We start from the raw sequence: 1,153,433 nt of genomic DNA, 5'->3' as shown, positions 1-1,153,433 counted from the left end.
AGAAAAATATACTAGGAAAAAAGTAAGAGTCAGATGTGAAAACAAGCCAAATGGTACTTTTGGAAATAAATATTATAATTTTTAAATGCAATAGATAGATTAAATAGTAGATTAGACAGAAATGAAGAGAGAATTCAGTAAAATGGAAGACAGATCTGAGGAAATTACCCAAAGAGCATTAGAGAGGTCAATGAGGCATAAAAGAATAACTAAGGGCATAGAGTACAATGAGAAGGTCCATATGCATGTAATACAAGATCCAGATGATGAAAACAGAGATACAGTGTTAGTTTGGGTCCTCCAAGAAGCAGATGCTAAGAGGACATGTTGGGAAAAAACACCTGTGAAGGAAAAAGAGGAGGAAGCAGGAAGAGACAGGGAGAGCCTTCAGACGGTGGTGTAGGTATGGAGAGAGATGAAAGGAGTACTGGATAGGAAGAGACTCAGAGTGAGACGCAGTTGTAACAAAGTTTTGGTCACACTGATGGGGAGTCCGGGAACCAATGTCATCCATGAAAGGATCCTGCCTCCTGCAGCAATGGGCCAGCACTGGTACCCCTGTCATATTCTGCCATCAGCTGGGAGCAGCCCAGTAGAAGCATGAGTGAATCTGAGATGTGGCCTCTGGGGCTCAGTCAACTATGCTTCCCCCAGCAAGACAACTGAGCAGCATGATTTTATGGCTGCCACAATGAAGGAGAAGCAATATTTTAAAAGATAATAGTTAAGGACTTACCAAAATTTTAAAAGTTATGAATCCTCCATGTAAAGAATACCAAGTTCTAAGCAGAATAAATAAAAATAAATCAATACACACAGGACTGAGCCTCCAGAATATCAAAGACAAAGAGGAAGCCTTAAAGAACAGCCAGATAGCCGGGCGCGGTGGCTCACGCCTGTAATCCCAGCACTTTGGGAGGCTGAGGTGGGCGGATTATGAGGTCAGGAGATCAAGACCATCCTGGCTAACATGGTGAAACCCCGTCTCTACTAAAAATACAAAAAAAATTAGCTGGGTATGGTGGTGGGCACCTGTAGTCCCAGCTACTCGGGAGGCTGAGGCAGGAGAATGGTGTGAACCCGGGAGGCGGAGCTTGCAGTGAGCCGAGATTGCACCACTGCACTCCAGCCTGGGCGACGAGCAAGACTCCGTCTCAAAAAAAAAAAAAAAAAATTGGCAGAGTACCTACAAAGAAAGAGCAATCAGACAGAAGACTTCTCAGTAACAAATGAGAGGTGAGCAGGGTTTGGCGGCACAAGACTATAGTCCCAGATACTTCAGAGGCTGAGGAGGGAGGATCGTTTCAGCTTAGGAGGTCTGGGCTGTAGTGCACTATGCCAAACAGGTATCCACACTAAGTTTGGCATCAATATGGTGACCTCCCAGGGTCAAGGGACCACCAGGCTGCCTAAGGAGGGGTGAAATGATGGCCCAAGTCAAAAAACTCCTGTGCTGATCAGTAGTGGCCACTGCACTCCAGCCTGGCCAACATAGTGAGACCCCATTTCCAAATAAATAAGAAAAAAGAGAGTTGAGAAGCTGAGAAAACAGATGAGGGAAAAAAAAAAGTTGAGAAGACAAATGAAACAGTATCATCGGTTGAGGCGAGATTCTATACAAAGGTTAAAGAGAGTCATTGAAAGATGAGGACAAAGAAAGACGTTTTCAAACAAGAACTAAGTACATTCACAGGCTCTTACTAAAATGCACTAAAGTATATGTTTTCAGAAAATAAAATGTGTGCATAGAAGAGTACTTAGAAACAATGGCAAATAAAGACACTAGTAAATAAAAATATATACAGTTTGGACTGCACAAAACAAAAATAACAGTGAATAAAACACAAAATACAATAAAATACCAAAAAAGAGAGCAATTAAAACACTAAGTTTAAAAAAACTGGGTGGGGGAGGTGATAGGGTAATTTCTGACTGCTATTTAAGTATACACATTGAATATTTTTAGGATAACAAAGCTAGTAGAGAGAAAAAAAGGAGTTGGTAAAACTCAATTCAGTAGGCGACAGGAAAGGAGAAAAAGAAAGCAGAGAAAAAGTATGGGAAATAGAGAACATGAAATAAGACAATTCAAAAAACATCAACAATTGCTATAAATGCAAACAGACTGAAATAGCTGGTTAAAAAACAGGTTATTGATAGCTGGTTAAAAAACCCAGACTCGAGATTTTTTTCTTAATTTAGCTATAAGCTATTTACAAGAGGCACATCTAAAATACAACAACATAGAAAAGTTAAAAGTAAAGGCATTAGAAAACATGTGCCAGACAGAAACTGACCAAAAAGGGGAAGAAGACTGGAAGGACTATATTAATATCAGTAAAAGCCTAAGGCAAAAGCATCATTAGGATCGACTGGTTCTTTACAGCCCACTTACTAGTTCTTAAGAGTGAGACAAGTTACTTAAAGTTTTGGAGCCAGTTTCCTCACCTGTAAAATGGGATGATAATAATAGACTTGTTTTTGAATCTGGAATGTGTTTTTCAAAAGTAACAAATGCAAATATAGCAAAATGTTAATACCGATTTAATCTTTCTGGTGGGTACATAAGTGTGAATTTCATTATTATCTGTACATGTTTTATATATTTGAATTGTTTTTAAAACAAAAATGTTTTAATTTTTTACGTTCACAAACCCAGTAACCAAGTAAAAATATAAGAAAAGCATTGTAAACAACAATGCTCCATACATCATCTGGGAGTGGCTAGCAATAGAACTTTCCTAGGAGACAACTTTGCAGGATACGCCAAAGTTTTAAAAATGTAGACACCCAGCTGGGAGCGGTGGCTCACATCTGTAATCCCAGCACTTTGGAAGGCTGAGGCGGGTGGATCACTTAAGGTCAGCAGTTCGACACCAGTCTGGCCAGCATGGCAAAAACCCATCTCTACTAAAAATACAAAAAAAAAAAAAACTAGCTGGGCATGGTGGTGGGCACCTGTAACCTCAGCTACTCTGGCGCTGAAGCAGGAGAATCGTTTGAACCCAGGAGTCGGAGGTTGAAGTGAGCCGAGATCGCACCACTGCACTCCAGAGTGAGACTCTGTCTCAAAAAATAAATAAATAAATAAAATGTAGATACCCTGTAACCCAGTGATTAAATTTTGTAATTTATCCCGAGGAATGAATCAAGAGATGTGTATAAGCATGTACGTACCAGTTGCTGAGTTCAGTCTAATGGTGAAAAATTCAAAACAACGTTAATGTTGTTGGAAATTGCTTTAGTAAATTTTAACACATTCGTATAACAAAATAGTATGCAGTCATTAAAATTCAGGTTATAGAAGAATATTAATGACAAGCATTGTATATTGACAGGTGAAAAAGATACAAAGCAGTATGCCTTGTATGGGCTTGGGTTTTACTTTAAAATATGTGTAGGCTGGGTACAGAAGCTTTTCCACCTGTTATCCCAGCACTTGGGAAAGTCAAAGCAGGAGGATCACTTGAGTTCAGGAGTTCAAGATCAGCCTGGGCAACATAGCAAGACCCCATCTCTACAAAAAATAATAAAAATTAGCCAGGTGTGGTGGCATGCACCTGTAATCCCAGCTACTCAGGGGACTGAAGTGGGAGGATTGCTTGAGCCCTGGAGGTGGAGGCTGCAGTGAGCTGTGATCGCCCCAGTGCACTCCAGCCTGGGTGACACAGTGAGACCCTGACTCAAAAAAAAAAAAAGGAAAATAAAAAATAATAAAATATGTGTATTATGTTCACAATTGTCTGGAAGGCTATGGAGCAACATACTACTCATGAAACATCTCTGGATGGTGGAGATTCTGAATGACTTTTGTTTTATTGTGCTTTTTTGTGTTTTCCAAGTTTTCTGCAGTGAACATATGGTGCTTTGTAATTAGGAAAAAAGCAATCATCGTTTCTAAAGTAAACGGCAATAATTCAAGTTCCTACTCTAATGCAGAGTCCGCAAACTATATCCTGCAGGCTAAATGCTGCCTGCCACCCATTTTCATACTGCCCATGACTTAAGAATGGTTTTACATTTTTAAATGGTTGAAAAAAACATCAAAAGAAGAATAAAATGTACAATATGTCATTCTAAATCTTTGTGTTTAATCTTTACAGCAACTCTGTGAAATAGGTACTATTACTCATTTTATAGATGAGGAAACCAAAGTTTTTAGATGAGTTATGTAAGTAGTGAAAGATCTCATAGTTAATTAGTTTTTGAGCTGGAATTCAGACCCCAGAGTCTTACCCTAGAGCCGGTACTCTTTTTTGGGTTTTTGGGTTTTTTTTGAGACAGAGTCTTGCTCTGTGTCCTAGACTGGAGTGCAGTGGCACTATCTTGGCTCACTGCAACCTCTGCCTCCCGCGTTCAAGCAATTCTCCTGCCTCAGCCTCCCAAGTAGCTGGGATTACAGGCGCCCGCCACCAGTTCGCCATGTTGGCTAGGCTGGTCTCAAACTCCTGACCTCAGGCAATCCGCCCACCTTGGCCTCCCAAAGTGCTGGGATGACAGGCATGAGCCACCGCGCCCAGCCTGAGCCTGTACTCTTAATGTGCTTCCCCCATGTGAAAAGTTCCCGGCCGGGCGCGGTGGCTCAAGCCTGTCATCCCAGCACTTTGGGAGGCCGAGACGGGCGGATCACGAGGTCAGGAAATCGAGACCATCCTGGCAACACGGTGAAACCCTGTCTCTACTTAAAAAAATACAAAAAAATACCCGGGCGAGGTGGCGGGCGCCTGTAGTCCCAGCTACTCGGGAGGCTGAGGCAGGAGAATGGCGTAAACCCGGGAGGCGCAGCTTGCAGTGAGCTGAGATCCGGCCACTGCACTCAAACCTGGGTGACAGAGCGAGACTCCACCTCAAAAAAAAAAAAAAAGAAAGAAAAGTTCCCCAACATTATGAGGGCAAATCAAGCCAGTACATTCTGGTGAATTCTCAGGAGGGAAGACCACTGCATATCAAAGAAGCTTTGTAGAAGAATGAGGCCACATTTCTACCACGATGATAGGAAACATTAACTCTGAACTTCCAAATAAGCAAAATGTTTTCCTCCCTCAAATAATTCAATTCTTCTCATTAGTAGACTTGTGTTACAGAAAATCGTACCCCATTATTATGTTTGGAGTTTTATCGATAAAAATTCTTGGAAATTTGTTTTGTCTCTCGTTATGTCAGCACCTCCACAATATCACTGATGTTTTCTCTTGGCCCACAAAGTCTGACATATTTGTTTACTCTCTTTACAGAAAATGTTTGCAGACCCCTGCTCTAATTAACACAGAGAAAGAGGGCAGAGGGGAGTGGCAGGCGGTCACAGTGTTGATGAGAATAATTCCCCACACCTGGAACTACAGAGTAGCCAATAACCCAACTGGTTCTCTCCCAAGCTGCTCCACAAGCTCTTAGTCATTTCGAGATTGAGTTTCTTTCCTCCTCCTGCTCTGTCTATATTTTCTCCATTACCTCTCACCAAGGGGTAAGCAAAGCAAAGGAAAAAAAGGTAAAACTTAATTCAGTCAGTTTAATGCTACTTAAAAACTGACAAAAAAATGTGTTCAGGGGAAGAGATTTGACTTGTACATCATCTCTAGAGTTGATTCGCCATGTTTTCTGTTATCTAAAATATTTGAGATTTGGCCACTCCTACTAAGTATCAGTTCGCTCATTCACTCAACAAACCCTAAGCATTTCCCATGTACCCTGCCCCTGGACACAATACTGGATCAATCAGCTAGATAGAGCAGCTCACAGGTGAGCAGAAATTTTATATATATAACAGCACAATACAACATGTTCTATGACGGAAAGCAGTTTTAAAAGAGTACAGGAAATGCGAAGTAAAACCACAGTGAGATACCACCACACACTCCTTAGAATAGCTACAAACAAAAGACGGATAATACCAAGTACTGGCAAGGATGTGGCAAACGCAAAACCCTCATATGTTGCTAGTGAGAGTAAAAAAAAAAAAAAAAAATGCAAGAACTACTTTGGAAAACAGCCTGGCAATTTCTTTGTAAGTTAAACATACGTTTAATATAAGACCCAGCGGCTGGGCACAGTGGCTCACGCCTGTAATCCCAACACTTTGGGAGGCCAAGGTGAGCGGACAATGAGGAGATCATGACCATCCTGACCAACATGGTAAAACCCTGTCTCTACTAAAAATACAAAAATTAGCTGGGCATGGTGGTGCACACCTGTAGTCCCAGCTACTCTAGGGAGGCTGAAGCAGGTGAATCACTTGAACCCAGGAGGCGGAGGTTGCAGTGGGCTGAGATGGCACCACTGCACTCCAGCATGGTGACAGAGTGAGACTCCATCTCAAAAAAAAAAAGCCCAGCAATTCCACTCCTTAAAGTATCTCCCCAAGAGGAACGAAAGCACACGTCCATCCAAGACCTGTATACAAATGATCACAGCAGCAATATTCACAGTAGCCTCAAATTAGAAACAAATCTCTATCAATTGGTGATGGATAAACAAAATGTGGTATGTCCATACAACAGAATGCTATTAGCAGTAAAACAAGAACCAACTACTGGCCAGGCACGGTGGCTCACGCCTATAATCCCAGCACTTTGGGAGGCTGAGGCGGGCAGACTGCTTGAGCGCAGGAGTTCGACACTAGCCTGGGAAACACGGTGAGACGCCCGTCTCTACCAAAAAAAAAAATAAATAAATAAATACAAAAATTAGCCAGGTGTGGTGGCATGTGCCTGTAGTCCCAGCTACTCAGGACACTGACGTGGGAGGATCACTTGAGCCCAGGAGGTGGAGGCTGCAGTGAACTGTGATTGCACGACTGCACTCTAGCCTGGGTGACAAGAGTGAGACCCTATCTCAAAAAACAAAAACAAAAAACCCCAACCACTGATGCATTCAACAACATTAATGAACTCAAAAACATTACGTTCAGTAAAAGAAGCCAGTCTCAGCCGGGCATGGTGGCTCACACCTGTAATCCCAGCACTTTGGGAGGCCGAGGGGGGCGGATCACGAGATCAGGAGATCAAGACCATCCTGGCTAACATGGTGAAACCCTGTCTCTACTAAAAATACAAAAATTAGCCGGGCATGGTGGTGGGTGTCTGTAGTCCCAGCTACTGGGGAGGCTGAGGCAGGAGAATGGCGTGAACCTGGGAGGCGGAGCTTGCAGTGAGCCGAGATCATGCCACTGCACTCCAGCCTGGGCCACAGGGTAACTCTGTCTCAAAACAAAACAACAACAACAACAACAAAAATAGGCCAGTCTCAAAGGACTACATGTTGTATAATTTTTATATGAAATTACCAGAAAAGACAAAACTATAGAGACATAAATCAGATCACTACTTGCCAGGGATCGGGGTAAGAGCAAGAACTGACCACAAATAGGCAAGGGGGGGAATGGAAAGTTCTAAAATCGGACTGTGGTGATGACTGCACAGATGTATGGATTTACTAAAACTTATGAGCTTTTCTTTTTTTACTAAAACTTATCCATTTTACACTTAAGATAGGTGAGTTTATCGTGTGCATAAAAGAATTTTTGGCCGGGCACAGTAGCTCACACCTATAATCCTAGCACTCTGGGAGGCCAAGGTGGGTGGATCACCTAAGGTCAGGGGTTCGAGATCAGCCTGACCAATATGGCAAAACCTCGTCTCTACTAAAAATACAAAAATTGTCTGGGTGTGATGGTGCGCACCTGTAGTCCCAGCTACTCAGGAGGCTGAGGCAGGAGAATCGCTTGAACCCAGGAGGCGGAGGTTGCAGTGCTCCAAGATCGCGCCACTGCACTCCAGCCTGGGTGACAAGAGTGAAACTCTGTCTCAAAAAAAGGAAAAGAACTTAGATTTTGATATGGGCTACAGCTGAACCTTGAAAACATGCTGAGAAAAAGATGCCAGATACAGAAGAACACATAATGTTGATTCTACTTTTATGAGGTACCTAGAATAGGCCAATTCACAGAGGCAGAACGTAGGATAGAGGTTACCAGAGGGTGGGGGAAGGGGACATTGAGGAGTTAGTGTTTAATGGGTAGAATTTCTATTTGGGATGATGAAAAAGTTCTGGAAGCAGACAGTGATGTTGGTTGCTCAGCATTGTGAATATACTTGATGCCACTCACTAAATTGTACACTTTACAATGCTTAAAATGGGCCAAGCATGGTGGCTCACGCCCTTCCCAGCACTCTGAGTCTGATGTGGGCAGATCACTTGAGCCCAGGAGTTTGAAACCAGCCTGGGCAACGTAGCAAAAATCTCGTCTCTACTAAAATTACAACAAATTAGTGGGCACGGTGGTGTGCGCCTGTAGTCCCAGATAATCGAGAGTCTGAGGTGGGAGGATCGCTTGAGCCGGAGACAGTGAGGCTGCAGCGAGCTGTGATCACACCACTGCACTCCAGCCTGGGTGACAGAGCAAGACTTTGTCTTCCAAAAAAAAAAAAAAAACTTAAAATGGTAAATTTTTATCTTATGTGTATTTTGCCGCAGCTTTTTTTTTTTTTTTTTTTTTACAAAGTCTTCTGTGCACCTTCGGGAGGAAGAGGGGCCTGGGACTTGCCCGTGGGCTCACTTTCAGGTGGCTATTTCTTCATCAGTTGAGTTCTTAACTGTCTCTAATTGATAGCAAAGGGATGAAAACGCAGTTTGCATTCACACAGCCCATTGTCCAAATGCCTAAAGACGTTAATTTGAAAAATACAGCAAGAATCACGAAACTGATTCTAAATTTACTTCTAAACCATGAGAGCAAACCTGAAGTGTGGTTTTAATTGGGTTCACAGGAAATATAAGTGTTGTTTATGTGACTTGTTCTTTTGTTTAACTGTTGGTAATCACTGGCTACTGCACTAATCACATTGCCAGAGAGACAAGCAGTTGAGTAATTAAAATATTCAAAATCTGGCTCAGTGGCTCACCCCTGTAATCCCAACATTTTGGGAGGCCAAGGCGGAAGGATCACTTGAGACCAAGAGTTCAAGACCAGCCTGAGCAATGTAGTGAGACCCCCATCTCTGCAAAAAAAAAAAAATTTTTTTAAATCTGAGCTAACAGAAAAACAGTTTGTTTCCAATGCTTTCATTTTAACCCTCACTGTGATACAGGCATCAAAGAACCTTTTAAAAGAAGATAAATTAGCTTTCATATTTGACTGTTTGGACAGCTAGCTGTATATGACAACTTTTTGTCCCCTTTCTCCACCCCCAAACAGAGAAAGTTGTTGAGTCTCAATTCTCCGAGATGTCTAGATTATAATGTTGAAGTTCTCATACAAGCAAAACCTCCCAGTAATGGGACATGTCTTGTTAAAGTAAAGACAAGAAGATTTTTTTCTTTGCTATCTATCAAGAAAATAAAAGGGTGTGCCTATTACTTTAAAAAACGTTTTCTTTTTCCTTTAATGAAAAGTGTTATGCTTATTCCACTGGCAGTTTAACAAGGAATCTTGGGTCGTCAGCAAGGCTTCAAAATGGGTGATTAGAACACTACAGGCTGATAGACTCCAAATTAAATTGACAATACCCAATCTAAGCTTCAAAAGATGTGTGTATCGGCAGCACCATCAAAAGCAATTCTCTGAGTCACTTTTAACTTCTCCCAGACTCTGAGCCTTTCCAAATTAGAACATGGAAAAGGAAAAAAATGCAAGATAAAGCACTTTGCTGTGTCATCCCTTAGAAAGTCAGCGAAAATTAAGTAAGTACAATCAAATGGATTTATTGCCTGGGTGACAACGCTCAAGTGACAGGGAGGAAGAATAAGAAAATAAAAATGTTAGCACTGAATAAGGAGCAGAACAATACTTAGAAGATCAGTGTACCTGGCTGAGCGTGCTGGCTCATGCCTATAATCCCAGAATTTCCGGAGGCCAAGGCGGGAGGATCGCCTGACGTCAGGAGTTCGAGGGCAGTTTGGCCAACATGGCAAAACCCCGTCTCTATTAAAAATACAAAAATTAGCCAGGCATGGTGGCATGCAACTGTTATCCCAGGTACTGGGGAGGCTGAGGCAGGAGACTCGCTTGAACCCAGGAGGCAGAGGAGATCGTGCCACTGCACTCCAGCCTGGGTGACAGAACAAGACCCTATCTCAAACACACAAACAAATAAACAAGAAAGATTGATGTACCTGCCTCTCCAGCCTAGTAAATACGGCCCAATGGTGATTTTGACTGTGGAAGGTGAGAAAGAACTTTGCACCAGAAGATAAAAGCCCACAGGAAAGACTAGAAGCACAGGACCCTGACAGAGAAGAGAACGGTCCAGTGGTTCTAGAGAGGTTCTAGAGAATGGTCCAGTGGTTCTAGAGAGGTTCTAGAGAATAGTCCAGTGGTTCTAGAGAGGTTCTAGAGAATGGTCCAGTGGAGGGGAGAAACGGAGGTGAGATTAATCAAGATAGAGACCGAGATAAAGCATGAAGCATCCCCAAGGGCAGGTTCATGAATGAGGACCACCAAGCGGTTTTCCAGGCTGTAGCTGAATGCCAGCAGAGAAATCTCTGCACCCTCTCCTGCAAGTCACGGAAGCTGCCCCAGTTCTCAGAGCACCTGGTTCCGGGTGATCAAATCACTTTCCTCTGGGTAGAAGAACCCCCACATCCACACACTCGGTGACACATAAAGACTGTGACCAAAAGCAAATGAGAACACCTAAAGTAAGCCCCCAAAATCATTTAAAATAAGGCTTTATAGAAAAGCAATGCAGCCGGGTGCAGTGGCTCATGCCTATAATCCCAGCACTTTGAGAGGCCAAGGCGGGTGGATCACCTGAGGTCAGAAGTTCGACACCAGCCTGACCAACATGGAGAAACCCCGTCTCTACTAAAAATACCAACATTAGCTGGGTGTGGTGGTACACGCCTTTAATCCCAGCTACTTCGGAGGCTGAAGCAGGAGAATCGCTTGAACCTGGGAGGTGGAGGTTGCAGTGAGCTGAGATCGCACCACTGCGAGCAAGACTCCATCTGAAAGAAAGAAAAACAACGTGATAGCTGGGATCCCAGGTAAAATTTTCAGGAAATAAACACATTCAAAGCAGGGGTTTGTCCCTCCATAGTATCAAAGACAACAAAACAGGCTTCCACCATTCCAAGGACTATCGCCTAAGACCCCTGCTGACTCCAAGAAGGGATAGCACCATGTCCGAGGCACCAAAGAAGAGACCCAGGATGGGCATGGTGGCTCAGGCCTGAAATCCCAGCACCTTGGGAGTCTGAGGTGGGAGGATCACTCGGGCCCAGGAGTTCAAGAACAGCCTGGGCAAGATGGTGAGACCCCTACCTCTACAAAAAAATGTAAAAATTATCCGGGCGTGGTGGTACATGCCTGTAGTCAGCTGTGAGTATACCACTGCACTCCAGCCTGGGAGACTGCATTAAAAAAAGAGAGAGACCCGGAGCCAGTGAGGGAGACACAGGGTTTATTGAGGACTTACATAAGGGTCATGCCAGGGGCAGCAGGCTGGACAGGAGAACCACTGCTGTTTGTATTCAGCACCCAGTTTATATTGCATTTTTCACTTAGCACCCTCCACCTAGCAACCTCCATTTAACCCAAAGCAAAGGGCCTCCATCCCCCAGATGGCCTGCATTCCAAGGAACAAACCAGGGATTCGGATGGCCATCATAGATAAGGAGTGAATCTCCAGGTTGGCCACTCTCAGATTCCTTAGCCTGGAAGTCCAAATACACATTCTTCTTAGATCCTAGGGTCATTCTTTTTTTTTTTTTTTTTTTTTTTTTTGAGACAGAGTCTCACTCTATGGCCCAGGCTGGAGTGCAGTGGCACCATCTTGGCTTACTGCAACCTCTGCCTCCTAGGTTCAAGTGATTCTCCTGCCTCAGCCTCCCGAGTAGCTGGGATTACAGGTGCCCGCCACCATGCCTGGCTAATTTTTATATTTTTAGTAGAGACAGGGTTTCACCATGTTGCCCAAGCTGGTCTCAAACTCCTGACCTCAAGTGATCCGCCCACCTCAGCCTCCCAAAGTGCTGGGATTACAGGCATGAGCCACCGTGCCCGGCCAACCCTAGGGTCATTCTTAGGGTGTGCTTCAGTTATGGCTGTCAGGTGCATCTGCCATACAAGGACCCAGATCCACCATTCAAAAACCCACCGTTCAAAAACCCACCGTTCAATGGACCCAGAGAGGCTTATTCTGCTGAGGACTTGGGATGCACGAGTTTTGAAACCTGTACAAATAGTCAACCCTCCCTTTACAGACACGAAAGTATCTCTTTGTCCTCCTAAGAGATTCTGGGATGGCAAGACATCAATAGGCTCACTCTGTTCTATTTCTCTTAGCATAAATCCAAAAAAAAAAATCTTAGGAAGGAAATTAGTTTTGTACCATACGCCTAATGCTCGATGTCTGTGGGCTATCCTGGTGAAGCTGGCATATTCTTTTATTTTCCATTCTTTTTTATCTTTCTTTTTTTTTTGAAAACAAAAGAATTTCTTCCTTCTTTAGGCAGAAAGGACTGCAGCAAAAGAATCGGTTGTGCCTTAATTTTAGGAAGTGCTGAAGAGGCAGGTCAAAAAAGCAATATGGAACACACTACCACTTGTGGCCTCAGGACACGCACACACACAAAAGAATCAGTCAAAGAAGGCTGGAGCGCGGTGGCTCATGCCTGTAATCCCAGCACTTTGGGAGGCCAACGCAGATGGATCACAAAGTCAGGAGATCGAGACCATCCTGGCCAACATGGTGAAACCCCGTCTCTACTAAAAATACAAAAATTAGCTGGGCATGGTGGCACACGCCTGTAATCCCAGCTACTTGAGAGGCTGAGGAAAGAGAATCGCTTGAACCCGGGAGAGGTTGCAGTGAGCTGAGATTGCACCACTGCACTCCAGCCTGGGCAACAGAGTGAGACTGTCTGGGGGTGCGGCGGGGGGGGGGGCGAGAATCAGACAAAGATACCTAGAGTCTGGTTGGAACTTCTGGAGCAATTTAAGCCCTATGCTCCAAATGCCTAAACAATGGCCTCTATTTATCCACAGTTCAAAAGACCTCATTGCATCAGAAGGCAGCTTCCTGAATAAGATTGCCGCTTATTCTCCCAGCAGCAGAAATCCGCTCCCATGAATAACAAAGTTTCGCTCTGTTATTCATAATAAGGATTAAACCCAGTGGGATAAAATGTACGGTTGCCAGGTCATCTCGGGGTAGGGCTGAGTATGGAAAACATGAGTTCTCATTTCTCCCCAACTAACTAACGCCTGGTAGTTGGTGCAGGTAACAGTTTCTTTAAATGCACCTGTCACAATTCCTTTTGCTACTAAAGGAGAAATTAGTTAACACAGAAAGTACATTGAGAGACAGAGCTAAAGGGCACTACAGAAATATTACCGCTGGCCTTTGCTCCATGTCACAAGTGTGAATGCAACCCTTCAAAGGAATACCTAGTTACTGTTGGTGCTCAGAAAGCGATATCCCAAAATACGGCACTTTGACATGCTGGATTGAGAAAGAAGTCTCAAGGTGTCTCTGATCTTCCTCCCTTCCCCCTCATTTCTTGTCTCATGCGTCCGTATGAAGAGACCACCAAACAGGCTTTGTGTGAGCAACATGGCTGTTTATTTCACCTGGATGCAGGCGGGCTGAGTCCAAAAAAGGAGTCAGCAAAGGGTGGTGGATTATCATTAGTTCTTATAGGTTTGGGGATAGGTGGTGGAGTTAAGAGCAATGTTTTGGGGGCAGGGGGTGGATCTCACAAAGTACATTCTCAAGGGTGGGGAGAATGATAAAGAACCTTCTTAAAAGTGGGTGAGATTACAAAGTACATTGATCAGTTAGGGTGGGGCAGAAACAAATCACAGTGGTGGAATGTCATCAGTTAAGGCTATTTTCACTTCTGTGGATCTTCTGTTGCTTCAGGCCATCTGGATGTATACGTGCAGGTCACTGGGGATATGATGGCTCAGCTTGGGCTCAGAGGCCTGACATTTCTGTCCTCCCAAAACACAGGATAGAAGTTATTTTCCGGAGTTCCCTTATCTCCCTAACGTCTAGACCTGGCAAAGAAGAAAACAATCACCTCTGATCCATTCCCTCCCTGAGTTTTCATTAACTGAACTCATATCACAGGACAAAAGACTGAAGTCGGTCAACACACCTGGTAAGACTTTTGTCACAAACCATTGTCTGCCCAACAGACTTTGTCCCAAGCCTTTGTATGTTCTTCAAGCCCATGAATTCCCCTAAAAATCATCTGCTACTTCCCTAAAACCATCCACACTTCCCATCTCCTTTTCCCCTAAAAAACACAAGACATATAAATATCTGTACCCCACTGAGATATGGGTAATCACTCTGTGTTCCTCCCTCCTCCCACCGTGCACACTAATACACTTATATACCGTTTCTTCTTTTTTTTTGAGACTGAATCTCGCTCTGTCGCCCAGGCTGGAGTGCAATGGCGCCATCTCGGCTCACTGCAACCTCCGCCTCATGGGTTCAAGCAATTCTCCTGCCTCAGCCTCCCGAGGAGCTGGGATTACAGGCACACGCCATCACGCTCGGCTAATTTTTGTATTTTTAGTAGAAACGGAGTTTCACCATGTTGGCCAGGCTGATCTCAAACTCCTGACCTCGGGCGATCCTCCCACTTCAACTTCCCAAAGTGCTGGGATTACAGGTGTGAGCCACCACGCCTGGCCAGCCTTCTCTTCTATTAATTTGCTTTTTGTCAGTTGATTTTTCAGCAAACCTTTAGGGGACAAAGGCGGATTTTTTCCTTAGCCCTTGCATTACATAAAACTAAAAGACTCTGCAGTCTGTCCCCTCACCCAAAGGCTGCCTCTCTGTTCCAGGCCTAGGTTTTCCTCTGCTCCACCCCCCGCCACCCAGTCCCCACTGCAGATAAAACAATCTGCTCGCCACATGTTGCACACATGATTTACAGCTTCCTACTTACAGACCTTCTCTGCCAAAATCCGTATTCCTCCTTCATAACTTGCTTCCGAGAGCTTCCCCGTGATCTTGGCCTATTGCGATCTCTTCTTTACACCAGGTTCATAGTGAGTTTGAAATCAATTACAATGTTCATGTTCTTCCTTTAATAATTGTATGTGAAGGGATAGTAAGGTCCAGGATTTGCTTCCAAACAATCCTGGGATGGGGGCAGCAGAGCGGGGCAGTATGATAAGAAACCACCAGTTAATTGTTCTATTTGGGTGATGGGTACATGTGGGTTCATCCGGCTGTTCTATTTTTGCTACAGTTTTAAAGTTTCCATAGTAAAAATCTGAAAATAATGACGGAGTCACAAAGCTGGCTAATGACAGGACCAAGAGCCAAACCCAGGATCTCCTGATTTTAAGACCAGTGTCGGCCGGGTGCAGTGGCTCACGCCTGTAATCCCAGCACTTTGGGAGGCCGAGGCAGGCAGATCACCTGAGGTCACGAGTTCAAGAGCAGCCTGGCCAACACGGCAAAACCCCGTCTCTACTAAAAATACAAAAGTTAGCCGGGCATGGTGGCAGACACCTGTAATTCCAGCTACTGGGGAGGCTGAGGCAGGAGAATCGCTTAAACCTTGGGGGCAGAGGTTGCGGTGAGCCGAGATCATGCCACTTCACTTCAGCCTGGGCGAAAGAGTGAGATTTCCCTCTCCAAAAAAAAAAAAGACCAGTGTCCCCTCTGCCTATTGTCCTCTGTGCTTTTGTTTTTCATGGATTTTTTATCATTGCTGTTTCTGCCTTTTTCACTGTGTCAAATTGTATTCATTTATTCATTTGACATGAAAAGCCCTGGTTGCTCGCCTCAAGGAGCTGGCAGTGGAACTAGGGACACCGGTAAACAGATAAATCACAGTCGAATCATGAATGCAACCACCAAGATATGAATTGAGTGGAAACGAACAGTTTCCTATGGGAAAACAGAACAAGGAAGCCTGCTTGAGAGGGTCTAAGACGGCTGCCCAGTCAGTCGGGGATATCTGAGGTGAAACTTGAGAGCTAACAGGAATATTTTCGGTGAAGGGGCTTGGAGACACAATTCAGGAGACAGCAGAGCATTCAGAGACAATTCAGGCAGATAGCAGAGCATGGACAAAGGTGCAGTCTTGGAGAAGTTTGATGAGGCAAGAGAGGTGGGAACAGGGCCAGATGGGGCAGGTGTCCTGGTGGGTTAAGTGGGGGCCAGATTTTGAAGGGGCTTCAACGCCAAGCCGAGGGGGCTGAATTTTCGCTCCCAGCAATCTGGAGTAACAAGAAAAGTGACATGATCACTGGTGGTCTGTTAGGGAGGTAACTGGCAGCTGTGTACGTCAGAGCCCGCGTGGACTTTTGTAATAGCCCAGAGCCTGCATTAGTGTGAGAGTTGCAGGTATTGCCTAGGTGCAAAATTTAAGGGAGTGCCTCAAACCTCAGCAATACAGATAAATATTATTTTAATGCATTGTTTTTATTTTTTAGTTTTTTTTGAGACAGGGTCTTGCTCTGTTGCCCAGGCTGGAGTGCAGTGGCTCAATCCTGGCTCACTGCAACTCTTCACCTCCTGCCTCAGCCTCCGAAGTAGCTGGGACTACAGGTGCGCGCCACCATGCCTGGCTAATTTTTTTTTTTTTTTTTTTTTTTGTATTTTTGGTAGAAACGAGGTTTTGCCATGTTGGCCAGGCTGGTCTCGAACTCCTAGGCTCAAGTGATCCACTCGCCTCAGCCTCCCAATGTGCTGTGATTACAGGCGTGAGCCACCACACCCAGCCATAATGCATTTTTTTTAATCAAAATGAATGCAAAGGAAATGCACAAGGAAAATACATCCAATTGTAAATAAAGATGTGCTTGTTCTTATTTGTTTTAGGGCCCTGCCTTCCTTCCCACTGGCTGCAGAATGCCCACCCCACCCTCCTCATCTCCCACCGCCTCATCCACTGGGTGGGCTTACGAGAGTTGACAATAATAGGATTACGGATTGGACAACATGAGACTTTACTCATAGTCAACTTTTTTTTTTCATCGTAGACCTTTATTAACTTTTCCACTAGGTCCACGACATGGGAGGATATTTTGATGCATACGAACATATATATGCATATATATGTTCACACAATATGAACATACATATGCATCAAAATATATATATATGTGTGTGTGTATATATATATGTATATATATATTTTTTTTTCCCCCGATCTAGCTCCAATATGGTTTGGCAGGGCAGTGCAATCAACATAGCAAGGAATGAGGAGAGCCAGTCCTAAAGCAACAGTAAAAGTTTAGATGGTTAAAGAGGAGAAACCAGATTCAAGCAACATTTCTAGGGCAGAAATGAAAGAATATGGAAATACAGCAGGTGCATGAGGCTGAGGCTCAGCTTGGGCTCAGCAGAATTTATTCTACTCAACTAAATCACAAATGCTTCAGGGGTTACAATCCCATTCTCCTATTCTTCTGTATCATTTTGCGCCCAGCTCAATAAGTTCCTGTTAACTAATTAAGTGGAAAAGAAGAGCTTAAATCCAAGGCATACATGATGGAAGCCAGGCGTGTGCAGTTTCTACTTCATACAGCCTCTCGTGCCGAACAGCATGGTGCACTGATGAATATTCAAAAAGGAACAACCGTTAATGATGACTAAGACCCCCAAAATGTAATAAGTTATTTTAGTGACACTCTTCTGTCATTTTTCCCCATCTAATTTTGCATTCTTAGGACTAGGGAGAAGAATAATTGAAGTCAAGGCTTGGTTTTATGGTCTTTACAGCTTGTGATCGGATTAGAAGGCTGATAAAATTGTTGCTTCTATCCGCCTTGTACAATCGAAGAGAATGAATGAGCTGCTTTCCAGTTTTCTGTTCCAAGTATTAACTGGATTCCCACTTCACTCTGCTTCTGAGATTTCTACTCTGCTTATGTTAGCTTCCGTCTCACACAATATGAACATAGCCCCATCTCTGCCAAGCAAATGAGAGGCCGAGCTCTGGGCTGTGGACAGTGTCAGTGACAACAAGGGTGAGGCGTCATCAGATGAATCATCAGGTGTGGGAAATGCATTTGAGACACTCAAAATAACTGGGGAGTGATGGGGTGGCTTAATAAATAAAAGCCTATAAGACCTAACTTCTAGATGTCTTCAGAAGGCTGAGTTGCTTTGAGAGGCAGACACACAAGATGACAACTTGCTACCAGTGGCTGGGCCCAGGCAAGGAGCTATGGCTAAACAGGAAATCAGTTACTTAGCAGTTGAGCGGATGTTTGAGTGTTCAAAGCACAGGCACAACAGCTATACTCTGATATGTCCTGTAAAGTTAAAAACAAAGCCAGGTTAACTCTGACATATGCATCTGAGACTGATACGTTTAGGAGCTACCTGGTTGCATTGCCTGGGGATCTTAACACTCTGTGAATCATTATGAATTATAATATTTAAAGCTGTTGTTTATTTGGTATTTATTGGGTGTCATGATGTGCCCAGTGCTATACAGGCATAATTTTTAAACCACCCAAAAGTCCTGCAAGAGGTTAGGCGTGATGGCTCATGTCTGTAATCCTAGCACTTTGGGGGGCTGAGCTGGGCAGATTTCTTGAGCCCAGGAGTTAGAGACCAGCCTGGGTAACATGACAAGACCCCTATCCCTATTAAAAAAATTTTTTTCAAAATAAAGTTAGCCAGGCATGTTGGTGCATGCCTGTAGTCCCAGCTACTGGGGAGGCTAAGGTAGGAGGATTAACCAAGCTTGGGGAGGTAGAGGCTGCAGTGAGCCATGACGGCACCACTGCACTCCAGCCTGGGCAATAGAGTGAGACCCTGTCTCAAATAAATAAATAAATACATACATACATACATACATACATACATATATACATAAAAGTCTTGCAAGGGAAAAAAATCTCCATTTTTCAAAAGGAAGTTAGAGAGGTTGAGTAATTTGCCTGATTTCACTAAGTTGGTCATAACAGAGTTTGAATTCAAGCCCAGAGCAAACCCAGGCTTAGCGGAACTAGCAACTTTTCCTTTTGAGGTATAGATGATCCTACTTTTTGTTATTCAAGGTCAAGGCCAGGATTAGGAGACAAGTGAGGGTGAGTTTGCCAGTGGAGGGTTAGATTCTGTCTTTAACATTTTGATATTTTGTTCATTGTAGAGTATTATGCATTAATTTTGATTTTTAAAAAATATTGTACCAAAATACAATTTATCCTGATTTTTAGTTTTTTGGTGCCATGTTAAATATTGAGCCCAAGGGCTAGTGTTTTACTAGCCTCACTATTCTCTAGGCTCTGCTCAAGGCTACAGACAATCTGTAATCGCCTGAATTAAGGCAACGGACAGTTCTCATTTCAGACAGACTTTTCCTCTTCCTCTTGCCTACCTCATATATTTTACATCCCAAATTACTGCCTACTGGGAAAGAAGGTTTTGGGTTTTTTTTAACTTGTTGCTTTGCTTTTTTGTTTGTTTTGTTTTTGTTTTTTCTTTATCCTTTTCCTTTATTCATCACTGGCTAGGATACATACTACATACACAAGAAATGTGGCAAAAGGTGGTATATGAAGAAACGGGATGCCAAAAATTTCACATGATCCATGAACACATTCAAGCATACTTAAAAAAGAAATGTCCATCTCATCAACAAAAAATAAGTAGGTAAGGTGATAGATATGTTAATTAACTTAACATAATAATTCCACAATGTATTCACATATCAAAATATCACCTGGTATATTATAAATATATATATAAATTTTCATTTGTCAATAAATGAATGAGTGAAATGTGCAAGAGTAATGTCAGGCCCCTGCCCAAGGCTGGAGAACATATTTTTTTCTATGAGAAATGTTCTTCCATAATTGTCAGATCTTCAAACATCTGCTTCACGGAAGTGTCTCAGAGCTCTATCACAGATACAAGATTAAATAAATACTATAAGCTGAAGCTGTGGGTTGTCACTGGTAGCTGGAGGGACAAAAGTCATCCTTTTATTTCTAACCTTTTGTTTCTGCAAATGTAGTCTATTATGACATGCACAGGTATTAGGAGGGTAACGGCCATGCCAATAGCAAACACAGCTGTTTTGAATCCTATTCTGTATTTTTTATTAACTAAATACAGTGCTTGGTAAAACAAAATAAAATCAACATTAGGAGGCTCATCAATTACACAGGAGGGAAATGGTTACATAGAAATTGACATCATCCGGGTAATATATGCCTAATCAATTTCCTAAGCAAATCAGATGCTTCTGGGCTGAATTAAAGAAACACCTTTAATTAATTCAGCACCTACTGTGTGTCTGAAACCCAACCAGAAACTTGTGGCCCAGGTTTCCTAGGAGAAACTGATGACCCATAAGCTATTGCCATTTGGACCTGTATTTTGTGGAGAGTGCAGGTTATTTGTTTAATGTAAAAAAGTGCTCAATTGCAGTCCCTTTCTACAGGACAGGCCCAGGGAAACTGATGGGAGCAAAGCAGGTGGATCTCTGGCAAGATTACAATCAAATTAAATGCGCATGGCCTGGAGTTTTCTTTTCAGCACTTTCAACTCAGAATAGTAGCCATAAGTCAGCAGCAGGGCTGCTTTTGGTCGCTGGGGCAGAGTATTATACCTCTGAGTTGCTTCTTCAGTTCTAATTTGACCTAATGAACATTTAAAAGAGAGGAAGGAACAATTACTTCTGAGTCCAGAAAACTGGATGGTAAAAGATCATATTCTAAGATTCACATATTCTGTGCATTAGAAAATCACTGAGGCCCCAGCCGGGCAAGGTGGCTCATGCCTATAATCCCAACACTTTGGGAGGCTAAGGCAGGCAGATCACTTGAGGTCAGGAGTTCGAGACCAGCCTGGCCAACATGGTGAAACCCTGTCTCTACTAAAAATACAAAAATTAGCCAGGCATGGTGGCAGGCGCCTGTAATCCCAGCTACTGGGGAGGCTGAGGCAGGAGAATCGCTTGAACCCAGGAGGCAGAGGTTGCAGTGAGTGGAGATCACACCACTGCACTCCAGCCTGGGCGACAGAGTGAGACTGTCTCAAAAAAAAGTCACTTAGTACTCTGTCCTCTTTATCCAAATTCTAACAAAGATCTTACAACCCAGCAGCTTAGAAGGCACACAGTGGAATGATGCTTGCTGCACCGACTAGAGGTCTATGTGCTGCAGAGGGTCAATTACAATGTTCATGGCTAGGGCTATTGAGTGACCTGAAGGTCAGACACAGCCCTGTCTTAGGCCCTTTCTTTTTCTTTTTTCTTTTCTTTTCTTTTGAGACAGAGTCTCACTCTGCCGCCCAGGCTGGAGTGCAGTGTCAAGATCTCGGCTTACTGCAACCTCCATCTCCCAGGTTCAGGCAATTCTCTGCCTCAGCCTCCCCAGTAGCTGGGATTACAGATGTGCACCACCATACCCAGCTAAATTTTGCAATTTTTAGTAGAGACAGGGTTTTGCCATGCTGGCTAGGCTGGTCTCCAACTCCTGACCTCAAGTGATCCGCCTGCCTCAGCCTCCCAAAGTGCTGGGATTACAGGCCTGAGACTTCGCACCCGGCCTTGGGCCCTTTCATTCATTCATTTATTCATTCATTTGTTCATTTGTTCTCAGGGACCTCCTCTGGGATCTTAGAGCTCCTTTGAGTTCCTGGTAAGACCACCCACCTCTCCAGGGCTTAAGGAAGGTCTATAGAATGGCCAGTCTTCCTTATGAGGCCTCTCTCATGCCTGTGCCCCAGTGCAAATCTTCCTAAGAAACCAGTGATGCTTAGGAGGTGCATCAGTTTCCCAGGGCTGCAGAAACAAAGTACCACCAAGTGCCTAAAGCAACAGAAACGTGTTCTCCCACAGTTCTGTAGGGTAGAAGCCCAAAATCAAGGTATCAGCAGGGCCATGCTCTGGAGGAAATCTTTCCTTGCCTCTTCTAGCTTCTGGTGATCCCAGGCATTCCCTGGCTCGTGGCTGCAACACCCCAGCTTCTGCCTCCATGTTCAAGGGGCTGTCTTCTCTCTGTGTCTCTCTACGTCCACCCCTCTTCCTATAAGGACATCAGTCATCGGAAAGTATCACACTAATTTCGGGATTATTTCATCTTGAGGCCCTTCACTAATTACATCTGCAAAAACCCTATTGCTGGCTGGGCGCAGTGGCTCACACCTGTAATCCCAGCACTCTGGGAGGCCGAGGTAGGTGGATTACTTGAGTCTAGGAGTTTGAGACCAGTCTGGGCAACATGGCGAAACCCTGTCTCCACTAAAAATGCAAAAATTAGCCGGGCATGGTGGTGCAAGCCTGTAGTCTTAGTTACTGGGGAGGCTGAGGTGGGGGGATCACCTGAGCCTGGTAAGTCAAGGCTGCAGTGAACTGTGATCGCACCACTGTACCCCAGCCTGTACAACCAGAGTGAGACCCTGTCTCACAAAAAGAAAAAGAAAAGAAAAGAAAAGAAATCCCTACTTTAAATACGATCAGATTCTAAGGTTCCAGACAGACACAGATTTTGAGGGAACACTATTCAACCTGCTACAGAAAGCAATCATTAAAACTGGTAACAGATGACCCAGCTTTCCAGAAAAGGCCATGGAATGAGTCCCCTTTACCTCAGGCATCCGCACAAATCCAAGACTCTTGGGTTTTCCCTAGTCTCAGGACTTTTATCCCTGTTGCCACTCTTACAAAGCTCTGCACACAGCTAAGAAATATGAATCAGATTATGTCACTCCTGGTTTTAGAACTCTCAGTGGCTCCCGTTGCAAAAAGGACATATCCCAAACTCCCAGCCAGGCCCCGAACGCTTTGCACGCCCTGTCCTATACGTTCACCCTCCTTCCCCTCCCTGACCTCCCTACCTTCTGCTTACCTCCTGCCTCCCTCACCCTTACCTTTATTCCTCTCCTGGCTCAAACACAAAGAGGCCATGCTAGCACTTGCTGCTCCCTGTGTCTGGACAGCTCTCTCAGATTGTCACTTAGATCAGACCATTGTTCAAATGTCAAATCCTCACAGAAACTTTCTCTGTCCATTCTTTTTAAAATAGCACTCCCAGCCAGGCACAGTGGCTCATGCCTGTAATCCCAACACTCTGTGGGAGGCGGCTGAGGCAGGAGGATCATTGGAGGCCAGGAATTTAAGACCAGCCTGGGCAAGATTGTGAGACCCTATCTCTACAAAAAATTTAAAAATTAGGTGGGTGGCTGGGTGTGGTGGCACACATCTATAGTCCCAGCTACTTGGGAGGCTGAAGCAGGAGGATCCCTTGAGCCCAGGAACTGGAGGCTGCAGTGAGCTATGATCACACTGCAACACTCCAGACTGGGCAACAGAGCAGCAAGATTGTATCTCAAAAAAATAAAAAGTAAAACAAAGAAACAACAAAACAAAAACACACCAACCATGCATCTCACACATCTTAGGTCACTTGATTACATGACCCCAACTTAATTTTTTATACCACTTATCACTAACTGAAAAATTTTTTTTTTTTCTTTTTTGGCAGGGGGCGTGTAGATAGAGGCTCGCTCTGTCACCCAGCCTGGAGTGTTGGCATAATCTCGGCTCACTGCAACCTCCGCCTCCCAGGTTCAAGTGATTCTCCTGCCTCAGCCTCCTGAGTAGCTGGGATTACAGGCGTGCACTACCATGCCAGGATAATTTTTGTATTTTTAGGGCAGGAGTTTGTCTCATTGGTGGCTATGTCCCTGCATCCCAGGGCCTGGAAGAAGGCATTCAATAAATACTTGTTAGGCACTGAGGGTACAAAAATCTGTTAGGCACTGAGGGTACAAAAAATGCCTACAACGGCCCTGGAGGGTGCCACAGTTTAGTGAGGGTTACAGAAATGTCAAAAGCACTAACAATTCTGGGGCCAGTCACTGTTCTGTGGCTTTTATCTTCACAAGAATCCTGCAGAGGTAGGTACTATTATAATTTCTGTTTTACAGATGAAGTAACTGAGGTTGAGTAATTTGCCCAAGAGGAGCCAAGGTTCAACCCAGGGAGTCTGATCAGATCTTGAGCTCTGGGCTTCTTTTTTTTTTTTTTGAGACGGAGTCTTGCTCTGTCGCCCAGGCTGGAGTGTAGTGGTGCGATCTCGGCTCACTGCAAGCTCCACCTCCTGGGTTTGTGCCATTCTCCTGCCTCAGCCTCCTGAGTAGATGGGACTACAGGCGCCTGCCACTACGCCCGGCTAATTTTTGTATTTTTAGTATAGGCAGGGTTTCTCCATGTTGGCCAGGCTGGTCTCAAACTCGTGACTTCAGGTGATCCACCTGCCTCAGCCTCCCAAAGTGCTGGGGGCCACCACGCCTGGCCTTTTTTTTTTTTTTTTTTTTTTGAGACAGAGTCTCACTCTGTTGCTCACTGTTGCAACAGCTCACTGCAACCTCCACCTCCCAGGCTCAAGCGATCCTCCCACCTCAGCCTCCTGAGTAGCTGGGATCACAGGCATACGCCACCACGCCTGGCACATTTTTTTGTATTTTTGGTAGAGACGGGGTTTTGCCACACTGGTCAGGCTGGTCTCAAACTACTGGCCTCTAGGGATCCGCCTGCCTCGGGCTCCCAAAGTGCTGGGATTACAGGTTTGAGACACCACGCCCGGCCTGAGCTCCGGGCTTCTAAAGCACAGCCCCTCTACCAAAGATTACAGCTCTGTGCAGAGGGTGCTAAGAAAGGTTATGTAATGGGCCTGTGGGAGCCGGAAGAGGAAACGTTACTTGGGGGTGGGGCGGGTGGGAGGCTTCCTCTTGCTGCTCAGTTCCCAGGCTGGGGTGTCAACACCATGTGCAAATGGGCAGATTTTACAAAAGAGGCACAGAGCAGATTGCATTCAATGGGATGCAAAGTAGTTTCTGGTAATCTTGTGTGGGCACAGGGAGGGGTAACACAGGACTCTGTGGTGCCACAGCTGAGGTGTCAGCATTACGTCACCATCACGGAGCCATAAGCCTCATTCCCCATCTGCAGCCCGGGTTCTAGGCACTGGGCTCCTGACTTACGAACATCTGTAATCAAGGCTCTCTCTTAAACCACAGCTTCTGCGGCTGAGCTCTGGCCTTGCTCCTCTTCTTCTCCCTGGAGAACCAGGTCCTGTTCTAAGCCCTAGGAGCAGGACCATTTGTGGTCTCGGCCCCCTGCCCCATCCTGACCACCCTCCCATCCAGCCTGTACCTCTATGCCAGCACCAGACTCCTCTTTATTATTATATTATTATTATGGGGGGAGGGGACAGAGTCTCACTGTGTCACCCAGGCTGGAGTGCAGTGGCTATTCACAGGCGTGATCCTGGTACGCTAGTCTCAGACTCCAGGGTTCAAGTGATCCTCCTGCGTCAGCCTCCTGAGGCTGCGCCTGGCTTCCTCTCTTTTTTTTATTTTTAGAGATGGAGTCTCACTCTACTGTCCAGGCTGTAGCACAGTGGCACAATAATAGCTCACTGCAGCCTCAAACTCCTATGCTCAAGCGATCCTCCTGCCTCAGCCTCCCGAGTAGCTGGGTCTACAGGCGCAAGCCACCACACCCAGAATCTCCCTGTGTTGCCCAGGCTGCTCTGGAACTCCTAGCCTCAAGCGATCCGCCCGCCTCGCCTCCTGAAGTACTGGGATTTCGAGTTACTGCACCCGGCTTCCCAGCTTCCTCTCTGCTGTATCTTCTGCCCGGGGTTGGAAGCTTCCTATTGCTCAGCGCTGGCCTGCCCTCGATGCAAATGCCCAGAAGCATGGCCGTGTGTGTGCGCAGCCAGCGGACTCTCCATCGGCCCCCCTGTCCCGCAGCCTTATCCGCCCGCCCAGGCTCACTCCTGCACCCCGCGGCAAAGACCTTAGCAGTCTGCTCCGCACCTGTAGCTTTGCCTCCTTTCTAGGTCTGGCTTCCCTTGTTCTGGCCCAACTAAATCCTTTCCTGACACTGACTGCAAGGAGACAGGAAAACTACAGAAAGCATAAGAGGGAGAACCATGTAAGTCACAAACAAATGGCTCTTTTGCCAGATACCTACAGACTTTGCTCCCACGATTCATCCAGGTCTCTGCTCAACTGTCGCTTCAAGGGTCTTCTGCCATCACCCTCCCCACCCCCACTCCCTGTCCCTATATGTTGCTATATTTGTGGCTACCTGACATTATGTTGTATTTGTGTATTTCCATGCTATTATCAGGGTCCTCCTCCCACCTCCAGAATATAAGCAGCTTGAGGACAGGGAGTTTGTTTTATTCACACCAAAGCTGTATCTGGCACATAATACTCACTCAATAAACAGTGGTAAGCTGAGTGCTTACAACAGTCACACACACCTGAAATCTACACAACAGAACGCACTGTGATAGCTGATGTTTACAAAGATCACTCAGGAAATCGAGACAGGGAAAGTCATTTTGTTCTGTTCTGTTTTGTTTTAGGATTAAATGAGATAATGTTCACAAAGCCTGTAATGAAGTTACTGAAATGGTCATGTCCAGCCCTTTGAATAAGAGGACTTTTTGGCTTATCTGTGGTGGCAGATATCACAAAAATAATATACGGACCTTTATTTATTTATTTGTTTGTTTGTTCATTTATTCTTGCTCATCAGTATCATTAGTGTTAGTGCATTTCACATGTGGTCCAAGACAATTCTTCCAATGTGGCCCAAGGAAGCCAAAAGTTTGGACACCCATGTTCTAAAACATAGCAAGCTTATAAATATGTTAGCTATTATTAGAGAAACCATCTTTACAAGATTCTGGTAAACCTTTCTTATCAGGAACACCCAGCTCGTTTCCCAAGAGTGTCAAGTAGCTGAAGTTTTCCTGCAGAAGTTATCCACTGGGATATAGGAGGTAGTGTGGCTGTGGTCCGTGCTGGGTGAAACTGAAAATATCCGACTGAGCCAAACGGAAGAGACTCTAAATATAAACATTGCTGAAATAAACACAGTCAACTGTCAAGACAGTCATGACATTAAGACAAAGGAATAAAACTTTTTCAGAGTGACTCATCTTTTGGTTCTTCAGAGTGATCATATCTTCCTTGGAAACAGAAAATACATGGAGATGTGTGAACTATGCATGCCTCTGTGTTTATGACTTGAAGATAAGCTGTGGTGAGGAAGAGTCTATATTAGTATTCAAGGCCACAGAAACCAGTCTGTTTTACAAATTACCATGTAATTAAACAGAAGGCGCATGAGATGTATTTTAAGCACATCCCCTTTCTTATTCTTAGTATTCCACTCAACGTCCAAACCCTTATTAATATCTCTGGCCAAAACCACAACTTAAAAACTGCAAACTCATTGTACTATCAAGGAATATTTTCTAATTGTGCCTTGAAACCAACTGTCAGACAAGCTGAGTTCCCATCATGAATAATGGTATACAGAGGCTGACTCGGGGGGTAAAGGATGGAGAAAATGCAGAAAGAGGGGGAAAGCTGTAGGTAAGACAAGACATGAGGCCAGGTGTGGTGGCTTACTCTGTAGACCCAGCACTTTGGGAGGGTGAGGCGGGTGAATCACTTAAGGTCTAGGTGGATCACTTAAGTTCAGGAGTTTGAGACCAGCCTGTTCAACATGGTGAAACCCCGTCTCCACTGAAAATACAAAAATTAGCTGGGTGTGGTGGTGCCGCCTATAGTCCCAGCTACTCAGGAGGCTGAAGCATGAGACTCGCTTGAACCCGGGAGATAGAAGTTGCAGTGAGCCAAGATCATGCCACTGCACTCCAGCCTGGGCGACAGAGCAAGACTCTATTGCAAAAAAAAAAGAGAGACAAGAAACTAAAAACAGTAAAAATTAAAGAAACAGTTCATCATAAAATGGAAACATAATCAACTTCTTTCAACATTCCAAGTTGTTGTGTGGTTTTGTTTTGTTTTTAAGAGATGGGGTCTTGCTTTGTCACCCAGGCTGGAGTGCAGTGGTGTGATCATTTCTCACCGCAGCCTTCCGGGGCCCAAGGGATCCTCCCACCTCAGTCTCCTGAGCAGCTGGGACTACAGACACATGCAACTGCATGTGTCTAATTTTTTTTTTTTTTTTTTTGTAGAGACAAGGTCTCACTATGCTGCCCAGGCTGATTTCGAACTCCCAGCCTCATTTGATCCTCCCACCTCAGCCTCCCAAGTAGCTGGGATGACAGTGCACCACCATGCCCAGCTGTTTTGTTGTTGTTGTTTAGAGACAGAGGTCTCACTACTTTGCTTAGGCTGGTTTCGAACTCCTGGCCTCAAGCGATCCTCCCGCTTCTACCCTCTAGAGCATTCTGCCTCCTAGAGCACTGGGATTATAGGCATGAGCCACCACACAGGCCAACATTCCAAGTTTGTTTTTGTTTTTGTTTTTGAGACAGAGTCTTGTTCTGTCGCCCAGGCTGGAGTGCGGTGGCACGATCTCAGCTCACTGCAACCTCTACCTCCCGAGTTCAAGCGATTCTCCTGCCTCAGCCTCCCGAGTAGCTGGGATTATAGACTAATTTTTTGTGTGTTTTAGTAGAGACGGGGATTCACCATGTTGGCCAGGCTGGTCTCAAACTCCTGACCTCAAGTGATCCTCCCGCCTCGGCCTCCCAAAGTGCTGGTATTACTGGCATGACCCAGCACACTGGCCAACATTCTAAGTTTTTAAAATCACAAAGTAGTAAGGAGAATTAATGATCCAGAGAAAAGAGGTTACCATTTATAAACTCCTAGGCATTCAGAACTGTCTTAAACCCTTTATAAACCTTATCGCTACACCTCTGAGATTCCTCTTTTGCAGATGGGTAAAAAGAAATTCAGAAAAATTAAATGATTCAGAACTGGAAGTAAAATTGTGTTGTTTCAAAGCAAGGCTCTTTCCACTACACTGATAATTCCTAAATGATTCTTAAATGCTAGTGCACAAGTTCATTGCCAAGTGGAAAAAACAAAGCAAGTGCGTTCTGTTTTCAAAAACCCAAATGTATTCATCACGTAACTACTGAAATTGTATTCCTTCTAATATTTAATGCTAAAATATTCTTTCAGAAAAGAAAGGATATTTTGACATGAAAATTCCCCCAAATCATAAAATTCATTAAAAAATTTTAATATGACAAATGAATAAAGGAATAATGGTGGTAGAAATAATTACTTTGTAAGTTTTTTTTTTTTTTTTTTTTGAGATGGAGTTTTGCTCTTTCATCCAGGTTGGAGTGCAATGGCATGATCTCAGTTTACTGCAACCTCCACCTCCCAGGTTCAAGCGATTCTCCTACCTCAGCCTCCCGAGTAGCTACGATTATAGGCAATCACCACCACACCCGGCCAATTTTATATTTTTAGTAGAGATGGGGTTTCACCATGTTGGCCAAGTTGGTCTCAATTCCTGACCTCAGATGATCCACCTGCCTTGACCTCCCAAAGTGCTGGGGTTACAGGTGTGAGCCACTTCGCCCAGCTACTTTGTAAGTTTTAAAATATCCTTACTTTGCAACATAAAAAGTAAATTATCTTACATCCATCCCCAAAATTTCTTTTAAATTTTACTGACCCATGAAATACAAGACTGGCAACCACTGTCCTATAACCACTAGTTTTCAATTTACCTATCAGTGGTTCATGAAATCATTTTACCTGGTCAATACATGAATATTCTTCTTTCTTTTTTTCTTTCTTCCTTCTTCGATAAAATAGAAAAATAGAAAACATCAGGACAAGTAGGTAAAAAAGCCAGGCGCAGTAGCTCACGCCTATAATCCCAGCACTTTGGAAGACTGAGGCAGGTGGATCACCTGAGGTCGGGAGTTCAAGACCAGCCTGACCAACATGGAGAAACCCCATCTCTACTAAAAATACAAAATTAGCTGGGCATGGTGGCACCTGCCTGTAATCCCAGCTAGTCGGGAGGCTGAGGCAGGAGAATTGCTTGAACCCAGGAGGCGGAGGTTGCAGTGAGCCGAGACCACACCACTGTACTTCAGCCTGGGTGACAGAGTGAGACTCCATCTCAAAAAAAAAGAAAAACGAAACAAGACAAGTAGGGAAAAAAGGTTAAGTAATGTTTGTTTTAAGTTTATAAATACATAAATGCTAGTTTATACTGGGTTGGGATGTATAACGTACTTACTGCAGGTAAATGACTGTCAAAACACTTTGAAAACCTTTGTACTGTTTTTCTTAGAGTAATACATATTCATTATTAAATATGTGTAAAACAGAAAATCATCAAGAAGAATGTTTGAAAGCATCTATAATCTCATTACTCGCAGGTCACTATTATTCATATTTGTATTGCTAGGCACAGTATGTTTTCTTTCTTTCTTTTTTTTTTTTTTTTGAGATAGGGTCTCACTCTATTGCCCAGGCTGAAGTGCAGTAGCACGATTTCTGCAGCCTTATCCTCCTGGGCTCAAGGAATCCTCCCACCTTAGCCTCTCGAGTAGCTAGGACTACAGGTGTGCGCCATGATGCTCTGCTAATTTTTGTTTTTTATTTTTTGTAGAGACGGGCAGTATATTGCCCAGGTTGGTCTCGAACTCCTGGGCTCAAGTGATCCTCTCACCTCGGCCTCCCGAAGTCCTGGGATTACAGGCATGAGCCACCATGTCCGGCCAAGGCATGGTATGTTTTCATATTACACAGACACTAGCTGTAAACACTAAATATTCCTAAACCCTCTAAAGTAGCAGCATTATTGAAATAGAAGACTGAACCTGGCACAGTGGCAGATGCCTGCAGTGCCAGCCACTCAGGAAGATGAGGCAGGAGGATTGCTTGAGCCCAGGAGTTCGAGCCTGCAGTGTGCAATGATGGTGCCTGTGAACAGTCACTGCACTCTAGCCTGGGCAACACATCAAGACCCCCATCTGTAAAAAATAAAATAAAATAAAATAAGCCTGATCCTCAAGGACAGTGTGCCACAAATGGTGGAATGCCCTTAGACAAGATGAACTAGTATCATTTCAGACACTTAGGTATCCATCAATCTCTCTGATTACATCAAGAGTTGGAATTCATTTCTAGGCACCTTGCTCACGAAGGAATGCAATCTTCCATCTTAAAGGTAAGCATCTGATTCCACCATTAACATTTTCAACAAAGATTTAATCAAATCAGATTATATATTTGTCTGGAATTTTGTTTCTACGTGTTAAATATGGTTTATTTTTAGCTGTAGGAGTGATGGAATTTGTGTTAACAGGCCCTGGTGAGAATAATCAGTTCACAGCCAAGCTTGGGTGCAGCCAATGTTCATGTGTAATGAAGGATGACTTTGAAAATACAGCAAATCCAGCTCACTCACTCTTGTGAAGAGTCCGAGGAGGTTTACATAGTAAGAAAGTATGGCTGGGCGTGGTGGCTTACACCTGTAATCCCAGCACTTTGGGAAGCCAAGGCGGGTGGATCACAAGGTAAGGAGATCGAGACCATCCTAGCTAACACAGTGAAACTCCATCTCTACTAAAAATACAAAAAAAATTTAGCCGGGCGGGGTGGCATGCATCTGTAGTCCCAGCTACTCAGGAGGCTGAGGCAGGAGAATTGCTTGAACCTGGGAGGTGGAGGTTGCAGTGAGCCAAGATCACACCACTGCACTCCAGCCTGGGCGACAGAGCGCGACTCTGTCTCAAAAAAAAAAAAAAAAAAAAAAAATAGTGCGAAAGTATACATTGTGGGAAAGAAAGAAAGTAGCCAGAGTCTCACAATGCCCAGAGCCCTGACTATTAGTATGAACTCATTCCAGACAACCAGAAGAACTCCTCCAGGACCAATCATGGAGACTTTTTCAGGATTAAGAGAAGGTCACCTGAGGCAGCACCTCGGTGCCATTAGGACTCACAGGGACTTCATAACTTATGTTTGCTGCAAAGGAGAGGTGCACATAAGTATGGTGCTTGGAACTCACCGGCACATGAAAAGAACTTCAGAGTAAAAAGGAATTCGATCATCATCAATCAGTGTGCCTCCTATCAAACATGGATACCCTTACCAAGCATTTATGAGGAATCCATTTTACAGGAAACTGATGTGGAACAAATTGTATGCAAATTAAATATGTTTTTAAAAAATCATGATGATACATAAATATGGAAGCTTCCTTTCTCTAAACATATGTATTTTTTAGTTTTCATTTTTATTTTAAGTTCCGGGATACATGTGAAGAATGTGCAGGTTCGTTACCTAGGTATATGTGTGCCATGGTGGTTTGCTGCACCTATTGATCCATCCTCTAAGTTCCCTTCCTGCGCCCCCCACCCTCCAACAGGCCCGGGTGTGTGTTGTTCCCCTCCCTGTGTCCATGTGTTCTCATTGTTCAACTCCTACTTATGAGTGAGAACATGCAGTGTTTGGTTTTCCGTTCCTCTGTTAGTTTGCTGAGGATGATGGCTTCCAGCTTCATCCATGTCCCTGCAAAGGACGTGATCTCATTCCTTTTTATGGCTGCATAGTATTCCATGGTATATATGTACCACATTTTCTTTATCCAGTCTATCATTGATGGGCATTTGGGTTGATTCCATGTGTTTGCTATTGTAAACAGTGCTGCAATAAACATACATGTGCATGTGTCTTTATAGTAGAATGATTTATATTTCTTAGGGTATATACCCAGTAATGGGATTGCTGGGTCAAATGGTATTTCTGATTCTAGATCCTTGAGGAATCCCCATACTGTCTTCCACAATGGTGGAACTAGATTTATACACCCACCAACAGTGTAAAAGCATTCCTATTTCTCCACAGCCAAACATATAATTCATATTCAAAAGAATTCCTTACTCCAAAGAGCGTAGGAAGTGTATGATGGTCTATGAAGCAATCAGCAAAAAGGATTGCAAGAGGGAGGCCTATGTGTTAAATAAAGTTTTATTGAAACACAGTCACACCCACTCCTTTACCCTATTGTCTATGGTTGCTTTTGAGCTACAATGGCAGAGTCGAGTGGTTGTGGCATAGACCTTATGACGGGCAATAGCAAAAATACTTACTTTCTGGCCTTTCGAGAAAAAAATTTGCTGCCTGGCATGGTGGCTCGCACCTGTAATCCCAGCACTCTCAGAGGCCAAGGTGAGAGGATCACTTAAGGCTAGGAGTTTGGGACCAGCCTGGGCAACACAGTGAGACTCCCATCTCTTTAAAAAAAAAATTTATTTTTAAAATTAGCCAAGTGTGGTGGTGCATGCCTGTTGTCCCAGCTACTTGGGAGGTGGCGACAGGAAGGTTGCTTGAGCCCAGGAGTACAAAGTTGCAATGAGGCATGATTGTGCCACTGCACTCCAGCCTGGGTGACAGAGCAAGACCCTGTCTCTTTAAAAAAAAAAAAAAAAAAAAGAAAAGAAATAGAGAGCGAATGAGAAAGAAGGAAGGAGGCCGGGCGCGGTGGCTCAAGCCTGTAATCCCAGCACTTTGGGAGGCCGAGGCGGGCGGATCACAAGGTCAGGAGATCGAGACCACAGTGAAACCCCGTCTCTACTAAAAATACAAAAAATTAGCCGGGCGCGGTGGCGGGCGCCTGTAGTCCCAGCTACTCAGGAGGCTGAGGCAGGAGAATGGCGGGAACCCGGGAGGCGGAGCTTGCAGTGAGCCGAGATCGCGCCACTGCACTCCAGCCTGGGCAACAGCGTGAGACTCCGTCTCAAAAAAAAAAAAAAGAGAAAGGAAGGAAGGAAGGAAGGGAGGAAGGGAGGAAGGGAGGAAGGGAGGAAGGGAGGAAGGGAGGGAGGGAGGGAGGGAGGGAAGAGGGAAAGAAAGAAAGAAAGAAAGAAAGGGAGAAAGAAAGGGAGAAAGAGAAAGAAAGAAAAGGAAAGAGAGAGAGAAAGAAAAGAGAAGAGAAGAGAAAAAAGAAAAGAAAAGAAAAAAAAGTTTGTCAACCCTCGCCCATAGCAAGGGTTTAGGACTTGAAAAAGCTGTGACCATTTCTGTGGGGTTCATCCTCCCATACCATGAATTGGTGATTCTTCTCTAGAGAGGTCATTTCTTAAGGGGCATATGAAGAGTTGTAAAATGTAACAGGAACACCAATAGGTTTTGGATTGGTGTTAAACCAATTTCAGAGAAGTGTGACTTTCAGGACTGCAAGAAATCTACTTGAAACCTCTTCTGTGAAACTGATCCAGATGTTTCAGCCCTGAATCCAAATGAGGACAGAGATGCCCAAGAAGGAGCATCGCAACTTTCCACTGTGGGACCTGGACCGTGTATTCCCTCCTGGCTTCAGGACAGAAATCTGTAACTGCTCTTGAAGGAGCCACAGAAACACTCTTCTTTGCTTTAACAACTTTCTTCCATTTGTCCTTTGCTCCAGAACTATAGGCTGGAAACCCACAAAGACATACCTGGGCGCACATCCATCCTTATTCAAATGCAGGTAGACCTTCAGGGAGGCTGAAGCAGGAGGATCGCTTAAGCCCAGGAGTGCATGGTTGCAGTGAAGCATGATTTCAGGTAGACCTGCATTTAAATGAGGATGGATTTGCGCCCAGTCATGTCGGTTGAAAATACTAGTAATCAGATTTGAAAATACTAATATTCAGGTTTCACCACCTCTCTATACCAAGCCCACATCCTTGCCTTTAGAAAGTCAGGCCAGCTAGGTTGGGTCACCAGGGTGCGCCAGGCAAATATCATCCCCCTCTCCTAAGGTAAGGCCCCTGCCGGGCAATGGAGAGTATTTCTCCAACACACCATGTTTCTAATATCTGTCAGAGAAAAGACCTGATTCAACTTGTATCCAGTGATTTGAAAGCCAAACCCAAATCTCAATGTCATTCTGACAATATTTCTATTAAATAAAATCCTCTGTTTCCTTGGGGGCTTTTAAAATCAATCTGCCACAAAAAGCTTCCGAACAAGTTAATAACGCAGATGTGCTGACTCATACTCCCGGCAAGCGCTCCTCCATGAAGAATCAATGGACTTTGTTCAACATATCAAAACAGTTAGCAGTTGAGCCGTAATGCAATTAAAACACAGCTCTTCCTTACCCAATTCTTCCTCATGTTTAAAATAAAAAAAAAATTCTAGCATACTGAACTCTTGGGAATTACAGAATCAAAATCTCAGATCAGTCCGTCAGAGCCGAACTAACATTTACTAAGTGCATATCACACAGAAGGTACTGAGGAACGTACATACGCCACTCTGCAAAGCAGACATTGTTTGAGTAAGCTAGACTGGTGTGGTAGCTCACGCCTTTAATCCCAGCAGTTTGGGAGGCTGAGGTGGGCAGATCACCTGAGGTCAGGAGTTCAAGACCAGCCTGGCCAACACAGTGAAACCCGTCTCTACTAAAAATACAAAAATTAGCCGGGTGTAGTAGTCTAGTCCCAGCTACTCGGGAGGCTGAGGCAGGAGAATCGCTTGAACCTGGGAGGTGGAGGTTGCAGTGAGCCGAGATCACACCACTGTGCTCCAGCCTGGGTGACAGAGCAAGGCTCTGTCTCAAAATAAAAACAGAAAAAAAGAAAGAAAGACAGTGAGCAAGCTAGGGGTGTGGTGGGTCACACCTGTGTGTACTTAGGAGGCCAAGGCAAGAGGATGGCTTGAGTCCAGGAGCTCAAGACCAGCCTAGGCAACATAGCAAGACCTCCTCTCTATTTTAAAAGATAAATAATGAGGAAATTGAAGCTTATAGAGTTGAAATGACTTGTCCACGCCTAATAAGACAAAATTGGGATTCCAACTCTGTCTCCAAATCCCTGTCTCTCCATATGCCGCTCACCTCCAACTCTATGCAATGGTAACTAGACAATGTCAAAGGAATGTATTAATAGCCTCCCTTCCTCCTGGGATGGGCCTGGGAACATGCTGTTTTGTTTTCCCTCTGCCCCTCCTTTTAGTCGTTGGAAGCATATGTTGGCACATCCTTCCTTCAGATGATGTGGTTTAAGCCTTCTTGGGTACAGTCACAATTGAGTCATACTTCCTGCAAGTCACACCAGCTCACCTTGCCTGAGTTCTAAGGGTTCACAGATTCTTGGCTCATCTCACACTGTAAATTTCAACTTCAATTCGAGGTCATTTCCTGTTGGCCTCATGTGTCACCTACATGCATAATTTGTTAATTCCTGGAAGGTCCCTCATTGCCTTGACTACGTTAGAGGGTGAGTCCCATCAAGGAAGGATTTGGTGGCTTACTCGCCGCTGTATTCCCAGAACTTGATAAATATTTACTAAATAAACAGATGCTGCATCTTTGCCACATTTCTGGGCGGTAAGGAAACTAAGACACAGGAAAATTAAGGTTGCTTTTCTATGACCATGCAAGAATGAGGCTTCCTAGAATTGGATGTAAGAACAGCCATAACTGGGGTGAGGGTACCCATCTGAAACAGGAACCAAGCTTTCCCAACACCACACTGTGAAGACTTTGGAATGACAAAAATGGGTTTCAAAAGTTACTATTCTAGCCTGGTGCAGTGGCTCACACCTGCAATCCCAGCACTTTGGGAGGCTGAGGCGGGTGGATCACCTGACGTCAGGAGTTCAAGACCAGCCTGGCCAACATGGAGAAACCCCATCTCTAGTAAAAATACACAAATTAGCCAGGCGTGGTGATGAGTGCCTGTAATCCCAGCTACTCGGGAGGCTGAGGCAGGAGAACCACTTGAACCCAGGAGGCAGAGGTTGCAGTGAGCTGATATCATGACATTGCACTCCAGCCTGGGTGACAAGAGCAAAACTCCATCTCAAAAACAAATACATAAATAAAAGCTACTGTTCTCTGTTTTCAAGTCTCTGGCACCAAGAGAAAAGACATCCATCTTCTGTATGAGCTGTATGTGTGAATGACTCCAACAGGGAGTGAAAAACTAACAGTTCCTGCTCCACCTGCCAAGTTCTCACTAGCACCATCAAGAAGAAAGCTTTCTCTCAGCCTACCTGGAAGGAAGGAAGCCAGGGCAGAATGTGCAGAGATCTCCTGAAATGTCATCTTCTTTTCCTGCACCCAGAAGGACCCTAAAGATCCCCCAAAAGAGACTGGAGCCCAGTATATTCTAGCTAACATGATGGATAATGCATCATTCATGGCTAGTGAAATTCTAAGTAGCTTCATAATGAATTATGCCCCCACATTAGACATTCCTGACTTTCCTTCCACCACATTCAGTTGGTATAAGTAAAGGGCTATTGATTGATCAGAAGAAACACTGGAAAGTAAGTCTCAGTGCCAAAACACTAAGTGCTTCTACAACGAGAAAATACACACAAGTCAGGAAAAGGAATGGAAATAAAAACCCAAGTAGAAAATAGAAGTGAGGCCGGGCATGGTGGCTCACGCCTGTAATCCCAGCACTTTGGGAGGCCGAGGCGGGCAGTTTACTTGATGCCAGGAGTTCAAGACCAGCCTGGCCAACATAGCAAAACCCCATCTCTACTAAAAATATAAAAATCAGCCAGGCGTGGTGGTGGATGACTGTAATCCCAGCTGCTTAGGAGACTGAGTAAGAGGATCACTTGACCCAAGACGTAGAGGTTGCAGTGAGCTGAGATAGTGCCACTGTGCTCCAGCCTGGCAACAGACCAAGACTGTCAAAAAGACAGAAAGAAGGAAGGAAGGAAGGAAGGAAGGAAGGAAGGAAGGAAGGAAGGAAGGAAGGAAGGAAGGAAGGGAGGGAGGGAGGGAGGGAGGGAGGGAGGGAGGGAGGGAGGGAAGGAAGGAAGGAAGGAAGGAAGGAGAAAGGAAAGGAAAGAAGGAAGGAAGGAAGGAAAGAGAGGGAGAGGGAGGGAGAGAGGGAGGGAGGAAGGGAGCAAGGAAGGAAGGAAGGAAGGCAGGCAGGCAGGCAGGAAGGAAGGATGGAAGGAAGGAAGGAAAAATAGAACTGGCTAATTTCTGTACATCCTCAAGAATTTAGAAATTTGGTCACACATTGAGATTCTTTATTCCAATGCTTCCTGCTGCACCCAGGGGCACGCTAACAGGCTGACTTAGTAATTCCTGAGGACCCTCCACTGGAGGTTTTCAAATCATAATTAATACAAAACATGTCATAAAAAGACTCACTAATCACTGATCACTAAAATATATTCTCTTCCACAGCGTGCCTTTTTTAGTTTCACTCTGAAAAGCACTACTTGTTTCTACCACTCTTCAGGGATCAAAGACGGACTGATGTCAGGCCCAAAATGCATGAAGCAAAATGAGACTATGATTTGTCTCTGATAAGTTTGTGCTTTATGGATGGATAGACACATGTGGATGGTTCTGAAACAAAAGGGTTGTGGTTTTTTTTTCTCTCTCTCTCTCTCTCTTTTTTTTTTTTTTTTTTTTTTTTTTTTTTTTTTTTTGAGACGGGGTATTGCTCTGGGTCTCCAGCCTCACTCAGGCTGGAGTGCAGTGGCACAACCTCAGCTCACTGCAATTTCTGCCTCCCGGGTTTAAGCAATTCTTCTGCCTCAGCCTCCCTAGTAGCTGGGATTACAGGTGAGTGCCACTATGTCTGGCTAATGTTTGTATTTTTAGTAGAGATGGGGTTTCGCCATGTTGGCCAAGCTGGTCTCAAACTCCTGACCTCAAGTGATCCGCCCGCATCAGCCTCCCAAAGTGCTCGGATTATAGGCTTGAGCCACTGCACCTGGCCTGTTTAATTTATTTTTTCTAATGAGTCGGTTTATTCTGTAATTCAGGGAAAACAGTGTCTCCCCTTTCTTGGAATTTTCCTGATACCCTACTTAAGGTCAAAACTAGAAAGCGTCCCAAGTAGGTAGGGAATATGGACCAGCTCTTACATTAAAGAAGCTACTGAACCCACCATACTTGAAGCAATGATAGAGAAGGATCTTCGAGCCTGGCACTGCAACTTGAAATGATGTTTCCTGGATAAATCTTAGTAGGAAACGCATCATGTCTGTGTCCTACTCCAGAAATAGGAAACTTCTAGAATCCGTGCCAGTGTGGTGGAACTGATGGAACCATTGGAAGAGCTTCCATTTCTCCACCACATGTACCTACTTTCCCCCTCACTCCCTGCTCTTGCGTCTTTGCCAACCCCTGTTGCCATCTTTCTGCTTTCTCATTTTTTCTCTCCCTTCCTCCTTCTCCCCCAAGCATGCTTTTACTTATAGTCGAAAGCCACAGTCTCTGCTTAATATCACTGAATGTTAATCTAGACCAAGAGGTTGCTGTCCTCTGCCCCTTACCTGGGGAGCTTTCATAAAAGTAACCAGTGGTAGCTTTGTAATATCAAGCCAAACCTAAGAAGCACAAAGTTCTCACAGGCTGAGTGATTTCTGAACATTACCCAAGTCATCACCAGTGTCCATTTTCTCTGGTCAAGCGCATTCATTTTCATCATGATTTTATTAAGCAAAATTCAGGCCCGGTGGGGTGGCTCATGGCCAGGCAGAGTGGCTCACGCCTGTAATCCCGGCATTTTGGGAGGCCGAGGCAGGCGAACCACCTGAGGTCAGGAGTTTGAGACCAGCCTGGCCAACATGGTGAAATCCCATCCCTACTAAATATATGAAAATTAGCCAGGCGTGATGGTGGGTGTCTATAATCCCAGCTACTTGGGAGGCTGAGGCAGAAGAATTGCTTGAACCCAGGAGGCGGAGGTGGCAGTGAGCCGAGACGTACCACTGCACTCCAGCCTGGGTGACAGAGCGAAACTCCATCTCAAAAAAAAAAAAAAAAAAAAAAAAATCCTAATATGCCCCTATCCTTAGCTGTTGATTTGTTTTTTTGCTTCCCTCCCCGCAGCAACACAGTTTCACAGAACATGGAGAAATCTACCTACCTACCCAAAGAATGAAAACTGCAATTCTCTTGTGATAGGAACTTTTTGCATGAAACACTGAAATTCCATTTTCTCCCATCGTTTATTTTTGGGTCAGTTTTTACTTACTAAGCAAAGTTAGAATATTCCATTTAAATGTAAAACTGTCTTCTCCCATGACTGGCAGAACAGCACTGCCATAAGCAGACCAATTGAACAAGTTAGAAATTTGGTCTCCAATAAAAATAGGTATTGGGAGTTTTATATAGTCACAAGGCAATAAGCAGATCTTAATCTACTGCCTAACCATCTCCTGAGAATACAGTCATGTGCCTGGGAGCCTTAAAGATCCAAATCATCTGTCGGTAAAAGGATTTATGACATACACTTCCAAGGAAAGAATATCCCAATATGCTGCCTTGTTCCACTGACTTTTTTCCTTCCAGACAGGGCCTTGCTCTGTTACCCAGGCTGGAGTACAGTGGCACGAACACAGCCCACTGCAGCCTGGACCTGCTGGGCTCAAGTGATCCTCCCATCTCAGCCTCCCAAGTAGCTGGGACTACAGATGCGCGCCACCACGCCCAGCTAATTTTTTTTTCAAATTTTTTGTAGAGACGGGGTGTCACCATGTTGTCCATGCTGGTCTCAAACTCCTGGGCTCAAGCGATCCTCCTGCCTCAGCCTCCCAAAGTGCTGGGATTACAGACATGAGCCACTGCACCCAGCCTCCATTGACTTCAAGCAGTCAGAGCTCCCATGTCTGAGGGAAACCTCTTCAATTGTACCAGCTGCAAAGGTGTGCTACTGGGAGACAGCTGATTGAGAAATAACTTAAGAGCTGTGCAAATATAAATATGACCCACAGCAAAGAATATCAGAATTTTACAGAAAATACAAGAGATTCAATTCAGGCCTTTAAACACTACAGATCTGCAGGACAATGGAAAAGACTCAGGGAGGCTGGCAACCAAGAAATTATATGTAGGTTAAATTACCTCTGCCTCTCTTTCCTTGCTGACACCATCGTGGGCTCAAGAATCAAGAGGGTGCTGAATGTGGACCTGGTGCAGCTGCTCACACCTGTAATCTCAGCACTTTGGGAGGCCGAGGCAGGAGGATCGCTTGAGGCCAGGAGTTTGAGACCAGCCTGGACAAACATAGCAAGACCTGTCTCTACAAAACAATGTAAAAATTTAGCCAAGCATGGTGGCATGTGCCTGCAGTCCTAGCTACTAGGCTGAGGCAGGAGGATCACTCAAGCCCAGGAGTTCAAGGCTTCAGTGAGCTATGATCATGCCACTGTACTCCAGCCTGGGTGACAGAGCAAAACCATGTCTCAAAAAAAATTTTTTTAAAGAGAATGCTGAATGTTGGCCGGGCGCAGTGGCTCATACCTGTAATCCCAGCACTTTGAGAGGCCGAGGCGGGCTGATCACCTGAGGTCGGGAGTTTGAGACCAGCCTGACCAACATGGAGAAACCCCACCTCTACTAAAACTACAAAATTAGCCGGGCGTGGTGGCGAACGCCTGTAATCCCAGCTATTCGGGAGGCTGAGGCAGGAGAATCGCTTGAACCTGGGAGGCGGAGGTTGCGGTGAGCCGAGATTGCACCACTGCACTCCAGTCTGGGCAACAAGAGCGAAACTCCATCTCAAAAAAAAAAAAAAAAGAGAGAGAGATAATGCTGAATGTTGTGACCATTTCCTTTTAAGGGCACTGAGCGCTGATATAAGTTGTTCTTGAATGGTGACATAGGTGCCAAATTGCATAAAAGAGGAATGTGGTTCAGCAAAAATTGCACTTCTCAAATATGCCAGGACCCTACCCCAGTGCAACAGCATCCCTGCACCTGGGAACCAGGATAAGAGGTGGGGGCCAAGGGATGCAGGCAGAAATACGCTGCGTCTGCCATCTGACAGTGGGTGAAATATACAATGCTCCATTGTAAATAAAATAGCAATACATGGGCTGGGCGCGGTAGCTCACGCCTATAATCCCAGCACTTTGGGAGGCCGAGGCACGAGGATCACTTGAGGTCAGGAGTTGGAGACCAGCCTGGACAAAATGGTGAAATCCCGTCTCTACTAACAACACAAAAATTAGCCAGGTGTGGTGGCTGGCACCTATAATCCCAGCTACTTAGGAGGCTGAAGCAGGAGAACGGCTTGAACCCGGGAGGCAGAGGTTGCAGTTGCAGTGAGCTGAGATTGCACGACTGCACGCCAGCATGGGCAACAGAGCAAGACTCTGTCTAAATAAATAAATAAATAAATAAATAAATAAATAAATAAAAAAGCAATACATGTAAACAAGGAAAGGGAGATTTAAATTTACGTACAAAAAAAGGACCAAGTCTTATGTCTAAAATTAAGTGAATTTTTCAGTAAGTACCTGGGTCCGTAAGACTCCAGTCATTAGCCACCCCCCACGTGCTATTTTCCATATGAATCTATACATAACAGCGGTAATGCCGTGCCTTCAATTTTTACAATTGTTCTTCAACCTAATGAGCAAAGAAGAATGAAGAATGGCAGTACATTTTTACACATGTAGTAAATATAAACCATACTCAGGTTTTTTTTTTTTTAAGGCAAGCGTGATTTTCAAAAGTCACTGTTTTCATTCTGAAAGACATGACTCTTGCATATTTCTCAAGTCTAAGTTGGAATTTTATCACTGTTGACCAAATCATCTAGATGAAAGAAGAAAGAAGAGTACAACATGATCTTCAGAAAATGTTATAAAGCTTCAGGTAGAATAAAGTTAGAATGAGTTTCTGGGTTCCAAAAGATGTAACGTTTTAGATTTCATTTATTAAGGGCATCGCCAAGGCCATTATATAACCATGTCCACGTAATTGTAATAGCCAACATTCCATTAACTCTGATTTTTGAGAGAACCAAGGCAATAAAAAGAAGCAATATTAAAAGTTAACTACATAGTACATTTGGGGAACGGTGGTTTGATTTGGCCAGAGCCCAGGACACAAGGGAAGGGCAGAGGATGAGGCTGAACAGAGTCAGTCTAGGTGGACTTTAAATGTCAGACAAAGGGGCTTAGACTCGTAATATAAAAGAGGCTATGCTGACCCAAAGGACTTGGAGACGATGACGTGGGTCTTGTTAGGAAACTTACAATCTAATGGGAGTGACACCTAGAGAGGGTCCTGAGCTACAGAAGGGCAGGAGAGAAATGAAGTATGACGGGGAAGATGAGAAAAACCTTTCCTGGGAATGTGGCATTTCAGTTGGACCCTGAAGGGTAGGTAGAATTTTGACAACAGTAGATGGCAACAAACAGCATAACAGATCAAGAGAATGTGCAAAGAGGTCAGGCATGAGAGCTCATGCCTGTAATCCCAGCACTTTGAGAAGCAGAGGAAGATGGATGGCTTGAGTTCAGGAGTTCGACACCAGCCTGGTGAACATGATGAAACCCTGTCTCTACAAAAAGTACAAAAATTAGCCGGGCCTAGTGGCACACACCTGTAGTTTCAGCTACTCAGGAGGCTGAAATGGGAGAATCGCTTGAACCCAGGAGGCAGAGGTGGCAGTGAGCCAAGATCACACCACTGCACTATAGCCTGGGTGACAGAGCAAGACCTTGTCTCAAAAAATAGAAATAAAGAATGTGCAAAGACACAGAAACAGAAAAACTCTATAAAACACACTCAGAAACTGATGAGTATTTCAATTCCACTGGACCTTCCCCTTTGTCCCAGATATTCTCTATTGACATAGCATTGATTGTGATTTGTCATTATTCCTATCTGTGTTTATTTTGTGTTGTTTACTGTCTGTTTCAACCCCTGGGGGTTGACAAACTTTAAACAAAAAAGTCAGATTGTAAATATTTTTGGCTTTGCACACTATATGGCTTCTCTGACCGCTACTCAACTCTGCCATTGTAACACAAAAGCAGCCATAGGCAATACCTTGAGTGTGCCCGTGTTCCAATAAAACCTTATTTACAAGAGGTGATGGGCTGGAATTGGCCCTTGGAATGCAGTTTGCAGACCTTTAGAATTTTACATATGTATAATTTTCCAGAATTTTATATACATAGATGCACACAGTATATATGGGGGAGGGGCTCTTTTCATTCGGCATAATTATTTTTAAATTTTTGCATGTTGTATGTATAAATAGTTCATTCCTTTTCACTGCTGAATAGTATTCCATTGAAAGGATATACCACAATTGTTTGATGCATTCACCTATTGGTGGGCATCTGGATTGTTTCCAGGTTTTGGGTATTCTAAACAAAGCAGGCACAGTTGCTTTTAATTTCTGCCTTTACTCTTTGGTAACTCCTCCTATGTTCTCTTTCAAAAGTGCCTCTTACTTGGCCATGGTTTGAAAACTGATAAGGCTAGGTTGAGGGTATACAGGAGTCTATCACACCATTCTGCCTATTTTTTTTTTTTCAGTTCAAACTCATTTCCCTTTTATTAAAGTCCAAGTTACCATAGCATGGTTTGGTATTTAATAAAAGAAAAAGGTGTTCAAATAAGGTAACATGTTATCATCAGCATTTCCAGGGGACTGTTTACAATCAAGTAGCAATACCAATAAATCCTTGGAACGCTTGTCCATGGGGTTTACACTTTGTCCAAGCCCAGGTCCTCTGAAGTGGAGATTCCCAATTCATTTAAAGTTGGTCTGAGTTCCTGGATGACATCGAGGTAGATTTTTCTTATGAGGTCCTGCATTGTCCTTAACAACCTCTAGGATGCAAACTGCCCTAGCAAAAGCATTGAACTGTCTGTATGCCTACAAAGCAACATCAATGATTTGGGGTTCTGGAACCAGATCATAGCCAGCAAGTGTGTTCAATTATTTATGTAGTTCCCAGGTGTCTGTCTCTGGCTTGTTGAAGCATGTCATCCAGCATGCATCAAACTCCTCATGTGCCCCATATGAACCACGGAAGCAGCAGCAAACTGACTGGATAGTGGTGGTGGGGATAGAAGTGCAGGAGGCCTCAGGGCACAGTGGCAGAGAACAATGGCCAGCATGACAGCAATGAGGACACACAGGCTGAGCCTAGAGAGATGACCCATTCTCTCTATTTTTCATATAGCCTTAAACTTTTCCATACTAAAGAAGGAAGGAAGGAAGGAAGGAAGGAAGGAAGGAAGGAAGGAAGGAAGGAAGGAAGGAAGGAAGGAAGGAAGGAAGGAAGGGGAAATAAAGCACATTATAAAGTGCTTTTTCTTGACAGTATTGCCAGACTAAAAATATTCAGTAATTCTGTAGCTAAGCTAATGGGTCAAACTTGGGGGCTTTATTTAAAGAAGGTTTAAGTGTAATTCCCATATAATACTATAATCATGGAGAGTGTTTGCTAAAAATATAAATTCTTTGTGCTATCCTCAGAACTACTGAATCAAGATCTACCACTCAAGTCATTCTTATGAGCAAGCAGGTTGGAAAACTGGAAAACACTGAATTCTCTTTCTGGATGATCTAACCTCCAATTTGGTTTCATATCAGAAAAAGAGGAACAAGAAATTTAATTCCTAATGTAATCTCTTTCTCTTCCTATCTTTCCATTTCTCCTCCATCATTCTCAGATTCTCAAAAACACCGAAGGTATTATCTAGCAGCCAACTCATTACAGGGGAAAAAACAGTAATAAGGAGACGATCAATAAGAACTAGAAAGTAACTTGCAAATGGGAAACATAAGGAAAAAGGAAGTTAAGTATAAAGAGAAATATGAAGGCCAGGGCACGGTGGTTCACGCCTGTAATCCCACCACTTTGGGAGGCTGAGCGGGCGGATCACCTGAGCTCAGAAGTTCAAGACCAGCCTGAACAACATGGAGAAATCCTGCCTCTACTAAAAATACAAAATTGCTGGGCGTGGTGGCAGGCGCCTGTAATCCCAGCTTCTCGGGAGGCTGAGGCAGGATAATCACTTGAACCCGGGAGGCGGAGGTTGCGGTGAGCCGAGGTCGCACCACTGCACTCCAGCCTGGACAACAAGAGTGAAATTCCGTCTCAAAAAAAAAAAAAAGATAAATATGTAAGAAGGTGAAACAGCAGACCTTGTCATGTTCTGATTTCTTCTCTTTCAGGTTAAATCAGGGCTTATTTAAGGTAAGGTCACAGCAATCAAGAGCCTAATCACAGAGATGAGGGATGAGGTCTTTGAGATTTTAACCTAGTCTCTAGTCAAGTTGGAGAACTTGGCTAATTCCAAGGCTCCTGGAGCTTGTGCCATCAGCACCTAGTTTTGTCAGTACAGTATCTACTTGGAATTTTGACCCCCATGTTTCTCATCCCCCCTAGAAAAATTACCCAATCCTCAGCACACATTAAACCCTGCCCCAGGCTCCAGGCCAAGTCCTGTGCTCAGTTTGGAAAGGTTTATTTGTAGGAGTAGTATTAATGGCTATTTACTAAGTCCCTACTGAGGGCCAGGCAAGGGTGAGGCACTTCCATATGTGATCTGAATCTCAGGCTTCTTATTTTATAAATAAGGAAACTGTGGTCACAGACAATTCCATTGACTTGCCTGAGGTCATAAAAGAAAGATAGTATGAGCTTGAAATGAAGATTAGAAACCAAGCCTGTTTGACTCCCCAAACCATGGTTTTTCTAGAAGAAGTACAGTACCATGGGAAGGGAGCTTGAGTATCTGGGTTCAAACCCTGGCTCTGCCACTTCCCTCTCTGTGCCTCACTTCCCCATTTGTAACACAGGAACAGTAACCAAATCTACTTCACAGGATTGTTGTGTAGATTAAACAAATTAATACACATAAGTGCTTAGCCCTTATTAAGTACCCCCAGGATGATAGTCATTATTACTCTCTGTACGAGGAATAAGGAGCAAGTCCATCTAGCTCTGATCTCATACCCCAGTTATGATAACCAATCATAACATTACCTTGTTCCTGATGCCAAGTTGCCTACTGGTCTTCAGGTTCCCGTTTCTTTAACACAGGGCCTGGTGACCTACTAGGACACAGGTTCTCCTGGGCCTGGGGCATCTTGTCAGTTTCTCCTTTCTCCTCCCCTTACTCCTGCCTCATAAGTGGCATTCTGTCCCTGGGCCCAAGCTCCCAATTGAAGCACTTTCCAACATGCTTCTCTGCCAGGCAGGCTGCCCACCTCCCCAGCCCACCCACCTTCCAGGAGCATTTCTTTACCTCCTGTTGGCCATCCGTGGTGACCTGTGTGCTGTGCTTTCCAGGACGACTCGCTTTCTTTATAAGCTGTAGATTTGCCCCACTCCAGAGAGAATTTCCAACTCTTTCAAGGTTCTGAGCACTACTGGCCCAATTCTGCATCCTTCAACCTTTTCATATGATACTATTGAATAAGATCATGAAATAGGGTAGGTGTCTCATCATTATGGGCAGGATTCTGTCTTAGCATAACCACTGTATGCTAATAGGTGAGTACCAAGAAAAGGAAGCACTCCCACCTCCCTTTCATACTCTGTCAACTGCTCTTTTTTTTTTTTTTTTTTTTTTTTTGAGATGGAGTCTCACTCTGTCGCCCACACTGGAGTGCAGTGGTGCAATCTCGGCTCACTGCAACCTCCACCTCCCGAGTTCAAGCAGTTCTCTGCCTCAGCCTCCCAAGTAGCTGGGATTACAGGTGCCCACCACCACGCCCAGCTAATTTTTGTATTTTTAGTAGAGACAGGGTTTCACCAACTTGGCCAGGCTGGTCTTGAACTCCTGACCTCGTGATCCACCCGCCTCGGCCTCCCAAAGTGCTGGGATTACAGGTGTGAGCCACCCAGCCCAGTCCAACTGCTCTATTATACTTGCTCCAGACCCTAGGTAAGAAAGCAATAGTAGACTGGTGTGATGTTGCTTTAATTAACACACAGACTCACCTACTAATAGCAAAAACCTTCACCAGGCCGGTGCGGTCAGTGGCTCACCCCTGTAATCCCAGTGCTTTGTGAGGCCACAGTGGGAGGATCGCTTGAGCCCAGGAGTTCAAGACCAGCCTGGGCAACATAGCAAGACATCATCTCTACAAAAAAAAAAAAATCAAAAAAATTAGCTGGGTGTGGCAGTGCACACCTGTGGTCCCGGCTACTCAGGAGGCTGAGGTGGGAGGATCACTTGGGATTGGGAGGTCGCGGCTGCAGTGAGCTGTGATTGCGCCACTGCACTGCACTCCAGCCTGGGTGACAGAGTGAGACCCTGTCTGAAAAACAAACAAACCAGCCAAAGACCTGTTTAAGCTCCACATTAATATTTTAAAATGTAAAGAGATAGTTAAGTCTTCGCTGTGAAAAAATAAAATAAATTAAACAAAACAAAGAGATACTAATTGCATACTACGTTCTCAAGCTATTGGCCTTTTGCTTGTTTAATTCTTGCTAATAAAATATCAGAGGCCTAAAAGGCAAATTTCACTTGCAAATACCACTTGTTTCTTTTTAGTAATGACTTATTTCAATGAGAGACAGAACAAACACAATGCTTAAAACTGTTTTCCAAAATGTAATTCTGACACATCGCTGATAGGAGCGTAAGTATACCAATCGCTTTGGAAAACACGTGCACGCACTACACTTCTAGGCGCATACCCTGGAGAGAAACTCACGCATACACATTCAAGTGAGTTCAGAGCAACAGTGTTCATAATAGCAACCTCTGGAAACAACCCAATCTGTATGGAGCGAAGAATAAATAAATACATCATGGCAGATTTATACAAAGGATACTATTTTTTAGCCATAAAGAAATGAATGATTTGGGCCGGGCACAGTGGCTCATGCCTGTAATCCCAGCACTTTGGGAGGCCAAGGTGAGTGGATCATTTGAGGTCAGGAGTTTGAGACCAGCCTGGACGACATGGTGAAACCCCACCTCTACTAAAAGTACAAAATTAGCCGGGTGTGGTGGCGCGCGCCTGTAATCCCAGCTACTTGGGGGGCTAACACAGGAGAATCACTTGAACCTGGGAGGTGGAGGTTGCAGTGAGCCAAGATTGCGCCACTGCACTCCAGCCTAGGCGACAGAGTGAGACTCCATCTCAAAAAAAAAAAACTTGGCCAGGTGCGGTGGCTCACGCCTGCAATCCCAGCACTTTGGGAGGCCAAGGCGGGTGGATCACCTGAGGTCGGGAGTTCAAGACCAGCCTGACCAACATGGAGAAACCCCGTCTCTACTAAAAATACAAAAATTAGCCAGGCATGGTGACGCATGCCTGTAATCCCAGCTACTCGAGAGGCTGAGGCAGGAGAATCGCTTGAATCCAGGGGGCAGAGGTTGCGGTGAGCTGAGATCGTGCCATTGCACTCCAGCCTGGGCAAAAAGAGTGAAACTGTCTCAAAAAAAAAAAAAAAAGAAAGTTTGATCCTAGGCCAGGCAAGGTGACTCACACGTGTAATCCTAGCACTTTGGGAGGCCGAGTTGGGCGGATTGCCTGAGCTCAGGAGTTCAAGGCCAGCCTGGGCAACATGGTAAAACTCTGTCTCTACTAAAACTACAAAAAAATTAGTTGGGCGTGGTGGTGAATGTCTATAATCCCAGCTACTGGGAGGCTGAGGCAGAAGAATACCTTGAACTGGGGAGGCAGAGGCTGCATTGAATCATGACTGCCCCACTGCACTCCAGCCTGGGCAACAGAGCGAGACTCTGTCTCAAAAAATAAAATAAAACTTTTGAACCTTTTGTGGTTCACAAGCATAGAGGTTGGGTTTTCACACTCATGTGTGAGATGTGCCTCTCTCAAACCTTATTATGACATCAGCACATTGCCTATCTGATGTAAAAAATAATTTATTTTAAATTTTTTTTTTTTTTTTTTGAGATGGAGTTTCATTCTTGTTGCCCAGGCTGGACGTGATCTCGATTCACACAACTTCCACCTCCTGGGTTCAAGCAATTCAGGCTTATGCCTCAGCCTCCCGAGTAGTTGGGATTACACGCACCTGGCTAATTTTATATTTTTAGTAGAGACAGGGTTTCTCCATGTTGGTCAGGCTGGTCTCAAACTCCTGACCTCAGGTGATCTGCCCAGCTCAGGCTCCCGAAGTGCTGGGATTACAGGTGTGAGCCACTACGCCAGCCTTATTTTAGTTTTTTTAAATTTAAAACTTTTGTGTTTTAAAGGTCACTATGAAAAAGTGAAAAGACAACCCACAGAATGGAAGAAAATGTTTGTAAATCAAATATTTGATGGGGGTCTAACATCAAGAACATATGAGGAAGTTTTACAACTCAACAATAGAAGACATGTAACCCAACTGAGAACTAGACAAAGGATTTGAACAGAAATTTATTCAAAGAAGATATACAAATTGCTGGTAGATTAAAAGATTTCCAACATGATTCGTCATTAGGGAAATGCAAATCAAAACCACAATGAGATATCACTTCACACCTACTAGAATGGCTAGGACCAAAAAGACAGAAAGTACAGTGCTGGCCAGGATGCAGAGAAACTGGAACCGTCGTACACTGTAGGTGGGAATGTAAAACGGTGCAGGCACTGTGAAAAACAGTTTGGCAGTTCCTCAAAAACCTAAACATAGAATTACATATGACCCAGCAATTCCACCCCTAGGTATATGTCCCGAAGAATTGAAAACAAGTGATTAAATAAAAGCTTGTACGTGAATGTTCATAGCAGCATTGTTCATAATAGCCAAAAACTGGAAACAACCCAAATGTCCAATAATATAAATATTGTATATCCATGCAATCAAACATTATTAAGCCATGAGGCCAGGCATGGTGGCTCACACCTGTAATCCCAGCAATTTAGGAGGAAGAGGTGGAGGGATCAATTGAGGCCAGGAGTTCGAGACCAACCTGGCCAACATGGTGAAACCCTGCCTCTACTAAAAATACAAAAATTAGCCGGGCGTGGTGGCACACATCTGTAATCCCAGTTACTCGGGAGGCTGAGGCTGGAGGATCTCTTGAACCTGGGAGGCGGATGTTGCAGGGGGCTGAGATCGCACCAAAGCACTCCAGCCTGCTAGATAGAGCGAGACTTTATCTCAAAAAACAAACAAACAAACAAACAAAAATCTTATATATATAAATAAGCCATGAAAAGGAATGAAGTACTTACTGCTTCATGCTCCAACACACACTTTTATTAAACATTATGCTAAGCAAAAGAAGCCAAACATGAAGGTCACACATTGTATGATTCCATTTACATGAAATGTCTAGAACAGGCAAATCCGTAATGATAGAAAGTATAGATTAGGGCCGGGCGCGGTGGCTCAAGCCTGTAATCCCAGCACTTTGGGAGGCCGAGACGGGCGGATCACGAGGTCAGGAGATCGAGACCATCCTGGCTAACACAGTGAAACCCCGTCTCTACTAAAAATACAAAAAACTAGCCGGGCGAGGTGGCGGGCGCCTGTAGTCCCAGCTACTCGGGAGGCTGAGGCAGGAGAATGGCGTAAACCCGGGAGGCGGAGCTTGCAGTGAGCTGAGATTCGGCCACTGCACTCCAGCCCGGGCTACAGAGCAAGACTCCGTCTCAAAAAAAAAAAAAAAAAAAAAAAAAAAAAGAAAGTATAGATTAGTAGCTATCAGTGGTTGGGGAAACCGGGAAATGGGGAGTGTCTGCCAATGGATATAAGGTTTCTTTTGGCAGTAGTGAAAATATTCTAGAATTAGCCAAGCAAGGTGACACACACCTGAAATCCAGCTACTCAGGAGGCTGAGGCAGGAGAATTGCTCGAGCCCAGGAGTTCAAAGCTGAAGTGCGTGATGATCGCACCTGTGAAAAGCCACTGTACTCCAGCCCAGGCAACACAGCAAGACCCAATCTCCAAAAAAGGAAAAGAAAACATTCTAGAATTGAATAGTGGTGATGGGTGCACAACCTTAAGAATACTAAAATCCAGGGATCTGTACATTTGTTTAAAAGAATTAATTTTGTGGCATGTGAATGATATCTCTTTGAAAATTTACTAGGAAAAAATAGCAAGTTATTGAAAACTAAATCCTCTATAATGCTATATGTATAGAAGGTCTGGGATCAAGAAGAGGCGTATACAAAATGTTGAATAGGGGCCAGGCATGGTGGCTCACGCTTGTAATCCCAGCACTTTCAGAGGCCAAGGAGGGAGGATCACCTGAGCTCAGGAGTTCAAGACTAGCCTAGGCAACATGATGAAACCCCATCTCTACTAAAAATACAAAAAATTGCCAAGATAAGCCTAAGCCAAAAGAACAAAGCTGGAGGCATCACGCTACCTGATGCCTATACTATACTACAAACTATACTACAAGGCTACAGTAACCAAAACAGCATGGTACTGGTACCAAAACAGAGATATAGACCAATAGAACAGAACAGAGCCTTCAGAAATAATACCACACATCTACAGCCATCTGATCTTTGACAAACCTGACAAAAACAAGAAATGGGGAAAGGATTCCCTACTTAATAAATGGTGCTGGGAAAATTGGCTAGCCATAAGTAGAAAGCTGAAACTGGATCCTTTCCTTACTCCTTATACGAAAATTAATTCAAGATGGATTAGAGACTTAAATGTTAGACCTAAAACCATAAAAACCCTAGAAGAAAACCTAGGTAATACCCTTCAGGACATAGGCATGGGCAAGGACTTCATGTCTAAAGCATCAAAAGCAATGGCAACAAAAGTCAAAATTGACAAATGGGATCTAATTAAACTAAAGTGCTTCTGCACAGCAAAAGAAACTACCGTCAGAGTGAACAGGCAACCTACAGAACGGGAGAAAATTTTTGCAATTTACTCATCTGACAAAGGGTTAATATCCAGAACCTACAAAGAACTCAAACAAATTTACAAGAAAAAAACAACCCCATCAAAAAGTAGGCAAAGGATATGAACAGACACTTCTCAAAAGAAGACATTTATACAGCCAACAGACACATGAAAAAATGCTCATCATCACTGGCCATCAGAGAAATGCAAATCAAAACCACAATGAGATACCATCTCACATCAGTTAGAATGGCAATCATTAAAAAGTCAGGAAACAACAGGTGCTGGAGAGGATGTGGAGAAATAGGAACACTTTTACACTGTTGGTGGGACTATAAACTAGTTCAACCATTGTGGAAAACAGTGTGGCGATTCCTCAAGGATCTAGAACTAGAAATACCATTTGACCCAGCCATCCCATTACTGGGTATATACCCAAAGGATTGTAAATCATGCTGCTATAAAGACATATGCACACATATGTTTATTGTGGCAATATTCACAATAGCAAAGACTTGGAATCAACCCAAATGTCCATCAGTGACAGATTGGATTAAGAAAATGTGGAACATATACACCATGAAATACTATGCAGCCATAAAAAAAGGATGAGTTTGCGTCCTTTGTAGGGACATGGATGCAGCTGGAAACCATCATTCTCGGCAAACTATCGCAAGAACAGAAAACCAAACACCGCATGTTTTCACTCATAGGTGGGAATTGAACAACGAGATCACTAGGACACAGGAAGGGGAACATCACACATCGGGGCACATTGTGGGGAGAGGGGAGCGGGGAGGGATAGCATTAGGAGATACACCTAATGTAAATGATGAGTTAATGGGTGCAGCACACCAACATGGCACACACATACATATGTAACAAACCTGCACGTTGTGCACATGTACCCTAGAACTTAAAAGTATAAAAAAAAAACAAAATACAAAAAATTAGCTGAGCATGGTAGAGCATGCCTGTAATCCCAGCTACTCAGGAGGCTGAGGCAGGAGAATCGCTTGAACCCAGAAGGCAGAGGTTGCAGTAAGCTGAGATCATGACACTGCACTCCTGCCTGGGCAACAGAGCGAACACCCTGTCTCAAAAAAAACAGAAAGAAAGAAAATGTTGAATACACTCATAACATTCTACTTATTAAACTGGACAATAGATTTATGGGTAAATTGATTCATACCTGTGCAACATCCAATAAAAAATAAAAATTTTAAAACAGCAATATGTTTTTCTTGTTTTTTAAGCCACGATCAACACAAAATTAAATCTGAATTTTTTTTTTTTTTTTTTTTTTTTGAGACAGGGTCTTGCTCTGTCACTCAGGCTGGAGTACAGTGGCGCAATCATAGCTCACTGCAGCCCTGAACTCCCAGACTCAAGTGATCCTCACACCTCAGCCTCCCCAGTAGCTGGGATTACAGTCATGAGCCACTGCACCCGTCCCTAAATCCGAATTTTTTGTTTTGAAACAGAGTCTCACTCTGTTGCCCAGGCTGGAGTGCTGTGGCATGATCTTGGCTCACTGCAACCTCCACCTCTTGGGTTCAAGTGATTCTCATGCCTCAGCCTCCCAAGTAGCTGGGATTATAGGTGTGTGCCATCATGCTTGGCTAATTTTTGCATTTTTAGTAGAGACAGGGTTTCACCATGTTGGCCAGGCTAGTCTCAAACTCCTGACCTCAGGTGATCTGCCCGCCTCAGCCTCCCAAAGTGCTGGGATTATAGGCGTGAGTCACGGTGCCTGGCCCTAAATCTGAATTTAAATGACCATAAACTGGTAGTCAACCTCAACTAAGCAAACACCATGTGCAAAGCACTATCAAAGCTCCTACAGGGAGTTAAAAAAGAGGCAATAACAATCATAATCCTACAAGGAACCTATAATCTAAACCATGCCCGGCCACCGGCCCCAGAAAGCCATAAACCAGCTTCCCCGTAGAATAATCTTAGCCAAGCTTTTGTCATTCCCAGCAGCGGCTATTAGTTTAAGCAACTCATTTCATACAATTAAAATACTAAATATGTTTTACTTTGTGCTTCAAAAATATATTTTGACAATCTCTTTCATCTCCCTTTTATAAGTCTCCTTTAAAAGGACTCAGGATGGACGCAGGTTTAGAGCATGCTTGGTGAATTGTAAAGAACTTGTTTACAAGGCTTAGTTTCTCACTCGAAGTCATGTATTTTTAAAGCCCTGACTTAAATGATATCTTTAGATTATCACACATTCTCATCTAGGCTCTATTACATCTTAGTTTCTAAATATTCATATAATGACATCTTAAAGTGCCTGTTTGCAAGATACAGTCTAGATAGACATAGTTTTCTAAAAATCAATCAAGGTTTCCCTCAAGATTTATAATAGCTTGAAGGTAATCTAAAATTGTATCTATGTTTCTGGTTTCACCAAAGAATGGCAAATGCAAATAATGTTAACTTGAACGGTCTCTTTCCACTAAGAATGTTCATATTCTTAATTTACATTACAGTTTTGAAGATGTATGCTCCAGAAATGTTATCATTCCAGTAAATAACTGAGGAACATATTCCCATTTTAGGATATTTAGGATATTGGTACAAATAACTTGACAATGAATTAACATCAACTTGTCTTTGGTTATGCAAAACAATGGTGTTGCTGGAATGGAATTTGTAGCCAAAAAGCCCAGGAATTTTGTTCGTTTGTTTTGAGACGGAGCCTGGCTCTGTCGCCCAGGCTGGAGTGCAGTGGCGCAATCTCGGCTCACTGCAACCTCCGCCTCCCAGGTTCAAGGGATCCTCCTGTCTCAGCCTCCCAAGTAGCTGGGATTACAGGCACCTGCCCACCACACGTGGATAATTTTCCCATTTTTAGTGGAGACAGGGTTTCAGGATGTTGGCCAGGCTGGTCTCAAACTCCTGACCTCAGGTGATCTGCCCGCCTCAGCCTCCCAGAAAGGTGGGACTACAGCCATGAGCCACCGCGCCTGACCAAGCCCAGGGTTTACATCCAGCTCTGCCATTAATGATCGGGGTAATTTTGTCAAATCCTCTAAGCCTCAATTTCCACGTCTGTTAAATGAAGATAATAGGATCCACCTTGGAGGATAACTGCAAAATTGAAATGAGATGATTAACACATTGGGCCTGGCCCACTAGAATGTTCCATAAATGTTGGCCCTCTGTGTTTTCCCTTCCCCTTAAAGCAAAGCCTTGCTAAATAAATGTCCACACAGACACACATATAATTATAATTAAATGTTTATACACTAAAAAAGTTGGCTTCACCATTTTCTAAATTTTCTCCTCTGCATACGAAATTATAATCTTAAACTGTTTCTCAAAATATCTAATGAGAACCTTATTTTTAAAATTAAAACAAATGAGCAAGTAGGGAATAGTTCATTTTTAGCCTTTATGAATATAATTGAGGGTTTCATTTCTACACCCAAATACCTACTGGTTTCTGCAACAAAGGAAAGCAGTCACGACTTTTTTTTTTTTAGAGATGGGGTCCCACTATGTTGCCCAGGCTAGTCTCAAACTCCTGGACTCAAGCAATCCTCCTGCCTCGGCCTCTTGGGATTACAGGCACAAGCACTGCACCCGGCCAGACTTATGTTTTATGATTTAGATGTTACTGAAAAGTCAGTGACTTAGAGAAAGACATAAAGGCATGCTTATCACATCTGCCACGCAGCTAAGAGGAATGGTTAATATAGATATAACAGAAGCAAGAATCAAAAATGTGGTCAGTTCAGGCGCCGTGGCTCACGCCTGTAATCCCAGCACTCTGGGAGGCCAAGGCGGGCAGATCACTTGAGGTCAGGCGTTCCGGACTAGTCTGGCCAACATGGTGAAACTCCATCTCCACTAAAAATACAAAAATTAGCCGGTCATGGTGGTGGGCACCTGTAATCCCAGCTACTTGGGAGGCTGAGGCAAGAGAATCACTTGAGCCTGGGAGGGGGAGGTTGCAGCCAACAGCGATTGCGCCACTGCACTCCAGCCTGGGCAACAGAGCGAGACTCCACCTCAAAAAACAAATAAAAACATGTGGTCAAACTTGAAACTAGTGGATGCCATTCACTGCATTTGTTTCAAAGTCCTATGGTTATGGTTGCTGTGGTATGGCTTCTTGTTTCTGGCAGAACACATACCCACAGGTTAGAGAGACAGCTCTGTCAGGAAATGGGGGAGGAGTGCGGGGGTGGAGAAGACCAAGTGTAACTGACCACCTTGTCAGAAGCAGCCGGCAGTTTGATGCAGCTTCTGAAAATGACAGTGCTAGTGTTAAAGCTGAAGTTCCAGTGATTCCAGTCTTCCAATATTTAAGATCAGTAAATAACCGCCCATGGGCCAAATGCAGCCCACAGCCTGTTTTCGTACGCCTCTCCAACTACAAATGGGTTTTGCATTTTTAAATGGTTGGGGGAAAAAAAAGCAAAAGGCACGTAATATTTTGTGGCATGTGAAAATTTTATGAAATTCAAATTTCAGTGTCCATAAATAAAATGTTACGGGAACACAGCCACACCTATTCATTTACATGTTGCCCTATGCCTGCTTTCATGTTACAAGGTCAGAGTTGAGTAGCTGCAACAGAGACTTTACGGCTTGCAAGTCTAATATATTGCTATCTGGCGGTTTGCAGAAAAAGTTGGTTGACCTCTGCTCTAAAGCATTGCGTTCAATGTTTATTGTCCTTTTCTAAAGGACAATAAGAAAGAGGAACCACAGGAATGGTGAGGGAGACAAAAGCATTTCATAAATTCAATCTGAAGGAATTGAGAGTAGTAAGCCAGTGGAAGAGAAGGCCAGAGGACAACATTCTAGATTTTTTTTTTTTTTTTTTTTAGATGGAGTCTCACTGTGTCCTCTAGGCTTGAGTGCAGTGGCACGATCTCAGCTAACTGCAACCTCCGCCTCCTGGGTTCAAGCAATTCTCTGCCTCAGCCTCCTGAGTATCTGGGATTACAGGCGCCCACTACCACGCCCAGATAATTTTTTGTATTTTTAGTAGAGACAGGGTTTCACCATCTTGGCCAGGCTGGTCTTGAACTCCTGACCTCGTGATCTACCTGCCTCAGCCTCCCAAAGTGCTGGGATTACAGGCAAGAGCAACCGCACCCAGCCAACATTATAGATTTCTTTAAATGTTTAAAGAGTCAGCATGCGGAAGGGGCTTGTGTTTGTGTCACTATAGCGGTAGAAACGATCCTGAAAGCTCTAAGGAATCACATACCAATTAAACATGAGAAAGCATCTTCCAACAAATCAAAGTGGAAAACTGCAGAGGTTATATTACCAAAAAGAGCCCACACCCAAGTGATAGCTGGTAGTAAGCCCAAAGGCAAGATGATTGCCACCCAAGATTATCATAGAAAGGACTCTCAAGTGGGTAGGAAGTTGAACTGGTTTAATACTCAGGTTCTTTCTATGATTTTATCTCAAAATAAAGAAAACTGGCCAGACATGGTGGCTCACGCCTGTAATCCCAACACTTTGGGAGACCAAGGCAGGTGGATCACTTGAGGTTAGGAGTTTGAGACCAGCCTGGTCAACATGGTGAAACCCCGTCTCTACTAAAAATACAAAAATTAGCTGGGTGTGGTGGCGCATGCTTGTAATCCCAGCTACTCGGGAGGCTGAGGCAGGAGAATTGCTTGAACCCAGGAGGCGGAGGTTGCAGTGATGCGGCGAGCTAAGATGGCGCCATTGCACTCCAGCCTGGGTGACATGACAGAGTGAGACTCCATCTCAAAAAAAAAAAAAAAAAAAAAACAGAAAGAGAGAAAGAAAACAGTCATAATTGGCAGGTGAAAGTGTAAAGAACAATTTCTGCTACCACATTCACTGAGGATTAGACCCTACAGGGAAATCTTTTATTATATATTTATATATGTATTTTATTATATATAGTTATATGTAATAAATATATATCAATTAAAATGGGCATGTTAAAAAGGCCTTTCATTTAAATAGAGTACATCAGCTATAAGAAGAATCACATTAGGAAAAGAAGGGTTATTTTTAGAAAGAGGGCTCCGGTTACACAAAATAAGGAAAGGACATCCACTGCTAAATAAAATGAACTGAAATCTTTCCTTGTGTTACTACAGGAAATCAGCATGGCACTACTTGAAAGAGGAAAAATGTCTATATATAAAACGGAAAGGGGGAGGAATGCGTTTTAAAAAAAAAATGCTAAACTATAAACTACAGTTAAGGGCACAGTCGTGTGACTTATTTGCACCAGACTTCTTCGCAAAATAGTTTTGCAAATGACTTCCCAAAGCACAGCCACCTGTTAGGCTGTTACTTTGGCCTATTTCCAATGGCAATCTTGTCACCCGAGCAAGAGACACACCACCATAGCAACATAAACATCAGGGTGCTGGAGAATGAAATTTAAAGTAGCAATTTATAGCCCCTGCAGGGCTGGAAATAAAGTAATCCTTAAGCCTTTATGACTATGACACAACATTCCCACTGGGCAAACTTAGATCCCATGGACATCTCAGGATTTCCCATTGGCCATGTGGAAAGCAGAGAGTCCAAAATACCTATTGCACTAGAGGGTACCCCTAAAATAAAGGCATTTTAAAGTGTGAGACAGTATCTAGCCCACCATGATCCCCAGGTGTTTTCACACTTCCCACAAATGGACAATGATCACGACCCCTTGTATTTGCAGAGTAGGCTCCATATTGTATGAGATCAGCCCCTAATACAGGCCAAAAGAGGGCATTTGACAGTTGAGAACATTGACAGGTGAGGCCCAGGAAAATGAGTCTTTCTCAATCAAATCACTGATATCACACAGCAAGGACAGACTAGATCTTCTGTGTCCACACTCTTCCACAGTACTACACCAACCCCAACTCTGAGCAACTTACAGGTACTTTAGCTCAGGGAGATAAAATGCAAAGGTGTTTCATCAATAAGAGGGTAAAGTAAAATGAAAGAAAAACCAAGTTTAAAGTGACTATGCCTCTTTTCAGGGGTAAATTTTTGCATTGTTGGAATTTGCCGTTTGATATTGGAATACATTCTTAAATAAATATGGTTATGTTATACATCATTTTAATGCACATGTTTTCACTTTTTTTGCTAATGACTTATTACTTGCTGTTTATTTTATATTTATTTTAGACTATGGAAATGATGTTAGACAAAAAGCAAATTCGAGCAATTTTCTTATTCGAGCTCAAAATGTGTGGTAAAGCAGTGGAGACAACTCTCAACATCAACAACGCATTTGCCCCCAGGAATGCCTACAGAATGTACAGTGCAGTGGTGGTCCAAGAAGTTGTTCAAAGGAGACAAGAGCCTTGAAGATGAGGATCATAGTGGCCGGCCATTGAAAGCTGACAACGACCAATTGAGAACAACCATCAAAGCTTACCCTCTGCTGGGCGCAGTGGCTCATGCCTATAATCCCAGCACTTTGGGAGGCCGAGGTGAGCAGATCTCACAAGGTCAGGAGTTCCAGACCAGCCTGGCTAACACGGTGAAACCCCGTCTCTACTAAAAACACAAAAGTTAGCCCGGCATGGTGGCATGTGCCTGTATGGCATGTATGGCATGTGCTGGGACAACAGGCGCCTGCCACTACACCCGGCTAATTTTTTGTATTTTTAGTAGAGACGGGTTTCACCGTGTTAGCCAGGATGGTCTCGATCTCCTGACCTCGTGATCCGCTCGCCTCGGCCTCGCAAAGTGCTGGGATTACAGGTGTGAGCCACCATGCCCGGCCTTGAATACTTTTAAGTATTGATGTAAAAGCAAGTGGTCAGCTGTGACCAAATTCGCAATTCAAAAAGATCTAAGAAAAGCAGAAAGCAAGCTGAACATCCTGATTGGAGATGAGACACACCCAAACATATGTCTCGAGGTGGCTGCAAAGTCCTCTGGTCTGAGCCAGGGTGAGCAGGTTTTACCCCAGCCCATGATTTTGAGAGATGTTCAGGGCAGATCCTGCACTCAGCAGAGAGCTACAAAAGCCTGGACTCCAGCCCTAAAATCCCAATCCATTAACCCCGACGTCATTTCGCCACTGCATCTTTTTACTTTGTTCTTAACTTTTCTCAAAAAGAGAGGCCTGGAAGAGCCTTGCGGCAGTTCCTTCTCCAGGTCTAGAGAACAGATTGTTGGCCAGGACAGCACTGAGGTGGCATTCTGGAGATGAAAAATAGATAAATCCATGATGAAGCTTTTGTGATACCAGGGATCTGGCTGCTTTTGATCTAAGAACCAGTACTAAACTCCCTCTTTAAAAAATAAGTTGGTCGCGGCCAGGCACAGTGGCTCACGCCTGTGGTCCCAGCTACTCAGGAGGCTAAGGCTTCAGCTCAGGGAGGTGAAGGCTGCAGTGAGCAGTGATTGCACCACTGCACTCCGGTTTGGGCATCAGAGAGAGACCCCATCTCAAAAAATAAAACTAAGGCCAGGTGTGGTGGCTCATGCCTGTAATCCCAGCACTTTGGGAGGCCGAGGCTGGTGGATCACCTGAGGTCAGGAGTTTGAGATAAACCTGGTCAACATGATGAAACCCCATCTCTACTAAAATACAAAAATCAGCCAGGTGTGGTGGCAGGTGCCTGTAATCCCAGCTACTTGGGAGGCTGAGGCAGAAGAATTGCTTGAACCTGAGGGCAGAGGTTGCAGTGAGCTGAGATCACACCACTGCACTCCAGCCTGGGCAACATAGTGAGACTCTGTCTCAAAAATAAAGAAAGAAAGAAAAATAAAAAATAAAACATAAGATGGTTTCTGACAAACATAACCAAAATGTAAAAGAAACAACTCCTAGAGAACATGGTCAAAAAGCTGAGCACCTACGTAAATAATGGCTAATTTTAAGTATACTTACCCCTTCAAAAGTGTTTTTCTTGAAAAGGCTTAAGGGGATTATTCCATTTGGACCCCTGATAGCCTAATTACCTTAAAAACACACATGCACACACAACCACCACCAACCTCCTTTTCAGACAAATTTTGGCAAAAAGAAAAATCTCAAAGTGTGCCCATATCTGCAGTACTATAAGTCATACTGCTGAAAAGCATAATTACACTCAGCTGTGTCCAAGTTTCCGTCAAACACAATCCAAAAGAGGTGAACTATCAAGTCCTGAATCTAAAGATTTTCCATTTTGAACATGATGCCTCTTTATGAGCAGCAAAAACAGAGTATCAGAAAATGAGCATTTGTCATGGCCTTCAATAGCCAAAGGTTTCAGTCTCCGGCCTGCAAGCTACAATCTGTACCCCGATCCTAAATGCAATTCTAGTCACCAAACTCTTGGCACTTGGGTGTGGGGCAGGATTAAAAAATCACATTTATATCTTTAAACCTATCTCATTTTCACAGCATTTTTAAGTATTGAGAAAAACCACTTTCATCCACTGTATCACTTTTATGGAGGCTACAATAATCCAGAATGATGATTCATGCGGGATGTAAGGGTCACATCAGTCTTTTCATCAGCACCAGCATCACTGTTATTATTTCAAGTTAGGGAAAACTCAGCAAAATGTTCTTGATGGAGGACCATGCCACCAGGGCACTAACTATAGGAAATTTACACATTTCAGACAACATGCTCCTCAGCTCAAGCACACACTTCTCTAGTGATAACCCCTGTTTTCAAAACTACCTGTCCAGGCCAGGTGTGGTGGTTCTCACCTATAATCCCAGCACTTTGGGAGGCTGAGGAAGGAGGATTGCTTGAGGCTAGGAATTCGAGACCAGCCTGGGCAATGTAACAAGACACTTCCCCACCCATGTCTACAAAAAGAAAAAAATTAGCCAGACATGGTGGTGCAGGCCTGTTGGTCCTAGCTACTCAGGAGGATAGCATGAGCCCAGGAGTGTGAGGCTACAGTGAGTCATGATGGTGCCTGGGCAACAGAGTGGGATCGTATCTCTAAAAAAAAAAGAAAGAAAGAAAAAACCTGTCCAGATAAACAGGTGATTACAGATCCCTTTTCTCAGCCATCTATCCAATGATGTTTTTCTACTTTAATTGCTAATTACCAGTTTAATAAGAGCGTTGTTTTCTATAACTTTTAAAATATATACATAAATAGATATGGGGTCTCACTGTGTTGGCCAGGCTGTTCTTGAACTCCCAGGCTCAAGCGATCCTCCTACCTCATCCTCCCAAAGTGTTGATTATAGGTGTGAACCACTGCTCCTGGCAACCATTTTTTTTTTTCTTGCTGTCGCCCAGGTTAGATTGCAGTGGCACGATCTCGGCTCACTGCAATCTCTGCCTCCTGGGTTCAAGTGATTCTTCTGCCTCACCCTCCCGAGTAGCTGAGGCTACAGGCACCCGACACCACACCCAGCTACTTTTTGCATTTTTCGTACAGACAGGGTTTCACCATATTGACCAGGCTGGTCTCGAACTCCTGACCTCGTGTTCCACCCATCTTAGCTTTGCAAAGTGCTGGGATTACAGGCGTGAGCCACTGCGCCCGGCCCATCTTATTTTTTAAAGAGGGAGTTTAGTACTGACTCTTATATCAAAAGTAGCCAAATCCCTGGTATCACAGAAGAGATGGGGTTCTCACTATGTGGCCCAGGGTGGTCTCAAACTCCTAGGCTCAAGTGATCCTCCCGCCTTGACCTCCTAAAGTGCTGGGATTACAGGCATGAGCCACCAAGCCTGGCCTTCTTTAACCTCTGTGTTGTAGATGTGTAATGTTTTGGTAACAGTAAGGGTTAAATAAACACCTTTTGTCCCTAGTAGGAAAACGCTTCTCAGACTGGATTGAAACTCTTAAGACTAACATTTTTCTAGATACTTTTTTGGATAGTGTTCATGACAAACTGCTCCTTGAAAGTGACAGGACCATTGTACTATAAAATCTAATAAAGCCCAGGTCATTGGCTATAGGGAGTTGAAAGCTCTATTTGTAGATATCACTAACAGAATTGACAAGAATGAAAATGTTACACGGTTAAGGCCAGGCGCAGTGGCTCACGCCTGAAATCCCAGCACTCTGGGAGGCCAAGGCTGGCAGATCACGAGGTCAGGAGATTGAGATCATCCTGGCTAACACAGTGAAACCCCGTCTCTACTAAAAATACAAAAAATTAGCGGGGCGAGGTGGCGGGCGCCTGTAGTCCCAGCTACTCGGGAGGCTGAGGCAGGAGAATGGCGTGAACCCGGGAGGCAGGGGTTGCAGTGAGCCAAGATCACACCACTGCACTCCAGCCTGGGCGACAGAGCAAGACTCCGTCTCAAAAAACAAACAAACAAAACAAAAAACTGTATACTAAAAATGGTTTAAGATGGCAAATGTCATGTGTATTTTAACACATTTTTCTTCTTCTTCTTCTTTTTTTTTTGAGGTGGAGTCTTGCTCTGTAGCCCAGGCCGGCGTGCAGTGGCACGATCTTGGCTCACCGCAACCTCCGCCTCCTGGGTTCAAGCAATTCTCCTGCCTCAGCCTCCCGGCTAGCTGGGGTCACAGACATGCACCACCACGCCCAGCTAATTTTTTTGTAATTTTAGTAGAGACGGGGTTTCACCATGTTGGCCAACTCCTGACCATGGTTTCCAACTCCTGACCTCAAGTAATCCGCCTGCCTTGGGCTCCCGAAGTGCTAGGATTATAGGCGTAAGCCACCGCGCCCAGCCATTTTAACACATTTTTTAAAAAACAATAAACATTAATAAAAAACTCACCAGGATATACACATCCAATGAAGTGCAGTCCCCTTCAAATAGCTCCTTTTAGGTGATAACATGTTTATTTCAATAGTGCTGATACAAAGCAAAACATCTTTGAATCTCCCCTGGGGAATCTAGGGCAGGTTTAGGGGTGCTTTTTTCATTATTTTTAACATTCTTGATCATTTTGAATTTTGAAAAGTCTTTTAGAGTTCCAATTGCAAAATAATAACCGTGTTAAACTTAAAAATATTTATTTTAGCCAGGCGCAGTGGCTCACACCTATAATCCCAGCACTTTGGGAGGCCAAGGCTGGTAGATCACTTGCGCTTGGGAGTTTGAGACCAGCCTGGACAACATGGTGAGACCCTGGTCTCTGAAAAAAAAATTATTTTAGTCCACATGCAGTGTGACTATAAAACAATAATGTTAATCTGGCTGTGTGGTTTAGAAACTGGATCTGGAGGCACCGCTAGCAAAAGTGAGCTGGGGTTTTCCAAGGCGCAGGCATCTCAGATGGAAGGGTAAATATAAAACTCTGAATAGTACATTCTGATCATTTTTAATACCTTCCAATTTGCTTTACCTCCACCTGAAGAATTTTAAGTTTTCAACTAAATGTGCCAAAGACATGGTGCTGCTTGTGCGTTCCCATCATTTTCAGATACTAATTTTGAGAAACTCACAGGTGCTCATGAACTAACATCTCTGCTGATGACGCCTCTGAAAGCCAAAGGTTTTTACTGCCATTAAAAGGAATAATTTCCAAGAGTGTAGGGGTGGTTCTCTTTTTAGAGCACGAGCTACAAAACTTATTTGCAAAGAGGAATATGATTCATTTATCAGAGTTAAACTGAAGAATGTCACTTGGTTTAATACTTAGGTAAAATCGATCATTTGATGGGACATAAAATTTCTGGACCACTTTCTTCTGTTACTGGGACAGAACATCTACCTTTCCCTAATTATTTCCTTTGATAATCCTGAAGGGTTATTTAATCTCTAAGAAACTGAACTTTTTGGCCAGGCATGGTGGCTCACTCCTGTAATCCCAACACTTTGAGAGGCCGAGGTGAGCAGATTACCTGAGGTCAGGAGTTCGAGACCAGCCTGGCCAACATGGTGAAACCCCATCTCTACTAAAAATATAAAAATTAGCTGGGCGTGGCGGTGGGTACCTGTAATCCCAGCTACTCAGGAGGCTGAGGCAGGAGAATCGCTTGAACCCAGGAGGCAGAGGTTGCAGTGAGCGAAGATCATGCCACTGCACTCCAGCCTGGATGACAAAGTGAGACTCCATCTCAAAAATAAATAAATAAATACATAAACTAGTTATGTTCACATAAAAACACACAAACTAGTGCTCAGAAATACCTGGATCTGGCCTTAATGCAGCAAATATAATCAGAAACTGAATGTGTATGTATGTGTGTGTGTGTGTGTGTGTGTGTGTGTGTGTGTGTAAGATGACATGGGGCAGGGGAACAGTCTTTGGAGATAAGCAGCTTAGATTAACTACTTAAACAACATTATTATAGGGTATCATCAAATTACATTTGTTTGGCCAATCTTATTTATCTGGGTGATTCAGTCTGGGAAAGAAACAACACCCTAAAGATGGTCAGATATGATGCTAAAGGAATTAAAGAATGATGATTTTGGCCAGGAGTGGTGGCTCATGCCTGTAATCCCAGCACTTTGGAATGCCGAAGCAGGCGGATCACCCGAGGTCAGGAGCTCGAGACCAGCCTGGGTAACATGGTGAAACCCTGTCTTTATCAAAAATACAAAAATTAACTGGGCATGGTGGCATGTGCCTGTAATCCCAGCTACTCAGGAGACTGAGGTAGGAGAATCGCTTGAACCCAGGAAGCGGAGGTTGCAGTGAGCCAAGATCATGCATGCCACTGCACTCCAGCCTGGGTGACAAAGCGAGACTCTGCCTCAAAAAAAAAAAAAAAAAAAGAATGATGATTTTTTTTTTCCTTTGCTCAGGAATAAACAGGAATTCCAGAAGGTCAAACTTCACCCAAACTTAAAAAGATTAAAACACACACACACACACGCTAAAAAAAGTCATTGGATCAATCTGACCAAGAACTTACGCTGGCTACATGTTTAGATACATGAGTCGACTTCCACTAACGTCCGATGAGGAGTTAGTTTTAAGAGAGGCCCCTTTGTCAAAGTGCTGGGAAACAGAAGAATTAGTCACTTTAATGCTTGATGTCAAAGTCTTGGTGAGCTCTGGCTTCAGTATTACTAAGTCAACAAACAGTCTTGTATAATGTGGCTCAGGCAATCAGCCAGGAAGTGGTTGGTGACCCCAAACTCCTTCCTCCACTATGGTTTGCAAAACCGGTGGCCAAGACAGTGTGTCCTCTGCAGTGCAGCTCTCCTCTAACAATATGCCACCTGGGAGATTTGCCTAGCAGAACCTGGTGTGATTTTGCCATCCTAGACAGACACTATTGAGATGAGGCTTAAATAGCCAGTTAGCCACCCTCAGAATAAAGCACCTGATGGGAAGGCTTAAGGACATCTGCCAGACAAACATCAATAAGGCAAAGGACTTATGTGCCATGTGGAACCGTCTTCTCCTGAATGTGTATTCTGGGATTTATTCTGCTAACACGTGATTTCCCATTCAATGATCACAGAAAGCAGAGATATGCACCTGGAGCCAGAGCCAGCACAATCCTGGGTTCCTTCGGAAGCTGGTTCTTCTACTCATGATGGCCACAGCCTCCATGCCCTTGCGGGGACCCCTAAGCATCCTGAGCTCTGACAAGGAAGGTTCCTCAGACCCCTGCAACCCTGTAGCTGGCCTTAGGGCAGCTATTCAAGCCATGATTACTTTTTTCCCTCTAAGTATCATGTTCTGACCTAAATTGCAGTCATTCTGGTCCAAATCTGGTAGATTTTTTTCCCACACTGCTGCGGAAGAGAACCTCCTCCTCTGGAAAGCTAAATTCAAGACAACCAGAGCCATCTCAAGGACGGGGACTGTAAATTTTCAATTGACACAAATTCACATTCGGCACTCTCTGCCTCTCAATGGCTCTCTCTCTCCCTCTCTCTCTGAACATGGGTATCTATTCTGCTCAAACAAATCTGTAAGCACTTCTATTTCTAAAAAACAACAGCTTTGGCCGTGCATGGTGGCTCACGCCTGTAATCCCAGCATTTTGGGCAGCTGAGACGGGCAGATCACAAGGTCAGGAGTTTGAGACCATCCTGGCTAACAAGGTGACACCCCGTCTCTACTAAAAATACAAACAATTAGCCGGGCGTGATGGCACGCACCTGCAGTCCCAGCTACTCAGGAGGCTGAGGCAGGAGAATCGCTTGAACCCAGGAAGCGGAGGTTGCAGTGAGCCAAGATTGCGCCACTGCATTCCAGCCTGGGCAACAGAGTGAGACCCCATCTCAAAAAACAAAGCAAAACAAAACAACAACAACAAGCTTTATTGAGATGTACTTTACATACCAATTCAATGGTTCTTAATACACTTAACAGACCTGTGCAACCACGTCCATCATCTATTTTTATATGACAATAAAACCTCTCCAGTATCCTCTGGCCTAGATGCTCCAGGAGGGCAGGGATCTACCTGCCTTGTTAGCCACTCCAGGCCTAGCACCTGGCACAGAGCAGGAGTTCAATAAAGTATCTGTGAATGGATGTTTTCATGATGTCAACCTGGAACTTCCATAGCCCTCTTTTCCAGATTCAAGAAATAACTACTTCTCTAATTTAGCGAATCTTCCTAGGAGAGGCGGAATGGCCCTCAAGATACCCACTGACTGGTAAGCCCTTTTGGAAAAGCATCGAGAAGTCAGAGACAGCAAGTCAGAGATCTGAAGTTGCAGTAGAAGCTCCTGCTGGCCTTGCAAGAGCAAACTGCCATGTTGTGGAGAGGGCCACATGGCAGGACACGGCAGGTGGCCTCTAGGAGCGAGCCTCTAACTGATGGACTGTAAGGAATTGCATTCTGCCAACAACCACGTGAGCCCTGAAGACAACTCCAAGATCCAGAAAGAAAGGCAGCCTGGCTGACACCTTGATGTCTGCCTTATGAGACCCTGAGCAGAGAATCCAGCCATGCCACACCCAGACTTCTGACCCACAGAATTTGTGCACTCATAAATGGGTGTTGTTGTAAGCCACTGAGTTTGTGACCATTTGTAACATAGCAATAGAAAACTAATACATGGCCAGGCACGGTGGCTCACTTTGGGAGGCTAAGGCGGTTGGATCACCGGAGGTTAGGAGTTCAAGACCAGCCTGGCCTACATGGTGAAACCCTGTCTCTACCAAAAATACAAAATCAGCCAGGTGTGGTGGTGCTGGTCTGTAGTCCCAGCTACTAAGAAACCTGAGGCGGGAGGATTGCTTGAACCCGTGAGGCGGATGTTGCAGTGAGCTGAGATCATGCCACTGCACTCCAGCCTGGGTGACAGAGCAAGACTATGTCTCAAAGTAAAACAGAAAAGAGGCTGGGTGCAGTAGCTTATGCCTGTAATCCCAACACTTTGGGAGGCCAAGACAGGTGGATCACGAGGTCAGAAGTTCGCAGCCAGCCGGGCAAACATGGCGAAACCCCATCTCTACTAAAAATACAAAAATTAGCCAGGTGTGGTGGTGGGCACTTGTAATCCGGGAGGCTGAGGCAGAAGAATCGCTTGAAACCAGGAGGTAGAGGTTGCAGTGAGCTGAGATCAGGCCACTGCACTCCAGCCTGGGCAACAAGAGCAAGACTCCAAGGAAAAAAAAAACAGAAAAAGAAAAGAAAACTAATATACAAACTCCTCTGGGAGTTGGGAGGAAAGCAGTCTAATTACAATAACTCCTAAATATATATGACTGATTTCAAACTTCTCAGGGGTATCACTAAGAAATTTTAAAATAAGGATGTTTTAAATGCAAAAGATATCTCTAACTGGTAAAATTTCAGGCAGTATAGAAGTGAAAAAATATTAAACCTTTTACAGGAGACCATAGAGGATCAGGCTTCCTTAAATGGTTTCTGTTTTTCTCAGCTTCTTCCTATCCATTCATTCAGCAAATATTTACTATGTGTGGACCCTAAGTTTAAGCACCAGAGTTGCACTGTCCAGTATGGCAGCCACAAGCCACACGTGGTCCTTGAGCACTGCAGAGTGGCCAGTGCAAACTGGGATGCGTGTCCACGGAAAATACACACATGATTTCAAAGACTTAGTATGAAAAAAAATAAGTGAAAAAATTTTATCAGTATCTTCTCACGTGGATTACGTGTTGAAAAGATAACGATGGCAACAGATAACACAAGTAAACAAAATAAGTACAAATTGAGATAAATGCTCTGAAGGAATAAACAGGTGTGGAGAGGCAGATAATAGAGGATATAATTAGGGAGAGTATTAAGGAAAAGATGATTTTATTTTATATTTTATTTTGAGACAGAGTCTCGCTCTGTCAGCCAGGCTGGAGTGCAGCCTCGATCTCAGCTCACTGCAACTTCCACCTCCCGGGTTCAAGCAATTCTCCTGCCTCGGCCTCCCGAGTAGCTGGAATTACAGGCATGCACCATCACGCCCAGCTAATTTTTGTATTTTTAGTAGAGATGGGGTTTCACCATGTTGGCCAGGCTGGTCTTGAACTCCCGACCTCAAGTAACCTGTCGCCTTGGCACCCCAAAGTGCTGGGATTACAGGCGTGAGTCACTGTGCCTGGCCAGAGATTTAGATGGGGAAAAAGCTATTGTAGATGGAGTGTTCAGGAAACACGATGCTAAGGGTGTGATGTTTCCACTTGTAAACCCCATGAGTTTGGTATAAACTTTCAAGTTCTAACCCAGGACAGCAGCAGGGGCTGGGAGCATGAAAGGGCGATAAAAGGCAGGTTGGTCAGTTGCAGGCGACCACACTGCTCTACTCCCACTGGGGCCCATGTAAATGGCGCCCCCTGGCGGTGTGCAGCCCTGTGACACTGTTCGTTTGAATGATTTGGATGTTATTTGTAAATGAGAGGTTGCATAGTACAAAAAGTAAAGCTTCCAAGATGATTTTTCCAGACAACTCTACATTTTCCAGATACGATTGGTTCGCCCATTTTAATATTTATAATATATTTGTGCCTTATCCTCCTTGTAACCTATAAGAAAAATCTTCACTTGGGAATATACAAAATTCCTGATTTCTAGTCTGAAATTCTCCTTTTCCTCTCCCGGTGGGCTGAATTTGTTAAAGATACATAAAACCTTCTCAGTACAAGTTAGCTGATTTCTAGAACTCAGTCTGTTTCTCTGAACCGGGGCAAAAGTGTTACCTAGTTTTCAAAAAAAGTTTTCAGACTTGCCTAACACTACAGACCTCCAGGCAACAGAAAACAGGCCAAAGCCCACACAAGCCAGCCAGGGTGCTGCAATCTCACTCAGGCCGCTAAAGCAATCAATCTAGATGTACTTTTCCAGTAATTACTGCTCCTGAAAAACACATTTACTGCCTGTCATTGTGCATACACTTTCACATTTTTAAAAATCCAAAACGTTGTGATTTCCCACTCCCTATCCCATACCTACACATCCCTGGCAGAGGGGAAGCTCTTAAAGAGGTTGAATGTTTAAACTATATTAATTTATTTTAGGTTGGGCGCAGTGGTTCACACCTGTAATCCCAGCACTCTGGGAGGGCGAGGCGGTTGGATCACCTGAGGTTAGGAGTTTGAGACCAGCCTAGACAACATGGTGAAACCCCATCTCTACTAAAAATACAAAAATTAGCTGGGCGTACTGGCAGGCGCCTGTAATCCCAGCTACTCGGGAGGCTGAAGTAGGCAGGAGAATCGCTTGAAACCTGGGAGGCGGAGGTTGCAGTGAGCCGAGATAGTGCCACTGCACTCCAGCCTGGGCGACAAGAGCAAAACTCCGTCTCAAAATAAATAAATAAAGTATATTAATTTATTTTAATGCCTACAATAAATAATATTCTCCAGTGACCTGAAACAACAGCCTTACTGAAATGAATATTATTCGCTTTGCTTTGGAATATCAGTCACACTCATGCAATCAGACACAAGGTTTCTAAATTGACTTAAGAGCCTTAGGAACTTCCTCCATATCACAATAAGAAAAAGCAAAAGTTAATTACTACCTACTTTTAACCAGGGTTTTGTTAACAATAGTTTGCTTCCCTGATCCCTGTATCCGTTTCCTGTGCCAGGTACTTCCACCCAAGTCACTGGGAAAATGTAGCTTCTTTCATGGACAGAGTCAATTTCACTGACCAGCCAGGAGGACAGCATCTGCTCCTTGTCTGTTCCATTAGTGTTGAAAGGTTTGCACAAATCTATTTACCCGCCCTCCTTTCCCTGTGCCCTTTATGACAAAAAAAAAAAAAAAAAAAAAATGGAGCTTTGCCAGACAGCTAGGCAAACCTCCACTGTCCCCTGGCTGTGGAACTGTGTCTGGAGTTGGTTCCTTCTGGTGGGTTTTTGGTCTGGCTGACTTCAAGAATGAAGCTGCGGACCTTTGCCCTGCGTGTTACAGCTCTTAAAGGTGGTGCGGACCCAAAGAGTGGACAGCAGCAAGATTTATTGTGAACCATGAAAGAACAAAGGTTCCACAGCCTGGAAGGTTCCACAGCCTGGAAGGAGGGGGGGCGCTGCTTTTATTCCCTTATTTGTCCCAGCCCATGTCCTGCTGATCGGTACATTTTACAGAGTGCTGATTGGTCCATTTTAGAGAGCACTGATTGGTCCATTTTACAAACCTCTAGCTAGCCAAAGAGAGCTGATTGGTACGTTTTTGCAGGGTGCTGATTAGCGCATTTTACAAACCTCTAGCTAGCTACAGAATGCTGATTAGTGCACTTTACAATCCTAGCTACAGAGTGCCGATTGGTGCGTTTTACAATCCTCTTGTAAGACAGAAAAGTTCTCCAAGTCTGCACCCCACCCAGAAGTCCAGCTGGCTTCACCTCTCAGAACAAGCCAATGAAACTACCTGGATCAGAAATCACACACATGATGCTGACCTTGGTCCCTTCTCAACAGAAAATTTAAAATAAAATAAAACAACTTCTCAATATCGTGCTCATTCTTGAGAAAACTTTTTATAGAATTATCTTATTCAGAATAAAATTTTTACACCAGACAAGGAAAACATTTTCCAAATTAGGTTTATGAGAAACCTTGGGGAAAGTCTGTGAGATTAATCCAAGGAGTCTTTATCCTTTATATTCAGAGGTATTGACGCCAGCAGCAAACTTAAAATCTCTTCCTTTCAATAATTTCTGCCTGGATATGTTTGCAGATGCATTTCAGGAAAATGGTTTAAAGCAGAGAACAAGGAGCACTGTTCGGCATTTTGGCATTTCCATTCATGTCATTCCAGAGGCGGCACCACCCTGATCCCAAATCTGTTCTCAGAAATGTGCGCAAGAAAACTCTCCAGGGACCCTGGGGGAGCCTGGATGAAGTGCACTGGCTCCCTGCCAGGGCAAAGAACAAAATAATATTCTGTAAGAAAAAGTTGTTTTTCTTTTCTTTCCTTTCTTTCTCTTTTCTTGGAGCAGAGGCAAGTGTTTCTATTTTTCTGCATTGTGCACCAAATCCCTCAAGACCACAAATCAATCCCTAAAAGTATACATATTAATGTTAATGCAGTCAGAACAGGAACTGTTGAACAAGAACTGATTTGTTTGTTTGTTTGTTTGTTTTTGTTTTTTTGAGACAGACTTTCGCTCTTGTTACCCAGGCTGGAGTGCAATGGTACAATCTCGGCTCACTGCAATCTCCACCTCCCAGGTTCAAGCAATTCTCCTACCTCAGCCTCCCAAGTAGCTGGGATTACAGGCATGCACCACCATGCCTGACTAATTTTGTATTTTCAGTAGGCACGGGGTTTCTCCATGTTGGTCAGGCCGGTCTCGAACTCCCGACCTCAGGTGATCCACCCGCCTCGGCCTCCCAAAGTGCTGGGATTACAGGCATGAGCCACTGCACCCAGCCAAAACGGTTAAACAGTACAGAAAGCAATGAAAATGAAAGGATTCCTGCCTTAGATAATATTAGGATGTGCTTAGCGTCTCTTGAGAGATGCTCATTTTACTAACAAGTACCTCTGGGGTGAGGGTGGTAGGTGCAGGGTGATCTTCAGATTGTGCTCCAAGGAGCCTCCTTGGTGAGCAGGTCGTTCACTGAGACCAAGGAGTGGCTGGCAGAGGAGGCGAGCCACCCTTCCAATAGGCTCCAATGGAACCTCCGCTAAGCACATAGGGTCGGAGTCCCCAGCCACCTTCTACTAGAGACTAGAGCCAGTGTACCTGCTTTACACGTGGGTCCTCAGGAGAATATTTTCTTCCAGCAAGGTATCTCAGAGGAGGGAGAATTCCATACAGTAGAACAGCCTTGAGCCTTAAATCAGACCTGGTTCTAGCCTAAAGTTTGTCAATGAGGTAGACAGCTTAATTGCACCTTCTACAGGTCTAGACTTCATCATAAAATGAAATGGCTCACTAGGCGTGAACTCTCAGGAGTTCGAGACCAGCCTGACCAACATGGTGAAACCCTGTCTCTACTAAAAACACAAAAATTAGCCGGCTGGGGTGGTGCACGCCAGTAATCCCTGCTATTCTGGAGGCTGAGGTAGGAGAATCTCTGGAACTCAGGAGGCAGAGGTTTCAGTGAGCCAAGATTGCACCACTGCACTGCAGTCTGGGTAATAGAGCGAGACTCCATCTCAAAAGTAAATAAATAAATAAATGGCTCAATTATAAATCATCTGCAATATTCCTTCTAGGTCTAAAACTCTAGAATCAGCCAGGGGCAGTGGCTCGTGCCTGTAATCCCAGCACTTTGGGAGCCCAACGTGGGCGGATCGCCTGGGGTCAGGAGTTCGAGACAAGTCTGACCAACATGGTGAAACCCCTTCTCTACTAAAAATACAAAAAATTAGTCAGGAGTGATGGTGGGCACCTGCAATCCCAGCTACTTGGGAGGCTGAGGCAGGAGAATTGCTTGAAACCAGGAGGTGGAGGTTGCAGTGAGCCGAAATTATCCCACTGCACTCCAGCCTGGGCCACAGAGCGAGATTACGGCTCAAAAAAAGAAACAAACAAAAACTCTAGAATCTATGTCTACCGCTACCAAATGTTTCAAATGAAGATAATGACAACTTTCTCTCTATAGCAACTCTCAGTTCTCAGGAACTTTTCCTGTTCATACCTTTCCAACAGGCTTATATTGAGTTCAGAGACCCCTACATTTAACACAAACGAGGAACTATTCCAATGAAATGTTTTAATTAAAATTAATCTGTGGAATGTTACTTTTACTAATTGTTTACTCTGAAATTAATGTCTAAAACACACACACACACACACACCCGAAAAACCCCACCAACACTCTATTCTAGACAGTAGCTCAGCTTTATTTTCTTGATCTCCCAGAGATGTTCTTTTTTCCTGGAACTAGGGAACATTTTATGTGTTAAAATAAAGTAGTAGAGAAATAGTAGACGCCAGTACCATCTATAGCAAGTCAAAAGTCCTCTGATTTTTCATTTATTTGATAGTGCTGACTTTATCTGTTTTCAAGAAATGTTTTTCCTTTTGCTGGATTAAATACTAGTGACAGGTAAAAAGCAGAGTAAGCAACAACAAATAATGGGTTTCACCATGCTCTCCTCCTGGCTTGCCTATTAACTAGCTGTGTGGCCTGGAGCACATTACCTAACCTTTCTGAATCTCAATGTATTCATCTGCAAAATATGGATAATAACACACCAGTGCCACTAATGCTCCACCGCCCACCACCACCAGAGGGTTAAATGAGGGAGAAGGGATAAGGCCAGGCACAAGAAGCAGGCAAAGTATGGGTTCTCTCACTGACTCTTCGAAGCATAAGCATTTGCTTCATTTTCAAAAGTATGGACACTGCTACCAATGAACTCTGGTGATTAAACAGAAACAAGTTCTAGAAGATCCATGTAGGTTGAATCAGTCCAGAGCCAACCAAGAGTGGAAGCAAAAGTTAGGCTCCCAGGCCGGGCACAGTGGCTTATGCCTGTAATCCCAGCACTTTTTTTTTTTTTTTTTTTGAGACGGAGTCTTGCTCTGTCTCCCAGGCTAGAGTGCAGTGGCGTGATCTTGGCTCATTGCAAGCTCCGACTCCCGGGTTCGTGCCATTCTCCCACCTCAGCCTCCCAAGTAGCTGGGACTACAGGAACCTGCCACCATGCCTGCTTAATTTTTTTGTATTTTTAGTATTTTTTTGTATTTTTAGTTTCACCATGTTAGCCAGGATGGTCTCGATCTCCTGACCTCGTGATCTGCCCACCTCGGCCTCCCAAAATGCTGGGATTATAGGCGTGAGTCACTGTGCCCGGCAATCCCAGCACTTTAAGAGGCCGAGGCAGGAGGATCACTGAAGCCCAGGAGTTCAAGACCAGCCTGGGCAACATAGCAAGTCCCTGTCTCTACAAAAGTAAAAAAATTGGCAGCACACACCTGTTGTCCCAGCTACTCAGGAGGCTGAGGTGGGAGGATCACTTGAGCCCAGGAGATGGAGGCAGAAGTGAACCAGGATCACACCACTGCACTCCAGCCTGGGTGACAGAGCAAGACCCTGTCTCGAAAGGAAAAAAAAAGTTAGGCTTCCAAAGTTTACCTAAACATCTTCTTTGAAGAAACTCAAGTTGCTTCCTCATTTTCAATGTTAAGGTCAGTGTAAAAGGGGATGGTGGAGACTGTGGAATTTACTATCAGTTCTGACTTTAGGGGTTTAACATCTGGCAAACTAGGCCTCATGTCTTCATTCATCATCAGATTTAGCTAATCTGAATCCTTTTAATTGGAAACATCTATTAATCTAAATTGCCCTCCTGCTTCTCTGACAAAGCAGAAAATGACTTCAGAATATGAACCTTACAGAAACTGAATCATACTTTAGCCAAAATGAATTATACATTAAAGAATTTATAATTATATTACAGGTGGAGTCTGATGAGTCTGATTTTGTTGGCCAATTAAGAAAGGAAGGGCTGGCCGGGTGCAGTGGCTCATGCCTGTAATCCCAGCACCTTGGGAGGCTGAGGCAGGCGGATCACCTGAGGTCAGGCATTCAAGACCAGCCTGGCAAACATGGCGAAACCTCATCTCTACTAAAACTACAAAAATTAGCCAGGCGTGGTGGCAGGCACCTATAATCCCAGCTACTCAGGAGGCTGAGGCAGAAGAATTGCTTGCATCTGGGTGGTGGAGGTTGCAGTGAGCTGAGATCTCGACATTGCACCCCACCCTGGGCAACATAGCAAGGTTCCATCTCAAAAAAACAAAAAAGAAAAGAAAAAAGGAAGGAAGGAAGGACGGACGGACGGACGGAAGGAAGGGCCTCCACCTATATCATTCAAATGTAATTACCCCATGTTATACCTGTGGATATTTCGGTACAAAAACAAAAGTGGGAAAAGCATCTGCCTGAGTGTTTCAGAAAGCCTGAAAAGGGAACTAACTAGGATAAAGAGATTTTGTAGGTAGTAGAGAAGCTTCTAGAACTGGTTCTTTTCTTGATTATCACCTGCAATTTTCTGTGTATTCCATGCAGTCCCAACATTGCTCCTAGAATCCAAACTCATATCAAAAAACAAGGTCATTAGGAGATAGAGTAGAGGGATCCACGCCTCCCAGGTGAATTACTCTAGCTCAACTGCCCAGAAGGTGGGACGATATCCACCTTTTCTGGAAAGACCTATTAACCAGTCCCATTCATTTGCCTTTCGCTTTCTCCACAAAGCTATGTCCTGCTTCTCCACTTACAAGGTCATATGCAACTTGAATCTCTGTCTACCCATCTGGCATCCACCCTTCCAGACCCTACTTAAATGCTACCTCCTCAAATGCCAAAGAACTCCAAAACTCGGTTGATCATTCTGGTGGAAGCTGATCTCTCCCTCCTTGGCAGCCTGTGTACCCCTGATGCGTTTTGTAAACTTGCAGCTACTTTGATTTTGTCTTGGATTGTACTTGGGTCTTGCCTTAACCCTTGGTCCAGATGGCAAATACGGACAGCCCCTGTGAGCACAGCCACGTTCTCAGTTAAGGATCTTTTTCTCTCCCAAAGCGCATCGCCCCTCTCACCAAGTGGTGGCTCAATAACATATCTGATAGTTTCAAGGCACCAGATTTAAATATAAAGACGGTGTGGGTGGCTGATTTCATGTGTGTTGCCACACCAAACCATACTAGTGAGTTTCACGTTGCCGTGCTTGGCTTTGGGCTCCCTCGCTGTCCCTGGACAGAGGCGCTCAGCAGTCGTGAAATCACCACAAAGGTGGGCAGGAAGAAGGGGAAGAAAGGGAAGCCAGGGCTGGAATAATCCAGTCTGAGTCACCACTTCCTGAATGCTGGGGCTCGTGGCTTCGCAGGTTCGGGAAAAGGGCAGCAAAGCCGCGCTTGGAGGACGAGCCCCCGCCCCGCGCCCGGCGCCCCCAGCCGGCAGCCGCTGCCCCGGCACCACGTGCTGGAGCGCCCTCCTGTGGCCGCGTCGCAGCCTCAGCCGCTCCCGGCTCGCGGGCCGACCACGCTCCCCGCGGCGGAAGAAATAAGAGACGCAGAAAGTTTCCGAGCCAGGCGGTTTGCGAAAGGACAGAGCCGGGTCCCGAGCCTCGAAGGGCGGACGTGCCGGGAGCGGCGCCCAAGACCGCGGCGACGGCGACAAGTCGGGCCCCGCAGGGACCTCCCCCAAGGGCTCCGAGGTGCCCCCCGCGGGGCTCTGGGCGTGCAGATCCCGAGGGCGCAAGGCTCCTCCTTGCACCCCGACCTGACCGCAGAGGGCGGGGAGGGGAAGATGGGCCCACGGCCAGGACGGGGTGCCCCCCAAACCCTAGCTACAGCGCGCGCCGGGGGCTCTTGGGTTTGCTTTATTCGTTTTCTTATTTGGAAGGAGGGGGCGCACCCACTCCCTTTGGCTCATTGTGATCCCCAACAGTCTGGATTCTGGGCGCCCCCAAAGAGCCCACCCGGAGTCCGCCGCCCCACCCAACGCCGCCCTCCCCCGCTGGGGTGACAAGTGGAAGCCGCAAATCCCCTTCCTCCTCTCCTCCAGCCTTCGGGCTTGCGGGGTAACGTCCACCTGGGTTTCCTGCCGCTAGCCCGGGGCTCGCCGGCCAGGAGGCGGCGGCGGCGGCGGCGGTCCCGGAGCGGGCGAGGCCGGGCCGGGCGCGGCGCTTACCTCGTCTACGGTGAGCGGCATGCAGATCCGGTACTCTTTCAGCAGCATGGTCCTGCCGGCCGCGGATCCCCGGGGCGGGAAGCTGGGGGCGCCCTCCAGACCAGCAAGGCTGCCGCCCAGGCGCAGGGCAGGGCGCCCGGAGCCCAGCGCTCGTAGCCGGCGGGCGAAGCAGCCCCCGCGGCAAGCTCAGCTCCTGGCTTCCTCCTCTCCGCCCCAGAGCATGTCAGGGTTTGGGTCCGGGTGTTCGCAGCTCCTCCGCCTCCTCCCTCGCCGAGGCCGGTCCTCCCAGAACGCGGTGTTGCAAAGTCAGAGAGGTAGGGAGGGAGACCCGCTGGTGACGGCTCTGCTCGGCAGCCCAGGGTGGTAGGAGCGGCCGCCAGATCAGGACATGCCCGGCAGCGAGCGAGGGAGGAAAAAAGAGAGATTTCCAAAAATTAAAACGAATGCACAAAAGTCACCCGCTCGATCCGCCTCCGAAAGCAGAAGGGAACCTGGCGAACCCCCTCCTCCGGCGGGTCTGCCCGATGCTAATGTCACCAGGAACACATTGCAGCCGGAGCCGGAGATGCTGACTTTCCAGACAAAGGCTCGATCGGCTCCTCTCCGCGGGCGGTAAACAAGATTTCCTGCTCTTTTTAGGGCCGGTCCCCGCGCCGCTCCGGGGCTCGGCTCGGGGAGAAAAGGGAAGCCGCCGCTCGGCTCTGCCCGGCTGGGGCCCCGGGCGCCTCCAACCTCAGCTCGCGGCTGCTAGGGGCGGGCGGGAGGAAGCTGGCGCCTTCCGCGCGCGTCCCCTCCCCCGAGTCCCTTGGCTCCCCGGGCGCCGTGCGTGCCCGCGAGTTTGCAGCCACCTCGCCGGGGCCGGAGCGTCCGCGCCGATGCAGTGTGCCTGGGCCCGGGAGGTGGGTGCGGGAAGAGCGAGCGCGAGCAAGGCTGACATCAGCAGCGGCCGCGGCGGGGAGGGTAGCCCCATCCGGCCAATGGGGAAATGGCAAAGAATGTGGAGGATTTAAACAAAACAGCATGTCTCTGCCAGACGGCGGGGCTGCTCCGGAGCGGAGCCCGGCCGGCGCTGGGGAGGCTCGGGCAGAGGGGCTTCCCTCGGCTCCTTTGCCCTTTGAATCCGCTCTCCATTGTGCCCTGAGTGCCGCCGAGCTCCATCCAGCCCCTCTGGGCAGTTTCTGATCCCCTGACCCTAGGGACAAGTCACCAATGCCCACCACCTATGTGTGGTCCAGTAAGCAAGTCCAGGGCTGGAGAGGCAATGGGTGGGATTTGGGAACAAACCCTTGCCTGGTTTCAGAGGAGAGATCCTGGAAAACTGGGAAGTGCAGCCGTGTGAATGGAAATGAAGTACAAACAGGGGGAGGGAACAACCAGAGAGCACATGAACCCCACGTAGCCTGTTACCTCGCCTGGCCCGGCTCTGCAATCTTTCTGCAGATTGTGCAGGCTCCGCACAGCAGAAAGAAAGAGTAGGTTTTCGTATTCGCACTCCTAAGTTCAAAAAGTCACAGTGAAATGTCAATGAAAATGCCTGGAGTGTTGCTATTTCATCCATATTAAACAGATCCCTCATTTTAACCACAAGAAGCACATTCTTCAGTTACTCAGGAAGCAGCATGGAACTGCTGAAGTCTGTTTTTCATTTGTCTGGTATTTTTCAGCTTGTTTTTATGAAAACTTGCCGGATGAAAAATGCATCAGTTGCCTGTATGAGAATAACCTGTAAGCGTTATCTTTTCTCCGGAAAATCTTCATGCTCTGAGGTCCTGAGGCTAGAACTTGGATCGGGATGCAGATGCCTCAATATAGAATTTTGAATTGTGATTAATAAGTAATTAACCAATATGACGATGATGGGCTTGTGGCAAAAGTCATCCAGAGGGCTGGAGAGAATGTATAACTGTGTTAACTGATACAAACCCTCCTAGGAAAATGATACCCTGTATCCAGCTTATATTTTAGTGGAAACTATTTTCCAGATAAATGCTTTCCAGAGTTGGCTCAGAAATATTCACAGCAACTAATTAAAGCTAAACCAAATTCCTCGAGGTGGAAAATCTAAATCTGACACTGCAGTGTTGAATAATAACACATTGGAAGGCTGTGATATGGAAAGAAACTCAAGCTGTTTTTCCTTTTTTTTTTTTTTTTTTTTTTTTTGCTTCTTACTTGAAAACAAATGGAAGACCTAATAATCTTCCCAGAGGCAGGAAGGCAAGGGATTGGCTAGCCCCACATACGCATTCACATAGGACATCGGGATGTGTAGGCTCGGTTCCTGGTTTCCTGGACATTTCCTGACACTGATTCTGGAAGGAAGTATTCTACTGACAGGTGACACGGTCGAGAAGCTACTTCTCTGAATTTTCCGAACTGTAAATTGTCACGTACATGCTTCCTCCATCACCCCTCTTGTTGTTGTTGTTGTTGGTTTGTGACAGAGTTTCGCTCTTGTTGCCCAGGCTGGAGTGCAATGGCATGATCTCGGCTTACCGCAACCTCCACCTCCCCGGTTCAAGTCTCCTGCCTCAGTCTCTGGAGCAGCTGGGATTACAGGCGCCCACCACCACCCCTGGCTAATTTTGTATTTTCGGTAGAGATGGGGTTTCACCATGTTGGTCAGGCTGGTCTCAAACTCCTGAGCTCAGGTGACAGCCCCGGCCTCCCAAAGTGCTGGGATTACAGGTGTGAGCCACCACGCCCAGCCCACCCCTCCTGTTGTAAGGTGACTTCTCCATTGGATTCTTGTTTTCATTCAGTGCATCCGCAGACCTGGTCATACTAATCTTGTGCAAGTACAGCCACCTTCAAAACCTTATAGCGATTCCCGGCTGGGCTCGGTGGCTCACTCCTGTAACCCCAGCACTTTGAGAGGCCGAGGCGGGCCGATCGCATGAGCCCAGGAGTTCAAGAACAGCCTGGGAAACATGCTGAAACCCTGTCTCTAAAATTAAAAAACATATAAAAACCTTTTGGGGCTTCTCTATGGCCTACTGAGCAAGTCAAAATGCCTTGGTAGGAGTTTCGAGGCTCTGGATCTACCTTTCCCACATTAGTCCATTACCCTTCCCAGCCCAACTCCAGCCAAACGAGAGGAGTTCGTTGGCTGCAAAAGCCCCTCCTCCCCAGCCACCTTTCTATCTCAACCCTTCTGCTGTTCAACCCATTGCCTTCACAGATAATCCCTCTCCCCAGCTCAATTCCCATGACACCATTTTAAACACAGGCCTTGGCAATCTGTGCTTCAGACAGAGGTTCTGATAGCAGTGAGCTGGAGAGGCTAGCAGAGGTGGGAGGGGCAGGGTGCAGAGCATAGGGAGGGCATATTCATTCATAAGTCATGCACACTGAGGGCGGGGCGCGCCATCTGCTGGCCAAGCGCGGTGGTTTCAAGTCCTGTCCTCAGCAAGTGTCTGGCAAGAATTGTATCTTTGTTTCTTCTCAAACAATGAGGTGCAATATCTACTTACAAAAACCTTGAAGCTGTTGCTATCATCATCATGGACAGTCATGATGTTCCGTTAACAATGTACAATCTGCTGTGGCTGATCATCACATTTTTTAATGGGGGTGGGGCACAAAAGGCAAAAAGGAACAAAACAGTAAAGTTACCAGAGAGGAATGATAAGACAAAGAGGAAACGAATATGAGTCTGTGCATGTGTGTGACAGGCACACCAAGATCATTTAAGAAGATCATTTCAACCTATTCTCTTCGAGGCATTCTGATGATCTCTTTAATCCTCCCTGTTTGTGTGAAAAAACTAATACGGTCTTGACCCACCTCTGTAAACAGCCTCTGAAAGAAAAGTGTACTAACAGTTTTTTCTGACGATTGAAAAATGAAAGCCGGGCATGGTGGCTCACGCCTGTAATCCCAACACTTTGGGAGGCCGAGGTGGGCGAATCACTTGAGATCAGAAGTTCGAGACCACCCTCGCCAATACGGTGAAACCCCGTCTCTACTAAAAATACAAAAAGTAGCTGGGCGTGGTGGCTTGCACCTGCAGTCCCAGCTACTTGGGAGGCTGAGGCAGAATTGCTTGAATATGGGAGGCAGAAGTTGCAGTAAGCCAAGATCATGCCACTGCACTCCAGCCTGGGTGACAGAACAAGACTGTCTCAAAAAAAAAAAAAAAAGATTTGTCCCTTCTCTCTATATATTTATTCAAATATAAATATATATATATATATCTGCGTGGATTCATGCTTATTTATTTTATACTTCAAGTTATAATCAATAATATAATCAATATTATGTTATTTATTTTGCTCAGACAATTCCAGCATTGGCCGTTGGGAGCTCTTTCTGGTTGACTCCTATGTGCTTTTGACATGCCTCTTTTTGGTTTTTGTTTTTTTTTTTTGAGCCGGAGTCTTGCTCTGTCACCCAGGCTGGAGTGCAATGGTTCAATCTCAGCTCACTGAAACCTACACTTCCCAGGTTCATGCAATTCTACTGCCTCAGCCTCCTGAGTAGCTGGGATTACAAGCACCTGCCACCAAGCCTGGCTTTTTGTATTTTTAGTAGAGATGGGGTTTCACCATGTTGGCCAGGCTGGTGGGGAACTCCTGACCTCAGGTGATCCACCCGCCTTGGCCTCCCAAAGTGCTGGGATTACAGGCGTGAGCCACCATGCCTGGCCAACATGGTCTCTTTTTTATAACATTTTAAAAATCAAATGTTATTCCTGCTTTTTTTTTTTTTTTGAGACAGGGTCTCGCTCTGTCACCCAGCAGCACGATATCAACTCACTGCAACCTCCATCTCCCAGGTTCAACTGATCTTCCGGCCTCAGCCTCCCAAGTAGCCGGGACTATAGGCACATGCCACCATAATTTTTGTATTTCTTTTGTAGAGATGGCGTTCTGCCATGTTATCCAGGCTGGTCTGAAACTTTTGAGCTCAAGCGATCCACCCACCTCGGCCTCCCAAAGTGCTGGGTTTATAGGTGTGAACCACTGCGCCCAGCCTACAATTAATTTTTGTTTTATTAAATATTACTTGCATAATTCCAAGAAAGTCTAAGTGTTTGTGCGTGTGTTTTTGTTTAAATACCTGTATATTTGATCTTGTTTGGTTACTAAGCTAATGTTAAATTCTTTCTTAATGACACATAGGAAGTCCCAAGGCAATTCTTATGTGTAGACCCACCCATCTATCAGGCCTCTGTTAAATACAGAGAGAATGTCTTTGATGTGGAATTGCTTATAGCTGTGCAGTAAATGCCCATAAAATAAAAGTGAATTGACAATGATGTATTACAAATTGCTTCACACAGAAAAAAACAAAACAAAACTGGAGGTTCTGTGGCCAAAGGTATAGCTTCTTTTTTAAACAAGTAAGATAGCAATAAATTGGCCTGTGCTGAGGCTCACGCCTGCAATCCCAGCACTTTGGGAGGCCAAGGCAGGCAGATCACTTGAGTTCAGGAGTTCGAGACCAGCCTGGTCAACATGGTGAAACACCCATCTCTACTAATAAAAATACAAAAATTAGTCACACTGGACAGTGGCGTGATCATAGCTCACTGCAGCCTTAAACTCCTGGGCTCAAAGGATCCTCCCACCTCAGCCTCCTGAATAGCTGGGATAACAGACATACCACACCCAGCTAATTTTTAACATATTTTTAGAAACAGGGTCTTGACATGTTGACCAGGCTGGTCTTGAACTCCTGGCCTCAAGAGATCCTCCTGCCTTAGCTGGGATTACAGGCATGAGCCACTGCATCTGGCCCAAATTCAAATCTTGGGCCCAAATGACACCCCTTAACTTGAAACTTGAACACTAACTTGCCTTCTTGTCACTTGGATATCCGACAGTCACCTCAAATTTATCCAAAACAGGTCCTTCTCTCTCTCTCTCTCTTTTGTTTTTAATTAATATATTTATTTATTTATTTATTTTTGAGACAGAGTCTCGCTCTGTTGCCCAGGATGGGGTGCAGTGGTGCAATCTCGGCTCACTGCAACCTCCACCTCCCAGGTTCAAGCGATTCTCCTGCCTTAGCCTCCCGAGTAGCTGGGACAACAGGCGGGTGCCACCGCCCCCAGCTAATTTTTGTATTTTTAATAGAGACGGGGTTTCGCCATGGTTGCCAGGCTGATCTCGAACTCCTGACCTCAAGTGATCCACCCATCTCAGTCTCCCACAGTGCTGGGATTACAGATGTGAGCCACCATGCCTGGCTGAGCTCCTCCTCTTTTCCTCTTGACTTGCTTCTCCCTAATCTGTTCCATTTTGGTAAATGGCAACTCCATCCTTCCAGATGCTCAGGCCACAAAACTTGCAGACATGTCTGACCCCTCTTCTCTCACATGTATCAGCAAATCCTATCTTGGCTCTATCTTTGGTAGATATCCAGAATTCACCACCTCCACCTCCGCCTCCCAGGTTCAAGCTATTCTCCTGCCTCAGCCTCCTGAGTAGCTGGGATTACAGGCATGTGCCAACACGCCTGGCTAATTTTGTATTTTTAGTAGAGACGAGGTTTCACCATGTTGGTCAGGCTGGTCTCGAACTCCTGGCCTCAGGTGATCCACCCGCCTTAGCCTCCCAAAGTGCTGGGATTACAGGTGTGAGTCACCACGCCCAGCCTACCACCTTAACCTTAGTTCAAATCACCATCATTTTCCTTCTGGATTATTGCAATCACCTCTCAACTAGTCTCCTAACTTCTCCCCAATCTAGTCACCACACAGCAGCAAGAATGATTGTTTTAATATGTAAGTCAGCTCATGCCACTCCCTTCCCCAAAACCCCCATTAGCTTCTCATCTCACTAGGATTAAAAACCAAGTCCTGGCCAGGTGATGTGGCTCATGCTTGTAATCCCAACACTTTGGGAGGCTTAGGTGGGAGGATTACTTGAGTCCAGAAGTTCAAGACCAGCCTGGGCAACACAGCGAAACCCTGTCCCTACAAAAAACAAAAAAAATTAGCCGGGTGTCGTGGATGCGCCTATAGTCCCAGCTACTCTGGAGGCTGAGGTGGGAGGATCGCTTGAGCCTGGGAGGTCGAGGCTGCAATGAGCTGTGATTATGCCACTGCACTCCAGCCTGGGCGACAGAGCGAGACCCCATCTCAAAACAAAAACAAAAAAATGAAAACCCAAGTCCTATAGCTCGTGCCTGTAATCTCAGCTACTTAAGAGGCCAGCTACTTAGGAGATGAAGACAGAAGGATCGCTTGAGCCCAGGAGTTCAACACCAGCCTGGGCAACATAGCAAGACCTCCTTCTCTAAAAGAGTAGAAACCAAAAACAACCAACCCCTATAATGGCCAAGTTGCCCTAAGCCTCATCTCCTACGACGTTCGCCCTCACTCATTCTGCTCTTGTCACTCTGACCTCCTTGTTCTTCAAACAGGCCAGATGTGATCTGATTGCTGTCATCTCAGAGTTCTCTCACCTGCAGCACCCTCTGCCTGAATCTTCAAACCCCAGATACCTGCAAGCCTGGCTCCCTTACTTCTGTTCTTGGCTCACTAGTGATGCCTTCCCTGACTACTTCCCAAATGCTTATCACACCCCCTGCCCCACCCACACACATATTTACATATTTATTTTCTGTCTTCTCTCCATTATATAATGTTCACTTTCCATGGCTGGGCGTGGTGGCTCAGGCCTGTAATCCCAGCACTTTGGGAGGCCGAGGTGGGCAGATCACCTAAGGTCAGGAGTTTGAGACTAGCCTGGCCAACATGGCAAAACCCATCTCTACTGAAAAAATACAAAAATTAGCTGGCATGGTGGTGCACACCTATAGTCCCAGCTACTTGGGAGGCTGAGGCTGGAAAATCACTTGAACCCGGGAGGCGGTGGCTGCAGTGAGCTAAGGTCATGCCACTGTACTCCAGTCTGGGCGACAGAGCAAGACTCTGTTTCAAAAAAGAAAAAGAATGTTCACTTCCCAAAGGCAGGATCTTTGGGACAGTTATGTGCACAGCCAATAAGATGGATGTGCCAGGAATGCCAACTATACAAAAAATACCAGGCTGGGCTCGGTGGCTCACACCTGTAATCCCAGCACTTTGGGAGGCTGAGGCGGGTGGATCACGAGGTCAGGAGATCGAGACCATCCTGGTTAACACGGTGAAACCCCGTCTCTACTAAAAATACAAAAACAAAAATTAGCCGGGCATGGTGGTGGGCGTCTGTAGTCTGAGCTACTGGGGAGGCTGAGGCAGGAGAATGGCGTGAACCCAGGAGGCGGAGCTTGAAGTGAGTTGAGATCGCGTGCGCCACTGCACTCCAGCCTGGGCGACAGAGTGAGACTCCATCTCAAAAAAAAAAAAAAATAGTACAAGACATAGTAATTAACATAGCATAGGGGCACATTATTTCTAATAATGAGTATCATAATATTCCTGTTCATTCTGAATCAACTCCTCTTCCCAATCAGCATTTCTCCCTTGCCTTTTAGATTTTCCTACACTGCCAATTTTTCTCTTCTGAAACAAACTTCCTTCTTGCAAAGCCACAGATTTAATCTCAGACTCACCCAAATAAAGAATTCATATAAGGTATCTGTCTGTAATACAGTACTCTCACCTATTTTTTTCTGACTATTGCTCAGACTTCCGAGTTCCTTCTTTATTTAACTTTAATCTCTTGTTTTCTTAGGATCTCAGCTTGCTTTCATTTTCTTTTGCCTCTAAGCTCAGCAAGGAAGGGCTTCATTTCGGTTTGGGAGCCAACTACTTTTCTCCCCCTCTTATTTGCCCCTTCTTAGACCCTTTCCTTAATTTTTGAGTTCAGGAAATCATAAATCTGTCTACTCCATCACACCTTTGTTACTTTTTGTCTTCTCAAACTCTTCACTCTAAATTTAGACCTCCAGCTGGGTGCTGTGGTTCATGTCTGTAATCCCAGCACTTTGGAAGAGGCAGGAGGCTCGCCTGAGGCCAAGAGTTCAAGACTGGCCTGGGCAACACAGTGAGACCTCCCCCATCTCTGCCAAAAATAAATAACTAACTAAATAAAAAATAAAACAATAGCTGAGGGCCGGGCCCAGTGGCTCAAGCCTGTAATTCCAGCACTTTGGAAGACCAAGGCAGGCGGATCACTTGAGGTCAGGAGTTTGAGACCAGCCTGGCCAACATGGTGAAACCCCGTCTCTACTAAAAATACAAAAATCAGGTGTGGTGGTGCACGCCTGTAATCCCAGCTACTTAGGAGGTTGAGGCAGGGGAATCACTTGAACCCAGGAGGCAGAAGTTGCAGTGAGCCGAGATCGCACCACTGTACTCCAGCCTGGGTGACAGAGCGTGACTCCGTTTCAAAAAACAAACAAACAAACAAAAACCGATAGCTGAGTAGTCTCAGCTACTTGGGAGGCTGAGGCAGAAGAATCACTTGAGCTTAGGCGGTCAGGGCTGCAGTGAGCCCTGGTCTCGTCACTGCACTCCAGCTTGGGCAACAGAACAAGACTATGTCTCAAAAAAGATTTTTTTTTAAATAAAAAATAAATTTACGCTTCCAGATTCTATTGTCTACTCTCATCAAACCAATGTCACAAGGAATATATAGTGAAAAGCCATCTTAGCCTAGTGTGTCTCAACAATACCAGCCTCTAGAGTGTGTTTTAGAAGCCTGTAGGGGAATTTGAGTTGTCACAATCACGGAGGGAAGAGGGAGACACCAGCATGTGATTGCAATGCTACACAGCCTACCATGCAACAAGCCCACACAATACAATATTGTCTCACATTCCATCAGACTTTTGAATGACCTACCAGACACTTTCTTCTGTGTCTGAGGCCTAGACTCTAAGTCAGTTTTACATATGACAAGCTACTTTCCTTTCACTTTTAATATCAACTAAAATTTCTAAGAATTCTTCTATGAGGAAAACAATGGAAGATTATATGTTGATATAGTCAGAACTTTATTTCAGCGGGTCATGGATTACAAAGTTTGTTTGTTTGGTTGGTTGGTTGCTTGTTTGTTTGTTTATTTTGAGACAGGGTCTCGTCTGTCGCCCAGGCTGAAGCGCAATCTTGGCTCACTGCAACCTCCACCTCCCGGGTTCAAGCAATTCTCCTGCCTCAGCCTCCTGAGTAGCTGGGATTACAGGCGCATGCCATGACGACTGCCTAATTTTTGCATTTTTAGCGGAGACAGGGTTTCGCCATGTTGGTCAGGCTGGTCTTGAACTACTGGCCTCAAGTGATCCACCCACCTCAGCATCCCGAAATGCTGGGATTATAGGCATGAGCTGTAAGACCCAGCTGATGGACTATAAAATTAAAATTAAAAAAAAAAAGTTTTACCAAGTGGCTTGTTGCTCACCATTTTGGAAAATGTCATCAACAATAAGCCCTTACCATGCTTCAGGAACCAAGAGAACACACCTGTTGCAGTTGCAGCTTTTACATTTATAGTTATGGTTTATGGGTGCAAGCAAATAACTACTTCCTTGTGTTTTCCACTGTAGACATGTTTTAGCCGTTATCTTTTGAAATATATATTATTTTGCTATTATAAAATTTGTTTCTTGGTTGCGCACAGTGGCTCACACCTGTAATCTCAGCACTTTAGGAGGCCAAGGTGAGAGGACTGCTTGAGGCCAGGTGTTTGAGACCAGCCTGGGCTACGTAGTATAGTTGCTGTCTCTACAAAAATAGAAAAAGGTAAAATTTGTTTCTCCTCTACATTACAGATTATAGCTGAGCTAGTGTCTTATTTTTCTTGTAAATGGTTTATATTTTCCCTGATTTTCATTGCAGTTAAAACAAAGAGATCTATTCAGCATCCATAAAGTGATGTCGGCACTAATGAAATTGAGAACCACTAACATAATAGATAAACCACTCCAAGATTTCCCGTTTTCCTGTTTGCTTTCCAGGCTGCTGTTGACCATATGCCCACACCAAACACAACCTCATTCCCATTTTCAAGGATCCTAAGCTTTTTTAAGATCTTAAGCTGTTTTATAGGGACCAGCATGGTATGAATGATAACACATAAAACGTGTAAGGCCCTTAAGAATTGAAATTGTCTCACATGTCATCTCGTTTGATGCTCACGAAAGTCCTATAGTCGATTTCTGGTCGGGCGCGGTGGCTCACGCCTGTAATCCCAGCACTTTGGGAGGCCGAGGCAGGCGGAGCACGAGGTCAGGAGATCGAGACCATCCTGGCGTGGTGGCGGGCGCCTGTAGTCCCAGCTACTCAGGAGGCTGAGGCAGGAGAATGGCGGGAACCTGGGAGGCGGAGCTTGCAGTGAGCCGAGATCAAGCCACTGCACTCTAGCCTGGGCCACAGAGCGAGGCTCTGTCTCAAGAAACAAACAAACAAACAAAAAAAACCCACAATTAAATCTTTCTAACTTTTCTTTTTACCAACTTAGTGGATTATAGTAAAAACGAAAACAAACAAACAAAGAAACCACTTTGCTTATTAAATGACTGAGCTGCTTCCATATCTTCTCTTAGGAGCTTTCAGAGATCCCACAGATTAAGCCACCAAGATTCTCAACTAGATAAAACCTTAGAACTTTCTACTTTAAGGTTTACTTTAGCCTCCTAACGTAGAGATGAGAAAACCGAGATCCAAGAAAAGTTAAGCGACTGGCCATGGTCCTGAGAAATTATATTTCGAAGCAGGGGTGTAGGGATATATGAGATGGTCTGTTCTACTACACTCGGTTTTCTCATTGCAAATTTTAGATAAAAAGTCTGATGTCCCCAGAGACAAAACCTGACGCTGCGGGATGGAGCGGCGAGTACCGCCCCGCGTGCCTCAAGCCCCACCCCCAGGGCTGTCCGCGGCAATGCCTGAGTGGCGACCAGCGCCGGGGACCTCGAGGGGTCCTTCGCGTGGGCTCCCGACGCACTGCCTGAGCGGGTGCGCGGGCGGCTTCCGGTGTGGGTGACGAGTGGTGGCCGAAGCGGGGGTACAGCAAGGGACGCTCAGGCGGGGACCATGGCGGACGGCGGCTCGGAGCGGGCTGACGGGCGCATCGTCAAGATGGAGGTGGACTACAGCGCCACGGTGGATCAGCGCCTACCCGAGTGTGCGAAGCTAGCCAAGGTGAGGAGAGGCCGGCTGGCTGTTGGCGGGCGCCAAGGGCTGAGTCACGGCGCGGAGCCTGCTTAGGCCTCAGGGGGCCTACGGGCTGAAGCGTGCATCCCCCCATTGCCTGCCCAGCCCTGGTTGGGCCTGCACGAGTGGGAGACCCCAGGTCGGCCCGGCCAGGGCTGCGGAGTACGCCAGTGCCTATAGCTTCCCAGACCCTCCCCAAAACAGATGATCACTTCCTTCCGTGGGACTTAGGGCTCCGTTTTACTTTTTGCCCTTTCTTGGATGCTGCTTAAGTAACGTTTATCTTAGTGGTTTCCCAGGGGGTGAGGCTGCTTCAGTATTCAGGCTGGATCAGAGAGTTTCGTTCTGTTGCTGTTGCCCAATCCATTTATGTCGTTAAATCGTTTATGGATCATGGCTTATGTGCCTGGTCTTTGGCCAGGAGAAGGGGTAGGAAAGTGATAGTACACAGATGACTAACAGTACCCTGTTCTTTAGGAGTTGATGTACGTAATGAATTAGTCAAGTCATGCATGGTGGTGAGGGCCATACAAGGGGAGAGTGTTAACTGGAACACCGAGAAGGAAGCTATGCATTCTTAATGGTGCCATAAGGGAAGGTTTTACAGGAAGGCTGACGTTTGTATTGGGTCTTGAAGAATTAGTAAGATTGGGTGAAGTGGAGTCATTACTGGAGACGGAACTACAAAAGTAAAGACGAGTAGGTACTATAGGAGTTCAACGGGCTTTCCAAAAAACAAGGATGGAGAAAGGTGATAAAGTTGGTACGTATGTATATCTTAGGTTCAGTATGCTTGCTGAGGGGGAGCCATAAATTCATTAAGAGCTTTCTAGCAGCTAGCATCAACAAACATCAGTTACATAAGGGTGGGAAACTCAGCCGCCTCCAATGTCACACAGATAACAATAGCTGATATTTGTTGTGTAGTTTCTGCAGTGTCAGGCTCCGTGCTTACATACACTAAGCCATTTGATCCTCACCTCAGCCCTATGCAATGGCTATTGCTATAATCCTTATTTTACAGGTAAGAAAACTTGGGTTAGAAAAAGTTGAATCACAGGCGCCAAGATCATACGGCTAGTAAAGTGGTGAAGCCAAGAAGCAAACCCAGGCAGACCAATTCTAGGTTCGGAGCTGGTGCCGTCACACACCATGCTGCCCTGCCTAGAAGCCTATTGTAATGAAAACCTGAACTTTTTTTCTTTTTTTTTTTTTTTTTTTTTGAGACGGAGTTTCACTCTTGTCACCCAGGCTGGAGTGCAGCGGCGCGATCTCGGCTGACTGCAACCCCCGCCTCCCGGGTTCAAGCGATTCTCCTGCCTCAGCCTCCCGAGTAGCTGGGACTACAAGTGCCACCACGCCCGGCTAATTTTTGTATTTTTAGTAGACACGGGGTTTCACTATGTTGACCAGGCTGGTCGTGAACTCCTGACCTAAAGTGATCCACCCACCTCGGCCTCCCAAAGTGCTGGGATTACACGTGTGAGCTACTGCGGCTGGCCAAAAACCTGAACTTCCGAGCACCTGCCCAGGAAAAGGAGGCAGCAGATCTTCACCTTCAGATAATATTTGCCAACTGGGGATGAAGGCCGAGCCTTGTCGATGCTGCTAATTTGAGGGAGAAACCAGGAAGATGGATTTCTCTGTGAAATACCTTAATATTTAGAAATTGGATAATAATCTGTCATCTTAAAATACTGTTTGAGCCAATACAATGTAACTAGAACAAAATATGCAGGCCAAAGTCAGCCCCTGAACCTCCACTTTGGAATTAATAGAATGATAGTGTCCATAAGGAAGAAACAAGTCATTTGCTTTAGAAAAGCACAACCAGATCTTTTATGAATTTCTGTTAATACCAGTCTACTGTGTGCAAGACCTAGTCAATGTTAGATACTATGAGAAGTACAGAGATTATCAGACAAGGCTCTTGCCCTCAAATAGCTTAGAGATCAGTAAGAAAAAAGGCTTCACTGCTACAATTGTTCTGGTGATCTTATGTAGCATTTATTCCTAAATAATTGTTGTCATGTTCCAGACTGTTGAAAAACTTGCAAACTCCAATACCAGATGCTTTTTTAGGTGTCCAGTGGGTAACAGAAGTGTTTTTAAAAAAGAATGTTGGGACCTGTTAAGATAGGTACATTTGAATTTTGATTTTTTTTTTTTTAAGCCAATGTGCCAGCTGAATAAAACAAGGTATATGTTATGGGAGGGTATACTTTTTTTGTTTTGTTTTTTGATACCGAGCCAGTTTCAACTTTAAATTAGATGGTTATCCTACACTCCTGGTTAATTTTTTTAAACGTATTTTTCCGTTTCGCTTTTTTTTTTAATTTTTTTTTTTTTTGGTTTTGAGACAGAGTTTCACTCTTGTTGCCCAGGCTGGAGTGCAGTGGCACGATCTTGGCTCACTGCAACCTCCACCTCCCGGTTTCAATTGATTCTTGTGCTTCAGCTTCCCGAGTATCTGGGATTACCGGCATGTGCCACCACATCCAGCTTATTTTGTGTTTTTAGTAGAGGCGGGGTTTCACCATGTTGGTCAGGATGGTCTCAAACTCCTGGCCTCAAGTAATCCACCCGCCTCTGCCTCCCAAAGTGCTGGGATTACAGGCGTGAGCCACCGTGCCCAGTTGCTTTTTATTTTCCATTTCATATTATTTTCTGACCATTCTGCCAAACATTAAAAAAATAATAACAACATTGTATTTCTACATTGGAATGTATGGAACAGTTAGTATACATTCTTTTGATTTTATTTTGAGTCCATCAATAAAACTATGAAGAACTTCTTGTTATTTTCACTTGTGAGAAAATTTAAGCTTCAGGCAGCTTAAGTGGTTTATTCGAGGCAGATCAAACTCACATCTCCTGGTTAAAAAAAATGGTGTTCTTTTTGCTATTGCCTCTTTAAGAGATTATCAATTCTGTCCTTAATTTCCTTAAGACATTTTTTATTTTAAATGTGAAAAACATTTGGAGATAAAAACTGTGTATATAGCACTTTGAGAGGCCAAGGTGGAAAGATCACTTGAGGCCAGCAGTTTGAGGCCAGCCTAACAAGACGCTGTCTCCACAAAAATTGAAAAATTAGCCAGATGTGGTGGTACGCACCTGTTGTCCCAGCTACTCTGGAGGCTGAAGCAGGAGGATCGCTTGAGCCCAGTAGTTCAAGGTTGCTGTGAGCTGTGATCACATCACTGCACGGAACCCTGGGCAACAGAGTGAGACCTTATCTCTTAAAAAAAAAAAAAAAAGTTGTGTATACAGACTTAATAATGTATTAGTTGGGAAACCATATATAGCAGAAGCCTTAGAAAGGCAGACAAATTCTAGAGTTGGGTTGTAAAATTGCCAAACGTAGATCATTTAAATCTCTTGTAGTTGTAACCTAGTTCTATGTCTATCCTAACACCCATGTTGCAAATGATAACTAATAACTAATATTTATTGCTGTATACATTTTATTAAGATGTCAGCTGCTATGATTATGGTGTGTACATACTATGTTCCAGGCGTACCTTCATAGGTATTGACTTAATTCTTACACCAACCCTGTGGATTGCTACAAGTATTGTGTCCACTTCACTGAAGAGAAAATTGAGAGTCAGAGAGCTTGTGTTTTACCCAAGGCAATATGGCAGTACAGCTGGGAATTTAGACCCAAGCAGTCTGGCTGCAGAGCCCGTTTTTTTGTTTGTTTGTTTGTTTGTTTGTTTGTTTGTTTTTGAGACAGAGTCTCACTCTGTTGCCCAGGCTGGAGTACAGTGGCGCAATCTTGGCTCACTGCAGCCTTCGTCTTCTGAGTTCAAGGAATTCTCCTGCCTCAGCCTCCTGAGTAGCTGGGACTATAGGCGCGCGCCACCATGCCTGGCTAATTTTTTGTATTTTTAGCACAGACAAGGTTTCACCATACTAGCTAGGCTGGTCTCGAACTCCTGACGTTGTGATCCACCCACCTCAGCCTCCCAAAGTGCTGGGATTACAGGTGTGAGCCACCGCACCCAACCAGAGCCTGTATTTTTAACCATTCTACCGTCTCTGTGATTTGTGTGTAAGCACCCTGTGTCAGGTTGATGGGGTGTTAGTAAAAGTGATACTAGTTCTTGATGATGGTTATCTCTTCGCCTTGTATTCAGGAGTTAAAAATTAATCTAAAGAGGGCCTTTTCTGAGCTGTAAAGATACGGTATTTAGCAGTTCGTAATATACTGAGGGTTTCTCGTCCTCTCTTTTTGATTATGTTGTATTTGGCACATGGTTATTTGGGGACTACTTACATTCTTAAATTGAATGTATCCTTTGATTCTCCTTCCTCTTAACCCATTTATGCTGGAGGTTGCAAAATCTTTTTTGTGAAAAATCAGATCTTGGCAATGACCTTGAGCAGTAGGCTATAAATAACTCCCACAAACTTAGCGTTCCAATAATGGAACATTAGAGATAATGTTAATGTCTTTTCCTTCCTTGCCTTTTTTTTTTTTTTTTTTTTTTTTTTTTTTTTTTTTTTAAGATATGGGGATCTCAAACTCTTGGGCTTAAGAGATCCTCCTGCTTCAGCTTCCTGAGTAGCTAGTATTACAGGCACACACCACTGTACCTGGCTTAATGTCTTTTCATTTCTTTTGGTCACCTGCAGTCTCTTATGTGCAACGTCAAAAATAAAGAGCAAGTGAAATGTAAAACAGTTTACATTGTTAGCAGCTTAAACAAAAGAGACGCCTTTAAGGAATGGGTCACTTTAAAAGTTAGTCTATGTAGGGGGAGTATTGGACTGGCTTTAAATTTCAACTATTTGTGGTGACTTTTTTGAGACCGAATTTCACTCTGTCACGCAGACTGGAGTGCAGTGGCATGATTTCAGCTCACTGCAACCTCCCGCTCCCGGATTCAGGCGATTCTCATGCCTCAGCCACCCAAGTAGCTGGGATTACAGGCGCCCACCACCACGCCCGGCTAAATTTTGTATTTTTAGTAGAGATGGGGTTTCACCATGTTGACCAAGCTGGTCTCGAACTCCTGACCTCAAGTGATCCGCCCATCTCAGCATCCCAAAGTGTTGGGATTACAGGCGTGAGCCACCGCGCCTGGCTGTGGTGACTTTTTATCAGCCTTTTTCTTTCTTGTTTAGGTTGTGTAACAAATCATTAAAAGATTGGATTCATTCAGGAATTAAAGGAGGCGCAAACAGAACTTACAGATACTCAACATGTATTGATGTTGAACAAACTCATTAGTCGCTTACATCATTTACAAGGATTATTTTCATGAGAAAAATGAGTCACGGAAGTCACATGTTCTAACAGGTTGGTTTTGGATAGCTCTCTAACCATTTGTTCCTCTGAGTTGAAAGGCAGCATCAAGGAGTTGGAATTTCAGGACTTGAGTGAATAGACAGGAAAAGGAGGAGGATGTTTAGCAATAGGGTAGAACGTGGAAGATTGGGAGAAAAAACGGGGATGATTTGAAAATTGGAAATTGTATTAAATGAAATGATGGTAGTGTCCTTCAAATAGCACTAAATTGTCAACCATATAGTTTGTCACATCCTGCTTATTGTGACAGTAAGAATCAGGAACTGTAAGCCATTAGGATCAACTGAATACAGGTCAGGTGAGTGCCAGTCCATTCAACACATATTATGTGGAGGTTGGTGCAAAGAGAAGTGACAAGTAAACAAGCATCCATCCCTAAAGGAACTTGTAGACCACTTAGGAGGTAAGTTACGTGCATCAGTAACTGATACAAGGATGGAAGGATGGACCATAGTATCTGCAGAAGCACTGGCATGTGCTTGGTGTGATGCAGCTCACCGAACTGCAGTGATGAACAGTGTAGACATGGCCCCTGCTCTTACAGAGGTCGCATTCTACTGAGATTGGAAAGACAGTAAACACCAAAATAGAATATAGTTTGGGGTAATTGCAGAGTGGAGACAGTATGGTTGAGTATGAAAGGAAAAGGTGCTGAGTGACTACTGATTTTTAGAGAGTGTTATCCAAAAATGCCTTTGTGAGAAAATGATGTTTAATGTTTTGTTGATACTCCAGACTATGGCTTTAGGCCAGTGTGTAATTCTCTCACATGTATCATGCAATTCTTTAATACCCATGCTTCTGAATTAGAATACCATATATTAAACCACACTCCATTGATCACAGTCACGTGACTAATAGTAATTGCAAATGTGATGGGTGACTGTCATTAAACGGTATTTTGCGTTTTAACTATTTTTGCGCTTCTTTTTGTTGCCCGATAGTAACCATAGGGATGACTTTGATCAAAGCAAAAAGTGAGATTTAAACTAATATGGTAGGGGAAGTGCGGCACTGCCGTGGAGAGAGCTTTGGAGCTTGAGGCAGGAGCCCCGGATCTAGTTCTGCTGATACCTTTTGTGGCTAAGCAAGTCATTTTAAGCTGTTTAGTCCTCAGTCTTTTTCATCTCTAAAATGAAGCGATTGAATTAAATAATCCTTAGCAGTCTTTCTAGTTCTAAGATTCTTTCATCTTTTAGGATTTATTAGCCTTCAACTTTGGAGAATTTATAGATTTGTTCGTTTTTTTCCTCTGATGAACATTTAGCCAGTATTTATTATATACATAAATCTATAGAGCTTTCAGAGAAAGGAGAACTAGGGCTGTCCAAATGGGAAGTGTTGTTAAAATGTGTTAGTAATCACATATTTCAGATTTAATTAAAATAAGTTCAGACAGGGACTATACAGTATATATGCAGTGCTGCATGGAAAATTCATGCATGTTTAAAAGTTATCTTGGAAAAATATGGCAGCAATATTTTAAAAAGTCAAAAAATTATTTATGCCCATAATTCAGAAGCTATGTAATAAGTTTCTTTCATTAGTAGAAAAGGATAGTACTCATGTACCATCCATGAATGTCATTAAGATAAAAAGAGTTTTCATTTTTGGTTAGCAAAACAATTTTTAAATAATACTCTTCTCATTTCAATTTATTGTCAGAGGTGTTTACATGATAGTTATTAATATTAGTGTGTTAAATAAATGCGTTTTAAAAATTTTTTATTTAAAGACCAGGTCTCACTCTGTCACCCAGGCTGGAGTGCAGTGGCGCATTCCTAGCTCACTACAGCCTCAAACTCTTGTGCTCAAGTGATTCTCCTGCCTCAGCCTCCTGAGTAGCTGAGACCACAGGCACAGGCTACCGTGCCCAGCTAATTTTTAAATTTTTTGTAGAGACAGAATCTCCCCCTATTTTCCTGGCTGGTCTCGAATTCCTGGGCTCAAGTGTCCTCCCACCTCAGCCTCCCAAAGTGCTGAGGTTACAGGGCGTGAGGCACCATGCCTGGCCAATGGGTGCAGTTTTTGTGCTGTATGTTGGTTTTGGTTTTATCAAAATGTGTGGTTCCTAATAGGATAACTTGCTTTAGTCCTGGTGTATTGTCATTTATGTTTTTATTTTTTGAGTTTTATTGTTCCAATCTCTAAATATGTATGCTAGGGAGAACGTTTTATTTTTACATCTGAGATAGAGGTGTGGAGAGGTTAGTTAGTGTAAGTTGTCAGAAACTGTATTTCAGTTGGACCAGTATCTGCTCAAGAGCATGACTTTAAGGATAGCATGTGTGGGTGTTCTCAGATGCTTTCATTTCCTTTAAGCATGATTACTAATTTATTTTTAAAGTCACTGAAAAATTAAACCAGAGTTTCCTGTCTTTTAGCACCAAGCACTCTCTTTATTTCTTCTTGGAATTCCATATTTTAAAATATCTGTTAGGGTGACAGTGACTTCATAAAGGAATCCTTTTTTCCTACTTTTTCGACAGGTTCTCACTCTGTCGCCCATGCTAGAGTGCAGTGGTGCGATCTTGGCTTACTGCAACCTTTGCCTCCCCAGCTCAAGCCAGCCTCCCACTCCAGCCTCCAGAGTAGCTGGGACTACAGGTGTGCACCACAATGCCCAGCTAATTTTTGTATTTTTTTGTAGAGACAGGTTTTGCCATGTTGCCCAACCTGGTCTCAAACTCCTGAGTTCAAGATATCTGCCCCCTTCAGCCTCCTAAAATGCTGGCATTACAGGCATGAGCCACTGCATCTGGCCTCTGTTTTTATTCTTTAAAGACACGTGACTACCACTTAGAGTCTCTGATCAGAACAGGATCCACCAGATGCAGTGGCTCAGGCCTGTAATCCCAGAACTTTGGGAGGCCGAGGTGGGATGATCACTTGAAGTTAGGAGTTCAAGACCAGCCTGGCCAACATGGTGAAACCCCGTCTCTACAGAAAATACAAAAATTATCCAGGTGTGGTGGCGCACTCCTGTAGTCCCACCTGCTGTGGAGGCTGAGGCATGAGAATCGCTGGAACCCGGGAGGTGGAGGTTGTAGTGAGCCGAGATGGTGCCACTGCATTCCAGCCTGGGTGAAAGAGTGAGACTCTGTCTTAAAAAAAGAACAAGATAAACAGGTGTTACCACACTGAGTTGATAAATTAGAATCCAGAACAAAGACTTGGTGTTCTCTCAGATGTTACATGATTGTTATATGTTCACTTTCTCTTAGGCATTTAAAAATATTAAAAATAGCTTGTGGGCTTCAAGTAGGGGACCACTGCCTGCCATCACCCACTAGAGAAGAAAGCACTATCATGAAAAGGAGAGAAGCAAAAGTAGTTATGGGGTGATCATTTTCCTCTAGAAGAGGCCGTTGATTTTTCGTTTTCTGTGTCAAAACCATTTCATTTTAGACTAGTTATTTGGATTTTTTGTGTTTTTTTATTGTTCATTTTCATCTTTTGTTTTAGGAAGGAAGACTTCAAGAAGTCATTGAAACCCTTCTCTCTCTGGAAAAGCAGACTCGTACTGTGAGTAGTTTACAGGGAAAAGCTCAGTTACCATTAATTTCATTGAACATTGTTCCATTAACTTTCAATGTATTTTTACCCTTACAGGCTTCCGATATGGTATCTACATCCCGTATCTTAGTTGCAGTAGTGAAGATGTGCTATGAGGCTAAAGAATGGGATTTACTTAATGAAAATATTATGCTTTTGTCCAAAAGGCGGAGTCAGTTAAAACAGGTGAGTTCATGATCACGTCTGCCCGAAACACAAAAGCATTTGTATTTCAGACCTTTTCACAAACTCTTCTATAAGTCTGTTTAAAATGTGTTAAGTCAACATTGTAACATCCTAGAGGGTGTTTTAAAATTCGGTCCACATTCTCATAATGATATAACTGTTTTCTGTTTGTTCTTCTAGTCTTTATATGTTTGCATATTTTTTAAAAATTGTGTTAGAGTGTTCATACACCTTTGTTCTATTTTGGTGTTGCTACTTTTATTTTTTTTTTTTTTCCTTATGTATTTACTTATTTTGAGACAGGGTCTCACTCTGTCATCCAGGCTGGAGTGCAGTGGTGTGATTACAGCTGACTGCAGCCTCAACCTCCTGGACTCAAGCAGTCTTCCCACCTCAACCCCCAAGCGGATGGGACTATAAGTGCATGCCACCACACCTGGCCAATTTTTTTATTTTTTGTAGACCTTGCTATATTACCCCGGCTGGTCTCAAACTCCTGGGCTCAAGTGATCCCTCTGTCTTCGCCTCTCAAAGTGCTGGAATTACAGACATGAGCCACTGTGCCTGGCCCCACTTTTATTATTCTTTTTTTTTTTTTTTTTTTTTTTTTTGAGACGGAGTCTTGCTCTGTAGCCCGGGCTGGAGTGCAGTGGCCGGATCTCAGCTCACTGCAAGCTCCGCCTCCCGGGTTTGCGCCATTCTCCTGCCTCAGCCTCCGGAGTAGCTGGGACTACAGGCGCCCGCCACCTCGCCCGGCTAGTTTTTTTGTATTTTTAGTAGAAACGGGGTTTCACCGTGTTAGCCAGGATGGTCTCGATCTCCTGACCTTGTGATCCGCCCGTCTCGGCCTCCCAAAGTGCTGGGATTACAGGCTTGAGCCACCGCGCCCGGCCCTCACTTTTATTATTCTAAATGGTTGTATTATAATTTATTAAGTTGATATTCTGATTTATTTAGTCATATCTCTTTTATTAAACACATCTTTTTATGCTGTTTTAAAATGTTTAGTAGTAACTAAATATTTCATTTTCTTATATTATCCCAATATATGATTTTTTGCAAAACAGCTTTTTGAGGTATTACTGACATTCAAAAACTATGCATACTGACAAATAGTTCTCTCCTTGACTAAACTCTCTGAGCCCTCTTCTTGACAAGGCCTTAACCTTGTCCTGTGTAGACTTAAACAAATACTAAGATTGTTTCTAATAATTCAAGGCTGCATTTCCAGGATGACCCAACCCCAGCTTAGAGTGCTTGCCTGAGAAAACTGAAGTCTGCCAAAAGAATGTACTGTTAAATATTTAATCGTGTGTGTGTGTGTGTGTGTGTGTGTGTGTGTGTAGAAATGGGGACTTGGATCTCGCCACGTTGCCCAGGCTAGTCTTGAACTCTTGGGCCTAAGTGATCCTCCCACATCGGCCTCCCAAAGTGCTGGGATTACAGGCAGGAGCCACTGCACCCAGCCCTCCAACTTATTTTTGAGGCCAATTTTAGAGAGACTGTTTTGCTCATTTTGTTTAGAGATTATGTAAGTTCTCTTTTAGTGTTTTGGTGAAGTTGGATTTTCTTTACTGTTTCCTTATTCTTCTTGAGATATATTTAAATGTTCCCCTGTACAAGTAGATCTCATTTTTTACATTTTTATCTCAACTTTTAAATACTGTTTCCTTAGTAGTTTCTGGGTTTTAATTTCTTGCTTTAAATAATAAAGACAATGACATTATAAAAGAGGATGTAATGGAACCAAAAATAAATATGTAGTGTTATTGTCCAAATTCCTTATTTTGTTAATTAGACTGCTTCTAGGGTAAGGATAGTGTTAAAGCGGGTTAAATTTTTTTTTGCAAAAGTCAGAATTACTATAATTGGTTTTGGTTTATTTTTCTTTAGGTAAGTTTACATGCATATAAAAGAGAGTGTTGGCTCAGTGCGGTGGATCACACCTGTAATACCAGCACTTTGGGAGGCCAAGGTGGGCAGATTGCTCGAGCCCAGGAGTTCAAGACCAGTCTGGGCAATACTGTGAAATCCTGTCTTTACAAAAATTAGCTGGATGTGGTGGCAGGCGCCTGCAATCCCAGCTACTTGGGAGGCTGTGGCAGGAGACTTGCTTGACCCGGGAGGCAGAGGTTGCAGTGAGCCGAGATTACACCATTGCATTGCAGCCTGGGCAAAAGAACAAGACTCTTGTCTCAAAAAAAAAAAACACACCGAAAATATATAAGCCGGTGTTAAGAATTGGCATAGACTTAATTGAGGCAACCTAAAATATGTGAATGTGACATTTATTTATGTATTTATTTATTTATTTGAGACAGAGTCTTGCTCTGTCGCCCAGGCTGGAGTGCAATGGCACGATCTTGGCCTGCTGCAACCTCTGTCCCCTGAGTTTCTGCACTTCTTCTGCCTGGCCAAAAAAAATGTTTTAATAAAAAAAAAAGGCCGGGCGCGGTGGCTCAAGCCTGTAATCCCAGCACTTTGGGAGGCCGAGACGGGTGGATCACGAGGTCAGGAGATCGAGACCATCCTGGCTAACATGGTGAAACCCCGTCTCTACTAAAAAAAAAAAATGCAAAAAAACTAGCCCGGCGATGTGGCGGACGCCTGTAGTCCCAGCTACTCGGGAGGCTGAGGCAGGAGAATGGCGTGAACCCGGGAGGCGAAGCTTGCAGTGAGCTGAGATCCGGCCACTGCACTCCAGCCTGGGCGACAGAGTGAGACTCCGTCTCAAAAAAAAAAAAAAAAGATGGAGCCGGGCGTGGTGGGCTCATGCCTGTAATCCCAGCACTTTGGGAGGCCGAGGTGGGCGGATCACCTGAGGTCAGGAGTTTGAGACCAACCTGACCCACATGGAGAAACCCCATCTCTACTAAAAACACAAAATTAGCCGGGTGTGGTGGCGCATACCTGTGATCCCAGCTACTTGGGAAGACTGAGGCAGGAGAATCTCTTGAACCTGGGAGGTGGAGGTTGCGGTGAGCTGAGATCACGCCATTGCACTCCAGCCTGAGCAACAAGAGCAAAACTCTGTCTCAAAGAAAAAAAAAAAAGGCGGAAATAACAGACGCTGAGGACTCCAAAAGCATGGAGGATGAAAGGAGTTGAGGGTTACCTGTTGTATCCAAAATTACCTATTGGGTGCAGTGTTCACTGTTGGGGTGATAGGTTCACTAGAGGCCCATACCTCACCACTGTACAATATATTCATGAAACAAACCTCCACATGTACCCCCGAACCTAAAAGAAAATAAAATCACCTCCACAACGAAAATATTTAGCCTGAACTGCTTAAACATTAAATGTTTTTCGTGGAAATCTTTCTAAGATATTCTATTCACTTTGCTGCTGCCTTAACCAAAATATACTTAATGTAATTTAACATTCTCTTGATGACTCATGCTCATTATTATTATTATTACTGTTTTTTGTTTTTTTGTTGTTGTTTGTTTGTTTGTTTGAGATGGAGCCTTGCTTTGTTGCCCAGGCTGTAGTGCAGTGGCGCGATCTGGGCTCCACTGCAAGCTCTGCCTTCCGGGTTCATGCCATTCTCCTGCCTCAGCCTCCCGAATAGCTGGGACTACAGGTGCCCACCACCATGCCCAGCTAGTTTTTGTGTGTGTGTGTGTTTTAGTAGAGATGGGGTTTCACCGTGTTAGCCAGGGTGGTCTTGATCTCTTGATCTCGTGATCCGCCTGCCTCGGCCTCCCTGAGTGCTGGGATTACAGGCGTGAGCCACCACGCCCGGCCCAGGGTCTTAATTATTAATGATTATGATATATTGCTTAAAATCTAGAGATCAGGCATTGGCAAATGATGGGACAGAAACCAAATCCCACCCACCTCCTATTTTTATAAATAAAGTCATTGGAACACAGCCATACCCATTTGTTTTTAAGGAGGCAGAGTTGAATAGTTGCCACAGAGACTGTGTGGCCTGCAAAGTCCACAATAATTACTTTATGAACATTTGCAAAAATTTACAGAAAATGTTTGCTGATTTGTGACCTAGATCATAGAATTGTTAGTGTTGAAAGGAATGTATTCCAGCCCCTTGATAATAACCTATGAGGAAACTGAAGGCGAGAGGGTCTCTGGCTCACAGTGTCATAATGAGGTAAATTTGGGTGACTGTGGCTCTTCCTCCCACCCAGGTGGTAGAACTGTTTCACCTTTTGCCTCTGCCACTGCCTTTTTCCTCCTCAGTCACAGTATCTGCAGGTCATGGCTTCAAGCTGCCATGGACCTCTGCTTTCTCTTCCCTTCGTGAGATGCCATTTCTTCCATGCTTTCCTTCTTGCCTGCATCTCTGCATCTGAGGTTTTCCTGACCTTTACTGACTTGTTACGGAGTAGTTGGTACTTTTTAGGTATCAGTGAGTTTTGATGTGATGTTCTGTATGACGTTTCCTTGTCTAGAGTTGCTTGGGAAGACCAAGTTCGATCGTTGCTCTTCTGTCAATAAAATACATTTTTTTTCCTCTGTGAGGAATGTATTTTACTTATGAATGGTTTTTAATATTTTAGGCTGTTGCCAAAATGGTTCAACAGTGCTGTACGTATGTTGAGGAAATCACAGACCTTCCTATCAAACTTCGATTAATTGATACTCTACGAATGGTTACTGAAGGCAAGGTAAATTTTCTGTTGACATAACTCACAATGATATGTACTGTTTTTTCTGTATTCAGAGATACTTAATGTATGTAGATATTTTGTATAAGTATTTATTTGTGTTTATTTTTTAAAGAAATACACAAAATGTCATCACTGTAATTCAACCAGTAATGTCTTTGTACATCCCTTTCTGCAAATGAATCTATTTAAATAGTGACAGCCATGGTATATCTAGATTTTTCTGGGAATTGGGTATCTTATCATAGATACATATGTAACTTTAAAAAAAAAAAGAATAAAAATTCTACAGGGTCAGGGTGTGGGAGAAGAGCATTTTAGACATAGAGGAAATAATATTCAGAGATACCAAAGTAAGAAATGTATGATAGATGTAGGAAGCTGTAATTAGTTTGCTATTATTGGAAATACGGTAAGCAAGCCTAAGCATGAAAATTCATTCCCTAGGTGCTTTAGTTTATACTGTAGTCATATTTTTAGTGTTTAATTTGTTGGAAATTATAAATCTACTAACATTACTTATAGCTACAAAAATGTTAACAACTTTAATACTTAGCAAAATTAGGTATTTTTAAATAAGATAGTCTTGTATTTAAACATAAATCAGAATTAGGGTATTAATTGTAGATATTGGACTACATATAACACACTTTTCAAATAATCACAAGGCTTTTGCATCTTCTGTGCTATTTATGTAGCTTGTGGTCCTATTATTTGTTAAACATAGTAATTTCATATTTAGGTTCTGAAAGCAGAGTTGCAAAATATGGATAAAGTTTTATTTTCTTAAGAATTACAGATATATTTGTGAAATATAAAATGTTCCACAACTGTGTTTGTACATGGTAGATAAAGTGCACAATAGCTGTAAAATAAATATAGTTGGGTTAAAGAATAATTCAGTTCTGGCCAGGCACGGTGGCTCATGCCTGTAATCCCAGCACTTTGGGAGGCCTAGGTGGGTGGATCACCTGAGGTCGGGAGTTCGAGACCAGCCTTACCAACATGGAGAAACCCCGTCTCTACTAAAAATACAAAATTAGCTGAGCGTGGTGGCGCATGCCTGTAATCCCAGCTACTGGGGAGGCTGAGGCAGGAGAATTGCTTGAACCCAGGAGGTAGAGGTTGTGGTGAGCCGAGATCATGCCACTGCACTGTGGCCTGGGCAACAAGAGTGAAACTCCATCTCAAAAAAAAAAAAAAAAGTTCAGTTCTACCTTTTATTTTATTTTTTTGAGACAGTGTCTCACTCTGTTGCTGAGGCTAGAGTGCAGTGGCCTGATCATGGCCCACTGCAGCCTTGAGCTCCAGGGCTCAAGTAATCCTCCTGTGTCACCCTCCCAAGTAGCTGGGACTAAAGGTGCATGCCACCACACTCAGCTAATGTTTTGATTTTTTGTAGAGACAGGCTCAACATGTTTCCCAGGCTGGTCTCAGACTCCTGGCCTCAAGTGATCCTCTTGCTTCAGCCTTCCAAAATGTTGGGATTGCAGGTGTGAACCACCGTACCCAGCCTACTTTTTCAATTTTAACACGTTTCCACGGAATTTTGATTGTGTAAATTTCTCATTTGTAGATTTATGTTGAAATTGAGCGTGCTCGACTGACTAAAACATTAGCAACTATAAAAGAACAAAATGGTGATGTGAAAGAGGCAGCCTCCATTCTACAGGAGTTACAGGTAAGGTACTGCATTTTAGAGTTGGTAAAACTTTGTTTAGTCAGCAGTATTTTCTAATGGAAATATAGGTTGAATATCCCTTATCCAAAATGTTTGGGACCAATAATTGTTTTGAATTTTGATGGAAAGCCTGTGAATGGCATCTTTTTTCATGTTTAAAATTGTCGTTTCCTCATTAGCCATTAAGAAAACCACAATGAGGTACCACTACATACCTATTAAAATGCCTACAATTTAAACAATAAAATCCTCAGTGCTAGTGGGGGTGCAAAGCAGCTGGAGCTCCTTACCTTACTGGTGAGAATGCAAGGTGGTGCAGCCACTCTGGAAAACAGGTTGGCAGTTTCTTATAAAGTTACACATATGCTTACCATATGACCCAGCAATCCCACTCTTGAGTATTTACCCATGGGATATGAAAACTTATGTTTACATAAAACCAGTCCACACAACCTGTTCAGAATAGCTTTATTTGTGATAATAAAAAGATAAAATCAGCCCAGATATACTTCAACAGGTGAATAAATAAACTGTGGTATGTCCATACAATAATAAAAAGAAATGAACTATTGATGTATAACTTGAATGAATCTTACAATTTAGGCCATTATACAGAGTGAATAAAGACAGCCTCAAAGCATTACATACTATATTTGACATTCTTGAAAAGACAGATTTGTAGTGATGAAGTACAGATCATTGGATGTCTTGGGAGGGCTTATGAGTGGGGGAAGTGTGTGATTATAAAGGGGCAATATGAGGAAGATTTTTTGAGTTCTGTATCTTCATTGTGATGGTGGTTGCACAAATCACTACATGTGTTAAAATTCATAGAATTTTATACCAGAAGGGGGAAAGTCCATTATAAATTATAATTTTCTAGAGTTAAATAGCTTTTAATATAATTGTCAACACTCTGCCTATATACATGAAGGTTCTTATTATTTAACAAGGATGAATATTTTAGTATCTTTAATTTTGTTGCAGTTCACAAAATTGCAAAGTGTTATAAACTTATTTCGGGAATTACTGTGCTAGGTGGAAACCTACGGGTCAATGGAAAAGAAAGAGAGAGTGGAATTTATTTTGGAGCAAATGAGGCTCTGCCTAGCTGTGAAGGATTACATTCGAACACAAATCATCAGCAAGAAAATTAACACCAAATTTTTCCAGGAAGAAAATACCGAGGTGAGCATATCTCTGACCACATGTTTAAAGGTATGAATAAAACCCATAAATCCCAATTTGTTTTGCCAACTTTTTTGCAGAAATTAAAGTTGAAGTACTATAATTTAATGATTCAGCTGGATCAACATGAGGGATCCTATTTGTCTATTTGTAAGCACTACAGAGCAATATATGATACTCCCTGTATACAGGCAGAAAGTGAAAAATGGCAGCAGGTAAGAGTTTATTTGTGTAATTGACATGGCTTATTCAGAAGAGTAATTTGCATTTTTTTATTTTCAAATCTTTTTAACTGCAATCATTACATGCAGTTGTATGGTGTTGCTTTCTATTCAGTGTTGTTCAGTATATTACTGATTCAGTCTAATTGCGGCCATAGTTTATGTCTCACTTTTGGAGAAATATGGGCTTCCTGTTTAAAATATGTACAGTGGGTCATATCCTAATAAAGGTTGCAGATAAAGACCCGACATTACTTTGGAAAATTATTTTACAAAACTATTTTAAAGGGATTATATATATATTCCACATTTATACTGCTAACTTGTTATAAGAACTTTTTCTTTATACATTTGTCAAAAATGAATGTCAAGAAAAATGTCAGAGGCCGGGCGCGGTGGCTCAAGCCTGTAATCCCAGCACTTTGGGAGGCCAAGGCGGGCGGATCACAAGGTCAGGAGATCGAGACCACAGTGAAACCCCGTCTCTACTAAAAATACAAAAAATTAGCCGGGCGTGGTGGCGGGCGCCTGTAGTCCTAGCTACTCAGGAGGCTGAGGCAGGAGAATGGCGTGAACCCAGGAGGCGGAGCTTGCAGTGAGCCAAGATCGCACCACTGCACTCCAGCCTGGGCAACAGTGTGAGACTCCGTCTCAAAAAAAAAAAAAAAGAAAAAGAAAAATGTCAGCTGAGGTAGTAAGTCAGATTAGCAATAATTTATTATATTAGTTTGTGAAAACTAAATGCTATAGAAAGACACTATGAAAAGGCAGCCTGGAAATATTTTTCCCCTTAAGACTTTTTTTTGTTCGTTTGTCTTTTGTTTGTTTTTGAGACAGAGTCTCGCTGTTTCCCAGGCTGGAGTGCAGTGGCGCAGTCTCGGCTCACTGCAACCTCCGCCTCATGGATTCAAGTGACTCTCCTGCCTCAGTCTCCTGAGTGGCTGGGACTACAGGCGCGTGCCACCACGCCCAGCTAATTTTTTTTATTTTTGTATTTTTAGTAGAGATGGGGTTTCACCGTGTTAGCCAGGATCGTCTCGATCTCCTGACCTCAGGTGATCCGCCCACCTTGGCCTCCCAAAGTGCTAGGATTACAGACGTGAGCCACTGCACCCAGCTATGACTTTAAAATTTAAAATGGATATGATTGTTCAGTTTTCGTCAAAATTTCCGTTATGTCTAGTCTTGCGTATAACTTTTGTTGTACAACTCTTTTAGGCTCTGAAGAGCGTTGTACTCTATGTTATCCTGGCTCCTTTTGACAACGAACAGTCAGATTTGGTTCACCGAATAAGTGGTGACAAGAAGTTAGAAGAAATTCCCAAATACAAGTAAGTACTTTTGAAATTATCATGATATATCTCAGTAGAAACACTATTTTGAAAAAAAAATTGCTAACCTAAGTGTATACTTCTGTGTATACTTCTTTTTCTGAGATGGAGTTTTACTCTTGTTGCCCACGCTGGAGTGTAATGGCGCAATCTCAGCTCATTGCAACTTCTGCCTCCTGGGTTCAAGCGACTCTCCTGCCTCAACCTCCCGAGTAGCTGGGATTACAGGCACCCGCTACCATGCCTAGCTAATTTTTGTATTTTTAGTAGAGACGGGATTTCACCATGTTGGCCAAGCTAGTCTCGAATTCCTGACCTCAGGTGATCCGCCCACCTCGGCCACCCAAAGTGCTGCTGGGATTACAGGCTTGAGCCACCGCGACTGGCCTAAGTGTGTACTTCTTAATTGGTTACTGATAGATTATACTAGAGAATAAAACTAGAGATGATAAAGTGGTGGAATTTTTTTTTAGCATTGCATTAACAATAAATGAGATTATAATATACTTTATTCTAAATTGCTTATCAAGTGGAAGTTTCATATCAGGTCTATACTGGCAGCTTTTGATTAATTATTTGACAGAGTTTCATCATTAGTAGTTTAGAGCTTTGTGATTTTCAGAAATGCATACTTCTGAAAATTGTTATATAAAATAGACTTGCTTCATCATAAGCACAACAGATTCTTATTTCTGTTTGTTTCATGAGTACATTTACAGTTATTTCAGAAATTGACAGTGCAGAAAAGAGCAGAGTGTTAAGTGGGAGAATGCTGTATTCTGAGCTACTGTGGGAAAAATGGTAGTAAAGTTGGTAAAATACACAATAACCAAACAGTACTCATTCTACTAAATAAAATTTAACGAAAACAGTTTTTGTTGATTTTTTTGAACTTTGCTATTATATTAGTTAATACTTAATTTTTACAGATTTGGAATATTAAGATGTATACAATTTACAGGGATCTTTTAAAGCTTTTTACCACAATGGAGTTGATGCGTTGGTCCACACTTGTTGAGGACTATGGAATGGAATTAAGAAAAGGTTCCCTTGAGAGTCCTGCAACTGATGTTTTTGGTTCCACGGAGGAAGGCGAAAAAAGGTGGAAAGACTTGAAGAACAGAGTTGTTGAACATGTAAGAATCTGTCATAGAAATGACAATTTTTATTTTAACCTTTAGTGAATTTATTTTTTAGAATTAAATTTTGGCAGATTTGAGCATAAACTATTTTATTTTTCACATTTGATAATCAAATGTTCATTTAGGATGTTATGTCTTTAATTCTTCACTTAGGATTTTTTTTGTATGCCCACTGTAGTAGTGATAAAAATTTGGTGTTCAGATGTTTACTCTGCATTTCCCAAAGCATATTGGAATGTATCTCACGCATCTTGGGTTTTTTCCCTGTTTTTGGCCTTTCAGAAAAGATAGCTGTATTTTAGCTTGCTTCATTTTGAGAGAACCTCTCAGGAATCCAAAATTTATAGCATATAAACCAGACAGAATTTCCTAAGAATTGGGGCAGGAGGGTGTTTCTCTCTAATGTTCACTTACTAGTCTTGGAAGCAGGTAACATGTCTTAAACCTGAACTTTGATCTTCTTAATATCACTGTTGTCATGTTGTATTATGTTACCATTCACTCCTTCACATAACAAACATTTATTGTGAGCCTTCTATGTGCTAGACACTGTACAAAGTACCAGGGCACACAGGAGAATAAGACATTACCCTACCTAGGCCGGGCGTGGTGGCTTATGCCTGTAATCCCAGCACTTTGGGAGGCTGAGGTGGGCGGATCACCTGAGGTCAGGTGTTCAAGACAAGCCTGGCCAACATGGGGAAACCCCATCTCTACTAAAAATACAAAAAATGGCTGGACGTGGTTGCGCACATCTGTAATCCCAGCAACTCAGGAGGCTGAGGCAGGAGAATTGCTTGAACTCAGGAGGCAGAGGTGTCGGTGAGTGGAGATCACACCGGTGCACTCCAGCCTAGGCGACAGAGCAAGACTCCATCTCAAAAAAAAAGACATTACCCTACCTTGAATAAGAGCATTAAAAATTATAGGGAAAGATGTACTTATAAATAAAAAGTATCAGATATTGTAGTACAAGTATCTAGAGAGCAGAGTGAGGCTTATGGGAAACTTTTCTACATGGAGGAATGATCAGGTTGGATGAATTGATGATTGAGGTGAGGTTTGTAAGAGGAGTGTGAGGTATCGGGCAGGCAGGAACAAGGGAGGGCAGCCTGCGCACCAGGTCCCTCTGAGAGTGAGTTTGGAGAATGCATTGGAGAGGGAGGAGACTAGAGAAGACTACTAAGGTGAGAGATATATGGACTTTAAATAAGGCAGTAGCCAAGGGATTAAAGAATGCGTGGAATATGATTGTTTTAAAGAAGGAAATCAATAGAATGCAGCCATTGATTAGATTTAAAGCATGAAGGAAAAGGTTAGATTTGAAGGATAAAAGAAAAGCGAGGAGAAGAATGCTTCTCGTGCTTTCTGATGTGTTCGTGTTGCCATCAGCCCTGGTAGAGATAGGAGACAATGTAGCTTCTTCAAAGATTGAGTTCATTTTTCTCCCCACTGTTCCCCCACATTTTTTTGAGTGCTATTGTTAATAATACTGCCTATAAGAACAGTAAAGGGGAGTCTCTGTGTCTTAACTGCAGCACCATCGCCAGTGAAAATTAGGAAATTTAATTTGAAGCTACTTGTAAGTCATTGGAATAAGGGTAAAGTGATGAGTATTTGAAATGATGTCCAATCTTATTTTTTTGAAAGAGGGAGAGTCAGGCCGGGCGCGGTGGCTCACGCCTGTAATCCCAACACCTTGGGAGGCCGAGGTGGGCAGATCACAAGTTCAGGAGATCAAGACCATCCTGACTAACGTGGTGAAACCCCGTCTCTACTAAAAATACAAAAAATTAGCCAGGGGTTTTGGCGAGCGCCTGTAATCCCAGCTACTCGGGAAGCTGAAGCAGGAGAATGGCATGAACCCAGGAGGTGGAGCTTGCAGTGAGCCGAGATCGCGCCACTGCACTCCAGCCTGGGTGACAGAGTGAGACTCTGTCTCCAAAAAAAAAAAAAAAAAGAGAGTCAGTCTAGCTCTGTCATCCAGACTGGAGTGCAGTGGCACAGTCATAGCTCGCTGTAACCTTGAACTCTTGTGTTCAAAGGATCCTCCCACCTCAGCTTCCTAGATGGCTAGGACTATAGGCAGGCACCACCATATTCAGCTAATTTTTAAATTTTTTGTGGGGATGGGGCCTTGCTATGTTCCCAGGCAGGTGTTGGTCTCCTGGGCTCAAGCAGTCCTCCTGCCTCAGACTCCCAAAGTGCTGGGATTACAGGTGTGAGTCCCTGCACCCGATTGATCTCCAATCATTTTTTAGATTTTAGCCTTTAAAACATTTGTGTTATAATTAGAAAGCTTAACTTTAGATTCTTGCACTCAGCAAAAATATTTCAGTACAATTATAATTTTTAACCACTAGTTAAGACAGGCATATATTTTGACTATATATTTAAAGAGCTGTGTAGAATATTCATAGTAATTCACAAATAACTACAGGAACCAAAATAAGTATTTAGTTTTGTTACTGAAGATTAGAACTAGCTTTGCTCCAGTTATGGACTACAGAAAAATAAAAGCTCCGAGTCTAACATTTTAAGTAAACTTACCTTGGATGTGAAAATAAATGGACTTTGAGACTTGCTGACAAATGTTACGTATGCTCCCTGCTCTCTATCCTCTCCCCAGAATATTAGAATAATGGCCAAGTATTATACTCGGATAACAATGAAAAGGATGGCACAGCTTCTGGATCTGTCTGTTGATGTAAGTAGTAATCAACTTTGAGTTATTTGTAGGCATTCTTTTTGAATATTGACTTGTAAAAATTGAGTAAGAGAATCAAATTTTATGGCCGGGCATGGTGGCTCACGCCTGTAATCCCAGCACTTTGAGAGGCCAAGGCAGGCGGATCACAAGGTCAGGAGATCGAGACCATCATGGCTAACACAGTGAAACCCCGTCTCTACTAAAAATACAAAAAAATTAGCTGGGCGTGGTGGCAGGCACCTGTAGTCCCAGCTACTCAGGAGGCTGAGGCAGGAGAATGGCATGAACCTGGGAGGCAGAGCTTGCAATGAGCCGAGATTGCGCCACTGCACTCCAGCCTGGGCAACAGAGCAAGATTATGTCTCAAAAAAAAAAAAAAACAGAATCAATTTTATGATTTAATTTTATGTTTAGGTAATAGGGTAATAGATAGTTTCCCAAGCGATCTTGAGTACCAAAAACTAACCTAAGTATCAAGTGATCCCAGGTCTTGCTGGAGCAATGTTGTCTTCAGGTCTGTGTTTCATGTTGACAAAATGCATATCACACAAAGAGGAGTTAACCCAAGTGTGTAGTAATGGCCTGAAAAGCCATTTCTGTCACCAGAAGGAGTTGTGACAGTTTAGGTGATAAGACTCATGGAACATTAGAGTTGGAAGGTTTGCTCCTTGATCAGCTTGTCAGGGAGCTCTTGTCACTTACGAATGAGAGTACCAGAGTCCTTAGAAGTCAAGTGTCTTGTCCGTGGTACGTAGTTGCCAAGTAGCAGAGCGCATATTCTAACCCAGCATTTCTGGAAATGTTCACTGTACCATACTGCCTTTGAGGCAAAACTTTGTAGAAAAGGGAGTAGACCAACTTGCTGTTGGCATGGATACCAGCAGCATTGAGCTTGCAAGGAGGCAGATTCAAACTCACCCCTGATTGAGTCTACTCAGATTCTATTCATTCCCTAGACTATCAGTAAAATAAGTACTTATGGCCGGGCGCGGTGGCTCAAGCCTGTAATCCCAGCACTTTGGGAGGCCGAGACGGGCGGATCACGAGGTCGGGAGATCGAGACCATCCTGGCTAACACGGTGAAACCCCGTCTCTACTAAAAAAATACAAAAAACTAGCCGGGCGAGGTGGCGGGCGCCTGTAGTCCCAGCTACTCGGGAGGCTGAGGCAGGAGAATGGCGTGAACCCGGGAGGCAGAGCTTGCAGTGAGCTGAGATCCGGCCACTGCACTCCAGCCTGGGCGACAGAGCGGGACTCCGTCTCAAAAAAAAAAAAAAAAAAAAAAAAAAAAAAAAAAAAAAAAAATAAGTACTTATTACAGGAAGTCAGCAGTTGCTAACTCTTTTTTTTTTTTTTTTTTTTTCTTTTTCTTCTTTTGAGGCAGTCTCGCCTTGTCGCCCAGGCAGGAGTACATTTTTTGTGATCTCAACTCACTGCAACCTCCACCTCCAGGGTTCAGGCGGTTCTTCTGCCTCAGCCTCCGGAGTAGTTGGGACTACAGGCACATGCCACCATACCCGGCTAATTGTGGTAGTTTTAATAGAGATGGGGTTTCACCATGTTGCTCAGGCTGGTCTTGAACTCCTGACCTCAAGTGATTCACCCACCTCGGCCTCCCAAAGTGCTGGGATTACAGGTGTGAGCCACCACACCCAGCTGAACAGTTACTATTAAAAATGAATCCCCCTGCATATTCTTGGATGAAGAGTTTAGAAAATGCTTTTCTGAAGTGTTGTTTATTGTCTGTAATTTATCCTGTCTTAATCCAATTCATCTTTCTCTCTTGCAGGAGTCCGAAGCCTTTCTCTCAAATCTAGTAGTTAACAAGACCATCTTTGCTAAAGTAGACAGATTAGCAGGAATTATCAACTTCCAGAGACCTAAGGATCCAAATAATTTATTAAATGACTGGTCTCAGAAACTGAACTCATTAATGTCTCTGGTTAACAAAACTACACATCTCATAGCCAAAGAGGAGATGATACATAATCTACAATAAGGGTCTTAATGCTTTTAGAAAAAAGTTAAAATTGGAAGTCATTAAAAAAAAGAGACTGTTATAATGGTGTATATGTTGGGGTTTTTTTTCTAAGCTTCTTTGTCTTAAATTTTAAAATAGTGAATATGTTTTGAGACTCCCTTTGACCTTTCATTTCCCCAAGTTCATTGTTAACTTTGCATTTGCAGTTGGTGCAAAAATACACATTTCTGTCGTCTGAATACACAAAAAGTTGTGTCATAACTTACCCAGATATGTTTTTCTATCATTTGAAACCTTTTTAGCTACTGTTTGTTTTCATTCAACTAACAAACATATTACAATAATAAAAGCAGTATATACACATTTCCTTTCTACAGTTACCTCTGATTCTAAACATTTTGTGGGTAGTGATTTGGCAAGTGTTTTTTAAATAAAATAAATTTCATTGGAAAGCTATCAGTCATTTAGTAGAATAGAAAAGCAACAGAGCATACAGGAACATTTGGGATAGAGTTGTGATTTGTGAAGAATTTGTACTTTCATATTGTGGCAGAAAGTCTAAACTGAGTGTGTATGCAACAATCTGGTAAGCTGTAGACTTTTTTTTTGAGTCGGGCTGGTTCTAGTCACAGTAGCTTGATTGCTTTCAGCCCTCATCCTCTGACTTGATCAGTTGTTCAACAGAATCAACTGACATCATTGACACAGGTTATTGGGTGTTAAGTCCTCTCTATAGGGATAGTGACTACTTTTTTTTCTTTTTTGCTCTTCTTCTCCCCTTTCTTTATATGGGTTTAAATTTAACATAAAGTTGTTTTTATAAGGCTTATTTGTAGCTTTATACTTGTAAGTCTAATTACATCATTATTGTTCCAAATTCATTATCTCTGTAGGAACTTTTAGTTCCATTATACGAACACTGGATAACCTAATTTTTTTATGCTTTAAAAAAAATGGCAAAAAGAAAGACTTCAGGCCACCCTCATAGAGTAAGTGGTATAGTACTGAAATATTTTCACAGAATTAAAAGTAGCTTGCTGTCAAAGAAACATCTGAGATGAATTGGTGTGAACGAATTTTGCAAGTTTTAATTTGATTTATTTCAGAGAAAATAGAAAAATAAAACAATGTTAGAAGGTTATTTAAAATGATGTTTAAATGAAGAAAGTGTGAGGTCTACTTTTTAAAAAAATTCAAATGAAGAGAAAAAGAAAAACAGCATTCTAGAAATGGCATTTCTCCTAATTAATTTTCTGCTTAATGGAAAATTATCAATTGTCCTTTTTTATGATCCCAGGACTGAAGACAGTTGTGGGATATCTGTCATATTTATCCTGTGAGTCACTGGGAATAAGGACATATAGTACTAAAGTAATCTAATCTTATTCTTTGGAAATTCAGTGCATTGGTCACATTAATAACATCAACATCTGCTATCACTTGTCTTTTAAAAACTAACCAAAAAAGGTCGGGCGCAGTGGTTGGCGCCTGTAATCCCAGCACTTTGGGAGGCCAAGGCGGGTGGATCACCTGAGGTCAGGATTTCGAGACTACCCTGGCCAACACGGCAAAACCCTGTCTCTACTAAAAAAAAACACAAAAATTAGCCGGGTGTGGTGGTGCACACCTGTAGTCCCAGCTACTTGAGAGGCTGACATGGGAGAATTGCTTGAACCCCGGAGGCAGAGGTTGCAGTGAGCTGAGATCACGCCACTGCACTCCAGCGTAGGTGACAGAGTGAGACTCCATCTCAAAAAAAAAAAAAAAAAATTGGCAAGTTCAGAAACAAAAGTTCACACTAACAGTATGGTTTTAATTTTCCTTTGAATGAAAAGGATAGAAGATAAAATTGTGTATTGTTAACTTGTAAATAAAATTGGAGCTAATTTGAAACTAGCTTTTCATTAACTTCATCCTTCTAGGGACTCATTACCTGTGGGCTTGTCAAACCTGGACTATTTGGCCAAATATGTTGCCATAGAGATTGCAAATGTTCCCCTTTTTTTTTTTTTTTTTTTTTTTTGAGATGGAGTTTCACTCTTGTTGCCCAGGCTGGAGTGCAGTGGCACGATCTTGGCTCACTGCAACCTCTGCCTCCCATATTCAAGCAGTTCGCCTACCTCAACCTCCTGAATAGCTGGGATTACAGGCGCCTGCCACCACACGTAGCTAATTTTTGTGTTTTTAGTAAAGACGGGGTTTCATCATGTTGACCGGGCTGGTCTCAAACTCCTGACCTCAGGTGATCCACCCACTTTGGCCACCCAAAGTGCTGGGATTACAGGCATGAGCCACTGCGCCTAAACCCTCTGGTCTTTCTTTAACACACACTAGGCTCTTTGTGTATTATGATTTAGTGCTATTTGTAACTGTCCCAGTGACCACATTGCACCCAACTTGATCAGCTGTTCATCCATTTCTTGTTTTTTCCTGTCAAACATTAATCCAGCAAATTTATGAGGTATTTACCAATTTATTTTCTTAGTATTACAATATAATTCATTAGCATAAAGTAGAATAGTAAAATATTTGAGTTGTTCGGAACCTCAGTTAATCCTGTTTTACATTTCAGACCTAAAGCTGGCAATCAGGAAAAGAAGCACTTTGTTTTCAATGTGGAGAAGATAATACTTGATTCCATTTCATTGTCATTAGTGTATTAACCAGCAGGAGAGGTGATGAGCCATTTTTCAAATGAAATACCTTTTATTTCCATATGATTTTTTTATTTTAGAGTTCAATAGCTGTTTCTATAATTATCCTCAATTTCCATATGTTACTGAATCTGAAAAACTCATCTTTAAAATTCAAACAGTTCCATTCTATCTTTCGTAAATGTTAAATGTGATAAAAGTACATATTTTAAATTGTTTTCAGCTCTTGGATATAGCAGCAATAAAAACACTAATTTGTGGGTATTTAAGAAAACCTGGAGAATAAACTCATACTTTAAAAGATCACTTCTTTTCAGTTCTCATTGTCTGAAACAAAAGACCATAATTTTCATTTTTACCCCAAATCATCTCTCTCTAAACCTACTTTTTTGTTTTGTCTTTTAAGACTTTATTATATTTTTAGAGCAATTTTAGGTTCACAGCAAAATTAAGTGGAAGGTACAGATATTTCCCATCTTCTCCTTGCTCTCACACCTCCTTCATTATTAACATCCCCCACCAGAGTGGTACATTTTTTACAGTTAATGAACCTGTATTGACATCATTATCACCCAAAGTCCATAGTTTACGGTTCATTCTTGTACATTCTGTGAGTCTGGACAAATGTATAATGGCATGTATCCACCATTATACACCATAACACTTCACCGCCCCACAATTCTCTGCCAGTTCATGTCTTCCTCCCAGCAAAACCCCTGACAATTGTGAGGCTTTTCACAGTCTCCATAGTTTTTCCCTTTTCCAGAATGTCATAGAGTCAGAATCACAATAGGTAGCCTTTTTAGATCGGCTTCTTAGTAAATGTGCATTTCCATTTCCTCCACATCTTTTCATGGCTTGATAGCTTATTTCTTTTTAGTGCCGAGTAATATTCCATTGTCTGGATGTACCACAGTTTATCCATTCAGCTCCTGAGGGACACCTTGCTTTTACATTTTGGCAATTACAGATAAAACTAAACATCTATATGCAGGTTTTTGTGTGGACTAAGTTTTCAAATCCTTTGGATGAATCTGAACCTGTTTTTGAAGCAGTGAGAAAACACCTTGCACATTTGTTTCAAAAGCCAGCTGACGGACTTTGCCCCTCCTAAACTCCTGATTTGGGGTTGGTGGCTTAGGCCATGCTTTTATTGGGCACTTGACAAGTGGTTCTTCATCTCAAGGCCCATCAGAATACGTGTGGGGCTTATTACACACAGATGCTGGGCTCCACCCCCAGATTCACACTCAGTAGGGATGGAGTGGGGCCCAAGAATTTTAATTTCTAACAAGTTCTCAGTACCAGAACTACTGGCCCACAGACCACACTTTGAGAACCATTCTTCTTGACAACATGGGTAGTAAAAACTAGAAAAGAACTGAAATGTGTTGGTGTTTTAGATTTTTAGGGGAAAAAAAAACACGGATATCAGTAAAGGTACATGTGACGGTATAGCTACAGCATGATGCTTGTCGAGAGCCAGTTGTTTTGGAGTTTAGTGATTTGAAAGTCTGCTACCATACGCCTTCTGTGATGCAGAGAAATCATCTTGGCGTTTTTGAGAGGATATTAAACAACTTTCCTAACTTATAGCTTTATTTTTATTTTATTTTATTTATTTATTTTTGAGACGATTCTCGCTCTGTCGCCCAGGCTGGAGCACAGTGGCGCAATCTCGACTCACTGCAAGCTCCGCCTACCGGGTTCTCGCCATTTTCCTGTCTCAGCCTCCCGAGTAGCTGGGACCACAGGCGCCCGACACCACGCCCAGCTAATTTTTTTGTATTTTTAGTAGAGACGGGGTTTCACCGTGTGTTAGCCAGGATGGTCTCGATCTGACTTGATGAGCCACCCGCCTCAGCTTCCCAAAGTGCTGGGATTACAGGCGTGAGCCACCGCACCTGGTCCTTTTTTTTTTTGAGACGGAGTTCCCTTCTTGTCGCCCAGGCTGGAGTGCAACAGCACGATCTCAGCTCACTGCAACTTCCATCTCCCGGGTTCAAATGACTGTCCTGCCTCAGCCTCCCGAGTAGCTGGGATTACAGGAATGAGCCACCATGCTCAGCTAATCTTGTATTTTTAGTAGAGATGGGGTTTCATCAGGTTGGTCAGGCTGGTGTCAAACTCCTGACCTCAAGTGATCTACCCACCTCGACCTCCCAAAATACTGGGATTACAGGTGTGAGCCACCACGCCTGTTTCTTTTTGTTTTTGTTTTTGTTTTTGTTTTTGTTTATTAAGACAGGGTCTCATTCTCACCCAGGCTGGAGTGCTTACTGCAGCCTTGAACTGGGCTCAAGTAATCCTCCCAGCTCAGCCTCCCCAGTAGCTGGGAGTACAGGCGTGTACCACCATGTCTGGCTAATTTTAAAATTTTTTTGTAGAGGTTGAGTGTGGTGGTTCATACCTGTAATCCCAGCTACTTGGGAGGCTGAAGTAGGAGGATTGCTTGAACCTGGGAGGTTGAGGCTGCAGTGAGCCATGATTGTGCTGCTGCACTCCAGCCTGGGAGACAGAGCGAGTGTAGACACGGGGTCTCCCTATATTACCTAGGCTGGTCTCGAACTCCTGGCCTCAAGGGATCCTCCCACCTCAGCCTCCTAAAGTGCTGGGATTACAGGCATGAACCACTGCACACAGCCTGCAGCTTAATATTTAGTATATGGAAAGAACTGAATGACATTTCTTTGAAGATCCCAAGTTTCATTATCTTGCTATTTCTTTTTACTAAGTTAGGGACCATGTTTATCTTTGTAATCCATCATTTGTTACATAGTAGAAACGTAAGTGCTTGTTGAATTGCTTTTTAATCTTTTTTAATCCTTCATTATCACATCCTGCAGGAATTTTGTTTCTATCTTCATGTCCAACCTTAACATTACTCTGAGAAGTTTTTTCCCAAGAGTATATACACGTAAAAAATAGACTGGGCATGGTGGCTCACACCTGTAATTTCAACATTTTGGGAGGTCAAAGCAGGAGGAACCCTTGAGGCCAGGAGTTCAAGACGAGCCTTGCCAAGATAGTGAGATCCCCATCTCAACAAAAATATTTAAAATGGCTGGGAGGGAAAAAACAATTTGCTGTAGCTCAGATGAGCCTAGCATAATGGTATGTACCTGTGCTCCTAGCTCCACAAAAGGCCGAAGTGGCGGAATCACTTGAACCCAGGAGGTGGAGGCTACAGTGAGCTGCGATTGTGTTCCCAGACCAAACCACAGGTGGGGCTGCTTATTCTCACGGCCCAATAATGAGATGTAAATGAATTGGGAAAGAAGGGAGTTTATTTGTGTAACCGGGACAGGGTAAAGGCCTGGAAAATATTGCCAGACCAACTCAAAATTACAGAGTTTTCCAGAGCTTATATGTACCTTCTAAGATATGTCTACGTGTGAGTGTGCATTCATCTAAAGACACAAGTGATTAACTTCTGGGTTTTTTTGTTTGTTTGTTTGAGACGGAGTCTCGCTCTGTCCCCCAGGCAGGAGTGCAGTGGCACAATCTCCGCTCACTGCAAGTTCTGCCTTCTGGGTTCACAGTATTCTCCCTCGGCCTCCTGAGTAGCTGGGACTACAGGCACCTGCCACCACGCCAGGCTAATTTCTTGTATTTTTTTTTTTTAGTAGAGACGGGGTTTCACCGTGTTAGCCAGGATGGTCTCGATTTCCTGACCTCGTGATCCGCCCGCCTTGGCCTCCCAAAGTGCTGGGATTACAGGCGTGAGCCACCGCGCCTGGCCATAAGTGACTAACTTCTAATCGTTAAGATCTGAGTCCTGAAGACCTTCTGGAGCCTCAGTAAATTTACTTAATCTAAATGGGTCCACGTGCTGGGGTGATTACCCTTGTCTCCTGCTAAATCATGGAGGTTTGGGGAATTTCTTCAGATCCCCCAATAAACTTGTTGGTGGAGGTCTGGGGAGCCCCCCCGCCCCTCCCCTCAGTAAAGCTTGTTTAATCCTAAACGGGTACTGTTAAGAATTCCTGTGTTATCTTGTCATGCTTTAAGGCCTAGGAAGGGCCTGGGCAAAATCCTTGATGGGCTTTTGTTACGTTCCAGCCTTTGTAGAAGGGCATTGGCTCTCTCAGCTTTTAATATTTAACTTCAGCACTCAGTGCTGAAACAGTTGTTACAGAGGCCTGCGTTGGTGAGACCTGGCCTGCCACAATTGCACCACTGCACTCCAGCCTTCATGTTCCAACATGAAGAACAGTTTAACAACAGTCTGAAATGCCCTATTTATATTTAAGAAATAGGACTCAGCTTCCCTTTGTAGTTCTTCCACTCTCTGCCCCTCAGATACTTCTAACTTCACTGGAAGGAGATATTCTACCACTTTCCCATATTTCTTTCATTTTATTTAGTGAACACTGTGGTCTACCACCCAGCTAGTCTCCTTCAAGACTGGAAAACTTAGTCCTGAGAGTGTTAATGACCCGTAGCTGAGTGTGTCCTCACCCGCTTCCTCCACTCCCCATGATCACCTTCAGCTGAAGAGAGCTCCCTCCCTTCCAATGACAGACTGACCTAAGAATACGAAGTCCTGGTCCTCTTGCTACAATTTGGGACAACTCTGAAGGGCCATTTCAGCTCTGGAGAATTCCCCCAAGATTGACTGAGGCCTTTCTTACAACTATACTATGGCTCAACTTCTCTCTCTTCCCAATCCTCCTTCCTTCACTTGCTCATGGGAGTTGATCTCCCAAGCAAGCCTCAGTGAGCTCTTTGTGCGAATATCCATTTCAGAGTCAGCTTCCGGGGGAACAGGACCTGGGACAGTTGGTGCTGGAAGTGATCTGAGAAAGCTGACTCAAAAAATCAGATTTTGTAGCCAGCTTACCAGCTGGCCAGCAGCTGGCAGTGAGAACCCCATCACTGGTAATAAGTGGAGCATGTATAGACCCCACATACAGTAGGGGTACAGTTGTTAAAACTGCTGGTGAATTAGGATGACTGATGAAAGGTGTATTCGTCCATTTTCACGCTGCTGATAAAGAGGTTTAAATGGACTCACGGTTGCACGTGGCTAGGAAGGCCTCACAATCATGGTGGAAGGCAAGGAGGAGCAAGTCACATCTTACGTGGATGGTGGCAGGCAAAGAGAGGGCTTGTGCAGAGAGACTCTCTTTTTTTGGGGGGCGGAGGGATGGAGTCTCAAAAAAAACAGAGGCTGGTGCGGTGGCGTGATCTTAGCTCACTGCAACCTCCGCCTCCCAGGTTCAAGTGATTCTCCGACCTTAGCCTCCTGAGTAGCTGGCATTACAGGCGTGCTCTACCACGCCCAGCTAATTTTTGTGTTTTTAGTAGAGACGGGGTTTCAACCTGTTGGTCAGACCGGTCTCAAACTGCTGAACTCATGATCCACCTGCCTTGGCATCCCAAAGTGCTGGGATTACAGGTGTGAGCCACCATGCCCAGCTGAGACTCCCATTTTTAAAACCATCAGATCTCATAAGATCCATTCAGTATCATGAGAATAGCGCCAGAAAGACCCACCCCCATGATTCAGTCATCTCCCACCAGGTTCCTCCCATGACACGTGGGAATCATGGGAACTACAAGATAAGATTTGGGTGGGGACACAGAGCCAAGCCATATCATTCCGTCTCTGACCCCTCCCAAATCTCATATCTTCACATTTCAAAACCAATCATGCCTTCCCAACAGTCCCCCAAAGTCTCAGCTCATTTCAGCCTTAACTCAAAAAGTCTCACCTGAGACAAGGCAATTTATAAAAGGTCCAAAGTCTCACCTGAGACAAGGCAAGCCCCTTCCACCCATGAGCCTGTAAAATCAAAACCAAGTCAGTTACTTCCTAGATACAATGGGGGTACATACAATTGGATAAATACAGCCATTCCAAATGGGAGAAATTGGCCAAAACAAAGGGGCTACAGACCCCACACGCAAGTCCAAAATCCAGCGGAGCAGTCAAATCTTAAAGCTCCAAAATGATCTCCTTTGACTCCATGTCTCACATCCAGGTCACGCTGATGCAAGAGGTGGCCTCCCATGGCCTTGGGAAGCTCTGCCCTTGTGGCTTTGCAGGGTATAGCCCCGCTCCTGGCTGCCTTTATGAGCTGGCATTGTCTGTGGCTTTTCCAGGTGCACGGTGCAAGCTGTTAGTGGATTTACCATTCTAGGGTCTGGAGGACAGTGGCCCTCTTCTCAAAGCCCCACTAGGCAGTGCCCCAGTAGGGACTCAGTGTGGGGGCTCTGACCCCATATTTTCCTTCTGCACTGCCCTAGCAGGGGTTCTCCATGAAGGCCCTGCCTCTGCAGCAAACTTCTGCCTGAACACCCAGGCATTTACATACATCCTCTGAAATCTAGGCAGAGATTCACAAACCTCAATTCTTCCGTGCTCCCCCAGGCTCAACACCACATGGAAGCTACCAAGGCTTGGGGCTTGCAGCCTCTGAGGCAACAGCCCGAGCTGTACCTTGGCCCCTTTTCGCGATGGCTGGAGCAGCTGGGATGCAGGGCACCAAGTTTCTAGACTGCACCCAGTAGAGGGACCCTGGGCCTGGCCCACGAAACCATTTTTCCTCCTAGGCCTTGGGGCCTGTAATGGGAGAGGCTGCTGCAAAAGTCTCTGACATGCTCTGGAAACATGTTCCCCATTGTCTTGGTGATGAACACTCAGTTCCTCGCTACTCATGCAAATTCCTGCAGCTGGCTTGAATTTCTCCTCAGAAAATGGGATTTTCTTTTCTCTTGCATTGTCAGGCTGCAAAGTTTCCAAACTTTTATGCTGTGTTTCCCTTTTAAAACTGAACGCCTTTAACAGCCCCAAGTCACCTCTTGAATGCTTTGCTGCTTAGAAATTTATTCCACCAGATACCCTAAATCATCTCTCTCAAGCTCAAAGTTCCACAGATTTCTAGGGCAAGGGCAAAATGCCACCAGTCTCTTTGTTAAAACGTAACAAGAGTCACCTTTGCTCCAGTTCCCAACCAGTTCCTCATCTCCATCTGAGACCACCTCAGCCTGGACCTTATTGTTCATATCACTACCAGCATTTTGGTCAAAGCCATTCCACAAGTCTCTAGGAAGTTCCAGATTTTCCCACATTTTCCTGTCTCCTTCTGAGCCCTCCAAACTGTGAAACATAAACCACAACAGGGGTAGAAACATATCCTTGCCCTCTGCCTGTTACCCAGTTCCAAAGGTGCTTCCACATTTGTGGGTGTCTTTTCAGCAGCACCTGACTCTACTGGTACCAATTTACCATATTACTCTGTTTTCACGCTGCTGATAAAGACATGCCTGAGACTAGGCAATTTATAAAAGAAAGAGGTTTAGGCTGGGCATGGTGGCTCACGCCTGTAATCCCAGCACTTTGGGAGGCCGAGGCAGGCAAATCACTCGAGGTCAGGAGTTTGAGACAAGCCTGGCCAACATGGGGAAACCCTGTCTCTGCTAAAAATACAAAAATTAGCTGGGTGTGGTGGCATGTGCCTGTAATTCCAGCTACTCAGGAGGCTAAGGCAGGAGAATTGCTTGAACCCAGGAGGTGGAGGTTACAGTGAGCCGAGATTGCCACTGCAATCCAGCCTAGGCGGCAGAGCGAGACCCTGTCTCAAAAAAAAAAAAAAGAAGAAAGTGAGAGGTTTAATTGGACTCACAGTTTCACATGGCTGGGGAGGCCTCACAATTATGGTGGAAGGCAAGAAGGAGCAAGTCACATCTTACATGGATGGTGGCAGGCAAATAGAGGGCTGTTGTTAAAACCATCAGATATCGTGAGAGCAATTCACTATCATGAGAACAGCACGGGAAAGACCTGCCCCCATGATTCAATTACCTCCCACCAGGTTCCTCCCACAGCACGTGGGAATTATGGGAGCTACAAGATGAGATTTGGGAGGGGACACAGAGCCAAACCATATCAGAAAGGAATGAATGACCTTTAAGAAATTTTGTGGAAATTTGGCCGGATGCAGTGGCTCATGCCTGTAATCCCAGCACTTTGGGAGGCCAAGATGGGCAGATCACCAGGTCAGGAGTTCGAGACCAGCCTGACCAACATGGTGAAACCCTGTCTCTACTAAAGATAAAAAAATTAGCTGGGCATGGTGTTGTGCGCCTGTAGTTCCAGCTACTTGGGAGGCTGGGGCAGGAGAATTGCTTGAACTCAGGAGGCAGAGGTTGTAGTGAGCCAAAATTAATGCCATTGCACTCCTGCCTGGGTGAGAGGGCAAGACTCCATCTCAAATAAATGAAAAAAAAAAAAAAAGAAGAAGAAATTTTGTGGAAATAGGCCTGGCGTGGTGGCTCACACCTACAACACTTTGTAATCCCAGCACTTTGGGAGGCCAAGGTGCATGGTTCACCCAAGGTCAGGAGCTCAAGACCAGCCTGGCCAACATGGTGAAACCCCATCTGTACTAAAAAATACAAAAAATTGGTGGTAGGTGCCTGTAATCCCAGCTACTCCAGAGGCTGAGGCAAGAGAATTGCTTGAATCCAGGAGGCGGAGGTTGCAGTGAGCCGAGATTGTGCCACTGCACTCCAACCTGGGGAACTCAGTGAAATTCTGTCTCAGGAAAAAAAAAAAAAAGAAAGAAAGAAAGAAATATTATGGAAATAGTCAAAAGAAAATAAATTTGGATGGTTGTTTCTTGGGGCAATCAATAGTTAGGAGAAGGACAAAGGCTTAGAATGATTAATCACCAACTGGGGGTTAAGTGTGAAAAGCAGAGGGGCCTCCTCGGCACCTTATTAAGAGACTCATCTACAGTGTGTCAGTTGTTTTGAGGATCTGGCCTAGAAATTGCCAGAGTAGTGGAACTCCAGGGGAGGTTGAAGAGTCAACCTCAATAACCTGGTCTGTTATGCTAATGTCAGGTCCCTAATTGGATTGGAAAAGAGGGGGACTTTAAGATAAGGGATGGAGACAACTGGGTCCATGTCCTCAAGAATCTTGAAGTTGGTGGGGCGCAGTGGCTCACGCCTGTAATCCCAGCACTTTGGGAGGCCGAGGTGGGCAGATCATGAGGTCAGGAGATTGAGACTATCCTGGCTAACATGGCTAAATCCTGTCTCTACTAAAAATACAAAAACTTAGCCAGGCGCCTGTAGTCCCAACTACTTGGGAGGCTGAGGCAGGAGAATGGCGTGAACCCGGCAGGCAGAGCTTGCAGTGAGCCGAGATTGAGCCACTGCACTCCAGCCTGGGACTCAGTCTCAAAAAAAAAAAACAAAAAAAACGAATCTTTAAGTCAAGATCCCCCTGAAACCTTAGATTGTATAAAAGTGTTAAAGAATACACTTACCTTGCCTGAAGATGATGCTACAGAGATGTCCGCCTTATAAGGCAACGTGAACAACCTCTTAGGATCTACCTCCACCTCCCCTCCTAATCACCAGACCAGTAACCAGGGTTGAATTACAAAATAACTGGCTAGGGAAATTCACTTGGGAAATAGACCAAACTCTAAAGGAACTACAGGATCTAGTCAGCAAAAGCCAGGGGAGTATATATGGGATTGGATCCTGAGGATGCTGGAACAAAGGTTGTCTTAGCCCATTTTCTGTTGCTATAACAGAATATCACATACTGGGTAATTTGTAAAAAATTTATTTGGCTCAAGACTCTGGAGGCTGGGAAGGCCAAAGGCATGACAGCAGCTTCTGGCATGCAAAGTGTATTGCTTCATAATATGGCAGAAAAGTGGAAGGGCAAGCAGGTGCATGGGAAAGAGAGAAAATCAAGTGAACTTATTCTTTTATTGAGAGTCCATTCCCACAATAACTAATCCCTGCCTACAATAATAGCATTAATCCACTTGTGAGGGCACAGCCCTCATGGCACGATTATCTCTTAAAGGCCCCATCTCTTAATATTGTTATAATGGCAATTAAGTTTCCAATACATGAACTTTGGGGGGACACATTTAAACCACAACAGGGGTGGAAACATACAGTTGGTGAAGAAAGAATTTATCAATATGGAAGCACTCTCTTAAGGTACAGGATTTAATACCCCAACAAGGACCCGGAAAGCTGGTGCTAATATGCTGTTAGTATGACCTTTGGAAGTCTGGAGGAAGCAGCAAGCCACACTAAGTGAAGTGGAAATGCTAAAACTGCCGTGGCAGAGTGTGGAAGAAGGATTAAAAGACTCAGGGAAATGGGCATACACACCAGAGATATTAAGAAGTTGGAATTAAAGAACTTAGGCTGGGCGCAGTGGCCCATGCCTGTAATCCCAGCACTTTGGGAGACTGAGGCAGACAGATCACTTGAGGCCAGGAGTTTGAGACAAGCCTAGGCAGCATGGCGAAACCCCATCTCTACTAAAAATAGAAAAAAATTAGGTATGGTGACGCATGCCTGTAATCCCAGCAACTCTGGAATCTGAGGCATGAGAGTTGCTTGAGCCCAGGAGATGGACGTTGTAGTGAGCTGAGAACGCACCACTGTACTCCAGCCTGGGTGACAGAGCAAGACTCTGTTTCAAATAATAACAATATTAATAATAATAATAAAGAATTTAAAAACGTTGTAATCTGAGCTATAGCAAATTGCTTATTTTCTTTACACCCCCACCCATTAAATTGTAATAGAAGTCATCTTCATTATATGGAAAAATAATTTTGGTCAGTCCAGCATTAATAGAGTAAAAGGAGAGCTAAGATAGCTATGTGGATAATTTTCTGTTTTAATTATGTATGAAGAAACTTCACAATAAAATGTTTTTAAGACACATTATCATTTCTTTGATGATAGCATCATCCTGTGTTAATTAACAACTAAGTTAAGGTTTTAAATTTACCTATAAGCTGCTCACCTTCTGAAAATTAAACACTGGGTGGGTTGCAGTGGCACGTGCCTACAACCTTAGGACCCTGGGAGGCTGAGGCTGGTAAATGGCTTGAGCCCAGGAGTTGTGTTTTTTTTTTTTTTTTTTTGAGACGGAGTCTCGCGCTGTCACCCTGGCTGGAGTGCAGTGGCCGGATCTCAGCTCACTGCAAGCTCCGCCTCCCGGGTTCACGCCATTCTCCTGCCTCAGCCTCCCGAGTAGCTGGGACTACAAGCGTCCGCCACCTCGCCCGGCTAGTTTTTTGTATTTTTTTTTTTAGTAGAGACGGGGTTTCACCATGTTAACCAGGATGGTCTCGATCTCCTGACCTCGTGATCCGCCCGTCTGGGCCTCCCAAAGTGCTGGGATTACAGGCTTGAGCCACCGCGCTCGGCCAAGCCCAGGAGTTTGAGACCAGCCTGGGAAACATGGTGAGACTACATCTCTACAAAAAAATTTAAAATTAGCCAGGCATGGTGGTATGTACCTGTAATCCCAGCTACTAGGGAGGGGAGGATCACCTGAACCCAGTGAAGCAGAGTCATTGTCTGGGGTAAATCCCCGGGGTTTGTTGTCTCACACTAAGAAGATTAAGGACATGGACACACATGAGAAGTGAGTTTAGGAGGAAAGCTTTAATAGAAAAAAAAAGTGAGAGAAAAGAGAACAGCTCTCTCCCTTGCCAGAGAAAGGGGCTTCCAAGAGGAAAACCGTGCCCTCCAGGGCCTGCTCTAGATTTTTATAGGCAGGCTTGAGGAGGTGGTGTCTGATTTACATAGGACCCACAGATTGGTTCCATCAGCTGTAACATTTACATAGTGTGCTGGGAAAGGCTGGTTGCCCCACTCTAATCTTATTATGCAAATAGGGTATTTGTCTGGTCGGAGTCCTTTTGTCCTCTTCTTACTGTACGCAGGGGTTGGCAAAGAGAAGGGAAGATGAAGCCACCATTTTGAAACTGCGTGGTCCCAGGTTGCCTTTTCCCATTGGCACAACTGCCAGCATTAATCCGTGCAAGCTTCCAGCTTGCTTGTCTATGTCTGCAGCTTGATTTTATAGGCTGCTCTTTGTTAGAAAAGAAAATGATTGGGGGGTGCTTTTTATTAAAAGGAAAACCTTCCGAGGACTCCTGTACCCTCACTATCTGCCTAAGTAGTTTCTTTTCTTTTCTTTTTTTTTTTTTTTTTGAGACAGAGTCTTGCTCTGTCTCCCAGGCTGGAGTGCAGTGACACGATCTGGGCTCACTGCAACCTCCATCTCCCGGGTTCAAGCGATTATCCCACCTCAGCCTTCCGAGTAGCTGGAATTATAGATGTGCACCACCATGCCTAGCTAATTTTTGTATTTGTAGTAGGGACAGGGTTTCACCACATTGGCCAGACTGGTCTCAAACTCCCGACCTCAAGTGATCTGCCTGCCTCCCAAAGTGCTGGGATTATAGGCCTGAGTCACCGCACCAGGCCGGTAATTGCTTCTTAACTCCTATATTGCCAGGAAGCGGAGGCTGTGGTGAGCTGTGATCACGCCACTGCACTCCAGCCTGGGGGACAGAGCAGGACCCTGTCTCAAAACAAAAAGTCTCTGTACATTGACTTTTTACAAACTTGTGTTGAAATAAATATAAAATTTGCCACTTTAACCTTTTTTTTTTTTTTGAGATGAGGTTTCACTCTTATTGCCCCGGCTGGAGTGCAATGGCGTGATCTTGGCTCCCTGCAACCTCCGCCTCCCGGGTTCAAATGATTCTCCTGCCTCAGCCTCCTGAGTAGCAGGGGTTACAGGCGCATGCCACCACTAATTTTTGTATTTTTAGTAGAGACGGGGGTTTCTCTATGTTGGTCAGGCTAGTCTTAAACTCCCGACCTCAGGTGATCCACTCACCTTGGCCTTCAAAAATGCTGGGATTGCAGGCGTGAGCCACCACATCTGGACCCTTCTTGAACCCTTTTTAAGTGCACAACTCATTGGCATTAATGGCAGTCACAATGTTGTGCAACTATCACCACTGTCTATTTTCTAAACTTTTTCAACACCCCAAACAGGAACTCTAACCATTAAGCAGTAAGTGCCCGTTTCCTCCTTTCCCCAGCCCCTGGAAGCTTTATTCTACGTTCAGTCTCTATGGATTTGCCTCTTCTAGACATTTCGTGTAAATGGGATCAGACGATAAGTGCCCCTTTGTGTCTGGCTTCTTTCACTTAGCATCATGTTTTCAAGGTTCATCCCTTGGAACCTGCGTCAGACAGCTTTCCTCTTAAAGGCTGAAGAGCATTCTATTATATGTATGTACCGCTTCTGTTCATTCATCTGTTGATGGTCACTTGGGTTGTTTTCTTTTTTGGGTTTTTGTTGTTGTTGTTTGTTTGTTTGTTTTTTGAGAGGGAGTCGTGCTCTGTCGCCCAGACTGGAGTGCAGTGGCACGATCTCAGCTCACTGGAAACTCCGTCTCCTGGATTCAAGCGATTCTTCTGCCTCAGCCTCCCGAGTAGCTGGGATTACAGACGCACACCTGGGTGATTTTTGTATTTTTAGTAGAGACGGGGGGGTGGTGTCTCGTCATGTTGCCCAGGCCGATCTGGAACTCCTGGGTTTAAGCAATCCTCCCATTGTGGCTTCCCAAAGAGCTGGGGTTACAGGCATGAGCCACTGTGCCCAGGCTTACTGTTTTAAATCTTATCCCACTAAACATAAAGACAATTCCTCAAAAACTCCTATCTTTTTGTACCTATTGTCAAAGAGAGCAAGATCCAGCAGAGGAGGCATTACTCGTGACCAACGCTATTGGGTCATTTCAGCCACACTGGGTATGTACCGTGTGCGTGAGTCCCAGTTGAACAATTATGATTAAAGTTGGCCCTCCTATCTTCTCAATAGATGATCTTCGGTCCAAAACCCATTAAGGATGTTTTAGGAATTTTTTTTTTTTTTTTTTTTTTTTTGAGACGGAGTCTCGCTCTGTCACCCAGGCTGGAGTGCAGTGGCCGGACCTCAGCTCACTGCAAGCTCCGCCTCCCGGGTTTACGCCATTCTCCTGCCTCAGCCTCCCGAGTAGCTGGGACTACAAGCGCCCGCCACCTCGCCCGGCTAGTTTTTTGTATTTTTTAGTAGAGACGGGGTTTCACCGTGTTAGCCAGGATGGTCTCGATCTCCTGACCTCGTGATCCGCCCGTCTCGGCCTCCCAAAGTGCTGGGATTACAGGCTTGAGCCACCGCGCCCGGCCGTTTTAGAATTTTAAAACCAAAAAATTGAAAGCGCATTTGGCATCACTGGGTACAAATAAACAGGGATTATTCGGTATGAATAATAAAAATAGCTAAATAAACATACATTATTTATTTACGTATCCACAAAAGCGCATCTGGGCCAAGTTTTCTTCAGAAACTAGGGTGTAGAAATAATGTTCTCGGCCTGGCACGATGGCTCACGCCTGTAATCCCAGCACTTTGGGAGGCCAAGGCAGGTGGATCACCTGAGGTCAGGAGTTTGAGACCAGCCTGACCAACATGGTGAAACCCTGTCTCTACTAAAAAACGCAAATAATTAGCAGGTGTGGTGGCATGCACCTGTAATCCCAGCTACTCAGGAGGCTGAGGCTGGAGAATCACTTGAACCCGGAAGGCAGAGGTTGAGATTGTGCCACTGCACTCCAGCCTGGGCGACAGAGAGAGACCCTATTTCAAAAAGAAACAATGTTCTCAATAAGGACAGCTTTATCTGCTAGGAGGAAGGAAGTTGTTACAGAAGCACCTTTTCATAATTTTTTTGTATTGCCATATATACAGCCTTACTTAATGTGTGACAAGTACCAACTCTGTAGCAAAAATCATCTTTGTCTTTAAGAAATCTAATATCTCGGCCAAGTGCGGTGGCTCACGCCTGTAATCCCAGCGCTTTGAGAGGCCGAGGCGGGTGGGTTACGAGGTCAGGAGATCGAGACCATCCTGGCTAACACGGTGAAACCCCGTCTCTACTAAAAATACAAAAAATTAGCTGGGCGTGGTGGCAGGCGCCTGTAATCCCAGCTACTCGGGAGGCTGAGGCAGGAGAATGGCATGAACCTGGGAGGTGGAGCTTGCAGTGAGCCGAGATTGCACCACTGCACCCCAGCCTGGGTGACACAGCGAGACTCTGTCTCAAAAAAAAAAAAAAAAAAAAAAGAAATTTGATATCTCTAAATTTAGTACCCCATTCAGTTTTATACCTTAACTTGAACTTTGGACATTTTTCTTGAACTGTAAGGGAAAACTTTCTGGTTTCATAATGATTTTCTCTTTTAAATGCTTAAATGTCATTTGCAAGTACAGAAACTAAAAACGATTAAAGAAATATGATGTAGACTAATTTTACTTGATTGAGGTTTTAGCATTAGATTCAATTAGAATTTTTGAGGATTTTAAGAATTAAGTAACTTTAAAAGAGCTAACTCACCTTCAAGAAAGAGCAACAGGCCAGGCATGGTGACTCATGCCTGTAATCCCAGCACTTTGAGAGGCTAAGGTGGGCGAATCACCTGAGGTTAGGAGCTCAAGACCAGCCTGGCCAACATGGTGAAACTCTGTCTCTACTGAAAATACAAAAATTAGCTGGGGCTTGGTGGTGCATGCCTGTAATCCCAGCTACTCAGGAGGCTGAGGCAGGATAATTGCTTAAACTCAGGAGGTGGAGGTTGCAATCAGCCGAGATAGAGCCACTGCATTCCAACCTGGGTGACAGAGCGAGACTCCATCTCAAAAATAAACAAATAAAGGAATAAAATTCTTCTTAAAATGCACATCATGTCGGCTACTACTGAATGCACAATACAGCACCTCACTACAGAATACTAAACAGCTGGTTTCCCGGTGCTGCCCCATTGCTTTCCATTGTACATACAGTGCAGCGCAGATGTTTCATTCAGTATTCCCACTTAATGGACCTGCTACAGAAGACCACATCTCCTTCACCTTTTGGAATGCAAATTTTGAAAGAGAAGAATAATGTGATTTTCTTCTGCTGTCAGTACTTAGGGATTACAGTAAGAATGTGGAAATAAACTCTTCCTCTACAATTTAGATTATGGGGCCAGGTGCGGTGACTCAAGCCTGTAATCCCAGCACTTTGGGGGATGGAGGTGGGTGGATCACTTGAGGTCAGGAGTTTGAGACCAGCCTGGCCAACATGGTGAAACCCCATCTCTACTAAAAGTACAAAAATCAGCTGAACATGGTGGCTCGTGGCTGTAGTCCCAGCTACTCGGGAGGCTGAGGCAGGAGAGTTGCTTGAACCCAAGAGGTGGAGGTTGCAGCGAGCCAAGATTGCACCACTGCACTCCAACCTCAGTGACAGAGGAGACTCTGTTTAAAAAAAAAAAAAAAAAAAAAAATTTGGTGTATCCATGTCATAGAATATTACTCAATAATATTGATATATGTTATAAGGAGAATGAAACTTGAAACATTACGCCAGCCGGGCGCGGCAGCTCATGCTTGTAATCCCAACACTTTGGGAGGCTGAGGTGGGTGGATCACTTGAGCCCAGGAGCTCGAAACCAGCCCAGGCAACATAATGAAACCTCATCTCTACAAAAAATATGAAATAATTAGCTGAGCATGGTGGTATGCATCTGTAATCCCAGTTACTCAGGAGGCTGAGGCCAGAGGATCACTGAAGCCTGGGAGATGGAGGCTGTAGTGAGCCAAGATAATGCCACTGCACTCCAGCCTGGACGACAGAGCAAGACCCTGTAAGAAAAAGGAAAAGGAAAAGGAAAAGGAAAAGGAAAGGAAAGGAAAGGAAAGGAAAGGAAAGGAAAGGAAAGGAAAGGAAGGGAAAGGGGAAGAGGAAAGGGAAGGAAGGGGAAGGGGAAAGTAAGTTTCTACATTATGCCAAGTGAAAGAAGTTAGACACAAGAGATCTCATATGGTATGATTCCATTTGTATAAAATATCCAGAATAGATAAATTCACCGAGTTAAAAAGCAGATTGGGAGTTGCCAGGGACTACGGGGAGGAGGGAATGAAATTCCTTCTGCTTAATGGATAAAGGATTTTATTTTGAGGTAATGAAAATGTTTTGGAACTAGATAGAAATGGTGGTTGCACAACACTGTAGATGTGCTAAATTCCGTTGAGTTGTTCACTTGAAAATGGTTAATTTTCTGTAACATGAATTTCACCTTAATTTTTTTTTTTTTTTTTTTTGAGATGGAGTCTCGCTATGTCGCCCAGGGTGGAGTGCAGTGGCCGGATCTCAGCTCACTGCAAGCTCCGCCTCCCGGGTTTTTTACGCCATTCTCCTGCCTCAGCCTCCCGAGTAGCTGGGACTACAGGCGCCCACCACCTCGCCAGGCTAGTTTTTTGTATTTTTTAGTAGAGACGGGGTTTCACCGTGTTAGCCAGGATGGTCTCGAACTCCTGACCTCGTGATCCGCCCGTCTCGGCCTCCCAAAGTGCTGGGATTACAGGCTTGAGCCACCGCGCCCGGCCCCACCTTAATTTTTTTAAAAGCTAATGTCATGACTGTTGCAAATATAAAATACATACATATGAACATTTTATTCAACTTATGAATTAAAGAATTAACCAGTAAAATGTTAAAATTACTTCAAAGAGTATTTGAGAAGCTAAGATATTTCTTTTTTTTTTTTTTTTTTTTGAGACGAAGTCTCGCTCTGTCGCCCAGGCTGGAGTGCAGTGGCCGGATCTCAGCTCACTGCAAGCTCCACCTCCCGGGTTCACGCCATTCTCCTGCCTCAGCCTCCCGAGTAGCTGGGACTACAGGCACCCGCCACCTCGCCCGGCTAGTTTGTTTTTGTATTTTTTTAGTAGAGACGGGGTTTCACCGTGTTAGCCAGGATGGTCTCCATCTCCTGACCTCGTGATCCACCCGTCTCGGCCTCCCAAAGTGCTGGGATTACAGGCTTGAGCCACCGCGCCCGGCCGAAGCTAAGATATTTCTATGAGGACAGATTGCTAGTTAGATAAAAATATCAAAGTCCAATGGGGCCATACGCTGTTACGTCTTAAGGTTATCTGTTTTGCCACATAAGAATTATTTGCATCTCTTAGGGGCCGGGCGCGGTGGCTCACGCCTGTAATCCCAGCACTTTGGGGGGCCGAGGTGGGCAGATCACGAGGTCAGGAGATCGCGACCATCCTGGCTAACATGGTGAAACACCATCTCTACTAAAAATACAAAAAATTAGCCAGGCGTGGTGGTGGGCGCCTGTAGTCCCAACTACTTGGGAGGTTGAGGCAGGACAATGGCGTGAACCTGGGAGGCGGAGCTTGCAGTGAGCCGAGATCCCGCCACTGCACTCCAGCCTGGGCGACAGAGTGAGATTCCATCTCAAAAAAAAAAAAAAAAGGATTATTTGCATCTCTAGACGACAAAAATCTATAAATGAATCTCGGGTCCTACAGAATTTTGAAATAGCCCAGAGGGTAGAAAGTCAAGCCCAGTACTACACTGAAAGTAACTCAGTAACTTTTTTTTTTTTTTTTGAGACTGAGTTTCACTTTTGTTGCCCAGGCTGGAGTGTAATGGTGCCATCTCGGCTCACCGCAACCTCCGCCTCCTGGGTTCAAGCGATTCTCCTGCCTCAACCTCCCATGTAGCTGAGAGTACAGGTGCCTGCCACCACGCCTGGATTATTTTGTATTTTTAGTAGAGATGGGGCTTCTCCATGTTGGTCAGGCTGGTCTTGAACTCCTGACCTCAGGTGATCCACCCACCTTGGCCTCCCAAAGTGCTGGGATTACAGGTGTGACCCACTGCGCCCGGTGTAGTAATCTCTTTTACCTATTTTCAAGTTTTGGATACTTTTTTGCCATCTTATATGTCTGTCAGGAGAGGATGGGTTGGTCATATGTTTTCTGGGATGACCGTTAAATTTCTCATTAGTGATTAGTAAATGGTCATTCTGGTTTTATTATTTATTTATTTACTTATTTATTGAGATGGAGTCTTGCTCTGTCACCAAGGCTGGACTGCAGTGGCATGATCTTGGCTCACCGCAACCTGTGTCTCCTGGGTTCAAGCAATTCTCGAGCCTCAGCCTCCAGAGTAACTGGGATTACAGGCGCACGCCAGCACGCCTGGCTAATTTTTGTATTTTTAGTAGAGACAGGGTTTCTCCATATTGGCTAGGCTGGTCTTGAACTCCTGACCTCAGGTGATCTGTCTGCCTCAGCCTCACAAAATGTTGGGATTACAGGTGTAAGGTCATTCCATTTGTTTGTTTGTTTGTTTGTTTGTTTTTGGAGATGGGGTCTAGCTCTGTTGCCCAGGCTGGAGTGCAGTGGCACGATCTTGGCTCACTGCAACCTCTGCCTCCTGGGTTCAAGCAATTCACCCACCTCAGCCTCCCGAGTAGCTGGATTACATGGGCGTGCCACCATGCCCAGCTAATTTTTTTGCATTTTTAGTAGAGACGGGGTTGCAACATATTGTCCAGGCTGGCCTAGAACTCCTGATCTCAGGTGATTCACCTGCCTTGGCCTCCCAAAGTGCTGGGATTACTGGGGTGAACCACCGTGCCCAGCCATCATTCACGTTTTATACATCAGTTTTGCAACGGATGGATAACGTACATCCATTTGTGAAAGATGGATCTACTCTTTTTTTTTTTTTTTTTTTTTTTTGAGACGGGGTCTCGCTCTGTCACCCAGGCTGGAGTGCAGTGGCCGGATCTCAGCTCACTGCAAGCTCCGCCTCCCGGGTTCACGCCATTCTCCTGCCTCAGCCTCCCGAGTAGCTGGGACTACAGGCGCCCGCCACCTCGCCCGGCTAGTTTTTTGTATTTTTTAGTAGATACGGGGTTTCACCGGGTTAGCCAGGATGGTCTCGATCTCCTGACCTTGTGATCCACCCGTCTTGGCCTCCCAAAGTGCTGGGATTACAGGCTTGAGCCACCGCGCCCGGCCGGATCTACTCTTAATGAGTTGGAAACACTGGATTTCTGTGCCTATAAGGCCAGAGGTCAGACTTTTTCTCTAGAAAATTCAGCAAGGTAACAAGTGTGACTGGTAAAATCTTTCCTGATGGACAACTTTTTGGCCTCCCCTGAATCAAAGACTTTCCCTCTGCATTATAACCTCTGCATTATAAATATTTTCTTTTTTTTTTTTTTTTTTTTTTTTTGAGACAGAAGCTTGCTCAGTCACCCAGGCTGGAGTGTGCGGCGCCATCTGGGCTCACTGCAAGCTCCGCCTCCCGGGTTCACGCCATTCTACTGCCTCAGCCTCCCGAGTAGCTGGGACTACAGGCGCCCGCCACCGTGCCCGGCTAATTTTTTTGTATTTTTTAGTAGAGACGGGGTTTCACCGTGTTAGCCAGGATGGTCTCGATCTCCTGACCTCGTGATCCGCCCGTCTCGGCCTCCCAAAGTGCTGGGATTACAGGCTTGAGCCACCACGCCCGGCATAAATATTTTCAAGAGAGAACAGAGCCCTTTAGTCCTTTTCTTTTTTATTTCTTTCTTTTCTTTTTTTTTTTTGAGACAGAGTCTTGCTTTGTCACCCAGGCTGGAGTGCAGTGGTGCGACCTTGGCTCACTGCAACCTCTGCCTCCCGGGTTCAAGTAATTCTCCTGCCTCAGCCTTCCAAGTAGCTGGGACTACAGGCACATGCCACTGCGCCTGGCTGGCTAATTTTTGTATTTTTAGTAGAGACAGGGTTTCAACCATGTTGGCCAGGCTGGTCTTGAATTCCTGACTTTAAGTGATCTGTCTGCCTCTGGGCTGTTTTTAAATTCTGTAGAATCAGAGATTCATTTGCAGATATTTGTCCACTGGAGATGCAAATAATTCCTGTGTGGCAAAACAGATAACTTAAGATGTAACAGGGATTTCCCCAAGTTCTGGGATTGCAGGCGTGCGCAGCCATACCCAGCCATTTTTTGAGACAGGGTCTCTCTCTGTTACCCAGGATGGATTGCAGTGGCACGATCATGGCTCACTGCACCCTTGACCTTCTGGGCTCAGGTGATCCACCCACCTCAACCTCTCAAGTAGCTGAGACCACAGGTGCACGCCACCACACTCGGGTAATTTTGTACTTTTTGTAGAGACAGAGTTTCACCATGTTACCTAGGCTGGTTTTTGAACTCCTGGTCTCAAGTAATCTGCCCGCCTTGGCCTCCCAAAGCTTGGAATTACAGGCGTGAGCCACCATACCCAGCCCCTTTTCTTATTTTGAATTTAACTTCAGTTTTGGCCTGGACTATTTTTTTTTTTTTCAGAATTTGAACCTAAAATGTTTAATTATGTATGTACTCCTCTGGTTTTTGAGATACACTGTATTGTTGAAAGAAGTTTGCTAAACTCCAACTACTATTGAACCTTTGATGATATATTCAGGCAAATTGTTCACTACTTGACACCATTCTAAGCAAACTCAGTTGCCAGGCAGAGGGAGGATGGGATACAAGTGAATATTGAACATTTATGTCTTTGTAAGGAAGTTCTGTTCCTTCTCATGAGATAATTATCACTCATTTCCTTCCTGGTTTTTAAATTCCCTTGCTATTTGTGAATGTTTATGGCAAGCATTTCGTGTGGAGGAAAAAGCATTGACTGGTGTTACGGTCAAATGCTCCTTTTGTGAAAGCGTTTCCAATCTGGATTAAAACACTGTATCGGGGCTGGGTGTGGTGACTCACTCCTGTAATCTCAGCACCTTGGGAGACCAAGGTGGACAAATCAACTGAGGTCAGGAGTTTGAGACCAGCCTGGCCAACATGGCAAAACCCCGTCTCTACTAAAAATACAAACATTAGCTGGGTGTTGTGGTGGGCGCCCGTAATCCCAGTTACTCGGGAGGCTGAGGCACAAGAATTGCTTGAACTCGGGAAGCAGAGAGGTTTCAGTGAGGCGAGATTGCGCCACTGCACTCCAACCTGGGCGACAGAGTGAGACCCTGTCTCAAAATAAAAACACAAAAACCTCTATCGGTTATAGTAGTTACACCAGCACTTGGTGGAGGTGCATTAGATGCTGCATATTCTGAGATGGTATCATGCTGAAATGTGTATGTTTATGAACTACCTGTTTTGCCTGTAAAGGGATGAACTGACTGTCAAAGCTGTTTCCTTGGAATCCTGGGGTTTGTAACAGAATCATTCAGCTCTGCTACTCAAAGTGAATTTAAATGAAGACAACTGCTGGCAGCCGTCTTCACTTCCTTTTTCCAGATGCACCTGAAAACACCAAGACATTCTGTCGTTTTCAAAAGTTAAGTCCTAGAGTATTTCCAGTTACTTTGAGGAAGAAAACATCTAAAGCCCTTGCAGGCAAACAGAACCGAGATGAGGCCATTGTGTGTCAGTGCATCCAAGAAAGAACCTCTACAGAGAACTAGGACCTCAGGGCTCTTCCACTGGATACTGTGGAACATGATTTATTGAGCTGTTTGTTTTGTGTTCCTACTATTATGGATGGCTCAAAAACAAATGAACAAAACAGGTATGTGTTTAGGCTGGGCGCGGTGGCTCATGCCTGTAATCCCAGCACTTTGGGAGGCCGAGGCAGGTGGATCACCCGAGATCAGGAGTTTGAGACCAGCCTGGCCCACATAGTGAAACGCTGTCTCTACTAAACATACAAAAATTAGCCAGGTGTGCGCGCCTGTAATCCCAGCTACTCAAAAAGCTGAGGCAGGATAATCGCTTGAACGCGGAAGGCAGAGGTTGCAGCGAGCCAAGATCGCACCACTGCACTCTAGCCCGGGCGACAGAATGAGACTCTGTCTCAAAAAAATAAATAAATACAATAAAACAAACAGATATTTTTCCCTCTTTCATTCCAAGGAGTCATTATGTTTCTGTGCTCCATTGCCCTTTCTGAAAGAGCTACATGATAAGGGCGGGGAGGTGAAGTTATGGGGAGGCTCTGTCTTCTACCCCTGGATTTGTGTGAAATGAGCAGTTTATTAAGGGAGGCAGATGTTGTGGGAGGCTGGAAAGAGAAGAGGCCGAGCTCCACTGGAAAGGAGGGAATTGCTTACTCCCAAGCCTGGAGAAGGAGTTAGTCCTGCACACTCTGTGTCATCAGGGATGTGTGCCACCCTCCCGCACAGTCCCTAGGTTCAGAGAGTGGGTGAGAGAGCTTCAGGTACGGTGGGATGAACGTGTGCCCCTCTGAGGCAGCAGACCAGGTTTGGCATAGAGGGGCTGGGGCCACCCACTTCTAGCAGACCCCCAAGGGCCTGCCTGTGCCCATGCAGCCTCAAGGCCAGGCCCCTTCCTGGTTTTTGCTTTTGTTTTTTTGAGTCTTGCTTTGTCGCCCAGGCTGGAGTGCAGTGGGGCAATCTCGGCTCACTGTAGCCTCTGTTTCCTGGAGTTCAAGCGATTCTCCTGCCTCAGCCTCACGAGTAACTGGGATTACAGGCACGTGCCACCACGCCAGGCTAATTTTCGTATTTTTAGTAGCAACGGGGTTTTGCTACGTGGGTCAGGCTGGTCTCGAGCTCCAGACCTCAAGTGATCCACCCACCTCAGCCTCCCAAAGTGCTGGGATTACAGGCATGACCCTTCCTGGTTTTTTAATTGAACAAGTTTAAATTCTTACAGTAACCAGACAAGAGGGAAAGCATCCCCAGGAGTAATCAATTTTGGAATTTCTCATTTACTTTGTAAAGCAGTGGAGGCCTAATGGGATGTCATTTGATTTAGAATAAAAATCAAATTGTAGGATGATTTCTGACCTAAGCATGGGAGAATGAATTTATATCTACTGTATTACGAAAGGGCTGTGCTAAGTCATCTCTGCTTTCCTAGCTCTAAGACTCAGAATTGGCTGAGCGCGGTGGCTCAAGCCTGTAATCCCAGCACTTTGGGAGGCCGAGACGGGCGGATCACAAGGTCGGGAGATCGAGACCATCCTGGCTAACACGGTGAAACCCCGTCTCTACTAAAAAAATACAAAAAACTAGCTGGGCACGGTGGCGGGCGCCTGTAGTCCCAGCTACTCGGGAGGCTGAGGCAGGAGAATGGCGTGAACCCGGGAGGCGGAGCTTGCAGTGAGCTGAGATCCAGCCACTGCACTCCAGCCTGGGCGGCAGAGCAAGACTCCATCTCAAAAAAAAAAAAAAAAAAAAAAAAAAAAAAGACTCAGAATTCTCTGAACAACTTACCAAATTATTGGGGACCCATGATTTTTTGTTTGTTTGTTTGTTTGAGATGGAGTTTCACTCTTGTTCCCTGGGCTGGAGTGCAACGGCGCTGTATTGGCTCAACACAACCTCCGCCTCCCGGGTTCAAGTGATTCTCCTGCTTCAGCCTCCCAAGTAGCTGGGATTACAGGCATGCGCCACCACGCCTGGCTAATTTTGTATTTTTAGTAGAGACGGGGTTTCTGCATGTTAGTTAGGTGGTCTCGAACTCCCGACCTCAAGTGATCTGTTAGCCTCAGCCTCCCAAAGTGCTGGGATTACAGGAGTGAGCCACCCCGCCTGGCCTTGATTTTTTTTTTTTTTAAACCAGAGTTTCTGGGTCATCAGGGCAGTGCTTTTTTCAAACTTAAAAACCTGCTATGTGACCCCTTAATTCACATTTAGACTCTTTTGAGCAGGCCTTCAAACCCCAATAAAGTGTGTTCTTGTGGTCAGAGAGCTCGACTGAAAAGAGGGCTGCATTCTGGTTTCAGCACAAGCAAACTGAATTCATTTCCCAGGGCTGCCGTAACAAATTACCACAAACTTACTGACTTAAAATAACAACAGAAATTAGGTTGGGTGTGGTGGCTCACACCTGTAATCCCAGCACTTTGGGAGGCTGAGGCAGGTGGATCATTTGAGGTCAGGAGTTCGAGACCAGCCTGGCCAACATGGTGAAACCCCATCTCTACTAAAAATACAAAAAAAATAGCTGGGTGCGGCGGCTGGTGCCTGTAATCCCAGCTACTCAGGAGGGCGAGGCGGGAGAATAGCTTGAATCCGGGAGGCAGGAGTTGCAGCGAGCTGAGATCGTCCCATTGCACTCAACCTGGGTGGCAGAGCTACCGTCCTTCTCAAAAAAATTAAAAAATAAATAAAAATAAAAACAACAGAAATTTATCCTCTTAGAGCTCTGGAGGTCAAATTCCCAAATCAAGGTATCGGCAGGGCCATGCTCCCTCCGAAGTCTCCCGGGGAGGATCCTTCCTTGTCTCTTCCAGCTTCTGGTGGCACCAACACTCCTTGGCTTGTGGCTGCATCAATCCAGTCTCTGCCTGTGTCTTCTCATGGCCGTCCTACCTGTGCCTCTTCGGAGTCTCTGTGTGTCCTCGCCTCTTCTTTTTTAGAGATAGGGTCTCACTCTGTTGCCCAGGCTGGAGTGCAGTGGTGCCATCGGGGCTCACTGCACCCTCAAATTCCTTGGCTCAAGCAACCCTTCTGCCTCAGCTTCCTAAGTAGCTGGGACTACAGGTGCATGCCATCACACCTGGCTAATTTTTTTATCTTTGATTTTTTGTAGAGATGAAGTCTAGCTGTGGTGTCCAGTCTGGTCTTGAATTCCTGGCCTCAAGCAATCTTCCCACTTTGGTCTCCCAAAGTGCTAAGATTATAGGTGTGAACCATAGCATCTCCTTGCTCCCCTCCCTTTTCTCCCATGTCAGCATCTACCAGTGCCTGGCCTGCTGGCATTAAGTCTAGTTCTGTTGCCCAGGCTGGAAGGCAGGAGTACAGTGGTGTGATCTCAGCTCACTGCAACCTCTGCCTCCCAGGCTCAAGGAAGTCTCTTGCCTCAGCCTCCTGAGTAGCAGAGATTACAGGCATGTGCCACCATGCCTGGCTAATTTTTGTATTTTAGTAAAGACAGAATTTCACCCTGTTGGCCAAGCTGGTCTTGAACTCCTGACCTCAGGTGATCCGCCTCCCTCAGCCTCCCAAAGTGTTGGGATTACAGGCATGAGCCACTGCACCTGGCCAGCATTAAGTCTAGTTCTTTTCATTGGACTGTTCACTTGTTGAGGGAAAGGACTGTCATATGCCACGTTTGTTTCCTGACAACATATATCATGTATATGTTTGCCCACACTTCTTCAAATGAATTAGCTGAATAACTTAGTTCTCACTTTTTCTCCTTCACTGTGCTCTTGGAGGAGAATCAAACAGAGGGAGTGATGAGTTTAGATCTGATTAATTCAGATTGGCTGTTCACATCGAGTGCATTCGGATGAGCTGTTCAGCCCAACTCCCCACACTCTTCATCTAGGAAACTATCAACTTGGCAGCAACAAAGAAGATAAAGTAGGACTGTGGGCTAGAGTATCATGAAGTCATAGTTGTTCATCTGTGAGACACTGGATTTGGTGTTGTTTTAATATTTATTTATTTATTTGAGACACTCTCGTCATCCAGGCTGGAGTGTAGTGGTGCGATCCTGTCTCATTGCAACCTCCGCCTCTCAGGTTCAAGCAATTCTCCCACCTCAGCCTCTCGCATAACTGGGATTACAGGCACATGTCAGCACGCCCGGCTAATTTGTGTATGTTTAGTAGAAACGAGGTTTCATCATGTTGGCCAGACTGGTCTTGAACTCCTGAACTCAAATGATCCTCCCACCACAGCCACGCAAAGTGCTGGGATTACAGGCGTGAGCCACCACACCTAGCCTGTTTTGTTTTGTTTTGTTTTGTTTTGTTTTCAGATGGAGTCTTGCTCTGTCGCCTAGGCCCAGCCTGTTTTAATATTTACATTAATTTTTTTCTTTTGATGTTTATTGTGCAAATTTGCTTTCAGTTCCTCATTATGACACATATTTGGTGATCACACAGGGTAAATTGTCTGAACAGAGCATTTGTCTATATCCGTAACACAGAGTGCATAATTTGGGGTTTTGAAAATGTCTCTCAAAACTGAGCTTCTCCCTTATTTAAAGACATTGTTCTTTAAGTAGAGTGCAGTTGTAGAAATTGTAATAATAGTAATAGTGATAATAATAATAACATCCCCCAGAGCATCATGCCTTTTAATACCTATGCCCTGCTATAATCCCCTCTCATGGTGACTCTGGGCTTGGCCATGTGACTTGCTTGGCCCATGGGACAACAGCAAGTGGAACACCAGCAGAGGCTTGACAAGTGCCCCTGTATGGGGTGGTCCTTCTGGAATGCTGTCCAGGCCATCCTGCTGGAAAGGCCACCCAGAGAGAGAGGCCCATTGTCTGGCCATCCCACCTGACCTGGGTCGCAAACTGACCTGCAACTGAATGTAGCCATGAGTGAGCCCGGGCCAGACCAGCAAAAGAACTTCTCAGTCAACACGTCAAATGGGAAATCAGAAATTGTCGTTGAAATAATAAGTTGTTGGGATAGTTTGTTAAACAGCAGAGACTAAGATATTAAACTTATTGAATAAACTCATTTATTACATAGCTCTAATTCTAATCTTCATAAAACTGCACACCAGTTCTTACCTGCAAACATTTTTTTAAATCCCATTCACAATTTGTCTTTTTGTAGGAATTTTTTCTCTCTCTTTTTCCAATGCAGATGGTATAAAAGAATGAAAACTTAAAGGGCGTAGAATTCTACCACACAGTTAAGTCTGAATTAAAAAACAAAAACAAAAACTGTAAAACAAATCAAATTATACAGGAGTGTATAAAATGAAGTCTCCATCCATTATCCTCAACCTGAAACCCTCTCCCCAAAGGAAAACACCTTTAACACCTTTAACAAGTTCTTTTTTTTTTTTTTTTGAGACGGAGTCTCGCTCTGTCGCCCAGGCTGGAGTGCAGTGATGCGATCTCAGCTCACTGCAAGCTCCGCCTCCTGGGTTCACGCCATTCTCCTGCCTCAGCCTCCTGAGTAGCTGGGACTACAGGCGCCCGCCACCTCGCCTGGCTAATTTTTTGTATTTTTTGTAGTTTTAGTAGAGACGGAGTTTCACCATATTGGCCAGGCTGGTCTTGAACTCCTGGACCTCAAGTGATCCGCCCACCTCAGCCTCCCGAAGTGCTAGGATTACAGTAGTAATTACACTGCACACAGCACCAAATTCTTAAATATCTTTTTTTTTTTTTTTTTTTTGAGACAAGGTCTGACGCTGTCACCCAGGTTGGAGTGCAGTGGCATCATCTGCACTCACTGCAACCTCTGCCTCCCAGGCTCAAGTGATCCTCCCACCTCAGCCTCCCAAGTAGCTGGGACCACAGACGTGCAGACATGCACCACTGTGCCTGACTAATTTTTGTATATTTTGTAGAGATGAGGTTTCGCCATGTTGCCCAGGCTGATCTTGAACTCCTGAGCTCAAGTGATCCACCCAGCTCAGTCTCCCAGTGTTGGGATTATAGACAGGAGCCGCTGCACCTGGCCAAGTTCTTAAATATCTTTTACAAAAAAATTTTAGGAACATACCAGTAGTAGACTCTGCTTATTGCCTACCCGCTATTCTTTTTCCTGTCACAAGTAGTGGGATCCTACTAAGGAAGGAGACCACTAATACTCCTGCTGCCCTCCTCCCCCTACCTTGCCTAGTTCACAAGACAGGAGGAAAGAGAGAAAGCAAAAAGTTGGAAGGAAACAGAAGATAAATAGCCAGACAAACTTGGCACCGCCACCTGGCCCTAGGAGTTAAAAAAAGTAATAATAATAATATCAACCCTGACCTAAACTACTTGTGTTATCTGTAAATTCCAGACATTGTATGAAAAAGCATTGCAAAACTTTTTTTTTTTTTTTTTTTTTGAGACGGAGTCTCGCTTTGTCACACAGGCTGGAGCGCAGTGGCCGGATCTCAGCTCACTGCAAGCTCCGGCTCCCGGGTTTACGCCATTCTCCTATCTCAGCCTCCCGAGTAGCTGGGACTACAGGCGCCCACCACCTCACCCGGCTAGTTTTGTTTTTTTGGTTTTTTTTTTGTATTTTTTAGTAGAGACGGGGTTTCACCGGGTTAGCCAGGATGGTCTCAATCTCCTGACCTCGTGATCCACCCGTCTCGGCCTCCCAAAGTGCTGGGATTACAGGCTTGAGCCACCGCGCCTGGCCTGCAAAACTTTCTGTTCTGTTAGCTGATGCATGTAGCCCCCGTCACACTTGCTTAATTTATCACGACCCTTTCATGTGGACTTGTTAGAATTGTAAGCCTTTAAAAAGGCCAAGAATTTCTTTTTCAGGGAGCTCGGCTCTTAAGATGCAAGTCAGCCGACGCTACCATTGAATAAACCTCTTCCTTCTTTAATCTGGTGTCTGAGGAGTTTTTGTCTGCGGCTGGTCCAGCTACACTACCTTCAATCACAGGGTTGACTTCAGTTAGATTCAACTCTATGTTGCTCCAATCAAACCCAGAGGAAGGGTTTCTGTTCTATGATTGGGGAGCTAGCTTTTCTCTCCTTCCTGCTGCATAAAAATATGGAAGCATGTAGCTCCAGACACTGCTGGCAGCCATCCCATGACCAGGAGAGCTCTGTCTTCAGAGCAGTCAGCCGAGAACAGTGGAGCAAAGAAAGCCAACACCTTGGCTCTTGATGGCTTCCTGGAGCCGCTGATAACCCCTTGCCTGGAACCCACCTTACTTTTGATCCTATAAGTTCTAAGAGATCAGAAAATTTTATTGTTTAAACCATTTACATTCTTAGTTTTCTGGTTGGTTTTCTTTTTTTTTTTTTTTTTTGAGATGGAATCTCTGTTGCCCAGGCTGGGGTGCAGTGGAGCCATCTCAGCTCACTGCAACCTCCGCCTCCCGGGTTCAAGGGATTCTCCTGCCTCAGCCTCCCAAGTAGCTGGGATTACAGGTATGTGCTACCACGCCCGGCTAATTTTCGTATTTTCAGTAGGAGCGGGGGTTTCGCCGTGTTGTCTAGGCTGGTCTCGAACTCCTGACTTCTGGTGATCCACCTACCTTGGCCTCCCAAAGTGCTGGGAGTACAGGCGTGAGCCACCGCGCCCCGCCTGAAACACTTTCCTCTCTAGGCTTCTGCGCCACAGTTGCCACCACACCCTATGCAATGGCTGTTCCACCACCAACACTGCCAGACCTGTAGCTGTTGCAGGTGCCAGGGTCTCTCCTTGGCGTCTTCTGTCTCCTGTCCACAGCCTCTCCCCAGAGCTTCTCATTCAGGGCCCTGGCTTTATTTAATTAATTCATTTATTTTGAGACAGCATCTTGCTCTGTTGCTCAGGCTGGAGTGCAGCGGGGCAATCATGGCTCACTGTGGCCTCAACCTCCCCAGCTCAAGCAATCCTCTCACCTTAGCCTCCTGAGTAGCTGCGACTACGGGCACATGCCACCATGCTTGGCTAATTTATTTTTATTTTTGTGAAGATCGAGTCTCACTGTGTTGCCGTCTTTTTTTTTCCCGTAGGTTATTGGGGTACAGGTGGTATTTGGTTACATGAGTAAGTTCTTTAGTGGTTAATTGTGAAATTTTGGTGCACCCATCACCCAAGCAGTATACACTGCACCCTATTTGTAGTCTTTTATCCTTTGCCCCCTTTCCAGCCTGGGCAACATGGAGAAATCCCATCTCTATCAAAAAAATATAAAAATTAGCCAGGCATGGTGGCACACGCCTGTAGTACCAGCTACTCTGGAGGCTGAGGTGAGGGGATCACTTGAGCCTGGGAAGCAGAGGTTGCAGTGAGCCAGGATCGCACCACTGTACTCCAACCTGGGTGACAGGGTGAGACCCTGTCTCAAAAAAGAAAAGAAAAGACGAGAAGGGAGGGGAAGGGAGGGGAGAAGAACGGGGAGGGAGGGGAGGAGAGGGGAGGGGAGGGGGAAGAAGAGGGGAGAGGAGAGGAGGGGAGAGGGGAGGTAAGTAAAAATAAAAGATTAAAAATGGTATAGGTATATAGGGCATTTACCAATAAAAACGCTTGCAGGACTGGAAGTTGCTCTGGGTGAACCAGTGAGTGAGTGGTGAGTAAATGCGAAGGCCTAGGGCATCACTGTACAGTACTGTAGACTTTATCAACACTGGACACTTAGGCTGTGCTACATTTATTTACTTAGTTAGTTATTTATTTAAGACGGAGTCTCGCCCGGCGCGGTGGCTCACACCTGTAATCCCAGCACTTTGGGAGGCCGAGGCGGGCAGATCATGAGGTCAGGAGATCGAGACCATCCTGGCTAACACGGTGAAAACCCATCCCTACTAAAAATACAAAAAATTAGCTGGGTGTGGTGGCACATGCCTGTAGTCCCAGCTACTCGGGAGTCTGAGGCAGGAGAATGGTGTGAACCCGGAAGGCGGAGCTTGCAGTTAGTCGAGATCGTGCCAGTCCTGGGATACAGGACTAAGTGTAACGGCGTGATCTCTGCTCACTGCAACCTCCACCTGTCTCAAAACAAACAGACAGACAAACAAAAAACCCATACATAAATAGCCTCAGCTTATGTAGGGTCAGGATCATCAGTATCACTCTCTTCCACCTTCATATCTTGTCCCACTGGAAGGTCTTCATTGGCAATAACATGCATGGAGCTGTCATCTCCTATGAGAACCACTGCTGCTTCTGTAACTGTCATCTCCTATGATAACCATTGCTGCTTCTGTAATTGTCATCTCCTATGATAACCATTGCTGCTTCTGTAATACCTCCTGAGCACCTGCCTGAGGCTGTTTCACAGTTAACTTTTTTTTTTTTTTTTTTTTTTGAGACAGAGTCTTACTCTGTCACCTAGGCTGGAGTGCAGTGGTAATCATAGCTCGCTGCAGCCTCGAACTCCTGGACTCAAGTCATCCTCTGGCTTTAGCCTCCCAAGTAGCTGAGATTACAGATGCATGCCACCACGCCCGGCTGATTTTTGTATTTTTAGTAGAGATTGGGTTTCACCATGTTGGCCAGGCTCGTGTCGAACTCCTAGCCTCAAAGTGATCCACCCACCTTGGCCTCCCAAAGTGCTGGGATTATGGGTGTAAGCCACTATGCCCGGCCAACTTTTTTCTTAATAAGTAGAAAGAATACACTCTAAAATAACAATACAAAATATACTATAGTCATAAATCAGTAACATAGTCATTTATTATCAAGTGTTATATATTGTACATAATTGTAGGTGCTAGATTTTTTTTTTTTGAGATAGAGTCTTGCTCTGTCACCCAAGCTGGAGTGTAGAGGCTCAATCTCAGCTCACTGCAACCTCCACCTCCTGAGTTCAGGTGATCCCCCACCTCAGCCTCCCAAGTAGCTGGGATTACATGCACCTGCCAGCATCCCAGGCTAATTTTTGTATTTTAAGTATAGACGGGGTTTCACCATGTTGGCCGGGCTGGTCTTGAACTCCTGACCTCAGGTGATCCGCCCGCCTCGGCCTCTCAAAGTGCTGGGATTACAGGCATGAGCCACTGCACCCGGCCTATGTGCTGGATTTTTACATGACTGGCAGCACAGTGGGTCTGTTTACACCAGCATCACCACAAACATGTGAATAATGTCTGCACTATGACATGTCTACGCTGTCACTAGGCGATAGGAATTTTTCAGCCCCGTTATAATCTTAGAGGACCGCTATATATGTGGTCTGTCATCAACAGCAGCGTTAGTATTGGCTGTGTGACTGCACATATCTGTTGAGTTGATGAATGGTGTGTGGTAGAATTTATTCTACCAAGTTATTTCCCTTGGATGGGCTGTGTTAAATGACTTGGGGCAGAGGATGGTTTTCAATCTTTGGAGATAACCAGCTTTTCTGCTCATTAAGCAACACATTTCTCTGGCCTTTTTTTCTTTTTTCATTACATGTACAATTTGTATTCTTTTTCCCAGAGAGTCAGAGTCACTAAAGAGCTTATTGGCCGGGCGTGGTGACTCACGCCTGTAATCCCAGCACTTTGGGAGGCCAAGATGGGCAGATCACAAGGTTAGGAGATCGAGACCATCCTGGCTAACACGGTGAAACCCCATCTCTACTAAAAATATAAAAACTGGCCGGGCGCGGTGGCTCAAGCCTGTAATCCCAGCACTTTGGGAGGCCGAGACGGGTGGATCACAAGGTCAGGAGATCGAGACCATCCTGGTTAACACGGTGAAACCCCATCTCTACTAAAAAATACAAAAAACTAGCCGGGCGAGGTGGCGGGCGCCTGTAGTCCCAGCTACTCAGGAGGCTGAGCCAGGAGAATGGCGTAAACCCGGGAGGTGGAGCTTGCAGTGAGCTGAGATCCGGCCACTGCACTCCAGCCTGGGCGACAGAGCAAGACTCCGTCTCAAAAAAAAAAAAAAAAAAAAAAAAAAAAATATATATATATATATATATACACACAAATTAGCCAGGTGTAGTGGCGGGCGCCTGTAGTCCCAGCTACTCGGGAGGCTGAGGCAGGAGAATGGCGTGAACCCAGGAGGCGGAGCTTACAGTGAGCCGAGATTGCGCCACTGCACTCCAGCCTGGGCAACAGAGTGAGACTCTGTCTCCAAAAAAAAAAAAAAAAAAAAGTCAAACAACAACAACAACAAAAACCCGGCTTATTGATAGTGAGAAACAAAAATCATCCGTGTCTCCCCTCTGCCTCTCATGGGCTTGGAGGCTGTCAGAGCCCTCAGGAGCGACTCACCTTGTCCCATCTCCTCCTTTTACAAATGAGATAGACGTGGGGTTCAGGAGGTATAGGGACTTGTCCAAGGCCCACGGATAAACCAGTACAAAGCCACTGGAGGCGGTCATGGCGATGTCTCGGGAGGGATCTGAGACATGAAGGACTGAATGTGTGGTGAGTTCATTGGAATGGGCGGCCCGGTGTGGTGGCTCACGCCTGTAATCCCAGCACTTTGGAAGGCCAAGGCAGGTGGATCATGAGGTCAGGAATTTGAGACCGGCCTGGCCAATATGGTGAAACCCCGTCTCTACTAAAAATACAAAAATATTAGACAGACGTGATGGCAGGTGCATGTAATTCCAGCTACTTTGGAGGCTGAGGCAGAAGAATTGCTTGAACCTGGGAGACGGAGGCTGCAGTGAGCTGAGATTGCACCACCTCACTCCAGCCTGGGTGACAGGGTGAGACTCCCTCTCAAAAAAAAATATATAAAATATATAAAAACATGTAATTATATATTATATATATATATGTATATAAACGTATATTTGGTTTGGAGACAGGGTCTCACTCGGTCACCCAGGCTGCAGCAGCATTGAACACTTAGGCTCAAGTGATTCTGGAGCCCCTTTAGTAGCTGTGATTACAGGCATGTCCCACCATGGTGGCTAGTTTTAAAATGTTTATTTTATAGAGATGAGGTCTTGCTATGTTGCCCAGGCTACAAAAAACTTTTTTCGGGCCAGGTACTGGATTACAACTGTAATCTCAGCACTTTGGGAGGCTGAGATGGGTGGATTCATTGAGCACAGGAGTTTGAGGCCAGCCTGAGCAATGTGGTGAAACCTTGTCTCTACAAAACAAAGATGACAATTACCCAGACGTGGTAGTGCACACCTGTGGTCCCAGCTACTCAGGAGACTGAGGTGGGAGGATCACTTGAGCCCAGGGGGTCGAGGATACAGTGAGTCAAGGATGGCGCCACTGCACCCCAGTCTGGGGAACAGAGCAAGACTCTGTCTCAAAAAAAAAAAGTTTTAAAAAACTTAAAAAAAAGGCCAGGCGCTGTGGCTCATGCCTGTAATCCTAGCACTTTGGGAGGCCAAGCTGAGTGGAGCATTTGAGGTCAGGAGTTCAAATAAAATATATTTATATGTATTTTAAAATATATATTATATTTATATATATTTTTAAAATTTTGCTTTATATATTTACTTTATTGTTTGGTTCTTTGTTACTGTTGAGACAGAGTTTCACTCTTATTACTCAGGCTGGAGCGCAACGGCGCGATTTTGGCCCACTGCAACCTCCCCCTCCTGGGTTCAAGCGATTACTCCTGCCTCAGCCTCCGGCGTAGCTGGGATTACAGGCGCGTGCCACCACGCCCGACTAATTTTTGTACTTTTAGTAGAGACAGGGTTTCCCCGTGTTGGCCAGGCTGGTCTTGAACTCCTGACCCCAGGTGAGCTGCCCACCTCGGCCTCCCAAGGTGCTGGGATTACAGGCGTCAGCCACCGGGCCCGGCCTGTTTGGTTTTATGTTTAAAGAAACGAATGATACCTGGCTTCCTGGAGAGACCAGCATGGCCCTTCTAAGCCACTAGGGGGCGGCGCTGTTCACGGCCTCAGGCTGTGCTCTCAGGAGCCTAAATGTGCCCTAAGGCAGGAGGGTGCCCTGAATCAGGTGGAGGTCGCCCTGAGTCAGGAGGTCTGCGAGGCCCTTCCTCCCCTGGGTCTTGTCTCCGAAGCGGGCCCGTGCTGGGCACGCTCTTTGATCTCTCAAAGGGTAGCAGGAAACAGCTACAGCCTCCTTTCTGTGGTCACCAGTGGTCCAGTTGACCCGTGTGTTGTCAGCCGTTCAGGACCCTGGGACAGGCCCAGGAGCTTCAGCCCCGGGAAGGGACGCAGGCCTGCAGGAGAGGGAGGGGGCGGGCCCTAGGGGAAGTTTCGCTTGTGACCCGGGAGGACAGGGCAATGGAAGGAGCCCCGCTGGAGAAGGGAAAGAAGAATAGAAGGATAGCCGGGCGCAGTGGCTCACGCCTGTAATCCCAGCACTTTGGGAGGCCGAGGCGGGCGGATCACGAGGTCAGGAGATCGAGACTATCCTGGCTAACACAGTGAAACCCCATCTCTACTAAAAATACAAAAAATCAGCCGGGCGTGGTGGCGGGCGCCTGTAGTCCCAGCTACTCAGGAGGCTGAGGCAGGAGAATGGCGTGAACCTGGGCGGCAGAGCTTGCAGTGAGCCGAGATCGCGCCACTGCACTCCAGCCTGGGTGACAGAGAGAGACTCCGTCCCAAAAAAAAAAAAAAAAAAAAAAAAAAAAAAAGAATAAAAGGATAGACGTTCCTCCCACAAGGTTGGCGTCATCTCCAAGACAAGAACAGCAGAGGCTGGGCATGGGCACATGGCTCATGCCTGCAGTCCCAGCACTGTGGGAGGCCCAGGCGGGCGCATCGCTGGAGCCCAGGAGTTCGAGACCAGCCTGGTCAACATGGCAATACCCCGACTCTACAATAAATATAAAAATTATCCTGGTGTGGTGGTGTGCACCTGTGGTACCAGCTACTCGGGAGGCTGAGGTGGGAAGATTGCTTAAGCCCAGGAGGTTGAGGCTGCAGTGATCTGTGATGTTGCCACTGCACTCCAACCTGGGTGACAAAAAAAAAAAAAAAGGAGAGAAATAAGGAACAGGGCTCCTGACCCTCCTCCCAGCCAGGGACTCAGAGTGGGCGTGCCTCATTGCCTTGAACTTCTCATGGACAGCAGGGAGATCTGCCTCCACCTCCAGAGACAGCCCCCAGCCCACCCAGCTGAGAGGCAGGCAGACATTGACGCAGGCTGTTCTGTGTGAGCGGGAGAGGTGCCTGGGGGTGGCCACAGCTGTGGCAGCAGCGAACTTTCTAGCTCTCATCACCTCATCCTTCTCTCAAGCCAGGTTTCCAGCCCCTCAGCCTCAGCCTTCCCAGATGTCCTCACTCTATTCTAGTTTTTTTTTTGGTTTTGGTTTTGGGTTTTGTTTTTTTGTTTTTTTGAGACAGAGTCTTGCTCTGTCGCCCAGGCTGGAGTGCAGTGGTGCAATCTCCACTCACTGCAAGCTCCGCCTCCTGGGTTCATGCCATTCTCCTGCCTCAGCCTCCGGAGTAGCTGGGACTACAGGCACCCACCACCATGCCCGGCTAATTTTTTTGTATTTTTAGTAGAGACAGGGTTTCACCGTGTTAGCCAGGATGGTCTCGATCTCCTGACCTTGTGATCCACCCTCCTTGGCCTCCCAAAGTGCTGTGATTACAGGCATGAGCCACCACGCCTGGCCCCTCTATTCTTTTGTTTTGTTTATTTTAACTTTTTTTTTTTTTTTAAGACAGAGTCTTGCTGTTGTCACCCAGGCTGGAGTACAATGGCACAATCTTGGCTCACTGCAACCTCCGCCTCCCAGGTTCAAGCGATTCTCCTGCCTCAGCCTCCTGAGTAGCTGAAATTACAGGTGCCTGCCACCACACCCAGCTAATTTTTGTATTTTTAGTAGAGACAGGGTCCACCATGTTTGCCAGGCTGGTCTGGAACTCCTGACCTCAGGTAATCCACCTGCCTCAGCCTCCCAAAGTGCTGGGATTACAGGTGTGATCCAGCGAGCCTAGCCTCATTTTTGTTTTTTGAGAGAGAGTCTCTCTCTGTCACCCAGGCTGGAGTACAGTGGCAGGATCTCTGCCCACTGCAACCTACGCCTCCCAGATTCAAGTGATCCTCCTACCTCAGCCTCCCAAGTACTTGGGATTACAGGTGCATGCCACCATGCCTAGCTAATTTTTGTAATTTTAGTAAAGTTGGGGTTTCACTACGTTGGTCAGGCTGGTCTCTCGAACTCTTGACCTCAGGTGATCTGCCTGCCTTGGCCTCCCTAAGTGCTGGGATTACAGGCGTGAGTGGCTGCACCGGGCCCTCACTCTATTCTTAAATATGAGTCTCTCTCCCAAAGCTCCGGGGGCACCCTCTTAGGCACATTCTAAGGGTCCATCCAGCCCACCCCAACCACAAAGTAAGAATTCAGAGAAAGTGACTAATGCCAAGCTATCAAGAGGCATGATTCTGCTTCTGTGAGGTGCCTGTGAGACAGCCTTACCATACCATTCGCATGAAGAAAATTCATTCTTTGGGAAATTAAGGGCTGCAAAAATCTAATGATATTTAAAATAACAAAAAAAAAGAAAAAAAAAAGGACTGGGCACAGTGGCTCACATCTGTAATCCCAGCACTTTGGAAGGCCGAGGTGGGGAGATCACCTGAGGTCAGAAGCTTGAGACCAGCCTGGCCAACGTATGGGAACCCTATCTCTACTAAAATATACAAAAATTAGCTGGGTGTGGTGGTAGGCACCTGCAACCCCAGCTACTTGGGAGGCTGAGGCAGGAGAATCGCTTGAACCCAGGAGGCAGAGGTTGCGGTGAGCCGAGATCGCGCCATTGCACTCCTGCCTGGGCAACAAGAGTGAAACTCCATCTCAAAAAAAAAAAAAAATTTAAAAAGCTAAGAAATAGAGTCCTGTGGAATCCAGAGATGACTGCACTGTCCCTAACTCTCTTCTCTTTCTTGAGATGAGCTAAGGTTTTCCTCCACGGAACACGCTAAATGTTTCCAAGGGACAGACTCTGGCTATGTCATTATCCACAGTGCAGCTGGTGTTAGCCACGTGGTGGGGACCCTCCCAGCATGGCAGGGGAGGTAGAAGGGAGGGCTTATGGGTGTCAGGAGCCGTGAGCCAGAAAGCAGCCGGGACCCCAGGAGTGTGGGCCACACTCTCAGAGGCGCCAGACAGGTAGAGGCAGCTGAGAAAGTCGTGGAAAGTAAACAGAAAACTCTTTCTGAAGATCAGGTGAGGAATACGGGGCAGGGAGCAGGGACAAGAAGCTGGTTTTGCTCTAGAAGTTTGGACTGCATTTGCCTGGGAAAAATATCTGCTGCTGTGTTCCTTGCTAAATAAGCCAATAATCTGGGACATTGGAGTAACACGGAGGGAAACTCAAAGGCAAAGAGGCAGGGGATGTACGCTAGTTCTGGCCTTCCAGGCGTTTTCCCTCAGCAGCAAGCATACTGCAACTGCCAAATATTTCTGAAGAGCATTCCCCACCCATTTTTCCACAGCCCACACCTTCCGCCAGGCTGAGGGGCCACTGGGTTGGTGGAGCTTGGGGTGTTGTCCATTATTATAAGGTCTATTTATGATGATCAAAGAACACATCTAGTTGGAGGAAAATTTAAAAGCGGTAGAAAAATGTCAAGAAGAAATACAAAATGGGCCGGGCGCGGTGGCTCAAGCCTGTAATCCCAGCACTTTGGGAGGCCGAGACGGGTGGATCACGAGGTCAGGAGATCGAGACCATCCTGGCTAACACGGTGAAACCCCGTCTCTACTAAAAAATACAAAAAACTAGCCGGGCGAGGTGGCGGGCGCCTGTAGTCCCAGCTACTCGGGAGGCTGAGGCAGGAGAATGGCGTAAACCTGGGAGGCGGAGCTTGCAGTGAGCTGAGATCCGGCCACAGCACTCCAGCCTGGGCGACAGAGCGAGACTCCGTCTCAAAAAAAAAAAAAAAAAAAAAACAAGAAATACAAAATGACCTGTTATCCAACCACCCAGAGAACATCACTGATAATATTGTATTGTATTTCCTTCTGACCTTGTTTTTCAATGCATGCTTTAAAAAAATTTTTTTTAATGAAACGGGGTCTTGCTATGTTGCCCAGGCTGGCCTCAAACTCCTGGGCTCAAGGGATCCTCCCTCCTTAACCTCCAGAGTAGCTGGGACTACAGGTACATACCACCATACCTGGTAAAATTAATTTTTTTAAACATAGGTGACATTAGGTAGAGCCAGGCACGATGGCTCATGCCTGCAATCCTACCACTTTAGGAGGCCAAGGCGGGCAGATCACCTGAGCTCAGGAGTTCGAGACCAGCCTGGGCAACATGGTGAAACCCCATCTCTACAAAAAATACAAAAATTAGCTGGGCGTGGTGCTGTGCACCTGTAGTCCCAGCTACTCGGGAGGCTGAGGCAGGAGAATCGCTTGAACCCAGAGAAGCAGAGGTTGCAGTGAGCTGAGATTATGTCACTGCACTCCCAGCCTGGGCGACAGAGTAAGACTGTCTCCAAAAAGAAAGATAGATACATAGATGTGTATATATAGTCTTGACTTTTTCATTCAACACTGTAGCATGAGCATTTTTTCCATGGGTGGTGGGAGGTGTCTTTTTGAGAAAATTTCTCAGACACCAGGAGAAACCTTCCAGGCAGGCCGTTTCTCTCCTTCACAGTGAGAAAGCGAAGGGTGCGGGCACTCCCATCTGAGCGGAGCCTGGATCTCACCCCAGCCTGCTGCTCCCTTCCAGGGTCAGCTGGAGCTGCTCGCCTCTCATGCCAAGCTTCCTCCCACGGGGCCTTCTGAAGCTTTCTGCAGCTTCAGCATCAACAGCACTTTTGTCTGCTCCACTTCGGGGAGAGAGCTGGAGAGTCTGTTTTTTGTGTCCCTGGTGGATCCAGCCCAAGTTTGATGGCCCCGTGTACTTGCTCAGTTTCCCTAGATGGCCCCGCTCCAAGAACAGCTCAGAAGCCAAGGAAACCAAAATCCCTGCGTCTGCAGCCAAAACGGACAGGCTGTTTCCTGATACTCTGTGTGTGTGTGTGCGCGCGCACGTGTGTGTGTGTGTGTGTGTGTGTGTGAGGCTCAACCTGCAATTTTATTTGTGATAGTGTGAAACGGTTCAATACATAGCACTGCCCTGGTTTCCCCCTTGCTTTCCTGCAAATGCATCATCTGTCCCTCCCTAGCTGACTTAGTTGTAAAGAATAAGTGACTGTGAATGAGAATTTTTGCAAATGAATTTGGCTATTAGCTGGGCCAGAGTTTTGTTGATGATGAAAACGATAGTGTCTTTTTTGTTGTTTGTTTGAGACAAAGTCTCCTTCTGTCACTCAGGCTGGAGTGCAATTGTGCAGTCTTGGCTCACTGCAACCTCCACCTCCCAGGTTCGAGCGATTCCCCTGTCTCAGTCTCCTGAGTAACTGTGATTATAGGCGCCCGCTACCATGCCCAGCTAATTTTTGTATTTTTAATAGAGACGGGATTTTGTCATGTTGGCCAGGCTGGTCTGGAACTCCTAACCTCAAGTGATCCACCTGCCTCGGCCTCCCAAAGTGCTGGGATTACAGGCCTGAGCCACTGCGCCCCCTCCCACCCTTTTTGTTTGTTTGTTTTTTGTTTTTGCTTGTTTTTTTTTTTTTTTTTTTTTTTGAGACGGAGTCTCGCTCTGTCGCCCAGGCTGGGGTGCAGTGGCCGGATCTCAGCTCACTGCAAGCTCCACCTCCCGGGTTTACGCCATTCTCCTGCCTCAGCCTCCTGAGTAGCTGGGACTACAGGCGCCCGCCACCTCGCCCGGCTAGTTTTTTGTATTTTTTAGTAGAGATGGGGTTTCACCGTGTTAGCCAGGATGGTCTCGATCTCCTGACCTCGTGATCCGCCCGTCTCGGCCTCCCAAAGTGCTGGGATTACAGGCTTGAGCCACCGCGCCCGGCTGCTTGTTTGTTTTTAGATAAGGTCTCGCCTTGGAGTGCAGTGGCATGATCTTAGCTTACTGCAGCCTCTACCCCCCAGGCTCTACCCAGGATCCTCCCACCTCTGTGCACACACCACCACCCCCAGCTAATTCTTTTGTACATTTTTTTTTTTTTTTTTGTAGAGATAAGGCCTCACTATGTTGCCCATCTGGTTTTGAACTCCTGGGCTCAAGCGACCTTCCCACTGCAGCCTCCCAAAGTGCTGGGATTACAGCTGTGAGCCACTGTGCCCCGCCTGAAAATACTTAGTGTGTTAGTAGATGTCAAGACTCTCTCGTTTTGAGCTGTATCAGAGGTAATCTGTTACTTGTAACTATTCAAGTACCCACATTTGCAAATGATTTATTTTTTTATTGTGATAAAACATACATGACAGAAAATGTACTATTTCAACCACTTTTAGGTGTACAGTTTGTAGCATAAAATACATTCACATTGCCGTGCAACCATCATCTCCATCCATCCCCAGAACATTTTTTATCTTCCCCAACAGAAACTCTGTGCCCATTAGGCAATTCCCTTTTCCTCCTACCTTTCAGCTCCTGTCAACCGCCATTCTACTTTCTGGCAAATCATTTTTTTTTTTTTTTTGAGACATTGTCTTACTCTGTCACCCAGGCTGGAGTGCAGTGGCACGGTCTCGGCTCACTGCAACTTCCGCCTGCCAGGTTCAAGCGATTCTCCTGCCTCAGCCTCCCAAGTAGCTGGGATTGCAGGTGCACGCCACCACGCCCGACAAATTGTGTGTGTGTGTGTGTGCGTATTTTCGGTAGAGATGGGGTTTTGCCATGTTGGCCAGGCCAGTCTCAAACTCCTGACCTCAGGTGATCCGCCCACCTCGGCCTCCCAAAGTGCTGGGATTACAGGCGTGAGCCACCGCACCCGGCCTGTAATTTTGTATTTTTAGTTCCCCTAGTGCAAGGACACTCATGGAAGGAAATGCCTTTCTTGGCTAGCTGTGTGCTTATCTGCGATGCCTGGAACTGCTCAACCATCTTTTGACCGCGAGGAGGGATGCTGCTGACATGCTGAGTGTGGCCAAATGGACAGTTGGAAAGCTGGAAAGCACCTCGGTCTTCAATGTCATGGTTGAGCCCCTGCATTTAACCCGGAACCCACGCCTCTGCCTTTGAACCTCTGATTATGTGAAGTCATACATATCCTTACTGGTTAAGCCAGTGGCTCTCAAACTTCCAGTCTCAGGACCTCTTTAAGCACTTAAAAATTACTGAAGACCCCCAAGAAGCTTTTGTTTATGAGTGCTATCTTTTTGTTAATATAAATAATATGTTTATATTAAAAATTATTGTATTTTCCAAAAGAAATAAAGATTAGTAAGAAGAGCAGTCATTTTACCTTTTTGCAAATCTCTTTTTTTTTTTGAGATGGAATTTCGCTTTGTCGCCCAGGCTGGAGTGCAATGGCGCAATCTTAGCTCACTGCAACCTCCGCCTCCTGGGTTCAAGTGATTCTCATGCCTCAGCCTCCCAAGTAGTTCAGATTAGAGGTGCCCACCACCATGCCCAGCTAATTTTTGTATTTTTAGTAGAGACGGAGTTTCACCATGTTGGCCAGGCTGGCCTCGAACTCCTGGCCTCAAGTAGTTCACTTGCCTTGGCCTCCCAAAGTTCTGGGATTACAGGCTTGAGCCACAACACCTGACCTTCCTTCTGATTTTTGCATGACTCCCTCTTACTCCATAAAGTCTCCACCCAAAATGTACTAATTACATTCCTTAGTAAAGTTATCTTGGGTCACCTGGGTAACTGTCTCCTTATCTTGCACTTACTGCTACCCTGCACTAGGTTTATATTTGTTTACCAGTCTGTTGTTTAAGAGCATAAGCTTTCCAAGGGCAGGTGCTTTGCTTTGTTCATGGGTGTGGGCACTCCATAAATGTCTGTTGAATGAGTCAATGAATGTGAGTGATGACATAAAGATAATCTAAAATACACTCTAGTTTATACGAAAAATAAGTGATTTGGGCCAGACACGGTAGCTCATGCCTGTCTTCCTAGCACTTTGGGAGGCGGAGGTTGGGGGAATCACTTGAGACCAGGAGTTCAAGACCAGCCTGGCCCCAGGCCAACATGGAGAAACCCTGTCTCTACTAAAAATACAAAAATTAGCAGGGCAGGCCGGGTGCAGTGGCTCACGCCTATAATCCCAGCATTTTGGAAGGCTGAGGCAGGTGGATCACCTGAGGTCAGGAGTTCAGGACCAGCCTGGCCAACAAGGTGAAACCCTGTCTCTACTAAAAATACAAAAAATAGCTGGGCATGGTGGCAGATGCCTGTAATCCCAGCTACTTGGGAGGCTGAGGCAGGAGAATTGTTTGAACCGGGGAGGTGGAGGCTACCGTGAGCCTAGGTCATGCCACTGCACTCCAGCCTGGGTGACAGAGCAAGGCCTCATCTAAAAAAAAAGAGGGGGCTTTTTGTGATGTATTTTAATTTCTTCAGCAACGCTTTTTTATTTTTATTTATTTGTTTTTTTGAAAAGAGTCCTGCTCTATCGTCCAGGCTGGAGTGCAGTGGCACGATCTTGGCTCACTGCAATCTCTACCTCCTGGGTTCAGGTGATTCTTCAGCTTCAACCTCCTGAGTAGCTGGGATTACAGGCACCCACCACCACGCCTGGCTAATTTTTGTATTTTAGTAGAGACGGAGTTTCGCCATGTTGGCCAGGCTGATCTTGAACCCCTGACTTAAGGTGATCCTCCCGCCTCAACCTCCTAAAGTGCTGGGATTACAGGCGTGAACCACTGTGCCTTGCCCAACCTTTTAATTAGAAGGTTATCTGATCATCCTCAATGGAGAGATAGTACTATGGGGCTATGGGAAGTGTGGGCATTTTATAATTAAGGCACTAGTACCAGCACTTTGCATTTTTCTTTATTCCAATAGACTTTAATAATTTAGAACAGTTTTAAGTTTGCACCAAAATTGAGAGGAAGATACAGAGACTTCTCATATACCTATTGCCCCCATATAGGACAGGCTCCCCCATTATCAATATCCCCCACCAGAGCGGTACATTTGTTACTGTCAGAGGCATTTGAACCAGAGCTACTCCATCTTGAAGAAGAGCTGGGCAAAATAAGGCTGAGACCTGCTGGCTGAGACCTACTGGCTGCATTCCCAGGAGGTTAAGGCATTCTTAATCACAGGATGAGACAGGAGGTCCGCACGAGACACAGGTCACAAAGACCTTGCTGACAAAAGGATGTGGTAAAGAAGATGGCCAAATCCCACCAAAACCAAGATGGGGATGAAAGTGACCTGTGGTCATCCTCACTGTTCATTACATGCTCATTATAATGTATTAGCATGCTAAAAGACACTCCCACTAGCGCCATGACAGTTTACAAATGCCATGGCAATGTCCAGAAGTTACCCTATATGGTTTAAAAAGGGAAAGAACCCTCAGTTCCAGGAATTGCCCACCCCTTTCTGGGAAAACTCATGAATAATCCATCCCTGGTTTAGCATATAATCAGGAAATGACCATAAAAGTTGCCAGCCAGCAGCCCTCGGGGCTGTTCTGCCTATGGAATAGCCATGCTTTATTCCTTTACTTTCCTAATAAACTTGCTTTCACTTTATGGATTGGTTTTGAATTCTTTTTTGCACAAGATCCAAGAACCCTCTGTTGGGGTATGAATTGAGATCCCTTTCCAGTAACATTACCATCAATGGACCTGTGCAACATCATCACCCAAAGCCCATAGTTTACATTAAGGTTCACTCTTAGTGTTGTACGTTATGGGCTTGGACAAACGTAACATGACGTGCATGTATCTGCATTAAAATATCATGCAGAGTAGTTCCACCCTCCCAAAAATCCTGAGCTTCGCCTATTCATCTGCACTTCACTTTTTTTTTCTGGAAATGCCTGGGCCTAACAGGCAGTTCCCTGGAATGGTGAATGGTAGAAGTGCAGGTAACACAGTCTTTTTTTTTTTTTTTTTTAGATGAAGTCTTGCTGTGTCGCCCAGGCTGGAGTGCAGTGGTGTGATCTTGGCTCACTGCAACCTCTGCCTCCTGGGTTCAAGTGATTCTCCTGCCCCAGCCTCCCAAGTAGTTGGGATTACAGACGCCCACCACCACGCCCAGCTAATTGTTGTATTTTTAGTAGAGACAGGGTTTCACCATATTAGCCAGGCTGGTCTCGAACTCCTGACCTCAGAGGATCCACCCACCTTGGCCTCCCAAAGTTCTAGGATTACAGGTGTGAGCCACCGCGCCCGACCCAAGTAACACAGTCTTATGTGCTGTTTACACACTTTGATTGGGACTGGATTCTGGGGGAAAAAACATAACAAACCAAGCCAGATGGATCACAGTTTTGCCCTTCGTATTGTCATGTTATCATTTTCCCTTCAGAGGTCTTTTGGTTTGTTTGTTTGTTTGGGTTTGAGACGGAGTCTTGCTCTGTCACCCAGGCTGGAGTGCAGTGGCATGATCTCAGCTCACTGCAACCTCTGCCTCCCGGATTCAGGCGATTCTTCTGCCTCAGCCTCCCAAGTAACTGGGACTACAGGTGCAGGCCACCACTCCTGGCTAATTTTTTGTATTTTTAGTAGAGACAGGGTTTCATCATGTTGGCCAGGCTGGTCTTGAACTCCTGACTTCGACGCAAGCAGATCACTTGAGGTCAGGAGTTCCAGACCAGCTTGGCCAACATGGTGAAACTCCCATCTCTACTAAAAATACAAAATTAGCCAGGCATGGTGGTGGAGGCCTGTAGTCCCAGCTACTTGGGAGGCTGAGGCAGGAGAATCACTGGAACCTGGGAGGCAGAGGTTGCAGTTAGCTGAGATCGTGCCACTGCACTCCAGCCTGAGTGACAGAATGAGACTCCGTCTCAAAAAAAAATTGATTTTTAAAATACAGTTTCATGATTTCCTTTTGTCAAAATGGCCTACAGCGTTGTATCTAAATATCTGTCAGGATGTGCTTTGCTCAATTGTACAAAAATCTCTCAAAAGGCGGTCATGAGCTCTCCTGACAGGAATTCTCAGATTTTGATTTGAACTTGATGGCCTGGAAACAGGAACATCAGGATGGTTATGGTGCTGTACATGTTCCAAAGCAGCCCCATGAAGTCTGTACGGTAAATTTGATTATCTGGCCTAACCTAGATAATAATATCTAGACTGGAAAAACGGATTTGCTCTTATTGTTATTGCTGTTGTTTTGTAATTAAAGTTCTATTTAATAGAGAGTTACTATTTAGGTCATACCTTGCTGACTTAATATTTGAAGAATTAACAAATCTCACTTCCTCGGGCTCTCCCAGCCTGACAGGCTGGGCATGGAGACACGAGTAATAATCCTAATTGTAATGAGGCTGGGTGAGCTGAATTTTCATCCTGCTCCCACCCCCCGAGGCGCCAAGAAACCTTCTGGCAGTTTAGGCCTGCCAGCAATGGTTGCCAGTGGAGGTAGGATGCTTTGTCATGCAACCGTGGGCAAGGAACACGGGCATACTCATGTGCTAAGCACGGGGCAAAACAGATTCGTTTACAAGGAACAGGGTCAAAGCTGTGTTAACAGAAGGAATATGAATCTCCTATGTAGTCCAGAGAGGAGAGGGTTTTGGAAGAAAATTAATCAAGGCAACGTATGTTTGATTTTTTTTTTTTTTTGGAGATGGAGTTTCTCACTTGTTGCCCAGGCTGGAGTGCCATGGTGCATCTCGGCTCACTGCAACCTGTGCCTCCCGGGTTCAAGCGATTCTCTTGCCTCAGTCTCCCGAGTAGCTGGGATTACAGGCATGTGCCACCACGCCCAGCTAATTTTGTATTTTTAGTAGAGATGGGGTTTCTCCATGTTGGTCAGGCTGGTCTCGAGCTCCCAACCTTAAGTAATCTGCCTGCTTCGGCCTCTTAAAGTGCTGGGATTACAGGCGTGAGCCACCTTGCCCGGTCACATATGTTTGATTTTTAAATACACTAGGACGAACCAGCTGCAGCTCCAAGTTGAGCCTCTCCCTACCCTAAGACATCCTCCACATTGTTGAAACCAGAGCTTACTCTCATCTCCCTGGGGAAACCAGGAAGGATGGAGCTCCAGGAGCCTAGTTGGCCCCTTTGCAGGAGCAGCAGTGACTGGGCCATCAACATGCTTTTGACACCAGAGGCTTGTGAAATTTGCAAGACACAGAGAGGGAGAAGGATGGGAATTGGAGCTTGATCATTTTTGTAGGGAAAGGTGATCAACGAGGAAGAAAGGGGAGGAAGGGAATCCAAAGTAGGAGGCGGCTTACAGGCAAGTCAGAATGGACCTATTATTTGCCAGAAAATCTACTGCATGACGCAATATTCCAGATACTTTCTAAATTACCAAAAGAAAAAACATGGAATTGTATTCAGAATTCGAATGGATTTAGTAGATTTTACACCCAGCAAATGTCTGGGTTTTTGTTGGTTTGTGTTTGAGGTGTAAGGAAGAAGTCATACCTTGAATATAATCTTGGATCCTATCGCAAGCATTTAAATTCAATGGCTCAGCACAAACCCAAGAAGTGCCCTAAAGAACAGGACTTTGCAGAATAAATAGGCGAACTGCCCAAATGGCTAATTTACGTTTTCCGACAGGGCTATTTATTCCTCTTGGAGGTAGACACTGGACACTGGATGCTCTTAATTTCTTTTCAAATGTGAAAAAAAAAAACGTTATATTGGTGGTGAAGGCCCTTCCTCACCTCTGAGAGACGAGTAATGCAAACTATGGGACGGATGAGGTCAGGGTACTGGGAATGAGGCTCTGGTTTCAGCAAGGCAGCAGCTGGAAAAACTGTCCAACTTCTTCTTCTTGGCAAATAGGACCTTGGATTCTAGCCCAGGCCAGGAGCTTGGGAGTCAGGTCTGGGCTTGAAAGAGGGCATGATTGGTCAGCAGTTATGAGGCAATGGAAAAGAGTGAAATTGATTCTCCAGTGAGGGTGGGTTAGGCCTGTGCTCTGGGTCATGGTGCAAAGGTGAACTGGTGTTGAGTCTCGGGAAAGGGCAAACAAGGAAGCAAGGAAAGCTTTGAAACACCAAGTCCAAAGCCGGGATTTGAAAGGGTGGGTTGGCAGTCCTGAATTGGCAAGAAGAGGGAGGCCTGAAGATCCCCAGAGGAAAATTTACGAAGACAAGAACTTTTGTGGAGTGGAATGGAGAGGACTGTTGAGAAGTGCTCATCATCATCGGACTGTGGAAGGGAGGACCTGCTGTGGGCCTTGGAAAACCGTGATCAATGCCATACAGAATGGGTGAATCTTCTTTTTTTTTTTTTTTTTTTGAGACAGAGTCTCGCTCTGTCGCCCAGGCTGGAGTGCAGTGGCCGGATCTCAGCTCACTGCAAGCTCCGCCTCCCGGGTTTACGCCATTCTCCTGCCTCAGCCTCCCAAGTAGCTGGGACTACAGGCGCCCGCCACCTCGCCCGGCTAGTTTTTTGTATTTTTAGTAGAGACGGGGTTTCACCATGTTAGCCAGGATGGTCTCGATCTCCTGACCTTGTGATCCACCCGTCTCGGCCTCCCAAAGTGCTGGGATTACAGGCTTGAGCCACCGCGCCCGGCCAGAATGGGTGAATCTTCTAAGATACTTTCCAGGAAAAAGGGGGAGGGCAATGTCGTTTGTCTGTTTGTTTGTTTGTTTGTTTGTTTGAGATGGAGTCTCACTCTGTTGCTGAGGCTGGAGTGCAATGGCACGATCTCGGCTCACTGCAACCTCCGCCTCCCGGGTTCAAGCGATTCTCCTGCCTCAGCCTCCTGAGTAGCTGGGATTACAGGCATGCACCACCATGCCTGGCTAATTTTTGCATTTTTTAGTAGAGATGGGGTTTCACCATATTGGCCAGGCTGGTCTCGAACTCCTGACCTCAAGGGAACCGCCCGCCTCGGCCTCCCAAAGTGTTGGGATTACAGGCGTGAGCCACTGCGCCTAGCCTGGCAATGTTTATTTGCATTCAGAGACACCCCCTACTCCCGCACCCCCTCCTTGCCACTCAGCATCCTCCCACCCTCCACCTTCCCAGGCAGGGCTTGTCCTCTTCAGTTCCATTTAGTGTCTGCAGCTGTTCTCTGCGCAGTTGTTACCGGTGATAAAAGAAAAACTTCAGCCAAATTAAATTTAATTGAGTGTAATTGAGCAATGACAATTTGCAAATTGGGTAGCCCCCAGAATCACAGCAGATTCAGAGACTCCAGCGCAGCCACGTGGTGGAAGAAGGTTTATAGACAAAAAATGGGAAATGACATACAGAAGTTGGAAGTAAGGTACAGAACAGCTGGACTGGTTACACCTCGTCCAGGTGTAATCTTTGAATAGATTAATCTTTGAATAGGTGTAATCTTTGAATAGATTCTAATCTTTGAATAGATTTTGAACACTCAGCAGTGTATAAATCGCTGAAGTATGGCCACAGGGATTGGCCAAGACCTAGCTATTGTTATAGGCGCATACTCCTAGGTTAGGTTTTCCATCTTGTCTACTTACTAAGCTAGGTTTTGGTTCATCCACAAGGACTCAAATATAGAAGTACAGAGTCCTTCTCAGGCCATATTTAGTTTGCTTTAACACCGGAAAGGGGTCCCAATCGAGACCTCAAGAGAGGGTCCTTGGATCTTGCACAAGAAAAAAATCGAGGTGAATCCACAAAGTGAAAGCAAGTTTATTAAGAAAGTAAAGGAATAAAGAACGGCTACTCCATAGGCAGAGGAGCAGCTTGGGCTGCTGGACTAAGGATACTTATAGTTATTGCTTGATTATATGCTAAACGACAGGTGGATTTTTTATGAGTTTTCTGGGAAAGGGGTGGGCAAGTCTCGGAATTAAGGATTCCTCCCTCTTTTAGACCATGTAGGGTAAGCTCCTGACATTGCCATGGCATTTGTAAACTGTCATGCTGCCGCTGGGAGTGTCTTTTAGCATGCCAGTGAATTATAATTAGCGTATAATGAGCAGCGAGGATGACCAGAGGTCACTCTCGTTGCCATCTTGGTTTTGGTGGGATTTGGCCAGCTTCTTTACCACAACCCGTTCTATCAGCAAGGTCTTTGTGATCTGTATCTTGTGCAGGCCTCCTGTCTCATCCTGTGACTTAGAGTGCCTAACCTCCTGGGAATGCAGCCCAGTAGGTCTCAGCCTCTTTTTACTCAGCCCCTATTCAAGATGGAGTCGCTCTGGTTTAAACACCTCTGACACACTGAGTAATTGGGCAGGTTTCTGTGGCTGGGTGCTCCTTGCTACTTATGATCCAGGAAGTGGAGGTTGCTTATACCTGCAAGGGATCTGGGACAAAGGGAGCTACCCTCTGCCTGCTCTGCTCTGGGTAATCACTTTGCTGTTTTTGCTTTTTTGTTGTTGTTGTTGAGACAAGGTCTCCCTCTGTCACCCAGGCTGGAGTACAATGGCACAATCTCAGGCTCAATCCTCCCACCTCAGCCTCCTAAGTAGCTGGGACTACAGAAGTGCACCACCGTGCCTGGCTAGTTTTTGTATTTATTTTTTAGAGAAGGGGTTTCACCATGTTGCCCAGGCTGGTCTTGAATTCCTGGGCTCAAGTGATCCACCCACCTCAGCCTCCCAAAGTGCTAGGATTACATGCACGAGTCACTGCGCCTGGCCTGAAGTTGGAATTTTTTTTTTTTTTTTTGGCCAGCAAAAAAATCATCCAGGAACCAGGGACGGTGGCTCACACCTATAATCCCAGCACTTTGGAAGGTCGAGGCCAGGAGTTCAAAACCAGCCTGGCCAACGTGGTAAAATCCCGTGTCTACTAAAAGTACAACATTAGCCGGGCATGGTGGCACATGCCTGTAATCACAGTTACTCGGGAGGCTGAGGCAGGAGAATCGTCTGAGCCCAGGAGGTGGAGGTTGCAGTGAGTTGATCTTGCCACTGCACTCAAGCCTGGGTAACAGACTGAGACTCTGTCTCAAAAAACAAAACAAAACAAAACAAAAAACAAACAAAATAAAGAATGGAGTACTGATACATGCTACAACATGGATGAACCTCAAAACATTAGGCTAAGTTGAAAGAAATCTCAAAAGACCACATACTGTATGATTCCATTTAGATAAAAGGTCGATAAAAGGCTAATCCATAGAGACAAAAGTAGACTAGTAGTGGGTGCCATGGGCTGGAGGAAGGATGGGAAGTGACTTTAAATGGGCATAAAGTTTCTTCCTAAAGTGATGAAATGTTCTAAAATTGGATAGTGGTGATAGTTGCACAACTCTTTGTACTGAAGACCAATGAGTTGTGCACTTTATTTATTTATTTATTTTTAAGATGGAGACTCGCTCTGTCGCCCAGGCTGGAGTGCAGTGGCGCGATCTCAGCTCACTGCAAGCTCCACCTCCCGGGTTCATGCCATTCTCCTGCCTCAGCCTCCGGAGTAGCTGGGACCACAGGCGCCCGCCACCACGCCCAGCTAATTTTTTGTATTTTTAGTAGAGACAGGGTTTCACTATGTTAGCCAGGATGGTCTTGATCTCCTGACCTCCTGATCTGCCCGCCTCGGCCTCCCAAAGTGCTGGGATTACAGGTGTGAGCCACTGCACATGGCCAAAAAAGATTTCTTAATTGGTAAATTATTTTTATTTATGTACTGTTCATGGAGATAAGCACCGGCCGAGTTGTGCACTTTAAATGGGCGAATCTTATGTTATATAAATTATATCTCAATAAAAAGGTGGGTTCTGGTTGGGTGCGGTGCCTCACGCCTGTAATTCTATCACTTTGGCAGGCCAAGATGGGCGGATCATGAGGTCAGGAGTTTGAGACCAGCCTGGCCAAAATGATGAAACCCCGTCTCTATTAAAAGTACATAAATTAGCTGGGTGTGGTGGCGTGAGCCTGTAGTCTTTTTTTTTTTTTTTTTTTTTTGAGACAGAGTCTCGCTCTGTCGCCCAGGCTGGAGTGCAGTGGCCGCATCTCAGCTCACTGCAAGCTCCGCCTCCCGGGTCTACGCCATTCTCCTACCTCAGCCTCCCGAGTAGCTGGGACTACAGGCGCCCGCCACCTCACCCGGCTAGTTTTTTGTATTTTTTTAGTAGAGACGGGGTTTCACCGTATTAGCCAGGCTGGTCTCGATCTCCTGACCTTGTGATCCGCCCGTCTCGGCCTCCCAAAGTGCTGGGATTACAGGCTTGAGCCACCGCGCCCGGCCAGGAGCCTGTAGTCTTGAAGCTACCTGGGAGGCGGAGGTAGAAGAATTGCTTGAACCTGGAAGGCGGAGGTTGCACAGAGCCGGGATCATGCTACTGCACTCCAGCCTGGGTGACAGAGCACGAGTCTGTCTCAAAAAAAAAAAGGTGGGTTCCAGCCTAGGTAACATGGTGAAACACCATCTCTACAAAAATACAAAAATTTAGCTGGGCATGGTGGCACACACCTGTAGACCTAGCTACTAGGGAGGCTGAGGTAGGAAGATCATCTGAACCCAGGAGCTTCAGGCTGCAGTGAGATGTGATTATGCCACTTTACTCCAGCCTAGGTAACAGAGACTCTATCTCAGAAACAAAAACAAACACAAGATGGAATTTTTTTTTTTTTTTTTGAGACGGAGTCTCACTCAGTCGCCCAGGCTGGAGTGCAGTGGCCGGATCTCAGCTCATTGCAAGCTCCGCCTCCCGGGTTTACACCATTCTCCTGCCTCAGCCTCCCGAGTAGCTGGGACCACAGGTGCCCGCCACATCGCCTGGCTCGTTTTTTGTATTTTTTAGTAGAGACGGGGTTTCACTGTGTTAGCCAGGATGGTCTCGATCTCCTGACCTCGTGATCCGCCCGTCTCGGCCTCCCAAAGTGCTGAGCTTACAGGCTTGAGCCACCGCGCCCGGCCTTTTTTTTTTTTTTTTTAAAGAACTGAATCTGTCCGGGCGGGCTGGCTCACACCTGTAATCCCAGCACTTTGGGAGGCCAAGGCGGGTGGATTATGAGGTCAGGAGTTTGAGACCATCCTGGCCAACATGGTGAAACCCCGTCTCTGCTAAAAATACAAAAAAAAAAAAAAAAAATTAGCCGAGTGTGGTGGCGGGCGCCTGTAATCCCAGCTACTCAGGAGACTGAGGCAGGAGAATCACTGGAACCCGGGAGGAGAAAGTTGAGGTGAGCTGAGACCGTGCCACTGCACTCCAGCCTGGGCAACAGAGTGAGACTCCGTCTCAAAAAACAAACAAACAAAAAGAATAAAATGTTACTAGCTCAGGGACATTTGATAAAGTAAATGAAACTTCTTTCAACTTAACAAAACTTATTAGGCATGTCAGGCATACTTGCTAATGCCTACAAGCTATGTAAAAGAATACAAAAATGTTTCTGGTTTGAGACCTAAGAAAATGTATTTTTGTTTGTTTGTTTGTTTGTTTGAGACAAAGTCTCATTCTTGTCGCCCAGGCTGGAGTGCAATGGGGTGATCTCAGCGGACTGCAACCTCTGCCTCCCAGGTTCAAGTGATTCTCCTGCCTCAGTCTCCCGAGTAGCTGGGATTACAGAAACCTGTTACCATGCCTGGCTAACTTTTCACCATGTTGGCTGGGCTGGTCTTGAACTGCTGACCTCAGGTGATCATCCGCCTTGGCCTTCCAAAGGGCTGGTTTTATAGGCGTGAGCCGCCGCACCCGGCCAATATGTATTTGTTTTAAACTATAAAAACTTAACAATTAAAATTAATAAAATGCTAACAAATTATAACGTTATGTCAACTAACTAATAAACTCATCTCATATAAAATTTGGCTGGGTGTGGTGGCTCATGCTTGTAATCCCAGTACCTTGGGAGGCCAAGGCGAGTGGATTACCTGAGATCAGGAGTTGGAGACCAGCCTGGCCAACATGGCGAAACCCTGTCTCTAATAAAAATACAAAAATTAGCTGGGCGTGGTGGCAGGCACCTGTAATCCCAGCTACTCAGGAGGCTGAGGCAGGAGAATCACTTGAACCCAGGAGGTGGAGGTTGCAGTGAGCCGAGATCGAGCCACTGCTCCTGGCCTGGGCAACAGAGTGAGACTCCATCTCAAAAAAAAAAAACAAACAAGCAAAGTCATCTCATATAAAACTAATATATATATACATAGATTAATATAATATGAGATGTGGGCATATTTCATGTTTGACATGATATCAGGTAAGACTTCCACAAGCCAGGACTGTGAAGGTCTTAGGCCAGGATGGCTGCCTCCCTCAGCCAATTCTTGCTTTCTTTAAAGTGAGATCTTTCTTAAGGCTTCTTCTTTTTTTTTTTTTTTTTTTTTTTGAGACGGAGTCTCGCTCTGTCACCCAGGCTGGAGCGCAGTAGCGCATATCCGCTCACTGCAAGCTCTGCCTCCCTGGTTCATGCCATTCTCCTGCCTCAGCCTCCCGAGTAGCTGGGACCACAGGTGCCAGGGACCACGCCTGGCTAATTTTTTTTTGTATTTTTAGTAGAGACGGGGTTTCACCGTGTTAGCCAGGATGATCTCAATCTCCTCACCTCGTAATCCGCCCACCTCGGCCTCTCAAAGTGCTGGGATTACAGGTATGAGCCACCGCGCCCGGCCTCTTAAGGCTCCTATAAGTCCTTTCTGGCAATCTTGCTCTTGCCTGGGCACCCTATTTCCTCAGATACATCAATAATAGATAGGGTTGAAGTTTCTGCCTCCCAGAAAGCAACATCTTTCTCAGTGTATGCAAATAGCTGTATGACAAAGAAAGTGTGTCATCTTACAGTGGAGCACTAGACTCTACCATACAAGGAGCCTGGTTCCAGAAATAGCCCTTACTGTGTTGTGTTTATTCACGTGTTCCCTGCTAAACAAGGGTGTTCCCTAAGAACTGGGATATCTCATTTACTCTTTGTTTTGGTTTTCTTTTTTTTTTTTTTTTTTTTTTTAAGCTTACAGCACGTGGTATTCCCTGTTGGCTTCTCATCCGAGTACTAGCCAGGCCTGACCCTGGTTAACTTCTGAGATCAGATGAGATCAGACGTGTTCACAGTGGTAGGCCCATGGACTCATTTACTTTTGAATCCTAAGGTCTGGCACAACTCCAGACACATGCTCTGCGTTCAAAAAGAGATTTCTTTTTTCTTTTTTTTTTTTTTTTGAAACAGAGTCTCGCTGTGTTGCCCAGGCTGGAGTGCAGTGGCACAATCTTGGCTCACTGCAAGCTCTGCCTCCTGGGTTCAAGCGATTCTCCTGCCTCAGCCTTCCGAGTAACTGGGAATACAGGAGCCCGCCACCACGCCCAGCTAATTTGTTTTTTTTTTTTTTTTGAGACGGAATCTCCTCTGCTGCCCAAGTTGGAGTGCAGTGGCACGATCTCAGCTCACTGCAAGCTCCGCCTCCCAGGTTCACGCCATTTTCCTGCCTCAGCCTCCCGAGTAGCTGGGTCTACAGGCGCCTGCCACCACACCCGACTAATTTTCTGTATTTTCAGTAGAGATGGGGTTTCACCATATTAGCCAGGATGGTCTTGATCTCCTGACCTTGTGATCCACCCGCCTCAGCCTCCCAAAGTGCTGGGATTACAGGCATGAGCCACTGTGTCCGGCCTCATGCCCAGCTAATTTTTTGTATTTTTAGTAGAGACGAGGTTTCACCATATTGGCCGGGCTGGTCTCGAACTCCTGACCTTGTGATCCGTCTGCCTTGGCCTCCCAAAGTGCTGGGATTACAGGCGTGAGCCACCGCACATGGCCAAAAAAGATTTCTTAATTGGTAAATTATTTTTATTTATATACTCTTCATGGAGATAAGCACCATGTCCTCGGGTTTTTGCTTTCATGTCATTCTAATTTCAATCCTCCTTGCAAAAGAAAATAAAAGTGTTACAATATCACTATTGGCCAATCATCGTAGTAATAATTGATTTATGCAAGAATCATTAGGCAAGGTGCGGTGGTTCATACGTGTAATCCCAGCACTTTGGGAGGCTGAGGCAGGTGGATCATGAGGTCAGGAGATCGAGACCATCCTGGCTAACACGGTGAAACCTGTCTCTACCAAAAATACAAAAAAATTAGCTGAGTGTGGTGGCGGGCGCCTGTCGTCCCAGTTACTCAGGAGGCTGAGGCAGGAGAATGGAGTGAACCCGGGAGGTGGAGCTTGCAGTGAGCTGAGATCGCGCCATTGTACTCCAGCCTGGGCGACAGAGCATGACTCGGTCTCAAAAAAAAAAAAAAAGAAAAACATAAAAAAAGAATCGTCAATAAAGCTAAAAGGTTTGAGTGAAAGTTGGAGGATTACACAGTTATTTACACAGTCTCAAAGTGCTTCACACATAATAGTTATTATATTTTATTTTTTGAGGAGTTTTGCTCTTGTTGCCCAGGCTAGAGTGCAATGGCACGATCTCTGCTCACTGCAACCTCTGCCTCCTGGGTTCAAGCAATTTTCCCACCTCGGCCTCCTAAGTCACTGGGATTACAGGCAGCAGCCACCACGCCGGGCTAATTTTTGTATTTTTTTTAGTACAGATGGGGTTTCACCATGTTGGCCAAGCTGGTCTCGAACTCCTGACCTCAGGTGATCTGCCCGCCTTGGCCTCCCAAAGTGCTGGGATTACAGGCATGAGCCACTGTGCCTGGCTACATAATACTTATTTTACAAAGAGAAAATATTAACTTTGCTGTGAAGACAGCTGGTGGACACCATCTCAACCAATGATCAAAATTAACATCCCCAGTAACAGGACAGACTGACATCATAGGTCTCCTGCTATGATGCACTAAGAATAGCACAGCATTACTTCCAGGATATTCCTGCCGCAAATGCACAAACTGAATCTAGTCCTGAGAAAAGCAACAGATGTTTCCAAACTGAGGGACATTCTGCAGAACAACCGACTCCTCAAAAATGTCAAGGCTAGGCCGGGCTAGGTTAGCTAATAGTATTGTATGAAGGTGAATTTTCTGATTTTAATTGTCTTACTGTGGTTATGTTCCCACATAATTCCTTGTTTTTAGGAAATACACACAAAGTGTTTAGAGGCTGGGTGTGGTGGCTCATGCCTATAATCCCAGTGCTTTGGGAGGTCAAGGCAGGAGTTTAAGAGCTCAGGAGCTCGAGACCAGCCAGGGCAATATAGTGAGACTTCTTCTATGCAAAAAAACCACACAAAAAGCAAAACTTATCTGGGCGTGGTTGCACACACCTGTACTCCCAGCTTCCTGGAAGGCTGAGGTGGGAAAATTGTTGGAGCCCAGGAGGTTGAGGCTGTAGTGAGCCATGATCATACCATTGCACTCAAGCCTAGGCAACAGAGCAAGACCCTATCTCAAGGAAAAAAAAAAGTGGAGGTAAAAGGGCAGTGTTTCTGCAACTTATTCTCAAATGTTTCAGAAAAAAATATAGATATAGTGAGAATGATAAAGCAAATGTGATAAAATGTTAACATTTGGGGAATGTGGGTGAAAGTTGTATGGGAACTCCCTCCACTATTCTTGCAAGAACTTGCAATTATGCAAAATGTTACAAAATATTATAGTATCTTCTGCCTCTGGACACTAAAGCTATTATAAGATGTTTTCTGTGGCCCTAAGGGAATCTGCTAAGCCCGGGAAAGCTGGTCAGAAGGGTTTTGAGTCAGTAGAATTCCCTACCCTTTATCTGTTCTCTCTGCAAGGCCCACCCTAGGCCTAATGACTTTTGCATAGGTCTAGGTAAATTAGATTTATATGCAGTATGACTTTATAAATTCCATATGTTAGAATGTACATCTGGCTACATATATTTAAAAAAAATAATAGTGGGGAGCCCAGGTGTAGCAGCTCATGCCTTTAATCCTAGTGCTTTGGGAGGCCAAGGTGGGTGGATCATGAGGTCAGGAGTTTGAGACCAGCCTGGGCAACATGGTGAAACCCCATCTCTACTAAAATTACAAAAAAATTAGCCAGGCGTGGTGGCAGGTGCCTGTAATCCCAGCTACCCGGGAGGCTGAGGCAGGAGAATTGCTTGAACCTGGGAGGCAGAGATTGCAGTGAGCTGAGACCGTGCCACTGTACTCCGGCCTGGGCAACAGAGTGAGACTCTGTCTTAAAAAAATAAACAACAAGAAACAAAACAAAACAAACAAAAAGGCTTAAATGCAATAGAAGTTTAGTTTCTCACTCAACAGAATTCAGATGGTCATTCCAGGGCTGGTATGGGGTCCCCTAATCATCAGAGACTCAAGACGCCTGTAATTTTCTTCTTGTTTTTAGAGACAGAGTCTTGCTGTGTAGAGTCTTGCTCTGTTGCTAAGGCTGGAGTGCAGTGGCGTGATCTTGGCTCACTGCAACCTCCACCTCCCAGGCTCAAGTGATCCTCCCACCTTTGCCTCCCCACTAGCTGGGATTACAGGTGTGTGCCAACCCACCTGGCTAATTTTTGTTATTTTGTATTATTATTATTTTTTTTTAGTAGAGATGGAGTTTCACCATGTTGGCCAGGCTGGTATTGAACTCCTGGCCTCAAGTGACCTGCTTGCCTCAGCCTCCCAAAGTGCTGGGATTATAGGCGTGAGCCACCATCCCCGACACCTCTAATTTTTTTTTTTTTTTTTGAGAAGGAGTCTTGCTTTTGTTGCCCAGGCTAGAGTGCAATCGTGCGATCTCAGCTCACTGCAACCTCCGTCTCCCGGGTTTAAGCGATTCTCCTGCCTCAGCCTCCCAAGTAGCTGGGACTACAGGCGCATGCCACCATGCTCATCTAAGTTTTTGTATTTTTAGTAGAGGCAGGGTTTCACCATGTTGGTCAGGCTGGTCTCAATCTCCTGACCTCAGGTGATCCACCCACCTTGGTCTCCCAAAGTGCTGGGATTACAGGTGTGAGCCACCGCACCCAGCCAGCACCTCTAGTTTTCACGCTCTAATATGATTAGCACACGGCCTCATGATCCAAGCTGGTTGCTTGAGCTCCAGACTGCACATCCATATTCTACCCAACAGGAAATAGAAAGGAGCAAAAAAGAGTTCCCATAATCCTTTTTAGAGGACATTTTCTGGACAATGCACACAATAGTTTTGATTGCAACTCCTTGTTCCAGGACAATTTCTTTTTTTTTGTTTTTTTTGTGTTTTGTTTTTTGTTTTTGAGACAGAGTTTTACTTCTTGTTGCCCAGGCTGGAGTGCAATGGTGCGATCTTGGCTCACTGCAACCTCTGCCTCCCAGGTTCAACCGATTATCCTGCCTCAGCCTCCGGAGTAGCTGGGATTACAGGCATGCACCACCACGCTCGGCTAATTTTGTATTTTTAGTAGAGACGGGGTTTCTCCATGTTGGTCAGGCTGGTCTTGAACTCCTGACCTCATGTGATCTGCCTGCCTCGGCTTCCCAAAGTGCTGGTATTACCAGCGTGAGCCACCGTGCCCAGCCTGTTCCAGGACAATTTCTAACTGCAAGAGAGGCTGTGAATTGCAGTCTGGGCAGTCATGTTCCATCTGAAAATCAAGGAGAGAGAGAATGGATATTGGGGTATGTAACAAATCTGTGTCCCAATGCAAGATAAAAAGAATCAGTAAGAAAAATCTTGCAATTATGACTGAAGTGACAGTACTGAGATTACCTAGTAGCATAAAGGATACTAGATTTGGAGGTGGGTGGTCTAGGACACGTGAGCAGAGACAGGAGATGTTTTCAAAGAGCAGAAGAAAATGGGAACAACCCTAAGGATGCCCTGGAAGGTAGGAACGAAAGACAGGTGAGAGTTCTGGGTCAGAGCTGTAATTCAGTGATTAAGACTTTAGAAAAGCTGGGTGAGGTGATTCACGCCTGTAATCCAGGTACTTTGGGAGGCTGAGGCAGGAGGATTGCTTGAGCCCAGGAGTTCAAGAACAGCCTGGGCAACATGGCAACCCTGTCTCTACAAAAAATACAAAAATCAACCGGGCATGGTGGCATGTGCCTAGTCCCAGTTATTTGGGAGGCTGAGGCAGGAGGATTGCTTGAGACTGGGAGGTGAAAGGTGCAGTGAGCTGAGATCACACCAATGCACTCCAGCCTGGACAACAGAGTTAGACCCTGTCTCATTAAAAAACAAACAAACGGGCCGGGCGCGGTGGCTCAAGCCTGTAATCCCAGCACTTTGGGAGGCCGAGACGGGCGGATCACGAGGTCAGGAGATCGAGACCATCCTGGCTAACACAATGAAACCCCGTCTCTACTAAAAATACAAAAAAATTAGCCGGGCGAGGTGGCGGGCGCCTGTAGTCCCAGCTACTCGGGAGGCTGAGGCAGGAGAATGGCGTAAACCCGGGAGGCGGAGCTTGCAGTGAGCCGAGATAGCACCACTGCACTCCAGCCTGGGCGACAGAGCGAGACTCTGTCTCAAAAACAAACAAACAAACAAATGAAAAACTGTAGCTGAATAAAGAGAAAGGGAAGAGAAGGAAAACAAGGATACATAAGAGACAAGGAAGAAAGTGGCCAGGTGCGGTGGCTTATGCCTGTAGTCCCAGTACTTTGGGAGGCCAAGGTGGGCGGATCAACTGAGGTCAGGAGTTTGAGACTAGCCTGGACAACATGGTGAAACCCCATCTATACTAAAATTACAAAAATTAGCTGGGCATGGTGGTGCACGCCTTTAGTCCCAGCTACTTGGGAGGCTGAGGTGGGAGAATTGCTGGAACCCAGGAGGCGGAGGTTGCAGTGAGCCAAGATCACGTTACTGCACTGCAGCCTGGCGACAGAGGGACACTCTGTCTCAAAAACACAAAAAGATTAGGAAACAAAAAGAAGTTAGAAGGAGCCAAAAAAAAAAAAAAAAAAAAAAAAAAAAGAAGCCAGAAAGAAAGAGAGGATCCAGTGAGGGACAGACTGGGAATAACAGGAGGCTCAGTTGCAGCCCTGCTCTGCTCTGCTTGATGCTGGCTCTTTGGTCCCTGGAACTGTGGCCTCTCACTTTGTAAGAATTCCGGTGAGGATAGTTTTATTTGGTGTAAAGAACCATCATCCACTTCCAATCATCATTTGTAGTGTTGGAAACTCTCCCGACTTCACATAAAGCCTTTAGATAACTAAATGAGGTGAGCAAACATGGTACAACGGCCAGAAAAAAAAAATTAGGCTGCATTTAAAAGAAATCCAACTGTGTGCAGATACGAATGTTAATAACGACTGATAAATCAACCCACAGCTTTGCTGCTGTCTTCTGAGACACCGAAGCTATTATGGTAAGGTTTACTGTGGCTCTGATGAGGTCTGGCGAATACTGTGAAAACTGGTCACGAGGCTTTTGAGTCAACAGATTTTTTTTTTTAAGGGAGTTCTTTAAAAAACTGCCTTACATGCCATAAACAGTTGGCTCCCTTCTTGTGAGGCTAATCTTTACCTTTGGTCAAGACTATGGAAGGTCTATTGTTGTGGCTCTGATGAGGTTTGGTGAAAACAGTGACAGGTGCTTACCAGGCTTTTGAGTCAATAGATTTTTCTTTTTTTTTCTAACTTTTAAGTTCTGGGGTACAAGTGCAGGTTTGTTACTAGGTAAACTTGTGTCATGGGGTTTTGTTGTACATATTATTTTGTTACCCAAGTATTAAGCCTACTACTCATTAGTTATTTTTCCTGATCCTCTCCTTCCTCCCACCCTCCACCCCTCAAAAGTCCCCAGTGTGTGCTGTTCCCCTCTATGTGTCTGTGTGTTCTCATCATGTAGCTCCCACTTATAAGTGAGAACATGCGGTACTTGGTTTTCTGTTCCTATGTAAGTTTGCTAAGGATAATGGCCTCCAGTTCCATCCATGTCCCTGCAAAGGTCATGATCTTGTTCTTTTTCACGGCTATAATATCTTTGCTTTTTTAGGCTCCTTAAACAAACTGTCTTGCATCCAATAAATACTTGGCTCCCTTCTTGTGCAGAGAATCATAAAGGATATTTTTACCTTTTGGTCAAGCCTATGGGGCAAAGAGATGAGTTAGGGTAAAACATGCACCTGAAGGTTCTGAGGTTTGCTCAAAGCACTTCATTTATAGTTAAAAAAAAAAGTTTACACTAAAGCATCCTTGAGTTGGAAGGGACCCTTTTCTTTGGGTATAAATATTTCTTTTACTTTACATTTTTTTTTTTTGAGACAGAGCCTTGCTTTGTCGCCCAGGCTGGAGTGCAGTGGTGCAATCTTGGCTCACTGCAACCTCTGCTTCCTGGGTTCAAGCTACTCTCATGCCTCAGTCTCCCAAGTAGCTGGGATTACATACAGGTGCATACTACCACATCCAAATAATTTTGGTACTTTTATTTGAGACAGAGTTTCACTCTTGTTGCCCAGGCAGGAGTGCAATGGTGCGACCTCGGCTCACTGCAACCTCCGCCTCCCCGGTTCAACCGATTTTCTTGCCTCAGCCTCCTGAGTAGCTGGGATTACAGACATATGCCACCACGTCTGCCTAATTTTGTAGTTTTAGTAGAGATGGGGTTTCTCCATGTTGGTCAGGCTGGAGTTTCAGTGGCTCACTGCAACCTCTGTCTATTGGGTTCAAGCAATTCTCCTGCCTCAGCCTCCCGAGTAGCTGGAATTACAAGCATCTGTCACCACGCTCAGCTAATTTTGTATTTTCAGTAGAGGTTTAGTAGGTTTTTGCCATGTTGGCCAGGCTGGTCTCAAACTCCTGACCTCAGGTGATCCACCTACCTTGGCCTCCCAAAGTGCTGGGATTACAGGTGTGAGCCACCGCGCCTGGCCGATTTTTGTATTTTTGGTAGAGATGGGGTTTCACCATGTTGGCCAGACTGGTCTCGAACGCCTAACCTCAGGTGATCCACCCGCCTCGGTCTCCCAAAGTGCTGAGATCACAGGCGTGAGCCACTGCACCCGGCCGGGTATAAATATTTCTACAGCAGGCTGGAGAGACTGGAGTTTGCTTTGTTTACAGAAATCTGTTCCACCCTACTCATGAGAATTTCACGATTGTAGACACTTGCCTGTGCCAATAATTTCAAAATCTAAAACTGGTGGGGTTTTTGCAAGTTTTGCAAAATATTTTGCAAATCTGGATCTGAGTGCCTTTGAGTGGTTTAGGCTGAGACAGTAGGGGCTGCGGCCTAGGACCTGTAGTCACTCCCAGGACATGACTCCCCTGAGTCCTCAAATGGTTCTTTAGAGCACAGACAGGAGACCAAGATGTTAAGCAAAGCAGTGAAAACGCAGTAAGAATGTTCTGGTGTCTCTGAGTGTAGACCCGAGCATTGTGATCAAACAAACTGCTTGGCCTATTAAAAACACACTGAAAGCAACATTTTTGTTTCACAACGTATGAGAGGGCAGGTTGCCAAGTACTTGGTTATAATGTGAAATCCGTAAAAATAAATCCTGCCCTTTGTCACTTTCTTCATACTGGATTAACCCTATAGCATCAGAAATGGCACAAGAGAATTATGTACTTAAGTCATTAGTACTTGGAATTCGCCTTCTTTGCAGTGACTTTTTGTAAAAATGACAAATCAGTTTTCAGTTCCAGTTTTCTCTTCTGTGTGTAACTGGCCCATAGGTAGAAAGTGTCAGAAACCTTAGTGAATTTTTCTACTGAAGAGGTACCTGCTGGAGACAAAAATTAAAGTTAAATTAACTAGAACAGAAAATGCCTAAGGGTTATTTTCTTCCTTTAAAGTGAAATTTGACTTACAATTAAAACACACTTTGTTTTGTAAGAAGAAAGATGTTAGGGGATACTTTTTTTTTTTTTTTCCTAGCTGGTTCTCAGCCAAAATCTTCATCACTTGCTCTCCTTCCTTCCTTCCCTCCTTCTTTTTTCTTTTTCTTTTTCTTTTTTTTTTTGAGACAGAGTCTCGCTCTGTCCCCCACGCTGGAGTGCAGTGGCGTGATCTCGGCTCACTGCAACCTCCGCCTCCCGGGTTCAAGCAATTCTCCCGTCTCAGCCTCCCAAATAGCTGGGATTACAGACATGTGCCATCATGCCCGGCTATTTTTTTTTTTTTTTTGTATTTTTAGTAGAGACAGGGTTTCACCATAGTGGCCAGGCTGGTCCCAAACTCCTGACCTTGTGATCCATCCGCCTCGGCCTCCCAAAGTGCTGGGATTATAGGCGTAAGCCACCACGCCTGGCCTTTCTTTCCTTCTTTTTATCTGTCTTTCCCTCCCTTCTTCCCTCTATCCCTCCTTCCCTCTACACCTCCTTCCCTCTCTCTCTTATTTTTTTGAGAGTCTTGCTCTGTCACCCAGGCTGGAGGAGTGCAGTGGCGAGATCTTGGCTCACTGCAACCTTTGCCTCCTGGGTTCAAGCCATTCTCCTGCTTCAGCCTCCCGAGTAGATGTGACTGTAGGCACCTGCCACCACGCCCAGCTAATTTGTGTATTTTTAATAGAGACGGGGTTTCACCTTGTTGGCCAGGCTGGTCTTGAACTCCGGACCTCAGGTGATCCACCTGCCTCTGCCTCCCAAAGTGCTGGGATTACAGGCGTGAGTCACTACACCCGACCCTCTTTCTTTCTTTCGTTAGAAGAGTGAAATCCTTACTTATTGAGGTGAAGGAAATTTAGACCATGTAGTCCAGTGTTTCCCTCTGATGGATAAGAAGCGCCAGATTCAGTAATTAGCCAAAGGTCTTGTGGTGGAACAACGTCTAAGTCACCTCTAAACATGGTGCTTTCTGCTTTCCCACGACATCTTAACACCTCTGAAGACCAGGCTCACCATGTGAGAATTCGTCACCGAACTCTGTGCTTCCCGAGGTCTTTGTTGAATGAAAAGCTCCACTCCAAACCTTCGCTGATGTAGAAATAGGAAGTTGGTCTTGTGGAGTCTAAGTATCATTCGAGTTGCAGTAGGACCTAGCATGAAAATGTCCTCAGACATAATATCCTATTTTAGTACTGATATCCTGTAGATTAATCACAAATGCCAAACACTGGCTACCAGGGGGTTTCTGATTTGTTTTGTTTGCTTGTTTGATATTAGTTATCAATTGGAACATGGGAGATAAAAGGTAGGAAGAAAATAAGTGGGTATCTAACATTCTCTGTTTTAAAACCGTTGAAGTAGTAAGAGCTAATTTTCTGTAGACTTACTCTATCCAAGCAGAGGTTTGAGAAGCCTGTAATCCCACAGTCCCTGGGAAGGCGATTGTTTTTATTTTTTGAGATGAAGCCTCACTCTGTTGCCCAGGCTGGAGTGCAGTGGTGCCATCTCGGCTCACTGCAACCTCCACCTCTTGGGTTCAAGTAATTCTCCTGCCTCAGCCTCCTGAGGAGCTGGCACTATAGGCACGCGCCACCACGCCCAGCTAATTTTTGTATTTTTAGTAGAGACGGGGTTTCACTATGTTAGCCAGGATGGTCTTGAACTCCTGACCTCGTGATTCACCCGCCTCGGCCTCCCAAAGTGCTGGGATTACAGGCGTGAGCCACTGCGCTCGGCCCATGGGAAGGCTATTTTATTATCCCTGGTTCACAGCCAAAGAAACTGTAGGGGAGGCCGGGCGCGGTGGCTCAAGCCTGTAATCCCAGCACTTTGGGAGGCCGAGACGGGCGGATCACAAGGTCAGGAAATCGAGATCATCCTGGCTAACACGGTGAAACCCCGTCTCTACTAAAAAACATACAAAAAACTAGCCGGGTGAGGTGGCGGGCGCCTGTAGTCCCAGCTACTCGGGAGGCTAAGGCATGAGAATGGCGTAAACCCGGGAGGCGGAGCTTGCAGTGAGCTGGGATCCGGCCACTGCACTCCAGCCTGGGCGACACAGCAAGACTCCGTCTCAAAAAAAAAAAAAAAAAAAAAAAAAAAAAAAAAGAAACTGTAGGGGAGAAAGGTCGAGGAGCTTGCCTGGGATCAGACAGGTCAGAGGACAGTGCGACCCAGGGTTTGTGCTTCCCTTACAGGCAATGGGACTCCAGGAACAATATATGTTAAGTCTCTAGACCTGTCTTCAGAGGGCCGCCTTCTGTCTTCAGGCTGCCTTCTTTCTCTTCTGCGGTTCTGAGGCCTTTGTTTCCTTCCTGCTCTGCTGACTCAGGACCCCAGGAAGCCTGGCTTCCTGTCATGGACTGTTCGAGGAAGGCCTGCGGGGCTGCAGAGTCAGCAGAGGGTGCTCCGTGGGAGAGCCTGCAGAGGCCAGAGAGCCAGGGGCCAAGGCTGAGCCATGCAGGCGCCTGTGCACACACACACACACTCACATACTTTCATGTTCACACACAAACACAAGCATGTTTGCACACACACACGTTGACACAGACGTAAACATTCACACACACTCATCTACACACAAATACACATTCACACATACATGCATTCACACTCATGCATTCACACACTCATACTCTCACACTCACACGTACACACACACACAGAGAACACATTGTGACTAGGAGAGAGAAGGAAAAGTAGGAGATTCAAAAGTGAACTGAGAAGCCAAAAATAGCCACTGGATATGTTTGGGAGGCCAGAAATGCTGCAAACTTCTACTACTCTACTTCCTTTTAGAAAGGTTCCTGCTTTCATTAGGAAGGAGAAAATACACAGTTGCTTCTTTGTTAAACATACCCACTGAGCTTAAATTTTTATTTTTATTTATTTTTTTGAGACAGAGTCTTGCTGTGTCGCCCAGGCTGAAGTGCAGTTGCTCCATCTTGGCTCACTGAAGCGATTCTCCTGCCTCAGCCTCCCTAGTAGCTGAGACTACAGGTGCGCACCACCACACCTGGCTAGTTTTTTGTATTTCTAGTAGAGACGGGGTTTCACTATGTTAATCAGGATGGTTTCGATCTCCTGACCTTGTGATCCTCCTGCGTTGGCCTCCCAAAGTGTTGGGGTTACATGCGTGAGCCACTGTGCCCAGCTAAATTTTTATTTATTTATTGAGACAGAGTGTCACTGTCACCCAGGCTGGAGTGCAGTGGTGCAATCTTGGCTCACTGCAACCTCTGCCTCTGGGGTTCAAGTAATTCTTTGCCTCAGCTTCTTGTGTAGCTGGGATTACAGGCGCCTGTGATCACGCCCGGCTAATTTTTGTATTTTTAGTAGAGACAGGGTTTCATCATATTGGCCAGCTCTTGAACTCCTGACCTCATAATCCACCTGCCTCGGCCTCCCAAAGTCTGGGATTACAGGTGTGAGCCACTGTGCCAGTCTGTTTCCTTTTAGCCTTTTCTTATTGTGAAATATAACACTCTACAGAAAAGTTTATGAAACAGAGATAGCTCACTGTTTTATCACACAGCAAAGAGCCATGTCACAAATCATCAGGTCAAGAAATGTACCATCATGAGCAACTCGAACCCTCACTCATGCTTCCCACCTCGTTTTGGACGCAACCACGGTCCTAAATTTTATGGCAGTTGTCTCCTTGCTAAGCTTGCGTCTGTCAATGCTGTAATTTTGTTTGCCTTTTGCTTTTTGAGACGGGGTCTTGCTCTGCTGTCCAGGCTGGAGTGCAGTGGCATGATCTCAGATCTCTGCAGCCTCCACCTCCTGGGTTCAAGCAATTCTCCTGCGTCAGCCTCCTGAGTAGCTGGATTACAGGTGTGTGCCACCGTGCCTGGCTAATTTTTGTATTTTTAGTAGAGATGGGGTTTTGCCATGTTGACCATGCTGGGCTTGAACCCCTGGCCTCAAGTGATCCACCCGTCTAGGACTCCCAAAGTGCTGGGATTACAGGCATGAGCCACCATTCCTTGCCTGCTGTGGGGGTAATTCATGGTATGAATGTTGAAGTTTGCTCATTTCACTGCTGAAGTACATCTGCCCCAGCTTTTGGCTATTATGATTCATATTGCTACAAATGCTTATAGAATATTCTAATACACATACGTCTTTTGAGGCACAAGTTCATATACTTCCTGGAGTGAAACTGCTGGGTTATAGAGGATGTTCAACGTCAGTAGATACTGCCAAACAGTTTTCCAAAGTGGTTTTATCAATCCAAACTTGACCCAGCTGTATCTGAGATTCCATTGCTCTATATCCTAACCACCTCTCTGTATTGTCAGCCTTTTTAATTTTAGCCCTTCTGCTGGGTGTGTGCTGCTATCTCATCACGATTTTAATTTGTATTTATTTGCTTATGAGTGAGGTTAAGCAGTTTCAAACACCTTTATCAGTCATTTGGGTATCTCTTCTGATGCATTGCCTTTTAATGGCTTTTATCTGGTTTTCTTTTGGGTTCTTTTTTTTCCTTATTGATATGTAAGAATCCTTTACATGCTCTAAGTCCTTTGTTATTCGTGCTGTAAATATCCTTTTCCACTTGTGACATGACATTGCACTCTTTTAATAATCTTTTGTAGTGTACACAATTTCTTAATTTTAATGTAGTCAAATTTATTAATTTGTTTCTTCTTTTTGGTTATTGATTTTTGTGTCCTATTTAATAATTCTTTCCTACCTTCAGGTCACAAAGATATTTTAATATTATCTCCTAGTTCTGTGGTACCCAATATGGCAGCCATCTGTGACTACTTAAACAGAAATGAATTAAAATGAAACAAAAGCCAGGAGCGGTGGTGCAGACCTGTAATCCCAGCACTTTGGGAGGCCATGGCAGGGCGGTGGAGGGCGAATCACAAGGTTAAGAGATCGAAACCATCCTGGCCAACATGGTGAAACTCCGTCTCTACCAAAAACCCAAAAATTAGCTGGGTGTGGTGGTGCGTGCCTGTGGTCCCAGCTACTCAGGAGGCTGAGATAGGAGAATCGCTTGAACCCGGGTCGTGGAGGTTGCAGAGAGCCGAGATTGCACCACTGCACTCCAGCCTAGCGACAGAGCAAGACTGTCTCTAAATAAATAAATAAATACTTCCTCAGTTGCCTTATTAAAGCACAGATCATAGAATACTTTCATTTTATCTTGGTTTGTACTGTTTGAGGAGATTTATTGTTTTTTCTTACACATTTAAATCTACAACCCACCTGGAATTAATTTTTCTTTGTGGAGGTTAGATTTCTTTCTCTTTTTTTTTGGAGACAAGGTCTCACTCTTTTGCTCTGGCTGGAGTGCAGAGCAGTGATCTCTGCTTACTGCAACCTCCGCCTCCCGGGTTCAAGCAATTCTCCTGCCTCAGCCTCCATTGTAGCTGGGACCACGGGCACACACCACCACGCCCAGCTAATTTTTTGTATGTTTAGTAGAGACGAGGTTTCACCAAAAGTTAGCTGGGCATAGTGGCACACGACTGTAAGCCCAGCTACTTGGGAAGCTAAGGCATGAGAATCACTTGAACCTGGGAGGCGGAGGCTGCAGTGAGCCAAGATCGCACCACTGCATTCCAGCCTGGGCAACACAGGGAAACTGTGTTTCAAAAAAAAAAAAAAAAAAAAAAAAAGCTGGGCATGGTGGCTCATGCTAGTAATATCAGCACTTTGGGAGGCCGAAGCAGGCGGTGGAACACGAGGTCAGGAGATCAAGACCATCCTGGCTAAATGGTGAAACCCCGTCTCTACTAAAAATACAAAAAATTAGCCAGGGATAGTGGCACGCGCCTGTAGTCTCAGCTACTCGGGAGGCTGAGTCAGGAGAATCCCCTGAACCCGGGAGGCAGAGGTTACAGTGAGCCGAGATCACACCACTGCACTCCAGCCTGGGTGACAGAGTGAGATTCCATCTCCATAAAGAAAAAAAAAAAAAGACTTACCAGGGGCTTAATTTTATTAGGCTTCTCAAATAATTAACTTTAGCCTATGTTTTCATTTCTCTGTGCTTAATTAGCTGTTCTTTTTCTAATTTCTCAACAAGAGTACTTTGTTTATTCTTCTTTCAGTCTCTCTTATTTTCTAATACAGGCATTAAAAATACTTAATTTAAAACTTTCCATTGAAGATGTAATATTTTTATGAACTATAAGTTTAAAATATTTTCTAATTTCCATTGTGATTTTTAAAAAAATCTGTGAGTTATTTACAAGTATATATATAGTTTCTGAACATGTAGATATTTCCTACTTAATTTTAAAAATTCTTATTTTCGGCCGGGCGCGGTGGCTTAAGCCTGTAATCCCAGCACTTTGGGAGGCCGAGGCGGGTGGATCACGAGGTCAGGAGATCGAGACTATCCTGGCTAACATGGTGAAACCCCGTCTCTACTAAAAATACAAAAAACTAGCCGGGCGTGGTGGTGGGCGCCTGTAGTCTCAGCTACTTGGGAGGCTGAGGCGGGAGAATGGCGTGAACCCGGGAGGCGGAGCTTGCAGTGAGCCGAGATCACGCCACTGCACTCCAGCCTGGGAGACACAGCGAGACTCCGTCTCAAAAAAAAAAAAAAAAAATTCTTATTTTCTAGCTTAATTGCGTCATTGTCTGAGAATGTACTCTGTATGATTTACATCATTTGAAATTTGTTGGCACTTGCTATATTGCCTAGCATTTCGTAAACATTCCATGTATACTTGAAAAGAATCTGGGATCTGCAGTTGTGGGTGCACTATTCTATATATGTCCATTTGGTTAACGTTTGCTTATCCAGTTGTTCAGATCTATAGCTTACTAATTTTGCATATGCTTCTTTGAACAGTTACTGACAGACATAACTTCCGCTATTATTGTAGATTTGTCTCCTTGGAATTCAGACCATTTTTTGCTTTATATATTTTGAGCCTATGTTTATCAGCAACGCACAAACTTAGAATTGTTTCTTAGAATATCTTCTTGGTGAACTGAGAATATTAATGTTATCCAGTGTCTTTCTTTATTTCTAGTAATGCTGTTTGCCCTAAAGTCTACTTTATTTTGGTCAGTCTTTGCATGGTTGGTGTTTAAATTTTTTTTTTTTCTTTTGAGACTGAGTCTTGCTCTGTCTCCTGGGCTGGAGTGCAGTGGCATGATCTCAGCTCACTGTAACCTCTGCCTCCTAGGTTCAAGTGATTCTCCCGCCTCAGCCTCCCAAGTAGCTGGGATTACAGGCACGCACCACCATGCCGGCTAAGTTTTTTTTTGTATTTTTAGTAGAGACGGCGTTTCACCATGTTGGCCAGGCTCGTCTTTGACTCCTGATGTCAGCTGATACGCCCACCTTGGCCTCCCAAAGTTCTAGGATTACAGGAGTGAGCCACCGCACCCACTCTCAAATGTTTTAATTTTGTAAATTGTGGTAAAATATGTGTAACAGAAAATTTCCCATCTAAAAGTTTTTAAGCATACAGGTCAGTAAAGTACATTTGACTTGTTTTGCTGACTGATCTCTAAAACTCTTTTCATCTTGCAAAATTAAAACTATGCCCATTAAATAACAACTCTCCATTCTCTTCTACCCCAGCCCCTGGCAACCATCCTTCTACTCTATGAATTTGACTACTGTAGGAAGCTCACATAAGCGGAGTCATACAGTATGTGTACTTTTCTATCTGTTTTATTTTACTAACCTAATGTCCTCATAGTTCATCCATGTGGTAGCATGTGTCAGAATTTTCTTCCTTTTTAAGACATAAGGCCAGACATTGTGGCTCACATCTGTAATCACAGCACTTTGGGAGGCAGAGGTGGAAGGAGACCAACCTATGTAACACAGGGAGACCCCAATTCTATTAAAAAATTAAAAAATTAGCTGGGCCATGGTGGCACGTGCCTATAGGTGTGCCACCTACTCAGGACGCTGAGGTGGTAGGATTGCTGGAGCACAGGAGGTTGAGGCTGCAGTGAGCCTTTTTTGGGCCACTGTACTCCAGCCTGGGTGACAGAGCAAGACCCCGTCTCAAAACAAAAATTAATATTTCATTGTGTGTATGTACCACATTGTATTTATCCATTCGTCCATCAGCGGGCACCTGTGTTGCTTTCATCTTTTGGCAATTATGGATAATATTATGAATGAGGCTGTACAAATATTTGTTTGAGATTCTTTCGTTTGGGCATATACCCAGATTTAGAACTGCTGGATTACGTGGAGATTCTACGTTTAATTATTATTATTTTTTTTGAGACAGAGTCTTGCTTTGTTGCTCAGGCTAGAGTGCAATGCGTGGTCTTGGCTCACTGCAACCTCCACCTCCCAGGTTCAAGTGATTCTTGTGCCTCAGCTTCCTGAATAGCTGGGATTGCAGGCATGTGCCACCACACCAGGGTAATTTTTGTATTTTTAGTAGAAATGGGGTTTTGCCATGTTGGCCAGGCTGGCCTTGAACTCCTGACCTCAAGTGATCCGCCCACCTCAACCTGGGTGCGGTGGCTCACACCTGTAATCCCAGAACTTTGGGAGGCCAAGGTGGGCGGATCAGCTGACGTCAGGAGTTGAAGACCAGCCTGGCCAACAGAAACCCCGTGAAACCCTGTCTCTACTAAAAATACAAAAAAAAAAAAAAAAAATAGCCGGTGTGGTGTTGCATGCCTATAACCTGGGAGGCAGAGGTTGCAGTGAGCTGAGATCGTGCCACTGCAATCCAGCCCGGGAGACAGAGCAAGACTCAGTCCTGACCTCAAGTGATCCGCCCACCTCAGCCTCCCAAAGCATTGGGATTATAGGCATGACCCACTGCACCTGGCCTCTATGTTTAATTTTTGAGGACCTGCTATATTGTTTTCTTAAGCAGCTGTACCATTTTACATTCCCATTAGCAACGCGCAAGGGTGCATCCTTGACAACACTTGTTATTTATTTATTTTCTAATAGTGGCCATCTTAATGGGTGTGAAGTGGTATCCTTTGCCCACTTTCAAATCAGATTGGTTTGTTTTTTTGGTCATTGTTGTTGAATTGTAGGCATTCTTTGTCCATTCTGGATGTTAACCCCTCACCAGATACACGATTTGTAAATATTTTCTCCCATTTCTCTCATTCTGTAGGTTGCCTTTCATTTTGTGTGTGTGTGTGTTTTTTTTGGGGGGGACGGTAACACTCACTTTGTTGCCCAGGCTGGAGTGCAGTGGTGTGATCCTGGCTCACTGTAAACTCCGCCTCCTGGGTTCAAGGAATTCTCAGTCTGCTGAGTAGCTGGGATTATAGGTGTGCACCACCACAGCCAGCTAATTTTTGTATTTTTAATAGAGACAGGGTTTCACTATGTTGGCCAGGCTGGTCTTGAACTCCTGGCCTCAAGTAATCCGCCCTCCTCAGCCTCCCAAAGTGCTGGGATTACAGGCATGTGTCACCACACCCGGTCATGTAGGTTGCTTTTCACTCTGCATGGCTTGTCTTTGTCTATACTGTCACTACTTTTTTTTTTTTTTGAGATGGAGTCTCACTGTTACCCAGGCTGCAGTGCAATGGCATGGCCTATACTATTTTACATTTTTAAAATCCTTATCTTTTAGGTTTATTTCTTGATAACAGCATATAACTTGTTTTATCTTATAACCAGAGCAATTAATTTATGAATACATTTAAAGTAATTACTGATATAATTTGTTTAAATCCCACCTTTTTTTTTTTTTTTTTTTGAGCTGGAGTCTTGCTCTGTCACCAGGCTGGAGTGCAGTGGTGTGATCGTGGCTCACTGCAACCTCTGTCTCCTGGGTTCAAGCGATTCTCCTGCCTCAGTCTCCCGAGTAGCTGGTATTACAAGCGCCCACCACCATGCCCGGCTAATTTTTGTATTTTTAGTAGAGACGGGGTTTCACAATATGGCCAGGATGGTCTCGATCTCTTGACCTCGTGATCCACCCGCCTCAACCTCCCAAAGTGCTGGGATTACAGGTGTGAGCCACCCCGCCTGGCCTTTTGTGGTCTTTTAAATGAGTATTTGCCTTCTTTTGAATTTATTATTGTCTTCCCTCTATGTTAGCTTGGAAATTATTCATTCTTTTACAGGTCTAGTCATTATCTTAGATATTACAACATGCATCTTTACCTTTGTCAATGTCTAGTCTTAACTGGTACTCTAGTCTTATTGTTGGATAATGTAAATACTTTCGACTTTTTTTTTTGAGATGTTGTCTTGCTCTGTCACCCAGGCTGTAGTACAGTGACATGATCTTGGCTCACTGCAAGCTCCACCTGCCAGGTTCACACCATTCTCCTGCCTCAGCCTCCTGAGTAGCTGGGACTACAGGCGTCCGCCACCATGCCCAGCTAATTTTTTGTATTTTTAGTAGAGACGGGGTTTCACCTTGTTAGCCAGGATGATCTCGATCTCCTGACCTCGTGATCTGCTCTCCTCGGCCTCCCAAAGGGCTGGGATTACAGGCGTGAACCACCGCGTATGGCCTACTTTGGACCATTTTAACTCCACTAACTGCAACTACCACCCTTCTCAGATTTATATTCACTGTTATCAAATAGTTCAATTCTAGATGTACTTTATATTCAAGTCATTATGACTCTTTTTTTTTTTTTTTTGAGACGGAGTCATGCTCTGTCGCCCAGGCTGGAGTGCAGTGGCCGGATCTCAGCTCACTGCAAGCTCCGCCTCCAGGGTTCACGCCATTCTCCTGCCTCAGCCTCCCGAGTAGCTGGGACTACAGGCGCCCGCCACCTTGCCTGGCTAGTTTTTTGTATTTTTCAGTAGAGATGGGGTTTCACTGGGTTAGCCAGGATGGTCTTGATCTCCTGACCTCGGGATCTGCCCGTCTCGGCCTACCAAAGTGCTGGGATTACAGGCTTTGCCTTTTGTTTTTAATAATTTCCCTGTATCAGCCTAAATTGAGTAATTTTTTTTTTTTTTGGGATGCAGTCTCTGTTACCCAGACTGGAGTGGAGTGGTGCAATCTTGGCTCACTGCAACCTCTGCCTCCCAGGCTCAAGCCATCTTCCTATCTCAGCCTCCCGGGTAGCTGGACTACAGGCGTGCATCGCCACACCTGGGTAATTTTTTTTTTTTTTTTTTCCCCAAGACGGAGTGTCGCTCTTTCACCCAGGTTGGAGTGCAGTGGTGCGATCTCGGCTCACTGAAACCTTTGCCTCCCGGGTACAAGCAATTCTTCTGCCTCAGCCTCCTGAGTAGCTGGGATTACAGGCACCTGCCACCACGCCCTGCTAATTTTTGTATTTTTAGTAGAGATGGGGTTACACCATGTTGGTTAGGCTAGTCTTGAAATGCCAGGCTAATTAAAAAAAATTTTTTTTGTAGGCTGGGCACAGTGGCTCATGCCTGTAATCCTAGCACTTTAGGCGGCTGAGGCAGGTAGATCACAAGGTCAAGATACTGAGACCATCCTGGCCAACATGGTGAAACCCCATCTCCACTAAAAATACAAAAAAAATTAGCTGTGAGTAGTGGTGCATGCCTGTAGTCCCAGCTACTCAGGAGGCTGAGGCAGGAGAATCGCTTGAACCCAGGAGGCGGAGGTTGCAGCGAGCCAAGATCACACCACTGCACTCCAGTCTGGCGACATGGTAAGACTCTGTCTCAAAAAAAAAAAAAAAAAAAAAAAAGAAGGAGATAGGAGCTGAGGACTGGAAGGAACCCAGGATGGTGGATGTCTTCCTTTCTCTCTTTAAAACACTTTTTTGTAGAGATGATGATTTCACCATATTATGCAGGTTGGTCTCAAACTCCTCAGCTCAAGCAATCCACCCAACTCAGCCTCCCAAAATTTTGGGATTACAGGTGTGAGCCATAAATTGAACTTTGAAACTGACCTTCATAGGGTTGTGGTTGGTATCTTTCATTAGTTTTTTAAAGTTCTCAATTATTATTTCCTTGAATTTAGCTTTTGCCCTACTCTCTATCCTCTCCTTCTGTGACTCCAATTGTATGTATACATGTTAAGATCTTTTCATGTATCCTTTATGCCATTTACCTTCGCTTTTGTATTCTCCGTCGTTTTATCTCTTTATACCTTATTCTGGATGTTTTCTTTTGATATAACTTCCTATTCACTAATTTTCTCTTCAGCTTGGTCTAAACTACTGCTAATACTATCGTGTAATTTCATTTTTTATTTTGTTTATATTATTTTTTAGTTTTAGAATTTCCATTTTGTTCTTTTTTTTTTAAATGATATTTTTGCTCAAATTTCCAAACTTGTATCTTACCTCCTTTGGCATTGTAGCTTCCTGAGTAGCTGGAACTATAGGCATATGCCACCATACCTGGCTCATTTTTTTTTGTTTTTTTGTATTTTTTTGTAGAGATGGGGTCCCACTATGTTACCCAGGCTGGTCTTAAGCGAACCTCCTGCCTTGGTGTCTGAAAGTGCTGGGATTATAGGCGTGAGCCACTGTGCCTGGCCATGTTTTTACATTTTTAAAGAATTGGGGGCCAGCTGTGGTGGCTGATGCCTGTAATCCCAGCACTTTGGGAGGCCTAGGCAGATGAATCACTTAGGTCAGGAGTTCAAGACCAGCCTGGCTAACATGGTGAAACCTACTGTTTCTATTAAAAAATCCAAAAAATTAGCTGGGCGTGGTGGTGCATGCTTGTAATCCATTATTTGGAAGGCTGAGGCCGGAGAATAGCTTGAATCCAGAAGGCAGAAGTTTCAGTGAGCCAAGATCATGTCACTGCACTCCAGCCTGAGGAACAGATCTAGACCCTGTCTGAAAAAAAAAAAAAAAGTTGGGGAAAAAAACTCCTAAAAGACAACAAAAAAGAGAGAGACAAAGAGAAACAGAACAATACTCAACAGAGACTACATATAGTTCTCAAGGCTTAAAATATTTACTATATGGCCCTTTATGTAAAACGTCTGCTGATACTTGTTCAGTTGAGCTGTTAAAAGCAAATGTTCCTAGGGCAAAAGGACCCCAAATGTTAGAATCACCTTCCTTTTCTGTCTACTATTGGTAGCTTTTCACTCTTTTTACCTAGCTGTGTTCAAGCAAATGCCTTAAAAAATATGATCTACTTTGTTTTCGCTGTCCTCAATGGCAGGGTTAGCCTGCATTATCCAGTCCACCATCACTTCTTCTCTGTATCTCAAATAGAAATGAAGTGGGCCTAAAAGTAGAAGAGGAATGTTAGAGTTCAAGGATTTAAAATTCTGTTATATTTTCAAACCCATGTTATCCCCCCATAGTATATTTTAAATGACTTGGAGCCGATATCTTGGCTAAGCATTCAGAGTGTCTGAAATTAATAAGCAGTGAATTCTTGTTAGATTAAGTGGGAGGAAAAAACACAAGATAGCCCATCAGAGAAAGGAAAGAGTTCGAGAAGGGAGGAGTGAAGGAGAACTTCTGTGGAATAGAGATGGAGGTGGTAGAAAAGTGGAAGAGAAGAAAAGGTGAATACAGGGCAGAACAAAACTAAAAGAATGGGATTCTATTTACTTTTTTTTTTTTTTTTTTCAGCTGGAGTCTCGTTCTATGGTCCAGGCTGGAGTGCAGTGGTGTGATCTTGGCTCACTGAAATCTCCACTTCCCATGTTCAAGCGATTCTCCTGCCTCAGCCTCCCGAGTAGCTGGGGTTACAGGTGCCTGCCACCACATCTGATTAATATTTGTATTTTTGGGAGAGACAGGGTTTAGCCATGATGGCCAGGCTGGTCTTGAACTCCTGACCTCAAGTGATCTGCCAGCCTCAGCCTCCCAAAGTGAAGGGAGGGATTCTATCTACTTTTACCAAGGCCTTACAGCCAATGGTTCTTAGAAACCCAGTTTCTACTTTTCACCAAAAACAAAACTATTTAATCCTTTTCCTTTTTGTTCTTCTTTCCTTTGTGTTCTCCACTTATTTTTGCAATTCATGGTAGAAAAGGGTATGCATTCATTCATTTATTTACTCATTCATTCACTCAACAAATATTAAGTACCTACTAAATGCCAAGCTTTGTTCTAGGCACTGAGGACAGAGACATTAATAAACAAAACATCTATCCATTCTTGCCCTCATTGAGCTTCCATTCTAGCAGGCCACAGTAACCAAGGTACAGTAATTGAGGTGCTAGATGCTATGTGGATTAACATCATAAAGATCTATTGGCCAGGCATGGTGGCTCAGGCCTGTAATCCCAGCACTCTGGGAGGCCAAGGCGGGCATATCACCTGAGGTCAGGAGTTTCAGACCAGCCTGGCCAATGTGGTGAAATCCTGTCTCTATTAATAATACAAAAATTAGCTGGGCGTGATGGCGGGTACCTGTAGTCCCAGCTCCTTGGGAGGCTGAGGCAGGAGAATCACTTCAACTTGGGAGGCGGAGGTTGCAGTGAGTTGAGATCACGCCATTGCACTCTAGCCTGGGTGACAAGAGAAAGACTCCGTCTAAAAAAAAGATCTATTGTCTACTCAACTTAGAGTCCAGAGCAGGTGTTTTTGGCCAGGGCAGTTTCTGAGTGTTCATTCAGAGTCCCACTTCTGCTCTATGTCCATTGGCAAGAATTAATCACATGGACCCAGCCAAATGCAAGGGCACATCTGGGAAATGCAGTTACCAGCAGCAAACAGGAGTATTTGGTGATTAGCAAGCTGACTCTGTCACATGAGGAGAGACAAACAAGAAACTGATTAAATTACTTACGTTTAAAGGCAATACATGCTTTGGAGAAAAAAAATAAAGCATGAAAAGAAATACGGAATTTGTGTGTGTATGTGTGTGTTGAATAATATTGTAATTTTTTTTTTTCTTTGAGTAGCTGAGATTACAGGTGCACGCCACCATGCCCGGCTAATTTTTTGGGATCTTTAGTAGAGACGGGGTTTCACCAGGTTGGCCAGGCTGGTCTCAAACCCCTGACCTTGTGATCCGCCCGCCTCAGCCTCCCAAAGTGCTGGGATTACATGTGTGAGCCACCCCGCCCAGCCAGAATATTGTTATTTTAATTAATTAATTAATTAGAGATTGAGTCTCACTCTGTCGCCCAGGCTAGAGTACAGTGGCACGATCTCGGCTCACTGCAAGCTCCGCCTCCCGGGTTCACGCCATTCTCCTGCCTCAGCCTCCTGAGTAGCTGGGACTACATGCGCCCGCCACCACGCCGGCTAATTTTTTGTATTTTTAGTAGAGATGGGGGTTTCACCGTGTTAGCCAGGATGGTCTCGATCTCCTGACCTTGTGATCCACCCACCTTGGCCTCCCAAAGTGCTGGGATTACAGGTGTGAGCCACTGCGCCAGGCAGAATATTGTAATTTTAAACAGAATGGTGAGAGGGACTTACTGGAGTGAGCAAAGGGGAGTGAACCATGAGAATCCTCAAAAAGGAATGCATTACAGCTGAAGCAGGGCAAAGAAGGGAGAGAGGTAGGAGATGAGGCCAGAGAGACGAGAGGAGGCCGACTATGTAGGACTCATTTCTCCTCTGAATGAGATGAATAGAAACCAAAAGGTTGTGCTTAGAGGTGTGATGGGATTTGCTTTGCATTTTATCAGGCCCAGTTACCTTGAGATGAAACTGGATGTGGGCAAAGGGGAGGAGATCACAGTGGACTGGACCAGAGTGGAAATGATGGAGGTGGTGAGAAGCGATCAGGTCTGGATATATGTCAGCAGGATTTGCAGATGGATTGAAGGTGGAATTTGAGAGAAAGGAGGGACTGTAACCTGGCCAGTTTTAAGGATGCAGTTGCCAGTGATGGAGCTGGGGAAGACCACGATGGAGCATATTTGTGTGGGGAGCTCAAGAATTCAGTTCTTGGGCCTGGCGCGGTGGCTCATGCCGGTAATCCCAGCACTTTGGGAGGCCGAGACGGGTGAACTGCAAGGTCAGGAGTTCAAGACCAGCCTGGCCAACATGGGGAAACCCCGTCTCTACTAAAAATACAAAAATTAGCTGGGTATGGTGACGGGCGTCTGTAGTCCCAACAACTCTGGAGGCTGAGGCAGGAGAATCGCTTGAACCTGGGAGGCAGAGGTTGCAGTGAGCTGAGATTTCGCCACTGCACTCCAGTCTGGGTGACAGAGCAAGAGTTCGTCTCAAAAACAAAAAAACAAAAACAAAATACGAATTCAGTTCTTGACATGCTGACTTTGAGATGCCTAAAAGATGTCCAAGTAGAGATGCCAAGAAGATGTTGATAAGAGTCTGAAGCTCAGGGCAAGGCTCTGGATTTGAGCTCTAGGTCGGGGAGTCCTTCCTCAGGGTAAACATGGTATTCAAAAGCTTGAGACTGAAACAAATGACCAGGGACTGTAGCTGCAGAAGAGAAACCCAAGGACTGAGACTTGGGACTTTCCAAGCAGCAGAAAATGAAGGCCTTGTGGCCAGGCACAGTGGCTCACGCCTGTAATCCTACCACTTTGAGAGGCTGAGGCACGTGGGTCACTTGAGGCCAGGAGTTCAAGACCAGCCTGGTCAACATGGTGAAACGCCATCTCTACTAAAAAATACAAAAATTACCTGGGCATGGTGGTGTGCGCCTGTGGTGCCAGTATTTGGGAGGCTAAGGCGGGAGAATTGCTTGAACCCAGGAGGCGGAGGTTGCAGTGAGCCAAGATTGCGCCACTGCACTCCAGCCTGGGCGACAGAGAAAGACACTGTCTCAAAAAAAAAAAAAAAAAAAAAAAAAAAAAAAAAAAAAAAAAGGTGAAAAGAAGCCACGGCCAGTGCGGAACAGAGAAAGAAAAAATGAGGGAAGGAAGGGGGATGCGATGCAGGGGGGATTACTTAGGGCTGTGTGTGTTCATCAGATCAGAATCAGAATTGAGCCAAATCAACGGTGGCCAAGGGACCTGTTCTCCCTCAACACTGTTTCTTTCTGCCTGCCTCTAGCTGTGTGTGGTCAGAGGGGTCTGAAGAGATGCAAGGCAGGGCCCTCAGCATCTCACTCCACACTTTAGCACTCCCGTTCATCAGCACGCCCGTCCCTGAGAGAAGTTTGGTTATATACTCGACTAATACTTGCTGAGCGTCTATGTATGTGCCAGGCCCTGGTCTAGTCATTGAGGCAAACAAGCCAGACAGAGCCTGTGCCCTGATGGAACATATGCTCAAATGGGCGTGGGGCAGATAAGAAACAACAAACAACAGATAAACAAGAGAACTTCTAACACAGGTCAAGTGTTCAGTGAGACTTGGTCTGGCTAAGGGGATCACAAAAGTCCTCTTTGAGGAGACCTAAATATGATGAAAAGATGATGATGGGCCAGGCGTGGTGGCTCACGCCTGTAATCCCAGCACTTTGGGAGGCCGAGGCGGGTGGCTCACGAGGTCAGGAGTTCGGAACCAGCCTAGCCAAAATGGTGAAACCCTGTCTCTACTAAAAATACAAAAATGAGCTAGGCGCGGTGGTGGGTGCCTGTAATCCTAGCTACTCAGGAGGCTGAAGCAGAGAATAGCTTGAACCTGGAAGGCGGAGGTTGCAGTGAGCTGAGATTGCGCTACTGCACTCTAGTCTGGGCAACAGAGCAAGACTCCGTCAAAAAACAAAACAAAACAAAACAAAAAAACAGAAAAAAGAAAAGATGATCAGAATATCTGGGGCAATAGGGTTCTCACTGGAAGGAAGCTTGGGGCGCTGCAGGGAAAGAGAGAAGGCCAGCCTGGACCCCTGCTGGTGAGGGAAGGCGGGACCACCTCACAAAGGAGCTTGTAGGCCATGGTTGGGAATTTGGGTTTTACTCCAGGGTTTCAGCAGAGGAGTCTAGGTTTGATTTACATTCATCAAATGTCACAGTGTTGGTCAGGTGGAGGACGAATTGTAGGTATCCAGGAGGGGCAGGGAGAAGAGTCAGCAGGCCATCCCACCTCAGGCACACAAACTGTGTATTTGACAAGGTTGGGCTTGGATACACACACCGCAGGCAGTGAATGGGTTAGACAGTCACACAAACTGAACACTTATTTGGGTCAATGCCTATACAAGGCAAAGAAAGGCTGCCTATCAAAGAAACGTGTTTGGGAGACACAGTCCTTGCCCTCAGCTTATTTCCTGTTTACTTAAATTAAATTGGTGCAAAAGTCATTGCGACTTTTGTCATTACTTTTGCATTAACCTAATAGTCAACTCAGAGCACACACAGAAAGGTGCCATGCAAACAAAACCACCATTAAGTCAGTGCATACCAGTGGCTAAATAAGTGCAAAAGAGGAATTGGAAAATAAGCAACTGGGGTACCCTGGAAAGAGACGTTGGAGCCTTCTTTAGACGGGACAAGCATTCCCTTTTCCAGCAGGTGGGGTGTTGCCAATCCCCCAGCCTAGCCCATGCCCTTGGTGGCTACCTGGCTGGGCCATCTAAGAACCTGGCTCCAGGCTCCAGTTTCTCCACTTATTCCGAGGTGAGAAGCGGGTGACTCAGGGGAGGTTGCTCCCCAGCACGCTGCGTTCTTGGCTGGGAATGACTCACTACCTCGTTCCCTCCTTCACGAGTGACCCGGGGCCAATCCCTTAATGTGTCTACACCTCACTCTTCTCATCAGACCGGGACAATTGCCTGGTGGAGTTTTTGACTCCCCAGGGGCAGGGCTCCTGTCTGCCACCGTCCACGTTTCTAGTGAGGCCGCTGATAGGGTCCGGAGGAGCGTAAAACCCTCGGGTAGACAGACCCAAGGCCCCAGGCCCTCCCCGTGCACCGAAAGGGGGTTTTAATGCCAGTGCCTCTGCGTTCTTTTAAAGGGAGAGCCGTTCAACAGCATTTTGTACCGAATACAATTCGCAAACATTCCTGTCTTGGAGAATTTTCTTTTGGGTATCTCCTTGTAAAAACTCGCTTGGAAAAAAAAAAAAAAGCAACTGGAGCAGGCCTTCAAAGACAGCAAAGCAGGGACCACAGGCTCTGGGGAGAGCGCGGGCGGAGCCAGACCAAGGGGCCTCCGTTGCTGGGGGGACCTGGGCGGCTGGACGCCGGGGCCAGTACTCTGCTCCCCCCGCGCAGCCGAAAGCGGGCGCGGTGTCGCGGGGAGAGGATGCCCGGCAGCAGCGTGGGCGGCGGGCTGGGGGTGCTCGCCCGGGTCCCAGACCTCGGCCCGCGCCGAGACGCCCCGCACTTTCCAGCGCAGCGGGTCTTAGCCCGGAGACGCCGGGCGTCCTCACTTCCAGCCTCCCGAGCTGCAGCGGCGCCCGCGGTTCTCCCCCGGCCCGCCAGGTGGACCCGGACCAGCGCACCCTGCTCTCCGCCCGAGACCCTCCCCCGTGCCCTGGCTGCCTCCGCGCCGCGCCCCGCCCCGCCTGCAGCCCGCAGCCCGCGCCCCGGATTACCTGCCCCGGAGTCACAGTCCGCAGCCCGGACGCTCCCAGGCTGGATCCGCGGGGCCCGGAGCCACATTCCTAGGGGAGGGGTCCCCACCTAGAGGGTCGCGGATCACGTTACCCGCCGGGAGGAGGAGACCGCGGGAGGCAGAGTAAACAAGGGGTAAAAAGTTGCATTTGGCTCATTTTTTTCTTTTTTTTAAAATCGTGCTTCGACGCTGGTGGACTCGGGGACACGGCGTCCTCCCAGTTCCCGGAGCCCGGCGGTCCCGGGGCGGTTTCCCAGGGCAGAGGCACCTCTCCGGGTGGCGGGTGCGGAGCTGGTCTGCCCGGCCCTGAAGGCGACCCCGGCCGCTCGCTGGCTTCCTGGAAGCGCGGCCGCAGGAGCAGAAAGGCTCACATCCACGCGCACAAATAAATCCGCGAGCAGCTCCGCGTCGCCGGCGGCAAGGAAACCTCGGGCTGATTCAATGCAGACGCGGGGCGTCTGCCCGGGCAGGAGCGCGGCGGGGCAAGAGGACCGGGCGTGGGGGCAGGGAGGCCAGGGCAGGAGAAAAAGAGAAAACCCCAAAGCCACGTTTTAAAAATGCGGGTGAATTTTCAATGCCGTCAGCCCGGGGGAGGGGAGGGGGCCCGCTGCGGGCGCCGGGGTCGGCGGTCCACCCGGGGCAACTTTCCGGGCGGGAGGCGCGGCCGGAGGGGGCGGCGCCGGCGGCGGGAGGCGGGAGTCGGGGGCCGGGGGGAGTCACTTTAAAGGCTCTTTCTTACCCATAATGCTTTGTGGGGACGTTGACAAGTGGATCCAAGATGGCGTAGAAAGTAATGACAGGTAAGTCCTGACTTCCCCCTTCTCTGCTCCTGGGGCCGCTCCGCGAGCTCCCGGAGCTCTCCGGGGAGGGGACCTGACTCCCCTCCGGTGTCCCGGACCCCGGGCGCGGCGGCCCCGGGGCGGGCTGGGGGCCGGGGCGGCCCGCGGCGGGGCCTGGGAAGCGGGGCTCTTCGAGGCGAGGCCCGGACGCTGGGGCTGTTTACAGCTTCTTCCCCACTTAGTCCCCTTCCCCTCCGTTGGGGCCCGCGGCGCCCTGGGCCCTGGCCGGAGAGGGGGCCTTGCACGCCCGGCCCGGGAGCCAGCGGGAGGTTTCTCTGGCCCGGGGCACTCTGGGAGGGGGACTCGAGCCTCCCGGCACGTTCCCCTCCTCCGGGTCGCGGCTGGGGGTGGGGAGCGTGCGGGCCTCCCACGCCCCGCTCAATGCCCCCCCTCAGGGCTCGGACTTACACCGGGTGGGGCGGGGGCTGGAGCGGGGGCGTCGGGAAAAGTGGGTCAGGGGTGCGCCCCCTCCCTCCCCCGCGGAGGGCTCTCGGCCCGAGATTCACTTTCTTCCCCCCCTTTCCCCGCCCCCTCCTCGGAAATGCTCTTTGGCCCACAGGCACATCAACAAAAATAAAGATAGGCTCTCTTTTCCTGGAGATTCCTTGAGAGTACTCCAGTACCCTTTTCAAGGGCTCACAGACTGCAGTCTTACCTAGGGAACTTTGATTCCTCTCCCCCAAATTATTGGAGCCTTCTGCACCCTCGCCTTTGCTGAGAATTCTTCAGACAGGGCTGGAAGCCAGGATCCTCTGATTGTTCTTGGATCGGGATTCTCAGGTTTTGTTTGCAATTCAAAAATTGTCATTCCTTCTCCCTCACAACTTAACACTTTTCAGGCAAATCATTAATATAATAAAAAGTGTAACTTCACAGAGACAGTGGATTCCTGGAGCGGAGGAAGGAGGGAGGAGTTGTCTGTCTTGCCTAGTTTGTTCTTAATTTTGCTCTCAAACTCATATTAACTAAATTTCCTCTCCTTCATTTCTTTCTGCTTTTGAAAGGTCAGTCCGTGTTGAAAAAGATGACTTTGTTATGTTTTTGAGTTTTAAGAGCATTGTATAATCTATTCTTTTATGTTACTGAAAGGAAATGTTTTAAGGTCAAAAAAAAAGACTCATTGCAAAGCTGCACACTGTACCATTTTTTGTAACTTTTTCCATTTTAAATGTGGATGCCCTTTCACTTCAGGCTGATAAAATGTTTGCTGCTGATAATGTCTGTTACTGGTGTTGTATAGACACATCTTTTCTATTTGCCTCAGGAATTGGATGAAGTAATTGATCACTAATGAACTACAGTGCTGGTGAGATGTGTAAGGTGAGACTGCAGTTGAAAATAATTTCCTTTTTTTCTTTCTTTATTTTAATCAACGTCTGAGAGTAGGGCTGAAACTGAGTAATTTGATGGGGCCATCTTTGTTTTCCAAATATATCACTCAGTCAAATGGGTCTATGGGCAGGGCTAGATTTAGAAAGGAAAAATATGTTGAATGTACCAATCTTTTCAGTTGCTCCAACATACTCAAACATAGTGGTACTTAACTAAGAGCCAAATGTTACTTGCAGCTATTCTTGATCAGTATCTTCACCAGGGATAATTATAGTTTGCCTATTCAAATTTTCTTGCGTAACTTTACTTGGATGTCTTAATTTTATTTGTGTTTTGGTGTCTATCACCTACTGTACGTTTAGTCCCGGTGATTATGTATATGGATTTTGTGTGTACCTGGTTTGTGGGACTCTTGTAAAGTATACCCTTTCCGTTGGAAAGAATTAGGCAGGTCAGTCACTCCTGCTTTTATTTTCTGAAACATGGAGTAGTACTTTTCTCTTTAATGATTATTTTGAAATAAAGATGATAGTGTTGAGATCTGTTTAGCTTATTAGGGATAAGACTAGTTTGTCATTATGTCCTGATCACACATGGTGTGTGAATTCAGACTGCTTTATTTAATCTAATTTGTAATGCTTTGGATTTAAAGGATATTATTGATACAGTGTTAGTGAATAGTTTTCTGTGCTACAGAGAGGAAGAGAAGTTTGCTACTTTAACATTTTTCACAAGCAGTTTTCTCAACTTAAAATATTTTACTAATTTTTTTTTTAGAAAAACATAAGTAATTGTGATCTATTGGTTACTGCAGTTTTGTTTTTTTTTTTTCTTTCTCTCTCTCCACACATCTGGGCCTCTGGATTGTGAAATCCTCTCACAAATTTTTCATGTCTATCACAACATCTGTTTAAGAAGAATAAGCTGTCTTTTTTTTTGTCTAGATTGAGGCATGTAGTTGACATTTTGCCTTAAAAAAATAAAAACTTAGGAGAGGAAGGTAGACATAAACCAAGATTCTTTTGTAAATGCACATATTACATTTTCTTGTATTTGAAACTCAGCAGTGCTTATGTTTATTTCATATAATTTTTATTTTTGACAGAGCAAATATGGATTTTAAAATTTATTTTTATTTTGCAGATGGAGGCATATTCCTGCCTTAGACCTCCCAATTTGAACTTTATATATTTATATATATATAGATTTTATATACATCTATAATTTTATATATAGATAGATTTTTTTCTTTTTTTTTTTTTTTTGACACAGAGTTTCACTCTTGTTGTCCAGGCTGGAGTGCAATGGTGCAATCTCAGCTCACTGCAACCTCTACCTCCCAGGTTCAAGCGATTCTCCTGCCTCAGCTTCCCAAGTAGGGGTTATAGGCATGTGCCACCACACCTGGCTAATGTTGTATTTTTAGTAGAGAGAGGGTTTCACCATGTTGGTCAGGCTGGTTTCGAACTCCTGACCTCAGGTGATCCACCTGCCTTGGCTTCCCAAAGTGCTGGGATTACAGGCATGAGCCACCATGCCTGGCCTTATCTTATTTTTTGAAACCTACAGATAACTTTGTGGAAAGGAGCCAGTGGTCTGCTTTTTGCCTATGGAGATGTTTGTTTGTAGTCTAAAATGGAATATTTAGAATTAGGTAATCTTGTGTGGCTAGTGTTGTTTGACCTGAATTGTGTCAAGACATTTTCCACAGTTCTCACACATGTAGACTATGTGAAGTGTTAGTATTCATTTCAAAGTGAAGTTAGTGGTTGGCCACTGAACAACTTGTTACACAGAGTATTCTAAAATGGGAAATGCCATAGTATTGAAGGTTGTGGTGAGGTAGAAGTCTGTGTCTCTGAGCTGAATAAAGACATAGCTTTTTTAGTCTGTCCTTTTGGCTGGGAAGCTAGGACACTATTTTTAGGTAAGGCTGTAGTTTTTGGGAGTAAGTACCTTTCTATTAGCTGGTAAGCTTGATTATTGCGTTTGTTAACAAGAAGTTTTATTTTCTAATGCCATAGATATTAAAATGCATTGTTTTAAAGTTGGTATATATTTATAGACTGTCCAGTTTTCACTGGAAGAGGAGTGATGCCAAAACAACAGGAAAAGTAATTTTTGCTTGCAAAGGGCCTCGTGTAATTAAAAAATCTACAGCATATTCATGAAAGGCTAAGAATAGTGTGCAGAGGGACCTACAAGTAAGCAGGGCAGATCTGATAGATGCATGTGTTTTCTGTTTAAGCAGTAGGCTTGGCATTAATATTGAATGTAGATTAGTCTTTAATTGTCTGTCAGAGACCCTAAGATCCAAATACAGGCCCCATACAAGAAATAAGGACCTTTGCCTTTTGTTTCAAATGTATAGAAGATTTCAGGCCAAGTTTACCAACAATAGTTATCCAAGAGATGGGGAGGAACTACTTAAAAAAATTATAAGCAAATTTTTAGGTTTAATTTTCATAAACTTAGGTGAATGTACATGCAGATGTAAGCAGATGTAATTGAATTTCTGGCCGGGCGCGGTGGCTCAAGCCTGTAATCCCAGCACTTTGGGAGGCCGAGGCGGGCGGATCACGAGGTCAGGAGATCAAGACCATCCTGGCTAACACGGTGAAATCCCGTCTCTACTAAAAATACAAAAAGAAATTAGCCGGGCGTGGTGGCGGGCGCCTGTAGTCCCAGCTACTCCGGAGGCTGAGGCAGGAGAATGGCGTGAACCCGGGAGGCGGAGCTTGCAGTGAGCCGAGATCGCGCCACTGCACTCCAGTCTGGGCGACAGAGCGAGACTCCGTCTCAAAAAAAAAAAAAAAAAAGAATTTCTAAGTAAAGTTTTGAAATGTTTTCCAGAAGAAAAGTGATACTAGTGGAGAGTATGCCATACAAACTGTCTTGCCATTCATTTCAGTTGATGAGTACAGTCAGGGTTACTTCTGTAGCATTGGCTAGAAGCAGCATATAACATGATAGTTTATTGCTTTGAAGGTGGCTGGGATAATAATTTTGGGTAATCTTGAATCTATTAGCAGTTAATATTCCTCTTTCTAAAAGACCACTGTAGATGTAACAGGAAGAATTTTATTTATATATACATATAATAACTATTATGGTCAACTTTTAATTATTTAAAAGAAATGGAAAGTTTTTCATCTAATACCAACAGTCACACCGACTTGTTTACTCTTGCGAATCGTGCTGGGTCAGTTTCTCCAAGTAAGAGCAGGAAGTTGTTTGGTAAAGCAGTGTATACATACCTCTTGCCTTTGAACAAAAAAGAACTTGATTCATTGTCAGGTTCTTCAAAGAATGCGTGGCATCTTTGTTGACTGAACTGTTCTGAAGTGTGAATGTTTGTGATTTTTGTCATTTCTGTGCCATATTTTAGGTGTTCTTGGCACATCTGAATTTGCCTTTTTGCTTCCTTCTGCAGAAATTATCTTTGTTGTGATGAAAATATCCTGTAATGCGAGCTTCCTGTCAGTAGGCAACGTGTTTAACTAATATAATTTTAAAAACTTACTTACTTTTATGCAAAACTCCTGTATGCTTATGGTAAACAAATTTGAGCAGTACGTAAGTACGTGAAGTAAAAAAGGTTAAAAAAAAGAAAAGCCTCTATTCTTCCTCTGTCTCTAGTCCTGCTCCCCTGAGCTGAATCTGGTAAACAGCTGGGTGTCATTTAGCTTTTGGAAGACCTCTCTATTCCTGAGATATTCTGGCAGTGTGGAAGTAGAGTGAGAAGTCAGAAAAGGCATGGTCATTGAACCAGAGTTTGAATGTTGTGCAAGGACTGTGCTGTTCTTATTTTCTGTGATAAGTAATAATGATAAACTACCATCAGCTTAAGATAACTGTACTTTGAATTGTGAAACACGAAAACAGTTAATTCTTTAGTCAGGTTGGTAAAGTTTTGATTTGTTGATCTTTTAAAAGAAATATGCGTGAATTGAATTCATGTAATGTTAGGGCTGGTGGGGGTTAATGGTAGTAATGAATTACCGTCTGTTGAATTTTAAGATAAGCTGCACAGATATTTACTATAGGCTTTTTATAACTCATCATCTCCTTTAATTCTTTTTTTTTTTTTTTTTTTTTTTTTGAGACGGAGTCTTGCTCTGCCGCCCAGGCTGGAGTGCAGTGGCCGGATCTCAGCTCACTGCAAGCTCCGCCTCCCGGGTTCACGCCATTCTCCTGCCTCAGCCTCCCGAGTAGCTGGGACTACAGGCGCCCGCCACCTCGCCCGGCTAGTTTTTTGTATATTTTAGTAGAGACGGGGTTTCACCGTGTTAGCCATCTCGATCTCCTGACCTCGTGATCCGCCCGTCTCGGCCTCCCAAAGTGCTGGGATTACAGGCTTGAGCCACCGCGCCCGGCCTCATCTCCTTTAATTCTCATAGCAACTCACGAGATAGGTATTTCCATTTTACAAAGGAAGAAATTTAGGCTTAAGTGTGACTCAACTAACGTAATGTCACGAGACCAGTAAAGTAGTGGAGCTGGTGTTCTTTCTGGAAAGCCTGTGCTCTTCTTTCTTTAGCTAGTCTGAGTGACTTATTTTCCAGATAAGGAAATTTAGGCCTGAAGAAATTAAATGAGTTGCTCAAGGTCACACAGCTCAGTAGTAGCAACATTAAACCAAGCTTGTTTTTAATCTTTGGAGGCTTATCTCAAGACTCTTGGTCCAGTGCTGGTCATGCTACATTTTATTGAACTAGTGTGGACCAAAAGACCACATACTTTGGAATGATACCTTGGTGAATGGTGTTTTCTACTATGTATTAAAAAAACTTTCTTCTTTGTCTTTCAGAAATTATAAAGAGCTCTGATGGGCTATTTGGGTGATACCCAGTGCAGTGAACTGCAGGTGAGTAAGGTTTAGGAGAAGTTTATTTAGAAAACAAGAATTTTATAATGCCTGAAAGAATAAGGTGGGACAAGGGTGAAGTGATATAGGGCTGTAGTGAAATGGTGGTAACCTGAAGGCACAGATCCTAACGGAATCGGTTACTTCTGGAACAGACTGAATGATGAACAAGCTCCCAAGAGACTGCCTGCTGCCTTGTCAGGTTAGTGTGTGTGAAAAGAGTGAGGGTAGGTTAATCTTCCACTTCTGTTCAGATGAGTAACTGCATAGGGGCTCAACCTATCTGTGTGCTATTGGAACTTGAGAGGTCCTTCAGTTTTTGTGTCAACATTCTTGAGTGGCGATTACTTTGTTCTTCAGTGAACTTGGTTAAGTATTGAATTGTTTTTCCTGTTATCTGCTGTTTACATAGTGTCATGAATGATTGTATATATCTGCAGTTTTGAGGATCTAAATACTGAGAACAAACATATCAATAGAAATAAAAGGTTGAACTTTTTTTCCTAGTTGTCTTACTACCTCTATTGGTACTATTAGTCTTTCAGATTATTTACCTTTTACTGCAATGCCTGTTAATTAAAAACAGTTAAATCTTGAGTATTTTTTATTTCATAGTAATTAATCTTCTTGGTCAACTAAGGTATCTTCATCTTTCATTATTATACTTAGGAAATGGTAATACTACAGAAATAAATTAGAAGGATTTTAATACTTGTGAGCATCAGAGTTAAAATTATTATTATTATTATTTTTGAGATAGAGTTTCGCTCTTGTCACCTAGGCTGGAGTGCAATGGCATGATCTCGGTTCACTGCAACCTCCGCCACCTGGGTTCAAGTGATTCTCCTGCCTCAGCCTCCCGAGTAGCTGGGATTACAGGTGCTTACCACCACGCCCAGCTAATTTTTGTATTTTTAGTTGAGACAGGGTTTCACCATTTTGGCCAGACTGGCCTCAAACTTCTGACCTCAGGTGATCTACCCCACTTGGCCTCCCAAAGTGCCAGGATCACAGGCGTGAGCCACCACACCCGGTCTAAAATTATTTTTTAATTAATTTTCTTTTTTTTTTTTTTGAGAGGTGGAGTCTTGGCACTGTCACCCAGGCTGGAGTGCAGTGGCACAATCTCAGCTCACTGCAACCTCTGCCTCCCAGGTTCAAGTGATTCTTCTTACCTTAGCCTCCCAAGTAGCTGGGATTATAGGTGCCCACCTCCACACCCAGCTAATTTTTTTGTATTTTTAGTAAAGATGGGGTTTCACTGTGTTGGCCAGGCTGGTCTCGAACTCCTGACCTCATGATCCACCTGCCTCAGCCTATCAAAGTGCCAGGATTACAGGTGTGAGCCACCATAGCTGGCCATGAATTTTCAATACTTGTCTTTTGTGAGATGTCTTCATCTGCAGAATGCTTCAGCTCTTTTTTTTTTTTTTTTTTTGAGACGGAGTCTCGCTCTCGTTGCCGAGACTGGAGTGCAGTGGGGCAATCTCAGCTCACTGTAACCTCCGCCTCTTGGGTTCAAGCGATTCTCCTGCCTCAGCCTCCTGAGTAGCTGAGACTATAGGTGTGCGCCACCACGCCTGACTAATTTTGTATTTTTACTAGAGATAGGGTTTCACCATGTTGGTCAGGCTGGTCTCGAACTCCTGACCTCAAGTGATCCACCCGCCTTGGCGTCTCAAAAGTGCTGGGATTACATATGTGAGCCACTGTGCCCGGCTAGCTTCAGCTCTTAATAAAATGACTTTCCATCCTCCCTTTTGCACTTTGGCTATGTAAGACTTAAAAGAGTATCTCCAGCAAATTTTTTTACTCATCTGGTTTAAGCTGGACTTTTTAGCTTTGTGTTTTTTGTAGTTAAAAAAAAAAAACTATCTACATTTTGCTTTTAATTGTTCTCAGGTCTCCTGGCCCCTGGTTCTTTGATTTGTCTGAGTCCACACTGCCTTTTAACTGATACAGTTCACTGCTAAGTCAGCAAGTTGGCCTTGAGAATCCCAGAGATTTTAGTGTGCCAATATGGTATATTTTTAGGGTTTACAGTGAAACTTGGGCTGAGTACTTGCTGATTGGCTAAAGTAATAAAGAAGTAAATTGTTAAAGTAGTAAATAAATGTTAAACTAATAAGTAAAAAAAAAAAAATTTTTTTTTCAAGACAGAGTCTCACTCTGTCACCCAGGCTGGAGTGTACTGGTGGGATCTCGGCTCACTGCCACCTCTGCCTCCTGGGTTGGGTTCGAGCGATTCTCTTGCCTCAGCCTCCCTAGTAGCTGGGACTTTGCCATGTTAGTCAGACTGGTCTCGAACTCCTGACCTCAGGTGATCCACCCGCCTTGGCCTCCCAAAGTGCTGGGATTACAGGCGTGAGCCACCGCGCTTGATCAGGTTCTTTGTTTCTGGAGTGGTTGCTCTTTTTGCATGACTTGTCTTCCACTGGTTCATAGGGATGGTCAGAGGACCAATTGAGGCAGTTGGCTGGTCCTTGAAAATTTGGGTTTGGGTTAGTTATAGGTCATCATGACCAAGGAGAGTATGAAAACAGTCAAGGCCAAAGTGAGCAGTAGAAGGGAGGGGTGGTCTTTTTGAGACTTTATCAAGCTTGTTTCCTGGAACCCCTTTGTTTCCTCAGTAGGGTAGAACTTTATTACTTAATGTTGAATAAATTGATATTAAATAAATTGTTAAATGTTGGGTTATTGTCCTAAGACAGTTGATTTTCTTTTTGGCATTTCATTTCAAAATATACATTTTTAAAATTCATTTTAAATTATACATTATAGTTTGATTTTTTTTTTTTTTTTTTTTTTGGAGACAGAGTCTCGCTCTGTCACCCAGGCTGGAGTGCAATGGCCGGATCTCAACTCACTGCAAGCTCTGCCTCCTTGGGTTCATGCCATTCTCCTGCCTCAGCCTCCCGAGTAGCTGGGACTACAGGCGCCCGCCACCTCGCCCGGCTAGTTTTTTGTATTTTTTAGTAGAGGCAGGGTTTCACTGTGTTAGCCAGGATGGTCTCGATCTCCTGACCTCGTGATCCGCCCGTCTCGGCCTCCCAAAGTGCTGGGATTACAGGCTTAAGCCACCGCGCCCGGCCTATAGTTTGATTTTTAAAAACTTACTATATCATGAAACATTTACATCTTACAGATTTTATAATTTAACTTTATATATTGAAAGGCTGCCGGGCGCGGTGGCTCAAGCCTGTAATCCCAGCACTTTGGGAGGCCGAGACGGGCGGATCACGAGGTCAGGAGATCGAGACCATCCTGGCTAACACGGTGAAACCCCGTCTCTACTAAAAATACAAAAAACTAGCCGGGCGAGGTGGCGGGCGCCTGTAGTCCCAGCTACTCCGGAGGCTGAGGCAGGAGAATGGCGTGAACCCGGGAGGCGGAGCTTGCAGTGAGCTGAGATCCGGCCACTGCACTCCAGCCTGGGCGACAGAGCGAGACTTCGTCTCAAAAAAAAAAAAAAAAAAAAAAAAAAAAAAAAGAAAGGCTGCAAAAATAATTTCATCAAGTCATGCTACAATTTACCTAAGTCTTTTTATGTTAAGTATTTATACTGCTGTCTGGCTGGTTTTCAGTTAACACTTTAATCTACATCACTGTAGATATTGTTGCATTTTTCCTAATGATATCTTAAGGATAAATTTTGGAGTCTATTATTATGTTCAAGGGTATCAATGTTTTTATGGCTCTTCACATATATTGTCCTACTGTTTTCAAGGGTGTTATACCACTTTGTGCTCTTAAGAGATATGGATATACCTGTTTTACCATAAGTAGTACAGAAAACCATTTTTTCCTCAGAAGTTTTTGTGAATTTAATAGTGTAAAATGGCACTTTCATTTATTTGTTATATAATGTTGAATTTAACTATTTGAGCCTCTTTATGGTGAATTGTTTGTTGATATCTTTTGCTGTATTATGCAGTTAACTATTTAGGCTTTGAATGGTAAAGCTGGTATAACATGGTCAGTAAAAATTGTTTATAAGAGAGTATGGTCGAAATGATAAATGATCTTGGGAAGAGTGGTTGAAGGGGAACAGATGGATTATTCCAGGATTCAGTTCAGCAAGTATTTATTGGGCATCTGCTGTGAGCCCCTTTGTATCACTGTGACCTCTGAGTGGTTCTCGAGTTCTTGTGATGGCATGTGCTGGGTTGAAGCAGGACACTGCTTGAGGCTTGACCATTTGTGGGTTCTGGCTTCTGTTGTCTCTCTCTCTTTTTTTTTTGAGGTGGAGTCTCGCTCTGTTGCCCAGGCTGGAGTGCAGTGACACAATCTTGACTCACTGCAACCTCTGCCTCGCTGGTTCAGGTTGATTCTGCTGCCTCAGCCTCCTGAGATTCTGGGATTACAGACTAGCACTACCATGCACTGCTATTTTTTGTATTTTTAGTAGAGACGGGGTTTCACCAGTGTTGTTCAGGCTAGTCTTGAACTCCTGATCTCGTGATCCACCCGCCTCGGCCTCCCAAAGTGCTGGGATTACAGGCGTGAGCCACCGTGCTGGCCTTCTATTTGTGGCTGCTTGGATTGCTGAGAAGACCACAACTGTCTAGGCCATCTTTAACTCATTCAGGGCATACCAGTGTGCCATGACATACCCTTTGAGAAGCTCTGTTCTGAGGGATCCAAAGATAAAGGAAATATTGTTCTGTTGACAAGGAACTAATAATTATCTGTAGAGAGAATAGGGGTACCCCCAAATGAAAGGACTAATAGGAGCCATTGAAGGGGGCCATACAAGGTACTTTGGGATTAAGTGGAGGGAGCGATACTACCTCCTTGGGAATATCAGGGAACACTTCAAGTGAAGAGGTGGCATTTAAATCACACCACCAGGAAGCCGAGAAGCAAAGGGAAAAGGGCATTCTGGAGGGAAGTCTGGGGGTTATATCAGAAATGTGGGTGTCAGGAAATTGCATATCCAAGTTTCCTGGGTCCTAGGATACATAAAGGAACATAATGGAAGGTAAGACTGCCAATAGATCAGGACTGGGTTTTGTGGAGGTTTTTTTTTAATATTTAACTTTTTCTTATTTTCATTTTTTATAAAGTTAGGGGATGCTATGTTCCCCAGGCTGTCTTGAACTCCTGGCCTGAAGCACTTGGCCTCCCAAAGTGCTGGGATTACAGACCTGAGCCACCATGCTTGGCCTTGGAGTTTCTTGAATGTTAGAGTAAGGATGAGTATGATGGATTGTAGGGAAGAGAATTGAGAGACAGGGCCTTTAGTTGGGTTCGTAGTAGTCTAAGGTAGGGCGATGAGAGCCTGAATTGAGTTGGTGGCCATGGAAAGGATTCAAGAGTTATTTTGGAGGTTAAATGGAGAGATGTGGTGACTAATTAGATGGGGTAGGGTGGGAACAGTTAATTCTGTATCTCTGTTTTTTTTTTTTTTTTTGAGGCGGAGTCTTGCTGTCTCCCAGGCTGGAGTGCAGTGGTGCGATCTCCGCCCACTGCAAGCTCCGCCTCCCGGGTTCACGCCATTCTCCTGCCTCAGCCTCCCGAGTAGCTGGGACTACAGGCACCCGCCTAGCTAATTTTTTGTATTTTTAGTAGAGACGGGGTTTCACCGTGTTAGCCAGGATGGTCTTGATCTCCTGACCTCGTGATCTGCCCGCCTCGGTCTCCCAAAGTGCTGGGATTACAGGCGTGAGTCACTGCGCCTGGCCCTTTCTTTTTTTTTTGAAGTGCAGTGGCTCGATCTCGGCTCTCTGCTACCTCTGCCTCCTGGGTTCAAGCGATTTTCTCGCCTCAGCCTCCCTAGTAGCTGGGATTACAGGCATGAGCTACTATGCCCACCTAACTTTTTTATTTTTTGTAGAGATGGGGTCTCGCCACATTGCCCAGGCTGGTCTTGAACTCCTGAGCTCAAGCCATCCACCTACGTTGGCCTCCCAGAGTTCTGTCTCTCTCTTTTTTTTTTTTTGAAACGGAGTCTTGCTTCTTCGCCCAGGCTGGAGTGCAATGGCATGTTCTCAGCTCACTGCAACCTCCGCCTCCGGGGTTCAAGCTGTTCTCGTGCCTCAGCCTCCTGAGTAGCTGGAATTACAGGCACCCGCCACCATGCCTGTCTAATTTTTGTATTTTTAGTAGAGACGGGGACAGGGGTTTATATAGAACTTGAGTTCTACATCTCAAGTTAGAGATGAGGTTGTGGTTTTTATGGTTGGGTGGCTGGAAGAATGGGACATTAAGGAAAAAAAAAAGAATAGGGAAGTCAGGAGGGAGAATGGCTCTTAGGAGTTTAGAATGAAGATGAATTTGGTTTTGATTGTGTTGAGTTTAAGGAGCTGGTAGAAAGTTGAAATCAGAGTTTTAATCCTAGAAGGAACTTCAGAGATTTATTGGGGCAACAGCTAAGTAAGTTTAGGGCCCTGAAAAGTTAGAGGAATCAGTGAGGTCTCACAATTAGTTAAAGCAGAACCAAGATGGAAGCTTCAAGATTCCCAGTCCATGACTTCTCTCTGCTTCACACCGAGAAATACTGAAGGTTCTCAGCAGTGGTGTCTCCTCACCCAGGCAACAGTGCTCAATAGAGTAGGAAGTGGCATAGTTATGTTGGGGAGTGAGGACTTTATTTTCCTTTTTTTATTTTTATTTTTAATTTTTTGAGATGGGGGTCTCGCTCTGTTACCCAGGCTGGAGTGCAGTGGTGCAATCTCAGCTCACTGCAGCCTCCGTCTCCCAGATTCAAGTGATTCTCCCACCTCAGCTTCCCAAGTAGCTGGGATCACAGGGGTGTGCCACCACACCTGGCTAATTTTTGCATTTTTAGTGGATATGGAGTTTCACCATGTTGGCAAGGCTGGTTATTTTTTTAAATTTTTTTTGAGACAGAGTCTTGCTTCTTCACCCAGGCTGGAGTACAATGGTGCATTCTCGACTCACTGCAACCTCTGCCTCCCGGGTTCAAGCAATTCTCCTGCCTCAGCTTCCCCAGTAGCTGGGATTACAGCCATGTGCCACCATGCCCAGCTAATTTTTATATTTTTAGTAGAGACAGGGTTTCACTCAGTTGACCAGGCTGGTCTCGAACTCCTGAACTCAAGTGATCCACCCACCTTGGCCTCCCAAAGTGCTGGGATTACAGGCATGAGCCACCTTGCTCAGCCCAGGCTGGTTATTTTTTCATTAAAAGTTTTTTATTCTGGACATTTTCAGACATACAAAAGTAGAAAGAAGAGTGTAATCAATGCCCGTGTACCCCGTCCACCTTCACCCGCTCTCTGTGTTGTTTCATCTGTTTCCTCCCTCTTCATCAATTACAGTGAAGCAAATGGTGAAGCAAAAGTAATTTGGTGACCTTAAATTTTGTGTATTAGCAAATATGGAGAGTCAAAAAGTTTAATAGGATATGTTCTTAGGTTTCTGCATGGGGTCTAGAGTAAAGAGAAAGAGGACTAATTCCAGAATTGCTATGCTGCCTCCATTTTGTGTCTTTGGGCAAATTAACTTAAGTCTTCTGGGACTAAGTCTTTTTGTTTTCCATGACAATGAAAACTTGCTGCTTGTTAAAAATTATAAAATACAATGCCAGGCACAGTGGCTCACGCCTGTAATCCTGACATTTTGGGAGGCCGAGGCGGGCAGAACACGAGGTCAAGAGTTCGAGACCAACCTGGCCAACATGGTGAAACCCTGTCTCTACTAAAAATACAAAAATTAACCGGGCATAGCCTGGCATGGTGGTGCGTGCCTGTAATCCCAGCCACTTGGGAGGCTGAGGCAGGAGAATCGCTTGAATCTGGGAGACGGAGGTTGCAGTGAGCTGAGATTGCACCACTGTACTCTAGCCTGCGTGGCAGAGCGAGACTCCATCTTGAAAAAAAAAATTATAAAATACAGATGAATAAAAAAGCTGTAATGGCATCACCCGGAGATATCCACTTTTGTTTTTGTAGTAAAGTTTTTTTTTTTTTTTGAGATGCAGTCTCGCTCTTTGTCGCAGGCTGGAGTACACTGTGATCTCGGCTCACTGCAACCTCCCCCTCCTGAGTTCCGAGTTCAAGCAATTCTCCTGCCTCAGCCTCCTGAGTAGCTGGGATTACAGGCGCCTGCCACCAGGCCTGGCTAATTTTTGTATTTTTAGTAGATACAGGGTTTCACCATGTCGGCCAGGCTGGTCTTGAACTCCTGATCTCAAGTGATCCACCCATCTCGGCCTCCCAAAGTGCTGGGATCACAGGGGTGAGCCACTGCACCCAGCCTGTAGTAAGCTTTTAATTTTGGAATACTTTTAGATTTACAGAAAAGTTAGACACGCAGGTCAGAGTTCTCATAACCTCTTTACCCAGTTTCCCCCATTGTTAATGTCTTAAGTTTCCATGGCATGTTTGTCAAATGTAAGAAACCATTGTTGGTACATTTCTATTAACTAATTTTTAGATTTTATTTGGATTTCACCAGTTTTCCCACTAGTGTCCTTTTTCTGTTCCAGAATCTATCCAGAATCCTGCAATGAATGTAGTGATTTTGTCTTCTTAGTCTTTTTTGGGCTGTGATAGCTTCTCAGACTTTGTTTTTCATGACAGTTTTCAGGAGTACTATTTAGATATTTAATAGAATGGTCCTCAGTTTGGGATTCTCTGATATTTTCTTCATGATTAGACTGTTTCTCATTCTTCCTGATTTTCTTATGCAAAATATTCAATACTTAACATGTTTTACAAAAATGAGATGACAATTATTTTATAATGTTTGTTTTTACTTACAAAATGGGATTATACCATATATATTATTTTATAACTTGCTTTTGTCACTTCAGATCTTCCCAGTAACCTTATTGTTATTGTTAACATTGTGTAGAAAACTCTGTTCTGAGTTTTAAAGTCTGATTTGAAAATACAGCATTAGAACATAATCTGTTGGTAAATTGAAGATGGCTTTTAAGGGGCTGTGATAGTAGTGGTGGTGGTAGTAATATGATTCTGTGTCTACACAGATAATCTGGAAGGGAAAATCAAGAAATAAAAAGAATAGACAATGTTTTATAGTAATACAATTTTCTTGGCAAGCAGTAACGTTTTCTAGAAGTCAGTCTTTTAGTATAATTTGCTTGCTTGCTTTTTTTTTTTTTTTTTTTGAAATGGAGTCACATTCTGCCGCCAGGCTGAAGTGCAATGCCGCGATCTTAGCTCACTGCAACCTCTGCTTCCCAGGTTCAAGTGATTCTCCTGCCTCAGCCTCCCAAGTAGCTGGGATTACAGGAATGTGCTGCCAACCCCGGCTAATTTTTGTGTTTTTAGTAGAGACAGGGTTTCACCATGTTGGCCAGGATGGTCTCCATCTCTTGACCTCGTGATCTGCCCACCTCGGCCTCCCAAAATGCTGGGATTACTACAGGCATGAGCCACTGTGCCCAGCCTTGCTTGCTTCTTAAGTGTGGCTTTTTTGTTTCTTCATATCTTTTAAATTAATAAGCATGTTAAGTGATTTGGGAAGAGGCTCAAACTCTTCAAGAAATAATTTGGAATTCTTGAAGCTCCGGAACTGCTGGAAATCCTGAAAAATGGATCAGGAAAAATCAAAGTAATAGATGGAAAAAAAAAATCTCAATTTTAGCTGTTGATATAATTTTTAGAAAATTCAGTTTATCTCAGTCACTAAAACAGATGGCAGAAGGCCCATCAGAATATTTATTTTATGTATTTGAAACAGTTTATACTCTACTAAATTCCATTTATTCTGAAATTTAAGAGAATTTACCTCTTTATGAAAGTGATTATTCAAAATAGAGCATGGTTGATGATCTTAGTTTTTAGTTTTCTTCTCTGTAGGCTTAGTCTCTCTTCTAATGCTTCTTGCATACTCAGTGATTTCATGTTTTAGCGAAAAATGCAAGTCTGACTGAATATTAAGTGCAGTACAATGAGTAAAACTACTTTGCAGAATATTTTGCCTGTGTATACTATAGGACCATATAGATTCCAGTTTTGGAAAAATGCAGATGAACTTAAAGGTAATACAACATGCCTCTTTGTGACTTGACATGCTAATGAGAACTGAATTTGGTATAGGACAGTTCTTGGTATGCTTGGCATTTAGGCTATTTTAGGTCATCTTTGGGAAATTTAATTATTTATGGAATGGTTTTAGTGAATTAAATGGTTGTCATGGGGATAAAAATGGTGTAAAATGGACTCTAATTTATAAGATAGTTGTGTTGGGCAGATAAGGCATTTTACATAATACATTTAATTCAAGATAATAGATGATTCAGAGGCCAAGTAATTCTATAGGAAGTAATGCTATTTTAGCTTTGGGAGGAGAGCATCTTAGAGAAGTAGATCTTGAAGCATTTGTTAAAATCTGGGTAGATTTAGGTCCAGAGAGAGGTGAGGAAAGGATGTTCTGGACAGAGGGAACAATGTTATCAGTATCTCAGAGGCCTGACTATGTACTTGGGACCTGTGTTGGGGTAATGGGCAAGTTAGGTTGTAGCCAGATTGGTGGTGGCCCAGATATCTGTTAATGAGCTTTGACATTATTTTATGGGCATTTCAGAGTTACTGTGCCATCTCGAAAGTAATACTTTTTCTCCATGTGGAAGCATGATACACCTTGGCCACACTGGCTCACCAGGGCCTTGCTGCTCAGTGGGGAAAGGGGCACATTCTGATAGGCTTTCTTCCTCTTCACTTGGGTTATTTTAATAATGTATCAGCTGGGTGCAGTGGCTCATGCCTGTAATCCCAGCACTTTGGGAGTCTGAGGCGGGCAGATTACCTGAGGTTGGGAGTTTGAGACCAGCCTGACCAATATGGAGAAACCCCATCTCTACTAAAAATAAAAATTAGCCAGGTGTGGTGGTGCATGCCTGTAATCCCAGCTACCTGGGTGGCTGAGGCAGGAGAAGCTCTTGAACCCGGGAGGTAGAGGTTGCAGTGAGCCAAGATCACGAGATCACGCTATTGCACTCCAGCCTGGACGACAAGAGTGAAACTCTGTCTCTAATAATAATAATAATAATAATGATGATGATGATGTATCAATTTGGCTTTTCTGTCTTTTGTCACAATAAAAAAATTTTTTTTTTGAGACAAAGTCTCGCTCTATCATCCTGGCTGAAGTTCAGTGGCATGATCTCTGCTGACTCTGCTCACTGCAACCTCTGCCTCCAGGGTTCAAGTGATTCTTGTGTCTCAGCTTCCAAATAGCTGGGACTACAGGTGTGTGCCACCACTCCCAGCTAATTTTTTGTATTTTTGGTAGAGGCGGGATTTCGCCATGTTGTCCTGGCTCGTCTCGAACTCCTAAGCTCAGCAATCTGCCTGCCTGGGCCACTCAAAGTGTATTTACTTTCTAGTTTCAGGTTAGTAACCTAATTTCCACAAGGAAAACAATTAGAAGAATTAATGGCAAATAACTAACTTAAGAAATGTGGATATCCAATTTTTTCTAGCAATTCTTCTGATTTAAATTTTTGTTTTGTTATATAATAAAATGTGCATTTTATTATATTTGTCCTTTAAGTTTTATTGTTTATATAGTCTAATAAGTAAAGATATCTTGGGGTCTGATTAAGAACCAATTACGGGTGTTAGTAATTTCTGTCAAAGGAGAGAGTGATGATGTTTAATGTAATTCATCAGTCTTCTAAAACCTTTAGAAATGCAGTCTAATTCATTGCACCTGAGTTAATTTTGTGGTAGATACATATATTTTTTCTAATAGGCAAATGTATAAGACAGAGATGCAGAAATCGTCTTGAATTTAGATAGAAGAAATTTTAGTTACTACTGTGGTCTCTTGCTATTTGGTCAGTTTACTTTTGCTTAAAGGCTCTCTGTTAACAAAGGATTTGGTTTTTTGAGATCAAAGAAGACTATAACTACATTAACAAGAGAAGTTAATTTGAGGAATATAACTGATTTTTAAAATGAAATTATATTTCATGACTTGATTTCAAGGTGGTCTGGTGGTTCTTACTGTCACAGACAGAGGTTTGGAGTGGAAAGATTGATTTTGTTTTTCTTCCAGCATTTACTTTTGGTCCTGGACCAGCCATCTAGCTATGATGGAGTTCTTCAGAAGTATTCTACATTTTTTGCCAAGTGAGCTCAATCATTGTTCCTTTTGGAGAGGTTCTTTCTGAGGCTCCATTCTTGCCTCTAAAACCTACATATGCAGGAAGGGAAGTGCATGGGTTTTCTGTTTATTCGTAGCACGCTTATCCTGCTGTATCTCCTTTTTAGTTTTAAAAAATCATATCGGTCAGGTGCAGTGGCTCACGCCTGTAATCCCAGCACTTTGGGAGGCCGAGGCGGGCGGATCACGAGGTCAAGCGATCGAGACCATCCTGGCCAACATGGTGAAACCCTTCTCTACTAAAAATAAAAAATTAGCTAGGTGTGGTGGTGTGCACCTGTAGTCCCAGTTACTGGGGAGGCTGAGGCAGGAGAATTGCTTGAACCCAGGAGACGGAGGTTGCAGTGAGCTGAGGTCACACCACTGCACTCCAACCTGTGCGACAGAGCGAGACTCCGTCTCAAAAAAAAAAAAAAATCAAATGTGACTTTCAGATTCATATTTTAAAAATAATTTTTACAATATTATCATAAAATTAACATGCAGTAAAATTGATGTTTTTTGCTATACAGTTTTACTAATTTAACACATGTGCACCCAGTCAGGATACAGGGCAGTGTCATCACCCTAAAAACTCCTCATGCTATTCTTTCATAGTTACCCCTACCCAACCTATACCTGCTCGCAACCAGTGATCTGTTCTTCATTTTTGTAGTTTCATCTTTTTGAGGTAAGAAATGGAATCATACAGTATGTCAGCTTTTGAGACTGGGGTCTTTTATGTGGCATAATGTTTTTGAGATTATTTCACGTTATTGCATATATTGAATGCTTGTTCCTTTTTATTGCTGAGTAGTTTTATATCACAAAGAGGTCTGTTTCTTCACTCATTAAAGGACATTTGAGTTGTTTCCACTTTTTAGCAATTATGAATAGAGCTGTTACGAATATTTGTGTTCAGATCTTTGTGTGAACATAGTTTTCATTTCTCTGTGGTATCTGAGGGGCAAAGGGGATTGCTGGGTCATATAGTGTAGTGTGTGTATTTGATTTTATAAGAAGCTGCAAACCCTTTTTCCAGAGTGGCTAAATCATTTTATATTCCTACTAGCAATGTATAAGGGTTCCAATTACTGTACATCACTGGGTGTTATCAATTATTTTTAATTTAGCCATTCTGATAGGTATGTAGTGTATCTAATCATGGCTTTAGTTTGCATTTCCCTAATGGTTAATAACATTGAACATCCTTTTATGTGCTTGTTTGTTATCCTTATATCCTCTTTGCGGAGTATCTGTTGAAATCTTTTGAGATTTTATTTGTTTTTTTGTTGACTGTTGGGAGTTCTTTTTTTTTCTTTTTTTTCTTTTTTTTTTTTTTTTTTTTGAGATGGAGTCTTGCCCTGTCGCCAGGCTGGAGTGCAGTGGTGCGATCTCGGCTCACTGCAACCTCCGCCTCCTGTGTTCAAGCGATTCTTCTGCCTCAGCCTCCCAAGTAACTGGGATTACATGTGCACGCCACCATGCCCAGATAATTTTTGTATTTTTAGGAGAGATGGGATTTCATCATGTTGGCCAGGATGGTCTTGATCTCTTGACCTGGTGATTCACCTGCGAAGTGCTGGGATTACAGGTGTGAGCCACCGCACCCGGCTGGGAGTTCTTTATATGTTCAGACCTGAATCCTTTTTCAGATAAGTGATTTGCACAAAATTTCTCCCAGTCTCTAGCTTGTCTTTCATTCTTTTAACAGTGTCTTTCATAGTACAAAAATGTTTAATTTTGGGAAAATTTATCAATTTTTCTCTTTTGTCAGATTGTGCTAAGATGAATCAATTTTAGAATAAGTTTCTGTTTTATAAAAGTGGTAAAAAGTAACTTATGGATTGGATACTCTCTGAAAGTTGACTTTTGTGGAAGAATGCAAATTCTTACCATTTTATGGAAAGATGGTACTAATTAATACACTCCTTCATCTTGAGACATAGGACTTTTGCTTAACCAAGGAGATAATTGGCTTAGGGGTGTGTGTGTGTGTGTGTGTGTGTGTGTGGTATGTGTGTGTGTGTGTTTACATTTTTTAAAATGGTAATCACTAACGTTGTGGTTATTAACACAGACATACTTTTTATAATGCAGAACTATGTTAACTCTGTTTCAGAATTAAAAGATGATATTTTACTGTCACATTTGGTGCTTTTGGGAGTGCTGGACTTTGAGTTTTTACTCCACTGGAATAGCATTAGAACCTTAGTTGCTTGTGGGCTCAGAATCAGTGTCATGGCTAAAAGTAGGAGTTGTCGGACTGCCTTGACTTGAATCCTGCCTCTGTCGTTTACAGTGTAACTGGGAGAGTTAACTTACCCAGTAAGTTAACTCTGTGCTTCAGTTTCCTCATCTGTGAATGGGAATGATAATAATAACAATTCTAATATCTACTTTATAGGGTCATTGTGAGGATTAAATTAGATTATGTACATGTAATCGACAATGAACATTCAGTAAAAGCTTGTTGTTATTACTGAAGTAACTTTATAAGTTGTTAAAACAAATGCTTTGGGCTTATATATGTATGTATAATATTTTTTGAACATAAACTCAATATTTTGTTGTCTTCATAATAAAAGACACGTAGAACTGGATCACTTGACCCTTTCTCTTCTTATCTCCTTCCAGTTCAAAATGCTTAGATGTTTTTAATAGCCAGCATTCTCTTAGATCTGTTTGGGCTCAACACACTCAAGTCTTAGCACAGTCTTCTTTGTAGTTTTAGCCTTTTTCTGGAAGATCGGCTTAGTTTTTCGACCATAGCTACTCTGTTTCCTGTCATAACGCTGCTTTCCCTGGGCATACAGAGAATACTTGCCCTTCTTGTACTGTGTCACTTTGTGGGGTTGGTGCTTGCCACACTTCTTACAGAAAGTCTGGTGGGTTTTAGCAACGTTTACCGTGTTTGTGTGAGCACTATGGGCACGGAAAGCTAGGCTTATATTTTTAAGACACAGAAGAATCATATATCACACTAAGCCATTTGTCTCCCATACTCACTTATTTTTTCTTTTTACACTTACTGTTATTAGTAATAAATAACATCATTGTTATTAATAATCATGTATACACTGTTTTACAAGACAATTATCAGCTCATTTGGTACTGATCAGATTATCTAAGTTAAGACTGTCTTGGTTCCAACTGCCTGAAATATCAACCTAAACTGACTTCAGCTGGAAAAAAGTTTCTTGGCTTACCTAACTTCGAAGTCCAGGCACAGCTAGCCAGAGCTGGATTCAGGGGTCAGGTGATGTCATCAGGACTCAGTTTCTCCCTGTGAATCAGCTCTGCTTTTTCTCGTATAGACTTCAGTTGCTGACACTGTAAGAAAAATGGCTGCGGTGTATTCAACCACCTGTAGCTTCTCAGAATTTAGATTCAGCTGGAAGGAGTATCAGTTTCCTTCCCAGAAGCCTCAGCAAGTCTCGTGGTATCTCATTGGCTCTTACAGGGTCATATGTCCTACCCTGAGCCAATCCCTGTGTTCAGGACTGTGAGGCTTATATTGGCCAGTTAGTGTCACATGCCACCCCGCACAGGAACCACATGGTCTGAGAGATGGGGGGAGGTGAATTCTCAAAGGGAAATTGTGGGCTTTTATTACCAGGAAAGGGAATGGGTATTTGGTGGCAAAACAACTAATGTTCATTGCATGGTATTAGTCTCTTTTTATAGGTCAGCAGCAGATCAGAGGAGTTAGTGGATTTGGATTAGAGTGCTGGTTTCTGATTTCAGCTTTCTTGCTTGTGAAGTCACATCCTCCAAGTCAGTGTTTCTCATAGGGATAGGAGTTTGCAGGAAATTAGTGTTTTATGTTCTTTTGATAGAAGTTTGGATAATTTTTTTTTTCTTTGAGAAGGAGTCGTGCTCTGTTGCCCAGGCTGGAGTGCAAAGGCATAATCTCAGCTCTCTGCAACCTTCGCCTCCTGTATTCAAGCAGTTCTCCTGCCTCAGCCTCCCGAGTAGCTGGGACTATAGGCACGTGCCACCACACCCAGCTAATTTTTTGTATTTTTAGTACAGACAGGGTTTCACTGTGTTAGCCAGGATGGTCTTGATCTCCTGACCTTGTGATCCACCTGCTTCTGCCTCCCAAAGGGCTGGGATTACAGGCGTCAGCCTCCACGCCCAGCCAAGTTTGGATAATTTTTAACAGGAAGAGAAAGAGTCAAGACAGATGGGGTGGACCTCAGCAATGGGCGAATGTGATGCTTCTTCCTACATTAGTGTGCTTAATGTGACTCAGCTCCAGTGACTTCCGTTCCCTGGGCCACTCTGTCCCCATGGGAAAAATCCTTAGAGACCCAACTTAGTCAGTATCTGCCCTTGAATCTGGCTGTTAGGTTCAGGTAGCAGGATCACGTACAATAGATACAGATGTATCCATGTGTCCTAGACAGGGTGTCAGCTATACTCTTGAAGTATATCTGGGAGCTGGCCTTGTTTAGAAGTACTTCTAGATCTCTCATTGTGTATTATCCATAGTCCATTTTAGCATGGCCTGAGGTGTTTTCTCATTTTGACTTTGACAGACAGTTTTGCTTTTATGCTTGATAAACCACTTTAGCTTCTTCAGAAGGAGTGGGTACAGTAAGGTCATGCTGTTTTCTGAAAAACTCGAAAAAACAGCTGAAGGGAGCATGCGTTGGATTGAGTTCCACACTACAGCTAGGTGACCCTACTGTGATTCAGGTAGACCTTGGAAACTAGGTATCAGGACCTGATTCACAAAGGTAATCGGGATAGATACTCACTTCTGAGGAAGGCACCTGGGTCATAAATTGAGTCATTTCCTCTCAAAGCTCCTGAAATTCATAGTTCTGCCCTTAATCTCTACTTATATATTAATGTTATCAAGATCTCTCCGACTAATATGCTTGGGGATCAATGTTGATAGTAGTCTTTGTGATCATCCCTCATAGCCAGATTTAGGGTTTAGCTAATCCTTATCAGTGACTTGCAGATATACTTATTTCTCCAATGGCTATTCTTTGCGTAATCATTACCGTGTATTGAGATGGAGAAAATAGGTGAAAATAATTCCTCTGTCAAGTAGGTAAAGTAATTACATAGAATAATACTTTATTGTCTGTACTCTCTTGTATGTTGAGATCAGTAAAGTGATTTCAGCTTTATATAGGCTGGGTGTGGTGGCTCACGCCTGTAATCCCAGCACTTGGGAGGCCAAGGCGGGATGATCTGTTGAGGCCAAGAGTTTAAGACTAGCCTAGGCAACACAGTGAGACCCTGTCTCTACATAAAAATAAAAAAAGAAATCAGCCAGTTGGCATGCACCTGTAGTCCCAGCTTCTCGGGAGGCTGAGGCAGGAGGATCATTCCGAAGTGTGAAGCTACAAGAGCTATGATTGCACCACTACACTCCAGCATGGGCTGCAGAGCGAGACTCTGTCCCCCCGCCCCCCCCAAAAAAGCTTTATATAAAGTGAAAATAAGGAATTTTAGGGACATAATAATAGCTAACACTTATTGAGCACTTATGTCCCAGGCATTCTTTTAAGTACTTTATAGGTATTATTTCACTTAATCCTTACAGTAACCCCAGGAGGTAGGTATTAGTTGTGTTCCCAGTTTAGAGGTGAGCAAGTTGAAATAATCCATGTAAACCCCCTTGCCTCAGGCCATGCAGCTGGAGAGTGGTACAGCTGGTGAATTCTGAACACAGGTCCTCTGGCTCCTAGTCTGTGCTCTGGATCACTGTGCTGTACTCATTCCTAAGAAAGATTTTAGCTGGTACATTATTAGCTTTGTTTTCTTACTACTTCTTTTTGTATTATTTGTCTGGATCTGAGCTGGGAGTTCTGTAGGGAAGATATGCTAATTCTAGGGCCTCTGGTATCCATGGACTTATGAATCTTGTGTCGCTGTTATCTGGCAAGCAGTGTGTGCTTGTCTATATTAGTAGTTCTCAACTAGAGCTGATTTTACCCTCTCCAGACGTTTACTGAAGACATATTTGGTTGTCACAGTCAGGGGATGTGCTACTGGCATCAGCTGGTAGGGACTAGGGATAATGATTGCTAAATAACCTACAGGGCACAGAACGGCCCACAACAAAAAATTGTTAAGCCCAAAATGTTAATAGTGTTGATATTTTATATCTGGACTATATCATAAGTTAGTAATTATTTTGTAATGCCACTCTTTGTCTAATGGGCAACATTGCTGTAGTGATACAGAAATTGTTTTTGACTTTTGTTGAATAATTGATTTCACCCACATCAATATATGTTTGTATAAGAAGCATACATACCAACTGTGACTTAAATATTTAAATCCCCTTACCCTTAAACTAAACTGGGAATTACAGCCCCTTCCCCCGCCCCCTGAGGAAGTTTAAACGGAAACTCTGTAGAAGACCAAGGATAAATACTCTTTTTGGAGGGGTGGGGGGGGGAGGTTATCTTAATAACACAATTAGATTTCTCTTTTTATATTAAAGTGTTAATTTAGGCTTGGTGCAGTGGCTCACACCTGTAATCCTAGCACTTTGGTAGGCTGAAGCGGGAAGACAGCTTGAGCCCAGGAGTTTGAGACCAGGCTGGGCAACATAGGGAGACCCCGTCACTACAAAAATAAAATAAAAACAATTTAGCCAGACGTGGTGGTGCATGCCTGTAGTCCCAGCTACTTGTGATACTGAGTTAGGAGGATTGCTTGAGTCTGGCAGGTCAAGGCTGCAGTGAGCAGTGATTGTACCACTCCTCTCGAGCCTAGTAACAGAGTGAGACCCTGTCCCAAAAAAAGTGTTAAAATTAATTAAAAATTCCAAACTGAGAAAAGTAGGGAATATTATATTGTACCACATGTGTAAATCCCCAACATTGAACAAATGCTGACAGATATTGTTGAAGTCCTGTTTGAACTCTTCCTTATCTCATTGCCTAGCTATTTCTACTGTTTTGGTAGACTAAGAATCTCAAAAGCTGAAGGGGCTTAGACCTCTTCAGATGTCTGTCATCTTGCCTCTTGCCACTCTCTATGGGCTGCCCATCAATGACTTTTCTACCCTCATCTTGCACTGCAGTTTATTGGCAGCAGATGGCTATAGCACAGTGAGGAGAGGGCAGGGCCCGTGTGTCATTATCAAAGCTGGGAAGGCTGGCAGAGAATGTATATGTAGGCTGGAGGCAGGCGGAAGGGACAGAGAAGTACCATGAAGCCAGCTGGTTAAGGTGGAAGGTAGGGAAGAGCAGGAGAGAGAGAAGGTGGATGCAGGCATGGAAAGCAATCTGTAAGTCTGAGAGAGATGGTCAGCAAGAGGGACTGTTTGGAACAGTATTGTGAATGTCAGGTCAAAGGATGTCGGTCTTCTGTGTCCAAGTTTACTGCTCCTGCTATGAGTGATATAGGTAGGGAGAAACAATGTGTAAACTCCTGCTATTTCTTACTTGGACTATTTTAGTGATCTCTTACTAATGGCAGTGCTTGCCATTTCTTCCCCTGTGGCAAGCCTGTGGTTTCTTCTACTTCTAACCAGTTCTTTATAGAGCTGGTCGGACTTATATTTGATAGATTCCTTCCTTATTTAAAAAATTTCATTGTGTTCCATTGCCTATGGAATAAAACCCTCGTTTCTTGTTGTGGCATTTGAGGTCATTCATAGTTTCTCTTACTTTTCTGTACCTTGAGTTTAGGCTGTGTACTTTCTCCCCTTGGTGATTCACTTGAACTCTTCTCTCTGAAAAGCTCGCATTTGCTCTCTCTATCATCTGTATGGTGAACTCCTGTTCACCTTTCGCAATCAGCTCATGCCTTTAGGCAGATGGAATAAGTCTTTTTTGTAATTGTTCATTTGTGCTTTGCCTCTCTTGCTAGAATCTGAGTTTCTTGAAAGCAGTGATGACATGCCCTGTTGTATTCATTGCTGCTAGCACAGGGCCTAGCCCTTGAGAAATGTTTGTTGAATTGAATTAATGGACAGTTCAAACAGTTCCAACCAGTTTTTTAATTGGTGGGAAATAATCCTGCATGTTATAGATTTTGGTTTTCTGCAATCATGGTCACAGAACTGTGAGAATGAAATTAGAAAACTGAAATTTGGAGGTTTGGATATGAAATGTTTCTGTCCCTTTGGTTAAGAAAGGGAATCCTTTATGGTTTGTTGAATACTTTGCAATATTCACAGTCATATTTCATTTCTAAATTTGTCTCATTTATAAATTTGTTATATTGTTGGTATGATCTTGGCTTATGATTGACATTTTGCTTGAATCTTAGTAAAGACTTCATAAAATATCAAAGAGAAGTATAGATTTTGTAGCATCAATAGCTGCTGCTTAGCCATGACCTTGATCAAAAGGCTAGCTGAGAGTGTTCAGATAGATAATTAAGCCAGCTGAGATAGGAATGGGGCTAGAATTTATAATTAATAAGTTTTAAAAACCTTCTCTTGTTCTTTCTCCCTGTCTGTAGGATTTTTGTCCCTGAGTCATGGAAGACAGAAGAGCGGAAAAGTCATGTGAACAAGCATGTGAATCACTTAAGAGGCAGGACTATGAAATGGCCCTCAAGCACTGCACAGAGGCCCTTCTTTCTCTAGGCCAGTACTCCATGGCAGACTTCACAGGGCCTTGTCCTTTGGAAATAGAACGCATCAAAATCGAGAGTCTTCTCTACAGAATTGCCTCATTTTTGCAACTGGTGAGTAAACACTGTCAATAAGCCAATGCTGAACTATGTAAAATGGCCTTTTTCATTGAGTGGGGACGATACAAATAGCTAATTCTGGGCCGACGAGATGTGAGTGAAGTGGCTGGTGATTGCTGAGTATCTTTGAGGCAAGGTAACTATGTTTTTGAACCTTGAAAATTATATTACTTTAGGGCATTTTGGACTATGCACTCACTCAACAAGTATTTATTGAGTATGTACTGTGTATTAGACACTGTTCTAGGTTCTTGTTATATATATTGATGAAAGAGAAAGAAAAGTCTCTTCTTTATGATACTTTTTCTAGTAGGAGAACAGAAAATAAACAGTAAACATTATAAAAAATAAACACTGGCCGGGCATGGTGGCTCATACTTGTAATCCCAGCACTTTGGGAGGCCGAGGCAGGTGGATCACGAGGTCAGGAGTTCGAGACCAGCCTAACCAACATGGTGAAACCCTGTCTCTACTAAAAATACAAAAATTAGCCAGGCATGGTAGCGCGTGCCTGTAATCCCAGCTACTCAGGAGGCTGAGCCAGGGGAATCGCTTGAACCCAGGAGGCAGAGGTTGCAGTGAGCCGAGATTACACCACTGCACTCCTCCAACCTGGGAGACAGGGTGAGACTTCGAGACTCCGTCTCAAAAAAAATAAAATAAAACAAACCAAAAAAAACCACCATAAATTGTTAAAAGGTAATAACTGCATGAAAAAAGGAGAACAGGGCAGGGGAGATTGGGAATATTGGGATTATAGATGGGGTTACAATTTTAAATAGAGTGGCCAAGGCAGGCCTCATTGAGAAGGTGATAACCAGAGGAAGGGGTTGAGCCATGTGTAAAGCTGGTGGAAGGGCATTACAGGCAATGGAAACAGACCCAGCAGCAGAAGCATGCCTGCTGTGCTTGAGTAGCAGCTAGGAGTTAGTTTGGCCAGAATAGAGTGCACGTGGTGGAGAGGTGGGAGGACTAAAGCCTGTGGGGCCCGCTGGCTCGTGGTAAAGACTTTGGTTTTTATTCTCTGTGAGTTGGGGAGCTAATTACAGGGCTTTGGGCAGAGGAGTGGCGTGATCTAATTTAACAGGAATTGTTTGACTTTTGTGCTGAGAATAAACTGTAAAGGGATAAGCGTTGATGCAAAGATACTAGGTTGGAGACTATTAGAATAATCCAGGCCAGAGTGGCTCAGATCAGAATGGTAGCAGTGGAGATAGTGAGAAGTAACTAGGTTTTGGTTTATACATTGAAAATAGAAGCAATCAGGTTTCCTGATGTATTGAACACAGGGAATGAGGGGGAGCAGTCGCAGTTACTTACTTCGATTCTTTTTGTCTGAGCAATTGGAAGAATGGTGTTTCCTTCAACTGAGGTTAGAAGGCTACAGCTAGGGAGGAGGTTTTGTTGGGGAAGGTGGGAGTTGAGTTTTGGACATACTGAGTTTGAGATGTCATTCAGATACCCAGCTGAGGATGCTGAGTAAGCAGTCAGATACGCACGTATGGAATTTGGGAGAGAGATTCATTGAAGAGTGTGGGACAGAAGGGCTGTATGACGTCTTGAGCCTGTGTAGAATCACCAAGGGAAAATGAGCATTATAGGGAAGAGGCGAGGACTGACGGCCAAGTCTTGGGCTGCTACAGTGTCAATAGGTTGGGGAGCAGAGCAACAACCTGCAAAGCACCCTAAAGAGCAACCCTGAGGAAGGGGGAAAGTGTGAGAGTAAGGAGTCCTGGTAGCCACGTGAAGGAAGGAAGTGTGTCCAAGTGAGGAAATGTTGAGTGGTGTCAGCAGCTGCCAAGAAAGCCGTGAGAATGAGTCTGAGTGGGCACATGTGAATCGTGTGGGTCCATGTGGATGCAGCAGAGGTCACTGGTGATCTCATGTGAGTGGCTTCCTTGGAGTAGTGGGTGAAAGTCTGCTTAAAAAGAGAGCTTAGGAGAGAATTGGAGGAAGGAATTGAAATACAGCAACATAGACAACTCTTGAAGAGTTTTGCCATGAAGAGACACCAAAGAGAAAAAAAGAAAGAGAAAGGAAAAGGAAAAAGAAAAAGGAATGGTAGCTAGTGGGAGAGATAAAGTCAAGGGCCTTTTTTTTTTTTTTAGATGGGAGAAATAACTGTATTTCTGTATAGAAATGAGCCAATCAAAAGCAAAAAATTAGTGATTTAGGACAAGTCGAGGAGGCTTGCTGGAGTTGCTGTACCTGCGTAGGCAGCTGAGTTGATCTGCACAGGCGTAGGTTGACTTTAGAAAGGAGCACGATAGTATGTCTGTTAACAGGTAGAAGGAAGACAGAGTGTATGCTGGGAAGTGGGGAGACATGGTGACAGTCTATGAAAAATTCTCTTCTTGTGGCTTCAGTTTTCTCAGTAAAGCTGCTGGCGGGGAAGGAGGTGCTGGTGAGTTAGAGAAGGTGAGAAGTAGGAGTAGGGGTCCATGGACTAGGAAGTACACTATGACGTTTATTTGTAGAGTGCGCTATAATCCTCAGAGGGCACATGTGTTAGCTTTGCTCTGTGAATAGTAAGTTTACAACATTAATGATTAAACTTTGAAACAAAGCCAAGTTTCCCTTTGATAACATTTCTGTTAAAAGCAGCTGTTGAAATACTTAATTTTATCTTGTATTTTTGTTTTGCAGAAAAATTATGTGCAAGCTGATGAAGATTGTAGACATGGTATGTTTAAAAGTGAGACTTTTGAATTATTGAACTGAACATGTTTAAGGTTTGATTTTTTTTTTGGGGGGGTGCTAATTTAAAAAGTGATGATAATGTTTAAAAAGCCCACCTTACTGTGGGGGCTAGTGACTGATTTGGATGATGACATTACTAAACTGGGCATACCTGTGAACATTGCTGTTATTCATGAATGTTTACGTTCTTGTCACTCCCCTGGGAACATTGATGATGTGTCCTTTTAAAGTTTGTGTGAGGCCGGGTGTGGTGGCTCATACATGTGATCCCAGCACTTTGGGAGGCCGAGGTGAGCAGATTACAAGGTCTGGAGTTTGAGACCAGCCTGGCCAATATGGTGAAACCCCATTTCTACTAAAACTGCAAAAATTAGCTGGGCGTGGCGGTGCATGCCTGTAGTCCCAGCTACTTGGGAGGCTGAGGCAGGAGAATCGCTTGAACCCAGGAGGCGGAGGTTGCAGTGAGCTGTTATTGCACCGCTGCACTCCAGCCTGGGCGACAGAGTGATACTCCGAGACTCCGTCTCAAAAAAAAAAAAAAAAAAGTTTGAATAGTTCTAGTCATGAGGGCCAAAGTTTGAGAAATGTAACTCACGTTGAATAAAATGTTAAGCTTACCTAGATACATGGAAAGGATGGGCCTGTCCCTCCTAAAATGTCTTTCTTTCTTGATCAGAAGATCTTCCTTAGAGAGGAGACTAGCTAGAATGCTCTTTAGTAATTTTTCCTGTTTTTTTCCCCCCCTCTTTGAGACAGAGTCTTGCTCTGTTTCCCGTGCTGGAGTGGGGTGGGGTGATCACAGCTCACTGCAGCCTCTACCTTCCAGGCTCAAGCAGTCCTCCTGCCTTAGCCTCCCAAGTAGCTGGGACTACAGATGTGTGCCACCACACCCAGCTGATGTTTTTATTTTTTGTAGAGATGGTTTTACCGTGTTGCCCAGGCTGGTCTCTTACTCCTGGGCTCAAGGGATCCGCCCATCTTGTCCTCCCAAAGTGCTGGGATTACAGACATGAGCCACCGAACTTGGTTTCCTGTTTCAGGCAGGAAATTGAGATTAATAAGATTCTTGCTCTTCGAGTACTCATAGGAATCCTTTTCTTTGTAGTGGTTGCTGTTTACTAAAATGAATCTAGGAGTGAGTGGGAGAAGAGTTCACTGTACAGTCTCACACACATTTGGTGGAATTGTTTGCAGAGCTCAGCGATTTGACTAACGCAGTATTTCATTCATCCAGAATTTGGGGGTAACTGTGCTGAGATATTTAACATGAGTTAATTTTTTTTTCCCCCTGCTTACTCCTTTGTGTTAACACTTTAAAAAGTATTAGGCCGGGCACGGTGGCTCATGCCTGTAGTCCCAGCACTTTGGGAGGCTGAGGCAGGTGGATCACTTGAGGTCAGGAGTTCGAAACCAGCCTAACCAACATGGTGAAACCCCGTCTCTACTAAAAATACAAAAATTAACCAAGCATGGTGGCACGTACCTGTAATCCCAGCTACTCAGGAGGCTGAGGCAGGCAAATCATTTGAACCTGAGAGGCAGAGGCTGCAGTGAGCCAAGATTGTGCTATTGCACTCCAGCCTGGGTGACAGAGTGAGACTCTGTCTGGAAAAAAAAAAAAAAAAAAAAAGAAGTATTAACTATGTTTGCTGTAAACCTTACAAAACTATATTACATAATGTTGTGGCCTTTGAACATAATTTAACCGTTCATTAAAGATTCTTTGACCTTTGTTCACCTCATTTTCTAGAAGTATATGCTTTGAAAGTTAACTAGAAATTAAGAGATATCTAGTAGAATTTTCCTTTAAAAAAATCCCTGCTATCTATGGGAATTTTAAAATTACAATGAGCAAACAGTAATAAGTCAAATAATATAGAGGAATAATTTATCCTTCCCCCATCTGAAGAAATTATTGTTAGTAGTTTGCTGTATGAGAAAGGTCTTCTGTGCCTTTATAGTGACAAACATAAGTGCTTATGATACATAGAAAGTTTTTCCTTTAAAAATTAAAAAAGAGTTATATTGTGATCATCACCTAGCAGCTTGCTTTCTTACATATCAGTATACCATGAATATTGTTCTAAATTAATACACTGGCTCCAATTCCTGTTTAATATTCCATGGAGTGGTTGTACTGCTCTTTATTCAACTATTCCCATATTGATGAGCATTTAGGTGGTTCTGCTTTTCTGGTTTGTCATTATAAACCATCCTGTAATAGACAAGTTCTTTCTTTTTGTTGCCCTTTATAGGATAGTCTTAAAAGTTGGATTTCTGGGTTAAGGAGTATGTACACTTTTTGTTTTTATTTTATTTTATTATTATTATTATTATTTTTGAGATGGAGTCTCGCTCCGTTGCCAGGCTGGAGTGCAGTGGTGTGATCTCAGCTCACTGCACCCTATGCCTCCCAGGTTCAAGCGATTCTCTTGCCTCAGCCTTCCGAGTAGCTAGGACTACAGGCATGTGCCACCATGCCCAGCTAATTTTTGTATTTTTAGTAGAGACAGGATTTCACCATGTTGGCCAGAATGGTGTCAATCTCTTGACCTCATCACCTGCCTGCCTCGGCCTCCCAAAGTGCTGCGATTGCCTATAATTTTAATAGACACTGTCAGATTAGTTTCAGATGCACACACCCACAGCAATAGACGAGACTGCCCAGTCTGTAATCTATCACTGAAACCTGTCAGTGTTGAAATTTTGCCAATCTCATGTGTGAGAAATAGTTCCTCTTCAGTTTTCATTGCCCTGAGTACTAGTGAAATTGATAGTCTTGTTATTTTGAAGATGTACAAACCAAAGTCTTAGAAAGTTCAGTGACTTAGGGAAAGTCTTACAAAAGTAAATGCTGAAGGAGCATATGGACATATGTTGCATTATTCTGTTAATTGTTTTACTTAGCATTTTAAAATTAGGTGCTATTTCACAACTTTTGAATCACTAAAATACAAGTTTATCCATTGCCTAAGATAAAGTTGTCATGAAATGATTATGCTTCTGTGGTACTGGTGGAGTATGGAATGGAATGCAACTTGGTAATGTAGTCATACCCTTGGCCCACTAATCTCATTTCTGGAATACTATCCTAAATCAGTAATCCAAAAGAGAAAATACTGTATACAGAGTGGTAGTCATTGCAGTGCTGTGTATAAAAGTGAAAAATAGGTTAGCTTGCAATAAGGAAGGAGTTCATTAATTACATTCTACACATTCCTTGTTCCCCTTTATGTGATAAGTAAGAGCTTGGAAAATGGTCATTTTTTAAATAAATCCAAAAGCAGTATATCCAGAGTTGTTTATTTGAAATAGACATTTGGAAATATTGGCCAAGATTATACATGCATATTAATAGTTGTAGAGTTCTGCTGTTACATGTAATTTTTTCTTTTCAACTTTTAGTAACATTATTTTTGTGTAAGAGGAAATACTATGGTTAGACAGTAATAAAAAGCAACATGTGAACCTCAGTCTCTGTTAATTATAGTTTTGTAATGCTAAGATGCTTCCAGGGATGGTCATGGATAGCTTGTAGTTTAAGCACCCCAGACCGTTGACTTCTTATGTTTGCATTTTATATACAGTGTAGCCTTTTTTTTTTCTTTTGAGAAGGCATCTCTTGCTGTCGCTGTCGCCCAGGTTGGAGTGCAGTGGTGCGATCTCAGCTCACTGCAACCTCTGCCTCCAGGGTTCAAGCGATTCTCCTGCCTCAGCCTCCCCAGTAACTGGAATTACAGCCACCTGCCATCATGCCCAGCTAATTTTTGTATTTTTGTAGAGATGGGGTTTCACCCTATTGGCCAGTCTGGTCTTGAACTCCTGTCCTTAGGTGATCTGCCCGCCTCGGCCTTACAGCATAGTCTTGATGTCTGTTCTCTTACTGTCAGGCTATCGATTTGCATTCTTCCAACTCTCAACATGCCTCATTGCAGCTACTCTCCCTGTCCACTTGCAGCTTCTGACCTACTGTGGGTTAGGAAATCAGACCAGCAGTCTTCATCATGGAATTAAAAAGCAATCTTTTATTTTCCTTCCCTTTCCCCTTCCCTTCCCCCTTTCTTCTTTTTTTGAGACAGAGTTTCGTTCTGTCATTCAGGCTGGAGTGCAGTGGTGTAATCTTGGCTCACTGCAACCTCTGCCTTCCGGGCTCAAGCAGTTCTCCCGCCTCAGCCTCCTGAGTAACTGGGATTACAGGCGTCCGCTACCATGCCTGGCTAATTTTTGTATTTTTAGTAGAGAAGGGGTTTCACCATGTTGGCCAGGGTGGTCTCGAACTCCTGACTTCAAGTGGTCCATCTGCTTTGGCCTCCCAAAGTGCTGGGATTATAGGTGTGAGCCACTGTGCCCGGCCCATTATTTCTTTTTTAATATGAAAAATGTAAGACATACAGGAAAGTAGAGGAAATGATATAATAAACATTCATATTCTCAAAACTATGATTGAACAACTAATGTTTTGCCATATTTACTTCATTTTTCTGAAATATTTGAGAATAAAGACATCATGACATTTACCCCTAAATACTTCAGTATACCTCTCTAAAAAATAAGATCAAGACCGCATAACCACAGTATTATTATTAGCATAATAGAATCGATGTAATTCCCTAATAATTCCCTAACCTATCTAAAGTCCAGTCCTTAATCAAATTTACCTGTTTTTCTGTCCCCAAAGTTTTTTTTTTTTTAATGGCTGATTTGTTTAAACCAGGAACTGATTAAAGGTTATAAAATTTTAAAGCTGGAATTCTGCTTCAATAAGAGTAAACATACTCTGAGTTAGGACCCAAGGGCACCTTTTTAAGTTCTGGGTTTCAGTTCCAAGTTCATTGTTGTATTCTGGATAGTGAAGATTGCCAAGCCAGTGACCACTGGGTAAGTGAGGTAGTTAAGTCACTTTTCGTTGTCTGAACATCAGTCGTATTTGGCATAACACAAAAACTTTGATGAAATAATGATTCTATTTTTGCCTTTGGAATAGTCATTATATAGGAAACTTACTTTTCTTTTTCTTTTTTTTTTTTGAGTCTCGTTCTGTCGCCAGGCTGGAATGCAGTGGCGTGATCACGGCTCACTGCAACCTCTGCCTCCTGAGTTCAAGTGATTCTCCTGCCTCAACCTCCCAAATAGCTGGGACTACAGGCATGTGCCACCACGTCCAGCTAATTTTTGTATTTTTAGTAGAGACAGGGTTTCACCATTTTGGCCAGGATGGTCACCATCTCTTGACCTCGTGATCTGCCCGCCTTGGCCTCCCAAGGTGCTAGGATTACAGGTGTGAGCCACTGTGCCTGGCCATTTTTTTACACTAAAAAAAGAATGAGGTAAATGGAGAAAGTAAAATCAAAAGAAAGTAATCTTATCAACTAAGAGTATTATACCACTTGTAATATGTAGGTTAAACTTAATCATCATAAACATCAATGAAAATTTTTTATGAGGCTGTAAGATTTGTAAACCCTAGCTGAGGGTTTTGTTAATGTAAGAAGTCATCATTGCAAACAAAGGGGCTTGGGTCGTCTATTGACGTTTATTGTTGTGAGACTTGGCCTGTGAAGTAAATGATTCAGTAATCAACAACTGCTGTTAAAGAGGCTGACTGTTAGAAAGGCAAATTGATAGGCGATTGGTTGAAACTTCTGTACTCTCTCTGGGGGAGGAAGTGATATCTGTAACTATCTTTCTTCTCAGAAGAATTTGTTTATTTGGAGATGGCATGTCACGGTGTCACCCAGGCTGGAGTACAGTGGCGCGATTATAGCTCACTGCAGCCTTGAAATCCTGGGCTCAAGTGATCCTCCTGCTTCAGCCTCCCCAGTAGCTGGGACAACAAAGTATGTGCCAGCACACTTGATTAATTTTTGTTTTGTATTTTTTGTAGAGATGGGGTTCTGCTTTGTTGCCCAGGCTGGTCTTGAGTGATCCTGGCTTCAAGCGATCCTCTTGCCTCATCCTCCCAAAGTGTCGGGATTACAGGTGTGAGCTACTGCACCTGGTCCTCAGAAGAGTTTTGATTAGTTTCTATGGCAATTAAAAATCTTATTGCAAAAAATATTTAATGAATGGGGTAACAGTATTTATTTAGAATTATCACAGGGTCGGGCCCTCTGAAATATGTTGTTTAGTCAAATTGTATTACCATTCCAGTTTTACAGATGAGCAGACAGACTTTGTGAGATTAAGTTACTTGCTTAAGACCACAGAGCCAGTCCAGAGTGGAAGTGTGGTTTTGAACTGAAGTCTTTCTAATCTGAAAGGGCGTGCTGCTTTGCTTTATCCTCAGCTAGTACTTGAGTATACTTCAGCTTTGTTTTGTTTTTGAGACAGAGTCTCGCTCTGTTGCCCAGGCTGGAGTGCAGTGGCGCGATCTTGGCTCACTGCAACCTCTGCCTCCTGGGTTCAAGCGATTCTCCTGCCTCAGCTTCCTGAGTAGCTGGGATTACAGATGCCCACCACCATGCCTGGCTAATTTTTGTATTTTTAGTAGTGATGGGGTTTCACCATGCTGGCCAGGCTGGTCTCGAACTCCTGACCTCAGGTGATCCACCCATCTCGGCCTCCCAAAGTGTTGGGATTATAGGCGGGAACCACTGCGCCCGGCCTACTTCAGCATTTTGCAGATGTTTTTATCTCCTTTAGCCTAAAAACTTGGAAAACAGGCACAAAAATAACTGTATTATTCTAAAAATGAAAAAAATTGAGCCTCGGGATCGCTTAAATGATTGTAATATTAGTGTGCTGGAGACAAGAATTTCAGTATTTAAGCTCCTGTGCCATACCATGTTTTTGTTTTTTGTTTTTGTTTTTTAATTCCCCAGGCTTTTAAAATAGAGATGCAGTTCAACAACCAACCTGCCTTCTTTCCTCCCTGCCTTCCCTTCCTTCCTCCCTCCCTCCCTTCCCTTTTCTTCCCTTGCCTTGCCTTTGCCTTTGCCCTTGCCTTTGCGCTTGCCCTTGCCTTTGCCTTGCCTTCCTGCCTCGCGTCGTCTCTCCTCTCCTCTCCTCTCTTCTTTCTTTTCTTTTCTTCTTTTCTTTTTTCTTTTTCCTCTTTTCTCTTTTCTTTTTTTTTGAGACAGAGTTTCAATCTGTCACTCAGGCTGGAGTGCAATGGTGTGATCACAGCTCACCTCAGCTTTGATGACCTTCTGGGGCTCAGGTGATCCTCCCGCCCCAGCCTCCCAAGCAGCTGGGACTATAGGCACATGCCACCACAACCAGCTAATTTTTGTGTGTGTGTGGTGTGTTTTTTTTTTTTTTAAGAAATGATGTCTTGCCATGTTGCCCAGGCGTGTCTCGAACTACTGGGCTCAAACAATCCTCCTACCTCGGCCTCCCAAAGTGTTGGGATTACATATGTGAGCCACTGCACCCAGCCTTAACAACATTTCTTAATTCATTGTTTGTTGGATCCAGTTACAAACTATTTTTTAAAAAAATTTATATATAAGCTTTATTTATTTCAAACTCTTTATTCTGAAATAATTATAGGTTCACAGGAAGTGGCAAAGATAGTGCAGAGGTCCCATGTACCCTTCACCTACTTTCCCACAGTTGTTATGTCTTACGTAACTAGCACCATATCAAAACAAGGAAATTAACATTAGTACAAGGAGTGTGTGTATTCTGTGTCATTTTGATCATGTGTAGACTGATTTAACCGCCAACACAATTAAGATACAGAACTGCTCCATCATCGTGAAGATCTCCCTTGTGCTGCCTCCTACCTTTTACAGTTTTTTTTTTAAAAAACTTGTTTTTTTGTTGTTCTTTCTCAGGAAATGTACTACTCCTTTACAGTCACACTCAACCACCCTTCCTTACTACCTTTTCTAACCCTTGGCAACCACTAATCTGTTCTTCAGTTCTCTAATTTTGCCACTTTGAGAATGTAATAAAGAGTTTTCTCATCATTTGTGGTTCTTTGTTCCAAAATGAGGTTGATAACATGGAAAAGCAATTTGATTATTTTAAATAACACCTTTAGGAAGAAAAATAGCAGTGTTTTGTACTTGCAGTATTTGTACTTCAAATTACCAGCTAATTTGGAATGGAATCATACAGCATATGACCTTTTCAGATGGCTTTTTTCCACTCACCATGGTCCTCTTGAGATCCATCCATGCTGTTTTTGTTTTTGTTTTTGTTTTGAGACAGGGTCTTGCTCCGTCGCCCAGACTGGAGTGCAATGGCTTGATCTCAGCTCACTGTACCTTCAGCCTCCTGGGTACAAGCAGTCAGCCTCCCAAGAAGCTAGGATTATGGGCATGCGCCACCACGCCTGGCTAATTTTTGTGTTTTTAGTAGAGATGGGATTTTGCCATGTTGGCCCGGCTAGTCTCTAACTCCTGGCCTCAGGTGATCCGCCTGCCTCAGCCTCCCAAAGTGCTGGGATTATAGGCTCGGCCTTTATTTTCATTTTAAATTCAGTTTCTGAAGTGTTAGTTCTGAGAGCATGATTATATCTAAGCAATGAGTTATTTTATTTCATTACTGAATAAAGGATTTAGTTTGTATGGTAATGAAAAAAATTTTTAGGAAAGCTTTTGGAAAAAATACCTTCATTAGGCTAAGCTCTTTAATAAAACACTTCAGAAGTAACTAAGGATTTGATAAAATAAATAACCTAGTCCAGGTATAGTGACTCACGCCTGTGGTACCAGTGCTTTGGGAGACTGAGGCGAGTGGATCACCTGAGGTCAGGAGTTCGAGACCAGCCTAGCCAACATGGTGAAAACCTGTCTCTATTAAAAATGCAAAAATCAGCCAGGTGTGGTAGCACGCATCTGTGATCCCAGCTACTGGTGAGGCTGAGGCAGGAGAATTGCTTGAACCCAGGAGGCGGAGGTTGCAGTGAGCCTAATCATGACGCTGCTCTCCAGCCTGGGCGACAAAGTGAGACTTAATCTCAAAAAAAAAAAAGACTGGGCGTGGTGGCTTATGCCTGTAATCCCAGCACTTTGGGAGGCAGAGGCAGGCGGATCACGTGAGGTCAGGAGGTCGAGACCAATCTGACCAACATGGAGAAACACTGCTACTAAAAATACAAAATTAACCGGGCGTGGTGGTGCATGCCTGTAATCCCAGCTACTTGGGAAGCTGAGGTAGGATAGTGGCTTGAACCTGGGAGGTGGAGGTTGCAGCGAACTGAGATCATGCCACTGCACTCCAGCCTGGGCAACAAAGGCGAAACTCCATCTCGAAAAAAAAGAACAGGTGTGGTGATTTACGCCTGTAATCCCAGCACTTTGGGAGGCCAAGGTGGGTGGATCACCTGAGGTTGGGAGTTCAAGACCAGCCTGACCGACTTGGAGAAACCCCATCTCTACTAAAAATACAAAATTAGCCAGGTGTGGTGGCAGGTGCCTGTAAGCCCAGCTACTCAGGAGGCTGAGGCAGGAGAATCACTTGAACCTGGGTGGCGAAGGTTGTGGTGAGCCGAGATTGTGCCATTGCACTCCAGCCTTGGCAACAAGAGTGAAACTGTCTCAAAAACAAAACAAAACAAAACAAAAAAGTCCTAATATGGTCATATTACTGAAAACAGTAGAGAATAATACTCAACATTTACTATAAGCTTGTTTTAAGATTACTTTCCTTATAATAAGTAGGTAATTTTTTACAAGCAAGGGGAATTGCATTTTAATTGTTAATCTTTGCCTTGTGATAGCCAGAGGCTATTGAACCCCAGCAAAGATGTATTTTGCTAAAACAGTTCAATGAATATTACTCCTTTAAGACTACTCAGTATCTAGTCCAAAATATTCTAAGACGTGTTTCACGTGTTAGAAAATACCACAAAAAAGATACACAACGAGCTGACAGAAGTCCTCCTTTGTAACTCCTAGTAAACAGAAAGGAACAATTCAGTTTGAGAACAGTTGTGTGCACACAGTACAATCTCACACATAGTTGATGGGAAGAGAATTTATCTACAAGGAGCTGTGACTTTTTTACAATTGTTCAAGATTATATTATTAATGTCATCTCTTTTGGCAAGTTCAATTTTTATAGCTAAGACAAGTTTAATAATACAGTAGGCCATACTTTTTTTTCCCCAAGCTTTTTCAAGGTAATAAGGAACTAGATTGGCAGCATTGCAATTTAATTTTGTTATACAATACAGTAGCAGGAGAGGTTTTTATTTATAGTTATTGACTATTTCTATGCCATAGTTTTTTTACATGGGATCTTCCCATACATAAATTGAATTGCATTTAAGGGAAACAGGAAGAAAGTATGTCAGTACTACTTCATGTCTGAAAAAGAGATGGAAAAAAGGGAAACATAAATTTGACAAATGTTAAGATATTCATACAGCAATGTAGTGGAAGAAACTTTGCAAAATGAAATTCAGCAAATACCTCATACAAAACCAAATATCTATGAAACATGTTTGTAAAATGTTATGTGATTTAATACTCTTTAAGTGTGACATCATCATATGAGGTTGAAATATTCTTAGACTTTTTCATTCCTGCAAACATTTTTCAGCTCTTGACAACTAGTTTCTTAATATCTGTTACTAAAAATGAACTAAGATATTTCCTCAGCAGTGCTCAGTACTGCTGTAAAATTTTTAGAAGGGGAAGGTAATATGTAGGGAACTCTTATGCAGGAGACTGCTAGATACTTTTCTAATTAGCATAATTAATCTTTATCACAACCTTATGAAGTAGCTACTGTCACCTCCATCTGATAGGGGAGGAAATAGGCTTAGCGATGTAACTAATCCATACCTTAGTAGGAGTGTCATTTTTCTTCAGAGCAATTTTTTTTTTTTTTTTTGAGACGGAGTTTCGCTCTTGTCCCCTAGGCTGGAGTGCAGTGGTGCGATCTCGGCTCACTGCAACCTCTGCCTCCTGGGTTCAAGCAGTTCTCCTGCCTCAGCCTCCCGAGTAGCTGGGATTATAGGTGCCTACCACCATGCCGGCTAATTTTTGTATTTTTAGTAGAAACGGGGTTTCACCATGTTGGCCAGGCTGGTCTTGAACTCCTGACCTCAGGTGATCTGCCCGCCTTGGCCTCCCAAAATGCTGGGATTACAGGCGTGAACCACCATGCCTGGCGAGAGCATTTTAGTTGTATTATTTCATTTAATCTTTAATGGCAAATTTATACATGTTTCTATTTTACAGATGGCCACACTGAGGGTCAGAGAGATAAAGTAACTTGCCCAAGGTCAGATTTGAAGAGTTTTAGGAATAGTAAGATCTGAGGGAAATGAATACTTACCTTGGAACTTTGTAAGACACTCAAGAGATTCTTAATGATACCTTATTGGAGTTTTTCACTTAATTGGAATTATCTAGTGACTGTTGAGTAGATGAGTGATCCGTAATATGGATGGATTGAAACAATTGATTTGTCCAAACTAAAAATAATTTAATAAAACCCTTTCAAATACAGAGAGACTGCAACTTTCAATTTAGTAATCTGATTCAATAAAGGGTATATGTAAAGATTTTTATTATGGTGTTATTTTTAATAGTTAATAATTGGAATTATCTTGCAAGGAAAAGGTTAAATAAGTTGATGTATCTACTTGATAGAACATTATATAGCCAATAATATGATAAGCACTGATCACATGGAAAATACTGAATGTGCTGAGGGCAAAAAAATAGAATACAAGCTGTCATGTTGGCATCCGTTACAATCATTGTAAATATTATGTGAATATTGATCAGAATTGGAGGAGAAAATGAATAAGTGAAAACTGTTGAGTAGTGAGATTATGATGAACTTTTTTGTTTGTGTAATAAAAAATCAAACAATATAAGAAGATATAACAACAAAAATATGAACAGATCCAGTGGACTTTATATGTATGGTATGTTATACTATACTTAAAAGAAACATTTCCTTGGAAATAATTTAAAAAATAATTTCTAAAATATTTTCTTTCAGCAAATTATTTTCTTGCAAAGGAAGCTAAAGTATGTACAAACTAATAATAGAACCTTGGACTTAGCAATGCAGAGAAGGATACAGATTGCTCTGCTAGTTGAACCATTAGCAGTTGCTGTGAGAAATCATCTCAAATGACATGGCATAAAAATGAGTATATTCTGTTTCGTTAGAAACATGATCCTCATGATTGTGTTAGATTAAATCTGCAAACCCTTGCAAACAATTTGGGTAGCATTTTCTATGGCCACTGGGCCATTGGATTCTTAGTAAATCTTGTTGGATTTGATAAAGACTAATTCTTAATTGCTTAGGAATATCTAGTTGAGATTTGCAGTTTCTATTCTTATTCATTTTAATGGTACCCAGTCTTATGTCACTGTAAAAAACATGAGAACTTTATTCAGCTAAGTCTGCAGTTTAAAAACCCTCGTTTACCCGGTTCATAGGTTGAACAGTATTTTTCCCCCGAGAGCTTTAGGATAGATTCTTCCTGTGATTTTGATCTCAACTGGTTGTAAGTTCGGTATGTTTATTGCGGCATGTTTTTTCTTGTTCTTATATGCCTGTTTTGGACGGAATAGAAACACCACTGCTTCCCTCTAGTATTTGAAGTTATTCTTTTAACATATAAAAAACCATGCTTGTGATAGTGTGTTAATACTATAATCAAGAAAATTGTGCATTAAATGTCCATGTGGTTAATGATGGCTGTTCTTTCATGGCAGTGCTGGGAGAAGGACTGGCCAAGGGAGAGGATGCCTTTCGGGCAGTGCTTTGCTGCATGCAGCTGAAAGGGAAGCTCCAACCTATATCCACCATTCTTGCCAAGTCACTGACAGGAGAGTCCCTGGTATGTTGATAAGCTCTAATTTTGTATGCCTGAAAACAATTTTTTGTTTGATTCCTTAGGTATATTGTGGGAAAAAAAGTGTATATTTTTTTCTCTTAGTTCTTATTAGAAAGCAAAATTCATGAGTATCCTGAGATGTAATACTTGTTTTTCTTTTCTTTCTTTCTTTTTTTTTTTTTTTTTGTGACAAGGTCTCAGTCTGTTGTCTAGGCTGAATGAAGTGGTGTGATCACTGCACACTGCAGCTTCAACCTCCTAGGCCTAAGTGATCCTCCTGCCTCAGCCTCCTGAGTAGCTGGGACTACAGATGCACACCACCATCCCTGCTAATTTTTGACTTTTTGTGGAGACGAGGTCTCATTGTGTTGCCCAGGCTGGTCTTGAACTCCTGGGCTCAAGTGATCCTTCCTCCTTGGCCTCCCAAAGTGCTGGGATTACAGGCGTGAGCCCCTGCTCTTTTTTCAAGACCAAACTGATGTTTAATTATTGATTCTTGTAGTTTGTGATTATATGTATAAGAATTATAGATACTTTTAAATAATTTAGGTTAACCAAGTGATTTTCTTTGAAGATAGTATTTAACAGAGCCTGAGTTTTAAAATGCTGATGTGGACATATGATCTGATAGGGTTCTTACATTCAACAATTTATTTCATAAATGTTTAAATCTATCCAGACTAAGTAATAAGGGCTTCTGTTTCTTTTCATATGTGTGTAAGTAATATCCATAACCGCTCTGATGGAACTAACTAACTCTATTCAGACTTTATAATCAGTTTTGTAAATGTAGCATTTGATTTTTTTAGGTGACGGGGTCTTGCTATATTGCTGAGGCTGGAGTGCAGTGGCTATTCACAGGGGGTGATCATAGTGCACTACAGCTTTGAACTCTTGGGCTCAAGTGATGCTGTTTCAACCTCCTCAATAGCTAGGGCAGTAGGCATATGCCACTTGCTCAGCACTGTGTTTAATTTTTTGGCTTTTTTTTTGTTAAGATAGTTGAAAGACTACTTTTTGAAACTTTGGAATTGATAATCTGTAGAAAGTGGAAGAGCTATAACCTTTTTTTTAAAACCAGTTCGTAACTTATGAAATTTGTTGATAATTTTCAAGAATCGTAATGAAAAACAGTGAGAGCAAGAAAGTATATGTATACTTTGCTCTGCTGTGTGAATTCCCTGTATCTTACCTATTCTGAATTGATATAGGTGATAAAATTATGAGGCAGATTTGTGCTTTTACTTCAAATATTAAATAACTATATTTGGTTAAAAAGAAGTTAGGAAAGTACTTGGTATGTTTTTGAGTGTAATGTATTGGCCCATCTCGGGATAGTTATTTTCTAAGGAATTATTGTGCAGTGACTTGTTTAATTATGTTTATCAGTGTCTTTTGATTTCACCAGATTCACAAATGAACTTAAAAGCTAAAATTTATTAGCATAGAAAAATTATATAGCTATTTAGTTCTAAGTAGATGATAAAGGAATATCTCTCTTCTTTGTTATTAAGATTGTCATTAAAGGACTTTTCTGTATACGTTAAGTATATTACAGTTTTACCTGTTGTTTTTAAATTTAAAACTAATAAAGAGTAATTTACTTTTAAATCTCAAATGAAATTTAGATTTCAGAGCAGTATTTTCCTTTTATTAAAGAGTCATTTTTAAAGTGGTGTGATCAGCTTATGAATCTTTCTGAATCATGGCTGAATTCACCATTTTGTACATAAAAGCTTATTAATCTTAAGGAAAAGGTTAAAAACAGCTATAGATTATTTCCCTTTTCATTTATGCTATCTTGCTCTGTGGTGGTACCTGTTGTTAATATTTTCTTGAATTAATTTTAATTAATGTAAGGTGAATACAGTGGTTTTACTTACCAGAAAAGGCACTCTGTATAGTTTTTCCTGTTAACCTTTTAAACTTTCCTTGTAGATGTGTTGCTTTATTATCATTGTTAATAGTAGTAGTGATGAGGGATGAGGATAACATTGTTTTTTACAAATAAACTTCAGAAACAACAGAGGAATTGAGCTAAGTTGCCATAGTAACGAACTAATATACTAATTGGTTTTTCTCTTTTTTATTCACCCTTTCAGAATGGGATGGTAACAAAGGATTTGACAAGACTAAAAACACTTCTTTCAGAAACAGAGGTAAGACCATTTCAGTGGATCTGTTTGGAAGAGTTTGACTCAATCTGTCTAGTAAGCATTATGTATGAAATTTTGGAAAACCTTTGTGACATCAGCCGGAAGGCAAGTCTGTAAAGGTGGGGCAGTAGGACTGCCAGCCTACCCTCGTAACCCCCGTAACCCACAGTCCCATCCTGGGAACGCTGCTTCTCCTGGACAACAAATGGGAAGATGATTGGGAAAGTTTAGTTTTTAACTACTTCTGGCTACTAGAAAATGAAATGCTATCATTAAAAATGAGATACTCCTCAAGCCTTATTTATTTCTTATTTATTTATTTGAGACTGGGTCTCGCTCTGTTACCCAGGTTGGAGTGCAGTGGCGTGATCACTGCTCACTGCAACCTCGACCTCCCTCGGCTCAGGTGATCCTCCCACCTAAGCCTCCTGAGTAGCTGGAACTATGGGCGCACTCCACCGCCTGGCTAATATTTTTACTTTTAATTTTTGCTAGAGATGGAGTTTTGCCATGTTGCCCCGGCTGGTCTCCGGGGCTCAAGTGATCCATCTGCCTCTGCCTCCCAAAGTGCTGGGATTACAGGCATGAGCTATCACACCAGGCCTTCTTTTTGTCTTTTTTAAAGCACCTGATGGAAGTCTGTGACTTAAGGACTGTCTTTAAGGAATGTGTTTAGGAGATGGAAATAATGTGTGTGAGGATAAATAGTGAACAAAAAAGTACTTCAGTGAAGGACTTGGAGGACACATGGAAGGTCGGGGACAACAGTGGCATGTAAAAGGCCCTGAGCTTTGTAAATTTCTCTTCTTCATATAGGCATATGAAAGTATTTTTATGGCCGGGCGCGGTGGCTCAAGCCTGTAATCCCAGCACTTTGGGAGGCCAAGGCGGGCAGATCACAAGGTCAGGAGATCGAGACCATCCTGGCTAACACGGTGAAACCCCGTCTCTACTAAAAAATACAAAAAACTAGCCGGGCGTGGTGGCGGGCGCCTGTAGTCCCAGCTACTCGGGAGGCTGAGGCAAGAGAATGGCGTGAACCCGGGAGGCAGAGCTTGCAGTGAGCCGAGATCGCGCCACTGCACTCTAGCCTGGGGCACAGAGCAAGACTCTGTCTCAAAAAAAACAAAAAACAAAAGTATTTTTATTTTTAGATGTCTTATTTAAAAAGCCATTTTGTCAGCTTTGGTCATAAATAAAAGCCCACGTACAGTGATTAATTGGCTTATTTATTCAAGAATCGAGCACTTCCTGTGTGCTAGGTACTGTGCTTGTTGCTGGGGATACAACACTGAACATGGTTCTTGTCCTCTTGGAGGTTAAAGTTTAGGAAGGAGATAGACAAATAAATGAATTAAACAACCGTAGGTGTAATTCACAGAGAGGTAGGTGGTATGAGGGAAAAGAATGAACTCTTCTGCTGGAAAAATCACTGGATTTGGTGGCCAGGGACTGAGACAGTTAAATCAAGAGCTGAGAGTCCAGAAGGTGCTTATCTCATGGAGAGTGAGATAGAGGGCACTTCAGACAGCCAGAGGGGATGTGCAGAGACCCTGGTGTCAACTTTGACCTCCTGTAGGTTCCTTTCGATTCCAAATGTAGTAATGTATCCCAGTTCATACCAAAAAAACAGCAAAGAAGATGGTTACCGTGGATTATACAAGCTGGAAAAAATAACTGTTTTGCTACTACTAGGCTTTTTCTTCTAAATTCCATTTTCTTTGTCTTATGTTGCCTGATTGTGAATTAACCGAGAATTAGTAAGCTCTCACTAACTTCAAAGCCATATGTATATATAGGTATTAGGTTGGTGCAAAAGTAATTGCAGTTTTTGCCTTTGAAAGGAATGGCAAAACAGGCCCGGTGCGGTGGCTCACGCCTAGAATCCCAGCACTTTGGGAGACCAAGGTGGGCGGATCACCTGAGGTCGGGAGTTTGAGACCAGCCTGACCAACATGTTGAAACCCTGTCTCTACTAAAAATAAAAAAATTAGCCAGGCATGGTGGCAGGTGCCTGTAATCCCATCTACTTGGGAGGCTGAGGCAGGAGAATGGCTTGAACCCAGGAGGCGGAGGTTGCAGTGAACCGAGATTGTACCATTGTACTCCAGCCTGGGCGACAGAGTGAGACTGTGTCTCAAAAAATAAAATAAATAAATAAATAAATAATGGCAAAGCCACAATTACTTTGCACCAACCTAATAGTGTATATGTAGCCATTTTAATTTCTAAGAAGTAACAGAAGGCAGTTGTAAATGTTGTAGACTTTTAAAATGAGAGCATAAAATGACCTTTCATTTCATTAAGATTTTTGGCTTTGTTCTTCTTTTATTGCCTTAATTGAATTACCAGCTTTACATCTGATAAACACATGCAATTTATTTTATTTTTAATGTTTATAATCCTGTTGCATGTAAGGCCACAAATATCACTTGACTCTTATTTTGTGACTATACTTTTGGAAGAAGTGACTTAAGTTTTTGTAATTTTTTTTCTATCTGACTAGAGTAGTAGTCTTTTTGGTTAGTGAATTGATGTTATTAAAAGATAACCGTTTAGGAAAAGCTAACAAACAATGCTACCCTTATTGATTATTGCACATGACACATTTAAAAATAGCAACAATTTGTTATTTAAAGATTGGGCTAAGTTGGCATTTAACTTGGAAATGCTAGTGGATGAGACTAAAGACCTGGAACTCAAGGCTGATTTATAAAAACAAAAACAAGTATTGTTTAGTAAATATTCTTTAGTAACATTTAAAATATCTGATTAATAGATTTAATTCTGAATTTATAGTTCTAGCAGTGTAATCTTTGGCCGTTTTTCCTGAAGGTGTCAGTAAAGACTAATGATGATAAACTGTTGTCTTTTTGTTTTGGAGTATGAGCGCATAAATAGAGTGTTTAAAAAAACAATCACAATGCTTTGGAACCTAAAAGCGAGTACTACTAAATAGTTAGCTGGGCTGAGTGCCTTACTTTGCCAGTTCTCTGCTGAGCATGTGCTGCTCCCCAGATCCCCACGAGACCTAGAGCTCAGTGTCAGCACAGGCCTGCGTGGGTCGCCACTGATCCTTGCAGGCGCTGCCTGCTGAAATGCACCGTGTGGTGTTCTTGCCAACATTTTTAAGTGTTTTAGGCTTTATTTTATGACCAAAACATTTTAATAATGTTTATTAAACATTTTTATTCCTGTTATTTTTCTTGCACATTTGAGAAATTTATTTTGATAGGTTTTAAAAAGGAGATACTTTAAAATTTTCCTACTTGCAGTGAATTTTTAGCTTATCTATTTATATATGTTATGTAAACAGAATCATTTGAAGGGCTAGTTTGTGACAGTGGCACATAGACCTTGCGTGGAGAATTTAAAGAGATCTTTTAATGGCTTTTTTTTTTTTTTTTTTTTTTTTTTGCAGCATAGAATGCTTATAGTATGAGTAGTTACTCCTGATTTGTTAATCTGTGTATTCTTATATTCAGCCCTTCATTTTACAAAAAGAATGGGTTGCCTTTTAAAAACTCCTTAGTAAGTGCTTTACTGATAATCAGAAGGCATTTTCCTGTAGAAACAGTATTACAGAGTTTAGTTCAAGCCCAACCTAAAAAGTACAATTTAATCAACCGCATATAAATTATAGTGATAGTATTGTTTCAGTTATGACCAGTTAGCATTCATGACATTCTTTCTATGGTACAAGATATTCCAGATTTCATCTTGGGATACTGTTTACTCCTTCTGATTCAGTTTAACATTTACTGAGCACCTGTGCTGTTCAAGGTTCTGGAAAGCTGAGATGTCCATGAAAAGCAATCTGTCAGGTCAGAGATGCACATAGCTAATGTGCACACAGGGCAGCCTGTGGTCAGTAAGTGCTATCACAAAATACAGGCAGGGAAAGGGGAAAACTCTGCAGGGAAATCAGGGAGGCAGAAGTGTGAGAACTGAGTTTAAAGGATAGGGATAGCTAAGTATATTAGTCTATATTAGTCTGTTTTCACACTGCTAATAAAGACATACTTGAGACTGGGCAGTTTACAGTAGAAAGGTTTAATGGACTCATGGTTCCATGTGGCTGGGGAGGGCTCACAATCATAGCGGAAGGTGAAAGGCACATCCACATGGCGGCAGACGAGAAGAATGAGAGCCAAGTGAAAGGGGTTTCCCCTTATAAAACCATTAGATGTTATCAGACTTATTCACTACCACAAGAATGATACGGGGGAAACTGCTCCCATGATTCAGTTGTCTCCCACTGGGTCCCTCCCACAACATGAGGGAATTATGGGAGCTACAATTCAAGATGAGATTTGGGTGGGGACACAGCCAAACCATATGACTTAGTAAAGACCCACAGGTGACTTGATACAGGGCAAGATTGGCAAGCTGTCAGTTGGTTCAGGGATAAATGAGACAAGTGGTAATTAGGGCTTTACCTAGGACAGTGGAAGTGGGAGGAGAGAATGTAAGAGAGATGAAAGACATTCTGGACCTATTTGGACAAGATTTGGAGAATATTCAGGGCAGGATAGAAGAGGGAGGAGTTCAAGATGGCTTTAAAAATTTCAGCTTGGCTCTCTTTGGGTATCAATAATCCATTAACTTGTGATAAAGGACACTGAAGAAGGATCAACTTTGGGATAAAGTTGATGAATTTTGCTTTGGACCCATTGCATTTAAAGTGCTTAGGTAAATCATCCATTTATCCATCCACCCATCCACCCACCCACCCATCCACCCACCCACCCACCCATCCACCCATCCATCCATCCATCCATCCATCCATCCATCCATCCATCCATCCATCCATCCATCCAACCCTCCATCCAGCTCATCAACCGTCTTATCTATCCACCCACCCGCTCATCCAACATTTACTGAGCACCCATTATTATGTGCCAGATACTTTGAGAGGTACAAGAATATAGAAAGGCAGTTACAGACTGCTGACAGCAGATCTGTATATAGCTGGTAACGATCCAGCATGTAAAATACTACAGAATAGTTTAGAAAAAGTACTATGGTTGGCACTTTGTTGAAATTGGAGGTGTAGAGCTTAGGGTAAAGTTAGAACCAAATGCGCAGATTGGCGATTTATCTGAGGAAGTTAGAGCGAATGGATCCCTAGCCTTGGACTTCTCTGTGGGAGAAGGGCTCATCTCAGAGTGAGTGGGGGACCTGGCAGGAAGTGCTCCCAGGCTCCAAACTGGTAGCACGCCATTAGCTGCAAGAGAAAGGAACCTCTAGCTGGGCATGGTGGCTCATGCCTGTAATTCTAGCACTTTGGGAGGCCGAGGTGGGTGGATCACCTGAGGTCAGGAGTTGGAGACCAGCCTGGCCAACATGGTGAAACCCCATCTCTATTAAAAATACAAAAATTAGTCAGGCATGGTGATGGGCATCTGTAATCCCACCTACTCAGGAGGTTAAAGCAGGAGAATCACTTGAACCCAGGGGGTGGATGTTGCAGTGAGCTGAGATTGTGCCACTTCACTCCAGCCTGGGTGAAAGAGCAAGACTTGGTCTCAAAAAAAAGAAAAAAAATGGAAAAGGACCTCTGTAATCAGACATTTTCAAGGTGTTATGAAGAGGAGAGTAAAGTGAATAAATGGATGGAAGATGCTACCCCGTGAGGTTCAGGACCGGAGACTTGGACTTCTCTTCTTCTGCCAGTTAATTTCTGTGTAGGAGGTCTCTATCAGTTTCCTTAATGAGAGCCTCACAAATACATGTTTTCCATATTTAATTATAGTTTAACATAGAAAAATACTAAAATCATTGGTAATATATTAATGTTATTAAAAATTTCTGAGTATTCCAACTTCACCTTTGTTTTAATGTTGAAAATGTTCAAATTTAGTTCAGCATCAACTGATTATTTCTTCGTTAAAAAATGTCTTTCATTTGGAAAATTGCAGACAGCAACTAGTAACGCCCTCTCTGGATATCACGTGGAAGACTTAGATGAGGGTAAGTGCCAAACGCTGTGTAACTTCTGGTAGCTGTGAATATGGGCTTTGCTTTTTTATTAATTATTGGGAGAAAATTTACTGAGTTGCGGTACTTATAAATGGTGATGTAGGAGAGAATATAAGATTTTAATTTTAAGAAGTAGGTGTAGATGAAAGCAATTTTCTCCCTGGTACTTTTTCATAGAATAATGGAGTAATGGAGGTAGGAGGTAACTTCAGAGGTCATCTTGTTTATTTCCTTGCCTCCATGTAGGACTAAATTTAAACATCATTCTTAACAATCTGTAGAGGGAAGATTTTTCTTCTTTCTCTGTCCTATGCTAGTACAGTTACCACTTTTTGGAAGTTTTGATCTGTAAGCTGAGTTGTTCCTGCCCTAATGAAACTCTGTGATCTCCTCTCCTCTCACCAGAGGAAAGGGAAAAGATGAACATTCATTGAGTGCCTGCTGAATGCTGTGTACTACGGGCAGTGTCTTTCACAAAACATGTACTGACTTCTTAGAGTCCTTCTTCATCTTTTTGACAGGTGATGAAACTTACATTAAGGTTTATGAGTTCCCCCAAAGTCACACAGCTAGTAAGAGATGAAGCACAGCTTTAAACTCAACCTGGCTGAATATCTTTCTTTTCCTTTTCTGGGGGGCATAATGACTTGTGAGGAAGTAAAAAATGACTGTAAGTTCCTTGAAACTTGTTGCTGCTCAACCTCTATAAAGCTCTAGTCTGTTTTCCCTCATAATCCTTATTTTCCCTGGCTTATTTAGAAACTCTTATCCAAACAACTCAAAGCTCATTGTATTCACAAGTAAATAAATAATTACGTTTCTAGCTCCTGTCTCAGAATTCAACTTTTTGAACTGTATTTCAATTATAAAGAAGGATTACATTCTACAGTGACATGTGACAGACAAATCCTAAGGAACATGGATGATAATGTGATAATGTGGAACAACTTCTCACTATGCAGTAGTGGAATTTGTTATGTAAGCTTTCCTTCCAGGATACAATGATTTTTTTCATTCCTGAAGGAATTCCTGATAGACAAACATCCCATGCCTAGAAATGACCAATATGCCAGCCACCCGCCTTGTGCTGTTAGGGAAGAGATTGCATGGAAACCTGTCCACCAGTTGCTAGGACAGAGTCAGAGTCACCAGCTTGATTTAAGTAACTGCTGGGAAACTGCCTCTTCAGTGATTCCTACGTTTTATGTAGCTGATTGGTAGATTACTTTTTTGGTAGAGGCAAGTATGTCATGTTCTTTTTTATATCATATGGGATGATGTGTGTGGAGGGATTGTAGTGTTTCTTATACATTAAAATATCAGAATTACTGGCTAGCCTCAAATGATAAGACTATATCCTAATTACTCCCTAGGGTCTTGTAATGGTTGGCATTTCCGCCCACCACCTAGGGGAATCACAAGCAGCGAGGAATATACTTTGTGTAAAAGGTAATGTGAATTTTTTTTTTAAACAATGACATGTTTTGTTGAAAGAACAGATAATTTTCCTTATCTAATGGAGTGAAATGGTTTATTTTCAATTTGAAACAGAAGCCATAAAGGTCATTATCATTAAATAATAAAAGTCAAAAGCATGTTGATGAGTCGTCTTCCTTTAATTCTAAAAAACAGTGATCTAAGTGCAGGTTGTTAAGACTGTTCAGTAGTCTTTTATTTTTATCTATTTATTTTTTTTTGAGATGGAGTCTCTCCCTGTCGCCCAGGCTGGAATGCAGTGGCACGATCTCGGCCCACTGCAACCTCCGCCTCCCGGGTTTAAGCGATTCTCCTTCCTCAGCCTCCTGAGTAGCTGGAATTACAGGCACGTGCCACCATACCTGGCTAATTTTTTTGTATGTTTAGTAGAGATGGGGTTTCACTGTGTTGGCTAGGCTGGTCTTAAACTCCTGATCTCGTGATCTGCCCGCTTTGGCCTCCCAAAGTGCTGGGATTACAGGCATGAGCCACTGTGCCCAGCCTCAGTAGTCTTTTATAATACCAGTTGTATTATTATGGCTGAACTTAATTTCTGTCCTTTTGTTTTTCTTTTCTTTCTTTCTTTTCTTTTTTTTTTTTTTTTGAGATAGCGTCTCACTCTGTTGCTCAGATGGGAATGCAGTAGCTCGATCACAGGTCACTGCCATCTCTGCCTCCCAGGCTCAAGTGATCCTTTCACCTCAGCCTCCCAAGTAGCTGGGACTACCCGTGTGTACCACCAAGCCTGACTGATTTTTGTATGTTTTTGTAGAGACGGGGTTTCTCCATGTTGCTCAGGCTGGTTTTGAACTCCTGAGCTCAAGCGATTCTCCTGCCTTGGCCTCCCAAAATGCTGGAATTACAGATGTGAGCCACCACACCTGACCATGGCCATTTGTTAATGTGAAATTTACTTAGGTTGTGGTGATCAAAGTTGACAATACTTTATGTAAAAAGTAAAATAAAGAAATGTTAAATTGTTTTAACCTTTCTGAAAAATATTATCTTCATGTAATTCTTATGTAGAATTTATGAATAATTCATATTGAAGGGCTAACCTTTCAAAATTTAATAATTTACTAATGTGGAATGAATGATTAAAGTTACATTTAAAATGATAAACTCTTTGGTTCTTTTTGTAAGAACTTGTAACTAGTGGGATTTTTAGATATAAATTCTCAGTACCTCTTTAGATCGCTTTTGGTAGTGAAGGAAATTTGCTACATGGTTTTGATTATTGAAAGTCAGGAAACTAATGAGTAAGTATTGAAAATCCTAGTGGTGTTATGTTGTAGAAGAGATAGAACACAGTCCTATGAAAAGGAAATATGAGAAGATTTGAAGTACAGATAAGAATATAACACTTTAACTTTTTAGGGAAATAATTTAAAGCCAAGCAATAGAAAGACAAAGATTTGGTCCATTAAGACATACTGAAAAGAAACATAAAATGATTTGAAGTGTGTCTGCAGAAGTGTAACAGAATTTAATAAATAGTATAATTTTAAGTTCAAGTACTTTGTTGTACCATCAGGAAAAGTGTTAAATATACTCATTTTTTCAAATAACGGTGAACCATTTGAAAATTTATATTGTGCTATGGTTCATTTTTTTATTTCTTACTGTCCATATTTTTTCCAATTGAAAAATGGTCTGTAATATAACATCTATCTTTTGCTATTTATAGTTTTATATTTACATTTAATTACATTTATTTTTATTTATTTATTTTTGAGATGGAGTTTTGCTCTTGTTACCCAGGCTGGAGTGGAATGGCATGATCTCGGCTCACTGCAACCTCCACCTCCTGGGTTCAAGCGATTCTCCTGCCTCAGCCTCCCAAGTAGCTGGGATTACAGGCATGTGCCACCACCCCAGCTAATTTTGTAGTAGAGATGGGGTTTCTCCATGTTGGTCAGGCTGGTCTTGAACTCCCGACCTCAGGTGATCTGCCCGCCTCGGCCTCCCAAAGTGCTGGGATTACAGGCATGAGCCACTGTGCCCAACCATTTAATTATATTACTAGTTTAATTTTCATTTTTTCTCAGATCTTTTATCAGTGTTTTTATTATTTTTATTTAAAAACTGGCTTTGCCTATAATTTTGTAGGGTATTTAAAACTTTTTAAAAAAGTTAGTGATCAGGGCTGGGCATGGTGACTCATGCCTGTAATCCCAGCACTTTGTTTGGGAGGCCAAGGCGGGTGCATCACTTGAGAGGTCAGGAGTTCGAGACCAGCGTGGCCAACATGGTGCAACCCCATCTCTACTAAAAATACAAAAACTAGCCAGGCATTGTGGTGACGGGCACCTGTAATCCCAGCTACTCTGAAGGCTGAGGCGGGAGCATCCCTTGAACCCAGGAGGCAGAGGTTGCAGTGAGCCAAGATTGTGTCACTGCACTCCAGCCTGGGCAACAGAGCAAGGCTCTGTTTCAAAAAAACAAGAAAACTATCAAGGTATTTTATTTTTATCTGTTTTTGATCACTGAATTGTCAGTTGAATTTTCTGAGTTGTAAATGTTGAGAAGTCATTGACTCTGTTTCCTTTAAAATGAACATTTATAATTTATTCTCTTGAATTTAACATGACTGTTGAATAAATTTGTGACTCTGTAATATAAAACTTTTATTCTAAATTTATTTAAAACTTCAAGCAAGTTATATTTTCAGTGAAATATAGGTAATAGTAATGTAGAAAAGAGTAAAATCACTATGTTTAAAGGTGAAAAGTGAAAGCCTTAAAATGGTAATTAATCATATGTTAACTTTTTTCAGAATGCATTTCGCATATGTAGAAAAATTTTGGCCGGGCGCGGTGGCTCACGCCTGTAATCCCAGCACTTTGGGAGGCCGAGGCGGGCGGATCACAAGGTCAGGAGATCGAGACCACGGTGAAACCCCGTCTCTACTAAAAATACAAAAAATTAGCCGGGCGCGGTTGTGGGCGCCTGTAGTCCCAGCTACTCGGGAGGCTGAGGCAGGAGAATGGCGTGAACCCGGGAGGCGGAGCTTGCAGTGAGCCGAGATCGCGCCACTGCACTCCAGCCTGGGCTACAGAGCGAGACTCCGTCTCAAAAAAAAAAAAAAAAAAAAAAAAGAAAAATTTTTTGGCCGGGCGCGGTGGCTCAAGCCTGTAATCCCAGCACTTTGGGAGGCCGAGACGGGCGGATCACAAGGTCAGGAGATCAAGACCATCCTGGCTAACACGGTGAAACCCCGTCTCTACTAAAAAATACAAAAAACTAGCCGGGCGAGGTGGCGGGCGCCTGTAATCCCAGCTACTGGGGAGGCTGAGGCAGGAGAATGGCCTAAACCCGGGAGGCAGAGCTTGCAGTGAGCTGAGATCCGGCCACTGCACCCCAGCCTGGGCGACAGAGCGAGACTCTGTCTCAAAAAAAAAAAAAAAAGAAAAATTTTTTAAGGTCCTTATCATTTTGGGAAGTAGGGCATACCTGTGTGTGAGCAGCAAATCCACTTGATGTCAGTGTTGCTTTAAAAAATCCTACTCTGGCTGGGCATGGTGGCTCACACCTATTATCCCAGTGCTTTGGGAGGCTGAGGTGGGTGGATCAATAAATCAGGAGTTCAAGACCAGCCTGACCAAGATGATGAAACCCCGTCTCTACTAAAAATACAAAAACTAGCCAGGCGTGGTGGCAGGTGCCTGTAATCCCAGCTCCTTGGGAGGCTGAGGCAGAGAATTGCTTGAACCTGAGAGGCAGAGGTTGCAGTGAGTTGAGATTACGCCATTGCACTCTAGCCTGGGTGACAGAGCGAGACTCTGTCTCAAAAAAGCCCTCCAAAAAAACGAAAACAAAAACAAAACCCAGTTATTCTAAGAGGAATTGTCTAATAGAGTCCTTATATGACCAAAGAAGCTATTTTTCAGTGCCTCTTTTGGAGGGCCAACGTGAATACCTATGCCTTAGGATCCCCTAATTCCAGAGAAAGTCAGTGAATAATATGGGGAGTTGATGTTTTGATTAACTGTTGTAAATGTTCTCTAAACCTCTTCTCCCTCCTTTATATAAGACAGTATGATAAATGTGGCCTTTCAGCACATGAAGTTTTGTTTTTCTTATTGAAGAATCAGAGGGCAAATGCTGGGAGTTTATTTTTAAATGGTTCAACAAAGTATATGATAAAACAGTCTTTCCTATTCTACTTAGATTTTTAGAGCAAGGAATATGTAGGTATGGTGCCCAGTGTACTTCAGCACATTCCCAGGAAGAACTAGCAGAATGGCAGAAAAGATATGCTTCACGGCTGATAAAATTGAAACAGCAAAATGAGAATAAACAGCTCTCAGGCAGTTACATGGAAACGTTGATAGAAAAGTGGATGAATTCATTGTCTCCTGAGAAAGTGGTGAGGAAAATAAGCTACATTGTTTTTTGTTTGTCTTAAACAGTGAACTTGAGTCTTGACTTTGTTATGTGCTCTATTTTGGTTTATTTCCTTATCTTCTTTGCAAAGAACTTGATTCTGATAGAATGATGTTTTTAGTAGCTGTAGTAGACCCATTTGTTAAAATGAAGAGCAGAACTAAGCCGTTTGCTTGAAGATTTGCCTGTACCATATTAATTACCTTCATTCAGGCAGTTTTTGAGTGCCATTTTGTGGTGGTGATTAATTTTCTTCCCTCTCATTTTAGCTTTACTATATTTTGTTCTTATCAAAATTACTGAAAATGAAGGTATAAAATACTTTACTCTGTAAACAGTTCCATCATCATCTTAACTGTTAACATTTATTTTCCATGCAAAAGATTTTGTTTGTGCCCTTAGCAGTAAAAACATAACGTAAATTGCTTTCTGTTTTCAGCTTAGTGAATGTATAGAAGGAGTAAAGGTAGAGCACAATCCTGACCTGTCAGTTACTGTCAGCACTAAAAAATCCCACCAGACATGGACCTTTGCTCTCACCTGTAAGGTATGAATTTTGTGCTAGTTAAAGCATGTAAGTTGTGTTTAATTTTGTCAACTCTTGTGACCTTTGAATCTCTGTGTTAAAAGAATATTGAAAATATTTTAATCTAAACATATTATATATAGGTTCTAAAGTGTATTTCTGTATTTTGATTATTAAAAGTACAATTTAAAAAATACTTTTAGATGAAATCTTTGTAGATATTTAGGATGCTATCATATTTATTTATTTGGTAAAGAGATCTTTGACATATTGTCTTCTAAACTTGGGACATAGGGTGGGGTTCATGGCTTATAATTAACTACTTAAAAATTGTTTAATATAGCAGTTCTAAGATTTTTAAACCATAACAACTTGTTTTTATATTTGGTATGATGAAGTCACACATTCTGTGATAATAGGTTTTCAATATGGGGCACTTTCTGCAGTGCTTCCCATCTTAAATTATAGTAGTCAAAGTTTAAGACTGAAGCAAAATAAACAGTTTCTATGAGTATGCTCAGTGGAAAAGTTTTTGTCTTTTTCGTGGCATTTCTTCCGCTGTACTTTCTGTATCTGGGGATGAAAAATCTAAGAACAGTTAGCTTCAGCCTTGAACCCAATCCATTGCTTTCAGAGGTAACTGCCCTCTTATGAAGGCTTCCTACTTGAGGCTACATGAAACTTTTGTAGGCAAAGAGTATGGAAAGTTGAAGGTTGATGGGTATATAGGGTGATAGCTTTTGCCACAATGAAAAATGAACATGTCATAGAAAGAGAAGGGAGGCTAACGATATAGCATAAATATATAATTTTAACAACTGATTTTTCAAAAACCCTTCTGATTTTTATCTTAAATGGCTTATAAGCACAATTTGTGTTTTAACATAGTATCGTAGAAGCTTGGGGAAGTAAAAGTCCCTTATGGAGATATTTTCATTGAAGAGCCCAATTACAATTGGATTTTTCACCCCTTTGTACTCAATGAATTATTTTAACTTCCTTGTAGCCTGCAAGAATGCTGTATCGTGTAGCATTGCTTTATGATGCTCATCGTCCTCATTTTAGTATCATTGCAATATCTGCCGGAGATAGTACTACCCAGGTATCACAAGAAGTCCCAGAAAACTGTCAAGAATGGATAGGAGGAAAGATGGCCCAAAATGGATTAGATCATTATGTGTATAAAGTCGGGATAGCATTTAACACAGAAATATTTGGAACTTTTCGCCAAACCATAGTTTTCGACTTTGGATTGGAACCAGTACTCATGCAAAGAGTAATGATTGATGCAGCTTCTACAGAAGGTAATATTTAGACTTTTTTCCCCTGATACAATGTATTAAAAAGCAACATTTAAAGATATGTATTGGCCCCTGAATATATTCCATGGATAGGAAGAGAATAATAATAATGAAAAAAATCGCAGATTAATTGACTTATTTACTGTGTAATGGGCTTATAATGGTTCACACTGTGCCCTGATTTCTTCATAGAGCCACCAGGCAAAGCTTGAGCTTTGGGGTTCCCCCAACTTGTTTGAGTAGATGATCAGGCCTGTTTTGGTCTACCAATTTCATTTCACAGTAGGATGGTTTTAGCACAGTAATATCTTTCAATATTAGTTTGGGTAGAATATCATTTTAATGGTAATTGTGTATATACCTACAATGTTTATTTTCATGTCCTATTGACTAGTTAACTTTGCTGATGTTAGTACATTATTTCTGAATGAAAAGTCTTGAATATAATAAGCCTTCATAAATCATTTTGTGTATCCACTAGCGTTAAGGAGGCCAAGGTGCCTTTAATCAAATCTGCTCTTTGTTTTTGGAAAGAGGTCCCTGGTTTCAACATGTTAAGTGTGATATAAGAAATTACTTTGTACATTGTCAATTTATTGCTTACACCTAAATTTTATGCCAAGATCCAACAGGACAAAGAAAGGGCATGTTAGCCCACATTTCCTTTGCTCTTAGTTGGATTTATAGGTGTTCTATTCTGTTTAACAAAAACTAAATATTTATTTAACAAACACTTCAAAAAGCAGAACTGTATGAAACTTGTCTTTGTATTGACTAAAACTAACCATATTGTGGAGGACGTTTTTTACTATGTACCATAATGTGCCATTCATGAGAACCTAGAAGAAGTTGTTTTTCTTATGAGCAAATGCTAGACTTTTATTTTTTTGCAAATAGTGAAAAGGTGAAATTGGTCTGTCTTCCTCTTTACTTTAGCTGCTAGTAAGGTTGAAACAATGATGGTGCCCAAATTTAACAATTGTTCGGTGACATCTTCTTCTGTGTGTACTGATACTACCCAAATTTCACTTTACCCTTATTTCCCATTGACTTGGATCCCTTTTACTTGTTTTTATTCTGTAGTGTGTATTTTTGTCATCTTTTCAGTACTCTTTGGAATCAGAATAAATTAATTTCCATAGCTAAATAGATATGGTAGTTGATAAAATAAAAATAAAGTATTTGGCTTATATATATTAGCATAGTATTTGGCAAATTCTTTCTGCAGAGGGCCAGACAGTTAATATTGTAGGTGTTGCAGGGCAGGTGATCTCTGTTGCAACTACTGAGCTCTGCATTGTAATGAGAAAGCAGCCATAGACAATGCAGAAGCAAATGGGTGTGAGTGACTGTGTTCCAATAAAAGTTTATTTTCAAAAACAATGGCTGCATTTGACTTTCGTGTTGTAGTTTGCCTACCCCATACTAGTAAGTTGCTTTTAGAGACCAGACCTTGAGAACCACTAGGCAGCATCCTTTTTAAATCATAAAGAGATTTAAGTCATAAAGAGAGACCAACATACATTTCCTACTCTCAAATATAACTGTAAAGGATGTTCTTGGCTTACATGTGGGTTGTATTTTAGAAGTTTGCTTGTAGATTAGTGGCTTATAGCTCAGACTCCTTTACCCATAGAAATGTTTATAAGTGTTGTCAAGAATTCTTATTAGTTAATAAAATATTTAATTAATAATGTAAAATGTTAAATGTCTGCAGCAAAATGTGAAAGAACGATACTATTAAAACAGATGATAATTAGAGAAGGTGTTGATGAAGAAGAACTCGGGGTACTTTCATAGGCTTGAGAAGAGTAAAAGTACTTTGACTACTTCTGCCTCAGATATGTGTTATTTTTCTAGTTGGAGAAGAAGAGCAGTGGACAAAATTCAGAGTCAAATAGAATAGGATTTGAATCCTGATTTTCAGCTTATTACGTATGTGAGCCTGGGCAGAGTACTCAGCTTCTCTGGGCTTCATGGGGAAACATCTGTAAAATGGGGCTAGTAATATCTGTCACAGGTTATTGTGAGAACCCGAAGCCTCGTACAACATCTGGCTCATAATAGACATTTAGTTAATAGTAGCTATTATGTTTATAATTAGCCTTGATTAGGATAATTTCTGGCTTATACACGAAAGGAAGAAAGGAGGAAAAGAGAAAAGTTGGGTTTTTTTTGTTTCTTTATTTTGTTTTTGTTTTTTAGAATGAGGACTCGGACTAGGGTGCAAGTAGAGGACTTAAAGAGCAGAGATGAAGACCCGAGTCCTTGAGGCCACAGTGCCTGCAGATCTTGGCAACAGAACACAATGTAGGAGTTGAAAGCGTAGTTTTCCAAGATGACTGATGTTTTGAGCCTGGTAGCGGGAAGAAACAGAGAGTCTCCTTTCTGATGTTTCTAATATATCAGTTTGAAAATGTTTTAAGTTTTACATTTCATTCAGAGGTAGAGGGGATTTATACAGACGAGGATATCCTCCTCTTTTTTTTAATAATACCATATCCCTTTTTTAGTGACTTCTTTGTAGTTTGCCTTTTTTCCTTTAAGTAAGATTTTACTTTTAAATCTTGTGATAGAAAATAATTGAAAAAACCTAAGCATTTTCTTGAACTAATTTGGAAACATTAACATGATTTCACATAGTGAAATTTGTTTAAAGACAAAGGAAAAATAACGAACATTATGAAATCTACAAAATGCATTTTCTTATGTAAGATTTTGAAAGTTGGGGAAAGGAAAACTTAGATCTAGGTTTTAGTCAAGCTAGATGACATTGGGCTAACTTTTTTTAGTCATCAGCATAATGACTTATGCTAATTTTTAGCTCTTTGATAACTTCCCTACCCTTAAAATTGATGTCATTGAATATCTTACCATTTTGTTAATTCTTAAAATTTTTATTACGTGACTACATTGGTTTCAGTGTGATTATGTGGAGAGTCCTAACAGAATTGTGAAGAAGTGAAAGCAGAATATAAGTAGTGTAATATTTATTTCTTGCTTTTTTCTTAGTACTATTACAGTTAGTGTTTTGATTAGCACGGGAGAGTCTTTGTCAGCAGAAAATATGTTTACGGGCAAACAATTTGTTTATGTGAAATTTACAATTTTATAAAATGTTCTGAGACAATAAAAATGTAAAATGGCAGTGTCCTATTTTGTATCTTTTCCTGGAATACTTGTGTGGACAACATTCAGAGACATTGAGAGCAAGATAACTACTTTGTTAAATTGGTGACAATCTGACAGCCTGGCTAATTTGATCTTCAGCCTCAGCCAGTTCATCAATGGATCTTCCTTGGCCTGAAATTAGGAGAAAAGTGTCATTCCAGGTATAAGTTGGCCAAATGCAATTGGGAATTGAATTAGGTCTGGGATCTGTCATATTTCCAAACAGTTTTCAAAATATTATAAATTATAATATAATTTGGTTTTTGCATACACAAGAAAACATAGTGATTCCATGAAACTGGAATTGGATTAGGAAATATCTCTATTTATTTATTTATTTATTTATTTATTTATTTATTTACTTATTTAGAGACAGAGTCTTGCTCTGTTGCCCAGGCTGGAGTGCAGTGGTGCGATTATAGCTCACTGCAGCCTTAAACTCCTAGGCTCAAGTGATCTTCCCACCTCAGCCTCCTAAGTAGTTGAGACTATGGGTGCACACCATCATGCCTGGCTAATTAAAAAAATTTTTTTTTTTGTAGAGACAGGTTCTTGCTGTGTTGCTCAGGCTGGTCTTGAAGTCCTGGGCTCAAGTGATCCTTCTACCTCAGCCTCCCAGAGTGCTGAGATGATAGGCATGAGCCACCATGCCCGGCCAGTGTGTTTCTTTTCTTTCTTTTTTTTTTTTTTTTTTTTGAGACAGAGTCTCACTCTGTTGCCCAGGCTGGAGTGTGCAGTGGTGCAATCTTGGCTCACTGCAAGCTCTGCCTCCCGGGTTCACGCCATTCTCCTGCCTCAGCCTCCCAGGTAGCTGGGACTACAGGTGCCTGCCACCACGCCCGGCTAATTTTTTGTATTTTTAGTACAGACGGGGTTTCACGGTGTTAGCCAGGATGGTCTCGATCTCCTGACCTCATGATCCACCCGCCTCGGCCTCCTAAAATGCTGGGATTACAGGCGTGAGCTACCGTGCCTGGCCTATGTTTCTTTTTTTTAGAGATTACTCCTTCTCAGTGGGAAATATTTATTGCCTCCTCCACTTGATTGGCTGTTCATTGTTTTTAAGCAAGTTTTTGTCCTTAAATGAATGCTGGAAACATATTTCTCTTGCATAAAGTTATAAATTTGGACCATGCTAGGCTGTCTGTTAGCTTAGCATTTTCTAAATTGTGTTCCACTAAAATTAATAGTAACACCTAAGGTGTAGAATTCTTTGTACAAGTAAGTTTAGAAATGCAGCATGCATTCTTTCTCTCTTAGAGAATCACAGTATAGCTCAATCCTTGGCTCTCAGTGTCTGTCAAACTGATATATTCGTGTAACAGTTATATTAGTGTTACTCATTGAAACTTAAAATCAAGTTATATAGCAAATATTTATATTTATTTAGTTCATTGTTCAGTATTGAACTAAAAATCCTACTTACTTTAGTTAATTCAAATTTGAATTGGAGGAAGATAAACATAGGTTTTAGGTTTCTTTCTTTCTTTTTTTAATATTACTGTCACTATACCTCAAGCATCCAGACCTTTTCTATTTGTAGGCCATGAACAAACATTTTTTTTTCTCTAGTCATTTTGGCAATCCTGGAAACTCTTTAGGAAAAAACTCTTTGCTTTTTCTAGTTTTTTTTTTTCCCCTTGTTGGGGAGATTCAGGTTCATTAAAAGACACTATATACTAAAAGAGTTTTTGGACGAAGGATATGGCTTTTCAAAAATACATGGCAAAAGGCATCTGCAAAGGAAGGAAGCTAGTGAGTTATCCCCTGTTTAGAAAACAGACTGCATTCTTATGGTTTATACCACAACTTGATTAATGGAAAATTTTTGTTTGGCAAAATTGATTTGGAATTCTGTTTTGAGTATCTGGAAGCAGCATGTTGAAAATGAACTCCTGTGGTTAAATATGGACACTTGGTATCATATATATCTCTAGTTTGAGTCTAGCTGTCTATGTTAACATTAGCATTAAAGTTTAGTCTATCTAAGAAAGTATTCCCAACTACCAAAGTTGTTGGTAAGTGAAGAGCATATTACGTATCTACATAATGTTATGTAATCAGAAAAGTAATAGAAAAATAGACTTAGTTTGTCAATAAAAGAAACAAAACTGAATAGAAGCATGTAAAAAGCATGAGGTATTTCTTTTTTTTTTTTTTTTTTTTTTGAGACGGAGTCTCGCTCTGTTGCCCAGGCTGGAGTGCAATGGCCCGATCTCAGCTCACTGCAAGCTCCACCTCCCGGGTTCACGCCATTCTCCTGCCTCAGCCTCCCGAGTAGCTGAGACTACAGGCGCCCGCCACCTCGCCCGGCTAGTTTTTTGTATTTTTAGTAGAGACGGTGTTTCACCGTTGTTAGCCAGGATGGTCTCGATCTCCTGACCTCGTGATCCACCCATCTTGGCCTCCCAAAGTGCTGGGATTACAGACTTGAGCCACCGCGCCCGGCCAAAAGCATGAGGTATTTCTTAATGCTCTTACTCTGCTGTTTTAACTTTTTGTTAGCCTCTTTCAGAGAGAGAAATAGGGACAGTTAACACGGACAAGCTGAGAGATACTTACCTTGCTTCCATGTGGCAGTTTGGGTGAAAGAAAGGGTATAGAAATGGATCACTGAAGCGGTCGTTTGGGATTACTGTGGGATTTTATTTTATTGTTAATTGGGGCAGTCAAGGTTTGTAAAGCCACATACCAAAATATTTTCTAAGGAAGAGTGTGGTATCTGATTTTGGAATTAGGAGGCATTTCATCTCATTGTCTAACTCCTAGATAAATATAGCAGGTTTTAATAAATTCCATATTTAACACCCATTTATTGCCTGCCTCTTACATGTCAGCCCTTGTGCTGGATACTTAGAACACTCGATTTCCCCACCCCTTATTTTCTTCTTATCTACCCTCCAGGTTCTGTTAAAGGTATTTTTCAAGTCTGCTGTACTGTATACTTCAAGACGAAACAAACCCACCCTTTGGATGCTTTATTAGAATAGTAAAGATATGGTTGAAATGCAGGCACTGCTATTCTCAGGGTCAGAAGGCCAAGGGAAGTTGGGAAATGTATCTTGTGTCCGACTAGTTATTTCAACCTTGAATTCTATTTTTGATAGCGGAACCCCTTCAAAAGACTATTATCTTCAAAAGATTAGGTGTATTCTAATTATCTTTAACTTTTTCTTACAGATTGCTATTAAAATCTGTTTATAGTTTTTGCCTAGCACATCTCAGGGTAACACATTCCATAGGTCTGTAATTTCTTTTTTTTTTTTTTTTTTTTTTTTTGGAGACAGAGTCTCGCTTAGTCGCCCAGGCTGGAGTGCAGTGGCGCGATCTCGGCTCACTGCAAGCTCCGCCTCCTGGGTTCACGCCATTCTCCTGCCTCAGCCTCCCGAGTAGCTGGGACTACAGGCGCCCGCCGCCTCGCCCGGCTAATTTTTTGCATTTTTAGTAGAGACGGGGTTTCACAGTGTTAGCCAGGATGGTCTCGATCTCCTGACCTTGTGATCCGCCCGCCTCGGCCTCCCAAAGTGCTGGGATTACAGGCGTGAGCCACCGCGCCCGGCCAGGTCTGTAATTTCTGTTGAGTTTGCTTTGAGATTTATTATTATAGGAATTGGTTAATAAGTCAGTGTAAAAGTTAAATTCCTAAATGATTTTATGAAATTGATCCTAACCTGCTTACTTCTCATCTTTTTGTTTTTTTTTTTGATACCGAGTCTTGCTCTGTCACTCAGGCTGGAGTGCAGTGGCACAATGTTGGCTCACTGCAACCTCTGCCTCCTGGGTTCAAGTGATTCTCCTGCCTCAGCCTCCCGAGTAGCTGGGACTACAGGCACGAGCCATCACGCCTGGCTAATTTTTTTTTGTATTTTTAATAGAGATGGGGTTTCGTCATGTTGACCAGGCTGGTCTTGAACTCCTGACCTCAGGTGACCTGCCTTCCTCGGCCTCCCAAAGTGCTGGGATTACAGGCATGAGCCACCTCTCAACTTTCCAGTGTTTTTCACTTTAGCCTAATCTAGGCTGAAGAAAATGCATGCCAAGTATGCACTGTCTCAGGCTGCCCTGAGTGCTGAGGTGTTAGCAGGTATGCATGTGCTGTTGGTGGAGATGACAAAGAGCCCCAGTAGGAGTCATGCCCAGTGTCCCCATAAGGGACCCATGTCCTTCCTCTATTTACTAGGTGACCTTTAAGCACTGTAGGTTAGGTGGGTCATTAAATCCATTTAGTAAGTTTCTTTGTACAAGTGAGAGGAATGGAGCTGGAAGTTTGACTCAAATTCAGATGAAGTAGGGAAAGAGAAATGGGTTTTGCATACCGTATCCTTAGTAGTAGTCACTGGCCACAGTTCATTTTTTGACATCCGAGTTGAAGACAGATCAGTAGTTTGTAGGTTTTTTGTTGCTGGCATGTGTGGATTTTTTTTCAAGATTCTTTTTGCTCCTCTACTTTTCCTTTCCCCTGCACTGTGTTTAAAGTCATCAAAAAAAGTAAATGGAATAAAATTTAGCATTGTTTGAGAATTGTTTTGAAATTCCTGTGCTACCTGCTAAAGACACTTAACATTTAATTTTTAATTTTTATGGATACATAATGGTTGTATACATTTATGAAGTATGTGTGATATTTTGATACAAGCATTTAAGAATTTCATAAAATCATGGTGGGAATTGGTACTATATAGATAAAATGAGAAAAACAAACACTACTATTGCTCATGCCACTTTTCCCCAAAAGCCTAAATACTGTTAACCCAGAGTAGAAAAGCTTTCTGCATTTTGTTTGTATATTAGGTAGGTGATTCAAAAAGCATTTTCAAGGGAAAGCTCTGTCATTTTAGGTTTGTTCTTGTCTCAGCTACTTAAGCATCGGTTAGGAGTCACTAGTGAGTTTTTAAAGTATATGAACATAATAGTAATCTAGGCATAGTCTGAATTAATTTTATTAAAGTGAAATGTAAAATAAAATTATGAAATACAGTCTCCCCACCACCAAAGAGTAGTTAGATCTCCTTTAAAAACTACATACTAAATAGATTCCTTACTATTATGTAGGGTTTAGTATTTATTTATTTATTTATTTATTTATTTTTTGAGATGGAGTCTGGCTCTGTCTCCAGGCTGGAGTGCCACAGGGCGATATCTCGGCTCACTGCAACCTCTGCCTCCTGGGTTCAAGTGATTTTCCTGCCTCAGTTGCCTAAGTAGCTGGGATTACACACGCACGCCACCATGCCCGGCTAAGTTTTGTTTTTGTGTTTTTTTTTTTTTTTTTTGAGATGGAGTCTTGCTCTGTAGCCCAGGCTGGAGTGCAGTGGCGCGATCTCGGCTCACTGCAAGCTCCGCCGCCCGGGTTAACGCCATTCTCCTGCCTCAGTCTCCCGAGTAGCTGGGACTACAGATGCCCGCCACCACGCCCAGCTAATTTTTTGTATTTTTTTTTTTTAGTAGAGATGGCGTTTCACCGTGTTAGCCAGGATGATGTCGATCTCCTGACCTCATGATCCACCCACCTTGGCCTCCCAAAGTGCTGGGATTACAGGCATGAGCCACTGCACTCGGCAGTTTTTATTTATTTTTAAAGAGTTGGTTATTTGATATGTCACTGTAATACGCTATTTCTCTTTTTGGCTTTTGAGTGAAGGACAAAAATTATATACCTCCTTGTTATTTTGATAATAATTAGCCCCTGATCTTTAGTGATGGTATAATCTATGTTAGGGGTATTGGCATTTATAAAATTTCAATACTTTTTGTAGCTATGATCTAATGAATGATAATTATGGCAGTTTTCAATTTCAAAGTCTTTTTTTTTTTTTTTCCTTTTCTTTTGAGACAGAGTCTTGCTCTGTCACTCAGGCTGGAGTACAATGGTGCAGTTTCGGCTCACTGCAGCCTTCACATCCTGGGCTCAAGCAATTTTCCTGCCTCAGCCTCCCAAGTAGCTGGGATTACAGGTGCCTGCTACCATGCCTGGCTAATTTTTGTCCCTTCCTTCCTTCCTTCCTTCCTTCCTTCCTTCCTTCCTTCCTTCCTTCCCTCCCTCCCTCCCTCCCTCCCTCCCTCCCTCCCTTCCCTCCCTCCCTCCCTCCCTCCCTCCCTTTCTTTCCTTTTTTTTTTTTTTTTTGAAATGGAGTCTCACTCTATCGCCCAGGCTGGAATGCAGTGGCACGATCTCGACTCACTGCAACCTCTGCCTCCCAGGTTCAACTGATTCTCCTGTCTCAGCCTCCTGAGTAGCTGGGATTACAGGCGCACACCGCCATTCCTGGCTAATTTTTTATATTTTAGTAGAGACTGGGTTTCACTGTGTTGCTCAGGCTGGTCTTGAACTCCTGAGCTCCGACAGTCCACCCACCTCAGCCTCCCAAACTGCTAGGATTACAGGCTTGAGCCACCGTGCCCGGCAGCTTTTGTATTTTCAATAGAGACCAGATTTCTCCATGTTGGCTATGCTGTTCTGGAACTCCTGACCTCATGTGATCCTCCCACCTCAGCTTCCTAAAGTACCAGGATTATAGGTGTGAGCCACTGTACCTGGCTGTCAACGTGATTTAGGAAGAAAATGTGGTTAGTGTACATTAGGAAACTTCTGCTTGTGAGGCTATTGCAAAGACAGACCATCAATCCAGAGTATTTTTTTTAATGATAGCTAATTTTATCATATATTTTATTATTTTATTTTTTTTAAGAGACAGGGTCTTGCTATGTTGTTCAGTCTAGTTGTGAACTCCTGACCTCAAGTGATCCTCCTGCCTCGGCCTCCCAAAGTGCTGGGGTTACAGGCAGGAGCTACTGTGCACAGCCCCAATCCAGAGTATTTTTAAAGTGTAAGTTTTTAATAAGCAGACCATCTTTACATTTGATCGTTATAATGGTATTTGTGTTGCCATTTGAGAAATAAAACTGGCATGTAAAAATGCCTTTTCAAGGAGCAAAGGTTAGAAATTATTAAGATTATTAGCATAAGCTATTTGCCACTATTGAGTCACTAATCTTGGTGCATGACTAGGCTCACATTTATAATATATACGTAACATTTAAATGTTGCCAAATCTCTCACTAAAAAAGACATGACAATTATGCATTATGTTGTCATTTCAAAGAGAGTTTAGGACAATTTGTACTTTGGAGACTGATCTTTGTCTAACTTTTAATTATTTCTTCCTAAAATTTTAATCTGAGTTGTGAAACCGTCTTTCCAATTATGTCAAAATCTTGGTGTAATATGTCAGTAAGGTTACATTTTTTTTTCTTTTGGTTAAGTTTTCTTTTTATGGGTATATGTATGTTTCACTCAATAGAAAAGTAACATGTTCTACATATAGAGTGAGCCAACCCAGTGCTTAGAGTTGATGTTACTATGGGTTTCATCTTGTGCTGGTATTGTGCTACTTTTTTTTCCCCTGATATGTCAGAACTTGAACAGTCATTTGTTTTGACATTATGCCCTACTTACAGTATAATTTAATGGAGGCTAACCTGGATTTTTTGGAAATGACATTTGAATGGCATTGTACTGCATTTTCATAAGGACTTAGCAGTGTTTTACATTAATGTTTTCTAAAAGATTTTTGTTTGTAGTAAGTTGACTTTAAGATACTGTAGTTTCATTGTGCTTTATCACACAAGAGAAGATTTAACTTCTTACAGTTTTTGATCTTCTCTTTCTATAATGGGATGGGTATTGGTAGTAGGAAGAGAAGGTGATTATCATCTGATAAAACCTATGAAGAATTTATCATATCTTTTTCATGCAGATCAGATTTCTCTTGACCGAAGAGTTAAGTTCTAAATGTTAATCTGTATTTTAAAAATGTTAATAATTTCTAGTATTTCTACAAATTATTCTAGAAATTATATAGTCTAATATTTATAATATTAATGTTAATTTCTATAAAAAGTTTTTTTTTGAAACATGGATTTATACTAATGTTACTTTGTTTTGTTTTTTGATATGGGGAAAATACTCAGTCAATGGGTATTTGTGTTGTTAAGTTTTTAAGAATTTCAGCTCTACCATATACAATTCTCATACAAGAATATGTAATGTATTTAAGAATTTTAATGTTATTTAAAAATTTTAATGTTCTGTTTCTTTATAAATGTGTTTTTTGTTTCCATTTAGATCTCGAATACCTGATGCATGCAAAACAGCAGCTAGTAACCACAGCTAAACGTTGGGATTCTTCCTCTAAGACTATTATAGATTTTGAACCTAATGAAACTACTGATTTGGAGAAGAGCCTACTTATCAGATACCAAATTCCCCTCTCTGCTGACCAGCTATTTACCCAGTCCGTTTTAGACAAATCATTGACCAAGAGCAACTATCAGTCACGGTTACATGACCTTCTTTATATTGAGGAGATAGCCCAGTATAAAGAAATCAGCAAGTAAGTTACTTTAGAAACACTTTAAAACAAAAACTCTCCCCTTTGAATGGTATTTTTAATCTTTAAAATGGAAGTGTGCCTAAGTGAAGACAGGTAGTAAATGGTTGTTATTAAATAACTGTATTCTATCTTTAAATGAAATATGAGCTTCTTAAGGCAAGAACTCTATCATGCTCACCATGGTATCCCTTTTTTTTAGCACATAGTTCATTTCTATAAGACCTTACTAAACATCTATTAGGGGACAAGCTCTTTGCCACATGCCGGGAGTATAAATCTGTGGTTCCTGCTCATAAGGAGCTTTCAGTCAATGGTAGTCGTAGCAAGCACTGAATGAATATTTGTTGGACAGATATACAACAACTGAAAGAGACCACATATTTTGAAAAGTTGTTTTAAGAATGAAATTATTTAGATTTTCAGGAAAATGAGTTGATAATAAAATAGCTTTATAACAGCTTATAAATACCTTAATATATTTTACATTTTATCCATATGCCACAGGTTAAGAGCAAGTGCTTAAATCAAAAGCTTATTTGAATTATTTTAGGAAAAAAAATCTCAGAAAAGAAAGTTAGGGTGAGGGAAGATGTTCGTGAAATAGTTTTATTTGGTAGTAGCTGTCTGTTAATATGTTTTGGATAAACTGGAGACAGGCCTTAAAAACTGACCCACAATTATGAGACCTGAATTCATTTTTATAAGTAGTTTTACTTTTAAATACAGCTGAACCAGCATATTTTTCTTCTCCAGGATGCCTTATGGTTCCTTATCATTAGTATTAATAATAAATACTGAACACTCATTAAGAGTATATTCAGAAAAGGAAAAGAAAGTGAAAACTTACAGATACTTTGGTTACCCTATTTATAGATTAGTTATGATTTAACTTTTGAAAATACCTAATTTCAAATTAAATACATGTAAAATTTACAAAGTCAGAGTATAGTTTTCATTACTCTAAGACTAAATCCTGGCCCATTGATGGTCTCTTAAAAGGCTTTTATCACTTGTGTCTGTAGGCTGTTAGTTTATTAAATAAGAAGGACAGTGACTTGTATCATCTGTATTATTTTTATTGTCATGGATTCCTTTTCCTTAGGAAAGAACACCATGATAAATCATAAATATTGGGATTAAATAGAATTTAAAAGCTTACCGGAATCCTGGAGACTATTTTTGAGTATCATAGTAGGAATTCAGAAAAAATTGTATATTAACTTTTATTTGTTTAATATTTTATTAAGGTTTATGAATCATTCCATTACTTTAGAATGTGCATGTAAAGCCCAAAAAGCTTAGCAGTATTATATTCAGAATAATCTTTTAAAAGCGGAAACTAGTCTGAATGGATAAAAGGAGAAACCCTACAAAATTGTAGAGGTTAAATACTGATCGAGTATCTAAGGCTGGGCGTGGTGGCTCACACCTGTAATTGTAGCACTTTGGGAGGCTGAGGTGGGTGGATTGCTTGTGCTCAAGAATTTGAGACCAGCCTGGGCAACATAATGAGACCTCATCTCTACAAAAAGTTAAATAATCAGGCATGACGTGTGTCAGCTTGAGGGCTGAGCCGGGAGAATTGCTTGAGCCCAGGAGGTCTAGGCTTCAGTGAGCTGTGATTACATCACTGCCTGGGTGAGAGAGAGAGACCCTGTTTCAAAAAAAAAAGAAACTGGATAGTTGAAAGTGCACTGTTCGAGTATCTTGAAAGGCTTTCAAAGCCAGTATGAGAGGGCCTTAAAAATATTAGCACTGATGGCAAACTAAGTTGGTGTGATCTTTTAAAAAAATATTGTTACTATTTTGAGACAGGGTCTCACTCTGTCACCGAGGCTGGAATGCAGTGGCATGATTTTAGTTTACTGCAGCCTCAACCTCCTGGGCTGGGGTGATCCTCTGCAGCCTAACTGGAGAGGCTGAGTGACTGAGACTGCAGGTGTGCATCACCACACCGGCTTCATTTTGTATTTTTCGTAGAGATGTGGTTTTGCCATATTGCCCAGGGAAGATCTGGAACTCTTGGGCTCAAGTGATCCACCCGCCCTGGCCTCCCAAGGTGCTGGGATTACAGGCATGAGCCCCTGCCCCAGCCCAGTTTGTGTGATCTATCTGGAGAGCTGTTTGGCGGTTTGTATCAAGGACCTTAAGTTTGAATCTTTTGTTGTGGCAATTCTACTTATGGGGAATCATAATGAAGCAATAATCAGGTCAAAGATCTCTGGACACATGTCTTTCAAAGAGTAGTGAAGAATAAGTTAATTATGATATAGCTATATGATTGAATGTTATATAACTTGAAATTATGTTCTTGAAGAATTTTTAATACAGTAATGATGCTCATGATACAATATTAGGGAAGAAAATATGCTAGTTATAACACCTTATTGCCATTCTAATTTTATATAGATGCCTATACACATACATGTATGTATTTGTGTATAAAAATGTTGGAAAGAATTAAAGCAAAATGTTCTGGTTGATGGACTAACAGGTGATTTTTATGTTGTAATAGTTTTCTCTACTTTTGAAGTGTTCTGTAATGACCATATATTGCTCTTATAATTAAAAAAAAGTGAACAAAGAAATGTAAAGGAAACTGGTACATCATTAGTGGCAACACTTGCTGCTCATGGTGTAAAAAGCCCTTAGGTATGAAAAGAAGAGATTGCAGTAAGGCAGTGGTAAGATAGTGTAGAATGTTTTTATAGGAACTTCTGAGCTTTCTGTTTTTTTAAATCTTTAAAGTTATATCATATTTATTGACTCAAATAGGGATATTTACAAACTGAATGTAAATCAGCCGGATCACTATTGATGTGTTCTGTACACAACTACACAAGAGTTTTGAAGGATCTTCAAGATATAAATGATAATTTATTGCGACCTGCCTAACATGTGACAAGTAGTTACTGTGCTAGAGAATTCTGGAATTTCTGGTGATACTCTCACCTAAAGGTAACCCTGGATATGAAGGCTGGTAAATTAAATTTCTCAATTTGGCAGGCCTGTAAATGTTAGTGAAGTGCAGTGCAGAATTGGTACACATACAAAGAAACAGATCCAGTAGTAATTAGAGTTCTCAGAATGCATCTGTAAGCAAGTAGACATAGATTGTGAAGATTTTCAAAAGTCTGTGACAGACTTTTGTTGCTTAAAAGAGTATTTTACTTACTCTTTAAACTTAATATTTATATGCATTTTAATGTTGCCTTGAATTTAATTTACCTTTGATTGTTAATTCTTTAAGTATAAATAACATAACTAAGATATATTTTAAAAAATTTTGGGGGCGGTCCTTGTGTAGCTGCTAAGCTATGGTGTAGTGCAGGGCTCAGTAACTTTTTCTGTAGAGGGTCAGCTAATAAATATTTTAGGCTTTGAGAATTTCATACAGGCCTGGTTGCATTTCTTCTTCTCTTTTTGTTTTTTGTAAAATCCACTGTCAGTTAAGGGCTATACAGAAACAGTCTGAAGGTTGGCTTTGGCCTTTGGACTGTGCTCTAGTTTGTCTGACGGGGCCATTTTGCTTGTCTGTTCAATCAATACCAGTCATCAGAGCAAACCCAAGTCACCATTAGAATCATGAAGAATGTTTTGTTGTGGTTTGAAACCCAATTTAGAGGTAGGAGACAATGGTATGGCTATATTGACTCATCTCTCTAAATGACTTGGGTATGTATTGACAGTAATAAGTGTGTTCTGAACACACTGAAGTTTGCCTCTTTGTGACATTGTGGTCAGATGTGCCACACAATTAGTAGGATATTTCCCAAGGTTCCGAGAATGTATCAGTCTTCTGTGAACTTTGACAGTTTAAGCAGAATATTTCCTTTTTTCTTTTCTTTCTTTTTCTTTTTGTTTTTTTTTTAAATGGAGTATTGCTGTTGTTGCCCAGGCTGGAGTGCAGTGGTACAGTCTTGCTCACCAGAACCTCCACCTCCCGGTTTCAAGCAATTCTCCTGCCTCAGCCTTCTGAGTAGCTGGGATTACAGGCGAGTGCCACCATGCCCAGCTAATTCTGCATTTTTGGTAGAGATGGGGTTTCACCATGTTGGCCAGGCTGGTCTTGAACTCCTGACCTCAGGTGATCCACCCACCTCAGCCTCCCAAAGTGCTGAGATTACAGGTGCGAGCTACCGCACCAGGCCAAAGCAGAATATTTCTAATCATGAAAGTAGTATCAAGGAGCTTCATACTAGTTTCTTACATTTTGATGATAAGGGTTGCAAGAGACTGAGGCAGGAGGATCACTTGAACCCATGAATTTGAGGTTTCAGTGAGCTGTGATCGTACCACTGCCCTCCAGCCTGGGCGACAGAGCAAGATCCCATCAGACAGTGCCTTTTACATGGTCATTTTAGCATTTCTTTCTAGAAAGTAGATTGAAAAAAGGCTCCCAAGATTAGGTAAAATACGTTTTGGTTTGAGGCTGGATTTAATAATCTAGTTTTTTTTTTTTTTTTAGGGGATGATTTTTTTCAAAGCAGTCCAGAAATTTCTTCTTAGGTTTTTTTAGTGTGAGATGTGTGTAAGTGATAAAGATAATACTACATTTCATTTCATTTAAGTTTTAGAAAATGCTTTTCTTTTGAGATTTGTTTGTTTTACTTCTCATACTCAGTCACATGTTGGTGTGTGTTCAATAATGATTCTACTTTGAAGTGAAATCTGTTTGATTTTTAAGAGATGCATTTTCAAAAGAAATGTACTTTAGCTGAAGCTATTGTGTCCATTAAACTGTGCATGCCTCATCGGGTCATCGTGCTTGGCTTCTCAATGCTAATAGCTGACATGACAGGCCTAGTGTGGGGTGCACATTTCATCGTTTAGATGGGTGCTGCTTCTATTGGTGATACCTCTGTTCTGTTGCTCTGCTTTAGTAAACTCAGGGATTGTTTTATTACTTTGGTTGATTTTTATTGTTCATATAGTCAGAAATCACATGAAATGAAAACACTGTAGGTTTGAAATTTTTGAAAAGTTGCACTCAAGAGATAGAATTGTTGCTAAGGTTGATAGAGCCATATTTCTCATTAGCCTAGAAGTATCTTTTTAAGTCTATTGAGTATTCAATTGACTGTAATTCTGCCATTCCCTAAAAGGTTAGGGATTATGTAAACTTTAAGGTTGATTTTAAAATGTAGCATGCAACAATGAAAAGATCGTTTTTCTTCTTATTAAGAAATATCTTTGTTAATTGTAGGATATATTTTCTAGTTTAGGTATTTTTGAGTTATTAAATTTCAAAAAGTACGTATTTTAATATTTAAGATTACTAACATAATTTTAGTTTTAGCCTGTTAATCTTTTATACAAATTAATTGTTATTAGCTATAACCTCTACTAGAAAGTCTATAATGTCTGCATCTTGAACATGTGATGAATTTTTTGTGGGAAAAGCTGCATTTCTTAAGACTTTTATTTTATTTCTTAGCACTTCTAGTGCCTCTACCTCAAGAATTTTGTTACAAGACACAACCAGTGTCACAAGAGGATTTTCTTGTTGCTCTAAACTGTGAGACTAACTTTTCATGCCTGCTAAATTGTGATCAAGTGTTTTGGGATGGTGATTCTCAAATAGACATGAGTGAAACTTTAATATATGGCTTAAGGCCTGGGTGCGGTGGCTCACATCTGTAATCTTAGCACTTTGGGAGGCCCAGGAGGGCAGGTCTTTTGAGCCGAGAAGTCTGAGACCAGCCTCGGCAACATGGCGAGACCCCATCTCTACAAAAAATACAAAAATTAGCTGGGCGTGATGGTGTGCACCCATGGTCCCTGCTACTCAGGAGGTTGAGGTGGGAGGATTGCGTGAGCTCAGGAGGTCAAGGCTGCAGTGAGTCAAGATTGTGCTACTGCACTCGAGCCTGGGTGACAGTGAGACCTTGTCTCAAAAAACAAAACAAAAAACTATTAAAAAAATATATATGGCTTAAGATAGTTGAGAAATATATGACAGGATTTCAAGAATATGTTAGGAAATAATATAAAGTGGCTGAAGTGGGAATATGGTGCTTGGGAAAAAAATCAGATTATTAGAAAAACATAAAATTAATTCAGTGAACAAAATTTATTGAATATTGAAGGCGTTAGGTTCTCTGCTAGTCACTGCTGATTCTAAGGCAAGCAAAATATGTTTCCTTGTCCCCTAAAAGTTTGTAATCCAGTAGGGGAGAGAGACCTGTAAATATAGGGTTATAATAATATGTGATCAGCACTGTACTGGAGGAATGCACAAGGGCCCCGTGGAAGAGGCACTTTCCCAGCTTAGTGGAGACAAGGAGGGTAGTCAAGTCAAGGAGGGGCTCACATCTGCTTTCTAGAGCAGATGGAATGTAAGTCGAACTTTGAGAAACAGGTAAGGATTCGTCAGGTTTAGAAGTAGGACAAGGCTGGGCGCGGTGGCTCACACCTGTAATCCCAGCACTTTGGAGGCCGAGGCGGGTGGATCACTTGAGTTCAGGAGTTCGAGACCAGCCTGGCCAACGTGGTGAAACCCTGTCTCTACTAAAAATACAAAAAATTAGCCTGGTCTGCGGGTGGGCACCTGTAATCCCAGCTACTCAGGAGGCTGAAGCAGGAGAATCGCTTGAACCCAGGAGGTGGAAATTACAGTGAGCCGAGATGGGGCCATTGAACTCCAGCTAGGGCAACAAGAGTGAAACTCCGTCTCAAAAAAAAAAAAAAAAAAAAAAGTAGGACAAAAATATTTGGTTAAAGGAAACAGGATGAGAATAAGAGCATAGAGTTTTGGGGAGCTGCCAGTTGTTTATTGTAGTTGCAATGGAGGGTGCTTGTGTGGTGGGGACAGGTTAGATGAGAGAGAAGCTCTGTCCTCAGCTATAGAAAGCTACTTATCAGATTTGCATTTTTCAGAGATCCTCTGATGGGGGTGTGGAGAACAGATTTGAGACAGGAAGTCGGGTTAGAAGTCTGTTATAGTAATGCAAGTTAAAAATGTTAGGATGCAGATGAATTAGGAAGGAGGGGAACTAACAGGGCCATGAGGAACTAACAGGGCATAGTGATTCTGTGTTGCGTGAATGAAGGTTGGTGAGAGAGGCAGGGTCAAGGATGACTTGATTTTTGGCTTGGATACCTACATGGATGATAGTGCCATTTTCTAAGTTGTTAATACATGGGAAGATTGGGTTGGGTCACACTGGGGAGGTCAGATAGTTTTGCATATACTGAGTTTAAAGGGCATATAAACAAGAGTGTCCATTTGACAGTTGGATTTACAGCCCTGAGCTGGGAGATCTGGGAGAGGGTGACCTAGCAAGAACTTACAGAGTAGAAGGAAGGCAGGGTGGAGCTTATAGAAAGTAGTTGGTGCTTAGATGGGAGATGGAGAGCAGCTAGGAGAGGTAGGAAGAAAACTAGGAGAGCATTACCATACAGAAGTCCATGGAAGAGGGAGTTCAAAGGAAGAAGACATTGATTGTATAGTGAAAAAAAAAAAAAAAATAAGAAAACTGTACATCATGTACATCATCTTAGCAAAAAGAGGTCCTTTGTGAATCAAGAATTTCTTGCACTCTGAAGTAATCTCCTCCCTCTAAGAAAGTTTTAATGACCCCTAAACTCTGCATATTATATGGGTAGTAAAAGGAAAGTACAATTTTAATTTCATTTAAGAAAGCATGAATAAAGTAAGGGTTCTTTTTTTTTCTTTTTCTTTTTGAGATGGAGTCTCACTCTGTCGCCAAGGCTGGAGTGCAGTGGCGCTATCTCAGGTCACTGCAGCCTCCACCTCCTGGGTTCAAGTGATTCTCCTACCTCAGCCTCCTAAGTAGCTAGGAACTACAGGCTGGGCCACAATGCCCAGCTAATTTTTGTGTTTTTAGTAGAGATGGGTTTTCACCATGTTGGCTAGGCTGGTCTTGAACTCCTGACCTCAAGTGATCCTCCCACCTCGGCTTCCCAAAGTGCTGGGATTACAGGTGTGAGCCCCCACACATGGCCTCCTGTTTTTTGTTTTTTTTTTTTTTTTTGAGACGGAGTCTCGCTCTGTCGCCCAGGCTGGAGTGCAGTGGCCGGATCTCAGCTCACTGCAAGCTCCGCCTCCCGGGTTCACGCCATTCTCCTGCCTCAGCCTCCCGAGTATCCGGGACTACAGGCGCCCGCCACCGCGCCCGGCTAGTTTTTTGTATTTTTTAGTAGAGACGGGGTTTCACCATGTTAGCCAGGATGGTCTCGATCTCCTGACCTCGTGATCCGCCTGTCTCGGCCTCCCAAAGTGCAGGGATTACAGGCTTGAGCCACCGCGCCTGGCCGTGTGTTTTTTTTTTTTTTGGAGACAGAATCTCGCTCCATCACCCAGGCTGTAGTACAGTGGCACAATCTCAGCTCACTGCAACCTCCGCCGCCTGGGTTCAGGCAATTCTTTTGCCTCAGCCTCCCGAGTAGCTGGGACTACAGGCGTGTGCCACCACGCCCAGCTAACTTTTGTATTTTTAGTAGAGATGTGGTTTCATCAGGTTGGCCAGAATGGTCGCTCCACCTAGACTTCAAAGGATGTATTGGACAACCTGAGGGCCCAGGCAGACTTGTTGCAGAGGCGGAGCCACTGTGCAGAGCCCCTACTAGGACAGTGCTTAATGGAGCCCTGGGAGTGGGCTAGATCCTGAGACCCCAGAACTGAAGGGTCAGCATTATGCAGCTCTCACCTGGGAAAGCTACAGATACAAGACTTTCAATCTGTGAGGGCTTCTGGGGGGACTGAGTGCAGCAAAGCCATAGAAGCAGGGCTGCTTGAGGACTTGGGAGCCCAACTACTGTTCCAGTATGCCAGGATGTGGGATGTGGAAGCAAAGATTATTCTTCAGCTTTAAGACTTAATGTAGGCCAGGCACGGTGGCTCACGCCCGTAATCCCAGCATTTTGGGAGGCCGAGGCGAGTGAATCACCTGAGATCAGGAGTTCGAGACCAGCCTCAACATGGAGAAACCCGGTCTCTACTAAAAACACAGAATTAGCTGGGCATGGTGGTGCATGCCTGTAATCCCAGCTACTCAGGAGGCTGAGGCAAGAGAATTGCTTGAACCTGGGAGACGGAGGTTACAGTGAGCCGAGATCACGCCATTGCACTCCAGCCTGTGCAACAAGAGCGAAACTCCGTCTCAAAAAAAAAAAAAAGAAAGAAAAAAGACTTAATGTTGTTTGCACTTTTGGATTTTGGACTTTCTTGGAACCACTTATTCCTTTCTTCTTGCCTAGTTTTCCCTTTGGGAATGGGAATGTTTATCCTGTGCCTGTCCCACCGTTGTATTTTGGAAGCATGTAACTCATTAATTTCACAGACAAATTCCTCCTGAGAGGAATTTGAATCAGGATGAATTGTGCCTTGAGTCTTATCTGTTTCTGATTTAGTTGAGACTCTGGGCTTGGACTTTTGAGTTGATCCTGGAAAGAGTTAAAACTTTTAGGTGCTATTGGGATGAAATTAATGTATTTTGTATGTGAGAAGAACGTGCATTTGGAGGCTATGGGCAGAATGCTGTGGTTTGAATGTCCCCTTCAAAACTAATGTTGAAACGTAATTGCCATGGGGACAGTATTAAGAGGTGGAACTCTTAAGAGGTGATTACGCCATGAGGATTCTACCCTCATGAGTGGATAATGTGATTTTACAGGAGTGGGCTCCTTATCATGAGAGTGGGCTGTTAGAAGAGTGAATTCAGTCCTCTCTTGCCGTGGCTTTTGCTTACACTCTCATGCCCTTCTGCCTTCCACCATGGGATGATGCAGCCTGAAGACCATCACCATATACCAGCCCCTTAATCTTAGACTTTCTAGTCTCCAGAACTGTAAGAAATTAATCTCTGTTCTTTATAAATTACCCAGTCTCAGGTATTCTGTTACAGCAACACAAAACAGACTAAGACAAACCTAAGAGAAAGGAGAAAATATTGCCACCATTTCTTACCATGTTGTCTTACCTCTTACAGCACCATTTCAGAACAGCGAAGGAGAACTGTTAATTAGTTTACATCTTTCTTTCACTTCATATTTCTCTCTTTTTTTTTAAATTTGGGGACAGAATCTGACTTTGTTACCTAGGCTGTAGTGCAATGGCATGATATTGGCTCACTGCCACCTCCGCCTCCTGGGTTCAAGTGTTTTTCCTGCCTCAGCCTCCCAAGTAGCTGGGATTACAGGTGCGTGCCACCACACCTGGCTAATTTTTGTATTTTTAGTAGATGCAGGGTTTCACCATGTTGGCCAGGCTGGTCTTCAACTCCCAACCTCAGGTGATCTGCCTGCCTCAGCCTCCCGTAGTGCTAGGATTACAGGCGTGAGCCACCATGTCCGGCTCCGTATTTCTTGACTGTGTAAATTAATCTTGATTCTCTGTGCTGCCTTCACACACATACTCTCTCACACTCACGTGCACACATGGAAGTGTGAGGGAGTATACCAACCATTGTCTAATAAGATAGGCCTTAACTTCTCTTTCCATAATTCCTGCATGAGACCTGCCTCCATGTAGCCATGAATGAAAATTTATTTTAAATGTTCGTTAACATTATTGAAAGAGATATTTTATGGTTTGAATCTGTTGATAAGCTCTACTTGGAAAGCAATTGGTTTAAAGTCCATTGTAATTTTCAGTGCAATGTGTTTCCTTCTGGTTCCAGGTGATTTTAAAGTCTTTATTGTCCCAATGGTGTGTTCAAACAGACTTTTATATTAATTAGTATATAATATTTCATGTTACTTTCAAAAACGACATTTAGTTTCATTTTAAATACTCTGATGTTTTTTGAATGTGCATATTCTTCAACACAAGTTAGTATGTATCTTTATGTAACTTACATGGGAGTTTATTCACTTAAAAAAAAGTTTTGTTGGCCATTCACAGTGGCTTACCTTTGTAATCTCCCAGCACTTTCGGAGGCTGAGGTGGGTGGATCACCTGAGATCAAGAGCTTAAGACTAGCCTGGCCAACATGTCAAAACCGTGTTTCTACTAAAAATACAAAAATTAGCCGGGCATGGTGGGCACGTGTAATCCCAGCTACTTGGGAGGCTGAGGCAGGAGAATTCTTGAACCCGGGAGGCAAAGGTTGCAGTGAGCCAAGATCATGCCACTGTACTCCAGACTGGGCGATAGAGTGAGACTCCGTCTCAAAAAAAAAAAAGTGTTGTTGTTTCCAGCTTGTATTAAAGGCAGAAAAATACAGTTTTTAGCTCAATGAAGTGGAAGTGATATAATGGTTTGATTTTTGTTGTGTGTATATTTGATTTACTTTCACTATTCTAGTTTTTATATATTTTGTATGTAAAATATTCAAACTAGTTTTCTACTTCTGGTTTAGGTTCAACCTTAAAGTGCAATTGCAGATTCTAGCAAGCTTCATGCTCACTGGCGTTTCTGGAGGTGCAAAGTATGCTCAGAATGGACAACTTTTTGGTCGCTTTAAGCTTACTGAAACACTTTCTGAAGATACTTTGGCTGGACGACTGGTGATGACCAAAGTCAATGCTGTTTATTTATTACCAGTCCCTAAACAGAAGTTAGGACAGACCCAGGGAACCAAAGAGAAGGTTTATGAAGCTACTATTGAAGAAAAAACAAAGGAATATATATTTTTAAGGCTATCTAGGGAATGCTGTGAAGAACTTAATCTTCGGCCTGACTGTGACACACAGGTATGTTTTAAGGTTGCAGTTTAACCAAAGTGGTCTGTAGCCTCATTATCGGCTCATAGTCTTCCTCTGGGTTAGTTTTTCTTTTGCCATAAACGAAAGCAAAGCTGACTTTGAAGTCTACGGTGGTAGGTTGAGAATTGGACGTGTAGCAACTCCCAGAGAAAAGTGATTCTTTTAAATTTAAGTAACATTTAGAATGTTCTAGTGTTATACAAGGTTGAGCTTTCTGATTAGAGTTTTAAATCAGTAATGGAAGAAAAGATGAAAAGAAATTAAGCTACCTCCTGGGACCTCTCTCATCTGCAGTTGTATCTGTTCCTGTTCTCTCTATCTTTATGGGGTTTTAGGTGAATTATGTCTTCAGTCTGCCATATTTAACTGGAAGATTAATCTTTTTTTCTTTGTAAACATAAAACTTGGTGAATATTATTTATTCATTGCAAATTGATAGAGTGTCATAGGGCTAATCATCTCTCACGACTGGATACTTCACATGTTCGGATTTTTTGCTAATGTATTTTCATGCGAATGGTAGAGTCAAGTAGCCTTTATCTAGAGATTAGGTAACTTATAAATATGTCTGTTTCTTAATATGTAAAATGATGTTAATAATAGTATATATTATCATTGGTACTATGAAATGAGATAATCCATAGTAAAGTACTTGTTACAGTGCCTGGTTATAAATGAACAAAGCAAATATTCATCGTAATTATGGTTAGACTATGATTATACTTTGAAAGAATCTCTGCACTTATTGTCCCAAACAGATTCCTCCCAAAGTATTCTAGCGAGCTGCCAGCATTGATGTTTGCTTTCATGCGGTTTTTTAAAAAATTCATTTTGTGTTTCAGGTTGAACTTCAGTTTCAGTTAAATCGATTACCCCTCTGTGAAATGCACTATGCACTAGACAGGATCAAGGACAATGGGGTTTTGTTTCCAGACATCAGTATGACTCCCACCATACCGTGGAGTCCTAACAGGTACACTAAGGCGTTGTCTTATTAAAGGAAGGTTAATATTAAATTGAATATCTGTATAAGATAATTCAAGCATAGTTTTATAAGAAAGTTTGCCTTTGCTTTTCAGGAGACATTAGTTTAGAAAGAGAGTAAAAGAACACTTAAAATGAAACATTGGAGGTTCATCATCTATTTACTTTTTCTTGGAGTCTAAATGAATTCCACTGCTTTTCTCAACAGCCTTAATTTGATAGGATGCCAAGCAATTTAGGAATATTTCCAAGTAGAAGTTGAATGGGGAAATTAGGGCCTTTCTGAAGTGGTTCCAGTAGTTAATTTAAAACAATTTTTATTTATTTAGAGTTAGGGTCTTGCTCTGTCACCCAGGCTGAAGTGTAGTGGCATGATCATTGCTCACTACAGCCTTGCACTCCTGGGCTCAAGCAACTCTCCTGCCTCAGCCTCTGAGTGACTAGGATTTTAGACACGTACCATTGTGTCTGGCTGATTAAAAAAATTTTTTTTGTAGGCAGGGGTCTTGCTATCTTGTCCATGCTGGTCTCGAAATCTGGCCTCAAGTGACCTTCCTGCCTTGGCTTCCCGAAGTTCTGGGATGTGAGCTACTGCACCTGTCCTAATTTAAAATACTTTTTAAAGATAGGTGAGAGTTTTATAAATGAGCAAAATGGACAAATTACAATAGAAGAAGCTGCTTCAGAAACTTCTGTCCAGTTAATGGTCATATAAATATTGTTCTGCCTAAATTTTTTTGGGGGAAGAAGGTACTTCCATTTTGTTATAAGCATGGATGACTGAGAGCTGTATGCCTGTATCTGCCTTTTCATCTCTTCACTGGGTTTTATGCCCTTAGTGCCTGCCCATGCTCAACTCACAACACCTTTTTTTCTTTTTTAATCTCAGTGGCTCTACAAAATAGAAGTTTATTTATCACTTTCAATTTAATCATGGTAGGGTGGCCCTTTCCATGACTGATGGAGCCTCTGGGATCTTCAGTGAGTGGTTTCCAGGGTCACCCTGGGTGTTGACATTCAGCTGACTGACGGGGGAAGAGTGAGCACAAAGGGTCGTGTGGGAAGCTTTTATGGGCCAGGCCTAGAAGTGGCATATATCACTTCCCTCACATTCCATTTCTTATGGTCGTAAAAGCAGAACAACACGAAATACGCCTTACAACACAAGGCCTCAGTCATTTTTCCCTTGTTTTGCTTACTCTTACTGTGCTGTCCCCCTCTGTTTTTTTTACTGCCAAAATTCTTGAGAGGGAATAGTCTGTGTATTTCCAGTATTCTTTCTTACTCACTCTTTAACCTCTGTTTTCCTCTTGTGTGCTATCCTGAAAGTGATTGGTGATCTACTAATTGTAAAAATCCAGTGACATCTCCTCAGTTCTCTTTGGATTCAGCTCCTCTTCATGCTTCCTTTTCTTTTCTTTCTCAGAGCCAGTGCTGCTTTTAGACCTGGAGTATTTCAGTAGCTTTGCCGTCTGTGGCTGTGTTTTCTGGCTCATCTCAAATATTTCTCCTAGAGTTAGTTTTCTGAAATAATCATGTCATTTCACTGCTCACAAATCTCTGATGGCTTCTCCTCGATACGTAGATAAAGGGTGAGCAGTCTAAGCCGAAGCGCCCGTGTATGGCCTCATTGACTGTGCTTTCCTGCGGTATCCTTTCAGATTTCTTTTATTTTTTTCTGCTTGACACTCCTTTTCTCCCTCTAAATCCCCATGTTTTAGTAATATTGAATTACCTTGAAGTTTGTTTAATTTGCCATATACTTATTTGCCTCCTTATCTTTCCGTTATTCTTCTTAAAAAGTTTTTAATTGTGGTAAAATCCACATAACGTAAAATGTACCCTCTTTACCATTTTAAATGTACAATTCCATAGTGTTAAATATATTCACATTGTTGTGCAATCTCCAGAACTTTTTTGTCTTGCAAAACTGATGCTGTACACCCATCAGACAACTCCGCATTTCTCCTTTCCTGCAGCCTTGCCGCCTCTTTAAGTGATTTTTTCTCTCATATAATCTTTGCCCAATGTTAGTTCACTGAAGAGCTCTCTGTCCTTTAATATTTAGTCCAGCTCGTATGCTCTGGATTAAAGGGTCAGCAGATGAACCTGACCCTTTCATGTCAATATTTTAACAACTATTTATTGAGTGCCTGACATGTACTAGGTTCGGTTTTGTGCTTTAAAGTATAATTTCTCTAAATTTGTCAATTCATGTACATTTCTAGACTGTTTTTCTTGGTAAACTCTGAACTTTGTACAGAAAGAGACCATGTCTTATTTTTCTTCGAATACCCATAGAGTTTTACACATTATTCATCTTCAGCACATTTAAGTTAATAAGAATTTCAAGTTTAAAGAAGAAAAGTTTCAATTGTGAGGCCATACCAGTAAGCTTGTAGGCACATTTACTGGATATGCTCACTTCTGAAAATTATATTGTGTATAACATAGTATATTTAAATACTACTGACTGTAAGTTTTAGCTGCAAAAGTAAGCAAACTTTCAAGCAAGAAAATATTTTTATACCACTGTAATTTAAATAGCAATTAAAAGGTATCTGGGTCTAGGAACATACTGAGTTGTGGTCATGGGCTCACACCTGTAATCCTAGCACTTTGGGAGGCCGAGGTGGGAGGATTGCTTAAGCTCAGGAGTTAGAGTCCAGCCTTAGCAATATAGTGAGACCCCCATCTCTATACATAAATAAAGAAATAAGTAAAATTAAAATTACCTGGGTGTGGTGGCACACGCCTGTAGTCTCAGCTAGGTAGGAGGCTGAGGTGGGAATATTGCTTGAGCCTAATAGTTTGAGGTTGCAGTGAGCCACAATTGTGCCAGAATATATTTTCTGGACTAGTGTAGAATATAGATAGATAAATGAAATTGAGAAATTGTTCTTGAGCATATAGTCTGTAAATTAGTTATAACTACATTAGGTCAGGGGAAGAAAGGACTTCGAATTAGTTTAGCTCTGGGAATGAAATAAAGTATTTCATTCAGAATAAACTTGAGATTTTATATTGTTTTAAATTTTGAAAATCAGAAGTTCCTCTTAGCATGTATATTGTAAATCTTCTTTCCCTTATTAAGTGGACAGTTCGATAAATAAATACAATTTGTTCCATTCACTGGCTTTCTATAAATGTTCATCATGATATCTATCTCATTCTTAAGTTCATGAAAGTCCCCAGATTTGAAAGATGAGAGGGTATTTTAAGAACTTTTTGCTTTAAAAGTGTGTACTAGTCAAGTAATATCTCATTTTTCTGTAATCTCTAGAAAATATTGTAGTAACAGAAGCTAACCTTAATTGAACTTTTGTTGCTCAATTATTTTTCTAAACAGCTTTACATGTATTATCCCACTTGATCTTTAAAATAACCATCTGACGCAAATGTCATTATCTTCATGCACAGATAAAGGAACCATTGGGGACAGGTATCATAGAATCATAGTAGTCAGGTATAGATTCAGTTAGCAGTTTACTGAACTGATTGTGACTTTAAAAGGTGGAGTTATCAGCCTAGAGATACATGGTCCAGGACTGTGCAGGAGCTCTGCAGGGCCATCAAGGACAGACACCTCCCCCTCCTTTCTACCATGTAGGGCATGTTTGTTTTCTTCCTGATGTGTTTTGCCTCATGCAAAATAGAAGATGATTGCTGTAGTTTATTTACCATAAGCTTTTTCTGGTCAGCTGAGGAAGGAAGTGATGAGCAAGAAGGGCTCTTTTTAGTTAAAAATACATATATATAAAATAAGTGAGGCTTTGTTTTTATTTTATTGTGTATGGAAGTCCTTCTGAGGACTTCCTCCCCCATCTAATTGACCAGAATTGGGTCTATAGCACAGGAGGCTGGGAGATGGAGCGTTATAGCTGACTAGGCTCAACAGTAAAGGAAGGCAGGGGAGAAGGCTGCTCTGATGGTTTTAGGGTAACCATTCCACCCAGTGCTACATGCAGTAGGTCTGGACTTAGCCATCACCTAAAGCAGTTTTCTCATTTATAGAAGATGGAAAATTGCTGGATACTGGCAGAATTATGAATAAATAAGCCAGTTAATGCTGAGGGACTCTGAAATAAAATGTTTGGGGTTTAGCAAATGGCAAATTTCAGAAAAAGAAATATTGGCATGATTACATGGTCAAAATTTGTTTTCTAAAGTTTTACATTTTTTAAGGAGAATTTTGTTGGTTTGAGATTATATGTCATAATTTAACAGTTATTTTATACATATTTGTAGAGGTGAGGTCTTGCTATGTTGCTCAGGGTAGTCTTGAACTGCTGATCTCAAATGACATTCCTACCTTGGCCTCCCAAAATTCTGGGATTATAGGTATGAGCCACCACGCCTGGCTAGGTTATAATTTCTTGAAAACTGAAAGTGTTAAGATTTTTCAAAAATAACCAGCTTCTGATTTAAGTACGATATAGCCTCACAGAGAGAATTTTCCTGTCTAAACTCTGTCCTCTATTTCAGGGTTATTTTGCAGGCACTTTTATTTTAAATTTTCTAAGAGTTTCTTTACACACCCTTACTATTTTGATTCACATCCCTCTCATTTTTACCATAGTTGTTGCAATGTATAGTATTTTAACTGTAGTTGTGAGAAAAAATGCTGTTGATTCTCCACTCAGTTTGATCTGTTGCAGCATCTGCTGTCCATTTAAATCTTCGAAACTTAGCCAAGTCATAGAAGGGGCACTAGTAAGATAGATCTCATTACAGTAGCCATCTGTGCGACTGTGACAGGTGTTTTCTACGCTGACCAGTATGATATGTATATTATTTGTGTGTGTGTGTGCAAAAATATTAAAAAACATTTCATTTTGTTTGGCTTTTTATGCCTTTTTACAAGACCTAATCTTTTCTACATTAAGATCTTTGTAAAAATTGGTATCTCTTAACCAGGGACATATAGGTTTGTTCTTTTCCTCTTGTTTTAAACCTTGCCAGCAGATCTTTTAAATAATTAGAATTTGAAATTCAGGCCGGGCGCGGTGGCTCAAGCCTGTAATCCCAGCACTTTGGGAGGCCGAGACGGGCGGATCACGAGGTCAGGAGATCGAGAGACGATCCCGGCTAACACGGTGAAACCCCGTCTCTACTAAAAAATACAAAAAAAAATAGCCGGGCAAGGTGGCGGGCGCCTGTAGTCCCAGCTACTCGGGAGGCTGAGGCAGGAGAATGGCGTAAACCCGGGAGGCGGAGCTTGCAGTGAGCTGAGATCCGGCCACTGCACTCCAGCCTGGGTGACAGAGCAAGACTCCGTCTCAAAAAAAAAAAAAAAAAAAAGATTTGAAATTCAGATCGTTTTCCTTTTGCATTTCATTTGTTATGCAAAAAAAAAGTACTACTTCGTTAATATCAGTAAAAAGTTTTATGATGCTTTTTGTAACAGAGGGAAATTACATTTTTGAAACATTGCCATTTCTACTTAAAGACCTGGCAGCAGCTAGATTCGAAGTATGTGATTTCCTTAGATAAGTTACCAAAATCTTTTTGTATGTAGAATAGGACAAGATAAAATTAATTTTGATTTACATGTTAAAACACTCTACACTGACTCTGTTGGGTAACTTTCTAAAAAGTAGCTTTAGAATAAGCATTTGTTTTTATAGATGCTGTGCTATTTCAGTGGTTTTAATGGTTCACTGAAATTCAGGATACTCTTGTGTTGTGTTCTGTTTATTAACAAGATGCATATGTTTAAAATAAATTTTTGTTTTCCATAGACAATGGGATGAACAGTTGGATCCTCGACTAAATGCAAAACAGAAAGAGGCTGTTCTGGCCATTACCACTCCACTTGCAATCCAGCTGCCGCCTGTGCTTATCATCGGACCCTATGGGACAGGCAAAACGTTCACTCTAGCTCAGGCTGTCAAACATATTCTGCAGCAACAGGAGACTAGGTGAGAGGGTGGGAAGCGTGCTCATATTTCCCTGGTAGGGTACTACCTCTGTTCTTGTTTTAAATGCAAAATGAGGGCTAGCAAGACAGTTTTCATGCAGCTCTTAAACATGAAAAAGAAAAGGAAAAGCCGTAAATCCAAACCCCAGAGCACTAAAAATTTGAATTCTCTTAAAACATACTGTTTTTAAAATTGGTAGTATAGATAGTAAGTTTTAAAATAGTTTTTAAATAGCCATCAGAGCAAGTTTGCTATGGAATTGTGATATCTGTTAGAGCCAAAAGACTTGGGTTTAAACATATGTATATATATTTTATATGATAGATTTAAAAATAATTTTGGGGTACTTCCTTTTTAACTTAATTTCCTAAAGGTATCACTGAATAGTGCTAGGGATTACTGAGTAGGATGAGGGAATTGTATAATGTTAGGATGGCCACTGCTTTTTTTTTTCGGTATTATACTGCTTGAATAGTTTTGTGTTTTATCATTCTTTTTATTTGCACCATTTATTTCAGCAGGATTCTCATTTGCACCCATTCTAATAGTGCTGCTGATCTCTACATAAAGGATTATTTACATCCATATGTAGAAGCAGGCAATCCCCAGGCAAGACCTCTCAGGTATTTTTTTTAAGGCTTATTATGTATCTGTATCATACTTTATTATTCTTAAGAAAAGGTGTCTGTAAAGATTTTAGTAACTTTGGAAATACCAAAGTCTTTAACTGTGCATTGACATTTAGAGGTTATGTCTTTTGAAGAAACTGTTTAAATTAAGGAAAAATGTAAAAATCTTTGACTATTCATTTCTTAAACATTAAGTAAGAGAAAGACATCCTTTTTTAAGTTTTGTGTGTAAAGTGTTGTTTCAACCTGAGTAGATTTTGATATGTACCTCTAAAAGCTAGTATGATGAAATAACATAATATGATAATTTAAATTAAATCTAGTTCAGTTAAAATTCTAGTATATTTTGCATGGCAGATTAGTCATGCAGTGGACAGTTCTTTATGAAAATAAAATTTTGGCTGTGATGCAGGTAATTTCATAGAAGCTACACATTAAACATGAAATACTGAAATGATTTCTGCAACAAAATGTACTTGACTGGTATTTAACAACTTTTGCTACCATTTAAGTGTCAAAGAAAATTTAAGGTTGATATAGAAAGGTCCTCTGAGTATATATGAACATGAAATGTACTTAAATATAGGATGTGGGGGAATAGAAATCCTTTTCTTCAGAAAACAATAAAGAATCATCAAATTGTTGTTTATTATACCATTTGCTTTCATTGTTATATGGATTAATGTTCAGTTTTGCCATTTTACAAACTAATATGTCATGCCCTAGGTTGTTTGAATACAGTTGTTTATAAATTAATTTCTAACTGCACTTTTGAATCATTAAGTCACTAACTTTTTATTTCTACTAGAGCTCAAGCATGGGAAATGAAATTATGTTATTTAATTCTTCAGTAATCATAACCAAAGCTGTTTGAATGATCTTAGAATTCCATTAAAAAAAAAAAGAGGAAAAAAGTGGTGTGACCTATTAACACAGGTTTTTTTTGCCATATTTTATTTTCACTCTGGAAGATTAAGAAGCAGTAATTATTTTAAATAGAATCTGGTTGTATTTAATAAGAAAATATTACATATATACAATCATTATCACTATAAATGAAAACATGGTATTTATTGAAGGATACATTCATCAATAAATAGTTTGATTGAGAATCTAATCTCTTCCAGCTCATAAGTGAAAGTTGAGTAGTTACCTTTTTTGCTATAGGTATTTTTACTCTAATGATATAAGTGGTTTGTTTTGTTCACTTATATTGTTGGTAGAGTGCGCATGTGTGTTCCATAGGAAGTGTGACCTCAGTTATCATGGTGTACTTGGTGTGAAAACAGTGGGGTAAAGCCCACTCAAATCTTGGTTGACTTAGCATAGGCTATTTGACATTTGGGGCTGTAGAGCTGTTGCTGATGAACACTAAATGCGTCACTCAACTAGCTTATATTTAGCTTTTTCCATGTAAAATTGTTTTTTGGAGGTTATAATCCAACATGTGGTGCATCTCGATATGCAGAATAAGAAGTTATGTTCAGTAGGGTACATGTATCATTGTGGCCCAAATATTGAAACTTGCCCTCTATCAGAAATTCTCACCTCTCTGTAAGTCTCAAAAGTGGTTCAACCCAAGATGGAAAAACATTTATAAATATATTCAAATGCAAACTTCATGTGGTTTCATTTAGTAAATGGAACAAAGTAAGAAAAAGTCTGACTTCCCAAATATTTGCTTTATGTAGTCCTACATTTTCACCATAGTTTTTCTCTTTGGGAAAGGTGTTAACTTGCAAATGTATTTCCTCAGAGTATTTATGCATTGAATTGTTAAGATTTATTAGCACTATCTAATATTACATTAACTCAGATTAATTGATAATTTTCCTAATAGACAACAAACATAGGAGGCATGTGAAATGGAATAGAGAAGATTAGAATGACTGAGTGCTGTGGGAAGATTAGCTTTATCTGAATTGTCCCAGGATGCAGAGGAAAGAACACAAGAGGGCACTAAGTGTCTGCTCATGACCATGAAGATGGTTGTCTCTAGGGAGAAAGGCTCATGAAGGGTTTGCTGTCTTCATGATATAGTCTGGAACAGGCCCTGGAAAGTGCTATAGTGTGAAAATAGTCAAAACATTACATAGTGAATACAGTAGTAAATGTGTTTAAATATACACATTTAATATATACATAAATATAAATAAATATACATACTTATGATTAAAATTTGTAAAACTCTTTTAGTTGCCAGGAGTTGAGCTGAACTTAAAATATTTGGAGATGGAGATTTTAGAAACCATTTTAGATCCTGCTTAGTTTCAGTTTTTACTTGTTACTTCACTAGAACTAGAAGATTTTAAAATGGAATAGAGGGGAAAACACAGTTTATTTTTGTGTGTGGTTTTCAAGATCAGTATCTGGTTCTGACAGAGTTATGACTTTGCAGATAGGGGTCATCTATGGAGGGGTGCATTTCCTCCTTTCTGGGAAAATGGAAGGTAATTGTTGTTTTATATTGATCTTCAAAGAAGCATATTCTTCTGTGATCAGGTCATTCTTATTAATAGTATTTTAAGTAATGACATTTTGGGGATTATTTGTTGTGTATAAATTTACTACATGAATAAAATTAGTGAATTAAAATTATATATTACCAGACTCTCTCTTATAATTCATGTGGGATATGTGGATTGATTTCTTTCTGGAAAATATGTAAATTTCTTAATTGGTATTATATTTTATACTGTGAATTTGAAATTGTCTTGTTACTGTCAATTCTCCAATTTAAAAAATGTTAGCTGTGTTTTAAATAATCTTTTACACAGTGTCTAACTTAAATGTTGCACAAAATGAAAGTGCAGAGAATATTTTAAAATCTTTTAAAAGTTGGGACTAGAATATTATACTTTCAAGAAAATTGGCTCAGCGGTCAAGCTTTGTATTCTTACTAGCTTCAACTTGAGGTAACTTTCCAAGGTAAATGTGAAAAAGTCAGCAGTGAGACTTAGAACTTTAATTTCTTTCTTTTTTTTTTTTTTCCTTTGAGGAAAAAACAGGTGCTTGGAGTTAGTTGATGATATTAGGCCGTTTTTATATTGCTTTAAAAAAATACCTGAGACTAGGTGACTTATAAAGAAAAGAGGTTTAGTTGGCTCATGGTTCTGCAGGCTTTATAGAAAGCATGGTGCTGGCATCTGCTCAGCTTCTAGGGAGGCCTCAGGAAGCTACAGTCATGGTGGAAGGCAAAGGGGGAGTAGGATGTCACATGGTGAAATCAGGGGCGAGTGAGTGTGCGTGTGGGAGGTGCCATATACTTTTAAGATCAGATTTCAGAGCAAAAGCTCACTTATCACCAAGGGGATGGCCCAAGCCCCTCATGAGGGATCTGCCCCCATGATTCAGACACCTCCCACTGGGCCCTACCTCCAACATTGGGGATTCCATTTCAACTTGAGATTTTGATGGGAACAAATATCCATACTGTATAAATGAATAATTTGAAAAACCACCTTTTTTTTTTTTCCTTCAATTTTACAATGAAATACTCATTGGAGCTCAGAGGTGAGGTCTTGGCTGGAGAGAGAAAATGTGTGAGTCACTAGGGTATTGGTGGTGATTGAAGCGTGGGCATGGATGAGATTGTCAGGGGAGAGGAGGGCTGGAGAGTTAGAAGGGAATCAGAGAAAGCTTGAGTCATGGAAGCTGAGGGGAGAGTTCCTGGGAGGGAGCAGCAGCGGAACTTTGCATGCTGCCAAGTCAGGTAACTCGATGGGCCTGGAAACATCCGTGTGATTTAGTGATGTGGAAGTTGTTTATGTCCCTTGATTAGATGGAAGGTAAGCCATGTTGAATGAGTAGAGGAGTGAGTAGGAGGTTGGTAACTGGAGAGGACAATCTAGATAATACTTCTAAAAAGAAGCCTGGCTGTGAAAGGAGGGGAGAGGTTGGACAGTGACTGGGAGAATATGAGAATTTAAGTAAAGTTTCTTTTTAAACAAGAGAAACTAGAGAATTTTAATTTTAAAAAGCCACCTATAAGTGAGAAGTTAAATTCAAATATTGGTAATTATTTTCCCCATAATGATTCAAATAATTAGCTTTTGTTTTAGATTAGTATTTATGTTTATTAAAGGAAATCACATGTATACACTATTACAAAAGGTCATGTTGTATTTAAAGTTGAGAGCAAAAAAAAATTTTTTTTTTCAATTAACCTAGCCACTGTTCACCAAGTATCATTCCCAAGGGAATTTTTGACTTTTTTAGCAGTTTCTTTTGATACTTCCATTTTTCTAAATTATAAACATAATATATAAAAATTATATATGTGTGTGTATATTATGTATACAAATTATAAATATATAAAATATAAAATACAAATTATATATGTGTATATATATAACAAATATATATAAACACACATATATCAACTGCTGTGTCTTAATTTGATTTTGGATATTTGTTGACTTTCTGTTGTAGCTTTTTTTTTTTTTTTTTTTGTGAGACAGAGTCTTGCTTTGTTGCCCAAAATAGAGTGCAGTGGGGCTCTCTGGGCTCACTGCAACCTCTGCCTCCCGGGTTCAAGTGATTCTCCTGCCTCAGCCTCCTGAGTAGCTGGGATTACAGGCACACGCCACCACGCCCAGTTAACTTTTGTGTTTTTGGTAGAGACAGAGTTGCACCATGTTGACCAGGCTGGCCTCGAACTCCTGGCCTCAGGTGATCCGCCTGTCTTGGCCTCCCAGAGTGTATGGTAGCTTCATTTTTAGTGTTTTTATTATGATGATCCTGTAAATTATTTGCTCCTAACAAATAATATGTATATATGTTTTTGGATTTGTTCTAGCATTAATACTTACTGTTTTTCATTTGCTTTATTTTCTTTGAACGTCTAATCAGGTCTTTATACCCTAAGTGACTCTGTAAATACCTACTGAAACAAGGGTCTTTATTGTCACAGCTCTTAGATAATTTGTCAGTGCTGTTTTTTTCTCCTGGAAGCTCCCCTTCTGGATTTCACTTGCTCCTCCTTTCTGAACTGGTTGTTCTTTGTTATGCTGACACTTCTCTTTGCCATTATTTTGGAATTTCTTTTTCTTCTCTTCTATATTAGATCCCATTTCCTGGATCTTAGGTCTTCCTCTTTCTTGATTTTCTACCTTGTTTTGATGGTGCACATCCTTTTTTACACACCCTTAACTAGTGCTTTCAACCCTTCTGACAAAGTTCATAGGAGGTAATATTTTTTAGCTTTTGCATATCTGAAAATGCCTTTATTCTGCTATCAGATTTAATAGTTCATCTGGGGGATGGGTAGAATTTTAGTTTTAAAATGTGGCTCATAACTGCCTAGTTTTTCCTTAGTATTTGCTTACCAGTAAGTTGATATTTAGACAGGTAGGCCAGGATCAGAAATAATGAGGATTTTTTTCATGATTAACTTTGATGTATCCAGAGATGTTTTTGTGTGAGCCAGTGCTTGCCTTTTGAAGAAAATGATTGTACATAGCTTACGATATAGAGGTTGTAATTCTTCTGCCAAGTCTAGATTATCTCCATTGTGTAAAATTTCCCCCCTCACCAAATTATCACTTTCAAGTGTGGTCTTGAATTGAAGGAAAAATGGAAAAGTGAACTCAATTTTGGTTTGAAGAATTTAAAACATATTTTGATGTGATTTTTAGTAAAAAATGATTATCAACTTAAGACTTTTATTTTTCTTATTTAAGAAATCAGTAAAGTTGACTTTTAATAGCAATTTGCAAGATTTATTACTATAATAGAATTCCAATGTCTAAGAAAAACAAAGAAACAGAAAGTTACTTAGTAATTAATATCAGACAGTAAAAATAACTACTCTTTTATTTTTTATTTATTTATTTTTTTTGAGACGGAGTCTTGCTTTGTCGCCCAGGCTGGAGTGCAGTGGCGCGATCTCCACTCACTGCAAGCTCCGCCTCCCGGGTTCACGCCATTCTCCTGCCTCAGCCTCCCAAGTAGCTGGGACTACAGGCGCCCGCCACCACACCTGGCTGATTTTTTGTATTTTTAGTAGAGACGGGGTTTCACCGTGTTAGCCAGGATGGTCTCGATCTTCTGACCTCGTGATCCGCCCGTCTCCGCCTCCCAAAGTGCTGGGATTACAGGCATGAGCCGTGCCCGGCCTTTTATTTTACATTCTAAATTAAAAAAAAATTTTTTTTTTGAGACACAGTCTCTTTCTGTCACCCAGGATGGAGTGCAGTGGTGTCATCTCAGCTCACTGCAGCCTCCACCTCCTGGGTTCAAGTGATTCTTGTGCCTCAACCTCCCAAGTAGCTGGGACTACAGGTTTATGCCACCACGCCAGGCTAATTTTTGTATTTTTAGTAGAGATGGGGTTTTGCCATGTTGGCCAGGCTGGTCTTGAACTCCTGGCCTCAAGTGATCCACCCACCTCTGCCTTCCAAAGTGCTGGAATTACAGGTGTGAGCCATCGTGCGTGGCCAAAATATTAATAATTCTCTTTTAAAAACCTTTTTGGTTTGCTTCCAAAAATAATTTAAGATTGCTTTCATAAAATGTGCAGAGGCCATAAAATTGAGAAACATTAACACAAAGTAAGAGACAAGAGCCTAGTAACAAATGGTGGCTCTTTGAGAAAAGGAAATTGTTACCAAAATGTTAGACTAACTGAAGGCATGCCAATTAAGCACCAGATTTTGCTCTTACTTTTTTAGAAGCTGCGTATAAATTATTCTTTTGTTCCATATGATGACTTATTAAATAAAATATTTCACACAATATGTGCTTTTAGATGGAATAAACAACAGATCTTTTAAGTAATTGTTTTGATTGCCTATATTCATATCATGATGCTACCTTTTTGCGTTTGCGCAGTGTACATTGAATATTTACTGAGTGTTTAGAAATGCTGGTTTTAGTTTCAGCTTTGCTGTGGGTGAAGGGAAGTGGGGGGCTTCGGTTTGTTGGTGCTGCCAGGCATTATGCTACATATTATACATCTGTTATCTCATTTAATTTCCCCAAATCCTTGAGAAGTTGAATTATTATATTCATTTTGGAAATAAGAAATGAAGCTTAGAGAGGGGAAGAACACAGGTTTAAATCCTGGCTGTAAGCTCTTTGGGCTTCGGTTTTCCTAACTAGGAAAGAGGAATAGTAGCGATGAAAATAACAATCATCTGGTGATCTTTGTAATTTTACCGATGGAGTAGAAGCCATCAGAAGAGAATGCCCACATCTTCTCTTTGATAGATCATCTGACTTGCATCTCCTAAATAACTGCTTTCCCTCCCATTCTAAACTGTTCTTTTCTTTTCTAGGGACCAACCTCTCTACTTGTGAATGAGCTCTCATCCTTTCCTGGATACACAGCTTCTTCTTTCCTCCATAGTTTTTTCTTTATATAGCATGAAAATAAACTATTGTCTTATTAAAAAAAAACAAAAACAAAAACTCACCTTCACCTGACCTGCATGCCTTTAAGCAAAACTTATCTAGACAGTTGTCTATATGTACTCCCTGGCACTATCTCCTCTCTTCTCTTTCTTTCTTAAGCTCAAGCTAATCAGATTTCCATCTGTACTTTTACACTAAAACCATCATATTGAGGTTCATCATATTGGTTTTCTTGCTGTTAAGTCCTGTGGTCAGTCTTCATTTTACTTAAGCCTCTTAGCAGCATTTAACACAGTTATTCCTATCTATTTCTATCTGAAACACTTGCTTCATTTTACTTCCAATACCCCACGCTCTCCAGAGTTCTATATCTTTGTTCCTTCCCAGTCTCCTTTCCCAGCCTCTGAATGTTGGAGTGGTCCATCAGTCATTCTTCCTTCCACTAGGTTTTTTTTTTTTTTTTTTTTTTTTTAAATCTACTTTTATTCTCTAATCTCATCTAGTCTCAAGGTTTAGTATTATCCCAATTGTAGCTATCTTGCCCCAGGCATTCTTCTGAACTCCATACTTATGTATTGCCTTGCTTACTGGATATATCTACTTGGATATCTACTGAATATGCCCAGAACGAAACTCTCAATTCCCACCCCAAATCCATTCCTCTTTTTCACCACCTTTGCAAAAGCCACCACCATTTATCCAGTTTCAGAGGCATGGAATCATTCCTTCTCTTAAATTCCACTTCTAGTTCATCAGTAAATTCTGTTGGCATTACTCTCAAAATGTCTAGGGAATCTGACCATTGTCACATCTCTGCTGTTGGCCTAGTCCAAGCTACGATCTGCTCTTGTCTGCAGTCTTAACAGTAACCTTGTAACTGGTCTCCTTGCTTCCACCCCCTGCTCCTTCCTCCATGCCGCTCAGTGTTGTATTGGAGCCAACTTGTATTGGTTTGTTAGAGCTAATCATGTGTACGACTTCTCAGGTTCACGTTCAGTGACATGCTGGTAGCTTGAAATCGCCATGACAATTTTACACCACAAATCAGCAAACACTACAAACCAAAATCCCCTCCTCTTCCTAGCCCAGGAGCTAGGTGTTAAACATTTACCAGCACACCACTGTCCACCCCCACTGTATATGTTCTGCCCAGAGAAACAGAATAGTCCTTTAACAAAATAAGTCGTATGGTGTCACTGCCCTGTTGGAACTCTCTGATGGCTTTTCATCAAACTCAGAGTAAACCCAAGGATTGCTCACAAGCCCTATGTGATCTGCCTCTGTGCTGGAGCATAGTAGATACCTAAAAAATCTTTGTTACTTGGGTAGGTTAGAGATGGGTGGGTGGATGAGTAGATGGATGGATGAGTAATTTCTGTACCATTTTAATAATCTATTGCATGAGGCCTATTAATATTTTTCTTTTGCAAATAATGGAAGTACTTAGACTTTCCAGTTGTTCAAATTTTAAATTTATTCTTAAATTTCCAGAACCTCAGAGGTCTATTTAAGTATAGGTATAAGAATATAGTCTAATATAAAATGAAAATAACCTTTGAATTCCTGTTATAAGTATGCAATTCACTGTTTTTTGTTAGCATAAATAGTTAAAATAGGAGTCAGTGTATTTTTGTAAGAACAGTCTAGAAAAAGGTAATTCCAGAATGGGAATGTTTTGAACTTAAAAAACTGTAATGCTTATAAATCTTATGTTTATACGATTCTGTTGCAAGATTACTGTGAGCACTTAAAAATAGGCGTTTATTTTGTGGAATTGCATATACTTCTATGTCATTTTTTTGGTAGAGAGTCACAGTGGATATAGTGGCAGTTGTATGTTAAATTCTAATTCAATAGAATGCTAATGGTTATCAGATTCATTTGTTACTTTTCATATGTTGCAGTCTTAAAATAACAATGTCGGTATTTTAATAACTAGATACTGTTAAGAAATTAGTAAATGTAAATCAGAAATATTTTCTTCTTTTCCAGGGTATATTTCAGAAATCGCTGGGTAAAGACTGTCCACCCAGTTGTGCATCAGTACTGTTTGATCTCAAGTGCACATTCCACCTTTCAGATGCCCCAGAAAGAAGATATTCTTAAACATCGAGTGGTGGTTGTTACATTGAATACTTCCCAGTACCTCTGTCAGTTGGACCTTGAACCTGGTATGCTGACTCAAGACACAGTCTCACAATTTTAGGGCTTATGAATTCAGTTTAGACTGGGATTGGCAAGCTACAGTGTGTGGGCCAAATCTGGCTCACTGCCTGTTTTTGTAAATAAAGTTTTATTTACTGGAACACAACCATGCTCATTTATTTACCTATTTATTGTCTGTAGATGCTTTTGTGTTACAGTGGCTGAGTTGAGTTGTTGCAGCAGAGATTGATTATATGGTCCACAAAATCTAAAATATATAGTTTGGCTCTTTACTGAAGAAAAATTTGCCAACCCCTGGTTTAATTTTAGTGACAGCTATTCCATTTGTTCTCTAGTTGGTCAGATGGTATTTATTATTGATCATATGAAGAATTCCAATTTGGAGAGTGTTGGTATTTTTCTTTTTTTTTTTTTTACACTTTTCTCAGATTTTTGTTATAAAATGCTTTTGCATTATATACTGTAGAGATGATAATTATAATAGGTTTTATTATGGCATACTATTAAGATTATTATATTTGAGTACAGGAGCTATGTAAAATCAAACTAGTGTTATGTGAAGTACAGATGTAAGATGTCAGGAAGTTGTTCTGACAAATATGGCAAAACTTAATCATCAAAAAAGCAGTACCAATCTGGGGCCAGGTGTGGTGGCTCATGCTTGTAGTCTCAGCACTTTGGGAGGCTGAGGGGGGGGCTAAGGCACTTGAGGCCAGGAGTTCAGCCAGACTGGGAAATACAGTGAAACCTCATCTCTATAAAAAAGTACAAAAATTAGCTGGGCCTCATGGCATATGCTTATAGTCCCAGCTACTTGGGAGGCTGAGGTGGGAGGATCACTTGAGCCCGAGGAGGTTGAGGCTACAGTGAGCTGTGATCATAGCACTACACTACAGCCTGGGAGACAGAGTGGCACCCTGTCTCAAAAAAAAATAAAAATAAAAATAAATAAATAAATAAAAATACTCACTACTCTTAGAGTATTAGCAAACTGAACTCTTTACTTAGCAGAAAAGAAGATAACTATAGTCCTTCTGCCTTTGTTGCTGCTCTAGCATGCTATCCTGTGTTTATGCTGTACTTTCTAGGGTTTTTTACACACATTCTATTAGATGAAGCTGCCCAGGCCATGGAGTGTGAAACCATTATGCCTCTAGCATTAGCAACTCAAAACACTCGGATTGTTTTGGCTGGTGATCACATGCAGGTAAATGCCCTCTAAGTTGCTGTGTTGAAAGTAACTTTTAATTATATTTTGATGTTTAATCTATTTCTAAAACATCCTATGAAATCATGCCATGCATTATAACTTTAGTACTTCAAATAATTCTGTACTAATAGTGAAAAATATTGTTATTTCTGAAGAAAAATTACTATTCTGCTACTCTTTTTCTTCTTTGGATAGTCTGTCACTGTTATAATTTTCATGTTTATTTAAGTTCTGTTCTTTTATAGTATGAATATCTGATTCTTACTTTTTTTTGTGAAGTAAAATTTAAATGATCATTCCTGTAGGATCCTGGGGAATTGTAATTCCCCAGCTCCTGACTTTACTATTTGTTTACCTGAAGGAGTAATTTTTGTTGGTGTAATAGAAAACTAGGAAATAGAGGGCTTAATTAAAAATTATAGCCAAAATCTGAAAGAGTGTGATTTTATATATTTGAATATCTATATGTAGGAAAGAGAAATACAGTTTTTCTATGAGGATACCTGTTTCACAAGGTCGCAGTTTGGGGCTCTTTCTCTCCTGCTGCAGTTAAGATTGGACCTACATCTTACTATATAGCTGTCAGGACATCAAGGAGAGAGTTAAATGTAGAGGAACAAATTCTGTTTTCATTTCTTTGCCTAAAGTAGTTTAATTTTGCTCTCTAGTGGTAAAAGGCATAACCATGAATGGCTCCTTATACTTCATACAATCAAGAGGATTGTTTTGTTAATTACTAAAAATGATTTTTTAGTGGTAGGCTGTATGTCCTACCAGCTCACCATTTAAAATAATTAATCAATTTTAGTGAAATAACTGTTAGACTCCCTCAGTGATGCAGTGGGTTGCATGCCTAGAATCACTGAAGTAGTAGCTATTCATTATTATGCTGGGGAGCCCTTTGTCAGGTGTAGAAAGAAACTCTAGGTTAGTGTTGGTAAACTGCAATGAGAAGTTAGACATTTTAGCCAAGTTCTTAGTAGAGGTAATGGTTCAGAGAAAATATTACTGATTGTGCTTGTCCCAGCATTTAGCATGTTGAGGTTTGGTATATAAGAAGTTTTAGCTTGGTGGATTTTTTTATAAGTAGGTTAAAAAATACTATTTGTATATTCAGTTAAACTTTCTCTGTATGTTTGTCTGTTACAGCTCAGTCCTTTTGTTTACAGCGAGTTTGCCAGGGAGAGAAACCTTCACGTTTCATTACTTGACCGACTCTATGAGCATTACCCTGCTGAGTTCCCATGTAGGATTCTCCTGTGTGAGAACTACCGCTCCCATGAAGCTATCATCAAGTAGGTGTGAACTGCCCCCTCCGTGTCATACTTTCTGTGGTCTGGTGGTGGGAAGGATCTCAAAACAGAACTGTTACTAGGGACAGATGATTCCCAACAGACTTACATAGTGTCCCTTGTCTTGCAAATTATGTTTAATTTTATATCTTTAAAAGAAAACTTCAAAAGTCATAGTTGTAATTTTTCACAGAGTAGGGCTATTTTGGGAAAAACTCAAATCATGTTCTTCCTCTGCTTTCTCACAACAATTAACACAGAAGACTTGTATGATCGAATGTAGGGAATTCCCTCCCACCAACAAATAAGCAACCAGTTCTGCAGGGGACACCAGCTGGGTGTCCTCCAATTCAATTCTGATACCATCTATCCAGAAATAACGTCCGATCCCACAGGTTGAGGGCTTAGAAGACTGCCCACCTGCCAGCCCTCCAGCAGTCACAAGCCTGGGCCTTGAGAACTTCTAACTGATCGCCTTCAAGTTGAGGGTCCTGCCACCCTCTCTTTGGGTCTTTGGGTTCACTTAATTTGCTGGAGTGGCTCACAGAACGCATGGAAACAGTTATTTACGTTTACTGGTTTCTTATCAAGGATATTACAGAGGATATAAATGAAGAGTGCCTAGGGCATGGTGTGGGAGAAAGTGTGCAGAGCTGGCATGCCCTCCCTGGGCACGCCACCATCCAGAACCTCCACATGTTCAGCTTTCTAGAGGCTTTCGAACCCAGTTCTTTGGGTTTTTATGGAAGGATTTGTGATGTCAGCATTTCTTCCCTCAGAGTATAGGGCGGAACCCTCTCTGTGGAGGGTCTTAAGACCCACACTTTGGAAGGATGAGGTAGGAAGTTTGCTTAAGTTCAGGAGTTCAAGTCCAGTCTGAGCAACACAGGGAGACCCCCTTTCTACCAAAAAAAAAAAAAAAATTAGCTGGGCATGGTGGCACGCAACTGTGGTCCCAGCTACTTGAGAGGCTGAGATGGGAGGGCTTCTTGAACCCGAGAGGTTGAGGCTTCAGTGAGCCATGATTACACTGTTGCACTCCAGCCTGGGTGACAGAGCAAGACCCTGTCTCAGAAACAAAAATAAGAAGAAAAAGACTGGAAGATTAGAGTCCTGCTTTGGGGCCGATGAAAGGAAGGCAGGAGAAGGTCAGAGAGATTCTGGGCCTGACATACCCAAATTATAACAAAAGACTGTAACAAGAGCTATGGTAGTTATGAGCCAGGAACTATGGATGAAAAAAAAAAAATACACACACACACATAAATAAAATAACACCACAAGGGCAATTCTGGAAACCAAAACTTTAGATTATGTTAGCTATACATATGTTTTTCTGTGACCAAATATATAATCTGTATGAAAAGTTACATGCTATAATAAATATATTGACAAATAGCATGATGGTTTGCTTATGTCTTTGGCTATGTTGTACAAGGAATCTGCTTTAAAAGAAAGGAAGAAGGGAAAGAAAGGGAGGGAGAAAAACCATGAAACTTAATAAGTTTTAAAAGATTTCTGTTAGCTATAGTGTGCATAAATATAAAGAGATATAAAGGTATATATCTTAACAACTCAGTGGATTGTCACCACCTGCATGCAGCATGTAACCCTCATCCAGATCAGGAAGCAGAACATGACCAGCGCTCCGAACGCCCCTTTGTGCTCCTTTCCAGTCACTACCCTGACCAGAAACTTAACACTGTAAAAAAATGTAGTATAATTTAATAATATTGATTATGTCAACCATGTGAAAACCGTTTTTAGGTTTCCCTGAATGCAATTGGATAGATAGAATTCTCTCTCTCAAAATGTGATTCTTCTATTGTCTTCAGTCATTTGCTGCAGTCACGGATGAGTCAAGTACTAGATGGTGTCTTCATCAGTAAAGTGGATTCATTTTACAGCTTGATCGTCTTTCAGTTGTGTACATTGTTTCAGCATCTGTATATCTATGTGTTTGCATGTATTAGTACAATCATGGGTCACATTCTGAGAAATGTGTCATTAGGCACTTTTGTTGTTGTGTGAATGTCACAGTGAACTTACACTAACTAGATGGCATAGCCTACTACACATACAGGTTATATGGTGTATATAGCCTGTTGGCTCCTAGGTTACAAACCTGTACAAAGCATGCTGCTGTACTGAATACTGTAGGTAATTATAAAACAATGGTATTTGTATATCTAAACATGGAAAAAGTATGGTAAAAATACAGTATTATGATCTTATGGGACCATCATCATATATACTGTCTGTTGTTGACTAAATCGTCATTATGTGGTACATGATTGTATGTGACTCATTTAAATAAAAATACATAGTAACCAAGGAAATATACTGGCTAGCAAATTTCCTCATAAAGTCTCATCTTGTGTTGAACTGTCATCATTTCTTCCTGTTTTGGCTTTGTAGCTTACCAAAATCATTCCATTTAACAATGTTACGCCAGGACCCTACTGTTGTTATTTTTGGAGAAATTTTTGGCATCATAAGTATTAGATGATTGGAGTAAAATTAATCATGGACATAAGGCAATATTATTAGAATTGACTTTTTTTTTTCTTATAGGTGAAATTAATATTGATGTAGATTTTCCCCCTTTTTTCTTTTTGTCTTTTACTACAGTTACACCTCTGAGCTTTTCTATGAGGGCAAACTGATGGCCAGTGGGAAGCAGCCAGCACACAAAGATTTCTACCCACTAACTTTCTTTACAGCACGAGGAGAAGATGTACAAGAAAAAAATAGCACAGCTTTTTATAATAATGCAGAGGTACCTTAATTCTTTTTTGAAAATTGTTGACATTTTCCTCAGTCACATCGTCTGGTTTTGTTAAGCATTTATTTAAAGTTTTGGGTTGACATTGTATTGCATATTGACTTCATTTACATGTTAATAGTATGTAAAGTTTATTCTTTCTTGTATAACATTGATTTGTTCAGATGGATCTCCTGTGGGAAACAAAAACTTTGATTTACATTTTGTCTTATGGTAAGACACAAAATACATGATTTCATTCAAAAGAAAAACCAACATTGTTCTCAATTAGATCATTATTGTTAGGTATCTAAAATAGACTCTGAGTAAGTTTTATAGTGCATATGCAAATGAGGTATCATTTTAAATGAATAAAACTTGAATTGCAGAATCCTGTGCTCCAGAGAGATCACATGGACCCAGATAGCAATGTTGCAATTCCATGATGTGCTCCAACTTACATAATTCTCTTATAATTTCTGACTTTTTAGGTTTAGAGAGAATGTGAGTATTTGAAGGGTCAGATCAGGCAGCAGACCAAAAAAATGGCAACGTCTTCAGGGGCTAACAAACCAGAAACCCTGGAGTTCAGGTTCTGTCCGTCAGGAGGGAGTGGAATTCTGGACTTGAGGAAACCTGGAGGATGGCAGAGCATTGGGGGCATGGCTCTTGATCTCCAGTCTCCACTGCCCTTGAATTCCATGCTTTACCCATATTATTAACAAAGAAATGGCTTTTATGATGTAGTAGGAATTCATTTTTCCGTTAAGACATTGCTCACGGGCCTGTAGTTAGAAGTCAGTACAAAAAAATCATCAGTACTCACTTGATAAAATCCTAGCCAAAAACAAACTTGACATTTTGGTTAGTCTGTGCCGTTTAATTTTAGGAAAAGGTAAACTTTTCTTTAAATATTTGAAATATTGAAAATAACTTTAGGGGTCTCGTTTGTTGTTTTTGCACTCAAGTTGGAAACCACTGACCTAGGAATTAGCCGTGATTATGGGTGGGAGGGATGACAGGAAGCGGCAAGCAGGGCCTGAAATCCAGAAGCCTTGGTGGCCCTGCGGTGACATCAGGCATCAGAGCTGAGCCTTGATCCTTGATCCTGAGGCAGGATTGATGTTTGCCTACTACAACTGAGAGGCTCAGTTTCTCAGCCTGGGTTACTTGTTCATTCACAGTGACCTGGTGTGTTTCCCAGGAAACCCGTAAGCTATAGGATAAATAAGGTGCTGTTTCATGGACTGTCAGTTTTACTCAAAGGTTTTTTGTTTTTTGGTTTTTTTTGAAAAATATTTGTTCATATTAAAAGGTCACAAAGACAGCTCACTTTAAAGGTCGTGTGACCTTTAAATATTAAGCATGTAACTTTAGAGACATTTCAAATCACCTTGACTTTCACCAAAGCAGGGTTGTTCAGAGAGTGTCTTCAGCCCCATGAGTTACTGTAGTCAAAAATTTTGAGACATATTGCTCCAGGACTCTTTCTGCAAGGGGCAAAAACTGACCCTGTTCACCTCAGCTGAATACCAGTGTAGGTGTTTTGAATTTTTGAATACCAGTGTAGGCATATTTGGATACTAATATAGGTTTATTTGGACAGTAAGATGATTTTAGAAGCTCTGGTCTTTTCTTGATGGTATGTAATTTAAAAGTGAAACTCAAATCTATTTTGTGTTATAGAACAAGCAGAGGAAGTGGCATCAGTTGCATTCGTAGGGGAAAAATGATATCTTTTATAAAGAGTATAATACTTAGGAGAGCATTTGAAAATAGTTTACATTCCACTATTAGGAAAATAAGATAGTCTTACATAGAGTTAAAATAAAAATAAACTTTAAAAAAAAGGTTGGAATTAAAAGTAAAGTTCAAGAACCTCAAGTTGAAGGAATACTCATAGCATTTGTGCTGTGCACAGTTCTCTTTTGTTTAGGCAACATGCTTTTTATTTTACGTATCTCGTGCTTTGTACATCATTTGAAATTGTGTCTTCTTTCACGTGCTTAAAATTGTAGAAGGAGACTGAGAAAGATCATTCTTTTTTTTCTTGATTCTGAACTTATATCCCACAGTAATGAAATGGTTTCAGTTTAATGCCAAGGTGAGAAAAAAGTACAATTTAAATACTAAGCACCACAGATATGTTTTTTCTTTCTTTCTTTTTTTTTTTTTTTTCTTTTTGTTGACTCAGAGTCTCTCTTTGTCACCCAGGCCAGAGTGCAGTAGTGTGATCACTGCAGCCTTGACCTCCTGGGCTCAGGTGATCCTTTGGCTTCATTAGCTTCAGCCTCCCAAATAGCTGGGACTATGGGTACGCACCACCACGCCTAGTTAATTTTTTTTTAAATATATATTTTGTAAAGATGAGGTCTTACTATGTTGCCCAAGCTAGTCTTGAACTCCTGGGCTCAAGCGATCCTCTCACCTCAGCTTCCCAAAATGCTGGGAATAGAGGTGTGAGCAACCATACCGGGCCAAGGTTTAGTTCTTTACCTTGAAAAATTTAGTTGGAAGGGAGGAGCTATGGATAATAACCATAAGATGGTGTGGTCTGAGAGGTAGACAGAGTTGTACAGATATACAAAATGAATCCATTGGGCTTGGTGGCACCTGAGGCATAGAGGAGAACGTGGTTTTTGCCTCATATGTTTTGAGAATCTGCAGTTAATTATCTATATTTATAATTGTTACATCTCCCTAATAGGTTGATCTTTTTATCATTTTTAAATGTCCCTCCTTGGTGTGACTCATGCTTGTAATCCCAGCACATTAGGAGACCGAAGTGGATATATTGCTTGAGCCCAGGAGTTCAAGATCAGGCAACATGGTGAAACCCTGTCTCTAATGAAAAAATTAGGTGGGCGTGGTGGCAGGTGCCTGTAGTACCAGCTACTCAGGAGTCTGACTGAGGTGGGAGGATGGCTTGAGCTTGGGAGGTGGAGGTTGCAGTGAGCTGAGATTGCACCACCGCGTTGCCGCCTGGGTAACAGAGCTAGACCCTGTCTCAAAAAAATAAAATAAAATAAATAAATAATCCCTCTTTATCTTAGTACAGTTTTTTGTTTTAAAGTTGATTTGTCTGACATTAGTATAACAATTTCAGCTTGTTTATAGTTGCTGTTTGCACAGTATATCTTTTTTTATTTTACTTTTATTTACATGTTTGAATCTAAAGTGCATATTCTATAGACAGCATATTGTTAGATCTTGATTTTTTAAAAAAAGTCTGAAAATCTCTGCCTTTTTGTTCGTTTGTTTTGTTTTGTTTTCTTTTGTTTTTGAGACAGGGTCTTGCTCTGTCACCTAGGCTGGAATGCAGTGACACGATTATGGCTCACTGCAGCCTGGACCTCCCTGGGCTCAGGTGATCTTCCCACCTCAGCCTCCTAAGTAGCTGGGACTACAGATGTATGCCACTATGCCCAGCTAATTTTTGTATTTTTTGTAGAGCTGGGATTTGCTGTGTTTCCCTGGCTGGTCTTGAACTCCTGGGCTCAAGCTATCCACCTCCCTCAGCCTCCCGAAGTTCTGGAATTGCAGTCATCTTTGCATTTTGATTGGGATTTTTAATCCATTCACATTTAATGTTATTGATATGGTTGGATTTACCTCAGCCCTTTTTTCCTCTATGTCTCATGTAGTTTTTGATCTCCTGTGTCTCCTTTATTGCCTTTTTTTGTATTAAGTACATATTTTCTAGTGTCACATTTTAATTCCTTTAATTATTATTTTTCTTTTTTTTTTTTTTGTGAGACAAAGTCTTACTCTGTTGCTCAGGCTGGAGTGCAGTGGTATGTTCTTGGCTCACTGCAACCTTCGCCTCCCAGGTTCAAGTGATTATTGTGCCTCAGCCTCCCAAGTGGCTGGAATTGCAAGTGCCTGCCACCATGCCTGGCTACTTTTTGTATTTTTAATAGGGGCAGGGTTTCACCATGTTGGCCAGGCTGGTCTCAAATTCCTACTTCAAGTGATCCACCCACCTCGACCTCCCAAGGTGCTGGGTTATAGGCATGAGCCACCATGCCCGGCCATTTCTTTTAATTATTTTTTAATTATATTTTTTGAGTTATTTTCTTAGTGGTTTCTTTAGGGCTTAAAATATACATCTTACTTTATCAGAATCTACTTCAAATTTTTACTAACTTATTTCCAAAGAGCTGTAGAAATTACTCCTACATAGCTCTATTCCTCCTTCCTTTCTGTGCCATTATAGTATATATAGTATACCTATATATAACAAACTATATTTTTATAATTATTAATTTATATAATTTTATGTTTTTAAAAAATTCTGAGAGAAGGGTGACAAGTACATATTTATGGAGTTTGCTATATTAACCTTCACTTCTCTTTGTGGATTTGAGTTACCATCTGGTGTCATTTTTTACCTACCTCCTTTGTGCTGTTATTGTCAAACATACTACATTATTATATGTTATAGCCTAACAATACAATTATGTACATATGGGCTTATGCAATTGCTTTTTAAATGAGTTAAGAGGAGAAAGGAGAAGAAATATGTTATTATACTGTCTTCTATCATTACCCACATAATCACCTTGACCGAGATCCTTTGTTTGTGTGGATTTGAATTATTGTCTGGTATCACTTGCTTTCAGCCTGAAGAACTTCCTTCAGTGTCTCTTGTAAGGGGAGTCTGCAAGTAAGGAATTCTCTTAGGTTATGTTTCATCTGGGCATGTCTCTATTTGGCCTCATTTTTGAAAAGTAGAATATAAGCTTATTAGTCGAATTGGTTGGATTTTTTCTTTTAGCGCATTGAAATATGTTTTCTCACTGCTTTCTGGCCTCTATTGTTTCTGGTGAGAAATCTGTTAGTCTTACTGGAATTTCTTTGTAAGTGATGAGTTGTTTTTCTCTTGCTGTTTTCAAGGTTTTATTTTTGTAGTTTTTAATATGGTTGTCTGTTGTGTGGGTCTCCTTGCATTTATCTTACTCAAATTTCATTTGAGCTTGGATGTATAGCTCAGTGTTTTCCATCAAATATGGAAAATTTTTAGCCATTATTTCTTTGAACCTTTTTTCTGCTCCTTTCCATCTTTGCTCTCCTTCTGTTCTCCCATCAGATGCATGTTGGTGAGCTTAATTGGTGTTCCACACTTCTTTGAGGCTGTGTTCTTTTTTCTGCATTACTTTTTCTCTCTGTTCTTCAGATTGCGTAACCATTATGTATCTTCATGTTTGCTGATTCATGCTTCTGTTATTTCAAATCTACAGTTGACTCTTGGCAATAAATTTTTCATTTCAATGTTTTTACTTTTCTACTTCCTAGGGCATAAATTGCTCCACGGTGTAATCCAGCTGCCATGGGTCTCTTGGCAGAGGCAGAATGTTACCTGTTTGTAAGCCTTCCTCTCACTGTCTCCTGGGCAGAACTTATGGAGCAGTTGTTGGGGGAATACATGGAACTTCCTCCTCACTGCTTTTCCCAACCTGCATCCATCCTATGGAGCAGGAGCTCTGTGTATGCTGTGTGTTTGTGTGTAATCCATGCTGCCATCCAGGTGCTTCCATCCAGCTGGTGCCACTACCCAATGTGGGTCTTCTGCAGTGCAGACCAGGGGAGGTTGGGATCTGCTGATGTTCAGTGGCTGCTGAGTGTACGAAGCATAGGTCTTCTGTCGTAGGAAGCTAGAGAAAATGGAGATTGTCAGTGGACTGCCAAGGCATTTGGAACAGCTCTCCTGCAATACAGAGCTATGTAGGAAAGAGGGACTGCACTGCTACCCACTGTCCCATTCCCTGTGTAGCAGGAGATGGTGGGTGGTTGGGGAACAGGTACTACCTGACTACTGCCAACTGCTTATCATAGGCCTTCTGCAGCACAAAGCTGTGAAAAATGAAATCTGCCAATGTTTACCAGCTGCCAAAAGCACCTGGAATAGGAGGGACCTAGGGAGATGGAAATTGGCCCTTGGCCGTTGAAACAGTTCTGTAAGACAGAGCTGTGGGGGAATGGAGGCAGCCCGTAGCTTGTAGGCCTCAACCTTCCACTGTTCTCAGTGAGTTTTGTAGGTTTTGTTGAATAGGTAGATGCTTCTCAATTTTCTTGTAACCTCTTTCGTCTGTGTTTAGAGACTTTGATTGTCTTTGCTAATTTTGACCAACTTAAAAGATGTCTGTCTGGGGAAGAGGTTTCCCACAATGACTCATACCATCATTCTAAGTCTGTTTTTTGACTACACGACAGTAGGATAAAGTGCAGAAATGGTTGTGTGTTGCTTAGTGGTGGGAACTCTGTTTATGGGGTGGGAGGGTGCAGCAGAGGTGTTTCCCAACTCATCTATCCCCACATCTAACCACATGGGTAAAGATAATTTTTTCTTATTCCTTATTTCAGTAGACTCAGTATGTCTACTCTGTTTCCTGATAGTGAGAACGCCATGTCTTTAGTTTGCTCTTCACATTCCCTGGGTGGTCTGTGTATGTGATGCACCTGCTGCTGTATCATAATAACAATAGGATAACTGTAGTCCTTACCTCTGTAGTTCATTGAATTTGTATCTGGACATGGGAACTGCTTCACTGTCAATAACCTCAAGTTTTTCAAAAGATGAAAATTGTCAATTTTTATTAAATATATTTAATATTATAAATTCAAATAGATACTGTTAGTAACTAATAAAGAAACGATGTACTTAAAGATATTTAAAAGCGTATCTCCTTCCTCTGTATGCCCCTAGACTCTTGACTGACGCTCTGTTGTGCTTGCCTTATATGTATTTTTTTTATTATAGCTCTCTTTTCTAAATAAACCATAAGCTCTTCTCCGTAAGTAGCAGGCAAGGTACATGTTTTATTAATTTTTGTACCTTCTCCACTGTGCCAGACATTGAAACTGTTTGATCAATTTATTGAATTAAAGTAGAACAAACTATCCTAAAAACCCTATCATAATCCAATAATTAGGGTCTGAAAAATTTATTTGCATAAACTGTGGTGTTGCTTTATTGCAAGGTTAATGAAATGGCTTGGCTGGACTTGTACCACTAGCAGGTAGTGAATTCTGAAAGTCTGTCTCTGTGATCCACATGTGGCCTACTCCCAACTGTGGTTTGTTGTCAATTGGTGGCTGTTGGCTGGTCTGCTTAGTTATATCAGTGAGGAAGGGGACAATGTTAGGCCTTGTACTGCTGGGAATTAGTGACGTCCCTGATGACAGGAAGCTTCTAGTTGGTTAGTTTCTCTGATCTGAAGATAGTGGACTTAGAATTACTGGGGCTGTGAGAACTTACCTCCCCTAGGATCATGGCCTGTCTTTTTCCCCATGCAGGAACTTGATCTTGTTCCTCCCTACACAGGAACTTGGGGGCCAGTAGCATTGCCCCTGATTTTCATGTTTTCACTGGTTGTAGTATTGGAGAATTTTACTCTTTAAAATGTAAATGGAAAAATTATATTCTCATTCTATTCACATCAGCAAAGCATTACTCCCATTTAGAGGTAGTTTTTTTTTTTTTTTTTTTAAATGATGTCTGCTAAAATGGGATCCTTTATAAATGTGTTTCGGTTACGATATTATTTTCTCCAAACATTGATGATGACTTTAATATGTATGTGTATGTTCGTTTAAAGGTGTTTGAAGTGGTGGAACGTGTGGAAGAGTTAAGAAGGAAGTGGCCAGTAGCGTGGGGGAAGTTAGATGATGGCAGTATTGGTGTGGTGACTCCATATGCTGATCAAGTGTTTAGAATACGTGCTGAACTTCGAAAAAAGAGATTATCTGATGTTAATGTAGAAAGGGTGCTAAATGTTCAAGGTAAGTATCAATTGAAATGAATTAAGTCATTCAAATGCTTAAATCTAAAGTGTGTTCACACTGGATTTTTAATGCTTAAGATCTCTTTTCTGAACTTATGTGTTCTTTTCATATCAAGTTCTTTAATGCCAGGTTTGGCAATTAAAGGTTGCACTCATTTACATGTTTATTAAATTTTTATATCCAAACAAAATAAGTATTAACAAATATACCTTTTCTATGACCATAATTGTATCAGTGCCACATAGTATGTGTATGCTGTGAATTACAATCATAATAGTATATCACACATTTTGCGGTTATACTGTATCTGAGGATGAATTTCTTCATAAAGATTTTTATGTATAGGCTTTTCTAAGTTTATAGTTAACAGCAACTCCTTTATAGGCTTTTCTAAGTTTATAGTTAACAGCAACTCCTTTAAATTATCTTCATTTAATTAACTGCTATAAAATTTGTGCTTTTAAATATATGAAGCAACATTACGATGTGAACTCTAAATGAAGCCTAATACAATGTTAGGTTTTATGGTAATATCCAGCAGTAAGAGCATGGGAAAAAAATAGTTCTACTGTACGATGTGTTATCCAGATTATACAGAATTTAGGTGAGCATTTTAGAAAGAACATTAGGAGTAAATTAGAAAGCACCCAGAGAAGACTTAAGGTAGTGAATGGTCAAGAAACTGCCATGAGAAAACTAGGATGTTTGGCCTGGAGAGGAGAAGACTAAGGATTGACATCAACATTGTATTGAGACTCGTCATAGGGTGAGGGAATAGATATGTTACTATATGAAGCACATAAGAAAAAATGATATACACCTAGACTTTCTGTAGACTTCTTTATGAAATCAACTGTGCCTGCCCCCGTTGGCCAGAGACTAGATGACTCTTTCAACAAAGGGTCCTTGTGTTGGGTGGAACGTGGGACTGGATAGTTTTTAAGGTTGGTTCCAACAGTATCCTTAAAAATATTTTTTTTATGGTCATAAAATATGTATGATGTAAAATTGACCATTTTAACCATTTTTATGCACATAAGTTCTGTGGCATTAAGTTCATTTACGTTATTGTGTAACAGTCGTCACCATTCATCTCTAGAACTTTTTTGAGCTTTCCAAACTGAAATTCTATACGCATTAAATGCCCCCATTCCTCCTTACCTCCTGGCAGTCACCCTTCTGCATTCTTTCTCTATGAATTTGACTATTCTAGCTACCTCATATAAATGGAATTATGTAGTATTTGTCCTTTTGTGACTGGTTTATTTCACTTAGCATAATGCCTTCAAGGTTCATCCATGTTGTAAGATGTGTCAGAATTTCATGCCTTTATGAGGCTGAATAATCTATTGTATGTATATGCCACATTCTGTTGATCCATTCCTCTGTCCAGGGATACTTACTTGTGTTGCTTCCACCTTTTGGCTATTGTGAATAATGCTGCTATGAATGTGGATGTACAAATATCTGTTTGAGTTCCTCCTTTCAGTTCTTTTGAGTATGTATGTAAGCATAGAATTGCTGGATCATATGGTAGTTCTCTGCTTAATTTCTTGAAGAACTGCTGCACTGTTTTCCACAGCAGCTGTACCATTGGACATTCTCACCAGCAGTGCATAAGGGTTTCAGTTTCTCCGCATCTTTGCCAATGTTTGTTATTTAGCAATTACATTTTAAAAAATGCAATGCTTTTATTATATCAGTGGTTCAGAATGACAATCTTAAGTCTTTTCTTAAAAATTTTCTTTGTAGGAAAGCAATTCAGAGTTTTGTTTCTTAGCACAGTACGTACAAGACATACTTGTAAACATAAACAGACACCAATTAAAAAGAAAGAGCAACTTCTGGAAGATTCCACAGAGGACTTAGATTATGGTTTTTTATCTAACTACAAGCTTCTCAATACTGCCATCACAAGAGCACAATCCCTGGTTGCTGTGGTGGGTGATCCCATTGCTCTGTGCTCTATTGGAAGATGCAGGTAAATATGTATTAATGTTGAGACATTAAAGGGGAAATGTGACATGATTTGTATCCCTGTGTGTACATTTATTCATATGACCTTCTGGCTAATTAAAATCAGGTTTATTATAGCCTGATATCCAATGGGAACACAAAAGCATATTACTTTGAATCTATTTATTGTATGCATAATTGTGTATTCATTGAGCCATTATTCAAGAGATATTTCCTGAGTGACTTCTAGGTTCTAAGCACTCTTCCAGCTCCTAAAGATACAGCAGTGAACAAAATACACAAAAGATCTCTGCCCTTGTGGGCTTACATGTTATTTGTGGGGCTTACTTTTTACTATTAAGGAGAGGAAGATTACCATACACTAAATAGGAATATTACATAGTATTTTACATGGTAAGTTGAATGGAAAGGAAAATATTAAGAGGAATTAGGAGTGATGGGGACGGGGCAGACTGGCTTGTGATTATAAATAGCATGGTGAGAGCAGACTTCACTGAGAAGCTGACTTTGGAAGTGAGGGAGAAGCTATTTGGGTTAAAAGTGCTCCAGGAAGAAGCAACAACCAGAGCAAGGGTCCTGAGCTGGTTTCATGTATGTGTCTGTAATTGATGGATATTAACTTTTGTATCCCTTGGTGCCTCACTTTTCCCCTTCATTGTTCTAATTTTTGATGAATTTCCTTCTGTAGTCTTGCTCTCTCAAGGCTTCTCAATGTAGATAATTCTTTGTATCTGGTTAATCCAGAAGATCTTAACATTAGGGGGTTAGACGTGGTCATTACTTGTCTTTTGATAGCATTATTAGTATTCATTAGACTTTAGTTTTAAGGAACAATTTCTACTAAATATGGTTAAAATACCAACCTACACACCAAAATCTTTCTTTATACACTTGTGACTTATACCAGTGAATTGGAATTTTAACTGTATGAAGCCAGTAATAGAAAATTTGGCCTTTTGAGTATTGAAGAACTGTGTTAGCATTTAAAAAAAAAAAAAGCAGTTGAACAGATATTTATATATTCTTTTGTGAAAAAGAAAGAAATACATTAGGGATTACTTAAAATTTTATAAGTATGCTAGTTCCTGTCATAGGAAGTTTGGAATAGTAAAAAGAAATGTAGATAGTCCTGAATCTGCCTTGGGGTAATTATTTCTTTTTGATCTGTTAGAATTAAAGTAGACAAAACTATTAGGACATGGCACTCTTTAAATCAGGTTTTTTTTTCTTACAATATAGATGATGACAGCACTTTATTATCTGTTTTTGTATTCTAGCAGGAAGAAAAATCCTATGGGAAGGGAGACTATTTGACACCTTTAAGAATCAGTTTGATGTATCAGAATTTAAGACCCTCAAAAAGTTCATGGCCTTTCTAGGGGAAAGCTGTCATCAGAAGAATCAAGTAGAGTTTTAATTGATGAAAAAAATGTTTCTTCTTTAAAAATCAAAGCTTGGAGGGTCCGTGACTTTGTCTATAAACAATTCTGTTGTAACATCTTTAATTTCATACCTTAAAAACATATTGCCATGCATTTGTAGTCACTAATGACAAAAAATTGGAGGGAGGAGAATTTTTTTTTTTTTTTTTTTTTTGAGACTGAGTTTCACTCTTGTTGCCCAGGCTGGAGTGCACTGGCACAATACCGGCTCACTGCAACCTCCGCCACCTGGGTTCAAGCAGTTCTCCTACCTCAGCCTCCCAAGTAGCTGGGATTACAGGCCACCACACCCAGCTAATTTTTTGTATTTTTGGTAGAGACGGGGTTTCTCCATGTTGGTCAGGCTGGTCTTGAACTCCCGACCCCAGGTAGTCTGCCCACCTTGGCCTCCCAAAGTGCTAGGATGACAGGCGTGAGCCACCACGCCTAGCTGAAAATATCCTAAGTTACAAATGAATAGAAGAAACCAAGTATATCAAGGAGTCTACTATTTTGGCTTTCATCCTAAGAATTTTACTTTATATTACTTTACTAGTCATTGTAAGTATATTTGGTTAGAATGTTGCTTGTGGTATTTTACCATTTTTGCTTATATTTATTATTTGATAAGTGAGACAGCACATACTATTTGATTAGAATGTAATATATTAAAGCACATATGTAGATTGGAATGTGTTGGAAACAACTAGAAACTATGAGGGGAGTAAACGGATATGAGAATAGTGTTACGGTCAGGCACAGTGGCTCACACCTGTAATCCCAGCACTCTGAGAGGCCCTGGTGGGTGGATTGCTTGTGCTCAGGAGTTTGAGACCAGCCTGGGCAACGTGGCAAAACCTTGTCCCTACAAAAAATACAAAGTTCAGCTGGGTGTGGTGGCATGTGCCTGTGGTCCCAGCTACTCAGGAGGCTGAGGTGGGAGGATCGTTCGAGCCCAGGAGGTCAAGGCTCTAGTGATCACGCCACTGCACTCCAGCCTGGGTGACAGAGCAAGACCCTGCCTCAAAGAAAATTAAAAAAAGAATAGTATTAAGCCACATTAGGTTTGGGTTCTCCTTACATATAACTCCAAATATATTTACCAACCTGAATATTTTTAAAGAAACCATTACCCCTTTCTTAATAGAGTCATATTATACTGTGAATTGCATGAGATCAGCATTTTTCATCCATTCTCTGACAGAAGTCATTACTTTCTTAGAGCAAATGGGTGAATAATTCTTCCTGAGGCCATGCTTTCAGAATTATCCAGGGCTAATTTTTAACTTCAAAGCTGAATCTACTGTTGCCTGTTTCTTACTACTCAACTGGGAAGTGTCAAGGTATACACCTTAATTGATAAGCTAAGCAGAATATTTTCAGGGAAGTAAATATACTGTGTTGAGTGGGAAAAAAACCATACATTTCATAGTTACATGGCAATGTTGATTATCTGCTTTATTTGTACAGTTTAATCATGGCTGTAGCCCAAGAATTAATGGTTGGGGCATATGGATATTTAAGCTTTAATCTCACTAATTTAATTAGATATTAATTTACCCTCACAATACAAGTAAACTCAGAGAATGTAATACGATTCTTGGGTCCTGTAAAAATGGAAGAGTGAGTTCTTTGAGTTCATTAGGACTGTTTTCCTGCTTTTTTCATTTAATATTTTCAAAAAAACTAATATATTCCCAAATATCAATCAAGTTTTTGAGGAATACTTACTGTGTATATTATATCAGTTCAGAAGTCAGTCAGTTATATATTCTTTTTTGTTTTATTTTTAAACAGATTTTTTTTCTGTTAATCCAAAATGGATATAGTGAAGATCCTCCCGCTCTCGCGCCAAGCTAACAAGTATTAATAGTGGCTGCTGTTTATTGACAGCTTTCTTTGAGCCAGGTGCTGGTTTATGTACTTTGCACACATTGCCTCATTCGGTCCTCTTAACAACCCTATAATGTGGATATTTTATTTGCATTTTAAATGGGCAGCCTGATTCAGAGAGATTAAATTGCCCAGGGTCACATATCTATTATGTGGTCCACTCAAACAGATGTCAGATTGACTTCAAAACCCACATTCTTCTCTCTGGTTATGCTGCCTTTCCCAGAACTGATGGATATGCTCAGATAAATCTGCACGGAATGGCAGGAGGCTAAGAGGAGAGTGATAACCTTTCTTCAAACCAAGACCTTTGGAGAAGGTCTTCCCTTGAACTGAATTTCTTCATTTAGCACATTTTATTTACTCTGTGAAATATAAACATATCTCATGTATGTGTAGAGATGTATGTATGTGTGTACACACACACACACACACACACACACACACACACACACACACAGTGACCTAAGGACACCAAGTGATGTTTTAGTGTTTTATCAGTCATCTTAGAAGTAAGGTTAACACAGAAAGAAAATCAAACTTTGTGTTCAGGCAGTGATTAAAAATAAGGTTACATCCTTTGAAATGCCTAAAATTATATTACAGTGTAATGCACAGTTGGGTTTTTAAACCAATAGTACTAAAAAATGGTTAACATAATATTATATTAACATTTTAGGGAGGGGGCTAAGAATTGATAAAATCTTTAAATAACCAGAGTGGTGAATTCTTGTCCTCATTCTAATGTGATCTTTCAATTATCTGTATTCAGAAATGCTTCATAATTGTATACACAGTACTTTGGTCAGATATTGGGGAGTTCAAGGGCCAGTGTAAAGAGAAAAAAGGAAAAACTTTAACTTTAAAACTAAGAATTTTTGAAGGAAAGAAGCATTTCCCTGAAAATTTAGAAGACACAAATGTCATTTCAATAGTAAAGAATAATAATAATAGTCGTGCTGGTGCCCCACTTTACACATGAGGAAACTGAAGTATAAAGAGAGGCTAAGTAATCTGCACGAAGTCACACAGCTACTGAATGATAGAGTCAAGATTTTGGGCTAGTTCTAGAATCCATATGCTTTACCATTTTGCTATATCAACGGTGCCCCCTCCCCCCCCCCCAAAAAAATGTCAGATTTAACATGCAAATTTCAGGTCACTTTTAGAGCCAGTTTAACTTGATTAACTTATAGTAATTATTTAATGTTACTTTTAAATTAGTATACTTTAACTCGAAGGCTATTTCTTTGAAATCCCTGGAATCTTGTAGGCAAAGACTGTCACCGAGCTCCAGCTTTTTGTGAAGTACGAGGTTGTTTGACTTAACTCAACGTTACTTCAAATTCTGTTCATTGCAGTCAAGGTCAGTGAGGGTGATATAGGAACAGGGTATGGAGTTTTAAAAGGTAGCTTAAAAATAGATCAGGTTCTAGCATTTTGGCTGTGTAAGCTGGAGATGAAAAACATAATAAGAAATTGATATTAAAAATTGAGCTAGAGGCTGGGTACAGTAACTCATGCCCATAATCCTAGCACTTTGAGAGGTCGAGGTGGGAGGATTACTTGAGGCCAGGAGTTTGAAACCAGCCCTGGCATCATAGCGAGACCCCATCTCTACAAAAAAAAATTTAAAAAATTAGCCAGGTGTAGTGGCACACACCTACAGTCCCAGCTACTATGGAGGCTGAGGCAAGAGGCTTGAGCCCAGGAGTTCAAGGTTACAGTGAGCTGTGATCATGCCACGGCCCTCCTGCCTTCAGTCTGAGTGACAGCACGACCCTGTCTGAACAAACAAAAAACTCAACTAGACAGAGTAAAAGTCAATCCATTCTTTCCTTGATGTTTTGCTTTGTCTTGAAGTCCAACACAAACATGAAATGCCACTTTATGAAACTGATACTTTATCAATTAGACTAAAAAGACCTTTTGAATATAGTATATAGTAGAATTGTATTGATAAAAATATTCATACAGTTGAATATTGTGGCTATTCTTATTAAAAGGGTGGGAAAGTGGATGGATTTTAGATCCTGAGTGCTATATAAGATAGTCCTTCCTTATATTTTCTCATGTTAAGATGAGAAAAAAAGCACAGTTCCTTCATTGGGCTTCTTAAAAATAAAAATAAAGGACAGCTTTTCAGCGTGCGTTTCTTGGCAACACACATTTCCAGCAACTGCATGACTGTTTTATTAGCCTTAGTCTTATGGTCAGAAGTATATATTTAATATTTTGTAGCATTTTTACTTTTTCTGTTGTTTACATATAGGTCTAAAATTTTTTCTGAACCCATTTGTTTATTTTTTTGTTTATTCATTCCATTTAACATTTTTTATTTTTTCTTATTAAACTTATGTTTTTCAACAGCTTTATGGGTACAAGTGGTTTCTGATTACATGGATAAGTTGTATAGTAATCAAGACTGGGCTTTTAGTGTACCCCTCACCTGAATAGTGTACATTGTACCCAACAGATAGTTTTTCATTCCTTACCCCTCTCCCACCCCTCTACCTTCTGAATCTCCAATATCTCAATTCATTTCTTAAACTCATCTTCAAAAAACTAGGAAAGATGGATAGAAGGCATATGTAAGAGAAGCATAGTTTGAAATTAAACTCTGCAAAGTTTGATGAATATATTAATAACTCAATTCCCATTCATATACTAACTTTTATAATATAAACCTTTTCATTTATGCTTCTTGAAGCCATCTTGATTACCTGCTGTCCACCTGGACACAAGGATACCAACTTGGGAAGAAACCATATCACATATCTTTTATAGCATAATAAAACATTATTTGAACCTCTCATATTAAACATAGGTATGCATATTTATAATAGTCATTTAAAATTTAAAAACTATATGTTGTCTTTTGTAATGTGTATTTAATAATTTTAATATTTAGAAATCAATTTTCAAACCTGGGAACAACAGTATACAAATGCAACAAGTTTTGAATGTATTTTTCTCCTTTAGTACTTATTAATTTAATTAAGAAATGAATAATCAACATTAAAATTAGCATTCCAACTTCCTATATTTTTCATAATTCATTTAACACTTATAACTTAGTTAATGGTATAAGTTGTGCTTGTGACTAGCACCTGTTAATTAAGAGAAAAATAAGGAGTAGCTGGTTATTTCTTAAGAATTTTCATGAGGATTATCTACTTTGTGACTCAAATTTATGTCTTGAGTTGGCTTTTCTTAGTCATCTAACACTAGGCTACTTTGGCCTTATAATTCAAATATATACACACACACATAGATACACATGTTTGTGTGTATCTGTGTGTGTGTATATATATGTGTATGTATATATGTGCATATATACACATATACATGCATGTATATGTGTGTATGCATATGTATATAAATTAGAATTATTTATATTCATTATATTGAATTTTATGTATATATAGTATATATATGTATGTAGTAAGTATGCCTAGAAGTACAAATTTTTTATGAAATGAGTTGCCATCAGTTTTGAAAACTTATTATGTGGGTAATAAAAAACATCATTTTGAATTAGTGTGGATAGGTGAGTACTGACCATATTACTTGCATTGATGAGCCAAAATTAATGGAGAGCCTATTTTATATGTACTGTAATACAAGGTATGACTATAGTTTCAAAATCAAACTTCTGTAGTCTTGTGATCTAGTAGAAAGATTTTATCTCAATCATAGTCAGATGACTATTGGGTTTAAGGATTTGAAGTTGGGGTGGAATTTGAAATTATCTTTAGTTACTTATGTTCATTTCTGTGATCTCATCCATTGAATTATAAACTGATCTTGTAAATCTTTTCTGTAGGAAATTTTGGGAACGGTTTATTGCCCTGTGTCATGAAAACAATAGCCTACATGGAATCACTTTCGAACAGATCAAGGCCCAGTTAGAGGCTTTAGAGCTAAAGAAGACATACGTGTTGAATCCGCTGGCACCTGAATTTATCCCCCGGGCTCTAAGACTGCAGCATTCAGGAAGTACCAACAAACAGCAGCAATCACCACCCAAGGTAAAGCCTCTGTTAATGAAATTGAAGAGGTTAAAGGGAGAAAACTGCGCAGAAGTGCCAAAGGTTTATTGGGCTGCAAGTTACTTTAAGTGTTGGAATTGAAGGTTACATTTGGCGGCAAGCGGTTTCTGCAAGGAACTTGTTTAGTGTGGACATGTAAGTGAAAATACAGTGTGGCATTTAGTCATGCTTAATGTTATAATCATTCTCAAAACAATTTTTAATACCTGATAACTTTTGATATCATTTATGTAAAATAACCTCCTAATCCTCTTTACTGATAAGAGTTGTTTTAGTGAGATGTGAATAAAACAAAGAAGTTTAAAAGATTATCACACTTATTAAAACATGTCCTTACATTCTTTATAAGGAATAATGTTATAATAATGATATTTATATAAAGAAAATAATTCTGAACCTTTACTGATGACCGATTCGTTTGAGGTGGTATTTGACAGAGTAAAAAAATTTGGCTGACTTCTTGAAGATGACTGTAATTGATTTTGACCCATATTTCTTGTATAGAAGCATTCTAGTCAGAGGAAGTGGAGCAGGGGAGTCAAGGCCATTTCCACTTTTGAACTGTAGTTACTTTGGACAGAGACACCTGGCTTCTTTGCTAGAGCGCCTGAAAAAAATGCTTGCACTTACCGTCTAGAAAAAAAAGTTCTGAGACTGGCATGTTTAGTATTTGTTCCGTTTTGTTTTGTTTTGTTTTGTTTTAATATTTATAATCATCAGCATATTAAAGTTACCAGTAAGAATTAAAAGAGTATATCAGTTTTGCACTTCTTTTAAAAAATGTAAATCTTTTTTTTTTTTAGACAGGGTCTCTGTCACCCAGGCTGGAGTGCAGTGGCACAATCTGGGCTCACTGCAGCCTCCACCTCCTAGGCTCAAGCAGTCCTCCTGCCTCAGCCTCTGGAGTAGCTGGGACTACAGGCGCATACCACCACGCCTGGCTAACTTTTGTATTTTTTGTAGAGACAGGGTTTAGCATGTTGCCCAGGCTGGTCTCAAACTGCTGGGCTCAGGGGATCTGCATGCCTTGGCCTCCCAAAGTGCTGGGATTAAAGGCATAAGCCACTGCACCAGGGCAAAAAATGTAAATCTTAATGTGTAAGCAGTAATTAATGGTTTGATACTTTGAAAATCTTTTAGCTAAATAGTTACTCCGCTGAGAAGAGAACTATTCTCTGTGTTAATATACTGTTGTACATTCTTAGTTTAATAAAAATGGACCTAATGTGCAATACTACTTGTGATTTGGCATCTTTAGGGTATCACACATTCTACATAAATGAATCTTGTAGATTTCTCAAGCTTATACTATTAATGTATTAGCTGTTTATTTATCAGTTAAGTTACTTCTATGTGCCTGATGTTATTGTAGGTGCTAAAGGAGCACAGATAAGCAAGTTAGCCCCTGAGTTCTCCTGTGGCCATGTTGGAGGAGTGAGAGGAAGTAGATAGATTCAAGCAAATGTCTACCAAGGAGATCTTGTTCAGAAGTTTATTGGATGGGTGGAGGTAGTGGGAGATTGGGGAAACATGTCAAAAACTGGAAGATAAGCTCAGTTAAGGCAGAGATTTTTGCCTGTATTATTTGCTGCTCTCACCTCTGTGCCTAGAGCAAAATCTGACTCATAATAGGTACTTAGAAGTAGTTTTTAAATGAATGAGTAAAGCTTAAGAGAGCTTTTACAAAAGACTCATGGTATGAGAGAACAGGGGACATGACTTTCATACATAGCTAGCTCTAGCTTACTGCTACATCATTATTACTATTATTATTTTTTGAGACAGAGTCTTGCTCTGTCGCCCAGGCTGGAGTGCAATGGGGCGATGCGATCTTGACTTACTGCAGCCTCTGCCTCCCGGGTTCAGGCGATTCTCCTGCCTCAGCCTCCCAACTAGCTGGGACTACAGGCAAGCGCCACCATGCCCGGTAATTTTGTGTGTGTGTGTGTGTGTGTGTGTGTGTGTGTGTTTTAGTAGGACGGGGTTTCGCCACATTGGCCAGGCTGGTCTCAAACTCCTGACCTCAAGGGATCCGCCTGCCTTGGCCTGCCAAAGTGCTGGGATTACAGACTTGAGCACTGTGTCTAGCCTGCTACATTATTATTTTGTTAATAAGCTACCAAACACTGTGTATTTTATGTAAACTAAGTAAATTTACTGTTCTATGGTTTCTTGCTGAGTCAAAATACAAAATACAGTGACTGGAGGATTGTATCCTGTATTGAACCATGTAGAATGCTGAGTTATACTTGTAGACATGCCACTATCTTTTTACTCCATAGGCCCCAATTTGCTTTTTTTATTTAGTATACTACACAGCACCCATCGTGCTGATGTATATTGTCTAGTGTGCTTCCAGCTTTACAATATAGGATTACCCTAGATTATGGTTATTATTTTTTTATTAGTTTCCTATTGCTACTGTAATGAATAAGCACAAACATAGTGACTTAACACAAATAGATTACTTGACAATTTTATGAGTCGGATGTCTGAACTGGCTTGGTTGGTTTATTTGCTCTGGGCTTCTCAGGGCCAGCATCAAGGTATTAGCTTTCTGGGTCCTTATCTGGAAGCTCTGGAAAGAATCTGCTTCCAAGATCATGCAGGTTGTTGGTAGAATCCAATTCCCTGTGGTTATAGGACTGATATTCTTGTTTCCTTGGTGACTGTCAGCTGGGAATCATTCTTAACTTCTAGAGGCTTCTTACCAGTTCTCAACTGTGTCCCCTACATCTCAGAGCCAGCACTGGTACATTGAGTCCTCCTTTCCCTGGGAATCTCTCTTACTTCCTCTTCCACTGCATCTCCCTTATTCCAGCCAGAGAAATTTCTCTGCTTTTAGGACTCATGGGATTAGATTGGGCTCACCCACATAATCCAGGATAATCTCCCTATTTTAAATCTGTAACTTTAATTAATATTCACAAAGTCCCTTTTGCCACATAACATATTCACAGGATCCAGGGATTAGGATGTGGGCCTCTTTACAGGGGCCATTCTGCCTGTCACACTCTGATTAAATTGCTGTGTTTCTTCTACATGCTATGCAGTTGTCCCTGGTTGTTGAGTCATTAGCAAATTAGTGATAGGTCTGGAGGATAAGAAATCTAAATGGTTTGTCAGCCTTTTGGAACTGTCTTATCTGCTGTTTGTGTCACTGGCTCTCCTTTCTTCTGTCAGTGTGTGTGCTACTGGCGCTCTTGTCTCTTCTAATTGCTCCTGCTTCTCATCTTCTACTTCTGCCATCTTGATTTTGCCTTTTTTTCCTTTTTTCTATATGCTTTTCTTATCACTTCTCTATTCCTCAGAAGTATATATATATATATATATATATATATATATATAGTTGGTGCCAGTCACTGTGAACATTCTTTCTCTTGAGGTTAATGGACAAACTGTGATTTTTTTGGGGGTCTTTTTCTGACTTCATGAGGCTTTTTGATGACTTTGTGACTTCAGTTGCCCTTCCTCACTCATAACCAATTGACCTTAAACCTTCTGTGTTTACTGCTGATCTGAGTATTTGCTCTTTCCAACAGTTAGATAGGTAGGTAAATCAAACATCCTTGTGTTTTTGCTTTGGTCAAGAATGAATTTTTCTTCCTGCTGTAGACATAATCCCCTCTTTAGTTTTCAGGTATAATTTACAAATTTACAAATCTGTGTGTGTCTAAAGGTAAGTTGCATAATGTTCTACTTTTCCTCAGTTGGCTTGATATGTATTACTTTTAGCCCATGGGAAGAGAGAATTTTGTTTTTAATCCAGAAATTCAGAACCATTGTCTCTTCAAATATTGTTTCTGCCCATTTGTCATCATTTTTAATGGTAGACTAAATATACCATTATGTGAATTTGCTATTGCTTATTTAGTAAATCCTGCACTGATGGGCATGTAGATTGTTAACATTTATTATGCACATAAACCAAGCTCTCTGTGCCCAAATTTATGATTACTTCATTTGGATAAATTTCTGGAAGTGCGGTTACTGGGTTAACATATGTACATTTTTGATGCTGTTGATACGTATTGCCATATTGCTGTCTAGCAATTAGCTAGATTATCTCACAAGCAAATGATGACAGTTCCCCTTTTCCTGTTTTTGTTTTGTTAAAGTAAATTTTATACTTTAATGTACCATGAATTATACTCAAAATATCATAAATCCTAAGCCATATTTGCATTCTTTTTACTGTTTTAAAGGTTCTCATCCTCAAGAATTGAAGATTCACATTTTTACTTTGAAAAACAACTTCTGCGTTTTGTGATTTGTTAGAAAATGTATAGAGAAACTGCAGTTCTGTTCCTTCAAAGGAATAGAATTTAAGTCATGTTGATTGCATATTTCATTTTAATGAAAAATATTCATAAAGAAGGAATTTTAGATACCTTTAATTTGAAACTGAGAAAACTTGAGGCCCATCCGTGTTATTTGAGATGGCTGTGACCTAATGTTTAAAAAGAAAATTGGCTCAAAGCAGTCTAATGGTTATTAATTATAGACTCACAGTTTTAAAATTTTAATTATTGGTGTATACGTTAATTTACCTATGATTAGGAAAATCGTTATTGTTTTCTAATATTAAATGTGCTTAAATTATTATACGTTTGTGTTTTTCTTTAAAGGGGAAAAGTCTTCATCATACCCAGAATGATCACTTCCAGAATGATGGAATTGGTAAGTGGAAAAATTACCTTACGAAAACTTGCTTTTCTGATGTAAGAGATTTCCCCCAAATTTCACCACAAGAAAGAGGAGAATGGGGAGATGGTTTCTCTGTCTTTCTCTCTCTCTTTTTGGCAGACACACACACACACACACACACACGCAGTCACTTTGGAACCTCTCTTAATTCTTTTATTCAACACTTAGGGTTTTATCAGTGCATTGATCTGTTATTTCTGAAAAGGGGTGATTTTGTAGGTGTTCATGTACATATCCAGAAGTTTTGAGGAAAAACATTTAAGCCTTTTATGCAACATAAGTTTTCAGAAAATAATTATATTCTACACATGTCAGGTCATAAAAGTTTCAAGGTAAAAAATTTACTTAAATGATTTTAAATATTGCATAGTTGTGCTTTTAAAATAACAATTCCTTAACTTCCATATTGTATGTGGTTCTGTTACAATTGCCAGTCAAAACTTTATTCTGAAGAGTTGTATACTTTTTTGGACAGAAGACTGTTTACTAGGAATGTGTGCATAGCTTTCTCTCTTGAAAGACTCATCCTGAGTTCCTCAGAAAATATTTGAAATTATGCTAGTTTATACAAGGAATGCTTTGTATAATTCAAGTTAATTTTAGGAAGCATTATAAAAGTTTCTTTGTTTTTTTTTTGTAATATGCTTTACTTTTCCACACTGATAATTCTTTGATGATAAGATATCTTAGGCAAATCTGGGAAACATATTTCGCTGTTGAATGATTTAAATTATTTTTTCTAGATGACTATGTACAGCTATTGAGTGCATCCTTTGTCTGTTTATTTTTCAGTTCAGCCCAATCCTTCCGTACTCATTGGCAATCCTATTAGAGCATATACTCCTCCACCCCCTCTTGGACCTCACCCAAATTTGGGAAAATCTCCAAGCCCTGTTCAAAGAATAGATCCTCACACTGGGACAAGTATTCTTTATGTACCTGCTGTCTATGGAGGGAATGTAGTTATGTCGGTGCCTTTACCTGTAAGTGGACATTCAAAATACTTTCTATTGAATCAAGTAAAATAGGTTTCACTAAAATGATGCTAATCCCAAATAGTATTCTACCAACTTCTGTTTTAAAAAAAATTTTCAGTGCTCCTAAGCTTCTTTTAAAGCAAATGTTGCCTCTAACCTTCAAATTGTGAATTGTTGCTTACAAATTCATTATTAGGTTACTAGTGACTATGAAGAAATTATATTTCAACTTAGAAACCTTGTAATTTTTTGTTTTGTTTTGTGTTTTTGAGATGGAGTTTTGTTCTTGTTGCCCAGGCTGGAGTGCAATGGTGCAATCTTGACTCACTGCAACCTTCGCCTCCTGGGTTCAAGCGATTCTCCTGCCTCAGCCTCCCAAGTAGCTGGGATTACAGGCATGCACCATCATGCCTGGCTAATTTTTTGTATTGGTACAGACAGGGTTTCACCATGTTGGTCAGGCTGGTCTCAAACTCCTGACCTCAGGTGATCCACCCACCTTGGCCTCCCAAAGTGCTGGGATTACGGGCATGAGCCACTGCGCCCGGCCACCTTTGTAATCTTTTAAAATATTTCATTGAAGAAAATTGAGCTAAAAGTTAACGGAGCTAATGAATTGGTCTCATTTTGTAAAGTGATGTTTTCATTTTATATATAAGTCAAAAACTGTTCCTAAGAAATACAGGACACAGAGAGGCTTGGATTAGTGTAGTTCACTTGGATCTAAATTGATTTGAGAAATTCCACATCTTATGAAATCTTAATTACTACTTAAAAACATTATTCTTTGTAAGACTATAGATTTTTAGAGGCCTCCCGTCTTGTATATAAACCCATTTTCACTTTCTTTAGAATTTTTGAATATTTTGTTAATTTGCTGATGTGAGTATTTTCACTTCAGGAGTTTTAGCCTAGGAAACAATTTCTTTCATTTAAGGCAAGCACTAATTTCGGGCTGAGATGATCATTGCCAAAGGTTTTTGGCAACACTCCAGAATGGGAAAATGCTAAGCTGCAAACATTTCTCAGCCATGTTGGTCAGGATAGTTCACAATCTGACAGCCAAGGAGAATGACTGTAAATGAGAAATATGTAATTCATGCCCACTCCCCATAGACTTCAGACTTTGGATTTTAGCAGAGTTATTTCTCCAGACAGCCTGGCAACATTGTACATGATCTGCTTTAAATAGTAAGTCCCTTAGGATTTATATTTCACTTTATTAGGTTAACGAGGCTTCTATTTTGTAAGATTTCTGAGAGTTTACACTTAACAGTTATAATAAAATAATAGGAGCAGTAGCTAAGATGTCATTGTATTTATTCCTTTTATGTTAATATGCAGAGATTATATATCTAGACACACTTAATCAAGTTTTCTGTTTTTGTATTTTAAGATAGAGTTGAATTAAAGGCACAGATTAAAAAGTAATGACCCATTTGAATTTTACCTATAATAGATGAACATTAAATGATGTGGTTACTCATCTTAAGTTGGAATACCAAATTTTTTGAGTTGAGACTCCTTAGGCTAAGTTCTTCCTTAACTTTTCCCCTGTCTATTAAACTATGTTTCTGTGCAATTATGACTTTATAAGATAATTTTTGTGGTAATCTGACATGTATACATTCCTATGGAGGGGAAATAAGTAAATACTATAAAATGATTTAATGCCTCAAGGAATAATTACCAATTTTAAACCCTCAGTTTCTTCCTAATCTGAAAAATGATCTGTTTTCCATTACATACTAAAGGTTCAGGGAGCTGTTTTTTAGCCAGTTAAGACACAGTTGTTACTATTAGCATCAACTTTGTAGTTATTTATTTTGAAAAAATTAACATCTCTGTGTGTGTGTGCACGTATGTATGTCTTTGTATGTTTGCTTTTTCCTAATTAGTAGCACTCTATTAGTTTGTCTTCCAAAATATACTTAATGCATGTATTTTATTTTTTAATAACCTAGGTACCATGGACAGGATACCAGGGTAGGTTTGCAGTTGATCCTCGAATCATTACACATCAGGCAGCAATGGCCTATAACATGAACCTGTTACAGACACATGGACGAGGATCTCCTATTCCTTATGGCCTTGGACATCACCCACCTGTCAGCATAGGCCAGCCACAAAATCAGCATCAGGAGAAGGATCAACATGAGCAAAATCGAAATGGTAAGTTGTGCTTTGTTGTTCTCCTGTTCCTAAACTGATGACATGTAAAGTTTTAGCCACATAGAAAGTTCCATTAACAGTATGATTGTTAACTTTCTCATGGATTATAGAACTCTTTGAGAGAGAATCTACCAGCACTTTGGGAGGCTGAGGCGGGCAGATCACGAGGTCAGGAGACTAAGACCATCCTGGCTAACACGGTGAAACCCCGTCTCTACTAAAAATACAGAAAACTTAGCTGGGCATGGTGGCGGGCGCCTCTGGTCCCAGCTACTCGGGAGACTGAGGCAGGAGAATGGCGTGAACCCGGGTGGCAGAGCTTGCAGTGAGCCGAGATCGCGCCACTGCCCTCCAGCCTGGGCGACAGAGCAAGACTCCATCTCAAAAAAGGAAAAAAAAAGAAAAGAGAGAGAATCTAATATATAAACTTTGGATCCGCTCTCCAGAAGATACAAATTATGTACACAGATAGAAAATTGAGATGTAACCTCAGAGTGTCCTTTAGGTTAAATCCTACCACTTACGATTGGTGTCACTGAGTTTCTGAAAAAAATATTAAATTTGAATATTTAGAGTACTTTAAAGTGGTAGTCATTTAAAATTGAGATGGAAGGTCCTGTTAAACATTTTTGTTAACTCGAAATATTTTTGTGGTATACTACGCATTAATGTTGTGGGATTGTTGATAAAAGGTTATTTTTACTACAAATCTGCTAGAATTTCAAGGAAAACTTACCATATTTTTTATTCAAGTTTATTGAGGTATGAGTTAAATACAGTAAAATTCATCCTGTTAAAACGTACATTGATGAATTTTAACAAATATCCAGAGTTGTTAACTTCCACCAAAATCAAGATACAGGATATTTACATATTTACAAAAAGTTTCTTCCCACCCTTTGCAGTCCCATCCTCCAACCCCCAACCCTGAGCAACCGCTGATCTGACTTTTGTCCCATACTCTCTAGTATGTCATAAAAATGGAATTCTATAATGTATAATTTTTTTGTGTGCAGCATTGTTCACTTAGCTTAATGCTTTTGCTATTCCCCCAGATTATATGTTTCAGTTGTTCCTTTTTACTGTTAGTATTCAGTTGTATGGATGTACTGCAATATGTTTATTCATCCCTCAGTTGATATACATATTAGTTGCGTCTAATTTTTGGCCCTTATGAATAGAGCTGCAGTGAACATATGTGTGAACATGTGTTTTTATTTCTGTTGGGTAAATACCTAGGAGTGAGATTGCTGGGCATATTATAAATATATATTTAACTTTATAAGAAACTGCCATATTATTTTTCAAAAGTAGCTGAACCATTTTTCATTTTTACTAGTAATGTATGAGATTTCCAGTTGTCCCATGTTCTCATTTGCATGTGCTATGGTCAGTCTTTTTTTTTAAATTGTACTCTTGTTAGTGGATATCTAATCATATCTCATTGTGGTATTAATTTACATGTTTGCATATCCCTAATAATGGGTGATGTTGAGTATCTTTTTATTGTGCTTATTTGCCATGTGTGTATCTTGTTTGATGAAACCTCTATTTATATCTATTGCCCACTTTTTTATTGGGTCGATTGTCTCCAGTTTTAAGAGTTCTTTATACATTCTGTTTACTAATCTTTAATGAGATATATATTTAGAAAATATTTTCTCCCAGGATATGGCTTGCGCTTTTTTTTTTTTTTTTTTTTTTGCCTTTTAAAGACAGAGTCTTGCTATGTTGCCCAGTCAGACCTTGAACTCCCGGGCTCAAGAGATTCTCTCACCTCAGCCTCCTGAGTATCTGGGACTACAGGCACATGCCACTGTGTCTAGCTTTCATTTTCTTAACAGTATCTTTCAAAGAGCAGCAGCTTTTATTTTTGTTGAAGTCCATTGTATCCATTTTTTCTTCTGTGGATCATGTTTTGGGTGTTGTGTCTTAAATATATCTAACCCAAGATCTTCTTTTATGTTTTCTTCTAGAAGTTTTATAGTTTTTAGCTCTTACATTAATTAGGTCCATTTTGAGTTAAATTTTATATATGGTGTAAGGGTAAGGACTGAGATTTTGTTGTTGTTATTTTGTTTTGGTTTTGCATGTGTATGTTCAGTGATTCCAGCACTATTTGTTGAAAACTCTGTCCTTCCTTCATTGAACTGCCTTGGAACCTTTGTTGAAAATCAGTTGATCCTATGTGTGGATCCTTTTTATTAATGCATATGTTTATGTTTACACCAAATATGCTGTCTTGATTATTACAGCTTTGTAAAAGTCTTTAAATCAGGTGTAAGTCCTCCAACATTGTTCTTTTTCAAAATTGTCTATTCCAGGTCTTTTGCATTTCCATATATTTTAGAATCATCTTGTCAATTCCTACTTAGCCTTCTGGGATTTGGATTGGCATTGTGTTTAATCTTTAGGTCATTTTGGGGAGAATTAACATCTTAACATACTGATTCTTCTGATCTTTGAACAGAGTATATGTCTCCATTTTTTTCTGTTAGGTCTTTATTTTTTTTTCAGTATTAAAAAACGTTTTCAGGCTGAGCACAGTGGCTCATGCCTGTAATTCCAGCATTTGGGAGGCAAAGGTGGGCAGATTACCTGAAATCAGGAGTTAGAGACCAGGCGTGGCCAACACGGAGAAACCCTGTCTGTACTAAAAATATAAAAATGATCCGGGCATGGTGGTGCACGCCTGTAATCCCAGGTACTTGAGAGGCTGAGGCAGGAGAATCGCTTGAACCTGGGAGGCAGAGGTTGCAGTGAGCCAAGATCACGCCACTGCACTCCAGCCTGGGTGACAGAGCAAGACTCCGTCTCAAAAAAAAAAAAAAAAAAAAAAAAAGGGTTTCGGTATATACAGTCTTTGCACATATTTTGTTAAAGTGAAAGCTTAAATGAATATTAGTATTTGATTTATAATTTTCTTCTTCAGTAATATGTTCCACAAATACCAGTATGTTGTATTTTTATTTTCATTTAGTTCAGTATATTTCCTAATTTTTCTTGAAATCCTACCCATGGATTATTTAGAAAGGTGTTTTAGTTGCTGATTATTGGTGATTTTCTAGAAATTTTTCTGTTACTGATTTGTACTTTAATTCCATTGTGTTAAGAGAACATATTTTGTATGACTTGAATGCTTTTGAATGAGATTTGTTTCACAGCCCAGAATATGGTTTATTTTGGTAAATGTTCAGTGTGTACTTGAAAAGAATAGATTGCTCTGTAAATGTTAATTGGGGGCTGGGCATGGTGACTCATGCCTGTAATCCCAGCCCTTTGGGAGGCTGAGGTGGGCGGATCACCTGAGGTCAGGAATTTGAGACCAGCCTGGCTAACATGGTGAAACCCATCTCTACTAAAAATACAATATTAGCCGGATGTGGTGCGCACATCTGTAATGCCAGCTACTCGGGAGGCTGAGGCAGAAGAATTGCTTGAACCCAGGAGGTGGAGATTTCAGTGAGCCGAGATTGTGCCATTGCCTCCAGCCTGGGCAACAAGAGCGAAACTCTGTTTGAAAAAAGAAAAAAAAATGTTAATCAGGTCAAGTTGGTTGGTAGAGTTGTTCAGGTCCATTGTATCGTTGCTGATTCTATTCTTTCCATCAATTACTGAGGAGGGATATTGAAATCTCCCAATATAATTGCTATTTGTCTAATTTTCAGTTTTCAGGTTTCTAAGTTCTATCAGTTCTGAATGAATTTTGAAGTTCTATTATTAGAAGATAAATGTTTAGTATTGTGTGCTCTTGATTAATTAACTCATTTATCATTGTGGAATGACCTTCTTTGTCCCTGAAAATATTCTCTGGTTTGAGATCTACTTTGCGTAATATCAGTGTAGCCTCTTCAGCTTTCTCTTATCAAGTGATAGCATGGTGTGCGTGTGTGTATGTGTATGTGTACATGTATGTGTATGTGTATGTATATTTTTACCTTTTAATCTGTTTGTGTCTTTATATTTAACATTTGTTTATTTTAGATAACATATAGGTGGCTCTTGATTTTTTTAAATCTAATGTGACAATCTCTGCCTTTTAATTGGGGTGTTTAGACCATTTACTTTTAGTGTGATTGTTGATATAGTTAAATTTGATTCTATCATCTTGCTATTTGTTTTCAATTTGTCCAATTGATTTTTTCCCCTTCTCCTTTTATTCTGCCCTCTTCTGGATTGGGAGAGTATTTTTTTTTTAATGACTCCTTTTTGTCTCCATTGGCTTAACAGTGACAACTCTTTGTTTTATTATTTTGCTAGTTGCTTTAGGGTTTATAGTATAAATCTTTAATCTTGACAGATTACTTTCCAATTTATATTTTACCACTGCATTTACAGTAAAGGAAGCTTAAAGTATGCTGTTTTTTCTCTCCTGGCCTGTATGCTATTGTTGTCATGTATTTTACTTTTACATATAAGTCCCCAAAACATTATTGTTATCTTTGTTTAAACAGCCAAGTAAAAGAGTTTTAAATCATAAGAAAAATAATCTTAAGTATTTACCCATGTGTTACCATTTCTAGTAATTTTTCTTTCTGTATATTGATGTTTCCAGCTGATACAAGTTTTCTTCTGCCTGAAAGACTTTTAGTGCATTTCTTACAGTGCAGGTCTGCTGATGATGAGTTCTTTCAGCTTTTGTATGCCTGAACGTGTCTTTATTTCGCTTTCATTTTTAAAAGATGTTTTTGTAGGGTGGAGAATTCTTGGTTGGCAGTTTTTATCATTTGGTACTTTAATGGTGGTGTTCTACCATTTTCTCACTTGCTTTTTTTCCAGTGAGAAATCTGATGCCATCGTTATCCTTGTTTTTCTGTATGTAACAAGTCTTTTTCTCCCTAGCTGCTTCATAGATTTTCTTTTTATATTGGTTTTATCAGTTTGATTATGACATGCCTTGATGTAGTTTTCTTCCTGTTTCTTGTGTTCAAGGTTTGTTGAGTTTCTCAGATCTCTGAGTTTATAGTTTTTATCAAGTTTGTAAAATTTTAACCTTTATATCTTTTCGGATATTTTTTTCTGTGTTGCCCCTACCACTGTTCTTCAGAGATTCTAATTACCCATATATTGGGATGCTTAAAGTTTTTGCACAGTTTATGGGTGCTACTTTTTAAAAAATTTTTTTCTCTATGTTTCATTTTGGATAATTTCTATTCCTGTGCCTTCAAATTTGCCAGATTTTTCTTCTGTAGTGTCTATTCTGCTGGTAATTCCATTCAATGTATTCTTCATCTCAGATACTGTAGTTTTCATTTCTTGAAGCTTAATGGTAGGGTAATTCTGGAGCGATAATTCATTTTACAAAGTTCCAGTGGCGTTCCAAAAAGAGTGTTTCTGAACAAGAACCTAAATCCAGGATTCCTTCAAGGAACTTAAACTATCCATTGGTTAATTCTTTTGTAAATTAAAAGCATTTCCCATGTATGAGTTGTCTATTATAACTGTGCTTTTTTAAAACCTTAATTTTGCCTCCTCTACTATTTCTCACCCACTTATACTCAGTTTGATATCTATTAATTTTAAACAGTATAACTACATTCCTTTCTGAATATCTTTATTACATTTAGATTCCTTTACTAAATTGGATTGAGGCGTTATTTAGATTTTCGCTTAATTGCATTTATAAGTGACGAAAGCATTGAACCTTTATAAATAGGCAAGAATGCCAAGGCCTTTAATACACCTAGTTTAAGCAAATGAGGCTGTAATTCCTGGAGACTGGGTAGTTTCCTTTGGGATTATTTGATGCTTTGAGGTTATTCGCTTATTAGGCTTTGTCTTGTCAATGAAGTTTGCTTCATTTATAAGTTTACTTTCTTACAGAGAAACTATGACTGACAATTTAAGAACAAAACCCAAGTAGTCATACACTGATCATAATAGGTGAAAAGTGTTTAAAGTATTCTGCCTCTTTCTCTAATATTGGATAAGCCTTGGAAATGTCATATCCACTGGAGAAAACTTATAAGGATTTTTAAATATTTTCTTAGGTAAAAGTGATACAAATAATTCCGGACCTGAAATTACTAAGATTCGAACACCAGAGAAAAAGCCAACAGAACCAAAACAGGTATGCTGCTTAGTGACTGCATTGTTCTAGTGGATTTAGTCTGATTGGTCATCTTGGAATCTTGATGTTTTAAAGAAAAATACCTCCATTTGTACCCTTATCCTTTATGTTTATTTTTTCACAGGGATATAGTGAGCCATATTGCCCTCTCTTTCTTCATCTCTTCTTTGGCTGTGCTATTTCATGTATCAGTATACTTTTCTCAAATTCTGTTACTCAGTGATAAAGTTGAATTTAGAGATTTTCTATGATAAGGTAGTAAATGAAGACAGAGCTACAGGTGTGTTATTACAAGTGTGTCATTATCGTGAAGAAGGAAAACTTCTTCCTTGGAGACAGGAAGACTTCCTCAGGTCCCTCACCTTATTCTCTCATCATACCCACTAAGCCCTTAATTCTTTATCTGTCCATTCATCTATTTTCTCTGCTTCTGTGCTTATAAACTACTTAGAGAAAATCAAGTCACTGGTTGAATTAGCGCCACTGGAAGTTCTTGTTTTCTAATCTGAATGGACCCCTCAGGGCTCTCCTTCATTTCTTTCACACATATCTCACTTCCTTTGCCCAGTTGTCTCAGTGACTCTTCTCAAGCCTGATTACCTTCCACATTCTGTTACCTTATTGGATGGCTTGTCTTAGACTTACCTCATCAGGATTTTCTCTTGTTAATTTGTAACCTTAAATTTAGCACTTTTACCATAGCCCTGAGCACCCTTACTTCCTGATCACCAGTCTCAGAAGAAGAGTTCCTGTTAAGATTAATCTTTCCTCTGCTGGGCGTGGTGGCTCACGCCTGTAATCCCAACACTTTGGGAGGCCAAGACGGGTGGATCACTAGGTCAGGAGATCAAGACTACCCTGGCTAACAAGGTGAAACCCCGTCTCTACTAAAATACAAAAAAATTAGTTGGGCGTGGTGGCGGGCGCCTGTAGTCCCAGCCACTCAGGAGGCTGAGGCAGGAGAATGGCGTGAACCCGGGAGGCGGAGCTTGCAGTGAGCTGAGATCGTGCCAGCCTGGGCGACAGAGTGAGACTCTTTCTCAAAAAAAAAAAAAAAAAAAAAAAAAAAAAAAGATTAATCTCTCCTCTTCAGGTACCACATAGACCTTGTCCCTTCTCCTCATTTATCTTTCCATTCTTTCTAGTTGTTGGTTCTTCCCTGTTAGCCTATAGCATATTTAGATCTCTTTTAGCCTAAAGTAAGCAAATTACTTGATAGACTTTTTTTAAAAAGATAATTTCTTTAACCTTCATCTCCTTTATAGCTACTACCTCATTTCTCCTTTCTTCCTCACCTGTTATTTGCTCTTTAACCCACAAAGTCTACATTTCACTGAAACTATTGTGCTCTTACGAACATACTTCAAATGTATTCTTACTTGGCTTTTCTTGGTATTAGGCACTATTTTCTACTTCTGTCTTTGACCATCTTGTTTCTTTTGTTTTCTTTGACACATTTTTACTTTTCACTGTCTCTCTAACATGACCTCTTTTTTAAAAAGTTCCTGCTCAGCCTCCCGCAACATCTGTCCCTAGTCCTTAAGTTGGGATTTCCCAGAGTTCTGTCCTTATCCCATCTGTCTTGCATTCTATGGTTTCTAAACCAGTCCGAACCATAATTTTAAGTATCCACTTCATGATACCGACTTCCAAATCTGTATCTCCAACCTCAGCCTAGTTTTATTTAAGCAGCTATTCTCTTTATTCATTTACTTATATCACATAAGCATCTCTTTACTCACAGCTTCTATATCTGGAAGGATTCAGTACCTTCTGGAGGGGCTGCAGTACAAATGAGGCAGCCAAGGGAACCTCCTGATAGATAAGCGGGGGCTGCAGTGAAAGCAGAAGTGGTATGTGTTTGGGAAGTGGTGCAGAGAGAGAATGAGTGGCATGTCAAGCTGGTGCACCTGCACCAGCAGCACATATAGTCAGAGGCAACTTTGGGACGAAACCAATCACACGAGTCTTAGATGCTCTCAGAACAACTGAAGCCAAGATAGCTAAGTGTCTCTCATGTCCTCATTTTAAAATTTCTGTTAGAATTCTCTCTGTTAGAGAACTAGGCAACCTGAAAACATGTTTCATTTTCTCTCCCACCCTGATGCTTTGTCTTGAGGCCCAGGAAAAATAAAAGAACTAGTCCTGGCTCTTTCGACTCAGTGCCTCCTCAGTATTAAGAGGAAAATGATAGAGGAGAATCTGATTCTGATAGTAGCAGATGCAGGCTTATTCAGCCCTTACCGTCCTCTACCTTCCTTAGGGAGCCGATTGTAGTATTATAGAGTAGCACAGTCCTGAGACACAGACCTAGCTTCCTTTCTATGTCAAGGTCAGAAGTGATAGAGACAATTAAGATAGCAGCTTATTCATAAACAACCTTAACATCTGATTATGACCTCCCTCATGTGACCAGAGTATGCATATCAACAATATCTTCTGGAAAAAAAGTATATCCCAGGTGAATATAATTTTAGTCGTTGAAAGGATGGAGATTTATGGAGGAAAATGTTTGTTTATGAAGAACCTTAATGAGGTTCTGAGACATCTGAAGAGCAGGCATTGCATACTTGGGAAGACCGAGATAGAATTGTCATGCTTCTCACTTCTTTTTCTAGATAATTTGTATATACTAAGTAATTTTAAGAGCCTAAAATTGGCCAAATTTAATGGCAATCCATTTGAGCTAGATGATTACAGATGAGGATGCAATTGGCACACAATTTGCATCGCGAGCATTTGTTGCAACAGGTTGGTCACCAAATGTACCCCAACTGCAGTTCAAAAACAAGCTACTTGTTCTGTTTTTTGGTAGTGGTCAGTTCTGTGTCTAATTTAAGAGCCTTGGGTGAGGCAAGCGCTGTGCAATCCTCAGTCACTAGCTCATCAGTGAAACTTATAAGGAGATTGACGTGCCAAATTTATTTACACTCCAAGCAATGCATGGAGTGTTTTGAGAGAGCTGGAAAAAGAAAATCGTCGCTTTCCATCTTATATTTTATTTTTCACATTATCATCACTTATGATCAAACTTACATTTCAGAAGGATGACAACACTCCCCAGCTTAAAAACCTTTTGTAGTTACCACAGTTTATGGCATTAAAAACAGTTACTCAGAATTGAATAATTCAGGGTCTCGTGTGATTGGGCTCTTGTAGTTTCCTCTGATGTTAAAAAGGGAAAACTAATATATAAACAAGTGAAGTTATAGCTCCGCGTACACAAAACTTCCCATGCTCTCCAAATCTGCCAGACTTTTCCTTTCTTCAGCCTTTGCATAAACTGTTACCTTTACCTGGAATGTCCTTCCCTCCTCGGAATATTCCACCTCTTTTTATAAGATTCAACTCAAATGTCTTGACCTCTGTGAAACCTTCCTTAATTTTCTCAGGCACTACAGTTGCATCCTCTTATAGTACCTCTAGTGATATGTTTACATATTGTTATCTTCTACTGGACTGTAGGCCAGGGGTCAGCAACCTTCTTCTGTAAAAAGCCAGACAGTAAATCTTAGCCTTGGGGACCACATGGTCTCTGTTGCAGCTGCTGTGCTCTATCGTTACAGTGCACAAGCAGCTACAGACAATATGTAAATAAATGAATGTAGCTGTGTTCCAAGAAAACCTTATTTACAAAATCTGGTGAGCTGGAAATGGCATTGGAGTGGGGGCATGGTATATAGACCCCTGCACTAGGCTGTTGATGGGTAGGCTGTCTTATTATTGCCTATTTAATTTCCAACACCAGGCACAGTGTATTGGTTGGCCACAATAAATGTTAAAGAAAGAATGTCAATATGTAATGGAAAAATTGACAACCAAACTAGTTATATACAAAAGTGGTATAGTACTTGTTTGTTCATTTCAAAGTTGTTTAAATTGAGATGCACCTTTTTATTAACATAGATATTTTTAAGGAAATAGATGTATAAAAACAATAAAATCAGTCTGGGTGCAGTGGCTCACGCTTGTAATCCTAGCACTTTGGGAGGCCGAGGCAGGCAGATCATCTGAGGTCAGGAGCTTGAGACCAGGTCTGGCCAACGTGGTGAAACTCCATCTCTACTAAAAATACAAAAATTAGTTGGGTGTAGTGGCGCATGCCTGTAATCCCAGCTACTTGGGAGGCTGAGGCAGGAGAATTGCTTGAATCCAGGAGGCAGAGATTGCAGTGAGCCACGATGGTGCCACTGCACTCCAGCCTGGGAGACAGAATGAGACTCTGTCTCCAAGAAAAAAAAAAAAAAAAAAAAAAAAAAAAACCACCATAAAATCAGAAGGAAAACACATTTTAATGATTTATATCAGAATGAAATAAATGACCATCTTTCTAAGGAAGAAAGTGTGAAATTAAAAATAATGCCCTGAAAGGAATTAAAGTAGATATGCTAATAAAATGGCAGTATGTTTTCTTATGACTCACATTTAATATGCTGTTTTTTTCTGTGTCATCTTTTTAAATTTAAAAAAATTTTCCTTTATTTAATTGTGAGAAAGTAAATAATTGAGCACTCAGCTCTCCTGCTGGAAGATATCAATGTATCATATCCTTTAGATGTGTTAGGGTTGGGAAAAGGTGGAGAGCAACTGAATTCGAATCTTCTGCAGTTAAAAAAGGCTTCTTATTTTTTTCTAGGTTGATTTGGAATCAAATCCACAGAACAGAAGTCCTGAATCACGTCCTAGTGTTGTTTATCCCAGTACCAAATTTCCTCGCAAAGATAATCTCAACCCAAGACACATAAATCTTCCCCTTCCTGCTCCCCACGCACAGTATGCAATCCCTAATCGCCATTTTCATCCCCTTCCCCAGCTACCAAGACCACCCTTTCCAGTTCCACAGCAGCACACCTTGTTAAATCAGCAGCAGAATAATTTGCCTGAACAAGCAAATCAGATGCCACCTCAGCCAAATCAGGTAGTCCAGCAGCAAAGTCAGTTGAATCAGCAGCCTCAGCAGCCACCTCCTCAGCTTTCTCCTGCATATCAGGCAGGACCCAACAATGCTTTTTTTAATAATGCAGTTGCTCATCGGCCACAGTCTCCTCCTGCAGAGGCTGTGATTTCGGAGCAGCAGCCCCCTCCCATGCTGCAAGAAGGCCACAGTCCTCTGAGAGCCATTACACAACCCGGCCCCATTCTTCCTTCGCATCTGAATAGCTTCATTGATGAGAACCCCCCAGGATTACCTATAGGGGAGGCTTTAGGTAAGTTCTATTATCGCCAGATGTGAAAATTCAGAGATTAGTTACTTAAAATGACATGGACTGTATGTACAGTATCATTTTGGGTTCAGATTGAATCATTTCTTCAAATAATGCTAGCAAAAACCCCCCGTTTAGTGTGATAATCAGAAATTAGTTCTAAATGCTGTATGATAGTATCCAGTGGATGTCAGGATCATCATTATGTAAGTCGTCATCATCACCATAACTGATTTCTGGCAAATATAGAAAACATTTACTTCTTACTAAAACCAAATTTGTAGCTCTTTCTTTGTCTTTGTGGAGAAAATATGTTAGTAAAAACTTTAAATAATGAACTTGAAACCCCAAATTCATAAAAAAAGTTTTCACAAATATTTTTGCAGATCGTATACATGGGAGCGTCGCTCTGGAAACATTAAGACAGCAGCAGGCACGGTTCCAGCAATGGAGTGAGCATCATGCCTTTCTCAGTCAGGGCAGCGTTCCATACCCACACCATCACCATCCTCACCTCCAGCATCTTCCTCAGCCGCCCCTGGGATTACATCAGCCGCCAGTGCGGGCAGACTGGAAGCTCACCAGCAGTGCCGAAGATGAAGTGGAGACCACATACTCAAGGTATTCCAGCCGACTGAAAATAGCCTCTGGAATGCGACCCCCTCACTGTTCTCTTTTTTGACTGTAGTCCTTTTAGCTTCAAGCTGGAATATTGCCTCAGAGAAATTGGATGCTGGCCTTCTAAGCACATGCTACACAGTCCTCTTGATTGGCTCTAAAATACAGAAAACTCATTTAGAAGTAACTCTTGTACAAATTTAGGCATGGATGATCTACTCTGGGTTGGAAATTAACTTGTTCCCTTGCTTTGTGGTCTTTTCTGCAGGAGAAACACCATCGCTGTGAGCAGGTTTTTTTATTTAGTAGTAATACTTGCAAAGAATGAATAAAGACAGGAGTAAATTCATGGTTAAAAGCTAAAAATTATATCATTAATTATTTTTCTGGTGGCACAGAATTCTACATTCCTATAATTCCAGCTACATGTGAGTGAGTGGTCCTAACTGTAAGGTTGTTTTTATGGCCAGTGTCACATGAATGCTCTGACGTGTTTCCTAATCCCTTCTGAACAAGGTCCACCATCATGGTGACCTTTTATAACTTCCAGTTGTCAAAGACATATAGAGACAAGGATATGTTTTTAATACAGTGGGAACAGAAAGAAATCAGGTAATTGAGCATATTTAATGTCTTCATCTCAGCATCTATTGAGTGCTAATGCTTATATCTGAGATGAATTAATGCCAGTTCTAGTTATTAGTACTATGATTTTGTTCGTTGAAAATACATGTATAGTTGACTAAGCTTTCCTTAATGTGATGGAGCCTTTTGTTTTCTCCTCATATTTTATTGTTTTCTTGTAGGTTTCAAGACTTAATCAGAGAACTGTCTCATCGTGATCAAAGTGAAACACGGGAACTAGCTGAAATGCCACCACCTCAATCAAGACTTTTGCAATATAGACAAGTACAGACTAGAAGCCCACCAGCAGTCCCATCTCCCCCATCCAGTACAGACCACAGTAGCCACTTTTCTAACTTTAATGATAACAGCAGAGACATTGAAGTAGCCAGCAACCCAGCATTTCCGCAGCGCCTCCCACCCCAGATATTCAGCTCACCTTTCTCATTGCCATCTGAACACCTTGCCCCTCCTCCCTTGAAATACCTGGCACCTGATGGAGCATGGACTTTTGCTAACTTGCAACAGAATCACCTAATGGGGCCAGGTTTTCCCTATGGCCTACCTCCATTGCCTCACAGGCCACCGCAGAACCCTTTTGTACAAATACAGAATCATCAACATGCTATTGGTCAAGAGCCATTTCACCCATTGTCATCTCGAACAGTATCTTCTTCTTCGCTCCCTAGCTTAGAAGAGGTAAATGTCTTCTTATTTTCCTTTTGTTATTAGTTGATTGTGTGTGAAAAATATCAGTATTTATTGATTGATGATAGGAAGGCACAGATCTTATTGAATGTAATAGTGTATTAAAGATAATCCTTTCTTGGGAATTATTTTAATCCTATTGTATTTCAGATTTTGTAAAATGGACACTACTGTTGAAACATGAAGCCCCTTAAAAGTCTTTTATTACTGTTTACAGAAAATACTGAATATCTGAGGACTCTATTCAAGGAGCTTTGTCTTTTTTTAATCTGAGGAAATGGCTTTTAGTGATTCATCTTTTTGCTTTAAGTTACATGTGTTAATTATACATTTGTTAACGAGAGCTTTCCAAAGATGCTGGCTTTTCAGCCAGTGCCAGCTCCAAGTTCTGTGCTCCTTCTCCTGCCACTCAGCCTGGTGCTTTGTTAGACTGAGGTACTCTGATTCCCAAATATCAGAATTTGCGGATTTTTAACATAAAATTGACTCTGCTAAACTAAGCATTTTAAGGTAAACTGAATTTTATCTTAAAATACTTAGATATTTCTGCTGGGCACAGTGGCTCAGGCCTGTAATCCCAGCACTTTGGGAGGCCGGGGTGGGTGGATCACGAGGTCAGGAGATCGAGACCATCCTGGCTAACACAGTGAAACCCCGTCTCTACTAAAAATAGGAAAAATTAGCCGGGTGTGGTGGCAGGCGCCTGTAGTCCCAGCTACTCGGGAGGCTGAGGCAGGAGAATGGCGTGAACCTGGGAGGCGGAGCTTGCAGTGAGCCAAGATGTGCCACTGCACGCCAGCCTGGGCGACAGAACGAGACTCTGTCTCAAAATAAAATAAAATAAAATAAAATAGTTAGATATTTCTAAAGAGCATCTTCATGGACTTTTATTGCTATGAAAAACGTAGTAATTCCAGGTTATAAAACTTCCAAAGCAGTACCGTGTGGTGTAGGCTATAAAAATGTCTAGCTGATCCCATTAAATTTGCCGTGATTAAAGATAAGAATGTGTAAAGCTGGTTGTAGTCATATCAGACAGAGACATAAATCGGGATAAACATTTCTAATTTTTATATATGAAAAATACTTTTTTGATATTAGCTTCATTTTGGCAGTTTCAGAATGATATCTAAAGGCCATTAAAAATAATCGATTCACATTTTACAAGTTGTCTGCTATAGATGCTAATTAAAAGTCAAGATTCATAGGGAAAACTGTATGTCTTATTTGTAGGGATTTAGAGGCAGTCTCTTCAAATTGTCCCAGTATTCATTGATTGGTTCATTCTGCATAGCTGTCATTAAAACAACTTACTGCGATTTTAGGCTCTTAAAGTAAATTAGAAGCATAATAAAGATGAATTGGTATCTATCTACATATATGTATTGTCAGGATCTAGAATTTTGGAACCATACTTTACAAAAATTTGGTACACATCTGACAGTCTTTCAGATTATAATGAACAGTAGTTTTACAACTGAGCAGTAATGTAATTTTCAGTTAAGTGGTGTTTTAGCTATTTATAATAAAATTCACATGAAATACACCATTTTAGCCATTTTAGATTGTACAATTGGTGGATTTTAGTATATTCACAATGTTATACAGTCATCACTACTGTCTAATTCTAGGACATTTCATCACCCATAAAAGAAACCCCATAACTGTTAAGCAGTTACACCCCGATTTCCCCACTCTCAGTGTCTAGTAATCCCCAGTCTACTTTCTGTGTCTATGGAGACATTTCATAAAAATTGAATCATACATTATGTGGCCTTTTATATCTGGCTTTTGAAGTGCATCCACACTGTAACCTAGGAGTGGAGTTCTTGGGTGATGTAGTAAGTCTATGTTTAACCTTTTGAGGAACTGCAAACTGTGTTCTCTGTACATTTATATTCCCACAGCTATGTATGAGGATTCCAGTTTATATACTCGCTTTGTAAAAAAATTATAACCATCCTAATGGGTGTGTAGTAGGATCTCATTGTAGTGTTTTTGTTTGTTTGTTTGTTTTTTGACACGGAGTCTTACTCTTTCACCCAGACTGAACGCAGTGGCGCGATCTTGGCTCACTGCAACCTCCGCCTTCTAGGTTCAAGCAATTCTCTTGCTTCAGCCTCCTGAGTAGCTGGGACTACTGGCGCCCACCACCACACCCAGCTAATTTTTTTTTATTTTATTTTTTTTAAATTTTTAGTAGAGACGGAGTTTCACGATATTGGCCAGGCTGGTCTCAAACTCCTGACCTCGGGTGATCCATCCTCAGCCTCCCAAAGTGCTGGGATTGCAGGCATGAGCCACCGCACCCAGCCCTCGTTGTAGTTTTGATTTGCATTTCCGTAATTACTGATGATGTTGATATCTTTGCATGTGCTTCTTGGTCATTTGTATCTTTTTGGGGGAGAAATGTCTATTCATATAAGAGTTTTTAAAATATATATTCTGGTACAGACTCTTAATCTGATATATGATTTGCAATTATTTCTCTCACTCTGTGGGTTGTCTTTTCACTTTCTTGATAGTGTCCTTTGATGCTAAACTACAATTTATCAGTTTTTTCTTTGGCTGCTTATGCTTTTGGTGTCATATCCAAGAAACCCTGGCCTAATCCAAGATCGCAAAGATTAACTTTTACATTTCCTTTTTATAGTTTTATAGTTTTACCTCTTACACTTGGTTCTTAGTTCTTTGGTCCATTTTGAGTTAATTTTTGTATATTGTGTGAGGTGGGTATCAAATTCAGTCTTTTGCATGTGGCCAGTTTTCTCAGCATTGTTTTTGAAAAGACTCTTCTTTCCCGCATTGAATAGTCTTGGCAACATTGTCAAAAATCAGTTGACTGTAGATGCCGGGTTTATTTCTGGATTCTCCATTGTATTCCATTTATCTGTGTGTCTTTCTGCCAGTACCACACTGTATTGTACACTGTAGTATTGTAGTAAGTTTTGGAATTGGAAGTATGAGTCCTTATATTTTGTTCTTTTGGAAGATTGTTTTGTTTATTCTGGGTTCCTTGAATTTTTTCATGGGAAGTTTAGGATCAGCTTGCCAATTTCTGCAGAAAAAAAGCCAGCTGACATTTAAAGAAAGAATTGCTTTAAATCTGTAGATTAATTTGGGGAGTATTGCCACCTTAACAATATTAAGTCTTCGAGTACCTGAACATGGGACATCTTTCTGTTTGTTCAAGTCTCTTAAAATTTCTTTTGACAGTATTTTATAATTTTCCAAGTATAAGTCTTGCACTTCCTTTGTTAAATTTATTCCTAAGCATTTTATTCTTTTTCATGCTATCATAAGTGGAATTGTTTTCTTAATTTCATTTTTGGATTGTTCATTATTAGTGTTTAAAAACACGATGGTATATTGATAGTGTGTCTGCAATCTTGCTGAACTCTATTAAGTAATAGATTTTTTTGTAGATATCTTAGGTTTTTTTAATATGGAAGATAATGTCATCTACAAGTAAAAATAGTTTCATTCTTCCTTTCCAATCTGGATGCCTTTTATTTCTTCTTCTTGCTTAATTCTTGATTGTTTTTCTGGTTGCTGCAAGCTTCTACTTAGGTTTCTAGGTTCCTAAAAAATGGATTATTACAGCTTTTGCCAATTTTTTTCTGTTTTTATGGAGGACTGGACTTTGGAGTTCCTCACTCTGCTGTTCTCGCTGATATCACTTATGATGTTTTTATTTAACCTGCCAAACGAGTTCATAATATGAGGGGGAACTGTGCGCCAAAGTTTTTATAGGTTTTATGAAGTTTTGTACTTTACTAAATAATACTTCATATTGAATAATCTACTTTAGTCATTGATCTTTTTAAATGGGCCTTAATTTTGGAATTTAAGTTTTTTGTACCTTGGTGCGCTTAATGTTTGATATTTCTGTTGTCTCTGTGTATGTGTGTGAATAAGTACCTTTCCTTGTCAGTGGGTTCTTAGAGTGAAATTTACTTTTGCAAAAATATTTGGTTAGTTTTATTTTGATGCATGAGATTCACAAATGAGTGATTCACTTACAACACTGAAAAATTTATTTGACAAAGATAATTGTTTTTAGCACATTGCAGATTTTCACATTTTCGGTGTATTAGGGTAACTTTGGTTTGTTCAAAATGCTTTTGCATGAATCATCTCACAAAGTGAATGATTGATGTGCTTGCTGTTTATTTCCAACCTTTTAAAATAATTTCTTTAACGTTAACAACAGAGAAAAAAGTCTTTTCCCTCCCACTATGGATTCTTTTATTCCCAGAAAACTTAGTAGATTAATCTTGTGGGATGATATCTGGATTAGTTAGTTAACAGTTCACTTAAATGGAGATGGTTGGTTACATTATGTTTCACTTGTTTTTTCTCTTTATAGTAATTTTGATTTTCTTGTGACAAATGAAATACATGGCCAGCACAGAAAATGTAGAAGTTAGAGAAATTATTTATAATTTCACTATACAAAGATACCTACTATAACGTTTAGCCTTTCCTAGCATTTATAGATGTGAATGTATGATCCAGTAATGGAGGGAGATTATTTGTTGGGGAAACTTGAAACAATTTATCTCTGCCGTTCCTGCAATTGCTGTGCCCACCTATATCATCACTGATTGGGATCTTGGTCCCATTCTGTAACATTTTTTGCTACTTTCAATTTTTAGACTATTCTCGTGTAGATAATTAAGGCTTAACTCCATGGGTTTTCTTTCCCCACCTCAAATGCAGCAAAAGCCATAGTCCTTGGCTACTTGGCTAAGGCTGGACACTGTGGTCTGGCAGTACTGCCTGCATCCTTTCCCACTTCCGGTCCTTACAGGTATGATGGGATGAGGAGGACAACAAAGGGCAAAATGCCATCTCCTCCTGAGCCAGGCAGTAGACCATCCCTGATTGCCAGTAGATTAATAAATTGCTCCAATTTGATCTTAAATGCCAGTGTAAGCTTGGGATTAGGGTTTACATTTTCTCCAGACGTTTAGCCAGTTGTCTTCCTGTCTTTTTGAAATTATTACATTCTCACTAAATAGATGTCGCTTTCCAAATTCTTTGCAATAGCACTGTATCATACTTGCTCCAAGGGGTGGGGGTAGTGAAAAATGAAATGCAGAGAGAAACAACAGAAGTTAATTCTTGACCTCTGAGCTTCCAGTAGTTCAGTTTTTAGTAATTTTGGCATGATTAAGGGTTTTTCAAAGGTAATTTTTATCTGTGTGGGATTTTTCACTTTGCATGATAATTTAATAATCTAACCTCTGAGTAAGATGCATTTCTTCATTACATATTGTGATCTATTTCTGGACTTTGTGTATTTCTTCATCTATAAGTTTCTGTACTAGAATTTTACTGTTTTAATTTTTGAGATTTTGTGGTGTTCTAACCCAGTAGTGTAAAGTTTCCCTTATTACTTTTTCTCTTCCAGTTGCTATATGTGGGGCATGGGGTGGATGGGGGAGGAGGGTCATTCTGTGGTTTTTCTACTAAAAAAAATTAAGAATAACTTCATGAACTCTTTCTTCCTCCTCTGTCCCACCTCTACACACCTTTCTTGGCTTTTTATTTGAATGACATTAAACCTGTAGCTTAAATTGAGGGAAATTTTATCTTTACAAATACTTTAAACTTCTCATTTAATTTATTTCCTTCTTTCCTCCCTCCCTTTATCTGTCTTCTTTTTGTTGTTGTTGTTGTTGTTTTTGGAGACAGAGTCTCGCTCTGTCACCCAGACTGCAGTGTAGTGGCACTGCTATCTGGGCTCACTGCAAGCTCCGCCTCCTGGGTTCACACCATTCTCCTGCCTCAGCCTCCCGAGTATCTGGGACTACAGGCGCCCACCACCACGCCTGGCTAATTTTTTTGTATTTTTAGTAGAGACGGGGTTTTGCCATGTTAACCAGGATGGTCTCGATCTCCTGACCTCATGATCTGCCTGCCTCAGCCTCCCAGAGTGTTGGGATTACAGGTGTGAGCCACCGCGCCTGGCCTCTCTCTTCTTTCTCTCTCTTTCTTATTTTTTGAATGTTCCTCTTCAAAATCTGTAGGATCTTCATTTAAATCTTGAGTATTTCCAATAATCTTAGAATGGTTTGTTTTGTTTTGTTTTTGTTATTAATGGGACCTTTTTTTTCCATTATACTTTTCAGTCATTTTATCTTCAGGGACAAATTCTCAAAACGATTATGTAGCTAGCAGTGCTGATACTGGTGCAAAGGAAAGCTTTTGCCATTTAAGATATACTTCACTATGGAGTAGTTTGATTAAAAGTGCTCATAAGGAATAAATAGAAAATCCTTTTTGAAAGTGTCTTTGTAAAAGTCTCAGAGTTGGCTTGTGAAATAGCTCATTTTTGTGTTGTGGTGGTGATATTGTAATGGCTTTCTGATAAAAATGGAATGCTAGTAGGTCACTTATTTTGATCAGCTTTCAGTAAATTGACATTTACTTACATCATCTTAGAGATGACATGTTTCGATGATGTGTCTGCTTTGAACTATTTCTTGTTCTGTGTGTTGGTTTTTCAGCAAAGACGCTTTGAGCCATTTTCATTTTTTCTTTCAAACAACTCTAGATTTGAAGTTAGTTGATAATTTTAGTTTCAATATACTGTTGTCTAATCATCGTGACTCCCCCAAGTTCTCTTTTATAGAGGAAGGTATTGTTCAGATGTATCTTGAAGATTATAATCTTGGTTGATTATTGCGTATTGTCACCTTAGAAATAGATGGTGATAACTTATGACTTGTGTTGTATAACCAGGTAGAAATATTGCTGTCTTCTCTGACCTAGCTTCTCAGAGAGATCATTAATGTATGATATCTAATAAACCATCTAACAGTGATCAGCAAATTAATAAATTAGGCCTCTATTCATGCTTAAATTATCAAAGCTAATCATTTAAATGAGATGTTCTATTTTAATTAAAATTTCTGGCACCGTCGTTAATGAGACTTAGAATTTCCACTAGTGTATTTAGCTCTTACTTGGTGATTAGCTTTGATAGCATAATTATAAATAGAGCCCTTATTAATTAAGTTGCTGACCTTTCCCCAGTTATCTATTTATATACACACAGGTGAAATGGCTTGGTAACGTCATATATTAGAGGTGTGTCTTATAAGACAATGGTAAGCAAATTAGGAGTTTTTACTTAAACTAAAACTATCTTTAACAGTAAAAATTTATACATGAGTTTTGTAGTTTAGTTTTTTCCTTCTTTCTTAGATTTCATGTATTAAATGGCTTTTGAAATGTTAGCATTACATTTTAATATTTGGAAAGAAATATTAGCAGAATTTGAAAATTGTTATTATATGTGTAGTACCATAACGATTTCACAGTAAAACATGAAGCATATTTATAAACACACAATCATATATGGAGTTGATACTGAACCCAGAATCTCTTTAAGAATCTCTCTGGCAGGGTAAATGGGCCTTTAAACAATATTAATGAAATTATTTAAGACCTGAGGACTCTAAAATTAAACCTGAGCATCAGTCATTGGTAGGGTTGCCGTCTGAAAATAAAGGAACAATCTGATTGGCTGGAGATGTACGTAGAAGGAATACTCACCTCCCTCCTGAAACAGAACTGGGTGAAAGCAATAGGAAACAAAGTCAAGAAAAAAGGAAAGAAAATAGGAGATAAGAATAGAAATAAGAATGAATAAGAAATGAGAAAAGAAAGGAAGGAAAGTATGTTTAAACAGCCTAAGGGCCCACAAAACTACAGTGTTGATGGAGATGTAAAGGGATTTCTCTGTCAGAAATATTTTTCTTTTGCAGGCTACAGATGTTTTTCTAAAATTTTGGTGTGGGGGCCTTTGTCTTTCAACTTACTGTATAGGAAGTACCCTCTGGCAGAGGAAAAAAGAGGACATTTTTAACTTGTTGCCCAGAATGCGTTTCATTGCAGTCAGTTAGCATGTCCTGTAGTTTTCTGAATTTAAATCACATAAATAGGCTTGGATTTGTCATCACACTTGGAATATTTTAGTGAGTCTATCAAATTGTTGATGGTTGTTAAAGATGATAGATATTTGTACATTTTTATTTTTATTTTTTGAGATGGAGTCTCACTCTGTCACCCAGGCTAGAGTGCAGTGGTGTAGTCTCAGCTCACTGCAACCTCTGTCTCCCAGGTTCAAGCAATTCTCCTGTGTCAGCCTCCCAAGTAGCTGGGATTACAGGCGCCCACCACCACGCCCAGGTAATTTTTCTATTTTTTTTTAGTAGAGATGGGATTTCACCACGTTGGCCAGGCTGGTCTCGAACTCCTGACCTGAGGTGATCTGCCCACCTTGGCCTCCCAAAGGACTGGGATTACAGGTATGAGCCACCGCGCCTGGCTTTGTTTGGACATTTTAAATTAAAAGTTAAAATATATTCTCATTGAAAAAGACTTTGATTTATCAAAGACTTCAAATCTTGTAACTTTGGAACTAGTCAGGCCTTAAAGATCATTTAACTCCCCCCTTTTAAAAGGAAACTGAGGCACAAAGATATTATAGGACTTGTAACTTAAGCAGTTATTAACCCAAGGGAGTGGAGACTCCTGACAGTCCCATGCAGTTTCTGAAGCATCACACTGCTCTTCAGAGCTCTGTTCCATGAGTAAGGTTTATTCTTAGAAAATGAGAAATGATTGCAATCACACAGAACTAGATGTGGGGAAAAGCAAGATTATGTTCTTGTGAAGAATTCAATCTTCAGTTGTGTAAAATTTGCCTTTTCTTTTTTCTGGGTGGTGGGGAGAAAGGGAGCTAGTTCATTTTAGAATTCTTGATTTCTTGAAATCTATCCAGTTGTAGCTGCTAAATGTTTGACTGCTCAAATGATTAATTTAGAGATTTCAAATATCAGAAATGTACTTAATTTCTCCACATTCTGTAAGAATAAACACACTTTCCAGCATTACATTTTTTCCAAAAGGTGTAAAATTTATTTAGTTGTAGTAATTACGAATCTTCAGAGAAAATGCAAATAGTTATGGGTCAAAGAGTAAACTTTTACTGCAAACTATTTTATTTCCTATCCACCCCGACATTTGCTCATTGTAAGAGCTGTTGTGCTCTCTAATTGTTAACTTCACTCTTTCATATTCAAGAAGAGTAAACAAGAGTCAGATAGATTCAAGGTAGCTCCAAACGTCACAGCAGTGAATCTGACATTTTTCTCTGAGATGTAATATTGTATTCATTCTAGTATCCCTTCTATGACCTTGTGTATGGATGTATAGGAAAATAGTATTGCTTAGTAGGAAAATACTATTTGTAAATTCTAAGTGCCCTTGCCTCTGAGATGCTTCAAATGGCTTTTTTTTTTCTTTTAGACCCAAATTGATTTTGGTGCACTGTGTTGCAAAGTCACATTTATTTCAGTATATGGGCATACCTTGTTTTATTGTACTTTGCTTTATTGCATTTCACAGGTACTATATTTTTTATAAACTGAAGGTTGATGGTAACCCCATGTTGAGCGAGTCTAGAAGCGCCATTTTCCCGACAGCATGTGCTCACTTTGTGCCTCTGTATCACATTTTGACAATTCTCACAGTATTTTAAACTTTTTCATTATTTCTTTTTCTGTTGTGATCAGTGATCTTTGATGTTACTATTGTAATTGTTTTTGGGCAATCAGTGTTATGTGTATTCTGACTGCTCCATCGACTTGCTGTTCCCCATCACTCAGTCTTCTTGGGCCTCCCTATTCCCTGAGACACAACAGTATAGAAATCAGGCCAGTTAACAACCCTACCACGACCTCTATTTAAGTAAAAGGACAAGTTGCGTGTCTCTCACTTGAAATCAAAAACTAGAAATTGTTAAGCTTAGTGAGAATGGCATGTCAAAATCTAAGATTGACCAAAAGCTAGGCCTCTTATCACAGTTAGCCAAGGTGGGAATGCAAAGGAAAAGTTCTTGAAGGAAATTAAAAGTGCTACTTTAGTGAATATATGGATGATAAGAATGTAATGAAATAGCCTTATGGCTGATGTGGAGAAAGTTTGAGTGGTCTGGTTAGAAGATCAAACCAGCCAGAACATTCCCTTAAGCAAAGCCTAATCCAGAGCAAGGCCCTCCTCACTCTTCAATTCTGTGAAGGCCGAGATAAATGAAGAAGCTGGAGAAGACAAGTTGGAAGCTAGCAGAGGTTGGTTCATGAAGTTTAAGGAAAGAAGCCATCCCCATAACATAAAAGTGCAAGATGAAACAGCAAGTGCTAATATAGAAGTTGCAGCAAGTTACCCAGAAGATCTAGCTAAGATCATTGATGAAGATGGCTATACCAAACAACAGATTTTCTGTGTAGACAAAACAGCCTTTTATTGGAAGAAGATGCCATCTAGGACTTTCTTAGGGAGAGAGGAAGAAGTCAATACCTGGCTTCAAAGCTTCAAGGAACAGGCTGACTCTCTTGTTAGGAACTAATGCAGCTGGTGACTTTAAGTTGAAACCAGTACCAGTTTACCATTCCAAAAATCCTAAGGCTTTGAAGAATGATGCTGAATCTACGCTGCCTGTGCTCTATAAATGGAACAATAAAGCCTGGATGACAGCATATCCATTTTACAGCATGGCTTACCAATGTTTTAATCCCACTGTTGAGACCTACTGCTTTGCTCGTGGGAGGGGGGGGATTTTTTTTTTTTTTTTTTAAAGATTCCTTTTAAAATGTTACTGCTCATTGACAATGCATTTGACCACCCAAGAACTCTGATGGAGCTGTACAAGGACATGAATGTTCTTTTCATGCCTGCTAACACATCTATTCTGCAGCCCATGGATCAATTAGTAATTTTGACTTTCATGTCTTATTATTTTAAGAAATACATTTTGTAAGGCTATAGCTGCTACAGATAGTGATTCCTCTGATGGATCTGGGCAAAGTCAATTAAAAACCTTCTGGAAAGGATTCACCATTCTAGATGCCATTAATGATTCTCTGGCTAAAAAATTTAAGAACAAAAAATATATACTGTATTGCTAAAAAATGCTTTCTTGTTGCGATTCTTGGGAAGAGATCAAAATATCAATATGTATGGGAGTTTGGAAGAAGTTGATTCCATCACCATGAATGACTTTGAGGGGTTCAAGACGTCAGTGGAGGAAGTAACTTGTAGATGTGGTGGAAATAGCATGAGAACTAGAATTAGAAGTGGAGCCTGAAGATATGACTAACTTGCTGTAATCTTATGATCGAGCTTGGATAGATGAGGAATTTCTTCCCTTCTTTTTGAAGAGAAGGGTCTTGCTTTATCACCTAGACTGGAGTGCAGTGGTGTAATCATGACTCACTGCAGCCTTGAGCTCCTGGACCCCGGTAGTCCTCCTACCTCAACCTCCTGAGTATCTGGGGCTACAGGCACATACCACCATGCCTGGCTAATTTTTTTGTTTTTCTGTTTTTGTTTTTTTGTTTGTTTGTTTTGTTTTGTTTTTGGTGTGTGTTTGTTTGTGTCTCACTATGTTACCCAGGCTGGACTTGAACTCCTGGCCTCAAGTGATCCTCCCGCCTTGGCCTCCCAAAGTTTTGGGATTACAGGCGTGAACCACTGAGCCCAGTGAGGACTTTCTTGTTATGGATAAGCAAAGAATGGTTTTTTGAGATGGAATCCACTCCTGGGAAGATGCTGTGAACATTGCTGAAATGACAACAAAGGATTTCAAAGGATTTAGAATATTCCATAAGCTTAGTTGATAAAATACTGGCAGGATTTAAGAGGATTGACTCCCATTTTGAAAGAAGTTCTGTGAGTAAAATACCATCAAACAACTTTGTGTGCTATAAGGAAATCTTTTGTGAAAAGAAAAGTCAACTTATGCAGCAAACTTTATTATTGTCTTATTTTAAGAAATTGCCACAGCCACCCCAGCCTTCAGCAACCACCACCCTGGTCAGTCAGCAGCGTCAACATCAAGGCAAGACCTTCTACCAGCAAAAAGATTACAACTTGCTGAAGGTTCATATAAGTGTTAGCATTTTTTAGCAATACAGTATATATTTTTTGTTCTTAAATGTTTTAGCCAGAGAATCACAAGCAATACATTATTTTAAGATTCAGGCATATATATTAAAAAAAAAGTCTAAAGAAACAGTGTCTCACTATGTTGCACAGGCTGGAGTGCAGTGGCTATTCATGGGTGCGATCATAGCTCATTTAAGCCTCAAGTGATCCTCCCTCTTCAGCCTCCCAAGTAACTGGGCCTACAGGCATGTGCCACCATGCCCGCCTTTATATGTTGTGTTTTTTAAAACATACAATGCTATTGCACACTTAATAGATTATAGTATAGTATAAATATAATTTTTACATGCACTGGAAAACCGGAAAATTCACGTGACTCACATTATTGCAGTATTAGCTTTATTGCAGTAGTTTGGAACCAAACCTTCATTATTTCTAAGGTATGCCTGTATCTCTCTCTCTCTCTCTCTCTCTCTCTCTCTCTCTCTCTCTTTTTTTTTTTTTAAAGACAGGGTCTCCCTCTGTCACCCAGGCTGGCATTGCAGTGTATGATCTCAGCTCACTGCAACCTCCGCCTTCCAGGCTCAAGTGATCCTCCCACCTCAGCCTGCCAAGTAGCTGGGACTACAGGTGCATGCCACCACACCTAGCTAATTTTTGTATTTTTTGGTGGAGACAGGGTTTCCCTATGTCACCCAGCTGGTCTCGAGCTCTTGAACTTAAGCAGTCTGCCCACCTTGGCCTCCAAAAGTGCTGGAACTGCAGGCTGTTTCCAGCTTTTATCTTAGGTTCAGTGGAGTACGCACACAGGTTTGTTATATGGATAAATTGCATGTTGCGGGAGTTTGGTCTGTATCTTTCTTTTAAGGAAAACAATAAAACCTAGAAATCTACTAGAGTTTTGGAAACTAAGATACGTTTTTGCTTCTGTCATTATGATTGAATTTTATAAGGCTAAAGTGAGGTTAAAATTACTTTAAAAATTTTATGAAAATAATGCAATTTATTTTTTTAAAGTTTTAAAAATAATATAAAATAAATAGTGAAGGACGTCATAGTTACCTAGGCAAGAGGTGGTTGTGGCTTGTGGTGTCAGTGGAAATGGTAAGAAATAAATTCAGAATCTACTTTGCAGGTAGAACCTAGAGGAATTCTTGATGGAGAGGTTATGATTAGAAATGAAATAAGATTTAAAATTGAATTCTTCAGCCCTGGTAGGCTCATTTTGACTGACCAGGAGCTCCTGTGGCAAGGCGCTGCCTTACTGAACAGTACAGACACAGAACATTCCCATCGCCACAGGAAATTGTTTTTGGACAGCATTGCTTTAGAGAAGGACTCATCCTTCAACTGTGAAATTGTCTATTATTATTCATCTTTTTTGGATAATTTTCTAGCATTATTTTTCTCCATGTCTCACTTTCTGAAACTTCTTTTGATAAGATGTTGGGCCTCCTGGATTCTCCAAATCTTTATTTCCTGTCATACTTTGTTACCTTTGTACTTTTTCTTACTTTCAGGAAGATTTCCTTGATTTTATCTACAAGCACTTCTGTTGCATTTAATATTTGAGCCCTCAGGTTTTAAACTCACAAGAGTTCTTTATTCTGAGCTTTTTCCTTTTTCGTGACATCTTGTTTTCCAAGTGCTGTGCCTTTTCTGAGAACACCAATTAGAGGGTTTGTTGTTTTGTTTTCAATTTTTAATAAGAACTAAAACAATGTTCTAAAATATTTTTAAAATATCACTATTGTTTCTTTCTGGGCCTCCCTTTTTTCAACTTATTTATCTGGGACCATCTTTTATGCTGGAGAGCTTCCCTAAAAGTCTGGTAATCCTTGATTATCTTTTTTTTTATGAGACAGAGTTTTGCTCTGTCGCCCAGGTGAGAGTACAGTGGCACAATCTTGGCTCACTGCAACCTCTGCTCCCTGGGTTCAAGCAATTCTCTTGCCTCAACCTCCCAAGTAGCTGGGATTACAGTCACCTGCCACCACTCCCGGCTAATTCTTGTATTTTTAGTAGAGATCGGGTTTCACCATGTTGACCAGGCTGGTCTCAAACTCCTGACCTCAGTTGATCCGCCCACCTCGGCCTCCTAAAGTGCTGGGATTACAGGCGTGAGCCATCGCGCCGGGCCGCTTGATTATCTTTCACTAAAAAGCAACTTGGGAGTTTTGTGTATATCACAGGATGTATTGCCTGGCAGGCCTTTCGCTGGGGACGTTTTAGTGCTTGAATCCATGTGGAGGACTTCGTTTTTCCTGGATTTTTGCTTGTCTGTCTCCTTATCTTTTTGTCTGTATTGTAGGTACCTGGCTGGCTGTGTCCGACTAGTTGTAGGGAGGAGTATAATATGAGTCCGGCTGTTTCCTGTATAGTCTTTCACTTACCCCCCAATTTTATCCCTTCATCTTCCTTTCATTTTGTATTAGGTGGCATTTCTTAGGCGCAAGCCTCCGTGGAATTCTGCTAGGTGAATTGTTTCCCTTCTTGGGTGGTAGATGTAATTTCATTCTTCTTCCACAGACACCATTCCTCCATCCAGTCTCCATGTATTCTGGAAATGTGTCCTCTATTGATGACCAGTCTCATGGTCTTGATTGTTGTATATCTTTTATATTCATTTATTATTATTTTAGTGGAGTCTTGGGCCAATAGCCACCATTAACTGAGAATCATGCTTTTAAAAAATGATTTTATAGTTTATCAAGTGCTTTTCAATAGATTACATCACATGAACCCATAGATATGAACCCACAGATATTACTGTTGTAAACTACAGTTTATTCATCACACGTTATCTGGCTTGTTAATGAATGGATTATTTTTAATCTTATAGTGATAATCCTCTCCTTGCACCATCCTAGTTTTTTCTCTCTAGGGAACTGTACGTATCTAGCAAACTGTAGCATATTGCTTTAAGCAGAAGATAATTTGAGGGGGAGCTAAATTGAAATAAGTTAGTAGACCCTAAGTGTTCTATAATCAAGGATTTCTTCCTCAAATCTTGGGGAAATTAAATAGATTAGTTTTAAGTAAATGAAGAAAAAAATGCAGCTTATTAAATCTCATAAGAGTGTTAATGACATGGAAAGATATCGATGATATTTCAATGAAAAATTACCAGGCATTATGAATGTCTCATTTTAAATTATATGTTTAAAGATGTAGCTAATATCCAGTTTTCCCACTTTAGCTGTGTTAAGTTGATCACTGTGTTTCAGTGATCAGATGATGTCATTCTGATCTATTGATTTTTAAATTTCCCAGCAACCTTTCAGATTTTAGCAGCTGTTGATGGTAGTTGCTTAGATCTGTTGCTTCATTAGATACGGCAAAATGATTATTTAAAACTTCCTTGAATTTCTTTTTTATTTATTTTTCTTTTATAAAGGAGAACTTTTCCTCATTGAATATTTAATTACTACCTAAAATATAGTCTATATAGAAAGGGCAGGATAAATGTTTAATCCTTGCCCTTTATTAGTCAATTTTCAGAGTAATGAATTGAGGCCTTAGGCCTCAGGATGATCATTGAGGCTTTTTTTTCCCCTTCTTTTTGCACTTTGAATATTATTATTTGATATCATTATGTATTTGAGTTTTTACTTTATTGTAGTCATTATACATTTTGACACCTTGTCCCCTATCTTTGACCAAAGGAAGCTTCTTTATTAGAAATATTAGAAATGTTTTACATTGAGTGAAAATGGAAATACAGCCTGTCCTAATTTGTGTGATGCAGCTCAAGCTGTGTCAGAGGGAAATTTATAGCTTATATTAGAATTTAAATTTGTAGCTTATATTAGAATTTAATAAAAGCTTATATTAGAAAAGAAGTAAGATCTCAGATCAGTAATCAAAACTTTTACCTCAAGAAATTAGAAAAAGAAGAGCAAAATACATTCAAATCAAGAAGAGGGAAAGGAATTTCAAAGATGAGAACAGAATTTAATACAATTCAAAACAGAAAAGCAATAAAGGAAAATCGGTAAAACCTAGTTAGTTTTTCAGAAAGATTAGTAAAATTGATAAACCTTTAGCAAGATTGACGAAGACAAAAAGAGGATGCAAACTACCTATATTAGGAAGGAGACTGGGTCACTACAGACCCAGTAGACATTGAAAGGATGGTAATAAGGGAGCACTACAAACAACTCTGTGCACATACATTCAGCAACGTATATAAAATGAACCACTTGCTTAAAACCTCCCCGAAGATGAAATGGATGGCATATGGATAGTCTTGTAACTGTTAAAGAAATTGAATTTGTAATTAAAACCTTCCAAAAAAGACATCTCTAGGCCCAAATGGTTTTAGCATGGAATTCCTCCAAAAATATGAAGAAGAAAACCACCAACTTACACAATCTTTTCCAGAGAATAGAACACTTCTCGATTTATTGTGTATGGCCAGCATTACTCTGATACCAAAACTAGATAAAGGCAGTACAAAAAGAGAAAACCACAGATCCACTTCCATGAATATCAGTGTAAGCATCCTCAGCAAGACATTAGCCATTTGAATTTAGCAATATATGAAAAGAATAATGTACTATGACCATGGGGGGCTTATCTCTAGAATGCAAGTCTGGCGTGGTATTTGAAAATAAATTAATGTAATACACCATACTAACAATCTAAAGAGAAAAATCACACAATCATATCAGTAGACATAGGAGAGAAACCACATGCATTTGACAGAATGCACTGTCCACTGATGATGAAACTCTTGGTGAACTAGAAATGGAAAGGAACTTCTTCACCCTGTTAAAGGGCATCTGTAACAATCCTGCAGCTACCATCATACTTAATAGTGAGAGATTTAATGCTTCTAAGATTAGGAATAAAGCAAGACATTTGCTCTCAACATTCCTCTTCAACACTGTGCTGAAAGTCTTAGCCCCCGCAATAAGGCAAGAAAATAAATGGCATTAGGGATTGGGAAGGAAGAAATGAAGCTGTCTCCATTCACAGATGACATGGTTGTCAGTATAGAAAAAGCCCGAAGAATCTCCCAATTCCTTGGGAGATTCCTGTAACTAATGTGAATTTAGCAAGGTCACAAGATACAAGGTCAACACACAAAAATCAATCAATCTGTCTCTCTCTCTCATATATATATATATAATCTCCAATATATCTAATTTGAAAAGCATTAAAAAATTTTCCAGTTTCGGCTTTGCTTTTCTGACATTAAAAATTGATCATATTCATAACATAATTTGAAATTGAATTTCATATTTTATCTACACATTTATCTCTGTCAATAGCTATAGATAAGTTATACAATACTTCACTGGAGCCTGCTGTGCATGTCAACTGAGTGATTACTTTGGATTTCAGTTTGGAAGATACAAATGATACACATTTTCTATAAAGTTTAATTGCATATTGTCTCTTATATCAGCCTTCCATTTCTTTCTGAGTTTTAGTTTTCTTCCTTTAAGCTTTCTGGTTCATATGTCTATTCATTGTAAAAAGGTTTTTGTTTATACTACTGGTTTGTGTATGTCCATTATTTAATGAAAAGGGGCTTATAAAGTTAACGCGTGAAATTCACGAGAGTATATTGAGTGTTCTATGTCACCAGGAGACTTGGTTATCATAACCTGCTCTTTCTGAGCCCATACCCAACGTTAGTTTTGTACTTTGGTATTCACATATGAAAACTTTAGAAGGTAATCCCCTGAAGATTGTGACTAAACACTCAGAGGATAGTCATAAAAAGAAATACTACATTTCAACTTTAAGAGCTAATTGTCTTCATTACAAACCTCAATTAAAAAAAAAAAAAAAAGACGCACTGCACAGCCATTGTGATCCAGGGTTGTCAGGCATAGAGCACACCGTGCAGTTTAGAAAGGTTACTTATTCCACTCACTACCGTAATTTAATGCCTTAGACAAAGAAATTTCAAATGTGCTGATTACATTCCTAGTCGACACTAAATTAATTTGGATGGTTAATATTCTAGAAAACAAAATCAAATTCATAATGATTTGACCATTGAAAACAATTGCCTTTAAAGCAGAGTAAAATTAAACATGAATTGAGATACTATGCTTAGAAACAGATCTATAAAATTTCATGAAAAAAGAAATTAATTAGATGGCAGCACTACCTCTTGCCTTCCTCCATTCAATAGCTAAGACTTTGGAAATGGAGGCCCTCAAAACTTAATAGTGAGAGAAGTGTTCTCCTCCCCACTTTCCTGCCTCTCTGCACAAGGGCAGCCAGTCCAGACCCATTTTCTTCCCTAGTTTGTATCCTAGTGGTTCCATCTACTTTGACTTAATACTCTCAGTGCTTACCCCCACAATTTTCACATTTAATTGGCTTGATAGTGTCTGCTTGTGCTATTTTATATTTCCAGAAGCCATCCTGTTATTGCTGTGCCAATTCATCTCTCTGCCTTCTTTTTAATCCAACCTCCAGTTCCTGATTTTCAATTATTGCTAACAACAGTGGTGAAAGTACAGTTTCTGAGAGTCATAATTGACTGCAGACTGAACAGCAAATTTATTATTTGCTATCCAAAAAAGAAAAGAGGAAAAAGAAAGGGGCAATAAAACACCAATCCCATTCTGTCATTTGAGACTGAACATGGAATTTTATCTTTATATATTTAAAATAATTATATAGCAATGAACCCTTCCTGTGTGCCAAGAACTGTTGTAAATGCTATGCATCCTTATTTAATTCTCCCAACAATCCCAAGATGTGGGGACTGTGGGTAATTCATGTTACAAAGAAGTTAAATCAATTGCCCAAGGTGACACTGCCAGTAAAAGTCGGAGTCTGAAGTCTAACACAGACAGTCTGGCTTTAGATGGAGACGGGTACCTAACCACTGCTGTACACTGCCTTGCCGTTAGAATTGACTCTGAATATTGATCACAAGAATCTGGCAAGAACAAATTGAACAGCACTTGGGTAACTATAAAAAAATTTTGACATGGCTGCCACATAGATCTTGTTGGAAGGGTTAAAGGAATTTGGCTTGTGCAAATACAGGGCGTTTAGGGAGGAGAAAATATACTGAGTAAGTTAATTCGGTTTCAAACATATAAAATATTTTTTTGAATAAATGAATGAGTATTCTGTGTCCTTTGAAGTTTGACTAAAAGAAATGCAGTGGAGTCTAGTCAAGAGTACTTATGTTGGACAGGAGGAATCACATCTTGCCCTCAGGTCTAAAGAAAAACAAATTGTGATGTTATAAAGGAAGGACCCAAGAGATAAGTCTAGAATAGATGACTCTGCTCAAGAGGGCCATGACTCAATTGACTATACTTTACCCATTTAATTTTGATCGGATTTGCGCCTTCATGCTTTTTCTTAATCTACTATTTAAAATGTCAATAGAATTTTAGAACTGAAAATAACTACTTCAGTTCCCATATTCTACAGATAAGAAAACAGAATCAGAAATCAGACATGTATTGTCAGGACTATGCAGTGAGGAACAGAACTGAGTTTTGAGCCCAGGTCTTCTGACACCATGTCCAGAGCCTAGCCTGCCCCCTCCCCGACCCTTTTTCTTTTTGGTGGAAGTAGGGTGGAGGGAGGGTTTCACAGTCACAGAGTATTCTTGAGAATTTTTACTTTATATAGTGAGATTGCTATGGAGCGAAGAGAGAGAGGACTATGGCACAAGGTGCACTGATTTATGAAATGTTATTTTTCTTTGTGTAGTATGAGCCCAGAGGACCTGGTCGGCCCTTGTACCAAAGAAGAATCTCATCTAGCTCAGTTCAACCTTGTTCTGAAGAAGTAAGCACTCCTCAAGACAGTCTGGCTCAGTGTAAAGAGCTTCAGGACCACAGTAATCAATCTTCTTTCAACTTTTCATCCCCGGAGTCCTGGGTAAACACCACCTCATCTACTCCTTATCAGAACATTCCGTGCAATGGATCCAGCAGGACAGCTCAGCCCAGAGAGTTGATAGGTAAGACAGAGTTGGTGGCTAAAACTAATCTCTACTTCTCAGCTCTCGGATATCTGTGGAATTTTTGTTTTTTTTTCCTTCAGGGCTGAGGGGGGCAAGTGGGAGTTGGTTAGATTAATATGTTTTCAAGGATTTGTTGTCAGTAAAGTGTTGACAATTTGCTATATAATAGAGTTTGGCCACGAGAGAGACCAGTAAAGTCTAACATTTTGAGATTTAGGAATCCTGTGTTTATTCCTTTATTCTGATAAACTGTAGAACTTCATGGCTAAAGAACAAAAAAGGCATAGAAAGAGATTGGAATGGATAAGACACTCTAAACTTGTACTGTCTGATGGAAAATCTAGAGTCTCCCTCTTTAGCCTTAAAGATGAATGCACTTTGATCTTTCCTCTGTTCTCTTTTTTATATTGAATATAAAGAAACTAATTATATTGCTTGAATTCTCTAATTCCTTCTCTTTGTATGCTGTAGACGTTGATCTTTGTGAACAAGTGTGAGATCTTTGTGTGGTGAATTTTTGCCCAGTAGCATCAATTTTTTATTTGAAACAAATTTTGTTCATCTTTAGAATGTGAATCTATTGTTTCCATAACTGGCCCATTTTTGAGTATGTGCCATGCAAGCATATTTTTAGAACAATAGACGTGGTAGAGAAAAAAAATTTTTTTAAGCTTTTGCTTTTATTTCCTGGCAAAAGACATTGCCATTTTAATCTTTAGACATTTGTTAGTACCTGTTAGGAGTAAACTGCTGTATTTTGACTCGGGTTGCTTTGTCTTTTGTTGTTGTTGTTTTTGAGATAGGGTCTCACTCTGTCGCCCAGGGTGGATTGCAGTAGTGCAATCTCGGCTCACTGCAACCTCCACACCCCAGGCTCAAACGATCCTCCTGCCTCAGCCTCCCAAGTAGCTGAGACTATAGGCATGTGCCACTATGCCTGGCTAATTTTTGTGTTTATTTTTGTAGAAATGGGGTTTCGCTGTGTTTCCCAGGCTGGTCTCAAACTCCTGAACTCAAGCGATCTGCCCACCTCGGCCTCCCAAAGTGCTGGGATTACAGGCATGAGCCACTGTGCCTGGTTGTTTTGTCACTTTTTTGTTTGTTTGTGAGACAGAGTCTCACTCTGTCACCCTGGCTGGAGTGCAGTGGCACATTCTCAGCTCACTGCAACTTCCGCCATCCGGGCTCAAGTGATTCTCCTGGCTCAGCCTCCCAAGTAGCTGAGATTGTAGGCATGCACCGCCATGCCCAGCTAATTTTTGTATTTTTAGTAGAGGCGGGACTTCACCATGTTGGCCAGGCTGACCTCAAGTGATCCACCTGCCTTGGCCTCCCGAAGATCTGGGATTACAGGTGTGAGCCTGCTTTGTCACTTTCAAAGCATAAATAGTATAAATACACTGGTATAAATACACTCATGTTATATTTGAATTTCCTGGCAAACATCTACATTACAAATCAGTGATGATAATTTGTTACTTTTTTGGTTATTATAATTTTTTTAAAGATAACATCATTTCTCTTCTTTTTCTTTCTGTTTTTTTTTTTAACCTAAGTTTTAGGATAGCTTTTGGCCAAAATTAATAAAAAGCTGACCCAAGCTGATAAGGTAGAAAGTTCCTGAGCAAATGCTCATGTCATTTATGGTATCATTTCTGCAAATATGAAGTCATTATTTTCTTCATTGCTTGGAGACGTACTGTGGTATTTTTAAATTGAAAGTATCACTTAGTTAGGCATTAAAAAATTAATTCAAATCATGAGTGTCCTGAAGCCAACTTCTTGTTTATCAATTTTTTATTTTTAGAGAATTGTAGTAGTGGTATCAGACATAAGATAATTACATGAGAGAGACTTCTTACTGAAGTTAGAAAGTTATTTCTTGAGCTTGAAGAAAACCGTTTATATTATATTGGTTTGAAATTTTAAAAAGATCGTTGTGTTTGATATGGATATCAGTTTACAATTAAGCTGTAAGCCTAAAATAGAAACTCCATCTTTGGCCTTTTTAAACTTTGAATTTCCCATTTTAACACTGAATGCACTTTAGGCTCTTAGTAAATGCTTGTGAAGAAAGGAGATAATGAAACTAGATTCTGTGCAATTAAGGGGGTGACCCAGTTGCATTGCAGAGGGTGGGGAGTCGCTCCTCCAACACAGGTACGTTTGGTTTCTGTTCACTTACCTGGTGACAAGACATACTTTAGCAGACATTTTCTTTTAATGCATGGGATGAAAATTTTAGAGTAGAGATGTGTTTTTTGTTTTGTTTTGTTTTGTTTTTGAGATGGAGTCTTGCTCTTGACACCCAGGCTGGAGTGCAATGGCACCATCTCGGCTGACTGCAGCCTCTGCCTCCTGGGTTCAAGCAATTCTCCTGCCTCAGCCTCCTGAGTAGCTGGGATTACAGGCGCCTGCCTAATTTTTATATTTTTAGTAGAGACTGGATTTCGCCATGTTGGCCAGGCTGGTCTAGAACTGCTGACTTCGTGATCTGTCCGCCTCAGCCTCCCAAAGTGCTGGGATTACAGGCGTGAGCCACCGCGCCCAGCTGAGATGTGTATTTTGAAAAATATTCGTTGTAAGACTAGTGAAATTCATAGTCTCAGAGAATGTTTTCTCTTATTGGGAATATATACATGATTAATTAGTAGCGATCTTGTATTCATGGTTAGACAAGGATGTAGGCATTAAGTTAAACTGCTTCTAAAATATTATTTTCTAAGTATTTATTTAATTGAAAAAATTTAAAACTAGGCTGGACATGGTGGCTCACAGTTGTAATCCCAGCACTTTGGGAGGCCAAGGCAAGTAGAACACCTGAGGTCAGGAGTTCAAGACCAGCTTGGCCAACATGGTGAAACTCCATCTGCGCTAAAAATACAAAAATTAGCCAGTTGTGGTGATGCGTGCCTGTAATCCCAGCTACTTGGGGGCTGAGGCAGGAGAATCACTTGAACCCGGGAGGCGGTGGTTGCAGTGAGCCGAGATCACACCACTGCCCTCCAGCCTGGGCAACAGAGCAAGACTCCGTCTCAAAAAAGACAAAACAAACAAACAAAAAAAAACCAGTTAAAACTAATTACATTGCTATGGAACAGAGAACATTGTTAAATAAGTCTTAATAAAGTAAATAAAAATAGTAAGTTCTTGAACAACCAAAGCCATGTTTATTTTATATATTATTTTAGACAGCAAAGAACATTTTTATATTGAAATATTTGTTAAATTGTTCTTGAAAGCAGTTGTTTAATTCACAAAATCAGTGACATTTAGAGGGAAAAGTGATAAATATACTAGAAAGATGTTAAATGCTTTAAAATCATTTTGAACAATATTATGAATTTTTAAAATTTTAAAATAGTACTATAAAATTAACATATTGAATAAAGAAAATACTCAAGCTAAAACGTGAAATATTTTCACCTTAACCTCTGAATTCTCGTTTTATGTTATATTGGACAGCTGTATTGCTGATGTTAACATGCTTTTGAAACTTTGTCATACTGAGTGTAAAGTAGCTTCCATCAGGTGTCACTAGTGTGTTTTAGAGGAAATGAACCATTGTGGTTTGAGTTTTAAAAAGAAATATTAGTGGGATTTCTTGTGGTTTCAGTTTTTTACTTATTTTGAACTCAAGGATAGAGGTACCTCGCTAAATATTTGAAGATCAAATATCTGAGTTCATTCTATTTGATGATTGTCTTAAGCTACATCTGATTGCAAGAAACAGAAACCAACCCAAAGTAGCTCAGGTAAAAATAGTTTTACTGGAAATAAGGTCCAGGGAGGCCAGCTGGGTTGATGAGGGGAGCTGGATAATTTTCTGGCCACTGTGTTTAAACCACGGAAGGTGCATAGCACAAAGTGCCTGGCCCATGGTAAATAGCCACGCCATGTGATGGTCTCAGCATCTCCCTCCAGGCCTATGGCTTTCTCTGTGTACCTGTTCCTTTGTCCTGCTTTTCTGTGAATTGGTCTTCTGATCACTGTACTCTTCTGTGTGTTTTAAGTAATCTAGCTAAAGGTCTCACTTTACCTCTCTGTCTGCACCCACGCCCCCACACCCCCCCCCTGCCCCCACCTCACATACACATACTGAAATTTCTGGGAAAAGAAATCCAGCCCCATATGAATCAAGTATGTTCCAGTGGGACACTTTCTTCCTGACATGAACACAAGGAAGGAAGAGACAGTCTCTGTGGCCCGCTAACCGCAGGGCCATCAAGAAGCAGAGTGCCATACTCACAGAGCTCAGTGAAAAAGATGGCATGGTCCTCTCCCTCAAGGAGCTATCTAGTTTGGGAAATAAGATTAACATACATAAAGCAATAACAATCAATATTAAATGGCATAAAACTAAGTGCTAAATGTGCAGTATAGACACTGTACCCTTAGAGATGGTGGAGTAGTTGGGAGAAAACTTTGTACAAGAGGAACTAACCTCTCTGTTATCGCCCTCTGTTGTCTAATATTAACCTTTTACTACGTTCAGAGGAGACTAATGAGGAAATGCTTCCCATTTTTGTCCTTTCCTACCTGTATCAGTTAGGGTAAAGGCTAAGTCGTTGTCCCAAAGAGACCCCAAAGTACAGTGCCTTAAATAAGATAGAAACTTATTTTTCTTTCACCTAATTGGCTGGTTCACACTATCTGAGTAGCTTTGCTTCACAAAGTCATTGAAGGGCCCAAGGTCCTTCTACTGTGTCCCACTGTCCTCTAAAGGCTTGTCTTTGTTTGCGTAGTCAAAGCTAGGTTTCTGCCATGAAAATGTTTCAAGGCAAGTGGCTTATCTTCAAGCTAGAGATGACACAGAAATTGCATGCACACTTTTGCTCATATCTAATTAAGCCAAATTTAGTTACTTGGCCATACTCAGCTGCAAGGGAAGCTGGGAAATGTAGTCACTAGATGAGCAACCACGTGTCCAATTTAAGCTTAGTGTAGTGGGTGGGGTTTCTGTACCTAAAAGGAAGCAGGGAAAGCACGGAAACCAAGAGATTGTTACTAGTCTCTCCTATGCCCTCCTAGTCTTTCCCCACCTGTTTAAATCCTTCAGGACTCATCCCCGGTTTCATCTTCCCTGTGTAGATTCCCTCCTGGCTCTCCCAGAACTCCCTTAGGACCTATCAGCATTCATTGTTCCACTTCTATTGTTATTTAGCCTTGCCATGGGTTTCTATCTTATTTCCACAATAAAATGATAAGTTTTTGAAGGGCTGCTCTAACCAGCTGTATACTTTCATGGGTATAGCACAGCAGTGAATACATAGTAAGTGCTCAATAAATATTTATTGGATTGAGATGGCAGTTTAAGGTTTTGGATGGGTAAATGGGCAAATTCCAGATATGAGAAGCAACCTGTGAGAAAGCAGGAAAAGCACACTGACCATGGCTCACCTGACTGTTTAATTAAATGGAAGGTCTGTGAGAATATCCAGAATTTATTTGAAAAGACGTAGAGGTGGAAAATAAGGAAGACTTCAAAGAGCAGAGAACGTAATTTATTATAGGGTCACAAAAAACTTAAAAAATACTGACACAGGAATAGAAACACGGTTCAGTGGAACATGAAGACTAGAAAGCCCAGATACAGATTTCAATGCACAAAAGAATTTAGTAATAATAGAAGTATGACCAGCATAGAAGGGATGGATTATTCAATAAATGATTATTTAATTAATTATTCAAGGGAAAAATAAATGAACAGTTATATCTTTACCTAATGCCACATAACAAAATAAATTGCAGATAGATTATAAAATTTTAATTTGAAACAGGAAACCCTTAAAGATTCACAAAAAGATGTAAATATTTACCTGACTTTGCATAGGAACTAGTTCATGGATTTGCTTAGTAAAATCTAAAACATTTTGTTGACAAAGTGGAAGCATTATAAATAACATTAAAAGGGAAATCACGAAACAGGTAAAAATATTTGCAACATGTGACAAAAGAATAGTATTCTTCATATGTAAAAAGTGCCTACAAAATAATAGGAAAAAACAATAGAATAGTATGTCCAATAGAATAATGGACAAAGATAGTCTGCAAATAGGTAATAAACAGGGAAAAACTGTTCCTACACACCAACTATCAAGGAAATGCAAATTGTAACCACAACAAGATAATTATTTGCTTAATAAAATAGGCTAAGGTTTTAAACAGTCATAATGCCAGTGTTGTGATGGGGTATGGCAGTGGACAGACATGACTGGCTGAGTACACATGGGCAGCATCTTCCTGCGGAGCAGTTTGGCCACAGTTGTTAGAAGCTTTGGACACCTAGAGATTTATCCTAGGAAACAGCTGTGAAATACATGAATTCGTATAGCTCGTACATCCCATTGTACACCTAGGCATTTATCCTGAGGAAGTAGCCATGAATATTTAGAAATATTTACCTGGAACATCACAGTCCAGAGAAGGGAAAAATTGGCGATAATGAAAATTTCTAAAAATGAGACATTACCTAAGTAAGTTATGAAATACTGTAAATCCAGTACTTAGGGAAAAATAAAACGACAACTTAAGGCCTATCTCGGTATTCAGAAGTATGAATGACTTACTTTCTTCTTTGAACTTTTCTGAAATTTTCAAATTGTCCTCAGTGAATTTATATTGTTTATAATCCAGTAAAATGTTATATAAAGTTTTAAAAGATTGAAGAGAAAAGCATTTATTTGAAAGCAAGCTATGGGTTTAGTGAGCAATAAAATTGGTTAGGAAGGATGGAGTCAAATTTTAAGGAACCTTGAAAGTCAGGCAGATTATAGGAAATGTGAAGTCATTTACAGTCCCCCCACACACACCTTATTCCATGTTACTCAGTATATAATACAAGGAAGGGTAGCATTGTAAACAAATGGAATCCCATGGCACTGTTACTTAGCTCAGTAATAAAAGCTGTTTTGACCAGGAGTCTGGATATGCAGCTCCTTTTTATTTAAGAGAGAGCATGTGCCTGTTTACAAACTATGAGCAGTTACTAGAATAAATATCAAAGTGTACAGTTACACAAACTACTTTATTTTTCAGCAAGCCTTCAGATTTGAACTTTAGTTTTTATATGTTAGCTATTCCACTTCTCATGGCTGTTTTATGTGTCTATAAGATAGAGACGTTTGGTTGGATGTGTTGTGATTTCAGCATTCTGTGGCAGAAGGTGTCTGTCCTTGTGGCTATACTGTCCCCGTGTTCCTGGAGATGAGAGCCAGTTCTGACACACTGAGTGAATGAGGCACATGAACATTGCTGGGCTCATCCTTAAATCAGTGTCACTGTTCTCTGCTTTTAGCGCCACCCAAGACTGTCAAACCCCCTGAGGATCAACTGAAGTCGGAGAACCTCGAGGTGTCCAGTTCCTTCAACTACAGTGTGCTGCAGCATCTCGGCCAGTTTCCACCCCTTATGCCCAACAAGCAGATCGCGGAGTCAGCCAATAGCAGTAGCCCCCAGAGCTCTGCAGGGGGCAAGCCTGCCATGTCCTATGCCAGCGCTCTGCGGGCCCCTCCAAAGCCCAGGCCCCCTCCTGAGCAGGCCAAGAAGAGTAGCGACCCTCTGTCTCTCTTCCAGGAACTGAGCCTGGGAAGCTCATCTGGCAGCAATGGCTTTTACTCATATTTTAAATAATCACTTTTTTTTCCCCTCAAGGGAGAATGTTTTAATTTCTGTTTGTATCAGTAGAATTAAGGTAGTTGGACTTCATCTATAGATGCACAGTTCCCTTTGTTTTAATATTAAATATGTTCTCACTTAATTGCTTTGCTGCTAGACTTGCAACTAATTTTTTTAAAGTATATTCCATTATTTTGCATTTTTGATGTGTCAAAACTTTGACAGCTTTTATGTAGAATAAAAACAAATTTTTAAATTTGTGTATTGTTACATGTTTGCATCAAGCTAGCAGCCAAGAGGTTAATTGTGCAACTATTAAAAAAAAAAAAAAAAAGAAAAAAAAGTTTGTCTAAAATGTATTTAAAAAGAAAAAAAAATTGTAAGTAGCATTTACATTTATTCAATATATTACCATATGCTGGGTTTCTGTACCAGAAATGGCCAGTTGATGTACAAATGTATGTTATTTTTGCTTAAATTCATTTAAATTTTTTTTAAAATAAAGGGGCAGCATCTTCTAAGTACTTTATCAGCCTTTTTTTTTTTTTTTTTTTTTTTTTTTGTGACACGATGCTGCGTTCTAAAACTTTTATAGTTTTAGACTATGTATGATGTGTTGTTGTAATCTCCATCCACCATAGGATAGAGTTAAAGGCATTCTTTTTGCAGGCATATTTTGTATGCCACTGTTTTTTGAAATGTGAAAAAAACGTTGGCATACTTAGTTATTTTTTGGACAAGCTACACTTCAAGCTTGTTTTTAATGTTAATTTGATAGTGTGTTTTTTTTTTTTTAAACAAATCAAGAAGCTGAAAAATTTTTAGGATTGTTGGTGCTTAGTAGACTTGATAACTATTTTAAAAATGCGTGAATTTAGTACAATTCTTTTTTTCTCACTATGCATGTGTAAATGTTTGTAACCTGGCTTCCCTCTTCTCCAGTGGTATAAAGAATTGTGCCGCTTTAAGGTTTGGGTTTTTTTCCCTCCAGTAAAAATTTTGGTACCTTATTTGATGTTTACATTAAAATGTGACATTATATGTGGCAATTCAAATATTTTGCTAGCTGTCTTGTTTGAGGAAGACCATTAAAGAAGAAATATAATGTTTGTCAAAAATGTATCAAAATTCATCAGAATCTGGGGCAGAAAACTACCCTTGTTTTTCATGTCTTTCAATTCTTCTAAAATTCTCCTATTGAACTTGTACACAATATAAAATTTAATAAGCCATCTTAAATATTCTACCATCTAAAAATTGCTTTGAATGAATTTTGGTAAAATCCAAAGGAAAATGTTTACCCTCTTGAAACTTTTGGTCTTGTCACACATTTAAAGCAATATATGTCCTTATTTTCCTGACCTAGTAATACTACTTTTATATTTCAGAGGTATCTTGAAACTACAGTATAAACTTTTAAAAAATAATAAGACGAGGCTGGGAAACCTTTCAAGTGAACCCAATCTTCCTGATGATCCATTCAAAAACAGGTTTTTGGAAGACCACTTTTGATAGGCCATCCTATAATCAAAGTACATTTCTTTAAAACCAGGTTGAGAGGTGGCAAAGGTAAAGAAAAATTACTGACATTTCTTCTATGATTGGAGTTTAGTTTATGTTGGCCAGCTACAGCCCCTTTTAATCCTCAGACAATTTGGGATAAAAGAGTGCCTTTGGTTAATGGTTAGCAAGCTCCAGGACAAGCGCCGCGTGCCTCTTTTATTCAGCTCTACCTTTCTGCTCAGAGCGCGGTTCATTTGTGTGTGGCTTCGCGTTACAGGCTGTGGGTCTCCGTGTAAGGTGGCAGACATAGACTTGTAAACTGCAGACGTGTTAATGGTTAGTATAAATCACAGTTGGAAAACTGAGCCAGCAAGTTCCAGCACCACACTTTCTCTGTATGATGTCAGATCACCACATTTAGCAATGTCAAATTTTACTCAACATACTTTAGTAGGAAGAAAAGAAGAAAAAGTTTTGCCATGTAGCTATGTACTTTTAAGTCTATGACGAAACTCAAGACATGGTCTGAATGAAAATTAGATCTCCCCGATGTGAGGATGTTATCATTTTCCCATCAGTGATTATCCACCCCCCGGCCCCCACCCCAGTACACAGGACTACAACGCAAGCTAGATAAAGTGTTCAAAAGCAATCTGATAATATGAAGACAGAATTGTCAAGTCAAGGCTTTCAATTGACCCCTTGTCATGAGGTTATTGCCTAATTTTCTGTTTTCTATACTTGAATCTTTAAAAAATATCAGTTTTTAAATTATTTATATTTATATTTAGTTAAGGGTCATGGGGTCATGTATGCACCCCCATTACCTTATATAAATATGTTGATGATGGAAGCTTTGGATAAGGAGTCTATTAAGTTGTCATGACATCCTTGTTCTAAGCAGTTATTTCTAAAAACTAAAAATAATAGCTACTTATTGGCCCACCTCTCTGCTGTGAGTATATGAGTGCTCCTCATTCCTTATCATTTCCATAGCCAGTCAAGGATTCTCATGTTGCTTCCATCTGATACTCTTCTTAGATTCTGCATCAAATGCTTATTTTGACTTATAACAAGCTTACTCTTCCTCAGCATTACATAATGCCATCTTTGTAACCGTGCTTTAAAGAACCTGCTCATTACGCATACATAGTATCTTAGAACATTTTGAACAAGTCTTGTGTAAGAATCATTGCAAGTTTCCATCAAAATGAGGCATGTCCCCTGAGTACAGCTGATGTTCTTTGGGTATTACTTGAGTAGTAGTAGCAAGTACCCATAAATCAGATTTATGAAACATAATTTATATACTAGGTTCAACCCTTATATATGCATATATATGTATAGTATATGTATATATGTATATAAATTTTTTTTTCCAGAAAACTTGATGATAGCGCTCAGATAATACCAAGTATTACCAGCCTCCATTTCTTCAGAACACATTTTTTTCTAAGTGAGGTTAATTATTCACATAATGTCTTTTTACGTCTTTGTCCTTTGTGTCACTCTGAAGTTTTCTTTTTCTTGCCAGGATATTTTGTTTCACTTTTTAATTTCAGTGCTACTTGAGATCTTAAAGACCGTATTTTAGATGATAGAGTTTGTAAAGTAGAGCCTTCATGCTGAAAAATTTCTTTTCATGATCTAAAAATGATATTTTGTTATGATTGGAAGAATCTCATTCCGTGTAACATGGATATTTTCTGGTGTGTTTTTAAAGGGGCTTTTGGTTGTCATTTGGACATATGCTTTGCCAAAATGTTATAGCAGAACTTTGTTTTTGATTAATCAGTAGTTAATTATTGACCATTTAAACTAACATGACCTTAATTTTCCTTTCCTCACACAGATATGCTTTCTATCCAGGTCATTTTTTACACGTGAAATAACAAACTGCTTTGTGTAGGTTTTTTTTTTTTTAATCATCAGATTTTAGAATAAGTTTAGGTTCGATGTAAGCATCAACTGGTCTTTTCAGTTCAGAGAACTGCAGACTACGTACAATAAGCAGAATTCCCACTGAATAAGCATTACCTAATTAAACATAGCAATTTCTAAGACCTATTTATGAAAATACTCTCCTCTTTTATGGAGGCAATGGAGCTGCTGAGAAAGCTAACTGAATTTCCCAACTTTGGGATAATTAATATATAGTATTGTGTTGCTCTAGTGTAGTTGATTTTATGTGTTTAATATTTTTCATGTCAAGAGCAAAGCTGCAGACGTAAAAGGTATTTCTCTAGCCCCCTTAGCTACAGCGAGCCACCTTTGTTAAGAGTTCAGGGTGTGAAGAACAATTTCAAGATAAATTTTAGTATTTCAACTATCGTTATTAAGAAAATTAGACTTGCTGAAATACTCATTTAAAAACAGACACCTTCTATAGCATTGTTTTATAGTGGAGTTGTTGTTAAAAAGGGAATCCCAGAAAGAATCTATAAAAATACAAGGTTAAAACTTTAAATGTATTGAAAGATACAAATTGGTGCTTTCAGATGTTATGTAGGCTAGCCATCGTTTTTTGTTTTTTTCCCTCCAGCTCCTCAATGGTAGTAATTTGTCTTTTATGATTTACCAGACATTATTTCTTGCTTACCATCGAAAAATCCTTAATTTCTACTGTCACGCTATATGTCTTCCTGAATCTCAAGGTATAAATGTCTTAATGGATCTGATTTGTCTCCACTCTTTGCCATCTGATCCACATTCAAACCGTCTAGAAATTAGAAAGAATAGCTAATGTTCTAACTATGATTTCTGATTCAAAATATCCCGTAGTGGTGCCAATCACTTACAAAGACACCATCTCCATCTTGAAAGAGTACCTGGCATGTTAGTCTTGAAAGTGCTCGTTATGATACGCTCCTCAGATTTCCCATCTGCTTGAGGATGGACATTTATTAGCTGAGACTTTAAAACTGCTAAAGTCACACTTTCTACTTTCATACCTGTTTAATTAGTAATGTCAAGACCATTGTTGCAAGGAGTGAATCTTATTAAACACATTGTTACTACTTTAAACTAGAATATGAGGTTCAAGAGATTTTAAAACAATTGTAACATTTAAAATTTTTGAACCAATTGAAAATGTCTACTTTGGAGTGAACTTTAAGTAAACAGTCACCGGAGTTTCTAAAAATTTTGGGGAGGGAGGTACCTAATAGAGGAATCTAGACTTAGAAATGTGAACTGTGTTTAAATTCCAAACCCAGTTCTGCAGTGGTCGTCTAAAGCGTCTAAAACTGGAGTGTTAAGAAAACCCAGAGACATTCATATAGTTTCAGTTATCAGAGTATTAGACCAGATTTTATTTGCAATTTGTTCAACAGAGAGATTTTATTTTGATACAGATATTAAGCATAAAGCATAGTAAGTTTTATATAATTCTATGAGTTCATTAAACAATATTATGAAATTTTCATTATGTTCGTGGGGAGTCTTTTTAACTGTTTCTACCTCATATATGAGGTCTCTTCTGTATTTTGCTTTGCATACTAGCATGTGATTGCCTGCCTTAGAACTCTGTAGAGGAGGGGAAATCAATATTACCTTTTAAGAAATGTTTGATTTTATGACGTGTTTTCATTAATACTTTTTTAATGTTTGAGAAGTAAAGGGGAAAGGGTGGCAAATTACATAGGTTGCAACACAGAGCAGAAGTCATATAGTCCTATTTACAAATCTGTCCTGTTTTAAGATTTTAGAATTGTGAACAGGATGGAGCAATGGTTCTTAAACTTTAGCCAGTATCAGAATTGCCTTGTGGTCTTGTTAAAATTCAGATAGCTGGATCCACCCCCAGCATTTCTGATTTTGGTCTGGAGCCTGTTAATTTGCATTTCCAACAAGTTTCCAGGCGATGCTGATGCTGCCAGTCCAGGAACCACACTTTGAAAATCACTGGTCTGATTCTCACGGCTTGAAAGTCTCAGAGACCTTCAGAGTCTGAATGTCTTTTCAACCATGCATTTATTTACTCAGTGTAAAAAACTGATCTCTGGAGACATTTTTATAAATCTGGTGCCATGAGTGGAACATTTGTGGAGAAAGGTCTCCATGGAGCGACAGGCCCTTGGATTGACCGCCATCCCTCCTCCCTCTCACCCCTGCTGGGGTCTGCACTGCTCTTCCGCAGTAGGGTGAAGGAGCTCTTTGGTTTTAGGGTGAGTTTGCTTTTGTGTACACTGCTGCCTGGGCATTGGTCTAGAAGCTGTGCATTTGTTTGGTGTGCTTAGAGTCAATCTTGATCCACATGCATGGAAGTGAGAATCCTGGAAAGAAGCCATCAGAATGCCATGAGAATGCACCTAGCATGTATCGAGGCACTGAGTGCAGCAGTCCCTGTCCTACGATGGCAGTGGCCTGGAGCATCGAAAACAACAGATAATCCTTAAATAATAGTTTTGTTTTGTTTTGTTTTTTGGGACGGAGTCTTGCTCTGTCACCCAGGCTGGAGTGCAGTGGCGTGATCTAGGCTCATTGCAACTTCTGCCTCCTGAGTTCAAGTGATTCTCCTGCCTCAGCCTCCCGAGTAGTTGGGACTACAGGTGTGCGCCACCACACCCAGCTAATTTTTGTATTTTTTAGTAGAGACGGGGTTTCACCATGTTGGCCAGGATGGTCTCCATCTCTTGACCTCATGATCTTGCCTGCCTTGGCTTCCCAAAGTGCTGGGATTACAGGCATGAGCCACCGCGCCCGGCCAATGTTTAGTTTTTATGGTTATTATTATTTTTTTTGGCGGGGGGAGGGTGGTGAGGGCAAAGGATTTGTTTTTCAAATTATGTGTTTCTCAGGTTAACAAAGTTATTTTAGATTCTCTGGCATGCCAGCAGGTGTTAGAGAGAGCCTGAAGTGTTATATATGGCAGAAAATAAATGTCTCTGATCACTTTGCTACCTTTAAAAAAAATCTATGTGTGTTTGCAAAACAGCCTAGGGGGATCTGCCACCTGCACAGCATGGATTATTCATAAGTCATAGATGCACATGGATGGGCACGTTATTTTTGAGAAAGAAACTGCCTATAATATAATAAACCTGTCAGGTCTTTGGGTAGTTTTTAATTTGTGTGTTGCTGTTTTATCTGGACTGCATCTTGGGGGGTATTGGGCTCCGCTTCTGGTTTTTAGTTTGGCTTTGAATTTACTGAGATACTAGAAAGACAAAAAAAAAATCTATTTTTAAGGTAATAGAATACAGAATGACTTAGGTGTAAAAGTACACGTGAAGACCGTCGTAGAATATATAGCTTGGGAGTTTTCTTAAGACACAGTCCTTCCTGCTGAAAAGGCTCGCTAACCTTCGGAGAGGATTGTTTATATTTTCAGCCTAGGTTCCTTTATGCAGTCCCAACTTAGGGGGAGCTTTGGTTTATTTACACTTCGCTTTGCACGATACCTTGTATGCGAAGACCTCTTTATATCTTTCAGTAGGTCAGAGGGCTCTTTGTCCTGGTTGAAGTCCCAAAGTGTCAGTGCAGCTGAGAATGTCTCTCAGCCTCCCCCTTTACAGAGGAAGGGTCCTGGATTTTCATAAATCCAGACCATGCCTGCTTCCTATAAATCCATGTATATGACATTGTACTGTATCTGATTCCTGTGCCAGTCATCTGACCTGATCCTTTAAACCCCATAAAGGTACTGGCTATATGTAGTAGTTGTATCCTAGGTAAATATGGTGATTAAAATACTTCTCTTCTAAATTATAAAGATAATGAGTTCTGCATTTTATTAAAGGGTCCTGTTATTAGTGACACAGGATTTTTTTTTTAATGCTTCATACATATAGTTCTTATCTAAACTTGTTCAGCTAACTTCATAGATGAGTTACTTAGCAAATTCATACCGGGTCTTATTTTGGGAAGTCTTCCTGGGGGAAGCGGTACAGAATTGAGGTGGTCAGGTGCATCTCCTCAGAGTACCAGTTATACAGCCATCTAAATAAGCATAATTTGTGGCAAAATTAGAACAATGTTTTTTCTTTGCAGTAAATGATACCTCATCTGAGAGGCTCTAATACCTAAAGAGTTGATCCTTAAAAGGAAAAGTGACTTTGTACCATAAAATAACCCCAAAGCCACTCTCTAGGGTTTTTATTTTCTTCTTTCTTTGTCTTTATCTTTTCTAACTTAGTTTTGGAATTACGTTAGCTACTTTGGTTCCATAGAACAAGTTTTCAACTTGGGGTCTACAGTTCCTACAGTGTGCTCATTGTCTCAGTGAAGTTCTTTTGTTTTCAAAGATTCATGGTAACACAAAATGTATTTTACTGCTACAACTAAAATGTATTTATAATAAAATGCCTTTTTAATAATTTGGAGATGTGTTTATTATGTGTGAACTGTAATTCTCTGCTTCCTTCTGCTCTTAAGGTCAAAGGTCTGACTGAAGTTAAGCACAGCCCTTTGATTTTATTCCTGATAGTAAATGGTAAAACGAATGTAACTGAGAACTCAGTGTGAATTTGTAAAGTTGTAATTCTACTTTCCAGAAATTTGTGACTTGGCTTAAATCCCCAAACTTCAGCAGTAATGCTTTTAAGACTTAAAAGTGTTACCTGAAAGTTTAAAGATCTCTAGTGGTCAGTGAGAAAATAAGCCCTTTTCAAAGAGTCATTCAACATACATCTTACGAATTTAAGAAAATTATCCTGAATTACTCTTAACACGTCACTTAGTTGTTAATGCAGCCCGGAATTTATTTGAGAACTCATAAACCTAGTTTGTAGCAATATATTATGTAGGTATAGTCACGTACTTCACAGTGATGTGTGACAAGCATTAATTCAACAATCCAAAACAAACAAAAAAAATTGCTGGTTGTGCAGAAAATTGTCCTAAGTCAACGTCTTGTTTTTCTTGGGGAAATAATTCTTTGCATCTGCCATGATGTGATTTTGAGAAGCATTAGCAGGTCACAGAAGGCTTTGTGTGCCCTGGCTATTTTATTTTTAACATCCTATTAATGTGGCACCATAAATCTAGCTGGAATATACTGTGCTTCAAGTTTGTAAATGTAAGTAGATGGGACGGTCAGCCTTTCCTAAGGACAATGGACCGTTTGTACTCATTGTGGTGAATCCATTTTAAGCTAGGTATCTCGCTTTGAGTTGATTTGATATGACATTAATCTAATCTGGACTTTAGAAATAAAAACTTCTTTCTATATAAATCAAATGGATTTGGGGGGGCTCCTTGAGCTGTTCCCTGCTCTAGATGAAATAACCCCAGGCTCCACTGTGAGTGGGAAAATGCAGATGTGATTGCCTCAGGTGTTAGCCCTATGCCATATTGATGCCCTTTGAAGCATTTTTCTGAGAATGGTATTAGTATGAAAGTTAGTGTGTGTGAAAATTGATAAAACAATCACTTCCTTTCATCAAAACTGCAAGATGTGGAGTGCAGGTCAAGCATGAAGAGTGAAAGCTGATTAGCAGAAGCAGTGCTGGGATGGAGAGCCGTTTTTAAACTGGAACATCCAGATATTCCTGTGGTTAGCTCTGAACAGCCAAAGAGCACTTAGTCTGAAATTGACTCTGCTGCTCAAGTTACATAATATTGTCCTAACAAATCAATTCCCTAATGAGTGGAAATCCTCTTAAGATTTGAAGAGCCCTCAGTTCATGCTACCAACTGCAACCAGTTCCCTTTCTGAAATAGATCAGATTGTACCACTCTTTGGCTGAAAAGCCTTCAGTGGCTCTCCATCACATCCTACGTCCCTTAGCTGGACTTGGAGGCACCCAAGGCATGTTCCTGTGCATTGCACATACCAGGTTATAGCAGATCAGTCACCGTCACTTCCTGAATAAACCCTTGATCTTCCGCCCTCTCGATTTTGTTTGGAACATGCCCATCAGCTCTCAGACTCCCACTCCCCAGAGATACTGATTAATTGAGACTCAATTTCACCTCCCACACTACCCAGTTGGAATTAGCCCCTTTTGTCTCTGTGCTTGCAATTAAGCTTTATACCTCCCTTATCACCATTTTTGTATTATAGTTGGGAGTCTATGAGCTTTTGGGAAGCAGAGATCATGTCCTCAGACCTCTAAACCACCAGCACCAGCTCTGTGCCTGTTATATGGCAGGCTTTTGATGAACGCTTGCTGAACTGGATCTGGGGGTTTGATCGAGAGAAGAGCTTAAAGATGCTCTCCCCTCCCCGTTGACATTCTTTGCCTGACATTGTTTGCCCACACAGTGTGGCCTTATGACAACACTTGGCAGGAGAGTGATGGCTTGGAATGAAGGAGGAGTAAGCTGTCCTGTCCAGTGACGTCTCTGCCCATTCCACATGGTTCTCCGAGCAGTGACAAAGTATTAGCATTCATGAGTATTTTGTGTCTTGCCTGATATCACTGTTAGAACCCTTTTCCTGACAGCTTCACCATGGTTATGTCAGTGTTGATGGATGCTGCCTACTTTAGCACATTCTGGTCTGTAGGCATATACCTGCCATGCAGTGCTCTGGGAATATGATGAAATTCCCCCTTTGAAGCTCTGGTTGATTTGAAATCCACAGAGGAAGGTAATTAAGTTGAATAGAAGCTGCAGCTTGCAAAACCTATGGCATTATCCCACTTTTAGCTCATTAAAACTGCTGCTCTGCAAATTGATTTGAACCTTTGTTTCAGGAAATTGTGCTGCAATTCCCTGAGAACAAAGTGATGCAGGCGAGGTGATCTGGAGGAGCCAGTGAAGGACTCTGAAGGTAGGCATGGCCAGCCGGACACTCAGCTCACATGCTGTGCTCCCCTGCACATGGAGCCGTGGGAGGATGGAGTTTTGATATTGTTCAATCTGGGAAGATTGAACAGAAACACTGATGACAAGCTGTTTTGGATGTAGGAGGGGAGTGCCTGAAAGTTTTGGAGATCTTGCAAAGGAAACTTGGAAATGTTCCAATTAGTCTTCTGAGTTTTGTTTCCTTTATAGGCAAAAGATACACGGGAGCCTAAAGGGAAGGTCCGGAAGTCACAAGAGTAGGTGGCCTTGTCTTGGTGCCTGGTCCCCAAACCCACCCACTGGTTAAGTCTTCCATCTGTTTAGAATTCAGGGATGTTTGTGATTTTCCAAAGCTAAACAGATGTGGGGGCTCTAGGCTCCTTTTCTTAGACAAAGTTTTGCAGATTCAATCCTCTCAGCTTTAGAACCAGGTTTAAAGCAAGTTGTATAACCTGGGGCAAAATTAACAGAAGATGATTGGGAGATGGGTGAGGGAATAGGCTTCATCTTGATAAATCAAATCTCAGGGTGGCTGTCGAGGACCACAGGTAATTCCTGCTGGGCTGGCTCAGTTAACAGAGTGGAAGACCAACATTTTTGGAAAAAAATAAATTGTGATCTACTGTAATTACAGAAATCTTTTTATTTATTTTTTTTTTGGGGAAATGGACTCTCACTCTGTCACCTAGGCTGGAGTGCAATGGCACGATCTTGGCTCACTGCAACCTCTGCCTCCCGGGTTCAAGCAATTCTCCTGCCTCAGCCTCCCGAGTAGGTGGGACTACAGGTGCCTGCCACCACGCCCGGCTAATTTTTTGGATTTTAGTAGAGACGGGGTTTCACCATGTTGTCCAGGCTGGTCTCAAACTCCTGAACTCAGGCAATCCGCCCACCTTGGCCTCCCAAAGTGCAAGAATTATAGACATAAGGCACCGCACCTTACCTGAAATCTGTTTGTTCTTAAAACCTGTCAGCTGATGTGTTCTAGCTCGGAAAATCATCTCATCTCAGAGATGTGCAGCTGTGGGCTCTGCTGTAGCAAATACAGCTGGCTCAGTCACATTTATCTGACTTAAGCAAAGCTCAAGGACAAGCCACTGTGGCTGCCAACACCTGAGGTCAGGGACCTGGATTGTGAATGGGCTCTTTTGTACTCTTTTCTTGCTTCTTGAGGTCTTCTTGTGGTGTGGATTCTCCCACCACCTTTTTTTTTTTTTTTTTTTTTTTTTTTTTTTTTTTTGAGACAGGGTCTCACTCTGTCACCCAGGCTAGAGTTTAGTGGTGCAGTTATAGCTCACTGCAGCCTCCACCTCCCAGGCTCAAGCAATCCTCCCACCTCAGCCTCCTGAGTAGCTGGGACCATAGGTGTGTACCACCATGCCTGGCTAATTTTTTTTTCTTTTTTCTTTTTTTTGGTAGAGACGGAGTCCTGCTATGTTACTCAGGCTAGTCTTGAACTCCTGGGATCAAGTGATCCTCTTGCCTCAGCTTCCCAAAGTGCTGGGATGACAGGCGTGAGCCACTGCGTCCAGCCCCGATTCTTTTTTGTAGCATCATTGCATGCGTCCCTCCTGCCCATTCCCTCTCTGACTGTAGTTCATGAGCTTATTTACTGCACTAGCATGTCCTGGGGTCACTGTGTGCTGCTGTGCAGAGGATTTGGCAAAAGGATTGTGGGGAAGGGGGTGATTCTAGCTGGCAGGATGATTCTGCAGAAAATACAGTCCGTCCTTTCAAAGAATTTATAATCAGCAAAGCATGTGGCCCAATGAGCTGTACTACAACGAGGTAAGTACTAGAAATATGAACAAAGTGTCAAAGAGGAGAGAAGCATGAATTTTGCCTTGAGGAGTTGGAGAATATCTCACCTCATAATGTCTGAGCTGGGCCCTGCAGAACAAGTAGGGTAGAGAGGGCCAGGCCACATGCCCCTTCTATGCTTCCAAGGAACCCTCCCGAGGCCAGGCGCAGTGGCTCACACCTGTAATCTCAGCACTTTGGGAGGCCAAGGCGGGCAGATCACGAGGTCAAGAGATCGAGACCAGCCTGGCCAACATGATGAAACCCTGTCTCCACTAAAAATACAAAAATTAGCTAGGCATGGTGGCACATGCCTGTAATCTCAGGTACTTGGGAGACTGAGGCAGGAGAATCGCTTGAACCCAGGAGGCAGAGGTTGCAGTGAGCCAAGATCACACCACTGCACTCCAGCCTGGCGATACAGTGAGATTCTGTCTCAAAAAAAAAAAAAAGGAACCCTCCCTGTCGACAAAAGGAATCAAACTCTGTAAAATATTTGAAGAGATTTATTCTGAGCCAAATTTGAGTGACCATGGCCCATGACACAGCCCTCGGGAGGTCCTGAGAACATGTACCCAATGTGGTCGGGGCACAGCTTGATTTTATATATTTTATGGAGGCATGAGACATCAATCAAATATGTTTAAGAAATACATTGGTTTGATTCAGAAAGGCAGGGCAGCCTCAAAGCGGGGGCTTCTAGGCTATAGGTAAATTTAAATATTTTCTGGTTGACGATTGGTTGAGTTTATCTGAAGACCTGGGATTAATGGAAAGGAATGTTCAGGTTAAGATAAAGGATTGTGGGGACCAACTTTTATTGTGCAGAGGAATCTCTTAGATAACAGATTTCAGAGAGAGACAGCAGATTGTAAAATGTTTCTTTCTTTCTCTCTCTCTCTTTTTTTTTTTTTTGAGACAGAGTCTTGCTTTGTCACCCAGGCTGCAGTGCAGTGGCATGATCTCGGCTCACTGCAACCTCTGCCTCCCGGGTTCAAGCAATTCTCGTGCCTCAGCCTCCCGAGTAGCTGGGATTCCTGACGTGTGCCACCACACCTGGCTAATTTTTGTATTTTTAGTAGAGACGGGGTGTCACCATGGTGGCCAGGCTGGTCTTGAACTCCTGACCTCAGGTGATCCACCCACCTCAGCCTCCCAAAGTGCTGGGATTACAGGCATGAGCCACCGTGCCCAGCCTAAAATGTTTCTTATCAGACCTAAAAGGGTGACTGGCTCTTAGTTGATTTTCTCCTGGATCTGGAAAGAAAGGCAGGAAAACAAAGGGGGAAAGGGATTCTCCATAGAGTGTGGATTTTTCCCACAAGAGACTTTGCAGGGTAATTTCGAGGTATGGCAAGGAAATATATTTTGGGGTTAAATATTTTTTTCCTTGTCTGATAATGTTATGCCAGTCAGATTGAAAAGTAAGTCACAATATATAGGGTCAAATAAAACCCATCTGATGAGGATTATGATTTGTAGGGTATGACTCCTTAGACCGCTTAGGTAGGAATTTGAGCAAGATTAAAAAAAAATGGAGCTTAGTCCTCATCCCAAATCTCATAGCACTTTACTTTTTATTTTTTATTTTTATTTTTGAGATGAACTTTTGCTCTTGTTGCCCAGGCTGAAGTGCGGTGGCACCATCTCGGCTCACTGCAACCTCTGCCTCCTGGGTTCAAGAGATTCTCCTGCCTCAGCCTCCCGAGTAGCTGTAATGACAGGCACCCACCACCATGCCTGGCTAACTTTTTGTATTTTTAGTAGAGATGGGGTTTCAGCATGTTGGCCAGGCTGATCTCGAACTCCTGACCTCAGATGATCCACCTGCCTTGGCCTTCCAAAGTGCTGGGATTACAGGCATGAGCCACCTTGCCTGGCCAGCACTTTACTTTAAAATCATCTGCCATTGAACTCTGAGTTCCTGAAGGACAGGATCATAATTTATTCCTTGTTTTATTCTAGTTTAGCACAGTGCCTAGCCTGGCATGCAATGTTGATCATCAACGTGGTAGACAGAACAGTGGTCCTCCCAAATATCCCCATCCGAATGCTCAGACCCTGTGTGGATGTCCACTTCCTAACCTGTGGGACCTGCTTCTTTATATGGAAAAAGGGACTTGGCAGGTGTGCTTAAGTGAAGAATTTTTTTTTTTTTTAGACTGAGTCTTGCTCTGTCGCCCAGGCTGGAGTGCAGTGGTGCAATCTCGGCTCACTGCAAGCTCCGCCTCCCGGGTTCACGCCATTCTCCTGCCTCAGCCTCCTGAGTAGCTGGGGCTACAGGCATCCACCACCACGCCTGGCTAATTTTTTGTATTTTTAGTAGAGACGGGGTTTCACTGTGTTAGTCAGGCTGGTCTGGATCTCCTGACCTCGTGATCCACCCGCCTCAGCCTCCCAAAGTGCTGGGATTACAAGGGTGAGCCAACGTGCCTGGCCTAAGTGAAGGATTTGAGGTGAAGAGATTCTCCTGGATCTTCTGAGCAGGCCCAGTGTAATCACAGGGGCCCTTCTAAGAGGTAGGCAGGAGAATCAAAGTAAAGAGGCAGAGAGGCCATGATGGAAGCAGAGACTGGAGTGATGCAGCCACAAACCAAGGAGAGCCTCTGACTCCAGAAACTGGAAAAGCAAGGCGATCAATTCTCACCTGAAGCTTCCAGGAGGAACGATCCCTGCGGACACCTTGATTTTTGCCTCCTGAGACTCATTTCAGACTTCTGATCTCCAGAACTTGCAGAATAAGTTTGTGTTATTTTAAGCCACTAAGTTCCCGTTATTTGCTACAGCATCCATGGAAAGCGAACATACTCAGTAAACGTGTGTGTTTAAGTGAAGGAGGCCCCATGTGGGAGGGATGTCAGCTGGCTTGGTATGTTTGAGAAACAGTGTTCTCCAGAGCAGTCAACGCTTACCAGTGGCAGAGAGAGGGTGAGAGAGCCCTTAGGCAGTGGCAGAAAGAACAAAAATGAGGAGATGGATTTGGGAGTCATTTCAGAAGCAGAATCTGCGAGGCTTGACTCAGTGAGCAAGATAGGAGTCTGAGAAATGACAGCAACTTCTGGCTTGGGGGCATAGGTACATAGGGTGCCCATCGAAGTGAGGGAACAGAAAAGGCAGAGTCGGTTTGGTTAAGAAAAGTCATGGGTTGGGGCCAGGCATGGTGGCACATGTCTATAATCCTAGCACTTTGGGAGGCGGAGGCAGGTGGATCACCTGAGGTCAGAAGTTCAAGACCAGCCTGGCCAACATGCTGAAACCCCATCTCTACTTAAAAAAAAAAAAAAATCAGCCAGGCATGGTGGTGTGCGCCTGTAATCCCAGCTACCTGGGAGGCTGAGGCAGGAGAATCACTTGAACCCAGGAGGCAGAGGTTGCAGTGAGTCGAGATGGAGCCATTGCACTCCAGCCTGGGCAACAAGAGTGAAAAAAAAAAAAAAAAAAAAAGCCATGGGTTGGGTTTGGACTTAAGCACGTGGGGTGGCCTAGAACTTCCAGAGAACAAGGTTTCTGCAGAAAGCAAGGCAACACACCGGATCTGACACCTGCATGAGAGATGGGCAGGAGCTCATGATGATTACGGGAACCGACGTCCTGGAGATGAATGGGATTTCCTTGAAATTGTGATGTGAGATGAGACCTGGCAGAAAACACCAAAGTTTAAAGGGCAGATGGTAGAAGCGCAAACATTGTACAACGGAAATCTTCGGGGGAAATTTTGGAGAATTTTATGAAGGAAGCAGAGGTCAAAAGTACAAGGCCGGGTTCGGTGGCTCACACCTATAATCCCAGCACTTTGGGAGGCCGAGGTGGGTGGATCACTTGAGGTCAGAAGTTCGAGATCAGCCTGGCTAACATAGTGAAACCCCGTCTCTACAAAAAATACAAAAGCTAGCTGGGTGTGGTGGTGCATGCCTGTAGTCACAGCTACTTGGGAGTCTGAGGCAGGAGAATTGCTTGAACCCAGGAGGCAGAGGTTGCAATGAGTCGAGATTGCGCCACTGCACTCCAGCCTTGCAATGAGCCAAGATTGTGCCATTGCACTCCGGCCTGGGCGACAGAACAAGACTCTGTGTCAAATAATAATAATAATAATAATAATGTAGCAGTAAGGTAGAGCTAGCTATGTATGAAAGTCATGTCCCCTAAATGATGAACATTTCCAAAAAGTCCGGGCTTTCACATTTAGGCAAAAATTCTTGTCAGAAGCAAAGTCAAAAGGACAGAAAGTATCACTGCTTGTAATGGCAATGACCTTAAATAACTTTCTCCAGTGTGCAGGATCAATGCCTTGTGTGGGGATTACTTTATGGCTTCAGTGGTTGCAATTGAGTGAGACTGAGAAACGAAGGGTTGGGGAGGCCAGGGGCAGCTGCGTCCCAGCCTGAATACCAATCATTGGTTTAATAGATACTTTCCACATCATAGGTTTATTAATACCTTGTCTCCACTTCTAATCGTTTCTGAAAGCAGGCAGGGTATAAATTAGAAATGGATTTGTAAATAAAATATTTGGTCAAAATGGAACAAGTCTCACTAGGGGAAATATTGAGATAGGATGTGATTAAAATCCATCTTTACCAGCACAGCCAGAAAAAAAATAGAGGTACACAGAGATCCTTGTAATTTTCAGTTTAAGGAGGGACTAAGCACCAAGCCACTGGAGCAGGTCCTACCATGTGCTGGCCAGAGAGAGAGGGAGCCATCTCTTGGTTCTCCCAGGAACCTGGGCAGAGGCCAAGTGAGGATTGGGAAGGGCTCTCATCAGACTGGTGGGAAACCAGCAGCCTTGGTTCTAATTTAGGTTGGTGCAAACATAATTGCAGTTTTTGCCATTACTATTTTTTTTTTTTTTTTTTTTTTGAGACAGAGTCTCGCTCTGTTGCCCAGGCTGGAGTGCAGTGGCAGGATCTCGACTCACTGCAACCTCCACCTCCCGGGATCACGCTATTCTCCTGCCTCAGCCTCCTGAGTAGCTGGGAATACAGGCACCTGCCACCACGCCCGGCTAATTTTTTGTATTTTTAGTAGAGACGGGGTTTCACCGTGTTAGCCAGGATGGTCTCGATCTCCTGACCTCGTGATCCGCCCACCTCGGCCTCCCAAAGTGCTGGGATTACAGGCGTGAGCCACTGCACCCGGCTGCCATTTTTTTTGAGACAGAGTCTTGCTCTGTCACCCAGGCTGGAATGCAGTGGCAGGATCTTGGCTCATTGCAACCTCCACCTCACAGGTTCCAGTGAGTCTCCTGCCTCGGCCTCCCAAGTAGCTGGGATTACAGGTGCCCACCACCTCGCCTGGCTAACTTTTTTGTGTGTGTGTATTTTTAGTAGAGACAGGATTTCACCATGTTGGCCAAGCTCGTCTTAAACTCCGGACCTCAGGTGATCCGTCCGCCTCGGCCTCCCAAAGTGCTGGGATTACAGGCGTGAGCCACCGCTCCTGGCCAGTTTTTGCCATTCCTTTCAATGGCAAAAACTGCAATTGCATTTGCACCGACCTAATAGTTTCGATATTGTGTTGTGGTGATTTTGCATTAATTTTAATTTTAAAAAAAGTCCCAGTCAGTATATCCAAAACAACCGAAAGCAGGGACTGAAGCAGAGTGTGAAGCCATGTTGATAGCAGCAGTAAGTCACAAGAGCCAAGAGTTGGAAACAACCCAGCGTCCATCAATGGACGAGTGGATAAACAAAATATGGGACTACGTAGAGTGGGATATTGCTGAGCCTGAAAAAGGAAGAGAGTTCTGATACCTGGTACCGTGTGAATGAACCTTAAAGGCATCAGCAGCCGAGGGAAATGAACCAGTCACAAAAAGATCAATACTCCGTGATTCCACTGATCTGAGGTACCTAGAGGAGTCAAACTCCCAGAGACAGAAAGTGGAAGGGTGGCTGTGGGAAGGAGAGGACGTGGAGTAAGTGCTTGTGAGTTTCAGCTTGGGATGACGAAGCGTTCTGGAGATGCACGGTGGTCAGAGTTGCACAATGTGAGTGTATTTAATGCTACTGAACTCTACACGTAAACGTGATTAAGATGGTAATTTTACATTATGTATATTTTACCACAGTTCTTAAAAAATCGCACTTAAGTCTGGATCTTGATGAACTAGTTGCTGGTCCTGCCTCTGCTGCCTTCTTTGCCTCAGGGAAGATGATGGATGTAAAAAAGCCGAGAAAGCCTGGGCAACATGGCGAAACCCTGTCTCTAAAAAAAAAAAAAAAAAAAAATACAGAAATTAACCAGGTGTGGTGGCGTGTGCCTGTGGTCCCAGCTACTCGGGAGGCTGAGACGGGAGGATCACTTGAACCCAGGAGGTCAAGGCTGCAGTGAGCTGAGATCCCTCCACTGCATTCCAGCCTGGATGGTGAGTAAGCCTCTGTCTCAAAAATAATAATAATAAAATAAATAGATAAACAAAAAATGCTGAGAAATTGCAAGTGTGACAGGACATCAAGTTGTGCTGGGTGTCAAAGTCACGCAATTCCAGGAGATGAGGTGGGCGGATCACCCGAGGTCCGGAGTTCGAGACCAGCCTGGCCAACATGGCGAAACCCCGTCTCTACTAAAAGTAAAAACATTAGCCTGGCGTGGTGGCAGGTGCCTGTAATCCCAGCTGCTCAGGAGGCTGAGGCAGGAGAATCAATTGAATCGGGGAGGCGGAGTTTGCAGTGAGCTGAGATTGTGCCACTGCACTCCAGCCTGGGCGACAGAGCGAGACTCCATCAAAAAAAAAGAGAAGAAAGAAAGAGAGAGAGAGAGGGAAGGAAGGAAGGAAGGAAGGAAGGAAGGAAGGAAGGAAGGAAGGAAGGAAAGAAGGAAAGAAGGAAGGAAGGAAGGAGGGAGGGTAGGAGGGAGGGAGGGAAGGAAGGAAAGGAAAGGAAAGGAGGAAGGAAGGAAGGAAGGAAGGAAGGAAGGAAAGAAAGAAAGAAAGAAAGGAAGGAAGGAAGGAAGGAAAGAAAGAGAAAGAAAGAAAGACAGAAAGAAAGAAAAGAAAGAAAGACAGACAGACAGACAGACAGACAGACAGACAGACAGAAAGAAAGAAAGAAAGAAAGAAAGAAAGAAAGAAAGAAAGAAAGAAAGAAAGAAAGAAAGAGAGAGTCAGTCACGCAGTTCCAAGCAAGGAGTGAGAAGCCATGGGCTTCTGAGGCCAACCATAGGCTTCAGGGCAGATGGCACTGTTGTTCTGTGGTTGGGCTGTGGGTGGCCTTCAGAGCAGGACCTGCACGGACCCTGAAGTGAGGCCTTCAGTCCCTGCCAAAGCCGACCATTTTCCCCTCTGGACATCCTTCTGGCAAGCAGCATTTGGCAGGTGGGGAGTAAGACGTTTTCCCTCATTGGTTTGGTTGACTCTATTTTGCTTTGCTCCATTGCCTCTTTCTGGGGCAGATGCCAGGATGTGTGGCTCTCTGGCAGACAGCCTCCAACCCTTTGGTTTGCATTGCAGTTCTGGCTGTGCTGAAGTATATCTTAAAAGAGTTAAAAGCCTGGGAAGCCGAATGTATTCTGTTTGGTGGATATTCCATTCAGATGTCTTTTGGGGGCACCAACCCATAGGCACCCATGAGGAAGTAGAAAACGCATGCCAAGGCCCTGGGCACGGTGGCTCACACCTGTAATCCCACCACTCTGGGAGGCCGAGGTGGGTAGATCACCTGAGGTCAGGAGTTTGAGACCATCCTGGCCAACATGGTGAAACCCCGTCTCTACCAAAAATACAAAAATTAGCTGGGTGTGGTGTCAGGCACCTGTAATCCCAGCTACTTGGGAGGCTAAGGCAGGAGCATGGCTTGAACCTGGGAGGTGGAGGTTGCGGTGAGCTGAGATCGCACCACTGCACTCCAGCCTGGGTGACAGAGCAAGACTCCATCGAAAAGAAAAGAGAAGAGAAGAGAAGAGAAGAGAAGGGAGAAGAGAGAGAAAATAGAGAAGAGAAAAGAGAAGAGAAAAAAGAGAACTGAAAAGAAAAGAAAAGAAAAAAGGCACGCCAGTCTGATTCTGCTAAAAGTAAAAAGAGTAATAAAACAATAATATGGGAGCCAGGCATAGTGGCTCACACCTGTAATCCCAGCTACTCCAGAGACTGAAGCAGGAGGACTGCTGGAGCCCAGAAGTTTGAGGCCAGCCTGGGCAGTGTAGCAAGACTCCAATCTGTTAGAAAAAAAAAAAAAAAAAGCAGGCTGGGTGTGGTGGCCTCATGCCTGTAATGTCAGCACTTTGGGAGGCCAAGGCTAGTGGATTGCTTGAGCTGAGGAGTTAGAGACCAGCCTGGGCAACATATTGAAACCCCGTCTCAACAAAAAATGAAAAAAATTAGCTGGGTGTGGTGGCGCACGCCTGCAGTCCCCACTACTTGAGAGGCTGAGGTAGGAGGATCACTTGAGCCTAGGAACTCGAGGCTACAGTGAGCTGTGATTGTGCCACTGTACTCCAGCCTGGGCACTGTACTCCAGAGTGAGACCCTGTCTCAAAAAAGAAAAAACCCGATAATATCAACCTCCAGAATGGTTATCAATGGGAGGAAGTTATCTCTCTTCCTTCTTACTCATAAATTGTGGCCTCAGCTCCCTGGCTGGCCGGGACTGTCATCTTCTGATTCTCCTTTACCTGGAGCAAGTTTATTTCCTGGCTGGATCTTTGCATCTTTGAGTGAGTCTCCTCTGACACCCCTCCTAGCCCAGCCCCCCACCCCCGAGGTACCGCAGGCAAATTGAAAGAATGAACTTCCCCTCAGCTTTCAGATGGGACTAGTAAGGGGTTGATATGTGGGCTGATGTTTGTACAGTTTTTCTCCAGAACAAGGGTAAACACACGTTTTTATACAGGGTCAGATAGTAAATATTTTCAGCATTGCAGGACAGAAGATCTCTGTTGAAACTACTCAATGGTGACGAAAGCAGCCACAGAATGGGTGTGGCTGGGTTCTAATCTAACTTTATTTACAGACATTGAGATGTGAATTTCGTATCATCTTCATATGTCATGAGAGATTCTTCTTCTTTTTATCTTTAAATTATTTTATTTTTATTTTTTGTAGAGATGGAGTCTTGCTATGTTGCCCAGTGTGGTCTCAAACTCCTGGACTCAAACAGTCCTCTTGCCTCAGCCTTCCAAAGTACTGAGATTATAGGTGTGAGCCACGATGCCCAGTTCCTTGATTGTTTTGGGTTTTTTTTTTTTAATGTTTTGAGATGGAGTCTCACTCTGTTGCCCAGGCTGGAGTGCAATGGCGTAATCTTGGCTCACTGCAACCTCCGCCCCCCCGGGTTCAAGCGATTCTCCTGCCTCAGCCTGCTGAGTAGCTGGGATTACAGGTGCACACCACCACGCCTGGCTAATTTTTTGTGTTTTTAATAGAGATGGGGTTTCATCATCTTGGCCAGGCTGGTCTTGAACTCCTGACCTCGTGATCCACCCACCTTGGCCTCCCAAAGTGTTGGGATTTACAGGTGTGAGCCACTGAGCCTGGCTTTTTTTTTTTTTTTAATTTAATGTTTTGAACAATTTAAAACTGTAAAAACTACCTTTTACTTGTGGGCCATACAGCAAGAGGGGGCAGGCCAGGTGTGGCCAACAGGCCACAGTTTGCCAAACCTTGCCCTAGGAGCATGAACTCCAGTGGGTTCTCCAGGGTGCAAGGCAAAGATCCCATCTGCCAATCATGTCTGAACTCCACTTCGGAAGCTTGGGCAAGTACTGTGGGGCTCTGGAAGGCAGAAGTGTGCAAATCATGGCTTTTCATGTGGCCCTAAGCATCTAACTGCTAAGCCCTGCTTCCTGATGTTCTTCACAACAGAAATCCAGCATCAGAAATCAGACACTGGCTGGCTGCTTTAGCGCTGCGTTGGCACCAGGTGCGTTGCATGCCAGGCTCTAGAAATAACCCCTCCTATTTTTAACACCCTTGCTTCATCAGAAGGTTTCTAGTTTCTCCCGAAAACAATCTCAGGGCCTAGAGAAACCCTGTCTGAGTTGGAATTCAGAGCCTCTAAGCCACGTGTGTTGCCCTCTTGTCCCCACAAAAGTCCTCAACGTACCCGGGTGACCTGCCTTCCCTTCTCATTCCGCGTCAGGGGGCCCCTGATGTGACCAGGAATCTGAGCAATTTCTATGCAAGGTGTGAAGAAAACGTGAGTTTTCTGAGAGCTTTTTATTTCAAGCCACAGACAGATTCTACTCAGTTAAAAATGCTTCCCAGGGCTCCTGGAAGCCAAGGAGGGGACGCTGCGCTCACCAGAGAGGGTGTGTTTTATCACTGAGAAAGGGAGGGGCTGGCTATTTACACAGAACACCAAGAACTGGCAAACACAGGTTGTCCCTGCAATGTTCATAAAGGACAACCGGAGGCAGCTTATCAGAGGCTGGTACAGTGGGGACACCTCTGAGCTCCAGGGGAAGTGGGGCCCTTGCAAACACCTGTCCACCTGCTGGCCCTGCCTTTCCCAACTGTGGCCAGATTGAGACTGACATCCTCTTGCTCTATTCCCAGGGGAGCCTGCGGCAGCCCAGAGGAGCTCAGAGAGAGGAAGCAGCCTGCGACTGTGGCAGGGGGCAGATGGGAGCAGGGTGGAGCTAAAATTGCTCCCGCCTCCCCTCTGGAAGGTTCCGGGCTGAGACATGGCTTCCTGGAGAAGAAGCCTGAGGGTCGCTAGGGCCACAGGAGGGCTAGTGCTCAGGCTCAGCATCCATGCAGGACTCCCATGGGTTCCGGGGCATTCGAGGCAGGGAGAACAGCAGGAGGGCGAGACCACTGAGGAAGAGGAGGACGAAGGCAGCACAGGCGCAGGCGAAGGACCAGGAGTAATAGTACTCGATCCAGACGGTGTCCTCACTGTCAATCATGCGCTTCACCGACTGCCGCATGACCTCTACCGAGACCAGGATGCAGAGACCTGGGGGCGGAGCCAGGTACGCTCAGGGACCGACGGGTGCCTGCCGTTACCCCCAGCCCCACCCCAGCCTGTGTGCATGGAGGAGGCAGTGACCTTGCCTTGGGGGAAAAGCTGCCTCAAGGCAGGTTCTAGCTGGGAGCCTGCAGAAGGATCCATTTGTCCACGCACCACCCTATTCCTGCATCCCTTAGAAGGACGACCACATGGCCGGGTACGGTGGCTCATGCCTGTAATCCCAGCACTTTGGGAGGCTGAGGCAGGAGGATCGCTTGAGGCCAGGAGTTTGAGACTAGCCTGGGCAACATAGTGATGAGCCCTCTGTCTCTACAAAAAATTAAAATGTAATAAAAACTTAGCCAGGTGTGGTGGTGCACGTCTGTAGTCCCAGGTACTCAGGAGGCTGAGGCGGGAGGAACCCTTCAACTCAGGAGTTCGAGGCTGCAGTGAGCTGTGATCGTTCCACTGCACTCCAGCCTGGGCGACAGAGCGAGACCCTCTTCCTCATCCCCCAAGAAAAAGAAAGAAAGGCGACCACGTTTCTTTCCTTCTTCTGTTAATCATTCTCTGGGCAGTTTCTTTGGGGCCTTGAGGGTTGAATCATGGGGAGGAATGGACAGACCGCCAAGCTCTGTCTCCCTCCAGCCCACCTGGGGTCGCTGAGGGCTTGGCCAGGTTTGCCCCTGGATGGGGATGGAGCCTGGGAAATGCCCCCCACCCAAATCCCACAGTGGGCATGAGAGTGGAGCGGAGAATCCCCCACGACATGGTCCCCCCAGTCCGGTGCTCGGGCGGAGCCCCCAGTCTACCTGCAAAAGCGTAGAACATGGACGCGGGCCGCAGCAGGTAGTCCCTCTTCTTCCCGAAGGACAGGAGGACACAGAGGCTGCCCAGGATGACGAAGCCAAGGCTGAAGATGGCGATGGCGGCTGCCGAGATGCTGTACTCTGCAAACACAAGGGACACCCGGCATGCGGCCTCAGTCCAGGAGCTCTCATGGTGGCTGGTTAGGGACCACCCCATGCACCACAATTCCCATCTCACACACGAGAAAGCCGACAGCCCCAGGGGCCAAGTCCTTCCCTAAGGCCCACGCAGAGCCAGGCTGCCATGGGGCTTCTTCTACCCATGTCTTCCCAGAGCATCAGGCTGCAAGGTCCCCACCGGGGGCAGAGGCGAGAGGCAAGTGGCTGGAGGCCTTTCCAGAGCAGAAACTTTCCTCGAGTGACAGGGCAGGAGGCACTGGGGTGGCAGGTGGTCTGCCTGGGGTTAAGGAGCAAAGGACCACAGGGTGGCTTGTCACGCAGCCCGGTGCACGTGAGGCTCTGCCAGTGTGTGTAGCAGTGTGCGCGTCTGTGTGTGGTTAGTGTGTGTGTTCATGTATGTGTCACATATGTGAGGATCTGTCAGAATGTGTTAGTGTCTGCGTATGGTAGTGTGTGCATGTGTATCTGGGTCTGTCAGTGTGTTGGTGTGTCACTGTGTGTATGTGTGTCTGCATGTGCTGGTGTGTACATGTATCTGTGCATGTTAGTGTCTGTGTCATTGCCTGTGTGTCACTGTGTCTTGTGTCATTGTGTCTCGTGTGTCATTGTGTGTCACTGCATGTCATGTGCATGTCAATGTACATGTGTGTCAGTGTGTCTCTGTGTCTTGTGTGTGTGTCATTGTGTGTATGTCATGGTACATGTGTCAGTGTGTGTCTCTGTGTGTGTCTTGTGTCATTGTGTTGTGTCATTGTGTCAGTATGTGTTTCTGTGTGTCTTGTGTGGGTGTCATTGTGTGGGTGTCATTGTACGTGTGTGTGTCTCTGTGTGTCTGTCTTGTGTGTCATTGTGTCAGTCTTGTGTGTGTCACTGTGTCTTGTGTGTGTCATTGTGTGTCACTGCATGTCGTGTGCATGTCATTGTACATGTGTGTCAGTGTGTCTCTGTGTGTCTTGTGTGTGTCATTGTGTGTATGTCATGGTACGTATGTCAGTGTGTGTCTCTGTATCTTGTGTCATTGTGTCAGTATGTGTTTCTGTGTGTCTTGTGTGGGTCTCATTGTGTGGGTGTCATTGTACATGTGTGTGTGTCTCTGTGTGTCTATGTGTCTTGTGTGTCATTGTGTGTGTCATTGTCTTGTGTGTGTCACTGTGTCTTGTGTGTGTCATTGTGTGTCATTGTGTGGTGTGTGTGTCATTGTGTGGTGTCATGTGTGTCATTGTGTCATTTTGTGTGTCATTGTGTGTAATTGTGTGTGTCATTGTATATGTGTCTCAATGTGTGTTTCTGTGTGTGCCTGTGTCTTGTGTGTGTAACTGTGTGTGTAATTGTGTCAGTATGTCATGTGTGTCATTTTGTGTGTTATTGTACATGTGTGTCAGTGTGTCTCTGTGTGTGTGCCTTGTGTGTGTCATTGTCTTGTGTATGTATCATCGTGTGTGTCATTGTGTGTGTCATTGCCTGTGTGTCATTGTATGTCTGTGTGTCATTGCCTGTGTGTCACTGTGTGTGTGTCATTGTACATGTGTCAGTGTGTGTGTCTGTGTGTCTGTGTCTTGTGTGTGTCATTGTATGTGTGTATCTGTGTTGTGTGTGTCTGTGTGTGTCACTGTGTGTGTGTCATTGTACATGTGTCAGTGTGTGTGTCTGTGTGTCTGTGTCTTGTGTGTGTCATTGTATGTGTGTATCTGTGTTGTGTGTGTCTGTGTGTGTCACTGTGTGTGTGTCATTGTACGTGTGTCAGTGTATGTGTGTCTGTGTCTTGTGTATGTCATTGTATGTGTGTATCTGTGTTGTGTGTGTGTGTGTCAGTGTCTCTGTGTCTTGTGTGTGTCATTGTATGTGTGTATCTGTGTTGCGTGTGTCTGTGTGTGTCAGTGTGTGTCTGTGTGTCTGTGTCTTGTGTGTGTCATTGTATGTGTGTATCTGTGTTGTGTGTCTGTGTGTGTCAGTGTGTGTCTGTGTGTCTGTGTCGTGTGTGTCATTGTATGTGTGTATCTGTGTTGTGTGTCTGTGTGTGTCAGTGTGTGTCTGTGTGTCTGTGTCTTGTGTGTGTCATTGTATGTGTGTATCTGTGTTGTGTGTCTGTGTGTGTCAGTGTGTGTCTGTGTGTCTGTGTCGTGTGTGTCATTGTATGTGTGTATCTGTGTTGTGTGTCTGTGTGTGTCAGTGTGTGTCTGTGTGTCTGTGTCTTGTGTGTGTCATTGTATGTGTGTATCTGTGTTGTGTGTCTGTGTGTGTCAGTGTGTGTCTGTGTGTCTGTGTCGTGTGTGTCATTGTATGTGTGTATCTGTGTTGTGTGTCTGTGTGTGTCAGTGTGTGTCTGTGTGTCTGTGTCTTGTGTGTGTCATTGTATGTGTGTATCTGTGTTGTGTGTCTGTGTGTGTCAGTGTGTGTCTGTGTGTCTGTGTCGTGTGTGTCATTGTATGTGTGTATCTGTGTTGTGTGTCTGTGTGTGTCAGTGTGTGTCTGTGTGTCTGTGTCGTGTGTGTCATTGTATGTGTGTATCTGTGTTGTGTGTCTGTGTGTGTCAGTGTGTGTCTGTGTGTCTGTGTCGTGTGTGTCATTGTATGTGTGTATCTGTGTTGTGTGTCTGTGTGTGTCAGTGTGTGTCTGTGTGTCTGTGTCTTGTGTGTGTCATTGTATGTGTGTATCTGTGTTGTGTGTCTGTGTGTGTCAGTGTGTGTCTGTGTGTCTGTGTCGTGTGTGTCATTGTATGTGTGTATCTGTGTTGCGTGTGTCTGTGTGTCAGTGTGTGTCTGTGTGTCTGTGTCTTGTGTGTGTCATTGTATGTGTGTATCTGTGTTGTGTGTCTGTGTGTGTCAGTGTGCGTCTGTGTGTGTACCCACTCACCCTGTGTGCAGCTGTCTGGGCGCGGGCAGGCACAGGTGTGTGTCCCGACAGTGGGTGTGCGTCTGAGCTCTGTGGGTCCTGAAAAGCTCCAGAGCCCACTGCGCCCTCTCGGTACTTGGGGAGGGATTTCTAGGCCAGGGAGGGACTCAGACTGTCCCTGAAGACTCTAACCATCACATCCCACCAAGAGCCACCACAGGGCCTCCGAGCACTTGTTCCACATCCACAGCTCCCGTCACAACAGCTGCCCTTGGGTAGGAGCTTGCCAGGAAGTGCTGCTTCTGCAAACGCTCCCTGGCCCCGAGGTGTGGAAGCTCTGGGCCCTGGAGATGGAAGGCGGCTACCTGGGGCCTCCGGAGCAGAGAGGTGACAAGGCTGTTGTTCAAATGCACCATGGGCTGCTTCTCATCAGGCCTGAGGAAGTCAGTGCTTTTGCCCCCAATGGCTTTCTGGCCCAGTGATGCATGACACAGAAGTCCCCTCTTGTCACCCCAGCCCCCTTTCCACCCAGGCTCACCCTTCTGAGTAGTGAATTCGAAGATCTCCGAGCTCTCGCCGGGGTTAAAATGCCTGAAGTAGGAACAGTTCTTCTCTGCAAAGGAGGAGACACACTGTGAGTTGAGGGGAGGGACCTGTAGCAAGGACAGAGGCCTGGCAGAGAGTGCGGTGTCATTCTGCTGGGCACGCAGGGGCTCTGGCAGGCTCTCTTCTCCCCAGATCCTTAATCTGGGCTGAAACGTCTGTCTTTGACCCTTAGAACAACATCTCAGTGGAATAATGAGGTTGCCTGGAAGGCTGAGAGGTCTTCAGGGAGCTGAGGCTGGATGAGTCCACAGGGCAGACGGCCCATGGGTTCTGCACCCCATTAGGCAGACGGGGTAACCGAGGCCCAGGCTTAAGCCATTTTTCAGGGTGTGCAGGGTGCACAATCACTAAAGAACCAAACAGCAGTCTCCGTGAGGACCGATTCTGCCCCCCCAGGGGACACTGGGCAATGCCTGGGGACATGGTGGTGGTGAGAGGGGTACACCTGGCACCTAGCCGGTAGAGGCCACAGACGCTGCTGAGCATCCTGCAACACGCAGGACAGGCCCTCCCAACATGGAATGATCCAGGCCAAAATGTCAAGAGTGCCAATGTTGAGAAACCCTGGACCAACCCCAAATCTGGGACTGTTTCTCATCAGAATCCAGGCCCACCCTGGTTCACTGGTGGGACCTGGGAAGGAGTGTTTTTCCAAAGCTTTCTGGGAGATCCTGATGTGCAGCCGGGATGGGAACCCTGCTCCAGGCTCCTTAAAATGCCCCGCAAAGGGCTTTTTCCGAGTGGCCATTGGGATGGCCTGGACGCAGATGGAACCCCTACGAGGGCTGAATGTGACCATCATGTGGTTTCACTGGGTCGCTGGTCTCTGTGAGACAGCCCAGATGAGACCTGCCCCGCAAAGCCGCTTGGCCCACCTGATAATTGTCATAAAAGCTATGGAAAGTCTGTGGGTAGTAGGAACACGAATCTGAATTTGATGAGGGAGAGGGGAGGGGTTCAGCACAAGGAAATTCATGCTGATTTAAAATATAATTTCACTTCCATTTTTCTCCTTCAGTCTCTCTCTCATAGCTAGGTATACTATAAAATCAAAGGACAGGCTGGGCGCAGTGACTCACGCCTGTAATCTCAGCACTTCAGGAGGCTGAGGCAGGAGAGTTGCTTCAACCTGGGAGGCAGAGGTTGCAGTGAGCTGAGGTCGTGTCACTGCACTCCAGCCTGGGTGATGGAGTGGGACTCCGTTTCAAAAAAAAAAAAAAAAAAAAAAAAAAAAAGCACAGTCTGCACAGTCTTATCTCTTCCTAAATCCAGTTTATCTTCTTTGCTCTTGATTTAGGAAGTGGATGAATGGGTTATTTTATACTATGTTTCCTTCAAAAACTAAATTAGTTTGCTTTTTATTTGTGGAGGCCCTTCATTGATTTCTTTTCCTGTGGGTCAATGACCCTCAAATAGAAAGGCATCTCTTCCTCTAGTTTAGATGGTGTCTAGTTTGTCAATTCATTTGTTCACTTCCAGGCTTCATTTAGATGCTCACAAGGCGGTTGATGGCTAGTTCTTTCTGGAAACGTACCTGCAGTGATACCAAGGCTTTTTTTGGGGGGATGAAGGCCTTCTTTAATCGGACCTAAATCATCTTCTTGCTCCTTAAGCCTGTGGTCTCGTACTATTCCCCTCCTTGCCCCAAAAGTCGGGGCTGCTGCCTCTCCTGAGGCTGAGGAAGGAAATGACCCTGGAGATGGGATGTGGTTTAGCAGCAGTACCCGTTCCTGGCATAAACAGCTTTCTCTGTGCGCTTCTATATTTAAATCACTTTCCTTTTGAACCACATTACCTGGGGTGTCTGACTGCTGGTGGTGATGTCAGAATTGGTGCTCTGCTATTCTCTCTCGGCGTCCGGTGCTATTTTAAAGCATAATGCAGACCTTTTCTATTTGTTAGATTATTAGCTATAGATCTCTTGAATCACTGCTTCGAAATGGCCCATGCTATGTTGTAAGTCTCCATGTGTCCCCCTCTGGACAAAGAAACATTTCTGTTTCCGTTGTATTCTTTAAGAACCAGTTTCAGTTGTCAGAATTGACTGAATTCAAGTGTATTTCACCGTCAGCTGCCTCCCTGACTGCTCGAAAGCTGTCAGTTAAAATCCTTACCAGCGGAGGACCCTGAGATGAGGGCCACGGAGTGCTTTGCTGGAGCACGGCTGTTTGCACCCGGTGGGTTGCTGAGGTGACTCCCGCACAGGTAGCATTTGGCTCGCCAAATCCCCACCAGATAAATGCCAGGCTCTGTGTGGCTGCTGGCTGCTTGGCTAGAAATGATCTTAACTCAGACACAGGGGTAGCCTACACGTCTGCAGGAGCCAGGTTGTGAGCTTTTGGGGGGATTGCTTTTCTTTTGGTGGTCCAGGGACAATGTTCCCCCTCCCTCTTCTCCATTAAGTGTCCTCAAATGGAGGGAGGGGGCCTCCAGTGGCTAGGATTCCTTCTCGGGGCATCAGGAAGCCTCAGCTTCACTCTTACATGGCTGAACTAGGGGCCTGAGGACGGATGGGCCGACCTGTCCCCTCTCTTGGGCTTAGCACATGAAAAAGGCCAGTGTGCCCTGCCCTGAACCTGGGAGAAACATCCACTCCTGGGCTATGTGGCTGCCCACTGGAGACCATAAACCCTTTCATGGTCCCTGATGGCCCCTGTAGGGGTGGGGGCACGTCAGATCCAGGCCCCATTCAGGATAAATCAGGCCAGGCATCTGCCCATGTCACTCAAGAGGGTGAGGGTCCTGTTCAGATGGACAGACCCTACTACGAGCCCCTTCCCTCCCTGCCCTGTCCCTGGGTCCAGGTGGATATTATTTGGGAAACTGAGCATCCAGGGCAACGTAAAGAGGAAGGACATCCGAGGGGAACCCGTCTTAGCCATGGGGCAAGAGGAGAGGGACTGTGACGGTCCTGTGCAGACTCTGAGCCTTCCTGCCTGTGCCTCTGGGATGTCCCTCTCTGTCCCACTGCCCTGGCTTCCATCATACTTACACAAAGCTCAGGGATTGCAGCTTTGCTTCCGACTAAGTCAGCAAAGATTCCAATGCCAGGATGATGATCTGGGGTGTTAGGAACTCTGAGGTTGTGCCATTCTCCTTTGTCTCTGCAAATGGCTTATGCTGAATTTAATCTCCTTATTTCTGTAAGACTCAGTGGTTTAAAAATATTAAATGGGGTATTTATTAAAACTGTGGTGAACTCAGCCCTCAGACTTGACTGGGGGATGGAACAGTCTGGCTAAACAAGTGTTCTGGTTAAGGGCATTAGTCACTGTGCAGAACCATGTCTAGTGTGCCAGTTTCGAAGAATTAGAGCAGAAGCCACATTTAGCTCCAAGCTGAACTAGAGTTAATAGGGATCTTTCTTTGATCATTGGAGCAGCTGGTAGCATTAGGGGATGCCTTGGGTTATCACTGAGAACGTATCAGTGTACCAAGTGACAGTCCATGGAGACTTTCATATACTCAAAGATAATTTGTGGATTTGTCCAAAACCAAAGAAACTGGTACTTTAGGGATGCAAGAAAGCCTCTAAGTTGCATTGATGCCAGTGTTGTGTTTAGCCTTTTGGTAAATGAAGTTCTATCAGCTCCTGACAGTGGTTTTCTGGGCTGTGTCTCCTCCCACACCTCTGATGGAAGAATTTTATAAAATGGGCTGGAGAAATCTCCAAGACCTGACCCTGGAGCTCCAGAGCACTACTCTTCCATGGGAGAAGCCTGGCTTTGGCCTAGGCCTCTGGCATGGACTCCTGAGTGGTGAGGGGAGCCCATGAAATTCCTGGGGTCAGTAGTATCATGCTCTTTCATGCAGTCCCAATTCCTGCACTGAGAGAAGATGGACCAGTAGGGAAAATGGGGCACTAGGCAAAGTGGGCCCTGGGGCAGCCTGCCTCCTTGCCCTAAAGAGGCAGAGCCTGAAAGAAGCAACACTTCACCCAGCCCAAGGGCAGGGGATGGTCTCTCTGTGGGTTCATTTGGACTTTCAGAACACATAGTCTCTCCTATGGGAGAGGCCCCTGCTCTCATTCTGGAGGCATTGGAATTGGTCTTAGATGTTGTACATGGAAGTCCTTCTAAGACTCTTTGGGGGACAGTAGAAAAATTAGACAACTCTTGCCCACTGAGCCTCCAACATTCTAAGACTAAATGGGACCGTGAGAGGTCTCCTCCACTGCACCAGCTTCTGGTCTGGCTACCCTCAAACTATGCCATGTCAAAAGCTGGACTCCTTGTGTTCACTTGGGTCAGAACTTTTAGGAGCTGTGTTTACATGCACAATAGAGGGTGTGGGAAGGAACTGGAGAGAAAGGAGGCTCTGGATTCAAGACTTGGGTGGAGAACCTCTATTTGTTAGCTAGTTAGCCTGGGGAAGGCTATGCTCAGCCTCCATGTTCCTACCTGTAGAATGAGAACCACCTGTAGAATAAGAACCACCTGTAGAATAGGATCCACCTGTAGAATAAGAATCCACTCACTGGGTTGTTGTAAAGTAGTTAATTTATTGACTAAAAAGGTGAATGTTAGGGGTAATCATCTGAGTATGAGTCCTGGCTGCTCTGCTCATCACCTGTGTTACCTTGTCAACTATCTCAACCTCTCAGTGGTTCATTTTCTTTATCCGTAAGATTGGAATGATGATAATAGCATGGCCTTCATGGAGGTTTTTGTGAGGATTAGGTGAGCTAATATATGTACGTCATCCCACCACCTTCTGGACTCCATCGATTTGGGGAAAAATTGGCCGTTCATCTTATTAAGGATTCCTCGTATGTGATGAATTGCTTCTTTCTGTTTTTAAGATCCTCTGTCTTGATTATCGTATGTCTAGGTGTGGATCCCTTCGAGTTTATTCTACCTGGAGTTCATTGAGCTTTACAAATTTGTAGATTTTTAATGTTTTTCATCCAATTTGGGAAGCTTTTGGACATTATTTTTCATATACCTTTTTTGTTCCTGTCTCCCTTTCCCTCTCCTTCTGGGACTTCCTTTACATACACTTGATGGTGTCCCATAAGTCTCTGAGGCTCTTGTCATTTTTCTTTCTTTTTTTTTTCTATCTGTTCCTCAGACTAACTAATTTCAAATGACTTATCTTAAAGGTCACTGATTCTTTTACCTGCTCAGATATGCTATTGAGCCCCTCTAGTGAATTTCTCATTTTAGTTATCGTACTTTTCAACTCTAGAATTTCCATTTTGTCCTTAAAAATAATTTCTGTCTCTTTCTTGATAGTTTCTATTTCATGAGACATCATTTTCATCTTTAATGCTTTTGATTTTTAAAAAAAGTTCTTTGGATATACTTACTATAGCCAATTTAAAGTTTTTGTCTAGTAAGTCCAATATCTGGCTTCCTTAGGGATCTATCGAGCTCTCCCTGCCCCATATATGCCCCATATCATTTTAGTTCTTTGCATGTCTTGTGTTTATGTATGTATTTATTTATTTAGAGACAGTCTCGCTGTCCCAGGCTGGAGTGCAGTGCTGTGATCATAGTTCACTGTAGTCTCTAACTCCTGGGATCAAACAATTCCCTCACCTAAGCCTCAGGAGTAGCTAGAATTATAGGCACATGCCACCACTCTTGGCTATTTTGTGGGGTTGGTTTGTTTGTAGGGACAGGGTCTCGCTATATTGCCCAGTTTGATCTCAAACCTCTGGCCTCAAGCAATCCTCTTACTTGGCCTCCAAAAGTGCTGGGAACACAGGAGTGAGCCACCACACCCAGCCAGTATTTTTTTAAACAATATAATGTGGCAACTCTGGAAATCAGTTGTTCCCCCTTCTTGAGGATTTGTTCCTATTGTTTAGTGACTTTTTGAACTCAGATGGTAAAGTCTGTTTTTTGTCATGTGTGACCACTGAAATCCCTGTTCAATTAGCTTAGTGACCAATTAGAAATTTCCTAAAATGCTTGGCAACAATGACTCCCCCAGTCTTTACTGAGGGGCTCTGTGCATATGACTCACACTCAGGTAAGCCACCCACACCTCTGCCTTAGCTTTCACTTTCTGCTTGAACAGAGCCTTAAGATAAGGCAGAGAGTGCTTAGGGCCTTCTTAGGTCTTTCTTGAGTGTGCACATAGCCTTGTGCATGCGTGTGACCTCCTAGATTCCCAGGAATTTGTTGGAGCTTTTCAAAGCAACCTATGGACATCTCAGTCTCCAGTTTTTTGGTTAGCCTGTTGTTTTCCCAACTGTTATTTACTGCCTCAGACAGCCATGATGTTAAGTAATCATCTCTAATTATTTTCCACAAATGTCCCCAGGGAGAAAGACTCTTTGTACTGGGTGAGCTCAGAGTCAGGTCAAACAGAAACAGCTTCTCAAGTGGGGCTTTTCAGGGAATCACCAGACAGGTCAAATCATGACAATGCTCTGGGAATGGGCCTTTGATCCAACCCCATTCTCTCCCCTCCAGAGGCTACTGGGATGCTGATTTTCGCTGTGGTTATGAATGTTGGTTTGCGAGGTTACCACAGAGCTGGGAAAGGGAATCAGGAATAAGTCAAGTTAAAACACCACAGAACTCACTGGTCCTCCTGAGATTCACCCATTTTTCTTGCTGGACTTTGGTTAATTTCCAGAGTTCTGAAAATGTTGATTCTGACCATTTCCACCAGCCTTCTCATTGCTTTTATGGAGAAGAAGATTTTTGGAAGTTCTTTTTCTCTATCATCTTTTTCGTGATGTCATTCAAAGTTGATACACGTAAAGCATTTACAACAATATTCGGCACATAGGGTTACATGTATGTGCCATTATTATTGTTGTTGTTGTTAATAATAAATGAGAGGCCACATATCAACCCGCTTCCTCCCTCCAGACAAGAATGGTCCCAGGGGGCACAAGAAGGGCATATGGGGAAGGAGAAAGATGTCCATTTGCAGAGAAAAGAGAGGGAAAAAGGTAGGAACATACTTTGGAAGATGACTGGGAGAAAGGTAGTGCTCAGTGTCACAAGTGTGGGAAGTATGGTTCATAGCTGGTTAGGCTAAGAAGGCAAAGAGGTAGATCCTGGTGAGGCTCAAGGCCTGTTGGTCCAACAAGCAATGCCTGTTGGTCCCCTGTAATTGGTCTAGTCACCTCTCACCAGCCTGTCTCTTCCTTGTGTGGACTCTGCTCACTGCCCAGTCCTCTGCTCTGACTTTAAAAGGCAGATGGTTCCAAGGACGGGTGAACAGGACTGTAACAGCACGTCCCTATGCGTGGTCCCTGAAGAAGCTGCCCTGCCCTGCCCTGCCCAGGGGAGTTGGCTGGAGGGATTGCCTGTTTATGGGTGTGCTTGGCAGTCGCCAAGGGGCATGGGCATCCGGGCTATGCGATACCCTGCCAGCACATGGCCACACCTGTCACCCTCAGCCCTGGGACTCGGTGTTTCTATAACAGTTGGGCACTTACGAGTCTTCTGGGCGTCCAGTGGGCGTGAATGAGGGAGGGGATCTCTGGAGCAAGCAGCAGGGAAAGAAGAGGGAGCAGAGATATGGGAGGATGGGGTGTTGGCTCTTTGGTTCACATGCAGACTGCAAGATCTTTGGGGACTCAGCCCTAGTGTCCTTGAAGGACAGGTTTCAAGGAACACCAAAGTCTGGTAAAAGAGGGAATAATCCTGAAAACCAGGTGGGACATCACACTGACATAACCCTGCTCCACTGCCACTGTGGATGGGCGTCTGTAAACCTGGGAAGGGATCTTACATTGCTGAGAGTCAGTCCCATATTTTATAGAGGAAGAAGCAGAGGCTGAGATGATCTTTGTCCTCGCTGGATGGTCATTTGAGGGTAATGGGCAATGGTGACTAGATCCCTGGCCGCCTGGTCTCCACGTAGCACCCTTTCCTCTAAAGTGCTGTATTTGCTAAGAATCCAGAAGCCTCGGCATTTGCAGAATAGAGGCTAGTCATGCAACTACCAGGTACTCCTGAAAAGGAGCTTACCTTCGACATGTGGTTCGGTCACATGGTAGGAAATCGAGGAACACGCTTAAATTACAGGGTGAGGAAATGCTTTGTAACTCTGACAGGGTCTGAGCTAACGGAGGATGCATAATGGACTGACGTCCTGACAAAAGGGCGGGCGGAGGCCAGGCACGGTGGCTCACGCCTGTAATCCCAGCACTTTGGGAGGCCAAGGCAGGTGGATCACCTGAGGTCAGGGGTTCAAGACCAGCCTGGTCAACATGCCAAAACCCCGTCTGTACTGAAAGTACAAAACTTAGATGGGTGTGGCGGCGCATGCCTGTAATCCCAGCTACTGGGGAAGCCAAGGCAGGAGAATCACTTGAGTCCAGGAGGCGGAGGTTGCAGTGAGCCAAGATTGTACCACTGCATTCCAGCCTGGGCGACAGAGCAAAACTCTGTCTCAAAAAAAAAAAAAAAAAAAAAAAAAAGGTAGGGGCAGGTGGCTCACCCACAGCCACGTCCTGCTTCACAGGCATTCAACCTGTGCAGCTTCTCCAGGCCCAGGGCCCACAAGGGTCCATGCTTGGATTCATGTGCTGCTATCGCTGCCTTGAAATCCTTGGTAATTTGGAGCAAGGAACCCTGCATTTTCATTTTGCACAGGACCCTGCATATTCCGTCGCCTGTCCTCTCTCCTCCCCTGCCTTGAGGCCAGGGACAAACCTGCCAGCTCCATGGTTTCCCCCAGCCTGAGGACACAGAGCCACCCAGCATGTCTTTGCAGGGAGAGAGTGACCAGATGGAGCCCAGAAGTCCCTGGGCTGGTAGAGCTGCGGTTCCCGTCTTGAGCCTGCCCAGCTCTCTGTTCTGGGCGAAAAGCCCCAGGGTCCAGCCAGACAGAAATAGCTGGGACAAACGCCCTCGTCTTACAACCCAGCCCCAGCCACCAGCACAGCACATGCAATTCAGATCTTCTTCCCTGGGCAGAAAGGGCTGGGCGGCTGCCCTATCTCTAGCCTGAGAAACCTGCCTTCCTTGGCATGGGCAAATTTGTCCGGGGGACGACGGGGAAGGGCGGGAGGTGGGGATCGGGACGGAGGGTGGGTACGTTACCCCCGGGCAGGGTGATGGGCCCGCAGGTCTTGCTGTCGTCCATGGGGATGCGCTTGGTACAAATCCGCCAGAGGCCGAAGTGGGCCGCCTCGCAGGTGGTGTTGTGGTGCTCCATGTGGGGGCTCAGCACAGCCCAGTGGTCGGTTACCACGGCCGTCATGGCCAGCACGATGCCTGCCAGGATGCAGAAGAGGGTCACGCGGACCTTCAGCGTTTTGGTCTGGGACATGGTGGTCGCCGAGGCGTGGGTGCCCTGGGCAGGGTCTGGCGGCTGCGTCTCCTCCGGCAGGTGACAGCCGAGCTGGGGGGTGGCGGTGGTTGTCGAGTTGGGAGTGGCCACTAAGTTTAGTGTGCCTGGCTGAGCCAGAGTGGGCTGGCCCTGGGGCTGAGGGACGCGGGATGTGCTGAGCAGCTGCCCAGACGCGTCAGGGGCCTGAGGAAGGCTGCTATTAATGCCCCTCTCCAGGCGTGGCACCGGGGACGGCTTCTGCTCGGGTTTCAGCGCTGTCTGCCCCTCTGGGAGCCAGAAATACCCCAGTGGGGGGCGGGGCAAGGAGAGAAGGCTCTGGATGGTGGATTGAGGCCTCTATGGAGTAGCAGCTCAGGGTGCCTGAGTTGGGAGGGGGCGAGGGGTGGGCAGCAGGGCCCCAGGGGTGGAGATCTGTCTGCTCTGGGCTGATGGGAAAGGGCACCCCAGGCCAGGGGAGGAGACCAGGAGCTGCAGGCTGCACGGCCGTCCCGGGCTCCCACATTGTAAGCCTACTACCGGCGGGGCAGTGAGTAGGTTCTCATCCTGGGATCTGGGGGGCCTAGGATTCTGTCTAGGGACATCCCAGGGACCCTGTCCGGGGCCTGTGGAGTCCACCTCTCAGGCAAGCGTTTTAGCCACAAACCCCACAGCATCCCGCAAACCACAGGAAGATTTTAGGTGGTTCCCAGGCCTGGCCTTACCCAACTCTGATCCCTCCACGAGAACATTACTTCCTTTTCAATTCTCTTTCCATCCCCAAAACTGGGTCCAGAGCAGAGCTCCGTTCGAGGTCAGTGTCATTACTGCCCGCAAAGTGTCCTCTGAAACAAAGCGAGAACGGCCTGAAGAGGACGAGGAATCCTGCTGGACTTGGTTGTTCTGTTTTCAGGGCACTGTGTTTGGTTTTGCCTTCTACTAACAGCAGGTGATAACGATTTTCCAGTTACGTTTTAATTTGCAAAATATGTGTGTGAGTGAAAAAGAACGAATAGGTTGATTTATAGGGGATCATCAGGAGCTCATGGGTGTGCGGATATGGCAGAGAACACAGAAAGCCTGGGATCGACCACCCTCCGAGGGTCCTGTGCGCCTGCCTGGCCCCCAGGCCTGTCCCCGAGGCTGCGGCCTCTACGTCTCTCCTGGGTTGTGCCATCTCTCCCTTCTCAGCTCACTGGGTGGCCCTTTTTGGGTGTAGCCGAGAGGCTGATGCATGATCAGGAATAGCCTCCTGAGCTGGATGGGGCCTTGAACTTCAAAATTCTTGCCTCAGATTGACACGATTTACAGAGACTCTGCCCATGTGGACAGAAACATTTCGGCCTCCAGCCTTGGAATCACAGAAAGTTCATGATGATGATAATAGGAGCAGTGGCTCATCTTCAGTGAGTGCTTACTATCTAACAGGCACTCTGCTAAGCCTTCATCCATCATCGCAGTTACTCTTCACACCAAATCCACAAGGGAACTGTGGCTGTTTTTGCCATTTCACAGTAACACAACTGTTACTGCCATTTCACAGACAAGGACATGGACACTCAGAGACGTGAAGTCACTTGTCTAAGGTCACACAGCGGGAAAATGAGGAAGCCAGGTTTCAGGACCCAGAGCCCGAAGTCTTAACCAATGGTTAGAACTGGGAAGAAGCTTGAAGATCTATTGTGACAGATTAGGAATCTGCAGCCCAGAGAGGAGACATGACGAACCAGGACCACCTGGTGAACAGCCCCGAGGCTGAGCTGAACCCTCGTGTCTCCAGCCACAGGCTCGTGCTTATTGCAGTTCCATCCAAACGTTCATATTTTTAAAGTCAGTCTCTCATCCATATTACAATCTCCCGAGAGCTTCTCTCCCCACTGTTCTAATCTCTGCTTCCCTTCCTCCCTGTCCCCCCACCTCTGTGTTCCCAGTGGGTGCTAATCCATCACAACTGACTGATCACTGACTGATTGTTGACATATGCCGCCGCCCCTGCTTCAGCTCGCGGAGAAACTGCCTGTCACCAGGTGGGTGGACCGTCTCCATGGGGAACTCCCGGAACCTGGGACATGGCCGCAGCCTCTGAGCCCTCTCTTGTTGCTTGTGGGGGCCCAGCTTCAGGATCCTGGCACCTGGGGATCTCAGGGGGTGCTGGACAGCTTGAGCAGACCTACTGAGTGCCAGGCACAAAGCAAAGCAGTAGCTGGGGAGCCAGAATAGGGTTCCAGTGTTTTAAGACAGAATATCTAGAAAGAAGCTGTTTAATTTTAGCACTACAAGTAAATACAGTGTCGCTGGAAGAATAAAAGTGTCTTTTGAATTTCCTGGTGTGGTGGGTGTGGGTGCCCTAAGCTCTTTGGTGCCAAGAGCCTCTGACGGCCTTGGAAAGCACCCTGAAAGGGCCCAGTGCACAGGGTGCACCCAGCACCAGCCATGATGATATTGCAGGCCCTTCAAAGATGCCAGGTCTCGGCGGGGACAGCAACCAGGAACTTCTGCTGCTCTTTCCCTCGGTGGGGGGCAGGTTTGTGCCCCATGCAGGGGTCCAGAGTCCTCCGCCCCAGTGCAGTGAAAGCATTAAAGATTGATGGCCTCTGCCTTTTGAAGTCATCTTTGTGTAAGTCGCACCACGAGGCCGACAGATCCACTTTCTCTCCCCTGTTTACTAAAAGCTCCCTCAAATACACCTTTTCTGCTCACAGAGGCACTGCCGCGCTGCCTGCCTGGTTCCCCAAGAGCCTGGCAGGGCCAGGAAAGGACTTCAGTATCCACAGGCATTTGCTGAGAGTTGGGCAGGGCAACATCCATGTCCTCCCCCCAGATCTCACCCTTTCCAGGGCAGCAGGGAGGAGAGCATCTCAGGGAGGCAGCATGCGAGAGGGGGACCAAGCTAGAGGGTGATGGAGCCGGCCAGCCCTGAGCAAATCCCTGCACTGCTTGGCTCCAGCTGTGCAGCTTCCAGCAAGTCATTAGCCTTTCTAAGCTGCCCTTTGTAAAATGAAAGCAATGGGCCTGGCTGTGGAGAGGGTAGAAGGACAGGAGGGAGTGCATTGGATCAGCTTAGCCATGGTAGGCACTATGGGCTGCATCATGTTTTCCCCAAGTTCATAGGTTGAAGCCTAACCCCCAATGTGATGGTGTGTGGAGATGGGGTCTTTGGGAGATAATGAAATGAGCTCATGGAGGTGGGGGCCTTGTGATGGGAGTAGTGTCTGTATTAGTCTGTTCTCACACTGCTGAGACTGGTAATTTACAAAGGAAAGAGGTTGAATGGACTCACAGTTCCACATGGCTGGGGAGGCCTCACAATCATGGTGGAAGATGAAGAAGGAGCAAAGGCACATCTTACATGGCGCCAGGCAAGAGAGCACGTGCAGGAAACTGCCCTTTATAAAACCATCAGATCTTGTGAGATTTATTCACTATCATGAGAACAGCAGAGAAAAAGACACCCTCATGATTCAGTTACCTCCCACTGCGTCCTTCCCGTGACATGGAATTATTACAATTCAAGATGAGATTTGGGTGGGGACACAGAGCCCAACCGTAGCAGTGTTCTCATCAGAGGAGACCGGAGAGAGGCCGTCATGCATTTAATAGAGCATTGAGTACTTGATTCAGCACAGGATGTAATGGTAAGAAATCAATCGCCCTGGATGCCTGGCACTCACAGTGTTGTGGGAAATCTGGGGGGCTCCTTTCCTGTTCTGTTCTCCAGATGTTGATGCTTACTTGCACCCCTGAGATATTTTTATCCTATCCACACCAGCCCAATTCCCTTTGGTTTTACAACCCCACTCTGCCAGCTTCCAATTCTGGCAGCTTTTTCCGACTGCCCTGATCACAGTGGCCTTTTCCCTCCCTGTTGATTCAGGACCCTCCTGAGGCCTCCAGAACATACAGGCCAGCCAGGGCTTGGGCCATAGTTAAGTTGGGGCACAATAAGGCCCACGCTGGGACTTCTGCCCTGCCAAGCAGGAGAAGACCCACTCCCTGCCCTTGAGGAGTCCACAAATTGTTAGGGCAGCTGAGACTGTACTGGGAGGGGCTGTGGGGGTCTCCTGGGACAGAACTCAGCCTGCTTGGAGAGGTGTGGAGAGGAGGAGCTCCAGGCAAGACATGGGCCCCTCAGGAGGCTTGAGCCCGCAGCCAGGGTTCTCAAAGTGCACCCTGTACATACGTGCAAGAGGAGAGAAGGCAGCCTGTGATTTAAATACTTTTTTTTTTTTTTAAGACGGAGTCCTGCTCTGTTGCCCAGGCTGGAGTGCAGTGGCGCAGTCTCAGCTCACTGCAAGCTCCGCCTCCCGGGTTCACACCATTCTCCTGTCTCAGCCTCCTGAGTAGCTGGGACTACAGGCGCCTGCCACCATGCCAGGCTAATTTTTTTTGTATTTTTTAGTAGAGATGGGATTTCACTGTGTTAGTCAGACGGTCTCGATCTCCTGACCTCGTGATCCGCCTGCCTCAGCCTCCCAAAGTGCTGGGATTACAGGCGTGAGCCATCGCGTCTGTAAAAGTCATTTAGACTTTTATGTTTCTTTTTTTGAGATGGAGTCTCCCTCTCTCACCCAGGCTGGAGTGCAGTGGTGTGATCACAGCTCACTGCAATCTCCGCCTCCTGGGTTCAAGCAATTCTCTTGTCTCAGCTTCTCAAGTAGCTGGGATTATAGGCATGTACTACCACGCCCAGCTAATTTTTATATTTTTGGTAGAGACAGGGTTTCACTATATGGGCCAGGCTAGTCTCGAACTCCTGACCTCAAGTGATCTACCCGCCTCGGCCTCCCAAAATGCTGCAATTACAGGTGTGAGCCACCACGCCTGGCCTAACGATTTTCATATTTCTTTTCATGAGGATCTGGATTATATCATTAATATGATTTCTTTAGGTCAAGATCAAATTAAAAGTGGTAATTTAAAGAAAGAGATGAAGCAAGTAATTGTACAGGTGGCACCTAGGATGTGGCAAGCATCATGCCAGTGTCCCGGGGTGGCTGCTGTGTGAAGCACGCAGCTGCCAGGGAAAGCGCATGTCCTTTCTGGGAGTGACAGTCGTAGACTGGAACCCCAGCTTTGCTGTTGACTGTGTGTGTGCCTTGTGAGAGATGGGTCACCTTTCTGAGCCTGTTTCTTGCTCACAAAGAAGGGAGGATCATAACTACCTTGTGGGGTTATAGCGAGAATTAAATGCAGTAATGTATGTGTGCACGTATAGACTGTGATGTACGTTACTTCATAAGAAGCTTTGTGGGACTCTGAGAGGGCTGGACACCTGCAGTGTTGGTGCCCATGGCTTGGGCAGCAGCAGGAAACACCTTGTTGAGCAGGTCAGAGTCAAAAGATAATGATGATGATTTTCTAGCCAAGCAAAGAGAAGTTTGATGAGAACATGCAAATCCCCATTGACTGTCCGCCTCACTACTCTCACTCTGGGAGTGCTTCTGGAGAAATCTGATGATGACAGTGGTTCCTGCAGAATGGGTAGTGATGGAGCTAGGGAAATATTATTTTGTGACTGTTGTTGTCATTCATTCATCCATCAAACACTTACTGATCACTGTAGGGCTATTAGAATGTGAATAAGACATCGAGTCTGCCCTCTAGGAGCCCACAGTCTGGTGGGAGAGTCAGGCATCAACTAACATGAGTCTGCTCTGATGGATAGCAGAGGGCATGCTGGGAACATTGTGTTCAGTAAAGGGTTAACTCAGCAGGCCTGGGTTGTCCAAACCCTACACATTCCAAAGAGAGAACTGGCCCTTAACTGGCTCCTGGGAGATAACTTCTATGCCCTTGGAATACTCTATCTGGTAAGAGTGTTTTTGCCTAGCCGGAGTCTTGGACCACACCAGATAGTTTAGGCTAACAATGTGACTGATGGTAAGGGCGTTGGACCACCTCAGATAGTTTGACCTCTGGGATGGGGGAATGAATACTGAGTAGCTAAGGTCATTCACATAGGCACCGATCCTCAATAAAAAACCTGAACACCAAGTCTCACCTCAGAGGAGCTTCCCTGGTTGGCGATACTTTGTGCATGTTGTCACACAGCACTGCTGGGAGAATGAAGTCTGTTCAACTCCCTTGGGAGAGACGACTGAAAGCCCACACCTTGTCTCTCTTGAACTCTGCCCTCTGCACCCCTTTCTTGGGCTGATTTTAATCTGGATTCTCTCACTGCAGTAAACTGTAACCATGAGTATAACAGCTTTTCTGAGTTCTGTGAGTCCTCCTAGTGAATCATTAAGACCACTCGAGGGCAGCCTTGGGGACCCCTGGCCCACTACCGTAGGTAGAGTGACACTGGAGAGGGTAGTCAGGAGACCTCATGGGTGAAATGGAGGCTGAGTGGGGTGAGGACAGAGGAAGGAAGGACCAGCTGGCAGGGGAAGAGCAGGTGTGGAGGTTATGGGGAGGAGGAGTCCAGACTCTAAACTGAGTAAGTGATTAGGTCTGGGCAGGTGCAAAGGAGGCAAGCGGGGAACAGAGAGATGTGGCTGGAGAGATGAGTAGGGATCGGACCTTGCAGAGCCCGACAAACCATATCAGAAAATAGCGTACATTTGTTCTAAGAGTAGCTGGAGCTGCAGAAGGTTTTTTGTTCGTTTGTTTGTTTTTTGTTTTGTTTTGTTTTGTTTTGAGACAGAGTTTCACTCTGTCACCCAGACTGGAGTGGGGCAATCTTGACTCACTGCAACCTCCGCCTCCTGGGTTTAAGCAATTCTCCCATCTCAGCCAGGACTATGGGCGCCTGCCACCGGGCCTGGCTAATTTTTGTATTTTTTGGTAGAGATGAGGTTTTGCCATGTTAACTGGTCTCAAACTCCTGGCCTTGAGCAATCCACCCACCTTGGCCTCCCAAAGTGCTGGGATTACAGCGTGAGCTACCGTGACCAGTGTGCAGAAGGGTTTTAAACAGTGTTGATGTGTCTACATCTGCCTGGATGATATAGTTTGACTGAGTCCCCACCCAAATCTCATCTTGAATTGTAATCCAAATTGTAATCCCTGCATGTCAATCCAAATTGTAATCCCCACATGTAATCCCCACATGGTGGGAGGTAATTGGATCATGGTTTTCCTTCATGCTGTTCTTGTGATAGTGAGGAAGTTCTCATGAGATCTGGTTGTTTGCTAAGTGTCTGGCACTTCCTCCTCCTCTCTCTCTCTCTCTCTCCTGCTGCCTTGTGAAGAGATTACTTGCTTCTCCTTCGCCTTCTGCCATGACTGTAAGTTTCCTGAGGCCTCCCCAGCCATGTAGAACTGTGAGTCAATTAAACCTCTTTCCTTTATAAATTACCCAGTCTCAGGTAGTATCTTTATAGAAGTGTGAAAATGGACTGATACTCTGGACCAACAGCAATGCAGGCAATAGAAGGGGTTGAGATGGAATAACAAAAGCATGAACGAAGACAGAGATGGCAGTGGGAACCAAAGCAGGAAGGGGTCTACTGGGAAGATCCACACGTGGGAGACCCAAAGGGATTTGGTGAGAGACTAAACATGGAAGGAAGGAGTTGGGATTTCAGACTCGGAGGCCTGGGTGGACAGTGATGCTGCTGACAGATGAGATGAACTGGAGGAGAAAAGACTGAGTGTTCAGGAGATGGGTTCGGGCTCAGGCACTGTATTCATTAGATACAGGCCATGCTGCTATCACAATGAGACCCCCAAAGGCAGCTTAACTAGGCAGAAGCATGGCATGCTTCTCTTTCAAGCACAATCTGGCTGGCAGGGTGATTGTCTCCATCCAGTCATTAATGGAACACGGGTGCTTCTTGTCTTGTTGCTCCACCATGCTCTGGGGTATCGTCCTCGTGTGCAAGGCCAGGGTCACTGACATGGCAGCTCCAGACCACAAGAAAGGGGGAAAGAGTTGGAGTTCAAACCAAACAATTTCCTTATAAACAGTGGACACACCAGTTGCACAAAACACTTAAATTGTTGAGAACTTTGACCATCTCCAAGGGCCCTGGAGATTAGCTGGGTGGCCATTTAGCCAGCTAAAGCTCTCTATTACCAATGGAAGAGGGGAGAACAGATTTTGGGAGACAAAGGCAGTCTGCTGCAGACACACCAGGAGGAGATCTGGAGCTTGGGGAAGGATCTGAGTTAGACATGTGGACTTGGTGGTAGTTGTAATAGTGAGAGGGAATGAGGTTACTAAGGGGAAGTGACGAGGTAAAGAGGAGAGGAGCTCCAAGAGTGGAATCCAGGAGTTCTGTGGCGTAAGATGTAAGGATACAGAATGGAAACCAAGCCAGCAAAGGAGAAGAGGAGAAGGCAGAGAAATAGAGGAAACCAAGAGGGTAGTGTCTTAGAGGTCAGGAGCAGAGGACATCTCTAGAAGGCAAGAGTGGCTGATAAGTTTTGGCACTATGGAGGTCAAGACAGAAACATGTCCATTGGTTTTGACAACTGGCAGGTAAAAAAATCAAGGCAGACTATAATAAATTGAGGAGTGAAATGGGAGGCGAGGAAGGGTAGACAACACGTTTAGACATTTTTGTAAAGTGCTCAGCTTAGAAGGGAAGGAGAGGCATGAGGGAAGTTTGGTATTTGCTGCGTTTTTTAGTTTTTGTTTTTGTTTTTGTTTTTTTAGATGGAGTCTAGCTCTGTCACCCAGGCTGGAGTGCAGTGGTATGATCTCGGCTCACTGCAAACTCTGCCTCCTGGGTTCACACCATTCTCCTGCCTCAGCCTCCTGAGTAGCTGGGACTACAGGCACCCACGACCATGCTTGGCTAATATTTTGTATTTTTAGTAGAGACGGGTTTTCACTGTGTTGGCCAGGATGGTCTTGATCTCCTGACCTCGTGATCCGCCTGCCTCAGCCTCCCAAAGTGCTGGGATTACAGGCGTGAGCCACTGTGCCCGGCCTGGTATTTGCTGTTTTAAGACAGAAATGCAAGATTCTAGGGGAGGGGATGGGGATGACCAGACCTCAAATGAAAGGGCTGGCGATGGACAGGAAGAGGGGGGTGACCTCCCCCACCAGGATGGAAAGGACCAAGCAAGAGATGAGTCATGAGGGAAACCAGTCTACAGGTGGTGAGGGGGGGGGAGGTAAGGGGATTGCCATCTAAAGACTTCTGTTTTCTTGGTGACCTCAGAGGTAGGGCCAATGGCTGAAAGTAGGAGATGGAAATGATGGGTGGAGGGTTTCGTGGAGGTAGTGAGCGTGTGAAATAGCTGTTGTGAGTATTGGAGTGTCCACTGACAAGGGCTGTTTTAGTCTGTTCTCATGCTGCTAATAAAGACATACCGAGACTGGGTAATTTATAAAGGAAAGAGATTTAATGGACTCACAGTTCCACATGGCTGGGGAGGCCTCGCAATCATGATGGAAGACAAGGAAGAGGAAAGTGATGTCTTACATGGTGTCAGGCAAGAGAACTTGTGCAGGGGAACTCCCATCTATAAAACCATCAGATCTTATGAGACTTATTCACTATCACGAGAACAGTACGGGAGAAACTCCCATGATTCAATTATCTCCACCTGGTCCCTCCCACGACACGTGGGAATTATGAGAGCTACAATTCAAGATGAGATTTGAGTGGGGACACAGCCAAAGCATATCAAGGGCATTGAGGATGATAGCTGGGGTGCAGTACAGTACCAGCCCCATGCATACACATGGGATTGTATTCATTGGCTCTTGCTCTTGGAACAAATTACCTCAAACTTAGTGGCTTAAACAATGCAAATGTATTATCATACCAGTTCTGGAGGTTTTAATTCCCACTGAGTTAAAAATGAAAGTGTTGGCAGGGCTGTGTTTCTTCTGGAAGCTCTAGGGGAGACCCCTCAGATTTCCTGCCCTCTAGAGGCTGCCAGTGGTCCTCAGCTTGCGGCCCCTTCCTTCTTCAAAGTCAGCAGTCCCATCACTCTGACCTCTGCTGCTCTATCACAGCCTTCCTCCAACCCTCCTGCCTCCCTCTTTCCCTTAGAGGGACCCTTGTCCTTCTATCTGGGACCATGCAGATAATCCAGGATAATCCGAGCATCTGAAGATTCTTTGTGTGCTTAGAGCCCATTCTCTCCTCAGTCACCTGCGAGTCACACTCTCAAAGTCCTTTTTGTCATGTAAGGCCACATATTCACAGGTTCCAGGGATTAGGATGTGGACATCTCAGGGGACCACCATTCTGCCTCCCACAGGCACCAATTTACAAATCACTTGATTTTCTCTGGTGCTACCATGAGGCTCAGGTGCAGAGATGGAGAAAATTTGATAGGTGAGATTGGAAGAGGGTTGAGGATCTTCTAGGAGACAAATACTAGAAGAGAGCCCAAGGGAACTGAGGTGTTGGCAAAGGCGAGGTTAAAAGATGCCTCACCATGGTCTAGACTGGTTAGGATGGCCCTGAAACCAGGAAGCATTGATAGATTGGGAGAAAATGGAGGAGTCAAGACCTTGAGGCTTGATGAGGTTGAAGAACGGGTGTCATGGCGGAGAGAGCATGGAGGAATTGAGAGCATTGGAGACTGTGGTCAGAGAAGAGAATGATGGCCCTGAAGATTACACCAGGACAGTTAGGGGTGACGACAAGGTCAAGGTTGGAGATGAAGGTCAATGGAGGTGAGAAGGCCAGAGAGCTGTGTGGTCAGGAGTCAGAGTGGTTGGTCCCATGGACATCAATGTGCTGTGATGGTGGCAGTATTTGGGGTACAGAGGAAGGCTTTAGCCAAGGTGAAGTCTTTGATGAAAGTGAGTTGAGTGGCTGGAAAGGAGTTGGGGAGGTGATGGTGTTGAGAAAGGGCTCAGGATGGCCAATTTAGACCCTCAGAGGAGAAAACTTTGCCCGAGGAGGGTGGAGGAGTGATGGTTTGCAGGTGTTAGCAGCCCCCCACCACCACCACCAACTCTCCTTGCCTGCAATTCCACGTGCAAGGACATGAGTTCATAACCATCTGTTATCGTTGACTTCTATTCCTGAGATTGCACCAGCTGTTTTGTTGGAAGCTGCAAGTTAAAAAATATCTGTCTCAGGTGTGTCTGCCTGAGCCTGTCCCTGGAGTCTAAGGTCCCTCAGATCCTTTCTCCCTTCCCACCTGTGTATCTCTTGGGACTGAGTCTGGGGCTGGGCTGCTGGGACTGCTGTATTGGGAACCTGGGCAGAGAGCGAACCTCTTACAGAATGGGCAGCTTTCACCAGGGAGGACACAATGTCCTTGGGTGAGGGTATGGTTTCTTTTACACCAGGAGATGGAAGGAGACCACAGCAAGGAGACGTAAAGATGTGGCAAGTTCCAGGGGGAACAGTGGAGATGGAGGATGGGAGGGAGGGTCTGTGGGTGGAGAAGCCTAGAGCCTGACAAGGTACTAGAGAGATGAGGGGAGCAGATTTCAAAAAACGACCAGAGCAGTGTTTCTGCTCCCACTTTTTCTTCCAGAACCTTGTTACTACTCATAAACGCGTGGAGTCTATTTCCTCTACCCTTGAGCCCTAAGTGGCCTTTTGACCATTCCAACCCTTACCAGACACTGAAAGTGATGCTGTGTGACTTCTGAGACCTCCACCTTTCTCTCTTACTTTCGAGACACTCGTCTTTGGACTCAGCTACTATGCTGTGAGGAAGCTCAGGCCACACAGAGAGTCTACACATAGAGATTCAGGCTGAAAACGGAACCTAAGGTCTTGGCCAAGTGCCAGCATCAACCACTGGACATGTGAGTTAAAGAGGGAACCTCCAGATGATTCCAGCCCCCAGCCTTGGAGCCTGCCAGCTGAGGCCCCAGACAGTGAAGTAGAGAAAAATCATCGTGACCCTGTCTTGCTCAAGCAGAGACAAGAGTCCTTGAGTATATTGAACGGTTGTTTAACACCACTATGTTTTGAGGCAGTTTGTTACACAGCCCTACTGATGGATATACTAGGCAACTGGAGGGAATTCTATTTTGGGTGGCAAAGAGTGGCTAAATGTGTGGTCTGGTGGATGAGGCAGGCTCAGCCTTTGGAGAGGAGAGCAGTACGAAGCTGCTGGCTGTGGAGTGGTGGGGGGAGTGGGGGCAGGTGGTGGCTGAGGCTGCTGTCCCCAAAGCCCAGGCCCTCAGGATGCACATGTGGACAAGCTCCTGGCTGGGTTTGGAGGTAGACAAGAAGGCCTGACCTTTTCATTGGCCTCTGGGTGTCCTATAGGAGTGAATAGGGGACAAAGGTCAGGTGTAGGTCCCTCCAAGCCTCCTCTCCTGCAGGTCCAACACTGCTGTTTGGACGATGTTACCTTCCTCAGGTGACTGAGGAGAGAATGGGCTCTAAGCACACAAGGATGTGGGTTGGTAACCCTTTTTGATCGCAGGACTTCTGTTCTTGAGGTTGCACCAGCCATTTTGCTGAAAGCTGCAAGTTTAAGAACATCTGCCTCAGGTATATCTGCCCCATCTTCCACCCTCTGGATCCTAAGGTCCCTGAGCAACCATTTCTGTCCTCCCATCCCTCCCCCCTGCCCCAGATCTCTAGGGCTAGGCAGTGATGGAGGGATGCTGTCTTGGGTACCAATGCAGGGAGCTGAAGGCTCAGAACATGGCTGGCTCTGAGCTCCCTGCAGGGAGGTCTCCCTTGCCCCCTTACTTCCCATCCACGCACACCCCTCTTTCTCCCAGGCCTCTCCTTAGTGCCAGCTCCTGTGGTTCCACGTTAGGGAACCAGAACAGGGCACCTGGGAGCTGGTCAGGACTGGGTTCTTGCAGCCTGCGTAACCTTCATGGAACCAGGAGGGCCCCAGCAGGGTTTGGGGGTTGTCAGGTCCTGCAAAGAAAGCAGCAGCCACACAGCTGCCCTGACCACCTCCGCCCAGCAGCCCAGGACACTGAGGGTGAAAACAAATGGGCTTCGGCAATAGAAGGAGCTGGCAGCAGGGGGCGCTCCCAGGTGCAAGACTCAATACTGGATGGCAGGTTTCTCCGAAAGCAAAGTGCAGTGCACCGGGCACCCTCTGGGCCTGGCTCTCAGAGCACTGCCTCCAACAGCTGTTCTAGAATAATCCACTTTGGGAAATTCCTTTAGTATTGTTTGTCAACAAACATTCCTGACCACTCACTAGAATGCCAGTCGCTGAACTGGGGTGTTTATGTGCATTTCCTTGTTGAAAATTTAGTTCATTCTCTCAACAATGCGAGGTGGGGGATGTCACCTGCCTCATGTGACTGAGGAGGGAACAGGCTCTGAGAGAGGCTGGGTGACTTGCCCAGTGCTGCCCCTCAGAGTGGAGGAGCTGGGTTTTGATCTCCATCTTTCTGGTCCTCTACCATCTCACTGCGGCTTCTAGGGTGTAGGCGGAGGAGGGTGAATCCCTGTGTCAGGCTGGGCCAGGCTTCTGGGCTTGTTCTCCTGCTGCCTGTTCTGATTGAATTCCATCATCATTCTGTTCCCAGACACAGGGTCACAGGCTTCCAAGAAAGCCCTCTTCCCCAGGGACAGGGGTTGTTTCCCATTCCCTTCCTCGAACTCCAGTGTCTGTTTCTGAAACTGTTGGTTCAACAACGAAGAAGAAAAAGGCAGAAATCTAAATGGGTTGCAGGGAAAGGAGATGCTGGGATTAAACATATGCGTTTTCGTAGTATGCCCACAACCTAGATACAGTAAGCACCAAAAACTTGCCATGTGATGGTGCACGAGTGGTGTCACCCTTTCTGAGCCTCAGTTTCCCTCACTGTTGAATCAAGTGAGTGCGGGGCTTCTCAGCCTCAGCACGAATGATATTTGTGGCAGATTATTCTTTTGGGGGATGAAGCATGGGGCTGTTTGGTGCATCGTAGGATACTTAGCAGCATCCTCAGCATCTGCCCAATAGACGTCAGCAGCACCCCCCTTTCAAGTTATGACAACCAAAAATATCTCCAGATATTGGTAAACATCCCCTTGAGATGCAAAATTGCCCCTACTTGAAAACCAGTGGGCTAGCGGTAGCTCCCTTTCACGGTTGTTACGAAAATTCTCAAAAAATGATTTTCTTCCTTCTTTTCATTTTTCCTTCCTTTTACCCCTCTCCTTCCCTCTTGGGGCCTGATCCTTTTCTATAATGATCAAATGTATGCATTTTTCTGCTGGTATCTTGATCGTGGATATAATGATCAAGTTGAATGAGATATTCCTAAAGTATCTGCCAGTTCTGTTGAGCATGATGTTCAGTAATTCCGTGGTTCTTGTTTGCGTCTAGGCACAAGCTCAAGACCGTCCCTCCAACCTGGATTGAAAGTAGTATGGACCCATGCTACAGACGGGGCATCTGGAGAGAGTAGAGGTCAGACATCACGTTGGAGCTGAAGGAGGGGCTCAGGACACACAGGTTGATGCAGTCCCAGGAAAAGCTGTCACTTTAAAGTGGGCATGCCCAAAAAAGTTTGGTGGAGGGAGGCCAAGCAGGGAGTTACCAAACAAAAGACAGAGACCAGGGGGCTGACACTGACCAGCTCTTCCCCAAGCTTTCCTTTTCCCCTGAATTAGACTACATTTCCCACCTTCCCCTGCTCTTAGACATGGTCACATGATTGAGTTCTGGCCAATGGCATGTGGACAGAGGGTGAAGTCACAACTTCATGGTCTATTAAAACCTCCCACAAGGCTTTCCACCCACAGTATCATCTATTCTCTCTCCCCTCCAACTGCCCACTGGACATCAGTGTTCAGTGCAACCTAAGAAGCCCATGTTGAAGATGGCAGAGTCTCCATGGGTCTCTGAATGTCTGCAGGACTGGGTGGAGCCTAGGACCCACCCCTGCACAGCTGAGTGGACTTTATAGGAGTGAGAAATGAACTTCTATTCTATGAATCCTGTATATGCTTGGGGTTGTTGGTTGGGTAGTCAGCCTATTCTTTTTTTTTTTTTTTTTTTTTTGAGACAGAGTCTTGCTCTGTCGCCCAAGCTGGAGTGCAGTGGCGCGATCTCGGCTCTCTGCAAGCTCCGCCTCCTGGGTTCACGCCATTCTCCTGCCTCAGCCTCGGGAGTAGCTGGGACTACAGGCGCCCGCCACCACGCCCGGCTAATTTTTTGTATTTTTAGTAGAGACGGGGTTTCACTGTTTTAGCCAGGATGGTCTTGATCTCCTGACCTCGTGATCTGCCCACCTTGGCCTCCCAAAGTGCTGGGATTACAGGCGTGAGCCACCGCGCCCGGCGGGTAGTCGGCCTGTTCTAAGTAACACCAGTGCCAGGATAGAATGGGGCTGCTGGGCTGGAGGAGAGGGACTTTTCAGCAGCATTATTGTTAAAAAGATCTCGCGCTGTCGCTCAGGCTGTAGTGCAGTGGCGGGATCTCGGCTCACCACAACCTTCGCCTCCCGGGTTCAAGCGATTCTTCTGCCTCAGCCTCCTGAGTAGCTGGGACTACAAGCGTGAGTCCCCATACCTGGCTCATTTTTGTATTTTTAATAGAGCTGGGGGTTTCACCATGTTGACCAGGCTGATCTCAAACACCTGACCTCAAGTGATCCGCCCGCCTCAGCCTCCCAAAGTGCTGGGATTACAGGCGTGAGCCACCGCGCCTGGCCCTCAGCAGCACTTTTTGTTTTTTAATTTATTTTTTATTTCAATAGGTTTTTGGGGACCAGGTAGTGTTTGGTTACATGAATAAGTTCTTTAGGGGTGATTTCTGAGATTTTGGTGCACCCATCATTTAATCAGCAGCATTTTTATTAGGGAAATGGAATAATTATTTCTGTGCCAGTTCTTGTGGCTCTAACTCTGCATGTTATGGAGGCAGAGTTTTTAGTTGAACGAAACATGGGACCACGTGACCACGGGAGGTGGAACCAAGTCACTAAATGCAGACTGGCCTGGGAGTCCACCCAGGATGGCTGAGAAGCTTGCACTGAGCCAGTTTCCTAGGGGCTAAGAATCAACAGGAGACACAGAAATTCTGACACAGGGTGCTGACTCTGGGCAGCGTGGAATGAGTGCTCGGAGCTTGGCAGGGGGTCAGCAGGTGGGAGTGGGCAAAGGCCTGAGCTCCCCTGACCCCAGGGCCTGGTGGCTCAGCACATAGTTTCCGCAGGTGCCTGTCTCAGATAAGAGGAAAGAAGGTTAAAAGCTGGGGCAGAAAGTTCAGAAAAGCCAAGACTGGTTACTTTAGCTCCAAGGTAGGGATGTAGGGACGCTGGGCCCTCAACCTCCCTGCTCCATGCTTTTCTCTGGGACCCGGGTAGGAAAGCTTTTCGTGAGACTGAAGTTCTCTTGAAGGAGGCTCAAGAGTTTGGTGCCTCTTGGTTCCAGGAGGAGCAGTGAAGCCTGTGGCCCTTAGCAAGAAAACTCAAGGTCAAAGTCCTGAAAAAAATGCAGGCCTGGCGCCATGGCGCACGCCTATAATCCCAGCACTTTGGGAAGCCCAGCGGGCGGATCACGAGGTCAGGAAATCGAGACCATCCTGGCTAACATGGTGAAACCTCGTCTTTACTAAAAATACAAAAAATTAGCCAGGCATGGTGGCGTGCGCCTGGAGTCCCAGCTACTCGGGAGGCTGAGGCGTGAACTCACGAGGTGGAGGTTGCAGTGAGCTGAGATCACGTCACTGGACTCCAGCCTGGGCAACCGAGCAAGACTCCATCAAAAAGAAAGAAAAGAAAAGAAAAGGAAGGAAAGAAGAAACAAAGAAAGAAAAAGAAAAAAGAAAGAAAGAGCAAAGTGTAACTGGATGCAAAGGTCTCCTGGGCTGCAGCTGGGACAGAACCAGGAGAGGGTGCTGCTTATCCCTCCTCTGGCCTCCAAGGAGGGGAAGGTGGAGGTCTGTGCCCACCTGCGAGGGTGAACCTGGCTGTCTGCAGTGGTTGTCGGCTGGGGCCTGTGCCATTTGTTGGCCATCGCCCGGGCTAGAAGGGTCCTCTGGCCCCTCTCTCAGTTCCTTACCTTACTCCTCCCTGTGGCCTGGGGCAGGAGTGGTCGGATGCCCTGCCTGGGACTGTCCAGTGACAGTGGAGGAAGCCCATTTGGCCTCTGGTCTGAGCCACATCCTCCCTTCTGGCTTTTCCAGCCATGACGCTCACATTGTAGTCATAAGGATGCTCTACTTCGTAATCATTTCAGAATTCGGAGGGGAACAGAGGCTGGCTAGTGACCTTCTTTGAAACCACTTGGGGGCAACTTTAGTGCCTTGGCAGCTGTGGCTCCGGCTGGCCTCCACTCTGCAGGGGGACAGGCCTGGCTCTCTTGGCTGCCCAGGGGCCCACACCCCACCCAGGGCAGCCTGTGTATCTTCTGGCTCATTGGTGAAAAGCCACCTCGATGGCACCACCCAGAAGTTTGAAACCAGCCATTGGTACTGGGGAGGTGGCCAGTGACCCAGATTAAAGCCGGAAAAATCGGCCTTGGTCAGAGCCTGGCCTCCCCGCCCCCTGGGCCTCCTTCTTCTTCTCTGGTGGCGGGGGTGGGGCACAGTGTACCCTAGACCCAGGGACATCTATTTACCCTAACCGCCCACAAAGACTTATGGGGGGCTCTTCCCCCGCCTCCCCACATCAAGAAGAGAACATTTTAAAAATGTTTTTATTTAATTAAAAAAAAGACAGAACAACCAACCAAAAACCAGTAGTAGGTACTGGAGTCACAGGTGCTTAACTGGCGAAACACACAGGGGTGGGGGTGAGGGGGTGGGTCGGGAGGAGGGAGAGAAGGCGGGTACCGGCCACCACATCCCCCCGGGTGGGCGTCAGGTCTGAGATGCAGCGGGAGGGCCAGGAATGGGCGGCCCAGGGCCCAGGGTCCCCGGAGACCCGGCTGGCCGCGGGGAGAAGGCTGAGAAGTTCCGGGTGTCTGAGGTGGTTTTGCTCCCGGCTCGTCCCCTTCTTCCTACTCTTTCTTGGTCCCTAGGTGGGCCCTGCTTACTCTGCCTGGGACTGGGCAAGAGGTAGGATTCATTGGAACACAGCTTTCTCCATGGAATGATAGAAACTTCTGGGGCAGTGGGAGGGGAGGTGGCAGACGGAGAGGAAACAGAACAGCGCGGCTGCCTTGCTTTTGGAGATCACAGAAGAAAAGTCTCGGGGCCTTGCTGGACGGCGGGTCTGGGGAGGGCGTTCCCTGTCTTCAGCCTGGTCATGGCAGTGGAGGTGGTGGGGTGTGGGGACGGGGCTGGCCTAGAGCAGGTGAAGGCCTTGAGCTCTGGTGCTTCAGCGTCCGCTGCTAGGCACACTTGGACACGCCACCAGACGATGTCAGCCCCGACGGGAGCGAAGGCTCCGGAGCACAGCACACAGGGGCCCTGGCAGGCCTCACTTCAGCTCTAAGGTACACCGCAGCAGTCAGCTGCGGCCGCTACGGGTGGATGTGTCCTTTCCTGGGGGCAAAGGAAGGTGGGATAGACGATGACATCATCACCAGGCCGCATGGACCTGGGTCTGAACCCCAGGGGGCCGAGTCCACCCATGGGCTGCAAGCAGATAGCTGAGGTAAGGATGCACTTGTTATTTCCAAGCACGATAGCTACCAGGACTACAGGCGACTGTTCCAGGGTGGATCAAGGAGTCTCAAAAAGTAAGAAACAATTTTTCTTTAGAAAGCACATGTTTTATATAAAAGAGGGTTAAGTTCCATGTTCTAGAGAGTTCTTCTTCCAAGCCAGTACACGCTTCCACGCTCTTTGCTTGCTTTACGAGGGGGAGAAAAAAGAATGGCTGGAAAAACTGTAAAACACAGAACCCACTTCCTCAGCTCCGGACAAAGTGCTGAGATCTCCCCTCTGTGGGGAGGAAGAGAAGCCCAGCTCAGCCCATTTATCCAAACTCCCTCCACTCCATCCTGTTAGGTGGTGGTGGAATAAATTACATTGACAGGAGTTGTGGGGCCAGTTGCTGCTACGTTTTAAGACAAAGAAATGAATGTAAGTTGCTCTCCTGGCGTTGATTTGCAGGAAGTCATGATTGGTAACCACCTAGGAATTGGATGTTTGTTCTCTAGGGTTTTTTTTTTTTTTCTTTGCCACTGTTCACCCTTGGGTCTCCCTTTCTTGCACAGAAGTCCAGGCTCCTGTTGCCGAATGCCAGTTGGAGGGAGCTGTGTGTCCACCTCTTCCCCAGGACCCCCAATGCTCAGGGGACAGAGTTGCTCCTCGGGTCTGTGACAAGGGGCACAGCAAGAGGCCACGTGCCCACTTTCCCCTGACCAATGGAACCCTCCAGACTCTGAAGTCCAGTCAGTGGGTCTGTCCTGCCCATTCTGAGTGAGGCGGAAGCTTCCAGAAGCAGAGAGGAGAGCCAGCAACAGCTGCCAGCCTTTACCTGGGCCTCCTCCACAGGCCATGGCCTCCCCAGGTCGAGGGAAGCTGGCCCCGGGACAGCGCAAAGGCCGAAGCACCAGTTGGCTGCAGAGCTGTCTTCAGGATCACAGGCCACCGCCAGAGTCTCGAAGAGAGGGAGAGATGGAGAGGAAGGGAGTGAGCTTCGGTGGTCTGATTTCTGGCTCAATGACACAGGAACCTCAGGTTCAAAAGCAGCTGACAAGAGCCCAGAGACCTCTTGGTGCTCGGCAGAGCCTTCTGGTGGCCAGGCGCCCAGGCAGGGAGGGAGGGGCCTGAAATCCCGTTTTTCTGGCAAGATTCCTTTCCAAGAGGAGATAATGGCTCGATTTTGTCTTCCCGAGTTGATCAAGGCCGGGCAGCCTCAGGAAAGCTCTGGGGCTTCCTGGGAGATTTCAGTGACCCTGGGGCATCAAAACACCCTTTTGGGGGAGGGACAAAGTCAGCCTTCAGCTTCTTCTGCAGCCCCGGGTCCAGTCTACCAGCACAGCCTCTGTGCAAAACCAGCCCAGGACACCTCTGGAGACCAGGGGGGGCTGCGTTCGGCTTTAGTTCATTGTTCGTTGTCTTGAGGATCACATGCCGTCCTGTGTGACAAAAAGAGCCATTCTGGGGAGAGGCCGGAGCTGAGAGAAGGGGCAGGTGGCTCACACAGGGGTCGTCCGTCGGTTCAGCATGCTGACATGGAAACTTTCCTTCAGGTCCTGCTGGAAAAAGTCATGCACCTGCAGGAAGCTGGGCTCCTGGTCAGGGCTGTAGCTGGCTGCGGTGGTCACCTTGAGGGGCTCCCTGGACAGCGTGTACATGGACAGCTCCCCCATGGGGATGGCCCCTGCGATCTTCAGGCCCATGGGCGACACGTCCCTGGAGGGCGAGGCCTCGGTGGACCTCGAGCTGGACCTCGAGCGCCGTCTCCGGTACCTGTAGCTCGGCATCCTGGCATAAGGAGAAGAGGAAGACGCCTTAAGGAATTCCCGTTTGGTCTTAAACCTCAACTCTTTATTTTTCTCAATGTAAATGTTTACAGCCAGGACGCCCACGGTCTCAGCCACAATGAAAGACAGAGCTCCAAAGTAAAAAGACCAGCCATAGTTGTAATGGTTCTTTTTGTCTTCATCCCGCTTGTCACTCGGGTCGCCTGTGTTGCTGGAAATGTAGACGATGATACCAATGATGTTACTGAGGCCTGAAAGGGAAGCAGGGAGCGGGGAGTGGGGCCAGGGAGGGAGAGAGGCAGAGGTTAGACCCACAGTGGGATGGGCAGGGCAGGGAACAGGTGGACACTCCCCTCTCTGATGAGTATTTCTTTATTCTCGTTGCTAATTTTTCTTTTCAGTAATTAATGTTGAATGGGTAATATAGTACAAAGTTCAAATGAGGTATACAATGAAACACACTCTCAGCCCCCAGTTCCCCTCTTTAAGGCAACTACTGTTATCTTCTTTTGTATGTCCTTCCAGAAAAAAGAATTCTCTCTAACACACACACACACACACACACACACGCACACACACCCCTATTATTTCCTTTGCACGATACTCTTTGGCCGCTTGTTTTCTCTCTTAACAGTATATCTGAGAGACAGTTCTGAATCAGGCCATGCAGAGCTGCTCCTGTCTTTCTAACTACATGCGGCACCCCCATACGGAAGTCTCACGACCCACCTAACCAGGCCTTTGCAGGAGATGTCTGGGTGGCTCCCTGCCCTCTGCTGTGACAAGGTTGCCTTGGACATCCTTGTGTCTACAGCCTCACGTGTGCACATGGATACAACTACGGGGTGCACTCCTTGCAGTGAAACTGCTGGGCCATGTGCATTGAAACACTTAAAATACATTTTTATTTGAGAATAATTTATGATTTACCAAACAGCTGCAAGGTCCAGAGAGTTTCATATACTCCTCACCCAGTTCCCCCTAATGTTAACATTTTACATTATGTGGAACATTCGTCACAACAAACAAACCAGCCTGGCACATTACTTCAGACTTTACATGGATTTTTTGTTTGTCTGTATTTTGAGACAGTCTCAGTCTCACTCTGCTGCCCAGGCTGGAGTGCAGTGGCACGATCTCTGCTCACTGCAACCTCTGCCTCCTGGGTTCAAGCGATTCTCCTGCCTCAGTCTCCTGAGTAGCTGAGATTACAGGCACGCACCGCCATGCCTGGGTACTTTTTGTATTTTTAGTAGAAACAGGGTTTCACCACGTGGCTAGGCTGGTCTCAAACTCAGGATCTTAAGTGATCCACTTGCCTCAGCTTCCCAAAGTGCTGGGATAATAGGTGTGAGCCACCGTGCCCGGCCTTTACTTGGATTTTACTGGGTTTACACTAATGTCCTTTCTCTGTCCCTGGATGGATTCAGGATATTACACTGCATTTAGTGTTTTAAATTTACAGTCACTGCCTAAGTGCCCTCTGTAAGGGTACAAATGTCCCAACAGCCTATCGTGAATATTATCAAATTTCTGGTTCTTTGCCAATATGGGAAGTGAAAAAGAGTCATTGTTGTGTTTATTCGATTCTCTCTTATTCTAAGGGAGGCTGAATAGAGCCACACTGGTGGGGTGTGAGTTCCAGTTCTACCAAATATCAGTGTGACTTTTGACAAATTACTCCCAATCCCTATGTGTCAGTCTCCTCATGTGTAAAGTGGGAGTAACTGTGGTCCACACCTCGCCGGGCTGGTGTGAGGATTAAATGAGCTGATATATACAAAGTGCTCACAACAGCATCCAGCACACAGGGCGCCTGCCGTAAGTTCAATTACCATCTGCTGCATTTTATCATAAAGTGCTGTGTTGTGTTTGTCTCTGCACTGTCCACGTCCTCTGTCCATTTTCTGCAGCACCCACCCCGTGTGGAAGGGTTAGAATATCTTCGGCTAAGGGGTCCAGCAATCCTGCCCTGAGCTCATTAGTCCTGGGTTTCGACTCCTTGTCTCTTCCATTGCGTTCTGTAAGAACCCTTTCTGACATGTTTTTTTTTTACCCTACTAGTTCGCTTTTTATTTATTTATTTTTTTGAGACAGGGTCTTGCTCTGTCACCCAGGTTGGAGTGCAGTGGTGTGATCTCGGCTCACTTCAACCTCCGCCTCCCAGGTTCAGGTGATTCTTGTGCCTCAGCCTCCCAAGTAGCGTGCCACCATGCCCAACTAATTTTTGTATTTTTAGTAGAGACTGGGTTTCACCATGCTGGCCAGGCTGGTCTCAAACTCCTGACCTCCAGTGATCTGCCTGCCTCGGCCTCCCAAAGTGCTGGGATTACAGGTGTGAGCCGCCACCAGTTCACCTTTCTCCCCTCTGATCTCTCTCTTGCTGCTTCCCTAGCTTCGTGTTGTCTTCCCCACTCTGTATTCAGCACGCGTTGGAAAAGTGTTTCTTAAATGACAACTCTATGAATCCAGTTTCCCAGAGAAGTTTTGTATCTTCTTCCGACTTTCCCAGCCTTGGAACCTGTCCCTCCCCTGTGGCACCTACCATTTTCCACCTCGAGTTCTTTAAGAGCTTGTCTGACCTCCCTGCCAGGGCTGGTGGTCTGAAGCCAGGCCCCATACACGCCCGGGTGCCTGCCACCACGCTCGGCCCCCATCAGCGCCCCCTACGCCAGTGAATAAGCCAGTGTCCCCCTGCGGGCCTCCCCATTGCTTCCTTGCAGCCGGCCGCAGCCACCTTCTCTGCCTGGACTAGTTTTCTTTGGCTAAGGCTCTGGGTCCAGGCTCCAAGCCCCTCTGGTGGCACCAAGCATCTGGGCCTGCCTTTGAAACGGCTTCTTCTGGGGGCACAGGCAGCTGCAGGGGGCATCTCGAGGGGCCTTGGAGGGGGGCAGCCCTGGGCACAGCGTGTCTTTGCCACTGTGCGTGTGACTTCAGGGAAGCCACCTGAGCTGCTGGACTCCCTGTGTGCCTCCTCCCCAGGAGCGGGGATGGTGCGGTCGGGCTCACAGAGCGCTAGCACGGCCACTGTGGTTTCTGGTGTGACTGGAGTCTTCTCTTCCTGACCTGGGGAGGACGCTCCGGGGCAGTGTTCAGGGGTCACAGCCAGGACCTCCTAAACGGCTCACACCTTGTGAAAAATGACTGCTTCAAGGAGCAGGTGGTGGGCCTGGGGCAGGAGGAGAGAGAACGGAGCCGCGGGGAAGAAGGGAAGGGCGGGGGGCCTGGCCAGGAGGGAGGTTCATGCTTCTCCCAGGAGACCCTCAACACAGGCTCCTCTTCCCAACAGACACACACGTGCGCGCACACACCACACTCCTCAGACACACACACCATAGTCCTCACACACACACACCATAGTCCTCAAATACACAGACACATCACCCTCCTCAGACACACACATCACCCTCCGCAGACCCACACACCATAGTCCTCACATACACACTATAGTCCTCGAATACACACATCACCCTCCTCAGACACACACATCACCCTCCACAGACCCACACACATAGTCCTCAAATACACACACACACCCCGCACGCCTCAGACACACATATATCACAGTCCTCAAATACACACACACCACGTGCCTCAGACACACACACACCATAGTCCTCAAATATACACACACACCACACTCCTCAGACACACACACACCATAGTCCTCACACACACAAACACACCACACTCCTCAAACACACCACAGTCCTCAAATACACACACACATCCTACACTCTTCACACACACACACCACAGTCCTCAGACACACCACACTCCTCAAACACACACATATACCACACACACAATCACAGTTCTCAAACACATACACACACCACACTCCTGACACACGCACTCCACACACACATGTATTTATTGCACTGGAAGGAAACAGACCCTGGAGTGGTGTAGAACTGGGGCCTGGCACCTCGGCTCCCCAGCGGCGGCTGCAGAGCTGGAGCCAGCCCCTCTACTGCAGTGGCCCCGGGTCCCAGGATGTGAACAGAAGTCATCTACCCACTCCAGGAGAAAGGGCGAGGGAATGCAGGACAGGACAAGGATGCTCTGAGAGGCCCGCGTGTGCGGCATCACAGACCTGCCCATCCTCAGCCCAGGTGGCATGTCACTGTCACCCACAGCTCTGTGGCTTTTCCCCAGTGGCACTCTCTGGGGACATCGGGCATGGCTCTGAGGTGCTGCTGCCTTCTTGTAGCCAGGAGGGTTGGGGCAGTCGGGATGGGCAGGGGCCACCTGCTCACTCTTTCCTGGGCACCTTGGACTTCTGCTTCCTCTGCAAGATGGCCACTCATGCCCATTCTGGGCCCCCACCCTGTGTTTACCTGGCCAACTCCTTCGAGTTTTGGCATGATTCCCCTGGGCACCTCCCTGACCGCCTAACCCAGGCAGGCTCCAGTTACAGGCTTGTAAAACTGCCAGCTGAACCCCACGCACCACTTTGCACACCTGGATTTATTTTTTGGTTGAAGTGAAATTCATGCAAGATAAAAGTAACCCTTTGGAAGGGCACAATCCAGTGGCATTTCGCGCATTCAGAATGTTGTGCAAGCACCCAAAACATTTCTGTCACCCCACAAGGAAGCCCTGTTCGGCAGGTGCTCCCCATTCTCCATCCACCCTGTCCTAAACACCAGAACGTTACAAGTCAGTTGCATGCAGCGATGTTATGTCTGCATTCCCCCCGCAGGATGCACACTCCCTGCAGTGTGAAACAGGCAGTCCTGTGTCCCCAGCTCCCAGCCCAGCACCAGCCCGGGCAGGCGGCTCACCTGCAGCCACGAAGAGGATGCCGGCGCTGAGGACGATGTTGTTCTTGCGGCTGTAGATCCTGCCGGCGCCGATGCACAGGCCACCCAGCAGAAGCAGGATGGTGCTGAGGATGGGGAAGACGCTGGAGGCTCGCACGATGCCTGGCCAGGGAGGTGGGGGGCACAAAGCAGAAGGCAGTGAGATCAGCTGCCCTTCCGGGCATGGCTGTGTATGTCTCCCAGGAACCTTGCAGCTCCAGGCCCTTCCCCAGGATTTGAGATTCCCATCAGGACCTGGAGACTCGAGGTGGGCCAGGGCCTAGGTAAGCTCAGGGCTGTTGGATCAGATGCAAGTGGGGGCTCCAGGCCTGCCCTTCACCCTGGAGTCACATCTCGCTTAGTCTCTCCCTGGGAGTGGGCACCAGGGAGACCATAGTAACAGCCATGAAAGCAACAAACTGCATCACATTTCTGCGACACTGCACAACCCCCTCAGCCCTTGCATCAATGCAGTCTCCATGAAGCCCCTGGAAGGCTGGGAAGCAGTGTCCACAAAGGGTGGCCCTGGTCAGTGGCTGAGAGCACAGGCATTGGCATTGGGTCTGTGACATGCCGGCTGTGCAGGCTTGGCCAAGTCACTTTCACTCTACAAAACTCAGCTTCCCGTCTGTGGAATGAGGTTCCTCACAGCACCGGTGTCCTACACTTGGTTTTGTACATGTAAGGTGCATTGCGCTGGGCCTGACCATTCTATACCTTCAACATCATCATCATCATCATCATCATCATCATCATCATCATCATCCCCCAGGTGACAGACAAGGATGTGGGACCTCACGACTGGCCTGAAGTCACAGGGGAGGTGTGACTGGGCCGAGAGGGATGCTTGTGACCCACAGTGTCCACAGAACCACCTTTGTAGCCCTGCCACTGACTAGCTGAGCGGGGACAGCTGACTTTGGTGGCCACCTCAGTCCCCTTTTATAACTTGGGAATAGTAACATCTACCTGTAGGGAGTTGGATTGCAGCCTCCCTGGAATATACCTGTGTCCTAACCCTTAGGACCTGTAAATTGATCTTATTTAGAAAAATGGTCTTGGCAGGGCGCAGTGGCTCATGCCTGTAATCCCAGCACTTTGGGAGGCCAAAGCAGGCGGATCACCTGAGGTCAGGAGTTAGAGACCAGCCTGGGCAACATGGTGAAACCCCGTCTCTACTAACAATACAAAGAAATTAGCCGGGCATGGTGGTGGGTGCCTGTAATCCCAGCTACTTGGGAGGCTGAGGCAGGAGAATCACTCGAACCCAGGAGGTGGAGATTGCAGTGAGCCGAGATTGCACTGTTGCACTCCAGCCTGGGTGACAAGAGCGAGATTCTGTCAAAAAAAAAAAAAGAGGTCTTGCAGATGTGGACTCAGTTAAGAATCTCAAGCTGAGATCATCCGGGATGAATCCAGTGGGCCCTAGATCCAAAGACGAGCATCCTTACAGAACCTTAGAAGAGGAGAAGACACAGGGGAGAAGGGGCTGTGAAGACGGAGGCAGAGACCCAAAGGTGCTTCCATGAGCCAAGGAGTACCAACCACCCCCAAAGCTGGAAGAGTGGCCCTCTCCTAGAGCCTTCAGAGAAAGCAGGGTCCCCCAATACCTTGACTTTGGGCTTCTGGCTTCCACACTGTGACAGTGAATTTCGGTTGCAAGTCACACGGTTTTGATCATTTGTTATGGTGGCCTTGGGAAATGAACATGCCTCATCGGAGGGTTACCATGAGAAAACGTCAAGCACCCAGTAGGGCTTAGGGTGCCCCTCCCTTAGCGTATGGGGTGGGAGGAAGACCAGAGGGAGGGAAGGGAGACTCAGGAAAGGGAAGCAAAGAGTTCGGCCTTTCCCAAGCACCTGCTGTCTCCCAGCCCCGTAGAAAGCTCGGCTTCGTGGACCCTTGGTGGCCCCCGCAGGGGACAGTGAGTCTGGCCGCACTGGCAGGCGCCGCCCTCCCCAGCCAGCTGAGCGGGTTTCAGGGCTGTCAGCCTCTCCTCTGAAGGCAGGGTTTGTCTCCTTTTTTGTGAACGCATCAGTGTGTGTCCCTGCTTCACAGAGAGGGGATTGTCTGGGGGCGTTAAATGCAGTTCTTCTCTCCGGTGCCTCCTCCTCTCCAATTCCTCTCTGCCTTCTGGCAGCAGCGGGCTCTGGGATGAAGTTTCCTGTGTGGTTCTGAAATGTGCCTCTGATCTGTGCTGGCCAGAAAAGTTGGGGTCAGTCATCCCCTCCATGCCCTCGTTCTGCAGACAGGTCAGAGGAATCCGAGAGAAGGAAGTCCATCCAGCACTTTGGGAGGCCGAGGTGAGTGGATCACTTGAGGTCAGGAGTTTGAGACCAGCCTGGCCAACATCGTGAAACCCCGTCTCTACTAAAAATAGAAAAATTAGCTGGGTATAATGGCGGGTGCCTATAATCCCAGCTATTCAGGAGGCTGAGGCACAAGAATCACCTGAACCTGGGAGGCAGAGGTTGCAGTGAGCCAAGATTGCACCACTGCACTCCAGCCTGGATGACAGAGTGAGACTCCGTCTTAAAAAAAAAAAAAAAAAAAAAAAAAAAAAAAAAGCCCAGTTGCTCTAAGATCACTGGATGCCCTGGCTTGGCTCAGAGCCATCCATTCTGCCCAGGTAAGTCACACAAGCACCTATGCCTTGCCACAGGGACTCATGCCTGAGCTGTGGATGTGCAGATGCCAGCTGGGATTGCCACAGACAGTGGTGCAGGTCGGACACAGCGCAGGTGGCTAAGGGGTGGAGGGATGAGTGAGGCTGAAGTCCAGCCCATGCCCTGCTGGCCATATCAAGCCCTGGCAGAGGATCTGCATCTGCCAGGAGACCAGACACTTCCTTCTAACTCACCCCCGGGCACACTGTGGACTCCCAGCAGCCCTGACACCAGCCCCCTGTGGCCTGGCACAGAAGTTATCCACCTAGCTGCTGAAAATGCAGACTTGGAGAGGGGCACCAGGCCCAGGGCAAGGTGGGCAGGAACCCCTGGGATCAGCAAGGCCTGCGAAAGAGAAGGTAGGCAGGAGGTGGGGTGGTGACCCCCTCAAATCTTGGGCTGTGCATCTGCAAATCAGCAGGGACATCATAAGAGCTCAGAGGCCTTCAGGGCGCTCTGCAACAAACAACACAAGCCCAGCTTCTGTGGAAGGTTTCAGAATGCATGGCTGGGGGCCGAGTTCTTTCTTGAATTGTCAAAGACTGGGTGGGAGCAGCGCAGCCTTGGATCTGCCAGGGTTGGTGCTCCACGCCCACGCAGATGAGCCGGCCTGAAACAGGCAGCCCCACAGGTAGCCCCACCGTGGATCTGTTGCCTTCTCCAAAACACCCATTCTCCACCCGGAGGACAGAGCCCTGTTTTCTTTGCTGCTGTACTCCACTTGTCTAATACAGTGCCTGGCACATAGTAGGCCCACAGTAACTTTTTTTTTTTTTTTAAGATGGGGTTTTGCTCTGTCATGCAGGCTGGAGTGCAGTGGCACGATCGTGGCTCACTGCAGCCTCAACTTCCTCGGCTCAAGTGATCCTCCCACCCAAGCCTCCTGAGTAGCTGGGACTAGAGGCATATGCCATCACGTCTGGCTAATTTATTTTTATTTTTTCTAGAGACGAGGTCTCACTACGTTGACCAAGCTGGAACTCCTGACCCCAAGCGATCTTCCCACCTTGGCCTCCCAAAGTGCTGGGTTACAGGAGTGAACCACTGCGTCTGGCTGCAATAACTTGTTAAATGAATGAATAAATGAACCCTCATGAATCCTCACTTGTTGCAAATATCAACCGCCAGAGACCACCCTCCTGTGCTTCTACATATTTTGGGGAGCCATAGTCTGGACAGAGACCAGAAGACAAAATATTAGAAATCAGGGTGGCCCTGGAAACTCATGCCAGATGTCTGTGGCGACCATGACCTTGGCCTGTCTCTGAAAGTTGCTCAGCCCCTCTGGCTCCAAGCTCACAGGCACCTGTACTCTGGAGATAAAAGGACGATCAAAGACACATGCAGAGCTTGGTTTTAGGGCCAGATATCCCGGTTTCTGCAGCCACCGAGTGGAAAAACACCTCCCTGTTGGGAAGTCAGTTCCCTCCCACCCCGCCCTGACTTCTGCCAGCAGCAGAGACCACAGGCCCGAAAGCCGTCAAGCTGTCTCTTCCATGAGCATCTCTGAGCTTGTTAATGAACCTGGCTGCTTTCCCCACAGCGTACGCTTAAGGAGAACATGGCCTTCCCCAATGAGCTCTAATTGCGGTTGTGCTGTCACCATCATTATATCTGGGAAAATCACTCTGTAGCCCTCCCCGCCTTGCACCCTCCCCAGAGGACCTGGAACGGCTCACTTGTTTTTGTTTTTTTTTGCTCTTCCAGAGCCTCACTCTATCCTGCCCTGGGCCCCGGGAAGCTGACTGTGTGGACCGAATCCTCGGGCTCCCACCTCTGGCTTTTGGAGAGGGGTGTCTGCGAGGGAGTTCGGCCCAGCTGTTGGTGAAGGGGCGACATTGCTTCCCGATGGCCGCAGCTCCTGCCAGGCGGCTCTGTCCCTACCGCTCCCTCCTCCAGGCTCCCACGCCTGCCCCCCTCACCTATCCAGGCTCCCGGCTATTGCTGGTCCCGGGGTGCTCTCCAGCCCTTGTGGGTTTCCCTTAACCTCACCCACACTTTTGTAAATGGTCCTTCCATAGACACCCTTTATTCATCCTGTTTGAGCGTGACATCTGCTTCCTGCTGGGAGATCAGGAAGCCACGTGGGGTGACCTCTGGGCTACTGCATCTTGAGGCCAATCCAGAAAAAGACCTCAGCACTCCGGGACCATGAATGGGACAGAGACAGGTGAGTAAAGAAAAACTAGCACCAATGCCCATAACCTCAGGGGAGCTCCAGTGGGAAATGGAGAGGGAATGGTTTGTTTCTCTAACGCCATTTTCCTTATAGTCCCAGGGTTGGACCATGGGCACATCTGCCCCCAGAGCTTTAAGAACCACCTGATTGCCCTGGATTGGGCAGAGAAGGCAGATTCTGAGTTGGGGCTGATTTTCAATTGGGTCATCCCAGCTAGGCTGAGCACCAAGGGCCTCTGTAGACAGTTGTGCAGACATGCACTATACAACTGGACGGATGTTCATACCATAATTGATGCATGTGACATCCTTTGAGTTGTGCAGTGTGCAACCTGCACAACTATCTCTGGCGGCCCTGTGGGAATCTCATTTGATTGGTTCAGTGTGGGCTCCCGGTAAGCAGAACCAGAGTATAGGCAGAAGGAGGAGAAGGGGAGGAGAAGGTGAGGGAGGAAGGATGGGAGGCAGAGCGGTGGCCAAATTATTTCACGTTCTGGGCCTGGTCGCAGCAGCCTGACACTGCCCCAGGCTCGATGGGAACCGCGTGCTGTTCTATTTCACCAGATGACTCAGAATCAAAATCCTTTCTCTTAGAAAAAACGATCTATAAGCAGGTGCAGAGTGAATTGTGCTCTCTCTGAGGGCGCTGGTATCGATTCTCCATCAATGAGGCTGGGTTCGAGCCCCAGGGGTGCTGCTGTGAGCTGCTCTTCGTGTCTTGCCTAACGTGAAAGGGGAAAATGACTCCGAAATGGTGCTATTTTTCTATTTGCAGGCTCCTCCCTGGCAGCTCCCAGGGAAGTATTCACAGGCCCAGGGATGAGATCTGGACTTAGTATGGTGGCTGGGTTTGTTATTTGGGATTGAGCTTGCGCTGTGACTTCCGGGCTTCAGTCTGGGGGCCCCACGCAGCCACTGGACCCAGGAGCAGGTGGGGGCTCCCATGGGCAGACGCGGTGCTTAAAAGACTTCAGGACCATATATCAGAGGCTGCTCCCTGGCACCTTCCTCGCCTTCTGCCCTGGGTCTCCCAGCACCCCACGAGGCTGTCTTGGTGTATGACTGTATCTGCTTTTTCAAGACTGGAATGGAAGAGAGTATGCAGGAGAGGGTGGGTAGACCCCAGTGTGCTTGGGGTGCCACACCCCTCAGGGAGACCCAGCCTGGGCAGAGCCTATATCTTTAACCTCCCTTGCTCCAGCCCCAGCTCCAGCCAATCAGTAGCTCCGAAGCCAGCCACGCCCAGCAGGCTTTCTGCCCAGGCCTGTCTCCCCAGGGCACAGGCCTCGCAGCCAAATAACCCCATTGAGATACCCAGTATGTCATGGCAGTGATGAGCAAAACTCCATCCTCCGAACTCACGATGTCTGAATGAGCAAGAGAGTGAGCGGAGCATCCCGAAACAATCACCCTCTCCACGCCCAGTGTCCCTCTTTCCTTCGGCCGCCTCCCCCCCAGCCTTCCCCCTCCCCACAGAAAGAGAGTCCAGGCCTCCTGACACTCACGGAGGAGGTACTCCGAGCTGTCGTGGTCGTAGTCATTGTCCTCTGGGAAGTGATTGATCCGGAAGCAGTGCCCTTTATAGACCCCTGGAAGGAACGAGAAGAAAAGAACACTGTACATCCTGTCTGGCTTCACTCATCCACTCACTCCAGACACAGTTGCCGCGTGTGTGAGCCTCTGCGCAGGTCCTGGGGACAGACAGAGAAGAAAGGCTCCAGCGTCCCAGACTGGTGGGGGCACAGGAGAGACACACAGAGAACGGCTACACAGGGAGAGATAAGCCCCAAAGGTGACCCTAGTTATGGTCCAAGGGTGGACGCGCATGAGAGTAAGGGGACCTAGCATGAATAACCATTGAGATAAGAGGTGCCAGGCAGAGCTGCCCCGGGCAAGCAGGAGGTTGGATCCCTCTACCCAAGGGACTCTTAGCTGCATCTTGAAAAAAATCAAAACAGGCTGGGTGCGGTGGCTCACGCCTGTAATCCCAGCACTTTCGGAGGCCGAGGCGGGCAGATCACGAGGTCAAGAGATCGAGACCATCCTGGCCAACATGGGGAAACCCCGTCCCTGCTAAAAATACAAAAATTAGCTGGGCATGGTGGCGAATGCCTGTAGTCCCAGCTACTCGGAAGGCTGAGGCAGGAGAATCGCGTGAAGCCAGGAGGCGGAGGTTGCAGTGAGCCAAGATCGCACCACTGCATTCCAGCCTGGTGACAGAGCAAGACGCCATCTCAAAACAAAAATGAAGAATTTGCCCACTAGGAATGGGGTTCAGGGGGCTTTCCAGGCAGAGGAGCAAGACATGCGAAGGCAAGGTGGGGTTGAAGTTTGTCTGTCTGTGTCTTTCCTGCTCTTAAACCATAGTTATGGCCCAGTGCGGTGGCTCACGCCTGTAATCCCACCACTTTGGGAGGCTGAGGAGGGCGGATCGCTTGAGCCCAGGCATTCAAGACCAGCCTGGGCAACATGGTGAAACCCTGTTTCTCCTCAAAGTACAGAAATTAGCTGGATGTGGTAGGGTGCACTTGTAATCCCAGCTATTCGGGAGGCTGAGTTGGGAGGATCACTTGAACTCAGGAGGTGGAGGTTGCAGTGGGCCGAGATCATACCACTGCACTCCAGCCTGGGCAACAGAGCCAGACCCTGTCTCAAAAAAACTCAAAAAACCACAGTTATGGTGACTTCTTCCTAAGGTACACAGCTGGTGCAGATTCCAATCCCCTCACTCAGTGTGATTGAAGGAAGAGAGGACGGAGCAAGAGAAACTTCCAGAAGGGCTGAGCCCGTCTCCTGCTTGGTTTCTTCCTCCCTACTCTGAGAAGTGGCTCTCATGGGGTGGGGGGCCAGACCCCCTGGGTAGCTTCATAATGTAGGACAGGCCACTCCTCCCATCCAGAATCTTCTGCCCCGCTCTCCCAGTCCTCTGCTTCCCTGAAGTTTGAGAATGTCCACCACAGAACTGGACATCGGTTGCCAGGGACACAGGGTGTTGCTGCTATGTCCCATCCGTGCCAGAAACCCCTTCCCCCAGGTCAGCCCCCGCTCCTGCAGCCCAGGAGCCACAAGCTCATCTTGACACCCGAGTGGCCTGTGCTGGGGCAGTTTCCAACTGGGGCCAATTCCTTTTTTGCAGCGGCTGCAAGCACCCGACCTTGCCTTGGTCAGTCAGGAGCACAGTCCTGGCGGCAGGGTCCGGGTGCTCGCCCACCTCTCACACTTCCAACCAGGAGAGGTCGCTGGTGAGCTGGGAGCACGCCGCCCTTCCCCCTGGGCACCAAGAAGCTGGTTACCGGCTGCTGTCCCCAAGTTCTTTCCTCCATTGAGCCCCTTCAGCTGCTGCCTCCAAGAAGCTGGGGTGCTCAGTGACAACCCTGCTTCCTGAAGGTCCATGGGCCCTGGGGGCCAGTGGTGGGGGGCGGGATGGTGGGGAGGCAGAGGGAGGGTCTCAGAGGTGGTGCTAGGAATGTCCTCTGCATGGGATCCAGCACGAACAACGTAGTTATTAATCCCTCGGTCTTCTCATCTGTAGAATGGGCAGAGCCACAGCCCTTATCCCCTGGGGATCTTAGAATTACACCACGTCATATTTGAAAGGCACTCAGGGTGATTCTTGGCCCATGGTGGTGGCTCAGAGCGGGGGTTCGCTGCTGTTGGATCTGGAAATCACCCACCCTCGCTCCTTCATGAGTGGCTGAATTGGTGGAGAACCATGACGGTTTGTGAGCAAGAGGAAGGAACGCCAAGACAGGCTGGCCTCAGGGTGGTGGGGTGGGGACACAGAGGCCAGAGTGGGCTGGATCCATTTCCTGTCACTCCTGGCTCTCACACGGCAGGCTCAGAATGTTCCTGGAGACCTGGAGTAGGCATTTTGCCAGCCGTGGGTGGGTGAAACCAAACTCTGCTGTTCCTCCCCTCTCCCATGCCTTCCCTCCCCCATTCCTCCCCTCCCCCACACACCTTGTTTTTGGCTACTTCATGGGTCTAAGCAAAATCACCAAGTCACGCACGCACGGTGGGACAAGTGGCAATAAGAGGTTGAAAAAGAAAAAGGAGTCTGTCTTTCCTGATTAGCTGTGCTGCGGCAGGCTGCCAAGTCCACCGTGTGTCTTCTCAGACCCTCCTTCGTGGGCACACCCTTCCACGTACATACGCGTGGGGTTCCGCCCATCTTTACAAAAATTACACTTGTCTTGAAATAATTGTAGAGTCACAGGCAGTTGTAAGAAGTAATACGGGAACCATCCACGTACCCTTTATACTCAGCTTCTCCCCATGACAACATCGTGCACAACTGTAGTGCAATATCACAACCAGGACACTGACGTGGACAGTCAGGATACAGAACACTCGGTCACTGCAAGGAGCCCCCGTGCTGCCCTCGCACAGCCGCACCCACGCCCTCCTGCCCGTCCCCTCCCTGACCCAAGGCAGCCAGGAATATGTTCTCCATGTCAATAGTTTTGTCATTTTGAGACTCTCCTACAAATGGAGTCATCCAGCAATGTAAGCTTTGGGGACTGGCTGTTCTCACTCAGCCTAACCCCCTTGGGATTCATCTGAGCTGTCATGCGTACGGGTAGTTTGCTCCGTGTTATTCTGAGCAGAATTCTGAGGCATGGATGCAGCATTGTTTGTTTCATCATTCACCCACGGAGGCACACCTGTTGTTTCCAGCTATTACTAACGAGGCGGTGGAGAAGGGCACGAGTTGTCTTTGGCCCCGTGGAGAGTGAATGAGATTGTTCTCTGCCCCTAGAGCCAAGAATCAGGGATGTTTCCCCTAAACATCCTCTCTAGGTCAACACCTTCAGCCCTTCCTTTCTCCCTTCCTTCCTTCCTTCCTTCCTACCTTCCTTCCTTCCTTCCTTCCTTCCTTCCTTCCTTCCTTCCTTCCTTTCTTTTTCCCTCCCTTTTTCCCTCTCCCTCCCTCCCTCCCTCCCTCCCTCCCTTCCTTCCTTCCTTCCTTCCTCCCCTCCCTCCCTCCCTCCCTCCCTCCCTCCCTTCCTTCCTTCCTTGATGGAGTCTTGCTCTGTTGCCCAGGCTGGAGTGCAGCGGTACAATCTCGGCTCACTGCAACCTCTCCTTCCCAGGTTCAAGTAGTTCTCATGCCTCAGCCTCCCGAGTAACTGAGACTACAGGTGTGCACCACCACGACCGGCTAATTTTTGTATTTTTAGTAGAGACGGGGGTTCACCATGTTGGTCACGCTGGTCTCGAACTCCTGACCTCAAGCAATCTACCCGCCTCGGCCTCCCAGAGTGCTGAGATTACAGGTGTGAGCCATCGTGCCCAGCTGCCATTTCTTTACTGATGGTTTCAAGTGCCTACATCCCCCTGGCTCCCTCCTCTGGGCTTGCTCCCAATTCTCAGGGCCTGGAGGCACAGTTCCACCACCAAACCCAACGTTCAGGCTGGGTCCGACCAGCTCAAACTACACTGGCACTTTCTCCTCTTCTTCTCTGGACTCCATGCTTCTGTTAATGGGACTGGGTATCACTGTTGATTCGGTCTCCTAGGATTTTTTTTTTTTCACAAAAGTTGCCTCACCTCCCCCGAATCTGTTTTTGTGGAGTAGAATGTTTGGCACTAAGGACTTCACATTTATCCCTGTCAAATTTAATTTCGTTAGCGTTGGCCTAGGGCATTTAGTAAGGAGAAAATTAATGGCTGGTGCAAGGAGTAAGAGAGAAAGCCATTTTCAATCCACTTCACACGTGTTCGCTCTCCACACACGGGCCATTTGCTGTGCTAGCTATTAAGTGATAGTTAGGGTGGCTAATTGTGAGATCCTGACTGGCTGGGCTGCAGGAATGCTGAGGTCGTGAGGTGGAGACAGGGGTTGCTGGGCTGTGTTCCCAGAGACACTGTGGCCCTCGCCTTCCCAAGGGCCAGGAGACCACTAGCGTGAGAGTTTGTTAGTCACTCGGCCTCAGGCAAGTTACTTCTTCATCTAGAAAACCTAGGAGTTGGACCAGAGGGACAGTCCTGCTTGAAGATTCTATGACTATTCTGTAAATAACAGGCACGGGGTGTGTGCACAGGTGTGCGTGCTCCTTCATGAGTAGGTACAGGCTTGTGTGCACACGTGTATAATCTCTTCATCTGCACGTATCAGGAGATACTTTCATTAAAAGTATATTTCTTTTTTTTTTTTTTTTTTTTGAGACGAGTCTCACTCTGTTGCCCAGGCTGGAGCGCAATGGCATGGTCTCGGCTCACTGCAACCTCCACCTCCTGGGTTCAAGCAATTCTCCTGTCTCAGCCTCCCAAGTAGCTGGGACTACAGGTGCATGCCACCAAGCCTGGCTAATTTTTGTATTTTTGGTAGAGATGGGGTTTCACCATGTTGGCCAGGTTGGTCTCAAATTCCTGACCTCAGGCGATCCACCCACCTCGGCCTCCCAAAGTGCTGGGTTTTCCGGGTGTGAGCCATCACATCCGGCCTCATTAAAAGTATATTTTTGTGGGCACAGGAAGCATCTGGAAAGGTATATCCCCAAATGTGTCCAGTATTTTATTTCTGAGCGATAGAGTAATGAGCGAGTTAAATTTTTCTTCTTCACATTCCTCTGTATTTTCTGAATTTTCTACAGTATCTGAAAATGAACCATTAAAAGTAAGAAAAGAGACCAGATTCTTTGATTCCAAGTGAAAATGAGGTGATGGGTCTGAAATGACAGCAGATGCACTTGGACAGGGGAGCTGGGAAGCGAGGTGTGAACCCTGGGGGCTGGAGGGTGTGTGGGCAGCATTTGAGCTTCTCCTTCCATGACCTCTGTGAAGGTCATGCCTTGGGGTCATGTCCCCAAGTACAGTTGAATGACCAACCCCCAGGACCTGATGGGTTCCAGGGACATAGGAACACTGGAAGAGTCCAGGCAAACGTGGCAAGCTGGTCACCCTATGAGCCATTTCAGGGACACTAAGCCTCCATATGGGCCACCTGAGGCCATTGTCATTAAGGGAATCCTGGAGAAAAGCATGTCAGAGGGCGACTTGCTGATGGCGACTATTAATGTAATCCTTTCTCATTTGCAATGCATTTTCAAAAGCATGACCTCATTTGATCCTCACAAACATTCACAGATGCCACAGGCACCTATTGAGAGTGTATGGTCACCCTTCTGTCCACCTCGTACCTCTTGGCCTATCTTTGACCCCAGTCACACATGGCTGCCACGACCAGCTCTGTACAAGTGGAACCTGCTGACACCTCAATTCAGCTGCACCAATTACTTCTTGCTTTCCACCCACAGCACTTAGTATGTTGCCTGCGGGAAGCGCTCTGCACTCGCGCGTGCGCAACTGGAAGTTTGAGGGATGAACCACCCTGGGGGAAACCTTTGAACAGTGGAGAATGGGATGGGAGCTGGTGGATAAACGTCCCCAAACACTGTCCCTTGGTGGGCAGTTCTGAAGTCCATTCTACACTGCTTCTGAAGGGGTGAGTCCCAGCAGGACCAAGCCAGGTGATCATCAGCTCAGGACACCTTTGCATTGGCTCTCCTCTCCCCCATGCCTGGTCCCTAGGATGGCCACCCAAGATACACCCCCTGCATGCCAGCCCTGGGTTCAAGCTACGATGAAAGTTGGGCGTATTGCATGCTTCAGCCCATTTCATCTCTGCAATAAGGCTCCTTTGAAGATGGAGAAAGAGGCTTAGAGATGTTGAAAGATCTGCTTCCACAAGGCTCACAGCAGAACTATTAGGCATTCTACCCTATGCTGTAAAACAAAGTCTTCTCTGCCCCATTTGACAGAAGAGGAAAGGGAGGCTCAGGGGACACCTGGTCCTCTGCATGTGGCACCCTGGAATCCAGCCTCCTGACTCCTTGCCCAGTGCTCCTTCCATACCACCCTGATGCAGCCTTTCCAAGAATCCTCTATAGATGCAGGGCTGGGGCTCTAGAGGCGGTGAGGCCCAGCTGGTCTTTCTCCCCAAGACAGAACAGGAAGCGAAACCAGATAGCCACCAGGTGCGCCGGGTTAGCTTCAAGGAAGCAACTGTCAGGTGATGAAGAGCGAGGTATTGGGAGTCTCCAGGCCCTGGGAAAGAAGGCAGCCTCGAATTGGCTGGGGCTGTCGAAGCTGGGGAGAGGGCGGCCCAGCAGCACAACGCCCCTTTAGGATCTAGGAGGGGACGAATGTGCATAAAAAGGAAAGAGAAGGAAAGAGGGCAAGTAGAAGATGATACTGAGTGGGGCCTTTCTTGTTCACTCATGCATCACTCATTAATTCTCAACAGACTTTTACCATTTGCTCATCACTCAATCATTCATTGCTCGACAGTATTGTCACTGTTTACTCATCTCATCTCATCTCATTCATTCATTCCTCAAGAGCATTTTACAGAGTCCATAGCAATGTTCTAAGCGCTGGGGCTGCCAGTCTGAGTAAGACGGAGTCTGGCCCTCACGGAGCTCTCATTCTGGTGGAGCAGGGAAAGGGGTGCTATTGACACAAGAAGATAAAATAAACGAATATCAGCATCATTTCAGGTGGCGCCATGCGTGAAGGCAGGGGAAGGGGTCTGCGGCGTGTTAGGCTGCGGACTCTTGTCCTAAAATTGTGGCCGAGCTCAAAGCTGAGATGATGAAGGTGTGGAGTCCACTTCTGGGAACACACACCCCTGTGGGGGCTGCTCAGATAATACGTGATTTCAGAACATCCCCCATGATCCCCACTCTCTCCAGGCAACACTAGAAGAGGAGAGGGGAAGAACCCCAGACTCAGTCCAGGGACCATCAAGGAACACCTACTGAGGCCACACAGACCAGAGAAGGCAGTGAGGGTGAAGACCATACCTGGGCCAAGAGTCCCAGCAACTCTGGTTGAATTAACTTAGGAACTGCAAAATAATCAAACAACATGTATTGTTCTAGAGAGCCATCAATGTGAACTTTACCATAATTTAAAGCAGCCATCTCCCAACTACTCCAAATTGGAGAGTTTTCCCTGGACTGTACACTGTGAAAGGGGGTAGCTGTACTCAGGTCACAGCTCTGGTCCAAGGGCCAAATGGACCAGGTCTGTGTCTTAGAGAGGGGCACGCTGCGGGAGCTCAGAGCATGCCTGTGTCTCTCTGTCCTTCTGCCAACCATCTGCCACGACTACTTCTCCTCAAGGTTTTCCCAGAGCTCCTCAGAACCTGGCCCCCTCCTACACCACCCCATTTCCACAGGAAGGAAGGGAACAGCCTAGAAAGACTGGAGGGTTCTGTGTTTCCAGGAGGCTACAGACCATCCCAGAAATGACCTGCCTGGGACTTCATGGAGGAACTTCATGGTGGGGAACTGAGGGGTAGCAGGACGTTAGCTGGGCTGATAGGTGATGGGGGCGTGAAAGAGCTCTGTCCTCATGGTAAGAGTGACAGCAAATATTTACTGTACTTAGCACCTATGATGTATCAGGCACTATTTTGAACACCTGACATCTATTGACTTAATCTTCATGCTAACCGTATATGGTAGACAGGCTAACACCCTTTGCTACTAAGTGCCCTAATTGGGATCTGAACCCAGGCTGCCTGGCTTCAGAGTCTGTGCCCCTACTTCGCACACCAGGGAGGCAGAACACAGACTGTTCTCAGAGCTCTAAGACATTCTGTGTGGCTTCAGCACCATGGGGAAGCATGTGTCCCCAACACTCCTTAGGATTAGACTCTGGGGCTGAGGGTATCGGCTGATGCTTCAGGCTGCGTTAATCCTTCACTAGCAGGCAGAGATGCTGAAGCAGCGGGGACGGCAACCCAGGGTCCCACACCACTGGGACAGCGAGTAGTCAGGGAGGGTAGGCATGGACACAAAGGCAGAGCTTGGCTGGGGAGCAAGGTTAGGATTTTTGAGAAGGGCTGATGTGTGCAGAGAAGGCACCACCACCACGTCTGGTGCAAACAAAGGGGACAGTCGGGGCAAAGGTGTGAAGGTTCCCAAACCACAGCTGTCCTGGTGTGGTTGGGTAGCAGTGATGGGGGAGGTAGAGGTAGAAGGAGCTGGGATGCGGGTGGGGTCTTGCATGGTGGGCAGAGGACATGGGACTTTATTGTCTCCATGGTAGGGATGCCGTAGTCTGAATATTTGTGTCCCTCACCCCCAAATTCATATGCTGAACTCCTAACCCTGAGGTGATGATGTTAGGAGGTGATTAGTGGAGCTCTCATGAATGTGATTAGAGTCCTTTTAAAGGAGACTCTGGAGAACTCGTTCATCCCTTCAACTACGTGAGAACACAGCAAGAAGGCACCATCTATAAACCAGGAAGCGGCCCTCACCAGACACCAAATCTGCTGGCACCTTGATCTTGGACTTCCCAGCCTCCAGAACCATGAAAAATAAATTTCTGTTGTAAGCCACCCAATTTACAGTATTTTGTTATATACTATATATATACTATATTTTATAGTTTGTTAGCAGCCTGAATGGACTAAGGGAGGGGGTGACGTCAGGTTGGAAGGCCCAGGGAGGCATCCTTCTTAAAGGGAACTGCATGGGATAGGAGCAGCAAGGAGATATAAAACCAAGAAACGCAGCCCAGCGCAATGGCAAGTGATGTTCTTGGTTTGGGGAGACACTGGCTGCTGTCCTTGGACGTAGTTTCAGAAGAGGGACTGGAGGCCAGGATGGAAGTGACTTGGCCAAGATCATTCCAGCACAGAGACGCAGGGTGCATTAGTTTTCTGGGGTTACTTTAACGAAGTACCAGAAACTGGGGGATTTCATGACAGAAAGGTATTGCCTCACAGTTCTGGAGGCTTGAAATTCAAGGTGTTGATGCGGTTGGTTCCTCCTGAGGGCTATGAGGGAGAAAGCACTTCCATGACTCTACCTTGCTTCTGGTGTTTGCTGGTGATCTCTGGCGTTCCTTGGCTTATAGAAGCATAAACCCCATCTCTGCCTTCTCTTCATATCACATTCTCTGTGTGTGTGTGTATCTGTGTCCAAAGTTCCCCTTTTCATAAGGGCATCAGTCATACTGGATTATGCCCCACTCTAAAGGCCTCATTTTTTTTCTTTTTGAGACAGGGTCTCACTCTGTCACCCAGGCTGGAGTGCAGTGGCATGATCTTGGCTCACTGCAACTTCCACCTCCAGGATTCAAGTGATTCTCCTGACTTAGCCTTCTGAGTAGCTGGGATTAAAGGCATGTGCCACCATGCCTGGCTACGTTTTGTGATTTTTAGTAGAGATCGGGTTTCACCAGGTTGGCCAGGCTGGTCTCGAACTCCTGACCTCAAGTGATCCACCCACCTTGGCTTCCCAAAGTGCTGGGATTACAGGCATGAGCCACCACACCCGGCCTCAAAAGGCCTCATTTGAATTTGATTACCTCTGTAAAGAGCCTGTCTCCAAATCAGGTCACATTCTGAGGTATTGGGGTTAGGACTTCAACATAAAAATTTTTGGTAGGGATGAGGTAGGGTGCAATTTAACCCATAACCCAGGGTTCAGAGCAGACATGCTGGGCAGGCCCACCAGCCAGTGCTACAAGCTGCTGCTGACAAACTCGACGCTCCTTGATTCCCCACCCCTCAGCTCTTTGCCCAGCCCTGCTCCCTGCTCCCCACAATTCTCCCTTAAAGGTCCCCCTAGTAATTCCTCCACTTCCATGCTGAGTGCCAAAGAAACCCCCTAATAACTGTGATTTCCTAATTGGCACATTCTGGTCTCCTACAGGCTGGCCTCTCTCCAGCTTCAGTGAGCCAGGCTGTTGGGAAACCTCTCCATGGGTTCCTGCAGCAAAACTTCAGGCGTGGAGAGGCAGTCTGGGCTGGGTCGGGCTTTCTCAGGGAGCCCTAGCTTCCTGACCTGCTGGTGGCTCTCCATGAGACACTGGTAAGCCACTATGACCTTTGGTTCCTTCATTGAACTTAGATTTATTGAGCACTTGCTGTGTGTGAGATGCTGGGGACTCAGAGATGTAGTGGAGTGTTTTGCTTGCTAGAACCTGTTTCCTCTTCTTACGGTGCACACGACTACACTGTATTTCCCAGCTTCCCTTGCGGTTCAAGATGGCCTGTGACCCAGCTGTCCAATGAAATGTGAGCTGAAGTGATGTGAGCCACTCCTGGACAAGGCTCAAGAGCAGTGGGGGTGGCCCTACATCTCCACTCCCTCCCAATCTGCCATGGGATGAGAGAGGCCTGGGTCCCTGAATCACTCTGTGGAACACAGATGTCCATTGACAGGGCCATCCATTTGGACTGTTAGATGAGCAGGAAACAAACTCCTACCATGTTTAAGGCATTATACATTTGGAATTTTTTCTGTTAGAACAATAATCAATAATATAAGAAGAGAACAGGACAGACACGGTCTCTGCCCTTCTGAAGCTTTCTGTTTCCATAGTCATTCAGTGACAACTGAGGAAAGGGCTTAGAAGGAGTCCTGAGTTTCCGACAGCACATCACCGAGGAGGCAGGCCCAGGCTGCAGAGTAGAGGTCAGGGAAGCCGCTCCTCATTCGGAAAATGGGGGAAATATTTTTACAACCTTTCAAATCTCAAGTGAGACCCAATGAGACCCATTTGGTCAAGGCACCTTGAGAAGGCTAAATTGTGATGATGTCATGAGTGTGAGTATACGGTTTTCAACTCCTCATTTCTCAGAGATGTCTTTAGACTAGACTGTGTTCCAATTAGAGTTAAGAGAGGGGCTAAAAATAATAAATGCTTGCCATTCAGAGTCTGGGAAGTTTCTTTGGGCAAATGAGGACAACTATCACTGGCACCTGCTAAAAGATTCACACAGGCTCATTTCTTTTTTGATAGTTTAGAGTCATTGAGGTACCTTGTGGTCCCTCTAGAATCTGTTTGGGTTTGTTTTTTGTTTGTTTGTTTGTGTTGAGGTAGAGTCTCACTCTGTCGCCCAGGCTAGAGTGCAGTGGTGCAATTTCAGCTCACTGCAACCTCCGCCTCCTGGGTTCAAGCGATTCTCATGCCTCAGCCTCCCGGGTAGCTGGGACTACAGGCGCCGGCCACCACGCCTGGATAATTTTTATATTTTTAGTAGAGATGGGATTTTACCATGTTGGCCAGGCTGGTCTCAAACTCCTGACCTCAAGTGATCCACCCACCTTGACCTCCCAAAGTTCTGGGATTACAGGTGTGAGCCACTGCATCCAGCCTCATTTCTTCTTTGATAGCTTAAAGTCACTGAGGTGCCTCATGGTCCCACTAGAATCTGTTTGGGGTTTTTCTTTTGAGGTGAACAAGGTTCACCCACTCAATCCTTTGCCCATTCTTTCTTTTAGTTTGGTATTCATTGATTGACACCAGGTCCCGTGGATCCTGCCTGGGAGAACTTATGACCTAGCTGGGGAGGTGAGTGAGCACATTACCCAGAACAAGAGAGCCAGTGACACTATGAGAGAAGGAGCAGGTTTGTGGAATTTCAAAGAATAAGGGACAAGTGCTGAATGGAGTGTCTGGGAAGCTTGGGGAGTGGCTGGGGTTCACACAAAGTAAGTAGTACTTGGCATATGGCAGCCCAAGTGAGACAAAGCCCAGAGGCATGTTTGGCATGAGCTTCTAGAAGGGACCTTGCGTGGGGAGGTGACGGGGACAGCAGTGAGGTTGAGTAAGCAGGTGGGACTGCAGTCCTAGAGGGAGCCGGAACCATCCTGTAAGGAGACTGGATTTCACGCCATCAGCTGAGGTGCCCTGGGAGCTTTCCTGAAGCTGGAAAACTCATGGCTCATGCTCAGAGCTCTAGACCCTCCAGGCTCTGAATGTCTGTCATTCTGTCCCCAGCCTGGCTGCTATCATCTGGCCTGTTAGGGCTTTCAGATCCCACCCTGGGGCCCTTGGGTGGCCTCTTTTAGCCCCAGAGGAGCCTGGCTGCCTGGACATGGCAGCCCCTGCTCACCCAGAAGGAACAAGCTCTCTCCTCATCGCTGCCCCTCATGGTGGAGTGCCTTGTGAAAAGGGACACACATCAATTCTGGCTTCAGGCTGGCAGCTTCCTGAGGCTGCCAGAGGCTTCCGGGCAGGGAGGGGTGGTTGATGGGATGGTGTCAGGCCCCTTGGAGTCAGCCTGCCTTATAATGGCTTCCATAGTGACTCGGGCCCATTGTCCCTTCTGTCAGCTCGTCTATAGAACCAGGCAGGGGGGCAGGAGCCCTGTCCCCAAGACCCACCTGTGTCTAGCAGTTCAGGGAACCGCAAGGTCCGAAAGGGTGTTTCCTTTCAATGGAGCAGCCTGGAGTGGGGCCAATGGAGGATTTGGGAGAGAAGTCACCTTTGTGGTCAGCCGAAGGGAGACAGCACCGGACTCTGGTACAAAATCCACTTGGGGACTGAGGCCTGTCTGCAGCCCATTCTGGTTCCCATAGGAAGCAGGATTCTTGGAGAGAATCCATTTCTACCTCCAAATTCTCTCTGTGAACCTGGACCCTGGAGATCAAAGCTCGTTTGGTAAGCAGAGGCATTGCTTTGGGTCCTGGACTCTAAGAATCTTGAGCTGTGGGCACCTGTGTGGTGATTCAGAGGGGCAGAAGGTGGGCGGAGAGGGAGTGGGCCGTCTGCCTTGCACTACACCCATACTGAGGTTCCGATGGTCCTCAGGGGTGTACCCCTCGGGAGCCCCTTTCTCTGGGAATGAGTCCTTCACACAGAACTTCCCCCAGTGGCCGGATGACATGGCCCTGCCCCCAGCCAAGGCTCCTCGGCAGACCTCTGGCCCAAGCTGGACCAATCAGAGGTTCTCTTGGAAGTGTATATTTTGGATCAGAGACAGAGGAGACCCATGGACCAAGGGACTTTCGAGAGTTTTTAAAGGGGTGTTCTTGAGTGGTCCAGGATGCCAGTTATAGAGGCTCCTGCCTCTTTCCTTCCTTGATCTTGGCTGTTAAGGTCTCCCTTCCATCCTTTGGGACCCTTCCACATCCTTCTGATAAAGTCCTCTTTGGGGCCAGGCATGGTGGCTCACACCTGTAATCCCAGCACTTTGGGAGGCTGAAGTGGGTGGACTGCTTGAGCCCAGGAGTTTGAAACCAGCTCGTGCAACAGGGCAAGACCTCATTTCTACTAAAAATAGACAAATTAGCTGGGCGTGGTGGTGCGCGCTTATAGTCCCAGCTACTCGGGAGGCTGAGGTGGGAGAATCAACTGAGCCTGAAAAGTTGAGGCTGCAGTGAGCTGAGATCAGATCACTGCACTCCAGCCTGAGTGACAGGACTGAGACCCTGTCTTAAAAAAAAGAAAGTCCTCTTTGTGGATCAAGTCAGAGAAGTTGGTTTATGTGCTTGCAACCGGGAGAACCCTAACCCCCAACCAGCTGTACCTTCACTGGGGGAAGGAGATTCCAACCTGCTCTTCCCGGGCTCCAAAGCCCAGGCTCTACTCCTTGTCTCAGGGCAGGTCTGCAACACTTTCTAAGACATGAAAATAAGCTTGGGTTCCCTAGAGACCACAGGGCTCCAGGGAAAGGAAGGATGCTGTATCAGGGGATGACGATGCTGAGCACCAGCCCCTTTCTGCGTGGAAGCTTGTGGAAGCTTGTGGCCTGTGTATTACAGCCTTCTGAGGTCTCAGTCACCTGAAGGGCTGAGGGTGTCCTCAGAAAACACTGTTGAGCTACTCAACCTTTCAGCATCTGTGTGTCCTCTCTATGGATAGTGAGACATCTACAGGCCTCACACCATGTGTGGCCAGCAGGGAGAAGAGTCCCCATCGATGATGGTTTCTCTCCCATTCTGATTAAAAAAAAAAAAAAAAAAGGCCGGGTACGGTGGCTCACATCTGTAATTCCAGCACTTTGGGAGGCTGACGTGGGTGGATCACCTGAGGTCAGGAGTTCAAGATCAGCCTGGCCAACATGGTGAAACCCTGTCTCTACTAAAAATAGCTGGGTGTGGTGGCGGGTGCCTGTAATCCCGGCTACTTGGGGAGGCTGAGGCAGGAGAATCACTTGAATCTGGGAGGCAGAGGTTGCAGTGAGCTATCGTGCCACTGTGCTACAGCCTTGGCAGCAAAGCAAGATTCCATCTCAAAAAAAAAAAAAAAAAAAAAAAAGCCAACCTCCTTGCCAGTAGTCAATGAACCAAGACTTTGGAAGCGTTCTCCTGCATCAGAGCCATGATTGCAGGAAATGCCTGCCAAGAGGACCCTGGAGACGGCTTTGGGGCCCCAGAGCCCCTGGCTCCTCAGGGCCCTGCTCCTTCCCCCCCCAACCCCTCCTGCCCCTTGGGGCGGGAGGTAGGAGCCTGGTTACACCCTCTCACCATCCCTCATCTGGCTCAGCGAGTTCTTCAAGAACCCACAGCACTAGCCTCACGCCTCCTCCAACACTTTGCTCCAGAGCGGGCCAGGATTTTCCAGGCTTCCTGCCGAGATTCATAATTGAACGGAGCCGGAGAGATTTCCCCAACCAATTGCTCCCTTTCTCTCCTAACACAGGGAAATGGGTATTCGGTTATTGTCTCTGTGATTTTTCTCCTTGCATCTACTTGATAACTGCTGCTTAGATGAAACTTCAGTACCAAGGGTGGTTGTTGTTTTCTTTCTTCGTTTCTTTCTTTCTTTTTTAATGAGGAACAACTATGCAGCTGTAAGGGGCGAAACAGCTCTCTGCAGATTTCAGCTTTTCCATTGATTTGCCTCTGCAGATCTCTGGAAAGTTATGCTCCAATAACCTGATTTTAATTGAAGGGGCTGGGCAAGGGAGGGAACATCAAAGTAGAGAATCATAAACTTCTAGAAGGGACCCTTGGGATCATCCACTTCACCCCACTCACTTCAAATATTAAGAACTTGCTGCCTGGAGAGGTGAAGGGCCATTTCCATGGTGACAAGCTGATTGGTAGCATAGCCAAGCTTTGAATGTTGGTCACTTGACTTCAAGTTTAGAGCTCTTTTGCCCCCTGTCCCCTGCCTGCTCTAGTGCAAGGTTCTCTACCGGGGGTGATTTTGCCTCCCAGGTGACATTTGACAAAGGTTGGAGACAGTTGTGATTGTCACAACTTGGGGTGGCAGGGCAAAGTGCTACTGGCAACTAGTGGCCAGTGATGCTGCTAAATATTCTACAATGCACAGGATGACTCCCTACCCTGCCCCATCAAATAATGATTTAGCTCCAAATGTTAATAGTGCAGTAGTTGGTGGTGAATAAATGTCCTGCACAGAACTGAGTCTTCCCCTTCCCAGCCCATGGCAGACATTGCTAATCAATCACAGTACTTTTCTCCCCAGATCATAGTTTGAATCCTCAACACAGTGTTCCATTCAGGAGCTGCTAGTTGATAAAATACCAATTGATCATCCTTTGGCTGGATAGCGTAGAGACGGTATGTTCTGAAGTCATTCTGCTTGGGTTTGAGTTCTGGCTTTGTTACCACCTATTAGCTGTATGATCTGAGGTCCTAATTCACTTCTCTGTGCCTCATTTTTCCCATCTGTGAAATGGGGATCACAAATGGGGATAAAGTGAGGGTGATTTGGGGGATTACACAATTGTATGCAGCTTTTAAATGTCACCGTGCCTGTCACATGGTATGTGCTTACAACATGTTTGCTGTTGTTATAACCAGCCCTGTTCTAGCAACAAAGAGCCAGCTGGTCTTATTGTCAGAAGTCAGCAGGCCAGGTTTGCCCCCTATTAGGACTGACACAGATTCTTCCTTGTCTTCATATACCCATAATACTGTGGCTTCCAAAATAAGCAGAGCTTCCCTGACTCTTAGAAGGCCCAGCAAAGTAACCCTGTTTTTCCCTGAGCCTCATGACTAATGGACTAATAAGTGTTGGCTTTGGTTGAACACTATATTCTCTGTAAAGCATGTGCTAAGCTCTTTCTATTTTCTCCTTAAGCTTCAAAAACAACTTATGAAGGGGGAGCTCCTATACACCCATTTTACAGATGAGAAAGCCAAAGTTCAGAGAGGGCAAGCAACTTGCCCAAGGTAGCACAGCCAGGATTCTCTCACCTACTTCTGTCTGATCCTACAACTAATGCTGTCACTGCTATGATTTCCTGCCTCCTTATTCCATTTGAGGTTGGAGAGAGAGAGAGAGAGAGAGAGAGAGAGAGAGAAAAGATGAGAGAGAGGGAGAGCCAGTGTCTGGGAGGGCACACACCTGCCAGGTCTGCCAGGTCACCAGTGCTTTCTGGCAGCCAGACCAGGATGAGGGAGCACACATGCATTTCTGGAGTAACTCCAGGGCTGAGCATAGTTCTTTCAGGGCAGCCAGATACCAAGTTCAAACCCAGTTTTTAAGACCCCTCTCACCACCTCCCTGATATGGTTTGGCTGTGTCCCCACACAAATCTCATCTTGAATTGTAGCTCCCATAATCCCCGTGTCTCATGGGAGGGACCCAGTGGGAGGTAATTGAATCATGGGGGTGGGTTTTCCCATGCTGTTCTCGTGATAGTGAATAAGTCTAATGAGATCTGATGGTTTTATAAAGAGTAGTTCCCCTGCACACGCTCTCTTGCCTGCTGCCATGTAAGACGTGCCTTTGTTCCTCCTTTGCCTTCTGCTATGATTGTGAGGCCTCTCCAGCCATGTGGAACTGTGAGTCCATTAAACCTCCTTTTTTAATACATTGCCAAGTCTCAGGTATTTCTTCATAGCAGTATGAAAATGGACGAATATGCTCCCATACCTGTGGTCTGGAGCACCAGGTTAGAATTCTCCATTACCTGCCAGCACCCTAGTGCTTCTCAGTCACTTGGTGAGGAGCCGGCAGATCATGGGCTTAGGCAAGGCCTCAGAGCTCCTGGGCTAATCAGTCACGCCTTGTGCCCATTGCCCTCTATCCCAAGCCCCAGGGCACCCAACATCCTGCCTGCGTCCTGCCCACTGCTGGCTTTCCAGGAAGAGCTTTGCTACAATGCACAGGATGTGTACCTTCCATTCCTTATGGAATCACAGAGAAATGTCTATTTCATCTGCCCCATGAGGGCCCCTCAAGTCCTGGAAGAGCAGCTGCAGACCTGGTCATCCAGTAGAACCCCAGACTCAAGTCAGTGCTGACACATTAAGAGCCCGCCGGGTGCCAGGCACTATGCTAGGCCCTGGCTATCGTGGTGAAGGTGCCAGGGTCATCCCGTCCGTGCCTTTGAGTGGCAAGAGGGGGCCTGGGATAGCCTGTAAGCGGTCAGGGAGGCTACTCAGAGGAACCCACAGTACAGCTGCGCCTTGAAAGAGGAGCAAGGTAAAGATGCAGTGGCTACTGCAGAGGCCCAGAGGGGCCAGAGCCTGTCTGAGAAGGCAAAAGGAGGCCGGTGGGGCTGGAATTAGAGAACCAGGGGGAGGGGACAGAGGTAGCAGGGCCTCCGGGGCCTGAGAGCTGGAGGGAGCCATGTGGGGATGTGTATTAGTCTGTTCTCATGCTGCTAATAAAGGCATACCCCAGACTGGGTAATTTATAAAGAAAAAGGGGTTTAATGGACTCACAGTTCCAAGTGGCTGGGAGCCCTCACAATCATGGTGGAAGGTGAAGGAGGAACAAAGACACGTCTTACATGGCAGCAGGCAAGAGAGTGTGTGCAGGGGAACCACCCTTTATAAAACCATCAGATCTTGTGAGACTTACTCACTATCATGAGACCAGCATAGGAATAACCCATCCCCATGATTCAATTACCTTCCCCCAGGTCCCTCCCATGACACATGGGGATTACAGGAGCTACAATTCAAGATGAGATTTGGGTGGGAACACAGCCAAACCATATCAGGGTGTGAAGCTAACCATCTGATATACAAGATTTGCTTTTCAGGAAGGTCTGTTCCTCTCCAGGATGGAGGACAGAGTGGAGGCAGGGAGGCCAGTCAGAATCCAGGCTCTGGGAAAGGGGTCTCACTAAGGTCCTCTGCTGACTTGGGGCAGAAAGGGAGGACCCCAAGGATAACTAGTGCCCCCATCACTGTCTATCTTCAAACTAACCATCCATCCCCCTGTCCCGAAAGCAGTCCTGGCTTAGGGGCACTAGCACCCTTCCAAAGCGTCCTTCCCTGTGCTACTTCACTCAGGGCCTAGGGACCTTGGCCACTGGCCCTCACTTGTCCTGCTGTGTCTCTCCCTCCTCTGGTCAGTCCCAGAGACCATGCCCACATGGCAGGATCCATGTCCCAGAGCAGGCGCTCTGCACCCTTGCCCCCTCTCCTGGCTCCAGGCTCCTAAAATCCCAGGTGCAGGTCACTCAGCCTCAGCTTCCTCCTGGAGTTTTGGAGCGAAGGCTTGAGGCTTTTGCTTGCATTAAAAAAAAAAAAAGTAAATAAAATATAAAATCCAGCTTCCCTCCTTCCACAGGCACAGGAGAGCCCATGTGTGGGGCTTGGTGAGCTGGGACCCAGTGAGAGCAGGTTGGCTGGGAGGGAGACAGAGAAAGCCCTGGGAACACAGTGGAACAATTGTCATCGTGAGTTAAGCAGGCTGTTTATGGGAAGGATAAAAGTTAATGGGAAGCTATACTCCAGCTCCCCACCATTAAGCAAGAGAAATGCTGTAAACGACACAAGGAAAGAGAGGAGAGTCCCAAATGCAGAGATTCTGCTTGCAGAGAGAGCCTGGGGAAGGCAGGGTGGAAGCCAGGTGGAAATAGGCGGTGGGGAGCCACATTCATCACCTGATTAGGAGGGCAATCGAGATTTGGACATCACTAATTTCATCTAAGTGCTCTGGGTGGCTGATTCATCTATTACCTACCATCCCCATGCCAGGGATGAGTTGAAAGCCAGTTGGGGAGGAGGCGTTGGCTCTCTCTCTAATTCATCTAAATAAACCCCTTCCCTTGAGAGGCTGCGCACTCAGACAGCCCGGACAAGGAGTCTCATCTATCCTAATAGATCATAGTTGCTCTGGCTTCTTGCCAGTTGATATGGTTTGACCCTGTGTCCCCACCCAAATCTCATCCTGGATTGGAATCCCCACGTGTCAGTGGAGGGACCTGTAATCCCCATGTGTTGAAGGAGGGAGGTTGGATCATGGGGGCAGTTTCCCCCATGTTGTTCTGAGAGTGAGTTCTCATGAGATCTGATGGTTTTATAAATGCTTGGAAGTTCCCTCTTCGCTCGCTGTCTCCTGCCGCCTTGTGAAGAAGGTGCCTGCTTCTCCTTTGCCTTCCACCATGATTGTAAGCTTCCTGAGGCCTCCCCAACCAGTGAAACTGTGAGTTAATTAAGCCTCTTTCCTTATAAATTAGCCAGTCTCAGGCATTTATTTATAGCAGTGCAAAAACAGACTAATACACCACTGAGATGGATAAGGAACGTAGGACTCAAGTCTGTGGGGGCAGTGCCCTGGGGTCAGGGAGCTAGTCCCATGCTAACTACCACAATGACCACCACCACCACCACCAACAACAACTCTACTGCCAACTATTACAGTAATAGCAGCTAATACTTGTTGAGGTCATCGCTGTTCTATGTACTTTATATTCTAACTCATTCAGTCCTCACTGCAACCCTCTCATGCAGGTACTGCCATTGTCAGCCACTCCATTTTACAGATGAAGAAACTGAGGTCCTGAGAGGTTCAGTAAGTTGCCCAGGGTTGCCCATCTAGTGCAGGGCTGGGACTAGAACCCAAGCCATCATCCTTCAGAGCCTGAGCGCCTAAACCACTCGGCTCCACCACCTCTCAAACTGTATATGACGAAATACAAGCAGGCACCAGCTGGCAGTTCAGGGGCTGAGGGAGGCCCAGCCCAAATGGTGGGATGTTCGGTGAGCTCCCAGACCATCTCAGGAGCATCTCCCCTTCACCAGCTTCTGTCCTATGCTAGGCACCCATGCTCCAGATAACTGGTGTGTCTTTTTGGAAAGGGGCTCATGTGAGAAGGCAGGGCGTGGGTGAGGAAGCACGGCGTGCAGTTTGTTCCCAAATGATACAGACTTGGAAACTGAGCAAGAGGCAGAGTGTGAATGGGCAGCCCCAGAGCATGCCCGAGGCCCCGGGTCTGGCCCTGGATGAGCTCAGCCACGCACTGACAAGGAGCTGCCTGCCTGGGGGCGTGGGAAGGTGAGTGGGGAACACTCAGGGCAGTGGATGCGCCTCCTGAAGGTTGGGAACTCGGCTTCAGGCCAGTGCCCTAACTAGCAGTTTTCAGTCTGAGGCTCAGGAATGTTCACGTTAAGTAAGTATCCCAGGGCTGGGTGCAGTGCAATCCTAGCACTTTGGGAAGTCGAGGCAGGAGGATTGCTTGAATCCAGTAGTTCAAGTGAGACCCCATCTCTACAAAGAGCAAATTTAAAAAATTAGTCAGGCATGGTGGCGTGCACCTGTAGTCCCAGCTACCAGGAGGCTGGGGCAGGATGATTACCTAAGCCCGGAGTTGGAGGCTGCAGTGAGCCATGACTACACCGCTGCACTCCAGCCTGGGGGACACTAGCAAGACCCCATCTCTTTAAAAATAAAAAAGATCTCCAATGGTCTGCAGGATGTCTGAGGCCTCACTGTGGGGAACTGCTTCAGACTGTGGGGGCCTTGAAATTTACGGCATAAGTGGAGTCTGCCTCCAATGCCACTCTATCCAGAACAGCCCTGACATGTCTTGAACCCTGACATTGCAAGGGAAACAGCCCAACACCCTTGACCTTGGCAATTCTTCTCACACGTGGTCGCCTTCCTGGTTTCTGTGGCCTTTCTCTCTCACACCCTCCTGATCACTCCCTGACTGATCCTTTCCAGTATCTCTCAGGGTCTCCTCCTCCTTCCCTTCCTTCTCAGGGGTGCGCAGCTTTTCCTCTGTCCTCAGTTTCCATGCTCATGCTCCTGTTGGTGACCTCTGCACAGGTGCGGACCTTTGTTTTTTTTTTTGACAGGGTCTCACTCCCATTGCCCAGGCTGGAGTGCGGTGGCGTGCTCTTGGCTCACTGCAACCTCCGCCTCCCAGGCTCAAGCGATCCTCCTGCCTCAGCTTCCCACGTAGCTGGGATTACAGGCGTGCGCCACCACACCCAGCTAATTTTTGTATTTTTAGTAGAGATGGGGTTTCCCCACGTTGGACAGGCTGGTCTCAAACTCCTGACCTCAAGTGATCTGCCTGCCCTAGCCTCCTGAAGTGCTGGGATTACAGGTGTGAGCCACTACATGCCGCCTGGTTTTAACCATTCTCTTTGCACTGCAATTCCTCAGACTCAGGCATCCCACCCCCGGGGACATCTCCACCTAGAAGTCCAACAGGGGCCACAGGGCTCAACACGGCTCAAACTAAGCTGTCAACTTGCCCTTTGTAACCCTTCACCTACTCTCATTGCCTTCTTGCTCCCACCCTCTGGGGATCCTCACTGGAGGGCATCTTGACTCTTCCCTCTTCCTCACCCTGCCTGTATTTCATCCATCAGCCGATCTTGGAATTCCACCTCTGTGATGCTGCAAATCCACCCCCTTCTCCATCCACACTGCCCTGCCCTAGTTTGGGTTTGCGTAACTCTTCCTTTTTACTGGTATCGCTGTTGCTGCTTCCCTCAAAACCACCTGCCAGGACAATCTGGTGACATAGGACTTTGACCACAGCACCATCACTGACCTTCCACCTCCCGCAGGATAGAGTTTGGTCATGCCAGCCATCACAGCTGGTTCTTGCTGACCCTGAGTCCTGTCGCTGGCCCTGCCCTCCAATAACCCTGAGCTCTGCAGGGTTCTCCAATCATGCTGTTTCGAACCATCTTCTGGCTTGGGCTGTTCCCTTTGTCCTCCCCTCATCCCCTTATAAACTCTCAGAAGTCATCAGGGCAGGTGCTGCCCCTTCCAAGAAGCCCTCGGGCTTCCCACACCCGGGGACATCTCCACCTAGAGATGTCCCCCTCTTCTCTTTTGCCTTCTCATAATGGTCTGTGCACATCCCTGTCATTGTAACCTTTTGCATTATTTCTAAATTGTGTCTCCCCTTGAGCCAGGGATCTGGGTCTGAGATTTACTTGTCTTTAAACTGAAGCCTTCTATTTAGTCTCTGCTCAATTCATGTTGGTTGAATTGCACTAATGGGCTGGGCGTGTTGGCTCACACCCGTAATCCTAGCACTTTGGGAGGCCGAGGCAGGCAGATCACCTGAGGTCAGGAGTTTGAGACCAGCCTGGCCAACATGGTGGAACCCTATCTCTACCAAAAAATACAAAAATTGGCTGAGCGTCATGGCGTGCACCTATAGTCCCAGCTACTGGGGAGGCTGAGGTGGGAGAATTGGTTGAACTGGGAGGCGGAGGTTGCAGTGAGCCGAGATCACACCACTGCCCTCCTGCCTGGGGGACAGAGCGAGATCCCGTCTAAAAAAAAAAAAAAAAAAAAAAAAGAATCAGACTGATGTTCTTTCTCCAAAGAGAGCTCTGAGGGACTCGGGATCTAGGAGGCCAGGGGAGGCACTGCTCTCTCCTGGCTCCCTGGCTCTGTGTCTGCGTGCAAAAGGCAGAAAAAATAAATCCACTCTGCCCTCTGCCCTCTTTACCAGTAGGGAGTGAGATACCCAGGAATGCCATCAGAATGCCCAACCACGGAGCAGAGAGGCATTGGCAGAGCATGCAGTGCCCCTGTCCACAAGATGCCACTGGAATGAGCTGCTTGTCATCAACCTCCTAAGTCAACAAGTCGCTCCTGGAACCATGGCTTGATTGTAACGTGATAAACATTAATGTCCTAGAGGCGAATCCAACGGGCCACACTCAAAACCATGGTTTGGGATTCAGTGGGACCAGATGTCAGACTGGTTTCATGTCACTCAGTTCTAAAATCAAAGTAAAAATCACCCCCTCACAAATAGGTTGAACTGACGGCAACAAGGAAAAATGGAAAAACCTAGAGGTCTGTATAGATCCCATTTTTTTTTTGCTCTGTCACCCAGGCCGGAGTGCAGTGGCACGACCTTGGCTCACTGCAACCTCTGCCTCCCGGGTTCAAGCAATTCTCCTGCCTCAGCCTCCCGAGTAGCTGGGATTACAGGCGCCCACCACCACACCTGGTTAATTTTTGTATTTTTAGTAGAGACAGGGTTTCATGATCTTGGTCAGGCTGGTCTCAAACTCCTGATCTCATGATCTGCCCGCCTCGGCCTCCCAAAGTGCTGAGATTACAGAGGTGAGCCACTGCACCTGGCCTAGATCCCATTTTTTAACACAACCCACACTGTCATAAATTCCTGCAGTCCCGATATTTCAGAAGAAATGCTGGCCCACTCCGAGAAGATGCTGGCAAACCCAGGCGTGGACTCGTGAGGCCCCCAGCCCTGCAAAGTTCCATTCTGCCCTTCCGGTGCCTCCCCTTTGCTTAACTGGGGCTGAAGAGCCTGACCTTCCTCAGGCTTCATGAGAGGCTGCCGTGTGATCACAAAGCTTTCATTATTCATCAAGCCATTTTCCCTCCCAGTGAGGTTTGGATCCAGACATAGGAATAGCACATCCTTCAGTTCTCCAGCAGAAACAACCCCCACTCCCGATGGACAGAAGCCGGAGACACCCACTTCCAGAGGTGCAAATAACAGCCGGAAAATGAAGTTTACCACGGTGCCACGACCCGGAGCAGTGGCATGAGGGCGCTAGGGCCACCTCCACAGAGGCCTGAATATTCTCCATCTAATGACTCTGAGTTATGAGCTTTTCACTGTTAGATACCAGATTGAACTTGATTTGAAATTGGCCCCAGGAGAAACTTGTTAAAGAAAAAGATCTGAGATGGATCTTTCTTTGCAAGATCTTTCTTTGCAAGGTACTTTGCAAAGCAGCTCTCTCCAGCTGCATCCCACAGCCATAGATTTCTGGATATTCAAGGGGACGAATGGCTCCAGTCCTCCTCATACCAAAGCCCCGATTCCCCCCTTCCGCACCCTGCCCTCATCCTGGGAAGACCTCTCACTCCCTCACCCTCCACTACCACCGGCCTCTGAGAAGGTATGGAGGAGGCGCTGAGTGCTAACTCTGCAGGTGCAGTGATGCTGATGTTGCTGTTACACTGGTGAATCCTCCCGAAAATCCAGGAGACAGGGACTGCTGTTCCCATTTCACAGAGGAAGAAGCAGAGGCTCTGGGAGATGACCAACTGGAGAGAGCCAGGACCTGAATATCATTGTATCTGGTTCCAAACGGCGTGCTTTCTACTTGCATGACACCCAGCTCACGGGCTCCGTGGCCACCAGGACCAGGCTCCTGGGGGGCCAGTGTGGCATTCTGGCTGACAGCAGCATGGGCTGCTTGCTTAATCCCTCCATGCCACACCTTCCCACTCTGAACAGCCAGGATAATGACAAGACCTACCTCCCAGGGCAAGGGCAAGGCAAACACGCGAGGTCCTGACACACACGGTGTGCTGAGGCACCTTCTCCATGCATGTCTGCCAGTAGTGGAGGCACATTTTTTTTTTTTTTTTTTTTTTTTTTTTGGAGATAGGGTCTCGCTCTGTCACCCAGGCTGGAGTGCAGCAGCTTGATCATAGCTCATTGCAGCCTCAAATTCCTGGCCTCAAGAAATCCTCCCACCTCAGCCTCCTGGGTAGCTAATACTATAGGCATACTCCACTACACCCGGCTAATTTTCTATTTTTAGTAGAGATGGGGTTTCACCATGTTGCCCAAGCTGGTTTTGAACTTGTGGCCTCAAGTAATGCTCTCACCTCAGCCTCTCAAAGTGCTGAAATTATAGGTGTGAACCACTGCACCTCTGGTCTCTTTAAAAAAAAAAAAAAGGTTTTTTTCATGTGTGTATTTGAAGTTTACAACATGATGTTATGGGATATATATAAAGATGGATAGTACAGTAGTTACTACCCTGAAGCAAGTTAAAGAATCTATCATTGGCTGGGTGCGGTGGCTCACGCCTGTAATCCCAGCACTTTGGGAGGCCGAGATGGGTGGATCACAAGGTTAGGAGTTTGAGACTAGCCTGGCCAATATGGTGAAACCTCGTCTTTACTGAAAATACAAAAGTTAGCAGGGCATGGTGGCGGGCGCCTGTAGTCCCAGCTACTCAGGAGGCTGAGGCAGGAGAATCGCTTGAACCCGGGAGGCGGAGGTTGCAATGAGCCGAGATGGTGCCACTGCACTCCAGCCTGGGCGACAGAGCAAGACTCCGTCTCAAAAACAAAAACAAACAAACAAAAAAGAAAAACAAAAACAATCTATCATCTCACATGGTTACTCCTTAAGCACTTTTGTTCCTGGGTGATCCCCCTTGTGTGTGCAAGAACAGGCGTGGGGGTGCCCTGGTGAACTGGCAATGGAGGAGATTGTGAGCTGTCCAAGCCTGGCCCCAGCTAGAGGGTGAAGCAGTCTTCTGCCCCCAAATGTATGCCCCCTCCTCTGGGAAGATGAAGCCCTTCTTTGGGGTGTGGTCATAGGGAGTGGCCTCAGTGGCAGGAGCAAAGCCTCTTCCAGCACCAGGGATGACACAGCTTGCGAATCAGCGGCCCTGCCTGCCCAGCCACTCAGAGCCTCGTCTCCAAATGAGCCCTAATTCATAGGACCGCTGCTAATGCTCATTAATAAATGATGGAAAACCTCTCAGCAAATGCTGAGCCCTGAAACGGTGCCGTGAGGCCCCCGCCACAGGCCTCAGGCCCACACAAGCCACCGCCAGGCAGCCTTGGAGTCCCCTGGGTGGGGATTGGGGTGGCTGAGCCCCAGTGGGTGCCAGCTGAGCACTGCAGGTGCTGCCCTGAGGGTTCTCACAGCCTGTCCCAACCCAGCAGATGAGCCGGGCCAGCTGCTGTAGACACAGAGCACGCTGGGTGCAAGGTGGGCGCTCCCTCTGGGAAACCCACACAGAGGGGCCCCATCTTCCTGAGAAGTCCCACTTGGGGGATGGTTCTATCTATCTGGGGTTTTATGTGTGGCCCAAACGAGGGCAGATCCAGATTCTGTTGGGCCCTGAAGTTTGTGTAAGCAGACAGGCCCTCATGAAGAAAAATAACACACAATGACAAGTGCAAAATGACACTCAGGAAGGGCCCACAATGCTTTAGTGTCTGGGAAGTCCAGCTTTGGTCTCACTGGACCAAGGTCCCCGGCTGCAGGACTGAGACACCGGTGCAAACACAACAGCCTCTCCGGCTCTGTTACCTTCTCAGGAAGCCTCCGCCAGGCCAGGGGTTCTGAACCAGACTCTGGGGAGCCATGGGGTGCCTCGAAGGGGCCCACACGGGTGGCTGCCACCTGACCCTACCCCTACCCAGCCATGGCAGGGCTGCTTCCAGCTGTTTTCTAGACATACCTCCTCCGAGGAAGGTGGGTGTGCTGGTGGGTAGTGCCAGGCTTGTTGTGTGCTGCTGGGAGGCCTTTCTTATTTGATGGATCCCCTGTGCCTGGGAGAACCAGTGCTAGGTTGAATGAATGAATGAATGAATGAACGGTGAATGAATGGTAGGTGGGGATAGGACCCAAATAAGCTCTTCTTATCTCAACTTTTCAAAACTTCCCACACAGAGATTCTCGGGCTGACCCAACGTGGGGTCTCCACCTGTCTCCTCCCCAATCTATGGGACCTATTCATTCGTGTAGCAAACATTTACTGAGAGTGCTGACTTGGTGGGGCAACCAGGTACCCAAGGGCAAGAGAGGAGGCAACACAGGCCCCCAAGAGCTTGGCGGAGCACCAGGTACCCCGTGACATGACATAACACATCCGGCCAAAGTCTGGGCACAAACCCAGAGCTCCAGGAGTCCAGAGAAGGGAGGTGTCACCACCAACTGCAGAGGAGTAAGGCTTTGTGGGGAAGGTCACCTTTGAGTGAGTTTTGAGGGATGGACAGAGTGAGTTGGATGGGCAGGCAGCTCGCCTTGGGGAGGGCCCCATCGCATTCCAGCAGGCATGGTGGTAAGAGGCAGGAAGTGTAAACCAGACAGTGAAATTTCAAGTTGGGACTCTCCTTTGAAGTGGTGAAGAGAGCTCGGCCTGCAGATCTTGCCTTCACACCTCTGGCTTTCTGTACGCTTCAATATCAGGGCCAGGTGATGCCCTGAAATGTTCAAGGTTTCTGGCCTTTGTCTGGAGACACGCCTTCCTGGTGTGTCACATATCAGATAATCATGAACATGTGGTCGGGAGTTGTCAGGTCTTATTCAGGGTTAATATCTGGGGGCTGAATCCTATCTGGATGGTGCCCCATGAGGATGGAGGGCAGAACTGAAACACATCCTCACAGGCCCATATCCTTACCCACGTGAGTAGGGAGGCGTCGCCAGTCTACTGAAGACCCAACGGGAGAACAGACTCAAGCAGCGAAATGGACCAATATAGTGACCATCCAGGAGCAAAGACATCTGCCACCGACCCGTACACCCCCCTGCCCCACTGCTTTGCTCAGCACCAGGAGGGGAGGGGGGCCCTCCTCTTACGGGATCTGGCTTCTGGGAAGAGGAGAAACATGCCTCACACAGTACAGGAAGGAGAGGTCTTTCGGAAGTGTTTGTTTGTTTGTTTGGAGATCTTAATTCATCTTCATCTTTCACCAGGCAAAGCTACAGTGATTCTTACCATTTGGGAGAAGGGGAAGGGGCAGGGGAAATGGTGAGATGGGCAGGCCCTGCTGAGATCAAGCTGGAGCCCAGGGAGGCCTTCCGGCTCCAGGACCAGGTGCCTTCCACCTGCACCACCCTCCTGTGATTTCCTCTGTGCTGGAGATTTGCTTGCAAAAACGGAGGGAGGGAGCGGCCATTCACCGAGCTCCTAGCAACTGCCAGTGCTTTATGGTTTAACTCATCTAATCCTCATCCCAGGCCTTTGAGTCTGGTATTAATGTACTCTTTTTTAAAATAAGGAGACTTAGGCTGGGCGCGGTGGCTCACACCTGTAATCCCAGCACTTTGGAAGGCTGAGGCGGGAGGATCACGAGGTCAGGAGATCGAGACCATCCTGGCTAACACGTGAAACCCCGTTTCTACTAAAAATACAAAAAAATTAGCCAGGCGTGGTGGTGGGCACCTGTAGTCCCAGCTACTTGGGAGGTTGAGGCAGGAGAATGGTGTGAACCCAGGAGGCAGAGCTTGCAGTGAGCTGAGATCGTGCCACTGCACTCCAGCCTGGGCGACACAAGCGTGACTCCATCCCCCAAAATAAATAAATAAATAAATTAATTAATTAAATTAAATAAAAATAAGGAGACTTAGATTTAAAGAGTGCAGAAGAAAATTCCCTAAGATCAACCCTCCACCCCTAGAGAGGGACAGAACCAGAACTCAAAGTCAAGTTCATCTGACCGGCAACCACCCTTTGCACCAAAGCCCCTTCCATCTGTGGTAGGCACGGTTCTAAGATGGCCCTCAGGATACCCGCCCCTGCTGTGTGCCCCTGTATAACACCCTCCCCTTGAGTGTTGGAGGAACCTGTGACTATGATAATTCAATTATGTAATATAAGACTCCGTTGCGGCAGATTGGAGGGGAAGAAATCAGAGATGTTCCTGCTGGTCTGGAAAAAACAAATAGTCATGCAGTCAACTGCCAAGGGGGCCACGTGGCAAGGACTCTGGGTGGCCCCCAAGAGCTGAGAAGTCCCGGCTGATGGTTAGCAAGAGAATGGCAGCCTTTGTCTCATAACCACAACCGGGTGAATTCTGCCAACAACCAGTGAGCATGCAAGAGGTTCCCAAGCTAAGAAAGGAAAGCTACCCAGCCAATATCTCAACTGCATCCTTGGAGACTTAAGCGGCGGATGTGGCAAAGCGTGTCCAGACTCCCAGTCCACAGAGTCTGGGAGATAATAAATCTGTGTTGTTTTCAGCCACTATGTTTTGGCAATTTGTTAAGAAGCACAGAGAAAATGAATGTATTTCTCACCCAAAGTTGCTCATTTTGCCTTCAGGACCCCAGTCCAGCCTTGGAAATAGTCACTGATCCAGAAAGAAATAAAAAATGTTGATGTTGCTTTGACAAAAGTGTTTAACCTGAGACTCAGTTTCCTCCACTGTCAATCAGGAAAGGAACAGTACCCACATCGGGAGGTTGGTGGGCGGTTCAGGGAGGTGACACATATGTGTTCTTAGCCTACAAAGGGAGTTCTCAACACACTGTTGCTAACAAAATCACTTTTCTTTTATTTTTCCCTCTTGGAGAGCAGCATGGAAAACACTTCAGAAGTGTGGTTAATTTGGCAGTTATTTGCAAGGCTGAATTAATCTCCTTGTATTGGTTTTCCAGGGCCGCCATGACAATGCACCACAAACGAGGTGGCTTAAAACAACAGAAGCTTATCCTCGAATGGTTCTGGGGGCTAGAAGCCCAACATCAGGGTGTCAGTGGGGCCATGCTCTTTCTGAAGGATCTAGGGAAGGATCTGCTCCATGCTGTTCTCTTAGCTCCTGGTGTTTGCGGGCAACCCTGAGCAAATGCTCGGGCTTGTAGCTGTATCACTGCAATCTCTGCCTCTATCTTCTGAGTCCTTCTCCGCCTATGTCTGTCTTTTCTCCCTTTTTTTTTTTTTTTAATGAGGACCCAGTCTATTAAACGAGGGCTTATTCTAATGGAGTGTGACCTCATCTTAACTTGATGACATCCAAAAAGACTCTATTTCCAAATAAGGTCGCATTCCCAGGTCCCAGGCATTAGGGCTTTGACATATCATTTTAGAGGACACAGTTCCATCCATAATTCTCCCTGATGCTAAAGATGTTGGGAATAAAAAGCTCTTAGCAGCTTCTGTTTCTCTTCTCATTTAACTCTCTTGCCTTTTTTTTTTTTTTTTTTTTTTTTTTTTTTTTGAGGCAGTCTTGCTCTGTTGCCCAGGATGGAGTACAGAGGCACGATCTTGGCTCACTGCAACCTCCACCTCCTGGATTCAAGTGATTCTCCTGCCTCAGCCTCCTGAGTAGCTGGGATCACAGTCACCTACCACCACAACTAGCTAATTCTTTTTGTATTTTTAGTGGAGACGGGGTTTCACCATGTTGGTCCGGCTGGTCTTGAATTCCTGGTCTCAAGTTATCCACCCACCTTGGCTTCTCAAAGTGCTGACATCCCAGGCATGAGCCACTGCGCCCCGCCTCCCTTGCCTTTTCAATGCCTTACATATGATAGAACTAGAAATGGGAAGACCTCACCAGGAAATTTCAGTAAGATTCTGGTCTAAGAGAGGCAAAGAGACCCCTCTGACAACCCATATCTCCTCAGAGCCACTGGAGAGCAGTGGATACCATGAGCTGCTCGGTGCTATCCGACCAGTGACAGATGCAAGGGCTGGATGCATTACTGAGGTGAGGCGAGGTGCAGGGCCAAGTGATGGGGATGGGCAGGGAAGCCCTGCAGGAGGCCAGGCAGACACGCAGCACCAAGAGGCAGATGCAGCAACATCCCTCACGATGGAGCTGGATTTCCAAGAAAAACAGAAACTCTGCTTCCTCACTTCAAAGAAAAGCTGGTGCCACAGATTCGAGGGCCTTTTCCTCTCCTGCTTGCCGGCGGCTGTTTGGAGATGAGATACATGCACACAATAGCTCTGATGATCGGACTGGCCAAGTCACAGGACACCCTGGAGTAGAGAGCGCTGAGCCTTGATGCTGTGTGCTCCAGCCTGGGTCTTCCCGCCGTGGCAACAGGACAGGATGAGCTGCAGGCAGATGGAGCTGCAGACGCTGTGTGATGGCCTCACACGCTCCCAGGTGCAGTACATGGGGATTCACATAGCCAGACTGGGTGCTATCAGGGTGGTGGCTCTGTGACCACACTGTGTGCAGTTGCATGTGTGTATACACACACACACAAACACAAAGGATGTATAGCCATAATATGCACACTCTCAAGGGCTCCCACTCTGCCTCTTTCCTGGGTGCATACCTACAGTATGCACACACTGGGACCATGTCCAGTCTCGGGCATGCCAACATCGTGCATGAACTGGCACACAGAGACCAACAGTAAGCTCTGCTCACCAGCTAAACGCACCACTGAGATCCCTGCTTTATCCCAGGAACCATGCTTCCCAGGCTCCCTTGCCCTTGGCTTCTGGGTAGGTTTAGTCAATAGGAGACTCTGATAGAAAAAAGGGCCATCAAAAGGGGGAAAGTCAGGGTATTTCGCCCCCTCTTCCTTGGTTTCTGCAGCTGCTGCATCTCCTCTGGGGGTCTATCTAGTTACTTCTGGAAAGCCCCTCCCTCTGTGGTCCCAACTTCCTCCAGTAAAACCGCTCTCTCATTTTCTCTCAGGAAGGAGCTTCCTGCAGCCACCCACATCTCAGTGCTTGATGCTTCTCCCGTTTGGCTTCTTGGCTCTTCCATCACCCAAGTGATCAACTCCCTCTATTAAATTTCCTCTGTCTGAAAGTCACAGAGCGGTTTCTGTTTTCCTGGACGGACCCTGACTGAGAGAGTAATGATAATGACCATTTATTAAGCACTCAGAATGTACCAGTGACTCTCACTAGGTGAGTTCTGTGAATTCTCACAGGGGTAGAGGATAAGGGTGATATGTTGACTCTATTGTGTAGATGAGGAAATGAGGGTCTGGGAATCTAAATAATTTGTCCAAGGACAAACCTCCACTTGACCCCAGTTGTGATAGAAAGAATATAAACTTTGGAACAAATCCCATCTTAACCACTTAGCAGCTGTGTGACCTCAGGCAAGTTACCTAATCTTTCTGAGCCTGTTTCCTTGTTTCAGAAAATTTTCATCACCCCAAATGGAAACCCTGTACTCATTAAGCAGTCAGTCCCATTCCCCTCTCCCCTCAGCCCCTGGCAATCACGAATCTGCTGTCTTTTTCTGTAAATACACTGGATATTTCGTATAAACAGAATCACCCAAGATGTGGCTGTTAAGAATTGACTGTGTCCCCTCCCCCCACCAACTCCATTCATTTAAGTCCTAACCCCCAGTATCTCAGAATGTGGCCTCATTTGGAAATAAAGTCATTACAGATCTAGTATAGTTAAGGATGATGTCATTAGGGTAGACCCTAATCCAGTATGACTTGTGTTCTTATAAAAAGAGAAACATGGACAGAGACGCACCCAGACAAAACACCGTATGAAGAGAAGGCAGAGATGAAGGTGATGCTTCTACAAAGCCAAGGGGCACCAAAGATGGCCAGCAACCACTGGAAGCTAAATTCTCTCTTACGGTCTTCAGAGGAACCGATTCTCTCTTACAGCTTTCAGAAGGAACCAACCTTGCTGACACCTTGATCTTGAACTTCCAGCCTCCAGAACTGTGAGACAATAAGCTTCTGTTGTTTAAGCCTAGCAGCCCTGGCAAACTCATCCAGTGGGTTTTGTGTCTGGAATCTTTCACCTAGCACATTTTTGAAGTTCATTCATGTTGCAGCATATCTCATCACTGTGTTTTGGGTCCTTCAGGGCTTAGTCCTGGGGTGTTGACAGCTAGCAGTTTCTAGTAAGCAGGCAGCAACGTTCTCTCCCAGACAGCACTGCAGAATAGAGGGATGGCTGGGGTGGGAAGGGCTCCTGGCCTGCATAGTCTTTCCAGGAACAGAGCTGAGGAGGCCTCAGTGAGGAGCTCCGTTTTTTCCCTTACGTTCACATCTGTAGGATCCTGGGGTTCAGAGCGACCCTGTATCCTGCTAAGACACAGATGCCAGCCCGCATAGCTCCTCTCACAACTCCAAGGAAGTTCAAGGCTCACACACTACATCTACAAGGCGAGGGTCTCCTTAGGGTTTCCCGGCACAAGAGGTAGTACAGTGTGGAGGTTAGGGACGTGGCGACTGGAGCCTGACTGCCCGGCTTCAAATCCCAGCCCCAACTCTGCCACTTAAATGCCCTGCCACTTGAGGATGTTACTGTAACCCACTGTGCCTCTGTTTCCTCCTCTTTAAATTGGGGATAGTTAAATAGTGAAGACATTAGTTAAGACACAAGACTTGTATGATCTGCTCCAACCGATCTGTGCCCTCCCCCGGAGCTGGACTTATCAGCCTCACTCACACATCTTCTGCTCCTCCTGTGTGTCCTGTCTTGCTCAGTGACATCACCCTGTTCCCCCATAATGGGTTCTCGTTCTTGCATCCAGTCTATGTCCAAGGCACCATCTCCTTCAAATCCACCATCTCCTCCATTCCACTATCCTAATTCAGGACTCATACCCCGGGGCTGGAATTTTCCAGTGTTTCCCTAACATGTGCCCCTGCCTCTAGCCTTGCTCCCTCTACTCCATCTTGCACAGCAGAAGCCACAAGAGCTCTCCAGACACACATCAGCTCTCAATGTCCCCTTGGTGAGACCTTCAACCTGCCCGGCTGGGCCAGGAGGACCAGAGGCAGGCTCCTAAGCAGGTATGATGGAGCGAAGGGCCCTTTTGCTTCTGTCCTTCTACCTCCCTGTCCCCAGCTTCGGGCCTCCTCTTATATGAGGCTTTCTGTTTCGATGGTACCAGATTTCTTAGGCATTCGGGAACACCCCCTCTATCCCATGCATCCCAGGGGCTCGCTCAGGGCCAGGGGCCCCTGGTAGGCACTGGGTAACTATGGAATGCCCAGGAGCAGGCATGATATTTCCGGAACTTTGCCTGCGTTCTGTTTGGAACCCTCTTCTTCTTCTTCTTCTTTTTTTTTTTTCCTTTTTAAACAAACTTGTGTTCGTCTTCCTAAACTGTCTCACATGACTTGCCACCTAGAAACTTCCCTGACTATATCCCTCACCTCTGAGGACCTTCCTCTTCCCACTCTGTGCCACTGCCACTCCTTGGACGTGCACTTAACACATTTCCACGCAGAACCATAACAGATGGCCATCCCTCTGTCTCCCTTCTCCCACTGGACACTGATTTCTTTGAGGAACAGGACAGGATTCTACTTCTCATCTGGGTGCTCCATAAAATGTCTGCTGGATGAATAAAGAATGAATAGGAGAGTGCGTGTGTGCATTCAGGAAGGAAGACGTGCGCCTCTGTACGTTCCCCTGCCTGGGGAACTCCTACGCATTCTGCAAGACAAGAGTAATATTGCCTCCTCTGGGAAGCCCCCCGGGACTTTCCCAGGCTGATAGAGGCCAAGCCTCCCTGAAATTGAGTGCACTAAGACAAATGACACTCTAACATCACAAGCCTCACTCTGACACTCCTTTTTTTCCTTGCTTTTTGTTTGTCTCTCTTGGACAATAGAATCTTTCCTGAATTGCTGTCTGTTTTATTCTCTGCTGTGAAGAAAACTTTCCCTATCACTTTGAATGCTGCTTGATCAGTAGCAGATACTCAATAAATATTTGCTGAATGAACGAATGAATGAATGAATCTGGGGGTACTCAGGACTCAGCCTCGGGTTTCGTTTTCAAATCCTCAATGAGCATTTTCTGGATTTGAATAGATACTAAGAAAATGCAGGTAGGGAGTTGGAAACAGATGAGGCAGGATGAGGGCGGGTGGTGGGAGCCCCCCAGGGCAGGGTACCAGGCAGTATCTCTGGATCACAGCTGCCCAGGCCGGGAGAGAGGACAGTCTCAGAGAAGCAAGGCCATTCTTTGCCCTTGGGTCAGACCCTCCTCACCCCAAACATGTCAGTCCCCTGTCACCCTTTGGTCTGGTCTCCTTGAGCTGGTGTGCTTGGCTCAGCAGGGCATTTCCCCAAGGATGAGGTCGAGGTGAGCAGAAAGGTGCTGGGCTTGTTGTCAGCACAGCCTCCCAGCCTGGAAACCCTGGGGACCCTGGGGCAGGCTCAGGCTCGAGCTCAAGTCAAACTCTGCCTCTGCTGCTTCGCCTTCTGGGTGAAGAACCCAGGGTGAGAGAACGTTCTGGGTGACAGAATCCACCTTCCTGTGGGGTTATGAGGATCCCATGAGAGACAGCACAAGCAGATGGCGAGGCAGGAAGAAGTGGGAGGTCATGTCATTCTGAACAGCTCCGAGTCTCAGAATCTGCAGATACAGGAGTATCTTTCTCCTCCGGGAGGTCAAACACTGTTCCCAAGAGGCTGGGTGCAAAAATAATTGCTGAATGAATGAATGAATGAGTCCCCAGAACATAGCTCAGGGCTAGGCACACACATTCCTGATGAGTATTTGCTGGATTGCCTAGGACTGAAGAAAACACTGGCCAGCAGTTGGGGATGAATGGCGGCGAGTGCCGGCTGGTGGCAGGCCACCTGGGAGTCTTTGTCATCCCAGACCTATATTTGTTTTTTTGCTTTTGTTTTAAGACAGGGTCTTGCTTATTGCCCAAAGCTGGAGTGCAGTGGTGGCTCACTAAAGCTTCAAACTCCTGGGCTCAGGCAATCCTCCCACCTCAGCCTCCCATGTAGCTAAGGCTAAAGGTGTGCATCACCATGTCCAGCTAATTAATTAATTAATTTTTTTTTTTTTTTTTTTTTTTTTAAGAAATGGGGTCCCGTTATGTTGACCAGCCTGGTCTTGAACTCCTGGCCTCTAGTGATCCTCCCGCCTTGGCTTCCCAAAGTGCTAGGATTACAGGTTCAAGCCATTGCAACTGGCTACTATTTTTAATTGTTACTGAAGATAAATCTACAGAGAGTAATCCTAAGAGTACAGCTCAATGAACATGTGTCCATACCCATATAACCAGCACCCTGATCAAGATATAGAACATTGTTCACACACCTCGCACCCTCCCAGACAATAGCCCACAACGGGAGCCACTGTGCTGGGCTCCACTGCCTTGCATTCGTTTTGCCTGCGTGTGAACAGGGTATGAATGGAAACACACAGGATGATCAGCCTGTTTTTCTATCTGCTTTGTGTGAGCTGGGAGTCACCGTGTGAATGCCAACAACCAGAACCTGGGTGTGAAAGTGTGCCAGTGGGTGGCAGCCCCTGCAAAACATGGGTTCCAGGGTTTGGAGTGCACGGTTAATGTCTTCTAAAAAGAGCTGTCTCGAGCAGAGTGATTTTCACTTTCTTTGCGGAGAGTGCCCTATCTGAAGAGCCGCCCTCAGTCTGACAGCAGAATCCTTTCTCTCTAGGCTGCATGAGTCAGACCTGGGGCCCAGCATCGTGCGTTGCTCTGGTCACGACGCTGTGCCCACCTCCTCTGAGAAGCCTGATGTGGCAGCCCAGCCCACAGCCAGCGTCTGGCAACCACGGGGACACACCTGAGGGGCGGGTCCTGCTCTCTCTTCCCATCCAAACGCCTCCTCCAGCCTGGGTAGCCTGCACTGTGGCCCCAGATTCTTGGGGTCACCGTGGGTTATTTTGGATATTCACAGGACACTGAGCCACCCCACAGCCTCACCTTTTCTCCAGCGTGCAGCAGGCACATGACTGTTTTTAGCATGGAGCTGAGAAAGATCTTGCCATGGGCTTTGGGGCTCGAGACCTGGGTGCAGGTGCTGGGGGCTGTCACAGGCTGGTGAGTCTCCCACAAGGGGAGTGCTGTCCATGCTGCATGGTGAGGAGGAAGTGAACTCTGCAAAGTGCCTGCAGAGATTTTCGTGTCATAGCTATTGCTGTTACCAACTGGGAGGAGGTATAGCCGAATGAAGAGAATGGAATCTGAAGCCAGACAACCTAGGGTTCAATTCTGACTTCACCACTTGTTGGCTCTGGGGCCTTGGGCAGTTACTTAACTTCCCTGTGCCTCAGTTTCTGCATCTACACCATGGAAGTAGTGTTAGCACCTGCCTCACAGGCTGGCGGAGGATTAAGCAAGTTAATCTATATAAAGGGCACAGGGCAATCCCTGGCACATAGTAGGAACCACAGTAGAGTTGGCTCTCATTGCCAGGCATGGTGGCTTATGCCTGTAAATCCAGCTACTTGGGAGGCTGAGGCAGGAGGATCGCTTGAGCCCAGGAGTTTGAAGCCAGCCTGGGCAACAGAACAAGCTTGAGCCCTGGAATTCAAAGCCACAGTGAGCTATTGAGAGGGGAAGCCAGCTGGACTTCCTGGGTCGAGTGGGGACTTGGAGGGCTTTTCTGTCTTACAAAAGGATTATAAAATGCACCAATCAGCACTCTGTAGCTAGGATTGTAAAACGCACCAATCAGCGCCCTGTAGCTAGCTAGAGGTTTATAAAATGCACCAATCGGTGCTCTGTAAAAATGCACTAATCAGTGCTCTGTGGCTAGCTAGAGGTTTGTAAAATGGACCAAGCAGCACTCTGTAAAATAGATCAATCTCTGTAAAATGGACCAATCAACACTCTGTAAAATGGACCACCAATCAGCACTCTGTAAAATGGACCAATCAGCAGGACATGGGTGGGGACAAACAAAAGAATAAAAGCTGGCCACCCCAGCCAGCAGCAGCAACCTGCTCAGGTCCCCTTCCACCTGTAGAAGCTTTGTTCTTTCGCTCTTCACAATAAATCTTGCTGCTGCTCACTCTTTGGGTCCGTGCCACCTTTAAGAGCTGTAACACTCACTGTGCAGGTCCATGGCTTCATTCTTGAAGTCAGCGAGACCACGAACCCACCAGAAGGAACCAACTCCGGACACACTATGATCCCACCACTGCACTCTAGCCTGGGCGACGGAGTGAGACCCTATCTCTAAAAACTTTTTTTTCTAAGAGTTAGCTCTCTTTCTGCAATAATACACCTGAAACATGATTAAATCATAGTTAAGTAACTAGTGTGAAATTATAGCTGTTACAAAGATAAGCTGAGATAACATATGGAAAGTTATTGAAATAATACATAATGCGCTTGGTGCATAGCGAGGGCTCAGTAGGCATTTGCTGTTATTTTTTAAACTATTCATAATTTTGGACTCTAAACAGAAGAGCGAGCAGGAGAGTGTCAAGTGGATAAACAGCTAGGGCGGAGGGGACCTTGCAGGGCTAGCCTGAGCACCTTCCTACTCACGGCCACTGGTGACAAACAGAGTGGGTCTCCTGTGGTTCTCTCAGCCCCAGCACTTCCCACCCTGTCCCAGTGCTTTGCACAAAGGCTTATGCGTTTCAAGCTACCATCTAAAGAAAGCAACTAGGTTTCAAAACAAAACAAAAAAAAAAACAGGTAAATTTCCTTCCCTTTCCTCTAGAGATGGGTAGACCAACGAAGGATCCAAAAAAACCGCTTCCAAGAATATGAAGGGCTATTAAGGGTCGAAGATGACTGCTTTGTTTTCAGCTACAGGAAAGACTGAACAAGAAGAAAGGAACAGACATTACTATTGAAGGTAGCAAATTTGATTAGAACTAAGGGAAAATTTTGTAGTCCTAGTACTGGGAATCTCAGCTGGAGGATGCTGGACTTGATCAGTATCTCCTTCCATACCAGTTCCCTCCCGCTTCTGCCTTAACTGAAACTCTTGCTAAGAACTAAAGGGAACATTCTGAGCACCTGGCAACAAAGCCCCAAGGGGAAGCTTGTATCTCTGCATTGATGGACACTTGAAGGGTCAACTGACTCACTGCCACAAAGAGCGAGGGATTGTTTCAGGGGTGTACGAGTCACAGTGGAAACTGCCTTTCCTCCAGTATTCACCATGCAGAGATTTTTTTCTTTTTCTTTTCTTTTTCTTTTTTTTGTTGTTCTTTTAGAGGAACCTCTGGAAGAAATGCAAAGATGTTTCTAAGAAGGCCAGGTGCAGTGGCTCACGCCTGTAATCCCAGGACTTTGGGAGGCTGAGGTAGGCAGATTGCCTGAGATCAGGAGTTTGAGACCAGCCTGGCCAACATGGTGAAACCCGTCTCTACTGAAAATGCAAACATTAGCTGGGTGTGGTGGTGCACGCCTGTAATCCCAGCTACTCAGGAGGCTGAGGCAGGAGAATTGCTTGAACCCAGGAGGCAAAGGTTGCAGTGAGCCAAGATTGTGCCACTGCACTCCAGCCTGGGCAATAGAGTGAAACTCAGTTTAAAAAAAAAAAAAAAAAAAAAAAGATTTACACAAAGGGAATTGGCAATGGAAAATTTTTGAGACAAAAGAATCTTTTATTTTAAAGAGTTTGAAGACTTTTGGTGCAATGAATTTCTTGCAATGAAATTGCAATGAAGGCTGCTTAAGCTTGCCACAGGGCAATTTCCTAGGGAAATAATTTTAAAAAGTAAGCATCTTCTGCTGAAACTTCATTGGATTCACATATTAAGAAATATTGAGCCGTCTGACTCTGGCAGAAAAATTCTCCCTGAGGAGCCTCTCACGACACAGCTTTCGGATTAAGTACTTAGGTTTACATATGTGATAAAAGTTTGTAAGAGCATAGATCTGGGTTTTATTTCCTTCTCACTTTCATGGTCAGTTTTAGCACTTTTATTGTAGGAGATGGATTTCTAGGGATGGAAGCCCAATGTGGAAATTGTGCTTACAGGAAATAAAGATTCAATTGTGGTTGGCTCGCAAAGGCTTTGATCCAGGAATCAATTTGGTTATAAGTCAGAAGTGGCCTGTAATAAAATGCTGGCAAGAAGTCGCTGGGCGTGGTGCCTGGGATCGTGCTCCTGGATGCATTTAAGAATAAAAAGAACAGGCTGGGCGTAGTGGCTCATGCTTGTAATCCCAGCATTTTGGGAGGCCGAGGTGGGCAGATCACGGGGTCAGGAGTTCAAGACCAGCCTGGCCAACATGGTGAAACCCCGTCTCTACTAAAAATACAAAAATTAGGTGGGTATGGTGGCACGTGCCTGTAATCCCAGCTACTCGGGAGGCTGAGGTAGGGGAATTACTTGAACTGGGACCCAGGAGGTGGAGGTTGCAGTGAGCCGAGATTGCGCCACTGCACTCCAGCCTGGGCTACAAAGCGAGACTCCATCTCAAAAAAAAAAAAAGGCATAAAAAGAACAAACACCGGCAGTGTCAAATCTGCATACACACCCATTCATCTGTCTGGAGACTGCGCTTGGAATGCTTTTCATCTAAATATCAGGTTTATATTTTTTCCTCTCTGCATCACAGAAATTCGAAAAAAAGATAGAAGATCAAATAAGTCACTCCTCATTCCCATGACCATCAGTTTAACATTTTGGTGAATTGCCTTCCAATATTTGTTCCCAGCTTAATAAAGCAGCCATTGGCACAGTCACATCCATTTCGTACCAGATGATCTTCAAAGGTTCCACATCTGTGGGTTTTTGGCTCACTCAATTTGCTATTTAATAGAATTCTCTTCATGTTTAATAACCCTCCTAATAATCACAGAGTTAAAATAATACATTTTTATCTAGGAAATGCTTCAAGAACTTTCAAAAGACTGACTTGAACAGGAAGCAGGAGAGGGCTTGTGTGGTTTACAAAGATGGCAGACTCAAAGGGAAAAGGGGAAGAATTAATTAGAAATAAAAGGAAGAAAGAAAGGAGAGAAAGAGGGAAGAGAGGGCTGGGCGCGGAGGCTCACACCTGTAATCCCAGCACTTTAGGAGGCCAAGGCAGGTGGATCATGAGGTCAGGAGTTCGAGACCAGCCTGACCAATGTGGTGAAACCCCGTCTCTACTAAAAATACAAAAACAAGTTAGTCGGGCGTGGAGGCGCATGCCTGTAATCCCAGCTACTCAGGAGGGCTGAGGCAGGAGAATCGCTTCAATCTGGGAAGTGGAGGTTGCAGTAAGCCAAGATCACACCACTGCACTCCAGCCTGGGCGACAGAGCAAGACTCCGTCTCAAAATAAATAAATAAATAAATAAAAATAAAAATAAAAAATAAAAAAGGAGGGAAGAGAGGAAGGGAAGAAGTCACTGGGGAATGGGGAAAATGGGTTTGGGTTGCAGAGGATGGTCATACAAAAAGGAACCTCGGGTTGGCTGGGTGGGTGTGGTGACCAGGACTGCGAGAATGGCAGCAACTCAAAGGAGGAGACTGGAGACACATCAGAAACCACCAGGGTGAGGGAAGGGGGTTCGTCGGAAACAGGGTGAGGGGCAGGCCTGCAGCCAGCAGGGAACTCCCCCAGAGACTGAACTTCAAGGCCACAGGCCACAGGTGGCCACCAAGGTAGAAGACGGGAGATCCTCCAAACGGTTAAGCAAGTGAGGACTGTCTGCCCACCAGGCATCTGGCCTTGACTCACACTCAGGAATCCGCAGGCAGAAAGACAACCAAAGCCATTTTTCATGCAAGAGGAGTTGGATATCAGGAAAAATCAGAGCCCCTTTGTATGACATGCCAAACTGCTGAAGCGAGAAAATGTCTCGGGCGAAGGCTCAGATGCGAGGCAGGGACAGCGTGCTCACCCTGGGGAACCTGGGCCATCAATGTGCACTTGTTATCGGGCTTTTCAGAGCTGAGGGCCGGAAACGAGTACGGGGCATCCCTCCCCCACCGCATGCTAATGATGAGCTGGTGACACGGCCTTGGCCGGACTGTCCGGCCCCTGGAAGGGAGCCTGAGTGTCCTGAAATGTCCTCAGGGAGTCTTTGGGGATCTGTGTCCTTTTCTTGCCTGTGCTTTGGTGTGTGGGGGAGGGGTGAAGTGGGCCGGAGGAACCCTGGGAATTAAGAACCAAAGCCCTGTTTCCTCCGAAACCCGTCCTCACTCTGGGTCCCCTCCCCTGTCCCCACGTGCCATGTATTTTTTGGGTTAGCAGATGAGAATAACTACCATGCACTGAACACGTTATGCCAGCTCCAAAGCAAGCACGTAGATACTTTATCGCGACTCCTGCCAGCAAACGTGTGTAGCAGGTATTGCTAACAACCCCATTTTGCAGAGAAAGCAACTGAGGTTCAAAGGAGGTGCAATGACTAGCTTAAGGCCGCCCAGCTAGTAGGAGGCAGATGCTGGATTCAAACCCCCACTCACTCTGGGATCTGGGCCCTTTACCACCATGTCCTACCTCCTCTCCAAGATGCCAAGCAAAAGAGTTGCTGTTTATTTCAGTTCTACGGTGAGACAGATGTGTGGGGAGCCCTGTGTGTATTTCCCATCTGATTCTCCTGACAACCTTATGGGATAGGCCCCCTTAGAGTGTCCAAGAGGAGTCCCTGATGTCTAGGACGCGTTCTGGTGCCCTCTCCACATCGTGCCCTGTGTGGTGTCTTTCCTACTGCTGGTGCCCCAGGGTCACCAGAACCAGACAGTAAGTACCTTGGGGGCTTTCTGTGCCCACTACGCCCAGCCTGAAGCCAGGCACTCAGCAGGTGCCCCACAAACACTTGAGGACGACAGAGTTTTAAGTAGTTCCACTCTCCAAGGCAGCCCCTGGCCCTGCAGGTGCATGTGGTAGCTCTCAGAAAAACACAAGAGAGAGGTGAGGTCTGGTTCTGCACCCAGCTCTGCCCCCCGCCCCATGGTGCCTGGGCCGCCCTCAGGGCTCTCCATGCCCAATCTCATGTAACCATGCTGATCATCTGATGAGATGGGAGAGGGGGGTCTGTCATTATATCCCCATTTTACAGATGAGAAAATAACAGGCCCAGAGAAGCTAAGGAATCTGCCCAAGGTCACAGAGCTAACACAGGGCAGAGCAGGATTCAAATGCAGGTCTCATGGATCCCCTGCCCACACCCCCCTGTCCTACGGACCATCACACAGACTTAGTTCAGATGTCACCTTCGACTCCCTTCTGCACACGAAGCTCCGGGAAAGTCAAGTGGGTGGGGTGGGGCTGGATCTACAGGCTTCGGGTACCAGGAACAAGCCTGACTTTATCAGAGGGATGTGGTCTCACCGGAACATACCAAGCTGGGGAATGATGTGATCTGGTTGATATTTTTACAAGCTCTTTCTGGCTGTGTGTGGAGAGCAGGGAGAGTGACCAGTCAGGACTCTGCAGCGGGCATCCAGGCGAGAGATGACAGAGCTGGGAGTGCTGTGAGATGGAGAGAGGTGGAGGGAAGGAAGACAGTGGGCATGTGCCGGAGGTGGAGCCCACAGGCCTGGGGAGGGTGCGAGGAGCCCTGAGGGATGCAGCAGGAGAGGGACTTCTGTCTCTGCTAGACACAGAGCAGGCTCTTGGCAGCATTGCTGGATGGATGAACTGGTGACTGAGTGGGCCGGAGACGGAGGGGGCATTGCCGTCCAAGCAAGACCACACTGGTGGGCAGCACAGCCGATGCGTGAGGTTACCACCAGCAGGCTCCTCCTTGCCAAGGTGTCAGAGGGAAAAGAGGTCACAGCCAACAGTGTTTCCAAGAAAAGGAGCCTGAAGTCACTGTGTCCTGCGGGGTGCCTCTGTGGGAGTACGGCCACTGTGCTTCTCACAGCACTTTCACAAACATCCTCGGCTTGGATATTCCCAGAACCCTGGGGGTGGGGCGGGGCAGGGAGGACTCAGGGATAGAGAGAAGATGAAGGCAGGGAGGAGGGACGATGGGGAGGAGAAAGGAGGAATGGAAGATGCAGGGAGGGAGGGAGGAGGAAGAAAGAATAAAGAGAGGAAGGAGGGAGGGAGGATGGGGAGGACAGAGAAAAGCTGGAAGGAGGGAAGTTAGAGGGAGGAGGGTGGAAGTTAGAGAGAGGGTTGGAGGTGGGAAGGATGGAGGGATGGAAAGAAGTTGGAGGGAGGGGAGGATGGAGGGAGGAGGGAGGGAAAGATAACAGGAGGAAAGAGGAAAGACAGAGGGAGGAGGGAGGGGAGGATGACAGGAGGAAAGAGGAAAGACAGGGAGGAGGGAGGGGAGGACAACAGGAGGAAAGAGGAAAGACAGAGGGAGGAGGGCGGGGAGGACAGGTTTTATTTGCCAGTTTGACAGCCGAGCAAACTGAGCCTCTAGGAGGTTGAGTGACAAGCCAAAGACTGTCCAGATGGTGAGTGGCGGAGTCAGGACCAGGCCACAGGTCCCTGACTCTAATCCTGATGGTTTTCACTCCGGTCCCTTGTCCTCCTCTCCCCTGGCCCTCGCCCTGAGACACTGGGAGCTCACAGCTGCAGCCTTGTGCCTGGTACGGCAGGGTTCTCGGCAGGTGTCGGTCCGTAAGTGACAGGGGGACGCGCGGGTCGGCCACAGCCCCCACGAGTGCTCTCTCTGCTCCTGAGTATCAGTCTGGGCACTCAGTTCCCACCCTTGAGGCTACTGGAAGTTCCCCAGTTCCTCTCTGCCTCCTTGGGGCCAGGGTAGGGCGCTTGGCAAAGTCCCTGTGCCAGAAAATGTGATGTTGGGAACACACACTTGGGTGGCTGCCATCCCCAGCCCGGGCACAGCCTGGGTGCTAGGCCCTCTTTCAGCTCCCAACTGAGAGCCTCAGTCTCTGATTTTGCAGTTCACAGGAGCCATTCAGAGCCGCCCTGCCTCTGAGAGGTGAGGAATTAACACCGTGGCCTCCACTGGGGCGGCTCAGCTTCTTCCATTCCTGGGCCCTGCAGGCTGGTAGACTGACCTGGGGCAGCTTACAAGATTTGGGCAACTTATGTCTTCTGGGAAAAATTCCAAGGTTCAGGAAACATGGAAATAGAATGAAAGCGATGATATATTTTGAATATCTATAGGGTGCCAGGCATGAGAAGGGGCATTTTCCATGTTTTTTTTTTTCATATAACTTCACGACAACCCCAGGGTTGATTCTATGATGCTCCTAACTTAACAATGAAGGAACTGGAGTTCAGACAGGTTAGGCAATTTGTCTGAAGACACACAGCTGACAAGTGGGAGTCTGGACTCAAACCCGGGGCCATGTGGCTTCAGTGTTGGCCGTCTGATGCTGCTGCTGCCATGTGGACTCATGGTAGGGAGGAGAGGGGGAGCTGGAATGAAGATCCAGCCCCTTTCTCTGTCCCTGGGTCCAGGAGGTGACAGATGCTAGTGGCAGGTGAGCCAGGGAGACTGATGATTTTTACTCATTTGGTTTTTCCCAGGCTCTGTCTGGAGCTGGGCTTAAGTCAAGCAGCTGCCCTCTGCCTTTCCACATTCCCTTTCAGAAATGGGGTGATGGCGGTGGAAGGAGGAAAGGCAATTAAACAGCATTTCCCAATGCCTCCGCCTCTGCGAGCTTGCCATGGTAGCAGGCAGGCCGGGTTGGATGTGGTGACAGTGGAGAGCTTGCTCTGGGTCTACAGTCCTCAGAGGCAGGGTATGGCATCGGGGTGGGATGGAGGGAGGGCGTGGAGGTGCAACAGTAGTTCCAGTTAAAATCCAAAGCCCTTACAAGCCCACGCACCACGAAGCCATCTGATGCAGCGGCTTCCATGTGAACTAAGCGGGGAGGAAAGGGCCTAACTCAAGCCCAGCTCCAGACAGAGCCCGGGAAAAGCCTGCAGAGAGCCTGGCCTGTGGGGGTGGAAGTGTCTGCTTTGTAAAGGCCGTGGTGCTTCACCAGAAGGGTCCTCTGTGCAGGTTGGGAGTTGGCAGCTCAGTCATTGTCTCCACCTCATCGACTCACACCCAGGAGCCTCAAAGAATGTAGACACTAGGGACCATTCTGATTCCACCCAGAAGTGTCCTAATGAGCACTCCACGCAAGGGAGGGGCATCCATAGGTATGTGCTGGGCACCTTTCCATTCACTGCCTCATCATCCCATTTTCCAAACGTCAACAAGAACTCGGAGAGGTCACCTAACCTGCCCAAAGCTACACAGCTGCCTGGAAACTGGGGTTTTGAACTCTAGAGGTCCAACCCCAAAGCCTGGCCTCTTTCCCCTACCCCAGGCTGCCTTTTCAACAGAGTCCATTTTAATAGAATATCCCTCAAATAAAGGGCATCATTTCTTCTAGGCCTCCGTATCAGGAAGAGCTGGGCTTCTATTATGAAATATTCCCCTTTTATTGTATGCCCCCGTGAACACACCTCTGGCCATGCTCCTTTCTTTGTCCTGGCCCCCAGGAAGCTCAGCGACAAAGCTGTGGCCTGCCTTGGCCCCCAGCTGGCCTCTGCAGTCGGTACTGTGGACACTAGCTGGACGCAGCCATCATCTCTCATTTTACTACTTGATTTTTCTATCCACCCCAGTCCCTCATCTCTTTATCTATCTTGTCCCTTTCTTTCTTTTATGGTTGAAGGAGGAAGAAGTAAACAAAAAGTAAAATCATGGGATGTCATTGTTACAGCTTTGAAAAGTTTTTCATTGGAAGAGGTTAATACTAGAAAAAAAGTCCTTCATCTGGTACCATGTCCTGCCTCGCAGTTCAGAAAAGAGAGTCTCGTAGCATTTCCCGGAGTATCACGGAGATGCAGAACAAGAATTGGGGGATGGGACACTGGGGGCAGATCCAGGCAGGTCCTCCCTGGCCCCTCCCTGGGGCTTAGAACCAGTTTGCTTCCTTTTTGAAGCTGTTTCCCAGGACAGCAAGCCCATGCACCCGCTGGAGACAGTATCCTTGTTGAAGGGAGGCTGCCATGGAGGGCAGCGCCGCTTCTCTGAGTGTGGGTGCAGGTTAACCACAATGGAGGCCTGAGGCACAGAGAACACGGGAGGGAGTTTCCATCGGTGTTCTGCACCTATTGCTGCCCCATGCTATGGTGGCTGTGTGTTGCCCAGCCTTTGCCCAGGTACGCACCCAAGGAGAGGTTATGCTGGGACAGAGCCCCAGCCAGGGGGCCCCACAGTCCCTTTCTGCTCCTGAGCCACGCGACCTTGCATAAGTCACTCTGCCTCACCTGTCTTGAACTTCCCTGGTTTGCACAGCGTAAGAACTGGGCAGCATTAGTGGTTCTCAGCCCCAGGATGGACGCCTTCTGGGCATTGTGGGCAGGGTAAGCATTACTATTAATAAAGGACTGGGATTGGTCCCTAAAGCAGACACCAGGTCATCCCATTGATAGGATCGCTTCCCCCACTTGTGTTTCATGTGCTTTCTCTCTCTCTCTTTTTTTTTAGACGGAGTCTTGCTCTATTGCCCAGGCTGGGGTGTAGTGGTGAGCTCTCGGCTCAGTGTAACCTCCGCCTCCCAGGTTCAAGCAATTCTCCTGTCTCAGGACTAGCTGGGACTACAGGTGCATGCCACCATGCTGGCTAACTTTTATATTTTTAGTGGAGTTGGGGTTTCACCATATTGGTCAGGGTGGTCTTGAACTCCTGACCTCAGGTGATCCACTAGCCTTGGCCTCCCAACCAAAGTACTGGGATTATAGGCGTGAGCCACTGTGCCTGGCCTCTTTTTTTTTTTTTTTTTTTTGAGACAGAGTCTCGCTCTGTCACCCAGGCTGGAGAGCAGTGGTGGGATCTCAGCTCACTGCAACCTCTGCCTCCCACATTCAAGCGATTCTCCTGCCTCAGCCTCCCGAGTAGCTAGAATTACAGGCATGCACCACCATGCCCGGCTAATTTTTGTATTTTTAGTAGAGATGGGGTTTCACCATGTTAGCCAGGCTGGTCTCGATCTCCTGACCTCAGGTGATCCGCCCACGTTGGGCTCTCAAAGTGCTGGGATTACAGGCATGAGTCACCGCGCCCAGCCCCACGTGCTTTCTCAAGTGAAGTGAAGTGACTGGAATTCCAGCTACCAGGAATCATGCCTGCTCCCTCTGCCCTCTGTCCCTGCAACCCTAAACAATGCTTCCCCTAGACTCAAGAGGTTCTCCACGGGGGCAATTTTGTCCTCCAGGGACATATGCAAAGTCTGAGCCCATTTTTGGTTGTCACAGCTGGAGAAGGAGCGGCACTACTGGTTCCAGTGCGGGGAGGCCAGGGATGCCGCTAAACACCTACAGCACATAGGACAGCTCCTGTGACAGAGAATGATCCCGCCCCAGTGTCAGCAGTGCTACAGGTGAGACACCCTGCCCTGCTCCGAGGGGCAGCTGATGCTGAACCCACAACCCTCGGTGCTCCTGAGTTACGCTCTGTAGAAGGGCTTTCTTTCCCACAACTGCTCCTTCTTCCATCTTTCCCTACTTGGCCATGGTGCTGCCTCCTGGCCGGCTGCTGTGGCCCCAAATCTGGGAGCTCACCCTTCATTCCTCATCCCTTTCTCTGGGCCATCCCTCCACTTCTCCCATCTCTGCTGCTACCATGTAGCCCCAGGTCTTCAGTCCGCCACAATGTCCAGATGGGTCTCCCGGTTGCCTCCCCTGCCTGCTGGTATCTCCATCTCCAAATGCAGTCAGAAGTCTGCTAAAAACATAAACCAGATCACCGCACTTCCTTGCCCCAAGTTCTGCAATAACACTGATCTCATATGAAATAAAGCAGGCTTCTGACCCTGACCTCCAAGCCTCCCCCAACCCAACCCCTGACCTCTTCCTTGCTCCCTCTCCTCTGTCCACACCAGGTTCCCTCCTGCTCGGGGCCTCGCCTTGCCCTTTCTTCTTCCTAGAAGGTTCTCCCTCCAGGTCCTTTTTGTGGTGCAGGTTTTGGCTTAAATGTGACAGCTTCCTGTCTCCTTGACCAGCCAACAGCAGCCCCCGCCAGCCGCTCCTCACACGCCCCCTGCTCTGTTTTCACCATAACATAAATCAGTACCTAGAAGTGCCAACGGCCTCACACGTAGGAATATCAATTCCAGGACAGCAGGGACTTGTCCGTCCTGTCTGCGGCTGTGACCCTGAGCCCTGCATGTCTGATACAGACCAGGAGTTCAGTGAGCCTGTGCTGAAAGAATGAATGAGGGGACAGCCGCACACCCAGCAGGTGGGTGACTTGTAGCCTGTGTGTGTGTCTCAGCAGCAAAAGGGTCAAGAGTCACTGAACTAAGTAGCCTCCAAGGCTCTTCTGGCTGGAAACTCCTCCGGCAAGGACTCTCCATGAGGCCACACCAACCCACCTTCAAAGTGGAAGCTATGGGCAGAGGCTCTCTGGGGTTTGTGTGACAGAGAATGAGAGGTGGGAGGAGTGTTCCAGAACAACCAGGCCCCATTTTCAGATGAGGAGACAGAGGCCCACCAGGCCCCCTTCCCCGCACATTGCTGCTCCAGTTTGGCTGTAGCTTCCTCGCCTCCGACACTCAGGGTCTGGTGACCCGAGGCCCCTTCCTACTCGGCACTTCTGTCACTATGTCCTGGAAATCCCCAGAGTCTGGGCTGCTGGTGGAGACTGACACAGGGGATTTATTTTAAAGATCTGCTGATTTTCCTACTGAGACATTTTGAAGGTCCTCTTCCTGAATGATTGGAGAGTAAGCACCAGCTGTGAAGCAGAGACAGGGCGAGAACATGTTTGTGATGGATACATGTCTGTGTGCCCCCAAAATTCATATGATGAAGACCCAATCCTCTGTGTAAACAATGGTGTTTGGAGACAGGGCCTCTGGGAAGTGATGAGGTTTAGATGAGGTTGTGAGGGTCATGATCAGATCAATGCCCTCGTAAGAAAGGACCAAACAGCTGGTACCCTCTCTCTCCATTTTAATAGAATGATCTGGCCCCAATGTCAGCAGTGCTAAGGTTAAGAAACCCTGCCCTGGTGCGAGGGGCAGCGGATGCTAAACCCATAACCCTTGGTGCTCCTGAGTTATGCCCTGTGGAACTTGCATGAAGAAGCCGGCCATCTGCAAGCCAGGAAAAGGGACCTCACCAGGAACTAAGTCCAGTGACACCTTAATCTTCTCCACAATTCTGGAGACTTTCCAGCCTCCAGAACTGTGAGAAGTTCACATCTGTGGTCCAAACCATCCAGTCTATCATATTTTATGATGTCAGCCCAAGCCGACTCCAACAACCCCCTTACCTGCCCCTTCCCAAATCTGCATGGTTCCAATAAAGGATTTCCCCTGACTAGCGGACAGAAGAGCTCCTATGTTCTACCTTGGCCATGATCTGGGGAGTGAGATGCAATACTCAGGAGCTGGGCACGACGTCTTAAGCCTCATTTTCTACAACTATAAAAGGCAGATAATTAATATTTACCTTGAGGTGTTGCTGGAAATTACATGCACGAATGTGAGTCCTGCATGAAGGTCTTCCGTAGTGATGGCTGTGATGATTAGCACCCAAGGGCAAAGGGGGTCCAGGATGAGGATTCTAGCTGGTGGCACTTGGCGCATCAGGGAAGGGGTACCTGCTCTGACACTGTCATTCACCCGGGCCTGACTGGACAGGCTGCCTCTGGGTTATTTCAAGAGAAAATGAAAGCAAACACAGATAAGAAAAGTTTCAAGCCCAGCGCCAGGCCTGGAGTGGGTGGAGAAAGGCTATTATTTGATGAAACCTCTCTGAACGGTCCTATGTAGGGAGTGTGGTTTAAGACAGAGCCATGCAGCTGACCCACCAGGAAGGAGTTTCAGGAAACTCTTTGGAAAGAGTGAGCCTCCCACCTGTGGGCACCTGGGGGGGACTCGGGGCAGCTGGGGCCCCTTGGGAGACATCCATGGCTGTCTTCTCACTCCCCTCTGCAGGGTGCAGGGCTAATGCTTCCTCTTCCTCAGTGCGCCATGGTGGGAAGAAAGGTTGGGTACACTGGTGTGCAGGATGCTGCCTAGGTGAGGCAGGTGAACATGACTAGGGCAAAGAACTCCTTCACTCTCAGGTTCCAGAACCTTCTCCATAACTTCCCCCACGAGTGCCCAGCACAGAGCTGGCACTAAACAGGCACAGGGGCCAGGCCTAGCATCAAGGCTGCTATATTAAGGCCCTGGCAGAGCTGTGGGCATGCTGAAGGCAGCTTCCTCCATCGGGTTGGGGGAGGGGAATGGCTGAGGCACCAATACCCTTCTCTTTGGGTGGAGAGCTTTCCTGATGGCAGCACGGGGACTGGGTGGCTCTAGTGAGTTCTCTAGAGTTGGTGTGGGTGGCAGGGCCTTGGCATGTGGCACAAGCTGCTGCCCTCTGGGTCCAGTCTCCTCTTCCCTTCCATATCTACATGGACTCTTTTGCCCCTGGCATGAGTACATGCTCTGTGACGTTTGCTTACATTCTATACCCACTGAATTCCAAAATGCATGAGATTGAACAAATGTTGGCTGGTGATGCCTTAGATAAACCTTGAAAAAAGGTTTACTACCCTTTTCCTATGTCCTCAGACTTGGCTGGGTGTCACCAAAGATATAAAGAATGAGATGAGTGTCTCAGAAGGCAGGGAGATGACTGACTGGCAACTAGTCTAGCACACAGTGGAAGGAGAGAAAAAAGAGGAAGAGATAGAGACAGTGACACAAAGAGACTGAGAAACAGATCGGGAGAGAGACATAGACAAAGACTGAAAGAGAAAGAGGAAAAGGGAGGAGAGAAAAGGAGAGAAGAAGGGAAGGGAGGAGGAGGGAAGGGGAGGGGAGGAGAGGAAGAGGAGGAGGAGGGAAGGGGAGGGGAGGAGAAGAGGGAGAGGAAGGAAAGGAGGAGGGGAGGGGAGAAGGGGAGAAGAGAGGAGAGGAGGAGAAAAAGGGAGAAGGGAAAAGAAGGGAAGGGAAGAGAAAATAAGGGAAAAGGTGTGTTATGCAATTTATGTATCCATTGTGCATCCTCACTTCTAATGCCTTCATGCTGCCGCCAGCCCAACCTCAGAGCTGGGCTCCACTGGGTAGTCAAGTACTTGGTTCTATTTTTAATGGCAACCCAGAAGCTGTTTGGGAAAAGGCAGGATGATCTGGTGAGAAGAGCTTTGTAGTGAGACAAAGGCTCCAATCTGGCCTGGCTGCCTCCTACCTGGGCGCCTCTGGGCAAGTCCCTGAACCTCTCTGCACCTCCCTTGCTCATCTGCAGATGGGGGTGAAGACAGCGCGCTCCCAGGGATGTCATGGGCAGACCACGCGGTAATGTGCACAAGGCTCTGCACACTTGAGTATTTTGACACTTCCCAGCAGAGGGGCGGGTAGAAGGGAGAGACTTTGATTTGAGGGGTAGAAAGAGGCTAAGACAAGGTCAGCCCTGGTGAAGCTGGGAGCAGCAGACTTTTGCACGCAGCCTTGCCAGAATGCATGGATGCCTTAAGTACACAAAGGGCTGGGCTTTCCGGCCCGGCAACATCATTTATAAGACACGAACATGAAACTGAATCTGTTGTTTGCCAGTTGCCAGCAAACCCTTCAGAGTTCTGCCTTTACGCTCAGAGTCTTATCAGCTGCCTGCTGCAGTATTTCTTTAGTTTCAGCCCAGAGGTTTGATTTTTTCACTTTCTTCCGTTCATTTTGCTTTAGAGGTAATGCTTTGGGATACTTTTCTAGAGAACAGGCGGAAACAATGCATTTTAAACATGAAAGCCAACATGGAGGTAACCCTCCCTCCATGTCCCCAGAAAGTGGCCTAGGGTTAAGGTGCTGTCCAGGCCTCAGCTCTGGCTACTTGCTGGCAGGTGGAGGCATCGTAGGAGGTGAGGTGTCAGGTGGTTGAGAGCTGTTGGTCTAGGGATGTGCTTTTTATGAGATAGGCTGGCAGTTCCCACCCAGGTTGAGGGACTGTCACAATGATTCTAGTCAAGGAATCTTGAACCCACTCTCCCAACCCTGGATCCCACAAACATGTTCTGGCCCTCAGAACTGCTGAGCATTGGGGAATAACACAGGCAGCCCAGTTCTTTCGGTGAGGTCCCCCAGATGGCTCCCTCTGCTAGTGGAGCCAGCTGCCCAGATCAACTTGGGGCTCTCTTGACGAACACCGAAGTGCAAACGGCTCGAGGCAGCTGGCAAGATGCTAAGTGCAGCATTAATCCTAATTAGGATGAGGAATTAATAAAGGAAGCCAGGCTTGCTGGCATGGAGGACTTAGTTTCAGAATTTCCACTGGGAAACTGGAAGGCCCTGGGTCCACGCATACCTTCGGGTCGTGCCAGTGGCATGACTTATGACTTACTGTGCCAGGTAGATGGCACCCGATGGAACTTGCTTGTGAGGTGGAATATGGGGCACTGCAGCCTCTGCTCTGTATCCAACTCAGGTGCTGTAGCAGGTAGTGACGTGGGTACATTCTCCAGAGGAGAGGAGTAGGTGTTCGTGATCTGAGCAATTGCACACTAAAAATGATGTTTTTCAAAAGAAAAGAGGAGGGTGTGATCGTGAGCCCACTGGCTCTTTTGTGTGGCTGTGCTTCTCGAACTACTGATTGAACACTTCTGTTACCTGCAGACGCCACTCAGCCCTGGTATTAGGCTCCAAATTGCAAAGGGCAAAGCAGCCTCTTTCGGGAGTGGGGGTGGGAGACAGAGGTGGGCAGGATCCCCGATGAGATGAGAACAAGCACGGTCTGGAGAGGGAAAGGGGGCCAAGTTGACTTCACTAAGCAGATCCAGCTTCACAAAGCCTCTTTTCAGATGACTTCAAACGCGGCCAGAAAAGGGCTCCTTGCCAACCTCCACCAAGAAACAACCGCAGCTGAACTCTGTGCAGGGGCTGAACTGCAGTAAGGAAGGCTAGGTGTGTGGGAGAACTTCCCGAACTGAGGGGCGGAGTTAACGCGGGGAAAGGTTACGGAAAAAGAAAGAGGGAATTCTGTCCAAGGGTTTTTGAAAAATCAAAGGAAAGCCTCCACCAACTCTCTCCACCCAGTCCCAGATCTGAGCGCCGCGCTTAAGCAGCAAACCTGTGCCCAACCTGGCCGGGACCAGGCGGCCCCTCCCCAGCCACCTGTTAGTTCAAGTTCCGCAGCCGGGCAGAGGAAGGGCGCCCAGAAGGCGCGGAAGCCGAGCGCATTTTGGCGTTGGAGGCATCCAGGCCCCTCCCCAGTAGGGAGCTGTCCCCAGGGTCTCAGGGCGGAAATCCTGGCTCCTAGAGGCATTCCAACCTCATGACACCTACTACTCAGCCTCCAGTTGCATCTGGGGGTCGCAGCGCCCAGCTCGGACCAGACGACCACGCCCCTCCCAGTCTGTTCCCGGTCCGCAAATCGGCCCTGCACACCCTAGTTTCCTACTGAGGTCTCCGCAGCCTCCCTGCTGAGGGGCCGCGACCGAGGTCGCTGTCTCCGTTGGGGGAGACTCAGGGTCGCTCCCCTCACCACTCCAACGCGCAGCGAGGAGCGGGCTGGTGGCTCTGTGGGAGACGAGGCGGGCGTCGGGCTGGGGCTACCCAGCTACCCTAGATCTGCTCTGAACCCAGCCCCTACCCCGACCCCGACAGCGCCCCCGCCCCTACTTCTGCCCCCAGCCCTCGGCCTGAGCCTGTAAAGAGAGCCCAGCGGCCCCCACGCGCCCCGCCCCCGGCCGGCCCCGCCCCAGGATGGCCAGTTCCCATGGCAATGGCACAGACACCGGTTGCCAAGCAACCCCTCCCCCCCATCCGCTCCCCCCAACCCCAGCCTCCTCCCGCCCCCTCGCCATCCTCCACGTCCCCCGGGGGTGCCGGGGCGGCCCCTGGGGATCGCTCGGGTCCCGGGCTACGCGCGCGCGCGTGAGTTTCGGTGTGTTTCATTGTGTCTGTGGGCAAGGGGGTGTGCGCGTGGAGAGTTTGTGGGATCGGTGTGCTGGGGAGGTCCCCAACCGAGAGGGACCCGAGCTGATGCACAGCTGGCCGCGAGGGGACCCGCCCGCCCGCTCCGGCTCCTTTGTGTCTCGCGTGGAGCCAGCGCCGCGCCCACCCCCTCCCCGGCCCGCGCCCCGGGCAGTGTGTGCGCGTGTGTGTGTGTGTGTGCGCGCGCGCGCATGTGTGTGTATTGTGTGGCGGCGAAGGGTCGGGGCCGGCCGTACCTTCGATGCAGCACACCCGCCACAGCCCAGAGTGGGTGAGGTCGCCGCGGGCGCGGCGGGGCGGGGGCCCGTCGTCCATGGTCAGGTTGGTGCCGTTGCAGATGTGCGCGCTGGAGTAGAGCCAGTAGTCGGTGCCGATGGCGATGGCCATGAGCGAGAAGGCGGCGAAGGCTCCGGCCGTGGTCAGCAGCATCTGCAGCCCGCGGTCGCATCGCACCATGGTGGGCGCCTCATAGTCCGCCGCCCGCCGGCCCGGCCCGCCGCGCCCGCCCGCCCTCCTCCCTCCGCGCGCCGCTCCGGGGGCGCCGGGGTTGGGGGGCCGAGGGCCGGGGGGCGGCGCCGCGCTGCGCTCTCCGACTCCGCGCCCCGGGCGTGCCTGCGCTCCGGCAGCGCTGGGGCTCAAACTCCGAGGCTCGGCGGCGAGTGCGGGCTGCTCGGGCCGCCGGGCGGGCTGGCGGCGGCGGCCGGGGGCTCCTCCCTCTCCTCTCGCCCTCCCCCCTCGGCCAGCGCCTCCGCCCCGCGCCCTCCGCGCCTCCCCCGCCGCCGCCGCCGCCGCCGCCGCGCTCCGGGCCCGCGCCCGGTTCCTCTCGGCGCCGCCCCTCGCTCCTCGGCCCCCGCCCGGCTGTGCGCTCCTCTGCGCTCCCCTCTCTCCCCAGCCCAGATTTTCTTCCCCTCGCCTCCCCTCCCCTCCCCGCGCCCGCGCGCGCTCTCTCTTCCTCTCCCAGGGTTCATTCACATTATTGGAGTGAAGGAAGCCGAGGAAAGGCTTCCCCAGGAGGACCGAAGGGAAAGCGCGTCTCCAGCCACCTCTCTTACCATCCCAGGACATCCGGCCTCCCCTCCGACGGCCCTGCGGATTCTTTAATTTGTGGAGGAGGGCGTGGGTGGGTGTGTCCCTTCTTTCCCCTCTGTGCCTGTTCACCTGGTGATGAAGGTGAGTGTGGGAGTGCGTGTTCAGGTCAGAATTCCTGAAACCCCAGATGTGGGTCACAGCTGCCAGACCCTGCAAGCCACGCCAGGCCCGGGCCAGGCCCCACCCCAACCCAGGTGGCTCCTGCTCCTCCAGATCCCCTTGCAGGACCTGGAAGGACCCAGACTTGGGGTTGAGGGAGAAGGGCGATGCCAGCGAGAGGTCCTTTGGGGAGAACACAGGGTCCCTGCTTTCTAGAGTGGTGGCAAGGCTGAGATTGAAGATGGGGCGCTCCTCCATGCTCACATTTTTGAGGGTCTATTACTACTGGAGTCCAGGAACACTCCAGTTGTGTTAGATTCCAACACTCCACCCGCCAGCCTTTTCCCTCTCTCTCCCAGCCGCTTCGCAATACCTTTATTTCGTTTTGCCTTTTGCTCTACTCGAGCTTAACTGGCTTTCCCTCACCTGGCCTTTATTGCCAGCCTCTGCCCCCCGAGCCCTGCTGGCTTCACTTAATTGTCTTTGCTGCTGGCCATGATCCCAACCTGGACACCCTCCCTTCTCCAGGGAGCCGGTGCTGGCTCCTCCTTCCAGACCCAGCTCCAAAGCCCTCCCTCCAGGAGGTTCTCAGGGCCCAGCATCAGGAGGTGCAGCGCCCTTTGACCTTACATGTCCAGGTGGTCCTGTTGTTGGCATCCCTGGCTGCATTGGACCCCAGGATATGGAAAAAGGTATAGGGAGTCTGCTATTCTTGCAAGATGAAGCTTAACTTTCTTTGTGGCACCTTCCCTGGTCCCCACTCCCCGTGTTAAAATCACTGTTCTCTGTCCCACGAGATTGTGAGCCTTTCCTATGACTAGCACACATACTAGCATAAATGTTTGCTGAGTGAGAGGTGTTTCTTGCCACTTGGACAATTATAGTCTAATTGGGAGGAATAGATCATATACATAAAGGGGAAAAACCAACATCACAAGGTGACAGAGCCTGAGGACCAGACTGGCTGCGCCAGTAATTGTTTATTGGCCCCCTCTGCCCCTTGGGGTGTCTATTCTGCTTTCCAAGTCACGAAGGACAAGTCTCATCACCTCTAATTTACTTTAACTCACCTGCTACCGGGTCTGGGGTTTTGCACACAGCAGGTGCCCGACGTATGTCTAAGTGGACCAGAAGGTGTGAGATGGGTTTGCTGTGACCCAGAACAGGGCTACCCACCTCCAACCCTAACAGCCACTAGGATTAAGTCTTGGTTCTGTTCTCAGAAACTCCAGGAAAATGAATCCCGTTCTTCTCTCCTTCTCCTCCCCCTCCTCCTCCTTCCCCTCCTCCTCCTCCTCCTCCTCCTCTTCCTCCTTCTCTTCTTCTTCTCCTTTCTTCTTCTTTTTCTAACAAATCATTGTTTCAAATTAAATCATAAATGGAAGCCCAATTAAACAAACCAGGTCTCCCATCAATTAGCCCTATAGGTAAGGGCTGGCATGGCTCTGGCTGAATAAGGGGCTCAGGGCACTGCAGTCCCCAAAGCACCTCTCTAGACCCATTCCACAAAGCATGGTGTGAAAACCCATTTCCTGAGCCAGCCACTGGGTTACTCAGGAACATCCCCCTCCACCCTGTCCCACTTGCAGCCTTCGTCGGGGACTTTGGGAGAAACGAATGTATGTTGCATGAACCTGCTCTTCAGGGGTGGAGAGCAGCAGCTTCCCCCATTCACCTATGAGATGGCAGAGATGACACTTAGGTGGAGGGGCCCTCCTCCAAGCAAGCAGTCCTCATGTTCATCCCATGGGAGACAAAACCGAAATCTTCCTTCATCAGAACCTTGGTAGACCAGCTCTCACTCCTCCACTTACAGAAAAGTGTGCGGGAGAGTTGAGAATGCACTGGACCAGAAGCCAAGACAGTCACCTTCGCATGCTGGCTCTGCAACTAACTAGCAAGGTGATCTGGACAAGCCGAAGACACCTGGGAAAACGATACCTCTCTAAGAGTGCAACTTTCTGAGTTGTTTCAAGGGTTGGTGGGGCATGGTGGCTCACGCCTGTAATCCCAGCACTTTGGGAGGCCAAGGCAGGGGGATCACTTGAAGTCAGGGGTTCCAGACCAGCCTGGCCAACATGATGAAACCCCATCTCTACCAAAAAAAAAAAAAAAAAAAATTAGCTGGTCATGGTGGTGAGCACCTGTAATCCCAGCTACTTGGGAGGCTGAGGCAGGAGATTCGCTTGAACTCGGGAGGCGGAGGTTTCAGTGAGTCAAGGTCATGCCACTGCACTCCAGCCTAGGTAATAGAGTGAGACTCCATCTCAAAAAAAAAAAAAAAAAAAAAGAGTTGTTTCAAGGGTCAAAAAAGCCACCTTGGGCCGGGTGTGGTGGCTCACAGTTGTGATCCCAGCGCTTTGGGAGGCTGAGGCGGGCAGATCACAAGGTCAGGAGATCGAGACCATTGTGGCCAACATGGTGAAACCCTGTCTGTACTAAAAATACAAAAATTAGCTGGGCTTGGTGGCAGGCGCCTGTATTCCCAGCCATTCCGGAGGCTGAGGCAGAAGAATCACTTGAACCCAGGAGGTTGAGGTTGCAGTGAGCTGAGATCACGCCACTGTACTCCAGCCTGGCGACAAAGCGAGACTCTGTCTCAAAAAAAAAAAAAGCCACTTTGCATGTCGTGTACACTTAGCTGCCATTTGTGGACTGGGCAGTAAATTCTGACTTTTCTGCCTTTTATTTTGGAGACAGTGAGCCCAACACTGTCTAGGAGGCATATATTACATCCACTTTTAAAAAAATTTTCTTTTTCTTTTTTTTTTGAGATGGAGTCTTGCTCTGTCACCCAGGCTGGAGTGCAGCGGCACAATTTTGGCTTACTGCAACAGCACAATTTTGGCTCACTGCAACCTGTACCTCCTGGGTTCAAGCAATACTCCTGCCTCAGCGTCCTTAGTAGCCAGGACCACAGATGTGTGCCACCATGCCAGGCTAACCTTTGTATTTTTAGTAGAGACGAGGTTTCGCCATGCTGGACTCCTGGCCTCAAATGATCCACCCACCTCAGGCTCCTGAAGTGCTGGGATTAGAGGTGTGAGCCACCTACATGCACTGTTAATTCTCACTCTCACCCCCTGACGACACCAGGGGAATCTGAGGTGCAGAGCTTGAGTAACTTGCCCCAGGTTTCACACCTGGAGGGTGGTGGGGTCAGATCCTAGCTCAAATCTCCGTGACTTCAAGGCCAGAGTTTTTCCAAGGACGCTAAGCAGCCTCTTTGCCATTGTTAAGTACTGCTAGGCTGTGTCATTATTATTACCTGTTAATTGGGGGGGGGACCCCAACGGGAGCTCCACAGTTTGCCTTTCTGTTTGTGGACACCCACTGGCAGCTGCGCTTGGTCCTGCGGTTATGAGGGTGTAGACTGTGGAGTCGCATAAGGACTTGACCGCCGGCACAGGGAGCTGGAGCAAACCCAAGACTGACTGAGACCATTCATCATGCCTGGGTGAGCACAATTTAAATCTGGAAATTTCTGCTCAGCCAGATTAGAGAACTCTAAATGACAGTATTTAACTGCTGCCTGAGGACCCTGGAGTTTCTCCCATGTGACACTTCCAGAATTGAGGGAGGGATGTGCTCTTCTCTTGCCTAGGAGGAGGTCCTGGACTGGTCTTGTGGGGAGACTGGACACTTGGCATCCTCTCCCGCTATGAACTGCCCCCCAACCCCCGCCGTATAAATGTTACTGCTGGGGGTGTGAACAAGTAAACATGTATTATTACCTCCCTTGCCAGCTGAGAAGGTGGCAATATTTGCCAGTCCCTTGGACCAGTCTCCCAAACCATCTTTTTCCACACGTGGTGGTGTCTTTCCTTCTTACTGAATCATTTAGGTAATTACCTCAATTCTTCACTTTACTTTGGCTATGAAGACAGAGCCTTAATGAGCCCAGAGCCCTGAAGAATCCCAGCTCCGTGGTGAGGCAGCCAGGCGGCGGCCATGGGAGGGGAAGACGGTATTAGGGTGCTCACGTTGCGTAACCTGCACGTCCAAGCGGCCAAGCCAGCTGCATCTGCAGCCCGGACGAGAAGACGGGAGAGGCCCTCCACCAACCAGGGGAACGCAGTCACTTTCTGCAGCAACTCCCAAAGCCTTTAGGTAAAGCTTTGTTTTCTCCCTTTGTCCTCCAGAAATAATGACCTTTGTGTGTCAACTTTTGTAGTATCTCATTTCTGAACCCAAAGCAGATGGTTCTGGTGATTTCAGAAGGCTTAGTGAGGGGATTTGAGGAACCTGGGTGAGATCTCAGGTGAACTGACACAAAGCATGGTTTCCAGTTTCTATAGCCAAGGCTTGGGGATGAGGCTCAGAAGATTCTGGGGCTTGGCTCTGTGTGGAGGGTTATCTGCAATCCATGCAGCCTGCTCAGCCTTTAAGAAGAATGCCTGGAGATCCAGGTCCTGACAGCCTCCCCTGCATCAGATGATGCACGCTGCAAGGATGACTTTCTTTCTTTTTTTTTTTTTTTTGCTTCAGTATTTCAGTAGGCTCCTTTGAGGATGAGAAAATGCTCCATGGCTTTATGTATTCAAGTTTATTCCATTTCATTTGCTTATCACAGATACCCCATTCAAGGTGATGGAAGCTGGATATACAGCATTTATTTTTCCAGCTCAGCTGTGATAAAACGGTGGCACACTCACCATCTCCATGCCAGGCCAGGACTTAGAAGTGCAGAGAGAAAGGAAATAGCATTTTGTGAGTGTCCTCTGGGTGCCAGTCATTGAGTCCCTCATTTCAGTTATCCATCACAACAACCATTTAAAGAGGACACTTTTATCCCCGTTGTGTAAGTAGTGAACTTACAGCTAAACAGAGAGCAAGTCACTGAGCCAGGATTTGAACCCAGCTCTGCCTGGAGCACAGCTGGGCTCCATCTGCTACTACACTGCACCCCAGTCCCCGAAGAGCACAGCGGCCACTTTGTCCACTTCTCCTTCCTCCCTTCCTCCGCCTCACATATTTATCCAGATGAAATCAATTTCAAATGATGATCAAAGTCACATGAGGGGCCGGGCGTGGTGGCTCACACCTGTAATCCCAGCACTTTGGGAGGCCGAGGTGGGTGGATCACTTGAGGTCAGGAGTTCAAGACCAGCTTGGCCAACATGGTAAAATCCTGTATCTACTAAAAATACAAAAAAGTTAACTGGGCATGGTTGGGTGGCAGGGAGGGGGGCTCCTGTAATCCCAGCTACTCAGGAGGCTGAGGCAGGAGAATCACTTGAACCCAGGAGGTGGAGGTTGCAGTGAGCTGAGATCACACCACTGCACTCCAGCCTGGGCAACAGAGCGAGACTCCATCTAAAAATAATAAAAATAACAAAATTCACATGAGGGTGGAGAGGTTAGGAGACAGCTGTGCTTTTTAAGCTATGGCGGTGGGTCTGGAGTTTGGGGTTTGGAGAAGGCTCCCCATTTCCTGGGCAGGTAGGAGTGAGCTGGGTTTATGGCAGGCAGGTTCTAGAAGCCACCAGCCTTGGGAGCCCACCCTTCTCTTCCTCCCTCCTGGCTCTTACCCCCAGCACCTGCCCTGATGCTAGCCAGAGTGGAGGGCGGAGGGCCAGCCCCTGGCCCAAGTACCCAGTGGCCCCTCTGAGGTGCCTCTGGTCTCTGGCTGCTACCCTCTCCTGGGCATTTTCCATTTACTGTGATGGCAGGAAAATCCAGTATCCTTAAACAGCAAACAACACAGTGAACTGTGAGTGAAGTCCGTGTGGGCTTATCCAGACCTGTGTGTTTGCAAACCAGATCCCAGTATGGACTGTGCCCTGCAGGCAGTCTCCCTTGCTAGAATCTGTTCTGGAACCAGCCCGGTTGATGAGCATGTTGATATTAACAGCCTGGCTTGGCCAAAGCTTCCGGCGCAGCACGCTTTAGTGTCGGCTGGTTATTCTGAGAACATTCTTTTCAAAACACTCTACAGGACAAACAGACCGAGAGGTTCCTTTGTCCACAGCTGGCCTCTGAAACTGAGCTGACTCTCAAAGGGTTGAGAAGAACCCCAAGGAGGAGATCGTCTGCACTCAGAGGCTGAAACGTTTGAAAACAGGTGCGGGAGGGGGCGGGGAGGATGGTCAGTGACAGCACATTCTTCAGCAAACATGTGTCATTTGTGCTTTCACCAAAGCAGAGCTTTTAATTCCTAAAATATAACAGCCTGGTGCAGGGGCTGGAAGAAGAGGGCGCGTTTTATGGGCAACTCTGCTAAATGCTTGGTTGCTGAATGAAAGGTTTGGTTCCGCGGAGGTCCAGGTACCTTCACCTTCAGAACCACACCTTCCTTTTCATCTCCAGCCTCCCTGGGCTCTCAACTGACTGCTGGGGGCTGGGGGGTGGGTTGCTCTTGGCCCTCCTGTAGCTATGCTTGCTACTGGGTGGGAGGGCTTGCTTTATACTGCAGACATCTTTCTGGATTGTTGCTATCAATTGACTACTTGCCCTCTGCCTCCTATGTCCGTGATTCCTGCTTGTCACAGAAGAACTGCTGGGTCTTTATTGCTTTTCTCTCCAAGGCCTTTTGATGAGGCAGAAAGGAAAGGTCATCAGATTCAGGCTGACCTGGGTTTCCACTTCTGCTTTGTCATTTGCAGCTGTGTGGCCTAGGACTAGTGGCTGAACCTCTCTGGGCCCCAGTAAGATGGAAAACCAAACATGGGCCTCATCGGGTTGGTTATCGTGCAGATTCAATAAGCCCAGGGAAAACATTAACACAAAATGCTAATAGCTGATGCTTACTGAGCTCTTTGTGTGTACCGCACTCTATTTGATGTGCTTGGCCATACATTAACTTATTTGATTTTTTCCAAAATTCTTAGAGATCGATACTGTTATCAACCTCATTTTGCCGAAGAGGTAACGAAGGCATGGACAAGGTAAATTGCTTGCCAAGCATTGCCCGATTTTAAGCCTCTGCAGTCTGTATACAGAACCTGTGCTTATAATTTTGATTTAAATACTTACTAAATGAACAGTAACTTTTATTATCTTGCTCGTTAATACTCCCTGACAACTAAGTTGTCCTCAACTGCCAACAACCACTGCTTATCCTCAACTGCTTATCCTTAACTGCCAACAGTCACTGATGTCACTGGACTCAAGCACCCTTTGTAATACAGACCTATTAATTTATCTATTCCAGAAATATTGTTATTGTTCCTCCCCCCCCCTTTAGCAGAGCCCTCCCTATTGGTTCATATTGTCCCCTGGGAACCTATGTGGGTCTTCTTGGGGATGAAGACATTATTGAAATCATTGCTGGCTGGGCGCTGTGGCTCACGCCTGTAATCCCAACACTTTGGGAGGCCGAGGCGGGTGGATCACCTGAGGTCAGGAGTTTGAGACCAGCCTGGCCAAAACGGTGAAACCCCGTCTCTACTAAAAATACAAAAAAAAAAAATAGCCTAGTGTGATGGCAGGCGCCTGTAATCTCAGCTAGTTGGGTGGCTGAGGCATGAGAGTCACTTGAACCTGGGAGGTGGAGGTTGCAGTGAGCTGAGATTGTGCCATTGCACTCCAGCGTGGGCAACAAGAGTGAAACTCCATCTCAAAAAAAAAAAAAAAAAAGAAAAGAAATCATTGCTGTCAGTTGCAAAAACTCTCTTTAAATTCCTTTCTTGTCCAGGAAGTGGCGGCAATGTGTGATATAGGAAAAAGGCTGTGGCAAGCAACTCAACTCTTCCAGGCCCACTCATCTCAGCAATCTACTGGCAGAGTGGCACCTGCTTTGGTAGAGCTGCTATGAGATTTGAAGAAGACATTGGTGCCCAGCTGACCCAGGCAAGATAGTCTGGCATCAGCAGATGTCACCAGGAGATGCACATAATACAAAATAAGAAATCATATTTACTAATGAATGAGCAATGCTCCTGGGGTCCTGGGGGCCTCTTCAAGTGGTCTGCAGGATCACTGGAGTGTCTGCCCAGAAGCACTTGCTCCCTGCATGACTGCGGTGGGCCTCAGGGCTTCCCCATGCCACCCTAGCCCACCCAGGGCGGTGCCAAGCAGAATAAGTTTTCAAACACTCGTATCTGGTTCTGTTCTCGGCTGAATCTGATAACAGACCATTTCCAGATAAACAGGATGGTAGACACATTGACTTCCTAGAGGAGATTTCTTTCTTTTTTTTTTTTTTTTTTTTTTGAGACAGTCTCACTGTGGCCCAGGCTGGAGTGCAGTGGCACCATCTCGGCTCACTGCAAGCTCTGCCTCCTGGGTTCACGCCATTCTCCTGCCTCAGCCTCCCGAGTAGCTGGGACTACAGGCGCCCATCACCACGCCCGTCTAATTTTTTGTATTTTTAGTACAGACGGGGTTTCACCATGTTAGCCAGGATGGTCTTGATCTCCTGACCTCAGGTGATCCACCCGCCTCGGCCTCCCAAAGTGCTGGGATCACAGGCTTGAGCTACCGCGCCCAGCCCTAGAGGAGATATTTTAAATGCTCTAGATCCTTTAAAAATTCAAGGAGAGATTTTTTTTTTTTTAATTTTTTTTTTTTTGAGACGGAGTCTCATTCTGTCACCCAGGCAATTGCGCAATCTCTGCTCACTTCAACCTCCGCCTCCCAAGTTCAAGCGATTCTCCTGCCTCTGCCTCCCAAGTAGCTGGGATTCCAGGCGTGCACCACCACGCCCAGTTAATTTTTGAATTTTTAGTAGAGACAGGGTTTCACCATGTTGGACAGGCTAGTCTTGAACTCCCGACCTCAGGTGATCTGCCCGCCTCAGCCTCCCAAAGTGCTGGGATTACAGGTGTGAGCCATCGCGCCCGGCCTCCTCTAGAGAGGTATTCTTTGACTGGTGCTGTATCTGTTGGGAGTGTCATCACCTGGGGAGTGGTAAGGCCCATGACTCAATTACCCTCTTGCAGCCTTGGTACCCAGAGGTAAGGACTGAATTGCTCTCTTGCAGCCTTGGTACCCAGAGGTGAGACCTTGAGGCTGTTCTGCAGGTAAGGGAGGTAACAGTTCCAAAGTACCGGTTCTGTGCGTGGATGGAAGCAGCTGCCTGGCCGGCTGCCTTGCTGGAGTGTGCTGCATACTCAACACCAGCAGTCTCTTGTCCCGGAAGATGGATTCGTGATGGAAGATGATTAATAGCAGCTTGACTTTGTTGAACAGTTACATGTGCTGGGCACCTTAGGGCAAGAAAAATGTTTTTATCCCCCATTTTAGAGATGGTGCAACTGAGGCTTTGGGAGGGCAAGTAACTGATTCCAGGTCACAGCAAGTAAGTAAAAGAGCAAGGACTCCAGTCTAGGACTGCCTGTGTCCAGGGGACATAGTCTTCCCATAGCTCAATAGTTTTCAACCCTGGATGCCCTTGACCACGACGTGGGAGATCTTAGAAATATATGCCCCACTCTCAGGTATTCTGACAGTGCTGGAGTGGGGCTGGGCTTTGATATTTTCTGAAGCTCCCTAGTGATTGCTAATGGGCAGCCCAGGCAAGATCAAGGGCACGAAGTCATGATGCCTTTGGACCCAAGATCTCCTGGAAATTGTTTGATTTTCACCAGAATTCATCTTTGGCAGATACAGCCTGGCTCAGACGCTGTGGTAACTATCAAGGACTGCTGGGCTGGGGGTTCCTGGATTCACTTGGGGGGCTATACCACAGGTGAGTACAGAAGACAGCAGTTAAGCTGGTGTGACCTGGGAGATTCCACAAGGTTCTTATTGCTACCTCCGGCTCTGCTGCTCAGCCAACTCCCTCTGCCCCGGTATGGGTCACACTGTCCCCAAAGGTGGGAAATGCCCAGCAGGGAGAACGAGGGAGGCCTCTGGCTCTGCCTTTAGAAGGATTCCTAGGAGGGGAGAGCTTGAGATGCAGGGGCCAAGCCAGCACCCTCTCCTTTACCAACTTGCCCCACTGGGAATTGTCACTGAAGAAGACTCTTAGAAGCTGCGAGGAGAACTGGTCTCCGCCCAGGTGGTTTACCTGGGGAGCTGGGGAGCTTTGGTATCAGACCAGAAGACTTGAAGGGTGAGAGTGAGAGAGAGGCTGGTGGGGGTGCCTGTGAGGTCCTGTATCCTGGCTGCTCTCTTAGGATGCTCCAGCCCCATCCCTGGGAGCATCGCAGAGCCAGGACCGGAGGCTGCCAGCCTGTGGCTCCTCCTCCCTCTTCCTCGGCCAATTCCCAGCAAACCACCCGCTGTACTTGCCAACGGAGCCAGATGCTGCTTTGGGGAAAATACCTTCTGGAGTTTGTTGTCTGAGCCCTCCCAGCTGACACCCACGGTGGAGAAGACGTGTCAGGATAAATGGAAAATCTCTTCATAAATATTTGAAAAAAAAGGCAAAAAGGAAAAGAAAAAAGAATAACCCTCAACTCCCAGCATTTGGGAGCATCTTCATGATTGTGGTACCAGATGGAGGAGGCAGGTCATTAGCGTTCATCAATTTGTAGTGGGATCCCAGCAAGAGGACCTTTCCGCGGCTGCAGCTATGAGCCCCGTGCTCGGCTCCTGGGGCTGCAGGCACCAAGGGGCGCCTTGGCTTGCTCTGTGTGCCCAGGGGAGGGGACAGGTCGGCTGGAGCCTCTGATGGGAGCCGTGGGGCAAGCACGGATGCCCAGCTGGCTGGCGGGGGAGGGTGACCTGCCCTTTATCCATAATGCATAATTGTGTCTTTAAACCCAGCTGCCTCGGGACTTGATTACAATTGGAGCTCAGGAGCAAGTAGCTTTTAGGGGAGCCCCTGGGACACTAGTGAAGAGGCCCCGGGGGGTTGAGGTGCTAAGTGGATAGTGCTGGTGCCCACACAATGTGGGGAGAGCAGCACACCCCAGCAGGAAGGCCCAGGGGATGGGGACCTGCCTCCCCAAGAGGGGCTCGGCTGGAGAGACAGGACACTTTCACGCTGAGGCAGCAAAGTCAGGAGTCTCAAGGCCCCTGTGGAAAAGGGCCCTTCTCAGGTCTGGTCATCAAAGAAACTCAGCACCCAGGGAGAGCACTTGGCCTTGCTCATGACAGCCCCAGTTCCTGCCATGTGCGTCCCTGTGTGTCCCTGGAGCTGGAGCTGCTGCTCTCAGTCCCAGGAGAGCCTGGCCTTTGGGCTCCTCAGACACTTTTCGGCTTGTCCCCATGCACTGTCACTTGCCTTCCTCCAGGGTCTGGTCCCTGCCTGTCTTGGCTCAGGACAGACAGACTCTTCATACTGGAGGGGAGGATGGTCAGCCAGGCAGGGCCTGGGATGGGGCAGGATCTCTAGGAGACAAAACTCTGCGGTAAACCTTCGTAGGTAGGGAGAAGTCGGGTTCCTAAGACTAAGTGTTGGTGCCTGTGGTCAGCTTGGAAAGGCAGACGTGTTCTGAGGACTTCGAAGGGTGCCATGTACCCCTCGAAGGTCCTCTCTGCCTTGGGCCTTTCTGCCTGGATTGTGGGGCACACAGACAAACCTCCCACTTTTTAGCAGTGGACCCCCTGTAGTTTCCAGAGGGGGTGGCCCTCAGTGCAGGGTGGCAGTGTGGAGAGGAGGCTGCCTGTGACTTAAGATGTGTGTGGCAGGATGGGAGGTCACAGCAAGCTTGACCAAGATGTTTAGAGCAGCATTTGTTGACCTGCCTCCTGCTCCATGCTGGAAACGTACATCGCTTCTGAAAGGAGGTAGACTGGCCAGGCAGGATGCCTGAGAGGGGTGCAGGCCTGGAGGTCGCGCTGTGCCGCCCGGCTCAGGGATGGTATTTACTTATCTGTCTCTGCCTTGGCGGGAAGAGGCACAAGAATGGCTTCAACCTGGAGGCTGGATTGCTGTTCACCTTTGGAATGTTAAATCCGCTTTTAACTATGACTCAACTTCTCTCCAGTTTATTCACCGTGAGTCACCTACCTGACATGCTGTGTTATGGACACATCCCTGAATGACCAACTTAGAGAAACTGGCGGTGAATACAAACAGCTCCCACAGAAGGCTGGTTGAAAGCCAGAGCTTTACTCTCTGACCCGGCGTTTGCGCTACACTTGGTTCTCCCATCAACCAGAAATCGCCGGGTACTCATTCGTTTCTCAGTTGGTGGATGAAGTGGGTTGAATTGTGATCCCCAAAAAGTATGCCTGAGTCCTAATGCCCAAAGCCTGCAAATGTGGCCTTATTTGGAAAAAGCGTTTTGCAGATGTAACCAAGTTAAGGATCTTGAGATGAGATCATCCTGAATTAGGGTAGGCCCTACGTCCAATGACAATTGTCCTTAGGAGAGAAGGGGAGAAGATGCACAGAGGAGAAAGCAGAGATTGGAGCAAGGCGCCAACAAGCCCAGGAGCACCGCAGACTGCCAGCAGCCCCCAAAACGAGGGAGAGTCGCGGAACGGGTTTTCCCTAGAGCTTCCTCAAGGAACCAATCCTATCTGCACCTGGATTTCAGCCTTCTGACTTCCAGAACTGTGAGAAAATATGTTTCTCTCTTTTTAAAGCCACCTAGTAATTTGTTACTGCAACCCTAAGAAATGAATACAGTGGATATCCGAAGGCCTTCGGGTGCCAGGCACTGTGAGTGCTACTCAGAATGGAGCAGTGGGCTGGGCACTGTGGCTCATGTCTGTAGTCCCAGCACTTTTGGTGACCAAGGTGAAAGGATGGCTTGAGCCCAGGAGTTCAGGGCTGCAGTGAGCTGAGATTGTACCACTGCACTCCAGCCTGGGTGATGGAGCAAGACCCTGTCTCAAAAAAAAAAAAAAAAAAAAAAAAAAATTGCGGCAGTGAACTGTGCAGGTGTGACCCCAGCCCTCATGGAACCTCCCATTCAGAGTGGGAGACAGACTCAAAAGGGGAACTGCATAAAGAGGAATTGCATGACGAGGGTTCTGAGCAGGAGGCAGGTGCCATGGAGCCCATTTCCTCCTTCCAAACCTACTCCTTCTCCAGCTTCTCCATCTCAGTACAGCACCGCCATTGGCCTGTGGCTCAGGCCACAAACCACAGCCAACCCACCACCAGATTCTGCCAGTGTTATGTCCAAGATGCATTTCTACCCTGTCCACTGCTCCCTGTCTTGTGCCGCCTCCTGGCCAGGCCACCTGCTTCTCTCCTCTGGGTGCCTGGAAAGCCCTCCTCCAGTGACGCTGTCCTCCTCCTTCACAATTGCCACCTACATTCCCTCAATGTGTTCTCTCCTTGGCAGCCAGAGGATCTGTGCAAATGTCAATTACTTCATTTGTCTGCTGAAAACCATGTCAGAGCGTCTTCCCGTGCACTGAGGGTCAAATATGAATGCCCACACCTGGCCTGCCCTGTGTGATCTTGTCCTTATGTATAGCTCCACCTTGAGCTCAGGTTCCCCTTTCCCTGAGAGGCTGCTGCACTGGCCGCTGTCCCTCCCTCCAACCTACCACGCTCCTTTCCAGCTCAGAGCAGCCACAGCATGGCTTGCTCTCTCTCTAGAGAATTCTTCTTTCTCTCAGGTCTCAATTCTTGCTTTCAAGTTCAATCAAGTTCAGTCTCAAGTTCAATCTCAACTGAAACATCCCCTTCTCAGAGAGGTTGTTCCAGACCAGTAGTCTGGATGGCGTGCTCCTTTCTTCATAGCTCTCATCCCCATAATCAGCCTCAGGGTTTGCGTGTCAGTGTGTTTAAGCTGGTCTTTCCCATACCTGGCAAACTCCGGGAGGGACCTAGGTCTGTTTTGTTCAATTCTGCAACTCCACCACCTAACGCATAGGACCTGGCATACAGAAATGCTCAATAAATGTTTGTTGAGTGAAAAAGTAAATGAGCATGTTTTCCAAGCTATATGGTGGGGAGAGGAGTAAAGAAGAACCAACACTTGTATGGTAAACACCGCAGCTCTTGAGATCCTACAAGTATGATATGACAGCAGACTTGGAAATGTAATTGCTTTGTTTTTCTCCCTCCTTCAAATGCCTTGTTTTTAGAGTTGGGTGTTTTTGTTTTTTTTTCCCTCCTTCTGTTGAGTAAATGTGTGTATGAACCCTAAGGCAGCAGAAAACAAAGGTTTTGCAGGCTTAGTGAAAGCATGCAGCAAAAGTCAGACCCCAAGAAGGGAACAGTTCCCGTCAAATAGAACATCTGAGGGAAGTTAAAATGCACTTGCAGAAATAAATTGGTTGCTGTAGCAACCAGCTCTAGCTCTCCCCCAGAATAAAAACACAGAAAGAGGAGGGGACAGGGGGATGTCAGCTAACTCTGGTCTAGGCTTAAGAGAAGGAGCTGTCCAAATAGAATTATGGGACAATATTGTGAATGGTGTCACGTTACCAGCATTAAATGACGTTGTGCATGCTTGCCTCGATCTGGCAATGGACTCTCTTACTGGGCTTGAGTCATCATTTCCGTTGTCTTCCTGGCTGGCTCCTGTGGGCGGCGGAGTATGTGACGCCTGCCAGACAATGCCTCCTGTCACTCTCAAAGTCGTACACCAGCTCCTGCATTAAAGTGCTCCCGGAAACCTGCGCTTTAGAGAGACCATGTGGTGTATCCTTCTGTAATGAGTAATCGACTTCTAACAGACCCTCTTTGCAAATTCAGATTTTTACCTATATATGGTTCTCTAGAGTGGCATCCACCCACTTGTGCCGGGAGAGTTCACCGAAGGTGCCAGAGTGGGGAGTGAACTCGCAGAGGCGATTCTCCATTGCGTGTTTGGGGTTCGTGAGGAAAAGCAACCCACTTATGGGGGAGAAGCACGGGCGCAGGACCGTGGGTGCAGGGCCGGGGTGGGCCGTGCGCGGGCACCATGTCCTGGATAGATTTTTCACGAATGCGGTGGTCATGGTGAGAAGGCAGCCCAGCCTCGGTGGGTTTTCTCTGAACAGATGATTTCCAGTGTGTGATTCCAAATAAGCACTTTTAGGTGGTTCAGTAACCACTTACGATAGAGGCAGAAAGGTGCGAAGAATTGGTGGTCCATGAAGCTTGTAGTTTCATCTCACTCATTCATCTTTGCTCAACATGAATGATTGAATTCTTACTGTGGTGGGCAGAATAATGGCCCCCCAAGGATGCCCGCTTCCCTATCCCTCGAATCTGTGGACAGATATGTTACGTTGAGTGATAAAGGGGAATTGAGGTTGCAGGGGGAATGAAGGCAGCAAATCAGCTGACTTTGAGATAAGGAGATTATCCTGGTTTGGCCTAAATGGAATCGCAAGGGGCCTTTAAAAGTGGAAGAAGGAGGCAGAAGACAAGGTCGGAGTGATACCACGTGGGAAGCACGCACCCCACCGTGGCTGGCTCTGAAGATGGAAGATGCCACGAACCGTGGCATGCAGGTAGCCTCTAAAAGCTGGAAAGAGCAAGGAAACCGAGTTTCCTGAGAGCTCCCAGAAAGGAACGCATCCCTGCCAGGCTGGATTTTAGCCCAGCCAAACTTGCACTCCTGATTCTACACCTGTTAGATGTGTGTTGTAGGCCACTATGTTTGTGGTCATTTGTGGCGGCCCCGGGGCACTGATTTATCCTCTAAGTGCCAGGTCCTGCACCAGGTTATGGGAGGTCAAAGTCAAATGAGGTGTGGTTCCCACCCTCACCAGGCTCTCAGTCCCGAGAGAGGGCAGTTGGCCAATCAGCAGCTGAAGTGTGGAAAGCAGGTATGGGGTGATCTGGGTGGCTGTGGTGGAGGCAGATGGCTGTGCTTGGGGAAGGCTTCCCAGAGCCGACTTTTGAAGAATGGACTTGAAGGGTTATCCCGTGAAGGAGGGCCGGCGGAAAGCCATCCTGAACAGCAAGGCCACCGGCAGGGTCAGAGGGGTTGGAAATGCAGAGGCTGCAACAAGAGCTGGCCGGCCCAAGAGCTGAACTGGGCAGCTGGAATCTCACCCCGAGAGCTACAGGGGAGTATCCGGAGGGTTTTGAGTGCAGAACTGACATGTTTTGATCAACCTGACCGCAGAAATCAGCCAGAAGCAGAGCATGTCAAAAAATAGAGCCACATGGATCAAAATAAAGGCTTGTGGGGCCCTGGGCTGAGAGGGAGCAACCTGCCCAGGGGAGAGCGTGGTGAGCAGCACCCCCAGACCTTCCCCTCCACTATTCCTCATCCAAGTCTAGATTGCTTAGGTGTTGCTGGACCTGCCGCAGATAAATCGGTAGGACCCACGGACTGGCCCTCTTCCCCTCACCTCCCTTGTGCTTTTCTTTTCCCCCTGGGCAAGGGCACCCAGGGAAAAAGGCAGATGGAGAACGAAGTTGTGGTCACAGGCAGGGCGCTAGGCCTGTCATTCTTTCGTAAATTAAATGTAAGTTATAAAAATGGATTATTTAAGGAATAATTTCCATTATTTTCTAATATAAAAAAGCAGGGACAAATGCTGTGATAAATTACAGAGCCGGAATGAAGAGAGGCATTTAATTCATTTAACAAGCTGGCTGAAAACGCCATCCCTGTGGAATCAGGGGCTGCCTTGGGCCCTGCCAGGCTGCAGCTGGCTTTGCATGGCACTTGACCCCCCCCACCACAAGCTGGGGGCCACCCTGGGCAGGGAGCCCTTCTCTGGCGGGCTGAGGCCTGGGCTGCCTGCAGGGTGTGGTGGAGGGCAGCAGGAACACGAAGCCAGGTCTCCTGGTGCTGCCTGGGGGCTCGGCTGAGCCCTCGGGATGGCTGTGGCTTCATGTCTGGACTTGCATGACAGCTGGTTGGGCAAGTTGGGCTGATTGGGCAGGTGGGAGATCAGTAGAGGACCAGAATCTGGGCTTTGGAAGGTCAAGGTCAAGTCCAGACACTCAGCTAAACCTCCTGTCCTCAGCCCAAGCCAAGGGACCCTCCCCTGCAAACACACATTCTTGGCTTTGTAGCCAAGCAAGGCAGGTGGTCTTCAAGTAGGAGCCCAAGTTCATTCCTCCCATGACTGAGCTCAAGGACTCCCCTACTTCTGTCCTAGTCCTCATGAGCAAGCCTTCGCCATCCTTTCTAGCTGTGCTAACTAGGTCCTGCCTTGCCGCTTCTTTTCCAGTTTGGGGGGGTTCCTGGGTGATCATGATGGCACTAACATTTTATTTCATGCCCCCCAGATACTATATTACATGCTCTGTAAACATTATCTCATTTAATCCCCTCGACAACCCCACTTTGTTCCCATTTCACAGATGTGAAACCTGAGGCTCAAGGGCTTAAGCCATTTCCCCCACTAACTTGTAGTGCATGGCAGAGTCAGGATTCAAACCCAGGTATCAGACCAGTTGAGCCAGTCTCTCTTCTCTGTGGTCCTGGCCTGTCCCAACCTCTTCTCCATGGTCCTCAAGAGTCCTCATTAAACAAGTCCTGGGGTGGGATTGCTTGAGCCAAGAGGGGAGACTTCTGGTTTGGCGTGGCTGCTTTCAGAAGCAGTGTTTCCCAGCTGCCTTCAGAGCTGGATCATCACCCCAGCAGACCTGCCTCACATGCCATTGTGTGGTTGCCAAATTGAACAGCAAAATGAGGATGAAAGGACTGGCATTTTTCCTGGTTCCCGGAGCCCTTCCTTTCCCCAATCTTTCTCTCCTGTCTCACCTGGCACACACCTCTCTCACCTGCACCCTCTACTACCAGGCCCAGAAAATACAAATTCTCCTTCTCCAGAAGCCCGTTCCTTCATTCAGCCCTGCCACAAACGCTGATCAAGCATATGCCATTTGCTGGGTGCTGAGCTATAGATAGAGTCAAAGGCCTAAATCTGCCTCCCGGAAGTTTCAAGCAAACAGGTGACAATTCTGCATGGCGAGTGTGCAGGGGCTGAAGGATTCCAGAGAATCGGGGCTCTTGCCCTGGTCTGGGGAGGCAGGGGACACTTCTTGGAGAAGGGGATATTTACAGAAACTCCCAAAATGACAAGAAAAGCATAGAAGAGCTCTTGGGCCAGGGGCACGGCACGCGCAGCTGCCTGCTGGAGGGAGGCTGGAAGGAGCAATGGCATGGCATCTTGAAAGCCAGGGCAGGCCGTTGAAGGACTTTCAAAGCAACGGGAGCAAACCTCCTTTCGGAAAGATGAATCCAGCGCCAGTGTGGAGCACAGATCAGAGGGCTGTAGAGAGGAGGCTTTGGGCAAGAAAAGGTGCTGTCTTGGGCAAAGGCAGAGGCTGGGGGCAGGGAGAGTTAGGGAGAGATTTGCACTTATTCGAAGATGGCTTTGGGCATTGTTATCAGATGGAAATTTCCAGGAAAACTAAACTAAAAAGGAAGCAGAAGAGAAAAAGCAGTAATTTGCCTCCTAGACCCCTTCCCGATCCCCCCCGGTTCTCAGAACTGGCCGGCTGGCTGTGTGGTATTTCCATGGCCAATCTTGAGCTTTCACGGATGCATTCCTCAGAATAGAGCGAGCAACACGTTACCGACACTTGTGTGATTCATGATCCTGGTAACGGGCGCTTGCCCGGGAAGCTGTCTTGGCTTCTGCAGCCGTTGGCGTCTAATTGATTTAATACATCAGCTAAGGAACTGCTGTTTCCTGAATGAAACTTAAAATTGCATTGACTCTACAGCTGCAGCTGAGAAGGACTTCACTCCAACAGCCCAGCAGCCCGATCAGCCCGATCCCAGGTGGTGCTGAGATCGCAGGGACTGGCGTGGAGTTAATGACTGTGCCTTTGATCTGGCATCTTCTGCTTCTCCCCGTGGGGAGGCACGAACACAGGAGAAATCAGGGAACAGCGTTGGAGGCTCTTTAATGGGTGGCAATGGCCACTTGTAAGAAAACAGTTTTCCCTCCACCCCCAACCCCACCCCCCCCCCACACACACACAGCAGGGTGAGGATAACGAATGTTCTATGAGCAGCTCTCATCTGAAGGGAACTAATTGATTCCAATTTTCATTTTACCGGATCCCATAATTCTTTATTATGCCTTCCTTTACGACTTAGAAGGCTTTGGCGCTGAGCTGCTGTGTAACAGGAGGGCTGTGTAATCCACACGATAATCATTTATTCACCAGCAGGACAAATGTGCTTTGTTGTCATTAAGAGGATGCACGACTCCTACCCCTGTCGCCCTTCTTTTCCCATCCGAGACAGGTGTGTCAATCTCAGAGCTGCGGGAAAAGTCATCTTCCCCTCTGAGAAGGAAGGGAACGGGAGGCTTCCAAGGAATTTCACAGATGAATCTGAAATCTCAGCCTCCTCTCCTTGGACATTCTAAGACAAATGGAAGGTTTCTGGGAAAATCGTGCTTTGAGATGGATTCCTGGTGGCAGGTGGCTTGAGACAAAATTCATTTAAGGAGAAGGGATACATCTACGTCTCTACAAGGGCAGGTGTTCGCCTCTCTGAAGCTGGCTGGGCAAAGTTCCAGAAAGCCAGGTTATTCGGCACGTTTTGAAAGACAGGTCATTGCTGTTCTGTCCTCTTTGCAAAACCCACAAAAAGTCAGCTCCTCCCTGCAGCTGACTTCACAGCTTCCTGAAGGCACGGCCTCATTCACTCACTCACTCATTCACCCTCTTACTCCACACACATTTATCAAGTCCCCGCAGCGTGCCAGGCACTGGGAATATAGAGATGAATAACATTCGTGGCCCTGTTGTCAAGGAACCGACTTTCTGGTAAGGGAGGAAGAGAAAAGCAAGCAAATAAAAGAGCTACAGAGCTGGGTGCAAGCAGGGAAAGAAGCAGTTACAGGGGAGGGCGGGGTGAGCTGGGGTCTGGGAAGGCCTCCCAGAGCTGGGGAGCCGTGAGATCATTCAGGCCGTGTGGGGTGGAGAACGCAAAGCCTTGTAACCAGAAAACGACTTTAGGGAATGGTTAGCAGCTTATATGGCTGGTGTGGGAAGTTCAAGAGGAGGAATGGCTGAGGTTTGGTGAGCTAAGTCACGAGGGCTGTGCCGGCCAAGCTAAGCAATTTAGGTTTTGTTCTGAAGGCAGCGGGGAGCTGGGACCAGGACAAGTTTTGTTTTGTGTTTTGTTTTTTGTTTTTGTTTGTTTGTTTTTGTGAGACAGAGTCTCCCTCTGTTGCCCAGGCTGGAGTGCAATGGCGCCATCTCAGCTCACTACAACCTCTGCCTCCGGGCTCAAGCAATTCTTGTGCCTCTGCCCCTCAAATAGCTGGGAGTACAGAAATCTGCCACCACATCTGGCTAATTTTTGTATTTTTTAGTAGAGACGGGATTTCGCCATGTTGGCCATGGCTGGTCTCGAACTTCTGGCCTCAAGTGATCCTTCTGCCTCAGCCTCCCAAAGTGTTGGAATTACAGTTTTAAGCCCATGTGCCTGGCCCAAGTTTTTAAGAAAAAAAGAAACACTATCCAATGTGCAATGTATGCATTTTAGAAAGATCCCTCTGTCTGCATGGGGAGAAGCTTTGGAAGGGAAGATTGGATAGGGGTGCGTGAGAACCTGACCTAGGATGTAGTCAGTCATCATGGCAAGGAGGGGAGGAGGTGAGACACCAAGGAGATACAAATCTCCAGGACTCCAGGAGTCATGGGACGTGGAGGGTGAGAGAGAACCCGGGAGCTGAATTTTACTCCTGAGATCCCAGCTTGGGAAGCTGCATAGATGATGTTTTAGGAACGCTTGCAGTTGTAAGAGAAACTTAACAGAGATCTAAGCAATAAGGGCACTTAATTATTTTCACACATTGAGAAGTCTGGATGTGAACCTTTTAGGGCTAGCTTAACATTTCAATAGTGTCATTAAAGACCCAGGATTTTTATTTTTTTTCTGCTCTTCTACTTTTTTTTTTTTGAGACAGAGTTTTGCTCTTGTCACCCAGGCTGGAGTGCAATGTTGTGATCTCGGCTTACTGCAACCTCCACCTCCTGGGTTCAAGGGATTCTCCTGCCTCAGCTTCCCCAGTAGCTGGGATTACAGGTGCCCGCCACCATGCACCATGCCTGTCTAATTATTTTGTATTTTTCGTAGAGATGGGGTTTCACCATGTTGGCCAGGCTGGTCTTGAACTTCTGACCTCAAGTGATCTGCCTACATTGGCCTCCCAAAGTGCTGGGATTACGGGCATGAGCCACCGCACCTGGCCTCTCCTACCATCCTTGATGCACTGGCTTTTTACCTCATGGTTGCAAGATGGCTGCTGCTGCGCTGGATATTTTCATGGCATTCAAGGTAAGAAGAAGGGGAAAGAGGTGGTCACAGCCACATGTCTGTTACCTCTTATCAAGAAAACAAAAACTTTGGCCATCCTTAGCTACAAGGAGACTGGGAAAATTAGTCTTTAACTTTTTAACTTTTCCAGCACTAGAGTGGAGGCAAGTAAGGAAGAAGGGGATTGGGCATGGGTTATTGACTTGGCAGTGTCACCAACCAAGATGGAAAAACTCAGAGGAAAAGCCAGCATAGCCCTGTGCCCTGGGCTAAGAGGGATGTGGGAGAAAGAGCAGCCTCTACCGGCGAGGGTTATGGGGCAGCAGGTGATATATGGGGAAAGCTTGGGGCAGTGTGTCCTTCGCTTCCAGATCATTCAGTTAGTGGGAGGCGCTGGAAAGAGGTGGAGGGTGGCAGGAAGAGAGAAGTTCAAGCATTCCCCTACTTCCCTGTCTTCAGTGGCTGCGTCTCTTTGCAGGCTCTGGCTCCAGCCTGCTCTGGTTCCATCTTCCCCTGGTTAACCCCAGGCCCTCCTCCCTCTGTTCCTCCAGACGAGAGCTGATCGCTCCTTCCTGCTGTTGCTCGTGTCTGGGCTGCCTTACTATGGCAGTTTGGCTTCTCAGCTCTCCACCCTACCCCATTGCCCATGTAATCAGTTCCTTAGATTAGATTCTGTCTGTTTCAAATACTCAGAAGGGCTTCTGTTTTCCTGGTTGGACTCTAACTGCTACACCTGTCTTTGAAGAGGCTGGGGGTAGGGAGAGGTTCAAAGGAGTTTGTTTCCTGAAATAATGGTCACAGGAGGTCCCAATAAACAGAGACAGAAAGAGAGGGAAGCAGGCCAGTGCTGGATCGGAGAAGCCGAACTGAAAGCAGGAGAGGGAAGAGGGAAGACTGCTTCTTGGCTTCCTGAGGTTGACAGGGACGGGAGGCCTGGCCAGAAGGGCTCCACAGTTGGAAACTTCAGTAGATGGGAGGGCAGGGGGATCCTGGATCCAGCCTAGGCTGGAACCTGTAGTCGTCTGATATCCTGGAGTAGGCGGGGATGGGGTGATGGCCACTGTTCACAGAGAGTGAATTCAAGATGTGGAAACTGCCCAGTGTGCTTAGTGCAAAGAGTGAGGAAACAGGACAGGGCTCCTACATTTGCACTCTCTGCTTAGTGACCTACAGTTTTGCTTCTGGTGATCTGTTAGTATATAACGACAAGGCTTGCACCATGGAAAGCTCTGCCAAGGCTCAAGTTGGGGAGGTCAGTTTTATCCATTAGGAGATGCTCTGTTATGCAGCGGTAACAAGCAACCCCCAATTCTCAGGGTTTTAATATCTTGAAAGTCTATTTCTGACTCAGGCTACATGTCCCTTATAGTTCCACAGGGGGGCTCTGTGGCTGTCAATCACCCAGGTACCTATCTGGTCACATGTGTCCCTGAGTACTGCAGCTCTGGGGAGGAAACATGGCATGCTGTGTGCTAGCTCTTAAAGTTTCCACCCAGGACAACTGTCATTTCTGCTCATGTTGCATTGGCCAAAGCAAGGCACATGTTCACCCCTAACTTCATTGCCCAGGAGGAGACATGGAATCTTTGGAAAGAGATCTGGTGAATGCATCCCAACCGAAGTGGTCTGGCACTTAGCCAACTACACTGCTGCTGCTGCCACTTGGAAAGTCATTCACACTCTAGTAATAGTTAGAGCACCTACATTGTGGTAGCAGCTCTGCCTGTGTTCACTGTGATGAAAGCTCTAGGAAGGCAGGTATCTCTATTTTGATCATTGATGTATCTCAGGCACTTAGAAGAGCAATCAACACATATTAGGTGTCCAACAAATATTGGTGGGATGAATTATTAACTCATCAAATCTCACGACAACCTTGATGCAGTAGGTATTGTAAGTATCTCCATTTTTTCAAAGGAAGAAGCTTAGGTTCAGAAAAGTTAAGTAAATTGCCCAGAGCTGAATATCTTGACTTAGAAATCATTGGATCCCACATAGACCTGGTCTGAGCTCCTCTCCTCTCCCTTGCCTGTGCTTCTCTCCAAGACGCTGCTGTCCCCTGCATCAGTCTGTCGTGGGGGACACCTTGTCACCTCTGAGAGGCAGGGGAGTGTTTGCTATGCATTTTCCCCTGGGGAATGTTATTGCACTCTCCTTCCACAGGCTGATGGATGGATGGCGGGTGTCCTGAGCTCTCAAATCCCCTGCAGATGCTTTGGGTCGTGTGGCAGGTCCACTCCTGCCCTGCAAACATCAGAGCATCTGTGACAACCTGGGACAGAGGGGATGGACCTCAGTGTGCACAGGGTCACACACCCCATTACTTTTCTGGAAATGTCACCTGCGGGGGAATTATCTGATCATCCCCATTCAATTGGCATGTATCAGACCTACTGTGTGCTGGACACCATCTTTGGTGCTGGCCTTGACTTTTGAGTGACTCACAGTGAAGTGGAATCCTTCAAGATGGAGATGATTTTTTTTTTTTTGAAGATGAAGGAAAGCCCCAGACTATGGATAGTGATGGATAGTGACAGTGGGAACAGCCAGCACCTCAAAACTCTCAACAGCACTAGGCATAGTTATCTGAAGTATGTTCATCCCTGTTGGTAGACTCAGAGTTGTGTTTCTAGACCGCTGTCACACCACCTAGGGTGGTGGGCTTTGGGCTTCTTTTGGCTTTGCCCCGGTGGTGTCCCTTCCCCTTTCTGTGGGCAATGGCACCTCATCTCCCCCTGGAGGTCCTCCTGTCCCCTGGATGCAGCATAAGGGGACTGTTGACCCAGGCGCCCTTCCCTCTGCTGACCAAGGTTAATGCAAAGATACGGATCCCTCCTGGTACCGGGTCCCTAGAGAAGGTGCCCAGTGGTACCTACCACTGTGATCTTGGACCTCTCTCTGTTTCTGTCCCATTTTCTCTGCTTCTGTGAGCCCTCCTCTGCCCACCTCCATCATAGAGAGCTCTTTCTATGCAGCTTAGACAGAGTTGCCAGTCTACCGCATGCAACCAAAATAACCTAACTGATGTACACAGGGTTACTAATTCCAGAGCTGGAGGGCAACTGAAGGGCCATTTGATCCAACCCTTTAATCCTGTTGCTGAACAAATTAAGACCCAAGAGTAAACTGAAGTCTGGAGAGTGGACATAATGGCAGGCAGCCGCTGAGAGCTCTCTGTGAGTCAGCCGTTCTACTGAGCCTCCCAGGCAAGTCAACAAGCCAACAGGAGGGTTGGCGTTCCCATCTGAGAGTCAGGAAGGTGCTGAAAAGTAAAACAAAATAAAAATTTAAAAGGCCATTCCCCACCTCCATGCCCTTGCTAGCACTGTTTTCACTGCCTGGAACACTCTTCCCCACCTCAACTGCCTTGAAAACACCTATCCATCTCTCAAATGTCAACTTAAGCAGCACTTCCTCTGGGAGAATTTTTGGGCCCTCAGGGTAGGTAAGCAGCCCTCCCTCCGATGCCTCATTAGCCTCTTAATAAGCCACCATAGCACATGTAAATGGGTTAAGCATCTCAGTGGTTTCCAGGTTTGTCTCATGACCGAGCATCTTGGGTGCTCCGTAAATGTTAGTTGAAGAACGGATGAATGGTATGGAGCTGTGGCTGCAGGCTGAGCTGGTGAGGGAAGGCTTCCTGGAGGAGGAGGCATTGAGCTGTGTATCAGTGATTATAGACATGGTCAGGTAGTGGGAAGAGTGTCTTTTAGCACATGGCTGGCTGGCTCACTTACCTGGGGTCTTCCCTACTACACTGTAAGTTTCCTGAAGGTAGGAGTAAAGTCACATTTAATATTGTGTCCCAGTCTTAGCACTGTGTCTGGCACAGCATGAAATATTTGCTGAAACAATGAATGAAAACATCATGTATAACCAACAGACACTGGCCCAAAAGCTGGCCAAGCTGAAGATTGTGGCTATCACTAGAATTCTGGTCATAACCTTTCACTGTCTGTGTGATGTTGGGCAAAACTCTTCCCCTCTCTGAGCCTCAGTTTCCTCATCTGTTGATTGAAAGTGACAGGGAAAGTGTGGTCTCTAGGATTCCTTCTGTTTGTCATCTTGGAGATGGCGCTTCCTATGTTTGGAGAGCTTCCCACATTATGAATTTTCTTCCTCTGTCCCCAGGCAGAAATCAGAACTCACTTTCCCAGACTCCTTTGCTGCTATGGTACTGTCATGTGACCTGGACACCACCTATCAGATGCACAGGCATGAGTCTCCCATGGGTAGGGCAGTATTAGGCAATAGAGAGGCACTGCTTGTGCCTTGTCCTTTAGTGGGGAGGGACAGCAGTGGTGGAGTCCTAGTGGTAACACCCATGTAGGGCACACCTGTGGTAGGAGCTGAGGTGCCTGTGTTGGCAGCAGGAGCCTCTGTACTGGGAGCTACTGGTGGAACGTGCTGCCTCCTCCAAACCTGATTCCCTGACCTCGTGCACAGTCTGTGATTTGCATATTAGCCCTTAAAAAAATTCCATTTCAGCTGAGACCAGCTAGAGTGGGTCCTGGTGCTTGCACCTAAGAACTGTGATAAATGCACCATCCAATTTGAAGATTCCATCATTCCAAATAGGATTTGGTGGTCTAAGACTAGGTTTTAATTTGATTTGATTTTTTGAGACAGGTTCTCACTCTGTCACTGAGGCTGGAATGCAGTGGCACAATCATGGCTCACTACAGCCTCCGCCTCCCAGGCTCAAGGGTTCCTCTGAGTAGCTCAGACTACTGGCACACACCACCATGCCCAGCTAATTTTTATTTTTATTTTTTAGAGACGGGGTCTCACTGTGTTGCCCAGGCTAGTCTCAAACTCCTGGGCTAAAGCAGTCCTCCCACCTGGACCTCCCAATGAGCTGGATTACAGGCATGAGCCACTGTGCCCAGTCCTAAGACTAGGTTTTTAAATGAAGATAGAGTGGTTATTCCACAGTACTGATTTATAGGTCTGTTATCCAGCTTTCTTTACCTTTCAGCACATGTTTCCTAGTCATTTTTCAAAGCCTGGAAAGCTGTGTTTTTGAGAGATCTCACCACTTCAAACCACTAATTTGGAGAAAATGTCTCAGACCATGGTGCTGGCCTTCACATCTCACTAAGATCCAGGGCCAGTGCTATTTAGTTTTCTGCCAGGTGGATTCTGAATTTGGTGTCACATAGGAACAGAGACAAACATGCATTGCTCGTCTGCACACAGACCTCAAGGCTGCAGTGCTGGACGGTGGGGCCGAAAGCAAAGCCTTTAGAGTTTGACAACCCTGAGTTTGAATCCCAGCTTGAGCACACACAAGCTGTGTGGCCCTAGCTGTGTAACTTAAGCTCCCAGAGTCTCAGTTTCCTCATCTGCAGAATGAGGATAATAATGCCTACTTTGACAGTTCCTGTGAGGATTAAATGAAATAATGTTTGTATGGCAAGATATCATTGTTGATGCCTTCTCCAGAATCCATTTTCTATTCCTGTATAAAATTCACCCCAGAGTTTGGTAGCTTAAAACAGCACTCATGTATTCGCTCATAATTCAGCAATTGGACGGGGCTCGACAGAGCTAGGTCAACTCTGCTTCACGGGGTGTTGGTTGACACTGGCTTTTCAGCTGAGATGGCTTGAACAGTTGGGGACTGGCTGGGTCTGCTCCCTCCTTCCTCTCTCTCCTCTTGATCTTTTAGCCCCTGGGGCCTTTCTCTTCCTATGGTGTCTGCTTGGACTCTACAAGGCAGCTCCAGGCAACAACAGAGTGGAAAACGGAAGTTAGAAAAGCAACTCCTGTAACTCGCACAAGTTCTATAGGTCACTTCTGAGATAGGACTCAATCCCAGAGGCAGGGCTTGGGCTCAAGACCAGACTGAAGACTGAATGAAACAGGGAAGAGGCAAAAGCACTGTATTAGTTCATTCTCACATTGCTATAAAGAACTGCCTGAGAATGGGTAATTATTATAAAGAAAAGAGGCTTAATTGACTCATAGTTCTGCATGGCTGAGGAGGTCTCAGGAAACTTACAATCATAGCTGAAGGGGAAGCAGGCATGTCTTACATGGTGGCAGGTGAGGGAGAGAAGGAACTGTTAAACACTTATAAAACCATCAAATCTCATGAGAACTCACTCACTATCATGAGAACAGCATAGGGGAAACCGCCTGCATGATCCAATCACCTGCCACCAGGTCCCTCCCGAGACACGTGGGGATTATGGGAATTACAATTTGAGATGAGAGTTGGGTGGAGACACAGAGCCCAGCCATATCAAATACCTCTCCATAGAACATGCCTACCAGTGCCATGTCAGTTTACCATTGCCATGGCAACGCTAGGACATTACCAACCCTTTTCCATGGCAATGACCCAATGACCAGGAAGTTACCACTCTTTTCTGGAAATTTCTGCATAACATTAATTTGCATGTATCTAAAATTAGGTATAAATATGGCTGCACAACTACCTTGAACTGCTACTCCAGGCACATTGCTCATGGGGTAGTCCAGCTCTGCAAGGAGCCTGGACGTCTGCTGCTGCCATGCTCTGCTGCTTCAATACAGGCTGCTATCTAACACCACCAGCTTGCCCTTGAATTGCTCCTGGGTGTAGCCAAGAACCCTGCCAGGCTAAAATTCAATTTGAGTGCTCACTTACCTCCATCACTTCCACTGCCTTCAACTGGTCCCAGCAAATTGAAATCAGCCCAGATTCGGCATGAGGGTTCACACAAGGCTGTGACTTCAGAGAGGCAGGATTCATTGGAGGTCATTGTGTAAACTATAAAATATATCTTAGGGTTTTTTTTTTCTTGTTTTTTCCTCCCCCTTTTCCTGCCAATGGAGTCACCTAGACTCTTGCACATTGTCTTAGGGAAGAGATGCAACAAGACAGAACATAAAGAGGAAAACAAAAAGTATCTTCCTAGCTTTGGTTCTTAAAAGCCTAAGCCTGGCAAGGCACGTATCATATCCCCCTCTCCCTCCCGACACACAACTGTCAAGAAAGAGAGAGGGGACTAGAAACTGACTTTGCTTTATAACGTAGCAAAGTCAAGACCCTAGCATCCCACAAGACTATGAATATGAAACAGAAATTAAGGAAAATAAAGCAAATTAGAAGTCAATTACTGATCCTCAAATAATTTTTTTATCTTTACATTTTGTTTATTTATCTTTACATTTTGTTTATTTATTTATTTGAGATAGGATCTCATTCTGCTGCCCAGGCTGGAGTGCAGTGGTGTGACCTCAGCTCACTGTAACCTCTGCCTCCTGGGTTCAAGCGATTCTCCTGCCTCAGCCTCTCAAGTAGCAGAGCCTACGGGTGTGTGCCACCACTCCCGGCTAATTTTTGTATTTTTAATAGAGATTAGGTTTCCTGGTGTTGGCCAGGCTGATCTCCTGACCTGAAGTCATCCGCCTGCCTCAGCCTCCCAAAGTGCTGAAATTACAGGCGTGCAACACAGTACCTGGCCTTATTTTAATTATTGGTTTGATAAATACATTCTCATGGTGGACAGTTGAAAGGTACAAGCATGTATAGATGGGAAGTCCTCTTCCTCCTCCTGGTCCCAGTCACCCAATTGTCCTCTCTAGACCAGCCAGAGTTGCTCAATTTACAGGTGTCCTTTCAGATAGTGAGTCTCTAAAACCAAGCAAATATGTTTTTTTCTCCTCCTTTTTTACAAAAATAATAACATACTCTAGATTATATCCTATATCTTACTTTTAAAAATCTTATCAACATATCTTGGAGATAATCCCATTTCTGTATATAAGATCTTTCTTATTACCCTTTTATACATATATATTTTTCCATTATGCAGCTCTATCATAATTTATTGAACAAGTCCCTATTGATTGGTTGTTTCTCAACTTTAACTAACACAAATTACACCACAATAATAATCTCATATATGTGTCGTTCCACACGTGTACAATTCTGGTATGGGATTTGTAATTGTGATTGATATTGTCAAATTGATCTACATGAGGTTCTACTATTTAATGCCTCCATTATCAATGTATGAGAGCACCTGTCTCCTCTCACACCTTCCAACATTGAGTATTATCAAGTTATAATAACTTTGCCCATCTTGTAGGTAAAATACGGTATCTCAAGATAGTTAACATCCTTTTTTCTTTTTTTTTTTTTTTTTTTGAGACGGAGTCTGGCTCTGTCGCCCAGGCTGGAGTGCAGAGGCCGGATCTCAGCTCACTGCAAGCTCCGCCTCCCGGGTTTACGCCATTCTCCTGCCTCAGCCTCCCGAGTAGCTGGGACTACAGGTGCCCGCCACCTCACCTGGCTAGTTTTTTGTATTTTTTAGTAGAAACGGGGTTTCACCGTGTTAGCCAGGATGGTCTTGATCTCCTGACCTCGTGATCCGCCCGTCTCGGCCTCCCAAAGTGCTGGGATTACAGGCTTGAGCCACCGCGCCCGGCCTTTACATCTTTTCATTTATTTCAAAGCTATTAATATTTCTTTTCCAGTGAACTCCTTGATCATAGACTTTGCTTAATTTTCTACTGGCTTGTAGACTATTTTCTTTTTGATGGGAAGGAGTTCTGTATACAATGGGGGAATTTATGTAAATGCATTTGGATCCTCCCTGGCTCCCTATTATGAAATCTGGAAATCACAGAGGCTTTAATTTTGAGATTGGTTTTCTTCTCCCCTTGGTGCTTCATTGCTAGTGTTGTCCTCCCAATGTTAGGACATCCAATTAACCAAACAGATAACATAGTCAGTGGAACTGAGTAATCATGAGGGTTTCTAAAAATCAGAGAGGAAAGGAACACATCAATGTGCTGTCCCCCAGATCTAGAGCTAAGACACCTCACTTTTTGCTGGGCATGTCTCTAGGAATGCTCAGGTCGGGGCTGGTATGATTGGCAATGACTTTTCTCCCCACAGGCTATTTGAAGTCGTGGGCTCTGTTCTTGTCTATGCAGCAAAACTGTAACATTCACATGCTTCACCCACCTTTGTTAAGTCTGTTTTCTTGTTTCAATCCAGTTGGAGGTTGGTTGACTACTGCAATGGGGAAAGATTAAGAAGTGAAGAGTATGAGTGCTGGAATGAAATAGTGATATGCTGGGTATTGCTGTGTTTAGAATGCATTATCTCATACATGCCTCTTAGCAATCCTATTACTCCTATTTTTCAGACATGGAGACTGAGGAACAGAGAGATCACATATCTTGCACAAGGTCCTACAGTTGGTATGTAGAGAAACCAGGATTCAACCTTAGGAAGTCTGGCTCCAGAGTTCTCTGTTTTACCCTATGATTCACCTTATCTGCAGCCTGCTGAATATTTTTGTCTTTTGTCCCCACGAGAAACAATGACTATTTCAGCAATGGCAAATAGGGCTCATCATGTATGCACACTCTGATTGCTTTGTGGTGGCTGCCTGGAGCACTGGGTTGAAAAAGACCCAGGCTCTGTAGGAGGTGGTTGATTAATGATGTCTGCCATTCAGAACAAAGACGTAGCAGCAGGTGTACCTCATCTTTGCTGTTTCTGGACTGTTCCATTGAAGTGTTTAGGTCCTGGATTATCCAGTTAGCCCTGCCTTTCCTGGCAGTGTGATCTCCCTCTGCCTTAATATCAGCCCTCAGTCCTCAGGGTTCTTCTCTCTGATATCCACACTCATCGCCTTTGCTTGTCTGTGCTTCCTAAAACACGGACTCTCCTCCCACAACCCAACTGCACTTAGTCCTACCTCCAGTGTGAGACTGCCTACGGTTGCCCCCAACCTCACTCATCCTGGAGTGAGTGTTGTGACGTGAGTCAGCATTAATGAACTAATCTGAGATGTATCTCAACACCATCATAGTCCCTGAAGGTAGGAACAGGTGGGGGGAAATTCATCCTTAGTCTCTGTCTCCCCCAGAGCCTAGCACAGAGCCTGGTGCAATTTGGATCCTCAACAAATGTCTAGAAAATAAATAAATGAAAGAATAAATGGATGGCATTATTCTGATGTTTCACATTTGTACATCGCACTCATTCTTTGGGAGCAGGGATGGTATCAACATAGCACCACTGTGATGGACGATAATAATTTCTTTAAATCTGTGGGGACAGAAATTGAGCTAATAAATCATCTTTCACAGGGTGGTTATGGAGAATTCTGAATGAGATAGAGAATAATAAATGCTTACAGAAGGAACTCGGTAAATATTTGACTGTTACCAACAGTAACAATAGCAATAATAATGCCACATATTGATTTAACTGTTGTAACTGTACAGAAGCTATTCATCTTATGCTTTTCATGCTGTTTATTCAATGCTTCTCTTTCACTGTCAATGTTAATACATAATTTATATCAGTTAGCTTTGGCTGTGTAACAAACAACCTGAAAACTTAGTGTCTTAAAGCAATGTTGATTTATACACTTTAAATGGGTAAACTTTATGGTATGTAATTTAGGCTTCAAAAAGATGCTTAGAAAATAGCAACGGAGAAATTTTACTTTTTGCTTAACAAATTAGTAAAGATTTTTAAAGTTGCTTTTTAAAGATAATGGTCCCTGAACCCCTAGGGCTTCGTGAGGCCCTTTGAAGATCTGCAGGTGATCAAACTATTTTCGTAATAATACTAAGATTTTTTTTGCCTTTGCTACTCTCATTCTCTCCCTAGTAGACAATGGAGCTTTCCACAGGCTCTATGATGTGTCATTTTGCAACATATTGATGCAGAAGCAGATAGGAGAATCCAGCATCTTTCATTAAGCTAGATTTTGATGAGATTTGCAAAGATGTAAATCCATGCCATTCTTCACACTAGGTATTTTTTGTTTTGTACATAACATGTTACCTTAATTTATGCTAACATTTAAGGAGTTTATTGTCATTATTTTAAATGAATTAATATTCTTGAAATCTCTATGCTTTAATTTCTAAAATGGCTAGTACCTACACCATCCCCTTTGCCTCTCTGTGCTCCCTAAAATGCAGCCACATATTGATAGAAGTAACTAACATAAACACAAGCACTTTGGGATCCTCAGTATTTTTTAAGAGTGTAAAAAAGCACTGAGACCAAAAGGTTTGAGAACTGCTTCTATACAGCAATGTGACAATACAATCCGAGGCCTTGAAAATGGAACTTTTCTTTAATCCATTAAAGAAAAGAATGGAAGTTTTCTTTAACAATAATTTGTCCTAAGGAAAAATCAAAAGTAGATCTTAAGATATTTTTGCAAGTACAGTCATCACAATCTTATTTAAAATAGTAAAATATAAAAACAGTGTCAATGTCCATCCATAAGGGGTTATTTCAATGAACAACAATGAAATAAAATACATATGGCTAACAAAAATACTGTAAGATAGTATTTCATTGCAACAAAAGTGTTCACAATTCATTAAGTTAAAAAAAGTAGAATACAATTTGGTCTATAGAGTGTGATCCTATTCCCTTTTTGTTTAATTTAATGAATGTGGGAGACTAGAATATGCCTCCCAAAATATGAAAGATTGTTGAACTGAAGACAATTAAGAATCAAATACAGGATAGTTTTTCATCCTCCCTCTATTGCCTGAAAGCAGGACATAGATTTGCAAAGACAAGTATCCTGCCTCCCTCTCTACCAGACAGAACAAAGGTTAATCACGGAAGACAGCTTTAGATGACACCACAGGAATTTATATTAACAAGCTTTACGAACTAGCTTTTATCTGCCATTTACTTGTCTCCCCACCCCCTCAAGTTGCTGCCCATAGAGACTCAAAGTCCTTTTCCTTTGTTTTGTCACTTCTCTAAAGATTTACGCTTCTAGGCAACCTACAGAACAGGAGAAAATTTTTGCAATCTATGCATCTGACAAAGGGCTAATATCCAGAATCTACAAAAAACTTAAACAAATTTACAAGAAAAAAGCAAACAATCCCATCAAAAAGTGGGGGAAGGACATGAACAGACATTTCTCAAAAGAAGACATTTATGTGTCCAACAAACATATGAAAAAAAGCTTGTCATCACTGGTCATTAGATAAATGCAAATCAGAGCCACAATGAAATATCATTTCATGCCAGTTAGAATGGTGATCATTAAAAAGCTAGGAAACAACAGATGCTGGAGAGGATGTGGAGAAATAGGAACGCTTTTACACTGTTGGTGGGAGTGCAAATTAGTTCAACCATTGTGGAAGACAGTGTGGCGATTCCTCAAGGATCTAGAGCCAGAAATGCCGTTTGACCCAGCAATCCCATTACTGGGTATATGCCCAAAGGATTATAAATCATTCTACTATAAAGACACATGCACACGTATGTTTATTGCAGCACTGTTCACAATAGCAAAGACTTGGAACCAACCCAAATGCCCATCAATGATTGACTGGATAAAGAAAATGTGGCACATATACACCATGGAATACCGTGCAGCCATAAAAAGGATGAGTTCATGTCCTTTGCAGGAACATGGATGGAGTTGGAAACCATCATTCTCAGCAAACACAGGAACAGAAAACCAAACACCGCATGTTCTCAGTCATAAGTGGGAGTTGAACAATGAAAGCACATGGACATAGGGAGGGGAACATCATACACCAGGGCCTGTCAGAGGCTGGGGGGCTGGGGGAGGGATAGTATTAGGAGAAATACCTAATGTAGATGATGGGTTGATAAGTGCAGCAAACCACCATGGCACGTGTATACCTATGCAACCAACCTGCACGTTCTGCCCATGTATCCCAGAACTTGAAGTATAATAATAATAAAATTATTTATTGTTCTTTGTTGAAGATGCTATAGAAGTTAGAATTCAAAGCCACCTCTTTGAGAACTACTCATTCTCTGGTTGTCTCCCATGTATATATGAAATATACATGTTAATAAATTTCTGCCTGTTTTCTCTTGTTAATCTATCCTTTGTAACAGAGATCCTTTGCAACTAATAACCTATTGGAGGTTATTATTACACTCTATGCAATATTGTGCAATGTTATACATGAACATCTATGCAACATTGTGAACAAAAATATTTGGTCTTCCTCCTCATTTCCTGTCATACAGATCCAAAAACCTTTGGAATCTCCAGAGTGATAGAATATCCTTTGTATGCTAATGAATGACTGGTGGCCAGGAGTTCCCTAGGTAGCTTCAGGATGGGGGTTGGTTACTGGAAAGACTAAAGTATGATTATGAGGTTGGAACTTTTAGCACCAACCCTCAACCTCTTGGGAGGGAGAGGAACTGAAGGTTAAGTTGATCACCATCGGCCAATAATGTAATCAATTGTGCCTGTATAATGAAGCCTCAATAAAAATCCCAAAGGAAAGGGTTAAGAGAGCCTCTAGATAGCTAAACACAATGGAGGTTCTTGGAGGGTGGCATGCCCAGAGAAGGCATGGAGGCTCTGCACTCCTCTCCCCTACAGCTTGCCCTATACATCTCTTCCATCTGGCCATTCTTGTCTGTATCCTTCATAATATTCTTTATCACAAATGGGTAGTAATGTGTTTCCCTGAGTTCTGTGAGCCACTCTAGAAAATTGATTGAACGCAAGAGGGGGTCTTGGGAACCCCAACTTATAGCGGGTTGGTCAGAAGTATAGGTGACAACCTACTATTTGTGACTGACATCTGAGGTTGGGGGTAGTCTTGTGGGACTGAGTCCTCAACCTATGGGATCATACACTATCTCCAGCTAGACATGGTCAGAGTTGAATATGATAAGAGGACACCCAGCTAGAGTCTGCTGGAGAATTGCTTGGTATGTGGAGAAACAACCTCAACATAGCAGGTGTCGGAAGTGTTGTGTTGAGTAGTGTATTAGTCCGTTTTCATGCTGCTGATAAAGACATACCCAAGACTGGAGAAAAAAAGAGGTTTAATGGACTTACAGTTCCACATGGGTGGGGAGGCCTCATAGTCATGGTGGAAGGCAAGGAAGAGCAAGTCATGTCTTACATAGATGGCAGCAGGCAGAGAGAGAGAGAGAGAGAGAGAGAGAGAGAGCGCTTGTGCAGGAAACTCCCATTTTTAAAACCATCAGATTTCATGAGACTCATTCATTATCACAAGAACAGTGCAGGAAAGACCCGCCCCATAATTCAATCACCTCCCACCAGGTTCCTCCCCAAACACATGGGAATTGTGGGAGTTACAATTCAAGATGCGATTTGGGTGGGGACACAGCCAAACCATATCAAGTAGAGAGTAGAAAAACCACTTTGGTTTTTCCAATATCTCAGAATACAAAGGAAAAAAAGAGTTTGTTGTTTTTTTTCCTATCATATCAGAATCTACACATAGTAGATATCTCTGTATGCATAAAACAAAGAATACTGAATGTTAAGAGTAGTGGTATGTATTTTAAAAACATTATATAAAATATGTTTCACTGTATTAACTGAAAAACTGGGCAAAAAACATTATTAAAGATTAAAAATTGATGATTTCTTTAGCCCACAGTTTTGCGAGTTGGCAGTTTAGACTGGGCTCATCTAAGCGGTTCTTCTGGTCTGAGCCAGACTTAGCTAATCTTGCCTGGGCTCACCCATGTGTCTATATTCAACTGCCAGTCAGCTTAGTGGTGCTGCCTCTGGAAGTCAGCTGGTTGCTGGGGGTAACGTGTGTCTTTCATCATCATCACCCAGCAAGCTGGTCTGGATTCCTTCACATGATGGCTCAGGGTTCCCAGAGCAGCAAGAAGGGAAGGTGCAGGGCCTCTTGATGTTTATGATTAGCAATCACATGTCAGTTTCATGGTATTCCATTGGCCAATGCAAGACAAGCCCAGCCCAGATTCAAGGGGTGGTGAAATTGATGACTTCATCTCTTACTGGGAGGAGCTGCAAAACATCCTGGTGCTTTATGCAATCCACCACATAATAACACCAAAGACCCATTTATGTGACAGAGGTTTAGTTTATGCTAAGCACTGTGTTAGGGGCATGGTCTTTGCTCCCAGTGTGGGAGACGGACGTACATCTCACTAGGATACAATTTCATGCACTCAGAATGCCAAGTACACCGTAGCTGCTCAGGAGATATTTGTGGAAGAAGGAATAAAGCTCGCACAACCCCATGCTCCTCCTACCAACCCCACTAATAAGCTTTGTTATTATTCTTCACCTGTCATGATATGTCACATGGCATCAGCAAATCGTTCAGACGCAAATTCACATGAAAGCAAAGAAAGGTTTCTTCTAAGATGAACAGACAATATGCTGAGTTGTCACGGGGTGCGGTCTGATCCAGTACCAGCAAACTGCTCGCTGCTCCACTTTATACAGGAGAGGGAAAGAAGCGAAGAGGTATTCATTTAGGAGAAAATCATTACTCTGGATTTAGACACGAGCAGACAAGCATATGAAAAGAACACATTCCTTTGATGTTGCCACTGATACTGAGTCTTGACGCTCCAGAAGACAGTCTTGCTATACTGAGCTTGACAAACAAGCTTCAGAGAGAAGAGGAGGCTAGCAGGAGAGGAGGCTGGGGAAGGGGAGTGTGTGTGTGCGTGTGTGTGTGTGTGTGTGTGTATTTGTGCGTGAGAGAGAGAGAGAGCGTGCTTCAAATCTTTTCATCTCTGAGAACAGAACACAGGATACCTGTGAAGATTTTGGTTTACTTTAGAATTTTATTGATTAGAAAAAAAATCAATGACTTAGTCCCAGGAGTCTTCCTCCTCCAGGGAGAAGGTGGTGCTTGGAGCAGAACCTGCACCTGCTGTCTGCATCTCTCTCCCTGCCCTGCACCTTCAGAGGCAGCCACTCATCAAATCAGGACCACGAAAGTGTGGCCACAGGTGTGCCATCCGGAAACAGGCCTCTCCCTCTCTGAAAAGCTCACAGCCTCTCATGAAATACAAAGAGAGCAATGCCCAGGGATGCTCCCGCCTTGTCCTGGTCGTCTCCTGGCCCTGGAATGCAGAACAGCTTGGGTTCCTCGCAAGTCAGAGTGGAAGAGGTTGGTCAGGAGGAGCGGAGGGATGTGGGCTTTTTCATCTTCTGGACATACAAAGTGCCATGGGCACAACTGTCCACAGTGGTTAAAAAGCGTGGACTTGGCTGGGCACGGTGGCTCATGCCTGCAATCCTAGCACTTTGGGAGACCGGGGCAGGTGGATCACTTGATGTCAGGAGTTCAAGACCAGCCTGGCCAACACGGTGAAACCCTGTCTCTACTAAAAGTACAAAAATTAGCTAGGCGTGGTGGTGCACACCTTTAGTTCCAGGTATTCGGGAGGCTGAGGCAGGAGAATCGCTTGAACCAGGGAGGCAGAGGTTGCAGTGAGCCAAGATTGTACCAGCCTGGGCAACAGAGTGAGACTCTGTCTCAAAAAAAAAAAAAAAAAAAAAAAAAAAGGGGGCAGTGATGCATTTCACCTGGGACACCCAGGGGAGTGCATTATGCAGATGAGTGGATTTGTGTCAGAATTCTTTTGGTTGTAACAGAAGCACTTAATCAAGGTTAAGCCAAAAGGAATGTATTTGGTTTGTTGGATGAGTTGAAGAACTAGCTGTGGGAAGTGCAGGGATGTAGCTGGAAACTCGGGGATAGCTGCATCTTTACAAAGACCCAAATGCCACCAGGACCATTTCCATCCCCGAGCACTGCTGCTCTGCCGGTGGCTTCCTTCTGCATTGTTACTTGGTCCATGTTGTTGGAGGGAAGCACAAGCACACCCTTTGAACATGTCCCACTGTGACTTCTCCCTCCAGGCACCCACTGGGCTCCTGAGCAAATTACTCTGTGCCAGCCCAGTGGGCGCTCCCCAACGTCCCTTCTAATCATTCCCATCCTTGCCCAGAGGTCCTCTCAGAGCCCAGTCTCTTCTTAACTTATCTTGTGTTCTCCTCCCCTCTCCTTCCCACCACTCCCGCCCACCCAGGCCTCCAGCAAGACTGAGTAGTGCTTTGGCGGCCTACTGGGGCGGACAATTGGAAATGTAGGAACCATGTCCTCCACAGAAAGGTATCATTCAAACCCTTATCAGTGAGCCCCTTGCTACCATCAGCTCATTGGTGGTGGGGCTCACTGCGCTGGCCTCCCAAGCCAAGCAAAGTCTTCAAAACTATCTTGGGGAAATGCTAATGCCCTAGCAGGGAGGAACAGGAAGAAGGAGGTTCCAATTCCCTTCCCCAGCTGGACCTGGTCTCTGGGTTGGCCTGGGATTCAAGGAGCAGGAGCTATAACAAGGCCTTTGGGCTTGGAATAAAGGGATAGCTTAAAAACGAACACACAAACACAGCGGCAGCAGCAGTAAGACCAGTGCCCCAGACACAAAGATAGAACTGAGGGGCAAGAAGGCAAAAGACAGGCCAAAAGCAAAGGGTCCCAACCAGAGAGAGCAGGATGGGAGGGGGCCCACCAGGAGGGCAAAGCAAGGTGGAAGGGCCACTGGTGAGGGTCACATGGCAGAGCCAGGGAAGCTCCGCATGGGTCGAGGACTAGCGGGTACCTGCAGCCTGACCGTGGGGACATAGCAGCCGGTAGACAAGAGTCCAAGGTGGTTCAGAAAGGTCCATTGGAGGATCACTCCATCCCGCCCACCGCATGGGCCTCTGTAAATGCTCTCAGTTGAGCAAAGACTCAAGAGATTCTGCCCACTGTTTAAGAATGACCAGGCTCAAATTAAGCCCTTATTCTGACTGACAACTTCCTTGCACGCTACCCTGCACCTTGGGCTTGCTATGCCCTGTTAGTCGTTATGATAATAATAATAATAATATAGTAAAGAGAGAGTAAAAGTTTTCTTTTTCCCCTTGGGATCAGCTTTCTTTGGGTCTTCTTGGGTCCCGTTTTCTTTAGAAGTCCCTGATTGTGGGGTCCCCAATGACCTTTTCCCTTTGGAACCGTCGCGGGTGCTTATGCCCAGAACCATCTATTTTACAAGGATTATATCCACGTTAGGGGGTGCTTATCTCTTGTTAGTTTCTATTGTTTATTTTATGCCTTTTTGGGCTCTTGAAGGAAACTGTAAGCTTTGCAGCCTGTCTTACGTCTCTCTCACGTTCCCTGTGATGTCCAGCACATCACTGGAGAAGAGGTTGGAGTCCGCAGCCCAGTTTGGAGAGAATATTGTCTGAGGGAAGACGGTGAGTGTGTTCATGTATCTGCCTTTGGTCAAGGTAATGTAGTGTAGAAGCCTCTCAGCTAAAGCCAGGCTCACTCCACCACCAAGTGCCATAGTCACAGAACCCTTAGTGTTTGGCTGGGCACACGGCCACCTTGAATAAAGACTGCCTTTCCTAGCCTCTCTTTGTAGCAAGGTGAGACCCATATGACTACATCCCACCCTAAAGTATGCAAGAGAATTTTTATAGGTAACTTTCAGGAATTGTCCTTAAATAGAAGGTATTGTTTTCTTTTCCCTTTTCCCCCTAATTGGAATGTAGATGTGACGCCTGGAGCTCCAGCAGCCACTTTGGATCACAGATGATTGTAGGAATGGAATCCTCTTGCGACACAACAACAAGATTGAAAGCCTGGGTCCCTGATACCATGAGAACCACACAAGCCATACCTCCCTGCTTCTTGGATATGAGAGAGAATTAAGAATTTTATTTTGTTAAGCTACTATTATTTTGGATTTTTTGTAGCCAAATCTAATCCTATGCTATATCCAAGGGTGCCTCTGGGCCTTTCTATCTCTAGTACCATTCCCACTCCTTCCTGTCTCCACCAGCGTGACCCCCATGTAACACAAATCTAGTGGCTTCCAATGGCTCTCCATCACCCAAACAATAAGGCTGCCCACACACCATAGTCTTGCACCAGCTCCTCAGTGATGAGGTCCCTTTACCTCTCCAGCCTCACATCCTCCACTTGCCCTCCGCCTTCCTGCCTTGCTGTGATCACACAAAATGATTGGTGGCTCCCCAACAGGGGCAAGCTCACTTAGTTCTCTGTCCTTTCTCTGCTGCCTGGAGTGTCTTAGGCTCCTTGCCTGCCTGGCCAAATGCCTGCTCACTCTTTAAGGCCCTGCCCAAGCATCCTCTCCTTTGTAGTCCATCCAAGTAGGTCTGACAACTCCCATCTGGGTCCCCAGGGTCTCCAGTAACCATGTAATAGCACTTAGCTCCCAGAGCTGCCCCTCGACCCTCTTGCGTGGATTGTGAGTTCATTAAAGGCAGGGCCTGCAGCTTCTTATTTCTCATTTCCTGGGGTCTGAACAGCACCCAGCGGACTACAGGTGCATTTGCTTGCTGGCAGGTTGATGATTCCCCAGCAACTGCAGAAATGAGTGGTGTTGATCCTGGCATGCTGCTTCCTAGCTGCCCCTGGAGAGTATCCTGAGCATGCATCTCCTCTCCCGGAGGTGGGCCTGAGGGTGGGCAGATCAGGGCTCAGGACAAGCATTTGGGCATGAGGGAAGCCATGCCCTGTGGGGCGTGTCTTCAAGATGGCAAAGCAAAGCTAGGACCAAAAACTCCTAGAGAAGACTTAGGGGAAGGAGGGGTGGAGTGTGTGTGTGTGCACCTGTGCACGTGTCTGTGCGTGCCCGTGTGTGTGCATGCGCCTGTGTGTGCCTGCGTGTGTGTGCGTGCACGCATGTGCTCGAGAATGTGTGTGTCCATGTGTGCATGTGTGTGTGTGTTGGGCGTGGGTATGGGTGAGGCTATGGGCTTGCATATGTGTCTTTCTGAAGAGGGGTGAGTTCGAGGTGTGTGTGGGTGAGGAGATTGGCAGAGACCCTTTGGGCTTTTCTGTGTACACGAGCTGCAGGCACACACGTGTACATGCCTGTGGGAGAGGTAGGAGTGTAAGATGTGAGGGGTGCCCTTATGTGTGGACTTCTGTGGGTGGGATGAGGGATGCATGCCTTCTGTGTGTGAGGAGGGATGACCGTGTGTGTGTGTGTGTGCATGCACATGTGTGTGCATGAGAGAGAGAGAGAGAGAAGGAAGAGGAAGATGGGGAGGAGGGGGTGGAATTAGAAAGGAACAGAGAGAATGCAGATGAGGTCAGCACCTGTGTGACTGGGTGTGGCTCAGGACCTGCGTGGGGTCTATAAGTGCTTCCTTAAAGTGAAGACAACTGGTTTTGGGGTAGGCAACGTGGGTTTTCCGGGCTTCTTGTGCACTAAGGGCACATCTCCCGCTATTTCCTGGCCAGTGGGTCAAGTCTGGGCTAGACGCCCTGGCAGGAAGGAGGGCTGCACGCTCTCCAGAGCTGATTTCCAGGACGGCTCCTGCCAGCCTCCCCTCCACCTCCCGCTTCTACAGAGCTTCCAGCAGGCAGAGGCTCCCCTTCCTGGACTGGCAAAGCCAGTGGGAGCTCCAGTGGGACAAGAGAGGCTCCCATCCCACTCCTTTCCCTGGTAGGTACCTGCCTCGCTCTCCCCGCCTCAGGGTTTCATCCAGTCCCTGAACGGCAGTGAAATACTGGACCAGCCGCAGCATCAGCAAGATGCAGAACTTCTTAGAACCGGTGCATCTCACCTCCTCCCCAGACTCCGAAGCAGAATCTCCGGGGCAGAGTCCAGCCGTCCGCTCGACCAGCTTTCTGTGTCATTCTGACACTTTCTAAAGTTTGCAAAGCACTGTCCTGGACGGCCTCACAGAAGCATCATGGGGTGAAATAACTTGGCCATGGATACACCCACTTTGCCATGCACCAAAGATGTATTGACCACCTGATATCTGCCAGACCTTGGTTTAGGCACTGTGGATATGTCAGCGATCAGAGTAGACAAAAAGCCCTGCCCCCATAAGCTTATGTTCTAGTGCGGGAGACACACAGTGAAGAACACACCAGAATGCTAAGTGTGTCGGGTGTTCGCAGGTGGAGGGAAATAGTCCAGGGAGAGAGGTAGGGGGGTGCCTGGCTGGAGCTGCAATGTTCAATGGTCCAGCAAGGGAAGGCCTGGCCAAGAACGTCAGAAAAGACTGAAGGGGGTGACGGGGCAGCCAGGCAGATATTGATCAGAAGAGAGTTTCAGGTCCAGGCGAGGTGGCCCACATCTATAATCCCAGCACTTTTGGGAAGCCGAGGTGGGTGGATCGCTTAAGCTCGGGAGTTTGAGACCAACCTGGACAACATATAGTGAGACCCCGTCTCTACAACAAAGTATAGAAATTAGCCAGGCATAGTGGTGCGCACCTGTAGTCTCAGCTACTTTAGGAAGCTAAGGTGGGAGGATTGCTTGAGCCCGCAGGTTGAGGCTGCAGTGAGCTGTGATCTTGCCACTACACTCCCGCCTGGGTGATAGAGATTCTGTGAAAGAAAGAGAGAGAGAGAGAGGAGAGAGAGGGAGGGAGGGAAGGAAGGAAGGAAGGAAGGAAGGAAGGAAGGAAGGAAGGAAGGAAGGAAGGAAGGAAGGAAGGAAGGAAGGAGGGAAAATAAGAGAGTTTTAGGGGTAGGAAGCAGCTGCCCTGGGGCAGGGAAGCATGCTGGGGGCATCCGTGGAGTGGGAAGAAGTGAGAGGTGAAGCAAGGAAAGCATGGAGCCTCTAGTGCAGACCCAGGACTTCAGCCCTGACCTTCTCTTTGCCTTACTTAGAGACAGCTGGGAGCTGAGCCCACTGATGTAAGGCTGCTGTAACCTAGAGTATGAGGGGAGCCGTGGAGGGCTCGGAGCAGAGGTAAGAAGTGGTGAAACTTGGATTTCCTGAGATCCCTCTGGCTGCTGGTGGAGACTAAGGATGACGTCAACAATTCCAGCAAGAGTTTTCTGTGGCTCGGATGGGGATGGTAGCAATAAAGTGGGTAAGAAGGGATCAGATTCTAGGTGTTTTGTTTTGTTTTGTTTTTGCGATAGAGTCTCACTCTGTCTCCAGGCTGGAGTGCAGTGGTGCAATTTCGGCTCACTGCAACCTCCAACTCCCTGGTTCAAGCAATTCTCCTGCCTCAACCTCCCATGTAGCTGGGATTACAGGCATGTGCAACCATGCCCAGCTGATTTTTGTATTTTTAGTAAAGATGGGATTTCACCATTTTGGCCAGGATAGTCTCCATCTCCTGACCTTGAGATCCTCCCTCCTTGGCCTCCCAAAGTGATGGGATTATAGGCATGAGTCACTGCACCTGGCCCAGTGTTTTTTAAAAAATTTATTTTAACTGTGGTGTAATACACAAGACATAAAATTTATCATCTTAACCGTTTTATTTATTTATTTATTTGAGATGGAGTCTCACTCTGTCTCCCAGGCTGGAGTGCAGTGGCATGATCTTGACTCACTGCAACCTCTGTGTCCCAGGTTCAACCTGCCTCAGCCTCCCAAGTAACTGGGACAACAGGCGCGCTACCACGCCTGGCTAAATTTTGTATTTTTAGTAGATGTTTCACCATGTTGGCCAGGATGGTCTTGCACTCCTGACCTCAAGTGATCCACCTACTTCGGTCTCCCTAAGTGCTGGGATTACGGACATGAGCCACCATGCCCAGCCCCATCTTAACCATTTTTCAGTGTAGAGTTCAGTAGTAGCCTTACATACGTTCCCATTGTTATGCAACCACCACCACCTCCCTTCCACAGAACTCTTTATCCTGCAAAACTGTAACCTTGTCTTCGTTAGACACTCACTCCCCATCCCCCACTCCCCCAGCTCCTGGCAACCCCTCTTCTTCTTTCTGTCTGTAGGAATCTGACTATTCTAAGTAGTTCATATAATTGAAATCGTACAGTATTTTTCCTTTTGTGCCTGGCTGATTTCACCTAGTCTAGTGTCTTCAAGGCCCATCCACGTCGCAGCATGTGTCAGAACAGACTTCCATTTCAAGGCTGAACAATATTCCATTGTATGACTAAGCCACGTTCTGTTTCTCTATTCATCTATCAATGGATGTGGATTCTGGATGTATTTTGAAGGTAGAGCCAAGAGGATTGGGTTGGGAGAAGGTGGGAAGAAGCAAAGAGCTGAAAAAGATCCTAAGGGGCTTGCTCAGAGCAATGAAGAATGGCACAGTCATTACGAGAGTTAGGAAGGCTGATGGGAGTGGCCTTGAGCAGAGTCAGAAGTTCAGTTCCAGAAGTTAAATGAGTGATGTCTATTAGCTCTTCTGGTGGAGAAGTCAACCAGCCAGCGGGGGTTTGGAGCTCAGGGGAGGGGTCTCGGTGGAGATATATGTTTGGGATGTGTCAGCGTAGACGTGTGTGTGGTATGTAAGCCATGAGATTGTATGGACTCCTCTGGATGGAACCAGAGGAGAGAAAAGGTCTAGGAACTGAACCCTGGAAGCCTTAGTGCTTAGCGTTCAAGAGATGAGGAGGAGTCAGGGAAGGGGCTGGGGAGTGAGCGTCTGGGAGGGATGTATCCTGAAGGACAGGTGAAGGTCGTGCTTCGAGGAGGAGCACGTCAACAGTATCTGACGGCAGATAGGTCAAAAAAGACCATCCTGGCCAGGCGCAATGGTTCACGCCTATAATCCCAGGACTTTGGGAAGCTGAGGTTGGTGGATCACTTGAGTCCAGAAGTTCAAGACCAGCCTGAGCAACATGGGAAAACCCCATCTCTTCCAAAAATACACAAATTAACCAGGCATGATGGTGGCGCACCTGTAGTCCCAGCTACTCAGGAGACTGAGGCAGGAGGATTGGTTGAGCCCAAGAGGTCATGGGTGCAGTGAGCTGTGATTGTGCCACTGCACTCCAGCCTAGGTGACAGAGCGAGACTCTATCTCAAACAAACAAACAAAAACAAAATTAGCTGGGTGTGGTGATGTGTGCCTGTAGTCCCAGCTTCTCCAGAGGCTGAGGCGAGAGTGTCGCTTGAATCCGGGAAGTCGAGGCTGCTGTGCACTGTGATTGCACCACTGCACTCCAGCCTGGGCGACACAGTGAGACCCTCCCTCAAAAACAAACAAACAAACAAACAAACAAAAAAACCAAAAACCGTCCTGAGGGCTGGCATTGAATTTAGCAATGTGGGGACCCCTGGTGACGCCAGTGACAGCAGTTTTCGGTGCAGTGGTTGAGGCAAAAGTCTGATGGAAGGGTTAAAAAGAGGATGGGAGGGAAGGAGCCCTAGGTAGCAAATATGAAACTAGGCAGTAGAAGAAGGATTCCGGGAGCCAGAAAAGCTTTTATTCTGCTCTGTTCCTTTTTGAGACGGGAGACGAACCACGCAAGAAGAGTCTAGCAGAGGGAAGCCCAGCGATACTGGGAAGAGGGAAGGGTGACTGGGGCCGAGGCCTTGAGTGGGGTCTTGGGATCCAGGAAGCAGGAGGGGGACATGGACAGGCTATCCTCAGTGACAGGAGGCATGATGGCACAGGTGGCACGGATGTCAGCAGAGAGGTGGCTGCTTCAGTTTCCTCGGTGAAGGAACGTGAAGATCAATCTGCCGAGATGGAGAAGGTGTTGGGGGCTTGAGGCCAGAAGAGAAAAGTCCAAGCTAGTGACCAGGTGGCCGGGGGCTGAACAGACTCAGACATAGAGCTTGACCTTCAGTAGCACTGAGGACCCATTGGCGGCCCCGGCTATGACCGAAAGGTGGTTTGAGTTCAGCAGGGCTGGGGGTGTGCCCAGTGAGTGTGCAGAGGTGAGAGGCAGAGCCTGGGTACAGGGGCGGGAGTCCAGGCATGGACCACTGAGTGCAAATTGCACAAGAGCTGCACAGAGCTGGGGTGAGAAACCGGAGCTCCTCGCTCCCAGACCTGAGTTCTTTTTCGGAGACCCCATGAAGCTGCCTTACTAAAGCTTTGGGACAGTCAAACCCACTCTTCATCCACTGGTGTCCGCATATGGGCATGAGGCACATACAACAGTTTGAGCATCCTTGGTGCCCTCTGCCCTGTGACAGCGCGGGTGCAAGCATCTAGATTCTGGGAGCTTGCGGCTTAGCAAGGGGATGCCAAGGGCTGTCCCAGCTTCCACAATGGGCCTGACACACACTGGTTGCACATTAGTGTAATCCATATCTGTTGAATGAATAACGAATGAACCGATTTTCGGCCTCAAAATTTCCATTTAATGGTTTTCAAACTTTTGTATCTGTAGCAGTTTTGAATAATTAAATTTTGGGCAATTTAATATTAAATTCCTGGCCAGGTGCAGTGGCTCACACCTGTAATCCTAGCACTTTGGGAGGTCGAGGTGGGTGGATCACCTAAGGTCAGGAGTTCGAGACCAGCCTGCTAAAAATACAAAAATTAGCTGGGCGTGGTGGCACACGCCTGTAATCCCAGCTACTCAGGAGGCTGAGGCAGGAGAATCGCTTGAACCAGGGAGGTGGAGGTTGCAGTGAGCCAAGATTGCGCCACTGCACTCCAGCCTGGGAGGCAGAGCAAGATTCTGTCTAAAAAAAAAAAAAAAATTAAATTCCCACTTGAAGAAGTTAAAAATGTGAGACTAAATAGGTGAGCACCATTTGCAACATAATCCCCAGTGCTGTAGAGCTGTCTCCCAGTGTCACTAAAAGTTTCTGCAATTATCGTCATTCATTTTTGTTCGCCCTCAATGCTCTGATAAAAGTCTACCCCTCCCCTGCTCTCAGACTGCAACGTCAACCCCTTTCCTAGGGGTCAGGATCTAAAAGTTAACATCTAAGGAGAAAATGCAGTTTGATGAGATTTACCCTTGAACATAATTGAATGAGTCTAGTAAGTGCAAAATTCCTGCTTCCCCCATGCAAACCTCTGCCCTGAGATGCATGTTCAGTATGCTCTGAAATGTGTGGCACACAATTAAACATTATTATGCAAAGTAAGAGTTACAGTATTTTTGACAGAGTGAAAGGGCAAAGGATTGGAATCCACTTAAATTCTCAAATCAGGCAATTCCCTTGTAAATTTCTAAAGCAAAGGTCTTGTATATCTGGGCAAACTCACCATTCCTCTGTCCCCGCCAACTTGACCCGAGACCTGCTCACCTCAATTATCTGCTCAGTCTGGGCAGAGGTGGTGGAGGGGAGATGAACACCTAACCCCAGGTCATTGGAGGGAACCTCTTTAGGTTGCATGAATCCGAAACAATTGCTTCATCTGAAATTCTGGAGCCACAAACCCTGAGTTGAAAAAAGAGACTACCACAAGCTCAAACATCAATGACTGCTGATGGTGGGGTGTGGAGCCCAGTCCCCATGTCTCTGCATTGTAGGCGCTGTTTGCATGAATCATCTAAAGCAGAGGAAACTCCCAGGTAGTGGACCACAGACTCCAAAGGGACAGTGACCTGCTGTCAGAGTCTCAGAGTCCACGTGGACAAGTTGCCCCCATAGACAGAGCATAACCCTACATCTCAAATGTGCACAGATTACTGTTTTCACAGTTGGGTAGACGCTATTGTGATGGATAAACTATATATTTATTCCACAGTGTAATGAAATCCACAGTAACTTTTAATGGGTTTTGTGTGTTCTCAAGCAGCACCTACTAACCATATAATCACTTGGATGTGGGCCTTGTAAGAACAAGGTCTGCACCTTCTAAGTTCAGAAAGCTCAAAAGCTCTGGTCCAGACGTCGTAGCAAAGCAATCTCTTAACCAGGCTTCTCACCCTCCTCCCCACCAGGAAGTCAAGGCCACTGTCCCTTTAGGGTCTGTGTTTCCAGCTGAGAGCTTCGGCAGACAGAAGAGCAGATGGAGCCGGTGAGATGTGGAAATCTCGTTATCCAGGCTGCCAGCACGCTGATTTCCACTGTCTCCCATGGAGGGGCTCCAGGGAAGGTGGGAAGGAGCCACTGTAGGTCCGGATGGTGTCCCATGCTCAGAAAAGCAACCTGGCTTTCTTCAGTCTTGGGAATCCCAGCTTGAGCTTCCCAATTTCTTACATTGTGTCTGCTCTTCCTGATTTCATTTCCAATCAGGTTTTATAAACAGATCCTTAGGTTTTGGAAATGTATAGTCTGCTAAAAATGGCAATTGGCAAGTGACTGATTAGGGACATTTGGCACTGGCAGCATGTTGGTGAGTTACATCTGCCTGCTATGAAATCTCATCCTGGTCCCGGTTGCTGTCTAGGCAGCTGCCCCCAGCTGCCGTCCAGTCTCAAGTCCCCAAGTGGATCAGAAAAAGACCTCTTTCTCCAGACTGATAAGGAATTAGGCCATGAGATGAATTCCAGAGAACAATTGCACATGGCAACTTCTCTGAAATTCTACTTTGGGAAGTTATGTTTTTATAATTGCTTCTCCATTATTTCCCCCTTGACTACTGAATCATGATGCACAAACTTATTAAGAAGTACTCAGAGTCATACGTATAATTCAGATTTGTTGTGAAGTAGCTTTCAGAGGATGAAACAGAGTTGTATGAAAGGAGGATTTTGACTGGGCACATTGGCTCACGCCTGTAATCCCAGCACTTTGGGAGGCTGAGGCAGGCTGATCGCTTGAGGTTGGGAGTTCAAGATTAGCCTGGCCAACATAGTGAAACCCCATCTCTACCAAAAAATACAAAAATTAACCAGGCATGGTGGCACGCAGCTGTAGTCCCAGCTACTCTGGAGGCTGAAGTGGGAAAGTCGCTTGAACCTGGAAAGCGAAGGTTGCAGTGAGCTGAGATCATGCCACTGCACTCCAGCCTGGGCAACCAAGACCCTGTCTCAAAAAAAAAAAAAAGAAAGAAAAAAGAAAAGAAAAGAAAAGAAAATGGCTGGGCACAGTGGCTCATGCCTGTAATCCCAGCACTTTGGGAGGTGGGTGGATCACCTGAGGTGGGTGGATCACCTGAGGTCAGGAGTTCGAGACCAGTGAAACCCCATCTCTACTAAAAATACCAAAATTAGCTGGGCATGGTGGCATGTGCCTGTAGTCCTAGCTACTCGAGAGGCTACAGGAGAATCACTTGAACCCAGGAGGCGGAGGTTGCAGTGAGCAGAGATGATGCCACTGCACTCCAGCCTGGGTGACAGAGAGACTCTGTCTCAGAAAAAAAAAAAAAGAGGAAGATTTTGTTTCACTTAACAGATGACGCTGGCCTCCCCAGGTGCAGAGAAAGAGCACTGGAGTGGGAGTCAGGAGACCTCGTTTCTCTTCAGGTTTATCATTCCTTGTGTGATCCTTTAATACTCAATTAACCCCTCTGAGCCCAACGGGGAGTGAGGGGTGGGAGTTGGTTTATGGTCACCAGGGCCATTTTCCAGTCTTCCTTGTCAATTCCATGCCTGGACGAGAAAACATGCATAGTCTTGAGTTTTTGGAGTCCCCAGGGCATTGCACCCCAGAACTTTAGGGGGCCAAGAGCATGGTCTTAAATAATATCCAATCTCCCAATGAGAAAATTATTCTCCTCTCAGTGTCTTTCGTTCCCTTTAATTAAGGCAAGCCTCAGTCCTGCTCTTTTATCTCTCACACCCCAGCCACACTTTCTGATCTCCCCCTTGTAACAAACACAGAGCCAGGCCTGAGGTCCAGAAGAAATCAAACCATGTGATTTGGCGTTGCGTGGATTTGTCTCATGGCTATCTTCTACTTTTTTGGTGCATGATATTGGATTTCCATTTACTCTAGGAGGCGGCAAAAGATTTTTCTTTTAAATGAAATGTATTTTAGCAAACAAGTTGATTTACAGGAAAAAGGTTAATATTAAGATCCCAAGTGGTACCTAGATGTTGCAAAACATATGGCATGTGCGGGCATAGACGGATCTACTTGAAGTTTAAAGATTTTTATTTATTTATTTAGGGGATATTTACTGATTTATGGCTTAAGAACACTCATCGTACTGCCTCTGAATTGCAGGGTAATACAAGGAATTCTCTCTCTCTTGTTATCTGCGGATGTTGAATACGCCCTGAGTTTTGATTTTCTGCCGGCTCAATCCATGCAATTGCTGGATCTGAACACCAGAGGGCGCGTCTCCCTTTGCGTCTGAGGAGGCGACCTTGGCCATGGCTCGGTGCCACATTTCACATTCACAGGAATTATGCCGCCATTTTCTGAACGTAATCACAACCTAGATGTTTAAATAGAGTCCACAAATGTCCCCTGCCATTCACGTCTCAACCCAAATGTCACGTCCTCAGAGAGGTCTCCCCTGGGTCTCTTCCACCTGATTCTATTGTATCTTCATCATTGCACTACGCTTGTGCTCGGTGTGTGTTCTTGTGGTTCTTGCGTTCCATCCTCTCATCCCCACTCCAGAAGATAAGTTCCTAAAGGTTGGGGGCTCTGCCTAGAATAGCCTCTGGCATGCAATAGGCACTCAATAAATACCACTCAATGGCGGAGTGAGTGACCCTTCAGTGAAAACTCAGTTGCAGGCGGCAGGCAAATTGTGCCAGGACGGAAATTGGGTCAGATAAATCTTATTCCAAATCTCAGGATCCTTCACATGTTGGCCTCCTGGTTTGGGGCAAGTTATTTGGATTTGCCAAGACTTTGTGTTCTCAGGTAAGCAGTGGGGAAAGTAGCCACTGTTTCATCAGGCCATTCTCCTCCTGGTAGAGAAAGACATCAGGCCCTTGTGAACTGGCCTGTCTGGCTTGGGAGAAGTTTGGAGTTGACTGTTTTTTGTTTGTCTGTTTGTTTGTTTGTTTGTTTTTGAGACAGAGTCTCGCTCTGTTGCCCAGGCTGAAGTGCAATGGCGTGATCTTGGCTCACTGCAACTCTGCCTCCCGGGTTCAAGCCATTCTCTTGCCTCAGCTTCCCAAGTAGCTGGGATGATAGGCGCCTGCAACCACCTCTGGCTGATTTTTGTAGTTTTAGTAGAGATGGAGTTTCACCATGCTGGCCAGGCTGGTCTCGAACTCCTGACCTTAGGTGATCTGCCCGCCTTGGCCTCCCAAAGTGCTGGGATTACAGGCGTGAGCCACCGCACCCAGCGGCAGTTGACTGTTTTTATGAAAAATGGTGCTCATCACCCTCACCCCCTTTAAAAAATACCAGGTGGCGTGCACAACAATTATAGCCTGCATTTTCACCCCGACCATAGCCTCCACCCCATTATGTTCTTCCACTCTCCTGCTTGCTATCTTGGGCTCCTCTAAGTTTCTCAAGCCCACCTCAAAGCTGTTCCCTTGACAGTCCCATGAAACCCTCTGTCCAAGACCTTTCCTTGGGGAGCCCTCACTCATTCATCCAGGACTGGGCTCAAGCATCATTTCCTTAGGGAAGCCTTCGCTGACCACAGACCCCACTGGTCAGAAGTCCCCTTAGGTCCCCTGTTCAAATTTGTATTTATTTACTCAATGTCTAGCGTTCCCATTATTTGTTGACTGATAACGTGCTGGTGGAAAATATCTCAACGTTGACGTGGTTTGGCTTTTAGCCATGGACAGGCTCCAGGGCGCCAAGACAGGCTGCATCAGAACAGCGGGGGAGTTTGCTCTGCCCCAGAATATACCAGAACCTGCCAGAGCCTGCATCTGTGCACTGAGGGTTTCCATGCCAACCAGCTGGGCCCTGGTGAGGGACACTTGATTCCCTAAATGGCCCCCCAAGTCAATGACAGATGTGCCTCTCTGAAGTTGGGAAACTTGTTTTAAAGTCATGGCTGGTGAATTCAGAGAGCTGGATCTTTACTGTTTAGAAATTCATTCTCAAAGGCAGAAAGACTACAGGAAGTGAGTGGCACATTCCCAGATCCGGGGGCAAGAGCTGAAAAAATGGGAACTCTGCCAGCAGCAACTTTTGCTATCAGCGAGTCCTCTCCCACAGCCCCAGACACAAGGGCTCAAACCCTGTGCCCGGGGCCTGCCCCCTCCTGGCCTCTCCTTCTGTCGCGGCCCTTCTCTGACCCCTTCCTTGTTCTTAGATTGTACTGGCACTAAGCAAAAGCTTTTGGAGGTGATTGCTAGATTCTCCACATTTTTCTTCGCCTTAGCTAGAGATGGTGAAATTTCATAATGATCTACAATGTTCTCTGGCTACAGCCGTGCCTCTTTACAAGTTTGTAGCTTAATTATCAGCCAGAGTCTCCTGATGGCAAGATTCTCCCGGTGGGACACACCTGCTCTGCATTCGGAAGCTTGGTGTTTGGGGGGGGGGGGTGTGTGTGTGTGTTACCGCTTTCTTTTTTTCCCCTACAAATTTTCTGTCCAGTTAAGTGTGTTTGAACTGCAGTGGGTTTTTGGTGTTTCTTTTTTTTAAAAAAATCTATTTAATTTTAATTATCTTTGGTTAATTTTAATCATCTTTGGGGCTTGTGTTAGTCCACTGGGGCGGCTGTAACACAGTGCCGTAGTCTGGGTGGTTTCTAAACAACAGACATTGTTTCTTGCAGTTCTGGAGGCTGGAAGTCTGAGATGAGGGTGCCTGCATGGTCCGGCGCTGCTAAGGGCCCTCTTTTGGGCTGTGATGGCTGGCTTCTCTTTGTATTCCCACGTGATGGAAAGAGGGCGAGGAATCTCTGTGGGGTCACTTTAATAAGGGCAGTAAACCCATTCGTGACCTAATGGCCTCTGAAAGACTCCATCTCCTAACACCATCACACCAGGGATTAGGATTTCAACACAGGAATATTGCAGGGACATTCACATTCAGTCTATTGCAGGCTCCTCTCCCAGAGGAAATCCCCTTCTCTCATAGAGCATGTGCCAATGACTGGAACCAAGAAGTGGTGTAGGAACGGCCTCTCTTTCTGTCAAGGCTTCTATGTGTGGGTCCGTGCCGGCCAACCTGCATCCCTCCCCACTGCCTTCCCTGCTGCCCCAGGAGCTGGGCCAAGATCGTCCCGGGGATGATTCCCCCTCTCCCCCGACCCCCTAGGGTGTGCCCTCTGAGCCTGGCCATGAATGTTGCCGTTGCCTCCCTCTGCCTTTTGAGGACACCAGGAATTGGCGGGCGGAGTTTCTGTGTTCTGAGTGGGCAGAGGCAGCTGATGCTGCTTCATGCCGTCCCTGCCCTCTGCTCCATGCCTGCCAGCTCCAGAACCTCTCCCAACTCCCCTCCACCATCCACCCATCCACGCCATGTCCTCTGCTTAGTCTCTGCTCTTGCCCAGTTCTTGGAGTCAAAACATCCTGCTGCATTCTGGATTTCCTTTCCAGCTTTCCCTTCTGCAGCCTGAAAGCCCTGACATGGTTAGGTTTTGTGTTCCCAACCAAATCTCATCTTGAATTGTAATCCCCATAATCCTCACCTGTCAAGGGAGAGACAAGGTGGAGGTAATTGAATCACGGGGGCGGTTTCCCTCATGGTGTTCTTGTGATAGCGAGTGAGTTCTCACGAGATCTGATGGTTTTATAAGGGGCTCCTCCCCGCTCACTCAGCACTTCTCCTTCCTGCCGCCTTATGAAGAAGGTGTCTTGCTTCCCCTTCACTTTCTGCCATGACTGTAAGTTTCCTGAGGCCTCCCCAGCTGTGCTGAACCGTGAGTCAATTAAATCTCTTTCCTTTATAAATTACCCAGTCTTGGGCAGTTTTTTTTTTTTTTTTTTTTTTATGGAGTCTTGCTCTTTTGCCCAGGCTGGAGTGCAGTGGCGTGATCTCAGCTCACTGCAAGCTTCGCCTCCCGGGTTCACACCATTCTCCTGCCTCAGCCTCCCGAGTAGCTGGGACTACAGGCACCCACCACCACACCCGGCTAATTTTTTGTATTTTTAGTAGAGACGGGGTTTCACCGTGTTAGGATGGTCTTGATCTCTTGACCTCGTGATTCGCCTGCCTCGGCCTCCCAAAGTGCTGGGATTACAGGCGTGAGCCACCGCGCCCGGCCTTGGGCAGTTCTTTATAGCAGTATGAAAACAGGCTAATACACCCACCCTGCTCCAACCCCATCTCCATCTCCAGTTCCCAGGCCCAGCCCCAACATCTTGCTTCTTAAGAATTTGCCGATTGTACAAACTTGGTCCTTTGGCTTGGTCTGTGATGAAAGAAACTCCTCTGTTGAGACACAGACCTTTCGAGAAGTGTGAAGGTATTAGCTGACATTTACTTTACTCTTACTCTGTGCCGGGCGCTGGCTAAGAACCTCATAAGGCTGTCTTCCTTGAATCCTCATGCAGCTCATAAAGTTGATTCTTATTATCCTTTTGTTAAGTGAGGAAGAGAGAGGTGAGGTGAGTAGCTGGGACCCCAGACCTAGCACATGGCACAGCCTTAAAACAAGTCCAGTCCTCGGACTCCAGTGCTTCCGGAATTAACTGAGATGTTGCGCTGTGTCCTGACAGCTGAACTTCTCCACGTGGCTTCAGTCAGTTTCTCACACCTGTGTTTGGATGGGCCGGCTTTGAGATTCACTACACTATGCTACACTACAATACTCAATGAGGTGCAGGGTTGATGCAGACGAAGCAGAGGGCTGGTCTCCATCTTCACAGTCTGGTGTGGGTTGAGAATCAGCAGGCCCTGGCCTTGGGGGGCTGCCCTCCAGCCCCCTGGCCCCCCCTGGGCTCCTGAGCAGCCCCATCTCCTGTCCCAGCCCAGCCTCTCTCTCTACTCCTTCCACCATCTGTACTGCCGCCTGGTACACTGTTCTCAGAAATGAAGCTGGCTTGCCTGACCTCTGCCTGAAATGTCTTTTGGCTCCCTACTGCCTTTTGGGTGAGGTTCACAATCCTTCATCTGGAGTTCAAGGGTCTTTTGCCTCTGGCCCCAACATATGTCTCTGGTCTTTAAGCTCCAGCCTTAGTGAACTTTGCATTCCCAAACATGCCAAGTTTCCCTAAACCTGTGTGGCATGGCATAGTGTCCCCTCCTACCTGGGAAACTCCCATTCCTCTTTTCCCTTTGCAAAGAGACCCATCAGTCCTGCTGGTCACTCCCTCCTTTGGTCCACTGTGAGTCTCAGTACTGACCTCCATTGTGGCACTTGAATGGTAGTGATGCATTGTTGTGGATTCTGATAGGGATGAGTGTGTTACGTGTGTAGGATAATGTCCTTCTTTGCAGGAAGCACACACTAAAGAATTTAAGGATGACGGGGCACCAAGCTGACAACTTACTAGCCCAGAACCACGGTTCTCAAGTCATGTTCCGAGGTGCCCCAGGGCGCTGCAGTAAACTTTCAGGAGTGCCATAGGATACTTTATTTTTTTATTTTATTTTATTTTATTTTATTTTATTTTGAGACGGAGTCTCACTCTGTCACCCAGGCTGGAGTGCAGTGGTGTGATCTCAGCTCACTGCAACCTCTGCCTCCTGGGTTTGAGCAATTCTGCTTCAGCCTCCAGAGTAGCTGGGATTACAGACACACACCACCATGCCCGGCTAATTTTTTAATATTTAGTAGAGACGGGGTTTCACCATGCTGGCCAGGATGGTCTCGATCTCCTGACCTCATGATCCGCCCACCTCAGCCTCCCAAAGTGCTGGGATTATAGGCATGAGCCACTGCACCCGGCCAGGATCCTTTAAATGTTTGACGGAAGCACAGCAACATCTACCAGACTACCACTATTAAGCCTCCCTGAGAATGGCGTCTCCAAAACCTGACAAGGAAGTGGTCATTCTCAAGCCATTTAATCAGGGCCGACTGCATAGAGGGGAATGTGTGATGTGGTTGTTTCATGGCCTTGGAGCAGAGGGAATGCACAGGGGCCAGAAGTATAATAACATGAATATTCATGACTTCCAGATTTGTGTTGAAAATGAAGATGAAAGAGTGGCTTCTGGAGGAGGGTGGGTAGATGCTACATGTGGATGTTATTGCCAAAAACGATCCTCGTGACCCTCCACTGGGGCCTGGGGGCTTCCACACAGCAGACCATGTGCAGTTCCAGGGTAGAATGAGGACTAAGGCACAGAAACCTAACTACAGATGCTCCTTGTCTTACTATGGGATTATGTCCCAATAAACCTGTTGTAAGTTGAAAATATCATATGTCAAAAATGCATTTGTACTATTTATCCTTTTAATCAATTCTTAATTAGAGACAGGGTCTCACTATGTTGCCCAGGCTGGTCTTGAACTCCTGAGCTCAAGTGATCCTCCTGCCACAGCCTCCCAATGTGCTGGGATTACAGACGTGAGCCACCACGCCCTGCTGAAAATGCATTTAATACACCTAATTTGCTGAGCATCATTGTTTAGCCTACCTTAAACATGCTCAGAGCGCTTACATTAGCCTACAGCTGGGCACCATCATCTAATAAAAAGCCTGTGTTAGGATTAAGTGCTGAATATCTCGTGTGGGAGTATTGTACTGTGCATCCCTGGCGGGGAAAAGATCAAAATTCCAAGTATGGGTTTGAGTGAATGTGTATCACTTTCGCAGACAGCACCGTAAAGCAGAGAAATCATAAGTGAACCATCGCAAGTCGGGGGCTGTTTGTATTTGATAAATAGAACTGTTGGGTGCTTTTGGCCTAGGGGTGCTGGGAAAAAGTTTCTGAGGCCCGAGGGTGCCATTTACCGTAAACGCCTGGGAGCCCTCCTTTATAAGAGTTCTTTGTTCTGGCCTTGCAACTTTTCTGTAAGTTTGTTTCTATAAGATTGTTTCAAAATTAAATAGGAAACACCGGAGGCTGATTCCTAGTCCTTTCGGAGGTTCTTTGTAGATAGAAGTTTCTCCTGCCTTACAGGGCAGCCACAGTTGCCAAGCATGGTGAGTGGATGGCTAGGGCTGTGAGGAGCCAGGAAACTGCCCTCACCAGCCACCTTATTATAGGTTCTTCTCCATTTCCACCAGCAGATGGGAGCTATCCTATATGAAATGTGTGCTACACAATGTCCAAACTGTGTAGGGAATCCACTTGTCCCATTCTGTTCCAGGAAAATAGGTTAAAGAAGAAGAAAATAATAAATTGGCCATAAGAGGGCAGAATTGTTAGCTTTTTTTCCCCGATAAAATTGGGTAAGCATATGAATTTGGGAGAAAAAAATGACTCTTCGAGCGTGCACGTTCTGTGTTCCATGGTCAAATGTATAATTTGGTAAAGGGGTAAATGTAAAGTACTGACTTTTGGCTTCACAAACCAATTTTCCATGCACAGGCTGGTGACGAGAGTTTAGGTACTGCTGACCTGCACAGCACCTGTGCATTGGAGATTACAGGTTTAGGTCATTTTCTTAATAAAGAAAATGAGCAAATACATGGTGCCCACATCAAGAAACATAAGAGTCCCTGGCATTTGGTGCTGGAGTTTTGAATCAATTCTGGAAATTATATTTTAAAGAGACATTGCAATCTGGAGGTTCTACAGAGGACAGTAACCAGGATGATGAAACATCCCGGAAGCACAGCACCCACAGGAGGGAAAAGAGGGAGGGGACATGGTTGGCCACTCAGTGAAGTCAGGTAACTACCCTCAGGTGCTAACCTGAAAAGCAAGGTCTACTTGGTGTGGTTCCTAAGGGCAGAGCAAAATCAGTAGATTGAAGTGACTTGAGGCAGACAGAATTGCATGCAAGAAAGGTCAGCTGCTTGGAGCTGTCTGATTCCAGAAGCACTTCTGCGTGGAAAAGTCAACGTGACATTGGGGAAATCAAGCACAGGCTGCCTGAGATGCCGGCATAGGGCGGCATCCTCCTGGCATGTGAAATCCGTGCAGGTTGAGTTGCCGCCGTTGAAGGCTGGGGAGCACCACCTACTCAGGCTCCTCTTCTCAGGCTCCTCTTCACCTCCTCCTCACCCCCTTCTCTCCAGGGACCCCATGAAGGTCCCAGTGCCCCTCGGAGCCCCATGTGAAAACCATTGGATCCCAGTCCCACCACTCATTAGCTGTGTAATCTTGGACAAGTGACGTCTTTAATCCTGAAAGATGGGGACCCATGATTGATGTGCTTAGATGCAGTCATGTTTGTAAAAGGCCTGACCTGGTGCCTGGCACTGCAGGAGCTGCCCAAGCTTACCCCTCACCAGCAGAGCCGGGATGAGGAACTATAACCCAGCCTGAGTCCTTTCCTCACTCCTTGGCCAGAAGAAGGGGAGAGGGGCCCTCAGGCAGGCAGAAACTAAAGATGTTCTCTATGGCATGTTCCTGTGGCTGCCTGCAATTTCTCTCAACTTAGGCTCACCTGCAAGCAATCCTGGGCGACATCATCAGCACTTACGTAATTATAGTAATAATATGTTGCAGGTTGGATACCTCAGAAAGCAGGCACAGAGAAAGAGCTGGCAGGGGATTGGGGATGTCCTGGAGCCAGGCACTTGGGAAAGGAAGGGTGGGAGGGGCGATGGGCAGGGGGAGGAGCCCGGCTGCAGAGCAGGCCCCACTCCTAGGGTGCACTGGAGGCAGACCAGCCCTTCAGAGTTATCCTGAGTCACCTGAGATCACCAGGCCTTTGTTCCCAGACCACTGGTCCCTAGATGTGGGCTGCCCAGGGCAGGGCATGACCAAGGGTGAGGTGGTGCTCTGCAGCTGAGGCAGCTCCCAGGGTAAGGGCTGACGGCTGAGGGTCACCTGAGGACAGGCCTCCCAGCAGCCCGGAGTGCCACAGTCTTGACTGCAGGGACATCTGGGTGGGCTCACGGCGTCTACCACATGGTGATCACGGGAGTCATCAGGGGCAGCATCACGGCTTCTCTGCTCGCTGGACAGCTTCTTGAGGACAAAGGGGCAAGACCTGGGCTTGACTGCTGTCTCCACACCCAGCTGCAGCCCAGAGTGTGGCTCCTGGGAAGGCCCTTTATGGCTGTATCCCCAGTGATATCCCTAATGGGCACCTGTCACATGCATCCTTTGCATAACGTGTGACGTTTATAGCCTGACACAGAGGCAGGCATCATGCGGAGATGGAGGCTCAGAGAGGGGGACTGATCCGCCTGTCAAAGCGAGAAGCGGGCTGCTACCAGGACTGGCCCCGTTTGCTGCAGGACACAGGTTCCTGCAATCATGTGCGCAGCCTGGCTGGAGAGATGTTCAGATCTGTGCTTGGGGCACCCCCTTCCCAGGTCTCTCACCTCCCCCATGACCTTGTGTCCTCACGCCAACTTGCCAGGAAGCTGGCCTCTGCTGGCACGTCACCCCTCCTCGATCCCCACTGTTCTGCTCTCCTGCAAGGAACCCTGGCCCAAACCTGGCCCTGGGCACTGGCCACCCCGAGCAGGGAGATACGGAGCTCCATGGAACACAGCGGCTTTCAAAAGCCATGGTGCCATGGCCAGGTACTTTGAGGTGAAGCGTCTCTAGAGAGACAGAGGAAGATACTGGGGAGAGGAACATTTGGAGCAGCAAGTCAAAGAGTAAAGGGCAAAGGTCACAGGTTGCTCAAGCCCAGGCATTCATATCCTCAAGCCCAGTGACCTCAAGGCAAGTTACATGGCCTCTCTTGGACTCAGCTTGCTAATCTGTCTAATGGGAACAACAGCATTTCCTTCAATAGGTTGTAAATCGAGTTCCATATGGGCCTGGCGCTTAGGTATTGAAGAAATCTTAGCTCCTGTGATTTTATCATTTCCCAAGGAAACAAAGAGGTTCTGGGAGCTTGCTCAAGGCCTCTTTGCTCTGCAGCATCTTGGAGAGAAGGGAGGAGGAAGGACCACAGGAGCAGCGACAGCCCTGTTTTCAGGGGGTGGGGGGTGAACAAAAACACCCTGAAAGTTCCAGATTGAGCTACTGTATGGGAATAATTATGGCTGCTATTTTTGTGCATTTGTTTAATAACGTTAATTTGCCGACAGCCTGATATTATAACATCCTCTCCCACACAGAGGTGGCTTGAGTTCTCTATTCACCAGAATCCATTTGCATTTCTTCTGTGGGGTTTGGGGCTCAGGAGCTGGTGACTCACAGCTGGCGGGGGCCTCCAGGAAAGGCCCCTTTCCACATGGGACCAGAAGTGGGGGTGTTAGCTCCTAGCAACATCACCCTGTGCCAGGGCAAACTTGAGACCCTCCCAGCCTCCCTGGGAATGGCCACCAGGCTTGCCCTGGGCCTCTCCAAAACCTAGCAGAGAAGTGGCCATTCTTGAGACATTGAATCAGGGCAGACTTCTTAGGGGAGACATCTCAATGTGGTTGTTTCATGGCCTTGAAGCAGAAGAAAAACACAGGAGCCAGAAAGGATAAGGACACAAATATTCATGACTTGGAGATTTGTGAACAATGAAGATGAGAGTGGCTTCTGGGGGTGGGAGGGCAGGCAGAATGTTACAGGTGGACGTTCTTGTTGGAAACCATCCCCATGTCCATGCACTGGGGCCTGGGTGCATCTGTAGGGCAGTTGTGTGCAGCCACAGAGTGGCATGAGGACTGAGGCACAGAAACTCGAGAGCGGTTGAAGGGAGGTTTCTCTGAACAGCAGTGCTCCAGCTCGTAATGAAGAAAGAAGGGTGTTAGAACATCACCTCTGTGCAACCACTAACAGTAATGAACCTGGGCCGTGACTATCAATGACTGCTAACTTCCCAGAAGAAAGCCATGGTGGAGCCTGGTGGCCTATAATCTCAGCACATTGGGAGACTGAGGCAGGAGGATCATTTGAGGTCAGGAGTTTGAGACCATCCTGTCCAACATGGTGAAACCCTGTCTCTACTAAAAATACAAAAATTAGCTGGGTGTTGTGGTGGGCATCTGTAATCCCAGCTACTTAGGAGGCTGAGGCAGGAGAATCGCTTGAACCCTGGAGGCGGAGGTTGCAGTGAGCTGAGATGGCGCCACTGCACTCCAGCCTGGGTGACAGACCAAGATTCTGTCTCAAAAAAAAAAAAAAAAAAAAAAAAAATACAGCCAGATGGCCAGGTGTCACATGCCTCCTGAAGGAGTTTCATTGTCAACAGGTCAGACCTGTATCCAATCAAGCTTCTAGATCCATCTACCAAATCACAGGAAATGCAATGGAAAGAAACATTCACCAAGCCCAGGGTGATACAGTCAGAACATTCTGGGCTATGTGATACTGTATGGGCCAACTGATCATCGGTAAGGAGGAGAAACTCATGGATGAAATGTAAGAGACCTGAAAACAATTGCAAGGCCAGGGTATTATATGGGTCTTGATAAACAGTAAAGCACCAACACATATGCATGTTTTAGATAATAAGGAAAATTGGCTGGGCGCAGTGGTTCACACCCATAATCCCAGCACTTTGGGAGGCCAAGGTGGGTGGATCATGAAGTCAGGAGTTCAAGACCAGCCTGGCCAATATGGTGAAACCTCGTCTCTACTAAAAATACAAAAATTAGCTGGGTATAGTGGCAGGTGCCTGTAGTCCCAGCTACTTGGGAGGCTGAGGCAGGAGAATGGCTTGAACCCAGGAGGTGGAGGTTGCAGTGAGCCAAGATCATGCCACTGCACTCCAGCCTGGGCGACAGAGTGAGACTCCATCTCAAAAATTAAAAAATGGGAATCTGAACACTGAACTGGACATTTGATGACATCAAGGAATTATTAATGTTTTAAGTGTATTGTTGGCACTGTGATTTTAAAAGAATCCTGATTTTTTGCTGATACAGCAGGAAATCATTGCAGAAGAAGTGATCCAATGTTTGGGATTTGCCTCTAAAGAATCTGGGGTCAGACATGAGTTGGTCCTCATGAAAGCTGAGTGATGGGTATCAGGGAGTTCAGCGTACCATCTTCTCCTGGCCGGGTAATAACCAGGCCTGACCCTGCCTCACTTCTGAGATCAGGTGTTTTGAGGGTAGTTTGGCTGTAGGATTGCTGGGAATGTAGGGGGGAACCCACTAGACTGGCAAAAAGGCAAAAGCTAGGGAAGCCTAAGTAGCTCACAGCTGGAGACAGTTTTCCGCTCAGGGGACATCTGGAGATTTTGGTTGCCACAAGCAGAGGATATGGATACTACTGGCATCCTGTGTGTAGGGGCTAGAGATGCTGCTGAACTTCCTGCAATGCAAGGATCAGCACCCACAACAAAGAATTTTCTGGCTCAAAATGTCAATAGTGTTGAGATTGAGGAATGCTGGGCTGTTTTAGTGGGGATGGGGGCCATGGGGAGTATGAACTGGAGCATCTGTGCCGGAGAACAATGAGAACGTGTTGATTAAATTAAGTGCACACATAGCCTGTGATGCGTTACATCCACCCCTCGGTATGGCCCCAAGAAATGGTTGCCAGGTCTGTAAGGGGAGACAGACAGCTGTATTTTCAGCAGTGCTGTTTGCTGCGTGTGTTGTGGGGGAGTTGGAAGCAACATTACCCAAGAGAAGTGCTGGGGGAATTGGTGTCAGACCCTAAACATGAGTCATGTCAGACTCTGGCCTCCAAATCCCACTTTCCTGGTGTTAATTACTGGGATTTTCACTGGGGTTTAGGTAAAAAGGCTGTGGAATACTTGGCAGTAGTTAGAAGCAATGAACTATATGTTCATGGAGGAAAGCAGAATGTTGTAAAAGCAGTGCTGGATGAAAAATAAAGAGAGATGCATATATAATGCAGTACCCTTTATTTAAATTAAAATACACATGCCAGAAAACAATATGCACTTAAGGAGCACATAGAAACAAAAATGTATATATTAACCACATCTGAATGGTTGCTCATGGGGTAGAGGGGCAAGGAAAAAAAAGAATGAATGAATAAAAAATCAAGAGCCAGGCCTTGTGTGAACCAATAATGGCTGTACATCATGAACTGGAGAGGGTAACTAACTCAGATTCTGCACTAGGATTCAAAGCAAATAAAGAAAATGAAATCGCACTGGATAAACAGCCCAGGACAGAAGCTGTTATGTAATAGGTGCTAAAGAAATAGTAGCAATAGCCAAAATAATATATTAGTACTAATTTGTTAGTAATAGGATCACAGGGTAAATTATTAGTCCTTCATTTTCCCCATCTCTTTTTCTTCCCCCCAATCCAGGCAAAAAAGCCCACCATTGAGTTTCTAAGGACCCACTGAGGAAGGATATGCAGGACCCTCCCAAGGGGGTGGCAGATTGGAAGGAGTCCTTGGAGGAGGTCGGGGAGAGCAGTCAACCCGTGGGGACAGTTCCCACACCTGGAAGGAAATGAGTGAGGAGGTGCAATTGATGGGTTCCTAGAGCAGCAGAGACCAGAGTCCTTGGCAGGGTCTGAGGGGGTGGCAGGATGGTGTTTGCGAGGACACAGGATACCAGGTGTCAAGAACCCTGGCACCTACACCACTGGACTTTGGATTTCCAGCCTGGCCGCCACTGCCATCCCCTCCCCATTGGATTCCCATGCAACCCTGGGGAACACTGAATTTCTCACCACCCAGGTGAACAGGGGCTCAGACAGATTTAATTTGATTTAGCACAACAAGGTGACACTCCTTGCATCTAAGTAAAATTCATTCTCACTACACTTTTTTTTTTCTTTGCACCTCACACAGCCATCAACCCAGGAGCTCACACTTCCGGTGCTTCAGGAAACATCATGAACAAACAAAAACACCTCTTCCTCCTCTCCAGCTGATGCATTTCTGAATGCTGCGGGGGGTCTCACCTCCCATGGCACACCCACTAGCCATTTGCTCCATGGTGCCCTGGGAGTCAGCCAGGAAAATGGATTCTGGAGGCCAGAGTCTGACATGAGCTCATCTCCAGGATCTCAGCCCAGTTCCTCCAGCACTTTCCTTGGGGTTATGTTGGTAGGATGCACCAGATGACCCCTAACCACACACTCCAAACATGTGCCATGGTCAAACATGTGTCATGTCTTTCTCCAGTTGCTCCAGTTTCTCCAGAACAAGAGTGTGGTGAGGTTCCACCACTGGCTGACCACAGTTAGGAAAATCCAGAGTTTTTCTGGAGCCATTTCCATTACTCATGACGCCATTGGTTGGCATCATGAGTAGAGATGGGAGAGAAGAAATCAGGATTAATGTGTAGAGGCTTTCAGGAAATAATACATCACTGTTGTTTGCATTTAGACCTTTCCTTCCCCCATTTATCTTTGGATGGGAACCTGGATTATTTCTCTGATTATAGAAGAGGATACATTTACCATGCTGAACATTTAGGACTGTAGGTGCCAGGCTCTTGGGGGTGCACTTGAAACAGGACTTGTAGAGCAGAGCAGTGCAAATATTACCAGCTGTGTGGTCATGAGCAAGTCCCTAAACTTTTAGGTCTCAGTATTCTATGTACAGGATGGAAAGGGTTACGTGAGATAATGCTTGCAAAATGCCTATTATGTGCCAAGGACTCTGATAAAGACTTTAGATGCATGTTGGTGGTGAGGATGTTGGTGATGACCTGCTGGGTTTGAAGCTGAAGTCGTAGTATCTAAATCAACAGTCGCAAGAGACTGTGTCTGGGTTGAAGATGGTGAATCCCAAGCCTGTGAACTGACCTTGTAGGATGCTCTCCAGAATTGATCATTTAGGACACTGAGAATTGCTACGAATTGAATAGCTGCTACTCACCTTATGCAGTTTATTTAATTTAGTCTCTTCACCATTTTGTTAACGAAAAGAACTTAATCCAAGGAGGACTTTACAGTTTACGTGGTGTTTTCACACACATTGTTGTATCTGAAATAGGGTGGGAGGTGTATGAGTGTGGGTGGATTTAAAGTAAAAATTTACCCAAGTTAGTCAGCTGGGAACGTTGTGATACGTGGTTCCTTTATTGCCTAATCAGAAACCTCTAAACCTTCGAGCCTTGTTCTTTTTTACAACTGCTGAGCACAAAATGAATTATTCAAAGACCAGTGATGAAGATTGACCTGAACTTGATAGTGAGAGCCCGAGACCAAGAGATCATTTCTGAGGATTTATCATCCCTGCTTACAGCCCAAAGTCCATCCTTGGCCCTGACAGTGGGCTGGAGGGCATGTTGGCTCCAGAATGCTGACCTCTACTATCCTCTTTCCAAGGGCAGGCTCTAGCTGCATACCAGTGAATACCAGCTCCTTGGGGAAAGGGCTCAGGAGCAGAGAGGCTAGGCATGAGCCCATGAAGTTGGCATCTTGCCCCAGGCACAGCCTTGTTGAAGGAGGTGGGGCCTGTGCAGGCTGAGACAGAGCAAGGGGGGTCCCTGGGGCTTCCACCTCCTCAGGGGTCCACCCAGCACCATTCTCCCTTTTCCTGCATTTTGTTTGGGATGCTACTCCCCAGCCAGACTCAGGAGAAGGTGGCCTTATCCCCAGCTACAGTGATAAATCCCAGTAGATCCAAGCCAGTGGTTCTCAACCCTGGTTTCACATTAGAACCATCTGGAGAGCTTTAAAAAAAATTCAGAGATCTGGAACTAAACCCCTAGAGCCTAGAGCCTGTCATGGCCTTGACATCGCCTGGAAGCTTGTTAGAGAAACAGACCCTCAGAGCCCACCCCACAGTAACTTCAGAATCTCCAGGCTGGGAGAATAACTCACTGGTCAAAGCCAATCATGGTGCTTGAGATTGTATTTCTCAAAGATGGTTGCTACCATAGATCCCATCTCTCATGCACTCCTCACAATGGAACTCTGACACTCCTTACATCTGAGATGGTGGGATCTATGTTCTCTTCTCTATAAATCTGGGGAGTCTGGGGATTATGATGGAAATGACATGAGGTAATTTCAAAGGCTGCTTCCAGAAAGGCAATGAAGCTTCTTCCTGTCTCTTGGGACCCTTACTCTTAAAACCAAGCTGTCACCCTATGAGGAGGACCAGGCCTTAAGAAGAGACTGTGTGCATAGGTGTTCTAGTGACAACCTTAGCTGAAGTCCCAGTGGACACCAATTGCCAGACCAATGTGCAGGGAAGCCTTTGAAATGACAGCCACTGTCTGACTCCAACTGCCTTGCTGAGCCCAGCCAACCCCTAAAGCTGTCAGAAATAATCATGATATGGGCTGGGCACAGTGGCTCATGCCTGTAATCCCAGCACTTTGGGAGGCTGAGGAGGGTCGATCACGAGGTCAGGAGATCGAGACCATCCTGGCTAACACAGTGAAACCCCGTCTCTACTAAAAAATACAAACAAACAGATTAGCTGGGCATGATGGCTGGCACCTGTAGTCCCAGCTACTCGGGAGGCTGAGGCAGGAGAATGGCATGAACCCAGGAGGTGGAGGTTGCAGTGAGCTGAGATCACATCACTGCACTCCAGCCTGGGCAACAGAGCGAGACTCTGTCTCAAAAAAAAAAAAAAAAAAAAAAAAATTATGATTGTTGCTGTCTTAACCTACTAAGTTTTGGGGCAATTACTTGTATATTAATAAATAACTGGAGCACATGGCCACCCTGTTCCCCTCGCCAGATGGTGGTTTAAGAATGGCATGTGACTTGGTTTTGGCCAACAAGACATGACATGAAGTCTGCTGGGGTTGCTTCTGGGAAAGTTGTCTTTGTTCCTTAGAAAAACATAGAGAAAAAGACCACCCTTCTCTTCCCTCTGATGCTGTTGCATCTTGATAGGATGTTTGGAATCACTGTTGCCACCTTGCTACCAACTCGTGGATAAAGGCAGCAGAATTCTGCCTTCCTCCCTCTCAACTGTCTCCCCACTGCTACTGCCTGCCATGTGCACTCCGTTATGCATAAATCTTATTCTTCCTTGGGGTGCCGCGAGTATCTGATCTCTTAGCTAAATTCCACATTCTTTGGGGTGTTGTCATCTGGGTGCCTCCATCAGGAGGCAGGCGCTGGGAGGAGTCTACTACTTGAGCTTGGTTACATTTTGCTTGTAAAACTTACGGCCTCTAGAGTTGGGGATAGAGTCTGGGGACACAGCCTGATGAGGTGATTTTACCTATACCCCACCATTATAGGAATGAAAAGACAGAAGTCTGGAGGGCTGCTGGTAACACACAGAGGGCTCAGCAGCACTCGATAGAACTCAGGCCTCTGAACCAGCAGGACAGGGAGCCCATGCATGCAAACCTTCAAGGACAGGGCCACCCAGGCAGAAAATCTCAGCCTCACAGTGAGCACACATGGAGTCCTGGCTTCACACACCAGAAAGTGGAGGCAGGCCCAGAAGGTTGTAACATGTCCAGGGTCACAGAGTAGAGGCCCAGGATCCTGGTTCAGGGATGTGAGACTCCAGAGACCTCAGCTCTGCCAGTACTAAGGACATGAGGCCCCAGTGCCTGTCCTGGGAGACGTGGATGCTAGAGGGGCACCTGCTCAGTTCCTATTCACTCATCTGCATGCCTGGAACCCAAAGAGCAAAAGCAGCCCTGGTGGGGGCTCTGGCTGGCTCCAGTGTACCACCCTCCACCCCCTGTAGTGGTGACCACTGAGCCTCATCTCTTCTATGGCACATGGAGCAGCCACTGCTGCCATGGATGAACCCACACTCACAGTGCTAGCCAGGCCCCAGGCACAGGCGCATTAGGTAGAATCCACTCATCCATCCACTTATGCACCCGCTCCCTAGGCAGAGTGCTGTGTTCCAAAGGCAAGTTAACTTCCAAGTGTCACACGAGCCTATGAGAGTGGTTCACTGAGTGTGGGGAGAAAGTCAAGACTTGCAGAGCTGCCAGTGGGCCTTTGTACCCAAAATCCAGGCAGCTGGTGAAGGAACAGAGCCCAGGCACCAATTTGCTCAGGCCTGGAATGTGGCTCCCCTGGCCTCCACTGTCCTTTCTCCACTTACAATGGTTGGTTTTATGTGTGAATGCGGCTGGGCCACCATGCTGCCCAAATATTTGGCCAAACATTTTTCTAACTGTCCTGTGAAGGTGTGTTTTGGATGACACTAACATTTAAATCAGTGGACACCGAGTAAAGCAATTACCTTTGCTAACGTCAGTGGGCCTCAACCATTTCACTGAAAGCCTTAATAGAACAAAGGCTTGACTACCCCTGAGCAGCCAGGATTTCTGCCAGGAGACTGCAAGTTTAGACTCAAACTGCAAGTCCTCATTGGGTCTCTAGCCCACCAGCCTCCGCCATCATATTTTGGTTGTACTCACCAAGCCTCCACAACTTCTTGAGCTAAGTTCTTAAAATAAATCTTTCTTTCTATATATTCATCCTATTGATTCTGTTTCTCTAGAGAACCCTAATAGACCCCCTGTATCTAGGGAGAAGGGAGAGTTACTCAAACATTAAGGAGGGGTGGCCCCCACATGTGGTTCTCTAGGGACATCACTGATAAGCCTGTGGCACCTGTGGATTTCCCCCACACCCCCACCCCCCCCACCCCAGCTCTGCATGCGGTCCTGGTAACACATAATTCTTCTGAAGGTCACTAGTGGGGCTGGGAGGACATCATTGACTCACCCATGGGACAAGAAAGAAGGTAGGGGATGGGCACAGTAGCTCATGCCTGTAATCCCAGCACTTTGGGAGGCCAAGGCAGGCAGATTACTTGAGGTCAGGAGTTCGAGACCAACCTGGCCAATATGGGGAAACCCCATCTCTACTAAAAATACAAAAATTAGCTGGGCATGGTGGTACATGCCTGCTATCCCAGCTACTTGGGAGGTTGAGGCAAGAGAATTGCTGGAGCCCAGGAGGCAGAGGTTGCAGTGAGCTGAGATCGCACCACTGCACTGATAGAGCAGGAGCTTCACCATCTTGTACAAGCACTGCCATTTTAAAGTTCACCTTGATCAAAAACCACCTAAATCCAAAGGATGTCAGCCTAATGGCTAAGGTCAGCATGACCATAAACCACAAATGACATCTTTGACCAGAACTATTCTAAACCCCTCCCCGACCAGAGACGTGCCAGCCCTGAGATAACCTCCCCTCCAGCCAGAGAGATGTCAGCCCCAAGATAACCTCTTGCTGACCAGAGACGTTCCAACCCTGCCATAAACTTCTCCCCGACACAGAAATAGTCCAAGCTCTTTCACCAATAAATACTCTTAGTCTGTAGGAGAGAGTGCTCCTGACCGAAATCATCCAGAAACCCCTCTCAGGTTTATTCTCCAAAATAAACCTGTCTTTGACTGTTGAGCCACTTTTTGTGGTTCTTTCCTCTTTCTTTAACTCTTACATGCACTCCAGCCTGGGTGACAGAGCAAGACATCGTCTCACAAAAAAAAAAAAAGTGAGTTCCAGGTGTGGGGGAACCAATGTCAGATTGTTCCCTGTTACCCCGTCATTTTATTCCACAATTCATAACACTTGGGTTTATTCGTGTTATTATCCCCTCCCATTTTTTTACAGTGCTTGAGGAAACAAAAGATCAGAATGTATATTGAAGAAGAGACCCTAATTTATGATTTCTGAGTTGAGTTTGTACATGTTTAATGCTTGGTAAAAATCTCCTGATTGAGGAGAGGCTGCAACTAGGCCCTGATTCTGAGATGAATTTATAGACAGAAAGGAAATTGTGATGGTGGTATGATTATTGACACATTCACCCACCTCCGATGGGGAAAAAAATGGCCCAGAACCTGTTCCTAAGATGCGTGTAAACCACATCTTCCCAGGCTAAGGGCTCCTTCATTTAGCAGCTCAGCATCAGGGCCAGTAAAGACCGAACCTAGTGATGTCTGAGTCCACAATCAGCTTGTATTTAGGAGTGGATTCTATTTTTTCCAGGTGCACAAAAAACAAGCCTGGCACAGTGACAGAGAAAGTGTTCTAGAGAGAGAAAAGTGCAATTAAGAGCTAATTACATTGATAAAAATTGGAGTAGAGCTCACCTAAATGATTGTCCAGTTTGGAAATGCTATCTAACTGTCTCCAAGCACAAAAACGGATTCCTTTACTTTGTTGTGGGGAGAACATGGTTTTGGTATTATTCTGTAAACAGTAACTGAAGAATACAACAGTATTCATTGCAAGGGTGCCAGTGGAGAGGAAGGGGGCCTCACAATTGCTATCAGTTTATAGGTAAGGATTGAAAAGTCACATACAAAAGCAACAGGGAGCCTCCCACAGGAGGCTGAGTCATTGGAGTTGTGGGTGGGTAGGAGGAGAGTGGGCTTGGAAACCATTTAGGCCAAGCCCCTCAGAGTGGAAGGGTGTTGCTCAAGGATTCGTGGTGAATGAGTGGCTAAATTGGGACCAGAACTGGCTTCTCTTATCTTTCTCCTCTACCATGCTGTGAGACACATGGAAGAATCCAACAGCAAAATACCTGTTATGGGCTAAACTCTGTCTTTCCTAAATTCATTTGTAGAATGACTATATTTGGAGATAGAGTGTTTAAAGAGGTTATTTCATGAAAATTAATCACCAATTAATTGGGGATGAACCCAAATCCAATCTGACTGGTGTCCGTATCAGGAGAGGGAATTTGGACACACTGAGGGACACCGGGGACACGGCACACAGACCACATGAGGACACAGCAGGAAGGTAGCCGTCTGCAAGCCAAGGACAGAGGCCTCAGAAGAAACCAATCCTGCCGACACCTTGATCTTGGACTCCAGTCCCCAGAACTGTAGGAAAATTCATGTATGTTTTTAAGCCACCCAGCCTGTGGTAGTTCATTATGGCAGCCCAGCTGCCTAACACACAGCCCCTACAAGGCTGCACACACCACACGTGCAGCTTTCTGGACTACATGCTGGAGTCCACATATTGCCATCATGGCTTTCTGTTCTCAGAACCTAACGGCATCTTAAAGAGGGCAAGAGGAGAGCAGGCAGAACAGCGACACACAGCATTGTTTTGCTACTCAAAATCTCAAAACCAAAAACGTCTAAGCTGAGCCGACACTTGGAGAGCTAAGGGGTGCATGGCTTGCAGTGGCTTCTGTGGACTTACGGAAGGTGATTAAAACCCCCCTAGGTCTGGTTTCCCACCAGAAGAATGGGTGTCACACTGCCTGGTCTTCTGGAAAAATCTGATTTGCCTACATCTGTCCTACACCCAGGAAGCAGACACTCCTCTATATTAGGATTAAATTGGCAACCCCCAAATGTTCACAGGCAGCCTTCGGAGAGCAGCTGGATTATTCCAAGTCTGCCTTTGTTTGAACTCAAGATGCACCAGGTGTCATCAAATCCAGCTCCCACTCCCAGGCAGCCTCTTCAAAGGCTACCTTCCACTTAGGTGGTTTAGCTGTCTACAAGATTTCATCTTAGGGCCTTGGTCCGGAAATATTGACCTTGTAAGGGGACAGTATCCCCAGGACCAGAAACAGTGTCTGGTAATAGGAACTCAGACCAGCCCAATTCTAAAATTCTCATTGTCAGAATCAGTTATTTGGGTTAAGGCATAAAAGGCTCTTGTAAAATATGTTATCAAAGGGCCATACGTATTACGATGTCTTCAGCCATTAACACCTCTTTGTGACTTCATCAGTGTGACCTCAGAGCCACCCTTAGTCCCTTAGGGCCAGGGGCCAGGGCAGCTGAGTTCTGGTGTGAGGCAAGGAGAAAAGGTTCACAGCCTGTGTTGGGGAGGGGCGAGCACGGACAGGTGTGTCATGTGGAGGGACATGGGTGACAAAAAGGGAAAAGGGGTTCAGAAGGAACGCTGCCAGCTTGACGTGTCTAAGCCAGCCAGACCTCTGTATCAGAGTCGCCTTTCGGCCAGATGGTGCAGATCTTGAACGTGAATGGCCAGGCCAGTTGGCAAGTGCACAAGTCCAGCTGCATCTGTGTAAGGAGCTTGGCATCTCAGAGCTGGCCCTGACCTAGGGCCATGAAGTTGGGAGTGCAGGAAGAATATACAGAGGGAATATCGGTTTCTCCTGGGCTTGTGGGGACCTGCTGGCTTCCTGGAGCCACTGCTGTGATTGGCACTCACATGGGCGGGGCTTCTCCCATGTTCCCAGACAATCAGCTTGCCTGCAGACTCCAGACTCCCACCCCCATGCTGGGGCAGTTAGAGCCCTTCTGGAGAAGCAGGGAGAGGACTGGGGTCAAGTGACAACATCTAAGCATGGGTGGCCTGGGCCTGTCAACCACAGGCCTGGGGCTCAGGGGTCACCTGGAGAGAACAGGAAGGGTTGTTTGGCCACCCACAGTCCAGGGATGGGGGAGGCCGAGGCTCAGCAGGGCGAAGAGGACATCTGGTCATAGTCAGGGCACTTGAGCAAGGCGGGGTAGTTGCTGTTCATCTGCAGGGAGGCCTCGCTGGAGATGTCGGAGGGGCTGCGGCCCCTGACCCAGGCGTCTGGGTGTAGGAACTGGCCTGAGTAATCGGAGCAGTTGCTCAGCCGAGGGCGGTAGAAGCCAGGGTGGGGCCTGTACATGTCCTCCGCGGTGTACCGCTTCATGAACAGGTACACAGACATCACCCCGGCACTCTACAGGGAGAAGACAGCAGAGGACGGCTCACTGCCGGGGCCTGCCTCATCTCCCCTGGCTGGGGTTTGCACAGGACACAGCTCGAGTAGGGTGGGAAGCGAACGTGGGGACAGGAGCAGGGCCCTGGGGGACATCCTGGTTGGAGGAGACCCAGGAAGGTAAGACACATTCTGGGATGAGGAAGGGAAGTAGGGTGGGTGGTCCAGGGTCCAAAATGCTTGTGGAATGTCCCCTTTCCCCTGTTTCCCCTGGCTCAGTGGGGCGACGCCCAGCCCCAGCCTATCCCTACTTAGGGTGACAGGCTTTACCTCCGTTAAAAGGAAGGAGATGGCGGCGAAGGCAAACGACCACCCATACTTGTAGTTGAAGTAGGTCTCTGCGTCCTTGGTCCTGTTGAGCATCTCGTCGTTGATGCTGGAGATGTAGAGCACCAGGCCCACCACGAGAGAGAGGCCTGGTTGGGCAGCAGGGAAGAGGGGATGCTCAGCCCAGAGGCCCTGGAAGTTTGCTGAGGTGGCACCCACCTCCCTTTGCAATTCAGGAGCAAAGCCACCGGCCTTGGGGTAACAATGCTCTCAGTGGAGTTCAAAGGAGAGCAGAAACTTTCCTCCCAAGCACGCTGTTTAGACCAGCACCTTCCAGACAGCAGATAGTTTCAGGGAAGAAGCTCCTATATAGCTGCCCTCCTAAGCCATGGGCTAAGCCCAGTGGTTCTCACGCTGCTGTGCGTATCTGTCACACAGGCCTGAGCCCCAGCTCTGGACATTCTGATACACCTGGTCTGGGATGAGGACCTGGCACTGTATTTCCTTTTTCCGAGGTGCATTTTCACTCTTGTCACCCAGGCTGGAGGGCAATGTCGTGATCTCGGTTCACTGCAACCTCTGCCTCCCAGATTCAAGTGATTCTCCTGCCTCAGCCCCCCCCGAGTAGCTGGGATTACAGGTGCCTGCCACCATGCCCAGCTGATTTTGTGTTTTTAGTAGAGATGACGTTTCTCCATGTTGGCCAGGTTGGTCTCGAACTCCTAACCTCAAGTGATCGCTCGCCTCAGCCTCCCAAAGTGCTGAGATTACAGGCGTGAGCCACTGGGCCTGGCACTGCATTTTCTTAAGAGGGCTGTGAACCACTGAGCTAGAAAGTGGCTTTTACAGAACTGAAGGGTAAAATAGGCCCCCTGGGCAGAAAGAGTCAAGATGGTAGGTGGCACCTATCATTGTGGAGTGCCCCCATGTGGCCCATGGTCTGTGCAACCCACCTGACCACAAGGTGTGGCCTGTCTGAGATCTTTAGGTAGGGAAGTAAAGGGAGTTTGTCCAGATTTTGGCAAGCTTTAAATCAGGAGGCCAGGGGGGACCAACCTCCTACTGCCATTATGCAAATGACTGCCTCAGGCATCAGTTCTATCAATTAGTAGCTGTAATTGAATCAAGACATAATTAATTACTCTGTTTTGAGCTGTTCAGGTTTAATTCCACTCCCATTATTTTATGAAACTAGGGCATCTGGAAGGATGAATGCTAAAGGAAAATTGGTGTGACTGAAACCTTCCTAGTACTTATGTTTGAATCATTGGTGCCCTAAACAAACCCTCTTTATTGTTATCATTGAAATGACTTCATGTGGCCCATCTCAATCCTAGATTTCTGATCCTGTAGCCCACTGCTGAAAAACCTCATGTATGTCAAAGCTACTGTTTATAGCTTTGGCTATCATGAAGTTCACAGAAGGAAAAATAAAAAGCTTAACCCTAGGTCTGTACCCCTTGGACTATGTGGAAATATCACCATGGAAAGGCTGGGCTGATGACATTGCTGGTGCTCAATAAATATGTGTTGGGTTGATGCATGGAAGGGTGGAAGAATGGATGGATGATGGGTTGGTGGGTAGATTGAAAAATGGATGGACAGATGGATGGAAAGAAGTGTGGGTGGGTGGGTGGGTGGATGGGTGGATGGATGGATGGATGAATGGAAGGAGAAAGAAAGAATGGCTCTTGGGCATCAGACTTTCTGACTGCCACCTGGCTCCCAAGCTATGTTGACAAGAAAATATTGGGAAAAGGATCCTAAAATTACTTAGGAGTCATGTGGTAATCAGAATGCTTGGTATCCAATAGCTGTTTTTCCTTTCTTTCCATCCATCCATCCATCCATCCATTATTCAAGCTATTCACCCATCCATTTTCCATCCAAACATCTTCTCCCCAGGATCCCTAACCAGTCAGTCTGGGGCACCTAAATTACATGCCCCAAGAGCCACTTCTTTGGCCCGAGTCATTATCTCCAAAAGAAAGGGTCTCCACAGGTCACCTTGAAAAGGAGAAAGAGTCCACCTTTATTTACTGTTTTCTTTCCCCTTCTCACTCTACACACCAGCCATGAGTAATCTCATCCATGTCCATGGATTCCTTTCCCACTCCCTAGGCTGGTAGCTCTCCAATCTCTATCTTTGGTCCAAGCCACTCCCATGAGCCCCAGACGCTGACCTCTGGCAGCCTTCCGGACACCTCTTCCCAAATGTCATAAGGATACATCAAACTCAGCATTTCCCACACTAAACTCATGATCTGCCCAAATCTGCTCCTTCTCTCTGTGATCCCTGAATCAATGATGTGATATGCCATCTACCCAGTGCTCAAGCAAGAAATTGGCACTCACCTTGACTCTTCCCTGGAAGCCTCATCCTAGTTCTGTTGAGTTTACCTCTCGAATGTCACTCGAACCCTCTCTCTCTTCTCCACCATCAACCCCCTGTTTGGGCCATCACCTCTACTATGGGAATAGCCTCTTGCCTAGTCTCCCTGCCTCCTGTCTTGCTTCCCTCCCTGCCTCCATTCCCCAGCATGGTCATTCTAAAATCCAAACCCAATCGTGTCATCCCTTGGCTCAAAATCCATCTAAGGCTTCTCCTAAAGTCCGAAATCCATAAGATGACCTCAGATGCCTTCCCCAGTCTCTCTTCTCACTACAGTTTTCCTTGCACCTGCCATGATGAGCTATGATTACACTCAGTTCCCCCAATGGTTCATCCTCCCTCTTCCTTCCAGGCTACTTTTCCACCCCCACCCCCAACCTCACTTCTTTGCCTAATGCTTACTCATCCTTTAGCTTGCCTCCTCCTGGTAGTCTTCCATGACCAATCTTTGCCCTGAGTTTCAGCCACTGGTCTTGACCCCCATTGCAGTCCTTGCTGGCCACCATTCATAGTCCTATTCACACTGGGTTCCTATCTCCTGTCTACTGTTTATATCTCCCATTACACTGCCCTTTTTGTAGGCAGTGATGCCAGCAGCCAGAATAAGGCCTGGTAGATATCATGAATGAATAAAAAGAAGAAAACTGAAGTACAATCTGGCATCAGTCCAGGAAGACAAGTCCATGTTGAAGGGGTCTAGGAGGATTTATGGTGTGGTGTGTGACTGGAGAGGGAAGGAGACAGCAGGAGTCTCGGGAGGACAGCTGGGGGATGGGGGGGGTGAAGGATCCATTATTCCAAAGGCAGATTGTGTTTAATATTCATGCACAAATATGAAGACATAGCCCCTTCAAAAACAGGAATACTCAAGATAGTGGGAATTAAAAAGTACTTAGGGGTAGTGATGTGTGGAGTGAGGAAGGAACCCTGGGTTCCAATCCCAGATTTGCCTGATGGGAGCCTGTGCAGTCACCCCTCCTGTGGAGCCTCTGTTGCTCTTCTGGAAGATAATAATAGGCCCAGGGTCCTCAGATGTTTCCTTCAGCTCTGACTCAATTCTGTCTGGATGACTGACTCAGCCTGTCCTAATTCCAGGAGTTCCCAATGCAGAGTCGTTTGGGAGTTAAACAGCAAAAGTCTAGGGTTACCAGGCATGGTAGCTCATGGCTGTAATCCCAGAACTTTGGGAGGCCAGGGCAGTTGGATTGCTTGAGCTCAGGAGTTCGAGATCAACCTGACCAACATGGAAAAACCCTATCTTTACCAAAAATACAAAAATTAGCCAGGTGTGATGGCAGGCACCTGTAATCTCAGCTACTCGGGAGGCTGAGGCAGGAGAATTGCTTGAATTCAGGAGGTGGAGGTTGCAGTGAGCCGAGATCGTGCCACTGCAATCCAGCATGGGTGCCAAAGCAAGACTCTCTCCAAAAAAAAAAAAAAATTCAGGGTGCAAGGAAAGAAAACAACACAACTTACCTGAGAGGATAAAGAAGATGCCAGAGACAAAGGCCAGTATTGTCCGGTGGGGACGGATGTGTCCAATGTTGCTCAGGATAAACCCAATGAACATGAAGAAGAGGCTGACCAGAGGGAATGGTGTGGCTGAGCGGATCATCTCTAATTAACGGGACAAAAGGGCAGCCTGTTAGTCTCCAGGCCTGACTCATTCCTCATCATTTCGAGTTGAGTGTTCCTGGCAGTGTCTACCAACAGGTCCTCAAATCCCCACCCCTGCAGGGGTTCCCCAGACTCTACCCCCATCAGGTGGCCTGGGGATCTCCCATTATTAGCAGGACTTTTGTCCCTGAGGTGGGCCTGGAAGGTCTGACTTCAAGTATCAGCATCTTCAGGGCCTCTGTCATTTCCCCCATGCATAAGCTAGTACCTCCCTGGGGGTCTACACTGTCTGCCAATATGGAGTCCATACTGCCTGCAAATATGGCAGTTGTGGAAGGGCCAGGTCATTCCATCTTGCTTCCTCTTCCAGGCAGATTAACCATTTCCTTGGGCAAGGGGTTGCTCTGAATGGTGCAGGGGACAGTTACAGCCTTTGTTTTCTTCAACTTGTAATTACTTGGGTAGCAGTTCTGTTGGGGCTAGTCTTTGTCCCTGGTTCCTGAGAGATAACTTCTAAATTCTTGGAATTTTCCAAGGATGGGAGTGTCTTCATTATTCACGGTAGGTCTCTCAACCACACCTGAGGTTTTGCTAACCAGGTGACTCAGGATGGGGGCTAGAAACACCAACCACGGAATTAAAAGATTGGGGTTTTGAGCCAGGTGATATCAGTCTGGCCTCTAGGGAAGGTAAGGGGCTGGAGGGTGAGATCAGTCACATGATCAATAATGTAATCAATCATGCCTATGTAATGAAACCCAATAAAAACTCTGGACACCAAAGCTCAATTGAGCTTCCTGGTTGATGAACGCATCAGTGTGTGAAGATGGTGACACAACCTGATTCCATGGAGAGAAGACTCTGAAGCTCCACATTCAGGACCCACCCCCAGACCTTGCCCTATGTGTCTCTTCATCTGGCTGGTGCTGATTTGTGTCCTTTGTAATAAAATTGGAATGGTAAGTATAGCACTTTCCTGAGTTCTGTGAGTCATTTTTGCAAATTATTGAACCTGATGGAGTTACGGGAGCTCCCATATTTGGAGCTAATTGGTCAGAAGTGCAGGAGGCCAGGGACCTCTGAACTTGCAGCTGGCATCTGAAATAAGGGTAGTCATGCTAGGGGCTGAGACCTTAAACCTGTGGAGTCTCTGTTAACTCCAGGCGATTAGTATCAGAATTGCATTGCAATATTGCAAGTTCATACTGGGGGCAGAACTGACTCTGTTGAGGTCAAGGCCATAAAGTCAGGCTCCCTGGGACCCAGAGAGCTCAGTTCCCTGATTGATGCCTGGGTCAGTAGACTGGGAGACTCCAGCAACCTGTTTTCACTACTGGAAAATTAAGCTGTAGTGAACTCAGGTCAGCATACCCAGTGGAGTCTAAGGGCATTCCTCTTGAGAAATATGCTGGCACCCTGACTCTTCCCTCTGCCCTGCTCCTCTCTGTCCAGCCAGTGGCCTGGGTTGCCAGACTCAAGGCACTTACTCAGAACATTGACTGTGGACTCAGATGTCAGCTGGGTGTTCATGGGCATCACATATTCAATGGTGAAGCAACGCCCCCGCTCCTCACCTGTGGAGACAAGAATCACATTTCCAGGTCCTTCTTGAACATGGATTTGAAGTTAGTTCATTCAAATGGTATTTCCAAGTGTTTTTAGCATCTTTGACCTGCTGTGTCTTTGCACCTGAGCTGGATCCAAACCCTATGGGGGTCCTGTCCCTGGCTCATAGCCCACAGCAGGGGTGGAGGCATGTCCTGACATGACAACCTTCCTGGAGAAGCACCTGTGTGAGGATGGACCCAAGCACCAAGAGTCACATGAAAAGAGGTTGGTATTGCAAACTCTCCATGCTGAGTGAACAACTGGTGCCATCTCACTGCGTTTGGCCAGATGGGGCTGACAATGGTGCATAGCTGACTTAGATTGTCCAGTGTGGGTGTCATGGAGCAGAACTCCAAAAGCCTTGTCAACCACCCTGGAAACCAGATCCTAGTGACTTCAAACTCCAGATTTAAGCACAGACCAATGCCATGCAGTCTGGGGCAGAAGAAGTCAGAGTTGGATGCCATTCCCGTGGCAGACTCAACACCTTGAGGTATCTTCCCTGCTAAATACTGGTGGGAACCAATACCCACTCCAACCCCCAAAGCTGTACTATCAAGCTGGGAGGAAAAAGGCTGGGAGAGCCAAACTGTGTGTCTTCCCAATGCACACATAAGTTACAGGTCCCTACCAAGAAAAGCCCAGTTGACCACACTGTGGCAATCCAGGCCAGCCCAGGCTTGCAGCTAGTCTTGTATGACTTGGAGATGTTTTTCTTGTGCAGGCTAGTCTTGGCCCGTGATAAAGGGATAAAGGATAGAATTCTTGGAGTGGTAACTTGGAAGGTTACAGAGAAGCCCTAGTGAGTAAAAAGGCAGGTCCAGATAAGTGGGGTCAAAACCTCTACCATGCAGCAGAAGCTGGAGGGACCTGCTCATGCATTTCCTCTGTGCCATTTTATGGAGGAACAGAGAAACTACCAAGTATCTTCTATTCTATAAACTAGTGGATGCAAGGAAGCTGAGTTAAGGAGACTTAACCTCTTTGAATCTTCATTTCTGTATTTGCAAAGTGGAAATAAGTCCTGTCTTGCAGTATTGTTGGGAGGATTATATGGGATCAATACTTCAATGAGCTAAGGCATACATGAACATTTGAGATCTGTGCAGTGTCATTTGCATCCAGTCCTGGGAGCAGAGTGTGGGGAAGGCATAGTTACATTCATCTTTCAGGAAGGAAGACCTGGGAGGTGAAAAGACTGGCTCAAATGGACATTGAGAATCAGGACTTGAGTTTGGAACAGGGTCCCAGTCACTGCAGGGAGCACCACCCGCCATATATAGGGATCATCCATGGTGAACGGTCTCCTTCCAGCATCTCTTGGCCATCTCTTCCCAGGGAGGTACCTCTTGGGGCAGGTGATGTCAGGGGGGCAGGGCTGTCCCCAACCCTGGGCACCTTTACCTGCAAGGAAGCAGACCCGCCAGAGGCCTGAGTGCAGGGACATCTTGATCTCGGTGCTCTGGTTCTGGGGTACAATCACACCCTCCTCCAGGTACAGCCAGTAGTCGGTGCTGACCGCGATACCCAGGAGGCCCAGGCCACAGACAGCAAAGACGCTGCTCAGCAGGGTCAGGGCCTTCCTCCCGCAGGCACTCATCTTCCTGGACCGTTGCTGGGTGGCCAGTTGTCACACTCCCACCAGCACGGACTGTGCTCTGGGGCCAGGGAGAGTGGGTGAGCAGGTGGCAGTGCTCACGGCTCTGAGAAGACAAAGATGAGCCGGTAACTAAAGTCAACCCCCAACCTGGCTCAATGGATGGGTAAAGACCACCAGGCCACCCCCAGGACACCAAGTCACCGAAACAGAGGTGCCACCCTCTCCCCAACCCCGCAGCAATTCAGAGCATTCTTGGCATGCCACTGCAAGGACCCCCTTGTCCTCTCTGGGAGTCCCCTTGATGGGTACTGCCATTCATTCATTCATTCATTTCATTCATTCATTCAGCAACCCATTGTGCCAGACATGGGAGATACAAAAATGAACATGACACTATCCTTGTCATTGAAGGGCTTCCCATCTAGAAGAAAAAATGCACCCCCAAAGCAATTAAATGCAGCCCTTTGAGGGCTGTGGTAGAGACCTGTCCAGGAAGTAGAGAGGAAGAATGGAGGAGAGCACTCTGCTGGGTGAGCTGCTCTGTGTTGAAAAGGATTCTGAGGCTCAAATACACTCTGTGAGAGATGCTGGCTCCAGACAGGACACTGGCAGCAGCCTTGGGAAGGAGTAGAGGGGCAGGGAAGACTTCTTGGAGGAAGGTATCCTCCTCATGTGACACTAATCAGTTGCAGGACTGGGTCAACACAAGCAAAGAAGCCACACCACAGTCCAAGTGCAACAGCCTCCTAAATCCACCTAATCAGAAATGGGCTGACTCTTGCCTGCTCAGCACACTATGTTGGCAGGGGCCAGCTCTGAACGAGAAAAATAGAAGCTAAGTGTCTATGCAAGGTCAACCACAAGCCCCACGTGCTGATACCTGCCAGGGTCAGGCACTGGACTTGGAGCTAGAAAACAGTGGAGAGCGAGGCAGATGGATGCCAGCCCCCATGGAGCCCATAGCCAGTCTCAGGGCTCCTGTGCTCTGGCTGTAATCTAGAATCACCTAGGAAGTGTCTAAAAATCCCTGATACCCTGGCGCTGCTCCAAGAGATTCTGATACAACTGGGCTCAAGTGGGGCCTGGGCAACGGTATTTTTTAAATGCTGCCAAGTGATTCTAATGTGTAGCCAAAGTTCAGAACAATTGGTCTTTGCTACTCCAATATGATCCATGGACCAGTCACACGGGTATCACCAGGCAGCTGGTTAGAAAAATAGATTATCTGGCCTTTCCAACATCCTAAATAGAAATCTGCATTTTAACAGGATCCAGGTGAGTTGTCTGCGTACTAAAATCTGAGAAGTGCTATGCCAATCAAACAGGTGATGGCATTGTAATGTAGCAACTGCTATGATGGGGAAAACCCAGGATACGACAAGGGCCCAGAAGGGGTCATCCAGTGGGGCTGGAGGGGGCAGGAAGAGCCATCTCTAGGCCTGGGGCAACTCAGAAAGGTTGTGTCACCCAAGCCAGCCGTGGCTGCAAGTTTGCTATACACTGTCAGCATCTTTCACTGGCTCCTTGCAATATTGCAAAGTCAGAACTTTTGAAACGGGATGTTAGTGATGTTTAGGAAAGAGGTGCAGCAGTGCTTTGGTGCAGTCCACCAATATCAGGGCTCCAGTGGTGTCCTAGGGTCCTACCTCAGGGATGGTATCATGTCCCAGTTGAGATCCGAGGCATGGGTGGGTATTGAGACAGCTGAAAACGGATAGAAGCCAGATTTGTCTGCAGAGTCTGAGTTGACCATAGGAGGAGAGTGGGAGAGATTAGAGCCTCTTTGTGAGAAGGGGTTGGGCGGTGCACGTTGGCCCTGATTCCACAGTGCCCGCCCTGCCCTAGCAGTTGATCATGGGAAAGTTGATTGATCTACAGAGTGAGCCACACATTGGCTTCCTGGAGGCATGCGTGAGTCTATGTCCATGTTTGCAAGGCTGAAGAGCACAGAGCTTTAAGCCACAATGATCCTTCCTGTATTGGCTTTGACAAAGGAGGGAGAAATGAAACGCCAAACAGTCAGCCCTCTCCATGCAGCCAAGTCATTGTCCATGCAACAGGGTGGGCAGAGGGGAGCAGGACAGCTTGTATCTAGCACAGGTATCTACTAAAGCGCCTATAAACCCTGCGCTTGCAGCTGTGGAAGAGGCGACAAAATCAGAGGTGTTGCTGCTTGTAGAGTTTGTGAGCTGGAAAAATGGGAAACCACAGCATCCTGTTCTGACTGAAGGTGGGGTAGCATCGTAACAGGCAGAACCCAGGTCCTGAGGAAGAGAAGCCGACTCCTAGTGGAGGCCCAGGGCAAGGCTGCTGCCAATTGGTGGGAAGCAGTTGTGACATTGTAATGATAGTATTTTTATATTAGTAGTTAGCCAAATACTGACATTTATACTTGAAGCTCACAAAGTCCCAACATCTGCCAAAGGAAATGGAATTGAAACCCCAAAGATGGTTAGCAGGGGTAAGCGGATCAGTGGAGAACAAAGGGATATGGCTCCCATAGGCGAACAGAGCCTTGAACTTACAACACTCAACCATGCTACTAAACATCCATGTAAGGTTGGGAAATTAACCCCTCTTCTTTGGTTTGGATAAGGTGGTTTGTTTGTCCCCACCAAAGCTCATGTTGAAATTTGATCCTCAATGTGGCAGTGTTGGGAGGTGGGCCTAGGAAGGTGTCCGGGGTCACGGGATCCCTCAGGAATGGCTTGGTGCTGTTATCATGGTGGTGAGTTCTCTGCTGTGTTGTGATGCCATATGAAAGCCCTCATCACAGGCCAGGGATATGGCCTTGAATGTTTCAGCCTGCAGAACCAAGAGCTAAATAAACCTCTTTTCTTTTAAATTATCCAGTTTCAGGTATTCTCTTATAGCAACACAGAACAAATTAAGACACTCTCTGAAGCCTAATTTTCTCCTGGATAACATGGAGGAAGAGACTAATAATAAAAGCTAAAGTATATTGAATGTTTATCATTGTTAGGCATCCTGTTAAGTACTTTACTCCCTATTCTAATCCTGGCTATTCTATTACCATCCCCATTTTACAAGTGAGCAAACTGAGATCAGAGAGGTTAAGAAGCTTACACAAGAGCACTCAGCTGGCAAATGGTGGTACCTGCATTTGAACCTTACCTTGCCCCACTCCCAAGCCCTTTTACAAGGCTTGCATTCTCAAACTCCCACCCCCATGAGTTTATCCAAAGTGGGTTCTATGGAGCAATAATTCCATGGAATATTCTAGAAAAAGTGGTTAAAAGCAAGAAAGAAAAAAAAAAACCCAGCTTGTGAGAAGCACTGCACCTAGCTCTTGAAGAACTGCATTGCACATTATGGTAAAGACTTTGAAAAGCTTGATTGGCTTTGCTTATTTCAGTATTTTCCAAACTTAATTGAGAAAAAAAAAAAAGACATCATGTTCTGTGAAACCCACTTTGGGAACCACACTACCTGCCAGGAAGAATAGGAAGACCTGCCTTGCTCACTCCACAAAATTGCTGGTGTGATTAAACGTGACAGCAGATACGACTACGCTTTGAAAAAAATCTAAAGCATGATCCTGGCATAAGGTATTGTTATTAAGCAACAGTGGACTAAGCCCCTGCGTCTTGCAGAGAGAATGGATCAGAACTTCCGAAGCATGACTGCTGTTACCTGGTTGAAGCTGAGCAGCCAATCTTAATGTTAAGCCTGGCAGGGAGATGAAAAAGATTCATGTCTTGGAGATTTGAAAAGATGAAAGTGGAGAGGAGATTGGATCTTAATCTACAAAAGCAAGAAATAAAAGAAGAGGCTGAAAGTGACCTTGCCTGCCAGACTCTACAACAGCAGATCCTAAAGCCTGGAATAGACCTAGGAAAACCAAAAAGTTTCATCTATTTCCAGAGTATGTAATACATTTATGGAATGCTACCTGGGGTGAAAAACAGCAATCTTATTCATTACAAAATTATATCTATGCTTTTATTACGTAATCCTATTTATTTATAAATAAATAATGTTATTGACTGAGTATTGGTTAGCCCCCAGGCACTGTGCAAAGCCCTTCATGTACAGGGTTTCATCAGGACCTCACGATAACCCCATGAGTAGGTGGGATTAGTCCCACTTTGTGGATGGAGAAACTCAGGGTTACAGATGTGGAGTAGCCTACAGGAAATCATAGGTGAGTGGTAGGCTGGTTTTAAACCCTGGTCTAACTCCAAAGTCTATGCTTGGACTACATCATCTCCCTGCTGAAGAAATATGGGTTCAAAGAGTGTTGGGAAGAAGGAAAATCATCCAAAGTAGGTCACTCAGGCAATCTAGAAATGTATGAGACACAGTATTCGGAAATGTTTCTTTAGAAGTGGCCAAGTGTCACATAAAGGCTTCTTGTTTGATACTATAGGGCATATTGTTGGGAGTCATCCAGCCATATCTTCTGGTAGCTTCTTGGAGGTGCACTATGACCCAGGATTTCTACTTCTGAAACCCACCTTGTGGGGTGGCAGGACTAATATTTCCCTCAAACTACACACAGGAAACCAAAATCCAGAGGGGAGAAGTACCTGGGATTACCCAGCCAGTTACTTGGAAAGATAAAAGTGTGCACTAGAAATATTTTAGATCCTGACCCAGTACTTTTTTTTCTGTATTGCACAGAAAATTATATAACACAGAAAATGAAAATTACCTGTGCTTTCCCACTCTGAGAACACCATCATTATTAATATCTTAGTTCATTGCCTTTTAGTCGTTTTTCCTACGTAGTTGTGCATGTGTTAAATATTCTCCCACCCAGTGTCTTCAGTAGGGACAGGAGTGACCTTGAATGCACCCTAGTCTGGACTGCATTCCTAGGCCCTTGTTCGAGCTTCTGCTTTTACACGGTTCCTTCTCTATCCCACAAATCTCACGTTCATTTGATTTTTCTTATAGGAGAGGAGCCATTTTTTATAAGTTGCTACCACAAGAGAAAATGTTTACACTATAATAGTAAATGAATGAAGTTGAATGCAACATCACACTTTTAACCTAAACTCAACTGTAAACAAAATTCACAGACTGGAAAGAAATAACCCAAAATGTTGATGGTGGCTGCTTCCAGGTAATTAGGTTATGCATTTTTAAAAAAAAATACTTCTCTGTGCTCAACAAAGTTTCTCAAAGAACATGTATTGTTTCCAGAATCAGAGAAGAAAACTAAATCAAAGATGAGAGTGATCTATTCTCCAATCACTGCCCTTGTATACAAAAGTGCAGGGCTCCAGCTAAACTCCTGGGGTAGAGATGCCAACATGTAGTGTCATCTTTTGAGGACTGGCTTCCAGAAGCAGGCAGCCTTCTTGAGCTTTTATTATTATTTTTATTTATTTATTTATTTATTTATTTATTTATTTATTTATTTATTTATTTTTGAGACGGAGTCTCGCTCTGTAGCCGCAGGCTGGAGTGCAGCCGCGCAAACTTGGCTCACTGCAAGCTCCGCCTCCCGGGTTCACGCCATTCTCCTGCCTCAGCCTCCCAAGTAGCTGGGACTACAGGGGCCCGCCACCGTGCCCAGCTAATTTTTGTTGCATTTTTAGTAGAGACGGGAGCTTTTTAAGATGATTACCAAGGCACGATTACCTCTAAGTATCAGCTTGTTAATTATCAGGAATTAACAGTTGCTAATTATCATCCATGACTAGCAACTAGGGAGAAATGTCTTGTGGAGATTAAATCATTAATGGCACATTCCCCTGCTCAAGCCAACAATAAAAGGACTTGCAATGAAGTGCTTAGGTGCCCAGAGGTAGATAGAGGTTACAGGAGCAAGTGAGAGCCCAGTTATCAACTGCTGGGAAGGATGGATAGGGTTTAATTGGAGAGAAGGAGGAAGAAAGTGGAAAGAGAGTCAAATACAGACACCCTGATCTCAGTTTCCTACCGGTCCAGAGAAAACTCAGAGTGCTTTGATAAAGGGTTCATGGTGTAGGGGTTCTTGACAAGGCTTTGGAGTCAGTGACAAGAGCTGCTCCTGGGAGCTTGTCCAGTGACTCAGTGTCAGCGTGGCCAGTGTCCAGCAGGATGGGCTGGTGACCAGAGGAAAACCCCCAGTGCTTCTCTGGCCCTGCCTGCTTCCCACTATGCTGATCCCCATTATCTTCCTTGGTTGTGAAAAAATGACCACAAAATCTTTGACACTCCATTAAGAGGCGGGAGCCCTGTCTCCTGTCCATGAGTCTAGGCAGCGTTGTGACTGCTTTGACAAATAAAGTACACAGAAGTGATGCTATGTGACTTTTTTTTTTTTTTTTTTTTTTGAGATGGAGTTTCACCCTGTCGTCCAGGCTGGAGGTGCAATGGCGTGATCTCCCTCACTGCAAACTCCGCCTCCCAGGTTCAAGAAATTCTCCTGCCTCAGCCTCTCGAGTAGCTGGGATTGCAGGTGCCCACCACTACGCCCAGCTAATTTTTGTATTTTTAAGCAGGGATGTGGTTTCACCATGTCAGCCAGGCTGGTCTTGAACTCCTGACCTCAAGTGATTTCACCTGCCTCGGCCTCTCAAAGTGCTGGGATTACAGGTGTGAGCCACCACACCTCACACTATGTGACTTCCAAGGCTGGGTCATAAGAGGAGATGTAGCTTCCACCAGGTTCTCTCTGGAGTTCACTCAGGGGAAGCCAGCCTCATGTAAGAAACCTGACACCCTGGGACCACCATGCTTTAGAACAGGGTTTCTCCACCTTAACCCTATGGACATTTGTGGCTGAATATTTCTTTGTTTCTGGGGGCTGTCATGTGCATTGCAGGATGGCGTCCTTAGCCTCTATCCACCAGATGTTAGCAGCACTCTAGTTGTGATAGACAAAAGTGTCCCTTTGATGGGAAAACCACCTCTGGTTGAGAACCAGTTGTTTAGAGAGTATGTGCAGGTGCTCTGCTTGACAGCCCAACTAAGCTTCCAACCAATAGCCAGCACTAGCTGCCAGCCATGGGATTGGGCCATCTTGGATGGACATCCAGCCCAGTTGAGCCTTCGGATAACTGCAGCCCCAGCCAACATCTGACTGCATCTGCATGAGAAGCTCCATGTAAAAACTGCCTAGTTGAGCACTTCCCAAATTCCACACCTATAAAATCATGAGCACAATAAAACAGTTGCTGTTTTATACCATTATGTTTCAAGATAATTTGATACACAATGGAAGTTACCCAAATAACTTCTTTACTCACTAACTTAGCTCCTTCTTACTACCTTGATGTGATATAAATTCCAGGCATGACCTTGTCCAGAATGTGACAGTGACGGAGGGCCTGGGGGTCATAGTTTAGTCCCCAGAGTTTATAGCTACATGGGGGAGTGAATGGCACATGGAAGTAGGCAAATCTGGGATGTAATGCTGGCTCTCCCATGTACCATCCTGGGCCAGTCACATGACCATGCTAAACCTCAGTTTCTTCATCTGTAAAACAGGGATAACTTCATAAGAGTTATTGTGAAGATTTATGAAAGACTTGTCAAGTAAGTCTGGGTTACCTCATGCCATCTCGGTACAATACTGCAATCAAAAAGTAGCACAACCTGGCCAGGCGAGGTGGCTCACACCTGTAATCCCAGCACTTTGAGAGGCCGAGTCAGGGAAATCACTTGAGGTCAGGAGTTTGAGACCAGCCTGGCCAACTTGGTGAAACCCCGTTTCTATGAAAAATACAAAAATTAGCCAGGCATGATGGCACACACCTGTAATCCCAGCTACTCAGGAGGCTGAGGCAGGAGAATCGCTTGAACCTGGGAGGTAGAGGTTGCAGTGAGCCAAGATCGCGCCATCGCACTCCAACCTGGATGACAGAGTGAGACTCCATCTCAAAAAGATTTAAAAAAAGGAAGAAGAAGAAAGAAGCACAACCTGATACCCAAAAAGCGATAACAAGGCAGATTTAGTAAGGTAAATTTGCCCCTGAAAAGGGCAAAATGGCTCAGACTTTCTCATCTTTGTCCAACTCTCCAAATTCCATGGCAGTTGCTCCCTGCAGAATTTTATTTTCCATCCCTGACAAATTTCAGCCCTCCTGTCTCCTCTCTCACCTCCATATCAACGAATTGGAGAGATTTTAGTTTTTTCTGATGTGAGGAGATAAAAATGCTCTGTTTAATGATGTAAAAGTTGTCTTCACGGTGGACAGAGTGGCATCTCGGTAGACAAAGGATAAATATAATATTAGCAAACATGGGTCAGGTGTGTACTAAGGACATGTCAAACACAGCAGGGACTCAGCATCAGAAGGGGGTGTGTCACCTGGAGACTGGAGACCTCTAGGTGTCATTACAGTCCTGCTCTTTCAACCTGGGATCTTCTTAGTTAGAGACACTGGCCCCTAACAAGTGGTCATGAAGCTGCCAGCTAATGGGGGAGGGAGGGCCTGATGAATGGCCCCTTTTCCCTGCTGGCCCCGCCAAACTCTCTCTGCCACATTGTTGAGGCACTTTGGAGAGTGAGCATTGCTGGGCAGGGATTCCTGTCCTTTGACAAAAACAAAACCCCAGGATTATGCTTTTGGAGTGTGAGGCTCTCTCTGCCCCGAGACTAAGAGCAAAGCCACAGCTAGCCTGTCTGCCAGGAGTCCAGGCTACAGAGCTGAGGATACCAAGCTCTGGCATACCCCTGCCACACTGCATTCCAAAACTTCCTGGAGTGGAGATCAGTGTCTAATACAACTCCTCTCATCCTTGGTTTGGCAGGAGGTAACTGATGGTCCAGTTTCCATAGGGACCAAGGGGCATGATGGGCACCCACCAAGGGTCACTGCTCTTAACAAAAGAAGTCCAGCTGGAGAGAGAGCTGACAATGCCTTTACTGAAAGTCCAACAAAATGTCTCATAAATATCACAATATTTCCTCAAAGACATGGACATAAACACCAAGTAGGAGGGTCATCTAGCCAGGTAGCACTAACCGAGTAGTGATAATAGTAATTCTATCATTGTTGTCTTTGCAGAAATTTTCTATGCATTTAAAATAGAAGGCCAATCCTAAGAAAAACAACAAAGCTGAAGGCATCATGCTACATTACCACAAACTATACTACAAGGCTACAGTAATCAAAACAGCATGGCACTGGTACCCAGACACAGAGATCGATGTAACAGAATAGATATCTCAGAAATGAGATCACACATCTACAACCATCTGATCTTCAACAAACCTGACAAAAATAAGCAATGGGGAAAGGATTCCTTATTTAATAAACGGTGCTTGGAAAACTGGCTAGCCATATGCAGAAAACTGAAACTGGACCCCTTCCTTACACCTTATACAAAAATTAACTCAGGATGGATTAAAGACTTAAATGTAAAATCCCAAACCATAAAAACCCTAGAAGAAAATATAGCCAATACTATTCAGGACACAGGCATGGGCAAAGATTTTATGATGAAATCACCAAAAGCAATTGCAACAAAAGCAAAAATTGACAAATGGGATCTAATCAAACTAAAGAGGTTCTGTACAGCAAAAGAAACTGTCATCAAAGTGAACAGACAGATGACGGAATGGGAGAAAGTTTTTGCAATCTACCCATCTGACAAAGGTCTAATATCCAGAATTTACAAGAAACTTAAACAAATTTACAAGAAAAAAAGCCAACCCCATAAAAAGGTAGACAAAGGACATGAACAGACACTTCTCAAAAGCAGACATTTATGTGGCCAACAAACATATGAAAAAAGCTCAACATCACTGATCACTAGAGAAATACAAATCAAAACCACAATGAGATACCATCTTGTCAGTCAGAATGGTGATTATTAAAAAGTCAAGAAAAAATAGATGCTGGCAAGGCTGTGTACGGAAAATAGACAAATAGCTAATGCTATTAGGTTATGGGTTGATAAATGTGGCAAACCACCATGACACACGTTTACCTAGGTCCCTATGGAAACTGGACCATCAGTTACCTCCTGCCAAACCAAGGATGAGAGGAGTTGTATCAGACACTGATCTCCACTCCAGGAAGTTTTGGAATGCAGTGTGGCAGGGGTATGCCAGAGCTTGGTATCCTCAGCTCTGTAGCCTGGACTCCTGGCAGACAGGCTAGCTGTGGCTTTTTACACTATTGGTGGGAATGTAGATTAGTTCAACCATTGTGGAAGACAGTATGGATATTCCTCAAGGATCTAGAACCAGAAATACAATTTGACCCAGCAATGCCATTACTGGGTATATACCCAAAGGAATATAAATCATTCCATTATAAATATACATGCACACGTATGTTTATTGCAGCACTATTCACAAGAGCAAAGACATGGAATCAACCAAATGCCCATCAGTGATAGACTGGATAAAGAAAATATGGTACATATACACCAGGGAATACTATGCAGCCATAAAAAGGAATGAGATATGTCCTTTGCAGGGACATGGATGAAGTTGGAAGCCATCATCCTCAGCAAACTAACACAGAAACAGAAAACCAAATATTGCATGTCCTTACTCATAAGTGGGAACTGAACAATGAGAACACATGGGTACAGGGAGGCGAAAAACACACACCAGGGCCTGTCAGTGCCAGTAGGGGGTAGAGGGAGGGAGAACATCAGGACAAATAGCTAATGCTATTAGGTTATGGGTTGATAAATGTGGCAAACCACCATGACACACGTTTACCTAGGTAACCTATAAACCTTGCACTTGTATACTGGAACTTCAAATAAAATAAAATGTAAAAATAAAATAAAATGGAAGGTAAAGTGTGGTGCAGTGCTATAATCCCAGTGCTTTGGGAGGCTGAAGTGAGAAGATCACTTGAGCCCAGGAATTCAAGGTTATGCTATGATCGCACCACTGTACTCCAGCCTGGGCGACAGAGCAAGACCCTGTCAAAAAAATAATTTTAAAAAGGGACCATACTGCACATATCATCCATAGTGGGGACTAGTTTTATTTTACTTAATAGCATCAATATTTTCTGCACTGTTTTTAGTAGCTGCAGAATATATATAGTTGCTGATTTGCATATACCAAAACTGATGTAGCCATTTCTCTACTCTAGAACATCTAGGTTGTTTCCAAAATTTCCTCTATTGTAATCAACAATAAATAACCATACTTACAGCTAAATATCTGTGGGCATCTACAAGAATTTTCTCAGGATAAATTCTGCAAGTGAAATTAAGTGGAATTTCTAGCTTAAACAACACAATTTTTTTTAGCATTCTTAGAAATTTTGTCAGACGCTGGGCGCGGTGGCTCAAGCCTGTAATCCCAGCACTTTGGGAGGCCGAGATGGGCGGATCACGAGGTCAGGAGATCGAGACCATCCTGGCTAACACGGTGAAACCCCGTCTCTACTAAAAAATACAAAAAACTAGCCGGGCGAGATGGCGAGCGCCTGTAGTCCCAGCTACTCGGGAGGCTGAGGCAGGAGAATGGCGTAAACCCAGGAGGCGGAGCTTGCAGTGAGCTGAGATCCGGCCACTGCACTCCAGCCTGGGCAACAGAGCGAGACTCCGTCTCAAAAAAAAAAAAAAGAAATTTTGTCAGACTTGGCCGGGCACGGTGGCTCACACCTGTAATCCCAGCACTTTATGAGGCCGAGGCGGGTGGATCATGAGGTCAGGAGATCAAGACTATCCTGGCTAACACAGTGAAACTCAGTCTCTACCAAAAATACAAAATAATAATAATAATAATAATAATTAGCCGGGTGTGGTGGCGGGGGCCGTAGTCCCAGCTACTCAGGAGGCTAAGGAAGGAGAATGGCATGAACCCAGGAGGCGGAGCTTGCAGTGAGCTGAGATCGCGCCACTGTACTCCAGCCTGGGAGACAGAGTGAGACTCCATCTCAATCAATCAATCAATCAATCAATCAATCAGTAAGTCAGACTTGATCTGAAAGATTTTAAAGGTATTTTTACCCCTGATGCCTGGGGTACAACAAATGTCCTACTATATAGACACAGAGAATTTGAAACAGCCCCACAACAGAAGAGTCTCTATTTCTACTGAGAATTTGGAACCTTGGCTCTGCTCAGCTCTGTTTGCTGTATCTACGTGATTTGCTAGATTGAAACTTCTATATTATTGATGATACTCCAGAAAATTCCAGGACCTCCTGCGTAAAGCAGAATGTCTTACATCAGTGATTTGAAACTTCTTGGGGTACATCATCACCACCTGTGCAACACTGTAAACATATGGATGCTATCCAAATCAAAACCAGCTGAAAAAAAGATAAGCAATAATACAAGTGTTGAGATAAATGGCTGTACACAAAAATAACATTAAAAAATAAACAGCTCCACACTAATAGTAGCCAGTCGGAAAATGTAAGGCATTAGAAAATAATAGCTATCTAGTAACAAAATGATAAACTATTGGAAATAAACGTAATAAGTTATATACCAGTGCTACATAAAGAAAACCTTAAAACTACTGTTGAATGACCAAGACACAGTGGCTCATGCCTGTAATCTCAACACTTGGGCGGCTGAGGCAGGAGGATGGCTTGAGGTCAGGAATTCAAGACTAGCCTGGGCAACATACTGAGACCTCACCTTAAAAATATATATTGATGAACATAAAACAAGACTGATAAATGAAATACCACATTTTAAAATAGGAATACAATGTTATAAAAATATCAACTCATCTTTCAATTAACCTATGAATTCAATGAAATGAGTTTGGTTTAGAAGATGATGCATGGTTCTGGGGTTAGTCTAAAGGATGCATTTTAGAATAACCAGGACATTTCTTTTAACGATGAACATAAATGAGTGGGAACTACCAGCTATTCATGCTTATTATGCAGCTACAAACATTTAAACAGTTTGATGCTGATGAAAAAATAAATCAATCAATGGAAATAAAAACAGAGTTCAGACTTCCATTTCTGGCTATAATGGACTAGCTTATATAGCATGGGACCAACCTTCTTGCTGAAAATAACTGAAACAGTTGGATTAAATCTATTGGAAAAAATTGGAGAGAAATCAAGGAAACCAATATTTTAGAGGTTCAATAACTGAAGATGAAGGAAATGCGTTGAGATAAGCCTTACATTTTGTACAATTCTGCACTTGAAGTGTGTGCCAGTTCACACAGAATGTGAGTCTGAGAGGCAGAACAAAAGGTTGAGATGGTACAGCAATCTTATGATGCTATGGATTCAACATTGGAGTTTAGAGCCTGCCAAGGAGGACAGGTCTGGTAAATAGCTCAATCTTTCAAATGGGGGTCTGGGAAGGCTCCTACTCCAGGTGAGCAAGTAATAGATCCGCCTTCACAAAGACTGAAACCCATCTTCACATCAGCTCAATTTGTGACTGGATATAGGCAATCTTCTCCTACCTAACAGATTGCCAAAAGCAAAAGTGAATCCTACTTTGGGGAAGATGACAATGCCAAAAACTTCTATTGTGTTCCACACAGATGTCTAGCATTCAATCAAAAGTTACTGGACATATCAAGAGGCATGAAACATCAGACACAGGAATGATGAATGCCAGAACAAAACATGAAAACACCTTTAATATGCTTAAAGAAAGTAATCGTCCACTTAGAATTTCCTATCCAGTAAAAATATCCCTCAACATTGAAGGCAACATAGAAATATTTTCAGGCCAACAAAAATGGAAGAAAGTTGTCATCAGCTGACTTGAATAAAAAGAAAATACTAAACAGATTCTTCAGGCAGAACAATTGGCACTGAAGCATAGAAATGCAGAAGAGAAGAGGAACAATAAAAAGAGTGATTATGTGTATAAATCTCAATCAACAGTGAGTGTAGGCTGGGGGTAGTGGCTCATGCCTGTAATCCCAGCACTTTGGAGCACAAGGCAGGCAGATCACCTGAGGTCAGGAGCTCAAGACCAGCCTGGTCAACATGGTGAAACCTTGTCTCTACTAAAAATACAAAAATCAGCTGGGCGTGGTGGTACATGCTTGTATTCCCAGCTACTTGGGAGGCTGAGGCAGGAGAACTGCTTGAACCCAGGAGGCGAAGGTTGCAGTGAGCTGAGATGGCGCAACTGTACTCCAGCCTGAGTGGCAGAGTGAGACTCCATCTCAAAACAACAACAACAACAACAACAACAGTGAGTATAAAAAGGAAAAAAGGAATAATAATACTATCTTGTGGGTTTAAACTATATGTAGAATTAATCTGAAGTTAATGTGCCTTTTGTTCTCTGACTAAATTTAAGATGTTCTCTTTGTCTGTTGAACTGAATAATGATAGACACAAAACTTATTAAAACTTGTTGGGTAAAGCAAACTTAGCTTAGGAGGAAAATTATAACCTTAAGGACATATATTAGAAAAAAAAGTGGGCTAGAAGTAAACTATCTAACTACCTAGCCCAAGAAAGTGGAAAAAGAATGTAAATAAACCCCATAAAAGGAGAAAGGAAATAATAAGACAGCAGAAATTAACAAATAAAAAAATACAATATCCACCAGTAGAATTGGTAAACCCCTTCTGAGACACACACATACACATACACACACACACACACAAAGAGAGAGAGAGAGAGAGAGAGAGAGAGAATATGCTGGCAGACAAGGTTGTAAGACACAGCACTCTCATATACTCTTGGTAGGAGTGAGTGTACAGATCTATTTGGTGGAATCCTCCAAAATTAAACATGTAATTATTCCATGACCTAGTAATTCGATAGCTGGGAATGTACTCTGTGGCTATTCTGGGAAAACTATGCTAAGATGCATATGGAAGCGTATCTCTACTGCTTCAATGACCAATGCTGGGGAGGGGGGCAGGCGATGCTGGTTAAATAAATTAGGATTCAACCATATAATAGAATATTCTATAACTATTGTATATGAGGAAGTTCCGTATGCTCAATGTGGAAAGTGTGATATTCTTGAGTAAAAAAGTAATCATATATACACTACATAAGCATTTTGTATATGTGTGTGTGTGCGCTTTTGCATACACACGTGTGCATGTGTGTGCACACACACACAGATATATAGAGAGAGCTCTCTAAGGCAGTTTGTACGTGACAGTTTGGATTCATAGCTGGGTATGTGTAGCCCCCGAGCGCAGACTCTATTCACATCTCCCCAACACCTACACCTATGAAGAGATGGAGACCAGCTTTCTCTTCCATTTAATCCATACATTTAAAAAATTCTGCCTTTTTCCAACAACATAGAGATGAGGTCTTGAGCAAGTATTTCTGCTTCTCGGAGCTTTCTGCTCCTCTGACTTATGACTCAAATCACTCCCAGACCCACCATCAGCCATGCCCTGCAGACACAACCCAACTCTTTGCCATGCCAAGTCACATAACTCAGCCAGAGGGTGCACCAGGGACCCCAGCAGCAGGAGAGACACACCAGCCCAAAGACCAGCCCCAAGGTGAAGGGAGCCACCACCTAACTCCCACCACACCAGACATTTTTATTTTTCAGCATTTGCAGAAAGCAAAACACCCTTTAGAAAAGACAGGATTGCCTGCTTTCTTCTTCCTCTAGATTCCGCTTAAACATAGTAGCAATGGGGGTTGCAAACCTCATAATTCAGTGACATGAAGTCTTAACTGTTGGCAATTAGGAGCCTGCTCAGGCCACTGCCTCTGGCAGCTCCAGCTGAACACCCAGTGCTCACAGCCCCAGCGGCTAACGGGTGCAATAAGAACCAGCAAGAAATGGAAAACAATTTGGTACCCTGTGTGTTAATATGTGTAGACAGAAACAATGTTCAGACTTGATCTAATTCTAGTGACACTGGTCATCTATCAGGCCCAGGCTTCAGAAGCCTGCAAGGAAGCCACACCAGGGCTTTTTCACCCTTCCTCAGCCTCCCTCACCCATGTACGTCTGCACCCCTATTCCAGCAGGATGACATTTATTGGACCAGGACCACGTGCCAGACACTGTTCTAGGAATTTACACACATTAATTCACACAATCTCTCAACAATGCTTTGCAGTAGGCACTATGATTAAACCAGGGATAACAACGGCATCTTCTTTAAAGGGTTACGAGGTAACACATGTAACAAGCTTAAAATAGAGACTCTAGCCTGGCACATGGTAAGTGCACACAGGTATTCTTTTAAAAAATATTTATTACATTAACCTTTTAATTAATTATTCTGGTTCTCTTCATTTCTTCCGGTGTATATGAGTTACCACTTGACGTCATTTCCTTACTTCAGTACAGCCTGGCTCCCCCTTCCCCCGCCTCCTTTGTGCTGTTATTGTCAAATATTACAATTCCATATGTGATAAGCCCAACAATTCAATTTTGTACATATTTTTATACAATGGCTTTTTATATCTGTCGAGAAGAAATATGCAGTTATACTTCTTTTGTGTGTGTGTGTGCATGTGCACAAGATAATACGTAAAATGCTTATGTAGCATATATGATTACTTTTTTACCCAATTATCTACATCAGGGTTGTCTGATCTTCTGGCTTCCCTGTGCCACATTGGAAGAATTGTCTTGGGCCACACATAAAATACACTAACATTAACGATAGCTGATGAGCTAAAAAAAAAAAAAAAAGAAAAAAAAATCAAAAAAAGTCTTATAATGTTTTAAGAAAGTTTACGAATTTGTGTTGGGCTGCATTCAAAGCTGTCCTGGGCCACGTGCCACCTGTGGGCCGTGGGTTGGACAAGCTTGGTCTATGTAATTATCTTTACTGGTCCTCTTTTTTTTTTTTTTTTTTTTGAGATGGAGTCTCGCTTTGTCGCCCAAGCAGTGGCACGATCTCGGCTCACTGCAAGCTCCGCCCCCCAGGTTCACGCATTCTCCTGCCTCAGCCTCCGGAGTAGCTGGGACTACAGGCATCTGCCACCAAGCCCGGCTAATTTTTTGTATTTGTTAGTAGAGACGGAGTTTCACTGTGTTAGCCAGGATGGTCTCGATCTCCTGACCTCGTGATCTGCCCGCCTCAGCCTCCCAAAGTGCTGGGATTACAGGCATGAGCCACTGCACCCGGTCCCTCTTTGTTTTTTATGGGAATTCAAATTAATGTCTGATGTCACCTGCTTTCAGTCTGAAGAAATTCTTTTAACAATTTTTTTTTTTTTTTTTTTTGGTCAAATGGCTTTTCCAGCAACACATTCTCTCAGTTTTTGTTTATCTGGGCTATTTTCATTCCATCTACATTTTTGGAGGATCGTTTTATTGCTATAAGATTCTTGGCTGACGCTATTTTTTTTTTTCTTCCAGCACTTTAAATAGACGGACCCACTGCCTTCTTGACTCCAGTGTGTTTGATGAGAAGTCAGCTCTTACTCTTATGGGGGAGTTCCCTTGTGTGCAATGAATCACATTTCTCTCTGTGCTTTCAGAATTTCATCTTTGTTTTTTGACATTTTGACTAGGATGTGTCCGGGTACGGTGTAGTTCATCTTCATCAAGCTTATTGTCCCCACTTTACAGATAAGGGGGTTGGGACACAGAATGGTAAAGCTATTTGCCCAAGGTCACCCAGCTAGAAAGTGGGGGAGCTAGGATTTGAACCCAGCAATCTAGCCCAATTATCTGCTATACTAAACTGTCTCTCATTCACCTCTCAGCCTGGTTCTCGTGAGGCTGCATAGGTAAGCTTGGACAGAATGCTTAGCTCACCACTTTGAAAACTCTCACTTCTGAAAAACAGAGATTCCTGAATAGCAAATGAAAACTCTGACCTGGTTTTTCTCAACATTATCAGCTTCTTGCCTAAGATAAGCAAGTTAAAGATTCAAGTCCTTTTCTCCTGGGCCTTGGCATCATGCGGGTGAATGGACGAACCCAGTATTTTCCTTACAAAATAGTGATTATGGAGGAGGTGGATGAGAAAGAAGACGGGAGGAGGGAGAGGGTGGAGAGGAAGAGAAAAGGGGAAGGGGGAAGAGGAGGAGGAGGGAGAGGGGAGAAAGCAACCGAGTGTTTCTTGCTGGACACTGAGTTATTCTTAATCATGCCCAGCCCCCTCCATGATTAGAGCCAGTATTTCTGTTTTAAGATAAAATTTATTTTTCTGCTGATTCTTCCTTTTGAGGTGAAGGGAGGAAGGAGGGATTGGAGAAGCCTGGGGAGGGAAAGCAATCTGGCTTTAGAAAAGCTCCCTGGAACGCACTTAGAGCCAGCCTCAGCGCCATGCAGAAGACACGCCCCTCAAGAGAAACACGGTGCTGCCCAAGGAGGATTCTCGCAAGATAACCAAATATGGCCCTGCCAGGTTACAAAGCTCTGTGATGCGCTTCTATAAATACCTCCCTCCAGCATCGTTTTCCTGCCTCCAGCACATTTTACTGTAAACCAGGATTCTAATGATATGTAGGACACACACCCAAACCTCTCCTTCCCTCCACCACACTCTATCCCTCCCCTTCTCCCCCAAAGCCAACTCAAAGAGAGGAACTAGACAGGTGGTCAGGGGTCCAGATGCAACACCCATAAGCCCTGAGTTCTAGCCCCTGAAACATGAGTACAAAAAGAGAAATGATGTACCAGACACTTCAGGGTGAGGCTCTTGAAGTACATGCAGAAGGAGAGAAAAAAGCTTTACAATAGATGATGTATTTCTCAGAGGTGTCAGTTCTCAACGTGGCATTTTCTCCTCCCCATCTCTGCCCCCGTGACTTCAGATGAAATGGTGTCTGAACACACCTGAGCGCCCCGCTGCCTGGGTTGGAGCGTGTCCCTATGAGTGAGGAAGCCCAAGGTCATATAGGAGCCACAGCAAAAGCCATCGCTTCTCATGGCCCAGGAAGGTGGTTCTCGGAGGGTGCAGTTGCTGTCACCACAAGGCTGTGCCTTGGCAGATGACTGGTGACTCTTGAGAGATGAATTCAAAGTATTCTCACCTTAACCACCTCTCTTTAAAGAACATTGTGAGTATCTTGAGTTTATCTCTCAAGAGTCACATTAAAGAGCAGGTGCTATCTCCTGGCTGGATGGCAGAATAAGATGCCTGGGGAGGGACCCCACAGCCAGGATGGAGGGGAAGATTTCTCTCTTCATGGGGCCCCAGGAGACAGTCGGTGAGAAGATGTGGGGAGGGAGGGGGCTGCAGCTTGACCTGTTCCTCAGCCAGCAACATGCTGCTGCGCATCGGAGAGCACTGGTCTGGAAAAAGAAGCGCAAGGCAGGACAAGCGTTAACCTCAGCCTGGCTCATGCCACACCTCCTGCTTGCCGCTCAGCTGGAGATCCCGTCGGGCAGATGCAGAGGTGCTGGTGGGGGCGTAAGGGGTGGGAAAGCCCCAGGCCTGGGACTCTTAGTCATGCCAGTTGAGGAGCTGGGGCCATCAGAGAACTCACTTAGCCACTCAGAGCCTCATAAATAATACGGGAATGGCTGTCCCTCTGCAGAGGGGCTATGAGGATGTAGGCCTTGGGCTGTCATCAAATGGCCATCTTTACTCCCGGATCCAGAAAGGAGGCAGGTTGACCACCAGGCTGCCTGAGCCCAGGGTGGAAAATACTGGGCCTCAGAAGATGGCGCTCATGGGTTGGGAGCAATGGGTGGGGAGGCTTGTGTGCACCTCAGTCTAAAACCAGCCTTGTTCACTGCCTCTAGGTGAAGGAGGCAGAGATTTGGGGTGGGCCGGGGAGGTGCAAGGCCAGAAAGCCCAGAACCTCCCAGAAGCTGCTAGACAGGAAAGTGTCTGCTTTCCAAGAAGTCAGGTAAGGAATTGAGAGGAGAAAAGGCATGGTGTGCCCATGACCTCTCCCAGGAGCCCATGCCCAGACGGGATTGGATAGAACCCAACCCCAGACCCATATATCAATGGTCCTTAATCCCCGCTGCCCATGAGTGTCACCTGGGGGGGATTTAAAATAATCCCAATACTGAGTTGCTTCGAGATCAACTATATGTGACCTTCTGGGGGTTCGGGGGCGGGGGCATGAGCTGGGACCGGATATTAGTGTTTTTAAAAACTCTCAATTGATTCTAATGTGCGGCCAAGGTCAAGAGCCTCTAGCCAACGTGAGGGCCCCCACAGGCCTAAAGATATGAACACCACGCTCTCATGATCTGATTTTGGTTTACTCTGGCCTAGAGCTGAGCTGCCCAATATGGTGGCCATTAGCCAGCCACAGGTGGTTCTTGGGCACTGGAAACACGGTAAGTCCAAAGGGAGACATGCGGTAAGTCTGAACATATACCCCAGATTTCTAAAATGTAGTATGAATAAAGAATGTAAACTATCTCAGTGATTTAAAAAATACTGATTACATGTTGAAATGGCATATTGAGCTAGATAAAATATATGATTAAAATTAATTTAACCTGTGTCTTTATACTTTTTTTAGAGTGGCTATAAAAAACTTTCAGTTACATCATGTGGCTTGCATTACATTCCTATTGGACAGTGCTGGTGTACGGACTAGCCAGTTTAAAGATGTGTTCTCAGGCCAGGCAAGGTGGCTGATGTCTATAATTCCAGCATTTTGGGAGGCCAAGGTGGGAGGATCGCTTGAGATCAGGAGTTCAAGACCAGCCTTGGTAATATAATGAAACGTCATCTCTACAAAATATTTAAAAATTAGCCCATGTATTTGTAGTCCCAGCTACTTGAGAGGCTAGGTAGGAGGATCCCTTGAGCCCACAGGGAGGAGGAGGCTGTAGCGTCCCTGCACTCCAGCCAGGGTGACAGAGTGAGACCTTATCTCAAAAAAAAAAAAAAAAAAAAAAAAAGAAAAGAAAAAAACCCTTAAAAATTGAAATAAAACAAAAATGTGTTTTCTGTATTTCTTCTATGGATAAGTTTATTTGTTTTTGATGATAATTTTCTTTAAAACTTCACTTCATGATTCCACTTACATAACATTCTTACAATGACAAAAATAAATAAATGGAGAACAGATTAGTGACTGTTAGGGTCAGGGACAGAGAGGGGAGAGGGGAAGAGGCCAGTGTGCAGTGTGGCTACAAAAAGACAACACGATGCCGGGTGCGGTGGCTCACACCTGTAATCCCAGCACTTTCAGAGGCTGAGGCAGGTGCATCACCTGAGGTCAGGAGTTTGAGACCAGCCTGGCCAACATGGTGAAACCCCGTCTCTACTAAAAATACAAAAAGGTAACCAGGCATGGTGGCACGTGCCTGTAATCCCAGCTGCTCGGGAGGCTGAGACAGGAGAATTGCTTGAACCTAGGAGGCGGAGGTTGCAGTGAGCTGAGATAGCGCTATTGCACTCCAGCCCGGGTGACAGAGTGAGACTCCATTTCAAAAAAAAAAAGAGGGGGCAACACAAGGGATCCTCATTATGATGTAAATTTTCTATATCCTTGACTATGTCAATGTCAGCATCCTGGTTACCAGGATATCCTATACAGTATCCTCTTGTACTATAATTTTGCAAGATGTTGCCGTTGGGTGAAACTAGGTAAAAAACTACATTGAGTCTCTCAGTATATTTCCTATGACTGCATGTGAATCTACAATATCTCAAAATCAAAAGTTTAATTATTTAAAAAATTTCACCTCTGAAACAATAACTTCCATTCTCTGCTGGCAGGAGCATAAAAGTAGTTAACTCTTTTGGAAAGCAATTTGGTCAAGGGTTAAGCATTTTCATTCCTCTTGGTTCCAGTGATTCTACCTCTGGGAATTGCTACTAAAAAATATAAACACAAGTACAAAATACACAAAAATGTTGATTCACTGTTGATAGTATAGCACAATGCTCAAAGCCACCAGCATGCCTCTCTGCAAAGAGGAGTTATAGGAACTATGGTTTATCCACTCAAGGGACTATTATGTAGTCATTGATGGAAAATATGGTAAGGTGATGTTAAACGACAACAGCAACAAAATGTTGGGATACAAAGCATCAATGGTTTGTTTGTTAATTCCTAAAAAAGAATCTTTTAAAATTTGGGATGATGAGTATACAAATATTAATAATACTTGCTTTGATAATAGGATTATGGATGAATGTGTTTATTCTTTCTACTTTAGTTTCTTTTCCTCGATTTTGTTTAATACATACGCATGGCTGGGTGCGGTGGCTCACGCCTGTAATCCCAGCACTTTGGGAGGCCGAGGTGGGCAGATCACCTGAGGCCAGGAGTTCAAGACCAGCCTGACCAACATGGTGAAACCCCGTCTCTACTAAAAGTACAAAAATGAGCCAGGCATGGTGGCACATGCCTGTAGTCACAGCTACTCAGGAGCCTGAGGCAGGAGAATCACTTGAGCTCTGGAGGCAGAGGTTGCAGTGAACCGAGATCACACCACTGCACTACAGCCTGGGTAACAGGGCGAGACTCTGTCTTAAAAAAAAAAATACGTATGCACAACTTTTTAATTTAATGACATAATGATCATGCCTCTTTTTAAAATTAAGGAGTTTCCTGGAACTGTCTTCCTGGAGCTAAGGGGCAATGCCGGTCCAGGGAAGAGGGTGGGTAGCTCACTCGCCCCCTGCCGGCTGAACATGGTGGTGTGGCCCAGAGTCCTGAAGAGCCTGAAGGCACAGCCAGGACAGAGCTCCCTGGCTTGGGGCCAATTAAGGGCAGATTTAGGGTTCCCATTCCTAACGCAAAGCCACTCAAAGAATCGCTGCCTGATAAGACAGCAGAAAAAAAAAGAATCAGGAACATTGTAGCTTATGTGAACTCTGACAAGACTCTTGAGCTTCCTGAGTCTCATTCAGTAAAGATGTTAAATGGTGGCAATAACATGATCTCTGTATTGCGGGACGTCTGAGGGGTGAAATGGGCCTTATTTTGCTAGGCAATGCCAATTGTTTTTCAATGTAGTTCTACTACCTACAGTATGTAAGAATTCTCATGCCTTCATATCCTCATCAACATTTGCTATTGTCACATTTCTTAACTTTTATCAATCACAGTGAGAATCAAATGATATCCCATTGTCATCTTAACTGGCATTTCTATGATTGCCGGTGATATGGAGTATCTTTTTATGCTTGGCCATTTTTCTCTTCCCTTTTCTGTGAAACACCTGTTCATGTCTTTTTCTCACTTTTTTTTTCTACTGGATTCTTCATCTTCTTTCTTATTCATTTATAGGAGTTCTTGAGGTGTTCTGGATATTCATATTTTGCCATATGTATGTGCTGAAACATTCTGCACAGTCTGTAGTTTTTCTTTTCTTTTTTCTTTATTTTTCTTTTTATTTATTTGGTGGTGGTTGTTGTTGAGATGGAGTCTCGCTCTTGTTGCCCAGGCTGGAGTGCAATGGCGCGATCTTGGCTCACTGCAACCTCCGCCTCCCAGGTTCAAGCAATTCTGCTGCCTCAGCCTCCCGAGTAGCTGGAATTACAGGCACCTGCCACCACACCCTGGCTAATTTTTTTGTATTTTTAGTAGAGATGGGGTTTCACCATGTTGGCCGGGCTGGTCTTGAACTCCTGACCTCAGGTGATCCATCTGCTTTGGCCTCCCAATCTTTTCACTATTTTTTTTTTTTTTTTTGAGATGGAGTCTTGCTCTGTCGCCCAGGCTGGAGTGCAGTGGCGCGATCTTGGCTCACTGCAAGCTCCGCCTCCCGGGTTCACACCATTCTCCTGCCTCAGCCTCCCAAGTAGTTGGGACTACAGGCACCCGCCACCACGCCTGGCTAATTTTTTGTATTTTTAGTAGAGATGGGGTTTCACCATGTTAGCCAGGATGATCTCCATCTCCTGACCTCATGATCCACCCACCTTGGCCTCCCAAAGTGCTGGGATTACAGGCATGAGCCACAGTGACCAGCCTAGTTTTTATTTTCTTTTTTCCTTCCTTCCTTCCTTCCTTCCTTCCTTCCTTCCTTCCTTCCTTCCTTCCTTCCTTCCTTCCTTTCTTCTTTCTCTCTTTCTCTCTCTCTCTCTCTCTCTTTCTCTCTTTCTCTCTTTCTTTTTTTTGATGGAGTCTCACTCTTGTTGCCCAGGCTGGAGTGCAATGGCATGATCTTGGCTCACTGCAACCTCCGCCTCCCGGGTTCAAGTGATTCTCCTGCCTCAGTCTCCCGAGTAGCTAGGATTACAGGCGCCCACCACATGCCCAGCTAATTTTTTGTATTGTTAGTAGAGATGGGGTTTCACCAGGTTGGCCAGGCCAGGTCTGGAACTCCTGACCTCAGGTGATCCACCTGCCTCAGCCTCCCAATCTTTTCACTTTTTTAATGCTAACTTTTGAGACATTCTTAAATTTAAATTAAATGTATTGTACTATTATTCATTTACATACATTGGTCTTGTATCTAGCGACTTTGCTGCATAAGGTTCCTTTGGATTTTCTATGAGGATGAGCATATCGTCTGTGAACATTGACAGTTTTGTAGTTTTTCATTCTAATTCTGACACCTCATTTTTTTTCTTGTCTTGGTGCACTGTCTAGGGACTTGATGACATAGAAGTGATGATAGTGATATTCTCGTCTAATTTGAAAGCGAATGATTCTAACATTTTATCATTACATATGCTATTTGTTGGAAATACAGCTTATCAGGGTAAGGAAGTTCTCTGTTAGTTTGCAAAGAGGTTTTGTTTTTGTTTTTGTTTGTTTTATAATTATAATGATTTTTACCATTTTTTTCTGCATTTATTGAAATAATGTGTTTATTTCCCACTTTTATCAATGAAGTAAATTATACTTATAGATTTTGTAATGTTAAACCACCCTTGCATTACTGGGATATAGCTTGCTTTTGTTGTCTTACATATATATTCTTAAGCTGTTTAGTTTCATCATCAAAGTTACAGTTGAACCACAATGAGATACCATCACACACATACTAGAATGGCTAAAATTAAAAAGATTGGCAATACTAAATATTGGAGAAGGTTTGGAGAAACTGCAGCTCTCATATGTTGCTGGTAGAAATGCAAAATCGTACAACTGCTTTGGAAAGCAGTTTTGCAGCTTTTTATAAAGTCAAACATGCTCTTGCCACACAACCAGAAATTCCACTCGTAGGTGGGATTCCTAGAAAAATGAAAACTTGTGGTTGCATAAAGACTTACACCCGAGTACAGCTTGATTCATATAGTCCCAAACTAGAAACAACCCCAATGTCCAAAACTGGTGAATTGATAAACAAACTGTGGTATATAGAATACTACTCCACAATAAAAAGGAATAAACTACTCATGTATACAACTACATGGGTGATATCTTAAAAGCATTATGCCAAATGAAAGAGTCCAGACACAGCTGGGCATGGTTGCTCACACCTGTAATCCCAGCACTTTGGAGAGCCAAGGTCAGAGGATTGCTTCAGCCCCAGGAGTTTGACACCAGCCTAGGCAAGATCGGTGAGATGTGAAGCAGAGGGTAGGGGAGGGTAAGGGAGGGGAGGGGAAGGGAGGGGAAGTGAGGGAAGGGAGGGGAGGGGAGGGGAAGAGAAGGAAAGGGAGGGGAGGGGAGGGGGCAAGGGAAAGGAAGGGAACGGAGGGGAAGGGAAAGGAAGGGAGGGGAAGGAAGGGGAGGGGAAGGAAGGGGATGGGAGGGGAAAGGGAAGGGAAGGGAGGGGAGGGGAGGGGGAAGGGAAAGGAAGGGAAGGGGGGAAGGGAAGGAAAGGCAGGGGAAGGGAGGAGAAGGGGAAGGGAGGGGAGGGGAGGGGAGGGGGCAAAGGAAAGGAAGGAAGGGAGGGAAGGGAAGGGAAGGGAGGGGAAAGGAAGGGAGGGGAAGGGAGGGGAGGGGAGGGGGGAAGGGAAGGAAAAAGAAGGGAGGGGAAGGGAGGGGAAGGGAGGGGGGAAGGGAAGGGAAAAGAAGGGAGGGGAAAGGAAGGGAGGGGAAGGGAGGGGAGGGGAAGGGGGGAAGGGAAGGGAAAAGAAGGGAGGGGAAGGGAAGGGAAGGGAAGGGAGGGGAAGAGAGAAAGAGAAGAGAGAGAGAAAGAGAGAGAGAAAGAGAGAAAGGAAGGAAAGGAAAGGAAAGGAAAGGAAAGGAAAGGAGGGAACAGGGACGGGAAGGAACAAGGAAGGGAAGGGAAGAAGGCAGGCAGGCAGGTAAGAGTTCAGACACAAAAGACTACATATTGTATGATTTCCTTTATATGAACTTATAGAAAAGCAAAAACTATAGGAAGAGAAAGCAGATCAGTAGAGGGCAGGGCATTGACTGCAAAGAGGCACAAGATAATGTTTTGAAGTGATTGAAATGTTCTATATTATCATGATTACACATTTATCAAACTCTATACCTAGAAGTGGTAAATATCATTATATATGAATTGTACCTTTTTAAAAGTGATACTCACTTTCTAAATAAGTTTGCATAAAACAGCAATTTTCAGTTTCTTAAAGGTTTAGTAAAACTTGCCAAGTTAAACCATGTGGGCCTGTTTCTTTTTGGGGGCATGTTTTAATTCTGCTTCAATTTTGTATTAGGGTTCTCCAGAGAGACAGAAATGGGAGATGATATATACATATATGAGAGGGGATTGATTGACTATGGGAATTGGCTCACATGATTATGGAGACTGAGAAGTCCCATAACAGGCCGCCTGCACGCTGTGGACTCAGGTATACCAACGCTGTGTCTCAGCCCAATTCTGAAAGCCTCGGAACCAGGGAAGACCACTCTCATCCTGAGGCCAAAGGCCTGAGAACCTGGGAGGCTACTGGTGCATGTCTCGAGTCCAAAGACCAGAAAGCCTGAAGCTCTGATGTCCAAGGGCAGAAGAAAGGTGGTGTCTCACCTCCAGGGGAAAGAGAAAGCAAATTTGCGTGTCCCCTGCCTTTTTGTTCTATCCAGGCCCCAGTCAATTAGATGATGCCCATCCACACTGAGAGTGGATCTTCCCCACTCAATCCAACTCACATGCCAATCTCCTGCCAAAACGCCTTCATGGCACACCCGGAAACAATGCTTTATCAGCCATCCAGGTGTCCCTGAATCCACTTGGATCAAGACCTAAAATTAACCATTATCGATTGTGTTAATGGCTACAATCTATTTAGGTTTTCTATTTTTTTGAGTGACTTCCCAGAAAGTCACCCATATTTGCATAAACTCTTTGATGATATTCTCTTAGGTGTTAAATAATGATCCTCCCACATATCATTTTGGTCTTTTTCTAATTCCCACTATTGTTTGTGTTTTCTCTCTCTTTTTCCCTTTCTGGTATTTCCTCAGTTTGGGCAATTTTATTCAGCTCTTACAAACAACCAGCTCTAGATTTTGTTGTTCATCTTTATTTCATTGCTGCTGATGAGAAATCTGCTGTTATTTTAATATGGTTTCTACTCCTTTTACCTCCTTGTTGTTTTAAACACATTGGATTTATTTTATGGACTTTTCCACACTGTTCTACAACCAAGCTTTTGAAGTGCTAATTTCCCCATTTGCTGTCTGTACTAAGTTGCCTCAAGGTTAAACCATGCCCTCATGTGGTCTGTAATTTTTATTGTGAGCTCATCTTCAGCAAGGCTTCCCCCCAGCCATCCCTATGGGAATCCTATATACTCTGGCTCCTGGAAGAATCTCTGGAAAGTGGTTTTGGATTTGATTCAGCTGGGTGAGCTAGAAGTTCATTGGTCCAGGATCTGATTTTACATTAAATTCTTAGCTCAGGATTTCTTCTCCTTGGGGATGTTAGAAACTTAGATTCTGTACCTGTGGGCAGCTCATTCTTCGGTCTTTGTTTTTTTTGGAGGAGACCCTCCTCCACCTTCCTAGACAATCTGGGCAGAGCTAAATGTCCTGGCAATTTTTGGGGCTGGTAGTTGGCAAATTTTAGCCTCCCCTTCATGGAGGGGGAGTCTCAGTGCCAACTTCTGGCCTTGCCAGGGCCCAAGACCGCATTTTACAGTCCATGGGTGGGCATTAAAATTCCAGACTTGAGCTGTGATGGCACATATCTGGATCCAGTACCCCCTGGTTCTCCTTAGTATTAGTTCACAAGCTCAAGGCTTTGAGTTTCAGTTCCCTGGGGATTTCCTTCTCGCTTATAAGTCAATGATGTATTTTAAAACCTTCTGAAGTGCTGACAGTTGGTACTCCGTTGCCAAAACTAGAAGTCTCAAATTCAGTACATATTTTTTCATCCCCCTCCCTTTCCTAGGGGTGGTATTGGAAAGCTTTAACACCCCCGCCCCACATTATGGATGGAGGAGAGGAGGGAAAGCTGCCTCTTTCTATTCTTCTGCATTTCCCAGTATGCTGCAATGAGCACAAATTATTTTTCCAACTGCATTGTGTGTGTGTATATATATGTATTTGTATATGTATATATATGTGAACTTTAATTTTAAAAATCAACAAAAGATAACCTATATATAAAGAAAAAATATACTTTAGACCAGAGCATTTCATGGAAGAGGGAGGCCAACAGTGAATTTCCTCCCCTCTCCCTGGGATGGCTTTCTTTGCTTCTTCCTGGGGCACAAGCCAGCCTGCCCCAGGCTTTTGCAATGTTCTATTTTTGTTTCATTATTTAACTGTGTCCCATATACACTGCTAAGTGGAGTGCTCAGTTCCATCGTTTAATGGATAACTGACCTCTGTCTGCAAAAGCCCAAGTCACATGGAGCTCAGCAGGCCATTAATGGGGTCCTCAGACCCCCTCCCCCAGTCCATTTCAGTCTGAGGCCAAAAGAGCAGGGATGTGGACAAGTCTTTCAAGGGAAGACACAGAAGGGTTACAGAATGGAGGGCAGGAAGACAGGCTGGGGTGGAGTCCACTTACAGCCTGCTTTTGGGAGCTGAGGGGCTGCCTGGCTACAGGAGCTTTCTCACCTCTCCTGACCCCTTTATGATCTACTGAACTCAGCTCCAGGCTGGATTGACTTGGAGCTGTACTGGGACCCACCTCCTGGAGGACTAGGGGATTTTAATTCTTCTTCCTCTTCTTTCATTATTTAATTTCTAGACCTTCGCAGTGATCTAAACTGTATCTTTTGACCACTTGACCCCAAAAAGATCACACACCCAGGAGCTTGGAAAGACAACGGCAGAATCATCAGGCAAGAGGGAGAAAGGGTACGTCACAGAGGTGTGTGCGCCTCCATTGCCTGACCTTGACCCTGGGATTCACAGTGTTTTACCCAACGCTCTCCTATGGGGTTGTGACCTCCGTGGCTCCTTCCATCAAGCCCAGGAAGATGACATTATGCGTGGCGTGACCCATCTCACCTGTGAGAACACAGAAGCTGAGAGGGGTGTCCTGCCCAGGGAGGCTAGGGCAGGACCTGAACTTCGTGCCTTCTGGGGTGTGGTCCCCCACCTGTGTTCAGCCATTCAGCCCGCAGAGGTAGGGTGCATTCCCCAGGCAGATCCCAGAGCACAGCCCAAGGCCACTCAGCCAGGAAGTGTAATCCCAAGATTCAGGGTTGGGCACCCTGAGTGAGGGGCTCCCGGCCACCACCCCACTGCTAGATCTGCCCTCCCGGGGTGGGAACATGGCTGCCTTCTGTGTTCCTGCCCCGCCTTCCTGGGCTGGCTCCATCTGGCCTGCTGGCCTCCTCCTCCTCTGCCCCTCCCGTCCCAGTGCAGCTAAACCCACCCCTGCCCCCAACCCCGGCGCCTCAGAGGATGAGTGTTCCTCACCCTCCCCACAACAATCCATCCATCAGGATGGAGAAGGCCGTTCCCATCCGGAGGGAAGAGGGGGCGGAGGAAATCGATCACCGGGAATGATGTCTCTGTATTCTGCCTCCCCTGGTTTATTTCCCTCTGCAGAGGCAGGCGGGGAAAATGTTGGCTGCAGTTTTGACATGAATTGATCCTGAAGCTGGGTGAACCCAGTGGTACTCCCGTAATGGGCAGCCATGGCCTGCCAGCTCTAGGGCTGACAACAAGCACTCAATCAATGCACACGGCGGCAGCCCATTCATCTGATCGCACCCCAGAAGGCACAAAGTTCAGGTCCTGCCCTGGCCTTCCTGGGGAGGACACCGCTCTCAGCATCTGTGTCACCCATCATGTCATCTTCCTAAGCTTAATCGAAGGAGCCAAGGAGGTCACAGCCCCCTAGGAAAACACTGGGTAAACACCGTTAATTGCAAGGTCAAGGTCAGACCTCCTGACTTCTCCTTGCATCCAGCACTGGGGCCTGCTCAGCAGGGTCTGAACGTGGGTCACCAGCTGGCGTAGGGCTGGGGTAGAAGGTCAAAGGAGGGGAGCAGGCCACTACCAGGACCTCAAATTCATCTCCCCTGCCAAGGTAAAAGCTCCTACCCAACTCGGACTCAAATGCCTTCAAAACTGAGCAGAAATCCCAGTGGTGCGCATGGTCCTATCAGCCAGTAACACTTTGGTCTGAATCTGGAGAGGCTTGTCCTCAGTGAGGATGGTCCCAACATTGTTTCAGGGATGTGGTAGGGTATATGAGGTGACCATGTGCAGGGCCCAGCCCACACCTGGGACTGTCTCCCCTGCCGATTAAGCCGGGTTCTGGCCTTGGCCCTGCAGCCCCCATCTGACGGTGTGACATTCGATGGTGTGCTCTCCCTGAAGCTTCAGTCACCGACGGAGCCCTCCGTCTTCTCACCTGGGACTGCTTCCTTTGTATTCCCAGGTGAGACAACACTGGGAGATCACACTTCCTTGCAGAAGGGCTAAGACCATGAAACATGGCAGTGTATGTGGAGGTGGGCCCAGTGCCTGGCACATGGCCGCTGCTCTCCCGTCAAGCTTCTGGAAGTTTCCCTCAATCCTTGGAATAAGGGGAGAACACAGGGACACCCAGAAATGGAGCAACGTCCCTTAGGAAGGATTCAGAGTGGGCAGCAACCAGTCACAGAGGGCTGGGCTGTCGGGTTCAGATTCAGAAAAAAAGATCAAGAACCCCTGCTACCGGCGGTCTCAGGTAGAGCCGGAGTTGAAGGTGGGTGGGAGCAACCAGGTTGTCTCAACATGAAGGGTGAGAAAAAAAGACATTTTCCATGCACAGAGCAAATCCCACCCTTCTCCAGGAAACAACACTCCTTCCGGGAAGCCGGTGGGGGCCCACCTGACCCCATCATTCATAGCCCACCCCGGCCAGGAGTCTGGGCTCCATCAGAGAGACATGCCCTGTGCCCTGGAAGGAGGGAGCTGGCCTTGGTGCTGTGCATCTGCCGGCCCCAGAGCACCTGGCACGCCCTTTCTGCAGAGCAAGGGTGAGGTTGGCCCAGACATCTTCACCTCTGGGATGAAGAGGTGCAAGGGAGGGCTGCCCACCAGGGAACAGATACCTATTTTGAGACCAAGTAAGATTTACATAGGAAGTCCCCTGTCTCCTAGGGCCCTGGCTGGGGGAAAGTGGGTGAGGGGGTGTCTGGATATATCACCCTAGGGGGAAGGTGATATGGTTTGGCTGTGTCCCCACCCAAATCTCATCTTGAATTGTAGCTCCCATAATCCCTATGTGTCATGGGAGGGACCCGGGGGGAGGTAATTGCATCATGGGGGTGGGTTTTTCCCCTTACTGTTCTCGTGATAGTAAGTCTCACGAGATCTGATGGTTTTAGAAAGGGCAGTTCCCCTGCACACACTCCCTTGCCTGCTGCCACGTAAGATGTGCCTTTGCTCCTCCTTCCCCTTCCACCACAATTGTGAGGGCTCCCCAGCCGTGTGGAACTCTGGGTCCATTAAACCTCTTTTTCTTTATAAATTATCCAGTCTCAGGTATTTCTTCATAGCAGTATGAAAAGGGACTAATACAGAAGCTATTGCTTTCTGGCACACCAACACTTACTGCCCATGAGTGGGGCCTCTGGAGGGCAAGTTGTGTCCAGGTACAGAAGTCCAAGGGACACTCTGGGAGACAGAGGGTGCCAGGTACACAGACAGGAGCCAGGAACAGAATGGAGCTCCTTCAAGCCTCAAGCCTCTGACTTTTCAGCCTCACATGAGCCATGAAGTGAACAGGTTGGTAGCTAAGTGTGCACAGTCCCTGAACGCAAACTCTGGCTCTGCCACCAAGCAGGTGTGTGGCTTTTGACAAGTTTGCTTCACTGCTTAGTGCCTCCACATGTGTATCTGTAAAACATGGGTAACCACACTTCCAAAGGTTTTCAGGAAAATTGTAAGTTTTGGCGAGGATGTGGAGAAATTGGAACCCTCATACTTTGCAGGCTGGCCCATAAAATGATGCAACCATTGTGGAAAACAGTTTGGTGGTGCCTTGGGAAGTTGCACACAGTTACCAGACAATCCAGCAACCCCATTCCTAGGGATATACCCAAGAGAATTGAAAGCAAGTGTTCAGACAAATATTTGTACATGAATGTTCATCATGCATTATTCGTAAGTCCAAAGGTAGAAATAACCCAAATTTCCATTCGTGTGGTAGCATGCCTGACTAGTACTTTGTTCCATTTTATGGCTAGATAATATTCCATTTCATAAATGGACACACTGTGGTACATCCATAAAATGGAATATTATCCAGCCATAAAATGGAAGGAAGCACAGATGCATGCTGCAACACGAATGAACCTTGAAAACATTATGTGCAGTGAAAGAAGCCAGACACAGGGGCCATATGTTGTATGATTATAATTCCATTTATGTAATATGTCCATAAAAGGCAAATCTAGAGGGACAGGAAGCAGATTAGAGGTTGCCAGGGACTTGGGAAAAGAGGGAATGGGAGTGACTTCTTCACGGGTGATGAAAATATTCTGAAACTAGAGAGTGCTGAGAGTTGCACAATATTTGAATGTATTAAATGCCACTGAATCACACATTTTAAAATGGTTAAAATGGTAGATTTTATGTTATGTGTATTGTGCCACAATAAAAACCCCTAAATATTGCATCTATTTATATCAAAGAATATGATTCACCATGATTTAAAAAACGCATACCCAAAGTGTATGCATATAAGCAATTATGAGGGGCAGGGAGGTTGCTGGGGGAGGATATTAAAAGAGACTGGAAGCAAAGTGCTTGGCATAGAGTGAACCATGAAGTAACAGCTCAGTAAACACCAGCATCCCTCAGCTACCCCTCGTGTTAGAGAACATGCCTCTATTGGCCATGCCCTTTCACACATCACCTGGTCTTGGAGCCCCAAGAGGCAGGAGGTCAGGTCCTTAATGTCTTGCAACTGCACATTGTGGGCCAAGTGACCCTGCCTCCCAGAGTGGATGGAGACAAGACCCCAGGGATGGGACCTGCCTTGAAGGTCTTAATAACTCACCTCCATGGAGGTCTGTGATTAGCATTGGGGGACACAAGCTTCTCGGGCCAAGGCAGATCTCCAAAGGGCAAAGGAGACACTGGGCATTGATTTCAGTGACTGTGGCATGAATGCTATTCAACAAGCAGGTAGTAAATATCCCTTTGGTGAGTCCCTGGTCTAGTGGGGTAGCTGGGAAGGCACCGATGTTGGTAGTGCAGGGGCAAGTTGGCTGATGGAGGTGTGCTGGGGATGCCACAGGAGCACAGACAAGGACCCCTAACTGGGGAACATCTGGGAAAGCTTCTGGGAGAAGCTGATCTTTGAGCTAGTCCATTCCATCACCTGGTTCTTATATGGAGAATAGTTTTTTGTTTTTTTAAAAAAATGTTACTTTAAGTTCTGGAACACATGTGCAGAACGTGCAGGTTTGTTACATAGGTATACATGTGCCATGGTGGTTTGCTGCACCTATCAAGCCATTATCTAGGTTTTAAGCCCTATATGCATTAGGTATTTGTCCTAATGTTCTCCTTCCCCTTGTCCCCAACCCCCCGCCCCCCGACAGATCCTGGTGTGTGTGATGTTCTCCTCCCTATGTCCATGTGTTCTCATTGTTCAACTCCTACTTATGAGTGAGAACATGCGGTGTTTGGTTTTCTGTTCCTGTGTTAGTTTGCTGAGAATGATGGTTTCCAGCTTCATCCACATCCCTGCAAAGGACATGAACTCATTCTTTTTATGGCTGCATAGTATTCCATGGTGTATATGTGCCACAGTTTCTTTATCCAGTCTATCATTGATGGGCATTTGGGTTGGTTCCAAGTCTTTGCTATTGTAAATAGTGCTGCAATCAACATACATGTGCATGTGTCTTCAGGGGAATAGTTTTTGTTTTAAATGAAGAGAAGAGAATTTTGGAAGAGTCAGACCCTGTGCTAGATATTTTGGTTACCTTTGCCTTTCACAAATTCCAAAGGTTCAGAAAGAACATGGGGCTCCTGAGGTTCAAATCCTGGACCTATGAGCTTGGTGACTTTGGATGAGTTACTTAACCTCTCTGTGCCTCAGTTTCTTCACCTATGTGTTTCATGACAGTGACCTCATAGACATTCAGTAGAGCACTCAGTATGGGAAATCCAAAGTAGGAACTTGTCATCATCATAGCCATTCCCTTGCACACAATGGCTTTGGGGCCGAGATCACTGACACTACGATCACTGACACTGTTGTCTATAAGGACCCGTTAACTTCTCTCTTCCCAGCCACAAATATCAGCTGAGCCTCGTTCAGACAATATGGAGAGGATATGATGAACTCTGTGTCCTCAGCACCAGGAAGACACAGTGAGTGGCTGTCAATATATCAAGGACCTCTTGCATGACATCTGTCTTCTCCTTTATAATTTTATCATCATGTCTATCTTATACAGTAGCTGCTCTCCTTCTCATTTTAGAATTAAGGAAACTGAGGCTCAAAGAGGTAAAATGACTCACCTAAGGCCACATGGAGCAGTTGAGCTCCAAATCCCATATTCCCTCTGTCCACTGCACAGTGCGTATGGCAGGGGCCCAGGACTAGTGAGTAATAGCCCAGGTTTGAATTCCCAAGCTAATGCCTACAGCAGAGCTGGATGCCTGGTCTGAAAACACACATGATGATAAGGTATACCTCATAAGAATGAGACAACAGGATGCTTACAAAGACTTTGACAGTGATAAGCACCCAATGAGTATTAGCTTCTAGAATTACTCTATCATCCTGCTACCTCCTATCAGAGAACTACTGGTGACCCATGCTCCTGCAAGCATCTGGCTCTGGAAGGGACAGCACAGATCTGCTCTCTGATTCATCACTCCAGACCCCAGAGAGTATGGACAACTCCCCAGCCCAGGCTCTCTCCCCCGGAGTCAAGGTCTTCTTTCTTCCCAGCTGTGTCCCCCATGCCAAACTGCACAGACATAAATTCCAGGAGCAGCTCGTACTCTTTCGCTTGAGATCACCCAGTGTGAGAGCAATTCCAACACTGGCTTATTCCAGTGGTTCCTGCCTCCCCCCACCCAGGACCAGGCTGACAGCTGGCTTCCTTCCAGATAGGAGCAGCACCCTCCACCTGACCTCCACCACTATGCCAGCTGCCTTTGAGTTGGGAGCAGGCTGTTTCCACCCACGAAGGGCTCATGGAAGTCCCAACTCCTGGATCAGGACCACCCCTGCTGCGGCATCCTTGCTCCACAGTGATCCAGGCAGCCTGGGTTTAAACACAGGGGAAGATGGGAAACTCCCCATCAGCCAACGCCACGTGAGCAGAAGTCTTCCCACGACTGCACCATGTCTACCTCCTGGTAAGGTCTTTTCCTGCCAATTCAGATTTACTCTCTGGGATTATGGAGATAGGTCACATTTCCCAAACATTCTGCCAGAAACAGAAATTACTTCAACAACCAGAAAATAAAAACCAAAAGGAACAAGGGTCACTGAAGCACGAGCAACTTCCGTCCAACCTGTAGCTCTTGAAATGTCCTGTCCCCCTATGCCCTCCAAGCTTTTCCTCTCCCTCGTTTGGTGCCTTTACTTCTTTAGGTGCTGGACTTCAGAGTGGCGCAGTGAAAGCCTGCCCCCATTAGCATCAGAAGGGCCTAGGTTCAAATCCTGGCTTTGCCGTTTATCAGCCATGGGATTGTAGGCAAGCTACTGAGCCTTGGTTTCCTCATCCGTAAAATGGGAATCATAATACCCTCAACCAAGATTATGGTAGAGGATTCCATTAAATAGTGCAATACATGTCAAGTACAAGCTAGATGCTCCCAAAGTGGTGGGAGTTTTTATCGGCCACCATCTTTTGGAAATGTCCTAACACATCAGCCTCTTTCCAGTTGCTGGCATGCGGGACTGAAGACAGTGCTTTAGAAAAGTACTCAGCCAACTCATAGGCCATTTGTCCCACTTGCCCACTGGCCTGTTTGCCCCCAACAGTACCTGCTCTTTCTTCAAGAACTGACCCCCCTACCCTAGGAGTGGTCCTTATAGGCACATCGCCTGGTCCCAGCTGCTTGGCCAAAGGTGAACACCTGATGTAGCCAACTCCATCAGACGCTTCCTCTCAGGAAGGGCCTGGCTCTTTTTAAGGTCCAACAGATTGCCTGGGGCTCTTATGGCCTGAGGTCTGCAGAGGAAACTAGGTCTGCTGGCCCTGGCGTCAGAGACGCTGCAAGAGCTGTGGGTCCCGCCTCTCTTTAACTCCGGATTCCGGGTTCTCATGAAATCGGACTGTGAGGCCCATCCTTGAGTTCCAGGACACACCTGAGGCCTCTCATCAACTCTGCCTTTTTGCTTGAGCTACACTGAACAGAAGGAGCCTACAGGCTTGACTTCCGGGAGACCCGGGTTCAAATCTCAGCACTGCCACTTATTAAGTGGGTAACTGTGAGCAGTGGCTCAACCTCTCTGAGCCTTGGGCTTCTCATCTGTAAAGTTCCTTTATCTGCAACAACCACAAACCCTCCCGACAGTGCTCTTATTATCTGTCTTGCCCATGCAGAAGACTGAGCAAGAGTCAGCAAGGAACTTGGTTAAGGTCCTGGGGTAGTGGGTGGTACAGGTCAGATATAAACTCTCCCAGGCCAGGATGCAACCCTCTCACCACCTTGCCTTGCCTGGTAGAGGCTGATAAGCTACTCCCCAACCCTGGAATCACTTTTATATTTCACAGGCCTCCTCGCAGACCACCAGCCCAGCCCATTTGGCAGTGAAGGTGAGGGCATGGCGGGCAGTGGGGCCGGGGAGAGCAGGGAGTTGAAGCCCCCCTAAACCACACTGGGAAAGTGGCACCCTCTTCTGGCCTTTACTTTTTGTGTGATGGAAGATACTCTGATTTCTCGCTTGGCTCCACAGCTCCATCTGCTCCGTGGTGCCCGTGTCCAGCTTGATTTTCAAATAATCACAGTCCCTTGAGCTCTGGAGCTGCAGGACCTGCAGAGGTTCTGGACTGGAAAACCTCTAAGGGAGGGACAGTTTAATTCCATAAAACATGCCTGACCCTTGACTCAGAGCAGATGTTCCAGAAATAGATTGTGGAGAAGATGAATCCTCTCCCATCCCGTCCTTTTACAGATGGGAAGCAGAGGCCCAGAGGAGTGTGGGGACTTGTCTAAGCTCATGCACAGTGAGAATCACTGGGCCTCAAACCCCTGTTGCCCCTCCTGAAGCCAGGGCTCCTCCTGTGGCAGCCCCCCTGAGAAGATTCCTGGGCAGGAGGCCTCCCTGCTGTCCTGCCCGGCTCTCCGTGCATAGGGCAGCGGGAGACAGCTCGGAGGATGCTCCTTTGGGCAGGTACAGAAAGGGCTGCCACCTGCTGGGCGTTACCTTCAGGTGAGTGGAAGGAGCCAATTCCGGCAGTGGGCATTTGGGGATGTTTTCCTGGATGGGCTGGGAAAGGAAAATCAATCTTGGAGCCCCCAAATCACTAAGCTAAAGGGAAAATCAAGCTGGGAACTGCTTAAGGCAAACTTGCCTCCCATTCTACTCAATGTCATCCCTCTGCTCAGAGATAGATGCATATCTGACTGCCTCTTTTGGAACGGCTAATCAGAAACTCAAACAAATGCAACCATTTGTCTCTCACCTACCTGTGACCTGGAAGCCCTCTCTGTGCTCTGCGTTGTCCTGCCTTTCTGGACAGAACCAATGTACATCTTACATATATTGATTGATGTCTCATGTCTCCCTGAAATGTATAAAACCAAGCTGTGCCCCAACCACCTTGGGCACACGTCGTCAGGACCTCCCGAGGCTGTGTCACCGGCACATGTCCTCATCCTTGGCAAAATCAACTTCCTAAATTAACTGAGACCTGTCTCAGATATCTGAGGTTCACAGGCCTGCCCAGCAAAGTCACGTGGCTGTAACATCCCAACGTCATCAGAAGCCACAGGCTCTGGAAGACACACCACCTCTGACAGCCACTTACTCAGGGATCAAACAGGGCAAATGCACAAAGACACACTGGCAGACACACACACCTCCTGAGAGGGATCTCACACATCTGGAGCACACAGAGACACACCAGTGTGCCCGACAGTCCCAGGAAACTTCCTTCCTGGGGTCTCGCTGTCACTGCGGCGCATCCCCAAGGAAGACATTCCCACGCAGGAGGAGCAGGGGGGTTCAACCATGAGAGTTATCAGGGAGGTGTCTGCGGATACCAGCAGCTGCTCCTCTTTTTTCAACTCTGGGGTATTTTTAAAACCCACATCTCCAGTGATGAGCCTGCCTCTGACATGTGCCTCTGGAATAATGTGAACCTGCCAGATGGGTTCATTGATGCTCCCTGGATTTAAGTCTTAGGGGTTCTGAGGCTGCAGAATCTTGCTAATGGAGCCTGTGCTGGCTGCCCCTGCTCAACCCCATGATCCTTCACTTGGGTTCAGGCTTAGCTTCCTCGGGAAGCCGGGGCAGCATCATCAGAGGGAACCCAGCAGGCTGGCCCTGAAGACCCTGGGAGATGCTGACTCTGAAAGGGCCGGACCTCCTCCTTAGCTCCAGAAGAGGGAGCGCTTGACTTCCCCTGACCTTCTGGGATACTGGCTTTGACCTCAGCAGATGGCATTGCTGCAGCTCAGTGAATAGATACACAAGTCCAGAGCACGCGCCCGTGGCTGGGCGGATTGGGAGGGGGCCACCTGCCCTCTGGCTTCTCGCTGGCACGCGTGCACAGAAAGGGGGCACTGAGGACAGCACTCCCAACAAAAGCCCTGCAAAGTGGGGATCACCAGTTCCCAGAGGAAACCGAGGGTGAGGGAGATTCTGTGGCTTGTCTAAGGCCACCCGGCTAGTAAGAGACTGTGCTAGGATTTGAACTCAGTTCTATGTGGCCCCGAAGTCCACATTTTAGTGTGGACAGTAGACAGTGGGCTGCCCATGCTCATTCCCCAACAGCGCTGCCCAAATTCCTTAACGCTTCTGGGCCTTGCTTTTCTCAACTGAGCAATCAAGTAAAGGAATAACACCCGATAGCACTTCAGTGCACATGCGCGGAATAGCCCTGGAGTGGCGTTTGTGCCTAGTAGGTAGTGAGCATTCACTGACCTCCCCTTTTTACTCACAGAGAAAGCTCACAGCCCTTGGTGATGGGGGACCCATCAGAGCCCAACCAGCTGCTCCCACATTGCCCACTCCCCAGACTCACTGTTCCTCCGTGTTCCTCCAGTTTCTCTTGCTGCAGCTGCTTTGCTCTTTCCCAGACCTCTCCCTCTCACTCTCTCCCCACCTTCCCATCTCTGAGAAATGTCACCTGCGCAGTGAGGCCCTTCCTGGCGCTCCTTTTGAAAATGGCAACCCTGCCTCACCTGTGCTCTCTAAACCCTGACCCTGCTTGGTCTTTCTAGCATCTTCACCACACAGCCTCCTCCATTTTCCACTCCTACACCACATGTGTTGTTCATTTCTCTCTGTGGACTGCTTGCTCCTAAGAAACAGGATTGATTTTTGTCTTTCTTTCTAGCTGTATCCCCAGTGGTTCTCAACAGCAGACTACTTTGCCTCCCAGGGGATTTTTGGCAAGCTCTGGAGACATTTTTGGTTGTCAGAATGGGTGGGGGTGGCCTGGCATAGTGGTTTACGCCTGTAATCCCAGCACTTTGGGAAGCCGAGGCAGGTGGATCATGAGATCAGGAGATCGAGACCACCCTGGCCAACATGGGAAAACCCCATCTCTACTAAAAATATAAAAATTAGCCGGGCGTGGTGGCACATGCCTGTAATCCCAGCTACTTGGGAGGCTGAGGCAGGAGGTTTGCTTGAACCCAGGAAGTGGAGGTTGCAGTGAGCTGGGATCGCGCTACTGCACTCCAGCCTGGGTGAGAGAGTGAGACTCTGTCTCAAAAAAGAAAAAAAAGAATGGGTGGGGGCCTGGGGTGCTACTGGTATCTCATGGATAGAGACTAGCACTGTTACAGAGCATCCTACACTGCCCAGGACAGCCTCCCCTGCACCAAAGAGAAGAACAAGGCAGCCCCGAATGCCAATAATACTCCAGTCATATCCCTGTTACTTAGAACAGCAGCCAGCACATGCATAGCAGGTACTCAGTAAATGCTCATTATGGAAGAATGAGGAGCTGCTATCATCATTGTTGTCATCGTTAACTATTATTTAAGAACAGATGTGGTTGAGAATCATCCTTAGGGATGGTCCCTTGGGTGCTCATGGCCAATAGGTCACACTGGTGACTTAAAACATCTTTCTTTTGGTCTAGGCTCTGCCCCCTGGAGCATCCAGAAAAGGCAGCAAACTGCTCATTGCTGGGGCTTCACCAGCCAGGACCAGTCCACATCATCAAGCCTCCTGAGCGCCCAGGTGATACCAGCCTTCTCCTCCCCACAAGGAGCCTGGCCATGGGCTGCCGTGAGCAGCGACCCTCAGTCCTCACCCCTCCATCCTCCCTTCCACTTGTCCCCACACTGGAAAACTCAGGACCTTGTGCCCAACTGAGCAAGGAATCACCTCCACAGGCCTTTTCAGGGTGATCCCAGCCGAACTCTGCTCCCCCCAGGCCACTCTCAGCCCAGGAGACTCGTGGGACTGAGTGAATTATGCCATTTTTGCTTCTTTCAAGAAAGGGCAAGAGGAGTGACAGGGGAATTTTCAGGGAGGCACAGCCAGGCAGGGGATACTCTGTCATTGTGCTGACCTAACAAATTATCACTGACGATTTTAAACAGCCAGCGTGACCAGGCCAGCCTCTCCTAATGCAGAGGGCACCACCCATAGAACACACGAAACCCCACGTGGCGTGTTCTGAGCGGTGGGTAGAGCAGCATGAAAAGAAAGGATGCTTTTGCATCAAGGACTATTTCACCTCTCCAACAGGCTGCCGTAGCCCATCCCAGCCACAGGCCTGCCACCCACCCTGTATTCACACGGAGAATTCCTGCTTGAGATTCACAACTTTCCCTGCCTGAGGCCTGCCCCTTCCCCTCACCCCAAGCCTCTCCTTCTCCCTGGGGCCTTCTTGAGCTTAGCAGCTGGGCCTGTCTCTGCAGAACTGTGAGGCCGGCAAAGTACAATCTTCTCTCTGCTATACTCCCCAAGCTTCTCTTTCCCTCCCCTCTGTTCTGCCTTCTCTTTCTCTCCTCTCCAAGGTCCTGAAAGATTCTAAACAAGTCATTGATGCTAAGGCTTAGTAACTGACATAAGACTATGAACCACAGGAATAAGTCTCTAATGGTGGGATATTAAGCATCAGATGACTAGGTCTGGGGAAACAGGATGATATTTGGTGGGCAGGGGTTGTCCTGGTGCCCCTGAAGTCTCAAGTGGCTAGTCCCAATTCTGCCAGGGAGTAGGACTGGCCCAAAACTCAGAAAAGATGACAGAGCAGGCATGTGCCAAGTGTCAATGAACCAGGAGACTGTGTGGGGTGGGCCCAGGACACCAATGGCTGGGGGCAGAAGCTGGGGACAGAAGTGCCAGCTCCCCGCAGAGGCAGGGCTTGCTGGAGACTGGGTTGCATCCTCCATCCTCACTTTTTGGGAATCCAAGTTCAATCTGTGAACTACCCTGCTACTAAAATTCACACCACTTCCCCCACCTCTAAGGATGGCATGAGGGATCCTAGCTACATAGCCACTTCCCTCAAGTCCAATGTCAGAGAGTCAGGCTGGGGGCTAGAGAAAGCAGAGGCTACAACACCAGCCCTGAACCTTTGTGACCTTACTTGATTCTCAAAACACCCTGCCAGACCCATCTTACAGATGAGGAAGCTGAGCCTCCAAGCGTTCTGTAAGTTGGACAATGTCACACAGTCAGGGACCTAGCAGGGTTTGGAGCGCATGTTTTCCACAACAGCCTAAGGCCAGTCTCTTCCGAACAAGCATGAACAATTCAGCCAATCTCTCCATGCACCAAGTCACAGAGCCCCAGCTTACAAGCCTGAGAACGGCTGAGCTCCCACAAGCCTGCTGTTGGCTTGTGGGGCCTTGGATGCAGCCAGCCAGGATGCTGGGGTTCTCACATCACCAACAGCCCCAGCCACAGCAGGTCCACATCCCTATCTTCCGTCGAACTGGACTACCCAGCCCCTCAGCACATCCACTGCCTTTCACATGACAAGAGGGAGGAGGTTTGGGGGTAGGGAGGTCTCAGGCACAAGCACAGATTTCACCCTGTTAGGCACACTGGCCCTGAGATGGGGTGTCCCCAAGCTACCTCTAAGGGCTGTGTTAGCAGAGAAGTGACGCAGAGCTAGGGCTTCTCAGGCAGCCAGGAGACTTTGGCATGAGGGGCTGGCTACAGGGTCTGGAAAGGGGTGCCACCAACCTGCCACTGAGATGCCTGTGGTCCTGAGATACTCTGAAACCAGGAAATCAGAGCCAATCCAGGTCCCATACCCACACCCAGGCAATCCAGGCTGTTAACTGATCAAGACCTGGGGTTTGTGGAGATGAGGGGAATGGGTGTGAGGTGGCCAGGAGGGGTAGCCTCATCTTGTGTTCCCCAGGATGGATGTGGAGCAGAAGCCAGCCTTGGTGACAGCTTGTATGTGACATCTGTCAAACTGAGACAGCTCCCACTTGGGGATCCTGTCCTGGGTCCTGCTCTAACCCAGTCACTGATAATCCATTGCAAAGTAGGTGAATCCCTTCCTTTCTGGGAACAAGGGCTTCCTCAATCACCAGTATGCCTGGCAGGTACTGGGGGCAGCCCCGGAGAAGCTAGTCAGAATATGAGCTTCTTTCCTCCCCAGCCAGGCTCCCAGAATTATTTCTCAAATCATTTTCAGTCCTAGGAAGTGATAATTTGATTTCACTTTAACATTTTTAACAAGCTGCATCTTCATCAACTGCCAAATTAGGCTGAGAGCAAAGAGATCGGGTAATCACAATGAGGGGCTTTGGAGTGATTGGGGAAATCAAATTTGGGGTGTGCCTGGGGGGTTGACACTTCACACTCAGCACCTGCTGCGGGGTCCTCATCGCACCACCCTGATCACCCCCGTGAGTCCATCTCTGCTCAGTGGCTCCTGGCAGGGACACCTCCTCCTATTAACCCTCCCCACAGGCAGGAGAAGGAAACCCCAGGTCCCACAAGCTGGAGAAATGAGGCCAGCCTGCAGGCTGTGATAAGCGGGGAGTCGGACCCGCGTAGGCCGACAGCCCAGCTCAACAGGTGGTGGTGGGCTCATTCCTTCCTGCATTCTCCGGATAATTCTGCCAGCCCCATTCAAGTCCGACGTGGAAAAGTCTACCCTCAGCTTTGGCGTGGGTAAACTGCCTGGAAGCGACTGCAAAGAGGGGGCGTCATCATCTCCCCCCACACATCTTGGGACAGACAGATGGACAGACACACACGCACACGCGCGCACACACACGACCGCGCTCCCCATCACCCTGCCCCTTCCAAGGTGTGCGATCGCGGGGTCTCTCTGGCCCCTGCCCCTGGCTGGGCGGTCATGGGGGCACAGCCCGGCGCCGCGGCCCAGCACCGGTGGGAGACCGTCCCCCAGGGACCCCCAGGATGGAAGAGCTGGTCTCTCCCGGTCTTCCCGGCTCTTACCTCGCTGGAGCGGCCGCGACCCCCGACCCGGGTCCAGTGTCCCTCGCCGGCTGGGCGAGCGGGGCGGGAGGTACCGCGCTAATCTGCCCGGGACGCCCGCCCCGTCCAGTCAGCCCGAACCGCTCCGCGCCAGTGACCGTGGCCGCCGCCGCCGCAGCTCGCGCCCTGGACCCCGAGAGGGAGGGGCGGGCAGGGGGCGGGGCCGAGGGCGGGGCCTCCCCACCCCTGCGCTACCAGCTGCGGGCGGGGTTTGGGACCGATCGGATGCGGTCTCCCAGCCCGGGAGGTGAGCACCTCTGGGGTAAGCACCCTCGTGGGGGTGGCAGGTGAAGAGTTGGGGGCTGGCGTGGGAGAGGAGAGGCTTTCAGAGTCCGCATCGGGCTGGGAGGCCCGGCCTGGAGTAGGACTCACCTTCAAATTCCAGCAGCTGGGGCTGCTGCCTCTGCTGTTGCTGCTGCTTTTAAATAAGGATGATGATGATGATGATGATAACGATAACAGAACAACAATGCCAGCTAGTATTTATTGAGCACTTACTAGTGTAAGCGTTCAATGAGCATCACACGTATTAAGTCATTTAATTCTCACACAAATCCCATTTTACAGATGAGAAGACTGAGGCACAGGGTGCTTAAGCAAGGAGTCTGAGGACACACAGCTGGAAAATGGCAGAGCCAGGATTGCAGCTCAGGCCTGTCTAGGTGCAGAATATGAGCCTTTAAAGCCCCACTATGCTTTTGTGCTGGGTGGTCTTAAGCTAAGTGTTTGTCCCTCTTAACTGTAAAATGGAAATATGTGTCCAATAAGTGGTGGTAACTAACACTTAAATATTTCTTCCTTTCTTAGGTTCTATGTCTCCTTTAGTCTCTGGGTCCTGGACACCGAATAGGTGCTCAGTAGATGTTTGTTAATCTGTGACTAATTTGAAAGTGGCAGCTGGAGCCAGTGTGATCAGCCAGGTTGGAAGGCGCACCCAGGGGCTAACTCTTCCTGGCTTGCATAGCCGCACATCTTTATTGCTTTGAAGTGGCAGCCTGGCCGATGTCTTTGTCCGGCACACTTGTGCAGATGCTCACAGACCAGCAGCTTCCCCTCAAAGGCCTGTAAAATCTCTGCAGACCATGAGGGGGTCAAAGATGTGGCATGTGGAAATATGTGGGAGCCAAGTTGGTTGCTAAATAATGAGACATCAGCAGTGAACATATTTGTTTAAAACTGTAGGGTAGAAACCCTTATAGAAGCGTTTCTGTTGCTGAGGTCTCCTGACATGGGAGGACTTTGTCACACGTGAATGGGGCCAGGTGGAGTTGGGACAACTGAAGGTTTTTGGAAAGGATACACTAAGTGTCTATTCACAGCATTTTAGGCCTATGCAGTTTTTCGCCTTTTCTCCCTTTTCCCACCTACCCCATGAGTGTTCTTCTCTACCCCCCAGAATACCCTGATGGAAAATCTTCATCCGATACGATGGGTGACCACATCTCCCACTGGATTGAGTGCCCCCATATCTCGAATTCTCAATGCCCATTATCCTCAAACTCTTCCAAGTGTGCTAGTTCCTTCTGCGTGGATTGCCCTCTACCCTACTTGGAAAACTCCTATACATCCTTCAAGACCTTATTCAGTTTACTCCCTTTGACCCAAGAATGGATTTCTTCTTCGTCTCTGGGCCCAGGAGCCTCTTGCACAGCTCTCACTGGTATGGCAAGGATGAATTTATTGTCAATCTCGCTAACTATGCTGGGAGCCCCTTAAAAGGAGAAGGTCTGATGCATAGTAGGCACATAGTATTTGCTCAATGAATGACTGGAAGTTGGACACATCTCCCCAAGACTAAAGCTGTCAAGGAGAAAACCACCAAACAAAACTTCAGAGGGAGTTGGATCAATGAAATGAAAAGATGAAAACGGGCAAAGCACCCAGGAGACGTGCCTTTTGCAAAGTCTGCAGTTCATATTCCCAGCAAAGGCCAGAGAGGCTGGCCTGGGATCCATGCCCTGTGGGTCGCCTCTGTGGGCTGTCACCATGTCCTCCAGCCACTGAAGAGTATGTGTATGGAGTGGGGGTGAGCAGACTGCCTGGTGTTGGGTGTCAGGAAAGGGGTGGGTGGGAGAGGGGATGTCCCCCCTTGTGGGCTAATTGAATCCCAGAATGTCCACTTGCCCCCTAGATAGGCCCCCTTTTTGATCTGTGTGATCCTATTCTCTGGATCATCTTGCAATGCTTATGGAGAAATAACAGATCAATTGACTGCAGAAGACACCCTTTAAAAGGGAAGCTAGTGGCCGGGCGCAGTGGCTCACGCCTGTGATCCCAGCACTTTGGGAGGCTGAGGCAGGCAGATCACGAGGTCAGGAGATCGAGACCACCCTGGCTAACAGGGTGAAACCCCGTCACTACTAAAAAATACAAACAAAAAAAAAATTAGCTGGGCATGGTGATGGGAGCCTGTAGTCCCAACTACTCGGGAGGCTGAGGCAGGAGAATGGCGTGAACCCTGGAGGCAGAGCTTCCGGTGAGCTGAGATTGCACCACTGCACTCCAGCCTGAGTGACAGAGCAAGGATCCATCTCAAATAAATAAATAAATAAATAAATAAATAAATAAGAAAAAAAAGAAGAAGAAGAAGAAAAAAGGAAGCTAGTGTCCGGGGGTGCTCACAGCCTCCTCCCCAGTCATTCTGCTCAAGGCAAGTGGGGGAGTCCCCACAACATGGGTGGTGGAAAAACAGCAATTTGAATCTGATGGCATGAGGTCTTCAACCTGGCTCTGCTCCTAACTAGCTGTGTGACCTTGGACAAGTTACTTAACCTCTCTGAACTTTCATTCACTTCTCTATAACCAAAGCTGGCTTCAGGGTTCTCAAAGCCTTGCTCCTTGGAAGGCTCTGTGCCTGGTCTGATGATCTGATTTTGCCATCTCGAAATTCTTAATCAGTTTTCAACAAGGAGCTACATCTTAATTGTTGCACCGGACCCCACAAAATTATGTCTCTGGTGCTGGTGATACCGCCAACCTCACTGGGTTGCAACAGTGAGATCGTGTTTGCACAAAGGTCTGACATGTCGGGGGCTTTCAGCAGAAGTTAGTTTCCCTTCTCATGATCTGGCCGTAAATGATAAATAGAAATTCACCAGGTAGACAGAGGGCTGGGAAGGGAGTTTCAGGCAAAGGGGTCATCCTGGGCGAAGGCATGAGAATGTCAAATTACATTCAGGGAAAGGCAAATGGTCTGAGGTAGGGCGGGCATGGGAAATGGAGGGAGACAAAACTGAAGAGACAATTGGGGCCAGAGTGGGAGAGGCCTCCCAGTTCTTTTAAGGAGCTTGGCCCTCCGGCCCTCAGGTCTGTGATCAGGGAGCCTGGGAAGTGAAGGGGTGAGCAACACCAACAACATCTGTGCCCCACAGTTGGACCATGGACTGGTTCAGATAATGAGACAAGCAGTGGGTGACGTGGGCGGGAGCCCTGCTCGGAGGCTGCCAATACAGCACGTTTGAAGTGCTCACTGTAGACATAATGGGAAAATGCTGTAGGTGTAAAAGCCAACAGCTGTGCTTGGGGATTTGGATACTCCAGGCCTGATGAGTAATGGAGCAGCCCTTCCTCCCTGGGTCTCTTTTTCTATCCTTTTAATAATTCATGGATTCCCCATTGGTTGGGGAGTTTCATAAAACCTCAGCTCTCTCTCTCTGAATCCTGGGCCAGTCTGAACAAATCTGATGGCTTCACTCATTAGGTCTTAATGAGAAACACACATCCATATGCACATTCTTTGCAGAATGAGCCTGCGTAGATGACAAGGAAGAGGCCCAGTTATGTCTGGGAGGAGGAAATGTCTTCCAACCAGGCAGCCTCCTTCTGGTCCCTTGGGGGTGGAGGTGGTGACATGTGTCACTTCCAGGTGGAAGCTTTCAGAGTCACTGAGTGCTTTGCCATGCTCGTCTCTCTGCCTTTGGGATTGTGGAGACAGGTGTCAAGATGGTACTCTGTCACTCTGAACTCCCACGTGATGACAAGGAGTAGAGATTCCTTACTGACCTCTGGCAGCCACATAGCATGAGCTGTGTGTACCATCTAGTCCACACGGACTGGTTTATTTAAGCAAACAGATGTTGTTCCTAGTGTAGAGCAGAGATGGAATCCCAAACTCAGATCTAAGTGGTCATCAACACTGATGTGGGACAGTCAATACCAGACCGATCAATACCAGACCAATGAAGGCACCTTCAATCGTGTTGGGAATGGAGGAGACCAGAGCTTTTCAGCGGATCCAGGTCGAGTTTGAAGTGAGCAGTATCTGAAAATGTGCAGTGTGCATATATATGCATGTCAGGACATTGGGGGAGAGGGAAGAGGGCCCCGTGAAGTTGGGAGGGGGTGTAGGCAAAAAAAAAAAAAAAAACCTGGTCAAGGCCAGAGCAAGAAGAACTGAACTCACTGTGGAGCTGCCCCTGTAAAGGGTTGGCTAATAATAATAATATTAATTCCCACTACAGCTAATATCAATTACATGCCACACACTCTGCTAAGTGTTTACCATGTGTTAAGACATTTAGTTTTCACAGCAGCCCTCCGAGCTAGGACAAATGCTAGCCCCTATTTCCAGATAAGGCTATGGAGGATTAAAGAGGTAATTTGCCCTACACATGGCCAAATTCTAGTGCTCAAAGGAGAATGGCACATTGAGGCTCCATCCACATCAGCATCACCCATGCCGTGAGTAGGCACAACAGCTGGAATCTTTAGGCCAGCTGTCAGGGCTTAAGCATGCAAAAGTTGGTCTAAGCAGGGGACTCAGGGAGCTGTATCAGAGCCATGTAGCCTGGATGATTGGGCAAACAGGGAAGGCAGAGGTGACAGTCACTGGCAAGGAGGCCCAAGGAATACTGTGTTTCAGAAAGCAAGACGCTGATGGTCCATTCTGCTTTACGCAGGAGGCTGGGTCACCAAACGGCACTTCCTATCTGAGCTGGCTGGTGGGGACCTAGAAGGTGGGGCTGTGCTTTTGGGAGTGCTAAGCCTCCAGATGAGATTGTTCACTCACAGGCTCCTCCTTGCTCATGGACTCAGTCCTGTGTTTCCCTCTTTTTCTCCTGGACTTGACTTTGTGTGTGGGGGTGGGGGTGGAGTCTGCAGGGACATTGGCCCTACCTCTCCTTTCCCCCTCGCTTAGCCCTCGTCGCATCCCTCCATTTTCCACCACCTCTCAGTTCAGTCTGAGCTGTTCCCCACAGCTCCTCCCAGCTAGCGTCCCTCTCCTCTCCACAGCCCACTAAGGGCCTTATCAGGACTCAAATGTGGCTCCTAAGAGCCACATCTCTTCCTCATTGAGAGTGTGCAGTCTCCTGTTCCGGATGCATCCGAGTGTGAAGCCTGGGAGAGTTCACACAGCCATCCGCGTCCCTGCCGGATCACCGAGCAGCCGCTCGGATGCCCACTGGCTGTTCTCCCAGCTGCCCTGCCGGCTCCCCTAAGACCAGCTGTTCATCCTCTGCTCTCATCATTTGTCCCCTTAGTAACTGGATGATTGCTTATAAAACAGTTCCAAGGGCAGGGCACCCATCAGCAGAATGAAGACTTTTCTCCATTTTGACTGCTGAGAAAGTTACAGGGTGGTAAAGGAAATGGCACCCAATAAAAGCCCCAGATGGAGCAGAATACATCAGGAACAGGGAGGAAAGAAACCTTGGCGGGGAAGGTCTGAAGGCGGCCCAGGAAACTGCGCTTAAATGGGTCAGCACCTGGACAGCTCCCTGCAGGGCGAAGGCACCAGGTGGTTGCGGGAGAATCTTTGTAAGAGGCGATTACAGCCTTTATAAGACCCGGACTTTTCCTTGCTCTTTACTGGACCCTATAAAACTCCAGCGACTCGTGCCCATGGGCCTCAGGGAGATAAAATCTCATCTGATCCGTTCATCTGTGCGGATGTCAGCACAGATTCACATGGGCTATGGTGTTACACGCGAGCAGTTCCTTAGAGAACTTCGGGACGCTCAGTCCATGAGAAGTGGCTGCTGTGGCTGCCAGCTCAGAAGGTTTCTGGATGGTTCCAAGAGAAGGGAGGTCAAATAACTGCCGCCTTCCGCAAGGCACACTGCACAGAGCAGATATCAGTGGCATGGTGTGGGGAGGGCCCCCAAAACATTGCCAAGGGCCCTGGAGGGTGGGGACGGGGATAGGAGTGAGGAGAAAGGGAAGCCAGGAAATGAGAGCATTTCCATATATTTCAGAACAAAGAAAGCAGGACCAGGCTCATGTCACCTCCCCAATTTCTTTTTTCTTTTTTTTTTTTTTTGAGGAAGGGGATGGAGTCTCGCTCTGTCGCCCAGGCTAGAGTACAATGGCACGATCTCGGCTCACTGCAACCTCTGCCTCCCGGGTTCAAGGGATTCTCCTGCTTCAGCCTCCCGAGTAGCTGGGACTACAGGCGCCCTCCCACGCCCGGCTAATTATTTATTTTTAGTAAAGACGGGGTTTCACCATCTTGGCCAGGCTGGTCTCGAACTCCTGACCTTGTGATCCACCCGCCTCAGCCTCCCAAAGTGCTGGGATTACAGGCGTGAGCCACCGCGCCCGGCCTACCTCCCCAATTTCCTGGCTCCTGGGATGACAGAAAATAACGTCTTTTTTTTTTTTTTTTTTGAAACGGAGTCTCTCTCTGTCGCCCGGGCTGGAGTGCAGTGGCCGGATCTCAGCTCACTGCAAGCTCCGCCTCCCGGGTTTATGCAATTCTCCTGCCTCAGCCTCTGAGTAGCTGGAACTACAGGCGCCTGCCACCTCGCCCGGCTAGTTTTTTGTATTTTTTAGTAGAGACGGGGTCTCACCGTGTTAGCCAGGATGGTCTCGATCTCCTGACCTCGTGATCCGCCCATCTCGGCCTCCCAAAGTGCTGGGATTACAGGCTTGAGCCACCGCGCCCGGCCATGTTATAATGTTAAATAAAAATCAGGGCAAAAAACTCTATAATTTATGTTTTCATTTTATTTATATTTACTGTGTGTGCATGTATATATATATATAAATAATAATGAATGTTATTTGTTGTGACTATATGTTTATGGTAAAAAAATTTGAGCAACATAGAAAAGCATGAAGAAGAATATAATTATCATCTACAATGTCTGTTTTAGGGTTAACAACAATAGTCCTTTTTATTTTTCACAGTGTGTGTATATATATGGTATTTCACACTGTGAAAAGTGAAAAAGACTACAAGGAAATATACCAACGTGTTAACAGTTGTTAGCCCTGAAACAGACATTGTGGATGATAATTAACATTCTTCTTCATACTTTCCTATATTGCTCCAGGTTTTTGTTTTACCATGGTCATATAGTCAGAAAAAATAACATTTATTATTATTTTTTATACGGTGGTAAAATATGCAGAACATAAACTTTACCTTTGTAACCATTTTTAAAGTGTGTAGTTTATTGGCGTTAAGTACATGGACATTATCACCATCGTAGAAAACATTTTAAATGGAACTTGAAACTTGAAATTTTCTGTACAGATTGAAGTAGAGGGTTGGAAGCTAGAATTTTCACATTGCAACATGAACATCTCTCAATGGCCTCTTGAAATTACTCAAACAAAAACTAGGGTATGCTCCACAGAAACACTGAAGTTGGCTGTATCGGTCAGGACTGTTTCGATTGTAAGTGACAGAAAACCAGGAAAGCGAATGAATGGACTCAGATCACTGGCATCTGGACTGGAAAGTGAGATGGGAACAGGTCCTCAAAGGGAAACTTGGAGACAGCTATTAGAAGAAGGGACAAATGTTGTTTACTAAAGCAACTTGTACAGCCTGTCCTATACAGCTTAAGGAATAATACAGTACTTTTAGAATACACCGGCCCAGCCTCCTGCCCAGGCTGGTATAACTATGATACTAATTTTTTTAATTAAGAAAAAAAACTTTTATTGAGATAAAATCATGAATTCATAACATAAAATTAACCTTTTAAATCGAACAACTCAGTGGCATTTAGTACATTCACAGTGTTATGCAACTACCATCTCTATCTAGTTCCAAAACACTTTAATTATCCCAAAAGGAAATCCATGCTCCCTAAGCCATTATTTCCCATTCTCCCCCGCCGGCAACCACCAATTTGCTTTCTGTGTCTGTGGAGTTTATTATTCTGAGTATTTCATGTGAGGACAATGGCTTCATACATAACTCTTTGTATCTGGCTTCTTTTACTTAGCATAAGTTTCAGAGGTTCATTTACGTTGTAGCATGCATCAGTACTTTGTTCCTTTTTTATAGTTAAGTAATATTCGTGCATGTGTGTGTGTGTGTGTCACAATTTGTTTACCCATTCATCCACTGATGAACATTTGAGTTGTTCCACCTTTTGGCTATTGTGAATAGTGCTGCTGGAAACATTGGTGTACGCGTACTTGTTTGAACACCCATTTGTACTTCTCTTGGGTATATATGTTGGAGTGGAATTGCTAGGTCATATGGTAGCCCCGTGTTTAACTTTTAGAGGAACGGAAAGGCTGTTGACCATAGTGACTGCATCCCGCCAGCCATGTATGAATGTTCCAATGTCTTCACATCCTCATCAACACTTGTTGTTTCCCTTGTTTGGTTGGTTTTTGACACTCTAGCCATCCTAGTGGATATGGAGCCTATGACACTGGTTTTGTGCAAGCATCCTGAGGAAATGGCAAGGGATGGTGAGCCCCCCGGAAGAGAATACCCACTGCTGAAATCCAAGCAATGTTGCTTTGCCACAGGCTCCAGCTGCCTTTCTGGAACCAGCAAAGGCTTGTAGGATTCATCTGAGCTTGATTCTAGGAAGTGGGACTCCCCCTGGGCATAGCAAATAGGCCTCTTAGAAAACGGGCCTGGCTCCGGTTATCTGAAAGCCTCTAGCTTCTGAAAGCCTCAATGAAGGTTGACACATGGCTCAGCCATCACTTGCAAAGACCAGAGATTCTGCTCCCACCGTGGGGTAGAAAAGATTCCCAGCTCCTCAACCACCACCATCTACTGGGAAGTGCGTAAAATTTGCTGTCAGTTTGTTTTTATTGGAGAAAGTTTAGCACAGGCTGTGATCCTGCCCTTGTTAAAGACAATGACAGTTATGGAGGGCCCCTGGGTTGGGAGGACAAAGCTGCATGCAGCCGGAGGGATGGGCTCAGGAGCTTCGGTCACTGGGACGCAGGCCCTCTGCCTACCCGGAACTCACTGATGGAACAGTCCCAGTGGAGGCTTATCAAGGATTAGGAGCCTGTGTCTTGCAGTCAGCTGAGTCTCAGGTTGAATCCCATCTTTGTCTGCTGCTGTAGCCAAGAACCTTTGGTAAGTTACTTGATCCCTGTAAGTTTTGGACTCATCATTTGAAAAGCGGGTGTAATGCTCGTAATACCCACCTTGAAAGGCTGTTGAGAGAATGAGGGAGATGCTGTATTCAAAGTGTGCAGCACAAGGCCTGGCCCAAAGTAGCAAGTGATTACTGTTATAATTCGAGTTTTAGTGCGTATTCAATTCTAAATCCCTGCGGGTCGTGTTTCTAGATCATTCACAGTTGTCTGCTGAAGTGCCAGGCTCCATCCTGGGAGCAGGTGTTGGCAGTGTGTGATCACAGGAGAGGCAGGGAGGGAACAGTAAAGGAAGAATGTTTTCTGGGTGCTGTTGATGTACGTGGTAATGAGTCACCCGGGCATGCTGGGGCCCCTCTGTGGCCCCCCAGGGGAAGAAGGGAGGTGCCACCCTACCCAGAAAGGGAGGATGGGGGATACCAGGTTAGATCTCGCCTGGTCAGGTGTCTTCTGTGAGTCTGTAGGCGTTGCCCAGTGCCAGCCCCTGTGGCCATAGTCAAAAGGTCCTGGCCTGGGTCAGAACCCTTTGGTGTCTTCCCTAAACCTCATGAGTGCTGGACTCTGCAGTGCGGTCAAGCAGTTCTTCCACTGATGACTCAAGACAACCTCAGAGGAGCAGGAGATATGACCTCTAATTCCTGCCTTTATTCCCATGGGTGGGGGAAGTGTGGAGCCCCCACCTTTCCCCATGGGATTCCCAGGGACAGACGACAAACCCTAGGTCTATCATGGTTTCTCAAGACCTTTTTTTTTTTTTTTTTTTTTTTTTTTTTTGAGGCAGGGTCTCCCTCTGACACTCAGGCTAGAGTGCAGCAACACAATCTTGGCTCACTGCAGCCTTGATCCCCTGGGCTCAGGTGGTCTTCCCACCTCAGCCTCTTGAGTAGCTGGGACTACAGGCATGCATCACCATACTCAGATAAGTTTTTTGTATTTTTAGTAGAGATGGGGTTTCACCATGTTGCCCAGGCTGGTCTCAAGCTCCTCGCCTCAAGCAATCTGCCTACCTCAGCCTCTCAAAGTGCTGGGATTACAGGTGTGAGCCACGCCCAGCCCAACCTTAAAACTACTGATGTATCATTGATGGGGGCGGGGCGGGGGTGTGCTGCCCTGTTCACTGCAGGATGGTTAGCAGCATCTCTGGCTCCTGCCCCTCTAGATACCAGTAGTACCCCTTTCCCAACCGTGACAACCAAAAATACCTCCAGATGTTGCCAAAGTTGGTAATTGCCAGAGTTACCACTGGTTGAAAACCACTGGGCTAGATGTTAACTGAGACTTTTTTCCTGCCCATACATCTATCTGCTGGCTTCAAAGCAGGCGGGCGCAGAGGTATGGCCCTATTGATATGGGAAAAAACTCCCCTCGTTCTGAATCCTGATGAATTTCCCTACTAGTGAAAGACACAGACCCCTACCCCTTTTTTAGTTACTTAAGAGCACAACGTCTCACTCCACCAAGTCCTAATTTTCCTCCAAGGACATTCTGGTCTGGTGTCACGTGAGGACTGAGCCTTGCTCCTCTTGCCATGCTCCTGGTGAAACAGCAGGGTAGCCCCTACTGTACTCGTGGAGTGGCCCTCTCCCTCCAGGCCTCACTTTCCTTACAAAGACCCCGCAGTAACCAGCAGTGGCCATCCCCAGATAGATGCTTCTGGATCTCCTAAATGGCCTCTGAGAGAATAGGTTGGAGGAGGTCCTTTCACACTGCACCCATGTAAGGCAGATCAGCAATCTTTTCTTTGTTGTTCCAGTGAGCAAATTAAATATCAGAGAAATTAACTCACTCACACAGAGTCCATCAGTGAGTTTAAGACTAGACTGGAATTCATTCAGCGTGCATGGCATGTCCCAGTGGGGTGGGGGGCGACCCAGCTACAATCTTCCCACTGCAGGTGCAACATGTTTCTGGACTGTACCCCCAACTTGGTTCTCCAGGGGCATGGAGGTCATTTGGTTGGGAGGCTTAGATGATCTCCTTATGGAGACACCAGCCCCTGCACGTCATAGCAGGGTTTCTAGAAATGGCCTTGGGGAAAAAGGAACATATTTCTTCCCCTTCTTGAGGGGTCCTCCATAGCTCCATTTTGCCCATTCTCATAGGTGGCCTCCTGCCCTGCCCTGTGACTCAGTCACTTTAGGCCCCAAGATTAAAAAGCCATTAGCTGTCCAGGGAAGCTTTAACCCAGAAGCACACCCGGGCCGGAAGGATGGGATTAGAGCTACTTTCTCCCCAGGGGACATTTGCCCAATGTCCAGAGACACTGTGGGAGGAATTATCACTGGCATCTAGTGGGTAGAGGCCAGGGATGCTGTTAAATATTCTACAGGGCCCAGGACAGCTTCCCCACAATAAAGAATAATGCAGCCTCAAATGTCAGCAATGTTGAGGGTGAGAGGCCCTGAAATAGATATGGTATCAGAGTCACAAGCTTAGAATAGGGGACGGGGGTCTCCCAAAAGGTAAGGTGATGGGAGGTGGGGCAGGTGGCAGGTTCTTACCAGAAGCAGTGAGGCACCTTGCCAGGTGACCCTACATCTGCTTTGGGTGGTCCTGGCTCATGGCCATGACCCCAGGAGAGTTAATGGCTCCCTCTTGCACTTTCACACCTGTCCTGGTTTGGAAAGTTATATAAGTCACCCCACCGATAGGTGAGGATGCTATCCACTCCCTGGGTGGGCTAACGCTGCTGGATGAGGGGACAGAGTTCTGCTCTTTTGGAACCACAGCAAAGCCTGGGGACACCAGGCTTTGAGTACCAGGTACCTGGGGAAGGCATTAGAAACTTCTCAAGCACAGAAATCACGTGGGGCCTTTGGAACCAACTCACAAAACGATTACTCTGCATTTTTTTTAGCCTAATAAAATTTCCCAGCATCTCCTCTCTGGCCATTTGTCTTCTCTCCAAAATTATTGGTTTTTGTTCTGTTTTGTTTTGGTATAAACTGTTCATGCCACAGCAGCGGTTTTCTGTCCAATATTCCCTGAGTAAGGCCCTGTGGAGAAACCACACAGAACGATGCCATCTCCTGTTACAGAAACCCCTGGGAGCTCTTTGATGACGAGCTGATCTCCCTTGGGCCTGCCCCAGCCCAGTTAATTCCCACAGGACTTTTGGAGGCCAAGAAAGGCTCCTCGGAGTCCTCACTTGGGTCTCGCTGTGTCTCACAGGCTCTGCCTAAACCAGCCACTGGCAAGGAACATAGAATTCCCACAACAGGCTTATGCCCAAGAGCATCCATGCCCTGGGGCCCTGGAGGACCCATAGTTATCACAAATCAGTCCCAAGCTGGTGTTCTGTTAGCAAACATTTAGGCTCTTTCCAATGACCTGTGAAGTAGATATAGCAGTTAAAGCACCCGCCTGGCCCAGCCCTTCTCAGAGGGGACCTCCCTTTGTTCATCTCTTTGATGACGGTGTGGGCAAGGTGGCCTTGTTTTGTGTCAAACAGCTTGTTCCACTCCGCCACAGATGAATGAACCAGACATGGGAGCCTGGTCCCTGGACAGTAAATCCAGCCAACTTGTCAGTGACCGATGATATGGCCGGACCCACACGTGCACCGGGCCACAGGATTCCCTCTCTCAGGGCAAAAGCATGGAGTGAGACCCACCCACCAATGGACGCTGATGCGAAAAGCATGACCAGAGGCTGAGGAGGGGCCGGAAAAAGTTATGGTCAGTTGACATTTTGAGAAAATGGGCAGGCTGGGGAGGAAGAAACACACCAGGAGGTTAAAGGTTATATCCTGTGTGCTTCCATTTATATCACACTTCTGAAATGACAAAATTACAGTGATGGGGAACAGAGCTGTGGTTGCCAGGCGCTAAGGGGGGGGTGGGGCATAATGACAAAGGTGTAGCATAGGTGAATTTCCATCTCTATAGAAGAGCTCTGGATCTTGATTATGATGGTGGTTACATAAATCTATACATATCATTTCATAGTCACACACACACACACACACACACACACAATGAGTGGTATATGTAAAACCTGGTGAAATTAAAATAAGGTATATAGTTTAGTCAAGAGTATTCTAACCCCGTCTCTATTAAAAAAAAATACGAAAAAGTTAGTCGGGTGTGGTGATGCTCTCCTGTAATCCCAGCTACTCCGGAGGCTGAGGCAGGAGAATTGCTTGAACCCGGGAGGCAGAGGTTACAGTGAGCCGAGATCGCACCATTGCACTCCAGTCTGATGGGTGACAGGGCGAGACTCCATCTCAAAAAAAAAAAAAAAATTCTAATGTGTCTGTTTTCTGGTTTTAATAATGTACTATCGTTAAGTAAGTTGTTATCGTTGAAGAAGCTGGGTGAAGGGTACAGGGGAACTATTTTGGCAAATTATTTTGAGTCTTAAATTATTCCAAAATAAAAAGTTTCACAAAGAGAAAGAAGCTGAGGAGCTTACATGAGTGAGAGAAAAAATCCAGCTCCCAGAGCTGCCTTGGCTCTAGAGATTTCCAGCGCCAGTCCCTGGTTGGGTCCATCTGTGTTTACTGCCACCCAAAGAGCCGGAGCAAAACAAACATCTCGTACCTAAGTCTTTGTGTGCATTTTTGGTTATTTCCTTAGAAGAAAAAGATCCGCCAAAGCAGAATTGCTGTGTGTAAGCACATTTTTAAGACTCTCGTTACTTAGTGCCAAATTGCCCTCTAAAAAAGATTGTACCAATTTATATTCCCACCCACAGGGCATGAGAGGGCTGACTTTCCCAACTCTTGCCAAAATTGGGATTTAATCTTTAAAGAAAGCATATTTTCTGCCAAGTTAAGAGATAAAAACATGGTATTTCATTGTTCTTTTTCCTCCAGGAATTCTAAATTCTTTTTCTGGACCAAGTTGGACTAGATAATTGGTTATTTACCTGGAGACTAGGGTTGAGTTTCTTGATCAGTCACCTTCAGGAAGTTATGTTTTAATATGCCACAAATTTGATGAAGATCACTAAACAAAGGCTTTGTGAAATTTGATAGTGCATTTATTGTTTCAACAAAACTTCTAAATGTTGTTGAGGACATCATTTCTGATATTGCTTGGCATCTCTTCAACGTAATAAAATCATACTCAATAAATGTCATTTGGGTTCAGTGCTAGGAAAGGCTTTCTTTCCCAAAGGAACACATATGTTCCCTCTTTTCCAGTAATGACAACCACATAAGTGACCATGGTTCCCACTTTTATTGACGGTTAGAAAGTGCAAAGCCAAGTTTGAGAATCAACAACAGCAATTTTGTTGATGTTTGCAGAAAAGGGATGTGTTGCAGTTTGTTTAATGTTGCTGTAACAGAATGTCTGAGGCTCGGTGATTTATAAAGAAAAGAGGTTTCTGTAGCTTATTGTTCTGCAGGCTCAGAAGTTCAAGGCCATGGCCCTGGTTGCAGTGAGGGCTTTTGTGCTGCGTCACCACATGGCGGAACGTCAAAGGGGAAGAGACACCTGAAAAGGGGCAAAACCCAAGGGGCATCCTGGCTTTCACACAGCCCACTCAGGAGGGAACTAATCTATTCCTGACAGAACTCACTCACTACTTTGAGAAGGGCACCACGCCACTCATGAGGGATCTGCCCCATGACCCAGACACCTCCCACTGGCTCCCACTTCTCAATGCTGCCACACTGGAGATCAGATTTCAACATGAGTTTTGGTGAGGACAAACTGCATCCAGACCACAGCATTCTGCCCCTGGCCCTGCAAAACTCATGTCCTTTTCACATGGAAAATACAACCAGAGCATCCCAATAGGCCTCAAAGTCTTGCCTTGTCTCAGCATCAACTTAAAAGTCCAAAGCCTCATCTGAGACCTAAGGCAAGCCCCTTCCAGCCAAGAGCCTGTAAAATAAAAAGCATGTTATTTGCTTCCAAGATAAAACAGTGACACAGACAGTTGGTAAATAGTCCCATCCCAAAAGAGACAAATAGGCCAAAAGAAAAGAGTAACAGGCCCCACACGAGTCTGCAACCCAGCAGGGCAGACATTAAATCTTAAAGCTTCATAATAATCTCCTTTGTCTCCATGTCCCACTTCCTGGGTGTGCTGGTTCCAGGGCTGGGCTTGCAAAGGCCTCAGGCCATTATGTCTAGCATGCCGCCATGTCTTTGTTGGGTGCAGCCCACGTGGCTACTCCCATGGGTTGCAGCTGGGTGCCTGTGGTTTTGCCAGATGGATGTTGTATGCTGCCAATGGCTCTATGGTTCTGGGGTCCCAGTGATGACCCTGCTCCACACTAGGTATTGCCCCAGTAAGAACTGTCTGTGGTGGCTCCACTCCTGTGGCAGGTTTCTCCTTGGGGTCCCAGGCATTTTGATATATCTGTGAAATCTAGGTGGAAGGCACCACACTTCTACCACTCTTGGATTCTGCACACCTGGCCTGCCGAGCTAGCACCAAGTGGATATGGATGCCCCAGCCCTGCACTGCTTTGTGACACTGCTCCCTGCTCAAGCAGCCCCAGGTTCGACTCATGCCTCCACTCCAAAGAGCCTAAATGGTAAGCATTGGCGTCATCATCATTTCCATCTGACACTTCATTATCATGGCCTTTACTGTCCATGTTTCTATTGACATTCTAGTCACAAACACTTCACCAGAATTGTCCTTAATGCTCCACTCCAAGCAATGTAATCTCTTTAATGCCTGTTCCTTCAAACTGTACTAATCTCTGCTCATTACCCTGTTCCAAAAGCCACTTCCACATTTTCAGGCCTCTTTATAGCAACACCCCACTCTTGGTATCAATTTTCTGTCTTTATCCATTTTGTGTTGCTATAACAGAACACCTGAGACTGAGTAGTTTATAAAGAAGCAATTTGGCTTACAATTCTGGTGGCTAGAAAGTTCAAGATTGCGCATATGCATCTGGTGAGGGACTCAGACTGGTTCAACTCATGGCAGGGGAGTTGAAAGTGGAAGGGGAGCTGGCACGTGCAAAGAGATCACCTGGTAAGAGAGGACACAAGAGAGCAAAGTCAGGGAAGTCAGTCTCAGACTTTTTAACAACCCACTCTTCATGGAATATCCTTTCCCTTGAGAGTGAGAACTCACCCACCCCTAAGGGAGGACATTAACCTATTCATGAGAAACCCACTCCAGTGACACATATACCTCCCACAGGCCCCAGCCCCCAACACTGCCGTACTGGAGATCAAATTTCATCGTGAGTTTTGGTGGGGACAAACAAACCATGTCCAAATCATAGCAAGATGTTTGTATTGACCTTGGTCCTGATGTACTCTTATTTTATTATTCACTTGAAGCCACTTTAAAATCTATAGAAAAAGGCGAAAGTCAAAAACACTCCTGACTATGAGCCCTGGTAGTCCTCGAACCCCTGGTGCAGAGTTTAATGCTCGCATAAGTATTTGTTGACTGAATGAAGGCACTTGATAACAAACCAACTAAGAACAGCATGACATTGAAAAGAGACACTCGTTACTACTTGATCTGAGAGCAAGAAAATGTCACCACAGAAAACAGGGCTTGGGCCAGGTGTGGTGGCTCATGTCTGTAATCCCAGCACTTTGGGAGGCCGAGGCAGGCGGATCACTTGAAGTCAGGAGTTTGAGACCAGCCTCTGGCCAACATGGTGAAACCTTGACTCTACCAGAAAAAGACAAAAATTAGCCAGGCATGGTGGTGCAAGCCTGTAGTCACAGCTACTTGAAAGGCTGGGGCAGGAGGATTGCTTAAACCCAGGAGACGAAGGCTTCATTAAGCTGAGATTGCATCACTGCACTCCAGCCTGGGTGACAGAGTAAGACTTCACCTAAAAAAAAAAAAGAAAACAGGGTTCAAGAATAAAAACGGGAAATAAGAAGTACCAAGAGTCTAAAAAACATTCAGTTATTGTATTTCCAGGAATCCAGTGGAAAATATAATCCAAAATGCATTCAAAATTTTAGGAACAAAGGTGTTCAACACTGAGTTTTCAAAATAATTTAAAAACCAGGAAAACCTAAAATTCCAACAATAGGGGAATTAGTAAGAAAATGTCAATTTTATTATTCCTAAAACATCGAATGCCTGCTACATTGCTTTGTAGTTAAATAATTAATCAAATTCCTCATAAACCGAGGAAATACAAGTGCAAAGCATAGAGTTGTTTCAACGAACACAAAATGGAATGTTCAAGAAAAAGAATAACGAGTTTTTAAAAACAGCTACTGAGACAGCTGTGGGCAAGGCAATTATAAAAGATTAAGAAATACTGCAAAAATCTAAGTGGACTTTACATTCAGCTTTCTTTGTGAATATCTTGCTTCTCTTCAAATAAACTCGAATTGGAAACTGTAAGACAAGTATTATGGGTATAGTTAATTCAAAAAAGGAATTCCCTGCTCAGAGAGAAGTCCCCACCCTTACTGAATGGCCATGCATTTATTGGCTTTTAAGTTATAATAAAGGCCAGGTACAGTGGCTCATGCCTGTAATCCCAGCACTTTAGGAGGCCCAGGTGGGTGGATCACAAGGTCAGGAGTTCGAGACCAGCCTGGCCAACATAGTGAAACCCCGTCTCTACTAAAAATACAAAAATTAGCCGGGCATGGTGGTGCACACCTGTAGTCCCAGTTACTCGGGAGGTTGAGGCAGGAGAATTGCTTGAACCCGGGAGGCAGAGGTTGCAGTGAGCCGAGATCGTACCACTGCACTCCAGCCTGGGCAACAAAGTGAAACTCCGCCTCAAAAAAAAAAAGTTTTAATAAAATGTTTGAAGGATGTGTGTGTTAACATCTGTTATCCTAGCTTTCAGTGACCAATGTCAAGGCCCAGGGGAGTTTGATAAGAGGGATTTGAGGTTGATATGGTTTGTCTGTGTCCCCACCCAAATCTCATCTTGAATTGTAGCTCCCATAATTCCCACGTGTTGTGGGAGGGACCCAGTGAGAGATAATTGAATCATAGGGGCGGTTTCCCCCATACTGTTCTCGTGGCAGTGAATAAGTCTCGTGAGATCTGATGGTTTCATCAAGGGTTACCCCTTTCAGTTGATTATCTTTCTGTCTTGTCTGCCATCATGTAAGACAAGCCTTTTGCCTTCTGTCATGATTGTGAGGCCCCCCACAGCCATGTGGAACTGTGAGTCCATTAAACCTCTTTTTCTTTGTAAATTACTCAGTCTCGGGTATGTCTTTATCAGCAGCGTGAAAACAGGCTAATACCATGGTACAGTCTTGAAAAGATAACAAGACGATGAATAATAAATAAAGTTAGCAAAGAATCAAAAAGTTTAACTATCTTGGGAAGTTGGGATTTTCTTTTCCTCATCTGTATCAGCTACAATAAGCAGGTGTTATTTTTGTAAATTTTCCAAAAACCCAAAAGCATTTCTGACCTAACCAAGCCCAACCTTTCCTCCACGGGCTGCGCATTGCCAAAGAAATCAGTGATTTCACTCTGACAAGTTCTCTACTCACTGGATGATGCTTGCCTTGGATTGTTTTTGACTCCTGGGGTGGGTGGAGCTGGGGTCTCAATCTGGGGCTGTCCTGTGGTGGGAGGGGGAGCCTGAGGCCCACCAGCCATTCCTGCCCGCTTCCTCCTTCCTCCTGGGCCTTTCCAGGCAAGTCAGTCAGGTGAGGGCGGCTGCAGAGGCACCTGCTGTGTTCTGAGAACTGTGATGCTATTTTTCTCTCTCCTCCCACGCCCAGACAGCTCAAAAAAAAAAAAAAAAAAAAAAAAAAAGTCAAGAGAAGGAGGGAAGGCTTCCGGAAACAGTTCCAGGAGGGCATCTAGTCTCATAAGCATCAGAGCTAGCCAAGAGCAAGGAATATCCCCCTTGGTAATGGGATGGACTTTGAAAGAAACCACAGTGGGGGAGAAGGTTTGCAGTGGGGGAGAAGGCCCCCAGCGGGGTCTGGCCCTGAAGCTCCCCACCCATTGCTACATCTGACCGGCTCATGGGACAAGGCTAGGAAGATCAGACTCAGTGCCCAGTCTGGCTGTGCTGCTTAGGAGTTGTGTATCTGGAAGCTGGTTAATTACTTTGGGGTTCAGTTTCCCTATCTCTGAGATGTGAACAATGGCCTCCATCCGATGGAGATGCCATGAGGACTAAATGAGATGGGTGTGTTCAGATGACAAGCTAGGTACTGCATGCATGCCAGCCCTTCCCTTCCTGCCTGTGTGCTGGACTCTGCTTGTTTGGGACCTCTCCTTTCCAGCCTTTCCATCGGACCTCAGCCTCCCTGCCTCCTCCCCCAGGAAGGCATCTGGTGTGCTTGTATCTCTGCGCTTTCAGTTGACTCCATTTGTCTGGTGTTGCTCACCTACATGTTGTTATTTAAGCTCCCTGGACTTCCCTTTCTTCTGTAAAATCGACACAGTAAACAGCACCTATCTGGGGGCAGGGGCTGTCATTGTGGGCTTTAAATAAATGTGCATAAAGAACTTAGAAGAGTGCCTGGTACAGTTCTGATAATCAGTGTGTGTGCATCTGTGTGTGCACAGGTGTGTCTGTGTGCATGTGTGTGTGTGTCTGTGTGCATGTGTGTGTGTGCATCTCTGTGTGCATGTGTGTTCGTGCGTGTCTGCGTACAGCTTGTGCGATGCCATTTACAGCCCCCTTTAGACTTTTGATTTGTGCCATTTCCACCTGTCTGTTGAGTCCCTGAGCCCACCACTAGCTCTTTCATTTCTCTAGAACCATTTTCCACTTTCTCCCCTTATGCCTAGAATAGGCCTCTTTGCAATGTATTTATTGAATTAGCTTTGTTAAAAAAAGAATCTTGGGGAGACATCCAGTTCTGCTTTCTTAGAGCCAAAAGCACTTCTCGCCCACTCCCTGCAGGCAATGCCCTGCTCTCTGTGTTGTGCACTCCCAGGATGGGGACAGAGTGTGAAAATAGATGGCCTTGGCCTTTGCCCATATGCATTAGCATTTTCACTGAACCATAATTTCATCCCCAGAGCACACAATAAGCCAGGGGCAGGGGGGAAGCCCAGGGAGTTAAATAATCACTCAAGCGTAACCACAGGCAGCCATTGCCTCTAGATTCTGGGCTAAAGGACAGAGGTTGAGAACTGGTGTTTCCTAGGCTGAAGCTCATCATGAGTTTGAGAGATGATCTTTAATTAGTTATTTTGTGCATATCTTATCTCCTTCATTAGTGTGTGAACACCTTCAGGGCAAAGCCCATGGCCTAGTAAGGGTTTCTGGAACATGTTGCTAGGCTCAGAGCAGTCTTGGGATCCATTCATTGACTCAGTCATTCAACAAACATTTTGAGCTCCTATTATCTGCCAGGCTCTGCTCTAGGTGCTGGGATGTAGCAGCAAACAGGATGGACAAACTGGCTCCTCTTAGAGCTTCTATTCTCATGGGAAAGGGTGTGCATGTATGCACGTGCACGCACACAGAGGGGAGAGAGAGAGAGAGAAAGCCAGTTAGCGCCTCTCCGAGCTCTCTCTTCTGGCCATTGAACCCTTGGTCCCAGCGCTGGGCATGTGAGGATGAAAGGCCATGGGGAAGGCTGGGTGATGGGAGCCACAGAGGGCTTTCAACAGGGAAGGGCTTGCTCAGGCAAGGTCCTGCTGGCTGCTGAGCAGAGAGGGCCATGAGGGTCAAGGAGGCCAGAGAGGAAGAACAGGGGAGATGGAGAGAAGGGGAACTCTGAGTATGTTTTAGAATAGGGTTTGTAACAGTAGCAGCACCGACATTTGGGTGGGATGACACCTTGTTGGGGGCTGGGGGTATCCTGTGCATGGTGGGATGTTTAGCAGCACCCCTGGCCTCTACCCACTCGATGCCAATAAAACTTCCTTCTAGTTATGATAACCAAAACAGTCTCCAGACATTGCCAAGTGCCCTGTGGGTGGCTGCATGGCCTCTGGCCGAGAGCCCTGATTTAGAGTAGACCCAACAGTGCCTGCTCATGAACTCGATGGGCGTGGTGGGCATGGGACGGGGAGGCCAGTGCTGGACAGAAGGACTCGTTTTTGAGTATCCACTTTGGGTGGCACACACTGCCCCTGGAAGGGCAATTGTCCACTGCCTGGTGCTCAGGTTGTCTCTGCTGCGTCTGTGGAGCCAGGAGGACCAGCCATATTGGATACGCCTCTGAGACCTCCCTGCAGGGGTAAACTTGGGTGGAGCTACTCAGTCCCTCGGGTCACCAGCTGCCTGTGAGGATGCTGCTTGATGGCCCACTCTGCTTCATTCCGCATTGCAGCCACAATGAAATAAAATAAAAGCACACTGGCGGAAGCAGAGAGCATGCTCAATGGCCATGGTAAGCTACTCTGCTGGGCAACGTGAGGAGTAGCCACAGCTACACACATATGTGAGGTCAACCAGCCCAGAGTGAAGGTCAGGGCCAGCCCAGGGGGGCAGAGACCACATTGCTCTGAAGACCTGAACATTGTCCTTTGCTTTTCTTCAAAACAGCCTCCCCGCCAGCCCTCACATTGGCAGCTGGAAGACCCTTCACCTCCAGGAAGTTGAGTGTGGCCGCGGCATCTTACGGATGGAAAAATCCACCGAGAGGATGCTGACACTCGAGTAATCTGGCTGCGAACAAGGCCCGGAAGGAAGAGAATGCAGGGAGGCATGTGTATGGATGTAGACTGCTGGGAGGAACAGGCGGGGCTAGGCGGGTCTGGGATTAAGGGGCTATGGGAGGGAGGGTGGCAGCAGTGGGTTGAAGCCATGAGCACCAGGGGAGAGCATCCCCCAAAAGGTGAGGGAATCAGCAAAGATTGACTTCGCCAAGGCTGGATCTTGGCTTTGGTGTTTGTTGTTTATTTTTTTTTTTGAGATGGAGTCTGGCTCTGTCCCCCAGGCTGGAGTGCGGTGGCACGATCTCCGCTCACTGCAAGCCCCGCCTCCCGGGTTCACGCCATTCTCCTGCCTCAGCCTCCTGAGTAGCTGAGACTACAGGCGCCCGCCACCGCACCCGGCTAATTTTTTGTATTTTTTTAGTAGAGACAGGGGTTTCACCGTGGTCTCGATCTCCTGACCTTGTGATCCGCCTGCCTCGGCCTCCCAAAGTGCTGGGATTATAGGTGTGAGCCACCGCGCCCGGCCTAATTTTTGTTTTGTTTTGTTTTGTTTTTTAAGAGACAAGGTCTCCTTCTGTCATCCAGGCTAGAGTGCAGGGGTGCAATCGTAGCTCACTGCAGCATCGACCTCCCGGCCTCAAGTGATCCTCCTGCCTTGGCCTCCCAAAGTGCCGGGATTATGGGTGTCAGCCACCATGCCCAGCCTGTTTTAATTCTTTTTGAGGACAATTCCCTCCATTGCGTTGAGTCGTTAAGTGCTGGGTATTTTTGAATGTTCCACATTTGAACATTTCCCCCAATTTTTCAACTGTGAATAAATGCAGAACGAGGCGGCTGACACTCAAAGTGGGGACGGTCCTGAAGCTGCATCCACAGTGTGGCCAACAGGATGTGTGAAAAATAACTATTTCTGGAGAAAACGTCTCAAGACTTGAGCAGAATTCATTCTGGAATCGTTCCTTCCAGTGGAGGAGCACCATCCAGCCTTGGATGATGTCATCAGTTGCTGGGCATCCCTTGCAGTTTGGGGCATAAGACTGTAAGCTCCGTGCAGTCAGGGACCGTGCCAGCCTCTTCTTCCCCAGGGCCTGACACAACTCCTGGCCCTACGCAGGGGCTCTGTGAACAGTGCATGAACGAATGAACGCAGGACCTGCCAGAGCACCGTCCCAGTCACCGTCTGGGCTTTGATTCAAAGCAAGACATATTTTTTAAGTAAAAAAAAAAAAAAGCCACTATAAATGGAGGGTCATGCCTGAAAAACAGGTGAAGAGATGAAAGTGTTCTGCGGAGTGTGTCTGAAGTCAAATGCTATTTGTTGAACACTGGAGGAAAAATAATTGCCATACCGTGAAGGGATGTAAATAAGGCCAAGTACACAAAGGAATGATCATTATCTTTATTCATACACACTTGCTTCCAAACTACAATTAATGTTTCTAACAAAGCGTATCATGCAAACAGAGATTAGAGGTTATACAAACTGAAAAAAAGCAATGCAGTAATTTATACATCCATCTCCTCTGCTATATAACCAAATGGTGTTTGACGGTTGAATGGCCTCTACATTTTGTCAGCAGGTGCTTATACAGAAGGAAAAACCTCAACCTCTGTCTCTTCCTCCAAACAAAGTTGGGGTCTTATGTGATGTTTTTCAATTAATGATTGAAACGTGGTATGTCCTTCACACACAAGAATCATGTAGCAAAAGCAATGACTTCAAATGCTTCTGTTTATAAAAGATATTCTGAAAGACCCTAACAGAAGGGATGTGAAGTTAATATTTAGAAAACCTTTAGACTCAAAATAGTAACTGTCTTCATGATTGATTTGGAATATTCCAGTAAACCAACCCTTCAAGAAAAGAATTACATTCTTCCAGAAAGAATATCAACAAAAGTCTACAATCACAGGAAGGGATACTCCTAAAGTTAAGCAGAGTTGACAAAGACAGTCGTTTCATCAGAAAATGCAAAGCCGCCTTTTATCTTATTTTAGAAAAAAAGGTTCTTATAAAGTGGACTTGACACCTATTTTCTGAAAAGGAGGGTTCTGTCTACTCGCGTAAGCGATAACTATGAAACAGACATCAATAGGCACGTTTGCTGCTGCCTCTTATATCTTGGGAGATCGAAGTATTTCTGAGTTGCCCAGTGGGCAAAATCCTTACAGGGCATCTCTGAATCTTCACCCAATGTGAGAGACCTGGGGACCAGGGGTGTCTGGGCACAGAGCCAAGGAAGCATCCTCCTCCTGCCAAAAGGTGGCCACAGAGCCTCACGGAGCAAGGAAAGGGGTCCCAGAAATCCCCGGGAGTCCTATTCCAGGGCTGCTTCTGGATAGGGGACACTAAAAATATCTTTCCTGTGGTTTGGAAGTTTCTAAACCTTAAGCAGTTGTCCCCAGTGTCTATTAAAAACTCGCAGAGCATCAGTCTGCCAACAAGTTTCACCTGAACTTGTAGGTCATTCCCACGTGGACTCCACACCCTAGGAGCATGGGAAAATCTGGCAGTGGGAGAGCAGGTCGGGGGCGCTCCAGCTGACCCAGGCTGAGTCCTCCTACAAGCTCCAGGGGATTGGAATCTTAGGAAATCGTCAGTTGCTTTATTCTAAAAACTCATTTTTAAAGAATTATTATTAAAGTTCTCTATAAAAAAGTACAAATAGCCCAGTATATTCAGTTGCTATACTGGAATTAACAAATAATTTCTTCCTTTAGGTTAAGAAAAAGTCTTTGGAATTTGTGGGCTTTTGTGTAGGGTCACTGTAAGGCTGTTGGATGGCTGAGTGTGACCTCCACGGTTATTAACTGTCACCTGATCACATAGATGAGGGGCATAGGGGTCAGAATCATTCGTGCTGTTGACCTTCCCGAAGAATCCCAGACACTATGGAATTAACACAATTGTGTTGACCCCATTTCTAGATGGTGGACTTCATCCATGTGTACATCAGGTAACCTTCCCAATTTTCTGGATCTTCTAACAGCAGAAACAGATAACGTTCCCTAGATCTGCTGTGTCAGCCCGAATGGGAGGAGACAGGAGTGTTGACTGTCCAGTGCATTTCACAACATGGAGCCCAAGCAGCTTAAGGAAAATGACTTTTAAAAAATATTTTGGCTGGGCATGGTGGCTCATGCCTGTAATCCCAGCACTTTGGGAGGCTGAGGTGGGCAGATCATGAGGTCAGGAGTTCAAGACCATTCTGGCCAACATGGTAAAACCCGATCTCTATTAAAAACACAAAAGTTAGCCGGGTGTGGCGGCGGGCACCTGCAGTCCCAGTTACTCAGGAGGCTGAGGCAGGAGAATCGCTTGAACCTGGGAGGCGGAAGTTGCAGTGAGCTGAGATCGTGCCACTGCACTCTAGCCTGGGTGACAGAGCAAGACTCTGTCTCAAAAAACAAACAAAACAAAAAACAAACAAAAAACCAAAAATGTCCTGGCCGGGCATGGTGGCTCATGCCTGTAATCCTAGCACTTTGGGAGGCCAAGGCAGGCGGATCACCTGAGGTCAGGAGTTTAAGACCAGCCTGGTCAACGTGGCAAAATCCCATTTTTACTAAAAATACAAAGATCAGCTGGGCATGGTGGGGGGCACCTGTAATCTCAGCTACTTGGGAGGCTGAAGCAGGAGAATCGCTTGAACCCGGGAGGCAGAGGTTGCAGTGAGCCGAAATCGTGCTACCGCACTCCAGCCTGGGCAACAAGAGTAAAACTCCGTCTCAAAAAAATAAAAATAAATTTCGCAACACTCCTTGTCAAATTGGTGTGTGGCCACTAACAGAGCGCCCTTGTCCTTCCTGGTGACTGTCATGCCTACTGCTGTCCTGGTAACTCTCATGATCACAGCCTTTGGGCCCCCGGCTCAGCGTCTGTTTCGTGATTACGATTGTCTGGTGTGCCCAGCAGGGGACATAGGCACTCCTACCCTTGTTGGGTTATAAAGAAAAAGGAAATGGTGTGATGTGCACACACAAGAAATAGGTGACTTCAGAAGACCAAAGTGAGAAAATGACTGTCAGATGGTATCACCTTTCTGAGGCTTCTAAAAATACAAGACTGTCACTTTTTCTCTTTTCAGTACTGAGAAAACAAAAACCAGCAAAACACAAAAACAAAAACCTCTGAAATGTCTCCTGCTAAGTGGAACCAGGTGGGAACTGCAGTGTTAGTTGTGTGGTGTTAGTTGTTAGTTGTGCAGTGTTAGTTGTTTGTATGACTTCTCCATTTATCCTCAGCTGCCATAATTCTTGGCAGGAAGCCAGAGAGGAAAATGGGCAGGAACCTACTGGCCTCTGGGGTACGCTGGATGGTCTGGCTCTGCCCAGAGACCTATGAGCTACTTCAAGGTGGGGAGGGGAAAGGGGCTTCCAGCAGCTGGTGGGGATGTTGTCAGCGTTTGGGGGGTGTTTTCTGAGGAGGAACAGACTGTGTCCCTGGCAAAACACTCTCTTGAGGGCCAGCAGACGGAAACTTCCATCTGCACCAACCACCTCCGATGGGAAGCCGTTGACAGTGGCACCCCTTCCTCTCCCTCCTACTGCAGGCATATTTCTGGATGCACCCAAACCCTGTTCTTCTCTGGCTCCTTCCTGACTGCAGCCCCCGCCTCCCTCTCTCTTCTCAGCACGTCCGTGGGGATTCTCTGGAAGTCTGCACCCTCCTTCCAGGAAGTCACCACACTCGCCCAAGGACTTTGGTTCACAGAGGTGCTCAACAATCATTTGCTGGGTTAGCCTGAATCTTGGTCTTTCCGGCCAGGCTTCCAGAGCTCTTGGCCCCATGGTTTTCTATTAAAATTCTGAATAAGAAGGTCTAATACGTGGCCTCAGAAAGGGCAGACAGTGGCTCTGCATGGACCACACGAGGCCAGGGGATGAAAGGAAGGGGAGCGCTGCTGGAGCAATCATTTTGACTCCTGTGGTTTCCGATCTGCCTTTTGAATTAGCTCTTGCCTGGATGTGGGCCTCGCATTAACCTCGGAGGGCGGCCCCCGGCAGCATTCCAGTGACTTCCTTTCAAAGCCAGCACCTGGTGACCTTCAATTGAAATGCCAAGAGACGGGCTGCCAGCCCATGGCCTGCAGCCTCAGGGAAAGGCTCTGCCACCTAGGAGTGGCCACCTTCCAAGGAAAGAATGCAGAGCCGTTTGAATGGCCTGCTGTGGTCATAGCTCCTCGGGTCCCGCGGGGATTTGGACGGTGCTAGCTTCTGCCCGGTGGCCTAGACCTCCGCAGGCCCTGGCAATCAGGTCGTGCTCAGGAGCAAGGACTTCCCAAAGGGTCCCCCAGAGACCTCATGTGTGGCTGCGGCAGTTCCACAGCTCACCCCTCGCCACCATCTCATTTCACACAATGCCCACGAAGGGGCCAGTACCATAGAATATCACAAACTGATTCCGAGGCGAGCCATTGCTCATGGTTATCTACATGACAGTCCCGACAGTAACAGTCTTGGGCTGCTGAGATCTGTAAAGCCCTAACCATTACCCACATTCAACACTCAGCAATGGATAAAGCAGGTTCCACTGACAACACTGCACCGGGCCCTGATTTTGACTGCTTCCCCCCGGGGTTTGTCCTGGGGTCTGCTGTCCCTCAGGCAGTGTGCTGGGCACCCCCGTCGGGGCATTTTCTTGGAAAACTTTGCCACACGGTCTGAGAGAATAACAGCCAGCTGAGACGGTGAATGTGTTTCCTAGAGAAACAAACTTGTGGTTGATGGGGTTGCAGGGAAGGCCTGAGCCTGCTGCTTGCTTAAAACACACAGGCCGTTTGGGGTGCTGAACAAGGATCCCTAACCCCATGTGTTCCTCCATGGGACCTTCCTCCTCTCTGGGGGCCTCATGGGGGTCCGTCCTGCTGCTGCTCCATTCTGGGCAGGGGGACCGGCCCTTTTGTCTCCTAGGCTCTTTCTATAAACCAGTCCCTTTCCCCTCAGATCAGAGGAGGTGCACCTGGTCAGGACACGAGCCCAGATTGTGCACTGATCCGCAGGGCCGCAAGAACAGGGGAGCCAGGCCACCCTGGAGTCTTGATGTCTATGGTGCATAAAAGATGGCAGAAGAAGTGGCTCTTTTCTGGCCGGGCCCATTCCCTACCCCGTCTCTCCTTCTACTCAGGGTTGCCAGGACCACCTGGGCCTCTCACCTCAAAAAGCCTTTCATGGTTGTATGTTCTACGAACTTCAGGCAAACAGCCAGAGGAGAAAAATAAGGCGAGTTTAGCTGGGAGATGCTTCTGGGAGGAAACAGAGTGGCTCTCTACAAGGACCGACAGCTACTTTCACTCTCTTTCTGTTTGTGGTAGAACCTGGCTCCTCTGAGGACCTTGCATGGGGGGTGTCTCACCAAAGCAGCGTGCTCCTCCCAAGGCTGGAAAGGCCAATGCCACAATGGCTGGAAGAAAGTCCACGGCCTCTGAAAAGCAGGTGCTGGTGCCTGCAGGGCACGGCTGTGTTGGTCTCATGAAGTTTGTGCGTGCTGGAGCAAACGACAGGTCGTTGAAGAGGCAGCAAGACAGCACGCTTCCTGTGGGTCCAGTACACACAGCAAGAGGGGAGTCTCCCCATCCCTCCCACCCCTGGAGTCAGCAACAGTCGTAGGCTGAAGGGAAGAAGGAAACACACACACACGGACACACAAAGGTCAGCCCAGGTGCTGTAGCAACGCCACATGTGCACCAGTGTACTAGGCAGACCGCAATCAGACACTTCCTGTTGTGCCCAAGAGGAAGAGTGGCGGAGGAACTGGGATGAAAGGTGGCATTAAGAAACTAAGAGGGAGTGTCAGCTCAAAAATAGTCCTCACCCATAAAAATTTGTTTGCAGGTAGAATCAAATATATATATATATATACACACACACGTAGTAAGAGCCTAATCTATCATGTAAAGTAGCCATTCATTTTTGAAATTTTATCTACATTTAAAAATTAATCTATCTGATACAGTGCCCATGTGCGGGGAGGGAAAGCACAGAAGCAAGGGATTCAGCTAAAACTTAATTCGAAAAGAGGATCAGAAACAAGAACCTGCACAAATAGAGCACAATTGTGTCTTATAAAATTATTATAATACTCTTTTTATACTTGATACGATTATATCAATAATATAGATTCACTTGTTATTAAGGTTTATTATAAACATGCAAAATTCATTGCATGATGCATTTGCAAAACATATTAAAATCCTTCTAGCAATAAAACATCTTTGAGCTGTTAGGCATCCGGGTTTCCTGATTCTACAGCTCCAGGTGTACTAGAAATGGGAATCAAAACCGTATTATTTTTATCCCTAAGTGGACATCCAGGGCTGGAGAAGGGAGGAAAATCAATCAGTAGGGGCTGATGCTAGATTCAACACTTCCAGTAAGTTACTGTACATCGTACTTTCATAAACGACACTGTAGCCTATTAAATAAATAAGTACAAAAGGGGAGAGGGCGTACACTTCAGCTTCTTGAGAAGGATAACAAGGTAGGCAGCAACATATTGGTGTGTGTGGGGTGGCTGTTGGCGAACAACACTGGTGAGTAGTGGCATGATTACTGATGGCACCCTGGATTGAAAAATAATCTCTCAGAGATTAAAATGAACGTACATACACACTGGCTTATCCTTGATCTGAAATGATTTCACACGCTTGTTCAGCAACGTCCTTAGACGATTTGGCCTCTTACAAAGAATGAAAGTATCAAGACAGTTATCAGCCAAGGAGGGTGCCAGATGACAGATTCACCCAACACTCATCTCAGGTTTTTTTTGTTTAAACTGGTAACTGCTGGACTATGGTTGGGTTAGGATTTGTCAATGTTTGGGAACAGTCATTAGGTTCATCCTGGCCTTTCAGATTCTAGGGGCCATTTCCATGGAGGCAGAGAACGGACGCACAGGGTACTTTGAGGCCTCCCCCACCCCCAATCCCTCCCTGCTCACTCTCTTGGCTTCCTGCTCTTGGATTCCAAGACGTCTTGGGTGGAGATGTTTCCAGCCCCCTGGGCTGGGGTAGGCTCACTTTAACATCTCTGGTTGGGGGATTCCGATGGTGAAAAATCCACAGATGGAGGGTATGGAAAGTATATCAAATTGTACCCAAAATGGGGCAACAGTCTGTTTGCTTTCTAGGAAGGGTTAACCTAGAGGCAGACGTAACTTCTACAGAATTAAACTGGACGCTGTGCGTGACGTACCATCTTCCACTAAGATAAAAAGTTCTTGGTTGTGAGAGAGAGGCCCTGAACAGTTAATCACATTTGGACTAATAACCCTACAATTTTCAGGCCTCCATATGGAATCAGACACAAGGCCGTGGCCTTAGAATTTTAGGGTTAAGGATCACTTCCCACTGTGGGGAGGGCTGGGGGCTGGGGAGGCATTTGTTCTCGCTGGTGAGTTTCATACCGCACTCTGTAAGATGGGGTGCACAAACTGGGGGTTGACATACGAGAACCCTTCAAAATCAGACTGGTCTATGTTAGCGATAACCAGCTGATCAGGCGGCGTTAAGACGGGCTGCCCTCGTGTGAAGAACTTGTCAAAGTTTTCTGCTCCTTTGCCGCACTGTGGAGAAAAGACAGAAAGAAGGAAAGGTCAGTCCGCAGGACAACGCGCAGCAGCTCTCCGAGGGCCCTCTCCGGGGAGGGGCACGGCCCTGGGGAACTCGGGGCTGGTTAGGCAGGAGGAATCTTGGAAGACTTGCAGGCCTACTGGATTCAAAAGCCAGGCACAGCAGACAACGAGGAGTTACCCAACTGTAAATCTCGAAATACCCCGAACAGAAGCCCTGGGTGGGAATGCACGGCTGGCAATGAGGCAGCAACAAGGGGACAGCCCCGGTCCCCTCACGTCCACCTCACCGAGCAAGCGGAGCTGACAGCATGGAAGCCACACACGCGGGGCTGTCAGTCACAGCTCCGTGTTGAAAGGCCAGGACGTTGGCTGGGGCTGCAGGCAGTTACCCCTGGACCAAGCGAGGGGGGTGAGTTACTGCCGACATCTCGTTCTTTGCCGCAATATTTGCAATGAAAAACTGTGTTATCCTTGCCTTCCTACTGGGCTGCTCTAGCAACCCCAGCCCCTAAATTAAGCTTCAAGCGATATGAGGTAGGTGTGGCGGCAAGGCTGGGAGATTTGCACCTGGCCCAGCTAGGATTTAGCACACCTAGCCACAGTTGGCCAGCGGGCAGGCTGGGCGACTGGAGCTCATTTGCAGGGTGGTCTCAGGCTGGAGGTGGTTTGCAAGGCACCCTGGGGAGGCAGGGAGAGGCCTGCTGTCTCGCCTCTTCCTGTCTTCCAGGGTCCACTGGGGTGCTCTGTGCGCGTCGAGGCTGCAGGCAGAACTGCTGCATTGGAGTCTCTGAGACACACAGCCGCTTAGGCAGCATGGCTTGGTAGCCTGACCCCAAAAGTGGGGAAGGGGTGTCTCTTCACTTCGTCAGCCACCCACAAGGGTAGTGGCGTGTTGAAGTCCCCGAAAGCCCAGGGTGATTCTGAAGCAAGAAGAGTTTCACTGAGGATCCTAAGAAAGATTTTCCAGATGTTGCCAATTATTGCCCTGGGACCTGCTGCTAGCACCACAGGGACAATATGGATTCAAGCTGAGCTAGCACACGTTTCAAACTAACTAGGCATCCTTGGGTCTCTAACAGAGAATAGCTCTGGATTAACTGTGAAGTGGGGTCCACCCAGTTTGCTCATCTGTAACACTGGGAGAATCATCACACCTCCTGCCAAGGCTGTCACGAAGGTGAAATGTATGGGTTTTCACAGAGCCCAGCAGAGGCGAGAAGCTGCGCGTGCTGCTAGTGTTTTTATAAGGCAGTTGAGTCTCATGGGCTGTGCTTTCTCGGCTCCTTTTTCACACTTTCTCTTCTAGGAGGTGTGCTTCAGAACCTTCTTTTTTTTTTGAGACAGAGTCTTGCTCTGTTGCCCAGACTAGAGTGCAGTGGCATGATCTCAGCTCACTGCAACCTCTGCCTCCTGGGTTCAAGTGATTCTCCTGCCTCAGACTCCCGAGTAGCTGGGATTACAGGCATGAGCCACCATGCCCGGCCATGAAGCTACTTTCATTACCCTTTTCCCACCTACTTTTCATCAAATAAAACCTGCTCCTAAGTACCTGTTGAGGTGGAAAGCATGTCATAAATTCAAAGTAAGGTTTTTATGACAAACAGCTTTCCTTTCTGGGTTTATTAATTTTTTTTTTTCTTTTTTGAGACAGGGTCTCATTCTGTCACCCAGGCTGGTGTTAGTGGTGTGAGCATGACCCACTGCAGCCTCAACCGCCTGAGCGCAATTGTTCCTCCCACCTCAGCCTCCTGAGTAGCTGGGACTGCAGGTGCGCACCACCACACCTGGCTATTTTTTGTATTGACAGGGTTTCACCATGTTGCTCAGCCTGGTCTCGAACTCCTGAGCTCAAGCAATCTGCTGGCCTTGGCCTCCCAAAGTGCTGGGATGAGCCACAGGCATGAGCCACAGGCATGAGCCACCGCGCCCAGCCTCTGGGCTTATTTCCATTTTAATAAGCGACCACCTACTCTTCACCCAAGGAGATTTCACACTGCAATGAATGGTGAGTATGTGGGTGACGTGTGTGGTGGGGCAGGGGGATGACAGGCAGGGGCTGTCTGTGTGCTTTCAAGTTACTCTGCGGAGCCATACAGACATGAGGCTTACTGTCACATCCGTCCTGCCTCTCACACGTGGGGTAGCAAAGCTTGCGCTCTCACGTCCCACGTGTCCATGGTATATTTCCTTGAAAGAGCACAAAGCACCTCAAAGCCAAGGTCAGCAGAGGCAGACTCTGCAATTCACATTACCCTATGTGTACAGGCCATTTGCAAACACCGAGAAAGGCTCTTTGAAAAATAAGCAAGGGCACGCTGTTTCTTCCTAGGAATTAATCGGGAGTCTGTACTTAGTTCATCAGTTAAACAAATAGAAATCAACTTTCCTTGGAATTCCACATTCAGATGCTGCTGTGATGATGACAACAGCCAAAGAAATAGCCCTCCTCTGGATATACCAGTGGTTCTCAACCAGGGATGATTCTGCCCCCAGGGAACCCATTTTTGGCCATCATGACTCAGGCGGGATGAGCCTGGCATCTAGGAGATAGAGGCCGGGGATGGTGTGGAACATCCTACAAGGCCCAGGACACTGCCCCCGCCCCAAAGAATGATTGGCTGAAAATGTCAACAGTCCTGCTGCCGAGAAACTCTGGGACATACCAAGACTATCGTGTGAGGCTGAGTAGGTCCTAAGATCCGTGTGAGGGCAGACATGAAGCCAAAGTAGGGAATTAGGCAAAGCAGCCATATGCAAGAGTGGACAATGGAGAAGTGGCAGAAGTCCCAAGGCAAAAGCATTTGGAGCAAGTGTGACAGCTCAGTGGAGCTGGCTTTGGGAACATCCTTTTGGAACCTGATTCATCAATACTCATTGCCTGTAAGAATTCAAGTGAACCTACAATCAGGGCTCCCAGAGGCTGGGATGTGTAGTCCTTTAATAAGAGATCATCCGTGCTTCTCTTGATACTCACTAACCATGCAAAGATGAGCAAGAAGGAATTTCTGGAAAAAATATAATAAAAGGACGTGAGTCCCCAAAAGGACGAGCAAAGCAAGCCAAGGTAAAATGTTCCCTCCCTTCTTCACAGGACACATTGGATGAATTTAGGGCTGCACAGATAGACTAGACATCTAGGCTGGATGTCTGTCCTGCTCTAAATTTATCAATGTGTTCTGCAAAAAGAGTACACAGGTCTGACCCTTTCAGTCCCGTCTTTATGGCATTTTAGTCCCGTCTTTATGGCATTTACGAATCATCGTCCAATGGGACGTTTCCAAAAGCCATGGCTTTACTGCCAAGGAAAAATAAAAAGCAAACTAAAAGGAGATCTCCCAAGCTCTAAAAAGGGGACCACAGAAACCTTCCCACTGAGAAGCCTGGAGAGGGAGGCTTGAGGACATCCAATTCTAAAGCTGGTGTCCAGAGAAAGGTCACTCCTGAGGGTGTCCACTGCTTGAAAAGCTAAGTACTGTGATAAAATGGGACAAAAATCCCTTCCTGGTTAAGAGCTCGTGTTCTGCCTGTGCAGAGGTCTGCAGAGCTAAGGGGGAAGTTGTAGAGCCTGGATCAACCCAGTTGCTGCCCTGCAGTCACACTGAGTGCGGCTGTGCGGCTTCTGGTCTCAAAACTGCTCACTGCTGGAAACACCTTCCTCTTCTTTCTCACTGTAAATCTCTCTGGAATTTTCCTTGAACTCAAAGAGGGAGAAATCTCACTTTAACAAATGAAAGCTGTTCTTAAATTGGTTCTCTTCGGTGGAGAGACAAGAGGCAGGCACAGGCCAAGGGCGAAGAGTAGAAACTAAACCACTGAAGTTCAGCCACATCAACCACGGGACAGAAACGAGCTGTGGGTGGATCTTAGCAAGCAGGGGAAGAAAGCCTGGAAGGGCTGCAGGATGACCTGAAGGTTAGATCAGCTCTGAGACTCAAGAACTTTTTATTCTTAGGGAGATCAAGCCACAAAGAAGTCTCCTTCGCCCCACCAAGAGCCAGGGGGCAGCACAGCTATTTCTACTCCAGACTCGGCGTGGTGAGAAATACCGTTTCCTTTTCCACCACAGAAGGTCTGCCAGTGTATTATAAATGAGCCTTCCACAGCTCTTAGCAAAAGTAGCCCTGGAAATAGACAATCTACTCTCAGTCAAATTGGAGAAGATCTTGAACTACTCGTTTTCCAAGATGTTAATGTGGAAAACCACCCCCATCACCATCACCACCACTACCACCACTACCACCTCCTACTGAAAAAGATAATGAAAACCAGAGATTTCTGGATCCTTGGAGAAAGGAAAAGCAGTAGATTCAAGAAGCTACTGCATTCCTAATATGGAAGAGATTCTTCCTATTATCAATGTTCTAACCTTACTCATCACCATGAGCCTGATAGGCAATGGCCTCAGGTGCCATCTTGGAGCTGAGCAGTGAGCAAGAAAAGGCAAAGAGGCTAAAGGGCTGAGGGGCACCAAGCATGACTGCACGAACACCAAGTGAATGAGTACAAGATGACTGCAGGCAGCCTCCCGCCACTCCTCAGGGATGAGGCAGGCAGGTAATCACCACCGCCATTGGAAGGGCAGCCTCTACAGCAGTCTGTGACAGCAGGCAGGTGTGGTTGTCCATGGCCTCAGAGCTCTAGACCACCCAACAGCTGCTAAAAGTAACATTTATACCTTGTGAGCGAAACTGGGCTGGGTGTGCACTATCTCCACCTCCAAAGGTAACCCGCGTCTTTCCCCGACTGAGGCTTTTGCCCTCTGGGATGTGATGGGTACCACACGATAGGTATGGGACAGAGATAAAGGGGAAGAGGACATCAGGGGGTGGTCAGACCCAACCAGTCAGCGTGTGACTCTTGAATTCCCTGAGACCAGGCGATGTTGACACCCAAGGGAAAGTGGGGACACAGAGGGGAGAAGGATGTGGCCAGAGATCAAGAGCCCCAATGTATAGCTTTGGCAAACTCAATGCATCTCTCTGTGAAGGTAAGATGCGGATGTGACCATCCACCTTCCCAGGCTATTGTGAGGATCCAGGGAACTAACGGGCCCTTCCTCAATGAGGAGGCAGGACAGACATAAGGTACACCCTGGGAAGCAAGCGCCAGCATGTAAAAGGCATGTGATCGATACCTGAGGGATGAATACACGTTATTAATAAGCTACCTCCCTCTTTCTGATCTCTGGATTCAGGATTGAACTCCTTTGTCATTTTTGATATTCCTACCCATTTGGTCAAACTGTCAATGAATGCAACGAACCCAAGATAAATCAGGCATGGTAAAGATGTTACAAAACATGAATGACGTGGACTCTGGGTGGAATCTGGGATTGCAATGTGCCCCCACTGAAGCCCTGTGTGGCAAACACACTGCTCAATGCTCACAGCCCCTTTCCTTCTGTGATAGGGTGTGGGGGAGACTGAGATGCAATGCAGGAGTTGGCTTCGTGGCTGATTCTTACCTGTGAGAGGTCTCTGGGCATGAGCAATACACGTGTTGGTCTCACCCCTGCCCTTTACCTTGGTGTCTCAGTCATGTAGAATACAACCCCATGGTCACAGCTATGGGAATTATGGGAAATATGAGTAGCTCAAAACATTGCTGTTAAAAAGCAAAACCAAACAAAACCCAGAAGGGGAGGAAGGATGCAGAACAAATTAAGAGTAAAGGAATGTTGCAAGACTATGGAGAAAGGAAACCTAATGAGGTGGGAGCTATCCCTTACGATGACCAAAGGCAGGATGCGCTTCATCGTAGGGGAACCCTTACTTGTATTTCAAGCCCCAGTGCTGGGGTAAAGTGGAGCACATAGCAACCACACCGCCACCATCTGCACAGCTCTCCAACTCGTGGTTGCACAGCGTCTTCATTTAAGTTAAATAACCAACAGCAGAAACGGGCTGGTGTGTATCGCTTGGGCTTCCTGGGAGGTAGTGTCCATACTAAGGAGCCATCCAGCAAGGGGTCTGGCCATTGGTCTGCCCTTTCTCTGAAGATTAGCATGCTCAGGGAGCGGTCTTCGTGCATGACCAACACAAGCAGGGACACACGGTTAAGGGTTATAAAGTGGGGTTTGCTCATTTAGTCACCCAAGGTTCTGGAAACGTGCTCACCGAAGACCTGGAAGCCCACTGAAGCCAGTGCATTTTGGTACACAAAGTCTGGAGAATAAGAACGGACAAAGGAGAGGATTTGGTACACACAGTCTGGAGAATAAGAACGGACAAAGGAGAGGATTTGGAGAATAGTCAGTTCCTGGCCTTGGAAGTCCAGAATCGGGAATGGACATGTAAAGAATGCTATAAACCCACGAGAGCTGATGTGGAAACACCTCTCGGACACATTGCTAAGTGAAAGACGCAAGGGTGTGTAACATGGCACGACCTCATCTGTGTATATGTTTACACACACAGCAACTTTCTGGAAGGCTACAGAAAAGATCATGAAGAATAGGACCAGTAGTTGGGGAGATATCTTTTCATTTATGCCCTTCTCTACCACTTAACTGTTCATTTCACCAGATAGAGAGAACATGTTAATAGTAATTTTTTAAAGGGATTGGGACCCCTTTCACCTCCTGCCAACTTCATATAGTCTTTGGTTTCTCTGACAAAATTAAACAGTACTCAGCTCACCTACTGCACTGCAGCATTATCTCAGAAAGGGCAAACTCTGTTCTGGAGGAAGGCTGATTCCGTTGATGAGTTTGCTGATAGACAGAGGCCAAAAGCCACACATTAAATGAGGGGATTCCTTAGGTGTGAGAGCCACGTGTGTATGAGGGTAAAGGTTCTGGCTTACTGCGGGCTGTCATCTACAGAATAAAAACATGTACTCCATTTGGTCTTTATGTTAATGGCCAGATTTAGAGGATTTGAAGCTCTTTTTCCAAGAAAAGTTGTAATGGCCATAGTTCTTGGAAACCTTCACTGCCAACAATGGAAACCTGTCAATTCATACCATTTGATGTACACAGGGTCTGTATGTATGCCATCACTCATCACTGAAGCGCCCCGAGGCTTGCAACAGCGATGCTTATTTATATTGATTATTAGTTTAAATGTCTCATTTCTTCCGATTTCTCTGCTAAGCAGAAAAGTATTTGAGAGAGTAATGATTAAAGAATAGGAAAAACTGCTTTTGCTTCTAGTTAGCCAAGTAAAAGGTGCTGTCTTAGACTAGTGTCGAGGCTTAAATCAAACCTAGATACAGCATGATGTGACTTCCGTAGTCTCCAAAGGCTGGATAGTGTTTGTATGTTGCTGACAAACCTTCCCATTTTGAGATCTCAATTTTAATTGGCATCATTGTTACTAGCCCAACAGAAAAGCCAAGAGAATGAAGCTGCCTGCCACCCTAGAGAACTGATGAGACGTGGCCCAGGCTGCCTATGGTATCTGATCTGTGACACAGCCATGCCGGGGACCCTCCCTCCTTCTTTCACCTGCAGAGCCCCTGCACTATATACCTAGCTTGCTGGAGTAATTTTTAAAAGTACACAGTACCGGGGGATGTCCTTATGTTCAGGAAATACACATGGAATTAGCTAGGTGTAAAGAAGCATTAACTCTGCAACTTACTCTCAAACGGTTCAGAAAAGAATAAGTATATATTAAGGTTGGTACAAAAGTAATGGCAAAAAGAATGGAAAGTAACGGCAAAAACTGCAATAACTTTTGCTCCAACCTAACAGATGTGTGTGTCTGTACCTATACACGGAGAGATATACAGAAAAAGGATGATACCGAGGTCAGCCTGTAATCCCAGCACTTTGGGAGGCCGAGGCAGGTGGATCACTTGAGGTCAGGAGTTTGAGACCAGCCTGGCCAACATGGCAAAACGCGACTCTACTAAAAATATATAAAAAATCAGCCAGGTGGTGGCAGGTGCCTGTAATCCCAGCTACTCAGGAGGCTGAGGCAGGAGAATTGCTTGAACCTGGGAGGTGGAGATTGCAGTGAGCTGAAATCGTGCCACTGCACTCCAGCCTGGGTGATAGAGCAAAACTCCATCTCAAAAAAAAAAAAAAAAAAAAAAAAAAAAAGAATATAACTATATGAACATGCTAAAATGTTAACATAGAGGAACATGGGTAAAGGAATGCAAAAGTTCTTTTTTTTTTTTTTTTTTTTTTTTTTTTTTTTTTTTTTTGAGACGGAGTCTCACGCTGTTGCCCAGGCTGGAGTGCAGTGGCGCGATCTCGGCTCACTGCAAGCTCCGCCTCCCGGGTTCCCGCCATTCTCCTGCCTCAGCCTCCTGAGTAGCTGGGACTACAGGCGCCCGCCACCGCGCCCGGCTAATTTTTTTGTATTTTTAGTAGAGACGGGGTTTCACCGTGGTCTCGATCTCCTGACCTTGTGATCCGCCCGCCTCGGCCTCCCAAAGTGCTGGGATTACAGGCTTGAGCCACCGCGCCCGGCGCAAAAGTTCTTTAAATTACTTTCCTGGCCCTTCTGCAAGCCTGAAATTGGAAATTATTTCAAAATAAAATTTTTAAAAAAAAGGATCCTTGCACCAGCTTCGATAATTAAATGATCATCAAACTCTCTAAACAAGCTAATGGCACTGTGAAATGAAGAAGGACTTTGTGGTGACTGGGAAAAGGAACCCCGATTGTGTGTTCTTGCTGCAGGGATGTCCTCAGTGTTCTTATTCTCTTTGGCTCTGGCTGTGGGTCATTGGAAGACACTGTCCTAAAGACAGTTCTATTTTTTTCTGCCTTTTTAAAAAATAGAATACTTACAGTAATTTCACAAAAAAAAAAAAAAAAATGGCCATCTGTGAAAGGCCTATTTCCAACGTGCTCCGCCTGCCCACTCTGGAATACGTTTCTTGTGTTAACATTATAGATTAATTTCTCCCTCCCTAATAATCATTTAAGTACAGTGAATTATTCTGGCTTGCCTATGAACTCGCTATTCTGCTCCTTGGTGCCAATGGCTAGAACTAAAAAAAGAAAAATCAATTAACCTTATGCTCCTGGTATTTGTATAAACTGCTATTGATCACAGGCAGGATGAGTGGAAATTTGAAGGCTGTTCTTGGCCATTTCATTCACCTTAATTATAAATCAGAATAAAAGGCTACAAAATTCAAAGCGATGGTGGATCAGAATCTTGGAGCTTTTATTTTTCTGGCAAAGCAGAAAGCGCTTTCCTTCCCTCGGTGAGCCTTCTGGTTGCTGGGCCAAATCCCTCCTCCCCGTGGTGCCTCAACGCTCACCTGAAGCTGACAGGCAGGTGGACACCCACTGCTCCCTCAGTCACTGAAGATTACCCTTTCCAGAGGTGACATCTGTTTTAAACTTAAAATTTCTTCTTACATAGACTCTTCTGAACATTATGGATCTTTCTTTCTTTTTTTTTTGAGACGGAGTTTCATTCTTGTCACCCAGGCTGTAGTGCAATGACGCAACCTTGGCTCACTGCAAACTCCGCCTCCCAGGTTCAAGTGATTCTCCTGTCTCAGCCTCCTGAGTAGCTTGGATTATAGACACCTGCCACCACGCCCAGCTAATTTTTTTTTTTTTTTTGAGACGGAGTCTCACTGTCGCCCAGGCTGGAGTGCAGTGGCGCGATCTCGGCTCACTGCAAGCTCCGCCTCCTGGGTTCACGCCATTCTCCTGCCTCAGCCTCCTGAGTAGCTGGGACTACAGGTGCCCGCCACCACGCCCAGCTAATTTTTTGTATTTTTAGTAGACATGGGGTTTCACTGTGTCAGCCACGATGGTCTCGATCTCCTGACCTCGTGATCCACCCACCTCGGCCTCCCAAAGTGCTGGGATTACAGATGCCCAGCTAATTTTTGTATTTTTAGTAGAGACGGGATTTCACCACATTGGCCAGGTTGGTCTCGAACTCCTGACCTCAGGAGATCCACCCACCTCGGCCTTCCAAAGTGCTGGGATTACAGGCGTGAGCCACCAGGCCTGGCCTACAGGCCTCTTTTTGATGACTTGGGTTTGTTGTTGAGAACATCAGGCTGAGCTGACGGCCCTCCCTGAGCTGACGGTCCTCCCTGAGCTGATGGCCCCCACTGAGCTGACGGCCCTACCTGAGCTGACAGTCCTCCCTGAGCTGATGGTCCTCCCTGAGCTGACGGTCCTCCCTGAGCTGACGGCCCTCACGCCCCGGGAGCAGAGGATGTTTGCCATTGTGCTTCCTTGAAGAGATCCCTGAAACCAGCTGGCCTTGTGTTTTGCTCATAAAGAGGAAGAGCTAGTTATTCGCTGCCTGTGTCCAGGGCTCACAGCACTGCTGTCTGCGGTTGTCTTTGCTTTTGTTTTTACAAAATAATCCCTGCAAAATGATTGTCCCATCTTCCAGAAAATCATCATCTTCATGGTGGCACATGGTAGCTTTTTAGGGACAGACATGGCTCTGTCCAGGACTGGACTCTCCCACTGCTGACTGCCACAGGGGCAAGTTCTTCCCTCACATCTGAGCCTCCAGGCTTGCCACTGTCAGGAGAGATGACCGCCACCATGGGACACTGCCACCACCCGGGGAGTCAGCCACCATCAGGGGAGACGACCACCGCCAGGGGAGACGGCCACCACCCGGGGAGTCAGCCACCATCAGGGGAGACGGCCACTGCCAGGGGAGACGGCCACCACCCGGGGAGTCAGCCACCATCAGGGGAGATGGCCACCGCCAGGGGAGACGGCCACCACCCGGGGAGTCAGCCACCATCAGGGGAGATGGCCACCGCCAGGGGAGACGGCCACCACCCGGGGAGTCAGCCACCATCAGGGGAGATGGCCACCGCCAGGGGAGACGGCCACAACCCGGGGAGTCAGCCACCATCAGGGGAGACGGCCACCGCCAGGGGAGATGGTCACTGTTCCACACATCTGACACTGGTCACTCTCCTCTTTCTGTTCTCCTTTATGTGTGACCTTATACAGAATCCAGCCCACAGCTGTACTGCAGATGTTGACCTTAATGTCACTGTGAGATGGAAAGTCCTGTGCGAACCTCCTGATGGATCATGGCATTGTGAGATGCTTTTTGTGGTGGGATCGCATTTTGCGTGGCACTGCGGTCTAAAGGTTAACTTTAGTCAAGTCACTCTGGCAGTCAGGAAGAGGATTAAGACAGCACACTAGAGGAACCATGATTCCCTGATAAGCTCTGTAGGCTGTCCAGCAATGGAATACTTCTACCCTCCTGAGAGAAGTCAAGTGATTCTGGAAGACTCTTTCATTGGAGGTTCAAAAAATTTAAAAATTAGTAAAACAAAGATGAAAGACTCCTGATCCTCCAAGCTCAATCTTATCTGTAGAAGCAGTTTGCAAATAACCGTGAGAACTTCAAGTCCCGCTTCTGGCATTTGGTAATAAGCAAAGGTTTAATTCCATGGGAGCCAGAAGCGGGATCGCACGTGAAAACAGCTACTTGTCCTTAAGCCTGCAAGTCTCAGGGAAGTTGATTCGCCAGCGTTTGCTAAAAAACCATCAGGCAGTCTTCACCAAGACAGAAAAGGCTGGTCAGCCAGGGTCATAAGAACTGCTGAGAGGCGACAGCCACTCAGAAATGGGCTCGCGGTGAGAGCTGCTGGCTGCGTGACGTTTGCCTGATCCTCTCTCCGGCAGCACTCTTTAGGCTTGCATTGCTACGTCTCCCTTTGAAATAACAAAACGACCCGTCAGAGAATGCTCAGTTCTGTAAACACGTTTCACTTTTCAGTTAGCTCTGGGTCAGGGAACCATAGTACATTTTTCACCAAGGAAGCTGGAAAACCACATCCCAGAATAACTTTTCTACGCCGCTAGTTCTCTCCTGCTGCTTTGTATGAACCATGGTGTATTGTGCAGCTTCGACTTTGGTTGCTTGTTGCTGTTCTAAATGTCCTCTCCAGCCACTGGAATGGCTCTTGGCATGGTGTCTCTGCTCCAGCGTGTCATCACCGAACAGAGTGCAGTCCTCAGAGACCGCTGAAGGCGGTGGTGCCAGCCCTTGCATGACATGCTGCGACGAGCCTCACTTGGCTGGCACAGTACAAGGACTAGAGGAAACAGCTCTCAAGAGACACATCGCTGCCCTTCCAGGAATCAGAGCTTGCCCCATTTATCTCTCTGCCCTTGACACGCTCTGCTTTTGGACAGTGTCTGTGGGTCCCCCTGCAGCCACCTGCTTCTATCTTCACTGTCGTTGTTCCCTCTGTGGGCCCATTTCCTCTCCGTCTGTATTCTTTCTACCTTCTTCCTCTTTTGTGCACAGGTTTTCCAGCAGATCACGGACTTCTGCCTGAGAAATCTCTTCCTTCTTTCAGGCCAGAGCTCTCACCAGGTAGGGCCTTTCACATGATATCTCCAGTTTTGGGGCCTGGGTCCACAATTTCTGCCTCCATTTGAGTTCAGGGGCTATTTCTTCATAGCCAGGGGCAATTTATCCTTCCTTCTTAATTTTAACCAGCATTCAGTTAAAAAACAAAAACAAAAAACCCAGCAAACAGTAGCGCTCCAGGAATAAAATATAAATAAACACTGCTTCTAACTCAGCTGCCTGCCGTGGGTACAGCTTTGCTCCCAGTGATTTCCACGACCACAGGGAACAATTCACATTCTTGCCTGCTGGAGCCAAGTCGCCCTCGTCTTCCCTACGTCTGAGCTTAGGGCCGAGTATCCACAAAACGTGGGAGACTATGCAGATAAACACTCTCTTCTGCCATAAGGTGGGAATAAACAGAAAAAGACATGTTTTATGGTTGGTTTTGCTGCAACTCATCTTTTTCTGGAAAGTGACTGACAAATAATTGGATTTTGCTCAACCCTCAAGGCAGGGTCAGTATGCATCTCTACGTTGTTCCTATAAAGAAACTAAGCTGTGTTCAAGATGCTATTGCATAACCTTCATGTTTTAATTTAAGACGACAAATAAATATTAAAGGTAAAAGAGGAAAAAAAAATCCCTAACAGAATTTTCTACTGAGGCCACCTGCAGCATCATTAATCACTCTCCCTAACCCCCCAAAACCTTCAGACCAGGTTTTGTAAGTTGAGGGGCAGAAGCCCATGAGAGCCCCCTGAAATCAGTGTGCAGGGCTGGCTAAAGAAAAGGTGGGGGTAGCAGATACAGAAGGGCCTTATTTGAAATGATGATTCAGGAGGAAGTCAACTGACCTGATTAATTTTAGTTTTTCTTCAGTGTGTGCTAAAAATACCTTAGAAAAATAAAATCCAGTGGGCTCACCAACAGCAGTTTTATTCTTGGGGTAGAGGACACAGAGGCACACATGGTGAGGAAGTTGCTGCTCTAAGAATAAGGCTGTGTGCCACCCAGTTGGCAACTCTGCCACCCGAGGCGGGTCCCCTGGCCTGCTCATGGGGCACCTGTCAGAGGAGATAGATTTGAAAGAAACCAACATGGCAATGCTTCTGAAACTGACTGTGGCATAAAGCAGCTCTCTGCAGTCTCCGTGCAGAGGCACAATGTGAGCCACCTGATGCTGGCCAGGATAGTGGCAGAGCTGGAAGGCACAGTCCGCCCAGCCCTTAGAAACAGGACTTCCCTGGAGGCTCGGCAAAGTGGCAGGTGGTGTGTGAGGAGGCTGACATCTTAAAGGCTCTCAGTTTACTTCGAGAGATATAAGCATGAAAGGCACTGGCTGGTCGCAATCAACAACTAGGGCCGCAGCATCAGCGCCAGGGCAGTCGCTGAGACGGAGCAATGGTGCAGTGGGTGAGGACACAGACTCCTCCAGGTTCCACCACCTATTCGCTGTGTGCTTTCTGGCAAGTTACTCAGCTTCTCTGTGCCCTCCACTGCAAACTGGGGACCACAGTACCCATCTCACAGGGCTGTTGGGATGATTAAGTGAATTAATATTTGTAAGGCACGAAGAACAGGACCTGGCACATAGTGTTTAAATAAATGAAAAAAAATGGGAATCGAACAGGGGGAGTGTGAAAAAAGCTGACAACATCAGAATTGGTGCCTGACACTCACTCCCTGCAGCGGTGACAGTGGTGGAAGAGGGGGCGGGGCCCAGGCCCTGCCTACGAGCTGGCTAGGATGGGGTTGTGCTTCAGGGCTCCCATCGGTGCCAGGCAAATCCAGGAAAGCTGGAGACAGACACGAAGCCTGAGTCCAGCTGAGGACGGAAGGCTATGAATATAGCGCTGCTGGGTGCGAGTCCACAAAGTCCAGACCCAAAGCAGAGCTGCCCTCACTCCCTAATTGTGCGGGGGTGCTCTGCAGCTGCCCAGCTGGAGGGCGAAGTGTGCACAGGGTTCCCCTCCCTGCCTTATCGGTCCTCACTCTCTGAAGGCAGCAGGAATCCTGGCTGCTGAGGCCACAGGACTGAGGAAAGGCTGAAACCTGGCTGGTTTCCTCACCCTGTACAAGCCAGGGGCCACCGGCCTCCTCTCTCCAAGAAAAGAGGTGAGTGGGATACTCCCAGAATCTGGGGATATGGGGCTCAGAAAACAGGCTGCTTTTCTGGACTCACCACTTTGGGCTTGAACGGTGGCTGGATCTCCCTGTTCTCCAGTTTTTCCCAGTCGATCCTCCGGAAGAAAGCATGTTCTCTCACGTCCCTCTCCCCCTCAGGCCCGCAGCCCAGCCGCTTGGCTGGGTGTTTGGTCATTAGCTAGAAAAGAAAAGGAGAAAAAGAGAACAATGGATGTCAAATGCTTCCCAGAGACAGTGCTTTCCATTTGCCTAGCTCTGCCTATAGCCCTGACTTTGTGGGCGCCTGGACAGCATCTCAGAGAGCTGACCAAGACACTCAGTGGCTTGTACGGAGTGAAGCCAACTCACAAAAATGACATTGGCAAGTGCAGCCCTGCCTATGGTGGTTTTCAAGATAAGGGAACAGGGAAGCAATGTGAACCCATGGCCAAATGGAATAAGAAGAATTTAAACAGACATCTCACACGTTATCTATTTTGGAGACACCATGCTATACATGTATCTGGTAATAAAAAAAAAAAACATGCAATCACTAAAAATTGTGTGTGCTGAAAGCATCACAGTCTAGCATCACAGAGGATGCCATAATAAGCATCATATGTCTATGTATTGTCTGGGCTAAAACGTTATCAATCAAAGACTCATAAATTAGAAAAATAAATGCTATAACAAGCAAGGTGACTAGTTAATTCCAACCTGCCTATTGCAGGACACAGAGACAAACAACAGCTATGAGCTCTTTGAAGGCAGACGCCAGTTCCTCCCGACCTCAGTATCTCTCCCAAGTGCCTTGCTCTTGGATGACACGTGACAAATGCCTCACAAATGATCACACTCACCAGATGCTGTTAAGGGTATATTGTACTCCATCTTACTAAGCCTGAAAATAGCTTTGTGATCTAACTCTTGACCATTCAAAACTAGACAGACAAGTCATGATCAGCGACTCTATTCCTAGAGCATTTCCTCAACCAAAGTGTGTGTATATCTTCACCAAAACACACGCCCCAGAAGGTTCACAGCAGTTCTGCTTGTAACAGCCTCAAACCAAAGCAAGAACCATCCAAATATCCACCAGAAGTAGAATGGATAAGGAAACGATGGTGTGTTCACACGGCGGAACACTGCACAGCAATATGACAGGAGGAACTACAACCCCACACAATGATGCAGACAAAATCCTCAATCACGATATTGAGTGAAAGCAGCCAGGCCAGGAGCAACACTACAAGGTTCAGTTTGTGCAGAGTTCAAAACAGGCCAAGACTAATCCATGCTGTCCAAACTTCGGGGGCAGGTTATCTTGGGGCGGGGTAGTGACTGTAGATGGGACAGGAGGGGGCTTCCAGGGTGGTGGAAACACGGTTTCCTGAGCTGGGTGCAATTATACGGGTGGATTCATTTTGTGAAGATTCATTTATCAGCATATTGATGATTCGTGCCATTGCTGTATGTATGCTATGGCTCAAGAAAAGTGCAGCAAACAAAGAACTAACTAAGTCGCACCAGGTGAGACAGGCGACGAGAGCACACACTTTCTATGGGCCTCTGACGACATCTGGTAGTCCCCACCACAATTTTATGAAATGGATTAGAATGAAAAGTGCAGTACAGTCATTAGGTGACTGGGCCAGAGTCCCAGGAAGTATTGGGATTCCAATCCATTCTCCCGGCCTTCACTTTCCCCACTGTGCCCTGTGTGACACCAAGCCCCAACCGTCGACGGCCAAAATGCAGTGGTGTGGGTTTGTGGTATTTCTGCCATCTCTCTTAGAAGTGTGGGGAAAGTATTTCTCCTACCAAAGCTCTTGGTCTATGATCACAAAAGGTATCCAAATCGACTTACTCCTTTGCAGATGGAAACAGCCTCCTTGGACAAGGATTTTGGATAGGAAACGTTGTGCTCCATGATAGACTGAAACAGCTCGTCTTCATCTTCACCATCAAATGGAGGCTGTTGTGGAAAAAAAGAAAGATGGGAAGGTATTTAGGCAGAGTAATTCTTTCACATGGTACCTGAAGAGCCAATTCAGCACCAAGGAACTGACCAGGTTTCTCAGCCCCCCGCAGGCTGCACAGTTAGCTCAGTGAACTTGAGGGTTTATTTGATTATCTTTAATGAGGTTGACGGTTGTGTGTTTTTCATTTTTTCCCCTCTGTCTCATTAATTATCTTGCCCTGGGCAACCCAAACAGTCTTCAGGGAAAGTGTTTTTGAGTAATGTTTTTAATGATTTGCAAATAAACTATGATTAATCCATTAATCTTGTAAGCATGTGCTAAAAATCTAATTATGATCAAGTTAGGTTACAGACGGCTTTGTAGTCAGAAGGTAGGGGTGGCCGGTAGAAAATGCCAACACTTTCATTTGGGGTGAAGGGGACTTGAGAACATGGCCTAAGAGGACGTCCCCAGTAATTCACACCAGGCCTCTGACCCAACAAGGAGCTGCTTTGCTGGGGGGGGGCCTTCCACCTGCACAGCGGCAGTGATGGGACCTCAGCTTCCATTGGACGACTCCTCCCTCGTCCACTTTGACTGGGTTCACAGTTACCAGGCTGAGACAGGAAGGCACGCTGGCCCCGTGGGAGCTCATGGCTTTAGAGTCAGGTGGATCTGGACCAGAATTCTAGCTCTACTAACTTCCTAGCTGGGTGTCCACAGGCAAATGACTTCGTTCTTTAAAACACAGTTCTCCAACTGATAAGATGGGCTTTCTGGGAGTAAAGTGCCTTGTATTTTGTGTTGTACCCGGTAAGTGCCCAATGAAGGCAACTTAGTGGTGCTATTTTTATTAAGGCAGAGCAACTTTCTTGGGAAGGGCCTTGGAATCTTCTAGGAAGAAAGGCTGAGCTCACAATGCCCTTTGAACTTTTTCCTCCAGCATGTCTGTAGTCCTGAGGGATCCATTACTTCCCTGTCACTCTGGCGGGATGGCACAGGAGGAAAGCGTTCATGGGAAATTCCGTAATGCTTCCCTTTGGCTTTGTAACCTTGAGCTTAGCATAAGAAAGGCAGAGCAGGGCCCAGCGCTTGTACAGAATCCTTTTGTTTAATCTGGAGGTGTTCCCTTCTCGTGGGAAAGAGGAGTCAGTCACTGGCTGACATGGGCAGGTCACACAGTGACGGTGTTTGGCTTAATTTTGAACTGAGTCCTGGATCACAGGTAACTGTGCAGTAGTCAGAAGGATGCCCTTCTTATCAAACATTTTCTCCCAAGTCAGAGGCAGCCGTTGAGCCAAGCAGATCCCTCCCCTCAACCACCACCCACAAATCACCTCAACCTGTTCATCCAGCACCCGAGACCTGACCTCAGTCTCCTGCCCAGTCCTGAACGGGAGCCACGTGCCCTGAGGAAAAGATGCCAAGTCTATAAAGAGCCCCACTGGGAGGACAGAGAGAGGCCTGGGTGTCTGGTACCACTCAACATTTTTTTGGTCTGGAAATACAACAGGCCTCTTTTTCTGTTGTAAGTGCCTGGTGTAAAGAAGGTTTAATTTGGCTGAAGCTACAGGTGAGTGAAGAGAGCTAAAATGAGCCTGCCTGTGAGGGACTCAGAGCAGGGCAGGGGCAGCTGGCCACAGCGACTTCCACCAGTAGGAATAACATGGAGACTGGGAGGCCCCCAGGGCAGCTTGGAGGGGCACCCACCAGGGGGTGCAGGCTGCTGACAGCCACCTGTGCCAGCAGGGACAGCCACCTGTGTCAGGAGGAACAGCCACCTGTGCCAGCAGGGACAGCCACCTGTGTCAGCAGGGGGACAGCCACCTGTGTCAGCAGGGACAGCCACCTGTGCCAGGAGGGACAGCCACCTGTGTCAGGAGGGACAGCCACCTGTGCCAGCAGGGACAGCCACCTGTGTCAGGAGGGACAGCCACCTGTGCCAGCAGGGACAGCCACCTGTGCCAGGAGGGACAGCCACCTGTGCCAGCAGGGGGACAGGTAGCTTCCATCTGTAGAGGGCAGGGCAGGCAGGCAGTGGTGGGGGAGAGCTGTGATGGAGCTACAGTGCAGGTTGGCCCTGTGTCCGCCCCACCGTATCTTCCCCACCCAACAGCACGCAGCCTGCTTCTTCTGGACACCTATTATAGGCCACCCATGACATTTTCCCTCATCACTGATCCATAAACCTGGCTGAGTTTTGGAGAAGGAGGTTTTTGTAACTAAAACAAATGTAGTGGCTGGGCGTGGTGGCTCACGCCTCTAATCCCAGCACTTTGGGAGGCCAAGGTGGGTGGATTACCTGAGGTCAGGAGTTCAAGACCAGCCTGGCCAACATGGCGAGACTTCATCTCTACTAAAAACACAAAAAATTAGCCGACTGTGGTGGCACACGCCTGTAGTCCCAGCTCCTCGGGAGGCTGAGGCATGAGAATCACTTGAACCCAGGAGGCAGAAGTTGCAGTGAGCTGAGACTGCGCTGCTGTACTCTAGCCTGAGAGACAGAGCAAGACTGTTTCCAAAACAAAAACATGGCATGGTTTCTGCTCAGGGCGTGGCCTGCACCCTGCAGGGGTGCAAGGTTCCTGAACTGGCTGTGTGACACTCTCTGCAATGCAAACGTGACCTGGCGGGGAAGGGCGCAGAGGCTCTGCTTCCAGGTCACTGATTGGCACCTCACCATGTGGCCCAAGAGGGCCTCTGGTCAGGGTCAGACACATACTTTCCAAGTCTTAGCGCAAAATGAAAACGGGAGTCCCTCATTTCAAAACTACGAAGAATTTCCAGATGGCGACAGCATAGCACCAAACCAAATGCAAAGCCCTGTGCGACCGTGTAGGCTGCATGCCCCCGAAGTGGGCTAAATGGGGTGCACCTTGTTGGGCAGCGACAAAGGTGCCAGCAAAATTCAACCAGCCTCTCTGGAGGTGCTTGAATCTTAGCTGCAGGAATGCTGCAGGGGCCAAGTCACAGACAATGCAAACCAAAGGCCTAAGAGAAACGTTCTCTAAGAAACACAGGTGGAGCTTCCCCAGGAATCTGGCTTGAGTAGAGCAATGAGAAGCTTCTTCTCATTTGAAGACGATTAGATCAATGCAGCTGCGGCCACCCCACCTCCAAATGTGGAAGGCCAGAAATTGTTTGGGGAACATTCTGTGCAGGGCACTGGCCTACCACATCTACTTAGTTGTCTCCTGGCAAGGGAACCAGCTTTGCCAGGTGAGCTGTCCCCACATACGCTCATTTCTGAAGGCGAATGGCTGTATCAGGGATTCGATTCTGTAGACCAAAGGAGGACTTTTACTGTCAAGTCTTCTTTGGGTCCCACTGAAGGCTGGATACGGACACTCCCCAAAGAATATTCCTCAGAACACTAATCCTACAGCATCTTCCTAGGTCCAAGTTTGCATCCTATACCCCACTCTGGCAATTCGCTTTAACATTTAAATTGTAAAGGTCCTGAGAAGTCCTGCAGTGAACAACGCTGTTTAACTCAATGTGAATTCTTAGTCCAGGGCTGGAAGGATCCTCAGAGGCCTCTTAGGCTTGTGTGGTGGAATAAGATGCTTAAGCTATAACAAAGCCATAAGACCAAATGCTCCTGTGACAGAGCCTGTGCATTCCAACCTTGATGTGGCCCCAAGGATTAGGGATTCTCCGTCACCACATCCCAGGGAGGGGACATATCTCTGTCCCTCACGTTTTTCACTGCTGTGAGTCCATGTTGTCTAATAAGGCAGGAGCATTGTGGGCACGAGGGGAGGAGCAGCGACAGTGACCACAGTGGCGTTCACTTCTCAGCCCCTCTCTGCACGTCAGGTGCTGTGCAGAGAGCTTGGGTGGCACTGCTCACTCAATCCGCAAATCAGTCTCAGGACACAGGTGCTAACCCAGACATCCTGAATTTGGAGCCCGGGGCTCTTAGCCATTATGAGCAATTCTGCCTGCCCTGCTGTGAAGGGTGACATCCAGCACTGCTCCTGGTAGGGGTGAAGTCAGGTGGGGGGGCGGGTACTCGGCTACAGGCCCACCCAGCATGTAAAGAGAACTCTGATGAGGGCAAGGGTGTTGCGGTAAATTTTAGAAGGCTGATTCACAGCCTACACAATGTGCAGTGATGAGTTCTGAAAATGAAGAGGTGGGGCAGCCCCGGGGGCCTGAGATGTTTCAAGTCATCTCATAGAGAGCGACCAGCCTCTGGGCTAGAGACCTGGCATGGTTTCCCAGCTCTAATGAATTGATGGGAATCAGGCTGGCTCCCTCCTTCCCAGCTGCTGGCCAATGCAGCTTCTGTGCTTCCCCAAATTCCTGCTGGCTGAAGATGGCATGAACCTGAAGAAGGTAAAAGAGGGCTGCTCTTGGGTGTAGGGGAGAGGAGTACTTAAGTGCCTTCTCCCAGTTTTGGAATACCATCAAATCAAAGGCATCCTTTTTCCTAATCTGTTTCCTCTGTTGCAAAGATAGAGACTATTTTTTTTTTTAATTGTGATAAAACATATATAACACAGGCTGGGTGTGGTGGCTCACGCCTATAATCCCAGCACTTTGGGAGGTCGAGGCGGGCAGATCACAAGGTCAAGAGTTTGAGACCAGCCTGGCCAACATGGTGAAACCCCGTCTCTACTAAAAATACAAAAATTAGCTGGGCATGGTAGAGGGCGCCTGTAGTCCCTGTTACTTGGGAGACTGAGGCAGGAGAATTGCTTGAACCCAGGAGGCGGAGGTTGCAGTGAGCCGAGATTGCACCACTGCACTCCAGCCTGGGCGACAGAGTGAGACTGTCTCACAAAAACAACCAACCAAAAAAACAAAACCATATATATGTGTGTGTGTGTGTGTGTATGTGTGTATACGTATTATATAACACAAAATTTACCATCTTAACCACTTTTAAGTGCACTGCACTGAGGTATTAAGTACGTTCATGTTGTTCCATAACCATCATCACTGGCCATCTCCAGAACTTTTTCATCTTCCCAACTGAAACTCCACGCACAAAACAGACTCCCCATTCTCCCGTCCCCTCAGCCCCTGGCAGCCACCATTCGGCTTTCTGTCGCTATGATTTGACTACTCTAGGCATCTCATATAAGTGGGGTGATACATGTCCCTGTGACCGGCTTACTTCAAGATGTAGACTATTGGTATCTTAACTGTGCCTTCGGGGATCAGTAAGGATAGGCTGGGTCCTGCTGTGGAAACAAACAACTGAGACCATCTCCAAAGCATAAGACAACACGTTTCACTTCCTGCTTATGTTACCTGTACACTGGGGGTCAGAGAGGCCCCTCCTGGTTGCACTCGGGGACCCACTGGGATGGAGCAGCCACCATCATGGTCTTGCGGCAGCAAAGGTTGGTGCAGCAGCTCTTCAGTGTCTTGTACCTGCGCTTCCAGCCCCACCCTGGAGTACCTCCCCTCTGATCTCATTGGCCAGTGCTGGTCATATGCTGCTCCCTGACACCCCACAAATACACGAGAAAGGAAGTACAATCCTACCGTGACAGGAGGGAGGAAGACTACGAGTACCTGGTAAAATGACCAGCACATTCAGAAAAGCTCCCTGGAGCCCGTTTTATATTTTTGTTTTTTTTTTTAGATGGAGTCTCACTCTGTTGCCCAGGCTGGAGTGCAGTGGTGCGATCTCAGCTCACTGAAACCTCTGCCTCCCAGGTTCAAGTGATTCTCCTGCCTCAGCCTCCCGAGTGGCTGGGATTACAGGTGCACGTCACCACACCCAGCGAATTTTTTGTATTTTTAGTAGAGACGGGGTTTCACCATCTTGGCTAGGCTGGTCTTGAACTCCTGACCTCAAGTGATCTGCCTGCCTTGGCCTCCCAAAGTGCTGGGATTACAGGTGTGCACCACCACGCCTAGCTTGAAGCCCTATTTTAAATGAAAATTATGTAATATGGTGGGGAAGGGAAGTCTACGAAAAAAGCATCCCCATTCCCTTTACCTGGTCACAAAAATTGCTCTCATTTTTATATAGGTTCTTATGCTTCCTTATATTATTTTCTTTTTTCTTTCTTTTTTTTTTTTTTTTTGAGATAGAGTCTTGCTCTGTCACCCAGGCTAGAGTGCAGTGGTGCAATCTTGGCTCACTGCAACCTTATGCCTCCCAAGTTCAAGAGATTCTCCCGCCTCAGCCTCCTGAGTAGTTGGGATTACAGGCGTGCACTAGCACGCCCAACTAATTTTTGTATTTTTAGTAGAGACAGGGTTTCACCATCTTGGCCAGGCTGGTCTACAAACTCCTGACCTCGTGATCCACCCACCTTGGACTCCCAAAGTGCTCGGATTACAGGTGTGAACCACTGTGCCCGGCATCTTATATTATTTTCAAATTATGATGCAAAATTTGGAGTTTTTTTTTCACTGACTGTTGCAAATACATTTTCTTTGTTGCCACCAGTGTTCCCACGAGCTGAATGCCACCGAGGTGATGCGTCATCAGGACAGATCCACTGGTCCACAGCACATTTACAATTGCTTCCAGCATGTACCCTCATCACTAAGGCTACTAGAGACACCTGTGCATCTCCTGTTTTCTTCTCTGAATCACATCCCCATAATAACTTCCCAGGTGTGGCATCCTGTAGCCTAAAAAAATGTGAACACATTTACGGCCTTTGTTAAGTCTCTCTAGGTTTAAGTCTCCCTGGAGCATGTGACAGGTAATTACTTGCTCTCAGGCCCTGGTGTTGAAGGCAAGGGAATGGTGAAAAGTTATTAATTCTATTCCTTTTCCTTTCCAGTACTGCCAGCCACTTAGCCTGGGGACCATGGGTGTAATGTGTCACTGAGGTGCTTCAGTACATGACCATTTTGGATGCCTTCTCTTGCCTCTTTACCCCATTCCCATGGTTTTTAATTTCTACAAATCTGGACTCAATGTTCCAAGCTAAGCTACCTGCTGAAAAGTCTTGGGTTGGTGTAAATATTTTCTGAATGGGTTCTATCCCCTCTCGCCCAGCTCCTTCCCACTTTAACAATATGTGATTGTGAGTTTTAAACCGACACATGAGGGATGATGGTTCAGATTTTGCAAAAAACTATTTCTAATCACAGGTGTGAGCCACCTCACTGCACTGGTGCATCTTAGCTAGGAAGTGGTCATGGAGGCCACGCTTATTTGCAAATCACAGAAACCTGGGCTGGGGGCCGGGCATGCTCCCCTGGACAATTCAGGCCGAAGCTCTGAGATGAAGTGGCGATTACTGATTCAGTAGGAGTGAAGTCAAAGCATAAATAACCCAGGGAGAAAAGGGCATAAGGAGAGGGCTGGTCCCTTTATGACGATCACCGAGAACACTTCCAGGCGCAAGATGCTCATTAGAGTGCTGGGTAAACACTATTTATGCCCCAAAAGTGTTCGTATTTGTCAAGCAGTCCAGGAACTGAATAAAGACTCAGGCTGTTTATTCTTAACTGCCCCCTTGGCTGCTGACAATAAATAAAGCAAATGAGAAGAAAATGGCAATAAACTATTTTTTTCCTGCTCATCTTCAGTCCTCTGCGATCAAAGAGGACAAACTTAGACCAAAACCCTGTCAACAACTGTATCATTAATCTTACTTTTCAGTAACAACGTCTATACCCTTTGCTGGGTCTCCAGGATTGCTGAAGCTTGGAGGGGCTGTGGATAATACTGGGTAGAGCCTTCATTATCCTTTCTGAGCTGAGTCGCAGCCTAGGAATACGTTTAAATTTGCATTGAGTCAGAGAGAAAGATGAAGGGGCTTTGAATGAAACCACTGTGTTTGTGGCAGGTGAGGTGGAGATTTAGAGGAACAAAGACTGTTGTTATCTGTGCCTGCCATTGCACCAGAGTGTGGGATGCCTTTAAGGAGTCTTTTTTTTTTGTTTGTTTGTTTTTGGAGACAGGGTCTCACTCTCTCACCCAGGCTGGAGTGCAGTGGTGTGATCAAGGCTCACTGCCAGCCTTGACCCCAGGGCTCAATCAATCCTTCCACCTCAGCCTCCTGAGTAGCTGGGACTACAGGCGCTTGCCACCACACCCAGCTAATTTTCATATATTTTGTAGAAGGGATTTTGTCATGTTGCCCAGGCTGATCTCCAACTCCTGGATTCAAGTGATGATCCACCCACCTTGGCCTCCCAAGTGCCCCAAAGGGATTATAAACATGAGCCACCTCGCCTGGTCTAAGATGTCATCTTTAAAGAATATCACCGTTTTCAACAGAGATTATGGAGACCGGAAGGTATGCATATAAGGCAGGCTAAGTGGCTCTGAGAAGCAGCATGGGAAATATTGGAAATAGGCCAGAAAGTTTGCAGAGCTGTTGAGAGCAGGAGCCTAGTGCTCTCCAGGGGGCGTAAGCTTAATAGGGAAACCTTTAAATAAGGCCTGGAAACCACCTCAAGGCCAATTTGCAAACGAGGTCTGAGGCCCGTGTCATAGGGCTTCAAAACGCACCACAAATGGGACTTCCCTGCCAGAAAAAAGCATTCCCTGAGCTCTCCCCTAGGGAATGAAGTCCCAGGAAGGCTTGGAGAGGAGAGAAGCCAGGCAGCGGGAGGGAGGAGGACTTTCCCGCAGGCCGGGTTCTGAAATTCTTGTCTCCTGCTGGCCAAGAGTCTACTCACGTGACCTCTTGTAAAGCGCCCTCGGAAACAGATCCTGGCTTCGTTTCCGCCCAGCCTCTTTTGCTTGTTAGTGTATGCAAATGTGACTGTTAATGAAAGCAGGGTTTGTTTTCTGGACTCAAGAGCTGAACATTAAAGTGGGATCAAGAGGGGGACTTGGCTTTTTGCGCCTTCATCAACAGCAGGGCTCCTAGGAGGCCTGTAATTCAGAGCCGAATTTTACTGTCAAAATTTTAAGGAAGGGGAAATTAACTTGAGGAGCAGACAACTCCTGTTTCCCCAGCTGTTGACTCACTGACAGTGATTGTGTATGAACTGCCTTTCTGTGTTTACACACAGACGTATATGGCCTAAGAGGAACGCTTTGGTGGGGCGGGGGGGAGGGGGGCACTAAATAAATAATAAACCACTCTTTTGATGTCAGTCAAGTCTTAACACCATTGAGAAATAATGATCAAATGCAAGCTAAAGCTTTATGTCTTTCAATGTCTACAAGACTATTTCAGTATTTAGGAAATATAATGAAAGACACTAAAAGGAGAGATCATCCACAGCCTCCCATCCTAGAGACAAAGCCCCTGGTCCGGAGATGACCTTCATGTTTGCAGCCTTACAACAGGTGGCTGTTCGGACACGAGCGGGGCAGGAAAGGGCTCCTCCTACCCACCAGGAAACTCAGGCGACCATCACGTGATGGTCAGGTGGTTAACTGTCTCTCTAAAGTAATAACTGGTCGCAGCCAGCACCAAGGAAAGGCAGTCTCCCAATAAAGACAAACACCCGAAACTGGCGAGCAGCAGCTTCCCGGTAAGATCTCAGGAGTTGGGCGAGTGGGCTCACGCATGCGCATGAAGAGGCAACATGGCGGAGTTTCAGCAGTACACCACCTCCTAGGGACGTCTGACTGGTAAGGGAAGAATGCCCCAGCTGAGCACGCCTGTAACTCCAGTAAACACACTGCACATGCCGCCCCTCCCAGGCATTAGCAGGCCACTGCGCGCGGACAGCCCATCCCAAGGGAAGAATCAGGGGAGAAGAGATGTAAGCCCCTGGAAGAATGCCAATGTGTAAACCCCCAGCTCAGAAGTCCAAGAGTGCACTGGATCTCTCGAGTCGCCGGCCTGGCCCTCTTCCAAATGCACTTTATTCTCTTTTGTTCCTGCTCGAATGCTTTTTCATACGCTTTCATTCCTCTCTAAAACTTGTCTTCGGCCGGGTGTGGTGGCTCAACGCCTGTAATCCCAGCACTTGGGAGGCTGAGGTGGGTGGGTCACGAGGTCAGGAGTTCAGGACCAGCCTGACTAAAAATACAAAAATTAGTCGGGCGTGGTGGCGGGTGTCTGTAATCCCAGCTACTATGGAGGCTGAGGCAGAAAGTTGCTTGAACCCGGGAGGCGGAGGTTGCAGTGAGCTGAGATCGCACCACTGCACTCCAGCCTGGGCGACAGAGCAAAACTCCGTCTCAAAAAAAAAAAAAACAAAAAAACTTGTCTTAGGCTCTCACTCTACCTGATGCCCTGCAGTCAAATTCTTTCTCCTGAGGAGGCAAGTAACTGAGGTTGCTGCAGCCTCATAGGGATGCACCACTGCTACCAATAGGACCCAGAGCCTCTTCCTCTCTGGCCTCAGGCCTCCTACTTTCTTCTCTCTCTAGCTCAACTCTGCTCTAGCTTCCATTTCTTAAACACGGCTGCACAATCCCCAGCCTTAGGGCCTTCACGCTGGCAGCTCCCCCTGCCTGGAATGTTTTTTCAACAGATATGCACACAGGCATCCCCATACTTCCTTTAGGTCTTAACCTTATCCTCCCTGGTCATTCTAGCTAAAATTTCAACCTCCCCCAACACGCTCTTCTTTCCTGCTTTATTACTTTTATTCCTAGCTTATCTCTGCTGTGTTACACATTTTCGTTATCTAACCTGTCTGCTGTCTCTCCTCCTCTAAGCTGTAAGCTTCATGAAGGTAAGGATTCTCATCTGTTTTGTTCACCCTTATGGCTGTGCACATCATAAGCGTTCAATGAATAAATACGTGGTGAGTGAATGAAAAAATGAGTCAATGGACGTAACATGTGGGAAGGGAAGACTTTTTCCCCCAGGAACAAAGATGTCTTTGGGGGTGGCTCTGCTGCACGGCATGGCCATCTCTTTCCATTGTCTCTGACTAAGGCTTCTGGCTATGGAGAGTCACAGATCTTGGCACTAGCACATTGAGTGCTGGGAATTATAAGAAGCTGCCCACGGCCGAATCATATGTAGTATAAGGCAGAGATCTGCTGGGTGATTACCAAGCCTGCTTCTCCTGCTGAGCTCTCAGATATGCTATACTTACTGCCTCTTTGTGTCCCAGTGGGGCCAAGTGGCCAGTGGAACCTAGGCAGAAGTGATACGTGCCATTTCTAGGCCGGCCCCTAAGACATCCTATGTGACTGATCATGCTCTCAGCTGAAAGGAGGAGGAATTAGTGGAGAGATCTGAGACCCTAAAAGATGGTGGCGCTGACAGATGCGAGAAACTTGAGTCTATGAATGACCCTGTGGGTCAGTGCCCCACCCCACATAGGACTTTGCCAAGGATGTGTCCTATGTGGGGGTGGGGCACTGATCCACAGAGTCATTCAAGGACTCAAGTTTCTCGCATCTGTCAGCCCCACCATCTATTAGGGTCTCAGATTTCTCCATTAATTCCTCCTAATTTCAGCTGAGAGCATGAGGACAGTCACATAGGATGTCTTAGGGGCAAGGCCTAGAGGTGGCAGCTAGTACGACTCACCCTGATGACACAGATATTAAGCCATTATATTAGCAAGTGCCATGTAAGGCAATAAGGCACATGGTTATCTGGTACATGTCACATCATAAGGGAAAGCTAATTTACCTTCCTTAACTGGAAGTTCAGCCTCACTGGACTTCTGTGAAAATTACAATGAATTGCCAAAGGTGAGATAGGAGGAGATGGGGAGAATCTATTAAAATGCTTCTTCAAGGTAACTGTCTTCTTCCTTAAACACTGCTACTAATTACACACATGGGCAGCAGGTGGGGCAATCTTTGCAGACAAACTTGCAGGGAACCATAACCCAACCCCAGTTTTAAGATACTGAAAACTTAAGAGGCCACTGCTGTCATCAACGTGCAGTTTTCTTTTTTGACACCGTGCAATGCAGTGGCACGATCTTGGCTCACTGCAGCCTCCGCCTCTGAGGCTCAAGCAATTCTCATGCCTCAACGGCCCAAGTAGCAGAGTTTGCAGACGTGCACCACCACGTTTGGCTAATTTTTGTGTTTTTAGTAGAGATGGCGGTTTTGCCATGTTGGCCAGGGTGGTCTCAAACTCCTGACCTCAGGCGATCCACCTACCTCGGCTTCCAAAAGTGCTGGGATTACAGCCATGAGCCACCATGCCTGGCCAACATGCACATTTCATAATGTGAAACTGACACTGTCTACACTCCAGGTTGAAGCTTTCAATATGGAGTTTCTATGACCAGTGATAATTTCTGTGCATACTGAACGTGATCCACTTTGAAGGGGGAGTTTCTTCCTCTTTCGTCTGGGTCAGGGACGTCACGCCAACACCACCAGCCACACTAAAACGTCAGGTCCTGCTCTCGAGGCCCAACCAGAGCTGAAGTATTCACATAACACAGCAATAAACAAACATGAAAATGTAGCAAAACATTACCTGCCCGGCAAGCATTTCATACAACAGGACGCCATAGGCCCACCAGTCCACAGATTTTCCATATGGCTGATAAGCGATAATCTGTGTGAAAACAGACACATCAGTTACATCAGTGGTAAGTCCAGTAGCCTCTGTCAGAACAGGTAAGTCAAGCAGGTAGGCATTTATACACTCAGTTCATGCAGATGAGGTGCCAAGATCTGTCTTTGATGTTACAACAAGGGAAGAGGATCCTCCAAACCAGACACACCGAGAACTATTACCCCGAAATTCACTGCCCATGGCTGGTTTGGGGAATCTTGTTCTGAATCCACCTGAAGATGCCACAGCACTGTCTGAAGGTAGTTTTAATTATCCTCACTGGCAGAAAGTATGTGGACACTGAGGTGGATTTAATGTTGAGAAAAAGTTAGAGGCTGGGTGCAGTAGCTCACACCTCTAATCCCAGCACTTTGGGAGGCTGAGGCAGGAAGATTGCTTGAATCCAGGAGTTTGAAACCAGATTGGGCAACATAGTAAGATCCTGTCTCTATTTAAAAAAAAATTAAAAAAAAAAAAAAAAAAAAAAGAAGCCAGAGGTCATTCTGAGTCTGACACATAAGATGATTAAACTATGCAACAAGGCCTTACTAAGAGTATAATAGTAAGGATGATGATAAGGAAACGTTGTAATTTTCTTGTGTTGCACAGAGAAGTGCAATGATATACATTCAGTTTGTTGAATGACAGAAGTTTGTAAAACATTTATAAAAAGGTATAAAATGTAGTAAGCAAATATAATATCTGGAGCCAACTGCAACAAAGAAAATTGGAAACAACTGGGAAAATTAAGATACAATCTGGATGTCAGATGATACTGAGGGTTTACCATTCATTTTGTTAGGTGGCATAATGGTATGTTGACTAGTTAGAAAACATGTTTTCTAACTGGGTGTGGTGGTGTGAGTCTGGAGTCCCAGCTACTTGGGAGGCTGAGGCAGGAGGATCATTTGAGCCTAGGAGTTTAAGGCTAGCCTGAGCAACATAGCAAGACCCTGTCTCTTAAAAAGTGATAATAATATTAAAACATTTTTAAAGTGTGCTTATCAGTTAGAAATGAGTATATTTATCGGTGAAATAGATAAGAGATAAAGTATTTATGGGTGAACTGACATAATAAATTTAAAAAACACTTTAATAAATGAGGTGGGAGAAAAACAGATGAAATGAGTTGGCAAATGCTGGCAGCTGTTGAAATTGAGTGATGAGTCTACAGGGGGCTCATTCTACACTTCCTTCTACCTTTGTGGCTATCAGAAGTACTAGAATAATTCTATAACCTCCCTTCGTGGAAGGCAGTAACATGGATTTGAATTTCTAAGTATGGCAGGGCTTATTAAAACACTGGCTCCATTACCTCTCAGGTAGGCTGTGTACCTGCTGCACACAATTCCCAGACCCATGGATCACGTGCCAGGGTTCAAGGTCAAGACACACTTAACAGGTACTCAGCACAACCATTCTGCCATGTCGCTTACAACTTTTACTTTGACATGTTCTGGGTTTTTTTTTTAATGGTCCAGAATGTCTAATTAAATGTCCTGGGACATAAAACTTTCTGCATGTCTGCCCACTTTCATTTCTTTAATGTATTACTAATATTTCTGCATGCAGAATGAGAAACACGAGAACCAACAGTTTGCCTAAGTGTGGGCAGCAACAAGGGTAAACAAGATTAGATCTGGCACCTTTGTAGCTCATTTCCTTGACAAGAAAATGATATAAACATAGAACCTACAAGGAGTCTCTAATTTCTTTTACAACCTTTGTTCTCTTCTGCACATTCTTTTCTGAAAACTTGGAAAATACAAACATAAAAAACCCCAACAAATGAATCTCCAGTCTATTGCTTGGAGATGATACATCTCATTCCAGTTCCAGAAAAAATTTTGCATCAAAGGAGTTGCATATTTTTATAACCTTTGGTACAATGGTAAATTGCTCTCCCAAAAGGACTGGACTGAATTTATCTCCCTGATACCAATGTCACTATATTTTCCATTGCCAGGTAAAACATTTCTGTTAAAAATAATCTTTTTGTGCTTTAAAAAAAAATTCCACAAGCCATGCATGCTCATTAAAAAACAATTAGAAAGAAAATGAAAAGCTAAAGAAATAAGGAAGTGGCCAGGCATGGTGGCTTATGCCTGTACTCCCAGCACTTTGGGAGACCGAGGCAGGTGGATCATGAGGTCAAGACATGGAGACCATCCTGGCCAACATGGTAAAACCCCGTCTCTACTAAAAATACAAAAATTAGCTGGGCGTAGTGATGTGTGCCTGTAGTCCCAGCTGCTTGGGAGGCTGAGGCAGGAGAATTGCTTGAGCCCAGGAGGCGGAGGTTGCAGTGAGCCGAGATTGCTCACCACTGTACTCCAGTCTGGGCGACAGAGCGAGACTTCGTCTCAAAAAAAGAAATAAGGAAGTAAAATTGTTTATGATCTCACTATTCAGAAATATTAATAATGTTATGTTCATATAAAACCTTTCCATATTTTTTCTAGGTGTGATATATGTATGCATATGCATTAAAAACTGAATTATGTGCACCCGCTATTCTGTGGTCAGTTTGTTTATTTAATAATATATCATGAGTATCTTGGCAAGACCTTCAACTATTTCCGCAGGATAAATTCCTGTCAGTAGAATTGCTGGGTCAAAATAAATGCTTCTAACTCAAAAGTACAACTTTTAAATACGCATTGCTATCCAGGCACAGTGGCTCATGCCTGTAATTCCAGCACTTTGGGAAGCCGAGGTGGGTGGATTACTTGAGGTCAGGAATTTGAAGCCAGCCTGGCCAACATGGTGACAACCCGTTTCTACTAAAAATACAAAAAAGTTAGCCGGGCATGGTGGTGCATGCCTGTAATCCCAGCTACATGGGAGGCTGAGGCAGGAGAGTTGCTTGAACACATGAGGCAGAGGTTGCAGTGAGCCAAGATCAACCCCACTGCACTCCAGCCTGGGTGACAGAGCAAGACGTTGTCTCAAAAAAAAAAAAAAAAAAAAAAAAAAAAAAGGCACATTGCCAGGTTATTCAAAATAGTAGCACGTTTACTCCCACCAGTAAACAAGTGCCCATTTTCTGAATTCTCAAACTTCTGGCCTTAAGCATTATCCTAGTTATCTTTCCAGACATGTGCATCTTCATGTAAGCCAGCCCAGTCTTTGGCAAGGAACTACTCAAACTCATTGACTTCACCAAGAGACCTAGGTCTACCTGCTGCTTTTTCTCTCACATTGCAACCCTCCACATCCAATACTTCCCAGATCAGCAGGAAAGTTGGAACCCTCACTCTTGCCTCAACACAGCCGCTCCCATTGCTACTGCTGCCATGGCAGACATTACCATAGAGCTAGAAACATTTAAACACGTACTTCTATCTGGATCAGAAAGAAGCTGCTATGTTAATTTTAGGACTACCTTTAAGTCTTAATAGGGCCAGTCGGGGGGCGTTGCTGATCTTGGCTGGGTGCTCACACATCTGGGAGTCAGCTAAATGCTGGCTGATCTAGGCTGGTGCCATTGTAATCACTGGGCAATTCTGTTTCCATTTGTTTTTTGAAGTTAGAACAGAAAACAGAGCACTGCTATACCACAAAAACACAGATTGACTATATAATTTCCCAATTGCCTAGATTAAAAAATTGTGAAAAACTTAAAATTAGTAAGTGTCTGAACAAATGTTTACATGGAAGCTTTCCTACTCCAGCATTCTACATTTAAACATCCTATCCTATTACCTACTATGGGAGACACTGCCATAGTACATTTAATAACTATTTGTTTAATGAATATATAGATAAGTGAATGGATGCATGAATGAACAAATGAACTTACACATACTTGGATCTGTTTCTGGTCTTTCCATCTGTTTCTCTGGTGGCATTCTCTATTTCCTGCATCTGAATGGCAGAAGCTGTGCCAACTAGAAATGTATAAATCTGAGAGGAAATATAAAGTACTCCCACGAATGGAAGCATTCCACCCATGGGAAACTCTGCTTATCCAGAAAAACCAGGGGGATAATTAAATGAGTGAATGTAAATGGATTTTGTTTGAAAACTGTAGGGTGGTATGCAAACATCAAGCGCTGCTATAATTTTGATCAAATGATAAGTCTCTTCCATTTATCTTAGTGGGAAATCTTCAATTAGTCAAACTGGAAAATATCATTTTAAAAAAGAACTTGAATCAAAGGATTAACGAGCCCAACGATTTTCTTTGAAAAGGATCATAAGACCCAATGTCTTGGCTTAGGGCTGTTCTCTAAAATAATATTCTGGTTTTTTGTTTGTTTATTTGTTTTTTGTTTTTTTTTTTTGAGACAGAATCTCGCTCTATCACCCAGGCTGGAGTGCAGTGGCGTGATCTCGGCTCACTGCAACCTCTGCCTTCTGGGATCAAGCGATTCTCCTGCCTCAGCCTCCCGATTAGCTGGGATTACAGGTGCCCGCCATCATGCCTGGCTAATTTTTTGTATTTTTAATAGAGATGGGGTTTCACCATGTTAGCCAGGATGGTCTCGATCTCCTGACCTCATGATCCACCTGCCTCAGCCTCCCAAAGTGCTGGGATTACAGGCATGAGCCACCATGCCCGGACCTTTCTAAAATAATATTCTAAGAAAATGTGACAAGGTTCCACAAACATAATTATTGTTTCACACACCTTGTCCCTATCAACGGAGTCTTTGTAGAGCTGCAAATTATAAAATTAAAGGAAAACACACTCTGTGATGCTAGGTGGGAAATGTGGCTTTCCCCAAACAAAATTCGCAAGGGAGAAAAAGTTGTGCAGCAGGTCACACTGTTCTCAAGATGGTCCTGGTTGGGAGCGGGGAGGTAGAATGCTAAAGGAGAAATGCATAGGAAAAAAATAACATATTTGGAACTCAGTGGCTAGCTACTGACATCCTTCTCTAACAGTTCAATCCAAAGCAAAGTATTAAACATAGGAAAATTAAGATCTGATTCATACTGGCTATTTGGAAATGCTTTTTTTTTTTTTTTTTTTTTTTTTTTTTTTTTTTTTTTTTTGAGACAGTGTCTTGCTCTGTTGCCTAGGCTGGAAGGCAGTGGCATGATCATAGCTCAATGCAGCCTCAACTCCTGGGTTCAAGCAATCCTTTCATCCAGACTCCTAAATAGCTGGGACAACAGGCATGCGCCACCATACCCAGCTAATTTCTTAACAATTTTTTTGGAGAGACAGGATTTTGCTTTGTTGCATAGGCGTGTTGGATTACAGGTATGAGCCACCATGCCCGGCCTGGAAACGCCTATTTTAACTGAAATGAGTTGTCCCTTCCACAGTCCCTCAGTCTAAAAGATCAAGAGCTGATGTATACACTGGATTCTCATTTCAAACTAACAAAAACATTTCCTTGAGAATAGTGGCAGTTTCTATCCATAAACCATATCTTGTCCCCGCCCAAATCTCATCTCGAATTGCAATCCCCACATGTCGGGGAAGGGCCTGGAGGGAGGTGACTGGATCATGGGGGTGGATTTCCCCTTGCTGTTCTCCATGATAGTGAGTTCTCACAAGATTTGATGGTTTAAAAGTGTATGGTGCTTCCCCCCTTGTTCTCTCTCTCCCCTGCTCTGCCATGGTAAGACATGCTTGCTTCCCCTCTGCCTTCCGCTATGATTGTAAGTTTCCTGAGACCTCCTAGACATGCTTCTTGTTAAGCCTCTTTTCTTCAGAAATTACTCAGTCTCAGTAGTTCTTTATAGCAGTGTGAAAATGGACTAATTGCAGTGGGGGGATAATTTCACTTCAATTCCAGTGGTGTAAAACCTAGGTTAATGGTAAAGATAAACCTACCCCAGAAAGCAAACTTACAAATGAATAGGGGACAGGTGTAGTGGCTCATGCCTGTAATCCCAGCACCTCGGGAGGCTGAGGCAAGAGGATGACCTGAGGCCAGGAATTGGAGACCAGCTTGGACCACATAGCAAGACCCTAATCTCTACCAAAAAGAAAAAGAAAAAGAAATGGCTGGGCATGGTGGTTCACGCTCGTAATCCCAGCATTTTGGGAGGCCAAGGCGGGTGGATCACTTGAGGTCAGGAGTTTGGGACCAGCGTGGCCAACATGGTGAAACTCTGTCTCTACTAAAAATACAAAAATTAGCTGTGTCCAGTGGCACATGACTATAATCCCAGCTACTCAGGAGGGTGAGGCAGGAGAATGGGAGGCAGAGTTTACAGTGAGCTGAGATCGTACCACTGTACTCTAGACGGGGCAACAGAGTGAGACTCCATCTCAAAAACAAAACAAGTCAGTGGGAAGAGTCTTAATAGGCTATCATATTGCCATATCAGAGAATAAATTAGTATCAAAGGCACAAACCCTCAGCATCAGATAGTATTCCCCAAACAGCCCATGTGCTCCCCTACGTTTCAGTTTCCTCTGCTTTGGAGCCACGTGACTAGTTCTGGCCAATGGACAGTGAGAGGAAGTGCTGTTGCCCTTCTGGGTTGAGGCAATGAAAAGCCCACTTGCCTCCTGCCACTGTGATTCTAGGGAACACGTGTTCCAGATGACTCAGCTGCAAGATGAGGAGAGTTTTTGCCTGATTTGCATCAGACTGTGTGCGAGCAGTAAGGAAATACTGGTTATGTTAAGCCACTGAGATTTCAGGGATTGTTGTGGCAGCAAGAGTTGTCCATTCTAAAAACTTCCTTCATGTAAGCGAATCACACAATCTCAGCTTTTCTACAAATCCTGTCCTGGCCAAGTAGCAGGGCAATAGAAATTCTCTTTGGATGAGTGAAAGTCCACTTTCTGGGCACCTACTGCAGGCTGTACCCACTACACACATCTTGTATAATCTGATGAAGCAGAGTTGTTATTACAGTCCGTCTTCACTCCGTACCAGCAGTAAGTTCTTGGAAACTGATTTTAAGTAAAACAACATATAGCAGGTCCTCAAATAACGTCATTTCCTTATAATGCTGATGAGGGAGAAAAACCTAGTTTTGTTATACATCATTTCACTTGAAGTCACAGTTTCCAAGAACCTATCCATAATGTTAAGTGAGGTCTTACTGTATTCTCATTTTATAGGGAGAAAACAGGCTCTGGAAGTTTAGAGACTTGCTGAAAGCCAAGCAATTAATATGTGGAACTGAATACTGACACATTTCTTTTAAAGATACAATTTTATCTTTTCAATGTATTTTCAAATACATTGATACTGGGATTAATGAAATATTAATCAAAGGGCCCTGAGGATTAAAGAGATTTAGTGGAAAGCATCAATTATTTTAAGTAACTATATTTCAAAAGCACTTGAATAAAGTTTGCTCTTGTAACTATGTTAAACTATGCTTAACTTTGTTAAAGCCAGTCCCCACCATCTGTGTATGTTATGTTACTTGGTGTTTCTTTTTTTTTTCAGATGGAGTTTCGCTCTTGTTGCCCAGGCTGGAGTGCAGTGGTGCAATCTCGGCTCACTGCAACCTCTGCACTTGAACCTCCCAGGTTCAAGCAATTCTCCTCCCTCAGCCTCCCGAGTAGCTGGAATTACAGGCGCCCACCACCCAACCCAGCTAATTTTTGTATTTTTAGTAGAGACAGGCTTTTGTCATGTTGCCCAGGCTGGTCTCGAACTCCTGACCTCAGGTGATCCACCCGCCTTGGCCTCCCAAAGTAAGTTTGTTTTTAACAGAGGCAGGGCTGAAGCACCAGTGTTGCTGTGTGTATCAGGTAAAGGGTGAGTGAGGGCTGAACAAATCAGGTTATACTTTGTTTCCTGTCCTATATTCTACAAATACCTGAGCAGTGTTGCCAACCACATCTCTCTGCTTGGAGGATGGAAACTGATGTCCGAATTTGGAGAGCCATCAATAGGCAAGGGTGCGGGAGCCCCGTTTCCGGTCAGAAGGATTCATGAATCCTAAAGGCCATGGCCACCTGATCGGTTTTGCCTTAAGTTCTACAACAAGTTGGCTCCCAGCTGGCTCTTCATTTTCTATTTCCATGGCATTAAATTCCCATGACTCCTTCTGGTAACATGCTCTCCTTCCTCCAAGGCTTACCAAAAGCAGAATGCCAAGTGCCAAGGCTCGTTTTTCTTGCGACAGCACTCATCCTCATCAGCCGCATACAGCCCGCCTGCTCAGCCACTGGGCCAAGATTAAAAGTCACTCTGAACACTGCAGTGCCTTCAATTGTAACAATAGGATGGGATTTAGAATCTAGCCAGAGCATTTCTTCCCAGAGAAATGTGTCGCCTGTGGCGTGTGTACCAGATAACACGGGAGATCCTGAAGATCGAAGCTACACGTACAGGGCACAACCTCACCACTGCACATTCATTTTTGGACTAAAGCATATCTTTCCTCAATGAGCAGCTGCAGTTAATAAGCACCCCAGTTAACCAAAGCCTCACTGTAAAAGGGAAAACAGTGTTAGAGAGCCCCATAGGAAGATAAACATTCAGACACACATGACTTAGGATGTTGGCTATACCGTCCCTATTCAGCTGTCTACAGCCACTATCCAATACAGTAGCCACTGGCCACCTGTGGCTTCTGAGCAGATGAAATGTGGCTAGTCCAAATGGAGATGCGCTGCAGCTGTAAAATCCACATCATATTTTGAAGACTTAGTATAAAAAGTGCAAAATAGCTCATTACTTTTTTTTTTTTTTTAAAGACATAGCTCATTACTTTTTTTTTTTTTTTTTTTTTAAAGACACAGTCTTGCTCTGTTCGCCCATGCTGGAGTGTAGTGACATGATCTCGGCTCACTGCAACCTCCGCCTCCCAGGTTCGAGCGATTCTCCCACCTCAGTCTCCCGAGTAGCTGGGATTACAGGCACCCATCATAATGCCTGGCTAATTTTTAATATTTTTGTAGAGATGGAGTTTCACCATGTTGGCCAGGATGGTCTTGAACTCCTGATCTCAGGTGATGTGCCTGCCTCGGCCTCCCAAAGTGTTGGGATTACAGGTGTGAGCCACTGTGCCTAGCCTTCATTAAATGTTTTTATTCATTAATAAATTAACTTCATCTGTTTTCTTTCCAACTTGTTAAAAACTTGGCTGCTAAACGCAGTTTCGGCTTGTATTTTACTTCTGTTGGACAGTGCTGGCTAAGACCCTCTGAATTCCACTGGCTCCTATGGCCCATTCTGGTTCTCTGGCTCTCATTGGTCTAGGGAGCCAGCTTTGGGCTGAGGACCAGGCTCAGAGACTACGGAATGGATGAGGAGACTCTCTTGTCTGTCCCCTATGGGGATAGGAGCAGGTGTCTCTGGTGCTTGTGGGCCAATGCGGGCTTGCAGCCAAGCCTGGGGCTGCCTGATATCCTGAAGCCCCAGGCAAGGGGCTGAGATGGCAATCTGGTTTCCCATAATGGAGAAACTCACAAAAGGAGAGGCAGAGTTGGCAAGAAGGGCTACAGCTGCACATGGGAGGTTGAGCTGTGGCTTCAAAGACAGACCTCCAACAGGGCCACTGTCATTCAATTTTACTGCTATTTGTCATTAAGATCATTATTATTATACTTCTAAGAGCCAACTGCTTGGGGGAATGTCAGGATGTTACAAATGGCTGCCTGTCTTGTAAAAATGAGATATGAATGAGCTTTCTTCCAGCCCGGGCACAGGACCAAGGCATGAAAGGGACCAGGGGGTAGCTTCTTGTCTTGTACCAGGCCAAGGGCCTGCAGCAGCTGGAAGGATGTCGCTCCAAGGCCACCCAGCCTTCCACTCTCTACCAGGGCTTCACACTCAGATGCCTCCCAGAGAGGGTGGGACTCCAGGAGCTTTCTAACCTCTGAAAGCTCCAGCCTGGGAGAGCCTGAGGACGGTACAGGAAGGTTTTAGAAGCTACTGGCAATATTAACCGTAGCTGTAACCAACATCACCACTGTAGGCATGTGCCGAGAGCCAGGCTCTTTAGCTCTGAAGCTCACCTAATCCTCACAAGGCCCATTGCAAAGATGAGGAAATAAGGTAGAGAGAGGCAGAGTAGCTTGCCCAACATTACACAGCTCGCAAGCAGCAACGCTTGGATTAGAACCCTAGTCATCGGCTTTGGCATCCATACTTCTGACCCTTTTTCTACACTGAAGGCCTTGATCCAGGGCGGTTCCCCAGACAGCTATGGTGGGTACTTGCCCAGTTTACACGACTCCTGCTGAAAAGTGGCCCAAATGCTTAACAGGATCAAAACAGCCAAGATGCCTCCTTCACTCGGGAGCTCTTGGCTCTGAAGGCTTTTTCTTGAGGGACCCCATGGACCTATAAAGTATGTGTATGGAGATTCACTCTCCCATTCTTGGCTGCACTTGAACTGGGATTCTACTCTTCATTTTTGTGCTGTACGTACACACCAACCCCTAGAGCCCAATCTTAAATAAAAGGCCTGGCCACAAAAGCCTCTTCCCAAGCTGTCATTACAAAGTAACGGTGGCCTTTATGCATAAAACACGCTCAAGTCCTTTTACTGTGTCAGGGAAACAATATCCTTTCCTTTTTTTCAAAAAACAAAAACATTTTGATGAAAAAATTATAGTTGTTTTGAAAAACATCATCCATTGCCAAGGATAGAACACAGGACACCAGAGGCACTCTTTACATGTAACATGGTCGAAGCACGGTCTGACGCGTCCAAACAGCACCATTTGGAAAGAGGACAGGCCTGAAGGTTTTCTGGGTGTTCTGATCTGACAGTTTGGATCTTCAGTTTGGTAACTGTCTCCTCTACTTGCTCCTGCGGGGCCCACAACTCCTGGAGCCTTTGTCATGTCTACTGAGACTGTCTGCCCCTACTCAACCCAGACTTCTCCCTGACTGGGGCTGGGCCATCCACCTCTGTACCCAGCACCAGAACCTCAGGCACGGGGCAGACACAAGGTTGTGCTGGAGAACTAGTGGATCTAATCCAAGACCACTCCATAGACACCACCTACCTCTAAAGTGTAAAATCAAAAGGGCTGTTAGAATTGCTGGATTGCTGAATCTGGAGGGGTGATTTAGAAAAGTGTTTTCAAGCCGGGCGCAGTGGCTCACGCCTGCAATCCCAGCACTTTGGGAGGCCAAGGCGATAGGATCACTTGAGGTCAGGAGTTCGAGACCAGCCTGGCCAACGTGGTGAAACTCTGTCTCTACTAAAAATACAAAAATCAGCTGGACGTGGTGGCGGATGCCTGTGATCCCAGCTACCTGGGAGGCGGAGGCAGGAGAATCGCTTGAACCCAGGAGGTGGAGGGTGCAGTGAGACGTGACGCACTGCACTCTGGCTTGGGTAACAGAGTGAGACTCCGTCTAAAATAAATAAATAAGTAAATAAATAAATAAGCAAATAAATAAGGTGTTTTCAGGGTTCTGAAGAGGATCCTGAGGCTCGAAGTGGCGTAGCAGCTTGCTGAGGTCACGGGGCTGGTTAGCAGCAAGGCCAGGAAGAGAGACGCCTCAGGTCTCCTGACCGTGTCCTCTTTCTAAAGCATCGGAACAGAGACCAGCGTGTCATAAACAGAAAGCCCCGCAGCAGGGGAGACGTGAAACACCCCCAACTCTCAATCGAGATACTTCCTAATCAAACTCCTTTCCGATGGCACAGCCAAGCTCAGAATACAAGCGGGAAGCAGAATGGGGTGAGAGAGCTCTGAACCCAACTGCTGGAGGGCAGGAGCTGTGTGACTTTGGCTAAGTTGGTTGGCCTCTCTGATGTCCTCAGCTGTGATCTTGGGATTTCAGCATCCACCTGACAAGTAGGTGGTGGGGATTAAATGGCATTATGTGTATTAAAAATGTGCTTACTGCAGGTGAGTTGAATACACATAAACTTCATACTGCCTAACACTAGAAATAAGAACGGGCCTATTAGAAATAAGCAGGTGGGTGAAAGTTATTCAAGGAAATAAACTAAACTTGGTTCAGAGGGGGACAGAGGAAACATTTTGATATGACAGCTAACACTAAAAATATATGTTCAACACTCTAAAATGACTGTTGGCACCTGGAAATTCTTAAGCGACAATAAACCTTCCATTCATTCTTTCAGCAAATATTAATTTACCGTGTATCAGACATAGTAAATCAGAAGTGAATCAGGTACAGAAGAGAATCAAACAGATTTTTAAAAATCTCCCCTCAGGCGATTAAATTGATTTTTACTGGAGCAGTAAAACTCCAGGCTTCTCTGTTTTCTCATGGTATCAGAACACCCTCCTTAGTCCTCTCCTTTGCTCATTCGCACTGAGTATGACTGACTGTACATTTCTATGGGTTGGACACTCTGCTAGGTATCACAGATTACCAAACTAACTGGGAAGGCAGACAAATACACTAAGATGTGACATCCAAGATCAAGGATCTTACTATATCACATGGGAAATTATTGTAATATTTGAAATCCTTGGACAAAGCGCATTAATATAAAAATAAAGAAAACTGGCCAGGCACAGTGGCTAACATTTGTAATCCCAGCACTTTGCAAGGCTGAGGTGGGCAGATTACTTGAGGTCAGGAGCTCAAGACCAGCCTGGCCAACCCCATCTCTACAAAAATACAAAAATTAGCTGGGTGTGGTGGCAAGTGCCTGTAATCCCAGCTGCTCGGGAGGCTGAGGCATGAGAATTGCTTGAACCTGGGAGGTGGAGGTTGCAGTGAGCCAAGATCGTGCCACTGCACTTCAGCCTGGGCAACAGAGTGAGACTCCATCTCAACAACCACCACCACCACCAAATAAATAAAAAGAAAAATAAAGAAAATTACCACAAGATTAAAAACAAAGAGTCTAGAGTCCAAACTATGTATTTCTCTTTTTTTTTTTTTTTTGAGACGGAGTCTCATTCTGTCGCCCAGGCTGGAGTGCAGTGTGTGATCTTGGCTCACTGCAACTTCCGCTTCCTGAGTTCAAGTGATTCTCCTGCCTCAGCCTCCTGAGTAGCTGGGATTACAGGCACATGCCACCACATCCAACTAGTTTTGTATTTTCAGTAGAGACTGCATTTCACCTTGTTGGCCAGGATAGTCTCAATTTGACCTCGTGATCCACCCACCTTGGCCTCCCAAAGTGTTGGGATTACAGGCGTAAGCCACTGTGCCCAGCCTGTGTATTTTCTATTTAGACAAAAATTGTGGCTCTGTGTAGAATTGGAGAAAACAGAAAATGATCTAATGGTGATTACACCAATGAAAGTGCTTTAAAATCTATTTATAGTAGCCACCTTTTCTTACCTCCCTGTAAGAATGGGAAGCCAACAACAGAACAGCCTAAGTACCCCTCCCACAAAAGGCCAGAAGAGGATCAAATGAAAGCAGTGTTTGCAATTGTTTACACCGGCCTCAAACAGCAGTTAGTTCCTAGTATACATGTTGGATTCAACTTGCTAATATTTTGTTGAGGATTTTTGCATCTACGTTCATGAGAGGTATTAGTCTGTAGTTTTCTATGCTGGTGTTAATCATCCTTTAACATCCACGAGATCTGTAGTGATGCCCTCTCTTTCATTTCAGGTTATTAGTAACTTGTGCTCTCTCTTTTTCTTAATTTGACTTGAGGCTTATTGATTTTATTGATGTTTTCAAATAACTTCCTTTTGGGTTTGTTGATTTTCCCTGTTTCTTTTTTTTTAATTTAATTTTCTATTTCATTGGTTTCTGCTTTAGTTCTTCTTTTCTTTTGCTGACTGTGGATTTAATTTGCTCTTCTTTCTCTAGTTTCCTAAGATGGAAACTTAGGTGATTGATTTTAGATCTTTCTTCTTTTCTAACACATGCATTCAATACTATAAATTTCCTAAGCCCTGCTTTAATTGCACCATACAACATTTGATAAGTCATATCTATGTTTTCATTTATTTAACAGTATTTTAAAATTTCTTTTTAGATTTCTTCTTTGACCCACGTTATTTAGAAGGGTTCTTCAAGTATTTTGGAATTTTCTAGCTATCTTTCTGTTACTGATTTTTAGTTTAGGTCTATTGTGGTCTGAGAGAAGACACTGCATGGTTTCTATTATTTTCAGTTTGTTAAGGTGTGTTTTATGGCACAGAACGTGGTCTATATTGGTGAATGTTCTGTGTGAGCTTGTGAAGAATGTATGTTCATTCTGCTGTTGTTGGATGAAGTAGAGTCTATAGGACATTATTACTGAGTTCAACTCTGTCCCTACTGATTCTCTCCTTGCAGGATATGTCTATTTCTGATAGTGGGGCACTGAAGTCTCCAAATAAAATAGTGGATTCATCTATTTCTACCTGCAGTTCTATCATGTTTGGCCACGTGTATTTCAATGCTCTGCTGTTAGGTGCACACATTAACAACTGCTATGTTTCCTTGGAGACTTGACCCCTTTATCATTATGTAATGCCTTTTCATGATAACTTTCCTTGCTCTGAGGTCTGCTCTATCTGCAGTTCATATAGTGATTCCTAATTTCTTTGATTAGTATTAGCATGATATATCTTTTATACCCACTTACTTTTTAACTACATGTGTCTTTATACTTAAAGTGGATTTCTTGTATAAAGTATTGTTTTTTGATCTAGTCTGGCAATCTTTTAATTGCTGCATTTAGACCAATGACTTTGAAAGCGATTTGTGATATAACTGGATTAATCGATGCCATATTTGTTATTGTTTTCTATTTGTGGCCCTTGTCCATTTTTTTTTTTGTCTCCCACTCTTTTTCTGCCTCTTGTGGGTTTAGCTGAGCATTTTATATGATTCCATTGTTCATATCAGTTACTTCCTTTTTTCCTTTTCTTAGTGGTTGCCCTAGAATATGCAATATATATTTACAACTAAACCAAGTCTACTTTCAGATAACACTGTAACACTTCATGCACAGTGAAAGTAGCTTATAACAACAAAATAATCCTAATTTTTCCCTCTTGTCCCTTCTATCACTGCTCTTGTTCATTTCACTTATACATAGGATATGCATGCACACTAGAATATGTTGATATTATTTTGAAAAAACTCGTTAGATCAAGAATACTAAAAATAAAAGTATTTTACTTTCACTTATTCCTTCTCTGATGCTCTTCCTTGTTAGTTTTTATTTCATAATCATAAACTTAACTCTGGAATCCAACCAGGCATGGAAGGGAATAAGGAAAACATGGAACCCAAAGAACTGCAGCAAGAGCACAAAGATGAGAGGCTACTGCGAGCAAATGGAGTGGAGGGGTGCTCTCCTGAGCTACGGAAGGAATGTCTGGTGGTTAAGATAGAACATGAGTCAGATTTATTAGAATGTCCACCGTTAGCAATGATGAGCTTCTTGCTGGTCTTGGCATTCTTGTACCCAAAGTGCTCCGTGGTTTCTACGATATTCTCTTCACTTTGCCAAAGACCACATGCATGCCACTCTGCCATTCAACCCCTCAGCCTTGGCAGTACAGATGAGAAACTGGGAACCATTTGTACTGGGTCTAACATTTGCCATGGACAAGATGCCAGGACCTGTATGCTTCAGGATGAAGTGCTCACCATCAAATTTCTTCCTGTAGATCAAATTTCTTTCCTGACACCAGTAAATTTTCTTGGAAATGTGATGGTGTGTGAAGTAACCACTCTGACACACAAACCCTGGCATGATTCTGTGAAAGCAAAGAGCCCTTATAACCAAATCATTTCTCTCCAGTGCTCAGAGCACAAAAGTTTTCTGCTGTCTTTGGAATATCGTCTGCAAACAGCTTGAAAGAGATGTGGCCTCCTGTTGAAGAACACAGTGGGGCTGACCATGGCTGGTGCAGGGGGCTATGGGTGGCAGCAGCATCTGCAAAGCCTGCCCTTCCTTTCTCCATGGAGATCCAAGTTTCTGACCTATGTCAGTTTCCTTCTCTCTAAAGAACTTCTTCTGGCCGGGCGTGGTGGCTCACGCCTGTAATCCCAGCACTTTGGGAGGCCAAGGCGGGTGGATCACGAGGTCAGGAGATCGAGACCATCCTGGCTAACATGGTGAAATCCCGTCTCTACTAAAAATACAAAAAAAATTAGCCGGGCCTGGTGGCGGTGCCTGTAGTCCCAGCTACTTGGGCAGCTGAGACAGGAGAACGGCGTGAACCTGGGAGGCGGAGCTTGCAGTGAGCCGAGACGGTGCCACTGCACTCCAGCCTGGGCGACTGAGCGAGACTCCGTCTCAAAAACAAAACAAAACAAAAAAACTTCTTTTAACATTTCTTGCCAGGCTGGTCTACTGGCAACACATTTCCTTTGTTTTTGTCTGAGAAAGTCTTTATTTCTCCTTCACTTTTGAAGGACAATTTTGCAGGATACACAATTCTAGGTTCATTTTTTATTTTCTCTCTAAAAACTTTAAATATTTCACTCTACTGTCTTTGCCCTTCTTTAGGTAACGTGTTACTTTCCCCACTCTGGGCTTCCCTTAAAATTCTTTGATTTTTGCATTTGAATACGATATGTCTAGTTTTTTGTTTTGTTTGAGCATTTGTCCTATTTTGTGTCATCTGAGCTTCCTGGCTCTGTGATTTGGTGTCCGACATTAATTCAGGAGACATTCTCTGTCCTGACTGCTTCAAACATTCCTTGTTTCTTTCTCTCTTACGTCTCCTTCTGGTGTTCCCAGGGCACATATCTTTTGTAGTTGTCCTACAGTTCTTGGATAGTCTGTTCCATTTTTTTTTTTCAGTCCTTGTTTGCCATTTTGGAAGTTTTTATTGTCATATTCTCAGGTTCAGGGACCCCGGACTCAGCTGTGTCCAGTCTACAAATAAGCCCATCAAAGGCATTCTTTATTTCTGCTCCAGTATTTCTGATCTCTAGCATCTTTTCTTCCTTAGAATTTCTCTCTGCTTACACTGCCCATCTGTTCTTGCATGCTGTCTACTTTTTTCCACTAAAGCCCTTAGCAAATTAATCATAGTTTAAAAAAATTCCTGGTTATGGCCAGGCACGGTGGCTCATGCCTGTAATCCCAGCTACTTGGGAGGCTGAGGCATGAGACTTGCTTGAACCCAGGAGGCGGAGATTGCAGTGAGCCGAGATCATGCTACTGGACTCCAGCCTGGGTGACAGAGCGAGACTCCATCTCCAAAACAAACAAACAAACAAACAAAAAAAACAAAACACACACACACACACACACACACGCACAAACAAAACTCCTGGTTATTCTAACATCCTTGCCACATCTGAGTCTGCATCTGATGCTTGCTTCATCTCTTCAAACTGTTTTTTTTTGCCATTTAGTGTGCTGTAATTGTTTTCTTGAGGGCTGGACACGGCACACTGGGTGAAAGGAACTGTAGTACATGAGCCTTTAGTGATGTGGTCGTGAGGTGTGGAGAGGGGAAGTGTGCTACGGTCCGACGATGAGGTCTGTGTCTTGTGGGGAGCCCGTGCCTGTGGATTGTGACCTTCACAAGTGCTTCTTGGTCTCCCCTCTCCTCCTCTTAGGTGGGAGAGGATGGGTGGAGGGGATTGGAATCGGGTATGTCCCTTCTCCTTGGTAGGTTAGGTTCTGATAAAACCCCAGGAGCTTAAGCTCACATTAGCGTCTCCTGAGGGAAGCCCTTGTTAAGAAGAACGGGATGCTCTGGCATATTTCACAATGGTTATTACTTTTCTCCTCTCCCTGCCAGAAGCATGAGGCGATTTTTCTCCAGCATTCACCATGAGGACCTGGCAGAACTTCCTGAAGGAAAACTCAAAAAAGCATGGAGCCCCCGTGACTGATTGTCAGACTTGTCCATACTTAGCCTCCAGCAAGGAGCCCCCGTGACTGATTGTCAGACTTGTCCATACTTAGCCTCCAGCAATTTGCCAATTACAGATCAGGTTTTTGCATCCCAGCACAGGTATCCCGGGAGGTTTCTGTTCTGCTAAGTTGTAATTTTCTGTATCTGCCTGTCTGTCTAATTTTGGGGTTGGTGGTTTGCCCTGTGACCTCATTTTTCCAATGGCTCTCGGGAGGCGAGAATTCTACCACTGAACCACCAATGCTGGTGCACTGGCCGTGAAACGAACCCAGGTCTGCCACGTGGGAGGCACCAATGGCTCTAGGAAGAATTGCTGATCTTCCAGTCCAGCTTTTCACTCATTAGGGTGGAATGACGACTTCTAAGCTCCTAACAGGCTGGACTGGAAACCAGAAGTCTGTCCTTTTTCTGTGCAGAAAAGAATTGTACAACACTGGCTTGCAAGGTACCTGGAAACAATTCAAGGCTGGGCGAGACAGCCCCGGGTGCTCAGCAAACACAAAGAACTGTAAAGGTGTTTGACTAAAAGAACAATCTTCAATAAAATCAGCCATAAGAAAAGGCGAACACTTCACCAGTGGTGTCTCGCCGGCAAATAATGTCAGGCAGTGGGGTTCAGCAGTCTCCTGGGCTTTGGGTCAGGAAGCCAGGAGCGTGAAGCGGCCCCAGGACACCTGAATCATGTGTGATGGGGCGGTTATGAAGGAGGCGTGACTGGACTAACCTTCTGAAGGAGCCATAAATAAAACTCTGAATACGGTGCTGGGCTTTTGATCTGGCAGAAAGGCGCTCCCCACACCGTCACCCATGCGGCGCTTCTCCAAGTCTGGAATGTGCACTGGGGGGTGTGGGGTGTGACTTTCTGTGATCCTCAGAGGAGGCACTGACAATACTGGGTCAGGTGAGAGGAGGCAGCACCGTTTCAAGTCTTCATGGAATGCTTCCAAGGACGCTCTCATTTGGGATGAATCTCTTTTTAGCTCTTCTGTAAGGCTAACTGATCCCGGCAGAAATCGGGAAGGTGACTGTGGACCGACTGGCTCTCGAAAAGCATCATCTAATCGAGTTGGGTCACCCGACCTTGGAATTGCATCCCCCGCCGCCCAACCCATGTGCTGAAGCCCTAACCCCCCAGTGTGGCTGTTCTGTAGAGCTTAGGCCTTGAAGGAGGTAACTGGGGCAGAATGAACTCATCAAGGTGGTGCCCTGAGCTGATAGGTGCAATTCCGCCCTTACCATTTCCCAAGGACCTGGAAGGGCAAGTTTGACTTAAGAATTCATGGAACCCTGAGATTCCCCTCCAGTATGTGGAGGCCTAAGAATGTAATATTGACATGGCCCACCCCACATCATCTAATCGACTTGGCCCACCCGACCTCTCCAGTGCCATGCCCAGCCAACTTCTGTAATTTCTCGTCACATCAAAGAAATCAAACACCTCTTTAGATCCTCTCTTTTCCCCCGAGGTTTTCAGGAACCTCCTTAATGGTGAGCTGCACTAAGAATGTAATATTGACTATAAATCAAATGTGAATCAGAGCCACCCATGAGCACAGTCTTTAATCCAGCACTGTGCTAGGTCATACCCTCCTTCACCACTGAAGAAGCTGAGGCACAGCAAGCTCAAGTGCGGTGACCAGAGTCACACGCAGTGGGGAGGTGGCAGATGGGGCCAGGATTCATCATAGCTCTTGCTTTCCTGTCGCGCATGGTGCCCACTCTTGTGTAAGGTGGAGCTGTGAATGGGACAAAGACATCTGCGATAGTGCCCCTGCTCTGTGGAGCCTTTATTCCTCCTTCCTGTTCTGTCTGATAAGAGTGACAATGATGTTGATTGTATGAATACATACACATACATATATGAATATATATATGAAAAAAGATAGGAATATATAAAATACATCTCGCTTTACAACATAATCTACTTGGCCCTAACCCACAACTCCCTATTGACCTAGGATGAGGCCATCTCTAACATGTGGGGTGTGGGAGCCAGGACAAGAATAACTAAGACTCACATAGCCTTTATCTAAATATGAGTATTACAAATCAAGCTAACAGACTGTTAAATACAGTACGCTCTCTCCTACCCCTCGACACAAGTACCTTCCTGTGTTGGTTGGCTTGAGCTGCCCTTATAAAACACCACAGACTGGGTGGCTTAAACAACAGAAATTTCTCTTGGGTCTGGAGGCTGGAAGTCCAGGATGAAGGTGCCGGCAGGTGGGCCTCTGGTGAGGCCTCTCTTGGTGCCGTGCAGGCTGCCTCCTTCTCGCTGTGTCCTGACGTGGCTTTTATTCCGTATGCACACTCCTGTGGCCTCCTCCTCTCCCCATAAGAACACTACTCCGATCGGATCAGAGCCCTGCCTTGATGAGTTCATTCTCCCCTAATTATCTTCTTCAATGCTTTATCTCTACAGAACAGTCACACTGGAGGTTAGGGCTTCAGCACACGGATTTGTGGGGCGGGGGCAGGGGGATGCAATTCAGTCCTTTACATGTCCCAGCAACCTGGAAGGCCAAGTTTAACTTAAGAATTCATGGACCCCCGAGATTCCACTCCAGTATGTGGAGGCCTAAGAATGTACTACTGACATGGCCCACCCGACTGCTCTTCCCAGGCCCTCTCCATCATAGTACCCCAACCTGCAAGTCTAACTGAGTCCCACAGCCCCCTGCAAACAGCTGCCCACTGACTCCTGCACTGGCCACACGAGTGCATACGCCAGCAGGGTGGTGTTCACAGGAAGGATGGATCTTGGGAACAGGCCCTGGAAGGGAATCGCAAGCTCTGAGAACCCAGATTGTTGTCTAAAAGGGGTCGGAGAGCAGGCCCTGAATGGGCACTGGCCTGTAGACTCTAACCCTATAAGGAGAGCCCAGGCTGGGAACTGGCGGAGACAGGAGAGCCCACCAAGGCAGGGCTTAACAAACTGTAGCCTGCAGGCCAAATCCAGTCTTTGCACAGCCTGTGAGCTAAGCATGCTTTTTACATTTTGAAATGTAAAATGATTTTGGCAAGAACAGTTGCTCAATTTTGCCTCTTGGCAGAAATCTAAAATTTAGATTTAGGAAAAGCCTATTTTCTATCTAGTCCCTGGCAGAGAAAGTTTGCTCATCTCTGCTCTAAAACACAGAGCAGGGGCCCTCTTGCCTGGTCTTCACTGCCTTTGACCTGCAGAATGTGCTGGAAGTAACACAGTTCAGTTCCAGGTGTAGACTTCAGCAGCCTGTGGCTTCTGTTTTTGCTCTTTCAGTAACCAGCACCATGTCAAGAAGTTTACTGACAAATGGCTGCATGGAAAGAAGGACCAGGTAGAGGAGAAACCACGTGGCCTTGACCAACAGCTGGAAGGTACCTTGGGCCCTCCAGCCCCAGCAGAGCCACGATAGGGATGTCCCTACCTACAGCAGCAAGGAGTCCACCTGCCGGGTCCTGATGGAGGCCCCAACTCCAATAATGACAGCATTAACTTTATTGATTTGGTGACAGAGCCTTGCTGTTGCCCAGGCTGGAGAACACCGGCATGATCTCAGCTCACCACAGCCCCCACCTCCCAGGTTCAAGAGACTCTCCTGCCTCAACCTCCTGAGTAGCTGGGACTACAGGTGCCTGCCACCACACCCAGCTAAGTTTTTGTATTTTTAGTAGAGACGGGGTTTCACCATGTTGGCCAGGCTGGTCTCGAACTCCTGGCCTCAAGTGATCCTCCCACCCCCGGCCTCCCAAAGTGCTGGGATTACAGGTGTGAGCCACCACGTCCAGCACAACGTGATTATTGTTTGAAGCTATTATGTTCTGGGGCGATTACACATCAATAGATAATTGAAACAACTGCCAAATAATGGACAAGGCTTTCTGGATGCTCCCTCCAAGGCAGGCTAAGTCATTACGGCCAGACTCACCGAGCCCTCAAAGTTGGGCTTTGAGGAAGATGCTATGATTATACCCTATTATACAGATGGCACCCCAAGTTCTTAAAATAGCAGTACTGTAGCCAGAGTTTATAATACAGTTTGGATCTGTGTCCCCACCCACATTTCATTTTGAAATGTAATCCCCAGTGCTGGAGGTGGGGCCTGGTGGGAGGTGACTGGCTCATGGGAGCAGTTTCTCATGAATGGTTTAGCATCATCCGCCTAGTGCTATTCTCGTGGCAGAGCTCTCATGAGATCTGGTTGTTTGAAAGTGTGTAGCACCCCCCTGCTCTCTCTCTTGCTCCTGCTCCGGCTATGGAAGATGTGCCTGCTTCCCCTTCGCCTTCCGCCATGATTGTAAGTTTCCTGAGGCCCCCCCAGCCATGCTTCCTGGGAGGAAGGAAGCAGCAGCCTTGTCCCTGGTCTCTCCCTCCGAGGGTGGCAGGGGGGTAGCAGGTGCTGGGGAAAAGCTGGGCAGGAGTCCCAGCTCAGCACCCACCTATAGGACCCTGCTCGTCTCAGGCCTCCTCTGGGGTCAGCAGAGAAGCTATGCAAAATGTTAATTGTGCATCAGAACAAAATAACTGCTTGTGCGGTACAGGAATAAAGTGTGAGTTAGGAGTAACTTTTGTGTCTGTAAGAGCTTTATTAGCTGGATTAAAAGATTTTCCAGAACCAAGAAGTCTCAAAGTCTAGTGGATCTCTACAGATATGATTTGGAGACAGGGCAATAAGTGATACACTGACGTGACAACTGGCTGTGGATGGCATCAGGGTGCCAGTCTGTGCTCTGAGGCTGGCAGGCCAGCATTCCGCCCCTGCCACGTGCCATCTGTGAGCCCTGGGCAGGTCCCTTCTCCTCTCCAAGTCTCCTTTACAGTGTTTGTAAAGCATGAATAATACCACTTACCTTACAGGGCTATTGTAAGAATTAAATGTGATGACAGGCGTTAAGTGCATGGTGCATAGCAAGAAATGAACAAATGTTAGTAATCTCTCGTGATACCCAACTCCATCCTGCCATCGCCTGGGCAATGTTACAAAGAAAGAGGTGAAATAAAGCACAGAAATCTCTGACCCACTTTTACAGGATTTGAGCAAATCCCTAAATAAAGGGCTAATTAATGCATGCCGCCAAATACCAGGAGTAAAAATCTAACAGAGCATTATCTGGGCTCTGAAAGCCGGTAACGGGCCTGTGAGAGCAGCTCACTGGCACATGTGGAGTGACATGTTGTCTGGGTAGCATCGGAGCTGATGTCTGCAGGCCCTTCCTCCCAGGGTAACAGTCACCGCAGGGAAAAGTTGCTGAGTCCTGTGTTCAAAGCCACGTCTGCCTTGAACTGGGGAGGTGGGGAAAATTAACAAATCTCTGTGCCTCAGTTTCACCATCTAGGAATTAGAATTGACTTAGGATTAAACAAAATATACAAGGCGCTCAGCCCTGGTCTGGGATGTAGCAGGCATTCGCCAAGGGCAGCGAAGCCACCAGGAGCTGGTTATTTCTGGAGGAAGGACTGGAAGTGGGGGGAGGCTCAAAAGAAAGGAATGGGCCACATTTGTTTCATAGACCACAGTATCACAGAAAGTGCCCAGTGCTCCAGAGAAGAGGCTAAACTGATTAAACTCCAAGGCCGGGAGAATGATGAGACCGTAAAAGAGCTGCAGGCAGACAATACAATATATGAGATAATAAAACCAACATAATTCCTAGGAAAGATCTGAGAATTGCACAACTTAAAGAAGACCCCAAAGGAAAGCCTGGCTTTGGCTCTTTAAATATTTCTTTGAGGAAAAGCGGCGGCTTCATCTTCTCTTGCAACGCTGGAGTCACTGGACCATGACCCTCCATAGAGGGAAACTGGCCTTTGATAGAAAGCTAGCCGCCCTTTGGTTTATCATTCTCTTTCTTTCATCAGGTGCTTTTCTTTGTCCCTGTCTGTGCTGGGCTGGGCTGGTGTGGGGGCCCATGGTTCAGGAGCAGCTGATCTCAGAGGAGCCATTGCTGGCACTGATTGGCTTTTATCTCCCTATACCTCATTCTCCCCCTTTCTTCTTGGTGGCGAGTCCTAATTTATTGCCTGACTGCCTGGCTGCGTGTATAACACGAGTTATTTTCTCTTTGAACCTTTACTCTTATTTTCTATCCCTCTCTACAGCCCTTTCCCCACAGGCCAGGTGAAGTCTCTAGGGGCAGCTGGGGCTGTCTCAGGGACCTGGACTGATGTCCCATCGACCTTCAGACACTCAGGTCCCCCAACCTGCTGGCTGTCTTCAGCCGATGACATGAGGTGGTGTGGCCCTTCTCTGCACTGTGTCACATATCATCAGCCCTACACCTGTGACAGCCTTGGAAGTCACCCTTCCAATCACCTGGCTAAAGAGTCCCACCCCTCTCAGTCTCCAAGCCTTCATCTCTGTCCTCTTGCGGTGTCTCCACTGCAGATTCCTAGGTGGCCACATCTAGGAGTGCTGTGTGCAGGCACCCATGCCAAGTACACACTGAGTGTCAGGCACTGCTCCAGACCCTGGGGTGGGGGCACAGCAGCCAACACCAGATGAAATTCTGCCTTTGGTGGAGCTTGGTGAGACAGACTGAAAAATCAATCCAGGAGTACATCTTTGTCCCTCCAAGGGAGATGAGTGCCATGGAAAAACAGCAGGGACAGAGGTCAGCAGTGCTGGATGGGACTGGAGGTTTGCAGGTTTAAACAGGGTCACCAGGGCAGGGGGCCTCCCCAAGGTAATGCCTGGGGTGGGTCATGCTGGGTGGAGGGAACGAGAAGAGGAACTGACCTGAGGATGGAGGTGTCTGGCAAGTTGGAGAGAGGAAAGGGAGCTAGTGCAACGGGTCTAGAGAGATCCGGAGGTGTGGACAGCAGCGGGAGGTCAGGGAGGGAATGGGGGGCCCAGGTGCTAAAGGGTCTTGGGGTGCCTGTGAAGGCTTCGGCTTCTCCAGGATACCTAATTCAGAGCCCTGTGCACAGGGCCTGCCCCCGCTTTCTCCCATTGATTCCTCCCCCACCCCCCAGTTCTTACTGTCATACTCTCTACGCTCTTTGGGACCCTGGCCCCTCAATTGTGCTCTGACAAATCCTTGACTCCCTTCCTGCCCCACTCACTCGTTCCCAGTACCTTGAGGGTCACTTCTAGGAGGCTCAGCTGCCTCCCCTGGACAGCCCCCAGTCCTGAGCACTCCCTTTTCTCCCCCTACCAGGCCTGCTGAGCCTTGCCTGGGAGTTATCGTCGATGTGCACCCCGCCCCAGGCTTTCCCGGCTCTGGGGTCTCTGCTGTCTCATCGTGCTCCCTGTGGACCTCCTTCCAAACCATCTCCCACCTGCAGGGCTGCAGCAGCCCTTCCTGATGTCACCCTCTGAAGATGCAGACCGGCCAGGGAGGGGATTTCAGTTTTCCTGCCACCATGAGGTCTCCTGTGTGCCCTTCACCTTCCTCCTGAAGCTGAGGGGGAAGGGTGTCCTTACCATGGTCAGCCTTCCTTCCATTTACCATAGATGTCCTCAAAGGAGGGTCCTCTGCCGATGCTCACACTCACCCCATCCCAGCGTCGTTACCGACACTGCTCTCTCAGGGATCATTGGCTCCCTGTGGCTAGATCTTCTGCCCAACCCATCCCTGTCTGCTGGACCTCTCGGTCCCTGGCCACCCTGAATTCATGAACAGTTGCCTTCCTTGGGGTCCAAGAATGAGACCACTGTCTAGTGCTTCCCCTCTCTGGACATCCCTTGGTCTTTTTACCTCCCATCTTTAATATGCTCCCCCCAAATATTAATAAGACTCTTGACCTCAGGAAGAGAGGTCACAGGTGATAGCCCATTGGCTGAATTTCACCTGTATACACATGTTAAAAAACATATGTTAGGGCCAACTTGGAACAATTAGGTGTATTTTACATAAAAATGCAGGAATCTGGCTGCTGTCCCAGGCATCACTGAGCTGGCATTCCTGTAGGGCGGGAACACAAAAGCTGTGACCCCAGGATGGCTCTCCAGCTCTCTGGACCCATGCAGCCCCCAGTCCTCCCAGGAGTATATCCATCTGCTAACAGGCAGCTGGCTGCAGGGCAGGCAACCATGTCTGCAAGCTTCTTCCCCGGAAATTTCAGCGGTGTTGGAGGCACCATCTGTTACTGCCGAGAATACTGCCCTCTCCACCTCTTGAAATCCACTGCCCTCCTGGGCTGCAGTCACTGATTTCCAGCTGCCTCCAGCCCCAAGGCCCTCCTCCCAGCTCTCCTCTGGGCTCCTCTTTCTGGCCCAGCACCCCCAGGCATGGACAGCACCCAGCACTCAGGGGGCACCCTGAACATGCCACAAGATCAGCTCTCCTCTGGGCTCCTCTTTCTGGCCCAGCACCCCCAGGCATGGAACAGCACCCAGCACTCAGGGGGCACCCTAAACATGCCAACAGATCAATGCCCATGTGCTGGGGAGGGGCTTACGTGTGGCTGGATCACCCTTGGTTTCTAAGGGATCTCCCTGGGGTTAACAGCCGGAATGCAATTCAGCGTCACTCACTGCATCTCTGATGATTCAGGTCCCTGATTCCCGTTGAGATGAGTGAGCGGCCAAGAAAACATGGCCCGAACTGAGCGCTCAGTTTTACCTGCTTTTTCTCCCGTATCTCTGGAGACAATGCAACAGGTAGAAAGAATGTATGTGCTCCTGTCAGAACGTCTCGGATCCAAATCCCATCTTTGCTCTTACCAGCTGTGTGACCTTGGGCAAGTCACTGAACTTCTCCTCATGCATGAAATGTGGCAAGTCAGAAGTGCTCGGGGGGGTTGGTGCAGAGCAGTCAGTGCATCAGGCGTGATGTCCTTTGTGTGTGGTCTAACGTAGCAGCCGCCATAGCAATGCTGTGAGGAAGACTCTACGTGGCACGTTTGAAAAAGCTTCACTTCAGCGCCAGGCACAGTGGCTCAGGCCTGTAATTCTAGCACTTTGGGAGGCCAAGGCAGGAGGACTGCCTGAGCCCAGGAAATTGAGACCAGCCTGGACAATACAGTGAGACCCCTGTCCCTACAAAGAATTTTCTAAAATTAGCAGGCATGGTGGCACATGCTCGTAGTCCCAGTTACTCAAGACGCTGAGGTGGAAGGATCACTTGAGCCCAGAAGATTGAGACTGCAGGAAGCTATGATTGCCACTGCCCTCCAGCCTGGACGACAGAGCGAAACTCTGTCTTTGTTTTTTTTTTGTTTTTTTTTTTTTTAAGGCAGAGTCCTGCTCTGTTGCTCAGGCTGGAGTGCAGTGGCACTATCTCAGCTCACTGCAAGCTCCGCCTCCCGGGTTCACACCATTCTCCTGCCTCAGCCTCCCGAGTAGCTGGGACTACAGGCACCCGCCACCACATCTGATTAATTTTTTGTATTTTTAGTAGAGATGGGGGTTTCACCATGTTAGCCAGGATGGTCTCGATCTCCTGACCTCGTGATCTGCCCGCCTCGGCCTCCCAAAGTGTGAGCCACCGCGCCCGGCCGAAACTCTGTCTTTAAAAAAAATAAAATTAATAGAACAAAATTATATAAAAGAAATAAAATGAAAAGCTTTGCTCTCACTGCAGCAGGGGGTTCTCGGGACACAGGCCAGCAGCAGACACTCTTCCTGCTGCTTCTCTTTCTTCCAGGAGAGCGTGCGCAATGCTAGTGTCTGGAGTCTGATTCTTGGCTGCTGGGAGCTACTTGACTTGTGACTGGATCTCACACGTCCAAAATAACTAACTTTCAGAGACGGATTAAATCCCAATCAAGCCTTTGCTCGGCCTGCTCAAGGACTCTCATTCACCCCGAAGTAGTCTTTCTATGTCAAAGCGAAGAAGACCCTCTGTCAGCTTTAGGAATCATTTTCTGATGAGTGCTCCTTCTGTGGGTGTCCATTTCAACTTCAAACTCTCATCTGTCAGTGACGTTTTCCACCTCAGTTTGGCTTCGCTGGCTCGGGAGATGCTACAGTATTAATCGATTTCAAGGTTTTTGAACAAATAGCCATAAATACTTAAGCCTCTGCTTTGCCTATTAAGGAAAATGCCATGTGAGATAATGATTTTGTCTCTGCCTGACAGGAGTATTTGCACAGAGGACAGGATTATTTTAACCTTTCCACACATTCTGAAACCTTGAACCTATTTGATCTTTATACTGTAAGTATCCGTGTGGCCAAATACGACAAATAACTGAACACTTAGGAGGAAAAAATGCTAGCCAAAGCTGGAACAGGCTAGGCACAGGTGGTGGCACACACCTGTAATACCAGCAACCCAGGGACTGAGGCAGGAGGATGCCCTGAGCCCAGGAGGTTGAGGCTGCAGTGAGCTGTGGCACTCCAGCCTGGGCAACAGAGTGAGGCTCTGTCTAAAAAAAAAAAAAAAAAAAAAACACGCCAGGTGGGGTAGCTCACACCCATAATCCCAGCACTTTGGGAAGCCGAGGCGGGTAGATCACCTGAGGTCAGGAGTTCAAGACCAGCCTGGCCAACATGGTGAAACGCTGTTTCTACTAAAAATACAAAAATTAGCCAGGCTTGGTGCCTGTAATCCCAGCTACTCAGGAAGCTGAGGCAGGAGAATCGCTTGACCTGGGAGGTGGAGGTTGCCGTGAGCTGAGATCACGCCACTGCACTCCAGCCTGGGCAATAGAGCAAGACTCCATCACACACACGCACACACACACACACACACACACACACGCCAACAAAAAAGGTGAAACAACCTAAAGTGATTATTGATTGATTTTCCAAAGCAGTGGTGCCTGATGTTTTCAATGAAAGCCGACTGGAATCCACATATAGATTTTTGTTCCTGCTGGTCAGTATGATGTCACTTCTTATAAACTGAAAGCACTTGGAGGGCAAGGGCCATCTGATGTATTTTTGTATCCCTTGTGGCACCATGCTTAAAGACAGAAAGCACGCAGAGTGCTGTCTGGACATGTGACTCACTCAAAGTTTCCAGCAGTTTAGTGTAGTGAGCAGTGCAAAGGTTTGGAGGTGACCTGGGCTTGCGATCGAAGCCTAATTCTGGCATTTCTCAGTAACATGGCCTTAGACACGTTACTAACCACCTCTGTCACCTCATTTGAAACACAGGTCTGATGCTACCTCCCTGTGGGGCTTGTCATGAGGATTAAATGAGAGAAAGTTTATTTTATTTATTTATTTTTTTTGAAACGGAGTCTCACTCTGTTGCCCAGGCTGGAGTGCAGTGGCACAATCTCAGTTCACTGAAACCTCCGCCTCCCAGGTTCAAGCGATTCTCCTGCCTCAGCCTCCTGGGCAGCTGGGATTACAGGTGCCCGCCATCACGCCCAGCTAATTTTTGTATTTTTTAGTAGAGACGGGGTTTCACTATGTTGGCCAGGCTGGTCTCGAACTTCCACCTCAATTGATCCATCTGCCTCGGCCTCCCAAAGCACTGGCATTATAGGAGTGAGCCACTGCGCCCAGCCAAGAGAAGGTTTATCATGTGCCTGGCACACGGTAGACAACAGAAGGTAGTTACTTCCTCTATTATTGCTTGAACAGTAGATGTAAGGAGGGGAATGAAGGCTTCAGATGTGAAAGTATCTAGGGTGAGAGCAGAGTATTCTCTGTGTACGAAGATGCCTGAAGTTACCAAGAGATGCCAGAAGCGTGTTTAGGTGTCCCTGTTGAGGACGGTGAGAAGGTTCTCCAACACATAACGAGTGTGATAGACTAAGTCCCCTCTCCCCTACAGATGTCCACATTCTCATCCCTGGAACCTGTGAATATATTACCTTTATGCAGTAAAAAGGATTTTGCAGAGGTAAGTGAAGGATCTTGAGCTAGGGAGATGATCCTGGATTATCCAAGTGGGCCCCATATAATCCCAAAGATCCTTGTAGAAGAGGAAGGCTGGAGGGTTGTAGTCGGAAAAGACAGAGATGGGAAGATGCTACATTGCATGGAGGAGGAAAAGAAGGCACCACGAGCCAAGGAATGCAGGTGGCCTCTCCAAAATGAAAAAGGCATGGATGGCAACAGGTTCTCCCCTAAAGCTTCCAGAGGAAACCAACCCTGCCCACGGTTTGACTTCAGCCCAGTGAGGCTGATTTTGGACTCTGATCTCCAGAACCACAACATAAATCTGAGTTATTTTAAACCGTTGAGTTTGTGGTTATCTGTTACAGTGGCAACAGGAACTCATACTGTGAATGATACCGAAACGCGACAGTGAAAAAAGACAAGACACTCAAACGGACCAACCTTAATGACACGGAAAATTTCATCTCTGCCGGACACGGTTGCTCCTGGTGTTATGAGACAGCTGAGGTGTTACTGAACACGAGGAGTTATTTGTCGGAACAGGGGAGACCCGGTCTTCATAGAGATGAGGTTCAATGTCACCTTTATTCCTAAAAATGCTGCCATTCCCCGTCACTAAGCTTTTACAGCCTCTGCTGAATTGTTAAATGAAGCCTGAATGTCTCATAATCACAGCCTGCTTAATACCTGTCATCTAGTAACAGCCTTTGGAATAAATACTACATCAAGAGGTTGTATTTCTAATAGTACCCTGTCTATTCATATCTGAAAAATAAGACTAATTTCACCTCGTGTCTGGAAGTGCTAACAAGGGAGTTCTTTAGGGGAAAATCCCAGTAAGTTATCCAGTAAGATCACATATCACCCCTAGCCATGCGATTCAGAATTTAAATTTCTAAATGAAGTCTACGTGTCCACAGTCTTGAAATATCATAAAAGTAAAAGGTCTTCACAAAGGAATAAAAAGCAGCTTCCCTTTTGGAACAATGACTATGGAGCATCTACCAGATGCAAAATGTTGTATTAGGCACTTTGATCCACACAGCAATTCTACAAGGAGGATATTATCCCCAACGTGCTGCTGAAGAAACGGGGTTCAGAGACGTTAAGTAACTCACCCGCGTCCCCACAGCCTGTAAATAACTGATTCCAGATTGAAGCTCACACTGGTCTGACTTCTGAGCTTGTGGGTGCCTTTTTCACTGTCCCTACTGTCTCTGAGATAAATGCATGGGGTAATCTGTTGAATACATGTGAGACCGGCTGCCAGCAGCTCATCTGAGAGCTGTATGAAGAGCTGAAGGCGGCTCAGCTTTGGATGCGTTGGTCTCCACCATGCTGGGGTTCAGATGGGAAGAAACTGTGGCATCCACAGGACCGTGTGTGGATGGAAAGTTGGCTCTACAGTGACAACCCATTCTATCATTGGCATGTGGGATGTTTCATAAAACAGGAAAAAAAAAATCCTCAGTAAGTGTTTTAACAAAAGCAGAGCAGCCCGGCGGCTGCTGTCAAGATACAAGTCCCGGAACCATTTTGCTTAGAACCACACTGATACGTTCTTCCTAGACCAGACAACATGCAGTTTAGAACAGTCATCACTATGATGCTGCTAAAACGCCATCACTGCAACCACCTTCTCACCCCGCTTTTCACGCAGAGTATTTTCACAATCAATTCCCTCCACTCAACAGCGTTTTCTTTTGCGGGGGAAGGGCTAGGGGGACAGAGTCTCGCTATGCAATGCAGTGCAATGGCGTGATCTCAGCTCACTGCAACCTCCGCCTCCTGGGTTCAAGCAATTCTCCTGCCTCAGCCTCCTAAGTAGCTAGGATTACAGGCATGCACCACCATGCCCAGCTAATTTTTTGTATTTTTAGTAGAGACAGGGTTTCACCATGTTGGCCAGGCTGGTCTTGCACTACTGACCTCATGATCCACCCACCTCGGCCTCCCAAAGTGCTGGGATTATAGGCGTGAGCCACCACGCCTGGCCAACAGCGTTTCTTAAATGATTTTGACCATGACCATGTAAGAAATGCAATTTCCCAAGCAACTGGTTCACATGGAGCAAATAATAGTTCCAGGAAGCAAGACACAACCTTACTATGTGCAATGGGCTCTCCTCTTTCCTCTATTTTAGTCTATTTTGTCCAGTTTATCCATTTAGTGGTCATGACCATGCAATGACTTCATGATTCGCCAGTGACCCCATATCCCATGAGAGGGCTGTGTTTACAGCTTGGGAGTCCCGGTCTAGAAGACGAGCACCGGAGTTCCTACCTCTGGGGCGATGTAATCTGGAGTCCCACAGAAGGTCCTGGTCGTGACTCCATCCATCATATGTTCCTTGCACATCCCAAAGTCAGCAATTTTGATATGTCCTTCTGAATCCAACATGACGTTATCTAACTTCAGATCCCTGCAAGGAACCAGGTTAAATCAGAGTCCTTCCCATGACATAACATGGTTTGCTTTGGAACTGGTGAAATAGAAGGATATTTGAATACCTGTCAGCTCAATGGCAATATTCACTATAAGTCCCCGGAGAGCAGTATCAGGAGTTACTGTGTGTTGATATCTTCAGAGACTAATATTGTGCCTGGGCTATGGCAGGTGCTTAAATGCATACTGAATGGATGACTAAACGACTGGACTAGTGATTCCCAATCTTGCCTGTGTCTGTGACTCTAGAGAGTCCAATTGAGCACATCTGGGGAAATCTCAATCATTTGATTTATTCATGTCCCACACAGGGGGTCTGACACACAACCAGGTTTGCAAAATCACGGGTTTAGAACCACCTCACTGGGTCATACACATGTCCCTTCCATTCTGCCTGTGCCATATATCCTTCTAATTATGCTTCAATTAATACTGGAAGAAATTCTTCCTTCTTTGGCACCAGACTTTCAGCGCAGCTACTAACAGGAAGAATTTAATTCAATAGATTTCTTTCCTTGCCTCTCCCCAGTTCCCTGTGTTCTCCTTCTGCTGAACATCTGTAACAGGAATTCAGTTTCCATTGCTCCCTGACCTCCATTCCAAGGACAAGGCAGTGGAAGGAGCTGTCAATGGAGAGAAAAATGTGTTTTCTTGTGGAAAAAGTAGAAACAAGATATAAAATCTTTGAGGTCTAGAAATCAGAAGGTGGCTCTGATTTGCCTCCAGGGTGAGGAGGAAGGTGGGTCCCAGCAGGTCTCTGTTCCTCCTGGGGGGTTATCAACTCTGTGTCTTAAGTCGCCATTCCAGAGTGACATGCCCACAGAAGCCCTGCTAACCTCTCTGCTGAGCTGCTGGTAGGAGGGCTTCAATACACACCTATAAATGATTCCTCTTTTATGAAGAAAGAACAATCCGATGGAAATCTCTGCCGCATAGAATCTGCAAAAGAAAACAGGCTTCAGGTTTCTCGCTTGCTTCTTTAGATGCCTATATACTTTTCATTCTCAAGTTCAAGCATCAAAGAGAGAAAAGAATGTTGGACCCAGAGGCTTTCAGAGACCAGCATCGCCTTCACGTGTTCTTCCAACCCCTGGTCCTCCTTCCATCACTTCGTCCTCCAGTTCATCCGTGAATGAGACAGCTAATAAAACCAATGAGGCCGGCTTCTTATTTTCGTATGGGGAAGGTGGACAAGTAGCTTATTGCCTGCAGAGTAATTTCTAATACAATCATTTAAAGAATGGATACCAGTTAGACTATTCTATGTCAGGAGTATGGCAGAGTAGAGAAAATTTCCATTTTCCTATTCACTGACAGAATACACTGGTGTTTGAAAGTATAACACAATTACTCCCTGGAAGGCAAAGTATAGTGGGTGATGAACTCTTTAGCTAGTGTTTTCATTCCTTCCAAGTGTTGGAATAAATGAGACACACATCATGATTCATATCTGAGTTTACTCTTTTAAATAATTCATAATAAAAAGCAGTAACTACCATCACTTCAAAATTGTTAATAGGTTAATAGCTGAAACTCAGATTACAAGGGGGCGAATATTTAAAAATCTGCATAGCATTCAGGAGTCTCTGAAGTCCAAGAAGCCACAAGACTGTGCCTGTGCAAAGATCACATGCAGAAGGCTCAAAGTAGGCACATGTGTCTACACCAGCAGAGAAAATAAAATCTCTAATGACAAGACCAAATCCTTAACGAGGGGCCACCTCTGAAGGCTAGAAGAGTACAGGAAGGGGGAGGGTGAAGAGATGGGATTACTACAGGTGATCTTTACATTATTTTTCATGCTTTTCTAAACTTTTCTGCAACACAAATAATATAATGAAAGGATATTGGACCAGACACCTTTACATTACTTCATAACATAGGGTGACTCTGTGCTGTCTGCTGTTTGTAGTCCTGTGTGACCAGGCTTTATTTTACAATCTGAGTATTTTAAGGCTTTATAACCACAACATCAGACAGAAGAAAAGGACAGGCATTTCTGAAAACTGAAAAGGAACAATCAGGGCAGAAAAATCTCCCTTCACACTTTTAAAGCTTGCAACCAAAGATTTCCCTATTCTGCCTTCAGTTAATCTTCCCTAGGGTGGATAATCCCTCGCAGGCCAAAAATTCTTCCAATGTATCTCTTAGATGGCACAGCAGCCAGAATCCTATTAACAGTTGCTGACTTCATTCATCAGGGTACATGCCCATGAGGCCTCCTCACTGGGGAACTAAACTCGCCCTTTGTTTAGGCTTACTCCGCTGGTGGCCCCTGAGAGGTGAGATGATGTTTCCAGCACCAAAGTCCCAGCTCCCCACACCCCTCAGATGAATCTCTCATCTTCACCTGGAGGCCACGTCTTCCTCCCGTGCTGCCAACTCCCGCATCCCGTCATGCAAGGTGCATTCCAATAAAACGTTCTTAACTGAGCTCATGAATCTACCCCCAAACCACCTCCTCCTTGGTGGCTGCCCCCGCCCAAGCCTAAAATGGGGTCTCACTGGAAGAGGTTTCTCTCTTCTCTCCTCCATAGTAAGTTCTGCTTTTCTTCCTCCAGGATGTTTTTCAAAGACACTTATTCCTCTTTGGCTCCAAGGTCAAGCCCCCCTAACTACAGCCCCATTCCTTCTCATCTATAAAGGGTCCCACCAGCGCCTGCACCAGCCTCTACATTCCCATTCATGCTTCCTTCTTCCCCCAGACAGAGAGCTCTGCAAAAACTGAATCTGACGGTGCAAGCCCCACTGCAGCGCCTTCCCTCTTCCATCCTCCGCAGCCAGGTTCCTTACCAGGCTCTTCGCCCGGAGCCCCACCTACCAGGCTCCCCCCAACTCCCCCACCCTCAAATAATCTCAGAGCATCTCCCACACCTGAAGAGCTGCAAGGCTGCTTCCCTGGACTTGCTTCTGCCTCTGCTCACACCTCTTCCTGGAAGGCTCTTCCCCCACCTGAGCTAGGCATTGCCTGGGGACACACTTCCCTCTCCCCCTGATTTTTAGGGGCGTGTGTGGTATCCTGTGCCAGTCTCTAAAGTTACAGCAATGCACTACTAATTGTTGGGTGACTTTTCCGACTCCAGGGCGGAGGGTGAACTCCCTCTGGAAAGGGAGCACCTCGTTCCTTTCATACCCCCAGTGCCTGGTGCAGAGCAGGTGTGTGATAACCATTTGTTCAATAGATAAGAATGACTCCGTCAATGAGGGTGGACCTGGGTGATGAGGGGACATGGCACCATCTCCAGTTTATTGGAAATATTGGAAATAGAATAAACTGCTCCTTAGGAATCATCTTAGATGGATCCTACCAGTGTATCTGCCCCCGCCTCCCATGTTTAGGTTTATTCAACCTAAAACTGGGCAGAATCCCACTTTCCCATTTCATCCAGCAGAAGTTCCCAGTTGAAGCTGGGCATGGTGGCTCACTCACGCCTGCAATCCCAGCACTCTGGGAGGCCGAGGTGGGTAGACAGCTTGAGCTCAGGAGTTCGGGACCAGCCTGGGCAAGATGGTGAAACCCCATCTCTACCAAAAACACAGAAATTTAGCCAGGTGTGGTGGTGCGCACCTGTAGTCCCAGTACTCAGGAGGCTGAGGTGGGAGAATCACCTGAGCCCGGGAGGTGAAGGATACAGTGGGCCGAGGTTGCGCCACTGCACTCCAGCCTGGGTGACAGAGTGAGACCTCCATCTCAAGGAAAAAAAAAAAAAAAGAAAGTTTCCAGTTGGTAGAACTTGGTTGCTCAAATTAAGGAACTTTAAAAATAATACTCACACTGCTTGTGGTTCCTTAAATTTTCCTACTTGCTGAATGTGGTACATGAGGTCCCCACCGTTGACATATTCCATGACGAAGTACAGCCGATCCTGCAGACCAAGGTTCAACATGTGAGCAGGGCTCCTCCCCAGCCAAGCGGCTTCCTTTACTCTTCACAGGTTGTGTTTTGCTTTCTCATTAGTTAAATGGGGACTGCACAGGCAGATCTGCTTAGTTTAGAGCTCTTTAACGTTTTTTCCAAAGAAAGAATAAGTAATAAACCCTACTGCATGAGGGCCTTGGGAAGTATAAAGTCATTACATAACCCTGAAATAATGGCTCTCCATCAACGTGTCTGTGCCTTCCTATTACATATGCTCTCTATTATAGTAATGGCCTCAAACATTCTTCCCTATTTTCCTATCCATATAATAAATTTCTAAGTAAGGGATGGTGTGAGGAATCCACATAAGGCAATTATTTCATTTTAACTAGTGCTTCTCCATGGTCCAAATGTTTAAAGCCTGGTTTGCGGTGTCTGGGAGGCGTGCCATACTAATGTAGTATTGTGTTTAAATGAATATTCCTGAAATCACATCTCTTAGGCTTAGGATTACACATGCTTAATGATACTGGACACGGGACAGGGGGCTCTAAATGGAGAGGCTAATCAAATGTTCTTTTGCATCTGAAATATGCCCCAACACTGTTTTTCTATTTTCTCTGTCACTGGTAGGTTAAGTGTTGGCCCCATGATTGGCATGTATCATAGACCCAAATAAATCTGCATATTCATGAGGACATCATGCTGTGACAGACAGGGAGACGGAGGGGTTTACCAGTGAAATAATGACCTCTGCTCTCTGCTAGAAAACATCCCCATTTCATAGAGGCTATTAAACATTAAGGTGCTACACAGGGAGAAAAAAATGATGAAGCTGTGCTAATAGCCAGGAAGCAGCCCTGGGAGCCCCAATCTCTAGTTTTCCTGTTATGAACTTTAATTTCATCTTCATGTCTTTGTTTTGTAGCTTTCCAGAGCTTAATCAGGGTAACCAGGGTTACAGGCTCTGGGCTGGGATTCAGAGCTGCGGTTGTCTCTTCCCAGCATGCTGCTCTCTCATCTCTCCCTGGTGTGACTTGATTCAGAGTCAGTGGGAACGACTGGGAGCAGGAAGCTCATCGAGCCGCCAGCGCTAGGCTGACACGTAGTGGCCGGTGCCGGACTCCACAGCCGCTGCTGCACACCCAGAGGCTCCATGTGGCTGCAAAGCCATTTTGAGATTCTAAAACCCAAAAGCACCAAGAGGCTTCTCCCAAGAGTTTTCAAAGAGGCATAAGGCAGAAAGTCGATCTCTGATCAATGGGCAGTTGAAAATAGTAATAATCGCATCAATTATAGCTACTGATTATGGAGTCATATTTAAAATGGACAGCCTCTGAGGAGTGGAAAGACCGGCTCTGGCAACATCTCACTATGGTGCCATCTAAACATCTCTGTTTCTTGCAGGCCACTTGCAAACCCTGCAACGGACTGATGAGTGCTCTGGAATGTTCTTTTTTGTCCTCTATTTAGTTTTACTTTATGACAGAGCTCAGCAAACTTTTTCCATAAAGGGCCAGACAGTACGTAGGGTAATACTTTAGGCTGTGAGGTCTCTTGTGCGACTCAAAACTGCCTTCATGGTTCAAAAGCAGCTGTAGATGACAGATACAGGAAGGAGTGTGGCGATGTCCCAAAACCGCTGTTTACGGATGCTGACATTTGAATGTCACGATATATGACTCTTTGGATTTCCTTGTCATGACCTTTCCTAAACTCAAGGGCCATAGAGAACAGACCACAGTTTGCCAGTCCCTGTTGTGTGCCACTGAACAAGAACATGCTCTCTTACAAAATCAAATCTCCTTATGCTCCAATGCCACGTTTGGCAGCTGAACCAGTGGTTTTAAAAAGCCAAGACTATGGCCAGGTGAGGTGGCTCATGCCTGTAATTCCAACACTTTGGGAGGCTGAGGCGGGCGGATCACCTGAGGTCAGAAGTTCAAGACCGGCCTGGCCAACATGGTGAAACCCTGTCTCTACTAAAAATACAAAAATGAGCCGGGCGTGGTGGCGCGAGCCTGTAATCCCAGCTACCGGAGAGGCTGAGGCAGGAGAATCACTTGAGCCTGGGAGGTGGAGGATGCAGTGAGCAGAGATCGCACCACTGCACTCCAGCCTGGGCAACAGAGTGAGACTCCATTACAAAAAAAAAAAGCCAAGACCGTGAGTATTTTTTTGTTTTTGTATCCCCAAGTCTTAGCACAGTACCAGGCATGAAGAAAACCTTTCATGGAAATGTTTGCTGAATTAAGGCGAGGCGCAGTGACTCACACCTGTAATCCCAGCACTTCAGGAGGCCAACGTACGGGGATTGCTTGAGCTCAGGAGTTCAAGACCAGCCTGGGCAACATGGCAAAACCCTGTCTCTACTAAAAATACAAAAATTAGCTGAGTGTGGTGGTGTACATCTGCGGTCCCAATAACTTGGCAGGCTGAGGCAGGAGGATCGCCTGAGCCTGGGAAGTTGAGACTGCAGTGGGCTGTGACTGCGCCAGTGCACTCTAGCCTGAGCAAGAGAGCAAGATCCTGTCTCAAAACAAAGAAAAGAGAGAAAGAAATGTTTGCTGAATTAAATGACATGAATGCCAAGCAGAGGACACCACAAAAAAGGCATGCCCCGTATCTACCAGAGAGAGGTGGGAGGTGGTCCCCAGTCACCTCTGCTTGACATCACATCACACCTTTCTCCAGCCTTCTCCAAAGGAACAAGGATGCTAAGAAGCTCTGGGCTGAGGCACAGCCCTGAGAGCTGGGTGCTGCATCACAGAAGTACACCCCGGGGTCCTTACCACTGTCTGGAAGCAGGAGTGCAGCTGCGTCAAGAACGGGGGTTTGTCAAGCAGGGCCAAGACTCGTTTTTCTACCATGGTGCACTCCACGTCGTCATCCTGAATCACCACATCCTTCTTCAGGATTTTGATTGCATACAGTTCTTCTGTGCCCTTCCTGTCGGCAAGCATCACCTGAGAACACGTCAAGAACAACCTGAACACTTGTAAGCACACATCTTGGGGGTGGAGGGAAGGACCCAGGCCAGGTGATGGCTCAGTGACAGTTTGTGCACCTCTGTCAATGAGGGATATAATAATATTAAACTTCATGTGCAAATTTGGAAATTCTACACATCACTACAAATTCAGTCCCTTCAGCATTTGCGTAACTTCAACGTTGCCAAGATTTGTAAATGGTATAGGACGCTGCCGCATGATGGCACTGTTTTGGCTGCGAAAATGAATACTCAACATTCTGTATCAGGATTAGTCTGGAATCATGCCCATTTTTCAGGAGTATCCTTAGAGTGAAAACGGACTGACATTTATAATCCCACAAGTCAAGAGCCTAGGCTTGAAATCAGTTCCTGGGTCTATCAAGAAATGTGGGGTCACAGAAACCAACTGGAGACGCAGGCAAATTGCTGAAGACCCCATGCCAGGATCTCTTATGATTGTATTTGTTTACTACAAGTTCATGTTTAATTTTTAGTTGTGAAAACTATTCATCAACCAGCAGTTCTGAGCATCCCCTCTGTTCCGAACACTGAGAAATAGTAACACACAGTGAACCCACTATAGCTTTTTGGATGCAGTTGTTTTTAAGGAAGTAGAAACCAGGTGAGGACTGTGCACTCTGATCCGAGAGACCAAACAGATGCCTCTTTATCAACTAAGATGGACCCTAATGTCAGAGGCGTTTGAACCAGAGCGACTCCATCTTGAATAAGGGATGGGAAAAACAAGGCTGAGATCTGCTGGGCCGCATCCCCAGGAGGTCAGGCATTCTTAGTCTCAGGATGAGACAGGAGGTCAGCAGGGCTGGTATCACAAGACACAGGTCAGAAAGACCCTGCTGATAAAACAGGATGCAGTAAAGAAACGGGCCAAAATGCACCAAATCCAAGATGGCGATGAAAATAACCTCTGGCTACCCTCACTGCTCATTATATGCATTATTAGCATGCGAAAAGACACTCCCACCTGCGCCCTGGCAGTTTACAAATGCCATGGCAATGCCCGGAAGTTACCTTATATAGTCTAAAAGATGGAGGAACCCTCAGTTCTGGGAATTGCCCGCCCCTTTCCCAGAAAACTCATGAATAATAAAACCCTTGTTTAGCATATGATCAAGAAATACCTATAAGTATACTCAGTGAAGCAGCCCATGCTGCTGCTTTGCCTGTGGAGTAGCTGTTCTTTAATTTCTTTACTTCTCTGACAAACTGACTTTCGCTTTATTCTATGGACTCGCTCTGAATTCTTTCTTGCTTGAGGTCCAAGAATCTTCCTCTTGGGGTCTGGATCAGGACCCCTTTCTGATAACACTAAAGTTAAGGAAACAGTTATCTATGGGTTGTGAGGGTTCAGGGCCCAGCTGGCATGGCAAATTTCTAAATCCCTACAGCTACAAGATAAACCACTCTTGCTAAACTCCTCAGTAGTAGGAGCTACTAGGCTCCTCCTAACTCTGATTGACAACCCAGATCACTATGACTCAGACCGGACAGAGGACTGGCCTTATAAACATTCTTTTCTATGATGCATCTGCAGGCCTTAAGCCAGTTTCAGCAGCTTGCAGAGCCTGCACACAAACTGTTTTTGTGTCCTGTGGTTCACCTTTTGATCTAAAAAGCCAAATTCCACCTTTTTAAATTTTTTTTTTTTTTTTTGAGACAGAGTCTCGCTCTGTACCCCAGGCTGGAGTGCAGTGGCACGATCTCAGCTCACTGCAAGCTCCGCCTCCCAGGTTCACGCCATTCTTCTGCCTCAGCCTCCCGAGTAGCTGGGACTATAGGCCCTGCCAACACGCCCAGCTAATTTGTTGTATTTTTAGTAGAGATGGGGCTTCACCGTGTTAGCCAGGATGCTCTTGATCTCCTGACCTCGTGATCTCCCATCTCAGCCTCCTAAAGTGCTGGGATTACAGGCGTGAGCCACTGCGCCCAGCCCTTAAATTTTTTTTTTTGAGATGGAGTCTCCCTCTGTTGCCCAGGCTGGAGTGCAGTGGCATAATCTTGGCTCACTGCAACCTCCACCTCCCAGGTTCCAGTGATTCTCCTGCTTCAGCTTCCCGAGTAGCTGGGATCACAGGTGCACACCACTATGTCCAGCTAATTTTTGCATTTTTAGTAGAGACAGGCTTTCACCATTTTGGCCAGGCTGGTCTTAAACTCCTGACCTCAAGTGGTCCGCCTGCCTTGGCCTCCCAAAGTGCTGGGATTACAGGCATGAGCCACCGTGCCTAGGCAAATTCCACCTCATTTTAATGCTAAGTCCCCACATCAAAGTGAACATGAGATGCATGTTACATATATGTTCATCCGTTGTACCTGTGCTAGGCTTCCCTCACAGATATGTATAGCTTTTCCCCCAAACCTGTTGAATATGGGTGACTCTACTATGTAACATGGACCCTGTGAGGCATAAAACCCAACCTGGCCTTTCTCTCGTCAAAGAGAGGGCACCTTCATTTCACACCACAGACTTTCTTTTCTGGGTTTGCAAACTGGTATCACCAATAAACCTCTCCTTTCTACCGTTTCGCCATCCTGGTGGTCTTCTGGACAACTGTACAAATCATGGCGAAATTTTTTTTTGAGACGGAGTCTCGCTCTGTCTCCCAGGCTGGAGTGCACTGGCGCAATCTCGGCTCACTGCAAGCTCTGCCTCCCAGGTTCATGCCATTCTCCGGTCTCAGTCTCCCAAGTAGCTGGGACTACAGGTGCCTGCCACCACACCTGGCTAATTTTTTGTATTTTTAGTAGAGACAAGGTTTCACCATATTAGCCAGGATGGTCTCGATCTCCTGACTTCGAATCACAGGGAAATCTAATGTGCTGTTCTGGAAACCGCGGGGAGAACAAAATTGATTCGACATTCTCTGCAGAAGCCCCTCCCATTTGCAGATGGCTGTCCTCTTACCTTTCCAAAACTCCCCTTCCCCAGCACCATGAGGAAATTGAAGTCGGTGAGTTTCACTCGGTCCAGGTTGTTGGAAGGCTGTTTCCTGTCTTCAGAGGGACTGATGACTTTGTTGCCAGCAGGGCCAAGCTTGGCTTTCTAAATAACAAGCACAAATGGGAAATGTGTGGGTCGTTTTTCTGGGGAAAGAGTGACAGAAACCACCGTGTTGTAACTGAGTTTGATGTTTGCTTGGAGGTGGGATGGGGTGAGAAAAGGAACTAAGGGTGAGGATCGAGTATCTGTTCAGATATCAGTAGCTATACTCACCCTACGGGGAAAGTCTGCAAAGTAGCAGAAAACTGCTCTCCCTATCAAGAGACAACTCTTTACAGAGTCAGCCTAGAACTGATGCGTGGGGATCCGTGTAGGGCTGGTTGGTTGTAATTCTAGTATGTAAAAGTTGACTTCTTGGGAAAAACAGTGCTTCGGGTCCATTAACATAATAAAGGAAATAAACTGTGTACGCATGCTTTTCGTATTTGTAGATTTTCCAATTTAAAATTAATCTGCATAAAGGAAAACTTGTACCCACACCAAAAGGGAGGAAAATGTTCTCTGGAGAGGAACTGCTTAAAATGGCAAAGCCATTCGGATGATTCATTGCTATTTTCAAATGCACAGTAAGAACAGGGGTTGGGTTTTTTTTTTCTTTTCTTTAAATCAAGAGTTGAACTCACAAAAAGACATGGTGATGTGCATAAGAAGAGATCCCAGCACTTTGGGAGGCCAAGGCAGGTGGATCACCTGAGGTCTGGGGTTTGAGACCAGCCTGGCCAACATGGTGAAACCCCATCTCTACCAAAAATACAAAAATCAGCTGGGCATGGTGGTGCGTGCCTGTAATCCCAGCTACTTGGGAGGCTGAGGCAGGAGAACTGCTTGAACCAGGGGGGTGGAGGTTGCAGTGAGCTGAGATTGCACCATTGCACTCCAGTCTGGGAGACAGAGCGAGACTCTGTCTCAAAAAAAATAAAAATAAAAATAAGAGCAAGGCACCCTTTGTGCCTGAAGAATATCTGGTCACTGCCTGGCGGGCGAGCTACCAAAGGAGTTTTTAGAAGCTCTAGCGGGAGCCTTGCCCTCACGACTCTCACCAGGGCCTCAGAGTCCATGTCAAAGGCAAAAGGTAAAAAGGGCTCAGCAGAAAAAAGAAGTTAAGTAAACCCACGGGAAGTCTCACTGTCGCCGAAGGAGCCCTGGAGAAGCCTGGAGTGGGCCGAGTCTCCCAGCACAAGACTCTGAATTTTGAACATCTGCCTTATGGGGAGGAGCTGGTTATAAGAAGCCTTGGCTGCTGGCAGGTCCAGGACCCTGGCCCCTGGCTAGACCTCCACAGCCGTATCCCTGAGCCCTAGGGCAATGATTCTTGCCTTGGATATATATATATATATTTTTTGACATGGAGTTGTGCTCTTGTTGCTCAGGCTGGAGCGCAGTGCAGTGGCATGATCTCGGCTCACTGCAACCTCTGCCTCCCAGGTTCAAGCGATTCTCCTGCCTCAGCCTCTTGAGTAGCTGGGAGTCGCCAACACGCCCGGCTAATTTTTTTGTATTTTTAGTAGAGACGGGGTTTCGCCATGTTGGGCAGCCTGGTCTCAAACTCCCAACCTCAGGTGATGTGCCCACCTCAGCTTCCCAAAGTGTTGGGATTACAGGTGTGAGCCACCACGTCCAGCCCATTCTTAATGGAAGGGTGCACCTCCCTCCCTAGTGCAGCAGACCTGAGCTCTGGAGCTCTTGCCAGGAACTCACTCAAGTCAACACCTTGGTGGTTACCAAGATGATGGTGAAGGAGGTAAGGAAGGCACTCAAGGGGCTTTACTATGGACCAGCAGCAGAGAAGGCTTCCGAGGAGTCATCCATCGTCCCTCCTGGAGCATCACCATGCCTTCATCCTACACATACTGATTGAGCCCCCTTGTGCTCTCCTGGGGAGCCTCTGCATTTGCCAGAGGAGACCCTGCTGACACAGGAATTCAGCAGGACTGGTTTCACAAGATACAGGTCACAAAGAACCCCTAATAGAACAGTATGTGGTGAAGAAGCCAGTCAAAACCCGCCAAAACCAACAAGGCAATGAAAGCAACGTCAGGTCTCCTGGCTGCTCGGCATATGCTAATTATAACACATTGGCATGCTGTAGGAAATGCCCGCTGGCACCAAGACAGTTTACAAATGTCATGGCAACATGTGGAAGTTACCCTACATGGTGTGAAAGGGGAATCCTCAGTTCCAGGAATTCCCTGCCCCTTTCCCAGAAAACTGATGAATAATCCACCCCTCGTTTAGCATTTGATCAAGAAATAACCACAAAAATAGCCAACCAGCAGCCTTCAGGGCTGGTCTTCCTATGGAGTAGCCACCCTGTTACTCCTCTGCTTTCACTTTACTCTGTAGGCTTGCTCTTGAATTCCCTCCTGCCCAAAGCCAAGAACCTATGTGGCCTCTTAGGCTGAACCCCAATTTTGGGGTTCACCCTGTGACAGCCAGCTATGTCTAGATTCCCAACCCTAACAGTACTCGGCACAGGACATGCACTCAGCTCTCTAGTTGAACAAATACAGAACTGAAGCCCAAATGTGCTTATCAGATGCTGTGCTGTTGGGTGATGCTTTTCTCTGATAAGAATAACTTGCTCGTGGCCAGGTACGGTGGCTGGCTCACGCCTGTAATCCCAGCACTTTGGGAGGCCGAGGAGGGTGGATCATGAGGTCAGGAGTTCAAGACCAGCTTGGCCAACATGGTGAAATCCCATCTCTACTAAAAAAACACAAAAATTAGCTGGACATGGTGGCACGTGCCTGTAATCCTAGCTACTCGGGAGGCTGAGGCAGGAGAATTGCTTGAATCGGGACCTGGGAGGCAGAGGTAGCAGTGGGCGAGATTGTGCCACGGTACTCCAACCTGGGCTACAGAGTGAGACTCAGTCTCAAAAAAAAAAAAAAAAAAAAAAGAATAACTCGCTTGTTCAGGGATCAAGTCTCAGGGCTTGCATACATGCTTTGATGAGTTGAATGCTCCCATTTGACCAGACCAGAGACATTAAAACACGAGGGAGAGATGGCCCTGACATTTTTGCTTCTAGACACCTGTGACTTTGGGGCCACTGGAAACGTAGAAGGCCCATAAAGATAAAACATGAATTGCGATGCTACACACACTGGCCTGCCCACTTTGGCAGGGCCAACCCAGTCCTCTAAACACTGGCCCCAGCAATGATTCTAAGTTGAGAAACTTCCTTGGCTGTGTCCTAATTTAATTTTTTATTTTTAATTTTTTGAGACGGAGTTTTGCTCTTGTTGTCCAGGCTGGAGTGCAGTGGTGTGACCTCAGCTTACTGCAACCTCTGCCTCCTGGGTTCAAGTGATTCTCCTGCCTCAGCCTCCTGAGTAGCTGGGATTACAGGTGCGCACCACCAAGCCAAGCTAATTTTTTTGTATTTTTAGTAGAGATAGGGTTTTGCTGTGTTGGCCAGGCTGGTTTCAAACTCCTGATCCATCCGCCTTGGCCTCCCAAAGTGCTGGGATTACAGGTGTGAGCCACCGCACCTCACTGGCTGTGTCTAAATTTAAAAGAATAGATAGGAAGTGCAAATTTGAGATGAGAATACCGACCGTGCCACCCTGCTCTGCTCTTCTGACTTAGAATAAGAAAAAAGTTATCAGAAAGAGGCACAGATTAATTGTATTTTCTCAGGATTCACAATAACATCTGAAAACACCCAAACACTGACTTGCTGATCTGAGGTGCTTGAAACAGGGGAAAACCACTTTCACCTGGGTGAAGTTGCTATTCATACTACCAACAAATGCCCCGCTTCCAACTGTAGCACGTGGTTCTACCCAGCTATGCTGGACTCCTTTGACATTCCCAGTCATTCCGCCTTCCTCCTTTGACACTTCACCACCACAGTCAGGGGATGTGGGCTGATGCAGTGATGAGCCTCCAGATACGCAGGGGGGCTTTTTACACACACTGCCATCTACCGCCTCGATGCAGACATAACCTAACGACGGCCTTGTGAGTTTCATGTTATGATCTCAGTCTGGTTATAAGCATGAGACATTCCCCACAGTCAGGCTAAAGGCTGAAAAAACATTTTTACATTCAATTACTTCTGAACTTATTTGCAATATGACCTTGGCTTCGGGTCTCAAATCAATCACCAGGTTTGAGAGGAGCATCCACAAAGGAGACACCTGCTCCCACAAGGTGGAGCTGGGCAGAGGATGCCACAGGCTTCCTGCTCTGCCTGGGCAGATTCTTTTCAGCCGGAAGCAGAGCTGAGTTTCTGGAGGTTGGCAGAGCAGGCAGCTGGTTGGGAAGGAGACAGACGGGGTGTGGGGTCCAGGGCAGGCTGACCACATCTATATCAGAGAGCTGGCTTCTCAGTGGCCTGGCCCAGAGGGTCAGAATGGATTTCTCCCCAGCCCAAGCCAGCCCTGAGATCAGAGCAGGCCCAGCATCTTCACACCCTCGCTCCCATCAAGAGCAGCACTTCTGTTTCCACTACAGCACACACTTCCTGAGCCATCTCCACGCTGCCACCTGCAGGCCTTGCTGCCAAAGGACACAGAGTCATCCAATGCTGACTTTTTGAAAGCAGTTCTTTTACGGTAGGAAACTGCACTGTATGGCAACCTCAGCGGTCTGGGCCTGGCTTTGAGCAAGTCCCACTTGCAATCTGGGTCTAATCAATGCTGGGGTTGAGGGAGACAGCCAGTGGATATCCAAGCAGCTATGTCACTGGGGGCGGGGGATGCCTGAGGGCAGGGGGACAAGGAACCATATAGGACTTCCAGGTGGGCAGGGGCGCCAGGGCTGAGGATCAGATGCAGCGCGAGGCTTGACCTCCAGACCTCCGGTCAGCACCTCCTCTGTCTTCCTGAAGACACAGCCCTCCCTGGCCTCCCGTTTCTCCTCCACCCCTAGCCTGGCTGACCTCTCCCACTCCTTCAGGTCCCAGCGCAACTGCTATTTCTTCAAGGAAACTGAGACAGGAATAATACAGGGTGGTAGCAGAATAGAAAATTCCAGGTAGCAGTTTCACGGGACTAGCAAAAAAAAAAAAAAAAAGTTGAAATAATTGCATAAGCTAGGGGCCCACGAGACCCTAAAAATCAGGATGTGGGCCAAGCTGGCTAAGACCAATTGGACCCCACATGGTGCTGGATTTGACCCAGTTTCGCCTGGGACCTATTGTCCGCTCATTAACATCCTCAATCCTCTACCTACCAGTGCCATGACCATTCCAGGAACACCAATGTTTAGTGTAAAAACGGGTGGCACCACGTTTCTAAGAAATCTCCACCTTTCCCCAGGAATCTTCAGGAATCTTCCACCCCTTAAAGAAACCCATAAAGGTAGCAGGCCCCAAACCCCCTTGCAAGTAACTCTCTCTGGAGTGCGCCTGCCTTTCCCTTTCTCAAGTGTATACTGTTCACTTTGCAATGAATCTCCGTATTTTCACTATTTTCTGACTCATCCTTGAATTCCTTCCCGTGGCAATATCAAGAGCCTGGACACCGGCTGAGGTCGAGGTCCCACCAGTGTTTGGGGACCTCCCCTAGCCCACCAGCATCAAAACCCCTCCCCAAAGATGTCCTGTTGCTCTCGTGGGCAGGCTACTGCTAAAATGACAGTGGGAGCCAGGCACAGTGGGCCATGCTTGTAATCCCAGCACTTTGGGAGGCCAAGGCACGTGGATCACTTGAGGTCAGGAGTTCAAGACCAGCTGGCCAACATGGTGAAACCCCGTCTCTACCAAAAAATACAAAAATTAGCTGGCGTGGTAGTGGGCGCCTGTAGTCCCAGCTACTTGGGAGGCTGAGGTGAGAGAATCACTTAAACCCACCCGGGAGGAGAAGGTTGCAGTGAGCCAAGATCGCGCCACTGCCCTCCAGCCTGGGTGACAGAGTGAGACCCTGTCTCAAAAACAAAAACAAACAAAAAAACAAAAAACAAACAAAAACAGTGGTCCTGTCCTAGATTCACTGGCTTCCCACACAACACAGAGAAAAAGGCCGAGCCCTTTGATGGCTGAGGAGACTCGCTCTGCTCTGTCTCTTGGCTTATTTCCCACCACTGCCTCTGCCTTGGTCCCAGCCATGCCAGCCTGCTGCAAGCTCGGAGCCGCCTCCTGCCTCAGGATGCCAGCTCTTCCCTCTTCTGCTGTTCAGTCACCTCCATGTGGTCTTCCTGAAACCCCAACACTCCTTCCTTCTCCCTGATAGCTTTCTTTCCAGAACCTGCTGCCACCTGACTGCAAGTCTGGGAGGGGAGGGGCCTTGCTATTCCGTTCACCTTCAAAGTTCAGCTCAAGCACCTCCTTTTGGTTTCTCTGGAATTTCCAACCTGCAGCAGACAGGGCCCCACCCATATCCCCTGAGCTTTCCGTTCTGCACAGCTGCGAACACCTGAGGGTTCCATTCAGGCCATTCCTGCAGAGGGAGCCCAAGGCGCCCGAGTTATGGCCCTTTCAACCAACTATGGCCCTCCACCAGCCTGGAACAGGAAGCCTGTTTCAGAATGTTCCCCCAGCTTACAGATGCACTGAGCTCCAGCTGCCCACAGTGGTCACCAGCTTGAGAACATACCCTTGGCTAGGTCCTTCCCTTCCCTGGCTCCCATCTTTACTCCCCACCCATGTCTCCTGGGATCCCTTCTGGAATGAACTTCTCAAAACCCTGGGGCTGTGTCAGCTTCTGGGGAACCTAACACACATTTCCTCTTCTTGGACTTTTTTTTTTTTTTTCTAGACAGGGTCTCGCTCTGTCGCCCATGCTGCAGTGCAGTGGCATGAGCACGGCTCACTGCAACCTTAACCTCCTGGGCTCAAGTGATCCTCCCATCTCAGCCTCCTGAGTAGCTGGGACTACAAGCGTATATCACCACACTCGGCTAATTTTTTTTTTTTTTTTTGTAGACATGGGGTTTTGCCCTATTGCCCAGGTTAGTCTCAAATTCCTGAGCTCAAGTGATCCGCCCATCTCAGACTCACAAAGTACTGGGATTATAGGTGTGAGCCACCACACCTAGCCTCTTGGCTTTATTGATCTGTCTTCCTCACTAGCCTGTGAGATCCTAGAAGGTAAGGACCAAGTCTTGCTCAAGTTTGTATCTTGAGACCAAGCACTGTATCAGGCACATAAATTCAAATCTCAAGAGTTCTCTCTCTCATTCATTCACATTTGTGCTCATTAAGCACTAAGACTGACAGAACTGACAGAGGCCAATTTGTAGCCAGTACTAGTTGGCCAGATGACGAACTAACACAAAAAGGCAGCTGGTGGTATCAGGTGAGTTGATGCAGACAAGCAGCCCTGGACTCTGCATTTGCACCTTCATATATAATCTGAACTCTTTCTCTCAAGCAATCACTGTTTACGCTGGGACAGCCACAGAGAAGTGCTGGGAGGGCTTTCCTGCCTTTAGGGTGGTTGGCCCCATGATGACCCTCCCCAGAGGCCACAGGAGACGAGTTAGCCAGGCCAGCAAGCTGAAACCATGCCCTTGGAAGGGTGTCTCTGAAGGGCTATTCCTCTGCTGAGAAGTCTGGCTTGCCCAAGATCCAGCTGGGATCTCTGGCTCAAGAGCAACAGTGAGCCCTGAGCTGACCATTTCTCTCTCTGAGCGTTTTGATGGGTTGTTTGGCAACTGGTCTCCCAGCAGAATTAAGAGACCTGCCCTTCCTGGCTTCCATATTGTTGACATAACTCTAGTTGTCATGACTGTAATTCAGACTTCACCAGGAGTGCACATAAAATCAGTATATGTCCAGGGATAAAGCTGAAGCCAACAGCCTAACTGCAGAGAGTTCAGAAAACCTGAGGAAGCAGAAGAATAAGCGTGCTGGCATCCTTTACTCCAGCAATGCAAACACGGTCCAACACGGCCAGATGCCCTGCTGAGGGCCTGGGCAAATGGAAAATTCTGAATGCAGAGGTTGAAATGCAGAAACGCATCATGTCTCCTGAAGATGAATGAATGCTCAGAGCAGAGCATGCACTGGGCTGCTGACCTCGAGCAGATATTAACTCCTTAGAAACACTCCTGCTGATGTGTCCCAAATCTTGAGTCCACCTCACTGATTTCCAAGTTAGGTAAAGAAAGCGGTGGGGAATGAGGCTCTGAGCAGCAGTCAACAGGCTGGAGACCCCCAGGGCTCTCAGTACTGCCATCTTCTTGTGAAACTGTCTTCCACCCTCGCACCAGGAGGAATCCCCTTTCAGCTCTGATGATGTTTGTCCAGTTCTTTAGAGAACAGAGAGAGGCAGCTGAGAGTGGAGGGTTTGCATCCTGCCTGTACCAGACACGGTTGGGATAAGCTCCTTCACTACGCTAAGCCTCTGGCCCTCCATTTGTAGGATGGGATGATCCTAATGGTGTTTTTCTCACTGGACTCCCGTGAGGAGTAAATGTGAGCATGCTAGGGATGGTGCCTGGTACCCAGTGACTGCTCGATGCCTGGTGCCTCTTATTATTTTTTCCTATTCACCTCTGTTTTCTCAAGAGGGCCCAGTGGCATCCCAGCACAAAGCTATGACTCAGGACACATCTCTTGTTACATTCACGGGTCTCTGTGTGAGACTTCAGCTTATTCACCCATTTATCCCACAAACATCTGTGTGTCTGACGTGCCCCAGACATGGTGCCAGGGGCTGGGGAAAATAAGGCCAATAAGAAGTAACCTCTCCTCTGAAGAACATGTAGTCCAAAGGTGCTGTGGTCTATGTCACCGCTGCCCAAAGTGTGGTCCTGAGACCAGCAGTGTCAGCTAGATGTTTGGGAGAAATGCAGACTCTTGGCCCCACCCCAGATCTAGTAAGTCCAAACACGCATTTTAAACAAAATCTTTGGGTGTCTCCTGTGCACATTTAAGATTGAGAAATGCTGACCTAAGACAGTGGGGACATTTCTCCAAGTTCCAACATCCCTCTCAAATTCACTGGTCTTTGAGACTCTTTCCATCATTGACAATCTTCAATTATTATATAAAACCAGTGGGTAACTCTGGAAAGAGCCCTGAACTTGGATTCCACAGAGCTCGGATCAAATCTTTTTTTTTTTTTGAGACAGAGTCTCGCTCTGTCGCCCAGGCTGGAGTGCAGTGGCGCGATCTCGGCTCACTGCAAGCTCCGCCTCCCGGGTTCACGCCATTCTCCTGCCTCAGCCTCCCGAGTAGCTGGGAATACAGGCGCCCACAACCGCGCCCGGCTAATTTTTTGTATTTTTTTAGTAGAGACGGGGTTTCACCGTGGTCTCGATCTCCTGACCTTGTGATCCACCCGCCTCGGCCTCCAAAGTGCTGGGATTACAGGCGTGAGCCACCGCGCCCGGCCTCGGATCAAATCTTAATCTCACCCATTTTTGCTGTGTGACTTTGGACGAATGAGACTGCCTCTCTGAGCCCCGGGTTCCTTATCTGTAATACAGTTTTAAGAAGACTGTGTCCCTGGGCTATCTCGCTGGACTGCACTTAAGGTGAAATAAGGTATCTTTTGCAAAAGGACTCTAGTGTAGCACCTCATGCTTTATTCCCTCCACCCTGGTCGTCATCTTTTTTTTTTTTTTTTTTTTTTTTTGAGATGGAGTTTCACTCTGTCCACCAGGCTGTAGTGGCGCGATCTCGGCTCACTGCAACCTCCACCTCCCGGTTCAAGCAATTCTCCTGCCTCAGCCACCCGAATAGCTGGGATTACAGGTGCACGCCACCACGCCTGGCTAATTTTTGTAGTAGAGACGGGTTTTACCACGTTGGCTAGGCTGGTCTTGAACTCCTGACCTCAAGTGATCCACCTGCCTCAGCCTCCAAAAGTGCTGGGATTACAGGCATGAGCCACCGCGCCCAGCCTCACTCTGGTCTTCTTTGCTTTGACCCAGAAAGGAGACAAAGTGCAGGAGACTGCACTTTCCTTCAAGCTCTTGGCATGCACCTGCTCCGTGACTGCAGACTGAAGGCTTCTGGGATTCAAGGAGCAACTGAATGCTGCCCGGGCTAGGGTTCTGTGGGCTAACTCACAGACCAGAAACCCTGTGACCTGCAGAGATGTGTGAGGCTACAAATGGGCTTTGCAGGAGCTTATGACCTGTTGTGAGGTTGAGGCACATCCCCATGGGCTCCCATACCCTCCTAAGGGTGGCAGGAGAGGCAATGGGTATTGGCTCTAGATGTCCACCCTGATTTCCGGAAAGCCTACGGAAGCCCTCTAAGGGGCTGGGTTAAGACTGCAGTAGGAAAAGACCCTGACTTAATAAAATGGCACAAATTTTTAAAAGGGAATGAAAATGGGAATCATAATACATAATGTTGTAAATGGAATGAAGTGACACTAAATGCAGAAGCTGTAGCATGTTCTTTTTTTCAAAATGGGACTAAAGCACCTCACAGTTATTAGCTATGATTCAACAGCCCAGAATCCAGGATTTTTACGTTACTCAACAAATGGCATATTTGCATTTGGTGAAGTTTGGCATTGTGATGCCACTTGAGTGACCAGGCTAGGCTGTGAGACCAGGCAGTGTTCCTTCCTCATTTGAAAATTTACTGATGACTGACATGTGTCTCACTTTATACCACAGATACATTCTTGAAAAGTCACAATAGTTTGCAGTCATTGAAGCTATTAACCATTCAAAGGGCTCCTGTGGTGGCATTCTGTAAAGCAAATCACACAAAGTGAATCTGAATATTGCAAACCCAAATTCGCCTGCGTGGGGGTTATGGTACATGCGTAAAAACATCAGTGTCTGAAGCTGTCCATCTGTAATGTGAGAAGCTCTCCACATTCAGCTCCCTATTAGGGGGTTTTTCAAATTAAAATTGAGAGGTGCTTGCGACAAATGACTTACATTGTATATCTATGAGGGGCTGGATGGTTAAAAGTTTGCAGCTGCTGAGCTGTGACAGCCTGACCCACCTTAACAGCAATTCCAAAGGGTTTAATTTAATACCATAGATACTCTGCTGTGTTTGAATTTTATATAATGAATATACACTATGTGGAAAAACAGACAGACCATAAAAATAGAAATTTCTGACCTCTAATACAATAGCCCTCTGCCCAGAAATTCTTACAAGGCATGCTGATTTATCTCCAGTATGAATATAGGTCCAAAGATTCATCTATAGTTAAGAATCAGAATCTGAACCATAACTCCAGGGCTCCCAGTGGGTCCATTTTATAATCATAGAACTTCTGGGCAGCCCTCTGAAGTACTGTTTAATGTCTAATTGTCAGAGGCGTTCAAACCAGAGCCACTCCCTCTTGAATAGTGGCTGGGTAAAATGAGGCTGAGACCTGCTGGGCTGCATTTGTGCTTCCGGGAGGTCAGGCATTCTTAATCACAGGATGAAACAGGAGGTCAGCAGGACTGTTCTCAGAAGGTACAGGCCACAAAGACCCTGCTGATAAAACAGGATGCAGTAATGAAGCCGGCCAAAACCTGCCAAAATCAAGATGGCGAGGAAAGTGACCTCTGGCCTCCTTGCTTCTCATTATGTTAATTATAATACATTAACATGCTAAAAGACACTCCCACTAGCATCATGACAGTCTATAAATGCCATGGTAACATCCAGCAGTTACCCTATATGGTCTAAAAAGGGAAGGAACCCTCAGTGCTGGGAACTCCCTGCCCCTTTCCCAGAAAACTCATGAATAATCCATACCTTTTTAAGCATGTGATCAAGAAATAACCATAAAAATAGCCAACCAGCAGCCCTTGGGGGTTGCTCTGCCTATGGAGTAGCCGTTCTTTTATTCCTTTACTTTCTTAGTAAACTTGTTTTCACTTTACTCTGTGGACTTGCCCCAAACTCTTTCTTCCATGAAATCCAAGAACCCTCTCTTGGGGTCTGGGTCAGGACTTCTTTCCAGTAACATAACTACATTCCACTGTAAATGTGTTCATTCTCACCTATTCTGTAAATATGTCTTCAAAAATACATGATCTCTTAGCATTCTTGAAAATAAGGCTTCGATTAATATACTTATCAAAGACAGTTGCAATGTGTGGAGAGATGAACTTGACAACAGAAGCTTCTTTCTACATCTAAGATTCCACGGACAGACAGGCCAGCGATGACCAACCTTAGGAACAAATGAATAATTGTGGATTTCTCCTACCATTTTTTGTGCAATGATGAAAGTCCTCTGTATTCACAGTTCATCTGAACAACACTGGCAAAACACCACCGATGGTGATTCATTGCTGTTCCATGTAACAGGGCATGGTTAACAGAAATAGCCATGCAATATATAGCCAAGGATGTCCAGCACAGCATCACACCTCTAAGGTAATGCCTTTACCTGCACCCACTGAAATGTGAGTTAAGAGAGATCAAGTGTTTCGGAAGCAGAAAGTCACAAAGGAACTGAGGGTTTTCACGGTATCATTAGTGGAATATGGTCTGTGTATTTCTAACAAGCTCCAAGTCATGATATCTATTATCTTCTACTCGGTAACGGGGCAACAGGTTAAGATGATGCTACTTAACGGGCATGATAGCCTCCTGGGTAGCACAGTTAGAGTAAATAAAATGTCCTCTGTTCTCTGGTTTAATACTTCATCTGCTGGGACACGCCAAGCACGCTGCCACCTGAGGTCCTTTGCAGTTGGGCGCTTCCTCTGACCCAGATAGGCACAGGACTCCCTTCTATCTCTTCTGACATTTTCCCTGGACCAGCTTCTGTGGTGCATACTCCCTCCGTCTCTTCTCATTACCGATTCTATATTTCTCTACTTGTTTGTTACCTTTTTCAGCCACTGGGATGAGCACGGACAGCTTGTCTGTTTTGTTCCTTGGCACAGCTCCAGTGCCTACGATGGTGTCTGGGCATGGTGGTCCTCAAATATTTGCAGAAGCAATGAGTAGAGTATATGGGGGAGGCAGCTTTTCATATAACATTTTGAAGAGGCAGAAATGTTGCTTTAAAATAATTTCTACAGCAAGCCTGCCTCTTGTTATAAAAGTATACCTGCTCATTTTAAAAATTTAACAGGCATGGATAAGTCAGAAAAAAAGAGAAGAAAATTTAAAACATCTATAATTTTTAAATTTATTTTTATTTATTTTTGAGACGGAGTCTCGCTCTGTTGTCCAGGCTGGAGTGCAGTGGTGTGATCTCAGCTCACTGCAAGCACCGCCTCCTGGGTTCAAGCGATTCTCATGCCTCAGCCTCCTGAGTAGCTGGGATTACAGGCACATGTCACCATGCCTGGCTGATTTTTATATTTTTAGCAGAGACGGGGTTTTACCATGTTGACCAGGCTGGTCTTGAAGTCCTGACCTCAAGTGATCTGGCCTCCCAAAGTGCTGGGATTGCAGGTGTGAGCCACCACAGCTGGCCTAAAACATTTATAATTTTATACTCACTTTGGCAGCATATTATACTAAAATCCTATAATTTTATCACCCAGAGGTAATCATTAATAACATTTTGGTGGACATTCTCCTAATCCTTTCTTTTCATGATTTCCTATGTGATACGGACAGAATCAGATTGTTTGTAACCTGCTTCTCCCCTTTTCTTATTGTGAACTTCTGGTTATAAGCACTCTGCTGCCACATGATTTGAGTGACTGCATCATATCGCACTACATGGCTCTACTGTAGTTGATGTAACCATTCCTTACCATTAGACACCTAGGTTGTTCCCAGTTCTGTTTTCAATAACATGCAGATGAACAGTTTTGTGGTCCAAATCTGTGTGCATCCTTGAAGTCCCCAGGATAGATTCCTGAATGTGAAATTGGCGGGGGATCCCCAGCAATTTCAGAATAAATGAAAATTACTTGTTTGTGTCCTTTTTGGGGAGGTCACAAACAAGTTCCCTTGTGCCCAACTGCACAAGGACAGGCATTTTAATCTCACCATGAAAAGTCGAAGAGAAGAGGAAGAAGCCCAGAGTTAAGGCAGCCTAATTCCTGAAGGCAGGCTCTTGGTTTCTTTTGCGTTGTGTGTCTAAATTCATGGTTGGAATTTCTAACTGTACTTCTTTCTCAGATCTGGCTGTGTATATGTGTTTTATGTCCAGATGTCAAAACAAAAACACATCTTTCCTTCCACAATATAGAAAGTGGTCTTGGAAGGTGCTATGGTTTGAATGTGTGTCCCTCAAATTCACATGTTGAAATCCTTAGCCCCAAGTGATGGTATCAGGAAGCAGGGTCTTTGGAAGGTGACTAGGTCATAAGGGTGGATCCCTCATAAATGGGATTAGGGCCCTTATAAAAGAGGCCTCAGAGAGTGGGTGTGACCCCCGGCTCATGCCTCTAATCCCAGCACTTTTGAAAGGCTGAGGCAGAAAGATAGCTTGAGGCCAGGAGTTTGAGAACAGCCTCGTCAACATAGTGAGACCCCATCTCTACAAAAAATAATTTAAAAAATTAGCCAGGCACGGTGGTGTGCACCTGTAGTCCTAGCTACTCAGGAGGCTGAAGCGGGAGGATTGCTTGAGCCCAGGAATTCGAGGCTGCAGTGAACACTGATTGTGCCACTGCACTCCTATCAGAATGAGATCCTGTCTCTAAACAAAAAAAACTTTAATAAAAAGAGGCCTGAGAGGCTCCTCATCCCTTCTACCATATGTGGGCAAAGCCAGAAGATGCCATCTGTGAATCAGAAAGTGAGCCTTCACCAGACACCTCACCTGCCTTGATCTTAGACTTCCCAGCATTCAGAACTAAGAGACATAAACATATGCAGTTTGTAAGCCACACAGTTTATGGTATTTTGCTACAGCAGCCCGAGTGGACTAAGAAGGGGAGCTTAACAGTGATCCTTAGTCAGTCCCCCAAGCCACCCCACTTCCTTCTGACGGCATTTTTCTGCTTGCACAATCTGATCTGTAAGTGTAACCTGGAAATAAGGGCCTAGGTGATTCCTCCCACACAACTGGGTCAACACCTGCCACTTGGAGTTTTCTCCCAGAGGCGAGAATCACAGGTGACCGGCAAATCACAGACGTGCATCATTCCTTCTCCTGCTGGCAACTGCAGCAAGGGCCTCAGAACCAGACGGGTCTGAGGGTCTGGTTCTGGGGAGAAGGGTCCCTGGGGAGTCTGACCTGCCTAGGATGCAGATGAAGATGCTGAGGTCTAGGAGCTAACTTCACTACAGTCGCTTCGTGGCAGTGCTAGGGGAGGAAGAGAAGGATGCTGCTGTTCCCTACAGAGGCCCTGAAACTGGATGCTGGATCATGCTGTATATTTCCCTGTGCTAAGGGTTGCCCCATCTGGGCTGTAATCATTGACTAACGGCAGGAGGATGATAGAGCTTTTAGAATTCAAAAGAAACTTGGGGATAGTCTCATCAAGGCTGCCCATGTTACAGATGAGGAGAATGAGCCCAGGAGGCACTGTGATATGTCTAAATCAGTTTTCCATCCTGAGCTCTGAATCCAGAACTCTGGTCTTTGAATCTAGCGCTCTTCCTCCTACATCGAGGGTGAGCAAACTTTTTCTGTAAAGGTCCAGGTAGTAAATATTTGTGGCTTTGTGTGCCAAATGCTGTCTTTGTCGTAACTCTCAAATTCTGCCATTATAGCTTGAAAGCTACAAAAGTGAGTAAAGGAGGGAAGCTGTGTTCCAATAAAGCCTTAATGGTGAGAACAGGCAGCAGCTGGGGTCTGGGCTGTGGACTGCAGTTTGATGACCCTTGCTGTGTATTGTGCAGGTTCTCAAATCATTCATCCTCATTTGCAGTTAAGATTTCAATACAATGTCTGTATCTCCTTAATCTATCAGAACAGTGACAATTAAGAATCTCAAGAGCACTAGAATTAAATCACTATTCAGGCTCTTCCACAATGCTTGCTATGCCGGGCAGCACAGGAAAAGGAAATTTTGCAGACAAACAATGGTGGTGAATGAAGTATGTATTCAGCAGAGCAAAATTTAAGGGCAACACATTCAATCGTTTTCTTAATGAGAAATATTTTCACAGACACACCCACTTTAGCTGTTGCCACGGTTAAAATAAATTCACAGGCAGCGAGAGGGCCTCCGTTGTCATGGCAACCGAACCATACTCCAAGGAGAAATGTGGGACCCTGATGTGTTGGCACTTTGCCAGATGTGGAAACTGCAAAGTGCTTGGTTCTTTTCATACCACATAATATTCACCTCTAGTATCCCGGGGTGTGATTTTCTTTACAGCCAACCAATTTTTTTCCCTGTTTCCCAGATTTGTCTGTTGATAATTGACACATCTGTTAGGATGGCTAATCTTGATGGCTCACCCCTTGTCTCACCTGCTGAACACCTCCTGGAAAGGCGGTTTGCCCTTGTACCACGTTCTCCCCAACCGTTAAATCTCCAGGCTTACATGAGGATTCCCCACCAACGACCTTAAGTTTTTCCATGTGCAAAAATGTTTTTCTCCCACCAGGGAGCTAATGGCACACTTGCATCTGATGCCCGGCTTAGAGGAAGGCCCAGTGCACACTGATGCAGCCATGACATAGCATTGTTCAAGACCTTTGAGCGCTTAATAATTTTTGGAAACCTATTCCTTTTCCTGCTACGAATGCTCCCCTTGGGAATTAACACCACGCTGGCTTTATGGGTTGGCTGTGGCAGGGTCAAGAATCACACGAACTCAGAAACATCATCAAAGTAAATAGTTTCTCAGACTGTCAGCAACATGGCCTCGAACTGGGGATTTCTCTGGTGCTAAAAAAAAGCCAGGAAGAGGCTGGGTGCAGTGGCTCACGCCTGTAATCCCAGCACTTTGGGAGGCCGAGGCGGGTGGATCACGAGGTCAGGAGATCGAGACTATCCTGGCTAACACGGTGAAACCCTGTCTCTACTTAAAATACAAAAAATTAGCCGGGTGTGGTGGCAGGTGCCTGTAGTCCCAGCTACTCAGGAGGTTGAGGCAGGAGAATGGCCTGAACCCGGGAGACGGAGCTTGCAGTGAGCCGAGATTGAGCCACTGCACTCCAGCCTGGGTGACAGAGCAAGACTCTGTCTCAAAAAAAAAAAAAAAAAAAAAAAAAGCCGGGAAGATAGAAAATGGGCTAGGGCCCTGTGCAAGCAAGAGTAGACTGAAGGAGCCATCCGGCTCTTGGGAAACCCCTGACTTTTTTTTTTTAAACGGAGTCTCACTCTGTCGCCCGGGCTGGAGTGCAGTGGCCGGATCTCAGCTCACTGCAAGCTCCGCCTCCCGGGTTCACGCCATTCTCCTGCCTCAGCCTCCCGAGTAGCTGGGATTACAGGCGCCCACCAACTCACCCGGCTAGTTTTTTGTATTTTTTAGTAGAGACGGGTTTTCACCGTGTTAGCCAGGATGGTCTCGATCTCCTGACCTCGTGATCCACCCGTCTCGGCCTCCCAAAGTGCTGGGATTACAGGCTTGAGCCACCGCGCCCGGCCTAAAACCCTTGACTTCTTTGCAGCACACTGAAGACCCTCTAAAGCCAAGGAGCAATGGGGAGCACAAGGTGCTGATCTCATCTTTATGTCCACTAAAATGTAAAGACATCCAGGGAAAAGTTCATTGCTATTTGTTGTGTGCAGGCATCATGGAATCTTTCATTTGCAAATCTTTACTGCCCTCTTGTGGTATTCAGTTTCGGAAGCAACTGCACTTTGGGATCTTCTAGCAGAAATCCACCTAAGGTTCACTAGTCTGCCATACAGAGAGAGGTAAAGTCCCAATAAATAGGGCAAGACGGCACAAACAAGACACAAAATTGTATCTACGCAGATGCAAAAAACTGTACCCTTTATAGTAGATGACCTGAATCACTAATGTAAGTGCCGGGACTTTGCAAAATGCCAACGGAACTATAGAATGCCAATGGAACTATAGATGCCAAAAGTGGGTTTTAGGATCTCTGGGTGCTCTATTTCTAGAAAACAAAGATCCAAACAGTTGTAGGCCTTTCTGTGTCTCCCGAATCTTTCCAAACCCTTGACTGGGTGCAGATTCTGCAAGCCACAGATCCAAGACAGGGCCTGGGGGGAGAGGAGGCAGTGAGGGCTGCAGGGGACCCTGGAGTAGTCCAAGGGAGCCACTGTGTTTGTCTTAGAAACAAAGAACGACCTGGAAAATAGTGAGAAGTAATGACAGTCACACGAGGGCAGGGTTCAATGACAAAGCCACTTCTGGGAAAATCCAATTGGAGCTAAGCGAGCACAGAACAGCAGCTCCTGAAGTCAATAAAAACCAGTAACAAAAAACACACCCAAGCTATAACTGGCAATAAAGCCCAGTTCCCCGAGGAAGAAGGTTCCAGAGCCTTCCCTCCATGGCTGTGCAGCTGCTGCAGAAAAGGAAAACAGGATGACTGGGCATCCTCACAGAGAAAACAAAACAAAACAAAACAAAACATCCTATCCCTGAAATGCTGGATAATACTGCTCAACTACTCAACGGAACATTTTTATAAAATGTCCCTGACAGGAGCAAGCAATTGGAAAGCACGGCTGACTGTCATTAAATTTAGCACAATATTTCCATAATCATTGATTTCATCCTACCCTGACTGAGCCTTTTTAATCCACACCAGTTTTTAAAACCGAGGGGCCTCATTATAGCTCAATGGGACACCTGCTTCCAAGGCTAGCAGCAGCTGCACTGTTCTGGGCTATTCTCCGGGCCCTCTGTGTCAGGCAGCTCACAGGCGACCTTGGGGGCGCTCAGGAGGGTGACAAGCGTGGGATCTGGGGTCTGCCAGCAGTGGTCTGGGACAGCAGTAAAGGCACTGCTCACTTCTCTGAGGCCTGTTTCTTCATCTGGAAAATGGGTCAACACTCCTTCCTCGTCCTGCAGGCCTGGGAGCCCTCCCATCCTGCAGTGGTGAGGGAGTGATCAGAGCTCGGGGCTGGTGGCTGCTGCCATTCTGAGTAGTCTTGCCCCAGCCATTGCCTGCTGCCAGGTGGCAGCGTCAGAAGACAAATTCGCATTCCAGGAAGGGGAAGAGATGAGGCAGTGGAACAGGGAGACTTCTCCTGAAAACACAGGGGCTTCCCAGCTGCCCTCAGGGGACTTGGACAGGACTGAGGAGCTGGTCTCCAGAAGAAGGGGCTGCCTGAGGGCAAGGTGGAGGTAGGTGTTTCCTGTCTCCAACGGTGAGCACAGGCCTGAGGGCACAAGGGCAGCTGAGGTCAAGAGACTTTTCCCTTTACACATGGTATTTGCACCCTAGCACTCTGGCCCCTGCATGAGGTCTGGTAGCTTGAGGGGCGTGGACTCACAAGGGGGCATTCTCCCCGAGGGAAGCAGTGGCGGGGAACATGGCTGGGATGCAAGCAGAGGCCTCACACTGGAGAGGAGAAGTGTGTGATCGGATCACTTTACCACCACAGGAGATACTCCTGGGATCTCCCAGCTGTGACTGCTGGGCTTTGGAAGTGAACAGAGGTTTTATGTCAATGGGCCAGGAAAGAGCCAGGGAGTCTAAATTAATATAATTATTGTGACCCTAAGGGTATCCACAGGCTGTGAGGGCCTGGGGGAATGTAGTCACAAAAGGAATACCCCTAGTAAGAGCTGAGACCACGGCTGTGTCCTGCCTGCCCCCACCCAAGCCACCAGCTTTGAGCAGACCTGGCTGCCCACCCATGACCACTGGTAACTCACGGACAGGGCCCTTCCTGCGTGATTCTTTGCAGCCTGTCAACAGAGAGAACCAGTGACTGGGGGCCAGCCTCAGACTGAGTGTTGACAAGTCTATTTTCAGAAAAAGCCACAAGGTAAAGATTAGCTCATGACCAAGCCAAGGAAGCCACATGAAGAGAGGTGTGAGCGAGCAGTGGTACACTATTATCACTGCCTGGGTCAGGGTGAATTTCCAACATGCGGGTGACATTTTCTTTCTCAGGTAGAGTAGCCCGTTTCTTGTCCTCATAACAAAACCACACAGGAAACATCAAAAATGAGCACCAACACAAAGCATGTCAGAAAAGGGACTTTGTTGACTTGACACTTCTCATCCCTATTCTTAAATGAATGCAAGATGGCCTTGCTTCACTGCTGCAGGTGGGAGTAGGGTGGGGTGCAGGGGGCACGTTCCTACCTGATGGGTTATTTGTACCTAATGTACAACTGGGGTCTCCCAACCTGGGGTCCGGGAGTGGTTTAGAAAGCACAATGAGGCTGGGTGCGGTGGCTCACAACTGTAATCCCAGTACTGTGGGAGGCCGAGGTGGGCGGATCACAAGGTCAGGAGTTCAAGACCAGCCTGGCCAATATGGTGAAACCCCTTTCTCTCCAAAAAAAAAAAAAAAAAGATTGGCTGGGCATGGTGGCGTGCACCTGTAGTCCCAGCTACTTGGGAGGCTGAGGCAGGAGAATTGCTTGAACCTGTGAGGTGGAGGTTGCAGTGAGCCGAGATTGCACCACTGCACTCCAGCCTGGGTGAAAGAGAGACTCCATCTCAAAAAAAAAAAAAAAAAAAAAAAAGGACAATGAAGGGTTCACATTAACTTGGCAATGGCTTTTTGGAAACCAGCAATGCACAGTGACACCTCCATTAGGGAAAACTCTGTCATTCATAATTCCTGGGGATGGAAGGTAGAGAAAAGGCTGAGAGTGATGACTGCAGCAAACAAAAATCTAGCCAGGCACTGCTCTAGGCACTTTCCGTACTTACTCATTTAATCCTCCCAACATCCCTATGAGGTTGATCCTTTACCATTTCCATTTTAGACTTGGAGAAACTGAGGCAAGAGAGGTAAGCTGAGGGGCCCCAGGCTATACAGCCATGAAATGGTGGAGCTAGGATTTGAACCCTTGAACCCAGGCAGTGTGGCACTTCCTCGCCACACCCTGTTGCTTTCTTGGAATGACGAGGTGACAGCCACGTTGCCCAGCAGGTGGAAGAAGAGGGATAGCCCTTAAGGAGAAGAGGACAGGGACAGCCCCTCATTAGAGATAGGAGGAGCCAGGCAGGAACCCAGGGAGGTGAAAGCCTCACCCTAACTCTTTCTTCTTATTTTTCTCCCCTCTCATTAGTCCCCTTTTCAGCCACATCTGAGTTTTACACCAGCACCCAGCTTTCCGACATGCTGGGAAACTAAGCCCTGTGATTCACATGTTTCTTTGGAATAACAAAGTTTTCAACATAATAACAAGGATACAAACAGCGCTCAGGCACATCAGGCCACACAGGTGGGAGAGGTTTGGGTCCCAATTAGGGTTCCAGGACTCAAGTACGAGTTCCTTCCATCAGAGTGGAGGTGTTCCTCTGAAGTAGCAGGGGTGCAATGAGAGGGGTTTACTTGGTTTTTAAACAGGAACTGTTTCCACCTGTGATCAAGGGGTGCCTCTCTCCTCTGAGAATGCTGGAGGGTTTTACTCCACGGGAAGAAGTTGCACAGAGGCTCAGTGTATTCAGGTGTGGCCGACCTCTGGCGCTGTGTATCCAAAGTCAACACTCTGCATTGAATCACGGGGCAGGGTTTTCAAACACAGACAAGGGCGGGGTGCGGGGGGCAGTAACAGAAGCCTTGAAAGGCAGTTTTCACACACAGTATTTACCACACTCTGCAAGACTTACGAAACCTCAAGGAGTATTTTTTTTCTCATTTCCAGTATCTCTAGGTCACAAATCTCCTGTGGTTCCTCTAACACACACATCTGCAGGGTCAGATACAAGTTCTAGAGATGAGAAACTCTAAAAACATTACTTATTAGATGGTATTTTTTTTTTTTTGGTATGGAGTCTTGCTCTGTCGCCCAGGCTGGAGTGCAGTGGCGCAATCTTGGCTCACGGCAAGCTCCACCTCCCGGGTTCACACCATTCTCCTGCCTCAGCCTCCTGAGTAGCTGAGACTACAGGTGTCCACCACCACACCCGGCTAATTTTTTTGTATTTTTAGTAGAGACGGGGTTTCACCATGTTAGCCAGGATGGTCTCCATCTCCTGACCTTGTGATCCACTTGCCTCGGCCTCCCAAAGTGCTGAGACTACAGGTGTGAGCCACCACGCCTGGCCTTAGATGCTTTCTTTAGGGCAGTGTTTTTGAGAGAGTATTATATGTTGATTCCAGCTTGTGGTGGGGGAGTAGGGTTTAATCCTTTGCAAATCCTTCACTCGAGCATTTGAGGGTTTAAATTTTCCAGTTTGTTCCAATATGAACATGAAAGCACTGCAACAATCTCGGGCTGATTTTAATTACGAACACAGGCAATACGCTGAGAGCACAGCTGGTGTGTGGCCCTAACCAGCTTCCCAGAAGAGAGCGGCGCTATCAGAAATGACAATAATAGACCAGGTTTTTAAAATCATTTACATGCAAGTTGCAAAATTCCCCCTCCATAGTCTGGGGATAGAATGGTTGATTAGGTTGCAACAATTGAGTTGGGAAAACATCAAAAAATGAGAAAAAACGAAATAAGATTGAGAAGGATTAAGCCAGGCATTAAGAACATCAGAACAATTAGAGGATTTCAGCCTATGATATATTACACTACATCGTCCATATGAACACACTCATGTAGTGTAAATACACCATACTGATTGCATGCTAATGCAGATGTATGCCTATAAAACTGAAAATGAGTCTTAACTCATATGTGATTGAAAGATATGTTAACAGAAAGAAAGGAAAATGAGTTGTCCATTTAAAGATGCACTCTTTCTGTTCATTGGATGCTTTCAATACAGACTTGAACTTTAATCACTGATAGGTTTTGATATTTGCTTGGTAAAATTTTATTATTTATTTATTTATTTACTTACTTACTTATTTTTGAGACGGAGTATCACTCTGTCGCCCAGGCTAGAGTGCAATGGCACGATCTCAGCTCACTGCAACCTCCACCTCCCAGGTTCAAGCGATTCTCCTACCTCAGCCTCCCGAGTAGCTGGGATTACACGCACCTGCCATCATGCCTGGCTAATTTTTGTATTTATTTATTTATTTTTTTGGAAGAGACAGGGTTTCACCATGTTGGGCAGGCTGGTCTTGAACACCTGACCTCAGGTGATCCACCTGCCTTGGCCTCCCAAAGTGCTGGGATTACAGGTGTGAGACACTGTGCCTGCAGGTAAAATTTTAAACTAACCTAATCTGAAGAGGAGGGCAGACTAGTCTATTCTCTGGGTGATTAAGACATGACGTTTTTTCTCATGGGAGGGTCATGGCTGCTTGGAGGGGAGCACACAGACTAAGACACAAGTAGGTGTGAGATTCAAGCTACCAGAACACGCAGTGCATCCTTAAGGGTGGAGAGCATGGCTGCAGGCTGAGGCCTGGGAGCCACAAAAACCGAGGCAAGTGTTTTTGTGGAAGAAAAGTGGACAAGCAGAGAGCGGAGGAAGAACTACCTTTAAGAAGCGGACATGACAGCCCTGTAAAAGATAAGAGAAGGAGAAAAACTGCCAGGTTAGTAGGAGAAAGGCTACACACAGGAAATGCTACACACAATTAGCAGCGCGAGAAAACGAGATTGAGTACAATACAGCACAGGTTCCAGTTACGATGCAGGCAGGCACAGCGGACCGATGGTGACCCCGAGACACAGCACCAGGGCCAGGAGAGAAGGCGCAGAGAACCTTCCAGTGCACTCTGCTCTGCAGGCACCCCAGGTGCAGGTCCCATTTGGCCCTTGGAGTGGTAGAAAGTAACTCTTCCTTGTTTGAGTAGTGAAAGGCCTAGAATCAAGCTTTATGAGGACAGGACCCTTCTCTCTTCATTGTGGCATTTCCGTGTCTGAACATGGTCTCACATCAAACAGCTCCACTACATTCAGGGACGTGTTTTGCTATCGGCCAGTTCACACGATGGGGTCCTGGAGTATTTGGTGAATCGACTCGCTTGAGGTAGCACATAGCTAGGTGCCCAGTAATGTTATATACAGATTGCTATTTTTCAATAAATGATGATGAAACCAAACCCGCTTACCATGAAACTATTAGTAACAAGATTTTATTTTTTCTTGATGATTCAGAAGGCTCTTCAGTATCTTGAAGTGCCCGAGATGACTGACGAAACATAAGCTGGTGGGACAGTGAGTTAACCAAGCCCCGGTTGACTGAATGCCACACAACCAGGGTTTGCTTTTCTTTTTACTTTCAACTTCCACCGAAAAAGAAAAAGCAAAACAAAACAAACAAACAAACAAACAAAAAAACACCTATCTTGACTGGATAACTTTCCTTTTTAAAGTACTAAAGTGAGAAAAATAAGTTGAAATCATCTCAAAAGAGGCCGGGCGCAGCGGCTCAGACCTGTAATCCCAGCACTTTGGGAGGCCGAGGCAGGTGGATCACTTAAGGACAGGAGTTTGAGACCAGCCTGGCCAACATGGTGAAACCTCATCTCTACTAAAAATACAAAATTAGCCAGATGTGGTGGCTCACACCTGCAGTCCCAGCTACTTGGGAGGCTGAGGCAGGAGAATCGCTTGAACCCGGGACTGAAGATTGCAATGAGCTGAGATTGCATTACTATACTCCAGCCTTGGCAACAAGAAAAAAAAAAAAAAAAGAAATCATCTCAAAAGAGACGCCTCTACAAGGATTCATGAAGGTGAACTTCTCTCCAAGGATTCATGGGGATAATCCCCCAACTTCATATGCAGCAGGAGGTGGCTTCTGGGAGAGAATTTGAGAGGGATCAGATCAGATGATCAGATTTCTGAACCAAAATCCCACAGCCTGAATGGGTCATCACAGCCCTGAACCTGAACAGAGGAGATAAGGGGCAAACCGATTCTACGTGCTTGGTAAGACTCTGTCTACTAAAGTGAGAAACTAGTCAAATTACGAGTTTTCATCTCTTTTACCAGGTATGAGTTATCTTCTATTCCATGTTATCATTATGGGCCTGTAAAAGTCAGTAATCACAAATCCATTTACGATTGTTCCTAAAATAGGCTATTTTGTTCTAATCCCAAAAGCTCTATTTTAGGATAGCGATCTTAATCCACATCAAGATTAAAGGGAACTAACAACAGCAACAAAAACACCCTTATTGGAATCTTGGTATTGGACAGAACCTTAGAGGAAATTTAATCTGGCATTTCTTCTGCATCTTTCTCATAGTGTTGTCTGATCTCTGCTTGGATTTCTATAGGCATAGGGTACCCTGTAGTGAGTAGCTGGAATGCCCTGAGAAGTACATGGCATGACTTTAGGAGGTTCCTACCTCCAACTGCCATCTGTAATAGGTCACCTGCTTCTTTCTACAGGGAGACAAAAAACATTTAGCAGAGATGCCTTGATACAATTGGTATGTGGCTTCACAGCCTTCCGGCAGCCACTGGGTAGTTATTCTTAGACTCAAATGGACCTAGAAAGAACTCTAATGCTGTTTCACACTCGAACACGACAGACCATCCCAAATCTCCTCTGGGGGGGGGGGGAAAATCGAAGGAAAGGCGGAAGTGACCCAGCCCAGACATGCATAGTACCTCTTGCTCTACGCGTGTGCAAGAGCTCCCAGGGAATCCTTCCCGAACCACACACCTGGATGCTGGGAAGCGAGATGAGGAAACAAAACACCTCTGCTCAAGGTGAAAGTGGCAAATGGCAGGAAGCTGCACTAGTGCCAAATGTTAACCACTTGGTTTTCAATGAAGTGCTGAAGACATGACAGCCACTGAGTTCCCTGAATTCCTGAACAAGGAGATCTATGACCCCACTTGGTTGGCCTGATGAACTGGCCAACCAGTTGTACACATGATGATGAAGTGCCACCACCATGTGTAAATCAAGGCAACAGTCCTAATGGGCAAAGAGGCCTCATCCATGAAAACAAACTAAAACCAAAAGACAGCACCATAAGCACCTCGGCCACAGGTTCCTGGATCCCACCTGGGGAGCTGTGATTCTGAATTCTCTGAGGCCTCTGCGGTTCTAGCTGCCTGTAAAAGGCAAGTTGCATCAGGCAAGCCATAATCTTTTCAGCAGTGAGGTTAGCATCTCAAGAGCTGCAGATACTGCTACGTGGACAAAGAACTGACTTGTGGCCTAGGTCAGATTCCCGCTGATCTAGGCTAGCTACCATCTAGGAGACAGAGCATACGCTTCTTTCCACTATGAGGGTCAGGGTCGTTTCCGGAAAGTGAAGATGAGGTACGAGGTCTCATATCCCTTAGTATTACTCCACAATGTTCCCAAGAGCAAGGTTCTGTCTCTAGCCCCAGGGACAGTGCTTGACACAGAGTAGATGGAGCATCCACCAGTTAGAAATGTCCAGAATGACTGATTTCTGGAATCATAAAATGTATGGGAAAGAAACTGGTCCATCTTCAAGAGCAACCAGATTTGTCACACACGTGAGTTTTACGTAACTGCTAGAGGAAGAAAGGGAGGTTCCTGTGGTTCTAAAATGACCTTTCCCCGAAGGCCTCCAACCAGCCTCATAAAGATGTTGGCTCAGACATCCTCCTCTGGGCTGTCAAAAAAAAGTGCAGGCGAAGGGTGGAGTCCTCATGGGCCTGATGTTTAGACTTCAAAGCATTCAGAGGAGGGCCTGAGGTTCTTACTCTGGAATCAGGAAGGTGGCACGTCTTACAAGTGTGTCTGGCAAGTGAGCAGCCTTTAGACTGCACAGTCAGGGCAATTTTAAGAGGCTGGAGAACCACGTAAAGGGACATGTAGGATCTGAAAAGCCTGGGACTGACAGAAGTGGAGGAGAAGGGGGGGTCTTTCCAACGAACACAAGCACGGGCTGAGATGCATGAACGAGCATGGTGGCTGCATGGAAAGGAGTCAGAAAAGGGGTGTCACAGGGAAGGGACAGGGTATGAGACAGAAGCATCAACTCACACAGGAGGTCTGGGTCCTGCACTAACTAGCTTTGAGCACACTCCCTTTTGCTTTTGTTTTCCCATCAACAAACACGATCTTAAACATCTCTCCCAGTTTGAATACCCTAATATTCCATTAACCCAGAGGTCACAAACTTTTTCTGTAAAGGACCAGAGGGCACACATTTAGGCTTTGAGGCCCATACAGTCTCTTTTGCAGGGACTCAACTCTGCCGAGGTAGCAAAGGAGCAGCCATAGATAAGACACGAATGAGTGAATGTGGTTGTGTTAATAAAACTCTATTTATGGGCACCAGATTTTGAATGTCATCAAATTTTCATGTCTCGCAAATATCTTTCTTTTTTTCAACCACTTAAAAATACTGAAATCACTTTTTTTTTTTTTTTTGAGATGGAGTCTTGCTCTGTCACCCAGACTGGAGTGCAGTGGCACGATCTTGGCTTACTGCAAGCTCCATCTCCTGGGTTCATGCCATTCTCCTGCCTCAGCCTCCAGGTGGGACTACAGGCGCCCACCACTAGGCCTGGCTTTTTTTTATTTTTTATTTTTTTTTATTTTTAGTAGACAGGGTTTCACCATGTTAACCAGGATGGTCTCAATCGCCTGACCTTGTGATCCGCCTGATCCCTACTCTATTTAATATGTATACTGGGGGTGATGAAGTCTATCCTTGCTGTCTTCACGACCACAGGAAACTGAATTTGTTTACTCATCAGTCAACAGGTTTGATCTTCTTGACCAGCATTTCTCAAACTTTAATGGGCTCAGGAATCACCTGGGGATCTTGTTAAAATAATATTCTGACTGGGTCAGAGGCTGGGCTGGGCTCTGAGACTCTGCCTTTTTAACCAGCTCCCATACTTGGAGGTGCAAGATCTAGAGCTCGGGCTGCTCGCCACTTCCTCTTTCAGGATACCCAGGGAGTTCAGAACCCTTGCGATTTACCGCTCCAGGGACATGCAATCTTCATTCTCCGTAGGGCACGTTTTTCGGGGAAAACAACAAATAGCATTATGTTTGGTCTCACCCTTATTCTAAGTCTCTTAATTTTATTTTAAGGGGCTTTAATTTCCTCTTAGGTGCTTGAGACAGAGCCATGAAGACCTGTGCCAATGCTTAGCTGCCATGTTCATGTAGTACTAGCGGACACTGGCTCTGTCTTCCCGCCTTCCAGCTCCTGGAAGTGAAGGGTGGTACCCTTGGTACCTGCTCATCCCTGTGGGTGTCAGGGCCTGACACCCTGCATAGCTGCTTCTAACATTGAATATCAGGCTTGCGTGATATTAACTAATATTTCTTTTTTTTTGAGACAGAGTCTCACTCGTCGACCAGGCTGGAGTGCAGTGGCGCAATCCTGGCTTACTGCAAGCTCCACCTCCCGGGTTCACGCCATTCTCCTGCCTCAGCCTCCTGAGTAGCTGGGACTACAGGCGCCCGCCACCACGCCCAGCTAATGTTTTGTATTTTTAGTAGAGACGGGGTTTCACCGTGTTAGCCAGGATAGTCTCGATCTCCTGACCTTGTGATCCGCCCGCCTTGGCCTCCCAAAGTGCTGGGATTACAGGCGTGAGCCACCAGGCCCAGCCGATATTAACTAATATTTCTTCAACCAGCAACATCCACCCACAAGGCCATCCCGGGTAACTACAAGACACAGGGCTTTTATGTTGTTTCAGGAATTCATTAGACAGACAACTAGAATGCACAATCTTTTTTGGTTTCCCAACAAAATTATTTCCTCGAGAAAAATTAAACTGAAAGCATGCTGCCAACACTCTAATATAAATACATGCACCCTCCCTGACAGACTCATGAGAAATTCTGTACAGTTGCGTTCAGAGGCTGTCTTGCTTCCTTTGAGTTTGCTCAGTTGAATGGCAGGTTAACCTCTGTTGACAGTGATCTAATGAGTGTTTGAAAATGATTTCTACTACTAACCTGTCTCCTATAGCAGTTTAAGACGTTGCTTCTAAGACAAAGCTGAAGGACAAACCTTAAAATATCTCTTTCAACTGCTGCGCATTTTACAGATTTTTTTTCCCCCTTAACATCACACAGTTAAGAAAGTAATTAAGTAAGCTATTTAGGGACAAAAAAGCAGAGAGCATATTGGGGCACATAGATTTTTTGTTTTGTGTCTAAAAGGTCATCTGAAAGCACTCTGGTTTCCATAGTAACCGTGGCAGCGCTGATCAGATCAACAAATAGCTACAATTTATCTGAGGGTCTCAGTGAACTGTGTTTTGTGGGTTTTCCCCCCAACTGGAAAAGAGCATTCTGAATTAAAGTCTTCAAAGACAATGGAGGCTTTGGGAAAATCTAATTCTGATAAAAGAGAAAAATGCTTGCTTGCTCTTTCCACATATCACCTAGCAACAGAGTCTCATCTTTGTTGATTTAAGTACCTTAATTATAGTTTAATTGGATATTAATTTGTTAATTAGTAAGAAGGATAATCTCAAAATATTTCCTTTGAATAAGTAAAAACAGATACACATTTGATTTTTCAGGCAATCTGAATCCAGGGTGATACTTCCTGTAGTATCCGGACTTACAATCCTCACAAAACAGCTCATTCACGATCGCCAATTTTCTTTTGGCTTAGACCTTCGTATAGTTCTGAATGGTCACAAATACAAGAACTGTGAAGACACACACATATTTCTCTGCATGAGACTTAAGTCATCCCAATATTACTGGGGGGTCTAGTTTGGACAGAAGCCATTGTTAAACTAGCTTGAGACTATTTTTTTGCTCCATGTGTTAACAAATTAATAGAGTTAGTAGAATATGTATGTACAGATAACTATAAGCCTTAATAAATGTACTAGTACACTAACTTAACTCTAAAGCTATAATAAAGGTACAAATTAAAATTGAGCAAAGTGTTATACACACATTTCCAAATAACAGCACTAATTTACGGGACAGAAGACGATGTTTAAGTGAAACCAAATCCATAGTGGTGGTGTTAATAGTGAGGATTTTAAATTCAAGCCCAGTTCTGAACTTAACCTATTCCTGTTTTTTTTTTTTTTAAACTTTGCTGAGATTATACATGTAGAAAAACGCTTTATATGTAGTCAGGCACTACATAATGACATTTTGGTCAACGATGGACTGCATAAATGATGGTGGTCCCACAACATTATCATGGAGATGAAAATTTCCTATTTCCTATTACTGTAACATTGTTGCACAACACATTACATGTTTGTGGTGATGCTGGTGTAAACAAAGGTACTGTACTGCCAGTCATAGAAAAATGTAGCACATTCAATTATGTATAGTACATCATAGCTGATAATAAATGACTATATAACTGGTTTATGTATTCACTATACTATATTTTTATTGTTATCTTAGAGTATGTTTTTTCCTTTTTTTTTTTTTTTTTTTTCTTGAGACGGAGTCCCAGTCTGTCACCCAGGCTGAAGTGCAATGGCATGATCTTGGCTCACTGCAACCTCCACCTCCCGGGTTCAAGTGATTGCACTGCCTCAGCCTCCCAAGTAGCTGGGACTACAAGCTCTCACCACCATGCCTGGCTTATTTTTCTATTTTTAGTGGAGATGGGGTTTCACTATGTTGCCCCGGCTGGTCTTGAACTCCTGACCTCAGGTGATCCACCCGCCTTGACCTGGCAAACTTGCTGGAATTACAGGCGTGAGCCACCACATCAGGCCTTACTTTTTCTACTTATTAAAACAAAGGTTAACTATAAAACAGCTTTAGGTAGAGCCTTCAGGAGGTATTCCAGAAGGCATTGTTATCAGAGGTGATGACAGCTCCATGTATATTACTGCCCCTGAAGACGTTCCAGTGGGACAAGATGCAGAGGTGGAGGACAGCCATATGGATGATCCTGACCCTGTGTAGGGTCAAAAAAAAATTTTTTTTAATAGAAAAAAAATTTTAAAATTTTAAATTAATTTTAAATTAAATTTAAATTAATTTAAAAATTTTAAATAGACTGATAGAATAAGGAGATAAAAATATTTTTGTATGGCTGCACAATGTATTTGTGTTTTACATGCTATTTAAGTGTTATGAGTCAAAACATGTTTTAAAAGTTTATAAAGTAAAATAATTACTGTAGGCTAAGGTTATTACTGAAGAAAGAAGATTTTAAAAATAAATACAGTGTAGCCTAAGTGTTGTGGTGGCATACAGTATTGTTCTAGGCCTTCACATTCACTCACCACTTACTCACTTACCGAGTAACTTCTAGTCCTGCAACCTCCACTCAGGGTAAGTGCCCTACACTGGTGTACCACTTTTTTTCTTTTATATTGTATTTTTACTATACCTTTTCTATGTTTAGATACACAAATAGTTAGCATTGTGTTACAACTGCCTACAGCAGTCAGCATCTGTACAGGTTTATAGCTTAGAAGCAATAGGTTACACCGTATAGCCTAGGTGTGGAATAGGTTATACCATCTAAGCTTGTGTAATACACTCTGTGTTTGCATGATGAAATCTCTTAGTGACACATTTTCAGAAGGCATTCCTGTATAGAGGCATGACTGTAACAAAATGGTATTAATAATTGTTTAAGGTATACAATGTGATGTTTTGTGTACATATCCATTGTGAAATGATTACTAGAATCAAACTAATTAACATGTCCATCACCTCACAGTTACCATTGTGCGTGTGTGTGTGTGTGTGTGTGTGTGGTGAGAATCTTTAAGATCTACTCACTTAGCAAATTTCTAGTATAAAAACACATTATTATTATTATTGGTCACCATGCTGTACATTAGCTCTCCGGAACTTGTTTATCTTAAAGCTGAAAGTTTGTATTTGACCAGCATCTCCTCACTTCTCTGACACCCCGCTCAACCCATGGTAACCACACTTCTATTCTGTTTCTGTGAGGTTGACTTTCTTAGATTCCAAATATATGGGAAAACATGCACTATTTGTGTTTCTGTGTCTGGTTTATTTCACTTAGCATAATGTCCTCCAGGTTCATCCATGTGTTACAAATGTTCCTTCTTTTTAAAGTCTCAATCATATATATATCTATTAATGAATGGATTGTTTCCACATCTTGGCTATTGTGAATAATGCTGCAAGGATCTTGGGAGCACAGGTTATCTCTTCTGGGACAGTGATTTTTTTTTTTTTGGGGGGACGGAGTCTCACTCTGTCGCCCAGGCTGGAGTCCAGTGGCGCAATCTCGGTTCACTGCAAGCTCCGCCTCCCGGGTTCCCGCCATTCTCCTGCCTCAGCCTCCCGAGTAGCTGGGACTACAGGCGCCCGCTACCATGCCTGGCTAATTTTTTGTGTTTTTAGTAGAGACGGGGTTTCACCGTGTTAGCCAGGATGATGGTCTCGATCTCCTGACCTTGTGATCGGCCCGCCTCGGCCTCCCAAAGTGCTGGGATTACAGGCGTGAGCCACCGCGCCTGGCCGGGACGGTGATTTTTATTTTCTTTGGATATATACCCAGAATTCGGACTGCTGGGTCATATGGTAGCTTTATTTTCAAGTATTTAAGAGACCTCCATACTGTCTTTCCATAACTGATACACCAATTTACATTCCCACCAAAAGCCTATATAATTTTCTCCACGTCCTCAATAACACTTATCTTTTGACTTTTTGATAACTGCCATCCTAACAGGTCTGCAGTGATACCTCATGATAAATTCGACAATTTTGACTTAAATTTCCCTGATAAGCAATGTTAAGCACCTTTTCCTTTACCTGTTGGCCATCTGTATGTCTTATGTTGAAAAATGTCTATTTGGGTCTTTTGCCCATTTTAAAATCTGTGGGTTTTATTTTTGCCTTTGAGTTGTATTATATGAGTTCCTTATGTATCCTGGATATTAAACCCTTATTGGATATATGGTTTGCAAATATTCTCTCCTATTCCACAGGTTGCCTTTTAATTTTGTTGCTTGTTTCCTTTGCTGTGCAGAAACTTTTTAGTTTGATGTAGTCCCACTTGTTTATTTTTGCTTTTGTTGTCAGTGCTTTTGGTGTCATATCCAAAAAATCATTGTCAAGACCAATGTCATGAAGCTTTCCCCTCAAGTATGTTTTCTTCTAGTTCTACGGTTTCAGGTTTTACATATTTAAGTCTTTAGTCCATTTTGAATTGATATTTGTATATGTTATGAAATATTTGCGTATGATATGAGATGCATCTATCTAATTTCATTTTTTGGTATGTGGATATCCAGTTTTCCCAACACCTTTTATTCAAGAGACTATCCTTTCTCCATTCTGTATCCTTGATGCCTTTGTCAAAGACAGCTGATCACATATGTGTGTGGTTTATTTCTGGGCCTTCTATTCTGTTCTGTTGGTTTGTATGTTTGTTTGTATGCCAGTATCATACTGTTTTGATTATTATAGGTTTGTAATATAATTTGGATCAGAAAGTGTGATACCTCCGCTTTGTTCTTCTTGCTCCAGATTACTTTAGCTACTCAGGGTCTTTGTGGCTTCACACAAATTTAGGGATTATTTTTTCCTCTGTGGAAAAAAAATTATACGAATAATTGGTATTTTGATAAGGATTACATATAATCTGTAGATCACTTTGGGTAGTAAACACATTTTGACAATATTAATTCTTCCAATTCAGTAACAGGGGACATCTTTCCATTTATTTGGGTATTCTTATTTCTTTCATCAGTGTTTTATATTTTTCAGTGTACCGATATTTCACCTCCTTGGCCAAATTTATTCTTAAGTATTTTTTGTTTTTGATGCTATTGTAAATATAATTGTTTTCTTACATTGTTTTGAATAGTTCATTGTTAGCATAGAGAAACACAACTGATTTTTGTATTTTGATTTTGTATCCTGCAACTTTCTGAATTTGTTTATTAGTTCTAACAGTTCTTTGGTGGTGTCTTTAAGGTATTCTATATATATGATCATGTCATCTGCAGACAGACTATTTTACTTCTTCCTTTCTGATTTAGATGCCTTTTCTTTTTCTTGCCTAGGTGCACTGGTAGAACTTCCAGTACTATGTTGAATAGAAGTGGAGAGAATAGGTATCCTCATCTTGTTCATGATCTGAAAGGAAGAACTTTCAGCTTTTTACCATTGAGTAGGATGTGAACTGTGGGCTTGTCATAAATGGCTATTATTATGTTGAGGTACATTCCTTTATACCTAATTTGTTGAGAATTTTTATTTTGAAAGGACGTTAAATTTTGTCAAATCCTTTTTCTGCATCTATTAAAATAATGACACAATTTTTATCCTTCATTCTATTAATGTTGTATATCACATTGATTATGTTAAACCATCCTTGCATCACAGGAATAAATCCCACCTGATCACAGCATATCATCCTTTTAATGTGATGGTGAATTTGGTTTGATAGTATTTTGTTGAGAATTTTTACATCTCTGTTCATTGGAAATATTGGCCTTTAATTTTATTTTCTTGTTGTGTCCTTGTCTGGATTTGGTATCAGGGCCATGCTGGCCTCATAAAATGAACTCAGGCATGTTCTTTCCCTTTCAGTGTTTTGGAAGAGTTTGAGAAGGATTGGTATTAATTCTTATTTAAATGTTTGGTAGAGTCTGGGCACAGTGGCCCAGCAAAAGGAGAATAAGGCTTGAGGCTAGTTCAGTTGAGGCCAGGAGTTTGAGACCAGCCTGGGTAACACATCAAGATCTCATCCCTACAAATTAGCTGGGTGTGGTGGTACATGCCTGTAGTCCCGGCTATTCAGGAGGCTGAGGCAGGAGGATTGCTTGCGCCCAGGAATTTGAGCTGCAGTGAGCTACGTTTGTGCTATAGCACTGTAGCCTGGGCAACAGAGTGAGACCCTGTCTCTTAAAAAGTGAAACTAGTGAAGCCATTAGGTATTGGGCTTTTCTTTCCTGGGAGATCTTTGATAACTGGTTCCACCTCCTTACTCATTATTGGCCTACTCAGATTTTCTGTTTCTTTATGATTCGGTCTTGGTAGGTTGTATGTTTCTAGAAATTTATTCATATCTTCTGGGTTATCCAATTTGTTGGTGTGTAACAGTTCAGAGTAGTCTCCTATGATCTTATGTATTTCTGTGGTATCAGTCGTAATGTCTCCTTCATTTCTGATTTTATTTATTGGTCTTCTTTTTCTTAGTCTAGTTAAAGGTTTATCAATTTTGCTTATGTTTTCAAAAAATCAATTCTTATTTTTGTTAATCTTTTCCTTTTTTTGAGAGAGAGTCTAGTTACGCTGCCCAGGCTGCAGTGCAGTGGCTATTTACAGGCACAATCGAAGCTGCTCCACAGCCTCAAATTCCTGAGCTCAAGCTATCCTCCTGCCTCAGCCCTCTAAGTAGCTGGGACTACAGGCAAATGCCACTGTGCCTGGCTTGCTTATCTTTTCTACTGTCCATATCTTTCTCCAAACTTGGGAAGTTTGCAGTCAATTTTTTTTTTAAGACAGTCTCACTCTGTCACCTAGGCTGGAGTGCAGTGGCATAATCTCAGCTCACTGCAATCTCTGCCTCCCAGGTTCAAGCGATTCCTGTGCCTCAGCCTCCCGAGTACTGGGACTACAGGCATGCACCACTATACTTAATATTATTTTTTGTATTTTTGGTAGACATGGGGTTTTGCTGTTGTTGGCCAGGCTGGTCTTGAACTCCTGGCCTCAAGTGATCCACCTGCCTCAGTCTCCCCAAAGTGCTGGGATTAGAGGCATGAACTACCACACCTGGGCCATCATTTGTTTATATAAACTTTCTGCTCCTTTCTCTTTTTCTCTTCTAGAATTTCCACAATGCAAATGTTAGCCCTTTTGATGTTGTCCCATCAATCCCACAGGCTTTCTTCATTCCTTTTCATTTTTTTCTGTTTTCTTCTGACTTGGCAATTTTAAATGACCTGTCTTTAAGTTCATGGATTCTTTCTTCTGCTTGATCAAATCTGCTGTTGCTACTCTCTATTGAATTTTTCATTTCATTCATTGTATTCTTCATCTCCAGAATTTTGTTGTTTTTAAAAACGATTTATAATCTTTTTATTGAGTTCTTGTTTTTCTGATTTTGTTGTCTGTATCCTCTTGTAGCTCTCTGAGCTTCCCTAAAACAATTAAATTCTTTGTCAGGTCATTTTTAGATCTCCATTTTTTAGTAGTTGCTTACTGGAATATTGTGTTCCTTTGTGAAGTCATGGCTTAACTTTTCATGTTCCTTGAAGTGTTGTCCTTTGAAGTCTTGTTCCTTCAAATGCTGTCTTCACATTTGAAGGAGGCAGTCACCTCCTCCTCATTCCTTATTGACTGGCATCAGGAGAGAAATGCCTTCACCAGGCAGCCTGTCTATGGATAATGAGACTCTCTTAATCCTTTTCTATGGATGCACCTGCTCTACATTTCTTTTTCCCTCTTGAGGGCTAATTCTTGACACTGCATGCCTTCTTTCAATCCTGCAAAGCTAGGTTAGGTGCTAGAATGATGTACTGAAATACTCAAGTACCTTCTCCCAATCCCACAGAGTTGAGCTGGCTGTCTGCATATGCTTGCATTCACTGTCCATGGGGGCACACTTAGGGAGCCAGTGTGGGGGTGGGGGGTGAGGTGTGCAGAGTTTGGGAACAGTAGATGAGGTGTCTCAAGCAGCTCGTGGATGTGCTTCCTGATGGAGTCCATAGAACAGTTCAGAGGGTCAGCAGCTTCTCTTTCCTGCTCTGGGCCTCTCCCAATCTCTCAGTCATGCTGATTATCTCAGCAAGCTGGGCGAGGCGAGAAAGAAGTGGGGCTCTTGGGCAGTGTTCTGGATGGCTGGGGGAGCTGGGTGCTTACTTACAATGCTCTCACTTTCCCCCTTAGGAGGAATTACGGGTGAGGGAGTCTCTCTTGGCTCTGAGCAGTGCTGCCTTGGGGGAGAGGTATTGCAGATAAAGTAAAACTAGTTCTTCCTACCCTCTTCAATGTGTTTATTTGTGGATGTTTTTCCTCCAACAGTGTGCTGAAACTTCTCTGCTGGCCTCCCAGACTCCTACAAAGATACTCTTGTCCATAGGTAGTTGTCAAAATTGATGTGTTTACAGGGGAATGATGGTGAAAGCTCCTATTCCACCACTGTGCTGACATCTAGCTTTAGATTCTGTTGTGATAGTGTGGCTCTAGAGGATTTCCAAGATAAGGCGAAATGTAGCTATTGACTTTTTAGAATTTATGATTCAGCTGACAATGTGCTTCAAATCACAAGAGGTAGACAGACTGGGTTCCTCTGGGATGACCTGTCTAATGGGTAGAAGAATTTCCAAGGCTTTCTCAACTCTCTGAGGAGACAGGCTAGGTGTGAGGACAATGGTCTATGACTGGGAAAAATCAGACTAATTATGAGGGGGTTGACTTGAGGTTCTAAGGCAGAGCACAGATGCTTACGGCTGAGTCAGGCTAACGTGGCATTAGCAACCTGGGAGCAGGTACAAAAGGCAGGTCCCTCAGATGCCAAAGCTCTCGATCAGGTGTGCACTCGAGTTCAAACAACCTTCACCAGCCTCCTGGGTGCCAGATGTCAGGAGAAAGTGAGTGAAAACAGAGATGAACTGGGAAGCCTGTCTGCTGAAAATGTCATCAAGATAGAAGTATTCGGGTTCAGCCTCAGGTGCTAAGAAACTATAAATGTTGGAATAACCAATCCACTGGTCTGTTCTCAGAAAGAAGTCCTTGATAACAATTTCTAATGCTCAAAACAGGGTTCTAAGAATGCTCTTACCTCTTGATAGCACCTCATTTGCACATATAAATAACTTTCCATAAATATAAGTCAAAATCAAATTTGGGCAAATCGTGTCTATTGCATATAATTAGCAAACATTTATTGGGCACTTACTCTATGCCAGGTACTAGTCTAAATAACTTACATAAGTGAACTGAGTAAATCCTCACAGCAGTCCTATGCAGCAGGCTCTATTATTATCTTCACTTCATAAACAAGGAAAACAAAGGTCAGAGAGTATAAGGAACTTATCCTAGATCATCAGCTGGGAAGTGGCAGAGCGGGGATATGAAACTATGGCTGTTTTAAATTGCATATTCCTTCTAGGAAAATACCATGCTCAAACATTGAGTAATGTGTCCCGGGTCATACAACTGGGATGTAAAAGGTGCAGGATTTGAACCTAGAAGTCTGGGTCCAACACTGAGGCTTCTAATCACTGTGCAATACCACTTCTCATATGAAAGTAATATACCATGCCCCGCACAGAAACTGCCTAGCATCTGATCATCACACAGCGGGCATTGCCATGATTCCCCCTGCTTTCATCACTGCTGTATCAACATCACAACTCCTGCTCCCCAGGAAGGGACAGGGTGGGAACTGGTCCTCAAAACCGCACTTCATTTTTCACACTTGGCTATAAATTTCTTTCTTTATAAGAACTTTAAAAGTATCTCCCTTCAGAGAGCTCACACAAGCTTCAAGGGACACTGCAATTTAAAAAAACTCATCTTGTTTTCTTGGGTCCTGATACTCAAAATAGTAATACGTGATATATTATCCATCAGCTTTCTGATGGGACATCATTTTTCATTATATTCTGACAACAGAAATATCCCATCGCAGACGAAGCCCCAGGTGTGCTGGCTCTTAGCTGTCTTCGTTCTGCTACAAGTGTCTTTTTGGTTTTTTTTAATATTAGATGTTTTAACTTGCTCTGGAATAGAGCAATGGTGTATAGAGACAGCAATGGTGTGCAGCAAAAGTTACGGTTACAATAAGAAGAGGAAAAGGTCAAAGTGCTTTTAGCTTCTTATTTTGCTCTATTTTTAAAATGATGAACAAAATAACAAATGACAAAAACAATAAAAAGCCTGGACAATTGAGCAGAATTGAATGGTGTAGGCTCATTTAAGGAAAGCTGCTTGACTTTTTAATATTAGAATCTCCATTAACTGTTAACAGCACATGGAGTAGATAAGCAACCCCACAGGTAGAAATGAGTTCACTGAAAGTCCATTCCCAGCTAAAAGCCATCAAAATGCAAATTAAAAGTAGTCATTGTGATACTGGAGCAAAATGAGCAAATGTGTGTTTCGTTTTGTGAAACCTGAAGCATGGAGAAGGGAGATGTGGTCTCTTCATCATTTGTCCTGAAGTGCCCTCAGCCCCAGGTCCATGGCTGGGGTTATTTGCCCTTCTGGCTTGATTTCTCTTGAGGTTGCAGGATTGGGGAAGAAGGTCTTAGACAAAGTAAACAGCTCTAGGGAAGAGGGGCCAAGCTTAGGAGAAAGGCTCTGCACAGCAGGAAGGGGGGTTGAGGAAACAAAGGAATGTAACTCTGGGGATAGGAAGTGGCTGGATCCCAGGCAGGCCTAGAAACTGGTCCCAGAACTCCCTTCCCCTCACCTTTACCCTTCCCCTCCCTCTCAGCCCATTTTCTTGATTCTAGGACAACTCCAAGACTCTGAAGGTAGATGTAGCCCAAATAGGCTCACAGAAAGAAACAACTGATGGATAAACATGAAACAAAAATACCAAGCTTACTAATGAAATGCAAATGACAATAAGAACTTCTGGAACTGTTTTAAAAGAGGGAAAGATGTGGCTAGAAGATACCTTTTTTTTTTTTTTTTTTTTTAAAAAACCATTGGAAATGTGAATGTAGCATGTAACTCCCTGGGTACAGCTCAAGATGTGAACGATTCAGATCCCAGATTTTGTAAAAGATCAGAGAGCAACATTACATCAGCAAAAGTACTGGACCTTCATGTGAATCCAATCAGTAGTCAATCAACTGTGACGTTTCTGTTGTTAACTTAACCACTTCTCTAATGAATTACTAGCTGCAACAACCATTATGATTACACTTGTATTGATTCTTGGTGTGATTCACATCAATTTTTTTTTTTTTTTTTGAGATGGAGTCTTGCTCTGTTGCCTAGGCTAGATTGCAGTGGCGCGATCTCAGCTCACTGCAGCCTCCACCTCCTGGGTTCAAGCAATTCTCTGCCTCACTCTCCCAAGTAGCTGGGATTACAGGTGCCCACCACTATGCCTGGCTAATTTTTTGTATTTTTAGTAGAGACGGGGTTTCACCATCTTGGCCAGGCTGGTCTTGAACTCCTGACCTCGTGATCCACCACCTTGGCCTCCCAAAGTGCGGGGATTACAGGCGTGAGCCCCCGCGCCCGGCCAAATCATCTTTCATATGTGCTCACTTTTCAGTTTGTAATCGAGACCCAGCATCAAACTATTGAATGGAGAAGGGTCAGTGCAAGCTGACTTCTCACTGTGGTGTTATATTCACTGCCCTGCCAACAGCTAATATCCGATCGTATCAGGATATTAGTTCTATTTATAACTAATAGAAAAACAGAACTAGTTATCCTGACCTGTTTTTTTCCATTTACAGTTAAGTACGCCAATGCACAGAGAGGTCACATAATAAATAAGTGACAAAACTAGGATTTGATTCTAGAGCCTATGGGCTGAACCAGAAGTTGGCAAACTCTGGCCCTTGGGCCAAGTCTGGTCTGCTAGCTGTTTTTGTAAGTAACTTGTTATCGGAATACACCAACACTCATTTGTTTATGTATTTGTGCTCTTTTGAGCTGCAACGGCAGAGTTGAGTGTTATACCAGACACTGCATGGCCCACAAAGCCTAAAATATTTATTCTCTGACTATGTACAGAAGAAGTTTGCTGAGCAGAGCTAACCCATCCTCTGCACTGCCTCTAATGCAAGGTGGACCTTTTCCCAACTCTGGCCGTGAGCCTGATCACAGGGAGCAGAGACCAAGGAGTGAGAGGAAAGAACAGGAATCTCATTTGTCCTCAATAGTGCCCGGAGATTCAGGGGAATCACTGGCCAGCACAGGGGATATAAGCTCCCTGCTTTGTTCCCAAAGATTTTTGTAGCAGGACTCACAGGTACAGAACGTAAGCTCCACAGAAAGCAGGAACTGTCTGCTTAGCCCACTGCTGGCACCTTACTTTAACCAATGGAAAAACGCATCATTTATGTTTGTGAATCAGGGACCATGCGTACTTTACTTGATGACAAACATGGAACAGATTAAAGGCCCACAGACACACTGTCCATGAATATCGCAATCAAGATTCTGGCTTGTTCTGTCTTGTAGGAGAATGAACGGCTCTAGCAGGATCTGTACTAGCGAGGAAGGTCATCTCCAGCCACCCTGGAATATTCCTTGGCTCCTAAGAGCTCCACTCACCACTCACTGATCAATCTGTTTGCCAAGATTTGAGAACCAACCATTTAAATTGCAAAAATGTTCCATCTAATTATCGAATGAATACTAACGCAGTGGCAGAGTTGTAAATGCTCATTTGGTTTCTCTTTCATCCAACGGAATGACTTTTGATTTCTGGAGAAGGATTCGAAAACTGCATGGAGGGAACCCTTTTTAGAAAACAGAGCTGGACATGGAAAGATAAGGACAGACTGGACACTGTGTGATGCCACTGAGTGATGCCTGTTCCCAGCAGGACGAACCCTCATGTGTGTTTCAACCAATACAGATTCATCATTGAACTTAACAAAAATATCTTACTCAGCTGAATCAAACTGTTACTGGAGGGTGGCAAAATATCTATGAAAGAGTGGGTAGGGAAGAAAAGACTAATGTGATGGAAAGCAAGTTAGAAAGGCAGTTATTTGGCGAGAAAGGGCCCAGAGAGGGGAGTCTGGAGACACTGAGAAGCACTCACGCTACAGACTGAGAAGGAGGAAACGGGGTGGGGGCTCAAAGAGGTGCTTCAAATTGGACCTGATGCCAACTGGCACCCTGTTTGCAAAGCCTGGCTGCCACCCAGAACTGCTCAAATGTGGATGCCAGCCTTTCTGCCCTGGTGCATCCCTTCCCAGTAACTTGGCACTGGGGAAGTCTTGCAACTCTCACATTTATAGACCTCAACAAAACACCATTATGTGATTGAACCCCTGCCTAAAATCAGATCTGAATATGCATTTTTAAAATGAAGCATGGCAGCTGTCATAAAATTCTCAGCATCTTTTTGATGCCATCCTCTAGTGGCTTTCTGCCCAGTCTCTCGCAGTTGTGTTTTTTTTGTAAATGCTCTAAGCAAATGAGCTAATGTAATTTGAGTAAAATCTAGGAACTATAAGCTGAAAGGTATTTAAAGCAAAGGCTAGAATGCAGTTCATGTAGATGCTCCAGGCATAGCCCTCAGTAGGCTGAAGAGCACAGCCTCCACCCCATGCAACTCTGCTGACGCCACCTCTCCCGAGGATGCTGCACAGTCTCGGGCTGGCGCTCCTGCCAAGTCCACAGCCCTCTCAGGAGGAGGAATAGTGACCAGCAACACACCCGGGGCCTCTGACCAGCCTCCCAAGAGAAATGCTTCGCGTTTGCTCAGGGCCTCTGGCCTGTATTTTGTTTTTGTTTGTTTGGAACTCTGACCTTTATAAAAAGCTGAACTCACTGCCCAGAAAAACAGGAGGTTTACTCACCAGGAAGCCACGACAATGAAGCACAAAGAGTGGGTCAATATTTCTCCAGCAGCAAAGCTAAGTCTCAGACATTACTGTGAGGAACCCCATGGGGAACGCCCGTGCTGTTCCTCCCTCGAATGCATTCTTTCTGCGCCAGCAGCCCCTGACCCAGTGACTGTTCGTGATCAACACCACGGCATAACGTTCAGTAAGGAAGGTTCTTTCTGGCTCCTCAGGTTCCTCCCCTGCCTGAGACAGCTGAGGAATGCTGGCACTCAGTCCTGAAACTCTCTCTAGAAGGATCCATCCGTCACAGAGGTGGTGTGACATCAGGGATGGGGCTCAAGAAGGTGGTCCTCTCTAGTACCCCGGGTCTGCATCTTCAGCTGCAGGGTAGGGGTGGAAACAGATAATGAAGCAAGGGAAGAAATACAAATTGAAAAAGAGCTATGCCTGGCATAGTCATTTGAACCTGCCCCAAAACCCTGACTTTCATCTTTGTACTTGAATTCCTCTAAATATCATAAGGCCTCTTTGAAAAGAATCTCATTCTTTTCTATCGATAGACAAATAGTAGATACACAGATACACACACATATTTATATTTATACATATTCTAATATATACAACTATACAAATAATTTTTTAAAATTATTTTTTCTCTCCTCTATTTTTGAAGAGCAGAGACTGCCAGCTGGTTCTGACTGGTTGGATCCTACTGGTGTCTAAAGCAATAGATGCACATTTGACCTACACAGAGTTCTAAGATTTTGTTTGTTTTCTTGAGTCAGGGTCTCACTCTGTTGCCCAGGCTGGAGTACAGTGGTGTGATCTTGGCTCACTGCAACTTCTGCCTCCCGAGTTCAAGTGATTCTCGTGCCTCAGCCACCGAGTAGTTGGGATTACGGGCGCATGCCACCACACCCTGCTAGTGTTTGCATTTTTCGTAGAGGCTGGGTTTCGCCACGTTGCCCAGGCTGGTTTCAAACTTGTGAGCTTAAGCAACCTGCCTGCCTTGGCCTCCCAAAGTGCTGGGACTATAGGTGTGAGCTACCACATCTGGACAGTTCTAAAATTTTTTTTTTTTTTTTTTTTTTTTTTTGAGACAGAGTCTTGCTCTGTTGCCCAGGCTGGAGTGCAGTGGCATGAACTCGGCTCACTGCAACTTCCGCCTCCCAGGTTTAAGCAATTCTCATGCCTCAGCCTCTGGAGTAGCTGGGAGTACAAGCGCATGCCACCAAACCCAGCTAATTTTTGTATTTTTAGTAGAGATAGGGTTTCGACATGTTGGCCAGTCTTGAACTCCTGACCTCAAGTGATCTGCCTGCCTCAACCTCCCAAAGTACTGGGATTACAGGAGTGAGACACCGCACCTGGCCTGGTTCTAAGTTTTAACATTAGAACTCTGCCAACATTAAGATAAATCAGAATGTATCACATAAAAACCTGGATTTCTGTCTTCTCTTGAAGAAGGAAGATCTGGCAACACAGGCCTGGACTCGCGTGTGAGAAACATCAAGTCGGGCAGGGTAGCAGTAGCTGCCACCTGCAGACAGGGCTCAAGCTTACCAGCTTACCCCAGTCTCCACCACTCCCTACTGCCTCAATCCTGAGGCCTGCTATTCACTGCCATTTATCACCTGTGAATCATTTCACTCGTTCGTGCTCCCAAGGACATCTAACCAGAGCCCCTGCCATTTAGTATTTGCCACCAACATAGACTTTAACCAAACATCAGTTTAACAAAGTAATTTGAACAACTGCATGTTTTACATCCTTTGGGATTCATTCTCTCTGGATAAGACCTATATGTTTCTTTTGCAGGGTGCATGAAGGAGGTTTATTATCCTCCCAAGACCACTCTTCCCCACCCCCCAGATCTGTCTGTTTCTTAGAGAACAACAGAAGAAGGAAAACAGGAGCAATAGCATCCCTTTAGTGTCAACATTTCAGTAACAGTTCAGCACCTATACACATGTGTGCGTGTGCACGTGTATTGCTCTAGAGTGGGGAAATTCTGGGGAATTCTAATGAGTCTGAAGAAGAGAAAGATTCACAAAGGAATTAACCTGTTACACAGACTGAAAAGGCTACTCTACGAGTCCCTCGAACAGCCAAAATGAAGCGTGATGAGAGAAGCAGAAAAATATTAGAAGTTGTGACTTTAAAACATAAGGAAGGTGCTTAGAGAAAAGAACTGTTTACTAAAAGCGGAGATGTCTGGTAAAGGAAGAGGAGAAGGGAGAGAGAGGAGAAGAAAAAGAGAAGTAAGCAGCAGAGGAGGAGAAGAAAAAAGACCAGGGAATCCGGGACAGAGGCAAACACAAATGCCAAGAGGAAGAAGAGAGGGAGGTGGCCTTTGCTGAACACTTGGAATATAGATAAAAAAGGATCACACACAAAGGCATATTTGTTTAAGCTGGTCTTTCAGAACAAAATTAGGAACCTTGTACTTTCTGCAGGGGGAAAAAAAAAGTCTCAGATGATAGCCTGATTACACACAAATGAGCTCCCAAGGAAAGGCCAAAATGACTTCCTCCTTTTCAGAAGAGCACAAGTCCTCCCTTGTAAGAACAATCCTGCCCCTCAGAGGCTGCTTCTCTCCCCAGTGATGTGCAAATCGATCTCTTATGCAAAAATCAACCATGCTTTCATTTCTGGGATATTTCCAGTTTCCATTTTCTAAGTGATAAGAGTCATAAAAAGTCAACAGCTTGCCAAGGAAAGGGAGTGAACAACATTTATGTTTTTAAATAAAGAAAAAGATCATTAACATTTAGATTACTTTTTTGCCTTTCGAAAATGTGACCACACTATCTCGGCTGTTCCTGAAGTCAGGCTTTCTACAGGAAAGGTGTTTCCAGGCATTTTGTTATCCTCACCTCGAATTTCTGCCTGAGTTCCATGTTTCCTTCTTCGTCCCCTTCTGGAATGGGTACATTGTAGTACTCACCTTCTTCTTGGTTAAGCAACTTGTACCTTTCAAAGACAGGAGAAAGAGAGTTACCACCGCAAGTTTAGCAAGCCTCCTCCTGAACCTCTAGTCAAGCTGTTTTGGGAAACGCATCCCATGGAGAGGCCACAGGTAGAGAAGTAGACATCTGACTTTTTAAAATTTTTATATTTTTGAGACAGGGTAGCTCTGTTGCCCAGGCTGGAGGGCAGTGGTGAATCACGGCTCACGGCAGCCTCAACCTCCTGGGCTCAAGCGATCCTCAAGCCTCAGCCTCCTGAGTAGCTGGGACTACAGGTTATACCACCACGCCTGGCTAATTTTTGTATTTTTTGTAGAGATGGGGTTTCTCCATGTTGCCCAGGCTGGTCTCAAACTTCAGGGCTCAAGCAATCCACCTGCCTTGGCCTCTTGAAGTGCTGGGATTATAGGCATGAGGCACCATGTCCGGTCTCAACTGACATTTTAGAGACTGAAACCTAACTGTCTAAATGGTCTGATGCTTTGAGACATATTCAACCTCAGCAGCTTCCATACCATCCACTGGCTGGCATCTTCATTAGTTCCGAAACCCCAAAGGAAAGGGATCCCATGAAGTCATTCCTTGTTGTTCGATCCCAGTCCCAGATTTCTACAGACAGTCGTCGGTCTTTGTCTGAAGGTTTCAGTTTGCTACAAGACACACACACATGCAAACACTAGGTTATTTTGATCATGGTTTCTTGGGAGATACCACCTGTACATGATTTGAGCCTGAGATACAGAAATAGTATATTTGATTCTCTTCCTGGTCCAGTAAAATACCAACCCCTTATGCTGGCAACCAAAGCGCTACAGGAGGAGTTAACAAACTATGACCCATGGGCCAAATCTAGCCCACCGTCTATTTTTATAAATAAAGTTTTATTAGAACCCAGCCATGGTTATTTGTTTACATATTGCCTATGGCTGCTTTGGCACTAGAAAGTTGTACAGGTGCAACAGAGGCTATATGACCCACAAGGCCTAAAATATATACTATCTGATCCTTTACAGAGCAGAGCTTGCTGGTCCCTCTAGAATAGATAGCTACCTTTCTGGTTGTCCACAGAAAAGCTGCTTCCTGTATACTAGTCTACAAAGGGGACCTCCTGCTTTTGCTCAGCTGCACTCAGTCTTCCTGACTTATTTATTCCCTCCTTCCTTCTTCCCCTTCTACCATCTCTACCTCTGAAATCCTAGCAACCCTCCCAGGCTGGCTTTAAGTGTCACCTTTTCCAGGAGGTCTTCTCTCTTTGAAGGCAAGAATGATCTTGCCGTTTCAGTGGCAATAACACTTCCTATATTACTCACTCATTCTGTGGTCTAAAAATTATTTAAATTCTTGTCTTATGCCCTCCCCTAACTCTCAAAAGAACCTAAGTCTATCGAGAGGTGGACACACCGGATACATTTTTACATCATCTTTAATACCTTACACAGAATTGTTTAACCAGGTTAGATAATGATAATAATTTGAGGCCGGAATTATGCAACTCTTGGTAAATCAAATTACTATCTATCAAACAGGTGCTAATAGCTACCTCCCTAATGGCAGCCTGAGGAGGTCTTAGGACTGAAGACACGTTTAAAGACGTTTATAATGAACCTACTTCATTACCTCAAACAACGAGGTGGGCAACTGCATGGTGTATAGGAACGAGATTTGATCAAGGAGAGACCACTTACAATGTAAAGGACTCATTCCACTGGGGATTTAGTGTGGAGCGGATGGTTTTGGTTTTTTGTTTGCTTTCATTCTTGGGATCAGGAATAAGTTTCAGCTTCACATAAGGATCTGAAAGCCCGTTTGGATCCATAGGGATTAGATTTTTTGCATCTCGTACTGTGAAGAGAGAAGGAAGAAAACATTACAAAAAGAGAACGGACCTATATTGCCCAGTGTCCTGTGCCAATACCAAGCTGAGTAAAAGAGAAGTCAGGATGGCATTTAAGGAGAGAGATGGTGGGAAGCCAAACGCCTCTAACGCTCGTCATGAGAAAAGCTACCCACTGCCACCACCGGCAGAGATAACAGGCATCGTGTGGGCCCTTGTGGGCGGGTCTTGGGACTCAGCACCAGCCTGGACTGGCAGCATCAGCAACACTCAGATATCTATTAGAAATGCAGAGACCCAGGTCCCACCCCAAACCTGCCGAAGCAGAATCCATTATTTAACAAGATTCCCAGGTGACCTCTGCAGCACCCCAGGAGTAATGGCGCACCCTCCCAGCATGGAGGCAACCAGCCCGACCTGGTCCATGGTGCCGCACATGCACCTGACCTCCCAGAAGGTGTTATCCCTTTTTGTGGGTAAGGGCCAATGGCTTCCAACTCTGACTGTACATTGGAATCACAAGGGAGTTGGGGAATGGGGGAGTTAAAAATTCTAATCCCCAGAATTAAACTAGAATCTCCAAGGAATGTGGCTCAAATATTCGTTTTTAAAAGCTCCTTGGGTGATTCTACTGGGCAGCAGGGGCAAGCACCATTGCTGTATACAGCTGTAACTCAGAATTGCTGCCCGGTGCTGATCCATGGACCAGCGACATCTACATCACCTGGGAGCTCATTAGACATGTAGAACCTTGGGTCCCACCTCAGACTTAATAACTCAGAATCCTCACTTTAACAAGACCTCCAGGCACTTCCAATGCAATCCTAGCTTGAGAAACCTGATATGGGAATCAAAAATAATTAGAAGGAAACGCCATTTCGTCCACAGAAGAAAGCAGGCTCGGAGATTTAAGAGCTGGCAGAGGCTCACAACCGTGAGAAGCTGTCTAACGCCACTGCACATCAACATAAAAGGTAATTATCTACTGCTATGATGAAGGGACAAAGGCCTGAGCCTCCTACCCCAAATGCCTTCCTCATTATCTTCCCATGGCATCTTTCCCAGTGAGGCTGAATTACCAGATATGCAACTGGTCAGACACCATCAACACATGTATAACTGGGACCAGGCTCCCTGGTCCAGTGGTTCCCACAGTGTGGTCCCTGGACCGGCGGCACTGGCATCATCTCCTGAATCAGAACTCTGGGGTGGGGTCCAGTGGTCTGTGTTTATCAAGCCTCCGGGTGATTCTGATGTCCATAAATGTTGCAGAACCACAGATCTAGGCAATTAGCATAGTTTATCAGCATAGTTTAATTATTAAGAATTACAAAAGAACTTTAGAAGAAGGCACTGGAGTTGTCAGTGGGCAGGGTTAGATGGGGAGGGGGCGGGGGGAGAATCCTAAAGATGTTGGGTCTTTGGACACAAATGAGGGAGGTACAGCCCTAAGATCAGAAGTCAGACAGGCATTGCCTTTACTAGTCTGTGGACCTACTGTGTGCCGCCTCCTGCCAGCCAACAGCCTTACATCCTCCTTACCTGGCAGCCTTACACAGGTGGGTAACAGATGGGACTATATTCAAATACAGAGGGGGAGGGGCTGGCTCAGGCCTGCTAGCCACAGAGAAGCTGAATATATGTTTCTCGTACCCCATTTGTGCCTTCCAAGTATTTCTTCTCCTAAGAAAATATCTAACCTCATTCATCTCGGGGAGCAGATAGCACATAAATGAAACACACAGGCATGGTCCCTGTGGCTCAGCAGGTGTACGTGCGAACTCTGCCTCCTTCACCATGTAACCCTGAGCACTGGGAAGCTTTGTCTCTGAGCCTATGTTTCTTCATCTAGAAAAATGAAGAGGGGCATAATTCCAGTAGTATAGAATTGTTGAGAGACTCGAATAAAAGAATGCTTATAAAACACCTTACATGGTTAGGGGCTTGGAAAATGAAAAAAAAAAAAAATCCATGATGTGAGTGCTCACTACACCCCAGGCATGATGGACTCGTTTCCACTCTTATCATGCTGAAATCTACAGGGCTGAAGGCCCCCAGGGGACTTGGTCACTGGATAATTCATCAAGCTCATGTGAAAGGTTTTAATCCAATGCAGAAGGTCTAGCCCACTAAAACATCAACCCTGAGTATCACCAAAGATTGAGCACAAAAATGGAGCTCTCCCATGAGGAATGGAAAGAGGCCAGCGTGCTCTCTCTGATTAAACACCAGAATGAGAATCAGATGCTTTTTAAAAGGCAGAAAATGCCCTGGAATGTCTAACAATGGAGGCTGCAGAAGGTCACATCCTGGACAAGCCAAAGAAGACCCTTATCAAGGCCACCAAGAGGTCCTGCGTTGCCTCCTGCCAGTTGCAGAATTATTGCGGGTGCTGGCTTTTATATCTTCAATTTATATTCCTGACAGACAACACACACAAAAAATCATTTAAGTAGGATCTCTTCTGAATGGTGATGAGTTAAAATCTTGATGGGATTTAAAGCTGTGAGCTTCCTACTGAGATACTATCATTTAAGTTGCAAATAAAATAAGTTGAAAATAAAAAGAGTTATCAATTCCAAATGTCATTGAAGCAGATAGTGGGTCCAAATTTCAATTTCTTATCACAGCAGAGAACAGCCTGTGTGATGTGTGACTCATGGCATGCCAGGACACCTGAATCAGGATTATGAGCAACTAACTTGGGGTCCCATCTCAGAGTGTAGGATCTGGGGCAAGGCTGCCTGCGTTTGCATTCTGGCTCTGCCACTCTGTGGCTGTGGACAAGCTATTTTATGTCCCTAAGTTTCCTCATCTGGAAAATTATATCTCCTTCAAGTCAGGATTATGTAGGCTCATACATGTAAAGTGCTTAGAGCAGTGATAGGCACACGGTGAGAGCATAATAGCAATGATCATAATTGCTCTTCATACAAGTTACTGGTGGAGAACAAAATTGACAAGCCTTAGATGCGCAGAAACTGCACTGACAGCTTACGGAGTGGCAAGCAAATGTCAGGGAAAACAGTACAGTGTGGCAATGTTCTAACAGGGTTGCAACTGTATGGTTTCAAGAACGTCAGGCTAAGAGACAATGCTAGGGGGCATTACTCATAGGAGTAGTTGTAAGGAAGCTGGAAGAGGGGAAGCTAGGAAAGAGAACATAAGAGGAAAATTGAAGTGGGGAAGCAGATGAGAATAAGGGCTAGAGACAGAAGAGAGAAACAAGGGAAAGACGCGATCGAGAAGTGGCGTCAAATCCCAACACTTTGGGAGGCTGAGGTGGGTGGATCACATGCTGTTGGGAGTTTGAGACCCGTCTGGCCAACATGGTGAAACCCCGTTTCTACTAAAAATACAAAAAGGAGCCGGGTGTGCTGGTGGGCACCTGTAATCCCAGATAGGAGATTGAGGCACGAGAATTGCTTGAACCCGGGAGGCGGAGGCTGCAGTGGGCCGAGACTGTGCCACTGCACTCCAGCCTGGGCGACACAGTGAGACTCTATCCCCCAACCTGCCAAAAAAAGATGTGGAGTCAGAGGGCAGCCCAGGCTAGGTGGGCAGATGTTCTCAACCTCAGCTATACCCTGGAAACACCTGGGATGTTTTAGTCAAACCCTGATCCCTGGGCCGCGCCCTCAGAGAGTCAGATCTACTTGGTCCGGGTTGAGGCCCAGGCATCAGGATGGTGAAGCTCCCCAGAGAAGCCTCAGGTGCAGCCAGCACTCTTCACTGCACTCAGCACTCACCCTCCGAGTGTGCTCCCTGGCCTAACACACCGACATCATTTGAAGACTTCGACTATTATTCACATTTTTCTTTCAATTGGCTCCCTTTTTAATAGCCACCATTTAAAAAGGAAATGTATCACTACAGGAAACAGAAAACCAAGATTGTTTGCCATAAATGGAAGGTAACCAGAAAAGTAAACACAACGAAAATCGATGTTACTCATTTCTAGCTGGATCCAGTTGCCTGAGATCTTCAGTCTCTTAGCTACAAAGGGGAAATTAACAAGTGCTAGAGTTTTAAGGATATTCCAGCCCCAGAAATCTTTGCTGCTTCAACTGAGATGGACAGAAAATTGGGAATAACTAACTCATCATGTAATTTAAGGTTTTTTTAACATCCGTATAGTACCTTCAGAAATCACCTTAAGTGCAACCAGAAGTCACATCCATCAGTGGCCCCATCCCACACTTGGGAAGCACAGTTGGAGGGAATGCCAATTCCGCGGTTATTAAGGAAGTGGAATATTCCACAGCCTAACAGCAGTACTGGGTCCAAGAAGAACAGACCCGGCACCTGTCCCACGGCTCATTTCTTGTCTTTCACTTTCTGCAAGAACCAACTTGTTTCGACCCACAGAATCAAGATAAGGAAACACACACACAAAAATCACACTACTTTGATACATACAATATTGAAAATGAGATTTTTTTTTTTTTTTAAAGATCTATCATGCCAACTCAAGTTCCAAAAGATAGGTCTCTAAACCCAACAGTATAGAAACAACACACTTCCCTTGCTCATTCAGCTGCAGAAGCACTGACTGCTTCCCGAGGTCTACCCAAATGGCAGGGAACGCGGGAAGAATGGTTTTCTATCACAGCTCATTAGCAGTTCTGCAGACTTTATGAGGAGGAGACACCTGCTGAGGAAATACATCTGTGCCACGGTACTGGCCATTTCAGAATAGAAAGTCTGTTCTGTAATTCCAGAACTTTAATAGAAATATAGAATACTAATTATATTCCCATATTTTTGGCTTCAGATGGCTGCTCTGAAATTATCAGCTGTCAAGCCTGGCACTGTGAAAAAAACAGCCTGGGTTAGAAGGTTATATAATTTCCTGATCATGGAACCTATCATTTCTGGATAAAGCTCATTCAAATGAGATGATGAAGACTGAGAACCACCTACCCAGTGATCCCTGATGCAGGTGGCTCGGCAGCCCAGGACATGAGAGTTGCAGAGTTTTAAGTCAATGTTGAGGAATGGGGTGGGGATACAGGCAGACGGGCTGTCTCATCAGCTCAGAGGACTGGGCCGCCCTAGCCGGACTGGAGAATCGAAGCCACAGGGGCACCACAGTACATGGCACAGTGCAGGCTAGGCGATGAAGCCGGTGATTTTGCCAAGAGCCTGCTTGATGAAAAGTGGAGATGTGGACCCAGGCAGGAAGCCAGGCAGGAGTGACCCCCATGCTTTCTCTGGGAGAAGCAAGGTGCGCCCACAAAGGCTTCCAGGCGCCTGAGTGAGGGATGCACATCCGATGACGCACCGGGGAAAGCCAGGCTGTGTCTGCTTGAATGGGTGCTCCGGGTGGTGGGTGACTTCTCAGGGGCAGCATCACTTAGGGTCAAGAGTGTGGGTACCTAGGGTCAAATCTCTGCCTGCCACTTGTTAGCTGGATGGCCTTGGATAAATTACCCAACTTTGCAGTTTGTTCATCTGTAAGACAGGGACAATAACAGTGCACATCCCACAGGGCTGTTGGGAAACTAAGTGAATTGATAGACGCAAAGAATTTAGAAGAGAACCCAGGACAAAGGAAGTGTTATGTATTTGCTATTATTACTAATGGTAGTGTTAAAGAAGCATTTGCTATCTTTATCATCATCACCACCTCTACCCCCACCATCATTCAGTTCTCTCTGACCCCAGAAGCAGGGCTGTTTCCTCAGGGTAACAGACCACATTAGGCTACAGTGAAACAGTCAGCAACGAGGTGTTCCAAAATAATTTGCAATTAAAAAAAAAAATAACTCATTGCAATCCTTGATCCATTCAGAGAACGATCCAGATGTTTTCCTTCTGTTTTTTGAGATGGAGTCTCACTCTGCTGCCCAGGCTGGAAAGCAGTGGTGCGATCTTGACTCACTGCAACCTCCACCTCCTGGGTTCAAGTGATTCTCCTGCGTCAGCCTCTAGAGTAGCTGGGACTACAAGCACCGCCTGGCTAACTTTTGTATTTTCAGTAGAGACGGGGTTTCGCCATGTTGGCCAGGCTGGTCTTGAACTCCTGACCTCAAGTGATCCACTAGCCTTGGCCTCCCAAAGTGCTGGGATTACACAGGCCTGAGCCACCGCACCCAGCCCCTCCAGGTGGTTTCTTAATCCAGAGAATATATGTAGCATAAATGATGGGGTGGAATGATAAACACCCATGACTCATCACCTCGCATGAAAGCTAGATTGGTGGCAACACTGCGGAACCCACCCAGCGTGTGCCCCTTTCCCACCTCCCCCCCGCCCCCCCAACTGTGGATTTTTAACCTCACTCTGAGGGTGCTCCAGCTGGGCAATGGGTCAAAGTAAGGTCATGGTCATGCAGAGGTTCTGAAGGATTCATCCATGGGCACATACACCAAAAGCTTTGTTGAGGACACAGCTGTATCCCTGTTGCCTGCGGACCAGAGTTGTCAGCACTGACCCACAGTGACCCCGCCCATCGAAGGGTTCATGTCTATATGGGGACATTGTTTAGTAATGTACAAAAGTCAAGTGTCTCCAGATTTAAGGACAACATGGCCCTTCAAATGATCTGTTTTGCTTTAGGAAATAATTCTCTGTTTTTATTGCTCTTTCTCCCCCATCTAAGAGCACCCTTGTTCCTGGCTTCTACTTAAAAGCCAAGAACAAGGACAAAGGCTCAAAACAGAATTACTGCAAAAGTCAGGATTGTTCAGTGTGTGCTGAACCAGTGACACCTCCCACCTCCACCCCTGCCTGACAGCAAAAGCAAGAGTAAACAAAATTCTCCAATCCTACTCCACACCAGGCATGAGCAAAAATGTTCTCTGACGCTGCAGAAAAACAAACAAACAAACTCTTCTTTGTTTGAAGTTACCAACAGCAAAAGAAACGTGAATGCAAAGATGTTGGTGGAAGGGCAGATAAGTGCTGGAAACAGGCGAGATGTAGTGTCTGTGGTCGAAAGAACTTCACGTCATTCAACACCAGGCCATGGAGTGAGGGACGCTTCCCAAACCCATGAGCCTTGTCTCTGAGGAATAAAAAATGACTTCAAACCCAGAGAATTCATTATTTTGATAATCATTAGATACCCAGAATGTTCTCTCAAAGGACTTTAGATCTCTAATTTAATTTCATGTAAAAAGATGCTATTATCAAGCCCATTTGCAGATAGGGCCTTCAGGCAGAGAGAGGTGAAACCACCTGTCCACTACACAAAGCCAATGAGTAGCCAAGCTGGGGCGAGCTAGTGATTGTACAAAACTCCACTTTTGCTTGCTGTTGTATAGAAATGGCTTGAGCAAGACAAAGTCCCAGAGAAGAGGTGGGGAAGTCAGCCTCAGCTAGGAGAGGATGGAGGAGAAGGTTGCTCAGGAAAATGAGGAGGAAAGGAAACGCTCTTCCACTAGAAGGATGGGTGGCCAAAGAGCACAGAGGGAAAAGTGAACACACACCTTGCAGTGCTGTACTGAGCCCTGGGTGTGCCTATAGGGGTGGTGGGAAGGCAGGCAAAGCCTGCAGAGCTGTGTCTGTGCTTTGGTGCCTTCAACTTAGTGAAGGGTTTAAAGGTGCTGCACCTGATTTAAAGATGTGAGTGTAGTAGCTTCAGGGATGTAATTCTAAAACCAATAAACCTCTTAGTACACTGGGGTGTTCCAGTCACTACAGCTGGAATGTGCTGACATCTGCCTAAGAACCAACAGGCCAGTGACTGAATCAATGAAGACCATGATGTACCCAGTGACCACGTAGCCAGTGAGTACCCAGCAACCATGTCACCAAAGAGGAAATGGTGCTTTAGTGGGTTCTCTCTCTCTCTGCTGCAGTTACCAATTCTAGGACAAACAGCACATGGAAAGCATAGAGGGGAAAGAAGATTGCAGTGGGTGTGAAAATGAGCTGGGTAAATTTGCACCGATGTAGAGATTTTTAAGGCCACAAAACAAATATTGAAACCAAGGAAAAATGATACTCCACAAAATAGCATAAATGTATCTAAAACAGTGTTCATTTCCCTACAGTAATGTTCCCAATGACAGTGGTGTGCATACTGCGAGAAGCCTGTTGGGTGGCTGGGATTGTCCTTTGTTTTCTTTTTTTTTTTTTCAGGCAACAAGGACTGTTTAACCCTATGCAGGAGGAAACAAAAAAAATAAGTGGTGTGGGGAAAAGTTGTGGGTTCTGAAAATGTTTGGTCCCTGCCAGATGAATGACTGTTGGCTGAAGTAGGCTTCTCCACCACTAAGTGGAGTATGCTAAAGCTCATACTGCCCCAGTTCAGATCCCAGGACTTAACTCTAGCTCTGGCCTGCTTTCTGCTAGCAGGATGACATCAATAATAATCTTCCCAATAGGTATCCTCAGTTTCCTGTGGCTGCTGGAACAAAGTATCACAAACTTCCTGGTTAAGACAAGAGAAATGTATTGTCTCGCAGCTCTGGAGGTCAGGAGTCCAACATTCACATCACCAGGCCAAAATCAGGGGCTCCACAGGGCCATGTTCCTTTTGGAGGCTCTGGAGGAAAATCCACTCCAGGCCTTTTCCAGCTTCCAGTGGCAGCAGGCATGACTTGGCTCGTGGCCACATCACCTTCTTCTCTGTACCTATCATTTCTCTCTATGCCTCTCTAAGGATACACATGTGATTACATTTAGGGCCCATCCAAATCATCCAGAATAATTTCCCCACCTCAACATGTTTAACTCTATCACATTTGCAAAGACCCCTTTTCCAAATTAAGGGCACATTTATAGATTCCAGGGATTAAGATCTGATGTCTTCGGGTGGTTGTTATTCATCCTACTACAAGTACTACTGAGGAAATTCTTCTTAGAGTGATGAAAATGTTCTGGGTTGGACAGTGGTGGTGGTTGCACAATCTTGTGAATATACTGAAAACCACTACACTGTACATTTTTTAAGGGTGAATATTATGACCTGTGAGTTATATCTGAATTAACAAAGAGGACTTTACTGACAGGTTTCCACGTGCTTTAATACACCCACTCACTTAATACTCACAGCACTCCTGTGAAATAATGACTCAGATGCCCACTTTCCAGATGACAAAACCAAGGCAGAGAGATGTTAACAAACCTGCTCAAGGTTGGACATTTAGTAAGGGATGGAGTCAGGAGTGCAACTCAGTCCTGCCTCAGGGGCCTGGGCATTAACCTCTGTGTGGTCCCCACAAGGTGACCTCTGCATTCAGGTTCACCTATTTGTGTGGAACAGGAGATAGCAAACCTTTTCTAAAAAGAGCCAGATCACCAGTCGTTTAGGCTTTGCAGGTCACGAAGTCTCTACTGCCACTATTCAGGTCTATTGTGAAGCGAAAGCAGACACAGACAATATGTGAACAAATGAACGCAGCTGTGTTCCAATAAAACTTTATTTAAAAAATAGGCCAGGCACGGTGGCTCATGCCTGTAATCCTAGCACTTCGGGAGGCCAAGGTGGGTGGATTGCCTGAGCTCAGGAGCTCAAGACCAGCCTGGCCAACACTGTGAAAACCTGTCTCTATTAAAATACAAATTAGCTGGGTATAGCGGTGTGCGCCTGTAGTCCTAGCCACTCAGGAGTCTGAGGCAGGAGAATTGCTTCAACCCAGGAGGCAGAGGTTTCAGTGAGCCGAGATCACGCCACTGTGCTCCAGCCTGGGCGACAGAGTGAGATTCAGTCTCAAAAAAAAAAAAAAAAAGAATAGGCTGTGGGTCAGATTTGGACCTTGGGCCGTAGTTTACTGACCCCCAGCACAGAACAAACACTACCCCACCAACACAGTGAGTTGTTTGAGGAGAAAGTGACACAAAAGAGAAAGCTCTACTTCCCGTAGCTTCCTTCTGCTTTGATTTGAGCCTCTGAACTCTGACCTTGTGCTGAAGCAAGGAAGGGGTTCTGGGCTGGGGGCGGGGTGGGGGGAGAAGTGTGTGAATCCATCCTCTCCTGTCTTAGCAGAACCTTCAGAAACCAGCACCTCTCATGTGCACCTTATGCTTGCTTCTTTTCTCCCGGCTTTTCTGGCGCAGCAGTTGGCACTCCTGGACAAACCTGACGCACAGCCTCCTCTTCGGGGCGTCTGATCTGGCCGCGACCTGTTGCAATTGGCCAACCCCACCTTGTTCAGGCTTCCCCAGCCGTTCCCACACCTTAGCCGCACCCAGGAGCAAGTGCAAACAGGGAGCGCCACAGGATATCCACAGGGCCATTCTTTAATTATGCAACGGCTGCCTCGGAAATACGGATTTTAAATGAACATGTGCACAGTAGCACTGGGCCACAAGCAAGCTGACCTGTCCGGGCAAGCCTGGTGTGGGAGAGGCCCCCCTGCTTCCTCCTTATTCTAGCTGCGTTTTTCCAGAGTTCAGCGCTGGTGCTGCTGAGAAAGTACCCTCCTAACAGCTTGGTTACTCAGTTCAGGAGCATCTCCAGTGGCCAATGGGCTGGACCAGATAGAAAAAGGGAAAAATCCCTCACCCCACCAGCTCAGCTGCACCACGGAGCTCTCAAGTTTCCTCTGGCTCACATTTTCCCGGTCACGTTACCGGGAAGAACACGCTGTTCTTGAGGTTTGTTTGCGTCTCTACTTTGGGCCTCTTCTGACGATGCTGCGAGGGAGAACTTGGGTCTAAGAAGCTGCCAGTTCCCTCACGTCGCCACGAGTCAGTTCTGCACCGGGAGCCAGAACTCCTCGGCAAATGTTGATTGGGAAACTGGTGGAGTGACAGATTGCTTCCGGAACAGGATTTACCGAGCGCCCTTCCCACGTGATATTCCGGGGGCGGTCAAGCTGTCTAGCAATAAGGCAAAGTTCTGGGTTTAGGGGCTCTGACTTGGAGCCTCTAAAACCGTGCAGGCACACAAGCCCTGGCAAGGATGGGACATGTTACAGGCACTGCTGGGTCAGCTGGCATGGGACCCTGGGAGGAATCAGAACTGGCATTGCTAGGGGCTATCATGTGGGCACAGAAGGCCGTTTCAGAAGGGGCCCAGGCAGGCTCCGGCTGCCGCAGGAGAGGGGGCTGGGAAGCGTAGCCCCCAAGTGACACTCCTGACACACACAGGCTTTAACTTTGGATAACAGGCACATCCTAAAACACTCCGGGCTGGGCATTCTCCATTCTCTTTAAGCCATGCACCTCTTTAATACAACACTGCAGTTTTTATGACATTCTAGGGGAGGCCCTGGGTAGAGAACCTCTGTTGTATGCTTCAAGAGCCTGGTTCCGCAGGGACCGAGGGATCGTCCTCTCCCCACGCACTTTCAGAACCTGTGTGCAAAGGGACAGCAGGCTTCCTCCGGATCATTCCTGCTTTGGCTAGGGAAGGGAAGAGCTCTGTGCTGTGGTCTGAATGTTTGTGCCTCCTGCCCCCAATTCGTGTTTGAAATCCTAACCCCCAAGGCAATGGCATTAAGAGGAGGGGCCTTTGGGAGGCGATTAGACCAGGAGGGCAGAGCCTCCATGAAGAGGATCAGTGTCCTTATAAGAGAAGCCCGAGGGAGCTGGTTTGCCCTTCCACCGTGTGAGGACGTGGGGCTATCGGAAAATGGGCCCTCTCTAGCCACTGAGTTTTCCTGTGCCCTGATCTCGGAGTCTCCAGCCTCCATAACTGTGAGAAGTAAACTTCTGTTGCTTACGAGCCACCCAGTTAAAAAGGTATATTATTGGATCAGACTAAGGCGGTTTTGGAGCTGGGAGAAGTCCCGGCAACAGAGAGCAAGCGCTCGCTGGGATCTGCCTTTGGATAGGAGGCGTTGGGTGGTTGGTCCATGATGGTGGTGGCATATCCTGCCACTGGTGTGGGCACGTCTTCCCATTGGTGGGCATGCACTGTGGTCAGGCCCTCCATGGCATAAGGAGGTAACTGATTTCTCAAGCATGAACAATGAAGAGTCGACAGGACGGGTGAGTTGGTCGTGGGTAGCAGCCCAGGCACTGCCACTCGTCAGACTGATTCACTAGAATCATTTGGCCAGAAGCAACAAAAAAATCATATTCTGCTCCCATTAACAAGTTAGAACTGAGAGATTCTCCATCATAGCTTGAGTGGCACTTGGTTACAGTACCTTTGAGGTTCCCAATATGGAAAACAGGCCTCTAACCTGTTTCCTACCATTTACTTGAACACCTCTATCTAAATGTCAGTGGTGCTCTGTCCTCTGGCCCACACTCCCCTAGCAGATGCTGATATGACTTCGGAGCTGGCATTGGTTCTGACAGGTTGGTTCTATATGTTAAATATGCAACCTGTCACATTTAGTATTTATATAACCCAAAAGAACCACTCCGCTCCAACAAGGCTACTCTCTGTTTTTACTTCTTTTGAACCCCCACTGCCTAGCACAGCACCGTGCGTGAACTGAGTAACTGCTGAACACGTGTATCTCCGTGCCCACCTTGCTCTGTGCTTCTGGGTCCACACTGCCCCATCGCTGGGGACACTCCCCCATCCATCTCAGTGCTGTCAGCACTTAGCCTTGCACAAGACCCATTTCCTCTGCCCTTCCACTCTCCTGCCAGCCTAGCCCAGCCCAAAGGTGTGCCATGTCTACAGACTGACAGCACCTTGAGGGCAAGGGCCACAGCCCCTCCTACCCCCAGGTATTACTTCCCCAGGGCAACTACACGAGACAGACAAGATGAAATCTGCACTCAGTAGATTCTTGCTGAATGACTGGAACGCTAACGCAGACAGGAAAGCTTGGAAACTTCTCAGCTCTGGGTTGCAGTACATAAAGCGTCCATTTGGAGGGACTCTTGGACAAGGAAAAACCACCCAGGCCTTTTCACGGGCGAAGAAAGCCAGGCCAAAAGGAGTTGCACACTTTTTTGAAAACGTTAAATGCTTTGAAGAAAGAATCTCTGCACCCACAAAAGACAAAAGAGCATACGATGTATCTCCACTTACAGGAAAAACGGGTCAGAAACAGACTTTTGCTCTTGGTTAAATAATGATCACGTGGAACTTCTCTAGATTTCAGGAAATAAAATGCACAGGTGTCATCAACCACGATGAACAATTTTTGAGTAATTACAGACTGAGATTCTGTGTACAAACTGGGTCTGGGTGCTGTCTGGTTCACTGCATTTGTTCTATTTATGCTGTTATCAAGTCTGTTGTCACCGTCTGTGTTTATGAATGCTGCAGAATTTCTGATGTGATCTCTTTCATGTTTAGAAATAATGACCCCTAAATTTTGTGATATTTGTTTCCTCATTACCAGAGACAAAGGCGAGAAGGATGAGATAACACTAAAAATACATCTGCTCAGACATCGCCTCCCATCGTCATATGGCCCCGTACACAAACCTGGACTGAGGGACACGAACCGTTTTCCTATTTGGAACCTATTTAGTGAATATTCTGTTTTGCTGGTGAGGCTGGCTGCTTGATGATAAGAGTGAATCTCTGTCCCATTCACGTACCGGAAAACACGGGTCAGCAACTCATCAACCAAAGTTCTACTGGAACAAAACTTACATAAAGAGAATTCGGAGGACTATGGTGTAAGATGAGAAAGAGCAATGTTTAGTCCTTGGAAAAAGATAATAAATATTTCATTACTTTCCCTTTTACAATTAGTGGAACATAAAATTTTATATTAAGGTTTTATAACTCTGATGTTTCAAAAGAAAATGAGACCTCGTTGTGAGAGAAATATTTTCCAGGTTATGAGAGACTGAAACGATTCTACCAAAACAATGTAGGAAGATATTTATTTTAAGAAAAATTTCTTCTTCTTATAGGAGTAATGGGTACACCCATCATACAAGAAATTTAAAGACATAAAAGTATGAAGAAGAGGCTTGGTGCAGTGGCTCGTAATCCCAGCACTTTGGGAGGCCGAGTAGTTGGATTCACGAGGTCAGGAGATCGAGACCATCCTGGCTAACATGGGGAAACCCTATCTCTACTAAAAATACAACAAATTAGCCAGGTGTGGCGGTGGGCACCTGTAATCCCAGCCACTTGGGAGGCTGAGGCAGGAGAGTTCACTCCCAGGCGTGAACCTGGGAGGCGGAGCTTGCAGTGAGCTGAGATCGCGCCATTGCACTCCAGCCTGGGCGACAGAGCAAGACTCTGTCTCAAGAAAGAAAAAAAAAAGTATAAAGAAGAAAACTAAAACAACTATACTTCTGTATGGGAGAACGAACATTGGCACATTAGCGTATTTAGGGCCAGTATCTTCCACATCTACCTACAATGAAATATTTATTTTTATAGAATTCACATCACACTAGAAAGAAAGTTTTAGATCCTGCCTTTGTAACAAAGTATGCTTTGAAAACATTTTAAATATCTAACATCTCATTTTATGGCTAATCAGAATTTAATCAATTCCCTGTTTGGGGGCATCTACAAACTTTATCATTTTTCACTTTTACAAATAATATAGCAACTGACCATCTTTGTGCATAAATATTCATTGAAATTTCTGATACTTTTTTCTTGTTCTATTTATGCTGTGCAGGTCTGGTCATACCCTGTGTGTTTAAGAATGCCACAGCATTTCTGATGCAGAGAAGAATAAGAATACATTCTTGGAAGTAGATTAAAGGATGGAAAATTATTCAAGATTCTTGGCATACACTGCCAAATTACTCCTCTAAAAGTTTACCAAAATCCTACCAAAACCATATCAAGATGTAGTGAGAACAGTAAAGAGTAACACTGTAATTCTGACTTTCTTATTTTTGAGGTTAAATTTTCCCCATGGTTATTCGCCCATTTGTATTTATTTTTGCCTGACTTACTCTCAAGTTTTCTAGAAGGTAGTAACAAGTTTTCTTACTGTGTCAGAAGAGTTGTTGAGATATAAATGATAAGAGCCCTTTGTCATAGTTGCTGCAAACTGTGTTACATGTCACCATTCTTCTAGAAACAGAGAAGTTTAACTTATTATGCAGTTAAATCTGTCAAACATTTCCTTTAATTTCTTCCATTTTTTTTAGGCTTACAAAAACCTTGCCCTGAGATCAGCTTAATACTCACCTAAGTTTTAAATATCTTCTTTTTTATATTTAACTTTTAAGACCATTTGAAATTTATTTTGGTGTATAGTGTGACGCAGGATCTAATTTGTTTTCCTCCAAATGTTCAGACAACTTCTCAACATTATTAATGGAACAAGCCCTATCTTTCCCATTGGTCCGCACGGCTTCTGTTAATACTCGGCTCTGTTTTCAGGGCCATGTATTTTATCTTCTTCAACTTTCTGATAATTCGTGCAACAAGCTTAGACTTTAAATTGTTCTAGATTTCCAAGGCATGTTAGTGGTACAAGCCTCTGACTCAGCTTTCTCCATCCAGGTATATAGAGTTTCCTGACTCGGGGCAATTCTACTTCCATTGCTTGCTTTCTTTTCATCTCATAAATCCCTGCCCATCCTTTTTCTCAGTGTTTATGGATCATTTTACTTTAGGTGTAGGTCTCATTCATAGGATATCGCTGAATTTTAGCAAAACACCCCATCTGAAAATGGTGGGCAGCTTAACCTGTTACCTTATCCTCAATATTTGTACCCACAAGTATGTACCTGGTAAGGTACTCAGCACCTTGGACATATTAACTAACCTCCGTAGTAACCCTACTTGGTATCCACATTTTATAGATGGGGAAGCTGAGGCTTGGAGAGATTAAGTAGTACCTAGGACAAGGTCACCCAGCTAACAAGGGCAGGGGCTGAAAACCCAGGCAGCCCAATTCCAGTACGTTTTTAAACCGCCCCTACTTCTTGGCTGCCTCTGTCCTGTGGGGCTTCACTTGTTATCACCCCTCTGTCTCCTAATTGCTTGCTTTTTTTTGAGATGAGTCTCCCACTGTCGCCTGGGCTGGCATGCAATGGTGCAATCTCGGCTCACTGCAACCTCTGCCTCCCAGGTTCAGGCCATTCTCCTACCTCAGCCTCCCAAGTAGCTGGGATTACAGGCGCCCACCACCACACCAGGCTAATTTTTTGTATTTTTAGTAGAGATGGGGTTTCACTATGTTGGCCAGACTGGTCTCGAACTCCTGACCTCGTGATCTGCCCACCTCGGCTTCCCAAAGTGCTGGGATTTCAGGCTTGAGCCACTGTACCTGGCCTTCAGTCTTTTACTGTACTCTGTTTTCTTTGCATTTATTTTTTCTAGAATTTTTTAAAATTATTTTTTATTTTTATTTATTTTTGAGATAGGGTCTCACTCTGCCACCCAGGCTGGAGTGTAGTAGTGCGATCATGGCTCACTGCAGCCTTGACCTCCTGTGCTCAAGCAATCCTCCTACCTCAGTCTCCCAAGCAGCTGGGACTACAGGCACATGCCATCAAGCGGGTCACTTCTGTGTGTGTGTCTGTGTGGTTTTTTTTTTTTTTTTTTGGTAGAGATGGAGATTTCACCATGTCCAGGCTGGTCTTGAACTCCTGGGTTCAAGCAATCCTCCCACCTCAACTTCCCAGTGATGGAATTACAGGTGTGAGCCACAATGCCCGGCCAAAATTTTTAAAATATTGTTTAAATTCACCCAAAAACATATTTTTAAATCCTACATTTCTCCCATCATCAGAGGAAAGTATGAGATAGCATCTTCTGACCCCTCTCCCCGAGGGCATGAAGCACTGTGCATGCTCTGCTCTTACTCCCTGTGACCTCCCATCCTACTTCCTGTTTCTGTTACTGTAAAATTATCTGGAGTTTGGGATCTCTAATGCTTGTCATAATTTTTATATGAGTTACAGTTTTGATGGCTGTTTTCCACAGGAACAGGTTCCACTGATTTTAATGCTTACTGCTTATCCTTATACGACTTCCCCATCCCTGAACTTTTAATTTTACTTCATCTTGCCGTCCTCTTTAGCTCGCCTTTAAATAATTTTCAAGAAAGTGTGGGTGATGTATATTCTGAGCTCTTGCATCTCTGAGAATATGCCACATGACTGGCAACTTGGCTGGGTGAGAAATCTGGGGCCAATTTACTTTGTTCTTCCAAACTCTGTAAGTGATGTTTTCTTTTCTCTTAAAATTTAGTAGTGCATACGATTAGAGGTCTAGTGACAACCTGGTTTTTATTCTCCCGTAGGTCAACTATATATTCTGAAGAAAAGGTATTTGTTTTCTTTCTTTGTAATTAAAAGTGCCAGAACGTTTCTTTATTGAGACGGAGTCTCACTCTGTCACCCAGGCTGGAGTGCAGTGGTGCAGTGAGCCGCCTCCTGGGTTCAAGCGATTCTCCTGCCTCAGCCTCCAGAGTAGCTGGACTGCAGGCGCCCACCACCATGCCTGGCTAATTTTTTGTATTTTTGGTAGAGATGGGGTTTCACCATGTTGCCCAGGCTGGTCTTGAACTCCTGAGTTCAGGTGATCTGCCCACCTCGGCTTCCCAAAGGGCTGCGATTACAGGTGTGAGCCACTGCGCCTGGCCCAGAATGTTTCTAAACACAGACTTCTTTCAGTTAATTTTGTAGGAACAGAGTGCATTCCTTTTCATTTGAACGCTCCATAAATTTGGTCCTATCATATTGAATTAGTGCTTTTTCAATTTTTTCTTTTATCCTTGGGACAAAGCTATTATTCTCTATTTATATCCTGTTCCCAGTCTTCCATTTTCATTATTCTCTCTTTCATCATCATCGTTTTGTCCTTTTGTCTGCATCCTAGAAGAGCTTCCCAGGATTCTTGCACAGCACTGATTTGATTTTCTGCAATGCCAATTCTGCTGTTTGTTGAATATTTTAATTATGTACTATAAATTTCCTTACGAGAAACTGGCATGTCTTACTTGTCCACCATCTTTCATCTTTTCTCTTTATATAGCCCACTATCATTTTAAAAAATCTCATTCTGCTTGCTTTTCCTTTCAACCTGTTTGTTCAAATGGCATTATGTTCCTCTTTTACAGAGATTGTGCATATTTACTTTTTTTAAGCAGAGACAGGGTCTCACAGTCACTCAGGCTGGAGTGCAGTGATGAGATCATAGCTCACTGCAGCCTTGAACTCATGGGCTCCACAATCCTCCTACCTCAGCCTCCTGAGTAGCTGGGACTACAGGTGTGCACCACCATGCCTGGCTAATTTTAAAATTTTTTGTAGAGGCAGAACTTGCTATGTTGCCCAAGCTGATCTCAAACTCCTGGCCTCAAGCCATCCTCTTGCCTTGGCCTCCCAGAGTGCTGGGATTACAGGCGTAAGCCACTGTGCCCAGCCTCCTGCACCCTATTAAAATGTGTATGGAGTTTTCTCAAATACTCTTTTGTAATTTCTTTTCTTCCAATAATCCACATTCAGATATGTTCTCCATGATACTATCCCTTTCACTTTATCTCCCATGTTTTAAACATGGGCCCCATATTTTAGGCTTGTTTTCTTTCTTTACTTGTCCTCAAACAAAGACAAGTACATCCAGATGTGTTATTTGCCCAAAGAGACTGTTTGTGTGCCACACTGGCTCTATCCACTGTCGACTGGGACACTAGAGTTTTGTGTGCCACACTGGCTCTATCCACTGTCGACTGGGACACTAGAGTTTTGTGTGCCACACTGGCTCTATCCACTGTCGACTGGGACACTAGAGTTTTGTGTGCCACACTGGCTCTATCCACTGTCGACTGGGACACTAGAGTTTTGTGTGCCACACTGGCTGTATCCACTGTCGACTGGGACACTAGAGAACTTGCTTCCCTCTTCCAGGGCACTCAGATTGATGTTCATGGTTCTTGGTTCAATGATGAGCATGTTTTTGCTGAAGCCAGGTAGGATCATATCCAATTCACGGTGCTTGGTAATTACACATCCTGAATCTGTGAAGTCCATTTAAAATTAGAATCCCCTGACCCTTGAGTTTTTCTCACCTCCACACCTGTGTCCACTATACTTCACTTACAGGGCTCCTAACCCTCAGGACATAACCCACCAAGAAGAGCCCTTTTCTTTTTCCTTTGGAAGTTACAGCCTATTTGTAGACTGCATGGAAAGATGAGAAAACACAGCATTTTGATCCTCTGAAATAAGAGAACCTTCATAGCAAAGGAACACCTCCCAGGTTTTTTGCCTGGTTGAAGACCCTGTTTATCTGAGCAGAAGGGGAGGCCTAATAAATCTTCCTGCTTTCTTTCAGGTGTGCAGGACTTTGATTTTTCATGCATCCAATGGCCAGACCACTGATAATTGTCTCTTAACACAGGACCACTGGGCTAATGGGCAACAGAAATTTCTCCAAGTGGCAATAAGTGGTTTGCCAGTCTTGATCGTGGGTTTCTGTCACTTCCTGGATCTTCTTAACATTTCAGAGGGACATGAGAGAGACTGCATTTCATAGGTTACCAGCTGGTTACCGCAATTCAATCCAGAAACGCAAGGAGATCTAGATTTCTTAAGTAGCTCTTGGAATTCCACCGTTTCTAGAAAGTCTGGTTAATTGGAAGAGGAATTAATTACTCTTGGCCACTCTCAGTTCAAATCTAAGCTGCTTACCATCAGCTCTCATGGCAGACACTCTTACCTTTGCTTTCATGTTGTTAACTTTCATGTTGTCACTGTGTGGGTGGCTTTTGAATGTGGTTCCTTGATATGGTTTGGCTCTGTGTCCCTGCCCAAATCTCATCTTGAATTGTAGTTCCCCTAATCCCCATGTGTTGTGGGAGGGACCTGGTGGGAGGTAACTGAATCATGAGGGCAGTTACCTCCATGCTCTTCTCATGATAGTGAGTGAGTTCTCACGAGATCTGATGGTTTTATATAAGGGGCTTTTCTCTGCTTCACTCTGCACTTCTTTCTGCCGCCATGTGAAGATTTCACCATGACTGTAAGTTTCCTGAGGCCTCCCCAGACATGCTGAACTCTGAGTCAATTCAACCTTTTTCCTTGATAAATTACCCAGTCTCGGGTATGTCTTTATTAGCAGTGTAAGAATGGATGAATACATATGCCTCCACTGTGGTCTGTTCTTTAAAGGCCAAGGCTGTATCTGTTTAATTCGATTCGACATCATCCTGGTGGCCATTTCACCTCCTAGATCCCTAACCTCCAACTGAACTAAACACTCAGACATTCCAGATGGAATTTAAAGGGTGGCAGAGGTGGGGGAAGGAACTGGGAGGGGACCTTCGGCTTGCTCTGTCCTGCTGCTCACTTTCTTGGGCAATCTTTAGTGAGTCTTTATATTCAGTCTAGAAAGCAAGGCGGTTGGCTGGACAGGGAAAGCTCTAAGATTCTTTCTACTGTGAACAGAAGCTGCCTCCTTTTCATAGCACATGATTATGCCTTTGTTTTCATGGTATCACCAAAGTCTACGTTTCTAGTCTGGTTCCTAGGTAGTTAAAGGTCCTTCATGTAGCCCTTTGTCCTGGAAATAATTTCTGAATTTGTGTGTAGGGGGGATTCAAGGGGTGCCTTGCAGAGACATGGAGAGTTATGGCCACTCTTTCTCCTAGAAGTTAGATACAAAATTATATATATCATTTTGGAGAATTCACTGACCCCCACTGGAGCTGGAGTGGGGTTGAGAGTACATCCACGGGTCTGAAGCTCAGATCCTGCTCTAAGATAAACATCACTCCTCTACTAATCCAGTTATTTCATATTCATCATCATCTGACAGACAAAGAATCAGATTTCGCAGAAGGCATTTCTGTAAAGAATTAAGATACAGGAAATCTTATATAGTCCTTTATATAACATCTGTTGATATTTGGAGCCATAATTAGGTGATTCCCCCTTCCTTGGGTAGTAGGAAATAAGGAAAGCAAGATCCTTCTTTGGAAATCAACAAACTACTGGATTCATCAATACTGGATCAGAGCAGAGCTTCTCAAAGTCCCCTGAAGGAGAGACGGTTCTGAGAAGTGTTAGGCTTGTAGGGCCAGCCTGTGTCCAGTATGAATATGTTCAAATGAGCAGTGAGAAAGCAGAGGCTCTAAGCAAATGTCAGCAGTGCCTATGATGCAGGTCCAAGGAGGGGCATCTACGCATTCTACTTCAAGTGCTTCTGGCCCCGGCAGCACAGCAGCTGGCCTCTAACTTGAGATAAATGTTAAACCTTAGTCTGCTGCCATCCAACATTTATCGCATCCCCTTGTTATAATTCTATGTTTACGAGGCAGCATTCTGACTCCCCTGAGGTTTGTCTGTAGGGAGAGAAGGCACTCCCAAAGTGGAATTCTGCTCCATGTAGTCTACGTGACAGCGTTTAATGTGACAAATCAATAAAATGGGTTCATTATACCTTGCCCAGTATCTTCTCCACACTGAGAGATTGCTCTCATCAAGTCACAGGGTCAATTTTATTTCTCTCTGTAAATTCATAAACTGGCATCCTGATGGACTGCTCAGTCAGGACTACAATGGAATTGGTCTGTAGGGGCCTGGTCATCCTAAGAGTGAACCTGGGGGCCTTCAACAGGAAAGGCCAAAATGAGCTACACGCCACCCCTCTGTCTTCAGATGCTATTGCTTTTCCTAATGTGTGTGCTGTTCCGATAGAGAAGAACTCTAGTTTTAATAAATTCCCTCCAACACCATCCCAAACATATAGACACTTGTATGTTTTTAAGTAAACCTAACATATTGCAAGGCTAGGAGCAAAAATACCTTCAGGTCTCAAATGTTAGGTGCATAAGAACCACCTTGGAGAACTCACTAACAATACAAGTTACTTGCAGGCTCCGTTCTTGTTCTTAGAGAATCTCATTCAGGAAGCCTGGGGTGGGGAAGTACTCTACCCCACCCCGGGTAGACCAGCAGCACACTTTGAGAAACCTGGCATGGAGGAGTGAGTGCTTAGCAGGTCTACTCAGGTGACTTTAATGAGCCATGGAAGGTGCTTGGACCCGAGACCCCCTCTTGCCACTCCTACACTCAGCCCCAAGCCCAGCGATGCTCCCTCTCGGGGAATCTCCACTGCGCAGGGTGTTGGGAGGATGGTTCTGAATGAACACTCATGCAGGTGACTCAGCGTGGACCAAAAAACCTTTTGGTCATGTTCTCACGGAAACTCTCAGGACACAGATAAAAATGTTCTGCCTAGATTCAAGTTCTAGCTCCACTTTGTCGCCTTGCAAGTTCCTGAAATCCTCTATGCCTCCATTTAAATGGAGATAAGAGTTTCATGCAATAGGAACTGTTTAAGTATTAAATAAGATTATACAAGTACAACCCCTGGCATAGTGCTTGGCACAAAATGAGTCCTTAATAACTGTTAACTTTTGTAATTATCAGTATGATCCGGAAAAGACCCTCCAGCGCTACACAGACCGCGCGGAGCACATGCTGGGTCCCAGGCGCCATAAGTTTGGGGATTCTGCAATGAATAAGATCCATAAAAATTTCGGGCTCACGGAACCAACACTTCAGCGGGGATACAATTTTCTGCTTTCAGGGTTGGCATAGAAAACTGCAATGAGCCGGGCACAGTGGCTCACACCTGTAATCCCATCACTTTGGTAGACTGAGGTGGGAAGATTGCTTGAGGCCAGGAGTTTGAGACCAGCCTGGTAATGTGGTCAGACCCTATCTGTGCAAAAATTTTAAAAATTAGCCAGGTGTGGTAGTCCCAGCTACAGAGGCTGAGGCAGAAGAATCACTTGAGCCCAGGAGCTCATCATGGCTGCAGTGAGCTATGATCGCAACACTGCCCTCCAGCTTCAGTGGCAGAGCGAGATGCTGCCTCAAAAAAAAAAAAAAAAAAAAAAGATGTGAGAAACTGGGATGAATCTCTCTTCATGATGAGAAGATGAATCTCTCTTCTTTGATGATGTCAAGGCTAAGAAATTTTCACCCTGCAAAACCTCTTATCATCTCAATCACAGTTAAAACAAAAAACAAAAAAACAAAAAACAAAACCCTCTCTGGACATTCTCATTACCTTTGGGTTCTCTTTCTGACTGGGACCATGAATCTCTCCTGTTCTTGATCATTCCTGGTACCAAACCAAATGCACAGCCTCACAGGCCCTGGGAGCAGGAAATGATGGGGTGGCCTTGGGATGCAGTTCCTGGGCTCAGGGCAGGCATGGCAGCTCCAGGCCACAGGATGTGGTGGTCTTCGGGCCTTGGGCTTCACCAAGCGAGCCTCTGAAGACACCACTCAAAGGGGAGGCTCTGGCATCCTTCCTCCCAAACCACCAATCCCAGGGCATCAAAACACTACAAAGACGGTCGGGCGTGGTGGCTCACACCTATAATCCCAGCACTCTGGGAGCACGAGGCAGATGGATCACCTGAGGCCAGGAGTTTGAGACCAGTCTAGCCAACATGGTGAAATCCTGTATCTACTAAAAATACAAAAATTAGCAGGGCGTGGTGGCATGTGCCTGTAGTTCCAGCTACTCAGGAGGCTGAGCCACGAGAATCACTTGAACCTGGGAGGCAGAGGTTGCAGTTAGCCAAGATCACGCCACTGAACTCCAGGCTGGGTGACAGAGTGAAACCCTGTCTCAAAAAAACCCAAAAAAACAAAAAAAAAACACCCATAAAACAAACCAAACAACAACAAAAAACACTCCAAAGAGAAAGAGCTACCACAACACAGTGATCAGTGTACTTTGCTAAAATGAGAAAGGGAAGGGCGGGGGAAGGTGTCACTATTCAGTCCTGCCTAGCACAAGAGAATTGCCCCATTTGTGTTTCTAGCGGCATAATTAATATCCCCTATCCTCCCTCCCCCACAAAGCTGATATCATGCTTCTTTTCTTAGAGAACAAGGTGATGATACCAGAGACAAAACACAGTGAGAGCTAGAACTTCGTCTGGCCAACCTGCCTCCATGAAGTCATTCCCTTTAGATCAAGACAAGTTAAGCCTGAGGAACTAGCAAGGGCAGCGGATGGCCCCTCCGGCCCCTCACTCATCTGCCCCCTCAGTCTGATTATTTCCTCTTCATCTGTGCTTAAAATAGACTAAGCCGAACTGAAATAACCCAGGAGATTAAATTAAATTACGTCAGGCCTGGCTCCCAGGCAGCTGCTAATAAAATTATAAGCATTTGCATCAGTGTGGCAGACAAAGACAAAAATATTTATTGGTTCCTCCCAACCCCTCGCCCAAAGTAGCTGAACCCTAAGAGATGAAGGCCAGTGACACCAACCTTCTTTCTACCACTTTTGTCCGAGGGACGAGGTGCATGAACTTTTGAGGCTGTAGAGGAGCAGGAAGCTGTTCTTACTTGTGCCTGAGGGAGCCCTGTCTTCCAGTGGGCTTTGCTGGGCTTCCTTGCCCGGAATGCCCTGGCTGAGCATGAGGCGCAATTCCTGGTTAGGAGGCAACTGTCCATTGGCAAGGGTATCCTTCCTCCGCCAGCAGAAGAGGGATCCGCCATCCCATTCCAGAACTGTTCCCAACACCTGCAGAATCGACAACTTTCCCATATGCTTGTTCCCACAAATGGGCTCAGAGCTGATTCTCTGAGGGATGTACTTATCGGGAGCTACTAGGAGTTCATGAGCACGAGAGGCGATCAGTATCTGTCTCTGGAACACTATGGTCTTTGGAGAGAGAGACAAAACAGGAGTAAACTTTATTCTTTGCAACCCTGCTGTTATACCATGGCTGTCTTTAATCTGAGAGTATGAAGCTGAAGATATGCATTAATTACAGGTATCATGTCAGGCCTAAGAGATTTTCACCTGGAAAAGCCTCTTATCTCGACCATAATCAAAATCAAACCAAAACAAAACCAAACAAGAACCTGGACACATTCTCATTAGCTTTGGGATCTCTTTCTGGGCCAGTCTGTCAACATCTTAGACTACCACAAGGCAACCACGTGCACCAAAACTAAGGAGAGACTAAATTGATACGGAAAAGAAATGACTGGGGGCCGACTATCTTGGATGTAAAACTTTTCATTCCATGAAATAACTAAGATGACCCCCAAACCACTGATGCCTCAAGCTGCTTGTGTGCCGCTAAGCCATGGCCCTGAGCCATCACTGAATTGGCAAAACTGTCAGTAGAAAGGGAAAGGAAACAGGAAGACAGTCAATGTCGTAGAACCCAGGAGTCAAGGCCGGTGCACAGGATGAGGATCCCAAACCCCACGAGGCCTTACAAGGTGGGCATGTGACATCTAAGTGCTTTCGTTTGGGTGGAAGAGAGAGAGAGGACCTGATATTCTGGGGATCATCCACATGGTTTGCAAACCAAGCAGGAGACACATCATTTTCCTGACCTGGGAGGGCCTTGTGGCGATGATTCAGGGATAAAAGGTACCTTGCTTTTCTTTTCCCTTACTGAATGAAAGCCAGGTGGCCTGGCTCTTGTCGGGACAGAGGCTGAGAACCCGGAGGTATTGTTAGCATGCTGCCAACTACCTTAGTTTATTCTCGCAGCAGGAATTCCTCATGAAAGAAAAGCTCCAGGAGTGAGGGGTGAGGCTCTGCCAAGGCAGCAACGCAGCCTGCAGAAAAAGCTGCCGTAGGGGAAGGTGGTTTAAGGCCAACGGCTCAAAATGCATTCTGGAGGGCCTTGTCCAGTTCCTAGGCCCTCATCAAACAGCTCCACCTTCCTGAGCCACTTGTTCCACAATCTCCCCGTGAGCCCATTCAAAGGACTCTGCTTCCTGCGGGTACCACCATCACTCAATCTCTTCCACATCAACACCATTTATGCTTGGAACCTGCTGTGCTGTTTTACAGCTTCTAAATTAGAAGGGTGATCAATGCACTGGGTGGCTGAATTGGACAAATGTCACTCAATCAAATTTTTTTCTTTACCCTTGGCTGTTTTTGGAGACTGGCCAGGCCAGGAGCTTGTTGATGTGTTCAAAAGGAACTTATGAGTCATATCCAACTTCTGTACATAAGCTCAGCCACTGTCCCTCTTGAGTAATTTCATGGATGAGCAACATGGCTGAAGGAAAGGAGCATTGAAGTAGAAGGCAGGAGCCTGGCTGCATCCCTCCTCCCGAACACACTTCCTGCACAACCCTGGCTCACGTTTCATGGCAGTGTTGCGTTACCTACAGTTTTGTCTGCTTGTCACTACTCCTTGTTCCTGAAAATGTCTCCCACCTCCCACCCCACCCCATATCTGCCCTCCAGTCACAGTCCATTGGTCCAGGGTGGCACGTGACCCAGACTGAGCCGATGAATCCCTTTCCCAGAATTTCTGGATTTGTGACTAACACAGTAGAAGACATGCACTGTAAGAGGCGAAGCTGTGGAATTGTCTAGGGCCATGTTTTCTGCAATGCAAAGACAGTCCAACGTGTTGTGGAAAAGAAACAAATGAAGGCAGTATATAGAAAGAAGAGGTGAGATACAGAAAGAGAATCTCAGGTTCTCAGCGTTCTTATGGCCCCAAAGCATTCCCACCCTTGCGTTTCATGATACTCTAGATTTCTTTTGCTAATACCCCTTTCTACCTGAGTGGGTTGGTTTTATCCTTTATTTATTTTTTTTTTTTGAGACAGAGTCTTGCTCTGTCACCCAGGCTGGGGTGCAGTGGCGCAATCTTGGCTCACTGCAAGCTCCGCCTCCCGGGTTCACGCCATTCTCCTGCCTCAGCCTCCCAAGTAGCTGAGACTACAGGCACCCGCTACCATGCCTGGCTAATTTTTTGTATTTTTTTTTTTTTTTTCAGTAGAGACAGGGTTTCACCATGTTAGCCAGGATGGTCTTGATCTCCTGACCTCATGATCTGCCTGCCTCAGCCTCCCAAAATGCTGGGATTACAGGCAGGAGCCAACGTACCCAGCCAGTTTTATCCTTTATAACCCCAAAGACCCTACACAGTAGCCACATTCCCTGAGCCTTGGTTTTTATGCATGAAAATGAAGGGGATGGACCACGAGACAGAGGGTCCCTGGGCAGGAGCACCCCCTAATGTGGAAATAAAGGAAAATCTTGAGTTCCTTCAAGGAAAATTCCAGGTACCTAGGTAGCCTTGAGAAGTAAATGAGCAACTTGATAAGGAAGAAGGTAACAGTAACTTAAAACAACAGCAAGGAAGTTAAGAGATGTTTTGTTTTCTGTAGAAATTAAAGATAACATCTAAACACATGCCCTTGAGTTGTTTTTCGGAAAACTGGACCCCCACCAAATGGATCTGCTGGCACACGGTCCGTGGATGGGGGAAGCAGAAGACAGCACTCTGACTGCTGTTCTTTGTTCTACATTCTTCCATCTCCCTTCAATGCTTTTTTACCCAAAAGCCAGAGCTAATATTGGTTGTTTTTTGTTTTGTTTTGTTTTTTTGTTTTTGCTGATCCCAAATTCTTAGACAAAGCTTTACCTCCTTAAGTAATCACAAATCAAAAGATCTTTGAATCCACCCATGACTGTGGCACACTGCCTCCTCAGCTTTGGGATGTCCCACCTGTTTGGGTCAAACCAACGTGTAGCCCTTATGTACTGATTGATGACTTCCACTGTAACCTCCGCCTTCCTACCTTTAAATAATAGATAACTGTGAGCTATCTGCCAGTCCAACTCATCAGCACGAGCTGCTCAATTCTCCTTGCTTGGCAATAAATGCCTCAGTTTCTCCTGCTGTTAACCCAACATCAGCATTTGGCTTTGCTGCACTGGGTGCGCGGACCCCAGCACAGTCTGATAACAATCACATCAGTGACTTCTTTTTTTTTGTGACGGAGTCTCACTCTGCTACCTAGGCTGGAGTGCAGTGGTACAATCTTGGCTCACTGCAGCCTCAAACTCCTGGGCTCAGGTGATCCTCCCACATCAGCCCCCTGAGTAGTTGGGACCACAAGTGCCTGTGTGCCACCAATGCCCAGCTAATTTTTATTTTAATTTTTAAATTATATTTAGTTATTTTTACTCTCTATAGAGACAAGGTCTTTTTCTGTTGCCCAGGATGGTCTTGAACTTCTGGCCTCAAGGGATCTTCTGCTTCCGCCTCGCAAAGTACTGGGACAACAGGTGTGAGGCCCTACACCCAGCCTATATCCGTGACTTTCAAACTCTGTTCCACAGAGTCTCCTCATGGGTGGTGGAGGAGGAGGAAGAAGGTGAGTACTCTATTTTCTCCCCTTCAATCAGTGTAACTCTGGTGAAATACCATTTGAATATCATCTCAAACAAGATGTGATGTTCCAACTTGTTTGAAAATTACTGGATGAGCAGCCTCTCAGGCCTCACCCAGTTGCAGCATCTCTGGAGTCTCCAATCTACCGTCAGTTCCTCAGGAAGGGGCACACTTACTGGCACCACCGATTAGCTCTCTCTGAAACGGCTCTCAGAGCAACAAAATGCCAGAGCTGAAGGGACCGTCAGGGTTCACATAGTTGAAGTGCCTTAATTTGAATTTGCAGATGAGGAGAGGGAAACAAAGAGAGGTTAAGCCATGAGGTCAAGGTTCACAGCCAGTTAAAATCTTTAAATATCCTCAGCTTACTATGCAACTGTTCTACTCACACAGAGGCCTTCCAATTTTGAAAGTAATTTCACAGTGTGTTTCTGTGTCTTTCTTAGTGGACATGGTAAAGGAAAACAAATGAGGTCTGGGGTTAGATTTTCTTGGTTGGGGCCGCTGGAGTCCCACTGTGGTTATAGCTATACCATGAATGAGTCAGGACTGAAAGAGTTAATCTGTCAATAAAGTGACATGCTTCAGTCCATTGAACCACATGACTTAATGTGACTGGAACAAAACTCCATTATAGAGTAACAACCCCTAATACTTATTCAATATTAATTAGTACTATAGTTGGGAGTCAAATCCAGACTACCTGACTTTAAAGCCAATCCCATATGATATGGTTTGGCTGTTTCCCCACCCAAATCTCATCTTGAATTGTAGTTCTCATAATCCCCAGAGGTCGTAGGAAGGATGAGGTGAAGATAATGAGATCTGATTTTTTTTTTTCTTTTTTGAGACAGAGTTTTGCTCTTGTTGCCCAGGCTGGAGTGCAATGGTGCCATCTCAGTTTACTGCAACCTCTGTCTCCCAGGTTCAAACAATTCTCCTGCCTCAGCCTCCCAAATAGCTGGGATTATAGGTGCCTGCCACCACACCCAGCTAATTTTTTGTATTTTTAGTAGAGATGGGATTTCACCATGTTGGCCAGGCTGGCCTTGAACTCCTGACCTCAGGTGATCTGCCCGCCTTGACCTCCCAAAGTGCTGGGATTACAGGTGTGAGCCACTGTGCCTGGCTGAGATCTGATGGTTTTATAAGGGGCTTTCCCCTTCACTGGGCTCTCATTCTTCTTCTCCTTCCTGCCGCTATGTGAAGAAGGATGTGTTTGCTGCTTCTTCTGCCATGATTGTGAGTTTCCTGAGGCCTCCCCAGTCCTGTAGAACTGTGAGACAATTAAACCTCTTTCCTCTATAAATACCAGTCGGGTATTTCTTCATAGCAGTGTCAGAATGGACTAATACACCACAGTATCCTCTAAATGCAAGTCACTTTTATTATTTCATAAACACAAGACTGCTGTATTCTTTCTTTATGGAGTGTTGGTCATGTAAAGTATGCTGGGATTTTTTTTTGTCTTTCAAATATATACTGGCATCCTTCAGAAGTCAGAAGTTCTGAGGATAACAGAGTCCCTGCCATATTGGGGTGGGAGGGATTGAAACAGACTTCAGGGTCTTTCAGAGAGGTTGGGTATTAGTAAAGAGTAAGGAGGGCGACGGTGCTATTTCTAACATTCACTGCACGTACACTTTCTCTTTTGGGCAGATGTTCACCTGTGAGAGTTCTTCCATGAAAAGTCACCTGTGCAGGCTGTAAGATGACAGCAGCAATATATCCCAGAGAAATATGGCTCTCCTGCGCTGCACCCCCACTCCCAGCGGAGTGACTTCACAAAGGGAAAGGGAGGTCAGTGTGGCATTTCCCAGAAAAAGAGCCACCTCCCCACTGGGTGTTCAGGGAGGAAGGTGTCTCTTCTGATTACATTCCCTACCTCCAATGAGTCGAAGTTGATGAAACGACACTTCCTTCAGGCCACCTTCCCCAAATTCACCCCTCCTCACTGTGAAAACTTTTACAGGAAGTTTGCCTTGCTTCTATTCTCTCTTCATTATTCTAGGAAAAAATGCCTGCTTTGGTTTGAAAAGGGACCCTGACTGTCTTTAATTAACCACAAACCTTGCATTAATTAAAAAGGAAAATGCATGTAAAGGCGGCTACCATTCTTCTCAGTATAAAAAGTCCCCCGTGGGGATGCTCTGTGCAGAGCTTTCAGTGGGTGGCCATGGCCCGCTATTCAAATGGGGATATTTTAGAACCAGCTCAGGAGCTAACTTATCTCATATTTTCTCAGGAAATCTGAATCTTTCCAATTGGAAATGCCTACAAGCTAAGACGCACACAGTCTGATGTTTCTCTGCACCATTTTGATGCCAATAATCAGAGCAGGTGTATTCACATTAATTGGAGATTCCTTTACAACACATCTGAAAACATTTTTTTTTTCCTAAGATATCCGAGCAGCTTGGTGTTGAAAAGGACCATAGGACAGCACCTGCCAATTCTAGTTTCCTACTGAGCCATTCCTACCCACCGTTGAAGATGACATGGATCAAGAGAGGAAAAGAATTTCTGCATTTATTTTAGGACATTTCTACTGGTGAACCTAACCATTCCCAAACCCTTCAAGTTTTCCACCCTTTTGGTGGAGAACCGGGAACCAAAAGGAGCATTTATCTGTTATTTATTTCGTCTTTCATCCTGACCCCCAAGATCTCTCTCCCATTCCCCAAGCATTAGAAGAAAGTTTCAAAGGAAAGTGATTGAAAAGACATCATTTGCAAGCTTCTAAGAGATTTCTCACTTGGCTAACACATTTACTTACTAGAAGAAGATAAAGTTCCTTGCAATAATTTCATAGCAATTAATCTTGTGCTTAAATGATAATCCTATAATTAGAAGCAATTAAAATCCTGCACAAGAATGACCTGCTCAGTCAATGTCAATATCTCTGTATTCTAATGGGGTAATCTTCAAAGAGGCCCCAGAAATAATTTGCTTCTCCTCTTCCAGGGATGCAGGCGTTCAAAGCCTATCTTTAAGAACGCTTCCTCCTGGCAGGAGTCACTGAAGTTAAAGAAGATGGATGACTGATGACCCTATAAAGAACCTGAGGGCTTGGGGTATCTTAAGCAGGAGAAAGAGAAACTATGTCACCACGAGCATGGACACCAGGGTGCTTTACAACAAACACAAATGCCTCATGAAGGAAATGACACTGGCAACTCTTTGCCCTTTGCTCCAATTTGCTGCCTCCCACGCACATCTAGTGACTAAGCACCCAGAGTGAAAAGCTCTGTTGGAATCGCCGCACAGAGAACCAAGCATGAATAACAATCTGTGGGATGGCATGCTGCAAGTCTGTACATATCTGACATTAAGCTGAGCCACAGATCAGTGAGGACAAGGTACAACAGTTGGGATGTAAACAATGATGTGTCTCTTTGAGAAGATGCAACCTTTTTCTTAGCTGATAGATGTTTCTCTAAAGGATCCCAGAAGTCATGTGGCTTTATGAATTGGGTTAAAACAGGATCATTTTAACTTGATCCAGATGTAGGGGTAAAATGGGAAGAGTCACTTGGATTTGGGGTGAGGAGTGCAGTAAAAGCCTGAGTCAACTTCTATGCTGTGCTTGTTGTGTACTTCCATCATCACCATCATTGGCTCAACAGACACACATTTTGTACAAATTTGAGGCACTGGGCGGGGTACAGGAGATAAGACACCATCTCTGACCTCAAAGGACTTATGATATAGTGGAAGGAGATCAACAGGCAAATAAACACATAGGTGAAATCTCATAACACATGCTACAAAAGGCATGGAGAGAAAGTGGTTGGTTTCAGGCAGGGCATAAAACGTGAGGAGAGGCTTCCTAAAGGTAACTGGAGCTGAATGTTAAAAATACATTCTTTGGGGAGCAGGGAAAATGGCACAAGCAAAGGTAAGGAGGGAGGAAACACTGGTGGGCTATTGCCTGCCACACTGGGGAAGCTGCGCATGGCTTGGAAATCTGGGTGCAAACGAGTAGGGGACATAAAGGGTAAATATGGGGAGATGGGCAAGGTACTGGCTGCAGAAGGGGGCATGTGGACATAAGACACTGATATTCAGGAATGTCCAATCAAGGAAGAAGAGAGAGTAGATAAATCCACTGAAAACATGCCGTTATGACCCCAAAGCATATGCATTTGAATGGGATAATGTGCAGGCTTTCTTCTGGTGCAAGCGCACTGCTGTATGTTTTAGCTAAGAGGCACTTTCCCGTTTTCTTGTGCCAAGGATGTGCCTGGATGTTAAGCACCAGTGAACTCAAGGCAGGTGACTGCTAGATTTGATTTCTCTGAAGACTGTGAGAATGTGAGAGCCGGATGAGTCTCCAATGGGGAAGAACTGGGACCACTAAGAAAAAGCCAGGAGGATGCCAAGAAAGGGCTGGTCCAGTCGCATGCCCATGCAAGTCACACACTGTCAAAACATGTCCTGAAGCGGCGTGTTTCCATCCTTCTGCCCATTTTAATTCCTCATTTTCCAGCACAGGAGACTTCAGCTGGATTCCCTGCCGCCATTTTTATTTCCAGCCATTATGGAAACCCTGGAAAACGGAGGGTCTGGGGAAGTGAGGACAGACCCTCACCCCCAGTGGTGCCAACAGAACAGTAATCAGAGGAGCTGCGGAGCCATCCCAGAGTAGCCTCCACTATTAATTGCAGGATAGAAATGTGAAATTGCAAGCACTTGAAGCAACAGTGTGGGCTGTGTCTGTACCCAAGGGAAACGGCTGTGAGTAATCACAGGATCTTCCCTCAGCCAGAGCCAAGGGTCAGCAGCTTACAATAGCGGGAAGGGCATGTGTGGGTGATAGAGGCAGCTGGGCAGGCTGCAGGAGCTCTCCAAGCCTCAGTTTCTTCAGTTACAAAATGATGATGCTGCTGATGCTGATGATGGCATTTTTTCCGAAAGGTGGTTGTGATGGAATATGTAGGAAAGCATCCAATCAGGGCCCGGTACACGAAAACTGTTCAATCAGTGTCGGTTTCTCTTCTCACAGGATCTCTGCATTCAGGAAACACCAGGAGCTTCTCTGGTTTGCCCTTCACGTCCCCTTTCTAGGCAGCTGCTACTGCTGTGACTGGCTGAGTCTCGTTAGCATCTCCATTTGCAAGAGGCCAGGCACGGAGAGATCATCGGATAATAAGGGTCCCCCCAGCCAGATGCTGTGACCATTTCCCGAGCTAAACGGACCCACCAATCCTCTCTGCAAGAACACTGAACCCCCCACTCATTCTTACTTCTCTACCTACAAAAGAGAGGACACCCATGCTTGCTGTGCCTCTCCCCAGGGAAAAGGAATGCTACAACGCTTATCACTTTCAGAATCAGCTAATGTCACTGGATTCATGAAACTTCTACAAAGCCATGGAGACAAAGTGTGCTTTGTCATGAAGAGCAGTTACCCCTCTTATTATGGACTTTTCTCTACCAGTATTTAAGCCCAAACTAAAGGAAGCAGTTTCTCTTATGTGTGAGCATCATAAAGCTTGTTGGTTTTTTATTTTTATTTATTTATTTATTTACTTACTTACTTACTTACTTATTTTTAAGAGATGGAAGCTTGCAGGAAATAGAAGCTGGTGTCTTCAAAGTGGGCAGGGAACCCCCAGATCAGGGAGAGTGGGGTATCCAAGCAGAGAGGAGATGGAGAATGCAAACGGCCCACTCAGCCATTCTCCAACTCCTTGATGTTTATTTATATCATAAGTAACAGTTTTGCCAACATTGTGCCCACAACTACTACTTTTTTTGGACATGGGGTTTTGCTCTGTCACCTAGTCTGGCATGCAGTGGTGCAATCATAGCTCCCTGTAACCTCAAACTCCTGGGCTCAAGCGATCCTTCTGCGTCAGTCTCCTGAGTAGCTGGGACTACAGGTGCATACCACCACATCTGGTTAATTTATTTTTTCTTTTTGTATAGACGAGGTCTTGCCATGTTACCCAGACTGGTCTCAAACTCCTGGGCTCAAGAGATCCTCCTGCCTTAGCTTCCTGAGTAGCTGGGACTATAGGCGTGAGCCACCATGCCCAGCCTACCTCTTACACATATGTACACACACCTATATATGACTCCTTTAGCTGTTTAATTCATGTTTTCTTTTCTGCCTGAGCTATTTGGAAAATGGGGGTCATACACAAGCTCTTGGGGACACAGACCACTAGTGGCTCCCAATCCCAGGCAGCCCCTGCCCATCCATGTGAGTGTACAATTCCCAGAACCTGCCTGTGGCAGTCTGGCCCGCTGTGTCATGGCAAGTCCCATGCAGCCAGTCCCAGGTGGCTCTAAGGAAATGGTCAGTGACTCACATGTTTAACGGGGGCCAGAGGCCAGGTGAGTGCTCTTTATGAACCAGGCTTCAGGGCCCAGCCTCAGTGCAGAGCCACAAGGAAACACAGGGTGGAGGCAGAATAATTGTCTCCTTTGGTGTGCCATCCACAAAAGGAAAGCTGTTGGTGGCCATGAACAGAGGCGTGGGAGGGTCATAGAGTAAGACGGTGGAGGCAAGGAAGCTGGACTGCCGAAGGGCTCTGATGGCTGCTTCAGTGGGGGCTTCCTTCTAGCCAAGAATGACCTCTAGAGAGTACATTTAAGTACTGGAGCAGGTGAAACAAAGCTCCAGACACAGATATCATTGCCCAAGTTTTTGGGAGTGAAGTTGAAAGAACAGTACAGTGAACTGAAGTACTATATCACTTTCTAGAGTCACTATTATTCCGCCACAGGTGCTCTTGCCTGCACACACCCTCTTCTTCTTGCCCCCAACCCCTGCCTGGTCCTATTTTCAGACTTCTGTCTGTTTTTTTGCTTTTGTTGAACCATTTGGAAGTAGGTTGCAGACATCAGGAAAAATGACCCCTAAAATATTTCTGCATTCCCGTCCATAATCACATGACCATTACCACCCAGAAATTTCACACTGGTACAAAAACATTCTCTAAAATACAGTCCAGATTCAACTGTCCCCACTGTCCCCCAAATGTTCTTTAACAGCTGTTTTTTTTCTTGGATCCAGGATCCCACCATGTGCTAAAGATTGCATTTGGTAATCATGTCTCCTTACTTTCTTTTAATCAAGAATGATCAGCCAGGCACGGTGGCTCACGCCTGTAATCCCAACACTTTGGGAGGTCAAGGCGGGTGGATCACCTCAAGTCAGGAGTTCAAGATCGGCCTGGCTAACATGGTGGAACCTTGTCTCTACCAAAAAAACAAAAATCAGCCAGGCATGGTGGCACACGCCTATAATCTCAACTACTCGAGAGGCTGAGGGAGGAGAATCGCTTGAATCTGGGAGGCAGAGGTTGCAATGAGCCAAGCTTGCACCATTGCACTTCAGCCCGGGTGACAGAGTCTCAAAAAAAAAGTAAAATAAAATAAAATAAAAAATAATTAAGGCTAAAACCATCAGATGGGAGGTTGCTGGTCATCCAGTACAACATCCAGATTCCTTATTAATTACAAACAACGACGACAACAAAAATACCTTTGCAGTGGAGGGATCCGCTAAGAACACGGAACTAAGTGGTCAAATGCAGCATCACCAACAGTGGGCGCTGTGGGTGCCCCTGAGGATAAGCAGCTTCTTGCCAGCACCCTCTCCATCCCTACACAAAGGAGCAGATATATCTGCTGTGTCACCGTTTATGTTCCTGATCTGGATCCAAATCCCATAACTAAGATTTATTGAACAGAAACGACTTCCAACTAACACCTTTTCCTTTAAGTAAGCAGCTTGGTGCATCTCCTTGCTGGCAGCCCTCAAGTTGTTATATTCCACAGCCTGCTTGTCACTGCAAAAGGTACCTGTGCAAAGCTTTTAGGCAAAGCATGCGCTACCTGCTGCGTCTCCTTACCCAGCAATGACAGAGAAGATCTCTGCTCACTGTGAATCTCAGGGTGATGCCTAGGGTTCAGGCTCTGTTCTTGCTGAAAATGTAGCTACCTGCAACTTAAAATCTTCCCATTTTAAAAAGAAATATTTAACTCAGAGCCTGTGCACACGGCTCCTAAGGATTGTGCAACTGGTAAACTGATAATTGCAGCTCTCATACTTTGAAAATGGAAAGAAACAAACTTCCCTCCAGCTCTCTCCAACTCTCACTTGAAATTCCTGACATCCTGGATGGTGCTGAGCTTCCTGAACACACTCTGCATCTTTGCCTGGAATGCCCTCTCCTTCCCTTCCCTGTCCTCCCAGCTCCACTGCCACTTCCGATGTGAAGCTGTCACCTACTCGCCTCCCCAGAGCCATTGAGGCTCCCCTTCTCCCAAACTCCCACTGCACTTCAAAAAACCAGGTACAGCACGGTCTGTGTGGTCTGACATGGTCTGTGACACGGTCTAGGTCTTGATCATCTTAGCATCCCTGGTGCCAGGAAGAGAGCAGGACACACGCTCAATAATGTACGATCAATGGGTGAAGCAAAAAAATGAATGATTATCATACAAGGCTGAGGCTCATTTCCTTCATTCTGTAGCAAATACACCATGATAAGGTGGAAGAACACACAGAGGGAATACACAATAAGATGAGGGTGAGTCTCCGTACCTGCAGGGGTGACAGACATCGAATCGCGCAGGGCCCCAGGTAGGCAGGAGGAGTCCCTGTGCGGTAAGAGCTGGAGGAAATCTTCCCCTCCCCGACCGGAGTTCAGTTTAAAACTTCAATCTCCACATCAAATTAACAACCTCTAGTTGTTGAGAAAATGAGACTCTTCTTCAGAATAATCTATTTGTGGGAGAGATATGCTCCTGAAACAGCTGTAAAGCACCCGATATTTTTTCCATTTACTTACAAGATTAAATTGAAAATTGGTTCCCATGAGGGATTTTTTTTTTTTTTACTACGCCTATAAACCGAATTTACAAAACACACCAGAGTGTAGAAAACCAATTACAATCTCCTATAAGAAGAAAAAAAACATGCGACACCATTCTGATAATATCAGCACCACTGCCCGAAGGCAAAAAATAAAAATACACTGCTAAAGCAGAGGGCTTTCCCATAAACACCCCACCAAGCTAGAAAGAAAACTCACCTCTGACTGCAGAGGGTGGTTTCCATCCCACAGCAGAGCTCCTGTTCAGAGTTTCTATGTTACTTTGGGATTACTGCGTAAAATTTGCAATTTGACACAGGTAAGACACAGCTGGAACTAACCTAGCAATTAACACAGCTGCTCAGTGTTTAGGTTTAAATGCATTTTCCGAGAAATCACTCATTATTTGGACCATAAACGCTGCGTGTGATGGCTTATGGTTTATATTTGTGTTCTCATGAAAGCCGTCACCAGGCTAATTCCCACAGCCCTCTACCTCTCTCAGTCGGAGCTCTCTTCCCTCTCTGCCTCTCAAATACCTACAGTATTCAGTCGGCCGCTTCTCCACGGGTTCCTTCCATCTCTGTCCCCTTCCCCACACTCAGCACCTCCCAAGGGTGTGCTATTTCATCACCACGTACTTGGCGCTTAATTTTACATGGATGTGGGTTGTTCTTTATCCTCTTCCTGTGTTACTCTTTTCTCCCCTGGTTTTAAGTCCCATGTTGGGACTTTCCGTGACCTCAGAGAACCTTGTGGGGTGCTGATTGTGGGTTCAGCAAATATTTATGGGTTTATTGTTTGTTCCAAAGGAGACTCTAATTAATAAGAGAGACTTGGAACATTCATAGCCTATGTACTGAAAGCATGGCTGTGGAAGCCAGGCCTGGGCTGCGGCCCCCACTACATCACTTTCCACCCTGTAACTTGGAGTGATTTTCTTCCTTTCTCAGCTCCTTTGCTCATCTCAAAAAGGAGGATAATAATAGTATTTACTTCATGGGATTGTTTGGGGAGTCAATGAAGCAATGAACATAAAATGCTGAGCACAAAGGTCCAGTCCTATTAACAATAAATATAGAGCAAGCACTCAATAAATGGTAGCTATTGGTATGAAAACATTTCTCAAGATAAACTCATGCCTGAACTATTTGGTTGGGAAATGGTGCAGGCAGGTACTGGGGGTGGGGATGCCATCCATCACTGGCAAGTGCTGCCCCCAGGGGGCTCTGCTTAGTACCACTTGCGGCCCTTTTATACTGAAAGAAGATGAGTCTGATGTCTTCTATTTGGCTCTTTAAAACAATTCCTAGTAACTAATACGGGTACTCCTTCCTTCTCTCCCCTCCTCTCCCCTCCCCTTCCCTTCTCTCTGTCTCTCTTTTTCTTTTTGATGGACTCTCGCTTTCTCGCCCAGGCTGGAGTGCAGTGGCACAATCTCGGGCTCATTGCAACCTCCTCCTCCCAGGTTCAAGCGATTAACCTGCCTCAGCCTCCTGAGTAGCTGGGACTACACGCGCATGCCACCACACTTGGCTAATTTTTGGTATTTTTAGTAGAGACGGGGTTTTACCACGTTGGCCAGGCTGGTCTCAAGCTCCTGACCTCAAGCGATCCACCCGCCTCGGCCTCTTAAAGTGCTGGGATTACAGGTGGGAGACACCGCACCCAGCTGTAAGTACCTATTTTTCAAAATTTTATCAGCTACTATAGTTATACAAGGGCATTAACACCAGGGGTTGCTGGGTGAAGGGTGTACGAGAACCCTGTACTATGTGTGCAACTTTTCTGAAAATTTTAAATTACTTTAAATTTAAAACGTTAAAGATGTAATTACTAATTAGTTATTTCCTTGAGCCTGACTTTCCATACTTAAGATTGGATTCCCTTCACACACACAACTGTACTTCAAAAATAGACTCCAATTCTTATGGATACTGTCATCAAAATATCTTCTCTCTGCATCTGCCATTTAAATATTTAGCCATCCAATTTACCATCTGTGTGACTTTGGGTGAGTCACTTCATTTCCTTGTGTCTCTGTTTCTTCATCTATAAAGTAAGGATAATAAAGTCAACTTCTTCACAGATTTGAATAAAAGTTAGTACATAAAGTACTTAAAAAGTGGTCCTGTGGGGGAAGCACTGAGTAGCTGTGAGCTGCTGCTATTATTTGCTATGGTCTGAATTCATATCTTAAGACTGGATTCCCAGTGTGATAGTATTAAGAGGTAGGGCATTTGGGAAGTAATTGCTTTGGGATATTTCATCCAAACGCAGAGCCTTATAAAAGAGATAACAGGGAGCAAGTTTGCTCCTTGCACCATGTGAGGACACAGCCTGCCTTCCTTTTCCATGTGAGGACACAGTGAGAAGCGCCATCTATGAAGCAGAGACGGAGCCTTCACCAGACACTGAATCTGTTGGGGCCTCGATCTTGAACTTCCCAGCTTCCAGAACTGTGATACATAAATTCCTATTATTTATAAATAACCCAGTCTAAGGTATTTTGTGATAGTGGCCTGAATGGAATAAGACATTATTATTATTAAACTTGCTGAATTCACATTCCTAGAGTGGAGCTATAGCTCTACAAAAATTTGTAAACTAATTCTCAAGGGACTTGGCCCAGATAGTTGCCATAAGTAATACTGGCTGGCTTTCACATGTAAAAAGTCGACGTCCAACCCAGTGAAAGGTATTGTTCCTTAAGCTGATTCTACAATTGTGAGTCAAGTTCAACTCTTGGCAATAGTAGAGGAATTAGCCTGATGTAAGCTCTAGCACAAAGAGGTCTGACCTTTCTCTTCCACCTGTGTACCTGTGCCACTCCAGCCAGGGCATCTGCGCCTCTCTGTGCAGTTTTAGATCTGCAAGGCTGTTGAGGCTCATAGGAGAGACTGGAAGGTTCAGGCAGTACATATGGTTGCTGCTTTTATTACCGAAGACGGCACGGGGTGTGTCCAGCATGCACAGCGTGCATGTTTTCCTTTATCTAGAAACACAAAGAATGCCAGCTAAACATTTAAATGCTCTGTCCAGGCATTCCTGCCTTACAGCGAGCCATAAGGTAGCCACATGTAAACCCATAATTAAACTCTGAATATTCACCTGTGATGTCTATTCTATTGCCAACAGCAGTCGCTTTGGAAATCAAGGAAGAGGTAAGAAAAGCGTAGAAATGTTTAGCCCATAGGCATTCTACTTTATGCCCCTTGATCCCTTACCACCTATGAACACTAGGTGTTATGGTAATTTTCCCCTTGACTGCAAAATCTGCTCCCCCATACGTGGTTTTGACAATGTGGAAGCCTTAGTAGAAAAGAGAAACAAGAGCAAGGCTGTGATGTTGCAGAGGGGTCTCATGGCCTAGCTCATGGCCCCCAAGGAACACCATCTTCCTCTGGGCAGAGAGCAGCAGTTCCCAGTCAGAGGGGCCCTGGCTGTCAGATAAGGGCAGAGTGGATTCCAAGGACAGCATCAGCCCATTAAAAAGAAATGCAGGTGACAGCCACAGCCCCAAAGGCATTATAGGGATGGTCTTGAGAAAATAAAAGAATTTCTCTAAAATCTACAAAAAGTCAGAAGGGATTCTGTATCTATGATAGGGATTTCATTCCCAATTCCATTCTGACTATCAGCTATAGCTGGTTTCAAGGTTATCCGGAGGCAAACTGTTACTCCCTCCTAGCGATACCTTGGAATCCTGTGGTTTTCTTTGAGTTCTTACCTGAGAGGACAGCCCTGGTTCGAACATTTGCTTATCTTTCAAAGGAAAAACCTGAGGATGTTTCCAAAAGTAAGCTTTTCTTTGGAAGCCCCCATCTTTCCTTTTTTTTCTTAAACAGATCCTCCTAAGCCTTTCTTCTATGTTTTCTGTTATCTAAACATAATAGATTAGCATCAGTCTTTCCATGTTTATGACAGCTTCAAATTCCTAGATACAAATGGAAGATACCTTTGCTGATCAATTCAAGATGAATGCCCTTGTCAACAAGAGTAATGTATACAGTTGGTCCCTCCGGGACCCCCAAGTACAAGGAAATAGGCTGATGCCTGAGAGTTCAACCACACACCAACATGGAGTGGGTCATGGTACAGAGAACTCAAGTCATCTTGAGGACACGGGATGGGTCCTAGGCCAATAGGACTCCAGGATAACTTGACTGTGTGTGCCGATTAACCGAAAGTGGATTTGGTGGGAAAACCAAAGGAAAAGCTATGCTATGGCAGAGCCCACCCAGAAACAGCCCCGAGGAGGGAGTAACCAGGCCCATGGACAGGGAATTCCGGTCACCTAGCCAGGCTGTTTGTGGGAGCTGTGGTAATTACAAGCACAGTATCTGGAGTCAAATGCCTCCGTTCCCATCCCAGCTACTCACTTACTAACTGTCACACTGCAAAGGACTGATCTGTCTCAGTATCCTCTTCTGGAAGATGAAGTTAATAACCAGCTAGGTGTCAGGTCTAAATAATTCATCTATGTGAAGCTCCTAGCACCATCCCTAACACAGGGGAAGCAAAAGCACTCAACGACTGTTGCTGTTGCTGAGGTGGATTTATTGGGCCATCACAGCCCAATGCCACAAAACACCTGGGTCATCCATCCATTTGCCTCCCCTTGTTCTAGTTCCACTCCCTCCAACAGCATTTTGATTAATTGGCTCCCCTGACCCCGTCACCGGGAGGAGAGTATACAGGTCATGCTGTCAGAATAGTCCAATCCACACAGTGGTTGTGACTTCGTGTGACATTGAGTATTTGGGAATTTGGGTGTACAGACCCGTCTCCTGGGAGGTGTATTAACGTGAGGGTTCAGAGGCTGCAGGGCTCCCAGAAAGTGATGGTTCCACCAGGGCAACTGCCTCTCCAGAGGCCTCAGGGCATACAGCTCAGCCCCCACCCTGCCTTAATATCAACCTTCATCCAAATGCCTGCCCACGATGCTACTCCGGGATGAGCAAGCCTTACCTGTGACATGGAGCTTTTCATCAGCAACCTCAGCCTTTAGGTAAATCCGCCCCCTCTTCTCTGTGTGATCCATTCCGCAGAGGCTGGGGACATTGATGACGCATTGCTTGTGAACGTTCATATCGCAGGCTGTGAATCAAGAAAGCAGAGGGTGAGCTGGGCATATGGACTCCAACCACCGCTCCTCAGTGTTTTGGTGCACGAGCAGAAGTGAAAATGAGTTACCCCCAACTCGATACTTTGCTATACTGTTTTTGGTGACATAAAGAACTGTTAGCAGATGTCCTGTACAGCACAGGCTTCATGTGAGTGACAATATCCTTAAAATACCCATACCATATTTGCTCAATCTTCACTGAAGCAAAATATCCCAGCTTGGCCTTCTGTGATCGTTTCAAATATTTAACAGTATACAAAATTCACACAGGTAAATATGTACAAAGCTCAGCTTAATTAATATTTTATGTACACAGAGGCAAAGTAATATGAAAATTTTAAACATAGGATTTTTTTTTTTTTTTTCTTCAGACAGGGTCTCCTTTTGTCTCTCAGGCTGGAGTGCAGTAGCATAATCCTAGCTCAGTGCAGCCTTGAACTCCTGGGCTCAAGCGGTCCTCCCATGTAGGCCTCCTAAAGTACTGGGACTACGGATGTGAACCACTGCTCCCAGCTTAAACATAAGACTTTTTGCTAATGAATTCTGTATGCTTTTCTGGGCTTACCACTGAGAAACAGTGAAAATCTGCAGATTGAGTATAGAAAATTCATTAAATTTTCCTTTCCTCAGCTAACCTTGTATTTTCAACAAGGTTTAAGTACACTGCCTGTGTTTTTTTCCCCAAAGAACTTGTATTTGGTATTTTAAACCTGTCTTCAAATATTTAAATATTATTCCAAGTAAAACAAATACCCGCCTAGCATGATCAGCCACTCCTTACAGCTGACATTATGTGGGTGAGACAGGGGGAGGATAAAAAAAGATCAGTATTATTGCAATGAACCAAAGAAACCCTGAAAAGAATCCTGTGTGCCGGAAACAAACAGAAGACCGTGTATAGGTGTTCTAGCTCGATCGTCCTTGTACCTTTAGGCTTCCAGAAGGAGGGAAGGCCCCTGGAATCCTCACGAATCCTTGCCAGGAGGCTAATAAGGTTATTCCGTAATCATCAAGGTGGGGTCTTCCTCTCCGTTTCATTTGGAGTGTTTAATTTTAACATGACCAAGTAAATTGAAAAAGCATCATGAATAATGTATACCGCTCCGATTAAAGACTGACAGCAGAATGATGGACATGCTGAGGAAAGAACAATTAGCTAATTCACAAAAGTGGATGCTATTAGGCTTCCATTTCCAAGGCTAACTATTCAAAATTCTACACCTCGAATTTAGCCAATATAAAGGCTCCTGAAAAGCTGTGTTATGAATGTCGCTTGCGTTAACCATGTCGTGTGTTTAAGTGTCCCGGCAAAATTTGCAATGTGAAGGCAGTAAATGCCAGAGCCTCTGGAAAGCACACAGGCAACGGGGAGGGTACGGGAGGTGAAAGTGCACTGGGCCGTGTTCCAGTCTCCGCTGTATATCTTGGGAAGCTCATTTGTTCTAACTTCATTTCCAGCTCTACAAAATGAGAGGTTGGCCCACTCGAGTTGTTGTTGCTCACTGCCCCCTGACACCCTGCCCCATCCCAAGTGGAACTCTATCTAGGATTACAATTGCACAAGGTGGAAGGGCACGGGAAGAGGCTTTTTCTCTGCAGAATTTAAGGTTAGTAGGGGTTGCAGTTCTGGGGCTCATCAAAGGAGCACAGGCGGCAGCCACAGAAGCCTTAAGATTCCTAAGAAAAAGAGTTTAAAATAAAACCAAACAAAAAAGCATTGGTCCAGGTCAGCGGTTTTCAAAATTTTTTTAGTAAGGAAACCATTTTGCAAACAAAATCTAAAGCAGAATCTAATTATGTAAACCACATGAGTGTTATTTTATTAGCATCAACTCAGCTAACAAACGCAAATTTATACCATATATTTATTATAAAGACATTCAAGGATCACCAGTAAAGCCCTCCGATACAAACAGAACTTTGAAACCAGTGGTTAGGGATGCAAGTTGATGTCTCAGACCAGCCTCCACATCTCATTTATTTTTGCATTTTGTTAAAGTGGTACAGGATCCAAAACTCCTGATTCACACAGAAAACTATGTACAAACAGGAACAATGTCTAATGGTATGCTTCCCCATCCCAGCTGACTCTTCAGTGAAGAGGATGCTGTAGCAGAAACCAAGTTCTGCCCAAGGAGTGAAGGTTGAGTATGTAACATGTTCGAATGTTTATTTTGTTCCCAGTTTTGAAGTAGTTAAAATATATATACAAATGCACTTAAGTTGTAAGCCCTCGCAGAACCCCTGAAACCCATATCTTTGGAATCCTAGGGTTTTTTTTTCTCTAGTTTTTTGAGACCAAGTTTCACTTTTGTTTGCCCAGGCTGGAGTGCAATGGCACAATCTTGGCTCACCGTAACCTCCACCTCCCGAGTTCAAGCTAGTCTCCTGCCTCAGCCTCCTGAGTCGCTGGGATTACAGGTGCCCGCCACCACCCAACTAATTTTATATTTTTAGTACAGACAGGGTTTCACTATGTTGGTCAGGCTGGTCTTGAACTCCTGACCTCAGGTGATCCGCCCACCTCGGCCTCCCAAAGTGCTGGGATTACAGGTGGAAATCCTAGGGTTTCTTGAAGCAAACAAATATGGCATTTGGTTGTGACGCTGTACAACTCTGTAAGGTGAAGAATCTCTGTGTCTGAGAAACTCCATCTACTCTATAATGCTCGTTTATGTTCCTTTTTCTACAGTTTGCTCATGTAAGATACAAATATCAGCTTCTGACCGTCATAGCAAATGGCAATAGTCATTAGCAAATGGCAATAGGCTGAAATTTCCACAGTGCTTCCCAACCTATTAGAAAAACAGGCTGGGCAATTAACTTTTCATGTCCTAAAAGTATCAACTTGTATTTAAACAAACATAGCCTGAGGAATCTCAAACTTTAAGATCAAAGCAGGCTGGGCGTGGTGGCTCACGCCTATTATCCCAGCACTTTGGGAGGCCGAGGCGGGCAGATCACAAGGTCAGTAAATTGAGACCATCCTGGCTAACACGGTGAAACCCCAACTCTACTAAAAATACAAAAAATTAGCTGGGTGTGGTGGTGGGGGCTGTAGTTCCAGTTACTCGGGAGGCTGAGGCAGGAGAATGGCGTGAACTCGGGGGACAGAGCCTGCAGTGAGCTGAGATCGCACCACTACACTCCAGCCTGGTTGACAGAGAGACTCCATCTCAAAAAAAAAAAAAAAAAAAAAAAAGAATGATCAAAGCAAAGAGTCTTCATAGTTGCTTTTCTTTCCTCCTGGTAGTTGATGGAGATACACACATAACAAAAAATAACAGAAAAGGGCTGGTGTCTTGCTTGTCAGTGGTCCTCAGTGTTCTGAGCCGGGCTGATACACATTTGATCCGTCCATAAACATGCAGGGTGAGTGAACTTAAATAAGATGCTATTCTGGTTTTTATGTTCATTTTGGTTTCAGTTCTAAGAAGAGCCTACTGGATTTTTCCACAGTCCGCCCACTAATTAGAGACACAGGAAGATAATGAGTATGGTTGCTTGGCTTATTTTGAAGCTAACCAAATGTGGACCCGGCGGCGGGAGGCTTCTTTGGGGTTTGACTAGGCTATATTTTACAGTGATTGAAGACTTCTGCCACACACAAAAAAAAAAGGAAGAAAAAAAAAGTGACAGCACCCCCCACCTCATTTATAAATCGAGTGCTTTTTTGGGGTTCATAATGAGGCAATCAAGTAGTTTAATAAACTGGAACTTTGACAGTGGAAGATTCTACACTTTGTCAGTCTGGTATATATCTGAACTAATTCTCTCTATTGAAGAGTTGGTGTTGAAAAGTTACTGAGCCCTCCTTGCTCAGCAAACCCTGAACATGAGCTACAGAGCCTCGCTATGAACTGGAAAAGAAAACTTACTTACTGTCACATTTCATCCCTTGGTGGATAAGTCCATACAGCAGGGACCCACAGTGATCGCAGAAGGTGGGGCTTCCGTAAGTGTGGATTTTGAACTTGTGCTTGCTCCTGGGGTCCTGGGAGGAGAAGAAGCACAGTGCTCATTTTAGTCACGAAAGGACCACGTTTTTAGATTAAGCCAAGCTCAGGCCCCACCACTCCCCAATTTATATAATTAAATATAATTTAAATTTATATAATTAAATGTAAATTAAATTTATATAATTAAATATAATTTAATTTAATTATATAAATTAAATTTATATTTAATAAATATCTAAAATAGTTACTGGTTTGTTTTTTTTTTTTTGAGATGGAGTCTTGCTCGTCTCCCAGGCTAGAGTGCAGTGGCACGATCTCAGCTTATCGCAACCTCTGCCTCCCAGGTTCAAGCGATTCTCCTGCCTCAGCCTCCAGAGTAGCTGGGATTACAGGCACCCGCCACGATGCGGGTATTTTTGTACTTTTAGTAGAGATGGGGTTTCACCATGTTGGCCAGGCTGGTCTTGAACTCCTGACCTCAGGTGATCCACCAGCCTTGGCCTCCCAAAGTGCTGCGTAAGCCACTGCATCTGGCCTGCATCGTGTTTTACATAATGAATACCTATGTTTCCTCTCTTTATGGGGTGAAATTTGCACATACCACGGTTTCCACCAAAGCTATTACTTCTGGAGCTATGGTCACCAAAGCCCTTGGGGACCAGTAGAGTGTTTTTAACAACTTGGCATCTCGGTCTCCCCAGTGCCTAGTACAGGCTGGGGCACAAGTAGACACAACATTGGTGTGTTTTTGAAGCTGAACAGGAAAAACCCTAAATGGATCATTCAGAAGATCTCCTCTTGGACAGGGTATCCAGAAATACAATACACTGTGAAACCAGATCTACATCCAAACTGACAGGTACATTTTCTTGCTTCTGCACCATCTCCAAAGTATTTTATGCTTTTTATAGGGAAACTCAGCATGGTCAGATGAAAATTGGAAAGGCACTGACATTACGCTTCCCCAGAGCCCACTGCAATTTCATTACCTTCTCTTGCATACCACATAGAGCACCGAAGGTGCAACCAGACATCTTTTTTCTTTAGATTTTTAAGCTTTTGTTCCTCAACTCACAGATTATGGATAGGGGAGGAAAATTATATACAGAAGACCATCGCAGTTAAAGAGCATAGACTCTGGAGTCACTGCCTGGGTTCAGGTTCCAGCTCTGCTACTTCCCAGAGGCATGGCCTTGGGTGAATTACTTATCTTTTCTGCCTCATCTGTAAGCTGAGAAATTAACAGCATCTGTCTTCTGTGGTTACTATAAATAAGGACAAAACGAGTCAGTCTTTGTAAAATGCTTAGAAGAGTGCCGTATCACAGGGTAGGTAGGTACCACGCAGGTAGTGCAGACAAGCACCTCTGCTTCTGGGGCCTCTGCTTATTTTTTTATTTATTCAATTTTATTACTATTATTTTTTTGAGACGGAGTCTTGCTTTGTCACTCAGGCTGGAGTGCTGTGGCACAATCTCGGCTCACTGCAACCTCTGCCTCCCAGGTTCAAGCGATTCTCCTGCCTCAGCCTCCCGAGTAGCTGGGATTACAGGTGCCTGCCACCACCCCTAGCTAATTTTTTTATTTAAAATTTTTTTTTTTATTTTTAGTAGAGACGGGGTTTCACCATGTTACTCGGGCTGGTCTCAAACTCCTGACTTCAGGTGATCCACTTGCCTCGGCCTCCCAAAGTGCTAGGATTACAGGTGTGTGCCACCGTGCCCGGCCTCCTCTGTTTATTAATATATAAAAGTAGGCTGGGCATGGTGGCTCACACCTGTAATCTCAGCACTTTGGGAGACCGAGGCAGGCAGATCACCTGAGATCAGTAGTCTGAGACCAGTCTGGTCAACATGGTGATACCTTGTCTCTACTAAAAATACAAGAATTACCCAGGCATGGTGGCACGTGCCTGTAATCCCAGCTACTTGGGAGGTTGGGGTAGGAGAATCGCTTGAGCCCAGGAGGTGGAGGTTGCAGTGAGCTGAGATTGTGCCACTGCACTCCAGCCTGGGCGACAGAGCGAGCCTCCATCTCAAAAAATAAATAAATAGTAGAGCTCCGAGCTTCTACTCAGATGATCCATTTGTCTACCATCCAAGTACTAACCAGACCCCACCCTGCTTAGCTTTCGATCAGGCCTGTACAGGGTGGTATGGCCATAGACTCAGCTGTTCTATTGGAACTACAAAACAATTTCATACTCAACATGTACCTATCAGGACTCATTCCTGTTAAGTTCTTCCTCTTGAATCACTCTTTGTGGCCTAAGCAACTGTAAAGGCAGAGTGGCCATCCACTGAATTAAGCAAGACCTTAGAAAAGCAGGGTTTGGGGCAGGGCAAGAGATCCAGAGATCTACTGTAGACATGCCAAGCTTGAATTATCCTTTCTCCCAGGGTTTCTGTAATGCAAAGTGACACAAAGTAGAATATTCTTGGCTGCTGACTTTCTGAGGGCCTTGGTGTTGGTGATTTCGGGGAATTCCAAAGGTGATTCTGACTATAAGATAATTCACCTTTTGGTTGACTATGGAACCTAAAGCCTAAGCCACATACATGCCAAAGGCTTGTTATGACTACTTTTCTTTTTTTTTTTTTTTTTTTTTTTTGAGACGGAGTCTTGCTCTGTCACCCAGGCTGGAGTGCAGTGGTGCAATCTTGGCTCACTGTAAGCTCCACCTCCTGGGTTCATGCCATTCTCCAGCCTCAGCCTCCCGAGTAGCTGGGACTACAGGTGCCCACTACCATGGCCGGCTAATTCTTTGTATTTTCAGCGGAGACGGGGTTTCACTGTGTTAGCCAGGATGGTCTCGATCTGCTGACCTCGTGATCCGCCCGCCTCGGCCTCCCAAAGTGCTGGGATTACAGGTGTGAGCCACGCCCGGCCTATGACTACTTTTTAAAGATTTGAGAATTCTGAAATAGTTCAATCATACAGAGAAGTATAAAGAATAGTAAACCCCTCGTGTCTGCACCACCCAGAACTTATAAAAGTGAGCATTTTCCCTGGTTTTTAATGCGAAATTATCCTCGTTTTACCGAGATGTTAGTGACCTTCCCAAAATCACATGGTTGATGAACATCATAATTCAGATTTTTTTTATATGAAACGGTTTACACATTTGCACGTCATCCTTGCACAGGAACAATGCTCATCTTCGTTTCACTCCAAGTTTTGTATTTGTGCTGCTTAAGAGAGCACAGACCTACGATGTGACCAACATTGGATTCCCATCCCAAGAGCTTTTGGAGATCTACTCAGAATGAGGATCTGGCTCTCAATATCTTTACAACAGATTTTTATATCTGCAACACATTTTTTTTTTTTTTTTTTGGAAACAAGTCCACCACCTGTTTTTGTAAATAAAATTTTATTGGAAAAAAGCCATGCCCCTTTACTTACATATTTTCTTTGGCTACAATGGCAGAGTTGAATAATTATGACAGAGACTGTGTGGGCCACAAAATCTAAAATATTTACTATTGGGGCCCTTTTAGGAAAAGTTTGCCAAGCCCTGCTTTAAGACAGGGGTTTTCAAAGCATGGTTCCCACACAGCATCACATCACCTGGAACTTGTTAGAAAGGTATAGTATTTAGTCCTTTCCAAGACCAACGAAGTCAGAAACTCTGGGGGTGGGGCCTCCCAGTCTGTGTTTGAGCAGATCCTGCCAGTGATCCTCGTGTCGGCGGACTCACTAAAGACTGGAAAACTACTGCTCTAGAAGGTCATTCAACAAATATTTAGTAAGTGCGTCACAGGTGCGAGGTGAGTACCTAGCACCTCTAAGTGCAGATGATTAATGATATCCTTGAGGCAGGTCAGTAGTTTACCTCCTAAATGTCTCTCTCAGGGTATGAAAAATCAGCATCTTCCTTGACAGCTTATTTCTTCTGGAAAGTAGTAGTTGGGTCTACGGTATGAAGTATGACCTTAGATTTCCACCATTAGAGAAGCCCACCAATTTTCCCAGGATTCCATGACATCAGGAAGAATGTTCAGGGAGTAAGCTGGTGCCAGCACCAATTAAAAGTACCTGTGTTGACAGGAAAGGTTGTGTCCTACAGTGCGGAGGGCACAGAAGATGCCAGGGGAAACGAAGGAACCAGTTTTCCCTGCAGAAACGAGTCATCAACAAATGGCACTAAATAAATAAGGAATGGCAGCTCGCACGGAGCCCTTAGGAGTATGTGCGTGCCAGGCAGCCCCAGGGTGGTTGTCATACCAGTTGGTTGTCACATAGATCTCCATTGACGTGGCACACAGGCAACTCACTTTTCAGGAAAACCTAAGGCTTACTCATGCAACAGCCATATGGCACCTTCAGGATCTCACCGTTTGGAGGTGTAGGAAGAGAGGAAACCATCACTTCCACCTCATGCCTAAGTCTGGAGAACCGGCAAGTCTTGGTGTCGTCACACCCCAAAATTATGTGTGGCCAAAGATCCTGCCTATGAATTACAACAATGGCAGTAATAATAATAGGACCAGCTGTTTGTTGATCAGCAAGTGTGCACAGGTGCTTTACGATAACCAAGATCTTTGTTTAGAACAAGAGATTCTCCTATGAGAAGATCATTGAGCAGGACTGTGGAGACCTGTGTTCTGACCCTAGTCCCGGCACAAACTTTTACTTTGGAAAAGTCACGTCATTTATTTATAAAGCAGAAAGAAAATCAATCTGCCCATGTCATGGGCAAGGGGTGACACTCAACTTAGGGAATATAAGAGAAAGGCTTTGCAACCTTAAAATCCCTAGACAAATATAAGCAATTATTATTACATTATCCATAGGAGCAAACTTCAAGGTGCCCAGGGTTTCCCCGAAATACTTTAGTGACTTGGGCCTGGATGGGGAGGAACAGGGCAGCGAATCACCCTCAGGCTTCAGAGGTGGTCAGAGTGAAGGCCAAGCTGGCAGAAGTTAAGGGACTTCCTCCTAGTTCCTGCATTCCCGACTTCTGCATCCCAAGCCTGGACTTTCAAGCCAGTCCTCTTGGCAAACGCCCGGAGTGGTGTTTTGTGAAACCGTCTGCTAACTCAAACCACCTCTTGCACCGTCTCAATTATATGGATGATGCCATTTCTTGCACTGCAGCAATGGGATGCAGGAGCATGGAAACTCTTTTCCAGTCTAATTAATCTCACCTAGTCTGACAAAAGAAACCACAGTGTTAGCGACAGAGCTGTGAGTCATGAAGATCTGCAGAGAGCAACTCGTCCTAAAAACTCCCCAGGCTAGCTGTGTTTCTATAAATAACCTCTAAATAGTGATGCATTTTACTTCTTTGGGCCCTGATTTCCTCATTTGGAGCCTAAACGTATTGGGTGGGATCAGTATTTTTTAAATGTCAGGTGGTACCTAAGGATGCTGAGGATGGAGGCAGGAGAAGGCAGAAGAGGGAGACCACTGCTAAAATTAAAGTTGAAAACAACTGGACTAGATCATCTCTTTAATTCTTTTTTTTTTTTAAAGCTATTTAATTTGAAATAATTTAAGACTCACAAGAATTTGCAAAAATAGTACAGACTGTTCCTGCATACTCTTCATCCAGCTTCCCCAGTGATAACATCTTACATAACCACGGCATATTTGCAGAACCAGGACAATGCTACAATACCACTAACTAAACTACAGAGTTTAGGGTTTCTTCAGATTTTACATGCATAATTCCAATGCAAGAGCATTTACTGTACTACACATGCATTTAATATACTGTTTACTGAGTAGGGAATACAGTAATATTGGCTGGTGAAATACACTAACTCAAGTAGAACAGCACCAAAGGAACATCTGTTAGTTCTTCATTAAATATATAACCCGCCGGATCTCATGTTAAGGAGTCGTGGGAGGATGAGTCTAAAGATTTATGTGAAAAGCAGAATTAGGATGCTTTTCTCTAAGTAATGGAAACACACTGCTGTTTCCAAAGGTTTCTGACCCGTTTTTCAAAACAAAATCATTTCAAGGCACAGTCTGAATGAGAGCTCAGGCAACGTGTGGCACTGGCCTGGGCCATGAGGGATTGAAAGGTGGGTAAGGCTTGTGGCTTCCAGGTGATGCCTGTGACCTGGATGCACAGACAAGGCGAACACCACAACACCAGGGCACAAGCTGCCCCCACTGGCCCAAGAGTAGGTCTCCTGATAGCTGCCAAATTCATCGAATTCACCATGCAAATGATCAGAGCAGCCTCAGGATCCTTTCCTATATCTATAAACCTGGACATCTGATCTTTCTCCTCGGGGAGTTCCAGGTGGCACCCTGGCGTCTCTCATCTGTGTCTTCATTTTGGCTGCTGCCTCCACCTGCCAGGACTCTACCTGCTGAAACACCTGAAAAGTCAATATGAAAGTCTCCTTCCTCCTCCAGGAAGTCTCTCCAGATGTCAATACCAGTCACAATTTCTCTCCTTCATCTGACCTTCCAGAGCATTTTATTTCTGTCTTTTGCATACCACTTAACACATTCTGCCACTTATGATAATTATGATTCTGTCTACCTCCCTTTTAATTTTTCATCATTTATCTCTCACCTCCCCCACACAGAGGACTGACATGACAGTCTAGCAGAGAGGAAAGAGAGGTCTTAAAGGATGCTGCCGAACTGAGGATTAATGTTAAGTATCAACTTTATCTCTGAGCTTCCTGGAAACCAAGGTAAAAAGGGAAAAGCGACATTACTAGGTTCCTCTTGAACTGCAAAACTACCTGAATGTAGAAGTCTGTCTTTGTATCCTCTGAAATCATTTTATCCCCTCCATGGTAGACCTTCAGTAAATGTGTATGAAAGCAACCACTAAATCCTTAACAAAGCACACTGTGCACCAAAGGGCTGTAGATAGAGTCATCCCACAGATAAGTTACAGCAAGTCTGGCTACACGTAGGGCCACAAAGAAATGTCTGGTGCACACCAGCTTCACTATTACCAAGTTAATAATATTTTCCTTTTTAGTGAAATACATGTTCATCTTTCTTTTTAGTTCTCCAGGAACTGGCAGCCTCTCATTAAGTGAAGTGTGAAACCTGCTGTCATATGTCACAAGCCTGACATTATATCATAACGAAAGAGGGAAAAATACAGCTCAGATACTTCTGTCATATATGTGGTTGGGAGAAAAAAATGAAGGCTTTCAGCTAATCACTTTTCATAGGCACAAATAAAGTCTAACCCACAAATCTAAATCTAGACCTCTTAGGAAAAAAAAAAAAAACAAAAGTGAAAAATTCAAATTCTATTGGAAGCATCCACTGGCCTGTTTCTCATTTCTTAGTTTTATAATACAGCAACTTAATTAGTCTTCCTTGGAAACATTTCTCAACATTTCTACCAAGATTTTTCAAAGTCTCTCTTTATCACCATCATCATTACCACTATCATTTGCAATTTGTTAAAATAAACACATGGATCTACACTGTGCAGAATTTGGATGCTGACCGGGCTTTACATTTCCTAGATGCATTCTTGTTGTGTCTACAGCCATCTGGAAGGCATATTCTAGGTAAGTTTGCAAACGCAGTAGTTGAGGCTGGAGACTAATCCAGCTATGTGCACTATGAAATCTCTAGAGGAGTTAATGCTCCCTTCACACCAGGAGGAGGATAACCAGTGATGTTTTTTAATGAGGATGTTCATATTTGAACTGACATCACTGCACATGTGCTTTTAATGCAATGAGTAAAATAATGGCAGGGTTTTGGTTAGAGGTCATCCTGGCTTGAATTTTCCACCCATATTTGAATGCCTTCAAAATGCCCCACAGGTTTCTCTTGAAGGACCAAACTGTCTGTCATTGAGGGCTGGAGGTTCAGGCTTTAAGGGTTTCTGGAAAAGACTGTTTCTAACCAACAGAAGCTCTGCGGTGCAACTTCCTCCAGCAGCCAGAGCAGTATGGCTCCTCGAAGCTGTTCTCCTCTAAGTACCAAGGAAAATTCTCTGTTGTCACCATCTGATGTGTTCTCATGAACCATGCTTGTAAGCCAAGCTTGGGTCTAAATGTCACCCACATGCTGACTATATGAGAAACACCTAAAACACTGCTTCGAGGGCAAATCCAGCATCGTGACTGCGATCTTAAATTTCTTAAGAAATTTAGGGAATTACGAAGCAGTTTTTTTTTTTTTTGTTTAAACTCTATGATATAAAAAAAGACCTATTTAAAAATTTTTTGGTTAACATGAGCGTATTACCAAAACCAGGTCATGCGATCAGGGTGGTTGCATGTAACTTGGGGACCACTGTAATTATTACATTGTGTATCATGTACTCAGCAAGGCGGCCACGCCCCTCTCAGGCTGCTGAGACTGCCTGGCCCACTCTCCATTTGGGCTTAGGATCGCCCTAGGTCTCTGACCATACCGGTCTTCTTGGATGTTTCCTTTTCTAAGAAAGCGTGAGAGAAATTCCATTTTTGGTGAAGCTCATTAATTTTTGATCTGCAATGTAACACTTCAGTTTATTCTGGTGAATAACACTCATCTATACAGTTGGATGAACCTGTCAAACCAGGTTTTGCTAGTAGTTTTCTTATGAGTCCTTTGCTCAGCTATGCAAGATGCTGTAATCATTCAATGGGAAGCAATAAATTATTTAAAAAATTCTAGATAAATCTTTAACAGCGAGGCAATGGCTAAATAAACTGTAATATATTTATACTATGGAATACTACATGGCAGTTAAATCAAATGAGCTAAATCTTTCTGTAAAATCATGGACAGATCTCTAAGATATATTATCTAGTGAAAACAGCAAGCCACAACACAAGACATAAAATATAATGACTTTTATGTAAAAAACAGAAACAAGCACTTTGGGAGGATCATTTGGGCTCAGGAGTTCAAGACTAGCTGGGGCAACATAACGAGACCTCATCTCTACTTAAAAAAAAAAAAAAAAAATCACCTGGGGGTGGTGACCTATGCCTTTAGTCCCAGCTACTCAGGAGGCTGAGGTGGGAGGATTGCTTGGGCCCAGGAGGTCAAGGTTGCAGTAAGCCCTGATCATGCCACTGCATTCCAGCCTGGGTGATAGAGCGAGACCCCGCCTCAAGAAAAAAAAAAGGCCCCTCCTCTGAACAGTAAGACAGCTTTTTTCTAAATTGATAAATAAGTAAATGACTCCGGGAAAGTGTGGGGACAGATTAGGTTCAGAGATGAAAGTAAAAGGAGACTTTTAATATTACCTGAAAAAATTTAAGTTAAAAAATAAATCCATACATCATCTAAGTAATCCAAATTACCATGAAGTCCAGCTGAATACACTGGCTATATTTTGGCTGCTTCATGAGACTCCATTGCAGGGAAAGCCTAGTGTGCTAGAGGAACTGGGGCGCAACCACCTCATCTCACTACAAAGGGGCTTTGTTTGCAGTTTCTCTACCAATCTGCAGGAGAAGGTGTCTATGTGAAGGCGCTACGAAGATATTTAATACCACAAGCCATCAATACAAGTTAACTCTTAATGAAAAGCTATTATTATGACCATCTTCCTATTTCATAATATACCTTATACATTAACATCTCAAGACATTGTTTTATGTCTGGTTTTGCTCCATCATCAATCAACTTTAAACAAATTTATTTTTAACTTTTGTGGGTACACAGGTGTATATATTTATGGGGTACATGTTTGATAAGGCATGCAATGTGAAATAAGCACATCATGGAGAATGGGGTATCCATCCCCTCAAACATTCTTCCATTGAGTTACAATCCAAACAAGCTCCTTGAATTATTTTAAAATATACAGTTATTATTGATTATAGTCACCCTGCACAACTTTTAAATTTCAAATACCTTTGATGGTTTCATATGGAATTCTGAATTAAAAAAAGATAAGCTAGGTGCAGTGGCGCATGCTTGTGGTCCCAGCTATGTGGGAGGCTGAGGCAGGAGGATTGCTTGAGCCCAGGTGTTTGAGGCTGTAATGCGCCATGATGATGCCTGTAAACAGCCACTGCACTTCAGCCTGGGCAACATAGTGAGACCCTGTCTCTAAAGTAATAGTAATAAAAATAAGATGTTTAAAATGTATAAGTATTCAAATCACAAACCCTAAACATAACTCATTTAAAAATAAGGTTATTTCCTAGGTACCTATCAATTTCTTCATTTTGCCTAAAAAAAATTATTTACTGTGCACCTACTATGCTCCAGGTGGTGTGCCCACTATGTGAAGACACCAGGTGTGGCTCAGGTCCTATCTAACTTGGAAGAGACTAGGTTATACTGTTAACAAATCACTTCTAACTTTCAGTGGCTTCTCACAACAAAAATTTCCCTCACTCTTCACTTAGGGACTTAAGCAGTCACTATCTAGGATACATGCCATCTCAAAGCAGAGGAAGAAGAGAAATGGCAGAGTACTCGACGGCTCATAGATCTCCTGCATGGAAATGGTGTCATCATTTCCGTTTGCATGTCACTGGCCAAAGCAAGGCACATGGCCAATCTGGAAGTCAACAGGGCAGGGTGTAATATCCTCCCCAGAAGGGGACAACAAATATTTTAAACAATAATACAAGCTACAATGGCCCTCAGAAAGCTTAGTATCTAATGCCGTTTTATATTATTTGGTAAAGAACCACAGGATGGGTTAGGACTTCAAACTTGGAAAGCTTGTCGGTTTGAGTTCAACTGAAAATAGTTTCAAGTTGGTGATGCCCAATGAAACCGTCCACCTTGTAGATACAATTTTAGCTCAGCAACAAAGCAATACCAAACAACCTCAAAATCTCATTGGCCTAGGTTTATTTCTCACTCATGTTATCTCTCAGTAGCTACAGGGCAGGAACACCTGGCTACTTATTCCAGCATCTAGGGATGAAGGAACAACTGCTATTTGGGACACGCCATTCTCATGGCAGAGGAAAGGAAAAGCAAGAGGTGAAACTGAACGACAGTCTGTCAATGTTTCTTGCAAGCAGCTAAACTTCACCTCCTTGAGCCAAGACTGACCCTAGGTGGGGGATGCTCTGCATCCAGGGAGGGGCTACAAGTCACACAGCAACGGGTAGGGACCTATGGTCATCGGAGAGGTAAGGGAACAAATAGTGGGGGACAATAATACAATATTCCACAGATATTCCTGTATGTCTTTCTCTACCCCATCTACTTAGTATTTCAGCACATACTTAAACTATATACTTAAATCGTGTTTTTGTTCCAGTTTTTGTTTCAAGGATAAATCATTATTTTTCTTTTTCCTATTGTCATCCTGATTCCTCTAAGGAAGAAGTCATTCAAATATTACATTTCTTTGCCCATTCAACTGGGGGTACTGACTACTTTAACTAGCTTTATGGCAACTCTGAGAATAGTAATCTTTTCAGGAATAGCTCACATTTTTTAAAAATGTCATTTAAAAAATTTATTTTGAAATAGTTTTAGACTCACAAATTGTAAAAATAGTGCAGAGAGTTCCCATGGACCCTCCACCAGCTTACTCCAATAACAGCATTGTACATAACCGTAGCACATGATCAAAACCTGCTATGAACAGAGTGTATATGGATTTCACATGTGCTCATTGTATAGGAGGGTATGTGTGTGCAGTTCTGTGAAATTTTATCACATTCATATTCATGACACAGAACTTCTCCATCTCTACAAAGAAGCTCCCCCATGCCACCCCCTTTATAGTCATACCCTCCCCCCCAAACCCTGACAACCACTGATTTATCCCCTATTAAAATGATACCCTGTTTTTTAAGCACCAAATAATGTTTATGCTAATTACAGACTTGGTGAGTTCCAATACCATAGTTGGAAAGGAACATAAAATAGGAATACAAGAAGCATCTAAATTATGCAAACCTCTGCCAGCCCTGTACAAAGTGATATGTCTCCCACAAGAATTCATGGCCAAGTCTGTACAGCTATCTGAGAACAAATCAGAGATAAACAAAAACATACTTATTCAAGAGCCTGCAAGATCCCATCCTTTTCACTTAATTTAGTAAAAACAGGATCAGGTCATTGTGTGAGGTACCGTCTGCTATCCTGTGATGATGTGGACCGAATTTGGAAGCCTACTCTTTGGTAGTAGGGAGCTAATATGCCTGGGATTCTGCACTCTTTTTTGTCATGAACTTGGAATAGTATAACGTTATTTGCCAGAGGGCTGATTTTTATGCCCAACTGTAACGTCGTAAGATCCCCCAGCAGCTGGTATTTGTTCATCTATTAAACACACAGAGGAGGCAGAAGGTGTAACTATGTCTTTCTCTTGACTACAAAGTCCAAATGGGCCGGACTCTCTCTTTAGGTACCTCTGACCTTCACCCTGACTCCTCATTACTTCCAGTAGATATTTCCCAAGCAGCAACCCCTCTTACCCATGTCAAGAGAAACTTTATTTATTTGCTTTTTTTGTTTTTGAGACGGAGTTTCACTCTTGTTGCCCAGGCTGGAGGGCAATGGCACAATCTTGGTTCACCACAACCTCCGCCTCCCAGGTCTAAGCGATTCTCCTGACTCAGCCTCCTGAGTAGCTGGGATTACAGGCATGCACCAACACGCCTGGCTAATTTTTTTGTATTTTCAGTAGAGATGGGGTTTCTCCATGTGGTCAGGCTGGTCTTGTAGGTTTGAGTTCAACTGAAAATAGTTTCAAGTTGGTGATGCCCAATGAAACCGTCCACCTTGCAAAATATCTCAGGTGATCCACCCACCTCAGTCTCCCAAAGCACTGGGATTACAGGTGTGAGCCACAGCGCCCAGCCAATTTTATTTATTGATGTTCAATGATCTTCTTGGTTATAACATCACTTTAAAAAACAAAATGTGTAGTTTATGGCAAAATATTATTCTACTAATTTGTTACTAATTTTCTATTGTTTAGGTCAACTGTTCTTTTAAGTGGGTAAAAACATACTTGTTCTAACAAAATTAGAAAAGGTAATTAAGTAGAAAGAAGTATATACACATTAACATTTTGGTAGATTTCATTCAAGAAAGATAAGAGAGTGAGAAAGAGAGTGAGAAAGAGGGAGAGGGAGAGAGAGGCCGCTCTGTAGCTTTAAAGAAAATCCACCAGTTCACGTTAAACATTTTTCCTTGTCATTAAATATAAATCAGCGTCACATCTTACAGTATATTCCATCATACATTCACACTCTAATTGATTTAATCAACCCCCGATTCCTAAACATTCAGGTGACTTTTTCACTGTTATGAATAACACGACCATGAGCAGCTATAAGCACACACTGTCCAAGCGTCTTATCCGTTCCCCAGGATAAAAGCCAGACGTGGAAACCTTGAGCCAAAGAGGTGAACATAAAATATTAAAAGCAAAAGCTATCCATCGAGAGGCAGAGGTCTGTTTTTGATCAAGCTGCTGTGGTTGTGCTGGACGCTTGCGGAGCCTGCTGGAATAAGCTTGCCAGTAACCAGTTTTACATCTTAGCTAAAAAGTGGTATGTTAACTCTTGATTTTTCTCCATATTTGTTAGGCTTGGGCATTTGTCCGCGCATGAGTTAGGTGCCCCCACCAACCCCATCTGCTCAGTGACTGCTCAGAGCCTCCACAAATTGATGGTTGAGGTTTTCGTCTCTCCAATTGCAGCAAGCCATTCTCTCCTCAAAGATGCACTTGATCTTGTATTGATGCCCCTTCATTCCTTTTCTAAAACCAGGGATTGAGAAACTGCGAATGTTCAGTTTTTTTTGGGGGGGGGTGTGGATACTGAATTTCCAACCATGTATTAGTTAAGGAGGGCTCGTAGGAAGCCATAAAACAGGAGAAACCGAGAGAGGAAACACTCGCACACACTCACACGTAGTTCTAGACTGCTATTGGCCTCTTTAGCACTTAGTTTTACATGGATCCACTGGATTTTTTTTTTTTTTTTAAATACTTTAAGTTCTAGGGCACAAGTGCACAATATGCAGGTTTGTTACATATGTATACATGTGCCATGTTGGTGTGCTGCACCCATTAACTCATCATTTACATTAGGTATATCTCCTAATGCTATCCTTCCCCCCTCCTCCACCCCACAATAGGACTCGGTGTGTGATGTTCCCCTTCCTGTGTCCAAGTGATCTCATTGTGCAATTCCCACCTATGAGTGAGAACATGTGGTGTTTGGTTTTCTGTTCTTGCGATAGTTTGCTGAGAATGGTGGTTTCCAGCTGCATCCATGTCCCTACGAAGTACACGAACTCATCCTTTTTATGGCTGCATAGTATTCCATGGTGTATATTTGCCACATTTTCTTAATCCAGTCTGTCACTGATGGACATTTGGGTTGATTCCAAGTCTTTGCTATTGAGAATAGTGCCGCAATAAACACACATGTGCATGTGTCTTTATAGCAGCATGACTTATAATCCTTTGGGTATATCCTCAGTAATGGATTTGGTTTTATAGCTGTGACCACGTAAAAGACACTTCCACCTTGGCCTTCACTTGTGAAAAGCACCATCACAAGTACAGTTGCACTGTCTGTTAGCACCTGCCCTTCCATGTCTCACTTTGTACTTCCCAGCATCTCTTCATTTCTTTGTGTGCTGGTGGTCGTGGAGCATGCAAAAATATCACATGGATGTATTCCTTCCTCCCTCTCTCCCTCCCTTTCATTAAACAATAGAAGGCAACACTAATGCACTTTCCCTTGTGGCATTAAATGCATCCAGAGCAATGCCTCCCAGAACTCAACCTGAAGAATAATGACCAAAACAGTACTCATTGATACACCCCCCAACCCCCACAGCCCAGGACAGCATCAGAGACTTCCAAACCTACATCTTAACCTACAGGCATGGTTTGCTTAGCTGTTAAAAAAATTTTGAAGTTTGCCCTTAGGATGGCAGAAACCTACTGTGCACATTTGAAATTCATCTTTCTGGGTTGTTTTTTAAAGCAAAACAAATACCTAATAAAAATATCTCTGCAAATATGCTAATATTTCTACATGTAGCAGACAGTTGTGTTAAAATAAAGGCAGAAATTCAGCACTGTTTGCCGCAACAAACGTCTAGTCTTTAGAGCTTACTTCTCCGCTCTGCCGAGGGAGGTTATGATACGGTGGCTGGAATACAGGTGAGGAGGAGGGATGCGGCATTTAAGTGCATTTCTGTGGATACCTTTAGTGAGAATGCTCTTTTTGAGACTAGAGAAATATTGTAACTGTTAGTGTTCCAAAAAAATTTTTTTTCCCTATTAACCACTTTAAACTTAGAATAATTCAACATTTAAAAGAAAAAAACATCGGGGCACAATGGCTCATGACTGTAATCCCAGAACTTTGGGAGGCCCAGGCAGGTGGATTACTTGAATCCAGGAGTTTGAGACCAGCCTGGCCAACATGGCAAAACCCTATCACTTCCAAAAATACAAAAACTAGCCAGGCATGGTGGTGTGCACCTGTGGTCCCAGTTACTTGGGAGGCTGAGGTGGGAAGATCGCTTGAGCCCAGGAGGTAGAGGTTCCAGTAAGCCAAGATCGCACCACTGCTGAGTGACGGAGTGGCTGTCTTAAAACAAACAAACAAACAAACAAAACCAGAAAAAAAGAAAAAGATAAAGAGAAAAGAAAAAAGGAAATATAACCAAACCAAATGGTAGCCTTTGGGCTCTTGCAACCAACTTAAAGGTAGCCCCAGCCCCCTCCCATGCTTCACCTGTACGCAGAGGATTCGGAAACATACTTCCAGTTTACCTGTTTATTCATCTTTCCTAAAAGGATGCTGCCGGGGGCAGGGGCAGGGGGTGGTGCGGAATGAGGCCACATAAATGTGCAGAGTCCACCTTAACTTTCAATGAGCTTTCATGATCTCCTTTTATCTTGTGAAACGACCATGGAGAGTCAAAGGACAGTCTCCAGTTTAAAGATGAAGAGACGGAGGTTCAGGAAAGTAAATGATTGAATTTGAATCCATGGATAGGAAGTGATAAAATCAGGACTTCGACCCACGCCTCTAACTCAATTAATGGGCCTGACCCTGTGCTAGACACTGAATCAATGGCACATCCTAAGTTAACATATTGGACAATAAGGCTTCTTCTGGTATCAAGATAATGATACATAGTATAGATACCTAAGATTTTTTTCTCCAAGTAGCTCAAACAGACAGAGAACAGAAGGCTATTTTCCCCTGAGAACAGGAAAAAGGGTAAAAAATGTAAAGCAGCGCCTATCATGATATGAAAATAAGCGATAATGGTATTTTCTATCTTTATTATCTCTAGATTTCTATTCCTACTACTGCAAATGTGTCCAAGCTGGAGCAGAAAGACAGATACTTTTTAATTCCACTAGAGGGGAATAGAATGACATCAAGAGATACAAGTCAATAGAATTTTAAAGTTTGTCGCCAGCAGAGTAGAGAAGAACCCTACTGTCATTGCACTTCTGATGAATTTGTGTTTTACAGTGTTCATATCCCTCTCCTCTAAGAAGTCTACTCCAAAGACGTTAAATCAGGCTGAAATTTTTACTCAGTTTCTATGATACGTGCAATTCAAACATTCTGTTCTTTCTGGAAGGTGATTTTTCTATGATTCTTTGTTAAGCACACAACATTTGACAGTCAAACCAATGTAATATCACAAAGAACTTAATTGGTATCCATAAGAGGAAACGTTCTGTACAAACAAGTTTCAACAGCAAAGTAGGTTGTGATATAAAACACCATGGGAGACTTTCTCGTGATCTATAGAAAGATGAAGGGTTTCTTCATCAGAAAATTCATGATCCAGCCCAATGCTTTCCAAAAGAATCTTTTGCAACGAGGGAAGTATTTCAATCATACTGTTCAATATAGTAACCACTAGCTTTCTATGACTACTGAGCCTTTGAAATGTGGTGACTCCTACTTAATTCTTTAAATTTCTTTCAATTCATTTATAATTTTTTTCTAATCATGCAATTATTTTCTAATAATTCTATTTATTTATTTATTTATTTATTTATTTATTTATTTATTTGAGATGGAGTCTCGCACTGTCGCCTAGGCACAATTTTGGCTCACGGCAACCTCCGCCTCCTGGGTTCAAGAGATTCTCCTGCCTCAGTCTCCAGAGTAACTGGGATTACAGGCACGTGCCACTACACCCAGCTAATTTTTTAAATTTTTAGTAGAGAGGGGGTTTCACCATGTTGGCCAGGCTGGTCTCAAACTCTTGACCTCAAGTGATCCACCCACTTTGGCCTCCCAAGTGTTGGGATTACAGGCATGAGCCACCACGCCTGGCCAAATAATTCATTTAAATTTAAATAGTCACAGGTGACTAGTGGCTACTGTGTTAGAGAATGCAAATTTAGAACTCCCCGCCCAGTGACACCTGATTCGTTCAAGTCTATGATCTTTTTCTCCCTACTCCTTCTCCAAAGTACTACAACAGTAGAGACAGACTGACAGACAGTTTCAGAGTCTGGAGATAAGTGGCCAAGATGAACTGCCCATGTGGCTGGCAATGTCTCTTGAACTGGCCCTTTCATGTAACCTCACTTTGCCAGACTAAGCCAGGCCTTGTAGTCCCATGTCTAACCTCCTGGTGGCTTCCTTCCCTGTGCCACACTCTATCCTAGTCAGATAACTCTTCAGGATTCCCTGACTGGCATGCATCACTCCCTTGCTCAAAAGCCTCTAGTCGCTCCCCAGTGCCTACTTAGTCCAGCTACCATTTGGCCCAATGTAATTGTTCAATCTATTTCCCCACCACAGGACTCCCTGTCAATCTGATGACAGCCTACAAGCTTGCCCTGGTGTCTTTGGGCACAGCTCCCTGCTCCCTGCCCTGGTTGGGAAAGTCCCTTTCTCCCCTCTTCTCACTTCTTCTTAGCATAGGTTTTAAACATTTCCTTGCCTCAGGGCCTTTGCTCTTGCTGTCCCTCAGCCTGGAGCCAGGCACCCCAGCTTTTCAGGAGGATGCCTCACTTGTCATTCAGGGCTCAACTCACCTGTGCCTGCCTCCTACTCCCCCAGGTTTTCCTTGACTCTCTCGGTTAAAGGGGCCCTCCAGAGCTTTTGTTCTGTTATCTTAATTTATTTCTTATTTAGCTTTATCTTTCTCATTCCATTTTTGTTTCAATTCAACTTTTTCTTTAAAATGTAAATTCTACAAGTAGAGGGAACCTGATCTGCCTTGCTCATGGTTGAGCTTCCAGCACCCAAAAGAGGGCCACTGCATCAAGCAGGTTCTTTGTGAACATCTGTCAAATGAATGAATCCTGCATTCCCTCCCAAGGCACGGCACACTCTTGGAGATCAGAGGCCGCGTTGCATACTTCCTGGGAGCTCAAGACACGTTTGCTGAAGATCATGACAACGGTGACATTTAACCCAAGCTGCAGCTTTCCACCCATTCCTTTGTGTGTGACACACCATTACATGAAGTTACCTTGCAAATCAGGCTTCCGAGATCTCTAAACAAATCTATCACCCACCGATGTGTACCTGTCTCTTTAAAAGCCTATGTCAAGTTCAGGCAAAAAATATCTGGCTGAGGTCAATAATTAAGGATGGAATAATCAAGTGATATTTAACACTGTTATCCACGGAGGAAAATTCTAGACCTTTCATCTGATTTCATTTGTGAATTTCTATTGCTACAAGTAGTAACACAGGCATTCTGGTGCAAAGGAGCAATTCAACTTCTTTTACCAAAGAAATTGGGTGTGGTGAGGCTTTACCACCAGTAGAAGATAGGGAAGAAAAACTATCCTAATGTCTGTCCTCCAGGAAATGGGAGAAAAGACTAAATAAGCAGCAGAGCCTATATTCACTCACAAATCAACGGTTTCCTGGGAAGAGTCATGATATGGTTGGCTCTGTGTCCCCACCCAAATCTCATCTTGAATTGTAGTCCCATAATTCCCATGTGTTATGGGAGGAACCTGGTGGTAGACGATTGACTCATGAAGGCGGTTTCCTCCATACTGTTCTCGTAGTAAGTCTCACAGGATCTGACAGTTTTATAAGGGGTTTCCACTTTTGATTCTTTCTCATCTCTCTTGCCGTCACCATGTTAAGAAGTGCCTTTCACCTTCCGCCATGATTGTGAGGCCTCCCCAGCCATGTGGAACCGTGAGTCCATTAAACCTACTTTTCTTCCCAGTCTCAGGTATGTCTTTATCAGCAGTGTGAAAATGGACTAATACAAGTCAGTTCCCTTGTTTATTGAGTTAATTACCCAACAAGTGTTGCTCCAATATCTACTTTTCCAGGGGATGTCAGTTTTCCACATTAAAATGAAAACCATGGTCCTAAGAAAAGGTAACCACCATGGGTCAATTCTCTTATTACAATTAATTTTAAAATTCTTTGTTATACGGTCACTGCATTCTTAAGCACAGATTAAAATAAGTGAGCCATCTGGGGCTTCTGATCTGCCCTGCTGGGCTAAAATTTTTATGGTAAACATATCTGTAATCGGCTTTCCTCTGTTATTGTTAATCTCATTTCTCAGGTTACAGACAGAGAAGGCCATTGTTTGCAAACAATTAATTACAAACAACTCAGTATTTATGAGGAGTCTGCAGGAAGGCTGCTGGTTATTATGACTATTAGTCAACCTATTTTATTTTTCTTTGAGAGACAGGGTCTCTCTCTGGCACCCAGGCTGAAGTGCAGTGGTATGATTACAACTCTCTATAACCTTGAACTCCTGGGCTCAAGCAATCCTCCTGCCTCAGCCTCCTGAGCAGCTACTGCCATAGCTAGCTGGTTTTGTTGTTGTTGTTGTTTGTAAATGGATGGAGTTTCACTATGTTGCCCGGGCTGATCTTGAACTCCTGGCCTCAAGCAATCCTCCCGTCGTGGCCTCGCAAATTGCTGGGATTACAGGCAGGAGCCACTGCAACCAGCCTCAACTTATTTTTAAAGACCCTTTTCTTCTTGCTGACTCTCTGAATTTAGCTGCAAAACCCTGCTATGGCTTAACACAGCAAATGCATTAGAGGATCAGATTATTTTGACATATGCAAATACATTGCTTCAAATGAGCTCTTTCTGATCACATCTGGGACGTATGCACCTAGAGAAGGTACTATTTCTTGCTTTTGCTTGCCATTCTTGGAGGTTTCTGTGACATTTTCAAAGAAAACACCAGATCAGTGACAGGGATCTGTCCTGAAAAGTGCATCTACTCCATGAACGAAGCAGATATTTTTAATGCTACCTCTTAACTCCCACTGCAAGAACCACAGACTTTGCAAAGAAATATGGTTCTAATGAGAACTATGAAAATTTCTACTTCCTAAATGGAGCAAATAATCCTCTGGTTGAACACTAAGTGGTCAACACGGGTGGTATGACTGAATTGATTATAACAGGTTTCACAACAGTAAACTTAAGGCAAAGCATGTTTTTTAACACAAAGAATATGAGGAAATAGGGTTTCCAGATCCTTGGAGAAGAAACAATAATATTTTTTAATGCTTCAATGGATAAAATCATGATTTTGATTAGCTTCTAGTAGAAATATTTAAAGACACACTTGAATTCCAAGAATTACAGTGTTGACAAGTAAATGCCATTTAATGAAAATCAAACGCCTAGCCTTTCTCTTGGGTCGGCTCTGTTAGGTTCCTGAAGCCTCAAGGTTTCATTGCCTGGGACAGCTCATTTAATCCAGAATCCTGAGAACAAAAGAGAGCCTCTCATCTCGATGAACATCAAGGTCAACCAGAGTCTTCACAGAACTTTCAGTTCCTCTTTAGGGAGACTATTAGGGGTTAATATTGTTTTAGGAACTGATGCATAAGCTACAACTAAGTCATTGAAAGAGCCTAGCTAAACTTGAGCTGATGGAGGGATAAAGACTTGTTTTTACCCCATTGCCAGGGGACAATTTCATCATGGAACTTCAGAGTTGAGTTATTTTCAGATGCTCCATGATAAAACGTACCCAAGACTCAAGGCTATTTTGTTAGCTGCAAGACAGATCTATTTCCACTTACAAAACATGCACAGAATAATTAGGCAAGATGTTTGACTGACATTTTGGCCCTCCAGGTACAGTCAATGTATACTTTCTGTGGGCTGCCCATAGTGAGCTATCTGGATGGGATGCCAACTAGTCACTGTGTTCACTTTGACTTCTTAGATAGAATCACTCAGTTTTCACTTCCTGGGCCTGAATTCCCTTCCAGTAGCAGACACTGCTAGGCCTCTGACCAAAAGTCATTATTTTTTTTCCCCCTTATGAATAGATTTCCGAGCTTCGTTGAAATAACATGTTTAGCTAACAAAATACATTTCCCCGATTCTCTTGCAACTATTGGTAGCCACAACCCATAGCTCTGGCCAGTCAGATCTCAACACAAGTCTGCTGGACACTTGTGGAAAATTTGCATTTTCCTGTTGTAGTTGCTTCCCTCCCAAGTACTGCTTCCTTTTTTCTTCTGCCTACCTGGAGGTGAAATCGCCATTTACTGACCAGAGGCAATCCTACTCCCTTTGTGGAAATGGAGATTTTTGGTGACTATTGTAAAGAGGGAACTGGATTTTTCATAATCTCAGGGAAATAGGCACCAGCTAAAACAGGCTATTCAATGAAGGGCTGAACAGCTTTGTGGATTTTATCTATTTCATCAAGTTTTCACTGAGTTAGAAAGAAGCGGCATGGATAATTTCTTTGATTAGTATTCACGTGACACAGCTCCTTGAGGAAAGGCTGCTCTTTGAAAGCTGCATGACCCACTCTGTACGGAGCATGTGCTGATGGATCTATGTTATCGATAAGCCCCCTGTGTCTATTTAAGGGAACACGTGACGGTGTGGCTGACTCGAATTTTTTTTCATTACCCACCCCCCAAAAACTGGGCTGTTACAAAGTAACAGCTACCAAATCTAGTCTCCTTCATGACTTTATAACCTCATCAAGGTGATTAAGAAAGGTAAAAAAGACTTCCAGATAGTCTTCTGGACATAACACAGGCAGCTTCACTCTCACCTCCCTCCTTTTCTTCCCTCCCTTTCAGAGGTTTAAAGGGAAGATAATACACATCTTAAGGTACCTGCTTAATGAGGTTTTTCCTTGAGACACTGAGTCAGGGAGAGAGAAGAGATCAGTTTCCACACAGTTGAGCTCTGCCAAAAGCTGTGGCTTTGTGGAATTTGCACAGCATTGCCATCCCTCAAAGGCTTTTAGTTCATGGATGGAGATAATGATATTCATTTGAGGGGTATATTATGCCCTTCTGTTGCATATACAAACCAGCCTTAATGGATATGTTTATAAAACTTCCCATGGGGAAAATAGGCCATGTGAAAGTGCCAGGCATCCAACTCTCACTTCCTTCCAGAGCAAAAACCCAACAGCCCTGCGTAGATGGAGTCAGCTATTGCTCTCATGGTTAGAAGCTCTTCACGCTTTCATCATCTACACATTTGGTTTTCAGGCAGTCCCAAACCTACAGTCACTTGGAATGGTTGACACCTGCCAGAGTCACAGACCAATTTTAAACAATTTACCTAGATGACAGGAAAGAGAGTGAGGAGAGGGACTCCAATTTGTTTCTTTTTGTAAACAGCTCTGATGCCCATAATCTAACAGTTTATGAGATAGACTCAACTGAGCCATCTTAGTAAAGAACCACTACTTCTGCCATTTTGCAAAACTAGTTTCCCAACCCTAGCTCCTCCAGCTGACTTGGATTGCCAGAAAAAAACTGCCAAGACTATGAGATTTTTAAAAATCTCTAAAGCCCTACATTCTCAGTTCTTGAGGGAAGAGTAGATAATATTTGAGCCAATTATGCCCAACGAGATCAACTTTACTTATATGGGTTCCCCTCTTTATTTCCTGGGGAAAGTCTCAAGATTCTAAAAGTTGATAGAACTATGATAATCAATGGGTAGGTGAATAAATGAGCAAATGGAAGGGAGGGAGGGAGGGAGGGAGGGAGGGAGGGAGGGAGGGAGGGAGGGAAGATTTATACCTGAGGATACGGGCAACACAGTTGCCTTAGTTGTAATTCTCTTCAGATTCTCGGCAAAGGTCTATGTTCCTAGACTAACCCTGCAGAATGTAGGCATGCAGTACAGAATTTGAACATTTCCCAGAACACGAAATCACTTGAGTCACACAGCCTTTTATTAAAATTCATGACTAAGGTCTCAAATACTATAATCCCTTGTTATTGTGATGTCTACGATTTATCTTTGGGAGCCATAGAGCTAATCAATGCCCCAGAGCTTTCTCAAAACTGTACCTGATACTGAAGTTTTTTAAAGTCATAATTCTAAAATTGTGATGTTTTATAAAGTCATTATAATGGGCCCCAAAACAGTTAATGTTTTCTTTTAATAAATTAAATACCTATACTTTCTGTAGAGACTGTAGACAGAGTAAAGATTGTATGTACACACAGTGAATGAAGAAATGAATGACTATGTTCTTTTTTTTGAGATGGAGTTTCACTCGTCGGCCACACTCGATGGAGTACAATGGTGTGATCTCAGGTCACTGCAACCTCTGCCTCCTGGGTTCAAGCAATTCTCCCACCTCAGCCTCCCGAGTAGCTGGAATTACAGGCACCTGTCTCCATGCCCAGCTAATATTTGTATTTTTAGTAGAGACGGGGTTTCGCCATGTTGGTCAGGCTGGTCTCGAACTCCTGACCTCAGCTGATCCACCAACCTCGGCCTCCCAAAGTGTTGGGATTACAGGTGTGAGCCACTGTGCCTGGCCTGAATGACTATGTTTTAATGAAGGCAATCTTAACACCTCCAGGACAAGACTCTTCCAATAGTGTACCAAAAGAATGAAGTTACCCTTGACTTAAAAATCAACAGGGCACCATGTTGAGGCAACTAAACTTTCATGACACAATGTGTTTCTAGCACCCGAAAGGTTGAGAAATTAGCCTGCTGCCTCTTGGCCTGACAAAAATCTCAAAACAATGAGAATGACTCTCTCATTGCAACATAAGAAGTTCCTAGTTCCTACTCTGCTAGACAGCCGTATAAGTGCTTCACTTCCAAAAAGTTCAATGTCTTCATGAGAATTTTACAAAGAAGGCCTGATGGTCATCAAGCAGTTATCCAGAGTGCTGACCCAATTTTAATATGGTTTTCAAAAAGTGAGGGTAAACGATGTGCCCATTTGTGGCCACAGTCAGTGGCTGCCTTGTGGTTTCTTCTGTATTTGGATCTGGGTTTGGTAAGCTGGAGGCAGATCTATCGGCCTCTGCTGGCAGCTCCAAGCCAGCCCATGCATAATTTACTCAAATGGATGGAACAAGCCCATGAGGGACAAATCTTGGCCTGTTTCCCCTGTTTCATCATCAAATTTGCTCTGTTTTGATCTCAATGGCCCTGTAATCCTCCCCCTTTGATATCCACGGAGCTGGTATGTGTCAGATAACACACGAGACATCTGGTGGTGGACAGACCAAGGCCCTTCTGAAGAATAAAGTGAGGCTTCAAACCAGCCAACGAGCCAGGATGGGAAAAAGCTCCTAAACTAGATTACAAACATGAGGAAAACAGCCTGTACCTAGGTAGGTCAAAAGACATGAAACTGACCAGATAGTCCATTTTTAAAACCCAGTCCATCATCCTGTCCCCATCAGGCTCTGAGATGAAACAGCTCCCTGAACATCTGCCTCCTTTGATCTTGGGCTTCTCACATTTTTCACTAGTAAAAGACTGAGAATGACATATTATAATGCATTTTGTGTCACTTTTCCAGAGGCTGTATTTTATAAATGTTCTATGTTAGTCAGAATTATAAACGAGGAACTTATTTATTTTTAACAACGTGAACTATTCAGCCCTATGCCCCGTTTGTACCCAACCTTCAACTAAGCCACGGGACAGCTGGAGCTCCTGCTCCCACCAAGAAACTGACCACGGCCCCACCCTTGTTAGCTTCCCATTGCCCATGAAAGCAGCTGCCTGGCCCTAGCCCCTTCTGCCTCCTCTTTGCCTCCTCACCATCCAACCTTCCCGCCACTCTGCTCTTTTTCTCCCACTTGGATTCCTCTGGAACAAAGGCTTATGGCACTGAACACAGTGGAAGCTAATTAATGAACAGGGTGACGATGGCTCAGAGCAAATCTGTTTCATTGCAGTGTAGACTCCACTAAGTGGTTTCCACCACCTTGGAAATGGGCTCTGGTAACTGGGGGCAGATAACCCTGTGCACGCAGCTCCAACCTCAGTCTGCATGGCTCTTCGAGATGACTGGAACTTGCCCTTGTGCCTTACTCACTCTGTGTGCCCTCAGTGCCTAGCACGGTGCCTAGACACAGCAGATACCAAACAGACATCTGCAACATGCATGGAATCAATAAATAATCAAGTAAACAAATCACAAAGCCACAGAGGGCCTTTATCATTGCCCGTCACTTATCATCCATGTGAGGAAAGATGTACTCAAACACATTCAGCTACGGGGTGTCATGGCACAGCCAGAATCCAAGTCTTATGGTTGAATGGACAATGTTCTTTCTATATTTATTACTAAGGTGGGAGTGGGGCACAAGGACCCCTAGACCCACTGGAATGTGCTAAGCTAATTCCACATGATATGTTGATTTCTACATACTTTTACTATTCATTTCATTCTTCCTAGAACTGGCATTCGTGGACATTTGGCAAGGAATGATTGGCTAGGGCCCAGCCAGACTTTCTGATTGGGCCCTTAGGAAGGGGCATCAGTGATTAAAAAGCTGTCTGTCTGTCCTGCAATCTGAAACTGGGATTCAGAGTAGTGATGAGTAACACTACATAAAACCTCACTTGGCGAAATGGCTAAGCAAGGCATTGAGCAAGCTGCCTCAGTTCTGGGTCTAGAGAAAAGCAATGAATGTTCCAATTCAAGCAGTTTCAAGAGGTCCCAGAGATTCCCCTCCTGTCCTGACAGCAAGGTTGCTGGGGGGATTCCTTGAAGCCGCTTGGATTTGAACATTCAACATTTCAGTGAAATCCCTTCCCTCAAGTTCAATGCCAGCAGAATATACAGAAAGGGATTTCACTGAAACCCTGGCCAGGCCCAAGGTGGTGAAGGCCAACGGAATGAATGCCCTTTTCACTGCACAGGGATGTGCTGGTTTCAACAGTTACGATCTGTGGGTTTGCTTTACAGTGGAGGCACCTCTGGCAAAGCTTTGTTTCACTATCCCAGGGCACACGCGGGCCTGGAAGGACCAACGCTACAGTGGCAGGTGATCAAAACGGAGAGGTAAATTATTCATTTTCTCTCAGGCTTGAAGGATAGACAGTTCTCTGCCTATGAATGAATTGTTTCAAAAATCACTTGCAAGGCCGTGGTTCTAAAGTAGAATGTTTAGAACCCTAGATACATAGCTGCACACAAGGTTCACTTCCCAGACCAAACTCCTCAATCCCCAAGTGCTACCTTCAGAGCCCTACAGAATACAATCCCATTACAGCACAGAATGCCGGCTACCCACCCTGACATCCACTCCCCTCCCTCCTTCATAAAAGAACGCTCATTTGAGCTGGGCACACCGAGGCCTGAAAGAGAAGAAAACATTTTTCCCCTCTTTGCAGCTAAACATGGTCACTGAACAAATGAGATGTTAGTGGAAGTGTTATGTGGAAACTTCCTGAAAAGCTGCTTAGAGGGAGGTCACTCAGCTGGGAGAGGCATCCTGGTTGTCCTTTTACAGGTTTGCAGCATGCAACATAAACACGAGGGCTGGAGCTACACAGCCATTTGGGGTCAGAGGGGACTGTGCATGGAAGCCCGGGGCTTGGATGGTACAACGGAGACACAGAAGCCTGGTTGCTGATGACTGTGGAGCTGCTCTGAAGCCCTGGCCCATGCCCTCCCCACTCCTTCCATGGGAGGGAGAAATAAACATTCTCATTCAGTCTGCTGTTCTTTAGAATTTTTGTACTGTATACAGCTGCATCCAGAGGCTCTGTTGCCCAGGCTGGAGTGCAGTGGCGCAATCTCGGCTCACTGCACCTCCGCCTCCTGGGTTCACGCCATTCTCCTGCCTCAGCCTCCCGAGTAGCTGGGATTACAGGCGCCTGCCACTGTGCCCGGCAATTTTTTTGTATTTTTAGTAGAGATGGGGTTTCACCGTGTTAGCCAGGATGGTCTCGATCTCTTGACCTCGTGATCTGTCCGCCTCGGCCTCCCAAAGTGCTGGCATTACAGGCGTGAGCCACCGCGCCCGGCCAGCTGCATCCAATTCTTAACTGATAGGCCCATGAATTACAATGTCTGTACTGGAAAATGGGACAGTACAATACACCTGTCCCTAAACCCTTTTTGGCAGTAAGCACAGAAAGAATAAGAATTTGTGCACACCTCCAAAAGAGCTTTAAAAAAAGCATAACAAGAGGAACTGCCACTTGTGGAACATTTCCTGTTTGACATGGTATTTGCCAGCCACCACAATGTCACAAGGTTCACGATGAATTGCTGGCCCCCTTTTACAGATGAGGAAACTGAGGCTTATGTAGTTTCAGAATCTCTCCCAAATTTAGCTGTTCAGTGGCTAAGAGTTATGTATTTGTCATGAGATAAACACAGATATGGTAACAGGTAGGAAATGGTAACATTTTTAAGAAGTTACTAACAAATTCAGCAAATTGCAATTATATGAGGAACTGGAATAAACAGAAAGTAACTTCAGAGAATTCAAGGAGGTAATTGATGCAAAACTGCCTCCTGTGTGGTAGATGCCTCAAAAATATCAATTTCCATCTGGATTTTTAGAGTCCTTCCGGAAACATACAAACATATGCCCCAAATCTGTGAGAGGTCGTTCGTTATCTTGTTTGATAAGTAGCATCCATGAAAATCTACAATCATTAAAAACGTACCTCAAAAATGGAGTGGCTAGGTTTGCGTGTCCCATCCTCCCAACCCCCCTGCCCCTCCAGTTCACCTCCAGCTGGAATCTGATAATGTGACCTTATTTGGAAACAGGGTCTCTGCAGGTGCAATTTAGTTAAATTGAGATGAGGTCAGCTGGGCATGGTGGCTCATGCCTGTAATCCCAGCACTCGGGGAGGCCGAGGCACGCAGATCACTTGAAGCCAGGAGTTTGAGACTAGCCTGGCCATCATGGGGAAACCCCATGTCTACTAAAAATACAAAAATTAACCAGGTGTGGTGGTGCACACCTGTAGTCCCAGCTACTAGGGAGGCTGAGGCACAAGAATCCCTTGAACTTGGGAAGCGAAGGTTATAGTGAGCAGAGGTCGTGCCACTGTAGCTTGGGCGATGGAGCAAGACTATGTCTCAAAAAAAAAAAAAAAAAACAAAAAAAGGATGCAGTCATACTGGATTAAGGTGGGCCCTAAATCCAATGATTGGTGTCCTTATAAGAAGGAAAAGGACACACACACAAAGATACACAGAGAGGAGGCAGCCATGTGAATCAGAGGCAGAGATTGGAGTGATGTAGCAGCAAGCTGGGGAACACAGGGAGCCCCCAGAAGCCAGGAAGAGGCAAGGAAGGTTCCTTCCCTAGAGCCTTGCACAGAGCATGGCCTGGAGACACCTTGATGGGTGTCTTTTGGGCTTCTAGCCTCAGAATTGTGAGGGAATAAATTTCCGTTGTTTTACGAAAATGAGTTTGGTAATTGGCTGCAGCAGCTTTAGGAAACTAGTGGAGTTTGGAAACAGATTTAAAGTAGCAAAGAGCACTGACTAATAAAAGTATATATAATACTGAGATCTACTTCTGTGCATCTAAAAAAATAACCATCTCTCTTGTGTAGACTGCTATGCATTTAACCTCTAATTTTTGTTTCTCCAAAAACCACTGCTGGGATGTCCTTGATTCAACTCTTCAGAGCTTACACCAGGCTCTAGCATTCTGGCAGAGAACTCTAATTAGCGGTCAAGGCTCTGCTGCATCTGTTGATGATGTACTAGTTATTGAGGTGAGAAAAGTCGGCTGCTGTATGTCAAATACACCAATGAACAGCTACTAATTAGATTTGGGGATAAGATTTGATTTTACCCTGGAAATATAAGCAATCCCTGTGCACAATTGCAACTTGTGTATATTTGTCTAATTCTAAGCTTAATGTTCTATTCTTCTGAAATTAACATAATCAAGTTTAGTATACTTATGTTGAGAATACCAAATGAATAAACATGACTTTATACATACTCTATAGTTTGACAAATCTGTGATGCAGAAACCCAATTATGATAATTTAAAAACAGAAAAGATAATTTTCTTCAACTGTTTGTAGGAGAAAAAAGGTTTTCTTCCCCTGGAAAAATTCACAATACCACAAATGAGATACTTATCTCTTGAGTTTCCATACAACTTAGCTAAAGACAAAAAAACCTCCAACAGAATCAGTGAAATATTCGCAATTGCACATATGAATCTCTAATTTATATAGCATGAGAAATTCACAAATATCAGAACATTCTCAATGTAAATCAGCTAGCTCCACTAACTCAGTATTCTCCCAGCAGGCTTAGCACCTATCCTAACAGGCATTAAAAGGATTCAGGATTCTGTGTGTGTGCTCTATTTATATATTATCAATGTCAGGTTTCTCCCACTACCAGAATGAGCCCTAAAATTAGGTTACATGGAACTATAAGTCAATCAAACTGTTCATAATGTCTTTTGGGTGTTTTAAAACATTTGTTACTTTTTCCAGCCTTTTTCTTTTTTTCTTTTTCTTTTTTTTTTTTTTTAAATTGAGACAGACTTTCACTCTTGTTGCCCAGGCTGGAGTGCAATGGCATGGTCTAGACTCACTGTAACCTCTACCTCCTGGGTTCAAGCGATTCTCCTGACTCAGCCTCCCAAGTAGCTGGGATTACAGGTTCCTGCCACCATGCCCAGCTAATTTTTGTATTTTTAGTAGAGACAGGGTTTTACCATGCTGACCAGGCTAGTTTCAAACTCCTGACCTCACGTGATCTGCCCACCTCGGCTTCTCAAAGTGCTGGGATTACAGGCATAAGCCACTGCACCTGGCCTCCATTCATTTTTTTAACTCACAAAATGAGATATGTGTGAAATAAAACAAGTGCTTTTCCCATCAGTAGTAAGATAAATAATTCCATTATAAAATGCGCCAAGGACATATACACCATGGAATACTATGCAGCCATAAAAAAGGATGAGTTCATGTCCTTTGTAGGGACATGGATGAAACTGGAAACCATCATTCTCAGCAAACTATCACAAGGACAGAAAACCAGACACCACATGTTCTCACTCATAGGTGGGAACTGAACAATGAGAACACTCGGACACAGGAAGGGGAACATCACACACCGGGGCCTGTCGTGGGGTAGGAGGAGTGGGGAGGGATAGCATTAGGAGATATACCTAATGTAAATGACAAGTTAATGGGTGCAGCACACCATCATGGCAATTGTATATATATGTAACAAACCTGCACGTTGTGCATATGTACCCCAGAACTTATAATGAAAAAAAAAAAAAAAAGAAAAAAAAAGAAAATACCATTAAACTCACTTGAAAGCTAATGAAAAAAAAATGCGCCAGGGATTTCAATACATGCTCTCCAAAGAAGATATAATGACCAATAAACACATAAAAAGATATTCAACATCATTAGTCATAGGGAAACGCAAATCAAAACCACAATGAGATACCACTTCACACCCACCAGGATGGCTAGAATCAAGAGGATCTGTAACTATGAATGCTGGCAAGGATGTGGAGAAATCAGAACCCTCAACTCACTGCTGGAGGAACCATAAAATGGTGTAACCACTTCAGAAGACTGTCAGTTCTTCAAAATGCTAAACACGTATGACCCTGCAATTCTATTCCTAGGTATAGACCCAAGAAAACAGTAAACATGTGTCCACATGAAACCTGTAATGTTCATGGCAGAATTATTCACAATAGCCACAATGTGGACACAACCTAAATGTCCATCAACTGATGAATGAATAACCAAAATGTGGTACATCCATACAATGGAATATTATTAGGCCATTAAAACAATGAAGCACTGTGACACGCTACAACATGGATGAACCCTGAAAACGCAGTACGAGAAGCCAGTTACAAAAGGCCACTTAGTGTATCATTCCATTTACATGAAGTGTCCAAAATAGACAAATCCATAAAGAAAAAAGTAGATTAGTGGTTGCCAAGGGTTGAGATAATGGAGAAAAGGAGGATGACTGCTAATAAGTATAGAGTTTCTTTTAGGGGTGATGAAAATACATATCCTAAAATTAGATTATGGTAGCATTTGTACAACTCGAGGCATACACGAAAAATCATTGAGCTGTACCCTTTAACTGGGTGAAACTTACAGGTACGTGAATTGTATCTCGATAAAACCTGTAACAAAAATAAAGCAATACTGGGATATAATAAGAAATATTCATTTGGCCTCCTCCCCTAGTTCCTGACCCACAGATTCTAAAATGTTTGTAATTGCTGAGCAACAGGGATGTTAGGAGATTTTTTGTTCTAATATTTGGTCTTCGACCTCAGTTCCTTGTCAGGGATGATAAAATTCCTCTTCAAAGGGTTTAACTGTGTAATGTCCTTGTTCTTTGTTCTGAAGCCCAATCTCCTTCTACTCTCTTGTTTCTTGTTTCTAATCTGTAAACCACCCTTCCTGCTCTTGCCATGCACTGATATGCCTTGGCATGCCCTGACATGCCTTGTACTGTAACAGACAGTCTCTCCTTTCCCACCCAACTAGCCCTACGCAATTTCAAACAGTAGTCAATTGGGTCAGCTTAGATCTTAGATTGTGCAGTCCAACCCCAACCAATAGGGGAAGGACACAGAGACAGGAACTGCGTTAGGGTTAAAAACCCCTTCCTTCCTTTGTTCGGTGTGCTCTTGTGAGTGTGACTGACACAGGAAGTACCCTTCTGCAGAAGTAAATTTGCTTTGCTGAGATATTTTCTGTTCGAGTGTTATTTCCTTTGCGACATCGAGCACTCATTTCCAACAACCTGAAACAGAACTAATCCCTTGGAATTTCCTGGGTGATGGGTGTCTTTTGTTCTCATGGGGTGACTCTGGGTGGGTTCCTGGATGGAGGGTGGTCACTGGAAAAACCAAGCCATGACTAGAAGCTTGAAACTTTCAGCCCTACTGCCCCCTAGTCTGCAGGAAGGGGTGAGGGGCTGGAGATGGAGTGAACCATCTGTCATGCCTGTGGGAGGCAGCCTCCATAAAAGTCTCTGGACTCCAGGGTTCAGAAAGCTTCTGGTTGATGGTGCGTCCGGGGAGGGCATGGAAACTCTGGGCCCCTCTTCACATCCCTTGCCCTGCGCATCCCTTCCACCTGGCTCTGCATTTGTATCCTTTGCAATACCCTTGATAATAAACTGGTAAATGTAAGTAATGTGCATTCCTGAATTCTCCGAGCTGTCCTAGCAAACAAGAGAACCCCAAAAGGGGGTCAATTTGTAGCTAAATTGGACAGCAGTTATGGGTATGCTGTACTTGTTAATGTCTGAAGCGGTGGGGGGTGGGGGGGGCAGTCTTGTGGGACTGAGCCCTTATCCTGCGGGACCTGACGCTATCTCCATGTAGATAATGTCAGAATTACACTGAACTATAGGACACTCAGTTGCTCTTTGTTGGAGAGTTGCTTTGTGTGTAGGTGGGGGACAAAATCTCCCCACATTTTGGTGACCAGAAGTGCTTTGTGCTGAGAGTACAGTAGGAAAAAACACTTTATTAGTTTGCTTTTCCTGCAATACCAATTCTTGTTTTCATTCACAGCAAAAAAATAAAACCTTGCCAAAACCAAACAAAAGCCATAGTAGCCCCAACGATCATTCCTTTAGCCTCAATTCAGTGGTATTTCTCCTTTTCCTTCCCTCTTTTTTCCCCCTTCCCTTCCTCTTTCTTTCCTCCTCACGTTGACTCTTGGGGTTTCTGGTCAAATCATTCAGACGATTTGACACATTTTTAATGGAACTGGACGGCTGCCTGACAAAATCAATAAGATGTATTTACATGACAGGCAACTTATCTATACACTGTTGTACCCGGAATTGGTGGGTTCTTGGTCTCATTGACTTCAAGAATGAAGCTGCGGACCCTCATGGTGAGTGTTACAGTTCTTAAAGATGGTGTGTCCTGAGTTTCTTCTTCTGGTGGGTTTGTGGTGCTGCTGACTTCAGGAGTGAAGCTGCAGACCTTCGCGGTGAGTGTTACAGCTCATAAAGGCGACGCAGACCCAAAAAGTGAAGAGCAGCAAGATTTATTGCCAACAAAGAACAAAGCTCCCACTAGGTGAAACAGGACCCAAGTTGCTGCTGCTAGCTCTGGCAGCCTGCTTTTATTCCCTTATCTGACCCCACCCACATCTTGCTGATTGGTCCATTTTATAGATAGCTGATTGGTACATTTACAATCCTCTAGCTAGACATGAAAGTTCTCCAAGTCCTCACTAGATTAGCTAGACACAGAGCACTGATTGGTGCGTTTACAAACCTTGAGCTAGACACAGAGTGCTGATTGGTGCATTTACAATCCTTTAGCTACACACAAAAGTTCTCCAAGTCCCCACCAGATTAGCTAGACACAGAATGCTGATTGGTGCATCCACAAACCACAAGCTAGACTCAGAGTGCTGATTGGTGCATATACAATCCCCCAGCTAGACATAAAAGTTCTCTAAGTCCACACCAGACTCAGAAGCCCAGCTGGCTTCGCCTAGTGGATCCCATGCCAGGACCGCTGGCGGAGCTATCTGCCAGTCCCATGCAGTGCGCCCACCCTCCTCAACCCTTGGGCGGCTGATGGGACCGGGCACTGTGGAGCACGGGGCAGCGCCCGTGGGGAAGGCTCCGGCCTCACGGGAGTCCACTGGCTGGAGGGAGCGGGGAAGCTGCTCCGGCATGGCGGGCTGCAGGTCCTGAGCCCTGCCTGGCGGGGAGGCTGTTGAGCACGGCGCGGGCCTGTTGGCAGTGCTGGGGGACCCCGCGCACCCTCCACAGCTGCTGGCCGGGGTGCTAAGCCCCTCACTGTCCCACCGAGCCCGTGCCCACCTGGAAATCACGCTGGCCTGCGAGTGCTGTGCGGCCTGTGTTCCCGCCCGTGCCTCTCCCTCCCTCCACACCTTCCTGCAAGCAGAGGGAGCCTGTTCCAGCCTCGGCCAGCCCAGAGAGGGGCTCCCACAGTGCAGCAGTGGGCTGAAGGGCTCCTCAAGCGTGGCCAGAGTGTACGTGAGGTGGCAATGAGAGCGAGTGAGGGCCGCCAGCACCTTGTCACCTCTCATTGTGGTAAAGAGCTTTAGAAGGTTAAGCCAGACTGATAGGACTGATCAATGATTGGCAGTAGGCAAAGTCACAGTACCATTGTTTTAATTTTCCAGGATGGAGCTGGTCTCTCTGGTTGGCTCATTAGACACTGCTTCATATAGACACTTTTCAGCAGCTTTACTGCTCATTTATTCTTTTGCCAGTGGCCTCATATGCTAACTAGCAGCAAAGTAGTAGCCCCATAACCTATGTTTGAAAAGCCAGTAGCTACCTTGAAGTCCAATGGAATGGTTTTAAAAGCATCTTAGAAAAATTTGTGAAGAAAGAAAAACATCTCAAAAACACTCAACACTCCTGTGTTTAAAAAAAATAAGTGAATCATACAAGTCAGATTTATTAATTCTCTTTTAAAATGCTAAGAAGGTCAGCAAAATGATTAGTTTGAGGAGGCTGTGAGGAGTTAAGGGCTTACTTAGGCCTATGGGTAGAAACAGGAGTTCTACATCCTATCTGAGTTCTTCATCCCCACAAACTGCATGGCCTCTTTTGCCCTCATGTTCTCACCTGTTAAGGGGGAGAGGTGGATTGACTGCGCTGCCCAAACCTGGCTGATTTTCAGGATCACCTGGGAAGCTTTTATTTAATTTTTTTTTTTTAAGTCTTTTCATTACGGAAAATTTCAAATACATGCAAAGGGCAGAGAGAATAATGGATCCCTAAGTACCCATTACCAGCTAACACAACAATCAACTCTTGGCCTATTTCTTTTCAGGGAGAATGGCCCTACGCTCTTCCCTCCTCTTTCCCAACCTTCCTGGAGACCTTTAGGAGAACAGATTCCTGGGCCATACTCTGTGGGCGTCTCATTCATCAGGTCCATAATGAAACTGGAGGATTTTTGTTTTTTCCTAAAGAGTCAGGTTTGGAAACCACAGGTCTGGAGGACCTGAATTCCTTTTCAGCAACAAATTTCTATCGCATAGGGTATACAAAACAACAAATGCCATTAAGTCCAGTTTGTGAAAAAATAAAACTGAATTTAATGTGGAGCATATATAATTTATAGTGCATTAGGCCACTGATGGGAAAATGATATTACTCATTAAAATTTAAGTATGGACCTGGACCCTCAAGAAAGAAAAAATTCTGTTTAATGCAGGTTTTGGAGAAACCCCCAGTTTTCCCGATTTTAGAACTGCAAATTGCAGATCATTCTAATGCCTTGCTTGGAACCAGAGTAAGGCCCCCTACTCCACCACCAACAAAGTGATGATTAGGTAAGTGGGAACACTGCATAACACCCAAGCTCCAAAAGCAAAAGCCAATCAGTGTGCTCCAATCGGTGTGCTCCAATTGGTGTGCTCCAATCAGTGTACTTCAATGTGTTCTAAGACCAGCAGATGACAGCAGTGCCAACCTCTGGATGCAATGACTGGCACCACCAAAACCCTAATTCATATCGCCCGCTCAGAAAGTTCCAAATCTGTAAAAACTGTCTTTGGCAATTTTATCTTAAAATGGAAGAAACTTAGAGACCATGTAGCTACCCAAACAGATAATCCACCACCTCATTTTAGAATACTTTTAACCTCTTTTTACTGAACAGCATGTGCCATCAAAATGACAACGTCCACTGAATTAAACATACATCCAGAGGTGAAACCTGGTTGATCCTACAGGCATCTCAAACAAACCCTGCACGTTGGAATCTGACTTCATGAGTCCCCTGTCCCCCACACCCTACCAAATACTGGACTGCTTGTGAGAGGCTAACAAGGTGGAATCTAGAAACAGCAGCAAAAGCTCTGAGGGTAAGCACTCAAGAGTTCCCTGAATTGGCTAAGGAACCAGATGCTGCTACATGAAAATTAACTTTCTTAGTTTGACACACATTCTTTGGGATCAGTATCAAGAAACACCGGAGGAGAAAATGAGGTTGTATTTTTTAAACTGGACCATAACAATAACTTTAAAAATTAAGTATGTTTTTATCTTTAAATATGCAAGACTCAGATTTTTGTTTAACTGAGGGATGAAGTGGAGAATCCATGTCTCTTCCCCTCAAAAGGATAAGCTTTTAAAAGGCAGTTCATGGCTTGCTTGCAACAATTCTCCACTTAACTCATTATATGTCCAATTTTTTCCCACAGAACTATGTAAATTGGGAAAGAAAGAGAATTATTTAACTCTAGAGTGGTTTGGCAAAAGTAGAATTAATGAAAGGTGTTCTAAGCGTATTTTTCTCTTATGGTAATAAATGCTTTATTAGTATTTTAATTTAAAAGTCAGCCAAGAGAACCGGCATCTTTTGATTTTTACTGATTTAAATAATCTGCAAAAACAATATTCTAGGAAGAATAACTCTTAGAAATATAAAGTCTATTTATAAAAGTGTTTTAAAACTTAAAAGCGACTGCATTACAAAATAAGAAAATGAAAAAATTTCCCAGAACTCCACCACAACTCCATTGCTGGGTCATTTTAATGTACTTCCTTTCAGTAATTTTAAACATGCCTGTTTTTTACTGTAAGTTATGCTTACACTACATATAACTTTAAAATCTTAGTAACTGAATTTTTATTTTTCTAATTTTTAAATGACCACATGAATCACAATTTGCATCATTAGTCTTTCATTTTTATATTTTTGTATGTTTTAGAAGATATTTCTAGAAATAAAATAGCTAGAAATGTTTTACAGCTCTTGATACATATATGGCCACTGATTTCCAAGAGTAGTATCAATTTACGATATAACCTGAAACACAGAAAAAGACTGCTCTCTTTCCCAGCAATTGATACTCATTTTTAAAATGTCTTACTAATTAAACAGGTGGGAAATATTATCGTACTTTATTTTTCTAATTTTAATATCTTTGCTAAAGAACCAGGCCAGGCGCGGTGGCTCAAGCCTGTAATCCCAGCACTCTGGGAGGCCAAGGCGGGCGGATCACAAGGTCAGGAGATCGAGACCATCCTGGCTAACACGGTGAACCCCTGTCTCTACTAAAAAATACAAAAAACTAGCCGGGCGTGTTGGCGGGCGCCTGTAGTCCCAGCTACTCGGGAGGCTGAGGCAGGAGAATGGCGCAAACCCGGGAGGCAGAGCTTGCAGTGAGCTGAGATCTGGCCACTGCACTCCAGCCTGGGCAACAGAGTGAGACTCTGTCTCAAAAAAAAAAAAAAAAAAAAAAAAGAACCAGAATGTCTTCCATTTGTCTGCTTGGTAATTATATTGCTTCTACTGTAAGCTCTCTTTTAGAATTATTTTGCCAATTTATCTACTGGGGTCCTTATACATTCGTATGAGCTCTTCTAGACTTCTTTAATGTTATTGTCTCCTGGTATTTCTTTGGTTTAAGTTTATTTTATTATTATTATTTTTTGAGACAGAGTCTCACTCTGTCACCAGGCTGAAGTGCAGTGGTGCGATTTCAGCTCACTGCAATCTCCACTTCCCAGGTTCAAGCGATTCTCCTGCCTCAACTCCCAAGTAGCTGGGATTACAGGCATGCGCTACCACACCCAGCTAGTTTTTGTATTTTTAGTAGAGACGGGGTTTCACCAAGTTGGCCAGGATGGTCTCGATCTTCTGACCTTGTGATCTGCCTGCCGCGGCCTCCCAAAGTGCTGTGATTACAGGCGTGAGCCACTGTGCCCGGCCTGGTTGAACTTTATTATATTTAAGCCTCTCATCTTTCATCATTAAATAAATAATGAATTTATTTTCAGGCATAGTATGAAATGAGTGTCTAAATTCCCTATTCTCCCAAATTATTGAGTTGATTGCATTAAATTCACCAATATTCAATAAATATTCAATAAGGACCATTTATTGAATAACTGTTCACTCCCTCTTAATAAGTATCAGTTTAAATTTAAAGAACAACAATGAGATTCTGCAGCATGTTTTTTTAAATAAGGTGAATACATACTTGGAAAAATCTGGTAGCATAGAAAGAAGAAATCAGAATCTCATCACTAATTTATCTCATAAACTGATGATTACACTTACGTGTGTGTATATCTGTGGCTATGTGAATATGCATGCATCCGAAGGTGGTATTTACATATGTTAAAGAGAAGGAAATGTTTTTGAGAGCAAATAAGAGCTGGGCAAGAGCAAATAAGAGCTGGGCAAGAGCTCTTACCACTGGAAAATCAGACCATGCTCTGGGTCTGATTAATGTAATTAAAGCGTATTGGTGGTGAGATGGAGAAACACAGCCATCTGGTTCAGTATCTTCATCGTCTGAATTCACACTATTTATCTATCTTAGACATTTAGCTTAATATCTTAAAATTTTCTTTGTTCACTTTTGCCTTAATTTCTTTCTTACACAAAGGGGAACTATATCATTTTAATATTGGTTGATTCTACAGGTATTTGTAGTGATATTTAACATTTGCTGATTTGACAGATAGTTGAGTGTCTACTGCCTACCAGGTACAGCTATAAATGCAGGTGAGTCTATGGGAAAGAAGCCCAGCAAGAACCCCATTCTTCTTGAACTTTCATTCTAGTGGTGGCCCTCCCAACACCCCTAACCATGGCGGTGTAACAGACCGTGCATGGCATGGACTATGGCACATCAAGGAGTTCTGGAAGACCAAATGCAGCAGCCGGGTGTAACCATGCTACAGAGGGAGGCACGGGCCACAGGGGGGTAGCTTTCCTGACCACCTGACTTCACACTGATGTCTCTCTTACTCTGCATGCTCCCCACAGGCATCACAGCTCTTGCTGCATCTCTGCCACATGCATCCACACATCGGCTCCGTGACATCAGCCTCTACCCAGGACCTAGAGCAGTGCAGGGCATCTGTCCAATGAATGAATGAGTCTCTGAAAGATACTGATGAACTGTAGACATTGAGCCTTTGTAGGTTCTGCTCTTAAAATGCAATTTAGCTACATTGCCAACTCCATATCTCTGAAAAATCCACATTTACTCAAGTGGCCTCTGAGGACATACCACTCCGCTAATAACCGTCTGAGCAGTGAGATGTCCATTGATGGAACACTCAGTGTACTTGGAGGTGACCAAGGGCTCAACACCTCATCAATAAAGGAGGATGTTCAATGAGGACAAAAGGATGATACAAAGCCTCCCAGTGAGGTGGTAAAATTCTGAAATAGGACCATGAATTTTGTAAACGTTTATGGTGCAGGGAGGAAAGGTATCAGAAGTAAGAGTTTAGGCCAGGTGTGGTGGCTCACGCCTATAATCCCAGCAACTAATTAATAATTAGTTGGGCATGGCAGAGAATGCCTGTGGTTCTGGCTATTCAGGAGGTTGAGGTAGGAGGATTGCTTCAGCCCAGGAGGTCAGGGCTCACTGCACTCCAGCCTGGGCAACAGACTGAGACCCTGTCTCAAAAAAAAAAAAAAAAAAAAAAAAAAAAAACAGCAGCAAGAGCTTCATTCCCCCACCACATTGGCTAAGAACAGAGGACCCTGACATCTTGCAAAGAGTGAGTGTAAACAGGGTCGTGGCAGCAGTCAGTATGACTCACTGGAGTCCTCACTGCCCTCAAAGCTTTAGGATGATGGGACGGTATCCGATCAGTGGCTCCCTGCCTGCCGGGAAGGTTGCTGTCTCTCTCCAAAAGGCTCAAGTAACAGACCATTCGAGGGGATTCACTGGAGCCTTTCAGAACATGAAGATGAATGAAAAAGGAACATGTTCAATGTGACTTTGACAATTAGTAAATCTTGTGTGATGCTTCCTTCCCACCATTAAGCATTAACAGACGAGCCCCTACAAGTGCCCAGAGTGAAACAGAAGCACAACAGCTACATTCTGAAAGGACACACTGGATCAGGTTATCACAATGTAATGCCAACCTCAAGCTAGTAGTATATAAGGGCTATTATCAGTAATTAGTGACTGTTGAGACAGGCAAAGATCTTCATTAATTATTATTGTTATTACTATTTTTATTTTTGAGATGAAGTCTTGCTCTGTTGCCCAGGCTGGAGTTCAGTGGTACAATCTCGGCTCACTGCAACCTCCGCATCCCGGGTTCAAGCAGTTCTCCTGCCTCAGTCTCCCAAGTAGCTGGGATTACAGGCAGTCACCACGACGCCCAGCTAATTTTTTTTGTTTTTTTTGTATTTTTAGTAGAGACAGGGTTTCACAATGTTGACCAGGCTGGTCTTGAATGCCTGGCCTCAAGTGATCCGCCTGCCTCGGCCTCCCAAAGTGCTGGGATTACAGGCATAAGCCACCACATCTGGCCTCATTAAATATTTTTAAATACAGCTTTGAAATACAATTCACATACCAGACAATTCATCTACTTAAAGGGTATAGTTCAGTGGTTTTTAATAGCTGTGCTACCATTATCACAATTTGTCATCTCGAAAAGGAACCTCAAAGTCATAAGTGGTTCCTCCTCAATCCCCTTCAAATGCTCCCCATCCCCAGCCCTAGGTAACCACTAACCTACTTTCTGTCTATATAGATTTGCTTATTCTGGATGTTTCATATAAATGGAATCACACAATATGTGACTTTCTGTGTCTGGCTTTTACAGAGCAGGATGTCTACGAGGTCCATCTATGTTGCAGCATGTGTCGTATTTCATTCCTCTTTGTTGCCTAATCATATTCAACTGCATGAATATAACACATTTATTTAGCCATTCATCAGCTAATGGACATTAGGCTTCTATAAATGATGTTGCTATGATCCTTCTTGTATTAATTTTTGTAAGAACACATGTTTTCATTCTCTCAGGTATATACCTAGAAGAGGAACTGTTGGGTCCTATGGCAACTTTAACTTTTTGAGTGACTGCCAAATACTCTTCCAAAGGATCTGTACCAATGTACACTCCAGAAGCTATGAGGGTTTCAATTTTTCCACATCCTCATCAACAATTACTATTATCTTTTTTGATCGTGGCCATCCCAGTGAGTGTGAAAAATCTCATTGCGGTTTTGATAATTAACTCTTTTATGAGACATATGGTGTCTTCCCACCAACATGGAAGTCATGTTCTGATGAGAAAAGCACCAGCTTTGGAGTCCCACAAGTCTCACGGGTCCACTTATGAGTTGAGTGACCAGAGGGAATTCGAAACTACTTGGTCCTCAGTTGAGAAATGGTGATAATGCCTTTCTCACTGTGATTAAGTTTCTAGAGTAGGGCCTACAGTGCAGTAGCCATCTAATAAATGGTTGTCCTTGTTACTGCAATTAATTGGCCCCATGCTTGGAATAAAACAATGCAGAGTCTGTGCCCTTTATGTACACACATGTCTACATGAAACCCCGTGCACACATGAAAATTCCACCATGGCATGACAAGTGCTCTAATGTGGTATTATTCACAAGGAGCCTTGGGGTCCTGGAGGAAGGGATGCTCATGTCTTCCAGGGGACTCAGGGATAGCTTCAGAGTAGCTGACAGAGACAAAAAGTCACGCTTCACCATCCTAGTTTAACAATCTCCATGTTTCTGCCAAGAAACAACTTAGCATCCTATCACAGGCAACACACCCCCAAGTCCAGTCTCTTGGTGGCTAAAGGTTTACTAAATCCTAGAAATGCAATCATAATTGTAAACATTTTACATTACTTTCCACATTTTATGTTTGAAGCTGATTCTAGGTTGTCACTCCCTCAAAGAACACAGAAGATAAATTTGGACTTTCTTTTAAAGAAGTGGGCCTATGCATCTGGCTAAATCAAGTCATACTCAAAATCAAGGCTAATCTTTTTGCAGCATTACTTCTGAGAAGCAGATGCTATTGGCATGTCTTCAGAGAACCCTAATTAAGTAGTGTGGTTGTAGACTGGTACTTTGTCCTCAGTGTATGCTGCCAAAATGAATTCAGCAAACCATGTCTTTATTCAGCATCCAGACAGACACAATTTCATCCAGCACTTGGTTTCCACCTAGCAAGGGGACAAGAGAAAACCTTGGCGGCGGCAAACATTCTCTATTCCACTGTATTCCTCTTACAAACAAAACACATGGTGAAACAGAGTAACTGTGCGTGGCCTTCGGAAATCAAGTTTTCTTTTGGAAGTTGACTCCCACGATATCTACTAATCTGGGATTTGCATAAAGGTTTAAGAACATGTTTATTATGCCAGGAACCCTCCCTGTCTCCCAGGTCACTTTCTTTTTCTCACAGATGTCACCAAAGCTTACCCAAAGCAAGTTCTTATTTAGAGCTATTATCTGTGATTTTTTTTTTTTAACATACTCTGGGAAATCCTGTTGACAGGAGTGGCTCATAACAGCAAAATTCTGTTCCAGAGGCGATCACCAAGGAGAGACAGGGTGCGACAGCTGGGAACTGACGGAGAGGAAGGCTTCAGTGGGAAGACGGGGAAGGTGGAAACAACTCGTGTCCATTGATAAGTGAATCAACAAAGGGCAGTCTAACCATACAGTGGGATATTATTCAGTCCTAAAAATGAATAAAATTCTGACACGTGACTACATGAATGAACCCTGAGGACTTTATACTAAGTGAAATAATAAGCCAGTCACAAAATGACAAATACTGAACGATTCTGCTTATGTGAGGTGTCTGGAGCAGTCAAATTCAGAGACAGAAGGTAGAATGGTGGTTACCAAAGGGCTGGAGGGGAGGGAAAATGAGGAGCTGGTGTTTCATGAGTTTAGAGCTTCATTCAGGGAGGACAAGGAAGCTCTGGAGATGGATGGTGGTGATGAGTACGTGACATTATGAATGTGCTAAACATGACTACACTGTACATTCCACAGTTAAAAGTGGTAAATTTTATGCTATGGATATTTCACCACAATAAAAACATCTATTTGAAAGAGAACAAGGGATAGAAGGGATCTTCACCTCTCTGTCTACCAAAGCCCACAACAGAAGCATCTCCGAGTGCTCGCTTTCCTGTTTAAGATCTAAAAAGTGCTCTATTTAGACAAACGTTTGTATATAAAAAGGATCTGTTTCAAAAATTCTTTACTTCTCAACAACCAAAAGAAACACAAATGAGATTTATTTTTAAGGCCAACTGTCGTTCTTTGTCTTAAAAATGGAACAATTCACATGAGGCGTCTGCGACAACAGTGTTCTCTTGCTCCTTTTACCCTCAAGGAGATGATGCGTTCAGGAAAGGGCTGAGGGCCAGAATTCCAAGGAAACACAGCAGAGAGAGAGACAGAGACAGAGCACTGGCCCTGGGCCTCCACTGATCCATTTATGCCATCACAGAAAACACCTTCTGGAGAGAGTTTCCAGTTATTTCTAAAGAATCCAGGGCAGGAAGGAGGAGGACACTGGATGGTAGTGCTGTAAGGGCTTTCTCTTTAGTTCAGCTAAAAGCCGGGCTCTTGTCACACGACCATGAAAGACTAGGCTCACAGACACCTTGAAGGGTGAGGAGGACAGGGTTTATTGGGTGAAAAAGAAAAAAAGGAAAGAGGGACACAGCAAAGCGACAGTCTCCTCCTAGTGGGCTTCCCGCCTCACAGACTGAATCCCTGGTTACCTCCCCGGAACTGGAGAGGCCAGGCTCTTCCCCACTGCAGACATCACGAAATTCCATGGCTTCCGCCCAGCGCACACTCCTCCCAGCGCACAGGCCGGGTCGGAGGTTCTCAGGGAACCCTTTATACTCGGCTGTCTCAGTAGCATGAGAGCCAGAACCTCCAAGGCCACCCGTGAAACCTAAGCACTCCACGCCTGCTACATGTTCAGATCTGTTTTTTCTTTTCTTTTTTTGAGACGGAGTCTCGCTCTGTCGCCCAGGCCGGAGTGCAGTGGCGCGATCTCGGCTCACTGCAAGCTCCGCCTCCCGGGTTCACGCCATTCTCCTGCCTCAGCCTCCCGAGTAGCTGGGACTACAGGCACCCGCCACCACGCCCGGCTAGTTTTTTGTATTTTTTTAGTAGAGATGGGGTTTCACCGTGTGTTAGCCAGGATGGTCTCGATCTCCTGACCTCATGATCTACCCACCTCGGCCTCCCAAAGTGCTGAGATTACAGGCGTGAGCCACCACGCCCGGCCCATGTTGAGGTCTGTATAATATTTTCTCATTTTACAGTGGCTATACTACAACATCTCTCATAATACATATTTTAAAAGAATAAATTGTTTTAAGTTTAATATTTTTTCGATTTCCTACAAAGATTCCAAACATCTGATACGAACTAAAATCTTCCCCTTTCCATCATGCACTGAAGAAGATACTGATCACCCCAGAAAGGATGGGGATGTCGGGGGCATAATGTCACTGGGATGAAGTGGAGCAGAGCCTGGCTCTGAACAGCCCAGCGGTGAAGGCAGGGGGCAAAGGAAAAACACATCCAATTGAACCTTACATGACTAAATTACAGTTCTGACTTCTCCTGCCCTGTTCTTGCTTGCTTTTTTTATCTTGCTTTTATTGGGCTCCAAGGAACCACAATAAACAGCAAAGGTACAAAGTGGTAAATATGCCAGAAGGTACCCATCAAGAAGTATAATAACATTTATCAAACCCTGGGAGATGAATGACAGGCACCACACCCGCCCGCTAGTTACAGACACTAAGAGAGCAAGCACACGTGAAGGAAGCGTTGCTGACAACGTGCGAGCCGCTTCACGCGCAGCTGTGCAAATGAGGTCCCTGGCAATGACAGCAGGGCCTGAGGCGACCCACCACCCATCCCTACAGGATAAGCCAGCTTGCTTTCTAGCACTTTTGATTTTCCAACTGCGAAAAATGGGCCTGTTCAGGCTTGATGCCATACGCCTTTGCAGTCAACACAACATGGGATCAGTGGTAATGGACTTAACCTTTTTGATGCATGTTTGCTATGATATTGTAGTGAGTGGAACTGCATCCCTTGAAAAGATATGCCCAAGTCCTAATCCCTGGTATCTGTGGATTTGACTTTATTTGAAAATAGTTTTTGCAAATGTACCCAAGTTGAGGATCTTGAGATAAGGTGATCTAGAATTTAGGATGAGCCCTAAATTCAATGACTGATGTACTTGTGAAACAAAAGTGAGGGAAGGCCAGGTGCAGTGGCTCACACCTGTAATCCTAGCACTTTGGGGGGCCAAGGTGAAAGGCTCACTTGAGCCCAGGAGTTTGAGGATACAGTGAGCTAAGATCATACCACTGTACTCCAGCCTGGGCGACAAAGTGAGACCCCATGTATAATTTTTTAAAAAATAAGAGGGAGATTGGAAAATATTGGAGGAACAGGGCAGAGGGCCATGTGAAGACAGGGACAGACATTAGAATAATGCGTCTTCAAAGCAAAGACTGGCAAAGACTGCTGAACACCAGCAGAAGCTAGGAGGGAGACATGGGATGGAAGGAACCACCTTGTTTTCTGCCAGCCTCTTGATTATGGACTTCTGGTCTTCTCAACTGTGAGAGAATACATGTCTATTGTTTTCAGCCACTGAATTGTGGCAATTTGTTACGGCAGCCCTAGGAAACTAACACAGATATTAATTCCCTCAGTGAGAGTATATATAAAGGTTTCTATCTTGGTCCTTAACTGAGGAATGTGGATCAGTGAGGCACCTGCAGTTCTGTGGCCAACCTGATCTATGCAGTTTTGCAGCAGAGAACATCATGTTCTGGGCCCCGTGTGGTAGAGAGGAGCTGGGTTCCATTTCCATTCGTAATTTATTTTCCCCAGAACTGGGAAGTCATTTTCTTTGATTTGGGGAATTTAACTGTAAATGTACCAAAAACAAATAAATTAAAAAAAAAAAAACAAACCCGTATGTTGCACATGAAGATGCTTTTCCCTATGATTTCCCAGAACGTGTCAGGCAATAACACCCTAAATAATGTATCTTTCCTAGAGTGCCTGAGTTTGCCCTTCACTGAAGTCATCATTCAGACCATCATGGTGAAGAAATAAAGAGACGCTGGAAACGGATCACCAATCTAAAAATAAAGAGGCCATCTGGACAAGTAATCTACAGCTTTGTTCATTCTGTTGAGCATCATCAAGCAGGGGCCAGGAGTTGGTAAATTTAGGCTCTAAAACTTCCTGCCGTCCTTAGACCATCCCACCCAACCAGCATATGCCAGGAAGAGCTGTCATCACTAACACTGGGCAATGCGATCAGACTGGGGCCTTGGGGACCCAAGATCTTCTTCCCACAGTGTCCTTGGATCTCCCTGTGAAAGACTCCAATGGAAGAGCCATGGTTGGGAAAAAGAGAAAGGCTTGGAATCCTCCATTGTACCAGACCTTCAGGGAAATCACCAATGCGGGAAAGATTTACTTTTTTTTTTTTTTTTTGAGGTGGAGTTTCGCTCTTGTTGCCTAGGCTGGAGTGCAATGGTACGATGTCGGCTCACTGCAACCTCTGCTTCCCAGGTTCAAGTGATTCTCCTGCCTCAGTTTCCCAAGTAGCTGGGAATACAGGCAGCCACCACCATGTCCGGCTAATTTTTTGTATTTTTAGTAGAGAGAGGGTTTTTCCATGTTGGCCAGGCTGGTCATGAACTCCAGACCTCAGGTGATCCACCCGCCTCGGCCTCCCAAAGTGCTGGGATTACAGGCGTGGGCCCTCGCACTCAGCCAGATAAATTTACTTTTACACCAAGCAATGTCTGCCTGAACCTTTGCCCTCCAAATATTGGGAGAGTCTGGTAGGATGGGCAGAACATTGGAACAGTTCTAGAAGCAGGGGTTTCCTTTTCCCATTCTGCTAGAGAGAAAAACAGAATGGATTAAAAACATCTTCATGTCCGTGACAAAGAATCTGCTCTTTGTCCCCAAGTAGTCATTCTCCTCTTCTTTTAGTGATAGGAACCCCTCCTCACTCCTCCCCCAAGTTTCAGCTGTGCATGTGGCCTCCAGCTGGGGACTCCATTTGCCTTCCTCTCTTGCAGTTATATGCAACTGCTTTACTGAGCTTGGGCTAGTGGGATGTGAACAGAGTGCTATGATGCTTATGGGTCTTGGCCTCAAGACACAGAGTTTTGGTCCCTCATCCTCTTCCTCCACTTCCATGCACACACAGCAGCAATCCAGCTTCCACCATGCAAACCAGGAAAGTACTCAGGAAAAACAATAGAGCATCAGGATGGAAGCAGCTCAGGCCCCTGAATGACCACACGGAGCCAAGCCTCCCCACCAAGGACTGCTACATGGGAGGAAACACTGACTTCTCTCTTTCCTTAGCCACGAATTTCATATGTCTTTATTACAGCAGCTTAGTCCACCCTGACGCAACCTCAGGATCAGACCTTTAAACTCTAAATAAATGTTTCTTTATTTAATAAAATGAATCTATGGTTTTTGGTTATGAACAATTTAGAAAACAAATCACATAATTCAACTGCATCACAGTTTGCATCTGCACAACAAAAGGACTGGAGTCAGTTTAAACAACTCACTGACTAGCAGCCTAGAAGGCATCTTCAGGAGAACCGTTCGTGCTCCAGTCTTGCCTGAGTGTGATTTACTACACCACTCAGAGCAAGTCATCTTATCTCTTCTTTGCATATATGAAGTCTGTGATTCCTTGGATGCATCGGCAAAAAACAAGAACAAAAGAGGAAGTTTTACATGAAATTAATTTGTATAGTCTTTGGAAATGTACCAGGCTTATGTCTTTGCTTCCTTCCTTCCTTTTTCTATTTTTTGAGGAAGGTGGGTGTTAAAATAAACTTTTCTTTGATAAAACGGTGGTTTGGCCAATGGTGACCTTTTTTTTTTTTTTTTTTTTTTTGAGATGGATCGCCCAGACTGGAGTGCAGTGGTGCAATCTTGGCTCATGGCAACTTCTGCCTCCTGGGTTCAAGTGATTCTCCTGCCTTAGCCTCCCAAGTAGCTAGGACTACAGGCATGAAGCACCATGCCCAGCTAATTTTTGTATTTTTAGTAGAGACGGTGTTTTGCCATGTTAGCCAGGCTGGTCTCAAACTCCTGACCTGAGCTGATCTGCCTGCCTCGGCCTCTCAAAGTACTGGAATTACAGGCATGAGCCATGATGCCCAGCTGGTAACTTTTAATAATGTCTTTATTTAGAAAAATTAAAATTTACTCTGATGTTGATCCTATCCATTAAAATATTGCATCCTAGGCCATGAAACCCCCAAAGCTAGGACCAGACATTCTTGGGTCTAAAGTTCTAAGACCCCTGGATGCACAAAAATCACCTCAAAGCAAAGGCAACTGGTTTCCGCGATAAGTTTAAAAACAGGTTCACCAGGGATGACTGCTCTCTCAACATGGTTATGTTTAGGTATTTATAAGAGGGCCCTCTCTGCATGGGAGTTAGCCACGGTGCAGCAATGGGATGACCTGGGAGACAGCTCTGGACATAGGCTTCCAGGGCAACTCCACAAGGCTATTGAGGGCAACAGAGCTTCTACTCATTTCCTGTAGCAGCAAACCAACTTTTTCTTCCAACCTTACACGGAAAAAGCAAATCCTCATGGCCTATAATTAAACCACCAAAGTGGGGCACTTTTACTGGGAAGGAACTATTTAGGAAATACCAGAACAATGAATGAAACTATCTTAAAACAAGAACTTGATTTTAGGATGCTTTTAAATGGCTGAGGGAATGATTTTTTTTCTATTCTAACAGTTTCCTCGCAAGTATTAACAAGCTGCAAATATGGCTGGGAGCAGTGGCTCACACCTGTAATCCCAGCACTTTGGAGGCCAAAGTGGGAGGATCATTTGAGCCCAAGAGTTCAAGACCAGCCTGGGCAACATAGCAAGACCTCGTTTCTACTAAAATTCAAAAAACATTGGCTGGGCATGGTGGCACACACGCCTGTAGTCCTAGGTACTTGTGGGGCTGAAGAAGGAGAATTGCTTGAGCCTGGGAAGTCGAAACTACAGCAAGCCCTGATCACGCGCTACGTTCCAGTCTGGGCAACAGGGCAAGACCTTGTCTTAAAAAAAAAAAAAAGAGAAGAAAAGAAAAAAACGCTGTAAATAACAAGAACAATAATACAAGCTTACATGTATTGAGCACTGGCCACACCAAGTCACAGTCTGAGCACCTTATATGCCTTATTCCTTTCAATTCTCGCAAAAACTCTGTGATCACCAGATGTCACAGATGTGGAAAATGCGGCACAGGGGGTTGAGTCACTTGTCTGAGGTTACAGAGCTGTAAATGGCAGACCTGGGATCTGAACCCAGGCCTATAAGCAAGCAGAGCCCATGTGCTCCCCCAGCGATGCTCAGTTGAGGATTCTAAGCTGCAGTGGTGGGTTCTTGGGCTGTCCATACTCCTGCTCAGAAAGGAGGTCTCATTTCAGGACCAGCATCCACTTTTTATTTTTTTATTTTTTTGAGATGGAGTCTTGCTCTGTCACCCAGGATGGAGTGTAGTGGTGGGATCTTGGCTCACTGCAATCTCTGCCTCCTGGGTTCAAGTGATTCTCCTGCCTCAGCCTCCCACATAGCTGGGATTACAGGAACCCGCCACCATGCCTGGCAATTTTTGTGTTTTTAGTAGAGATGGGGTTTCACCATGTTGGCCAGGCTAGTCTCGAACTCCTGACCTCAGGTGATCCACACGCCTCGGCCTCCCAAAGTGTTGGGATTACAGGCGTGAGCCACTGCGTCCAGGCAAGCATCCTCTTTAACGTCTTCCGAGAGCTGTTACTCATCAGACACCCTCGTGCACGCTCCGAGGACCGCATTGGGGGTACTGTGTATACAACATTTACACAGAGCTTCACAGTGGTTGAGCACTCTTCCATCCACTATGTGCCTTGCATCTCATGGCTGTGAGGCAGAGGAAACTGTAGCTATTATTCTCCACAACTAACAGGGGTGGAGACTGAAATGCAAGAGATTTTGTGGCTCACCTCAGACAGAGCAAGGGCTGTGCTTTTAGTCAAGGGAAGCATTTTATATCATTTAGAAAGAGCCGATGGGTGGAGAGGGGAGCTGGGGGTATCGTCTCCAGAGAATTTCAGGCAGTTGACATCTGCCTCCTTAAACTGGAGACCAACCTCCTTCCTCCTAGGGGCAGTTTCCTCATGTCCTGAGCCTGTTGCCTCCTGCTCGCCTGCCAGTATATGGTCCCCAACCCCCAGGCCGTGGACCGGTGCCTGTCCATGGCCCGTTAGGAACTGGGGCGCACAGCAGGAGGTGAGCGGCAGGCAAGCAAGCATTACCGCCTGAGCGCTGCCTCTGTCAGATCAGCGGCAGCATGAGATTCTCATAGGAGCGCAAAGCCTATTGTGAACTGCACATTGAGAGATCTAGGCTGCACCCTCCTTCTGAGAATCTAATGCCTGATGATCTGAGGTGGAAAGTTTCATCCTGAAACCACCCCACCACCTGGTCCATGGAAAAATTGTCTTCCGTGAAACCAGTCCCTGTACCAAAAAGGTTGAAGACTGCTGCCCTAGACCATGAGCCCTTGACACAAGGGAGTGAGATCATCTTATCATCTACGTATCCCCAATTCATGCTCAGTAAGTTTCCTCCAAATGAGAGCACCAGACAACTGCCCCCCACCATCACGCTAAACACCTGTAGGGTATACATCAAAAGTCGTAGAGATCAGTGTAACTTTCACCCTGCAATTCTAGGTCTTAGATTTTAGACGTTCACAAACATCCATGCACAAGAAGGTTCACTTAAAGATCGCTCCTTACAGTAAAAAAAATGGAAATCAGCCACACATCCAACAAAAAAGATCTTTTGAAATCTTCAAGATAACAATGGAATACTATACAGCCACTAAAGCTGCCACTGTAAGAATGTTTGCATTAACCTAGGAAGACTTCTGAGACGTCTATTGGGTTAAAAACCTACAATCTAAAATAAGTATTTTATGATCACTTTAGTTACATGATATTGATATACTCATATGTATTGGAAAAAGTTTAACAGGATATATGTCAGGGTACTAACAGCCATTATCTCTTGGTGGACAGAATTATGCTTTTTGGTGGGTTTGTAATGAAATGGATTGCTTCCAGTTTGGGAGGATGGGAGCTAATCACCCATGGGCTGGTAGGTGTCAAGAAGCTAGTCTAAGCCTTTTATGGGTCATAAGAACTTAAGATACCATGACCTGGAAGTGGGCAGACTTCACATTCATCTGGGACTTAGGTAATGGTATTAGCAACTTGTTACTAAAGTCTCAAACAAGTGAGCATGGAGAATCATCAAGAACAAAGGCAAGTCCCTAAAGGTGATGCCTTAAAAAGGCAAAGCAAGGCCGGTGCAGAGGCTCACACCTGTAATCCTAGCACTTTGGGAGACCGAGACGGGTGGACTGCCTGAGCTCAGGAGTTCGAGATCAGCCTGGGCAACAGGGTGATACCCCGTCTCTACAAAAATGCAAAAAATCATTCGGGCGTGATGGTGGGCGCCTGTAATCCCAGCTACTCAGGAGGCTGAGGCACTAGAATTGCTTGAACCTGGGAGGCGGAGGTTGCAGTGAGCTGACATGGTGCCACTGCACTCCAGCCTGGGCAAGAAAGTGAAACTGTGTCTCAAAAAAAAAAAAAAAGAGAGAGAAAAGAAAAAGGCAAAGCAAAACAAAACAAAACCTCGGAACCTCAGAAAGGAATAAAAAAGCCTAATGTAATGATAACTGCATATATAGGAACTGTAATGATTCATTAGTTTAACACACCACCAACTTGTCTCAGGAGCAGAATAAATAGACCCTTTTAAAGATGCTTCTCTTAAAGGTTGAATACTCTTCCCTACTTCTCACTTTTCTTTCATCAAAATATTTTATGAAAATGTCACATCCCAGCAGAAGATAATTTGCAACTTATATCAACAAAAAATTAGTATCCAGAATATGTAAAGAATTTCTACCCATCGGTGAGTAAAGCATCTCCTCTCTTCCTCATGCCCCAAAACAGGAAAGAGGGAAAAGGTGCTAGAGATATAAACAAACAATTCACAGAAGCAGCAACACTGATGGCGAATCAACATACGCAAAGGTGTTTAACCTTCCCAGCAATCAGAGGGAGGCAAATGCCTGTTATTTCACCCCAGCCACATGGAAACTTTTTGGTCAACCTGATAAAAGCATTCACTGGTAACAATTTGAGGAAGTAGAATCCTCCAACACTGCTGGTGGAATGTAAATTGGTTTAGACACTTTGCAGAGCAAGTTGCCAAAGCTAGGAAAGTTAAAGATACATATGACTGGCAGTTCCCCTTCTGAGTACACCCCAGACCTAGGCGAATTCTCACATACGAGAATCTCACAAGAAGAGCCACAGCAGGATGTGTGTGTGTGTGTGTGTGTGTGTGTGTGTGTGTGTGTATGTGTATGTTTAAAAGAGCATAAATGTGGAAGCAATCTAGCTGTCCTCCATAGGAAAATGAACAAATTATTGTCATTATATGTAACAAGTAAAATGAATGAACTAGATCTACATAAATCAATATGGATAAATCTCAAATCTATAAGGTTGGACAGAAAACGAGTTACAAACGAATCTGTAGAGTGTAATACAATTTATATAAAATGTAAAACAACACAAAATGATGACAGGTTATATAAGCTAGACAGGCTTGCACATGCTGAAAAAGTGTACAATAACACTGCACATCAACTTCGGGATACCTTGGGAGGAAAGGGGAAGGATACAAGGGATGACTGGCCCCTAAAATAACTTAGAATTAGCCCCTAGAAAACACTGTGTTAGAAAGAAATGTTCATAGAACTGCAGGAAGATGGAAAGAGATCAGACGTTGGTGATGCCAGGAAACGTACTATCACGTTCAACATCCATGACTCCAGACCTGGATTCTGTTCATATTCTATCCCAGGAGGACAGACATGAAGTTTCTGAGTAGACACTAACCACTGCCCGGACTCACAGAGACCATTCATAATGGCACTGTAGGAGCAACATGGCGGCAATAAATGTTAAAAATAGGCCCTTCACCATCGACTCTGCCTTTGCTCCACAGCCTCACCTGCGTCTGTGCAGCCATCTGGAGTTCTAAGAGCCCTCAGGCCCACAACCCCAGTGCAGGCACAGGGTGTCCTTTATGCATCCCAACTGAGTCTGACATGTTATGGATATTCAGCCCATGTTAACTGGTGATGGTGGATGGTGATCATGAAGAAACTCAAGCTTCACTGGAGTACATACAACTTTAGACAGCAGCAAAACATTGGGCCACCTAGGGAGCAAGCTGTTGAAGGAGCTCAGGGGAAGTTATTTTGAGCTCAAAGCAGTGTTCCGTTACTGAGTTTCAATAAAGCACCAGCTTCCCATTAAGGGTCTGACTTCAGGCTGGCTAAGGCATGCATGGCTTTTCTTAAACTAACTCCTAAAGGGACCAATTACTGGTCCAAGGTTGAAAGGATGGAGAAGCTCTTCCTTCTGATAAAAGGAGAGAGGATTTTGCATGCTCTGTGTCTTTTGCAGTGGCCACTGGTGGAACTCTACTCTCATCACATCAGTTGAAGATATTATTAGCAGAAAGTCACACTAATTCTGCTCATTCCCTGAACACCTGGAATAAGATCTTTCAGTTAATAGTTAACCCTATTTTTTGAGGGCCCACTGTGTACTGAGTCCTGGGCTGAAGGATGTCACAAGTTAGGTAAAGGAAAGAAGGCAGCCACTTTCACAACATACCTGGGGGTGGGCTTAGGGATCCTCAGTTGTGATCTCCAGGGGCCACCTCAAGGCCTCATCTCTACCGGTTCAGATCAACAGGGTTATGGTGCCATAGCAACGGCGACCACAGCAATGACAATGACAACCACAGATACACATCCTTTTGCTGCACCAGGCACTGCCAAGACTCTTTATATTAACTTACTGAATATGTTAACTCATGGTTAACAGCCTGTATCATCCAGAAAGGTCACCTCCCCATTTATCTGGATTCACCCAACAGATTTGTTAATCCTCAAACATCACCCACCTGAGAGCAAGGCAGTTAATACTGAGGACCTTGAGTGACTGCATTCAGACTCAAGGACACGTATTGAGTTCCTGCTGTAACTCGTGCACCCTGCCAGCTGCTTTCTCATATTCTCCCACATGCTTCTTGTGACCCAGAGGGGTAGACACCGTCACCTTCATTTTACACAAGACAGGAAGCAAGCCTGGGAGACATTTAATAACGCCCTCCAGGTTCCAGTCTCAAGAACAGGGAGCTGGACTTCAAACTTAAGCTGTTGGCTCCCTGCTCCGTGGCTTCCCACTCCACATTGCCGGTGCCACGGGGAATGGGGAGGTGCGTCCTTGGGTGGAAACCCCTGCCTGGTGGTCAGCTAAGACATCTGTGAGGCCAACTACAGTGGGTTAAGGAGTGGTCCCAAGTCTTAATCCCCAGTACCTGAGAACGTGACCTTATTTGTGCTACAGGAACTAGAAAGAAATTACTTAGGCAGTTAGCGAGGGTGAGAGAGTCCTCAGTAAGGTTTCTCTTTTAACAAAAAGCAGCCCCCGAATCATTTCTTTTCTAGCAGAACAGCCTGTAAAATCGAACTGCAGACATACATAAGCAAGCTGGAAGCTTGCACGGGTGAATGCCGGCAGCTCTGCCAATAGGAAATGGCTACCTGGGGGCCAGGCGTGTTCGACACGGAGGGTCCATCTTCCCTTTTGTCAACCAGGTGTGCAGTAAACAAGCAGGCAACAAGCGCCGGCCAGGCAGAGAACCCACCTGCATAACAAAAGATTAGGGTGGGGCAGCCAGCTTCTTCGTATGTTATGCAAATAGCACACCTATCTGACCAATCATTTGGGCCCAATGTAAATCAGACACCGCCTCTTCACGCTCATCTGTAAAACTCCCCCCGTGCATTTCACGATGGAACTGGAAGACCCACTCAGGAGCCCCTCTCTCTCTGCAGGAGACAGAGCTTTCCTCTTTCTCTTGCCTATTAAACTCCTGCTCTTAAACTCACTCCTTGTGTGTCCGTGTCCTTGATTTCCTTGGCGTGAGGCAATGAACCTCAGGTATTAACCCAGACGAACAACGCCACTTCATCTAGAAGTAAGGTTTTTGCAGGTGTAATTAAATAAAGACCTTGAGATGAGATCATCCTGGATTTAGGGTAGGCCTCAAGTCCAATGACTGGTGTCCTCAGAAAGGCGAGGGGGATTTGACAGAGACAAAGGGGAAAAGGCCGTGTGAAGACAGTGTCAGAGAATGGAATGATGCGGTCACGAGGCAAGGAACAGCGGAAGCCACCACGAGCGGGAAGAGGCCACGAAGGATCTTCCCCTGAGACTCTGGAGGGAGTGTGGCCCTCCTGACGTGTTGATTTGGAACTTCTGGGCTCCTGAACTGTCATACAATAAATTTCCGTTGTTTTAAAACTACCAGATTGGCCGGGTACGGTGGCTCATGCCTGTAATCCCAGCACTTTGGGATGCCAAGGCAGGCAGATCACCTGAGGTCAGGAGTTTGACACCAGCCTGATCAATATGGTAAAACCCCGTCTCTACTAAAAAAAAAAAACACACAAAAATTAGCTGGGCGTGGTGGTGGGCGCCTGTAGTCCCAGCTACTCAGGAGGCTGAGGCAGGAGAATTGCTTGAAACCGGGAGGCGGAGGTTGCAGTGAGCTCGAGATCAAGTCACTGCACTCCAGCCTGGGCCACAGAGTGTGACTTTGCTCCTCATTTGCCTTCTACCAAAACCAAAACCAAAACAAACGAACAAACACAAAACAATAAAAACTACCAGATTGTGATAATTTGTCACAGAAGCCCTAGGATACTAAGCCACCAACCTTTACCTCACAGACTTGCTTGAAGCCGAGCCAGGACAATGCGGGGGAAGGAAGAATGCAGAGGACAGACAGGACTCGCTCGGACTCATGTCCCAGCGTGATGATTCTTCCTTTCTGCCCACCCAACAGACTTCTGCTGTGAACTCAAACCAAAATCAACCCAGGAAACTAACAGCACAAAACGCCAGCACTCTTCAGAGACGTGTTACCAGTGTCTTAGAATAGTCTTACCTATTAGAGGGTTTAGGCTGTGGGTCTTAATTTTATGACACTTAGCTGCACAATGTTAGATTGCAGTGAAGATAATTTAGTTTAGAGACAGACTGTAACAGCTTCAGGCTTTTTCCCCTTTTTAAAAGGCAAATCCATCTTTAAAAAAAAGAAAAATACTTATCATCTGTAATCCCACCACCGTAACATATTTATTTCTCATTTTCAAACATTTCTCCATTCGAATAATATTTTCCTCTGCTTCTAACTAAGCAAAGTGATACTTTTTTTTTTTTTTGGTTCATTTAACTAAACATTAACCCAGGAGTTGTTTGGTTTCCATCAAAGATATGTGAGACCAGCACTATAATTATTTAAGAATATTTCCCTAAAGGAAACTAACCATTAACTGTGACTTCCTTCAGGACATCACTTTAATTCTCAAAGGAATAAATTCATTTTGCAAAGCACTTAAGACTTGATTGTCCATTCTTAACCCCTGCATTTCAGAATTTTTCTGAGTAACAGAACAGTAAAACATTAGCTCAGGGTTAGATGTCTAGAGCTATTAAGAAGAGGACAATGAGATACAATAGAAAATAATCAAATCCTAAAACAATGCCCATGAGATTCCCCACAACACCAAATCTGTCATTTAATATGTAAATTCTCTAATCTAGAGGTCATATACCTGGGAACCTCAACTATCATTAGAAAGCATCAGAACCAAGCAATATGTTTGGAGTGAAAACAAAAAAATAATGATAGCAAATATTTACACAGTGCTTCCTGGACTGTTTGAAATGTTCTCACACACTAATTCACCAAATCCTCACAGCAACTATACAGTAGCTGCTATTTCTCCCCATTTCACAGAGGAGGAAACGGAAGAACAGAGAAGGTAAGTAACATGTCACAGGATGCACATAACATAAATGGCAGGGGCTGGGATTCCACCAGGCTGTCTGGCCCCAAAGTCCATGCTACTGACTTCCTAGGTCACACAGGGCTCACGCTCAGCTGAGGGTGGAATGCAGGGCTCCTCTGGCTTTAGAGAGTTTTAATCAACCTACCCATCTGAAACAGCAAGGTAGAGTTGGTAGAGGAGCTGACTTGAAGGTAGGCTAGGTGACGGTACAGCTCACATCCTGGTGGCCACTAGGGGAATAGAAAACTAGACAAACTACAGGTTGAGAGTCCTGTGTTAGTCTGTTCTCACGCTCTAATAAAGACATACCCAAGACTAAGCAATTTATAAAGGAAAGAGGTTTAATGGACTCACAGTTCCACAAGGCTGGGGAGGCCTCACAATCATGGCAGAAGGCAAATGAGGAGCAAAATCACATCTTACATGGTGGCAGGCAAGACAGCTTGTGCAGGGGGAGCTCCCACTTATAAAACCATCAGATCTCATGGGACTTATCCATTACCATGAGAACAGTATGGGGGGAACCGCCCCCATGATTCCATTATCTCCACCTGGCAACACTCTTGACACGTGGGGATTATTACACTTCAAGGTGAGATTCGGGTGGGGACACAGCCAAACCACGGCAAATCCCAAATCCAACAATGTGAATCTAAAACACATCCGGTTCCAAGCATTTTGGATAAGGATATTCTACCTGTAGCACAGAAGTCCCTGAGTTGGGGGTAGTTGTGGGGAAAAGAAAGAGAGATCAGACTGTTACTGTGTCTATGTAGAAAGAAGTAGACATAAGAGACTCCATTTTGTTCTGTACTAAGAAAAATTCTTCTGCCTTGAGATGCTGTTAATTCGTAACTCTACCCCCAACCCTGTGCTTGCAGAGACATGTGCTGTGTTTATTCAAGGTTTAATGGATTTAAGGCTATGCAGGATGCGCTTTGTTAAACAAGTGCTTGAAGGCAGTATGCTTGTTAAAAGTCATCACCATTCTCTAATCTCAAGTACCGAGGGACACAAACACTGTGGACAGCTGCAGGGACCTCTGCCTAGGAAAGCCAGGTATTGTCCAAGGTTTCTCCCCAGTGATAGTCTGAAATATGGCCTCGTGGGAAAGGAAAGACCTGATCATGTCCCCCAGCCCGACACCCGTAAAGGGTCTGTGCTGAAGAGGATTAGTAAAAGAGGAAGGCCTCTTTGCAGTTGAGACAGAGGAAGGCATCTGTCTCCTGCTCGTCCCTGGGCAATGGAATGTCTCGGTGTAACGACTGTATGTTCTATTTACTGAGATAGGAGAAAACCGCCTTACAGCTGGAGGTGAGACGTGCTAGCAGCAATGCTGCTCCTTAATGCACTAAAATGTTTGTGGAGATGTTTGTATACATGCACATCAAGGCACAGCACCTTTCCTTAAACTTATTTATGACACAGAGATCTTTGCTCACGTTTTCCTGCTGACCCTCTCCCCACTATTACCCTATTGTCCTGCCACATCCCCCTCTCGGAGATGGTAAAGATACTGATCAATAAAAACCGAGGGAACACTTTTCTTTCGCTATACTTTAGTCTCTGTGTCTCTTTCTTTTCTCAAGTCTCTCTTCCACCTGATGAGAAACGCCAGGTGTGGAGGGGCAGGCCACCCCTTCAGGGTAGTTAATACAAAAGTAAAGTATCCCTCTTAGCCAAGAATGCCTACAGCCATTTCCATGGGAAGAGGAGAAGGAGCAATTACTATATGCGAGGCAAATGCTGGCCATAGTGCATACAAGACCTCAGTAGAGAGGATGTCATGAAAAAGAGTGATATTCAGAATATTTAACAACTGCCACAGCCTGAAAGCTGACCAACTAGGATCCTCTGTGACTCTCCAGATGGGGTTCTGTTCACAAATAACTAGTACAGCTATCCTGGGGCTACTGGTGGAATGTCCTTCCTATTATCCCTGTCCCATAGAAGATGAAACAGATCCAGAGAAGTTAAAACTTGCCCAAAGAGACACGGCAAAAGGACAGTGCCAGGGGTTCCATGTTTTTATTATACCATGTTGCCCATATTTACTAAGAAAATGTTCTCAGCTCATCCTGAGAATTTAAATCAGTGTTTAAAAACTTCAGAAAGATGGCCAGGCACGGTGACTTATGCCTGTAATCCCAGCCCTTTGGGAGGCTGAGGCAGGTGGATCACAAGTTCAGGAGACCGAGACAATCCTGGCTAACACAGTGAAACCCTGTCTCTACTAAAAGTACAAAAAATTAGCCAGGCGTGGTGGCAGGCGCCTGTAGTCCCAGCTACACGGGAGGCTGAGGCAAGAGAATGGCATGAACCTGGGAGGCGGAGGTTTCAGTGAGCTGAGATCGCACCACCGCACTCCAGCCTGAGAGACAGAGCGAGACTCCGTCTCAAAACAAAAACAAAAACACTTCAGAAAGATTCAAGTTTAAAAAGTTGGAAGAATAATATTTTGTGACAAGTAAAAATTATGTGAACTTCCCATCTCAGTGTCCACAAATGGAGCTTTTTTGGAGCACAGCCAGCCTCATTTGTGCATATATTGTCCAAGGCAGCTTTTGCATCCCAAGAGCAGAATTGAGTGGTTGCAACAAAGACCATATGCACCTGCAAAGCCGAAAATATTTACTATCTGGCCCTTGGCTGAAAAAGTTTGCTCACCACTGATCTACAACATTTACTTAGGAGAATCACTTTTTCTCTGGTGATAAAAAATAAACAAGGCACTAATGTACTCATAAAACAATTTATAAACAACACAGTCATTTTAATTACTGCTAAATCCTAACGAGTGGCTCTGTGCCAAGCATGGTTTGACCCCGGATGGATAACCTTCCTCTCATGAGACTGTGAGACTGTCTTCCACTTGTGTTATCTCTATTATTTCTAGGAACACGGGATAAATTGAGCACTGGCGGGGAAAGGGGGGAACCAAAACAAATCTCATCTTAAATGTACATCCTTTCTACACATTGTATGATTCCATTGGTAGAAAGCTCAAAAAACAGGCAAAATTAATCCAGGCTGTTAGAAGCGATGACAAAGGTTACCTTTGCAAGGAGTACAGTAAACAGAAGGGAAGCAAGAAGGATGCAGGGTGGCGTCATGTTCTGTTTCCTGATCTGGGTGCAAATGTGGGCATGTTTTGATCTTAAGTGTGTTCAGTTTGGCGAAAACCCATTTTACCGCACATTTACAATATTGTACTTTTCATGAAGTATGCATGTTTAAATGTCAGTAAAGTTTATATTAAAATACGGACAACTTTCTTATGTTTAACTACGTGGAAGCTGATGTGCTTGTCCTTGGATTGCTGAGACGCTAAGAATGCATGGAACCCTGGAGGCGGAGCCCACACATAGCTCAGTGTCTCATGTGGGACCACGTGGCTCTCAGGCCTGTGTGGAGAGCCAAGAGGGGCAGCCTGTTCCCATCCCAGCCGGCCCCCAGCGCCAGCCCTCTCAGCTTTCCAGAGCACTGCAAAATCCCAGGGTCTCTGAGATCTGAGTAAGGAATGCTGCGGCACCAGCAGGTCGTGCGCAGATTGGCCTGCTGAAAGCGACCTCTTGACTCCCTAAGAATGTGGAGCTAGGGGAGTAATCCTGGTCACTCATGCTAATAAGGAAATGGAAATTTTAGCTTGAATAACAGACCACTGGTACTCCATAAGTAAAGTATCAGCCGCAGGCAGCTTACACTGTGAAAGTCACATCAGAATTATGAACTTGAAAAGTTAAATTCCTCAATAAAACATCTTGCTTCTTAGCTTTATAACTATTTTCCCTCCATTCCTTTCATCTATTTGTAGAGAGCCCCCTATGCATGAGGAACCCTGAGAGATGCCAAGACATCTCCCCTGATCTTGAGGATCTCTAGCGTAGAGAAAGAGAGTGAGCCAAGGAGAGAAACTGACACCTGTACCAGGACTTGAAGGATAAGGAGAGAGCACCAGGTGAAGGAAGGCGGGAAGTCGAATCCCCGATTTTTTTTTTAACCTTCGGTGTTTAATTCCTCTCTCTGCCTCCTTCCCTTGCCTCTCCTCCAATCCACTGTCCTCCCAACCAAGTCTGATCACATAAAAATCCAAATTCCATCACTCACTTCCTAAACCGTCTCGCTGGTCCTGCCTCTGCCTCTGCCTCTGCCTTCCAGCCTTAGCTCCTTGGATTCAGCTCCAGTCACAAAGGCCTCTTCCAAGGCCCCAGCAAGATGCTGCAGTGACTGCAGCTTGATCCTGGGACCCAGACTACCTGGGTCCAAATCCCGCCACACTACCAGCCACGTGAGCTCAGGCATGCCCACTGGCCTCTCTGTGCCTCAGTTTCCACGTGTGTGCAGTGGGGATGGTAAAAGCACCTTCCCTGCAGTGTCCTATGAGGATGTGATGAGGTAACACAGACCTGTGCCTGACACGGTAAACCCTCGGTAAGCATGACCTCTGACCCCTACCCACTGCTACCGTTATCCTCATTTTCCCATCACGACTTTCACACATCTTGATCCCAGGTTCTGGAAACATCTTTCTTCAGGCTCTTTCTCCAGCTATTTCCTACCCAAATTCCAGCTTACACATCACACCACAGGAAGGCCATCCTTGACCCTGGTCTGCCTCTTTCCTGCCACTTCACAGCTCTTGTCATAAGGGGTAATTATGTAATTATGGCCATGATGACTAGCTTGATGTCTGTCTTCCCTACTAGTCTGTCTGTTCAATGGGGGGCAAAGCCACTTCTCTTGCTCTCTGCTGTGTGCCGGCACCACAGCAGGGGATGATTGTGTACTGAGTAGGGAACGCGCACGTGCACATGCTCCAGGCAGAAAGCAGCAGCCCCCGCAGACGCAGGGAGCCCTGAGAGTCCACGACCCGCACAGAAGCACAAGTAGCCTCTTGCAAGTGCAGAGGTGAGAAGCAACGTGAGGCTGGAGAGGACGCCTAGAGTTGGTTCACAGAGGCCTGCCCGGTGAGCTGCACGGGGAGCCACCCGCAGTTTGAAACAGATGAGCGTTGACAAGGGGACGTGACCCACAGTGCAAGGGGGCCCAAGGATGGCTGGGAGGAGGGACAAGACCAGAGATAGGTGGCCGGTTAGGACACCATCATGACAGTCGCACATCTGGATGAAGAGGACAGAAACCACAGGCCCAAGATGCAGAAGTGGGCCCTGATGTCTTCTACACTAAAGGGAAGACAAACCTGGCCAGCAAAGACAGGGCTACATCTTTAGAATGACTTGGCAGGGAGCTGGGTTTACTATTTTCTTTCTTATTTACACATCATTCAGAGGAGGGGGCAGTTTGTGCAAACCAAACCAGCCCCAGGTACATTCGTGGCCTTATACATGTTTTGCTCTTGTTGACCAGATGGTTTTAAGGCTTGCTGAGACCACCTCGTCTAGAAGGTGCACTTCCTGAGCCATCATCATTTTCGGGCGGCGAATATGAAGAGAAAGACTCCCTCATGCTGCATTCCCCTTCCACTTCATCCTTCGCCAAGGACTTGAGGCTCCCTGGAGTTGAAGCGTTTCCAAGGACAAACCCATGGGGACATGACCATGTGCAGAAGCCTGGGCTGACTTGCTGGGCTCTACCTGTCACAGGTGAGGTGCCTTTCCAGAGTGCTGGCCTAGGTGGATGCCCTGACCCTGGGACAGATGAGATGAAAGGCAAATATCAAAGGGAGACAATGAGGGTTGTTTTGTTAGTTTTTAAATTCAGTCTCTTGCTAGCTGGCTGAGGAAGGGAAACACAGCTTCTGAACTTGGCATTGCAAAGGGGGCTGAGGAGGAGCTGCAGGAGAAAGGTTAAAGAAAGAGCTCGCGGGGTGGAGGGGACGCATGACACAAACCCTGCACTCCGGCTGGTCCATGGCACACAGCAGGTGTGCGGCAGCTTCTGAGGGGGTGGCAGGGTGACGGGGGTCGGAAGCTAAGCGCGCAGGATTGAAAACGATGACTCATGCAGCATCTGGGAACAGGCTAGGGCAGCCCCACCCACCCACCGCCCTGTCCTCACTCCAGTGTCACTCTCTGATCTAAGGATAAATGTGGCAGGGACTTCTGGCTAAGGTGAAGTGTAAACTCATGCTGTGGATCCCCCCTTTAGCTCTAAATACATGGACACGATAAAAAAGAAAAGAAGAAAATGTATTTTTAAAAAGATGTAGTTCACTCCCATACAAACTACACACCTCCCTGGGCTAGAAACAGAGCAGATCCCCCAAGCCATAACCAGGGCCGAAGCGCAGGCTGGCTGAGCTCTAGGTCTGAAGCAGGCCAGGGGCTGAGCCATTTCATGGCCTGCAGAAAAAGAGACTAAAAGTGGACTCAGAAGTCAGGGTGGCAACCTGGCTGCTATGGAGGACTCATCTCAAGGGACTCCTTTGCCCAGGCCGCAGTCCACATCCCACATTGCTCAGAATCACCATCTGCTTATTCTACTCTGGAAAGAGAGCTTGCACCTCTCAGGCCCAAAGCAGGAGCAGACGTCAGGAGTAGAAATGAGGCCTTGACCAATGTGAGCGAGGGATGCAAAGATCCCCATCTCCGGACTCTCAAGGAAGACCAGGTGTCCCTCCTGGATGCTCCCTAGCCCACAAGCCTATTTATTCTGCCATCTTTTAACTCCTTTGACCAAATACTGCTATGATCAAAAGTGCATCACAGGGCCAAGCACGGTGGTTCATACCTGTAATCTCAGCACTCTGGGAGGCGGAGGCAGAGGCAGGCAGATCTCTTGAGCCCAGAAGTTCAAGACCAGCCTGGGGAACATGGCCAAACCCTGTCTCTACCAAAAATACAAAAATTAACTGGTGGTACGTTGTCTGTAGTGCCAGCTACTTGGGAGACTGAGGTGGGAGGATCACCTGAGCCCGGGAGGTGGAGGTTGCAGTGAGCCAAGATCACACCACTGGACTACAGCCTGGGTGAAAGAGCAAGACCTTGTCTCAAAAAAAAAAAAAAAAAAAAAAAATTCCATGGAGAAAACAAGGGTTTGAGAACAGAAATGAGAGACAGTGAACACATAAATCCTCCCTAAGCCCTTTCTAAGTGAAAAGAACATCGTGAATGCTGCTCACTCAGGAGATAGGAACGGGCCACAGCTGCTGGCTCTGTGTGTGTTCCCCACTGAAGCCTGAACCCACTAATTTCTATATGACTAGCCAAGCCATCAAATAAAGTGAAATTTCAAGCCTGGTCAAGTCGTACATGGGTATCAAATTTCTCTTGTCCTGCGAACAGCCGAAATGAAATTTCAGCATGAAAACAGTCCTCAAGCACCTTGCGAAAATCAATAGACATCAAATTACATGCTTCAGTAAAGAGCCACTGGCTTTGACACTTCAAAATACATTTATTTCAAATTATAGACTGGCCCAGAATTATCAAGCTCTTCCTTCATCTTAATGGTCTCTAAAGTATGGGCTTAAGTCTGTCTCATGCTTTAAATTAATTTCAAGAGGCCAAAACCAAAGCTTCTTCATGCTTTGCCAGGCACCATGGAAGCTGGTACTATAACTGTCGAATAAATCTACTTTTACTTCGTCTTCCTATGCATATATCCTTTGGCAGAGGTACAGCAACCGTACACACAAAATTTGGTATCCTTACAGTGAACACTGTGTTGTAACCAACTGTTTTCAACAGCATAGCCTCCATTTGAAATTTATTTTGCTTTTCCTCCAGTTATTAGATGAATATTTGTTTCTAAGTTTTTGTTTATTTGTTTGAGACGGGGGTCTGTGGCCCAGGCTGGAGTGCAGTGGCGCCATCTCGGCTCACTGCAACCTCCACCTTCTGGGTTCAAGCGATTCTCCTGCCTCAGCCTCTGGAGTAGCTGGGATTACAGGCACATGCCACCACATCCGGCTAATTTTTGTATTTTTAGTAGAGACAGGGTTTCACCATGTTGGTTAGACTGGTCTCAAGCTCCTGACCTCGTGATCCACCCGCCTCGGCCTCCCAAAGTGCTGGAATCCCAGGCGTGAGCCACGTGCCTGGTCCTGTTTCTAAGTTTTATGTACTAATACTAACACTAAGAATATCATCGAATATGCGGTGCTGGTTTACTCTATCCAGACACTGCCCTCAGGTGTTACTCCATTCAAGCCTCACAGCAATACATAAGGTGGTAACAGGCAATGTTTACAAGTAATCCCTCTATGTGTGGTTTTGCTTTCCAGTTTCAATTACCTGTGCTCAACCTCAGTCTGAATATATTAAAAGGAAAATTCCAGAAACAAACAACTCATAAGTATTATTTATTTTTTTAAGACAGAGTTTTGCTCTTGTCACCCAGGCTGGAGTGCAAGGATGTGATCTCGGCTCACTGCAACCTCCGCCTCCCGGGTTCAAGTGATTCTCCTGCCTCAGCCTCCCGAGTAGCTGGGATTATAGGTGTGCACCACCATGCCTGGCTAATTTTTGTATTTTTAGTAGAGATGGGGTTTCACAATGTTGGCCATGCTGGTCTTAAACTCCTGACCTTAAGTGATATGCCCACCATGGCCTCCCAAAGTGCTGGGATTACGGGCACGAGCTACCACGCCTGGCCCAATTCGTAAGTTTTAAAATGCACACAATTCTGAATAGTGTGATGAAATCTCATACCATCCCGCTGTATCATCCGGGATGCAAATCATCTCTTTGTCCAGCAGACCCCTTCTGTAGATGCTGCTACTGCCTCTTAGTCACTTCATAGCCATCTCAGTTATAGATCAACTGTTGAGGTATCACAGGGCTTGAGCTCAGGGAATCCTTATTTTACTTCATAATGGCCACAAACTGCCAGAGTAGTGATGCCGGCAATTCAGGTACGTCAAAGAGAAGCTGGAAATTACTTTAAGTGAAAAGGTGAAAATTCCCAATAAGTAAAAATTTCATATGCCGAGATTTACCTCAGCAGTATGATATTTTCAGTGAGGGAGGGGCCCCGTTCACATAACTTTTACTACAGTATATTGTTATAATTGTTCTATTTTATTATTGTTGTTAATCTCTTACTGTTTATCTCTTACTCTGCCTAATTTATAAATGGATCAGACGTATTAATGCATAAGAAACATAGTACAGGTTAGGTATCCCTTTTCCAAAATGCTTGGGACCAGAAGTGTTTTGAACTTGGGATTTGTTTTGGATTTTGGAATATCTGTTTTAGACGAACTGGTTAAACACCCCAATGTGAAAATCCAAAATGCCCCAGTGGGGATTTCCTTTCACCACTGAGTTTCGGATTTTGGAACATTTCAAATTTTCAGATTAGGGATAATCAACCTGCTTATATAGGGTAGACACTATCGGAGTTTTAGGCTTCCATGGGAGTCCCTGGAATGTATCCCCTGAAGAGAAGGGGTAACAACTGCGCTGAGTGTTTCTCTGTGCTAAGACAGGGTTCTAAGTGCTTTGTATATTAAATTCCACTGTAATCTTCATAAAAACACTCTGAGGCAGGGATTATTGTCATCCCCATTTGAAAACGTAGAGACTGAGGCTTAGAGGTTAAGTGACTTGCCCAAGGCTCAGAGCTGGTAGACAGCCATTTGAATTGAAGTCTAACTGGGGTACAGCCCATTCCACGTAGGCCATTTCCACTGGAATGACCATTTCAACACAAACACCCTTCTAAATATAGAGTCTTCCTTTAGGCAAATAAATACAAAAATGAAGTTCTCAGATCAAGATTATAAACAGTAAAGCTTCTTGATACATATCACCAAATTCCTTTCCAAATATACCATATCAACATATAGGCCGTAAGACAGAAAAAGACTGCCATTTTTAGCTCCCTTGTCAACCCTGGGTGTTGTGATTTCATTAACTTAAGCAGGATCTTGTTTTACAATGTTGTCTTTAATACCCTTCAGGCCATTTTCAAAAATTTTTAAATAAATTTATTTTTTAGAGATGGGGTCTGTGTTATCCAGGCTGGTCTCAAACTCCTTGGCCTCAAGCGATCCTCCCGTCTCAGCCTCCCAAGGAGCTGGGACTGCAGGCGTGCACTCCTGTGCCCAGCGAGGCCTTTTTTCTAGGTGTTTATTTACAGGCTGTATTTCGTCTTTTGAAAATGTGGAATATTTTTATGAGTTCAGTGTATATTCTGGTGGGTGAATGTGGGACTTCAAAATGAAAAATACTTAGGAAGCTAGATGTAGATTGTTAAAAACAACAACAAAGCATAATGTCAAAGAATAATGTTATGCTTTGTTATAAATGCTTGTCAACATTGTTTTAACAATCTTTTCCCTGAATTTTGGGTAATCTTTTATTCTTCACACTTTCTGATACTCTTAGAACTTCCTGTAATGAGCATGCAGTATCTTTGTAATTAGAAGAAAACAGACACTTTTCCAACTGAGGATAAAAAAGATGGTTGCATTTAGGTACTGCTTTTCTCTTTTCTATTCTACTTAATATTAATGACCCATGTATTCCTGATTTCAGCAGAAAATGAACAGATCACAAGTTTTGGAGGTGTAATTCAGTTGTGGAGATTTTAAAGTTGGCCTCTATCTGTTGCTCACGGTGTGAGCTGGAATTACTCAGAAAAAAACCTCCTTTATCTCTTCATTTTCATTCTTATAATGAAAAGGCATTCAGGAGTGTGCGCTTAGCTGCTCACGACAAGGCCCTTTTATCAATCCACTGACAACTGCTGAACTCACCTTGAGAGAGGAGCTGCTTTCTATTTTGGTTTGTCTATAATTTTCTTATTTCCCAGAGTTTATGTCACGGGCGCAACCCACGAACCAAGCATTTCTATCTAAAATAACATAACAGGAGGGATTCATTAACAAGGTCCTCTGTAGACAGAACGCAGCTCTTACAAACTCACAAAAACAAATCCATACTTTTAAAAGTTCCCAAGCCAGCAGTTCTCGGAATCCTTTCAGAAATGGTGGAAGGGGATGAAACTCTTCAGGTCTGAAAGTAAGGGCCTCCCAAACTCCCTTATCACTGAATTACAGGATTCTGTATCTTTTTATTGAAATTTACTCAAAAGGGGACAGATATTCATTTCACACTATAGCAAAAACTAGTTTTAAAAATATATAACATTTTAAAATATTTTAGTCAAAAAAGCCTCAGGGCCAGGTGGGGTGGCTCATGACCCAGCACTTTAGGAGGCCAAGGCAGGAGGACTGCTTGATCCCAGAAGTTTGAGACCAGCCTGGGCAACACAGCAAGAGCCCATCTCTACAAAAAATCAAAAAGCCAGGGATGCTGTTGTGCACCTATGGTCCCAGTTAGTTGGCAGGCTTAGGTGGAAGGATATTTTGGGCCCAGGAAGTTAAGGCTGCAGTGAGCTGTGGGTTACCAGTATAATTTGATTAACTGGAACATTTCTGGAAAGGTGGCTCATCCTGGGTATTTCTCAGTTACTGATATTCTCCCCCCTATCCCCGGCGAGACAGAGTCTCGCTCTGTGGCCCAGGCTGGAGTGTAATGGTACAATCTTGGCTCACTGCAACCTCTTTCTCCTGGATTCAAGCTATTCTCCTGCCTCAGCCTCCCGAGTAGCTGGGATTACAGGTGCCCACCACCACACCTGGTTGATTTTTGTACTTTTAGTAGAGATGGGGTTTTGCCATGTTGGGCAGGCTGGTCTCAAACTCCTGACCTCAGGTGATCTGCCCACCTTGGTCTCCCAAAGTGCTGGGATTAGAGGTGTGAGCCACCACGCCTAGCCTGATATTCTTTATAGCCTCTCAAAGTACAATATTCATTCTGGAAACTATAAATTCAATTAAAGCTTAATCTATCAGCATCTAGAGGTATCAGGCACTTACCTTGTCTAGGATCACAGCATCACAGACACCACAGTCCCTGAATCCCACCTCTATCAGCAAAGTGAACAGACAGCATCCCAATTATATGGAGTGGCATACTGGATGGAATGTCAGCATAACACAACCACACACAGAATGTCCCCTGCACCACCACTCAGAGTAACAATTATCTGGCTTTTCATGGCATCCAACAGGCTTCTCATTTCAATAGCCAAACACTCAGTGGGAAGATCTACCACCCATTTTTCTACCATCTCCACTCCCACCCCTGCTTCAGAGTGGTCTTTTATCTGCCCTACAGACTCAGGTTCCGTGGAAGGTTTAATTTGCAAAAGCAGATGTTTACTGTCAAACAAAAGTTTTTAAACCATCTGCCTAGGTGAACAGTTTGTTTCCTGAGAAAAACCATTTCTAAAACATTCATTGAGGAAGGTTGTTCTGTTAAAATTAAGTTCATTAAAACAGGGTTCCCCCCCCCCCCCATTTAAGTATACAGTATTTCTTCTGACCAATTAATTTGACTAAAGACTCCACCAAATTAACTTTTTCTTCCATGAAGGACGATGCTGCAAATTTTAGTGATAATAACAGTTAAAATGATTAAGTTGTGTCAAACTTATTCCTAATGTGGCACGTTGTAATTTGTTAAAAGACAAATAATAAAATTTAAACATATTTGTATATACCAACAAGAATTACTTTTGAAATATGGGTTAAAAAAAAATTACTTCCTGAACCAGTGCCTCTCCTGTATATTCAACCATCCAAAATGGTCAGTTAGTAACATGAAATCACAGAAATAAATACATCCAATGCCACAACATGATACGGATCAGGAACAGGAAAACCACTACACGCTAAGACTTCTCCAGAATTCCTCCATTCTGTTGGTTGTTTTTTCACTGAACTTTTGTTTTCACATCTTCATGTCTACAGACATTTAGTATGAAATTTAAGAAGTATATGTAAACACAATCAGAATCCCTCCGGAATGTGCGGTTTATGCAAGCAGATTTATGACTCTGCAGTTGCAATCTGCAAACAGTGCTTACAGATATTATCTTCCCTTACCTTCACAGCAACCTCAGAGGTGGGTGGATGTGATTTCCACATGTAGATTTAATATTATTTTGGCGGGGAGGTACCCATGGAGAATGGCTGAGTGACACGCTCCAGGTCCGGACTAGAAGCTGTAACTAGAACCCAGGGCTCTTGGCTTTGGGCCCAGAGAACATCCCACCAGATTATGCTGCCAATCTGCTAATGGAAATTTAATTCCCACAATTTGGGTTGAGAAGTTTACAGCTATTTAAATACACAGCTCCAGACGAGCACAGTTATATCAAGACATTACATGTAATTTTAATAGGAAAACTGCCAAAACTAGTAAGGCATGGCAGAAAAGCCCGAAAAAGAGCTAAAGCAGAGTCTTTCACACCCTAAGAAAGTGATTTAGCAATATCACCATCTCACTCTACTCACTGGCATCGCCTCCTCCTCTCACCCATGCCTCGCAGGCATCACAGACAGTAGCAACACGCTGCGCGGTAGCCTGGGTGTTCGAAGGCACTGCTTTTTAAACATTTTTTTTTTAGAAATTTTAAAGTGTCTTTTTTTTCTATGATCTATCATAGCTGTAGATATTGAAGGCATTTCTAAAATAAACACGTTTTATTAGGTGTGGCATACATGTTTTACATGCACAAGTCATAATATGCAGCCTGATGGATTCTCACAACATAAACTCGCCTGTGTATCCGCAAACCCGTCCATCGTCAGAATGGAATGAGAGTCCCAGAAGTCCTCTTGTGCTTGTTCTAGTCACTCTTCTCCCCAGCAAGAGGATGTGGCTGTCTTGACCCCTAGGCACTAGAGATGAGTGTTGCCCCTTTTTTGAGCTTTACATACAGAAAACGTAACTCTGTGCCTGGGTTCTTTCTCCCAGTGTGTTAGGTCTGCAAGAATCACACTTTTGTTGCACATAACAGGTTTCTCATTAGGGCTGCACAGTACCCCATGATAGGATTATACAAAAAAAGTCCAATCTACGTGTGAGGAACTTTAGGGGTACACATGTACATGTTTCTTTTGGGGATCCACCTAGGAGAAGAACTGCTGTGTGACAGGAGTGTGTATTCAGCTTTAATCAATACTGACGGTTTTCTAAAGTGCTTATAGCAATTTGCATACCGGTAACATGTCCTTACTAACACTTAGTACTGTGGTTTTTTCCATTTTACTCTTTCTTATGACTGCTGGTGACATCCCATTGTAGTTTTAATTTGCATTCCCCTGATGACCTAGGTTGAACACCTTATGTTTATTGTCCATTTTATATCATCTCTCATCAAGTTTACAAATCTCCTCCCCATTTTTCTACTGGATTGTCTTTTTCTTACTGATCTGTAGGAAGAGTTTTGTTTGTTTGTTTTGAGATGGAGTTTCAATCTTCTTGCTCAGGCTGGAGTGCAGTGGCGCAGTCTCAGCTCACTGCAACTTTCGCCTCCCAAGTTCAAGGGATTCTCCTGTCTCAACCTCACAAGTAGCTGGGATTACAGGCGCCTGCCACCACACCCGGCTAATTTTTGTATTTTTAGTAGAGACAGGGTTTCACCATGTTGGCCAGGCCAGTCTTGAACTCCTGACCTCAGGCGATCCGCCTGCCTCGGCCTCCCAAAGTGCTGGGATTACAGGCGTGAGCCACCGTGCCCTTTTTTTTTTTTTTTTTTTTTTAATTCAGGACACAAGCCCTTTAATAGGTAAAAGTATAGCAAATATCTTCCCCCAATACCTGTCTACCTTTCACTCCTTAATGTTTCAATTAACAAAAATGCCTGATTTTAATTATAATCTTATATATCAATCTTTTCCTTTATGGTTAGTTCTATTTAGATCCTGTTTACAAAATTATTTTGTACCTCAACTTCATAAACATGTTCTTGCTCTGTCATTTTCTAGAACATTTATTGTTTTACAATGAGGTCTACTATCTATCTATAATTGGTTTTTGTGTAGGGTGTTACTTGTGGTTGAGATTTTTAAAAATATAGATATCCTATTGACCAGCCTCATTCATTGCAAAAAACCACTGCTTGGCAATTGAAGGCTTAGCTTTAAGATTAAAAAGATGACCCAGAAAAAAAATTTCCAAAGACCCCAAGTTTTCAGTCTTTGATTTACCTACATATGCCTGCCTAACTCTTTTAGGAACATGGAAGGGTAAGTTCCAAGGCTTTGTTCTCAATTTCATTACTTCATTGAGTCCCACAGAATTATCCTTTTTCCTGACTGGTAACCTGTAGAACACGGAACATGAGGAAATGATTTTTAAATCATCTCAAAATTAAATGATTATAATGTCATTTTATGCCACAAGGAACTGTTTACTTCTCAAACCCCATTTTAAAAATTACATTTTAAAAACATCCCTACTTCATTACCTCCACACCAGCTATACCAATGAGCTGTCCATGGCAACACCAGCGAGTGCACTGAAGACAGATTTCTGCAGCGCCAGCCTCCAATACCCTGCTGAACAGCAAGCGGATGACCCAGCACCCACACTCAAGCTTCCTAAACCACGAATTACTCCTCACCAGCACCCAAAAGCAGCTCCCAGAACAAGCTGGTGGAAAATGTAGTGGGGAAAACACAAACCTCTACCAGAAATAGACTCTGCACATCTATTTTTGGGGGGGGTTTTTGAGACAGAGTCTTGTTCTGTCATCCAGGCTGGCATGCAGTGGTGCCATCTCAGCTCACTGCAACCTTTGCCTTTGGGGTTCAAGTGATTCTCATGCCTCAGTCTCCCAAGCAACTGGGATTACAGGTGTGTGCCACCATGCCCAGCTAATTTTGTAATTTTACTAGAGACGGGGTTTCATCGTGTTGGCCAGGCCAGTCTTGAACTACTGACCTCAAGTGATCTGCCTGCCTCGCCCTCCTAAAGTTCTGGGATTACAGGCATGAGTCACCATGCCAGGCCTCTGCTGGTCTATTATCTAATGCAGTCAATGTATTAACATTTTCCTTTACGCTTAGTGCTTTTTATAATCTGTTTAAGAATTTTTCCAGGAAACACATACAAATATTGTACATTATCTCTCTTCCCCATCCACTGGCTCACGGGGATCTTGGTTGTATCATGGTCATGGCATGAATCAGATTTCTGGACTTCTTCCCATCTGATTTTCACTTATAGGAATTTTTCAAATACTTCTTAAATAAACCTAATATGGATGTTTTCCCAAACAAAAAGTACCTTGGCATCAAATTTCTCAAGTGGCTGGCTCCGAGGTGGATCTGGAATTTTCAGCCTCTTTGTGATTTAGCAGGGCTTTTTCTTTCCATGAAACCTTGAGGTAACAGAGGGGAGGGAGGAGAGAGCAAACACTGACATCCCAGACTGGGAAAGGGGAGAAATGGTGGAAACTGAGACCAAAAAACTAAAAACTGCTGGGTCCATTTTTCTTCCCACTGAGAATTCAGGCAACAGCATCAAGGGTTGGTGCAAGGCCAGGCCTGGGAGACAGACCTGCCTGTGTCCTGGCAGGATCTCCTCCTTAAGGGCCTTTGCCCTGCTTCATTAACAGCTACGGTTTAGCAACAACCCGCCAGCAGGGGTCAGTCTCGGTCACCACACAGAAGCCAGGAGGCTCTCTCCAGCTACAAAGCCACGCTCTGGAACGTTCCAGAAGTTGTTTGTTGCCACTGCACAACACCCAGCTTGTCTTCCTATCTCGTCACCTTGGCGCCTGTTTCCTATTTTTTCAAGATTGCATTTCATACTTAGAGGAATTAATTACCTTATATTCCTGTTGCTGTTTTTCATACTGAGCTAAATACTTATACCAAGTTCCCCATATCATGTATAAAACCTCCTTTTCCCTTGATTTTTCTTATGGCAGCAGAAAGGTCAACTTTTTCCATATTTTAAAATGAAGGAAAGGACGTATTCTTACTTGCAGTGGAAAATGTACAAATATTACATAATGTGACAACTGTATTTTCTAATATTCCCATTTGGGTTTAGTTATCTACGGGATAAATTTCCTTTTTCTCTCTAAATTACAAAACATCCTTTCATTAAGCATCTTCTCCCCAACATCCCCTCTTAAAGTCCCTGGAAGGCTGGCAAGGGGCTCATGGCCCGTTGAGCTCTCCCTGAGCTCTCCTTGGACTTACTCGGAGGCTGTGTCCCAAACACCGAACAGGAGGAACACCTGCACTGAGACCAGGAAAGCAAATCTGATGTGAAAAAGTAGTAGAATGGAGAATCTATTTCTACTTTAAATTTGAGGGTGGCTCTTTTTCAAGACACACTGCTGAATTTACAAACGGTGCTGGTCTAATAAATGATTACATTTTATGCTAGAAGGATATGACTATACTTAGCAGGTTACCTTTTACCAAAAAAAAAAAAAAAAAAATCCCCCACGGATCTAAGGCCCATCAAATACAACATTCAGGAGGGCGTAAGGTCTCATTACCCAAAGTGGGGAAAGCTGTTGCAAAAAATGAAACAAACAAACAAACAAAAAATAGTTCTTCACAATGCCTGTCTTCCAACAAGTCTGTCTTACTGATATTTCAAAGTGTGCTCATCTAAAAGTATATTCTCTGCTTCTTTCTCCCTAAAACATATAAAATATTTCTAAAGCAAATGGCGTCCATCTTCTTTCCAGTTCTGGACTGATAAAACCTCAAAAGAAAATAAAGTCAGGGAACTTTGAGATGGGCAACAGAGTCCATCTGCCCCTTCCCTGGGACTGGGCTGGGTCACTCTGAAAGAAGGACTCCAGGCATCATCCACAGATCTGAAAGGGGCCAGAGAGGAAATGTGTTCAAGAGTGCATCTTAGCCCAAGGGTGCTGAGAGGGGGTCCAGGAAGACAAGGTATCCAAGGACTCTGGATACCCCACCTATCCGTCCTACCCCTTGTAGCTACAATGATCCATCTAAAATTTAAATCCCCAACATCTTCAAGGGTAGTCACAAACAGCGGGCAGGTGTGACCCCAGCTCCTGCATTTTAGCACTTAATTCTAATAGGCCAGATAACCTCATTGCAGGCAAGACACTTGAGGACTAGGGCTGTGGTAGTCAATTTTGATTTCCCAGGATAGTCAACAGACTCAAAAAGAGCATTAAAATGAATATACATAGTGGGTAGATCAATGGGCCACAGGCAAGGCCTTTACAGAAAATAGTAAACAGGTTCCAAGTGTTTCTATGTCCTGCCATCTTATCTACCAAGACAGGAGGGCACACAGGGACTTGGAACAGAAAGAGGGAACACCTGTGCATTTCATTAGTACGTATCTCTTAGCATCAGCTCTCTCCAGACAGACACGCGCAGATGTTGGAAGAAACACCACCGCTGAGCAGAAAAAGGGACCTCCTATGCCAGGAAGAGGCCATGCATCCTGAAGCTGCTACTGATTTGTAGCGCTGGCTTTCTGCTAGAGCAACTTCATTTTATACAGAAAGTCCCACATTATAATTGTGGAGTTACAATTCATATTTTGCTTTAAGGCTTTTAGCCAGAGCTGGGATTAAAATTCAGAAAGAGGCTAGGTGGGTGCCTTAGAAAACAGACACCCCGCTGGGGATTGCTGGATGAGAAAGGGAAAGGTCAAGAAATGTAAATGGAGATGGTACAATGCAAATTGAACTTTAGAGCAGCGAATTTCCCCTGCTCAGGGTGCTCTTTGAGGCTGTAAGAGCTGGGCTGGAGACAAGAATCCCAAAGCTGCAGTGCTCCAGGAAGGGATGCGGGCTGAGCGGGAATCACTTCCTGAGTACTCATTCTGACCCCTTGTTGCACAAGCAGCACTCTATGAGAGGAATAACTTAGTCCCATTTTACGGATAGGAAATCGAGGCTTAATGGGTAAGGAACTGCCAAAAGTCACACCCATAATAAGTGTTGGGACCAGAATGAGAACCAGGACATATCCTAAAGCCTCCTTTTTCTTTCCTGGGGTACTAGAGAGTGTGTGTGTGTGTGTGTGTGTGTGTGTGTGTGTGTGTGTGTGTGTTTTGGTTGTTGTTTTGAGACAGAGTCTCACTCTATTACCCAGATTGGAGTGCAGTGGGGCGATCTGGGCTCACTGTAACCTCTGCCCACCAGGTTCAAGTGATTATCCTGCCTCAGCCTCCCAAGTAGCTGGGATTACAGGTGCCTGCCACCGCGCCCGGCTAATTTTTGTATTTTTAGTAGAGACAGGGTTTCACCATCTTGGTGAGGCTGGTCTTGAACTCCTGACCTCGTGATCCACCCACCTTGGCCTCCCAAAGTGCTAGGATTACAGACGTGAGCCACCGCACCTGGCCGGCCCTGGTTTTTTAAACAAAGTGGTGCTACTGTGGAGAAAAAATGCCAAAATAATTTGATAATATTCAAATCTAATGTACTAAAACCTACAAAGTCATGGGGTTTGCTTCTTTCAACCACTGAATTATCTGAAGTGTTTCATCAGCACTTGGCACATAGCAGGTACCCGAGAAACATCAGCTGAATAACATCCTTCAAGGGGCACCATGGACAAAAGTCACACATTCCTATTTTTCCCAGCAGCACCACCCAACAGAAACATGATGTGAGCTGTAGGTAATTTACAGTTTTCTAGTAGTCTCATTAAACAATTAAAAAAGACTGGGCACTGAGGCTCATACCTATAATACCAGCACTCTGGGAGTTCAAGGCAGGTGGATCACCTGAGGTCAGGAGTTCAAGACCAGCCTGATCAACATGGTGAAACCTCGTCTCTACTAAAAATACAGAAATTAGCCAGGTGTGGTGGTGGACACCTGTAATTCTAACTACTTGGGAGGCTGAGGCAGGCGAATCCCTTGAACCCGGCAGGCAGAGGCTGCATTGAGCCGAGATGGCACCACTGCACTCCAACCTGGGCCACAGAGCGAGACTCTGTCTCAAAATAAATAAATAAATAAATAAATAAATAAATAAGAATAAACAAGTACAACAGTTTTTAAATGTTTTATATAATCCAACATCAATTATCACTTCTATAATAACTAATGTAAGAAATTATTGATATTTTACACTTTTGTTTATACTAAGTCTGAAATCCAATGTGCATCTGCACAGATAGTACGAACATCTCCATCTGGACCAGCCGCATTTCAATTGTTCAACGGCCTCATACAGCCTATGGTTCCTAGACTGAACCACACAGGTCAGCATAGTCTGGAGTATTCAGACTAAGTCAATAGGAGAAAAAGAATGAGATTTTTTATGGCCCTTCCCATCTTGTCATATCAAGGGTCAAAAACTGAAATCTTAAAAGAGCACAGGACTGGGAGCAACGAAGACACCCTTGAATAGGTGAACGGATAAACCATGGTACAGACAATGGAGTATGATTTAGCACTAAAAAGAAATGAACTATCAAGCCAAGAAAAGGCATGGAGGAAACTAAAGTGCATATTACTAAGTGAAAGAAGCCAGTCTGAACAGGCTACATACCGCATGACTTCAACTATATGACGTTCCAGAAGAGGAAAACCTATGGAGGCAATAGAAGGATCAGGGGCTGATGGGAGGGAGGCAAGAACAGATGGAGCACAGAGGAATTTTAGGGCAGTGAAGATCCTCTGTATGACACTATAAAGGTGGATACGGGCCATGACACATTTGTCCAAACCCACAGACTATACACCACCAAGATTGAACCCTAATGTAGACCGTGGACTTCTGTTAACAATATTGCATCAGTTGTAAGACATGTACCACACTAATTAATGCAAGATGTTAATAACAACTCTTTCATCTTCCGCAACTGAAACTCTATACCCATTAACATTCCTCCTTCCCTGTAGCCTCTAGCAGCCATCATTCTACTTACCATGATTTCTGACTATTCTAAGTACCTCATATAATCGTTTAGTGCTTGTCCTTTTTTGAATGGCTTTTTCATTTAGCATAAAGTCTTCAGGGTTCATCCACACTGTAGCAGGTGTCAGCATTTCTTTCTTCTTGAAGACTGAACAACACTCTATCATATGTAGTCACCATACTGTGTTTATCCATTTGTTGTTTAATAGGCACTTGGGTTGCTTCCACCTCTTATCTATCGTGAATGTTGCTGCTGCTATGAACACGGGTGTACAAGTATCTCTTCGAGACCCTCTTCTGGGTCTGTATCCAGAAGTGTAATTGCTGGATCATTCGCCTTATTTCTAAGAGAGGAATTATCCCTGGGTGTGGACATGACACATGCTGAATGACAACATAAAGCCAAAAGGATTCAGACTAGAAATATACATTCTCAGTGGCATGGTCAAGGCACGGGGCTAACCCAGCTTCAAGGGTAAAATGTGGCTTCCTTCTGCCTGTTCACTTGGCAGAGGAGCATCGAGCTGCGCTCCAGTTCAGTTTCACGCACGGTCAAGGAAGTTCGATTAATGCATTAAAACAGTCTAATGAATTCTGTACTCAGAATTTTAAACTCCAGTTCTGTCTGTAAACACAAGATCTTTCATTAATTTTGACTGAATTAAAAAGCATGTGAAAGCGATCACTTCTGTGCATCTACCCTGCTACCACTTTATCAGATTAATCCCATCAGTGTAATTTAACAGGCTTCAGAATCATTTAAAATGATATGTTTTGCGGAAAATTGTAGCTCTGGTTCTCCACAGGCCCACCTCCTCAGGCAGTCAACTCGCTAGTACTTCAGATCCCAGCGGGCGGCCGCTGAATTCATATTTAAATAGAAAAGATTCCAGGGGAAAACTGGGAGACAGGAAATGCATAGGAAGGAAGATGGCACTGACTTGGGAAGACAGCCGACAATCTCCTTGGACCACTGGCTGGCTGGTTTCCCAAAGGCAAGGGTGGACAGGCCCTCCAATGCCTCAGAGCCCCCTCAGCCAGGCTTGCCCAGCAGAATGACCTCCAGGGCTTTGGAAAACCTCTAATGTCCAAGAGAACGAAAAATGCCAGTGGTGGGGCCAGTAATAGTCTTAAGCTCCTCAGGTGATTCGAATGTACAGCCTGATTTTAGAAAACAGAGCTGGGAGGCAATAGACTTTGAATGGTGTCATAGGGCTGACAAAATGTTTGGTACATTATCTCCTTTGAGCCTCTCAACAATTCAGTGTGATCAGACGGAGGCCGCCCTGGGTCCCATCTTACAGATGAGAAAAGGGAGATTCCAGGAGATGGAGCAGCTGGCCTGGAGCTGGTGGTGTTCTTCCCCCAACACCGCACCGCTTCACAACTCAGAATAACTCCTTAGCAAAAATCAGAACTTCCCCTCTAAATAACACACTGATAATGGGCTCAAAACACAGACAATTTGTTGTGCTTTCCTGACCAGCAATACTTACAGAATGTTCCTAATGTTTCATAGAAATGGCTTTGATTTCAGTTTGTATTTTACATTTTAAATTGCGTTCTCATTTTCTTGATTTCCTTCGGGCCCAGCTGAGGCTCTCCCTGACAATTTCTTCATATTTTTTTATTCCTGATTTAACCACACCACTACTCTCCTCCTCAGCACGTGAAATGCAACTGCCCTCCTCAAGCCTCTGGGGGTGCGCCTCCCTCCACCAAGCGCACCTCAACATCCTAAATTCTGAGGAACAGCCAACATCGCAACTTAAACCTTCAACTCCAAACCTGGACCAGAAGTCATTCGGCTGCGAGGCCCCCAGCACACCCACCAATGTGCTCCAGTCTCCTGAGGCCAGATCACAGCTCAGTGCTTATTAAAAGGGGAAGGTGACACTTGAAAACACTATAAATAGCAAATTCCAAAATCCATCTGTCCCAGCAGCCAGAACTCATTAGATCTGAATCTGTTTGGCTTTTCACATGAGAGACTGGGGCCCAATTACCGCCGTCCACATACAAGGAAAATTATCTTGGTTAACATTCAGATTCCACTTTTAAGCTGTTGACTTGAAACAGTTCTGGGGTTTTGACTGCCTTAATCCTTAAATAAATTAGTTCTGAAAGGATTTACAAAAATTAGATCCTAGAAGGACTTAAAGAAGACTTATAAGTATATCATTCAAAATTCTTAAAAAAAAAAAAGTTTGCCTCATTGGATAGTTTCTGTCTGTCACTCACTGGACGCGCGTCTTTGTATGAATAACCGAATAACTCAAACCTCTCTGAGCCTTAGTTCCCTAAGCTCTAAGACGAGAGTGCTGGAGAGCTTTTGCCTGAGACAGAGTCTCGCTCTGTCACTCAGGCCGGAGTGCAGTGGCACAATCCTGGCTCACTGCAATCTCCACCTCCTGGGTTCAAGCAATTCTCTGCCTCAGTCTCCTGAGCAGCTGGGATTACAGGCACCCACCACCATGCCCAGCTAAATTTTTTTTTGTATTTTTAGTAGAGACAGCATTTCACTATATTGGCCAGGCTGGTCTTGAACTCCTGACCTCATGATCCATCCACCTCGGCCTCCCAAAGTGCTGGGATTACAGGCGTGAGCCACTGCGCCCGGCCTGGAGGGCTTTTAAGGTCTGTCCCTGCGTAAATAGTCTCTGATTAAAGGACTCCTTTTGCCCAAAACTTTCCTGGTCCAGTGCAAAAGCTGTCACAGATTCAAATGTGTACTGTCCAAACAGTTCCGCTTGAGCCCAGAGGCCTGTTCCAATGCACAGGGATGGCAAGCGCAGGTGCTCTCAGTTCTTACCAGCACTATTTCCGCCTTGCCTGCACTGGACCATCCATTTTGCCTTTAGTAGGGCAGCATCAGATATTAACTGAGAAGCATGCCCGGTCCAAGGGTCATCGTTCTGCGCTGCATGGTGGATTACCCCTCAGGTCCACGGCCGAACCTCCATGCAGACCTTCACCGTCAGCTGCTTCACTGCCACCACCTCAGTTGCGGGTATCATCATCTTGGACTAAAACGACTGCAATTGACAACCACTACTCTTTTCACACTCTCTCTTTTCCACTTAAAGTCTGTCCTCCCTCCCCCGTCACTCTCCACTCCTCCTAGGCAGTAGTCAGGGCCATCTTTATGATGATCTCACTCCCAGCCTAAAACCTTGTAACTCTCCCCTTTGCAGCTGGATGAGAATCAAATTCCTCACTGCACTGGGCCCTGTCTGCCTCTGTCCAGCTCACCTGCCTCAGCCTGCACCAGGTCTCCCTTTGCCCCGGGTGCTCCAGGCCCTCAGCCAAGCTCCTTTCTCCCTGGCATGCTCCCCTCTCCTCTCCCTAGACTGATTCCACACATCCCCTGAGTCTCCGCTAAAGATCCCATCCCAGCAAAGCCCTCCTCTCCTATTCCTTACCGGTACTCCTTGTTTTTCGCCTACATAGCACCTACTGTGACTTTAAACAAATAATGTGTTTATTGGCATACATGTTGACTCTCAGTCTCTTCAACAAGACCAGAAGCCCCAGGAGGGGAAATGTTTATGCTTCGGTGTGTGCACAGTGCCTAGCGCCTACCCATAAACAGTAACTATCAGGTGCATGAACCACCAATCAAACCAACCACCAGGAGCCTGGGCCTCAAGCCTAGCAGCACAGGGCCCTGCCACATTTCACGAGCATTCCTGAATGTACAGCTGTTCCAGTATTGGCTAGAGCTATAAAGTTCTTAAATATTTCAGCATTTGGGAACAGTGGGCAGTATTCAGAAGCAACATAAGGTTCCCTAGATGTCAGCAAATCAGTGCATTTGCTGGCAGGTGTCTGGACTGGATGGGGATGGTGTCCTCTGCCTGTGCAGAACTGGGGCCTGGGAGAGGATACTGGGATGGGAACTTCTATCCAGAGGCAGCTATTCTGTACATGAGCTCAAAACACTGCTCTCTGGCTAACACCCCCTCACAGGTCTGTAGAAAATCTTCCCAGATGGATTTTACCACTCAGAAGAAAACAGGGAAAAAGTACTGGCAAAAAAATTCTAGGTTTTTAAAGTATGGAGAGAAAAGCAGTACTGATAGTATTGCTGAAGAAAATCTTTGTGGGTTCTACTATAAAGCACCCTAGAAGAGGTATTTATTTGCCTTTGTTAAAATTCTTCAGAAAAGTACCTGTCCCAATATAAAACACGAATCAGATTTTGATACCTATTACATGAGAGAGCAGTTGTACCGACAATTATATTGAATTTATTCATTCGAAAATCCTAATGAGTAATCTTTTTCTTGAGGCATTTTAAGACTTGCATAATCCATTAGACTATGTACATAATTTTTTTTTTTTTGCACAGGTTTCGCACCCATTCAAAGAGCAACTGTGGGATCATGAGTGATATGTCTGAGAAATGTCAAGCAGGAAATCTATTGTAAGTAGAGTGCATGAATAAAATATATTACTAACAATTTTAGAATCGTAATTTGTATCAAGTTGTCTGTCTCTGTGCAACTTGCTTCACAGAGAGAAGTCTCTGAATAATTCATTACGTCCTTCCCAAAGGCCCTTAAAAAATCAGAAACACTGTAGATAATATTCTCTCCCTTAAATGAGAAAACAGTCACATAAATTATCAAGTTAGATGGCCCTTCTGGATCCTACCTATCATTCCATTTCCAACCAGCTGAAGAAATTCCCTCTCAGCTCAAGGGGAAGGTGGTCACTTGGTCTCTGAATCCAGAGGCTCACAACTTCATGAAACCATCGAATCCAACTATCAACAGCTCCAAACTGCTGGCAAATTTGCTCCTCCATTGACTCAATCTGGTTTCCTGATCCCCTATCCTGATGCCGTGGGGTTCTTCCCCGGGGAGTATCAGGTGGTGTATTAGTCCATTCTCATGCTCTTATGAGGACATACCTGAGACTGGGTAATTTATAAGGGAAAGAGATTTAATTGACTCACAGTCCACAGGTCTGGGGAGGCCTCAGGAAACTTAAAATCATGGAGGAAGGGGACACAAACACATCCTTCTTCACAAGGCGGCAGGAGAGAGAAGAAAGAGAGCTGAGCAAAGGCGGAAGCCCCTTATAAAACTATCAGATCTCTGAGAACTCACTATCATGAGAACAGCATGGGAAAAACACCGACCCCCATGATTCAATTGTCTCAGACTGGTCTTGCTCTTGACACAATTCAAGGTGAGATTTGGGTGGGGAAACAGAACCAAACCTGAGCAGATAGCATACCCTCTCCACACTCAACTGCCTTTCAAACATCTCATGAAAGCTTTGAGGTCCTCAAAGTTTCTCTTCTTTTGGTTAAATATTTCCATTTCTTTAGCTCCAGGAATCAACTTTTTCAATAACCTCTTTAAATAATGTATTACAGACTAAAATGGAATTGCATAGCTGTTGTCACCTAATGCCCATGAAGACTATTGTCTTGACCAAAAAAAAAAAAAAGAAGAAGAAGAAAGAAAAGATTATTCTCAAAGCACAGGAGGTTAACTCATCTGTTTTAAATGACTCCAGGTACAAATGCATATTTTAGTAGATGTTTTCGGCGATGATGCTAAAACCTTGAATTTTTAAAGTGCCTTTCAGTGAAAGGCCCAAATGTGTTCAAAATGGAAAGCATCCAGGTGATAAACAGAAACTTGATGCCCGAAGGTGCAGCTCAGTCAAAAAGAGCAACAGTCCCAGGGAGGAGGCCCCACGGCTGGCTCGCCCATCCAGAGCTCACCTGGATGGATGAATGGCTTCCTTTTCACAGAGCATCTTTCTTTAAAAAAAAAAAAAATAGTAGAGGAAAATTCATTTGACAAAATAAATGAGAAGGCTCTATATTTAACGAGAGGAACAAAAAAATAATTAGTAGCACGCATTGCCAAGGTATGACACATGAAATAATTTTATGACTTCTTGGATTCCACACATGTTTAATCTTAAATAGTATGTGGAAGGGAAACCCTTCACCTAAGGACAGTCTAAAATTGCTATGGAAACTATTTGTCAACTGTGGTAGTTCATAATAGAACTTTAAAAATTTTTTTTAAAATCAAAAAAAAAAAAAATTTAACCCACAATACAAAGACTTCTTGTCCCTGTAACTCAAATAAGAATCTGGGTGGAGTTGTTTTCCAGTAGTGTAAGTGGCTCTTAAAGGATAATCTAGGCTACAAGTTGTCTAGAAATTTCTTGGATGAAGTTAGAAACTAGGATTTCTACAAGATATACTTCCAAGGAGGGACATTTGCAAAGAGCATCTATGACATCGGTGGGGAGGCAGCAATCCTGCTTCTCTGTTCAAAGGTGCCCAAGTGAAGTGGGGAAGCGTGTGGCACAAAGGAAGTTAAGGACGAACGAGGATCCTCCACAAAGATTCTGCAATATGGTAGAAAAGCATGTTCTTGGTGGTGAGGGATCTGCAGGTGGCAACTTCCATAAAAGAAGCCACGTGTGTGTGGCAGCCAAGAAGTCTGGTTGCGTGGCACTCCCTCCACCTGCCACACTCAACAGTCCAGAAAGAAAAACAGCCCTTCCTAAGCAAGCATTGTATTTAAAATGCTGTGCTGACTGCACAGGAAGAGACGATACCTGCCTTCAAAGAATTTACAATCTACTGGCTGGGCGTGGTGGCTCACGCCTGTAATCCCAGCACTTTGGGAGGCCAAGGCGGGTGGATTGCCTGAGCTCAGGAGTTCGAGACCAGCCTGGGCAACAGGGTGAAACCCCGTCTCTACTAAAATACCAAAAGATTAGCCAGGCGTGGCAGCATGTGCCTGTAGTCTCAGCTACTTGGAAGGCTGAGGCAGGAGAATTGCCAGAACCTGTGAGGTGGAGGTTGCAGTGAGCTGAGATTGTGCCACTGCTCTCCAGCCTGGGTGACAGAGTGAGACTCTGTCTCTTAAAAAAAAAAAAAAAGAATTTACAATCTACTTAAGGTGGCAATGTGGAATCACAAGTATAATGAGATGGTATCGACACAGTACTACAAGTGTTCAGAGGCGACAGATAATCCCAACTGGCTAGTCCATTCCTGGAGCAAGGAGAGGTCTCTTCTTCAACAGAACACACAGCTTGGGAGGCCAAGAGGAAGGACAAGGCTGCTAATGGAGCAGTGGATGTCATAACCCAACTCCCTTCACATCCATAGATTTTATTTATTTGCTAGTGCCCCCCACCAAAAAAAAAAGTCCTTTAAAATAACAGGTCATCTTACCTTTGGAAAGTGAGTAGGATCTCAAAAGGTAGAGACGGGCATGGGAATACGGGGGAGAAGAGTTCTAGGTAAGAGAAATGATGTGAGTAGTCATGGGAATGTTCTCTTCCAGCCCAAAGTTTGAAACACAGGCCCCAATGGAAACAAGAAACATGTCACAGCGTGATTGGTAATGGAGGCTCTAAAAATCTTCTGGGTCAAGGAAGCCTTTTGCAGGCTTTCTGACACACAGCCTGGGCTCCATGGCTCCACTGAGACAAGTTCACACTTGATCCAAATTTGAACAAGTCCAAGGCTATTTTTTGAGAAATAATGTTTTTTCTCATTACTTTTTACTTCTTCTTTTTTTTTTTTTCATAAAGACGGAGTCACGTGATGTTGCCCAAGCTGGTCTAGAGCAATTCTCCTGCCTTGGCCTCCCAAAGTGTTGGGATGACAGGTGTGAGCCACCGTACCTGGCCAGCGAAAAGTCTTAACTCTGCCCTGGCAGGCTCACTTCTGAACACAGGTGTCTTCTTTCTCTTCCTGCCAATATCTGGTGCCCAGCTCTCCACTTACAGGTCTTATACTTCTCAGCACCATCATTTTAATGACCTCATGCTATACCCCAGCCTCTGAACCACTTTAGCTATCCATCCGCCTGTCTGAATTCTACCCCAAGGTCCAAGGCTCAACACTGTGCTTTCAAGGAGACTCTCTGGATCACCCCGGTCACACACTTCATCTCCTGAACAATGAGATGGCACCAGCTTTCCTCTACTCCTTAAGCACTAAAGACAGGCCATGTCTTACACATCTTGGTTCCCTCACAGGCCCTGGCACGGTACCTGAAAAATGAAAGGATCCACTTCCAAGATGCTGCGCTCATGTCAATGTCAGCAGAGAGACTCAGTTCCTCACCAGCAGCTCCTTCAAAGGCTGCTTGAGTGTCCTCATGGCATGGCTGCTGGGCTTCCCCAGAGCAAGTGATCCAAGAAAAACAGCATATGAGGAAGCTATGAAGCCTTTTACAGCTATTCTCAGAAGTCACACACTGTCACTGCTACCATATTCTATTCATTAGAAGCAAGTCGCGAAATCTAGTCCACATGTAAGAGGATAAGAGTTAAGCTCTTTACCCCTTGCAGAAAGGACTATTCAGCAATCTGTGAAAATATTCCAAAATGTCAGTAGGAGAGCTCAGGGAACACACAAGAGGAAGGAAACTACCTACCAAAGATCTTTCTAGCTATGGAATTATTTGCTATAGAAAACATTATTTGATCCAATCTCATTTCAGCATAGGGGAGTCATAATTTAAAAATCATTCATCAGGCCGGGTGCTGGGTGGCTTACACTATAATCCCAGAGCTTTGGGCGGCTGAGGCGGGTGGATCCCTTGAGCCCAGGAGATCGAGACCAGTCTGGGGGACATGGCAAAACCCCATCTCTACTAAAAATGCAAAAATTAGCCAGGCATAGTGGAACGTGCCTGTAGTCCCAGCTACCTGGGAGGCCGAGGCAGGAAAATTGCTTGAACTCAGCAGGCAGAGGTTGCAGTGAGCCGAGATTGCGCCACTGCACTCTGGGATGAGCAACAGAGCAATATTCTGTCTCAAAAAAAAAAAAAAAATTATTCAGATTTTTATAAGATTTAGTTATTCTAGCTGTCTGTATTTAGATGTTCTACTGAAAAGACATACCTGGAGTCATAAAACTGGTAGGTTCTTAAAATAGTTATGTCTAGAGTGTATTTCATCAGACATGGCGGGAGGCAGCGTGTGACATGGCTCTCAGTGCGTCCCTGCCTCCTGGTGCCCATGCCCTTGTGTAGTCTCTTCTTGAGTGTGAGCTGGACCTAGTGGCTTGCTCCAAATGAACAGACTATGGAGAAAATGTCAGGTTGTCACCTCTGTGATTAGAGTATAAAAGACCGTGACTGAGACCTTGCTGGAAGTTCTCCCCCTCATAGTCTCGGCTTGGATGCTTTCAGGAAGCAAGCGGCCCGTGGGGCAAGGAAATGAGGGCCAAGTCCAGCCAACGGCCATAAGGAACTAAGGGACCAGTCTAACATCAATGAGGAACTGAATCCTGCCATCAGTCACATGAGCAGGCTGAGAAGCAGATCCTTCCCCAGTCGAGCCTTAGATGATTAGACTTCTGGGCTACAGCCTGGTTTAGTCAGAAGCACACAGCTGAACTGTGACCCACAGAAACTGCGAGATAATACATGGTATTGCTTTAAGCCACAACATTTTAGGGACATTTGTTACATGCAATCCATAAAAAATACATCTTCTTGTTTTGTTTTGGAGACAGGGTCTTAGCTATTACCCAGACTGGAGTGCAGTGGTGTGATCATGGCTCACTGCAACCTCTAACTCCCAGGCTCTGTTGATTCTCCTGCCTCAACCTCCCGAGTCACTGGGAGTACAGGTATGCACCACCATGCCCAGCTAATTTTGTATTTTTTCCTAGAGATGGGATTTCGCCATGTTGCCCAGACTGGTCTCAAACTCCTGGGCTCAAGTGATCTGCCCACCTCAGCCTCCCAAAGTGCTAGGATTACGGGCGTGAGCCATTGTGCCTGGCCAAATACACCTACTGTTTACATTGTACATAAATACATACACTGTAAATAAATCTATAGTATTTGGCATTTAAAGAAATCTCATGGCCCAGGGTTTTATAAAATAAAAAAATCCTAAACATTTTTCAGAATTCAAACTATGCACTTAAGATCTATGCATTTTGTAATATGTGAATTATACTTCATTAAAGGAAAGAAGAGAAAGATAATTCCCCTCTCTCTCTCATATATACAAAGTAGGATTGTCATAAACATGTTTGCTTCAAGTGAAACTTACTGTTCTGCTATGGCAGGCAACCTCTGAGTTTCCCCCTAATTTGCCCCTGCCCCCTGTCCTGGTACTCATGTGTTCAGACAATATCTTCCCCTTGAGTATGGGCTGGACCTAGTGACTCACTTCAAGTATATGGAATATAGCAAAAGTGATGGGGTATCACTCCTGGATTAGGTATAAGACTGATTTCGTCTTGCTCGCCCTCTCTGACTCACTCTGATGGAAGCCAGCTACCATGCTGAGAGCTGCCCTATGGCAAGGAATCAAAGGAGGCTTCCTCCAACAGCTTGCGAAAAGCAGGCTTGGAAATGGGTCCTCCCCTGCTCAAGGTGTGAGATGGCTGCAGCCCCAGCCCATACCTTGATTGCAGCCTTGTGTGAGTCCCTGAGGCAGACACTTTGCTCAGCTGGGTACCGATTTCTGACCCAAAGATACCATGAAGCCAAGGTAACATGGCAAAACCCTGTCTCTATGGAAAAGTATAAAAAATTGGCCAGGCCGGCCGGGCGCGGTGGCTCAAGCCTGTAATCCCAGCACTTTGGGAGGCTGAGACGGGCGGATCACGAGGTCAGGAGATCAAGACCATCCTGGCTAACACAGTGAAACCCCATCTCTACCGAAAATACAAAAAAATTAGCTGGACGTGGTGGTGAGCACCCGTAGTCCCAGCTACTTGGGAGGCTGAGGCAGGAGAATGGTGTCAGCCCAGGAGGTGGAGCCTGCAGTGAGCCGAGATGCACCACTGCACTCCAGCCTGGGTGACAGAGCGAGATTCCATCTCAAAAAAAAAAAAAAAAAAAATTAGCCAGGTGTGGTGGTGCACGCCTGTGGTCCCAGCTACTCACAAGGTTGAGGTGGGAGGATCCCTCGAGGCCAGGAGATCAAGGCTACAATGAGTCATGACTGTGCCACTGCACTCCAGCCTGGGCGACAGAGTGAGACCTTGTCTCAAAAAACAACAATAAAAAAAGATGCTGTGACATAATAAACATCAATTGTTTTAAGCCACTGTGTTTTGGGGTAATTTACTACATACCAACACAAAATTGATGTAACTGCCCACGTAACTCCTAAGTTATATAGGCTTTAAAAGAAAAGATGCCATTTAATAACAGCTACGCTTGGCAACAAAAGACATTTTCATAAAACACACACAGCTCCCCACTCTTACATGCTCAACAGTATACAGCTTTGCAAGCTCTTTGCAAGAAAGACCAATGTGTTGCTTCCCTTTGCACCTGCATCGCACCATGGAGGAGGCAGTGAATGAACGGGCCTCTAATGCTGGCAGGAAGCTTTAATTAGGGCTGTGCTTTCCTTTACCCGCACTGGAGAATCTTTCCCTTTTCCATTCCCAGAGCCTTAGTGATTGACTGATTGATTGATCATCTGTTTTTGAGACAGAGTCTCACTCTGTCACCCAGGCTGGAGTGCAGTGGCACGATCTCGGCTCACTGCAACCTCTGCCTCCCGGGTTCAAGCCATTCTCCTGCCTCAGCCTCCCAAGTAGCTGGGACTACAGGTACCCGCCACCATACCCAGCTAATTTTTGTATTTTTAGTACAGACAGGGTTTCACTATGTTGACCAGGCTGGTCTTGAACTCCTGACCTCAGATGATCTACCTACCTCAGCCTCCTAAAGTGTTGGGATTATAGACGTGGGCCACTGCACCCGGACCCAGAGCCTTCTTTAATCTGCTGCGGAACTTTCAATTGTCAAGAGACTGGACAGTTTGTACAGAAACTCGGCATGTTTTCCCCAAGGGCCTACACTCAGGAACATCTCAAAGGGAAGCCTTTGTGAGAGAATGCTGGCTCAGAAGCAGATGAATATCATCTAACTGGTTTTAGTCCTGGGATCTCATTTTCCATCATGGCTATTTACCCAAGAAATATTGGATCTCCTTACCCAAGAAAAAAGAGTAAAACTCTGCACGTGTCAGAAAAGCAAGTCTGCTTGTGTGTGAGACACTGGGAAGTATATGAAATACAACAGGCCAGGGATTCTCTCAAGTCGTTCCAAGTGGAGATGCAAGTACCCAGGGGTCTTAAGAGTCTAAAGAGAAACATGCAGAGAATTTCAGAGGAATTCCTTAACCGGGGGAGGAGGTAGTGGTGTGTGATGAGAGGTGACTCATGTTTCCGTAAACTTCATTCCTTTTAGATTTCTTAATCCTTCACTTCTTGTTTGGGCCCAAGGTGAATTCTATCTGTGCTGTCACAATTAAGAAGCACACCCCACTGACCATTCAAAAGGGGGGAATAAAAACAGCAACATAGGAGGCAATTCAGGATTTCTTTCTTGCTTTAAGAAACAAAATTCCCAGAATGGAAAATCAGTGTCTTTTTTACTCCTCTCTCTCATCAGCAAGTGGCGTGTGTTCCTACCAAACACTTTAAATAATTTGGGTTAGAACCACCACCAGAGGAGGTCCAAATGGAATTCACACAACGGCTCAGTATCCATTTATATGAAATCTGTGGTTTCAGCCCCCTTGAAAGTGCTGATTAAAAGCAGGTGGCTACGACACAGGCAAATGCACTGTCATTCCTGTCCCATGGCCTGGAGAGTCCCATTACAACCTCCTCTAAGACTTCAATCTCTTTAGAGGGGCCTGGGCCACAAGTGATTCTTATTATCACGTGGCAGAAGGGAGCAACCTGCTGAGCTACACCAGACCCTGGCTGGTTCCCACCCATTCTGTTATCAGCCATAGACGCAAATTAGCATTTCTTCACTGGGAAGAAGTTGAGAGCCCAGGTTCTGGACGAAGGACTGAGCGTGCATCCCAGCTCCACCCACACCCAATTTACAACCTTGAGCACCTTAATCCATTTCTCTAAGCCTCAGTTTCCACCTCTGTAAAACAAGGCAATAATGGCACCTGCATGGTCTTCCTGTGGCTATTGTAAAAAAAAAAAAAAAAAAAAAAAATGCCATAAACTTGGTAGCTTAAAATTACAGAAAGTGGCCCGGCACGGTGGCTCATGCCAGTAATCCCAGCACTCTGGGAGGCCAAGGCAGGCAGGTCACTTGAGCCCAGGAGTTCAGCAACCAGCCTGGCAACATGGCAAAACCCTGTCTCTACCAAAAAAATACAAAAATTAGCTGGGTGTGGTAGTGCACCTGTGGTCCCAGCTACTCAGGAGGCTGAGGCAGGAGGATCGCTTGAGCCAGGGAGGCAGAGGCTGCAGTGAGCGCCACTACACTCCAGCCTGGGCAACAGAGAGACAGCCTGCTTCCAAAAAAAAAAAAAAAAACTTACCGAAACGTATTCTCCTGTGGGCGCTAGGAGGGAATCCAGCTCTCACCTCCTCACCTCCTCCAGCCTCCCTGCCTCGTCAGCATCGCTCCAATCTTGGCCTCGCCTTTTAGAAAGCCCATGGGATGGCATATAGGGCCCATGCAGATAGTCCGGGATAGGGTCACCTTAAGACCCTTTTGTTCCAAATAAGGCAATATTTACAGGTTCCAGCGATTGGCATACGGATATGCATGGGAGGGGCCACCTCTCAGGATACCACATCACCTATCGTAATGCGTTGTAAAGATTAAGTGAGAAATACCTGTGTGGTATATACAGCTTGGTGCCTGGTAGGCAACTTGCTAAGTCCTCATTTGTTAGAGGACTTGTCCTTTAGGCATGTGCGTTGAACTCTGCTCACAGCAGATCCCTCAAGCGTTATAAATCGTTTTCTGGGGGGAGGGAGGTGGCAGGAGATGACTCTCTGCCCCTCTCCTTCCTGCCAAGAGGAAGGAAGTGTCAAGGAGGGGCACCCTCATGGGCACCAGCTGACTCAGCCCTGTGAGGTTTGGTGGCCTTCACCATCATCTCAGTAAATTTTTTGGTCTCTATTTTCACAGCTAAGGAGAAGTGTAAGGAGCTGTAGTTTTTGCTTTATAATGTTCTTCCACTGTCGACTTTAAGGAAACAACCCCCCCCCCGAACAAGAATCAGAGAAAAGCTCCCTCAGGCTCTAGTCCCACTATTACAGCTACAATTAGTATGGTTTCCCTAATCAGAAAACATTAAAACCCCTTAAACATTTCCATATTTAAAAAATGACTTGGGATCTGTGTACAGGCCTAAGAAAAAAAGAGTGGAGCAGCATGTTTTGCAAACCTCTAAGCAGCCAGGATGTGTCATGAATGTCCTTCCAATGTTTCTGGTCAAAATTATCTAAAAGATGTGTGTATGGTTTTCTCATGATAAGCACTTTCATGTGTCAGAATAAAATGCCATAAGATGGTTTCGTTGCTTGCAAATAATTATTTGCCCAAGTAAATATTTGAGTTGAACTGGTGGTATCAAGGGTTCATTATTTTCTACTTCAATGAGGAAATCATCCTATTTTTTTAAGGCATCTGGAAAATATGTCCATGTCCTTCTGTCAATATTTGAACCTGTCAAAATGACTCTCGATTCTCAAGTAACTTTCGATGAAGTTAACAATGAACAGTCAAGGAACTTACCCAGGGTGGGTAGGATTCATCACACCTACTAAGGGAACATTTAGTCATTTATAAACAATTCTCGGTAAATAGTAAGGACTAGTGAAACCAGTACTCAACTTACTGATTCATTGATAACTTCATTCAGTGTACATTCATTGAACAGTGATTATCAGTCTGATGACATCCTAGATGCTAGGAGATGACTCTCACAAGGTTCCTATCCCCTTTGGAGGAAGAGGATAGATAAATCATCCAGTAAAACGTTAACAGGACCTGGGATTGGGACTGAGATTGGGGTGTGTGTCATCCACAGCAGGGCACAGAGGGAGACCACAGCTGACTGCATTGAGTGATTCAAAGAAGGCAAGACTTGTCTTGGTCTTGAAAGGGAAATAACTGTTTGAAAGATAAGTGGAGGGCAGGGTGTTCAAGTTCAGTGTGAGCAAAGTTCAGAGATGTAACATACACAGGCATATGTGGAGACAGAAACACGATACTTAAGTGAGAAATGAAGGTAGATAGGTAAGGGCAAGATTGCAAAGGTAAACTGGTGAAACTCCAGACTACTGAAGACAAAAGGCAAGAAATAACAAGGAGCTTACCTTAAGTCGGCAGTAGTAGGAATCTACAGGAGGGGACAGATACGGGAGATGCTACAGGAGCTTAAAGTCATAGTATTTGATGCTTGGCAAAATAAGGGGAAATACAAGTAAACTGTTGTAAGGTTCTTATACCATACGTGATGTGGTACAATATTGTTGGAAAGTAGACTGATTGATTAAAGATTTATTTATTTATTTATTTATTTATTTATTTATTTTTATTTTTTGAGACAGAGTCTCACTCTGTTGCTCAGGTTGGAGTGCAGTGGCGTGATCTCAGCTCACTGCAAGCTCCGCCTCCCGGGTTCACGCCATTCTCCTGCCTCAGCCACCCAAGTCGCTGGGACTACAGGCGCCCGCCACTGCGCCCAGCTAATTTTTTGTATTTTTAGTAGAGACGGGGTTTCACCATGTTAGCCAGGATGGTCTCAATCTCCTGACCTCGTGATCCGCCCGCCTCGGCCTCCCAGAGTGCTGGGATTACAGGCGTGAGCCACTGCGCCCGGCCTGATTAAAGATTTATATTACAAGCCCTAGAACAACCACAAAACAAAACAAAACAAAACAAAACATGAAGAGGTAAAACTAATGCTGTGGGTTGTATTGTGTTCCCCAAAACAATATCTCAAAGTCTTTACTCCAGGTCTATGTGAAAGTGACGTTATTCAAAAATAAGGTCTTTGCAAATGTAATCAAGTAACATGAGGTCAATATTGGATTAGGGTAGCCCTTAAATCCAATGATTGATATTTTTATAAGGAAATAAAGATTTGGAAATGGTAGGCACACACAGAAGGAAGATGGCCATGTGAAGACAGAGGCAGAAATTGGAGTGATGCAGCCACAAGTCAATGAACATAGAGGATTACGGGCAACTAACAGAATATAGGAAAATGCAAGGAAAGATTCTTGCCAAGAGCCTTCAAAGGAAGCATGACCCTGCCAAGGCCTTAATTTTGGAATTCTAGCTTTCAGAACTGTGTATGAATATATTTCTGTTGTTTTAAGACACTCTATGTTAATCTGTTATGGCAGCCTTAGAAACTAATACAGCTAACCATATTAGAAACTAATGTAGCCAAACATAATAAAATGAAATAATGAAAAATACTCAATTATTCCAAAAGAAGGAAAAAGGGAACAAGAGGATGAACTGAATGCAAACAGAAAGATGATAGTGGTCATTAAATGTAAATTATAATCCCAGGTAAATTAATGATAATTCCATTACATATAAATGGTGTAAAGACTGCAATTAAATGGCAAAGATTGTCACAGCAGATAAAAAAGGACCAGACTACATACTGATACTGTCTATATGAAACTCGTTTTACAGACTTAAAGACACAGATAGATGAAAAGAAAAAGGCTAAAAAACAAAATATCATGTTAACATTAATCTAAAGGAAAGCTAGACTGGCCAGACTAATATCAGACAGTAAATTTCAGAGCAAAATTAACAAGTCTCAGTAAGGTTTATTTTCATACAAAATCTAACTTACTTTTTTTTCTAAAAGAAAAATGAATATGGTAAATGACTTTCCAATCACATCACACACTTCATATTTTCCACCAACGTTCGTTAAACATTTGGATTCTGCAGGACACATTCTGCACTGACTACGATTTCTATAATGATCAGATTTTTTAAATGTTCTTCTCTTTTGTATTTGTGTTGATAAAGTTTTGCTTGACATTTTTCCTTGAAGAAAGTAAACATGGCCTGCCACAAAAAATGATATTGACAGAGCCTCAGTCATTAAGCCTTTTTTTCTCATTAATTCTCCCGATATTTTAGCTCTAGTAATCTAGCCCTAGACAAAAACACTGGGAGCTCACACTCAGGAATGCATGATGTGATGTAGGATTAAAAAAAATAACAGTCTTACTACAAGGATACAAACATTTTTAAATGTAAAGTCATACAGTATGTAAATCTGTATTAAACTCCTGCAGCACTGACAAGTAGAAATGACATTTTTGAAAGCTCAGAGAAGTATCTTCCAACATTTGCTTAAGCCTAGAAAAAAGTCTGGCAATCAATAAACATTTGATTAACTTAAATAACATAACCTTGGGTAAGTTACTTATCATTTTGTCATCTGTAAAATAGAGAAAATAATGGTAATTTATTAACCAGCTAGGGAAATTGTAATAATTTACTTTTAAACATTGATATCGGTGGCCGGGTGTAGTGGCTCATGCCTGTAATCCCAGCACTTTGGGAGGCCGAGGCAGGTGGATCACCTGAGGTCAAGAGTTTGAAATCTGCCTGACCAACATGGTGAAACCCCGTCTCTACTAAAAATACAAAAATTAGCTGGGCATGGTGGCGCATGCCTGTAATCCCAGCTACTTGGGAGGCTGAGACAGGAGAATGGCTCGAACCCAGGAGGCGGAGTTTGCAGTGAGCTGAGATCACGTCACAGTACTCCACCCTGGGTGACAAAGCAAGACTCCATCTTAAAAAGAAAAAAAAAAAAGATATTGGTAATTCTTTCTTTGAATAAAGAAGACTAAAAGTACTATAACAAGGCTTCATGTAAGGGAGTATCCTCATTTTTCTGGAAAACTGAGTATTTTCTTTTTATATACTAAGGCTTGTTTTCAGTCTTTTTTAAACCAGCATGTGTACAAATATTTCTAAAATGCATTTTAAGTCTTTTGTTTCCTTAAACAGAATATGTCAATATACTTTAACATTTTCTCAATGATCACAGTGGTGACCTAGAATACTGGTGTTTATAGTATTTTGGTTCACAGAAATGGGTTCATGAACTACATGGGGGTCTTCTTCCTAAACTAAGTGGCCGTGAGAAATCTTTTGTAGTTGTTGTTGTTTGAGATGAAGTCTCGCTGTGTCGCCCAGGCTGGAGTGCAGTAGTCTGATCTTGGCTCACTGCAGTCTCCACCTCCCGGGTTCCAGCGATTCTCCTGCCTCAGCTCCCCCCACCACCCCAGTAGCAAGGTCTACAGGTGCGCACCACCACATCCGGCTAATTTATGTATTTTTTTTTTTTTTTTTTAAAGTACAGTCAGGGTTTTCACCATGTCAGCCAGGCTGGTCTTGAACTCCTGACCTCAAGTGATCTGCCTGCCTCGGCCTCCCAAAGTGCTGGGATTACAGGCGAGAGCCACAGCGCCCGGCCTAGCAATCTTGTTTCTGTACAGTTACAGGGCCTGCTGAAGTTCAGTGCTGCTCTCACTGAGTCTACTGTTTTACCATCCTCCCATTTTCTGCTTCTGACATTTGACACCAGAAAGCCAGCAAACCAGGCTTGTTTCAGAACTTTGGGGTGTGGCCTTTTCTATGGTGTAGGGCACACGGACTTCACGATGCCTCTTAGGATTGCTAAGTGTCTAACAATGTTCAATTCTGTCTTCAGCACAGCACTATGTTGCTTCGTATTTCTGCATTATAAAATCTGCCTGATAAATAATCCGCTTGCTCCTCTCGTATGCCGACAGATTTCTGCACGGTCAATGGAGCTTAGTGTATTTATATAAAATACAAGTCTGGGAGAGTTTCCTTATAGTTCAAATATATTAATTTAATGTTCAAAAGAACGTAATTGTTTCCAGGCAACATACTAGTAGACAAGCTGGAACTCACTGATTTCATTTCATTAGTCTCAAATAACAAAGGATACTTCACAGCATCAAAAGCCAGACCTCACAGTAACTTATGTTTTAGTATCTTACAGTTTCTCATTATATAAATAATAAAATGACAGGGGTTTGGTGAGAAGGAAGAGAGAAGAGCCACATGGTATTCAAAGAATGCCAAAAAACCACAAATACTGCATTCTTTTGAACATTCAATTAATATACTTGAACTATAATGGAAACTCTCCCAGACTTACATTTTATATAAATACACTAAGCTCCATTCACTGTGCAGAAATCTGTCATCATACGGAAGAAAATAAGTTGATTATTTATCAGGCAAAATTTATAATGCAAAGCGCTAAATCAGGCACATTGCATTAAACATTATACTGACTGTAAACAAGGATAGAAATTATAGAAGTTCATAGCTTTGGAAATTGAGTGAAAATAACAGCATAATTCAACTTTAATTGGATGCCTATAGATGAAACAATAATTGACTCTTAACTGTAACTCCAAGATATTTTATAACATTTTCTAAGTACAGTAATCTATTTGAAAAATACCTCACTGACTCATCAAATCCTATCTTTAGAATGTTACCCTCATTCCAAGAAAATTACATGCATACACTAGAATGAAATGACTTGTCAAATATAATTTGAATCCAGTAAAACAAAAAAATGCATTAATCTGTACTTTATCATTAATAGCATGATAATTTTCCAAGTGAAACACACACAATACAATACACGTTTGTTGAGTCTCCCCAATTGCTCCCACTTGTCTTTCCAACCTTCATATCCTTCCGCAGGCCTTTGCAGAGGAATCTCTTCTGACTATTGGTCTCTGAAGAATTCTCACACTTTCTGACACCACGCCTCTACTCAGGGTGCTCTGCCCTCCCTACTTAGGACTATCTTGTCTCCTCACCCAAGTATTAATGGAACATCTTTCCAGGTCCTTCATAACTGCTCTATTTCCCAAGAAGACTTCCTGGGGCAGAAATAATCCCTCCTTGCTCTCACCCCCATGGTACTCAGCACCTGGTACTCTCATGTGCGACTTCTATGCTCTGGGTTTTCTTACACACACGTGGCTTACTAACTGCCTATCTCCCAACCACACACAGGAAGCTCTTAAGGCCAAGCAACACCACTGTATGTCCACAGAAACTAGCATGAAGACTGTGCACGTACAGATTAATTGCAAACCACATCGTGAAAATCCTAAGCATAAAGAAAGAAAAAGGTCATATTTTAAACACCATCTAATACAGAACAGGTTCTTAAGGCCTCTCTGTAATAATTTTAAAGTTAAGGGGAAAATGCTTGGCTCAGTCCACTCCGTATAAACTCCTTAAACATTAACTAGTAATTTTAAAGGCATGAAATGACTTTTTCCCCTGGGGCTTTATATAGAACCATAATTGCAACATGAGCTTAAGGCTTCTGTAAATGCCTGATACTAAAGTCCCACTGTGAGATTCCACGTGGTGGCTTGTTATCAGCCTCACATAGAACAAATGCGGTCAGCCAAAAATTTACTGTGGGACTCAAAAACATTTTAGGGGCTCATACAAGCTTAGGGACTTAACATTTAAGTGATAACCGAGAGGGATGCACTGATAGAAAATCCTAAGAGACTCAGAAGAGTTTTCAACAATGCAGCTGTACATTTTTGTAGGGCACATGTTCTGAAACCTTGAAAATACAGATACGTAAATGTCATATGAAGCCATGTCATTTTTACTTAATTTCTGGCATAACCTGTCGCCTCAAAAAGTCTTTGTGGCTTGTGTGTGGCAGGCACACGGTGTCAGATGCACTTCCAAAGTGCCATGAGGCGTGGACTGGACGTCAGCTCCGTTTTGCACATGCAATTCCTGCCTGCAGAACTGCAGCTAGTATCTGCTGCCTCTGGCATCTGCTGCCTCTGGATCAGCCTCTATTTGGAAAGTGGGAATTATTTTTTCTTCCACATCCAAGACCAGCAGAGTAGCTTTCAATTCCAGTCAACTGCTCTTTGCTGCAGAAATCAATATAAGCAACAGGGGGAAAAAACCATAAAGGGGCTAAACCTCCAAAATCTTGCATTTTCCCTTGGCTCTGCAAAGGTGCCCTCATTTCTTTCAAGAACACGAGAGGCAGGAGCTTGAGGTGGGGGCCGCAGGAGCACGTACCACAAGACCTTCTTACTGAACTACAATCTGCAGCTAACTCTTGGTCAATCTCTGCAGTGGAGAAACAGCACACAACGTATTAAAATCTAGTTAAAAAGCAAAACAAAACCCCTCATTGTTCACATCTTTGTTCAGACTTTCTTACTAGAGTTCCTTCTTACAAAAAATAAGATGGACTCATTTGAGAGTCTACTCTAAATCTTGCCCTCCTCTGTAGTTGGAATGTTCCCTAAACAGCTCTGAGATGGCCAGAGAATACCAGTGGAAACAGCTAGTAACAGCCACTTCCTACCTCTGTAGGGGTCTACCGAATACTTGCACATACCTTGTCTTATGTGGTCATTTTCCACAGTGTGGGATACCATAGGTGTGACCATTTTCTCAGCTGAGAAAAGGGAGGCTCAGGGAGTGCCCAGAGAAATATACAAGGAAATAGGTCCAGGAAGTGCCAGATCTTGAGGTCAAACCACGATGCTAATAACTACCCCTGACTGCCTCTGTTGTAAGCCACCACATTCAATCTTTTGATAGAGAAGTGGGGGACTCAAAGAAATGACAGAGACAGAACCGGGGGTTTCACACAAAGTCTCACAGAGCCTAGAGTCCGAATTCCGTCTCTGCCTAGGAACCCTCTGCAAAATCCAGATGTTCTGCCTTCAGGCCCAGCTGGCCTTCGACCACAGAGCATGCACAAAGTACAGCAGGGCCCCGCTGGGAGGCCCCACCCCACTCCGAGTCCTGCTTCTAACTGCAGCCCCCGCACAGCAGCCCGCCACCCAACTGACTGCTCTGGGATATTTATGAGACAGTCTCTGCTCTCGGGAGATGTCCCTCTTTGGATTATTCATCCTCTCCTCACCCCCAAAGCAGCAAAACCAGCACACACTGTCCCCCAGCACCAAGCCCCGCTCCAGGGTTTGCAGGCAGCTACCTCCCTCTCCGCCCCCTCTTTTAGAGACAGTCAGGGCTCCAGACTCTCCGCTGGGCTCTGTGCTGAATGTTACCCTTTGTCTCAGAACCCTGGGCCGGCTCTGACGGCTGGAAAGCCTGAACAACAATGATGAATCAGAGTATTTATTTTTGAGGTTTTCTCCAAGCTGCCTCTTCATCAGCTCTTAAATAGCAGCATTCAAGCTGCCACAGACACTTCCCGAAGTTTGCTGGCCTAGGGTTCCCAATGGGGAAAGCATCACCTCCCTGGCAACAAATGCAACAGCTTAACACCCCTTCTGCAGGAGAGGCACCAACTGCATCTCTCCAAAAGACGGGTGGCCTACATGTTTAAATTGATTTTCGAAATTATTTTCAAATCTCTCGGGTTGCGTGAGCAAGGGTAGATTTCTATTTCTAAGTGTGGTGACCTTTTCTAAAACTGTTTTATGCTTTTCACTCTTCTGTGATTGGTGCCACCTAGGACTGCATGCTGCATTCATTTGGTGCGTCTGAGTGAGCTGTTTAATCCAGAACAAGGAAATTCGTCCCTTCAGATCTGAATTAAAGAAGCATCTCTCTGGGTATGAGGAGGTTTTCTGATGTTAAACTCTCATCTAAAAGTTAGCCATTCTTATTAAGATTGAAAGCTTAGGCCAGGCGCGGTGGCTCACACCTGGACGAGGCAGGCAGATCACGAGGTCAGGAGATCGAGACCATCCTGGCTAACACAGGGAAACCCCATCTCTACTAAAAATACAAAAAAATTAGCCAGACGTGGTGGAGGGCACCTGTAGTCCTAGCTGCTGGGGAGGCTGAGGCAGGAGAATGGTGTGAACCTGGGAGGTGAAGCTTCCAGTGAGCCGAGATTGTACCACTGCACTCCAGCCTGGGGGATAGAGCAAGACTCCATCTCAAAAAAAAAAAAAAAAAAAAAAAAAAAAAGGATTGAAAGCTTAAATTAAATGAATTTAATGAAATAACTAGCCTTGCAAAGGGGAAACGTAAGAAAAACTCACAAATTAGAAACGTATTGTTTCTTGCTGTGCTGCTTTAAGGCTTGTCATAGCAGAACAATAGTCTCTACCTAAAGCATTTATTTACACACAGACACTCAGCCTGACATTTAAGAGTGCAAAGGAGTTTTTTAAAAAAAGGCAGTCGGGAGAAAGAACAAGAGTGAAAATCTGAGGACACCACACAGAAATACAATGATATCTACACCTGAAACTCAGTCTCCAATAAAAAATGTACATTTGCCTGTGAACAGATGAGCTTTGGTAAGTGTTGAGATCAGAAGGGAGTGGACTGTTCTTTTCATCACAGTTTGGAAGATAAAAGGAGAAGTACAGACTGCTGATAAAAGTCTGGCAGCATAACTGCTAATATGCCTATGTCTGCGATGAGGGCCTCAGATACCGGGGCTCAGGAGACAGCATGTGGCCAGCCGAAATGACGACGCTGTTCTCCCTGGGATGGCCCTCCTGGGTCCTCTGGGCACATTACACTGTCAGGTAGTTTGCTAACTGGAATGGTTTCTGGCTAAGTGTGGAATTCTGTTTTGCACGGTACTCATTCCAACCTATGAAGGTTATCCTCAAGTCCCAAATGCCACTAATGCCCATCACTGGATCAGGAGAGTACTACCAACATGGGATGAAACTGAAGAAGAAAAATAGCTGCCATTTACTAACTGCTGGAGATCCCACCAGATGCTTCAGGTCTACTCATCATTTAATCCTCACAAAGCCACCCCATGCTAGTCTCCCATTATGCAGAAGAGGAAACTAAGGTTCAGAGAGGTTAAGTAACTCTGAAAGATGCACAGCTTTAAGCAACAGAACTGGAGTTTCAAAGCCGCGGAGTTTCAAAGTTGCGTTCTTTACCCTGTCACACATCTCCAGAAGGGATCAGCTCTGCACCCTCACTACTTCCAAAATAAAGTCTTCAGTGACATCAAGAAAAAGAAAAGGGGCCAGACGTGGTGGCTCACGCCTGTCATTCTAGCACTTTGGGAGGCAGAGGTGGGCAGATTGCCTGAGCTCAGGAGACTGGCTTAGGCAACATGGTGAAACCCTGTCTCTACTAAAAATACAAAAAATTAGCTGGGCATGGTGGCATGAACCTGTAATCCCAACCACTCGGGAAGCTGAGGCACGAGAACCCCTTAAACCCAGGAGGTGGAGATCGCAGTGAGCCAAGATCATGCCAATTTACTCCAGCCTGGGGGACAGAGCAAGACTCCATCTCCAAAAACAAAACAAAACAAAAACCCACAGTAAAAGAAAAGGCACCATGCACAGGCCCCTGGATACGAAGCAATCTCTTACTCAAAAGAAATATAAAATGTCTAGGAGCTTCAGAAATGGGGAAGTAGAAAATACTTCTATTTTGTTCAGGGAAACGTTGGTATTTTTTGACTGCAAAGATGAGATGGGAAGATGACAAGTCTTAAACACATGCTAAAGAAAGTTCCATCAGATTTGTGTCTCATGACTTTTTTTATGACATACTCTGAAGAACACACGGCATTTGGATGACAGAGAAAGCTGTCTATACAAAATCTTCCCAAGAACGTTAATATTTAGGTGGTGTCCCACATATAGAACCTAAAGAATCCCAACTATAGCCTCAATCAAATCACAAAGAACACCTGGCATTTAACAACGCAGTTGTGTTCTTAACACTACCTCCTAAAACCATCCTAAGATCCCTAGAGCAACAGACTCATAAGGTTAGAGTTCATTTCAAAATTTTGTACTTTCTCAATGATACTTACCTGCAAGCTTATCTGTGGCCCCAAATAATTCTCACGATAAATTATGGTAATAATTTACTTCAGTGGACCTGGCTTTGGTGAATTACAGATCTCAAAAAGAAAATAAGGACTGAAACACCGTGGTTTTCCTCCCCACCTCTGATCCTGGGTAGGCAAGAGTCCTCAATTCCTACACGCATGCTAAATTACTATGAATAAAAAAACAGCCTCAGGAGCACAGTCGGGGCTTCCCTGAGAGTAAAATTCACAAGGAAACACTGGAGCCCACAGAGTGAATTACTGAAACACAGATTCTAAGAACTGGGGTGATCTATGCAAAGAATGCCCAGCTGTATGCACTGGATATGGTGGAGGGGATTTTACAGGCCGGCTCCGTGAGACTAAGCCCCCGTTATTCACCTCTATCTATCGAGCACTCATCGCAGGGCCTGGACCCACATGGTGCTCAATCTGATGAGTATAGGAGGATAGAAGAAAGGACAGGTGGCTGAATCTGTCCCAGGAATCCACAGGAATCTGTCACATGATCCACTGCAGAAAACTAATTCCCACGGGGGAAGAGCAGTTGGAGCCATCTTGTTAGCTCTCCTTACTAACAACAACGATAATAATAGTGATAACCACCATCACTGATAGCTTCTACTGCGGCCACTGGTGATGATGACATCAACAACAGCAACCCCCCTTCTGCAGCTCAGAGGGGTTCAGCAAGAAGCCCAAGGTTACATGGCCAGTAAGGGAAGAAGCCGAGATTCAACCCGGGTCTTCCGGCTCTGAAGTTAACTATGTTTATGCTATTCTAATATTTCAGATATTTTAATTTGCATTATCCTTCTTTACCCAGACTGCATAATCTATGCTGTAACCTCATTACAGCCTTTACATGTGGGTTTTATTTTTCTAATCTTGTGTGTTTTCCGCGGCTTTTCTCTGAATGACGGATCAGTGGAGGATCTATCTGCAAGTCAGACAACCGCATTCAGATGGTCTGAACTGGACAGAGTACACCAGGAAAGTTCTAGTCACGTAGACAAATAGCTCATGTTTCTTACACACCATTTTCCTATCAGGGCTTCTCAATGTCATTTGGGACTGTGATCAGAAATATACTGAAAGGACTGCAAGAAATGTCACAATTGGAGAGGCAGAGCATGTGCAAAAAAAAAGAACAATTAGTCCAAAACCAGGTAAGAAACAGAAATTATGAGTACATTAATATCAGAGGACAGAAGCCAACAGCTATCCAAAGTCAGGCAAATAATTAATAATCAGGGGAACAAGGAAGGGAAAGAAAGGAAATGCTGTCCATTCAGTATGTTCCAGGCATGACGCTGTTTTGACATAAGTTTTCACTTTTATTTCAAAGGTAGGTATTTATTGAAAAGGAAACTGGAGGTCTGGCTTGGATGCTACAACCCCACAGCTGTGTGGGCCACTCATTAAAAGGAGGCAAATGGACTAGAAGACTTTGTGGTCTCACAGTTCTCTGATATCCTATAACTGTTTAAATCTTGTTGTGAGAACAGAGACAGTGACCAGGTAGTGAGGAGATCCCACCAGGATTAAAAAGGGAAGGACAGATCCAACAGGAGCCGCCAAGAAAAGGTCTCAGGCTCCTCTGATGGTCTGCAGACCCCTCAAGAGCTGTATTTTGTGCCCTTACTCTGGTGAGAGCCAACCCCAAGGAAGCTGGGCCAGCACAGAGCTGATGGGGACACCCACCCCATCAGGTAGAGGCCTGCTTGGCAGCAGGGGTAGGGGAATTTGGGTCCAAGAAGGACTGAAGGTTAAAGAAGTTGTACTGCACGTTTGTGTTTTATTAACTGTCCCGCAAGACATCAATACATTTCTTTTTCTGCCATATGTTGGCTTGTGGTAAGAGTCCCTAATCTGATGGACACACAGATCAACAGATGGCCTATTTATACTCAAGAAGATCTTAAGGAAGTCTCATCCTTGGTGAGTTTTCCCATCTGGCAAAACATGAGATGTGCAAGAGGCAGTGTAGATGGGCAGTGAAGGGTGGTTAAAAGTGTGAATTCACAAATCACAGAGCAGGTTCAAGTCCTGCCTGCTGCTGAGTATGCCTTGGAAAAGTTACTCAACCTCTCTAAGATGTTTCTTTAGCTACGAAGCAAAATGTTAACAGCGCAGTCTCAGAGAGTTGGGGATAATTTGAGAAATAATTCACATGAAGGGCTGAGAAGAGCACCTTGTAGGTAACACACAGAGGGTAAATGCTAACTACTATTATTACTTACGGTGGTGGTGGTGTAAGTAAAAAATGGTAACAAAGCATTTTTTATACTCTAGTCTCACTGAAATGGAAATAAATTCCTATCAGAAATCTTTGGATTAATAAAATCAGCATATGACACTAGACAGCCTAAGTCTATCCCAAGCAATTCCCCTTCATGTCACTGTCAGTAAGGAAACATACAGGAGAGGGTCAAATTACCATGAGTCCTTAAAAGGTTCACTTGTCCATTTCCCTCATGTTACACTGGGCCCCAACATTCAGAAAGATCAACTTGTGATTTTTTTTTTTTTTTTTGAGATAGAGTCTTGCTCTGCGCCCAGGCTGGAGTGCAGTGGCATGATCTCCACCTCCCAGGTTTGCACCATTCTCCTGCCTCAGCCTCCCAAGTAGCTGGGACTACAGGCGCCCGCCACCACGATCGGCTAATTTTTTGTGTTTTTCGTAGAGATGGGGTTTCACCGTGTTAGCCAGGATGGTCTCGATCTCTTGACCTCGTGATCCACCCGCCTCAGCCTCCCGAAGTGCTGGGATTATAGGCATGAGCCACCGTGCCCGGCCCGATCAACTTGTGATTTCTAATACTCAGAATACAAAACCCAGGAGGAAGTCAGACAATTAGGGATAAGAAGCGACCTTCATCAGATATGAAATACCAGCAGAATAGACAGAAGACAATGGAATCTCCCTCATGCCTCAGAGACCCCGATTCCGCCTGCTCGTTAGAACAATAATAACTGACCCAGTTCCCATCCCAGGGGAATATGCAGATACAAAACCTCGGCTCCAACACAGAATCGTGGTCAGCTCCACTTGGGAAGAAAGTGGTCAGGGTCAATGTAATCAAAACTAATCATTTTCTAATTTTTTTGGGGGGGGGGGGGGTAGCAGTTCCAGAAAAGGTCATAATCTTCATATTGCCTCTAAATGACAGAAACACACAGGCTAAAAGTTGGAAGCTCCACTTTCCACTCCTCCAAAAGGCAGGGCTCCATAAACACTGCGGCATTACAGAAGGAACAAAAGGGACGGGCTGATGTGCTGCAGAGCCCGACAACTTCCAGACAACTTGTTTAAATGCCTGGGAAGCCGGCTTGTCTGTGCTGCCCTTTCCAACAGCCTCTACGGGGGAACACATTCCTCTGCAGCAGCAGAAAGAAGCCTGAGCAACCAAAAGCCGCTCCCCCAAGTCAACAACAGCCTTGCAGGAAACTCGCAAAAGAAACAGGGTCTGCCTGGCCGGGGAGGCGGGGGCGGGCTGCCTGGCCAGGGGAGCGGCAGCCTGGACAGTCTCCTCTGGATCTTGCCCGGTTGCTGGTTGCTTAAGACCAACCCACTGGGTATCAAATTAAAGCCTCAGATGGGAAAAACAAAAGGTCAAGATGAGTCTGTAAACCAGGAGGAGGCAGAAGGCTGACCCTACCACATTTCTCATTTGCCTAGCCAAATTCAGCATTCATTATAAATCAGGCAGTCAACACACAGACTAGCAGCCTTAGGTGTGACTTGTTTCAAGACACATGGCCTTAATAATTATTCTGAGGCAAACTAGGGGGGATCAGGACAGGCCAATACTGAGCTCCAAAAAGGAATGCAGTAAAACAGGGGATTTGGCCAATGCCCGGTTGCCTTTAGAGGACAAAGGCCTGTCTCGTTGGAATTAACGGTGAGCCGAGGAGCAGAGGAAACATTTCCTCTTTTAGGCAAACCAAATGCAATTACATTGGTTAAGAGAAGATGTGACGGGGAAGAAGTAGTGAATTCATGAAATTTATTTTAAAAAGGGCCTATGACTTTACTGCTGTTTTAGGGCATCCTTTTAAGTATCACTTGGTGAGAGGAGAAGAAGTGTAGGAATCAAAAAGGCATTATCTAAGAGGTACATCACAGAGAGCTCTACCGTCTGAAGTCTCCTCTTCCTTAAAATCCACTTCCAAAGGACTGAAGTGTTGCTGACTGCCTAAGGTTACAATTGCCTTCAAGTATTTTCCAGCTGTGGATTCCTCTTCACTGAAAGAAGGGAAGCAAACGTTGTCTGTTTTGTGCTCAGAAAGCACTGTTCCACTCCCTGGGATTCTGCGTGTGCAAACCGATTCCACCGATGGCAGCTGTTCAGCCGCTGGGAATCAACCCCTGAAAAAAGACTTTGTATCCCTCCCATGTTCAGGAGAGGCAGCAAGGCAACCTGTCCATGGTCACAGCAACTGACAGCAAGGCCAGACCAGCAGCAGGGATGTGAGTGGAAGGAATTCTAGTCCTTGCAGTAGGGTTTTACCCATGCAAAGAGGGAAGGAGATGGGGTTGCAGTTAAACTTCAAGGATGGGCCGGGCACGGTGGCTCACGCCTGTAATCCCAGCATTCTGGAAGGCCGAGGTGGGTGGATCACCTGAGGCCAGGAGTTCGAGTTACCAGCCTGGCCATGAACCCTGTATCTACTAAAAATACAAAAATTAGTTGGGCATGGTGGTGTACGCCTGTAGTCCCAGCTCCTCGGGAGGTGGAGGCACAAGAATTGCTCAAATCCGGGAGGTGGAGGTTGCCGTGAGCCGAGATCGCACCACTGCACTCCACCCTGGGTGACAGAACGAGACTCTGTCTCAAAAAAAAAAAAAAAAAAAAAATTCAAGGATGAATAAATGCTTATGAAAAACTACAAGTCAGTGTCGGGGAGCGGGCCAGGAAATGACCAGCAAAAAGATAATGGATCATCACGTGACTTTTCTAAAGTTCCGAATTGGCTCTTTAATTCCCTCTGAGCAAAGATGGTAGGGACAGACTCAAGGGACTCAAGGTTTTGTGGGGTTTTTTTTTTGCGTTTTTTTTTTTTTTTTTTTTTTTTTTTTACCAGAAGTGAGTCACTTGGGAGTAAGAAAATCTATCCCTGAAGGCAAAGCCATCTGCAATGTTCCCTCTTGGAAACTCACCCTGATCTGCTCAGAAGTGGAACATGGTGCTCTGTCAGCAAAGGCGCTGAATAATGCAGGAGCGAATCCACAGAGGGCTGGGAGAGGCTTGGCCGCTTAGCTCCTCAGCCCAGAAGCCGAACACAGCTCCTCTCTGGGGAAATCAAATTCCACCCCTGGAAGCACGGGCTCCAGACTTGAGGTCTGGGGAAGGAAAACAGCGTGAAGATAAGTTTGAGAAGAAAGTCTACTCTTCAAGTCCTGGTTGCTGCCCAGGGACTTGCAGATATCCACAATGTCTGGCATCCATCAGTTCCATCGGACACCCTGAGGACTGAGGCCTGCCAATAATACACGACACAGGTGTGAAAAGGAATGGGTGAGAGAGAGGCTTATTTAACCCTTGCAGGGAGACAGCAGTGACAGGAGGCCACCAAAAGGTTATCTGTAAAAACGTCAGTCAGGTCGCTGCACCTGAAACAGGGCGCTCTGTAAAAACAAGACTCCAGGGAGCCAACAACCCAGGGGATTTTCTGCCTCCCGACAACAGCCACAAAGGGAAGCGATCGCCTACGCCCACAGGTGAAAGTAACTGAGCTTCAGGCAGGGCCTCTCAGCCCAGGTTTCACATTAGGGTCACTCGGGGAGTTCTGGCAAAGCAAGGATGCCACTGGCTCCCACCCCGGAGATGTGGATTTAATGGACCTGCAACCTGCCCAGGCTGCCATGCTTCATTTGAAAGCTCCTCGGAGGACTCTACGGTTCAGGCAAGGCTAAGAACCACTGATGTGAAGAGTACTTGGAAGAAACGGTGACTCCAAGGGTGCAGAACCCTATGTGAACGGGGCTCCTCCTGCCCTCCAGCTGTTTCTGGCTGTGCAGATGAACACACAGGGGCCCTGCTGGGGCCTCTGCCCATTTAATAGAAGGCTTTCCTGAAGCCTTGTGCTCAGGTGTTTCCTGAGTGAACAGGAGCCAGCAGAGACTACCGCTGGAGCAAAGAATGTTACTGAAAAGCTCCTAATTGCCAACAAAAAACTAAGTAATCAATAGAGCAACTGAAAGTGTTGTCAGGAGGACACAACGCGGGCCCTTGTGTCCCAAAAATCTAAGGAATCAATGGAGCAACTGAAAGTATCATCAGGAGGCCCCAGGGTATAAGGGAAGGAGGGTGCTGGCTGTTTAATCCATACCAGGGGCAAGGTAGGGAGCACAAAGATGTTTTTTTTTTTAGATCTCCACCACTTGCCCCAATATTGCCACCTCTGAAACGCAGGGAAGGAATATTCACATTTTAGGCAGCGTGATGGCAGGGACACTGCACAGAAACCTGCAAAAGAAACCCCTGGATTCTCTTGCCTAGCTTCCACTGAAAGAACGCCTTCAGGTAGGTCAGTGAGCCATCCTTTTCCCTCAGGAAACATGCAGTTGATCCCTCTAACAGCAATAAGAAAATACAGAAGGTTTGGAAACCACCGCCTCCTCACTTCTTTGGAGCAGAGGACAGAGAATGCTGGGAAACATTCATTTTCTCCCTCTTGAAAACTGAGAGTCCAGCTGAGGGCTGAAAAGAGGCAACAAATTGCACAGCTCCTGTGGTGCTTTTGATATCCAGCCATCTCCAGAGCTGAAAAGAAATAGGTGTTATTTGACGATATTTTCTTTCTGCCCAAGTATTTTTCAGTTTCCCTGTTTGGGGAGAACCTGAAAAACTGAGAGTACACTGACAGGTCAGGTGAGGTTTATGATCCTGCCATCCATGTGTGCATATATTAGTGAGTCTTGGTGTTTCGGGGTCTCTGGGATTCAATAAAATATATTCATGTCTTTATTCCTCCTTCTGTGGCTCAAACCAAAGAACTGTCTCAACGGGAATGAATGTACTTAGGTTATGTCTCCACCATGACTGCTCAAAATCTTTGATGAACTTCAAGACGATAAGGATTCTAGCTAGGATATGTTTGCAGCTGCCAAAGAAAACTGAACGTGGGGCAGAAGCCAAATAATCATTCATTTTCCAAGAACTGTTCAGGGTGCATTCTACGGACGATCCAAAGCTAATGTGGTTCATCGCAGCAAAAGGAGTCCTACTTCCTCCCTGACTCAGTTTACCTCATTGCAAGCCGTGGATCTGGGATGACAGTTAAAGACCCAAGAAGGAGCCAGGAAAAGTATCTGGAGTCAGCTGAAACATCAAATGTATTTGATTAGTCTGCCCAACAGGCAAGTATCAGCAGCAGCTTATTTTGAGGCTTAAGAAGAGAATTGTGACTCTGATTTAGCCAGCTAAGCCAGGAGCCACAGTGCTCAGGGACTTAGCGCCAGGACTCATAAAAATGAGCAATGGCCCTAGAGTGCTTCCATAAGGACATTTTCATAATGATCTTCGTTTTGTTGCTCAAAATATGTAAGACTCACCTTGGGACAAATACAAACAAATGAAAATCTTCCAAAATCTCATTTTACCTGTGGAGAAAACTGCAAAGACTGACTATGAGATTTTGTCATTCCACCCATGGGCCACTCCCTCCCGGGTGACCCGATGAAGAACTCATTGGGTAATGTCAATTCCACCCACAGGTGATAGGCAGGAAGCCTGATGGCCCAGGAGCTCCATGGCCCTTACCAGTGGCTTTATGAGGCACGAGCTCCTTTAATCAATGAAAAACAAGGCTTTGCAATGTCACACGGCCCTCCAGTGCTAGAGGTAAGACAAGGAAATGACTCTTTGAACTCAAAAGCCCACCAGGTCAGCTGCTGGTGGAGTGAGCAGTTAGTCTTATTCACATCTTATAACTTGGAAATCGCTGGACAAAATAGGGATGGAGAGAAAATCGCTATTACCATAATGTCTATGTTACAGAATGCTTATGTCATCTTAAAACATTTGTGAAAGTTTAAAAACATGTTTTTAGCTTAATACTTGCACGCAAACTTTTGCAAAGACCTTAACTACAAGGACACCAATAGTAATCAAAGATATTTAAGTTCAGACTCTACTGAAAACCAGACAGAGGCTTAAAAACAATAAAAAGACAAGAAAAAAGAAGCTGGCTTCTCCATTAAGGCTGGAACCATCTGAACCCAACACATCAAAACCCAAACTGGAGAACAATTTTGCTGGGCTTATTCGTCATTTGTACTTGATTCTGAACTTTAAACTCTACCATTTTTCCCTCCTCTAACATTTAAAAGTCATCTGTTGCCTCTTAGTCTTAACCAACCAAACTCACAAGCACCCTATCAAAATACACAAACTAAAATACATTGTACTTCCAACTATCATTTTAAAATATCTTCCCTTCCAGTCTTATGTGCCATATTAGTTTTTCATTGCTGCTGTAAAACAAAATACCACAAACTTAGTGACTTAAAGCAACACAAATTTATTATCTCACAGGTCTGCAGTCAGACTTCCAAAATGAGTCTTATAAGGCTACAATGGAGGTGCTAGCAGGAGTTCTGGGGGCCTCTGCTTCCCTTGCCTTTTCCAGTGTTAAGAGACCACCTGTATTCCTTGGCTCATGGCCTCTTCCTCCATGTTCGAAGTGCAGCCCTCCCAACTCTGCTTCTGCATCCTTTTGTGAGTTCATCCCTCACTCTCACCTTTGTGATTACATTGGGCCCACCCAAATAACCCAGGGTAATCTCTTACAAGACCCTTAACTTAACCACATCTGCATTATACTCTTTTCCATGTAGGAAACACACTCACAGGGTCTGGATATTAGGACATGGGTATCTTCAGGGGGAAGGCACATCATTCTATCTACCACATGCACATACCTATTTATTCCATGGTTGCAATCATATACCTGCAGCAATTCTGCATCTTTTTTTTTTTTTTTTTTTTTTTGGGATACAGAGTTTCGCTCTGTCACCCCGGCTGGAGTGCAGTGGTGCGATCTCAGCTCACTGCAACCTCCACTTCCTGGGTTCAAGCAATTCTCCTGCCTCAGCCTCCTGAGTAGCTGGGCTTACAGGTGCCTGCCACCACACTTGGCTAATTCTTGTATTTTTAGTAGAGACAGGGTCTCACCATCTCACCACATTGGCCAGGCTAGTCTCAACCTCCAGACCTCAAGTGATCTGCCCTGCCTTGGCCTCCCAAAGTGCTGGGATTTCAGGCGTGAGCCACTGCACCCAACCTGTATCATGTTTTTAATGGAATACGGTATTAAACATTTTCCATATTTCCATATAGTCACCAAGATTATTGTTTTTAAACCAAATCAAGTCCCACCCAGTTAAAAAGATCGTTACCAATGTATGTTAAGGGGGTGGAAAAATACAATGGACAGTCTTTTCTTTTAAAATGTCTATTTTACAAGAAAGTGATTTTAGTCATTAAAAAGTAGAAAGAAAAATAAACAGCAGTACAGATATATGCTGACCCATGGAGCCTGGGCAATTACTTCCATCACAATACCAGAGCTGACGGGAGGAGGTTTGAGCAGACAAAGGTCTGCGGCATTTCTCATGGGAAGCAGGCAGAGCGAATCAGTGCCTCATTCTACACAAAACACAATCAGATTGTCTTTCAGCAGAACAGAAATAATCACCCTATTGTCTAACACCCGCAGAGCCACAAAACATAAATAATAAAGGCAAAAGTAGCCACTGGCTCCCTCATTTGTATGTTCTCTAATCTGCAATTTGTCGCCTTATAAACTTTAAGGATTATGACCCGTGGATGCAAATTGCATTGGTCATCAGTGCCAACAGCCAGGCACCAGGATTATTTTACCTATGTTATAAAAACACAGAATAATGAGAATGCAAAGCACAGTAGGAAAACCCTAAAAGGAACTGGGGTGGGTGTGGGGTGGGCAGGCAGAGAGGGGGAGATTATAGCCGAATGACTTCTATTCAGTTGCATCATATAAAACAGGGGTCAGCTAGTTTTACCTGCAAAGAGCCGGGTAGTCAACATTTTCAACTCTGCAGGCCACTCAGTCTCCGCCTCAAGTATTCAACTGTCTGTGGCAGGGCTGAGCAGCTGTACACAAGACACACACAAACTACTGGACACAGCTGTGTTTTAATAAAACAAGCCTTGGGCAGGATGTGGCCCAATAAGCTATAGTTTGCAACCCCTGGTATACAGGGAAAGACAGACGTCTTCATGTTATATGCAGACCAAAGTATCCCCAAACTGCTTCTTCACCATCTCTAAACTAATTTACCTCTCTGCTCGTCTTTAACAAGTCTTGGCTCTTCTTAGGAGTCACACAGACACAGCAGTGAATATCATTACTGGCCCCAAATCTTCATCCCTGGCTGTAGTATCCATACCTTTTTTTTTCATATGACTTTCAAATTCCTCCCCTAAAGATACAGTATATTTCCCTGCTTCCTAACTTTGAGCTTAGCCATGTGACTCACTTTGGCCAACATAATGAGATAGAAGTAACAACATGCCCCTACCAAGCCTAGAATGAAGCAGACTTAGAGTTTCTGCCCATCCTCCTGGGTTTGCCTTGTCCCCTTAGCCCTGCGAAGAGCACACCCAAGCTAGCTTCCCCCTCGTCAGAGGTGGAGAAGTACATGGTGCAGAGTCCCTTCACAGCCTCACAATGAGAGGTCGAGGTGCCCAGCTGAGCACAGGTGAAATCAGCCAACCCTCACGTGACATGCAGATTATGTCTGCAAGTGATAACATGACTGTAAGTGATACTATGATTATTGCTGTAAAGCCACCAACTTCTGGGGTGGATTGTTAGGTGACCACAGTCAATTAATAAATCCATTAATCATAAACCAAACCACGTATTTATTTCAAAGCCATCCAATCATCTTCATTGAAAACCATCTCCTGTGAAATAATTTTCAGATATACATATAGACGCATATTTCAGCTATATATTTAATTGCTAATAAATGTTCTCAAGATTTCCTCATAGTTATGTGTAGCTGCTTTTATCCACTGATCAAAACAGATTTCTGTAGAGCAATATACGGTAAGCATACACAATTTCCAAAAATTTTTCAATCACAGCAGTATGTTTTTTAGATCATTTCTTTAAACATATGGTATATCATTATTATAAAGGCAATCTGGAACCATTATGACTCTTATTGTTTATTTATAGGAAGTATTATTGGCAAGGGCATTAAATAAAATACTGTTTATAAAATACTTATGTGCACAGAATATTCCCAGACCTTCTTCTGAATTAAAAAAAAAAAAAAAAAAAAAAGACTTTTGGAAGACAGGAAAAAGAGTATGGAGTGGCCCTGACATGTTTCTGTTTCATTCATGAAGACAGGAGTTTATTTTCCACTTTGGTCTTACACTTCTGATATGACTGAGTCGTGACTTTCATCAACACTTCTAGGAAAGAAATAAGTGTCAGTCCCCCAAGAATGAAATCACACTCGTCCAAACTCTGGTCAGGGTCATGTTAGACACACGCCCTTCCAGTATACTCCAACTATTTACATCCATCCGAAACAGATCCATGTGCCCTGGCAATCCTCCACCCTTCACTAACCACTGTCTCACATGTGCCAGTGCTAATCTCTCTCTCTCCACAAAACACATGTACAGCTGGGCACCAGATTTCAAGTGGTTCTTTTCCAAAAATGTGTCTCTAAGTGGATGGTCCAAAATGTGAAAGGCATTTTCCAATGCCAACCTTCCAGGGCCTATTTCATTCATGACAAATAGGAAATATATTAATATCCATATTAAGTTCATAAATATTTACATCTTTCAATTGTTAGTAACAAAAAAAATATGATGCTGTTGGTGAGCATCTTGAGACTTTTAAGCTGGTGAAAGCTCATGCAGCTGCAGGTGCCTGACGGCCTAACTCAATGGTGCTGGTTTGGTTTACACTCATTTCTGCTCCACGTGGCCTCCCATCCCCCGGGAGGGTAATCAGAACTTCCTCCAGGAGGGTAATCAGCTGCAGAAGTTCCGAGTGAAGGAGCAGGAGTGGGATATGTGAAGCCTCTTCACACCTCAACTTAGTACCTTACCATGATGTCAACTGCGCTGCATTCTACTGGTCAAAGGAAGTCACAAAGCCACTCGACTCATAGAAGTAGAGAAATAGACACCTGACTGAAAGCATGGCAAAGACATGTTATAAGAGAACATGTAACCAGGATGGGAGGATCTGTGGCTATTCTTTGTAATATACTACATACACCTAGCAGTCACATATTTTATTGTTTCTACATAAAAGAGTATTGTGGTTTTATGACTTAGTCTCCTTGCAGGGAAGAGGTGGGGAAAATGATCTTGGATAAAGGAAGATAGACCCAGACACCTGTCACAGGCTCCCCCTCACCTGGGGCAATAGGCAAGCGTACCTTCCAGGCCAATGGCACCGTAACCTAAGCTCTGTGAGCACAGAGATCTGTCTGTTTAGTTCACTGTTGGATACCCAGGGCACAGAAGAGAACCTGGCCCATAAAAGGCAAGCAGTGAAGATCTGTGAAATGAGAAGAATAGACATCTCCTAGGTGTTCTGATTGAAACATTACAGAAGAGTTCTGCAGCAGGAGATGAGAACTGGATTCGGCATCTGAGATAGTACTAACTGTACATGTGGGTCATCTCGAGTCAACTGTTTATAAGTCAGGGACTACCCGTGTTTAAAATTAGAGCAGAGAAATGATGTGCTAAGACATTCCCACATCGGTCTCCCAAAACAACGTAAGAGTTTCTTGTGACTCAAAACCAAATGAAAGCATAATGAAGGATACTTCCTATATCATTCCAATAGAACAAAAATGCTCTTTGCTAACTTTAAAGGAATCTGAATCGCAAGCAACAAATTAGCAAAACACACAGTCTCCCACTGAACAATGTCCCTTACAGAGGATCAGGAATTGAAAATCAGGACACACGGTCAGTTTTGGGAAAGAAGTGCAGTCAGTGCTGGTGTTGAATGTTGGAGCCAAAAGACCCCAGCAGTTGTCTGGCCCCCTATCTCCTCCCACTCACACACACTCTGTACACAGGGCAGAAGCTGAGGCCTGGGAGTTGCAAGGCTTGTCTGATGTCACCCAGCTAGTCAGGAGCAGAGATGGGATAAAAATTGAGGAGTTCAGACTCAGCTCTGAGCTCTTTCCACTACACCCTGCTGACAGTTTTCAGCCTTACTTGCAGCATAAACAAGCTTTTGAACATAAGCAACTATAAATAGTAATTAGTCAGAGTCTTGTATTAGATATGTTGACATCATCAGAAGGCAATTCTGTTCATTACAAGCCCCTCTGACGCTCGCTCTGAAAGTCGCTGCCTTCTTCGTGTCCACCAGGCACCACCCTGGACCTGCCTTAGGTCCCAAGTGCATCCTTCCAGCATCTTCCAGCAATCTGAGCTTCATTACAATGTCCCCTCCTCCTGCCAGAGCTCACCAAATAGTCAGGTGCATTTGCGTTTCTCAGCCATATTCTCAGGGAAGGGAGCATGACTTTTCTAATTCTATTGCACATTCCCACAGTGCTAAGCAGGGATGTGACACACACATTTTGGTTAAACATAAGCTAATATTTATTGAACGATTACTATATGCTGGGCAAAGAGCTAGGCATTTTACATGCATTATTTCATCTAATTCATCCCAAAAATCTATAAATAAGTAGGATTGTTTGTCTTCTGCTCACAACAAACTGGTCTGGAGAGGTTAAATGCCCTGCTCAAGGTCATACAACTAATAAAAGATGCTGATGCTGAGATTCAACCCAAGTGCTATTCGACTCCAAAGTTTGTGCTTTGTAACTCCCGATTTTTCCCAAGAACGACCTGCCTGAATTTCGGGGAGGAACTGGGGGAGTGCAATTTGGAAAGTACCCAAGGTGATTCAGACGTGCAGCCAAATTTGGGGGGTCAGTGCCCCACACCCTGAAATCCTACACTGATTGACTCATCTTGCTTCTATTTTTCTGCAGCCAGAATGACAGCGTGACCAGAATCTGACCCAAGCCCACCTTTACCAGGGACTCAGGCCACACACACTGTAGAGAGTCCAGTCTTCTCTCCTGTATACAAACTTTAATCCCTCCCACCCAAATCCTCCGTGGACATCTCTGGACACTGCTGGAAACCAGAGGGCACCAAATCTTTATTCCAGGATCAGTAACAGAATTCATGATGACACGGAAGGTCTATCAAAGAAGTCCTGACAGCACAGCCCAGGAAGGAAATCAAGGCCCCACTGGATTCATAGTGGGTTTCATTATGAATAATGCCCTCTTCCTTTGGGGCCTGGCTTTTTTTTTTTTTTTTTTTTATGAGCGCCCACACATACTACACGTCAGCCAATGACAGACCCAACTAGACAGTCTCACAACTATTTTCCCAAACTTCAGAACAGACACTACGGCTTTCATTGCTATGCACATAAACTGTGTGTCTTAGCCTTCCCTCCGGCAAGCATGCTTCTAGTTTGCCTCGGGCAGCTAATTCCTCCCCTTCAACAAAGGTGGGGTTCAGCATGAAGCTCTTGTACAGGAAGAATTCGATCTCTTTATTACACAACCACACAGCACCTGGCAATGGACTGAGCCTCTCTGGGAGATCACAAACAGGAGCTTCCACTTCCATCCCATGTTTCACTTCGCTCAAGGTGCTCCTACTTCGATTACTGTCCCCTCTTCCCCCTGCCTATTCTCTCCTTTTGGTCCTGCCAATTGACAAGAGCTCCTTTCTGCCTAGCATAACTGAGATAAACTCATAAAGATACTACTAAATGCTAACAGGAAATAAACAGAAACTGCAAGAAGTGAAAAAAAAAAAGTGGGTATTATAAAATGCTAGTGTTCTCATCCTGCCATAGTCAGGTTCCACTGGCTTCACCCCAGGTGGCCTGCCACTGGGGGTGTCCACCAGCTCTCCCCAGGGACACGTTCCTCCCACAGGGCTCCTGGTCCACATTCACCTGCAGGACCCGTTGCCCAGGAGCTCCCTACTGGACATGTTGAGGGATGTGTGCTCCAAACAAGAGAAAGACCCCTGTCTCCGTCACACAGGATGGAAGCTAAAATATGGCTAAGATGAAAATGAGAGATTGAACAGTAGCTAAGGGAACCACAGACTGAAGAATTCTTTCAGAGCTAAATTTAAATTTGTTCCTGAATTCTTTCCTTCACTCAAGTATTTTGTTATTTCTTTTTTTTTTTTTTTTTTTGAGACGGAGTCTCGCTCTGTCGCCCAGGCTGGAGTGCAGTGGCCGGATCTCAGCTCACTGCAAGCTCCGCCTCCCGGGTTCACGCCATTCTCCTGCCTCAGCCTCCCGAGTAGCTGAGACTACAGGCGCCCGCCACCTCACCCGGCTAGCTTTTTGTATTTTTTAGTAGAGACGGGGTTTCACCCTGTTAGCCAGGATGGTCTCGATCTCCTCACCTCGTGATCCACCCGTCTCGGCCTCCCAAAGTGCTGGGATGACAGGCTTGAGCCACCGCGCCTGGCCTCGTATTTTGTTATTTCAAAGAGCATTCTGTATTCTGAAGATTTATCTAACACTAGAAACCATGTGTCCCTATTTCCCAAGCCAATGTTCTTGTCTTTCAAAGAGTCAAGAAATACAACAATTCTTGACCCTATTTTCTCTTCTCACACATATGGTACAAATCCATAAACCCAAGAGGCATTTATTCTCTACAAGATATTTGAATTTGTCTGAGGCTGGTCTTCTTTTTTTTTTTTTTTTTTTTTTTTTTTAACAGTCCTCCTGCATGAAGTCCTTCTTTTCAATATTTACTCTAACTTAAGACACTGAAGAATCCAGCTCCAGCTAGATGACTCGATTCATCGCTGCATAATTGGATGTTTACTTTTAGTTGTCCTAATTAGCCAAAAAGGAAAAAAAAAAAAAATCACAGTTTAGTCTTTCTTAAAGATAAAACTTATTTTGTCATTTGTACCATCATCTGGGATCTTGGGAGACAGTACTTATTAGAAAAAGTTAAGTGTGAAAAGCAATTGAGAATTAAAGAAAGAAAAAATCTCTGCGGCCATGCACAACCATTATCCTTACATAGGAGTTTGCCTCTGGAGGCTGAAATCATGTTTAAAAACCATAAAAATGAAAACTCTTTTATGGTCATTATACTTTACACTATAGATCCCCTTCACTATAATATGACATTATTACCATCTTTGGTCTTCTACACTATATAAAAACATGAGTTAGCAATTGCCAAATACTTCCTTTCACTGTCTGTGAATACACTTGCAAGAGAAACTGCAGACTGCTGCAGAAATCTGGTAAATGTCAAACATTTTTAGTACTTTTTTTTTTAAGGGGGCAATTTCCAAATCAAAATTAGTTGAAGTTGCAATTTGGTTTATACTGAGTGGACAGATGCCCAGAGTCCTGAGGCTGCCACAAGCCACACTGTCCCTGAAGCATCTCCTACATGAAGACCCCCTGCCTCATGTGCCAGTGATGCCCTGGCATGGAGACTTCTAAATCATTGTATTTTTTAAAAAACATTCTATAGCAGGCCTTTACAAAGCAATAAAATCAGGAATGACAGACCTCAGAGAATTTCACAGGCTCTAAAATAGCAGTGGCAAGTGGTACTGGAGTCATTTTACTTTTCTTGGTAAGTTTAGGAAGAAATATTTTGGGTTTTAAAAGTCAGAAATCAGCAGTCACTTTGGAATAAGAATGAAGAATATAGAGTTAGAAAAGTGTGGGCCAACTGTTTCTTCAGCCCAAGGAGAAAGTATAATTCTAAATAATAAATCTGAATACCTGAAATTTAGGGGAAAAATGGTTGCTAATTGCATTAACTTTGATAAGCTGAACTCAACGTGCCTTTTGATAGCAAGACAAATACAAATAGACCTATGTATTCAAAGTTATTCTGTGTTTTGAGATGGCTCACACCTGTAATCCCAGCACCCTGGGAGTGTGAGGCAGAAGGATTCCTTGAGGTCAGGAGTTTTGAGACCAGCCTGGGCAACACGGCAAGACCCTGGCTCTATAAAAGATTTAAAACTTAGCAGGGTGGGCTGGGCGCGGTGGCGCACGCCTGCAATCGCAGCACTTTGGGAGGCCAAGGCGGGTGGATCACCTGAGGTCAGGAGTTTGAGACCAGCTTGGCCAACATGGCAAAACCCCCTCTCTACTAAAAGTACAAAAACTAGCCAGGCATGGTGGCAGGCGTCCGTAATCCCAGCTACTTGGAAGGCTGAGGCAGGAGAATTGCTTGAACCCAGGAGGTGGAGGTTGCAGTGAGCCGAAATCACACTACTGCACTCCAGCATGGGTGACAGAGCAAGACTCTGTCTTAACAACAACAACAAAAATATTAGCAGTGTGGGTGGCAAGTGCCTGAGGCTATAGTGAGCTATGATCAGATCACTGCATTTCAGCCAAAACAAACAAAACCAGTTATCCTGGTCTTCCAATAGCTTAGGAATCCAAAAGCCACCTCATCCAACACCTTATTTTAACAGTGAAGTGTATGAGCTCTGGTAATTGCCAGCAATCTTACATGGTAAGGAGAACTGCACTCAACCATATCCAAGGCAATCTTGGCCCCAGAAACATAGTCTAGGGTTGTGGTTCTCAAACATAGGCATTACCTGGAGAGCTCGGGAAATGCAGAATGCCAGGCCCCAGCCACTGCCGTGCTGCTTCTGAAGATCTGCGGTGTGAGAATATCTGCTAATGAGCTTCTAAGTGATACTGATCCTGTACGTCTGGGAGGCCCCTTTGAGAACCGCCACCATAGGGAATGTTGAAGTAAGTGGGGGCTGGAGGAATTAGTGCTTACCAAGCACCAAGCACATCAAGATCCTTTATCATCATCCACCCCATTTAATTCCTAGTATAACTTATAAAAGAATCACCAATTGAAAGGTGAGGAAACTGAGGGCCAGGAAGGTTATGGTATTTGCTGATAAGTGGGAAGGCAAGAGATAGTCCCAGGGCAGCAAGGGTCCACAATACCTTCCAATTGCTTCACCCCCACCTTAGGCCCCAATCAACAAAATCACGTACATCATAAAATGCCTTGTATGAATATGTGACTGCAAACTTGCTAATAAAACATTCTAGCTAGAGGCCTCCAAGCACTCAAACACAATATGCACAGCCATTTTTCATCCAGAGAGCCAATTTCCATCTCTAAACTGTTGTTGGAAATTTCCAACAATCCCTGCGAACTTTCGGCTTACTCCTTTCCTGGACTCTCTCAACAATCTTCCAAATCCTCCTTTCTCAATAAGCCAACCCTAATGGAGCACCTAACAATGGCCGGGCCCAACCCAGGACAGAACTCACCATCTGCAATAGAAATAGCATGAGCCCACTGCCTCTACTTTTCGAGGTTCTATGACTGAAGACCCTGATGTTTGTGTAGTGTGTATGGGTGTCAAGGTTAAATGTCTTTAGTGTAACCTCCAAACACAGATTTCCGTGCTTTGTAGTGTACACATCACAGCACAACGCTTGATATTAAAGCTCTGTGTTGATGATAATGACCTGCAGTAACTCTCCATATCAGGGAGTCCCTTACACGGTATTAACAAAGCAACTCCAAGATCTGTTTCCATGACAACAGCAGCATCACACAGGAAAGAGAACGAGGAGAGTACAAAAAGGCTTTTTAGAAACTGTTACCAAAATGCACACCCAGTTTAGGAGACTAAAAATTTTCTGGGCATTAGATTTCGGGTTAAAAATCTTTTCTTTTTTGAACGTATTCTCTAATGATGTGACTATTTTTAAATGTCTAATAGGGACTGATTCAGAACACTATAAATACCATCCATCTGCCAAATTTCAGGAGGTCTAAAATTAGGTTACCAGGTTCATCAATTTCCCTAAGAAGATTCTCGTAAAAATAGAACAAACCTTTCCGGTAGCATTCATAGTAAAATGCTGATAGCTCAAATGCTGTGGCAAATAAACTATACCTATTTAAAAAGCTAAAAACTATTAAGCAACTCCGAAAACATCATATTTTTTTCCTGAATAAAGTTAAGACGGGGAATATCTTATGAAACAGGAGTTTCTTAGGAGGCCCTTCAATTTACAAAGCCACAGACTGAAAATACCTCCCAGCAGTATGTGGTATAAGCAAATCACGTATTATCAACCAATACAAGGAAAGGACACATCACATTTTCCTTTCTCCTGTGCTCATGATCACAGGAGCTTATGTTTGCTTTTCTCTGGTGGATGAGGTGGAAATTAAATGAAACACCAAACAACGCCCGTGGCCTTCTCCTCGCCTAATATTTTTTTTCTGCCATTATTATTCCTTCGTTGACCGTCAAAGATGACAGGGCCATCTTACTAAAAATATCCTGGAACAACAGCCAGCATTGAGACCTTCTTTTTTTTCCTCAGCTACTAGGAGGTAAGGTTATTTCACCTACATGTGTACCAAGTTATTTTTAAAACTTGTCTTGTTCTTCTCTGGTTATTCTATTTCAATAAGCAAAAGGGAACCTGCAGCCGTGCTCACATCCACCCTAAACACCCTAGCTGTTAGATGGTCCACGTTACGGTCATCGACAGAGAGTGGACTTTTCACGCGTAAACTGAAGTGCAGAAACCGCTTTGCAAAAACAGCTTGATGAGTAATTTTCAACCTTGTCACAAGCATGGAAGTCGCAGATCTCAACGAGATGGCACTTGCGCCAAGAACTCGGTGTTATTCTTTTTTCTCAGTAACTATCCATTATGCTAAGAGGCCACAACAGATTGGCTCAGAAAAACCTGTTAGAATGGTTTTGGCGTGAAAAAAGTTAGAACAGAAATTCTGTCTAACGTCAAGGTTAACTCAAGCAGAATCTCTCAGATCTCTATTCATTTACTTGCTAATTCAGTAAATATTTGTTGAGAGCCAGATACATGCCAGATTCTGTGTAAGCACTGAGGACAGGGATGGGGAGATGAAAGATAGGTTTTAACCTCAAGGGCCACAGTGTATGGGCAGACACAGAGGAACAATTACAACAAGTGGTATGAAAGCCTTCAAAGAGGTACGCAGGAGGTGGAAGAGAAGCAACTGAACTGGGGTCAGGGAGAGGAAGAAAGGAGTCTATGGGGGGACACGGCGTAGTCAGGAAAATCTCCTGAGATGCTAATTCCGATTTTTTTTTTTTTTTTTTTTTTTTTTGAGACAGACTCTCGCTCTGTCACCAGGCTGGAGTGCAGTGGCCCAATCTCGGCTCACTGCAACTTCTACCTCCTGGGTTCAAGTGATTCTCCCGCCTCAGCCTCCCAAATAGCCGGGACTACAGGTGTGCACCACCACGCCCAGATAATTTTTGTATTTTTAGTAGAGACGGAGTTTCACCATGTTGGCCAGGATGGTGTCAATCTCTTGACCTCATGATCCACCCGCCTCAGCCTCCCAAAGTGCTAGGATTACAGGTGTGAGCCACCGGCCAACTCTGATTCTTGAAGGAAGAGTATGAATTAGCCAGGTGATACAGGAGGAGGTGAGGTATTCCAGAGAGAAAACCCAATGTCCATCCTAGCCTCGTGTCAAATTCCAGCCTAGGGGAACCATCGCTGCTGCTTCAGCCCAGATCAGAGCTGGCATTCCTTGGTAAGCCCCCTCAGCCTCCCTGTTCTGCAGTCCTTGTTCTGTTGCTGGAAACATCTGCTCATTGGAAGCTGTTTTCAGGGTAGTGCAAAACGCTCTCCCCTGTTAACGCCTTGTCAGTGGTCTGGGTCAGCACATGGAGTTCCCAAGGTGAGTCCTCCCTTCTTCCTAGAAAGGCAGCTCTCCCGTCAAGTCCTGCAACTTACTGTTTTTTTGTTTGTTTGTTTTTAAGACAGAGTCTAGATCTGTTGCCCAGACTGGAGTACAGTGGTATGATCTTGGCTCACTGCAACCTCTGCCTCCCAGGTTCAAGTGATTCTCCCACCTCAGCCTCCCAAGTAGCTGGGATTACAGGCACCCACGGTCACGCCTGGCTAATTTTCGTATTTTTAGTAGAGATGGGGGTCTCACAATGTTGGCCAGGCTGGTCTCGAACTCCTGACCTCGAGTGATCCACCTGCCTCGGCTTTCCAAAGTGGTGGCATTGCAGGGGTGAGCCACTGTGCCCGGCCTTATTCTTTTTTTCACACTAAACACTCCTGGCTCATTTTCTGGGTGTCTACGCTATGGCTTACCCGACCCCTATCCTCCCAAGTGCCTCTGGTCATATCAGTTTCTCGATCCCTCCTTTAATACCCGCAGCCTGTGCTGCACATGGTCCTGCGGTGGAAGTCTGCTACTCACAGAGGAGCCCCGCCTCCCTCAGCCTTGGGGATGCTCTGCCATTTCTGCAGGCAACCCAAGCTGCTTTAATGAATACTGAGTTTATTAATACACCTGCTTTGCTTCAATCAATCCCTATATCTACTATCAGGAGCTATTATATAATAAGAATATTATGACTGAATAAATACAAGTATTGAATCTCAAAATACTTCATGATGACAACAAAATCCCCCTAACAAAATAAACAACTTAGAAGTAGTACAACTACCAAAACAGAAAGAACCAACAAACTGTTTAAAGACAAAAGAAAAGGCTTGTTTAAAAACAAAAAACAAAAACAAAACAAAAACTCATTGCTGGGCATGGTGACTCACGCCTGTAATTCCAACACTCAGCAAAGCCGAGGTGGGCAGATTGCTTCAGTCCAGGAGTTCAAGACCAGCCAGGGCAACATAGTGAGGCCCCATCTCTACTAAAAATATTAAAAATTAGCTGGGTGTGGTGATGCACTCCTGCAGTCCCAGTTACTTGGGAGGCTGAGGGGGGAGGATCACCTGAACCCAGAGAGTCGAGGCTGCAGTGAGCTGTGACCACACCACTGCACTCAAGCCTGGGCAAAAGAAGTGAGACACCCTACCCCGCCCCCAAAAAAAGAAAAACTCACACAAGACTTCCTCATCCCTGTCTCCTTTTCCTGTCATCAACAGATCAAGAAACTCAGTTCATTCCACTGTATCTCAAAACCTGTCATGACATCATGTAACAGAATCCTTCCTGTACTAGAGATGAAGTCACAGCAATAGGAGCATTGAAAAGACTTACACCCATGTGTGCACATATGGTGAAGCAATCCTCAGCAACTTTACGACAGAGTTAAGTCACTGACCTATCCAACATTCGTTCCCTTCTTTTTTTTTCTTTCTTTTTTTGTTTTTTGAGACGGAGTCTTGCTCTGTCACCCAGGCCGGAGTGCAGCAGCACAATCTCGGCTCACTGCAGCCTCCACCTCCTGGGTTCAAGTGACTCTCCTGCCTCAGCCTCCTGAGTAACTGGGACTACAGGCACATGCCACTGCACCTGGCTAATTTTTTTGTATTTTTAGTGGAAACAGCGTTTCACGGCGTTAGCCAGGACAGTCTCGATCTCCCGATCTCATGATCTACCCGCCTCAGCCTCCCAAAGTGCTGGGATTACATGTGTGAGCCACTGTACCCAGCCACATTCCCTTCTTTATCACAAAACTAAGTTAACTTTGTTCCAGGTGAAAAGCAACCTCAACAAAAGCAAGCAAAGAAAACCCTCCAAATATACCAGAAACCTAACATTTTCCAAATCGGAGTGGCTACGTGATACGCTTCTGGCCAAGATGATGTAAACAGAAACTGCTGGAATGGAATTGTTTCTGGAGTAGTTATTTGAATGGGAATGGCCTTAACAAGCATCTGTGATTTGAGTTCACCTTTGGCTCACCTCCTGCTTGGAGCATGGGTAGGATGCTTCTGGAGCAGGCATCTCACACCTACTGGGTAACAAAGATGAGGATGAAAGAAAGAAGCCTACAAGACAAGATAGCTAAACTAAAGGCTGGAGGAGGCCGGGTCCCACACACAATCACGGAGCTGCTCTTATCAGCTTTAGACTGCCCTGTTCTGGACATTTTGTTAAATGAGGAGAGTGAGCTCCCTATTCAGTTCAAGCCACTGCTTAGTCAAGTTTTCTATTACTCATGTTTGAATCCCAGGATGATACATTTAGCTTGCAGCAGTGTAGATATCTGCAACAGACAGCTTTCTCATCACACTGTTGGGCGAAGGAAAGTTCTCAGATGGGTGGTTATGTTTCATTCACGTAGCATTCTGGGAGGTGACAGTGCTTTGTCATATTTCAAGAGAATTACATGGCCTAGACTAGAGAAAGGTACAAGAACGGTCGCCCTTTTATCTGCAGGGCGTACATCCCAAGAAACCCCAGTAAATGCCTGAAACTGTGGCTAGTACCAAACCGTATATATACTATGTTTTTCCTATACATACATACATACCCATGTTAAAGATTAATTTATAAATCAGGCACAGTAAGAGATTAATAACAATAATAATAAAATAGAACAACTACACTAATATACGGTATGTAATGAAAGTTATGTGAATGTGGTTTCTCAAAATATCTTAGTGTACTATACTAAAGGTAACAAACCACAGATAAGTGGGGACTACTGTACTTTAAACAAAATTTTAGAACTGTTCAAAATTGTATTGTTCTAACAAGATTAAGTCCAAAAAGAAAATCTCCCTATGTCAAATCACCTTAAAAATCAATTAAATGATTTCCATCTTTTAGGTTTCCTTCTACTCCCTGCTCCCCCGCACTAACTCTGCTGTAGTGACAATCATGGCAATAACTTTATAATAAGCTTTTGCACCTAGCATCATATAAGCATTTGTCTATGTCTTTATAAGCATCATTCTTAATGGCTGCATGTATTTTATCACACTGATGTATCAATTTACTTAACAACTCCCTACTGCTCACCAAGAATATTAGTAGAAAAAAATTAATGACTGCGGAGGACAATCTAAGAGAGGACACTGATCCCAAGTCAATATGCAGCCATAATATTCAAGGTTAGGATCCTATTAGATACAAATTATTCTCAAGGTTTTAAATTCAACGTCTACTGCACTTATCCAGAATGGGCAACATTCAGAATCTAGTGGTTAATTATGTATTCTAGTTAAATAAGGCTGATTGTATACATTTTATTTTAAAATTAATTTTACAGGCCACATCAACATTAAGATTAAGAAGAACACAACTTTTATTTGGAAGATGTCGAATCACACGGCAGGTCTCAGGCTTCACTGGCATGGCATCACAGTCATAGAAAGGAAAAAGTCTCTATTGACCTTAGGACATTTCCCTTTAGTTTTATTGTTAGAAGGAAACAAAAAACACTGTAAGATCTTTCATCTTCCTTGTGAAACTAAAATGCATTCACTCATCCACCCAACAAATATTTACCGAGCACCTACCATGCATTAGGCATCGTTTTAGGTTAAGCAGAAGAGTAAGATAACATCCTGCTCTCATGGTGCTTTCAAGTTGGTGGAGAAATACACAATAATCAAGTAACAAATAAATTGACAGGGGCTTTGAAGTGCATAAAGATAAAGTAATAGAAAATAATGAGGGGGACCAGGTGCGGTGGCTCACGCTTGTAATCCCAGCACTTTGGGAGGCGGAGGCGGGCAGGTCAACTGAGGCCAGGAGTTCGAGACCAGCCTGACCAACATGGTGAAACCTTGTCTGTATGTACTAAAAATACAAAAATTAGCCAGGCGTGGTGGCGCATGCCTGTAATCCCAGCCACTCAGGAGGCTGAGGCAGGAGAATTGCTCGAACCTGAGAGGTGGAAGTTGCAGTGAGCCAAGTTCACGCCATTGCACTCCAGCCTGGGCCAGTTTGAAAATATTAATAACGAGGGGGGTATCATCTAAAAAGGCTCTCGAAGGAGGCAGTATTTCGGCAGAGTCTCAAGTGGTGCAAATGAGCATTGTGAAGATCAGTTCTATAAAGAGGAATCTGCCCTGGGGTGCACATGAGCTTGGGATGTTCTGGTCAGTGAGGTGTACAGGAGCCAGATCATGATCATGATGGACACACACACACACAGTCACACACTTTTTCTTTTTCTTTTTTTGGAGACAGGGTCTCACTCTGGCATCAAGGCTAGAGTGCAGTGGTGTGATCTCAGCTCACTGCAACCTCCACCTCCCAGGTTCAAGCAATTCTCTTGCCTCAGCCATCTGAGTAGCTGAGATTACAGGCATCCACCAACAAGCCCAGCTAATTTTTGTGTTTTTAGTAGAGACGGGGTTTCACCATGTTGGCCAGGCTGGGTATATATATATTTTTTATTCCAGTGGTTAAGAGGAGGGCACTGAAGGGTTCAGATGGAATGACACAATGATTTGATCTGTGTCATATTAACACATGCAAAACACGAAGCTAACTACTGTGGAGGTTAAACTGTAGGGGATGGGAATGGAAACCAGGAGCCAAGTTAGGAAGCTATTTGGCAAGCAGTGTATTTCTTCCGAGGCTACTACTGTGTAGACCCTCTCACTGTCTGGCTGCTGGATGGACAGAAGTTCACTATGTGACAGCTGGGTGTGGTAGCTCATGCCTGTAATCCCAGCACTTTGGGAGGCTGACAGGGGTAGATCACCTGAGATCTACAAGGAGTTCAAGACAACATGGTGAAACCCCATCTCCACTAAAAATGCAAAAATAAACCAACTGTGGTGGTGTGCGCCTGTAATCCCAGCTACTCAGGAGGCTGAGGCAGGAGAATTTCTTGAGCCTGGGAGGCAGAGGTTGCAGTGAGCCAAGATCATGCCACTGCACTCCAGCCTGGGTGATAGAGCGAGACTCCATCTCAAAAAAAAAAGTTCACCATATGAGAGAATGACCTGATCTGAACATGTGTCCAAACTGACGGCAAGCAGCAAATCCGCAAGACCAAGCCCGTTTAATACCTAGGGATGTGATTCCTTCTTAAACGTTCAGCCTACCATTCTTCTTCCCCGTCTAGTTTTACGCATTAAGTTATTCCCAGTTACCAATTCTTAATGGGGAAAAAAACAACGATTACGATGAATTACCTAAATCCTGGTGCATCATTCAAACTTAGTAAACGCAAAAGAGAGCAGCCCTGCCTTTCTAATTTTAAGACCTGCTGTATGAACTCCCCTTCTTTTTCAAGCTTCCTTGGTCTTTTGTGATTAATTTTAGTAACTGGAGAACAACCTGTTTAAGAACAAATGAGTCATAATACAAGCTTAATATCTAGAAACCTAAAACCTCCTCCACAGAGAATATCATTTTCAAGTATGAAATTCTTACGTTTTAAACACTGATATCCCATGCTCATTCTACAACGCTTCCTGCCTTGAAAGAGAGATGAGGAGGAACAGGCTTGGAACTTGAAAGTGTAGAAAGCTAGCAATAGGCATATTGCTTTCCTAAAGGCATTGGTCACAGGCATGTTTTATGACACACAAAAAAATTCCTCACCTATTGTAAAGCAGTTATAATCTGTGGGTTTTAAAATACATTATTTGGGAGGCAGGGGCGGGTAGATCACTTGAACACTGGAGTTTGAGACCAGCCTGGGCAACACGGCAAAATCCCATCTCTACAAAAAACACAAAAATTAGCCACGTGTGGTGGTGTGCGCCTGTCGTCCCAGCTACTAGGGAGGCTGAGGTAGGAGAAATACCTGAGCCCGGGGAGGCTGATGCTGCAGTGAGCCATGATCTGGAGACTGTACTCCAGCCTGGGCAAGAGAGTGAGACCCCATCTCAAAAAAATAATAAAATTAATAAAATACATACTTTCCTATAGCAATCTCATAACAATTTCTCATGAACAAGAATAGCAAACTCTACGATTTCTGAAGAGGAGCCTCTACCCTGGTGAAGGTAGGCTATGTAAAGGCAGGAATATACCCAGAAAGGCAGTGATCAAACAGGAAAGAAATCAAAGGCTATCGACTCCTTAGCGCTCAGCTGTCCCTTTTGACATTGTGATTGGTTATAAATTTCTCCCTTTTGAATTGTGATTGGTTACAAATTTCTCCCTTTTGAATTGTGATTGGTTATAAACCTCTCTACACGATAAGCAATTACTTCAAGGATGATCACCCTAAAATACGCAGGTGACAAAACAAGTATTGCATTCAATAGGTGGTTTTTCCTACCAACATTTAACCAAAAAAATGCTCACCAGGTTAAGAGATTCTGGTCACACAGCACGCAAAGCTCAATGGGCATCTTGCATAATTTTGTTAGGCTTAAACTTCAAGCACTGAAGAGTCCCTCAACATAAAAAACCTTTTCCCCCCAAAAATGAAATTCTCTTTCTAAAGATGGAAACTTACAATCAGGAAGTGGCTGGTATTGATTCTGAAAGAATGCCAGGAAGCATTTCACAGATATTCCACTCCTAGGAGTGTCCAAGGGAGATAATGCAGTCATAGGTTCTTAGTTTCTGTTTCTTGTTGGGCCAGTCAAGTCCCTTCCTCATCCCTCTTTTCTATTATCACTAGAGACAGAAACTAAAAACCATGGCTTCAGGTTGCTAAAAGCCTCAAACAAAACAAAACAGAACCACAACCACAGCAAAATAAGGTGCACTGGACAAGCTTGACTCAAACCTAGGAAATAATTTTCATTTTCTTTTGGGATCACATACCTCATTTTTTTTTCCCCATTCATTCGCTCTTTCAACAAACATTAATGATCACCTACTAAAAGTCAGAGATCATACTAGGCATTGGGGATACAGAGATGAAGAAGATTTAGAGGGAAGAATTATAGTATAACCCAGACAAGTCTGCCTATGGCAAATGGTTACACTAATGACCCCAGTGACTCATACCCCCAGGTTCCACACCCTTCTGTGGTAGTTAATTTTATAAGCACCCAACCTCCCCAGGGCCTGGGTGCCCAGACATTTGGTCACACATTATTCTGGGTGTTTACACAATGGTGTTTTTGTATGTTATTAACATACAGATTGGGAGGTTGAGCAAAGCACACTGTCCTCCCTAGTGCAGGTGGGTCTCATCCAATCTGTTGACGGCCTGAATGGAACAAAAAGCCTTCCTCTCCTCCAAGTAAGAGAGAATTCTTCCTGCCTGAAGGCCTTGAGATTTAGTCACCAGCTTTTTCTTGCTCTTGGACTCAACCTAAAACATCAGCTCTTACTTAACAGCTGATGTCTTAAGCTTGCCTGCCTTTGAGCTTGGACTGGAACTTACATCATTAGCTCACCTGGCTCCCAGACCTTCAGAATCAGACTGGTACTATCCCATTGGCTCTCCAGCTTGCCAACTCACCCTGAAAATCTTGGGACTTGCCAGCCTTCATAATTGCATTAAGTCAACACTTTATATTAAATCTCTTTACACACACACACACACACACACACACACACACACACACACACGGTCTTTTTCTCTGGAGAACCCTGATTCATAAACCTTCACAGTGACTCTCGGCTTTGGCCAATGAAACACTGGGAAACACAGTGCTGGGAAGTTTGTTAAGTGTCTGTACACTCAGGTGTTCCTTCTTGGAAAACTGCCACTCCCTTGTAAAAAACCTGTACTACCCTCCCAAGCTAATGTGGGGCAGACCCTAGGACTCCCTGGCCAGCGGCCACAGCTAACAGTCAGTGAGGCTGCTGTGAGTGACTCTGTACCAACCTTGGAAAATGTTAAGCAAGACAGTGCATAATCACATTTTAAAAAAAACAAAAACAAAACCAAAAAAGCAACAACTGGAGTACCATGGGGTGACAATATGAAAGACAGTTCATAGAGGAGAAAGAGTCCAGAGTCAGTAAGACCAACTCACAGCACACAACAGGCCTTCACAAAGACGGTGGCTATGAAGATGGAGAGGAAAGAGAGTTGACAGCGGAACTCGCAGCACTTGGAAACCTATTAGGTGCGCGAGACCAAAAAAAAAAGGAGACAACCAAGAGAATCCCAAGGCTTCTGGCTTGGGATCCTGTGTGCAGAGGACAATCGGGTGTTACAATCGAACAGGGTGACAGGAGTAAGCATTGGCTCGCGGGGAGGAAGAGATGCACGAAGAACAGGCAAGAGAGCTGGAAGGCTAAGGACAGTGGCGTACGTGGGCGGCATGACATCCCCAACATGAGGAGCAGAGCGCTCTTCCCACACAAAGACGGTCATTGGGAAACCTTCACCCAGTCAGGACCACAGCAATGCCCAACAGCAATGTTATCATCACGGCCATGACATTCTTCTGAGAACCTGACTTTTCTCCTTGGTTTATCATTCTCAAAACAAATATGTTTTGGAATGTGCTGGATTATACGAATAAATAGAACAGGCTGAATTACTAACAGAATAATTAGAATGGACCTTCCCACTGTCCATCTCACTCTTGCTAGTACAAGCCTCTACGTTTGAGGGTGCTGGATCCCAGCTTCCAGTACAACATAATAGAAGCGACTGTGGAGGGGTGGGGGGCCCTTCCCACTTGCTGTTTCTCTCTTAGCCACCATCGGAGGCTGAAACAGAATTCCTAAGTGGGTTCATTTGATTGTTATGATTGGTTTTGGCCCATGATCCCTTTGTAAATCAATAAAATAACACAGTTGTAATGACAGCTAGACTACCCACAGTAAACCTTCCTTCTTTTCTTAGATCTTGGGAAATCTACTTCTCTGTCCACAGACCCTTCCTAAATCTCCTGCTGGAAATTCATTAAGCAGCAAAAACAGAAAACAAAGTCAAGGTGAAGGTACCAGTTAACTGAATGGGATTCAGCTTAGAAGTTTAGAAGTTCAGCTTCTAAAAAACGTGACTCATCAGAATCCAGGAATAAGCCCCAGCATGAGCCAAAAAGCTCTCTGGGCTGGCTTTCAGCTTAGGGTGTAGACACTTGAAATGGATCTTCCCAGAAACCCAATGTCCTGAAAAGTCCCACTCTGCACCCTCTTCGGAAGGACCGAAACCAAGTCTCCAAGCCGCTGCCAGCTCCCACCTGGTCCCATCAGCTCCACATGCTCCCGTCTTTACTAGTTCATGTTGCTGATCTGTCTTGTGAGTGTTTTTACTCTTAATGTCTCAGGATTGTATGATTCCAAATTTCTTTTACCATTTTAAGATTTCTCATAGTCACAATGACCCCAGACTCCACCCACAAAAATGGAGCCTTCACTGACAGAAAACTGCCCCTAAGTTAGCGTTGCTGTTCAGTCACGTGGTACTGTGGAAAAAGAACAGGGTTGGAAGTTGAGAGATCCAGTTCAAAGCTTAGTGCTCCACTTACTACTGCATTTGGGAGAATCACTTAACTACCCCAAGACTCAATTTGCACATGTGTACAATGGGAACAATGATGCATACCTAGTGCGTTTATGTATGTTATCCACTGAAGGGACTATTTGAGTATTTATTCATATACATGACTTCTCACTAAGGATAAGTTGTTTGAAGACAAGAACTGTGTTTTTTAACCTTTGCCTCCCATAATACCTCACACACAATAAATGCTCAAGAAACATTTAATGATGACATACAATGAATAAATGCAAGAAAAACACCAGACACATAAGAGATGCTAAAATACGTGGTGAAAGAGTATCACAAAGATGTCACATCTTGTGCCGTGGATCTTCCAACTCTGGGCTTCTGAGAATTTGCACTCCTACAGCAGGCTCTCCAGACACCATTTCCAACAACAGTTCTCAGGGACAGGTAATTTGGCAGTTTGTACATCGTGAAATGTCTAGTATTACCGAGTCACTCGGATTGGTCAGGACAAATAAACATCCATCATACCAATTGTCGATTCCAACCAGTAAAAAGCTACTGCCTTGCCCATTACTTTTGCAACTAAATTCCAAATAGTGAAGACAACACTTTGAAACAGCTACTGGGAAAAACAGAAAAGCCCATCAGGTGTGTTCCCCCACACCCCCAGCATCAGCCATTTTCAAACGGAAAACACACAGGACCCTCTCACAAAGAATTCACTGTGTAAACATGATCATTAAGTAATATGACCATTTTTTCTTTTAATTTAAGAAATAGGGTCTCGCTCTGTTGCCTAGGCCAGATCCCGAGTAAATAATTTTTTTTTTTTTTTAAAGACAGAGTCTCACTCTGTCGCACAGACTAGAATGCAGTGGCACAATCTTGGTTTACTGCAACCTCCACCTCCTGGGTTTGAGCAATTATCCTGCCTCAGCCTCCCAAGTAACTGGGAGTACAGGCATGCACCACCATGCCCAGCTAAATTTTGTACTTTTAGTAGAGTAAAAATTTGTAATTTTTAGTAGAGTACTTTTAGTTTCCCGATGTTGGCCAGGCTGCTGTCAAACTCCTGACCTCAGGGGATCCACCTGCCTTGACCTCCCAAAGTGCTGGGATTACACGTGTGAGCCACCGCGCCTGGCCTCCGAGTAAATAATTTTTTTAAAAACAAACATGCACCGGGTGAAGCTGCTCACGCCTGTCTACCCAGCTACTCAGGAGGCTAAGGCAGGAGGATCACTTGAGTCCAGTTCAAGTCCAGCCTGGGCAACATAGCAAGTCTCATCTCTAAAATTCGAAATAAACAAATAAATAAATAAGCATATTAACTAAAAGTGCCCCAGAGACGTTATACAATGATGCAAACACACTCTCCATCGTTAATACACAAAGGTCTCTTCCCAGACTTGATGTCAGAGATATTTTATAAGTTTCACAACAAAATCACTCTAATGTATCATCTCACCTCCTTTTTTTGACAAAAAACAATTCTACCCACCTCAAAGGGCTCCCTTATTCTGACTAGGTTCCACTGGCCTTTTGTCTGCCCCCCCAAAACAATCTCACCACCCTTTCAGAGGCTGACAACTCGGCAAGGGTGAAGATTTTGAAAAGGATGTACTACTGGCCACCTAGGCCATTCGAAAGTGGAGTTCCAAAGATGGGAGGTAGGAACTACAATCTAGGGACTAAGCTGAAAAGCCCCCAGGGTGACTCCCTTGAAAACATGCCTTCCAAAGATTGGTTGAAAATGGGAGCATTTACTTTGTAATTACATCATGCATTTCTTCCCCACTAATCAGGTGCAGACCACGGGGCAAATCCCGACCCCTCTCTCTTCCCTGTGGCCAGAACTTGGTGAGTCAAGAGAATGGTCATGCCACCCCCTCCCCCACTGTCTCCTTTTGCTCATCAGAACCACGGATGAGGATACAAGTCTCGGGGGCTATTTTTAACTCCTGGCTAAATTAATTTGGTCCAAGTGCAGCAGGAGTCCCTTCCCTTGTAGGAAATACTTCTGTTACTGTGAATCTGGTACATAAAATAATCCACCCACTGAAGAGCAGAATTAGCACTGGAGTTTTTTTGTTGGGTTTGTTTCCCCGAAATAACTTCTTTTTAAGGTTTCCTGTGGCATCACAGCAAGCGAGGAAGGGTACCTGCGGGCAAGTGCCAAGGGTGCTTTCAGAAATGGACTCGGGCTTCCTCAGAGGCTCACGGGAGGGGGGTCCCGATAGGACATGCAGAACATTACAGGCTTCCCTTCTTGCACTATTATGACAGGTCCACTGGCAAATATGTCACCTGAGTGTAGGCACTGCTGGATGACAGCATTAGGCAAGAGATGTAACTCCCATGGGCCAACATGAGCAATAGGAAAACACTGATCGACTTATTTTTAAAGGAAAATGATGAAAAGAATTGAAATACATCTTGAAATGTCACCATCTTCATGACGCTCTTCCTGCATTCTCCCATTAGATGCAGGCTGGCTTTCTGGCTGCTAAACTCAGCAGCATTTTATTTCTATTTCTTCCCCACTTACGGCACCTACCCTGTGCAATCTTTTTTTTTTCTTTTCTTTTTCTTTTTTGAGACAGAGTTTCACTCTTGTTGCCCAGGCTGGAGTGCAATGGTGCAATCTTGGCTAACTGCAACCTCTGCCTCCCTGGTTCAGGTAATTCTCCTGCCTCAGTCTCCCAAGTAGCTGGGATTACAGGTGTGTGCCACCACGCCCGGCTAATTTTGTATTTTTAGTAGAGATGGGGTTTCACCATGTTGGTCAGCCTGGCTGCTCTTGAGCTCCTGACCTCAGGTGATCCACCTGCCTCGGCCTCCCAAAGTGCTGGGATTATAGGTGTGAGCCACCGTTCCTGGCCTACCCTGTGCAATCTTATAACTCTTTGCCTGATTGGTTTATCCTTGCAATTGAAGGATAATCGCTGCATTGGGAGGGCAGGAACTATCTTTACCTTTGTAACCTTCATAGTACAGGGCTGTCAATCCATGTTTAATAACAGAGGGACTATAATGAAACCTGAGTCTGAAGGCAACTTTAAAGATCACTAAATTCAACCTCCATATTTATACGTAAGAAAACAAAGGTCTAGAAAGGGCTTCAGTAATACGGCCCAGCAGAACTCCCAATTCCCACTCCAGGACACTCTGCACTATATACTCTGAGGAATTTTAAATGCACCTTTTTAGCTCCTGTACCTCATACAAATCTAACTTTACTGTGTCAGTTCAGGAACATAAAAATGTTTTGGGGGCGGAACTGGCTTTGCTCACAAAATCATCTTTTTCTAAATTAGATGTTTAAAAGTGCACTTCAAAAAAATAGAAGATTCACTATAAAATTTTTTTCTAGGTTTATTTTAAACGCTTTAAATTTTATTATAACTGGATCTTTGAAATGTTGAATTTTCAATATTTCAGCGGCCCTTACTATTTGATTGGTTTTCTAAGACACTGAAAAGGACTGGAGAAAGAGAGAATTCTCAAGGTTGTAGTAAAGAAAGAAAAGAAAGCAATTTTGCTTTCTAGACATATAGTCCTCCATGGAGTCCAGTCTCACAGGGGATATCACTTTTGGTTTGTAGCAATTTGTGCGATAGGTTCCGTTTTTAGCATTCAGTGTTTATAGTCAGTGCTCTCAGCTTCTTCAAATAGATCAGTTTTACGATCTTCACTGACTTGAAGGTGTACCCAGGTCTGAAGCAAGCCTCCCTATCTTTTAACAAGTTAATTAATTTATTCATTTGGTCTCCTTCCAAACATTCTGGCACACTTCAGTGAACCTGTGACGTCACTGGTATACATGCTGGCTGTCTGCCAGGTGAGGTACAGCAATAACCTGGGAAGTCACCTGAATTCTGTTCAACGGGATGGTTCAAACATATAACATGCAAAATACTGTGTGAACAGTTTCTCCCCAGAGAAGCCAGGGTCACTGGTAAAAATGCACGGGGCAAATAAAAACATAATGACTCAACAAAAATGCGAGGAAAGCTTACTACCTCCAGACGCTTGAAGCCTTTTAACGAATCCCTCTCCCACTCCCTCCCCCTACCACCCCTTACTTTCTCAAATGTCCACACAGCCAAGGCACAGAGTAAACACTCTAAAGATTATGTGTAAACAGTTGCTTAGCATGTGTGTTATTTTATGGATGACACATAAGAACAGCTTCTCTTCCTACAACTTTTGACTAAAAAGCTGAGGGGCACGCCGGGCGTGGTGGCTCACTCCTGTAATCCCAGCACTTTGGGAGGCCGAGGTGGGCGGATCACGAGGTCCGGAGATCGAGACCATCCTGGCTAACATGGTGAAACCCTGTCTCTACTAAAAATAAAAATAAAAAAAATTAGCCAGGCATAGTGGCATGTGCTTGTAGTCCCTGCTGCTCGGGAGGCTGAGGCAGGAGAAAGGCATGAACCAGGCCCGGCACGGTGGCTCAAGCCTGTAATCCCAGCACTTTGGGAGGCCGAGACAGGCGGATCACGAGGTCAGGAGATCGAGGCCATCCTGGCTAACATGGTGAAACCCCATCTCTACTAAAAAATACAAAAAACTAGCCAGGCGAGGTGGCGGGCGCCTGTAGTCCCAGCTACTTGGGAGGCTGAGGCAGGAGAATGGCATAAACCCGGGAGGCGGAGCTTGCAGTGAGCTGAGATCCGGCCACTGCACTCCAGCCTGGGCGACACAGCGAGACTGTCTCAAAAAAAAAAAAAAAAAAGGAAGCTGGGGGGCAGGGGGAGTTGTCATTGTGGCCCTAAGAACAGGACTGAGCTTAGTATGATTCTCTCAAAGTGATTCTCGCTTAAGACACACAGAGAAAACAAAGAATTTTAAAAAGGGCCAGGCGCAGTGGCTCATGCCTGTAATCCCAGCACTTTGGAAGGCCTAGGTGAGTGGATCACCTAAGGTCAAGAGTTCGAGACCAGCCTGAACAAAATGGCGAAACCCCGTCTCTACTAAAAATACAAAAATTAGCCAGATGTGGTGGCGCATGCCTGTAGTCCCAGCTACTCAGGAGACCGAGACAAGAGAATCGCTTGAATTTGGAAGGTGGAAGCTGCAGTGAGCTGAGATAGCGCCACTACACTCCAGCCTGGGAAAAAGAGCGAGACTCCGTCTCAAGAAAAAAAAAAGAATTTTAAAAACGGCTGAATGTGCTAATAAACACACACACACAAATACATATCCACACATCCATGCACAGATGCCTAAGGGGAAGCCCCCAGACCTCATTCTTCCTCTTCGTAGCAGGGTGGGCTTCATGAACAGACATAATTGAAAGTGAATGGTAACTCTTCTAAGAACAGGGAGGAGCTCTGCACTGACCAAGAAGATGCTGGTGAGCAAAGGTTTTAAGAAGTAGAGGAAGAAGTCTAGAAAGAGCCAGCCCTGCAGACCCCACACCACTAGCCCTTCCTGAATCCGCCCCGCCCCATCATGGCCAGAGCAGGGAAGAGAAGCCCATGGAGGCAGGTGATCAATGGCAGCCAAAGAAGCATGGGTCCTTGCTGCCCTCCAGCAGAGCAGAGCCACGCTCACTACTCCCACTGCCCCAGAAAGCAAGTCCTACTCTCCTTCTACCTGCCCTTGTCCGAGTCTGTGTCTTAATTTGGTGGAGAAGGGGGAAAAGCCATTTCTAAACACAGAGCACTTTTATCTTATTTTATGTTGTCTGATGAAACCTCGGATGCGGGAATGGGGTACTGGGCAGAGCCCCAAGCTGCATTCTGGGGCCACACACCTGGAAACATAAATCCTGCACCAACTCAAAGTGCCTTCCCAACCAACACCAGGTAAGAAGAGAATGGCTCATTCCACGAGCCACATACTGCAGCGTCCAAGCCTGAGCCCTGGCTGCAAAGTCAGGCAGCGCCAGGGAATGAGCTCACCAATAACGTTAGGTTCCTTTAAGTCTTCTGCTTTCATTTCTTCTCTACTCAGTGTGTATGGGGACAGACTTAAAGTCTAGGAATTGCTCGGCTTTTTGCTCTAGATTTGCTGGTACAGAATGCCATCTCATCCAGAAGGGGCAGAGGACCCTTGAGAAATTGGCCTGAGGATCTCCAGGGAGGGGCCTTCTGCTGAACCCGGGGGCCTTTTCTCTGCCAGGATTCCCTGCACTAATGCATACTCTCAACTACCACTGCTCCTTGAGTCTTGAAGAACATCTCTGTTCAAAAGAACTTTGTAATGTCTTCCCATCTGGCTACTGTAATCTGGGTACTGCTATTTTATGTCTCAGTACTTTTTCCCATCCTTTCATCTTGAAGATGGCAGAGCAGGTACAACATTTGAGCATTTCACAAGGATTGTACCTTCTTTTTCCCCGTCTGTGAATGTGTTAAGAGTCTGCCAAGCTCAGTTAAGGTACTATTAAGCAGCATATGAACAGGACATCTTAACCATTCTCCATGGTATGAAAAAAAAAAATCCCAATTTAAAATTTTCAAATTTTTCAGGGGAAGAATGCTTCGGGCAGTTTTTTTTTTTTTCTCTTAAATTCTGAAACCTCCCATTATTTTCACTGGTCTTTCTCCTTGAGCCTGCTGGCAGGCATTTTTTATTGGATCGATTTCTAAGACACTGAAAAGGACTGGAGAATAAGATAATTCTCAAGATGGTAAAATAAGCCTGCTAGTTTTCTAAACACCTGACCAGAATTTTCAACAAATGCACCAAGGAATAGCTGTCAATGTGCTCCACTGGCTGCACAACCCAGTCAAGCCACCAACGCCTCGTTTCTCTTCATGACCAATTGCCTTGAAAGAATCAGCCACAAGCCCACTGGATACTCAAGAGATAACATATGACAGTACCTCAGATCATTTTTGCCTTAGCTGTCTCCTCATCGATAAAATAAGGTCAACCCAGATAAATCATTAACACCCCTTCTGGCTCAATACTCCTGGGATTTGCAGAAAAATGGTATTCAGAAAAGGATAAAATAAGAACATTCTAGCATCTCAGCTCAGTTCTACCTCCCAATGCCTTCATGATTTTCCAACTATCTCCCTGGTACAGGACAGTTTGATCATCCTGTACCTTCATAAGATTTGCTTGCAGATTTGCAGAGTAAGTAAAATCATCCTGCACACAGCCAGTCAACACTTCTCAGGCCTTGGCTGCAGAAAGCCCTAGTCATAGGTCTCTCGCGCCAAAGACCAAAAATCAGATTTTCTCCTTTCTCTTCCAAGATCATGGTGCCAGCAGATTCTGTATCTGGCGCGAGCTGGGCTCTGCTTCCTGGATGATGCCTTTTTGCTGTGTACTCACATAACAGAAGGGTTAAAAGGGGAAATGGCAGTAACAGCTCCCTTGTACCTCTCTTACAAGGGAGCTGGTCCCATTCAGGAAGGCCCCACCTCATGGCTGAATCACCTCCTAAAGGACCCACCTCTTCATACAATCACACTGCAGTTAAGTTTCAGCATACGAATTTTCGGGGATATGGACCATTAGGAGACATATTCAGTGTGAGATGTCTGACACTGGCAGTCAGAATCTGCTGGCACCTTGATCTTGGACTTCCCAGCCTCCAGAACGGTGAAAAAACATTTCCTATTAATTACAAATTACCCAGTCTACAGTATTTTGTGTTGGCAACAGGAACAGACTATGACCAAAGTGAAACCCCTGTTCTGCCCCATCTCACTCTCCCAAATACATGCTCTCCCTCCAGAGTCCCCATGGCTTTCATGTACCTCCATCCATTCACATGTTCATGCCAGAAACCAGGGAGTCATTTTCAACATCTCCATCTCCCCGATCCAACAATGACCAAGAACTGCAGATCTGGCTCCTAAACATATCTTGAATGAGTTGACTCTGTCTATCCCCACTGTGTCCGTCTACACCAAGCCCCTATGACATCGCCCAGAGGAGAGGTACCTCTACACAGTATTCTCCAGCCTTTGCTATTTCCCCATCTCCACCAGTACACCAAGCGCACTTCCTGCCCAATCCATTTCTTAGAAGGCAACCAGAGTAACCTTTTTAAGATGCAAATCGGACCACATCATTTTTAGGTTAAAACCTTTCCTGAGCCCCCAGTGCTCCTAAGAGTGTGCCCAAAATCCTTGCCAGACACCCAACTCCCAGCTTTCTGTTATTGATTAAACTTCCCACATCTTGGCGTTCTCACTTGCTCTTCCCTTTGTCTCAAACATCCTTTTCCAGGGCCCCATACAGCTCAGCATGCACGTGTGCACACACACACCCCCTTCCTTTCGTCTGCCTATCTCCTACCCATGCATCAAGCTCAGTTTAAATGCAATAGGTCCCTTAGAGAAACCTGCTCAGTGTACCTGTATCCTATTTTAATGAGTGATATGTTAATGTCTGCCTTCCCCGTGCAGAACGTCCAGGAGGGTAAGGAGCACATCTCTGTGCTTAGTGTTATACCCCAGGACCCAGCACAGACTTTGGCCCATTATGGGTTCTCAATAAAGAATATTTAAGCAAAAGAATGAAAAAGTAGGAGGGGAAAAAAAGGGAAGAGAAGAGGGACAAACTACTCACATCCTGAAGCCTGCCCGTCCTCCCTCCCCGTTCTTGACTGCCCGTCCTCCCTCCCCATTCTTGATGGGGCAGAAATGGGAGGAGAGAGAAGAGAGGAAAGAAAAAAAAAACAGCAAGATGAAGATGGGAATGATGAGCAAGGAAGTGAAGGCTGTGACATGAGGTTTTAGACAACTCCAAACAAGGTCAATAGGACTTGGCATTTTGGAAAAGTTAGTACTTTATGTTCCAGCTATTTCTACCTCTAAAATGCCCTAAAGGAAGACAATATTCCACAATGTTCCAGAAGAGAAGGATAGAAAGTGGCACAATGTTCCAGAAGAGAAGGATGGAAAGTGGCGGGGGCCGGGGGGCAGGGCGGGGGCATGACACTAACTAGTTTTGTTTGTATGCAGCCAAGTCACTCAACATTCATGGACTTGGACTTCCTTGTCCATGAAGTTATAAAACAAGATGACCCCTGAGCTTCCTCTGGCTCCCATGTCCTGGGAGCCTTTGTGGAACCCGTGGTGGCTCAGAAACCACAACAGGCACTCTATCTTGCCTCCACGAGCACCCTAACCCCATTGTGCATGTTCCTGTGCACTGAACACCAAACAGCAATTTTCCTCTTATTTGTGTTACAATAACGTAAATTGGAATCCCTCAGAGCACGCTGCAAAAATGTCATCTTTCGCAGAGGGAAGAATTGAGTCTTGCCTGCACTGAGAAAGCCGCTTTCAAATCAAAGTTTCCTGATGGGAACAGGCATTAAAGATGGGAATCGCTTCAAGCACACAACTTGAGTGACTGAACTGATCAAGCAAAAGCAATTCAGAACAGAAATGTCCAGTCTTCTAAGCCTGCCTGACAATTTTTTTAATTCAGTTAAAATATTACTTTTCATATAACGGCTGAAGTTTCTCTCCATCCAACATATTTTAGACATTGGTATTTTCCATGACTCCTTTGTGGATCCTTTTTTTCTTTTTTCTTTTTTTTGAGACGGAGTTTTGCTCTTGTTGCCCAGGTTAGATTGCAATGGCACAATTATCTTGGCTCACCACAACCTCTGCCTCGCGGGTTCAAGCAATTCTCCTGCCTCAGCCTCCTGAGGAGCTGGGATTACAGGATGCGCCACTATGCCCGGCGAATTTTGTATTTTTAGTAGAGATGGGGTTTCTCCATGTTGGTCAGGCTGGTCTCGAATTCCCAACCTCAGGTGATCCGCCCACCTCAGCCTTCCAAAGTGCTGGGATTACCGGCGTGAGCCACCGTGCCTGGTCTGTGGATCCATTTTTAAGTACACAAGAGATGCAACAGAGACCATCAGAATTGTCCACAAAGAGAGGAAATTATGTGTTCACACATGGGCAACTTCAGAGATCACTGTTCAGTGAAACAGATGCTAAATTATTTCAATCAGCCGCAGCATTGATAATATACACTTAAAAGGCAGCAAGAATCCCCGGGAGTAAACCAGGAGTAGTTTGTTACATTGGCCCAAAGCAATGATGCTCCTATTGGTTTATTTCAGCTTAGAAGTAAACTGAAGGGTGGCCAGGCCCAGTGGCTCACACCTGTAGCACTTTGGGAGGCCAAGATGGGCAGATCACTTGAGGTCAGGATTCAAGAACAGCCTGCCAACATGATGAAACCCCATGTCTACTAAAAATACAAAAAATTAGCTGTGCGTGGTGGTGCACGCCTTATAGTCCCAGCTACTCAGGAGGCTGAGGCAGGAAAATCACTTGAACCTGGAAGGCAGAGGTTGCAGTGAGCTGAGATCGTGTCACTGCACTCCAGCCTGGGCAACAGTGTGAGACTCCAAGGAAAGGACAGGGACAGGGACAGGGACAGGGAAAAGGAAAAGGAAAAGGAAAAGGAAAGGAAAGAAACTGAAGGGTGATAAATGTTCATTATAAAATCTGTCAACAACTGCATTGTGTTTATGAAAGCTATTACGATAAATTTGGTGGATTTAGTCAATGCAGCTGCTCAGAGTGGAACAGTACATGCTAACAAGAAATTCTCCTCCAAGAATTTCTCTAAGATGTAGTCCAGAGCTCGAATGAGCTATAAATCTGCTTATTAGTAGAAGCCAACGTTCTATGGGAATTGAGTCTTCCCATTAATAGTAAGTGCCAAAACAAACAGTTGTACAGGCGTTAAAAAAATTAAAGTTCAGAAATCCACACTGACATCAACTCATGATTTCCAGACTACTTACATCAGTGTCGGGTCCCTTATCTGCACCCGGACAAGAAAAAGTAACAAATTCATGGCACCTCTTGTGGACCACAAAACAGCAAACTGGTGGAGAGAAAAGAAAACTAAAATTAGAATAGACATGATTTAACATACGAGCTTTATTTTCCAAACAGAGATACTTGCTGTTAGAAGTCAATTTAATTTCACTACAGACGGAATCTGATAAACAGCAATCAGAAGGCATTTCATTCTAGAATCAGCAACATTTGGTATTGATTAAACTCATAGATAACAGAGTCCCAAAATGCCAGCACTGACAGGGCCACAAACAGTGCCTCTTACTCTCTGAAGTTGAAGGAGAGGAGAATCAGAGATTGTAAGACAGTTTCCCAAAGTAGAAACCGGTAATCAAAATTTAAAATAGTTTGCGCCATCCTAGCCAGGTGCGGTGGTTCACGCCTGTAATTCCAGCACTTTGGGAGGCCAAGGAAGGTGGATCACTTGAGGTCAGGAGTTCCAGAGCAACCTGGCCAACACAGTAAAACCCCATTTCTACTAAAAATACAAAAACAAAAAAAAAATGAGCTGGACATGGTGATGGGCGCCTGTAATCCCAGCTACTTGGGAGGTTGAGGCAGGATAATTGCTTGAACCTGGGAGGCGTAGGCTGCAGTGAGCCAAGATCCATGCTACTGCACTCCAGACTGGGCAACAAGAGTGAAACTCCATCCCAAAAAAATAAAATAAAATACTTTGCACCATCCTATAGCAACACACTAACACACACATAAATGTATATAAACATTATATTCTGTGGGTGAAATAAAATATAAAGAGAATAACTGATTATAAATAATGTGAGTATCCCCAAATGTGGGTTGCAGGACTCACTCAGCAGAATTCGGAACTTAATAAACTCATTCAGACACAAATGCAATCTACAGAAAACACACCTTTGAAATGAAACAAAACAAAACAATCTTAGGAAACACCTTAACACCTTCGTGTATCTGTCTTTTTGCTACAGATGCTGTCACCAGTTGGGAGAGTTCCTGCAAATTCAGCAAAATCTACTACCCAGTAAATATTTTCAGAGCTTAACATGGTTTTGATAAATAGTCCTGAGGATGAATCAACAAAATAATTGTTATAGAATGTAATCCCCTAAGAGGTTTGTTTTTTTTCTCCAGACAGGGTCTCACTTTGTCACCCAGGCTGGAATGCAGTGGGGTGATCTTGGCTCACTGCAGCCTCAGTCTCCTGGGTTCAAGAAATCCTCCTGCCTCAGACCCACAAGTAGCTGGGAATACAGGTGAGCGCCACCACACCCTGCTAATTTTTACATTTTTGTAGAGACAGGGTTTCACCATGTTGCCCAGGCTGGTCTCGAACTCCTAAGCTCAAGCAATCTGCCCGCCTTGGCATCCCAAAGTGCTGGGATTATAGGCGTGAGCCACTGCACATGGCCCCCTAAAAGGTTTGTATTGATGGTAATAATATAGAGGGTGCAAAAAATACATGACCTAGTTAGTCTCTCCTTGAAAGCTTGAAGTCTAGCTCCAGAAAGGTATCATCTACTACTCTTATCATTTGTTGAATAATCACAACATGTTAAAAAACAGCATACCCTCAGAAATACTAGGTTAGTCATAAGTCTTTACTGCATGCTATGGTTTGATTGCAAGTCAGCTCTGAAACCCGTGTTGAAATTTGGTTGCCATAGTGGCAGTTTTGGGAGATGGGACCCTTGGAGAGTAACTCGGCCATAAGGGCTTTGCCCTCAGTGGTAGAATCAACGTCATTACAAAAGGGTGAGTAGAGCCCCCTTCTGTCTCTATGCCCTTCTGTCTCTATGCCCTTCTGTCTCTATGCCCTTCTGTCTCTATGCCCTTCTGTCTCTATGCCCTTCTGTCTCTATGCCCTTCTGTCTCTATGCCCTTCTGTCTCTATGCCCTTCTGTCTCTATGCCCTTCTGTCTCTATGCCCTTCTGTCTCTATGCCCTTCTGCCTTCTGCCACGTGAAGATAAGCTCTTCGTCCCCCGGGGAGCGTGCAGTAAACAGGCCCTTGCTCAATGCTGGCACCTTGATCTCGGACTTCCCAGCCTCTAGAACCGTGAGAACACAAATTTCTGTTCTTTACCAATCACCTAGTCTCAGGTATTCTGTTACAGCAGCAAAAATGAACTAAGACACTGCACAAGGAAGGTTAGAGCTTCCCAAATGTGTGGCTCATATGCTGTTTTCTCCTCTCACCAGTGACAATGCAGTTCCCTGCACATATGGCAGTAGACACAGAAGACCAAATGGGTGAGTCATTTCCGTAGGTGGAAGAGGGTGGCAAGATGGCTCAGAGCTGAAATCTCAAGAGGAGCCCAGAGTACCGAGAGGGCCGCGAGTGGCCAGTAAGAAATTCAGAAAAGCCTCGGAAGTCACTGAAAGGTTCTGCACCAAGAGTAACACACACAAAAACAATGCTTTAGAAGTGCAAACGGTGGTAATAGGAAGAATTTAACAGAATAGATTGAGGCCTATGATGCCCCGTTAAAAGCCTCTTGCACAGTCTAGGTATGAAAGTAATTGCCCATCATCATGCAGGCTGCTAAGAAATGGAAGTAACAGAGGCCAGGGAAATTACATAAGAACGATGAGACTTGCTGACTGATCACACAGCACCATTAACTGGCATCCTATCACGTGCCAGGCTGTTGCTGTTGTTGTGCTAGGTCTCTTCACATGCATTAGCAAGTTGAATCCTCATAACAATACTCCTTAATATGCTGCAATATCTATATTTTATGGATGGGAAAATGCTGCCCAGATCCCCCACATCTAGCATGCTGTACGACAGTACAGTGAATGCTCGTGAACAGGAGACAGGAAGGGAGGCAGGGAGGACAGACAGATGGATAGATGAATGAACCAACAAACAGAGGATGGTCTTTCCCAAGGTGAGTCACCGTGTGATGGAACCAGATTCATGCTAAGAGTTGCTGGACACCACGGCCCCCTCTCCTTTCCTCATGTCATATCCACTGGCAGGATTTCCAGAGCAGAAAGGGTATAGAGCTGATGCCAAGATTTTTTACATGGGTAACAGGAAAATGGGTACATGACAAAATAGACACACACACACACACACAAAAATATACCTACACAGACATATACATATACACAAATATAAAACCCAGAGGATGAAGATATGTTATATTAGGGAAACAGAATCATGGATAATTCTTTTTAAAGAGTTTTCTTTTAAGGTAATCATAATATAATGTGATTGTAAAAATACACATTTTAAAGGTACTCATGATACCATGTCACTGTAAAAATACACTTTTTAAAAAAGAAAATGCATGCCTGATATGGAGCAGACAAAGAGTCAGATATCCAAACAGGAACCATCCACAGAAAAGGGACAAGTGGAGATGTCTTAAAGCAAGCATCCCTTTATAGGGGGAGGTACCCTGGGTGAGGGATCCTGCTGGCTGCGGAGCACGCTGGCCACACCCGTCTGCCCTGCACAGTCAGGGGCAGGAGGAGGTGAGTGTGAAGTGAAGAAAACAGCCCTCTTGGCTGCCCAGGCAGCACGGAGACACTCAAAGGGCAGTGCTTAGCTCCTACAAGCCCTGAGAGAAGTGGCCTTTCCACGGTGTTTCTGCTAAAAGCATCTTGATTGCAAAACTCTCGAAGGATGGATAATAAAGCTGTGCTGTGATGGCACAAATTAATCTGACCTGCTTGCTCTCCCCAGGCACAAAGTCATCTTTCATCCACTGGAATTAGAAAGATAAATTACCAAAGGAAAAAGGTTACAGGGGCATTACTTCCTCATCATGGTTTATTACAGATGCAGTGTTTTGGGTGGAAAATAAGTATTCTTATTCCCTACTTAATCGTTCAAACATTTGGGCCTTTCATCTCTTTTTAAAAAAAACATCTCCACATTCAGATGAACACTGTTAAGAAAACTCACACTTATCAAATCTCATGGAAGAAGAGTTTGCTTTTTGTATCTGTTCTTTCTGTCTACGATTTACATGTCAATGCAATTATGTATCTACAGCAGGAAGTATTTCTATTGTACACCTCAAAAAAAATCTCTTATGTCAAATTTTATCATAAGACGACCCAGGCCCTCATTAGCCACTATAATTTGCAAGAGCAGCAACAAGCCTTACCTATCCCAAATTAATTTCCTCCCAGCCTTCCTTAACTACCCCCTCCCCACCTACCTTACAGGAAAGCTTCCCATTTGAAGGACTGGATTCACCCTGTGAGAGGCAGACAGAAGCGCCATGTGTTTCCAGACGGCCAATCACAGACACGTTATCTGAAGGATAAAGAACCCTCCAAGCCTATTTGAAGACTCAAAATTCAGAATGGATGATCTCCAAAGGAAGAAGAAAGAGAATGTGCCCAATCCTGGTAACTAAGGAGAAAAAACCTAGATGCCCCCCTCTCCTCTCCAACACCCCCACTTACCCTGAGGGGAGCAGGAAAGAGGAGCTTGGAGGTTGGCTGACGCCGGCTGGACGCAGCATGTGCCTGGGAAAGGCTGCCCCAGAAAACTGAGCAACAGCCAGAGGTTTCAAAAATCACAGATGGCTGGCCTTGATCTTTGGGTTCAAGTTCCAAACGAAATTGGATAATGCATATTTTGTAAGATAATCTAAGGAAGACATTTGATAAGTCTTGCTAGTGTTGCTGAAAGAGGAAAAGACTGGCTCAGTAAAACAAAAGGATGCACTGGGTTTACCTGGAGATGGACAACACAGGCTTTCCCCTGGCTAAAAATCAGAAGCTATTGCTTTTTGTCTTTTTTTTTTTTTTTTTTGGGACTCTAAAGGAATTCATCTAACCACAGTATATGAAGCAAAGGAAATTGGAGTAAAGAGGTAATAAGGTGGTACCTGTTACATAGCAAACCTTCAACAAACATCTGCCTGACCTTGGCAGAAGGAACTTAAAGACAGCAGCCACTCAGCTGGGAGGAAGTGGAGACATGTCATGGAAGATTCCACCCGATGACTGGAGTGGGGGCCGCTCTTGGCCCTTAAACAGGTCTTTGCTCCAGCAAGCACAGGATATCCAACAAAAACTCACTCAGAGACGGAAACTCATCTTTAAAGACTTTGGGTCACCTCTGGTTATATAACTCAATGAGAGGTTTTAAAACAGGCAGCTATCCTGCAGCTTCCAGTCCAAGTAAATCTTCGTTCAATTATTTCTAAGCACAAAATCACTTTCCTCTAATCCTCTACGTAATACGTGTATGCTCCCCAGCAGTGATGGATGACACAGGAAATGCACAAATCACACTGAGCAAATGACATGGTGGGACAAAAAACTAATAAAGACCACAGACTTGGCCAAGTAACAAATCTTGACATTACCTGGCTTTAAAACTGAGAACACCCAATCTACTGACCCATATTCCTTGCTAATCTTGCTTATAGAAGTAAACTAGATGGAAATTAAGCAGAGTTTTCACCACTTGTCAAAAGTATATTTCAGAAACAGAACAAGTAACAGTCACCTGTGTTTGGCTCAAGAATTCATATGGCCAGAAGCAGTGGGTCACGCCTGTAATCCCTGCACTTTGGGAGGCTGAGGTGGGCAGATCACTTGAGGTTAGGAGTTCAAGACCACCCTGGCCAATATGGGAAAACCCCGTCTCTACTAAAAATACAAAAGTTAGCAAGGCTTGGTTGCTTGTGCCTGTAATCCCAGCTACTTGGGAGGCTGAGGCAGGAGAATCGCTTGAATCCAGGAGGCAGGGGTTACAGTGAGCTGAGATCACGCCACTGCACTCCAGTCCAGCCTGGGTGACGGAGCAAGTCTCCGTCACAAAAAAACAACAACAAAAAAGAATTTATAAAAATTTTGGGAAAAGTTGAGGTGTACTTTGACACTGCCATGTTGATTCTGAATTGTGATTCATGAATAATGCCACAGTGAACACTGGTGTGCAGATATCTGTTTGGGTTCTTGCTTTTGATTCTTTTGGGGCTATGTCTAGGAGTGGAATTGCTTGGTCATATGGTAAATCAATGTTTAATTTTCGGGAGAACCAACAAACTGATTTCCCAGCGACTGCACCATTTTACATTCTCACCAGCAATGGACACAGACTCCAGTTTCTCAATTGGTTCTCAATTGAGTGGTTCTCAATTGTGCTCACGAGCTTAAAGAGAATAAAAAGCAGCAAAGGGTGTGCTGAAGGCAAACACTCTTGTAAGGGGAATAGCACTCCCTCTGATGCTGCTCTCCCCATGAATTTGAATAATTTAGCAACAATGAGTCTTGGCCCATGAGACACACACAGGGACCTCAGAGTACCTTGTTTCGGTGTCAAAAGTCATCACCCTATGGATGGATGAGCTGGGGCTCGCAACGCTGGACAACGTTTCCTAGAGTGATCTTGAGCAAATGGTAAGTCCAGAGGCTTTTTCCATACTCCATTCGTGAAGAGAGGTTTACAGAAAAATGAAAAGAATATGGCAAACTGATGCCACAGATAGAGGAATCAGATGCAGCACAGTGCTCCTAGTCAATCAAGGCAAATTCCTCCTCAAGCATGCAACCAACATGAATCACACACATGTCAGCCATGGTTCCAAGCTGAGGGAAAATTCCAATTAAAAGTAATTCATCACCACTTCATACCCTTTAGAATGGCTATTATCTAAAAAGGAAAAGAATGGGGCCGGGCATGGTGGGTCACACCTGTCATCCCAGCACTTTGGGAGGCCGAGATCGGCAGATCACTAGAGGTCAGGAGTTTGAGACCAACCTGGTCAATATGGTGAAACCCTGTCTCTATTAAAAATACAAAAATTAGCCAGGCGTGGTGGTGCTCGCCTGTAATCCCAGCTACGTGGGAGGTTGAGGGAGGAGAATCGCTTGAACCCAGGAGGCAGAGGTTGTAGTGAGCCGAGATCGCGCCAATGCACTCCAGCCTGGGTGACAGAGCAAGACTCCATCTCAAAAAAAAGAAAAGAATGGGTAAAATGACAAGTGTCGGCAAGGATGCAGAGAAATTGGAGCCTTTGTCCATTGCTGGTGGGAATGTAAAATGGTGCAGTCGCTGGGAAATCAGTGTTGGTTCTCTCCAAAATTAAACATAGAATTACCATATGACCCAGCAATTCCACTCCTGGACATAGACCCAAAAGAATCAAAAGCAAGGACCTAAACAGATATCTGCACACCAGTGTTCACTGCAGCATTATTCATGATAGACAATAAGAAACAACCCAAATATCCGTCAATGATATATAAACAAAATGTGGTATATACATACAATGAAATATGACTCAACCTTAAAAAATGAAACTCTGACCCATGCTACATCATCAATGAACCTTGAGAGTGTTATGCTACGTGAAATAAGCCAGACACGAAAGGGCAAATATTGTATGGTTCCACTCATATGAGGTACCTAGGACAGGCAAATTTATAGAAACACAAAGTAGAATAGAAGTGATCAGTTGTGGGCAACGGGGAGAATAGGGAGTTAGTGATTAATAGGTACAGGGTTTGTTTGAAATGATAAAAATGAGTTCTGGGGGGCCAGGTGCGGTAGCTCATGCCTGTAATCCCAGCTCTTTGGGAGGCCAAGGCAGGTGGATCACCTGAGGTCAGGAGTTCAAGACCAGCCTGGCCAACATGGTGAAACCCCCATCTCAACTAAAAACGCAAAAAATTAGCCAGGCGTGGTGGTGGGCGCCTGTAATCCCAACTACTTGGGAGGCTGAGGCAGAAAAATCACTTGAACCCAGGAGGCAGAGGTTGCAGTGAGCTGTGATCCCACCATTGTACTCCAGCGTGGGTAACAAGAGCAAAACACCATCTCAAAAAAAAAAAAGCAGGGGAGGGTTCTGGAAATGGATGGTAGTGATGGTTGTCTAACACTGGGAATGTACTTAATGCCACTGACTTGTACATTTAAAATGGTTAAAGTGGTAAAATCTTATACATAACCTATAATAAAAATTTTTAACTTATCAACCTAAAGCAATATTTATGAAATTATAAATAAGAGGAATAGGAAGAGGCAGTAAGAGCCTTGCTTATATAGACTTTTTATGATTACTTGTGTTCATAGTTGAGTTCATTATGACATCAAAAAAAAAGGATTTGGGCCAGGTGTGGTTGTTCATGCCTGTAATCCTAGCACTTTGGGAGACCAAGACAGGCAGATCACTTGAGGTCAAGAGTTCAAGACCAGCCTGGCCAACATGGCAAAACCCTGTCTCTACTAAAATTACAAAAATTAGCTAGGTGTGGTGTTGCATGCCTGTAATCCCAGCTACTTGGGTGGCTGAGGTGGGAGGATGACTTGAACCCAGGAGGTGGAGGTTGCAGTGAGCTGAGATCACGCCACTGTACTCCAGCCTGGGTGACAGTGTGAGATCCTGTCTCAACGAAAGAAAGAAAGAAAGAAAGAAAGAAAGAAAGAAAGAAAGAAAGAAAGAAAGAAAGAAAGAAAGAAAAGAAAGGAAGTAAAAGGAAAGGGAAAGGAAGGAAGGAAGGAAAAGAAAGAAAAGAAAGGATGAAAGAAAGATTTTGCTTCCATTCTATAAAATTCTAAATAAAATCAGTGTTGGCATAAAGTGGAGACAAAGGGAAAATTCAGACTTCAGAGCAAAGGACTCACATAATCTTTGAGGACTGAAGACATGTTCCTTGCATCCTCCCTGCTCGCTTGAGCACATAATTGTCAATAATGATGGTGGAAGTGAGGCCCCTCAGGCTGCAGGCTTGGCTTTCCTGCCAAACTACTGAGACATTTGGTCACTTAATCTATATGCAAAATGGGTTCATCCCTATTTACACCTAACATGGATTGCTATATTCATTGAGGGGGAAATATATATGTGTGTGTGTGTGTGTGTGTGTGTGTGTGTGTATGTATGTGCTGCTAAGGGTCATTTTCCATTTCTCCTTTAAAAAATAATTTCCTTTCCTTTCACCCTCAAGTCCATGTCATTTCAAATTCAGGTCACAGTCATGTAAAACGGAACACAGGAATAGAAATTCCCTATTATCCAAAATTAATGAAGAAAAAGCCATTATGTAACAAATTCTGAATTCTGGAAAGAATCTACTAAATATAATAGTTAGACTTTGCTTAGAAGAGAAGACTGGTAGCTGAGCTTCCTTGAATTCTTTTTTTAAATACATAAATGGTTGCCATCACGTGAGATGGTTCTAATTAAATTTTGCTTAGCTAGAAGGGATTAATGAAAGGCAACGTCACAGCAGAATACAATGAAAGGAAAATCTCTAAGGCAAGTCAACTGCTTTCAGCTTTGTAGGGAAAGTAATGAAAAAGTGAGCTTATATTATATCTACATGTTAAAAGAAAATTATTGGTTTCAGATTTGTAACAATGAAAACAGTCTTCTCCTGGGATACACATTAAAAGCCGTATGAAAACAAATCAAATAAATGCACTGTATCACATATTATAAAGAATGTCATTCTTCAGACAGCACCTTGATTCTGCCTTTCAGCATCTATGCACGTGCTCCCAATGAACTCTTTAGAAAATCCAGTATTCCCAATTCTAAGCAGGCAAGCCTCTTTCCCCCTTCTTTAGAAGATTCATCTTTAATTCTTCCCTTGCCTTCTTTTTCTCTAATTTCAGCAAAGACTGGTGAGCATCTTTCGTGCATTTTTCCCTGGTTGGACCTGAGGTATACTTTGAAGACAGGGCTGAGATTGAACATGGGATGTGAAGGAGAATCAAGAATGGCCCTCAGCTTCTGGTCAGAGCAACTGAGTAAAGGGTGTTGCCATTCTGCAACCAAGAGGTGAGCCTTATGATGAAACTGAGAATACAGAAGACTCAGAGGAGAAAGAAAGAAACCAGATCTTGGCGTCAGCAAGGCTATCGCCTTCAGACTGCTCAGTCACGCGAACTATTAAATACCCTTTAAAAACGTCATTTTCTTCATTTACATACCATATAATACACTTGAATCCACAAAGTCATATCATACATGCTTTTACTGTTCACGCCAGTTTGAATGAGTTTTCTGTACTTTCCACAGAAAGAATTCTAAATGCTAAAGGGTGAACTGGCAGGTTGTAGAAAATGAACAGAGAAGACCAAGGGGCAAGTTAAGAATTAACTTGGACGTGGGGACTTGCAACCTGAGTATTACACAAGCTTAAAGAGGAGAAACTACTCTTCATGTTGTTTAAACAGGAGTTTTATGCTACAGGGCATTATGGTCTGGACAAAATTTTGGGGCAAGACCTCAAAAGCACAGACAACAAAAGCAAAAACAGACAAATGGGATTACATCAAGCTAAGCAGCTTCTGTGCAGCAAAGGAAACAAAGCGAAGAAACAACCTTCAGAATTTGAAAAAACAGTCTCAAACTCTTCACTCAACAATTTTAAAATGGGCAAAAGACCTGAACAGACATTTCTCAAAAGACGACAAACAAATGGCCAACAGGTAGAAGAAAAAACGTTCATCATCACTAAATATGAAGGAAATGCAAAACGAAAATCACCGTAATATCTCACCACAGTTAGAATGGCTATTATGAAAAGGACAGAAAAAGAACAGATGCTGGTGAGGATGCAGAGAAAAGGGAAGGCTGGGATGCTGCTGGAGGGAATGTGAAGTGGTAGAGCCACTACAGAAAGCACTGTGGACATTCCCAAACAACTAAACACAGAGCTACCATCAGATCCACCAATCCCACCGCTGCGTATACATCGAAAGAAAGGAAATCAGTCTATCGGACATCTGTAATCCCACATTCACTGCAGCATCACTCACTATAGCCAAGATACAGCATCAACCTAATGCCCATCAACAGATGAATGGATGAAAAAGATGTAGTATGTCTACAAAATGGAATATTATTCAACCATAAAAAAAGAATGAAATCCTATCATTTGCAGCAACATGAATGGAACTGGAGGTCATTATGTGACGTGACATAAGCCAGGCACAGGAAGACAAACATCATATGCTCTCATTCATATGTGGGAGCTAAAAAAGTGGATCTCACAGAGGTAACGAGTAGAATGGTGGCTGCCACCAGACGCTGGGAAGAAAAAAGAGGAGAAAGGGCTGAAGACCAGTTAGTTAACAGGTTCCAAAATGCAGTTAGATAGGAGGAATAAGTTCTAGTAATAGATAGTACAGCAGGGAAATTATAGTTAATAACTTACTGTATATTTCAAAATAGCTAGAAGAAAAAGATTTGTCATGTTCCCAACACAAAATATAAACGTTTGAGATGATGAATATTTCAGTTGCCCTGATTTTATCACTACACATTGTATGTAGATATATAATAGCTGTACATATTTTGGGGGTGCTTCTGATATTTTGATACCTGTGCACATGCTCCCAATGAACTCTGTGGATGGTATTTTGATGCCTGTATCAAAATATCAGATGTATCCCCAAAATATGTACAACTATTATAGATCAATAAAAAATAATGAAACAATAAACAGGGGTCTCAATTTAAGAAAAGTTAAATATAATATGCTGCTAGGTAACCCAGATAGATGTCAGGCAAGCAGGTGTAAATTCAAGGTTAGAAGCCAAAAGACAATGGGAGACTGTGGACCAAGCCCTGAGAGGTGTCTTCATGGTGAGGGAGAACTGCAAGGCGAGTCCTGGAAACACCCAAGTTTTGTGTTTGACGGTAGAAAGGACGAGGCTGTCTGAGGGGTGGGAAGAATCAGGAGAGAGCAGGGGGCTGGAGAGGGTTGAGGGAAGAAAAATCTCAAGAACAGTTGGGCAATCACCAGTATAAAGGATTCCTTCCAGAGCCAAGGAGAGAAGATGAGAATGGTGATGGGATGTGGTCATTACTCGCCCATCATGGCCCAGAAGCCACACACTTAGAAGGATGCAGATGATGACAGTGACACGTTTGCTAACAGATTTATTCATTTCAACTTATTCCCATATTCAACTCAGAACTACAATGAAATAGATTTTTCTCATATTGACTAAGAATATACATGAATGAAATCTTGAGTACCTGTAGCATAAAAGGGTATCTGCTCTATGGAAAGAACAACAGCAACAAAACTCTTACAGATAAGTATATGACGAATCACGCAAAAATATTTAAAGAGAAGCCCAGAGGTTTACTTTGGAAAACTCAGATCAAGCAGTGTTTGGGGACTGACTTCAGAATCATCTGATGAATCCAACTTTCCTTTAATCTCATAAGGGCATAAAGCCTTCATCACTTTGCAATACAAGCTTCATGTCTGAACACCCACAACCCAGTGTGCGTGTCAGGTTTCATTTTGACCCTAAAAACTAATTATTGCAACATGTTCTACACGAGGGTTTATCATGACTCTAATACCAAACTTTTCTCTGCAGTATTTTTAAGGCTTTTATTTTTCAGTCTGGAATTACTTAAACTGGGGTTTGAGAGAGAGTTGCAAGGAGCTGAGGAGGCTGGACTGGGCTTTAGGACTGCATGCTCTGCCTTCTCTCTCTTGCCTTCAGTCCAAGGCCTCCTCGGTCTAGTGGAACAGGACTTGTTTCCCCTGCTTCAGTGTCACTCATATCTATAAGCGTGTAGGTCTGCCTGCAGTGTGGACATCTGAGACTGCAGCCTCTTTTTTCAGCAAAATGTGTAGCCCTTTAAGTTTCACAGCAACCCAGATCTTCTCCCAAATGGCAGGCAAAACAAAGTGTGGCTCCAGAATTCTGAGAGGATGGAAGGTAGTCAAAACACTCAGAACTCAGGCTTCGATTCTCACTTAATGCAAATGAAGAATGAGCTCTCACAGCATGGATGAAACCTCTCCACCTCGCTAAGGGCATAAGTACTTAGCACATTAGGACAGTCCTGTTTCTTGGTAGGGTTGCAGAAACGCTACACAAGATCTAAACGTCAGAGAAAATATCCTGGAGACTACGAGAAGCAATGTATCTTTTAGGGTCTTTTTATTTCTTTTTTCTTACCTCTAGAGCTAAATGTGTATTTTTCTGAGCGTGTCTCTGTCTCTTTCTATGCAAGGTTTTGGGGGAGCATCGTTTATTCTTTTATTCATTCAATTATTCGGCAAATGTTTGCTGACGTACACTTACTATACACCAGTTCCCTATAAGGTATGAAGGTAACTGGAGGACCAAGACACAGTTTCTGCCCTTGAGGAGCTCGGAGTTTAGTTAGGGAAGGAAACGTGGTAGGGAGGGAAACATGTAAAGCAGCTGGTGTCTCTCACATCCTCTCGCTTCCCATCCCCACCTGTCCAACTCCTCCTTTATCTCCTGCTTTTCCTTCTTTAAATTCATTACAGTGTAAAAGCCAAGGTGTATGTCCTAATACTTATCATTAAGTAGTTTTACCTTTCTCCTCCTTAATTTCAATAGTGAGAAAGTATAACATTATATTTCTCTAACTTAAAAAAAAGTTACACAAGTGAAATAATAGGATATCTGCAATTCCCTTTATAAGACTCCAGCAAGAAAAATATGTGGAGGGAAGATGGATGAAACAAGTTGGTAATAGTTGACAATTATTAAAGCTGCAAGAAGAGTATATGGTTTTTATTATACTATTCTCTCTGCTTTTCCAGATATATGAAAATGTACATAATAAAAAGCTAAAACATAAATAAATACAGTAGTTACACTGGATTTTACAAATATGGTCAAATTCTTTTTCTCCGTTAGTTGAAGGACATTGGGAAATTATTGAATCAGTATGGACAAAGAGCTGGTCAGAAAAAAATAAGAGAAGAAACCTGGGAAATAAGTTACTTTTATATTACATATGTCAAAAACAATCCCCCAAATTCTTTCATATAATTTAGGATCCAACAACAATTGCCTTTCTCGATAGTCTCTGAGTATACACTCAATGCAATTTACTGTTATTTCTACCCATCTCTCCACAGAATTGCCAAATAAAAATGTCATCTGATTATTTCAGGTATTAGCTATACTCTTAGGGGTTGAACTGTGATATGGTGTGGCTGCGTCCCCACCCAAATCTCATCTTGAATTGTAGCTCAAATAATTCCCACAAGTTGTAGGAGGCGCCCAGTGGGAGACAATTGAATCATGGGGGTGCCTTCCCCCATACTGTTCTCGTCATAGTGAATAAGTCTCACGAGATTCGATGGTTTTATAAGGAGTTCCCCTTTTGCTTGGCTCTCATTCTCTTTCTTGCCTGCCACCATGTAAGATGGGTCTTTTGCCTTCTGCCATGATTGTGAGGCCTCCCCAGCCATGTAGAACTGTGAGCCCATTAAACTTCTTTTTCTTAATAAATTGACTAGTCTCAGGTATGTCTTTATCAGCAGCATGAAAACGGACCAACACAAACTATCCCCACAAAATTCATGTTGATGTTCTAACTTCCAGTATCTCAGAATGTGATCTTATTTGGAAAAAGGGCTGCTGCAGATATAATTAGTGAAGATGGGGTCACACTGGCATAAGGTAAGGCCTCTAATCCAATATGACTGGCATCCTTACAAAAAAGGGAAATTTGGGCTGGGCACGGTGGCTCACGCCTGCAATCCCAGCACTTTGGGAGGCCAAGGCGGGTGGATCACCAGGTCAGGAGATCGAGACCATCCTGGCTAACACGGTGAAACCCCATCTCTACTAAAAATACAAAAAATTTGCTGGGCGCGGTGGCGGGCGCCTGTAGTCCCAGCTACTTGGGAGGCTGAGGCAGAAGAATGGCGTGAACCTGGGAGGCGGAGCTTGCAGTGAGCCGAGATCGCACCACTGCACTGACTCCGTCTCAAAAAAAAAAAAAAAGGTGGGGGCAAATTTGAACATAAACACACCCTGGAAGAACTCGTGTGACGATGGAGAAAGAGACTGAGGTGATGCTTCTGCTTCTGCAAGCCAAGGATTGCCAAAGATTGCCGGGAAACCACCAGAAGCCGGGGGGGGTCATGGAACAGAGTCTCTCTCGCAGCCCTCAGAAGGAACCCACCCTCCCAGCATCGAGCCTTTGGAAGTGAGGCAACATACCTCCGTTGTTTAAGCGGCCCGGTTTGTGGTAATTTGTTACGACAGCCCTAACAAACTAATACATGCAACAAGGTGGTTTTTAGAAGGCAGGTGATTCAGTGAGTGACAATTAAGTACTATGAACAAGAGCAAGTGGTTAGGGATTCAAGGCATTCTTCCCCGACAGCTCCACGGGACAGCATGTCTGTGTCTGTTAAAAATACAGAGGGTACCTTTAAGTCCATAGCAGCAACGAGCTATTACCAAACCAGTGACTTAGGGCCCTGTGAATACTTCCACGGGGAAAAACAAAGGCACACAAAGATTACACGTGAGCATAAGTGAAAAGGTTATTTAAACCTAAATTACAATTAGGAAATAGAAGTTGCCAAATTCAAAAACATCCGGGGCATTAGTACAGACTCATGTGCTCGTGATTATAAATGAGTTGAATGCAGTCAGAACTCTTAAGGGGTTAAATATATTACTTTAATCCAAAGTCCGTTTTAAAATCATTGCCTTTGTATGTGTGTGTTCTGCTTAATACACCAGCTGGCACCTGTCGTCGTAATCATACAATGGCCACATACAGGTGATGCTTGCTGGCTGGTGAAAGCACTTTCTTGATCTTTAGTGGTGAGATAAGAATGTGGGTTCCCACACAAATGATATACAGTCACCCAGAAAATGAACACTTGGAATCTTCACCTCGTACCCAGTGAAGTAACCTGTAGCATTCCTTTTTGTGAAGAACATTCCTAATTTAAAAGGCAGTAAATATCACTGAGAGTTTGAGAATGAACTTCAGAAAGAATCCACTGGAAAGGTTCTGAAGCTGTGATCCCTGGAGGGTTCTAGGTGGGCACTGGAAGGGGTGAGCAGTGAGTGAGGTCATGATTCTTCCTCACCTCTGTTCTTCTCTCTGGGTCCTAAGCTACAGTTTTATTCTGAAGTCAATGATTTCATGCCCTAAGTTCTGTGAGGAGCCATCATCCTTAGCACATATTTGTTTATTAAACAAGCCAGTTGATTGCAAACTCAAGGGCAAGGCCTTGAAAGACCCACATCTATCCTTCTGGTCTTTGCAATTGCATAATTTATACTCGATCCACTTTTTTTTTCTTTTTTTTTTGAGACGGAGTCTCGTTCTGTAGCCCAGGATGGAGTGCAGTGGTGTGATGTCGGCTCACTGCAACCTCCACCTCCCAGGTTCAAGTGATCCTCCCACCTCAGCCTCCCATGTAGCTGGGATTACAGGTGCCCGCCACCGCGCCCAGTAAATTTTTGTATTTTTAGTAGAGATGGGGTTTCACCATGTTGGCCAGGCTAGTCTCGAACTCCTGACCTCATGATCCCCAACTCTGCCTCCCAAATGCTGGGATTGCAGGCATGAGTCACTGCACCAGGCCCTAATCCACTTTCAAAATAGAGCTGTATGTTTGTCCACTGGTCACTCCTTCCAAGACACGGAGGAAGCTCCTAGTTGAAGGCCGGAAAGCCTGGCAGGCCTGGGAGGACTACATGAAGCCCAGTCCCTTCAGGCATCTGCCTAGAAGAGATGGTGGAGACCACGAATGCAATTTCAAAAAAGATGGTGCGGGGAGAACCAGAATTCCTTGCTCATAGTGCTGGAGGGGTGACAAGAGGAGTTAGTCCAACCTCAGAGACAGGCCTAGCAGAGAGGCGAGCAGAGAGCAGAAGCCCCTACATCTGACGGGGAAAACATTTCAGGAAGGAATAAGTATTCAATCATGTCACTCTTCTATGAAATCAGGAAGGAGCTGACTGGGGCAAGTCTATTAGGCCTGGGACTGAAGAGTCGTTGTCATACACAGGGGTTGGCAGGAATGTAGGCAAGAAAGAAACAGATGATGGACAGGGAGTACTCGGTTCACTTACCTTCTGGTCAACAAATATTTATCGAGCAACAGCTACATCCCAGATATGGTGCCGGGCCCTGGCGGTTGTAAAGATCAACTGCGCTCAGGGTCCCTCCGGAGCTTTGAGTCTAGTTTGGGAAAGAGTCACTAGGAGAGCATTTCAAGTTCATACAAGTGGAGGAAGGTCTTGCCAATGTAAGCTCTGAGTGCCCGGGCAATAGCCCTCAGCCCAGCCTTGAGTTCAAGGAAGACTCGTGGCAGAAATGACGCTGGTGCTGAGAATGAAAAAGGACAGCAGATCCAGGGACTTCTCCCCACCAAGACGGACAGCCATCTGGCAGCGTTCTGCAGTAACAACTATGTAAAATTATGGAAAGAGGCTTGGGCCACCTCATGCAAACTATGGAGACGGAATAGGTCAAAGGGAAATCAAGCACTGGGGGAAGGAATGCAATTCACATTGACCAAGAAAACGTTACCTTTGGCCATGGTTCACTGAAGGAGAGTAGGAAACTGTTCCAAATATTTTACTAAACACTCTTATTTCAGAATTCAGTGTTGTTGTTGTTGTTTTTTTTTTTTTTTTTGAAGCCACGTAATTACAAAGCTCCTATGGGTGAGGGAAAAAGCATTTCGTACTTAATGTTCTGGTTTGGCTTTGGTTTCAATCAGTGGTAGAATGGGCACAGAACAGTCTCAGAAACGAAAGGAGGGTGTTCGAGTTTGGTTAGAAAGGCAGGGCACGGTACAAGTAAACACAGTACAACGTTGCTTCTGAAATCAGAGGCCACCATAACGCGGTGGCAATTTTTAATTCTTAGAGATAAATACATGCAGAAACTTTCCATAAATAACATGCTTTCATTTTTTCATGATTACATTGAGCTTTTGTGACAAAGCCTGGTCACATTATGATGTAAATTTTTCCCCATGTAACATTTCCCTCTGCTTATCTTGGGGAACACTTCAAAACGAAGCCAAAATGTTAATTACCTCTCTTTTATCAAGTATTCTTGGGAACTAATAAAACATCAGGGACGTGGAACACCACATAATTACAAAGGAATGGGGCCAGGAGCTTCCAAAAAGGAAATCTGAAGGCATCCAAGGGATTCTAATGCCCATGGGTAACAGCGGAGAGCAACTGGGGAAAAACACAAGACAAAGGAACCAGGAAAGTCTTCACACAAAGAAGGACATGAAGGCATAGAAGCACCCATAAATTTTAAAAACTAAAGAAAAATCTTACAAAACAAATACATGACCTTTCCAAACTGCATGTCAGAAAATATAAGAAAAAATGAATTCAAAAATAAATATGATAAATTGTTATTCAGAATTTTAAAACCAAAAAAAATGTTTTTTTTAAGTTCAGAGGTACCTATGCAGGTTATATGGGTAAACTTGTGTCATGGGGGTTTGCTGTACAGATTGTTTCATCACCCAGATATAAAGCCATGTATCCATGAGTTATTTTTCCTGATCCTCTCCCTCTTCTCACCCTCTACCTTCCGACAGGCCTCACTGTGTGTTGTTCCCCTCTCTGTGTGTCCGTGTGTTCTCACTGTTTAGCTGTCATTTATAAGTGAGAACGTGCAGTATCTGGTTTTCTGTTCCTGTGTTAGTTTGGTAAGGATAAATGCCTCCAGCTCCATCCATGTCCCTGCCAAGGACATGAACTCATCCTTTTTTATGGCTGCATAGTATTCCATGGTATATCTGTACCACATTTTCTTTATCCAGTCTATCATTGATGGGCATTTAAGTTAATTCCATGTCCTTGCTATTGTGAACAGTGTTGCAATGAACATATGTGTGCATGTGTCTTTATAATAGAACAATTTATATTCCTTTGGGTATATACCTAGTAATGGGATTGCTGGGTCGCATGGTAGTTCTGCTTTTAGCTCTTTGAGGAATGGCCACACTGTTTTCCCCAATGGTTGAACTAATTTACATTTCCACCATAAGTGTAAAAGTGTTCCTTTTTCTCCACAACCTCACCAAGCATCTATTATTTTTTGACTTTTTAGTAATAGCTATACTGACGGGCGTGAGATGGTATTTCAAGGTTTGATTTGCATTTCTCTAATGATCAGTGATGTTGAGAGTTTTTTCATGATTGTTGGCTGTATGTCTTCTTTTGAAAAGTGTCTTTTCATGTCTTTGCCCACTTTTTTATGGGGTTTTTTCTTGTAAATTTAAGTTCCTTATAGATGCTGGATACTAGATCTTTGCCAGATGCATAGCTTGCAAAAATTTTCTCCCATTCCGTAGGTTGTTTACTGGATCGATAGTTTCTTTTGCTGTGCAGAAACTGTTAAGTTTAGTTAGATGCCATTTGTCAATTTTTGCTTTTATCGCAATTGCTTTTGGCGTCTTCATCATGAAATCTTTGCCCACGCCTATGTCCTCAATGGTGCTGCCTAGGTTGTCTTCCAGGGTTTTTACAGTCAACCAAAATGGTTTTTAATCTACCCTTATACACAGTGTTTCAAAAAACTTATATTTAACAAAAATCATGATGTAGGGCTATTTACTGATTTTAAAATACTACAAGTTGTTGTTGCAAGAGAAAAAGTCTATAAGGACACAGACCAATGTGATAAAGGGGATGTCTCTAAGGCAGTGTTTGGGAAAATTTAATTTTACTTTTATTTTTGTTCATCTATATTCTCTAATTTTTTCAATTGTTAATTACTTAAGAAACTAAAAATCTTAACTTTAGAGCAATGTTCATGACAATGCTATTACAATGCAAGATCCTAAAGTGTTTTATGAATTATCATTAAAAAAATAAGTTGAATATGGGCCGGGCACGGTGGTCCATGCCTATAATCCCAACACTTTGGAAGGCCAAGGTGGATGGATCACCTGAGGTCAGGAGTTCAAGACCAGCCTCACCAACATGGAGAAACCCCATCTCTACTAAAAATTAGCCAGGCGTGGTGGCACATGCCTGTAATCCCAGCTACTCGGGAGGCTGAGGCAGGAGAATCACTTGAACCCGGAAGGTGGAGGTCACGGTGAGCTGAGATTACGCCATTGCACTGCAGTCTGGGCAACAAGAGTGAAACTCCATCTCAAAAAAATAAAATAAAATAAAATAAGCAGATTCACAGAGCTAGAGGAATGCATAAGTGACTATTCCTCTACTCCCTCTCTCATGTGAACAGCTGATGAAAGACTGAAAAGAATGCAACCCTCTGCCTCTTATCTACCCACACCTTTTACAATTTCTTCCTCCTTCCGCTTTAAACACTAAAGCACTCAAAAGCATCTTTGGCGAAAGGCACAGACCTATCTCCTGGGCACACATCCTTAACCTTGGCAAAATAAACTTCTAAATTGATTGAGACCTGTCTCGGGCACTTTTTGGTTTACAGAGGGAACCACTAAGTTGGTAAAGCTAGGTCAAACGAGAATGAGAGTCCACCAATAAATATATCTAAAAGAAGTTTGCCCAGTTAGAGAACGGGGAGGAACTGCTAATGGGTTTCTTCTTGGGGCAATGAGAATGCTCTAAAATGGACTGTGCTGATGGTTATACAACTCTGAAATTACTAGAAACCCCTGGAGTGTACACTTTAAATGGGTGAATTGTGCATTATGTGAATTATATTACAAAGCTGTGTTTGTTTTTTGTTCTGAGACAGAGTCTCGCTCTGTTGCCCAGGCTGGTCTGCAGTGTTGCAATCTCAGCTCACCACAACCTCCGTCGCCCATGTTCAAGCAATTCTCCTGCCTCAGCCTTCCGAGCAGCTGGGACTACAGGTGCATGCCACCACGTCCGGGTAATTTTTGTATTTTTAGTAGAGACGGGGCATCACCATGTTGGCCAGGCTGGTCTCGAACTCCCGACCTCAGGTGATCCGCCTACCTCGGCCTCCCAAAGTGCTAGGATTACAGGTGTGAGCCACCGCACCTGGCCACGAAGTTGTTATTTTTTAAAAGTTAAAAACAAAGCCAGGTATGACACCCTAAACAAACAACACTTGGGTAGGCTTGTGAAGCAACGCCCCTGGCCAACATTTGAAGAACTACATGCTGCTGTTACCTTTATGCCTTATTTCCAAATTTTAAATAATTTTTTTAACATTAACATGATATTTTTATTCCTTTTGAGGTTTCTGTGGGTTTGGGTTTGTGCTAAATGTTCTGGTCTAAGTGTGGATCTTTGAAATGGCTGTATCCATGGGTATTTATGTTTCCCAGGTGGTTTCTAGTGGGCCAGAGTTTAGCACGATACCCCTCGTCCTGGTAGTGTGGGTGGGACAGTGCCCCGTGTCCTCATCTTCACACCCCTATTTTCCAGCTGCATGACCCTGGGCACGTGAAGCCCACAATCTCAGCTGTCTCCGACTCTAAAATGGAAATTAGCACCACCAGCCTTGTAGGACTGTAAAGGACAGACAGGATGACGTACATGAAGCTTCAGCCTAGCCCTAAGACACAGTAGACACTCTACAAGTAATTCCTCTTCTCTCTCTCCAGATTGAGGGGAAAGCAAATTTATTAAAAGTACAAGTCATTTAATAGGACTCCAAAATTACTGGGAACTTGCAACAAGACTGAGGGAAAGGAAATGTGGCGTATTTTTAAATAAAGAAAAAGAGAATCCAACTAACAAGAAGGTCAATGATTAGAAGAACAGGCAAGCCTGAGCCTCGGGCAACTGTAGCCTATGCAGGCCAGTGAGGGGAGAAGTTTCCTCTTTATTTACTATAAAAGAGAAAACATACAAAGGATTCCAACGGCCACTTCTAGGCTGAGAGGTAATGACAGAGACCCAGAGCTTGTGCCTCTCATAACCTCCTTCCCCAGCCTTCCCAGTTCCACCAAAAGGCCAGGCGCTGGCAGGTGAGACCAGGCAGGGCCTTGGCTGGCATTCTCTCAGGGCCCCTCACAGTCTCCCTCTGAGCCCAGGCTCTCCTGTAAATCAGGAAACCCAGCTTGACCAGGACAATGGTAGGAGGTGCTGTGCAGCAGAAAGGTAACATGCCCCCAAGGACCAGGCTTGCAGAGCCTGGGCCTGCCACCCCCTCTTCAACACCAACAACTGAAGGCCCCCAAGGTGTGACCCCATCCATCTAAAGGTAGAAAAGGTAGCAGAAACCACAGCCTCTTCCAGTCCAAGAGTAGAAGAAAATTGGCCAGCACGGTGACTCACACCTATAATCCCAGCACTTTGGGAGGCCAAGGCAGGCGAATCGTTTGAAGTCAGCAGTTCAAGACCAGCCTGGCCAACATAGCAAAACTCTGCCTCTACTAAAAATATAATAAAATTAGCCAAGCCTGGTGGCAGGCACGTGTAATCCCAGCTACTTGGGAGGCTGAGGCATGAGAATCGCTTGAACCTGGGAGGCAGAGGTTGCAGTGAGCAGAGATCACACCACTGTGTTCCAGCCTGGGTGACAGAGCAAGACTCCATCTCAAAAAACAAAAAATAAGAAGAAAATCAGGTATAATAATATTTAAAAAGGACCCCTCACAATTAGGGAGGAAGTTTCCTCAACCTCCTGCAAATCTTCATTGACCGCAATCAAAATCTCTCATTCCACAATTATGTGTGATGGCACTCAGTCCCCTGGGCATTAATCAGTTCCTACACTGTGCAATTATCTGTATCTGTAAGACAAAGATATAAAGAAGACCTTCTGACAAGTACCCAAGATAAAAGGTATCCGCATTAAACGTGAGCTGAAAGGGGGATTGGTTTAGGAGAAGTAATAGGCTGCTACAAAGGTAACAGGGCTGCTACGAGGCTTCCTTTTCCATACCTTGATGAACTCACACAAGGCAAAAGTCTCAAATGGGAAAAGGGAAACTGGGAAACACAATACACATCCTGCATGACTAAATTAGAAACCAACAGGAAAATCCACAACTGGACCAAACTGATAGCTATCAAGACTCCACTGAGTAATAAGGATCATTCGAAAATCCCCATACCTAGCTTCAAAACTACAGAAATGCAGAGTGAGAAGGAGACTGATCGACGGCACCACAGATGAAAAGACTGAGGCGTTTTAACAAACACATTAACAAGGTGCCATGGCTGCCAAAAGAGCCACTAGGAGAAGAGACTGCATAAACAGAGGTATATCATCTCGGATGGAGGAGGTGAGCGTTCCATACAACAAATCTGTATTTACTCCTCCTGAGACAGGGTTCAGGGTTCCAAGCCCTCATTGCTTGGGTGCAGCCCCTCTCTGGCTTAAGTTTTCCAACAAGAGAATATAACCAGAAACCACTTCCTAAGAGGAGTGTGGGATCCACCTGAAAGGGAAGACAGCTTGCAACTTAGCTGTCTGCAAATACTTGAAGACCTGATATTTGCAGGAAGGATTAAGCTTGTTCTGTTTGTCCCTGAAGGATGGAAATCCTGTAGAAACAAAGGGTGGAAGTTACAGGGTATCAGATTTCAGCTCACTTTCAGAGAGAAAGATGTAAGGTCTGCCTGGAAATGGAGGCGAGAGGACTGAGTGGTCACCAGAGCTGTTGCTCTGTGTTATAACTGCTCCATGACTGGGGAAAGCATCCACATACTCCACACGACCCAGGTTACACGCAACACACAAACCTTCTTCTACATCCACCCTGAATCCTAAAACTACTGAATCCAACCACACTGAGAAAAAGCTTTAGTTGTTGTTAATCATTACTTTAAGTTGAGGAAATGGGCTGCCGGTATAATAAAACACAGCTAAAGGATTCTTTGGAAGAAGAAAAGACAGAGAGCGCTTTATTTCAGGCAAGTGCAATACCTGCGGCACATTTTACAGCTGAAGGTGGAACGTGGAGCTTGAAGCAGCAAACTTGGTCCTTTTCCATCGGATTCATTACAACGATTAAACTCAGGCTGGAGCCCTAAGCACACTGCCACCCTCAGCCATTTCGCCAGAGTGTAGGTTAAAAGTGTCCTTTTCCAATTTGCATAACAATAATAGCCTTCCAGCTAGGTTGACTCCCCTTCCCAGCAAATGTATACAGATACAACATTGTCTGGGCATGAGGCAGGAGAGCTGCTTAGCCAGCAGCCCAGGGTCCCCATCAATTTTTTAAGCTCTCGTGCGTGCATGCACATGCACAAGAAAATAGAGACAACGTCACTGGAGAGTTCTGATCATGTCAATAGCACCATTGGTGTTTTTTCCTCCCCATCTGGGTGTGTTGCTGCAGAAGAATAGGTTAAACTGTATAATGTTAGGTCACTCCAACTTGACAGGTCTCATGAGAAAATAAGGATCAACGATAAGAGTAATAGTCTTCATAATACTGATGGTATTAATAATCTTCTTCATAAATGATTTTATTTATTAAGGATGAGAATGATGTGGCGAGAAGTAGTAAATTGCAAAGTCACACAGTTCATATGCATGAGGCTGAGCTTGAATCCTGATGATCTGGCTTGAGCCTTTTTTTTTTTTTTTTTTTTTTTTTGAGACAGAGTTTCGCTCTTGTTGCCCAGGCTGGAGTGCAGTGGTATGATCTCAGCTCACTACAACCTCTGCCTTCCAGGTTCAAGCGATTCTCCTGCCTCAGCCTCCCGAGTAGCTGGGATTACAGGAGCCTGCCACCACACCCAGCTAATTTTGTATTTTTAGTAGAGACAGGGTTTCACCACGTTGGTCAGGCTGGTCTTGAACTCCTGACCTCAGGTGATCTGCCCACCCCGGCCTCCCAAAGTGCTGGGATTACAGGCATGTTGGCTTGAGCTTCTACCAAAACAGTAGCTGCTTGACACTGTACTCCTTAACAGTAGCTACTGTAGTTATTATTTTGGATGGTGCTGCAGTTATCATGATGCTCTGATTTTCTCTACCATCACACTTGAACAGCAGTAGAACAGGAAAGGCTGTTCTGAGGGACTCTGGTCACTAAGGGTCTAGGCTGCAAGGTGCCCCCTTCCTGAATGGAGGCTGTTACAAGGGAAGGGTTGGAGTCCTGGTGTGAAGGCAGAGTCTGAAATGGGCACAGCGCCTCCAGCTGAGAGGAAGAGATGGGTAGGAGAGTGTTTCATGTGAGCAAGCCAGAGCGAGTCCATGCAATCCAAGCACGTGTGAAGGGGTAAGCAAGGTACTGGGGAAACACAAAGATTGAAGCCAATCCCAGAGACTGAGAATCCTGGCCCAGGGTAGAGGGAGCAGGTACAAGCACCAGAAACCCAAAGTCTAGGTCAAAGGAGTAAGCTCCAGGGGGAGGCAGCCCGCTGCACAGTCAGGTAAAAACACACAATATTGGAGCAGGAGAGGAAGGAGAGGAAGGAGGAGTGGGGGAGTGGGGGAGGGGAGTGGGGGAGTGGGGGAGTGGGGGAGTGGGGGAATTGGGGAGGAGTGGGGGAGTGGGGGGGGAGTGGGGGAGTGGAGGAGTGGGGGAGTGGGGGGGGAGTGGGGGAGTGGGGGAGGGGAGTGGGGGAGTGGGGGAGTTGGGGGGGGAGTGGGGTAGTGGGGGAGTGGGGGAGTGGGGGGGAGTGGGGGAGTGGTGGGGGAGTGGGGGAGTGGGGGAGTGGGGGAGTGGGGGGGGAGTGGGGGAGTGGGGGGGGAGTGGGGGAGTGGGGGGGGAGTGGGGGAGTGGGGGGGGAGTGGGGGGGGGGAGTTGGGGAGGAGAGGTGGCTGCAGGGCATGGGGCAGTTCCTCTGTAATGGTAGCTCCTGTGGTTATTATTTGTGGTGGTGCTACAGTTACGAGGATGCTCCAAATTTCTCTACCATGCTCTGGACTCTGCGATATGAAAGAGGAGTACAACAAGCCATGCTTAAGGGCTCTGACTCCAGCCTGGCAGAGAACAAAGGCTGCCTCATTCACCCCCACAAATTAGGCAGGTTCAGTTGGAGGCAGAAAAAGCTACAGTCTCTTTCAAAGGCACTGATTTCTCTGAAAATGGAAAAATGACCTAGAGCCATTTCCCACGGAACTCGTGATTCTCCTTCTACTTTACATGTGGGATCCTGATAGAATCCCAAAAGATCTTTTCCAAAAGCCTCCTTTGCAAGAAGGTGGCTCAGCAGAGGAGGGTATCTGTGGGCTAAAGACAGGAAAGGGATGTTACGTCTTGTTAATTTGAAGATACTCACTCCCAGTGACTTCACATCAATTCTGCTGACTCCTCACTTCTTTTTTGGCAACTGAGCACTAAACCCGGGAAGGAAATATGAGGTCAATTTTGTGGAAATACCTGATAATAGATTTATGTTCTCTTGACAAAAACAAAGAAAACTGGAGAAATGCTAATAGGATTCACAGGCTGTACGTAATGACTGAGACAATTTCCACCACTACCATCAATGAGCCAACCCAGAGAGACCTGAGCAGAGGCGGGTGGGCTGTGAGCAGACAGGACTTCCTTCTCCTGCAGATCACAGCTCCTGGAACCAGAAGACAAAGGTCAAGATGTCTAGAAGGTACCACCCCTTCTTCTTGGTCTCCACGGAGGTTGCCTCATTGGTTATAGTAAAACTTAGGCTGGGTGGGGTGGTCCACGCCTGTAATCCCAGCACTTTGGGAGGCTAAAGTGAGAGGACCACTTGAAGCCAGACCAACCTGGGTAATACAGCAAGACTTCATCTTTGCAGAAATTTTTAAAAATTAGTCAAGTGCAGTGGTGCAAGCCTGTAATCCTAGCTACTCTGAAGGCTGAGGCAGGAAAGGATTGCTTGAGCCCAGGAGTTCCAGGCTGCAGGTATCTATGATGGAGCCTCAGCATTCCTGCCTGGGCAACACGGCAAGACCATGTCTGAATGAATGAATGAATGAATGAATGAATGAATGAATGAATGAATGAATGATAGATAAATATTAAACTTGATCAAACTTATGGGTCAAATTTTGAATCTTCTGCTTCTAAATATTTTAGAGCAGTTGAATACGCATTTGCCCGGCCCCACCCACATGGTTCACAGTGACCCTGAAGGCAAGTCACTTCTCGTAGCCAAATACAACTTCACTGCGACTTGTCATGAAAGCAGGCAGGCATGGGATGAAGAGCAGCACAGTAATAAAGGTGTAATAAATAATAAAGTAATAAATAATAAAGTAATAAAGGAGTAATAAATAATAAAGGTATAATAAGTAATAAAGTAATAATAAATAATAAAGGTACAGTAAGTAATAAATCCCTCTGTGGATTCGATAAGTCAGATTCATTTCTCACTCTTCAGCCCATTTTTAAAAAGTAACTTTCACTGTTGCTGTATATCCCAGATGCAAAAAAAAAAAAAAATTAGAAAATAGTCCATTCAATTTTCCAAATTAGTCAGACTCACCCGTCTGAAAACGTGTTTTATATTTGCTCTCCCCTAAAATCATGGAGGTCTGCAAGGTGCAGTTCTGCTCGGTGATGACTATTTTTCCTTGTGAACTACACTATCTATAACACACTGTTGCAACTCAATTCCACTCAGGATACCTTCAGCGGGTACCTATTCTGTGCTAGACACTGGCCTCTATGAGATGGATAACCTGAAGGAGTTCACAAGCTAATCAGCAGACAGACATAATGCACGCCCAACAATGATAAATGCTCTCTTAGAAGTACAAGTTGTCAGTTGCAGTTACAATCTATGGCATTGCCAGAGAACACAGTTCAAAGTATATTTGATACGCCACAGTATCCAATCTTTGTGATGTATCACTTACTGAATGCCACCAACATAAAATAAACTTGGCTCTGATGAATGCTACTTATAGAACAAAATTGAGGAAATGCAATATTAGGTCATCAAATGCTAAATTAATCTGAAGTTTCAGAAATTAGAGAATATGTCCTAAATGAAGCTAAAGCTTTTGTATATATCCTCATGCTCTGTAACTTGCAGAGCCCTTTGTAGAAGCGCAATTAAAAAAACAAATAAATAAAAAATAAACTTTAAAAAAAAAAGGTTCCCAAATACAGGCCAAAAATAAGGAAAGGCTAAGAAAAGGGCATGTTTCTTTTCTCACTTGAGATACAGCCTACAGGGCTGTCTAATTATACACACTCTTAGCTGGAGATGCTAGTTGTCGTTTCATCAGCCTACAAGGAGGGAAGCCGATTTGAAGATCACTTTTCAAGTTTTAATTCACTCTGTTTCCTCTTCTACTCAAGTGGTTAAACATTTGTTTCAGAGTTGCATCTCATTGCCTCTGCTCCTAATAATTAAATCCTAGAATGTCAAGTCCTTCAAGACCCTTTCAAAAGGGCAATTCTTGGTATTGAAACGAAGGGCTGACTGTGCCCTTTAAGTCGGAACTGCATCGACACATGGGGAATTACCACGTCTGCACAGATCAGGTCTCTAAAGCCAGGCAGGGCCAGGTAGCTCCAAGTGCCCTTCAGTCTCTGCCCTGTAAAAAAAAAAAAAAAAAAAAAAAAAAATGCAGGCCGGGTGCAGTGGCTCAAGCCTGTAATCCCAGCACTCTGGGAGGCCAAGGCGGGCGGATGACGAGGTCAGGTGATCAAGACCATTCTGGCTAACCCGGTGAAACCCCGTCTCTACTAAAAAATAAAAATAAAAATTAAAAAAAACTAGCCAGGCGAGGTGGCAGGCGCCTGTAGTCCCAGCTACTTGGGAGGCTGAGGCAGGAGAATGGCATAAACCCAGGAGGCGGAGCTTGCAGTGAGCTGAGATCCGGCCACTGCACTCCAGCCTGGGCAACAGAGCAAGACTCCGTCTCAAAAAGAGAAAAAAAAATGTAAACGGGGGCTGGGCACAGTGACTCACGCCTGCAATCTCAGCACTTTGGGGGGCCAGGGTGGGTGGATCACCTGAGGTCAAGAGTTCGAGACCATCCTGGCCAACATAGTGAAACTCCGTCTCTACTAAAAATACAAAAATTAGACAAGTGTGGTGGCGGGGATGCCTGTAATTCCAGCCACTCGAGAGGCTGAAGCAGGAGAATCGCTTGAACCGGGTTGGTGGCGGGAGCGGCAGAGGTTACATTGAGCCAAGATCGTGCCACTTCACTCCAGCCTGGGCCAAAGGGCAAAACTCTGTCTTTAAAAAAAAAAAAAAAAGAAAGAGCCGGGCGCGGTGGCTCAAGCCTGTAATCCCAGCACTTTGGGAGGCCGAGACGGGTGGATCACAAGGTCAGGAGATCGAGACCATCCTGGCTAACACGGTGAAACCCCATCTCTACTAAAAAATACAAAAAACTAGCCGGGCAAGGTGGCGGGCGCCTGTAGTCCCAGCTACTCAGGAGGCTGAGGCAGGAGAATGGCGTAAACCCGGGAGGTGGAGCTTGCAGTGAGCTGAGATCCGGCCACTGCACCCCAGCCTGGGCGACAGAGCAAGACTCCGTCTCAAAAAAAAAAAAAAAAAGAAAGAAAGAAAGAAAGAAAGAAAGCAAACTGCTTCAGGTCCATTAAGCATCAGCTCTGAAATATGTCAAGGGAATCTCCTTCTTGGCATGTGACCCTGAGGTTTCATTTCTGTGGCCTCTTCCTGGGACATGCAGCAGAGTCATGTTGTTATTTTCCCACTAAAAAGAAAAAGTAGTGAACGCACACAGCATGCCACCACGGACACATACTGAAGGTAATTACCAATTAGAAGGGTTAACTTTCCAAATCATCTCTGACCTTCCTAATAAAATGCTAACCCAACTGTTTCTTTTGCAGTGCTCTAAGTTTGTGGATACTCACTTGATCTTAGAGGTTTATGTTTCCTCTAAGACTCTGGCCATCGGCCCTGGGCACTTCTCATTTACTTCCCAAGTTCCTCTCTTTCCTAAAAAAAACATAAATAACCCCATTTAGGGGCTGGGAGACTTAACCCAATTGATAGTGTTTGCATTTCAGAACAAAACAACTCAAAGCCTAAGTATCTGCAGACCGGTTTTCGTCCTGCTTGCAAATGTTTCCTCAATAACACAAGTGACAGAATTAGGCAATGTGCTAGGGAGGAAGATAATTTAATGTAAAATATCCTATAAAAGGTATCACATGCTAGTAAATCTCCAATCTACAAAATTAATTATGAACCCACAAAAATTACACAGAATAGTAATGAATTGCTCAGATACCTAGAGAGATGGGCTTTCTTTTTAAATTAAGACCACTTTCACCAACGTGCTATATTGTGGTTGTCACTTGATTGAGGGATGTTTGTTTTCAATATTATTTATTTCTATCTTGTTTCCTCCAATGAGCATATGTCACTAAAAGTTTTTGTTTTTGTTTTTTTTTAAAGAAATACAGTGCCCCTCATACTTACTCCTACACTAAACAAATCATCACTCAGGCTACAGAGCAGCAAAAAAGAATGGCAGGAATGTGTTCCAAGCAAGCCTTTGTAAAATGATGGCAGGGCACCTTTCTCTTTAGCAGATTTGCGGATCACAACTAAATGACAGCTCTTATGGCAGGGAGAGGAGGGTGCCCCAGTGTTCTCGAGATGATGAACTCGAGACTGGAATGTGGACAGAAGGGGGAAGGAAACTGTGGCCATGGAGCCTCGCTTGCATTTCGAGGGAATAAGGCATCTGTAGGGGAAGGGGAACTAAGTGGAGCCCGGCAGAGACTTTAAACGCCATCCTCCCAGTCCGTGGCCTTCTTGGCTCTGACTAGAACGTCTATAGTTGAAAGTGGTGGCCCAGAAGGGAACTGGGCTGAGCTACTTCCCTTCAACATTTCTGCTAGGAAGAGAGTATTCAAAGCAGAACCTTCAGGGGAAATAAGAGAGGATTGCAAAATAGAGAGGAATGGTGGGTAACTTCTGGAAACGAGAGGAAGTGGTGAATGGGAATCTGGGTTTTTCCTGCATGCCAGCCACAACTTCTGTTTCTCTTCGGTTTCATTCACGGTAGCTCTCACCCCTCCCACTTTCCCACCCTCCTTCACAAGTCCTTTATGTGTGCGCTCTTGCCCTAATGCTGCCATAGTTAGCTGGTTTCAGACCACACCTTCCATTAAGACACCTCAGACAACCCTGGGCATTTACTCCAGGTCAGCTTCCTATTGAAAAGCATACAAATATGTTGGGAACAAGAGGCAAGAAGAGAAGGGTGCCCATGTTTCTCAGCCAGTTAGGATCTGTTAGTTATAATAGGGTTGGACCTCAGGAAAAACATGAATTATGACTTGCCAGGGGGAAAAAATGCACGTGCAGGAGCAAGTCAGTCAGCTGACTGCAAACTGCTGTACCAAGATCACCAATGTGTGCCTCCCACAGCCAGACACCCAGCCAGGCCATACAAATGGGGACAGATTCCTCAGTGACAGAGACGCCCCATGATGTTGCTGCAAGAGTGTGCGTCTTGATTCAGACAAGTTCATTTCAAAAACTATTTTTCATCTGTATATCTTTTTAAATAGGTAACTACACAGCGTAGACTCAGATAAAGGAAAAAGTCATTCTGTAGTTTTCATTTCTTTAAGCCAAAATGTCGAATGGAACATATGTGCTTTTTGACAAATGTAGCTTTATCATTTCAGAGACATCGTATCTTCACCCTGTATTTTAGTTGGGTAGAAGAAATAAAGAAGCATCAAAATGATACCCGACCACTCCTGGAAACAACTAATGAGGAGTTCCTAAACTAAGAGCCATTTCTGTCAAACACATTTTCAGGAAACTGGAACTATCAGCAAGGAAAGGTAAGTTGTTAGTCATATAAATGCTCCTGGGAGCCAAGACAAGTTTTCTGTTTTTCTTTTATTTTTGTTTTTGTTTTTTAAGTACAACCAAGGCCAGACGAAGTGGCTCATACCTATAATCCTAGCACTCTGGGAGGCCGAGGTCAGGGGATCACGTGAGCACAGGAGTTCGAGACAAGCCTGAGCAACATAGTAAGATCTCGATGCACAAAAAATTAAAAAATTAGCTAGGCATACTAGCATGCACCTGTGGTCCCAGCTACTCAGGAGGTTGAAGCAGGAGGATCGCTTGAGTCCAGGAGTTTGAGGCTGTGGTGAGCGAAGATGGTGCCACTGCACTCCAGCCTGGGCGACACAGTGAGACCGTCTCAAAAACAAAAATGTACAAACAAAATTTCATTCTAATTTTTAAAAGCACTAGAGCAGGTACTATTGTTGATAGGGCCGTTTTTCTGCAAAATGTGTTTGCACAGCTAAACTGTTATTTAAGCATTTTGTTCACTATGAAAACTAAGCTATTATTTAGTCAAAAGCCATAATTTACAGATGAGGAAACTGAGGCAGTTTACCTTAAATCAGTCAGGTATAGCATACTATGTATAGTAACTGCTGAGATTAGCTACACGACATCTGGCTACGTAGCATGAAATGAGAGTATAGCTGACATTGCCCCGTTCATACACTTCGGAATTCCTGGGATTTAACCACTCATGGTATTGGAATGTACCATTCCATGGCCTAAATGAGAGTCTGTAAGCCACGATATAAACCAAAAGATCTTTATACACCACCTCCTGCGCATGGGGCAACGTGCACAGTCATCCCTCTCTAAGATGCTCAGAGGAAGAGGAAAATAAGGTGTTGAACAACAGACAGACATCTCTGTCGTGTGTGTTTTCAGGGCAACGAAGCCATCAGCACACATCTTTTCACCGTAGGTTCAGTTTGAATATGAGCATCGTTTTGCTTTCATTTTCAAATTTTCTTGCTACAAGGAAAAGTGAATCATTTCCATAGTTGCAAATGTCAGTCACAAATTTAAACTGAGGGCATGAGTAATTTAAGTCTTTTTTTTTTTTTTTTTTTTTTGTAAATGAAGGAAGAGGTCACAATTCAAATCTTCACATAGACTTCCCTTCTTTGACCCCAGCGTGAAGGAATTCGCACTTCTAAAGAGAAGTGGAAATAAAGTCAATGTTATCGAGGTCAGGAGATCAAGACCATCCTGGCTAACACGGTGAAACCCCGTCTCTACTATAAAAATACAAAAAAACTAGCCGGGCGAGGTGGTGGGCGCCTGTAGCCCCAGCTGCTCGGGAGGCTGAGGCAGGAGAATGGCGCGAACCCGGGAGGCGGAGCTTGCAGTGAGCTGAGATCCGGCCACTGCACTCCAGCCCGGGCGACAGAGCGAGACTCCATCTCAAAAAAAAAAAAAAAAAAAAGCTGAAGCTTCAAGTTTTTGTGCATTACACTAAACATTTCATAAAGAAAAGAATAATGTTTAGATTTTATGTGGAATACTTATCAATTCTTAACAGTACAGACTCCATAAATGTTCAGTGTGGCCAAATTATGTTAAATGGTATTTTGCCAAGAAGTTTGTTCCGTTTTGAGGTAAGGAGAATGTGGAGGAAGAGAAAGTCACTTGTAGCTCAATGGGAACCACTTTGCAGAATAACTCAGACCCCCATCTCAACTCCACAAGCAAGGTCCAAGAAAGGGCTTCCTAAGGCCCGTGGCTTGTAAGCAGTGCAGGTGGCCTCGAACACAGGGCTCCCTGGGTCTGTCTGGCTTCAAGCTCTTCCAGCTGGGACACCTGGGACCAAGCTCTACTTTTCCCAGCTCAGTTCCGTTAGATGCTTCCTCCACCCACACACACAAATGCTTCCCACATGTGCAGTTCACTTTCCAAAATTTCATTCACTGTCTACAGAAAAAAGGTACAGGCATCTAGAGTGAGGTGATCCAGACCCATCCTCATGCTTTGACATATTTCAGTGACTTCTTAAAATTCTCAGTATTGGGCTCTGCACGGAGCAGCTACATAACAAAACAGCTGCTAGTGCACTTGGATGTAAAATGCTTCTCTGTTTCTTCTCAACATAATGGAACTAAGAATGATTTCCTATGTCAGAGAACTACATAGCCCTACAGAAGAAAAACTTTTGACTTATTGCTGAGATTACATTAGGCTATACAAACTGAGTTATCCATGTGAAGAAACTCCTTTAAAATAAAAAAAGTCAAATCTTACACAATAAGAAAGAAAGTACATGGAAATAACTCCAAAAAGCATTTAAAATGTTACTGGCCTCAATAAATTTCCTTGCTTGGGTGAAAAGAGGTCATGGAATGGGGATGGTTGTCTCTTGGAATTAAAGCTACCTTTGTTCATAATACCAACTTTTCTCTCTATGCAGATCTACTGTTAGAATTAAAACATATCAGGCTGGGCATAGTGGCTCACACCTGTAATCTCAACACTTTTGAGGGGCCAAGGTGGGAGGACTGTTCAAGCTCAGGAGTGTGAGATCAGCTTGGGCAACACAGCAAGACTTCACCACTACTAAAAAAAAAAAAAAAAAAAATTAACTAGCCAGGCACAGTGGCACACGCCTTTAGTCCCAGCTACTCAGGAGGCTGAGGTGGGAGGATCTCTTGAACCCAGGAGTTCAAGGCTGCTGAGAACCATAATCACACCATTGCACTCCAGTCCGGGCAAAAGAATGAGACTTGTCTCAAAAATTTTAAAAAATTAAAAAATAATAACGTATCAGTTGATAAATTTCTTCCAGATACATTACTACGCTAAGTCAAATTTAAGAATTACCCAATGAGATCAATTTCTTAGGGAAGTGTTGAAATAAAATTCCCTTTCCCACAAAACAAATCTCGTTTACGAAACAGCTCACAGGACTAAAGTTCTGGACAGACATAAAAGATAAACTGAAGGATTAGTCTTTCATATTAATGTTAGGTTGTGGTTATTAAGGCTATGGGGGTTGGCCTAGTCAAGAGTTTCCTAGTCATTCATTTATTTACTTAAGTTATTGGCTATGTCACTGGTGAAGAAACAAACTATGTTTCTACCAAGAAACAAAAACCACCAATCCCTTTTTATTTAATTAAAAAAACCAAAACACAAAATTGTAAAACTCTACAAAATAACAAAGGAGAAAAATCTAGATGACCTCGGGTTTGGCAATACTGTTTTAGATACAACACTAAAGGTGAAAGGAGTAATTCATGAAAAATAATTGGAACGCTAGATTTCATTACAATTAAAAACTTCTGCTCTGCAAAAGACACCATCAAAAGAATCAGAAGATATTATAGGCTGGGAGAAAATACTGCAAAAAATAAATCTGATAAAGAACTATTATCCAAAATATACAAATAACTCTTAACATTCAGCAATAGGAAAACAAATAGCCCAATTAAAAACAGGAAAAAGACCTGATGAGATATCTCACCAAAGAAGATGTACAGATGGCAAACATGCATGTGAAAAGATGCTCAATATCAGATGTCATTAGCGATCTGCACATTAAAGCAACAATGAGATACCACTACACACCTATTAGAATGGCCAAAATCCAAAACACTGACACCACCAAGTGCTGGCAAGGATGCGGACCAGTGAAACCTCTTATTTGTTGATGGAAGGTATGCAAAATGGTATGGCCACTTTGGAAGACAGCTTGGCAGTTTCTTAAAAAACTAAACATATTCTTTCCATATTACCCCACAATTACACTGGGTCATGTATCTACCCAAATGAGTTTAAAACGTATGAAAACCTGCACACGGATGTTTATGGCAGCCTTCTTTATGACTGCCCAAACTTGAAAGCAGCCCAGATGCCCGTCAGTAGGTGAGTGGATAAACCGTGGTGCATCCAGATGACAGAATCTCATTTAGCACTAAACAAAAATGAGCTATCCAGCCATGAAGAGACACAGAAAAAACATAAATGCATACTACTAAGTGAAAGAAGCCAATCTGAAAAGGTCACATGCTGCAAGATTCCGAATACATGACATCCTGAACAAGGCAAAAATGTGGAGACAACAGACGGATCAATGGGTGCTAAGGGTTGGAGGAAAAAGGGATGAACAGGTGGAGCACAGAAGATCTTTAGGGCGGTGAAAATGTGCCCTGTATGATACTAGAATGGTGAATATATATCATGATACATTTGTCAGAACTCACAGAAGATACGCCAAGAGTAAACTGTGGACTTTGGGTGATGATAATGTCAATGCAGGTTAATCAATTGCAATGAATGGACCACCCTGGTGAGGGATGATGACAGTGGGGGTGCTGTGCAGGCATAGAGAAATGAGGTACCTGGGAAATCTCTGTATCTTCTGCTCAGTTTTGCTGGGAACCTAAAACTGCTCTAAAAAATAAATTTAAAAAACAAAACAAACAAACAAACAAACAAAACACCAGCTGGGCACAGTGTCTCGCACCTGCAAATCCCAGTACTTTGGGAGGCCGAGACAGGCGGATCACGAGGTCAGGAGATCGAGACCATCCCGGCTAACACAGTGAAACCCCGTCCCTACTAAAAATACAAAAAAATTAGCTGGGCATGGTGGCACATGCCTGTAGTCTCAGCTACTCGGGAGGCTGAGGCAGGAGAATCACTTGAACTCGGGAGGTGGAGGATGCAGTGAGTCGAGATCATATCACTGCACTCCAGCCTGGGCAACAGAGCAAAACTCCATCTCAAAACACACACACACACACACACACAAACACACACACACACACACAGAATCTCAAGGCTAAGAATTTCACCATATAAAATCAAATTCCTGGGTAGCTGCAAGTTTGCTCAGTTAACTCACATAGTTCAAGTGATTCAGCTGGTCCCTAGATCTTTTCTTACGGTTTCAGAGAAAAGTCAGCAAAAACTGCACATTATAGAGGGCGACAGGCATGGCAGCAGTTTCTGGTGCACACGCTCGCTGCCTGTCTCCCGGTGACAGAAGGTAAGAGGCCTAAGAGCGCATATACCTAAAGAGCCCTAAGGCTGCCACTGGAGAGTAAACAACTCCACCCAGCACTGCTCCAGGCCGGTGAGGCAACCTCTCTGGAGTCTGCAGGCTTAAAATTCATTTTGGGGGAATAATTTATTATGATTGCCAGTCAGTGACTCATAAATGTGTGTGTGTGTGTGTGTGTATGTGTGCAAGTGCATGTGTGTGCATGTCTTTGTAATTCTTCTTCCACATCCTTCAATTATTTTCTAAGCACCAACAGTAAACTTCTGGGCTACTTTTAGTAAGAGATTCTTCTTCTCTGGAGGAGGACGTTTCATTCCACTTAGCTATGACATACTCAACACTTTTATAGAAAGCAAAAACCGTAGGTGGGAGGTAGGGGTGCTCGTGTTTTTGTAAATTGCCTCTATAGAAGCTGCCACCATTGGTGGGGAAGACCTATATCATAGCTTACAAAAGAAGTATCCTAAAATGGACATGAGCACTATTCATGTGCTTCAGTAGATTAAAAAAGACGGTTGGTGTCTTTTATCTATTTTGAGAAAGAAACAAATTTATATCATGAAAACGTTCACAGAAACTAGAGGTAAGGTTGTAAAAATAAATAAGTACCTTGCTTTCTTATATAATAAGAGATTTAAGTATTAGAAAAATGGAATTGCTACACGGGAAGTGATGATTACGTTTAGGCAAACTTTAGCTGTTAGATGTCTTTTTTCTTCTCTCATTAAGCACAACCATCGCTTAATCAGTGGGCCCACTGGCTGCTGTCTGGAATGAAGAATCCTATGTTGCTTTCCAGCCTCATATTTCCCCTTTGTGTACTACAAGATAGGAGCTGTTTCATTAGAAACATAAAACAATGAGGAAGAAGCTGTTATTGACAAACTGGGTTTGGCCTTGTGCGCTGATCTCAAACCGCAGAGCGCCAGCCAGCTTCCATTCAGTGAAGGGATTTGTCTGTCCAACTTGAGTTTAAACAGAGGGGAGCAGACCCGACGTTTAAGAGAATGTATCACACGCCCTCTGCCCACAACCAGGGTCTCATCTGAGAAGTGATGAAAATAGAGGGTCAAAAAAGAAAAAACTAGACACTGTTCACGGAAACAGGAAACACCTCAATGACATCCCATAGAAGCATGCTCGATAGTTAGGAACCCCAGTCTCCTCATTATACACCCATTATCTTGGGGGCCAATTATTTCACACTCCAGCTGCCAATTAACTTATAGGCCACCATGAAACCCACAGAATGCTTCTACTCCGAGAAAGTTCTCAAGTATCTGCTATCATTAATATAAACCTAAGTGCCCAGTGAATACTGTTTTTCTATTACAGATTGATCTTTGGATACATTTCCCCAGAAAATGTTACATCATTTTTGCCTAGCATGGCAGCTCTCTGTGCTTCAATTGCTGCATCAAAAACTGAGCACACAATTAGGAGATAACTAGGGGAATTATCATAGCACTGAAATTTGAGGTCATTTCCTCATTTTTGAATACCAGAAAATGAAGGATATTTGAAACTGTTCACCACATCTCAGGTGACATGGGCACTCCACTGTAGAACATCTCACTATTGCTAATAATTACATACCTGTGCTTAAATGTGCCAGTGACATATGCCGGTTGAGACTGATCAAAACAAGTCTGGAAGAAGTCTAGTTAGAAGAACATTTTTTTTTACATACAGATAACATGTTAGCAACTTGAATATTAAATTTGGCACATGAATGTTTAAAAGTATTGTGATGTGATTTTCTTTTCTTTTCTTTTTTTGAGATAGGGTCTCACTTTTTCACCCAGCCTGGGGTGCAGTGACATGAATATGGTTCACTGTAGCCTTGAGCTCCTGGGCTCAAGCAATCCTCCTGCCTCAGTCCCCTGAGTAGCTGGAACTCCAGGTGTGTGCTATCACACCCAGTTAATCTTTATATTTTTTGTAGAGACGGGGTTTCGCCTTGCCGCCCAGGCTGGTCTCCAACTCCTGGGCTCAAATGACCCACCTGCCTCAACCTCCCAAAGTGCTGGGATTACAGGCGTGAACCATCATGCCCATCTGGGACGTGCTTTTCTAAGGAAGAAACAGACATATCAAGACAACAAGACAACTTCAGAGAAGGTGGCTCCACATACTGATGTTTTATAAACGTGTGTCTGCGACCAACCTCTGGGGTAGGAGCTGGGACACCTGAAGTCTTCGGTCCCTGCTTTGCTAACCTCACCATTTCCCGCCTGTCAAATAATGGGGATGCAGTTCTGCTTCCGCAGCAAAGGAGACACTCGAGCTGCTGGTCTGCCCCAGCAGCTGGCAGGTTGGCACAAAATCCAGCAATATTCAAAGGTGCAATTCAGCTGCTTCTCCAACTAGGAGGGCAAGACAAGGTTTTATCCCACTAAAACGTAATGAGCAGCAGAGACCAGCTATAGTGATTTTAGTTCTTCTCCCTGTCTGCACTGCTGCAATTCAGAAAAAATTAAAATGCACAAAACACCAAAAAAGTAGTGTGAGAAATGGGGGTAAAGGATGAAAGGGGTGGATTTAGAAGGGGTGGCATGCCTTAGCTTATCAACCCTGGATATTAAGTAGGCCCTTTTCCCCCCTCTATCAAATGCAAACCCTTTCACATACTTTGAGTTTTAAAACTAGTTAAAATCTCAAGGAGCTATATTTTAAAAATACATAATCATATAGTAATAGTAAGAACCACGACTTCAGCCATATGGATCAAAAATACGTACATACACACACAGCCCACGTACCACATTCAACTCTGCTAGGCACTTCTAAGTCCACAGGCAATGACCTCCATAGATTTCATAGGTAGAATTCAATACCTTGCATCATAACTGAAGTTACAAGTGCCCAGTCCGTTAGACTTACTTAGAAAAAAACAATACAACTCTGTGGGCTTCCTATTTCAAAAACTGTGTGGGCAACGAGCAGAAAGCAAAGGTTAATTTTGCAAAAAAAAAAAAAAAATCAGCTTTGCAAGAAAGGCTCGCATCCAGTGAGCGGGATGGAAAACTGCTTTCATGAATGATTCATCCTTCGAGACTGCGGATGGATTACTCAAGGCCTGCTGATGTGGCCCTTCCTGCACATGTACCATGTAACCCTGACAAACACCAGCTGGGAGGCCACATCCCTTCTCACTGGGAAGTACTAAAAAAATAAAAATAAAAACATAGAGGTCAGGAAGCAGGTAGAGAGTGATTTAACGCACTGAACTAAAAAGAGCAACAATGCCCCCAAATAATTACTTACTTAAAAGCACCCCCGATGGAGTCAGATCTATAAATACAGTAAAGATAAAGAGAAAAGCCTCCCAGTCTGCAACCATCTGTCTCTCTTTGCTGCTTAATAACAACAAGGAAGAACTGGACATAGAAGTTAGCACTAAAATCAAGCAGAATCTCATTTATCTGGCCCCTTTAGAGAGCAAGGTGTTCCTCCAGAAGAATTTTCTAGAAAACAGCAATTTGCCCTGCACTTACAAAACTTTAAAAATAATTCTAACCATTAATATTTCTGAGGGATTTCTGGTGTATACTTTCTTACCTTCTTCAACGGAGGCAGAGAAGCTAATTTGATCTTTTGGTGAGTATTCTTCATGTGTTTTGTTTTGTTGTTGTTATTGTTCTTCTGTCATCCAGGCTGGAGCGCAGTAGCATGATCATGCCTCACTGCAGCCTCAACTTTCCAGGCTCAATTGATCCTCCTGCCTCAGCCTTCTGAGTAGCTGGGACTTCAGGTATGTACCACCACTTGCAGCTAATTTTTGTTTTTGTTTTTGTTTTTTGAGACGGGGTTTTGCCAGATGACCCAGGCTGGACTTGAATTCCTGGGCTCAAGCAATCTGCCCACCTCAATCTCCCAAAGTGTTAGGATAACAGGTGTGAGCCAGTGTGCTCAACCATTATCCCGCTATTTGCTTACAATAACCTAGATGTGCTCCTTAGTGGTTCAAATCCCAACTCCCACTACTTCATAGCAGGGTAAACTTAATCAAGTTACTTTACCTCCCCCAGCCTCTACATCCCTATCTGTAAAATGGGGATAACATGAATCATGTCAAGTGGTTGGCACACAGTCAGCATTTAACAAATGTTACTTCTCTCCTTCCCCCTTTTCCCTTTGCTTTCTCCAATGATGTACTGGGAAAGTCGGTAACCAAACGTGTAAGGAATATTACGATAAGACAATTCTCAGAAGATTCTGAAAGGGGCCGGGCGCGGTGGCTCACGCCTGTAATCCTAGCAGTTTGGAAGGCTGAGGCGGGCAGATCACCTGAGCTCAGGAGTTCGAGACCAACCTGACCAACATGGTGAAACCCCATCTCTACTAAAAATACAAAAATTAGCTAGGCATGGTGGTGCACACCTGTAGTCTCAGTTACATGGGAGGCTGAAGCAGGAGGATTGCTTGAGTCCAGGAGGTGGAGGTTGTGGTGAGCTGAGAGTGCACCACTGCACTCCAGCCTGGGCGACAGGATAGAAACTCTGTCTCAAAAAAAAAAAAAGGAAAATAAAGAAGAAAATAAAGAAGAAGAAGAAGAACCTGAAAGGATCTTCAAGGCACCCTAGCAATGTTGCATAATCTATTGGGGGATCTTAAGACCCCTGTTTCCAGTGCTCCATCTTTGTTGAACTCCAGAGTCCAGGCTGCGTTCCAGGAAGTTGTAGACTCTTTTGTACCTTACTTCAAGGTTTTAGATATAATTTTATTTCAATGGCCTAAACAGAAAAGCAGATTAACTGACACAGCAACTACAAGATCCTGACCATAGAAGGGATGCCTCACTGGCTGATTCTGCAGAACAGGCTTCCTTTCATGTTCCGATAATATCTCCACTTTTCAAAGTGAAAATCAGGATACCCTCATCCACTAAGTGGTTTCAAGCTCTCACTTACATTGCCTAGTTCTGGAAACTGCTACTTTCACAACATTACTTTGTGAAGGTCACACTCCTTATGTCAGGCTGCTTGCTCCAAACCAGTTTGACAGGTGGGAGATGACGGAGATTCTGATATACAAAAAGAGCCCTTGGGGATATCAGGCTTCATTTTTCTACTCTGTAAAGATTGAGGTCTACAGGAGTATGGCAGGTGACCCCAGCAGCACACTCAGCTAGTGATCATGGCTGTATTAGTCCGTTCTCGCGCTGCTAATAAAGACATACCTGAGATTGGGTCATTTATTAAAGAAAGAGGTTTAACTGACTCGCAGTTCCGCAGAGCTGATGAGGCCTCAGGAAACTCACAATCATGACGGAAGGGGAAGCAACATGTCCTTCTGCACATGCTGGCAGCAAGGAGAAGTGCAGAGTGAAGGGTGGGAAAGGCCCCTTATAAAACCATCAGATCTCATGAGAACTCACTATCACAAGAACAGCATGGAGGTAACCACCCCCATGGTTCAATTACCTTCCACCAGGTCCCTTCCACATGCGGATTATGGGAACTACAGTTCAAGATGAGATTTGGGTGGAGACACAGCCAAACTATCTCAATGGCTAACCTCGCCAGAGAGCTCACAGCGAGCCAGATGCTGTGCTCCATGTGCATCTCACATCGTCAACAGCCCTCTGAGGTGGCACCATGATCATCACCCCAAGAGAGGGATGCACCAAAGCTCAACGAATTAGAAGAACTGAGCCATCTAGGTCTCCCAGGCTCCACCACCATCCACTACACTGAGAAACCCCACACATCTCTTCACCCCAAACGCCAAGGTAGCTCCTACCTTCAGCAGAGGTACAAACGTGCTATTCTCCTGACTCCATAGGCCCAGAATACTCAGTTAAGAACTCACAAGTTCTCTTGGACAAATACCCAAAACACTGGTGAGAATACAGGCCAAGAAGATGACTCCAAGATGAGTCCATCCCTTAAATTCTTACTGAAATATTAAATTGCTCTGGCATGATAAGTGTAGGCAAAAAAGTTTTCCACCCGAGTCATGCCAAACACCCTCCCATGGCCACACAGCTGGGCCTACAACATGAGGTTTACATGAACCTCTCACTCCCTACTCACACATTCACGTACAGATGAAGAAGCAAGCCACGGGCCTAAGGCATGCCTAGAATCACCAAGTCAGCCTAAACCACTGAAACGACTCCCATCAGCTATCCCCACTCTGTGCTTCCCTTGTAGCACTGAAAGCTGTTCCTCCAAGGCTAGTTCAGGCTCCTTAACAAAACAGCTACAGGCAAGACAGAAATATGGTGTGGCCCATGGCTCAAGCTATTTTATTCCTTGGACACTGTCTGGGAAGCCAGTAGGTGCAGGGGATTTTTTAGCCTTTGTCTTTTCTGCCATCTATTTCATTCACTTGGCCTCACGGTCAGTCCCCAAATAATCTCCAACAGCAGAGAAGGGAGCTGGAAGCAGCACAGAACCTATGGCTGGAAGCCAGCACAGTGGATGACAATGTTAAAGTCTAGATGTTCAAGATTTTTAGGGATCCATCATCCCCAAACCCATGGCTGAGAACACTTGGGCATCATATCTGGGCAGAAACTTTGACTATTCCAAACCCTTGGTTTGGGGCAGTGGCCTCTTACAGAGCCTTAGATGGGAAGAAAACTTAGAACAGGCCACTTAGGGCTCTAAACTTGGGTTGGACAAGAGGAACTTTAGAATGAGCAGCAGTATGTACCTGGAATTAAAAAGGGAACAAAGACACCTCAGAAGCACAAGTTTACTCATTTCCCAGGGCTGCCCCAGCAAAGTACCACAAGCTGGGTAACTCAGAACAGGAATCTATTCTCAGAATTGCTACTGGAGGACAAAACTCTGGAATCAAGGCATTGGCGGGGCTGGTTCCTTCTGGAAGCTCTGAGAAAGAATCTGTTCCTCATCTCTCACTCCTAGTTCCTCGTGGCTCCTGGCAATTCTTGGCATTCCTCGGCTTGTAGATGCAGCTTTCCAATCTCTGCCTCCAGCATCTTGTGGCCTTCCTCCTGTGTGTCTCTGTGCCTTCACCTGGCCTTCTTACGAGGACAATAGTCAGTGGATTTAGCGTCTCTCCTAATCTACCACCACCTTAACTACTTATATCTGCTATTTGCAAATAAGGTGACACTGTGAGGTTCTGGATGAGCATGAATTTTGAGGGGACATTTTTCAACCCAGTAGAGAGAGAAATCAGAAGAGAGAGAGCAAATAAATGAGTATAGCTAGGCCTACTGCACAGGTAGATATGAACTTCTCACTCCCTTCTCAGATGTTCATTTACAGACGAAGAAAAGAGCAGGGCGGGTGCAGTGGCTCCCGCCTGTAATCGCAGCACTTTCGGAGGCCAAGGCGGGCGGATCACAAGGTCAAGAGATCGAGATCATCCTGGCTAATACAGTGAAACCCCGTCTCTACTAAAAAATACCACCAAAAAAAAAAAAAAAATCAGCCGCACGTGGTGGCAGGTGCCTGTGGTCCCAGGTACTCGGGAGGCTGAGGCAGGAGAATGGCGTGAACCCGGGAGGCAGAGCTTACAGTGAGCTGAGATCATGCCATGCACTCCAGCCTGGGTGACAGAGCGAGACTCTGTCTCAAAAAATAAATAAATAAATAAATAAAAATAACATAATGGAAAGAGCAGAAGGCAGGCAGGCACTGAAGTTTCTTCCCACCCCTGTGTTTTTAGATATTAAGAAAACCCCACACAGGTAAGATCCCAGTTAATCAAAATGCCATGGCAGGGCCTTTTCTCTAAGTCCACTAAGTTGATGGATGAGTAAATTTGACTCTGCCAGACTTTCATCACCTTTGAAAGTTAATCAGTGTTTACAGAATAAAAGAGATGAAGATAATCCTTAGGAATTTGGAAAAATAAATGGTCATAAAGCCTATGGGTTCGCTGATGCTTCCGCATTTAACATGATTTTCCCGGCAGCTCCAGTTCAAAGTACTTCAGGGGACCTTTTCCTCTCATAGCACCAACATAAATGGTCGTCCTCTACATGTGAGCACTCAGCACTTCTGGCAATTTCGTGGCAATTGTGTGGCGATAAGAGGCCCTTTATTTTTTCAAGCACATTTGTGAAGCGTGTGGGGAGCCAACTAAAATTAATGAACTTTTCTTGCCAAAAAGAACTAGGCTCCAAATTCGGTCACGTATTGCCAAATAGACGGTGTGAATGAAAGTCAGTTCGTGGGGAGAATAAGAACATTCCAAAGGAGAACAAGTTGAATACAAGCAGTCCCTGATTCAATTATGTGCACTTAAAGACATTCTTCATCTGGGAAAAATCAGTCAAGACCTATAGCTGCGTCGACCACAGGGCCCTCCATCCCCAGTTTCTCTCAGGCCTCTGTGTCCCCTCAACCCCCACCCTTCCTCCACTGTTGCCTGGGTCCACCATCTGCCGGCCCTTCCATCCTGCGGTCAGGCACCTGCCCTCACCTGGCTCACCCCAGGGCCCACAGTTGCACAGAGATAAAAGGAGAAAGAAAGGAATCCCCAGTAGAAGCTTCTCTGCCCTGGGGCTGGCACCCTTCCAAACCTTAAACCTACTGATATAGTTTGGCTGTGTTCCCCCCTCAAATCTCACCTTGAATTGTACCTCCCATAATCCCCACACACTGTGGGAGGGACCCGGTGGGAGTTAATTAATTGAATCATGGTGGACTGTTCTCGCGGTAGTGAAGAAGTCTCATGAGATCTGATGGTTTATAAAGGGAAACCTGTTTCACTTGGCTCTCATTCTTCTCTTGTCTGCTGCCATGTGGATGTGCCTTTCACCTTCTGCCATGATTGTGAGGCCTCCCCAGACACATGGAACTGTGAGTCCATTAAACCTCTTTCTTTTGTAAATTGCCCAGTTTCGGGTATGTCTTTATCAGCAGCATGAAAACAGACTAATACACCTACCCAGATCCTGCCTTCTCCAACCCTAAATACCCAAATCTGGGTTTTCTACTAAAAAAGAAAAGAATGATTTATCATTTATCCCAAAGTCCATGACACTCGCCTCCATGGTCTTTGCTGTTACCTGGCATTTTTGCAGCCCAAGGTCCAGCCTGCATTTGTCTGCAACTGAGGCATTAGGCCCCTGAGACTGTCAACCCCAAAATGCTTTCCCCAAGAAGCCAGCACACTGACCAGGGAGTCCACAGGGCCTCAGCACCTACAAAGCTGCCACGTGCAAGTGACTGCCCAGAGAGGGCGGTGGGCTTGGTTCAGTCAGCAGACTGTAATTGAAGCTGAATGCAATTAATTGTATAATTTTGAGTCATTTCAGATTAATTCTGCTAAAATCACAACATGAAACTAGGGCATGAGGAGGAATTGTTTTCAGAAGGAAGCCAGACATAAATAAAGTCTCCGTAAGCACTGGGTTCACATCCAATTCTGACAGTTTCACGTGATAACAACTGAGGTTATCAATAAACAAATTAATTTAGCCCGAATACACAGAAATCCTATCCCACAGCTTTAAAAGCCTGGATGTCCCTGCTACTGGATCTGAAAAAACCCAAAGTATTTTGACTTGCGTGTTAGCTAAATGGTCGCGCTAAACCCCGTCTCTACTAAAAAATACAAAAAACTAGCCGGGCGAGGTGGCAGGCGCCTGTAGTCCCAGCTACTCGGAAGGCTGAGACAGGAGAACGGCGTGAACCCGGGAGGCGGAGCTTGCAGTGAGCTGAGATCTGGCCACTGCACTCCAGCCTGGGCGACAGAGCGACACTCTGTCTCAAAAAAAAAAAAAAAAAAAAAAAAAAAAAAAAAAAATCTCAAACAATATGTACATGTTTACAACAGGGACAGAAAAACCGAGTAAAACCCAATTTTAGTCAGAACAACCGGAAGAGTCCTAGGAAGCCCTACTCTGATTTTTCTCCCCAGTTGATGCCCAGCTCTTCAACCAATTCAACCTACAGCAGACGAGGGCAGTGCAAAGGGAGGCAAGCAGGGCAGCTCTAAAGATCACGGGGGTGGGGTGCAGTGACTCACATCTGTAATCCCAGCACTTCAGGAGGCTGAGGTGGGTGGATCGCCTGAGGTCAGGAGTTCGAGACTAGTCTGGCCAACATGGTGAAACGCGTCTCTACTAAAAACACAAAAAATTAGCCGGGCGTGGTGGTGGGCGCCTGTAATCCCAGCTACTCGGGAGGCTGAGGCAGGAGAATGGCATGAACCCAGGAGGTGGAGCTTGCAATGAGCCGAGATTGCACCACTGCACTCCAGCCTGGGCGACAGAGCAAGACTCTGTCCCCCCTCAAAAAAAAAAAAGGATCACGGGACCCAAGGAAAGGGGACTATGGATCCTTATGAGGGCAGGTGGCTCCCGGTTCCCAGTCTTTTCCTGGGATTCCCTCAAGTCCCCCGTGCCTGCCTTACCCCAGAGCCTCTGTTTCAAGTCATGAGCTCCATCCTTCAGTGGTTTAAGCTTGGAATACTTCCACATCCGTGACCACCTGGCCAGTAGGAAGTGAGGGGAATGAGGGCTTCCTGTTCCATTTCCTAAGCCACTGTGGGGAAAAATATTTTTGGCCTTCCAGGCAGGACTCCTAAATGCCACCAACTGTACAAACGTGGCTGAATGTGACAGGCAGTACATCGCGATGCTACAAGCTCAATGGGGGTTCAAACAGGCACTTGCAGTTTAAGACACCAGCCCTTATAAACCTCATAATTTCTAGTTATGTGTTTGTTTTTGAGATGGAGTCTCACTCTGTCACCCAGGCTGGAGTGCAGTGGTGTGATCTCAGCTCACTACAAGCTCCGCCTCCCAGGTTCATGCCATTCTCCTGCCTCAGCCTCCCGAGTAGCTGGGACTACAGGTGCCCACCACCACGCCCGGCTAATTTTTTGTCTAGTTACGTTTTGTGACCCAAACAGTCACTGTAGAAAGGAAGCTCTGGAACCCACTGGTGGGTTTCTTGGATGTCGTTTTCATCACAGGTGCAGAGGCCCCACTCCTGAAGGCTTCAGTGCAATGGGAACAAGCTGGGTCGGTTCCCATCAGGTGACAGCAACACTCCTCGAGGTTCTTGGAATGCACAACATTTCAAGAGGAAATAAAAACCCCAAGATAAATTTGGGCAGATCCTTATTCTTGCTATACACAGCTGCACGTCTCCCTCCTCATCCTGCTTCTTTCCTAGTTCTGTCTTCCTGTTAAGCCTCACGAAAACAGATGATCCTTTCCCGAAGGGACCAACTAGAAGGTTCTGGAAGCACACACCAAGATAAATTTGGGCAGATCCTTATTCTTGCCATACACAGCTGCACTTCTCCCTCCTCACCCTGCTTCTTCCCTAGTTCTGTCTTCCTGTTAAGCCTCACAAAAACAGATGATCCTTTCCCGAAGGGGCCAAATAGAAGGTTCTAGAAGCACCTGTGCTGCACCTGGATTCTGGGGCTCTCCATTCCTATCTGAGGCCTGGCTCCTTAGCAAACACTACATCGGCTGAGGAAAAGATGAAGACTTCAATGAGGTCATCATAGGCACCCAACAGAAGTGCAGACAGTTCTCTGGAGAAAATGAAGCCACCAGCAGTATTTTCAATGAATCAAATTGGAGGGTCACCTAATGCCTCGGTTCCCTGGGTCAGCTTGGACGCGCCCTGCTGCATGGAGGGGCCATGCACGGCTTCATATAAATGATGGAAGCGCACTGCAAAATGAAATGTCTGCTGGAGGCTGTGGCAGAGGAAGCCCTAATCTGATTTACTTCCCGGCGGTGTCCTGCTTTCAATCCAATTTTCCGGACAGTTAGATTGAGACAGAATCAAAATGGGATTTGCCAGGAGCAAAAGAAAGATATTTCTGTCCCCTGGCCTTTATCTTTATTAGAGGTCACCCTAGAGTTAGCCAAACTGTACAGGAAACCCAAGGTTCATCATACAACTTTGCTTCAGAGCCTTTGACTCAGGAGCTGTGACTGGCGGGCAGTGCCATGGACAGGAAGGCAGACCCACAAATCCTTCCTTGCCCAGGCCTCCTCCTCTCCATCTCTCACCCCACTCCCCCTGCTCCACTGACCCGATAGGGGGCGCTTCCTTATCTAGGCTCCTGACCAGAAAAGCAAACACAAATATGCTCAAAGTACAACTACTACTCCAAAATACCTGGTCAACTCTCAGATATCCGCTGCAACTTGAAAATTAAAATCCCTCTTCTCCTATAGACGTATTCTAATTACAAGAAACGGATGCTCATACCATGCTGTGAAATGGCAAAATTTCATTCATATATGGCCTGCATGTTATCAAAAACAAAATCCCAAAATGTGATAATAAACAAAAAGCATCTTCCCCTGAACCTGTCTTAGGAAATAAATAAATAAATAAATAAATAAATAAATTCTAACTCCGTATTTTAAAAGTTTTGAAATTGAAGAATGGACTCCTATTATATTCAATCATTAGAATATCCACACACAGATCAAATCTGAAAAAAAAGGCACGGTTTAAGTTTTAAGAGGATTTAATATATGGCTTCACCACACCAGCATGAATACTTTGTTGCCTTCTAAGATGAACCGCAATGTCTAATTTCCTAAATTTCATCATTTTAAATTAAGATATCACTTGGTTAATAGAAGACTCAAGGAGAGAACAGAGATCCACAGAACGTATTCACTTCATCATTTCTTACAGATCATCAGAAACACACCAAGTCTTCCTTTTCTTCCAGTCGCTCAACGATCTTAGACAACAGAGAGACAGACTGAGACCCACAGAGGAGGTCACGTTACTTTCAGCAAAATTCTAGAACTTCACTCAGCAGGAAACCCCTGCATCACAGTTCCTAACAGTGCTATTTTCATCAAAAGTTAAAAACCGAAATGTTTTACCAGTCATATCAGTTAGCGGTTTTAAAAAATAATTCAGCACAGCTTATGAAGACAAATGTACTACAGTGCAGGGGCCCATGATTGCGTAACCAAAACATCAGAACGGCATCAGCTGGTACCAGCTTTTGCGATAATTACCTTCCGTGAAAGCAGACGCCTACCCGTCTCCAAAACCGTCCCTGCAAAGACAGTGTTAAGTGTGTGGATGAAAGTCATCCTGGTAATAACTAATTCACAAGAGAAAAAGTGCACCTGTGCTGAGGTCTTCTTCCAACTGCAAGCTTTCTGTTTCCTCCCCTGCCTCCCTTTTCCTGGGACTTCTCTCTCCACCTGCATCCGACCTCACTGTGGAGGCCTCCTGTGAACTGCGCACCCTCTGACCACACACCTGTGGGACGTGGCCGTCTTCAGGTACCGCAGATGGGGACCCACATTCATTCATCAGACTCTGCGGAAGGCATTTCTAGCTTGTTTTACTTAGCACTCAGCACCACGTCTCTGTGGTATCATCGCCCCTACTTCCAGACAAGGAGACTGTGACTAACAAGGACTGCGTCCCTCTTCCACCAAGCTGTTCCAATTCTTGCAGACTGGCTGGAGCATCCCTGCTCTGTCCTGTGAGCCTAGCTCTGCTGGCCCCCCACGAGCATCCCTCTCTCCAGAACAGGAGGTCTTTGAGGTCCCAGCATGATTCCCAGCATGAAACAGGAACTCCACCACTCAGTCAAGTGATGACTGAATGAGTTAACGATCTTGTCAAAGGTCACCCAGTTAGTATGGGATAAAAATGTAATTCCAAAGCCTCCACTCTTTCCAATGACATTCTGTCATGGCTATAAAGAATGCTTTAAAACAAAAACAAAAACAAAAAACACGCCCACCCCCCAAGGGATACCTCCTTGAAAATGAACACGAAACAAAATAAGAAATCACTTCTTCAAAGTAATCAATGCGTACAATACAGGCTGCTTCCAAACTGAAGCTCCCAAAAAAAAAAAAACTGTCTACACCTGAGGCCATTCAGCTACCATCCAACCACGGTGGGAGAATTCACTCCTTCTCCCACGACTGTCTCCATCTTTACACAGGCGCTGCTGGTGCACACCCAAAAACGATCACAGCAACAACCTCAGCCCTAGAAGCCAGCCCCCCCGTGCTCGTCTGTGAGTCCCTCTGACTTGAACACTTGATGTTTGGCTCATAGAACGAACAGCTTCAGACGCAGGGGCCTTTTCTCCAGACTAAACTGTACCTGACTCACAGATAAGGATGCATGGTTTGCATTTAGTGCTGTGCTAGGGGTAGTGAAGATGAGTTATCTGGGGAGAGGAAAAAAGGCTGAGGATGTACTACTGGTTGGGCAACAAGGTTCAATTCAAAGAATATAAACAAGAGCAGTGTTACACTTATTTGCTACCTTATATACACACTTTTTTTTTAAAGGCAGTATAGCTAAGGAGTTACCAAAAAATTCCTCAATCTCTCTACCTAGCCACTCTCTTTAAAGCTCATACTTTTTTTGCTTTTCCTCTTTTTTTTTTTTTCTTTGAGATAGGGTCTTGCTCTGTTGCCCAGGCTGGAGATGGAGTGCAGTGGTGCTGTCGCGGCTCACTGCCACTTCCATCTCCTGGGCTCAAGCAATCCTCCCAGCTCAGCCTCCCAAGTAGCTAGGCCTACAGGTACATGCCACCACATCCAGCTATTTTTTAAATTCATTTTTTGTACAGACAGGGTCTCACTATGTTGCCCAGGCTGGTCTGGAAATTCTGGGCTCAAGCAATCCTCCCACCTCAGCATTCCAAAGTGCTAGGATTACAGGCATGAGCCACCTCACCTGGCCACCTTTTTTTTTTTTTTTTAAAGTTCAGATATTTTCAAAGCTGGACCTATTCTCTTCAAAATACTAGGAATACTACAAAAAAAAGTTGAACAAGACTGACAGATTCAATAAGTCTAAAAAGCTTTTCGATTTTTTTTTTTTTTTTTTTTTGCCAGAATCTCACTTATTCCTGTCCACAGAGGCATATTATTTGATACCATTAGACTCACTTATCTAAAGCACATTTTGAGGGGTAAAACTGGACGAGCATTTTCATTGATTGCTTAAAGGGATGTGTGATGTTGCTGAATGTTTTTTGATTTGGTGTAAATCATATGATATGTCAGGAGTCAGGGAAAGCCACGGTGAATTCTTTTGAAAGGACATACTTACCTTATAACGTGAATTATGCGCTTCCATGTATTTTAATCACTAAACTTGGATTTTTGTGTGACTTTATTTTAATATATACTATAAAGGGTAGGCACAGCACATACACAGGTTTCTAAAGTTTAAAAGCCTCTGGAGGATGGGAGTTCACTGCAACGTGCCACCCTCATTACGCATAGCAGTTTAATGGCATCGAGCCTAACAGGGATCAAGAAGAGCCTAATGCAGCCAAAACGACACACAAACTTCCATCAGGCGTCTCGATTTCCGAAACCAACTTTCAGCTTTCAACAAGCTCTGAGGCAGCAAAATTCATCATTCCCGTTAACAGATCTTGTTTTTCCAATACTATGTTTATTAGGGCAGACGGCAGTGTGACAAAAATGACTAATCACCCACACTGTCCTCAGGTTTAGAAGCACAAAGTCCACACTATGCTATCAACAAAACAAAATAACGGCACGATAATCAACTTGTTAGGGGGACAAAAGGCACAAGATAAACAGAACACACCGGCCATCTTTCACCACGATTGCATTCTAAAGAACCTAAGCTTCCTAGTGTAATTCCAAGGATTTAATTCCATTCAATCCATTCACTTTTGAGTGCTCACAGATACCAAGGTGAACAAGGCAGCCTTACCTGTCGATACCCACTGCCTGACCGAGGCAGAAAAATAACCAAATAACTACACGACAAAAAGGGTCCACACACGAAGCTCTGGAAAGGAGGTACAGGAGTCCCTAGTTATGCCCAGGGTACCCGAGTTTGGTCTTAACCAAGCTGTCCAGTAAACAAGAAAGAGAAAGGGCATCTCAGAAGGAGGACAGCCTAGACGTGAGGTGGCGGCCTCGTAGCCCCACGTGAAACTGGAATGAGCGGGGAGGTGGGGACGGAGCACAAAGCGCCAGGGGACCATGGAGGCTGTTGGAAACCACCTTTGATGACAGACTCCTAAGAAGCTCAAAGGAGCTTAGAGATGGTCACACTGAGTCCAGGTGTCCACATTCAGCAGCACAGTCCAGGTCCAGATCTCTAAATTTAGGAACGCCTGTCGTTTATGCCACCACCCTGCTCTTTTAACAACTCATTCCCCCAGTCAAGCTGCGCTTTCACAAGAAAATGTCATCCCACATTTTACTATTCAAATTGTTGAACCCATGGTCCAAGGCGGCTACTCAGAAAGCACTCAGGCCCCGCACCGTTGGGAGTGAGGAAGGTGTCTCCAGAAGATGTCAGCTGCACAAGAGGACTCCCCATGAGTCTCTGGCTCAGAACTCGCCTGGCATCCCTGACCAGACAAAGCCACATGCAAGAGGATGAGGGAAGAGCGACTCAGGGGACAACGAATTGGGACTACAACAATCGCTCCCTTCTTTCAACACCCCAAGGCCCCTCCCACTCTGTCACCATCCCATATACATCTCAAGGGTGTGACACTTCCCTGTCTACACATGACTGATATTTTCAAGTCCCTGCCAAAACATTCTCAGAAAGCTGGCCCTCCACATACAGAGAGCGCTTCCACTCGGAGTGACTTCACGGTCTGTCTTTTGATGGCTTGATATCGAAGCATTTCTGGAACTACGTTAAACTACTTCTTACATTGAAAGGGAGTCAAGAGTGAACTTCTCCAGCTGTGAGAAAGGATTTGAACACACAAGTGTACTGTCTTTAGAAATCACTGGGTGACAAAAAGCAAAACAAGCTAGAAGTTTTCGTCCTTTTCAGTGCAAGAAAATAACCGCCCCGACCCCTCCAACACACACATACCCTGACCAAATCCTCTATTCCTCTAAGTTGTCTCTGCTTTGTAGATCTAGGAGATCACTAGGGCCCCAAGATCCTCTTCCACTGCAGCCCAGGAGCACACCTCAGTTCCACAGGCTACCTGGGTCCTCAGCTTCCTGACGTTGAGTCACAGATGAGACTGAACAGGGCAGTGCTGCCTTGGAGGGGTTTAAGGGTGCAGACCCCTCTGGTCACAAGCAGCAACGAGTCACCAAAACGTACAAGCCCACCTGGTGCTCAGTGGAGGCAGCATTCATAGCCTTTGACCACAATCTAGATGGGGCTCTGTCTAAATATAGCCACATCAACGATGCAACTGCTTATGAAAAACAAGCCCCGTTTAAACAGAAGTAGCCTGAGTATCCTTCAGCGTCTGGACAGAAGACATTGAAATGCCTGGCATATTTCTTGAGCAAGGCTGATTAGGAAGAAGAAAATTGTTTTCATCCTGGAGAAGGTGAATGGGGATGCTGTACCTTAAGGCCCATGTCCCACAGCCAGGCTGGCCACACCAAGGACAACTGTCTTCACAGCTCCTGTCGTCTCCTCAAGAGGCGGGAGTGTGTGTGAGTGAGTGAGTGAGTGACAGAAAAAGAGAGAGGGAGAGAGAAAGAGAGAGAGAAAGAAAGAAAGAGAGAGAGAGAGAGAGAGAGTGTTGGGAACAGAGTCTACCATTTCATAAAACTAGAAAGCAGCACCTTCCCCAGAGGCAACATTTCAAATCACAGAAAAGACCAGGGTTCTAAAAGCCCACCTTAACTCCTAATTCAAAGAGTGAGCCAGGTACTTCGGCTGGAATCAAGCCTGTAATCCCAGCACTTTGGGAGGCCAAGGTGCACGGATCACTTGAGCTCAGGAGTTTGAGACCAGCCTGGGCAACATGGCGAAACCCTGTCTCTACAGAAAATACAAAAATTAGCCAGGTGTAGTGGCATGCACCTGTAGTCCCAGCTACTTGGGAGGCTGAGGTGGGAGGATGGCTTGAGCCCAAGAGGCAAAGGTTGCAGTGAGCCGAGATCGTGCCATTGCACTCCAGCCGGATGACACAGCCAGAGCCAGATCCCATCTCAAGGAAAAAAAAAAAAAAGTGAACCCAACCCTAATGTAGACAGATTAAAACACCACCAAGGACACCACCAAAGAGCGGCACTTCTGCCCCTGGCATCCTCTGTCAAAATCACGGGGACAGACAGACAGGGCCCTTCCGCACTGTTCACAGCCCAGGACACACAGCAAGGCCTTGCGGGCTGGTGTAGCCGTCCTGAGCATCACCTCGGGCTCCTCAGCCACAAGTAAGGCCACGAGATTAGCATTTCTTCACACATAACTATTCGAGTCATCTGAGGAGTCAGACTTAATTAGATGTTCTCCTCCCAGGATGGTTTCAATTAGGCCTGTGCCCTAAGAATGGGGGGTTCCTCCTTACTGCGCATCAGGAAGCCTTCTACTCCGAGGTAATTCTTCTGAATGGCCTCTGGCCTCCAGTGCTTGGCCTCTCCAGTGTCAGGATCAGCCTGGATCAGTTGTTCCCAGCCAGCCTTGATATGTGAATACCGGATGCCATTTGGAGTGGGACAGAGCTCAGTTTTCACTCCCATTTGTCTGCAGCTCTCCCTGGGTTTCCCATCTGGAAACACCCCTGGACAAGTGGAGACTCCACTAAACCACAGGGAGCTCCCGCTGAAGGGAACCAGAGAGACAGTGACACAGGCTTTATTCAGAAGTCCCCACCCGAGGGGGGATAGCTCAGGGGTAGAGCATTTGACTGCAGAAGTCCCACCCTGGGTCAATGTCAAGGACAGGACATCCAAAGGCGACATCTGGATGACAAATTCGGGGCAGGTACATGTTGCTACAAACGCCAGTGCCTATGTGTTTAGCAGAGCAAAGGGCCCACGAGGTCAGTGAGCGAGTCTGTATGTGTGAGAGTGTGTGTGTGTTGTGTGTTGTGTTCTGAGTAGTGGGGAAAGGTGTTAAAGAACTCTAGAAACTGAGTGGGATTTTCCAAAATGCTAAGAAAAGAAACAAGCAGGGAAGGAAACTATATCTTGCTCTTAGAAGCTTTATTGTCTCCACCAGGCGCAAACAAGGGCTTCCGAGGTGGGAGTACCTTTTGACAAATAATTCACAATCACAACTGCTAAAATTAAACTCCTACACAGGCAGACAACAAGGCAAAGATTCTCCCCGAAATTCATTGCCAACACACTTCTCCAAACCCACTGAACCTCAGCCTCAAAGAGAAGCCTTGTGACACCCCCACCCTAATTCAAGGAAACTGCAAACCTGATAACATGCAATATTTTACACTCCAGGAAAAGGGACGTTCTTCGGAAGGTCATAAGAAGGAGGGCTCTGAGTCCTGAGCCCTCATTCCCTAGGTAGCCTAGCTCTGAGAATCGCTCCAAGGAACCATCTGACGATAGGTGTCTGAGAATCCACACCCCCAGCCATTGTAGATGCACCTCTAAGAAATAAAAGGCTGCCCATTAATCTATGACAGGCCATGATGTAAGACACGTCTGGATTCCAGAACGTTGAACTGTGAAAGCGCACACATCTGGGATTCCATGAGAGATGGTGGCAAGCCGCTTTCTCTCTATCCGAAGTGCCCTGACTTCAGGAACCAGACCCTGTTCAACTCTTCATTCAGAACCTGTAAAGCCAGGTCAGCACCCAGGGAGCACTCAGCAAATACATCCGTGATAACTTGGATGGTTTGACATCTCGCCCCTTTGAACCCATGAGTATTTACTCAGCTTTGTGCTAACACCAGTACTAGGAACTGGCATTTGAGTCACAATTATCTTGTCAGGTTTTATCCTCATCATCCCCCCACTTACAGAATGAGAAACTGAGACTCAGAAAAAGACTCAACAGCCTTCTGAGGCTGGTGAGGAGGAGGGAATAGGTCTCAACTCAAGTCTGCCCAGGTCCAAACCCATCATTAGATTTCCTGACCGCCCGCATTTCTGGGCTGTCTGTGCTCAGATGAAGCAGGTATCCATCCACACACTTTTCCTCCTCCCTTGGTACCTCGCCAGCCTAATTCACTGCCTCTGCAAGCAGAGGACATTCTTTTTCATTAGGTGTGGGTGGTAAGGAATTTAATATTAGCTAAACTTCTCCCCCTGCCCTTTCCTCCATCCTCTGTGGTCTTTACTTCTCTCATTAAATGGGCCACACACGTCATCATGAGGATACCATTCAGGAGCAAGTAATTTACCAAGGGCCCGTCCCGTTTCAAGGCAGGCAGCACAGCAGGCTGTGTGTGGACTCGGTTTCACAGAGTCCAACCTGCCACAAATGTCACTCATCATGACAGACATTTACTTGCAGCTGAAGAAAAGGGTATCATGCGTTGAGTGGGTTATTTTTTGAGTCAAGTTCATTCTTCCATAAACTCTCATGGGCACACTCTATGGCCAGAGCAAACGGGCTTCCTGTTTAATACACAACGATATCTAAGAAGCCTCGCTTTATTTCTTAGCCTCCGGTTTCCAAGGCTACGTTTCTTTCCAAGAGTAACAAATGCCAACAACCTCATCATAGTTTTCCCCTAAGTTACTTCCCATTCATTATTTTCTAGCCTCCAGTCAGAATGCAGCTGGTGAGGGGCCGGCCCCCTCATCATTACAACACTGAATAGACAGGCATGGAAACAATTCAGAAAGAGCAGTCCCAGCATCAAACCAGAACCAGAAGGTCTTGATTCCAGACCCTCATGGACCATTTGCAGCAAATGGGGCAAGTTTCTGAACACCTCTGAGCTTCAACTGTTTGTCTATAAAATAAGGTCTCTACTAACCAATGGGAGTCCATGAGATCAAATGAGATATGATGTGTGTAGCTGCACAAACATCAGATGATCACCACAAAAGGGACGATGGCCAGGTCTCCTGGCAGAGTCACCCCGTGTTCAGCTCAACAATGGCAGTGTTCCTGGTTCCCAAAAGGTGAGAACAGTTACTGGCTCTGAGGCAAACAGGGATTCAGGAATTGCTCATAACCACTCAGTTCCGGAAGTTATCTCAAAAGAGAGAAAAGTGTGTACATGTATGTAAGAAAAGGCAAAAAATGGGTATGAAACACAAATACTTGATAAATGAGTACTTACATGTGCTACGGGTTGGGGTTTAAGGGTAAATAATAAAACAGCCCCCGGCCTCGCTAAGCTTGCAGTCTAATGGGAGAGGTTAATATGAATTAAATAATTATCAAACAAAATTCTGCATTACAGCTAGGATGGAGGCTATGAAGAAAAAGTGTGGGTGACAGGAGCAGGGAGTTGAGGCAAGGTCATGGCACCTGGAGAATAAAGTGGGTGATGAGGAGAGGTGGCTGGAGACGCAGGGCAGCCGATGATACAGGGCCTTGTAGGTCAGCTTAAGGATCCTGGACTTCATCCTAGAAACAATGGGAAGCCTTTACATGATTACAGGCAGGAAGCATGCGGTGCAGCCAGGAATATTAAAGATCACTCTGTGAAGTGGAAAAGAGATTGGAGGAGGGAGGGGACCAGGAATAGGTGCAGGGAGGCCAGGCGAGGAGCTGGGGGACTGGATTCAGAAGAGAGACTAACATTACAGGCAGGTGCAGTGGCTCACGCCTGTAATCCCAGGACTTTGGGAGGCCCGGCTGGGCGGATCACTTGAGGTCAGGAGTTCAAGACCAGCCTGGCCAATGTGAAAACTCATCTCAACTAAAAAAAAAAAAAAAAAAAAAAATAGGCATGGTGGGCACCTGTAGTCCCAGCTACTCGGGAGGCTGAGGCAGGAGAATCACTTGAACCCGGGAGGCAGAGGTCACAGTGAGCTAAGATCGTGCCACTGCACTCATGCCTGGGTGACAGAGCGAGACTCCATCTCAAAAAAGAAAAAAAAAGAGAGACTAACATCATGATGAAAAACATGATGCGATATAAAAAATATCCCTTGGCAGAGTTGGGGTCCTGAAGCCAAACTGTCTGGAACCTGGGCACAGTCCTGTGTGATATTTCCATCTGTCTGCCCGTCCATCCGTCCACCCACATTTATCAGTGGAGTAAAATGCTGTGGTATCAACATCTCTGGGCCCATCACCCAGAGAAGATACCATTAGTATCTATTATGGTATAAATACTCATATGTCATAGCTTTCAGAAGGTCTCAGAGGAAAAATCATTTCAGTGTAAATTAAACGTTCCCTGTCTTCACCTGAAAAAAAGTTTATTATTTTGAGAACAAAAACAACATGAAAACTGGCTACAGGCTGAAAAAACAGTGCAAAAGCTATCCGTGCCTCCTTGAGAAGGGGGCTGACCGGCACTGACTTCCACTCAAAGGAGGTGCACAGACGTCCCCAGTGTGCCCGGAAACCACCTGAAGAGGAGAAGCAGCTCTGAGAGGAGAGTCGTACGAAGATGTACAAAAATAAACATTTTCAAGGGTTTTCAAATACATGAGCAAACAGATGGGGTTTCAGTTCATTTTTAGAAACAGAAGCAGACTTTGAAGTGAAAGGGGAAGTAGGTTTCCCCCTCAGGGATCCACGATCTTCCTCCACTAAGGAAGGAGGAGATGGCCAGAACTGTGAACTTAAGAGCACCCCAATCATTTTTTTTATTTATTTATTTTGAAACAGGGCTTTGTTCTGTCATGCCTCCAAGCTGGAATGCAGAGGTGTGATCACAGCTCACTGCAACCTCGAACTCCTGGCCTCAGGCCATCCTTCTGTCTCAGCCTCCTGAGGAGCTTGGTACCACAGGCTAGTACCACCATGCCTAGCTAATTTACCATTTTTTTTTTTTTTTTTTAAGAGACAGAGTTTCACTTTGTCTCCCAGGCTGGAGTGCAGTGGCGCGATCTGGGCTCAATGCTACATCCGCCTCCTGGGTCCAAGCAATTCTCGTGCCTCAGCATCTTGAGTAGCTGGGATTACAGGTGCCTGCTACCACGCTCAGCTAATTTTTTGTATTTTTTAGTAGAGACAGGATTCGCCATGTTGCCAGGCTGATCTCAACTCCTAAGCTCAGGCAATCCACCCACCTCACCCTCCCAAAACGCTGGGATTACAGGTGTGAGCCACCATACCCCGCCCTGGCTAATTTACTTTTTTGTAGAGATGGGGTTCCAGGCCTGAGTCATCGCACTCAACCAATCTTTTAAGCACTGGGATCTTGAAGAGTGTCCCTCACTGGCTCTCACTAGCCCACCCTCGGTCTCTGGGTTGTCTAGGCCTCAAAAAAGCCCCCTTGACCACCAGTCCCAGACTAGGTACACCCCGGTTATATGCATTACCAGCGTCCTACAGTTCTCCTGCCTGTCACTCACTGCTGCTGTAGCTCTAACACTATTTGGAGATTTCCTGAATACCCATCTCTCTGATAGACTCTAAGCTCTGAAGGGGCAGGGGCCTCTTGTCTGCAAAGTCTATCATAGGACTTTAGAAATAGGAAGCAGGAGATGGAGACGTTTGCTGACTTCCTGAATAACCCAATTCATTCAAAGTAATTATGTTTATAAAATACAGAGAGAAGAAACAAATGAACATTGGCTATACCTTAGGTACCACACTCTTCAACTACAGAGGATCAAGAGTCCTTTCTGGCCGGGCGCGGTGGCTCAAGCCTGTAATCCCAGCACTTTGGGAGGCCGAGACGGGCGGATCACGAGGTCAGGAGATCGAGACCATCCTGGCTAACATGGTGAAACCCCGTCTCTACTAAAAAATACAAAAAAAAAAAACTAGCCGGGCGAGGTGGCGGGCGCCTGTAGTCCCAGCTACTCGGGAGGCTGAGGCAGGAGAATGGAGTAAACCCGGGAGGCGGAGCTTGCAGTGAGCTGAGATCCGGCCACTGCACTCCAGCCTGGGAGACAGAGCGAAACTCCGCCTCAAAAAAAAAAAAAAAAAAAAGAGTCCTTTCCATTCTGTAGCTTTAGGGAACTGGGGGGGGAGGGGGCTCGTAAAACCATGGGGCCTGGACTCATTTTGGGCTATTCTTGTTTGCCTTGTCAGTCACTTGAGTTTAATCAATTCAATGTGGTCACAATCACTGAGAAGTCAGTGACTTGGATCTAGGATTTTAGGACTTGGTGTTTCTGGCATTTCATAGGAAATAAATAAATCAAAGCCTACAGTAAATCTTAATACATCTTGGGAGGGGGAAAAAAACCCAAGACCCTTATTTAGGATGAATATATTAATACAATACAAAGCACCCCTTTCTGGGAGTGACGTAGGAAATCCATCAGCAGAAGGAGACAGTTGCACTCATGACGGGATTTCCAGGGCATGTGGGCGCAAAGACCAAAAAGAGCCTTGTTTTACTTTTCAAAACATGAAAATGCTGATTCCCTTTCTCTGCCTATGCTATCTAGGTCCTTAAGGTAAAATGCACAAAAGGTTTTCTTGGCAAATGATGAAAAATAGTGCTTCTTGCCAAAAAGAAAGTCAGCAAAAGACCGTGCACTATGACCTATATTATCCTTTGGCAAAATGCAGATAAACAGAGACCCCAGGTGCCCTATTTTCCAACTGTGATCCTCCACAAACCTCCAACATGAAGGATCTCAAACTGTAAAGCACAGAGGACAATGAGGAGCCCTGAAGAGCTGCAGAGCTATTTGAGAGAGACATATTTTGGAACAGGATAGTAATTGGCCAGCCCATGCCATCTGTGGAAATGGTAGAGCAACGTAATTTTTTTCACCTGTAAAATGTGGGTAACAGGCCAGGCACGGTGGCTCACACCTGTAATCCCAGAACTTTGGGAGGCCAAGGTGGGCGGGTCACAAGGTCAGGAGTTCGAGACCAGCCTGGCCAATATGCTGAAACCCTGTCTCTACTAAAAAATACAAAAATTAACCAGATGTGTGGTGGCACGCGCCTGTAGTCCCAGCTACTCAGGAGGCTGAAGCAGAAGAATCACTTGAACCCGGGAGGCGGCGGTTGCAGTGAGCCGAGATCATGCCACTGCACTCCAGCCTGGGCAACAAAGCGAGACTCCACCTCAAAAAAATAAAATAAAATAAAATAAAATAAAATAAAATAAAATAAAATAAAAAGTGGGTAACAGTAGTATTTAATGTAGTACAGGGAGGCTGTTGGGACGGTTGAATGAAATTAAAGACGACATAATATAAAGTGCTCAGTAGACTGCCTTATGCACTGAGGTCTTCAAGAAATGTCAGTCACTGCTGACAATAATGATGACAAGCCATTATTCCTGCCACTGTTGAGAGGGGATGTTTCATTCTCTGTTCTCCCCTCAATCACGGATATGGTTTGGCTGTGTCCCCACCCAAATTTCATCTTGAATTGTAGTTCCCATAATCCCCACATGTCGTAGAAGGGTCCAGGTGGAAATAATTGAATCACCGAGGCGGGCAGTTTCCCCCATCCTGTTCTCGTGAGAGTGAGTGAGTGTCTCACAAGATCTGATGGTTTTATAACGGGCTTCCCCCTTCACTGGGCACTCGTTCATTCTCCTTCCCGCTGCCCTGTAAAGAAGGACATGTTTGCTTCCCCTTCCACCATGATTGTAAGTTTCCTGAGGCCTTCCCAGCCATGCAGAACCATGAGTCAATTAAACCTCTTTCCTTTATAAAGTACCCGGTCTCAGGTAGTATCTTTGCAGCAATATGAGAACAGACTAATAGAATCATCTTCTCTTCTTACTCTGTTTTAAATGAAATAACTGGTTCTTAAAATAATATTCCACAAATGCTCAAAGTCAACTCAACAGAGTTTTCAAACCACTTATTTCCTAAAGCACTCCATTATTTGAGCTTTTCATGGCCAGGAAAAAGCCCAGTTGGGTGTTCACAGGTGTGGGCTCACGATCTCACACCACTCAACTCATTTCACAAGGGCATGTGTCCAGACATCATCAACTGGAAATATGAGAGCTACCCATGCCAAGAGACACTGACATGCTGGAATTCGCCCCTTACCTACTGAGCTGCTTTGCTGATAGAGGAATTGAAAGAATACAATTCCTCAGGACTGTCACTGCCAAGCAAGTGTAGGTCCTGAGGTCACCAGATCCTTTAATCCTGCAGGTCTTTCTCAACCACAGTCACACAAGATGAGGGGCAGGGAGAAAGAAGGGGGACCCGTTCAGAACAGAGACCCTTCAGCTCTTCTGCTGCCTGAGCCCTGTTCTTTCCAGACATTGTTCCCCATCCTCTTTGAGGGTTTGGGAGTTTCTCTTTTCCATACACACCCCCAACCTCCACTGGGCTGTATAAAGGGCACAGTAACACCTAGTCCAAAATCCTTAAGTATACTTGCAAAATCACTTATTTACTCCTGGTATCCAAATATGAAGAGAACCTGTTAAAAGGTATTTATAGACATAAGTCAGTTCTTAGAAAGGATGTGCAGAAAACTAAGCAGAAACAGAGAAGGAGATGAGTTCACCTATGTGGGTTTGAACTGTCTAAGGAAATATCCAACTCATTTTGGCTAATCTCCAATTTGAAGCCGCCACCCCCACTCCCACCCCCCACCCCCACCCCCTCCAAAAAAAAAAGGGGGGTAAACTCGAAACAACTACCCAGTTGCTTCTGGGACCCACAGCCTCCTGACTCAGGTTTCTCTACGGTTTCCTGTTCCTAAATTGTGTCTGTTCGCGGGACTGCCAAGCAAGCAGGCAGGTCCTCTGGCTCCGGGACTCTGCTCCAACCAAAAGACACCGCATCTGTCAGTAAGAAAAAGCAAATTCTTTGCAAACTGTTTCCAAACTTATGTTTCCTGGGAGACAAGACCTCTTTAAAATAAAAGCTTTTTAAAACTCTGAGTTACTTCTTTCCCAATGCTTAGAAGCAGTATGAATAAGAACTTACCATTTAAAAAACAAAACAAAACAAAATGCTGGAAGTTTCTTAAGGTTTGAGAAGCATCAACATTTATACAAGTCACAGGCAGATATTTATTATGATAGAGAAAACCTGTTCTCAGTCTGTGCCTTCCCCTGGATCCAGATTTCTCCACCACTGCACACATCTCCCCATCACTGTTCGCCAAAAAAGGTCCTCTCCACCTGCTCAGCAGGGCCTTTCTCCTCTATGTTCCCCACGCTGCCAACTCCCTACCTGGTCTCCCACATGCATTCCCGCCTGCATTTGTGTTTCTAATTTCTTGCCCTTCTATTTCTCTTTTCATAGAGCTTTTAAATTCTTAACTCCTGGCTTCGTTTGCTCTGCTGCCTCTTCTAAGCACCACTCCATCTTTTTCCTATCATCTCCCATCACAGTTCCCATATCCCATAAACTCTGGTTTCAAAACATCCCACAGCTCTAGCATGTTTAATAATATTCAAGCCTAATCAGTAGTACATTATGTTAGCCTCAATTTTCACTTAATTCTCATTGTATCTGACTTATACGACATCTTTTAAAAAAAAAAAAAAAAAAATCTTCCTTCCTTGGTTTCCATGACAACACAGTCTCTTGATTTGCCTCCTAATTCTCTGGTTATTCATTATCTGTGTCTTTCTTGGATTTCTCATTGTGCTCCCACCAATCCACTGAGGTATTTCCCAAGGCACAGCGTTGAGCTCCACTTGCACTGATCCTCCCTTTATCAAGCTCTGAGTTCACTCCACTGGCAAGATCCTTGCTTCTCAGACGTTCATCGTCCACCTCTCTGTGACTGATTCTCAAATCTAGACTTATCCTCACTCCCATAACCGGTTCCACACCGATGTGTCTGATTTTCAATACAATGAATATTCACCGTAATAAAGGCACTGGCATTCAGGGGGTACTTACCACATGCCAGGCACTGTTCTGCCCTTGTCACATGTGTTCTCTCACTTAATCCTTGCCACCACCTTATGAGGTAGGTGCTATTTTCACCCTCATAAATGGGGAAAACAGATAGAGGTTCATTTGGTCAAGGTTGCAACGCTAATGACTGGTAGAACCAGGGTTTGACCCAGGTGATTGCAGGGTCCAGAAGCCAAACTTCACAGACATACTGCCTCTCCTCTTTTGAAGTGTGCTAATGACGTCCCCCTGCTAAGTGCTGCATCTCCAGCTTTCACATGATTTTCATTCAACATCAATGCCATCCAACCTCTTGATTCTCAAAAGCATTGAAGACTTGGAATTATTTTTCTTCATGCTTTTTCTGTACCATCCAACTATTGAACAAATCCTGGTAACTTTTCTCCATGATGCCTGAAAATGGGACCCTCCCCTTTTCCCCTGCCAGCCATCACCAGTTTCCACCCATTTGGACCATGGATCAACTCAGAACCTGCAGTGGTTTCCTCTCGCCCATGATGACAAAGCTACTTTCCTTGTCCTATAACTTGGCCTCTGCAATCCTAACCTCACTACTAGGTTCAACAGAGCATGGGTCCTTCACGATGGTCTTGTCAAACACGCAATCTCCTTTATTCTTAGCACTATGTCTGCATCCACTTAACTCATACCATCCTCTCTATCTGAAAACTTCTCTTCACTTTGTCTTTAAGACACAGCTTAAGATCACCACCCGCCTAAAAAGTCCTCCAAGCTCGCTCATCAGAACCACCCCACAGACTTTGTGCTTCACGTGCACTGTTTTAAACACATCTTTTCACATTTCTTTTTGCCAGTGCTTTATGATATCTCCCCAATTTTGTAAAAGATTTTTTCTCCCCACCAAATTTGCACACTCCTCTTCTTTGGTACTCCTCCACCTCTCCCTCCTCCCTCCCAGAGCCTAGTCCAGGGCGAAGTAAACAGGATCCCTGATTTTATGGAACATAGTTACCTTTTTTAGGTAGCATCTGTGATCCTGTGAGTGTGTCTCACGATTGCCAATAAGAACACAGCACACAAGCACCATCACACCCACACGACAAAACGCTGGCTGCACGGGACTGCAGCCTTAACATCACAACATTTTGAGCTTTTTGACAACATAAGCTGCACTCACAAAGAAGTCAGAGCAAGGAAAGAAAAGTCTCAAACTGTGCTGGTTAGTTGGTGTAGCAAGGTACTGTGATAGCAAGTTAAGTGCGGGAGAATCAGGAAGGCACTGGACAGAAAAGGCCAGGATGCAGTCCCCAGGCTGAAATCCCTAGACACAGCACTAGCCCCTCTTTGCCCTTAAGCTTAGCAAAAGCTTCTATCACACTCTGATTTCAAGCACATTAGACCCTATGGTAAAAGCCTGGCATTTGAGTTTATTTATTTCATTCACACACCAAAGGTTACTCACAAGAATACAAACAGCAAAGTAGAAATAAAGGTGAAAATCAGCATTACGGAAAACGTCAATCAAACCAAAGAGTCAAGTTTGAGAGACAAAACTAATGTAGATATTCAAGCCAGGAATTCGTGAGTGGTGATGGTTTTGTGAACATTAATGGGATAGTTACTGTGTTCCAGGAAGGCTCTCAGCCCTTAACATTACGATTGTACGTATTCCTCACAATAACCCTACGAGGTAGGTAGTAATTACTATACCTGAGGAACTGTTATGAGGACTATTGGGTGCTATCATTCTGACCCAGGCACAGAGAAGTTAAGCAAGCTGTCTGGGCCACGCAGCCAACAAGCCGAGGAACCAAAGTATGAACCTGGGTCATATGACTCCAAGGCCACATTCGGGGAAGAAAGGCATGCCTAGGAACAAAGCAATAGCTACAAATCTGGCTCTGTGCTTCCAGATCACCACAGCACAGGGGGAAAGTGTCAAAATGCCAGCACCGACTACAGAAACGGAGAGCTTTGCTAAAATAACTCCAGCAGCAGTGGCTGGAACGAATCATGCATCCACCTATTTCTGACCTCCCTCTGTTCACCCAAGGACAGGATCTACAAGCTCAGATCCGTGCACTATCCATGTTTCCCAAATCATCATTGAAAGCCATTGTTTTCCTTGCATTCAGGTCCCTCTTAGCACTGAGAGGCCCATGATGTCTTCACAAGGTCTACAAACACTGCATTTGACAAGCCACATCCTTCTAGTGAAGACGGGCTGTCTTCCATTCACACTCCCATCCCAACCCTTGATGGCATTAAACTGCCAGCCGCAGTAAGGGATGCTGCCTTCTCTCCCAGTTAAGCTGCTCCAAACCTCAAGCCTCAAGCAGAAATAGGACTCATTTGTCCCAGAGCTCCTGCTGGCACCTGATAAGCCCAGGGTGACAGCAAGAGGCCCAAGAAGAGTGTGGCAGAAAGAGAGAAAGAGCTCAGGCTGAGGGAAGCTGGAAGTCAGGGTCCATCCCGGCTCTGCTGCTCCTGGCTCAGGAGATTCACCTCCGTGCGCCCTGCCTGCTCCATCCACAAACTGAGGAAGCCTGACGAGGGCAAGGCCTACTAATGAGGAAGACCGAGGGCCCTCAGGGAAACTCAGTTAACAACCAGGTGCCCAGGACTCACTGCTGGAGGTTTGAGTGAGATGTTTCACAAACTCCTCAGGTGGGCTGGGTACAGTGGCTCACGCCTGTAATCCCAACACTTTGGGAGGCCAAGACGGGTAGATCGTTTGAGCTCAGGAGTTCGAGACCAGCGTGGGCAACATGGTGAAACCCAGTCTCTACTAAAATGTAAAAAATGGGCAGGGCGTGGTGACGGGTGCCTGCAGTCCCAGCTAGTCACAAGAGGCTGTGACATGAGAATTGCTTGAACCCGGGAGGCACAGGTTGCAGTGAGCTGAGAGAACACCACTGCACTCCAGCCTGGGTGACAGAGCAAGACTCTGTCTCCATAAAAAACAAAATGAAAAACACTCCTCCGGTGAACTTCTGGGCTGGAGAAACTCAAGCTCCATCCCTGCTCCTTTAGCTCCTCAGTGCTTAAAACAAGCAAACATGCATCCTCACTTGGTGTTTCAGAGAAAGGAGAGCGGAAGAGGAAGGGGGAGGGATCCACAATAGGTCAGCAGGGAGAGAGGCTGCTCTTGACTATGTTTATAGGAAACTTCAGTGGAGGTAATTTCATTACAAGATGCCGCCAGGGCCAGGGCCATGCTGTGGGGAAGCTCTGGGCCCTGGGGTTTCCTCCAGGGCCCACACTACTGGGAATACATACACTGCTTTATACACGGCCTTCTGAAAGCATCCCAGTTATTGGAACACTTAATCTCTAGAGTTCTTGCTTAAAAAACAAAAAAAGGCAGTGATGATATATCCAAATCAGGAGGCAGGGATTCTTAATTCTAGCTGCCACCTCCTGGGTTTCTGAACCACCTCCTTCCCCCTGGCTAACTGCACACATCAGAGCCTAGTTTTGGACGCTTCACCTTCAGTAGCTCACACCTTACAAACAGCCTGGCTTGACAAGCTGCCCTCTCACTTACTGAAAGGTCTTAGGTTGGTGCAAAAGTAATTGCAGTTTTTCCCATTAAAAAAAAAAAAGCAAAAATCGCAATTACTTTTGCAGCAACCAAATACACAATAGGCTGATTGCAATGGTGGGGGGTTTGGGGCTTTATCAGTACTGACGGGTCCTGTGCTTACTTAGAAACAAAATCTGACCTGCTCAGTGAACTGGTGGTGTCACTTATTCAATCAACAAACAGCAACTACAGACCTACTACATGCAAAACACCAAAGAAACTCACATGAATAAGGCCTAGTCCCTGGCATCAAGACTCGTAAGATCTCAAGAAGTGACAAGGCCTAGGTTCTCAAACTGGCCAAATACAGGAACTTAGAAAAGCCCCAGGACCTCCCTAAGCCTTAGTTTTCTCACGTATGTAATGCAAATGAAAATCAGACCCCTGAAAATAAAATATTATCAGGAAGGAAAATTAATAACCACAGGGAAGATTCTCCCGGAGGGTCTCTCCTGAAGCTTTGTCTGAGAAAACATCAAAAAGCGTATGTGGAGGAAGAGTGTGCTTGGGGGAAGTAAAGGTGGGGGAATGATCTGTAGTCATGGTAACAAGAAACCACCAGTTTAAGGAATCAATGACAGCTCAGAACCAGTACACAGGCTTCTGACATCCCCATGCTTTTGTCAACAGCTGATCAACAAGACACTCATCCAAGGAGCCTGCTAATGACCTTTCATTCCTACCCGTCAAAGCCTGACCAGTCCCGAACTTCAGGCTTCCCAAGATCCTAAGCAAGACCAGCTCCCAGCTTTGCTGAGGAAAGCTGTCGCTGAAGCAGAGCTCTGCTTCTTACTTGCATGAGTAATAAATTTACCTTGTTGTTGCAAATTTTTGGCAATGTTCTCTTTCTTGAATATGAGTCACTAAAAACATTCTCCCCTTCCTTTCAGGGCATGTTTCAGCCTAAGGATGGAAAAAAAGGGAATGGTCTTGAAAGTGCTTTGGAAATGCTGATTTGAAAGGAAAAAAGAATTAGGATGCAGGGGGAAATTATTACTGGTTTTCCATGGGACAGGTCCTCAGGTTTACCCAGTGCCAATTTGGCCTTGTTTCAGACATAATTCTGCAGTACTTAATTATTGGCTTTCAGTGAAGATTAAAAGCTGAAAATGATATGGGGAAGAGGGATGGAGTTGGCAACCAGGGCTGTTACTAATGTGTCCAACTCAGGAATCAATTCCATTGATTCTAAATTCTTGGTTTCAGAAGGAATTTAAGAGTAATACAATGGAGGGGAAGGGCATGTGCGTCACTGACGAGCATGGACATTGCTGGAGTGCAGAGGGGAAGCCACAGCTACCCAGAGTGAAGCTTTCTCAGCCGAACTCTGGAGAGCTGAGACAAAACTTCTGCAATATTTCTGATGCAATCGACTTTATTCTGACCAACTTGGGTCATGAGCCACAGAAAGCAATGAAACTCAAATTATTTGCCCTGCAGACAAATGAAAACATGAGGCCACCTTTCCTGAAGAAACGTGCTTGTTCCATTAAGAAAAATATGAAAAGATCAGAACGACCAAAGAAACGAAAAAAGCAGCAAGATGAATTCATTTCCATGACTATTGTCCGGCGCAGCTGCACTGAACTCATTTACATCGCTATTAAGTAGCCCTAATAAATATGAATATTGCACAACATAAAGCACATAAAAGGTCCACGTTTGAAATATCTAAAAGTATCGAAAACAATAAACCCAGTAGCCCAAGGAACTTCAAATACATTGTTATTCTTCCCATCAGAAGGACAGTAAATTAGTGGACAATTATGAGAAGAAAGTAAGCATTCTGAAAGCTAGTCATTAGTGGTACACAAACAAGAATACATTTTCCAGTGTGAACAATAAGGGCCGGCTGTGATTTTATTACAAACTGGAGGCCCAAACCATGCGTTCGGAAAGCAGTTTCACCCCATGAAGCAAATTAACACTCTACTTTTCCTTGGGGCCTGTGATTTCCTTGGAAAGCCCTCTGCCAGTCAGAAAGTGGGACTTTTCCTCTCCGCGTGGAAGGTAAAGGATTAGTGGGAGGAAGTGAAGTAATCAGCAGTAATCAAGCTACAGTGCTGGGAGCCCTGGTCGAAAACAGCAGTCTTCAACTCTGCGTCCAATCACTTGGCCATTTCCTAGTGCCCCAGAAAGTCTCCCGAAGGCCACCTTGCTCCTTGTCTATGTGAACAAAGGCAAAGGAGAAATGGCAGAGAAGGGCAAATGAATCTTGTCCTGCAAGTTCTCTGCACCATGAATGAAAATCAAGCTCTGGAGGAAGATCTGTAAAGGTTTCAATCTGGAACCTCTTTGCGGCTCAGTGCACCACAGGGCTGGCCCCCTAAGGACCTGCGTCCCAGATTTACACTTCAACCCTGAGAGAGAGACCACCCCTTAAGAGGGGAGGGACACAGCAGATGCCTCAGATAGCTTACCACGAACCCAATCACAGGTTTTGACTACAGGGAGACCTCCAGATACCAGCTCTTCCGGAGCCACAGCCCTGGGAAAGGAGGCATGGCAGAGGTCTCCCTGTAGTCAGCTGGGGGCTGAGGCTGCAAAAGCTGATGATGCTGGATGAGCACCACACTCTATCCCTGTATTCGGTGTTGCCCCCAGAGCCTCGAGGCTCCAGGGACTTGAAATGGGGAAAGGCAGGAGATTGTTTTCTCTCTGCATGAATCCACTCAAAGCCTGAAGTGTAACCTTGATGGAAAAGGAGGATGAGGGCCAGTTCCCAGCAGAGCAGGGAAGAGTTCATCAGGGTCTGTGCAGACAAAGAAAACAGAACTTCCATCCAGAACCACCCAACAGATATGTATATCTACAATTTTCTCTATCAAATAAAGAGTGTGTAGCTCAGGAGTCCTCAAAAGGTGCAGAGAAAAGCAGTATTCTATCACAAGCCAAAGAGATGCTGGTCACAAGCCTAAACAGATGCTTATATCTGTGAACCCAAATCTGCTAAGAATAAAGGTTTCACTTCAGTAAAAGATCTTAAAGCAATCAGAAAATTACATAAAGCACCACTCCCAGCATCCTTATAAAACTCCTTCCTATCCATCACATTAATTCTGTTACCCAATGTATACTCTTATGAAGATGGACTCTACCTTTGCCTAAATTTTGCAGGGAGGTACAGGCAGGATTGGGGGCAGGGAGGATAGGGCAATGAGGAAAGAAGGAACCAGGCTGGTGGTAGCTTCCCTCTATGAAAAGAATCAGCAGTTGGAACTTAGGTGAGGAAGTTACCTCAGTTTCCTCATTTGTTTAAAAAAAAAAAAAAAAGGACTAGATGCAACTATCGCTGAATCTCTTCCCAGTCCTAACATTCCACGCAATGTACATGCAACCCCTCGCTACTGACTGGTTGTTAAATGATAATCACAAATCAAACCATAGTAAAGTAGAAAACTCTTACTTCCCAGAGCTATAATGGTATATAGACTGGGGTTCTGTTTCTAAAAATCAATTTCAAATGTTAAATATATCAAAACCCATCATGAAAAGAAAGTAAAACCCCATATATGCATTCAGACGTATGTATTACGTTCATGAAAGCCAACAACGTTAAAGCTAAGTTGTCAATCTTCATTCTGGAGGATGTTTCTACTATGTGGAACTTGACTGCTGAAGCAGCTTAAACACAAGTCTTATAAAACTAGGAGTAAAGCAAATTTGTTTAACACATATTTATGAAGCACTAGATATCAAGCACTATGTCAGATTTTAGCTGAACAAAACCAGACACAGTCCATACTCTCGAGAAGTTTGGATCTGGCGGAAGAGCATGAAAAACTGTCACAAAAAGAAACCTCCTGGTGACAAAAAAGGTGTTCTTTATCACCCCCAAAGATCTTCCAACTATATTTAAAAATAAGACAATTTATCTCAAACTTTATCTACTACTTCCCTGTACGTTAATGGCTCTTAAAAGGCTTCAGGTGGTATATGCTTAAGTGCAAGTTTAAATTTACAGTGACTCCTTCAATGATCCTTTACTCTCTATTTCATCAAAATTAAATATCCATAGCAGGCAAGGAGTAGCAGCCTTCTCCTTCAAGATTCTCAGGCTGGGTGTGGTGGCTAACACCTGTAATCCCAGCACTTTGGGAGGCCAAGGTGGGCAGATCACTTGAGGTCAGGAGTTTGAGACCAGCCTGAGCAACGTGGTGAAAACCTGTCTCTACTACAAATATAAAAATTAGCTGGGCGTGGTGACACATGACTGTAGTCCCGGCTTCTCAGGAGGCTGAGGCATGAGAATCGCTTGAACCCAGGAGGTGGAGGTTGCAGTGAGCCGAGATCGTGCCACTGCACTCCAGCCTGGGTGACAGAGCGAGATTCTATCTCAAAAAAAAAAAAAAAACAGATTTTCAGCTTAACTTTTCTGGACTATCTTTTTCAACTTTCTTGAAATGTCTTGTGCAGTTTCCCTTGAATTCTGATGTGTTGTCAACTGGTTTTATTCCCCCTGAAGTGATCAAATAAATCATCTTTGGTTCACACTGTCTTCCTTTGACATCTCACCTGTTCATTAGTATTTTGAAGACAGCTCAATGTCGGTGCTGGAATCACTGCCTCCTGCCAAGGCCTATGGATTCGACCTTCTCTAATCACACGTCTCTGCCATCAAATCAATCTATCAGGTTTCTTTATCCCTGTTGACTCTGGCACAGCAGTGCCTACAACCTTCATGCAACATCAGCCACAGAATTGGAATCGAAGTGAATCACGTGAGTCGGGCAATTACTGTGTAAAAGGACTATTTATGACGAGAAAAAAATCACACAAGTAAGGGGCTATCAGTCAAACCATTATACATGAGGGTCTCATGTATACCTTAAGTCTTTGCTCAGTACCAGCATGGCAGAGGTCAGGAGGAAGAATCACAGAGGCTACAAAAACAAGTTACATGGGATGCATTTTTGCCTAACTTTGTCCTTGTTTAGAGCAAGTCAGATTAAACGTTAATTTTCATAATCCAGGACCATCAAGATTCATCCTAGGTTCACAGGTGAAATACCTGAAACATTTATTTTAATTTATGACCATAAACTGATATTCCCACTCATTCCCTTTTTAAGCACCTGTCATCTTGGCTTTTCACCACCATATTGAAATTGCAACCAATCTGCACTGGATGTTATCGACCCCCCATACTTAGAAACTCTTACCTGCTTTCGGAGATATGAAAGTGAATCCCAAATGCACATCTTCAGTCCTGACAACACAACAGCTCTACAAAGCCCTTGCCTACATGACAATCTCCAGTAAATAGGTACAAACAAGGCCAGCATCTTAAACAGGCTTTGGCTACAAATAAACAGAAAACCTAACTCAAAATGGCTTAGACTAGAGGTGAACAAACTTTTTCTCTAAAAGACCAGATAGCAAATATTTAAGGCTTTGTGGACCATATTGTCTCTCTTTCATAACTACTCAATTCCACCACTGCAATGCAAAAGCAGCCATAGATGATATGACATTGCTGTGTGCCAATAAAACTTTATTTACAAAAAAAACAAGTGAGCCCAGGCGTGGTGGCGCATGCCTATGATCCCAGCACTTTGGCAGGCCAAGGCGGGTGGATTGCCTGAGCTTAGGAGTTCAAAACCAGCCTGGGTAACACAGCAAAACCTCGTCTCTACAAGAAATACAAAAATTCTCCAGACATAGTGGCACGCGCCTGCAGTCCCAGTGACTTAGGAGGCTGAGGTGGGAGGATCGCTTGAGCCCGGGAGGCAGAGGTTGCAGTGAGCCCAGACTGCACCACTATGCTCCTGGAAGACAGAGCAAGACTTCATCTCTTTAAAAATTTAAAAAAAAAAATTTTTTTTAAGTGGCTGGTGGCTCACGGACCATAGTTTGCCAACCCCTGACTTGAACAATAAGGTTAATAATCTTACAAAACAAGGTCCGAGGCAGGAAAACCCCAGGGTTCATTGATTTAGTCACTCAACCACCTACAAAGGTCCTGCTTCCTTCTCCCAGCTTTCCTCACAGTCACCGGATGGCTGCCACTGCTCAAGGAGATACACACGCACGGCAACATCCAGCAGCAGCTGAAACAACTTCTTCATTGTATCCCTTTTTAGGGTAAAGAAATCTTTCTCAGAAGTGACCTGCTCACTAACAGGAATCACATGCCCACCCTTGAAGGGTATTCCCATGACTATCTCAAAGCAATCAGGATTCACCCAAGTTTACATAGGCAAGGGTTGGACACTTGAACAAAACGGGGGGGTTTTGCAGCACAGGAAGAGGAATGGCTCTGGGGTACTGGTGCCAGCAGATGGTGCTACAATAATCTTCCTCCTCAAACCACCTCCCCTCTGCAACCACCCAAATCTTTTAACTTTTCACTTACTCCTTCCAGTCTTCCTGTCGGTTTGCTCCGCCTCCCTGGACCATTGACCCGACCTGAAATCTTGCTCCTGTATAATCACTTTGCGCAACACACGCTGCCTAACCTTTATGGTCGAACCCCACTTCCAAGCTGTCACTCACTAGTGTCTCTCCTCAAAAACTTACAAAAGCGCCTACAGATGATGAAAACCAATTCCTCCGTCGGGCAGAAGGGTGTGACCTCTTGCCTACCTTTCCTTCCCCACCCTACACCAGCACTCCCCGCTCCAGCTGGACTGTCTGGTCATTGTTCCCCGAATATCCTGGCTCATGTTCACCTCTATCCTAGACTTTCACTCTTGCTTGCTTCCTAACCTGAAATGCCCTATATTCCTCCAAATAATGACATTTTTCTCATTTTCTAATGCTGGTAGACATAGAAAAGGTAATCCAATGTAGACAAAGGAGGCCTGGGTGTGACTCCCAGCCAACCAGCTCGGCCATTTGCTGCTACATCATCCCTTGCCCAGACTGGGACTCATTGTGCTCATCCAGAAAGCCTGGTCACGGTGGGTAATTCACAGGATCATTACGAGGACGAAATACATGTGGTGACACCATGCCTGGCACGCAATGGTTTCCTTCCTCCTCCTAACCGGCACCACCTCTAAGAATCCTTTTAACACCATTCCTGCTTCCACAATTTAATGCTGTTTGCATTGGGGTCGCATATACCTTAAGAGTTCTTGAAAAGGTAAGATACACACAAACAAATAATATACTAACTGAATCTCTGGGTTTCAAAAAAAAAGACACAAAGCCTTATTTTCTAAGCTCCCTAAAATCGCTTTCCACGCAACACTGTTTAGTCAGAATCGGGTAAACAGGCCACAGGAACACCATTATTTTTCTCTTCCTACCAGGTGTTATGAATATACCTTCAAATGTGATTTTTTTCCTGAGACTGCCACCTGACACATTTGACAATGAAAACAAAAGGCCTCAAACAACCGTTCGATATGGAATTGAGAGATTTTCTCCACACAATAAGCAACAAATAACAATACTCCTATCGCAGCACTGTGGGAAGGCCTGCCCTGGGTGAGCCGGACAGAAAAAGACCAAACCACACATAGAAGAAAGTGAGGACAGTAAGCCTGAGCAGTGCGATCAAATCTGTCAGAGGGCTCAATGGTTGTAGCCTTGGTGGGAGGTATCTGTGGATGCTGGTAGAAGTGGGAGAAGAAGGGTCTCCCAGGGATGTGGCTTGTCTGAATTAATCATGAAAAGAAAAAAACCTAGCATCGTTCAGTGATTCTGAAAACTTTGGCTATGTTTACTCAAAAATTGTGCAGCTTGTGGGAACGACAGGACCAACAACTATTTCTTGAATGTTCAAATATGAGCCAGACTTTACTAGACTCTTCTATATAGCAACAGTATACAGGCTGGGCATGGTGGATCATGCCTGTAATCCCAACATGCTGGGAAGCCAAGAGGGTGGATCGCTTGAGCCCAGGAGTTTGAGACCAGCCTGGGCAACCCAGTAAAACCCCATCTCTACTAAAAATACAAAAAAAAAAAAAAAAAAAATAGTCAGACATGGTGGTGCAGCACTGTAGTCCCAGCTACTTGGGAGGCTGAGGCAGGAGAATCACTTGAGCCCAGGTGGTTGGGGCTATGGTGAGCCCAGATCGTGCCACTGCACTCCAGCCTGCGTGTCACAGCAAGACTCTGTCACAAAAAAAGGGGGGGTGTGTGTGAGGGGAACAGCATAGAAACCTATCACTGCATTCCTTACATTGTGCATAGAAACATTAGGACAAATTCAGAATATTTATGGATCTTTCATACATCGATTTTTCCAGATTTGGAAGACTTCCATCCCTATCAGTAACTTACTTCAAAGATGTGTATATGTGTGTGCGTGTGTGTGTGTGTGCGCGTGTGTGTGTGTGCACTTGTGTGTGTGTGTTTGAGACAGGGTTGTGCTCTGCCGCCCCGGCTACAGTTCAGTGGCGCCATCTCAGCTCACTGCAATCTCCGCCTCCTGGGTTCAAGCGATTCTCGTGCCTCAACCTCCTAAGTAGCTGGGATTACAGATGCCGCCACCATGCCTGGCTGATTTTGTTATTTTTAGTAGAGTTACAACGTATCGCCCAGGCTGTTGTTGAACTCCTGGCCTCAAGTGATCCACCAGCCTGAGCCTCCCAAAGTGCTGGGATTACAGTCGGGAGCCATTGTACCCAGCCCCAAGTAATATTTTTTAAAATATGTGAGTTTCCAGGAGAATGGGAGTTTATATTAGATAGGCATTAAAGAAAACCATCATCATGTGTAATATCTAGAATACTTGCTGTTCCTTCTCTCCAGAAAGATATTCAAAATGTGAAGTGCAAGCTGAGACAAAGCCCTTGACTAAGGAAAGAAATGATGCTTGTCTTGAAGAAATACAATGGGAAAGAATGGCCCTCCTCCAGAGCCTCCCCCTAGGAGTTCACAGCTCTCTACACTTCTGCTAAGACAGCATTATCATAATGCTGCAAAGTGCCAAAGAGAATTGTTTTAATAAACAGGGTTTTTATGTTCTTAAAAACTTGAACACAAGCACTTGATTCTATTAGCTAAAATACACTGCAACTAGCGATGGATTCACAGCGGAATGGAGCTGCATACTGCTGTCTCAAAACTGACATCACGAGCACTTAAAAGATTGAATTCTTAAACACATTCGGCTCCAGGGAAGCGCTCCCAAACTAATTAGTTATCCATGCAAAGTTCTAGAACTATAAGTGTGCTTTAAATATTTTTTACTGTATGATATGATTGTGTTTCTCAACTGGGGGAGGCCACTCAACTAAACCATAATTACTACTGTAGATTACCTGGGAAGAAAAACAGTATGCATGAAAGGCCTCAGTAACAGCCAGCTTTAAAGCATAGACAGTGACCAGGACTGTCAGATGACTTCCCTAGGGGACTTTCTTCCAAGTCAGGTCATTGTTGCATGTAAATGATGCTTCTAAAGAGATCTGTAAGTAATGAACATCTTTCTTAGTCATATCATTCCAAATTATTGTTAGTAAATCCTTTGTTTATAAAAATTAAAATTTGAGTCCAACCTCTCTGAATTATCAAAATATCAAACCTGCAAAATACAAATAAGCCAAGATTTCCAAATATGGGATCATAAACATGTTAAGCGCAACTTTTCACTATGGTGCATAGAAGGTTGCATCAGACAAGAAACCGGGCATAAGATAAAGTACTACTAGCTTGATGACACGAGGGCCAAAATCCTCGCTGCATTCTGGTGAGACTCTCAGCATCATGAATAAAATTTAATCTGCCATCAATCCCCAACGCTTTTGCTAACAGAGTCCAGAGTTCTAAGAGTACATCCTTTTCTGCAATAATACTTCTTTTTTTTTTTTTTTTTTTTTTTTGAGACAAGGTCTCGCTCTTATCACCCAGGCTGGAGTGCAATGGCACAATCTGGGCTCACTGCAACCTCCACCTCCCGGGTTCAATCAATTCTCCTGCCTCAGCCTCCCAAGTAGCTGGAATTACAGGCACCTGCCACCACGCTCGGCTAATTTTTGTATTTTTCGTAGAGATAGGGTTTCACCATGTTGGCCAGGCTGGTCTCGAACTCCTGACCTCAGGTGATCCACCTGCCTCGGCCTCCCAAAGTGCTGGGATTACAGGCGTGAGCCACCATGCCTGGCCTGCAATAATACTTTAATGAGGTGAGAGCACTATCTACCTGTGGTTATTGAATGAATCTAAGACTGCATATAAATAATCCTACCACTATGTTAAAAATAGAGTGTCACAGTATATAAAAATGGTTTGACAAGGGCTCTCTTATGTCCTAGATTGAATGATGCTGCTGGAAAGACAGGACTGGCTATAAGAAGTCGGTCCTGTTGACTGGCTTCAGTGTGAGATTCTCTATTTCAATATTATGCACAGAGCCCTGAAGCCAGTGAAAATCTTAACTGCCTTTCTGGGGCATTTAGAACATTTTGAAACTAACATGTCTTCAGGGCATTCCTTTATCCTTCTTCTAGATATGACATGTATTCATCCAATAACATCCAACCAATATTTATTGAGGGCTTACGCTATGCTCTAGGTACTAGGGTTACAGTTTTATGAATAAAACAAAATCCCTGCTTCACATTCTAATCCATGACACATCAAACAATTATGAACTGAGCTCCTGACGCAGAATTGCCAATGCACTATGAAAAAGTGAAGTGGGCGTTAGGGGCTAAACCTCACCCCCAAAAAATTCATGTTAGTCTCCCCTCAAATCACTCATGTTGAAGTCCCAACCCCCAGTATCTCAGAATGTGACCTTACTTGGAAATAGGACCTTTTAGAAAGACAAGAGGGTTTTATAAGGTCATTAAGGTGGGTCCTAATCTGGTATGAGTGGGGTCCTTATGAGAAGAGATTATGACAAACAAGGACAGAGAGAAAACTATGTAAAGATACAAGGAGGAGATGGCATTGACGAGTCAAGGAGAGAAGCTCCAGTCAAAACCAAACCTCTGCTGACACCTTGATCTTAAATATCTAGCTACCAGAATTGTGAAAAACTAAACTTCTGCTTTTTTTTTTTTTTTTTTTTTTTTGAGATGGAGTTTTGCTCTGTCCCCCAGGCTGGAGTGCAGTGGCATGATCTCCACTCACTGCAAGCTCTGCCTCCCGGGTTCATGCCATTCTCCTGCCTCAGCCTCCCGAGTAGCTTGGACTACAGGCACCCGCCACTGCGCCTGGCTAATTTTTTTGTATTTTTATTTTTTTTAGTAGGGACAAGGTTTCACCGTGTTAGCCAGGATGGTCTCAATCTCCTGACCTCGTGATCCGCCCGTCTTGCCCTCCCAAAGTGCTGGGATTACAGGCATGAGCCACCGCGCCCGACCAACTTCTGCTCTTTAAGCTACCCAGTCTATGGTACTTTGTTACAGCAGCCCTAGTAAACTAAACAGTGAGTAAAAAGGAAAAAGTAGAGAAAAAGAAATTCCAAGGCCGAGCATGGTGGTTCACACCTCTAATTCCAGCACTTTGGGAGGCCAAGGCAAGTGGATCACTTGAGGTCAGGAGTTGGTGACGAGCCTGACCAACATGATGAAATCCAGCCTCTACTTTAAAAAAAAAAAAATTAGCTGGGCCTGGTGGCGGGCACCTGTAATCCCATCTACTCAGGAGGCTGAGGCAGGAGAATCGCTTGAACCCGGGAGATGGAGGCTGCAGTGAGCCGAGATGGTGCCACTATACTCCAGCCTGAGTAACAGTGTAAGACTCTGTCTCAAAAAAAAAAAAAAAAAAAAAGAAAGAAAGAAAGAGAGAAAAAAAAAGGAAAATTTCAGAGCTGTCTTTCCCTATAAAGCTGAAAATCACTCGATAGAGCTACCAAAAAAAAAAAAAAAAAGGCTGTGGCTGAGTTCTGACATAATTATACAAACTGAGGTAAGTGGTCAAAGGGGAAAGGGACCACCCCTTCCTTCCAGAAGGGCACAAACCTGAAACTGGCCCCTAAAGCAGTTCTCCATTCCATGAGAAGAGCCTGTGAACTCCTGTGACAAACACCAAAATCTTTTTACTCCCTCTCTAAATTACTCAACCAAAATCTTTCGGTTTCACTTCTCTTCCTCCTGAGCAAAAGCAGAAGGCAGTATGCATGTGCTCAACTGGAGTAGCCATCAGGCAAGCATTTTATCAGGCAAGCATTTTATCAGGCAAACATTTTATCAATCAAGCAAGCATTTTTCAACTTCATTGGAGTAGCCATGCCACATGCATTTTTCCTCCTCACTGTGCAATGACGCTTGGACTCTGTCACCAGACAGGCCACCAATTTAGAACCTAGGAAGACAGGTTTCCCACGACAGCATAACAATAACGCATTATCAACAAGCTAGTAGAAATTCCAGTCCCTTCTTTCTTCAGGGTTAATTTCCCTCGTTATGTGAAGGGGATTTTGAAATTCCAGAAAGGAGGGGAATGCAGGGCACAACGACATCACTGAATTCCAAAACTTCAGGCCAAAAGAGAACATTGATTTGATTGTCTTCTTAGTCCAAAACTGGTCTCAAAATGATTTAAAAAAAAAAAAAAAAAGCCAGTCAAAACCCTTCAAATGTCTTTTCTTCCCTCTGACTACAAATGCTCCATGATCCTCAACCTAGAATGGGCTACATCCCGAAAGAGCCACCATATTTTGAAAGTATTGTCATGCATTTAATACACCTAACATCATATCGTAGCCCGGCCTACCTTAACCATGCACAGAACACTTACATTAGCCTACAGTTAGGTAAAATCATCTCACACAAAGCCTATTTGATAATTAAATGTTAAGTATCTCATGTATTTGCTGAATGCCGTGCTGAAAATGAAAAACAGAATGGTCGTACAGGTACTTTAAGGACAATTTCCACTGAATTTCCATCACTTTTACACCGTCATGAAGTTGAAAAATCTTAAGTTGAACCATGATGCTAAGTTGGGACCATCCGTATCAGTTCTGACTCTTGCCTAAAGCTTAGACAAAGCTGATGCTTCACTATCTTTAAGAACATGTCCCCTGGTTGGTTGGGTATGGTGGCTCAGGTCTGTAATCCCAGCACTTTGGGAGGCCAAGGCAGGTGGATCACAAGATTAGGAGATCGAGACCATCCTGGCCAACATGGTGAAACCCCATCTCTACTAAAAATACAAAAATTAGCCGGGCGTGGTGGCGCGCTCCTGTAGTCCCAGCTACTCAGGAGGCTGAGGCAGGGGAATCGCTTGAACCCAGGAGGTGGAGGTTGCAGTGAGCCGAGATCGCGCCACTGCATTCCAGCCTGGCGACAGAGCAAGACTCTGTCTCATATTTAAAAAAAAAAAAAAAAAGAACTTGACCCAGAACAGGGTTTGTGTACCCCTTCAACAAACACTGATGGAGGACGCATTATGTTTACTATACATTGCTGTGGCTCAGTAAGTGCTGGGCACAAGATGTCAATAAACGAAGAAATAAATGGATGGACCTACGCCTTGGAGACTTTCCCAATCATGCCCCAAGACATCAGTCTCCAAGACTCTATCAAACTTGTAAGTTTAATAAAGTAGGCAGGTTTCTTTTTTCTTTAACACATGAAGCATAATACAATTTGATGATTCAGAAGGGACCTCAAGATTGCGTTGTGCCATTTTTCTCATGCGGCGTGTTTAATTCTGGTTAGCAAAATTTTGAACCAAAAAAAATTCACATATAATTCACATCAAATGACTACAGACAGATACAATATGGGCATTTTAATGTATACATTTGTACTTGACCAGGGCACAATTTATAATTTACTAAGGAAGCTTTAAAAATTAATTACAAAATGAGTATTTTTAGCACACTTAGTAACAGCTACTTATTTTAAACTTTTATTTCATTTTTGGTGACCAAATTATATTTGACCATAATTAAAGAACATATAACCTTAAAATCATATTTAAGAAACAGTTACAACAGACATATGTTACATTAAATGAAGAAAGGAAATAAATGTACAAGTATTAAAGGGCACTGAGGTTTTTCAAAACCATTCTTTTGAAAAGGTCTTTTAATTCACTTTCATGTAAATCAATTTAAACCTAAAAAAAGTCTCTACTCAGTATGCTTACAGAAAGAGGTGAAATCAGTATTGAGCACATGGCTGCCTAACCGCCATTCTGTGCTGAACTAGTATTCATTGAACTAGTATTTTTATTTGATTTTCCTAACATAATAATTGAGCCCATGTATATACACAAGATGTGGAGGATCCAACTAATCAACTGCAGAAAGAAAAACACTCATCTTAAAAGAAGCTGAAACCGGCCAGGTGCAGTGGCTCAAGCCTATAATCCCGCAACTTAGGAGGCCAGGGCAGGCAGATCACCTGCAGTCAGGAGATCTAAGCCATCCTGGCCAACATGGGTGAAACTCCATCTCTACTAAAAATACAAAAATTAGCCAGGCGTGGTGGCTCGCAGCTGTGATCCCAGCTACTTGGGAGGCTGAGGCAGGAGAATCACTTGAATCCGGGAGGCACAGGCTGCAGTGAGCTGAGATCGCATCACTGTACTCCAGTCTGGCGACAGAGCGAGACTCCATCTCCAAAAAAAAAAAAAAAAGGCTGAAACAAATGAAAAATGGATATGGCTGAATCACTGTACCTTTTTGACACAGTCTTAAATTTTAGTTTTACTATATATTATTTGGTACTTCTGGATTCAGTAGCTGGAGTAAAAACAAGTTTCTGTATTCAAACATATCTACAGAATGTCAATATAAAATGTGTGCATATACACATACGCGCGCACACACAAGTAGGCAATTTTCTCATAGCCTTTAGATCTGCTTAACCCATAGACATTTGCAAGCCATTCCCATCTTTTCCAGCAAGAACTGTCCTTCCTTCGTACCTGCATGTCCTTCCAAATGGGGAACACAGCTTCAACAGAAGACAGTAAAACCCATGCGCATCGAAAAGTTTACAGAAATGTGTGCTGAGTGATCTGCACTGCCTGTGAAGAGGTCCATGCTCAAACACAGCTAATTTGGGGAAAAGAAAACAGGTACAGAGTATGCAACATTGCTGTGCAGATTCGTGTTTTGTATTCCTTGCATGGAAGTTACCACAGAAATAAAAGAGGTAAGTAGTTTTTTTAAGAAAAATCCCAGTTGCATGCATCCTGGGGACTGTGAAACAAAGAATGGCCTGAGCAATTCTAGGACTCTTTCTTGCCATGAAGAGAATGAGATTTAAATTGGATTTCAACAGAGGAATATCTATTTCTATCAGAAAAAGTCATGTGTTTCACCTTCCACTACCTGAGAGGCAGCCAAGCAAAAGACCGAACGTGAGCCTGGGCAATGGGCAACAGGTAGCTGTCGCTTTGCAGTGACACTGGAGGCAGAGGGACCCTCCTTACCTGGGGTGGTGTGCAACTGAGAAAAGAGACCACAGGGGCTCTCTGCAGGTACATGTGATGAGGGTTTGCTCAAGTGAAAAACCTCAGCTCAGAGCAATTCCAGAGAGAGACTTATAGTCTCTACAAGTAGAAATGGCCTGAAGCCATCCTTGCAGCCTAGGAATGGATGGGCCACAGAGGCAACATAGGACAGTAACATCCAAAGATGATAATCCAGGCAAAGACAAATTCCTCTGCTGCACCTGGCTGGGGATTTCACCAGATCTTTAGGGACCAAAGTTCACACTCTCCAGTTTTGTGGTATTAGGGCACCTGTGTCTTTAATTATACTGAAATTGAACAATACGGTAAACTGCAGTAAACTATGCTATGGATTTAATAATTTTCAATTAAACCTTTTATTGTATTAAAAAAAAAAAAAAAAGGCCGGGCTGGGCGCGGTGGCTCACACCTGTAATTGCAGCACTGTGAGAGGCCAAGGTGAACGGATCACCTGAGCTCAGGAGTTTGAGACCAGCCTGGACAAAACGGCAAAACCCCGTCTCTACCGAAAATGCAAAAATTAGCTGGGTGTGGTGGTGGGCACCTGTAGTCCCAGCTGCTCGGGAGGCTGAGGCAGGAGAATCACTTGAACCCGGAAGGCGGAGGTTGCAGTGAGCAGAGATCATGCCATTGCACTCCAGCCTGGGCAACAGAGCGAGACCCACCCCCACCTTTTTTTTTTTTTTTTTTTTTTTTTTTTTTTGAGACAAAGGCCAGAGTTCCAGAACCTTTTCCAATACTGTGATACATGGACAGGGTAGATCCCAGACAGACAATCCATGGTAAGGATTCTGGCACCCGGGATGGGCAGTCCACGCACAGGAACAGCATGTTGCCAGCAGCAGAAGGAAGCGGTAGGTTACACAGGCTTCAGAGTCAGGCTGCCAGGGATCATATCCCAGCATCTCCTTTTTCCTGTGATGGGGCTTGTTCAACTTCTTTGATATCTCTAAACTAGGGATAACAACAACGCCCGCTTGAGACTACTGGGCAGATTGAATGAACTCATCTATGTAAAATGCCCAGCACATAATAAGCATTCATTAGCTGTTATAATTAAGGCCAGTCCTTGAAAAGGCTTACTGGAGTTTGGGCAGGCCACTGCACGGTGGCAGAGGATCCAGCTGTGCCTGTCAGTCCCCAGCTGCTGGCCACATGGATGCTCCCCACTCCCCTAGCCACCTCTGCCTGTGTACACTTCCGCCACTGCCTCTGCTGCCCTCTCCCTGTTCCAGCCTATCAGGCACACACGTGAAGTTGCACTAATGACATTCCGCTGCAGCTTTCTGCACAGCCCACACCCATCTTTTCCTGGGTGTCCACTCTCAGCCAGTCAGGACGGTGGTTGCCCATCCTGCAGGGGTCCAGGACCTGTCGCCTGTGTGATAGTCACCACCAGCAGCTGGCCTATCAGCCACCTCAGTAGAGGCAGGTGACAACAGTGCAGGCTCTTTCATGATAGGAGACTTTGGAATTAATTATAGATGATTAAGAAAAGTGCATAGCGAGGGAGGGGTCTTACCCATTCATTCATCCATTTAACCACCATTTACAGAATGCCCACTGTGTGCCAGTCTGTATCCCAGTCTCGAGCGAGTGCTGCTGTTATCCCTAGTTTAGAGATATCAAAGAAGTTGAACAAGCCCCATCACAGGAAAAAGGAGGTGCTGGGATATGATCCCTGGCAGCCTGACTCTGAAGCCTGTGTAACCTACCGCTTCCTTCTGCTGCTGGAAACATGCTGTTCCTGTGTGTGGACTGCCCATCCTGGGTGCCAGAATCCTTACCGTGGATTGTCTGTCTGGGATCTACCCTGTCCACGTATCACAGTATTGGAAAAGGTTCTGGAACTCTGGCCTTTGTCTCAAAAAAAAAAAAAAAAAAAAAAAAAAGGTGGGGGTGGGTCTCGCTCTGTTGCCCAGGCTGGAGTGCAATGGCACGATCTCGGCTCACTGCAACCTCCGCCTTCCGGGTTCAAGTGATTCTCCTGCCTCAGCCTCCCGAGCAGCTGGGACTACAGGTGCCCGCCACCACACCCAGCTAATTTTTGTACTTTCGGTAGAGACAGGGTTTTGCCGTTTTGTCCAGGCTGGTCTCAAACTCCTAAGCCCAGGTGATCCGTTCACCTTGGCCTCCCACAGTGCTGCAATTACAGGTGTGAGCCACTGCGCCCAGCCCGGCCTTTTTCGCCCCTAGTGAATGGGAATGCATGCAGCCTGACAGTACGGGTGGATGTCACTTACAGCAGCCTCCTGCCCGAGTTTCTTTCAGCCTTTCAAGGACTGACCTTAATTATAACAACAGCTGATGAGTGTTTATGTGCCAGGCATTTTACATGGATGGATTCATGCAATCCACCCAACGAGCTTGAGCAGGCATTGTTGTTATCCCCATTTCACAGATGAGGAAGCAGACAGCAAAAAAGGCCACCAGGCAAAGTCCCTATTGCCCAACCTACCCAGAAACCAACAGACCCCAGGGCACTTAGAGCTGGGAAGGGCTGGAAAGCTTACCACTTATTTTCTTTGAAGTTGAACACTTCTTTGAATGCTTTCTCTAACATCGATTTAAGGATAGCTTTGATCTTTGTGGAAACAAAGAAGAATGCTTTAAGACTGCTCTTAGAAACCTGGCCGTTTGGTTTTAAGGCCATTGGCCTCAGCCTATCGTGCTCCTGAATGAATAGCTCAGGACTTCCAGGGCTACCTTTGGGCCAAAAGTTAATAATTTACAGCTGAGCAAGTGTAGGTAAACCGGCACTTTACAGCAAGCTTCTAACCCCTCACTGATCACTCTGAAAATTACAAAGGACATGCACTTCGTAGCCAATTCAGAATCAACCTCATGCTAATTTGATATAAGCTGTTCACTGAAGGAAAAAGTCCAAAGGAGATTCTAACTTATTTTCTAAATGAACATCAAAATTAAAAGTTCAATGACAGCATCTTTTAGCTCAATCATGGTTAAGTACATAATACTGCTGAATTTAAACTCAGTAGAGATGATCTAGACTTTACTATGAAATACAGATAAGCTGCCCTGTTAAAAAGTTTATTTAAATTACTGATTATAACAGTAATCCAAGCCCATTTTTGAAAATTTGGAAAATGTGGAAGAGTATAAAGAAAAAAAAACTACTCATTATACGAGCACCGAGAGATAAGCGTTATCATGTTGGCGCACTTCCTTCCGGCCTTTTTCTCTGGGTACATTTAAGTATATTTTCATTGTGGTCTATTTATAGGCATTTGTACCTTGCCACTCTCCTTACTAACATGTCACTAAACCAGTCTTTAAACACAGGCTGGGCGCGGTGGCTCAAGCCTGTAATCCCAGCACTTTGGGAGGCCGAGACAGGCGAATCACGAGGTCAGGAGATCGAGACCGTCCTGGCTAACACGGTGAAACTCCGTCTCTACTAAAAAAATACAAAAAACTAGCCGGGCGAGGTGGCGGGCACCTGTAGTCCCAGCTACTTGGGAGGCTGAGGCAGGAGAATGGTGTAAACCTGGGAGGCAGAGCTTGCAGTGAGCCGAGATCCGGCCACTGCACTCCAGCCTGGGCAACAGAGCAAGACTCCGTCTCAAAAAATAAATAAATAAATAAAAATTAAAAAATAAACTCAGTTTCTAGTGGCTTCCTAGTATGTCTTACCATGAAGTAAGTCTCCTGGCATATAGCACATGCAGGAAGACCACAATGTATCAAACCAGCCCCTGACTTTTTCTATTTCCTCCAGTAGAGTACACCGGGTGTTCACTGTTCCTGGACTATAACATCTGCTTGAATCACATTGTCACACACAAACAGAAACCAAGCAGAGTTAGTAGCAAAACTCCTAAATGACTAGATCCACTGCCAAGCTGGTCCTATTATATAAGACAAGCAAAAACATTCTTGGTTATATACATGTGGAACAAAGTATGACGTTGTGTAACAAGAAATATGTTTTTGGCCTCTGGTTGTATTCATCTATTCTCTCATTGCTATAAGGAAACACCTGAGACTGGGTAATTTATAAAGAAGAGAGGTTTAATTGCCTCGCAGTTCCACAGGCTGTACAGGAAGCAAGGCGACATCTGTTTCTGGGGAGGCCTCAGGGAACTTACAATCGTGGCAGAAGGCAAAGGGGGAGGGAGGTGTTTCCATGGCAGGAGCAGGAGGAAGAGAGAGGGAGCAGGGAGGTGCTACACACTTTTAAACGATCAGATCTCGTGAGAACTCACTCACAACACCAAGGGGATGGTGCTAAACCATTCTTAAAGGATCCACCCCCATGATCCGATCACCTCTCACCAAGCCCCACCTCCAACACAGGGGATCACAATTTCACATGATATGTGGGTGGGGATGAAGATCCAAACCATATCGCTGGTATCCATTTAGTTCCTGATGTCGAGTTCCTGAAACCCTCATAAATAGACAGGGACACTACGGGCATCTTTTGTTCTCATATTTAATGACTTTTTCGTTTGTTTGTTGTTGTTGTTGTTGTTTTTGAGACGCAGCCTCATTCTGTTGCCCAGGCTGGAGTGCAATGGTATAATCTCTGCTCACTGCAAATGCCACCTCCTGGTTCAAGCGATTCTCCTGCCTCAGCCTCCCGAGTAGCTGGGACTACAGGCGCCCACCACCATGCTCAGCTAATTTTTGTATTTTTAGTAGAAACGGGTATTGCCATGTTGGCCAGGCTGATCTCGAACTCCTGACCTCCAGTGATCTGCCTTCCTTGGCCTCCCAAAGTGCTGGGATTACAGGCGTGTGCCACCATACCCAGCCCTCATACTTAGTCTTTGAGCCCAGTTCCTCACACAGAGCTCATAAGAGCTCTGTAATTTCCTGAGGGACACGAGTATCTGACACAGAGCTGCAAAATCTTTTGGCATCTGTTGGGTAAGGGGGGCATCTTTTGTTCTAATGAGGTGACTCTTGGTGGGCTCCTCAATGGTCTCAGGATGCGTAGGTGGCTGGTTGCCAGGAAAACCATCTGAGTAGAGGCTGAAACTCTCAGCCCCACTCTCTGACCTCTGGGGAGGGGAGAGAGGCTGAGGGTTGAATTGATCACCAAGGGTCAATGATGTAATCATCAGTCATGTCTACATAATGGAGAGGCTCCTGGTTGCTGAGGTGCCAGGAAGCTGGCACACCTGGAAAGGGCATGGACACCCCACCCCCCTGCCTACATGCCCTACTGTGCATTTCTTCCTTCTGGCTGTTCATCTGTATCCCTTGAAATATCCTTTATAGGCCAGGCGTGGTGGCTCACGCCTGTAATCCCAGCACTTTGGGAGGCCAAGGCGGGCAGATCACGAGGTCAGGAGATCGAGACCATCATGGCTAACACGGTGAAACCCCGTCTCTACTAAAAATACAAAAAATTAGCCGGGCATGGTGGGGGGCGCCTGTAGTCCCAGCTACTCAGGAGGCTGAGGCGGGAGAATGGTGTGAACCCAGGAGGCAGAGCTTGCAGTGAGCCAAGACTGCGCCACTGCACTCCAGTCTGAGTGACAGAGCAAGACTCTGTCTCAAAAAAAAAAGAAAGAAATATCCTTTATAATAAACCAGCAAATATAAGTAGTTGCCTAAGTTCTGTGAGCTGCCCTGGTAGATGAACTGAGCCTGAGAAGGGGTGATGGAAAGCCAAAATGAGAGACAGTCAGTCGGAAGCACAGGTCACAATCTGGCGATTCAGGTTGGCATCTGAGGAGAGAGGCAGTAGTCTCTTGTGACTGAGCCCTTACCTTGTGGGATCTGACACTATCGCCAGGTGGGCAGCATCGGAACTGAACTGAACTACACAGCTGGTGCCTGCTGGAGAATTGCTGGGTGTGTGTGTGTGTGGAGGGGGGAATCTCCACATATCTGGTATCTCAAGTGTTGTGTTGAGTGGTGCATTAGAGTAGAAAGAACACCTCAGTTCTTCCCATCTCTAACGGCTGGTATCTGCTGGGGAACGGACTGGCTGCTGGCGTGGAGAAATCCTCACATGTTTTAGAGACCAAGGGCGAAGTGGTCTGTATTAGAATAAGAAAAACACTTCGGTTTTTTCCTATCTCTTACAGACCAGAGGAAGGGGAAGGGTGGTGTATCTTCAAGAAACTACTAACCCGAACCCAGAACCCAGCCACCTCGCTACTAAGGTAAGTCAAAAGCACTTGGGAAATTCACAAAGGAAGGACACCAGGAAGCAGGTGGTGCAGAGCTCGGACACAAATCCCTGCAGAAGCTCGTGGGACAAACAGGTCCCTGCAGCTCCTAGTGTGGACTCTCCCATGTTCCAAGGGCAGATGCTCCTAAACGTGGGACTCAGGACAAACACTCAGGGTTATTTCCCTTGAAGTGACACACTAATTTCACTCATTTTAAAGACCAAGTCTGAATAACTGACTTGTCAGTCGCTCTTTTAAGTAAAAGTGCAAAAGTAAATACATAAATAAAAAAAAAATAGAAATTTAAAAATAGGCCAGGTGCAGTGGCTCACACTTGTAATCCCAGCACTTCAGGAGGCCAAGCTGGGTGGACAGCTTGAGCTTAGGAATTTCAAATCAGCCTCACCAACATGGAGAAACTCCATCTCTTCCAAAAATACAAAAATCAGCTGGGTGTGGTGGTGTGTGTGTGTTGTCCCAGCTACTTGGGAGGCTGAGGCAGATCACCTGAGCTCAGGAAGTCAAGGCGGCAGTGAGCAGTGATCGTGCCACTGCACTCCAGCCTGGGTGATGGAATGAGACCCAGTCTTAAGTAAATTAATTAATTAATTAAACTAAGTAAAAGTGATGCTCCATGAGAGTAGTGGCTAGTTCCATCCACTACTCAAAAAAAAAAAAAAAAAGTTTTTTCCTGAAAAATAATGATCTCTCAGAGGCGCTTTATCCATACTTCTCATTTTATTACGAAGAATATTTTTAAAAAGTAAGGTTTTTTCATATTCTCAAAAAATACCAGAAAGCAGGTGGCCCATTGCTCAGATGAGAAACCCTGCAGCACAGTTAAGGTTTGATGACATTAATACTGCTTCATCAAGGCCACTCTCAAATGAAACTGACTTTTTTCATTTATTACTGCACATGGTGGGAGGGGAAGATCAGGAGGGCCACTAGTGGCTGTGCAGCTACTGCCTTGACTCACACCAAGACACAAGCAGTCTCATCCACCTCTACTTTTGCACCATTCGGGCAACTGTCAACAGTGAAAACAACAAAAGCATCAAAGTACTACCATGAAAGTGGTTTGGCCTTAAAGACCCTCTGGTCTTATAGAACCCCCGGCAGTCCACAGACCATGCCTTGAGAACAGCTGTCGCAGACAGCAGGAAAACTAAAACTTCAGGATGGGTTTTCACGGTTTTGTTTTTGTTTTTTTAACAATACAGTAAGTACACAAATAATCTTAAAACACCTAAGTGTGTCTAAAAGACCAAACATTGCTCTTTTTTTAAAGACTTAAGAATTTGCAAGCATGGCTGCGTGCAGTAGCTCATGCCCATAATCCCAGCACTTTGGCAGGACCCTTTGAGCCCAGGAATTCAAGATCAGCCTGGACAACATAGAGAGAACCTATCTCTACCAAAAAAAAAAAAAAAAAAAGTCAGGTGTTGGTGCTACAGGGGCACAACTATATGGTCCCAACTACTTGGGAGGCTGAGGTAGGAGGATCGCTTGAGCCCAGGAGGTTGAGGCTGCAGTGAGTCATGATTGCACTACCGCACTCTAGCCTGGGTGACAGGACAAGACCTTGTCCCCAAAACAAAACAGAAACAGAATTATAGGCTGGGCGCGGTGGCTCAAGCCTGTAATCCCAGCACTTTGGGAGGCCGAGACGGGTGGATCACGAGGTCAGAAGATCGAGACCATCCTGGCTAACACAGTGAAACCCCGTCTCTACTAAAAAATACAAAAAACTAACCGGGCGAGGTGGCGGGCACCTGTAGTCCCAGCTACTCAGGAGGCTGAGGCAGGAGAATGGCGTAAATCCGGGAGGCAGAGCTTGCAGTGAGCCGAGATCCGGCCACTGCACTCCAGCCTGGGCGACAGAGCGAGACTCCGCCTCAAAAACAAAACAAAACAAAACAAAAAAACAGAATTATATACAATTATCAAACATGGAAAATACTAAGTCTATGCCCTGATCAGCTCACTCAGGCTCTGTGGGTGGGTAAGGGCATCTTTAAGGCAAAGCAAAAGCAAACATGATGCTTTAATGCACAAGCTGGATTTTATGTCATTGATTCAAATTAGTTGACACTGATAAAATATATTCCCTCATTTTCACAAACTAGTTTTCAAAGCTCAAGTTACAATACTAAAATATTTGACAACCTTGAGACTAAGGTAATGCCCTAAAATGCAGTGCTCTAAATTATGCCATTATAAAAGTACTAATTAATTAACAGTCAATGAAAGATAGCCAACTCAATCTCATAGCCAGGTCTTTTTAAACACTGGATAATCGGATTGAAATTCTTTTCCTTCCAAATAGTCTTCTTTTTTTCAAAAGTTCAGTTTATCTGCAAATAACATGCCATCAACCTGTAGTTGCCTTTGACAACCTATTTTGATTACAGCATCTTTTCCAGTAAATCTTTCACAGAAAGTGAATTAGTGTCAATGCCAATTTTTATAATATGTAATGGAGCATAACCTCCTTAGAGGAGGTGGTTCCAACAACAAATTACATGAATGCTCAAATCCTTACCCAACCTATTTCAAAAAGATGAATTTCAGCTTCTATGGAAACAATGATTTTAAACTGCTTCTCTGTTATTTCTAAGAAACACACATAAAAATGTACACCTATGTTAAATCCAAACTTTAATGGCACTTGCAATGTTCAAGAATAAACACCATAATCCTTGGCAAGTTAGAAAATTGTAAAATTCTGTTAATGAACCATAAAATACAACACTTTTTTTTACTAATATGCTAATTTAACTGTAAAGAAAAGGAAACCTACTTTTTTTCACAAAAGAATGCAAAACATTCTTCAGAGTAGCAGAATCACATAAACTTCAAATGTGCATATACAGACTATATTTTCAGTCTACCACAATTCCTGAGAAATATTTAGGTCCAAATAAATAATGCACAGATGGTGCATTAGTCCATTCTCACACTGCTGTAAAGAAATACCTGTGACTGGGTAATGTATAGAGAAAAGAGGTTTAACTGGCTCATGGTACTGCAGGCTGTCCAGGAAGCAAAGTGGCTTTCACTCGGCTTCTGGGGAGGCATCAGAAAACTTAAAATCATGGCAGAAAGCAAAGCCAGGGCAAGCTTTCTTGCAGGCACAAGTGTCAGGGGGAGATTCTACACACTTTTAAACCACCAGATCCCTGAGAACTCACTGTCAGATCCCTGAGAACAGCCCAAGGTGACGGTGCTAAACCATTCACGAAGGATCCGCCCCCATGATCGATCACTTCCCAGCAGGCCCCACCTCCAACACTGGGGATCACAGTTCCACGTGAGATTTGGGTGGGGCACAGTTCCAAACCTTTTATAGATGGATAAAACCAATGAAAAAAAAAAAAAGGCCAGGCGTAGTGGCGCAAGCCTGTAATCCCAGCACTTTGGGAGGCCGAGACGGGCGGATCACGAGGTCAGGAGATCGAGACCATCCTGGCTAACACGGTGAAAACCCATCTCTACTAAAAAAATACAAAAAAACTAGCCGGGTGAGGTGGCGGGCGCCTGTAGTCCCAGCTACTCGGGAGGCTGAGGCAGGAGAATGGCATGAACCCGGGAGGCAGAGCTTGCAGCGAGCTGAGATCCGGCCACTGCACTCCAGCCTGGGTGACAGAGCGAGACTCCGTCTCAAAAAAAAAAAAAAAAAAAAAAAAAGGTTGGCTAAAGATTACAATTCATAAATTCTTTAATTCAACTCATACTTCAACAAGATGTCCACTGAACAAGCAAAATATTAGTTGCTCTGAATCTATGCAATGGTGTAAAAATATTAAAACCCAGGTTTCATTTTAAAGCAATGAAGACTGTCTAGAGATCACGCAGGAAAGACCTTTAGAAGTGCAATCGTTTTCTTAAAATTAGATTTCCTGGAAAGGAAGTGTCCTCTACAGATCAAGAAGTTGCCAGCAATTCACAGTCCCTTAGAAGCAGACATGAGCTCTTTTCTCCAGGCATGGTAAAACCCTGCACTGAGCTGACATCCCTCTCTCATCTGGCAGACGGTGCAGGGCATGGCAAATGGGTGGAAAAGAATGAAAGTAGATGGCCCTGTAATTTTACCTACCTGGTATCAGGCTCCAGCTACCCAAACAGATTAGCCCAACTGATGGAATGCATTCTTTACATTTTAAGTTCTAACTGCCATCCAACTTCAGCACAAAGGATGCATATCCACCGGTATCTTTTCTGTGACATCAAAAAAAAAAAAAAAAAAAAAACCTGGAAAAGCTACAATGCTTCATGAAGCTGCCTGGGCAGCGTTTTCTGCCCTGCCATAGACTCCTGGCAAAGGAGGCTGTGTATTTTCCAGGCATGATAAAGAAAGTGATAATTAGCCACCTGGGAACCAGTTTTATTTTGGATTCCAAACAGACCCTTCAGGTGATCCAGATAAGCCTTTTGTTCATGGAATGTTGTCAGCATCTGTACAATGCAGATCTTTTTATAAAGAACTTTCAGAGCATCCAATGAAACTTTCTTTTTAGAGCAAGTCTTCATAGTAAAGCAACTAAACCCATAAACAAGTCACATTTTTAATTCAAAGCTGCTTCCCCGTCCTCCTGCACCCCCCCCAACATCCCCCACCCCGTTCCTTAATGGGAGACCTGTAGTTAAAATGAGCAAGAAATCAATGTACTGAAACCCAGAGGCAAAATTTCTGTTATCCCGTTTTCCTAGACATCTGTAGCAAGGGATTCGGGGTGTGTTTGGAAACTGGTAATCATTCTAATGGGCTTCTGCCAGCTCCCATCACTCAACCCACTAACTGGATGATGACAGAGCAAACTGGGGCAGGCATTCAAATCTGACAGCTGGCTGGAGAAAAGGGAAGGAAGCCACATTTTTTAAATGAAAAGATGAAAATAATGTATTCCATTTTTCCTCCATACCAACCATAATCATTGTCCACAGGAAGCCCCTGAAACCCACTAACAGGAACACAGCCACAAGAAACTTGGCAGAGTCCAGCAAAGCATATTCTCCTACCAAAATGCTTGACTTTTTCAAGCTAAAAAAAAAAATTGCCAATGAAGAGCACAGAGAGCCATCTGCCAAGAACCTTCCAACTTCTCCATTCAGGCATCTGTACCTATTGGGAAGGCTTAATTTTACATGTAAAGGAATAGGGATTGAATTATTGGATTATAAACGCTTAGAGAAATATGCTTTGCCTACCAGGAACTTCTAAATTTACATTTTAAAGCCAACTAAATCTTTAAATGTCTACTCTAACTGTGAAATTCAAATAGCAATTACACAAGGACTGGGTTGTTTTTTTATTTCCTCCCTATTATTAATGAATACACAGCAACAGAAAACAGATGCTGGAAGATCTAGTGGTACCACTAAATATAGGCAGATGTTTTCCAAGGAAAGCAAGGGCTGGACCTGATCCAGAGAGCATCACAGGGGAGTGGACAGCCCGTGGGTCAGTCTGATGAAAGCAGAGGGACAACGCTGGTTTTGAGTCCCAGTTCAACATCACTTTGCCAATGCACCATTTTCAAGAAAATGAGAAGTGAGCAGAAAACTCTGGATTTAAGGAATGACACTTCAGGGACAGCAGGTTCACCAGCTGTGAAATCCCCACGGCCTTCAGGCAGCTTCATTCCCACACCTGCCTCGCGTGTGGAGTGTACGCAGTGTCGGCACCTTGGGAAAGTGAACAGAGACCAGCCCATGGACCATCTCTGTACCCTGCCTTCACTCCTGATGGGACAGACAGGGGCTGGCTGAAATCCCAGGAAGAGTAGTTTCAATCCCATCAAAAAGGCCTACCACTCTCTTGGCCGGGCGTGGTGGTTCACACCTGTAATCCCAGCACTTTAGGAGGCTGAGGTGAGAGGGATCACTTGAGGTCAGGAGCTCCAGATCAGCCTGGCCAACATGGTGAAACCCCCGTCTCTACTAAAAATACAAAACTTAGGCCAGGCGCAGTGACTCACGCCTGTAATCCTAGCGTTTTGGGAGGCCGAGGCGGGCAGATCACGAGGTCAGGAGATCGAGACCATCCTGGCTAACACGGTGAAAATCCGTCTCTACTAAAAATACAGCTGGGCATGGTGGCGGGCGCCTGTAGTCCCAGTTACTCAGGAGGCTGAGGCAGGAGAATGGCGTGAACCCGGAAGGTGGAGCTTGCAGTGAGCGGAGATCACGTGACTGCACTCCAGCCTGGGTGACAGAGTGAGACTCCATCTCAAAAAAAAAAAAAAAAAAAAAAAATTAGCCGGGCGTGGTGGCATGCACCTGTAATCTCACCTACTCGGGAGGTTGAGGCAGGAGAATTGCTTGAACCCAGGAGGCGGAGGTTGCAGTGAGTCGAGATCGTGCCACTGCACTCCAGCCTGCACTACAGAGTGAGATGCTGTCTCAAAAAAATAAATAAATAAAATAAAATAAATAAATAAAATTTTTTTTTTTAAAAAGGCCTACTACTCCCTTTCCAGCAGCCAGCATGGGAGTGTGTGGAACAGACTCTGGGGAGCTAAGGCAGAAGATTTGGGGTGAATAACAAGTTTGGTGTTTGCCTTGCAGCCTTGCTTCTTCGTATTTGGGTAGTTGCTAACAAGACAAACAGGTTCCAGCAATTCTCAAACGTTATTGCTAAGGACTAAGAGACAAACTTGCTGCTAACTTCCTGAGGCTTGTAAACAGTAATCTGCCAAAAATAAATAAGTAAGAGAACAAGCACTAAAGACATAAGCACTAAGAATAGTACCCAACCGCCCTTGGCACTTTGGGCAGCGTAATGCTGCAATGTATTATCATAGGAAGCTTTCCCCTCCGCCGCCCCCATGAAGGAGTCGAGAATAGGAACCAGCTACTTGGCCAGGATTATTTGAAAGTTGACGTTCCTAGAAGCAGACGAGATTTCCTGTAGAGGCTTTTCTAGCAAGACAAAGTGAAAACTACCAACAAACATTTCCTGGGCTTCTCCTAGCACGAGGTCCTGTGCAGGATACTGTCACGCAAATTAATATTCATCACTCTCTTTTCAGGCACCCAGGAATTGTAGTTTTCTGTGCAACAGAGATTGGGGAGCTAAGGCTGAGGATTCAGGGTGAATAACAGGTCTGATGCTTGTCTGCAGAACAGCCAGCTGACTTCTGAAGTTGATTCCTCCAACATTATGAAGCGTATGTAGCTCGGGAAAAACTGCAGCCGGCCTTAAATCACATAGCATAAGCAAAGGGCTCTTCCCTGGAATATGTCTCATTTACTATTTGAATAAACAAAATTCAACAACCTGAACAATAAATAAAATAATAAGGGAATCTGCTGGATCCACTGAAAAGTCATGCTCACTTATTCAAATTTATTATGCCTCATTTCCCCATGCGTTATATTTAAACCTTTGATTTTTTAAAAAATAACATCATTATTGAAAACTAATGTTATGCTTCAAAGCTCTATTACTTGAACTGTTCATAAATTGATTTATGGCTACTGCTGAGTTCCCTGAAAGACTGTATTGTATGCATTCTCCTTCAGTTTCACCAAGACCATTAATAAAGATATCCCTACATCAACATTTGCCCTCCTGCAGGGAGCTAGGTATTTATACCTGAAAAAAAAAACTTTCACTTAAATTGCTTTAATGGGTTTTAAGTAAAACACTACTCCCAGTGATTTATTTTTCCCTTTGATTGGCCAAGGATTTGAAATATAGCTCACAGGGTAAATTCGTAAATAATCATGCTAGCACCATATTTGGGAGCTATAATGCAGTAGGAGCTGCAGGTTTCTATCTGCCCATTGTTGAAGCCTCCTAAACATTCTAGAGCTGAGGATGTAGGCGTGTATGGAATAATACATCATCCCATATAGGCATCTCTGTCTCTCCCACTAAATCAGGGTCGGGAATGACATCTCCTTTGTAGACTAAATTGGAAACCAGGTATATTTCAGAGGATAATAGGAGCTTCTTAGCTTTTAACACATGTAATATTAAACCACGTTGCAACAATTTCAATATGTCCCCAGCATAAGATTTCTCAGCACAAGTCACCAATAAGAATGGAGGACATGCTATCATTTAAGTCACTGGATTGAAAAAAACCCAAACATACAGTAGGTTCTTAATATAACACTGTTAAAATAACAGAAGGTCACACACTCCATGACAGCTCAAACCGTGAGAATAAAGAAACCAGTATGTGACTAAAAGGACCACCTTGTGCAGAAGAGAAACCAAAACCACTGTTCTTGCAGGAGGCAGAGCCAGGACAGCCTCCAATATTTAGGAGCTTTCTCTATCCAACTCTGTTTACTGTCCCTATTTTTCCCTTATGATTAAACTTTTAATCTTCATTTTTTAAAAAAAAATGAATTTCACAAAGCTTTCTGCCCATCCTTTCCAGTGTCTTCTAGAACTTGGTTCTAGTAATTGTTCCTTCTTTACCCTAAATCTTCCACTTCTCCCTCAAAACCAGGAAACATCTCAGTGCACTGGTAAATAATGACATCTACACAGGTTATGAGAAACTGGGCTCTCTTACTGCCGGTGTCGCCCAGAGCCACTTGACATCCTTGTACCTCCGTTTCTTATTCATAACACTGGGAATAGTAATTGTCCCAGCATCTCAGAGCTGTTGGATGGATTCGACGAGCCCGTTGATATACAGCTGCTGGATATAGGTGATATGGAGCAAGCCCTCCAAAATGTCAGCTACTTTAATCATCAACAACCTCTTCCTTGCCTTATAACATTCTTTAAAAAAAAAAAAAAAAAAAAAAAAAATTATTGGCCTCTTTTTCACCTTTCCCTCCTTCCTTCCCATCATAAACATTTACCTGAAATTAGTTTCCCACAACCACCAAGCTCCTAAAACCGCCTGGGCAAAGGTCCTAAGGATCTTCACACTGCCTTGTATCTCCACGCTGCCAACTTATTCAGTCTGTATCCTGACACGGCAAGTGACTCCATCTTTACATTCTAAGACCTCTTTTGCTACATCTCAAGTTCCTGACCACTCACTCATTCTGGAACCTTTCTACTTTCCCCAGCCCCCGAGACACGATTCCCTCTTGGTCCACCCCTCACTCTCATTCTCCAAGCTCCTTGCTGAGCTGCTCCTTCTCTTTGTGCCCCTCCAACACAGGGAATGGATCTGCTTTCATAGTTTTAACTACTGCATACATCTAATAAGAACCAAGAGTGCGTCTCTATCTGAATCTGTCAAATTTGACTCACAAACCCAAGGTAAACTGGACATCACCATTTGTATCTTCTACAGACACATCAAACTCAAAATGTCCAAAATAGAATTGATCCTGTCCACTCTCAGTTTCTATTCTTATATTCCTAATTTCAGATCATGAAACCACTACCAGAAATCCGTGGGTTATCTTCAATGTTCCCCGTCTCACCACTCACACACTTAATCAGCATATGGCTACTAATTTTTTGAAGTATTTGGCAGGTTTTCTCCCTTCTCCTCATCCTTACTACCACTGCCCTAGTTCATTCCTTATCTCGCTTGAACTTTCACAAACACCTCTTACCTAATCTCTCTGCCTCCACCTCCACCTCCATGTTGCCCTCAGAGTGGTCTGCAGAGACCACAAAACCGTCCACATCACTGAATGTGTCATGGGCTTTCCATCAATGACTGCATAAAAACCATGTCCTCTGACATACATCCAGCCAACTTCTTTGCCTATCACCTTCCCGAATGTCATGTCCACTTGGCATCATGCCACCTGTGGCTTCCTATACAGGCTTTCCAATTGCTCAAGTGGGTCCAGCTGCAGGCACTCCACTCACACCTCCCAAGCTAGCAGGTGAACTCCTACCATCTTCCGAATTCAGCTCTGACTTTACCTGCAAGAAGCCTTCTTTATCCCACCTCACAAGCCGATCTAGTGTAGTGCTTCCTTTCCTCATCTCTCACCTGGGATGCTATGGCAACCCATGGCCACCTCCCTTTGCCATTTCATTTGCCCATTCCTACAAAATGTGGCTACTTCTCATCAGTCCCTTGAGGGCAGGAACTGTGTCCTGATTATTTTCATGTTCTCAACTGCCACACAGTAGGACTCATTATTAACTGAACTGAGAATAGTTATACTAAATTATAAGCAAAAAGAAACACCCCAAATACTTAAAGAAGAACGATGCCTGGCATAGTCTTGTACAACCAGTACTCTGAGATACATATCAATATAGACATATATGGTATACTCATCCTCCCTTGGGGAGTAGAGCAGCAAACACAGATAAATCACTAATTACAATATTTCTTTATAACCATGAGGAAAAGCTTGATATAATAAACTATAGATTGTCTTCATGCCCATTTGGATGGGTACTGTTTTTAAAAGGTGTTGGCAATGATGCAGAGAAATTGGAACCTTTGTGCACTGTTGGATAGACTATAAAATGGTGTAACTACAATGGAAAATTGCATAGAGGCCCCTCAAAAAATTAAATAGAACCATCATGTAATCCAGCAATCTCAATTCTGGCTATCTATCCTAAAGAATTGAAAGCAGGGTCTCAGAGATATTTGCACACCCATGTTCACAGCAACACTACTCAAGAGTAGCCAAAAGGTGGAAGCAATGAAGAGTTGCTGTTTGATAGGCAGAGAGTTTCAGTTTTGCAAGATGAAAAGTTCTGGAGGTCTGTATCAAAAGGTGACTATAGTTAGCCCAGGCACGGTTGCTCACACCTGTAATCCCAGCACTTGGGGGAGGCCAAGGCAGCCGGATCACTTGAGGTCAGGAGTTTGACAAGCCTGGCCAAAATGGAAAAACCCCATCTCTACTAAAAATGCAAAAATTAGCTGAGCGTGGTAGCGCACGCCTGTAGTCCCAGCTACTCGGTAGCTGAGGCACAAGAATTGCCTGAACCCATGAGGTGGAGGTTGCAGTGAGCCGAGATTGTGCCACTGCACTCCAGGCTGGGCAACAGAGCTAGACTCCATCTCAAACAACAACAAAAAAAGGTGAATATACTTAACGCGACTACCAAACCGTATGCTTACAAGTGGTTAAAATTGTAATTTTATTCATTGACAGATAAAAAAATAAAATGATATTGAAGATCCCTAACACAAAAATCTGAAATCTGAAATGCTCCAAAATTTGAAACTTTTTAAGTACCAACATGATGCTCCAAGGAAATGCTCATTAGAGCACTGCAGATTTCAGATTTTTGATTAGGAATGCTCAACCCGGAAGAATTCTGCAAATATTCCAAAATCTGAAAAAATCCCCAATCTGAAACATTTCTGGTCCCAAGCATTTCAGATAAGGGATATTCAATGTATATATCCACACAATGTTATATTATTCAGCCCTAAAAAGGAAAGGAACCCTGTCACAGCTACAATGTGGGTGAGCCTGGAGGATATTACGCTAAGTGAAACAAGAGAATCACAAAAAGACAAATACTGTATGATTCCATTTACGAGTTAGCCAAAGTAGTCAAATTCAAAGAAACAAAGTAGAATAGTAACTGCCAAAGGCTAGGAGGAAGAGGAAATGAAAAGCTGTTGTTTGATAGGCAAACAGTTTCCGTTTTGCAAGTTGAAAAAAGTTCTGGAGGTCTGTTTCAAAAAGTGAATCTACTTAACACTACCAAACCATACGCTTACAAGTGGTTAAGATTGTAATCTTTATGTTAGGCATCTTTTACCATAATTTTTTTTGTGTAGATTAAAACCTGTAGATTGAAATTTTGAAAAATTTAAAAGGAATATCCAAATTTTACTGCTTTAAAAAAAAATGCTGTCAGCCAGGTAATCTCAGCACTCTGGGAGGCCAACGCGAGCAGATCCCTTGAGTTCAAGACCAGACAATGGGGTGAAACCCTGTCTTCTACAAAAAAGACAAAAATTAGCTGGACGTGGTGTCCCAGCTACTTGGAAGGCTGAGAAGGGAGGATCAACTGAGCCCAGGAGGTTGAGGGTGCAGTGAGCCCTGATCGCGCCACTGTACTGCAGCCCGGGCGACAGATTAAGGTCCTGTCTCAAAAAAAGAAAAAAGAAAATGCTGTCTACCAAGTGGTGCATCAATATCCACAGCATCATTCCTCTGTGCTTTCCACAGCCAAACTGCCCATATATTTCTTCTCTAAATTGGATCTTAATCTACATGAGAAAATGCAGAACCAGTAAATACAAAAATCGAGCATTAAATAAAATTAAGCCTCTGGAAAGAGAAGTTCGATTTTTAAAGTAAACATCATAATTCTGTCTGCCCAGTGCACTAAAATCTCTGGAAGCTTTTAGCAGCAGCAGGATCCTAATTGCATAACCTTGTTTCCAATGAGTGAGAAATTATGCTACAATTTTACTTATCAAAAGAACATATGAGTAGCGCGACGCCACCCACCGCCCCATCATCCATCTGCCTTTCTCGTTCATTAATTACATATGCTTCCGACTCTTCCTTTCTGATTACCCTGAATACTAACGCTTACTCTCCAAATGGGGAATATCCCCTCTCTGTCTTGCTTCCAAATTGTCTGATTAAACCATACTACTCCCAGCTTCTAATCCTAGAGTTATTCCGGGAGCTTTCCTTCCCCATCTTACTTTCTCCACACCAAAGTGTCTTCCTCACTCCAACCATCACTTAGTTCTTAGCACCTTATCTTTTTCAGCTAATCTTCCAAATTAGCCCAACACCAACTTTGATTTTTCTCCTAAGACGTTTAAAGCCATCGTGAGCCACTATTCACTTAAAAAGTGTGGTCAGGTTTTGGGTCTGTTATTGTACAACTACCACCTCGTTTCTTCAGTTTCCCTCTAGGGGTATAAATCGTGTCTGCATGTGGCAGATAGAATCCCTGGGCTGGAATCTTCATGGTTTTAAGGGTTACTCTGATTTCAGTCTGTTTCATTTCCTTCCAGGTCTCAGAGATATTGAGCTTGGATTTTGACCATGGGTTCTGGAGTCCATTTGGTTCCCAGCCTCGCCCATTCCTGGCTATGTAATTTCAAGGAAATTACCTAAACACTCCGAGTTTCGATTCTATCATCAATAAAATGAAGGAAATGCTAGCACTTGCCATGTACATTGATTGATATAGGGATTAATCATGGAAATAAAGAGTTGAGGTCCACATCCTGGTACAGAGACTCAAAAAATGTCAGTGATGGTAGATGCCAGCTCCCTTGGGGAAGGAAATATAATGGCTATAATTCTTTGGAGTTTAGACGATGTCACAGAGCCTTATCCTGAGGAGCTCCGTGACTCTGCAGAGGCCATGAACAATGTCACAAACGTAGAGAGCTGGACTACAGTGGTGCCATCAGGATGCAGGCGTCAGCACTGTATCCTGAATAATGGTACCATTAAGAGTAACTCCCCTTGAATGGCTCACAGCCCCCATGACATATTACAAACTATACGTCTTGATGTTACCACAAATCCCTAGAGGCCCTTGATGCATTCAAGTCTTCTATATAGTAAGTCACAAAACTAGTGCTGAACTTCACTGAGTTGGAAAAAAAGAAAAATGACTAACCACCTGTGACCCACACACCCAGCTCTCTCAGAAAGACATTTGCTCCTGAAGTCAAAGGCAAGAACTCCAAAAGACAAGCTAAAAAAGAAAAACAGAACACTTTTTTTAAAGATACATCTTTTCTCCCTTAAAGTCCTGCATCAAAATGACATGACCATCATCTATCAAATTAATAAATTCCCTCAAGATTATAAATCCAGCATGGTCTATACTGCGGGGCAAAAGGCACTCACACCCCAGGGGTGAGAATGTAATCTTACACTAGGTTTTTAGAGGGTAACTTGGCAACAAATATCAAAAGCCCTAAAAAAAAAAAAAAAAAAAAAAAAGTCTACATTGGGGCCGGGCACGCTGGCTCACGCCTGTAAGCCCAGCACTTTGGGAGGCTGAGTGAGGTGGATCACCTGAGGTCAGGAGTTCGAGACCAGCCTGGCCAACATGGAGAAACCCTGTCTCTACTAAAAATACAAAAATCAGCCGGGCATGGTGGTGGGCGCCTGTAGTCCCAGCTACTTGGGAGGCTGAGGCAGGAGACTTGCTTGAACCTGGGAGGCAGAGGTTACAGTGAGCCAAGATCGTGCCACCGCCCTCCAGCCCGGGTGACAGAGAGAGACTCTCAAAAAAAAAAAAAAAAGTCTATATTGTTTGACCCAATGATTGCTTCTACCAGCTTTTGCTGCAATAATTAGATATCCATACAAATATTTATGTAGAAAGATATTCATGCCAGCATTACTAATAATAATGAAAAATAAAAAACAACAATAGAAGGTGAATTAAATATGAAATTAATGACAGGGCCAGGCATGGTGGCTCACGCCTGTAATCCCAGCACTTTGGGAAGCTGAAACAGGCAGAACAACTGAGGTCAGGAATTCGAGACCAGCCTGGCTAACATGGTGAAACCCCATCTCTACTAAAAATACAAAAATCAGCCAGACATGGTGGCGGGCGCCTGTAATCTTAGCTACTTGGGAGGCTGAGGCAGGAGAATCGCCTGAACCTGGAAGGCAGAGGTTGCAGTGAGCGGCGATCGCACCACCGCACTCCAGTCTGGGCAACAGGCAACAGAGTGAGACTCTGTCGTGCAAAAAAAAAAAAAAAGAAAAAGAAAAAAAGAGGATGAATGACCGAACATTCATAAAGTAAAATATTACACAGCCATTAATTCTTGAAAAATAAGAAAATGAGAAAATACACGTGACAAGTGTAAAAAGCAGCATAAAACTATGTAAAAACGACATTATCAAATACACATCTAAAAGTACAGGGGGAAAAAAAAAAAGACTGTAAAGATATGGCATTATGGATGATTGTTTTTCAAATTGGTTCCAAAGAACATATATGACTTTTACACATGAAGGCAAAGGAAAATGATTTTTAGAAAAATTTTGCCTAGTGTTTGCTAGCAGTTTTTACCACACTCCTTTCCACAAGTCTAATTTTCACACACACAAAATACTCTAATGTTTTCCAAAACTTTCTTCTTAAATTGACTCTAAACCAACTCCTTGATTTGGAGCTGAACCTGAAAAACTCAGATGGAAATTATTGTAATTTCATTCAACAAGTAGCATTTCACCCACCCAAAGACTGAGTAGGTGAAAGAAGAACTATACTTAGCAACCATATCCTTAGGTTTAAACTTAATAGTTACAATATTCAATTAAAAAAAAAAAACAGTTTAAACCCATATTGAAATAATGCTAAAAAAAGTCATGCTGCCTGTGCCAATTATTTTCCCCAGCGGGAGACTTTCCAGGTTAAACATGAATGTTGGTGGAATTCCTTCCCATAATTAAGGGAAGACTGAAAAACAAGGAACCTGCACCACCAACTTTCCTGTACAGGAAAGAAGATCTCTGATAAAATGTATCCCCTGGAAACCCCAAAGCCTTCTCTCAAAGACTCCAAGGATCTCTCTCCACTGTCACCTCCTATAATGTTGAAGGATTTCTCATTGCCTGTCCTTGGAGAATCCCATTCAGTGTGCACACAGCAAAACTGCTGTTAAAAAGTCAGCTGAAATCTAGATTAAAATAATAATTTACCTTGATGTATGACCACATTAGCAGCAAACAAAACATAACATAGATCAGTAGTAGGAACCATTCCTTGTGCTTAATGGGACTTTTCTTAAAGATGACCATGCAATCTAAAATGGACCTGTACCACTGCCCCCAAGCACTAAGTCTGTGCTAGCCAAAGCCACTAGCCAAGTGTGCCTATTGAGTATATGAAATGTGGCTAATCCAAGTTGAGATGTGCTCTAAGTATAAAATACACACCAGATTTAGAAGACTTAATGCAAAGAAAATGATAAATATCTCAATTATTTATATATAATGGTAACATTATGAATATACTGGTTATAAGTTACATTAAGTTAGTTTCCCTTGCTTTTTACATTTCAAAATGTGGCTACTAGAATATTTAAAACTGCACATCTTGCATTGGATCTCCATTCTACTGCACTGTTCTAAGCCATTATCACATTGTCTATCTTCTTTAGAGTTCACATCACCATCTGAAATGGTCCTGTTGGTTTGTGGGGTATATTAGTCCGTTTTCATGCTGCTATAAAGAACTGCCAGTTCTTTATAACTTATAATTTAAATTATAGTGAGTGAAGAACTATACTTAGCAACCACATCCTTAAGTTTAAACTTAATAGTCACAGTATTCAATTTTAAAAAAAAGTTTAAACCCATATTGAAATAATGCTAAAAATAGTCATGCTGCCTGTGCCAATTATTTTTCCCAGTGAGAGACTTTCCAGGGTAACTTATAAAGTAAAGCGGTTTAACCAACCCCACAGTTCAGCATGGCTGGGGAGGCCTCAGGAAACTTACAATCATGGCAGAAGGCGAAGGGGAAGCAACGCACCTTCTTCACAAGGTGGCAGGAAGGAGACGTGCCGAGCAGGGGGCAAGAGCCCCTTATGTAAAACCATCAGACCTCATGAGAACTCACTATCACAAGAACAGCATGGGGGAAACTGCCCCAGTGATTCAACTACCTCCACCATGTCTCTCTCTTGATACATGGGGATTATGGGAATTACAATTCAAGATGAGATTTGGGTGGGGACACAAAGCCTAACCATATCATGGGGTTTACTTACTATGGGCCCCAACCACCCCAACACTACAGAAGAAAAGCCCCTTTACAACAGGACTTGATTGTCCTGTCCACAGCCAAATGCTCAGCACCTAGAACCCAGCAGGTGTGCCTGATGTCATGATTAGGGAATAAATGATGAGTGAAGATTATGCATAAATAATGACACTGCCGTCAGTTGAGTCTCATCCCACAGTGAGCCAGCTCCTCTGCTAAGCCCATACTTTGGAAGTGAATCTTTCCTTGCCAATTCATCCTTTCTCCCTAACTCATGGGTCCCAGCTTGGGCTAGTGCTAGGTGTGGAGGTGTGAGATGAGCACCCAGTTCCAGTCCTGGCCTGGGACATCTAAGCTTAGCCATGTCACAGCTTCTGTGGACCTCTGCTGTTAAAAAAAAAAAAAAATACATTTCTTTGTGGTAAAATGCTAAACTAAGACTCCTCTAGGAAGAGCAGAGCTGCCTTTTCTAAGGCTTCTCCCTCAGAGCCTCTTGCCCCCTATTTCAAGTGTCACTTTTTTCTTTTTCTGAGACGGTCTCGGTCTGTCACCCAGACTGGAATGGGGTGGTGTGATCTCAGCTCACTGCAACCTCTGCCTCCCAGGTTCAAGCGATTCTCGTGCCTCAGTCTCCCAAGTAGGTGGGATTACAGATGTCTGCCATAATGCCTGGCCAATTTTTGGATTTTTAGTAGAGACAGGCTTTCACCATGTTAGCCAGGCTGGTCTCAAACTCCTGACCTCAAGTAATCTGCCCACATCAGCTTCCAAAAGTGCTGGAATTATAGACGTTGAGCCACCACACCCAGCCAAAGGTCTCCTCTTTTAAAAGCCAACCCTCACCCTCAGGGAGGGCCCTGCACTCAGGCCTGGGCTAGACACCCCTGCCCAGAGGGTTCCCGGGGTGGTCCCCAGCAGCTCCGACATTTGAGGGCTCACACACACACACGCACACACACGTGCACACACATGGAAGAAGGCTGAGGGGCCTCCTGCAGGGACCCATGTGCTACCCGCCCTCTGCACACACCCAGGCTCTGGGGTCTTGCACTCAAGTCAGTGAGTGTCAGGAAATGACGGGTAGTCCCGTCCCTCCAAGCTTTTCTCCAGCACACACTGGGGGAGTGTTTTGGTTATGTGATTTCCTCCACTGAATTGAGACGGCTGCAAATGTGATGTGTGTGTGTGTCTGAGAGAGGCAGGTCAATAAGGTAATGAAGGCCAGTCCCAGTTCCTGGGTGTGACACAGATGGGGTCTGCAACCCAGATGAATGAAATCACCAGAAGCTGGGGCTGCCCTAAGATGTGTCTTCCACGCCTCTGGACGTCTTCCTCCAACGTAAAGCCGCCTGTTAGAACGCTGAACTAACCAGAGTGGTTAACCTTACTAGACTCAAAAGGGGGTTTAAAGAAAAGGCAAAACCAATACCCAGATTTGCTAAGCTTCCCCCTCCCCACCACTTCCCCCGATAGCCTGTGCTCTGAAACCTACTGGCTTATGTTTAAAATCACCTCCATTTCACACAAGCTGTTATTATTCCCTCCCCAAACCAATATTCAGTATTTGTTTTCCATCATTTCCCCCTCTATTTAGCCAACAAAATGCCTGACAGGCCTGCAAGTGCCTTTCGCTTGCTGGTCTAGGGTGTGTGCCATTTGCTTGCTTCCCGACTGTTGGAAAGCGAATACTCTCCCCAGAGTGCCTCAGAGGTGGCCTTTCAGCTTCAAGGACACATTTTTAAATTTAGCAAAACCCTCCATTATATGGTAGAAAAAGCTGAAGTTCTGACTACCTAGAATGGCCTATACTTTGTTTTATTTAGGGATGTATAGAATTGTTAAGCAAAATCACAAAATTAAGCTATTATTAAAATGCAGAAATTGGATTTTGGTGTTGCTCCCAGTCACTGAGCTTTCACCAGCGTTTGGCACAGCAAGGCGGATGCAGCTGACTAAACACTTCACTGGTCTATGCAGCCCCTCTGCACATGAATAAACCTTACTAGTAAAAGTAAGCAAAATTAAAGGCACTTTTTCAATGACAGCCCCTGAGAAGCTAAGGAAATAATAAGTGTAGTTATTACAAAACCGCAGAGGAATCATAAAAACCAAACCTCCAAATATGGTAAAGGGGAATGAGTTTTTCGAGGAGATAGTAAGCTTTTTGAAAGACTGTTATCTTTTCCCTTTTGTTAAAGTTTTACTGTAAACCGGTGTCTATGCAAATGGCTCAGCACACGTTGTTACCTTCTCAAAGAAACCATTTCTAATTGTTTCCATTTTTGGGGAAAGTAACTTTTCCCACTCTGTACTCCTAAACACATGGTCCTCTGTAACCACATTTCTTTTTTTTTTTTTTTTTTTTTTTGAGACCGAGTCTCGCTCTGTCACCCAGTGCCGCAGTCTCAGCTCACTGCAAGCTCCGCCTCCCGGGTTCACACCATTCTCCTGCCTCAGCCTCCCAAGTAGCTGGGACTAAAGGCACTCACCACCACACCCAGCTAATTTTTTGTGTTTTTAGTAGAGACAGGATTTCACCGTATTAGCCAGGAGGTCAGGATCTCCTGACCTCATGATCCGGCCGCCTCAGCCTCCTAAAGTGCTGGGATTACAGGCATGAGCCACTGCGCCCGGCCTGTAACCACACTTTCAAATGGCGTATCTTATTCCTAAGACTGAAATATATAGGGGTGGGGTGCTTACTTTCAGAAGATTTAGCACAAGAGGAGGCTGTGTCTATGCACACGTGTGTGTGCACACAGGGGAGGGAGGGAGATGGACAGAGTGGGTGTGCCGAGTTGTTAACAGTTTCTGGATCCAGACAGAGGAATACCCAAGTGTTCGCTGCTCCGTACTTTCATCTTTTCTGTTGAAAGTTTCCAAAAGAAAACAATTTTGAAGCGAAAAAAACAAACAGTAGCGGCTCAAGCAGTGATTGTCCAATGAAGTAAAAAACCGTTGTTCTTTGGTTTTGTTTTTGGCCACTAAGTGACCACCTAGAGGCTGAGTAAGAGGACTATGGAAACTTCTCATCCAGTAAGTGTTTAAGCTTCCACCTCCAGGCACTGTGGTAGGTGCAGCAGATGAAGTGATGAACAGGCCTCTTTCCTGACCCTACTGACCCGTGGCCAATGTGGCACAGATGACACCATTGGGGATGCCATGGGCATTTGGACGGGAGGTGAAGAGAAGCTGTGTAAGGAAGAAGGAGAGGAACATCCATCTTTTCTTGGAGGAGGAGGAAGGGGGAACCAAGAAGCACTCAAAGAGCACATCACAACCAATAAATATTTGTGTAATAAACAAACAAAGCATATGCAAGTTCAATGGTGCCTTGAAGCACCCGGCTGAATCTGTCCACGCGTGGGGACAGGGTAAAACAAGCCAAGCAAAACCAGCAGGGACGATGACCTTCTCCTCCTGCCCACTGCTCCCAAAGCTCCATTTCAGGACTCGCAGCACGCAGGGGACTGATGCAGAAAAACACCCAGAGGTCTTTATGATGACTTTTGATTCCCTGCCCAGCGGTTTGCTGAAGATGAGTCCATGTGATCTACCAAAATGGAAAATCCCTCTTTACACCAGCAGTGGACTGCACCGGAAGTCTTCAGGAGGGTCTGATTTCTTCTCAGCAGTTCTTTGGGGTGGCTGGGTTTCCTCTGCTACAGACTTGATTTCTTCACTTCGCATGCTGATAACCCCGGCGTTGACTCCTGGGCTGGGTGGGATGGGTCGGTCTGCACCGCCCTCCCTCTCCAAGGCTGTGGTGGTGGAGCTGTTTGCCAACGGTGGCTGCTCACCCCATAGGGAATTCTCTCCCGATGGCTTTGCAAATTAAGCTCCAAGTTGTAGACAGTGGAGAGGCCCACGAAGACCCCATGAAGCTCCTTTTGTGTACCCCATGGGGGTCATGTAATTAAAAAGTGACCAAGGTATGACCTTTTGGGGACTAGTGGTGGGATTCATCACCAAGAGGGTCAATTTGATGATCAGAGGGGAGCTCTGAAATCAAAGTTCATGGCATCTCCTCTCCATTTTCCAGAAAACCACCACAGATGCTACTGATGGCTCAGAGAGAGAAACACATCAGTGGAAATAGCTGGGCCTTTCTCTTTAAAATGGGGTGTTCCTTAAAAAACAGAAAGCTGAGTGAGAGCCCAAGGCACACACTTCATTTCTTCCTATATGGCTTTCTGTTAGCTCAGGAAATGTGTTTTTCTTCTGAATATTACTTCCCATAATTATATTTTGGCTATTGCAGCCAAAGAAGGATTAGTTTATATTATGATTATAAGCATCGCAGAATATAGGAAAATATATAAATTGCAAAACGGTCCACTCTTCATGATTTTTTTTTTTTTGAGACGGAGTCTCGCTCTGTCGCCCAGGCTAGAGTGCAGTGGCGCAATCTCGGCTCACTGCAACTCCGCCTCCCGGGTTCACGCCATTCTCCTGCCTCAGCCTCCCGAGTAGCTGGGACTACAGGCGCCAGCCCCTGCGCCCGGCTAATTTTTTCTATTTTTAGTAGAGACGGGGTTTCACCATGGTCTCGATCTCCTGACCTTGTGATCCGCCCACCTCGGCCTCCCAAAGTGCTGGGATTACAGGCGTGAGCCACCACGCCCGGCCGATTTTTTTTTTTTTTTTTTTTTTTGAGACTCAGTTTCACTCTTGTTGCCCAGGCTAGGGTGCAATGGTGTAATCTCAGGTCACTGCAACCTCTGCCTCCTGGGTTCAAGGGATTCTCCTGCCTCAGCCTCCTGAGTAGCTTGGATTACAGGTGCATGCCATTGCACCTGGGTAATTTTGTATTTTTAGTAGAGATGGGGTTTCACCATGTTGGCCAGGCTGGTCTTGAACTCCTGACCTCAGGTGATCCAACCATCTTGGCCTCCCAAAGTGCTGGGATTACAGGCGTGAGCCACCACACCCGGCCTCTTCATGATTTTATGTTATTCCAAGCAAACTTATTTTCACACGGATTATCTGCAAGTGGGTAAGCCATTATTCATGTGCATTTTACAAGGGCAAAGCCCTTCTATCTCTTTCTTAAAAAGAACATTAAGGCTATGTATAAGAATGAAAGGTTAGGGTCAATAACTTTCTCAACCAACATCAAACAATAGATGAACTTGATCAGCATGGTTCACAAAAGGTGATGCTCCTCAGCCCAGTCTCTAAAAGAAGCAGTCCCACGTTTCAAACAGCACCAGGACATCACAGAGCACGATGGGTATGCCAGACCCCCTCACTGCCAACCATCCTGGCCCAGGACAACGATGGCAGCAATGATGATGACAGTGAAAGAAGATGTTGAAGATGATGCTGGCCATCATCTGAGGACCCCGTAGGAACCAGATACCACCAGCGTATTTTTCAATACAGTCTCTCCATTCCTTATGAGACCCCTGCAAAGGTGTCCTTCTGTAGAGGAGGCTACTGAGGCAGAAGCCACTCCGGTCACAGAGCTAGAGACCCCCCAAGAGTCTAGCTGGGGTCAGCCTGAACCCCCAGTGCTGCTCCTCCCCATCCACTATGCTGCAGGAGAGGTCCTCAAGCCTGCCTCTGGGAGGCCCAAGTGAGTGGTGCTCCTCTCTTCCCTCCCCTTCAAAGGCCAGCCTTTCTGTATGAAAGTGAAATTCAACTCCACAGATATTCACCCTAAGCACTCTCTTGGTGCGGGCTATTGTAAAGGCTGCTGCAGGAAGATGTAAGGAAAAGGAAAGCTGCGTTTATCTCTGGTGAGCCTCATGGCTGCAAGTTGCGTGGGAAGGTGCCACGCCGTTTTATTAGAAAGGCATATACATGATGCTGTTTCTTAAATAGAATCACGATGTTCCCATCAATGGTTTCAATGAGCCTTTCACCATCAATGGCCATGAATTCACCATTTCCCACGGCTTTTTCTTTTTCCTTCCACATCTCTATGTGTTTCTTTTCCAGTGAGGTCTTCGAATTAAACAAAAAATGAGGTCACCTTTCCCACCGAAGCAACGTGGTGGAGTATAAAACGCAAGACACGACGCTGCGGACCAATAACCTCTGGTGTACCGTCTCCAGCTCTGTGACCCACACAAGTCCCCTCTCCCCACGACCTCAGATCTTTGTGTATAGGAAGGTGCGGCTGCCCCACAGTGCAGATGTGCAGACAAACCTCAGGGGCCTGTGAACCCCTAAACTCGCGTGCACTTGTTTGGTAAGTACATCATGTATATAGTATTCTGGGGAGAGGCCCATACCTTTCTCCAAACTCTCCAAGAGAACTGTAGCCAATAAGAGCTAAGTATTGGCCGGGTGCAGTGGCTCATGCCTGTAACCCTAAGCACTTCGGGAAGCTAAGGCGGGTAAATCACTTGAGGTCAAGAGTTCGAGACCAGTCTGATCAACATGGTGAAATCTCATCTCTACTAAAAACACAAAATTAGCCAGATGTGGTGGTGCACACCTGTAATCTCAGCTACTTGGGAGGCTGAAGCAAGATAATCACTTGAACCTGGGAGGCGGAGGTTGCAGTGAGCCGAGATGGCACCATTGCACTTCAGTCTGGGCAACAAGAAACTCTGTCTCAAAAAAAAGAGGTAAGTATTGAAGGACTCAGATAGCTCTATCTTCAAAATTACTTGATTCTACTAAAGAACAAAAGCATGTCTATGATTTCACAGAAAGCTAAAGATGTCATCCCTGCCCCTCCCACCCAATTATCCTTGTTATGTCATGACACATCCAGGCTCAAGGATCTCTGCTCACTTTGGCCATTCCTTGATCTATCTATGGTTTCCTCCCCCTGCCTCAAGCCCAGACATAGATTTTCTGCTCTGCCATGTTAAAGCTGAGACAGCTATTTCAAAAAGAGATACTCCACACCAGGAAAGGAGAATGCCAAGGTGGGGGACAAAGGTCTAGACATCTTGAATAGGAACAGTTGGGAATAGAGCCGGGGACGGCACAGTTAAGCCTGGACATTGTGAAGAGAAATGTCCTACTCCAAGGTGAAGTGGGTAGGAATCTGGAAGGTCTAAAGCACAGGCTGGGAGGGCTCCAATCACTGTGTCAAGTGGCCTTCTCTGGCTTGCGGTCCACCTGTGCCCTACACCTGGGGCTCCTTCTCAACAAGCTGCTCTGACTGCTGCGGGGCGCCCCTGGGGAGCAGACAGGAATTCAGCTGGAGCCCCACAGTTTAGAGGGAACCAGGGGACTTTTGGGGACACACAGAGGAGGATTACAAACTAAGAAGTAGCAAAGCATGTGATAGCCCAGCCTACAGCTTCTACTGTTTTCTGCTAAAAGCCACTTTCCCAAGAACCCCTCCCCTCTTAGCCCTGTAGGAAGGGCAAGATGAAAGGCCCCTTTTACTGAGCCATCAGGAGCCTCTACAAAACGGAGATGGTGTCACTAACTCCAGAAGACAAGAACTCTCCAGGACAACAGATCCTTCTCAACTTTGACAAGAGTCCCTCAGCTGCCTCTTACTCACTTCTCTCTCTCCTAGTTTTCCTTTGCACTGGGGATGGCCAGGTGTTAGACGTGATCTGACCCTGTGACAGAACCTGCCTCACCAGGTCCTGTATCCAGAAATCTCAACCTTTCTGCCCAGGCTGCTACCAAACTATTATTCATAGCTCAAGACAAGCCATCAACCTGCAGCCTAGCATTTCACGTGCAGTTACCCTCTAGCCCTACCCAGTGAAAAGGAAAATTAATCTAGGAATGTTTGCCTGTTGTACTACAAGTTGATGTCAATCATCCACATGGCTCCCAACACTGTTCATCAAGCAGGATGTACCTGCCCATATGCAAATATCAAGCCCCATTAAACACGCAGGAAATAACCTTTACTCTCTTAGTCAGGCGTCTCGTTGCCAGGGAGAAGCTCAAACACAAATCTAAAGACCACTGAGAACCTTTACATTTTCAGCAATTCTTCCATGGAAGGGATGCACAAAACGCTTATTACCACACCAGTATCTCATAAGATGTGTCATGACGTAGTAAGGTCAAAAGTAGGGATAAGTAGGAGGAAGTAGTGAAGGAACATTCTTGCTTTCAAGCCTTTCATAAAACAAAACAACAAAAAAAAGGCTTTTAGAGTTTAAAAGTTTAATTACCAGTGGAAGAATAACTGGGTGTAATGTGTGTAGGGCAACCAGGAGTTTCCATCAAAATTTGAATTGTACATTTTTTGAACCAGCAGCCCGGCAATTCAGCATTTAGGAATGTATTTGACTGACTCTCAAGTGTGCAAAGACACAGGCAGTCAGACAGAGCTAATGATCACTGATCACTATGTCCCAGGCATTGTTCTGGGTATCATATGCATTGGCTATTTTATTCCACATACCCATCAGATATTATTAATATTCCCATTTTACAGACGGGAAACCTGCAGACATGAGAGGTAAAGCAACTTGCTCAGAGTCAATGAACTGGCAACCGGTGCAGCCAGGATTCAAACCCAGGCAGGCAAAGGATATTCACTGCAGCTTTGTTTTAAAAAGGCAAAACACAGCATGTAACTTAAATGCCCATCAACTGGGCTCTGCTTAAATAAACTTTGGCATACCCACACAACGAAGCACTACTGAACGACTGCAAAAGTAAGTTATGTCTCTGTGCTGATGGGGAAAGAGGTCCAAGATCTATATTGTTAATGAAAAAAGCAAGTCTCAGAACTGTAGGATGATACAATGTAGAGCAGAGATACATCAAAAGCAGTTCTTAAAGGACACAAATGAGACTTCAAAAGCGGTTACATCTGCAAAATGAACCTATAGCATGGGAAAAGAAACTTAAAAATAACTGTGCCTGGCTGGGCGCAGTGGCTCTCGCCTGTCATCCCAGCACTTTGGGAGGCCGAGGTGGGCGGATCACCTGAGGTCAGGAGTTCAAGACCAGCCTGGCCAACATGGCGAAACCCTGTCTTTACTAAAAAATACAAAAAAAATTAGCCAGGCGTGGTGGCAGGTACCTGTAAACCCAGCTACTTGGGAGGCTGAGGCAGGAAAATTGCTTGACCCCAGGAGGCGGAAGTTGCAGTGAGCTGAGGTTATGCCAGGCAGCCTAGGCGACACACCGAGACTCCGTCTCGGAAAAATAATAATAATAATTGTGCCCTTCCATCTGTTTGAATTTTCTATCAAGTATTATTTTATTTTTTTTGTTTTGTAGAGGCAGCGTCTATGTTGCCCAGGCAGAGTCTCCCTGTGTTGGCCAAGTTGGTCTAAAACTCCTGGGCTCAAGCGATCCTCTGGCCACGGCCTCCCAAAGTGCTGGGATTCCATTTGTGAGCCACCACACCAGGATCTATTTTTAATTTTTAAAAGTGTTCTTATAAAAAATATTAGAAGTTTATCAATGAAACCAGAGAGAGAGAGAGGATAGAATCATGGGCTTTATATTACAAATATTTTGGCTGGAGGAGAAGGCAATGCCCTATAAAATAACATGACCAAAATCACCCCATGTCTGTGTGTGGATGATGTACAACTAATATCAAGCTACTGATTAAATGAGGTTCTTGATTCCCATGAAAATGACAAAAAGTAAACTGTCTTCGAATTCCTTCTGTAGCACATACAAAACCATCAGGGCAATTTAAATACTTGATTCAACGCACTCTTTCCTACTCAATTCTAGGTTGATGGGCTGAGAAGACAGAAAGCAGCAAATGCTCCAGTGAGTAACATAAGACAAGGGAAGGAACGAGTTGAGCCCTACACGGGGACTACCAGGGACCGTCCTGGTCCACGCCTGCTGTCTGATCACACAATGTATTACACAACAACCCAGCCTAGATGAGCACACCTAATCCAGGATAAAGCAAAATTGCTACATAATTCAGAAAGATACTACTGTATAAGAAATAAGTTTTAAAAGTCAAAGAAGAGGAAGACAGAGTTCTCAGGCATTTACTGACACATATTAGTAACTAAAACAGTTGGCCAACGCAGTGGCTCACGCCTGTAATCACAGCACTTTGAGAGGCCGAGGCGGGTGGATCACGAGGTCAGGAGATCGAGACCATGCTGGCTAACACGGTGAAAACCTCACCTCTACTAAAAATACAAAAAAAGAATTAGCCGGACATGGTGGCGGGCACCTGTAGTCCCAGCTACTCAGGAGGCTGAGGCAGGAGAATGTGTAAACCCGGGAGGTGGAGCTTGCAGTGAGCCAAGATCGTGCCACTGCACTCCAGCCTGGGAGACAGAGTGAGACTCCATCTCAAAAAAAAAAAAGTCATTTAAGATGTTAGAAGAACCAGAGAAGGGAGTCACTGTCAAATGCAAATATTTAAAGAAATGTACAACTTGGAATGGTTCCCTCAAGAAAGAATAAAAATTGAGAAAACATGATATGAAAATATAAGAAAACGTTTTATTCTAAAACGGAGCAAATCTTCAAAACTCAGAGAGAGAATTTTTATCCACAGCTTTTCACATTTGTAATTCTCTTAGGAAATGTATGAGAAAATCCCTGCTTTTAATGAGTTTCCAAAGTCCTGTTGCAAGACAAATCACTACTCCATAAAACAGGTTTGCCACTGAAAAAGTGATATAATTGGAGGTTTTATTCCTGATCAAGGCTTCAAAGTCAAGTAAACTATCATCAGGACCAACAGTACATCAAAAGGTCACACTCCACTATAGCTCTCTGTCATCATTACAGCAGAAAATTATACTCTTGGCCCTAAAGTGCGGGCAGAAGTTTGTTCGTTCATATTTAATACATTTTCACTGACCATTCCACGTGTCAAGCATATATATAAACTACATATATGAAATGTCAAGGAGTGCCAGGTGCCCCATTAAATACACAAATAATTCATAAAAATAGGAAAGTGCAATGGAGTCCTAGCATACCTAAATATATTTTAACTATAACATTAATGGCTTCATCAAAAACAATCTTTTTTTTTTTTTTTTTTTTGAAGACAGAGTCTCGCTCTTTCACCCAGGCTAGAATGAAGTGGCACCATCTCAGCTCACTACAACCTCCACCTCCCAAGTTCAAGCTATTCTCCTGCCTCAGCCTCCCGAGGAGCTGGGATTACAAGCATGTACCACCACACCTGGCTAGTTTTTGTATTTTTAGTAGAGATGGGGTTTCACCACGTTGCCCTGGCTGGTTTTGAACTCCTGACCTCAAGTGATTCGCCCACTTTGGCCTCCTAGACAATTTTCTTAGAGTTTGACAGGATTTTCCATGATGATCTGAGTGGATCTTATTCTTTTAAAAGTATTCCAAGAAAGTTGAAACTATCGCAATTTATCTTAATAAATTTCTTTGCAGTAAGTACAGACAGGCATCATTCCACTCACCCAGAATAACTCTCACAGCCTTTGTGAAACAGAAACAGATTTTTTTTTTTTTTTTTTTTTTTTTTTGGAGACAGAGTCTCACTCTGTCGCCCAGGCTGGAGTGCAGTGGCACGATCTCAGCTCACTGCAAGCTCCGCCTCCCGGGTTTACGCCATTCTCCTGCCTCAGCCTCCCGAGTAGCTAGGACTACAGGCGCCCGCCACCATGCCTGGCTAGTTTTTTGTATTTTTTTAGTAGAGACGGTGTTTCACCATGTTAGCCAGGATGGTCTCGATCTCCTCACCTCGTGATCACCCGTCTTGGCCTCCCAAAGTGCTGGGATTACAGGCTTGAGCCACCAAAACAGATGGTTTTATCATGACTTCTGAGGGTTGTGACGACAGTGATCAGGATAATGTTTCTCCCACGCAAAAGCACTACTAATCAAACACATACCATTTTTTGCCTATTGACTTAGCCCAAAAAAAATAGGTTTTTCCCCATAACTTTATGCTTTATGCAGACAAAAACAAAAGCAAACAGAATGTCTATACATTGTTGATGACACAGAAATTAGTACCATGCCTTTGGAAAGCAACTTGGAAGGAGTTGTCAAGAATCATAAAAAATTCACCACTTAGAAAAATAATATGAACACTTACAAATGCCACCCTTAAGAAATAACTAGAAATTCAAAAACAAAAAAAGAAACAGAAAAGCCAAATACACAAAGTTATTCCTTACAGGTCATACACATCGGCAGTAAGTTAGAATACATGTAGCACAGGAAAGAAATGCGTAAGTTTTAAAAATTTTGAAAATTACATAATTACTCTTTTAGTTAGGATATAATGCTCTATGAAGAGAACCAGATACAAAAAAAAAAAACTATGTACACAGTTGCGTATAATGTGTAAATAAAATAATGAAAGAAAATACACCATCATAATGCAATTAGGGGTGGGATTATTATGTGTTGGGGTGGATTCTTGCAGGATTTCTCAGCCTTGGCACTACTGGCATTTTGCGCTGGATCACCCTTTATTGTTTGTGGGTTGGGGGGAGGGGTGTCTGTCCAGGACATACAGAATGTTGAGCAGCATTCCTAACCTCTACCCACTAGATGCCAGTAGCAACCCTCCAGCCCCAGGATAATAATAAAAAATTGTCTCCAGACATGACTGTCAAGTGTCTCCCGGGAAGCAAAATCATTCCTGATTGAGAACCACTACGTTTAAGTTACTTTTTTCATCTACTCCCTACTTTTTCTGTCTTATTATTACATATATTTTTTAAAAAATAAAAATAAATGGCAGCTGGGCACAGTGACCTGCTGTAATCCCAGCACTTTGGGAGGCTGAGGCGGGCAGATCACTTAAGGTCAGGAGTTCGAGACCAGCCCGGCCAACATGGTGAAACCCCATCTCTACTAAAAATACAAAAATTAGCTGGGCGTGGTGGCACGCACCTATAGTCCCAGCTACTCGGGAGGCTGAGGCAGGAGAATCACTTGAGCCTGGGAGGCAAAGGTTGCAGTGAGCTGAAATTGAGCCACTGCACTCCAGCCTGGGCGACAGAGTGAGACTCTGTCTAAATAAATAAATAAATGGCAATAGCAAAAGTCAATATTTAATGACTATCTCTTTACTCAAAACTAAAAGCCCTTTTCGGCCGGGCGCGGTGGCTCAAGCCTGTAATCCCAGCACTTTGGGAGGCCGAGACGGGCGGATCACGAGGTCAGGAGATCGAGACCATCCTGGCTAATATGGTGAAACCCCGTCTCTACTAAAAATACAAAAAACTAGCCGGGCGAGGTGGTGGGCGCCTGTAGTCCCAGCTACTCGGGAGGCTGAGGCAGGAGAATGGCGTAAACCCGGGAGGCGGAGCTTGCAGTGAGCTGAGATCCGGCCACTGCACTCCAGCCTGGGCGACAAAGCGAGACTCCGTCTCAAAAAAAAAAAAAAAAAGCCCTTTTCTTTAGTGCATTGCCCGCAAGTAGAGATCACAAGACTAGCAGGTCCCTCTCTCCCACAATGTGGAAGACCAGCCCTGCGGTCATTCTGAAGGCCAACGCTTGGCAGGACACCAGGTTTTCTCCACCAAAGCAGCTCCTCCAGGATAACCTTCCTTATCTTGCACGGCTCCACCCCTGCAAAGTTAGTCCACATCTAAAAGTTTCCCATAATGGAGATGAACAGAGGAAGACATCACCATCTCTCTCACAACATTTAGTATTTTGCCGCCATGGTTTTGGAGCACCTTATTCTCCACTGAGAAACATCATCGTATTACCAGCCTGCATTTCAAATGGAGGTTCAAATCCTCTCCTAATTACTACAAAGCTCTACAAACAAGAGTGAAATCGTATTTTGACTGGCCACATGCTGTTGCTTTGGAAACAACAGGTCAGAGAGAAATCACAGAATGTCTAAAAAGTGACGGTAAAACAAGCTAAACTTATTTCTTAGAATCCAGCAAGCAGGGCAGTAAAACTGAAACCCTGTAAGACAGTGGGGACGGTCTATTAAATTTTTGCTTTATGTGTTAGCAAATCCGTACCTATTTTGCTGCCCCATGCTACCTAAGTACATTCATTGGCAAATCTCTGACTGCCTGTAGAATAGAGCAAGATGTGGAAAGAAGTCCTAACTGGCCTCAAGCTACCTTTGCAACCTGATTGCCCAATCCTTCTCCTCCTCTCAAATTTAAACTTCATGGCCCTCCCTCTCACGCTTATGCCCAGTGGTCATTTCTACCCGGATGTCCATGGGCTTGTCATCCTGAACCTTCCACCAGGTGGATTCACTCCTTCCACAGGTCATCCATCCAAACAAACTCCTTGCTCCTTGAACTCCAAGCTAGAAAAACTGACTCATAATTGGCCTAAAGCCATCTTCAAAATGCTCCCTGAGTTTCCCTTTCAAATTCAGAACTTTTCTCCTGTTTGGTCTGGGAGAGAAAGCAGACACCTGGCCAGGCACGGTGGCTCACACTTGTAAACTCAGAACTTTGGGAGGCCAAGGCAGGACGACTGCTTGAGGCCAGGAGTCTGAGACCAGCCCAGCCAACACAGTGAGATCCCCATTTCTACAAAAAATGCAAAAATTAGCTGGGCGTGGTGGCTTGTGCCTGTAGTCCCTGCTATTCTGGAGGCTGAAGCAGGAGGATCGCTTGAGCCCAGAGTTCAAGGCTACAGTGAGCTATGATGGTGCCACTGTACCCTAGCATGAGTGACAGAAAGAGACCCTGTCTCCAAAAAGAAAAGAAAAATAAAAAACAAAAATACCTTAGATTCTTTATAAGGAACAAATATAAATCTTGTAAGAGACTATATTTTTGCCCATTTGGTTTTGCTTTTTATTTTGGGTGCATTCACAGAAGATCTAGCATCATTTCATTGGTTAAACTACTGTGATTAAGGACAAGGAACTCAACACACCAAACACTCTGCTACCTAGTTCTACAATTGCTTTTCTGAATTTAGGTAATTATAACTAAATGAAAAATGTTATAAAACAATAAAAACATTATTAGCCTTAAGTTATTCATGAGAACTGTTTATTATTCCTTTACTGCAGGCAAAAATCATAATTAACATATATTTACTCAATAATTCAAAAATATAGCAGTATTTAACATTAAATGAGAAGTACTGATTATGCTGGTGGCTAAAATGTACTGCAAATAGCAGAATAATGGAATATTTAATAATAAGCATTTTATAAGCATTTACCACGTGCCAGGTTTATTCCAACCCTTTTAATAAACGTTTCTAATCCTCACAAGAACCCCATGAGGTATACAATATTATTTTACTCATTTTTAAAAAGGGAATTATTAGGAACCTGAGGAGATACATCACTTACTCCCTGAGTAAAACTATAGAAATTGTATTTACACAGCCGAACATATATATGTATGGACAATCAAGTTGCATACTTTCAAGTGTTTCTCATAAGGTTAAATACAACACTTAAAAACAAAAACAAAAACCTACAAAGCAGCCCACGTGAATGCTTTCTTATTTTTGCTGAATGTGCTTCTCAAACTGCTCACTGGGGGTAATATCAAAACACTTCCTAAACTGGAACTCGTCTTAGTAGTCAGCTCAATTTCAGAGCAAAATTAATTTGAGATTGAGGCATTTATTTATTCCCTTAAAAAACTAAACCTATAATTTTAGCATCCTGTGACTAGTAATTTCGACAGGACAGAACTGAGTATCACAATCCCTTTTAGAAAAATCAAGGCTATTTTTTTTAGCTTTATACTTCCAATATCCTGGACTAAAGATTACTTTTAATAGAAATTAGAAAGACCTCAAAAATTAACTATAAATGATCACAGACCTAAGTGTAGTTCCTAACACTAAAATTCTTGGAACATAGGAATATCCATGACCTTAGAAAACTGGACTTCCTCAAAATTAAAGTTAGCTTTAACCAATGAAATGCTGCTAAGTCTTTCATGAACAATAATAAACTGGATAAAAAGATAAAAAGATAAACTGGACTTCCTCAAAATTAAAGTTAGCTTTAACCAATGAAATGCTGCTAAGTCTTTCATGAATGATACCAATAATAATAAAATGCAAAACCAAACAGGCAAAAAATGCAGCCTGGTATAAAACTTACATTTGTTCCTTACAAAATTACAATTAGTGAAGCTTCAAAGGGCATCACTAAAAGACAACTCGCAGAATAGGAGAAAAATATCTGCAAATCCTGTATCTGATAAAGGGATTCATGTTTGGAATATATAAATAACTCTTCCAACTCAATAATAAAAAGACAACCCAATTAAACAATGGGCAAAGAATCCGAACAGACATTTCTCCAACACACATATGGCCGATAAGCACATGAAAAGATGTTCAACATCATTAGTCTTACCAGGCTGACTAAATAAAAAGGATAAATAGTAAATGTTGGTGAAGATGTGGAGAAATATGAACTCTACTATACTGCTGGTAGGACTGTAAACTAGGGCCACTTCTTTGGAAAATAGCTCGGCAATTCCTCAAAATGTTAATCACAGAATTAACGTATGATCCAGCAATTTCAGCCCTAGGTATATACCCAAGAGGAACGAACATACACGTCCACACAAAAACTCATACACAACTGAATGTTCACAGCAGCACTATTCATAATAGTCAAAGTAGAAACAACTCAACTGTCTACCAACTGATGGAGAAATAAAATTATTATTAAGCCATAAAAAGGGGTGAAGTACTGATTCATTCTACAATATAAATGAACCTTAAAAATGTTATGCTAAGTGAAAGAAGCCAGACACAAAAAGTCACATATTATATAATTATCTTTTGTTTTGTTTTGGAGATAGAGTCTTGCTCTGTCGCTCAGGCTGGAATGTAGTGGTATGATCTCGGCTCACTGCAACTTCTGCCTCCTGAGTTCAAGCGATTCTCCTGCCTCAGCCTCCCAAGTCTCCCAAGTAGCATGTGCCTCCACGCCTGGCTAATTTTTGTATTTTTAGTAGAGACGGGGTTTCACCATGTTGGCCAGGCTGGTCTTGAACTGCTGGCCTCAATGATTCGCCCGCCTTGGCCTCCCAAAGTTCTAGGATTACAGGAGTGAGACACCACACCCAGCCTGTTTAATTACATTTATACGAAGTGTCCAAACTAGGCAAATTCGAAGAGACAGAAAGTAGATTCAAGGTTGCCAGGGGCTAGAGAGAGGGGAAATAGAGAGTGATTGCTAGAGGGTCTGGGGTTTCTTTCTGGAGTGATAAAAATATTCCAAAGTAGATGGTATTAATAGTCATTCAGCTCCGTGAATATACTAAAAACCACCAAAATGGTGAATTTTATGATACATGAATCATACCTCCATACATCCCTTATTTTTTAAATGGCATATGTGATAGAGGAAAAAAATCAGAACACATTTTTGATACGGGGTCTTGCTCTGTCACCCAGGCTGGAGGGTAGCGGCGTGATGTCACCTCATCGCCTTCCAGGTTCAAGCGATTTTCCTGCCTCAGCCTCCTGAGTAGCTGAGACTATAGGCACGTGCCACCACAGCCAGCCAATTTTTGTATTTTTAGTAGAGACGGGGTTTTGCCATGTTGCCCAGGCTGGTCTCTAACTCCTGACCTCAGGTAATCTGCCTACCTTGGCCTCCCAAAGTGCTGGGATTACAGGCGTGAGCCACCACGCCCAGCCTAGAAGAACCTTCATGTTAATATGTTGGGTACAATATAATATGTCCATCAATGGTTCTTAACTTTCCCTTTCATCCATTCACAGTAAACCATGGCGGTCAGTAATGACAGTAATAAGCAGCAGCAGGCCAAGGACAGGGGCTCATGCCTAATCCCAGCACTTTGGGAGGTTGAAGGGGGAGGATCACTTGAGGCCAGGAGTTCAAGACCAGCCTGGGCAATGTACCTGTCTCTATTTAAAAAAAAAAAAAAAAATTAATTAGCAGCCTGTAGCCTGGGAGACAGAGTGAGGTCCTGTCTCAAAAAAAAAAAAAAAAAAAAAAAAAAAAAAATATATATATATATATATATATATATAGTGTATATATGTGTATATATGCAATACATATAATATATGTGTATATATGTAATACATGTAGTAGAGATGGGGTAATAAACCAGCACCAAAGCAGCTCAGAGCTTGAGTTTAGTCCTCTGCAAAATCCCAAAGCCTCAGGATTGACTGATTGATTGATTGATTTGAGATGGAGTTTCACTCTTGTTGCCCAGGCTGGAGTGCAATGGCATGATCGTGGCTCACTACAAACTCTGCCTTCCAGGTTCAAGCGATTCTCCTGCCTCAGTCTCCCAAGTAGCTGGAATTACAGGCGCCCACCACCATGCCCAGATAATTTTTGTATTTTTAGTAGAGATGGGGTTTTACCATGTTGGCCAGCCTGTTCTTGAACCCCTGACCTCAGGTGATCCACCTGCCTCGGCCTCCCAAAGTGTTAGGATTATAGGCGTGAGCCACGACGCCCGGCCAGACCATCTGTTCTTTTACTACCGCCTTCCATTGCTTGTGCCAGCCTCGCCCATAACAGTTAGCTTGTCTCTGAACCTCTCCTACTGTGCCAGGAGACCTTCTCAAACATGACTGTGTATCAGTCAGGGGAGGGTGGTCAAACACAGATTCCTGAAGATTCGGATGCAGCAGGCTTCTGCAGGGCCCAGGAAACCTAAGAAACAGTGTTTCCATCAGGCTGAAGCTTCCTGCTCAGGGACTGCACTCCAAGGGTGGCTGGTATATAGCTCTGTACCCAGCACACAGAAGGAAGTCAATAAATATATATTGAATAAACAATGGATTCTTTGCGGAGATTGTAAATTATGTTTTGCGAGTGCCCAGCACTTCATTATCTATGACCTCAGTTGATCTTCACAGCTCAGCATGTTGGGAAGCAGGTAGCAACATCCCCCTTCACAGCTGTCTGAGGGACCCAGGCTTACGAGGATTAAGCCACATGCTGGGTCCATATGGCTCCTATGGACAGGGCTGGCCAGGAGCTGTGAACTAGAGTGTTGATGAGCCTCTGTATCTTTATATATTTATCTCTTCATTGCATCTCTTTTCCCTCAAAGTAGCATTTCCCTTGTAGATGACCTGAAGTGTAAAACAAGCCTAAAGCAAACAACTATTTTAAATACGGCAGAAAAGACATATGCCCTCAAGAACTGCCCCCAGAGCTTTAATAACACAGGACCTGGGAAAGAAACCTGGGGCTGACACAGAACATTTAGAATACGACATGAATGGGATGCTTTTCCCAGAGACTTAAACTGACTTCACCAAGGAGTCACCAGCTACCGAGACTAAATTCAGAGGTAAGGGGATCAGCTAGAAATACCATCGACTCCATTTCCAACCAAGCAGACCAAGGAAGAATGAACCAGCCATCACTGTACAGCCCATGTCGATATCTGGCTTTAGCCAGCAAGTCCAGTGCAAAAGCTGCCTGTTGTACAAACCTGGTATCCTCAAGTCTTCTGAGACCAGGTTGTTTCTGGGTGGCAAGCAATAAATATTCATTAACCAGGTAAAGGAACTTCCTTTTCCTCAATCACTTATTACCTACAACTGGACTGATTTCATTTTCAACTGTGTTCATTCTCAAGATCTCCCTCGATGCTTAATCCTCCCAGGACTTCTGCTCACCTGAAGTCTTCCACCGAGTATACAGGTAAAACTATAAATTCTCCCGTTAAGCTATTACCCCCTTAACGCTGCATACAATGCAGAAGGATAAAGATTCAACAGAATAAAGAATGCAACTCAGGCCGGGTGCGGTGTCTCATGCCTGTAATCCCAGCACTTCGAGAGGCCAAGGCAGGCAGATTGCTTGAGGCCAGGAGTTTGAGACCACTCTGGGCAACATGGTGAAACCCCATCTCTACTAAAAATACAAATAAAAAATTGGCCAGGCATGGTGGCACGTGCGTGTAGTCCCAGCTACTCAGGAGACTGACGCACGAGAACTGCTTGAACCCAGGAAGCAGAAGTTGCAGTGAGCCAAGATCAAGCCACTACGCTCCAGCCTGGACAACAGAGCAAGACCCTGTCTCAGAAAAAAAAAAAAAAAAAAAAAGATGCAACTCAGCAGCCTGCACCTAGCAGACACTCAGTCAAGTGGCAGTTGTAATTAAGTCATCACATCCCTCCCCTGAAGCTCCCCACAGACCAGGAAGCCTGCTCCCTTTAACAGTGTCAAACAAGACTTGATTGTTTGCTTAATTAATTCAGGGGGCTGAGGTGCAAAGGGGACTGGAGGATGAGGATGGAAATCAGATAGCAAGTCTCCGCTAAGCTGGGCTGATGCCATGGTAACGCCAGCACGAGGCCCTGTAAGCAGCAGAGGAGTCTGGGGCGACACCCGTGTGACCCTGATAATGACAAACCCAGAAATAGATACGCAGGCCCTCAACCAACAGTCTCTTGAGAGGAGGAACACCCCAGCGCTCCGCCACCGGGGACTGAAGCCACAGACAGCAGTCCGTGCCACTTAGCACACAGAAGAGCTGGCAAAGAAGGGACACACATGGGCTGAGGTAGCTGGGTTAGGCAGGGAGAGCTGGAGGTGCTAGCTGAGGGGGTGGTGAAGGAAGGATTCATGGGAAAGCCCCAGGCAGAAGGAAGGAACTCTGGATGCAGGCCCTGCCCAAGCAGCAAGGGTGTGCTTCAGAGCCCTCCCTCCCTGGCCCATCCTCCCTTGCAGACCCCTCCCTGGCTCATCCCCTTCCAGGCGAGCACTGCCGCCCCCAACATGAGATCCAGGACATGCACCCAGGTGAACAGCTGCCCTCAAACCCCCACTACAGCAGCAGGGCCCCCACATCCCACTTCTGGAAATGAAGTAGCTGATCACTGGTGCGCTGGGCTTATTAACTCTAAGGGCTCCTGGGGTGACGAGTGGGTGCTGAACACCTGAGGACCCTTTAAACTGGCTTCTCTCCTACATCCAAGCCTTGAGTCCTGAAGATGTTACAAATGCAGAGGTAACCTACCCGATCTTAGGATGAAAACTGACCATGAAAACAGGAGGGAGGGTGTTAATGGCAGCTTTCCTACAAAGGTTAACTGGTGTAGCATCTGATGGTCTCTATGTAAATCCCTGAATGGCAAAAGCAATACCAAAATTAACCAACTTTCTACATACAGGAAGCCACTAGAATTATTTGTTGGTTGACTTAATAACTGGCCGTGGGAAGAAAAAGAAAATGCAGGGAAGCAGAAAGAGGAAAATTAATTAAATCACCAAACTCCTACAACTTGAATCAGTATCATGAATATTTTGGTATATTCATACAGGCCCTTTAAACAAAGTGTGTGGCTACTGCCGCAGGTGCAGTAATGCATGACAGCGAAAGTACATGGGCTTTTGGGGAACATTTATAGGCTGTATGACCTTGGACAAGTCACTTACCCTCCCTGGGCCACAAGTCTGTCATCAGAAAATAGAGATAATAGTACTTTAAACACACAGGTTTAGGGTGAGGATTCAATGAGATAATAGATTCCAAATGTCCATCACATAGTAAGTACTCAGTAAATATTAGCTGTATTATGATATTTTCTTACAATGTGTTCTTTAACATGCTTGTTCATCTACCCATATATCAAATATCTTTTCATGACAGCAAATACACTTCCACATTTTCATAGTTAATTGTTAGGTATATTTATTGTGCATGTGAGCCATAAATCAATCTCTCTTCCTTTATTGCCCTCTTTTTTGAGAAGGAGTCTCGCTCTGTCACCAAGGCTGGAGTGCAGTAGTGCAATCTTGGCTCTCTGCAACCTCCACCTCCCAGGTTCCAGCAATTCTCCTGCTGCAAGCCTCCCAAGTAGCTGGGATTATAGGTGCCTGCCATGGAAGCCAGGCTAATTTTTGTATTTTAGTAGAGGCAGGGTTTTCACCATGTTGGGCAGGCTGGTGTTGAATTCCTGACCTCAAGTGATCTGCCTGCCTCGGCTTCCCAAAATACTAGGATTACAGGTGTGAGCCACTGTGCCCGGCCTGTTGCCCTTTTAGACTGCTGCCAGTTTTACCCTTTAAGAGATGGCAATGCAATGAGCATACTGACCCATTCATCCTGGCTCCCCCATTAAATTCATGTATTTAGGAAACTCTCCAGAGAAAACTACTGAAAAAGAATATACTTACATAGTTACATGGGATTTGGCTTTTAAAAAACTGAGCAAAATTTAAGGATTTCAGGATGTCTCAAAATAAAGAATACACATAACATAAAGTCACAAAGATTCAGCCAAGAATAAAAGTTTCTTAAATTTTGCGTGAGATTATCACCTCTCAGGAAAGTGTTTGTGGATGTATTCCTGCTTACATTTTTAAAAAACTAGCGATTCATCAGTGCCACCGAATCGTCTATGAATTCAAAACTGAAATGTTCTCTCAATAAGCAAACTCTGAGTGGGTGTCTCCAATGGTATATGCAATACATGCACATCTTCTAGGTGATGTCAGTTAGATTTCTAATTTTGCCATTGCCAAGGAGCTATAAGCTCATGCATCCAAGATGCTGGACTAAAATAGTGTTTCTCCAAGTCTGGTTCACAGACCACCTGTGCCAATGCAGAGTCCTGGGTCCCATCTAGACCTCCTGAGTCAGAATCTCAAATGCAGAAGACACATTTTTAAAAATGAAGTCCCCAAGAGACTCATATACATGGTAAAACACCGCAGATACTGTCTTCTTATCATCCGTAATTACAAATATCCCACCCAACCCCCACCCCTGAAGTTTCTATCCACATTTTAAATCTTTTCAACTTCAGACCCTGGATACAGCTTCTCACTTTTCTACATTTGTTTAGATACTAAGCGCTTCAAGTTTTCAGTTCAATTTAACAAAAAATATGAGATGACTATGATGTGCCAGGCACCAAGCAGGGAGTTTCGGAAGACTGGCCTTGTGCCCAAATAACCACTTTAAAGGTGAAAATCCACCGTCCGGATTTTAGGCAATATTGCCAGACGACAAAAGGTTGGGTCGTTACATGGCACCTTACCTGCTCTAATGTATCACCTAGTGGCCTTTAAAAAGCAACATATATATTACAGATAAAACAGTTACAGTGTCGCTTTATGCCAAGCCCTATTCTAAGAATTTTACACATAGTAATTGATTTCAATCTTATACCATCCAATGTGGCTAGTGCTGTTATGCTGTTATTATCTCTATGTTACAGATAGAAAAAAAAAAAAAAACTGGGAGTTCAATAATTTGCCTGAATCACAAAGTTAGAAGTGGCAGAGCTGAGATTTGAACCCAGGCAGTCTGGGTCCAGAGCTGTGCTGTTCACCAGCCAGAGCAGACTGTCTCTCTAAGGTTCAAAACTCACCCCCGGTTTCCAATGAGGAAGATCATTTTGAATGAGTCTTATGTGGATCTGAACTTCAGAATGGTCATTTCACAAACATACAGAAAATGGTGAAAGGCTCTCATGCAGAACAGGTGGTTGAGACAATTCTCTCTTCATTCTGAACTCCTCTCAACCTCATTAGTGACTTCAGGGTAGGGTCAGGCAGTTTAGAATCAGGAGATGGAAATTCTGGCTGCACTGCTGATGCTAAGTGATTAACTCTAGATTTAACTCTTTGTGGGTTTAAAATGTGGTATTTTTGCCAAAGATGGGGGAACTTGGAAAAGAAAAAACTACAAAAATACATACATCATATTTGCTACTTGCATGCTATAATCAGATATAATCACAAATTTGTGCTCCTTTGTTGGAAATAAACAGGATGTGATTTGTTTTTGAGATTCACTAAGGAGAAATGCTACAGACAACATGCCCTCTTACATACCAGCCTGCCCCTGCATCTAGCTTATCTGTATAATACAGCGCCTATGAGATTACACGCTGGGTTTGAACCCCAGCTCTGCTGCTTACTCTGCCCTCAGGCAACTTAACTTCTCTAGGCATCAATATCCTCCTCTAAAAAACAGAAAAATAGGCCAGGCAGTGGTGGATCGCTTGAGTCCAGGAGTTTGAGACCAGCTTGGGCAACATAATGAGACCCCATCTCTACAAAAAATAAAATGTTAGCCAAGCATGGTGGCACGCACCTCTAGTCCCAGCTACTTGAGAGTCTGAGGTGGAAGGATTGCTTGGGCCTGGGAGTTCCAGGCTGCAGTGACCTATGATCACACCACCGCACACATCTTGGGCGACGGAGTGAGACCCTGTCTCAAAAAACAAAACAAAAAAAGAAAAGAAAAATAGTACCAAATCTATAGAGCCATTTTGTGAGGATTAAATAATCATACAAAGTGCTGACCTTGCATACTGCACCTGGCAATGCTCACTGTGAACCACTGTTCACCATCCCTGTCATTAAAGCTTATCAAAATAGCCAGCCGTGGTGGTGTGCACCTGCAGTCCCAGCTACTCAGGAGGCTGAGGCAGGAAAATCACTTGAACCTGGGAGGCAGAGGTTGCAGTAAGCCAAGATCATGCCACTGCACTCCAGCTTGGGCAACAGAGCGAGACTCCATCTCAAAAAAAAAAAAAAAAGCTTATCAAAATAGTTTGATTTATTGCTTCATTCAATAAACTAATTATGTCTGTGCCACTGTGGAGGTTGAGGGGATGTGAAAGGACTGCCCTTACTGTCAGGAAGGCGTCCATCAAGTACAGGGAACAAATAGGGTGACCATATGTTCCAGTCTGCCCAGACAATCCTGGTTTACGCCTGTTGTCCCAGCTTAATTATTAATGGCTCTCCCCCCTTCACTCTCAAAAGTGTCCTGGTTTGGATGATAAGTATGATCACTCTAACGATAAGACAACTGAGGCAGAAACACCTGCAGCGCTTGGCAGTACTGAACAGGTCTCCCAGCAGTGATGTAAACGGGCTGCTGGAGCTCTTGGGGGATGGAAAGCTCCATTCTGCATGCGGAGGGAAGGAAGGACACTTGGAGGTAGCAGTGGCAGTGGCTCAGCAGAAGCGGAGGACGCCTGGGACAGGAATGCAGCCAACTCAGATGGAGGATGGAGAAGCCCCACGCTCAGTGGGCCATCACTCCACCTGTCCCCTCTGTTCTCCCAGAAAACAGTGGATAGAGCAAGATCCAATAGTGAAAGCGGGCAGGTGCATTGCTTATTGCTCAGCAATGCCACAGGTTTTACTGGACTAGTTGGGAGAGAGATGGAAAATGCTTGGAGATGAAATGAGTACCTCAAGGCCTCCGAGTTAAAAATCTTCAAGCTTAATAATCCTTCGTCCCAGCACCAACTGCTTTAATCTGATCAACATCTAGCTGACGTCAGCCTCAGGGAATTTTAATAAGGGGACAGGAAGAGGAGGAATCACCAGCAGAATCACTGATACCCCTCTCACGGGTCCCTCCTGCTCCCCCAGGTGCCACCTTTGCTGTTCTATCAGGGAGTTTTGGAACCAGAGAGCAATCTTCACATGATCCTCCTGTGGAAGTACTGGGATAACTTGGACCTCATTAGGCTTGCGTAGTCACTAAAGCTCACAAAAAAGAGGCAAAATCTTGGAGGCTCTGCAATAGCATCATCTGTGATGAAACTCCAGCACTTCACAGCTGTTACCTGGGCCTTCCCTTGGGCAGAGTTTCTGATCAACACAAGATGAATTATAAGCTGTATTATCTGAATTATGGCTAATACACAGCTCTGGCCTAATGCCTACGAGCCACTCTTTCACAACCACTTGGGAAGAAGGTGACAGAAAAGGACCGATGGAATATTCTAGAATGAGATGTTTGAGAAGAGACCTCAGGGAATCGTGGAGTCAACCCCCCTCACAATCTACAGATTAGGAAACTAAAAGCTAGAGAGGCTGGGATGTCTCCTGGGTCAAGGCGATTTGGGCCAGGCCAGGGAGCAAGACTCAGGCCTCTAGCTAACCCCTTTATTCTAAAACCAACTAAGCCAAGAGGCGCAACATGAATTGCAGTACTTTACATTTGTATAAAACTTAATTTTTGAAATTGTGTCCACGTGCATCTTCCCATAGGTAGCACCTTTTCTGTCTTTATATTATGAATGAGAAACATGAACTATACAGGCTAAGGGGCCAGGCGTGGTGGCTTATGCCTGTAATCCCAGCACTTTGGGAGGCTGGGGTGGGCAGATCACCTGAGCTCAGGAGTTTGAGACCAGCCTGGCCAACACAGCGCAATCCTGTCTCTACAACACTTAGCCGGATGTGCTGGTGTGCGCCTGTAGTCCTAGCTACTCAGGAGGCTGAGGTGGATCATTTGAGGCTGGGAGGTGGAGGCTGCCATGAGATGAGATCGTGCCACTGCATTCTAGCCTGGGTAACAGAAACCCTGTCTCAAAATATATATATATATATACACACACACACACACATATACACACACATATAGATATAAACACATACACATACACACACAATTTATACACACACACATATATAAACACATACACATACACACATATATATACACACATAGATATAAACACATACACATACACACACACCACATATATACACACACATATAAACACATACACATACACACCACATATATATACACACATATAGATATAAACACATACACACACACATATAAACACATACACACACATATATATACATACACATATAAACACATACACACATATATGTATACACACATATAGATATAAACACATACACATACACACACACATACACACACACATATACACACATACACACACATATATACACACACACATATAGATATAAACACATACACACACATATATATACATACACATATAAACACATACACACATATATGTATACACACATATAGATATAAACACATACACATACACACACACATACACACACACATATACACACATACACACACATATATACACACACACATATAGATATAAACACATACACACACACACACACACACACACACACACACACATATATATAGGTTAAGGGATTTGCTCCAGACCAAAGGTCACTGGAATTACCAACAACTGAGCCTAGATTTTCAAAATTCCCAATTACCTAGAGTAATTTAACTTAAAATGCACAGAATTCTGTACAAGGTAAGAATCGCCAAAATTAAACAACCTTCAATCTCTTAAATAGATGTGCTGGTAGAAATGCCACTGAATGGACGGCTGAGATCCCACGGTTGGAGTTCTGAGTTCACAGTATTGACCAACCTGCTAGTACCTCTCAGAACAGTATGGTGACGTGATGTTACTTATTCAAGTTACTCCCTATGAAGGGGAACTGCACCTGTAGGTTATTTTATAAACACAGGGAATTCATTGTAACTGATACCTCTTAAGTGTTTATTTAGGATTAGCATGCAACAGTTTCTTGAGCAGCTATTTTGCAGAGGGTCTTTCACCTGTTCACTCTAGGTTTGTGAGCGTAGTCTCATAAATTGGTATCCATTTAGCAAACGAGGAGACATAATTAAGTTAAACATTGCCAACTTGCCCATACCATAAAGCCAGCAAAAGCACAGCTCAGATTCAAACCTGGTCTTATGAGGCCAGGAACTAATTGTTTTGACTACAACCGGACAGCTTTTATTCAACCTAAGTAAACATTTAACCAGAAGAGAAAAATAGACCTGATGAGACCATTTTACCCCATTTACTATCAAGACCATTTTTTAGGATACAACAGTGTAACAGACTCTGAAGGGCTGAGGAGATCATTTAGAAAGGTACAGAAACAGCACAGTTCCAAATTTCCAAGACTTTACATTTTTAAATCATTTTAACTACTGTTTTAGGTACAGCAGTGGCTTTTCCGGGATACCTCTCTCACCTGTCACTTCTATTTAACAGTCTCTGGCTTCCAAACCATCATTTTCCACCTGTCCTCCCAGCTTTCACTAAGTCTTTTATCTGTAAGTGTGACCAGGGGTTTTTTCTTAGCTCAGGTTCCAAGCGGAGGAATTCTTGGCCAAAGGCCCGGGTACTTGTGCTGAATAGCAGGTTTCTTTGTAATTCCTAACATCAACTTCCACAAAGTACACTTTTTGTTTCCATTACAGAAATCAGATTTTGTGAACTCACCATGGTCCCGTTAGAAACTTATCAAACCCCTAAATTGTTTGCAAATTGAGGCCAGTTATAAATGCCTAGTTTCTGGCACCCTGAAAGCAGTGCTTTCAAAAGATTTTACTTTCGTCCTGACAACATAATTATCCGAAAACAGAAAGGAGAGGGGAAGAGGGCAAACTGAAAAGATCACTTTAACATGAAAATTATTGTTACATGGACGCCAACGTGGAGTAAAAACCCTACCTGTGCCTCTCAATGCATGTCATAATTTAGATGATGATTTAATTTAAAATTTTGCTCACTACGAAGTGCTTTTTTAAAAAAGACTGATTTTGGAATTTTGTGAGTGTGTTTTGTTTCTAACTTAAATCATATCGAGTCAATGATAATTTCTTCAATCCACAAGAGATACACATAAAATTTACTGGAGTAAAAATGTCTCATCCTTTCTTTTCAAGGAATTCAGCCAACAGAGCAAGGCTCTTGTTCATCTATAGCTCACTCTACCCATTATGCAGCTGGCCTGTGAGTTATTTCTCATTCTCCTTTCCTTTCTCTTCTAGTTCTGCTAGCTCACCCCTCCAAACTCACTGCTATTACTTAACTTTGACAAACTTACTACAACTAATTCATCTCCCCAGTTCAGCTAATAGATCAATTAAGATCTCTTCCTGGATTGTTTTCTCTCTGTATAAAAGAAAACTGCCCAATCACCTTCCAACTTCAGCACCAGGCCCTGAAAATAAGACTGCAAAGGCAATTTATTTTTAATAAGTGAGTCAGGTGCATGTTCCTATGAAAAAGCCTTGCTGGAAAACAGAGTAATTAATAAAAGCCTCACAAAATGGTGTCATAAAGTTTTGCTTTAAAGTTTACTTTCTACCTATAGCAATCTATGTTTGTACTTATTAAAGACCATGTAAGTCTTCTGGATTTTTTTCCTTTGAGTACTGTAAGTTGCATCATGAATAAATCACATAAAAAGATCACCTGTGTTGACATCTAAAAGATTATCTATATGATTGTCACCCTTAAGGCTATACATTTTTAAAAGCAGAAAGCTTTTTAGAGCTGATCACGTTATGACAATCTGTGGGGATGGTTTCAGTGGCAGATTTATAGTTACCACAATCTTAAGAATAAAGCAAACTTGAAAAGTACAAAGCATATTCGTCATGAGATGGACACCTAATACAAATGTCTCTATTCACCCTTCTCAGACCACTCAGGAGAGACAACAGTTGCCTGTTTCAAATGTTTTCTGCATAGAAACAAAAAGCAAATGAGTGCTGCATTGCTGTCAATGCTCAGTTCATAACAACAAAGAAAAACCATGGCTCAGATAACGTTAATTGGTGCATAATAAATCATTTATGTGAGCCTTTGGCATGTGTTTTATACTTCTGCTTAAATAAGAAAGTATACGATAATCAGGGAGTATTAAACATTCATACGTCTGTCTTCTCAGTGGATATATGCTCAATAAGATCAATTTTCTGTCAAGGAGAATCATCGTCATTTTAAGAAACAGTTCTTGAGCGTTTAGGATTACACAGGACTTATTCTAGGTACCTAAGAGTATACAAAGAGTTAATCTATTTGGAAGAAGTAAATATAGCTGCCTGTAAGTAACTATAAGATAAGGGCAGAGTAAAATCCTCAGTAAAGAGAAGCCATTTAGTGGTTAAGAGCGCAAAGCCTGGGTCAAATGTATCTCAGACAGGCAGTTTCCTCTGAAAATGGGATTAAATGAGATCATGCACCTAAAGGGCTTAGTGCAGGGCTTGGGTCATCTACTCACACCCTCTCCTTTTCCTCCTCCTGCTTAGGCTATAGGAAGCCAGCAAGACTTGATACACCTTCCACTTCTCTCTCCTCCCTCCTGTATGCTACATTTAATGCCAAGACTCATTGTCCCAACTGTCTTGCTCAACAGATAACAGAAATCCAACAGAAGGCTGAATTTCGGGACTTTCCAGAAAATCTGCCCTAATTCTCATGAATCTTCCCCCCAAAAGGCACAAGAAAACTCCACTTACAAAGGCAAGAGTCTATCCTCGGAACATCCAGATGCAAAGAGAAATGCTGCTTTTACAATTTGAAGGCCCCCTTTTTCTTTTCTCCTAAGGTTTGGGCTGCAATGTGTCTTTTCAAAGATTCTTACAGACAGACCTTTGGGGACTTTTTAAACACATACAATGGAAACTACTGCTTTTCAAAAACCTGGTACAATTAGATTTTACTTTCTTTCGGTTCTGAAACAGTATGCAAGTGGGAAAATGGTATTGTAAAGCCTTCACTGAGCCACTCACGTAGAAGAAAAAAATCACATCAAAATTGGTCTAAAATTAGATGGGGTTATGCAGAAAACCATGATGGGATAGAAAAGTGGAAATGAGAGAGAAAACAGAAAAATCATTGGTTGAGTGAATCCATTAATGTGTGCCTGAGGGAGCCCCGCCAGCAGCCAGGGAGAACTGGAAACCCCCAAATCAAGGGATAAGCCATACTTCATCATACCTTACGGTCAGCTGCCAGGCATCAATCACACCCTCCCTGCTCCCGCACTCCCCTGACTTCAACCACACTGACTTCTGCTACTTTTTCTGGTAGAGCTGGCATCTTCCAGCCTCCATGTCTCTGTTCTTCATTATCATTCCCACTCTCCTCTTCTCCATACAGGGCTACCTGTTTAAGGTACATCCATTCTCTAAGATCAAATTCAAATGTTACTTCCTTGATTCCTATTTTTTGGCACAAAATCCTTTTGGTTTTATGTCTCTGGAGCCATTTATATTGTGTGTGTGTGTGTGTGTGTGTGTATATATATATATTTTTTTTTTTTTTTAATTGAGACGGAGTCTCGCTCTGTCGCCCAGGCTGGAGTGCAGTGGCGCGATCTCTGCTCACTGCAAGCTCCGCCTCCCGGGTTCACGCCATTCTCCTGCCTCAGCCTCCCGAGTAGCTGGGACTACAGGCGCCCGCCACCGCACCCAGCTAATTTTTTGTATTTTTAGTAGAGGTGGGGTTTCACCGTGTTATATTTTGTATATTTTTTATGGTAAGTGATTCCCTTGTCTGTTATTCCTATGAATGAATAAATGAATTTACTGATTGAGATGGGGTCTGTGTTGGTCAGGCTGGAATGCAGTGGCTATTCACAGGTGAGATCCCACTACTGATCAGCATGAGAGTCTTGATCTGCTCCAGTTCTGACCTGGGTAGGTTCACACCTCCCTCAGGCAACCTGGTGGTCCCTGACTCCTGGGAGATCACCATATTGATGCTAAATTTAGTGCAGACACCCAATTGGCACAGTGCACTACAGCTCAGAGCTCCTGAGCTCAAGTGATCCTCCTACCTCAGCCTCCTAAGTAGCTGGGACTACAGGTGCACACCACTGCCCTTGGCTATAATGTCCTTTAAAAAGTCCATTCCAGGCCTGGCGTGGTGGCTGACACTGTAATTCCAGCACTTTGGGAGGCCGAGGCAGGCAGATCACAAGGTCAGGAGTTCGAGACCAGCCTGGCCAATATGCTGAGACCACATTTCTACTAAAAATACAAAAATTAGCCAGGCGTGGTGGCGCATGCCTGTAGTCCCAGTTACTTAGGAGGCTGAAGCAGAAGAATCATTTGAACCTGAGAGGTAGAGGTTGTAGTGAGCCGAGATGGTGCCACTGCACTCCAGCCTAGGTGAGTGAGACTCCATCTCAAAACAAAAAAATAAATAAGAAGCCCATCCCTAGCTTGTCCATTTCTATATCCATCCCTGTGGCTAGCACAGTGCAGAGCACATGGAAGATGCCCCTTAATTGTCTGTGAAATTAAATTGGCTTTATTGGAACAGCACTCTTTCTTAATGAATTTACTTGTAACAAATACTATGAATTCACTAAATAATAGATAATTTGCCTCATTAAGAAATCATGACTTATTACTTATGGAAAGTAAGGAGCTGCCTTTGCATTCAGACGGCTAGTTTGCTTTACCGAGGATGAAGGACAGCAAGTCCCCAAGGCCAATGCCAACGCTTCATTTTTCTGATCTCACACTAAGAAAGTCAGTAACTGTTTCCTCCAAGATTCCTTCCATGCAACTGTAATGGGAGAAGATTACCCTTTGTAAATAAACTTATGGTAAAACAACAAAAGGGTTGACTGAATAAAATAACAAAACAAAATACACACAGATAGTCATGCAATGTTTACTACACACTTAGGCTAGCTGGTGCTCAATTTTGTAATGTCTTTTCATCAAAACATACATAACTGTGAAAGCAAAACAGGATGCATTTTAGTGTGAGTGAAAGGATGTACAACTGCTGGGATGGTTGGGGCACTTTAAAACGTTCTCCAACAGGTAAGATTTCTAAGATCTCCAGGACGCTATTCTGATAAAACGAGACACATTCAAGGTGCCTAAAAGCCTGCAAGGCAGCCAGGTGCAGTGGCTCACACCTGTAATCTCAACACTTTGGGAGGCTGAGGTGGGTGGATCACCTGAGGCCGAGAGTTTGAGACCAGCCTGGCCAACATGGCAAAATCCCATCTCTACTAAAATACAAAAATTAGCCTGGCATGGTGGCGGGCGCCTGTAATCCCAACTGCTTGGGTGGCTGAGGCATAAGAATTGCTTGAACCTGGGAGGCAGAGGTTGCAGTGAGCCAAGATCGCACCACTGCACTCCAGCCTGGGTGATAGACTGAGACTCTGTCTCAAAAAATAAAAGATTTAAAAAAAAATAGCCGGGCGAGGTGGCGGGCGCCTGTAGTCCCAGCTACTCGGGAGGCTGAGACAGGAGAATGGCGTGAACCCGGGAGGCGGAGCTTGCAGTGAGCTGAGATCCGGCCACTGCACTCCAGCCTGGGCGGCAGAGCAAGACTCCGTCTCAAAAAAAAAAAAAAAACAAACCCTGCAAGGCACCTCACTAGTTGAGGGAGAGAGAACAAATACATTTCCCCATCAGTTAAGAGTCAACAGACTTTGGCCGGGCGCGGTGGCTCAAGCCTGTAATCCCAGCACTTTGGGAGGCCGAGACGGGCGGATCACAAGGTCAGGAGATCGAGACCATCCTGGCTAACACGGCGAAACCCCGTCTCTACTAAAAAATACAAAAAACTAGCCGGGCGAGGTGGCGGCGCCTGTGGTCCCAGCTACTCGGGAGGCTGAGGCAGGAGAATGGCGGGAACCCGGGAGGCGGAGCTTGCAGTGAGCTGAGATCTGGCCACTGCACTCCAGCCTGGGCGACAGAGCGAGACTCCGTCACAAAAAAAAAAAATAAAAGTCAACAGACTTCACCTGTTATCTCCTGTGTAACAGGCCCATGAGACACAAAGGTGAGACTTATCTCAGCCTTAAGGAGCTCAGGATCCAGTGAAGGCATCCAACCACCACCAGACAATTATAATACAGAACAGTGGAAACTGGGGGACAACTGAGCGGAGGACAGATGACACCCAGCCTGTAGAGCCAAGAGGCATCCGGAAGGCTGAAAGAGTGGGACAGTCTGCCCAGAGGAAGCTGCACTAAAAGGTAAACAGGTGAGAAAGAGCTCAACCCAGCTGGGCATGGTGGTGGCTCACATCTGTAATCCCCTGCACTTTGGGAGGCCAAGGTGGGTGGATCATCTGAGGTCTGGAGTTCGAGACCAGTCTGGCCAACATGATGAAACCCAGTCTCTACTAAAAATACAAAAAGTTACTCCAGTGTGGTGGTGGGTGCCTGTAATTCCAGCCACTCAGGAGGCTGAGGCAGGAGAATCGCTCGAACCCGGGAGGCAGAGGTTGCAGTGAGACAAGATCGTGCCACTGCACTCCGACCTGGACAACAAGAGCAAAACTCCATGTCAAATAAAAATAAAAAAAAAAAAAGAAGAAAGAAAGAAAGAGCTCAACCCCTTCTAGAATATGCAAGTGGCTTCATAGAGCAGGTGGTGAAAATTGTCAGTAGATGATGCCACGGCCTCTATAGCAAGGCTTGGGGGAAACAGACACCCTCTCGCATTGTTCTCTGTAAACCACATTCCACGGGGCTTTGTGGAAACCGAGCCAAGGCCCACTTAGAATGGTGCCTGACGCAGAGAACATGCTCAGGAAATATTAACCACTAACAATTTTATTATCTTTATTACTACATTAGGACAAGTACATCTGATTTACTTGATTTCTTAATGGAAAGCTAAAGTAAATCTATAAACATTTAAAAAACAGTGACCACCTTCAATGAAAGATAACTATTGGAAAACCAGAACCAGGAAGACTGGGTAGAGTCCATGCTGTTGGAGGAAAATAAAATCCAATGTACCGGCAGGCACAGTGGCTCATGCCTGTAATCCTGGTACTCTGGGAGGCCGAGGCGGGTGGATCATTTGAGGTCAGGAGTTCAAGACCGGCCTGGCCAATATGGTGAAACCTCATCTCTACTAAAATACAAAAATTAGCCAGGCTTGGGGGCGGGTGCCTGTAATCCCAGCTACTCAGGAGGCTGAGGCAGGAGAATTACTTGAACCCAGGAAGCAGAGGTTACAGTGAGCCAGGGTCGCACTACTGCACTCCAGCCTGGGCAACAGAGCAAGACTTTGTCTCACAAATCTAATGTATGCATCTTTTGAAAGACTTACAAATGAGAGAGATCAACTGTTCTGGTATCTGCAGTGTCAAGACCTAAAAAGGATGATTCACAATGAATGACTTGTTGACATTTGGTTTGGTTGATATCGGTTACCCACATACCTAAGGACAAGTTCATTCGGAGTCAGTTTTCCTTGGAAATATCCTTCCTATCTACTGCCCTGAAGCCAGCTCAGCAGCATCCAAGGCTGCATCACCTTGTAAATAATCTTCAATGAAAACGATATGGTCACAGATCACTGACAGCTTGTTGAAGCCTAACTTTGTCCCTTTCCCCACTTTTCTATTTTTAATCACCTACCCCAAACAAAAACAATACATAAAACCAGATAAAGATGATACTCTTGAATTCCTTCAACCAAAAGAAATGAAAACACGACTCCAAACTCATTCCCTAAACCTCCCTCTTCATTCTGAGACCCTCTAAGCGCCACTTTGGAACTGATCACCCACCGCTCAATTGTTTCTGAACCCTTGGTTCAATGTAGCACTGGAAGGACCAAGAACCTGCATTATCCAGTTCTGATGACAAGAGTAGGTTTTAAGATTTTCCATAAAGACCTGGGTAGGAGAGATACTGAAAACAGGAACCACTTATCCCTTAAATCTGACTCCCGCCTGAGGCTCCAGGAACCACCTGAAATTGAAGAGCTGGTCCTTCCTCATTAGCATCCCTGCTCCGAGCTGCCACAAGCAACATTTAAGAGCCCTTCGGATATCCACCTTAGGGTTTCTTCCAAACCATGGCCTCCCCCACCACAGCTTCCAGGCAGGGCCAAGGAACAGGGGACTTTCCCAGACCAGGCCACGCCTGCTAAACACTCATCAGAGAAGACTGTGGCAATGCCTATGAGAAAACAGTGGGCATTTTTCTTGTGAAGCAGCTAAGACTCATGGAGGACCGATGCTCTCCAGGCCTTTCCCCTGTCACCCCCAAGTACTAAAAGGGAGTTCCGATCAATAAGGGCGGGCTGGCTTGGATCAATACCCACTCTCATCCCCTCAGTCAATGTGAAAGGGTCCCATGGTTTAGCCAAACTCTTCAGCTATGGAAACCCTTCCCTCCAACTTCAAATACTGCAAAGAAGTGAAATACAGCGAGGGTCTTGGTAATCAAGTGTGGCGATGTTTGAGTGGAAACGTTATTGTGAAAGAATGGTTTTTATGATACTTCTGAGTGATATGAATATTTCTAATTCTATACATAAATTATCCTCTCAGAATCTAATTGTCTTCAAAGATGTCTTGACCATCACTGCTATAATTTTGGCCTTGAGAATATTAAATTTAAGGAGTGATAAAAACAGAGCTAAATAAGAGACATTTAAACAGGCAGTTTAGTAGGAGTTAAATAGTCAGAGGCTACAAGAAATAATTACCTAATCCGGTTCTCCAAAAGAGTAATTGCAACAAGCTTGCTTAAGCTACTTTGAGCTTTTGTGTAAGTTTATGCCTACTATAAATATTTCTATAATCCTTTTCTGTTCCCAGCATACTTGAGAGAAACCTAAAAGCATCTCTGAAATATTTTTGGTGCTGGCACAGAATAAACTGTTATTAATATTTGGGCACAATTTACTGAGTTATCTGTCAACGTCCTTCAACTTACCTCCCTGGATAACCTGTGGAGATTATTTATTTAGCATTTATTTCTACTAAATAAAACCACTGAGTCATCTCTTTAGATGACAATGGCCTCAAGACATTGTTAAAGCCCTCCAAAGTTTCAGACCCACACGGCCAGGGTGGGATTCTTCTATGAGATGAGGCCTTAATCTACTCAATGCTACATCTCCAAGAAGCTTATTACATGATGTGATATATTCCTAAGCAGGCAGGGAAACCAGTTTTCTGTGTGTCAAATCCAGTTCAGAATAAATTAAGAAACTGTGATAATTTTTTTTAAGAAACCGGCAGTAGATTCCAAAATCATTTACAAGTTTATCATTTCTGGTGAGTGTAGGTTTTCAAAGAACTGAAGTGACGCGTGTCTGTGGGCTATCAGTGATGAAAGTTGGTGCCGCTCAAGAATTTTCTGAGAAGCTCTTTATTGAGGGCTATCTTAGACTTAACATCACCTAAATTCACACTTTTTAATTTACTTGGCTCTCCCCAAATTTGCTCTGGGAATGACACATTGACAGAAAAATAAAATATTGCGTTAGATTTTCAAACAACTTTATTTTGGTTTTAACACGACCTCAGCTAAAATAAAAAAGGAATCAGCCCATGAAATGTGAGAACAACAAGGACTACGTCTAAAGTCATTATTAAGGCAAATTTTAACCTTATTTCATTATTCACCAGGATGAAACACTTCCTTAGCAGAACTTTTTTTTTTTTTAAAGGTTCCCTCATCCTAATATCCTGTTAAATTTCTTTCCAACTCCTCAAAGTGACACAATGTATGGAACTATAGAAACCAAGCAGAAGAAAGTGCCTGTTCACGCGGAGACACTTTTCCTTGTGGGAATGGGGCCATTTGGACTGTCATCATTAAATGAATCAGCAGCGAAGAGCTCTTGAAATCATCTCAGCAGAGCAACTGTGCCAACATCACTCTGGGGGTAAAGAAATAAAATTTTAAGAGGACAAGAAAAAAGGAACTGATGCATGTTTTGTATGCTGACCACTGAAGGAACGGAAAACCCTGAAGTTCCACACATGATCACATTTGCTGCTACACTGTCAAGAGCAAGGTAGTTATGTTTCTTCTTCTCAATATTATGTTAGCCTTAGGCTCGAATCTTTGAGGAAGGAAATGTGTAGAGTGTAATAGATTACCATCTATTAATTCACACATGTATTCATTACCATGTGCAAAGTACCTTCCAGGTACTGGAAGGGCAAAACATGAACAAATCTCATCTCTGGCTTCAAAGAACTTACACATTATGCAGCCATTCAAAGCATCAATTAAGTGATCAGTTACATTTATCTGGTACCCAAGAATGACACTGATTATTCGATTAAAACAGAAGAGTTCCTCTGCCCTCCTGGGAATAACTATTTAAATTCAGTCCTCAAAGAAGGTAAGAATCTTGTCCAGGGAAAACCTCAGTGCATCAAATCCCATCCCAACACTAATAAACTTTTGAGCTTTAAAAAAAAAAATTGTGCTCTGTGTGCATGTGTATCAATTAAAATAGACTAATATGACACAAACAAGTACTTCTTACTGAATTTTTCAAATGCTCAAGAGATCTAATTATAAAATTATAAAATATTAATTCTAGAACAAAAGACAATTCTATTATAATCATCATATAATTCTAATTAATATAATTACATTCCATAATTTGTTACTCTTTTCTCTGCTTCAAGTTCACCAGAAAGAACTGGCTCACCAAGGCACTCATCTCCAATCATTCTGTTGCCCGAACCAGATTTCTCTTCCAAACTAGCATAATAGTCCGTGTTCCCCATGACACAGTATTCAGCGGGTCTTGTAATAACATAACTTAAGTAACATTACTTACTTTACTAGTTATTCATGATAATCGTCATCTACCAAATATACCATGAACCATACATACATTACCTCTCATTTAATAAACACAAACTCCTATGAGAAAGGTAGTATTATTTCTATGTTACAAATGAGAGAACTCTGCCAGGAAAACTTAAGTGACTTGTCTAAAAACCACAGCTAATAAGTAGTAGGGCCGGTATTCAACCCTTTTCTAATTCCAAAGCCCCTATGGCTATACCATCTTCCTTAATAGAATTTGAAATAGATATTTTTTATAATGATCATCATAATGCATTCTAAGTCTAAATATAAAATTGCATTATTATAATTCATTGGGATTTGTTTATGCCTCTGCTGCCCTCACTGTCAGGACAGACCTCATTATTCTTAACAACTCAAAGCTGGTTGTGCATCTACAGCTCATTGCATTAAAAACTATAATAGTAATAAAAGCAGAAAGCCAGATGCAAGACCCAAGTGTGACTCAGACCACAGCTGCCTCTGGTGCCCTCCCCTCCCACCCAGCTTCAGCAATACCCCCCCTCCTTCCACCAGCTCCTGTACCCCTGACTCAGAGCTGGCACTCAGAAGCCATGAAGCACACTTGAGAGAACTGTTAGCCTGGGACCCTCATTTCCCAGCAACCCTACCCCATCAAACTATCTTTGCAAAAGACAAGACTTCTGGACCCCAAAGAATTCATTTTGGCGGGGCATGGTGGCTCATGCCTATAATCCCAGCACTTTGGGAGGTTGAGGCAAGTGAATCACTTGAGCCCAGGAGTTCAAGACCAACCTGGGCAACATGGCAAAACTCCGTCTCTCCCAAAAATAAAAAAAAAAAAAAAAGAAATCAGTAAATAGCTGGGCAGGGTGGTGCACCTGTAGTCCCAGCTACTCAGGAGGCTGAGGTGGGAGAATCACCTGAGCCCGAGAGGTCAAGGCTGCAGTGAGCTGAATCCGTACCACTCCAGTAACATTCCAGGCTGGGCAATTGGAGTAAGACCCTATTTAAAAAATATATATTTAAAAAATCATTTTAAGGGTTATGTCTATCACCACAGCAACCACTTCTGGCTGATTTTCACGTCTTATTCACTTTTAGATATCCATCTATATGGTGTTTTGTTTTTTGTTTGTTTGTTTTGAGACAGAGTCTCACTCCGTCACCCAGGTTGGAGTGCAGTGGCACAATCTCACCTCACTGCAATCTCCGCCTCCCAGATTCAAGCGATTCTCCTGCCTCAGCCTCCCGAGTAGCTGGGACTACAGGTGCCCGCCGCCACGCCCGGCTAATTTTTTGTATTTTTAGTAGAGACAGGGTTTCACCGTGTTAGCCAGGATGGTCTCAATCTCCTGACCTCGTGATCCGCCTGCCTCAGCCCCCCAAAGTGCTGGGATTACAGGCATGAGCCACCATGCCCAGCCTATTTGGTGTTTTGTTATGCAAATAATGTTGGTGTCTTTTTAAAAAGTAGATGATAAAGAAAATCAGAAATATGAAAAGAAAAAAAGTATTCTATCATCTCATCCTTTACAACATCACTGTTCACTATTTTAAAAACTGGATTAAAAAAAAAAATCACTGATGGGCGTGGTGGCTAACGCCTGTAATCCCAACACTTTGGGAGGCCGAGGCAGGTGGATCACTTGAGGTCAGGAGTTCCCAGACCAGCTTGCCCAACATGGCAAAACCCCATCTCTACTAAAAATACAAAAATTAGCTGGGCATGGTGGCACGTGCCTAAAATCCCAGCTACTCGGGAGGCTGAAGCAGGAGAATCGCTTGAACCTGAGAGGCGGAGGTTGCAGTGAGCCGAGATCATGCCATTGCACTCCAGCCTGGGTGACAAGAGCGAAACTCCGTCTCAAAAAAAATCACTTTAATCATACTGTGAATATAATTTACTATCTTTCCTATAATTGGGAAGGCATATTTTCAAGGGCATTTTTCTGTATTTATCCTAAGCAATGATTTGAAAGGACACTTAATATTCTATTACTTGAATATACAGTACCAATCATTACTGAATCATTTCCCCCAAAACTGGACATAAAGGATGTTTCCAATGCTTTTTCTGTTACGAATAAACCAGCAATAGGCAGGTTCACTGTGCAAAAATCTTCCTTCATATGCAAGATTACTTGCTTAGGGCCAATTCTCAGAAGCAGATTTGGAGGGTCAGAGGATAAACTGACTCTCAAAAGTCGAAATGATGATGGCAGCCATGATCATGGTGATGACAAAATTATTTTGGACATACAAAAAAAGCTCAGAATTATGTAACACACACCCATGTACCTGCCACTAGACTGAAATTTAACGGTGGAAAATCAAGACCAAGGAAGCAAATGCAGAAATACCTCAGGAGCTCCATCACCACTGCACAAGCAGGTGCAATACTTAACTCTGAAAAGCCGAGAAATGTACAGGTTAAATCTCTAGGCAAGAAGAGGAAGGAGCCTCACCACCTCCCTTTCATTAGCACTTCCCTGAGTTTTCATTAGCACATACAGCAGAGTTTTAAAGGATCTGGGTTGGCTGCCAGCTTAAGATTGAATGAGAATGATCTCAGTTTTAATGAAGCCTTTTCTGCATATATAAACTGAGAAGAAAAAAAAAAATGTGTTCAATGAGAAAATCTGACCTCTAGGAATCTGGAGATTATTGTGATTAGCAAATGCCACAAAATGTGCTTATTTTGAAATTCAGTTTTTCAGAAACCACCACATGCCAAAGATCGTTTCTTGTTTTCGTCCCCTCAAGCAAGCAGAGTTCATCATAGGATGACAAAATGTAAGCATGTATGGGAAAGCAAATACCTTGTTAGGATGCTGAAAACAAGCAGACAATAACTATCAATAACAGTAAAAATTATGTTCTCCCCTGACTGCACTAGAAGATACAAAGAAATATCACAAAAAGGCAAAAGCATAAATGAAAATTAAATTTCTGTTTGATCATCCTTTTGCAGAGGAAAAAAAAGTACTTTATTTATTCATGTGCAAGGCAATATCATCTTTTAATAGCTACAGGACACATTACTATTATCCTGCTGCTTCTCGGCTGGAGAAATAGGATTAATGGCCTAAGAGGAAAGAGCTTAAACTGATTAGTCAAGTAGACAGTCCGAGGGCAAATACGCAGGGAAAGGGGGCAGCCCTGTTTCCTGTGAGCCAATGTCCTGCAGAGGAAAAAACCTGGGTGAACCAAGGCTGGTCCAGGACCTTAGACGGCAACTTAAATGAAGAGAGGTTTTAATCTTCCATTTTCAAAATATACTCCAAATGACAGAGACTAGACTTACACTGGCTCCCAACACAGCTTAGATCCTACAAAGCAGTTTCAGAATGGCCACCGTTCATTCATTTACACCACCAACAGTATTGATGAACTGACTACCACGCTCAGCATCGTGTATGCAGAGGTGAGGACCCAGAGCCTGCCTGCATGGAGCAAAGCTGCATATATTTAATTATCCTGTCTGGTAAGAACCCTAAATGTACGTGACTCATAACAAAAATAGTTCTTTCTTAAGCTTGAGTCCTGCTGTGCTGGGTTGGAATTCTCTTAGAGATCACTGCAGACCAACTCCTTCATTCTGCAAAAGAAAACACTGGACTCTGGAGATGCAACCAACTCAAGGACACAATTCAGGAAGAGGCAAGGTTCGTGTCTGAGATCCCAGCCACAAGCTCGCTCAACAAAACAGATGACACAAACTTATTTGAAGGAATCTGATGCCCAAATCATAAAATTTCAAGATAAACTACATGACGTGTTCGATGGTGGTCCTTCCCAGCAAAGTAGCACGAAACCTGTCTCTGACATTCTAACTCAGGACAAAGGAAACAATTCTAGAAGCTGAGAAAGCAGCATCAGTGGGAAAAAAAAAAGTTCCCAGTGACGGAGGCTGCTTTGAGAGCTGAAGCAAGATCCCTGTTTGTAGCCCACCAGGGCTATAAAACGCAGAGCAAGCCACAAAAACCTCACACCATCTTAATTTCTTCATTTCCAAATTATGTTCCATGCGCTGTTTCTATTGGGGAATTCCTCGGTGCTTTTTTTGTTTTTGTTTTTTTGAGACAGAGTCTCACTTTGTCGCCCAGGCTGGAGTACAATGGCCTGATCTTGGCTCACTGCAAGTTCTGCCTCCCGGGTTCAAGCAATTCTCCTGCCTCAGCCTCCTGAGTAGCTGGGATTACAGGCACATGCCACTATGCCCGGCTAATTTTTGTATCCTTAGTAGAGACGGGGTTTCACCATGTTGGTCAGGTTGATCTTGAACTCCTGACCTCAGGTGATCCATCCGCCTCAGCCTCCCAAAGTGCTGGGATTACAGGCATGAGCCATTGTGCCTGGCCCCTTGGCGCTTTCAAAACAGAAGTCAGAAGGGAAAGCAAACTCCTTTTCTGAATCAAAAGACCTGATTATATCTGCTGTCTAAAGGATACCTATCATAAAATTCAGCAGACAGCCCAAATAGAAGGTTACCAAAAGCAATCAGAAAAATTAAAGATTAGCATCAAAGTGAGCCATCGAAAATGGTTAAGCTTCACCAAAATGTGCAGAAAGATCTGCTTGTGCTGTACTTAATGGAAAGGATTTCAAATGTTAAATCTAGGACATACCCCTTTAACCAGGGGACTTCATTAGTTTAATGCAAATCAGTCATCCAGCTGTTTAGTAGATCTCTGGAGTGCATGGCATAAAAACAACCTATCTTCCCTGCAACCAGGTAGTTAGTTGACAACAATAACTCTTCATAGACTAAAATGTCTAATAGGATATTAAAAACAGACACCAAAGAAATATATTGAAATATAAATGGCTGGATAAAATTATTTCATCTCAGAAAAATCAAGAACACCCTTCATATACCATTCTTCACCACTTCCCTCCTCCCCAAACCCTAAAATAATACAACTCAGGCCAGGCACAGTGGCTCACACCTGTAATTCCAGCACTTTGGAAGGCAGAGGCAGGCAGATCACAAGGTCAGGAGTTCAAGACCAGCCTGGTCAACATGGTGAAACCCCGTCTCTACTAAAACTGGGCACGGTGGCGGGCGCCTATAGTCCCAGCTACTTCGGAGAATGAGGCAGGAGAATCGCCAGAACCTGGGAGGTGGAGGTTGCAGTGAGTCAAGATTGCACCACTGCACTCCCACCTGGCAACAGAGCGAGACGCCGTTTCAAAAAAAAAAAAAAAAAAAAAAACAACTCAAAAAACACCACAAATTCAAAATGCTCTTTCTCTCCTGATATTCTTTCCCTTTCATCTGCTCTAAAGCTATCCAGCGGAAGGTCAACGGCCTCGGTATAATTATCACTTAGCCCTGCATCAGAGAACTTCTGGGCTGTCTGCAGAGCCCATGCCCTGCTCTTGATAATTCATCTCATGGTCACAGACAAGCCTCCAGGCCTCAGGAAGACACTGATGAGTTCCCTCAAAAGACAGAGTAGAAAATTATTAGAAATAAAGGAAATAGGGTACTGTCCGGACCCTATGGCTTGCTCTGAGTTTTGTAGCCCTCTTAGACTATTTCCAGAACCTTGAAAGAGCCTCCAGACTCTGGGATCTCACATCAGCCCTCTAAGCCACATTTATTCTCCAGCCCATTCCCGCGAGCAGAGTTCACTGAATTGGGGTGGATGGCTGCCCAGGTCGGGCCAACCAAATTCTTCCTCAGGAATTTAAACAGAGACTTGTGTCTGTTTGCATTAGAACTTGAAGGCAGAGGTATACTCAGAACCTGACACCGCCAGTTTAAACCCTAAGAGCAGGGAAGTGGAGGAAGCCCAACCACTGCCACAGAGAACGAATCCGATACTGGGAGAGAAGCATGGGTGCGTCCCAGGGTTCTCGGGGTAAAAGAGCAGTGCCTTGGCTCCTGGTACCACGCCAGTCCTGGTTCCAGACTTCCTTGTAGCCTGGCAGCATTTCCTGCCCTTCTCCCCATAAACCACCCTGTGAATCCTTTATAAAATCTACTTTTATGGTTTACACTGTTTTGAGTAGGCATTTATTATTCGTAACCAATAAGATATAGTCACATGTTTAATCATTTAAAAACCTAATATTTAATGATTTATAACCCCAGGAGAATAGCTTATAGCACACATTTCTTTAGCAGCATGTACTAAAATGTATTTGTTTCCAACGTCAAAATCTATTTTTTATGTTTCCCCATAGCCCTTTCTAAACACAGCCACATATGGAGAGAGGTTCAGTAAGTATTAGTACTCATTCTCCCTGGCCTAAGGGATGAGCTCTCGAATCTAAAAACCTTGGGTGAAAGATCTTACTTTCAGATCTTCAAATTGAGGAAAGAGTCTCACAGACTAAAATACATACCATAGGAGCCAACACAATGCCAGGAACACTTGCTCAGGACTCAGAAACAGGGGCACCAAAACTCGCCTGGAGTTTAGGTAATAGCCACTAGCCATGGCAGTCCCTGCCCTGTTAGTTGGCATGTGCCCATAGCGTGAAGGAGGAAATAAAATCAGAACAGTGCTGACACTTCATGGTTTTCCTGGCCAGGAAATTTGGTTGTACTCATTCAAGCATCCACCCATTCCACATTCACTGCATACCCACCCCCACCACGTACCAGACTCAGCACCACATGATGGGGAATACTGGGGTGATTATGACAGAACCTGTCCACTCAAGAGTTTCTGCCATCAAACATTCACACTTTAGTAAGAGAGAGGAAACTGGTACACAGACCATTAAAATGTACTGCAGTCCATGTTAAAAAGAGAAGTGTGGCAGACCGCAGGAATGCAGAGAAAGCAAGCTGCGAGTTTCACACACTGAAAGGGAGAGAGGGAACTGGAGTCAACTAAACACGCCTCTGGACTGTGCATTTGCATACAAACGCTTGGAATGCTAGGGACTGTCAAAAAACTGGTCCCAGGCTAGTCACGGTGGCTCATGTCTGCAATCCCAGTAGTTTGGGAGGCTGAGGCAAGCAGATTGCTTGAGCCCAGGAGTTCAAGGCCAGCCTGGGCAACACAGCAAAACCCCATCTCTACCAAGGGGAAAAAAAAATTAGCCAGGTGTGGTTGTGCGCACCTACAGTCCCAGCTACTTGGGAGGCTGAGGTGGGAGGATCGCTTGAGCCTGGGAGATCAAGACTGCAGTGAGCTACGATGGTGCTACTGCACTGCAGCCTGGGTGACAGAGGGAGATCCTGTCTCAAAAAAAATTTTTTTTTAATTTAAAAATTTGCCCCATACACAAATGAACAGAATTCCAAAGACGGAAAATGACATTTTAGATTTTTATTTCATTTTTCTGTTTCCCTTAGGAGAGGGAAAGAGAAGCAGTTTCCCCTGTAATCAATCCTTCCCTGTCTCCTATGGGTCCATGGACACCCACATGAAAGACCCCAGCTCCCTGCATGGGTGAGCCCTGGGCTGGACTGACCACTCAGATGGCTCATTTGGTCACACCGTTCCTGAGCCCTTCCTCTCAGATCAGAACTGCCTGTTACCTACTGAGCATCCAAAGCTCATTTCCCAACATGTGAAAAGCCAGTTTCCACAGGAAAAAGGAAAAAAATAAAAAGGCACTGTTACCACCAATTTATCCCCTCATCTGTAACCAGGCTGAGCTGTAAGCAGACCCCTGCCAGCCCCTGAAAGGCCATCGCTCTGAGGACACTGGCCCGAGCTTTAGTTACAATATCTGTTTTCACTGTCCATTAGGTGCCCAGCTGCCCCCTCTCTCCTTTCCCCACACACGCCGGCTCCTAGGGTGGACTTTTTTTTTAACCTCTGTAACTAAATAACCTGATAGGGCCATGTGATAAGGGAATGGTGGCCTAAAAACCCTAAGTTTCCAATTCCAGCAGCCGTGGCTCCATTTTCATGTTTCACACACAGAAGACATTAACGAAGGCCCTAAAAATAAGAGACACAATTATGGAGGCAGCCAAAGAGACACCTAACACTCAATCAAAGCCACGCAAGTGAGGAGAGCAGTTTTGGGAGTCAGGCCAAACGCTGTTCTATTGGAGGAATGAATCTTGTGTTTGTGCGCAGTCAGCAGCCTGGAGGAGGTGCAAGAACACAGCACCTGGACAACTAAAGGCCCGGGAAAACCCTCCGTCCTGCCAGAGTCTACCACATGGGCAAACTCTCCACACCCAAACTGTTCAAAATGGATGACTTATTTCTTCCATACAACAGGCCAGAAGAAAAATGAAAAGCCAGAAGGAGAGAGGAAACAAGGGTGTGACGGCTTCTTTGCAACCCTCTACTGCGGAACAGTTCCATAATCACCAAGAGAGGTCTACACAGCAGGCCTGGTTTCGTGTCGGCTACTGGTTTTCCAACCCTAAGACATCGGCTTGCCAAATGCGGGCGGCGGGGGCCGGGAGGGGTGGGGAGCAGGGTGGGCAGGCAGCATATTCAACCTCAGGGGAGAGCAGTGGAAGCCCAGAAGGAATTTTAATTTCTCTTATAAAAACAAAAATCTCAAGACAAAAACTTTACTGCCAAACTTTACATGGAAGGCAAAAATAAACTATCTGCTTTATACCTGCTGCCCCAGGTATGAAATATTTGATCAGATGATTGTCCACTCGCCATTAGGCTGACTCTCAAATTATGGACAGGAAGACAGCAAACCGTTCACTTGATGGACACAGCTGAGATGAACACTCAGCTGCTCACATTGTGTTCAGGTGCTGGTGCATTTTGAACACCTCATAAGAGAAATTACTGAAGCTCTTAATAACAAACTTGGCCGGGCGCGGTGGCTCATGCCTGTAATCCCAGTGCTTTGGGAGGCCGAGGCGGGCGGATCACAAGGTCAGGAGATCGAGACCACGGTGAAACCCCGTCTCTACTAAAAATACAAAAAATTAGCCGGGCGCGGTTGTGGGCGCCTGTAGTCCCAGCTACTCGGGAGGCTGAGGCAGGAGAATGGCGTGAACCCGGAAGGCGGAGCTTGCAGTGAGCAGAGATCGCGCCACTGCACTCCAGCCTGGGCGACAGAGCGAGACTCCGTCTCAAAAAAAAAAAAAAAAAACAAACTTGCCTTCCAGAACAGAAAGGTTTTACGAAAAAAGCCTCAACCAACCCTCGATACATTCTCAGTTAAATGCCACATTAAAAGTTCTCAGGAAGTCTCTATTTTGGAGACCTGTAATTTTTAACCGTATAGTCTTGCTGCTGCTGACTAAAGCTGAGAGTAATTTTACAACTCCATTATCCACATGTGGATGACTCATTTGTTAGATTAGCCCAACTTCCAGCTGCCCTCCCCCTCTGCTGCTCAACCTGCTGGTGGATAATGTTCCAACTGCCTGCTCTAAGAAGCTGAAAGTATGCAAACCCATCTTAACACAACACAGAGACAAAATGAGATAGTGGTGTTGACTATGTTTTGAATGCATTTCTCCAAGACAAAAAAGAATTTTGGATTTATGCACTGTTTGGGTAATTGGCACAATTTCACTTTATTAGTATGAATTTTAATGTGATGTTTCTAACCTCTTTTTTTTTTTGAGACAGAGTCTAGCTCTGTCGCCCAGGCTGGAGTGCAGTGGCACGATCTCGGCTCACTGCAAGCTCCGCCTCCTGGGTTCACGCCATTCTCCTGCCTCAGCCTCCCAAGTAGCTGGGACCACAGGCGCCCGCTGCCACCACGCCCGGCTAATTTTTTGTATTTTTAGTAGAGATGGGGTTTCACCGTGTTAGCCAGGATGGTCTCGATCTCCTGACCCCATGATCTGCCCACCTCGGCCTACCAAAGTGCTGGGATTACAAGTGTGAGCCACCCGCCCAGCCTGTTTCTAACCTCTTAAATCAAAGTGTGCCTGAAAGTATGCTCCACAAACCTTTAAGGGTCCTCACGATCAAACCACTTTAATGATAATACTGAGCCACTATTTGCCTTTTTCCTTGTGTTGACGTTTGCACTGATGGTGCAAGAGCAATGGTGGTGTGACAGCAGGAACCCTAGCATGAGTCAAGGTGACAGTGCCAGGCGGTACTAGCAGGAATCATGTTCTTTGCACCATGAAACCCCAGGGGTTTTTTGTTGTTTTTTATGCCAGTTTCATTTAAGAAAGTCTCGATGAAGCATTAACAATTATTGATTCTGGGCCAGGCACAGTGGCTCATATCTATAATCCCAGCACTTTGGGAGGCCAAGGCAGGTGGATCACATGAGGCCAGGAGTTGAAGACCAGCCTGGCCAACATGGTGAAACCCCGTTTCTATCAAAAATACAAAAATTAGCTGGGCGCGGTGGTGGATGCCTGTAATCCCAGCTACTCCGAAGTCTGAGGCAGTAGAATCGCTTGAAACTAGGAGGTGGAGGTTGCAGTGAGCTGAGACTGGGCCACTACACTCCAGTGTGGGCACAGAGCGAGACTCTGTCTCAAAAAAAAAAAAAATGGATTCTGCATAAATGTTCTGACACATAAAGCATTTGCCTACACTCCGGGGATGACGGTTGTCCTAAGCTGAGCAGCCACTCTCTACATGAAACACCAATTTGACTCGAAAGAACAACTACAATATGGTTACTTAGACTTGGAGATTTGGCAGATACTTTTTTGAAATACAGTAAAGTGAGCCTGTCACTTCGCTTGAGTAACTGACAGAATTTACTGCCAATGATAAATTCAAGCTTCCAAATGAAAAATACAATTTTAGAAAATGTGCATCTACCATCAGCTTGACAGCTTTCTGATAATACTTAAAGGCTCTTTGATGAGATTGATGGTGATACTAACAATTGTGACTTTCTTGATGTTGCATAATGAAATGTGTCACCATTTAGAAGAACCTGCAGAACTCAATGAAAAAGTGTTTTCCAAACCAAAGAATGCGGTCACACCAATGCATAAAAGAGCCATTCAGGGCCAGGCGCTCATCTCTGTAATCCCAGCACTTTGGGAGGCTGAGACGGGCAGATCATGAAGTCAGGAGACCAAGATCATCCTGGCTAACACAGCGAAACCCCCTCTCTACTAAAAATACAAAAAATTAGCCGGGCGTGGTGGTGGGCACCTGTAGTCCCAGCTACTAGGGAGGCTGAGGCAGGAGAATGGCGTAAACCCAGGAGGCGGAGCTTGCAGTGAGCCGAGATCGCGTCACTGCACTCTAGACAACAACAGTGTGAGGCTCAATCTAAAAAAAAAGAGTCATTCAACACATAATATGGACCAGCATGAAACAGACACCGTTTCATTCTCTACCTTGCAACCGACCTTTGAGAAACAATTACTTGCCAACTACCACTATCAAAAATACCAGAGAATATCTCCAGTTACCTGAAAAAGCTGCTAAAATCCTCCCTCCTTTTTTCAATTCCGTAACTGTGTTAGACATATACTTCAACCAAAACATATCACAACAGATTGAGGCAGAAGCAGCTGAGAGCCCAACTACGTTTTATTTGAGTCAGATCGAAGAGGGATGTAAAACACCACTCTTCCCACTAAATTTTGTTTGGGAAAATATAGTCCTTTTTCATAAAATTATGTAGTTTATGTAACTGTATGAAGGGATTACTATTACTATTTTAAATGAATTAATATCTTTAAAATCTCTCATTTTAAATTTCTAATATGATCAATATCAGTAGACAAAATCTATATAAATAAAACTCTTTGGAGTCCCCAATAATTTTTTTTTTTTTTAGATGGAGTCTTGCTCTGTCACCCAGGCTGGAGTACAGTGGTGTGACCTCAGCTCACTGCAACCTCCACCTCCCGCATTCAAGTGATTCTCCTGCCTCAGCCTCCCGAGTAGCTGGGATTACAGGTGCGAGCCACCACGCCCAGCTAATTTTTTGTATTTTTAGTAGAGACGGAGTTTCACCATGCTGGCCACGATGGGCTCAAACTCCTGACCTCAAATGATCCGCTTGCCTCAGCCTCCCAAAGTGCTGGGATTACAGGCATGAGTCACTGCACCGAAAGCCATCCTGAGACCTAAAAGTATGAGAACCAGTGCCTTAATTTATATTTAAAAATTCAATATGTCAACTATTTCCAAATAAATGGATTTTCGGTATCATAAGACATAATCAATATTACTAATAAGCTTGGCTTTTAAATATATATACTTTGTTGATATGCCCAGGGATCATCTCTTAGGATCTGTAGTTTTCATACTAAAACCCACCCAACAGCCAGGCACAGTGGCGCAAACCTGTAAAACCAACCACTTGGGAGGCTAAAGCAAGAGGCTTGAGCCCAAGAGCACAAGTCCATCCTGGGCAATATAGTAAGACTGTCTCTAATTTATTTTTTAATTTAAAAAAGATTATCTCGGCCGAGTATGGTGGCTCACGCCTGTAATCCCAGCACTTTGGGAGGCTGAAGCGGACAGACCATGAGGTCAGGAGATCGAGACCATCCTGGCTAACACCATGAATTCCCATCTCTACTAAAAATACAAAAAATTAGCCAGGCATGCTGGCACGTGCCTGTAGTCCCAGCTACTCGGGAGGCTGAGGCAGGAGAATCGCTTAAACCTGGGAGGTGGATGTTGCAGTGAGCCGAGATCATGCCACGTGTGCACTCCAGCTTGTGTGACAGAGTGAGACTCCATCTCAAAAAAAAAAAAAAAAAAAAGCAAAAAAAGATAACCCAATAGCTTATCTTTTACTGGCATTCAGTCATTCACTCCGAATGTAGTTACTGAGCACCTTCTAGATGATGCTAGAAATATCAGCAACACTGTCCTCATGGACATTATGTTCCAGTGGCATTCATCCATCATCTGCTTAGGTATTCATTCAATAAAATTAATTAACCATCTATTATATGCCTGGCACTGTGCTTGGTCTCCTCGGAATCAGAATGTTGATACACTGAACTGCATTTTTTATTAGGGCTATGAATTCCCTTTTCAAATGTTTTCAAAATTCTTGTTCATCTCCAAATTTCCCTGAAGTTCAGAGAGACCTCTTCACCTTCAGTCTGAAAGCTACTGCTTCTCTACATTTTTCCTGCCTGCAATTTTACAATGAAATAACTCAAGTTTTGAGGTAAGAGAAATATGTCAATAATCAGAAGGACCGTAGTACAGTCAGTCACCTCCCTGACACTGACTTTCTCATTTCCATGATAAAAAAAAGAAAGGAAAATGGTCCCGGAAAAGCCAGGGTCCAGCACTTTGTGAAGGGAATGCATCCCTCGGGAGACTCAAGAGAATTGGAAGCTGCCTCTATTGGCAGGATGACCCGGGAGAGCACGGATTTCCTTATAAAACTAATTAGGCAAGTGATGGCATATATAAACAATACTCTGAAAGTCATTAAAGCAAGATTCCAGAGGAAACTGAAAGATAATTGTACATTAGTTACACAGGCTGAACATAAATGACTGCTTCAGAAATTCAACTTCCTAACAAGGTTTTCTAATTTAATCACAATTTAAATACACACATACACAACACACACACACACACACACACACACACACACATACAAACACACAGCACTACCACATACACAAAAAAGTAGCTAGAAAACTGGTGTGGGAAGAAATGGTGGTAACACAGATATAAATCTCAAATGTGTGAATTGATAACAATTCTGTAATCCTGTGTATTTTGCTATTTCCAAAGCAAGATAGGGTATAAGAGTTCCTAAGAAAATTCAGCAAGAGGGTGGGGGGTGCGGGAAAGGGCATTTAGTTTGTAAAAGAAATAGGAGACAAATGAGAAAAATAAAAAGGGTAATTTTATTCTGGGCATATGCAGGGGCATTACACAAAACAGGCTTGATCATACTGCAGAATGTATATTCATTCTTTCAGTAAAAATCTGAATGCACGACGTTGGAAACAAAGTATAGGTATGAGGTGTGGTGGCAGGTGCCTGCATTCCCAGCTACTTGAGAGACTGAGGCAGGCGAATCACTCGAACCCAGGAGGTGGAGGTTGCAGTGAGCCGAGATCACGCAAGTGCACTCCAGCCTGGGCAACACAGTGGGACTCCATCTCAAAATAAATAAAAGTAAAGTATAGGTTTGACTTCTGCCAACCAACAGGACTTATCAATACCTGTGACAAATAGAAAGCTCTGGCGTCAAACAGCCTTGATTCAAATCACAGTTCTGCCACTTACTAGCTACCATTTACTTACATTTCTAAGCCTCAGTTTCCTCATCTCTAAAAGAAGGATGCCAACACTAACTTCACAGGGATGATTATGCAACTTAGCCAGCATGGGGATAGGCTAACAACAACTAACCGGCTTTATTTGTTTGTTTTTGGTTTTTGATAGAGACGGGCTTCGCCATGTTAGCCAGCCTGATCTCGAACTCCTCAGCTTAAGTTATCTGCTCACCTCAGCCTCCCAAAGTGCTGGGATTATAGGCATGGGCCACTGCGCCCAGCATAGCTAGCTGTTCCCACTGGAAAAGCTAAGCAGTGTACTCAAAAAAACAAAAATAAAGCCAAGAAATAGTACAGGCATAATTACTGCTAAAGGAATTAAGAGACTGAGTGATCATTTTGGTCTTAGGTGATCAGAAAAGACGTGCTGGGAAAATGGTTCTTAGGAGCACTTCAAACTCCCCTTTAAAATGCAGAATAGGAAATTTCCATTCATTGATACTGTTCTTGTGCTTTATAAGCCTATGACAATTATTTATTGAATGGTCACTGTGATTAAACATACTTAGTGGTTCTTAATTTTTCTTGAGTCATGGCCCACCTAGAAAGCCTAATGAAAAATATGGAAGGAACCTCTCCCCAGAAAATGCTGCTGACAATTTTTTTTTCTCTAATTTAGGGAGGGATGGGGCCCAAGAAACCCACTCATGAGCCCTCACTGAAAATATACAATGGTAGGCATTATGGTGCTATCAATTTTAAAATGAAGCCCAAGGTCACCTGGTCCAGCCTCATGATTCAGATACAAACAAACATCAAGTTCCTCTTCCATCAAGCCTTGTCTCAGCAAATGGATCACCATCCATCCTACTGTCCAAGTTCAGAACCTAGAAGTCACTCTGGATACTCCCTGTCCTTCAACCCCCCTCCATATCTAATCTTCCACTAAGTCTAGTCCATTTTTCAAGTACAGCCTCTTACATCCACCTGCACCTCCTCTGTCCAAGTTGCCATCACCTTTGGGGATGGTTGTTCAGCCGTACCTAACTGGTATAGTCTCACTCACTCCAGTCTCCCTCCAATCCGATCTCTGCACAGCAGGTCAAATGAACTACTAAACCTGATCATATCAAAACCACCTTCCCCTACCCCATACTCACTTATACCCCTTCAACAACTTTCCATGAAAACCGAAAACTAATCAAACAAGGGAAACTTTGTTTGAAAGGAAGTTAGGCCATTCAGTGATGGATAACAAAGAGTGATATGGCTCCAGAATAGACAAGGGGTGGGGGGCGGGGAGTGACAGAGAAAAAGCTAAGCATGGCAGAGAAGAAATGGATTAAGTACCAAAAATTATAAACAGCCCACTATGTATATTCCCAGTAACTTAGGAAATCAAGTACTAGTAGTAACTTGGTATTTAAATTACTTAAACTTATGTGCATAAAATAACATATAATCTATGTTCAGCATGGTAAACCAAATAACATTCTCCCTCTCCCCTAATTTTGGAAATTAAAACTACAAAAAAAAAATTATTCAGGTTCTCAACATCCAAAATTATCTACTTTTAACATCTTGGCATATTTGCTTCTTTTTTAAAAAAAGAAATAGAGAATTTATGCAATGCAGAGTAGAAAGACAAATGTAAAAATAAATCAACTCAAATGCCAACACACAGAAATAATACCATTAACACTAAGCAAAAACCATTCTAGCCATCTTTCTATGAACATGGATGGATGACAAGTAATTTTATGAAAATGGGAACATGTTCCATGTGCTATTTTCATTTCTGATATAATTTTTCTTGACTCTAGCAAAAGAAAATTAATGAAATTTCAGATTAAGAGATGGTGAAACTATTAAAAAGCTGCAGCAATTTTTTTGAACAATGCTTCTGTTTTAGACAGAATCAGTTGGACAGAGGAGGTGGAGGTGGACGTAAGAGAATCTACTTTCAAAGATGTGGATACCAGCATACTTATACCTTCTCTTACTTTTCCTTTCTCTGCCTCCAGACTTTGGCTCAGTTACACTATTTTTATAGTTTCTAGGTGTATAACTTTCACATTCTGTCCTGTCCCCGCAATTCCCTTAATTGGCATTAGTTCGATCTACATTCAAACAGGTTCAGATGCTCACCCTGCCTCCCAAAGTTATCTCTATCTCTGAACTGCTTACTATGATTGAGCTTTTTTTTTTTTTTTTTTTTTTTTAGAGAGTGCAATGGCCCAGTCTTGGCTCACTGCAACCTCTGCCTCCCAGGTTGAAGCAATTCTCCTGCCTCAGCCTCCTGAGTAGCTGGGATTCCAGGCATGAGCCACCGCACCCGGCTAATTTTTGTATTTTTAGTAGAGTTGGGGTTTCACCATGTTGGTTGGCCAGGATGGTCCTGAACTCCTGACCTTGTGATCCACCCGCCTCGGCCTCCCAAAGTGCCGGGATTACAGGCATGAGCCACCGCGCCCGGCCACGATTTGGCTTTTAACTGAATAGTCTTCAACACTCCCTCAAAAGTAGGGACCACAACTGACTTAGTCGCTGGTGCATCCTTGGTGTCTGTGTGCAGGGAGACGCTCCAGAAACATTTGCAAGATGGCTGAATTTACAAATGCAGAACAGTGTCAAGATAGCTTATAACCTATCAAACCACATATATCTTTGACCCATATAGGATAATACAACATCTTAAATTCCTTGTATAATAGCTGTAAGAAAATAATTCACTAGAAATCTTTATCACAATTTTATAAGCCTTTCTTGGTAAATTGCAAAGGTATAAGGATATGTAAATGTTTAGGGTAACATGCAAAATATACGTTTATTCACATAAATGAAAGAGAAACAGCATTCTAAAAATAACCAGGGTAAAAGTTCAATTTCAAATTCTAAGCTGCCATCGCACTGTGCTAGGATCATACCTGCATGGTCAAGTACCTCGTTAATTATTTGTGATTGATTACCATTTATGAAACCTCTCCTGAAAACAGTCCCTTTCTCTGAGTACTCCTTACTCAAAATTTAGGATTGTTTGGGAAGTGCTTTTTACCTTTTAGTAAACTTCTTTTGAGGTGAGATATTCAGATTTGACATGCATACACAATGCAAGGCACAGCTCCCTACCATGCAAGAATTATTGGCACCCAGATTTCAGAACAACGTGCCTCACTTAATTTTATATCTCCAGAAAGATATCTCACAGCAAACACAAAGATAGTAGATAAATTTTTTTTAATTACTTAATATCCCTCAGAATTTGCACCTCGGATTAAACGCGGGGGGAAAAAATGTTACCATGCTCCAATGGAATGAAACTGATTTTGAAGACCTTACTTAATATTTACTGTCTGCTGCCCAGCAAGCAGTGCCACATACAGTGAAGAAATGGTGAAGCCTGCCATATCCCAAAATTTGTATTTTAAATAGCAGAAAGCTAGCAGCTTTCTAGACAGAGGTCTGTGACCATCAAAAAACTGATTCAGCAATGTATCCTGAGGTATGTGGTTCTAAGTCTTACCCGCTCACAAAAAGGAAGAAAAGAGGGGTGAAAAATTATGAGAAGACCCATGCAAGTGGTTTTTCAGATCTGTAATAATCTGTCATGCTTGCAGGAATAAATAATATAAGGACTCAGCTAGCCCCACACTCCTCTGATTCCCACAGAACTCTCCTTGGGCTGACTCCTGGCACTCGCCGCTTTTAACAATAACTCACTGCCAAGTTCCTCCTTGGACCTACAGGACTTCAACTGGCTATCCTACCTTCTGAACTGCCAAATAATTTTAGCAAAATTTATTGCTACTGGCTAACGATATTCACAGTTGCTGTATTAAAGATGAATATGAATGACTTCTAAATAAAGGATTTCTCAGGTATCCAAATCCAGAGAAGCATTACTTGCTTAGAACACAACAGCACCCAATGCGACATTTTTCTTTGCTCTATATTAAGCAGTTTAAATATTCTAATACATAGGCTCTAATATTTTCTTTGAATGTGGTTTATGCTCTCCCATCTTAACACAAAAAAATGTCAAGCAGCCATGATCACACTTAGGCCAAATTAATTTTGGGGGAAAAAAGAAATCACTGTTTGCACAGAAGTACTACTAAGTCTTTACGGACCCTGTCTGCTCTGAGAACTTACTGAACATTCAAAACTTAAAACCAAACTGGGGCCATATTCTGACAAACGAAAACAAGCCAACAAAAACAAAAACAAAACAAACAAAAAAAAACACCCCTGGTTCAAATACCAGCATTCCGCAGTCCCTTGTGGAGGGCCAATTCATCCACCCAAAACCTAGCTCCTTTGGTAATTGTTTTCCATTACTGAGATTAGCTTCAAGCAAAAGACCATTGCTTTGGAGTAAGCAATGGGCTGAAACAAACATTTTATGGTGTGTAGCGTGTTTGTAAAGCCTAAAATGTCCTTTTTATCTGTTCCCCTAAAGAGTTTAATACAGGCCGGGCGCGGTGGCTCAAGCCTGTAATCCCAGCACTTTGGGAGGCCGAGACGGGCAGATCACGAGGTCAGGAGATCGAGACCATCCTGGCTAACATGGTGAAACCCCGTCTCTACTAAAAATACAAAAAACTAGCCGGGCGAGGTGGCGGGCGCCTGTAGTCCCAGCTACTCCGGAGGCTGAGGCAGGAGAATGGCGTGAACCCGGGAGGCGGAGCTTGCAGTGAGCTGAGATCTGGCCACTGCACTCCAGCCCGGGCTACAGAGCAAGACTCCGTCTCAAAAACAAAAAAAAAGAGTTTAATACAATACATAAATGAGATGAAGACATGTTTAACACAGAACTAATCCACACCATTTTAACTCCAAAATGGTCCTTACTGTGAAGCCTAGAAGAGAACATCAAATGGTAAGGCTTACACGTTTAGCTCATGGAATAGGAGTTACGGTGTAGACCTTTCCCTTTCACCTCCGTTATATAATTTAATAAAAGCCATTTGAAAATCTGATGAAGCTTCCATTCACCACTGGCAGATTTCAAGGTAGGTTTTTAATATTAGGGGTTTTTTGGTTGCCATTTCCATTAAAACATTTTGGTCCTTTTTGGTGGCCTTCAGAGGCAAGCTGCCACTCTTTGCTCGGCAACTGGAAGAAATCAGATAGGGTTTGGGGTTAATGCAGCAAAAGGAAACAGCTTCTATTTAAAAGTCTTTGGGGGAGAGTGAAGGGAGTGAAGGAAAAGCAACAGATTCTGCAGTTCACCATTTTTCAAATGTGCTCCAAAACAGCTGTTATATTTCTTTCTTTTTAAGTTCCCCTCAAGTAGTAATGAAAAAACGCTATTAAGGATCTCAAATGAACAGAATAAAAACTAAACTTGCTTTACAGGAGCAATTTCTTCAATAACTCCAGGAAAACTGTAGGAGTCACATAAGAAAAACTTACAGCATAAACTAAAATTAAACCTAAGTTAGCTTCAGAGTGGTTTAAAAAAAATTAAACATTATTTGTGTTAAGGAGAGGGATCTTATTCCAAGTGGAAGCATAAGAAATGTGGGATCTTAGGGAAGAATTCATTTCCCTGTTGAGCCACTGTTTCCAGAAGGCCTAATTTTTAAAGAAAGATAGATTAACTGTTTCGGCAAATAAACTGCCAAATCTCAATGCTAGCTCACTGAGGGCTGACATAAGAACAGACTGGAAACTTTGTAACACTCTGGAAGGTTATAACACCAGATATAACAGTGCTGTAAGTCAGCTTCCAAAACCAGCCATCCGCTCTTTCTTCCTTGGTTGATACTGCAACAGTTACTCTTTCACTTAAGCACCATCTATCACATTCCTTCTGATAGCACAAGAGCTCTCAGAATCAAAGTTATCATCCATTCCTTAACCTATCTAGTTTCTCACCTCAATATAGACCCATAGACTCTTCAATAAATAAATGTCTAAGGAATGCCAGCAAGAGAGATTAAGGCCTCTGTGGGCACAAGTATGTTCTTGTCATTTTCTTCTACGACCTCAAGATCAGGAAACATACTTCCAAATGGAGTGATACCATAGCCTGTTGAATGTTGTTGTTCTCTACAAAAATGACTTACCATAAACAGATTTGGTCAGTGTCTCTGAGACACCGCTGTACGAAACTCCTGCCAGGAAGAGCCAATTAAAATAGCAAAAACATCTTATTGGTTGGTTATAGCACATTCCACATAATATGTTTTTTTCACCCCCTTCTCCCACTGTGGGCTCCTCAAAGCCCAGATTCAGCTGCAGAATCCTGGTTCACTTGTATTTTAAGTTTTAGTCTGTGAGACAGTTTTGAATAACAGCCCGGAAACCCCATATGTTTAGAATGAGCGGGGGGAATGTTATGTCCTTATCATACCAAATTTGCTTTATTGAAGAGTTGCATAATGAAAATAATCCCGGAAGTCAGAAAAACTAATACAACGAAAAGGTACAGCCCTAACAGATGTTCCCTGTGCCAGCCTTTCCTCATCCGCCTCTCTCAACAATAACAATTTAGTCAAGCAGCATTAGGTGCTTATGCTAATATTCAGAGCACGGTTCAGAGCCAAAGTGGGGTTTGTGCACAGTAAGTCAAAAGAGGACATTCTGAAAATTGGACTGAAGTCTTCAGTCTAGAGCCAGGCAGAAATGAGTAGTGACAAGCTTGGTCGGCGACCAAAGCAAGCCAATGTTTTCTGGTTATTGCAACCGAGACACGGCAGCCTCAAGCATGGTGTAAAATCCAAACACTCCCTGAATAAAGAAAGATGAACTGTGAAAGCCAGGTTGAAAGCACTACCCAAGAGATTTTCAAAATGCCTTAGGAAATCATTCAGGAAGAACCACGAGAGGAATTCACCGGGTTAAAACTACCTCTACAAGCACAATAAATCACTACTCAATTGGAAATTAAGGGGGGGAAAAAAGATTCCCAGGTTCAATCATACATACACACACAACTCTCCATACTGCTTACAAATTTTAGCAACAAGAGTTTTTTTTAATTGGCTTTTTGACTTATAGAAAGCCACAAAGTGATTAATCATTATGGTCTAAAGCTGTGGCATTTAAGATTACAAGAATTTCATGGAGTCAAGCTTACTTAACATTCAAAGAGAAGTCAAAAAGCCAGCATCCAGTTTTCCATTACTTCCCTTTAAAAAAAAAAAAAAAAAAAAACCAGCAGCAGCATTGAGGTATATTATAAAAAGTTAAAAGCAGCAGCATTGAGGTATATTATAAAAAGTATATTATAAAAAGATAGGTTTTGCTATTAGCTCAAAAAAACTTAGATCCATGCTGGGTGCAGTGGCTCATGCCTGTAAATCCCAGAATTTTGGGAGGCCAAGGCAGGTGGATTGCTTGAGGCCAGGAGTTTGGGACAAGCCTGGGAAACAGCGAAACCTCATCTCTTAAAAAAAAAAAAAAAAAAAAAAAAAAGAGCTGGCCACGGAGGCAACCACCGGCAGTCCCAACTGAGGAGGCTGAGACACAAGGATCACTTGAGCCTGGGAGGTCGAGGCTGCAGTCTGCAGTGTGCCATGATAATGCTACTGTACTCTAGCCTGCATGACAGAGCGAGACTGTCTCAAGACAAAATCTTAGATCTACCACAAACAGTACTTACCTCTTAGAAACTTGGTTTCCTCGCTTGTAAAATGGAGGAAACTCTTTACATGTTGAGGACTGAGATAAGGTGGAAGGTCACTGTCCTTAGGGGATCACCAACGATACCTATTCCTTTGCCTCGCCTTCCATCCTCTCCTCACCCTCAGACATCTCAGAGTCCCCCTGTAACCCCCCTGCCTGCCCCCTTCCTATCTTCCTCCCAGGACTATGAGTTTGACTCTGTGGAGGAAGCAAAAATGATCTAATTAAAGACTCCTACAACAATAAAGAAGGTATGTCTGGCTGGGCACGGTGGCCCAGGCCTGTAATCCTAGCACTTTGGGAGGCCGAGGAAGGCGGATCACCTGAGGTCAGGAGTTCGAGACCAGCCTGGTCAACATGATGAAACCTCATCTCTACTAAAAGTACAAAAAATCAGCTGGACATGGTGGCGGGCGCCTGTAATCTCAGCTACTCGGGAGGCTGAGGCAGGACAATCATTTGAGCCCAGGAGGCAGAGGTTGCAGTGAGCCGAGATCGCACCACTGCACTCCAGCCTGGGCAACAAGAGGGAAACTCCATCTCAAACACACACACATACAACTTATTTGCAGGGGTTCAGGATGTGACACATTAACCAGAGAAGGGTGAAACATTATGAATAGCAAATGTTTAATAATTTACTATATAAAGGGTACTTTTAAATTACTCCCCCCCACCAAGAAAAAATAAGCCGATAGGAGAGGGGGGAAAAAGAGCAAAGGACAATGAATAGCCAAATCCTGTAAGAAAAAATACAAATGGCCAACTTTAGTTTATATCTTGGGGTTCTTCTTCTGGAAACATTCCTTCTTCCTTGAGCTCCACTTCATCCCCTGGAAGGGGAATCCTTGAGATGCCTCCTATTCAACCAGATTTTGGCTTAAACATGACGTCCTTACAGAAGTCTCATCTCTTACAGACTGGGTTAGGGACCACCAATATTTGTTTGCATGTCAAGCATACTTCAACTGATAGTACCTACCAATTGTTTAAATGGCTCTTCCACTGGACTGTAAACACAGTGAGAGAAGTATAATATACTTCAGTCTTGTTTGATATTATATCCCACACATCTGTAAAAGGATATGGCAACTAGAAGATACCTGATAAATTCATTCAACAAATATCAAGCACTCCCTACATTTCAGGTACTATTAATGAAAGTGGGGGAAAAAAAAAACACAAAAGTCATCAGTAATAAAAAAGGATTAAATTGAAACAATGATGACATATCATTGTTTAGCTTAACAGGCAATTTATTTGTAATGATAACACGTAGTGCCTGGGAAAATAAAATGAAAGCTCAACCTCATACACTGCTGGTGGAAGTGTGCTTGGCCAAAATGAAATTTAGTAACTATTCTGAGGATAATGTGATGAGATGGATCAAGAGCCTTAAAAAGGTTCATACCATGCAGCCTAGTAATCTCACCCCTAGGAATTTATCCTAAGTAATTATCTATAAAGAAAAACCTGATAAACAAGGTTATTCATGATAGTATTCCTCGCATTAGTGAAAATTAGAAAAACGATGATGGCTAAAAATAAAACGGTAAAAGATATTCTATAAAATGGAATATTAAACACAGTTTCAAAAAATATGTAATGTGGGAAATGATCACAGTATACTCTCTTAAATTGCAATAACATACAATTTAACATTTTAACCATTTTTAAGCACATAGTTTTTTTTGTTGTTTTTTTGTTTTTATTATTTTTGAGATGGAGTTTCACTCTTGTTGCCCAGGCTGGAGTGCACACACTCCTACAGCATTAGGTACACTCACACCATTCTGCAGTTATCATCATCCATCTGCAGAATGTTTTCTTCCCAAACTGGAACTACCGTTAAAAACTAACTTCCCACTATGTGTAGAGGCTCTCACCTGTAATCCCAGCACTTTGAGAGGCCAAAGTGGGAAGAATGCTTGAGGCCAGGAGTTTCAGACAAGCCTGGGCAACATAGTCATACCTTGTCTCCACTAAAAAAAAAAAAAAATAGCCAGGCATGGTGGCACATGTCTTGCAGTCTCAGCTACTAGGGAAGCTGAGACGGGAGGACGGCTTGAGCTAGGAGATGGAGGATGTCGTGAGCTATGATCACACCATTGCAGTCCAGCCTGGGTGACAGAGTGAGATGCTGCCTCAAAAAAATAAAATAAAAATAAAAAAACGAACTTCCCATTTCCCCCTACCCCTAGCCCACTACCATTCTACTTTCTGTCTCCATGAGTTATACATGAAGTGTATAACTCATGTAAGTGAAATTATACATTTGTCCTTTTGTTACTGGCTCATTTCACTTGGCATAATGTCTTTGAAGTTCATCCAAATTGTAGCATGTGCCAGAATTCCCTTCCTGTTTAAGGCTCAGTAATATTCCACTCTATGTGTTCCCATACTTTGTTTATCCATTCATCCACTGACAGTGGGTTGTTTCTACCATTCAGCTATTATGAATAATGCTATCAACATGGGTGTACAATGTCTGTCAAGTCTCTGCTTTCAATTCTTCTGGGTAGATACCCAGAAGTGGAATTGCTGGGTCATACAGGAATTCTATGTTTAATGTTTGGAGAAGCCCTCATACCATTTTCCACAGCAGCTGCACTATTTTACATTTCCACCAGCAAAGCACAAGAGTTCTAATTTACCCACATTCTCAGCACTTGTTTTCTCTTCTCTTCTCAACAGCCATCCAATGGGTGTGCAGCAGTATCTCGCTGTGGTCTTGATTTGTACTTCCCCAATGTGGAGCGTCTTCTCATGTGCTTATTGGCCATTTGTACGTCTTCTTCAGAGAAATGTCTGTTCAAGTCCTTTGCCCATTTTTAAATTGAGTTATCACAATATACTCTTAAGTAACAAAAGACCTAAAAATGTATTTTTGTAACATAAGGAAAAAAAGTAAGCACACACACACTTAAAAAGACAGAAGAGTATAACAAAAGATTAACAGAGATTACTTGATCATGTGTAACTTCATTTCTTTTTTACACTTTATTACTTTTTTTTTTCTTTTTCTTTTTCTTTTCTTTTTTTTTTTTTTTTTGAGACCTAGTTTCACTCTGTTGCCCAGGCTGGAGTGCAGTGGCACAGTCTCAGCTCACTGCAACCTCCGACTCCTGGGTTCAAAAGATTCTACTACCTCAGCCTCCCAAGTAGCTGGGACTACAGGCATGAGCCACCACACCTGGCTAATTTTTGTATTTTTAGTAGAAACAGGGTTTCACCATGCTGGCCAGGCCAGTCTCGAACTCCTGACCTCAGGTGATCCACCCACCTCGGCCTCCCAAAGTGCTGAGATTACAGGAGTGAGCCACCGTGCCCGGCCTCTTTTTTATACTTTATTTGCAAGGTGTTCTAAAAAGAACACAAGACTAGTATGATCAGAGGGTAAGGGGACAGTGAAACACATTTTTTAAAAAAGCATAACCCCCAGGTTTCGATGAAGAGCATCATCCTAAAGACTTTCCGAAGTTACCCTCCAGTAGGAAGAAAGACTAGACATACCTCTACTTGTCCTGTCTGTCAGGGCTCAGAACAGACGGACCCAAGGAGTCAGGGCCTGGTTCCCGGGGGATGCTGACAACAGAACTGCAAAGTCCAGGACTTAATCCCCTTCACTCCCTCTCGCTCCGTCCCATTTATATCGTCCAGGCCTCTTCACAAGCACAGGGCATGGGGAATAAGAGGTTCTCTCCCCTGACAGAACTTGAAAACTAGTTAAAATGAAGTGAACCTTTATCAACAATGGATAATGAATGTAATTATAGAAAAGGCAACTGAGTGAGCATAGAAAGATGTGCTTCAAATCACATTAAAGCAGATCCCCCTAATAAAGTCCCATTATTCAAATTGGACCACTTTATCCTTGAGCTATTTATCAGAAAACAGCTTCATCATTCATGCTATAACAAGAATATGAGTTAAAGATTGAGTTATTTCACTAATATAAAATTTGCAGCATTTAGAGGGATCTGTTTTCATTAAAAAGTATGCTTATTTGCTATAGTTTGTTAGATTCTCTAATAGGTAAACCCAGTCTCTGCTTCATATACTATTTTTAAATTATTTGTAATATAGATGTCATTGATGTAGTAGACTACATGCCTCCATGTCAGTTTCTCTTGGAAAGCTATTTCCACGTATGGCAGATGAAACAGAGGTAACTGGTCAAATGGTTCTAAAGGAAAATTTGAAATTTTCATTTTATTTAAACAAAGAACACTTAAGCCTCCTATAAAATAGCCAGATTCGTAAATCACAAACAAATCCCTTAAAAATATCAGGAACCTACTTTAGACCTCAAAGAAAATGAAGAATGGACCTAACGTGGATGATGGTCAACAGAATCTTTAGATGCTAATGTGCCCCTCCCTCTGCAACTTCTCCACATCTCCCACTATACTCTATGGCAGAGGCTTTGAAAATACTTTAGGTCAGGTGCAGTGGCTCGCACCTATAATCCTAGCACTTTGGGAGGCTGAGGCTGGGGGATCACCTGATGTCAGGAGTTCAAGACCAGCCTGGCCAACACGGTGAAACCCTAACTCTACTAAAAATACAAAAAGTAGCTGGCCATGGTGGTGCAAGCCTGTAATCCCAGCTACCTGGGAGGCTGAGGCAGGAGAATCGCTGCAACCCAGGATATAAGAGGTTGCAGTGAGCTGAGATTGTGCCACTGCACTCCAGCCTGGGTGACAGAGTGAGACTAGGAAGGGGAGGGGAAGGGAAGGGAAGGGAGTGGAAGGGAGGGGAAGGGAGGGGAAGGGAAGGGAAGGGAAGGGAAGGGAAGGGAAGGGAAGGGAAGGGAAGGGAAGGGAAGGGAAGGGAAGGGAAGGGAGGGGAGGGGAGGGGAAGGGAAGGGAAGGGAAGGGAAGGGAAGGGAAGGGAAGGGAAGGGAAGGGAAGGGAGGGGAAGGGAAGGGAAGGGAGGGGAAGGGAGGGGAAGGGAAGGGAAGGGAGGGGAAGGGAGGGGAAGGGAGGGGGAAGGGAGGGGGAAGGGAGGGGGAAGGGAAGGGAGGGGAAGGGAAGGGAGGGGGAAGGGAGGGGGAGGGGAAGGGGAAGGGAAGAAAGAAAATACTTTAACAAATGGAGCCACATCGGAGTCTTCCGAAGATAAAGACATGAGAGGTACAAAGGGGTTCTGTTTATACTTAAGCACAGAAGAGAAAAGCACGAGATACAGTCTTTCAACCCAAACCACCAAGAGGAGGACATAGCTAAGACAGCCACACCCCCAAGCTCCCGTCCCCTGATAACCTGAGTCCAAGGAGCAGGGAGATAAGATTCCAAATTATTCCTTTTGACATCCCATCTCTACACATCATCCCAAAAACACTAAATAAAACTTATCTTCAGGGCTATCAGCATCATCTTAGACATAACCCCCTGTTAATTTATGGAGTTGCTCCAGAGATTAAAAGTATAGGGCAATGACTAATACAGATCAAAGTCTTACTAAAAGAGAAAAGAAGTAAATAATATACCCGAGAGCAGAATCAGTGAATGTACCAGCAGACATGTGCCTTATTCATCCCTACCGGGATCCCTGCAGGCCCAGAACCCATAAATCTCATTACTATCAGCTTCGCTCACACTCGCAGATGAGTCCAAAATTGTTTTTCCTGTTGCTATTTTAAAGTCCATCTTAACTAATTTATAAAATTTTGTAATCTAGTTATTGTCAGTGTACGTGATCTTCCAAATACCTTTTTCCTACCATCATCCTGAGACCCTCTTAACAAAATATTTGAAAATGGAGTTGAGTCTAATGGAATATTTTAGCTTAATAAAATCTCTCTCAAGCACCAACAAATGCTTGCCTACTGATCCGCTTTATCTCTTCTGATAGGATGAATAGACATTACAGCTGTATGATTCTAAAAAATAAATCATTTTACAGATACAGATAAATGTCCTGGATAAGTAAATAAAGGAAAGGGGGCAACAGCTGGGCTTGGTACCTCCCTGAGTCACATATCAATATTATCTCCAGGGGCCAGGCGTGATGGCTCATGCCTGTAATCTCAGCACTTTGGGAGGTTGAGGCGGGTGGATCACCTGAGGTCAGGAGCTCGAGACCAACCTGGCCAACATGGCGAAACGCCATCTCTACTAAAAATACAAAAAATTAACTGGGCGTGGTGGTGGGCACCTGTAATCTCAGCTACTTGGGAGGCTGAGGCAGGAGAATCTCTTGAACGCAGGAAGTGGAGGTTGTAGTGAGCCAAGATCGTGCCACTGTACTCCAGCCTGGGAAACAAGAGTGAAACTCTGTTTCAAAAAAAAAAAAAAAAATCCAGGAAAATCGCTTATCTTCCCAGTTGTTTCCATCTGTTATTAGTACCCAACAGACCAGCAGAGGGAATGGGTTGAGTAAGACCAGCTCAGTCAGGACTAGGTATTGAATGGATGAAAATAAAAGGAAGAACAAAGAAAACCCAATTTTATCAGTTTCCTTCTAAAGACAGATAACACGATTCACACCATTTTCATCCCGTTTGGTTGAAAAAAGACTGACATTTCAATCAAAGACAATGTATGCAAAAATCAGAACTATGCAGATAAATGACGGGGTGTGTTTGACTGAACAATCCTTGGTAACTCTACAGGGAATTACTGCTCAGATGGCTGCAGTGGCACTTCCTTTACTCTGCCCATTACAATGAAGCTCCAACCTCCACAGGCCATCAGAGCAGCTCCTGTCTTGAAACTTCACCCTACCTATGGCAGTAGGGACCTCCTGCTTAAAATTCTCTCTTCTCTTGGCTTTCCTACCACCACTGCTCCTGGTTTTGTTCCTGCTTCTCTGGGCAAACCCTGCCCCCTCTCTTGTTCATTCTCATCTCCGTAGATGACTAAACTATATTGATTCCATCATCCCTCTCATCTTTTCTCTCTGTGCCTTCTTCTAGGCACTCGAATCCTTGCCATTCATTCAACTTAATTTGTAAGGAGATGACTCTCCAGCCCTGGCTGCCTCTCTCAGCTCCAGCACCTAAATCTGGCTGCCTTCCCGGCATCACCCTCTGCACCAGTCCTCGCACCATACACTTGGAGACCTCTGAGGCAATTCTCATTCAACAGGTTTAAAACCACAAGGTTGTCCCCGAAACCTGGTCTTCCTCTAGCATGCTACATAATAGTGAATGGCACTACAGTCCTCTGACCTTTGATATCCTCCCCTCCCTTCCACATCCAAATCATGTCCAGCTGATCTCTCCTCCTAAATAGGATCCTGGATTTGCAAACATTTGTCCTCCACCACATCTCTGGTTTCTGGAACCAAGTCTCTCACCAGAATGAAGACAGACCTCCCAACAGGCTGCCCTATCCATTCTTGTCCACTTCTAGTTAGTTCTTCACATAACAGTAGACATGATCCTCCTACACAAGCAGACGCTAATCAGGCCACCTCCTCGCTTAAAGCCCTTTGAAAGATTCCCATGGTTCTTGGGCTAAAGCACTGAATTTTTAACACAGACTAAATGGACTAAGACCTGCAAGGTGGCTCCTGCCTACTTCTCCAGCCTCTTCTCACCATAATGATCCTCATTCAAAACGCTCCAGCAAATGAGATCTGCCTTGTTTTTTGTTTGTTTGTTTGTTTTGAGACAGTCTGGCTCTGTCACCCAGGCTGGAATGCAGTGGCACCATCTCAGCTCACTGCAAGCTCCGCCTCCCAGGTTCAAGAGCTTCTCCGGCCTCATCCTCCCAAGTAGCTGGGATTACAGGCACGTGCCACCATGCCCGGCTAATTTTCGTATTTTTAGTAGAGATGGGGTTTCCCCATGTTGGCCAGGCTGGTCTTGAACTCCTGACCTCAAGTGATCTGCCCACTTCAGCCTCCAAAAGTGCTGGGACTACAGGCATGAGCCGCTGAGCCCAGCCCCTGCCTTCAGTTTCTAGAACACACAATGTTCCCCTTTTCGGGCCTTTGCACTTGCTGGTTGCTTTACCTAGAAGGGTTTTCCTTTCATTTTCAATCCATTAACTCCTTTCATTCTTTAGAGTTCATTCAAATATTATTTCCAGCTGGGTATGGTGGCGCATGCCTGTAATCCCAGCACTTTGGAAGGCCAAGGTAGGAGGATCATCCCTTGAGGCCAGGAGTTCAAGACCGGCCTGGACAATAGAGAGACCCCCATCTCTACCAAAAAAAAAAAAATTGTCTTTTAATAGCCAGGCATAGGAGCATGCATCTGTTAATACCCAGCTACTCCGAAGGCTGAGGCAGGAGGACTGAGCCCAGGAGATTGAGATGGCAGCGAGCTACGACTGCCACTGACTCTTACCCGGGCAACAGAGGGAAACACATTAGCTTCTCAGGAGAGATGTTCCTGATCCTTCAGACTAAGTTAGGTCCCCCGTTACACACGGCCAAAATCCCGTGGTCCTTTCCTTTGCAACTCCGTATGCAGTCTTTTGTTATTTGTCCACATGATTTTCGGATTAGTGGATGGGTCCATCACTACAGGGATTCCAGCAGAGGCAGTCTCAGCTTTGCTCCCTTGTATCTCCAGCATCAGACACCGTGGCTGACAGATATGACAATGAATGCTTAGGGAAAAAAATCTGTTGAATAGTCACCTAAAATTTTAGACCTCATTCTGTGAAATAATTCTCCTCCAAACTTGTCATATTAATACTCAGATAAAATCTATCTGATGACTACAAATTTTAAAAAGATGAGAAAGAGATGAGAGTAGAAAGAATGGATTGAAATAAATGTAAGTCATGGCCGGGCGCGGTGGCTCATGCCTGTAATCCCAGCACTTTGGGAGGCCGAGGCGGGCGGATCACGAGGTCAGGAGATCGAGACCATCCTGGCTAACATGGTAAAACCTCATCTCTACTAAAAATACAAAAACTTAGCCGGGCATGATGGCAGGCACCTGTAGTTCCAGCTACTTGGGAGGCTGAGGCAGGAGAATGGTGTGAACCCGGGAGGCGGAGCTTGCAGTGAGCCGAGACAACGTCACTGCACTCCAGCCTGGGCAACAGAGCGAGACTCCATCTCAAAAAAAAAAAAAAAGTAAAGTCAGTCATGTGGACGAAGGAGACACAGGACATGAAGTTTACAGAGTTGATGTCAGATAGCTGGTGGTTATGGGAGTACATGATGATAGAAACATCCAGAAATTTTATTTTATTTTTGAGACAGTCTCACTGTGTTACCCAGGCTGGACTACAGGGGTGCGATCTCGGCTCACTGCAACCTCCACCTCCCCGGTTACAGTGATTTTCCTGCCTCAGCCTCCCCAGTAGCTGGGATTATAGGCACATGCCACCACACCCAGCTATTTTTGTATTTTTAGTAGAGATGGAATTTTGCTATGTTAGCCAGGTTGGTCTCAAACTCCTGGCCCCAGGTGATCCACACACCTCGTCCTCCCACAGTGCTGGGATTACAGGCGTGAGCTACTGCACCTGGCCCATCCAGGAATATTTTTATTTAAGTAATTATTATTAAGAGACAGGGTCTCACTCGGTCACTCAGGCTGGAGTGCAGTGGTATGATCATAGCTCACAACAGCCTTAAACTTCAGGGTTCAAGTGATTTCCCCTAACCTTGGCCTCCTGAGTAGCTGGAACCATAGTTGTACGCCACCATGCCTGGTGATTTTTACATGAATCCGTTATCAAAAGTAAAACAAAGGTACTATTTGATATCACTTTCAGCAAATCTCCCCTGGATCAAACTTTAGACTATCAAGAATTTTCAAATACTGATGAATAAGAGGCCTAAGTAAACTCCAAAACATGAATTAGATGGACACATCAGATACAGAAGTCACACACTGCCAATGCCAAGACAAGAGGAGTCTGTACCCAGACTACACCCTACTCTGGCTATGTTCAACATAATTGATACCGGCAGCTCAAAAGGATGAACAGACTAGGCATGCGGCAGGCACACAATTACTGAGTTGTTTGAGCTCCTAGCAGCTCTCATCCTCAGGTAGGGATACAGAAAAGAGGATGCTCCTCAAAAGTAAAGTGTTAGAGTTGAATTAACCTTTGATTATATGTAAACCCATTTTCATGCATCTCTGAAAGCTCCTCAATCTTATAAATTTGCCAGGCTCAGCCACACTTGTTTTATATCATCATATACCACCAGGATATACGACAGGAAATTAAAGAGCATGCTCTTACAGATGTTTACAATTTATTATGGGTGAGTGAGGGCAGAGGGCAGGGAAGACAACATTTGCTTTTAAAAATATACAGACCCATGGAAAAAATTACCTTTCAAAAACCTTTCTTTATGAAATGTCACAAAAATCCATGTGATGAGAAAACCAAAATGAACCAATATGAAGCTCTACATTCAAACACTAACCCAGTCATGCAGTTGTGTGATTTGAGCAACACTTAATCTGAGTTGCATCCAGAAAATAATCTGTCCTCATTTGGTGATGATTAAATGAGAAAAGATATCTACATAAAGTGCCTAACAATGGGCCATACACAAAGGGAGTTCTCAACAAATGTCAGGTCCTCCAGTTATTCCTGGTAACTAGCATGGTACCTGCTAAATAACTTTTAGGTGTCTGAGTGGATGGTAGCCAGTCAGATGGAGGTCTTAGGGCCTTCACATCAACCCTAAAACCTAAAACTTTACACAAAAGGCCAGTTTTAAAAGGGGGAAAGGCAGAGAGACACAGGAGACAGGAATGGAAATCATTTTAAAGGTCAAATTTGCAAAAATAGGATTTGTGCATGCAAAAGCATGAAGTCCTATAAACTCAAAGTAATCCTAGGGCTCTCTAGCTAGCTCAAAGGATTGGGGAGTGAGCTTTCAATAAATCACAACCACCCACCCCTTAGGGCTTTTTCTCCCTTCTCTGCACCCTGTTCTCAAAGGGTTTTTAGGAACATTTGCCTCCCGACTTGCTGTTACCAACATGACTTTCTCTCCTGTGGATTTATGAATAGGACACTCTACCCCTACTATCATCAAGCATTGCTGGGGTGAGGATCCCACTATTTCACCCTTAATTATGGTTCCTATAAGATCAAACACAAGTCTACTCCTAGTATTTTGTTATTTCTTGTCCAGATTTTTTTTTAAGTGGGGCGGAAGCCACCAGAGTGATTACTTGGGTCACAGAGCTCTGTAAAAGGCCATGAAATCAATACATGACTCAAATACCAAATTTCAACTGCAAAGAGTTCCCATAAAATAAGTAGTAATAAACATCAGCTTGAGGCCAACAAAAGTTGGAAAAATTTAACATTTTACATGCTGCTAATAAAGAAAACTAACATCAAGGGGCCAGGTGCCGTGGCTCATGCCTGTAATCCTAGCACTTTGGGAGGCTGAAGTGGGCGGATCATGAGGTCAGGAGATTGAGACCATCCTGGCTAACGGTGAAACCCAGTCTCTACTAAAAATACAAAAATTAGCAGGGCGAGGTGTCGGGCACCTGTAGTCCCAGCTACTCGGGAGGCTGAGGCAGTAGAATGGCATGAACCTGGGAGACAGAGCTTGCAGTGAGCCAAGATCGTGCCACTGCGCTCCAGCCTGGGCAACAAAGTGAGACTCCATCTCAAAAAAAAAAAAAAAAGAAAAGAAAAATAACATAAAGGGATAAAAAGGACTGTTAGTTTCCCCCACCCCTCAACCCATTCTAAACCAACTCAATTCTGGCCTAAGGCCAATACACAATGACCAATGGTTTGTTTTGCATGAAATATTCAATATTTCAAAGGATAACATTTTTAGGAAAAATTTTTACTAGCATATTTTTCAGAGATGCTGCACTTCTAGGGAAGAATTAAAAGAAGTGAGGGAAATATGTCATATAAACACTGACTAGCAGGGTAATTTAGAGCTTCCAAATATTTTTCTTTATTCTCAGAGGAGATCTGTAGCTAGGAAGGGACTTGGAAAGGATGTAGCCTAGGCATGACAAATTGTTGTCTCCCATGTCAATTCCAATCACCCAATAAGTAATGGCCACTGGAGCCCTAAATTTGAGAAGAATTCTGAAGTTGAATGAAGACCGTGACTAATGAGTGTTATCTGCCATAGTATCTGGCAAGAATGTCATATGTTTGCTACCCCTACTAGAATCTAATTCCCCCATTTACACAGATGAGGCCTAAACTGGAGTCAAATCAAGATGACCTAATTTCCAGTCTACTGCTTTTTTAGCACATTGGAAAGTCTCTCAAATTTTTTTTATATATTAACTTGTACATGTTGACATTTTTTTTTGAGACGGAGTCCCGCTCTGTTGCCCAGGCTAGAGTGCAGTGGCACAATCCCAGCTCACTGCAACCTCTGCCTCCCAGGTTCAAGCAATTCTCTTGCCTCAGCTTCCCAAGTAGCTGGGATTACAAGCACACACCACCTCGCCCAGCTAGTTTTTTTTGTTGTTGTTTTGTTGTTGGTTTTTTGGGGGTTTTTTTGTTTTGTTTTGTTTTTTTAGTAGAGACAGGGTTTCGCCATGTTGGCCAGGCTGGCCTTGAACTCCTGACCTCAGATGGTCTGCCTGCCTCAGCCTCCCAAAGTGCTGGGATTACAGGCGTGAGCCACTGATCCCAACCTATATTTCTTCATAAAAGCACCCTTTATTTGTGTATCTAAGTCAGATTCATCTAGTTATATTTTAAACTCCCTGATAAGAATGAAGAGGCTAATTTTTATGAAAACTCTTTCTCCATATCAATGTTTATGTGAAGTTCTATACACAGCAGGTCCAAGTGTTGCTGACCATCTGCTTCTTCAAACAGGAACACACCCAATTCACCTCTTGCTCTCTTTGCCACAAGATGTTCTAGTGCACAAAAATAACTAAAACCCAATTCTGATCTTGAGTTTGAAATTAAAAGACTAGGAAAAAAAAAAGACAGTATAGACAGTCATGTGGGTGAAGTTTAGACAAGTAAATGGCTATAACAATTTGATTAGCAATTTTTCTTTTTGAGTCAGAGTCTTGCTGTGTTGCCCAGGCTGGAGTGCAGTGGTGTGATCTCAGCTCACTGCAACCTCCACCTACCTCCCGGGTTTAAGCCATTCTGTCTCAGCCTCCACAGTAGCTGGGATTACAGGTGTGAGCCACCATGCTGGGCTAATTTTTGTATTTTGGGTAGAGACAGGGTTTCACCATGTTGGCCAGGCTGGTCTCAAACTCCTGGCCTCAGGTGATCCACCCGCCTCGGCCTCCCAAAGTGCTGGGATTACAGGCGTGAGCCACCATGCTGGGCTAATTTTTGTATTTTGGGTAGAGACAGGGTTTCACCATGTTGGCCAGGCTGGTCTCAAACTCCTGGCCTCAGGTGATCCACCCGCCTCGGCCTCCCAAAGTACTGGGATTACAGGCGTGAGCCACCATGCCAGGCTAATTTTTGTATTTTGGGTAGAGACGGGGTTTGACCACATTGGCCAGGTTGGTCTCGAACTCCTGGCCTCAGGTGACCCACCCGCCTTGGCCTCCCGAAGTGCTGGGATTACAGGCGTGAGCCACCACACCGAGCTGATTAGCAATTCTTCGAACCATCCCCAGGAGACACACCCATACACACTTCTTGCCCACAGAAGCAGTTGATAAAAACTCAATCTGCATAGAGGTCCAATGAACATACTAAATACACTTAGAGAAACCTCTGACAATCTGATTTTCCACAAGTGGCACGAAGTAGATGTCTCAGTGTTGCATTTTAGATGCAGCAAAATTTAACACAAACCATTTAATCATACTAACTGTTCTCAATTTTGTACACCTTGATAGAAAACATTCCATTGGTGTTCTTTCCACAATAACAGACATATAATTAATAAGCATATGAAGTTATAAAGGCATCTTAAAAACTAAATAACCCAGATTGACCTGCGTCTGATCATTAGAACCTCTGGATCAAGCTGCCAATTTGCAGAAAATACAAAGGAATATGGTAATGTGCACTGGGAGCATGCAATTAGCAAAATTCTGACTGTGGAAAACTCTACAGGTCAAAAGAAGTCAGGTACTCCCCCAGATAAATTATAAGGAAAAGGAGGAGATGGAGGAGGAAGTGATCATTTAAGAGATTTAAGGACATTTCCAATTATTTTTAAATATGCAAGATCAAACTATAGTGCCTAAGGAAACCACTTGGGTGATAAAACTAAAAAACATGAGGAAGCCATGAATCTAAAAGTCACAACAGTGATTACTTTCGGTGGGAGGGATGAGGCACGTGGAGGACTGGTCAAGTTCTACTACTTAGCCCTGGGTGGTGGTTATAGGAATGTTGGCGTGTAATTCATTAAACTATGCATTTGCTTTGCATGGTTTTCCGTATGTGTTTTATTTTACAATGAAATTCAGGTTTAAAAACTGTGATCCAATGTTACTCCCTAAGAATACTCCAAAGCTAGCCAGTTGAAGTGGCTCACGCCTATAATCCCACCACTTTGGGAGGCCAAGACAGGAGGACTGCTTGAGGTCAGAAGTTGGAGACCAACCTGGACAACAAAGTAAGACCCCATCTCTAAAAAAAAAAATTAAAAATTAGCTGGGCATGGTGAGAGCCACCTGTGGTCCTAGCTACTTGGGTGGCTAAGGTGGGAGGATTACGTGAGGCCAGGAGTTGGAGGCTGAAGTGAGCTAGAACTGTACCACTGCACTCTAGCCTGGGTGACAGAGGGAGACCCCATCTCTTTAAAAAATTTAAAGAATTTTTTTAAAAATAGTTTAAATTTGAATCTTCCAGTACAGTAGCCACTAGACACATGTAGCCATTTAACTTTAAACTTTAACAAATTAAATAAAAAATTCAATTCTACATCTTAAGTGCTTAGTAGCCAGATGGTGCTAGTGGCTACCGTACTAGGTAGTGCACATTAGGGAACACTCCATGATGACACAAAATTCTACAGGACAGTGTTGGTCTACAGGAAGATGCGTTTCCAGATCTCTGAAGCTCCATGAATTCCTGTTTCATCTCTCCTAAGAGACCAGGCAATGACATAAGATCTTTGGCCTTCCATTTCTATTAACCATGTTTGTGAATGAGATTACTGCCAATGAGAACCAATATAAGTGCACCCAGCACCCACCCTGACAAGGCTGACCTCACCCAGAGTGACATTATTCCAGAGCAACTAAAAGTTTAAGAAGTTTGGGGCAAAGAAACCTACTTCTTCTAAAGATTTCAGAAGGGTACTGATGAGAAAGCACTCCAGTTAGAGCCAAGAATGGTTTGATCACTTCAGGATGAGACATGGATGGCATGAGTCTGAGTTCATGGAATAAATACAAGTCCCCTCAGCCCTTCATTCTGGGAACTATCAAAGATTTTTTCAAGAAAAGTTAGCTAACACCCTGTAATCCCAGCACTTTGGGAGGCTGAGGTGGGTGGATTACCTGAGGTCAGGAGTTTGAGATCAGACTGGCCAAGATGGCAAAATTCTGTCTCTACTAAAAATACAAAAATTAGCCAAGTGCGGTGGTGCATGCTTGTAATCCCAGCTACTTGGGAGGCTGACACAGGAGAATTGCTTGAACCCAGGAGGCAGAGGTTGTAGTGAGCAGAGATCATGCCATTGCACTCCAGCATGGACGACAGAGCAAGACTCAAAAAAAAATTTTTTTTAAGTGAGCTAAATTGTTTGAAAAGGCAGGCCATTATTCAAAGAAGACAATAACATCTATATAGCAGGCACAAAGGAGCAATAAAGAAGGCGACATGGAAACTATCCTTGGCACTTAAGTTCTATCAAAATTTTTCCAAATTATTCATACACATCAAATCAGCAGTGGTCATTTCTGTCCATCCTCTGAGTATCTTCAGAAAAACTGTCTTTAGTTTCTCATTCTGAATATGGTTCAAAGACTCAGGGCAATAAAGAATGCCCAAGAGACCCCCCCGACCCAGGGAAATTTACCAAGGAGAAAAAAGGAACCATGGTTTCAGACTAATTTTTAAAGCAACTCAGAAACCTAGCATAGGAAGGAAAATTTTCCATGGAATATTTATAAGACTTTTAGGTTGTGCTTGGATTTAGCTAGAAAATAAACATTGGAAAAAGCATACATAAATGTCCATGTTTAATCTCTCATCACCAGATCTGTTATTTTGTATATTTTGTGTGTTTATTTTCTGTATCTTTATTTCCAAGGTCAGAACCTCAAATCAACAACATTGAAACTATCAAAAATAAAGCTCTGACTTCTGCATTTGGCTTGTACCACTTAGAAATAATTTCAATTTTAAGGATGGAGTTACATAAACTACAGAATGCAAAACTACCAAATAATAAGCTCCATGACTACATTTAGTCAAGCTTTAAATCTCACTTAGGGAGCCACTAAAAATATGTACATTTGTAGATTAACTGAGTAATTTATTTGTATGTGTGTATTTTAGGTAATATATAAAAAGGTAAAATCAGCTCTGGTATGAAAACAATGTAAGATTTTTGCAGACTAAGTAACACCAGAGCTGTATAGCCTGTTGCCAGAGAATCATAGAGTTAAAATTAGAGAGAAAAAATATATAATTTCATGAAGGGTCATCTTCCTTGCCCGTGAATTCTCATCCAATACAAATCAAAAGTCTGAAGCATTTTTAATATTCTTTAATACAAGTTCTTTATGTTGTTACTAGACTGTTCACCTATAAATTATAAAAGCTAAACATACAATCCTTATTTACTTGGTAAACTTCCAGACTTTAGATGCATATTTGTCTCTAAAAGGCACTGCCATTTTTCAAAGAAAATAAAAGGAATCTCGTGTCTGCTTTGTTTGCAGATTCCCTCATGTTTTTGTTTGTTTGTTTGTTTTTGTTTTAAATAGAGTATTGGATGAGCACTTGTACTCACTGGGAATGGCATTTGAGAGTCAAGACTACAGAGTACAAGTACAAAGGTTCATAGCACAGGGTCACCCTATAGGAGGTAGGGGCTGGAGATTTAAGTGGCCACTCTCTGGGGGTTTGGTTTACAGCAAGTCACTTAACTCTTACCGCCAGTTCTACCGGTATAAATTCAAGAACCTGGGTTAGACAGCCTCTATGGTCCTTTCTTACTCTAAAATTCTAAGAACAGGGCTTTTCCTGATCCTATGACAACAGGATTCATCAAAAAGGTCAACAAAGGTCAGTACTTAAATGTATGTGAATTCAGAGGCAGGCTGAGTGGCTCACACCCGTAATCCCAGCACTTTGGGAGGCCGAGGTGTGGCAGATCACTTGAGGTCAGGTGTTCAAGACCAGCCTGACCAACATGTCGAAACCCTGTCTCTACTAAAACTACAAAAAAATTACAGGCAGGCGTCTGTAACCCCAGCTACTTAGGAGGCTGAGGCAGGAGAATCGCTTGAACCCAGTAGGCAGAGGTTGCGGTGAGCCGAGATCACACCACTGTACTCTACCCTGAGCAACAGAGCAAGACTTGTCTCAAAAAAATTTTAAAACACAGAAGTATATGAATTCAGGTTATTGCATGACTACCACCTATGAATATATAATTTTAGTACTATTAAAACCCAATGTTCTGTAAGAGATACTCAGCTACTTCTTAGTGACCAAAAGTTTTGCTCACCTGACATGAACTATATTCTACTTAAAAAAGTATTTTTTTTTCATGCTAAGAAAGTCTCCATATAAGAAAAAGTCTCAGGCTATCAGGACAAAATACCTAGAATATAAAATATAACCTGACAAAAAGGAACACATTAGAAATACAACAAAAGCCAAAGTTAATAACGTGCTTCATAATTTTGAGACAAAACTTCAACCTTTGATAATTCTTCACCAATGGGTAAGTCAGCCAAAAACAACTTGTGCACAAATGATATTGTCAAAATTAAAATCACAAATGCTTTACATTTTCCAGAATTTACTTTAAATAAAACATGTAGCATCTAGAAAAGCATTAGCAATATACCTCAATTGTCATATTACTCAGAAAATTAAACTAAAAAGCCCAGAGCCCCTAAATTATCCTTCCACAACGTTTCATTAGATTCATGGTAGACCACCACGGCAGACCACCATGGCAAGACTTTTACTGGGTGGGGGTGGAGGGGACAAGGTCTCGCTCTGTCACCCAGGCTAAAGTGCAGTGGCACAATCTTGGCTCACTGCAGCCTGGACCACCGGGCTCAAGCAATCCTCCCACTTCCAAAGTAGCTGGGACTACAGGCTAATAAAAATTAGCCTTGCTAATTTTCATATTTTTTGGTAGAGAAAGGTTTTTGCCGTGTTACCCAGGCTGGTCTAAAACTCATGAATTCAAGCAATCTGCCCACCTCGGCCTCCCAAAGTCCTGGGATTACAGGCATGAGTCACTGCACCCAGTCACCATGACAAGTATTTTCTCTTTTTTTTTTTTTTTTTGAGACCAAGTCTCACTCTGTCACCCAGGCTGGAGTGCAATGGCACAAACTTGGCTCACTGCAACCTCCACATCCTGGGTTCAAGCAATTCTCCTGCCTCAGCCTCCCAAGTAACTGGGATTATAGGCACCCGCCACCACGCCCGGCTAATTTTTGTATTTTTAGTGGAGACAAGGTTTCACCATATTGGCCAGGCTAGTCTCGCACTACTGACCTCAAACAATCTGCCCACCTCGGCCCGGCCTCCCAAAGCGCTGGGATTATAGGCGTGAGCCACCGTGTCCAACCCACCATGACACGTCTTAAGCATACCAACTATTCCCGCTCCAGCCCAATAACTCAGCTTTATAACATATGATGTGAAAGCTAATCTGCATCACATAGACACCAATCCAGCTCAATACCAGCATGTGCTATGGTGCCTGGTTGTACAAAACAAGTAAAAAAGAAAAAAAAGAAAGAAAAAAAAGGATAATGGTGTCTATCAGTCATTAGTCCTAAACTTGAATTCGCACCTAAAAATTAAATAAAAATCATTCCTCCATGTTTCTAAACTGTTTATAATTAATGATCATTTCAATTTTAAAGTCACACACATATGTGATATAGAGAAACAAAGCCCCATTTTTTAATTAAAACAGAAAAATTCTAGAGAAGTTTTCCATATTAATGTGCTATTCAGATTGAGGAAACTAATGTGAAACCAAAGGAACAAAAGTCACTTTAGTATTAAACAAATTTGGCATATGATAAAATTAGGTTCACTAAAAAGAAACTTCAGAAGTATTGGTAGGCAAATTACTCATAATACCATCATCTTATTTTGTAACCCACCTATTAAATTTTAAGTCATCATGTACAACTTTTCACAACTATAACAGCATTAAGAAAAACATCTTCCTATTTAGAACTTAACCATCATGTTTTAAGCTATTTTCTACATTGTAAATACTTAAGAATCAAGTTAAAATATTTAAAATTTTTTTAAAATGAGTAATCTCCCATTTTCACATTTTAAGGCAGTTCATTCACAGAGGATGTACAGTTGCATGAATTCAACAGAAGAAGGAAAATTATTTAAGCTAGTGTACAGCCATTTAACTTCAACACAAATCTAAAAGGAAGCTAATGGAAGTCTTTCCAACTGTGAGCCAAGCTTTCTAAGCCAGTGAGAGTTTTATTCCAATTACCACAAACAGCACCACAAATCATTCTTTATTAGAAACCTAAAAGAAGGGAAAAATGAAGAGATAAGTTGAGAAAAAGGGATTGGCTACTTATCTGTACTGCTTCAGCAACTAAAAAAACTACTGCAGTGGAAACAGACATTCAGTAAATCTGCCTGATTTCAAATTACAGCTTCCCAGTTCACCAGTCACACATGAGGGCAGCCTACTTAGCTTCTGTTCCAGCATCCTTTCCACCCATGCGGTGGTGGTACACTGTAAGTTCACAGTAGCATGGTAGTAGTATCATGTAAACTTGTATTTCTCAAATCTGAATCTCAGACGAAAACTTATCTTACACTCCAAATAGGACACCAGTACACTGCAGCACCCCTTTGCTTTCCTTACCAAGGTTTCTGACCACGGTGAAAACACATCAGCCCAAGGTTAGCCCATGGAGAGAGGAGGAATAAACTACGGATCATGAACCAGAAATTCTGACTGAATAAATCGGTAGACAGTTTCTAAAATAGAAAGTGTTGCCGATTTTTAATATGTAAATGTTTTAATTCTTTATTTTCCCCTTATTAATACATATATCTAGTATAACTGAGTATCTCATCTCCAATCATAATTTCCACGTGGTAAGACCCTGGACTCCCAACAGGATGCTATAATCAATAATCAATATGCCAGCTTCCTTATAGTAGAGAGATGAGCAGAAAGAAGTGTCAAAGTACCACACTTTTTAAACCAGGCGTGTCCAATCTTTGGCTTCCCTGGGCCATACTGGAAGAACTGTCTTAGGCCACATATAAAATAACACTAACGATAGCTGATAAGCTTTTAAAACAAATAAAAATTTTTAAATGCATAATTTTTTAAGGAAGTTTTCAAGTTTGTGTTGGGCCACATTCAAAGCCATCCTGGGCTGCATGTGGCCCACTGGTTGAACAAGCTGTTTTAAACTCAAGAAGTTATTTTCCAAGCTTCATTACAATGTATCTTCTACATGTAGATACAGTAATCTCTGTATTTGTAACTTTGTTCTGAAAATGATGACATGAAAACAAAAAGATACAAGAGGAAACAACGTATTTAATAAAGAATCAGTATGTGGCAAACGTGAAGCGGCTGCCCACATATTTTTCTCATCTGTTCTTCCTTTTGGAGGTCAGCGGGGGTTACATCTCAAATAAGATGGGCTCTCCCAGTCTACTGCTCCCTGAACGTGAGTCACTCACATCCCTCTCTCACTCATGCCATTCCCTTACCTTAGAAGGGCTTCCTCCATTCTCCTAATCAAAGGAAATTCTAGCAACCTGCAAAGCCCAAAACAAGAGCCATCTCCTAATGAGCTCAAAAAATATCTCCTTCCTTCCCACATGCTTCAAAAACTGTTATTTCATTCAGACTACGATGTAATATAATGTACATGATGTACTGTCACAATGTGTTGTTTTCATATATGTCTTCTGTCCCACACCCTGCAGGATCTGGCATGACACAGACTAAACAGAGTCCATCTATGGGGCCATAACCTCCCACTTCAGGCAGGAAGCACATTAAGTGTTATTGAATTTAAAAAATGCTTCCCGCTGGGCGCGGTGGCTCATGCCTGCGATCCCAGCACTTTGGGAGGCCGAGTTAGGTGGATCACCTGAGGTCAGGAGTTCCACACCAGCCTGGCCAACACGGTGAAACCCCATCTCTACTAAGAATACAAAAATTAGCCGGGCATCGTGGCACAAGCCTGTCATCCCAGCTACTCGGAAGGCTGAGGCAGGAGAATTGCTTGAACCTGAGAGACGGAGGTTGCGGTGGGTCGAGATCACGCTACTGCACTCCAGTCTGGGCGACAGGGCAAGACTCCGTCTCAAAAAAAAAAAAAAAAGAAAAAAATGCTTCATTCTTTAATACCTAGACATTCGAGTCAATGGTGTGATTTAAGTGTGACAAACTTCAAGAAAAGGAGAACTGAGAAGCAGGAGAACACCCGGCTTAACGGCATGGCATCTGGACTCATACTGCCCAGGTCTGAATCCCAGCCCCACCATTTTCTAACTGTGTCACTGTGGACAAATTAGTAGACCTCCCTGTGCCTCAGGGCCTGTTTCCTCAGCTGTAAAACGGGAATCACAACACTGCCTCTCTCTTCAGAATTGTCGTGAGGATCAAATGAGTTAAAAGTGAGTGCTTACAACAGTGTGTACAGTAAGTGCTATCTGGGTGCTGGCTATCAATTGTGTTTCAATTATAAGAAAACCCCTATGTCATAAACTTCGTGCACAACCATACTCCAGCTAGTGTGTGTGTGTGTATGTATCACACGAGCTACGTGTGTGTGTGTATATATACACACACATATATACATATATATACACATATACACATATACATATATACACATACACACATATATACATATATATCTCACTATACAGTAAAATTCTATCGTAGAGATTAACTCAAAACTAGATGGTAAAACCATGAGTTAATCTCCACGGTAGAATTTTCCTCTCAATTCAACTGTTAACTGGACCCTCACTGATCCATCCCCTCAAACTTGAGGAAGTCTGTCCAAGTCAGAGCTAAACTTATTTATAAGCACATCTTCAAGTCTCATATTTACACCCTTATGGTTTATTTCCTAACTACCTACCGGAGTCACCCTGGACAGGACAGATGGATCTACTATTTCTCAAAATACCAAGAATAGAAATGTATAGATATTGGAGGGGGAACAGCAAGTGAAGGCATTAAAGATACATTGCCCTCATGCTAATCTTACTTTATGGACTTGCTCTTAAATAATTTTTTTTTTTTTTTTTTTTTTTTTTTTTTTGAGACGGAGTCTGGCTCTGTCGCCCGGGCTGGAGTGCAGTGGCCGGATCTCAGCTCACTGCAAGCTCCGCCCCCCGGGTTTACGCCATTCTCCTGCCTCAGCCTCCCGAGTAGCTGGGACTACAGGCGCCCGCCGCCTCGCCCGGCTAGTTTTTTGTATTTTTTAGTAGAGACGGGGTTTCACCGTTTTCGCCAGGATGGTCTCGATCTCCTGACCTAGTGATCCGCCCGTCTCGCTCTTAAATAATTCTTATCTTGTGCTGGCAATTAATCAAATCATTCCCTTCCATTCCATTCTTGATAGAAATCTATTTCCAGAAACCATTTTCCCTTTTGTATAATTTAGTAAAGAGTTTAATGCAGTTATAGCAATTTCTACTAGACACAGCCAACATTGAAATGGCCATGCCTTAAGTTGAGCATGAGATTTCAGTTTGGGTGGAAACAAGACCTGAAATAAAGGGTCTGCCGTGGAAATTTTGACAGACTGATGAGGACAGTGAAACCTTAATTTTATGTCACCAAGAAATGTTTCATAATGGCATCATTCTTTCCTCTCCTAATATAAATCCAGGCTTCATTCATACCAAAAGTTTCCACTTGGCTCTGAAGAATGTTTTCTGCAAAACCGTTAGTATCTGAACCCATGATACGCCCCACCAGCCTGGTTAAGTACTTTAGCTCTATTTCTAAGATGGGGATAACATCCTGTTATGGGGTGCTTTTGGAATGAAAGCATATAAAACATGAAAGTTAGATGTCTGACATAATGCAGCATTGAATACATATTCATTTTCTTTCCTTTCAATTGAATAAAATCTTGAAAGTGATTCTAATCACCGTTATAATCTGTGATGATAAACATAATCACAGCTGTTTCACTCCAAAGCTGCCACTGCCATCCCTGTACATTTACTTGCATATTAAGGCACAAAAACCTTTATTATTTGTATTAAGGCACAAAAAAAATGTATTAAGGCACAAAACTTTTCAGGTACAAAAATTTTAAAAATAGCAGAATCAGTGAAGTTGAGCTACTGCTCCCTCTGGAGCATGATGATTGAGCTCCAGTTATTACCAATCTCAAAGTAAAACAGAGCATTTAAATAACTGTACCAAACAAGTACTAAAAGCTGGTCTTACTTTCTCACCCTGTACCCAAGATATCTTCCCTCTCCTGCTACAGCCCATAATACACTCTTGTTTTATTTGTGCAATAAGATTTATTCTTGATGCTTGGACACTCTTCCAAAGACAGAAAGAAGACACATTAAGTGGTTTATTTCTACAGTGTTAATGTGTTAGGTTTAGCCATTACATATGTTAACTTATTACACACATAAACGTAGAATTTTCTGCTCCCTCTTTGGAATAAGTATGCTTAGCTTCAAAAAGTACTTTTTCTTTAATGATCCTAAGATTTTAGTTGGCATAACTTTGGATTATAAGCTTGCTTTAAAAAAATATAGAAAAGGTAGCCAGGCAGAAGTCACTGTGATCTTTCTGGTTATGAACGTTTGTATCACATCTCTTAATATTTATATAATCACACACCCAACAAATATTTACATAGTATCTACTGAGTGTCAGGCACCACATTACACACTGGAGACACAAAAAGAAGTAAGACTCAGTCCTTGTACTCAAAACTGGCAGAGGAAACAGAAGTAGAGAGGTGATACAGTGTGAAGGTCCTATGACAGGAAGGGTGGGGTGCGGGGGCTCATGCCTGTAATCCCAGCACTTTGGGATGCGGAGGCAGGCAGATCACTTGAGGTTAGGAGTTCGAGACTAGCCTGACTAACATGGCGACACCCCGTCTCTACTAAAAATACAAAAATTAGCTGGGCATCGTGGTAAGTGCCTGTAATCCCAGCTACTTAGGAGGCTGAGGCATGAGAATTGCTTGAGCCCAGGAGGCAAAGGTTGCAGTGATTCAAGACTGTGCCACTGCACACTCCAGCCTGGGTGACAGAGTGACACTCTGTCTCAAAAAAAAAAAAAAAAAAGGGTCCTATGATAGGAAGAACATGTAGAATAGCAGGACAATCGGGAAAGACCAGAGCCAAACCTTAGACTAAGACTTAACAGGTGAAACAGGTATCATCTGGGCAAAGGGGATTGAGGAAAGAATTGAAGGAAGCACTTCCTGGGAAACTGCAACTTACTCACAATGACCCAGGGATGGGAAGAAAGAAAGCATTGTAGGTAAGTCTGAAGATGTCAGGCAGGAGACTTTAACAGTCTTCCAATGTCTTGCTAAGGAGTTGGACTTATCCTGATAGGGCAGCTGTGAAACTAATGCTATTTGGAAATGGAATACTCTGACTCTTCATGAAGAAAAACAACTGAGCAAGTGAGGGGTTAATTTGTCTAAAAATTTAAATTTCAATAGTATCATCAAGAGTGAAATACTCAGAGGGCATGACACCACCAAAAAATTTAAAGAAAAGGAAACTCCGGTTGCACGCGGTGGCTCATGCCTGTAATCCCAGCACTTTGGGAGGCTGAAGCAAGAGGATCACCTAACGTCAGGAGTTCAAGACCAGCCTGGCCAATATGGTGAAACCCCGTCTCTACCAAAAATACAAAAATTAGCTGGGGATGGTGGCATGCACCTGTAATCCCAGCTATTCAGGAGGCTGAGGCAGAAGAATTGCTTGAACCCAGAAGGCAGGGGTTGCAGTGAGCCAAAGTTGAGCCACTGCATCCCAGCCTGGGCAACAAGAGCAAGACTCCATCTCAAAAAAATAAAATAATATAAAGAAAAGGAAACTCAAACATCAGATGTATCTGCAAAAGTAAACATTTATTTGGCTTTTACTGCCTATGAGGATAAATAGCCACTCCATATGCTACAGCCCCAGCTTCTGGTGGCGGGGGTAGGATTGATGTGTGAATAAATTAACAAAACACTTTCACTTACCATATAAAGTAAAAGTAGCAATTCAGAAAGTCATTAATCAAATCATTTTATAACAAGTATATAGCACCAAAAGGGAACACCTAACGCTAGTTTTATCTAAGCGTCCCTACTTCTAAGTATTAACACATTTTTACGGAGGAAAACCACTGTTGAAAAGAAAAACAGGGGTTTTTTGTTTGTTTGTTTGTTTGGTTTTGTTTTTTGAGACAGGGTCTCACTCTGTTGCCCAGGCTGGAGTGCAGTGGCACAATCACACTTTATTGCATCCTCGACCTCCCAGGCTCAAGTGATCCTCCCACCTCAGCTTCCCAAGTAGCTCAGACCATGGGCACCGCACCACCATGCCCAGCTACTTTTTGTATTTTTTGTAGCGACGGTGTTTTGCCATGTTGCCCAGCCTGGTCTTAAAGTTCTGGGCTCAAGCAGTTCGATTGCCTCAACCTTCCAAAGTGCTGGGATGACAGGCATGAGCCACTGCACTCAAGCACAGAAAGGCAGTTCTAACTGTCCACCTCCACCATTTTTCTCTGTATTCAGGCATTACTGGCCATTTCATCTTTGAGGCTGAGATAATGCTTTGACCTGGCATTAACTACAAAACCTCTAGGTTTCAAATTACACTCAGTCTTCCATGGATTCTATCTTTTTGGAACTACACCTTCAAGAGTTCATCTATAATTAAAGTAACTTACAATTTGGGGATGGGTAACCAATCAAAACTGAGGTACCAAGGGCTGAACCCCTCTTGAAGACAGAATAATGGAAAACCCTGGCTTTGAAACCCATAACTTTGAAAATCAGCGGGCAGCCAGAGGCCACACAGGGTAAGCAGTGGTCAATGCAGTACGTAGGGAGGACAGATCCTCTGCTCAAGTTGGCCAACCTCATGATTCTGCCCAACTCGGACCTCAGTATCCTATCTCCTGGTACTTGGTGTCCATACAACTCAGCTCTCAGAACACCGTGGCAGATGAAGACAACTGCGCATCCCTTTTCTGAAAGGCTGATGACTCAATCGCTACTGCCCCCTTTCTGTTTAAAGGTCACCTTCCTTAACTAGTTTTGTTTTCTAGAATCCCTCAGTTCACACAGCCAAGAGGAGAATCATTCTTTTTTTTCTTCCTTTAAACACCAAGTTTCATTCTTATAGAAGGAATAGAAACCACCACCCTGCTCAGATGAGCCAATGGAAATATCTCCTCTGAAACGGGCCTTCAAACAAAATATCAAAGGGGAAGAGTAGTTGATTTTTTTTTTTTTTTTTTTTTTTTTTGAGATGGAGTCTCGCTCGTCGTCCAGGCTGGAGTGCAGTGGCATGATCTTGGCTCACTGCAAGCTCTGCCTCCCAGGTTCACACCATTCTCCTGTCTCAGCCTCCCGAGTAGCTGGGACTATAGGCGCCCACCACCACGCCTGGCTAACTTTTTGTATTTTTAGCAGATATGGGGTTTCACCGTGTTAGCCAGGATGGTCTCAATCTCCTGACCTCGTGATCCACCCACCTCAGCCTCCCAAAGTGCTGGGATTACAGGCGTGAGCCACCGTGCCCGGCCGAGTAGCTGATTTTTTAACCCTTAACACTGAAAAATGCAGAGCTTCAGCTGGAGTCACAGACGAAGTACAATATGTGTTGTGTTCTTAGCAGGGAAATGACTCAAGATTCAAAACAACTTCTTAGTGGCATCATTGAAAGCACAAAAACGTGAATTATTTCCCAGCAGACCGCTCAAAATCCAGTGATGATCATTCAGGGACAACAGGCTTCTGTTGGTCATGGTTATTGGCAGAGCCTAATTCTCATGCTGTCTCTTGAGTATCTTCCTCAAAGAGCCTGGGTTTGTAGTACATTTTAATTTGTGATATTAAAAGACAAAGAATAGCCAAAAAAAAAAAATTAGGGAAAACAAGGGGAGGTTAGGCAGATGTAACAAACTATGTAACTGTTTGGCATTTGAAATAAGCAGGTCCCATTTTGAGAGGCTGTTTCTACCACTGTAATTAGAGAAGTGCATGGGTGTTGCTCCGCCTAAGGAGGGGGATAAAATCGAGTTGGCTTTCCCTTTTCCAGTACCGAAAGCAGTAGATAACACTGTTTCAGCTCCACTGCCCCAGAGGAAGAGTGCATTTGAGCAGTACAGTGGATCGCTCTGTTCTCTGATGACTGACTTTGGAAGTAGCCAGTGCAAGACAGAAACTACCAACTGGAAAGAGACCTTCCAGACTTGACATTCAACTTCATCAATGTCCATACCACACAAATCTACTCCCCTGTCATCTTCTCCTTTCTCTGAGGCGGGGGGAAAAAGTGGGCAAGGACTAGATCTCTGCTAATCTTATGGAGATGAAAGGAGTGCTAGGAATACATCAAGCAAAAAACATTCAGCCAAAAATAAGAAGGCAACTCCAAGTCATGTAAAAAGGGTCACTTCAGAGCTGTGAAGGAACACGCTTGTCTTTATCTCTGAGGACCTTAAGAAAAGTATTTCCTACTTGGAAATCTACTACACATTCATCTTTCTCCTCCCCAGAAGAATGGCCCTTGGTTTCACCATTTTAGGCAGCAAATTCTGACAATGGTTTCCTGTGTTACTTGCCCTGGTAATATCCGTTTTCAGGGTTGCACACCTATATTGCAATATAAAGAAGAATGGTACAGAGTCCATGAAGGGAAAATGGGAATAAGCCAATAAGTCTCTCTCCAGAGAAACGTCCTTCTCTTTCTCAAGATACAACATAAATGAAAGTAGAAATAACCTTAGTGTTTCACATGCTTGTAAAATGCCACTCTCTAAATGGCATAAATTACAAACTCAGTTTTAAGGACTGAAACTCATTTCTTTAGTCTTCAAATACCTACTCATCATTTACTAAGTAATATGAAGATAAATATTTTGGATCTAAAGCTATATTACTTACTGCATGAATATGTGAGTCACTAGGAGCATACACACCTCTCTAGTTAAAGAAAGGAAGAAAAACTATGCTTGCTGCAGATATTTTACCTACTAACCAAAGCAACACACTACATACAAGTAGATAGAAAGCACTGCCTCATCGTGTAAAAGTACTCTGATGTATGAGGAATACAAAAAGCAGTTTCAAACTCCAGCTGTCATTTCCAGAGGGTGTGTTGCCAAAGGTATGAGTGAGAATGAGTTATTCTCCCGCAGAAGAATGATGCTCTATCAAACAAAACCAGGAAAAAAAAAATGAGTGCATTAAAAGAAAACTTAAACACTCTACAATGGTCAGATGTTAATAGAAAGATTAATTTTGAGGTAAGAGCCAAAACAGAAAAAGCTGGATAACTGTATTTGTGGGATTAAAAGCATCATCCCGAGGTAACACATCCTTCTTAATTAAGTTACAACAAACAACAAAATATAATGGACTAGCATATGCCTACTAGAAGTCAAATACAGATGAGACACAGTAAACAAAATATAACAAGCGGACAGCATGTTACAAATAAATGTATACTATTGGAAAAAGTTTCTGTGAACTATAATTTGTAAATGCAGTAGGGTAATTCATTATTTAAAGAGATCTGAGGTTATTCTTCACCAAAGCAAAGAACTATATAGAAAGCACATAGTCACTTCTCTAATTTATCTAGTTTGTAAATCCAGAGTTTCAAATATTACGTAAAGTAAGGCAATTCACACAACACAAATGGCTAAAACATAGTTGAAAAAAAAATGTTCACGCTCACCCAGAATGCAGGAGATGGAAATCTATTAGAGGGGCCCCTTTTCACCTACCAGATTGGTAAAAAAATGTAAAAGATGTACATTATCTAATATCTTCACTGGTAAAACTGAAGGGGCAGTCCCATTAATACAAAAAAAAAAAAATGTGCACTGGAACTCTTTTGATGAGTAATTTAGCAGTAGCCATTAACATTTAAGATGCACACATACACACTTCTGACTGTTGTAGGAATACCTATACTAGTGTTCAATAATGCTCTTGACAAAGGTATCGTACTAGTAGGAACTGAGTACCAAAATACCCCTCAATAGAGGAATGGGTGAATAAATTGGATACATCCACACATGCAGCCACTAAGCAGAGTAAGGCAGAACTGATGCTTTGATGTGGAAGAATATCCACCATCTACTGCTGAGTGAAAAAAGCCAGTTGCAAAGTGGTATAAAATGTTGATCTCCTTTTAAAAACTAAGTATGTGTGAGTGAGTGAATGAATGGTTGTCTCAAACAGAAGCTATCCCTGGAGGTGGGAAGAGAGAAGGGAATGCAACTTCACTTTTTATTTTATACAGTTTAAAATTTTTACGGGTTTCACTTGTATAATTTAGGTAAAAGGGAGTTATGCTGCCATGAGACTATTAATCTGCTAATCCACTAAAAGTTCCAGAGATGCTCTGGGGGAAACCGTGCAAAACCCCCTGGAGCCTAGTAATATGGTCACTGGGATTTCCACAACAGAATCTGCTCAGATGAGCAGGTCTAAGAGGAACCAACCTTATTCTAATCAATCTTACTTTTTATTTACGCAGAAAATGATAAAAGTTTTAGAACAAGATAAGCACTTTCTCCCAGACAAGTAGTACTGAGAAGATTCAGTACAAAAATTTTCTTATAGATTTATATAAGTCCCCACCCAAACCAAAAATATCACCAAAACTAACAGATGTCAATCACATTGGCCCAGAATCTTACATCTTTAAACTCCCTAAAGTCATGTTCAAGCCTAGGCTCAAATCTCACCTACAAAGTTCAGGCCCACAACTTTGAGAACTAGAAAGAGCTACATTTTCCTTTCATCTTTTGTAGAGACTGGTATAACACATCTTTCTCTTTATTCTCTTTTTAAAAGGAATATCCCTTGATTTTCAAATGTAACTCTGAAAATGATATACTCAGTAGGGGTTTTAAGCACATCTTGGAGAAAGATGTGCTGGGAGAAAGAAAGGTAGAATATTAAATGAATAATCATACCATAAAATACTCCCATCTAAAATATGTTTAGAAAATGTATATAAGAAACAAGTTCACAAATTTGAAGAAGTTTTTAAAAGGCAACCAATTTACTAGCTAGCACAACCTCCAAGTTGTAAGAAAGTACACAGTGCCTTTTTCTCTAATGCACTTAATATTAAACAGTGTTAGGATAATATTTTCCAGGCTAGAATGTACTTTCTGCTTGCCCTAATAATAAATCTATGCCCAGATGGGAAATGGAACCAGAACTAAATAAACACAACACAGACAATGAGCAGGAGAGCCAGAAAAGTTAGCTAATGAGCCTGTGATGCCTTCACGATCTATAAAGTGGGTTTCTTCAAAAAGGAAAAGCCAAACAAATAGAATGGAGAGTACAAAAAGTTAGATATTTGATGTGTGTGGAATATAATTACAGATCAGAGGGGGAAGCAAATGGATTCCTTTCTGTATGTGATGGCTGGTATCACGTGTTGTCAGATACGTAAGCTTAAAGAAAAGCATGCCACATAGTCAAACCGGAGAAATCAGTCACCATCAAATCATCGACAAAACTTTAAAACATGCAAACTTTGTTCTGGATGACAACTGGTAATCTAAACAAAACAAACCCTTACTAGAATGAAATGTGGCCTAAAATTAGATGCAGTGAGTCCAACTCAATACATAAGTAAAAGCGATGAAGAATAAAAACAAAGAGGAAGAACAAGGAAGAAAAGCCACTTGAATACAAAGTGATTCCATTTTTTTCTCAACACCCACACAAAGACAGCAGTTTCTGACAAGAATGTTCTCGGCAAAAAATAAAATTACAGGAAGGCTTTTTTTTTTTTCCCAATGAGAAAAAGGCAGCTCTATATGCAGATTAGTAGGCTCAAATTATTTAAGGCCCAAATTTACAGCCCTCATATTTCAAAAACATTATCTGAATAACCTTTTTCTTATTGGAAAGAAAAGATGACTGGAAATACTGTTCTTGTTTGGAATGCTTATTTCATGTTGTGCTTGAAAATAAAATCAAAAGTGGCAGCTTACCTTGGCACTGGAAGCCCTGTTTCCCAAACCCCCTGAAAAACAAAAACAAAAACAAAATCTCTTAACATATTTTGCGTTGGATAGCATATTTCAAACAAGTTATGTGACCAAGTACTCCACTACTAAAGGTTTGTACGTGAAACCCAATGACTTAATAGAAAAAACATACCTAAATATCTAGTCAGATTACTGTGTAAATTCAACTTTGAGGGGAAAAAAAATCTTGCCTATAAAGGATCACTGAACTATTCCAATATATCAAGCTTCTTTTCAATTTTTTATACTATGTTATCGATACTTAAATTTCAAGACAAGAACATGACTGTGTATTCAAACTTGTTGGCTACAATACAATATTCAAGTAACAAAAGAGTTTATGGTTAAAATTTTAAAAGGAAGTTACTTAATTTTGTTCCCGAAGACCAAATGAAAATTGTTTTTTTTTTCCTCCCTAAAGGCAACAAAGTGGGCTTACTTATTATGCATTTGTTTAAAGTATTATGTGTCTAGAAATTGCCAAACGGCATCACTTTTAACATTTAATTTTGGCTTAAGGAACCAGATGCTAGAAAATATCATTCCTATTGTTTGCATTTGAGATTACCATGATCTAATTTCTACTGAGAACCGACAGCAGTCAAAGCACATACGGAGGGTATTTTGTTCTTGTAAATGACTTTAGAGAATTTACTCTGTAAGCAGAGAACCCTGACATGGACATTCAATTGCAGGTATTGTTCTACTAGGATTAACTGCATTAACATTTCTTCAGAAGGCTGAGCGTCATAACCTCTTGCTTCACATAGAATGTTTAATGCACAAAGTATTTCACATACTTTTAAAATTAACTTAAGAGTCATCCCCCCTCACCAAAAACCATAATGAACTCTAAACATTTCACTTAAAAATATCAGTGATTTAATATTGAAATAAACTTGCAAATCAAGGACCCCGTAGAAACAATAATGAAAGCAAACTGAAAAAGACAATCCCTGTAGATGGTTTCCTGGGACTTCCAATTGGTTGGTTTACAATTAAATGCAGAGAGCTGCAGGGATACTCAGGGGGGCCTTTATCTTCCACTTCACAACACTGCTAGTGACCTGAGCGCCTCTTCAGCTCACCAAGGGCTGATCCTTCAAGGGCAACTGACAGTGGAAAGACACTAGCTAGCCTCGGTCGGCTGCAAGTCCCTTTCTAACTCTCCCACTTCCTGCAAAAGTCACCAGCAGTCTGTTCCCTTTTAATGGACTCTCACAGTTGACCACCTCCTCTTAACCAAATGCAATATTCTCTTTGCCCTGATGCTCCGAAATTGTATTTTAAATAGCCTTATCTACGATTACCTACTCCTTTGAGCACAATCGCTTCATATGCTGACTAGACAGTGGAAATCACTCATAGAGGTGGCTGTGCTTTTCGTAAAAGTGTACTTGGGAGCAGATGTCTAAAAAGGAAAGGAAAAATTAAACACCTTATTAGCACCACGATCATGGGACCTGACCTTTGGGATGTTTTTCCCCAGGTGTGATGGATTCAGACAGATCCATCCATATTATGTTCACTCTAATGGCCCAAGATACCTGTGCCACACAGCTGGCTGGTGGCAGGATTCACTCCATGACTGCCACCCTGGGTAGCTCCCCCTGGCCTAGAAGGGGAGGGAGCTAAGAAGCCCTAGCCATAGCTCTGTCTTGTCAGGAAATTGCTACACGACAAAGAAGAGGTAGAAGAGTCAGGGCATCCGGCAATCTAAGAGAAAAACCAAACTACTGCTGCTCTAACTAGAGGACCTAGAGCTCCTTTAGTTCCAGCTTTCTAAACTTCTGTGTGGTGACGGGGAGCTGGGAAGAAGGGTCACACACTTTTGAGAATCAGATGAAAGCTGTAATTCTCTCACCAGCAAAAAGATTCACAAACACAATTTCACCCAGTTTTGCAGGGTTCAGAGACCCCTGAAGCCCTTCTATGTATCGATTCTCCATAAGCCCCCAAGGATCCTCCGAGTTAAGAATGCCTGAATTCATTGGCGATTACCTGAACTCTGACACCTCTGGCCCTTATGTTATTTTTCTTAAATAAGGCCTCTGTCCTCATCAACAGGGTTACAGGTCTAATCTCGTGTTGACAGGGTCTATTTTAATTTTTTTTGAGACGGAGTCTCGCTCTGTCTCGACCAGGCTGGAGTGCAGTGGCCCGATCTCGGCTCACTGCAGCCTCCGCCTCCCGGGTTCAAGCGAGTCTCCTGTCTCAGCCTCCCGAGTAGCTGGAATTACAGGCGTCTGCCACCACGCCCGCAAATTTTGTACTTTTAGTAGTACGGGATTTCACCATGTTGGCCAGGCTGGTCTCGAACACCTGACTTCAGGTGATCCGCCTGCCTCGGCCTCCCAAAGTGCTGGGATCACAGGCGTGAGCCACCGCGCCTGGCCGACAGGGTCTATTTTAAATGAGTCCCTCTGCCCTTGTGCCATTTGCCTGCTCGAACTCTCCCTCCCCCACTGCAAGCTTTCAACAGTTTGTTCTCTCTCTCTCTGCTCACTCAGAAAAGTCAAAGTCTGTCCGTGCCCAGTAGATGCAGCCTACAGTAGGCAGGGGCCCAAGATTCCAGCGCGGTCCAGCCCGATGGGAAGCACAAACACACCCCCCCGAACGCGCCCAGCCTGGCTCGCCAGCAACTTGGACCGCGCAGCGGAATCGCCGCCGCTCCCCCGTTACTCCGGGACGCGTTTCTCCGGGAACCTTCGCTCCTTCGGGCCTCTCCTCCTCCCCTGTCCACTGGGCTCCCACCCCGGCAAGCGGCCGCTCCGCTGGGTGCGTGCGGGTGGGCGCCCCCGGGGAGGTGAGGGGCCCGGCCCGGGGAAAGATCCCCGCCGCCACCGCACGGGGCCAGCCTCCCTCCGGCGCCAGGGGGTGTGTGTGGCGGGGCGGCGACGTCCCGGGAGTCCTGCCCGCCGGTGTCAGGGCCGGGAGCGCGTGTCACTCCGGGCGAGAGTTAGGACTCCCGCCGGTTCCAAGTTCTCGGAGTGAGCCAGCCCCGGGGCGGACTTGCCGGCGCGCCGGGGACCGGGACCCAGGGGCGGGGAGGAGCGGGGCAGGGGTGCCCGGCCCGGCACCTACCAGATGAAGTCGGTGCAGTGGCTGCAGAAGGTGGGCTGCTTGAAGAAGCGCGCGATGAATTTGTGGTCCTTCACCTCGTGCACGTTCTTCTGCCTCAGCGCCCCTTTGCGGGCGAAGCGGTTGGCCACGTCCTGAGACGCCGTGGAGTCGTTGGCCGGGAAAACGTCAGCCATGGTCCCCCCCAACCACCTCTTGCCTCCGCCGGGGAGCGGCGGCCGCGGAGGGCCGGGTGGGCGGGGGCGGCGGCGGAGAGGTGCGGGCTCGGGGCGACCCCGGGCGGGGGGCGCGGGCCGGTGGCCGAGGTCGCGGCGAGGGGGCGCGGCGGGGACCGGGGAGAGTCAGGCCGGTGCGGCGCAGAGCGGGAGCCGGAGCCGGAGCCTGAGCCGCTGGCTCGCCCGCTGGCCCCAGGCTCACTGACAGCCCGGCGCCCGGCGCTCGCGCTTCCTACTCGCGGCGGCAGAGGCGGCCCGGAGCGGCGCCGCCCACCGCGCATGCCCCGAGCGCGAGGCCGCGCGGACGAGAACGGCGGGGGCGCGCGGGCCGGGAGCGCGCGGGGGGGGCGGCGGCGGCGCCGAGCGGGCCGCGCCGAGTGCGGAGGAGGCAGAGGGCGCCTGGCGGTGCTGGGAAGACTGAACAGGGAGCGGCGGCGGCGGGCGGCCCGGGGAGGGCCAGCCCGAGTGGGGATGCGGAGGAGGAGGAGGGCGGGAGTGGCGGGTGCGCGCTCCTCCGCCGCCTTTTTCTTTCCTCCCTTCCTGCTCCCGGCTC

General features: G+C 44.7%; 8 protein-coding genes, 1 long non-coding RNA gene, 2 other non-coding genes and 3 pseudogenes across 33 annotated transcripts in view; 4 read left to right on the top strand and 10 right to left on the bottom strand.

Annotated features, from left to right (window-relative positions):
* Positions 1–79,042, bottom strand: part of PITPNC1 (phosphatidylinositol transfer protein cytoplasmic 1) — a 316,307-nt gene extending 237,265 nt beyond the window's left edge. Inside the window, exon 1 of the mRNA XM_005584753.5 lies at positions 78,159–79,042. Coding sequence (XP_005584810.2) covers positions 78,159–78,206 — 48 coding nt within the window. The 5' untranslated portion in view covers positions 78,207–79,042. The remainder of the gene's footprint in view (positions 1–78,158) is intronic.
* On the top strand, positions 49,215–49,318 carry LOC123569647 (small nucleolar RNA U13). The gene has a single exon (XR_006693460.1). It is a non-coding gene; the product is annotated as a small nucleolar RNA U13 (small nucleolar RNA).
* Positions 79,043–90,013: 10,971 nt separating the features above from the next.
* PSMD12 (proteasome 26S subunit, non-ATPase 12) lies at positions 90,014–117,113 on the top strand. 2 transcript variants are annotated; one of them, XR_010582157.1, is made up of 12 exons: positions 90,014–90,195; positions 98,990–99,049; positions 99,137–99,265; positions 103,792–103,899; positions 105,476–105,580; positions 106,619–106,768; positions 106,849–106,983; positions 108,208–108,320; positions 109,282–109,456; positions 112,092–112,169; positions 113,962–115,643; positions 116,396–117,113. XR_010582157.1 is itself a non-coding variant. In XM_065532449.1 (11 exons), exons 1-11 carry the CDS (start codon positions 90,088–90,090, stop codon positions 114,169–114,171), a joined length of 1,371 nt encoding a protein of 456 aa, XP_065388521.1. In that variant the 5' UTR covers positions 90,014–90,087; the 3' UTR covers positions 114,172–117,113. The 2 variants fall into 2 exon arrangements, 1 of the variants encoding a protein (XP_065388521.1); XM_065532449.1 differs by having other exon boundaries at positions 113,962–117,113.
* Positions 117,114–199,527: 82,414 nt separating this feature from the next.
* Positions 199,528–377,733, top strand: HELZ (helicase with zinc finger). Of its 14 annotated transcripts, none has more exons than XM_074020207.1 (33): positions 199,528–199,666; positions 201,636–201,691; positions 206,514–206,570; positions 227,097–227,324; positions 229,977–230,013; positions 242,669–242,793; positions 244,893–244,949; positions 250,868–250,919; positions 252,302–252,377; positions 256,575–256,773; positions 257,230–257,337; positions 258,323–258,620; positions 269,914–270,181; positions 281,506–281,839; positions 282,694–282,824; positions 288,577–288,756; positions 289,278–289,379; positions 298,731–298,909; positions 299,993–300,111; positions 301,264–301,409; positions 304,038–304,185; positions 311,769–311,952; positions 313,708–313,936; positions 321,073–321,277; positions 325,927–325,978; positions 326,798–326,988; positions 328,947–329,154; positions 335,145–335,224; positions 339,861–340,431; positions 340,815–341,049; positions 341,853–342,369; positions 362,041–362,293; positions 369,594–370,968. In XM_074020207.1, the coding sequence occupies exons 4-33, from the start codon at positions 227,115–227,117 to the stop codon at positions 369,926–369,928; spliced, it is 5,829 nt and encodes a 1,942-aa protein (XP_073876308.1). In that variant the 5' UTR covers positions 199,528–199,666; positions 201,636–201,691; positions 206,514–206,570; positions 227,097–227,114; the 3' UTR covers positions 369,929–370,968. The 14 variants fall into 14 exon arrangements, 13 of the variants coding, with proteins under 13 accessions (XP_073876308.1, XP_045230471.2, XP_045230473.2 ...); XM_045374536.3 differs by having other exon boundaries at positions 289,275–289,379; XR_012426037.1 differs by lacking the exon at positions 199,528–199,666 and adding an exon at positions 200,284–200,332 and having other exon boundaries at positions 289,275–289,379; positions 321,073–321,433; positions 369,594–370,169.
* LOC141408734 (uncharacterized) lies at positions 199,635–201,903 on the bottom strand. Its single transcript, XM_074018139.1, has 3 exons — positions 201,870–201,903; positions 200,272–200,774; positions 199,635–199,990 (listed from the first exon to the last, which is right to left on the bottom strand). Exons 1-3 carry the CDS (start codon positions 201,901–201,903, stop codon positions 199,703–199,705), a joined length of 825 nt encoding a protein of 274 aa, XP_073874240.1. The 3' UTR covers positions 199,635–199,702.
* Positions 221,211–221,626, bottom strand: LOC102139941 (large ribosomal subunit protein eL42-like; annotated as a pseudogene).
* A 14,351-nt stretch (positions 377,734–392,084) lies between the features above and the next one.
* On the bottom strand, positions 392,085–406,610 carry CACNG1 (calcium voltage-gated channel auxiliary subunit gamma 1). The gene is made up of 4 exons (XM_005584747.5): positions 406,277–406,610; positions 397,195–397,269; positions 393,648–393,785; positions 392,085–392,841 (listed from the first exon to the last, which is right to left on the bottom strand). The coding sequence occupies exons 1-4, from the start codon at positions 406,503–406,505 to the stop codon at positions 392,615–392,617; spliced, it is 669 nt and encodes a 222-aa protein (XP_005584804.3). The 5' UTR covers positions 406,506–406,610; the 3' UTR covers positions 392,085–392,614.
* Positions 406,611–423,971: 17,361 nt separating this feature from the next.
* LOC107127773 (uncharacterized) lies at positions 423,972–426,340 on the bottom strand (annotated as a pseudogene).
* On the bottom strand, positions 423,972–492,888 carry CACNG4 (calcium voltage-gated channel auxiliary subunit gamma 4). 2 transcript variants are annotated; one of them, XM_045374542.3, is made up of 6 exons: positions 492,436–492,888; positions 490,874–490,997; positions 490,608–490,767; positions 437,822–437,905; positions 431,455–431,595; positions 423,972–426,918 (listed from the first exon to the last, which is right to left on the bottom strand). In XM_045374542.3, the coding sequence occupies exons 1-6, from the start codon at positions 492,645–492,647 to the stop codon at positions 426,380–426,382; spliced, it is 1,260 nt and encodes a 419-aa protein (XP_045230477.1). In that variant the 5' UTR covers positions 492,648–492,888; the 3' UTR covers positions 423,972–426,379. The 2 variants fall into 2 exon arrangements, with proteins under 2 accessions (XP_045230477.1, XP_005584802.1); XM_005584745.5 differs by lacking the exons at positions 490,608–490,767; positions 490,874–490,997.
* A 3,817-nt stretch (positions 492,889–496,705) lies between these two features.
* LOC102137171 (uncharacterized) lies at positions 496,706–501,178 on the top strand. The gene is made up of 5 exons (XR_012426036.1): positions 496,706–496,844; positions 497,271–497,497; positions 499,326–499,451; positions 500,218–500,274; positions 501,024–501,178. It is a non-coding gene; the product is annotated as an uncharacterized lncRNA (long non-coding RNA).
* Positions 501,179–561,928: 60,750 nt separating this feature from the next.
* Positions 561,929–616,293, bottom strand: CACNG5 (calcium voltage-gated channel auxiliary subunit gamma 5). Its single transcript, XM_015438737.4, has 6 exons — positions 616,160–616,293; positions 572,410–572,708; positions 570,885–570,971; positions 569,257–569,397; positions 565,392–565,537; positions 561,929–565,082 (listed from the first exon to the last, which is right to left on the bottom strand). The coding sequence occupies exons 2-6, from the start codon at positions 572,603–572,605 to the stop codon at positions 564,825–564,827; spliced, it is 828 nt and encodes a 275-aa protein (XP_015294223.1). The 5' UTR covers positions 572,606–572,708; positions 616,160–616,293; the 3' UTR covers positions 561,929–564,824.
* A 14,175-nt stretch (positions 616,294–630,468) lies between these two features.
* On the bottom strand, positions 630,469–1,153,083 carry PRKCA (protein kinase C alpha). 8 transcript variants are annotated; one of them, XM_074020203.1, is made up of 19 exons: positions 1,152,669–1,153,083; positions 1,149,549–1,149,580; positions 978,835–978,892; positions 952,917–952,999; positions 809,667–809,778; positions 805,628–805,756; positions 763,739–763,895; positions 762,569–762,703; positions 761,961–762,057; positions 716,898–717,035; positions 713,772–713,945; positions 710,895–710,986; positions 707,997–708,059; positions 706,959–707,097; positions 675,222–675,302; positions 662,835–662,942; positions 661,026–661,166; positions 652,688–652,735; positions 639,384–646,562 (listed from the first exon to the last, which is right to left on the bottom strand). In XM_074020203.1, exons 5-19 carry the CDS (start codon positions 809,677–809,679, stop codon positions 646,398–646,400), a joined length of 1,680 nt encoding a protein of 559 aa, XP_073876304.1. In that variant the 5' UTR covers positions 809,680–809,778; positions 952,917–952,999; positions 978,835–978,892; positions 1,149,549–1,149,580; positions 1,152,669–1,153,083; the 3' UTR covers positions 639,384–646,397. The 8 variants fall into 8 exon arrangements, with proteins under 8 accessions (XP_065388518.1, XP_073876304.1, XP_073876305.1 ...); XM_074020204.1 differs by lacking the exon at positions 978,835–978,892 and adding an exon at positions 882,737–882,830; XM_074020205.1 differs by lacking the exon at positions 652,688–652,735.
* On the bottom strand, positions 640,089–641,847 carry LOC141408846 (uncharacterized; annotated as a pseudogene).
* LOC123569591 (U6 spliceosomal RNA) lies at positions 812,843–812,946 on the bottom strand. The gene has a single exon (XR_006693408.2). It is a non-coding gene; the product is annotated as a U6 spliceosomal RNA (small nuclear RNA).
* Positions 1,153,084–1,153,433: the final 350 nt, after the last annotated feature.

Source organism: Macaca fascicularis, chromosome 16 (assembly GCF_037993035.2).
Source record: "Macaca fascicularis isolate 582-1 chromosome 16, T2T-MFA8v1.1".
In the NCBI taxonomy this organism is placed as follows: Eukaryota; Metazoa; Chordata; class Mammalia; order Primates; family Cercopithecidae; genus Macaca; species Macaca fascicularis.
This window is presented reverse-complemented; position numbering and strand designations above follow the sequence as displayed.

Excerpts from the sequence above, each read along its gene's own strand:
- PSMD12 (XM_065532449.1), top strand. The coding sequence starts at position 90,088 with ATGGCGGACGGCGGCTCGGAGCGGGCTGACGGGCGCATCGTCAAGATG. Across the intron at positions 105,581-106,618 it reads CCATTCTACAGGAGTTACAG|GTGGAAACCTACGGGTCAAT; the intron begins GTAAGGTACTGC and ends TTACTGTGCTAG. Across the intron at positions 106,984-108,207 it reads AAAGTGAAAAATGGCAGCAG|GCTCTGAAGAGCGTTGTACT; the intron begins GTAAGAGTTTAT and ends CAACTCTTTTAG.
- LOC141408734 (XM_074018139.1), bottom strand. The coding sequence starts at position 201,903 with ATGTTTGAGTATGTTGGAGCAACTGAAAAGATTG. Across the intron at positions 200,775-201,869 it reads TGGAGCAACTGAAAAGATTG|TCCGAGCCCTGAGGGGGGGC; the intron begins GTACATTCAACA and ends ACCCGGTGTAAG. Across the intron at positions 199,991-200,271 it reads GTCCCCACAAAGCATTATGG|ACGCCCCGCGTCTGCATTGA; the intron begins GTAAGAAAGAGC and ends CTGCCCGGGCAG.
- HELZ (XM_045374535.2), top strand. The coding sequence starts at position 227,115 with ATGGAAGACAGAAGAGCGGAAAAGTCATGTGAACAAGCATGTGAATCA. Across the intron at positions 244,950-250,867 it reads CACTTCTTTCAGAAACAGAG|ACAGCAACTAGTAACGCCCT; the intron begins GTAAGACCATTT and ends GGAAAATTGCAG. Across the intron at positions 362,294-369,593 it reads TCAGCCCAGAGAGTTGATAG|CGCCACCCAAGACTGTCAAA; the intron begins GTAAGACAGAGT and ends CTCTGCTTTTAG.
- CACNG1 (XM_005584747.5), bottom strand. The coding sequence starts at position 406,505 with ATGTCCCAGACCAAAACGCTGAAGGTCCGCGTGACCCTCTTCTGCATC. Across the intron at positions 397,270-406,276 it reads GCCCATCACCCTGCCCGGGG|AGAAGAACTGTTCCTACTTC; the intron begins GTAACGTACCCA and ends CCTCCTTTGCAG. Across the intron at positions 392,842-393,647 it reads CATGTTCTACGCTTTTGCAG|GTCTCTGCATCCTGGTCTCG; the intron begins GTAGACTGGGGG and ends CTCCGCCCCCAG.
- CACNG4 (XM_045374542.3), bottom strand. The coding sequence starts at position 492,647 with ATGCGACCGCGGGCTGCAGATGCTGCTGACCACGGCCGGAGCCTTCGC. Across the intron at positions 490,768-490,873 it reads GGGCTGAGTGGCGTCTGCAG|TGTGCAATTGCTCAGATCAC; the intron begins GTAACAGAAGTG and ends CATCATTTTTAG. Across the intron at positions 431,596-437,821 it reads CAGCTCGGAGTACCTCCTCC|GCATCGTGCGAGCCTCCAGC; the intron begins GTGAGTGTCAGG and ends CTCCCTGGCCAG.
- CACNG5 (XM_015438737.4), bottom strand. The coding sequence starts at position 572,605 with ATGAGTGCCTGCGGGAGGAAGGCCCTGACCCTGCTGAGCAGCGTCTTT. Across the intron at positions 569,398-570,884 it reads GTCCACAGTCAATGTTCTGA|AGATGATCCGCTCAGCCACA; the intron begins GTAAGTGCCTTG and ends CCCGTTAATTAG. Across the intron at positions 565,538-569,256 it reads CATCTTCTTTATCCTCTCAG|GCCTCTCTCTCGTGGTGGGC; the intron begins GTAAGTTGTGTT and ends CTGCCCAACCAG.
- PRKCA (XM_065532444.2), bottom strand. The coding sequence starts at position 1,152,841 with ATGGCTGACGTTTTCCCGGCCAACGACTCCACGGCGTCTCAGGACGTG. Across the intron at positions 707,098-707,996 it reads AAAAGAGGAATCATTTATAG|GGATCTGAAGTTAGATAACG; the intron begins GTGTGTATTGAA and ends GGTTCCTTGCAG. Across the intron at positions 675,303-706,958 it reads CAGATTACATCGCCCCAGAG|ATTATCGCTTATCAGCCATA; the intron begins GTAGGAACTCCG and ends GTTTTCACACAG.